General features: G+C 38.8%; 1 protein-coding gene across 1 annotated transcript; it reads left to right on the forward strand.

The window, feature by feature from the left end:
* The first annotated feature begins 77,578 nt into the window (after nt 1-77,578).
* On the forward strand, nt 77,579-594,379 carry GRID1 (glutamate ionotropic receptor delta type subunit 1). The gene is made up of 16 exons (XM_065639013.1): nt 77,579-77,657; nt 79,898-80,053; nt 289,786-290,070; nt 368,853-369,058; nt 472,236-472,289; nt 485,890-486,063; nt 496,529-496,690; nt 498,003-498,122; nt 538,701-538,802; nt 540,266-540,463; nt 542,555-542,879; nt 544,276-544,414; nt 565,391-565,586; nt 574,218-574,384; nt 575,732-575,972; nt 593,951-594,379. The coding sequence occupies exons 1-16, from the start codon at nt 77,579-77,581 to the stop codon at nt 594,377-594,379; spliced, it is 3,033 nt and encodes a 1,010-aa protein (XP_065495085.1).
* Nucleotides 594,380-1,153,433: the final 559,054 nt, after the last annotated feature.

Here is a 1,153,433-nt window from a genome sequence, read left to right on the forward strand (position 1 = left end):
TGTGTTGGGACAACAAAATTCCGTGCCTGGACCTGAGGCTGTGGTGGGTCAAACCAGCTAAGGCTTGAGATCTTCTGGAGATGCTGTACTGCATTTCTTGATGTATTTTGGAGTTTTCCCTACAAGTTGCTATTCAATTGTTCAGCTGAAGGAGCATGGAACAGCTCTGAAGAGCTGTAGTTAGAATAACAAAAATATGCTAAACCATCAGGGAAATGGGGCAGTTGTTGTTATGGTGATACTTTTCACATCGTGGGGGATGTTAATGGCTTCTTTCTTCAGTGAAAAATGAGAAAATTACCATGAGCATGGCTCTGTTTCTCTATTAGTATGAATGATACTTTCATTTCAGAATGGATTTTTTTTCCCATGGATTTTTTTCTTAATTGATACAACTAGATGCAGGTACAATACGCAATAATTCATGAGCAGTAAAGCGAGTTGAATGTGATGTGTCATCTCTGTTGTCACTTTAACAAGCATCAGCATAATGTAACTTTATTTCTGTGCTCTAAAGGGATGTTACTGGGGTTTGAAATATGCAGCAGTATGTTATTAGTATGTGGCACTGTAGGAGGTAAATACAGCTTTATGTAAGCATATGTTTTCCAAAAAAAAAATCCTAACATCAGTAAAAGTATTTCCTCCTGGTAATTTTGTCAGTAAGGTATGTAATGGAAGCATTATGTGTGGATGCTTTGAAATGACATCAGCATTTTCAGATTAACAGTACAATTGTGAAGCTTCTATGGAAGAGTTGGCAGTCACAGCCTTTCACATAGATTATGTCACTTGAGGACTGGTTTGGAATGCAGGATTTGCATGACAACAGTGATGTGGTGTGATGGGTACAGTACTGATTTATCAGAAGCTTAGTGCCAAAGCAGGCAGTAGTGCTGCAGGTGATTGCTCAGACTGCCCTAATAGAGCTGGTTTTGTGCTGTCAGCAAATGCAGTCGCTGAGCAGGAGGCTGGACAGTGACCACAGAGGCGTCAAAGCCTCATCCTTCCCCTGAGCCTGGCGGCTGCGCCACACACACAGCTGGCACGGTGCGGCTCTGCCAGGAAACTCAGTCACCGCTGCACGGCCGCTTCTTCTTTTCATAATGTGGTACTTTCCTTTTTTAAATGGCAAGGAAAACAAAAATATGTAGTTGAGTTCAAAAGATACAGAGGCCTCAAGTAGCTGCCACTCTTCCTGCATGTGAGGCCTTCCTTATAGGATGGCTTGTTAATTGAGTTCTTGAAGATCAGTGAGGTTGGTATTTGCCCTGAATCCTGCCAGCAAAGTATTTTCAAAACCAGGCCAATGTAATTGTTTATGCTGCCGCTTCTCCTCCTCTGTGTAGTGTGTTAATTTGTCTTTGAGTGAAGGACACTACTGGATTATTTTAGGGACTGGAACAGAACCCATACATACATAGTCTTTTTTACCTGTCCTAAAGGTCTCCTACCTAAGGGACTGTAATTTATTAAGACATTTGCAGCATCAGTAGGTGCAGATAGTCTTACTGTAAATAAAAGTGAAACCATTATAAATAATGCAACTGCCTGAAGTACTTATCTGAAGGCAGATTGATTTACTAATGCCACAAGGATTTTTATTCCAACTGTGAAAACTGATCTTAATTTGCAGCTGTAGGTTAAGCCTCAGGTCGCCATGCTGGGTACGGTATGTCTGTGTGGGACACAGGCTCTCCCCAGCCATGCAGAGGGTGTTGTGAGGAGCCCTGGAAAGAGCAGCTCTCGTTGGGAGGAAAGTGAACTATGCTAGAGACCACCTGAAATTGGAAGAAATACATATTCATACCTTCCACCTCCTGTCTGCCAAACTGTATCTCTAAGTCTCCTAACCCCCAATTTTTGCTACTACATGTTGAACGTCCATTTCATCAGTTTAGAGGAATAAAGGCCGAAGACTTTCTTCAGATGTGCAGAAAGCTAGATTACCAAATACCAGAGTTGTTCAGACAGTAGTACCTATTTCCTTTTACACCCACTGCACAGACTCAAAATTCTCATCTGTCTTAAATGATCCGAAGTTCTTTAGAGGAAGGTTAATTGTTGGATAAATATTAGTAGCAGAGTAAACTTTTTTGCAGAGTAAAATTAGGTGATATGGAAAAAGAAGACTCTCTGGAGTAATGAATAACAGGAATTTTATTTAGATTGACTGTTTATTGTGGGAGTTCTTTAAGTTTCTTGTATTACAACAGAAGATTTGTCTCTCTGCATTTAATTTTTTAAATTGGGGAGGAGGAGTGTTAACCTGGAGTGTGGAGTGGATTAAATTATTTTTGTTCCACCTGTAAAGCTGACCCTGTGATTGTGTCCTAGAACAACAGTTCAGTATTGGTCGAGTGAGTAATAATAGTTGTGTGTGTATGTTCCTCTTTTCCCTGAACTTTCTAGCTCTCACTTTACCCTCTTAAGAGGATTAAATGTATTCTCACCACTGAAAATAAGGAATAAGGACACTGAGAAGAGGATATTCTACCAGAAGAAAGACTTGAATCAAAGATGCCCCAAAGAGTTTGTGTTTGTGGAGATGAATATTTACCACCCGGATAAATATTTCTGTTAAAGACCCAAACCAGACTTCTTTGATGGGTTTCTTAACTTGCATTGTTTTCTCCTTCAAATTCACTGATGTTTAATCAATGTACACCAAAGCTAGAGGAAAGTAACAAGGGCTACAATTTGAAGGAAATTTTTTTAAAAAGAGACTAGAAATAATTTTACTTTTTTTTTTTTCCAGCCAGTAACTGACCAAAGAAAACATATTTAACTAGCCTGTTTGATGGGAGAAGGACTTGTGAGGGAGGGAGAAGGCACTGGTGTATGTCCTCGTGACAGCTGCTGCTGTTGGTATCCTACTTGGTGGAAAGCAAACCTTGATGAAAAATATATATCCATGGATCTGTGTGCACACACATATATCTGTATATATAGTTAATTTGTTTCTCTGCTGTTACCAGTACCTAATGCATGAAAATCAAGGTGATGAGTATTTCTGCAGAAGTTTGAATGAGAAAGGAGAGGAGGGAGGTGCTTTTGCACCAAATGAGACCACTTGAGAGCGATGGGCACGCCTTGCTGCCTCTGGGCATGAGCCCAAAGTTGTGATACTTCGGGGTGTTTTTTCATGGATGTGTTGTTGGCCTCTTATCCCAAGCATGTGGCTCTTGAAAGCACTTCTGGGGCAACAAGTTTTAAAATACACAGCCTATGTCGTTTTCTGGACTTCCTTTTAATTTATAGTCTCTGTTTGAATGGAATTTAAGTACAAACCATAAGGAACACTTGCAGTAAGATCACTGTGTCACAGCTTTACTCTGAGGCATGCATTTAGGTTCAAAAGGTTGATATTCAGGTTGCCAAGCCTCAAAAAGTAGTTCAGTAAAGTGTTATATAAACTGCTGTGTAACATCTGGTGTCATTTTGTTGGCTCGTATTTCAAATTTTTGTCTTCATTCAACATGGAATTTTAAAGCAAAACTAGCTTATCCAAATTAAAAATGCCATCGTGTTTGTCTAGGTTAAAGTGCTATAATGAAATTATACTTTAGCAGCAGTAATGGAGCATTGTAAATTAAATAGAAGTGACGCAATTATTGCTTGTACTCTCCTTTGCCCTAACTATTTTTAAAACCTGGCAATAAATTTTTAATAAGAAAAATGTAATCTTCCTAATGGAAAAATCCGATTGCAATTTCTATGCTGACTATATTAGTGCATATCATGCATCCAATTTCAGAATGGAGCTTCCTCTTGCAAAACAGCATTTTTTTATTTGTGATACCTTAGATTACCATGAGGTTCTCAATGAGGATTTTGCAAGAACAAATTTGTAGCTGTTTTGTCTCAGGTAATCATAAAATTTATTTCTTCCTTCCTTATTTGGTGTAGGTTATAATGGTCTTTGAGGATTTCAAATGTGAGACAAAACCAAGTATCATATAGGACTTCAAATGTCATTTATGTATTCCTGTAGAACAGCAATTAAAATTGCTGGGACAAACCAGTACTCCAGAATTATTTGCTAGTCTATTATACATCTAGTCTAAGACTCTAAATAAAAATAATCCTTCTGTAGAGAGAACTACATTAATGTTTATTTTCGTCACAATAAGACAGACAAAGAGTGCACAGACTATGCTAGTGGTGTCATACAGTGTTAAGAGGTTTATACTAAGATGAAATATACTGCTACTGTAATTTTATTTAACACTTGTGATTAGCATTCAGAAGTTTTCAGGAGAACTGGTTAGTGCTGTTTGATTAACATACATAATTGTAGCTTCAGCTTTAAGTCTTATGAAAATCACTAAGAGTGTGCTTTGGTTTTTGAACTTCGCTAGCTGGGACCAGATGAAGTGTCTCTTGAACCACCACTGTCCACACAATCCTACCCTTATCTGACGATTTTTACTGGGCACAGTTTTCAAAATGCTGAATTCACAACCTGACACTGGTAGCATCAGTCTCTCCTGCATTATGCTGATGTTCTTTAAAGCTGAGCTCAGTCTATATACCTTTTTCTGAGAGAAACTCTCAGAAAATGCTCAGTACGTGCCAAGTTCTCAGAAAAAAAAACCCCAAAATCCTCCTAAGTCAATGTGAGCATGAGGTCAGGCCTACAGGAGGTTGGCTTGGGGAGGCCCCCGTGGCCCAGCCTATGCACTTGAAATCCACTGCACAGCAGCACAATGCCAAATGCATCTGAAGAAGCTGGTGTGTCTGTAGGGGTTGTGGTGAGGTTGTGTAAGTGGCTGTCTCAGGTTCTGGCCCAGGAGCTCAAGCTGTTCACAAAGAAGTGTAAGATGAAGTGGGGGAGGGTCCCCGCTCAGGCTGTTTCTGCCCAACCCCAGGTTCTGCTGATACTGGAATCCCACTGTGTGTTTCCTGTGCCAGATCTAAAAAACCCTCATGGTTGCTGAGCTGTTGTTAGTGTCGTTCCAGTGAGAGCAGCACATGGCACCACTGGAATGTACTTTTGCTCCTGGGTCTAGCAGAAAAATCGTTGCACTGAGATGTTGAAAATGACACAAACGAAATACCTGAAGGAGCTCTATGAACCTGGATTTCACTAACTACATATGTGAGATTCTACTTAGACTTGGTGGGTATGTGGCTTGACTTCCCAAACAGGAGATGTGCTCTTAGAGCAGTGGAGATCATCACCCTCTCAAACAGGATTATAGGCATATGTAAGACAAGGATATCCAGAAAAGTAGGATTGTTCTGCATATTGTCTTAATTAATGATGTTTCCTCAACACTAGTAAATGTCAGATTATTTCATGAGCATGTGGAACTGTTGATGTCCTGAAGAATAAATAAGAATTCTAGAGACTCAGACTTGTGAAAGAAAATAATATTTGTTAGTGTGCTAGTGCTGAAATTTGTCATCCCTCTGTGACCAATGATGGGGACAGAGAATACCCTTAGAACTAACAAACTTTCCCTGGAGATTAAATCAGAGACACAGAGGCCCGACAGGGTGAAGACGATCCATCATGTAAGGTAGGACATAACAGAAGCTGGAGCAACATCTGGGCCTGGCATGTGGTTGCACAGCTCTTCCTGTTCTGAAGTGTCAAGTATTTCTTGTAAGAACAAGGTGCCACTGAGGGCTTTGAGGGGCTCCAAATGGGCTGGCAATCAGCCCGTGAGCACCTTTCACTTCCCAAATGAGATTCCAGTAGTGCCACATGCTGTCTAGGATTAGGTTGCTATCTCCCAGCACATTGCAAAACAAATCACCTACAAGCAGGTGCTAGGAAGATTGCATACGCTACTGTGCCACAAGCAACACTGAGAACTTGCCAAGATACAGCTCAGGTCAGTGTTCTGCCCTAATTCTGGTGGTACACACCGTTTTAAATTGGCTGCTGTTTCAGGATGCTGGGGTTTGCTTCCATCAGTCTAAAGCCCAGGCTGCTTCATGGCGCTTGGTTTAGGGCCCAGCTTTCTGGTGCAGTTCCACAGAAATACCAAGCAGACACGAAGTTATCAATCCTGAATTTTCATCTCGCAGTAAGGACGAACACTGACTGGTCTGTAGAGTACCACGCAGTAGTAGTAGAAAATAGGAGGCAGTTTACTCAGAAGTGAATTCACCAGCCATGATGTCCAGTTGTAAGAACAGATATTTACTAGAGTATAACTAGCTGCCTGAGATGCTGTGAAAGGTGTGAAACCCATAATCTCTTGCTGTCAATGTTTCAGAATAACCATCATCATAAGCATCGAACTGAAAAGGAACAAAAGGAAGATTATAGGTCTTCTGCTCTTTTGCTCCCGTAAGGAGAGAACCAGGAGGCCCAGGAACGTTCACAACCCAGCTTTGAATACAGCTTGTCAAAATAAGCTCCTCAAGATCCCAGGCTCAAAACTGACAAGTATTCCTCTATCAGGTTTCATGCTGACTCCTTTATTTCTGTAGAAATGCAGGAACTGTTGGAGGCATGTTGTGACTCTGCCTCCTCTGATCTCCCCTGCAGCTGGCAATAGCCCCAAGGAATTCTCTTGCAGAGTTTCTGTGGCTCTCCAGGGCACTTGAAGCGTTGTCGAAGTATGTCTGAAGGCCTATCTCTGCGATGCTCTGCCCCATGGCAGTGGCAGAGATCCGAGATCTGCCCTGCTATGCATGTTGAGGTAAGCGTGTGCGCATTTGGTTCCAGAATGCCTCATTTCTGCAAGGAGCTCTGTAAAAGCATGTGGAGCCTTACATGGGGGATGCAGCACAGGGAGAGCAGAGGAGGTCACTGCCACCCAGAAGCTGTCATACTGGTTTATGCTGTCCTTGTCACACCGGCTGGGAAACTAGGAACTTCTCATGTTACTGCATGACAAGTACCGCACTGTGGTTAGACTGCAGAAGTGTTCAGAGGAGATCTTCTGAACATGTAGGTTGTTGGTAGTAATTTGGGCATTTGGGATGGATATATGAGATTTTATGAAAGGCAAGTGAAAATAAGGTGTTAACTTGTATCCTGCAGAGGGTTAAATGGATTATGAAACATGAGAAAAGCCACCACAGCTGCTGGAGTTCACATACAACTTTATGAAAGAGATTGTGCATGAATGCAGGATGTCTTTAGTTCGCTCCCTTGCAGCACTTCTTCTTAAATGCAAGACTTACTAAAGAGACACGACTGCCAGTGTTCTGGCAGACACACAACACTCTAGTCTCTTACTGTCTGTCAGTATTTGCAAAGGATTTGAAGACAGAGAGCATATTGATTAAAAATAGACTTCTTGGAAACTTGGTGGAGTAACAAGTGTCAAGGACGTGCCACTCTCAAAGCACAAGCTGTATGGGTATGAAAGGAGCTGATTATCAATGACGGTCAGGCCTAACTCGTGTGTACTAAGAGCCCTAAAGCAACTCAGCAAATGGCTGTGGTTTGTCACATGCCACTTACTTACAGTTGGAAGTAGAGGAAAGACTGTGACCACAAGCTTTCAGAAGAGCTTCAGAAATAGTACCACTAACCACAGGCTAGCAAGTTTAACTTCATTCCAAAAGAAATTGCTAGAAGTTATACACTATAATATAACATAGGGAGATGATGATGTACTTGGCTAAATATTGGGGGGAACCAGCTGCTGTAATATGAAAAGAAATTGTAAGTAAAGATTGCTTTTAAAAAGCTAAAGGATCTTAGAAGTAAACAGACAGGTGTGACTCAGTTAATGTAAAACCATGCAAGTGTTGGTTGGAAGGAATTTAGGAGATCATCTAGCCCAGACTTGTGCTTGAAGTTGTGACTATGCTAGTTCAGGTCAGCCCTGGCTTTGTCTAGCCAAATCTTGAAAAACTCCAAGGATGGAGATTTCACAGCCTAGGTAATCCACACCAGAGCTGTACTACTCTCCTAGTGGAAAAAAATAAGGTGTACTTGTCAAATTTTTTAAAAAAAGTTTTCACTAGAGCCTAAGTTATGCATAGAGAAATCCTCTATTGGATTGATAATCTTGCATCTAAAGGTGTAAAAGAGAAGAGCTGAGCAGAAATAACCATCTCATCCCTGCAGGCAAGAGGATGCTGCTGAGTGCTGCAGTGTTGCACGGGTTCATGCTCCACTTGACAAAGGGTAGGTGGTGGGTGGGAAGGGTGATGGACTGCAGGTGTTTGGCAGCTTGTGGGCATTTGGTTATTCATGATAGTAAAATATAAAGCTGGATGCAAAGAGCTGCAGAGGCTTTAATGAATGATGGTATGATAAAAAGCCCAATGAAACTTGCCACTGATAAATGTGAAGTTATGCACATGAGGAAAAATAACTCTACCCCTGCATCAAGTTAGACTACAAATTAACTGTTGCCACCAGAAAAAAAGAAAAAAAAAAGTGTGACTATTCAATTTCAGCAGAGGGCAGAAAGACAATTGTAATGTTAGGCATTCTTAGGAAACAAAGAGAAAAAGACAGGGACCATCTTCATATCACAGGACGCATCCATGATATTGTCTTGTTTCAAATACGGCAGGGATTTTAGGAGATTGCAAGACAGAGGCAGATACAAAACCCAGCCTCTCTACCTTCCTTTCTTCTGCTTTATACCCTGAGTAACCAGCAATATGGAATAGTGAGAAGAGGTTAAATAGCCCAGAATTCTTCAGCTAGAAGAAAAAATAATGAGATATGTGACCAGGAACAAAACCTCACATATGATGTGGAAAACATAAACAGGAAATTACGCTCCCAGAGCTCTCCTTTGTTCTGATAAGAGGGAGTCCAGTGCAATTACCAGGTAACAATTTAAAATAAGCAAAAAGAAGTACATTTAAACACAGTACAGAATTAAACTGGGAACACTGGGAACTGTTCCCTCTGAATGTTTTGCTACTAAGCACTAACCTTTGCATACCAGGAAGCTAAAATTAATGGCAATGCATGAAGGAGTAGTGGCAGCTCTCTCTGGTATCTACAAGAACTGGTCTCTTCTTTCACATTTTGCATTGGTTCCCCCACTCCTTACTGCACCATTAGTTTGTGGCAGTACTTGTGCTCTCCAGTGCATACAAGCAGCAGGAGCAGCTTTACTTGGAGCCTAATTCCTCAGTTACCCGGCAGTGCCCCAGACACCACTGTGCTGCAGGATTAGCCAGGCTTAAAGACTCGTGTCTCTGGCTGCCAGTCCTGGGGTGACAGGCTGGCCAGACCCCAGCTCTGCTGTGGGGCAGAGAGGGGGTTTCCACCCCCACCACCTAAGCACTCTCCTTCCTATGGAAGGATTTCCTTGCATCTACTTGGATGGTAGCATGTGTCTATTTCCATTTCTTCCATACTACCAACCCCCATATAAATAATTTGTATTCTTTTTAAAAATAGTTTGAGTCCCCTCTGAATAATCTGCTATACTCAGATAGCATTTCCAAAAATACTAAACAAATACCACAGCTAGACAGACACGCTGTGGCAGCAGATCTTGCTCACATTTTGACCCTGGGTAGAGTTCCAGCTTCTGATGCCTGGAGATGGCTTCAGTTCAGTTGTCATATGTACCCCCATGAGCAGTTCAGGTCACATGAAACCAGGCTGGCAAGAAACCTCCTTACCCAGCCTCTGCTGCTCACTGCTTGGCACATCACACATGTCTTTCAGGGGAGCTCAGCTGTTTCTTTAATGCTGTTCTCCCTGCGGCTTCCTCAGAGCGACAGGCAGGGACCTGTGAGATGGATGTACAGCCACAGATACCAGCAAGGGGACAGCTAGTGCTCCCACACCCTACGAGAGGCTGGACTCAGGGCAGTCTGTGTGCTGAGGACAGCAGGTCAGAGCCCCATAAAGTGGCAACACTGAGCTCAGGCCCTGCACGGTCACACCTGCCTTGTTCTGAGTCCATCCAAAGATGCTTGAGGGCTTTAGCACAGTTAGGAAAGCCAGTGTTTAAACAGGACTCCCTAACCTTAATTGCATATGGAAGTGACATAATTTCAGAGAGCAGCTCACAGAAACGTATACTGCTCTGGTGTAAGTCCAGCTCTGTGTTAATTATTAAGGAATGGTAATTTTAGCATTTGCAATGGATTCCACATGACTGAAACCTTGTTCCCACTAAAGTTCATCACAATGTCAAGTATTTAATTAATTTTCATCTTTATTTTAAAGGTGTTACTGCAGTTAGTAGAAATGTTTGTAAAAACCTCTTTGATTCCTTTCTTGCCCTCTCCCTACTGGGAAGGCTGAACAATTGTATGAGGTTTTGCCATGCTTTCTAATATCACAGAGTGCAAAGTTGCCCAAGATATAAATATAAATCCATAGAAGGGGGAAGGCAGGAAGAGTTGGTTTACAAGATTACACAGATTCTTTCAAATAAATGTATAACTGTCATAAGTTAATTTCAACAATTAATCTGCTATTCTTCTAACAAGAAACGTATACTTTTTAAAACAAGTAAATTTTAAAAAAACTTAACACCTGCAATCCTTCCTATAAAAAAAAAAAATCCTTAAACAGTTGGCAGTTCTTAGTATCATTTGCCTAAATTCATAGACTAATTTACATTTAAGAGTACATTACCATGACAACCTTTTAAATCTTGCTAAATTCTCTTCTTACTACTAAAATTGGTTTTGCTGTAGTTTCTTCAAGAAAAGTGATCTGTAGTCTGGAACCTCCTCCACACACAAAGATCTTCATCCTGCATCTCCAGCTCTGAGTGCACTTTGAGTACTACCGTGACAACATAGAGTACACTTAAAGCATGTTACCCTTAACATCTTGTTTATGAAGAAAGACGAAACAGATCATATATAGAAAGCCAATAATTTATTGTTAGTATAACTGAAATCTTAAGTCTAATCTAAGAATCATTATTAGTCCAGATCTAGTTATTACAGAAAAAGAAAAAAACACTTCAATGCAGAAAGAATTGCAGTAATAATAAAAATAATAATAATAGAGTTAAAACTCTTATACTCACACTTCCTAGCTTCTTCTCCCTTTCCTGGTGTTACACTCACCCTCCTACTGCTTCTCAGGTTGGTGGCTCAGCCTGGTAGCAGGGGTGCTAATGCTGCTTACCAGCACATGGGGTCTTTTGCTTGGAGGAATGTGACGTTGATGGCTGCATCTTTCTCACTCCAGGATCCACTTGAGGTCTTTTTTATGGCTGCCAACAGGCTTTCACACCTTGCTGTTTCATCACTGCTCTGCAGCTCCACATGATACCCAAATTTACCATATGTGATATATCTTACATATGCCAGAAACTTGTTCTTTGTTCTGTTCTCCATAAAACAGTCTTTTTGTCCAACTCTAGGTCTGTATTTCTTTTTAATGGAAACCAATTGTTGTTTTGTTTATAGCTGTAGAGTCTCCAGTGGCAAGCCTGTGCCTCATCTTTTGTGCCTGTCCTCCCCACTGCATCCTGTGTCTCCACATCTCAAGGCCGCGGCTATCATCCCTTTCCTGTGGAAGCCTGTAATTCTGCATGCTGCATCATCATGTTGGTTTTAAGTATCTTGTTCTGCGCAGAACAACTACTTGTTACTCCTGTCTGCACACAACTACAGTGATACCATGCAAGGATAAGCTAAACTAAAACCAAATCATCTATAACCATGTGGTCAGAAGAAAAAATGCTAATCCACGTTAAAAGAAAACTTGCAGGTAAGTCAACAAATGTTCAGTTGAGGCAAGTCTGGTATGACTCAGGGCTGAGGCCTTGCAAACTTGGGGCAAAGCACATGGCCTGTTGCTAACAGTGGCAGTATCCGATACAGGGCTACATGTTACACATAGCAAAAGCTGCATCAGCAGAATGCAGTAAGCAATGGAGTGAATAATGCTGCTGCATGACATTCCAGCCAGAGTTATGGCAGTGTCTGGCCCTCCTGACAAAAATAAGGCTGTACAGGTGCAAAGCAGCAACATCTGGGATCTTAATTACTGCTGTACAATAAAACAACCCAGCCTGGCGTTACAGTCTCACTCCAAGTTGGCTGGGCAGAGGCTCGAGTGGAAAAATAGCTCACTGGTGAGATCAGCCTGTTCAATCCAGGGAAGTAAGAAGCGGCTTGTTATTAAAATAGAAGGCAAAATGAGCCAGTTTCTCTGCCTGTCAAATAACTGGTAAATCTTCTCAGAGTCTGTGTTCCACATGCTTCGCTAGATTTGGTTACCTCTGTCCTATGAGAATAAAAAATTCTTGGCAGGGGAAATGCTGTTTTCACAAGCACTGAGTGCCAAGCTGTTAAAAATTAATACTATGTAGAGAGCATCCTTTGTTTTTATTAAAAGGTTGTTGAAACAGCCCAAGTTTCAGACAGACTTTAAGTAATACTTTGCATATTTTCAGGAACAAGGCCTGGTTTTCACTGGAAGTGCAGTGAGGCCCAGTATCTCAGTAGCTACAGGTGAGTGTTTTCTCTGTAGGCGGGAAAGGGAAGCAGCCGTTCCTGGTGTGTCTCCAGCTGGGAGGGTTCAAGGCAGAGCTTGGCACTTGGGCTGTGGTGTTTTGTGCTCCAGAGGCCTCTCAAGTGACTCCGACGAAGTGTCCTTTGAAGTCCCCCACCCTGGGGCACTCTAGAGAATTCCTCCAAGTTAATGAAAGCCAGGCTGCAGCAGCTAAAACCTCATTAAACCTGCAAGATTGGATGCTAAGCCCATACTTGAGTGTAACTCACAAATGGGATTGAGTAAAGCGTTTACCAGCTGTCCCTGACCCAAATCCCCAAAGGCTCACTGTGTACGCTCACAAGTTGTGAGCTCAAATGTCTCTGCAACCCCGCTGCCAGGCCGGGCTGTGCAAAATGAGGACGCGTGTGGCTCCTTTGTCGCAGTGACCGGGCCCACCGGCGAGGCATGCGGACGGCAGCCCGCCTTCCCCCGCGGCCTGCCCGCCTTCCCCCGCGGCCTGCCCGCCTGCGCTGGCCGGGCCCAGGGATAGCGGCCTCTGCGCCTTCCCCGGCGTGGCAAAGCCGGTGGGCGGGCGGCAGCCGCTCCCGTCAGCAGTCAGCACAGCGGCATCTGCCGGGCTCCGCCGCAGGCCGCTTCCCAGTGCCGGCTCCCCCGCCTCTTGGCCGCCTCCGCGGCCCGCGGTGCTGCGCTGGGCGGGGCGGGCGTTCCTGTGGCAGTTGGGGCGCTCAGCGCTGACAGGAATCCCGTCCCTTCCCGCTCGCGCCGTGCCGCAGCCACGAGCAGCTCCTCGGGAAACGTGTCGAACGCATTCGTTCAGTTTAAGTTGGTTTCTCTGTAGCCCGACGTGCCATCTGGGCCCGGGCGGGGGGATCCCTCGCCAGCTGCAGCCAGCGCCCCCCGTCCTGAAACCCGTCCCGGACGGCTCCTCTCAGGGTTCCGCCGGCAGGCCAGGCTGCCGCCCAAGTGCGAAAATCCAGGTGCGCCAAACACCTCGGAGGACCGCGGGGAGCACCAGGTGCCTGCGGGTTTGAGGCTGTGACCTCAGGGATGGAGCCAGGCCACCCGCAGAGCAGCCAGCCCTGCGCCCCGGCAGCACCGTGACAAATCCTGCCAGCAGCCTCAGGGCCGTGCCCGCAGTCCTGCCCTGGCCCCCGGCAGCAGCAGGCAGTAGGAGCTGGAGGCTTCCAGAAGATTCCTCGGGCAGATGAGCGGGCAGAGCCCTCGCTGGCCCTGCGGCCGGCACTGGTGGTTCCAGGTACGGGCTGGTGGTTCCTGTCCCTGGGTTTTTGGGGAGAGGTGACAGCTCCAGGCCAGCCCACAAGGAGAAAGGGACTTTGCACTGTGGGTCAGGCTCACCTTGCCGCCTGGAAGGCCTAAAAAATTCCAGGTGTGTCACTGCTTTGCTTTTAGTAACCACCAGAGGGTGACATGCTGAAATTATAAAATGTAGCTACAGAAGTGAGGTGTTAAATTCTTTAAAGGTCAGAATTCATGCTAAAATTCTGCAGGTGATGATGTTTTCTCCTGTGAGCTATTGATGAGATAGCCACTCCTCTGCTGCTCTCCAGGGCTGTGTTTGAGGTGTACTAGCCACAACTAGTTCTGACTTTCCTGTTGAAGCTGTTTCCCTCATGGAAAAGTAGTGATTTGTAAAGATTAAACTGCAGGAAAATAATTGTGAATTCTGTATTTTCTGATGTGACCAAAAAAAAAATAAGTTTAAATACAGTTAATGTATCCAGTTTCAGTAATATTTACAGGAATTTATTTGTTTAATTTACTTTTCTTCCGTTTAGAAATTTACATTCTCCTTTTTCCCTAGGAGACCAGGCAAAATGTTTCTAAATATTTACATCCACATTCTGTGTGTTGTGTCTCCTCTGCCCCAGAGGAGCTGCCTACCAAGTTATTGTGTCCCCATGGCAGTAGTGTTTGATGCCACGCAATCTTACTTCTCTGTGCCGTGCACTACCCAGCCCTCTCATCCCAGTCACTGTCCCATATGCCAGCTCATGATCTGCTTTCACTCTGTGCCAAGCCTGAGGCTCACGTGCATGCAGGAGTAGCCCATGGAAGGACTAGCATGAGTGTAGAAAAGCTAGATGTGGAAGGTTAAGCGTGAACAGTACTGACGGTTTTCCGTATGGTGCAAATTCCTGCAATTTATAGATGTGTAGATGGTGCTGATGTGAAACAGATCAGATTTTTGGGTGAACAATGTTCAAGACTTGTTACTGTAGAGATTAGAAAAAAACTTGTGTGGTCATTTTGGGCATAATTGGCTACCCGTGGTAGACAGTTATGAAAGCTCCTTGGTGTCATACGTTACTTGGGAGCTTGCCAACAAGTGGATCCATGTTTAATGACATGATCCGTTCAGTTGCAATTACTTCAATATTGAACACTGTTGTTCCTGTAGGTGTGAATTCTGTGTGAAAGGACATAAGCATCAAACTGCAAACTAAACATGAAAGAGACCCTGGGCCCTAGGGATGCACCAAGGCTGAGGAAGGCATGCTCTTTGCCTCAATGAAAATAAAACAATAAAATGAAGATTGAAATGTTACTATTTGGGCCTTTAAAAAAATTCTTCATTGTATGTGTGCAAATGAAATGATGGGGTACTCAAAAAAACCCCCAACAAACGGTTAGTAAGTAGCTTTGACTTAATGGTATGAGCAGAAAATGGCCTATTTTAACACTGTGGGAACTAAGCAGGTGATGGCTGGAGCTTCAGGAATTAGTAATTAAGAAGCAGGAGACAGAAGATACTACCTGAGAAGAAAACATGCTGTGTAATGTGGAAGTGACTGCTGAAGTGCACACACAGTGAAGATGTGACTTGGATACTTTGTTCCTGGGCAGCATTTTGTCAAAATACTGCTGTGTTGCAGATTTAAGACTCCAGTGGAACATAGATTAATAGAAAGGGATTGTTCTTGCAACTATACTCCTTACTCAGTTTTGGAAGCTTAGGAGATTTTTGACTTCTTAAGGAGTTTCACTGCCAAAAGCACTTTCTAATTTCTATGGTTAGACAAGAACTTAGATGGAACACACGCCTTGTTTTGTGGGTTTTTTTTTTTTCCCAATCCTGTCCCTTACGCAAGGAATGAAAAGGGCTGTAAGTGGTTCCTTGCTAAAATCCAGGCATGCAGTTGCTATTTTGAAACTCAAGTGTATGTTTCTATGCTACAATACTGCTGACTTTGCTCTAGCTATACATAGTTCCTTGTCCTCTGTCCAAGCCATTTTTAACTCCAGTGTTCTGTTTTAAAGAAAACTGAATTGGAGAAGAAACACATTTCTAACTCAGTCTTTTTTTTTTTTTTTTTTATTAACCTCGGTGGAGATGAAAATCAAAACTGCTCTTGAGGGAAGAGTAGTAGATGGACCAGAACTACTTAATATCAGAGTCATAATTCACGCTACTGACATCTTATCATGGAAGTACAAATTGTACTGTTCTTGAAATCTCAATGCTTTTTTTTTTCCCATTTAAAACAGGGATTTGATCTCTTAATTTTGGAAAAATAACTTCCGGTTTCACTGACTTCACAGTACAAAAGCTTCAAGCAAATCCTGACTTCTCCAAGGACTCTGAGGTAAATGTTAGCTTGTTAGTAATAATTAAAAGTAGAGGTTTTGTTTCTGCTGAGTCACTCCTTATCCTGAATGTTTCTAGGTGATAAAACAGTTTGTTACTCATTTTTAGTATGTACTTACAGGTATAGGAAAGCTTGTGAGTGGAATGCATTTGAGAAATTCAGTTGCAGCTGAGCCAAATTCCTAATGATTGTGTTTAATTGTTCTGATCATGGGCCCACCTCAGTTGCCGTGAGCTTTAGACAGAGCCTGCCCAGTGGCAGATCCTCAGTAGCCTAGTGAATTCAGTAGGAGTTTCTCTTCAAGAGAAAATCAAGAAGGTAAAAAAGGAGGAGGTCATCCTCTTGTGGATCCATGTGTGCTAGTTATACTGCTTCCGGTTGTTCAGCATTGCTCCCTGGCTGTACTTTCTTGTCTTCACAGCTTGTTATCCACTGACAGCCACCTGAGCAGTCCCTCTACTAGTCTAGTTCTGCTTCAGAAAAAAATGTCAGATTTACTGTGACCTCAACAAGGCCAATAGCTGGTTTCATCAACTCTGCCTGTCATGTCTAAGATGCTGAAGCAGCCCTCTTCTCCTTGTTTCTAACTGACATAAAAATGCTGTCAAAATGTTGTTGTGTAAACCAAGCTGCAGTGCGTTTGCAACATTAGTGCTAACGTGGCTGGTCTAACACTTTCTTCTAATTACAATTTGCATATTGCGGTTCTTTAAACTGAAGAGAATTAGTAGAGTAAGCAGAGTTGCTCCTGACCTTGGAACTAAATGACATAGCTGCTGCTTCTTTCCCCACCCAACTCCAGAGCTGTCTCAGAGGCTTTTTTCATAGTAGAAGAGCATATGAAAGCCTTGTTAGGACAGCGGTTGTCAGCCCGGATGGATGTGTGTGTGGCTAGGAGGAGTGTGGTGGTGGTGGAGACTGTGGTTGGCAGAAGAATTGACACTATGTTGACCCCTGACCCCTGTGACAGAGGCAGTGCAGTTTCTTATCTGCTTTCTTACCCAGCTACAAAGATCCCCCAGAAAACTAGAAAGGCCTCTAGAGCTATATTAATGACTCTGTTCTGAGATGTGTACTTCAGCACTCCCTGAAAGTTTGGTTCAGTACGGTATATGAGGCAAATACTTCATCAGGCTTATAGTAGCCATTAAAGAGGTTCCTTGGGAGTGGTAGGGAAGGGAAGAGGTAAATACTTGCCCAGGCAAGCTTTACAATTTCTTTTGTGACATGTAGTGCACAGCAGAAAGACAAACCAGACATTTTCCTGTGATAACCATGGATTCTGAAATGAGAAACAGCAGGCAGGAAAATTCAGCCAATAAAAGACAGGACTATCTAGTCACTGTAGTGAGCTTTTAAGCCTTTCAGTGCTATGTGTTTTCATAACTGAAGTGTTACCATGCATAGGTGTTGTTTAGGAGGGATATAACTCAAATAATTTTTCACTTTGATGACCTGGACGGATGTTCTGCAACAAAGAATGCTGGAGTAGGGAGCACTGACTTTGATTCCCTTCTGTTTAGCTCAAAAATCTGCAAAAGCTTTACATTTTTAAGTGACTGTCAAAATTGCAAGCATCTATTAATATTACGTTCCATAGCAGACTTGTTTCTCCTTTCCTAAGCCTCTCTGAATTTCCAGTGCATAATTTATAACTCCTTGGTTTAGATCTTTATCAAAACTTAGCTGAGGAACATGGTACAAGACCATAAACTGCACCACTAAATGCAGTTATGCTGTTGAAAATAAATGCCTCAGTCCTTCCACCCCCACCACGCCCCCCAACCCAAAAAGGCAATATCAATTTTTTATGATTAAAATAAATGACAATGTCCTTCTTTGGAGCAAATTCGCAGAGAACTATCTGCAAACACAAATTTCCTTTAGCATAAATACCATGTGGCCTCCAGTTCACCAAGCAGCGGTAGCTGTCTGCGCATGTGTCCTCGAGGGTTGGACAGGTCCTCGCTTGCTCCCTTTGCTTCTCACCTTCCCCCTACAGACCCGCTCCTGGGGAACTCAGGCAGATGTTCCCTAATGAGAGCTATTGGAACAAGAATGTAGGTGGTGCAGATGTATTTTTTGTGTCTCTCCCTCTCCTGCCTTTCACCTCTTGTCTCTGAATTGCCAGCTCTCGATCATAAAAATGAGTTATTGTTTTTACAGGGAAAACACAATACAGAAATGATGCTGAATGAACAAGCTCATTGTTTGTTTGTTTGGAGCAGACATTGCAAGACTAATTGGCAAAGAAGCATGAAGCAGAACTGGCTGGCAGGGGCCCCCCATAATACCCTGCACCATGGCCCTTTCTGCCTTGCTTGGAAGAAAATATGGTAACTCACATCCACAGCCTTGAAATTGATCCTGTTAGACACTTCTGAAAAAAAAAAGCAAACCACAAAAACAAAAAAACAAGAGGCATGCAGCTTTTCACTTTGCTTAATCCAGTGTGAATCTAGTGCAAAGACACCCCCTCCCAATTTGCCTCACATTTGCACATGCTCCTGAATAGAAATGAGCTCAAGACGGTTGTGAGCTTCAACTGTTTCAGAAATCTAGCAAGACAGGAAGAGGCTGTGACAGCTTGGGCTGCTTTGCTTATTCAATTAACAGACCATCCAAGGAATGGAGAGTTACTAGAGATCAAAAAGGAGCTGTCACTGTCCTTGATGTCCCCTGGTGGTTTTCAGAAGAACAAACCATCCACTCCTGGGGTGAGGGAAAAACCCTTTTCCATAACTGGAACACCCCAACTACTGTTTGTCCAGGTCTGTTCTCTTCCTCAGACCCACTCTAAGGCAGACTGATATTCATGGGCATCTCTTCTCAGTACAGATGTTTTACTACCGCCCTTTAGGATTGAAACCACTCTTGCAGTGATTTACCTTTCATCTCTGCATTAAAACAGAAAAGCGAAGGGTACAGTGAAAAACTTTGGTGCTACTGAATGGACTGGGAAGGAGTGGAGCTTTTCTTAGTGGACTTTAAGTGTGGAAATTATGTGTGTGCTATTGCACTGTCTGCCTAACTCTTCCCTAATACCATACGAAACCATTAATTGCATTGAGCTGAATTATCTCAAAAGCAGAGTTTCTGTAAATGCCATAGAAGCTGGTGGCTGGATAAAGGGGGGAAATACCCCAGTGGGTTCTCCCACGGAGACAATACTGACAGATTTCAGGTTGTTTGTGTTCTCTTTGGCATCAGCCAACCCTGCAGGCAGCACAGGCTTAGTCCTGCACTGGCCGTCCCTTCCTGTGGAGTTCGCACACAAAAAAAAAGACGGAGCTGCTGCTAAGAATGAGGATAATGACAGTGGCCCCAAGCCCATAGGAAACATGTTGCTGATTCCACTGTTCTTGTTTCTAAGGGCTCAATAACCTATTTTGAGCTACTTGATTTGAGAACTCAAAGTACCTTTAAATCAGCCATGCTAACAAGTTGTATGTTTTCACTGCCTAACTCTCCAACACTCAGAGCTTTTGGGAATTTTAGGGCTTGGTGATTTTTGTTTGTTTGTTTTTCTCCAATTGATTTTTTTTTGTCTGTTGCACATGGCTGTTATATCAACAAGTCTTTAGTGTTTTGAATTTAAAAAAAAATGAGAATAACACGAGCAGAATAAGCATTTTTGGAAGACACTCCTAAGTTAGAGGAGCCCCTGCAGTGGGAGAAAATACTAAAGAGTAAGAAGGAAAAGAATCAGATTAGGAGAGGAGATATATTTCTTCACTATTACTGCACTGAATATTAGTAGTGAGACTTGCAGAACCTATGTGTCATCGAAAACCAGCATTTCTTTAAGGCAGAATTGTAGCAACCTCATAGATGAACTCCACGTTTGCAACAAAGTGAGAAGAAATTATTTCAGGTTGAGGAAAAAGACCACAGATCCTGCTATATCTGGGAGGTTTTCTGGCAGCAGAAAAATGGAAATTCTTTTACTTTATGTATTCAGCAGAACTGATAAAAAGTGGGTGTATCTCCTGGATTTCAATCCTTCCTTGTTAGCTCTGACCCCATTACAGTCCCAGGAATGTAGAGCTTGGGAGGAGGCACATTTGTGTTTCCTATTGCCCTCTACAGCATCTCAGAAGTAAAAACACCAGCTTAAAAAGTTGGAAATATGTTGCATTAAACATGAAGTAATAGCAATTTGCATACTACAAGGAAGTAAGCTGAAAAGATGATAAATAAGCATTATTTACCTCTGAACATTATACTGCTGTCTTTCTATGGCTAAGCTGGAAAACTGCATATGTAAGTAACTTATTGATTAAACCAGCTTTTAGATAACCACAAAACTCTACAGTGATCCATCATACTTTCCATTGTCACTGGATGTGTTGCAAATGCAGTAGTAGTCTGTATTTTGTGAGGCTTGAACAGGCTCAGATTGCTAACATCACCCTTTCTACCCTTGCCTGAAAACAGTTCTTGTTTTCATAACATTGCCATCTGAATCTACACAATGTTTTGGAAATTAGCATATTCCTATCTGTCAAACACTGCTTTTTAGTGTAAATTTAACTCCACTTTTGAAGAGCCAACAACATCTGAATGCATTCCACTTTCCATTGTAATTCATGCTTAGAAGTTTAGTAAGGCTGGAAATCTGCAGAATAGCTTGGGTTGCATGAAAACAAACATGACAGCCTCAAACAGGAATCTCTTAAAATCAGTGGGAGACCTTTTTTGTTCACTTCTATAGATCTTGTGTCTGACCCTTACTTGCTCTCTCTTTGGACAAAAGGTTTCAGGCAACTACTTGCACATTCACATTTCTGTGATGTTCAGTACAACTCTGCTGGGCAGTTATAAAGATAGGGCTTGACTCAGCTTTGCCTCAGCATTCTTATAGACTGGATCTTTTTCTCCATATACGTAGCCCTGGTGATACTTGGTATTACTTACACCAATTTCTATTACGAGAGTATCTGTTTAGTAGTTTATAGATTAAATAAAATAGTTGTTCTGAAATTTTTCATACTGGTGATTTTTTTTTTCCCTAGAATAAAGACATATATAGATTTCTTTTTTTAACAGACTTATTATACAGTAGGAATGATGCTTCATATCAGGGAAAACTCTTTTACTCTCTATCCAACTTTGAATGAATTTTGAATTATGAAAACACTGGAAATTCTACATGTTTCAGCACAGACTGGCTAGAGCTTAAAGGCTAAAGATCCTACCCACATCAAGACTTAGTTTATAAGGTAGCTAGCGAGCCGTAAATTCACATCTCCCTCATTTTTACTAATGTCCTGTGTAATCAAGCCCTGAATCTAGTGTAAATCATCTTGCTTATGAAAAGAGAGGTCAGAAAATAAAATTAGAAAAACAAACAAATGGGAAGCTTGAAGAAATATAATGAAATGTGATATGTCTGTTTGCACAGAACATTTATTTAGATATCATTATAACATCAGAAGACTGTTGAAAATCAGCACAGAAATCAGATCTCATTCCTACCTGTATGTTCCTTTATGTTTTGGACTTGAATAATATCTGGCTATTTTCAAAATGAAAATTGGTTGCTCGATGGTTTTCTTAAGGCAGAGTTTTCCTCTCTCACATAGACGAGAAATTAAATTTTCATGTGCTTGTTTTTAAATCTCTTTGAGCAACTTCGTGATACTTTGGTGTTTTGACAAAAGCTACTCTTGGCATACTGGCAAAAAGGAGTAGTACTCATCAAAGTAACTGTATCTATCATGTTTCATCATTAAGAGAACAGGCTGGTAAAATGTGTCAGTCTTATACCAGACAGTTATGTAGATAAATTGCTGTTGGCCTTCCATCATTTTCGGTAATCCATCCTCTTTTTAGGAAAATGGGTAGGTGCCATTTTTCTTTCAAGGAAGATTTATTGTCATGTAGATGGGGGCAGGGTAAATGGGAACCAGTTTGTCGCTATTTATTCCTAGGCCAGTTTCAATCCATAGGCTACTCTACATTTGTTTCGTTTTACCTGTTACTGCCAGCTGTTTATCATAGGATTTATTTTTCCATTGCAGTCTTCCTGAAACTGTGATAATGAGTTTATTTTGCTACCTTAATGTCTTCAGAACACACAAGTTTAAAACTTGCAAGTATGTGGTGGTGGTTTCAGAAGAGCAATTAAATTTGCAATTGTATTTTGGAAGACAGGATCATTGTGTATCTTTTTCTTCTATTGTAATAAGTAAACCTGTGACAGAAATCTTCCTTTCTGTGGCATAACTCTATTGAGAGTGACATTGGAGATGCCATTCAAATCAAAGTAGTCTGTAATGCTGAAGTTCAAATCGTACATGTCAGCAGTGATGTCAGGCTCCTAGCATTACTTTGAATATGCTGTGATAAATTAACCTGCAGGTTAAAGTTCTAAATCTACCCCATTTTTTTCCTTCTTTCCGCCCCCCGCCTTCAATGGTACAACTGTCTATAGCTGCTAAACCATTATTTCTATGGAATAAGTGATTCTGCAAGTTCTGTTACATTTTGTTCCTTTTATTGACACACTAGTTACTGAAGCTAGCAAATAGTGAGACCCACACTCAGCTTCTCCCTTTATCTATAATCAGGAAGATAATAAGGTACTTTTAAATGCTTTTCTTTCTTTACCTCTCTTACAAGATGAAAGTGGATTGACGGAAAATTCTATAGCAAGCTGAGCTGGTTTTATAATCATAATGGTTACCAATTGAATCAGGCAAAATTAATTGAATCCCATTGCTTATCTGTTGTGGTTATTTTTAAGAATTCTGCTTCACAAAATGTGTCTTCACATGAACACATTTTAAAGGAAGTATCACAAAGCATTTTGTAGCACAAAATGGTTTTCTTTGGTAAGCGAGTGACAGCTGAATGCGATAATGAAACGTTCAGTAATTGCACACAACTGGGGAAACTCTGGTGGTCCCATCGGGGTCAGTTACCGTGTTTGGGTAATTTGCAGATGAGTGGCTGAGTAAGTAGTTAATCAGGCATGTACACCAGCAATAGGAGACCTCTGTCTCTGATAGGAGCTTGAGGGCATACAGTGGGCCTTGTCCCACTTGAATAGTTCTTCCATTAAATGACTGTATTACCAATTAGACTTCTATAAGCTTGTTTTCTCTTACATCAATATCCATTGTGTTTCCCTCGTCTTTCAATGACCTTACAATTGATCTGTTCTCTCTTTGATCATGGTTAGCTGACCAGGGGCGGGTGGTGTCAGTGTTCCATTGCAGTGACCTACTTGTTGGTTTTACTTGCTGATAATTTCCTTAGATGCATTGTTACTCATTTCCATGGATTTATTTTAAGTTAGGAGATCAGAAACAGAGTTAAATGTTAAAACTTTACCAGTAATTAGGAGGAAGATGGAAAAAAGAAAAATCGAGTTCATTCAAGCTGTAAAAGACAAAATACAAAATGTGGCCCTAAAGTAAGAAGAGATTTTATTTTTAAAAAGCTTACCAACACAAGTTGCCATTTCAGGCTTTGTATTATTTTTGATGCTGCTGGATGAATTTGCTCCCCAGATGACTCAGAGGTGCCAAATTAGTTCTGTTTAGCCTACAAAAAATTTAGACTTCAAGAGAAAGTTATTAATCTGATCATCTAGTTAATCACTCCAAAAGATAGGCAATGATGTAGCTATTCAGTGTATGTTCATGGTGATTCACTTTGTAATTATAGCCTCCTTAGGCTGAGGTACTGGAATACTTTTTTTGCCTGTAACCTTTTGTCATCTTTGCTTCTTTCACCTACTCTGCATACAATTTTAACAGACATAGGGCATAATAAGTCTTCAATACAAAAACTCTTCTGCTTCTCTTGAAAAAACTAACTGACTTTAAGTTTGCATATTGTTCCATTGCCTAAAATATTATGGGAGAGGGTCAATGGGTGGTGTTTGCAATAGCTGAATAGCTTGCCGAGTCATGATTTTTTAGGCTTGAATGCCTGTTGCTTCAGCAGGTATATTTCTGTAACACATTTTTTTAAATTTTAACTCTGTTGAGTTAAAATAATAATTTGGACAGTTGGTTCAATGCTTTTCTAAGAAGTGACTTCCAAACATTCACAAATGTACAGACTGTGCTAGAGGATGTTGCTTCGTTGGATAAAAACACAGTTATGTTTCAAGAGGGGGTAAATGTTAATCCTTATAGACCTAATCATGAGCCTAGATATACCAGTCTGACTGAGTCCAGTGAGTCTGGGCTGAACTCTGTCAATCAATTTAATTTTTAAACATAAGACACAAAGGAATGAAAAGCTTCTTCATGTTCCACACTGGGTACACTGTGTGGATGATCCCACTCAAGATCTTGCAGGTTTTCAACCTCCCACCACACCTGGTCACCATTTAGCCTTATGCACTGATGCCACAGCCTTACTTGGTGAACACTGTAATGTAGGAAAGCTGAAAGGTAAATACAATGACTTTTGCCTTTTCCAATCTTTTATGATTCACCTCACCTGCCTCCTCTGTATTACTATTCTGAAATGCTCAGTCGAGCTGAGGAATTCAGTGTATTCAGTAGGGTAAATTTGATCCGAAATGCTGCCCTGCTGTGTGTCAGGGAATAAATTGAAGGTGGCTAATGCTCTATTCCAAACAGCTCACAGTTTCTTCTGATTTATGAGCAGAGATTTAAAACTAACCAAAGAAACATTTCTCCCACTCAATCTTGGCTTCTGCTGATCCCTCAGAGTTGGTTTCTTGAATTCTAACGTATTTACATGTGAGCTGGGGCAGCATAAGATGCATAAACATTCTGTCATGAATGCTTGTGATTACCTTAAGGAAGACAATGAATTTTGTGCATATTCTCTGGAGTTCGGTAAAATGTGCTGTTCAGTGCATATGCATGCCTGTAAGCCAGTTCAGTAGAGCAATTGTGAAACAAAAGCACAATAGAAGACGAAGCAGATTTATTGTAGGACTGGGGTTTTAGAGTTTTCGAAAGCATCTAGAGAATGTTGGAAAACAACTCCCATTGAGAGTCAAAGGGATTTGTATGCTTAATTCTTCAGCCATTTTGGAAAAACTTCTCCTAAATGAATAAATGTAGGGAAACTGTACAGCAAGTCAGTGTGTTCAATCCCAAATGAAGAAAACAAGTTCAGGAAATATATAGACTTCACATGACAGCAGTAATAGCAACCTGAATAATTACAGAAAATGGAAGAAAAAACCGCACAACTTTCCAAGATGTTTTGTTTGTTTGTTTTAAAATGTATATTTTTTGCTGGGTTTTTGTTGAATACCTATCCGAACCGGTGACTAAAGGCTGGATTGATCCTAAGTGTAACTGCTGTGTCTTCAGATTTGGGGCTGGCTGGAGCATATGAATCTCCGTTATCCTGCAGTGGATGTTGTCTCCTTCACTGGTGTGATTCATTTAAAGACGACATAACACTGTGTTATATCTAATATAACCATATAAATTGCTTTCTTTGGAAGATGATGTTTGCATAGGCTGGTGTTTTCCTGCAGTCTGTTAAGTACAGTCTAACTCAGATAATTTGTAGTCTGATACATATGTACCTTAAATCCAAGTGTATATGATGGAGCCCTAAAACCCAGTGGAAGCCCAGTCAAACGGCAGTTTGAGTTATGCACCAGGTATTTTTCTCAATAGTATTTTCTGCTGAGATTATGTTTCTGTTACTGTGTTCAGTGCTGAAGACATCGTGTGCTCATCAATCTGAATTCAAATGCTGAAGGCAGTGTAGGTATGGACACTCATCCTTTACATTTGTTACCACAGAGCAGGTAATTCTTCCCCATTGTACATGTTCTTGGGTTATTTTCAAAACAAACTAGCCATTTTTATTGTTTGTATTCCAAGACTGGTCTGAAGAAAACCTGAGATTTAAATATGTATCTTAGCTTCTCTTTCCATGCTTTCTGAACCTGTACAATCTGATTGCTTCATGTGTTCAAATTTTGTCTTGAATGCAAGGGCTTTAGTTTATTTTTAAATAAAGGGCAATATTTCTAATGGATAAGGATATAAGAGAAAAAAAAAACCAAAAACCAAAACCAAACCAACACACAAACAAAAAAAACCCCAAGCAGTTAGAAACATGAGAAATGAGGGTGAACCTGTCATTCCCTTTGCATGGACTGGTGAAAGGGAATGTTTGCAATTATTTTTTGCCTTTGCACAAGCATTGCCCCTGTAGCTGTTATGGTAGATAACCAGCTGATGGTTAGTTTTGTTGGAAGCAAGTGCAGTCAAAATTATATTAGGAGTATGTAGATCCCCAAGGTATTATTTTTTGCATGGGCCGTGATGTGACAGCATTGGAAATCAAAAAACTGACTATCATGACAGCTAACTATTAGCAAAGTTTGAGGGATATATTGTGCTCTTCCCTCTTCCTCACTGATGTTTGAATTATTTCTGCCATCTTTTGCTAGCAAGAGGGATTATTTTTTCCTAGTGCTCTGATACAGTAACAATTATTTATATAATTTAATAGAAAAGTAACATTCCAATTACATTAAATTAGCCCCTGTCCCCATCCCTGAATCTGAAATATCTACAGAGCCAGTTGAAGAATAACTGTAAAATAGAAGACAGTTTTTTCCACTTTTTCAGTCAATAAGCTAGTAGAATTTATATCATATGGAACAGACTACTCATTTTAACAACAACAGAAGAATATTTTTTTATAAATTAAAAGTATACTATTCCTTATCTCCAGAATAAATGAAATAAATAGAATTGATTCCAAGATCAGCAAATCTAGCAGTGTACTGAATGGGGAGCTCTGACACTGCACAGCCTTCCCATACTGAAGAATAAAAGATGGTGACAGAGATGGAACCTTGGTACCTTCCCAGGCATTTACTGCTGAGAAAGCTATCCACCTCCTCTTTTGAATTTAAAGACAGGATACCTGGCTGTAAAACATGAAATAAAATACAGCAACTTCTGTCAGAGACCAGTAATAATGGGAAGAAAGGATTTTTTGAGAAAAAAAAAAGGTGCAAGGAAAAAAGACACTTTTTACTCTTGAAATGGGGGAATTGTAACAAGGCAGTGAAGTTCTTTAAGGCAAGCTGTAGTTACATCAGCCTGGAACTGTAATGTTCTGAGGCCTGGATTTTGTAGAAGGTCTGTAGGAATTTCAGGCAACAATAAAAGTGAAGGAAAAAATGTAGAGATGTGAATGCATCACATCACCTGTTTGAGGGAGAAAACTGAGAAAATATTAACATCTTAAGTGAGAGAAACAGACTAGGACTGGGGAAGGAACTTTCAGTCTCTTTAGCTCAAAGGGCTAATTTCATTCTGAGTGAATGAGGGACCAGAGGGAGGGTATAATGTTCGGGTTTGAGAGACAGGTTATGAATTTTTAGAAAGTGAAGAGACAACAGGAAAAGAAATAGTCCATTAAGAAAAGATAGCTTCTGTTTTGAGGTCTATAAGCTTCCTTTGTGACTGGGAGAAACAATAGTTTCCATGCTAACTTAGAAGAGATGGAAATTGTAGTTTGGGAAAAATTAAAACCGGTCACTGATTAAAGCCATAGGACTGAGCCATGTGACTATCACAGAAGTAGCTCTGTATGTGCTCCACAACTTTTATTCTATCTGAATTGCCACTATGCAAGAAACAAGTTTCTTTAGGATCTGCAGAAGTGTGAGTCTTTAAAGTCTCACTTTGCTACACTGAGACACTTATCAAGAGCAATGCTACTATGGGAAATGACTGATTTTGACATTACTAAGGACAGATATGGTTGAGGAGTAAAACTCTGCATATGCATGTGGCTTCCTAACTCAACTGTAGAGCAAATTTAAACCACAGCTTTTCACTGAGGAGATGGACAACTTTGAATTTGTGAGAGGGAGGGGCTTAAAAATGTGCTCTGGACAATTAATTCGGTGGCACTGTGTCTTGAAATGAACTGTTTATCCATGTGTTAGAGACAGCAGAAGTGTTAGCAGTACAAACCACTCTGCCTGCACCTACCAGTGTGCCCTTACGTTGCTGTAGGAAGTGAGGACCTCTCTGGAGCATGAGAGCAGTGAGTCTGCAGTTCACTCTGCCATTGGCAGCTTGTCTGAGGCTGCCAGAAAGATGCTACCTAGTGCCAGCTGTTAGTCCTGGGAGGCTCTTCAGATCAGGCACCCTGCAGCCAACATGAGGGGACTGCTTTATTTTCACAGTATTAGTTCTCGATATGCTTTCATTCATGCAGATGGGATAAAACTCCATTAGTTATGCCAAAAAAAAAAAGGTGCAAGGAATTATTTATGTAAAATTCAAAGGGAAGATTATCTGAATTGCCATCTGATAACGGAGGCACACAGAATTAAAGACAAAGGTACATGCCTGTGTACATCAGAGCTTTGACTTTCTAATCCTGCCCAATTGCTGCAGTCAGGATCATAGAGATTATTTTTGTGAGCTATTGCTCAGTGAAAGCAAAACAGATCAGCTATAGTTTGTGGAATTAGATCAGCCCTGTCCTGAGGCATCAAGCACAAAATACAAAGCTTCTGGCAAAAATAGGGAGAAATATAACCAGCTCGTCCTCCTTAAATCTAAGTGAGGAAAGTGGATCTGGTATAGCCATAAAATACAAAGTGACTTGTTTTAAAAGGAAAAAAAGCATCAATTTGTCATTCTGGAGCTTTGTTTTTTGCAGTGCAGAATTGCTGTAGTGATCATAGGATTCAGGGACTATTTATTAATTGAGTCCATTCCCATGCACTCATGGACATAATCCCCTGATGCAAATACATGGTTTATTAAGGTTGTGGTGTACTTATTATGGGAATCAGACCTCTAATAACATTATCCCTGGAGCTCTGGAGGAATAAAGCTGCTTCTGTTTAGAAGTGTGCTGTGGATGGCTGTCCACCAATGCTATACACCAGTAAGAGGAGTAGACCATGCAGGTGAACATCGAGCAGTGAGAAAGGCCATTTGAAAGAAACCATGAATGTTCAGGTTATCTGCAGGCATTAAAGTGCTTTTCAGATAGGTCAGTATTTGATGAGAAAACTGAGGTATGTTGGGCTTGAGACATGTTTAAATTCTCCCAGCAGATCTTGTATTTCAAATCCCTTCCTAGTACATTTCAGCCTAAAGGGGAAAGCTGTGTTGAATGCCACAGAAGATCTGAAGGACAAGTATGAGAAGATGAAGAATTCTGGTGCTATTGGAACCTCCATCAAATAGCTAAATAAAAGACCAAAAGAGTAGTTCTAGCAGTCCAAACTGAATGTGGAGAAGAGACTTATACAGTTGGGTAGCCTTATCATATGTATTATGGAACATAATTTGGTAAAGATTTTTGCTGAGTCCTCTGTCCTCTCTGTGGGATGCGGCTTTTGGTCTATAGCTTAGCTGCTAACAGAAGAGTTGGAAACACAGCCATGTCATACAGATGTCTGTGGTGGTATCTGCCCCAGAATTTCCTTCCTTCTCTCCCTACTCCAAGCTTTTGCAACTGCTATGGCTGCCTCATCTGTACTAGTAGCCACAATGGCAGGAGCACTAGGATACATAAAGAGATGGGTTAAAGCCACTGTGTCTGTATGTCGCCTTGCACATTGAGGGCCTAAGCTCTGAAATCTGGAGATAGAACAATTGCATAAATATCTAACTTGCACCACAAGAGTGAGCTTGTGAACATGCCTCATTTTTAACTGAACTGCTGTTTTTTATCACAAGAGATTCAGTTCATCACAGTAAAATTAATTCATCCTTCGCTTGCCTGCCAGATTCTCAGGGCTGCTTCACTTTTTTTCTATTGTAGGAAATGCTGTCTTCGTAAAGGCACACCATGAAATGCAGCTGAGAATAGTATTTTTGTTTACCACCTGTTGCTTTAGAAGCTAAATGTTGCATAGGACAGTACAGAAGAGAAGCCCTGAAATCAGGGCTATTGGTTTTCCTAGGATTTTTGTTAAGATTTACAGAAGTTGTAACTCACTCTAGCTTCCAGTTTGAACTGCTACCAGGGTCCATAATCCAGGGAAGAAAGCCTTAACCCTCAGAAGACAGCTCCTCCTGAGGATGCTAAGTTGGTAATTCAAAAATCGAGACACTTAATTGCTAATGAATTTTTAAAGTATCAGCCTTTGGTTTAACACCTGCTGCTAATTGCTCACCTATGTATACACACACAGTGCTAGAAATTTTGGATCTGAAATAGTATAATTTTTAAGCTGTGATGTTAACTCTTTAGAAAGTTAGTTACAGTCCTTTTTCTGCTTCCTAAAATAAACGTGAGAGGAAACATCAAATTAATCATAGATACAAGGGCTGCCTGTAGTGAGGTAGCTCATTACGCTTCCTTTTTCCAAGCTCTGTGTTACTTTCAGAATTTTAGTCTCTGTATTTTTTGTTTTGGTTGAAGGGTGTGTAGTATTCTGCAACAATGAAATTATTTGTTGGGTCGTTTATCATCCTTTGCAATAAGGAAAGTCTATACAATTATCTTTGTGCTTGTGTTACACTCTAAAGTTTTATAATCCAGGTATCTGCAGGCTTCTGGAACTTGTGCAGTGGAAGATGCACATTAGGGAAAACGCATCATTGCTTCTGAAAGCGCATCCTTGGAAGTTACATAGTTACATCCCATTACAGAAAGTAGACTGTTAATTTTCCCATTGCTGTTCTCTGGCTTATAGCACCACCTACAAGTTACTTTCAAATTGCAGATGCAGGCTGATCTTTGCATGTTTGCGTACCCTCTTCCATGATGCAGCTGCAATTGCCCACTCTTACGCAGCCTCATGAGAGCATCAATGGCTTCATCCATAGCCATTTGCTGCTGTTAAGGATACTGTAGCTCAGCGATTTTGTCTGTGTCTCAGAAACCACTGAACTTCATCCAATTCTGAAGGTCAATACAAGTCTCTGCATCCCATTTATTACTCAGCTCTGGATTTTAATTAATGAGGGAGGAGAAAGAGCCATAGAAGGGAGTCTTTGTTGGCACCAAGGATGGTCCACATGCCAAAACTCTGTAAACTAGAGTAAAAGGCAGTAATGGAAGATCAGGTCCAAAGGCAGTCACTATGGGCAATCAAAAGCAACGTTATTGTTCCTTCATCAGGTGGAGCTTCATGCTAAACCACCGGGATTTTTTACTTCCACCTCAATTTAACAAGTTCAATTACTTAGGTTTCGTGAGAGTGAAATTAATCGCAGTCTGACAGAGGGATAACTGAGCTGCATGCCAAAATTTCAGTAAATTTTTTCAATGGCTGTAATGGCTTTGGTGGAGTTTTTTCTTCCCCATCTTTCTCAGAGCACAATATTCCTCAGATACTTTCATGGCACTATGTGCAGTTCAGAAAATGTTTATCTGCAGCTCTGCTGTCAGTTAATCCCTGTCTCCAGTGTAGCTGACAAACTTACTCTGGTGGAAATTGTGATGATACCCTTTATTCTTTCATTTCTGTTAAACAAAAAGGATGTTACTTGTACTTGCAATAATAAAAGGTATTTACTGATATGGATGCACTCTACAGTGATCAGAACAGCTCACATGCTGATATTGCAGCTGCTGTAACAATAGAAAATGAAGCCTGAGTTCATACAGATTGTTCTTGCTGTTAGTAAGCAGAAGAGGGAGATTATTCTGTTCCATTTGAGGAAAATATTGTTTAAATGGAAAAACTTTCAGTATGTCCCTTAGTTAAAGCTATGTTTACTTATTTATCCAATCTGAGCATTAATTATAGCTTGTTTGATGTACATTCATCTAAAACTTCTTCCACAGTGTATGGAATGCAATCCCATTCAAATTCTCTCTGGTTTGATTGGGGTGACAAGGCTGTGAGACAAAGAAAGTACCTGGTGTGAGTATTCCTGGAAAAGCATAAGAAAAAAAAAGTATTCCTAGCAAGAGAGCACATAATCTTCCAATGTAAAAGGAACCACTAATTTCCCAAGTGTGTTACTGTTAGCAGTAGGTAGCTTATCAAAAGGATTTTTGTGTCTGGGAGTATTCTTTCTTCATCACACAGACATGAACTTCGTGACAGTTACTGACTCCTGCTGGTAAACTTTGAAATGCATATTATTGAGCTGCAATTCTGCAGACACTTTTATTTATAATTTTATTTCATAATGTTGTAGAGGTGGTTATGTCATGAAAATGCATTGTGGGTGGGGAGAATAAGCAGTAGGAGCAGAAGAAATGTCAAGTAATCATACAGGTTTCATATTAGCTACTGTAGTAATAAAACAAAAACCCACACCTCCTAGTCTCAGCAAAGAGGCAAAGTAATTTCTAAAATGAGAATAGCTCAAAAGTTTTGCATATCATATCAGGTGTTCTTTTGGATTCCGTTAATTTGACAACCAAATTACTGGTAGACAAAAAAAAAGATTCATTTTAGTAGTGTGTATTTCAGATTTTACTGAACTTTTAATTACATGTTACATGTAAGAGAGGGGTAGATTTTTGCAACATAGTAACAGATGACAACTCTAGTCCAATAATTTTAACAAAATCTGTTACCTGAGAGCAGTGCTTTAGATGTCTGTGGGAAGAGCTGTAATAATTACTCAATTCCTTCTTCTAGCAGGATACCTTGGTGCCATCCACAAAAGAGGGAAGGCCAAATGCGAGCAAAATACCAGATGTGGAATCTTTAATTACAAGGAAATCAGATGAGAGCTTTAATTTTTGTGTTTAAGATGCTGGCAAAACTTTCTGCAGAGCCTTCCTCAGGAGGAAGTCTTGTGTTGTCCTTGCACACCTGACAGTTTTCTTGAACAGAACATATTTTTCTGCCAAGGCACCCTCTTTTCCTCCCTCCTCTCCTTATTCATTTCAAGAGCAATGGAAGTAGTACTCTGAGGCCTCATTTAGCCCAGCACCTTCTCTGTCCAATTAGCAAATACCCTGCATCACTGATTTTAAGGATTAATGTGACCATAGTCTTCTAACTAGTTACAACATATTGACTCTATCTTGAGCAATATTAATTTCCAGTTATCAGGGAACAATACATGGAAATGCTAACAAGAAAGATGTGCTTGCACTCTTCTCCAACTGCTTTTTAAATGAGGACTCAGCATTGCAGGTTTTGTCCCATCCGATTCCATCTTATTGTTGATACTGATCTACTCATACTACTTAAATGAAATTACTGCTTTTGCACCCTGCACAGATGTCGTGTTCCCAGCAGAGTTCTTGAGTTCATTACTTAGCCTGACTTCCTGTACAGAGACCTGATCATAGCAGCTGGGAGCCTTCATTTGCAGGTTAAGGAAGTCCAATTAACCTGGATCCTAACACAGCCACCAAGCACCTCTGTCCCCTTGAGGGATTAATGTACTCTGCTCCATGTCTCAGTTTTTCCTCTGTAAAATTAGAGTAGAATAAATCCACCTGCAAGGTGAGGAATGCAAAGGTAATGAATACTTCAGCAGATAGGAACAGCATCCAGTGAAGTCTCCTCCTTTCCTTTCCTTTGTTCTCTGGGAAGAGATAAGCTTGCAGGGAAGGTGGACTTCTGAATCTTGTCAGTCACTGACCTCATGTCTATGTCACTCCACTATCCCTTATGCTACTTCCTATGAATCTTCTGATAAATCCATCCTTGAAGTGGGCTTTTCATGTACTCTTCTAGAGAAACTATACATACAAACTACAAATGCCTTCTCCTAGTATTTTTTTTTTTTAAGTCCTAACCTAGCGAAGATTTAACTCATTGGGAACTGGGAACTCAGAGTCAGAGAAATATTCAACTTTACTACCTAATACAATGGACAGGATCAGACGATTGCTCCTGATTTCACAGTCCTTCTAAGTAAGTTAAGAAGACACTCAATTTTATGCAGCAGCATATAACTCTAGTGATAGATGTTTCACAAAACGCTATATTCACATGCTATCAACCTAGTGACCCCACCTGCAGTACAAGGTCTTGAGTTCTATTGCTTTTATTCCTACAATTTCTTGTCTTGGGATATCACCATTACATATGGGATGGTCTTTCCTATTTAACTGTAGTAATAGTAAAAAAACGTTAAGGCAAGACTTATTATCTTACTAGAACGGATAAAATGTCCAGGGTATCAAGGGCAATAAAAGTTGTACCATAACTTTATTTTATTCCTTAATAAGTAGGAGGTGAAACAGGATGATCTCAGATATGCTGAGCCCTCTCCAAGCTTATTGGACAACTGCATTTGAAATGGAGAAATTATTTTATTTTTGTTTATTCTTGCTCTCCAATTTAATCCAAGCATCTGGAAAACTAGAGATTTTTTTTTTTTAAACTATTCAGTATCTTCACTTTGGATTTCCGGAAATAGATCCTACTGTGTATTTCTGGTTTATGTCAGTCATCTGTAAGAAGTATGAATAAAATATCCATTTGAGAATCACTGTCCTTTATGTATCTGTGCCTTTTCCTTCCTTGGAATTATGGGCTTTTTCATTTACTTGTGTTACCTTTTTTTCTCTTTACCTGCAGTTGCTATAATTTTTCAACATTGCTTGATAGTCACACCTTTGTCTATCTAAGTGCATTACCCCTCCAATGGTGAGGTCACCCACTAAGCTGACTCCATCCAAAAAAGTAAAATAAAGTACAGACAAAAATTCCTCGTTTCAAATATACTTAAACAAAAAACCCAAACAAACACACCTTTAGAGAGCCTATTGAAAGTGTCAGACTGCTTGCTCTCCTGCAGAGAAGAATGTGGCTTGGAAAATAATATATACTTCACGATTTCTACTCTGCAGACCATGTGTGGGATGCAGGCAAAATCTGAGAATTGCTGAACATATTCATACCTCTCAGTGCACCCAAAATCTGCAATCAAATTGGCTATCAACATGCCATCAGGTTCTCTTCCACGGTCATGGCTGACTCAAATGATAGTAAATGCTGGCTTTGCAGCTGACTTCTCAATCATAAAAATACTGCTGTCCTTGCATCTAACTGTTCTCACATAATGCAGGCTCCCTTCTCCCAGAACTCAATTTCACTGCCACTGAACCAGTGATAAAACCTGAGCACTGACAGCATGAACAATTGGCATTCTTAAAGGTAAACATGAAGCCTTATCACTTGGCTGCTGCTGCAGATTGCGATAGGAAAGTGAGCGCTCAGTAGTGACAATTCAAGATGAGAGATTGCAACAAAGGGGGAAAGAAAAGTCTCTGTACTGATAATGAAACTGTTTAATAATTCTGACTCATTCATAACTTTGAGTAAGTTACCCCCCAACCAAATTGTCACAATTAAATACATTTCCAAACTGTTCAAACAACATAAGAACTGACAATATTGCTCATTTTCACCTTCTATTAGCTTGGATGTTTTTCCCTACTGGGTATAAATACTGTGAATTTGACAAGAACAGGATGGGCAAGAGTTCTAAATGACACTGTATGAAGGGGTTGTGTTGAACTCTTCCAGCTTTTTCCTTTGCTTAGCAGGTCACAGGTGCTAAAACTTGAAGTATTTGAGCATGTTACCTTGCTTTCTAATGAGGCTGGCCTATCCTTTGCTCCTTTATTTTTGTTCATACTTTCTCCAGCCCTAGAGAATATTATTATATTGGTGATCAGATCTGAGGCATACTGGCAGTGCTAGCTATGGTATTTTTACCGATTTACCATGTTTTAGCCTGTGCAGGCACTTGTGTCTGTGCTCTTCATAGAGCTAATTATCTCAAGTGCAAATTCACTCCTGCACCATTCTGTTTCTTGCTTCACATTTAGCCAAAAGGACTCCTCATCTCCCTCCACCACAAAATCTGTGCTCAGCTGCTGCTTAATCCTGCTCCTGTTTATGTTTCAGAGCCATTTGCAGCTATGAGCTATGCCACGTGTAAACTGCTTTAGAATTTGAAACTGAGGATTCTCTTCTCCTCTTGCTTGGGCAGCTGATCTGACAGGTACATCTGAACTCTGTGGGGGCCTTCTGTTCTAGCCAATTCATTTGAGATGTTCGAATCTGTAGTATGAGTGAAAGCAAAGATGAGAGGCAGGGACACTCCCTTATTTCTACAGGTGAGTGGTATTTTAGGCATTCGGGATTGGAATGATAAAGTCGTTCCCACTCTCTGGTCTGCTGAATGTTTGAATACTTTTATTGGGTCGACTAACTTCTATATAAGAAATTGAGAGCACATGCTAGCCCATGGCAAAGTAGAGTTTTAGGATACAGCAGGTCTGCTCTCAACAGAAGCAAAGAAAGCATCTTAATTCAGGTTCTGGTACTGAATGGAGATGAGGCATCTCATTTTTTTTCACTGTTCTCTGGAAGTCGACATCCTAAAACCTCCAAACCCTTTCTTTTGCTACCAACTTCCTGCGCAGTCACTGTAGGGTCACTTGGGAACGTGTGAACTCCAATCAATGAAAGGTTCTCTAAAAGTTAATTTTTGTGTTTTGTTGAATCTCTGCTTAGTCTTTAACTTGTGAGGGAGAAAAAAAACTAGAGAAGGGTAGATGTGAATGCAAACCAACACAAAGAAGTAAGTAACTCCTCCCCAGTACATTGGGAGCTCATAGTCTAATTAGCTGACAATGTGCCCTCAAATTCTTACTGGTATAAGATTAAATACCTGCCCAGTGCCAGAGAAAGGAGAGCACAGCTGTCTTCTGATAGTGCTGCCTCTGCCTATGGGACCTGCAGTGGGTAACTCCATCAAAGAGGGTAACTCAGACTTGCACTGCATCTTCTGGATTTTATATTATGAAGCTTTTTATCATGAAGAACGCTCATTTCCTGGCCAAGCAAGGGTCGGGTAGATAAATGTTTGGACGTATACTGCATATCCAGAGCTTAAAAATATACCTGTGAAATTAGAAAAAGGCAGAGATACTCCTCATGACTGAAGGAATAGAGAATGCTGTTTGCATTTACATTCATCACGTTAGGAGTGTGCGTTGCTGATTAGGTGTTGATAGCTAAAATAACAAGCTGCATCCCCATGTAGCATCCCATTTCTGCTTGTTGCCTTGCTTCCTAAAGAAATTTCATACAGTGCATCCCTGAAGCAGAGTTTCTTTCTTGACCTGCCTTTTGTTTGCATGAAGAAGCTAAGGGCAAGTATAGCATTAAAGCTGTTTCTTCCACTTTAATAGAATATCAAGTTTCTGTCAAGGGCAGTAGCATCATTAGTGCAGGTTGTATGACAGACTTGCTTTGCCATTGCTTGGGATATCTGATGTCAGGATGTGCTCCATGTGGGATCACTTAGAGCAGAGTTGCTGTATTTGAGCTCCTCATGAGATATGCCCAAAGGCTTCAATCTTCCTTTGAAATATCTCAATATCGTCTTTACTGTGACTCCTGCTGCTGTTAATTGATGTGGGTTAAGCCTTATTGTTTTCCAAGTAGAGACAGCAGTGTGAAAAAGCCTTGCTGCAGGAATTTCTAGGTAATGCACTTTTGTTCTATTGCTGCTGTATAAGGGGAAAGGGACTTCTGACTTGTCACCCTAAGAAAATAAATAGTTTACTAAGCTTGAAATTATGGAGGCTCATTTAGTGTTCACTTTTAACCTATGCCAACCTCTGGCACAGAGGGCCTGGTTCTTACTTTGAGGTATATTTTACCTTGGAAAGGAAGTCTGGCATGGACCAAAGCTTCAGGTGAGTTTCAGTTGCAATCTTTTGTTAATCAGGCTCAGTATGGGAGGATGGGACTGTCGGGATTGCTGCCCAGGATTGAAAATCCGAAGGAGAATTTCTTAAGCTGTTCTGGGAAAATCTGTAATGGTTCCTTATCTTGGAATGGGACCCAGTACATGTCAGAACTCTGTGCTGCTTTGGTTAGTTTTTTAAAAGAATTGTTTACATTGATAAAGATATTTTTTAGGTAATAGCTAGACAATTAATATCTGGAATACTGAGGCATCAATTTTCTCTCTTATTCTGTTTTTTATATCTCCTATATTAAAAAAGCACTATGTTATACCAATGTGAAATGAGCTTTTCACTGCATGGATTACAAGGTGCTAAAAGTGAATGCATTGTCTGATTCTGCCCTTTTGAATGTTCTTTATGGTAGTCTTCAGCTTTATAATTATGTCATATTAAATAACTTTGTTTGTTTTGTGCTTTCATATACAGAGCATGGCAGCAGAACCAAGAATGAAAAAGAATAGACTTTTTTTCATGTTCGGCTTTCTCTTTCATGGTGTATTTGTGTGCCTATCTGTACAAGCTTAATAATGCCTTAACCTAGTTTTTTGCATTTACTGTGAAATAAGTTTCATAGAGGCTCATGGTAGCAACCTCTGTTTTGGATCAGAGGGGGAAGGGAAAACACACCTTGAATATACTGCTTTAGACAGTCAGGTGCTAGGTTCTCCGGAGTTACACAGACAAACCCTGTTTAGCTTTTCCCAATGTGCGTGACTATTTCACTAAAAATAAGCATGTAAAATAATCACTGGCTATTTGAGACAACTGACCATATTAAAATAACTTCCAAGTTACACTGTCACATTGTGAGCACAGCTGAAATGTTACCTGAGTGTGGCAGGGAGAAGACACCTGGAATACAAGCTCAATTCAAAATTCTTCGGTGATCTGTATTTCTTTGCCTCAGGAACAAGAGGTCTACTTTTGAACTTCAGACACAGAGTGCATGAGGACCCTGAGGAAGGTAAAAATGCAGCACCTTCATAGCTGGTAGATCTGTTTTTGTGAGAGATGACAAATATAGATGTTTCAGTTCTGCACTGCAGGCAGTAGGAACGAGTGGCTGCTGGAGAGCAAAAAAGATTCTCCTTGGCTCTCTGCAGAATCAAGGGGTCTATTACCAGTGGCCCCATTGCCAAAGGATTGCCTGGGGAATGGTATGTACTGTAATGAACTGCAGGGAGCCACATCTGCAGATAATCAATTATAATGAAAGAGTATGGCTTAATTTTTGAGACCTCAGGTTGAATTTGCATGACCACAACTAAGAAAAAAAGCTTTTCTTCACTTATAAACCAGACAAACCTGGTCAGTAAAACAGTGAGACAGAATAAATGTGTAATCTCACAATGTTTTACTGAGGCACTTTTCAGAACAGAACACCACTTCACATTTACTTTTGACATTTATTTATCTCTGAGGGACCCTACAAAAACTGAGAGAATAAAAACCAACCAACCAAACAAAAGAAGTCTCCCAGAGCTGTCAGATGAGGTAATTTTCCACAAGATTGCAGAAAAAAGAACAGAAATTGACCCCTGGGTGTTCAAAAACAGCAGTTGAAGCTGTTTTATTAAGCAGTGGAGTTTATTAAAGTTAACTGTTGTATGGTTTTGTCACAGATCAGTTTTGTCAGTAGTATTGTGACACTTAGACCATTGAAAAACTGCTGCAAACAGAATGCAGCTCATTCCGAGGCTCATTTTCCTATCACAGGATGGTTGAATCTGTATCCTAGGTGAATAAGAACATACTCAAACCTCTGAAATTAATAAAATAGCTCCTAAGAATATAATTCTTCTCCTTCAGTCTCCATGCAGATTATTGGGACATACTCAGCAACTGCTCTTTATGTGAACAACTGTACCCATATAACTCTTTTTTCCTCTACTCCTGAATGCAGATTATGATGATGAAAATCTCTTCTGAATGGCCCATATGTATGGAAAAAAGTGTTGCTGCGTTAAGGCTTAAAATGAGCCCCAAATATGCCATGAATGTCTGAACCATTCTGTTGATGTCATGTGGGGGGTTTTTTCGGTCAAGGTCTCACTGAAAAGTGTGTATCTGGAATAAGAAATTTGGGACAGATTAGAAAAATATAAATTTGCAATAGCTGGTGGCCACCTTCTTCCTTCCTCCCATGATCAAAAAGAGCTGCCACTTGGAAAAAGTAATTTAATACTCAATATCAATGAACATAAAATAGTGCCTGGCAAATACCTCTCTCAACTTAAAATGTGCAAGAGTCAGCCGAAAGGATACTATGCTGAATGCTGGTACAGACCTATCCTCTCAGGAGGTTAATTTAATAAATGCCTTAAAACTGGTTGGTTTTTTTTTTTGGTAAGGTCGAGATAGTTGCTAATCAAGGTTTAAAATGTTCAATAATGAAAATGTAAGCTAAATTTTCTTCCCCCCTTCTTTTCCTTGTGGGAGAAATCTTCCTTATTTCAGAAGCTGCTGAAAACACCAGTTCAGGATTTGTACCTGCAGACACTGGGAAGTACATGTGAATTGTTAAATTTTCATCCTTTCAAAGGTTGATTGCGAGTAATTTTCTCAGCTCTTGAGCATAGGCTGAAACAGAAAAAGGATCGGGCAGCTCTTATGCAGTACTTTGTGTAGATATTCTTAATTCTGAGACCCAAAGCTCTGATGAAAATGTCTTGAAGGTATGTGCTGTCCCAAAGCAAGTGTTATATGCAGGCCAAATGCCATCCCAATTAGGATGGCTAACTTGGTCACAGAATTATCTGAATTTGAGGTTTTTCTTGAACTGAGTATATGAATCACTCTTGATTATTTGAGTGTTTTTCTGTTTGAATAATGGGGGACTGAGGTATGGGATAGGATCTGAAGAAAGAATAACGGCATTTCTGCATGTAATGTGAAGATTTATTATTTTGCCTCCTGGCTCTGAAAAGGAATCTGATGAAATAACTGGTAGCACCACAAAAGCCTGTTGCTGTTATGAATATTTACATGAGAGGACCCATAGACACCTAGACTGTCATACTTGAAATCCACTGTTATAATTTCCCACCCTCCAGCTACAGCAAACACTTTTTTTTCTTTTTTGATCCCTCTTTTGGCTGAGACCTGAGGGTTTTTTTAAATGAAAGCCAAAAGTTGTATTTGTCATTATGAATTACACTCAGCAGTTGGTTTTTTTTTTTTTTTTAAATCATTGTTTAAATAAAATCCTTCCAAGTTCAGAAGTCTTTGTTCTGAGGTTCTTTTTTTCTCTTTTCTTCTTCCTCCTTCCTGTACAATCTTTCACATTTCCTGCACCTTGTTTCAGTTTACCTTCTTGCCCAGATTATGAGCAACATGGGTTGTGAAACGGACTGGAGAGCACATGAATATGGTGGCTGTGAGGAGGTTTCTTCATCCTTCTCTTGAGGGTAGAGGCTTTTGGGGGTTTGGGATCACAGCATTGCTTCTACAGTACTGCTCTGGTCTTTGGCTCAGGCTGGTGTTCGTCATTCTGTCATCACTTTCTCAGGGAAGTGAGTCCCAGATGACCGAAGCTCTGATTACTGCTAGGGAGTTCTGTCCAATTGAGACTAATTATCCACTGCGCAGATGGGTACCAAATTTCAAAGTCCTATCTTCTAGCACAGTAATTCCTATTTCTTCCTTCACCTAGGATGTCTCTTCTTCTGGGATGTTTCAGTGTAAAAAACAGAAAGGACCTGGCAGAATTGAAGTATTTCTGGGGATCCTAAATGAGATTACTAGAGATTGGCCTGTCACTGTGGGGAATATTCCCACATAATAGACAAGCAATGGTGTCCCAGCATGGAGCAATTCTCCTTCCCCTGGCTACTTCTAGATCATCTTCTTCACCTTCATTCTCTACTTTTGGATTTGCAGAAGGATGAGAGTGAATAGGGTTTTTCTTGTTTTGTTTTCATTGCTTTTTTATTTTTGTTTGTTCGTGGTTTTGTTTGTTTGTTTTTCCTCTCACTGCATTCCTAAACTCCTTCTGCACCTGTACCCTGAATAACAGTGAAAATTAAGTCAAACCAGACATTTCATCTCCTGCTGTTTTGAACAGAAATGTTTGAAAAAATTCCCTGTGCATGCATGGGACTTATATTCCACTTAAATTTCTTTTAGCTCCAAACAAGGATAAAATTCAAGTTTGAAATTAAACCTTTCTGTTTTGCTAGATGGCAATTCAGCTTTTGCACTCACTGTCTGGTTAGTTAAGACCTTAGGAAATTATGCCATTCTCACTAATGGATTGTTTATTTTGAATAATTCTGAAAGGCACTCCAGCATTGTTGGATAGAAATGTTCTGCATAGTGGTACATTTTGTGTAAAATACTTGACATTTAAAAATTTGCTTGGAAAGGTAAATGGATTAAAATGTTAATTTGTTACAATGGGTTTCTGTGATGAAAAATTCAAAAGGTCTCCTGCTCACATTTTCAGGTCAGGAGAGCATTTGACTTTTACAAGTCAAAATAAAAGGGATTTCTACATAATGCATGAATGATGTGTAACTTTAAAGGGAGCTTTCCTGGAGCAAAGTTTCAGTCTGTCCTTGCCTAACTTCTTACTACAGGGGGTAGGAGATAAGGGAGTAGGCACACCGGTGTGCTTGAAGGATTAGTAAAACAGTAGAGAGACTTTCCCAGTAGATCATCAGTTTGGATCCAGCAGAACTCATCACTACTGATGAGTTTGGTGGTCTTTCACTGATTACCAGCCGTCTTTATCAAGAGGGTGATGACACTGCAGTGAACATCGCCCTGACCTTGAGACAGAAGGAAATACTGAAGTCAATTTACAAAACTTATTGGTCTGAAGACCTAGTGAGTTTGTGATATAGTCTGTGGAGGGAAATATCTTTTTGGACCATAGGACTGAAAAGGCTGTTGAATTTCAACAGCTGTGTGATACAGTCCTTGCAATAAACTGAGACTCGGTTTTAGAGTGAGTTAGGCTGGGCCTTTGCCCCCTCTGCTCCTGTTGCATAAAAATAATCTATATGTGGTTCCAGTACCTGGAATTCTCTTCTGCTTTAGGAAAGTGGGTGAAAAATGCATGCTTTTTTGCTTGTTTTGTTTTTAAAACATCGTATCTTTGTAATAGGTGTGACCAAGTAATTAGTTGTGAGTTGTCTGACCTTTGTTTAAATCTAAAATTAGGATCTGGACATGTCTCGAAACCCAAAACAAATAAACAAAGAAAACTTTTAAGAAACCAGGGAACCATGTAAGAAACCATTTGATGGATCTTAAATTTTATTTTTCTGCTTCGACAGCTATTCTGTCAGTGATCATTCCAACTCTGTTTAAAAGAAATTTGGTTCTAAAGAATCATTGTAAGATAGTTTTGTGTTTCCCAGGGACTGGGAATCATGCATGTAATTTTTCAGATTAATGACAAGACTTAGATGGAGTGTGTACTCTTAGAACAAAACTGTCTTGTTAAAAAGTACTGTGTTTAGACAGCTTGCAGCAAAAGGAGATTAGATTGCTGGATTGGCCTTTTATGTGGCTTGATTGATGAGAAAACTATTCTGCAGTGTTCATTGTTTATCAAATGCCATTTGGCCAGTGGCACTAAAACCACCAAATATTTATTGGATGCAAAATCAAGAAATGACATTGCAGAAATGTGTGACTAGTTTCAGTAAAGATTTTTATATACTTTTGTAGGGGCAAAAAGTTAAGATGTGCTGAAACAGTAATGAGAGGCACTGTGCAATGTAACCAGGGAAACATCAGACGCTGCCTCCTTCACAGAAAAGAGGTCCTTGTTCGTGATCCTTTCTTGAATGGCATTGCAAGAAAAACATGCATGTGTTTATAAAAAACCACTGCTTTCTCCAAATGCTTTCTCCCTCTACTCCTTTCAAAAACAAGCAACCCCAGGCCTCGATAGATGTCTTTTATTGTCACTCTTCAGATGTAGCTTCCTCTGTGGTGGGCTATACTTGTGTATTACAATTTATATCCACTGAGCTGCAGCACTTTTATCCACAAGTGGGAATGTGAACTTATCCATAGGATTACCTGGTTTAGGCACCATATATGTTGTTTTGAGTAGGGCGGTGCTGTGGGCTACATTATCAGAAAGAGTGAGAACGTGGAAGGTGGATTATCACATTGTTAACCATTTAGCAAACAAATTAGTTGTCGTATGGTGACAAGTGCATTGTGGACATGTTTGATAAACTATCTTTTCTCCCTGTCTGTAGAGGTGGATTTAGCAAACATTGGCTTTTTAGGATTTGTGTGTGTGTGTGCACTAAGAACGGACTTGGGATCCCATTTCCTCTGTAATTGCACATCAACAGGTATTACCTGTTCATTTGTGGGGAATCCTTTTTTTCTGTTGTTGGTTGGTTGTGGTTGAGTGTTTTGTTGTTATTGGTGGTCTTTTTTTTTTTTTTTTTTTAACATGCTTGTCTAAATATAGTGTTTTTAAAAATGAGTCTCGTATTAGGTGCAGGTTATTGTAAGGTGAAAGGCGTGCTGGCCAAACATCCTCTAGCCAGTCTGCCTGGAAGCAGCTATGATCTGTGAAATGTTATCTTGGTTAGTTTACATCGTTCCCCAGTGAGTCAGTCTGAACTCTGTTCTCTTATTACATTATTATTTTTTGGAAGGTGATTCTCAATACATTTGTATTCATGAGACAATGAACAGTAGGTAATTTAACACCTGCTATCTACAATCTCTGTCAGCAAATGGCCTTCTCCTAGTGGGATTTGTAGTTGCCTCATGTTTCAAAGGCGGAGAATTCAAATCCTGTTTAGTTTGCTGCACTGTGAACAGGGTTACAGTATGTGCCTTATTTCCCACTGTCTTTTAGTCTGGTTTTAGACTAACACTGCTGCTTTTATTCCAAAATGGAGAACAGCTGAAACTCGGAGGGTGTTACCAATTGTCCCATCCCCGTCAAGGTCTTTTTCCTCTCTAATGTAGGAAAAGGTGGGAGTATGGGGAAGAAAACTAAGGAAGAATTAACTCTAGCTCCACCTAATTTACCGTGAATATTTTATAGGCTTATTGTCTTAGTCTCTGCATTTTGTTCTCCTATTGATTTTTGAGGAGGAAGAGTCTGCACAGGTGTGAGGCAAAACTGATATCTAAACCTGTAATCTGGAGAGGTAAGGACCATATACTTGTGTATAGTTCCTGTTGGGAGGTCTGATTTAAGGTCCTTTCAGCTCTGTTACAACTTCCAGTTCTGGTTTAATTCAAAAAGTGTAGAGAAAGTGTAAAATGGGAGGGGAGATGTAAGAGATACTGCTATATCTCTTAGAAGGGAATGCAGTGTTAGCGACTGATTTTTTTCTTTTTAAATTATTTTTTCCCCCTCATACCTAGTCTGTAGAAAGAGAGTGTATGTTACACTCACCCTGCTGCAAAAGCCCTGTGTTTAGCAGATCATTCATATCAGTAGTGGTTGCTTTAATGTTAATCAATAGGAAGACGCTAAACTCTACTACATCGTTTCAAAATGAGAGAACTGCCTTTTGATTAAAAAAGTTATCAGCATTGCCTGATAGATAATAGACAATTATTGCCACCTCACAGCAAAACTCTGCATAGAAATGTTCACTCCAGCTGGTTGAGAGGCCGTTAATCTAGATTAAGTATCCTCTGGTATTTTGTCCCACATGATCAACAACCTATTGTTGATTTCAGTCTCTTGCTTAACGGGCTAAGAGTACTCAATGTTAAGAGGAATTTTATCTCTTCAGAGAAGGGAAAAATGTTTGGGGAGGAGGGGTATTTCTCTTCCCCCCTTCCCCAGGAGGCTGTGGTTATTTACGGTGCTTATCATCTTTTCAAAGATGTGTAGATGGAGTATGTTCCAAAGCAAACCTTCCCTCTTCTGACTGTGCATCCTGCTTCCTTTTTCAATCTGTTGGACAGACAGTCTCTGTGCTCTTTCAGCATTAGAGCAAAAGCAGCCTTTGCTATCTTACCTTAGATTTCCATCCACCTCCCTAACCTGTGACTGGTCTGAACTGAAGAATGGAAAGCCTGTGCTCCTGACTGCATGTCCCAAATTCAACAGGGACACCTTTTAGATGCAAATGGAAGAGAATATGCAAAATAGAGACTTAAAAGGGCTGTACCAGAAACACTTTGGAAAGGCAGAGAAAGATGCTTTTTCATATCAGGCTTTCTGCTTGCAAAGTACCAGAGAGAGTGGGAGTTTGTTGAAGAGCATGCTCAGTATGAAGAGGGCTGCTGGTTGCCTAAGGAGGAGCAGTTGTGGACAGTGTCTGGGTGGAACACTGACTGTCCAGGAGGATTGCTAGTGTTGGAGTGTTTCTCTCAGAAGCTGTAGACTCCCCTTAGAGACTGGGGAGAATAACTGCTTCTTCAGCAGAAAGCCTGTAGTCTCACAAAAGCAGGAGGATGGAGTTACTGAGGTGGTTGGACTGAGCTGTGGAATCAGGTCGTGCATTGTTGGCAGGTCCAGTGGAAAAAGAGTATTTAAAAGACCTTGCAGAGACCTGCCTCTCAGAGGAATCAGCAGCTAGCCCACGAGTACACTAGAAAAGCTCGATTTGGATGTTGGAGTACCCTGTCCATTTTAGCTGTGTTCCTTTGGTAAGGGAGGCTGTATCAGGGACCTAGCGTTACTCCTGTCCAGATGAAGGCTGTCCCACAAACAGACGGGACATTGGTTTGAGGGCATGTCAGTCTGGCACCTCTGCAGTGCACTAAAGCACACCTGCAAAAGGTAAAAACAATCCAACAAGCAAATGTCAAACAAACAGATTCTTGGATGATCTATAGAATAGAGCTTCAGCTCTGCTTTAACTTTGCAGAAGCAAATACGGTTTATGGCTTGTTAAGTAGCAGCTTTCTATTACCATCTGTTGAATCTTGCCATTTCTCTTCCCTCCTGCTCTAGCATCTGCGTGTCTCAGTAGCAGAATCGTTGCTTGGAAACTCAATTGTCTTTTTGCATTTACTGGTAAAAAAGGTGGTCAATTTCAGTAACTTGATTATCACGACTTCTGCATAGACCTAAAACTCCTTAGCAGAGGCAGTTTCTTAAGTGACAGGACAAATGCTGCAGATAGACAGGAAGTGTTTAATGGTGTTTTCAGCAGGGGTGGAGTTGTTCTGATGTGAACGTTTGTTGGTATCACAACTGAGGCATAAAATAAGTCCCATGGAAATGAACTTATTGTATATGTGCCGGTATCAATGTGCCATTTCTACCCCCTTTTAAAAAAAAAAAAAAATTAAATCCTGTGGAGTAGAAACCCACCTGTGAGTATTCAGGTTGCCATCATCCGACTGTGGGTGAACTTGGGTTGGTTTGTTTGTTTTTCTTACATTATTTGTCTGTTAAACTTTGATTCTACAGTGTACCCTGACAATTTGTTTTGTGTCTTCTGAAGAAGTCAAACTTCTAATACGTATCAACTTGTGATAAAGATTCAGTCACAACATGTTTCTCTGGTGTTAGAAGACAACACAACAGTGTATTGAATCTTTTTGTACAGGTAGATTATTCAGAGTTATTATTCAGTATTCTTTCTCTGAAAGAAAAGAGTAAGTGTGTTTTGTGACTCGTATCTAATCTCTTGATTAAAACTGCTCAGGAAACAGACACTCCCTCCTATTCCTTGAGATTTGTATTCCTAAATCGAAAAACTGACGTCAGGAGTCTCACTCTCTGATAGATTCACAAATAGTATGTTTGACGTTGACAACTGCGTTTTACCTCGCACATGTTAATTTAAATAGGTGTGTGCCTTGCTGAGTGTTTGCCTTAAAGGACTCCTATGGCACAAGAAGGATTTTGAGTTGAGGAGAGTTTAGGAAGCAGCCATAACATCAGGAAGCCTGACACGCACCCACCTTTTAAATTTTTGAGTTGATGACACTGACCTTATCTCTTATATATTAGGAGAGCAGGTAGAGAGAAGAGATTCTGAATTGCTTCATAACCTCTTGCTCAAATTAATCTTCTGTCTTCTATTTGAGTCTCTTCTTTCTCCAGGGTCCTTGTTTCTCTATCACCCCATACCCTTCAGCAGATTCTTTGAGGATTGTATTATGGATAGATATTCACAGCTTGGCAAGAAGATTTTTGTGGAGATTTTTGGTTTGACGGAACACGTCTTGAGTTTGGTTTCTATGGGACTATTACTTTTGAGGGTTTGGTCTGAAGAGAAGAAGGAAACAGTGATCATTGCTTTGTTTTCTGGAGTGTTGTTGTGGTGTTTCCCCCCACGCCCCTGTTGCCTGAAGTAACATGAATTTCACAAACCTTTCAGAATCAATACTTAAGCCTCATACTGATGTGCTTTGGAGAACTACAGAGAAGGTAGGTGCATGGAGAACATGGAGTGACTCTGTTCATAGTGCAGTTTGAAAGAAAAATAACAGAGCTGCAGTTGCCATCTGCAGTTATGCTCAGGAATACAACATCTGAAGGTGGCTCTACCAACACAAAAAAAAGCTTAAGAGGGCTTTTTTAAATTGCCATTTGGGTTTAAATATTGGAACCTATATTGTGCAATCTAAAGTCATAGCGAAGAGTTACTCTTCACTCAGTTTCCTGGAGGTATCACAATGTCTGAAAATGAGCTAACTGCCAGAGCAGGCTGTATGAAGTGTTAGATCAATACTTGAAACGGGCACATGTAATGACAGCTTTGAAACAGATGCGCATGTGAACGTGATCGATAATTGCACTGAGATCTTCTTAAGAGAAGCTTGGGGATTCATTTTGTTTAAAATGGAAGGAAAACAATATCTATACAACACTGTGTATTGCATTTCATGGTAAGTGTTACAAATGAAGGCTTCAAAGAGTATTTAAGTGCTTTACGCTATTCATTATCCTTAAGAGTATTAAAAGCAGCATTCTATTAATAGGTTACAGAGCTTGTGGGATGTGCTTTCCTTTGGGATGGACAGGGGTGGTAGCCTTTGTGGTTTGGCTAGTGCTTGGATTCCTCTTTTTACCCCATCTATGGGGGGGATGGGATTTTCATTAGCAGCTATATGTATTTGGACTTCAGAAACACCTATTTAACTTGACATTAACACAGGCATTCATACATTTGTGCTGTGTACTCTTTTAAAGGCTGGGTATGCACTAGCAAGCATCACCACTTCAATATTTCTGCATCACCACATCACGCCTTTTGTAAAGTTTAGTGGCTTTGACTTTATTCTGTGGGCCATATGGGGGCCTGAAAGTATGGGGTGTAATACTGAGGTACTTAATTACTGCTGTTACTCGAGCGCAGTCAGGAGCCTAGGCTGTTTGCACTCCTGAGAAAGTGATTTGGCAGTGAACTGGGACTGAGAAGTGTAAAAGGAGAACAATGTGCTGCTTCAGTACTTTGCCATAAAGGGCTATTCTTGTTTTCTCATAGAATATAGCCCCTGAAAAAATACTTAGAGCTCCCCAGTTAGGAACAGCCCCTAGTTGGGGCTAGGTTATTGTGTTCCATTTGCAGCTTGGAGGTTTTCAGCCAAGAAGGAAGCAATCCTCTTTTTTACTTTTAGGATTTGGGGAATCTGCAGTATGGGAACTTTAGGTTATTATATTTTACTGCTGTCTGGATTTATTTATTGTCAAGTAGGGGATAGGACAACAGTTGTTCTTGAAGAAAGTTCTCACTAGCCTTGCTTCTTAAAGTTGAGCTGCTAGAAGATATTTTGTAAAGGACATGTTCCCAAGCACTTTTCTCTATGGAAACTGTTGTTCTAACTTTCCGCTGATCACGTAGAAATTATTTCTTATGATTTAGTGTTCTGTTTGTTGTCTATAGATCTTTTGATCTTTTAAAAATCACTGAAGTAGAGGGCTGAAAGTTTGCTTTGGCATAACATAGAAATGAAGATGACCTACAGCTTTCTGAAGCAGTTATTGCTGGAGGCATTAATTCAGATGTGGTTTTGACTACACCTGTTGCTTGGATCTACTAATTCAGGTGTGGTTTTAATGACACATGTTGCTTGGATCTGCTTGGCAGTCTGACTTCTTAACGTCTGAGCATGTAGCTATGTTGAAACTGGCCTAAATGAGGTTAACTGGAAAGAAGAGAGCTGCTGTTGGCATGGAAGAGAGGCTGCAGAGAGGTGAGTCAGCAGAGGTTTAAAACAAAACCATGACTTGCTGAGAAATGCAAGCAGCAAACTGTGAAGTACATTAATTAAATGCTAGTAGTGAGCACGTGGGGGAGACTGCATGTAACAAGACAGGGAGTTGTGTAAGGTTTAACAAAAATGTAAACAAAACCTTAGGAAAGAAATCAGTTGCTTTTTTAAGCTTTGTTTCCTTGCCTAGTTGTTATAAAATTTAAGGGGAAAAAAAGGTAAAAAAATAAATCTTTCCCTCTAATCTGGAGGGGTTTTAGGCTCATCTGGAGTTTCCTAAATCTGAAGCAGCCCCAGACTCCCACTGTTGGGATAAGATGGGGAATGACAGCGCCACTGGCCAAGGCAGAAAGGTTGTGCTTGGAAGCCTGCCTGAGGCAGCATAAGCATGAATGTAACTCATTGCTTGTGTCTTTAATGATACAAAATGGGGGTTCTTGCAAATGTGATCTGTGCATATTTCCAGTTGGGGCCAACAGATACCAGACTTGAACTGTTGTGATGTTACAGGTTAACAAAGGCTTTGGATACTGGGTAGGAAGGATTGCATTTTTTTTTTCCTACCATTTTATACTGTTATACAGTTAGATCTTTGACTTTTCGTATGAAGCCTTGAAAGATCCTGTGGCACTTTATATGGGTCTAATATGACTGTTGTGAGGGGGTTGGCATTAGCAAATCAAATCAGAATTGGCTTATTCTGTGATGCACTTTTAAAAATTCTTTTATGAACTTCCTAATAGCAGAGAACAAGCTTGCCTTTTTTTAAAAAAAAAATTTTTTTTTTTCCCCCCTCCTTAATGCTGTTAGTAGATTCTGGGGTAAGAACTCTTATTTTCTATTTTCTGTTTTCTGGGACAGGGTCTGTGGATGCTAGCATGATACAAATATTTTTAAAATGGAACGTAGAGAGGTACATGCTATACTCATAGGATATTTTACTCTTGCTTCTTACTGGCTTTATCTTGACACCTTTTGAAGGTGAAGTTCTCTGCCAGTAAGATTGCTTTAACTTTGAAGGAAATCATGCTGTTTGAGAACTGGCTTAAAGTAGACCTCATCCTACCCAGCGCAAAAATAACAGTATTCTACCCAGAATCAACTGAGTGTAGAAATGAATTGCCCGTATAAAATTCATATGAATGTTTCTTTAGGAAACGCTTTTCTTCACTTTTCAAATAGCAGCAATGAATACATAACAGGGGATCTGCTGGAAGAGGTTCTACATTTTACCTTTCTCTGCCGAAACGTTTCTCCAGTTTGCTAAGATGGTGGAATTCTTTAAGAGCTTTTTCTTTTTTAGTGGTTGTGACATTAACCGCTGAAGATACCAAAGAAGAATTTCCATGATCTGGGATCCAAATGTCACCTTTGTACCACTCCAGTTGTTTGAGATTCTATTTTTAGGGAATAGAAAGAAAATCAGTTTCTTCAGAAAAAGTTTTGTCAAAGTGTCTTAACTGGACAGAGATAAAGGCTTTCTATGCCTTCACCAGCTTCTACGGTAATTTTTTTAGGCACACCAAGACTTGCAATGTTGAACTAAGAAAAGTAGTAATTCCACATAGGCATCTATTTTGTGTTTTCTTCAGTGAAGATGATGATTTGGCTGCTTGTGGTCAGAACTGAAAAAGTGAAGGTGGCCTTTTGTAAGGGAAAAAATTCTTAACCCATAGCTCCAGAAATGGTAGTTCTGTGTAACAGCTACCAAGTATTTATATTCTACAAAGGAACCCCACAGGAAGAAGAACGTCTCAGAACTAATCAGGTAATTCTGTTAACCTGGTGGAAATAGCTTGCTGTTTCTTGGGTGCAGGACATACCTTGGGCTTTTGTCCTATTCCTCAATTTCGTCCTGTAGCTTGGGCTGCTTAAGTCAATTTTCTGTATGTTAGAGGCAAAATCTGTGTATTTTCTTAAGAAAAACAAGGCTTCCTATAAATTCAGTCTAGGAGTAGTGGTGCTCAGAAGCATGACATAAGAAAGCATCTTTCATTAATTTTGATAGAAGTACTAAAAACTACTTCTTCCCAGCATAATCCTGCACCAAGATGATATCTAAACCAGAAAGAGAGTTTAACAAGACAGTATCTCTTTAAAGAATGGGTGCAATTTCTCTGGTAAGATGAGCATTATTAACAGCACCACCTGGTGACTTGTAGCAATATTTCCTCATTAAATTATAACAGATGAACCTGCCTTTTTGGGATAGGTGACATAGCTAATTCTCAGTCATATCAGTTTGTCTGTAGTTTCTTGCTTGTGTATGACTGGTTGTTAATTTCTGTTTATTTGGATAGGTTGATCTTGAATTCTTGCTAGTCTTAGACTTTCCAGAAAGCCACTTGCTACTGTGAGCTTTCACAGCAATTAAAACCAGTTGTTAGCTAAAGACAGTTAACTCAAGGTAATTGCAAAATGTTTGAGGAGAAAGGGATCATATCAGCTTTCACAAGAGGTAGAGATGAATAGTTATCTCTAAAGTAAACTACTATGTGCTAACTGGCAATTTTTTAACTATAGAGGTTAGATTTTGGGTTGAGTACTGTCCTCCTTCCCCCTGCCCCAGAGCTTCTTTTGTGGAAGGTCTCTAGCGTTAGTTTTGATTATAATAACTCGTTCACAGCACAGTGGAAGCTGACTTGCTTAGTGCAAGCTCAGATATTAGATAGCTATCAGATACTGCTTCTAAGATAGATAAGATTCTAATAAAATATTTCAGGCTTATGAAAATAAGAAATAAAATATTTCAGGCAATGTGTCTGTTATTTTTATCACATCCCCATGGAGTCACTTTATGAGCTTTGAGCTAATATCAGCTGCAGATTGAAACTGGAGCGTTAAGAGCAAGTTGAACCTGGCATGGTGGCTGGTTACTTGGAAGATCATTTTACTACAAGGACCCATAATCGCAAAGAAGAAAGTTGAAGTTTCTTGGAAGTATTCTAGTGACAGCAGGGAATGAAGAGTAAGGTTTCTTTTCTGCTTCTCCTGGTATGCTTTTCTTTTGTTGCCCTGAAGAAACATGAAAAGGACATGCGTGACCTGGCTTTGCAGGAATAACCAGGCCCCAGTGAAGTCACATCACTGGTCCCCACAAGGAGGGTCAATGCATGTGTAGAAAAGCCAAGAGAGAAGCAGGTCATCGGCATTCCATTTATTCCTAATGAAGCAAGGGAATCACAAAGCAGCTGCATAAGAACTGCAAAATCTGCAGGTATGTTGCTGCAGCAGTATCCCAAGAGACTAATTGAAAGAGGCAATACTTTGGACTTCAGTGATTTAAAAGGCTGTAGTTCCCTGTAGTTGTTCAGTGGAAGTAGCCATAATATAGGAGATATGAAAACTACAAGAAAACAGTCTTGCAGCCACTTTAAAGATGGTTTCGAGCTCTGATTGAAACAGGGTAATCAGGCTAAACAACCTCTGAGATCTAAGATTTAACGTTTTCTTGAAGCAATTGTATGGTAGCCTGTACTAGAGGATTGATAGCATTTAAGAGAGAAAAGACTTCTGTCCTTCAGAAGATAGGCCTGCTCATGGTTTGTAGGACTGATTTAGTATTACACTGGAAGAACTGAAGTTCAGAGGAGGTCATGCAAATGGCTCTGGCTTTACTTGCGCTTAACTGAGGTATGTTTAGGAAATCAGAGCTAATAATGCAATATACTTGTTGGATGGTGTGGGTATTTTTTAGTGCCTTTTATTTTTTCCCTCACAAACATGGGTATCGGCATAGGATTTTTTTTTTAATTTTATTTTTTTAATCTTCAGAGAAGGAAACACTTGTAGATGGCACTTCAGTTGTTCCTAACTCTAGCAGAGAACGATCATCTTGAATTTCTACTGACAAGTGCATGAAATTGATAATTGTGCATGACTAATTTCACGGTCAGCTTCTTGCTTGATTTCAGTTTCTTCTTGTTCTTGTCCTATTACTGTGGAAAGAACGAAAGTTAGCATCTAAAATAGACCAAAAAAAAGGAAGGAGTGAGAGCAAATATGTTCTCTCTGTGCCCTTAACCCATGGAAGTCCCTCTGGGAGTCCTGTAAATGAAAAATACTAATTGACTATCTAACAGCATCCAAAATTCTGGGGAGAAATACCTTTGGGTGTACTTCTGACTGCTTATGCCTAAATTTCTTTGGACTAACCCCTAAATTTTTTCATACTGCTGATTTATGCTACAATATTCGGTTCTGATTCAGTTTTTAAACTATGTATGTTGGGCTGTGAGGTACAGTGTGAGCTGGTACAGTGCTTGGACAGACATTTAATAAGAAGTGCTCCTTGCTTCCAGTAGAAACAGGAGCAGACATACAAGGCAGTAGTATAGATGAACAGATTTTCTTCAGGGATATCTAGACGTGTGTAGGAATTTACTCCTTTTTGCTTGCTACAAAAAAAGATGCAAATTGCTTTCCCTCCCCCAGACTGCATGCTGGATAATATCCTGAAAACTGAATTTAAATTGAAAATTTGTGGAATCTCTTGCACTTTATTTTGACACAAAGTTGATGGTGCTAGCTAGAAGGAAACTTCTTTCAGAACTTAGCTTGTACGATGAAATTGCCCAGCAGCACTACTATGATTCAATGCACATGGCACTCATGTTGCTGTTCTCTGGTAACCTTCCATCTAGAAACAGCAGGCACTGCTGAAGCACTTCAGTCCTTGGCTTTTCTGCAAGAGAGACAATGACTTTTGCAGACAGGGGATGGCACTGTTGCACTGTAGCTCCTCAGCCTTCTATCCAAAATGTCTCTATAAAAAGGGCTTGGTATTTACCAGGAAGAGAGCAGATGAACCAGACACATTACTGCAAGATTCTCTTGAAATAGTTCTGCACAAAATATTAAATTCGGGTTACAAGGAATTTTATATTTTGATAAAACCCCCAAAAGAATGTGTTAGCATGCATCTGAATTGGATGTTAGCAGTAGACATAGTTTAGGGCACTCTTATTTATTTTAGATTTAAAATAAAACACCTGTGTGAAGCTCTGAGAAATTATTAATATTACAATAAACTCTCAGCACCATGGCAGTAATAATTTCAATAAGAATTAAACCAGCAAGCACTTAAAGAAACTCCTTTCTACCTTTCTTTTATCCTGGAAAATGCAAACTTCGTTTCTCTGAAGGCTTAATATGTTGTTACCTTCTGCAGTTCAGTCAGAAGTTCCCTAGAGCAAGAGGTCAGTTCTGCAGGATGCCTGGTCCACATAGGCAGGCACGTGTGTGGTGGGTGTGGAAGCAGCATTCAGCTTGCTCATTGTCTTGGCTCACCACAGTCATAGGAACATGGGAGATGGATCAAAATCACTTCTTTTGAAGGATGGGCTTTTGCCATGTAAGGCAGTATAGACCTTGATCAGCACCTTCAACTTTAGCTGCTAGTTGTGTGCAGTCAGAGCTGTTAGTTGAGCACTGGTATCAGCATGTGGCAGGGAGGTATCTAACTCTGCTTCTGTCATTCGATGGTTCTCAGATGGAGTCGCATCTGGGACCTACTGTTAACAAACTCAGTCGTGAGGTGATGAAAGTATAGGTAATGATGGGCAAGTCAAAATACAGATGGTAGGAAAAACTGACCAGGCTGTTGCTGACATGTGATGGCTGAAATTATCTCACCCTTTTCTTGGAGGAATCTGGCTATCTTCCACCAGTCCACTGTGACTCCCTTAGGTCTACCTGCATCTCTGTTTCAGCAAGGCACGGACACTAGTCCTGAGCTGAACTGTGCTAGTCGATGAGGCAGAGCTGTAAAGCTGACATAAGTCAGTACATGAAAACCACAGGCATTTGTGTTTCTTGCCTAGGCCCCTTGTCACTGACCAGACACTTCAAACTGGTGGTGTGAAAGTAGTGGGGGGGAAAAACCCATCATGTCCGTGACTATCAGCTGAAACATCTGCAGTGAAAAGAATGAAACCTCTCAAAAGAAAAGTTAAACTGCACCAAAGACTTTATCTCTGTCCTTTAAAAAAAAAAAAATTCCCCTCCCCTGAAAATGCATGACTGAGTCAACCGAAACAATCTGTGTGGTACAACCTCATGTAGCTTTTTTAGGAGGGAGGGAGGGAAAAGACACAGATAAATTTGGTCAGAACATTTCATTTGGCACTGCACTTTAAAAAAAAGAAGTTTCAACATGACATTTTAGTTTCAAAAGCAAACGCAAAATGCTCACTATGCTTAGTTCTGGGACATAACCAATTTTATTCAACTTGAACTCACCTCTCCCCATCCTCATCCTTCCTGCCAGCTGTGGGAAGAACTGAAAGAGTGAGCAGCTTTCCTGGAGCTTAGGCCAGGCCCTATTGCTGCCTGCCAAGGTGTGTAGGTGACTCAACTCTGAGGCCTTCCTACTCTGAGGAAGTCGATTTATTTTCTGGAGGAGCTAGATTAGAGACAACCTATATGCTTCTGTGACAGTATCAAAGGCAGCCAATCAAGCTAATAAGAGCAGCATTATTATAAGGTGTCTGATTCTCACCCATCATTAGAAAGAAATAATTAACTAAGAATTCCTTTGGCTTATTCTGTGTCTATACCTAGATTACAAGGGTCAAGTGCAAGGAAGGCATGTATATGCTAAGAGCCATGCCACTGTCTGCCTTAGAAAACAGGAGATCAAATGCTGGCTAGTTATGATACTCTGGTGATGACTCCTGAAGTATGCTTCTTTCAAAACTATATTCAACCTGTCTTTATGTAGAGCAACAACAAGGACTTGTTCCTGGAACATCCTATTGGAGCCCCAAATGTCTTCAGCAAAGTTCTGCCTACCATTCATGATGCGGAATGTCTGTTTGAAACTAATCTAGGATATGCGGCACTTACGCATTTAGTAGTGCTGCTGAAATTGGGCCGTGAGTCAAAATGTTGATGACCTACCGTACACTGAAATGAAGCTGATGATGCATAAAGTGGTGAAATGTTTATTTCAATACTTAGCTGATGATGCACTATTTATTTTAAGGCAATTGAACTGTATAGTTGTAATAAGGTTTTGAAAGGCAGTTATGAAATGTCCTGATTGTATATCTGCCACAGCTAAAGATGAATCTGAAATCTGCAGATAAATATTGCTGATTTCCAGTTGTTCAATATCTAAACTTGGTTCTGAATTGCTACAGTTTAGACATATATATCATTACATGTATGCATGTATCTAATTACATACAGTATTCTATTATGAAGCATCCTTGTTTGGACTTAAAGATCTAAATTCTTGCAAAGCTCTGTTTGTATCAGAATTTTGGACAAAGACCTCATAAAATCACTATTGGAAGGTTAAGTCTGACTTACTTATTCCTTACAGAGGGAGTATTCACACCAACAGGATTAGATTGTGGATTTATGGATAAGTATTCAGAATTTTCCTTCCCAACATCCTTGTGTTAGTGTTGCCTCATCCATTTAAACTACAGGCCTGAAATCTTAATATTTTTCTTGCTCTGGAGGAAAATTCCTTTAAATTACATAGCACTTCTATGCAGGAAAACAAAATAAAGGACACTTTCTTGGAAGACATCAGGTTTTTAAGCTCTGGGTCTGTGACTGTGAAACCTACCTTTTCATAACTTCTAGGACTCCACAGATCCCTTAGTGCAGAACTGATGTTTCCCTGGGGAATACAAGGCTTCCCTGCTGGGCTTCCCTGGAGAAGTTCATCCTAGCTTTCTGCCTAGGAGGTAGTGCAGCACATGGGGAAAGTCATGCCTTTCTTTAAAGCATGTATTTGCCGCCCAAGTCAGATACCTGAGGATAGCTTTTTAATGATGTTCATTGAATAACAGAGTTTAAACTGTGCTTACTAAAGAAGAAAGTGAAAAATCCACTGGCACTGAGTACATAAGGAGTAGAGCGGATTTTGGATGTGCTTTATGACTAGGAATAGTTATTTGATAATATAACATGCTTAACATACTTTTACTACTAGAAAACAATCTATCAGTTGTCCCCTTTTTTTAATTAGGAATTTTTTTTGCTTTGTCTTCTGAAGTTGGTGGTTTTTGGTTGTGGTTTTTTGGTTTTGGTGTTGTTTGTTTGGGGGTTTTTTTGTTTGCTTTTTTGAGTTTTCGTGTGTGTGTGCACGTGTGCCAGCTGTATAATATGAAATTGGGGAATTAATTTAGAAATTCTTTGTGAACTGTTTCACAGTGGTGTCTAGTGTGGCCAGACACTGGTGGACCATAAGTCTACTTACTGAGTCTAGATCCAAAAGCCATGTAAAAAGGTCAGTCTGTTTTCTAGGGTTTCTGTTTGACCACTGTTATGGAAATTGTGCTTTGTAACCTGTTAAATAATTTGTGTTGGTGCCTAAAGTACCTAAGGGCATAAGATATTTTCCTTGTTAAACGATGTATCATAAATGAGAGGTCTATTTCAAGAAACTGGTCGAGTGATCTTGTTTGCTTCTCCCATTTGGTGATTTGGTATGCCAGCTGTCTGAAGGTATCAACAGAAACAAATGTTGCAACTATGTAACCGTGATTTAAACTTGTGAAAATAAAGTGTGGGTGGCGGCCACACTACTACTGTTTTTCAGGAACACTCTTTTTGTGAAACAGTTACAGCTTGCGAATAAATAAGAGCTTTCTTTAAGCCACTTTACTATGAGCATTCATACTTTAAAAATAAGATGAGTTTTTCACTTCTTAGGATTGGAAGTCGGTGCTTTAATTATCTTTTCATTCACCTTAGAGTGTTTGATCCACAGTTAATATTGCTTACACTAAAAGAAGAGAAGGACTTGACTTGTGTATTAAAGGTCATTGAGTTATAGAGGCCCATAATGAAACTGTCTTTGAGGATGATTAAAGATGCCAAGTAATAGCGGTTGTCAGCACTGCTTGGGCTGCCGGATCCCTGCAGCCTTTCTGTTGAGAGCAACGGATCAAAGGGAAAATTTACAGCAAAGTCACATTTTTCAAGCCGAGAGGTCTAAGCGATGGCAGGTTCCAAAGTGTAACATGCAGGGGCTGAGGGAAAGGGATGTGTGGGAAGGAAGTGTGTTAACCAGATGGCTCCGCTTTACTGTTTTTGGGAGCCCTTGAAGGGGGTGAGGGAGAGATCACGGCAGCAAGTTTCTGCCTGAGCAGCGTTTCAGCCAAAAGGAGCTCTGTGTGTGATCCTCACCTCACTGCTTCAACTCGACAAGGCTCAAGGTATAACCTGTAAATAAACTCCCTTGTACTTTACTTTTCATCTTTTCAGGCACGCTACTGTCGAATTGGACACTCCGTGTGGTGCTAATGGGGAGTCTCTTTCTTTCTGGAAATGTACAAGCCCCTATTTGCCTTTCCATTCAGATCAATCACAAAAACAAATCCAATTTTTATAACTGTTTAATTACAGGGCTCCTGTTCATTAGAAGTTCCAGGCAATGGCAGCCATTCAGTATTTGTCTCATTGATGTCTGCATGCCCCTTGGTGACCTTTAGAGCAATTTAATTAAAATGACCCAAATTACCTCTAGAGACCTGTCTCTCCAGGCTAAGCATAGGTAGTATCGTCCTCTAGGCCTCCATTTAGGGAACTCTGTGTCTTGTTAAAGATAAAGCCTATGTGAATTCTAGCCTACTGCAAAAGCACAAACCAAAATATAGGAATGAAAAAATGTTGCATAACCTGGAACATTGTTCTAACGAACATACCACTAGTTACTACTGAAATACTCTGTGGTAAATGACATAAGAGCGGCCTTTAATCTAACAAACGAGAATAGGGGAGAAAAAGGTATTATTAGCAAGCATAAGCTGAATCAGGACTATATATTCTCCGAAGAAGTGAAAACAGGATCTATTTGTGTTTCCTCTTAAGACAGATTTCAACATGAGGGTACCTTGATTATTTATGTGCTGCATCTAGAAATAACCACAAATCATTTTACTGAGTTTAAACAAACTCTAAGTAGTGGCATTAAAGTAAATTACAAGCAATGTTTTTCAAGTTTTGTTTTAGAGTTATTTTTGCCACCTGAAAGCATTTCAGTTCCTCATCTGAGCTCTTCCTGATATTATTCATTGTTCCTCTGCTCATTACTGTGTCACATTTCATAAACTAAGTGAGGCTGCTGTGATTCCTGCCGACATAGTTTACTGAGTTACCCTGATGTACTGCTAAACTTGTCTGCCACTAGCTTAAGAATCTCTGTGTTTTGTAAGAATTCTTCCCTGTCAGTGGACTGCGCAGACAAAGAGTATTATTTCCTTCATAAATCATCTGCAGGATACAGATAGGTACTTCTCCGTACCCACTCCAAAAGCCACAGGTGATTTGCACTTAGGCTTGGTCTTCTGGCCAAATTCCAGTGTTTCCTGTAAACTCTGTCTCTAAGAGGAAGGAGAACACCAATTTTTTTTCTGGATGCGTCACTGAAAAGATCAATGTTGGAAGTTGTTTGGTGCCCTTTCACAAAATGGCTCTTTTTTGAAATTTTATTTCATTTTGTTCTTGATGGCCTTTCTTGGACAAACTCCAGGCTACAAGCAGCACATGCCATTCTTTGCGTATCAAAAATGAAAATGCAAAATTATTGTCCAAACTTTTCAATTTCCCTCAAATACTTATGTCAACCTGTCTTAACACTGAGACTTAACGCAGCGACCCCACTTTTGGTAGAAATGCAATGATTTCTACCATTTATCTAACCCCCGAGAGGGAAGCAAATCCTGTATTCTGAGATGGAAGGCACTATAATCCTGCTGGTTCAGACATCAAGCTGCTTTGTCGTTGTGCTGCAGAGAAACAGCAAAGATGACAGCTCCTGTCCCAGGCAGCTGGCACTTCCACTTATCTGACAGGCTATGATAGAGGCGCACAATGAAGAACTGTGGCAAGGCAGGGATGGAAGACTGAGGCAACAGCAGAGGCTGCATTTGAGGTGAAAGCAACTGAAAGTGGAAACAGAAATTGTGTGTTGATATCCCTAAGAAACTGCTAAAGTATAACTTGTCCCTGGCAGTGCTCAGCTATTTTCTTCCTGTGTTTGCTTGTCCTATGAGCAGCTTAGCGTTGACAGTTCCTGTTGGAGTCAGTAGTCCCAAATAGACCCTTGGCCAGTGATATAACACCCTCCAACTTTATGCTGATATGAATACACAGTGACCTATTTCAAAAAAATCAAGCATAATTTCATTAATTGTATTAAAACCAGCACTTGATGCTGAAAGGGAAATTAAGCTCTGGATATTCGGCCATTTGGTGAATTATTCAGGTATAGAAGTCAATGACAGTCAAACTATAGTACAGCTGATAGACTCCAATATTAGCCTTCTTTATAGCTGCTTTATGGTTAATATGTAAGAAAAATAAATCTTTCAAGTATGGACAAATTTAAAGCGAATATATCTGATTCTACCTCTCTGTGTTTTAAGAAAGATTTTCTTTTTTGTGCCTGTGTTTTTGTTTTCTTTTCTTAAAGGAAAAGAGTAGTTGCTGTTTTGCCTGTAGTAGTTTTAGCTCTCTGTGAGCTTCTCTCATGATACACCTTCTCTTGTGGAGATCAAAGAATAAAATCACTTCTATCACATTTGTGGATCATTGCAATATATAATTTTGCGTGTGTTATGCTATTTGAATAACTGATCAAAATTGATTATATGAAAGTGTAAATTGCTTTTAAAATAGATTAGAATAAGAAGATGTGAGATACGCTATTTAGGGTATCTATCCACCCTGCTTCTTGATGTTTAATGGCTCAAAATCTCATAACCAAAGGCTTTAGTATTATGTATTGTAGCATTATCAACACTGCTGAACTGCAGCTCCTGAAGTCAGAAATCCTATACATTAAAAAGAAATCACCAGATGGCATTATATAAACCCCATGTTTCATTGTCCTATAAACAGAGATTAACAAATACATAATGAGCACCCAGCAAGAATAATATTCCTTCTCTGTTAACTACTTTATTAATCATAAGCAAGCAACTAATACTTTTTTTTTTTTTTCACCTCTTGCTGGTAATTCTGTTTGTAATAGACATGGTGTTATGATCACAAGGCTGTGCTCATCTGTGAGTTAGCATTTCAAGTCGGACAATGAGAATGTAAGTGGCACCTACTTTTTTTTGTCATCTGCTAATCATATTCCTATAACATCCATATACTGGCATTATGATTATGTTGTAGTTTATAATAAGGATGGATTTCAAACGGTTGGAAATCAGATTTTCTTTTTCTAGAAAGGAGGGTGGTAACTGGCAATTAGGTTTAACACAAATCTTAGTTGAAAGGAGGTGAAAGAAATTGCTTTTAAAATAATAATAATGCCAGGTAGATGGAGATTGCTTATGGATGGTATAACCAGCTGTGCGGGAAAAATGTCAAAAGATGGTTATGGGAGCATTTGGAATGTGGAAAAATCAGTCTAAAAGGGTGTTACATAAAACCTGTAGATTTTATTATGATGTTGCCTTAAGACTATTATCCTGTATCCTGCCATTATGAGATTCTTTCTGTTGTAAAGTTACTCTACCTTCTCTCATATAACTTCCTTAATGTTATTTATTGCCTTTTGTAGAAGAAAAGCAATGTGCTGCTTTTAGTCATGTAAGAAGTAATGAACTAAACCATCTTGTTAAAAGAAAATAGATTAACAAATCAAAAGTAGGCTTTGGAACAAAGAAGGTATGAAAGAGAAAAGAATCCTTATTATTCAGTACCTCTTCTTTCTTTGTGTATTTGAAGTCCTGACAACTTATTTGAGGCCTTGTTATTCCTCCATCCGCGTCAAGTTTTTGGTTTTGCATCAGCAGTTCCTAGTGATTCCTTGGCAAGGTTCATCTTTCCTAAGATAACAGGTCATCTGAGACTTCCTCAGCTCTAGAAGGAAGATGACACCCACCAGCATTTATTTTGGCTTGTGGCATTCTGGGGTTGATTTTTACATGAAGAGAGTGGTACTTATTTTGGAAGTTGTTGTATCTTTATTCCAGAAAATCCTTATTTTTGTAAGGAAAATTGATTGCAAACATACAACAGGAAGATTTTTTTTCTTTTGTGAATTGTTCTGCACTGTTTGTCAGCAGATGATGTAATGAAAGGAATAAAATTGCCTCTTTGTCTTAATGAGGAGTGAGACCAGCAGCCTGATCGTAGTTTCATTAATGGCTATTTGTCTATTAGTCAAAATGCATAAACTATGATTATAGAACTGGGATTTGGACTTGTGGCCATGAATGGCTATTTATGGGTGAAACTTGAGCTTCCACCACAGTTTTTGTGGTGCAGCTGCTCTGCTGCAGTAGGCTGGTCCGGAGAACTGTGTTGGCTTCTCTGGATCCTTCCTTAGAGCCAGAGGTTGTGCTGTGGCTGTGGAGGAGGACAGGACTGCGTTAAACCAACCAGGGTGGTGCTGGGGAGAAAACCAGTCCAAAGCCTGGGCCTAAAGCTGTTCCTAGAATGAGCCCACAGACTCAGTACTTCCGCAGTCAACCGGTTTGATGCCCTTGTCTGTGAGGGTGATCGCTAAATCCTAAACAAGGAATTGATGTTCCTGTTGTCTTTTTAGAGTAATGACAACAGATTCTAGCCTCCTATATCAAACTTACACATCATTATCAAAGTACTAGAGGCAGCCACACTTTTTGCAAGAGTATTTCTGATAAACTTTTCACTGGTGGTAAATGGAGACATGAAAAATTGAGCTACTGCTAAGATGTCAGCCTGGAGAAATTTCATGCATTTCAAGCTGGCCAAGGTTTTCTGGATACTGTGTGAGCTGGAGACCAAGAAATAAGGTGTTAGAAAGGTGAGCTCTTAATTTTTCTCTCTTCTATCTAAAGGGAGACCTATATGTTTTAGTCTTCTACCTAGTTTTTTAAAAACTGGGAAAGGCTTGGGTGATTGCAGTGTATGTGTGTGTTTCAGGTACTTTTCCACCTCTTCTTCAAGAATTTAAAATTTTAATAGCTCAACCTAAAACTAAGTTCCATGACAATGGACATGCAGGTAGAGAAAAGACGCCAAAATTAATAATCCTGCTGAGAGAAGGCGATACTGTAAGTTTATAAAACAGTCTTGTGAAGTTCTGTTGTGTACAGAACTAGGTGTTGTGTTAGTGGGTGTGTGGACAGACCACCTCAAAAAGCTTCCTGAGAGGAAATGTAAACACTTTAGTGAATTATTAGATTTTGAGGACTAAGCAGTAAAGCTGAAAAGCTACTGTTGAAGGTCATCTTTTGGTTACTGTACAAGAAGAATTGACACTGTGCAGTAGTAGATGATAACAATGAAGGATGAGTGGGAAGTGACATGGCTGTGAAGTACAGTAAGCACAGCCTCACTGGTAAAGAACCAGGGGATACCACTCCAGTGTCAGGAAACTTCTCTTGGCTTGAGTTTGAGGTCACACCTGCTGCTCTCCATTTGGCTTTGTTTCTTCACTTGTATTTTATTGTCTCTTGAGATCTGAAACAGTACACTCAGCAATAGCTGGTGCTCCTCACCAGTGTGGTTTATGAACTACATACAAGCAAGTGCTGGCTGGGGCCTCATGTTGAAAAGGAGCTGGATCTTCCTCTAAATCCTTTCTATAAGCATTAAGCCAAAGCAATTCACTCTTTTTCCTGTGGGCTAGAAAGCTTATTCTTCTTGTGAGCTGATTTAGTTATCTGTTGCTGTATTAATTTAGTGATCTGATCCTTTGAACCTATTGATTTAATTGTAACTGTTCACTCAATTTTGTCCATTGTATTATTCCATCTTTAATTAGTTTAGTAAAACTGTATAGTGAATCATCTTAGCACAACTATGGGTTTTTTTTTTCTTATTCAGCCTTGAAATGAAATCCATAAATGCACAGAATGGATTTATTCCACTATGTTGCAACAAGATGAGCTCAAGGTTACAGACACTAACATGAGAAATTCGTTTGCCTCTTGGTTTTGTTTCCTCACCAGCATTCAAGAGTGCCTTTTAGTCTCAGACAGTATCCGGAATCTGTTTCCTCTCTGTAAGCAATATAAAGTTTGATTGTGTGCTAATGGAAAATCGTTTGAGCTGGTGTGTTGCCACCTTCATCAACAGAAGGGTGTTTTCCTCCTGTGCAGAGAAAATCACATGATTCGCTCCTAACTGCAGATAGTGAGAACTTCTGCTCCGGCATTTAGAAGTGTAAATAGAAGAAATAATTCACTGTGTTTTTAAAATGCAGCTTCTCAGGCTGTATTTGCCAAGGCACAATAAAATATGGTGGCAACCACTGGTGGAATTGAACAGACAGGTTATTGCCACTGAAAGTGAGAGAAGTGGTGGATTTGTGCCTGTGTACCTGGTTAGCAGCTGTCACGTAGGAACCACGCACACAGCTGAACCTCAAGGCAGGGAGCGGGGGGCTTGCGCTTTCCATCTCTTTAACGCTGTTGTGAAAATTTCTAGGGTTGTTCTCCATTTAGTGACAGTTGGCCCTGTGATTGACCTACGCAGGCAGGGTATCCACATAATGGAGACTTTTGATCCCGTGTTTTTCACCAGTAACGATCTAGATAAATATAATATTAGTGCCTGACTGGGTGATGATCTGTGACTTAGAAGGACCTGATAGATTTTTATTTCTGCTCATGTAGTTTTGTAGTCAGGCAGTGATGTGGATGGGTGGGCAAAAAGGAATGGAACGATGTCACTGATGGAGGGCTTCAGCTTCCAGGGCCAGAAATGCTGCTGCTGAAAACAATGCTGAGGCCAGATTAAAAAGCAAAGTTACTTATCCCAGATTATTACACAAAATCCATCCATCCATATCCACTTTCACTTTGGACAGAGAAGAGAAAAAAAATCTTTGTTACTAACATATATCAGGCATTGCCAAAAATTTGTTGAACTGGGTGTCTGGGGCATGCTGGGGTGAAAAGAAAAACACTTGTGGGAAAGAATGTCTGTTAAATCAAGTGTTGCACCTAATAATTATATATGCTTGTCAGATTTTAAGAAAACAAAGTTGTGGGGTTTGTTATCTTAAATGGATGAGAGGATATAACTTTGATAAAGTGTACCAGTAGCCTGGATTTGCAGGGATATGTTTTATTAAAATCGTTCCTTACTATAATAGCATTTCTCTTCAATGTGGAATTAGAGGAAGGTAGAAGTTCACTAAAAGGTGTCTGTAATGTATTTATTAGGAGGCTGCTTTTATGTATATAATGCTGTGCTGGTTTTGGATGGGATAGAGTTAAATTTCTTCATAGTAGTTGGTATGGGACTCTGTTTTGGATTTGTGCTGGAAACAGTGCTGATAAGACAGAGATGTTCTAGTTACTGCTGAGCAGCACTTGCACAGAGCCAAGGCCTTTTCTGCTCCTCACAGCCCCCAACAGTGAGTGGGCTGGGGGTGCACAAGGAGCTGGGAGGGGACACAGCCAGAACAGCTGACCCCAACTGACCAAGGGGATATTCCACACCGTATGACATCAGGCTCTGCCATAGAAAGTTGGAGGAAGAAGGGGGAATGTTTAGAGTGATGGTTTTTGTCTTCCCAAATAACTGTTATATGTGCTGGAGATGGCTCCACACCTGTCTGCCCATGGGAGGCGGTGAACGAATCCCTTGTTTTGCTTTGCTTGTGCAGCTGTTGCTTTACCTATTAAACTGTCCTTATCTCAATCCACAAGTTTTCTCACTTTTACCCTTCTGATTCTCTCCCCCACCCCACTAGAGGAAGTGAGCAAGCAGATGGGTGGTGCTCAGTTGCCAGCTGGGGTTAAATCATGACAAATGCAAAGGTGGTTGGTAGCTAGTTTGCAGTAAAAGAAACTTCTGAGCTTTCGAAAGAAATCCAAGTAGGTGGCAAAAGAGCAGCAGGAGAAGATTGAGTGGCTGAAGCAAAAGTGTCCAGCAGCTTTCCACAGCATAATAGTGCTGAGAGCAATTACATTCTTCTGGGTGGAGAAAAGCTCTGAACAACATGGCAGTGAAATGAGGGACCTCTGCAGAAGTGAGAATTTCACTGTAGTGATCCTAGGCCAATCTGATTTTCTTCTCCTATTGTGTGGAAATTTTGGTTTTGCCACATGCTGAGGGGAGGGCAAGTCACTATGTTGTGTGGACTGTTTCTAAATCAGATGCAGAAGGTTATCAGGGTTCAGGAGGACTATGGCACTTGCTGCTCTAAACCCTGTTAATTCAGTTGACATAGGTGAAGTAGGTGAAGCAGCTATGGCTTCTATTAATTTCTTAGGACTTGTTTGCCCTTAATTAAGGGGAAATCCATGAATGCAGGTTGGAAAGAGAGGCTTGGAGTAAACAACAGGGCTTAAGGGTGGCAAATACTGCTCTGTCACCTGTCTCTCCTAAGCGCATTTTACTTGGTAAATTATAGAAACTATGTGGAGTGATTGAATAATTTATGCATCTTCAGTTAGTGTTTCTATTGGATTTCTTTGAACCCTGACTGTAAATCTGCTTCTTGAGAAGGAAACCTGTCTTACTTAATGAGCTTGAGTCAGGTGGTGGAGTCAAAGCTCTCTGAACAAACCACTGGGGAAAGTAAAATGTAATATATCCATAATTATAAGTCCATCAAAACCATAAGTGACTAAAAAAAATTTAGAGGTAATGCTCCAAACAAGGCTCAGAAACCAAATCTTCCTTTATTGTAACACAAGACATAAAGGTCAATGTGTACTTCAGGTTTTTGTATTCCTGGTGTTTCTAAGTCCTGACGGGGAAAAAGGGACTTCATGGTAAGAAGAGTAAAAACTGATTGTCTGGGTCTTTCTCGACAAACCAGGTGGGAAAAAGGGTATTTAGCTACTTAGGTAACAGGTTTTGTGGATCTGCATATAGAGCAGCACAGGTGAAGGCACTGATGCACTCAACAGCCTTCCTGGCAGGAAGAAGCCAGAATAGGAAAAGTATGGTCCTTGTGGTTATTGCAAGAAATCCACTTTGCAAATTGGGATTAAGCTGGCAAAGCAGTAAGAGAACTGGGAGATTTTTACCAACTTGGGAGCCATTGAGGGTATGAGAACAAAAGCACAATCTGCATAGAAATCTTGGAGAGGTATTTAACAGTTATTTTTGGAATAGAGTAAGCAGCACCCCAGGGAAACTGGTCAAGTGATGATATGATGGTGATAAATCTGAAGGACTGCTTAGGAGCATGAAAATTTTGTAATGATTTTAGACCCTTGAGTATGTAATTTAAAATGTAGGTGCAAGGATATGCTTTGGGTTTGAGGTTGATTTTTTTTTTCCCTTCCCCCAACTGTGTATAATTTATTTAATGTAAAGTGCTCTCCCAAGAGTGGTTTGCTTAGTTGCTTGTAGTCTCTTGCATGACTCAGAGCAGTATGTGAAGAATCTGTCTTTGTTTCCAGGGAGCAGAAATCCCTACCTAAGTATGCTCTAAAAGGTCAAATTAAATTTAATAAATTTGTCTTTCAGGAAAACAAGCATCTTTCTTAGCTAGTGTGTGTGTGTGGGGGAACACAACAACACCACCACCACAACAAAAAGGTTTTGCATTTAAAAAAACCCTCTAAAGCATATTATAGTTGTGTGTGAAGTGCTAAAAGCTCGTATTACTGAAACCATACTGGTGTAAATCCTCAATACGTGTTGAACTCAGTAGCTTTACTCATAATTCTATTATATAGTCTCTGAAGAAAGGAGAGCTTCTGGGAAATGCAATTCAAATTTGGTCTTAAAGTACTTATCTAAGGGCTATATCCTGCCAGCATTTTTAAAATAAGAGTTGTAATCAATGCCATTGCTTAAAAATCAATGTTGCCTGGTATAGCCATATGTGATAATACAGCACTGCAGCAAACAAAGCTATTTCAATTGCAGACTTGCATTCAGCAGGATAGTATATAGCTGTAGTATAATATAGTGCTGTATGATGCAGCACAGTTTAGATTGGAAGCATGATAAACTGTATTTAATGATATTATGAAGATACTGGAGAACCTGGGAGCTTTAGGAACTGCTGGTCAGTGAAATTTTGCAAGGATGCTGTGACAGGGACTGTGACTCATGGAGTGCTGGATGTTTAAAGTGGTGCCTGTTTTTTATCCTTCCTGCCCTTTGCATAAACCCTTTACTGCAATATCTCTGAGTTGTCAGAAGACCAGAAAAAATGTTTGCACCTCTTTATATTATTTCTCTCAGAACTTGTGAGTCAAGTGTGTAGAATAGTTTTGAGTTCGTTTGTAATAGGAATCAATAAAAAGAGGTCATTGTTTCCAGTGCTTTCAGGTGGCATGTATCAGGATCTGAAGTGTTTTGGAGCTCTTAACTAGTTTGTATTTTTTCTGTGGCTTAAATATATATACAATGGCAATAACACCCAAACAGTGCTATGTGGAATGCTACACAGCCATGTGGTCCTGGATTGCCTATTTCCACTGGCCGCACTCTAAAGACTACTGCAAATGTATCTATGATATATGCTTATGTTTTCAACTGGGGCTGTGTAAATGGGAATGGATAGATAGGTGATGAAGGGATGAGGCACCACTAAGATGCGGCTTATGTGACTTAAACCATTGGAAAGGTTGTGAATGCCTGGTTGTGTTCATAGGCGGGTATGTTCATGGAAATAGCCACTTCTCAGGGAGCAGCAAAAAATGCCCGCAGAAAATCAGCCTGACATGAACAAACTTCTTGACACAGGGAAACCTCGGTTAGAAAGCCACTACTCCATTCATTGGTACAAACACCCTCTACAGCCTAGAATTAGGAAGCAGTGTGTTTTTCTTTTTCTCCCCCTTTCTCACCAGGCCATATGGAAATATTTCAAGGTGGTGGTTTTCTCCTCTCTTTCTCAAAAGGTGTGTGTATTCTTCCCCTGCTTCTTCCCCAAGACCTAGTCATCAGGACATCCTTTCCTCTGGTGGGAGACCTTGTTCAGGTGCCTACTCTGGCAGAATTGAAGAAGTGACTGGAATGTAACTAAGAGCTTGTAGTTATGGGTGGGCTTGTGTCTAGAACTTCTCTTATCTATCACCTGCTCCCTCCTCTGTCCCCCCACACCACCCCCGCGGTTAAAAAATTGGAAGACAAAAATCGTTAGACAGCTGAAGTCCTGTCACTCAGGCCAGCAATGGATCTTGGATACTGAACATTTTCATCCAGACATGGAATAGACTGGTCCCAAGGACCACACAAAGCATTTTTTGTTTCAAATTATTTTAAATATGAGAAAAAATTTCTAGTCTCTGTATGTTTTGCAAACTTGAAATTGCCTAAAATTACTGTTTGACCAGCCAAAACCAAACTTACCATGTTTCCCCTACACCTCCTACAGAAGTAGGACAGCTGACTGAGTGCAGTAACTGTGGAAAGGAACTTGGTGTTCTTGTTCACCCTTAAACTGAGAACTGAATACAGTGTTCATGCAACAGTCCACTCAATTAGTCAGGAAATGAATCGGTGACTGTGGTGGGAATGGAGCCCAGGAATCATGGTCCCTCTGCTCCACCGGCTGGATTGCACTGCCTTTTAAAAAAAAAAAAAGTCCTCCTTTTTGAATTGGAAATTCAAGAAATACCATGATAATTTACCATACTGGTTGGCTTGTGTGTGGTTTTTTGGTTTGTTTGGTTTTGTTTTTGTGGTTTTGGTTTTTGTTTGGTTGGGTTTTTGTTTGGTTGGTTTTGGTTTTGTGTGTGTGGTCTTTTTGTGTTTGTGTTTTTTTTTTTTTCTTCCTGTAAGAGACAAAAAGACAATAAGCAAAGGCTTTGCTAGAATAAATTTTAAAGTCAGGCATACAATGAGAGTCAGTCTGATGTTTCTGTTATCAGGTCTTCATTTCATCTCTTCCTGGAAACACGAGTATGAATTATGAACTCCATGACTGGCAACCTTTTCCTGAAGAGACCACAGATCCCTGAGAGAATATATTCTCTTCTGCTCCATGTGTGTGACTGCCATTAATGCTAATGGAGTCACTGAAAAGGCAAATATGCCCTTGTTTGTACAAATGGCTGCAAAGCAGATGTTGTAAAAACACACTAGAAAACAAACAAACAAACAAAAACTTCATGACACAGCACTGCAAGTCAAAAGAGAGACCTTACCAGCTGGGAGAAGTGGCCCATTGTGAGACAATCATTTAAAAAAATGCAGTTTAGAATGGACTGTTGAGAAAGATCAGGTTTTCTTAAAGATAAAATTACTTTCCACTTAGAGTACTTTCCATTGTGAGGCTTTTAAAGGACTCTGCACACACAAACTGCATCAGTATTTAGTGATGGTGAAGCACTGAGTTAGTGCAATTGAAAAGGTCCCTATTCTTTGCCTGAGGTGCAGCAAAGGGCAGTGTTCATGTTCCCAGCTTGTAGCAAAATCTTTCTGCTTACATCACTTCTCGGTGGAGTTTGCAGTGAAGTAGGAACAAACACAAGATCTGTTACCATGTCTTGGCTGGAGGGCAAAACTTTTCAAATGTACGTGTTCAGACTTTTCTGGCTAACTGCTTCACCACACAGCAGCTTCTCCTTTAGTAGTTTTGCTACTGTCTAGGTGGGTAAAGTGAGAAGGAGCAAGAACATGACTTTTCCACAGTCTTTAGCCAACTGAAGTGAACTGCAGGATAACTTCTAGTAACTTGCTTTTTCCTCTGGCTGACATACCCCCCCTGCAGTTTCAATCAATTCTAGCAAAGCAAGGACATATTCTTATGGTCAATTGTTGATAAATTTTATAATAGTGGGAGTACTGGGAAATGTATTCACAATGATGTGTCTGTAAGATTCAGGTGTCATTCTTGGCCTATGGTTACCTGAGAAAGTGTGAGATCAGTTGGCATGTATTTATGTGGCTACATGAGTAATGCAATCTGGCAGTGTTCTTGTTTTGGTTTTCCTTTTTGGATTTGCTTGTCTCTTTGGGTTGCTGTGATGGCAGAGGACAGCTGTCCTAGCGATGTCTTGTCATCTGTAATAGGCAGCTCATTGAACAGCTCGTGAGACTGGACAGTCTGTACAATGTGGGTGAATCAATAAGAGGCACGCAAGATGTTTGGGAATAACTTTGTAGCCAGTTGGATGATGGATGCCGTATCCTTTCTAGTCTCTTGTCTGCCTTAACATCTGGGACCAGAAGTTGCCCTGGAGAGGATTTTATTTGTTTGGTGGAGAACTGTGTAAATCCCTCCCCTTTCCCCCCCAGGATAAGTGCTGGTGAAATTAGTTCAGAAATTATCTTGATATGGCTACTATTAAATTAGGAATAATTAACAAACATTTTCACTTGGGGAGCTCGCATCCTTGTGTATCTGTACTGTAATGAAGATGGCAACCATGCCTACTTTTCTCCCATTCCAAGAAAAAAAAAAAAAAATCCCTGCTCAGAAAAACAAGCTTACAGAGGTTAGCCTTTTCCAGTCAGTGTCCACTGGATATAACGACAAAGAGCTTGCTTAGCGGTGAAGGAGAAAGGGTTTTTCCTGTAACTATGAGTTGCACTGGTATCCCAAATGGTAATGACAAAGGATTCTTTGGCCATCTCTGTGTTAGAGCTGTCCATAAAATACTTATTTGTGGTACTAAAATGTTGTGAATAAACATTCTTTTTGAGTTTCTTCTGAATCAAAGTGTTTATTAAATATAACTGCCAAGATAGAGATTAAGTTTACCAACACTTGTAAATTTACCAACACAGCTTGCCTCAGACTACATTAAGAGTGTATTTACGCAACTATGAAAATGTGGGAGGCTGGAAAAACCTATATAGGCCCTTGTCTCTTGTAAAGAAAATGCCTGTTGAAGGAAAATAGAAAGAGAGCACTAGAGAAGTAAATATGAATCTTATCAAAATGCAAAAGATATTGAACTCATGCAATTAAGCAAACATAAGGATGAATTAGATCAAATTTAGGCTGTGTGTACTCTGGTGAATTACATCAGGTAAAAATCTGGAAATAATAGTGTTTGGCTTCTTTATGGCATCTTAAAAGGCATGTCAACCCAAATAAAATGTTGACTGTAGCCAAGTTTTGGATTGTTAGTAGGCACACAACAAATTAATCAAGAATGTCGACTGTCCCACAAAGAACTCTACAATTCAGCAGCCTCTTCTTGCAGAGAGACTCTAGTCCATTTACTCCTGGAAGATTATCATACTATGCTATCAACCATGACAAGAGAAAAGAAAGTTTCAAAAAACTAAAGAAAGCTTCAATAAAACAACCGATATCTCAGGCTGTCACCACAGGAGAATAGCAATCAAATGACTTTTTAAAATGAAGCATCCGTAAAGTAGGTTAGAAATGTATAGCAGGTCTGAGATTTTGTATTACTATTTCCAAAGAGAAGCAGAGCTGTTAAATTTCTTATTTTAAAATGCAAATAAATTTGACTTTTTCATGTGTGTATGTGTTAGCCTTAGGCATCTTGGCTGTTGGGGAAGGAGAGGGAGAATGTTACCATGTTGGGTTTTAGAATATTTTTGGTTATTTTCTGGTTTTGTTTTTTCAACTCCATCGACTGAGCAGCTAACAATTGGAGATAATTTGCTGTGTCTTTATACCTGTATAACTGACACAGAGGAGGAGTTCCATTCACTTTCAGAGGGAATAATAATCCTTGCTACATGTAAGCACATAGACATATATACACACATATTTTAGGGGCTAGCCCTTAGCTAGGTGTGAATGCGTGGGGGCCATTGTGGGTTTGTGCTATTAGGGGGACTAGAGAATCACCACCATCCCGCTCCCCTTCCTAGAAATAAAGATTCTTGAGAAAACTCTAGGGAGTTTCTTCTCTTTGGAGAAGATTATTTCCCCTGTCTAAACTACCCAGACTGTTCAGTCTCTTTTCTCTTCTTCCCCTTCCTAGACAAGAACTGTAATTTCCCTCCAGTGCTTCTCACACTGTTCTAAGCACTTAACATTGTCCCAATTTTTATGAGGAAGCCTCAGCTTAGTTATAGTAAATGGGTGGAAGTTAGGAGAAGACAGAACAAATGCTGAATCTTAAAGCACTCAATTTATTCTGAGCACAGGCTAGGATATGATAAAAGTCTCAGTGTTCTGGTCTTGCAGAGCTCCTGCTTATGAAGACTTTGTAAATGCTCAGTAAACATGGGGTGGCTTTCCAGATCCAGGCATGTCCTGCAGCCCTAGTTCTTCTGGTGATGTCTTTCAAAATGTTTCTAGTTGTTGGCGTGGCAGCACAAGGGGACAAAGCCCTGGGCACAAGGCTCTGAGCATGGCACTGCACAAGACTTTCAGCTCACCTTTCTAGGATATTCTACATTTCTAACTGCAATGTAATTTTTGAAGCCTTACTTAAGTTATTCTCTTGTGATAGCAAAACCCATTTGGCACAGGTTTCATACCACGTTCATTCTGACAACAGAAATAAGCAGAGCAATAGCTCATGATAGGTTAGCTTAAAATCACCACAGTGGTTTGCAAAGGTAATAGAGCTGTTAGGGATGTGCGTAGAATTGCATCTGTTGCTACGGAGCTGAACTTTGAATAGTGACTGCCACTTAAGTTGGTTGTTTACCTTGCACATTTCTAATAAGATGTCATTCTTCCACTGGTACTGTAAATCCAATGGTACCTTATAAAATGATGTGTAATGAGTTGTCCCCTACACAATGATGATGGACGACCACAGCAACTTATAACGTTCTTAATACGCAGATGTTGGCAAATAGATTAGCTTTTTAGTGCCAATGGCTGCATCTAAAGAGTGTACACCCACCACAAAATGTCAGCGCTCTTCCAGTCATGAACAATGAATGGCAGAACAGAAATGAGCTCTCTCATTTATACTGTCCTTAGAAATGCAACATCAATGGCTTTTTTGGAAAGTAGGAAGGAAATAATAGTGGAAGTGCTAAGTGCTATGAAAACCATAATCCAAGCCAAAGTTGAAGTTTGTTTGGTGTGTGTTTTTTGTTTTTTTTTTTTTTTTAAGGAGTGGAGGAGAAGGAGAAAAATAAGATAATGCAGATAATGGGAAAGAAAAGGTAATGGAGCCTGACTTAAATCAAGTTTAAAACCAAACACAATGAAGTTTTGAGGCTGCAACTCTCCATCTTGCAGAGATGCTACTGAAGTTACAGTTCTTCTCTTTGGTGTAGTGGATCCATTTAGATATTGTTGCCCTTTGCTTGTTACAAATCAGATTTTATGACATTTGAGATTTCTTCTAGGCATTTTCCTCATCTGTTGTTGTCCTCTGGCTGTGACAAATAGCCTTCTGCCCTTTTTGGGGCCTATTTCACTTGGTCTATTTTACAGTATTCTGGACTCCTGTCTGTTCCCCTCTCCCCTTGGCTGGAACTGGATCCTTTCCTGCATGCAGAGTGTTTACTCATGGATTTCATAGGAAATTTTGTAACTTGTTCAATTGACTGGATTTGGATTTTTAATATTTTTATATTACTATTTTACTATTATTAAAATAGCAGCCAGAGGCATCCTAGCTGAGGTTAAGACTTCACTGTACCACCTTTAGAGGCAAGCCTGCCTCCAAGTGCCTGGGGTGTGACTGATGAGTGTTTGGGTGCCTGCATAAATTGCGGGGTTAATAGCTGCATATTTCTACAGGTTTCAGGCTAGGATGCCAAAGCACTTTTCAAACACAAATAAATTTAACCTCCGTTCCTCTATGGCAGTCAGAGATTGGTTATGTGGTAACACTTTCCCCCTCTCCTATTCCCACACATGTACTTGTTACTGACATATATATGACTGTGGTCAATATAGGTGCTTAACTTTTTAAAGAGCCTGTGTAAGTCACTAAGTGCATATTGATTTGAAGCAAATGTAAATGAGAATTAATTTTGACTTGCTAACGTAGTCAAATAAGGAACATTTATATTGATCTTTGTCCCAGAAGCCAATTATCTGGATTAAGTGTTTTTATTATGTGAAATACAGTGTATAGTATATATCATTCTGCATTGATCAGTATGAAATTGCATATTTAAGACAGGGACTGTAAGAAAGAGTAGTTAACAATTGATTTATTTTTAAAAAGTGTATCTTGTTTTATTTACCCCTGCTTTTCGCTGTTCAAAAGCTGTTCTTGTAAATACCACTGAATAGGAAGCTGTTGACGCATGTGGATCAACAGGGATTCTTATTCATATCATTTCCATTTCAGCTTCCTTCCCATTCACTCTGCTCCGTCTCGACTGTGTTCCCTCTCTCTTCTGCCTCCCCAGCCATTGTAAAGCTTATCTATATTTGCTACTCCTTAGCATTAGGTGGCTTTTGGTGTACTGTGCTCTGCATGAACATAAACATTTTCCATATTAAGTAAATACATAACACAAATCTCTCACATGAGCAGTGTTAAGTATCTGGAGAATTTACTAGTGCATGTACAGGTGATGGTTATAAAAACTGTGCTGGATTGACATGACTGTGCTGGTGTCACGACTGGGGGAAAGGGACCGTTTGCCCTGCTGTGGGCAGAGCCCTGGAGCCAAGCCTGAGCATCCTTCCCCCGCTGAGGCTCTGGGCTGCCGCGTTCCTCCGGAGCAGGATGCGGCCACAGCGCTCCCTGACTAGACTTAAGCTTGCGAGGCGGCCACCTCCGAGAATCACTCTGCCTCTTGTTACCCGAACGCTGACATTATCTCTATGTATCGCTATAGCAGTTCGTGCCTCGGCTCCACAGCAACTTAATAATCTTGGTAACATCCTGCTCTCAACTCATTTTGTTGGCAGTAGTTTTAATTACGTTTCAGGCTCCTGAATGGATTTGTTTTCTTTGGATCCTTGGCATATTGAGACGCTTGTCACGTTTGGGTTCCTGCAATCACTGATGCGTTTGTTTTAGGGGATGAATTAGTCTTCTGAGCCTGAGCATGTCCAATTTATGAATTAGATTTCAGTGAAAGCTAGAACAAAACAAAACAAGAAGCGGTTCTGCTGTACCACTTTTCTCCCCCTCTCCCCCAGCCCGGGGTAAAAACCTCGCATTTCCATTTCGCTCGTCAAACGCGGATCATGTCCCGGGGCCGAGCGTGTGGGAGGAGGAAGGGGCATTCTCTCCCATCTCGACGTGCCGCCCCCGGTCGCCCAAGTTGGGCGAACGGCAGCGGGCGCAGCCCGGCGCCCCCACTCCCTTACCTCGGGGGCGTCCCGCCGCGCCGCGCTGTGCCGGGCCGCGCCCGGGGGCTGCGGGAGGCCGCGCAATGCAGGGCAGAGGCTGCAGCCCCGCGGAGGAGCCTGAGCCGACCATCGAGGAGCTGCCGAGCCGCCTCCACTCGCCCCCTCCTCTGCTCCCTGCGCTTGGACCGTCGGCCCCCTACCCCTTTCGCCCTCGGAGATATACGTACATTATATATATATAAGAGATATATATAATTCTGGATATGTCTAAATACATTCAATTGCAATTAATTTCCCTGTCCTCGCACAGCCATCCCGCTTCCTCGCGGGGCTGCGAGCTGCCCTGTGCCCGGGCGCCCCGCTGCCCGCTCCCCGCCGCCGAGCCGTGCCCCGGCGGCACCGAGCGCCCAGGCTCCGCAGTCACGTGGCGCGGGGGGCGGGCGGCGGCGGCGGCGGCGGGGGGGCCGCTCCGCAGTTCGCGGTCTGCCGGCGCCCCGGCACACACCGAGCGCTGGAGGCTCCGCCGCGCCGCCTGCCAACCCGGGATCTACCTCCGTGCTTTTTTAGCCCCAGCTTTTTTTTTTTTTTTTTTTTTTCCGCCATCGCACGTTTTCCCCAATCTTGGAAAATTCTTGGAGTGCTGGGGGAATTTGGGATTTTTTTTCTAAGGGGGGGTGTCTGGGTATCCCCCCCCCTCGCGTCCGCTGCCTTGCAACACCTGCCCTTGCGCCTTTTTTTCTTCTCTTCCCCTGTCTGTCTCTCCACCAAACCCGGGCTGATGTGCTGTGCGAGAGGCTGGAAATGGAAGTGTTGATGCTCTGGCTTTTCCCTTGGATATTTCAGTGCGTTTCGGTGCGGGCGGACTCCATCATCCACATTGGTAAGAGATGGAACGGGCGGGTGGAGAGGGACGCGGTAGATAAATAAATCAAGGCAGAGTCTCGTCTAACCGCGGTAGTGTCACAGGCAGCGGTTGAACCCAACTCGGCGGAGAGACAGGAGGAGGGAAGAGAGAAAAGCAGCTGAATATTCCCCCCGAGTGTAAAGTTAGGGGCGAAATGCCGGCTGTGCGCCGGGCCGGGCTGCGGGACCGGGAGCGGGTGCGGGGCGGGAGACCCGCCGGGGCCGCCGCTGCGGTCTCCCATGTGGCTGGGGAGCCTCTGCTCGGACCTGTTTGCGTGGAAAGGCTTTCTCCTCCCGCCCCCTTCCCCGGCGCCCCCGCGCCTCCTCGCCATGGAAAACAAATAACCGCCCCCCACACCCGAGCAGGAGACGGGGATAATCGGAATGTGCTCGTAGGGAAAACTTTCGGGGAGATAATCCTCTGCTTTCCATCCCCTGCTGTAGCAGGTGTCAGCCGAGCCGGAATGGGGGGGAGGGAACTTAGCTGGGAAAGGGTTAGAAAGGCGAGATTTGCAGTGGCTCTCTGTGTGTGTGTGTGTCTGTGCGCACAACTGTTGTGCTTTGAATAAGATCTCATTAAAACCCCTGGGCAGCAAGGAGGCTGGATCAGCAGTGGGAGGAAGAGAGGATGAATAAGAGGCAAAGGAAAGGCTGATGTGAACTTTTACGGCTTCTGGGAGCAAGGCATAGTGATGTCCGTGGGAAGCCTGGCAGGCAAAAGCGAGGCTCTGCAGTCACCTTTTGGCTGGTGTTGAAAGGTATCAGCAGGAAGGAAAATGAGGTTGTTTAGAGGCGGAGAGAGGAGAGAGAATCACTTGTGGAGGATGACAGAGGAGGAGATAGGAGTACGGCCGGGAAATGAAAAGCACTAATTCCCACCAGCCTTTCGGAGAGGATGGGAGATCAAAAAAAGGAGGAGGCCGGGGCGGGAGCGATCCTGGCGACGGGAGGTTCCACGGAAGCGGGAGGAAAGTCCCGTGTCAACCCGGGGCGGAAAAGGGGAGACGGGGACGAGCCCTGTAACAAGTTTCCCGGCAGGGGCGGCAGCCCCGTGCGGCAGAGGCTCCGAGGCCGGCGGAGGCGGCTCCGGTCGGCGTCACTCGCCTCCGGAGCCTGGGGGCGCAGCCAAGGCGAACAGCATTGCGGAGCCATTAAGGAGACGGGTCAACTCTGACCGCAGCGGGGGACTCCGGCCCAGAGGCGATCCCAAGGGCTGGCCAGACGCCGGTGACACCGGGGCCAGCCCCGCGGGGAGGCGGGGAGGCAGTGGGACTGCCTTGGGCAAGTGCCTCGGCCGCAGGGTACGGGGCGGAACAGCCTCCGCACCTCTCCCTCTTGGCCCCTCTTCTTCTGCGGGTAAACGGTGTCACCTCTGCTTCTCCCCGCACGAACTTCAGCCCGAGCGGTGTTTGCTAACTAACTCCTAGCAGAAATAGCGGCCCGGTGGGCGGGAGGGGAGAGCTGTTGAGTGTGTTGAGCTGTGATTTCACACGGGCAGTGCACGGAGGCTCCAGCCGCGGGCACGCACACTGTGAATCAGCAGGACTTTCCCAGGCTGGGGGATAACGGTTTTTTGCTCGTTGTGTTGCCAGCACTGAAGATCTCCTACCGCTGCGCAGAGCAGGGCAGTAGCCTGGTGTGGGCACACACACGCACTCCGTCGAGAGGGGATCTTACGTAACACACATCGCCAGATGTTTTCACGTTAGCTGCATAAACAGGACAGTGAAATTAAAGCTTCCAGGTTACTGGACGCAAATCCTGGCTTCATGTTCTTGTGTGCACATGAGCTTCAATGAAAGTGCTGCCTGAAAGGCAGCAGCAACCCAGGGAACGGCGAAGCAGTGAGCAAAAAGTTGGTCACATTCCCAAGCCGGCTCCCTTTCCCACAGCTGGCAAAGTTGAGTCCCACACCCCGGCGTGGCTCGGGCTCAGGGCTCCTTAAATGCCGGTGGAGCAGAAGTGGAGGGCTGCACTTCCCGGTGCATGGGACAAGGGAGTGCAGCCAGTGGCAGCCTCCCACGTGTGAGTCACAGCCCCATGGGCACCCATGGCCCCATGGGCAGCCGGTGGCCCCGGAGCTGCCCTCGGAGCTGCTCCGCCTGGCACCGTGTGAGCCAGCTTGAGCTCTGCACGGTCCAGGGCGGAGTGGGGGTTCTGGGGCGGCGAGCAGGCAGGCCAAGCCCTCCTCACCCTCTGCCACCTTTCTCCCCGCAGGTGCCATTTTCGAAGGCAATGCTGCCAAGGACGACGAGGTGTTCAAGCAGGCGGTGTCGGATCTGAACCTCAATGACGACATCCTCCAGAGTGAGAAAATCACTTATTCCATCAAGCTCATAGAGGCCAACAACCCCTTCCATGCGGTGCAGGAAGGTGAGCACACCGGGGCGGCACCCACGGCGCGGGCGGGCTGGGCGATGGGACGCGGCTGAGAGCGTCCCAGCCCGGTCCATTGGCGAGGAGGATGTTTCAGCACCGGTGGCAGCCCGGATCTGTCCTGGCGCTCGGCTGGAAACTTTTCTTCGGTCGGGGGTTGGCGCTGTCTCACAAGGAAAGGGGAGGGACGGCGCGGTGCGGTGGCGGCTGCGGCGCCGTGTCCAGCCCTGCCCAGCCGCGCAGGGCAGCCCAGCTAGGGGGGCAGCCGGGAGAGGGGCGACAGGGCAGGGGTGTTTCAAGCCGCTCCTGGATCCGCAAGTGCCCCCTCTGTCCGCCGCTGTGGAGGCAAGGCCAGGCCCTACCGCCGTCCCCGTTCCCCCAGCAGGGCCCACGCGTGGATGCGGCGGGCAGGGCAGCCGAGGGGGTCCCGCCCGGAGGCGGGGGGCGTGCGGCGCCAAGGAGCCGGGCAGGGCGACTCGACGCTTGCCAGAACAGCTGCGGGAGGTGGCGGGGCACAGGCCGGCACCTCTCCCTGCGCATCTGTCCCCGCGCTCCCAAAGAGGAGGCAAAGCTGGGGCGGCCGGCGGCGGCAGCACGGCCCTCCGTGAGAGTGGGGGTCCCTCCGTGAGAGTGGGGGGTCCCTCCGGGTGGCTGGGGTGAGGTAGCCGAGTCACCAGCTGAAAACCTTCCCGGAATTTAGGAGATCTGACAAGTAGCTACCTAGGTAAATCATTTCAGTTAAACGTTTCCCTTTGCAAAAATCTAAATTAATCAACTTGCCTTTACAAATAAGACTTTAAAAAGAAATTATTTGTGATTTAATGAAGCCGAGGTTAATTACGGCCTAGGTTATTTCAGAAGCTGTGTTTTTCAGTAGTAATTATTCTAGAAACAGAGAGCTATTTATGTACTCAGACTAGAATATTTAAAAAAATGATTCATCACCAGCCTTACCCTTAGTTTTACAGAGCACAGAGCAAATCTTTCCCTGTACAAAAATTTGCATTAATCCATATGTATTTATATCTAGGTTGTGTACATGCAAATTATGGCTACAAAACTACACCAAATGCTAATTTTCATGAACTCTGAACAATTTCTTCTACTGTCTTTTTTCTGCAGAATAGGTGCTAGTTAATATCATGCACATTCAGGAGGAACAGCAATATATACCTTTTCAAGGGCCTGATCCCATTAACAACGAGATTCCTCCTGCTGCTCTGAAAGCAAGGCAGTATGAAAAATTTGTGAAAATGGGAAGAAGGAGACTTTAAAACAAAACTCCACCCACATAGCCAGACATCAGAGGAAAATAAAAATCTCTAAATAATGATGCGTTGATTTATTGGCAAAGATTAACTCTGAACAATTGGATCTTCTTACATTTTCAAAAGCTCAGTGTCCTATATTGGAGCTTATTCATATTCATGGAAGTGACAGTAGTTGGCTGGCTGAACAATCGCTTCCACAATGTCTCTTCTCAGAAGTAAAACTTTATGAAACTATTCTGAATGCCCTGGGATCTGAGCTGACAGTCTTGTGGACAGAGTCCCTTTGGTCAATATTGTTGAAAGCAGAAAAGCATGACCAACTGGAGGATTCTTTTTGATCTAGTAGGATTTTTTTTTTGATTGATTTATTTGCTAACCTGAAGATAAGTATTGCCTTTATAAAGACTACTAAGAAAATAAAATTTCTATGTTGAAAATCCATGCTGAAGCTACAGAAAAGACTTTTCTCAGGTTTTAAATCTTTTTAATACAGAATCTTTGTACTACCTGAATATTTGTAGATAAAGATGTTTATTCCTGTCCCTTCCAATATGCTCTTTCAGGGCTCATGTTCTCCATTGCAATTAGAATTGCTCTTTGATGAGCTGATCTTGTGCTGGAGAATTAAGGAAGCAGTTGATGAATGTTCACAATTCCAAAGAGAAATTGTCACTACTTCATTAAGGCATATCACCGCGTCTTCTTTTCGGAGGACTACAAAATGATCCTAGTTGTGAGTAAAACCTTGCCATAGTGGGGGAGCTGAGAGAAGAGTATCAGACTGTTCAATTTCCTGGCTTGCTTTGTTGGTCCAGGTCAGGTCTTTTTTTATTTAAGATTTAATTTCCTACTTCTGAAACTGTTATATGACAGGCTGACAGAATGATCCACGGGATGTGCAACTTGCTGTGCTACTCTTATTGAGTGGTACCTCTCTGCCCAGTGTTACTTGGTGTCATTCCGACCATTCAAAATCTCATTGTATTGCAGTGTATGGATGTACTGCTCATTTTGGTAGAATATTGTGTATAATCGTCAAAATAACCTGGAGCAAATCTGCTGCCCTCACTGCTTGCAGAATCTTGCTGCTGCTACATAAAATGCCCTGACATCCACATTATTCTTCTGCAGTGTCTTTCTAAGCAGCACCATGGAAATCAATGTTGCAAGCATTAGTTTCATAGTGATGGAACTTTTTATAGTAAAAACCAACCTGGAATAAAAATAGACCATAGTGATGCTACTGCCAGAATAGTTCATGCAATCAAACCAACCACAAATATTGTTTTTATTTGAGGTGTCTTTCGTACAGTCCTGTGAGGTGACATTGTAATTTTTTCCTTAAGACCTTTAAAAAGAGTGCTGCAAACAAGGTTCTTCATTTCAATGATAACTGTGCTGGTAAAATTATGGAAAGTCATCCCTCCATGTACCAAGGTCTGTTACACAGTAACAAGACTTTAATTACTAATGGAGAGAGTTTTTTACGTATGTTTGACCTGTCATTTATTGTGCAGTTGGAGAACTTCTGCATGGGTAGGAAGCACAGAAGAGTAGTAACTGTAGGGTTTTCTCAGTAGGAGCAGTGCATTTGCAGAACTAAAGGTGAAACAGAACTTCAGTGGAGTAGTTCTCAATGCTGGAAGGTGCTGAGAAATGTTGTAAGGTTTTGAAAAAAAAGCACAAACCACTTTAGGGACTATGCTTCAGATAGAGAAAGGCACAATTATGATAGCTTCTGGTGGCCGAAATAGGTAATTAAAATTCAGAGATCCTTTTTCTTCAAAGACTTGATGAACACTTGTGTCAATGGTTGTGTCAGGTGCTAGAGAATAGTAATTAACAAAAAGTGTAAATTGCGTTCCATCTTTGTCTTTCGTTTTAACATATGTTGCAGAAACAAGTTCCTGTTGTGCTGATAAGTAAAGAGATTGTTTCGGCCCCATCAAACTCATACGCTGTAACACCGTGTGTGGCAAGTGGGTGACAGCAATTCCAGTGGCAAGCGATGTAACAGTAAAGAATAAACAGGCCCTGGTGTACGCATAACATAGGACTTGGTTGTCTGTTTGTGCTTGCATGCAGTTGTTACATTTTGTAGCATATTGCTTTTATGTACCTGGCGATTACTTGAGGGAAAAAATGTTTTTTCACTGTCATGGGAAAAAATATACACGGGCAATCATTGTTCTTTTCATATGATTTTAAGGAAATGAGCTCAAATCACAAGCACGGTGTTAAATTATATCCTTGCTTCCAGAAGAGCTGTATGCTCAGTTTCTGCTAAGTGATTGAGATGTAAGATAATATTTTGTGTCTGGTGTGTATTTAAGCTAGTACTGAGGTAAACTTTTGTGATTCAAGGATTCAAATAAGATCAAAGGTATAAGAAACACTAAAGTGCTCAGTTCAAATTGGGATTTTGGTGGCATATTTAAACTTAAAAACCAAACAAAACTAACATGTAAGTTTTAAAAATGTTGCTTTTGGAGGGGGAATAGTTGGCCATAGGTCAAAACCAGAGCACAGGAAAGCTAATACTTTAGTACTGCTGTTTGGAGGAGGGATCAAAGGAGATAGTTACTCAGAAACTGTAAACTTTAAAACCCTGTTTCTCAGTGTATGATACTTATACATCTATGGAGCTTTCCTGGAGATGAAACTTGCTGTTGTCTCTGCATAGCAATTTCAATTGAATTGTTTCTAATTTAAGCAGCCTTGTGTGTGTGCTTGTTGATGTTAAAAAGCTGTCAGCTCTGGAAGCCAGTACAAATTTGGAAAATCAGAATGTGATTTGAGAGCAAGAATGGTGTTCCATAAATGGGTTTATCGTCAGTCCCATGCATGCTGCTGTGGTTTCAGGACAGCTCAGAGCTGTTGATTTTTTGAATGTCTGTGTTGATACCATTGAGTGAATCTGATCTCTTATCATAGTTTGCAGGACTGGTAACGACACACACTTGGCATAGTTCTTTAACTATCTTGGCTCAGCACGTGTATTTCAAGTTACTACCACAGTTTCTTTCTAACAGTTTTATTTGTTGAGAAAGCATAAGCTAACGATTGTGTCGATAACTAAGATTAAATACAGACCTGGAGAACGGAACTCAGTGGCTCCATTGCTATTCTTGCATTTATTTACCTGACCAAAATCCCAAGCAGATCTATACTTGTTATATGCGCATTGCCCAGTGGAAGGGAACTGTGGAGGAGCAGAGTAACAGTATGTTTGTGTGTCTGTGTGTGCCTTGGGATTTTTACACATAGGTCTTTTTGCAAACCTGGGACTTCATTTCAAGATAGTGCAAGTGTCCCTGACTAGAAACCCACAGATGGGTCAGAAGTGCATCCTGGTTTTGGCAAAATACAGACTTAATGCTTTTGGTAAAGAACTGTTTTCTGTGTTGGAAGAATTTAAACTCAGGTGGCTATTAAATATAGAAGAGGAAGGACTAACAACAACCATGAGCAGACATCCCTGGGTCATGGTGATAACCCCTCCCTTGCCATTGCATAAGCCCAGATCCAGCACCATATAAGGCTATGGCAGATCAGTTTTTTTGTGTAAATGTGGAATAAGACATTTTGTTGAGCTCTAGTTTCATGTGCCTTAGAACTCAAGGTTGTTGTTTTTAAGAGCTGGGATATTTTAATACCAGAATGGAACAGTACAGAGAAAGGAAAGGGAAGCCTAACAAATGCAAACAAAAAATAAGATGAAAATTCATAAAATATTGTGTATACAGGTTATTAGTTTGTTTAAAAATGAAGCTTTATTGATTTGACTGCATTGGATTGGGGAATTTGGTGTCTAATTAGAAATCACAGGCTGTACCTAGATTTTTAATGTAAAACATAATAGAACATTCTCATCTGCCAGAATTGCAAAGGATTGGTTTATCTCAATAAAGCACCAATTAATTTTTCTTCAGTGGTTTCTCTTGAGCCTCTCATTGTCCTGTAACTACTTCTCTCTGTTCTTCTTCCATGGTTTGCTTGAACACAGATTTCACACTGTTTTTGTCAGGATATGGCATCTTGTTTGGGAAGTTTTTGACAGGTGAACTCGGAGCTCTCCAGAAAGCACATATTGTTACATACTTTTTTTTTTTTCCCCCTCTCTAGTTTTAATCTGAACTTTCAACACTTTTTCAAAACCAGCCAGAAAGAGGGTAGGTAGGGGTTCCCTCCCACAGTCAGAGAGGTCTTGCTGTGCAACTGCATGTTTTTTCTACTAATCTGGTGCAGTTAAAAGCTGTCGCTCAGTGGGGTGAATGTGCTTAACAGTTTTACCTCCTTGTGCCCTCTGAGACCAGACCAAGACTTGTTAAGGACTGCCACAGTGAAGACATCTGTGACACTGTCACCTCATTGTGCTTGTGTTTTTATGCTCCATAGCTGCATGGTTCAGTGTATTATAAGCCACAGTGTTTTGCATAGCTGAAGAAAACAATTTCTTGATCTTTTCCTCTTTCTTTTTTTTTTTTTTTTTTAAATGCTGAAAGGAGAGATCTGCAGATGTCTTCAGTAGGAAGGAAAGGAAATCACCAGCCCATAAAGCAGTCGGTGTGGTGTTGGAGTTGAAGGCAGGTTACAGACTGTGGGCAAACATCCAAACCGACCCTTGTTTTGTTGTTTCATTCCACTTGCGATTTGTTACTTTGTAGCCACAGCTATTTGGTTTCTGGTCACAGTTTAACTGCAGGTGCAAAATGTTTCCTAATTTCAGGAGGAAGTCCCCCTGAAACACATCCCTGCCTTTTTTTTTTTTTTTTTTTTTTTTTTTTTCCCCAGGGTGTGCTTGGGTTAGTTCTATCCTGGCTGTATTCACTCCTTCTGCAGAGTCTCCCCTAATTTCAGGCTGGGGCTGAGCTGCCCCATGTGAGTTGCGGGCAGTGCTGTGTGATGGGGTGCAGCGGGGAGTGAGGAGTCGGGGGAAGAAGGGGCTGCTGCTGTGGGCTCACAGCTTAGCACCCCAGGGTAGAAAAGGTTTATTTGTGGAAACACCAAGAGCATGGATGGGACCTGTTTGGAGCTCAGCTTGGTAGAGGCTGGCTGTGGGGCAGTGGCTGCATAGGAGGTGCCTCAGCTCTGGCTTCTGCAGGATGACAGCAAGTCCCATGTTATTTTCATGCTTTGCAGTGAAAAGGTTTTTATTTTGTCCGAAAGATTTTTTTTTTTTTCTCCTCTGTCTCCATCTGCATAACAGGTTAAGCTCATTTCTTCTCTCTCTTCTAATATGCAGACTTGCTAATACCTTTATTTCCACACTGGGTGTGGGCCACCCATCTGTTTTAAGAGTCTCATACACAAGAGCGGCTGCAGGTTAGGCTACAATTCTTTTTCAGTACCTAATGGTCTTTCCCACTGATCCTGCTGCTGATCCTGCTTATTTATCAAGGAGCTGCAGTTGTGTTTCTTATTCTAGGATTTCATTATAGAAAATATGCTACATCATTAACTAGCATACTAGAAATTATAGAAATTATAGAAATTATCCCAAAAGATCAGAAATAAGCAGTGTTCATAAAAGTATTAGCTAATGTGTTTCAGGGTTAAATATTTCTTTTTGTTTCTCTCTCTTTCTTTTTTTTTCTTGAAGAAAATGATTTTCTGAGTTCTTTGTGCTAGCTTTTCTCAGTCATTACTGTGGAGGAGGATCTGTAAATATGGAATGAGTACCCAAAACCACCTTAGCCTGATCTAGTTAAAATAATGGCTGAAGAAAATTATCTTAAATTGTGAAACCCAATCTGTATATATGCATATACGTGCATGCCCATATATCTCATGCAAATAGTTTAATTGCTAGACTTACTAAAATGTGTCGAGCAGGGAATATGCCTTGAGTCTTTCTGTGTTCAGAATCTTCCAGCTACAGATGATTAGAGGATTGACTATCTAAATATTACCTTTTAAATTGCATCTTCATACTTGCAGAATGAGATGAATTTCATGTTTTGATGTGATTTATCATGTTACGGCTAAGCCATACAGTTAAAGGAGTTAAAACTACACATTCTATGAACAAAGGGGATATAATTATGTTTATTAAAACTCTTCATAGTTTGCCATAGTTATTTACTGGAAGGACAACAAAACAAAACCCAGTTATACAACTACAATAGTGCTTGGCCATAAGATGAAAACCGTGGCTGAAATAGTTACTTGGGATTTAACTTCTTTCTATTTCAGAGGAACTGTAGTCAACTCTTACTCATTTTTTTAGGCAAAGACCGAAATGTTTTTCATACTTTTATTCATAATAAATTCTCTCTGAGGGAAATTCCTGCTGTGTCTTTATTTGTCTCTGTCATCTCATGCTTAGAGATGTTTTTTCAATTTGCCCCTCAGAAAAAAATTACTTAGAATGCATTGTTGGAATCATACTGCTAAGCGAGTCTTATAATTATATATATGTATATATATATTTTTTTTCCTTTTTCTTTTTTCTTTTTTTTTTTTCCTAGCAGATGTCTTTGTTTATCTGGAAGTGCCCTGCTAGAATGGAAATGGCCTACACAGCTATTGCTTTTCTGGCAAGAGATTTTTCTATAATTTACAGATATTTGAGTTGATTATTTTGAAAAATGGCTTAAATGTTCGACTTTGCATGTTGACAGGTTTTTTACGTAATAGAGCTTGTAGTGACTTTTCTTGCATAGAGAAATTCTGTGTGGTTCTTTCCATTTGGAAGCATGTTGAAAGAGGCCACGTTTCAGACCAAGGAATGAAACATATTATGCACAGGGCACATACAAGTTATGCAGGCTACCTTACACAAAAACATGTCAGCTCTGAAGTTAAAATCTAGATACCATCCAGAGAATCCTTTCCATTTCACTCTTCACTGAGGAAACAGGGCAGCTAATGCTGATCCTTAGTGTAGCTCTTTGGTAATTAGGATTCTTGTCCATGAGAAAATTGAAGTGAGGCTGTTAAATAGCATGCAACCTTTGGAGAGCCTCATTTTATATCGTATGTAGACCTGTAATCATTTCAAAGCAGATAATAATGATATGCTAATACACTAAGATTTCTTTCATTTACATAACTTTAAAGCAATAAATATCTGAAATGAGAAGTGCGTTGAAAGAGTTTCTTTTATGTTTTTCCTAGTAGCTTGCATTTAATTATAATTTGGAGACCTGATTGCTGTGCTTGAAACTGAGTTCAGGTTTATGGTTCTGGAGCGTTTTTTACAGCCTGAAAGGTTTGTCTTATCAGAAAGATGCTGTCTATGCTAGACCCGCTTTTGTGAAGGTCTGTTCCTTTGACCCTGTTGTGGCGTCTTGATGCCCATCCATTTTTTCTCTTTTGCATATGGTATGATATTATATTTTCACATACACAGTAAGAATTAGTACTGGAAAGCACTAACAGCCAGTGCTTAAAGGTAAAAAGAACCAAGAGGCATTAATTTCAAGTGGTGTTTGGCTGCATTAAAACACACAGCAGGGTTTCTACTGCTTGACCTTACTGAGAACCATTCCCTTAGCAACCTTTCATAGAGGGAGTAAAAGGACAGTAAGAAAACATTTTTTTTTTCCTATATTCAACAGAATAATATCTAAGCAATGACTTTGTCTCTTAAAAAATACAACAAGCTCAAACCAAAATCTCCCAGTGGGTCCAAGCTCTCATTATGTATCTTGTTTCTCAGTCCAGTCATTTAATCCTTTGCTTTTTAACTTACCTGAGTCTTTGAGATTTTAACTAGTAGCATTGCTGACAGAATACTTTCAATATCCTCAAAATCTCATTTACAATCTAGTTTGTTCTTATTTAGAATGTGAATAAAAGGATTTTCCATATAAGTGAATGTTTGTAAAGTTAATGAGAATTGTCTTTGTCAGGGAATAAATGGCTATTTTATACCATTACTTGATCTTCAGGAAATACCAATTATTTGCTGCTTGGTAATACTTTCAGTGGAGAAACTGTGTGATGATCTAGAGCAGCAATTCCATAGCCCTTTGTTTTCTTAAGCTCTGTGCTCCTGGATAAAGGTAAAACTTGGGGTGGTAGAAGAACAAGTTGGTTTATGGGAGACAGAGCCCCTCAGTGTCTTTTCTGTGTGTTTGCTTGACTTAATTTTAGCTTTATTTAAAAATGCTTTAGAGCTCCAAAGAAAACTCTGGTATAAATTGTGCATTGTCTTGTGTGGAATATTAGCTGCATTTTAATCTAAAGGACTGATATTTTGTCCATTTTCTATCCTACTTGAGGATATTTTTGGAATGAGCACAGTTAGCTGAGAGGCTCAGAGAAAAGGAACTTAGGATGTGATGTCTGCAAAGGTCAAAACACAGAGGGCTAGGATGCTGAAGTACGCAAAGGGAACAAACCGATTACCTGCTTTATTTTTACTGAAATGATATTTTTCTTTTCTTTCAGCTTGCTTTTGTCATGAAGTACTTCAGTTACTGTGGAAGTAACCATGTTTTTCATATAGGTAGGACTTAGTGACCCAAATAGAGAAAAAGCTTGAGCTTCCTCTGGTCTGAGCGAGATGCTTGCACAGTATGGGCCTGGATTTTTAATGAGGCTGAAGAAAGACAGGAGAGCCACAGCATTAGCAAGTAATCAGTCTGCAAGTCATCCTGTGGCAGGCACTTCCCTTCCTGAGAGAGGAAAAGGCATTTTCAAAGTATGCTCACAGGACAAGATGGGGAAAGCAGAAGTTGAGGTTGACTCTGCTTGTAGAAAGTCACTTGTCTGGGTCAGCTTGAAATGAGAATGCCTATATCTAGTTTAAAGTGTTGTATAGTCCGCATCAAAAGTAATTTCACATTTCAGCACTACCTAGCTTTTCCTTTTAAAAAAACCTCAGCAAATTGTAAGGGAGTTGGTGGGCTGTGTGTGGTAACTCTTAGGAAATACTTTGGAGGAAAGTCTTGCAGCAAGGCTTCTAGACCAGCAGTATCCTCAGCCGTGAATGAGCACACCCATTAGATATGTGACGATACTTCGGCAGCCGGTGGGACTTGCTGTGCCCCTGGCTGGATGCTTGCAGGGTCAGCTGCGCAGGCAAGCACAAGTGCAGTTGCCAAGCGTGATTACAGCCAGCCTGCAGTGGTGTCCAGCTGGACTCAGCTTTTCCTCCCTTCTCTGCCCATGGCAGTGGCATTGCTGTGGCAAGATTGGTTCACAAACAGGTTTCTAAAGGCTTCGTACTGTGTCATGTGTTGAGGGCAGTTTACATCTTTGTGACCATGGTGTGTCCTGTTTGCTTTTGTACTGTTGCTTAAAAATAAAACATAATGTCGGCTAAAACTCAGAGTCATCTGGGCAATGCAATGATGAGTGATGCCTGATTCTTTCTGAATTCAATCTGCAATCCTAGTTCTCAAAAGGCATTTTGCTGTCTTTCTTGAGATTTTTCTTGCAGTAACCTAAGATTTATCTCAAGAAGGGCTTCCTTCTGTGTCCATTTGGTTTATTCTTAGTGTCTTACTGCCAAATCGGAGACCATATAGTTGTAGCTGGTATCTTTATGCCTGGGGTCTTCACCGAAATGCTGGTTTCTCAAAGGCATCTAGCTGGTGAGACATATACTTTCCTGTCTGTGGTTGTCCTTGCCAGAACCACCTCCCCGCTTCCAGCCATGCCTCATTTTATATGGATAGCAGATTAATAATTCTACTTCCTAGTGAGATTTGTAAATGTGAACTATTTCTCCAAATTCTGATGTCGTGTTTACCTGTATTCTCTTGTTTTGTAGCATGGTGTTCCCCACATACTTCCCTCTCCCCTGCTACTGCTCAATGCAATAGATTTTATGAACATGCTTTTTGTGATTTGCTGGATTATTCTATTTCCATGGCACTTCAATAATCATGATGACAGCATCTGTTGGCAGCAGTACACAGATGTTTTTCTGAGCATATTCTAAGGTTTGTAAACGGCTACTATATCTACATGAGAAAACAAAGGTTTTTTCTTTTGCATTTACATCAAAAGAAGTGGAACTGCATTATGGATATGAAATGTGTGTCTCTGGGAGACCTACTACCTTTCAGTGACTGTCAGGGGAAACCTTAAAATTTCACACAGGTTCTTCTGTGTTACCTGCTGCAGTGAGCCTGGGGTTCGTAAGTCTCCCATCCTACTTTCATTAATATGACAAGTAATCTTCCTCTCTTTTAAATTTTATTTTACATTTTAATCTTTAAAGCTGTGTATCTCTGACATCATAAGGAGAACACACATGGACAGGAAGCCAGAGGTACTCCTTGAGAGCATTACAGTAGCTCTAAAGAATGGCAAAATATCAAGAATGCAAAAAAGAAATTGCAACAGTGACCGTTTATATTTGATATAGGGCATTCTAGCAACACTGACAATTAAGTGCCTTCAGATTAAAATGGTAATTTGATCAAAAAATACTTCATAAAATGTCCATGAAATAGAAGGCGGATTATGTGTTGTCATAATTTTAATGCCTTTTTGTTTTCTTTCATCAAAGAGACATTGTCCTTTAGGCAGCCCAACATGCAGAAAAGCACCTGATGGGTATGCAAGAAATAAAGTTTGTTGATCAAAGGTGGGAGTTCATGTCCTGCATTCATGGAAGAATGGGCCTCTAAACTGGATTTTGCTAATCTTGCTAACTGTTTTTTTACTGTTGCTGGCCTGTTCAGAGATTATTAGTAAACTGGAGTCTTGTCTCTTGCCTTGAGAAGTTATGAATGGTTGTGTTGAGTGAGTGGAAGTGGCACATCTCCTAAAGGAAGCTGTAAGAGGAAGGCTTGGAGCAGGATGTGTGTGATGTTTTGGCTCAGAAATTTATTTTCTCAGAGAAATAAATGAATAAGCTGTTATGTGGGGTAATTAATAGTGACACAGATTATTTTGATTTTCATGTTTTTAAAAAGAGAAAGTGTGCTTTGAAATGTTGATGTTCTTTTGGGCTTGCAGGGGAGAAAAACTTACAGTCTGTAACTTGTGACAGACATATAATGTGTAAAGTTGTCTTTATATATATATGCGTGTGTGTGTGTATGTGTATATGTTTAAGAAATAGCACTACTAGTCACCCAAGGGTGTAGTTTACCTCCGTACAAAACCTGTGCATGGGATGTAAGTTAACTGTAAAATTTGTACACTGTAAAATGCAGCACATGAGACCAGAGAGGTGCTGTACAAGGCCCTAGAGAAAAACATGTATCATACCTACACATGACACTTTAACTTGGTAAACTCAGTCACAAGATGATTGGGGCAGAAAAAGGCATGAGCCTGCATTGCTCAGTTAAATTCCTGGGACAATTTGTTGAACTAAGTAGGTAAAAGCATTGTTTCTGAGGCTGAAGAAGAAATAGGAGGAATTTCTTTGACTGTAAAACAGCAGAGTGACAGCTGTGGAAAGGCTCTGTTGGCTCCAGTGCCCCTGGGAAGTGCCTTAAGGCAAAATGAAGGCTTGTGTCAATTTGCCATTTAAATCTGTTCCCAGCTACTTTGTTGCTGAGGTGTATTTGACTCAGGAAATGCAAATAAATATATGGATATAGACAGTTTTGTCTTTTAAAAATGTATCTCCATCTCTTCAGGGTTACTTTGAATGTATGATTTGCAAATAGCTTGTCAGATTATTAGATTAACTAGGAAATAGTCATAGGTCCTAGGGCCTTTGGAAAATGCACTTTGAAGCTGAGGATTTTAAGTGAGATCTTCAAGATTTAGCATGTTATTACAATATTAATGGATAGCTTGAGAATTGATAGAAAAACTTATGATACTGTTGATAAAATGCAAACTAGCTGAGGAAGCTGGTCTAAAGCTCAAATAAGCATGCATGAGGCAAAATTAAATCACTTCTGGAAAAAAGGTCTGTTTTTATGTGAACTTTGCAACTCTTTTATTTTTAAAATATTTCTGGCGATGCTATATTGATTTTTTTTTTTTTTTAATACATCAAATTATTTTAGCTCTTGGCCAGAAAGTTTTCTAACAGATATAACAAAATCATTATCTTCATGAAACCATGGAGAGAGGCAAATGTGGGTATACTTTGCTTTTGGTCTCGTAAATCTAAGTTTAAAAATGTCCTTGGAATTTCTTAATGAAAGGTTGTTTAGTATGAAGTGTGTCTGTGTTCTTTCCAAACAATTACCAGTTACCTTTATTTCCAGGGTATCCATATTTTCAAAAAACGGCTCACATGGGAAAAATGTGGCCATCAATGTAATAGAGTGTTCATAGTGCTTTAAAAAAGTGTGCTTGCAATGCATTCATCTGGAATAATATTGAGATTTAAGCTGAAGATGGGAAATATTTGCTGACAAGGCTGGCCTCAAGGCATTCTTTTTCCTTCCTAAATGCTGATAAAATTGCTTGAAATGTTCTAAAGTATATTGAAGGTTGTCTCAAGATGGATATATTGGCTTAAAAAAGAATTATTCCATTCTCCCCATAATTATATTCTCTCTGATGAAATTTCACAAAAAACTTGTTTTATGTCTTTTTCTATAGAAAAATATGAATATAGGAAGCAAACTTTTTGAGAATATTAGTTATCTTGATATAGAGAAAGGTCAATTGATTTTCTGGATGCTGGTCCTGGATTAAGTTTTATATTGTAGAAGTTTGACTCTAACTCTGGTTGCTGGTGAATGAGAATTGCCAGCTGAAGAGAAATGGGGCTCCCAATGCGGTTTCTCACGTGCTTGCTAAGCTCTGCTCTGTATAGCAGAATAAGGAGGACAAAACTTCATATTTGTGATCTCTGTAGGTGTCCTTGACTAGACTGGCCAAAGAAAGTGATGGGATGTTTGGTATATTAGGCATAATCAATATTCACATATTGATTAATTCTGTTATTTCTAAAGTGCATTTGCTTAAACCAGAAATGAGTTAAAGTAGATTTGGACTTGTGGAGGAATTTTTCTCCCCAGTGATAAGTGGGGACCTGATACTTATTTCATTTTTACTCTCTGTGTTTTGTGGTTTGTGATCTATTTCTTAGGAGTGTCTGAACTATTTGACGTGAGACATTTCGTGATATTGTTGGGACTAGTGTGACAGCCTGAATTTCCTCTGCTCTCTTGAGTTGCACTGTGGTTCTGTCATTTGGGCTCTTACTGTAGACTTTGAGATGGTTGTAGGCCAGTTGTTTTCAAGTTTTTTTAAAATCTCTATAGCTCTGGAAGAGTTCCTGAGAGGGGTAATAATTTAAATCTATTGACAACAGATTCTTTCTTTTTCTTTTTTTTTTTTTTTTTTAATTGCCGAGATTGGTCTGTGAACCACAGGTTGAAACCAGCGGTGTAAGAGTTAGGAAATAATTCTTGCTGTTCACAGGACTGATGTATTCTTGACTTCTTGATTGTATTTTCCTCTGGCTACAAAGAATTGGAATCAGTGACCCAGATGATCATTCCAGCTTTGTCCCCATAAGTGGAGCATAAGTATGCTCAGTTATTAACCTTGTACTGTTTAGTTTCCTTAAAATGGTCTGTTAAATCCTTAAGTACTGAAGGTTTGTCTTATCATTAACCAACTACAAAGGCTAGACATATTGACTGATGTTCTTGAACGATATGCCATTATCTAAGTGCTGACAAGCAGGTGAACAACCCCCTTGAATTTGCTAGTCTCAGTTGTTTTCTGCAGGGAAATATGATGTGTGGGAGGAGAACCCTAGGTCTTTGGAGGTATAAGCCTCAGAGATATATAATGAACATGGGAATCTGGGGTGTCTGACAACCATAAGCTCAGATATTGGCCTGTTTGGCAAACATGACTGTGCCACTGTCATAATGCAGACTAGAACTCTTTAATAGCTGTACTTCAATGCTTGTAAACTAGTGAGTGATTATTTCATCTTTTGTTTATACCATTCACCAGAGCAGTCTGGGCTGACAAGTCCTGGAAAATTCTCAAGGGTTTTGCTGCTGTTAATGCAGTGCACTACAATGGTACAACAATGTCACTGAGCACGTCTAATATCATAGTCTCTATTGGCACTAACTCCCTGAATCATAGGAGTTGCATATTCCTACCCCTCTGCCTCATTTGAATTGATTGCAGCAAATTCCTTGGAAGTTCTTCCTTCTATATAATGCATGTGAACTTTTAAAGTTGATTATGTTTCTTGCCATTAATAGCACAAAGTAGACATTTGATAATTTTGTAAAAACTCAGGCCATTTACTTAAAATAAAAAATAGAAAGGATTATTTCTGTGAGGATTTTGAGCAACTTAACTTTTTTCAGAAATATGAATAAAGCTTTCCAAGAAACCACTGTATGCGGTAATATTTCAGTGCTCTAATTTATTAAAGTTATTAAATGCTTCTGTAGCCTTGTTCAATTCACAGAAACTTAGTATGGGGACCACAACCTGCTTTCTTTCTGTTCGGAGAAAACCATATAACCATCAATAATTGTGTGAAATTTTGCCTGGCTTAATCCTCAGATACTGTCGCGGATGAGTGATTTAGGATCCTGCTTGCCACAGAACAATGTTTAGATCACTTAAAGAAAAGTGTGACTTAACAAGAGTTCGATGGCAAAGTTCACTCTGTTACTTACTGTGTGGAGGAAATTGGAGTGAGGGTTGCTTTAGATGACAAGGGGGACAAGAGATGCAAAAGGGTAGAGGGAGGCCCTCCCATTGAGTCACGAGGTTCAGAAAGGACCTCCTTGCTTTCTAAATTCCTTCTCAAGAGAGGAGTCTAGGTGCAACTGGATCCAAACTTAGTCCCATACTTGGTCAACGGTTTATGTTGAAGAGACATAAAAGGTAAGGGAAAACAAGTAAGGGATTATATGTGTTTATGGCCAAAGGAGTATATGTGCACAACTGATTCTTTATATGGCTTGGCTAGGACTTCAAAGTTTCATCACACTGCATCTCAACCTGCTTACCTCCCCTCTAGGAGTCTGATGCCAGTTTGCTCTCAAGTCTGGATCCTGGGTCTCTTGAAGCAAACTCTCAGGCATGGAAGTTCCTAGAAATAAATAATTTAATGGAGTAGTACAGCAGCAGGGTTGGCTTGAGCTGGGTGCCTTCAAAGAGGTGTCAAACTTACTATAGAAATCCCTGCATAATTAGTATAGAAAGTATAGAAAAAAAGTGCAGAAAAAGTATAAAGTATAGAAAGTATAGGAAAAAAAGTACAGAAAAAGTATAGAAAAAAGTATAAAGTATAGAAAACTCAATATAGAAATCCCTGCATAATTATACCCTTACAGACTATTTATCTCTATTACTATTTACTATTACCTGGCTACAACTCAGGCCTTTACCTCCTTTGGAGCCTGTACCAAACTACTGCTGGTTTGGTCAAGGCGGGTCGAGTGTGTCTGTCACAGATGCATACCCGAGGTTCTAGACCACACATAACCCCATGGCAACTCTGATTTTAAATATTACAAATGACAGTTATTTTTTAGAAGAAGGCTGAGAATTTGTGCATAGAAAATCTTTCCAGGCTCATGTGCATTTAGACCTGACCTCTGACCAATACAGTTTAAGTACTGTGAAAATGAACCACATCCAGTCCTAGGATACCTATAGGTACAGGATACAACCTTTTTGCCTGTACCCTGCCGTGTGTAGCAGAGCTGGGCATATACACAAGAATGTGCTTTGGGGTGCATTTCTTTCCAAGTCAGCTTGGCTCTTCAGCCTCTGGGAGTGGGCATCTTATACAACAAAGCAATTAATTTGGTATACTGCTTATGCTTATTGCAGTCACTTGAAATCTTTTGCAGGTATTTCTGAAATATGGTACTCGATCCTTCCACAGGCAGATGCTGCACATGGGAGGAGTGTCTTGCATGTGTGAGCTTAAAGGCAGGATGGCTCAAGGCACTTGCAAAGCCGACAGCTCTGGGACGAGTGACTGCAAGCATGGCATCAGCTTTGGTTCTAGTGATGAATTTGGCTGCTCTGTGAGGCTTGCCAACCATTGCTGCTGCCTTATGAGAAGTGCTGGGCTGTGGGAAAGGCAACTGTTGCTGGGGGGTGAGGAAAGAGCACCCCTTCTCATACTTTCCACTCTCTCTTACCTGACATCAGGAATAATAGGGTCCGCTCACCTGAATCCACCACTGAGACTTCACCTGTGGTTTGTCCCTTCATATTTCTTTCCTATGGCAGAAACATCTTGCAATTGGCCAGAAACAACCTCTTACCCTTGTGGCATCAAAATTCAGTTCTGCCTAAACTGCTGAGAAAATGTGAGCAGTCTCTGCCAAGCAGTTCATATGATACTATGTCTGGTTTGCCTGTGTGGGAACTGAGTCTGTATTTCCAAAGGGTACAGCCAATCGGAAAATAATTGCAAAGGTGGAGCTGCACCATGAACAGAATTGATGGAATGCTGAGTGTTCGCAAAGTTACAGCCCTTTAGCTCATACACAGGTGATCTTCTCACAGGTGATGGCGTGCTCAGCTGGCCAGGGAAAGACAAGCAGGACTGTGTCACTGGGGTAACTGCTTCCAGCTAAGCCGTGAGTTGCAGTGGACTTGACTGGTCTGCAAAGACTTGAAGTGATTCATTTCTGAGGGAAAGAACTGCAGTCTGCTATATGCTGTTCAGTATAGGCACAAGAATAAAGACTGTACTGGAGGAAGTTATTTGTTGAAAATTATTCAGTCGCCTCTAGAAGAAATAGGCAATAAATCTGCTTGACTGTCTTCATTAAACTCAAAAGCATCTGTTGCAGCACTTTTTATGGTAACTCAAGTAGGTATTAAGTCTGACTGTAAAAGTTATAGAAAACACAGCTTTAAAAATTCATTGCCTGTTTTACTAGTGATTAGCAAATAATTCCTAAAAAGAGGCTTTAAAGGGTCTGATCTGTGGAGTTCACAGTTCTCAAAGTCTTGTTTGGGGTTTGAGATTATCTAGCTCTTTCAAAGAGAGTGTGTTTGCAGATTGACAGCGTCAGATATTTTTCTAACAGCTCATAGCTGACTATCACACAGAAGTAAGCAAGAGCTAGCCAAGTATGGACAACGGGAAAATGAAATCAGACAATTCCCTACCAGGGTCTTTCAGACCTCAGTCCCAGCCATGCAAATGGCGCTTGGTATCCCTTCTTAGGAATATCCTGGAACTGTAACAAGAAAAAGTGTCTGCTTCAAAATGCCACACTGCATTTACTATTTACTGGGGCTTCAGCAAGGGAACCTAGAAACACGTATGGCAAGAGATATGGCTGAGCTCTAGCTGCTGTTACTGGCTACTACAAAACATATAGAAGAGTTCTGAGCCCATAATTTTTAATACATAAAAATAGCTACATGTAGCACAGAACATATTCCATAGTGAATTACAGATCCATCATTAGTTTTGAAGCACTTTCAGCAGCAAAATATGAGAAAGGTGCTTTGAAAAGTCATGTAGGCATCTTTCCTCCTTTATCATCCTTCTGAGAAAACGTAAAACAGAAAATGCAAACAGAATTAAACTCCTAAATGTTTTTTAGAAATCTATTCCATGAGATTTGAAACAGCAGTTGGGAAAATCTTTTATTTCATCTCAGTTTTTTTTGAAAGCTGAATGGAATACAGTTTTCCTGTTACAGACTTCTTACTAAAAAAAAATTTCTGTCTCAGAATGTGTAATTTTTGGTGGCAGTAATGTTTTCTGTTACTTCTACCCACTCTCCCAAATAATATCCTGGTGGGAAAGAGGCAGGAGCAGGCGGTGCAGCCGGCGGGGGCTGCCGAGCCTCGCGGCCGGGCAGGCTGCAGGGCTCTCTGCTCTGACTCTGTGCCACAGAAAGTACCTGACAGTGTCCTTGGGACCCTTTTGTCTAATGAGGGAGTAGGACACTTTGGGTTGCTTGCAACTGATCGTCTGGTCTCTTTCTTGAGAATTGCTACTGAATTCTGTGTGTGTGGGCAAACTTTCCTTTTAACTTTGGCAAGGAAGGTACCAACTGAGGCGAGAAGAGTCCTGAAAGATTCAACTCGAACTAATCAATTGGCCTATTTTTCTCCCACTTCCGTGAGATTATTTTTTATATATAGGTGTGTGTGTATATCTAAAATAGCTGCTCACCATTAGGCAAATCATGTACATATTGGGGAATATTTCTTTCTGGGAATCTTTTTTGGTCATTCCCGGCTGTGGTAAGCAATACACAGAGAAGGACATTGTTTTTTTTTATGATAGAATCACTGTTCTTAGTACTAGTTTTATTTTTTACTGCCTCTTATGACATTTGAGCATGTTGTTTTCATGCAATTTTATTTTTTACAGTAAGAGTTTCCTAATAGTCATGTTTTGCGCTAAAACCGCCTTTCTCAGGAATTTCTTAATTAAATCTTTGCAGTTAGGACAGGGTGATTGCAGCCCCTGCAGGGCATTGAACAGGAGATTCTTGACCACCCTCCCCTGCAGGCCCAGCCTCTGCTGGGCTGGTCTCATGCTCCAGGTGACCCAGCTGTCAGCTCCCAAGGCACAAGGTCCCCTGCAGCACTTGCTGACACATCACCTGTGTTTGTGTTTGCACTGGAACTCTTCAATCAGGTACTTAATTGACCATCTCAGTGTCCTTATTTCTCACAGAATATTGAATCCTCCATTTAATATCTCCTTTCATGATGAAGGACTCTACACAACTTTTAATGCTACGTGAATCCCATTAAGAATTGCTGTGATGCCTGACAATATATGTCTTGTAACTTGCTATAAAGACAGTTCCTGTTGATTTGGTGCAACAGAAAGAAGGCATATTTCTACTGAAAATAGTTCTCCTCTTGCCATTTGTTCACCCAAATGCTTCAGAAGTAGCTGTGGTACTTGGGTTTACCTTTGCAGGCCTGAGTTTTTTGATACTGAACATTTCCTCTCCAGAAATGGCTAATTAGTTAGAGGCTCAGAATACAATAAGGTGTCAAAGATGGTAAGAATATCTAGGGACATTGCTGTTTACCTGCACTGTAAGTTTAATTAGGGAACACTTTTTATAGCATGGGACACAGAGAGGCTGTCATTCTTATCTCTAATGGGATGCCTCAGAGATGGAGCTGTTAACTGCTCTAGAGATGGCAGTGTGGATTTCTCTTTGAAATAGTCTTGAGAAGAGATAATGCTGCTTCACCCTGATCCCTGGTGACATGAAGGGCTCACGAGTGTCTGTCTGACTTAGAGCCCCTCAAAGCCTTCTTATCCAGGGGAAATCTTCCCAGGAGTCTCCATAAAGATACTTGAAAAGAACAGGAGATCACTGCTTGCACAGGGCCACAAGATCTCAAAAAGAAAAAGCTTTGCAGAGTAGAGGATTTTTTTCTTTCTTCGTGTACCTGCTAATGACTGAAATTTGTGAAAAAAACCAAATTATATCCTATTACACAGCAAAGGAGGAGGACTTGGCTTAGACAAAGTTTTTAGCTTGATATAAACCTTTTTTGTGTTTTGTATAATACTGTGTCACTGTGAAGGACTCTAAAAGGGCTTTTATCAAGAGGGATTTAGATGAATACTGAAAGGCAAGGTGATACTAGTACTGACTTGTTTCACATGTAGTCTTTGGCATTTTAGTAGTGTCAAAGCTTCTTATAGCCTAGATATTTCAAAAAGGCAGATAGGTACATGTAAATCCATTGATTGTTCAGGATGGTTATAAGTTTCAGGCTTGTGAAGCAAAGTTTAAAAATCTCAGTCTTTATTCGAAGTAGGAAAAAAAGGCCATCACTTTCCAGTAAATCTGTATTTTCTTTAGCAGAAATGTCTTAGCTATTGTAGACCATTTTACTGTCTATCACTGTATAGATACTGATATGGTTGCTCTATAATAATATAATCTTTCTGCTCTACCTACTTGTGAGGAGCATTGTGAGAATTAATTAACAAGTCTTGATAAGAATATTCAGCATGCTCTTCAGTATTTTATTCAGAGATATCTTGCCTTCACTACAAGAACTTGAAGTGCTTTTCTTTTCTACATTTCCATTAGAATAAAAGGTCAGGAAACAGCATTGCAGTGTTTGACCTGAGGGATATGTTTTCAGATAGTGGGGGTGGGATGGCTGGCTGCACCACATCTGTGAGATAGTCTCTGAAATTGCTGTTTTGGGTTTGCACCCAAAGGTTTCTGAGCATAGCTGTCCTTTCCCTACCAGTGTCAGATTTTGAATCTGAAAGAGAAGTAGATAGCATGTCTTGTGAGTGACCAGATTAAATAGAAAACTGCCGAGGTCCTGTCAAAGAGATAAGGAAGAAATCCTTCCCCATGAGGGTGGTGAGGCCCTGGCACAGGCTGCCCAGAGAAGCTGTGGATGCCCCATCCCTGGCAGTGTTCAGGGTCAGGCTGGACGGGGCTGCGAGCAACCTGGTCTGCTGGAAGGTGTCCCTGCCCATGGCAGGAGGGTTTGAACTAGATGGTCTTCAAGGTCACTTCCAACTCAAATCATTCTGTGATTCTATGAAGCTGCAACCACTTGGTTACGTAGGGGTATCTATTTTAAGAATGTTTTCAACTTTGTCTGAGGTTTTGTGCAGAGCAATCAGTAATACTTAATTAGTTGATTAATCACAAAAAAATAGCAGGATTTCAGTGGATATGGATCACTCTTACTTAAAATAACTCTCAGCTTTCCTATTGATTATCCTTGGTCACACCATTTTTTTCCTGGCTTTTCTTCAGTTCCCTGCTTTTAGCTACAATGTTTAGAAGGTCTTTCTTCATTGGAAAACATACTAAGTGCCAGAGGAGGCAGGCTCTTGCATGGAAGGAATGTATATGTTACGGATAAAGATCTGTTATTTTGTAAATCTTGAGAGTGGCGGTATCTTCTCATTTAATGAAAACTCCCTGCCCAAGTCCATCAAGCCTTTCAATTTTTTTCAGTCACCTTTCCCAGTCCTTCCTGTTGTCCCTTTGTTTTACATTTGTCCTCAGAGAGCTATATCAAGGCATGGTTTGGCCCTTGCTATCTGCCTGTAATTTTCTAAAGGAAAATAAACGAAGACTGCACCATTTCTGTTTACCTTTTAGTCTGATCTTCATTTGCTACATATCTTTGATAGCTGCCAGGATGCATTTCTAGCTTCCTTGAAGGTTGAGTTTATCTCCCTTCAGATCTCATTATGTTCTGCAACTTAAATGCCCTAGGAAGCAGATATATGTATTTCTTCATCATGTTACCTTTTTTTTTTTTCTTTACAAGCATAACCTCTTCTATTTTCTCCCCTTTCTGAATGTGTAGATAACAGCAGTTTTCCAGAACACTTGCTTTGAGTTCTGTAGATTACGGCACCACAAACAACTTCTCTTTTTGGATGTACTGATGTCTCTTTGGCTTCTCTTAATCTTGTCATGTCACACTCCTGCATCATGAAGTGCTTTCTTCAGGCTCATCTATTTCCTTTCCTACCACTCTAGACTTTACTAATTTTTTTCTCACCTCTTTGCTTTTCCTTTTCTGCCTTTACTTTTGGACCTCCCTTCTCTTTTATTTCTTCTACCAGTGCAGTCACGGTCACCAAATGTTTGTGATATTGGATGTCTGTTGCCTTAGTATTTGCAGAAACCTTATATGAAAAGAGAAAGGAAGCAAATCAGCACATTGCTTGGAGGTGAGCAGTGCCAAAGTGCAAGGAGTCCTTGTGCCAGAAGAGAATCCATGTGTTCTTCACTCAGGAGAAATCCAAGAACTTCACGGGAGTGGAAACACTCCCCCCACACCTTTCTGTTTTGCCCACATTCCTCTCAGACTGGATGTACATAAATGTGGTTATGCGAGAAGTCAAAACAGGAGCCATTTAAACTGGCTTGGACCATCCAGGTCTCAAAAGCATCACATGTACATCTTTCCTACAGCAGTCATGCTTTCCAATTTTATATGCCATAGAATATATGGAACAGGCTGCCCAGGGAGGTTGTGGAGTCTCTCTCTCTGGAGACATTCAAAACCCGCCTGGACGCCTTCCTGTGTAACCTCATCTGGGTGTTCCTGCTCTGGCAGGGGGATTGGACTAGATGATCTTTCAAGGTCCCCTCCAATCCCTAACATTCTGTGATTCTGTGTGAATGCATATTTTCTCCCTCTGTCTAGGCTGTATTTTGTATTTGCAGTGGAAGAACTGATACATCTCATCTTTTTATTTTTATTTTTTTTTTTCTTCCCCTCTGTGCACCAGCGCAGCTGGAACTCTAAAGGATACACTTCAAACAAGCACTGAATTCTTATATTGTTTGCAGCAACAAACACTACAGTCACAAAAAGACTTCCATTATAGTCTCTAGCTTGGCTCTTGCCTCTCACCAGTGCCATGGATTCCCCTTTCATTTCTACTATTCATCTTTAAACAGCATATGTTATCTGCAGGCACAATAGAGAGATGAGCTCTTCAGAAATGTACGTAATAATAATCCATTCTGCATGCTATTCAGTGTGAGGTGGTGAGTACTTTGGAATCTGTCCTTCTGTAGGAAAACAGTGGCGTTTCAAAAGAACTTTATTTTGGAGAAGTAAGGTAGGGCAGTGCCCTGTTTTCCAAAAGAGTAAGGGAAGTACTTCATTTTAACCTAGCTTTGTGGATTTTATAAGTAAACATGAAATGCTCAGTTATTCTCCCGGAACAAGGTGACTTGAATCTGTTATTTTGAATCAGAAAGAAAGATGAGCATTTGTTTTTGTCTGGGCTCTACAGTGGTGAATATCAAACCAGCACAGTGCTGCAGGTTCAAAATCCGTCAGGCTCAAATTTGCTCACAAACATGGCTCTTGAGCAGGATAGGGAGAAATGGGATTTTGGCCCTCCAAAGACGAGTTCCCCTCTCTTAGCAAGTGTGGAGATTTCACGCACTACAGAAGGTACATTTTGGGCAAAACAATCAGTAAGTGACAGGAGACTTCTGTGTATGTTGGTAGAGAGAGGAGGAAAGCTTTAGTTTCACTTCATGTTCCTTCGATTTGTCTGTGCACATTTTTTAAAGTAGATGGATTTTCTTAAATGGGAGCCCAAAGTAGGCACAAATGCTCTCTGCTTATTTGTGTACTTGCTAGTTGCTTTTTGATGAATTAACAGCAGTCCACTATGAAAACTGGATGTGCACAGTACACCATAGTTCAACTTACCTAACTCAAAGCCTTTGCTTCTTTGTATGTGTGAGATAAATTTGCAGCTTTATGTATTGCAGTGGCTTTGAGAGAGCAAATTTGGGCTCTTTGTTAGTCAAAATGAGTGTTTAAAGTAATTGTGCATCTGCAGACTAATGTTCTCAGTTTGGTCAAGGTGCTGGAGTCAGTGTTTGTCGCCATTAAATGGGAGAGTTGTTTGCAAGGTCTAGAAAAAACAAGTCCAGACCCATGCAGTCATTGCCATGTAGCTGCATTGTGATATGGCAAATGTATACTGTGGTTTCCAGTTTTCTGAACATTTGTGTTGTTTCTGCAGGGAAGGATAATCAAATAGGCATCTCCTTTAACCCATGCCATTCTATTGAGTACCTCCTTTGTGTTTCCATCAGAAGTTCAAGATATGAGACCCAGGGACAATATAGAGTGTCAGCTTCTGTCTTTTGGAAATATGTGCCTGGAATGTCTGTGCATTCACTGGGGTTTTTTTTAGGTTGTACAGAAGTTCAGAAGTGCTGAACTTACCTCTTCAATTTAGTTTTCTTCCATTGCTATAATTAGAAATACAGAAATGCATTAAAATTCAGTGTAATGTCAGAGTACCTGGCTATTGAAAAGCAGCGTGTGCTATTCATGTGAACTTTCAATTAGATCCTGGTAGATTTTTGTGCTTGCCAGAAACCAGAGTTTGGGGGGGTGGGGGGAAGGAGAAAATAGACAAATTTAGCATGAAATGCAAAAAAAAAAATCACAGAAAAAATGGAACTAAAAAGGTATTTCAACATTTCTTGCAGTATCTTCATAAAATATTTTGGATTTTTGCTTTTGGAGATGATATAGTTCAGGGATGAACCCTAACAGTTGTTTAGGTAAAGCCATGGTTGGGAAGTTTCTATACCTTTCACCAACTTTCTTATATCTCCAGACACTACCAACCAATCTTTCTCAATTTTTGGCTCTAAAAATACCATAAATTAAAAGAAAATATTATCGAAAGGATAAAAATGCCCAATATGTCTTTCATTAAACACTAGATCTTTTAATAAAAGAAAAATCTGTTTCAAAGAAGTATTCTTTTTATCCCAGTGTTTTGGTCTTGCAGTGAATTTTTTTTTCTAGCTACAGCTATAATTCTAAAAGCTGTAGCTGGTAAATAATAATGGCTAAATGAAATATCTCAGCATATTTCTGTACATACAGACAGCCTGGCATTCTAATATTCCCTTCAGGGAGGGAATACATTGTGAGAAATCAAGCCTGCAAATTATCTGTAGTAAAAATGCATTATTTCTGGCAAAGCTACAAATGGGGTGCCTGTGTTGATGCATGCCTACAGTGTCATTAACCATGTTCCTTAATAACTATTAATTAATTTCACTGGAGCTCTGCTAGTCCAGATTAATTGCAGTGGGAGGGCCAAGGGGAACTAAAACACTCCTTCAGTTTAGTGCTGCCAAAAGCTGACTGCATTTATTGATAGGAGGCTGCCTTTAGTTGTTCTGTAACTATTTGAGTGATGGTAGTTTCCCTGCATCTTTTAACCTCTCATAACTGAAATAACACCTATTAACAGTATCCAAAATTATGATGGGGAAGAAGAGCACTCTCCTCCTCCTTGGCATGCCAGTATGCGTCTTCCAGGGCTGCACACAGGCAGCGTGCAGGCAGTGTTACGGGATTTTCCTTCATCCAGGTATTTTTTCATCCAGTACCCTTTGTTGTAAACTTTGCAAACAAAATGAGGACAGAAAAGAAATGCAGTATTGGCCAGTGCCCAATGAACACAAACCAGAAACTGCTGCAGGACAAGTCGTAAGAATAATTTCCTTTGCTCTTTGGACAAGTTTATTTTCCTATGAATCATAAGGGAGCTCTCATTATACATCAATCTGCTTTAAGACAACCGTTTTAGTGGAGAATTTAATCTTTATTTTATCAGTTTTACACTTGTGATATTTTTTTTTTTTTGTAGTTGTTCAATAACCATATCACAGGATCATTTCTGTTGACTCAACTCAAAGAAGTACACCAGATGGATTAGCCATAATTATTGGTTATATGCAGCTTTGATTGGGAAATGTCAGTATTTTCTCTGGCTTTATCTATTTCCTGTTATTACCAAGCAGTGTCTCCATACAGGAATTAGCCATATTAAAAGTTACGCTGTATTTTAAAGTTATTGCTGAAGAGCAGTTCTTTTTCTCTCACTTCATAATATTTCATTCTTTTATCCATTTCTACATGGTTGTTTTTGGTATCTTTGATCTCCAAACTTCTTTGACTGTTGTTAAAATTAGTACAGAAGACTTAACCTGTTGTTGTGAAGTTGTTGTCTCTGATATAAATGGTGTGAGTGGCTTCAAGAGGATATCATAGCATCTCAGCAGGAAAAACTTGCACCCTTACTTGTCTACTGTATTTCCCAAATACATTTTTTGATTTTATATCATAGTTGAACTTTGGATAAATTACAGTTTAGGCTCTTTCACTTCCACTCCTTATGAACCTCTCACATCCTTTCTATGAACAAGCATTTCTATGACCATTGGCTCTTCACCAAACACTCCATTGTTGATACACTGATGTGTTTTCAACAGATGTTTATTAGTTATAGCTTATTTTCTTAATTCTAGTTCTGTTTTTCCCTGATACAGTAGCATTAATTTATTAAGAACACATCAGTCATAACTTTTTTTCTTGAGAAAAGCATATTTATTTAATAATTTCTGCAACGTTAAAGTGCTTGTATGCATTTCAATTCTAACTTCCACATCACCGTCGATATATTGAAAATGCATTGTAAATTTTGATAGTTTGTATTGCTTTACAGATGTTTTTTAATTATGTTTTTTAAAATTTTATTTATTAATTTGGAAGCGTAGAGCAGAACTGGTTGACATGATGTCGTGGTTTAACCCAAGCTAGCAATGCAACCGCGATAGCTGCTCACTCACACCTCCCCCAAATAAGGGAGAGAATTGAAAGGGAAGGGAGAAACTTGGATTGAGATAAACACAGTTTAATAAAATAACAAAATACTAATACACTACTAGTTAAAAAAAAATATATATATAAAATAGAAATAGAATACAAAATAAAAGATACTCTGGCCTATCCATGGCCCCATTCCTCGATGCCTCACACCTGTGGGCAAAGCTCAGAATGTCCTTGACTCTCAGACCAGGGCATTAAAAACTTTAACTCTGTCCCGGGGTGTTATCTCCTTGTTCTCAAACTAAGTCCAAATAATGAGTGTGCTAGCTATGAAAAAGAAAGGTTTCTAACTGCATGAAGAAAATTAACTGATTTTCAGTCAAGCCAGCACACATGAGCATCCTGTAATTTATACAGCAATACTAGAACTGAGTTACAAATATAGGTCTAAAACTGCCAGGTACTTTGGTTTAAATGAAGAAAGAAGTTACCATTCAATCTTAAAACTACTGCAGATAAGAAGGAAACATGGTGTTGTTCAGGTCGCTTTCTAATTAGGAAGCAGGTTGGTTGGACTTTTAGCAAATTGCAGGCTTCCAGCTGTAGTAAAGAGCTCTAAAGCTTTTAACCCAGTGATTTCTAATTGAGGTTTTTATACCACTTAAAATCCATATGCTTGAAGAATTTTTGAGCTGTTATTAAGGAGACTAAATACATGAAACTTGGAGAAATCCAGAGGGAATAGGAACTATAGAATTACAAGAGTCTGTTTTTAATGGCATTTGCCGGTTGCCTTTAGAAATTCTTGCTGTTTTCTGTGATGTTTTGTTCTCTGCAGATTTTGTGTATTGACTGATCTTTTCAGAGGCAACCTGCTGGGAAGTGGAAAACGGCCAATTTTTGTAATGTATTGACTGAGATCTTTAGAGGTGATTCAGAGTGGAAGTGGAAGAGGGAAGGGGGATGTGGAGAGTGTTAATAAAATCAATTACACTCATATTCCTTCAGAATATGTTCTCCATATTAAGAATTAAAGGATAGCAGCTGCCTGTGACAGTGATATGTTGCTTCATAAGTTCAATGGGCTTATTTGTTGTGTTTTGGGAACTACTGATAGTTGAAGTAGATGTGAAGCCTTCTATACAAGTAGCTAGAAAATTATCAACTGCGGTCATTATTAGAAAGTTAACTATCTGTCCTTGGCAGTATTTGTAATGTTTCTGTATTTAATTTGAAGGATACTGAACTTGTTTTCTACTGTCTATGTAGGGATAAAAATAAATATAAGATTAGTTATCTCTCCATGTTGTGTTTCTTCTAGTTATATTAAAAACAGTACATCTTTTGTTTTAATGCAAAGCACTGATAGCATCTACTTTTCCTTGTCATGAAACAAGGCAGGTAATACTGCATTCTTATAAATTGGATTTAAAAAATCATTCCTTCAAATGGATTACTTCTGTGAGCAATAGAGCCCTGTTTGTGCTGTAAGATTTAGGCTGCAACCTTCATTTGTATGTGACTTGCTCTTTCTAGACTTTATTTAATGATATACTGATGAAATTTCTGCCCAATATGCAATAGAGCTGGGTGTTGACATTTAGGTATTTTTAATAGTAATTTTGGTCTTGTTCTTTCTCACTCTGAGTTTTTATTTATTTTTTCCCTGACATCTGAAAGAGTGGTATAGTAATTCTTTTTATTTTCAACTATACACGTAGCAAGTGCAAGGTCGGTCCACTCTTGCAGCTGGATTTTGTAAACCAATGAGGAGTGAATGGTCTTCATTGTGATCACACCCTCTCTGCCTGTGTGGATGTGAAGCCAACTTAAAACTGATCTTATTTCTGAATAGCTGTTCTTCGTGATTTAAAAAATCAGACTTGAAAACATTTGTTTGAAGAGGATATAAAACTATCTGTTGAATTCATGTATTCACATTGCCTAATACTTCTGTGAAATATGATAAACCAAAAAGAAAAACTCAGCCCTCAATTTTCCATTATTTACAAGGAAGATCACAGTGTCTTAAAAGCAGATTGTCTCTACATGTGTGATTCAGAACCATTCTACTACACCTTTTAGCTCAGATGGGGTAAGACCCATTTTGTTCTCATTAGATTTATAATCCTAGAATTACTTTCAGCACAGATTACTTAATGGAACAAATTATACCTACATTAGATAACACGCTAGATTTTTATAAAATTGAACATGTGACTATGACCAAACTTTTATACATCATTCAGAGCCTTTTAAATTATCAATTAACTCTTGACTTCAGTAATATAAAATGGATATTAAAATGTAGTTTACTGATTAATCCTTGAGCTTTTCTCTGTTCTTATGCAAGGTTTTTTTAGTAAAGTTGCAGTCCTAATTCTTTGCACAAAAACATTGTACATCTGTTGCTCAGAGTAGGCAGGATATTTAAATTCCAAATAGATGAGTTTCTTCAGCCTTATGGTAGACATTTAAATGTTTTTGGTTGTAAGGTGTGGGTATTATATGGTGTTAATATCTACCATCTTATTTTGTGAGGTACTCATTATGATTTTGCAATTTCTTTAAATATGATAGACAGTTGGAAACTGGGGAGGTGAACCTGATCTCGGATGTGTTATCCAGCTGCATGGATATCTTAGAGGACAGTTTTCTACATGCGGATTTGTGGTTCTCAGTTTGTGTCTGTGCCGTCACGTTTTACTGTTGTAGGTCAGCATTAAAAAGACACAGGGGCAAAGGTGAAAATTCTCTTCCACTGTGGAAATATACTTAAAATCGTTTGGTGGCCTTGTCTGGTTCTATGTCTTACTCTGTGCAACTATTATGAAGGAGATGCATTATAGTATGCCAATGTGGAAGAGACCTAGTTTTTGCTCCAATGGCACACAATGTCTCTAGGATGTCATTTAATCCCAACTGTTCCCAGTCTGTATTTCTGTTGTAGCCATGATTGGTGGAAAAAAGGCTACTTGGCATACAGTGGTCTTACCTGGCAGCAAAAATATATAACCTACTGGAAGAAAAGCTTGCAGGTGTATTGCTGCTAGAAAATGGAATTACTTCATGGCAGAAGAAAATCAGAAATAATGTGTGCCTATTCGGGTTATGCTTCAGTGTGGCACATGAAACTGCGTTACTTTGTCACTTGGAGGACGAGTCTCAGTGAGAGAACAGATGAAATTCAATATGTGCTGGCTTTTAACCAAATTAAAATACGGTAGATAGTTGTGATTTTAACAATTTATTTTACTTAATGTTGGTGGAAAACTTAGTCTTTGTAGTCTCACTATTTCACTGATATATGTTGTGTAGCTGACATTAGCTTTGTCTTGAGGTACACCAATAGTCTATGGAGGTCCTAATGAACATTTAATCTGATCCTCAAAGCCAAGCGTAAGCTAACACTTAAAATTGATGTTGAAGTAATTTTTTTTTCCTGATTGGTTTGATACAGATATTCTTGTTCTTGGAAATGATTTTTAAAAAATCTTATCTAGGATATTACTGAGAGATGCAATATGGATTTGACTATGAGATTCACTAATAACTTGCTATCTACTAGTAGGCTTCATGTTGCTCACGTGTTGTAAGACCACTGAAACAATACTTTTATGTTTGGTGTTGTTTGTATGTGCAAGCCCGAAGGTGTCATTTTGCAAACTATTGCCTCCACACTGGGACCATTTATGCCATGTTCAGACTTTACATGTTCTTGTTGAAGGTAAGTGGTGTTCAAAGAAGGGTTTATTTTTCTCCAAAATTATATGGGTGTAGATTTTTTAAAAATGGGAAATAAAATCCTTGTATCTTTCCTATTTTGCAATCTTTGAGTGAAATATTTGACGCCTTCCTTGAATTATTTGCATTGGTGAAAAGCCTGTGTCACAACTGAAGGATGCAGCCAGAGAAGGAGTGAGAATGAGAGTTGTTGGCATTGTTCTGATCTTTGGGGGTCTGTGGTTTTACTCTTTCTAGGCTTGTCATAGGCCAAACTGTTTTGTCTGGCAGTGTTTAGATATGTCCAAATCACTTTGCAGAATGCAATATATGGAGAATATTTAAGCTTTGTTCATTCATACTGTTCACAGGAGTAAGCCTGCTGGAAGATCTCACATGAATGTAATGCCAGGCTTTATGACTGTAGCTCTACTGTGATTACCTTTATAAAAGCAGAGTTATAGGCCCCTGAGTTCTACTGAATTCCCTTGTTAATAGCCCCCATATAGTACAAAGCCTATTATACCTAAGGGAAAAATAATATAAATGGTATTGTAGTATGCCATTAGCAGGAGGGTGACAGTTTTACTTGCACTATTAGTTTCAGGTTAAAATCCTGGAGAGCAAAATATTTCATATACTCTTGACTATAATTAACCCCTTGTGTCTTTCTCCCATAGTCATGTCATTTAACAAAGCTTCATTTGCAGTGGTTCAGTAACAGAACACGTGCTCCTGCACATGCAAAGGCCACTTCAGTGTTGCCCTTCTGCTAGAAGCTGGGTAACTTGCAAGTTTAATTAGTCACTGAGTTTCTTACTAGTGTTGCAAATTTTACACACTAAGACAGCGGGCAATTCTGCATTCCCAGAGTCTGTTACTACCTTCTGCTTTGAATTCTGGTTCTATGTAGATTCTTATTGCTGGTTGCTTGGTTTGTTCAGTATAGCATGGGCACGTATAGGACTGTAAATGCTGTTTTTCAGGAGAAAGGAGAATGCCGGTAAAGTTGGATGAAATTGAACATTAGTCATGTTGTAGCTGGCATAGAGTTTGTGCGCTGTTTATAGCTTATATCCACAGCACTTCGCTGTAGCATCAAACTGTGTCCTGCAGTTGTCTAATGTTGAAAAGGAGTGTATGCTCCTTCATCCTTCCATGCATCTGAGTGTGTCAACCCTCGACTTGTACTGGTGATGGGCTACAGAAAGGTAACCCTGCACAGATGGTCCTGGCGACATCGGTGCTTAAAAGAGGCACATGGCTGGATGTTTTGCTGAGTTTCCACCAGGCAATTAATTTTGGACAAGGTAAAACAGAGATCCTGGCAGGATTTAACATGTCCCTCACTTGTTACCATTAGCCAGGAGAGTTTGAAATCTGGAGTAGTAACTATTCTTACTGGATTTATAGAAAGGGAGAATAAAGGTTTGTGACTTAACACCTTGCAGCTTAAATTGTTGGAAGTGAAATTGCTTGAATAATCTTAGCTGCAGATCAATTGCTTAGCTCAAATGATGACTACCTGCATGGTGACTGTCAGACTGTTAACCAACGTGTATTGTGTCAGTGCATTGTAAAATATACTAGATACCTTTTAAGTCAAAGTCAGTCAGTGTTAAAGCTAAGATTGTTGGGTTGGAAGAGGGGAACAAAGAAAAATAAGTGAACTGGATAAATGAGAAACAAGTTTTGCTGTTCTTTCCAACTTACTTAATAGAACCATAAACCACACAATCTTATTACCATATGCAGTGTTAAAATACTTCCCTGAGTGCTCTGTTTGCATGTTTTTCTTGCATGTTGTGTACCATCCCATAGATTAGATATGTAAGGAAATTTGTTTTCTTTAAGATTTGCATTTGCTGCAAACTTGTGCACCCATATTTGCTGGATTTGATCTGTAGTAGACATTAATGGAGCAGTAGACTGCAAGAGCAACACAAAAATAACAATAATATTTTGAGAAATTTATTTCTTTATCATTTTCCAATGTTGGAAACTTGCATATAAGTCATGTGCATTTGAACCAAAACCTCAAAATATTAATGCACGGTTGGATTAAAAATACAAGGAAGGGACAGGACATAGTAAGAATAATTCAATTTTTTTCTATTTCAGGTTTCTTTAAAAATTGTTTAAGAAACCGTATCTGCTATGAAAACTAATTGCATCTATTTGTGTTTTTTCCTGTTGATTTTAATATTAGTTTGGAGAGGAGTCGACTTCATTTTGAAATTAAGGAAAATGGCCAAAATAAACAAATATTCATAAATCAGGGGCATCATTAAAGGAAGCTGGTAAAGCATAGCTGTACACTGGAGCAATATTTACTCATCAGCTGTTCAGATTCTCTTGGTCAGCAAAGTCTAGACAAAATCTAAAATTATTTTGCGACTAGTCTGTCTAGACCAAATGAGATACTAACCCTGCCTGCTGCAGCAGCAGCAGAATGATAAATATGCGTGGGATATTCCAGGATTTGTAATCTTTTTTTCAGGCTAAAAGATTAAATCCTGTGTGAGGAATGGTGTGCTTTATTTAAAGAGCAATTACTACAGCCTCTGCCATCTACTTTAGTCAAAAGGAATAATTGATTCCTTTTCTCCTGGTGTGAATCTAGCTATTCAGAATGATATTTTCTGAATTTTAATAATACAAATTCTGAATTGCTTCATTGCTAAACTTAAAAGATGATAACTGCACCTCAGCTGCCTAAAAAAGGTCACAGAGAGCTGGATCACAAATTTCTTTTCATCTCTTTCCCAGTCATTTTACAAAACCATACCCTGCCCAACAGAGTACTAAATAAGCCGGCTGCAGCAGGCATCCTTGCTGCAATGAGAGACGTGACCACATTTCAAAATTCAGGTTTTTGGTCATCTCCACACTGAAGGGTGATTACATCTCATAAACACTATGTACTGATGACTTGTTCAGGCCTTGTATGTGAAAAGTCTAATCTCTTCTTGCATGTGCAGTATTTATCCATGAGAACAGATTTGGCTCTTTGAAAAGAAAAATTACTGATGCTGTATGACCTCTGAACTGGAATGGACATTTAAAAGTGCCTAAAAAAAATCAGGGCAAACCAAACTTATGAAATAGATGTTCTTCTTGTATGCTGTGAATTACTGCATGGTTGATGATGATGTAAGGATTTAGTGATGTGAAATGGGAGTTTCCTGTTTTGCTGGTGATGTGCTCTTGTGCACTGCATAACTGTATTTTCATTACGTTTGTGCTCCTATTTTAAGTAATATGATAGCCACTTTTATCAAGTTCTGTGAAGAAAATTAGGTAAATGCTCTTAGAATGAATTTTAAAGGTAGTATGAAATTAAATTTAGAATTAATATCTTACAAGTTTGTACTGAAAAGGGGTGATGAAAATATAATTCTCTCTCTTTGGGTGGTCCCTTCACAGAGGTGCAGGGGAGTTGGTAACAGAACCAGATTCCTTTTAAGTTCAGATGAACATTTCTGCACAGTTTCAATGCCACAAATACTTTTTTTTTTCTTCTCCAGTATTTAGTACAAAATAATTATGTTTAATCTTTTGTTTGGTTTTAATAAGTGAAGTTATAGTTAATGTATAATTGAATAAACAGACTTTCCCATTTTGTTGCCCCTTTCATTTGTGTACCTTTCTTAGTTGTTCAGCAGACTGTTCTTCTAATATACTCTCTGTATCTTTTTCTACAGAGCAGCAGTTCTTAGTTTTCTTTTTGTAGTTCTACTTCTACTGCTAGCATCACTGTCCATAAAACTTGACTATAAGCCGTTGTAACACCTGCCATGAAACAGAAGAAATCTTTGAAACAGGAAAATCAAATTTGGCTCATAAAGTGCTCATATGAGTCACAAGCCCAACGATGCTTCTGACGCTCCCTGGAGTTCTTGGAGGGAAGTGAGAAATGTTTCTCCCGCTGATGCTTGCTGGCCCCACAGTCTCTGTCTCTCTGCTTCTGTTGCCAGAGTGGGAGGAATATTTCAGGTAGAGCCTTGGCGAACCTACCCTGTGTTAGGAGGTGAGTGTTCCCTTTTGAGTGTGCTCCTCTTTTTTTCTTTCTGTTATTTTCTGACAAGTTATAGGAGATTAATTTACCTTCAGAAAGGTCCACAATGTGTATTGCCACATCAGTAAAAAGCCACAAATTCTACTACATAGTCAAAACTACTGACTTTGGTGAAGTGTGTTGAACAAGTTGAAGAAAACAAACATTTCTTGCAAAGTAAAGGATACATATCAGGTGATTTTCTTCTAAAGTTAGCTGGAAATCCAAAATGCCAGCTTCCGGCCACAGTCTGACACAGCAGCGTAGGAAGGTTTTTAGCTCTGTTCATGTGCAAACTTAGGTGGGAATGGTTTCATTAAGACTATCAAGGATATAATAGAAAAATCTTTCTATTTCTCATAAATCAAAAAGAGTGAAACAGTATTTTGCAAGACAAGATTTACAACAGAATTTACTCAGATGATGAAAGCATGAAACTGAAGGGTTAGTTTGGTCACCATCCAAGAAATACAGTGCACTGGAAGAATCCAAGTGGTGTGGTATGTTCATGAAATACATGGAATGGTTTGTTTACTTCTGGCTAGCAAGTGTGACAGGTGCAGTATGTTCTGATTGCTCAGAATTACAATATTAGAGTTCCTTTTTCTCATTTTATTATTACCAGATGTCAAGCCTCTTAAATGCATTCATGCATCTAGTGATAATAAAACATGAAAATGTCTGTGTTTGTTGTTTTTAACATGTATGTGCATCAGATTGGCTTTGATTGCAGTAAAACTCCAAGACAGCCAGCTACTGTCTGTTCAGTTGTGAATTTGATGTGTTATGCAGTGTAACAGTTCTGGAAATAAGCATTGGATATATGCAAAATATGTTCATTTTTCTGACATGATATTTACTGTGAAAGTTTAAAACACTTCTAGTTTCCCTATTTTTAACTTTTTTTTTGGGGGGGAAGAATCTAAAAATAAATTATTGCAAGGGTTATTTTAGCTTTTACAGATACTGAATCGTTATTAGATGCATTTAAGTGACTGATACAGTTCTAATTTCTTCTAGTAGTTTTTCATCAGCACTGTCCATTTTCTTCTGAACGGAAGGGTATTTGGATTACAGAAGAATTCTCAAACACTTATAAAAAGAGGGAAGGGCTGCCTGTGGCAGTAGTACATGCTGTAATGAAAGCAGACAGTATTTTACTGGTGTCTGATTGTTCAGTTACAATCACAGTTTTCACGTCTGCTGCAGTACAGTGCTAAGTCTTGTAGAAGATATGCATTTAAAGTGTTTTTTTTTGTTAGACTAAATAAACTCCCAGAATCCATAGTCTGTAAACCTGGATTCCATTAAATTAAATGTTCAGTTTATTCAAGACTAACTATTTCTTTATGCTCTGGAGAGTCTGAAAATGAGAAAAAAAACCTGGTAGGATTTCCGATGTTCACTGACACGCGGGTGGAGGGCATCCCTCTGAATGCACTCAAAGTTCTTTGCAACAGCACATTGTTAATGATCAAAACTATGTAAGATTAAGCCTGCAAAAGACTGGCTTTATGTAATAAAAAGGTGTCAAGCAGCTTAGCTGGAGCTAAGAGAATTAAATTCATTAAAGGCAGTGAAACCAGGTCTCCAGTGAGTACAAGAATCCACTGGTTAATAGAGCATGTTAGAAAGTACTGGGGCAGGATCAGCTCAGAATGGTGATGCCAATGGTGATGGTGGTGCTGATAGTGTGCAGGCCCTGGAGCAGCACCCACCACCTGGGGAGCTGGTTCCTGCTTCCTCAGGCACCCAGGGCATCTCCTGGCCACAGAGCCGAGGGGCTGAGCCTCTTGCAACTGCCACTAACCTGTGTGGAAGGAATAGCACAATGGTGGTGACAAGAAATGTGGTGTTAGTCCTGAGTTCATGTTTGCAGTAAGGCCTTTTTCCAAGTGGGAAAATTCCATTGTCTGAATGACAGTTGAAGAATTTTGTCTGTATGGCCTCAGTGAGATACACAGTGCAACTGCTTTGAGTGATCAGCTACTGCTGTCAGCCCAAGGAACCAAGGCTTATGCAAGGTCTTCTATAGCTTTATATTTAATTTATAAAAGGAATAGTTTACTAAAAACAACTTTATTGACTGCTTAGTCTAAGGCTATATGAAGCCTGATAGTCTGTGTGTAATAGGGGAGGTATATGTGACAGTTGAATTATGCAGCTGGAGGTTTTCTGCTGTTTTCCTACACTGCAGTAGAATCTGATTATTAAGCTGATTATGCAAAATGCTGCTACTACTAAGCGGCCCCTTGCAGTGACAATTGTGAAAGAAACACCCCAATTTATGAAGTGAATCATAACCCTTGAAAGGGACATTGAGTAAACTAAGGGAATGGTCTTGTAGGAGGTTCTTGCCTGAAAAAGATCTGTCATAGCCATGAGCCTTGCACCAAGCCTGTCAGCTATATTACGAAAGTCTGTAATTAGAGACAAGAATGTTAATAAAGTTAGAGACAACAAGAGTTATGTAGCTTTTTATTGTCTATGTAGCGAACAGGCTTAGAAGCTTCAGTACCCTCAGAAAGCTTTATGTGCCAAGTAGCTGCTCAATTATAATGATTTTAAGTCAATTAACAAATTAAATGACAATGGAAGTGACAATACATCTGAAAATTCCAGCAGAGATGAGCCACTGAAGGATTTTGTATTTGGCATTTTTCTGTTAGAGTAACTGGCAGGGCGTTTGCTACTTTTACCCAAGGCAGGTGAGAGGGCGAACAAGATTTTTTTTTTGCCCTGGATATTGACTGCTCTGGTTCTTAAAGGGTCTGAGGTTCACATCAGAGCATGCCAGTTCAATTGTTCTGAACAAATATGAATTAAAGACTTATCATTACTGTACATTTATTGTTCTTGTAGCTAGAGTGCAATAGTCTGTCTTACTTTGAGGTTACAACAGTCTCTCTTACTTTTAGATCAGTCAACTGTACAGAATGGTGCTTATTTTAAATTGCTCAAATTCAGGGACTCTTCAGAAATTTGTAGATACTTGCTCTCTAAATATTTCATCATTTCTTATTTTGTACTTACATGTGAAGTAATTTTTAAAGAACCTGATAGTCTCTTTCAAGGTGCAATGAGAAAAATAATAATGAAGAATTACTAGAAGTATTATTTAAATGTAGGTCTGGGAGACAGAAACTCGTGACATTTAATCCCAGTACTAAAACTAATCCTTCTGTGGCATTTACTTCTCCTAAGATTCTCCGAATCTTATTACTAGGAAATTACTTTTATTGCTAACTGTCAGGCACCTCTCTTCAGGCTTTAGCAGTTAATAATCTCCATGCCTCATTGGACCCATTGTACAGATGGGGGTGCTGCTTTTCTGCATTCCACCATGAACACACTGTGATGGTTATGGCTCAGATTCAGGAAAAATCCTAAAGTCTTTGGTCCCTTATGTTTATGACTTGAGCTGTATACATGCACACATTAACCGGATGCACGTTTTGTCCTGCATAAGGATTATTTGGGAGGAGAATGGAGGGAGCTAAATCAAACTTTAATTTTAGTGCCAACCAAATGCTAGTTCTGACATATCCTCACAGTAACCAACAAAGGATTATTTCAGCTTTATTCTTTTAAACTATTTGTGACCAATTGGTTCAAGAGACTGGTTGCCTTTATCAGACTATTCCTTAGGAATGGACTGTTGAGATAAATGCCGTTAATTAAATACAAATCCATTTCTTGATTGTGCAGAAACAGCCTTGCTGCTGGTCCCTCTCCTAATCTTGTTATAACAGTCCCCTGATAGGTCTCATTAGATTGTATTGTTAGCTGATACAGAGTCTATTTTGCAGCAGAACAGACGGAAAAGTTAATCTTAGTCAGTTGTAATATGTCTCAACCACTAAAGGATTTTTTCCTCTTACTTTATTCACTTTTGTTTGCTCTCATCATCTAGTTCCTTTTATTCAGTTGCCCAAAACAATAGATGTGTGAAACCAGTAATTTATTTACTTTGATTAGTTTTATTTAATCTGTCATGGTTTATTTAATTTAATTACTTTTAAATCATTAACTTAAACCGAACAATGTAAGAAGGGAGAGAAAAGCCCTAAGTGCCTTGTACAGTGTGAATGGGAGATGCCATGCGCTAGTTCCTGATTTGCCATAGTAAGGGACCATCTTTGGACACAGAGTTTTAATCAAGGACACCCTCTATTTTTCAGGAGAATTTATGGAAATATTGTCACCTATAATTGCATGTGTGGGATCTTCTCAGTTCCTTTCTCTGTAGCTTTCCCATATAGTCAGCTGCAGAGCTGACTCTCAGTAACTTGAGAGATTCAGAAAACCAAGGCCTCTTGAAAATGACTCTTTGTAAGAATGAACACTTGTATAAAGTAATTTCAGTATTTGGAGTTGTCTGTGATTGTGCTAATGGAGTTCACTGGATGGCCTATGGAAGACGAATTTAAGTAGCACATTTTTTTATGGCAGCATTGTTAATAGGAGACTTATGAATTCCTAACCATCAAGAACTCAAGATTAATTGCTCTGATGCCTATCAAACTCTTTAGACTTGTTCCTGAATTGTCGGTTATATAGCGCCATTCATGTGTGATATTTCTCTAAAGAGGTGCAGCTGGCCACTGAGACTGTAAATTGGCAGATATGAGGTGCAAAATTAGAGAAGTAGTAAAACTGCTGGAAGAGCCATGCTTTTGACTGAGTGCAGTTATCTGGCATTTCTTGGTTCATTTTTCCTTCTGTTTCTCAATACACGATGTGAACTATATTTGCATGGGCAAGATTTTCCTATGTTTTATATAATGATTTAAATATAATTTTTGTGTTTCACGATGATATATACAGCAAGAGGAAAAAAGTGGTTTGTTATCTGTTTTTCAAATAGTTTGTTTCTTTATACTATTTTCTTGAAGAAAACTTGGAGGGAAATTGCATACAGAACATTTCTTAAAGTTAATTTACTAAAAGTGTTTTTTTGGGGGGGTTGGGGGGGATTGGTTATTGATTGTTGAAATCGACGCCTTATTGCAAATGCTCACCTTCACCTTTTGTGAAGTATAGCTGGTGTATGGTCTGCTTACCATCCCACTGGAGACCAATAGTTTGAGTTTTAAATTTGCAATGATCCCATCACCCTTTAGATAATAAGGACCTCGTGTTCTCCTGTTTCTCAAAAAATCAGGGTAGCGAAAGTACCTGCTGCTGCAGAGCTCTTTTCTCTCTGATACTGACTCCCTGCTTTTTCTTCTTCCAGTGTACCTCTTTGTTTTTGAACCTTAACTTGGTTAAAAGTTCTAGGGAGTCAGAGTCTGTGGATTTTCCTCTTCCTTCTCAGAAATCTTTTGATGAAGCAAATGTATCCTAATCTGATGTCAAGCTAAATTAGCTTCTCCACAAAATACAAATACCAATGTGGAATACAGCATCAGGTACATAACCTATCTGTCCTGGCTTCCAAATCTCCATCCTTTTTCAAATGTAATTTTATTTTCCTGTGTTTCATGATCCGTATTATATATGTAACAAATCCACAGCTAGAACTGGCTCTCTGAGGAGGAATATGGGTGGAAAAAGCAATGGCAATGGCACAAGAGTGGCATCATTGCACTTTCATGTTTGTTATTCATTCTTGCTTGGATAGAATTATATTCCATTTGGAGCTGCTCCTCTAAACTTTCTACTACAGCATTTGTAAATACATACGTGATACTGGCTCACTGTTCAAAGAGGGAAGGATGAGAGTATCCTTGGAGAACAGTGTTAGGAGTCTTTGCCAAGTAGCTGTATGTTTTAAGGAGCAAAGGATGATTGCCTGGCAGATGAAAAGTGGGTGGGTTGATTCAAGTGTGAGTGCTGGCATGAAAGAAGAAATAAAACTGAGAATAAGTACAGGAAACAAGTGTGCAGGTAGGAGGGATGAGGGAACCATTTACTGAGTAACCTAATAGCCTTTTCAACTCCACCATAACAGAATCATGATGATGGTGATTTTTACTTAACTGGTCAACAGCCACAAGTTTACTGCCCAAGCCTTTTTAAAATTCACAATGTGTATGGGTTTGATGAAACTCGTGGCATGTTAAAAGCCGTATCTGACTACACCGGAGCAAGTTGTGGTTTTTAGCATGAATTACGATGTATGGTTTAATTTGAATTAAGAGTGTTCATACAAGATGACCAAGTGGTCAACTAGTCTTATTTCTGTTAAACCTGAGTTCAGACCAGGCCTAAATATCAGCTGGCTTCTGGAATATGTGGTTAGATTTTGATCTCCTAACACACTTCTTTTTTCATAAAGCTTTTTCTGGTTGTTTAGGCTTTGTGCATGCGTAAAAGAAATGGTAAATTCTTCCTTGGGGTAAATACATTGGCTCTTTTAACACATCCAGTTTTCAGACACCCAAATTCAGCAATATATTATTCAAAAGAGCACCAGAGGAAATGTGCTTGAACAATAAAGAGAGCTGAGAAAGCTGCTTTTTTTTGGTAGTGTAGTAAGAACAAAAGGCATGACTGAATACTTCTTTTTGTCCTGAAAGATGAAAAGTCTGTGGGTCTTCAAAGACATCAGGATACACTTGAACACCAGCCATTCCAAATTCTGCCTTGCATAACGTGGGTAGTATGTGCTCCTAGTATGAAAATGGTTCCAATTTCTTTGGTGAGCAGAGCCCTGTGGATATTCTGGCTATGAGCATATGACGATTTATTCTATGGGAAATAACAAATGTTCTCCTCAAGCCCATATTGGATTTTTAACATGCATCTGCTACTTTACCAACAGCCTCCCACATGCTGCCACAAAATCATAACTTGCACATTTTGGTCTTGGAAGCAAATGTTTCCTATAGGCCTTGACTTCTACCTAAGAGTCCCCAAGGATGGTTATAAAATGCTTGCATAATTAATTTTTTTATGGGGTACAGCTTTTGTTTATTTAAATGAGACTGAATGTAATAATATCCAGGTGTCTTAAAACCCTACCAATGGTAAGAGTGGAAAATTCACAAGCATTATAGGCTGAGTCTTCCAGAAGAGACTACGGCTTGCAGGAACACAGTGAGCAGCCCCTGCTGCTACTGAAACTACTCGCATGAAGGCTGAGCACCTGCCCACCTGTGGCTCCTGGGAGCTGGAGAGTGTTTGGCATCTCTTGTAGACACGGGCAGGAAAAATCCTTCATCTCACCTTGCAGAAGTTCAGTCATTAAATCAAATGGTACTTTCACAGCTAGCTAAGCCCCCATAAAATGCGAGTGGCTAAGCTTTTAAAAAACAGTTCTTTCAGTTTTTAAGACCTGGAGGTTAGGAAAAGAATAGAGTCATGGGTTTTAGAATTGATAGATACTCTATATTTTAAACAAGAAACACTTGAAAATCTATCCCCACTTTGCTTGCCTAATTAAGTCAGTCCTGAGTTCTGCACCTCACTCTGTCTTTAAAACTGATAATGTCAGCAATGAAAGAAGAGACAAAAACTGTTTATGCTTTCCAGTCATTGCCAGAGAGACATTAAAGAGCAAACCCAAATTTCTTTTGCAAGCTTATGATGGCAGTGGTTAAGTACTAAATGATGCAATGCAGAGCCAGCGCCTTCCAGTGACTTCTGGACCAGCTCCTCATGTCTGAGTCTGACCTAACTCCATCTGAATACAATGGAGTGATTCTAAATATCCTCTAATTTTGTGGGAGTATTTTTATGGTTTACCTCAGCAGTATTATTGCCAGTTACAGGGGGAGTAACTTTAAGCTGTCAGTGTTGATGGTTGGAAGCCAGACAATTACATTGGCTTCTACAGTTATCCAGAACTTAAATAATTATAGCAAAGATTGGAGTCTGGCTGTACAATCCGCAGTGCAGTAAAAGAAGTTAAAGTATAACTGCTAAGGCAGAAACGTGTTGGTTCCTCAGCTATAAGTGATTAATAAGTCCAGGGACTTTTACTGCCTATTAATAAAAATGCTTCATTTTGGAGAAGGATTCATACTCTAAATGCTTTTAGTCTGAGCGCTGATAAGTTGTCTGATCTGATCTGGTCCTATTCTTGCAAACATTTAAAAAAGTAAAATAAAAACATATGATAAATAACAGGAAATTTCAGAGGAGGTTAAGAAGAGATGTTTACATTAGTGATCAGTTTTTTTACTTTGTTTATCAGTTTCTTTTTTTTTTTATTATTACCCCATGCATCTCTTTAAATTTTTTTCTTGTGATTTTTATTTTTTCTTGGTTGTTTTTATGTAAATTTTAATTTATCATGTTGCATTTACATAATGAGCATAATTACGTCTAATTATATGTCATCTCCCCACTGAAACTTGTAATTACAGAATTATGATGTGTAGTGACATCCATGCTAGATTTAATGGGGGAAAAATATAAAAGAAGACCACAGCAAATTCATTTAAAGATAAAATTATATTGAAATAAATAAATAAACCCAAACCCAAATAATTGAATTCAACCAACTGAATCTTTACTATTTGGACGAGTTATTATTTCAATAGTATTCACTCATTTTTTTCTTTGCCTGAGAAAATTTTGTTCAGTTTCTTTTTCAAATAGTATTTTACTTTCTCAGATTCAGAGGCTAAATTTTAGCCAATAATGACCAATAATTACGCAATGTTTGTCTAAGAATTTTGCTTATGATGTGCAATTAGGTTAAACTAGAGAATTTAAAAGCTACAAACTGTGTGAGGAGTACAGAAATAGATACAGCTTAAAGGAGAATATATTTTATACCTTAAAATCTTCTACATTTCAAGGAGAAGTAGGGCTTTAACAGGAGTAAATATTTAATCAACAAACCTAAACTTCTCTTACAAACCAGAAATTACTGCCTTTATTACCCAATTGGAAGAAAGCTGTGATTAAAGGCACAGACAGTAATTTTAGAAGTTGATTTTAGTGTTACAAATGCATCATTAAACTTATAACCGAGAACCCACTAAAAGATTAAAAATTTTCTCATCCTGCTATAGATGGGTAACAGCTACAGACGTAGAGGTGTAGTGGCTGTGGGCCTTGACAGGGATGTTTGAATGGACTTCCTTGTTTGTAGGCACTGTGTGATTTTCATATTGAGAAGGTGAAGGACAGAGCTAAGTGACTCCTGGAGTTACGTTGTGCTGAAGGCTGAATGTGCAGCTGGAAAGAACGTCTCTGAGTGGGTTCACAGACTCTCAGGCATTCCCTGGGGTACTGAAGTACTTGTGTAGCAGCAGAGGCCTTTGGGACGGGCACCAAACAAAACTTTTCACCTCTCTCTCTGTGGAGAATCTAGAACATATGTTGCTTTGGGTGACATTGCAAGACTTCAAATAAACTTAGTAAGGAAACTCTGGAAATTCTGGTTAGCAGTCTATCAAGAAGAAACGGTCAGCCTTTTCCAATTTATCTTGGGCACACTCTGAATACTTAACAAGCGATCCCTTAATTATTCTGGTGCCTCAGATTTATATTGTTCTAATTGATTTATGCTTGAAATGAGTGAGAACATAGAAAATAGAAAATACTCAGAGCGGGCTTTCCTGAGGTCTTGAAAACAAAGGGCAGTAGACAAGAGATGGGAAAATCCTGACTTTTGGCACATCAGGGTGAAAACTCAAAAAGGTTCTAACTGTTCCGTGTTCGTAGCTAATCCTTTCAGAAAGCAGCGACAGTTGCTTGCAGTCTTCTAAAGGAAGCTGATCTGGCCCAATTCCACCTTCTAACAACCCTTCTATTGCCTCCTGAGAGCCTCTTTTGCCTCATTAGTGCAAGGTCAACGTTTGACCTTGCAGTGAGGTATCTTGTGATAGATAATTCTGTTCACAGTGCATTCTTTCTGCAGCACAGACTTGTCAATAGCCTCCTCTCAGAAAAAATGCTTCCTGGGATTCATTTTGCAATTGCCACCCCACTTATAAATGGGCTTTTTCAGGCAGATGATGGCTGAGCTGAATCCCACCACAGTCAAACCACATCACTTGTAGCATGAAAGGGACTTTCCTTGATAGGCTGGATTTCTGGACCTGTTTATTAAAACACAAGAGTTAAATGCGGTACCGCACTTAGCCTCACGATTTCTTTACGCCCTTCCCTTCTTCTCCATTTCAGTCATTCACAGGAGCAGAGTCCTTTACAGAACTGCCAGCAGCACATGTTTTCCAACTGTACAAATGAAATGAAACCACTGAGCATAGCTGAACCAGAGGCATGATTATATGTATTATAAACTACCAAGAATAGGAGGAACATGCAATGAAGGCATCATCAATCACAATGTATGTAGGGGGAAGGAATCTGTCAACTTATTCTATATTAATGTAATGATAAATTGGTACTTACTTACACATGTGTATGTGTAGAGCAGTTTATTCTCAATTTCTTGAGATGGGAGAACAGCTAAATGCCTGTGAAGGCCTCTCAAGCTATTGTTCTGAAGTTAGCAAGTCCTTGGCTCAAAGTAGCTTTCTTGCAAATGAAGTCTGAAAGCTGTTTATGTTTGACTGAAATACCATAATGGAGAACAAATGAATGACACATTTAATTACATCTGCGGAATTAAATAAAACACACTGCTAGAACATATGCGTAAGGGTTGCAGCAGGGAGTTTTATTTTCTGATAAATTAATTGGTTTATTTATTATTCATAAATTAAAATCACACAAAATGGTATTTGGTGTATCGGGGCTCTTTGTCTTTAGCATATTTCATTTTCTCAGAAACAAGATTTGTTGAAAGAGCTTTTGTCTGTTGATATTTTCAGGAGATACTTTCTGAGCAGCCCTTAGATATTTGATAGTGGCTCTTAGTTTTCCACTTCTTAAGTTTATGTTTTTTTTTAAAAAAAGAAAGAAAACTAATATGTTTTAATATAATGTGTGTATATGCTATTTAGCAAAAAGTATTTCATAAAGTGGTGCAAAATATTTATGCTAGAAACATAAAAATCGATCATAGCTTGCTGTAACTGGTATGTGATCTGAGTGGCACACAGGATAGGTAGTGATCTGCCACTGAGTATGTGTGTACAGAGATAAAATGTCTGCCCAAGTTCTCTCAGAAGCAAGGGGGTGAGGGGTAGGACATGACACCCCTTTCTTAGGGGATGTTTGGGGTTTTCTCTTGCTAACTGTTAGTTTCTGTACTCCATGTAGCAATATACTATTTCCCGGAACCAAGTGTCTGTGCTGTTTCATTGCAGATGACTTTTGTTTAGTCATCCAGGTGTTAGGCAACAGTATAAAGCTGCCTTGTTTATATTTAATTATGAGTATGTGGGTATGAGGCTATACTGGGGATATATGTTACTTGAGTTTTGGTGGGCTGTTAATTGAGAAACAGTAAGTCAAACGTGGTGAAGTTCTAGTTAGAAAAGAGCTAAAGGAGATTTGGGAAAAAAAGCAGACAATAAGGCAAACACCCCTGCTTCTGTGAATACGGGGAAAGGAAGAAGAAAAGCTCCTTTGGTAGAAGAGAAAAAAGGATGCGGTTGTACCTGGGTGTGTTCCTTTTGGAAAATGGTTGTATGGAGAGTGTGAGCTGTGACTGAGAGCCACTGAGAAACAAAGCAGACTCAAAAAGAACCCTGAGAGGTGCAGCAGAGTAAAAACCTGAAGGCAATTGTAAAATACTGTGCTGTCATTCTCAGGGAATTGCAGGCTCCCTGAGATGATGCAGCGTGGAACTTCTGCTTCCCTATCACAGGACGAGTGGGAACTCTGGTCTCGGAAAGTCACAAGGAAGGATCAGTGTTGACTGCAGGAATACAAATAATGTTTTCTGTTCTTTTAGTTCCAAAGCTGCAGAACTGAGGAAGGAGAAAGCAGAGGAGGAAAATACCAAAGCTGATCCCTTTCTCCTCTCTTCTTTTATTCCCCTCTCCTCCTGTAATCCACTGTATCTTAGCAGCCAGGCTGCAGGTAAAACAAGCAGAGTGCAGCTCCAGAGGGAAAAGTAAGATATGGCCATTTAAATACCAGGGATATGTTCTGGTTAGTATTCTTAGTTAGGTGGTGGAAACAATATAAGTAGGCATTTGCCATCACTGCCAATGGTTAAATTTATCCATTTTGCCTGTTTTAGGACAACGCATCTCAGCCATAGTCTACAAAAGGAAAAGCAAAGAAACATTTTTGAACCTGTCTTGTCAGTTCCATTATGAACTCCCAAATAATGTTAATAAAGCTTATTCTTTTATACTTCTCATTATTAAAGCTGAATTTGCCATATAATATTTTTTTCATTTATAACAAAACAAGGCTCTTCTGTAAATGCTTAACATGATGTTTTTCTCAGATGGCTACAAAAAATATTTGACATGTCAAGCTCAACATGGTGATGATACTATCTAGGAGAAAATCCGAAGTACAATCAAGTTGATGAGGGAGTTTTCAATATGTTCACTGACTGCTAGGACCCTGACAGATATATTTGCTTTGGCTGATTTTCAGGAATAGTTAATTAATGTCATTAATGCAATTTGATGTTACCAAGGCTGCGTTGAATGAAAACTGATCTGAAATTTGACACGAGTAGAATATAATGAATTAGTTACATAAAGACCACGAACAATAAAAATGGAATGTCCAGTACACAGTTCATGTGGTTGATCAAAAGGCAGTTACAAATTCTATGGGCAGACGAGACTGAAATTGTAAGTTGAAATAGGAGGAATGGACAGAAAATCAGTGAGACCAGATGGAAATTTTTCTCACGTCTCTGTGAATTTACATTACGTATGAAAGCTTTTAGAATAAAATCTTACAATTTCTGCACTACCACAAAAATTGACTATTTATATGTTATGCTTAGAGCAAGAGAATGTTTTCTTCATACCTATCCACCATATGACCACAGTTACCTATCCCATTTTTAACAACAATTTTCTGCAAAAAAAGGTGGCTTGTTCTCTTTGGGTATTTTCTCAGAGAATAATTATTTCTGTGGAAACAAACTAGGGAACATTTTCAATTCTTCAAGTAAATTCACTAAGTACATATGATCAATTTTAAAAGTCAATTTTCTTTCATTCCGGGTTTCTTGTACTCCAGACAATTGTGGGTTTCTTTGTCATGATGGCTCGAGGTGACTTAAGGCTAAGGAATCTTTCAAAATGACAGGGTGCACTTGGTGCTCTGAGGGCATAAAATGGGTTCTGTCTATCAAGGTCTTTAGAGAATTATATGGTGGAAGTTATGTCAAAATTTATCTTGGTCAGAGCTAATATTAAAATCACTGTCAGTTCCCAGGCACCTCTGCTCTATTGGAAAGTGTTGCAATGGGTTTACATAGTCATGTTTAGGGATGTCAACTCTTGATGGATTGTGTGAGTAAACTGAGGAAGAAAAATATTTAATATCTATTGTACCAGACATCCACATTTCAGTGAACTATGAAAAAGTACCTGTGGGTAAAGTGTGTTATGTCTTAAACTGTGGCTAGTCACAGAAATGTATATAAAATATAAATGTTCTTTCTGCACCGTAATACTTGCAGTGGATTTCCCTGGAGGAAAAATTAAATGTATGGTCATGAACCAGAAAATAGTTTTCTTGTTTGATAGATGTATCAAGTTCCATTTGGTAATGAAGACAAGGGTGGATGCGAACAGCAAACTTTCCAGATCCACACATTTCAGCATAAATTTGATATAGCCACAGTTGTCAGAGGAGTCACCTCATGTGCCACCTCATTTAACCTGTGTGGAATGAGGCCTCCTGAATTCAGTTCCAGTACTGACTGGTACACTGACAAGGGCAAGAATCAAAGAAGGTAGGGAAAAACAGGTGCTTGATGGAAGTTTACAAGAGGCAGAACAAGAATCAGAGCTTTGTTTCATTGGTTACAAGAGATCAGTTCAGACTAGAAACTGAAAATATGGAAGCTGCTTCTTAGCTTATTAAGGAGAATGAATGAGTTTCACTTTCCAGTGTGCACTAAAAAGCGGTTTCAACATGAGAATCTCATACACATACTCAAATGCTACTCAGCTCATACATCAATGCGGTTATGGGTTTAATGCCTGGATTTTCATTTCTTTCTTTATGCAATTCTTACTTATGTCAACTGGCTAAATCTGTTACCTGCCAGCAAGGAAGAAACTTATTTATATTATCATATATAATATTTTGTTTTGGAGAGCTCCCTGTTTTTGTACACATTAAAATGAATTAAAGTGATATAGAAATTTGAACCCATATTCACAAAAATTAGATTCTCAACGTCAATTGCCTCCATCAACACTGAAGTAGGTTCAAGTACAGAAGAAACATACTTGCAGCAATACCTGAAGCCCATTTTAGAAAATATATATGATGTAGGATGTTGCATTTGGCATCTATGTTTGATTTCAACATAGGAGATAACTGAAGGCACGTGAATACAGTAAGAACATGTTTTTACTGTGAAAAGGTTTCACTGCACTCACTGCATTTCCTCTGCAATATAGAACTGTTGGTGGCTCCACATGTGGCTTCCTGACATGCTCTTGTTGTGGTCATTTTCATGACCATTCTGTTCCTAGGAAAAGGAAGATAAGTTGTGTATTTCATTAAGAAAATCATATTCAGAGATTTGGCTCTTTCAAAATCTGCACATGGATTAGTTTGCTGATTTGCGGTCTTACTATCTAGTTTTTTAAAAGGGATTTTTTCTGTTTCAGAAAGCAAAATTAGAACTTAAGATGTATGAAATATAAAATAATTTAAAGATACCTATTTGCTTGCAGGGGACACTTTAATATATCTTTTTGTACTCTATTTTTTTAGTTGGCTGTCTCTGAGTTGCTGTTTATATTTTAACACTTCTACTATAAAATGCATCATAATCCAATTTGTATAATGAGTTAATTGCTAGCAATTCTTAGTAAAAAACCCCAAACTATGATGATTACCCTGTAGTAAGAACTCTTCACAAAGAGCAGAATTCCCATTCCGTTTAGCTCCATCATTCACCTTATCTTGGAAAGTGTGGCCCACTCTTCCATAGAAGTCTCCTCTCTTTTTGATGGGAAGGTATGCCAACACGACCTGTGATGAAGAGATAAATGTTCCGGGAGAATATGTGCCTCCAGAAGAAGCTCTGTGGCTTTGCTATTTTAGAAATGTAAGTTCTTAAATATCAAAATGTATATTGGCTTAAATGAGTGTGAAATTGTTCTGGTCTTAGAATGGGTCAGGAAGAAAAACAAATGAGCACAGGAATATATTATCAGTCAACTCAGCAGTCTTAATTGGTAAACAATAGAGCTGTAACTATTTTATTTTGATTATATTCGCTAACAGAGTAATTATCATTTTAATTGATATGTATGAACAGGTGCTTACACTGAAAGCAGTTTCAAACTGGGATGTGTTATGCTTGAAAAGTAGCCTGGGTGATTGTTCTCATTAGCCAAACAGATGGCTGGACGTTTGCTTGCCATTTTATGGAGAGAGAATTATAATCTGACAATATTTTTACATAGTGTGAAGTATTTATAAATCAATAAAAGATGAAATTTATGCTCAGTATTAGTGTAGAGTAAATGCAACTCATGCTGGGAATGGCATCTCCATGATAAATATCAAGCTACTGTTCTAATTAACTCTTTTGGAGGGTTTACTTTCAGGTGCAATGAGGCTGGAGCATTTACATGCTCAGGAGTATGTGGAATCAGACCTTATTTTAAATTATGGATTTTAGTGCCCTTCTCTGGACACCATACATCTACCACTTTCATTCCCACCTAGTGCCTGGGTTTTAAAACCTTAGGGCTTTTTAGGATGACCCTTGCTATGCATCTCTGAATGTTAATTGACCACACTCTAAATGCTGGCTTCTATATTTTAGCCTTGTTGAAAATGAGGTTGCGTGGCTTCCCAAACTTTTAACTTAAATTCGCTTTTAGATGTGAGAATCCTCTTCCATTATCTTCTGTATAGTGTAGGATAGTTCTTTGTAACCTGTGGAATAGTTGTGGTGGATATGTTGTGCTCCGTTGTCTGGATAGTAATGTTTTGATGGTGTTTGCTCCAGTATAATTTGAACTTCCTCTCAATTTGTTATTGTACTTGGCCCTGCAAAAATATCTGATTTTGAATACTTCTGTTTTATGTTTAAACGAGTGTTTGTGTGAGCCTTTTGCTCCAAAAATGGAGAGAGAAGATATATTCTGTACACAACAAGTGAAGGCAGTCACCTCTAATTTTGGAGTGACAAACCAGAAACTTTTGTATTGTCTTTCCATATTCCCACGAGTTACATAGACACTGGGCTAATAAATGTTCTTTGGTGTATACCTTTTCAAGTTTTGGTTCTGGATCCAAAAGTCCTTTTCCAATGAGTCTCCTGACAAGTCTGACTTGCAACCAAAACCAATCAACACCTAGAATAATAAATCCCAGAAATCAGCATCAGAGGCTTCATAACAGAGTTTGCTTTAGAGTTTTTGCTTTTACAGTTACAAGGTATTTTAGGTAGAGCTGGTTTGGTGGTGGGCAAGCACATGTTAAGTCTTTTAGGTATCATCTCCTGCTATGAAATTCTGCACCAGAATGAATCTTCTTTACTTGGCACTGTAATACTTTCCAGAATGATGACTGCAAAATCTGAAAGAGAAACAGATGACCAGCTTGAGGGATCAGCAATAGATCTTCACAAGCTTAAGAGTTCTTGCATTGCTTTAGTATAATGTTCCTGTTAATAAATGTCAAAGAAAAACGAATCACAATACTGTTGCATAAATAGAAAACTTAGAAAAAATAATTCACAAAATATCATAACGTGCTTTTTTTTTTTTTTTTTTTTTAACATTCAAATGCCATAAAAGCTCACATGTTAGATTTCCAATTATGGCTTCAAACCTGGAAATGGATTTGGGGGAAGTAGGAGGGCTTTTGCTGAACACTGGCACTGAAACCAGGCTGTAGCTACCTGTCCTTTCTAGTTCCCCCTTCTTTTCATGCCTTCATGGCCACATGATGAGCCTTTTTATTTTAGACTTTATTTCAGCCTTGGGATCCAGATGACCTTGTAGCCACACAAACAGCCATGCCGGCACAAAGGTTTAGCGTGTCATGGACTAGGCGGAATGTTTGAGGCTGGAGGAAATCAGGACTTCTCTTGGTAAAAGCAATAGCTTTTACTGCCTTAAAATTCTTTTGCCACCTTAAAATGTTTAAACTCCTGCTGTAGCTGGTGCCCTTTGAGCAGCAGGCTGAGTGCTGGCCCAGCTGGGGAGGCCTTCTCTGCAACACACACTACCAGACCTTGTTTTCCTGAATGGGGTAATATCCCAAGCATACAGATTCCAACAATGTTCACAGTTGCACTTGGACAGTCTATATTTTGGCTTGGCTAAGCATTCGAAGTTAAGATGCAGAATCTTTCACTCCAAACAAATTGGAATGCACAGTGGATTTAAAATAAGTTGTCTTCTCCTTGGTCATAAGGGGCCAAGTGACAAGGCATTTCAAGCTAGCCACTGAAGGCATTTTTGGTGCTGAACAGCATTCCTCTTCGTTTGTTAGGGCTACGGGCTTCAGAACAGTAAATGACATCAACAGATTTTCTGATGTTTTAGCCATACTGTTCGGCAATCCAAAGACAAGGCAAAAGACAAAGCTAAAAAAGAGTTGTTTCAGTCAAAATATGATGAACAGCACACTTTTCTGAAACTCAGTTACAAATCATTCTGTCAACAAACTGAAATCACTTGGCTTTCCAAAGAAGGTGGTCACCATGGTAACAAAAAATACCAGATACTTCATTTTCCTCAAACCTTTATTCATGTCATAAACGGAGTGGGAGCCCATCCTTCTTTTACTGAGGGAACAGGAGAAATATTTTCATCGGTGCTTGTTATCTGCTGAAAGATCCTCACCAACTTGCACATTACTGGGAAATGTTTGCCAGAGCAGGTGTTACTGCAGAGCATCTCTATGTGCAGAGAGGCTCAAGTACGAGTTGAGACTCAACTCAGTAAAGCATTGAAATGGTCCGTAACGGCTGATGAATTGCCAGGGGAGGTGAGAGGAGGAGAGAGGGAGAAGGGAATGTTTGGTACTACTTGTATATGAGTGCTGGAAGATAAAAGCAAACTTTCTCCAAAGGTAGTTATCTTTATTTCCCATGGTGAATCTATCATCTTTCAAGGGCCCAGAGCTCATAAACACACACCTGGCTCTTGAGTTGCGATTTGCGTATTGAAGCCTCGTGTTGTGAGGCTGCTGTACTGTAATAGGCAAAGTTGTTTTACTATTATTGTAGATGCAGTCAGTTCTTTCTTAATTTAATTTTATAAGCATCTCCATGTATTTTGTCTGCAGCTCAGGTATATCATCTGGAGCAGTCGTGTTTCTCTTTCTTTTACTTTTATCAGTTCCACCTTGAATAGTAGCTCTTCACTTCAGAGTTAAATTATTCTGGAGAACATAATGAACCAGAATGAGTCAGTTCAAACTGAAAATGTATCTTGAGCAAAGTTCCACATCCAAGACCAGACCTGAGAAAAAACTGTTTGGGCCATGATTTTACTTGAAATACTTCAGTAGAGTCTTTCATTGAAATAGGACACAAGACTGGAGTAAAGATTGATGAAAAAATCAGTTACCTCTTTTTTTCTTCCACTTCTTCCCCATTTTTCTTCTCTGTTACTGCTTTATGGTTGGACTTCTTTTCTCAATGCTGTTTTTCAAAGCTGTTCTCTGCTTGGCCCTAAGCTGGAAACAGTCCCTGATGGAGTTATTTTATCATGTTATATAGATGTATTTTTGGGAACTATTGTAATGACAGAAGACTTTGATTAAGAGAACAAGTTTCTAAAAACATCCAAACAGTTGACCTTCTCTCCGACTTCACCTTTCACTAGCTGCTGCCTTTAAGTCTATTTTTCAGGTTCAGAAACTTGTATAAACAACTATTTTAATTCCCAAATTCAGAGATGGTTTGAGAAGCAGCACTGTTTCAAAGTTAGTTTTGGAAGTTTTTTTTCCCCCTTATATCTATTCTATGTGCAGTATTTTGACTGAAAGCAATAGATTTACTACAAAAATAAGCCTGACCTCCTCTTCTATAATGTAATCTTCATTAAAGATCCTGTGTTTATTTTTCATAGTAGATGTAATGGGATTTTCTTTCTTTCTCCTACTTTTGTTCTTTTTTATGTGATTGTATGATGAAACATTGATCTTGAGGTTTCTTGTTTGCAGTCCTTAATTATAATTTAGACTTTAAATTGAGAGTATGGTATTTCAGGTTAAAAAAGAAGAGTATAGATACATAATCATCTATAAATTGGCTTCTGTTTTAAGAAGAGAAACTAAATGCTAACCAGGAGAAATTTTGATCGATCCAAAGGAAAATGTTGACAGAGTAAACTTGATAACTTAAAAAGGGAGTGCAGATAATTCCATTCCAATTTTCAGCTGAACTACAAAACTCAAACATTCTGAACATATTAAGAGGGAAGATGTCCCAGCTCTTGTCTATCATTCCTCTGCTTTGCTGTTCCTGGTGATAGGTTCCTACTACCACTTCTAATGGAAATGTCGCAAGGTTTAGGAAACTGCTCATTTGAGATGCCACTAAATGCATTTGGGATGCTTTCAGCTATATGACTGATTCCTGTAGTTTGTTCTGCAACAAGTAGACCTGTATGACATAATTAAAAATTATAAACCAGATTCATTCTTTGGCTATATATGTTAGTGAGAATGAGAACAGCTTTCATATCCTCGAGCTTTAAACTTTTCAGAGTGTACTGGAATAATTCCTGCACGTATGTAAGTATCTACATCTAGTGAAGACACTGTTTAGGACTATTCGCTGGATTAATTTCACTTTACTTTCTGTTTCTAAGTAGCATCAATCCAGATATAGCATACTCAAACTGATTCACTATTTGAGTAATCAAGCAAAGTTCCTGATAAATGTTGTTTCCTTTTCATATTCTGAAATTGTGCTGTCATGATTATTTTCGTTTGAATATATGCTTTTGGCTAATGAGATAATATTTCTAGTGGAATTGCCATCTTAATTTATTAAGATTCCAACTATTTGCTTTCTTCCGTATGTCATTCTAGTTAAAAGTAGACTGTATAAAGTCTTTGTGGAAAACATACAGTGAAATTTGAATGTGTTTAAATAATGTGTAGGATGATATTTTTCTCACTCTTTTAGTGCTAGCAGTTGATAGTATTTAATGTATATGACAGTGAGACTGTGATATGTAGTACAGCTACATGCGCACACCACAGAGGAGTGTGGCAGAACTTTAAACTGTCTGGGGTAACTGTTATCAGTATGTCATAGTTCCTCCCCGCCCCCGCCTTTACACGATAAGCTTTTACTCATGCTGGGAAAAGAATAGATCAAATGTCATCTCAGACTATAATATATAACAAATTTTGAACTATGTTATTCCTGGAGGTTGCAGTAAAGAAAATTTCAATACCTGTAAAATGACTGGCCAAGTAGACTGGTTAGGTCCAAGGATGTGAAAGAATGGCATATATGATATCAAACATTTGATTAAAGAGATTTCAGTTAGTTTAAAATACCTTTTTTTTGAGGTGAGGTGGGAGGGGGCGGGGAGGAAATACTTCATGCACGATTATCTGTCTAGGGAAAGTATTTCAGGTTATAAGAATATCACCAGGAAAAATTTGGCTTTTTAAACATTGGTTGATTTAGGCACTGGGCAAGGGTGGTGTGGGATCTTTGCTGACTGTCTAGGGAAATAGCTTTAAAAAAGATCAACGGAAAACATGAGAGAAATACCAGCAACTTGGACAAGTGTAGAAAGATTAAAAGCATGATCCCACAGTGCAAGGAAAAAAGCTTTTCATTTTGGTAATTTACAAAAGGTGATGTGTTTTTTAGTGAACAATTTTATAATGACAAAGAATACAATATTCGTTAGACTGTGAAGTTTAAATAAGGAGGCATTATGGTGGGTAAAACAAATGGCAGATGCTCAGCAAAGTCTTGGAATTCATCAGATTGATTAACTGATGAGTAGTTATTTATTGGTTTATTGTTGATAGGGAGAGTGCGAAAATTGAAATTGTTCAAACAGCCCTCAATCTGATCTAGAAAAATTCAATGCTGATGAAATTCTGTTGGGTGAGAACAGTTAGAGGGACAGAGAAAAAGAGGTTTTAAGAAGACAGACATATAAAAATTTAAGATCTCCTGGGGGGCAGTCTAAGGAAACAGGCGGTAAGGTGACCTGCTTTCAAACAGATAACATTAACAGAATAATTCAAAATTACGTATGTACAGAAGGAGGATAGCAGAGGAAGATTATTACAGATTAACTTGGCTAAATCATAAACTCACCACTGGCTTTATATAGAAAAGAAATTTAGTTAGTTTACTAAGAACAGCTATAAAAGAGTAACACTGATTTATAGAGAGGTACTTAGAAAACTAAGGCTCAGAATTAGATGCATTTAGCAAGAAACATTAAGGATAACAAGAAATACTTCTATAATTTCTTCAGCAGCAAAAGGAAAATCTTTGGTCTTCTTTATCAAGAGAAGGGAGATTTTTCAGGAGATGATGAAATGAAGGCCGGCATTTTTAATGTCTTTTGAAAGAGATCAAATATAAACAAGAGGTTAGCAAAATTAATGCTAACGATAAAAGGAAGAGGTATCTCCCAGCTTGGGAAAGAACTTTGCATTTAGCACTTTGGTAGTTAAAATATTTTCACATCAGCCCAATGTAACTTCAAGATAAGTTTAAAACCTCCTTGAATGAACCTCAGAACCAGCAGTAGCTTTCCTTTGGGAGCTTGTGGAGAGTGGCTAATGGTAAAAGAAGACACAGGTTTGCCCATCTTTAAAAGAGGCCAAGGAGGAGAAGGACAAATGAATTATTAATTTAGGCAGTTTGATTGTTACATACATTTCTGAAACACACAAGCTATTTGTAAACACCTGTGATTAGAGGAGAAGATATGTAGCTGTCAATCAGGTCAAATAAGTCTGATTTTCTTCTATGCTAGGAAGATAAAGTATTGTACGCAGGAGAGGAGGGGATGTTCTCTATCTTGGATTTATTAAAACTTTTGCCACAGCCTTATCTGGCCCATTCACTTGTAAGCTAGAGAAATGGTCTTGATAGAACTCCTAAGGAGTGACTGCAAAGATAAAAAAATTAAAATGAAGAATTAATAAAAAAATACGGTGTGTGCATATTGGCAAATTTGTCATGCATTCAACAGCTGTATTTTTCCTGAAGGAGGAAACCAACACAAACGTATTTGTGTATGCCTCCAATAACATTGTTTGCTATTTCCCTCCCTGCCTTTCATCTTTGATATTGTAGAATTTGAGAAGACCATCCCAAGAGTCATAAGGTTACCTGGTGTCCTGAGCATACTCCTTCTGATTTCAGGTTGCTGGTTAAAGTGTTGGAATTAATAAAAGAGTGGTTTTCCAAACAAAATGTGTGCAAGGCACGTCCAAAACCAGCTATGATACTCTGTGGATATTTGTGAAATGCAAGCTTCGTCAGTAACGTCAAGGTTTACCTTTTGTATCCTAGAATTTTGACTTGTCAATTTTATAGCCACTTGTGCTATAGTTACTTGAAGTTAACTTTTCTACGTTACAGTTATTTTATATATTTATTTCATATTTTAACAGAACTTGAACTTGTTTCTTTTGGAAAAAAATGTGGTTGGATTGGTTACTTGGATAGATCAATGTTTCTCATCCTAATGTTTTTGAACAATATTTATGGTAAAGTTAGTGACAAAAGCCAACTCCACTTCAGAAATTATTCTTTAAAATGAGTTATTCGTGGGTTTTTTTGTGTGTTGTTTTTTTTTGTTTTTTTTTGTTTTTTTTTTTTTTTTTTAATGCAGTTGCATTGTATAAAGATGCCAGTACTAACCCATTATGTGAAATAATGGCAAATGTAATTTGTTAACTTAATCTTGCTAAACTTTAGAAATTTGTAAACTTGATCTTGCTAAACTTTAGAAATAAACAGACTTACTCCAAACCAGAATGAAAAGAAAAAATTGCATTTGCGGAATGAAATAGTACTTCTCTGGTAGAATGCGTTATTCAGTACTGGAGTGTTCCTTAGATATACAGGGTGTTTCAAAAGGATGGAACAAATTTGAAATCTCAACACGAGGTGTTTTGGGTCCGTCTTTTTGAAACACCCTGTATATGTACATATAGCTTTCACCTTTCAATATTTACTTCACTTCTTATGATTTTTTTTGTTCTTGTTTTTGTTGAGATTATTTTATGCTTGGATAACTCTCAATAGCTTAACCTTCCTGTCATGTGTTAAGAGTGAAAAAAATGTGTCTTCAACACTTCACAGGAAGTTTTTTGTGATTAGAAAGGTCCTATATTCTTCCTTGCATTTTACCATCCCTTCCCCTCCTCCATCACTTTGTCAGGAGTCTTGTTAAGCAGCTTGTGCCTGGTTTCTATTCGTGGCTTACTGAAGCAAACCCATAACCTTGTGTTTCTTTCCTCTGTGGTTTCATATCTTAGTGGGAATTATGCACCATTCATTATGGTACTCATCCCTCAAAAAATCTGTAATTCGCCAAGAATCATTGTCTTTTGTATCACTCTGCAGATACACCTCGTCCTTTCTCTTCTGTCAAGATTGTCTTTATCTTTTGATATATTGGTTGAAATAATTGACAGCAACCAAGCAACAAACAAACCTATTTACAAAGAGGTCTCAGAAAGCCGGTTGTTCTGTTTTTGTCACTATGTTTGCTATATAACAGAGACTGGGAAACAGCCTTGAGGAATTTCTTCAGCTCAATAAAGCAGTTAATAATTAGTAACCCATGGGTCTGTAATTTTTTATTTTTTAATACTTTAACATAGACTCCTTAAAATAAAACTTAGTTTTCTTTTAATAGTCAGAAGAAATTACTGATTTGACAGAATCAAAAAGACCACTGATGCTGAACTGAAGGTTGCTGTTTTACTTTAAGAAGTCACCAAGAGTAATGCAGCAAGAAATGGAGGTCCCAAAGTGTGCCTTGCAAAATCTGATGACAAATGAGACCTTGATAGGATGAAATACTTATGACTGATTGATTTATAATGTTTTTGTTTTCTTTCTGATTTCCACCTCCCATGAAAATATAGAGAAATGATCTCGAAGCACTTAAAAACCGCTTTTCTATGAAATGAGTGCAAGGCTATGTTATACCTATGCTTCATATGTGGATGAGAAAGGACACTTGTGAGTATAACAACTGCAATTGATGGCAAATGTTTGCTGATTGATAATATAGGCTAGAGGAGGTGTGACACTCTACATATACTCTACACGCAATGCTGTTGTAAAAAAACCCCTCGAATTTAGCAATGAACTCCATCACATTCTCTCTCAGCCCTAACATCTTAACTTGAGCAGCCTTGGAGATTCAGAGAGAAAAAGCTTGTAAGGGACATAAATATCCTTTTGTCTTTCTGTTTAATTCTATTTCAGTTGCATTATAAACTTTGGTCATAGTCAGACTTGTATTGCATAGAAAATACTAGGTGATGTGAGCATGAATTTTCTCAACAGGATATTTGATCCACGTAGCCTGTACCTCTCCTTTCTTTTCCCTCAGGATTGTCATAATTACTCAGGGAAGGGAGAAGAATTGTTCAAAAAGTTTCTCCTCTGCTCCATTTTCTAAGATCCCATGGCACCTTGTGATGTGGAAGCATCATGTGTTTTTTGTGGCCAAAATGCAGGTGTCTCACCTTTTGAGACCAAAAAGGGAATTTTGTCACAAGGTCGGCAAGTTGGCTGTCACATGTTGAGCACTATGTAAAGACGAATGAGAGGCCCAGGCAATCGTCTATGAATGAGGATATTGTATGGGGAATACATTTCTATATAAAATATGAGTGATTCTAGACTCAATCATCTTTAAACCCAGCTGAGGCTGCCAATGGCTAGTACACCCTCTACAGTCCATCCTCTCGAGCAGGGGTGTCAAACTCATTGTCACTGGGGGCCACATCAGCCTCACGGTTGCCTTCAAAGGGCCGAATGTAATTTTAGGACTATTCATACATCATAAAATTACATTTATACAGTCCTTTATACAGTCATTTTTACATTTATACGGTCGTTTATACAGTTGGTGAAAATGAGTTTGACACTCTTGCTCTAGAAGGTTCTGCCAGCTGGTGCTGCATTTCAGGCCATGCAAGCTCAGATCACAGATCCTTTCTTGGAAAATGAGGAAACAACTGTACAGAATAAAACCTGCTGTCATCTTTATATGTTATTTTTAATGGCCATTTTGCTAAAATTCAGTGATCATAACTAAACTACTGCCAGTTCTATGGTTTGGTGACGTTCATTTAGATGGTTGTGCAGATTATTTTGTTAAACTTTTAAATTAGGATTGCATCCTAATTTTTCCACAGGACCCATACTCACTTCTTTGCACAGCAGGGTACGTGGAAGGTTGATTGACAGCAGCATTTGTACCTAGTTACTTCTACTTTAAGAAACAGAAAAATAAAGTACAAGTATTTTAAACATTACATTAACTGCTAGTCAATGTTAAGTTTTTAATAATGACAATACATGCAGTAGAGTTAAACACCTCTAAATTAAACTGCATATGTGTGCAGAACTAGATATTTAATTTGAATTTAATAGTATAGTACTCACTTGCAAAGTAAATCAGTTAGGAATATGTATCTTAGAGATAAATATTAACCATTGCATGAGAAGTAAATATCTTTCAACTGTTTAATGTGTTGAATATTTATGTATCATTAACATACCATGATAACATACTATTAAATCCTGGAGGGTAACAAATTGAATTAGTTAAGCTGCACTCCCTTTCTTCCCCTTCTTTACTGCAACCCTACACTGTAACTGGTTAGCATTCATTATTTATACAATAAATGTTGCTAGCCTTTTTTCTCATATAGTATCTCTGTGCTGCTTCCCTCCATGTGGCCTTGTTCTTCGCTCCATATGCATGCTTAGGCTGCAAAAAGCGGTTTTGCAAATGCCTGTTAAGTGCTGTGTTCATGTGCAAACTCTTACCTGCTAACTGATTACTAAATATATGCATTGGACATTTGCAGTTTTATATTGGGCTTCCTGGTAAATTAGAGTTCCTGACTTCACAGGTTGGAGTAGCATTACTAATTGTGATAGATCCCCTTAGAGACTGAGTAGTTGAAAGTATAGTAGGGGACAAAAAGGAGAAAGAAAGGTGGAGATTAACCAATAAGGCTGTATTGGTTAGATCAATAGTGTCTCAGAGTCTTTTTTACTCTCCGAGAGGTAAGAGCCTGCTGACAGAAGCTAATTGGCTTTTTCTTTTTTCAGTAAAAGAGAACATCCCTGTCCCTGCTGCCTCAGGAGCTCAGGGGAGGCTGGGAGCCGAAGGTGGCTTTCTCGGCTGGCTCTGTCAGACTGAGGCACAGCTCTGTGAGCGCTGTGACCCTCCTGAAGTGACAGGCAGAGCAGGAGACATGCTGGTTGTGTCTTCTCTGACACCTCCAGGTCAGCATGGGGCCTCTGCGCCGTTGCGCTTCTCCCTTGTGCTTCCCACTCATGCCCTGGAAGTGGCAGTGGCAGATGAACGGGGCACCATTGAGAGCAGCGATGCCAGTCGCAGCGGCCCTGAGGAACAGGCCATATGCTTTCCTGGTGGGCTGCAGTCCTGGTTGCCCGCAGGGTACTGCGTGACTTACGGGGCTGTGGAAGTGGCTGGCTTAGATTGTTCTAATGTACATGAAGATGTAGACCACCAGACAGTGTGCTGAGAGCTGTCCCCTGTGCTGTGTGACCACTTCGCTCTGAAGACAGTGGCTTATTTGTAGTCAGACCTCAGGTTAGAAAAGATGTAATTAGGAGGAGGGGAAGAGAGTGGTGACTGATGGCTGAAGAAATTGCCTACTCCAGATGGCAATCTGGGAGCTGAGCACAAATGTGGAGATGAAGCCTTCAGTTGCAGTAAAACAGGAAACTAGAGAGCGAGGAGGATGGTGGTGAGACCTTCCTCCCAGGCAGAGCGGGAGTTGTGGCCAGGTGTTCCTGGCTGCCCCTGGCTGGTCTCTCACTGTGTCCCAGGGGTGGATACTGAGAAGGGGGCATTGCATATCACCCTACCTGGGATTCTGCTTAGGACCTGTGTTGCAATGTATAATATACCTGGATGTCATGCAGTCTCGTCCCTTCCTCTGTGGCTGCCTTTGAAGAGTTTTGATGATTAGTTTGTTTTTCCTGCCTCCTATTATCCCTGAAACATGAATAGACAATTTTGTTCCTCTAACTACTGTCAGCAGTCGGTGATCTACAATTTTATTTCCTCTCTGCTTTTCATTCTGTCATCATCCAGCTACAAGAAATCTATATCCTTCATCTCTCTTTACATTTTTTTCGTGAAAATAAATAGATCATAGCAGATGTGCAAAATTACATAGTATACATATTTAACTTTTCTGTATTTGAGATGACCAGCCAATAAAATGGGCTAGTTCTACAGTAGTCATACTACAGTTAGAAGTGCGGTTGAGTTCAGAATTACATTTGTAATTTTAGATTATCACGTTCGTCATATCACCAAAGAGTCTACTTATCCGATCTTTTGTTATAGTAACACAAATACTATTTGATGTGTAATGCATTAGTTGTGAAGAGAAGCAAGTTCTTTCTATTCTTCCGTCAAGGCAAGGAATCTTCTGGTCTGCGGTCTTGTCAAATTACCTCAGTTTTCACCAGGTACAGGAACATTTATTTCTCCTACGTTATGTGGCACACAAAAATGGTTATTCTAGGGGGAATAGGAAAATTCTCATAGTTAATACTATAGTGTAAAAGATACAACCAGCATTTAACTTCCCATTGTCCTTTTGGGAGGTGAATTTTTTGTTGTTATTGAGTTAAGGTGGTGTTTCTAACCCATTTAGTCTAATTGAAAAAACGGTGCTATCATACTAACTCTTACTTAAAAATTGACTGAACAAGGCATGACCCTTTAGGGTGAAAGGTAAACTGAGCTATGGCTAAAGGTAAATCAAGTGCCTATTTTTCAGTTTATTTTTATCAATAGCAAAGTTTTTATGTTATTTTAAAACATGTCACTCTGACATGAAAAATAAATTATACAAACAGGCTTTTATTAACTCAGCATAGGGTTGGTCTTGCTCTCATCTCTTTGATTTCTGAAATTGTTGGCCATCAGTTTGTCTTATCCTAGGATGTTTTTCTGATTTACAGGAGTGAATGTTTTTGTTGTCTCTTAGAATCAGAAACTTGTATATACTGGACTGTCACTGCCAACAGAATTAATGTGGTTAAGACATGGAACTTACTTTTCCTTTCTTTGGAGAGAAAGATAGAGCTTCAGCATGTTTTATAGTATATTGCAGGTTTTATAGTAAAACAAAACAGAAGAACCAGAAATGGTGTGTGGCATGATGAATAAAGTTGACTCAAATCTGACTTACCTTCTTGCTGGCATCTTAGGTCATTTGTTTTGGTAGACAGGTGAGAACAACATTTACAGAGGTGGAGGAATGACATCTGTTTTATAGATGCTGGAATAAATATGACAGAGAGGATTAAGACAGTCTTTGCCCAAGGTCATGAAATAATTTAGTCAAACAAGCTGTGAGTAAATATGATATCTACTACTCATGTGGTAAAATGTGACAAACTACTCCCTATTTTTTACATTCATTATTATTAGGCCTTTCTCCTGTCACTTCAAATTCTTTCTCTATCTGTACGCTTTTTTTTCTTTAGGCTGTTTCTCTTATGACAGTTTTATGTCCACTTTATTCCATATACATTTGTTACTCTGGTGTCTGAACATCAAATATACAGATAAATACAGTCGGTCCAGAAAAACACAAAGAGAAAACCAATTCCCATATTTGTGAAATTCTAGGAGTTTAACAAAGTTAATTAAGATTAATTTCAAAAAGAAAAGAAGTTATTAATATCCTTTAAGAAACCAAAAATATACTTTCAAGGATTCTTTGCTGTCCCTTTTAAAAATTTATGTAATAAACTATAAGTAAAAATATTGAAATTAACCTTCCCGTTTATAAATTAGAAATTGCTTCTTCCATAAAACCTTTAGATTTTAACTGCTCAGCAACCTCAGATGAAAAAAATGCTGGAGAATTTGCAGTATGTCATCATTCTCCTTGTCTCTTCCATCAGGCTGTGTTGCCATGCGAATGTATAGCAATAGTGCCAAAGCATGGAAGAAAGACACCTGTCCTTCAGGAGGGCAGAGGCTGCTGAACTCTTGATGTATAGCCAGCAGTAACAGGTTGCTGTACAGTGGGCTGCTGTTACTGCTCTATCGCTGTCCTTTTTTTTCTTTCACTTCCTTGAATAAATTATGATCTTTGACAGCCTGAGAGAAATCAATTTCTCTTGTTTTGTACTCTGTTATAAAGTATTTTGTTGTATCAATTTCTCCTTTGTTATGCTGGCTGCACCCATGTTCCTATTTTTGCTTTGTGACTTGTCTCTACTTGCATGTCGTTATTGGTGACTGGGTATTTTTGGGAAATCTGTTGAAGTCTTTGTATTTGTTGTTGTACTGGGATAGTTTTCTGGGATAAGATCACTGTTTGCTTATGACATAGCATTTTTGCTCATCAGCATCTTCTGACAGCATGGCCATGCAGAGACAGTGTTGACTTTTACACTCTGCAAAGGTTCTATGCTGTTTTATTTTCAAGTTAGATTTGAAATGCAGAAAATTAAGTATTTGTTAATACACTGCCTGATTTGTCTTTGCTTTATGTATTTATTTATACTCTTAAATTCAGAAGTTTGGTAAAAAACTATGATGGAGATGATACTTTTTACACTTTCAGCATTGAGTAGGTTTACTAGGTTGGGTTTTTGTTTGTGGGTTTTGTTTGTTTTGTTTTAACTCGTTCATACTTTCAGAGGCAGAGACTCATAGGAAAGCATGCCAGTTGGGCAGGTGTCTTCACTTTCTGTATGCTTTTCTGTAATTTGTTCTGCAGTACTTAATTCCAAATCAATGTAATGAGGTGCTCCAGAATAGCTGACTGAGACTCTTCCAGGACCAGCACTCAAGGATGAGCTGCAGAGGACACGGTGTCTGTTCCTAAGGAGGTCAGAGTGCTGCTGCCCCACCGAGGAGTGCTCTGCTTACCAGTGCTTTCCTTTGGAGATTTACAAGTTGAAATGAAATTAATAGGAAGGAGTGGATGTTGCTGAAAGGTAGTGATTAGTAGTTAGTCCCTTAAGAAACTGCAACATGACGGCTACATGGGTCTAATTTTCCCCTTTGTGCATACACAGAACTCCCACTTCCATTAATGAGAATTACATGCAAGTGTCAAGGGAAGAACAAACCCTGTCTGTAAACCACTGGAATGAGGCTCCTTATTGCTATGCAGGAGTGAAGAGGCTAAGACTGACTCCCTCTTTTACTGGGGATAGTTTTGCTAAACTAAAAATCACCATTGGCAATTCATAAGTCAATTTTGTAGCAAAATGTTACAAACACCTATACAGGCTTAGGCCTTTCCTTGCCATCAAATTCCTAGCCAAATATAAGGGAACAAACTGTCCCCTGAATCTTGGAAAAAGGAGCGTGCTTTTCTTCCCAAAGCGTTCTCTTCTTTCCAAAGCGTTCTCCCTCCCACCCCTTCAGTCAGGTAGTGCTGGCATGTGGCAGTGATTCCCTTCTGCCTCATCTCGCGTGGGCAGTGAGCTGGGTACCATGTCTGTGCTGAAGTGCCACCACACTCATCAGCTCTGTGGTATCATCATAACAGTTGCGTGACAGGGACTGAACCATATACTTTGTGCTATAAACCTATATAATCAAAGGAGAAGTTGGGAGGTTTGACGCAAACCCAAATATTTTAAGCCTTTTCCAGCAAAATGCATTACATTCTTTATACACCGTAGGGAGAATTCTAGTGATTTTATGGTGACAAAACACCTGTGAGCTTGTAAGTGGAAATGGGAATTCAGCAAGATCAGCAAGGTTATAGTGTTGCTCAAGGTACTGGTTTCTTGTGACACTTAAGTGGCTTCTCGCAGCTCGATGACTACAAAGCAATGAGAGGAGTCTGTGTTTTGTCAGAGGGTGCCTTTCTTTCCTGGCATGTTTTTGAAAGTAGATGGGGGGGGGGAAATGTAAGGGAGGAAAAAGTATTTTGGTTTTAGCATCCTAATGATGTTGATCTCTCAGCCACAGCTCCTGTGGGTAGCAACAGTGTGTGGGAGGTGAGCTTATAGCAACAGAAATCAGCAAAAGTGCCTCTTCACTGCTTTATTGATTAGAAGGAAAGTTCAGTAGTAATGTTGCATTACAGCTGCGTAAGTTACATTCTGGTGTGCTTCTTTTGGTGAAGTCAAGGAACGTATTTATGCTCAGAAGAGTAATTTAATGTTTATGAGAGATGGAGGGGTTGGGTGGCAGCATGCTTTATGGTCTTCTTTTAATCTCTGCAGAGCGTTACTCCTTCCATCGTCCATTAAGTTTCCTTGTAGTTAGAAGCTCCCAAAGATGTACATGTATTTGGAACATCAGAAATCATAGTAGAATCTTCAGTAAATGTGTCTACAACCACTAATTTGAGAAGCTTTTGTACTGAAGCAAGAAAATTTCTTTATTTTATTCAGTTCTGCACTTGAAGTCTTGCTTGACAGTAATTGTCTCCAAAGAGAATAGCCATATTTTTCTATAAAATCCCTGAAGAGCTGAACAACCCCAAGGATAGTGCAGCTCTTGCCCTTTTCTCCGCTGCTTGCCTTTGGCTTAAATTACAGAGATTAGTCCAACACTGTGCTTGAAGTTGTATTTGCAGAGAAAATGGAAGTCCTGTAAACAAAATGACTGTGAAATGCACTCCTTCCTGTTTTCTTTCTCCATACTCTCCTCCCATGTCGAGTAGCCTTAAGCTTTGAGCTGTGGCAGTGGAAAATTGTTGTAAAAGAGACATTCTGCCCCATAATATACTGCCTATCTTTGCAGTTAACACGAAAGCTCTCCATGGCGTGACATGAAAATTTTTATGTTGACAGATTGCTTTTTTAAGAATTGTACATTTATGTAACTTAGAAAATAATGATGTGGGGATGATATTTGCGAAGACTGTGGGGACTGCTACTCTGTAGTTTACTCATGAGGAATGCGTTACTAGAAGCTGGTTTTGGTATAATTGTGCTGTATGGTATCTGCCACAACTGCAGAATCACTAAGTTCTTCCTAAAAATGAGGCATTTAGTTTTCAGTGAACCAATAAATACTCAGACAAATGTAACAAGTTATGTGACTTTGACAAAACATTGGTTGTTAGGTTGTACTTTCAAGCTTGCTCACTCTCGGTCTTAGTCACTAAGCACAGGAGCTTTGCCCAGTGGTGCTGTGCTGGTCCAGTTCTGTTCTGGGATGGGAGACCTTTAGGGACATACCTTTGTGTGGGAGTGGAGTCTAATGATTACGCACCATTACTTGGACTTGTATCATTCCAGTTCTTTAACATCTCTGTGGCAGAGCTCTTTTCTGGGTAGTAAAGAAAATAGATACTACAGCTACTTTATGGTATTAAAAATCTCATAACACAGTGGGAGTGCTGGTGGTTGCCACTTACTTTTAGCACAGTCTCTCCATTTGCAAGGCTATTTCATCATCTTTCAGTGTTTTCATTATAAGGAATGCATGAGAATACAATTATCTGGGCTTCGTTCTAATGATTATGACAGGCATCCTCATTTCCTGTCCTAAAATTGCAGTAATTAAATAACTTATCTACACCTCAGGACTGGCTGAATATCAGAGACTAGTGATGTGATTGCCAGTCTTTACATGTCAGTGATATGCATCCACTGTGTATGCATACAGTGTGATGGTATTTTGAGGTGCTGGTGCCCTTGTATTGTCTACAGTTAAGTATAGATGCTGGCTAATTCTTGTGCTATGGAAAAAAATCTCACATTCAGTTAAGAAAACTGAACTAGTTAAATTCTCTGCTGCTGTAATTTCCCCTTTGGCCTGAGAGACAAGAGTTTCGAAGGTCACAAGTTATTTTGCAACATAGGTTTATATGCAACTGGTGGTATTTCAGTGTCACTTCTTGCTAAAAATCCACAGAGAAAAGAAAATAGAATAAAGTAATTGTTCTGTCAAGGTTAATAATCTTCATTAAAATCTAATCTGTTTAGTGGCTATTTTTCAGTTTTTTAAAAGGCTGTTAGAAATCAGATTATCAATAGTGTGTTATACAAGTCTTTCATTAATGCTGTCTGTTCGTCTTTCATAGAAAACTACATAGCAGTCTGGCTACTTCTCCATCTTTCTACTGACTAGTGCTTTTTTTCAAAGGAAAAGCAAAGGGGTTGCAGAAATTGCAGTCTCACGCATTGCCTGGAAATCACTGGTTTTAGGTAGCTCAGTTACATTTCTTTATTTGGTCTGATTAATATGTGGTTTGATGGTAAGAATTTTGAAATGCTTTGTTGTCCTAATTTTGATTTATTTATTCTGAAAGAAGAAACCATGCAGTCAACCATGAGACAATATAAGATGAAATCTATATTATGTTAATCCCAACCAAACTAATCTTTGGAAGCATTCATCTGATTCATTTTGTCACACTTGACCCTCCTTGATATGGTTGGTACATAGAAGGTCCCAGAGAGAAAATCTTGATAAAGCAATACGAGCAAATGAGTTTGCAGTGTGAAAGGAACAATCAGAATGTCAAATTCTGAACAAATTCCTTTATTTCAAGAATACTGAAGAACGCAGCTCACAGTAGTTGAACAGTCACAGAGTTGTACACAGGAAACAGTCAACACATGGATTGATGAATTAACCTAGTCCTGTTTAGATTTTTTTGGGGGGGTGGGTGTGTGTGTTGTATAGCAAATATTTTGGAAAGGAAAACAGACGCACTTGTTTTCCGTTTCTGTTAGCACCCGAAGGTGTTCAAAGACACAGTTGGTTAGGACTGGCTTGTCAGAATCTGCCCATCCATTTCCTACCACTTTGTGTTTCTGTGTAGTTTTTGTGGGTTACTTTCAAGTTCAAGACACTTTTGTGTTCTCATGGAGCAAAAAATCAATAGAATTAACTTGAACTGAAAAGAACTTGTGACTTTTACTGAGTTTTTCTATGAATATATACATCACTTTCTAGCTTCCTGCCTGGCTGGGGAGATCTGTACAGCAGTGGTTGATGTTTACCTGGTCAGTAGCTGAGACTTGTCATGTTATTCAGGTAATGTTGGCTCACTCTGCCTTTGGAACGATTCATCTTTTCATCTTATGCCTGGGATGAAAGAATAAGCAGTTATGGTAGAGTATAGTAAAATTCTAGTAAAATCATAGGGTTTACTTAAATGAAAGTTTAGCTCACCTAACGTACTTTAACTGCCTAAAGAACTAATAAAAATATTAACATAAAAATAATTACACTTAGATATTTTTGTTGTTGTATAGTTATTGCTATTGAGAGATACTCACCCGTTCTTCAGATATTGTGCTCTCCCTTCTTTCTCACTTCCCTCCTGAAGATAGTGTGCAGTTTCTGCAGCTTCATGTAGGTCACCTGTTGCAATAGAGAGATGAAATGGTTGTTGGAAGTTACAGAAGGATTTAACAACATAGGCATGATGCTCCTGTAAGCTGTATTTGTACTTATGAATTAGCTACCTGGCTATGTTTTTTTTCTAAGCCTCCTGGAAGTACATGGCTTGTCAGGATATCAGGGACTTTAACTTATAATTCCTCATTTAGGTTCACGGATGTTCTGACTCCAGATATTTTTGTTGTCACTATCTCTTTGTAAAAGAAAGAAAACCACATGAAAATACAGGACCTTTCACAGGGACTTTGAGGAGAAATTCCTGGTCCAGTTTATTGCTTCTTCAGTTGAAGATTGTGGTAAAGGTTGAAGAAAGAAGTTTGTTTTGGAGAAAGATAGAAATACCATTAGATAGATGTTTTGTTTGAATGTGAATTCCCTCCTTTAAATTCAAATAAAAATGGGATTTCAGTCTTTAAACCAGGTTTGGATCAGCCAATAACTTTTAACTTGTTATTCTATTTTTAAAATATAGAACTCAGAGAACATGTTTTGGTCAAATAGATGGGCATGCTCTGCAGAGATACACCAACGGAATGACACTGCGAGGCTGTACAAATGCTTGATTAACATTTAGCATCCTTTTTGTTAAGTGGTTTTTTTCAGTAATTGAAGGTTTTATCACCGTGTCTGCAGCTCTCTGTGTTTATTGAACTCTCCTTACATTCCTCCTTATTTCCAAGTCCTCCCTCCCCATTCTTTCCCAGCTCTGGGTTCTTCCCTGACACACTCTCTTCCTTCCTCAATATGCTGCTATTCCCAACACACAGCCATACCCACTGCCACTGGTGTGCAGCTCCCTCTGTCCAGGACAGTGCCGTCTGCTGTGTCGATACAGGGCCATCTGTGTGGTTGCACTCAATAATAATATGGCATCTTCCCTCCAATGATAGTTCCTGCATCTGAAAAATACGATCAGTGAATATTTGACCTTATCTCCTAGTGCAGGAATCACAAGTGTTAAGATGTGTTCACTGGTTATGTGGCCACCTGTGAAAGATCTCTGTTCATTTAGATATAATTAATGTACTTTTGACCTATTAGGGCATCAAGAGCTGCAGAGCTAATTAATTAGGAAATCATTTTTGTATGCATACAGGTGCACTCATTGAAATGTCACTGACCTAATTTAATAACACGCTGTGAGTTTGGACATGCTGCCAATTTGATAGAGTTGTTTGTTTCTTTAATTTGTACTTAGTAAGATTCTTTGCTTTTTTTTGGAATCTCTGAAGAGTTCAGATGATAAATTATTTTCTTCCCCTATGAAAGTGTTTATATTTTTTTTGTGATTAAACATTATAAAATAGTAATAATTGTTTAGAAAAAAAACCACTTTCAGTATTTGGACAAGAAGATGACCAGTGCTTTACAGAGAAAATGTTTACCTTTTAGAATGTCTTAATGAAGCCTTAATAGGTGTTGGTAGGCAAGTTAACATTTCTTGGAAACATCTATATAATTACTCATATTTTTTCCCCTATTTTTGTGGGGGAAGCCATTCATTGTACTGGTTATGAAATAATGTTGCAGTGTGTTGCATACCTAGGCAAGTCACCCACACAACCTGATCTTGAGGCAAAGTGTTCCCTGCCACCCCTTCCTTGTCCCAGCACAGTTCCCCAGGCCAGGCTTAGGCAGAACAATTCCCTGGCAAACTGTAAAATACCGATCCCTGGAAGGAATCCCCTCAGGTGTGCTGCAGGGCCCAAGGACCCAGAGGTTGTGTTTTGTTCCTCTCCTGAAGAAAGCAAGCCTTAATCATTGGAAGGAAAGAGAAATGACTTCTTGTTCTGTGGGCATAAGACTGACATTACAAAATATAAGCCAGTTCTGAGGTAAATTTTAAGACAAAAATACAGTCAGCGTTCTTCATGTATATATATTGTTGATTTATGGATATATTTGGTTGCTTTCTTACACATCAGTTCTGGAGGGTTTAGGGCTTTTAAATTGTTCAGAGGATTAACGCAATGCTCTTAAAGTCTGAACTAAACACAGTTCAGTGAGGACATTCATTTGCACAGAAAGATAAAGTGCTTCTCCTTCCAATCAAATTGCAAATCGTACTGAACTAAATTTCTAGTTGTTTTTCTTAGCAAAGGATTTTATTGCCTATCCTCTTCACAGAGAGCAGAGTCTCTGTTACATCAAGATCTTCACTATCTTAAGTTTCAAAGCTTACACACTGTAAGAAGTATCAGCCAGTATAATGACACCTATTCATATCAGGGAAGAGTCCTTGACATTATCAGGGAAGGAAATCTGGGGTGTGGAGGGAAGAAAATTTCGCTCAAGACCTTTCTCACAGTAACAGAAAACTGAGCTTAAAAAAAAAAAAAATAACAATACCCTACAATAATCAAAGTGCTTTTTCCTCCCATCTTGAAAGGTGTTTAAAGTGCAAATCTGGACGTGTTCAGTTTTGTAGTTCATATACTATCTTTACAATGTCTTCTTGGAATAAAGTTTCTCAGTTTCTTCAGTATCTGCTTGGTAAAACCTATATCTGAAATATTTACTGAAAATAGCTAGGAGTTATTCAACTAAGGCACAAATCTCGTCTCTTGTACAGAGCCTGGGTGTCCCAGAGGTGCTAATGCAACTCCAATGGCCCTGGCAGGAGGTGACTGAAACTGGAGTACTCCTGCCCTGCTCTGGACTGCAAAATGTCATTACAGCTCTTCCCCCAATGTTAATTTAGGAGTCACAGCTTAAATATCTGCAACAGCACCAATGCTCGTCCCTCTAATCATCACGGAAGAGCTACCTAATGAAGTCACAAACCCCAAACGATTCCCAGACAGACAGCTTAGGCCAAATTCCATTGGCATTTTCTACTATCATAGTGCTTGTCAAGCTCAGAACTGCTTTGTTTCTTCCCAATGATCCTTACGCTCTCTTAGCACAACCATTTTTTCAAGATTCTCCTTTCCAATGCTACTCAAGTTGGGAGTCATTTGTTTCCCTGATCGACTGATTGTTCTCTTTTCCCAGGTGTCATTTTTTTGCTCTTATTTTGTGTGTGTCTCTCTCTTTTTTTTTTTAAATAATATTTTCCTACCTATCTCACTTCTATTTATTGCACATTCCCATTTACCAGTGGATGTCCTTAACCTTTTTTTCATCCAGTCTTACGTCAGATGTTAAGTGACAAGATCTAAAACAAGTTCTTTTATTATTCAATGTGCTTTTATCCTTAAAACTGCTTATTTTTTTACATATTTTAAAATATTTTTATTGGTTTTGAACATAAGTAAGAAAACTCCCCTCTCTAAGGAGATATTTATGTAAAAGAGTAACTAAGCTCAGAGTCAATATGTTTCCTGAACAAGGTCCTTTAATAAAACTCAAAACTCTAGGAGAGAATTTATCAAGTTATTGTTGTCAAATTATGCATAGATTTTGCATTCTTTTCATCTTAGCATATATCAGGTATTGCATGATACTGTCTTTATGACCACGTGCTACTGATCAATCTCAGTTTCATCATACTCTCAGCTGAAACTTTTTGTTAATGGTTGTTCTGTTATTTTAACTACAACAATAGAGATTACCTTTATTTCATATTCTGAACATTTACTCAACATTTTTTTTCTGCATTTTCCATTTATAGAATATTTTTTCATTACTCAGAATAATAGCAGGAGTCACAAAGACATGAAATTTCTTTTCTACATTCTGTAAAACCCTAACATGTATGTCCATCCAAATTATAAACACTAGTATTTTCCAATAACTTTTTATTAGCCCTTCATCAATGACTATTTCTAGACTGTTTGTCGTACAGCTAAATTGCCATTTTTGTATCAGGTAATGGAAGGATATGAAATTATATGTGTAGATATTTACTATGAAGTTTCACACAATTTAGGATGATTAAGCTCTGATGAACTTAAGGAATGAAAAATGAACTTGTGGAATATTTGATTAAGTGACTTCATAGCTTGCAATTGCTATAGTTCAATATTCATAGTAAGCGAAAATAGTAACCATGAGACTTTTGCTTTCCCACTTCCTTGCATTTTAGATTTACACATAACGCTGTGTCATCTGTCATCTTTATTTTTCCAATAGTGACTTAGTGTTGTTGAAATAAGCAGGAGTTTCATGTGTGAAAACATGCAGGACCTTAATGGGCCCGCCTGCTCTCTATTCTATTTTTTTTTTAATACAGTTGATTTCCATCTAGTCTTCATGTTGCTGCCAGGGCACAGTGTCCAAAGCCGCCTCCTCTACTTTAGTAGTTTTTTCAGTGTTGCCCAGAAGGCTATGAGGTTGGGCTGTGAATTTTGTAGCGAGTGAGGCATGTTGCTCTTAATGTCAGATGAGGTAACAAAACAGGTTGGTTTGTTTAAGTGCTCCTAATAGAGTTTCTCTTCAAGAGGTTTCCATTTTTCATTGTCCTATATTCTCATAGTAAATAATAAGAATTTCTTAAAGTGCAGTCTGAGCATTAGCATCTGAAAATATAAATGCCATTTGAACATAGAATTGAGCAAAGTGAAATTCAGAATAAAAATAAGAGCATGAGAGTTTTGCATAGTGGAATAAGTGTGCACTGGTGCTAACAGCCTCATTGCTTCATTGTTTTAAAATCGGAGAGGACACAACTGTCAAGTTTTTTACAAGAATTGGCTTAGACTGGCTTTGTAATGCATTGCCCGCTCTGAAACATGCTTTCATTCTGCTGCAAGTTTTAATATGATTTTATATAAAACTAAACTGTTTCCTGTAGTGGTAGTTCTAAAGCAGTGGATTGCCACCTGTTGTATGTTATGAAAGAAAATTTGTTCAGAAGTCAGCTGCATAAATAGCTTTTTAAAGTGACACAATTCGTGATCAAAGTATTGTCTCTAAACATTGTGTTGCAGACTTCAGTATTTGAAAGAAAAAGTCTGTCTCCTAAGAAGCATGCTTTGCTTATGGTCATCTGTAACCAGTTACAGTGGAACGCTATTTTATTCTTTATGCCAGGAATTCAGTATTAGAGGAAAAAAATTGAGGTTTTTTTAAAAATAAGTAAATGTCGAAGTTTACTTTTTATAATGCAACTGTGTGCAAATTCCCCATGGTTCAAATTGGGCCACTTGAGCCATTGGCGATGACAGTTACTGAAAAAGAACATACACTTGGGTTTTTGTGTGTGGTGGTTTTTTTTTTTTTTTTTTTTTTCCCCCCCACTGTTGGGACTATAAATGCTTGTTTTGAGATTTCTGAAGAGCTCCAGGGTTGTGGTTAGATTTCTCCCCTGACGTGCTTCCTGTAACATGCCTTCATAATGATGCATCCCTAAAGGAAAGGTTATGACCTGCTAACCACTGGGTAGTTTGATAACCACTTGCTTTTCTTCAAAAACCCATCAGTGAATTTGTTGCTTAGGTACCAGTGACACTGGCTGGAGTCTGTTGCTGTATGGGCAGATTTTAGATGATACTCTGTGCAAGCTTCCCCTCAAAATTTTGCTCATAGGTCTCACACTTGCCTGCAATGCTGGCAGCTATTCTGCATGAGACCAAGTCTTCAGCAGAAACTACGAATGGTGTCACATCAGGCTGTGGTATTGTGAAATGCTGTCCATTCAGTCATTTCAGAGTGCAGATTTATTCCCCAGGGAATGAAAAGCCCTCAGTATCTCATTGCAGCGAGACTCAATGAGTCCACGTAGTTGTACAGTGAAACTCTACTGGTCTGTTTTAGAAGAGATGTGTGGTTTATTGAAAGTTGACCTCTGGCTAGTCTACCATTCTTTCTTTTGGAGCATTTGAAACAAATTAGAAATAACTTCAAAAGGGTAAATGCTAATTATGAGTCACTTTAATTAAATAGTCTCTGCTGCCAGGAAATTACAAAAGTGTTTTAGTTCTTTGCATGGGCAAGGTGCTTTCATTGTCAGGCATGAGCTTGTGTCCAAGGGCAAGATCTGTGAACATTTATAGAAGGATTTCATAGGCATTTCATGCCTACCACAACTAATTTTAATTATCTTGTTTTAAAAAAGTAGTCTAGTTTGCAATAAATGCCATGCCATGTGTGAATACTAATGTTTTATAATTTAGTTCTTAAAATTTAGTATGGAATACAGATAAGATGCAATAGACTGAGGGCTTGAGAAGCCCAATTCCTGTTCTAAAATAACTTAATCTTCTTTTCTGTTGTCCCTTGTCCCCTTCTTCTGCCTCAAAAAACAAAGAAAAGAAACCATCACCATTATTTGGAAGGGGAGAACTGACTCACCTGCCTTAGGGTGGAAAGAGATTCCTTTCGAAGTCCAGGGGAGATACTGGTCCATGTTGTTATTACCTTTGTGTTGTATTACAAATAATACCAATGTGATATTGCTAAAAACCACGTACCGATGTGCAGATATGCTGTCAACATGCAGCAAACTCTGTAGAGCTGACCAGATTCTCTGGGGTGTTTGCTTTATTGAAGAGGCGTTTCATTATACGGTGCATTTCTATTTTGTTTATTTAAAAGAAATCCTAACCACTAATTATTGCAAGCCATTTAATATATACCATGTGTTTAACACAGGCTGTGCTTCTCGCCTTGCTTTTGTGAGCTCTGTGCTAATGCAATGCTATTTCTGACTCTGGTTGACATGCAGTTCTATAAATGGAGATAATTTGTTTTGCCTATTGAAACACTAAGTTGTCTGAGCTGGGACTGTCTCTTACTATAAACAGTAGTTAAAATTAGGTGACTGTAACCTCAGCTAGTGTTTCTGGATACTGTTGCATACTAATGCATGTAATATACATCAGCTGCCAAAAATGAAGGATTTTCTTTTGCTTTAAGGTCCCTTGCTGTCTAGTTTTCTCTCCTCTGTCTCTGAATGTTCCCAAGCCATTTGTGATTTCACCTCCTTTTTATACATGATTTTGAAAGTTTAGACCTAATACATTCACTAGTAGAAAGCCCAAGGCACTAGTGTTGCATAGGCAATCAAATATTCATGCTCTTTTCAAATATTTATTTGTATAGTGTTAATAAATTAGAAGACAGGAATGTGACCTTTTCCTGCCTGTGAGGGCAGCTATCTGACATGTAGAAATTAATTTAATCCCTGGATTCAGATTGTTTCCTTATTTCTTAAGCTTATTATGCTCAGTTGTTCCTTGTATTTATGTTCCTCTACCAAATAAGATAAATGGGAATTTCGATTTGATTCTCCTAGGAGTTGTGGCTACACACATGAATGTCTTCCTTAGGATACAGTATAACCTTCAGGACCTTAATTTGTTTTCAAATTATTATTTTTTATTTCACCAGGAGCTTCAGTTTAATGGGGCTTTATTGGATATTCTGGAAACTACAGAAATACACAAGCATGGAGCATGTATTTAGTAATCTTTCTAGCCTTTTTCTAAACCTAGTAAGTGTATACTGCCATAAATACTAATTGTTCTAACAATATATTCACTATTCAGATGCCGAATCAAAAAAGCTATATTCATCCAAAAGATTAGAATATTTGGCATTTTGTGAGTTGTTGGGAGGACAACATGAGAGCTGTACAGGGATTAAGTTCTGGTTTATCTTCGTTTTTGAACTCCCTTTCTCTGCAAAACTAAAATAGGGGCATTCTTCCCCTTCCTTATTGATTATGGGGAGAATTTTCTCACACGTCAAGTTTTTGGAGTATGCTCTCAAATTTTGCAGAGATGGTTTGGATGTACCAGCACCCTGGAGTGCCACATGAGATAGGTGGAGACTGGTGAGCAATCTGCCACTCAAAGTTTCAGCGGCATTGCTGTTCTCTTGTAAAAGATTCTGATTCAGGTAAATTAGCTTTTTCTTAGCAAGAAGTTTTGGGTTTGGGTCAGTTCCATCCCCTCATCTCTTTGTTTGCCTGGTTTGTTTTCTGAGCACCAGTGTGTTAGACAAGTGTGTTTTCAAAGCAGCTTTTCACAATTGACTTACGCTTTTGTTTTTCATTTGAATACTTCTTCGTATGGCTGAAACTTCAGGGTTATGTCAAGGCTCATTCCGAAGCGTAGCAGTGTTGGTGAACAAGCCTTGGGGCAACCCTGCCAAATATGATTTGCGTTGCTGCAGTCTCTGCATGTTTACACAGTATTATTGTTTTGACAGTGTCTTAGAGGATATGTTTTTGTTGTAAGGATTATGACCAGGTAGTCCCAATTTACCTTCAGATGGTCACGTGTCTGCCCTCCATATTAACTTTTTATTGACAACAACATTTTCCTGTGTGCCTTCAGCTAAAGGATGAATGTCTGTGTGACAGAAGCGCAGTCTAACTTGTCAAAGGAACTATTTGTAGAGCAATATGTAACTCAGAGTAAGGTCATCAAAGTCCTTTTAAAAATTATTTTCGATAAATTCAGCACTTTAAATCTATCAGATATATCCATCAAATAATTTACTTTTCATTCATGTTGATATTATATTTGTGCTCTTTGAATATAAATAAAAATAGTTGGATATCATTTTTCCAAGCATCCTTGGTAAGGGTTTCAAGTAACTTGATAGGAAAAAATTCTTAGGCATGTGGGATTTTTACTTGTTTGTTTGTGTAATTTTATTTGGTTGGTTGGTTTTGTTTTTTAAAAACAGAATTTTATTGTTTCATAACAATACTATGCCTTTTTTTTTCCTTCCCTCAAGTGTGTCATTGGTATCTTATAAAATGAAGCATTGTATGCACACTAAAAAAATGCAAATTTATGCAATGTCACACTGCTTTAAAAACCAAAACTAACAATAGCTTTTCGTGAGCAGAGAAAATTCCCCACTCCTTCAGGATTGCTCAGGGGTGTTATTTGCCCATCTTCATGGCCAAAAATCAGACTTGTTAGCTGAACGGTGAAATCTTACCAACAAACCCATTTTCTACATGGCAGTGAAGATCTCCTGTCTTAGTGTCAGCTACCAGCAGTTCAGCAGTCTCATGGGCTGTTGCTCTTCATCTGTCCCTGATCCCATTTTGTGAACGCTGTGGTTTTTCTTTTCTTTTGTTTTAAAAAAAGAAAAGATAAATGTTTCCTCTTCAATAAAAGCTGGTTTTTCATGTGATTTGGTGTATGCTTCTGCTCCTGATTGGAACAGGCATCTTCTCTGTGTCTCTGCTGTTGTCCTGGACAAGAAGAGAGCTTTCAGCCCAGCTCTGGTGGTGCTGCTGCTTTTCTGCTCAGTCTCCGCACACCAGGCTCTTCCCTGGAGGCCAACTGACCAGCAGTGAACCTCCAGAGAGAGTCCTGCTTTCAGACAGAGAGAGCCTGCTCTCTGAGCACAGCACTAGATCTGTTGTCATTTTACATACTTTCATACCTAAAGTAGTAGCTGACCTACTTTTTGGCTGTGATTTAAATCTATTCCTTTCCTGAACAACTCTTTTATCAGTAGTTACTATAAGTTCATCTGGCAAATCACTGCAAATATAACCCCAACTCTTTCTTTGGATTACATCTGTGTTGTACTGAATTTGGTAATTTGCAGCTTTATTTTCAGATATTTTTTACTTTCCTTTGTCCTGCAGAAGTGTTGACAGGGAACAAACAAACAAACAAATATCTAAAATTCATAGAATGTATCAGCAAACATTAAAGCTTTTAGAAAGAGTAAGTATAATTTGAGTTAAGTCTTCATGTCTCTAAAATTACATTCTTGTTTTTGACTAGAATACGCTGATTCTAAAATAAGTTTAGAAAAGACGTAACACTCTGTAGGAAAATTCATGTTCCACCTTCAAGATGATTGTCCAGACCTTTATCCCTTTTTCCTCAATGATTTTTTTTGAGAGACAAGCCCACACCTGAACATACTGGGTGTCAGGTGTCAAACCTGGGAAATGGAAGATTTGAATTAAAAGGTGCATCTGATTTGTGTGTGTGTGTCCTGAGAAGAGGAGAATGATGTTGAGCTTCATATGACCCAACAAAGTGCGATAATCCTGACGTTTTTTGGAGAAAAGGCATCTCTGTTTCTAGACATCTGAGAAAACTTAAAACCCCACCAAAATATTTTTCAAGACAAATATATTGGATGAATTCCCTAATTAAATTTCTCTCCCCACCCCCACTTCCCTTGGCCCTGTTATTTAAAAAAAAGATCAAAACTGGGAAATAGCTCTTCCGACCTCCTAAATTTAATGTGTGTCATTCACAGACATGTACATATGTACATATACAAAACTGTGTAGTTTCAGAAAACAAACGAATTCTGGTGAGCAGTTTATAGCCAATAAATTGCAAACGTGTTATTTTTGAATAGGGAAGACTTTGGCATTGTTACATTTGTTACTAAATTTTATGAGCAAGATTTACAAACTTAACGTGGTAGAAATGCTGTTCTGTCATAGAAAGAAAACACAGGCTCTCTTTGTATACTTACTTGATTCAAATACCCAATCTATTTGTGCCTGAGGATCTTATATTTAAAATTGAGTTTTATGCTAAGAAATAAAATTTTGCTATATATTTTAATATACAGTAATGAAAATAATTCAGTATTGTGTCACCACTGAGCAAGTTGCTCTTAGGAATTTCATTGTAATTTAATTTTCCTTAATGATAATCTACCTAAACTACAGTTAGTGATATAGTAGTAGCAGAAGCTTTGCTACACTCAGTCCGTGCTTATTTATTGTTGAAAAACAGATTGTATGATGATGATAATAAGAAAAGAAAGAGACACAATATCGACAAACTAGCCTCGGTTGTGTTTTTACTCTTCAAGAACGGAGAATTAACTCTCCCAGGTTGCTGGAGTGCCTGTGCAGCGCAAGGAGTGCCGTGATTTCTCTCCTGCATGGCTCCTTTGGGCTGAGCACATTCCCACGCCTTCCAATCAGCTGCATTGCAGTGATCTTGTCCAGCACCACAGAACAAACTGCGTGCGAGGCTTAAATGTCACATCCTTGGAGGTGGAAGAGACTACTGAAATGTTGCAAATTGCAGACACAGCCAAGAGACTTTGATTTATAGGCTTGTTGTTCTTTTGGCAGAGAGACATAAAGGCTTCATTTGACTAAGTTCTGTTTCAGATTATGAAAGCTGTGAGGGAGATAGGTGGCTTAAGAGACAAGGCGTTGAAGTTTTTAATCTCCAGGTCTCCGTTTTGGATTCTGCACAAGTCAGAATGACTGTGAAACCTTGCTACAAGATTGTTGTTTGGCCCACAATCCAGTTTCCTGGGTGTTTTTAATCCATGTTACGGGCTTGTCTCTAGTAATTAATATGCAGATTAGCAATTTGAGCAACAACAGAAGCCAGTGTGAGTACAGAATCTACTTTTCTAAACTTAAAGATACCTTTCTAAGTTGACAGCAGTGCAAAATTGTTACTGCAGGAAGCTTGTGCTTATACTGTGTTCTGAGCATAAGATTTTATTATCTAGAGCTGTTAGGCTGGAATTTTCTGTTAGTTTCTTGCGAAAAATAATTAGTAAAGTCTTGACTATGTGAAATTGGATATATTTATGTTAAAGTCTGTTAGTTTCTATTTTCTTCAGTAATTTAAACCCATTTGTCTTGACCCACTACATTTCTCAAAGAGATACAAATCTATATCCTATTTTTCCTCATAGCTGAAGAATATGTGAATTGACTTAGAGCAAAACCTACATTAAAAAACCTTTTCATGGTGAGAATGGGCCAACTCTGAATGCCATGGCTCCCTCTGAAGTGACCATGTTTGGTTTTGTGTGTAGAAAAGATTAAAGGAAAAGATGTTTCAGAGAGTGAGATGCTTTCTTGCTAAAGATGCCCCTTCAGAAGTTTCCGTCATGGTAATGTGAGGTGTGGAGACACAGCAAGTCCAGGCTGTACCAGATGGAACACTCTGCTAATTGGTTAATTCTGCTTTAGTGCCTGGCCACCACTTGGCACCATGGCACAGAGAATTTTACATAGATCCAGCAGGGAAGCTTCTGCTTTTTATTATCCTGAAATAAGGAAATGGTTATGATGAAATGAACCTTTTTAGTTAGATTTTCTCAGATTTTAGCATGTCCTCAGATCCCGCTCTTTAACCTTGTACGTGTGTCACCTTTTTGAAGTTGAAATGAAAACTGGGTCTTTATTTTATTATTTTTTTTTCCCTCAGTAGGCTCTGGTAATCTTAAGATCATGGCTAGTGATTTGGAAAGTGAAAAACTGCATTTCAGTAAATGTGCTAATAATAGATTTTGCTTATGGCCTGTCATAACTACTGACTAATGGGTCTGTGGACAGGATGAGTGCACTCGGTTCTACTAATGTAATAAAGCAAGTACCTTTCTGGATAGTGGGACAAATTTATTCTTGGAATTACTCCATACACTTTAATGCACTTACAGCTGAGCTGAATTTGCCCCAAAGGTCTTATTTGGAGAACAATATTCATCATTTGTTCAGTTATGATCACGAAGTACAAAGGCATCTTTTAATTTTTATTATTGTATTTAAAGACACCGTGAAGTTCACAGTAATATAGGCATTCCAAGCTCTGCAGATCCTACAATGGGAACTAGATAGGGGGAAAGAAGGGATTATCAACCTTCTGCAGATGCAAACCTGCAGCACTATGAAAGAGGGGAGGGTTACTTAACTATTTCTTGCCTTACCTTGGCCATTCCTTCTGAGCTTCAGGAATGTATGTTTTTATTATTTAAAATGAAGACACAGGCTTCCAAAAGGCTTTATTAGGAATGATTTGGGACTGGGAATGAACAATTTTAGAAGAAAAAATTCCTATAAGACTAGCGTACTTCTCAGCTACTCAGTATACTTACGACAGACTTGTACGCCTGTCTGTTATATTATATTTAAATGAATATTGCTAGAAAATAAAAATTGTTAGGGAATTGAAAATGGAAGCGTATAGGAACACAGGCTAGATTAGCTTCGTCCATAATGTACAGCTTGGGATTTGGATTGGATGAATTCTTCTTTGTCAGCGCCATTTGTGACACTGCATTCAAAAATCACAGAATCATAGAATAGTTTGGGTTGGAAGGGTCCTTCAAAGGTCATCTAGTCCAACCCCCCTGCCATGAGCAGGTTACTCAGAGCCATGCTGCTTCTGATGCTGTCCAGGACACAGTTGGCTTTCTGGGCTGTGAGCACACACTGCTTCCTCGTGTCCAGCTTTTCATTCACCAGTACCCCACAATACCATTGTCTTCTGTACTTTAGCAATGACCAAAGAGGTATGGCAGATCTCTCTCTCCCGTGAGATTTGCTATGAGGAGAGCTAAAGGAGGCTTTTAAAAAACCTCAGAGAACCTTTAGCATGCCCAAGTATGTAGTATGTTGGGAATAGTTTTAAAAGGAATAGCATCAAACATCAAATATTTATACTCTATTTGTAGACAAGCATTTCATTTCACATTAGGTGATTTTTTTCTCTCAGGCGTGTCAGTTGCCATACTAGTAGATGATTCCACCTACAGTGTATTTACATTTTCTAAAGGCATTCCCATTCTCGGTTTCTCACAAATATTTTCCTGTTTTGATGGTGGTGGGAGGAAGCAAAGAACCTCTAGTCCTGTGGTGAAGTCAGTTTAAAGATGTAAATAGCAGATTTAAATCAGAAATGAGACACTTAAAGCAACCTTTCAACAAGAATTACTTTCTGCAGGAAGATATATTTGTGCTTGCGTAGGCATGGATATGGACACATTTATACCTCATTTATATTAGAAAGCAAAAAAAAAAAAAAAAAAAAGAGCATACATCAACTATTAAGAGCTGTCTTTGGCTTGTGTGTCCAGAAGTGCTCCATATTGTCCTGTTAGCCTAGCCAAGTGCTAGCTCTGCATATTGTTGCCTGATCACTGGCTGACAGCTTTATTCATTCTCTGGAATTTGGGAATCCCCTTTGGGAATCTCCTTGCCAAAGTGGGCAGTCATGATAATAGCTTTATTGGGACCATAAAGCTCACTGGAAACAGGTCATCAAGTATGTATTAAGATAACATGCCTAAGGCTTTTGCGTAATACAAGCTGGGTTCTAATCAGCTGTCTAGGAAGTATGCAAAGTTCATTTTCCCATCCCAGTCTGCCAATTTACCTGTTTTTCTAGTGGACAGTTGTGCTTATGTTATCTAGAAATATTTTATATTGAATTAGTTTTGTTTTGTCAGGTGGTGAAATAGAAAGGCATCTTGCCTTCTTTCCATGACACTAGCAATTCAAATGAATTTAGAGTAGTCTCTTCAGTCTAGAAAAGAGCGAGCTGTGGCAGCATATGATTGAAGTCTATAAAATCTTGACTGACAAAGAGAGGGATCAACTGCTCACTGTTTTTTCTAATGCAAGCACTAAAGTTCACCAGGTGAAACTAGTAGGTGGCAAGTTTGAAACACATGAAAGAGGTAAAATTTTACATTGATATTGGTAAATCTGGAAAAGTTAATGAAAAAGAGAAATGCACTGAGAATAACTAAATGCATAGAAACTACATCCAGGTCCCTAGTCTGAAAACTGTTGGCTTCCTGAGCTGTGAGTCTTAGTTGAAGTAAGGAAGAAGTTTACCCTGTTCTTATTCTCTCCTGTAGACCCCTGGTCTGGAGAAAATGCAGATAGTTGAGAGAGTAAGGGCATGGGTAGCAGAAAATGTGTCATTTCTACCTGGAAGAATGATCAGCTTGTTCATGGAAAAACTGGTGATGAAAAGAACAGATTTATTGACCATATGATTTAGAAGATATTTATAAACTTTAGCCAGGCAAGATTTTAAAATATTTCTGAGATAATAGTGAAGTCAAAAGAAAAAAAAAATAAAGTCAGTTGTCTGTAACCTGTAATCACCTTTCCTGTTCTGTAGTTCTTGGGCATAGTATGCCTGTGTTTTCATTCATTCCTTTTTCAGGAAAAATGAGATACAAAGCATGCTTTTGCCAATCAGTAATTAAATGCTTTGTTATCTATACCTTCTATATCTGTTTCTTTAGGAAAAAGCAATGGCAAATTGAACTAACTGAAAAATGTTACAAAGCAGATGATGTTCTAAACTGTTTAGATCAAAGTATTGCCAGACTGGAAGAAGATTTTGGTGTAGTGGCATTAGTGAGATGGTGAACATCTGAGTTTTTTGGGAGAGAGCTTTAGAATAGATTTAAGGGTTCGTTATGAATTAGGATGCATATTTGGCTAATCCTTTGGAATTGTAAGCATATATTTCAATAGTTGAGATACATAACAATGCTCAGGAGAAGTGTTATAGAGTAAATAGAGCTGAGATTCCAGTGTAGCACTTGGAAGCCTCTCTGAACGATGTCCTGACAGAGCCTGCCACACCTACAGCTGCTTCTGCTTGTGCTGTTGCCTAATTTACAGAAATGTCTTATCTCATTCGTATACATTTTTTTTTAATTTGTCCTTCTCTTTGTAACTTAAGGAATCTTAAGAGACATCTGGAGGTCTTTTCCGTGCTCGAGAAAGAATGAGAAAGGACTCTGCTGCAAGAAATTAAATTGCTGGTGCAGAAAGTAATGAAACACCACAAGGTGCTGCAGAGAGCCTCAAGAAATGGTATAAAACAAACATGCCCTGAATAGGACCCTGTCAAAGTGCTTGTCTACTGTAAGGCTGTGCAAGAATTCAGATACCAGAGGGAAGAAAGCTTTGAAGAGTAGCTGTTTATCACACATGCTTCTCCTTGCTCCTATTTAGAGATGCTTGCAGCTACTCTCCATTCAAGCCATACAAGATGCATAAAGAGAAGCAGATTGCTTACAGGCTGGTAGCATAACACTTTTTTTAGCACAGAGAACACTGTATCAGTTCCCTTTTAATGCTGTGCATGTCAGTACCTTGCCTAGCTAATATTGCCAACATGTTTTCCCTGGAAAGCTTTAAACAATATGAAAAAACACTTTGGGAAAGCTTGTAAAATTCAGTCAATTTGTCAAAATGTTTTACAGTTTTATCACCTTAGTCAGTAGAGACCGAGTGCTGCATATCAAAAAGAAAAGTAACAAGCTGGAACCATTGCTGCTTTTACATGTTATAGATAGTCTCTGACATGCAAAGACCATGTTACAGGGCTGCCTAGAATTGACTGTGGCAGTAGATTTATCAAATACTACATGGCAGATAGGCCACCTGAAAACAAAGTAAGTATCTGGAGGTGGTTGCTTTTATTTTTCCTTGTTTTTGGTAGAGAAGGTTATTGTTGCTTAGATGAGTCTATCTAACTTCTTTTAAAGGTAAGCAAAACAAGTTAAGTAAAACAAAAACTGTGACAGATTCCTTTAAATGCATGCACAAACAGATAAGGTGAGATGATACAGCACTAAGGAAATTATTTGTGCTAACTCTTAGAAGTAAAATAGATAACACAAAATTTTTGTAAGATTGGTACCTTTCCTTTTAGTGTTAACTGTTTGGCAGACAGGCTCGTGTAGCCAAGAAGGATGTGGAATATGGAATTGCTGATTATAAGGGCTTCTAGGATATTTTTTCAAAGATAGATGTGGTTTGTATGTATTTATATGAAAGTAGCATCACTTTATTAGCCTAACATAAAGCTACAGACATGAAGCAAATGCCATAGTAATTCTCATCTAGAAGAAACAGTATTGAGGGGACAGTGTCTGGGTGTTTTTTTCTTATTCTGAATCCACCTTTTCAAACAGTATTTGGTTTTGTCTGGGTCTCAAGTGGGCTGGCCCTCCTCATACTCCAGAGTCCAATAAGACCCTAGTGGGAAGCGGCTCTTACTGAAAGTCAAGAAGATAAAAGGAAGGGTGTTATATTGTGACTTGATTTAGATGAAACAGCAAGATGAAGCAATGCCCACGGGAAACCCTGAGTGTGTAGCAGAGCAATCCAAAGATAGGCTTCAAAATTCAGTATCTTATTTTTGAAACCATCATACTTCTTATATTTTGTCTTAGCTGTTCAGAAAACACTCCTTTATTTTTTCCCCAATAATACTAATTTTAAAGTAATGCATTGCATCAGATTGTTACAGGGTGTTGTACTAAAATTCTGCTGCTGTTGTGGAGCAGCTAGTCTCCTACAGCTATCTGCCTGTATTCTGACATCCTCTTGCTCTACTTGTACCAGCATTTCCTTCTTTCTTTGCTTGCAAACAGAAAACTGTTCCAAGATATTCTGCAAAGAAGGAATGTCCAGACCTTCCTTGACCTTGACACAGTAACATGTCAATCCTGGTGTTCAGGCAACACTTGGGTTGTGCTTGCTGTGCAGGTGGTATTCCACTTGCTGTTACAGCGCTTGGTCCTCTCCCCTCCCTGTTTTTTAGTGAGAAAGTAACACATCTGTATTTTCACCATTTGCTAATTCTTTGCAGTTTCAGTCAGAAACTGAAATTCTATTTGAAGGCATGAAATTCCTGCATATATGATAAAACAGTGTATACAGGGGTTCGTGGCCACAGAGCAGCCAGTTCCCCAGTCAGCTGCCCTATGGGGCCATGCCATGTAAGCTGTATGAAATATGCTTGTCAATCAGTAACTGATTAACAGATTACTGTTTTTACAAATGACAATACATTTGCTTTTGTTGTTTTTGTTATAGTTTTGTTAATAACCTTAGCTAGAAATCAAAGTGGCATTCACCACAAAACCAAGAAATCCCAAGGGTAGGAAAGGATGAAGCAACTACAAAAATTTAAAATGCATTGCAGGAAGGCGTACTTCACTTCAAATGTTGCTCATACGTTATTTTGAATTGATTGTGTAGCAATTGTCATGGAGAGAAGAAAACAACATGGAGTGATAATAGTTATCAGGGGTTTTTTTTTCTATCTGATTATTGATGGTGTTTAAAAGATAAAAATTAACAGCTCTAAAAAGAAATAATTGATAGGCACTGTCAGTATAATTATATTATTTTTGGAAGCTTGGTGTGGAATAAGTAAGACTTGAAATTAGTCTGGAGTTGGAGATGAATATGTCAATGGGAGGAGAAAAAATAGTAACTGCATGTGATTTGTGAAGTTAAATATTTGTTAGCATTATATTCCACATGCAGAATAAAAATGCAAGGATGCCAAATCTGAACGCTTGCAATATTTCAGCACATTTAATGTATAACGATTACTGCAGTTGTTTAGCATAATGATTAAAATAGTTGCACAAAGTACTTTATTTATAGCAACTGTTGTAATTAGGTGCTTAAACATTTGTTATTTCAGACAGAAATGTCCTGTAGAGCTAATCCATGTGAAATTAATTCTCCAATTAGTGAATTTGTTTATCATGCCTGTTTCTATGAAAAGTTAAAAAAAAAAATTCTTGGCAATTTCTGTTACTATTAATTTTGTTTTTAAGGAAACAGTATAACGTAACTCTCCTTTGTCATATTTAATTCTCTAACTCAGTGATTGTATCCTCAGTGAACAAATATCACAAGTATTTTCCAGTTGTAACTCCCCAAATATTATTACTTAATGTGTGCCACCTGATACAATTGTAGTCATAAAGATGCTTTTTATTCTTGTAGCTTTTCCGCTCTTTCTCCTTCCTCCTAAAAGAAGAAAAACCCAACAAATACCTAGCGTAAAAACCCTGAGTATAAGCTATTCCCCTAAATTAATCAAGTTCGTTCTTTGCAAATTAAATATTATCAAGTCCCTTAGTAAGTTTTGTCTTTCCTTTAGCAGTGTTAAATTAATGTCAATTAGCAAATTAGAGATGATTGTGCGTTGTGCACAAGACACAATATGAAGACTATTCAAATGCAGCAGTTTAGAGGCCAGTAAAGGTGTTCACAGAACATAGAAGCTTTGCCTAAAAATTCTATTTAAGATTGAAGAAAACTCCTTTGCCACCATTTTGAGTATCAAAAATAGGAAATGAATTAAATATTTAGAGAACATAAGATTCTCGCATCCTCTACTGAAGTAGTTTTTAACTCCGTGGAGAGGCTTAAGTTTTTATATGCAAAGGTCCTCTCAGTCTAAATTTCCACCACCGTTCACACACAGGACATTGTCTCAGAGGCTGGGAAACTTGTGGTCAAATGCTAATTCCTCCACTTGGTTTGATCAGACTGCTGAACTTGGGTTTCCTTCTTCCCAAGGGCTGTTACGACAACTGATCCATTGAGTCAAAAGGGATCCCTCCTGGCCTCCTTTGTTTGTTTCCATGGGACCTCGCTGAGGTAGTCTGTAGATTTAGTTTGTACCTGTACTCTCCACAAGCCCCATAGCTTTTGTGATTTGCATTTGTGGATACTCAAGCTCCTCTTGCGCAGACTGAAGAGTCTGGATGCTGATCCCAGGGCTCTGGGTTCCTCTTGGTGAAGGAACAAGTCTGATGCTGATGGCTGTGTCCCTGGGGGGAGATATCTTCATTTGAGCAGGAAGGCTTGGTTCACCCTTGGTACAACAGAACATCTGATTTTAAAACTGTATACTTTGTGTGATGAGTGTCTTGCTGATTTAAATGTAGTTTACTACTTTGTTTGGGTGAGGGTGATTGCCAAGGAAGAACCCCACTATTCCAAGCTTTTCTTTCAAGCTCTGAAACACCTCAAAAGAAATAGAGAAGTTGTGAAACTTAGTGAAGGCAGTACTACCTAAGCTCCCACTTCCACATCATTTTACCAAAAGCGAAGGGATGAAGAATTTGTCACGTGGAGATAAGAAGTAACTGTGATTTTGGGATCTGACCTGTTGGACTGGCTGCTGGGTAAAGTGAGTGAAACACTGGTAGTGTTCTATATTTTAATACATTAGGTTTAGTAGATTGGTAGATTTTTAGTTATAATGATAACAATGCATCTGTGTTCACTATGGCAGTTTGTATGCCTTTATTTAAGGGTGGTAGTGACCCAAGCCAAGTTAGGAAAGTAAATAGTATGCAGATAAGCTTGAGTCTTAAGTGTTTACTACTACAAAAACAAAATATTCATGCCCATTAGCACTCAGGTTACAAAGATCTGTGTTTGACCTGGTGTTTTAACTGTCATATACTGTTAAATACTAATATATGCTTCTGTTTCCAAAGATACTTTATTCCTTTTTAAGTAATTCTTGTTACTCTTATTTTTCTGAAGAAGAGGTGTTTTAGTACAGCAGTTCACAGTTTGCTGGGAAGCAGGGAAACAGAAGCTGTTGAAGTCCTGTATGTCTTATGCTCAAGCAGCTGAAGTGTTTCTGTAGCCTCTTAAAAACATGAGTAAAATAATTGCTTTTGATCAGAAGATACCAACTTGTTGAAATGGTACCATCAGGAGTAGATACCCAGGCCCATAACGGAACTTCTTGATAAGAAGTCCAATTCTGATTTCAGAGAAATGGATAGTCTTCTAGTTGTGTCTTACCGTTGAAGGGACCTACGGCTAGTTTGTTCGCTGTTTTACTGAACATGGGATTTGAAGTCAGGCTATTTCTGGTTGAATATTTAACCATTTGGCATTGAACAGTTACGCAAAGGCTTGGCATCCCTTGGGCAGGGCACCTGTTGGGAGAGGAGACCCTGGTGTTCTAAAATGGTCAGAATAAAGCTAATACGTAGATAGATTTGAATGCTGTGATCACTGGGCCACTAGCTGATCTCTGCATGCCTCTCTCTGTCTTGTAGTTAACGAAGGTTTTCCCCCCCAAAGAACAGAATTTCAAAAGTACCTGGAATATAGGGCATAGGTTTCCTATCTGATCTTCTTAATGTGTGAAAGGCTAAAGGGCTACTGATATTTCTTCTTGACAGTCTCACATCTCTCACATTTGGACCTTTCAATGGCACACCAAAGGCAGTGTTGTGGTAAGGAAAATATGGTAAAGGTTTTTGCCTGGCCTATATGTGCCCATTTTTGTTAAGCTGACAACGTGATAGTCACTTCACAAGAAAATAAAGCCCTTCTTTTTTTTTTAAAATTATATCTTAACAGCCTGTTTTAAAGGCTGTATTTTGGAGAAGGAACACTAGATCCATAATGTAATGTTTTAGTAGGCATTTAAAATGTAAAGTATGAACTCTGTGAAATATTCTTTTAGCTTACAGAACAAATTTTAAAAAAGTAATATTTCAAAAGCATTCCATTTTATTCTCTATGCTTTTCCTGTGAGCTTTCTAATGTTCCTGAATGTTAATCTAGAACATACACTCTGATTTCTAAGAAAATATATTTTATTAAAAATTATTTCACATTTTTAAGAAGTGTCATTTTCTTTCACAGCATGATTGCTTTTGAAACAACACAAGTGTGGTGCCAGGTAACATAACTAATTCAACACAGTCTGATGTGTAATACTTCCCCATATGAATACTTTTAATAAGAAATAAAAATGCAAATGCAGTTTTGGAAGATAATTAACGAGTAAAATAACGTGAAAGGGATGTCATTTAAGTGTTACTCTTTGGAGCAAACAACGGCTGTTCAAGACTTGGTAATGTATATCTCACGTACTTGCAGACTATGCAGTTGGTGCTGTGGATAAAGATAGTGAAGGAATTGATGGCAAACTTAAAAAAAGGAATGATAAACTTCTTTAGTTTGAAGAATAAAATTGGGCACTGTTTGAAGATAGCAAAAAAAAAAAAAAAAAAGTAGTTTTGCTGGAATTTGTTGTTTATGGTTAAGTATCTCCAGTATGCTGAGATTTGTTTGGAATGTCAGGTAAACAGAAAGCCATTTATGCTTTTACCCAGTCCTTGGGATTTGGCAGGTGATTTTGAAAACTATCTTGTAAAAAGTAAAAAAATACGTGAAATCAGAGTTTTATACAGGGGAAAAAGAATCTGGCTGTGGTTGTCTCAAAGACTGTGCCCAGCTAATTAGTATTTAGTAGTTAGTTATTCAGACATATCAAAAATGGTGGGCTCTGGAGCCAACATAGGGCTATGCTGGCTGTGCAAGTTCATCAAGAGACACGTAAACTGGTCAAGAAAAAAATGCAAATATATTTCTGCATTTGTCTTTGTGTGTGCATGTCCCTAAATGTGTGCTGGGAAGCAGGGTCTCTTCTCCCTTTCCCAAGGACTCCTGTCTTGTTTCTGTTTGGCAGTTGGATAGATACAGTCATTTGCAGACAAATTTCTCCTCTGCTGCAGGCCGTAGGTCAGCAAAGCCCAGAGTTCTGCTGAAATTAGTAAGGCTTAGAGATACAACTAAATGAAATGTTCCTCTGGGTGTTTTGCTGACTATGGTGCATTTTAATCCTTTGCATTCTCTGTATGCCACATTCCTGTTTAATGTGCTATGCATCAGGATCTTCTTGTGTTGTTTGTTTCTCTGAGTGTCCCCTGTCCCTGCAATGGTCCTGCTCTGCTGCCCTCACTCTGTTGGCCCACTACATTGGAAAATGTGGCTTCAAATGTGGTGAGGGTCTCATCACAGGTGCCAAAGAAGATCGTTTCACTGTGCAGCTGGCTGAATACCCAAGTGTTTCAGGAAGCCAGGAGTGCATGGCCATGTAATAGCACTTGGCTGGACAGCGACTACATAAATAGTAACATAAAAGAAAGATTCATGGTCTGACCCTCTTATAGGCTGTGTGGTCGTGCATCTCAGCAAGGGTTCTCCTTGCCATCCAGCCCCAGGTGCTTTCCAGCTGAAGAAATCCATATGGTTGCTGTCTGCTCTTTGTTCTGTGAATAAATTAACAATCACAATTACTTATGCACTCATTCTGGAATCTTCAATACATGAACATGCAGAGTGAGATTTTGTGTGTGTGTATGTAGTGAGAAGAAAAATAGCTCTAAAGTGAGAGAGATGTTATTTTGATGAAACATCTGTCTTTCTATATTAGCATTTATACTGAATAGCAAACCTTAGAAAATCGTTTAACTACCTTTAACTCTATATTTTCATAGTTAACAAAGGATGCAACATCTGCTTTTTGCTTTATACCATTCGTCTCTTCTGTATCTTTTGTAGAATTTAAATGCACCTCATTACTGTTCTCAGTTATTTTCTAGAATGTCTTAATTTAATTCTCATCCATTCTCCCCTGTGGCCTCCAAAGAAAAGAAAATAGGTGGGGCAGAAAAATTGGAAAGTAGGAAAATACTCTGTGTCAGCTTTTCTGATTGTGTCAGGTGCACTGAAGAAAAAAAATAATCTACTTCATTATCTCCTTGTTCAAGTGGAATACTAATCAATATCAAGGACTGAAAGAACAGCATTTGACAAGTACAGGATGCTACTGACAGTTCACTTTTTAAAGTGATCACTCTTTTTTAATAGCAACCTGCTGTTAACTATTGTTTTAAGTGATTTTTTTTAAATGGTTATGACTTTAAGAGTGCTATGTTATCACTTATGCCCCTGAAAAGCAGACATCTTGAACTGTCCTTTTACCTCCTTCTACTCCCCCTCAAATTAAAACCAAACCAAACCAAAACCAAAACATGTTAAAATGTCTTTTCAGGATCAGGCAGAGCAAAATTGTCTTTCTCCTGTAACTTGTTCATTTAGAGAATGATCATAAGGAGTTCTCTTATTCTAACAGCCCTCCTTCCTAATGCTTCATTTTCCTTTCTGGACCAAGTTTTTCATATGCTTGTATTCACTAGTACCTGATATGTAGAGAATGCAGTAATATTAAAACAAGTTACATAGGATGGATTAGGTAGCCTCAAATATAAAAGACAGTGCAGATATAATCAGAAGTATTTTCCGGTTAAGATAACATATACCACTTCACTGATTGATATGTTCTGAGCTACATGTGAACTAAAGAACTCTCTTTTGCATTTATCTCTTCTGTTTTCTTCAGCAAGGTTATAAAAGGAGGGGCCTTGGTTGTATTAGGTCATTTAGGCAGGTGACAATTCACCTTCTTAGATATGTTCTAATTGTAAATTTAGTCTCTTCAGTGCACAGGGATGCAGATCTTTGACAACTCACTTTCCCCTTTAAGGCACATTACTGAGGAGCAACATTTTCAAAGAGCTTTGTTCCCAGCATCTGATACTGTGACAAGTGAGGTCAGATAATTAGTATCGAAATACTGCTCTGGGCTTTTTTTTTTTTTCTTTTTTTTTTAAGCACAAGAAAAAAACAAAACAAACAACTGCCTTGTTTATCCAGTACTGGGAAAGAAGACTTGAACCCAATTTTGAAAATTCTGTTCACACTGTTTCTGTAACTATATTCCGTGGGGCAATAGTATGTAATTGAATTTCCTAGGGTAGTATTTTTGTGTGATAGACAGTGACTGTCTCTAAATGGTTTCTGTAAACAGCACACAGAGCAAAAGCCATGCAGCTACAGACACTTAATATTAGAAGTCATCTTGACACTCAGAATTGAAGCAGGTGCCTTTTGCGCAGAGGCTTACACTCCTCCTCTGCTGGCACACCTGTGACAGCCATCAGGAGGTGACTGTGGTGTTCGGTCTTGCTGCTCCTTTATGGATCATCGGTCAGCTGTGGAAGGTCTATGTGCTCCAGGACAACCTTAGAAAGTAAAAAAAAGATTTGAGTGGTGCTCTTGTTGGGTTTGTGTGTCTGTCTGTGCCTGCTTTCCACTTAACACAGTGGGTAGGTAGCTGTTAGTGTCCCAGCCCAGGATGCTCTGTTAGGGACCCTCTGGGGACATGCAGCCTTGACTCGAGAGCCATTGTGCCCTCAGTAGTGCCACAGGGGCCAAGTTGGAGCTGCTGCTTCTCGTTTGTGGATGGGACTTGAGAGCCCCATGTGTCATTAATGAAGGTGCCAGCAGGTTCAGGAAAACATGAAGTAGTGATTTTAGACTTCAGTGTGCCTGCTTACTTTTTTGGAGGGAGGAGGTTAGGATGAAGAGAAGAGATTGAAGCTCTCCTCCTGTTTTATCTGTTCCATTACACTTCATGCTGCTTTTTGTTCTTCATTAAAAAACCCGCAAGTTATTAAAAAGCAGTCGGTGGAGTGTCAGGCTGGTCCATTTACTACATATGTGACTAGAAAGCAGTATAAAATCCATATTACTTTATTACATAATGCCCCTGTTTATGGGCTGAAATTCCATTCTGCCCATTCTTTAAAAATTGTGTAAAATTTGTATCCTCCTGCATTTTGTCTAGTACTAGTTACATCCAGGAAGGAAAAGCTCTTCAGGCCTCTTCCTGAACTCTCGAAGAGCTCTCTTTATAAGATCACTCGGAAAACCCAAACATTTCTTTCTTATGAAATATTTCTCCCTATATCAGCCCTAGAAGAAAAGATGTCTGCCTCTTCCTTCTCAAGGTATATTCTGCCTCAGTAAGAGGTGTTTACTTTCTCTATAATTCCAGCATCACATGGCTTAATCCTTACTAATGACTGCAGCTTGCCTCTGTGCCATGAATCCACCTATGTCTGTAGACTTCAAAAAAACCAAACTGAGAAAAATATTGGAAATCTAGCCAGAAAAACCCTCTTTAACTTCTTTGGCAGAGTGCCTGGAAAGGAAGAGAGAACACAGAATCAAAATAAATTACAGGATTCAGAAGCACATTACATTAGCCCTAAGAAATTGCTTTCTCCTTGTATTAGTGACTAGTGATAATTTGAAACACTTCAGCTACGGTCACTTTGTTATTTTAAAAGAAATGGAAACAGAGATGTTAAGAACAGAAAGACAATGGCTACATTTTAAAGTAGTAACTTAAATCAAAATGTTTTGGTTAAGAGGAGACACCCTAGCAAAGAATTAATTTTAAAGGGAATAAGAGGAATCAGAGAATAATTTAGCCTTGAGGGAAATTCTCAAGGTCCTTTTGTGTATCACCTTCCTCAGAGCAGGGCCAGTGCAGACAAGGTTGCTCAAGACCCTGTCAAGTTAAGTTTTGAGTATTTCCAAGGCTGCAGATTCCACAACCCCTGTGAGTTTTAGAGGATGAGGTGCACATTTCTCAGCACAGATGAGAGAGAGAGGAGTTTTGAATGACAGGTTGCTCACACTCTTTATAGGTGCCTTCCTCACCGGTTTTGACAACAGTGCATTTTGTTGGAGTCTTATCATGTTATTTGTCTTTTCCAAGGTTTAGGAATCCCCCTGAAGACATTATGTAGGTTCGACACAAAGTGAACACTAATAGTCAGTGTATGTGAACTGATTCATTCACACAAATCTGATCAGGTTATTTGGCTGCTCTGCTAATTAACTTTAAAAATAGTTACAGCTAGGTGTTTGAAGCTTGTTAGAACAAGCACACAGAGCTGCTACAGAGCTCTGGATGCAAAGGTCTTTCCACTAGGTTAGACTGCAACTTCACTTTATTTTTTTTGTTTAAAAAGTTGACCATATCTATAAAGTAGGAAAAATAATTCAGAAAGGACAATAAGTACTCTCCATAGCTCAGTGGGAAAAAAAGACTGTATTGACAATAAAAAATCATTTATGGAGTATGCAGCACAAAGGGGCTGTCCTAATTTCCTATAGGTAAAGATAATCCTTTATTTATTGTGCAAATGTACAATCCCAAAGGTAAAGATTTGCTGCAGAAAGTGAAATATTCACCTCAAAGCAATAAATGAAAGGATCATCACTCCTCAAAGTTTTTATGCAACCGTTAATTTTGGATTCATTTATAACTACCAGAATCATCATTCTGTTTGTGCTTTGCTTGTCAGTAAATGCTCAAATGAAGATAATTTCTAAGGATGTCCCATAAAGGCTTTAGAAATGTAATATTAAAGCTTTTATCCCATTGGAACCTGATAAAGACCAAGGGGGATAGATTTGAAAAGGACATTTTCTGGTTCTTTTCTGATGTCCTGAGTATCTGAATTTCATCTATTTATTTGTTTATTGGGTCCTATATGTATTTCAATGGTTGTGACTATCAGAGATGTCTTTCAGGATTCGTTTTCTAAGATCTATCTCTTTGTCTTCCTCGATGGCTTTATTGTAAGGGACAGAAGACGCAGTCTGTTTTCCAGGAGTTTTCTGAATCAGTATCCTGTTGTCTTAGAAGCTGGGGATGAACTGAGTAATCAATGCAGAGACACGATGGAAGAGACAGATGAGTTGAGTGAAGGTTATAATTTTTTTTTTTTTTTTTTTTTTTTTTTGAGCTGAAAGGAATAGTATAGACATGTCTGTTAGTAGGGGAGAGAAATGGATCTCTGAAGAGTAATTCAAAGGAAGTTCTTTGGAAAAGAAAGGTGTCACATTCCCCTATAGTTCATAGGAAGCAAAAAGAACACAACTGGTACTCTGTCACATCAGAGAGGATGAGTAAATGATGAGACCTTACTTCAGGGAGGTCACAGGCTGAGACATCCCTGGTTCTTTATCAAGGATATCACTTTGGTGCAACTATGAATTAGAATTATTGTAGTTATTGTAGGACAGTTGTTCTACCCTATAGATTTTTTTTTTCTGTAATATATGCTTTTTTTTTTTTTTCTTTTTGGGGTTTGTTTTGCATAGAACGTTGCTGGCAATTTCTGCAGCTTGCTAGCCTTTGTAACTAAGAAGTATTAGCGTATGCCAATGTAACTTACGAATAAGTAACCTGAGGGAAGAAAGGATTTGAAGTTTGTTTATATGAAAAATAAATGAGAGATTATTTGCAAAGAGAGATACAACAGAAGTTTAATTGAATATATTTGCATTTAGAATGCAAGGGATTAATAACTGTAAATTTAAGAATTTAATTTGCAGTGGTAAGCTGTATTTCAATGAGAATAATGTGTTGGAGAGATTCCTGGAAAAAGAAAGCCTACAAGCATGTTTTCTAGTATTTCTTTGGACTGACCACAATGCTTCCTGAGTTTTTATGACATTTTATTATAGTTTGCCTCAGAACAAACTTCTGAGGTAGAAAAGTGCTGTCCTTAGCAGAAAAAAGCACTATTCTAATTTTAAAGGTGGGGAACTGAAACACAAGATAGACTGTGGCTTTCCTAAGTGTAGGAAGATGTGTGAAGCAGAGCAGAAAGTGGCAACTCAGTTTTCCATGTCCCAGGCTGGAATGCCAGTTCCCAAATATGTCTGCATTTGAGATTGCGGTGGAATGAGGTTGGTTGGGTTTAAACAAGCTGGCTTAGATGCTGGTAATAATTTCTGTGGCAGAATGAATTTCAGTGCAGTCTAGATTACTTTGCCTCTCATCTCTGCAGGTTATATCCAAGACTGCTGAGCTTCATGAGAATTTGGTTTCATATCGCTAGTCTAGCTAACGTAAAGGCAGTTTTAGGGTCTACCCACTACATTAGAGTATTGTATAAACGTACCCTATTGTATACATGTAGCCCATTCTGTGGAGTGACAAAGCACACTCTGGTAGGTTAAGTCTTCCTAACTTACTGGGTTAAGCCCAGAGACTTGGTATTTCAATAGGATCTCCCAGTTCTGCCACAGATACTTGGATATGTAATGGTGGTCAGGATACTTATTCACTGTGCCCTGTGGTTTTGCTTCTGTAAACTGGAGGCAATGTTTCCTTGCCTCTGGATGGTGCCACAAGAATAAATTCCTGTTTGTTAAATGCCAGGAGCCAGGGGGAAGACAGTCATAAAAATACACATCTAAGTACCTTAGACCATTGAGGCTTTGCAGTTCTGTAACAGCCCAGACTGCTTTATTGCTGTTAAAGAGAGAATGAATATTGTACAATGTCTACATCCTGTCAGTGTCTAGAAATGCAATTTTGTGAGAGAGTAGGAAAGGCTACAGCCTGCTCTGTGCCTGTCACTGGTGCAATTTTGCAGAGAATAATGTCAAATAAATGTATTACTGAGTTTTCTACCTTTCATTAAATCTTCATCGTTATACTTTGTTGCCGGAAATTCTTTATTTCTTCTGTTGCCATAAAAGGAACCACAAAAGTTTTGAGTGAGTATAATGCCCTTGTAGTGTAACCACCTGGATGGTGGTTGCCAGAAGGCTGTGTGCATGCACAGGCTCATACACACACAAATAGACAAATACACAAGTGGCCAAGGACCAGAGTTTTAATCGAGGAATACTCTGCAGCCAGGAGTTAAGGTTATGTGAGATTTAGTGCCTCTCTGACTTGGAATAACTTAAAATGGAAACAATGTTGGAGCCCCCTTCTCCCTGCCTGACCTGGCTAAAGGCTCCAGGAAAGAGAATTTGCAGACCACCTTCTTTTAGAACAGAGTAAACAACCATTTTAAAGGATTAGAGAATAGACAGATTTTCTTCCCCTTAAGCGTTGTTATGGATAATCTTTCTGGAGTCCAAAAACCCTACAGAAGTGATGAAAAAAAATGATCTGTGACTGAATGGCTGAAGTGATTGATGAGAATGTAGGATATTTCATGTTTCTGTCATTTTTTAATCCAGAGCTGGTAGGAGGGTTATGGTCTGAAAATTGCTGAGCAGTCTCTGTAAAATAAAACAGTGCATGGTTTACAAAATCTAAACCATTTGTGAAGAGTTTAGATTGTGTTTTAGAACTACTTAGTAATACAAATATTAATATTTACTGTAACTTCAATGAGTGAGGGGGATTGTTAAGGCCAGACTTTTAGAATTAAGAAACCACTAGTATACCTTATAAAAATATACTTACACAGTTTCAAACAGCAAAGACTTAATAAAATAAAGATGTTGGAGAAGGCCTAAAAATAAGATGGACCTTCTGATGTAGGAGAAAGTATTTTATGAGGAAGTATTTTCTTGCTCTCCCAAGAGACTGAGTGAGATCATTCAGGAAGCTTTTTCATGCTTCATCAACAGATCTGTGACACTGTTTTGTTATCAGCTTTATGTTTTTCTGAGCTCCACTGAGAATGAGAATGTTGCATGTGAAAGCTCATCATCTTTCATTACAATTTTAATGCATTATCCTGCATAAGACATTCTTTAACCTATAATGCAAGATGCAAATTAATCCAATAAACTAGCCCATCACAGAGCACAAAAATAACATATATCTGTCTTATAAACCTAAAGTTTGTGAAGTCTGCCAGCACAGGCACTCAGATCCGAATTTTGCGCTGATAGTTGTAATGAATTTCCAGATATTTGTATAATTAAGCAGAGTCAGCAGTAAAGTTTTGATGACGGTTTGGTTGCTTTATTATTTTTCCTTAATTACTAAGGTCAGAATCAAAACCACTTGTGAGTATATGTCACATGTTTTGCCCTAGAGATAGTCTTCAAAATTGCCCACTGTTTACTTTCTGCATATGTTTCCTTCCTGACGAACAGTACTACGGAGCTATAACTTAGGAGTCTTCCTCAGAGATTCACCCTGTAATGATTTGGGTTTTTCTTTCCCCTTGAATGATATCTAGGAACTTTAAATCTAGACTCTTACAGACTGGTTAAAGTACATTTTGCATTTCTACACCTCTGGCCTTGATGTCAATGTTTGAAAGCAAGAAAAAACTCTATTAGCTTAGTAGATTTATGAATGAAAAATGCCCCAAACCAGATATCTGAACTGGAGTTTAAAGCCTTCTAATTATCTGGGCAAGAGCAGAAATTATGCTTCATGAATCATTCAGAACGAGCATGCTTATAATCTGCTGCTTGATTATACTTTTCAGCTGATATGCTGGAAACACCCTCCTTCCTCAGTTCATTTTGTCGCTGATGAGTTTGTCTGCCAGAACCAGAGCAGAGCTGATCCTTCCTTCCTGGCTCTGAAAGGTTCATCTTTACTGGTTTGATTTGTTAATCATTGCAAATCTGCATTTTTTTAAATGGAAAGGCAACGTGTCATCTTAGATGTTAAAGTGACGCATGAATATATCACTATTGATTTTCAGGGAATAAAACCTTTAATTTAGTCTATTTATATTTATATGAAGTGAATTTGAACTTTTGCTGTACATAATATGGTGGTGGCCTAATTACACAGTTCAATACAATCTAATAATACAGGACAGTAGAAGATTTTTCTTAGTGATTTAGCTGGCAGCAAACACTAATCTTTGTGGTTGTTATCGGAGAGAGACATCTGAATCTATAGCAGTATTTGTCTTTTCCTGGCACTCAATTCCTGCTTTCTGTGTGTGTCAGACTTTTGTTTATCGTTTCCGATTGTTCTGGGCTCCTAACATTCATCTTCATTTATGTGGTTTTTTCCTTCCCCTCTGTGACTCACGGCAATAACTTATTTTCCTCTGAGGTTGGTAAACAACATCCTGATGTGTATTCTGAATCTGATGCAGGACATTTCTGTTAGATCAGAAGCAGTGACTCAGCTTTCGATAGCCAGCAAGTGGCCAGTTGCCGAGTCACTTTGGCAAGTGTCTGTTTTATCGTGAACAGTGATGAATCTGATGGTATTAAAGGAACTCCTGAATAAAAGTGGTCCTCATTTTGAATGCTTTAAAGGCTGATAAAGGCCCAACTGGAGGGAGAAAAAGTATATTTCAAGAGTCACCTTGATCATTTAAAGGAGTACATTTTGTGATATAAAAAAAGCTTGGTTGCTATTCCATTGTGAGAAGATACCTAATAAACCAAATTCATTCTTGTCATAGTTGCTGAACAGGTAGATCAGTAATAAAATTATCTTGCTTTGCTTTATTACCACACTTCATATATTTATATGAAAAGCTGCAGAGAAATTCCTCACTTTTTTTTTTTTTGCATGTGTGCATATTTTCTTGATTTGCAGTACAGAATGCTATTTTAGGCTGCATTAAAACGTCCTTTACTAATAAGCCTGAACTGCTAATTACTACAATAGAATCTCCCCCCATTCCTCCTTCTTTCTTTGTCCAGTCACTAAAAAGTGATGAATCCAAGTCATCAGTCATCACTAACACAAACCTGTTACGGTATCATTTTATATTTCTATTCTGCTGTTTCTGCTGATATGCTTTAAATGAAGGCCTTACTAACAACAGACATTAAAATGAGGGGAACCACAGTGACTTCTGGAGACAGATGGTCCTAATTGATTTCATTTTCCCCTTCACTTGCTTTCTTAAACAGGAAGACAATAATCCCTTCTTATCAGAATGGAATTTTGCTTGTCACTGATATTTAGAGAGGTTAATTTTAAAGCCTTGTATGTTTTAAGATTATAAATAGGATAATGCTGTAAGTGTACAACCTTAATACATGTAGATTGGCAGGACTAATCAGATAAGTAAGAATGTGCTTTTTATGTATTTACAATTTCCACTTGCTTTTCTGCCGTTGTTTTTTTTTTTTTTTTTTTTTTTTTTCCTTTTCTGCAGGTTGCTATGCTATTATTAGCTTAGCCTCATTGAGTTATAGTTAGTCAGATTTTGTGGTAAAGGTAACCTGCTAGGGATGGCAAACAAATTTAAATAGAGGAAGAATGATTTTTTCATTAAAAAACAGGGGTTTTATTAAACAAGGATTGTTTAATACCATTGGATGGTATGCTTGGATTCAGGATACAAGAACTTGTAGAGTCAATGTAACTGAACTAAGCCAAAGTTGTGCTATGATCCAGACTTCTTCCTAATTCTTTTTTTCTTCTTTATTAAATCAAGTAAACATTTCCTAATGTAAAAATGTAAATCTATACTTGGATACATTTCTAAATCTGTGGCTAGATAATTTGGTCTGCTATACCAAGCATTTGGTCTTTCTTCCCTTGTAAATGGGTATTGGAAAAGAAGTGTCATCTAACGTATGTAATGCTGCGTCTGCAGCAAGCAATCTTTACTGACATCTGATCCTCTTGGAAAAGCTTTTTGTCTACAGTGGAGAAGGTCATCCAATCTCATTCGTTAGAGAATGTGTTGAAAAGCACCTTAGGAAAACTTTGCTATATCATGCCTTGTACCTTTTCTGAATTACTGTTAATTCCTGAAAGACTTGCAGAACACTTTGAGTTTTGCCATTCACACTTCTCACATGTTTACTTTTCTGGCTAACTCAGTACCTTCTTTCTTCATTTTCATACCTCTACAATGACACTCCCACTGGACAGAACTGAAAAGAAAAGTGAAAAAAAAAAAAAACCGTGAAAGTGATGAAGCATGTTTGGGTAAGGGTAGCAAGGATCACCTAATAAACTGCAAAATAGCTCCAGAGCAGTGGAAGTGTCAAAAAGCATCTTAGGATGTCCTTTTTTAAAGTACGTATCTGTGGAATCCCAACAACTGAAAGCTATTGTGGAGTACAAGAATTATCCTTTTGCAATTACATACTGTGAGGTAAAAATAGTAGTGACCTGGTGAATTGCAGAAATATCCATCCCTAAATTTAGATTTTCAGAACTACCTGTAGCTTTTCTGGCTACATGTTTTATTTATTCCTTATCTCACAAAAGTGAATTGATATGTAAAATAAAAACAGTACCGCTTGACTGAGAGCTAGTGAATACATCTATTTTGGGGAAGTTAAAAGCAGTGACTGTTTTTGTTTAGAATAGTTAGATGGACAATCTATCATTTACTTACTGGTTTCCTTCCACCTTTCTCTTTCTCTCAAACAGTTGTTTCATTTTGTCTTTCATGTGTTTTACTGGCTGTTACACCTTGTGAATTATCTTCACCAGGAATTGTAATTTATTTTTTCTGTACAGGACCTAGCACAAAGAGGAACCAACCTTGTCAAATCTCTAGTTGCAAGCAATAATATTAATAATTAAAAATGGCACGGGAAAATTAGATTGAGACTGGAGTTTGTATGAAATATAATATTGAATGTAATAAAAGAGGGTCTTTAACATATAAATGGGTTTGAGAAGATACAGTGTAATCAAATTCAACTGCTTTTTTTTAGTACTTTTCATGTCATGTCTCCCAAGGTGCTTTACAGCACAATAATCATGATTAACTCTGGATTTAATCAGTGAACTAGTACAGTAATCCACAAAGTGGGACAATGAGTTAGACGAGCTTGATATTGGTGAGGACCCTAGTGACCACGTTATAATTTGTGCAGAAATGTCAGTGAAACCCATAAAGTCCGGGTGTGTCACAGTACATGGGTAATCAATTCTATATTTCAGAGAAACAGTTGGAACAAAAGTCCACAAGCATTTCTTAGATAACATAATAATCTGGGGACGGGAGGTTTGGGATGTGGGCTTTGTTTTAGGATGATACTGATAAATCGTAAAAGGACTTTATACCACATTTTCTGATGTGCTTCAGTTTTGCTTTCATAAATGTTTGTAAGCGCAAATGTCTCTCAGACGTGAACTCTGTGAATTGCAAGTACTGGTTTCTTGGCAACCACATCAGGACTTTGCTATTTGCAGCCAGAGAGGAGGGTGTATTTTCAGACAGACTGCAAATTTAGAGGATTTGATGGCATTGATGGTAACAGACATTTACGGCTTATGTTTTAATTTTCTTTAATCTTGCATTCTCAGTTCTCAGATTCCTAAATGTAATACACCATCAATGTGGTGAGTACCAAAGTAATCTCAAATTACCTACGTAGTGAAAACCTGGGTAATTTTTCCTGGTTATTGGAAGACAATTTTTAAAATACAAACCTTTCTTTTAAGAATGCTTCATCACCAAATTAATTAAATAAATGAATTTTCTAGTGTGTTTCAGGTGGATAACGATGGGGACTCAATCTCTATGTTACTGAGAGATTATGATGATAGGAACTGAGGAGACAGCATTCCTGTGTACGTGCCTTGGGAGAGGGGCAAGAGGTTGTTCAGGTGTGGAAGAGAAGAGCCTGGAAGGGGTAAAGAATATTTGATTTAGTGCTACGACCCAACAAATTTCAAGTATAGTTTTCCTCTTCTTTCTACCTCCCTCCTTCAACTCACTGCCTCAAATCTGGGGAAAGTATTCCCTGTCTCGGATCTCTTTAAAATACAGAGAAACTGAGGCATGTCAGACAGAGTAGACAACAATCCACCTGTTAGAGTCCAGAGGCCTGATACGCAAGCAGTACAAGTTCAAGTCTTAAATGTATTTTTCTCTGCCATTCAGTATGGTTTACACAAATCAATATTAAGAAATAATAGTATGGATGGAGAATTCCTTGTAAGTCTTTTATTATGGTGAACAATTAGAATTATTTATGTTAAGATTTTGTTGCTTTCTCAGCAAATGAATTCTGTGGTTATGAGAATTGTTTCTGATTTTGTAAGATATTGATTCTAGTGCAGTTCAGGTGAAGAAAAGAGGTCAGTGCAAGGAGAAAAATGAGACGTTTTTATTCTTTTTTTTGTGGATGTTGGCACAGGCTCTAGAATGCATGTTCTAAATGTGTGTTGGATCAGGGTTTTAGACTGTGGACTCTTAAGATTAGAGAGAGTTTTTAAATTATATTATGAGGGATTTATACCCTACTTTGGATAAATGCTGGCTAGTACTAATAAAACAATATAATTGTCATGACTGCATCAAAGTTTATTACAAAGCTTCTCTTTTTGTGGTACTGCAATCTAAATTCCCCAACACATTTAACAGATGTAAATGAATTGACCTTCCCATACCTTCAGAGAAGAGATAATTTTGCTATAGACAAGGAGCTTGCAATAGAAGTCTGTAAAGCAATTACCAGGTATATTGTGGTCACAGCTAGGAACCAGATTTCATTCTTTGTTGCCCTGCCCAGCCTTTCCACACTCTACCCACCTTTGCTCTCTTTTAGCCCTTCCTTTGGAGGTCAGCCCCCTCAAAGTATGTCTGTTATTTTGGTGGCAGTGATTGGTCCTTCTGTCTTTCTCTTTCTATTTAATCTTAATACATTTTTGTCTTCTTTGAGGTGGAGAGAGCAGACGTTATATAACCTTCAAGGGATTTGGTAGGCTTGGCTAGTTCAAAGATGCAGAACGTCTTGAGCCAGGGAACAGGGACTTTACTAATATATCCACACAGGGAAGAAGAAACTAATATCCCCTTCACACCTGGAACTTCTAATGTCTCCCCGGACTATTCATGGATGCAGCCAATGCATCGTGTCTTTCTCAAGCTCACTCTGCATGAAGTCACATCTACCGATGTATTTATTATTTATTAAATGAAATATTTATTATTTTACTTGCTATTATTTTCAGAATCTCTTGACACAATTATTGAATTATGTATGAGTATGGGTATGTTAGTTTGTGCAGAGATGAAGATGGTACAGTATAGATTTCAATTTTTAAAGTTAAGTAAAATCTAGCTATGTAATGAAGAACAACATATCCAGATGAAGTATCTATTATCCTAAAGCAAATGGTGTTACTTTTTACTACTTCACCCTGGAGAAGGGCCCTGTTTTTGAGACAAAATCCAGCATCTCAAATGAATTTTTTATATTTCTTGGATGTAGCAGGATTCATTTTCTCCATCATCTAATGGATTGTGTTTACTGAATCGACAAACCCAAGAAACTGAGCTTGCAGACATGGAGGACAAACAACTGCCTGCGTTTGTTTGGCATCATTGATTTATCAAGACTTTCATCTTGTGCAGATGATTATGAGTTGAATTTCCATCCCTTCATGAAAAGTTCCATTATCTTTTTTAAATATTTAAAAACTAGTATTAAGGAAAAAATGGTGTTTAGGAAAATGGCAGAAATATTTTACATAAAATTCATAGGGATGCTATGGAGTACATGAGCCTTTCTGTTTGTTATTTGGATTCAGTGGAGAGGGAGAAGAGACGTCTTGAAGACAATGGTCTCGATCCTGCTTTTAGCAAGGTCAGTAGCAAAACTTCTGCAGTTCTGCCTCTCAAAGATATGGATACTCAGCTGTTTGAGCTAAAGAAAGACATTTTCTTCCGTTGAGAAGAGATTTTGCAACTGCAGCCGTTCTTTTGGTTGAACTATCTGTCTGTTAGTGAAAAGACTGATGGCTACTGCTACTGTGGGACAAAACCTGCATCTTATCTTCTGACCCTCTGCTTTCTGTACACTGTGGAATATCACAGCTCCCTGGCAGGAAAAGGGACCTTGTTCCATTGAAATCAATTGGGAGAGTTACCACTGACTTCAACAGGAGCAGGGTCAAGCCCAGAGTTACACAATCCTTTTACAGATGCCTTGAATCCATCACTGTTTTGGTTTATGATTTCTGTCAGCGTTACCCATGCCTTGGATCCACAGGGCAGGTGTGGGCTGCAGATGGAGAGCAGGTGGGGTCTGATGAGGAATGAGGGGCAGCAGCTGTGAGGGAGCCTTTGATTGGGAATTGGCAAGAGCTGGGGCAGGGTGGCCTTGCTGGGAGCAGGGAAGGGGCTGTGCTCTGGGGAGGTGGTGTCTGCTGGACCTCAGGTAGGATTTCTACTTTTTAGAAGTTGATGATCTAGCTCACCTATGCAGGTAACAAATAAGACTTATTTGTTTGCTTTTTGGAGTCAGTTTTGCTTATTGTGAGTGTACATTTTTGTATATGTTTGGACACCTGTTTTATATTTGTGAGTTAGGCAAGGCATAAATCCTTTCCAGAACTATCCTAGAGTGAGAAGATTGGTGTGCACTTGGAGGCACAAAAGGTCAAACCTAAACCAGAAAACTTAGGAAAAATATATCTATATTTAAGAATTAGCAACCCCTTTGGGCAGGGAGCTACTGGATTGCTACTTATCTGTTATTTAGGTATGCTGGGAACCTGGGAGTCATGGACAGATAAATGTTTTGTGCCTACAAAAGGCAACTCTATTGTGTGTTCAGTGATTATAAAATTGTAAGATATTTCACTAGATTTGCACATTGGTGGATTTAGTGCAGCTTGGCTTTTGCATTGGCTCTTCATTGTTAGTAAACTAGACTGAGATTAAGATTTTTTGTGTGTTAGGTTGTGGAATTAAAATAGATGGTACAGATTGTGAAGGATGTGTACCAGGAAATTACTTTGGATTTGCTTATCTATTTTTATGTGGGGTGGCAGATATTGCACCCTGTGCTCTATGGATTGATTCTCTCCTGCTTGTTTTATGAAACCCTTTTCACCTGAGAAAAGTGTAAAAGGCAAGCAGCAAAGACATAATGGTGCTATCGATGTAAGAAACGATACAAGTTACAAGATAATATAGTGGTATGCTTGGTTGTCTTTTCATAACAATAACCCCTTTAGAAAACTAGAGGATGTATCTTTAGGCAGGTGATTGGAAAAACTTGACTATGCAATTGCTAAGCTCTAGTACTAAGAAAGTAAGACCAATTTTCCTCAAGCACCAGCTGAATTCTATTGTGGTTTATAATTAGGTACATGTCTTTTGCATTTTAACAGACACTTCATTTTAATTCTTTCTTTCCTAGATGCCTTATTCACGTAAATTACAGGACTTTGAAATGAAACATGATGTACGCTCTGGGGCCTTAATCGTCAACTGTTAGTAAACAGAAGTTTTTTGCATTAACTTACTACAAAGGCTGCTGAGTAACTGTTCTGTGGTGTAGTTTGCTCTTGTTTGGGGGGATTGTTTCGCATTTTGAGAATGCTAATAGCACATTATGAATTACAAGGATTTATTTCAGAGGCTGCAAAAATGGTGAGACATCTATCAGCTGGAAGAGAGCTCAATGTTCTTAAACTACCAGTGTGTAAATGAACTCTTAGATGTATTCTTTGAGCTCTGTGAAGTGCTGCAGTGTGCACGTTTCCAGCTGTGAAGGATTACCGTTGATCCCACTACCTCATCTAGAGAGAGGTTTTTATTTTAACTCACACTTTGAATGACTGATTCATGTCTCAATGGTGTACGCACATAAACGTAATCCATTGATTACTTTATTTCCTACTATTCACAGGCACTGCTTATACATTGCTTTATCAACTATAAACTTTCATCACTGAAAGCTCTTATCTGGAGTGCTGCTAATAATGAGGAAGCTTTTACTGTTGTTAACCGTCTCTGGTGTGGCAGAATGGGTTTGCTTTACTTCTCAAAAATACATCTGGGAGGCAAAAAAGGGGAAATAATTAAATGAAATGGTGATGTCTACAAGCTGCCCTTGGGAACTCCAGCCAAGCCTTCAGCTCCCGATAAACTGAACCTACTCCCGCTTCAGACCCCGAGCAGAAATTGAGGTAGCTTCTCGAGCCTAAAATAAGGAGAAACAAACTCAGTTGAAAACCAGGGGTTCCTTCTTACTGCCTCTAGTAAGAATGTGGAGACTCTGTTTTTATTCAGATGTTGTAAGATATGTTAGAGATTTCTGTTTTGTCTGTTCACTCTTGAATTCTATGACTTGCATCCTCACTTGCCAGATATATGCAAAATTTCAAGGTTAAGCATCAGCTGTCACTGAGGTATATACCACAGTCCAAATAGGGCAGTATATTAACACTGGATTATTGGATATACTCTGGCAAAGAGGATATGGCTACCAGAAGCTGTGTCCTGTCCAGAACTGGAAGCGTGACATGCTTGGTTTGTTATATAAACAAGTATTTTGTTTTTCCTACATGTTACATCAAATAATTTTAAAATTAATTATTTTTAAAATTAAAATTCAAAGTTAAAGAATATTTTTGGGATGTAAATTCATCAGACCTTTTTTTTTGTTACTTAACAAGTCAGTCAAAAGTTGAATTTGGTGATGAGCTGTATTCTGAACTGCCAGATACCTAAAAATATGATTGATTTCAACCATGACTTCTCAAGATTTTCTTGTAGCTGCATTATGCATGAGGGAAAAATAATGAAGCTACCTTTACTGTCTTGAAAAAGGAAAACCAATAGTAAACTTGCTATGTTCCAAAGAATGTAGAAATACATTCTGAAATCTAGAAGTTTTAACTGAAAAAAAAAGTTTGTATATTGAAGCTCTTGCAGATTTTTTCAATATGTATCTATAACAATCTTAGCACATTTAAGTCTCAGTATACTTAGTAATTTTAGTCTCAGTATGCTTACACCTTGCAGCTTGTTTTGGCCTTTTAGCTAAAAAAAACCCCACCAAGTAGTATGTGTGTGGTGTTTTTGTTTGTTTTTTTCCCAGCTTAGTTCGATTAGTGACTTTTCATAAAGAACTTCGAAGCAGAGCCCCACACATGGAAGCTGATGTTTGAGAGGCAAAGACCGATAGCAGTTTACCTCATAAGAAATTGAAGCTCTCGACATCACAGCTTTTTGCAAGTTAATTTTGGAGTAATTTTGTGCTTTAGAAGGTGAGAAATGGATCACGAAGTGAAGAGCCAAGTGTAGCGTGTGAAGGGGCTGTAACAGCAGCCCCTGTGTCTTACCTGCCCTTGAGCCAGCTGGGACTGAGCCTCAACTTTGTACTTCTCAGCACATGTGAGAAGTTTCACATACAAATGAAGATGGAGGTACCATACACATTTTCTTGGGTGACCTTCACAAAAAAATTGAAATCACAACTTGGGCTTTGGTGTGTGATTGTGTATATGTGAGCTTGAATCGCTGGGTTAATTTTGAAACTGGTCCCTGCCCCAGTTACCACCTTTTGATTTGTGTCATGAAACAATTTCCAACTGCACAAACTAGGTCTTTTCAGATGAAATTAAACTGGAAGATGCTCTCCATGAGCACACCTAAAGCTGATAAGGGATAGTTACCCCGCAGCACTGGATCAGTGCTACTCCCAAGTAAAACTCTGTAATCCTATTCTATGAGCACTTGGTCATCAGCGCTGGCTGATTAACTCCTTCTGGTGTGAGGTGGCCTCGCATTGTGTTAAGTTACTTGCTAATACAGAGAAAGCATGGGAGTTTTTTTTTTTTTTGGTGCAGTTGAAAATGAAATAAAGGGTCATTTGGGACTGAAGCCGAGGGATGGAGGTGCGAATTATCTGTTGAGGTGAACCAAAAGCAGCAGAATAGACGTGCTTCTCCTTTGAACAAAACTATTTATACTTGGATTTTTATTATTTTAATGAGGATAAATGAAAATTTCACCTTTCTCACTACTCACAAAGGGCAAATGATGATTATGACCCCACTGCTCCATCAGACAGTAGTCTCTGAAACATGTAGGGTGCTTTCCTGACATACGGAAGAAACATCTTTTAATATCTCCTTTGATCACTTAGATGTCTCTCGTCTCTTTCAGGAGTAGGGTAAATACCAGCTTTTTAAATGATTTTGCTTTCAGTATTTCCCATGGAGGATTTCCACTTTGAATACAGTATGTTTGCCAGACTCAGTGAGGGAGGGTGACTCGAGACCCTGATAACCAGCCCCCTGGTCCCAGTCCTTGCTCCAATCTGTCGGTGCAATATGGGGCAGCTTTAGTAATCTGTGTTGCATGTGTTGCGTTCTTAATAATGAAGATCAATCTGAGTGCCAGTTTCAGGACTGTGTTTATAAGAATATTTAAATAAAATGATAGTTTGAATTCCACAAGATTAAGCAAATGCAGATGGGGGGGAGGTGAGGCCAGGCCAAACTCAGTAATTCAGGTTGTGTGAACGTATCACTTTCATCTTCTCTTCTACTGTTCCAATTTTCCTCTTCATCACGTTTTACAGATTCTTTTTAATCTGTCTCCTGGGTGATATATTTTTTTTTTTGAGAGAGAGCTTGTTGTGCCATTGTGACTGTGTGTAATAGTGTACCATTTCTTCTTTCCTGGCACTATTTATTCACAAAAGATGAACTGTGATTTTTGTAAGTTTTTTCTAGTTTGAGAGCTCATGAAACCTTTTTATTGTTTGACATGCCTGCTGTCATTTTGCTGTGGGGCTGGACTATGCCTTTTGCAATGCCTCAAAGCTATTTTCCCTACGGGAAACAAGAATCCAGCATACTAGAAAAATCATATATGCCCATGCTATCACCATTTTTTTGGTAGGTCTTTCATAAGAGCTTTCACATCTTAAAGTAACATAAAAACTGTGAAGGGACTGCTAGATGAAAATACAGTCAATCAAAATGTAAAACTATGTATGCTCATTAGAAGTTACAATAGTGTATTTTTCATTAATGATGCATTTTTGGATGCAGAACTTTTTTTTTTTTCTCTCATAGGATGTTACCAATTATTGAGAAAGTAATACGTGGAGTAGTGATCCTGAGCAAAGTAATTCAATCTCAATTCCTTTCTTTAAAAAGATGTGTGTGTTGTTGTGGTGTGATGGTTGTGGTGTGTTGTGGGTGTGGTGGGGTATTTTTGTGTGTGTGTGTGGTTTTTTTTTTGTTTTTTGTTTGTGTGTTTTTTTGTTGGTTTTTTTTTTTTCCCCTCTTCTGATTAGCATTTTTTTTCTTGCATAAGATGACTGGGTAACTCAAAGTGTTTTCAGACTTAGGTTTTTTCAGAGGTGAAATAATTCTGAAGAGACAAAAGAGGCAATCGTGTACCTCCTTTTTCCTTTTATATGTGCATATGGTCAGAGATGTATATTTAAACATAAATATATGCACATTTATTTATATAAATGTGAGGTTTAAGGCAGTTTTGATGGGAACTCGTAGAATTCACCACATACTATATGCTTCTGCTTTATAAATACACTATGGTCTATGCTAATAACTAGCTAAGAGAAATCTTTCAAATTATGTTTACCATTTTATCTTCTTTTTGAAAGGAAATTTGTGTTTGCATGTGTATTTTCTCTTCCCTTGTAGTTTCTAGTCTTGTTTAATTCCAGCCGAACTTGGCAGAAGGGAAAAATCAGAGGAGAGGTGACTGGTTTGAGGAGATCCTATTAGCATTTGCTGCTGGGAAGGAGCCCCTGCACCTGGAAGAGCTGCTCCCTTTTCATTATGACAACAGAAATTCTAGATAGGTAGACAGTCTTGTATACCTCTTGGCCATGGAAACCATTGTATTTGCTGAAACCATTCATGCTTTAGATTTCAAAATCAGCTCCTGTCAGGACACAAATCCATGAGAAATTACACTTAACTAGTTCTGCTGTTTAAATAACTACTACTTATACTTTTTTTTTTTCCCCTTTTCCCACCCCTCTCTCCCCATGAAGCCACCATAGAACGGTAGAGGCTTGCACTTGCTTTCAGAAAAAATAAATTTTAGAAAGTGTGCTCTGTTAAAGCAGTAAGTGGACTGCAATGTCTGATTTGTACAGACAGCATATCTTCAGTTTATTAGGCTTTTTGGTTGATCATCTTGCTGTACAATTTCAGAACAATTGGACCACACTACTTGAAGCAATAAAAGCAAATGTGCTAAATGTTGCTCTGCTTCAAAGCTTTTCTAGGATACTTCTAAGTCATGAGTTGTTGATACCAACTTTTTACAGCTATTCTGTATTTGAATGGTGTGACAGTTTGCCATGGAACTAGATGGAGGGAGTAGTAGCCTTGTGTGGTATTTGGTGTTGAATGGCTAAGTTAAACAACAAAACAATTTTGCTCTTTGGAAGGGAGACATAGCTGGGGAAACAGTCTACATTTATAATAAAGATGATTTACTTCTACTTTATAGTGGACTGGGTTGAAGTTTTTAACTTTTTGGAAACCAGTCAAGGAATAAGCATTTCTGTAGTACTAATGTATTATTCAAGCCAGGGAAAGGCTAACCTTCTCATAAAACAGCAGGGGAGATACTGAGCTGCTTATCATTTCATGGAACAATGTATGAGGCAGATTACAAATGTTTCAGAGTGCTGGGGAGTCTTGGATGCTGAGCTGTTTGATAAAGTACTCATGAGTACAACAGAACCTCGAATGTAGAACATCCAGCTGTTATATGCTGTGAACTGGCACGTTCCAAGTACCTGCAAGCTGTATTTAGAGTTAGTGCTTTATGAGCATCTTGGATACAATATTGGAAACCAAGTTGTAATGTTCTGCACATCTCCTGTATTCCTGGGGAGTGAATATTGAGAAATGGATAATTACAGTTTTTTCAACTATGATAGGTCTCTGACAGTAATCGTGGAAAGCAGACAACCAACCGCAAATATTTGCTGTGTAGTCTGGTCTGAAGGAGCAAAGGGCTTTTTTAGGGTACTACCAGAATTATATGTTTATATTTATGTGGTCCCTCAGCAATCACCATGGAAGATCTTGGCTTTGCAAATATTTAAGCACTTAAACTACAGTTCTGAAAATTGTTTATCATGCTTCAGACAGAAGACACTGATATCTGACTGTGTGTGTGTTTACATCACTGTCTTTGGATGAGGTGGTGAATAACCTGTAGCATGTAATTCTCATCTTTCTTCAAGAAATATAAATAATGCAATTTTAATTGGGTCTTTTGGGTAATGAATTTACAGTCTTACGTGCTTAAAACTTATTTCTGTTCTTTAAACTGGATGAGATATGTTTTGGTAGATTGAAGACCTCAAGTACAGTGCCTTCCAGGATAGCCCATGTGCTATTTGTCCAGCCACTGAGCAGGCATTCAAGTCATGACCTTGTGTGAAGTCAACAAGAGCCTCATGTCTCTGAGCTTAATGTTTGTCTAGCTAACTTTTTGAAGCTTTTCTGAGAAAAGGAGCCCCAAGGGGAAGGATGATAGAAGAGGATGGGGAAATGTGCAAATACTACTGGGGTTTGGATCCAAAAATGCAATTCTGAACTTTGGTCCAAACTTGACTTAAGTTAGCTCTATCTTTTTCTCCCTTTTCTTTCTTGATTCTGCTGATCCTGTAAACTGAGGAGCTACATCCCTTTTTTTGAGTCAGAAGCTACAGAGGTTGGCTTGAGGTAGCTTTGCCAGGCTAATGAGTAACCTTGGTTGATGTATGGATTCATGAAACTGAGAGAGAGAAGACTTGTTTGGAAAAAATATCCTTGAATTTCTAAATTGTCACTTATCTGTTCTATATCTGCTCTTTACCACTCAGTTTCCATGTGAGTGGAGAGCAGTGCTTGACTATCTTGCAATATCTGGGCTTTGCTGATTATTCTTTCTAAAGAACTTGTTGCTTACCTGGGTATGCCAGGACCTTTATATGCTTTGTTTTGGTTTTTAACCGTGGCTATTTTACATGTTGTTATTAGAGATTTGACTTCTGTTTTACTTAAAAAAAAAAAAATCAAACCTGGAAATATTTTCCTCAATACCTTGTGCTGTAGTAAGTCACTGCTCTTCTAGTAGTATGTTTGCCTATGTGAAAATTGGTCCAGATTCCTGCTCTTGCAACTGTCAGAAAACTCTATTTGTGTGAATGTTATTTGCCCGTCTTTGGTATATAGAATGCAATTGCATTTACATACGCTGTAGTTTTTTTTCCAAATGCTAAGTCTATTTTATTTTGTTGGGAAAATTTATCCTTTAAAACTACTGTGCTTGATTAGAGATGTATGACATGGCTTAAGCTATTCAATTCAATTTGAAAATATAACTTCTGAGAATTGTCTGCAACTTACTGAAAAGTGGTTCTTAAGTTCTTTGTTTGAAAGATAAATATATAAATATAAGGGTAAGTTACTGTAGCTTTTTTTAGGTAATAATTACAGTAAGTATTTAAAAATAAGATGCTTTTAGTATCTTTACACTTGTTGAGCTGTTTGTTTAACAAGATGGAGATGAAAGCTGTAAAAGACAGAGGTAAACACTACCCTAGTAAAATAAGGTAGCTAGGATTTTAAAACCAATGAAGTTAATAAGATAAAAGCATAATTTTCAACTACAAAGATTTATTCTTCAAGATAAAGTAAGTATCTTAAACTTATCTGGAGACTACATGTTATTAATCATAAAATATTTATTAAAAAATTGTAAAGCCCTCTGAGGAAAACGTATGATTAAGTCAAAGATCCTAATCTATCAGTCTAGCTTAGAGCTGGTTTGATCAAATTTGATTCTCAGTAGAGGTACTTTATTATTAAACTGCATAAAGAATATTTATTTAAAACTGTAGTTCTTAATTGGTATTTGTGCTCCCTCCACCATAAATAATCTTAGCTGCTTAGTTCAAGTATTTTAAACACCAAAGCAAGATGAGAATAAGAGAGAAACTATTCTAAATTTCAGAACAAAGATAGTTCATATTTCTGTGTTTGGGGTTTTATTACTAAGTGTGAATTTTCTTCTGTATGGCAGGAATAGTGTGCAGTACTTCACAGCTTTGAAAAGCTTAAAGCTTTTCTATAATGTTGTGGGATCAACTTTTTTGGTTAAATTTTTAATTCTCCAAAATTCTTTGGTTACAAAGTAAAACCTATTTGTTAAAAAAAAAAGTTTGTTCTAAAGTTGTTTATAATTTGAATTATATCCATAGAATGAATTTTAATGCTCTTGTCATATCATGTAACATAGACTTTACATGGATTCACAGGTATCCAAAGGAATCTTGAATGATTAGGCACTGTGTCACGCCACACTCTAATGTATTCCCTATAAGCAGCCTCCTTTGTAGAACAAAGGAGTTGAAATATTCAACAGGGTTTTTTCTGTTTGTTTGTAATCTGGTCATTTTCTTTTTCTTTTTCCTGCTACCCATAAAGCCTCTCTTCCTTAATAACTGGACTCCAAGGGAGGGGAAAATGAAAACTTATAAATTTTAAAACATCTCATAAAAACGATCTAAACCAGCCTTGCGATCTATAAAAATGTTACAGATTGTAAGTCATGTATCTGGGGACCTTCCAGAGCTGGATGCAAGTGCTGCTGCTTATTGGGCAGTTCCCATTTCTAATTGCGTGGGGTTTTATGATGCTGAATCTGTAACCTGTAAGTGTAGCAAGACTGAATGGCATCTTTTTGGAGTTGAGAACAGTATTTATTTATTTTCAAATCTGGGGCTGGAGCAATAGCCAAGAATTAAACATTGGAATTAAAAAAACCCTGTAAAAATCTCTGAATCCTTTCAGTGACTAGGAGTATGAGACATACTGGTATGAATATTGTCTCCATTGGATAGTGTATGTGCAGAAATCAGTGTTTTAAGCTTCTGTCAATGTTCCTGACACTTGTATTTCAACTCCATCAGATGTAGGATTCTTGCCTTTTGCCTTTCTCTGTTGGTTTAATAGAAACTCCTGCTCTTGCTTGCAACAATAGAATCTGATGTTTTATTTGCAGTTATTGGGTCCACTAGCCCTGTTTCCTTTTAAATAAAAGATGCTACTTGTTAATTTCTAGCTTTATTGGTTTTTATTGCATTAACTTTTGCCTTCTGTAAAAAAGTCTTGATTAATCAATGGGAAAATCATGACCTGCGAAGCACATAAAGATGTAATCTCAAAGTTTTGTCAATAAGCTTTACTCAGTCCTTGGGCAATCACTGCAGGAGAGATGAGGTCACTCGCTCGCTGGAGCCACTCAGTCTTCAGCTTTTTTCTGGAGAGCTGGTTATAAAGGTGGCAGAAATAATGAGTGTGTTTTTCTATGCAGTTGTGCTCAGAGCAGTTAAATGCAGTCACCCACCCCTTCCAGACATGTCAGAGTAGCCTCTAGTGTTCAAAGTTGGTGAGATTCTGTTAACTGTCAGAGCTTGAGATCATTTGGCACCTCACAAGATCAGACATTGGAGAGTAACAACCTTTGTGCAGTGTTGACTTGGACAAAATTCAAACTAGTGACCTATAGCAAAAATAATTCCTTTTTTTTTTGTGGAATTTGTACTGCCAAGGTTCTCTTTAAAGCCTGGAAATCCTGCTGTCACTATTTGTTTTCGCACTGCAGGAACAGCATCGATCTTCCCTTTGTGTGTGTGATGCAGGAAGAGAACAAGGCATGCAAGGTTAGTGGCTGTGCTCTCCAGGACAACACCACTGGCTCTTTTTGGACATTAAATCTTGAGATGACTAGAGATTACGTGCAATTCAAATCAGTCAAGTCTTAGTTTGAAAAAATCTTGTATTTTTCAGAAGCCTGCATCTGTGTAAAATGGTAGGGATTCCTGATTTTAATCAATGGAGATTATAAGTTGATGGAGAAAAATTTTCACTTTGACAGTCTTTTATATGACAAATTGCAAATGATTGTCACTCTGGGGGGTGGTGGGGGAGGATGAGTGGGAGTGAAAGAGGAAGGAGTCTGGATGTATGTGAAATCCTACTGTTCTCACCACTGGGTGCACTTAAAACGTCATTGTTATCTAAGAGAAAAAGGATACTAAAGAAAAAAGGACTCTTCTCTGTTGTGTCCTCTGAAAATACCCATAGGAGGTTCTAGTTCCCTCTCAGCACAATAGGAATAGGGTTTAGGATAATTTAGGCAAGTGAGTTTCAGCTCAGTTGTTAGAAGATTTTCAAGCCTTGCTTGTTAAGGGACTGGAGGGCTACATGGAATTCACAGGTCTCTTCAATTTTCCTTTACAAGAAGGAAACCTTTGTTGTGCTAGAAAGTCCTTGGCCTTAACTCACAACAGCTAATTATCCCAGCCAGTTCTGCTGTCCCACTCCTTTGGCTGAGCATCCAAGGGGTCACTTGTCCAGCTGTGAATGGGCATCCCCAGACCGTGTACTGAAGATGACACTGACCCCAAGTAACTAGCTCAGAAATTCTTTTGCTGTTTAGGTGGATAGACCAACACCACAGAACTGAGTTTGTGCAATGGATTGTACTCTTAGCATGTCACCATGACACAGAGAAGTATTTTGCTTTTCTCTTTTTCTTTTCTTTTTAGTTAGAACAAGAGTTGGCCATATATAAGTACTTTCTATTGAAAGGTGTCTTCTGTTGACATCATGGGAAAACAAAGTGCAAGGGGTAGTAATCTAAAGGACTATACAACAGGATTATATCTTGATACTATGCTCAGAAAAATGCAGAACTTTGGGTGTTTTCCTCCTCCTGCTATGATTTAAACAATAGCAGTCTCACTTAGATTTCATTGCAAGCCTGTGCCTGAATAACGATCTTCATCAGATTTCCACCGAAAACTCCCTTTGGCTTTTGGCGATCTAGTCTATTCCTGCAGTGAATCAGCCAGTTATGACAGATTTAGATTTAACAAATTCAGGGGATTGGTTGGATAAAAAGCCGAGCTTCCCATTTCCAAGCATATTGTTAACTCCTATAGATAGCATTGGTTCAAAAATGGCTATTGCAGCACACTTTTCACTGATATGCACCTGTACCAGTTGCTGAAATGTGACACAAAAGCTCTTCCTGTAATAAAGAACTCAATTTTTTTTTTTTTTATGGATTTTGCCTTTTGGAAATAGACTCTCTATTCTCACATCCATGCTGGTGATGGTTCAGAACACGAATATACTTTGTTTTCATCTCATAGAGAACACTGAAGAATACTGAGCTGATGAAAGTACCAGTACCTGTATCAGTTAGTTTTTCATTGATGTGACAAAGCTGCATGCTCAGTTGCAAGCACGGAGAGACAGGCGAGCCCAAAAGGTTAATTACTTCTCATTTTCTTATCCTTGTGTTTATTTCAAATGCTCGTCTCTTCCAGTGCCTGAAGGTGGCCAATTAATCTTATGTACTTTTGTTTCTACCAAAAGAATGGCTGTGGTGTGTCTCGCTGTTCTTAATAAAGGCATGGAAAGTTCTGTACTGAGGAAGAATACCAAAAAGAACAGAAAACCATTTTGCTTAGAAGCCTTTTTGAGGACATGTTTAAAGCTAAAACTTGTAGTGAACTTCGCATGAAAGTTCTTCCATTAGGAGGATTGTGGGTTATGCCCGGGGAGAACCGTGGTCTCTACCTTTCTTCAAAGTAGAGTTATTTCATTCCCTGCAAATTGTATTCAGAGGCAAGGCTTTCAGATAGAAACCCAACACCAGGGAGCCAAGCCACCTCCCTTAGTACAGTGTCTGTGCTTCCCAGCTTCCGCCTTGCGAAGTGATTTGCATGGCAGTGATTTGTCACTGTGTGCTCTGATTCTTCCCTAGCTCTACAGAACAGGGGATGGGGATCTGCCTGCTATTGCACTATTTATTATCATAGCTCCAGAAAAATAGGATAAATCAATGTTTCTCCTGTGGTGCCTTTAAATCTAAAGCAAGACATAGGGTAGTGGTATGTGCTCTGTGTGTGGTGTTTTGTGGTTTGTTTTTCTTTTATGCTTATTGCCCTTTTTGCATTTTCTGTCATCTCAAAATAGAAAAGCTGTGTGGGTACAAAAGATTGTCTAACAGCAATTTTTTTCTGGCTTCTGCAGGCCCTGTTAGCTATTATTTAATGTCTACTACATCAGAAACAACAACAAAAAAACTTATTAAAACAAGCATAAGGATTTTTTTTCTCTCTTCTTTTTTAAACTCCTTGTCCTCCAAATTGTTTCTACCAATTCCCTGCTGCAGAGTTGTGTTAGAGTTGTTCAGTAATCACTTCTACTGTCTGAAATTTCCTTCTTGGCTGGCAAAGAATCAGTAATATATTGGGAAGTATATGTTTAAAGGATGTTGGCATGAAGTCATCATGCAGAAAGTAGAATCGGAAGTTCAAGAAGTTTAATTAGTATAAATGGTGTCTGGCAGATAAAGGCAAAGTACTTCAGAGATGGACATAAAGACTCCTGCAAAGGGATCTCTCTGTGATCATCATCATAAAATAAAGAGACTTTTAAATATCTTAAGAGTTGTGTGTGGTTTATTTGTTGTTTGTGGTGTTTTGGTTTGCCCCCCCCTTTTTTTTTTTTTTTAAATAGGAAACCTCTTTATTCTTGTTCTTCTATCTTTTCCTTTTCAGTTAAAAAGTATTATTCAGAGACACCGATGATGCCTAATTTAGGACATCTCCATGTCCTAAAGGATGTAAAAGCTGAAAGACATAGCTGCAACAGTACTTGATAGTCCTGTGTAATTTGTGCCAAAGCAAGAGAAGCAATATAATAAAATTCAGCTGCATTGCCTTTAACAGGTAATCTAAGCAATCCTCTCAATGTATCATACAGTTTACCCTAAATTCATTGAAGGGAACTCCTCAACGGGCTGGTTACTCACTAGAAAGCTTTTTTGGTCAACTACTACAAAGAAATTTTGGGAAAAGAGAAGTTTTGTGATGCTCTGAGTGATTCTCGTGAAGCCTCCCTGGACTCATAGACCTATTCCTAAATCTGTAATTGACATTGTGTCATTTACTTTCTTACTGGGAAGGAGTGATTTCGAGTGAGCTAATACTGAATTGCTAACATGCAAGTATCTGGGAAATGTGGCTTACTCTTCTTTTAATCAGATGGAAGGCTATATCTTCAAAATTGAGAAATATACTGTATGACTACTCACTTCACAAGATGAGGATATGCCTTATAGGTTTTTTTCATGATTATCCAGGAGGAAGGATCTGCTTGATAGTGTTGCTGTACTGGGCACAGGTGGTTTTCAGTAGTTTTCAAATAAGTGTGTTTGTAGGTGAGAGTCTCTGGAGTGGTTTTTGTGAAATACATATGGTGGAAAAAGCTGTTTATTTTTAAGCATAATATGACCTGGAAAAAAGTGGAATATTTCCAAATACAATTTTGCTAGGCTTTGCTTCCTGCCTTACTTTTGGAAGCATTTGTTTGTCTCATGCTGTGATGCAGCATATCATGTAACAGGACAGCTGGAAAAGAGGATGTTTCCTCCATTGTTTTCCAATATTTGGTTTGCTATGTATTTCTCTTTTGTTATTGCACTCAGTTTAACCTGTTTAAAAAAATACCAATTATTTGAGTTGGAATATTATGATAATGAGAAGTGGTTGGGGTAGTTTAGCAAGTAGAATACCAGACATGGACTCAGGAGATCTCTTCAGCTTTGTGCCTACTTCTTTCACTCTCCAAGACATGTCCAGTTTGCTTCTCCGTTGCTCAGTTTCTTCCTGTTCAAAGCAGTGTCGTTAATACTGTTTTAAACTGCTTCAAGATCTGTTTGTATAATCTCGTACAATGAGACCTATTTATTTATTCACTTCCCCCCCTCTTAAAGTTGCAGTTTAAAGGCTCTTTCTATTCTTGTTCTATTAAAAAAAGACTGGAATTAGAGCTTTTTTGATTGCTTTCCCTTTCCAGCCAGGTCATTTCCCCGGACCTGAATTTGATCTGTGGCCTGGAAGAAACCTGAATAAGCAATTCTAAGAACTGATGATTTCTCTGCTTATCAAGTTGTGATGAATGTCCTTCCTTACAAGGCTTGAAACCACCTAATTTTTAGAAGAATTCTCCTTGTATAGTTTTATGCTCATTCTCACTCTGCAGTAGAGGTTAAGATTTGAAAAGCAAGACTTCTCACATCCTTTATTCCCGCAGACCTCTGGTTCTCAAAGTATGGAGCTTGTCTTTACTGGACAGGATTTAGACTGGATATAATGAAGCTGATGGTCAATGGTGAAAGATTTCTGTGTAGAATAGCAAAAAGATTGGCATGAGCATTCATATGATATAGAGTATCATCAGCCACACTGGTAAAGGAGATTACTTGCCAAATGAATGACAAATAGGAACTACATCAAATCTTGCAAATGAAGTTTATGAAAAAGAGGAATGATAGTTTATTCAAGTCTCCTAAAGTTGAAAATGTACACGTTTCCATTTTAAGCCTGTTACAATTGTGCATAAATTAGCATGCAGAAGTCAGCACATATTTATTGTATAGCTCTTCAGCTCCAGTACTTTTTAAATTGCTGTTTAACACATTGTAATTATTGTATTCAACTTTAATTAAATGTAAAGTCATGCATATTGGAAACACAATTTACACATTTTTCAGAGTGTAATGATTACAAAGACTTTTTTCCTGGGCATTTTAAATGTTAGTTCTGAAAGTAAAAGAGCTTGTTCTAGTCTAGTTCTCTTGACTCCCTCTGTCTTTCCTACCACACAGTAAGATTTGTAAGTCTGAAAAAGCAAGATTGAATTGTTGAGTTCTGCTACTCTGAAACCCTGCCAGCCTATACTTGGTAATCCCTGAAGAATTAAGAAAAAAGGGGATGGAGTGTGTCACGTTCATGCACATCATCTTAGCGTGTCATTGGGTCACAGGCTTAAGTCAACAATTGCATAACCGTGAAGGCAGAGACAGGCACTGTCTTTAAGGGACTGTGAATCCCACAGGCTGCTCAAGTGTGTGTGTGCGCAGCCCTTGGGACAGGGCTAATCACTGAGAGCTGTGTGTTGAGGGTCTTAAATTGTGGAATCTGTGCACACCAAAGCTACGTTACTTTTTTTTTTTTTTCATTCTACTTTAATTGAATCAGAAGGGTAATCCTTGAATACAGACATTGATGTGAAACTCTTCAGCAGCACTGTATATGTGGAAAAGGTGCTCTGCAGTGAGGAAGCGATGTTGCTCCTGTTGGAGACCCTCTTATTGTGCCTCCTTTACTCCATGAAGTGTGACTCCAGCCCTGTGCACTCTGACCTGCCGTACGCTTCACTTCCCAAGACACAAGCCTGCATCCTCGCCTGGAAAAACACAGCTTGGTACCTGGGTGCTGTTGAAGGAGGGGAAGGAGACTTTGTTCTTGCACATTATGAGGTTTCATGTACCTTCTGGCTATGCTGATGTGCAGACAAGAAGGTGCTCGATGCAACTGTGTAGGCTCTGTGCTCAAAGTGGATCAGCTGCGGCCCTGTAGTGGGGCGGCAGCAGGGCTGGACTGGGAGCTCCAGGGATGCCCCATGAGCCTCAGACTGTCTGTTTTCAGGGTTGACTTTGCTTGTTGTGTTCATTCACAAGCTTTCAGGTGTCTAACTGAATTAGTTAAAATAAACAAAACTGTGGAGACCTCCTGGGAGAAAGGGAAGGGATTCTCATTGCAACTCTGAACTCTAATTATTTGCATCTATGCTACTGTGAACTTCCAGATGGCATGTTGCTCTGTTTTCTTCCAGTGTGATGCACCCTTTGGGGAGTTTTCCTGCAGAAGAATGAAACATATTTGAATCTGCATGCCATCCTAGTAGCCTGTGAATGCCTTGAAAGCAAGACTCCCTTGTCTGGCAAAAAGCGTCTGTGAATTAAGAGCAACTTGGGTTAGGAGTCCACATGCCAAATTAACTTAGTTTCATTCAGCAGCCCCAACAGATTATATTTAGCAGGCAGTCTGTTCCCCATTTGGATGATCTACTGACATCATGTGCTTCTGTCCTCTAAATCATCCAGGGTGAAAGCTGTGATTTTTATCATGCATTGAACACACACGTACATTTACTCCTTCTAAGCTACTAATTCAAGATAGAACTCATCTATTTTAGCTAAACCAATTCCTGACATGCGTGCACACAAGCGTTTGTCGTAAATATTTTCTTTGAAGAGTCCAAGGCATAGAACATACACCAGCATTCATATTTACAAACCTTCAGGCTCTTATTGCAAAATGTTATATATTAAGGAACAAGTCTCCTGCTATTTCAAATATTTTTAATAGTGATTTTCTTGTTTAAGCTTTGTTTCCCCCTATCTTTCTCTTTTCTTTAGTTTCGCTTTCTACAAAATTTCCAGATACTTTTTGTGCTTATTTCCTCATAAAGAGACATAATCTGCTCTGCATGATATCACGACTACTGACGAGGCTGTAGCTAATTGTGATCTTATAAGTAGATTTTTTTTTTTTTTAATGAAAAAGGAGTGACTAGAACATAAATTCTTTAGTAATGAATAGCCTGTTTTAATCTGTCATTAAAAGAAATTGGAGAAGTATGGGCTATAGTGGCAGCTCTTATTTGCAGGCATATCTCCATTGATTGCTTTTTTTTGTTTATGATTTGAAACCGGCAAGCTCTATAACTGTTTTCATTCCAAGAAAAATACATGTACAACATCTGCACTCCATAGGTGAAACTATAGCTGAGGTGGTTCCCCGGCCATAATACACTCCCTTGAACAGAGGCAGTAAGGTTGATGCAGTTGTGCTGTCTCTTTCTCTGATGTGCTTTTCTGTCTGCTTATAGTAGCTGCAGTGATAACTTGATTGAAAATTTGAGAGGATTAATTTATTTTATGTCAACATAGGTTGTAGTTTCCTTTACTGGACTTGGTTCTCTGCTTTAAAAAGGCTCAGAGACCAATACGTTTGTTTCGTAACAATACTTGAGGAAGAGAATTCCCCTTTTTGTGAGAGAGGATTTCCAACCATATAGTGCCTAGGCAATAGAATTACAAAATTGGAATTATTGTCTGACTAGAGAAGGGATAAGTCCAATTTAAAATAGGGGATTTGTGCTTGTCCAGCTGTGCATCTACTTTAGGACTTCCAGTTACTCTGTCCAGTATCAGGCTTCTTAATGATTTGAGAAAGACATTTTCATGGTAGGAATTGCACTCCAACTGTTCTGTTTTTCAGTACATACAAACTGCTTACCATTTATATTTTTAGTTCCACAATAGAGATAATTTCCATTTAAAAGAAACAAACCCCCTGTCACTTTTCAAGGTCAGGTCTTGTCATGAAGGTGAAAAATTCTCTGTTGGTGTGAAGTTATAATACTTTGATGCTGGAATGGAATTGTAAGAATATAAGAATTATTGCTTACAGTCTCAACCCCGTTGATTTTTAACAGACATACAATACCTTCCAAAGTCAGTCCAGCCCTAGTAGTTTAGGACCACCTCTTGGGTGATTTAACTCATTAGAGCAAAACCTAATGCTCATATGTTGTTTGAATTATGTACACTGTAATGTGGGAACTATAGGTGAGAGGTTGAAGTTCAGTTCTGTTTTCACTTGGGCCCAAATAAAAATTCCAGAGAGCTTTCTTCCTCCTTGTGCCAGGAAGGAACCAAAAAAATGTACGGTATGAGCAGCAGGTGAGAATGTAAAACATCCTCATTACTGTTGAGATGGACATAGTCTCCCAGTGGGGATGTATAATAACATTCCTGCATGTAGGATGCAGTAGATACCCAAAGATATGTCTTTTCTGAAAGTGTCTGCTGAGAGATATGCATGGAAGTAGGAAAAAAGACCAAACACCGTTCTGTCTTGTCTTCCTTTGTTTTGTGCAGGAAGGCTGAACAACCCTGCCTTTGGACAAGGGGAAATATTTCCACAGCTCAGCCTCTCAGTTACTGGGTCAACCTGTGAGCCACTGGGGATATGGCTTTATGCATTTATCACACCCATGTTTGTCCTGTGGTTCTGATGTGACTTAGAGAAGGGCTAGCAAAGTCCTTGTAGCCCAGGAAATTGAAACTCTGATGTAGTTCTTGCTTCGTACATAGAAGTAGACTAGAAAGCAAGGGAAAAATATTTTCTCTGTATGCATTTCCTATCTCCTGCTCTTCCCTTGCACCAGTGCCCCCTCTTAAAAAAAAAACAAAAACAAAAAAACCAACCAACCAAAAAAACAGAAGTTGAACTCTGGCCTCATGCCAGTGAGTACTGAATAAAAGGAAAATCCTCAAATGTGTTTGCAAACATATAGATGAAAATTGACTGCTGATTTTTCTCTCTGTATAATTTATTTTGGACCTGTGAGGTCTGATCTGGTTAGGCGACTTAATCTATTTTTACTTTACACATTTTTGTCTGCGGGTTTTATGATCATCTGCTAAACATTAATTTAAATGAAATCTTATCACCAACAATGTAAACTATGTATATTTTTCAAAGCTAGAGTTGAAATGGAGGATGAATGATTAGAAGTAGTATCTGCTAACAAAAAGTTTTCCTTATTAGTTCCTTGTGCATTAAGGTATGGTAAGAGTGCAAGAAGCTGGAAGACCCTCTTGCCCAGCCTCACTTGATCCACAGTAGTAAGACACAGAATTGAGTGGCTCTAGGTATGTCCAGATATTTCTTTCAGTCCTGGCTTCGCACAGGCGCAGTGCTCATCCTTACTGGTAGAACTGGGAGCACTGAAGCTTTTCTCCCTGCTTGTCACTAGTATCTGGTGACTGTGTGTGTTGTTTTTTTTAAACATGTGTAGCTTTCGTGCAAAATTGTGTGCTACTTTGTCGGGGATAAACACTTCTGGTTTTGACATGCTTTGTGGGAATGAGTAAATAGCGCAGTTTTTATTTGATATAGATCATAGAAACCAGACTTGCAATTGTGTTTCCAGACTTCAGAAACAAGCCAGCAAGTCTGCTATGGTGTCTGCATGCTATAGACTTTCTGCTCTGTCTGTGAAGCACCAAGGGCACCTGTGGCATTGCATGCAGAACAAATGTGGTATAGAAAGCACTTTGTAAATGAAATTACATGCCTCTTCTTATTGCTTGTACTGAGGATGAATTTGGGATAGCTAACTAGGAAAGAAAAATTGTTTCTTGTTTGATTTGTGTGCCATCCCAAGCAGGGTCTACATATAAACAAGCATTACTGCATAATTACAAGATAAAATGTGTGAAAACTTAAAAAAATTGCTACTACTTTGATCCAATAAAGAACAGCATAATATATTTTTAAAATAGGCATGTTACTTCTGCTATCATAAAGAACACTTCAATTTATTTATTTATATTTTTTTTTCAATTTTTATGCATAGTCCATGGAAGAAACCAGCCTAAAACCTGCCTGCAGTTATCAATACTGGTCCATTTTATTTTGACTGTGGTGACTAATGCTTTTGCTTACTTGTCTATACAGTGCTTAAGGAAAGGCCACAGTCCTTAATCAAGATTCTAAGTCTTATCTCAATATACATAATTCAGTAATTATTAAAATTATTTCCTTCCTGCCTCATCTACTTGTTATTGTAATTCACACTTAATAATTTGAGAGGTTGAGAGCTGTTGGCAGAAAATCAGTGTTTACATGTGTTAATTTACTGGTTTATTATTGGTGTTCTGTGAATTGCAGTGGTCGGTTCTGCCCCTTCTATCATGGATTTATAATCAAAATAAAAAAGTTATTACCTATTTACAGACACGGACGTTCAAGAAATCAATGAGATGACACAGCATTAAACAGTAATATTGGATACCAACCATCTGACTGGAAAAGCCAACCAGAATTAAAAAGAAGTATTGTGAGAGAGGCTGTTGAAGTAGTAGGGCAAGTCCTTACAAATCAGATTATTTTGTATGAAAAGAGGTAGATTTTTTTAATGCCTCATTTATTGTTTGAACCTCCAGTGTCTGGTTTCATTGGCCATGGAAGAGGGAGAATGCATTGGCTCAAACCTTTTGAACATGATATAATCGCCCGCCCCCCTTTTAATTTCAAAGTGAAGCATCCTTGTGGAGCTTAGTGCAGAGGAGGCTTCTCCTGCTCTTTCCTCTGCTCTAGGAGGCAGGGCACTGCTGGAATAACTGTGTACTGAATGCATGGTCACTTTTTAATTTTTTTTTGTTACTGTTGCTATGCTCAGCTATACCTGCAGCACACAGCAGAATGGAGACTAGTATGAATGCCTTGCCTAGATGAATAGAAAAAAATTGTACTGTGTAAGGGGAAAGAAAAAAAAGCATCGCCTTTCCTACTTTAAACTGCAATCCAACCTTCAGTTTTGACTCGGAAGTAGTTTAGCTCCATCTGGCTATGGAGGTCCTATGAGTCAGTCTCAGTATTGAAACAGGTTGAATCCTTGAATTTGGAGACTGCTGCTTAAAAGTATTTAAAAAGAAAATAAAATACAGTTGCTGCACTGTAGTTGTCATCCTGTGTTGTAATTGGCATGTAGAACCTTTTGAAAATTGCGTATTCCACTCAACATCCATTATTGAGACAATTATTTTGTAGGTTTATTTTAAACCCTGATATGTCAATGGTTACAAATCCTGGGGTCCTGCTTGTGCATCCAGACCTGTAACTCTTCCCGTAGGTGTGTGGCCTTCAAGCAGGCTGCCACTCTGGGATAGAGAAAAGAGTTGTGTTAACCAGGTGATGTGAACAGCTAAGTATTTCAAACTGTTTGGATTTGATTAATTTGAAATTAAAATCCAGACATTGTAAGTGTACACAAGTTCCCCAATTCTTCTGATTGTGAGGTGCAAACAATTTAAAGTTTCCTGTATTTCTTTTTTCTTCTATATTGTGTCTTACTCAAACTATGTAAGCTCAGATTTTCTAACACGTATAGCAGAAATGAGATAATTGAAACCATTTAAAAATACACAGGTTTAATTGGAAATTTTTGCAAAGATAAAAAGGAGACATTTGTAGCTTATCTTAAACTTCTTTTTATTTCCCCACAGTATAAAGCAGTACAGAACGGTATTGCTAATGTGCATATGTGGTCAGGTGTTGCGTTAAAGAATTTGGGGACTTCCACGGTATTAATGGTGGTCTATGGTGTTAGTGGTGGACTCAGTTATAATTTGAGTGGAGAAAATCTGCAAAAAACCCCAATATTTCAAAAACCTGTGGATCCAGGTGAAACCAAGAGAGGTAGGAGTAGAATGGACTGTTATTGTCAGTGCTTTCCAAGTCTTCTCTCTCAAGAAGAGCTGACGAGATTATTGTAGGGTAGAACATGGAAGAGTGTTCACTTAAAAATACTGGAATAGTTTTCCTATGCTTGCTTAAAAAGACCCTTGGGCTTCTGGATTATGCCATTAGGTGCTGGGCTGGCCAAGGGCTGCAAAGGTTTCCTAATTTCCATCTTATATAGCGCTGTTTTCCAAGCAGTAAAGGGAAGAATGCTTATCTCTGTTTTAGGAATCATCACACAGCAAAGGACCTGTTCTGGTGCTTCAGTTTTAAGTGTGAAGGAATATATAAGATAAATGAAAACCACAATTTAAAGTAACGAAAGGAACTATAATTAACACAAGGTGGGGACAGTACAAAATCTGTGGTAAGACGATAGAATGAGTTAAAATAAGAAAAAGAGGCTATGGAACAGTGAGTCATTTTGCTAAGTGTAGCAGTCTGTCCACTTTCCTTAAGGTCATGTCATTTTCAAAGGGGGTGAGGCTGCTGTGTAGAAGGGATCTGCAGGAAGGCAACCTGGGGACAGAGTTGCATGTACCAGACATTTCCTCAAACTGTGAAACCTGTGCATGTGCTTGCATTTGTTTACGATAATGGCAGTTTGAAAATGCTACCTGCCACTGTTAAAATTTCTATTAGCATTTCAGTTGTGTTCTCTGAAGCTAGCTAAAGGTTAGAGAGAAGAAACTAATTTATGTCTCATTAATTAGCAGTACAAGAAACATTTGAGGTCTGAACTTCAGGATTATTTATAAAAGCTGCAAAATTAGTCAGAACTCAGGAGGATATCCTCCCAGGCATAATATTCCCCCAGAACTGCCTTAAAATGTATAACTTAGAGTTAAGTGCTCTGATTATCATGACTTGTTGAGTTGTGTGGCTGTTTCTGGAGGGTGGGTAGGGACGTAGTGATGCTTATACTGTAAAGTTTATTGGTTAAATAGTACAGAGTAAGGCTCTTTTATTTCTGTCCATATTTCCAAAGAGTGCAAAACTGCTTTTTCAGCATCTATATTTTAAAATTAGTCTGTCTTGTTTGTTTGTTTGTTTTTTAAAAAAAGAAAAAAATAAAGGAAAAAAAAAAAGAATAAAAGCAGTTTGGTTGCCATAGAGATCCAGTCCCTTGTGCTCAGCTTGTTCCATACCCCGAGGCGTGTGGAGCTTACAACTGGGCTACTCTTGCAAAGCAACAGGTTTTGGTTCCTTTCCTGCTTGCTGTCCTCAGGATGTAGCAGCAATCCAACTGTTTTGAGGTGGAGCTTTCCTTTCTCCTTTTCCTTGTTCCCCGGTGCTTCTCCATGATGCCCAGGGACTATTGCTTCCCCTGAGAAAACTCCCAGCTCAGGTTAAAGAAATAATGTGAACTGCTACTATGGCAATATGCAAAGACATTAGAATGCACAGAAGAGACTTAGTGTTGAAATGTGAGCGAGTGCAGTAAGGAGGCTTGTTTGGCTCTTAAAAGATACAGAAAGAGGAGAGTGATCATAATACAAACAAAAGTCATGGCATCATCCTGTGTTTTCTCCCTTTGCCATGCTGTTTAGCAACCTGTATCATGTTAGTGCCTTAACTAATGGCAATTTTAAGATCAGCTCTGGGAAATATGTTTGTTTGCCTGAAGAGGACCACGTGCTTCTCTTATTTGGTACAGAGAACAATAATTTGTTGCTTTAGAGCTGTGACTCAGAGAATGTCCTTGGGTGCTTTGTAGGTACGGAATGGGAAGCTGGTTTCCATGAAATCTGTAATTATATGAGTCTAGTCTTTGAATTCTCATGCTCTGGAAGAGTTAATCCCGAACTCTGCAAAGTAAATGCAAAGATCCTTGTGCCTTCTCAGGACTTGGCAGTAAGCTGTTGAGTTGAAGAGTGCATATGCTTTTCTACTGACAATCTTCCATGAGACATTTCATGCGGACTTGTTTCTTGTCTTGATTCCACAATCACTCTGCACTGTTTAGAAAACAAAACAACAAGCACCTCACCAGACAAACCCTAGAGAATGTGTTTTCTGATAATGTCCATTTTTACACCGAGTGACATTTAATAAGGCAAGAAGAATAGAGTTTCATCCAGTTCTAGTGTCGATGATGGGTGCTGAAGAGTACGTAAGAGAGAAACTTAAGCAAAATTGGTTATAGTAAGACAAATACTTCCCTGGAAAGCTTTTAGAATGGTGGGAGATTTACATCATACAGTGTGGCATGTCTTGGACCTCTCTTGAATAGACACTTTACAAGCCCACCAGTGTTCAAAAAAAAATTCACTGAAGTGGTACAAAAAATAATTTATTTACTGATAGTTTGCTTTAATTGTCTTTCTGTAGTTCATTCTAATTTCAAGTTAATTGTATACAGTTTGATGACAATATGCTGTGTCTACCAAATGCAAATTCTCCAAAGTCTTCAAGCAGCATTTCATCTTAATGAAAATGCTATTTGGAAGGGAAAAATGTAGCTTAAAAGCAGAGGTCAATTTTAGTAGCTAATGACTTGGCGTAGATGAACAGAAATGTCTTGCTAGGGGACTTTTTTGCTACAAAACATGTTTTTTCTAAGTCAGGTCTTGCATTGACTTAGGAAGATAAGATCCTATGGCAGTTTCTGAGAAAGCGTACTTTGGCAAGGCTTTGTGATTCTGGTTGATTTCTGTTACAGAGGAGAAGTGCCCCTTTTCTTATAGCCAAGTATCTTGTTGGCCAGAGGTGTGAATACAGGGGGTGGGGACATGAAAACAGCAGAGTAAGCAGAATGTAAGCTTATGTGAGTGTTCTGAATAATCCATGGAGACTGAGTAATTATGTATGACTCTTAATGAGATGTACATGTCATAATAGGATTTTTCTGAAGCAAGAAGAAAACTGATGTTCAGCAGACTGAGAAAATGTAATGTGAAACTATAGTCCAGTGCGAGCTTTGTTAAAAACCTACTACAGTGCTGAGTTAAAAGCATTTAAGACTTATTTACACGTCAAGGAAAAATAGCATTGACGGAAAGGCTGGTGATTTTCAATTTACCCATGGGAAATTACCTTGCTGCATGCTTTCTCCTCTTAAAAAGAGGGGAAAAAAAATCCCTGTTATTCTGTATTGCTCTTCATCTTGTGCTGCTCATTTGACATTGGCCAGGAAGCAGGTGGGATTTGAACACTGACTCAGCCTGGACATAGGGACAACTGGTTTTCGGTTACCCAAATGGAGGGGAAAAGTTTGTATGCCAGTAGCAATCCTCAAAGACTAAAGCACCATAAAGCGTAATCACTTAACAATGTGTGTCTATAGTATTAAGCACATTTGAATGAAAGCAAATGAATGACTTAGAAAATATAACCAATTATGAAAGTCTTGGGGCATATCTGAACAGTGTTTGTTTTCAATTTCAGAAACAAACATCAAATAAAAACCAATGAAAATGGATTTATATGGTTAGTCTTTTCTCCTCTCACATGGAAAGTAATTTCCTCTTATGAAGGAATTTTTTTACCACAAGCAACATATTCAGTGAATGCCAATGATATTTGATTGGTAAACCTGTGCAGAAAGATTTTTTTTTTTGTAGTGAAAAATTATTTTGTATGAACGTTTTGATTAATGCCCTTTTTTCTTTCTAGCTGAAACTGTGAGGTCTGTTAGCAAGAATGCGAACAGAATAGAGATTTTTCTCAAAGAGAACCTTTGGCAAATGATTGAGCTGTGACAGGGAGATTTTTCAAGTGCCAAATGGGAATTAGGTGCTGAGTTCTCACTGACTTTTAGCATCCAATTGCCATTTGTTCTTTTGCTAATCTCTCTTTTTGATCTGAAGTAATTGGCTTCTGCCTATGTATCTTTATCTCCTTCTGTGAGGTATGTGTGAGGAGGAAAGTGTTGTAGGGAGAGTCGAACTGTTCTTTGAAAAGAGCATCCTCTCTGTGCTGGCAGTGAGTTGGATGTGACAGCATGCCGAATGTGGATTCCAGACCTGCAGAGTGGGAGAGGATGAGAGCAGGATTCATCCTCTGGTGACCTTATTATGCCAGCAACTAGAAGGAGTTGCTCAAATATGTAATGACCACGTGGAGGCTGGATTCAATGGATTTGCTGCACGCCGTGTATTGACAGCCAAAGTGTTGCTGCTCTGGCCCATAACCTCAGACACTGTCCCGCTCCTGATATCTGCGAGCTTCTTGACTTGGATCTGAAATAAGAGGTCTCAATTTTGTTGCTCTTTCAAAACTTAAAGTAGCTCTTTGCTGCTTCAGAATGGAGGAATAAAAACCCCAAACCAACAACCCCACCAAAACAACTGAAATACAAAGATCTTTGAAGAGTCTTTGAGTGTGAATGGGGGAATGCTAATGAAGTTACTTGAAGTTAGGCTCTTCTGTATTAAAGTTTCAAAAACATGACAGAAAGATGTGTTTAAAGCCTTTTTAGTGCATTTGTTGCAAAATTCCGGTGTGTAATGCTAGGCAAACTGTCTAAACCAAACTTTCTGTAGGTTCTTAATTCTACTTGGGTTGTCATGATGTCTTAGTTTGACTTGGAAAACTCCTGATCATTAGCAGATGTCAGAAATAGGGCTAGAAGCTGAGCTAGGTGGCTATGCAATAGATTATAATGAGCACCCTTGTCTGGACTGATTTTACTCTTTTTGAACTGAGTAGTCAACATCGTATATATTTGTATGTGCACCATCCTGTGTGTAGAATGGATGCGATGAGTGGAATGTTTTATAGCATTGTGATGCTAAATAAAATTAACACCATAGAAAAAATCCTGGTAGAAAGTGAACATTTGTGTTCAAAGGTAAAACCATGAAAAATAAGAGGGGGGCGTAGACACTATCTTTCTTTGTTTCTCGGTCTGCTTATTAAGTGAGTTTCATTTTTTTCCAGTGCCTTGAGTGGCATGCGGAAGGCTTATGGAGGGAGGTAGGATTGTATAATTAACAATTGTTCGGCAAGGCAAACAAGGCTGAACCAATTCTTGTTGGGCAACCTGTGCTGTGTAACTAACTTTTTATTGTAGGGGTGTTTTGGAGGTGTGGGGATGTTTGTGGAGGTGTGTGCAATTCTATTGCAAAGCAAATAACAGTGGGTAGTTTATAAACATTAATTAAGCCATGTGGTGTTTTTATAAGTGAATATTGTTCAATAGGTAGGAATCAATTACACTTTTTTTTTTTTGAAGGGCATTCAGTGGCACAAGGTAAGTCAGTACACAGAGAAACTCCCTCAGTTCTTGACTCAGTCACAACTGTAAGACAATAGTTCTAAATAGTAACTAAGTAGTCTTCTGCTCTTTTAAGGGAAGAACAATTCATTAGGTTTCCCTGTAGTCTCTAGGTAATGTGTATTATATGGTATTGTATAATTAAATTAAAAATCTATTATAATGTATTTAATTACATACATTAAACTATACAACTACACTATGCATGTAGTGGTTTAGGTCTACACTGGGCTTTTAGAAAGTTGAAAATTTGATGGAGGAGGCTCTCCTTTACAAAATCATATTGATATTCAGAATATATGATTGTTGCACTGTTTATTATTAGCTAACTTTAGCAATTCTGAAAATGAGGGAAGAAATCCCTTTGGATGGGCAGAACATGAAGATATTTCTTTAGTGGTCTGAAACAGCAGAAAAAGCATTTGGAGTTTAAACATTTTGTTTGGCCCAAATAGTAGTTTTGTGGTAGTGATGCATTAAATATATGTCAACAGATGTAAGGCATTGTAAATGGAACTTTTATTGCTTTTAAGTTGGTGAGATATAGGGATAAAATCAATGAAAAAATGAAAATGCTTTGTTAGAAAATATCAACAAAATTTTGCCTGAAAAAATGTTCAGAGAATTTGAATTTATGAAAGAAAATCTGTTAAAATTTCTTTCATCACCATATTGCCAAATCTTGGTGTTACTCTTATATTCTCTTGGTTTTCTGAGTTGAGAGGAAAACTTGGACTGAAAGATTTCACCCAGCCTCAGCTTTGTATCCTGTTGAAGTAAGCAGCCATTGTGAAATAAAATGCTGGTTTGAGTCTTAAAAGGTCCAGAGAATCTACTTTTGCTGTTGTTGAAATAGTCTTGGGGTTGATAGGCCCTTGGCAGCTACATAAGTGCGTAGCTAGTCTTTCCCCTTTAGCTGCTTGTACTTGATTTACTGTTTGGAAATGGAAGTTATTTTCAGATTGTGCCTTACCCTACTTCACTGCTTCATCCCCTGCTCGGCTGCCACAGTGTTAGAGTGGCTGAAGTTGTGATACCAGAGGGATGAGCAGGTTGAGGCCGACCTGTGGCATGGGGAGGGCTCTGGGAATGTGTCTTGGAGCCTGCCCAGGAGCTTGGCGCAAAGCGCCCTCTTACTTGCTCATGTTTTGGAACTGCCCTTGACTCTCTTCTTTAGAAAATCAAAAAACTCCTATAGATACTGATCTCCTAAGATACTGTACAGCCTAAGAATTTATGTACTATGCCAAAAAAATACCTGGCTCGTAAGGTATATCTGTGTATTTGGAGGCACTGAAAAACTGATCGAGGATAAAGTCCAAACTGCCAAAAGGATATCCGTGATTTAGAAAAAAAGGTAAAACATGCACTAGGCCTATAGTACTCAACTCCACTGCACAAAAGAGACTTTCAAGCCTTCAAGTTCCTTGTCTAAGGGCTGTGTTTGGTATCTGATGTGCTGCAATGGCTGAATGTCAACTCCTACAAAAGTGGTATAAATACTGTCAGAATAAGACTTTGCTAAGATCTAGGACAGGAAGCTCCTGCTGTGCAAAAGCCACAATAAGGAAAGTCTGTTGCTAGTGATGAGAAAGCTGAGTAGGAACCCGCTTAACTCAAATGGAGGAATTGCAGCTCTGCTGAACTGGATCCAGGCAGTGTCTGAAAGTTTTTACTTTTCTGAGGAGGGAAAGACTTTTGGTGTGGGCTTGGTATTGGGAATAGGATGTACTTCTCTGGGACTTTTGGACCATTCCTGTAGCATCAATCGAACTCATTGTGGTGATTTTTGTTGTGCTTTAATGCCTTTCGTGCTCCACAATTGTCTGCTGCTCCCTCTAGGGACCCTCACCTCTGAGGCAAACACAACTGCACACATTGACTTGTGAAGGGCTTTAGACATTATGAAAGTTTAGCTAGAAAAAAAAATAAGGACAAATAACTACTTTGAGAGTCTATTCATTGGTAGACGATTTTCAGTTTCAAAATTTTGGTTAATCAGTATTTTGCACAGGAAGGATAAAAAAAAAGGAAGAAAAAATCTTGGCATGGGAAACCATTTAGAATTGGAAGTGAACATCTGTAAAAGCTCAAGAACTATTTGCAGTTCTCTGGACCACTTGTAATTCAGGGCCCTGATCCTAAAACCACTTATGCCAGTGAGTAATATTTACTCTAATTAATTTGGGAAGGGACAGGTGAAGTTTATGCAAGTAAAGGTTTTTCAAGTCTGGATCCATACTGTGGCTTATGCCTGCTCAAAACTCCCCCTTCAACACTACTTCCATGTTTTGCTGGAACAAAAATTGGTAAAGTAGAAATCTGAAGTGGGAATTCAGTCACCAGACTTTGTATTAATTTCTCCTCTGTTACTTCCAAAAATGGCTGGACCATGGGAGGGTGAAATAAAACATCCCTGAGTTTCCAATCATTACGGGATTCTGCTGGCAAGATCAGGACAGTCCCCGGGTGCTCTGAGACCTGCCACAGCTCTGCTCCTGGGCTTCTGATGCCAGCTAAGCCAGCTGTGCATGGCATCGCTGATGGGTTATTGGCTTATGGCTGAGAGTGACTCTGTGGCCAGTATCCCAAGGTCCCTGCCCTAATCTGAGCCTTATAATATCATATTAACAGACAAATGTGACTCCTGACCTATTTATTTTCAGAACGATTTGGGAAGTGCTGTGGGTTGCGTGATGTGCAAATCTAAGGTTTAGAGGATTACTGTAGAACATTAAATTGTTGTGGCTGGATCACATTCAGTCTAAGAATAAAGATTTTTTTTTTTTTTTCTGAAAGTCGATATGTAATGTCATTTTATTCTTAGTCATCACAAGCTTCCTGTTTTTTCTAATATTTGACTTCTTTGCAGAAGCCAATAAGCTACTGACAATTTCTGACAGCTTAAAAATCACAAAGATCTAAGGGTTCATGAAAATCTAATTCCTATTAAAGACAAAGGCTTTTGTTCCCTATCTGATGAGCATTACCAGATCTTGTGTCACTCAGATGATGAGGGACACATGGGAGTATCTGCTTTGTGTGGCACAGCCCCTTCCCCTGTGCACTCACTGGGCCACTGGAGAAGGGAGCCTGTGCCTGTTACAATAAGGCAAGTAGCAGCTGGAGGCCCAGTTATGCTGAGACTTTAACTCTGAGTAACTGCAGAGCTTAGTCACGTTAGCAACGCAAACGTTGCCCCAGCATAGATGGCATCTGTGTCTTTAAAGTGAGTAAGGTTTAATGCATAGTGGATAACAAAGCTATCTAAATAATGCCTCCCTTTCTAGGTCAGTGCTTTCTGTTAAAGTGCACTTCTGTTCTGAAAGGCAATCAGTACAGTCTGGGATCCGTATGATGTTAGCGTCGTGTTTTCACTTATTATATATGTTATAGTGCTATGTATGATATTATATCTGTAAAAGCTGTGCTGCAAAAGTTGTCAGGCTTCAGATAACAAAGTGTGCTCTTCCCTCAGGAGGTATCGCTCTAATTTTAGACATTTGAAGAACAGGATATAACAGAAGCAAAGTTGGGGAGAAAAGGTGAGAACTGGATGCGTTAGATCAGTAAACATTCTGAATTTACTCAGTAAAAGTTGAGTGCATAGAAAAAAAGGTACATAAAAGAAGGAATGACCTTTGTTAGCTCATCTTTACAGTTGTCAGCATAAGAGGGGATCTGGAGGAGATGTGAATTGGGAGAGCGGAGCAGATGGGTGTGTTGAGGGTATGCTGTCACTGAAGAGTAGAACTGGGAACAAGAAGCAGAATTTTAAATGGGAAAAGTGGGTGCCCTGTGGAGTCAGATGTTCCTGAATATTTGATCATGTTTAACTATGGATCTGGATGAAAGCGAGAAAATGTACATAAGTATACAGAGAAGCCAAGAAGGTCAGGGCTAAAACCCAATCTTTCTCTTGTGTGAAGAAAAGATTATTAGTAGAGGGACTTAAATTAGTGAAATAATCAAGTCAAGGAAATGCAACTCTTAGGACCTGTATTTTGTTTGGAGTGTGTCTGTGTGTCTTGGGTGCACAGAATGAGAAGGCTTTGCTGGTCAAATCTGTGTGATAAGGGCCTGGATGAGAGTTTTAAGTGTCAGAGCTGAAAGAAAAGGTCACTTCCTGGACACTGTTGTCTTTGTCCTTCTAGTTTTGCTCTTAGGGAAAGCTCTAAATGAGGTAGTACAGGATGAATATGTGGCCCGTGAAGGGTTTACAGTGGAGAACAAACTGTATTAAATTGAAATATGCATAAAAACTAAATTAGACTAGCTTATAAAGTGAAGTTGAAGCCAATTATGGAAATTAAGCATGATGTAATAGTTAATGAAACCAGTGTAGCAAGCACAGCGAAGCTATGCTGATTGCCAAGAACATCTTGCTTTTACAGTACTTATGTAACCACCAGGAAAGGCCTCAGAGTATTTTTAATAACAATAAGCCTTTTTAATAACATTTCTTTTCACATTTTTTTTTTCTTTTTCCCTATGACATTTTGTGCTGTAGGTTGAATATGGGGAGGGAAGTAAGAAAAGGAAAACGTTGTTTGTAATTTTCCCAAGCAGTATTCCAGGTTATATACCTATTTTTATTGCCATTGTGAGCTAATGTGAATTGCATGCGTGTACTTCATTAACAAGGAAAATTCCGGCTCCTCAGGACCTCTGTTGCCCTTACAAGCTGAATGGAAGATTTGTGTGGTTGTCTGCTTTGATTTTCTTCTGTTTTCAGCAGTCCAAATTTAATTTCATTAGAGGAAAGAAATACCCAGCAAAATGCAAAGCAATGTAATACTGTGTTGATTCTGTGCTAGTAGACGTTTTCCAAACTTTTGTGCTAATAAAAAATGGCATAACATGAATCTGAGCATTAGAGTACTTGATTTGTCACTTCTCAGAATTTCTCAGCCTTATTCCCTCAATAGAAAACTACATTTCACTTCACAAACCCTTCTGACTAAAGTCAGAATAAAATAAGGCTACTAAACAGGAGTCTCCATTTCAAAATAGTTATTCTAGTATAGGCTGATAATAGAAATGTACCTGCTACAGACTGGCTTATCTTCAGTGTCAAGCAGGTTTTAACATTTGTTCTGTGATCTACACGTATATGGTAATAGCAAACTTATGACTTACATGCTAGACTGGAAGCTGAGATCATCTCTTCATGAGCTTTGTACAAGTTCTTGGTTAATTCAGGTCACATGTATACCAGCTTCTTATGTAGAAGGTAAATGTTAAAAACAGGTTAGAAGGTTTAAAAATGTTTTCTGAATTGTCAAAGCTAACTCCTTGTAGAAATACCAACATTCGACCAAATTTTACCTGAGAGGAACAACATTAGATTAGGACACATACTTGGGAATGGGAAACTGAGGTACTGAGCTCTATTCTGACTAAATCTTATTACTGGTATCAGAAGGGGGCTTTACTGTGGCTTTGAAACACAATTAAATGATATAGCATGGTGCTTATTTTTCAAAATACCCAAAGCATTCATGCTTCTTCGTGTTCAGCTTTTTTGTACTTCTAACAAGGATCCTCTGATTGCTTTAGTCAGTATCTGTAGATTGTTATTGTGGTTACCCATTCTGCTTCCCTGACTTGGGAAGGCTAAAGGAGAACATATTCGTTTTCTTGCATCATGTTATCTTCCGGCTTCTCCTTCCACAGCTGATTATTTGGTTCATCCTGTATTTTCCTGAATTAGCCCGATTTTGATGGGTATTACTGGTTGGAAAACAGATCATCAGAACTAAACTACTGGGTGGAGCAAGGCACTTGCTAGATAACAAAGAATATATTTTAATAGTCCATTCAGCCGTAAAGCTTGTTTGTGTTAACAGAGCACCATGTACTCAACAGTACTGTTGGTCCCGTGAGAGAATCTCCATGTTATCGGTGAATTAAAGAAATAGGCTGTTAGACCTAACCCAAGAAGTTTGACTCAAAGCTCATATCTCTGAGTTCTTGGTGAATTTCAAAGAAATGCGAGGTGGATTAAGTGAAAATTCTTTGTGTCTGTGCCACTCTTGTTTATTTGCAAAACATTTCTTGGTTGGAAAGTGACCTGAAATGTTGAAAAAACAGAAAGAAAACACGGTCCTTAGAGCCTGGTCATCCATACATCTGTACTTGCTCCATATCTCTATTATTCCAAGTTGTGGAGGAGAAGGTCTAAAGAGGATTGTCACAGAGTTTTGCATTGTTAAACAGGTCATAATCTAAAAATGTGCTAATATTGTGCAATAAAGAGAAACTGTTACCAAGTACTTAAAAGGTCTCCTTTCTAAGTTATGCACATGGTAGCAAGATACACCAGCTAATTAGTATTTCTATCATACTAAGACAAATATATTGTGATGGAACCAATTACTATTGTTTAACTGAAACAATGTAGGTTACAAAATAATCAGAAGCAGAAAATTGATGGATGAGGCTGTGCTTCAAAGTCCAAGCTTTTAAAAGTGAAGTCATACTCATTTAAATCTTTGCTCTTCCTGGGATTATGTGCTAGGTTTTTGATAATGGTACTACTGTGTTTGGGATCCCAAACAGCTTTAATTAATTTTTAAAAATGAATTAGATAATTTTCTTTTTTCTTCTCCTTCTGCTTAGGGAGTCACCAAAGCAAGTTTGAGTTATTTTGCAAATAATTTCTAAGCTTGAGAGCACTAACTCTGTTAGTCATGAAATATTGGAAACAATGCAACAGCTCATTGCATTGTGCATATATTTTCCCCTTGTCATCTATTCTACCTCATAAATCAAAAAATCCCAAACAAAGGATTAAAAAAAAAGAAAAAGCATAAAAGAAAAGAGGAATAAGACAAGAACAGGAAAAGAAGAAGAAAGCAAATTCATATTTTTCTTTTATTTCAGAAAAATTGATTAAAAATGAGACAAATAGGTTTCTAAAATACTGAATATCACTTTCTTTCCTATATTGACCAAACACAACAGTATTTTGTGTCTGCGTGGAATCCTCACATGCAAAGAATTTGATGTTGCTTGTTTCTATAGCTACAGTAAGTGTAATTACTAAGAGTATCTTTTGCAGATTGCATTGTAACTTCAGGTAACTAATGACTTTTTTTTTTTTTTTTTTTAAAAAAAAAAAACCAACTGTCTGGGCAAAATGCTTAGTTTGAATTTGACACAAGTAATACCATTTTCCATCCTAGTTAAGTACTTTGTTGTAAGACTTATCTCTCCAGAGCCTGGGGTTCTGTCTATAAGCATATTACAAATATTATTGCTACTTATTTTCTGGAAGTAAGATAAAGTACCGTGTGTGTCCAGAGAAGCTTCTCTTCCATTTTTACTGCTTGCTACATACCACTGCAAATTCAGCATGAAATCACTGCAGAGATAATTCATACTGTTCTCCAATATCTTGCATTAAACCAAAGGCACCTCAGAGACCATAACATTATCTCCGGGAATACAAACTATGTAAATATAGACTTGCAATGCAGGATTGTGTTAGACTGTGTAATTTTCTTAATAAAAAAGAAACGAAGTAAAAAATGTTTGTCTTTCTTTTGTCCATGAGAACCAGTTTTTCAGCTGCCTTCAAATTATTCTGTGGGAGAAGGAGACTTTTTAAATTTTGTTTTTTAGAATTAGTTCTTGATGAAAAAATGATAAAGTCAGTGAAGCACAACCTAGGCTGCACAAACTTTTAAATTGTGGAATAAGAGGCACTTAAGGGCTATGCATATGAGGGGAGTTTGTTCTGAACCCATGAAGGACACAGTAGGAGAAAATGGGTATCTGAGTTTGTCTTAGAAATGTGAAAACTATCCTGGAAAATTGTATAACCTCAGTTGTTTGCTCACAAGAGCTGTAATATATTTTGACTACACTAAAATCAAGGCACTAACTTTTCTCATTTGTTGACGACTAGACACAGGCTCAAACCATCATCAGGTCAGAGATTTTCAAGACAATGGGAAAATTAAGGTTTCAGTTTACCAGACTGAAAGAAACACTAGAAGCAAAATGAACCTGCTGAAGGAGATTATTTTTTTTTTTTTAATCTAAACTTTCTGACTTTCTCTCTTACACTGTTGGACTTGAAAATAATAGATACAGAAAACATTAAAAAAGAATCGTTAGTCCATAGAAAGTTTTCTGGGATATGAAAAGCTCTGAGAGTGAAAAGTCTGCACAGGCTGCCGTTTTGTCCTTCCAGAAGAACCAGCTGTGACTTTGTTGTCCTTCTTTCTTGTGTTCATGAAATACATCTCCAAATGTCTGGTTTGTGCGTGTGTATATACATCTAAATATAAAAAAACCCTTTACATGTTGCTATATGTGTATATACATTTGAAGGGGTGTGTGTGTATATATATATATAGGCTGCTCATACATAAAATCAGAATAAGAATTTTTTTATTCTAGTACATATGTATGCTTGTTGACTATTATGAATGGACTTATCTTGATTTTCAGCAAATTGGTTAATGGCGTTTCTCTTAGAAATTAAACTGCTTACAAAGACACATGTTTAGTGGCTTGGCAGTTCAAGTTTTATTTAGCTATTGTCTTTGTCCATGGCAATATTTATAATTACCAGATACTTGCTCTTTTGTTCTGTTTGTCATTTGACAGATTTGGAATTGTTACATGTGAAATTATTATTGAGCCTAACTGGGCCAGTATGGGGCACGGTCTAAGCTATTTAAAATGAGTGGAGTTACAGCAGGAATGAATTGCATGGCCTGACCATGCCTGGCTTTCCTAGCCGTGTGCTAAATTATATTGTGGCCAACAGTCACAAGATGTGGATCAGATACCTGGTAAAGCTGGAAGACAGGAGCGTTCCAGGAGAGTTTCACAGGCAGAACGTGACAGCAGTTCCTCCAGACCTTCAGTGTGCAGTTACTAGTGTATGTGACTTAGCAGTTCCCTGTCAGTTTGCTTTTTTCTGTAGCTGACAGCTGGCTAACACAAAAGCAGCTGTCCCAGAAAAGTCCTGATAGGGATTCTGTGATTTGCCCTAGCATAAATAAGAGCTTGTGCTTGACCATCTCTTAGATTGCATGGTAAGAAAACACAAGGAAATTACAGGGTTGAAACATTCAGTGGGCAGGGGTTGCTTGCCTGCAGTTCTTTGGGCATCAAAAGGCGTGGAACCAAGTTGACAGATTGTTAATTCCTTTTCCTACACATAGCACCAGTTACAAAAATAGAAAAGGAAGGAGGAGGTTTGGGCTTATTCCAGGCAGGATCCCAGTTTCTTCCATTTGGTACATGGGTGGTGTTTCCTCTTCTGGCACTTGGGGATTTGATTGTTTACACAGGTTTGCTTAGCGAGTGCACAATTTAAAAAATGATTTGACAGGAAAACAGACTTGTTTGCATGTCTGCACATGCACATAGAAATTTATAGGCTCTGTATGAATGCATGGCATTGACAAGAAAGAGATGTTCCTTCTGACAGGACAGAGCTGGGTAAGATGGAAGCATTGGGGCATCTTACTCCCTGCTCAGCCTTTCTCCAACAGCCCTTCAGTTCTTGGTGCCCTCTCTGCCAGCTGGTGTTTGCTGGGGTGAGCAGGGAGGTGGAAATGACTGGGGGAGAGGACATGAGAGCCAGAGGAGAAGGATGAAGTTGTTCTTCAGGACTGGCTATTGTTACTTCTTGCTGTAGGTACTTGGTGTTTGGGGTACTGAAAGCCTACTGGGGGTAAATAAAAGGAAGACAAATCCAAGTGGGTAGCAAAGTGTTCAACCATGGCTCACTCAGCTGTGTATATGCATTTATTTTACATGCTAGCAATAGTGATGTGTGCATGCATGGCATCTCTATATCATCTGCACATGACGTGGCAGCTGTGCTAGCTGTCGTTTTATTATTGATTACATTGTAGACAATTTAGAAAAAAACTTAGAAATGCAGAATGATGAGCTAAAAATATTTAGATATTAATTGTATGCCTAGGAGGTTCTTTCATTTAAGTTCATCAGGACATTGAATATTGCCCTTACATGTTGATGAAGACCTGTCTTTTCAGGTTTTATTGAATACTTAAACTGTACTAGAGTCTTTTGTATTGTTTCAATGATGGCATTTTTAAACTGAATAAAGTGTGAAGAGACAGCTGAATTTCTATTATGTTCTATTAATCTTATGGTTGCTTAGCTTGTGTTTACTTCTTTGCAACAACTCCCAACAAAAGCAAACACTCAGTTCAAATTTTCAAGTTCAATATTAAGATGTAATCCAGGAAGAGAAGTGACTACAGTACAAGACTTGAAATTGAGAGAAGTCTTTTTAAAGCCTGGATGAAGTCTAATGTTGTTATCTGTACCACAGTCTTACACAACAGATTGTGGAATCTCTGGGTGTCACCTGTACTGCTGTTTTAAAATTAACCGGTTGTCCTGTGCAGTCATAGTGTTGTGTTATGTGAATTGTAGGCTGAGTGAAAGAAAAGTATTACAATATTTCCTGACAACTCCTGCTGTGATTTCAAATGAATCAGAATAGCACCTTCAGTTGTCTTTTTCTCAATTCATGTTACTCCTTGGCAACAGTAATAAAGAATAATATAAATGGGATCGAAGGATGAAATGACAATTGTACAAAAAATTAAGGCAACTTTTTCTCCCGTCTCAGTCCACTGAGAGCCAACATAGTGTTGATATCATTTTGTGTTGCATGAATGTGGTAATCAGGTTAATTAACAGTAGTGGAGGTCTTTCTGGATCCTCCTATTTCCAGGGGTGAACAGGACACCTTTTGCAACTTGGATTCTGTTTCAACGAAGTCGGACCAGAAACACCTGTTCATTTTTGTACCCGCTGTGCTTTACTTCCCGTTGGAACTCTGCTGCCAGCCAGGCTTCCTGCCTGCTGGGTGCTTTCCATATTTTCCTCTTCTGTCTTCCTGATTTCATTCTATATCTCTGCCTTTCTCTTCCTCACTTACCACCACTAATATTGATAGAGATCCCTAAAACCAATCTGTGTTGATTGTGCAGCCAACAAGCAATGGCAGAGCCAGGGCTGTTACCAAGCTCTGGTGCCAGCATTGCTGGGCAATGTTGTAGCAGCCAAGAACTGGCTGGTTACACTGGAATATTTTTCTCTTCAGTTTTTCAGAACTGAAAAATATTTCTGTGCAACCTGAAGAAGCCTGGCTTTGGTTTTTTTTCTCAGTTTTGTGCTCTTTTATTAAAAAAGTTGAATCAGTAGAACTTTCTTTAATACTGATCAGAGCAATGAAATGTAGTTAGATTGCAATTACAGGATGTGGTTTAACTTCTGGAAAATAACCTTTCAACTGACAAACAGCCTTAGAAATAATGCTGTTTGACTTCATCAAATAAAAGGATAAATCTCGGGCAAACACATCATGGCAAAGTTCTTTCAGATTTCTGAGACAGGCAAAAGACTGTTTTATACTTGGATGGTGTTTTTGTGTTGTAGGAATGACAAATGACAACCAGTGATTAGGAAACACTTTCGTAGAGTTATTAGAGAGGCATTTAATAAGCAAGAAAAGCAGTTTAGAAAATGCCAGTGTACACTGAGGGTATGGTTTTAGAAGGAGCGGCAGCATTTTCTGTGACCAATAACATGTCTAGTATCCAGAAATCATTTGGGATGCAAAGTATAAGCATATCTGGAAAAAATGTATGGCCTATTTCAAAATACAGAATTATAAAAGAAGAATTACATCTTGATACCAAACTAGCTCATGCATTTCTTTGACTGGTATGAGCATTGGGCTGTGTCGTGGCAGCAGTTTGGTCCAGCTGAGTAAAACTGGCTTCCAAATCATAGCTATTTCCTGAGCTGGCTGCTCAATAATGCTTCCACCAAGCTGTGCTCTCTGTTAGTGCTGGCCCTTCTCCTGCGAACTGTGCTTCCTGCACTTCATTAGATGAGAAAAAGGATGAGCTGCCTCTCTGTTTCTCTTCTCAGGCTCATGTCTGGAGGGTCCCAAATCCAGTGCTCAGTAGCACAGCTCACTGACCTGGCTTCTAACCCGAGAGCACGCCTTCAGGGAAGAGGGTCTGCTTTGCCCTCTCAGCTTAGGAGAGTAAATACCTAGTAAAATTGCTCCTGCGTTAATATCAAACGCAGTGTGACTGTGGTTTGGTGTGAAGTGGGGTGTTCCCAATGCCTTCGTCATTTTGGTTATCTTCATAACTTTGATTTCAAATCTTCCTTTCCCGCTTGGAGTTGCCTTAGTACGTGGAAAAAGATATCAGCTTCTCTAATGGTGAAATGAGTCCTGGCAAATACAGTCCTCTGTGTACCAAGCAGCCAGAAATGGTTCAAACGTTCCGATACCGGGCGACATCAAGCTTGTGTGGAAAAGCCAGCTCTAATAGGAGCTAAGCTGGATCAGCTGAGTTCTTGGCTTCTCTAAAATGATGTGCAAAGGGTACTAATTAGTAACATCTCAGCAGGCCTACATTTGAGACTGTTCAGTAAACCGCCAGTGATGACACTCAGTAGTAACATTTGTACCAGTCTTGTCAGTAAGGATTAAGGTTCAGAGACAGAGGTTGTAAGGAGGTGATATTAAATGGGTCAACTGCATTTGGTGTATTCCGCTTCACATAGCTGGGAGATGGGGAGAGAAAAAACAAAACCGTACACTTGCTGTGGCCGCTGTTTTTTTTTCTAATTAAGATAAGGTCTTTGTAGTTTCTGCTGAAAGTGTTCACCTTGCCGTAGAATGAACCTGTTTGGGTTACCAGTATTTAAATGAAGGCAGGCAGTGAAAGGCAAGTTGAGCTAGAAATTCTCTGGTGTGCACCTGGGTGTGCCATTTTCCCTGCTGCTGTGAGTGACCCCACATGCTTCTGGAGCCGTGGGACACCTCCTTCCCACTAATCCACCTTCACTGCTATCTATATGTATTTTTGCCTTTTGCATCATAACAGAATCTCAAATTGAAAGGATATTAACATACACACACGAGTAATTAGTAACAGTAGACAATTACTTATCTTTGTTTAGAAAAAGGCATATGTAAGGACCACTCCCCCTTCTAAGGAGGGTGCAGTGAATAGCTTATTGCAACCAGTGAGAACAGAGTTGTATCTTTTTACACATTGCTTTTGAGTTTAGCAAAATATTGCGGGAGAGTGGGAGGGGATCAACCTCTTTTGCTACAGTATTTGAAACCTTTAACTGTTCCCAGGTGGTTGTAATCAGTCCTCAGAAAAGCTGTTGTTTTGCAGGATTCAGACAAAGTTCTGTCATTCTGGTGTCAGAAAGGTCAGATGCTAGAATTTGGAAAAAATTATTCACCTCAGACACCAAATGCAGATTATCTGAAAATAGCCATATGCCAGTTTGTTAAGGGGTATGTGCACATGCTTGATCTAGTATGTTGGTTTTAATGCCAAATGTCTCTCTCAATGAGATGAGTAGAATTAGAGTGTTGATGCAGCAAGTGTAATCCATTCTAATATTAGAACATGGGGCCGAATCCTGTGAGCTGGCCTACTCTGAACAGCACAGTGGTTGCAACTGCAGCTGAGGGTGCTCAGGACCTCTGCCTCATGCACACAGCATTCACTGATTCTAATTATTTTCTTTATTTTTCGAAGAAATAAGAGTAAAGGGCAAAAAATCACCTCACAAAATACAGTTGCACTAGAAGATATGGTCTAGTAGAAGTGGAAAAGTACTGTGTTGCGTTTTTATCTCAGTTAATGCACTTCTAGCTTGATGGACAACTCTGTCCATAGTCATCCTATCTAGAAACTGATTTTGCAAGTGGCAAAGGTAATACCATAAAAAAGAAACCGAAAACCCTAAACCTCCAGCTCTAACTTATGGCTTTCTCTGGATTTGAAAGCAAAGGTCAAGGACTTCTCATAGTGATATTGTATGCAGAAGTAGCAGCCGCTAAGAGGTGGGGAACAGGTGGGCCGCTGGTGAGAAGTGTTACTTAGAATCATAGAATTGTTTAAGTTGGAAAAGACCTTTAAGATCTCTAAGTCCAACCATTAACCTAACACCGCCAAGGCCACCACTAAACCGTGTCACTAAGCACCACATCTGCACACCTTTCAAATACCTGCAGGGATGGTGACTCAACCACTTTCCTGGGCAGCCTTTTCCAATGCCTGGCAACCCTTTTCGTGAATTTTTTTTTCCTAAAATCAAATCTAAACTTCCCTTGGCACAAGTTGCAGCCATTTCCTATAGTCCTACCACTTGTTACTTGGGAGAGGAGACCAACCCCCTCTATGCTACGACCTCCTTTCAGGTGGTTGGAGACAGCGATAAGGTCTCCCCTCAGCCGCCTCCTCTCCAGGGTAAACAGCCTCAGTTCCCTCACCCACTCCTCATCAGACTTGTGCTCCAGGCCCCTCACCAGCTTCATTGTACTTCTCTGAACTCTCTCCAGCACCTCAATGTCTGTCTTGTAATGAGGGGCCCAAAACTGAACACAATATTCAAGGTGGGGCCTCACCAGTGCCGAGTACAGGGGGATGATCACTTCCCTGCTCCTGCTGGCAATGATATTTCTGATAATTCTCAGGCTCTATCTTGCTTTCTTATTAGGTAGTTTTTCAGAGCATGATGGCAGGTGAGTATCTGAATCCCACCCTACTCCCTTAGGAAAACCGTGCTCCAGAACCCTGTTTTGACTTGGAAATGGCAAAGTGGCTAAGACTGATAGGAAGTGAACTGTTCCGAGCCGATTGCTGCCACGTTTAGGCCAGCTGGAAATCATCTACCCATGGTGTTACCTAAGTCCTCCAAACTACCAGTTGCAAATACAATTCCAAATTCCCCTAACCTCTAGAGGTTTGGAGCATTGATCTAGTCCAAAACTCACCTTCATTGCAGGTCCATGTATTGAACTTCAACTAAGCTTAAAAACCAATATTCTACCTATGTCACAATAAGTATTTGCAATAAAATTTGCAGCATGCAATTGTAAAGAACACGAGTGCTCATTTGTTTTAGTTCAGTTGATATAAATGTCTAATAAATACATCAGTGTTGATGTTTAATGCAGTAGTGTATTTTCTTAATAGTAACATGTTAAAGTGCAAGAAAAATCACAGAGAATTTTTTTCTTTGCAACCCCTTTCTACTTAGCACTTCCCACCTATCAAATCTGTCTATATGAATGCTTTTGGTATTTTGGTCTGCTTGAAAAGCATTAGAGGAGGATAAAGATAGTTCTGTAGTTCATTACAAGAGAACAGTTCTGAACATAATTGAAAAATAAAGATACGTTGCCAAAAATGTGTGTTGCTGTCTCTCTGACTATGGTACTTATAGGAGATGCATCACCATAGTAACTAGTCTCTACTAAATAATTACCAACAGATATTTTTTCCCCTCTAACTTGTATAATATGTCTCACCTTGCCTATAGTTTTGAAGATAAGAATTGAATGTATATACATTTTTGTACACTGCATTTGGAAGGTAAGCTGAAGAATTTGCAATATATGGTCCTAATTCTTGCAGAAGGAACTTCTGGATTCTAGGTGTTCGTGGCTGTTGTTTTCTCACAAATAAAAGAACAGCGCAGAACAGTTTTAATAAAGGTAGTTTTGGTGTTACAGTAAGATGTAGCTATCGTGGAAAGCCAGACATCGGGAAAAGCAAGCGTTTTCCACAAAGCCAAAGCAATTTCTTGGAAAACATTAGACTTGTATTTAGTAAGCAGCTACTTCAAGTAATGGAGCAGGTTTCCCTGCCTTGGCTGTTCCTCCTACTCCATCAGCAGCATTTGGGCAGTGCCTTACTCAGCAGTTTAGTAGTGTTGCATTTCACCTGCCTTTTTTTTTTTTATTCAATGTATTGTGCAAAACAAAAATACGAACTTGGTTTGGAGGATTTACTGTCTTGCATGCTATAATCTGCGTGAACAATGAGCAGAGGAGCCAGCTGCTGAACAGTGTATTTTAGCATCTTCATTTGCTTTTTCAGTTGCTGATGACCGCTTCTCTGAACTCTTCTTCTCATGAAGAGTCACCTCCCTGTTTGCTTCAGGAGCATTCTGGGGAATGCTGGAGTGTTTTACGAAGTCTGTGGCTTCTTATGGGGGAAGTGGTCTGCTTCTCTGTAGTTCCCCAGAAATGCTGTTTTGTGGGCATATTCTGTTTGTAACCTCATTCTTTTGGGAGGAATCTGCTAGCCTTTCATTCTACTCTTAGTATTGAAAGAAACAGCTTAGTAATAGATTCTTAGTTCTTAAAATGTGCTCAACTTGATCAGTCCAAAGGAATCTAATGAAGCAGCTGTACCTCAAACATTGTCTTGCAAAGTGAATCGCATTTGGCTCAAATAATGACATAATGAACCCTTCGTGATTCTGGCTGAGCTCAGTTTCATCAGATGAGTTTCTTTACTTTAGCAGCTGATGCAGCTGGTGATTCAAAGAGCTGGCTACCATATGATCTCTGACTTCTACGGTTTTCTTCGTCAGAGAGTTGTTACTTATATTAAAGAGGCTATGAACCATTTAGGACCAGAGTTTTGAAGCCAGCACATTAATTAATCTGTGTGCCTACGCTCACAATATTTAGTTGAGGTGAGGCACAGATAAACCCAGGTGTGTAGAGCTGATTGTTCACCTTCAGTTATTTGCATGAAAACTCATCTCTATCTCTCTTGGTGAGGAATAGCCTCCAAATAATTGATCAAGGAAAACATTCACTGTAAGTGCGAAGTTCTTAGTGTTTTCTTGTGAAATTCTGGCACAACTCATAACAGGCTGTGGTATTAGAGACTGTTGTTAATAGAGGTGGTTTGGTTGTGGTTTTGTTTGTTTGGCTGGTTTTTGTGTGTGGTTTTTTGTTTGTTTGTTTTTTAAACAGCGCTGTATGAGTTGGAGCTAGTCCATAGCACACTAAATATTCATTTATTTAAGGTACAGGCATGGGTCTCTAAAGACAGTAGCTGCACTATATGGTCTCAAGCAGAATGTGGGTTATCCTAGAAACAATAATAGTAGCAAGACCAGTAGCACAGAGAACCCCACTGTAGTATTTTGAAAATATCACAAGTAACAGCAATAACTTTAGAGCTGTGTTATATGCAATTTTCACTATTATAAAAGCCATTTGTTGCAGTAAAACTTCTGTTTAACCCTGAATTTTTCTAAATATACTCTTAATTATATTTGCGTAGTTGTTCAAACATTATGTATGGAATGGGTTAGGAGATGAAAAAAGACAGCTCAGAGCAGTTTTTCTGTAGCTGTGAATATCACATAAGAGCGACATACAGACACGCAGTTTAAAAATTGAACTGAATCAATGAGGTGGACCTAATTAAACAAACTCGAGTTGTTTTCCAAGGAATCAAACTTGCAATTTTCAGCACTACCACTCCTTTGAAGTCTATAAACTTAAATATGTTCCTGAACTGGATGTGGAACATCTCCGCAAATAAGAAGGTAAATCCACTGAATGCGTTATGAAATTTGTTAAACTTTGGTTCAGCAGAGCATGAAATGTACATACATAGATGTCTTTAGCTCAACCCGTATAACCATGGCTGTGATAAGTACTATCTCAATCAGTTATCTAACAACAATTTTCTAAAAGGCAGTATGTTCGAATTCCAGGTATCTTTATTGGTGCAATAAGCGAAAACAGCTTTTCCACTTCTGCAGATGAATCATTTTGGGAAATGCCCTTGAAAAAAATCTCCTTGTATGCTAGCTAGGGAAATGCATATTAAGTCTCATCTGCAGTTTTAAGTTTTCCTAGAGATGAAGATTTATGATCAAGGTTAGACAAAACTATGGCAATATTGTCTTGGTGAGTATAACAGTGAAGTATCTAAGTGAATTTTAAGCTACAGAAAGTACAATTTCTTGTTCACAGCATCTATCCCATTTAATCTCCATCAGAGAAGTCACGGATATAACATCTCAATCATTATTGTTCTTAACAGACAATTACTCTTCTACTGACTCATGTCCCCTGACATACGGTTTGTTGCTTTTTAAGCCACTTCCAGACTGTTAAATAGCCACATGTCCCATTTGAAGTAAATGTGTGGACTTTCAATTTTACCTTGTATTTATCCATTGGACTTTTTTTGTCAGTGTCTCCCATTGTGTATTTTGGCTTGCATGTCCTAGTTTCTTTCATTTTAATGTCTTTTAGTATCGGTGACTCCCTAAAAATGTGAGTGGATTTAATATTTTTTAACTTATTAGTGATCTGGATTGGTTTGGGGGATATGTTTTTTACAATAAATAATTTGCTATTGCATACTGGAAACACTGAGCCATATTTCAAAGAATCTTACCCAACAGCAGTTCTGCATGTTAGTGGTCACTAAATAGCAGTAAGTAGTTTGTCAAAATTCCAGTTTCATCTTAAATGGTTTGATTTAGTATGTTTGGTTGGTAATTTGATTCTGTGTGATGATAACATTTGGATACTTGGGAACTTGCATAAAATTATCAGATATAATCCTGTCTGACATAACTGAACTGAGAAAGGTTTTAATCTACATATGCTTCACAGCTTCAGATTTCAACACAATCATTTCCATTTATGTTCCCATAAAAGAGAAAATTAGTGCAGAGTCTAGATTTCTTTCAACTTACTCTCTGAGTTCTCTGCAGTGTAAAACATGAGGTACATAGGACTAACCAGGTCTCATTTGTTTTGAAAATGGAAATATGACATGTATGCTAAATGACAGTCTGTGCTGGGGAGCCCCACTGATGAGGAAAACCTAATCTATCTGGATTTTGGCAATACATTTAGTAACAATCTGTGTGAGTGAGCAGCTATCGAGAAATGTGTGTTGTAGTAAAAATATGTAGTGTTTATATTGTATAACATCTAACAAGGGAAGCCTAAGAATTTAGTGGGAATGGAAGTGGTAACATAATACAGAATTTTCTCTGAAGAGTCTATAGAATTAAATCAAGTGATTATTTCTTTTTCATAAATGGAGGCACTTTATCCTGAAGAGTGTTTTTCATGGCAATTGGAGAATTCTGTGGAAAAGTTTTCTACTCTGGTGGTCCTTGGCAACCTGCTGTCACTGACCCTGCTTGAACAGGGCAGGTGGACTTGGTGATCTCACCTTCCAGCTTCAGCCGTTCCGTCACTCTCTGGAATTAGCTGGACTTTGCTCTAAGAGCTAACTCGACAGGATTGGATTTTTCCCATAATCTCTTAGTTTTACAGTTGAAAGAGGTAAACTGAGCTGTGTTCTCTTTAGGGTGGCCATGAAATGTTGTAGAGTCCAATTTGTCCTTTGATTAACAACATGAATTGAATAGAGATGACTGTTGTTTGATCCTGTGCCACATTAGAGAAGTCCTTGCTCCTTGAGAGGAGGCACCAGGGGAATCTGAAATGAATGGGACAACTTCTTTAATGCTGATTTTCATTATGCTTAGAAAATAAAACTGCCCATAAACCCCAAGACTTATGTAGTTGTCAGCTGAATTCAGTAATTTGTCTGCATGACGATGTTTCTAGACAACACTTTCTGTGGTGATTAAATCAGTCTGCACAATGCGAAGATTTTTGTAGATTTTTGAAGAGAAGATTGCAGCCATATAGCTAGAAAAACTTGTAGAAAAACATTTTCCTTAATTATGAGGATCTATAAACCTTAAAAGTTGAAATGGTTTTGCTGTTGAACATTGAATGCCATAAGGGGATGTTTAATTGATTATTTTCGGCCCTTTACTGTAATGGGCTTTGTTATCGTAAGGAATTCATCAACACTTTAAAAAATGGGGCCCTTATTTTTGAGCTTATAGTGAATTTTACAATTTCCCCATGTTCACATTGAAATAATAGGATTAATTACATCTTAAATTCATGGCCTGACTGAAATACAAGTGTCTTTATCAGGGCGATCTATGTGCTTATTCTCTATCATCTATTCAGTGCAAAATCCCTAAAACGTATCGTGGTTTAAATTATGGAAGAGATAAATGTCACGGCAGAACACAGCACACTACATTGGTTGCCAGTTGAAACTGATTCTAAATCCAAGTCCCTGACTTCCTTTATATGCTTACTAAAACCATAAATTTCTGTCATTTATCTGAACGTCTTGTTCTGAGTGTTCAGTTATTCCTTCTTTCCCTTCACCTTGTTTTTTATAAATCCTATGTATACAGCAACAGCTTTCCTGTGTCTGTACTATTGTTATTTTCAAGAGCTACAGAAAAATAATTGTGTTTTCTCTTGTTGAAATAGATAACAAGAAAAAGATTCAGAAACTAGTGTCATGGTTATTTCCAAGGGCATAACAGTGCTAATGTAACAGAGAACAAATAATAAAATCCACCACAGAGGGATTTGAAGTCTATAAAACAAATAACTTGTATGAATATGATAATAGACCAATTGGGTACAGAAGTGATTTGCATTGGTACAGCTACAGGTCTTTTTTGAAAAATGTAGCTGAATATGAATTTTGAGATTTTCACGATCTGAAAACGTCACTGTCAACTTCTTTCTGTTCAAAAATACATTCGCAGGAATTACAAGAAAGCTGAGCTCATACAGATAGGTTAGAAATAAAGGCAGTGTAAGAGAGGCCATATAGCTGCATATAAATATCTGAAAGGTGGAAAGTAAATGACTGTTTTTCTTTTTTAATATTTGAAATTTTTAACAGAAGAGTTCAAGCTTGACATGATATGCCACATGATATGCCTTTTATTAAAGGCTTGTATAAAGCCTTGTATGACTTTTACCTTAATAAAAGGTGGATGGATGTAAAGCATGAACACTTTGAATTATTAGCTTCTGCTGTGCTGTTGTGTGAACCAGATAAATGAGCAGCCTGCAGGGTGCTGGAAGGTCAGACCCTCAGGATGGCTCCACACCTACTGGGATGGAAGATGCTGATGCTTGGCTACTTCCTTGGCCATGCTCTACCTTTCCAGTATATGTGTAGACATCCCACTCTGGTAGAGTGGGATGTCCTTACTGATGCAGCAAGAACTATAGAGTATTGGGACCCTGATCTCCTGCAGGTTGGAAGCCAGAAACGTTATTTGCCCCAGCTGGTGATGAGACATGAGGCCATAAAGCTTTAAAACCACTGTAACAGTATGCGCGCGTATTTGTTATGTTTATGTATTTTAAGACATGAATGTAATTCCTTTTACTACTGTGAGATTGTTACTGATTTATGCTTGTGTAAATGAAAGCAGATTATAGTCTCCTTTCTGCTTATGTGCCAGTGGCTGAGTCAGGTTATGTGCCTACAGTGTTATAAACATAGGGCTGGGCACTTCTGCATGTGCAGTCACTCAGTAAAGGCATGTGATAGGTGTGTATATATTATATTAAATTTATGAAATAGAATTTCAGCCTGATTAAAGCAGGCACAAAATAATTAAACTTGTTTTTCAAAGGTGAATTCAATCCATAATAGAACAAATCAAACAAAAAGAATGGAGAAATATTAATAAGAATAGTCTTCCAAAGGGGAAAAAAACCCCTCACAAACCAAAACAAACAATAAAAGCTTTGAAGTCAGCCTGAATCATGCCTGATATAACACAAATACTTAAAACAAAGAAAATAATTATTCATTTTGCAGCTTGAAAACAAGCCTGTATCTTAAAGATATGGGTTGAAATTTTGGTTGCATTTCTCATTTCTGCAGAGTCTTATGATAGTTACTTAATCTATATTTTACAGCTTTTAATCAGTAAAATACGTTGACAATATGCTTTTTCCTTACTTTGTGTGTCATGTCTAAAACGTATTGTGGTTGTCTAACAGAACTACCATTGGTTTGACCTTGTTTGGTTTTTAGGTCCAGCTACTTTGCAGTCTACTAATTCAAACATATTTCAGGCAAACTGAATTCTTACTTCCCATGAATTAGCCCGTTATGAAACTCAATTACTTCAACAAAAATATATTCTTATAATATGGAACAATTCAGCAATAGAGTTAACACCTCATTCACACCTCAAAGAATTTAAATGCTGACTTAAGGAGCTTAAATGCTGAATTTAAATGCAATCTTCTGGCATCATGTATTTTGAAACTTGTAGATAAAAGAATGGTTTAATAGAATTGTGCCTGCTCTTGTCTCATATCTAACCAAATGTAGATACAGATCATAGTATCTATTCAATGTGCTATAACTGTACAAAATCACAAAGGACAAACACAGCCAGAAAAAACCAACTGTGACTAGATCAGCTGTATAGTACACAATCATGAGTAAAATCAGACGTGAAGGTACCTGAGAACAGGGTCAAGTACTACACCATTTCAGGAATATGATATCAGTGTAAATTAGCTGGAAGGTGTCTTTATTAATGTTGTGTATATGTCTGATTTGACTTGGGGTATTTTCTCTGTGGATTCAGGGAGCTTCTGGCAAGAAAAGGCATAAGAAGAGTCTAAAAACATACTAGCAAGTACTTTATTGACTTTCTATTGTGATGTTTCTTTATTGACACAAGTGTCCTTTTACAATACTTTTGCCTCTGATGTTAAAACTGTATTTGATATCTAAGGTTTTACAGGTCCTCAGGGAAAAAAATAGTACGGTAAATTTAAGTCTCTGAATTTAGATGTCAGTGGTTTACAGAATTGATAGTGGCCCTAACCCCACACTTGAGATTAGTCTGCTTAACCTGAGCTAAGCATGGGAGAAATCTGCTGGGCCTATCATTGTGTTGTTTTCTTTGAATGACTTATTTGATACAGAATCTGCCCGCTGGCCGCAACTGCTGATACAGAGTGGCCTATAAATCTAAAATCTCTTTGCCTTGTTAAGGGTTGTAGCTGGCTACAGAGTAGCGATCAAATTCCTGAGCAGGCGATACAGGTTGCTAGTGAAGAAAGAAGACTTGCACCTGTAGCTGTGCGAGTCTAACCGAGTGGCTAAAGAGAGCTTGGAGATGCAGCTGATGAATATAAAGAAAAAGTAAGCTTGGTTCTCCCAGGACAGTTTTGCAGTGGACTATAGAATAGGAATGATAAGCAGAGAAAGCAGCTCCTCTTTTTAAGAAAACTGATTGAGGAACTGAACCTTTTTAGAGCATCATTGGCAGCTCAGCGACTCAGAGGCCTGAAGGAAATTTGATTTAGCTTCATTAAAAGTTCACGGTGGCAAGGGAAAAGGTTGGAACAGCTTATTTTCCAAGCTATCATACAGAAAATCCCTGAAGATTGCCTTCTTGAATGTAATAATCTGATCAGGCTGGTGCAAACATGGTGAGTGCCATAAATGTACTCCTTTTTTTTGTGAGAATTCTGTGCATTGAGATTCCTTTTCAGTGAATTAGTTATTTAACTCCAGCTCCAGCGTGGTCTGGTAGAGCAAATGAAACAAGATACTGTCTATCACAGATTTATTAGTTGTGCCTTACCAGCAACAGTAGGTAAATTCGGGAATGTTTCCAAAATTTACTCAGAAGGTCTCTGAAAAAATGTCAGGTCCCACATACTGAGTTTGTGTCTAGGAGGCAACAATACAGGTGCTGGGAAGCAGCTTAAAATGAGGTACCCCATGGAAAGCAGCATTAAGGGCAGGGAAGCTATAACGACCGCCAGGAAGCCACAGGTGCCAGCCTGGCTTGTGTGGTTCTCCCTGTCAGGCTCAGCATTTCCCTTTCTAATTTACAGTGGCTAGCCTGCTAAGCACTACCTGGGACAGTGGTGGGGTTGGTTGTATTTGTTTGTTTATTTGTTTTTTTTAGATCCTCAAAGCATCCTAAAACTTCGTCCAAAATGAAAAGCAAAGCAGTAGCAGTGCACTGGTCATAGCAAACCCCAGCTGCTATTAGATGGTTAGCAATAGCTAAAGCTATGTCTAGTGGTATAATTTTATTGGGAGAGAGGCTGTGTTGGTCAGTATGTAACAATTAATTCCCTCTACGCGTTTTGAAAAGAATCCTAAGGTCCTTATTCTCTCTTTAAAAGTCACTAGAGATAAGCAAGGTAGACCTTGTTTTAAGCACTTACCTGAAAGCCAGTACTTCTGTCAGCATGGCAGAAGCTGTGCAACTTCCCCATGCTGTGTAGTGCACCAGCAGGAGTACTTTAAGTGGAGGTTTTTGTGAGGATTTCCACATGCGATTCCCTTCTAGTTCAGCCAGACTGCTGACACCTCTGAGCTGATGTTGTTGATGAAGTGCTTAATACATTCTGTATCTGCACTGCCAGTGCTGCTGGATTCCTAATCTTGAAGAAGTGTGGGTAAAAGGAAACTGGCTTGAAAGATGCTCGTTCTTTGACAAACTTCTTTGTAGTGTACTTACAGTTTTTTGGAATAGCAGTACTTGCGGGCTTCACTAACACACAGTTCATTCTGCCAATTCAGCTCCTGGAGAATGATATTGAAAGGATATTCAGTCTGCATTAGTAACAGCAGAACTGCCAGAATCTTTATATAAGAGATATGACAGTGTAACATGGCATTTTTAATCCTGTTGTTTTTGCACAAAGGTTGAGGCAGAGATGTTACATATGTTCAGAATGAAAAGGGCTGAATACTTGCTGAATGACCAGGTTGTGCTTTTGGAAAACCCTATATCTGATAGAGAGGGGTGGGGATGTGTGTGTGTGGATGTGTTTGTTCAGTATTTGCTTAAGGATTTTAAGAAGGTTTTGGTTTTGGGGAAACTGTTTGAGGCATCTATATTGGGAAAATGGCATTGCTTTGAACAGAGGAACTTTGTTTTATATTAAAGATATTTTGCTTGGACCTTTGCATGGGCCTGATAAGGGCCGGGTTATTTCTGAAAGCAAAGATTGAAAAAAATTGGGCAGAGTGCTTTTGGACGACACGTCGTTAAGAAACTACCATGGTTTGACACTATTATTAATGTCTACTATCTTCTCAGGCCCTTCAAGGTGAAAACAAAAAATCTCGCTATTAACTCTTGCTAACGTGTCATTAAATCTCCTTGAAAATTGGTTAAACAGGCACTATTTGAAGAAAATGGCTTGTAATTCAGTTATAACTGATTACCAATTTTTTAGTGGTTCTCTGTATAAGCATGTTACTCCGAGTAGATAATTTGTAGCTCAAAGAGACCCTGAAGCCTTGGGTCAGTGTTAATATTGAAAATAATTTTTCTTCAGACAGCAGTAGCTGTCAGACTCTGATTTTAGGTGTAGACTCTGATTTTATGTGTAAATACTAGAAGGAAGATGTATCACTGGAAGATGATTTTGTGCTCAAATATGGGAGGCTTATGTTGTGAAAATATGTTTGAAGCTCTGGTCTATTTAGGAACTGTAGTTTTCATGTAGATCAATGTATTTTGAGAAATAGTGCCTAAATGCTTTTTTGTTTTACAAGAAAAAAAATCTTTTAATGAAAATCCTCTTAGTAACAACTATATAGCAAATAACAGCTGTTCACATTTACTGCTAAACTCCTCTCTACAAAAGAGAACTTGCAATCCAGGAGCAGTGACAATAGAGCTCCTTTACTTGAATAAGAAAAAGAAGCTTCCAACCTACTAATGCTCTTTGCCTCACTCAGTGGGTACTTGTTATCTCAGTGGTGACTGAAATTTATGGTAAAGATAGCCTACTTTACTGTGAGCCATACTGTTTGTGAACTCTGTGTGATTTGCTCACTTTCATGTAGCAAAACTCCAAGAAAAAACGGTGCCCCACTAAGGCATGCTTGGCAGCTTGTAGTGGGCTTGAGAGAGTCGCTTAAAATGTGGTCTAAACAGGAGACAGTTGTGTAAAGTGAGTAATCACCGTAATAGTCAAGATGATTTAGGGAACAGTCTTCTTGCTGGTAACTGCCGTCCTATGTGATACATTGCAGAAACCTGCTAACTCAATTTGGAAGAGGAATTAGAAAGCGAATTTGCAGATTTCTATGGCTTTTTTTTTTTTTAAATTAAGCTGCAAACAAATACATTCTGCTTTAGAGAAATGAGATGTGCAGGGGAGTGGATGGGAGTGGTATAGGGTTGAGTCTTACTGCAGAAGCCCGATTATGAGCTCAGTGCAATTGTTACTTGCAGAGAAGAATAATTTCCGCATGTGCAACTGCTTCTTAATGTAATATGAAGAAAATAGTTTCATTTTACTTGTTGATTTAATGTTGTTAGACTTGTTGCTTTGTCATTGCTCATACATTTTTAGCAACCAGAGACTTCAGTTTTTAGCCCAGGTAGAAAGCAAATGGATTTGGGAGAATATGCACCAACATAGTTTGCTCTGGTGACTCTTACGGAAAATTTTATACTCTGCCACCCTTCTGCTTTTGTAAAAGGTAGAGTCCAACTTCTTTCTCCATTTAGCCTTACAGTGTCTTTTCAAAAGAATTACCGAAACAACGAAAAGGTGAGGTTTTGCTATCACTATATTCTAGTCCATGTCAAAGACAGACAAGCCCTTGGTCCTTGATTCTCCACTCTGGATAGTCCCTCGAAAGAAGCAGAGCATAGGAAGAGAGACTGTAAGGAGCTAGGTCTGGATGTGCATGAAAAATAAAGGGATAGCACCTAAAATGAGGAAGGTAGTTTTTACTTTCCAGATGAAGTGATACGAGCTTTCTGGAGCAAGAAGAGCTGTGCTGCAGTGCTCTCAACCCCTTTCTGCAGTTCTGAAAGCATAGCAATGTAACCAGATAATTTTTAAGGCGATTTCAGTTGTGGAAACAAGAAGGAATTAAAACCTATATAAGGCTTCTAGCAGAAGTAGGGAACACGGTAGAGATTAATTTTGGTGACTTTTCCACTGCTGCTCTTTCAGTAGTAATGCTTACTTATGCTCTGCACTGCTTTTTGCTGGGAATGGCAAACAATTGCTTCTGCATCTGGTGTCTCTGACAGATCTGGCCAGCTGGCAGGGAAATACCTCTTCATGGATTGAATGACCCTGTCCCCTTGGAGACTGAATGTGGATGCTGCATCCGCTGACCGAGGGAACAAGGGGCATTCTGTGACTCCTCTCAAGCTTGCATTACTCCTTGCTGGGGCAGCGGGCAGGCTAACCACGCTACTGCATGGCACTGCTTTGCTAAGAGTGGTCTTGTCAAATCCTTTCTTTGAAGCCTAACGAGCTTGAGGTGTTGCAGAATGGGGGAATATAGGTAATAAAATGTCATGTCCCTGGGCCTTGACTGTGCTTATATCAAAGGATACTTTTAATGTTGTGATAATCTGTCAAGCACCATGATGAGATGCAGAGTAAACCAGAATCTCTTTGATTTCTCTACTGGTGAGGTTATCTGTATGCATGCCAGTCTTGTTTTTCTGTTCTTAGCCTTGGGCTTTATATAGCTATTGATTTTTTTGCTGGTTGTTACAACATTAATGCTTATTCAGGTAAAGATATTTGTTATTTTCCCAGCACAGCCTCACAATTCATTAAGAATGTGACGGGTTCCTGTGTGCTAGTAATGACTGCTTAAATTCCAGCAAACAGGATGCCTTACAAACAGCAGGTTAGATATTCACAGCTAGTTCTGTGGTCCATTACAGCAATTCCTTTTCTTCTTTGCTACAGCTAGCATTAGTATTCAAAAGCTGAAAGCACACTGGTGGAAATCTACCTCAATATTTATGGACTATTGCTAGGGTCAGAGTAACAAGGGCAGCAAATCAAATTAAAGATTTACACCATGAAACAAGCAGACTTATCAATCACTCTTAGCCAAGTTGCTTATGCCGTTTAAAGAAGAGATTTTTCTAAGAAGATTTTTTTTTAAAATGAATTTCAGCATGAAATTTAGATCTGTAGTTTCGCTTCAATGTCTGCATTATTTCTTCCAACATGATAAGTGGGTTGAGAAGATGTTGCACAACAGACAAAGCTGGCTGTTGCATAGCTTAATTTTGTAAGAACACTACTCCACATCTTTTATCTGTCTATATCAAAGTCTTTACCAAACTTTAGGGTCATAAATATCCTTGTGTGTGGAAAGTAATGTGAGAGGAGAAACTGAGTTGCAACAACCTCAGAAAATTCACATGACAAGTCAGACTTAAGAACAGACACCAGGAGGTGGGCAGACTTTGCATTTAAATTTTGCAGTCAAACCTTAGGCCGGACAAGAAAGCTAGCTGTGCTGAGCAGTGAGCAAACTGAGATTATTTTACATTTTTCTGGAGGGGTATAAGAACCTGGATAACTTGGCATCTGCATTACATGAGAAATGACACTCTTCTGCTTTGTGGAAGCATGACAGAACATGAATAAGAAATGGAAATTGCATTGCTTATTCAAATGAAAACCTCTGAGAACAGAAGCCCTGCTTTCATTATTTTGATTAGAAGCTAAGTATTTTGCAATAGTTAGCAGGTAGGAAAAAAGCCAAACTGGAAGGGAAGAAAGTATTTTTTTTCCTTCAAAATATGGCACTCTTTTGTTGCTTTGGGACATGTGTGTAAATTCATGAAACCAAAGTAAAACGTGATTTTTTAATTTTTTTTTTTGTTCTGAGGTAAATTTAAGTGATTATCTAGCAAGGCCTCCAGAAGGTGGCAACACAATGTGAATAAATATGTATATCATGTGGAGAAAATGAGCTGATCTCTCGAAGTGGCTTTAATAAGCAGCATGTCAGCTTTTTCTTTTGGATATTATCTAGGGATTTCATAAAACAAAGCCCCAGGAACTGACTTAGCATTGATGAATTTTCTAGCTTTCTCTCAAAGCAATGTTAAGTACTTAAACAGAATTAAGGTGGGGTATTTTATTTCAGTAGAATAATGAAAAATTACATTTGTGCAAAAAGTACATGCACATGTACAAGATATACTTTCATTTGGCTAGGAAAATTCTGAAATAGATCAGAACCTGTAAGAACAAGCATATAATCTTACAGTCAAATGTTGAAATAACAATTATTTGCCCTAAGTAATGCATGTGTGTACCAACATCAGTATAGTTGTGATGTTTGGAACCAGCATTTGCTTTTTGCAAATGAAACTGGTCTCTGATTACCCACTGGAGCAGAATAGTGTTGATAATCACTCAAAAGGGATTTTGGATCCGTTTGGAGAAGATAACATGGTTGCTTCTGCTAGAGAAGTGCCTGAACATTAGCATTTGCAAATTTTTTTTTTTTTCTGGTAATTTGTGGTTCTTTTGCTTTCCAGGGAAATAAGACCTCAATGAATGTGAAAGAAAAAAGAAACCTAATAAAGTTACAAATTTATGTTCATCCTTATTATATAAGCCCAAAGGATTCACAGAGAGGATCTGAAGTTTTTTGTATGTAGATGACATTGCTGCTGTTGTGTGTCCTGTCCCATCATACTCCTGTCCTCTGCTCTGGGGAGCAGAGTATTTGCAGTTTTACTGAAATTCACAACAGCTTTAGCCTCAGCATTACCCAGAATCACAGGAGTGATGAAGGCTCTAATTCAGAAAAGTATCTTTGCATATTTTCCAGTATTGCAGACTGCATGGTGGTTTAAAATGTAATGTTTTGCTTAAAATCACAGCAACTCAGAGCCTGGATATAGCAATCATAGTACATCAACTAACCCACAAAACAAAGAAATTAATATTTTTAGAGATCCAATTCTTGCTGATTCTTAGCCTAAAAAGAATCTTGACCTGAAGAATAGTTCTATTGCCATTAAAGAAAGCTCTGACACGTGGGCGCTCCTGTCTCCTTATTCTGGCTCATTAATATTGGGCTGACGTTATGTATGCTGTATGGCCGGTGTGGAAATTCCAAGAACTTCACCAGCTTCAGAGCATCCCCCCTTATTTAGCATTCATAGACACGTCTGTCTAAACATAGAGTCTTTCTTCTGTATTTTACTTAAACTGTATAATCTTCTCCCGAGTGAGAAGGAAGGCGCACACAGCCACAGATGCCTGTGTGAAATATTCCTGTTGTTGCCCTGTGAAAAAATTTGGAATGTCCCTATCAGTTCAGAATTTGGATTAAGATATTTACCACTAAGGGTCATTAATAATAAATGCTCATTATTTTTTTATTAGAGGTTGAACTTGTTATATGTGATTTCCTCAACTTTTGAACCGTATGAAATATCTAATTGAAAATATTTCTGTTTCTTCCACCCAAGATGAAAGACATTTAGCATTTCACAGCTATTTATTTTGCTTAGAGGAAATAGTTTTTTTTTCCCCTGTGAAACAGATACCTTCCTCCAGAGCTTGTCTGTCCCTCGCTCTCCATTTACCAGCTACAGTACTGTCTCTGTCTTAACCAAGGAGATGCTGACAGCGTCGGTGAAATGTTTCAGAGCAAACAAGAAGTTACGCAGCAGCTTTAACTAGGACTGAAGGATGGCTGCAGGGAGTCATACGCTGAATTAACTTGTGGCACTGACCGCCCTGAGAACTGTGAAGACACATGGTGGAAAGATGACATTTTATGCATTCAGTTACTTCATGCAGTATCCTAAACACAGAATCTTGGTCTAAAAAATAGTTTTGTGAAAAAAAAGTCTTGATGACGACAGCAGAGTTAGGTGTGTTGTAAATCTACAGCATAGAATACTGAGTCTGAGTAGCAGTCTCTCTAGAAAGATGTATGTGGAGTAAACTTTCTTTGCTTCATTTTATAATAGAATAAATGCACACTAGAATACAATGATTCAGATATTTTGAATTGTATTCATACAGTCTGTTTTCCTATCTGTTTTCCATGGTGCAGACTTTAGGATCAGCTGTGCCTTTCACACTTCTGTCGGTCATCTTGGACAAACTCTTCACATGAAAGATGCCTGAGGATTTTTCCTGCTGTTGCACAGAGTTCCTAGGTCTCAGACATCAGTTCTGAAGTCAAAGGGAACTCTTCAACAGTGGATTTCCGATACTGTGCATGTAGCGTGTTTTGTGCTTACACTCTGTTGTTTGAATTAGCTGTTGTCAGAAGAGATACTTTCCCAAGATGTACATAACAAACCTTGCCTATGTGGAAACTGTACCTATGTCTGTCTGTCTATCTATCTATATTTTTAAGAAGCCTTGGAAGAATTTTGGTTAGTTCCACGTACAATAAATTAAATATAATTTGGGTTCCATTCCTGTCATCAGGTTTCATTTGTTGTGAAAACATATCTGACTTCCCTGAGCTGGTAGATTTGAGGAGGAGAGAAAATGAAGACATATTGAGTATCTTGAGATGCTACTTGGAAGTACACAATCTTTCTCTGCCAACATGATTTTGGTTTCCGTATCGTGTCTATATTTTTCTTAGCTTCCCTATAGAGAGGCAGTCAGTCACCAGACAAAATGGATTTACATGGAAGTGCAATTCTTACTTGGTGTTCTCTGCTAAGGGTAGTTTTGAATAGTAGATGAACAAAGTGTTGTTGGCTGTTTGCACTACGTAGGATAGCTCTCATAGTTTCCCAAGGTCGGTGGGGACTTTCCTGTGGGGAACTGCAGTGTGGACAAGGCACCGGAGTACAGATTTTTTTTTTTTTTTTTCCCCCTGGAGTTGGAGGCAATGAAATGTCTGTAAGACTGGCCTAGCTAATCAAGCTGTCTTGTGTTTGCCAGCAAATGCAGCCTACCGATCAGGACGACAACAACAGAGACGGGTGGCTGCTGCTTTGCCAACAGGGAGCCTGACTGTAAGTGATGTCCCCAGTAACTCCTCAGGAGTTGCCCCTTGGAGTGGCGTTTGGGAAGCTCAGCCCCACGAGGTGCACAGTTGCCCTGGTCTCTGTGCTCCATTACTGCTGTGGTTGATTTCCATCCTGGCTTAGTGAAAGAGAAGCAGCTAGAGGCATCATCTCCTGGATATGTGACTTGCATTCTGTATTTAATTAAAGCCTGACAGTTTATGCCAGAGGATGTTAAAATGTGAAATGGAATGCTCTTTGCCAAATATTGGGATTTTATAGAGACTTGGAAACTCATTAGTAGAGAATTTTATTCATAATAAGTATGCAGCCTGTTTTGCAGGGCCCATTGAGTTTGGCCTCATTTTCTTTTGGGTTTCTCCCTCACTGAGTTGTTATTTCAGCCTCACATAATGTTGATGGAAATATCCTGCTCAGTGACAAAACTATTTGAGAAACAGGATGCTAAGCAAAACATTTCTCTGCTAAGGAGCTGCTCCAGGGGACTGTTAATGAGATGGAGAACCTCCTCCACAGTAGGTCATAGGTTTCCATTTGATCACATCGCTCAAATTTTAACCACCTAATAAGCTGTTAGGTGGCCTGTAAGAAATGTGGTAGGTATTCTATACTGCTTGTTCGTGTTTTACAGGACATCTGTAGAAACCTTGCGACCGTGACAATTGGTAGTCTCAGGAGTGAAGTATTAAATGGGAACAATCATGTGGATAACCGTGCATAAATACTTTGTACATTGGGTCAGCAATTCATAACAAGACACAAATATCACCTCACTTTGTGAATTAGATCACAAACTTATCACTTTGAAATCAGCTATTAGTAAATGAATTAACTCAGAGTATCTGAAGAAGTGACATTTTCATGTGCATGAATTGAACCTCTTTAAAAGTAATTTCTTGATATTGTCAGGTAACCTGCACAAAGTCAGGGAAGGCAACGGAATTCACTATTGAGGGTGAGGAAGCTGGCAATGTGGGTAGGAGATTGGGAAACTAATAGTGCAGTTTGTGTGATGGACTTCTCTTGTGATTAGCCACAGACATCCATAACATTACTCGGTTTGCAAAGGCTTGGGGTTTTTTTGCAGATAGCTCTGGGTTGTGTGTGTAATTATGTTAATACTGCTCTCCACTGCCTGCCTAATGATGCCGAAGGGTTTACCTTGGAAGCAGAGAATGGAAACAAGTCCCCACTCTGCAGACTGTTTGGATTAGACTAATTTATGCTAAGGTGCACGCAATCCTAGGCAAGATATGAAACAATGGATGTTAGAGCAGCCTGGATCATATTAAGCCCCTGTTAGGTTTCAGATAATTAACAGTGGATTCCACTGTGAGAGTCTTGAGTTCAACTTGAGTTGTTGAACCAAGGAAGTTCAAGTTAACGTGCTTTGTCTTATGATCTCGCTTTACTTCGCATGTGTTTACAGTTTATAATTTTCAGTCTTTTTCAGTTTAAAGTTAAGTTTTGCCTATTTGATGAAGCTTGTTTTGCTGCAAAAGAAAAAAGGCCTCCTAAAGATGCCCCTCAAGGTGACCTTTTTTTGGAGTGCTGGGAGAAGTTAGATTCAACCTGCTTAAGGAACAAAGGGGAAGGCCATGGAGGGAAAGGCTGCTGATGTTGACTTCTTCTCTTGTACTTTTTGCACAGCTATTAATACAGAAGAATTGTACGATAAATGATGCATTTTGAGTGAATGTGTTCAGTTGTGACTGACACGTCTTCCTGATGTTTTGGAAGAACATCCATTCAGGTGTTGGTTTTGGCTGTGGTATTGATCTTCCGCTGGAATAAGGCAGTCGTTTTGCACTTCATGAGGATTTGTAACTCTGGGCTTTGGTAGCTTTCCCCTATATATGTAGCTTCTATTTGGAGACTGTGATTTCAGAAGGCCTTGGGAAATAATAGCGCAAAGGGCCAGGTTTGTCTTTGTTATCACCCCTTGTAGTGAAGGCTCATTCCTTCCTAATCCTCTTAATTCATAGACGGTCTCCTATGAAGTCTCAGCAGTGGACAGGCAAAATCCTCGCTCTGCTCCCTCTGGCAGTGCTGTTGCATGGCAATTTTCATTGCCAGCCAATGCAACTGTGGGAATTTTCAAAACTGAAGCAGGGACTGCAAAAGCATATAGTAAAAAACTATTTTCTAATGACTTACTTCATCCAAAAGAGCCACCGTAGTGTTTAATAGATGCTTGAACAGAAAGCTGTGATGTCCCATCACAGAGAAGTTGAGTTTATCTTAGATTACTTTTTTTTTTTTTGCCTAAGGCCTGAAATGGGGAGAATTATGGTTTTACCTATCATGAGTAGTAAATATTCATGATTTTAAGTGAATTTCAGATTGTACCATAGTAATTATCTTTATGATTAATAACACCAATATAGTTTATTTCTTATTTCTTTCCTCTCTAGGATTGTCATGCATTAAATCATACACTGGACTGTAATTTCCTGTTGATGCTGAAATATTGCAATGTAATGGTCTACTATGCTCATTCATGAACAACCAGAAATAAATAAATCAAAGGAAACGGTCTGTTTAAAACACAGTTTCAGCATAATTACTAACACTTTCTATGAACTACTCTTTGTGCTATTTCTTGTAATCAAAAGACATGAAAGATTTGGATTTTAATCAGTTTCTGTGGGAGAGGCTTATTAAAAAGGTCTTCAGGGATTAAAGAAGCAGAGCAGAAGAGATTATAGTTGTGTTAGTGAAGCATCTTTAAAAAATTCTTCGCATTTTTATCAAATATATAGTGTAGTCTATGGATGCACGATGACAGAACAAACAGCATTCAGAGATTATCCTTTGCAGTGCTCTATACCTATGATAAGACTTTATTTTTTGTGTTGCATCTGGTTATATTACATATTACTATGTCATATCACAGCCTATTATGTAACCTAAAGCCCCAACAAAGAGAGGGAGTGGGGAACTGAACAGAAACGTCTATAATCTAACAGAAATATGACTGAAAGAATTCAACAGCTCAAATGTTTTTGTGTGTAACTGCAAATGGTTAGAAAACCAGGCGGATTTATCAGCCTTTGCAGCTGCAGTGCTAGAAATTTTTGACGATGGAGCAGAATTGCAAATGAGATATTTAGAAAATTGTTGTATGAGCTTTTTAATAGGCAATACTCATAGCATGTATTCAACCAAATTTGAATATAGAAAATAAAATTAGATTCAGATTGTAGTTAGTATTTTTCTGAAATTACATTTTGAAACCATAGATTCTGTACTACAGTGCTGCTTTTTTTTTTTTCCCAGAATCAGTTGAATTTCTATAACAGAATCAGTTGTTCTAAATTGCCTTTTTAAACTACTGTAGTCTTGTACTTCTGGTTCCTCATTTAAAATCTGGGTGCCGTTTTTATTTATACAGTTAGGTAAGTTTATGTCAAGTGCTTCTCAAAAATAATTCTGCAGTCTGATTCTGTAGATGTGAACCGCTGCATATGTACTCTGTATCTCCATTGAATGAGTGGTACTGCTGTAAGCCAGATGGATGGAATCAGAGCTTTGAGCTGGCAAGGCCAGCTGGCCATCCCAAAATTGGTGTATGTGGTTATAGGATATGTACTTGCTGCTTTATTGTGCCATTTAGGTGACGGTAGTTCAGTATGAATACTGAACAGACAGCACTTTGTATTAATTATCATATTAAAAACCTGTGGTTTTGTGTCTTCTGGGTTGGCCTCTACCAAGATGTGCTTGTTTACATTTCTACTACTTTCACTGACAGAATTTTCATAATCATTGCAAATAACTTACACAGCTTTTTCTTTGGAAGTTTTACTAAATTGTATTCTGGGTAGCAATTCATATCTGCAGAGCTGTTAAATTCTATTGGTAGCACCTAAAAAGGTCAAAGCTGTATACCAGCTTGCTCCAGAAACTTGCCGCGTGACTTGAGGACCAGAGCAATCTAATTAAAATACCTTGAGACAAACAAGCTCTGAAAATCTTTTAGGCTTCTTTCCTTAACTGGAAATACACGTGGCTGTTCTGTTGTTATCAGAGCTTAGAGACTGAGTTTGGTCATTTTCTCCGTGGTCTGTAATGCTTCAGTCTGTGTGAAAAAAGCCAGAAGGCTTCAGTGACTCATGAAGTAACTTATGTTACCTGATAGCATTTTCTGATTCTCTCTCAAGGGTCATTTATTGCCCAAACTGTAGACTGTTCTGTGTAGCGGAGCAAGCACTAGAGTACATGGAATGAGTTACTCCTGGCCTGAGAGTGTCTGGGAAACTGAGAGGAAGCTGTTACCTTTTGGTCATTTGAGGTACGGTACTTAATTCTGATGTATCTCTGACTCAAATAGAGTTGGTAGGGTCATGAGTGAATAAGATCTCTAAAGAGAGCCTTAAATACTATTTTACATTGAGGCTTTTCTCAGAACTGTCCAGTTTGCTATAGCCAGGAAGCAGTATAAGAGTTGAATTCTGCGATGAAGTAATGAAATTATGAGTTAGTTTTCAGATAAAGTAAATGCCCATTGAGAAATATTTTATTTTTATTTCAGTCATGGATAAAGTTGTGCCCACAAACTTCCAGCATGCCTTGTCATTCAAATAAGCAGCTGGGAAATACAGGGTGCAGGTGAGAGGTTGTGGATTAAAACCTGTTGGTATGGAATACTTGTAAATATCCTGCTCAGTACTCAAAATGGGGAGGATTAAGCCATAAGAATCAGAAACAAAAATCAGTGTTTGTATGTGCAGAGCTCTATTATTTTAGATGTTTGTGTGCTTCAGGTAAAGTTTGAATTTGGCCGATGTGAAGGACACTCATCTTAAATGTATAGTGACTGTAATATCATGGGTGAATTAGAGTACCCTGAAATCTGGATAGTACCTTGAAGCTTTTAAAAATGGTACTGTTCCTTTCTGCCTGAAAAACAGTGGTAGAAGATAAATGTAGTTTTGGTAAAAATCTACTGTGGGCATGTTTGTATTTTGATGAAAAAACTGTTTTCGTTTTTGTTCTGATAATAAATAATTCTTTTGATTAATGTTACATAGTTTTGTTTATTTTTGTTACGTGTTTTTTTGAAACTAACTTAGCTAATATTTAATGTTTGAGATTTTTATTTACTATTTTACCCTACCATTGTGTAATGCTATGGAATGCATATGGCTTTACAGCCTTAGAGTTTCTGTCTTTTGTTCCAATTTAGAAAAAATTATCTGAAATATCAGGATTTCCTGTAGAATGAAAAATGTATTTTCAGTCTCATTATTTCCAATTTGCTTGTATCGGCAATACAGGGAAGGATATTTTAAAGTAAGGCGTAAGAGGAATGGAATTCCAGTGGAAGATTATCTGTCTAATTGTTTGAACTGTGTTTCTCTGAGAAAGTGCAAAATTTCAGATTGCTTCATGTAAAGGTGGAATGGATTCACCTTTTTGGGTGGATGAAGAAAGTGAGGATCTAGCCAACTTAAATGAGTTAGGGAGCAAATATTGGAAGGAGAGAACGAGTGAAAAGATGATGACCAATGACCCAGGTTGCAGAGGTGAAGACCCAAGAGGGTGATGGGGAAGAGGAGTGAGGTGGGATGGGAAGATGAATGGGAGATGTTTGGTGGGAAGGGTTGCCCAATGTCCAGTAGAAGGAGATGGTGCTTGGTTTTTTAACTGCCTTACCAGGTACGCTGGTACCAGTTTCCCATGTGTACGCCTGGTCCAGAGCAAGGCTTAGGTGTGGGTAAGTCTCTCCATTAGCTGTACACAGAGCCCTTTGCAAAGGAAATGCCCTCGTACTCCCCCAAGTAGCCGAGCAACATCTTTCCCTGTGCTGATGGGGAGCAGCACTGGTGAGTGTGTCACTCAGAGCAGTTGGGAGGGTGTCAGAGGTGTGAGAGGCTGCCCTGGGTGTGGGAAATGGCCCATGGCATGGAGATGGTGCCATTGGTCTGTGCCTGGGGTGGGGAGGCCCATGGGATGGCAACTGAAGAGTTCTGCTGTGGGAAACTAGGTGTGATACTTCAGATATCTGAACACTGTCTGTAACGTTACAGTCAGTATGAAAGCTAACATTAAGACACAACCGACTGTGTCATTTCTGCTTTTGGAATGGAATACATGCCAGCTTCTTAATTTCTTACTGTTTATTGTCTCGTTAATTTTTGTCTCAAGGCTGTTTAGTATTTTATTACCTGTTTTTGCCAATACTTGTTATGAACACATACTGAAGCTTCGTATTAAATCAGTCTCACTGTTAGCATTCCAGACTAGAGTTATCCATTCAGATTTGCCATAAAATGCAGTTTGTAAGATAATTATATTAGAGAGAACTGCACTCTGCAAAATGCTTTAAAAGCTGGAGTATAATTAATTACAAAGTGACCTCTTAAAGAGAGTAGATTTATTTCTTGAGCAGGAATTAATTTCTTGATAGATATTTTGGAATGCCATCAAACCAGAATTGAATCTGTCAGTGTCTGTGTCACTACTACCACACCTTGCAGTACTTACCAACTTTGATGTGATGGGAACTCTTCTGTGGGAATATGGGCTACTTGGAGGCCAGAGCTTTTCAGCCCGTAACTTCCTTTGCGAATGTAATAGTAGTCTTGATAACTATTGACATGTCTACTATAATATGCTAGAAACTCTAAACAGTTCCTTCACAGAAGTGGCTGCGTGCCAGTGGGGAGGTGTTAGCTGGTTCAGTCCAACTTGTACCAAAATCTGATTAAGACTGAGATGAAAGAGTTTTGTGCTTTGCTGCTGCACTGCTGAGGACCATAGCATTGATCAGCATCCTGTTGTTTTGGTCTTTTTAACTATCTGATTAAGGACAAAAACTGGTCTAAAAATTGGAGTTCTGAGATTCTGTAACAATGCATCCTCAAGAATAAAACAGACTGTAGTTCAAATGTGCAACATTTTACTACTGGGTTTGTGGAAAACTCAGAATTAATGTTTGATAACGTGTCAAAATTTAGCCAACTGGAAAGAGCTGCCCAGTTCAAAATGAAGGATAAGCAGTGTGCCGATCCCAGGGATAGAATAGAAAATTGTGAACACCTAAGAGAACTTGAAGCAGAAAGGCATTTAGAGCTGAAAGTCAGGTCAAGTGTCAGCCTAGCATTTGGAGAGAGAGGAAAAATTGCTGTGTGTAGCATGAATTTACAAGGACCAATAAATATGTCCAAGTGACAAGGTGGTGATCTTAGAAGCACTCCTTTTTGAAGCAAAGGATGAAAGGAATACAATAGAAAAAGAGTGGGGCATTTGTGAAGTAAATGGGACTTCTACTGACTTTAGGGTAAACATATTGGTGCAGTACCAGGAAAAACAGTATTATCTAAAGAAAAAAGCGTGTGGGTGAAAATGAGGCTTAACAGCAGCCATTTAATCCTTCCTGTAGAAGTGAAGACAGTGTCTATGTAAGAAATTAGAATAGTAGTGATTTTGTGTTATGCTAGGGGAGGAATATCCTTTACTGGAAGAGCAAAGAGAATCCACTCATTTGGCCACTCTTATAATTGGCTTGAACTCAATCCCCATTATCTTTAATTTAGCAGGAAGACAGAAAAAAATATAAGAAATAAAAATATTCATGCTAAGATGAGTGCATTTAGAATAGATTATAGAGCTACAGTAATTAAACATCAGTGGTCACCCTCTGCTGATTTGTTCAGTGGGAGAAATGAGAACGAGAACACTTCCCACAAGGTGGAAACTGATGACAGAGATGCTGTGAATGATAGACATGTAAAGAGACAGTCAAGAAAGGCAGCAAAAAAACCACTTCAGTGTTATTTAGGGTCCCAAATGCTCTTACTACTTAGGAAAATGGTTTGCTTTTTCTTCCCAGATTAGAAACAAGGCCTGGAAACTGCCAAATTATCTCAAGGCATAACTGTGTGGTCATGTGTCATTTCAGTGTTGGGCAGCAGTGAGAGGTTACCCCATGTGGAGCATTGCTTAAAACAAAAAAAACCCCAAAACTCCTTAATTGAAACAGTTCCCAAACCTTGCATTTGTCTGGGTCCACCTTATGTGATAGGCTCTTCTCATTTCTTTTGTAATCTGTGGGTGACTATTTCTTGTGATATTTTTGGCTATGCTTTGCAATGATAACTGTGGCATTGCACATCGGGCACATGCTTATGTATTTGTGGGAGAAAATGCACTGAAGGAACACAAATCCGTCCACTGAGCCCTGGCACAGTGATCTCCTCATTTACTTTTTGTTGTTTGGTCAGGACATGCTTCTGCTTTTCACCATCTATCAGCATTGCATGTATTTTTTTTTCATCTTTTTCTTCACGTTCATATCACTACTTCAATTACCATGCACAGAATTAGATGATGTTGCATGGTCTATCTACACTTGGGGAATTTGTTTGCAGTAGCACAGGAAATTTTTAAGTTATTTCTGTGGATAATGGCTTTCTGTTGCCTCCATCACCATGGATGCCATATGCAAAATACGAACATTGCACTATAAAGTGATGTAACAGAGTGGAACAGCAAAGATAATCAGAAGTGTTAAATTCAGAAGTGATACTATTGGTATATGGTGAAATCAGAGCTGAGCTGACAAAGGAAAATATCCAAGTGACAATGTTTGCAACACTGTGAATAGATACAGACTCCAAAGAAAGGTTGAAGAAACAGTGGTGATGACTCGGTAGCTACTGTGCTCTATAAAGCTGGAAAGCTGCTGTCCATCCGAGGGGAGAATTTTCTTGCAGTCATTCTTCCAAGACTTTGGTACCAATGAAACTGTGGGTTGGGATTGTGTGGTTCATTTATTCCCCTTCAGAAGGTCAGTAATTCAAGTGCCATCTATGGCATTTGGAATAGGATTTACTCCCTATGACTTACTCCTTTGAAGTCTGGGTTACTGTGATAAGTAGTAGTGTTTTAATAGTCTATAACACATTGAGTAACTGGCTGTAAGTGAACTCTCATGAGAATTGAAATATCTGGTACTAAAATGGCTTGATGTTATAGCAGTAAGAGCTGGGAAGCAGTTCTGAGTAAGACACTCCCAGGAGCAAGGCCTGAGTAGCTGAGGCCTTTCAGAGACTTTGGTGATATCACAAGAGTATTTGTGGAGCACTGAACAAAATTATACCTGACTTTGCAGCATAGCTATCCTTTAGCTACTGTGTATGCAAAAGAAATGTCTAAACAACGAGTATATCTGTATTTACTGACTAGTCTGAATTTTGGCAGAATGCTTTATTTCTGTGCTGATCTTTTTTGTTACATCTTGTTTGGTTTGTCTGAACAAGAGACAAACTAAAACCTTGACTATTTTCCTGAAGTTGATTTTCTAGTGATTTGAGGATGAAAGGAGGTGTCTCAAGAAAAAAAAAGAGTAAAACAATAGATTATTTTTTTTTTTTTGGCAGTAGAGAGCTAAAATGTTTTAAAATAATAGTTGTTTTGAGTTTATATTTAGTAGGGATTCTCATAACGATTTAAACGGTATTTATTATAAGTTCCTCAACTGTAATATTACTAATCCTGGTGAATATAGCTACTGCATAATTTATATTTTTTTTTCATGCCTGACAGTATGTTTATGAAGATGTTCTGCTCCTAGATTTATCTCTCTCTTCAACCCTGATACCAATGCCAAGTGTACATAATACATTTTCTTGGGTTTTTTTCTTAGTCTTTTGTACTTTGGCAGCTTAAAGGTATTGTCAGTGAGTGTTCTAAAGACAGAAGAAGTGGGATTATATTGTTGAGACAGATTTGAGTGTTTCTGGTTTGAAAAGTGTTTTTGTATCTTTATTTTGGGGTGGTCAATTAAAGCCCCTTTTGAATGCCAGGAATGAGCTACCTGGCACGTGAGCGGCACAGAAGGTAACATGCACTGTGTTGGTGCTGTCAAAGAGAATCGCTAGCAGTGATGTCAAATTTAGCCTATAGCTGTGAGGACTAAGGAAGCCTGACATCATGATTTGGAGCCTGCCACTTGTGCTCAAGCGGAGCAGTATCTGATGGCATGAATGCTTGCACTGGGTGACATGTGCTGACTGGGAAGCCACAATCAGAGCCAGGAAGAGCAGCAGCACTTGCTGCACGAGAGCGTAACTGTGCGAGGCTCTGCCCAGACACACAGCTAAGTGTGCCCCAAGTGTGGCTCACCTCTCTCTGTGTCGCCGTGGTAGTGGCTCCTCAGGGCAAGTGACTCCCACCTCGCAGCATGGCAGGAGAAATTGTCACTGAAGGATTCACAGCAGTAAAAGCAAAAGAAAATGCTACATTTGGTTATTATCTTGGTCTGGTCGTGTTGTGGCTGAGCAAGGCTCACTGACTATGGTTTAGGGGGATTCTATATGAAATTAAAGGCCAACAAGCATGTTAGTGTTGGTTTGGTGTGTTTTAGTTTTGTGTGTGTGTGGTTGGTTTTTTTCTTCCTCTATTCTAATTCTGCTGCAGAATGCAGCTGATGCATCATGACGTACATGAACTTGTGATTCTCACAAGGGAGATGTGTCCCACTGGTGGGTCTGAACTGATTCCCTCACTAAGGACACCTGAATATAGAGGTCACAAGGAAAGCAGCTAGAAGAGAGTGGGACAGAGAAACCAGAGTGCTCTAGAGAAATAGAGGGAACTGTATTCTCATAGATAATTTTGCTTTTTTATTTTTATTAAAAAGCATAGCATGAAGAGCCAGTAATCTGTACCTGTGATCTACCCACCTACCTCACCTGGGAATCAACCTCACACTTACTGGAACTTGAAGCCTAGTTTGGTTTGCTCAGACAGAAAGATGGCTGCTTTCAGGAAGCAATTAGCTTTGGTTTGTATTCTTTATGCAACTACTCTTTATTCTTTTAAAATAAGATGGTCTATACTGGTGTAATTGAGAAGGGGAGTGGTAGGAGATTCATTGATGGAAGTCCTGCATAGCAGCAGCCAGTCTCTGCCTTTGTCCACTGGTTGTAGCCTCTTGCTTTCATAGTGCACCAATACCTGCCAGAAAGTAAATATGTATAACTCTGTATTTAAATCAAACTGGGAGCCTCCAGGTGCAAGCTGAGTGAGGGTGATTCCCCAGCCATCATAACATGCATTTCAGAGCCAAGAATGAAAGAGGCCAGCAGATGAGACCAGCCATCCATAATTTGTCTTGTTTCCACTGTTTTCACAGCTTGACCTCAGAAGCGGCCATGATGTCTGGCTTTGGGAGGACAAAAACGTAGCTGATCTGTGTTTGTTCATTAAAGGGACACATTTGTTGTCTGGAATTAACAGGATGCAGAGCCAAGTGGGTATTGAAGTTGATTGCATACAGCTCTGTGATTTGGATTTTGCAGCTTTATACAATTGTACAAATTGTATCGAAGGCAGCTTAATCACTCTAGATTTATTTGTGTATATGCTGAATCATAATAATAGGTCAGTTATGTGGGAGACGAGACTGAAATGAGTTCAGCCTGTGCTCACACAGTGACGTTTGCTCTACCTCTAGGACCACAAAACTCTTTCTTTTCTGCTTTGAACAGACAGTGGTTCTGCAAGTACAGTGTGGTGAATACGTTTTGGCTAGAAAATGTGAAAGGTAAAAAGTATGGCATGAAAGGCGTATCAAACTTGATTACCTTTCTGATAGAATTACAAATCTGGTGAATGAAGGGAATGCAGCAAATGTAATACATTTGGACTTTAGTAAAGCATTTGATACTCTGTTTCATGAAATCTTACTTGAAAAATTGATCCAAATTGATTGTGATGGAGATGCTGCCATGCGATCTAAAAGCTGGCAGGGCAACTGTGAACAAATAATAGTGCTAAATGGATGAGGTTGGAGTTTTGGGAAAAGCCTAACCAGGGAATAATGCTGTGTGTTCTGATGTTTAATATCTTTGCTAACAGCACAGAAAATGAAGAATATAAACAAAATTCTGTGAAGGTACTGAACTGTGATAGCTCCAGTACAGAAGAAAATAGTTAAATAACACAAAAGAGCAATGAGAGTTAGTAGAAATCTGCATGAAAAATAGGAAGAGAAGGTGGATGTTGAAGAGCATAATCTGAATCATGGCTGAAGGGATAATGCATAACAGATAATTTAGAACAAGCTGATAGTAAAACTTAGAAAATAGATTTTATTTTTCCCTCTTCTAGTTAACTCTAATTAATTGAAAATTGAAAAAGCTTTTCTGTGGGGCTTCTCAGTGTTAGGCACAAAGACAATTCTCTTAAAAAACCCCACTGAAAACCTAAAACTGAACACACGACCCACGCCCCGCCTCAAAACCCCAAATGAAAGACCAAACCAACCTTCTCCTCCTCACCCAACCAGTGCTTGAAATGAAATGTTCTCATTGATCACACTGAATTGCTGCACGCGGAAACTGATGGCTACCTGGAAACTTAAATATATGTTCTCTTTGTGGCTGGTCCTGAAAGTGAGCGTCCTATTTAGGATGTGAATCCTTGCTGAATGTTTGGCTTTTGTTGAATTTATGGCCATTTCATTGCAAGTCACATGCTATTCAGGTAGTTAAATGCTTTAAAAACCTGAAAACAACCCCCAAAACCCTACAAAGCCAAAACCTGCAAAAAAAGCTTTAAAGAAAAAAAGTCATTACCTCCTTCATGCTACTACTGGTGCTGCCTTGTGGTATTACTGATAAAGTATATATGTCTATTCAAATCTATAACAATTTTATTTTCTTGAAGAAATACCAAAAATACCTTGAAACTTCACTCAAGAGGATAGAACACTTTTCAAAACCAGCCTTTTCTATTTTCTTTTCTTTTATTAATGAGCTCAGGAGTTGCTGATACTTCTGTATGAGAAAGGCTGCACTTGCATGTAATGCATTTCAGTACTACAATTGTTGGGAGCACAGGCCTTTTCTAGGAAAATGCTCCCATTCCCATGCACAAGGAACATGGTAGCCAGCACCACCGAAATACTCTGCCTAGGAAAAATGTAGTTATACAATCCAAACAGTTTGCCCGAGAGCTCATACAAGATTTATCACTTAGCAGACTACGGTTTGTAAGAGCCCTATCCATGAAAGTGTGGCTTCAAAGACTAAAATGCTATTTGCAAAACTTTTAAAAAATCCCCTAAAATGGATTGTCACTATGAAGCCTGTCATTGAAAAAAGAAACATGGAAACTGATATTAAAGCCAAATTAAAAAAACACCCACCAATAAAAACAACCGTCAACACATCCAAGGGGAAGGAGCAATAGATTCAGCCTTGTAATCTCATTAATAATATTTGTTTTGATGTTTCCATTTAATAAAGAGAACTTTCCTTTCAATACAAGGACTCTGTGGTGGCCCACCCCTAGATCACTACCTGGCCCTGGCCACTGGGGAAATATCTCCTCTCCAAAAGAGTTTTTGGAAAGCCTGTTTGTTGTCTGAGAGAATTGTATTGTGGAGATGACACGGCCGTGGATGCCACAGGAAGTCCCCAGGGCTCTGCGTTTGGGACCCTGGAGTGCTGCTCCCAAGGGCAAAGCGAGGAGTTTGCCAGCCTGGCCCTGCGGTGCCCAGGAACACAAACTGTGCAGAGGAGTTTCAGCCAGGGCGCACACATAGCTAACTCTACAGCAGCCTGCTACGAGGAATCAAAGTGCAAGGACTACTGTTCACTTGGAGCTTCTTTTAATACCACGGTTGACCAGCACTGATAAATATTCAATCAGTAAGAAACAGAAGTAATAAAATAACAAAACCAACAGGAAAAGAGCCACCTATGCCTTCTTTACCATACAATTATTTTTTAAGTTTTCTGTCTGAATAAATGCATCTTGGGATTAATACTTTTTCTACAAGAGATGTTTGACAAAGTAGATAGAAGTAAAACACAATACTTGAAGTCTTCCTCTGACAGTGTACATGTAATCAAATCAAAGAAAATGACCAGGTCACTGTATTAATTCTCTTTGTATTTTATGAGGTTGACCTTTTCCTGTGTTATGTCCTAATTAGTATATGCAGACCTGCTGAGTTGTGACTATAGATTCTAGGAACATGCAACCTTACCTCTGAGGTTTTGAAGATCTTTGATCATCCTATAGATTAGAATTTCTATTCACGTCTCTTCTGAACTATGGCCGAAGTGAGTTTGGTATTTCTCTCACTTACGTAGTTTCCCTCTGACTGATGGATGCTGGTGTTACTGAAAGATGAAGCTAATTAGTATTTGAAGTCTGGATATGCATAAATCCAGATGTAGAGTGAGAAAATAGTGACTCACGTTTTCAGTAATTCAAACACCTACCTATATTTAACACGCTACTTAGGATTTTTATCTTGGGATAGTACTGACCAACGGCAGCTTCATTAGACCTGGATGATTTTTAATAAATCGGTAAAGAAGAGAAGGAATCATTAAGAAGTAAAATGATAACAGATTGGTTAAAAAGGTGAGAGTTTGCTTAGTCTTATGTTTTCTGTTCAGCTAAATGGAGTGGTATCTTGGATATCAGTGAGTTACTTGTGCGCCTAATGACAACTTCACCATAGCTCAGTATGGATGACGTCAAGAAGATTAAAAGAATAACTAGGATTTGATAAATTTAATAACTTCAAAATTTTCTAAGAGTTAGTTAACTTTTATCTATATATTTCTTACTATTGACTATTATCCTGCATTACACATGAAATGTCAGTATCTTCAGAGAAGTTATTTTCAGGTAAATTACATGGGAAATTTCTACAAATATGCTAACTAAAAATATGGTGCTTGGGCTGATATTTAGCTAGACCTTACTGGTGTCGCAAAGATCATTTCTGTTCTGCGGTCATGTTAAGTGATGTGAGGTCATGTTTCTAGGAATGTAGGATGTGTATCATACATGCATAACATAGGAATGTATTTTTGAGGAGTTGTGATTTAGTAAACGATATGGGTCATTAGCTTCTGTGACCTAAATATAAGCTCTTGAAGATTTGTAGCAGCTATGAGAGCAGAATATTGAGTAAGAGCAGTAGTACCACTGTGTTACTATAAACAGTCTTAAAATACAGCGTGGCTCAGTTGTATGGTCTTTATAAAGGATATGGGCAAGTTCTGTGTTCGGTAAAGAATTACAAAGCTGATTTGACATCTCTTTCTCTTGTTCTAAAAAATTAAAACAAATGTTCACTTAGTTCAGAAAAGTGTGACAATCTTTCTGTAATGACTTTGAGACCATATTTCTGGTAGTAATAAAGAGCTCTATATTCTTGTGGAAAAAGCCTTTACAAAATGGTGAACCTGAAGTTAGGAAAAATTGAGGCTGGAACAAAAGAGACTTCCTGAAATAGTAAGAATGATAAAATGTTGGATCAGTGAAGCTGAGCACGCAGTGAATCCTGGAAGCTCTAGACTTGATGCGAGACTCTTTTGATAACATTTTATAGCAATACGATTGTAGCAGCTCAAACTAGATGGCTGTAATGATATCCTTCTGGCCTTCAAAAATATGAATCTTTTATATTTATTGTAGTCATTTTTAGCTGGTGAAATGAAGATGTCAGGTCTTTAAAGGGGGAAGTATAATCATTATTGTTTTTATATCATTATGTCTATATTAGATTTTACCAAGTGATCAGTGACAGCTGCATATTGAGATGGTGGTAAACTTAATGTAGCTTATTTGAGGATACATAAATATTACTGAGTTCAAGATTCTTATTGTGGAGTATGGAAGAGAATACCACAATCTTCTTATAATATCATCCAAGTCTTGCTAACCAGCTCTTCTGACCACCTGCATATAACAGCCAGAGATTCATGCCCCCCACCCAACTGTAATTTTTGACTGTTATCATGGCTAAATGTCACACCTTTAGTTGGAAAAAGAGATGGGAGGGACATCGAACTGTGGTGTCACTGTGGAGACCACAGGAAGCGAGGACATGATCGTGCCACCTCTGCACTGAAACAGCCCTATCCAGCCCTTGGGTTGCATGTAGTGGTCCAGGGTAACCGCTTCTGCCTGGAGTGTCCCTCTGGGGATGTTTGCAGGCTTCAATGAGCTGGGAATTTCTCCAGAGGCTTGTAGTGCACCTGCCCTCAAGACTCTCATTTCCTGGCTTTATGTGGAAAAATCTCATTTTAAAAATGTGCAGATGACCTTCTGCCTGAATATCAGCTGCTTTTTATGGTGGCTCTAATTGCACTCACAAGTTCCTGAAAGAGGTTGAGTTCTGGAAATGTTGTTCTAAATTTTTATTTGCCCAGGTATGCATTTATGGATTTTGCTGCTTTTGCTTTGATAAATAGACGGCTTCTGCTCTGCTATAGGCAATGGAGTGTTGCAACTGAAATTACTTGGAATCAAGAAGCAGTGATTCCACAAGATTTATTACATCCTGATTATACCTTTTTTTTTGGTTTGTTTAAAATATGCTGGTGTTCCCAGTAGCAGAAGGATAATGACTTGAGGGGAAGGTAAAACAAACAAACCCAAAACCAAACCAGCAATAAACCAAACCAAAACCAAACCACACAAACAAACAAAAAAATCCTCAGGAAACCAAAAAGCCCCCACCCCCAAAAACTTCAAAAGCGGAATTTTAAATATACAATTTGTGTGTTATAAAATATTACTCATGATGCATACTCATTAAAAGCCCATTTAAAAATACATATTTAAAATATTATTCATGAAAGCCTTATTCCAAATACTACCAACTTTTGAGTACTGAAATGAAAGACTTTTCTAATCCAAATTAGTTTAATCTAATTTTCAGAATGTTTCTTTTAATTTCATTCTAATTTATTCTTTTTCTACTCTTGCTCATTGTAGGCTGCTTAGCAGTACATTCACCTTATAATTGTTGCTGTCGCTTCTGTATCATTTTCCTGAACTAGAAAAAATGTCTGCACGACTAATTTTTAGTCATCCACAGGCTCTTGGGGGTCCTGGGTGACTGTGGTGAAATGAGCCAGTGACATTCGTGTCCCTGTTCGTGAAATTTCCAGTGTCCCATCTCTCCACTGGAAAACCTTCTTGCAAAGATGAAAAACCACTGACTAGGATTAACATGATCAAGGCTTAAAAATGAATTATTTTATGAATAGACCTTCTAAATGTAGACATGAGACAGGTTGCTACAAGTGTCCAAAGACATACATGGCAGTTAGTTAAAATGTAACAGTGTCCATTTTATTGAATGGGGCACCATGCAGCTGTGAATGGTGGCGTTTCATTGCACAGCATCTGGAACCTGTGTCAACCCCTGTGCCCTTTGGGCACCTACTCTACCGTCATCATCCCTCCACGGGTAGGAGCCATCATTCAGCCTGTCTTTATCCACCTACCACTCCTCCAGGTAGTGCTTTTTCATACAGTTGCATCTGAAACCCTATAGGCAAGTATCACCTGTGAGTGACAGAGTTATAAAACCTGACTAACTTTTCAGCCTGTTGTTATCTCTGATAAATGAAGCTCCTGAAGGACAAAGGCTGTTTCCTTTCTGCTCGCTGGTCTCTTTCTTTTTGAATTAGCGTTGAAGTTAAGTACAGGGAAATCATCAGTTGTTTGTGATAAGAATCAGGCTGACCCCTGATGGGCAATGCATGAGCTGAACTGAGTGCACTTGAGATGCCATTTCAGTAAGGAAAACCAAACATACATACAGATCACATTGCTCAGAGAGAGAATTTGGCTTTCCTGAATTTAGAATGTAGAGCAATTCAGGCTTCTGAAACAAATTAAGAGGTATTTCAACAAGTAAAGTATATTAAACTCCTCGAAACAAACACAATATATGGTTAAGGTTAAAAGGTTTGCTGGAGATAAGAAATATCTGCCAGGCCTCTAGCTGTGTTTGTTAGAGTATGAGGTTTTGTACTACTTGGAAGGTGCGTAAGATGTATAAAACAGAAGTAGGGAAGTGTAAGAAATTAATGTTATGAAAAAAAAATTGTGTTCTTGAATCTAAAACACTTTTTCCTTTATCTGTTTACAGCACAAGACATGCTTATTCTGATAGTATCCACTTTGAGGATTAAATTAACTTCTTGGCGTTTTTTGAATTAGGGAGTATATAAAGGCCATTTAATAGGAATTCTTCAACTGATCAGCAGAAATTGAAGACAGCAAGATTACATATAGCCTATTATTTAGATCCTACTAGCATTGTGCATCTTTCTGAGGTTAAAAATAGGCTCTGTAGTTGTTTGCTGCTGCAGTATAATTTTTCACTTACTTGAAACATCATGAAGTGTCCCACTATTCTTTTCTCTCCTTTAACTGTGGATAATGGAGGATTTATGCTGCAAGTACAGATTGTAAAATAGGTTAGGGAAATATTTTTGCAAGATGGTTATGACTAAGAGAAGCTTTCTTGGTTTTCTGTGCCTTATAAGATGAGTATTACCTTTGCCAGTGTGTGGTCCTCCTTGAGCATTCGAGTTCATCAGCTCCTGTTTGTGGTTGTGCCATTCCTTTCCACCGTTTGCCCCAGCATTGCTGAGTGTGTTGCTGGAGTGATTCTTAAAGAGTGGAGAGCTAATGTAAAGAGAAATCACTCTTTGTTTGTGCAAATAATTTGCTGTGGCAAGTTTGTAGAATTGAATAAAGTAGCAAAATGGGATGAGAGATGCTAGGAGATAGAATCACCAACTGGAAAACAAAAAAGTTATTGCAGCAGATGAGCAGGTCGGTACAAAGGAACTGGTGATGTAGCAGTGCTCAATTGGGTGCAAATGGAAAAACACCCAGACAATCAGAAAACACTAGCGGGAAACTTGGCAAGGAAATAACTTCTGGTGCCTCATAATATGCTGTTGGATTTCACTGAAAATGGGTGATGTTCACCATGTTTTCTGAAAACTATAAATTTAAATGTAGCACAGAAACAACAACCTTCACCCAGAACTTCTTATAATGCCCTGACAGAGCCTGGAACTCAAAATCTCATGTGCTACGTGGAGTGACTGCCAGTGATCATGGGGTACTCTGGATCAGGCTGTATATCAGCCTTGCAGTCCCTACACCCAGTGGGCTTCATAATAGCTGACAAAGCAACTTATTTATGTCTTTGAGCTGAGATGCTGTTTCTGTTTGGACAGTCTGAGACCAGTAACAGACTCCTGGCTACATGAACTGCCACCTGTAATATATACATTGTGTGGTGGGAAAAAGATTTGATGGTGACCTGCCTATTCGGTGGTGAAGACATAACTGTGGTTGACTACTTTTTGGATGCTGGCCAAACACCAAATGTGCAAACATGTCCTCCTGCCTTTAGGATGTCATATGCAGGAAAGAATTCCCTCTGTGCACTTCTATGAATAATCATTGTTTTTGGAGGAATGGACATAGGGATGGGTAGATGCATATAGTTCAGTTGTTGTTTTGATCTGACAGATTGTTTGTTTGTTTTGGGGGATTTTTTGTGCGTGGTGGTGGTGTTTTGTTTTGGTTTTTTTACTGGACATTTTGTTTTCTTGGCATTGTGGGGCTGTCAAGAAATGCTTCCTGCTGTGATAAGCTTTGCGTGTGTTTCCGCACAGAATATATATGTGTTCGCATACGCCGCGGTAAATTCTAAAACTGTTATTACCACTCAAGAAAGAGATCTTGCGTCTGTTGTAGGTATTTCTCAGAAAACTCTACTTGAATCCTTAGTGTCAGTAAGAAAAGATGAATTTCAGGAATTGTTAGGAAGGGAATGGAGAACAAAACAACCTCATTTTTCAAATGTATTTCTGAATCTCAAATTCTGTGTGCAGATCTGATGATCCTGTCTCTTAAAGGTCACAGTAAAACTGATAAAAGAAGAAGGACAAGAAGAATGGTTAAAGGTGTGGAGCTGCCTGTAAGGGAGGAAAAACACAACGGATTAGGACTACTGCATGAAAATATATGAGAATAGTGTTCTAATGGTATATAAAAAATATGGATGGTACAGAAATGCAAGTAGGGAGTGAGAGTTACTTGCATTTTGTAACATGGGAACCTAAGGGATATCTAAGATAAATAGGAGAAGACTTAAAATGGAAAAAAGGAAGTACTTTCCCATGGAAAGCACAATTAAATTGCAGAGCTGGTTACCACGCAGTATTAAGGAAGACAAATTATAAAGGACTTAAAATTAATTAATTTTTATCAAGAATAGATCTTTTGTAGGCTACTAAAATAGTGGATTTGAAGCCAGACCTAGCTCAGGTTAATTCTGTTAAGCTGCTGGAACTGCTTGGAACCACTCTCAATTAACAGACAGGGGGATCACACAATACACACTCTGTTTTATAGAGCCTTTCTGTGAGTATCAGCTACTGCAGATTGTTTATTTACAAGAAAAAAAAAAAAAGGAGGAAGGTAGCATTGAGCTGGGTGGCTCCTTGTGTCCTGCTGGTACAGTCATTTCAGTGTCCACTGAATGTGGCTCTTCTGTGGTGCACGACTTTTAGTCTTTAGTTATTGTAAGAGCGGGTATCATTTTATTTTCTAATGTAAAAAATAGTGTAAAAGTGGTGCCATTTAGACATCAGTTTCTAAACTACTGTCCAACACATACCATTTTTCTTTTAAATCTTTGCTGTAGAGTTTCAGGCTAGGAGAACAGAAGGTTTCCTATGATGTGTATTGACTTTTTTTTGTACCTCTGCTCAGAAACAGAGTTTTCAGAGCAATGGCAGGATATCTAATGAACAGAAAAACAACTGTCAACACTGCAAAAATATTTACCGGGTAGTCCCAATTTTCTACCTAGTGATACCAACAAAGCAGTGTATATGATGCATATTTACTATGAGTGGCATACTAGGTCTGCTTCCTCATTTCTGCATTATAGCCAGATACTTCAAACATAATATCTAAAATTAGGTATTGTTATGTGTTGTTGCTGTTTCAGAAGAGCATGTCAGGACAGTGCTTTTTCCTGTTTTAACAAAAACTGAATGTAATCAATCAATGGAATTCCAATTTTTGCTTTAGGTTCAAGAAAAATTTTGAAGATTGAATGGGGGATGAATTTTATCATGCAACCAAGTGTTATTCGAAATGTGTTTCTGAATCATTGCATAAATTTTTATAACCTGTATTTTCGTTCAGGTTCTTCTATAATAAGAAAGTACTTCATGGTGAAGTATCTTACATTATCTGAAGTGGTTCAAATTGTTAAGCCCTAAAGAAGTGGGTACATTCATTAGCCCTTTTTTTTTTGTTATTTTGCTGTTCTGTTTAAATCAGGGACTTGTCCATTTTGGTGAAGCCAAGTTTTGAACTGTGACCAAATGTTTCAGTTATGGGAAGCTGAGGGAGACAGGCAGGTAGCACAGGTTGAGGAGGAGGGGTTTTTTGTTTGTTTTCTCTTAAAAAAAAAGAATCAAGCCTTCACTTACCTGTGTACAATGTAAAAAGTAAAAGAAGATCTCAAGTGTGGTGACTCCTTCCTAACTCAAACACCATAAATTTCTCAGTGATTTCAGGAGCGTTTGAATTGCAGATTTACTGTTCTCAAGTTTTGAAGTAGGGGCTTCTACTAACTGCAGGAAGCTGAGGCAGTCAGCAATAGTTATTTAGGCATACTCGTAAGAAGCTAAGTGGTAATCAAAGCTGTAGTTCACTGAAGAATATAATGTCTAATGTATTTCCTAAATTTTTATTAAACCATAAGTCTGTCCTAAGCAAAGACTGCAAAGCTTCTTATTCCCTTGTCTACTTGCTGTGCATGCGTTAAAGGACTACCTGATAGTTATTCGATGTAGCAGTGTTCTTTGGCGTTAGTTTAGTTTCTTTGTCTGTAGTTGTTGCCAGTGCCACTGTTTCTCCTGGATGTTCAGAGCTGGATTGTGGCTCAGTGTACAGCCCACAAATAGCCAGTGAACTACTAACGGTCACAGAAGAGCATCATGCAAGTCACTTGATTTAAATATACACATACACACACACATATATAAACCTATTTTAATATAAAATCCTAGTTTTATTCCAGTCCAATGTCTCTTATTCCAGCTCTGACTAGTAGGTCTGTCTCAACTACTATAGGATAAATTAGGTCTGAATTTCTATTCTGTGTTCTCAGAGGATCTGAAATGGAGAGGGCATTATGACAGTCCAGCAAAGATAAAGCAAACAGAAGAGTGTTTTGTCAGGGGTAAGTGAATACGTTTGTGCAAGATATAATTGGTAGATCAAACAGAACAAAAGCAGCACTGCAAACTGAGCTGCTCCTCTTCAAAGGCAGCAACTCTTGATGCTTTGGCAAGGCTTTATTTCCATTATTTGCATGTTATTTTATATGATGGTGTACGTGAGCACAGTGATTTTAATTGATGGTTATTGAGGCGGTAAAATGGAAACTCTGACTCTTATTCTGTTTTTGGTTTCAGAACAAACAATTTTGATTTTTTGTTTTTAATCTCTAAGTTCATTCTTAAAAGTGTGATTTAAGTAGTTAGTGTTCTTTGGTAATGTCTTGGGGTAAAATACTAAGGCATGTGACATGCATACATCTCTACACGCTTTACCAAACTACAACAAATATTCTGAATAGAAAACTCAGTACAGTCACGATCCAAGTGAAATATAAGATAAAACTTGCTCTAAAACCAGTAGCGGCACTGTAAAAGTTCACAACGCTGTAATAAATCGTTCACCGTGTTTAAAGGGTTATCTGTATGTCCTGAAATTGTTTCAATTGAAAATATCTTATGAGGGTAAATGAAATGAGTAATAAGAATTCTGATGCTGACAATAAGTGGTACATGGTAATTTCTTGCATTTCAGCCATGAGAAAGAACCCTCATTTCCAGTTTTAAGCGGTAAATCCTATACGTGATGTACATAGAGATTTACACTGGGAGGAATAACATTCATTCCGTCTCAGCTGAATAATGGGGTGAAAACCTTGTTGAAAAGTTCTGTACAGAATTTTGTACAGAATTGTGAAATATTTCTAAGGCATTTCTAGCCCATGACTTCAGCCCATAAATTCCAGAGCAACGGTAACAGCAAACTAGATCCAATTCAATACCGAAATTTTTTTTTTTGTATGACTTTCCCAGGAAATTATGTAGGCTTCTAGGGTGGATTCTGTGTCTCTGTTGAATCTTGAATTCCACCATATTTTGCAAGATTTCTTCATGGAGGAAACCAGTGCAGTATGACTACTGCATTGACTCTGCGTCAGAAGCCGTGTGAGACTTAACCAGAACGTCAGACCTCCTGCCCTACTTTGCCTTTGTGAGATATGTGCCACTTAGGAGCTTGCCTGCAATGCTCAGTGCACTGTAGCACAGAAAAACCCAAGTGACTTCAGTTTGACCCATCTCATATACCAGAAGCTGGTGCAGCTGTAAACTGCACAGTGGAGACAAAATGTAAAGTCCTTTTACAGGTTTATATCAGTTTTGTTTTTCATGTCTTTCCAGAGAGAGCAAGATTTGGCACTACTAAATCTTTAAAAAACTACAAGTATCTCTTATAGTCAGCTCACTATTATTTTGATTTTGTTTGTCATCTTTTCAAGGAACCAGAATGAGATGTTTTTCTGCAACACCACAAATGCAATTTCATTAAAATAGGACTGTTGCAGTGCCTTTCGAAACTTAGGAGAGAGCTTGTGGCTCTTGCTGAAGCCACAACACAATTTCCCAAAACAATACCCAGTTAAACACATGGTTAGAAAACAACGTGAACTTCATCAAAGGGAGAAATATTCATTCTACGGTATAGATATTTTTCTCACAATATTCAGAGAATACTATTGTAGTTCAATGGGCTACTGTATGGAAAAAATCATGCTCTGCCAAATGGTCTCAGAAGAAGCCAGCAGTGAATCTAAGTAGTTCTGGAGAAAGGGAGAATGGAGATGAGAAGGGAACTGTCTATGAAAGTATGTGAGACACGAATAATCGGCACAGAAAAAAACTAAGGCTGAGATCTCTACCAGTTCTATGCTATAAATAGTGTTTAATATTCTCACATCTAATCTGGAATTGGGAATACAATTTTGTGGGTGATGTACATCCAGACTAGTCGCTCCTAACAAGAGTAGGTGCACGGTAGCAAAACGGCAGATGAAACTCACTGCTGAGACTTGCGAAGTTGTGCTCATGGAAAAATAATGAATTTCACAGCTGTGCTATTGTTTATGGAAAAAAAGAGCCCAAGTGTCACCAGAGAGAGGTCAGTGTAATCGTGTTAGGAATGCTGTGTTTTTCCTCTGTCCTTTCTGGTGTCTGTGTTTTGTGAAGATTTATGTGACACAGGCTTAAATATTCAGAGGGAATTGAAAGCTGATTAAAGATGTGGAAAAGAGCAGAATCTCAAAGCTGTTACACAAAAAAAGAGGATTCATAACTGAAGGAAGGAAAATGGTGATGGAAAGAGAAAGCAGGGGGGATTTTGTTATTTTAACTCCATAGAAGGCAGAGTCAAGGTTTAAAAACAGCAAGAAATTGCCAAACTCATGAAGTTAACATGTTGAATTCTTAGGATCTTAGTAGGATATTTTTTAAAGGATTAGGCTCTATACAGATAATTAGAAAATGCACAACTATATTTGATACGATTAAGAAATTATAAAGAACATAAATCCTCACGCTTCAAAATGAAAGCTAATGAATATATTAGTATTCTGAAAAATATTCTCTTGTGAGTGTTTGGTTTCATATATATCTGCAAAAGATTTTGCAAGCTTTAGTGAGACTCATGTGGTATTGGTGACAGATATGGAAAAGACACTGGCCTAGACAAAGCTAGCTAGCTAATATGATAAATTTAAAATTGCATTTACCTTCAGTGAAGATGTTGCTTACACAAGGAGTGCAAACTTGAACCCTGGCAGAGGAACAATTAGAGGATAACAATAGTCCACAAAAGGTCCCTGAAAGTTTTGCCTCAAAAGAAACTTCATCCTTAACCTGTCTTTCAGTAGAACTGTGACAGATGACTGCAAAAACTTATTGTATAATATTTTGTAGTAGAAGAGAGCAGATCCCAGACTGTACAAGAAATACATGGACAAGTTATTTACATTAAAAATAGTTTATTACCATTCAGATCTCTGGTCATTCGCTTTTTATAGCATCTGCACGGTTTTGCTTTTATTAGCCAAATTAATATTACATGTGATTATGCTGTGCAGGGTCTGAAATGTCATGACAAGTACGGGTTTCTCGTCATGCTGTATTAAATACTCAAACAGAATGCAGTTGCATGCTTCATGCAAGTACTTCAGGAAAACACAAAGAACTAAAATTAATACACAAATGGAATAAGACATTGCTGTTGTTCATTTTTATGTATAAATTACCTGTGTGATTCCTTTCTACGTGCACGGATCAGAAAAAAGTTTTCTGATTAAATCCAATTGACCCTGTAGGTGACAAAAGTTTAGCTTGTGCTTTTTTGTGTGTAAGTGCCTTAAAGTGCTGTGCTTATCGTGGCACTTACTGCACTCTAAACACACATTGGCATTCTGGGGGAAGTAGAAAGCCTGTCATTTTTGGATGAGGCTTCTGAGCAACGGAGACTGGGGATTGTGTTTGACAGATTCAGTCACCGTTTTAGCTGGAACGTACCCAAGGTGTAGATGGGAGCCAGGCAATGCTTTATGCTTGAGGATTTGTATAACTTGCCCTTGAGATCTCAGACTCTTCATAGCTAAGAACTGAAGCAAGAGCTTGCCAGCTGATGCTCACTCCGAACTGAGTTTATAGAGGCCAATCAGTTGCCAAACTTTTTTAGCTTGCAGACCCTTGAGAAAAGTGACTCCCTTGTGGGCCAAAGTAGCACATGGACTGAATGAAGTGTCAGGAGTGGGGACGAGTTATTTAACTGCAGCTGAGACCCACAGGGTCTCCTGGCTGCTCGGGGGTGACATCGAGTGTGGGTCAGTAACCAGAAGGCTCAACCTGGGTCATGCAGTGGGGAGGCAGGAATGGGAATGCTTGCTGGTGGTAGGAGAGGGACCAGAAGTCTTTTGGCCTGATGAGCTCACCGAGCAACTTGGCAAGGATTGTCAGAGCCTGTGATGGCCCCTGGCTAACACACCGAGAACCCGCACCACTGTCCATGGCACCTCAGAGGGGCAGTCAACCCCAACATCAGCCCACTAGGAATATAAAGTGCTCTGTGGGAAGTGCACCTGTTCTCAGGTTTATGGCAGGGTTTAGTCTACTGTATGGGCATGTTAAAAATTGGCCTGCAAGGAATTTACCTCTTACTGCATCAACAGATACTGTATGCATATGTTAAATAGAAAAAACACTGTATGTGTGCTTGTGAGCTAGTGGTGTCCCAAATACACCTATGAGAAAGCATGTAGGTGAGAGCATGAGAGGTATTCAGCAATACTGATTTGTTCTGGAAAGATGGAAAGCATGTTGTGGATGTATCCATATACAGTCATCACTGCAAATCAACATCATGTTTCCATGAACTCTTCTCCTTGAGGGCTTCAGATAAAACATAAGTCACTGAACCACTGTTAATAATTTTTTGCTTGTGCTGCCCAGTGGTGATCCATGGGAATGGACTGCTGGGATGGACAGGTAACCAAGAGATTTCAGCTGTAGCATAACTCTAATTAGCTGACACTGCAAGTACTAGCTGGTGCAATAAACTTCAGCTGAGTCCTGTTCATTTTCAGTTTCTGCATCAAAACAAAGTTATGAATTTATGCCTTCTTTTTGCAAGTATTTAGGTTGTAAAATAAAAAATAGAGAAAAAAGCTGTTACCTAGATTGAAATTTCAAGGTTAAATTTAAAATAGAAGTGGTTGAAACTCTTTTAACACAAAGATTAGTATGTTCTCCATATGGAACTTCTTGTGGTTGATCTTTCACTTTGTAGAAATTTAGATGACTTCACCAATGGTCAGTGGGCAAGAAACTTTTCACTTCGAAATACCTGTTCTTTTTAGATCATATTTACTTTCAAGTACATTAGCACATTGTGGGGCACAAAGATTTCTAGTGACAACAGGCATCTGTATTGGCTCCTGGGGCTTGGTGCAGTCCAGCTGGCTCGACTCTGAGCAGCTGGTCCCAGATGTTAGAAAGGGTATATTCACAGAACATGAAAAGTTGTCTTCCAGTTAAGGCAAAACAAAGATAGCTGAGAGCATGGATAGAAAATACTGCCTTTTCATTATATGCAGAAATGTCTCTTAAACTGGAACTGGCTTGGAATGGAAGGGAGCAAAAATGTTTTTCCCTGATTGTCCAGGTTCCCTGTTGCGAAGTAGGTTTAAACGTACTTGACAATCACCCTCCTGCAGGCAGGATTCAGTCATGCAGCTGACTTGTAGCATCTTGCTATGCTTTGTTGTAGCCACCAGGCCAAGTAAGAGAAGCAGCAATATGTCCTTACAGTAGATGTTGGCCTTGATCTCCAGAGTGTCCAGGCTGTGTCTGGTATGTGGCAGTCACCCTGCACTAGGAGAGGGCTGTGAGGAAGGAGCATCCTGTATGTGCCTCCATTACACCTAGATGTAATGTGTAAAGCATACAAGGAGATGAATTTCCCCCAGACTTTAGGGTTGCGGCAGAATGAGGCTTCATTAACACCCTCCATTGGTACCGTGGCCAAGGATAATGTATTATGCCTTGGGCTGTACAGCTAACTAACCCTGTTATCAGTGGAAAAAATCAATTTTCTCTTGTAGAACTGAGAAATACTTGTCAGTCTAAATACACACATATATATATATATAACATAAGACTGATCACTATGGAATTTCAGAGAGTAATCAATGTGCAAGGTCATTGTCAGACAGATGGTCTAAAGATGTAGATTTGGACTATATAAAAATATTCTTATCATGTAAATATGAAGAGTCTTTCTGACAAAAAGCTCCCCTGAGAAATCAACTGATATGTCTTATCCAGGAGGTAGTTTCCTGGTTGCACAAAATAGTTTCAGCCTGGTGAGGGAATAAATTCAATTTAATTTCGAGTAAGTTGCTTATTCAGATGAATCAAGTCCAAAATACAAGTGGTTCATAGTACTGTATGTATAATAAATACTGCAGAAAATGCTCAGGTTCTCTATAGATCTCACTTCAGGGGATGTGGGAGGGGTGAGTAAGTATGTGCTTTGTAAAGCATGTTCTAGTACAACTGTGCACTTGCACTGGTGAAGAACCTGTCTGTCTAGCAAGATTTTAGGTACTTTCTAAGTCAAGACATTAGGCTTAGCTAAAAATTCAATTGTCCTGGTCCTAGCTTTAAAATGTAATTTGAGAGAAGATAAGTGAGCTGTGACAAAGGTTGAAAGGGACAACAATAATAGAAGGCATTTAGATAGGCTGTTGATGTTCAAGCCTATCTTGGTGATTGAGATCTGTGATGAGAAGATTCTGAAACTACCATTTCTGGTACGAGAGAAAAAGAAGTTTCTGGCTGCATTGACCAATATAAACCCTTAACGTACCTGATAAGAGAAAAAAGAAAAGGGAAAACCAAAGCGTAGCTTTCTCCTGCAGATGAGGGAGTTCCGTAGTGATGAATGATTTACCTCATGGGGAAAATGCATCTGCTGTGCTATTAAGTTCATATGAAAAATGTTATGTGATGTGTGAATCATTTTATTTTGAAACTTCCTTCAGAACCGGCTTATTTACAATGCATGATTTTTTTTTTTTCACCAAGATCATGAACTCTATACAAAGATATACAGTTGCTGGAAGTCCATTTGTAAAATGGGTATTCTCCCTTCCTTTTGTCTCTTATTTTTGAAAGTTTGTTTTTCATTGTGTGTTTTGTTGGTGTTTTTTTTGTTGTTGGTTGTGGGTTTTTTTGTTGTTGTTGTGGGGTGTTTTTTGGGGTTTTTTTTGGGTTTTTTTGGTGTTGTTTTTTTGTGATAATATATAAGTAGCAATGGAAATCACCTGTGATTGTGAAAGGCCCTTGAAGCAAGGGTTGGTTACTGCTTATGAAAAAATGAGTTTATAAAGACCAAAATCAAATTAAGGCAGGAAGCTAAGTGCTTAGTGGGGACTTCAGTCTGAGTTCTTCACAAAGTTGACTATATTATAAAAGCATAACAAAAGATTATAAAAGCAAGGTCTTTCACCACTTATTTTAAGGATGAAGAGATAAAAGGTTACATGTGGGAAGAGATTCTGCAGTCCAGGCAAGAAACAGAAGGAAAGAAAGGGGAACAGATGAGTGTTCAGTCTGAAGAAAACACATAAATCTGGAAGAGTCATCCAGGTGAGGGTCATATGTTCAGGAGCCTGGAAATGGCGTGTTAGTATTTTTTACACAGTTTCTCGTGTTAGTAACTATGATCTGTATTTTGACTGTTAGAGATCCTTGAATGAAAAATTATAGTCTAGTCTAGCACCCATGAAATTGGTTCTTTGGAAAAGGGTTATTTTAAGTAAATTGGGAAGCTTGGAGAGCTAGTTGTAACCAACGAGTCTGGGGAGCCAGGCTACAATGTTTGAGCTCTCGGGAACTGTACCTTCCTTAGGTGTCTAGAGACCTACCCTCAGAAGGCAATGCCTCACTTCTGGAGAGATTTGGGAAACAGTAAATGCCCACAATGCCAATTGTGTATGTTATTAGAAAACGGACAAGGGAGATTCTAGACAGGAAAGTACCATCAGGCCTGAGTATTGATTTCCCCCCCAGCCCCACACCTTACAGACAAGTTACTTTATGAAAATAGCAATTATGAGAAAAGAAGTTATAAAGAATGTGACAATTCAGCTGGTGTATACGGCGTATGTTTTGGATGGGACAGTGATTTTATAAAGGTGATGTACAATAAAAGAAAAAATCAGAGTGAGTATAACAATCGTACAATGACAACTGAATAAAACCTTAGCCCTGCAGGGAATATAACATTGTTACTGTCAGTATGTCAAACCTCTAAAGCTGACACTGTGCTGTCTGTGGTGCTCTGCTGTACCTTGAATTTTAGTGGTCCTAGAATGTGAGTGCTTCTCTCACAGTAAAATTCCCTGATGCTGGGGACAGCAAGAAGGTTGTAGCTGTTGTGACTTTCTAACATTTGTCTCCTGAATTTTTTTCCTGGCTTATGACTAAACCATGTGACTATAATACGTATTCTCAGAAAATCTCTATGACCCAATAATGAATGCACATTTAAAGATGAAGTAAAAGCCTTTAGTGAGAAATTAGTGACCTATGAACAAACAAATAAAAATCCTCATTGGTAGTGGTACTTCTGATTAGAAATTCAGTTTTCTAATCAGTCATTTATTATTTGGTAACTGGCAAAAAGAGAATTGATATTTTAAAGCAGGATCCCTCTCTGACCTACTCTTTCTGCTTCTGTATTTGAGATGCATCTTCTCCTTTCCTTAAACCAATCTCTCTGTGTGCCCAGGTTGGAATTTTGTGCTAGCTTCTTTCATATGACATCTGTCTTGTCAGTTTAAGCGTTTTTCTTGCATCTCTAACTCTCCACACAGGCAATGGTTACTGGTGTTACAATGTCCTGCAGAAGCAGGTTCAGGAAGATGTGATATTGGAATTCCTTACTGAGCACTACTTGTCCCATCAGACTTAATGTCTTAATAACTGGTTGTTCCTCGGGATCGGTTCCTCTGAACACAGCGCACTAGTAGCTCCCTCGGTCTTCTGTAGGATTCATTCAAATCCTGTGGTAGGAGACAGGGATTTGGTATTTTAATAGCAGATCATTTGTATGTGATTCCTTCTGGATTAGTCAGTTTAGGCTTGCTTCCTGATGTCGGGGGTTTTTTTTGTGCGTGGTGGTTTTTTTTTGTGTATGTGGGTTTTTTTATTTGTTGTGGTTTTTTTTAGATCTCCCTTTCATTGTGGATTCCATAGTCCTTTTTGTAATCTAATTTAATGATTAGTTTCATATGTATGACATGATATCTTATTTGCCTGAAATTATTTAATAAAATGCATAAGCATTGCAATTAATCACATCTTTGAAAATATGATGCTCTAGAGTACTTTAGTAGTAGCATCGATTGTCTTCTTTATAAAGTATTTTAATTGTTAGTACATTATTTTATCCATAGAAACTTGATTAGAAGAAGTACTCTGTAATTGTAATGAGGGCGAAGGAGGAAGACAAATAGAGCAAAGAAAGCTCAAAGTGAAGGTCAGGTAGTCTAATCATGATGGACACCATTTCAGACAGAATAAGAGACTAGCAGAATAAAATGTTAGTACATATTTTTGTTCAATAAAGTACTGTATAAAGCCAGTTATTTTTTCTGTATGGATTTAATACACCTGTTTCTCACTTTTAGGTCACTTTAACAAGTAATTTTAGGGTTTATATAAAAAAAGGTAAAATTTGGCCTGAATAGCTCACTGAAACTTGAATTTCAGTAACAAATCTGTTCACATCTATGATTCAGTTGCTTTAAAAAACGATAACTCTGTCAGTTCCTAGAACCCAGTCACTAGCTGAACAATGGAGAAGTAAACCTATTGTATTAAAAAAAAAAAGTTACCGCAGCACTCCAGTAATGAGAGAAGGTTCAACAGCATCTTTGTGGGGCTGTAGCCATGTGAATGCACCCACCCTTGCTCATTTCTCAACTTAGTATGAGAGGATTTCCTACCACACTCTCCTCGTCATTTCTATATTTGCGTGCGTACCCTTGGTGTGGGTCCCTTCGTTGCTGTTTTCAAGGCCTCCCTTGTGCACGTCAGCCCATGCTCTTGCTCATCAAGCTGGTTCCCCAATTCCTCATTTGATTGTTGGCTGTCATTTCCCTTCCCATTGCTCCTAATTTAAAGCTCTTTTCACCATTTTGGACAACCTGGTGGCAAAGATGCTTTTACACCACTGATTGGGTAGGTTCTGTCTCTTTCCAGAAGTACTTGGTCTTGAAAGAGGGTTCCATGGTTGTAAAAACCCCACTGTTGACACCAGCTGTGCAACCAGGTATTAAAACCACAGGCTGTTTCTGCTCCTCTGCAAGCCATTTCTCTTTACCAGCAAGACTGAGGAGCAAAACACTGGTGTCCTCCTGCTTTTGGCCTTTGCTCTCTGGGACACGTAATTACGCTTGATGTGCTCCAGGTCTCCCTGACACTATCGTGGGTGGCCATGTGGAACAGCAACAACGGGCATACCAGTGTGTGGCCTTTGTGTGCTGGGGAGATGTGTGCAGTAGAAGAGAGGGAGGGAGACCTTCAGAAACTCTGTATTGCTGTTTGATAGGAACATTAAAAGAAAATGGATCCAGCAAAGAGAGGCTTGACCGCCTCTGAATAACTCTTTGTCTTTTGGTGTGACTTTTCTTTGAATTTTCCACCTTCACAGTAGATGTAGCTGAAAAGGTACTTGCCTCTGTCAAACCTGTCTGTCGCTCCAGGTTATCTTGTTAGTTTTCACATTGGTGTCTTCCCTAGAGTGATTTTTACATGCAGGGAAACCCTAGGTGCAAGGGGTAATTAGACCAATTTTTGAACAATTCTGAATGGGATTAAATAAATATTCTACGTCTGTGCTGGTATGAGGCAAGCCTGGTAATGCACAGCATAGTATGTGTTTATCCACAGAGATGGAGGCTGAGATGGTTTAAAAAAAAAAAAATTTAAAAAGTCCAGTCCAAAATGAAAGCAACTTTCGAGAGGTCAGGTCTCATTTGAACATCAAAGGAAGAGGCCTGGTCTTCAAGCAGCCTCTGGGTAAGAGGTTCATAAGCATTGTGACTTCTTGAAAATCTGCCGTGAGGTTCACAGTGGGGAACTATCAGGTGTTAAACAAGTTTGAACAATCGGCTAATTTCATGTATTTAGATGAGAACTCTTGAAAATTTATGGGCTTTGATGTTTTTCCCCGATTTGACTCGTGCAGAGCTAAAGGGGAGATATTCAGAGTAATACTCCAATAATTTAGAGTAGCTTTATTAGGTGTTAAAAATGTTATGTGTGGTATCTGAAGTTACTTTAGGGCAATTCCCAAAAGGAAAACTGGAGAAAGCAGATCTGCAGTATTTTAATGCCACCCATTTTGTAGCACTGGATAGCCATGGGGTTTTGAAATCTGTAAGCAAAGTGGTTTTAATGTAAGGAATACTGGTGCTGAGTGAGGACAGAATATTTTTCTCAGTATTGAGCAAAAATAATTTTGGCATTCATTATGTGTTTCATGGATGAGGAAAGAAGAAAGTGTTCCTTTTAAAGTTGATTTTAGAAAATGAAATAGCAGCTTTAGACAGCTGCTAGGTTTGGGATATTCGTATAATCCTGGGATGCAATTGGAAGTATGTGATACATTGCAGAGATCTTTCAATAGATCAACCCCTAAAACTTGTCAATAAATATATGCCATAAATGCGGACTGAGTCACAGCTAGATTCATAAATGCTAAAAGTCTTTCTGCAGTTGGCATAAATAAATGAATGTTTTTTGGATAAGTTGTCTCCTTCACCATGGGCATGCTTCCCTGGCTACGTAAATTGATTTCTGGTGTCTCATCTGCCTTACATAATATTGCTGTCCACTTGGCTGGTAGAAGTAATAGCCGTTGGAGGGGGAGATCATAGGCAGGATGCTAAGGATAAGTTTTAGGGCTGTGCATTTCTTGAGCTGGTTGTTGGAGTATGGAAGTTGCAGTTCATGCATGAGGCAATGGTAGCTTTTGTGAATTTACCTTGAGTCTCTTAACATTTGGCTTCTCGTAATGCAGCAGCTCTGATAGTATTTTATATATATATATATATACACCAAAGGCTCCCTTTTAAGTCGTCGTCTTAAAATTTAGCTCAGAGGATGTGAAATGCTGCTTTGGAATGAAGTTTGCAATTGTTCGATTTGGTTATTTCCAAGTAGGTGTTTTACTGGGGCACAATGGCAGCTTGGTTATGGAAGAGCGATCATGTGTCAGTGTTTTGGTTTCCTTAACATTTCCAGGTGAGCAAGAAGAGTGTGCGCTGAGTGGCACGTGCCCCGCATGTGCTAGGGAAACAGCAGAATAGAGAAATCTTTTGTAGTTTGTTCAGAAGCCATGTCGTGAGGCTTAGACTGATCTTCATCTCTCCTGCTTTTTGGCATGAGGCATGATACAAAGGAGGACAATTTAAGGGAAGGGAGCCACTCTCCACCCCGCCCCATTTGAAGTTTCTGTTGGCACTTTCTGTGCATAGGTATCATTACTGCCAATTAGACACACCAGCAGGGCTAACGTGTTCCGTATTTGTCAATGCGGCTCAGAATCTGAATGAGTTTCTCGGTACCAAGGAACTGGGAGATTTTATCAGCTTGTCTAGAGCTGCTACGTTTCACTGCTTTTTGTAAATGGCAGGAGAGTGTTTTCCTCTTGTGCGTGACGGAACTGAGCCCGACCCACGCTGACGGTAAAATAATAGCGTGTACATGTAATATAGTCGCAAAGGAGGCAGCAAAGTCAAGCATCCCTGCAGAATGCTAATGAAGGTGTGAAAAAATACTTTCTTATCACTACGATTTGTAATGAAAGGCAGGTGAAAGAAGCAGAGGGGTGAGAAAGTGCAGTTTATTCTGTGCTGAAGGGCAAAAGAAAACATAATTATGGAAGAACTTGCAAAGAATGGAAATCGAATATGCAGCACTCAGAAAAGCAGTTGTTTATGTCTCTTGAATAATTGAGGTGGTTTGCAGTTAATTCTACCTCAGAACTAGTGTTGAAGGGGAGAAAGGGGAAAAAAAAAAGTCAAAGCTGGCTCAGTGCCTTAAAATAGTATTCATGTCATTGTGATTAACACGTAGATCTGTAAAACCATGCTCTGTTCAAAATCACTAGAAATGCTTATTCACATTTTTAAACATGATGCCAAAATATTATTCCAGAAGAAAACCGTTACAAATGGAATCACATTTTGTTGAGAAAACAGAAGTGCAGTTATTCTGGAGAATTTCTGTACTGTCAGGTACTATTTAGCTGCTTTAAGGATTTTTTTAAATTATTAATGAAGGAAAACTAGAAATTGTTGAAATTCTGTGATGTTTCACGTCCTTAACTGCTCACATTGCTAAATTGTTGCCTACAGGGTTTTTTTTTTTTTAATACCTACATTATGCAATTTTTCTTGGTTTAGTCTTTCAAAAGTAGATTATTAGCTATAAAGCTGTTTCTGCTCTGAGACTCTTACCTTCTTTGGAGGAGCTAGAGAGCACTATCAGATCTGCCTTTTGTAAAAACAAGGCCATCTCTTATCTCTCACTAGTGCTCAATTAATGCACTTTTATCAGTGGAATATGCCTTGTACTGATTTCATGGTGGAAGCTTTTCCACAGAAAATGTAGCATGTTCCGTGAAGACTGACTCAAACCCTTACTTGGAAAACAAGTGGTGCGTTTCTTCACCACTTGGTGGCATCACTCAGTTGTATGGAAACTAAACTGCTTGGCGAGTAAAGCAGTTTTACTGGTGTGCTCAGTGGGAGAGGACCTTCATGTTTTATTTTAGACTATTAAAGACTGAAGAGAGCTATTAATACACTCCCATAAATTAAATGCAAGCTGCAACTCTGGTTGTGGTAACTGTTTTCCTTCTCTATGGTATATTACATACCATTTTGAAATAATTTCTTTATCTGCATAAACATGAGCAGAAGGGTGGTCTAGACTGCTCCTCTTCCTGCTCCTGGTTACCTTTTCAGGTATGACAGCTGGTGGTTTATTGGGGCGATACTGACACAAAGAATGTTGTCATGCAGTGTTAATGCCTTTTTGGTTTGATTTGCCAGGGAAATTGCTTTAAACCTCCAATTGCTGCAGTCAATATGCATTCTAGGGAAAGGATTTATGCAATTTTGTGGGCTCACTACAGGTCCTATAAAATAAAAGCATTTTGCAGCCTTCATACCAATACTAGGCGATCTGTCTGTGTGGGCAAGGCAACAACAACAGTTTACTGAATACGCTGAACCAAGGGGATAATGGAGGAAACAAGGCACGGAGACTATTATTTAGAGGTAAAGGGCAGTTCTGGTCATGTCAGGGGAGCTCTGACAGTTTACACATGCTGAGGATTGGCCCACAAGACATCAGGTGGTAAGGCATATATTATAGTTGAAAGCAAGTTGAAAATCTAAATATTGTGTCACCTATGCAGCCAGTGTCAACAAGCAGTAAGGACACGTCCCGTTATTGCTCTGAGCAGTGAAACAAAGGAGATGGAACCAGCTGCTGACCCCAGGAGAGGTAATGTGCAGTTTGAGCAAAGCAGTGCAAGGAAGGTGATAATCACCATGTGCTACTCTGTTCTATGAGTACTGGTTAGCATGATTCTGAAGGAAAAATATATATTAAAAAAATTACTTTTATTTTTTTTTTTTCTTCTCCTCTCCTTCCCCTGTTCCTCTTTCTTGTTCAGCTGAGGCTGCTGCATGCTGGAAAAACAATAAGAAGACAGCCCAAGAATGGGGGTGGGGGGATCTTTAATAACACTTCTGGAAATTTTCTGGTAAACATTTCAAAATCTCATGCTTTCCTTAGATTTTGAGGCGATTTTAGATGCTGCTTTGTCAGGGATATTCTGATACGCTGATTACATGTACACTTAAATGCACAGTAATATATGTATGTACTAGTTTCCTGCAATCTTTTCATTGTAACTGATGGCCTACTGAAATAATCATCATTATCTTAGAAAATGTAGGTGATGATGCATATCTAATTTTTAGATCATGAGACACTTTGAGCTGGCCTGCTGAGAATTTTACCTAAATTGAAGACTGAAATATCCATCTGTAGGACTTTACCCATACAATTTATGATAAGGTTTTCTAAAAGGAAAAAAAAAATGTTTATCAACTGACTTGCCAGTCTTTTTTCAGTTGCTAAGATTCAGTTGCTAAGAAAAAACAGCTATGATTCCCGCATCTTGTGTTTTCTAAGAAAAAAAGAGATAGTGAAGGATGGGGAAAGAATTCAGAAACAGGCTAAATAGTAATTATTCAGTTTAAAAAAAATATAGTATCTAGTGTAATGGTTTTGGTCGGTAGTTATTAAGAGACTAAGTATCAAAAATCCCCATGGAGGGCATCGTCTGTGCGTAGATGCTAACGATCTTGCTACATGTTGGCTTATATATCTTTTAGATTTTATACTGTAAGTCTGTGGTTTTTAGAGACTGTGGCTCCAGGTTTTATTGCTGTTGCAAATAACTTCTTAAGAACCTTACATCATACATATTTACACAAGGGAACATATCAGCATCTTGTCCAGAGATGCTCTGGCAATATGGTGTGTGTGTGAGATTTTGAAGCCCTTCCTGAGCTTGCAAGCTGGCAGGAAATCGGGCACTCGGCTTCTTGGAACTGGGAAGACCCCTGCACTGATTTCCTCTGAATTCTTTCCAATGTGGGTTTCATGGCTTCAGCAAAAGGACACATAAAGGGAGGTTTGTTTGATATGAGTCTCCAGAAAACAGGGATTTTGAGGATGCAAACATTAGAGTTTGTGTTGTCTTTTTGTTGAGTAGGTACATGCTTCCTTTGTTTTAAGTTTATATTGTGTTTCTGTGAAGTCTGGAAAGAATATTATTTAATTGACAAACCCCAGGCATGTTCTGTCCTCTTTGGTTCTCAGGCTGGTTATATATTTATCTATGTTGTAAGAGCGTCTGCAGTATTCATCAGTGGTCACATTTGTATTTTGAATGCTGGGCTAGCCAGAGGTGCTCTCCAAGGCCCTTCTCACAATGTATTATTATACATGGGGAATACTTTTATGATTTGAAATTCTCATCTCTGGTGGAGGACTTGGCATCACATTTGGCTCTGGATGCTTGCAAGTGGGGAGCACAAGTTGTCCTCAGGAGCTATGGTGAGGCTATGTCAGGCTTTCCCATGGCTTCCAAAATAATCACAAAAACCGTGCGATTTAGGAGTGTCTGTATCCTGGTCCCACATGCAGAAGAGCTGCTAAATGAAAGGAAGGAAATATTTATCGTTCTCAAATGTTATATCCAAAAAATGTGCACACCTAAGCTGGGGTAGTTAAGAGTTTTGGTTGGTTTGATTTTTGCATCAAACCATAGAGGACTAATTGTGATTTCGTTCTCTTGTTTTAAGATGCATTTTGTTTTGATTGATGGTCTGTGTAATGGAGTAAGAAATATTCATCTTCACTACACATAAGGTGATACAGCAATAAAAATGCTACATAAAATATTTTTGCTGTTTATGCTTGATATCTTTTCTCTCTATTAAGTTACTCTGTGACAAGTACCTATAGCTTTGTGTAGAGTTTTCATAATAAAAATAATAAATGCTTAGTTATTTGAAGAAACATAGTGTAAATACAGAACATAAAGCTAAGTAGAAATCTGCAGAATTGGAACAAAGAAAAATATATTTATTGCTAAGTATCCAAAGGAAGGACACATGCATTAGGTGCCAATGATGCAAATTCATTATGAATTGCCTTACTCGGTTAATGAAAGAAGCTGAAGAGCAAGCAAATATCATAAAATGTAAAGTAAGAAAAAAATATTCTTCAGGAAGCCCCATTTAGTGAAGCATCATGTTGAGAGAGTGCTTAGGTTACTGATTTTGATGTTGTCCTTAATTCACCAATAGTAGGAGTGAATCTATAGGTCAGTATTTTTCATAGAAGCATTTTCAACAATATTAATACGATTATTCTATAATTTTGTCTGCCTGATGCACTGGTTTTGCACAAAAACATTTAAATTTTAAAGGTCTTCTGAGGCCTAAAGAGAATTAAAATGTAGATAACTAACAGTCTTTTACTGTTTTTCTGTGTGACTAAGTTAGTAGTAGGTTTGTGCCCCTGATTTCATAGGAGCTTCTTGTGCACAACAGCAGAAACATTGTAATTTTGTTTAGATATGTGTGAAAATGCCCACTTCTCTGGTTTATGTTATTTTGGTTTTAGCTGAACGAATTGTATCATCATCCTCTTGAAGTATTCCTTGGTGAACTGCAGTCTTTTTCCTTCTGTCTTCATCCTTTGTCTCATCTCGGTGCTCTCAGCAAACCTCCCAGGATTTCTTTAGATTTAATTTAAGAATATCTCTATGGATGTGTTTCCTGAAGACCTTATATCTTGATCAAAGACACAGCTTATCAGATTTCTGAACTGATATATTTTTATCTCCTAACTCTTTGCTATTCTAGTGTTTGACCCAAAACTTGTTTTTTGTATCTGCTTCTAAGTAAATTAGCTAATAAACCAAATTTCTGCTAAAGTTTTGCACATGTGAACAACACAATAGCTGGTTTATCGTGTGTTTATTTGTGTATAGCACATGATATTCTGCATCTGCTTGCTAAGCCAGTTGGTGGATTTGCTAACTATGCTCTTCCAGCAGAATAAATTACAGGTCTTGACAGTCTCATGGAATATTAGGATTTAGGTTCCTGAAATAGAATTACGTATTTATTTTTCTCCCCAGAATTTATGTTCTCTGGAATTTAATGTTTTAATAAGAAAACTATTTTTTCCTCTACTGGTTTTCAAGATGAACAATGTGAAAAATGAGTTTTCTGCCAGATTGAATGAGACAATAGTACTAAGGCAAGCATGAAGTCACTAACCTCAGGAGGACAGTAGCTTTGAAACCTCATTACAAACACTTTAGTGCCAACTTTATTAATCATTTCATTGCAGAGTACTGCACCAGAAATAGCGGGTACATGCAGTGTGAGTGGATTTCCACTCTCTTGCCAGATCTGAAGTTCCTTTCCTTCACCGGAAAATCTTTCTGAGCAAAAAGACAGCAACCTCTCAGTTTTCAAACAGTGAAATTTTTGAAAATGCAAGTTTTTATGATTATGATGATTCTCCACTTGCAGTGCAGTAAAGAACTCCTAAGGATTAGTTAAATTGAAAAAGAAGAAAAAAATTATAGTAAAAAAAAAAGAAAAACAATTCAGAGAAGATTTATCAAATATAATGAGATGGTGTCCAAAGTGGGTAGGACCAGCTACAGTGGTACACAGAAGTGAGAGACAGAAAGGCATTGAAGTTTGAAGAGGCAGTGTGAGTGCCAGTAGGTGGATATATTGTTAGATCCTAAATTACCATGGCAGCTGGTCTATTGATAACTGTGGAAACAAAGGAACAAGTTTCTACCCTTTTCTGAATAACAGGGAACCACTGAAAGGGAGACTGAAAGATGGTCATATTGTCATGTTGCCAGGAGCAAGACAACAGTTTCTCTTGGAGTATTTTGATTCCCTGCAGTTTAGAGAGAGAGGGATTTAATTATAGAGAGATCTGAACTAAAGCTCTTAATGCAGATATCTCTATGAAGATGGTGCCAAATCAGGACTTTGCCATCTGCACCTGTCTTCAGAAATAGGATGGTAATACATGAGCAATGGTAGAAGAGCAAGACCTTGAATGTGATTGTAGCAAAGCAGAATTCTTGTATTATCTCACATGCCATGAGGAGTCCCACTGATTAAAAAGGTCATATGGATAAGGTATATAATATATATTATTATATTGAAAAATAATAGCTGCTTTTCTAGGCTTAAGTGTGGTCTTAATGGGATATGACTGGAGTTAGAGATGAGCATCACAGAATGAGAGAAAAGTTTAGTATGTATTGGTATGATGTAAGAGTCAAGTTAGACAAATTGAGTCAGAAGATGCTCAAAATATATTAACTTGTGTTATTTCTGTCACCATCATGACAGAAAGAACATGGAGAAGGTAAATGCAAAAAACCTGACAATAGATGGAGAAGAGAGCAGTGTCTCATGAAACTCTGTAATGGAAATAACAGTTCAAGATGTAAAATGTCAAGCAGATGTGGAAATGGGACTTCCTGAAAACAGACTTCAAAAATATAGGTTAGGAGAGAGACTTCACCGAAACAACAAAAAACTGGATTGATCAATAATTTGAGAAACTTCAATGAAATCCAAGTATAAGCTTGAGCGACGGTTTGTTGACGGAGGTGAACATTGATACTAACATTGATGAACGACTACTACGACATAGTTTAGTCTGCTTAAATAGATGAATGCAGATTTATTCTTTAGGTATGGTGATGTTCATGTTTTCATCATGTAAACATGCCCGTTTCTTACTGTATGGTTTGTAGGATGTTGGTGTTCTCTTAAAATGCAGCCTGATGATGATGAAGGCATTCAGCACAGTTAAACTAATAACTATTGCTATTCATATAGCAGTGAAACCTGAAGGCAGGATTGCTGGAACATTGTGTTGTTTTATCTGGGGAACAAATACTTAAAAAAACATTCTCTCTTGAAACTTACTTATGTAAATATATCTACAGGATAAATAAATATGAAAGCATCTTAGTTATAGCAATATGAAATTGTTATAATTACAACTATAGAAACTGAAGATCACTGAAGATGTCTGGTTGTTTTGATTCCCCTTTCCCTTATGTTCGTAGGCTGACATGAACCAAGGCACTTCAAATGTCTTTATTTCAGTTTTAACGAAATCAAGATGAGGCTTATGAAATTGATGTACAAAAATTGCAGGGTCTTTTGCGTGCTTATGATGCAGCAACTGACACACAGAATTAGGGATTTACTCAGATGCAAAGTCAGGGATGCTTGATTGTTGCTTAGAATCCATAGTTAGTACGAAGTAAAACAGAAAATTACACATTTTCTCATGTCACAAGTTTTGTATGCAAGAAAACACAGGCATGTGAGGGCAAATCCTAAAAACAAATGTCACCAGAGTTTTCTTCTGGGATTGTATAATCCTTGAACATTCTCTTGCTAAATAATTTCAAGATTTCTCGAGAGTTAATAAGTTCTTTAATGAATTGGTGTCTGTTATGTAGTTGTTCCAGATTGTGTTACTCTTGTAGAAAGTAATACTTGCCTTCTTTATATGCTAAAACCTTATTCTCACCTTTCAGTGTAATAAGTATGGAGAGGCTGAATTTCTCGGAATCCATTGTATTTTTATATAGCGAAAGTCTTCTATTAGAAATATGACGTTCTGTTTCACATTCTGTAATTTGACTAAAGAAAGCAATTCAGAAAATATGAAACCTGTTTTCCTTAGTCATTCCGGTTTTTTATTGCCTGCTGCACTATCTCAAAACAGAAAGCCAAGAGGAGATAACGCTTACTGTAGCGTATGCTTTCAGGCAGAACATAATCAATTGACAAAATATCAGAATGTAGAAATGTATTGACTAATTCTTCATTTTAACCCATTGGCACAAACTACAAAACATTGGGAAAATGCCTCAACCAAAACATTCTTTGCTGAGATATTTCAGCTGTGTTCTTCAATGGGCTGTGCTGGGAGATAAGGGGTCCCCTTTGCTGTGGCCTGTTTTATCCCGGCCTTTTTACTACTAATAAGTGAGCAGCTTTTGATTAGCGTCAACTACTACATAAAGTTATCTCTTGTTATACAACTGGCGATCAGCTCTATATTCCACAAATAAGTGACTCTCTGAATGCAGCCTGCCATCAGAAAGGGCATTATTTTTTCTCTCCTGTCTGCTTTGCAAGTAAATTGTTCCTTCTACAGACCCGTGTGTCTTGCTTCTCTCTCCCTCGGTGACAGCAAAGCTCGCTGGTTGGTGATCTCTGCAGGGGTTTATAGCTCAGCTCTGCTGTTCTCTCCCTCTGTTCCCACTTCTCTGTTCCCTCCCCTACTGTGACTAAATAAATTACCTGTATGACATGTTCAGTTTTCTCTGGCAAGAAGCCTGGGAAATCAAATCTGTTCCCGAACCTGGGTCTCCCATTTGGCAAATGTAATGCCTCCCTGCTGTTAAATCAGGTCAGCTCTCAGGAAAAACAAAGAACAATTTCATATAGCTATAATCAACACAGAGTAAATTTAGATAATGCAGCTGACATATGTTTATTGTAAAGACCGTCAAGGAAATAATTTTAAAAGCACTTCATCTCTGTCTGTTGCATTAGGATACGTGTTGAATGTTCTACGCGTACAAAAGATCTAACATTTCTTTCTGCTATCTCATATCAAAGTGAAATATATTTTATGTCTGGTCTATGAAGATATTTGGTGGAATGGTTCATTGGTTGCATTAGAAGCAGTTTTATGTATTTAATTACTGTGCCTTTATGTAATTAGTATTAATTAACAATTAACTGTTAATTACTATTAATTATGCATAACCCTTTGACTTTTTGGTCTCTGAAAGTGGATATATACTTTTGTGTTTAAAGGAGGAAAAGTAAATCCTTTTAATACATTATGTTCATTTTTCTACCTTCCAACTCAATCTGTTTCCACGGGAGATCAGAGATGGCGGGTCAGCGCTAGGGTGGCAGCAAGTCTCCCCCGTGTCACCAGACCCGACGCGTGCCCCAGCAGCAGGGCCCCGTGCAGGCAGCCACCTTATGCCAGGGAATACACCATCAGCCTCCCCTCTCCTGCTGGAAGCTGAATTTCCTGCTCAGCTACTCTGCGTGTCCCGGAGGGGCTCTGGATTACACCCCAGAGGCTCTTTTGTTTATCCACTTTTAGCTAACTCATGCAGACTGCAGCTGGACTGTGGAGCATCACTGGCCACTTCCTGTGGGAGGCTTTATGATGCTGGGCCTCTGTCCTGGGGAAGCAGAGCGACTGGTTTCCCTTGGGCAGGCTGTGCTTGTGCAGGTGGTTGCTAGGGGACTGAAACTGCCAGCGACACCCTGAGCTCTCCCTCAGCCCTCTTCAAAGGCCGAGACAATTAGGAGGTGCCACATGCCCCTGGGGGACCCTCAGGGCTGATGCAGCACTTCTGTGCTGAGCTCCCAGGGGCCGACTTTGCTGCCCCTTGTTCAAGAGGGTTGGTAAAAACAGGCATTCATGGCTTGGCTGCTTTACAGGCTTACAGTGTCTTACCACCACCACCGACTGAATAGCTCCTGAGTTATGGCTGGGGGCCTTGGCTGGAAACACTTTCTGACTCCAACTGAGTATCAGGTTGTATTACCTGGAGGAGCCCTGGGAGATCAACCCGTGTGAGGTTAACAGTTGGACTTGATGATCTCAAAGGTATTTTCCAACCAAAACTATTCCTGAGCAGCAGAGCAAGGCTGCACAGGGCTCTGCCCAGGGCTGCCCAACCTGCATGGCCTGTGTTTCAAACTCATCTAACACTTCATTCTCAAAAACGGATAGACTCGAAGGTATATGCAGTCTTTTAAAATGGTACATACTTTTCCAGATCTTTTTAAAGACAGCTACTGTTATTAATAATTGTTTAGTCATTTGTGGGTTGTCTTTGTTCTAACGAGTGTCTTTGTTGTTTCTTCATTGCTCTGAGACATACAGTGAATATTTTTTCATCAATTCAAAAATGCTTCAAAACTCTGTTCTGTAAGACACATCCTTGAAACTGAAATTGCTCTTTATTGTCCAAAGTCTTCATCCAATGTTCACAAAAAAGACTAAGAGGTAAAAGCAGTGAAGTGTCTTTTAAAAGATGGGAGTTAAGCTCCTGCTTCCACCAGGAACGACCTGAAGCAAGGGCCGTAATCTCCATTTGCATCGGTTCCTGTTTGAAGCAATGACAGTAATAATGTTATCTGTCCTCAACTTTGTCTTATCGGTACAGATTGCAGATACTGTCTCCTACTGTAATGCTACGCGACCTATCTCTGAAAAGCTCCAGCTGATACTGTAATTGAATTCATTTCAGCTCTGTGTTAATGGCAAGGGTAAAGCCTGTCTTGTTCCCTTATTAGCATCCAGGTCGATCGAAGGACTTGCTGGGCTTGTTCTAACCCTGCTTTATTTCTTGTCTTCTCCAGCCTGTGACTTGATGACCTTGGGGATCTTGGCCTTAGTGACATCCACTGGCTGTGCCTCGGCCAACGCCCTGCAGTCCCTGACAGATGCCATGCACATCCCGCACCTCTTTGTACAGCGCAACACGGGGGGCTCCCCGCGCACCGCCTGCCACCTGAACCCCAGCCTGGAGGAGGAGGAATACACGCTGGCCGCCCGCCCACCCGTCCGCCTCAACGATGTGATGCTGAAACTGGTCACTGAGCTGCGGTGGCAGAAATTCATAGTGTTTTATGACAGCGATTATGGTAAGTGAGGAATTTCAGGCACTATTAAATTGATTTCTTTTTAACTGGGAAATGGAGAGGAAAATATAAAGGGAGGGGTGGAATATAACTTGCTGGGTTCTTCATTGACGAAGGGGAAAGTGTTTCAAGTGGATGCGGGTCTTTGCTTTGAAGGAAAGGTTGCTGTGAATACTAGTTCTCAGACAAGCAGCAAAATTGCTTAGCAACACCAACCAAGACAGCCGAAGTTTGAATCATCTCACACTTTTTCAGTAAAATATTAATAAAGTGTTGACATTGATTGGCAGAGGTCACATAGCTGTGCAAGCAAGTTCAACATGGCCTCTACCCATTCCCAGAAAACACTTTCTATCAAAGCTGAGTACTGTTCTCTTTAAAAATTAATTTTCACAATAACTATTACCATTTCTTTTTTCACATGCTTCCTCACACTATTCTGCATTTGGACTAAATTTCTCAGTGATATACTTTCTGGCATTAAACCAAATGGTAGAGTTAGCATTTTTACTACATCTGATGCCTCTCCTTCAGCAAAAATCTTTACTTTGAGCTGAAACCTGAGGAAAAGGAGTCTTTGCCCAAGCAAATTTAGTACCTTATGATGGGTGTAAAGAGGCAAGGAAAAAATAAATCTCTCATTGTGCCAAGCTCTCAGAGTGAAAGGGAACTGTGTGCATAACTTTTTTTTTTTTAATATAGTTCCGCGTCTCCTCTGCTCAATTGATAAGAATATTGTTCCATATGTTTAACTCGTGGTATTTTCAGCATTCTCATAATGGGGAAAATAAATTTTCTGTGGTATGCTTTAAAACTCTGAAAACACTTTACATTTAAAATGTGATGCATATACTTCTGGTGTGCTGAGTTACTGTGAAGAGAATACAAAGAAAATAAGGTTAAATTGCAGTGGGAAAAATAATCTTATGTGAATCTGTACATATAGTTTAGATTTTATAACTATACTTTCACAATTGCAAAATAGATCTTTATTTGAATTCTCCCTATATAACGACATATTTTTCAATGGTGAATCAGAGAGAAATAACATCTTTGGCTTTGAAATTGAGCTACTTTTGGTTTAAAAAAACCCAACCAAACAAAGAAACCCCTACCAACCAACCAAACAAAACCCCCAAAACCCCACAACAATTCATAAAGGCTATGCAAAGAGTCCAGAACTTGAATGAGTTCTGAAAGACTTGTTCTCACCTGTTAGAGGTGTCACTTGCTGTTTCTTCAACAGGCAGATTGAAGATAATGAGGGTGATTTTTGGTGGGAAATCAATCAAGGCTCCTAACATCCTATTAATTCTATAGAATTATTTTAATCATGAGGAGACTACCGTGGGACTTGTAGAGTTAATCTGTGGACTCAAAAATCTAGCAACCCAGCAAATAAATGGATATGTAATATATAATTACTGTCCTGGGTAACACCTGATCAGTGAATGTTTTGAAAGCAAAAACCACAATGTACGTGGAAGGTGTTCTTTTGGTGGCCTTCTGGTAGTTATGAAAACGTCACTATATAGCAGAGAATTTGGCTTAAAAAGATAAAATTTTTCTAACAGTTATTTCCAAGAATGGGAAAGAAAAATCTTGAAAGTATGTCTTACAAACACCCTTTTCTAGTTACAGTTGTTTCTCTCCTGCTGATTTGTAGCTTTAACCTTCCAAAACTGCTTGAGTCAGGTATCTTCCAAGGGTGCAGTTCCAACCCCTGGGAATCCTGGCCCTGGTAACACCATAAATGCTCTATGTACAAACTGCTGTCACCCATTTTCTCTGGTAGCAAACCTAGTTACTGAACTCTACTGTCACTTATTTCAGTAGTAGGTCCATGTTTCTTTGCCTCTCTCTGCAAAGGGTTAACATCTCAGTACCAGGTCCTGAAATGCTTAATTCACATACTCTGTAAATTCAGTTACAATCAAATTTATCTTTTCCATTTATCACAGACTGACCTTCAGTCTGTACCAGTAAGATAGGCACTAAAAGGGGATGGAAAATTGCCACAGGCATTCCGTTCCTTCCAGTGGAGAGTGTGCTGCATACTGCAGCTGCCCAAGTGCTGTTGCCTCTCCTCTTCCTCTCAGATATGACAACCATCTTCTTCTAATTCCACTAGAAGCCAACTGAGCCTTGCCAGCTCCAGGCAGGCATCTGTGAATGATAAATAACCTCGTTGCCAGGATGTTCCACGCTGAGCTCCGGAGCAGCAGCCCAGCTCCCCGGGCATGGCCATTGCCCTTCCCAGTTGGCTTCGGCACAGCCCTGCCCACCCATCTCCAGCAACGCCTCCCTGGCCAGTGTGCAGGGCTGACTGCTGGCCACGAGGAAGGAGGTCACTTGAAGAACACATCTTTATGATTACAGAGAGTTTCCAGCACCGCGCTTTTGTGGTTCGCTCTAATAAATGGTTCTTCTCTACCTGCTCTCTGGAAGTTATACTGTTCCCTCGAGTAATGTTTTAATTTGTCCATCTGCTGATTGCTAAAAACCTGCCAATCCCTTGGCATTCTCCTTGTGGAAACTGTCAGGTTTTCTAAAGATGAAATAACACTGCACAACTTAAAGAAGTCCTGTGTTTATAGTAATGCTGTGCTGTACTGGAGCAGAAAATTATTTGCCTCATGAACTACTTGTCCCTTATCAGATGTACATTTTGAATTATAATTTCTGCACTGGCTAAATTAAGGAAAAGTAACAGATTTGGCAATTAGAAATAAAGAGTAGTCACTGAATAGCCTAGGAAGCTTAATATTGTTGTGCTTATGATAAAATATGCCTTGTTTTACACTGAAGCTACAGGGAGAAACCTGTCTGTACAACTTCAGTGAAAGAATATGGTCCTTTCCAGTAAAATGCCTTAAATTCTGTAACAAGAAATGAAGAGATTTCACAGGAAAAATGCAGAAGTTTTAAAGAAAAAGATTGCTAAATGGAAATGGTAGAAGCAGGTTACGAACTGTGGCATTCCACCTAAACTGAAACCAGCTTTTAGATTTTTTTTCACTTGAGGCGAAAAATGGATAATATCAAGAAAGGGGTAATAGCTTCATTCTGGAGAAGTGACTTTTCAAAGACCTCAGACTTCGATAGTTGCAGCATTCAAACTCTTCTCGATACACTGCTCTCCTGAGCAGTACCCATGGGGGAGAGGCCAGTTGATACATATCCATAGAGTTCTCCTATGTTTGAATAAGGAAAGATAAGGGTTTGTATGGATACTACATCTTCATGACTCAGCCCTTGTTTTTCTACTTTTCTCATTAATGGTTTATGCATAATTTCAGAAGATGCAGGGAAATCTACTCCCCACTGATCTCAGTGGGAGCTGTCTGCTGATGAGACTGCTGCCTGATATGAACATGATGGCTAGGCACTATAGCAAGTCAGTCATAGCTAAAACAAGACAAGTTTCCTCTCTTCGTGATGAGCTGTAGAGCTGTTGGAGCTCAAGGCCAGAATGAGACAGTCTGAGCCCTGTCTCTGTCCCTGCTATTCTCTGCCATGTCATCTTGAGAAGGCTTTCTAGCCCTGTATGCTTCCCTTGCCCATCTGTGAAATGGAAAGAAAAACCTTTTCTCCCAGTGTGACTGAACCAGTGTTTGAAATTTCTTTAGAAATTCTTTAGGCAGCAGAATTAAGTGGCACATTCAGGAATAAGGCAATTCCAGTAAGAGCTCAAGGGACTAGGGTCATGTTAAATGCATTATTCTACTTTAAATGTCTTTATGAAAATGCCATGCCAAAGCATGGCACTTGACATTAATTTTCTGGGGGAAAAAAGTGAATTGACCCTAAGTTTGTCAACAACTCTCTGAAGGTGCTCTGTGGAATTAAGTCTACTCACCTGTCAAAGAACTTGCAACAGAAGTCAGATCTGTTGTGTCATTCTAAAAAGCTTCGGCTGTGCTAATGTGTTTTGAATCGCTTTTGCCTCTACAGGAGCATCTTTTGTGCCTCTACATACATTGCATCAGTGTGTAAAGGCCTGCTGGGAAGTTTAATGTTTTATTTTGCTGACCTCCTGGATGCAGAAGCATCAGTAATCAAAATTTCTGACACAAAAATTGGTAGTGAGACAAGTTTTGTAAAGAATCTTACCAAGCTCTAAAATGACTAGAAGTTAAAATCAGTGGGTACTGCCCACAGATAAGGTTGGGTAGTAAACAGTTGAAAGTTTGCTTCTAGGGTGAGCAAATAAATAGCTGTATGGTTAGAGGAAGGATTTGAGAAGGATTTTGGAAACTGGATGTAAAAATGAAAACAATGAGGAATACCAAGTCATATTTCTGAAGAGGAATGTAATAGCTGTGTTTTCACTAGATTATTTTTACTGTTGAAAAATACTTTGTCGCTGTGGTTATATCCAGTCTCTCTGCTTTCCTTCTTATATGTACACATACCCATATTACAAAAGGTAAGACAAACAAGATTTCATTATGATTCTGTTTTGCCAATGAAAATTGTATTAGATCTGTGAAAGTGAGCTGCTATTTTTTTATTCTTAATTTCTGGTGTCAATAATTGTGTGTTATCTGGTTAAAAAAAAAGTTGTACAAAAGCTTTAAGGAATAAACTTCTGAAGAATTTTAGACCTTTCTGATCTATTTATGGAACCTTGCTCTTGCAGGGAAAAAACTCCAAACCTAAACCCTCACTGTATTGAATTATAAGTTGTTTTCAATTTTATTTTAAAAATTATTATTATTAGAGATATAGTTTATTTTGGTTATGATAATTGATACCACATTAATTTTGAATGCTTCCTTATGAATCTTGCTATGTAGAAATAACTTGGTTTTCAATGCAGTGAGTTTCTTGGGAAATTTTGTTCCTTACAGCAATTACATGGTGATTTTTATTTCCAAGTCGTAACTGTCAAGGGCCTCACTTTGGATTGGAAGTAACAGGAATTATGATATCAATAGTTTTACAACTAGCTATTGATCCTGGAATGGTCTCTTCGTTTTAAAGGACCCTTTGTGCAGGCCACTACTCTTGCAATTATTTAATTTACAAAGTAACGAAAATTGAGAAATGCATGGTTTCACTTGATCCATGTGTAACTCTGCAAATCAGTTGTGATATGAAGCATTGGCTGTCACAATGAAAGCAGAGTAGAACATTTGCACATAAAGCACTGTTGTCTTTCCTGCTTTATTTTGTCTTTAAGATTTCTTCTGTTCTTGTCAGTATAACATAAGTTATCTTCTGCTTTCTGAATCATCATTTCAGCTGTCAGACAACCACTTCTGTATCACTAGGGCTGCCATATTTCTTGACAGGCTTTTCCAGTGAACATACCTTGTTTAATGCAAATACAGGGAATCTGGCACTTGAGAAACGTTGAACCAACCGCACATGTGTTGGTATGTGCCTGTTCAGCAAATCTGACACTACCAGAAAGTGTCAGATGACTTCTGCCTGTACTGGTGTGGTTGAGTTTGTTTGTATTATTAAAAATACCTGGGTTTTTCAGTTGGTTGGAGCATCCCTGCTGGAACTCTTGCAGAGAAGCTTGAATTGGGATTGCTGTGTTTGAAGAGTAAAATGCATAGAAATTAAGCAGACAGCCACAGAGAAATGTGACACCTTTATGGTCATCAATCTGCAACAGGAATGGCTTAGGGAGAGAGTCCTTGGACATGTCTATCACTGGTGCTGCTGTATAAGATGATAAAGGGAGAAATAGACTGGGCCTAAGCACCTTTTCATCCAACAAGGAACAGAATCCTCCGAGTGTTTATTCTACACAAATTCTGCACTACCTAGTTATTAATGCATAACCAGGAATACAGGATGTCTGGACTCCAGACAAATGTGAAATCTTCCATTTCTACCTCGAAAAAATGAAGACTTTCCTGTTAAAAGAGTGTGTCTCATAACATAAAGTATAATCAGCATTGCTGCTGCAGAGAATGTCAGGAAATAAAGAATTCAACCAAGTTCTCCAAGTCCTGCAGGGAGTTTTGTGATGCCATGGGGTAGATGAAAAAAAAAGTCGACCTTTTGACTTTTACATTGAATTTGGTCTAGAAGCTGTTGAAGAAACGCCATTGTACGTTCCCATATTTATCCTTGAATCACTTTTCTGACTGTAGCAGCACTTAAAGTAATTGGCCTACTTAAATTAAGCATGGATTTTTGTCATTTTTGATAGTATTTTTTTATTTAGTAATGCACTGCAGTATATAAGGCTAAATGTAATTAAAGAAAGTCAATTTCACTTCAAATTATTACTTATAAATTTATTTTAGTACTTTGATTTTTGAAGTATATGAGTAAGTGTGCTAATAGCAGAAGTAAGACGTCCCTGTTCCTACCCCTCCCCACAGTTTCTATGGGAGCAGCTGACAGAGGTTGTTTCCCATAAAAGCTATTCACTAAATACCTTCAGGACAATGCCTCATATACAAATGATCTTAAAGTTATGGTAAAGCCTTTATTCTGAATGAATGCTATCATAACCTACCTGCAAGTTCAGTGGTAGTAGAAGCCAGTCAGAGACCTTTGGACAAACAGTTTGAGCAGTTTCAAGCAACTTGTCTTGCTCATAGATTCAAGGCAAGTTAAGGAAATAATTTCATCCTTTCAAAATATAAGTTCTTTTGAAAAATTCAAAATGTTGTGGAATGACACTCAAAATGGAAGGCTTGTGCTCTTTATGCAAAATAGTTATTCTTAAAATCAGTTTGTGTTTTAAAAGACTTCAGAAGTATAAATCTGGAGGGATGTTCATGAAAAAAATTAAATGAAAGGCTTTATTAGAAGCAGTTTTCCACCAGTTTTTCAACTCAGTCATCTGGTCAGAAGTTGTTATTAATCTAGTCCTGAAAGCAATCATTGTGCATTCTTTACTGTGTCTTTTTCTGCCTATTGTAACAGTTTAACAAACAGTCTCCAGGCTCAACTTTACAGGAACGGGTGGCTATTGGTGACTCTATTTTTTCCCCTTTATATTCTGAAACAGAGAAATGTTTCATAATACAGCACATACTGTCTAAAGAAAGTGCAAAGTTCAGCAGCCTGGAACCAGAGGGTGCAAATTAATTCATTTTGAACAGAGAGGTCTTTGAAAATTGTAGATGTCATGTGCAGAAGGTCTTAAGTTCTTGGACTTTTTTTGCCTGACTGATGGTTGTTTGAATCTCTTGGCTTTTCAAGCCATGGCATAAAGCTAAACTACTTGTTTGGGCATGTGAAAATGAGAAGGAGAAATATGAAGATGATTTGGTGTGCTTGAGCAAGGAGTCTGAAGAACAAGTTCTAGAAGGGAGTCTCTTTAGTTCACATTTCTTAGAGAGTGAATGTTTATACATCCATTTAGAAATTGTTTGATAAATGCATAAGTGGAAATGGAACAGCAGAAAGTTAGAAGTCTGTCCTGGAGGATATATGTAGGGCTTCAGACAGTAACACCATCATTCTGAGAAAATATGTTCGGATATCTCAATATGCAATGGACTTGGGTGAATAAGTTCCCATTCTCTGTTGTCTTTCATGGAATGGGGTAGGGGAGAGGGAGACAATTAATATACATATACACACACACACATACGTATATATTTATGGAATTCAAGGAAAGCGGTAAAGGAGTGTGTGTATATTCACATATGTGTGTATATGCTTATGTGTAAATGTATAGATAAGTCCATACATGGAATCAAGGAAACATTTATACAGGTCCCTCCTGGTAATCTTTCTGATGCCAACTCTGGGCAGGACAACTTTGTCTTCCCTCTTGGTTGGAAAGGGTTTATTTTTTATTTTACCCAATTAAGGGTTGGTGTGGCTTCCCATCACTGCTGTGTGTCTTCCTTTTTGAGACAGAAATCACATTCCTTTTCCTTCTCACAATACTTGTATTTAGATACTGTGTTTTACTACTTTATTTTTCTTATGGCTAAGTTTTTTATGGGTTTGCTGGCTTTTTTCAGCACCCTTTCCATAGGCTGGGGCTACCACTTTGGCCAAGACTATTCCTTTTCTCTGCTGATTGATGATAAATGGTGAATGAATGTACTCTGAAGGATTCTTTTTGTTTCTCCTCTGCTTGTAAAGCACGCTGACTGAGTACATTAGAGAAGAGATAACATTATTTTTCATTGTCTTCATAGAAGGGATTAATCTTGAGGACCACAATAAATGTAAAACTCCTGAAATCTTTTTAGAGGAAAAGTATAGTAAGGAATGGGATTTTTATAGAGCCCTGGGGGTCAAAATGGTTTTCTACATATTGTGTGGCTATCAACAAATGTATACTATTACTCCTGCACAATATTCATATGCTTGCGATATGTTCATATATCTGTAAAGTGGTAGACTACTGCATTTGTGTATATGTATCACAACAGAGTTATTAGACTGAACCAGCCTTTTGTTCAGTATCTGGGAACTGGAAAGACCTGATGATCTGATCCATGCAATCCAAGATTGCATTCAAATGTAAAGTCCCCCCTTTTTTTTTTTTTTTTTTCTGAAAATACAAGTTAAGACTGTAAATAGTCTGTACTGCAGTTGACCTTTGTGGAATATGAAATAAATATAATTCATACTCTGAATTAAAACAAACACAATGGCCATTCTCCTCGCTGTCATGAAAGTGCAAGATAATATTATCTTTTGTAACAGAAATCAGGACAGAAAGATACTTAGCTGAAAAAAAAGAGACAATGATCAAGAAGTGTAAGCAAAGCTTGATTGATTTTCAGGTGGAGGTGAATGCAAACAAAGATAAGTTATACAGGCTGCCAAGGAGGTTATTTAATCAAGAAATGGTAGAAAATGAAGAAATGTGAATTCATGTCAGTAAAACACTGTTGAGATTTGTACTGTACAAGTTTCCATCTTCATGCTTCCTCTCCTCGGGGCACAGCTGATGTGAAACTGTGGAGACTCTCTCATCAATGTGGATCTCAAAGCACTTGGACTTGTTTGGGCTCAGAGCAGAACCCCAGGTTGTACACTTAGTCAATGCTGGAGTCATCTTTACCTTTATGACTTTACATTATCCATTTAGTGAAGTTCTTTTATCATAGCATTTGATCAATTTACAGTTTAAAGCATCATCCTGCAAGATAAGGTAGCTGTACTTGTTCCATTATATAAAAATTGCACAGACATGGGGAGTGTTGTGCTGCTAAGATATTTCTGTGACTATAAGCTAGGCATCTTGCTTTGATTTCAAAAAGGTTCTGAAACTTGTTTTTAATGTCTAGCCAGCTGTCCACAGCTACTCAAGGTTCCCTTCCCAGCCAGAGCTGTGCAAAGGTGGCAGAGTTTTGCTCTTCCTTGCATTGTGCTGTGCAGGCCTTCTGTGCCTTCTGCAGTTACGTTCTGGTGTATTTAATGTTTAGATTTGCTGCTTTGGGAGTTATTTTGAAAATTATTTCAATCATTTTAGAAGCAAATGCATCATTAGACTGCGAAAAATTAAATAAAAGGTAGGGGGGAAAAGGCTTTGCCATTTGGATTATTCAGAGTCAGAGCCCATTAGGAATGTAATCTGGATGTCTGAGTTCCGTTGGAGAGTGATTTAATATTCATCATATTATTATAGCATTTGTTTAAATGGAAATAATGCATTTTGTTTTGTGTACAAATTGAGTAAATAGGATTAGTCTCATTACTGGGGAACATTGAGTCCTACAGAGATCCTTTTTAATACTGGTTATTTTGTATTTTCATCTCCTGCTTTAGTAATCAAGACCCAAATAGGCTGTTTCTAACAAAAACTTACGGGAGAATTGTGGAGGGCTTCAAGGAAGAGGTGAAAATTGAGTGGGGACATCCCTCACAGTAATTTAATTGATGATTCCTTGTGATGGGAGAGCTCTGAATGGAAACACAGCTACTGTAACACTATTTGGAGGCAGTAGTTCAGTTCATCAATTTGGAAAGCCTTATGGGGTCAGGAACTATTGGCAGTCCCCATTTCCCAGCAGCCCATCTCATCTATCAGTAAGAATTGAATCTTTGGCTGGATAAATCTTCAGCTGTTGTGTAGCAGACATGGAAGGGAACTCAGGGTAGCAATTCAGCTCTGCTATTTATTATGGCTGTCTTCAATTTCATTTCCAATGTGATTGTGATTTCCTCTGGTCTGGCTCTGGCCACCATTTGCTTAGATCATCAGCAAAATTTCTTCCTGGCAAAGCACCCATGCAGAGTGAGGAAAATAGAGAAACTATGCCATGGAAGAGTAGTTGTTATGTATTTACCAAAAGACCAAGAAATATTCCATCTCTGAGATATAAAATGCCTTCCTTGCGTAATGGACGATAACCCAGAGATCTCAATTGTCATAATGCAACTCCTCATTGATTTTGAAAGTGGTTTTGATTTGGCCCACTGATATTAATATTTGACATTGCCATTAACGGGAATTAAGATATGTCTTGTCTTCTAAAAGCCATATTACAACATCAAGGGAACTTTGTTAAGAAAGTAATAATCGATTAGCTAGGACCAACTCTACTCTGTAATCACCTTGATCTTCAAATGACAGTCTTTACAGGAAGGAACTGTCTTCATTTTTGTCAGTAGGAATACAAATCCCCCTTGCTGTGGAAGGATAATTAAAGGTCAAATTTTCTGGCATTGTATGCATAAGTCAGCAGAGCCTGAGCACCAACACCGAACTGGATACCCCACCAGACACTTGTGGTGTAATAGAAATCCTGTTGGCTGAAGGATCAGCTGAGTTTTGAGTGAAGATCTTCCCTATTGCTCAGCATTAAGGCTGCTGTGTTCTGATTACCTTGTGTGGAAGTAAATATGAGCTTATCAAATTTTATTAAAAACAAAAAAATAATCTAGACTGCAGATATTTGATTCCAAATGACAGTTCTGGTTCCCAAAGTGCATTTTCTATTTGACAAGGAACATTTGGTGATATACTCTTTCTCTGTTGTACAAAGTAGTACCTGTGGGAGTCTTTGTGGTGGTTTATATCTTTTATTCTCTCCCATCTTGTGCAACCACTTAAGTCTGGACAAGCTGTAATTAAGTGAAACAATATATTACAGTATTAAAACAGGAATAACAAGAGCAGCCTTGCAGTGGGAAGGGTGGGAGGCATAAAAAGACAGACATGTTACGTGTTGGATTATTGGCCAATTAGTGGGGTTGACTGAGTACTAATGGCAGATGTATTTAAGTTTTATTTCTCTTAGATCTTACTTACACCATTAGAAAATAACAAAATTGCAAATCATGGTAGCAGAAGAGGTTACAACCCCTGAGAGGTGTGAGTTTGACAAGTGCAGCCACAGTCGCAGAAACATGGACTGGCTGTGGAAAGGAGTGACATTGGTGTGATGGCAGTAATGTCACTAGGGGATGGAAGTGGTTTGTGGTGGAATCTTGGACCGTCCTCTTCCTATTTGGATTACTGTAATTTAGCCAGTTTACTTTGGATCTGGTTTAGTAACTTCTGCTGTGGAACAGTGACAGAAAATTAGCTAATTAACAATAATAGAAATCTTGAATGTTTTTTGGTTATGTCAAAGAACAATAAGACATTTTGGTCCTCTTCAGACAATTTAATCAGAAAATGATTTGATGGCTTATAACATGATGTGATTGAAAAAAATTCTTATTAGACTTGTGTGGCAAGAGAGAAAACTGTGAAGTTAACAGTGATGTTTGCTTCCTTTTATGGGCTTAGCTTATGTAGTGAAGGTGATGGAAAGGTTTACTTTCACTAACTCAGCAACTTCATTGCAGTACATTAAAAAAAAATACAGTGTAAAAAATTAACTAAAAGCTTCATTTTTAGGGGGGAGAAGTGGGGGAGGTTTGTTTTGTACTGAGATGTATTTTCTTGTTTAAGTTAAAGAATCTGGATTGAGTTTATTTAAATAATAAAGAATAAACCTGAAAACTTTATTACCTTCTTTTTCTCTAATTATGCAAGAACTGATGAACCTGTGTAACTTTAAATGAGTGAATACTTTCCTTACAATTTGGATATAAATGCGTAATCACAGGTAGAGAATTGGAGAATTAGTAGCCTATCTAAAATACTCAGAATTACTCCTGAGATCAAATCCTACCACAGAAAGGTCTGCCTGATGTGAGGAAACACCTGCATGAGGCACTTATAAGCAATGGCTTGATACCATCCATGCCAGGAGACATCATCTTCTATCCTGCAAAATATGTGCATGTGCCAAGTGCTCTATCTTTAGACTGAATAGGGGGACTGTAAAGGCTAATTATAGCCCCAAATTGAAACACATATAGCTGTTTGCAGAATGGGCTCTCTACATGTATGCAAGGACTGAATTGTTCAGTTTGTGTTGAATTTTGATTCCTGAAAAAATATGGCATCTGCGATTATGTTCTGTAGGTCTGAGATTGTCAGTTTGCTTGTGTTCTGAATAACATTGATCTTGTTGACCAATATCAAATCAGTCTAATGCGACAGAGGCCTCAAGCCTTTTCTATACATTTTGAAAAAAAACCATGGTCGATACCAGAGAGAGCTCCAAATTCCTGCTGTGCAAGAGGTTGCACTCTGAACTCATTTGCAAGCTATTAGACAGCAAAGAATCAACCCAGCAGCCACAGGTGCTCAGTTAGGTTCGACATCAGGGAATCCCAAAAGAAAAGGGTCTTATAGAAGGCTCAAGGATACTGAAAGCTTTAGTCAGACATTGCTAAATGTGAGGTAATCCAAATGTCAGATACAAAGTCACAGGGCTCACAACTGCTGTTGCTCAGGAACGGGTTTGTTTCTAACATTCTGTTGTTTAATCCCTTTTGTGCGTTAATTAACCTCTGTTTTTGTCTTCTTCAGCTGATGTCAGGAAGACGTTATAGTAAAACTTTGTAGTAAAACCAAACAAATTACAGACCTTTCCCAGGTAGAAGGGCTGGCAGTGCCACCTGAGGGAAAGGAAAATCCTTACAAAACTAATAATCATCTGGGGCAGGGGGAGTATTTGAGCAGCTCTGCAGGAGAGCAGTGCATTTTTTTGCAGGTTTTTAATATTAATGTAGGAAGAAAGATTACCCTTGCTATCCAGCAAAACAGTAGCTAATTAGATCTTTGTTTCTTAATAATGATGAAAGCTTAAGTTTTAGACCATCAGGAGAACCATCTGGGGATTCTGAATGATTATTTAGAAAACAAAAAGCCTAGTTGAATTTCCTCTTATTTGTGGTCATTGCTGTTTTTCAAGTATTGATGCAGCACAATCTATAGGGACATTTTTTTTGTCATGGATTTATTAGAAAACTAGGAGGTAAGAATACCTGTGGCTTTTTTGTGTGTGCAAGTGTGAGGGATTTTGGAGATATTTACATCAGTGTGTTCCTGAATGTTCTTATTTACATTACTCACCTAACTGAAAAAAAAAATCCCTTGGTTGAAATGCTGCTATGAGGAATTGATATTGATTTGAGTATTCTCTTTAGCAAAACATGTTAACAAAAATCAGCAGCTAAATGTTTTCTTGCCTTAATAACGATTTAAAGGAGACCTGTGGGGATATATGCAAATAGATTTGTTTTCCCATATGTCTTGGGTGGGAGGATAGCTGCTTTTTATTTAGCCAATTCTTTATGTGCTAAAGAGATGTTTTGTTAGAGGAAAATAGTCTCTTTTTTTTTTTTTTTTTTAAGGAGAAAGGAAAGACTGATAATGATCTGAAAGAAGAATTCAAACGTTTAGTGTTTATTGCTGTTAATTACTGTCGTAATTGTATAGAAATGGCAGTGTGTGATTTTAATTCCTAGTTTATTTATTTGAAACATATAAAAGCATCCACAAACAAGTTTTTAATTAGAAAAATCTCGTGTAGGGTGTAGCCAATTTTTCAGAGACCAGAATCTCCCCACAGTCTGTCGTATAGTGGGGTATCTCTTACAGAACTTGACCTTTTGATATGAAATGTCATACGTTTAAAACAAAATTAAGCCCAAATAGTCCTTAAATTTAAAGACCATAAAGGCTGGCAAGATGCTTTGTCTCTATGCTTTGAACTTTATTTTGTTCCGTAGAAGTTGTTTTTGGAGGTCCAATGCGGGGAGATGACCAAATTTCATTGGCTTTTAATGTCATGTGTTTTGTCCAATGATTATTTTGCCTTTTGAGTATGTTTTTATTAAGACCTTTTCAAAAATGTGGCCGAACTGGAATTTAAAGGGATCTTCCATATAGAATTTTAATGTCTCAGAACACTGCGGGTCATGGAGGAGAATTTCTATATACTCCTACCAGCCATGTTCGCATGTATATGTCCTCATTGTGTTAATCCTGATCCCAGTCGGTCAATCAGACTTTAATGCAGCTTGTTCTTATCCGTCAGAGTAGTTTGTGCTTGGCCTTTGTCAGTCAGGTTTACATGCATGGCCCATAACCTTCCAGTTATCATATGGATTGCAGCAGCCCTAAATCTAATACTAAGACCAAACAGTGTTCACGTCCTCTTGCTGTGACGTTTCCACAGCTTTTCTGTCACTCTCAAATGTTCAGAACATTCAGGTCTCAGGTAGTGTGTGTGTGTAGTTTTAGATTTGTTTGCTTTTTAAAAGTGATAAATATTTATCACAAAGGAAGTTGATGGCTATGGTGAGGATTGAACCGAAATCCAGCATCTGTTTCTTATTAAAAAGGTAGTAACAGAAGCCGGCCTAAAATGTAATTATTCATACATTTCAAACAAACCTCTCGTGAATTCTTACTTTTGGAGAAAAGATGCTGTGGCCCTACTTTGTCATCAGTTTTGAAAAGAAACTCTGATTATTATTTTATAGTAGGGTTGTATTTGTTAGCCCTCCTGTTAGAGGAGTACTTAATAAGGCAAGGGATTATTGAACCAACAGTGTTTTTATTTTTTTTTTTTTCCAAAGTATAAGCTTCAGGAGGGCCCTTGCTGTAGTCACAGTCAGTTTTGTTCTCTTTATTTTAAGGGTGAAGAAGATAGATCAGTATTTATTAAGTCTGAAGTGGCTTCTGTGTTCATTTGTGGTTCGCCTGACAGCCACACACTTTGCAGTTAGTGAGTCTATTTAAGGCACAATCTTTGTCTCTACTGGCTTCACACAGCAATGGGGAAATGGAGCCGCCCCTATTAGAAGTAATTGGTAAGAAGCCATAACTACTGTCACACATTGCAGTGAGGCTTATATCTCACTTTAGCTGCTAAGGCTGCGTGTCAGAGCCTTCAAAATGATCTGCCTTTCTCCCTTTGTGATCTCACATTGCTTCAGAGGCTTCACTGGAATGTAAATTGTGTGGACCTTGTTACGGTTCTGTCCTCCTTCCGCTTGCGAACTCTCCCTCCCAACATGAAAAGCTGAGGAGTCATTTGGGTAACATTAATCAGGAGCTGGTTGTCTTCCTTTCCCTGCAGTCTTCACAATTAGGGACAAGCCTCTTTGATAGCGGCTGCTGGTACTTTGACACAGCAGCTAACAAAGCAGAGGCAGCTTTTTGAGAAAGCGCTGTTTATTTTGCATGCCTGTCCTTGCAGCTAGCCACCTGTTGCTGAGACTAATTGGTAGCCTTAGAGGATCAGTAAGGGATAGGAGAAAAATGGGACAAACCCATATGCACACAACACCCATGAACATGTGCTTAGACTATTTCAAAGGGTGTATTTTTTGTCTTCATGTTCTCATGCTGCATATAAGTGTGTGATGTATATATACATTATTTGTATGCACACTCATATACAGAGCAATATACATATAAATGTGTAAGCATCTGTGTAAACAAAGACCAAAGGCAGTTTGTGCTCATATTGATGAACATTAGTTATCAGGAGTCTGTCAATTAGAAATTCAGCTTTAAATACAGAGGTAGTATAGAAAAAGCCTGTAGGAATAGGAGTTTGGTTTAGTATCATTTAGACATATTAAAAAGGTGAATCTTCCAGGGAAAAAATATGCAAATTTTTTTTTTCTTTTTTTTTAAAATTTTCTTCTTTTTTTTTTTTTTTTAAATAAGCACCTAGCTTTCCAGGTTACCAAATAAGTCAGTATGACAAAGCTAGAGGGTAGCAACTAATGCGTGACATTCAGGCTTTATAGGAACATATCTTCATTGAAACTGTGTGCAATTTCTTGTGCTAGTTCCTTTGTCCACAGGACAAATGTTAGCTATGTACACCACCTTTGCAAGTATACATAGAAAACAAACAAATAACAAACAATCAATCAAAACCAACCAAACACCAACAAAACCAACGAAACAAAACCCAGCAGCAACAAAAGCCACACAACAACATAAACCCCCCTGGAGATGAGTAGTACCTGTTTGTGTTAGAGTTACAAAGCTTTTCAAGTTATAACTTTGTTTCCATGTAGCCCTGGTAGCTTTCTTTACCATTCTGCTTTCTAGATTAAATTTGTTGTGTTTGGTCTGTCCTGGAGAGTGAATTATTTTGGCAAGGTCAGGCTGTGTAGGTAATATGATGCTGATTCACAAACATTAACTGGTAAAGCTAGAGGAGTGAGTGTGTGTTGAAGTACTGTGAGCTGACTACCTCCTAGGATTTTCTTCTATTCTTGATTTTCCCTTCTTTGTCTCTGGTCTGTCATTGGAAAAATCTATGATTTCTATCATACAACAAAGTATATGCCAAACACTTGGTTATCAGTGGCTTCCCTGGGTAAGACGGCCCAAATAATGCTATCTTCACCATACAGTTGGTGTATGAAGCTGCTTCTCCCTGACTTCTAGTTCAGTCAACACTCTGCTCTTAATGCGTGATATAAAGCGGGTAGCACAAGGAAGTCCCTGTTACCTTAGTTAGCATTCATGCTTAGACTTTGCTGAGAGCTTCTGAGAACTTGATCTGATAGATGTCGTGTTTGAAGTTAGCTCCATGCTTGTTATAATTAAAGTCAGACAAGCTGATAAATATTGGAAATGGTTGGCTGTAAATCCTGATGATAGTCAAGGTAAAATAAGTTGTAACCTGCATGATACTGAAGTAAAATTAACTGAAGGACTTGGCTCAAGGTTAAATTCAATTTATTTTCAGAGATTAACGTATGTCCTATGTTAAATTGAAAGATAAAAATTAAATATGATGATAAGATGTTTGAAAGTTTGAGGTAGTAGAATATTTTAGTGTGTATTTAATCACACTTTGAAGGACTTTCACCTGAATGTCCATATGTTAAAAGAATGAGTTGTCGGGAGACTGTGAGGAGACATTGCCTTGCTGTGCTGGTCTTCCCTTTTAAACAGTTTTGTTTACTGCTAAGAAGTTTGAAAAAAATGATAATAAGCCCCTCAATTTTCTTTCTGTAATGTGCAGTGTTTCATATCACTATTAAGGCAGCTGACAAAAAGTATAAAGGCCAGCAGAGACATAATAAGTGTAATACAACAGAATGAAGATGGCTTAGCTAGTTCTCGCTCCCCAAGACATTTTGATAATTAAGAACTTGTTTTTGCTACCCAATGTGCATTAAAAAGGCAATAATTACAGAATCTCAGTTCTATCATGCCATAATAATTTTGAATTCTCACTGTATTGGTCTCTGTTTCATTGCAGTCAGACACTTATATGGCAAACATTATGACTGGAAGGTAATTCTGCTTCAGATAATACTCTTTTTCTCTAATGTCCTTGTATACTGATGATTGAAAGTTTAATACGTTTACACAGAGAGGTTTACTGCATAAAAGTGATTAGGTTTTCTTTTCAGAGTGGGTCTTGTTTAGATAGCAAATGTTTAATTAATCTCCCTATTTTCTTCTCGTGATTGAAGATTATTTTTTTTTTTTTTTAATAGAAGGCACCTATTAGCAAAAAGGAGGAAAGAAGGACAGCAGGAGGGTTTTTTGAGTTTTGTTATTAAGAGTGGATCAGGGTAGAAATTTTGTCATAATGCTCTGAAGGATAATTTGTTTATTAGAATCTTTTGACAAACATTATGCCTGGACAATGGGGGGATGCATCTGTCCCTTGCGAGGACAAGGGCAATGCCAGTGCTGCCAGGGCGCTGCTTTGTGCTGCAATACTGGAGAAAGGGTTTGGCGTCAGGAGGGCTTTGGGTCTGTGAAGCGTCTGAAGGCTCCAGGAGTGTGGGCAAACCTAAAGAGCGGAGAGGCCACCATGGAAATACGACTCTAGATCACGGCAAAGAAGGTATTTTTCTCTCAGCTCTCCTTGTCACAGATCACTATGAATTACATGGATCCACTGCAAACTGACCACACCAAGGGCTATGGTCCAGTTGCAGTTTTCCAGTGGTCGCCGTGGAGGTGGCCTGGGTTGTGATGTCTGCGTGGGACACTTCTCTGCATCTACTAATTTATTTCACGAAACCGAGGTATAGTTTTTGCTAGTAATTCCAGTCCACCAGAAATACAGAGATACCAGGGTCTTCAGACATTAGCAAGGAGCTGAAACTCCAGAAATGCTGGTTTTGCTGCAACAAGGCTGACCTGCTGCTGATAAACATTTGAGTCAGTTGAGCCTGTTCACTCCACGGAAAAAAAAAATTTAATACCTTGATCGTGGGTTCAAAATATAAAACTGTTTTTATTTTACTTTTGGGACATTTTCAATTAGTTTTGTCAGTGTATACAATGAAGTGCTTCAATATATGTTCTATCTTTAATATATGTATTGCATCTTTAAAGGTAAATATTTTTCCTCTTGCATACCTGTCTTTCTAGAAAACACTTAGGAGAGAAGGAACAAATTAATTTAGGATGCAGATGCTTTTTTGGGTGTTGATGTTCCCAGAACAGCAGTAGTGACCAGTGATCTTTTGATGGTAGGGATCTCTCTTTACCTACAATGCTTTTTCCATATTTTCAAATACATTAAATAAATTTAAAAGTAAATAGAAAATGTTTATTTTTATATTTGGAATTATTGTCCCCTAGTTTTCTCTTCATTGACAGGCAGGCAATTTGTATTTCATTACTGCACAGCGTCAGTCAGCACATTGATCTTTATATTAAACAGGCACTTAATGAAAACTTTACAAACCTTTGACATGTTTTTCCTTGCTTGTTTCCTTTTAACCCTTGTATTTATTGAAGAGCCCTTTCAGTACAACAAAGCCTACAAGCTTATTATGTTTTGCAAGTTCTGCAGTACTAATAAAATGGAAATAATCTACAGCCTAAGAAACACAACACTGTTTATAAGCTTTGTAGGGAGCCTAGTTCAGCTATACTACTAGATGAAGAGCTCACTGCTGACTTATTCTTTTTTTTTTTTAATGTGTAAATTGCTCTTCAAATTGTTATACATAAGTATAAAACAAAGTGTTGATGAAAGATGTCATTTAAACCTGAGCACTCTTCTCTTTCTACAGATTTGTCAATGTATTTCCGCCCAGTTTACAATATTTGCTACTTTAAAAAATAAAAAAAAGAAAATGTGTTTTCTTTGCATAACTTCAAGTTTTTGTCTCCAGTTTGGACATCTGTGTTGAAGTTGTCTGAATCATTAATTACTGTTGATTAAAAATTAGCAAAAAGCACTGACTACGGAAGAGTATTTATCTTATCACTTGTGTTCTCCAATTTTTAAAAAGCATTTTAAAATTGATTTTCTTCAAAAATGTTCCCAGTTTTTCCATACCTTTATAGAACCATTTTTCAATTAGTTGTGAATGCTGTTGAAGTTAGGTACCTACACAGACGTCCTTTAAAAGTGTGTTTAAGGGATGCTTGATTATTTATGTCTACATGCATTTGCTTGTGAATGTATTTATAAGTAACATGATTTGACATGTATGTTGAACTCATATTTTTATAAGAAACTGTAGGTCTTTATACAATATTAGAAAAAGCTTGGATGAGACCTGCTATTTCCATAATGGTTACGTTTGTTTGATCAGTGGAAACCAATAATTACAGTGATAATGGCAGCTTCACAAATATTCTGAAGTGTTGGGAGAGATTGATTTACCCATATCTCCAACACAGAATCCAAAGTTCTGGACTGAGTCTTTAGCCCCATGTGCTTATACCTATAATAGATGACAGGCTAGCAGTCATCACCCCATCAGTCTTCATTGTTAACCTGCTGTTAATGAGATCATTCAGCAATGGATTCCTTGACAGTTCTTAAATTATGGTGTAGAGAGACATAATGTATTGCCAGATAGATGATGAAAGATCACCTAATATTTTTCCTCTCTGGAGGGTCACTTCTGGAGGGTCGGTATGTTACTGCATTTGCTTTTGGAGCCTATGTGTGTTTCAGTGTATCATCTGCCACATCATTTCAGATCAGATTTGCAGGGTTGTTTTTCACGATGTCAGGTTCTGTTTCAAGCTGACAGTATTGTAGCATTATGGGACTTAACGTGACCTGACATAACAGAAATTCAAGTTCAGTTAGAGGTAGCCTACTGTAGCCCTCATGGCGCGATTCAACAGGGCAATGAGTTACTGGTTTTGTAGGCTGCTTTGCTCACAAAGTGAGCTCTGTAAATTGGGCTGGAAAATGGATGCTTTTGTTTCTGGTTGCATTCTCTACAATAATCTACCAAGATATGAAACCAGTTCTGTTAGTGTTAGATACATGTAGGATTTGAAAATGTCTCCACCTGCCTCTGCAAAAGTAACCAAGTATAATCAGCAAAGACTCAGTATTAGTGTATAAAACTGCAATAATGCGTAATCCTTTTAATAGGTTCAGCCCAGTATTAAAAACAAAAAAACCCCAAACAATTCTGACAAGATAAACAGAGTAAGTACGGCAGAGTGTTGAAAAGAGTGGGCCAAAGAGAGCTGCCTGTGGATGTTTCCTGCACTATGAGATAGAATTATTACTGCCATATCAATAGGGTTGTGTTCTTTAAACTCTGTAGTTCCTTAAAACTGATTGGAACTGAATTCTGTGCTGCTAGTTAGCAGAGTGAATTATTTGATTAAAAAAAAAAAAGAAAATAGGTAACACTAATGTGAGAACTTAGTCTGTAGAATATAACATCATAAGAATCCACGTAAATGGACTATTTTTTGTCTGTGCCACCTGTTTTGTCGTCTTCTACAACTTACCTATCTTCTCGTGAGCACCAACATTTGCTGTCGAGCTAACCTGCCAGTAGTGTGAAAACTGAATCAAATCAGAGTTGAGAGTTTCAGCAATAATGCAGTACAAATACTCTGTTAATAATTCTGTGGAGCCTCTGTGTGTGTTGTGATTTCTGCACGGGCATAGCGAGGTGCTTTATGAGCCACAGGAAATCCCAATATTTCACTCCCTTTGTATCTCTGTATTCATTTTCAGATCATACTCTGGACCTGATTACTGAAGTGACATGCTGAAGTGATTTGTTTTGGGGTGATATGACACTAATGGCATCCTTTAATTTTCAAGTCTACACATCAGATTTTGAGAGAAGGCATGCGGGAAATCTTATAGTTGTGAAACGAATGGCACTTATTTTTTTCTGAAGAATATTTTGACTGACTTGACTCTACAAAAGTTGTGGTTTCTAACATACAATCTGAGGGGACATGGAATCAGTGAAACAACTTGGTCTTTCAGAGAAGTGTGTGAAATGAGGTGCAGGATGGGGGAAAGCTTCAGTAATTGCTGTCAAGATACAATGAGAGAAAATATAAAAAACAAGCTTGCCCCTCTTGCCCACTCACTTGTTAGGGTACAGGAGAAAATGGAGAAAACCTGGAGTTTTATACAAAGTTAGTTTTTGGACAGCCCATAGTAAAAAAATTGTTTCATTGGAAAATGTGTGTTTTAGCATGATAATTACTAGCTACTTGCTGAGGCTGGTTATACTGTAAAGGAGCAGTCTAAAGACCCAAGGGTAAATATATGAATCAGAAGGAAAAAGTTGTCAGCCGCCCATGCAATCACCAGAAATAGAGAAAATTTTTACACAATAACAGGTATAATTGCGGGGTAAGGAGCCAGAAACCAAGGAACTGTCAGCCTGAAAGGCAAGAGGAAAGCATGTTGTGAAGAGCTGCTCCTGACAAATTGGGGCTCGCTCTATCTTAATAAAGCCATGGGTCAGCTGAAGACTCCCTCAGAAATTACACTGAGTATTACAATTGTTTGAAACTCAGATTACTTCAATTTTAATTGTTTATATTTTTTTGAGAACCACCGGAAGAACTAGTTTGAATTTATTAGTTGTAATATAGTTTTTTGAATGACTGGGGAAAGATCTATGTTTCTAGAAACAAAATTTGGAGTAGGATTTGGTTGTACTGCAGATTTGAAGGCACGTCTAATTTTTTATGTGATTAGTTTGGATACCAAGAACAACAAAAAGCTTTGAGGTCTAAGTGCTCTGTTCCTTAAGAGCAGTTTTCTCATGCTGATCTGTTCTGGGCACAGCATTATCAGTATTTGAGCTTGCCACCTGAATGCTGCTTTTACATGTGTCTATGAAAGCTGCAGCCCCACATTTAACCGCAGTGCAGACAGAGATATAACCACCCGAGATCCAGCTGTTTGTTGTCATTCACTATTGCACAGCATTCCTGTAAGGGGAAAGTAGATTACTGAGTTTATTCTAGCCAGTTTCCAGCTGCCTGAATTGTTTTCTGCCTGTTTAGATCATCTCAGTAGCCTTAATTGTGTGAGGAAGAAACTTCCTAGAGCTGGTTTCACTGACTAATTTTTAGAGTTCCAAACAATGCCCAGCAAATTGTTGAATTTTAAGAGAGAGAAGTCGGTCTTGTGTGAGGATGGAATATTTATTTGTGTATGAAAGGAAGGGTCAAGGCACAAATGTTTCCTTTCTGCTAGAAGGTATTTCCCAGAATGAAACTTTAAATCTCAGAGCTGCAGAGTAGAGGTAAGGTGGCCTCTAATGGAAAAGTTTGGGGTAAGACACTTAAGCAATGCCAGGATCTTCTCCTCAATGAATGAACTTCATCTCTTCATGATTTATAAATTAAAGGATCAAGCCTAAAAGCTGTCGGTGGGAAACATTGTTCCTGAAGTTAATGGGTGGAATGTTTTTCTTAATGCTTGATAGACGAGTTTTGTTCCAGTTGGCATCATTAGTTGAGTAAAATAAGCAATTTATTTCAATCCTCAGAAAACCCAGTTCAGAACTAGAATTTAAATTAGTGTTTCAGTGTGAAACTCTGGAAGTCTTTCCCCTTTATGTGTTTGTGTGGGCTCTAGGGGCAGATATATTCTCCTCCTGGCCTGATCTGTAGATGATGAGAGCCCCTTGTTCCCCTGTTAGGAATTAGTGGGTTTTTAGCCGAAGCTAGATGAGCTTGTTAGTTCTTCAAGCCTTGGGTTTAATCTCACAGTATATGAAGGAAGCAGCTGTTTGCCTAAGTCACTTCAAGAAATGACAGGAAAAAAGAAGACTAAATATATACATGATTGTGTGTATACAATTAAAAAAAAGAAAAGGAAATGGCCTGAGGTTGAGTGTGGTAGTTTTGATTATCCTTCAGCTAAGATGAGTAGCACAACTAATTTAATTCTGCTTTCATAGATGTTAGGTAAAATTAATTCCAAACAGCAGCAGAAGTGCCAGGGCAGAAAGGAACTATCTTCTGGTTTTCAGGCACTAGTTGCTCATTTTTTAAACTTTTCTGGTTGAGGAGAATGGCTTATGTTGCGGGGAGCTTCAGACATTATCCAAACAGTTAGGAACTTACAGATGTTGTGTGACTAGAATCAGTAAGGAAGAAACACCGTCCACTTTCTGTGACTGCGGGGGTTAGTTATGCTCCAATACAGTAAGAGCACAGTCTTGGAACCTATATTCTTGAATGTGTGGAGTGTGTGCATTAATAGTCACTTGAAAATACTTTCAAAGACAAGTGGAGGGAGTCAAAGAATCAAATGTTAGGCCAAAGGGGTTTGCGATTCAAGGATGTACCACCAATGTGGACATTAATGCTCAGGAAAGAAATTTGGCACATTTTTTTTCTTATTGTTTCAAGCTTTTTTTTTTCCCTCTGTTGACCTGGCAGAAGAGAAAGATACTGCCTTTCCTTTTGGTCTCTCTAAGAAATAGTAAGAGTAGAGAAAGACAGCAATATGCCTCACTCGTCAGCCTAAGTTTGAGAGGTCTCTGTGATTTTGTTCTCTTTCAGCTTATGCATCTGTTCGGTCTCCATCCAACATTGTCTGTGTTCTCCTTCATGCTGGGTGAATTGAATGTGCAGAAACTCACACTGGTCTTTTTGAATGCAGAAGAGCACAGGAGCAATTCTTATCAGAAGAAAAAAAAAAAATGATTCTGGACCATTCTTTGTCACACTAGTTAGAAGAATGTAGAAGTTCTGAAATAGCCTGGTTTTTTTTCTTTATACATGGCAAGAATGAGAGTCCATTTTAATATAACAGATGTTTGACTGGTGAAGACTCGCAAGCGTTGAAGTCCTCTAATGTTTTCTGGTTTTACTTTTCAGAAGAACTGTGAATAAAACATGGGTTTTACCCAGCAAATCTGGGTATGCCACAATCGCTATGTACCTTCAAATGTGAAGACCTCAAAGCCTGACTTTCTACATCACCTATGTTCTGTGTTTTCCTTTAAACTGTCACATTAAAAAGATTATTGGCCCCATTTACTGCATACTTCTATCCACAGGGACTCAGATCTGTATTTTCAACTTCAGAGTTTAAGTGCCAGATTTTACAGTTGGGATAACTTGGACAGAATTCTAATCAGCAGCTCTAGAAGCTCAGTGAAGGGCTTGTTATAGTCCACTTGAGGACTTTTCTTTGTGAACAGCTTTTTCATGAAAAGATTAATTACCTGAAAAGCATTTCTACTTTGTAACCATCACCTCCCGCTTCCTAGTGAGACTACAGACAATTTCAAAGTCACTTTCTTTGTAGCACACGTGTCATAGAAATATGGACACTGAATTTGGCTTCCAGGTGAGACATCCACAACCTGGAGTGAATCACACTCTAATATCCATAAAAGTTATTGGAATTTAAAGGAATCTTCCCAGCCAAAGATCTCACAATATGCATGGATTAATATTGCTGACTTTCACTTCTGTACAAAGAGTGAAGCAATAGTGGAACTTGGGACAGCATATTTCTCACTGTGTTCTTTTCTCCTTGCAATTCTTCCTCATCTTTGTTTTCCAAAATCTGTTTAGATGTAACTTGTGCTAACTGCCTGTTTTGGTTCACGCGGCATGTGAAAATATGTGATATATAACTATCGGTCAAAACTGCAATTTTATTTGACCACTCTGTTCATACAATGGAGCATCTTTCTATATTCACCCAGACAGAGTTGCTTCTCAGGTGAATGTGGCAACTTAACTCCTGTGAGGATGGAAACGCCTATTGCTGACCTGTGTTACTTTTTCCTTAAATCATCAGATCAGTTTCCTGAGTTGGTCAGCCATGGTAAACATATTTTCTTTCTGATCTTTCTCTCTGTTCATAAATTATTTCTCTCTCTAGCTACAGAGTATTTTTCTTTGAAAACAAAAACAAACAAAACCTTTAATCCTTTCTGACAATCCCTATCATTTGCTCTAGAGAATACTATAATAGACAGCATGCAAAGTAACTTTCAGTGTGTTGCGTGAAGAAATACTGAAGGATAATTTGAATATGTACATGCCCCAGCCCCCCCTCAGCCCCCTTCTCCCCAGATATTTCATTGCCTTCAGTAAAACTCTTTGGGGCTATTAATCAGTTTAAGAAGAATCTGACAAGACTCTGAGTTTTCTGATTTATTTATGTGTTTAAAAACTGACTGGTGTGTATCACAGATAAACCTTGAAATGTCCTTGAGAAGATTAACTTTCCACTGAATGGATGATTATCTTACCATATCACATCTGAATTCATATCGAGTGGGTGGGCTTTTAGGTGTATGTGACAAAGAGCTAATGTAATAGCTTCAGGCAGAATGCTTTGTAACTGAATGCAAGAGAGTTCAAATGTACTACAGACCACTAATATGCATCTAACTTCTCTGCTACCTCTCCTGGGTAATGAGTTGGAAATTAAGAGAGATCATTCTGAAAAGTCAGTTGCTAAAGATGTTGCTGTTTATTGATTGAAGACTTTGTTTCAAGTTTCAACTGTTGCTCTGTGGTTTTTGCTTGGTGTGCAGTTTGGGTGTGGTGGGCTTTTTTTTTTGGTTATTGAAGCTTGGTTTTGTTTGTATGATGAAGATGTGTAAACTTCTGATAGTGGCTTCTTACTATTTCTTATCTCTTTCCCCGTGTGTTCTTCTTTTCTTTGCTTGTTTACATCATTTAAATGTGTTTTGTTCTTTATTTGTAGAGAGATGCCTTAGATATTAATGGATTCGAGGAGGCATCTCAGAGAGAAAGTGCCCTGAGAGAAAGGGGCAGGGTTGGTGAAATGGGACAGAATGTACAGAACAACCAGCTCAATTCACACCGAAGACAGTGGAGATTTTTTTCAGTGGCTTCCTCCATGTTATCCTGGAAACTGATGGAAAAGTTCACATGCTGTGACTTTCTGAGTAAACCAAGCTCTTACATAATTTTGCTTTTCAGGAGTATCGGGATAGATACTCAGAGCCTTTGCAATATTCTGTTGCTTTTAATTCCAGTTGGGAGTAAGGTGGTGTTGCTGTAACAGGGTTCTGCATCCCTGAGCTTCCACTACAGGGGATACTTTATGGGGGAAGGAGCTGTGCTGTAGTTGTGGGCGAGGAAAACCCTCACTGATTTGGTGTATCAAGAATCCCATACGAAATCTGAGGCGAGATTTTTTTCTGGACAGTCATGACAGCTGCCTGTGCTGTGGTTTGTTTTCTCCCACAAATTATTATTCTTCTCTGCTAAGCACAACTCCAGGAAAGAATCAAGTCTGTTCTACTTTGCCACTGCCAGAAAGCAAAACTCCTACTGGCTTAAAAAACAAAACAAAAAAAAAGAAAAATGAAAGAAAAAGAAGGAAAAACAAGCAAACAAAAAACCAAAACAACCCCAAACCCCCCACCAACCAAAAAAGCCCCACACCCACCAAAAAAACCCAACAAAAGCAACAAAAAGCAAACCAAACATAAAACCACAACAACAGAACAAAAAAATAAACCCAAACAAACAAACCCCTACAAAACCAACCCAAACCCCAGAAAAACAACAATAAAACCCCCTTTTACTGGTATATCATAATGCTCCTTCTTTGTCTCCCAAGGCCCCGTGACACTGTTTCACTGTTTTTCTTCTGAAGAAAGTGACTTCAGCTACTTTTCATTATCACTTTTCTTTAGAAACAAAAGGGAGACAGTAAATAGCCTATTTGCTGATGACAACCCTATCTCACAGTCTACCATAAATGTGCTTAATTGATGCGATATTGATGAATTCATCATCTTGGTCTTTTTACTTTTCAGGAGCTTTTGTCACAAAGGGTTAGATGGGATTTCCCACTATAATAATATCAAGGTACTTAATTTTTTTTTTTTTTTAAATTTTTAACTTTAGCATGGCTAGTTAGCTAGTTTTTAGTCTATATACAAAGACGGTATCTTCCATTGCCCGATAAGGAGATATAGCAAAGGTACATACTTTTAAAGCTTATTACATTAAGAAATCCTTAATCTAGATTTCTAAATTCTTAGTTTAATAACCTCTAGTCTTCAAGTGACAACAGAGCTGCTGTCTCAAAATCCTATAAAACTGTCCAAACAGAAAATCTGCAGCCATGTAAAACTTGGAAAGAGATGAAAAAAAAAAAAGTTTTCCTTTGTTATTGTTTAAATATGAAGACCAAATCGAAGGAGTAATATTGGAAGATAAATTAAGCTGTTGTGTGGTGTTGTGTAAAGGAAGAAAGGTCTTGTCAATAAAGGACTGTGCAGTGAATAAGTCTTTGCTTCCTTTTTGGTGCATAGCTCAGGAAATCCAAAAGGAACATGAGAGAGAAGTTTACAAATATATACTAAGATAAACTCTCATGGGAAGGGGATTAACCTTTAAGAATTCTTTAAATCTAAGTTCTTGAAAAACAAGTTTTTATTTTCATCATAAAATGAAGTAGTAATCCAATCTTACCAGAATATAACCTATTTATTTATTTTTTCATTGTTTGTGGTGTTTAGCTTGGAAATGAACTTTGAATTTAATATGCTGTTTCAGCAGTTGAAGCATTCTATTTACTTTTAGGGACATGCATGGTAAATGTATGTTGTCTCTGAGCTTAAGGTGGTGGAAAAGAGCAAATTTTTTTTTTTTTTTCCCTCTAAATAAGATTTAGTGTACGGAAGTGCTATTATGCGAGGTTGTTCTTTGTGCTTTCTGCAATGGTTTGATTAGCTGTATTTACTTTTTTACAAACTTATGTGATGGGGTTGATGGAGAAGAGAGTTTACCTAACTGCGTATAAGGACAGTTTAAGGAAATTTTTCTTTCCTATGTTTTTTTAAAGCCAAGTGTTAATCTAACTGTTGCCACTAAATGATGGAGTGGTAGAGTGTAAAATTAACAGAAAACACCAAGCCAAGTAAGTAGAGCAGGAAGTAACATCCACAGTTGTCAGTGTCTGGTTTAAAAAATTATTTGACAACCACAGCTTCAGAGCCAAAAGACAATAGTTTGCATTCAGTCTTTTAAGATATATGGCCACAAATGAAGAAGTAGGTTTTTGAGTGTCATTGGCATAACAGTGGAACAATTACAGCGATAAATTACAAACATGTAAAATCACTGAGAAGTACTGAAGAGTTTTAGTTATCTATTCTTTATGCCTGTTTTTTTTTTCTTTAAGCTGCAGTGATTAATAACATTAGATTGCAATATAATATAATTTGGAAGATATTGCAGGTTTGCAAAATGTGTTAACAGTGAATCCAGTGTTTATGGCAGCTAGGAACTAGTGCTTAAACTTGAAGTAATCTTTTTCATGTGTGCTTGCACCAGCCTGTCTCATATTTCAGCCTTAGGATTCTTTGAAAACCAACAAGCAGAGTACTTTTGTTTCATAGAAACACAGGGCAGATGAAACCCACCTTGTTCCTTTCTGCTTCTGATCTAAATTAGAGTTTGCATCAGTTTCTTTGGGGATGACTTACAGTCTTGAGCTACTAAAGCAGCCTCATCTTTCAAGCAGAGACTGGATCAGCCCCTGAGTCACTTGAACTTTGTGTAGCTGCAGGGTTTTTTGATCTATAGATGCCGAGGAAACTGTAAATGGTCTCTTGTAATCCCATGTTTTTGTCATTTGAATATAGGTGGGTAATATCACAGGCCAGGAAACAGCAACACATATAGTGGCAACCCTGCGCGCTCTGTTTGTATTTACCTCCAGGAACCAGCCAGGTTGCTGCTGGCTGCTCATCGATGTCTCTGGGCTTAGCTGTCCTGAGGACTCTACCCCTCACTGTTTTCAACACCTTCCCCCTCCTTCATGACTTCTGCTTAGAAAAGATACTTTAACACAAACCTTGACAGGTGGTATGTACAAGTGGATATAACGTCCTTTCATAGATGGATTTGCAGAACTGGGGCTGAAAATACTTGTTGTGCTTGTTTGCTCTCCTCCACTGTGACTAACCACAATTTAAGAAAAATCTTGTGTGTCACACTTATTTTTCTCTTTGATTAGGAAAGAAACTAGAAAGGATGTTTTGTAAGGCTGTGTTAATAAAAGACATCAGGTTAAAAATATTTGACTGAGAGGGAAGTTAAAGTAATTTAGTAAAGCAATACCTTGGCTTTTAATTTTCGGCTCCTCTGTTGGCCCGTTGCTGACCTTTCTCTGTGTTGTTGTGCTTTAGCTTTTCTGCCTGTAGATTGGGACTTTATTTTTCTGTTAAGTGTTCTGAGGTCTGTTGAGAAAGAGCGAGTGTCAATGCTCGGGAAATGAAAATCTCTTGTAATCAGTTAATCTGCATTTCATGTTTGAGATCTCTGTTGCTTTTGTGTTGTTTATTTAAAAAGAAAATGGATATGCAAGCCAAAAGAAGATAAATACTTCAGTACCTAGGTCCTGTCTTTCTTGACTTCCTTCCTCATCTGAAAGAATTTCAGTTTTTCATTATGAATGTTTTGCTCAAGTGTGGAAATAATAGGTTTTTTGTCTGTCTGAATGCACGCGATTTAGATACCTGGACTTCAGTGACAGTAATAGCTTGAAATCCAAATAATTTGCCAGCTCTGTTGTGACTGATTACAAAAAACGTCTCTTACTCCACCAAGACTGCATTCTTGTCAAGAATACACAGTTCACTTTTGAATATAGAAATCCACAGGAATCATTTATAAAGTAAAAATCCCAAAGGCAAACAAATCAAATCAACTTTCCCCCCAGATTCTCCTCCTCAAATATTACTCTAAAACTAGTATTTTTGTGGCTCTTAGGGAAATGTTGAGTCAACATATTGAGGATTCTTCATGCTAAATGGCCACCATCAGATATATAGATAAAGTAGAAGTTCACTTTCTAAGGTATTGTACTTTCTCAGAGGTTTATAACTTTCTTAGATCAGTTTTTAGAGGTAATATTATCCGTAAGGTAAAAGATGAAACAGTATCAATTTGAACAAATTGGATTGGTGTGATTTTTTTTTACTACATAAACATGAAAATATTCCTGAAGTGCTTCAATAAGCACGCCCTCCACCCCTGCAGTGTTTCAGTTCAAAATAAAAAAACACCCTAGACCAAAAGACATGTTCTTGTAGGTTTCATCTTTTAATAAATTGGAACAACAATATCAAGCATTGGTCAGTTCAGCAGAGAAGCTATGAAACTAGAAATTGGAGATGATGTTCACCATATCAAAATTTCAGTGTCTTCCATTGTACTCTTAAAGATATTGCATGTATTAAGTGTATCGTGTTAGCTCTTAATATTTTCAGGTTGATCTTTCAATTCATAAAGTGCACCCAACAATTTGCTATCTATCCTGTCCTCAATATCTATTATGCATATAGGATGAGCTTTTAAATATAATACTCTTTCTTGGCCAATGAATTGTGTTTTGAAGAACATCTCAGAAAAGCTGTATTCTTTTTTTTTTTTTTTTCCCCTCTCTCCCTTTTTTTTTTTTGTGTGTCTGTGTGTGGAAGCAGCACACTCCCTTTGAGGACTGAAACTAAAATCTTTTGTGAAGATACTGTATTACTAGTAGTACTTGTTGGACCTTTAATCATTTTGTCAGTATTCATTTTTCATGAGTCTGCTTTGCTCTGTTTCCTGCAATTCCTTTGTGTGTGTTTACGTAACAATCTTCTTTCTATGTCTTCAAGTGAACGATTTTCTCTGGCAATATGAGATGAATGATAGGTACTGATAGATTTAAAGGAGTATCTTAGCAATGAAAAGAGGAGCCAAAAGAATAGCGTGTTCATATAGCTGTAACTACAAACACTACAGGGAGTTACTTTGAAGGCAATATATTGGCATTAAATCAGCATCGAATTTGTTTGTAACTTTACTTCGATGATGCAAATCGAATTCACAACTTCCTTCAGCTCAGTCAATGTGGCAAAGAGCAGACCTGCCCCAAATAGAGTGCAAAGTGCATTACGCTTGAATCTTTTGCCTTGAGGCCAAGTGGAGTATTTGTGCTGAAATCTAGCATGGGGATTTTTTGATGTGCTCAAATGCTAGCTGATCTGGTGAGCTTTCCACCAAATACATTTCAACTTCTGGTTTTTAGTCATATTGTGGCTGTTGCAATGATATGACCGTATTCAGAGCACTCACTTGCATAATTAGTCTCTTAAATAGCGATGCATTCATGTGAGGAGGAAAATTACTAGTTTATATGTGGAAATACAAGTTAGAAAAGGCTAAATATTTTTTCGAACATCCCCACTTTCTATTTTAATCTGCTCCCACTAACCCTGATGGCAAAGTCTGGCTTCTGACTTGCCAACCACTAGTTGTTGTTATTTGGAACTGTCTGGACAGTCAGAGGTTTCAGGCAGCTATTGAGACCTGAGTGATAGCCGCAGGCAGCTGGCTACAGCTTTTCTTGAGACAATTGCCCATCTTCTGAGTATTCAGTTCCTAAATTCCTAATCTAGCTGATGATATAGTCTTGGAAAATTCTCTCACCTGCATGATGGGACTGAGCGTAAAGGGCTCTTGTACAGAATGGTGCAGTGAGTACAGGTACAGCTTCTGCCAGGGACTTTGAATTTTCAGATAAGGCAGGCTCCAAACACCTGTTTCTTGTTGCATGACTTTCCAAATACCTTATTTATTAGAGCTAAAATTTTTCTCATATGCTGCTCTCATCATTATGGTGAATTATTTAGGAAATGATTGCATTTCAATTTAGTGCTACTTGCCTCACCATCACTTGTGCTGTACTAGCATAATGTCTTTCAGAAAAAGTGCATTTATATTGCGTTTTTGTTTTATTTGACATACTTCATTAGAGTCCAGTTATTATTTTTCTTGAATTCTTTTGCTATGTCTTTCAACAACTTAAGATATTTTAAAAACTTCTATCACACTGTAGCCATAATATTTAATGAATAAAAGTCCATTTTGTGACTAAGGAGACTCAGGTGTTAAAATATAATTTTGTTGCTTAGTGCCTAATTTTCAAGATGCTGATGTTGATCTGAGGAGATCCATGTGTAATAACAACACCCATGGCTGTCTTGGGAGTTCTCTGTGTTGAAATGAACTCATATGATGTAATTGTGTATTTAAAATGTAAGATTATGATTGTGTAGTAACTATTCTAAGGCTTTGTCCTTTGTCTCATGTGTAACTGGGTGTTGTACATTTAACTAAATGTGCAATTCTTTGAATCTCAGTTGCATAGGCAGTGTTTGTATCAGAGTGCCTACATTCCTGCTGTACTTATTTTTTCTAGTTTTGTTTTTTCCTCCTTTAGTAATGGAAACATCATGCAAGGAATCTCAGTGTCAAAAAGGGAGAAAAGTTAACATTAAGGTTCCTCCAATAGCTTTAATGTAACTTCACAAGAGATATATATTCAGGCATAAATGTAAACTCACAAACTATGAAACTTGAAATGTTCTGGGGCAACTTTCAATGCCAGTAATAACTATTTCTTGCTATTTTGTGTGCTCGAAGTCTCTACCACTGAGTTCCGTCATTGTATCTTGAATATAAATTTTCTGTCATGTGTGCAATGGACTCTCAAGCAAAATAGCTGTATAATTGCAAACTTGGACTGGAAAAATCCACTGTCATAGGAATACCTGCTAATTTTGAGAATTCAAAAGGTCTGCATTTTCTGAGATTTGAGTTATTTGTGTTCTCTACAGTAGAAGGTGTATTTTTGAACTTTAAGAGTGATTAGTTGTAGACAGGAAATACTTGGAAAGTTTATGCCGCACCCTGTGTTTGAAACCTACCAGATAGTATTTAATAAACTATGGAATATTTTATTTCAAGGTGCAGGGTGTTATGGAAAGTTGCACCCTAAATTTTTTAGACTTTTTTTTTTAGTTAAAACAACAAGGATTACTGTATTTATTCTGAGTCTTGTAAAGAAAATAGCATTGAAGAGTACACCTCTATACAAAAATGAGAATTGTGCACTTAAAAATTCCTAGTATGGTTACACATTTGTTTTGATGCTTGAAAACAGTGAGAATTTCTTTGTTACACCTTTTAAGATATGTTACATTATTCTTTAAGTTTTGCCCTTCCTATCCTGTAACCTCTGCTCACTTCCTTATCTGGGCCCTGTACAAATTCACGTATTTTAAGGCCAGAGAGGATTATCTGATCTATCTTGAGTATCACTTATGCAGTGGACTGATTGAGTTAGAGCATTTTGCTTGGAGAGCTGTTCACCTTGAACAAAGGATATCAAATGAAGGAAAATCTGCCATTTGCCTCAAGTAGATGGTTCTCATGGTGCCACTAGTCTGGTTCTCCCTTCTTTTTTCTGTCTTGCCTTCTTAGGCTTTGCACTTGGTCCCCTTTTGAGAAGAATTAAACAAAACAAAACAGACTTCTTTCTCACCCATCCATTTTCTTCTGTCTGTTTTTTTCTGTTAATTCTTATACATATCTTTCATCCCTACTTGGTGATGAATACATCTTTTAGCTTCCTTGTTCTAATGGGGAGGAGGAATTGATAGATAATCTGCTTTCTCGGACCTTTCCAGGAAGGCATTGTTGAAAATGATGTTTTCATGGAATCATTTCTGTGTTTGTCTGTTTTGATCTGAATCTAAGAGCGCCGCAAAGAGAGAAACACGCTACTGTGTGGCAGGAGCTTGTAGGTAAAATGAAATGAGAGTGGCATTGGCAGGAACATTATCGTAAAACCCATCACAATTTGACAGGCTTCAAAAAGTGAGTTTGGAAATGTTCTATGAGAACCACTACTGGTGGTTCTTCCACTGCATGTAAAAGCCAATGAATTATGTAAAGGTCACAAATGAACATTTTTTGGTTCTTAGGCTTATTGCTGACATTATTGCTGAAAATCTAGGGAGCTGTCGTCGTCTTTTTGGAATTTGTGTGCTATTATGAATCATTTTGTTCAGACACTCTTGTGTTATGCACTGTTCCTTTCATGGTGCTTTTACGATGACATAAATTCTTTTATGAAACTAATGAAAAGTCATTTCCTGTGTTGCACAAACCACACGGAGAGATGATCACATGCACAAGGATTTATGAGCAGGGCTTGTAGCTGATGTCATACCTTTATTATAATGATGAAGATTACTTTCTGGAAAAAATAAGAGCAAAAGAAATGTGTCAGGAAAGCATGTTGGATAGATGAATTAATATTTGTAAATGTTTAGTAATCTTCCAAAAAAGGTGCACTAGAAGGGACCCACGTATAAAATGCATAAAATATATGTGTAAATACAAAGCTATTGTAGGACCTAGTGGCCCAAAATTAAGTGACTTATTCTTCATAGGAAAAATCTGGTGAGATATTTCTCCTGTGCTTTCTTGTATCTTCTTTGGCATTTTTATTTTTCCTTCTGTTTGCTCTTTTTCTGTTACTGGTGTGCTAGTGTGGTGTGTGTGGCTTGTGTGTGTAGTGTGTTTTGGTGTTTGTGTTTTGTTTGTTTTTTGTTGTGTTTTGTTTTTTTTTTAACGTCCTGATTTCTTTTTTCTCTTTTCCTGCATCAGGTCAAACATAGCAGCTGCTAAGGAATTGCAGCAGAAGTGACAGTTGTGAACACAAGTGCTGTATTGTATGGATCGTTCCAGCTAGTCAGTAGCTGGCTTCTTATATAAAATGCTTCTTTTTCTCAATATTGCTACTTGCACTGATATTCCCCACTTCTGATCTTCAAAAGCACTACATGTGGAAGTCTGGTCATCAAGAGATCTGGTGGTTGTATGTGTGTGATCTTTTGAGAAAATACTGCAGCTTTGCTGCTCAAGAACAAAACTACCATCCAGGATAGCAGTTTCCAAGTTCAGCAGGGATAATGAAGTTGCTCTGTTCACTAAACATATTTTTTCCAATGTGTCTTGCTCTAGACAGACCTGTAAAATGCACACTGCAATGCCTCAGTTATAGACTCATTCTAGCTGACTGCCATGTCAGATCTGCTCTATTAGAGTTTTCCTGTGAGAGCATTCCACTTTGTAGCAGTAATGCTCCCAGTATTTGGAAAATGGTATTTTATGTCCTGATGCCTCCTTCAAATTATTTAGTTTCAACTTTGAAAGTCTTCCTAGCTTGCTAGGAGGAGTAGTTATAGATAAACAAGACTATTCCAGTCTGCATGCTGGAAAATATGAGCAGAGTGAAAATGCGTGAGCTAAATTTTGAACACTTCTATGAAATATGATTGTCATGTAGACGCCTGATAACTGTCAGCAATGATCTCCCAGGCTGCGGATGTACTGATTTAGCTGAGATCAAGGTAAGTGGTGTACTCATAAGTTATGTTGCTGTGCACTGAACTGCACAGAATGAAGGAACTATGCTTTGGAAGGGATAAATGGCTATTACTTTTTCCTAAATATCTTATCATTTATGTCTGCACAAGGTAAAGTATGAGTCAAGAATAGTTGGGTTGGATATTAAGCATTCTCCTGCCATGTCTATATAGTGCTTTTTAGAAGGTGTTTGTTTGCTTCAAAGAGAGTGAATGGGGACTAGGTTACAGTCTTTCACCAGCAGCTTCCAAATACAATAGAACTACTGAATTTATTTTGAGGAGTAGGAGTTTTTTCTTCCTACTGTTCGAGGATCATCTGATTTGCCAGTTGACGCTTTCAGTGAACACCCTGAAAACCCTCTTTTTGTTAAGAAGGAGAGTCAGAGAAATACTAGTTTTTCTGCTATAAAAGGTTTCTTTAAAATGTAGGTTAATAAATAGCATGAATGGAAAGTGTAGAAATTTTGTTTTGAAAGCATTTTGCTGCAGAGCCAACATAGCAGGAGGTAACTGCCTGAATCTTTCTCAGGAACAAACAGCAAACATGGTGAATGAAATATTTCAGTCTCTTTTAATGTCCAACTGCATATAATCGAAGTATCAAAGGAAGAAATGCAACATTACCTTTGACCATGTTTAGATTCAGCACAAAACTTTTGTTTGAAGTAAGGCTAAAGGCATCACTGCCCAGACTTAAAGATTACTAGGAGGAAATCGAAACCTGAGGTCCCTTGTTAAGGTGCAGAAATTGAGGTGTGTCTTGTGCTGAGCATCACTGCCCAGCTGATTGTGCTAATGGTGTTTTCCCTTGCTGCGATCTGCAAGTGGCCAGAGCCACAGAGAAGCCAGCTGCACCTTCCCTAAAATAGCATCACTATTTCTGGTGTGGCCGGCTGAAGCCCAGGGCACAAATTTAACTGGTGATTGGCCTTGTGCCCAGAGCTTACACAATCTGTTATAATCACCAATCTCCTCCTGAAGTTTTCTGATCTTCACATTTTCTTACTTTGAAGCAAGACAGTCTTGTCCTCCGATCCGTTCATATTTTTCACTTTTTCTTTTCTGGATCAAGATCAAGAGGATAGAGCATTTGGATCGCTCATGTTCATCCAAACTGAGAGAAGACAGTAGTTAAAAACATATGGGACATTTTATCCCGAGAAAGTCAGCATTACTTACAGGTCCACTGGAACAACAAAATATTACTTCAGATTTTTTCTGGTAATACTAGATATATTACAAAGGAATTAGGTAAAGAAAGAAGCCTGGATAGCAAGAGAATAAATTGATTTTAAGCGGAAAGACAAACAGCTCCTTATTTCAAAAGGTGAAATTCTGAGAAAGTAAAGGAGATAACTCTCAAGTGCTGCTGGACTGAACAGCTCAAGAACTTGTATGTGGAGGAAATATGACAGTTCTTTAAAACAACAACACACACCTCCACATTAACCTGGATGAATTATCACCTCAAAGAACATTAGGAACAAGCAATGAAAAAAAAGATGATGGGTGAAGTATGTTACATCTTAGAGACCTAACATTTTAGAGCTAAATGAGAATTGGCAAATTCAAGCTGAGTTAATGCTTGTAAACAAAAGCTTCTTTGACCAAATAAAAAAGATAGCAATGAGAAATGTGAAAAAGAATAAAAAGATGATCTAGCTAGGCTCATGAATCTCAGTAAATATGTTTGTGTTCGGATTTCAGGAAGACTGATGCATATTGACCACTCTGACAAAATGAGAATGGCTAATCAAAGGCAGGTTAAGGCAACGGACAGTCGCTCAAGTAAAGCTGCAATACAGTCTGAAGAGTGTGGTATGGTTGTATGTTAGCCCTCAGCTGGAGTTTGTAAAGAACCGGCTTATGATAAGAAAGAAAGACTTTTCCGATTATTGGATCCACTTAGCAATATTATCAGGTTGTTGGTGAGTAGCAACCATAATAATATATTTAGGAGTTGTACTTTAGAAGTTCATGTGGTGGAAGGGCAGAGGAGAGAGAGAAATAGTAACCCAGAAGAAAACCAACTTTGTAAGTCTACCTTGAATAGAGAGTAAGAATTTAGAGGAGAGGTACAGGGCTTTTTTTTTTCATATTTTTAAAATGGCCTTACACTAAAAAAGAAATGAACAGATGATATTTCTAAAGGCAAAGTATGCTAAACTAATGTGACATCGTTCCTTGATAAGTCCACTAATTGCATAGATACAGTAAATTCAGTTCTTCTTATATGTTTGGGTTTTGACAAAGTTTTCCGTGCATTGCCATGTGGAAAATTGTTGTTTACCATGGAGGCTGATAAAAGAATGCCAGTAATGGCTGAAGAGAAAGGGCTAACTGTTGTGTTGAAAGTGGCATGGATAGGTCAGAGGGATAGTATGAGCTAAGGATTCTGTTTGGAACAAATCTTATTTTCCTTACTGGCTTTGTTCTGAGAGATAGGATAGTGTGCTTTTATAAATGCAGAGTTACATTGGTTAGCTGGTATCTGAAGAGGCCCTAAATGCTCTAGGATGCCTGTTTAACGGGGGCATCTTTACACTCTTTCTGGCGTCTGCATGTTCTGCTGCTGTGACAGTTCACAATGTGGCAAAGTGTCGTGCCAGCTTGTTGTCAGTGAATGAAGTTTCCTGAGCTCACTTTGCAATTCCCACTCCTTCTGCCTTAAAAACCAGGCTGAGACACACCTCCAGCCCCTGTAATGTGCAACTTGCCTCCTTCCAGGGGTTGTTGAACTCCCCCATGCTCCAAGTCATGTGTGATTTTCCACAATTTTTACCGTTGTTCTCTGCAGAAGAGCTGAACGGGGGTCAGGAGGGTGAAGGTAGAACTGGCATTTTGGGTGAAAGTGCATGGGAGGATCCTGATGAACTTTCCTTCGTCACTTGATTTTTGACATGTCTAGAAATAGGCTTTCTGTTGTTTCCTGTGTTGAGATCTACATATTGTAGAGTAAGGAAGTAAGTACTCAAATGTATTTTGAAAACAGGGCTATTAATCTCTAATCTTCCTTAAAGGGATATGTAACAGCTGGTATGCTGATGACAATGGAAAGATAAAAATAAATCGGGCTTCGTTACAAAAAAAAATAATGCTGACTTTCATTCTTTTGAGGGGTTCTAACAAGTAAGTTTTTCTTTTCCACACAGGAGGATTGTTGCAGGTACTGCTTGCACAAAACCTGACAGCTATTATTAGTGTAAAAGAGTGCTTTTATGTGGTAGAGTTCATAAAGAATTGATGACATCTTTCTCTCAGGAAGTTTATAATCAAGTGTAATCCCAACCCACGGGGTTTTTCCTTCTCTATGAGGCTGATAAGCTTCTGTCTTGAAGACGTTATCATGGAAGATTTAGATGACTGCTGTGTGCTTCATAAGTATACGAATGGACAGCAAAGCGTTATTGCAGTAAATTTTAATACATTTTAAAAAGCGGTTATTTTGGATGGAGCGTTGAGAATTCAGTAAAATTCAGGTTGTTATCATCAAAGGGATTGTTTTGGTCTCTTCAAAGTCCCCTGTCTTGTCAGCAGTGTATTGTCGAGTTCTGCGAGTTCATCAAGGGTATTGTGCTATTTGGTTTCTTCTCTTCCCATCCCAGCTCCAGAACTTAAAACAGAATGTGATTATTGTAACTTTTATTTGTTTATTTAATATGAGTGTTTCCTGTGCCTGATTTTAGGGAGGGGAAAAAAATACTGGGAAATTTAACTGTGATATAAGTTAAAGGTAAAAACAAATTTTGCATATCTTTCCTGGCTATCTGCATTTTTAAATAAGCATTACTGGTTTTGGAGTCCTTATATTTGAATGCTTCAGACTAGCAATATTGACTTTACAAAGCCGTAAAGCTTAAGGGGATAATATTGATATCAGGAAACATAGTAAGAAAAACTACCCCAGGGATCTCCTATGCCTGCAAGTAACAGCAGGGTGACGTGACAATGTGGACATTGTGGACGTCTCAGTGCCCTCTGTTCTGTGAGGAGGGAGGAGGTCAACAGGATCTTTGCTGCATCCATGATTAGAAGCTGTAAGGAGGAACATGTCAAAGAACCAGGGAATCTCAACTATGCCATGTTTCTGTAGGTCTCAATCTGAGTATTGACTGCAACATTTCCTCGGGTTCTGCAAAACCCACTGGACAACTCTGCCATCTCTTCCTCTTGACAAGCTCAGAAACACGAGTGGTGCTGCTGGTCACGTCAAAAATGCATTCATAGATGTGTGGGAAAGAGAAGGAGCAGATGGCAGGACTCACACAAGCTTTACTTAGACCACAGTTTGGTCTAGTGCTATTAACTCCTGCTTTCTTGATGGAATATAAAACCCCCAGTGTTCCCTTGGAGTTACTGGTGCTAATTGTTTATTTATAGGTCATGCTAGCTCAGCCCATAGATAGTAACCAGTAGGTTATACTACTGATGCCTCTTGCTGCTAAGTGGGTATTTGCACCTTGGCTGACCAAGTGCACATTACAGTCCAGGCTCCTTTCAAATGTATCATCTCCTTTCAAATGTATCATAATTAATTAGAGCTGAGATGCTGACTGGGGCTGGGGGATAACAAAACCCTGTGATCATTATTTGCCTTCACAAATTTCTCCAAGGAAGTCAGCTGCACTGGAAACTGCACCTTGTTAAAACTGGTAGGCATTTCATTTGTAATACTCAGTGGAAATGCCCATGATTAACCCATCCCTCCCTGCCAAGTTCCTATGGAGAGGTTCAGCAATGATTACTCACCATTACATCAAAGTGATTTTATCAGTTCCATGGTTGCTCAGCTGTTAATGTTAATTCTACAGTTCTGTTCGTAATCTGCACAATTGATGCCATTGATTGGCACTGAAACTGAATCTTCTGAATATGAGATGTGAGCAGATTTAGCAATACCTGAAATTATTCAGGGAGTAGTCAGCTCTGGGGGGTGAATATCAGATGATTGTGTGTAGACAATTTTGAAGTGGTAAACTTGGGATAAATTATTGTCAAAACAATCTGGACTGTGGCTACCTCACTGGTGATCTTTGAAGCACATATCAGAAACTTGACATAAGTGCTGTATCTGTTATATTTGGGATTTTTTTCCTCAGTTTTTTACAGTAGAGAAAGAAATTGTAACAACTGTCTGTCAGCGCATGAAGATTATACAGACAGAGACAATTCAGATGTTAATTTGTGTAGAAAAAAATATTTTAACATGATTTAAGTGGATGAAGCACAAAATTTTTGTGGAAAGCCACAGACGGCCTTTTTTCCCCCCCTCTCTGTAAAGAGCAAAATAGTCTACTCTAAAATGTTCCTTTATGCTGAAGGTATGGAAAGGTCATAGCAAGGATAGTGTGGTGTAGTTTTTAGTATTTTTCTACATCAATTTTCTTACAGCACCACCATTTTAAAAAATTCTCTTCACTTGACTATGACAGTTTTTTGTATACGGGAGACTAATGCTACAGAAATTGCTGCTTTGTTTCTCTTTGTGCAGTAATTGTAATGTGGGTTACAATGTAGCTAGAGTTGATGTTTATCTTCGGGGAATTCAGGTGGTAAAATCTAAGTGGAGCTGAGCATCCCATCAATATAAGCAAGCATGAATGGTTTGTGGGAACGAGCCTGAATCTCCAACTCTGTTTTCAGTCCACATGTCACAGCCCATGCTGATATCCCAAAAAAGCACTTCTAAGCCACCACAATGGAGGAGGAAATGCGTGCCGTGTGTAAGACCAGATTAGGTGGGTTTGCGGTGAAAATCCACTGTTTAACTCCACACTGGTACAATCCCAAGCAGGCATTTCAAGCGATAACAGGCTTGTGAATGCCCAGAGGCAGATGAGAGCCTGCTATACCTACTGCGATCATTTGATTTCTTGGTTGCCTGGGCTCCAAGAGTCTGCAGACATTTCATAAAGTAATAGTAAACCTGCTGAATTAATTAAGAATAAGGAAAAGAGAGTTCTCTTTATGTATCAGTGAAATTAAATTTAGAAAAGAGTGTTTAAAAAGTGATAATAGATTTTAAAAGTCTAATAATCTGGTAGGAGGCACAGAGCATGATACTGTTGCTCAGCAAGACCATTGACATTTTTATTGTATGTTCAGATCATTTCTGTACTTACTGTAATTGGGTTTCCTTCATGCTTCATTTGCTTTAAAGAACTATATATTTTTGGAAGTGAACACTAATTCTTGCCCTGAAATTTCACAGATCAGACATCTCTGGTCATAGTGGACTGTGGACTATATTCCCCAGATGTGTCCTTTCTTATTTCTTGAATGTTGTGCTTCTAACATGCTTCACAGCCCTCATTGGTTTCCTTTAGAAAGCCAGTCTACTACAAAGGAGGTAGGTGCAAGCTCGCCTTTTTTTTTTTTTTTTTCCTATTGCCTGGCTAAAAACCCTAGCTAGCCTGTTTCTGTACATTATGTATTCTTCCTCTCTGCTTAATTAAGTATCTCTTGATTGAAAAAGCAGCTGCTCCAACTGAACACCCTGTACAACCTCTCTGTCTTCTCCAAGAAGGACCGACATCATTCACAAAACTCCAGTTAGGCTTGTAACAGAGCCAATGAAGCAGATAAATAAGGTTCCAGCCTTAACTTCCAGTCGTTTTTGAATATTTTTATACCCTGACTAGAAACCTCTTGAGAGGATGGAGTCAACATGGCATAATAGCTGCTGTATCAGAAATACACAGCTGAAAGCTCCCTATATTTTTGCCAGTTTTCCAGATACGAAATGTTCCCTTCCTGCTCATGTCCAGAAGTGTTTCTGTCTTCACAGAGCTGGGCGTCCTGGGCTCCTGTCAACTTGTGGTCCTTTTGGGATCCCAAACCAAAGCGGGCTTGTGGCTGACATCCTGCCCTGGGAAGGAGGAAAATTAGGGGCATTTGTACGCACAATGACTGGTCCCTTTTCTCAAAATAAAGCTTTTCACTCTAATGGGTTAAAATTACTGTTTGTGCTTTGTCTTTTTAGGTAGTTGTATCTTGCCTACTTTTCACTGCAGTGGAACAGCTTTGGCAGAAGGGACAGATTGACCTAAAGCAATAAGGATGAAGCGTTTCAGAGGTATAAGCAGGCTGAAAAGGCTGCTAGTTGCTTGCCCTCCTGCTGAGATGTGTAGGTGTCTCAGTGACTGTACAATGAACCAGACTAATATATTATTACTGTAAAGCATCGGTCACTGCCCTTTGCAGAAAGCAGAAAGAAAATAGGACTTGTGCTCAAGAATCTAATTACTTAAAGGCCTAATCTGACACCTGTTGAGGGCAATAAGCATTTTCCAGGTAAATAAAATGGATAGTTCTTCACATCCAGCAGCGTACACTGGAGAAGAGAAGGTTCTGGGGAGACCTTTTTGTGGCCTTTCCATACTTGAAAGAGGCCTTTAAGAAAGGTGGGGAGAGACTTCAGCAGGAACTGTTGCAATAGGACAAGGGGTAATGGTTTCAAACTAAAAGAGGGGAGATTCAGGGAGATTCAGACACAAGGAAGAAATTTTTTACATTGAGGGTGGTGAAGCACTGGCCCAGGTTGCCCAGAGGGGTGGCAAATGCCCCATTCCTGGAAACATTCAAGGCCAGGCTGGATGGGGCTCTGAGCAACCCGATCTGGGTGACGATGTCCCTGCTTATTGCAGGGGGGTTGGAATAGATGACCTTGGAAGGGCCCTTCCAACCCAAACTGTTCTATGATTCTGCACTAGGCCTATGCTGCTTGCCAGCTAAGGGAGGAGAGCAAGCATGTGGCTTCATCAGTGATGTATGTGCATTAATGAGGTGGATTATAAGAATGGGATTGGGCAGCTATTAAATTTAGACACATACAAAAAATGACACCACTTTTAGATTGTCTGACTGATGGTAATGTGGACTTCAATTTCTTCTGGAGATTATCTCTGTAAAAACTACATAAATGCATGCAGCCTCTGCCTGAGCACTGCGGAGTGCTGGGAGGCAGCTGGTGTCCGGGCTGAGCCGCTGCTGGGACCCTCCTCTGCAGCCTGGGTGGGAGTGGTGTGCTGCCTGCAGTTACCTCATCACCAAAGAGAGGGCACCGTTCACCAAGTTAATAATTTATTATTTCCATGGCAACTAGCAACCTGTCTCACTTTCGGAATACTTTCCCAGTATTGTATATCACCCGAATCAGACTTAGGGGAAGAAACTTGTCTATCAAAGAAATACAGTTAGATTCTTATTAGACTGTGAGATATCAGGGTGAAACTGGTGAAAGCTTTTCTCCAATCTGTGAATAGATTACTGGGTTCAATTATTTTGTCTAACAGTGACATTTATACTGTAAAAGGCAGCAAAAAAATAAATCAATGTATTTTAAAGGTCAAAAATCACTGGTAAAGAAAACCACCGCTGAATTTAAAATCATATCTTAAGCAGATATTGTTAATAGTGCCTTTGCTGAGAAGTTTCTACCAGTTTTTAAGGGCAGATTTCTTATTGTTAGAAGGGAGTTTCTCTAGTGAAGTGTATGGAGAGAAAAATCCAGTTACACTGACTTTGAAGACAAATGGATTGAACAGGATTGTGAATTTTATACCTCACAAGAAAATGTGCTATCATTATTAATAATGTTTTATTCTGCATGATTTGGTTTGTGATAATCTGTTTATATATATTCAGAATGTATACATTTTGAATTGCAAGTTGGGGAGGATTTTCTAATGATATGGGTTTTCTTTATGTACTCACTTTTTTGTGCTAAAATGCAGTGGTGGTAATTGAACTGTGTTGCTGGGATCTAAGTGCAAAATGGCTACATGGAAAGTTAGTTTTCTGGTGAACAGCTGTCTGTTCAGACATTTTGATGAAAAGTCAGAGTTTGGTCATTTAGGATTTGGAAAATACGAGTTAATGTGAATTACTAGCACACTGCCCTACCTACACTCAAAAGGCCATGTGCCTTCTACAGCCATTAACATGTTAAGTTAAAATCTGCTGGGCTATTTACATAGTGGCTAATACCTTCAAATCCTGGTTTAGAGAAACTAGTATGTGGCATTAGAGGAAACTAATCTTTTGTTCCAGAAATAAGCTTATCTGAAAAACTAAGGCAGTTTTCATGTTGCTTCAGCTGTGATTGCCCTGCCAGTGTCCCTTGCAGGTCTTTTGTAAAACATTGACATCACTGTCAATCAAATATTTTTAATCTATCCCAAATTTGCTTAATATTTGTCACAAATTTGTGTGAAAGTCACTGCAAGAGAACTAGAAGCCTGGGATGGTGGAATTTTTAAGGTCAGAATTAGAGTACATGGCAATATTAGAATCATAGAATTATTTAGGTTGGAGAAGACCTTTAAGATCATCAGTCCAGCCGTGAGGAGGACCTTGTTTCAATATGCGGCCCTTTAGACAGTCTGGCACTTTGTCACAGGACAGCTCTGAGTGTAGCCTGGCAACAGTTCATCCCATATTATCCACAGATTTTCCAAGCTGACATGTCTTGTGGAATGAATATTGGGAATTATGTATTTCTTGTTCTGAAAGCGATTTCAAAAGACAAAGTTCAGCCGATTAGATTAGAAAAATGACCTGGCTGAAAATACTGAAACGTGAATAATGCCAAATTCCTAGTGTATTTGAATAACTCAAAGTATCTGCTCACACTATCAAAAAGCTTGGGAGAGAAGTATTTCTTTTTTCTGTCTGTGATCTCTTTGGTCTCTGACTAGCAGGATTAAACCAACAGGCTCAAGGCTAGGTATAGTTATTATTTTCATATATTTACTGTCCTCATTTTGTGCAGATGTGCAGATGAAGATGTTGCAGTTACCTTTCTGTCAGAAATAAATGCTACAGAGGTACCAGAAGGAAGTAAAAAGAACAACAGTTGTTCTTTTCAAGTCGGAATTGAATCATTAAGAAAGTAGTCATCAAACTGTGCCAATAAGAAATAACTCTGCTGAGAAAAAAGCAAATTAAAAAAAATATAAAAAAACCCCCAAACCCTTAATTTTTGGTTCCAAGAGGCTGTTTTTAATGAAATAAGATTAGCAAAGGACTGTAGCTAGTGATGGTTTAAGTTCTGAATTTTCACATTCTGGGGATTCAGAAGGTGTGCATAACTTCAAGAAAATTTTGCATTTCTCTTTCTGTCTTTTAGTTTGGTCATTGTCCAGCCTAGAATATGGTTTTTTCTTCTCCTTCACTAAGCAAGAACATGTTCTTCCTTTAGGAAGAAATTGACCTTTAGGTCTATGCTATGTAGTGAGAAAATGAAAGAGGTGTCTGTATATGTGGAAACTTCAGGAAATGTGGGTAGTTACCCTACTTGGACTTGTTTTCCAAATTTTTTTTCTTCAACTCTGAGTACTTTTTCTGTTGTTAAAGAGCAGTGAATCTTAGAATGGCAACTTTGCCATACTTCCCTGTGTCATGGGAGAAATATTTTCCGCTTTGGAATCTAATGAAACCCTGAAAGTTTGAACGTCTGAGAAACTTGGTCTTTTCCAGTGAGGAAGTAAATGGGAATGGGCTCTTTGTAACTTACAAATTCTACATACAGTTGGTTCATTTTGAGACAAAAAAAGCCAATTCATATTTTCCCAATAATTTGTTTTCTGAGTATACTTACAAAAATATTCACCATCTTAATTCTGATTTCCATGTACCCTTTAATTTGAGAGTACTTCAAGTGCATGATTAATACCACTGTTTAATCAGACTGTGATGCATAGAGTGGAGTTTTGCCATTTGTGGCTCTGTGAACTGAGGTTCTGTTGAACTCAGAATTCTTAATTTGTTGCGACATTTGACATAAAGAACTGGAGGTATGATCTATAGGTGGCAATTTGGATATGATTTAATTTAAGGTTGTGTTCGTTGTAATTAATTTCTCATTAAGTCACTGAGATTATTTCTGTCTGCCTTTGTGCAAGTGGTTGTAGATCCTAAAGGGTGACTTGAGTGTGACAGCACATTAAAAGTGCTCACAATATGAAGACAAGTTCATAATTGCAAAAACAATTACTGACCTGATTTTTCTTAATTTTTCTTTTTGCCTTTTGTTATGGAAGAAATTTTTGAGGTTTGTTTGGTGTGTTGTGGTTTGGTTTTTTGTTTTTTTTTCCTGTCCCAGAACTAGAATCTAGTATTCTAAATCCAAATAGTGAATAGTTTCAGATCTGCATTGGAAAGTGCTGTCTTCTGTCTATTTCTGAATCTTAGTGAAATACTGTATAAGTTGCTCTTTGCATAGTGATCCCATTGCTACTTGCATCATACCATGACAAATCACAACAATTCCCATGTAGAAAAAAAACCCCAACCAACATTTCTATACTATGTTAGAATAGATATCCATACCTACTGCCCCTCTCTAGAGGGCTCACAGCTAGGGTACTCTTGCAGTGTTTGTGCTTCTACTCACCTTAATCACAAATTTCCTCCTGGTGATTATGAAGCTTATCAGTACTCTGGAATTTCCAATTAAATATCTGAGTATGAATTTCCAAATATATTGAAGATTTACAGTAGCTTTATTTTTTAATTTAAGTCTTCATATGTTTGTACCAAATAAAAATAAAAGATACACTGGTGTGATTGTACCAAAAGCATCTTCCAAGTTTGAATGCGTGTTTGTGGGGAATCACATCATGTCATGTGTCACATATGAAAAGCTTAGCCTCTGAGAAATGAATTAGTTTTTTGGCAATTCTTAGTTACCAAGTTCATGTAATCACATTGGGGTGATATTTCCTGATTTTTAAAAGATTTCAAGGTTATTAGGAGTGACTGGCATTACTATTTCATCACTCTCAGGCTATGGGCAAAGAAAAGAAAAGTAAGCTCTTTGCTCTTGCTGCATGCATATAAATCCATTTAACGTTAGCAAGTAGTGTGTGTACTTTGGCAGAAAGGAATAATATATAATTTTGTATAACCTATGAAAATATGGAGGTAGTGATTCTGTACCTAAAAATAGCCGGTTAGTGCTATTGCATGTGTCTGGGGTATCTACAATAGGCCATCTACATTATCTTCCATTACGCCACTACAGAACAAGCAGGGTCACTTGCAGGCCTTGTGTTGTACCTGAAATGTCATGAGGTGCCTTTTTGCATATATTTGAATTGCTCCTAATGTTTCTGACAACAAAAAGCTTCGGTTAAAGATGGATAACAGATGGGATATTTAATTAGGTTCTATTTTACTTTTTTGTTTTGTGGACATTCATTTTAAAGCTTACAGAAAATACTGAGTGAGATTCACAAGTTAAAAGGTACAAGTAATAACCCTATTTGTTCTTAAATGACATAAAAATGTATTATTTCTTTGTTCTTTGAGGTGCTCTGGATTTTTCCAGAACATTTCAATGAAAGTCTAAGTATCTTCAGAACATGATTTAAATTCTAGATTCTGAGCAAGTCCAGGGGTTTTATTTTTACTCATCATCAAATTGGCAGAAATGCTCCAAAGAAGATAAAAGCCGTGAGTTTTTCTCTGCCTCTTCTGGTGATGGCTGTGCAAGTGGAAGCTAGATATTCTGGGCAGTATTAAAGAAAGAAAATGTGGGGAGAGGGGCCAATCCTAACACTGTGTGCAGTAGGACTTGATTTAATGGGAAAGACTAATGGTCACAGCCATAAGTGAGTTATTTCAGGTGTACAACTACTGTTCTTCTAACTTTGTTTTCACTCTCAGCCATTGTGTGACTGTGTCCTCTGGAAGCTCCAAGTCCTACATCAAAAGCTTTTGTGAAGGATCTTATACTGTAGCAATCAAGTTACCTAGCCTAAAAATAATTGAGAAATTTATCAAAAATAGTAGTTCCATGAAAGTAGATTACATCATACCGGTTTTAAACTGATTTAAATGTCTGGATCATTTTTCCTTATGACAAGACCTTAGTTTTTCTTTGGCACCAAGTTGGATCCCCTGCAAACCAAGTATAAATTATTGCATGATTTGAGAGGAAAGAACACAGATTATATTGTTTTCATCTTGGGCAGCATAATCTGGTACTAACCTCTCTCCATGAACTTTTTATAGGTACTTACACTATACACCTTTGATAGGCAGGGGAGAGGGTGCAGTTTGTGTAGGTCCGGCCACTGCATTGGGGCATGTAGAGCAGTTTGAGGCCATAAGTGAAAGCAAATTATGCCAGTTGTCAAAGTAACTTCTCTTGTGGAAATTTAGTTGCCTCGATCATGAAGAGGAACAGTAGAATATAAGAGGATTCTTTAAAATGACAAGGGACAAACATAAAATATTTCCAGCTACAGAATGTTAGATAACAAGAGGTTTATTATAGCCATTCAAGTTAAAAAATAGCAAAGGTGTTGGACATCCCATTAGTGACTTTTTTCTTTTTTTTTTTTTTCTTTTTTTCAGTCTCGGGGAAACAAGTACAGAGAAAACACCCATCCAAGTCCTACTTGGTCATCACACCAAGAAGGAAAGATGTGTTTGGAGATAGCAGTTCAAACTAGAAAGGAATACAAAATCAGACATTGGATTTTGAAACTTTTCCAATTTCATGATGCTGCTACAAAGTCAGTAATTTTCTAGATCACTAGCACAGAGTAATTAGTTTAATTCAAAATGTTGTCCAGATAATAGAAACAAAATAATTAATCATTAATGGCCATCAACTGTTGTGTATTCACTGGCCTGATTTTGAAGAGGCTGAACAGGTATCTTGTAAAAATCGGCCAAGGAATAAAAGCCAGGCAAAATGCTTAGCCCCAGGCAAGGACATTTTATTGCAAGATTTTTACAATACAGCCCAATAAACTTTTTATTTTTGTTGGGAATTTTTCTTGTAAACAAGATTGTAAGGTATGAAACAAAGAAAGAAGAGATAACACACCCAAGTGCTGCTTTTTAAATAGCCACAAAAGAAGGAAAAAATGTGGTGGTAAAAATATTACACTATTAGAGGCACTTCAAAAACCAAAAAACCCCAAAACAACAAAAAAAACCTGGCCAAAAATACACACAGAAACCCCCAAACAAAACACAAACCTAAGGTTTTTTTTGATCATGTACTACGTAAAACTGAGGGCGAGATGTACTCTATTTTGGTTTTATTTAGAAATGTGACTATAATCAGTGTTGTTTGGTGTATCCTTTCATAGTGAAAGTAGACTGTTAGAGCTTTCTGTTATCATTATTACTCTTGTGGTAATGTCACCTGTGTAAAATGGACATGAGTATAAGTAATTGCACTGAAAAGTGGCATATGCTTGCCTGGATGGCAAAATAGGGCATATTTTCCTCTTTTCAAGATTTACATTCCCTTAAGTGAAGAGACATTAATGTGAAGGCCTTTGGAGCTGTTTCTTCATTGCGTGTGTTAGAGGAAGGCTTTAGTGCTACATTGACTGCGTTAAAGCAAATGGGTGCTCGAATTACATGTACAGTTTTTACAGTGCAACTAAGTCTTCACTTGAAGCTCTTTTCGCTTCGTTTTTTAAGCTTAAGTTTTCCGAGCAGATCATAGGGACTGGTTGACTTGGTGAAGAGCTATAAGCCAAAACCCACCCACTGTTTTCCAGAGCTCTGGAGTGTCTTCAAATGGCTTGGCAGCTTCTAGAGAGAGGGAGAGTAAGGATAACTGGGACCTGTGCCTCTTCGCTGCCTTCGAGGCTGAGTGGATCAGAGAACAAGATGACATAAATTACCCTTGTAGGCCACCTATGGATGCTTCCAAGGTCAGGTATCACATAAAGAAACAGCGTACTGCTTTCTACCATACCCTCTTCACTAGTGAAATACATTTTAAAAAATCTTATTGAATTGTCAAATGTGATATCCAGTTTTGACACCTCTAAAGAATGGAGAAGTGGATACTTGGGTATTTGAGTCTGACCACAATTTGCACAGCTCCATTGCAGTTATATCAATAGGAAAAGCTGGACTTCTGAATTGTAGGATAGGAGCATGGAAAGAGAATAGAGGAAGTCCACAAGCCACTGCCACCTGTTCGCTTTGGAACACAACAGGTATTTGCTTCCATATCTAAACAGGAAAGAAAGAGTGCTGTGGAACAAGGCTAGTTTGTTAAAATTTTGTTTAGCTTTATATGCATGTTTTTGTGATCACTGCAGAGATCTTCACAATGTCAGTCCTGTCACTGTCTCAGTTCTTTCTATTTCCTCAGTGGTGGGAAGTCTGATCCAGTAAACTCTGTAGCTCTGACATCTGTCTTGTTTGCCTTGCAGGCAAACATGCACACCTGGGGTATGATCCGAGTAGTAAATAATGGTAATAACTGTGATTAGAAGCAGTTATAATGAAATCACAAAACCTCTGAATAAAGGACAAGCTTCCATTTAAGTATTTGCATACACACGTAAAGAAATATGCGTGTGCAAATACAGATAATCTAATTGATATATACTTGGTAGGATGTGGAGAGGGACACATTGGTTTGAATAAAGAAAAACAAAATTTATAACCAGCATTGTTGTTTGAAGCTCTCCAAATGACAGTTTTGCAAAATTTGACTTGTATGTTGTTCATACATGTTAAATATTTATATACTGCTTTCCTAAATACTAAAACATGTAATTATAAACAGTTACGTAGAGATCTAATTAGATACGGAATGTCAGCATTATAAAGAAAGATGTTGTTATTTTCTGTGAGATTGTTCCAGACCTAGAAGGTGATTTTATTTGTTTGTTCATCTGTTTGTTTAGCTGTCGGTCCAGGTCTCAGAGCTGGACCAAAATTCTTACCATTGGTTTGACCTCGAAGCAATTAAACTAAACGAAACAGTAACATGTAGAGATCTAGTCCATGATGCGGTGCTGTGCAAGTAATGCGATAAAGTCGTCATATATTTTGCTTGTGTCTAAGAAGTTAAAACCCTTTTCAGTTTGCTTTCAGCACTGTTTGTTTGGTTGTAATATTAAAAATACCTCAGGGTCTGTAAATACATACAGTTGCGTTTTAATTTTTGCTTCTGTTGATTTCTAAGTGGTTCTTTGATTATTTTTTTCCTATTCTCATTTTCATTGGTTTCAGTTGTTTACATTCAACTTATTAATAGATATGACTCTCTTTTACTGTACTATGGAACTATAGGTTAAGTATTTACTCTATCTTGGATTCATACAAGTAGTGTACAAGAGTCTTCTGATAATCAGGCATGTTTAGAACAGCTTATACAATGGTTTATAACAGTTTTTACAACTGAGGTGGATTGCTGACTCTGCCAACTCTGGCTCCTTAAACAACTGGTGTGAATTAGAAAATTCCATAGTCTTAAAATGTCCAAATATCTGGTCTGAGTACTTATCTTATTTTTAGAAATAAGATGCAGAACCTTAGTTGTATGAATGCTTTTTAAATTTTCACTTGCAGCACTAAACATACGATTATGTATTGGCAAGCTTCTTGTCCTTATGTGGCAGTGATTAACACTAATATTTGAAGTACATGACACAGGTTTAATTATATATACATACGAGTTTCTCTTTCAGTAAAAATACTCATACTGGAAATTAACCTGGAACTTAGTGTATGTTTAGCCCTTAACTGAGCTGAATAAATGAACTCTGTACTTACTTACAAAATGACCCTTGTCGGTCAAATCTGAGACAGGAAGAACAGCACAGTACCAGATTATGTTAGAGCTTTTTATGTTATATTTATTCAGGGAGTAAGTGGAAATCTTTAATCTTTTAATGCTGTTGTCTTGGCTTTTCCTAGCTGAGATTTGAGGATCACCGATCGAAGTCATGACTTTTAAAAGTCACTTGAAACTCAGTAGTTGCTTCTGATCTTGGACTGTGGCATAGTACAATGCAACAGCTGCACTTTGACACAGTGGGTTAATGTGAAACTCGGGATCAAGATCAAGACTAAGTGGGTTGAAGCACTAAAATAGGTTGAAATGTGAAAGAAAATTATTTCTTGAACTCTTTTACAAAGTTTTGTGTTGATATAATAAGTGGCTGCTGTTATATCTTCCTCACTTTGTGTCATAGACATCACTTAGTGACATTTTTGGTTAGAGCTAAAATAATGACTCTGTCAAGATACAGGAGTGTAACTAGAAGGGAGGAAATCAGCAGCAGCAGCAGGTTGCAGCTTACCTCTTGAATCAGATAAAGTTGTTGTGCAAATGTCCTTTACAATATTAATAATTTAAGAGCCAAACTCTGGTTGAATGCTTGGGGAATGCTAGAGCCCTTAAATATCATTTTAGGTTAAATTGTTTATTATTTATGTTTCCTTTGAACTGTCATTAGTCTCATATGTACGCTGGGTTGTATCCCAGCCTGCCAAGCAGGAGAGGCGTTTTGATAAACTCCGTGAGGCTTTGGTCCTCTGAACTTAAGGAGAACGCTGTGTAATGGAGTTGATGGGCTTTGTCTTCTGAGGGGAGAGTTTGAGCTGCTCCACACTGCAGCCCTTCAGACCAGACAGTCAAATGCCATTTTCTGTTAAACACCCAGTCAATCACAACCTGCCTGAGAGTTGGAGAGTGGCATCTGGTAATGGAGACTCCAATTTTTCACAGTGCAAAAAAGATTTTTCAATTTTTGATTTAGTCCAAGTGGACGGTGAAAAACTGCTGCATGGTGTGCCTGGGAAAGTGGGTAACTCATGTAACCTTATAGATGAGATACCTTGAATACAGTTGTTTAAGACTCTTAAAGACTTTTTGTACAAGACAACATATATACGCGATCTTGTCGAAACACAGAAGCTTTTCCTCTGCTTGAAGTATATTCTGTAGGGTGCTGCCTTTTAACTTCAAAGGAGAATTGCACACTTGCATAAAAAGAGATCAGGGCAGATCTTACAAAACTATGTATATCATTTTTAGCTGTCAAATGATACGTGCTTGCCTCTTCCTTCTGTTTGAAGTCAGCATCGTCCTTGCATCTTGCACTGTCCAAAATATAAATACTGTCAAACAATTACCGATTTAATCTTACATATATGAATTGAAATACAAATAGGCTATCTACTAAACCTACAAAATTAAAGATGACTAGCACTGTGGAGGGGCTTTTCATATGATCTATCATGCAGATCATGCTAGCACAACCAGTTTCTTTCCTTGAGAAGTCCACCTTACACTGAGATAATAGTGCCTATTTTAGTTCTCTGTTTCAGAATCAGTGTCTTGATGGGCTGTAGGACAGAGGTGGGTTGAGGCGTGAATGAGAGTGGGAATATAAGCTGGAGCAGGACGAGGAGGAAGAATGGGAGCCAGGAAGCCTCAGAGAGGCAGGGGTCAAGGCAAGGACAGGGCTCACTAGAGTGAGTGGAGGCTGTGCTGGCGGGGCTGGAGGTGGCTTCAGAAACTGTAGTCCACAAGGTAAAACGGTGTTTGTCTCCATGGTTCAGTCTTTATCCATAGATTTCTATGCCGGTTCATCACTGATGAAGAATAACATCACCTTTCCTTTTGTAGCACATCCCCCTGCCCCAAGACACAGGCACTTATGAGACAACTGCAAAATTGCAAGTATGTTTTTTGGTGCTCTGATGTATTTGTCCTCTGCTCCCCTCTAAGAGATAATCTTCACGGTTCTCTATCCACATTTCTGTCTGTCTTAGTTTGTTCAGAGGTTGACCCCTAAGCCTCTGACTTAAAGTGCCCCAACCACTTCCCAGACTGGGAAGATCCACCACAAGACGTGTTCCTTCTAGGGTTCAGGGAACTAGAAAATAGGGTTTTTTTCCCCTTTCAAAGCATATTTTGCTCATTTCTTTCTTCTGTTAGATCTCCACCTTAAAAGTCCAATTGTGTGTTATTGAGGATAGTGCTCACCCATAGGCATAATTAGTTTGTATACAATAGACTGGAACAAATCATTGTATTTAAACAAGTTAAGAAAGTGGAAAGATTGTTTTTTATCTGGAGCCAAGGCCCTAAAATCAAGTTTATTTTCAACAGCAAACACTATACAAATACCCTCTATAATTTTTTTGAGATTCGCAGCTCCTCTCTTACCCAAGTAGCGTTCTTAGCTGCAAGGTTGCATTATGGACTTGTGTGTTTGTTCTCTGCTGTTGCATTTGGAAAAGAATGATCTGGAAGCAAGTGTTAGGCAGAGCTTAGAAGTAGAGGTTAAACTGACCTTTCCTTGTGTCTGAGAGCTATCCTTGCTCCAATGTGCTGTTAGAGCATTAATGGAATGGATCTCGCAGTGAATAATAGGAAATGAATCATGCTTGTTTAATTTTTTTTTTTTTAAACTCTCCACTAGCCTAAAAAGAAATTAATCTGGCAGCAGTTGCATGTATTGCATTTTTTCCTTTCTCCTGGGTTTCTGCCTTCCCTGATTACCATGACAGGGCATAAAAATAATAAAGATGAAGGAATACTTCTGAGCTCCCGCTCTGCATGCCATCGTCCCACACAGGGAAGCGGAGTGCATCGAGTCGGGAGCGTGTGTGCGCAGTCGTGCATGTAGACGTGCCGGGACAGGTGACTCCATAACACCGTCTCCCTGTTCTTGAAATGATATTGCCCATTCCAAAGGCACTGCAAAGTGATTTGGTACTGTAGATAGTGTAAAACTGGTGTTTTTCTATTAAGTCTGACCTGATTTTAGAGAGAGAGACAGGGAGAAAGCGAAGATTGATTTAGTCCCTGTGTGTCTGCCATATGCTGAGGGAACATTAGTCTGCTCCTGCAAGTGGCACAGGTTCAAGGATATGGAGCCTGAGCTGATGGGATGATGGGGAGGAAAGGATGAAGGCTACCAAACAATTTGTTTTGGAAGCCCATGCAGCATGTTGCCTGAAGGGTTAATATAATTTTATCTGTGTTACTCTTGTTTGCTGAATCCTGTAGGATGCTCATATTTATCTTTATGACCATGTATTTTAGAGTGGGTGTTTCTAGAATTATTGAGAAGTCATTACATGCTTAAGGGTTGTTTTGCAGCCAGCAGTAAGAGCTGATGTGGTCAGACATGTTGATATTAGCCTTGCCTATGTTTTTAGTGTACAAGTCTCATTAAAATCAATGGAAACTGTAGAGCTGGTTGTTTGCAAGCTAGTATTGAAATCTTCAAGATTAAATGTGTTAGCCAGCAAAAGGAGTTTCCTCCATGAGTACTGGACCAGCGTGCTTGAAATAAGCAAAGCAGAGTCATCAAATAGAGTTTGCACTGGATACCATAGTGACAAGGGTGGCATAAATGCTTCAGTTCAAATCATTAGGTAGTTGCAGAGTTCCTGGACTGTGCCAGGCGTTTACATATTAATAAAACCTTTAAGGAGAAATAGTTGAAAAAACAATTGTTAAGGGACCTTATTAAAAAGTATTTAAGCATTAATTATTGTGTTTGCTCTTGCCCTTAAAGATAGTCACATCAGTGGTGAGGACTGAACATGAACCCATACATTTGTTCGTAAATAATTAAGTGTATAAGTGAAAGATGGAGCCAAGTGTGGCAACAGCAACCTTTCTGAGTAGGATTGCCGATAGATTAATATTTGATTCTGCAAGAAGGGAGTTTGTTACCTGGTGAGGTTGAGGTCATTGTGGACTGTGGATTCCTACAGAGCAACCCGAGAAACAGAGCAGCTCTATGTTAGTGATATCTACACTGATTATGCTGCTGTTAGGGGAAAGATTTCCTTCCAGTAGTTCATTGACATAGGGCCATTTTCATGTATAATCCAATAGAAATTGCACACTGAGCCAAAGTCAGTAAGATAAAAAACAGTCTTTCAAGTGGCCCACTTTACTGTTTATTTTTCTGTTCCATCTAAAATGGGAAAGACAATGAAAGAGTCATGACACCTGGCTGAGGGGAGGTCAAAGGTCTTGAGGTTTTTTCCTTAGCAGAGAGAGATCTTTTTGATACTGCAGAGCATAGGTTTCAAAATGAGGGCTTTATTTTTCAAATTGCTGTCTTATTTGATATGTGTAAGCTTTGAAAAGCTAGGATCTCACAGAATCTCTTCACTTGGTGGTTCTAAGGCAGCTTGGATTATTTAAGTAAGCTCTGTGCCATCTTGACATAAACTTCACTGAGCCTTAGAATCAGATGCACTCGAGTGCATCATTAGGGAGTTCACACCTTGCTGATGGCAGCTCTGAACACCAAGGTGCAAAAGCATTGTGAGCTTTGCACTGCCAAGAATGGCGAAAGCTGAGAGGAGTGCACTGGGCTCTGTCTGGGGTCCAAGACAGTTCAGGGATCTTTCTGTTCAGGGCTACATGTACCCACTGAGAGCAGCTGAAATCTGGCTCCTTGTGCACCAGGTGTGGCTGTAGCTTTCGTTCGTCTAAAATTTCTGCCAAGTTCCTAGATATCTAGTAACTGTTATCGGACTTCCTTTTGAACTTTTTGAAGTAACATAAAAATATGGGGAGAGTGCTTGTGTGTACACAAGATATAAATACAGATATAAATAAATGAAATATATGAGAATTTTCTCGTTTTCTTGTTTCATGTGCATTTGTGTCTGTAATTAGTGTTGGCATTTCTCATACACTTCACAGTGGATGCTGGCTTTTTTGTAAGCAAGGCTCATGTCAGAAAAGTGTGGCCTGAGAAGATAAAATTCTAGCTGAAGCTCCTGAAAGTGTAGCAAACTGTATAGGTGGGTAGATGTTTTTGGTGAAGCATGCCTAGGGTAACTTGTAATCTGTAAAAGCGTAGAGTGGAAAATGGGGAGGGAACAGCGTGATGAAGGACACTACTCGGAGCTTGAACTAATAGGCTATCAGTTGTGCTGCTGAAAGTTTTCTCACAGGGGTGATACACTCTGGGCAATTGAGCAGGAAGATAACCAGCATTTTTTCTGGACTGGAAAAAGTGCGGTGGCTGTTAGGAAAGTTCGAAAGAATACATATTCAATGTCAAAACTGACAGACTATATCACAGTGTTGACAGGACAGAAAGGAAACAGCAAACAGTAAAAACGTTATCAAGAAAGGAGCAAAAACTTTTTGACTGAGCCAGTGTATAGATATTAAGGTATCTGGGAAAGAGGATGGAACTGTGCTTCTGTGGTTCAGCCAGAGAAGAAGGGATGAAAGAAAGACCACGTGGGGAATATACTGCAGGACAGATTAGCATTATGGCAGATCAGAAATGTTAAAGCTTGTCTGTAGCAAAATACCTTATTAGAACATGCCATTTTGCTTAAAGTAATTTAATGAGCATGTATTGCTTTGGATAACAAGTTTTCTTACATTAATATTGCAGTCAAAATGAGAAGCACAGTTTTTCCAGGACAGCCCTCCCCAAGATGATAGGAGGCCCAGGCTCATGTTGTTGTTTTGTTGAATTCCCTGAGCTCGTATTAATATTAATGCTTATTGTGTTCAGTAATTGGAGACAGACTTGAAATGGCATTTAGTCTTCTCATTATATTTAACTGTATATTTTGTCTGTGCTCAAATGTCTCATTTTACATGAGAAAAGGAAGAGGTAAGATGACCTTTATGTAGACAGAGGGTTTGCAATTCCTTCCTACCTTAAAATATAGTAGTGCTCCTCACTGATATTTATACTTTGAATTTGAAGAAAGAAAATAGGATGACTAGGCTGGCACCATAATTATCACTGATCTATAGTTTATGAAGGAAAGCAGCAAAGCTGAAATTGGAATTTTAGAACTCTGTTAAAGACTTTGACACCTTACTCTGCCTAGTGAGCTACTGCCAAATAAATACACAATTGAATCTTTTTTATTCTAGATGACAAGATTTGAAATTAAATAATCGTATTTCACTCCTAACTGAATTTTAGTGCTACTTCAAAAGGGAATGATTAATTTTAAATGCTTTCCTGGATATTCATTTCCTTTAAACTGGAAATTGCTATAATCAAAATGAAAACTCTTGACAGGGAATTTGAATGTTCTTCTGTTTCTCACCATAACTTTGTTTAATAGACATCTACAGTTTACTGGAGAAAAGCCATTCTAATTCCTCACAGGAAATGAAAGCAATATCTGTATTAAAACTTCAGCCTCTATGGTGAATGAAGGCTAGACTACATACTACTTTGCTCTTAAATGATGCTTCATGATTTACTTCTCACAATTTATTGTGTGGAAATATAAGACTTCAGATAGATTACATGAACTATATGAGCAGACAGTGAAGATTTATTCCAATTATACAATTTAGATATGTTTTTTGAAAAATCATCTATCTTGGTAAAATATTTTCATAAGGTATTTGACTAAAGTCTACTCAACTTGTCTTTGGTAGCTATCCAGGAAGAACTATAATAAAAGGTTTTGATTTCTTACAACAATTAAGATTGCCAGAATGCTTTTGGGTAGCAGGGTACATGGTTGTACATATACAAACACTGATAAAAAAAACCCTCTGTCTGAAATAGCTTAGCAAGTTATTTAATGTGATTTTGCACATATATACTTCTGGATTTTTTTTGGTCATCTATAGTGACATTTTCTTCTGGGATAGGCTTCTCTTAGAATAAAACTGTGATGTAGACCTGATGTGGACTGATTTTTAACTGATTTCTTGTTTGTAAGTATGAGTAGCCTGGAGTGGATCTTTCTTGTAAGTTGAAAAATGGGCAAATGTTTTGGTTCCTATGTAAATTCCATACCCACAATCCTCACTTTTTGAGGCTCCTGCAAAGCAGCCCCCAATTATGTTATGGTAATTGGTCATTTTTCTACCTGAATAACACTTCCACAGCTTGAACTTCTTCCAAGGTCATTTACTTTGTCTGCTAGGGTGGCATATAACACCTCTTTTGAGTAAGCTTTTAATTTCTGATGTGTAAATAATCACTATCTCCCATACACCTTAGGCAATGTAGCTTTGCTTCAGCTGAATCTCTGTGGTGGTTGTTGTCTTTTTTGGTTTGTTTGCTTTAATTAGTCATTGTATGAGGTTTTATTAGTCCTGTGCATTCACTTTCAGCTTTTTGTTTGCCATTTACTAACACGCAGTGTCATGTACATTCTGAAATTCAGGTACTGGACATGGCAGTACCATTCCCACCATATGATTGATTGTAACCGTTGAATCACAGCTTTGATTTATTGTAAGTCTGGGCAGTGAATGTGGGTGATGGATCATGATGGTCATGATATTTCAGAAGTAAAGTTCAAATTATATTTTAAAAGAATTTTCCTCTCCTTTGAACCATCACATTTGTAATATTCCCATAGAGTTTATGGCAGCAGATGATTATAGTGATTGATTCTTCCAGAATCCTATTATACTAGCTTTATTTTGCCAATATAGCTTTTTAATTAGTGGGTTTTTTTGAAATTATCAGCAAGAATTGATTTCTAGAAAGAATCACTGTTAATAATTTTAATAAGTCATTCAATATAGATCCTAAATTCCTTTATGCTGGCAGTAAACAATGTAAGGGAATAGATTTTGTCACAGAGTGCAAATGATGTTAATCTATCTAGTCCTTGGATGTTGAAGATTTTTATATTGTTTGATTTTTAACATCATAACTGAAATATGTGTTATCAGACTAGCTAGTATCTGGTTTTAAAGTTGAGCTGATCATGCTATTTTGATTGTCTTTTAGTACTGTGGGGTAGCAAAGCCATCCCTGGGTAAAATTCTGGAGCTGTTCTAACACAGGCCAGGGAGTGAAACAGCAACCAACACTGGCAGAAGGGAAATGCAGCGAGCGACTTGTACTTGTTTCTAATGTGACTCTGAAGAGTCACATTCTAATGTGACTCTTTTTCTTTCCTCACCTGCCCTTTCTGTTTGGGTTTGTAATTCCTCAGAGAAGGAATCCTCTCTCATGAAGTGCTGACAGCACCTGTTTCTGGTTAGATGACATACAAGTTAGGCCTCCATTGACTGTTATCTCACAATGGAGTAAACACAGGATGATTTGATAATGAAAAAAGGTGAAGAGCATGGGCAAGATATTTATTCATATGTGCCTTACATATTAGGAATTTTTTTAGATAAACTAATTATTTAGTTGTTGAAAAGATTCTTTTTTTCTTCCAGTAATAGTTGTGAATTACGTATCTAAAATCATAGTTACACATATGATTACTCTTTACTATTTAGGCATTTTTTAATGTCTAAATGGAGTCTGGATGTCTTCAGTCTTTCTTGCTCGTCCTTCAGGAGCTATGTGGGTTTTTTTAATAATAGTCACATGCCCACTTAAATTGCTAATATGTATATGGAATTTAACTTTCTAATACTACAGCTATCAAAACTGAATAAAATTAATGACTGCCAATGTTATAAATCACATTTTAATTGTTTTTATATTGCTAGGTGTGCTGCTGTGGCTGGTGGCCAAAACATTCAACTCTCTATACCTATATCCTACTGTATATGATGAACAGACCCAGTGTTTTTATAATTTAAATCATGGGTCTATTCATTTGAATAGCCCAATACTTCCGCAGTTTTTACCTAGAATTACTTTATTGCTTTCACCGTAGCCCAGGCACGTGGTAAAGGCTAACATCAGAAGTTGAATATTTATAGGCATGATAACACAGTTCCTTAGATGAGTAATAAAAATGCTTATATTCATCCAGTGTATCAGATTTATTAAGCTTTATCACTATCAAAAGCCGCTAGTACCAAAAGACTCCCCGCCAGTGCTTTCTTAATGTTATTGCCTTTCCAAAATTGTTGGATGGTGTTTGCTGGAATGATCATCTGCAGAGAAGGGCATGTCAGCCTGACGAGCATAGACTGATGAACCCAATTGGATACAGATTATTCAGGATCAAGATGGCAGGAAACCATGGAAAAAAAAAAATCCGCTCCTGTATGGAGAGTTGGAATTTCTTTCTGTAGAAATTAAACAGCCCACCTCTGTCTAAATGGAATGGTTTTGCCCATTTCCTTCTCCATCTGGAAATAGTAGACCACGCTGTCTTTTCTGATCATAGTCTGTGTCAAGCAAATGGAGAAGAAGGGAATATTGTGCTAAGAACTCACACCTGCTGAGCCTTAGAGTCCACGTGAGAGGTAGATGATACCCTCCTTCCAAATGTGATGAGGGAATTTGGAGGTGTGCTAGGGAACATCATAGAATCGTGGAACAGTTTGGGTTGGAAGGGTCCTTCAAAGGTCATCTATTCCAACCCCCCTGCAATCAGCAGGGACATCGTCACCCAGATCGGGTTGCTCAGAGCCCCATCCAGCCTGGCCTTGAATGTTTCCAGGAATGGGGCATTTGCCACCCCTCTGGGCAACCTGGGCCAATGTTTCACCACCCTCAATGTAAAAAATTTCTTTCTTGTGTCTGCCCTGAATCTCTTCTCTCTTAGTTTGAAACCATTACCCCTTGTCCTATTGCAACAGTCCCTGCTAAAAAGTCTGTCCCCATCTTTCTTACAGGCCTCTTTTACATACTAAAAGGCCACAATAAGGTCTCTCCAGAGACTTCTTTTCTTCAGGCTGAACAACCCCAACTCTCTCAGCCTGTCCTTATTATAGCAGAGGTGTTCCATCCCTCTGATCATCTTCGTGGCCCTTCTCTGGACCCCCTCCAACATGTCCATGTCTTTCCTGTACTGAGGGCTCCAGAACTGGACACAGGAGTCCAGGTGAGGTCTCACTGGAGTGGAGGGGGCGGAATCACGTCCCTTGACCTGCTGGCCATGCTCCTTTTGATGCAGCTGAAGATACAATTGGCCTTCTGGGCTGCAAGTGCACATTTTCCTAAATGCAGCAATATATGAAAAGAAAATATACTGTTAAGCTAAAAAACCCACCAGCATCCTCTTTAGAATGAATTCCTTCTTGTAGGGAATAATCCTAACCTGATCACAATGAGTTCTTAAGCCTTTTCACGTGTTTGATCTTGCTGAAGTGGCACAATAGATTTTCAGAAGCTGACTGTTCAGTTTTTGAACTATAGCCAGGTGCTACCCTACAGAGCAGTGGTTCTCCAGTCCTGAGGAGGGCTTTGCAGAACAAAACACCCCAGCCACCCTGGTTCCCATCCTTCCCCTGTCTTGTAGATCTGCCCTCTCCTCCATCCTGCCATCACCTGCTGCAACAGCTCTGGGAGGCATGGGAAAGGTAATGCTCATGTGAAGTTGACGGGGACTGCAGAGAGGCATCTCTGGAGATGGAGGAAAGGATCTTGGCATCACTATTAATGAAATGTATGTTACAGTGTTGCCTGTAGCAAGGGAACTTTTGGGGTAAGCTGGTCTGCCAGACTGAGAACATGTGAATCAGGTGGGGTTTTTGGTACTCTCTGTCCTTCTGCCTGGCCAAGTTCCTTCCAGGCTCTGCCAGCTGTTTTACTGAATCCCGAAGGGAACCACACTCTGTTTTAGTGTCACTTTAAAGCGGGTAGAGTCTTTTAGGGGGAAGGGCGAACTGTCATAGACCATTCGTGACTACAAGATAGGACGAACTTAGAGGTGAGGATGAGGTGAAAGTGAGGATGCTCTGGTGCAGAGGTGAGTAGATGGAGACAGAGCTCAGTTTAGAGAATTGCTCAAAAGAAAGAAGTGACATTAAAGATTTGATAACCACTGCTGTAAAGAATGATAAATTTTTATTTTATTAAGTTGTCATTAGTTATATGCATGTATGGAAAGCACAAGCACAGAGTTATCACTTTCCATGTAGTGTTATCCCTAAAAATTGTATTGGATAAATTTAATGAACCTGCGGGATATGGAAATTTTAATTTTCAGTCTAATGTGAATTTCAGCTGCTGTTAGCACATGCTAAAAGGAATCCGAGCAACTTTAAAGGGGAGCTTGACCATTTTGTTTGTAACAATAATCAGATTACATGAAATTTATTAATTAGAGAACTAATAATAGACATTCAAATATATGTGTATATAGAACTTTGGAAAAAAGAAAGAGGTAGTATCTGTCTAAAGACAGAATGGTGTTCAACCTTGTTTTTTAATTCTTCATAGCATAACTTGTAATTTTAACTCTACAGTCCTATTATCTATGTAGAAAACTGCATGAAATGGCTGCTTATATCTTTAAAGATTATATTTGCAGCTTTTTTTCATCTTTGACCTGACAATGTCATAATAAATTATAAACACAATTCTAAATAGAAAAAAGGGAAAGTTCAAATCCTTGTCTTAGAAGAAGATCTCCAGAATAGGAACTTCAATTTACTGGGTTTTAAATTTTTTTTTTTCCATATATATAATCCTATTCAGTTGGCTGAAAAGAATTGTAAATCAAAGTGATTATTTATTGCAATGGGAATAAGGGATAGGTTGGATACAAAAAAATAAAAAAGAAAGAAAAGAAACTAAGATATGAAACATCAAAGACAGTATCAGATAAATATCTCAAAAAATCATTTGCGGCAGTGAATTATAATACCAGAAACAAGGAAAAGTTTTAGAACAGTTATTCTGTAAACTTCTTTTTGACATAATGTGTGTAAAATGCAAAATTTTATGATTATGTAAATTGGTTTTGGTATGATTTATGTAACTCAATCAATGTGATACAGTTTTTGTGGGATATTGTCCAAATACAATATAGATATTTCTTTTAAATGTTTTTAACCTTGAGCTTTCAGAGTATCTGAGTGTTTCTACTGGTTATTTTTTAAAAAGATATTATTTTATATGTTAGGAAAGGTAGATTTCAGCATGAGGAAGGAATTAAGACAAATATATACAACTTAATTTTCTTTCCTTGGGATAGATCCTTTCTGGAGTCATGGTATTGTCTAGTCATACAGACTGTGATACAGAGGCAACCGATTTGCTTTCTTCTCAGTTTTGGGTTATTCAGCATATATCTCTTCTTTTTTTTAACTTCTGCAGACAAGCTGTATGAAGCCCTCATAGAGATGAGACGGAAATTTCCGTGAAACCTTGTGTGTACTTCCCCATACTTGCACAGTCACCTCCTCACAGTGATGCAGCACTACTGAAGATTTACTTGGTTTTCTGCTCAGTTTATTTTTAGGTTTATATTGCTGCTTTGTTATCTTTACAAATATTTTTTTCAAAGTAACAGAAATGTTCACTGAATTCGTAGAATCAAAGCTTTAAGGCCAGAGTGTTTTGTCTCATTATGTAACACAAGCCATAGAATATAACCCTTTTGTTTTCAAACTAAATTTATGAGTTCTCCCAGCTATTGCATATCTTTTAGAAAAGTCTCATATGAGAACTTGTAAACATTTAATCTGAACCACCACATCCTAAGGGAAATTGTTCTAATCAGTTCTGTTGCTTTCACTAGTTTAAGAAATGTGTTTTATTTGTTTTAGGGTGGTTTTGGTTCAGATTCTGCTAGCAGACCTTCCCCTGCTGTTTTTCTGCTCAGTGAGTTGTCTATCAGTTTTGTCCTCGTTTAAATTTTTATTAGACTTAACCTTCTTTTCTATAGACAAAGGAAATTGAAGCTCTTGAGTCTCTCGCTAAAAAGCACGCTTCCCAGACTCGATAATTTCTGTAGATCTGTCTTGGGTTTTTACCATTACCTTTGAAGTGCGGACACTGGAGCTGCCCAGCCATGTTGCAGTAGTTGCCTTGCTTGTGCTGGCAACTGGAGCGATACTAAATCTCGGAGCCTGCTTGATATTTCCTGCTTACACTTCTGCTGAAGGACCGACCTCCTCAAGAGTGTACGAGTCTCTTTCTCCATCTGAGTTAATATAATGTAGTAAAGACTGGCCAAAAAAGTAAGCACTGAAATCCTTTTCAACTAGAAGTTTTTGAAAAAGATTTAGAAACAATTCTTTAACTTTAATTAATTAATTAATTTAAAATATTTTATTTACTGGAAGCACCCTTGACAGCAACGTCTTTTCTTTTCCTAGCTGTACTTTTGGAAGTCTAGGAAAACAGGCTGTCTGAGCATGAGAAAGCAGTGGCATACACAGAGGAGGAAAGCTGCACTCTGTTTAGTGCCCCCTCTGTGGGAGCAAATATATGATTCACAGATATATTGGGGAGAGGCACAGTGAGAAGGGGACCTCTGGCCTTGTGAGGGACAAGAGAGAGGAGGAGCTGGCATCCATGTGGAAACAGAGGCTCTTTTCGGTGACAACCAACAGTAAGACAAGGGGTAATGGGTTCAAGCTGGAACACAAGAGGTTCCACTTAAATGTGAGAAGAAACTTCTTCTCAGTGAGGGTGACGGAACACTGGAACAGGCTGCCCAGGGGGGTTGTGGATTCTCCTTCTCTGGAGACATTCCAAACCCGCCTGGACGTCTTCCTGTGTAACCTCACCTAGGTGTTCCTGCTCTGGCAGGGGTATTGGACTAGATGATCTTTCCAGGTCCCTTCCAATCCCTAACATTCTGTGATTCTGTGATTCTGTGAGATGGCGGTGCAGAGGGCAGAGTTTTCTGAAAGTGCAACTTAATAGGTTTTATGAATGAGATCATCCACGTTGATGTGTGCTTGTCCCTCATGACTGCACATTATCTGAAACCTTGCACGGCGTGGCTGATGCTTGATTCTGGAGTAAGTGTTCAAAGCAATATGCGTCTTTGCTTCTGAGAGAAGGAATCCAACTGCTTGAATACAGAACAGACGTTATCATGGAAGGGTTACCTCCCTTGTCTTGACTCTTAGTTTTTATTATTATTATATAAACATATCTTTTCACCTGCTAATGGAAAGATTGTTCCAGTTTTCCAGAATCTAAGCTTGAAAGAGATGCTGTGATATTTTGGCTGTTCATTTGGACTACTCTCAATAGCTTTTGGTGTGTGAGGTGTGTGTTGGTGGTGGGTTTTTTTGTTTTTGTTTGTTTTGTTCTTTTTCCTTCAGAACCAGCTCAAAAATGTAAATGAAGTAACAGGCGTGAGGACACGCTTCAGTTTGTGTTTGTTTTTTCCTTTCTGTTCTTTAGTAGTTGCTAAAAGAATTTGCCTCCATATTCCCATGGCTCTCTTCAGTGTCCAGTTCTTTCATTTTTGCAGTCAACCTTGCTATCTCTCTTCACATCTCTTTAGCCCATGGGACCATGCACTTCACTAAATCCACTGCAAATTTCAGTTGATTCATTCTCTTCTCTTCTAAGTAGGTTTTTTACTCACTGTCTCTTCAAATTGTCATCAGTATACTGCAAAGTTCAAGAAGTCTTTTTTCCTCCCCCCTCCCCCAGTATGTTTATCCTCAATTAACTAGTCTATGTTCATTCTAATATTCCTCCTTTGGCTTCTGCATTTAAATTCTACCATGTTTGCTCAAGCGAAATATCTTTATTGCTTGTTATTTATTGCTATTGCAATGGAGTCCTGTAACCTCCTCCCTGCCTCGAATACTACAGAGATTTAAACAGATACTCATGTTTTTGGTAGGACTTTTCCTAGCTGAGGCTGGGAAAGAGTACTTATATCATTCTAGGTAAATCTCTCAATATTGTAGAATCAATAAATCAGTCATTGATGGCTTCAGATGAAAATGAATGACTGTTCTATAAGAAGACAGTAGGGACTTATTCCACTCTTTAAAAGCAAATTAAATTGTATGTTTCATCAGTAAAATATAAACCAGAAAAATTACAGCGATATAAATTCATGTATGTAGATATGATCCCATTGTACTTTTATGAAATAAAAGAGGATGTGGGAGTTAACATATTGGAGGGAAATGTGAATACACAAATCAGAGAGACATGAGCCAGAAAGAACAGGAAAATGTTGTCTGTCTTTAAAAACAAAAACAAACCAACCCCAAACCAAAACAAACACCAAAAACCCCATACAAACAAAACCCAAACCAAAACATCCAACCAACCAAAAAACAAAAACCCCAAACACCCAAACAAAATGACAAAAACAAACAAACATCAAACAACTTGGAAGACTTGGTAACAGGGACTGAAAGAATCAGGATACTGTTATAATTTAAGCAGAAACTGGAGAAAGTGATATTTTTAGTGTTAGACTCTTTCTACATAAAAAGATGAGGGGGGATAGAGGGGGGAGGAAGGAAAGAAGATCCTGTTGTATAAAGAATTTAATCCATGACCTCCTAACTCTCAACAGTCAAACTTCCAGCTCTCTCTTTTTTTCTGGTGTTAAAGCACATTTTGCTGGTCATTCATTCCACCGTTTTGAGCAAAAGAGTTGTGTTCATACAAACACTGAATACTTGTTTCCAGGGGAAAAAAATTATTCTTTTTCATGCAAACAGTAGCTAGTGTAATAGAGCCTCGGAGGTGGCTTGGATGTGAGGTTTCAAATGCTGTCACTAGATACTCACAGCAGTGGTTCTGGGGACACGTCAGAAGAAATGAAGTGTGAAACTGTGTCTGCAACCTCTTGCCAGAAGGTTTTGAAATAAGGGTGTTTCCAGCAGTTTACACGGCTGTCTCATTCTCTGAAGTTTACATCTATTTTGTCTGCGCTGCTGTGGAAGTCATTGTAGCTACATGTCAGGAGATGCATCTAAATAAAAATCAAGGGTGAGAAGGAAGAAGGTGCAGATGAAATCTGTTAATGTATTCAGTGCCCAAGAGCAACCTCATGATAATGAGAAGAATGATTATATGAGTGAATGAAGAGATTTGAAGAAATACCTGACTGGACTGAACCTCATTTTTTTCTAAAATGAGGAGATTGAGACAATAAAATAACAAAGAAGTCTAAGCCGAACAAAATCATTCAGCATCATTTTGCCTTCCAAAGATTTCCAGCTGGCACTCTTAAGTGATCTTTCAGAGAGCTGGGTCACATTCTCCTGACAAGATGTCTCTCATCTGGCCCCCTCCCCAGTGTTATTAATTATATTAATAATATATATTTCAGACACAGAAATGCTTGAAAATATTACATAATATCAAAGCACTTTGATTATCATGATGATTAAACTCAAACCTTATGACAACTAAAAAAGGCACTAGCTATACCTGGAGCATGAATGAGCTAGTAGAATGAGAAATGTTAGTCTTTATCTGGTCATTTTATGATTAATTACAGCATGTGGAAGTTATCTCAAATCTATAAAGAGGCAGAGTTTGATGTGTTGTGTCTCAGGAGTAAAAACCTGGGATTGATTCTACCTGCAGTGAGGAGCAGAATAAAAGATAAAAACTCTGTATGTTAATCTGGAAACCTGCAGCTGGTTCATCTGGAGTTCAAATACTTTCCATTCCTTTATACTAGAATATCACACGGTTAAATTATTCTCATGAACTCAGCAGATCTAGGGTTTTCTCAGGAATTGGAATATGTAAAAGTGATATGAATTTACCAGTTCTATTTTTAATGTTTTATGTTTTCCTTTCACTGCATTGTACTAATGTAGTCTTTTCTTAAGGAGAGGGTTCTGTTTTCCCCTCTCCAGCTATTCCGCAAGAATAGAAAAATAAGAAGTCAGTAAATAGGTTAAAATCTTGTCTTTACCTGATTGATGGATTTTTAGATGCCTGGCAGTTACATATTATCCTATCCTTTCTGGCACGACATCTTGTCCTCTTCCAAGCTATTGTTTTATTTAAAGTAACTGAAATTAGCACAGTGTCTGGGTCTGTGCACTATGTTAAGACGTGCAGATTTGCAAGTACCTGCATAGTGCTGCTCAGCCAGAGAAGTTCTTCACGGCCTTTTCTGAGGATAATTTTTTTCCCAGTGACATTCAGAATGTCTAATTATTTTCCAGTAAATTAGAAGACATTAGCTAAGGAATTAAGTTAATTAGGGGGGCAAAAAAATAGACCTCTTCATTCAAATTCTAACGTTAGGGTAAATGGGACTTCCTAACTGGCCTTCACATAAATGGCTGTAATCAGTGGATAAAAGCTTGTCAGATTTTGGGCGAGTTGCACTGAAGCTTTGAGTCGCACTGTCAAGTTTCAATTTAAATTTGCTGCAGCATATAGCTCTCATTTCATTTACTCATAAATACATGTAAAGGAGATGCTATAGCAACCCCTAGTTTTATAAATGTTACCAAAGTAAACTGAGAACCCTGAATAGTTCTTGCTTTTGAATGTTAAATTTTGTTTCCCTTGTCCAAGCACTTGGATATCTCTGAGTGTAGGTTTCAAAAGAAATTTCCAGTTAGTTGCAACTGGAATTTTTTGGAGATTGCTGCCAAACCATGGGATGGTTTTGACTAATGAACAAAGGACCCTCTTACTGTATTTGAGTGTGTCTAGTTAAATTTGTGTGGGACACCATAATAGAGTCAGAAAAGTCTGCGTAGCATTTTGCTCCCGTTTTCCCATTAACATTTTCTGTAGCTGTGATTTTAATGAAGAAACACTTTTCCTAAGCCTGTAAATATTTCTCTTTGCTGTTGCTCTATAGAAATATATTAAAGAGAAGAAGAAAAGCTATTGTTACAGGTGGTTGTTAGTTTTCAAACGGAGTGCTTCACTGAAACCTGAATAATTGCTCTTGTTCCTGGGCACATGTGAAACGAGTCATGGGCACGTTTGTCGAGGGCAAGTTCACGATGCCTTCCCAAGCAGAGTTGTGGTTTGGAGAGGAGGATTGCGCAGGATGATTTATTTTATTTTATTTTATTTTATTTTATTTTATTTTATTTTAATCGCTGTCTTAAGAAAGAAGGGCTTCACATCCAGGAAGGCCCAAGTGTGTTCTATGCATTTGAAGTGATTTTCTTGATTGTCATCACAGGAATAAATCACAGTGTGTAGTAGCTCTGTGAACACTGAGCATGTGGGAGGAGACTTGGCACTGAGTTTCCTCACACAAAGCTAAATACACACTTGAATGTTTGTAGAACTAAGGCTTAAAACATCTCATTTTTCAGCCTGTTAAAATGTGTTACTTTTGTTTACAAGATGATGAGTGGAGAATCTTTTGGCACTGATCTTGGTACGGTATACCACCACAGTGTTACCAGTTGTCTTTTCAGTAATCATTACTTGTTATTTTCCAAAAGCATGGAGCTAACAGAGGGATGCCTGAAAAGGTTTTAGCTGATGGCAAAGTATAAGCAGATTCATATTTTCCTTTTCTGACATGTTCGTTTTCATTTCGTGGTGTGTCTTTTGTGTGTGGTGTCTTGTTAATTTTTTTTTTCCCTTTCTTCTTCCTCTGGGATCAGAGTTGTATTATTAGAGATTGGAGTATTTGTATTTGCCATCATACTAAAAGTAGCTGTCATAATGCAAATGCATAATTGGCAATTGATTTTTTTCTGTTTGTTTGTTATTGGCATATTCCTACAAGAGGGACTAATTGATGGTCATTATATGTGACATGAACTTAGTTTTTGCTTTCAACTCCCTCCCTCTCCTGCCAAGAGATTTGTTATCTCAGTAGGGATCCTTCTCATCTTGCTTTTAACAGAAAAAACTGCAGAACAGAGGAGTCTATAATTGATTTTTGTATCCTTTTGCATTTTTGTGCAGAGTTTTATAGAGACTGGATTGCAAAAACGGGCTTTAAAAAAAGTGGGAAATTGAAGGAGGATACATGTTTTTTTCTAATTTTCCAAATTCAATGTCTATATGAAAATGCATTTGGTGAGTCAAACAGCTAACCAAGGAAATCAAACTTCCGCTACCACCACCCTCATTATAGCCTGATGGACCTCATTTAAGTAGAATAAAAATTGGCCAGAGGGTTGTTCTTCTTGCGTTCTAAGCTAAAAATGTGCACACCGTTGTTCTTAGCTTGCCAGCAGGTGGCTGAATGTTGGCCAAGTAGTTCAGGATGGGTTTGCCAGGGCAGGTGAGCTCAGTGCCAGGCTCAGGTCCCATGTAAGCTGAAGTCCATACGGTCCATACAGTGGGGTGACGCAGAGCCTTACTGATGACTGCAGCCTGGCGCTGACCAGGTCAGTGAGAGCTGTGCTGATGCTGATAAGGCTCAAGGCAAGGTTTGGATTCTGTGTCCCTGTACCACCTTGTACTGAACACTCTGAAAAGTGAGCAGTGGAGTGAAACTGTGGCATCTGCTGAAGTGACATCTATAGTTCTCAGTGTAGAAGACCTGAGATAGTATGGAATTAGCATCAGTAAGGACTTGATTGTCTAAAATCTGAGACCAGCTGAGAAATAGTAACCTTAAAGAGAATTCCTGTTTCCTGAGTGCAGACTCCGTCCCTAGATGGTGCCAACAACATGAGAGCCAGCAGCTCTGACAGCCTTTCTGCTACTTGTGTGCCCAGGGCACCTGACTTTTACTTGAACCTACAGAAATACTCCAGTGAGAGAAAGTTTCTTCAATAGACAGTTGAATTATAACTTGGTTGACATGTAGTTAAGTAGGTATATCAACAACTAGCTCCTGTAATGTGTATTTATAGTGTATACTTTATTGTACTGTACAGGTGTTTATAAAGTACATTGAGATCCTTAGCTGAAAGGTGTTGTATAAATGCAAGCAATAATTATTGTTACACATGTAAAAGATTAAGGTCTTCCTGCCAGTAGCCTTTCCTCAAGGGGGGATTTAATTTCTTTATCTGCAGTAATTTTATTGTAGTCTCTCTTGAGATCAGAATGTGCAGTATTTAAAGTTGATTTAAACAAGAGGGAGACTCACTCTACAATCCATTAAAACAGGATGTGCTTCTACTTTCTCTTTGCTGGACACTTAACTACACACACATACAGAATGAATCTCTTTCAAATTCTCAGGCAATTTCTGGTTTTCTCTGAATGAGAAAAGATACATTTTGCCTCTCTGTTTAAGACATTTCTGTTGCACATTTGCATTTGCTTACCCCTAGTTTAGGGTCTCACTTATGAAGGACATACTTCATGTGTCAAAAGTACGATAACAAAACTTACAATACAGTAACATCTTAACAGTAACAGCATTGGTGTTAAACCAGACAAGCTTACAGCCCTAACTCCCTAAATGGACATTATTAATTCAGATGTTCATGTAAAATAATATGGCTTCAGGAAGGTGTATCTCAGCCATCCAAAAGAAGAAAGCTGTATTTTCCTCATGCTTAGAATTGTTTGTACCTAGCCGTAGCAAACCTTAAGCTCAGTAATTTAATGCAATAATTAAAATTAATATAGATTTAAAAAAAAATTTGTTTCAATTTAGGATTTATCTCAGCAATAACATAGTTTCTGTCAATACATCTATTTTTGTCTTATGAAGAAGATATAGCAATAATACTGCATAGTGTTTTTGAAGGTATTTTAACATACTTACAGCAGTAGTGGGATGAGAAGATATTACAGCTCCTTTGAGTGGTTTACCATTGGGCAAACAATTGGCCATTTCTGCACTTGGAAGAATTAAATGGATGATTTGAATGGAAATGTTAGTTCTTCAGCATATTCCCTTTTTACATCAATTGTAGCATATGTCCATATTTCTTCTAACACTAATGAATTTCCTGAGGTGTCTTCCCTTGTGCTTTTGAACGCTAAGTGTTAACATACAGCAGGAGAGACCTGTAGTTGAACTTTCATGCTAAATGTGAAAGGGCTGTTGTAACATTTTAAAGGCTTTTGTGCTCCTGGGCCTCCTGGGAAGCTCCAGTTACCTTCAGACCTCTTTCAGGTATGAAGCATCAGTTGTGCACAGTAACTTTTAAATATTTTTAATAATGATGTCTGCCTTCTATGGGAAGTTGAATCTGAAAACATCTGTGTGTGCATGCAACACATCTAGCTTTATGACGTGTTCTGTCCCTTTCCCATCTGTTCAGGAGTGAAAATTACTATGATTTGTCACTATTCAAAGTTCTTTTCGTATTTAAAAGCCTAATAGCAAAATCGATGCAGGCAGTATAGCTGCCTGATAAGAATTTGCTGCAGCCATTACACAGGCTTCAGCCTTTGATATAACAAGGAGTTCTAAATAGACCTTTGCATTTGATTAATCCTGATACTTGTATCAAAACACATGTGGTGAGATTTTCAGTTTCTACAGAGAGATGGTCAAAGGTCAGCCTGTGATCTGTATTTAAATGGCAAAATAATGTTCCCTGTATTTTTCAAAGAGTACATTTCTGATAGCCTGTTTTATTCTTTCCAGAAATCTCTGATTTGTTGCTTTTCTTTCGTCTCTTTGAGAAGAGGCTGTGCAGATTCTAGGTCTGAATGGCATTAGATAGTGCCTGCTTGGTCAGGCAGTGCAGGTGCTGGTACGTTGCTTTGTGTTTGATTAATGTTAGGAGAACTCTCCAGGAGAAAAAGGTGTAAGAAAGGGAAAGGATAGTCCTATGGGATCCTGAAAATTCTGGATTCCACTTAAAATGCTGAAGGTGAACTGATCTGGATGCTCATAGTTTACACAAACTTGAAGGGAAACTGCACTGTTCTGTGGAGGAGAAAGCCATTGAGGGTTACAACATAGAAATACACCCGTGTAGTGCATAGAAATACACAGAAAGCACACCTGCCTGAGGAATCCCCTGCACTGTGAGCCATGAATCATTGGGAGAATGTTAGAGGGAAGTATTGTCCCACAATTGCTCCTATTTTACACTCTGTTTATCAGAGACAGGTTATAGAGCTCAGCAGAGCTTCTTGTCTTGTACAGCTGTTCTAATATAAGCTGAATAATAAAAAAATCCAATTTAATTCATGAATTTATTGTACTTGCTGTTATATGTACTTGCTATAATAACTATTACCTCGTTACTGAAAGGGTATGAAATTATTTCTTGGTGCTTCTTTAGCCTTGCCTTCAGCTCCAGCTTGGTGCTTCAGTTTGCTTCCAGTTTCTTGGCCACGTGCTGCCGCTATTTCTGTCAAGTGGGGTTAGGAACTGGCGTTGGAAAGACAATATATATTCCTCTACACCACCTTGAAATTCCTTTCTACAATGAGCCATCCTTAAAGGCCAGCTGTTCCCAACCACACAGCTGTTTCACACACACACAAAAATAGTTTAAAGCTGCTTGCGTCAAGGCCAAGAGTCAGATCTTGTAAGTTTATGAAAGATGAATGCTATGGTGGACTCTGTGAACTTTTTTTACACAAACAATATTACAGATAATATGAGAAAAATGAATTACTTTCTGGATGACAATAAGCTTTACATATAGGTAGCTAATGCCACATCTAGTTCTATTATATAATGTTTGTGTACCAGTCTATCAGCACAGTGACCAGCCTAACCTGCAGCAGGAAATGATACATTCCATTATTCTTTGTAGTACAATAGAGCCCTTTATTTATGGCAAGCATTAGTTTTGCAATCACAGTGACAGCATTAGTATCTTAGCAGCGTATCAAGGCTTTTCTTACCTCCTTGTAATAGCTATCCCTGAAATTGTCTCGTTCTTCTGTTGTCAGACCTGAACATATGGTAGATCTGTCAGTGTTATGAAGGAGGCTCTCGGCCACAGAGTTTCTCTCTCCAGCCAGATGTAACAGAAGAGGCACAAAGTTCATAAGAAGTTCACTTTTCTTATGAAGCTCTAGTGAGTTATTTCTAATTCCAACCTGCTAATTTCATGTGATTGTAGTTGACACCATAGTATTTTAAACATATCCAATTATTATGTGGTTTTACTGATCACTTTTATGAGAAATGCTCACCTGAGTGCATTTTGTACAGTGTCATTTTCCTTCTGGAGCACAGGTGTTGCGTCATCTTCAGAAAACTGATGTTCTCTAAAGAGAAATTTTCAAATATTATCTCTGAAATTCTGCTTGGTGTATTAAGCATGCACAAATCAGATGGGAAATTAGATAATTTAAATAGTATTATGTGATTTTTATGGCTGAATATAGGCTACACTGAACAAAACTAACTAATTTGAAATCTGAAGGCAGGGATAGTTGCAGGTTACGTAGTTACAGCAAACTGGTCTTTCATTTGTCAGTTGTTCTAGATAGAAGCGTTTGACTGTGATTGAGTTTGGATTGCTGTACTTTTCCTATAAAGTATGAAATAAATGGGCCAAAGGAATTATTTTATGACTAATAATTCAGGATAACACTCATGTTAGAATTTAAGTCTTGAATTAAAAAGTTACTGTCAAGACTACAAGAGACAGAAAGCACATCTATTTTAACAGACAAAAGCATTTATAGAATCCTTTATTTTTATTAAACTGTGTGAATTTTATAAGACTCCTTTTCGTGTTGGAGAAAATGAAGGATTAACTGCCCTAAGTTATGAGAAGCAGGAAGAAATTCATAACTGTTTCTGTGAATATTTCTGTTTGAGCTGCCATGGAACAAAGTTGGGCTTTTCTTTTAGGTTGCATGGATTTGTGATCTACTAAATGGAGTGAAAAAATGAGGGCATCAAACTCACTCTCTTATGTGATATGTCAGATAAAATAAAACTGAGCCTAATTCATTATGAGTTATAAACAGATGCTCCTGCATATGTACATGTGTTTGCGTATTTATATTCTGATATATTTTAAGAAATGATTGCCCTCTTGGTAATGATTGCAAATAATTATTTATGAAAAAAGAGCCCATTATGGAGGCACATAAAATTGTCAGTCACATCTAAAAACACTGCTCTTCAGTTCCCACTTCCACCTCTGAATTCCCAGCAAGCTTTCTCCTCCTCCCTGTCATGTAAGAACAGGCACACCAGCCTTGAGGAAGATACAGTCTTGCAGTTCTTTCTAATTGCCAACGCTGAATAAATTCACATTCACTTATATTTGTGAAAAACTGACAGATTGTCCTTGTACATTTGAACTTGGACAGTCTCTTCCATCTCAAATTTTGCTTTGTTCTCAAGCTGGAAGAAGTCTGAATCCTTTCAGGTTTTCAAACTGCGAAATAGGCTGTTTTCCTTGGGGGTAACGTTTGTAAGGGAATACAAAATGCTCTTCCAAGTCCAAGTAGTCTTACTATGTGCATCATGTATTTTTGCGCTGGTCTACAACAATATTTCTAACCAGTAGTTCAGCAGGTCAGCTGAAAACATAAGGCAAAAAACCTAAAGAAATATCAGCACTGTTAATCTTTTGTAAAGAGTTTTCCTTTGCACAGGCATAACTTAGTGTGCCTGCACGAAAAGACAAGTCATTACTAAACTATAAAAAGGGGAACTTTGTTACTGCTTGTCAAGCACTGCAGTAGTTTTGAAGGACTAAACGTCATTAAAAGAAAAATCCTTGTTTGATGTATCACAGATCCGTAGAGTGAGCATAGGTGTAGTAATGAATGCTAGTTTACTGAATTTAAATTAGCAAAATCCAAACTTAGGTTGACAACTTTAATAGAATACTTAAACCTGTAAGCAATAGCTCTTTGTCACTGTCGTTATTTCAGCACACCTCCAATATTTAGCAGTTATACAAATGTCGACGTCTTCTGGCATTTTCCAGAAATGTCTGCATAACAATAAACTCCTTCCTTTCCTCAGGGATGCAGGATTTTAGACAGTAAGCAGGTCTAGCAGGTGTTTGGCAGCATGATAAAACTGCCATAGATTTGCTTAAGTCACCAGGAAAATGCTCAAAAAGTCTTATTTCCTGATGGTGGGGTTGGCGGGGGTGATGATCATATCAACTAAACCCTAGTTAAAAAGGCAATAAAGAGTCTGCTGTGGTTGGCACATCCCTGGCTTAATTTCTATTTCTTTTTGATGCTTCTCTGTAATTCAGCTGTTTTCTGAAGCTGAATTAATCACCGTAACAAGCATTCTCGTGTTTGGATAGAAGAACAAAGCTACTCGCAGTAACTTTCAGTGCTTTCTTTTGGATTGAATGTTTGCTAGTTAACTTGTTGACTCTAATACATTGCACTTGTACACAACCTGAATTCTTTAACTGGTGTATCCTCACAAAGTGTTACTTGTGTCAGGTTTCGTGCAATGTTTTTTAGGGGGAGAAAAAAGAAGTTTCCATGTATATTCTATGGTCAGGCAACGCCAAGACAGATGGTGGTCTAAGAGCCTGCCCAGACAGGGCAGCAAGGGATGCTCCTGACTTGAGTCAGGCTGGTTTTCAGTCCTCCGACTTAAGCAGTGGCTGTGGTATCGATACTTAAAATTTGATTACAACTTGGTTACTTCCAAGATTTAAAAAAACTCACCAGCTGTTACAATCTACTATATAGAGATTGTTAGAGTACTTATAGTAAAGTTTTCTGAAGAGTGGATTTTATTATTAGAACAATAAATGTACTCTAACTTACAGAATTCATCTTCACCCACAAGCTGAAATTTGGTGATAAAGGCAGGAGAAATGAATGCAAGAAGAGAGTTAAAGACTTTCTTATTCAAGACAAGTTATACATGTTTCAGATAGAATTAAGGGCTCCTAATAACATAGTACAGATGTGATCAGGTCACTGTTAATTTTGAGAGCAATCTGGTTCAACATAAGGTCTGACCTTTTTCTTGTTCTAAATTTCACTACAAAATAAAAACTCAGACATTTATTATAGAAAAATGCTGAGAGTCATGAAGACAGACTACAATTCGAACCAGAAGATTCATCATGAATATAATATAAAATGTGTATTCCTCCATGTTAATGTTCTAAAAAAATATGATTAGAAAAATATATTCAGCCTGAAGTTGAGGGGCAGAGCTCAAAGGAACAGGTTTTGAAGGGGCTTCTTTGCATGATTTCTCCTACTGAAAGCTGCTTTTTTTTTTTTTTTTTTTTTTTTTTTGCACTGTAATATATCCTAATAGTTTGGGGCTTTGCGTACTCTTTCACAGGTTTACAGGTTAATGGCAAACCTCTGGTTAGGGAACTTATTTATAGGATGGGAAGAGAACAGAAGAGGTCAGAAGGAGGGCTGTGGATATTCTGGATATTATAATTTTGTCATGGAAAAAGCAAGTGTGATCTTATGTAAGACAGGTTGAGGTAGAAGGAAATAAGTTTAGGAGTGAGTGATTAATCCCCTTATTTATTTATCCCTGGATTTATGTATTTAAAGTGTGTTACTTTGGGGTGAGACTGTCTTTATGTTTGTGCAGTGTTAAGCCCTGTGGCCTTGAGCCTCTGAGGGGAGGTATCCATAGCCAACCAAATACATCAACTGTCTCTTAAGAGTCATTCAGAGACCTCTGGGGAAAGGTAATTGATGTCTTTACCTGTTGGCATTCACTATGAAAGGGAGCTGTGAAACATGGCTGTGTGGAATACTCTTCTTCTGACAGAACTGCAGGAAAAAGTATTTTTCCATCTAATTAGTGATGCTTGCCTAATCAGTGAAGATTGATGAAATGTTGCATTTTATTTTTTTTCTTTTCTCCTCACCCCCCTATCCCTTCCTGTGTTACAGATATACGTGGACTGCAGGGATTTCTTGATCAGGCTTCAAGACTGGGACTTGATGTATCATTACAAAAAGTGGACAGGAACATCAGCAGAGTCTTTGCCAACCTGTTCACTACGATGAAAACAGAAGAGCTGAACCGCTACCGGGACACCTTGCGAAGGGCTATCTTACTCCTAAGCCCCCGGGGAGCCCAGACTTTTATTAATGAGGTCAGTGCACAGGTTTTTTTTGTCATCAACATTTCAGGAACATATATGATGAATTACGTGATATCTTGCCATGTTTTCTGAAGCGGTAGATTTTGACAATGCTGTTTGGTAAACATCAAATAAGATTGTCAGACTCTAGTGTTGGAGAATTGAAATATCAGTTATGCCATGTAATGCATACTTTGTGGTTAATGCAAATGGAACAGCATGGGCTGGATAGGCACTTTCCATATAATATATACAGCTCTATGGGGCAATTCTTTTTTTTCTGGTTGTCTTCCATACTTTTGACCTGGACTTCAACCACTGTGTACAAGTTACCGGAACACCTACTTATAGTCTGTTAGAAATGAAACATAATGTGCCTGAGAGAGTCATCTTTACTGTGGAATCTTCAATGCATGTTAAAAGGGCATGTTATTGATGTTTGAAAGCTGAATCACAGTGTTTTTATCAACTATGAAGTAGAAATTATGTTTTTCCCTTTTTCTTGATGCTTTCTTGAAATCAATGGGGCTAATTAGGACAGCAAGGTAGCTGTTGGGCAAACTTTGTAATTAATGTTGTGCTATGGGCTAATTTTTGGCATTAGTTCATAGATCCAGCTTTTAAAATATTAAATAATGAGTTATTTTACAGAGCTCTATATGTCAGAGTTGAGAATGAGAGTTGGATCCTCCACATAAGTTCACATGTAGTCATTAGCTAAGAGTTTGGCAATTAAATAGGGTGGGTTTTTTTTTTAACTAACCAGGGATAAGACTGAACCAAGAAAATAAAATGTGGATGAAACCTGATTCCAATTATCAGTTTTGCTGCATCAAAGTCTGTTAAATTAAAAAAAAAAACCAAAAACCAAAAAACCAAACTTAAATTAGCTAATTAAGTTTTTTTTATCATATTGGCATAAGTAAATTCTCCACGTTTATGTTCATTGGTGATTTTTAACAACCTGGTAAATTTTATCATATAGGTATTTTATATATAAATAAATAATATAATATATTATTAGTAATATATTTTATCAAATAGGTAGTTTGGGAAAGACTAAGCACGGGCAAACTCTACTCATGTTTGTGCATACACAGGGATCTTTGGTGGTGGAATGAGGGAGTACATGTTCTCAAAGCATAGAAAGCTATACGCAGCTCAGTCAGTGGTTTTATTTGCTTCATGGTAGGCCTCCAACAAAAATACACTTTGCTTAGTTTTCCATTGAGTCCTAACAAAGTATCCAAACCAGGTATTAAAAAGAAATCAACACGTGTGTTTTATTCAGACCCATGCTGAGGAGAAAGTCCGTCCCTCTTCAGTGCACGAGGCTCCAGAAATGTTTGTAAGAGTTACGTGCATGCGCTGGCAGGACCCTGCAGGTCTCTTGAGTGTAAGGGCTAATGTATTAAACTGTTTTACTACTCACTTCACCTTAAATCAGTGTGTATTATAGGCATTAAGGCTAATGTTCTTGATATATTTCCAGATCCCTGCAGGACTTTAACTGTGGGCAGAAATGAAAAGTAATTTATTTGGCAATCTTCCTATATTGAATCCTGATTGATTCAGAAAAGCTTGATAAAAGAAAATTTAAATCTTAGAAAGGAACTCTCAAAAGGCTTGAGAAGTGAGGTGCATGGTGTAGGGATGAATCCTTTGCTAGTGGAGGCTGGGCTTTCATTTAGTGGAGAGTAATGGTACCTGTGATTCCTCAATATCTCTGTCAATAGGTACAATTTCGGATTGTCTAGAATAACAACTCTCAGCTTAAATAAAACATGTATTCTAACATAATTTGCAGAAATACGTCATTCAAAATATGCAGCAGTAAGTGCCTTCGATGGGTTTGCAGATTTCCATAGTTAGTAAATATTTCATGATATAGGTACTATGTAGCTGTATACTGACTAGTATTGTTACCAATCCAGTATTGCATCTTGGAAGTTGTTTGAGGTTTTGAAACAATTTCTTTTTTCAGTTTTCAGAAAAAAAATTGGGGTCTCTAAAAAAAAATGTAAGTAGTAACTTGAGAAGAAAATTCATAGACTTTATTTTTAAATTTCATTTTTAAATTTCATTTTTTAATTTTAGCTCAAGTTAGAAATAAGAACTTAGGAAAGAAAGAGAAGAAATTGGATTTAAAGGTTTTTTTTCCCATAAATTTCTGGAAATGGAAAATTCCAAGTGAAAAAGAGGTCCCTTATTAAGATTTTCAGTTTTGCCTAGTTGGTATTTTGTAGCAGGGGAAAAATTTCTGAAAAACTTCAACTAGATCTTATTCAAGTCTATTTACTAGTAACGTATCTTCGTAAAATACAGTTGTTGCACACAAACCATCCTGTGGAATTCAGAACTGAAGAGACTTTCTTTGGCAGTGTCTGGATTATGAACCCTGACATGAATGTTTTTAGCACAAGTCAAAGACCTCAGCCAGTGGAAGCCACTACGAAATTTATTGTGCCTGTTTCAGTATTGCAAGCGATACATTTTTCCTGCTAAAAATATGGATCCAGATTTCAGCCTCACCAGCTCTTGGGTGGCCCAGAGAGAGCTCATCTGATTTTTGATGCATAGAGTTAAGGGACTCTGACATCTCATAAATGAAAAACTTTCTAAATCCTAGAACTCGATTTCAGGGTTATTTCTTTAACTTTTGTTTAGACATCATTTTCTCTTTACTGGCTTAGCATCCTTGATGCTTGGTTTTGTCATGTATCAAATTTACTGCAGCAGAAATTACTGACATTTTAATAAGTTTTCAAAATGTATTATTCTGCTATAAAACCATTTTGACTGAAAGAATAGAGAGAGGGAGAGAGGCAAAAAAACCCCTTTTCAGTGGTATAGATGTTAAACATAGAATCAGCCTTTATTCAAAAAACAGAAAGTAAATCCATTTATAAAACGATAGCTACCCTAGATATTGCATTAAAAGGTCACTTGGGGATTAAAGTAAATCTAATCTAAAGAAAGTATGTCCCTCCTTAATCATTTTGAGAAAAATGTTCCCTTCTCCACCTGCAAAAATCCCTGATATACTTGGCCTGATGCCATTGTTCTGTTTATGTGCAAAACTGTAACAGCAAAAATTATATTATATTTTGAGGATTGTGTGATCTCCTTGCAAGACAACACATAGAAGGAAAAGAAGGAAAAACTAGTAATTTAGAAATGGGAAGGAGAATTATTTCTTTCATCTATTCTGTTAGTCTCTTGGGCCCAGCCACAGGATCTGAGTCTCAAAATACTCCCTTGTTGAGGCAGATTTCACCTGTCTCTTCCACTTGCCAATGGATACTTTTTTTTTTGATTGCAGGTAGAGATATATTTGGATGGATTGCTTTTATCATTAAGCTTTCTACACTACATAGTGACATGAATATATGGAAAACAGTTCAAAGAGAGGTGACAAAAATGATAGAAGTATAGGAGAGCATGACCTATGAAGACAGGTCTCAGGAATGTGATATATACAGCCTGCCTAAGGGAACATAACTGACAAATGCTGGAGAAGAAACATGAGAGGAGGAATTATTTAAGGTGATGATGGGTAGTCTAACAGGAAGTAATGACCTGAATCTAAACCAGGAATGCTTTCTAACAGGGAGGTCAATTAGGCAATGTGAATGCTTGGCAAGAGTGATCAGTGAGGCATCACTCTTCAGAGTGTTCAAGAGTTCACTAGGTAAAACACCTGGGCAACTTAGCCCAGCAGTCTTTACAGACTAGTTTGAAGGGTGTTTTGGATGACCCAGGAGTCCTTCTGAAGACATATCAGGAAACATTTGTTGTGTGGGTAAATTCAGACTTTGCACGTTTTGTATACAAGATATTTGAAGAGGAGGAAGAGATTTTGTAGTTTAGTGTTTCTCAAGTTTCCTATGTAGATGTGCAGTTACTGTTAGCTGTGGGGGGGGTTGTTTTCTTTCTTATTCACAGAACACATGCTGTTTGTTTGGGATATGTATTTTAATGAGAATTTTCTTTAAAACTGTAGGTGATATCATTTGCTTTATAGACTTCAGTCATCCTACTTTCCAGTCTTATTACTTTCACTTGTGTAAACTAGCAAAATGGAGGCTGTAACAGAGTTGCATGTGGTTATTGATTTGAAAAGAGAAGGAATTCTTGGCTTTATGAAACCTTTAAGTCAGCATGACTTGCTTTTCGGCAGTTTCGCTGAAGTGCAAAATGTTTCTGTTTAGGTGCATCTTTGAAAATGTTATCATTCCTTCTGAGTCTATCTTGCCTGTAAGCTAGTAAGCTTACTGCAATAAGGTTGCTAGTATATATGCATATCACTGCAGCATGCCGACTGAAAGCAGAACTCTTTGCATGCCGCATGCCTAATAAATTAAACAAGTTAAAAAAAATAATAAAGAGCAGATTAATTGCATTAAAAATTAATGCTAAAGGCCTGTGTCATCGCAGCAGGGTTATCAGAATCACTGCAATTCCAATTTGAGTTGAAGCTATAGAATTCCAGAGTAATGCTAATTTTGTGAAGAAATCATTATTTATGTTTGCCCTGTTTCTGCAGTCACCCCTGTGTCCTCTCTGGAAAGCAGGGACTGCTCTGTTTCTCCTTTACCCTAGTTCATGTCAAATGTTCTGACTGATTGTTTAAAAAAATACGGATATTCTGCTTTGGGTTTAGGCGTTTGGGATCATTTCACACTGATTTGTGGCCTTCCTTCATACCTGGTCATTGAGGATGCTGAGTACCTTACTCCCAGTTGGCACTTGTTTGTGAACAGTGCTCCAGACTTCTCTTTTCCCCTTCTGCAGTTGGTGACTTGCTATTACTTGACTGGAACTGCAGGAATTAATTATGGCATCTTTTGAACAGTCTGCACCCACAAGGAATTGTATGAAATGGTTTTTCATAGGAAGCAAAGACCTTTACTTTTCAGAATTTAACAGGAAAAAATGTTTAATACTAATTTTCTGGCACTTGGCATTTCATATTGGCATACATCTCTTTATGCTGCAAATGTTCAGCATATTAGTCCATATCTCTGTTTTATATCCAGTATATAAACATCTTGAAACATTGGTGAATAATTTTGCGAGAAAAAATGTTATGTCTCTTCTGTTTTTAGAAGGCAATTTCTTTGTTTAAAGAGCTGGTAGTGCTGGTAACAGAACTGTAGAAATAATGCATTCTTCTTTCCATAGTTCAAATTAAATTATACCCACCTTATTTTTTTCTAAATCCTCCTCTGTTTTTCTATTTCTTCCTCCAAGCTAAAATCTTGTCTGCTATTGTTGACATTTACAATACAGTAAGACTCTTTGTGCTTAAAGACAATAATTATAATTAAAACCCAAGCAAACCTCATTAAACTCCTAAAACCGAACTGAAAACAAAGCTTCCTGTGTTGGGATAAATTGGCATAGAAGCAGGTTTCTTTCCATTGGGCTGGAAAAAACCCCATAACACAAACCTTCTCACATTTTGTTTCATTATGATTAATCCAAGGAATGGGAACACTGTGAGAATGTGTTTTGAAGAATCTTTACATATGTTGTTATAGATTTGTAGGCACTATGAAGAGGAAAAAATATCATAATTTGGTGAACAAATGAATTTATTAATTGCTTACATTACTTCATGTAAGTAACATTCCTTTTACTACTGCAGGTATGTTTAGGTGACAATAATTTCAGCAATCTTGTTTGACTCCACTAGTAATATTGCAACAGCTTTGGAACATGAATGTTACAGTCATGAGAAATATGAAGCTTGCATCCAATTTTGTACATCTTTAACAATAACTGATACAAGGTTTGTGAGTCTTTGTGGGCCAACTGAGAAAAAAGTTATGGAAATTGAATACATTGGCAAGAGTTACACACAGTCCTTATGAGTCTAGAAACTGCTTTACTAGCAGTCTTACTAAGTCCCGCAATGTCAGTAATATGTCTGGTCTGGATTTTCAGCTCGTATTTTGAATCTGATGACTGGGCACTTATGCATAAGGGATCATTTATTTTTAAATGTCATTAAATCTGCATGTACAGGAACTGGGCGTTCCTCTTGCTCCAAATGCTTAATCCTCAGTGTACTTTTGGTCGTTGTTTCATTGCAGGTGTTCAGTTGCTAAAACATGACTCAGTTCCTAAAAATGTTGCTGCTGTCTACAAGTAAGGGTGTCAGGTCTGAAGGAAACCATGCCAAATATCTGGCTGACAAAATTGTCACAAATACTTTAAATTAACTTTTAATTGTCTCATGATCTTTATTAATTTTCATTATTCATTATTTTTCATTCATTACTTTTCTTTATTTTGTTCTTCTTATTATTTTTCTCATCTACTATTGACTTGGAAATGCAGAAGTGCTGTATTGGGCCCCGTGCAGTTCACCTTCTTTAGGTACTGCCATTGGGAGTACCCAGTGTTGGCTTTGGTAAGATCTAAGACAGGACAAATATCTAGTGAGCACTAAAAGACCAAGGCTACCAAAAACTAACCCCACCTCCACCTACTCCTTCATGGCTGCTTTTTCCAAATAATTTTACTTCAGATTGTTCATCTGACTCCTGGAATGCTGTGCAGTTTAAAGATAAAGATTATACATATGTCTTTTTAATGTAGTGGAAAGTTAATTTAAATACTCTGACATATCTATGGTCATTGTAATACATGAATATATGCAAAATATTTCTCTAAAATATTGCAAATCTGCAGACAACTTTATCATTCCCAGCAAGGTTAATTTTCTGCAATTTAGGTATAATTTACCAGAAAGCAGAGATTACTAATTAATTATGGATGATTAATTTTAAAATATGCTCCTGTATTTGCATTTCATCGCTATACTGGTGTTTGCCTATTGTAAGACATTAGCAGAAGTAGTACAGGTACTTTGAAAAATGTGTTTGCCTCTTAAAAACCAGAAAAATGTAATGGCCATACAAAAGCTGTTTGCCATCTTCCAGTTTCACTTTTTCATATAAATTCAGTGATTTGTTCAGCTTACTGTGTTAAGGCAGCTTGACTTTGAAGACTATAAAGTACAGACTACAATTATTATCTATTCAGTTTTGAACCTTCAATGCCAGTGTGTAAACACCATGGCTACAGGTTGACTTTTTCCACGGACACACCTGCAAGCATCTTTAAGCACGAGGACTGACTTGGAGTAGGGGGCTCTGCACAGTCAGTCAATCCTCTCTCCCCTGAAATTCACCTCTTGACCTGGTGTTCTGGATTAAGAAAAATCAATGAAGCATTTCATTAGTTGTTTCAGAGGTTATAGAAGGCAGCCATTTATCTTTAAAGGGATGAATAATAATTGCTAATAATAATTTGCACCTGCTTTGCATCTTTTCACAGGAGGATTTTAATCACTTTTAGTAGGTGAAATAGAATCATATTTACCCAAGACTTTTAGTTTCAAACTGATTTGGAAAATTATTTAAGCCTTCATTAATTGCTTGTAGCATACAGTACAGTGCAGTCTGTGTGTGAGATAAAAGCTTGAGCAAGATTTACCCTGGTCTATGATTAATCCCAAGCAAGGTGTCCTAGGACTGATGCTCTGTTTCTCTTAAAGTTATTTCTATGTTGGGAAGGCAACGCAGAGCGTTGGTGCAAGGGTTAGTGTTGTTGTTGATTACAGCACTGCCCAGCATGTAGGAGACAACGCTATATGTTATGCCTATTTCTTCACAGTTCAAAATGTAGAACTTCTAAAGAAATAAAAAAAAATAAGGCTGATGCCACCTATCTGGAAATGCAAGAGAAGAAATATTTGGGAACCTTGTTCATCAAGGGCAAGCAGTTACATCTGATTAATTTAAGCTTATAACTTGAGACAGTCTGGTAACTGCAATAAGGTTGTCTTTTCCTCAGGCAAAGAGTGTTCTGTGTCAAACAAATATAGCAGTATATCATCAACATAAAGCATGATGTGTCAGTTCCTTTCTTTACCTTTGTACCTTAGAGACTGGCGAATACCTTAAAAATTAGCAAGGGTTTAAGAGTTGTTTTGAAAAGAGAGTATAGTCCTATGCTAATCATTATTTTTCTACTGCTACTGTTAGTACTGCTACTGCTATTGTAATCAATATGCTTGCTATGCTGGTGCTTCTTATTAACTGAGATGTTGTTTTATTAGTCGTGTGAATGTGTCCCCAAAGAACTTACAGTGTGCAAGAGGTGACAGAGATATCTGGGGAGTAAAAGAGATTGACGATGAATTTTTGTTCAATGACAGAAATAGCATCTTCATACCAGGATCTTAGAAATCAGCATTTTGGGGGAAAAAAAAAAATTATAAGGGGTTTTAAGGCATTCGTGGAAATTTTTTATAAATCGGGGTAGGTAAAGAACATTGACACCAAGGCCAACATCTTGATGATGAATTAGAGGTAACCTGGATTATTGGAATAAAAAGTATGTGGTGTTGGAAGTGAAGAGACTTAGCATATCTTTGATGTGACAGATAACAAGGAAGCTATTGAAGCAATGTGAAGAGATGGGTGAAATGATGAAAGCAAGGGGTTAGAGATCCTCTTTGCAGGGAAAGTTTCAGTGAGACGTGAGAGGAATTTGCAACTCTTAAGGTCAAAAAGATGAACTTTGTAGTAATCAATATGTAATGTCATCAGAACTTGGAAAGGAATTTTAGCATTACAGATGGGTGAAAAGAACTGTTTATTAGAAAGATTGTCTAACGAATCTGGGATTTGGGGCTTATCCTGGATGAGAGGTTTTGAGAGAAGTAAGAGTCGAAGATGACACTTGGTTTGTAGTCCAAATTGGCAGGTCTGATCTTCTGGCCGTCTATTTTGACTGAGAAAAAGGTTTTCGTTTCCCTGAAGACAGAAGGTTGAGAATTCTCATTATCTACATGAAGATTATGAGGGTACCCAGAAAACAGACTAGCAATTTAGACTGAACAGGATTTGAAAAATGTGTCATGGAGAAGTAGATCAAGACTTGTCAGCATGTGAATGGCAGTGGATTTTTTGCTTATTGGCTTGCTGGATGAAGTTAGTGTAAGGAGAGGAGACTACAGAGTGAAGAATATAAAAACACATCCTCTGGAGAGGCTGTGCTGAAGGAGTGGCCTAGGAGGAAACCCAGGAGAGAAATTCTGGGAAGACAAGATGTATCAAAACCAAACGTGATCAGCTGTATAAGAACATTTGGCAAGTCACAGCTCCTCATAGTTTAGTATCATCAGCAAACTTACTTAATGTACATCCTATTCCTGTGTCTAGATCATTTGTAAAAACATAGAAGAGCCCTGGCCCTAAAATTGAGCCCTGGGCAGTCCCACAGGTGACTGGCCTCCAGCCGAATGTAATCCTGTTTAATATAACTCTTTGAGCCTGACCCATCAGTCCATTGCTCACCCAACATATTATGGACTTGTCTAGCTGTGTGCTGGACATTTTGTCCTGAAGGATACAGTGAGAGACAGTATCAAAAGCTTTGCTAGAATCCAAACCCACCACATCTAATTTTTTCCCTTGGTCAACTAAATGGGTGACCTTGTCATAGAAGAAAATTGTTAGTTGAGCAGAGCTTTCCACTCATGAACCCATGCTGGCTATGACCAGTGACTGCATTATCTTTCAAGTGTTTTTCAATAACTCTGAGAATAACCTTCTCCATAATTTTACCAGTCATTGAAGTGAGGCTGACAGGTCTGTAATTACTAGGGTCTCCCTTCTTACTCTTCTTGAAAACTGGGACAACATCAGCTATTTTAAGGAATATAAGATGATCTTGTAATTCTTATGATGGCAACTGCGTGGAAGATATCTTCAAAGGTACCAGGGACTGGAAAGCATTTCACATGCGGAGTAAAGAGACAGGCTGGCAGTGGCAGCATTTTGCTGTGCACTGGGGCTTACATTGTCTTTTCAGATGGGTAGTGTGCGCTCCAGAGTGACAAATTAGGAGCTGACCCTGCTTGTCTTTGTGATTCTTATCAGATATGCAGTTTGCTTGGTGAGTTGTGCTCCAACAGTTGGAAAGCTATGTATTGGTAGGCAGTAGAGATTTTACTCCCTGCTCCCTGTTGTGGGTGATTCATGGTTGGTGTTTGGTTTTTGTTTGGTTGGTTTTTTAATGAAGCTAAGGGCAATGTGCAGAATCCTTCATTTTAGTCGTACTGAGAAAGGAGACCATTTTCCAGGTTTTTGGATCATTTCCTTTGCAGTATGAGTGCTAAGGGAATAAAAGCAGCTCCGATGGCATCTTCGGTGAGAGCAGGACATAAACTGTCGTAAGGAAAATTTCTGATGGAGTTTTAGTTTTTAGTAACGTCCTTTTACTGGAAAAATCTTCGTGCTGAAATTTTCATAGAAGGAAACATGAAGAGATATCTGTACATGGATTTGTTGGTTTTGTTGTTGTTTTTGCTCACTGCTTGTTAAGGATTTTGTTAAGATTTATTTTCATAACTTGTTTTCAAGGGTCACTTTTCAAGGCTGATCTCTTTCTGTTGAGGCAGGTACCTAATGATTAACCCTATAGCACATAAAACTTGGAGGTAAAGGATTATTTGTCCCCTTTTTTCCCAGCTGGGGCATGCAGGTACAGATAAAATAGGCAATTTACTGAGTTCAATTGGAATGAGGACTGAACTTCTAAATGTCAAACCAAGAACTTGCCCAAAAGGTCATCCTTTCATTTGATACTGCCAGGTATGTCTGTGCCACCATTGACCCCTAGTTGTTTCATTTGACAGAACTGATAGTCCTGTCACTCCAGTGATCTTTTTGTCAGACATGCAGCCTTTAACCCGTACACACTATGTCAAATATTAAAACTCTCTTCAAAGAGTATACGTTAGCTTTAGTTTCAGATAAATAATGCAGCTTGCACATAAAGTCCTACAGAGCATTTAAAGATCTACTCAGGTAACGTTAAAAATTTGTATTTTATTTATTGAGTTGAGCCCTTTCATTGTAATGGAGTTATAGTTTGCTATAGACCATGCTCTGTGAACGAGATCAATTTGTTTGGCACTGACCCATCCATTCAACTTGAAGCAATCAAATTTAAAAGCTTTACACTTTATTAATGTGTCTGCAAATAGCAGTTGGATTCCAAGGACACTCTTTAGGAAAGCACCTTGAGTGTTTGGTCTTGATATATAATTCATATTTTGCTTCCAACTTTCCAAAGGAAAAAATCTCATTAAAATTATTTTTAGATAATGTTGAAAGGGGAAAAAAACCAAGCCTTGAAGTATGGCAATGACTTTGTGTATTTAACGAAAATACCCTGACTTGAAAATATTAAAAGTTCCCCAACATATTTTCCCATAAAATTATTAGAGCATATAGAATATTTTGAGATGTGCATCATCATACAAAACTAAAGCAAAAACCAAAAAAAAAAGGCAAAAAAACTCTAACCAACCAACAACAACAAAAAACCAACACCCCAAAACCATAACACCTTAGTGTTCATTTTCTAAACTGTGTTAGCATTCAAGGTATTTTAACAATCAATGTCAGTTCTGGATGCATCTCGATTTAAAGTCAGAACAATCTAGCAAATAGAACACTTCAGCATGGATGTAGTTACAAATACTTAATAAAAGTACTCCAAGTCAGACTCATCCTTGCTAGTTCACATAACTGAGAGGCACCCTAACACTGCAAATGCCACTGTGGAAGTAAGATGCCAAATAAGCAGTGGTAGTGTCCCATTTGAAAAATGTGTGGCATGCAGAAGCGCTAAAATTTTGCATATGCAGAAATATGCAAGAACAGAGAGTAAATATGTTTGTTCTGTGCAGCTTGAAAAGGAAAATAAAGATACTGGAAGAGAAATGAACCAGAGCGTGCAAATTTGTCTGAGTTGTTCTGTTTCAGCTCATTCAGAACATTTGCTTATCTGATGTGCTCTACTGATACTTGCAAATAGTGTCAACATCTTTCACTGTAAACTAGGTGGAGAGCTGTATCTTTAAAAGACGTTTGGAATCGTTTATTATTTCATGTGGGGGACTTGCAACACTGATCAAATGGAACCAAGACAGTGTAGAAAACCCACCTCACTCAGACTCATTTGTACAGAATTTTCTGTGAATGGTGAAGACACAAAGAGTAAAATGGAAAAATGTCAAAGCCTGAATACAAGAGTGAGCAGGGAAAAGCTGCCCCAGTGCTGGTGTCCTCGCAGAGCACAGAGCCTCTTTGGGAATGTGAGGGGAGCTTCAGTGCAGGAGGTGAAGTCAGCCAGACACTGGATCCAAAACACTCCGTAGTGCAATGGTAACTCATGCAGAAGCTGTTATTTGTGATTTCTAAATGGAATTTGTGGAATGTTGTAACCCCAGTTGAAAAGCCAAATGAAATGGCTGAGTGGAAGAATCAAAGCATCAACAAATTTGTGAATAACCTGAGGCTGAAGAGTCAGTATTGCCTGTTGGAGGCTCGTTCTCTTGACACCTGCAGAAGAAAGGCCCAGTTGGCCACTGATACTTAGTGGTTGATCAGAATATGAAAGGTAGTCACAAGCTCTACAGTATTTGAAGTTGAAAAGCTATGAGCATGTTTATATCAACCTGGCTATACTGGACAGCTTGCACTGCTGTCAGCAGCTGCCTTATATGTCAGGAGTATAACAGTCACATTGATGTTTCCCGCAAGATGGTGTGTGTAATCTTTGTCTCTGTTCTGATTTTTACTACTTTGAAAAATGAAATTCAGCTTTTCTAGCCAGAGAATTTATGTCTTTCTCTTGTTCTCTTTATTTCACTGCTCTTTCAAATGTTTCCCTTTGTGATATATTGAACTCACTACTTGTGATAAATAGATTGAGTTTAACAGATCCTAACAGTAAATAATAATGGTGGTGATGTTAAAATGAGCTACATAGGCACTTAATGATATATGTTTGCACTGTTGCAATTGCTAATCTAAAATTAGAAATAAGAGTACATATAAATCTTAACACGGAGGTAATGACCCAGTTAAACTATTGCCGTATCAAGGTGCTTTGCTTATGTATGAAGCTGAAGTAAATTATTTTCACCTTGACGACAAATTAAAAAAAAAAAAAATCTCCCCAAAATACTGAAGCTTTGATGTTGACTGCTGTAATTAAAAGTGAACACGTAGGTCCCATCTGTTTTACCACATCACTGGAGCTATGAACACTGTCAGTGGCCGTGGGCGAACAGATTAATCAAGAGGCTAGTGGTTTGCTCTAGAACATAATGGCACCCCCCAATTTCCCACTCAGCTCATTGATACTGATTTGCAAATGGATCTGCCTGTTTGTTTATTAGAATCGCATCATTACTTCAGCAAAGTGTTCCAGTCAAGATGCAGCAGCTTTCCAAGGGCTCTGGATTTCATTGTTTATCACTGTCAGTTGTGGAAGGATCAGGAAAATTAGCAATGGGGAATTGTAATTACAAAAATCCCCAACTGACCAAATAAACAACCAAGAAACTATGAGTTAGGCAAGTGCTTTGTTACTGAAATTTTTAAAGCAACTAAATGAAGCTTAAGGAATAAGAATGCAATAATGTTTCAACTGTGTTTTAATAAATATAAAGACAATGTAGTGTGGGAAATCCTCGCCTAGGTGTCACTGCTTTCATTAATGTTCTTTATTTACTTGTTAATATAAGCAGTCCTAATACAGATGCTTATCTTCTAGATCAAGACTAGAGAGATGGAGGGACTATTTGCAGTAGACATAATTATATGGATATTTTAAGGACAAGTCCTTCTGATCACACTAAAACCATAAACATAAAATCCAGTAACACAGACACCAGACAGCAAAGTAATGAGAACAAGACGAACAAGGTGGATGGACAGTTTAGATGACTGGATAAGTCAGATGTTTGTTAGCAGAGAGTCATGTCAATGTGTTGGGTTTGAACTATCCTTATGATGAGTGTTTGTGAATACTTTGAAAACATTTTTGTTCATCAATAAATTCTTAAGTTACCAAGAATGCCAAATTTCCATACAGCATGTTAACATTAGGAAGAGAGCCACTGATTCTGAAGCACTGCCGTTCTCCTGAACTTACCTATTTGTTGTTGTGCACATTTTCCCTCAATCTTGTGCTATTTTTCCTTGGTCCTGCACAAGAACGAAGCAAAGGGAGTAGAGTTTGTCTTTTAAAAAGCTGGGCAAACTAACATCATCTGTATGTGAGACGAGAGAGAGAATGGCATAGTGGAGTGCTGCATTTGTCTTGTCCTCATTCAAGTAGTGACATTTCCGCTCATCAGCTGAATCTCCTATAGAATGTCAAAATGTTATTGAAGAAAACTCCCTCCAGGTCTTTGTTGCTTTTGACAAGAGTACATGAAGTCCTCTTATGTGCAAGAGAACTATATCAAAATGGCTGCTTTTGTGCATTTCCTGCCACTATTTATTGGCAGGATGGCTTCTGGAAATGCTAAAGTAGAGCCTATTCATCCAGAATTCTGGCAGCAAAGGTAGCCAGAGATTTGGTGCCAGTCTCCTCAGTTGAGCTTGACCTTGCTTTCCTCTTGGTGCTCCCTGCATACACTGCCTCTGTAAAACTCCGTTGTTCCAACACTAGATACATTTTTGGTGAGAATCCTGGGTTCAGCCGAGTGTGCATGAGAGCTCAGTGACCCCTGCAATTCTGTGCTTAACCTTTTGAGATTATATATAATGCCAGTGCAGAAATACATTATTTCTTTTCCTCTTTGGTGTAAGGTCCTAGAATGGATGATGTTCCAAGGCATGATTAAGTTTTTATTTTCAAATACATTGAGTTTGTAGGTTATTTAAAGAACAATCTCTTGCACTTTCTTGATAACAAGCAATGGCTAGCTCCTGAGAAAGATTAAATGTTTCTACTTTGTTTTCACTAGTTAGTCTCTCAAACACTATTTATTGTATATTACTGTGAATATCCAATAGAGCAACACAAACTATCACTATTTCACAGTAATTTTCTGTGAAAATCTGGAAAAGCGTCAGTTGTTCTTTCTCTGATTTTTGAGTCATGCTATAATGGCATAAACCCAAATAAATGTATCTGGTGGAATTTAAAAAAATAAATAAGGATCTTTTACACTGTTGATACAATGTAACTTAACCTATTGATTTGAGACAATGAGCAATGTTAGATTCCGCCTCCCCCCCCCATTTTAAGTGTGCAATATACGATGAAATTCTGTCATATATTGTTATAAGGACAATCCTTCTTTTGAAGGTTATTGTTTCGTATTGAATTATCACAGACTTCAGATACATTTTGCCTAGAAAAAGCTTTAAAATGTCCATGTGCATCAGCTGGATTACCACTGAACACAATTTTTCCACTGTGAGCTGTAATATTCTTTGCCTTCATTTAAGAAGCTCTTATAAAAGGTACGAATTCTTGCTTTTACTTGATTGCTTCAAATAGTTTGCTTCCGCAGCTGATCCTTGGGTAGGATGTGCTATTGACTAATCCAAGCACAAGGTTCTGGCACATTGATGCTGGTGGAAACGGCTTTTGGAAAGAAAGATTTGGTAGATAGGTTGGGTGGTGACTTTAGCGGCTCCTCATACGACTTACCCTCCAAACCCTTCACCAACTTCATAGCCCTCTTCTGGACACTCTCCAGTAGCTTTATATCTTTTTCATCCTGTGGTGCCCAGAACTGCACACAGAGCTCCAGGTGAGGCCGCATCAGTGCAGAGCAGAGCGGGACAATCCCCTCCCTTGCCCGGCTGGCAATGCTGTGCTGGATGCACCCAGGACACGCTTGGCCCTCTTGGCTGCCAGGGCACACTGCTGGCTCATGTTCAACTTGCCGTCGACCAGAACCCCCAGATCCCTCTCTGCAGAGCTGCTCTCCAGCATCTCATGCCCCAGTCTGTATGTACAGCCAGGGCTGCCGTGTCCCAGGTGCAAAATCTGACACGTGCCCTTGTTGAACTTCATGTGGTTGGTGGTTGCCCAGTTCTCCGATTTGTCCAGATCTGTCTGCAGGGCCTCTCTGCCCTCGAGATTCTCGACAGCTCCCAATTTTGTGTCATTGTCAAGCTTACTAAGTAATCCCTCAAGTCCTGAGTCTAAGTCATTTATAAAGACACTGAAGTGTACTGGCCCTAAGATGGATCCCTGTGTAACCCTGCTAGTGACTGGTCACCAGCCCAATGTAACTTCATTTACTAGAACCCTTTGAGCTCAGCCCGTCAGCCAATTGCTATTGACTGGGGTCCAGGTGAGGTCTGTCTTAGTCTTTTCCTTCTCAAATTAGAAGAAAGTTTAATGAAAGGGAACTCTTAGACATCAATGTGAAGAGCCTTCTAGTTGTGTATTTATTGCATTTTTCTTCAAAACAAAAGCAGCTGGTTTTGTCATTTATTTATTTATTTATTTATTTCCTGAGAACAAGAAAAGAGCTGTTTTTCCTTTTATTCTCCTGACACATTTCCAAATCATTTGGGAGCAAATATTTGAAAAAATTTGACTGTGCATCAAAGTTAAAATCAGGCCTCATGAGATGGTAGCAAAAGAGGAATTGCAAAGTAAAGATGAGAATTCAGAGTTCACTACTGAGGGTGTTTGGTGGTGCTTGAAGAATAAGTTGAAAGCACACTGAGGAGCATCGAGAAAGGCTGCAGGGTCATAGGATTTTGTTAGCATTAGGGGAAACACCTTCTGGGATCAAGTAATGCTGTCTGCAGATTCATAAAGCTAATATTCATCTTATATCTCATCTCTGTTGAGGAGGCCAGCAGGACTAAATGGGAGGCTAATGGCCTAAACAAGGACAAATTTCACCCTTGAGACCTTAGAGCTCAATAAAGTCCTAAAATGTTGAGACTGAAAATTGAGTGATACCTCTTTTGTGTAGAAGACAGTAATACTAGTACAGATAAAAGAACATGGTAATATGCATTGATGGCTAAGAAAAAGTGTGTCACAGAGGGAGAAAGTTCAACAAATATCTTGAATTTCCCTAGCCTCTGCTCATCTTATGTATTTGAATGTAGCTTGCATTATTGTTCTGTTTTTTTTTTTTTTTTTCTTTTTTTAAACCCAAAACACTGAGAAGACATACTTATGATGAAAACAAAATGCTAAGTTTGGAGAGAGCATACAGGGACTTCTATTTGTTTTTTGGGAGTCTTTGGCTTACTTTGCAAGAATCCTGTTTGTATTTAATTTAAATATTTATGACCAAATAATGAATTTTAAATGGAATTCAGTAAGAAGGGTTTGAGTTAGCTACTAGTTCTGCGAGTAAATAGTAAATTCCCTTTAAGATTACGGAATGAAATATTATATGAGCTATTAAAAATACTACCAATAGAAATCTAGTTCATTAGCTACGTTGCTAGGGCTACAAATGAGCTTCCTTAAATTCATAAGCAAGTCATATGTACATGCCTATACAGAACAAAACATCTATTTTTTCTGTATTAGCTATAACTGTATATAATAAATGTAATGTATATTGACTTCACTATTGTAAAATAAGTATCAGTACAGGTATATAGTATGAATTTATATGCACAGACTATAATTGACTATTATAAATTTTGTATATATAATTACAACTGGACTCATAAATTGGGCGTTACCATGTAACTACCCTCTTCATAACCAAATCCTTTACTGTGCATTTAGGCAGCTTATCAGTGTTGTTAGGAAGTTGTACAAACAGATGTGTATGCAATTTTAATGCCATTTCCAATAAAGCCTCTATGTTGGTGTTTTGGGTAAAATGCCTACTGTCAGCAAATAAGCCAAATTTCCAAACATCTTCAGTGCATGGCATCTCGCATGTCAAACTGAAAAGGCACCTTAATATTTGCCATTACAGTATAGTTTACCTGGGTGTATGTTATTACATATCTAGAGTGGTTGCAGATTTCCTTTGTCTTTGTCTAGGAATCTCATAATTTGTTTTCTTGGTTTGGTTTTCTTTGTGTTATCCAACCTGGAGAATACCCAAGCCCATTTCTCCCTGATTGTGCTTTCTGAGTGTACATCGATTTTTTTCAATGTAACCACATAGTTTTAAGAAAATATTTTACTTTAGAGTTTTGATAGAGAAATCAAAAAATCCAGCCAGAAAAGTGTTTTATCCAATAAAATATGTGAGTTTTAGTATGGCACTATTTTAATTTTTTCTGAAATTTGGATTCTGATCTGCTTTTTTTTTAGTCTACAGTTATACCCTCCCTGAAGTCATCCTGATGTTCATCCTCATTCCCCTGACTCTGCAGTTCTTGATACTTCTTGTTTTGGAAAAGTACATTAACAGAGTATAACAGAGATTGCCAGGTTTCATTTGTCTGATTTGGTTTCAAAATTGGTTGATGAACCTTATTTAGAGGATCAAAAATTATTTTGGCTATGCAAATGCTACATTTGAGATAAGTAGACAATTGAGAAATCCTAGGAGCTCTACTTACTGGCATGCCTGTCTTATAGGAAATTGATGATAAGAATTTAAGTTGATATTAATTTATGATTGACTTAGGTCATACTTAGCGTCAGATCATGCTTTCTGCCACAAGATGTCAAAAAAAAAATCAGAGAGTCAACACAAGGTTGTCAAATCTCTATTGAGTTACTTACAGAATGTGTGCAGAGAGTGCTACATTTGAGAGATTTTTTTTTTCTATTTTAGTGTTTTATCACAGAGTGTTTTTTCTTAATGAGAAAGTTGATAGCTAGATTATACTAAACTAATCTCTGATTTAACCTTATGGCTTGTTATTCCAGCTTCTTACACGACTCATTAGCTGTCCTGCCTGTCCTCAGTGGCTCGGTTAGGTCTCGGGAGAAGCAGATCAATGGAAAATACTTAGTTGTATGATCATTTACAGCTACAGCTGTCTCACATACATACAGTTTTGAACATTAGTGTCTTTCAGGCCTTTCTATTGCTTGCTTTATTTGTAGTAGTGCTATCATTATATTCTTTCAACAATAAAGTGCAATTCAGATGCTTTATCTGTTCATAAGTAAATGTCACAGGCTTTGTACTGTTTTTACTGTTACTTCTGAGAAATCAAGGAGTTGGACTGTTGACTTAAGTCAAAAGAACTGACTGGTTTACAACCAGCATCCCCATTGGAACTATCAACAGGTTTGTTCTGTAGTGCAAAACCATATGGTTATTGTATAAGAGAAATGAGGGAGATGGGGCCCTGTATTAATAAAGCAGAAAACTATAATTCATTTACTTCAGTTTGATTACCTTGTTGTGGTGAATTGCTTTTTAGTGCATTTATTACAAGGCTAGGTCATAGATCAGTTAAAGGATTGTTTAGAGCTGACTCCATGGCACTTAAAATCAACTAGTTTGTCAGTCAGAGATAAATGCCATTGCAATAAAATTCAAGGAGGGGCAACTCAGACACAGGATGACTCTGGGACCCTGTATAACAGAGCAACATCACAAACACCTTCTTTCTGTCATGTGTAGAAAAGAAATAATGGCTATGAGGATGTGTATGGATGGAATCCTAGCACTTATTCTGGAGTGGCATATGTGCTTAAGTAATGCTACTAATTTCTGTGATAAAGTTTTTCCTGTGCTGATACAAATATGTGCAGGACTGTAGGTTCTAAAAATGTATGCCCAGGAAGGGCCCAGGGGAATTTTCAGTGCCATACTACCCTTTCAGGCTGACTGCAGGCTAAGGGAAGCGCTGTATTGTATCTTACCCTTGGGTCACAAATTGAAAGCTTGGATTTTGTCACAACTAGCAAAGCAAAAAATTTCCTTCAATTGTAGCAGACAGTTAGATAGATTCCCTTTGGCCTCCAGACCCTGGACATTTCAAGTCTTTAGAGGTTTCTGCCTCTATCAGACATTGGAAATTCTGCTCCTCCAGTCTCAGGTCTGTATCTTCACATCTGCATCAGCTCGAAACAGAGACAGACTCCACACCTTTTGCTGTGTCAGACTGTATTCATTTCCCAGGGCTAAGTTTTCATTCCTAAAAAAAGAGGTCAAATTAGAGACCATGAAAGTCCTCTTTGTAACTCATTCCTTCTCATCACTGCTCTCAGGCTTCCTTGCTGTCCCTCAGGAAGCAAATTCCCAGCAGTGGTGTGGCAAGGGCAGTGTCCACTCCATAACAACGAGCAAACAAGGGAATTATTTTCTAGCAGCGTGCTGGTTTTAGGCAAACACTTGCCAGACTGCTGCAAATAAGTTGATATTGACCAAAAGTAATTACCTCCTGAGAGATGCTCAGGGTGGCACACTGCTCATACATCTGAAATCACCCTTGCATTCCCTGGAGAGCATAAAACAATTGCAGAGACCCAAGAAATGAATCATTATGATCTCAGTCATCCCTTGCTGATGGCCTCAGATGTCCTGGGGTGGGTGTATTGACACTTGTGGCTCTGAAGTCGTTGCAGTGCAGTAATGACCTGGCCACACCAGATCTTGGAAATGTTTAATATGAAAACAAGCTCTGTGAATGCCCAGCACCAGCTGGGCTGAAGGAAACCATGAGAGCTCTGCAGTACGTAAACCCGTGTGCTGAAGTTGCTGGCATTCTTTGTGAGCTCCTATAACGTAAGATTTGCAATAATTTCCAAAATATTTATCAGCGTTGGTTTTCTTAATTCTACGTACTTTTTGTGTCCATTTTAGTGTCAGTTATTTTTAAACCTTGCTGAATTCTTGATCTCTGACTTCTATAATAAAATTTTAGTTTACTTACTGTCATGTAAGAAAAATGTTCTTTGTTTCATTGTGCTACAAGGCAAACAAACTAGTAGCTCAAAGGCTGCTTTCTCTGGATCATTTGTTGCTCAGTGTATTTTTATTATATCCCTTTTTAATCATCATCTTGCTAAATATAATTTCATCATTTAAATTCTTCTTACTACTAATTTTCCCTGGCTTTGAGAATTCTTATCACTTTGAGCTCTTCAAATTTTGTTACCTGATATAGAAGCGTCATAGCTTTCAGTCTGTGTTGTCCTACAAACTGAAACCATTGGTGAGCTCTAGGAAAGACATTTCTTTTTTAAATATACTAGAGAAATTAAATAAAGGAAGCATAAAGTATGTATGCAGCTTATCTAATCATAAGGTGATGAAGCAAAGTGGGCAGCAGTACAAAAGAATATCACTGGACGGAAATTACCAGATGGAAAGTGACGTAGCACAGAAATGACCTCAGATAAGTTTCTTAAGCTGTCATCTGGTTTGAACTGGGAACAGAATGCATTAACCAACCAAAGACAAATTCAAACTTTTATTAAATATTGTGACTCTGTTTTAAATAACTCTGTAAAGAGCGATGGATTCATTCAGGTGTACTATTTGTCTTTGGGCCTTCTATCAATGAATCAATGTCCTTTATTTGACTGGCTGACACGTATTTAATTTGGTGTAATATATGATACATGGAAAATGCCTTTCAGTTTGAAACATTAATGACTGATAGTTACCATCATTCAAGTTCTGCATGTTACAATTCAGGTTTTTTTCTCTACTCATCAGGTTTACTAATAATGATTAAAGATTTTCTTAGTTACGTTGTCTGACAGCATTGATGATTAAAGACATGGGCAACTTGTAATATGGAACAGTTCACTTCTGTCCATCATTGATCTTCCTTTCTGTATTATCTGCCAGTGAGACCTAGGCAGAATTATAGAAGAGCAAGGTTATTCGGCACATTTGAATGAGTTATTGATGAATAGACATCAGTTAACTTAATAAAATATATATTTTAAAACTGGTAATCAAGGGAATGATATTTCTTGCTTACAAGAAGATTGACGTTACACTGCAAATTAGATACTTGCAATTAAGACAGAATAACGTATTGCATTGTAATAGATAATACAATGGTAGTACACGGGTTTGAAATAATTGAAGCTTACATTTCATTTGCAGTTTAAAACTTTGTTGTGAATTCTCTATTACATGAAAAGTCAGCCTTCTTATATGTTTGGGTTTTTTGGGGCAAGGAGGCTTGGTAAGAAATACTTCTGTTCTTTAAATATAAACTCAAAAATAAAATCAGTACGTAAGGAAAAAAACCCAAAACAACAACAACAAAAACCCCCAAACAAACAAACCAAACCAAACAAAAAAAAAATTAAGATAGTACACATGACTGATCTGGAGTTTTACTTACCGAAGGCACATAGTGCTGAAATATTTCCTGGCTTAGATGATAGGCACATGACTAGGTTGAGCTATCTTGGTTTCGATTCCCAGCTCTGTCGCTTGCTGACCTTGGACCTTGACAAGCCATTACTGTGATGTGTGCCTCAGTTTCCGTGTTGTAAGACTGAGCTTGATGATCCTGACCTACTCTTAAAAACATATTGAACATCAAGCATATTCTTATGAACAAGCATAAGCAACAGTTGGTCTTTTCACCTCTATTTAAAAGGTGACTACATGTATTCATCCTGGCGTGAGAAGAGCTTTCCGTTTGGTCACTGATACAGAAATTGGTGCTTTCTATTCCAGGCTATGACAGAGGGTGTAACTTCAGGAAATCATTTTGTCTTGCTTCTGTATCTTCTATTCACATCTGTCAAATAGGGATCATCACCTTCTTTTTAAAGTATCTTCGAATCTATTAAAAAAAAGCTGTAGAAGAGATACAATTTACTTGTGCTGTGTTTTAAATTTTGTGCCCTAAATGGCGTAAGTCTACCAATATTTGGGGAGGCTTCATTAGGGGTTTCAGTTGTAAAGAAGCAATTTCATACAAATATTAATTTTTAATGTGTAAATGAACTTCTATCATACACCATATTCCCCCTATTTTTTACCACTTCGCGATGATAAGTTACAAAATCCTCCATCAGTTACACTTCTAATCCATCATCAAAACTTCCAGTTCAGTAGTTTCAGACCGAGAAGTGTGGCTTTCCAGTTAGTTATTTCTGTCCAGTTTCTTATTTTTGTAAATATACTTTCTGGAAAAATTGAATAATAACTTGGAATAATTTTATTCTTTCTCTTAAATAAAGCTGTACTTAATGCATTTGGGTATCATCTTTCATATTTTCTTACAGATACTTGAGCACTGTTTTTGCATATGACTCATGATTACTGTATATATGAAAAAATCTGTTTAACGTATTATATTATTAAATGTAGTATTTTCATATTAAATATACATAATGGTCATATTGCACATTCTATAGGATATAATGTATTTAAACAGTATGCATTTGTCCTTATATTTACTTGTTGAATTATAACTAAAACAATGTCCTAAACATGCAAACTTTAGATTATTGTGATTGAAATAGGTAAAGATTAGCAAACATACCTCTGTATTACTACTTTAGGCATACATTTGAGGTAATTATCCTGCAATATTTGTTCCTTCAATTTAGATTGACTGTAACTTATCAGAGTAAGATCTTAAGTCACAGTACAAGGACATGGGTCCATTCTGTGGGTGACTGTATCCGTATCTTCTGGCTGAGCATGTAGAAATATTCTCTTTGCCTTGAGTAATCTTCAAGCCTGAATTCAGAAATTCACTGTGGCCTCTTCCTAGGAATTCACCAGATTTTACCAAATTGTAAATTAGAATATACAACGAGGTCTTCATTTTCTATAATTATTATTATCTGGTTCCTTGATCTTGTGTGTGTCTGGGTCTATCATGTATCCCTGAATACAAATCAGTCTGTTTTCAGAGTATTAATCTCTTGAGTAGCTGAGTGTTAGGCTACTCGTGTTACCTACTGGCTCGCATACTTTGGTTGCAGTTCTGACCCTTACTACCTGATACTTCTTATGATATGTAGATATTTCAGGTCTTTTTTAAACCCATGGAGTTATGCCTGGCTTAAATCTTGCTCCTTGCAATGTGACTGCTGAAATACATTTAAAAATGTGTTAATTCCTGATATTCTAGAACATGCAAATATGTACAAGTAAAATATGAGCTGTGCAACTTATGTGGATCTTTTCTTCGAGATTTTGCCTAGGGAGTAAGAGTAGAAATTAACTGAGGTGCAATGACGTGTTTACTTCATATGCAGTGAAGTGCCCCAATCCTAAATTATTCTTGCTCTAGTTTTCTTTTATCTGCAGTCCTGCACACAGTTTGTCACAGCACTGCAGGCTCAGGTAGAAGAGTGCTGCTTTAGCAGCAAGCGTGACCGCACATGGAAGAGGCAAAATGGCTCATCAAGATAAGATCAGACAGCAAAATGAATCTGAAGTATTTGTAATTAAGAAAGAAGGTCTTTTGTAGACTAGAAAGGAAAGTGTTACTACAACTGAGAAGAAAAGCTGCAGATTGTGATAAAATTGTGGTAAAATAAGTGACCAAGCTCAAGAATGGGTTTTCAGAAAAATAACAGTAATAATAACTTAAATTCCTTGCTGGATCAGACCAACGTTCCCAGCATCCTGCCTCTGATGGTGGCAGCAGATGATGACAGTTAGGGGCAGTAGGCAAGCCTGGCCATCCTCTGCTGCCCATCATCTTCCCAGTATCTACGTCTGTTGGACTAGGAATATTAAAGATAATGAAAAGGGATGAGTCCTCTAGCTGCTTTTTTTTTTTTTTTACCTATTATTGATTAATTTGAACCTGTTGGAAATATTTGCCTCTACAGACTCGTGTAGCAACAAATTCTAGTTCATGACTCAAGATGTAAAGTTCCTATGGGCAAGAAAGGGCATGTTAAAAACATATGGACATATGATCTTAGCTGTCTGATCCTGGTGGTGTAACACCCTGTAGAACCTCAGTCTTTTAGTCGTCTTTTTTTTTGACACAAATCAAATGGAAATATTAAAGGGGAATCATCGTGCAGAAACAAAGTTGTTTAGATTTTGGGAATAAGTGGGTTTGAAAAATGAAAAAAAAAGTCTTTGCACAAGTCAGTGATGCAGAGGTAGAATGGATTTCAGCAAAAGTTTTCTGCCGAATGTCAAGTAAGGATATGTTCAGTAGTGAGTTAGCCGGTATTTAGGAATAAACCTTGCTATGTGTTTTGTGAAGGTCAAGTCACATGCTCCTATTTGTACTCATATACACTTTTAAAAGCAGTAGGTCTTACTCAAGATGACGAAAGATACGGAGACTGATGGGTAAAGGAAGGGTTTGACTTTTGGGATTTTGCTCTCTGTAGGAAGATTTTTGAAATGCAAACTTTTCACCCCCATCTAAGATAATTAACAAAACGCTGATAAAATAGTGCCCCCACTTGATCATTGATTACATGACCAATCTCAAAACAACTATTTTATTGATTTATAGGAAGAAAACAGGTTGCCCAGAATTAGTCTTAGATTTCACTCAACTTTTGTATGTTGTTATAAAAGACAGTTCTTATGAAGGAGAGGTTCACAGCATGCACCTCTTTTGTCGTGTTGCACGAGTAAGTAATCCTTATTGTACAGCTCAGCCTTCTGCTGTGAGTAAAATGTAGGGCATTCCTGCTTTAATCCTTGATTTGTCTTTACTAGCATTTTCATGGTGGTCCTTCTGTGTAGTTTAATTCTTTGTTGTTATTGGGGTTTTTTTTAGTTGTTGACACTTTTGAGGCATTAATTTTTGTAAAATCAGATGACGCATGTCAGCTAATTAGGCTACAAATACCCTCATGAAGAAAAAAGGAGAACAAAGGGAGTGTAGCTGGAGATTCCTTCCATTACTATTAGCAGGCTTTGAGGAAAACAGATGTTCATTTGAAGATTTTAGAACAAAAATACAAATGTTTTGAATTCAGCTTTAAAGTGGGGATAATATTTAGCCAAATTAATATGAAGTGATAAAGAACAAATTAATCTTCTGAAATAGAGGTGAAAATTCCATTATATTCAAGTGCATCTCGCTGCTAGTAAGGCGTTTAGATAATTTGCTCTAATTGCCATTCCTTCTTATATCCAATGCCTAGAATAAAGAAATGTGGATTTTTTTCACATCTGTTTCCTTATAAATTCACACTCTCTCCAGCAAACTTTTGAAATAAGAACGATGAAGCCAGCAGTGGTTGATAACCTTCTCACATTTTGCAGATAAACACATTTCAGGATTGGGACCTTACTGCTCCCAGCTGTGTTTCAGCTATAACTGCTTGTCTGCCAATATTTAACTCATTGGTCTGTAAAGTGCTTTTAGATAACTTAAGGTAGGACTGGCTGTATGGAAAAGAAAAACTTTTATCTTCCTCTATCTGAATAAAGGACAAAATATTTACTCTATTGGGCTATTTTTAAGTGCTGTGCTGTAGTGAAGATGAGCTACGGAGGCAAGATTATATGCTGTAGTAATTAAAAGGAGTTAAGTGCTTTCTTCTGTTCCATTTGTGTTGCATCTGTGTAAAATTCTTCTGAAAAATAAATCAGGTTGATGGGCTTCAGTGCAGAGGCTGTCTGAAGCCCTTCTTCTTTCTAAATGAACAAGCCTATTCATCATTTTAGCTTTTTCTAGAATAAATGCAGTTGTAAAGGGACTGATCATTGACTGAAGTACTGGGATGTATTAGTCTTCTGTAAGGATACAATCATGGTGTTCTCTATCAATAAGGGACATCGTTTGGGAGTTTATCTACAGCAGAAATGAAACAAAAAGGCACATTATTTTTCAGGTCATAAACCTCCTTATTGCTGTTTCTACATTTCAGTGGCAGGCTCTGCACTGAACAGTGTAAACAGGACCACTTGGGCTTTTTTTTGCATGTCTGCTGTCATGAACAATTCTAAACCTCCTTGCTCAGATATAGGAGGGAATGCAATACTCAAAATGCAGTTGTTATGTTGTGTGGTTTTGTCATGGCATTTCAAACCTGGATTTCTAACACTGATGCGATGTGATTTGGATTCAGTTCAGCTAGCTATAAATAGACTGTCTAGGGTGTAGATATTCGCCTAGTTGTGTTAGAACTGGTTTTAGCCTTGGTTTCAGCTGGATCTGCAAAATGCTGTGCCAAGTTTTACATGGGGGTTGCGTGAGTGGGGAAAAAAAAATCACAGAATATCATGTATGTATATAAAAATACATGTATGATGATATGGTGATCAGAGCTTCCTTCTTGGTTAGCTCTTCTTTTGGAGTAACTGTTTGATGTCAGCAGCCTCACAATAACCATGTTCCAGTTTTCTAAACAAAGGTTTTCTCCTTGGTGGTAGGTTTCTGTTCCAGAATGGAAGTTTTACTCTGGAAGGATGTGTGGATAAAGGCTGTTCAAAAGCCACTCATGGGCAGACACAGGCCTGTCTCTCAAACTGCCATTATTAGCTTTTTCTCCACTATTTCAGGAAAATTAGAGGGAAGCGCAGTGACTTGCCCAAAGACATCTGCTTGATCAGTGTCAGAGCCAAAGAATCTACTCTCAGCTGTTTCATCTCAGTCCGATGCAGTAACTGCTAGATTGCCTTGCCTTGTCAGACATACCCTTGCTAATTATATTAGAGGTCTGAGCTTATTTCAGTGATTTGACAACAAGGATTCTTTTGTCTCTTTCCTAGAAGTGATTACCATAGCTTTCGGTGGGTTTGATTCTTTTCCTAACAGGTCGTGAAAACTGCTAGTAAGATACTATTCTGCAGGCACATGCGTGTTAAGTCCTGCTGTTCATGCTGATACCTGAATAATCATCTCTCTGATAAGTATCCTCTGAAAAACTATCCCGCTCCCAGGAGACTCTTGTCAATGGAATTCTATATTTTCCTGCTGGAAGGTAAACGAAACATACAGGCGAGGGTGACAGATATGGAAATCTGGAAAACATTGCATACCTCAGTAATTTCAGATCCTGTAAGACTGAAGTTTATGCACTAGGGAAAGCTCCAGTAGTTAAATACTGGTTTTTACTGCAGACTCCGCAGAGGCATAGGAACTTTTATGGTATTTCCCTGTGGCAGGTCACTGTCTTACTGTGCAATGCATGTGTGGGTGTTTTCATTATGGAAACTAACTCACTTGTTTATGTTAGTTTTTGGCTTTATTGCAAGGCTTAAGGTTTCATGGAGTTTGCTCAAAGACTGAAATGAATAAATGGGGAAAATAGTAAATATAGTTCAGTTTTTGCAATGTAAAATTGCCACAGGGATTCAGCTGAATGCCCTTTACTCCAGTTACAGTTAATGTGTGGGTCCTTGCTTTTAACATCAATTATTTGTCTGATGCACACTGAGCTTTTGAGAGACTGCCTTTGATGTTCGGTGGTAGCTGTGTCTAGTGTGAGCCTTGATGCTTCTTCATGGTTGGAGAAAAAGTCGGTTGTGAAAACATAGACAAAATCCCATTTAAACTCATTATGTTCCTATTGAATTGTGTTGTCCTTCTGCGTGTGGTTATTTGTCTTTTAAGCACAGTAACACAAGAAAGTGGAGCCTATTTGCATTTCTTTCTTCTTTTTGTGAACTCTTGACTCTTTCACTTTGGTTTAGTCTTCTCTTTACACTCAGCTACCCAGCAGCAGCTTTATGAGACTTTATCAATTGGTCTTAATAAACTGCCTTGAAAGGTTTGGTGACATCACAGATTTTAAGAATTGATTTTGTATCATGGAAGTAAATTTGCATGTTGAATTGACCTCAGTAGATGAATATTCCTAGCTGAAGACAGCAATGTTTGGGACATGGCATAAAGATCTACATGAGAAAACAGAAAAAAGTTTCCATCCATCTACCTTGCTATTAGATAATCTTAAAAGAAGCTATAAATTAACCATCAGTATGAAAGTTTTCTGAGTAATAAATCTGTGTTGAAGCATGCTGAACAATGCTGACACTGGTGCCATGTGTTGTACAAACACAGCGTTACAAATAGTTGCAATTTCAGACTTGTAATGAGGTATCCACAGGCAGCAAAAGCTCTACGTTCTCTCTCTTCCAATACCCATTCCATTTCAATATGCCATTGCAATAATTGCTTTCTCATGATAAAGACCAAAATGCAAAATTCCAAAGGTCAGTGTTAGTGGCTATCCTTTTAATTCCAAAGGATACATAGTTTTAGTGGACATACTTGTGATTGCTTCCCATTCTTTCAGATAGTAGTAGGGAAAATAAAATTATCCCCTTAAGTGGCATCCAGAGAAGCTGAATGGAAGAAAAAAATATATATATAAAAGCTGTTTCATGGCATTTAATTTATATCATGGGTTTGTAGCAGAAAAGCAGAAGTCAGCCAGTGGAGAACAGGGTATTAATTCCCTTTTATATTTAAAGGTTGACAGCAGTTTCTTTGACCTGGTTCAGTTGAGTTTGCTGTTATTTGCAAGCTTTTGATGAGTACTTACCACTGCAAAGGTTGGATTACAGGAGAGTTTAGCTAAAGATATTTTTTGATGGCAAATTTATTATCCTCAGTCTTGAAATGATATATTTTTTAAAAATGCACATTCCTTCTTTATAGATTCTTTTCTTTCTCCTAGGTCGAGTTGAGGTTATGGTGGTGTAGTAAAATTGTTTGGATGCCACAGCTGCATCAGTCACAAGTAGTGATATGGAAACTTGGTCCACTGCTCAGGGTGTACTTTAATAAGGAATTAGTCTGCAGTCAGCCCTACAGCCTGCAAATTTTTATATTCATTTAGATGGAACTTCACCAGCAAGAACTCAGGTATTGTAAGGTAGCTGTATTAAACGGATATCAATGGGACTGAAAGGAGACCTGCTGCACTGGTGTGTCTTGTATATTACATGAGATTTTCCATGTGGCATTTCCTACAAATGTTAAGACTTCAGACATAGATAAGTTGGCTAAGTTCCGGCAAGGAACCCTTCTATTCCTTCTAGTGTTTGTTGTTATCAGATTTCTCTCCTCAGCAGTTATTCAGTTGTACAAGGGTCTCCTAGAATACAAAAGCTCTGTAGAATGCTAGTTCCTCTGTCACAGAAATCTTTGTAGCTACTCGTGTCCCAGAGAGGGGGGCTATCACAATGTCCTATGGTGCTGCAGCAGCCAGTAACACCTGGGCAGACCCATGTGCTCACCAGTCAACACCAAAGTAAAGCATAGATCTACTACAGCAAGGGAGGTAGTCTGAATAATGCATGGTACAGCATGGCACAGCTGAGACAAACTTCCAAAAGGGCAACATGGACTAGTTGTCCACATAAGGGGGATTTCTCATACTATGAAAGCTCTCTGCTCCTGTGTCCTCAGCATTTTTACCCTGACTCTTGAAAAACGTCAGCTCAGGAGTCCATGCAGTACCACCAGCAAGCAAGCTCAGGGCATGGGAGTGGATATCCACTGAGGTCTGGGAGGAGGTTGCAGAACCAACAGCATACCCATTAGGGAATAGTTAAGACGTCCAATGAAACACTTTTTGCCTGGATTGTGTGGAATTGTTTTCATCTTGTCTTGTGAGGTACAGAAACGCAGAAGTTTTTGATAGAGTAGCAGATTGCATGTGGTCTTCACAGATAACATTTTTACCTCGGGAAATAGCAGTAGAAAAATGTGACCAGTGTTGATGAAGCAATTTTTGAATAGTGTAAACCATGAACTGAAACAAGCATCCTCCTGCAAAGCAAAAAGCAAATGAAAGAGGGATGCATAATAAAGTCACTAAAAACTCAGAGAAAGATGAGTCCATCAGTAAAATGCCATTCCAAGAGACCAGGAAGAAGAAGGTCTAGTTACTAATAACTAATTACCTCCTTAATCCATCTAGTCTGAGCCCAATGTAGGTCAGAAATGTTAGGTGGATGCGATACAAATTTCAAGAAAGGATTTGAAAATCTGAAGGATTGAAAGACACCCTTGTTACCTTTTCTCTTTTGAGTCAGTCAGTTTAGACATCTTCACTCAAGTGCAGAGAGCATCTGCAGTGAGGATCTGGGTGACTCAGATACCCTCCAGTATACATACGGCTAGTTCTGCAACAGAATTATCTTTACATACAATAAATATCTTCATATACTTTTTAAGGTTTTCCATTCCTCATTTTGTGAACCAGGAGTGGGACAAGAGTTCTAACAGAGGACTGATTCTTCAGTGAGAAGACTACAAAAACGTACATGCATTGGAAAGGCAATTAATACTTTCAGAGCAACACACTGTTATGTAGGTTCAGGATGTCCTCAGGTAGAGGTAAGTACAGAGCTTCGTAACTGTTGGCTTTTACTGAAAGTGGGTCTCTTTGACAAATGTTTTCCTATTGCTCTTTCTGAACAGATCGTACTTTGTTTATTATAATCATAGTTGGGTGAAAAGGTTACATGTATTCTGTTATGCAACTGATTTTGCATACACTGGACTGTATTTGAGTGGGTGAAAAAGCCCATGTGTGTGTTTACATTTATATTTGAAGCTTACCTAGGACATGACCTTTTTGTAAAACAAAACATTCCTAAAATGAAATTTGTTTCTTCATATTAATTGGAAAGAAACTTGTGTATAACATGATGCCAGATGTTCACTACCATCACAAATCACTCGAGAAGAAAAAAAAAATGCAGGCATAATTATCTAAAGAAATAATGAAGCTAGAAAGCTAGAAGTTCGGGGGAGTAATTTGTCAGGTAAATGAATCTCAACATGAACTGTGTGAGCATGGGATGACACCTTATTTATCAGAAAGCTGTTACCTATTGGGGAGGACAACTGCTTCATTGCTCTCTTTCTCTTTGCTTCTCTTCCTGGCTTTCCCTTGAGCTCTTCCCTACCCAAAACACGCATCTTGAAGTAGATGGTAAAACTCTGAGCACCCAAAGTGACAGGTATGAAAAACCGTGGAGCTCAGTGAAATAAATACTGATGAAGGAGGAAAACAAATGAAAGGGGAATTCTTGATCTGGAGCCTGAAACAATCAGATACAGAATCAGTTCAGATCGAACCAAAACTTAAGAAAAAAAAAAAAAAATCTGTCCAAATAAATAATTGTGGTTTTTTTCAAAAAATAAAATGTTTTCATCTGAGGTAATTACACTCTTATACTTAACATCTTAAGCAAAAAGCCCCATGCTTCTAAAATGCTCAACAATCAAAAGGAAGTAGTGACTATGTGATGACAGCGTTTGTGACTTGCCAGAAATTTGAACTTGTTGACCTGTGTTAGCCAGATCTGACATGGAAGCAGAAACCTCAGAGTTGTTACTTTCCAGTTTCTAGGAGGGAGGGCATAACAGTGTTGCTAGACCTGGCCCTTCACTTCCAAAGTTAGAGCCAGCATGAATGTATGATTTGAAAAATATTATTTGCCTTTTAGAATAAAGGAGCAAATCAATCCAATGATAAGGCCATAGAAACATAATGCACTTCCTCTAAATAGAGCACTGAATCAGATTAATCAAAATCTTCATCCTGGATGAATCAAATTATGTTGCCTTAAAAAGGGAAGCTGTTAATTTGTGACAACCTCCTCTTTTCCAGGAATTCAGACTCTAGGAATAACATCAACATGTCAGTTAAGCTACTCAGAATTATTTGAGTTTTAAGTGACTTCCCGTTCTTATTTACCTCTTATGTAAGTTATTAACTAAATCGAAAAGGTTATTTTAATATGCTCCTGAAGTATGGCATTCATGGCCACGCATGCAAGTGCCGCCACATGCAAGTTGTGTTCCTCCATCCTGCGTCCTTGAACACTGGTTTCAGCAAGTGCTGTGCAAGGGTGGTGCTGCTTGTAAGATCTTGCTAGTTTGTTTCACGCTGTTATTCTGTGGCTTCTTAGTGTATAAATTCATGCCGTTGTATCTCAAACAATTTCTTTCAAACAAAGGAAAGATTGCCCATGTTGAGTTCCTAATTGTGGACACTGCTGTTGCTCTGCTTGTAAACAGCAATCATTTTTTCCCCATATTTCCCTAATAACAGAATGAATGTGTATGTATGTACAAGCCTTTGCAAGGAGAAAGTTGGGGATTTGAAATGAGAGGCAAGGATGATTGTTTAGATGTGGGGGTCCAAATATTTTGTGATTAGAAAAAATATATACAGAATTTCTCACTTTCCTCAAACCTCACAAGTCATTGGATCAAATCTTAGGAATGAATGGCAGGTGTGAATGGAGTGGAGGAGATACGGTGTGTGGAGAGAGGAGTACAGCATCGCTCCTTTGGGGATTGCCAAAAATAGAAGATTTTTATGAAACAGAAAGATGTAATCTTAGAAGTAAGAGAATAAAGGTATTTTGTATTATATGATACCCATTAATGTAAACAATGTTTCTAATTTTTCTTTTTAACTTCCGTAAATATATTTGTTAAGATCAAATGGCAAGAGGCAAAACAATCCCTGTTTCAGATCTTTCTTAATTTAGTGTTGTGACAGTGAGATAAAGACTTCAAAAATGGAACAAAGCGATTAATAATAGCATGGTAAAATAATTAAGGCTCATTTGTTCATGTATTCCCACTAGGAGAACATGAAGCTACTGGTCAACAGTGAAATCTAATCATTGCTTTGTTCAAAAATAAAGAAATCTATTATTTTTTTGTCCTCTGCTGCAGCCAGGGTAGTGCAGGAATTGGTGTTTATGGAAGATATCGATTAGATTTTGATTTAGCTTCCTCTTTACTCTTCTGCTGGTTAGTGACGGCAAGAGCAGCTGTCAGTTCAGACTTCCTATCTGATTTTATCATTGGTTTATTGCAAAAGCACCTGACACTTAGCACTGGGTATTTTTTTACAGTTTCTATTGTATTTGAATCATTTCTTGCAGTATACAGGATTAAATGAGACAGAGAACACTTTGAGCCTCAGAGAGGCTTGTGAGTTGGCGTATAAAAGCAACTGGAGTCTCTTCTGTGCTTACCAAGAAGGGTGGGAGGGAAAAATGACCATCCTGAGACTAAAAAGGCATATGAGCACAGAAAATATGAAATGACCAAGTAGTTCTAAATGCATCCAAAGCTGGTTCCTTGTACATATAGACTTTCCTTTGTATTATATTAGCAAGCACTATTTTTATCTGATAAAAATATAATCCGATGGAATAATGTACAAGATGTCATGCAAGGGATATCTGTTGTTGCCTAGTACATGCTAACATCTGTTTATCCCGTATGGAAAGCTTTAGAGTAGTCTGTATGGAAATAATACTGCTAACTGTGAACGTATTTTGTTTCTCCTGACTCATTGTTTATTTTAAGAGCTCCTGTTTGGTAAAGCGGCTCTTTCTCAAGAGGTTCTTCCTTTATTGTAATTAATATTTGCCTATATTTTACTTTCATTTGTGAGTTATTCTTGTTCCTACAAGAGTTTAACTGTGTGCTTGGGGAATGGTGGCAAGCAGTCAATGGAACTCATTGAGCAGCCGATAATACTAATGGCAATGAAGGGCCCAGGGCCTTTCCAGGGGGTATTTTGGAGGCAGATTGTGCAGTGAACACAAGACCTGTTGTGCAAACTGAGATTTGTTTCCTCTTTATCACCTGTCTCAGCACTGTGCTTGGCTATTGTAGCAAATAAGCATGTTACAAAACTTGGCCAGCGCTGCTAAGACCCAGCTTGTGAGAAATTCTCACCCCCTAACAAAGTCTTACATTTAATGCAGTGGAGTGATAGCAGGATAATAGCAGAGAGAGGATTTAATACCAAGCCTGACCATGTTTTGTGTTAGACATTTGTCTATATGAAAAGTAAGCAGACAAAACTTACAAAAGTGCCAGAAAACAGGAGAGAAGTCCCCAGCAGGTCCCTGACCCGCGATGCTCTGTCAGGCACGCAACGCCCCGTTTGTCGTGCCTGGAACCATCTGCTGTGGCACGTGTGGCTGCCGGCTGCCGCCTCAGCCGAGCCCCCGCAGCCGGTGGCAGCAGCTCGCTGTCCTGGAGGAGCAGGGTCATGCGAGGCCAGGGCTCCGCACGGGCTGGGGGCTACAGGTGGCCTGGGGACACGTAGTGCTGCAACCTGTGAGGACCCTGCTCCTGCCGTCAGGGCTCCGCTGCTGAGAAGGGTGGTTCATGTTTGTGGAGAGGTGTTTCCTCCTTCACTCAATCCCTGCACTTTTTTTCTGTATTTCCGCATTGACAGATGCCCATCAACCCTCCTGTGGTAATTTTCCATGCATTCATCTAGCTGACTGCTTATCTTTATAATTTATAGATGCTTTTCAAAGTTGCTTCTCTGTACGTTTTATGCAGCAGCAAACTCTATAACAAGAAATTCTATTACTCCAATGAAGGTCTTATTCTTTTGTTTAAAAAATAATCACAAAAGTATTTTTTCCTTTGGAAAGACATATTTTGTCAGCCATTGCCTCTCATTTATACTATACAACTTCTACTTAGGTATAGATCATCCCCTTGTAATCTGGGTTCATTTTGCATAAATGCTAGCAAATGATGACCTCCAAGTGGTGACTGCTGTATTTATAAGTGCTTTAATAGATTGCTTTAATAGAAGGTTTGAAATTTTTTTTTTTTTTTTGTGGAGAATTAGTCTCAAAAACCTGTATCCCACCTAACCCTCCATAAAAATGCAAATGCTGTTCTTTCAAGCCTTGTTAATGAATAAATTAATTTACATTATTAAAAAGCATATGTGGAACAAGATATATAAAATATAGAACATTGGAAGTGAAATTTAGGTGTTCTATACTGAAGAGCCAATTGAAACTCTTTTACCAGTTTAGTTTGTTGTCTATATTTTAATTAAGTTGCTCCTTCATAGAAGAACCTTTTTGTAAGAATAATTTAAGACTTAAACAATCGTATCTCAAACCTTTAGCTGAGTAATTATGTACATTTTAATTTTAGCTCTGGGGAAATTTTAGGACTGCTCTTTTGCAAATACTCTCTTTGCTAATTGGCTACCTGGAAACATTATTATATATATTATATATTATAAGTATTTTATGAAATATGTTATTATGGAAATATTATTATTATTATTATGTCAACCACAAAACAATAGAAAACAAGAAACGCCAGCCCTTCTGAAAAATCAACTTTTAAATTGAGGTGAACTTACACCAATTCTCTGTGATATAAATGGGATTTACTTTCGTGTGAGTCATAGGTGGGAAGAGAGTGCAAAGAATGAAGAGGAGAGCTGTGGTTTTGTGTGACCTGAGTGGAAGAATGAACTCAAGGAGGACACTTGCAGCAGATTTGCACACTAGAGGGTGCTAGTATTTAGCATCATGACTAATGTTTACTCTTTTACTATTATGAAATAAACAAGGGGCTCTAAGGAGTTTCGTACGCAGTGTGGGACCAAACTTTGAAGTTTCTGCCTGGAGTTTGCTATGTTATTCTCATAGTATGTTTACATTTTGGAGTTCAGTGAAGTTTTTCAAGTAGTGTTTATAAAATATTTGTGGCCTGGTTTGTTCAAGGCCCTTCCTTTTATTGGAGTGATAGACTTCGCATGGATTTCAGTAAAATTTGAATCAGCCTTTAAGAATTTTAGTAGATTACTTGTTTGTTTCTAATATTTTTTCCCCAACTTCTCTGTTAAACTTTGATTTTAGTAAGGTTTGTGCCTTCTAGTTTTTATTGCCCACCCTATGAAAAGCATCATTTAGAAAAGCTGAGAGATAAAATGTGTTTGCCTCAGTGTTGAGTATGGAGGTAACAAAACAGGATTTCCTCTTTGCTCACTGTCCTTCTCTGCATCTGCTCACTCTTTTCTGATTCTTTCCTCTCATAATTTCATCTGTGAGCTTGCTCATCTGTCTGACATCTTATCTCAGGACCTGATTTATCTGTCTTTAACTGTTAGCTTTGAAGCCTGCACTAATCAATTCTATAATATCAGAGGATGTTCTTAGAACCTCTGCCAAGAAGTGTTTTGCTTTGGGGAAATACCAGAACATCAGTGCAGGGAAAACTGGTAACTTACCCTAGAGCAGAGTTTGAATACATCTACATTTGCATGTAGACCAAAGACTTCTTTTGCAGCATCAGGTAATGTCCTTCACTGTAACAACAGATCTACTTTAGTTCAGCCCATAGGTGGAAGGCAGAAGACGTGAAACTAATGAACAAGCGTTCATGTGCAGGACTACCCTTGGGGGATTTGACTGGTTCTGGTTTGGCCTGTGGGATGGAGCCCACCATGGGCAGCACAGTGAAGGGGACAGACCCTGCCCGGTGCATGGGGGTGACTAAAGTGTGGAAGGGGGTGCACAGAGCCCTGGTGGAAGAAGAGATGATTCTCATAGGCAAGCATTGGGACAGAAGGGGTGGTGCAAGGAAGATGGACATATATACACAAACCGCTTACGGGACAGTTAGGCAATGCTAGGTGACGGAGGAGAGAGGACACCAAGCTCACATAGGATCCTATAGAATTGAGAGGAGAACTTCGAGGTCCTGCTGAGGAATGTTTAAAGAAACTTTCTTTTTGAAGGAAGTTTGGCAGACAGCACTGGAAAGTGAAGGGTCAGAGCAGGACCTGCAATTACAGGGAGCAGGGAAGGGAGAAATAGAGATCACACAGTCTGGACAGTCTCTCTATGGCATGTTGGAGGGCACCCATGCCAGAGAAAAGGGGCAGGCAGGTGTCACAGGGGACAGTGGGATGTCACGTGTGATGTGTGACACATCTGGTCTGCGACACAGCGCATGGCCTTATTGTGTTTTCCTTGCCTTTGTCTTGCTTCAAGCCTCCCTCCATGTTTTACAATACTTGCTTGGTGCCACAAGGTTCATCTTGTGCACTTGGCTGCTGGTGGGTTGCTGATGTCTCTTGTCTCCAAAAGAACCCTTGCTCTTGTATCTCTTTGTAAATTGTGGGCACCCGTCGCAGGGCAGCACAGCAGAGACTGGCCTGGAGGCTCAGTGCAAAATGGTCGCTCTGATAAAGCTGCAGGTGGGTAAGGTAGCTGGATTGTTTTTTTCTTTCCATTTGGCTTCAGTCACTTGCTATTTAATTACTGAGCACCTTGTGTAGTAAACCATATAAACGACCTTTTCAGTGATCTTGTAATTCAGTCAATGAATCATACAGACTCTCTTTTTCATCCTTTTCCTGATGTATTTATAAACTTGCTATGCTGTGCCTGAGATAGCAAAAGTTATAAAATAACTTGAACTTCAAAGATGATGAGAAATTTCAATTCTCAGTGATTTTCTCTGCAAAAATAAGGCTCATCCTTAATTCCATTTTCTTCTACTGCATCACAATAGTATTACATAAGAACAGAAAGGAGGACCAAACCTGCGTAATAGCCTCCTGATTTAAGGCAGAGCTGAACTTTAAAATTTGCTATGTATGTGAAGATACAAGAAAATGTATTACACAGGGAAGTGGTGTAGCAGCACCTGTCAGCATTTAGCTTGCAGGTGTATGTGCCAGCTTTCAGTGTCAGGCACCATGCAATGCGAGATCCATAAGCTCAGCAGTGTAGGTGCTAAACCCAGAAGCGCCAGGTGAAATGCTCGGTTTCAGAACAATGCTACTTTTAGTTGGGATGTTGCCTAAATATGTGACGTATCCTCATTGTGGATGCTACATATAAATGCTTTTCTCCTGCATATCAGACCTTGGAATTGTTCATTCATGATTTCCCTCCTTTACCTCTATGCATGTCACTGGTGAACTTCATCGGCTAATGAAAAGCTCTGTGCATTTGAAAGCCTTTTCAGCCAAACTACAAGGGCAAATTATATAGTACTTTAAAATCCTTCTATATTACTCAACCTGGCAGTCAAAAAGTTAGAGCTTGTCTCAATGGAGAACATTCAGAGTGTACTTAAAACTACACTTAAGCTGTTCTCAGATACCTATTGCTAGTGACCTTCAGCTTCTAATGGGAGCAGACTCTTTCAGGGCACTGTCAATTTTTTTCTGCATCAACTTGCTCACCCACAGGACCATTGTAAAATTAGTTCTAATCTGCTTCCTTTGATGTGTTTGCCCTGTTAGAAGATAAAGTGCAATTTTGTGCTGTAGTGACCAGAGGGTTATGCATTATAAAAATACATGGTATTGTCAGTATTTCACTTAAAACAAAGGTATTTAGCTGCACAGAAGAAATGCAAATTAAAATAAAGACATGGGATTTTTCTGGTGAATTGTGGAACATCACATAGATGTGATCATCACATAGATGTCTTTCAGATCACACAGTCCTCATAGGCATCCTTGGAGTGAGGGGGAGAGAGGAGTCCTCTGAAATGAGAAGACTGCTTCAATTAACAGATATTTTTAATGTGCAAAATCGTATCCTTGGAAAAACGTTAACAAATGTGTTCTAAATAACTAGGAGTCTGAAATGTTCCCCTGATTCATTAACTTATGATTATTGTTTTCCTTCTAAAAGTGGTTTTCTCCCATCATTTGCATTTCCTTCTTCAGTCCCATTATTAACTTGTGATTAAATTGATTTTACTCAAGCTCTGACAACAAAAAAAATTGTCTCACAGAAGCATTCAGCAGTGCAAGTTTGGGCTCTTCATTATTTTGTCTCTAGTAGTTGATCAGCAAGTGTTGTTCAGTTGTTGTGGTGGTTTTTCGTTTTGTTTGTTTGTTTGTTTTTGTTTTTTTTTGTTTTGTTTTGTTTTGTTTTTTGTTAGAAAACTGAAGAACTTCAAATATGTTTATGACACCAAGCTGGGAGGAGTGGCTGACACGCCAGAAGGCTGTGCTGCCATCCAGCGAGATCTGGACAGGCTGGAGAGTTGGGTGGGGAAAAATTTAATGAAATATAACAAGGGAAAATGTAGAGTCTTGCATCTGGGCAGGAACAACCCCAGGTTCCAGTACAGGTTGGGGAATGACCTATTAGAGAGCAGTGTAGGGGAAAGGGACCTGGGGGTCCTGGTGGACAGCAGGATGACCATGAGCCAGCGCTGTGCCCTCGTGGCCAAGAAGGCCAATGGCATCCTGGGGTGTATTAGAAGGGGTGTGGTTAGTAGGTCGAGAGAGGTTCTCCTTCCCCTCTACTCTGCCCTGGTGAGACCTCATCTGGAATATTGTGTCCAGTTCTGGGCCCCTCAGTTCAAGAAGGACAGGGAACTGCTGGAGAGAGTCCAGCGCGGGGCCACAAAGATGATGAAGGGAGTGGAGCATCTCCCTTATGAGGAAAGGCTGAGGGAGCTGGGTCTCTTTAGCTTGGAGAAGAGGAGACTGAGGGGTGACCTCATCAATGTTTATAAATATATAAAGGGTGGGTGTCAGGAGGATGGAGCCAGGCTCTTCTCGGTGACAACCAACAGTAAGACAAGGGGTAATGGGTTCAAGCTGGAACACAAGAGGTTCCACTTAAATTTGAGAAGAAACTTCTTCTCAGTGAGGGTGACGGAACACTGGAACAGGCTGCCCAGGGAGGTTGTGGAGTCTTCTTCTCTGGAGACATTCCAAACCCGCCTGGACGCCTTCCTGTGTAACCTCACCTAGGTGTTCCTGCTCTGGCAGGGGGATTGGACTAGATGATCTTTTGAGGTCCCTTCCAATCCCTGACATTCTGTGATTCTGTGATGTTAAAGTGAATGTACTGAAAAATGAAATGCATAACATTATTGTACTAATGGCATCTGCTGTGGGTTGGACTCTTCAGGAGAAAAATGAGAGGAAGTTGCTTACAATTCCATGTCAAAATGATGCTGTCTACCCTTTTGTCACATCATCCATCCTTTCTCCTATAAGCATCTGCTATTCCCACCTTCACAGTGTTTCCCCTTTGGAGGACAGTCACAGATCTGTCCTGGCCTAGAAGATACAGGTCACCGATGTGTTTCTAGTTCAAGTGCCAGGAGCTGCCTGTACTTAGAGCTCCTAAACAGCGCTGTGATCTCCCTTAGCTGCTTTAAGCACCTCTACAAGGCATCTTTCTCTACATAAAGACATCCTCTAAGCAGTAATCCTTTTCCCTTCCTGATTGTAGTGTGGTTTTACCCTTCTCCTGCTGACCACAGAGCTTTCTGTGATACATTTTCAGATTCTTTTGGACTAAATGCACATGCTCAAGTTCACACTGCAAGTGCTGCTGTTACCACAGGCTGGAAGGAATCTGTTATAGGACACAAGGAAAGGGTTCATTGGTGTCAGCTGGAAACTGAGAGGCTTGTAAACGTCTTGTAGCTTACAATAATAATTCAGGATTCAAGACTCCCAGGATATTTAAGGATCTCTCTAGGGCAAGGAGTCAGAATATCTCCCACTGTCATTAAGGCCTAAGAGCACAAATTAATTTGACTTTTTTCACAAGCAGAGAGGGGTAGTAATAGTATCTATTTGCTCTTCTGATTTCTGGACATAAAAGCAGGAACCAACTTGATAGCAACTTTTTCAGTTTGTTTCCAGGCTGCTGGTGACTTCAAAGGGCTGGCATGGCTAGTGGAGGGGAGCTGCAGACCCCACTGGGTATGCAGGTTAGGTCGAGTAGCTGCCAGAAGTTAACAGCTGTAGTAGCTACTACCTGTGCTGGGGTTTGCAGGCTGGTGAAAAGGTGCTTTCAGGGAAGCCGAACTACATCTAGGTGAAGCGATATGGAGGTCCTCATGGCCCCCTTTGGCTTTGAGTTTTTCATGTTCTTCATTCTTGTCTCTCCTTCAACAGTATTTTAGGTCAGAGATGAAGGGATTTCTGTTTCAGTTTCTGCTGTCATCCGGTGGAATTTATTGATTCACATAAAACATCTGGAGGCAGCTGTTTGGCAGGCATATGCTCTCGTAGCAACATCTGAAGAGCACGGAGAAATAGTGAAGCGTGAGTCCTAGTTCACGTGTAAAAAATGTCTGTGCGAGAGCACACCAGAGGCTCACGAGGGTGAGCTGCTCTCCAGTTGCTGGCAGCAAATGGCAAGAATAATCTAATAGCAGGGGAGGTGCTGGTACCTGAACACATAAACACAAGTTTTGGGTTGTATGAAGAGGTTTGCAAGCATGGAGAGATCATAATAATAATACCTGATGGGTTCGTTTTTTCCCTCTCTGGGTTTGATACAGTGTAATAAAAGAAATGAGGTGTTTTAGCATTATGCTTAGAGAAAACGACGAGTGATGCTGGATATGACCTACTGTCCCTTGAGTTACTTTGCTGACAGATATAAGTCAAAAACTTTTTCTTTATAAAGTATTCTGTAAAATATAATGAAAATAAATAGAATGCTTTGAAGGCATAAAATAGATTTTAATTTCTGAGCTTTATACTATGAATCACTCTCTTGATTTATACTCTAATAGTCTGATTTATGCCCATTTATTGTTTACTTTTTTTTATATGTAATCTGATGTCTGATCCTGGTTGTCTTCTTTTAGGGCTAAAAGAGGATAATAAAATTGTGATGCAAACCAACACAGATGCTTTATTCTTCCAAGTCACCATTTTTCATATGTTCCAACGAATATAATAGACAAACCTAATGCAATAGACTATGTGAACCAAAATGATTGTAATTCTTCCTTTTCCATTTAATAATAACAATTGCAATATTCTTAGTATATTTAATATTGTAATTTAAAATGGAGATTTTCCCCATGAAGCCATACTGGCTTCTTCAGAAAGGAACCACTAACAATACTCCTTTAAGTGATCAGTTGATAATGTTCACACTCTAAGTCTTTTAAAATCAGTTATTCCTCACACTGCTTCTGGGATATGTGTGGGTAAATATATTAAGACTATATAATTATTATGAAATGATATTAAGTGGACATGTATAAATGAAAAAAGTTCAATTTTCTTTTTTTTTTTTTTTAATTTGTAAAAGCTGAAATTTAAAAAACATAGGGTGTGTCAGCAAATATATACTCAGCAAAACATTTCCTTCAATTACCACTGTGGTTTTCAAACTGGATTTTTCTTTTTGATTTCATACAATTCTGAAGTCATTACAAATGAGGTAAAATAGGAGATCACCAGTCTGCCAGTTAAGGGACAGTAATGCTGATTCAAGTGGACATGCTGGTAAAGAGGCATATTCTATATAAAGAGCTACCTAAACATCTCAGTATTCATTTGAAAATGTATTCTGTCTTATTTTTATTAATTTGATCTTTTTTTAAATGGTATTCATCTGTATAAATTATACAAAGTTTTTATGTTCTGCCTGAACAAGTAATAGGGGTCTTTCAAAATAATTTTTATCTGCCACCATGTTATAATCTTCATATGAGTAAAACAGCCAAGAAAATGAAAAGAGAGGATCACATCTCAGTTTACAGAAAGATTTCCTGCTGTATTGCATGAAATATTGTGTGCAGTACTTAGGTTTGGTCTAGCTTACACCAAAATGTCAGCACAAAGTGTCTTCATGGATACAGACCTGATACGAGGTGTTGAGGACCATTTGCTTGGCAAATTATAATGTCCCGACTTTGACTTCCAAAAGAAGCATCAGATTAGTATGTAATCATTATAATCCAAGTATACATTTTCTATGTATTTTCACAATTTATTTGGAAATACTTAATCCTAGGAAGTGTATAGCCAGTTGTGCACATACCATATATTTTCTAAGTGCCATCTTTCTACCTTTAGATTTCCTCCTTTTCTTTAAACTGGTCAACCTGATTAACCATATATTTTACAAAAACTTGAAAGAAGATTATAGTTGCCCATATGTAATTCATGGCAAAAAGAATGTCTGACTTCTTGTGCGACATTCCCGTCAGGGTGCTTTTCGTGTGTTTTTGTGTTTTGGGTTTTTTGAAGAGAAACAGTTAAGAAGAAAGGATTGTGGGAGGATGTGGGGAAAGGAGCTAAATTGTGTAAGAAGTAAATGTGGTTAATGAGATCACAGGACATAAGAGGAACCCATGGACCTGTCCAGGTTCTGGCTGGGACTTAGGAGAACCCTTTTTTTTTTTTTTTTTTTTTTTTTAAATATATAGTCACTTTGTCTCCATGCAGCAGAAGGCTCTTTCCTATTCCAAAAAATCACAAGGGAACAAGCCCTTATTTCTTGTCTTCCTTAATTACTGGTTGTAGAAATGCACCTCATTTAAGTAAATTAAAAAAAAATCTTTATGAAGCTGAGAGTTGTAGTTTGTCTTTAAGAGGGGGCAGGCAGCAGGTACAGTTCCTCTCCACAGTGTCAAGATAGCTGTCATTCATTTCAAGCCAAATTGGTTTTTTTTTCCCTTTGCCACTTCTAATGTGTTTATTTGCACATATTGCTGAGCAGGTGACTTCAAGTTGGAAACAAGCTCCTTTTTATCTTTCTGCAGAGGAAGAAAATTTGAGGCTATACAACAAAGTGGTTTTATAGGAGATTTTTGGATAAAGTGTGTAGAGATGGAATGTGCATAGAGATGGCATTGATTTTTAGTAAAATAGAGTGGAGTAGGGCCCTTGGAGTAGGATATTACAGCCTACCTCACCTCTGACTTGAACAGACTTTGAAGAGTCCTTACACAACTGATACCAAATCAGCTGATGCACCTCACTTTGCTCCTTGTGGTTGAGTCCCTTTAGTATGGAGAAGCATCCTTCCTCAATGACAGGTCCAACAGAAAGCCTAAGTGATGAATTGTCAGTCCTACTGAATTATTTTTCCACTCTGAGAAGAGGCTTTGCTTTATTATTGTGGAACAATACTGAGAGGGAAGTAAAAAGGGAAGGAAGGGAGGGAAAGTGAGAGGAGACATTTTGTATTAGTGTTATAAGAGATACTATAAAATTACTGATGGTATCGAGGGTTCTTCTATTCATACTACCATTGCAAACATTAAAGTCACCTTAAGTGGTGTGAGTTTTCCCTCGCTGAGCCTTTATGCATTGAGTTTCTGCCCAAAGCATGTCTTTACGATTGTTTTAAGCCCTTAATAAAAAAGTTTCTGCAAGAGATGCTGTCAGAGATTTAACAAGAACATCATGAATAAAGTTGCAAAGGAAAGTGTATTGAGTAGAAAGTCAATACTATGAAGCTTATGTTGTGTGGAGTAATTCCCCCAATATTCCTACAGTAATAAAACAATTAAAAATCAGTGTGTTATTAAAAAAAAAAAAAGCATGTTGCCTGCTGGACAGATGGAAGACAAAGGTGACTTGGTGCTAACTATATTCCTCTCAGCACCCATAATCCATATTGTTCATAAGCTTTAGCAACAGCCATGTCCTGCTTAGGATTCAGTTCACATTCCTCTGCCACATTCTGCAGCCATTGCATTATCTGCAGAGGCAGGAGCGACAACAAATAGTACCAGAATGGAGCAGCCCAATGACTGACCTGGGAGATGACAGCTGTTTGCTGAAATAATTAAAAGAAAAAAGTGCTCACAGCCCCCCAGACATCTCCCCAACAAATATATATATTTGGCAGGTTTCTGTCCCCTTCCGCATGCAATCATCATTGCAAATCAAGAACAGAGATAAGCGAAGGGAGATGGTCTGTTGCATCATTTGTATTTGTTTTATTGCATTTTTTGGAATGAAGGATAAGTGAATGTGCTCCTTGTGTTCCAAAAGTGTAACAAGTAATGATTTTCCGTATAGTGATGGCATAAAAGGGGTCTTTATCCAGTTTCATTCACATAAAATAATTTGACAATTGCAAACTCCTTTTTATGATTAACACAGGATCACTAGTGTACCAATTATTAATGCTGTGTCTGATTTGCTGAGTTCCACTTCATTGATTTTATTTCGATTGGAGTAAGACTGATTGCCATCTTGGAAAAAAAAGTTGTCCTTGAATGACATTATTTAAGTATTACATTCCCCTAAACATTTATTAAGCCTCGTGCTTTAATTAAACCTAAGTAATACAGATAAGTGTTGGAGCTGCTAGAACTGAAGCAGCAAAAACTGGACATGTCTGAGGGCCTTTTCCCTCTCACTAGAAAATGCCTAAATCACTGTGGAAGAAAGAAGCCAGTGAAGTTTTTGAGTTTTTTTGAGAGACCAGCTACATTAAAATGTGACTTTTCCTGCTATACATTTTTTCTTTATTGTTCATAAAACAATTTTTATGTTTTATGTATGTATATATGTCTGTTGCTTTCGCGTTCTTTTACTGACTCTGTCAGTAAAGCTAACGAGCTTTAGGGCAAGGGAAGAAGCCAGCCTGATAGGCTCCTGGTCTGGATTCATGAGGTCTAGGATCTACTACTTGCTGCATGATATTGGACAAATAATCTTTGTTCTTGTATTTCCTCTCCTGCCCATTTTACTGCCACCTTAGTTTCTTTTTAATAAGAACCTTGCTGAGTTTTGTTAAGTTTATATATCACTGTTTTCTTCCTTGCTGTTGTTGCAGGCCACTGTATTTGTTTCGCATGAGATCTTGTGTTAACTTCTCTAAGGGTTTTGGCATGTTCCACATACCTCTGTTGGTCACCACGTTGTCATTTCTCACTCATCAGTGAAGATCCATTTCTCTTGGCTCTGCCACACTGCTTTCACCCAATATTCAGCTTGTGTGCAGAAAGAGCTAAAAATACCTCCTTTTTACGGTGTAGGACTTTTTACCTGTAGATCTAGAGTTGTTTAACAGTTCACATCTCTGTTTTCCAGTGTCATTACAGAGCTGCGGAGAACACAGACTGAATTCCCAGGGCCACATAGCCAAGTTAAGGGCAGAATATAATGCTAGAAGAGATCATATGGCTTGTCTTCCTTGTGAAAAAAAATCTATGTACAGGCAGGTACCTTGATGTATTACATAGCTCATGTTCCCTAGGATGAAGAAGACTCAGGAGAACTTGTTTACTTCTGTCTTTGCACGTATATCATAATTGAGAAGTATTTTGCTAATGTTTACTGCCTGATACATCTGAGCCTATTCAGGAATTTATCCCTTCTGCAGCAAAATAGCTGATGTTGAGTCAGCAGTTTCCTAGTACAATGTAATAATAATGAATGTAAGAGGTTTTGGCAAAAGAATTTGCTTAGTGTATGCTGTTTTATGATTAGAGATGGCACCTGGGCTTTCAGGTAAAACGCTTGAAGAATTTAGACAATAAAATACCGTGTTTTGTGCACTTTTGCCTTCTAAAAAGTGACATATATGTGTTAGAATAAAGATTTTAAACAACAACACATTTGCTTTGGCCCAGTGAACTCTGGAGAAAATAGGGAGATTCTGTCTGTTGCTCTTTATTACTTATCATTGCTCACTCAGGTGAGCAGACTCAAACATTGCACTTTTGGTGTTTAATTTACCAACATTGCTATCTGTAGAAAACGCAAAAATATACATAATGAGACAGCCATAATTGGAATTTGCTAGGCTTTATTAATGCCTTATCAAGACTTTGCAAGGCTCTGCACATATGTACTCTTCATTTGCATTATCTTCATGAATTTTGAAAATAGCCTAAGCTAAGATGTTCTCCATGGCTCATTAGCTCCTCAGAGCTTTGACAGAGGAACATTGGTCAGATAAATCAGCAACATGTAATGTTAGAAAAATAGGAGATTTAGTTTTTAATTATATGACTGCATTCAGGGATGGATGCAAAAGCAGTGTCGTGACTGCAGAGGCAATCCATGTTTATAGAATTATCCCTGGGTAATGGCAATTACTTTGTGGATGCTAAAGGACTATATTTTTTCCAGTGAAGTCGAGTTATGAAGAAACAAAATGCCATGTATTACTTTGTAGCAATAATTGAAACTGAATGGTATGTTAACCACTGTTTGAAATCTGCTTCTTAAAAGATTACAGTGGATATAGCCTGATGTAACTGAAACCAGTTTTGGTGGTAACAGGTAAAATACCATGTAATTTGTGACAACTTCTATTGGTAGAAGAATTGTGGTACACAAAGAGAAGACCAAATGAGTTAAGGCAACAGGATAGCATAGTTTTACATTACTTTCTTGGGCTATACTAGATGAATGTGTTTCTAACAGAAATACCAACATTCCAGAAAGTGAGTGTGGCCCTTGCATATCACAGGCTGTGAATTTCTATCTACTTATGTTTAGGGTGAGTGGGAAGAGTGGATTAGGGTTTGGATCTCTTGGAACTGAACCATGCTGATGTTTTATTTTCAGATTACATCCCAGCCTAGACTGGGCCTACTCTCTCATGCTGACATACCTACATTTCTGGGAAACTTAATTTCTCTATTATGTTGAAGTAATTTTGGACGTATCATCTAGTCAACCTCTGCACCTTGACCTGACATTAAGCAATCGTATGTGCCTGCTGCAGAGTAGAAGACACTATAGATAGTTCCAGGTGGCTTGTTGGGATAGTTCTGGACTGGAAGCATTGTAATTGCACCCTCCCGCTAGGATTATTCGCATGTTACTGAGCTGGGGTCTCTGGCTGCATTAGCTTGGAGTTCCTTGCTCTGCTGTCCACTGTGCAGCATGGGCTTGCCCGTGATTGCCTTTTTTCAAGGTAGGATTTTCACTCAGTATTGAAACACATCGCAGAAACTTCCCAATGATTTTCACCTATTACAAAAAATCAATTCAGTAAATTTGCCCTAATACAACGATTCCTTATTTTAATTGTTCCTTCTAGTGCCTGCCCTTATCCAGCAGTCACTGGCCAGAGCTGCTGGCAGGTTTAGTACTACAGGGTACCTCTGCTCTCCCCCAGCCACTGCTGTGGCTGCTCTGCAATTAAAGTTCAGCTTTCTTGGGAAAATAGTTCAGTCAATACTGCCCAGAAACCAGGATCAGTCCAATGCTGGCATGCAGGGTTTGTTATTCAGGAAAGTGGGATACCGCTCTGGGTACTATGGCTAGCCGGTGCTCGATGCTGTCCCACCCCATAGCTGCCCAAATCCAAAGAAACCAACCTGAGAATTCTTTAAGTTCTATATTTTTGTACCACGTATCAATGCAAATTGCCTGTTCTTCCGGTGCTTTCAGTTTGAGATACTACTTTTTCCACGTCCTGGGCACACATGGAGGGAACAGCACTGTTTTATTTGTGCTACCATTGGACATCATCTTTAGATATTGCCCCATCTGCACAGGCTCTCTCCACAGGTGGTGTGTTGTTGTGGAGTGAGTTTGTTTGTTTGTTTTGGTTTGGTTTAGGGGTTTTTTGTCTTTTTTTTTCCACATATTTTTTAGTCTTTTATTGATTGCAGGCGGATTGGACTAGATGATCTTTCGAGGTCCCTTCCAATCCCTAACATTCTGTGATTCTGTGATTGCAGAAATCCAACTTCTAATTTTGTCATCTAGCTCTCATCTTTCACACTCCAAAACTACCCTGTAGTTCTGTTACACAGTTACAGTAATTACATTAAATATTTTCTGGCCTGCTTTAAGTCACACTGTGTGGTCTTGGCCCTTCTTCAGGACTTGCAACACCCCTTTTGCCTTCTGTAAAGTTTTCTCCTTTCTTCTATCATTCTCCAGAAGTCAACTTTGTCTTCCTATCAGAGAAAATCTGTGGCTTTGGTTCAAGACATATGGTGTATACTTCACAGGTGAACGCACCTTGTAGTGTGTATTCCCAAGCTACCTTTTTAGTCTTTAGAAAGTGTTTTCCTCTGAAAGTCTGATTTTGATCAGTAGGAGATGTTTGTTTACCCTTTTACTTATTCTGCTCTTACTCTTCACTATGACTGCTATATGTGCTTATACCATGATTTTGCCTCATCACTCCAAGGTGGCTGCTGGGCCTGTGTTCCTTGTGATATCGCAATTTTGCCCTATGACATTACCTAGATCCTTTAAGAACTACTACTGAGATTTTTTGGAGGCTTGACAATAGCTTCAGCTGTGCGTTAAACCTGAAACTAAGAACAGTTATCTACCTGATTTGAATGCAACGCTGACAGCTTAGCATATCTGTGGCCACTCTTGAGAGGGGAATACCAATACAAATGATTTTGTGTTATCAAACCAGTGGGCAGGGATTAAGTCAGTAATACTGAGGTATTGATATAAAAGGCGCTGAGCCGGTAGTTGAATGTAGTGCTGATTTTCACAAATAATGATTGATCCAACCTTCCTTTTTTTTTTTTTTGTAACTGTAAGTGGTGCTATTATATGATCTTGAACATACTACTTATGCAAAAGTATGGTGCCAAAGACTAAGTTAGCATATAACAAGTTGATGGCTAATGGGACTGTCTGCATAGAGTACCAATGGTTATTTAAAAAAGAATAAGTATTTTGTATGTGTATTAATTTTGTGTTACTGTAGAAGATGCCTCTCTTCCTTGCTGCATTGAGTGTTTACATTTGATTTGTAGAATTATTTGTATTCACTTACATATACTGCAGACTGTCAAATTTGAAATGCAGTTTAGAGTCTTTTGCCCTGAGACCTGCCAAAGCATTTGTGTTTGGTAGATAGAAGAAAATGTAATAGGGAAAGCTTTTGAAGAGCGAGAACTAGCAGACTGTAAAATATTAGGCTGAAAAATAAATTATGAAAGTCAGCCCAGCAAGACTGGAAAGAACTGAAGTCACTGGCAAAGGAGAATTAAGAAACCTACACAATCTTTTCTATCTAATTTTCATACTTTTGTTAAGTTTTGAATGTTTGAAGATCAAGAGGGTTGGTTTGAGGTGGTCAAAAAACTTTAAATGAGAACACTTTTTAATTAACGTGGGTAAGTCAATTTATTAATTGTAATTTACTTTGTAACAATAGAGACGTTGGAAAGCTGATGAGACTAAGAATGGTGTTTAGAAATGTAATGAAACTGTTCACTAAGCCTTAATTAACCACCAGTCTTTATGCACTGCCCTTTAGTAGCAGGTCTTTTTGACTTCATTCTTCAAAAGAAGTAATTGTACTGTTTCTCAGGGCTGCTGCAATACTGTAGCAAAGGGCCAAAATCATTAATCATAATAGAGTGTGATTTCAAGCTTGTGTTTTTATGATCTGTGCTCAGCTCACTGAATAAGAACCTTCCACTTCACTTATTCCTGTATATTTGTATATTAATGTACCTGCATGTTGATGTAGATTTGCTAACTTTAATGGACTTAGGTACAGTGATGGCAGTTATCCATTTTCTAGAGCTCTCTACATTTTGATATGTTTATCTGCATCGAGGAAATTCTTTACTTGATAAATCAATTTTACATGTTTCTGCTCCAATAGAAAATGTTCCTGTGTATTTCACAAAGATGGTGTTAAGAATAAATAGCTGCAGTCAATCACTTGTTCTGAAGTTCAAAGATTCGGATTCCAAATCTAAGTTAGTATGTCTGTAGGTTATCTGAAGAGTGGCTGATCATACAGCCAGAGCATTGCTCATAGCTCTAATATTCAGTCTAAATTTAGGAACATTTGTGGCTAATTTGTTTTCAGACAAATATTTGCGTTGTTTTTTCAGAAACAGAAAATGAAGTTCCAAATACTCTGAAAGAAGCTTGTGTAAAGACAGTAGGCTTTTTTTACAATAACTTGTTTATGATTATTTACATCTGAAACTATATAAAAAAAGTTAGTCAAGCAGCCTGTTGGATTTTCCATCTAAGCACATGAACAAATACAATCTGAGTGTTGTACAGATTCCTTCCCTGCAATGTGAATATGAAAGTTGCAGTGTATTTTTGCTGTTATGGCTTTCTCTAATGTCGTCTTTTCTTCATTCACATCTGCTGCTCAACTTTCAATATTGATTGAATGGGAATACTCTCTTTGCTGTAATCAAATTATTCAGTAAGTTCTGCTAAAATGAATAAAAAATAATTAAGATATAGTCTGAAACAATTTTGTTATAAAAATGATTAGATGAACAATCAAATAGATAACGGTGTGGTTTCGTGCAAACACTACTTATTAGAGCATGAGTGTGGAACGGAACTTGCAAAGTTGTGGTCCAGTATTTTGTATGTATTTATAAATAAGTGTGAATAAGAATATTCTATTCATCTCCTCAAATAAATATATATATATATATTTATATATATCTTTGTATAATTTTTATCCTTGTGAATAGCTAGTGAGTCTAAGCAATTAGTAACCTCTGGTTAAGGAAGCATTATCTCTCTTTTAGAAAGGGAACTGAAGGAAAAATTAAATAATTTTCCCAGTGTTTTGTATGGATTCTGTTGTACTGATGGAATTAAGCAAATTTGTTACTGTCTTTAGATGTAAAAAAGGGATTTCACTCTTCAAGGCTTAATACAGAAGCATTTTTCTCTCTTTACATACTTGAACTATTTCTGTGCTGGTGAATTGATCTTTAATAGTGCAATCTTTTGTTTTTCCCCAGCTAGCTTTGTTCCATTACCTCTTTTTTTTTTTTTTTTTTTTTTTGCATGTACAAAGATATTTTGTGCCCGGATCTTAACATAATGTTTAAATGTAAGCATATGCAGAGCTATGTTGAGGTCAGAGAGCTATTCCCATAGGATGAAAACAAGCAAGTGAGAAATTAAACTGTATGGCAGATAAACTTTATGGCAGAGTTATATTAGGCTGTGAAACAGTCATTTTAGGGAAATATTAGAAACCCATTCACTTGAGACTTTTACAACTAGAATTGACAAAACACTAGAAAACAGTCTGTAGAGTGAAAGTTGTGTAGTGCAGAGAAGTTAGATGAAATAGGATAAAGGAGCTCTTCAGTCTTGAAATTCAGTGATTTTGGAACGGTGACAAATCACATCTGCAGTGTGTACTTCAGACTTCCATATGTTATCAACATGTATCTAAAAATGGACCCATTTAGTCACTGAATTTCTAACTTGCTTTTCTTGTCTTCTCTTGATAGCTAGCTTGAAAGAAATAGTTTGAATGATGGTAGTCTACTCCATTTACAGTACATGATGGTGCATTAAAGAAAGATTTGTGAAAAGTAACCTTGAAACAATCTTGATATTGATAGACTTTGGGATTTTACTGTCCTTTTTTTGTTGTTGTTTGTTTGTATTTTTACTTTTTACAGTACTGTTAAACTGGCTGTTGCGGTTCTCTTTCTTGAAATCCGGTTTTATGTCCAAGTATGAAAACCTGTTCATTTTCGATAGCTGGAATTCCTCAGCCTTAATGTCATTGTATTTCCCTTACAAGTTCATGTTACACCATTAGATTGTTGATGTTCTCTAACAATCTTTCGTCAGCAGAATTTCCTATAGTTATTTCATCTGTAGAAAAATGTAAGATCATGGTTATTGATAAAAGAGAAATGCTTACTCATACAGTGACTTTTAAAACTCATTCAGATGGTTTCTGTGGTGTTTGAGGTTGCTTTTTCATTTATTTCTTAAAAAAAGAAGAAATTGGGATTGTTCAGAAACTCAGAGTTTCATCTCTCTTAAGACCTGCGGCTGTAGTGACCAAAAGTCATTGCTATCTATATGAGCTTGATGGTTTTGTTGCTAAATTTACACAGAAGTTTTAGGAAACAGTTCTAGAAGTTGTGAAGTTTCATAAAGCTAAGACTTGAGATACAATTGCTATTAAGGAACTTAATGTGAACTTGACATGCAATGTAAATGCAATTTGTCTTTAAAAGCCTTTAAAATTAGTGTCCTGAAGAAGCTCTGTTTAGTTGTACTTTAGTCTTTAAGGTCACTTTAATGAAAATCTAATTTAGAACATTTGTGTGCTGATGCTATTTTAGTACAAAAGCCATGGAATTTTGCCTTAAGAATTACAAAAAAGGACTCATTTGACTATTTGCTCTACTTATATTTTCTTTTGATCCCTACAGACCTTTCTTGTGCAGAACTTTCATTTGCTGCATTTGGTTTCATCTAGTTGAGATATGGGGTCAGGTTCTGATACTATAAATCCAGAAATAATACTAAAGCATGTGCTAAGGTTATTCTGGTGATACTTGGAAAAATAAATCAGGGATAAAGTCTGGATTTGCATTTCTACCTGGTGACAGTTATCTCCTGCAATGCTGGGAGACTTCTTCTGCTTAATATCATGGAAATTGCATCTCAGTGTGATCTGGGAAACAATACTTTTCTACTGTGCTTGTGCAGGATTGGATCGAATATTAGGGAACACTTTTCAAAACCAAGAGAGATTTTGAAGAAAACTCACTTGGGCATATTAACATGTCTATGTTAAAACTTCTCAAAGAGGATGTAACCAAGGATAAACTGTTAAATCAAGGTAGTTTTCCCTCTCACAGCCAAGCCTTGGAGAATTTTCACTTTTTATTAGCTAATAGAATTTAAATGAGGACTTGAAGTTCACTGTAGAAGATCAGTAATTCACATGAACAAAAATTCCCCAAAAGACCCAACTTCCTATGACAGAGTCCAGTCAAAAGTTTCAAAGAACCTTAGTGCTGACAATTTTCAGCATCGAAAAGAGAAAACAATGTTTTGGTAACTGTTATTTGTGGTTTCCTGACACTATTATATCTGTGCTTCCTATGAGTCAGCATCAGCTGTTGCTACCTCTGTATCAACTTTTGTGTGTTCAGGCCTCTCCTTAATATTCTGCAGTAATTTTCATTTTTTGTCTGCTTCAGAAATTTTGTCTGATGTGATTCTGGAATAAAACAGCAAAGTCCTGAATTGCATTCTACATCCTGTCTGTATTCTTTACTTTAGGAGTGCTTGCCATAGGAAAATATTCTCTCAAAGCAAAATATTGTACATACTATTTCTCAGATGGCACTGCAAAACATTGTGAATTACTTCATCAACTAGTGACTTATTGCAAAGCATAATTTGTTACATGCATTCAGGTAGAAAAGAGTATGTATAAAAATATTCTTTCATTTCCTGAATGCTTTGCTAAACTAATTGTGCCTGGTGTCGTCATGGTTAACGGGAAATGATTTGTAAAAGGACCACACTCCAGTTGCCAGAACAGTAGTTTATGTGTAGGGGGGTGTGTGTGTGTGTACATACAAGTAGTGACAATTTATAATTTCATATCGATCTTTTCACCATCAGAGACTCTAAATCTTACAGTTATAATGCAGAATTGACAGCTTTGAATGTTAGGCTGTCAGATATAAACGTTTCAAATGTTCTGCTTGTTTCAATCACAGCCAGAACATTTTTTGATAAATCATTCTGCTGCAGATTTTGCAGTTGCAAGATTTTCTTCCTGTTAAAATGCTTACACAGTTCCGCTGAAGTTAAGATACTTACCTGGCTCTACCGAATTGGTGAAACAGAAAGTTACCTTTTGGATTCCTAGGCAGCTGATTGTCTTCATTATTTGTCTTAAAGCACATTGACGAGTGATATAGTTGATATTAAAATGGAAGAAGCTGAAAACTTTGAGATTTATTTTATCAGTTATGTAAATCTCTGTCAGATATCAAGTACCTTTTGAGAATGAGCACCCTTTTGATAAAAATTTGAATATTTGTAAATTTGGACAGCCAAATTAACACTGCACTGGCAATGCTTTGCATCTGTTCACAACTTTTGAAAGCAGCAGTTTACGTGTGCCATCTGTAATCACCAGCTGCTTAAAAAGAGGATAACGAACGTTTGCTATTAACAGTTAACATGGATCAAGACATTTAAAAGATCTTGTGTGCCAAACTATGTGACATTTCTTCATCTAATACTCTACTCCTGTTGATTGGGAATACCTTGTAGGTATGAACTGCATCACCAGGATAATAATGTAAAAAATGTGGTCCTTAGCTGAAAGTTTCTCTAGAGGCTTAATTTTCCATCTTCTGCAATCAAGGAAGGTCTCTCGAGTTTTCTGGCAACAAAGGTTTGTTAGCATCAGTATTACTAGAAATCAGACCTCAACAGCTAAAGAAATGTTTAGGTCTCCAAGTCAGCTTCATGATTTTAGCACTAAGTGTTTAATGTTTGCAGAATAAACAAATGTAAAAAAATCAGCAGCTTCCCACTGCAATATGCATTAACTTTCTCCAGTAAGCTCTTTTAATTGCCTGCATTTTAATGAAAGTGCGTTCTGTGAAGGAGATTTTTAAGAATTAACAAACTGTTAAATGATTGGTGCAGTTACAGCAGTGGTGATAAGTTATCATTTTGGCTTAACAGAGGCAGGATACCTTTTAAATTCCACCACCATGTATAAGACTGTATCTTCCAAAATTTCATTTATATGCAAATATTTTGGAATGTAATGCATACATGGCCTGTCTGTGGCAAAATATATGAGTCTTGTGGCCAAAGTGAATATCGTTTTCATAACTTCAATTGCTACAGGTATTCAAAATAGGTTAGGGAAGAAATAAACTTAGGCTGAAGGGAGCATGACAGGCAGGTTAAAATAGAAAGAATTTATTAGAGATGTCTTAAAGGAGATCAGTATTTAGATAGTTTCTATTATAAATATACAAAAACCACATGCAGGAAAATTCTACTTACATGTGAAGATTTATATCACAGAAGTACTAGGGCTTAAAAATAAATGCATAAAACTTGTTTTTGTTAGAAAGTAGTGTTTACAGGTATTTAGCTGATGCATGATTGTATGGTGTAGATATGTGAGGTACCTTTTGCTCTAGATTAAGCTCAATTATATAAAATACATTAATGTATCTAAATGGACTCCCTTGATTGAACTTTAAAGTGCAGCATAGTAATGCCTGCAGCATAGCAGTCAGTAATAGATGAAGTTTATGTAAGTAAGTAAAATTAGATTTATACACCAAGATACAAACAGAGGGGAAAAGTTATGCTCTAAAGAAATCAGGGAAATCTTAAAAGAAATTTTGAAGGAACTCCAGGGTAATGACACGAGGCTTTCAAATGACTAGGAGAAACCTGGAAAAACAGTTTTGAAAGCCAGTAAATTTCCTGGACTTTTCACTGAGAGTCTGAGCAGTTTAATACAGGCCTGTGATTGCCCATCTTTGTAACCTTCTATTGGTTTGGGATATTCTGGGGGGGTTGGGGAATATTAATAACAGAAAAGTCCTGGAGAAAATCAACACCACTGTAAATATCTAGTGGAAGGTGGTTTGCAGTGACTGCTGAGGGAACATACATCAGATGAGAAAGTTTATATTAAAAATCTGGCATGTTCCACCTGGCTATTTTTAACACAGTACAGAAAATGCAACTGCTTCCCCTATCTGCTCACACTTTTCTCTTTGAGCAGTAGCTGTCATATTCCTGTCACATGCACCACATTTTTCAATAATTGTCTCTTTTTCACCCTAGCCTACTCTTATTACTCCATAATGAAGACTATAAATATACAGAATTGATCTCAAAATAGACCTACCGAGTCCTGTTAACATTGCTGACTAAGAATTGCATATAACTAAGATTGGCATATAAAGCTTTTTAGTTTCCTCTTGTAACTGTGAATTCGATCTTATATTTGTATTTAGGTTTTGTGGGGTTTTTTGTTTTGCTTTGGGTTTTGTTTTGGTAGATCCAGGTTTTTTTGTTTGTTTGTGGTTTTTTGTTTTGCTTTTTAATATGAAACTAGTTCCGACTCAACACTTTCTGGTGAAAAAGCACAGAAATAAACTTGTCTTTTAATTATGGAGAAAATATTTCAACTTTCCTAGACTAACTCAAAGACCTAGTCTTTAGCTGAGGGGTGGTGTTTTGGTTTGTTTGTGATGTGTGCGCGGTGTTTGGTGGGGTTTTTTTGTTTGTTTTGTTTTTTTAAATGGACATATTTTGGCAAATCATTTAAAATCATTTATGCAATAGCCTTCTGCACAAATAACAACCTTTGTCATTAATAAAAGTTATGTGGATTCTCTTTATTATTGGTAGCGAAAAATAGAAAATGTTTGCTTATTTTATGAGTAATAACTTCAAATGCCCATTGAATAGCTTCTTGTATTTAGACAAAACCAGCTTTAATAGCTTAGCTCATCATCATACGTGGAATGACAATAATATCTGTGCTTTTTCAATTCCATCTCAATATTTACAAAGCTAGAAGCAGGCTTTTTTCTAGGCTGATTTCTTTAAATAAATGGTAGCAAGAGAAGAAATGTTTCTCCTTAGGTAAACTTGGCTCTTTTCACTATACTAATTAGCTGGTATTGATTAGTACAGCATACTGAAAATATATAATGTGTCAAAATCCAAGCAAGTCTCATTTATCTACACAAACACTGCTATTTCTTTAATTTTTGTCAAGATTCAGATTCACTTGAGAAACATTGTTATCTGGCTTTAGCTATGATGGTCTATATCTGTAAATATTTTTAAAGCATGTGATACACACTCATTAATGTCAATGGAATGGACTTTTCTGTTGGCTTTAACAAGATTTAGTTTAAGTACAGAATATACTGAAAATACTGAAAAAATATCTTACTATACCAAGATACTGAACTAGGTTGTGACCCGATTGTGTTTTGAAAATATAAGAGTGCTGCTCTACCTGGAATGAAGCATCACTGCAGCAGAGATGCTAATTCCTAGTCAATGACCATCTCCTTATCCAAGAACGCGGGGCTGTGGTTTGAGAAGGGGAATGGTTGCACGCCAGCCTGCGTCAGGCAGAGTAGCCCCTTTATAGCTGTTAATATACAGGCCACTCAGAGTAATTCTTAGCATTTTAAAATTAGATTTTATCTTTAAATGACTAAAACCACCATAATAATAATAACAAAATCTCTGCAGTGTTTCATTTGTCCTCCATTGTTTTCCATTATTCACTAGTAAAGAGTTTAAAGCTTTGTTCACTAATAAGAGCACTTGGTATAATAACTTCTTTAGAATGGTTGAATGTTTTACAGTCAAAAAGAATTTATGGTAGCAGTATTCTGACTTGATTATTGACCGTTTCTATTCACCAGGGAAGGCAGGTTCCATAGCGAATAACCTGTATAATGCTTGTGTTTTTATGAAATACTCTTAAAATAAGCATAACCTATAAAAGAATACATAGCATGAGAATTATTCTGTGTGTCAGCAATTCTTAAAAATCATTTGAAGGAAAAATATTATACATCCACCAGCTGAAGTAAGCAAGGAGTCCTATTAGTTTAATGTGTATCAGCAACTCAGAAATGTTTACTCATTTTAGGAAATCTGATTTGAAGCCAATCATATTCTGGTGGGTAATGTTACCTGGATCAGAATAAGGTGTGCTCTACATTGATGAACCTTTGCAAGACAGACACAGCAAGGAAGTGGTGTGGTCTGCAGTGTGGACAGCAGTAGAACTGGGTCATCGAATAAAATTCTGTTATTTAACAGCGCTATACTAGGCAACTTTTTTTAGGGATTATCACGCAAGGTTCAGCTTTTAAGAGAAAGACTGATTTATCCCTTTTATTTTAGAAATCCTATAGTTTGATGGCTATGTTAACTTTATATTGTGCATGTTGTTTGCTGGTACATCTTTATTCTCAGCTCCAGAAGAATGAATGCATAAATAAAATTCCACTGTTCCTCTGCTGCTTTTCTGCCATTTAAATCCCTATTTATCTCACTCTAGGATGCCAGAGAGGAAATTTAGTGTTGAGTATTGGTTCAATAAATGTCAGGGAGGGCAGGCAGTTTACATCCGCTTTTGCAATAAATATTTAGTTCTCCTGACAAAGACAGCATCAGAATATCGGGAAGGAAAAGTTGGTCTAGTGCCCTCTGCTTCTTTCAGCAGCTGAAAATGCAGAGTGGTGATGGTGACCATGCACACAAAGCTGAATCTCCAGAAGTGGTTGATATGCTGTCAGAGATTCAAATGCTTTTCTGATAAAAATAAACATTTCTTGTTTAGGAAGTTGAACTGCATGAGACTTGGTCTTGCAAAATGTCAGAGCAATTTTCCTCTCATCTCTAAGCATTTTGCAGGTTTAAGTTTTCATGAAGGTAGTCTCTTTGCACATATTAATTTTTGTGTGCTTTGCCTTGCAATAAAAGACAATGACATCTCTTACCCACCAGCTTAATGAATGACATGAGACTTATTGAGCTAAACTTGCTTGTATTATAATCCAGAGTGTGTGTTAGTTAGGAAAAGGCAGAAGTATAGATTTAGAATACAACATCATGCAAGGTAGCCAAGCTTTGTTACCGCGTCAGGTCAGTTAAGACAACAGCTTAAAGAAGTTACTATCCAATTTGTCTTATGCATAGTTAATGTACGTCCTGTGCATTTTACAGTGAGGAAATTCAAGCACAAACGCAAATGGAGGAAATTTTTCAAAAATGAGAAGTTTATCAGTCAGAGGTCCTGAAGTTAAACCTCTGGAGTATGAGGTAATTGCCATAGCTATCAAGATGGTCCCTCCCTTCTGCATTCATCGGGAGACTTTGTAGTAACTAGGTTTAATTTCCAAGGAAGCTTCACTAAGGTGATGAAGTGGTGCCATGAACAGACACGAAGACATCTGAACAAAACTATGTTAAGATTTTAAGTTAAGTCTTTATGCCTGTAGATCTTCCTGGGTACACTGGACAGACTTTGGGGAGATGCAGTATCATAGAATTGCTTATTTGATGTAAAATGCATAATGGTTTGTAAAGGCCTACAGCATTAAATACATCACATATTGAAAAATGTACATTCTGTGATAGTTGTAAAAATGTAGAAGTAACAACTTCACGACATTTTTGAGAACCAACTATTATGTCACATACATAAATATAGAATACATAATACATAATAATATAGACATATACATTGTATGTACATAACTTCCTATACATACATATGTATCATAAGTGATACTTTATTTTATGTTTTTTGCCAATACCAGAGATCCTCACCAGTGAACTTTTTAAATACATGTGATTAAAAATTATTCTCGGTCTTCAAAGCTAATATTTCTCATCTTCACATATACTGATGACTGATATATTTAAGTGTCTTTCTATTTTTTTCTGAGCTTTTATTGTGATCTTTCTGCTTTTTCTTTAAGCTTGTATTTAGATACAGGAGAAAAAAACTCAAAATGAAGCCTGCAATTTGAACAAAAAAAAAGAATTAGAAATATGCTTTAGAGACAGTCTTCCATCCCTAAGTGTGGCAAGTCTTCTATGCTAAAGCTCTTCTGTTTTAAGGTGTGTTTCAGCTACCTGTTAATCAAACTAAAACTGACTTAACCAAGTAAGGATTTCCATCCTTTTGTCCTTCATAAAATGCACAAGTGTAAGCAAATGGCTAACATGACTAAAACCATTGACAGAACATAACTTTCAGCCCAGAAGAACGGAAAAGCAGAGAAAATTTTACAAAATGTGTCTCTCAAACTTCTCCCAGACACTTAACTTCAGGCTGGATGAAATCCCTGACCACCAGGTTGGTTTGTTTTGACCTCAGCAAATACCAAATCGCTGAGAGCTGAGGGCTAGGATATGTAGGTACATCTCAACCAGCTTGTACCTGTATTTAAAAAGAGAAAAAAAAATGTTGAGACCAAGTGACTAGGTAGATAACAGGTCAGCACAAAGGGATCTGATACTCATAGTGTGTCATAAGCTGAAAAATGCAGTTGCAAGAGCAGCAGGTGTTAGGCTGGGAATTACGGACAGCAGTATCACTTGAAGACTGGGTGAGCATCTCCTCTGCTGCTCAGGACCGGTGACACCTCAGCTGGAGCACTGTGGTACCGCACTGCCTGGGCATGGCTCCGAGGGCAGCAGCAAGAGGGGGCTCACCCGGAGCAAGCCACCCTTGAAGGAAAGACTGGCTCAGTAGGACTTACCAGCCTTGACACAGGAACTCTCGAGGACCAGGAAGACTGTAGTATAGCATCTAAGCATGTCAATGCCTTCTGCAAAGAAAAGGTGGTAGAGAAAAGGGAGAGGAATAGTGTGACCATGCATTGACACATGCATTGACGCATGGAGGCTACAGAGTGCGGCTACTGAGTGTCCTGGGCTGCCGTATGGTCAGAGTCAGGCAGCAGCAGGACTGTGCCTGCAGACTGCAGTGTCTGACTTCTGCCTCTGCGAAGCTCTGTATTCATCGGGTGTTCTTGGATCCGGCCCCAAGCTTTCAGCCAACAGCAGCCATATCCTAGAAGTAATGATCCTGCTAAACAACTATCATGCGAGCATGTCATTCAGACTGTCAAAAACGCAGAGGCCAAGCATGATCATTTCTTCTCCCCTTCTTCTTTCCCAGTTAAAGAGCTTATTTCATCTTTCTGATAGTTTAATCATTGAAAATTGTGGCCATGAATCTTGATGATATGCAAATCAGGGATGCCATCTGTTGATCAGTGCTGCAAACTCCCCAGGCTCAGCGGTGAGCTGGTGCTAGGTGTGCTCACTTTATTTCCCTTGCACATCTGAGTAGTCACAGAGGGAATCTGATTCAGACACTTGGAATGAGACATCCTCTCTTTACCATCACAAGAAGTTTATTTCAAACAGCAGAAAGAAAGACAAGTTTCCTTACAGACACTCACTTTACCAGTCTGAAGAAAAATACACATGCGAAATTACTGTCCATTCTTCACTCCTGTAAATAATTCAGCTGAAGATGCTCCCTCTCACCCTCCAGACAGGGCCCTGCTGGAGCACACCAGGCTGTTTCCATCTCTCCTGCCCAGCCTAGCACACAGGTATCTTTGCAAAGGAAGGTAGATACCTTAATTAAAAATTTAACATCTGCTACTCTGAGTCAGAGCAGTGGCCCATCTAGGCTTCTGTGTAAAAGCGGACAGTAATAGATGCTTAACAGCAAAGGCAGTGGGCATTGAGGAGGTGTTCAGCACCTGGGGGTTCACAGTTTCAATAGTTCTGGAGGCAGGAGCTGCATGAGAGGTGGAGGTGACTTTTGTGAATGTGTCTTCTCCTTTCTTGAAGGCAGATCTTCTTTTGATTTCTACTCATTCTTCGGAGGTGAGTTACATACTTTGATGTGCTTTCTGTGGAGAAGTGCTTTTTTTAAGCTAAAATCTGATAATATCATTTGTCTCTGTCTAGTTCTTGAATTGTGAATAATCATTTCCTATTCACCTTTTCCAGGCTATTTAAAATTTCAGAGCTGCTGTTCTACATCCCCTCAGTCATATCTTTTTCCAGCTGAAAAGCTGTAGTCTATTTAGTCTCTTCTCATGTGGAGGCGTTGTTTGACTGACATGGCCAACTTGTTTCAACTTTCTTCACTGAAAAGCCATTGTACTGGAACCATTTTAGGTCATTAAGGAACTAAGAAAGAATCATGTTTCATCTGAAATAAAATATTGTACCGTACTACCAGAAACCTTACAAAAATAGTATAAAATCCTGAAATACTGCTTTCTTCCTGCCTTGCCCCCGCAAAAAACCCTCAAACCAGAAGAAAGACCTATGTATAGTAATTCAAATGAAAGTTTTACATATGGTAATTCACTGCAAGGATGTCTGTTCCTTGCAGGACGGATTCATATAACATGTATTGACATTTAGCAGAAGTTGTTGCTACAGATTGAAGCAGAATAGAACAAATAACTCTGTTTCATAATAAATTGTTTATGGCTGAAGCATAGTTAATATCTTCTATAATCTACCAGAATAAGACCACTAAATCATCAATTATCTTAACAACATGTAATAGATAATTGGTGTTTTAGTGATCCTATTCTGGTCCAATCCTAGGCTCAGAGCAGAGTTGACTTTGAAGTCAGCTCTGAGCTTCAAAGCTGGATAAGCTTTCTCATGGCACTGGTATACTGCTACATTGACTGTCTTTTATTTTGGGTTGGATTTTCTATTTTTTTCTGATTTTGATGTTAAAAAAGAGGGGCTTTTTTGTTGCTTGAATAATAACATTTTTACAGTCTATGTTTTCTTTTAAGTTTTCTTTTTTTCTTTGTTTTCTTTTAAGATATACATCAGTGTTCAAAAGGCTACTTTAGAATAAATTCTTAACTTTTTTTTTAACTTTAATATATTGTTTTTATTTTAATACTTAGACTCCTCACCATCATTAGTTCAAATCTTGAGAGCAACAACACAGTCGTCCTATGTCTGAGCTTACTGAGGCCCTTGGAATGTATCGTATGAGTCTTCTCAGCAAAGACCTTTCAGGTGGATTCATTTCTGGTCTGCCTTTACTATCTACACTGGGGAGAATTTTTGTCCGACTTCTAAAAATGAGTAACCCCATTGCTCCTGTTTGCTGCCTTGTCTTCGGGTATTAAAGTGAAGACAAGGAAACCCAGCTGAACTGTTTTTCCTGAGCTAAAGAGCCAAAAGCTTTTACCCTCCCATTTTGTTACAATGGACTCTTATTAGGTCTAGCTCAGGGTCTCTGCCATGCTCTGGTACAGCTAATCATCACTGGAGAAGTTGGTTCCTTGTGTCTACAGTAGGATTTGTTTTGGAGCTTTCAGAGCTACAAAACTGCTGTGCACACTAACATGCATTTTTTATTTGGTGTGTCCTCTTTTGTGACCTTCTTGACAATTTCTTTCTCTTGTGCATGCATGAGACTGGTGAGAGACCATGTCAAAAAGCTTCCTGTCCCAACTGAGAACTGAGCAGAAGGAATTTATAATAGGTTATTAAATAGCACCTTTTGTTTTTTTAGAAGCTGGATTTTCACAGCAACCCACATGGGAAAAGGTCTTTAGACCTACATTTACTACGGTAGACACGGGGTCCAAAGTGCAGTTTCTGCTGATGAAAGATGGGGAATTCATTCTTGGAGGACTGAGTTGTCCTTTGCTACTGTTTTTCAGTTAAAATAAGTGCAGCACTGTTACAGTGTAGAATGTGACCAACTATAATATAATTTAAATTGCTCATTGGAAAAACACTAAATTGAACAGAGTTTCTGATTAATAATTTTTATTATCTGGTCTCACATAAATTCTAAGTATCTTGTAAAATAGGATTTCTGTGCAGAATGGCTGTTATTCATGTTCCTTTGGAAACTGAAATTCTACTGATTTTAAATGCATGTGGTTAATAGTGGCTTATAAAGATGCCAGAACCCTGGCATCAAAAGGACCGGCTGTATTTGAGACGCTTGTACTAAATGCTGCTCATGAGCTTATATAACTTTTTCTTCTATTTTGATAAATTGGCCTCACTGTCAGATTATGTGAAAATTGGAATAAGGGATTTTCTTGAATGCATTAACTTAGATAATAAGTATTTTTTAAAGAATTAAAGTTAGTTTGTGGAACAGAAGTCACACACAAAACAACAGATGCAAATGACAAAGCATCAGAGATTTTAGAAAGATGATTTTTCCCTCAGCTTACAATAAATAAACAGTAAATTCATGAAAGTGGACTTAAGATGATATAAAAGTTAGATTCAATAAGCTTCTTAAAGTTTGTCTGCTTATCTAGATCTCTTTGGCTTGTTTTCCTTGGAGGAATACCAGTATTTTCCTTTGACTAAAAGAGAGCATTACAGTCCATCATTCTGGCATCGTTCCACTTTTAGCCTTCTACCTAAACTTAGCTGTTTACCCCCAAAAGGTATAGTGCTTTTCCAAAGGTAGTTTAATTCTGCATCTTATGGATTGCATCTTATCTTTTATCAGTTGACTTTTTCACTCCGAATTTGTACCATGATTGGTAGGATGCTGGCGTACGTCTGATACTGCAGTGATAGTCTCTTGTTTAGTATTTAAGTCTATATGACACAAAATAGAGAAATTAAGTTTATAGACTCTGATTATGCAACATCTACACAGACTATTCACTAAGCACAATGCCAGGTGCTTGAAGGTATTTCTTTTAATGACATGAAGGTAAGACATGACCTGCTACCATTACAGTGCTAAAGTATAAGTACGCTTCAGTTCGTTCAATGTGACATCATTCCCCAGACAGTTGTGTTTCTGTATATGCTGGATATACTTTATGCTAATAAAACTAAAGACAATCATAATAACTAATAACATGTCAACATATTGCTGATATTGTGTGCTTTGGATAGCTCAGACTTTTTGAAAAAAACAAAGATGAACAGAAATGTTCCGTGCTATTTATGCTTAATTTTAAATTGAAACAGTTTGTTTTAAAACAAATCAATATCCTTAAATTCTTTGCAATCCAGCACAACATTAGAGAAAACCAAACAGAATATAAACATACCTAATGTGATTCATTTTCTTTGTCAGATACAAGAGCAAGATACAAGGTAAACTAGCAGTAGTTCATAGAATGGCATTTATTTCTTCACAGTGTGACTTTTAAATGTCACTATTCTTTGTAATTCAGTTGACATCAAAGAATCAACTTTACTTTTTCATTAGTATTTTTGCATTAGGCTATGAGAATTTGTAGATTGTTTATTCTCTTGGTCCCCTCAGTTCCCCAGGCTCTGAATTACATTAGAACTGTTCAGATTGTAAAACAGTCCAGGCAGACACAGTTGTCTTTATATGCCACATACAATGTATTATCTGTTTTTCTCCTGGAATTACCAGGAAAATTTCCATGAAATGGGATTTTACTTTATGAGAATTTACCCACTTGTGCTACTAAATCCCATTATAGTGAGAGCATAAATGAACATTGTCAAGGGGATAAGTAGCAGGAGGAGATGAAATCTTATGAAAAAGGCATTCCATTTAAAATGAACATAAATATATGTCTGACAGATTAGTAAAATGTCTGCACAGGTGAAATATTGTACCCTTACATCTAAAAAGTTTTCAGTTTCCTTCAGGAATCTTCACAACAAGGAGTTTTTGTTCTTTTTTATTAGCACACTTTATGAGGAAACAAAATGTTCAAAAAATAGTTTATGCAATATTAGAAAGAACACATGAATTATTATACTTATTAGTTTAGTATGTGATTTTAACAGAAAATTATTTTAATGAAATTGTATGAGGTCCAAGAGAGCATATTTCTACCTCGCCTTACTGTTAGGGTTTCAAGTAATCTTTCTGTTGTGACTCTGTAGGATAAAAAAATGAGAAAAATTAAATTCACTGGCTAATTAACAAGAAAATGTGTGAAATTTTATGTCACTTTGTGATCTGCATCTTTGTCCTTTAGCATAGTCCATCTATGGATTTCTAAATTCTGTCCATCACGCTTATTCTTCTCTAGTTGGTTACCACTGTTAGGATATTCTTATGCCAACATAACACTGACAGTTTCTGCTGATTGATAGATATCCTCTTGGTTAATTTGAAACCACATTGCTACATAATGGCTATGAAGTCAGTGGATAAGAGCGGTTTACATACAGTCTCAGAATTCCTTTGCATACTTTTTTAGGAAATTAATTGTTGTCGGGACTTCAGAGAAAAATGACATTTATATAACATTAGCACCCGCTTCATCTTTGGGGATAGTGCAGAGTTTTAAAAGTCACCTAAATAGTGTTAGGGGATGTGTCACTGTTGTTCACTTAAATAAAAACTTGCAGCTTATTAGAAATCAACAATGAGAATATTTTCCTGAGCCAGTGCATTGCTGTGCAGTATTATTTGTATTTATTATATTTAGTATTGTATTCTGGTTTTCCCTTCCTTGTTTTTACCTTCATAAAACTTACTTTTAAGGGTCCAAAAGTGTTCAGAATTTTTTCCAGAAAGCTACAAAGCAGTAGACATAAACGAATGCTGAGGTCAGAGATTTTACTCTTTGATGTGTTGGATATGTTGTAATGAAGGTTGGCTATTACAATTAATTGCAGTGTTCCACGCAAGATCACTTGTTGGTATGGTTATCTCATTGCTCCGATCTGCTGGCATCCATTCACTGCATTCCCTATCGGAGGTTGTCAGCTGCCTTGCTGAGAACTAACTCCACATTGCTCAGAGTGACTGAGAAGTTGTCCTGTGGTGATAATTTGCAAAAGTCACAGTTACTTAAACAGCATGGGAAAAGTATTACTTATACCTTTAAAAGAGGAGATTTTGCACAGTGGAAGAGGCTTAGCAAGAAATAGCCTATAACGTATTACTGCCAAAGAATTTTATATTCTCTGCTTAAAGTATCTATCCATTAAAACAGTTCCGTGCACTCCCTGTTGCCACAGGGTATAAGTTCCTCACAACTTTTTCATGTCCTTAACTTCACTGTCTGACAGATTCCTGGTTCTTCAATGAGGACATAGGAGACAGAGGCAGCAAATTACTCAGGTGAAATGAATCACGTAGAGCACATCTGTAGTTTATGGATTTGGGCTGCCTTTTCAATCCCAGACCAGCATTTCTTCCCAGCACAAGGAGGTTTGTGGTCACTATAAACAGGATTTTCACAGGACTGCCATATGCTGTGGAGTTCTTCTTGCACTGAGGTGCTCAGCATCTTCAGAACTGAATACATTTATAAAATCATTAATACATTCATAGACTCTTATCATACTACTTATGTTCCATCTGAGAAGTGGTAGAGAGAAAAATTGCTATTTCTATTTGAGAGTACTTTCAGCGAGCTTACGCTAAAAAGGTCACCTATTATTCCTGTGGTGCCCTGTGCCGAGGAACAGGGTCTCTAGACTCTACCATGAAAACAAATAGTATTTCCTAATTATAATGGAAGCCAAGTATTGTTGGAGGTGTAGTGTGAGTCATAAGTCTCCAAAGTAAAATAGATGTTATTTAACATTTACTTTGCAAAAGCACTTAGAAACATGTATAAGATTGTGCTCTACACTAGACTAGAGACACTTTGCAGAATTTGAGTGAATGACTGTCCTATTTCACTTTAATAAACTCAATGAAAAAAAAGTCAAAGCAGTCTGTGCCCCCTGCACAATATAGGTCCATTATATTTCCATTTATCAAGGACATATTTGCAGCCTATTTGTAGCTGTTTGCTTTCCTGAATGTGTTTTAACTGTATTAGGATGTTTTCCAGTGGTAGCTGGGATGATGTATGGTATGTGGTACAGCTGACGTGTTCATCCATGTTTCAGATGTTGTGCTAGCAGGGGCATCAGCCAGGCAGATTTTTAATAATCTCTCTTTTCATCTCTAGGTGTAATATTAACAGAAGAGTGATTCCTATTCTAGTATGAACTAGCTGCTTCTTCAATTTACCGTTAAAACTGCTAGATCCCTGCAGTGCCTTTTTGTATTTCTCACTGTGTTTTTTAATTTGCTAGGCTTATGTTTATGCTTGTTGTTTGTGTTTGTTACATGATGGTGTTCAATCTGGACAAATGTCTCACTATGCTGAAATTAATCTGAGGCTTTTAATCATGAAAGAATCTCAAATTAGTATGGGGGGTGAAGTGGGGAAAGAATTAGTTGATGGTAGTGTGTTGATTTTTATTTTCCAGAGATACACTTCACACCAGGTTGTTGCATGATACCGCTCCGACTGTGTGGCTTTCTTAGCATCTCCATTTCAAATGCTGTTCTTTAGAGTCAAGTGTAAAAGTATCATTTTTCTCAGATACATGTTTTTTCTTGCCTAGCTCTCTTTGCAGTCCAGAAAGGTGTGTGTAACTAGAAACATTGCAGACTTCATGCACCCATATAGGTGATGTGCAGACGAAACAATCCACTTTCAAAAAAACCTTTTTTTTTTTTTTTTTTTCTTCTTTTTCTGATCAGAGAAATCAGAATTGCCTTACTGTGAGCTGGATCTGTTGTTAGGGTGAGCTCAGGAGATGATACTTCCTTTCTGTTTGGTGATGTGATGGTTTCTCACAGCAAGAAACCAAACCTCTTCTGACAGGAGAGGAAATGCTTCTTTCTCAGCAGCTGTATCGGTATTGATAATGCAGTCCTGTAATCTTTCCAGACTGAAAAAAAAAATATTCTTTATTTTTGTGATTTCTTCTGTTCTTGTGGGACTCTGTAGTTACCACATTTGTGATCAATGTAAGTCACACCCTCACTGTTTAGTTCAGTTGAGTTACACCCATTTGGATGAGAGAAGCAGCACAATGAAATGACTCTTGCCCTTCTAAGAGTGACTGTGTTTGTTCTTGAAGAGTTATCTAATTTAAGCTGTGACCTGTACAGATATTTGTCTGGAGTTAAAAGTAATCTCCTGGAAAAGTGGTGTGAATCAAATTCTGGTACTTAAGAATATTTCTTACGAAAGGCTGTTGTTCTGTGTCCCCTCATGAGAAATGGCTTCTGGCTACTCAGAACTCACATAAAGTGCTTTTCATAGGGTTTGGAGGAAATTAGACAATTTGAGTGCCTATTTATTCTTATCAAAAATAGGGCCTTACAGGTCTCCATGAATCTCTTGGTACATTTATACATGTGTTTTAGGGGAGAGCGGGGTTCACTGATCTGCATTCATGTGCCTGGATTTGCTCGTGTCTGCTAAGAAAAGTACTTTGTCTCATACTGTGTGCAAAATAATGTACTTGGCATTTACACAGAGGTTTTCAACAAAACATCTCAAAGCTTTGAATCTGAAAGATTTCAGGCATTAAAAAAAAAAGTCAAGAGCAACCTACTGGGAATTAGCAGCACTTTGTTCAATGCTAGAGATGGAGGACAATATTCTGATGGCAACTTTTTCATCAAGCTGTGTCATTAAATGAAAGCTGAAACTCTTCATCAGGGTCTTTTTTTGAAGAATGTCATGCTGGAAAAATAATCAAGTTGTTTTAACATTTGCTAAATAAAGCCTCTTATTTAAATTTAGTTGTTAACTTTTTAGAAAAAAATCATACTTTTACAAAGCTTAAGAAATGGGGGGAAGCTGAAATTAATTTTTTGTGTCATATAGGAAAGTAAGTTAATCAAGGCTCTAGGATATACATGGTATCAATGGAGGTAATTCAGGCGATGAAGGTGTAGGAATGCAGTATAGTCCCAAAAAATCCTGTCTGTAAATTTCTCTGTGTCTTTTTTTCTTTTCTCTTCTTTTCTTTTCTTTTCTTTTTTTTTTTTTTTTTTTAAATCTTCCAGTAGCCCTCTGGTAAAGAAATTATTATTCATTTCTTTGGTTGTACACATTTGGGGAATAGCTAGTTCCTTGTGATTTAAAAGTAGTGCCTGAAACATGTATTTTGTAAACAGATTGAGTATATATAAAATGTATGTAACTACACAATTGTTTTCTAGTTAAAAAACATATTTTGTCATTTTCTGATCTGGTGGTTAAGCAGAATGAAAAGAAAACTACAAATTCAAGTCTGTGCAGTTTGATGCATGTGACGCACAGTAAAATACCTCTCATACCCTCTTAAAAAGTACTCAATGAATAATGCTGAATCCCTTCAATGGTTTTATATTTGCTGCAGTACAGTAGTAAATCATTAAGACATATCATTCGACTATGTGAAGGATAATTTTAGATAAATATAACTTTTTGAACATTTGGTGGAAAATATGGGTGGTAAAATTTTGCTGGCGGTTATGTATCAGTGTGAAGCTTTGCTTGCAAGAATTTGGTACGGATCTTGAAAACCTTCAGCAGTTAAACCAGTGATTTTTGAACTTCTAGCATAGTAAAGCTCAGCTTTGAGTTAAAGAGTGTATGTCCTTTTTCTGCTGGTGCCCTGCATGACCCTATGCTTTTTAAGTATACCTGATGCTTATAAGAGAGCATCCTAAGACCCAAGAGTGGAAAGAATCATTGCCTTGCTCTTTTATCATATCCTTATGCTTTTTCTTCTACTTGTATTCTTTTACTTTTGACAGCTATTGTATTGGCTATCATATCTTTGAGCAAAGAAATTTGAAATACATTCAGAACCTCCTAAATACTACTAGTCAATTTTATGTGATGTGGCTGCTTTTAGTCCACATAGACATGAAATGTAGCTCTGACTGTTCTGAGATAAGTAAAGCCTGGGCAGGAAAGGAAAACTCCCTATGTTGCTAAAGTATTCGAGTTTCCTCTGTTATAGGAATGATGCTAGAAATCCATCACCTGAAGGAAAAAGTTATATCAAAGTAAATTTTTTTTTTAGTATACATTAAAAAGTCATGGCTTCTGCTTTAGCCATTAAGTTTTGTAAGTTTTTTTGAGTCTCATATTTCAGGTGCAATCAAAGTGTTAAATGTTAATTTCAAATTTGTATATGTTAACAGATACCACAAAATCCTTCTTTCTGTCTCTGACAAACAGAGTTTTCTGTTTATTGCTAGACAAAATGTGATATTTTCTCTTTAAAAGGTCTATATGTTTAAAGGTTTGGCTTTATTTCTTACATGCATGAGGCAGAATGTATAGGAAGGAAAATGTTTGACAGCAGTTTAAAGCCACATTTGAGGAAAAAAAATGAAGAGATCTGGTCATTTTTGTAGTGTGGATATTCTTAAAGTCCTCAGGTTATAAACAAGGTGGTATTGGATAGTGAAATTTGATCACTGAAATTTATTAAAGGCTTTGCTGAGTGCTAGTGGAATACACGGCAAAACGCTCAACGAGCAAATATTTACTTGCTATTACTTATTGTCAGTTATTCTAAGGCTCTTAAATGAAACCCAGTGGGTGAGAACATCTTATGTGGAGTTTAAAAACCCTGCATTACATTATACTTTCATTAAGGAGTTGTATACAAGTGAAGATCTATAGCAATAATAAGGAGAAAGTTCTGGTAAGCTTTTCTCCAGAAGAATCATTGACTTTTACTACAGAGTCAGCATAAGTGAAATCTATTCTTTCTTCTCTCCAGGATCATCAATGATATATTATTACAGTTTTCAGTCATAAATATGGGTCAAAAAACTGTTGTGTTTTTTTGGGCTTGCTTGTTTGTTTGTTTATGTTGCATTTTGTTTTTTCTCCTTGAAGTTCTTGCAGCATAATGAGGTATCAGCACTGGAAATTCAAATCTGGCAAGAGATGCTAAATGAACAAACACATAAACAACAAGGAGTAGATAAAAAAGAGCACATTTAAAATAGCTAAATTTTGGCTGAACTTTTTTGAAGTCTTTGGCAAAATCTTTTTCAGAAAGAAAATTAACAGTAATTTGTGCCAAAGTGAGTGATTGGAATACCAGTGCAAAAAGAACAAAGATATGGGGTGAAATCCTGATGCAGTTCAAGTTTTATATGAAGGATTTACTGTCCCTCATTATCCTGTTGTGGCCGGTCCAGGTCTTGACATCTGGTTCTTGTGTCTTCAGTTATCACATTTTTAGTTTTCAGACTCTTGAATGACAGTTGATATGGTTATGAAGTTTAAGTCCAAAAGTTTTGCTGTAGAAGATTTCTATCGATTACCACCCACCCCAAAATTTAAGTGGCTGAATGCTGTATGTGTAATTGAATACAAAGTAATTTTCAAGTGCTGTTCTCACAGTATCTCGTGAAACTGGATATTAAGCCTTGAAATATCCACTCTGCTGTGAGTGTTACTTCTTAGTACAATAGTATTTTGATCAGTGCCCTAAAAAATGACGTTTCTATCAGGGTTCTTGGCTGTGGCTAAAGACAGGTAACTTGTAGTTCTTCCGGGGCTAAAAGGTTGTGCCCAAAATCCCTTCAGTTCTCTGACAGAATTTCAACAAAAACCTCTTAGGAGTTACCGGAAGCTGCTCCAGTGCATTACAATGAAGAAATGTAAAGCACAATTATTATGATGTCTCCCCTCTTGCCTAATGCACTTATTATTCCAATATTATGCTGTGGCTAAGCTCAGCACAAAAAGAAGTGGGAAAGTAATAGAAGGGGATTATCTCACTTTCCAAAGACTCGTCATAAGCCGTTTGGTGGGCCTCGGTAGGGATTTGAATGTATGTGTTAGTTGTAGCTAAGTCAAGGCCAGAACTGTACTGTAGCCCTACCTCTACCCATTTTCCAGTCTACACCTCTGCATATAATGCAAGTGTTATTGGTCATTTCAGAATAAAACACAGTATTTCATAGAAAAGACAATGTTTTGATGTTGTCTAAATGTGCCGTTTTGACTTCTCATTTCAAAAGAACATTTTGTTAAAATAAGAAAAGAGGCTACATTTTGGAACACCAAGTTTTGGTTTGAATGACTTTTGTCTGTTGACCTAAAATCAAATTTCTCATTATTTTTAAAGTTTTTGTCAGAAAAACCTATTCTTAAGGACAGTTTCAATTCAGTTGAAAAAGTATTTTATGCATTTTTTTGACTCATCTGCCAAGCCAAAAATGCTGTTATTAATTGAGCTCTAATCAAAAGTATTTAAATACAGGAAATGATATTAGCATATAATTTGCCTTGCAAGTAGATATGTAAGGCATTTAAGTTTATGTATAAATAACAGATTTTATATCAATCCCAAAAAGTACATTTTTATGAAAGCACAAGGCATTTCAGTGTGATGCATAAGGAAAATATTTTACGTTCCTAATCATATATATCACAACCCCCTTCTGTCTTTCACAGCAAAATCATTTTTGTGTTCTTTAACTTGTATGAAGGAAGAATTCTACTATTAAATTATACTAGGAAGAAATCAGCTAGCTTTTTTCTTTTACATTTATTCTTGAAATAGAAAACAGCTTCAGGAAAAAAAATAAGCAACAAAAAAAACCCCAAACCAAACAAACCAAAACCAAACCAAACCACCAAAAACCAAACCAAACCAAACCCCAAACAACAACAACAAACTACACACAGAAGAAACAAACAAACAAAAACAAACCCTGAAAAACAACTGCGTTTTCATATAAGATATTATCGTGGTTTAACCCCAGCCAGCACCTGAGCACCACCCAGCCACTTGCTCACTCTCCCTGGTGGGATGGAGGAGAGAATCAGAAGAGTAAAAATGAGAAAACTCCTGGGTCGAGATAAAGATAGTTTAATAGTTAAAGCAAAAGCTGCGCACATGAGCAAAGCAAAACAAAGGATTCATTCACCACTTCCCATGGGCAGGCAGGTGTTCAGCCATCTCCAGGAAAGCCGGGCTCCATCACACCTAACGGTTACTTGGGAAGACAAACGCCATCACTTCAAACATCCTCCCCTTCTTTCTTTCCCCCCCCAAAATATATACTGAACATGACATCATATGGTGTGGAATATCCCTTTGGTCAGTTGGGGTCAGCTGTCCCAGCTGTGTCCCCTCCCAGCTTCTTGTGTATCTCCAGCTTTCTTGACTTGGTATAAATATTGTCTGGCAACAACCAAACCATCAGTGTATTGTCAACATTCTACTCATACTAAATCCAGAAGATGGCACTGCATCAGCTAATAGGAGGAAGGTAATGTCTATCCCGGCTGAAACTGGGACAGAGATTTATTACTTGTTAAAATTCCCTATATGACAGTGTCCTGGAGTAGAAGTTTCAGTACATTCAAGTTACGTATTCACCTATATAATTTTTATTTTATTGACATATTATACGAAAAAGAAAAAAGGATGGTATTAAAGGTATGTCACATGTCATGGTTAAAGTTGTTCACTCTCTGAAAGTTGTGGAATATAGGCTATGAAATCCTCATAAAAGAAAAAAAAAAGAGATTCTGTAAACAAACTGCTAATGGTATGAAAGAAAATGCACTGTCATACTGCATCTTTAATCCAGTTTTGCAAGATGATATTTTCCTTTGAGGCTTACATGGGATTTTATTACCAGGTATATTTTAAATGTTAATAACACCATTACATATGTATATGATTCACTTGTATTTGTTATGTAATAGGAAAAAAAACCCCACTCTTATCCAAATAGACCTTTGGAAGCATCTATTTTGAAATCCTTCTGCCTTTGCAGGGATGGTCAAGGAAAGGATGGAAACTGCAAGGAGATTATATTGTGGAAGGGAAGGATGTGTTGAAGGACAAAAAAGAAATAAAGTTTCACAGTTCCCTTCATACTACTTCTTGTGTTGTCCCCTTTAGTGGAATTTTAATGTTGGAGCTCTCTTTTGTAACACTAACATCTTTGCTCTTTGATTAATACACATTTTGCTTTATTTACAACAATATTTATTTCTCTTTCTCTAGACCGTTGCATTTTTTATGGCTGTTTAATTTTATATTCTTAAGTGGATGTGTTTTAAGTCAGCAAGTATAAAGCCCTTGAATTATACAATATGGCACTTTTAAATTCAAGTCAGTACTTAATAAGCAATTTATATTTTAAAATGTTTATAATTCATGTTTTAAAATTATATATATTTTTGCATTTGTGTTTGTGTATTTGTAATCTGCTGTACTAACGCATGAATACATAAAATCAGGAATTTCAATCAAAATATGGATTCTGGTTCAGGAAAGTACCTAAGCACGTATTCAGCAGAAAACAGAGAGACATTTTCAGAAACAAGACTGAGAGATAACTAACTCAGAATTAATTATGATTAATTAAGAGCTTTGCTGGGTCAAGGGCATGGCTAGCAGTTCTGGTGTGGTCCAGGCAGGCAGGGACGCACTTATCCTGTATGCTTTGTAGTGCAGACAATCACGAGAAATGACTTACACCAAGATTTCCATTGTATGACTCATACCGCAGTTGTTTCTTGATAGTGTGATTCACACCCACGAAAACATTGTGTAATGAAAAGCTGTCCACTTTGTGAAATTGCAGAGTGGACAGCTGTTCTTTTCTGTGGGGGGTGTGTGTGATGTGTTTTTTTGTTTTGTTTTTGTTTTAATCTTCACTTGTTGAAGTGAACCAACTCTCAGTATTTGAAGATACTCACAAATTTTTCTACTGTGCGTTACAAAAGTACACAAATATCTGTTCTAAAAAGTCTTCATATTTTGTTATTAATTTTAAAGAGACCATTTGGCCCTTTTATTACAAGTCCCTCTAGAAAGTCCCTGGTGTTTGGCTTCTGCTTCCCTTCTCTTAACACTGCTCCCTTGGTCTTTACTGGGTCTGTAACCAAGGGGCTGGGATGTGGAGCTGTTTCTGAGAGCAGCATATTCCCTCTGAGTTCCTCTGTTGCTCCTCCATGACTACAGTGACCATGAAATGTGGATTTGACATCGGCAAAGCAGCCTTTGGCTTCACTGCCACTTTGCTGCTGCGGGCAATCTGCCACTTTCCTCACCAGTGCTCATGGACGTGGCCAAGGAGCTGAACTCCCTGCTCCACCAGTTCCTATAGTTGTTGGACTGCTCATGGCTTCCTGACTTGCTAGTCTTGGTTGGAGCATCACAGAGCTATAATAAACGAGGACTGGAAAAACAAGGAAACTCTATAGTATTGTGGCCTTCTCTAAGCTTATCATTTAGGTTTCTTCTGTAATCGAAAGATACCTTCAAAGGGTGATTAATTAGACTTGTCTTCAATAGGATAAATTACTCTGGAGCTGTGTATCTATTTCTCTTGACTTGGCTTTCTAGTGAGCTGCTTGGATTAGGCATCTAATTTTACATACCTAAAGTTAACTGAGGTAAGCCTTTTAGAAGTGCACAAGGAGGAAAGACTTCAATGTTTCTAATACTGGAAAAAATTGTTGTTGAAAATAAAATGTTGCTCATAAAGGAACAGTAAAGGAGTTTAGAAGCTTCCGTCCTGTCTCAAAGCCTTCAACGTGTTTTCCAAAATACTCCTTCAACAACAGTAGAGTTTGGTACTCTAGTACAATGATGTTAATGAGGGAGTGCACCCAGCAATGCTATGGCAAATGGAACTAGAAGGTTATTCAGTTTTGAACATTTCCTTTTACTTACTCAGCATTAAGTGGACAGAGTGGAATAACTGGGAAAGATAGTGTTTGAAGTAATTTAAAAGTACCTTGTGCTTTTCGAAATCAATGATCTTAGTCCCAGCTGTATTTCTGAACTGAAATGATCCCAAGTACCAGAGCACAGAGATACGGTGCTGGAGGTGCACAAAAACGCTGTACAAAGATTCTTGTAGAGTGGATTTCATTTTTGTCTGTAAAACAAATAATCCACAGGTCCTATCTAGTCCTGTCAAGAAGCCTTTGTAACCAGACTCTACTTATCTTTTTCTTGCATATGACTTACAAATATGTTAAAATGTAGCCATTTATCCTCAGGAACTGGCTATATAATTTCAGACAGCTAAAATCTGATCGTTCCTAGATGTGCGATAAATGATCAGTTTTGACCCAGACTGGGTTTGATCCAGAGTCAGATGTGAGGAGGTCCATTCCATTATAGGAATTTTATCACGCTATTTTCCTGAGCCTATTTTCACAAGTGAAATGAAGTCAAATTTTGTCAAAGTATTGAAGGCATAAAGCATATTGATTTAATTTATTCCTCCTTTTTTTTTATCCAAAGGAAAATTATATTCTGTGAGACACATGAATTTCCTAGAAGGATTTTCTGCCAAACGTCCTGCCAGAGGATTTATTTGTTAATGATAAATACAATTGGGTTGTAGATTTGGAGAAGAGCAAGAACTCACACTTAGAGGAACATTTGTATATAAAAATATTAATGTTATACTACAGAGAACCACTTTATGCTCTAGTAAAATAATAAATGTTCATATTTTAATTTTTTATGGGAGAATACTGATAACTTTCATTTTATCATGTCAAACTCAAGATATTATTTTCTTCTTCTTTTTTTTTTTTTTTCCCCCCTTCCGATAATGTGAGTGACAGGCTGTTACATCCCTCAGAAGTTAGGACCTTTTTTCTTACCTTTCTCTACAGTCTCTAAATAAGGTAAGAAATGCTGCAGAAACAACTTTCTTGTTTGAGTTTAGGTTTTATTACTTTCCCTACACCCTCTTATAGTAAAAGAAAGTCTTCTCTTGCCACACCAATTAACAGAAAGTAATAGAGCTCTAAAACGTTAAAGAGAGCAGTTTTTATACAACACTACTATACAGAAACTTCAGTGTTGCTTTTCATTCCTGCCACTAATACAGGCTTCCTAATATTACAATGTTTGTTTGTTTAGTTGTAAATTTATTATAATGGTGTAATGGACTAAAAGCCAAAATCGGGAATATTCAGATAACAAAGTGGAACCTGAAGAATCTTTAGAGAATACTGAAAAAAATAATAGAAATCACTTAGTAATACTAGAATGTAATTTGGGACATTTTTTCTCTATTGAAGGCACAATATTCACTGTAAATTTGGTATTGCTCCCCACCAAAGCTTTCAGAGAGTGAGAAACTATGTATGTGTACAAGCACTTTAAAAGATATATATATGTGAAGAGATAATATCTATATTCATTTATACTTCTGAGCAAGCAAGCATCAAGTTTTCCATGGTCTTGCAATTGTAATAATGTATAAATTTCAGAGTAGCAAGCATACAGGTTGTAAACAATAAAATTCTTGTACGGTGTAAAGATTTAATGAGGTGTTCAAATGCTGCTCAGCCGCAGACCCCCATATCTGAGTGCTTACTTGAACAGAGAAGGAGTCATATAATTTTTTGTCCACTTTCAGAAGATGCATCCAAACAGAAAACTTTTACACATCATTAGCACTACTTTTTTTTTTTTTTGAGATATTTTCCAAAATTTAGCTGCTAGTGATCCTAATGAGTTCTGCTATTATACCCTGTATCAAAACTTCTTGCCCATCCTGTCACTTTTAGTTATCTGGCATTACCTTTGTCTACATTCTTAATTGTGGGATACTTGATTTTTCTTTAAAGCACATTGGCAAGTGCTGGATGGAATGTGAGCTTTGGATCAGCTCTGGAGTCAGTCAAGTGTGAATTGGCTATGGATATATGCTGCCAAGTCTGCAGGGGAATACAAAAAAATCTGTTTTCATTTCCTGCCATGAGTAAATTCCCAGGGAATTTATTCATTCCTATGGCAAAAACCAACTTGTTCAGATTGTATTTCAATATTTCTCAGTCACCATCCAGAAGATTTTTCAGATGTTCTTGATTTTTCTAAGACTTTCTTTTTCAGTAATCCTTATGGCCAACCTTTTCACAAGAATAATATTTTAGCACTGGATTGGAGTACATACATTTCGAATGTGCTGGATTTTTGAAAGATACTTTCTTATATACTTATCAATTTCCAACCTTCTGAAAATCTCTTTGCACATATACAGCTTTAAATGAATGTTCTTAAAGGAGCTTCTGTTGGAACATTCAGAGCAGAAAGCACCCAAATCCCGCTGAATGGACAACTGCAAATTCAGTTCTGAACACAAACTTTGTAGCTGAGGAAGCTCAAAAGAATAACTCATTCTGAAAGTCTGCTCATAATTTAGCCTTCTTTCAAAATGAAATATAGCGATTGGGTAAATGCTAAGGAGAATTTTGGAAGGGCGAACAAGAGGGTAAAGAAACAATGCTTCCAATCCTTAAGAGGTTTTTTTTCACCTGTTGTTACTAATTGTTGCAAATGTGATGGGTTGGTTTCTTTTTTAAAAGTGATATTTTTAAATGAAACATACTGAATTTGACCTGGCTATTATAATATTAAGAATGTGCTTTAGGTGCAGGATGGAAGTTCTGATCCAAGAAGGCTAGAGTAACTACCTCTTTCTGGTCAAAGCTGCTGGTTCTCAGGGTGATGGTGAAAAATGGAGTCGTTTTTCTGTTGGTTATTCTGAGGTGCTGGAGATACATACTTCATGAAAATAAGTAAGAAAAAATTCATTTTCTCTAACTGTAAATTGGAGACAAATTCTGACACTTTTTTTGGGGGGGGGGGAGTTGATGTTTTATACCAATTCTACCAGTACTTTGATGTTTTTCATCCTTAACTTGTGTCTAGGTGGTCTTGACTGGTTTAGGCAGCATTACACACACCCTTTGTACATCCAAGACTGTAGACTTCAGAGGCAGAACTTTGCTTGCCACTTACAAGTTTATACCCTGACACTCTTTTTCCTTGTGGAGGATCTGAAGTTAGCATTGGCTTCCCTGTATAATTAAATCATAGTCTCAGAGTTTTACCAAGGTCCAGACTCACTGCTGTTCAGTAAGTGCGTCCTGAATTTTGCATGAAAATTTAAATGATTAATCCCAAAAAATTGTGAATGGATTTCTAAATGCGTTACACTTCACCCATGAGAAATCATATGCAACTGCCTGCAGATGATCTGTGTCCACAAGCAGCTGAGCTTCACGCATTCTTGTGATTCAGGATCTTCAGTCCAGTCTTGCTTTGTGTTGTAGTGAGCATGCTGCTCAGAAAGGATGTTGGTTCTTCTATGGCTTTCCAGTCTTCTGTGTCTCACAACTCTTTTGACTAACCTTCAGATGCTATAAGTGATCAGGTTTTTTTAGTCATGGATGATGCCCACATTATGCTGAGGTAGAATTATATGGAGAATTTATAAGGCAAATCATAACAAGAGATATGTATTTTTAACTTTTATACATACATACATACAGACTGCTTCACTTGCTAAAGTCAAAGATCTTTATTTTAATCATCATTTTGATTTAGGGTTTCTATATCTACATTTATGATGAGAACTTTGTACCCCCAAAAATGCATCTGTATCTTGTGTATTTTTCTGGGTTTTGTCCTGGTAGATTCTGAGCCTTAGAAATATTAATAAATTTTACACACACAACAGCTTTATGGTCTAAGGAAGCATTAATATCCTGTTTTATTCTGGGCAACCAAGTATTTGGTTATTGAATCATCTGCTCAAGGTTAAAAAATGAAACCTGAGAAGGTCAAGGAGTTTAAAAGAGTATGTATCTATCTCAGGGCAGTTGATTATTTTTATAAGGATATATTTTGCTTAAATAGATAAACATTCACAGTAAAAATACTTCAAGTTACCGACTTTATAGTCCTAATTTTTTTTGGTTTGTTTTAATAAGAGAGAGATGAATTCTGACACACTATATGTAGAAGGCAAATCAAAGAGTACTAGTTAGATGATTTTTTTTTTTTTTTCTGTTGACTGCACTGTGCTTTGGAATGGAGCTTCAGTTTGTGATTTGTATTTTTAAACATGTTTTTGAATGTGCAAATTTGCCTTTTCTCAAAAGTGTAACAGTCCAACTGAATTCCCTCCCTGTAAATTGCATACTTCATGTGTCACTCAGGGTTTCAGGGACATGGATTATTTTGGTAAGCAAAACCCTTGTTTTTTCTAAGTACAAATGTCAAGAAGTATTTTAGAAAATGCTGCTTAAATAGTATGCTGCAACTGGTGTGAATCCAATAACACCCTTATGCTGGACAGGCAAATGCTAAGGGTTGTGTAGGTTGAAGTATTTCTACCTACCTCTGAGCTTGCCTCAATGCTTTTATAATTTCACAACATGTGATACTCAAAGGTACCAAAAGCTAATCTGGCCCTTTTGGTTATTGCAGGCTGTCTAACTCATTCCATGCTACTTCTTATCAGGATTGGCATAACAATAGGATAAGGGAAGTTAACCATTCAGTAATTCATCCACTGTTTCTTCTCCTAAATCCATATTAAATCTCTGTTAAAAGTTCAAACATTGTATAGTACTAAGTTGAATTACTTGAAGAGTTTGTATCGGTAATTTCTCTTTCTGGATCTTACCAGTAAGCTTGTTAAAACAAACAAACAAACAAAAAACCAAAAACTAACGAATACCAAATAAACAAATGAACAAAAAACCACCCACAAACCACCCCCACCTCCCACCCCTCAATATAGATATTCTTAAATATCTAATTATTGGTTGACCCGTCATGGATAAATTATATCCTGAGATGAACATCAGGACCCATGGTATATAACTCTCTACATAACCCCTTAATCTTTTTATGGTTTAGACCTAGTAATACTTTGGATTTTCCTGGGCTTTTTGGGATTTGTTAAAAATTAAAATTACTGGTTTGAACTATCCATCAGTTAACTCCTTTAACATTATGTTCTGTCTTTTGGTATTTATTCATAATACTAGAAATATTTTTCGTTGTGTATATTTTCTGAGCTGCTGTCATCTACTAGATGCAGATTCTTCATTTTTAGTCATAATAATTCCTGAAGAAAGATTACTTTGAACACATTGCTAAACCAACGCATCCTATCCAGCTTTAGTGGGGTTATATGTATATACTCTATTTAAGTTACAGAAGATTTAGATGAACAGCTGGAAAAGAAATGAAATAGTATTGAAAACAAGTTTTTGAAAGGATGAATTCGTAATACCAAGTAGACTGAGGAGATTTTCAGTTTATTCGAGCAAGCAAATGAATACAGGGCGGTAGGTGGGGAAGAGAGAATTATATGAATTATCCTTAGATATGAATCATTTGGTATCTTTGCTTAAGGGCCTGAAAAAGGCTCGAGTTCGCATTGTGTTTGCAAAGGGCTATAAGATCGCCTTACTGCCATATCAGTTGTCCTGTGTAATTTGCATATGTATTGAATAGACGTGTTCTGTGACAAAAGGAACAGATTGTTTTATTGATTTAGATGATATATATTCCTTAGCAGAAGTATGCAAGTAAGGAGGAATACAGAAGAAACGGTGTTTAATGCTCAGACCTGTTACATCCGCTAACACAACAATACCTTGGGTAGTAGCCCAGACCTTGCATAAGGATCTCCAAGTCTTGTAAGAAGTAAACCTGGTTTCCATGAGAAAATTCAACGAACTATTAACAATCTCTTAGGAAAAAATATTTTTGCTAAGAATGGAAAACAAATCAGATTCTAGCTTTAGTAACTGTAAAGGCAAGGTTGACCTTAGCTGGAGATAACCTAAAACTCTGGGCAAAACAGGAAAGGCTCTACTTGAAGCAGAAGTGTCGCCACAACCTCTTCTCACCACTGTAGGTTTTTTGAAGGAAAACGATTTATTCTGTTCTCCCAACCACTGTCTGGGAGGAGGGGAAAGCAAAACAGAAAGAGGAGGAGCTATAGTTTGTGACAATGCACCAGAAAACTCAGAATATCTTAATATATCCTTATATATCCTTAATATAAGGATATTCTCAGTTTGTTGCTTGAATATCACCACCATATGGACACAATGAGAGTATGTGAATACATGAATACTTGTGTGGTGACTTTTGTCCTTCTATGGCACCCAGAAATATTGAAGAATGACCGTGTTAACAGCTGCATTGGAAACCATTCTTTTTGTGAGAAATCTAAGAATGCTTGAAAATTAGTGTAAAAACATAGAATGTGTGAGGGAGAATAAAACAAATGTTACAGTTAGTTAGGAAATAATTAGACACGTTTAATTTTTCAAATAAAGGATTTTATTTCAGAAAAAAACCCATCTCAGCTGTTGTGGCTCTTGCACGCCTCTTCTTCTATACTTCCTTTCCCTCTTGTTTTGTTAGGGCAGAGGTGGGGAAGGGATGCTAAAGCAAAATTTAGGAAAGAGATGTTTTTCCTATATGAAAGGAAATAGAAGAACGTGGAGGATTTGCATTACAGTTTCAACTGTTTCTAGAATTTATAGAATTTTGTAGATAAACAATATATTTGGAGAAAAATGTGAATTGTGCTTTGCTACTTAGGATAAAACCATATTTATTTCAATTCTAATGCACACTGATACACACATTTGCAAAGACGAGTAAGCAAAATAAACGTCAGCCTCCCTGTTAACTGTTTTTCTTTGGCAGTTTGTCATGAGTATCATGACAGAAGCTTTGGAAGAGATTTGAAGGATGATGAGGTCTTGGTTTTACCTTTACAAAATATATGTGTGTCATACATTTAAATGCAAATGAGAAAATTCTACTGTGACAAAAGGAGAAAATTGTGTTGGTGATTTCTATTTCGAAGAGGTCTTTGATTTATCATATTTACTGAAGTATATTGTTTCAGCTAATACCATGCCTACTTAAAAAGGTATAAAGTCCTTTCAAATTTCTTTACAATGCTTGTGGTCAGCCTTGCATGAAAAGGCCATTTGTTCTTCCCATATTAAAGCTTGTGCTTTCATGTAGTTCTGAGAATTTCCTATTACTGTAAATTAATTTCACTTCATTAAATGGTTAGGTCACAGGCAAAGGAATAATAGCAGTCAGAGACACAGGAGATTACTAGTTTGAATAACCATAAATTGGCACTCACCCGCTTTTTCTCTAATATTAGGAAGAAGCTTCTGGCTGTCAAAGCCATTTCATTAATCAAAAAAGCCTATGAATGTGAACTTTAAAGTTAGACAAGATAAAATTATTATCTACACGAACAACATTTTAGAGTGTGGAACAATGGATTCTAGTCCCTATGGGAGACAATGACACGATGGTAAAAATGCAGTTTTCTGTGTTACTTTGCTGTTATTTCAGGTCATTTGTGATTATTCAAAGTCATCCACTCAGCAGTGGTACATTACGCATATAGGGCTCAGTTTTGAAGAGGTGACTCCAGAGCATGAACAGTTTGTTATTTAGATATTAATTTGTCCTCTTATGTAAATTATTATTTATTCTGCCAAGATATTCATTAAAGCTGTTGCGCAAGTTTTCTCCCAGAGGAAAAAATGATAAGGTCTAATGAAAATGTTTTAATGAAAACAGATAACTGGTGTTTATTTCACATCCTTTCTTCTAATCCTGGATCGACACTTATTGAAAACAACTGAAGAGAGTCTGACTAATTTCAGTGGCTTTCTGATCAAAGCACTAATCTCTGAAGAAAGCTGAAGGGAGTAATTTATCCAGGATCCACCTCCCTTTATACTGAATAGTAAGAATTGAAATAGCATAAAAGGCCCTGAAAAGCATCCTCAGTGCAGGCGTTTCAGAAAAGGCTGTAAAGCTACCCTTTGAGGAGCAAACTGGAAATGATAATGGTCAGAGAGGCTGCATACACGGTGTTGCGGCTGCAGGGATCTCCGAACAAATTAGCCAGATCCCCGGAGCTGTTTGAGTTGTGGTGGATAGTGCTCCAGCACTTTCTCTGAAACCTCACGCAGGGCATGATGCTGGCATGGAAGGACGTTCCCTCTGCTCTCTCTTAGCCATCCGCACCGTCACCTCTCTGTTTAACAAACAGGGTGAAAATTTCAATTATTGCTCTTTCCACATCAAAGGCAGCTCCTGATATTGAGTCTGTCTCCTCAGCCTGGAGGTGTGTGGGACAGAGAACTCCGGAGTCACAGGCCTGGGCGGGAGAGAGAGAGAGGGAAGGTGTATTTCTGCAGTGGGGAATCTGGGAACACTTTGGTGGTGGCAACATGTTGTCAGCTCTGTCAGAGGGTGCAGGTTGGGGAAAAGCTGACAGGACTTGCTTTGCTCTGAAAATACTGCGTAGCATTAAGCGTGCGCCTTTGATATATCCAGATGGAAGGAGTGGTGGTGCTATGTTCTGACTTTCTACTTGCACTCATGCTTGTCATTAGATTGCTCAATGAAAAAACCTTGTTGTCAAGATTGATCAGTAATTTATCATAGTTTCTTTCTTATCCATACAATACATGATTCTATATGATGTAACTAAGGGTGGCATAATTACTTAGATAAAGAATAACTGTGCAAACATTTACATATGTTAATTCTAAAGAGGGATTTGTATGAGCCAAATTAGTCATACATTTTAAATCTTATTTATTTTAAAAATATGGTACCAGAAATTTACACCCATTTTTGAGTTGCTGTCACTTTACTTAAAAAATCGAAGGAACCTCGATTTTTGCATCAGACAGATGTTTCTAACATCTTTCTTTTCAAGGCTTCTCATTTCTGTGGTGGTAGTTCAGTGATAAAACCAAGATATCTCAGTTTATTTTGGTTATTACCATAATTATTCTTCTGAGACAGGTTTTGAACCTTCCCTGGCAACAGGATGGAATAGTAAAGCTTAGGATTGTATATACTGGTTTCCCAAGCTGCACAGGCATGTAACTGAACTGTAGGGCTTGAGAAGCAATCAATATATTGAGCAATTAATCATAAGTTATTAAATTAATGACAAAGTTCAAATTTTGTAAATTAATTATGCTTGGTAGTCATAGAGAAGGATCCAGGCCATTGTGAAGCCTGGGAAAGCTGCATGATATTCTAGTTGTTTTTAAATTGCATGATAAAACTGTTTAAAATCCATCCTGGGGTTAAGGTTTTTTTTGGTTGCTCTTCATCCAGAATGGGTCGTAGTAATGGAATTTCAAATAAGAACAGTGTAAGAATGGTAGATAGCTGTTTTGGTTGATTTTTTTGTTGTGTTTGGTTGGTTTTGGTTTTAGTTTAGTTGTTTTTTTTTCAAGAAAGTATATTTTTTCTGATGAATTTATGGCACTTGGCTTGTATGACAGAGGGTATTTGGAGGGGTATGTATGCACATATGTGTAGCTTTTACACAGATAAGACTATGAATTTGTAGTTATGCTAAGTGAGAATTGAGAATTGCAATGGCTATAAATTTCTGTTTACTGAAGTCAAGAAAAAAATGTCCTCCCCATTTTACAACTAGAGGGGCAGATGGAGAAAAAATATTTTTTTTTTCTTTTGAAAGCTGGTGAAGACTTGTTTTGTGTGTTTATTTCTCACAGAACAATTTCAGATGCTGCAGGGTCGCATCCCTGAACTGAGAGGGTGAGAGTTGATGAATCCCGTAATTGTCAAGTATAGAGGCAGAGCTCTCTGAGCGAGGAGGTTCAAGTATGAGGAGAAAAAGTATTGGGGTATCCAAAACTGAGTAAAAATAGTTTGGGTCGGAAACTAAAGTCTTTTTGAATATACCTTATTAAGACTAATGTGCCTTATTTAGCCAACACCCAGACAATGAGAGAGGTGTGGCTTAAAACACAGGGATCTGTCTTTCTTTGTAAAAAGAGCAGGAAAATCAATGGTGTAGCATGTTTGCACAGCTTCTGTAGACTCTTCAGTTTGTCCAGGGAGGCAAGAGGAAAGAGGTGGTATAGAGAGAAGAGTTTTATGTTTGTAGAGTTTTATCTACAGATGGGGGCAAATGACTCCATCTGTCTCTGAGTCTGGAGGAACTGTTGTAGCTGGTGAGGGTTTCGGAATAAAGACTGGTTGGGTACTTGTAATTAATTTGGAAATAAATCTTTCTCTGGAATAGGGAACATGGAGTAGCTAAGAGAGAACAAAATAATGGCATAGGAGTGTGCTGCAGTCTTCTCACTTGACTGATGCGTTTTCTGTCTCAGCTGTGCAGCACAGATAGGTGAGTAATGTCTTGTGCTTGTTGAAAGGGGCTGGAAGAAGTCTGCTGACAGAGACAGCCAAGGCACAGCTTTTAGAGACAATTGCTGAATAGACTTAATGAAAAGAAGCAAGGAACAATGGGAGGTTAGAGAGGCGATGTTTGAGCATGGCACATGGGCTGCTGTGAGAGGCAATTTGCACAGTGCTCAGCCATGTGATATTTCGTCTGACACAGCTGCATGAAGTGATGAAATGTGCTCTCAAAGGCAAGGCAAGAGTAAATCTAGCAGGGGAAATGGCTTGTTGTCACTTGCCCCAGAAATTTTGCCCTGGGTGGGCAAGGTGTCTTTCTCCCAGAAGCCAATAAATGACGACAGAAAAATGTACGTGCTCAAACTTTTTCAAAAGGACCGCCCTCCTCTGTTTTCTTATTCCTAAAGCCATAGAAGGGAATGAATATATGACATTTATGCAGAAAGGCAACAAAGTGTGTGGCTTAATGTTTTGTATTGTTTTCCTGGTAGGTGTATAATTTGACCAATAAATCCTACTTAGATATAGCCAAACTTAAAGATCAGAACATACACAAATAATTTTTGTTTATTAGCATAGCTACTAATACAGTCCTGCTCTTCTAGACAATGCAGGTCCCTGGAAAAGTTGCAACAGTGTTTTGCCTACTTGTATCAGTCCCAAATTTACGACATTTTATGCATGTACATATGTGTGTGTATCTATCTGTCTAAACACACACATATGTAGTTAATTATTCTTGTATGTCAAACTTGAGAAAACTTGCTCATTCTTTTCCAGGAAGAATCCTGGAGTTGTTTTTTTCTGAGACCCCATCCAGTGCGATAATAACACAACTCTGTTCGAAATACTCTTTATGCTTGGAGCTGAATATTTTGAATGTTACTGCTGGCCTTTACCTGTGAGATTATAGCCTCCAGTTTCTTTTCTTCCAGTTTCCTTTTCCTGTTTGTTTTATGTGTCTTTCTCCAGACATCGGTGTGCATATTCATATTTGTAGGAGTATATCTACAAACCTATGTGTGCACATACAAGCACACGTGTATATCTACCCAGAAGAGAAGGGCAGGGTGATTCTGGATTGTGGCCAGAAAATTTTGGCTGTGAGCTTCAGATTCACGAAGGAAAAATACTTCTGCTGCCTTCTGGCATTCAATTGAAAACAATCAAGCCACAGGCTTGGTAGTAACTGCAGGCGTGACAGAGTAGAATATAATTTGTAAACGCAAATTTGCAGTGATATTCTCGTCAATTAAAGTTTTGTTTTCAGTTTGAATGCTGTAATGGAGAAATCCATAAAAGGCACAGAATTATGTTTATAGCCAAGAGTACACATCTTTAAAGTGCTCTTCAAGCAGAGAGATCAAATGGGACAATGGTAAGAATGCATTTCGGGTGAGGCCCTCTGGGACTCTGACAGTATCTCCAAGCGTGTCCTGTCTTTTCTCTCTGCGATGAACCATTTTGATGCTACTGAAGTCAAGAAAGGATATAGATTTTTAAAACAAGGATTACTGTTGAAGGCCTCGAACAAGGATGAGTGACTTGAGCTCTTTGTTCTGTCATGTGTTATGTATAATAATTATCATGCACTTGATCTCTCTGCTTTAATTTTCAGCTGCAAAAAGTCTAACACTACATTATTATTAACTGTTTTCTTCTCTGTTCTGTTGAAAACTCTTTATATCATCTTGGGGCTCACCAGTTTGGGACTGGTACCAGCCTGATTTGAACACCATGCATAGTAGAAGTTGTGTGGGCTTTTCCCCTCCCCAGAACTCTGTCATACCTATTTTCGTCACTAAAATAGAGCCAAAGATTTCTTTGCTTATGTTTGATGTGTATTTGTTTGTAAGTATCTGGCAATTGAGTCACTTTACCAAGTCATATGGACTAAGTAGCTAAATCTTTCAGTGTTGGAGGATTTGAAGCACTGTTGGGAGACAGAAGACTTCTAAGGAAGAAACAAATGGAGTTAATATTCATCCCATACTACATTATTAATTCTTGAATCATATGGTTTCCATGAAATACCATCATTTTTCTTCATCCAAGTCCTTCAGAGCTGAAGTAATCAGTGTTCTTTTCTCAGCCCTAAATTTGGAAAACAGCAACTCAGCTACATAAATAGACTTTGAAAAATTAATTCCTTTTCTTTGACAGTCAAGCTTTAATAAATAATAAAGATTATGGTAGACAATCCTTATCACAGTGGTAAAGAATTATTGCTTTTGTACTTGTTGCTTTAAAAAAATTAGAACACCTTGATCTTTTAAAAACAATTTGGGTTTGGAAAAACAAATTGCATTGAAGCTGACAAGATGCTTGCCAAGTTCCAGGAGGTGCAATTTGGAATGTCTGAGATATTAAGCCTTGAATGCCTGAGCTCCTAATAGAAACAAGGACTCAATATTAACTCTTTCAGCTCTGCTCTAGTCTATAATGTATAAAACACATATTTCTGTGTCTTCTCCTAAAACCCAGGAGGCTGCTGCTGGGTTTCCGTACTGTTTCAGGGGTACAAGATGAGAAATTAACTCCTGGCTTACTTGCTCGTGTCACCTGAGAACAGACACCACATAAATATATATATTCCATAATCACTTTCATAAACTGATCATGCACTTTCTTGAAATTGAACTGTGTGTATTTTGGACTGCCACTACTGTTGTGATGTGAATTCAGAGTCTCACCATAATACTTAGAAACCTCTGTATTCTCAGCCAGAATATATCTGCTATCCTGCTTGTATCCATATGTCTTTGTGCTAGCATGGCCATGTGAGTTTAGCAGTTGGGATGCTTCGATTTTATCCTCCTGAGGTACTTAAAATAGGACTTGAAATACAGCAAGCATATTGTCTTATGGCTCTGCTACTAAACTCTGCAAACTTAAGCTACTCTCAACCTGCTAGTGACTACAGGAGTCTCTCTTGTTTGCTCTATTGACAACATTTCAGCTGACACACCTTAGGGTCTAATTGTTCATGGGTGCACAAATGGGTGGATCACAGACAATAAACCTCTAGTAGACCCCTGGAGTTTTTCAAACTGATAGACTCTCAAATAATAGCAATAATTTTGTTGTTATTCTCTGAATGCATTACCTAATTTTTCATAGTAGTGAATTTTGCCATAATTATGTTATCTGGTTTTAGAAGTCATCACCTTTTTAAATGCTCTCTAAATATCTCTGTATTTATCATACATACTAGTTTTCTGTCATAGTTAATTCCTTTAATAGTATTTGTTAGGATCATTACTAATAGTATTAAACAACCATGTAAAGCTCTCAGGTTCCAAAAGAGTACCTGCTGAGAAAATAAGATAACTGAAAAGCTCAAAGCCTAAGGGTGGCAGAGGAAATTTCATTCTCTATTATGAAGCTAGGAACCTTATCTGTACTTAGCTTTGTTTAACTCATGATTGTGGTATTTAACAAGATCAATTTTTTTTTTCCTCTTTGAGATTTTAAAATTTATTAAATGTACACCATGTCTGTATAACTTCTTATAATAGGCAAGTGCTATTTTTCTATATTCAATTTTGACTGTAGGGCCCTTATCCCAGGAAGTCTTTCTTACCTTTACTGTACTTCCCCCACAGTACACAATTTCAGTCTGTTGTACCATGATATCTCTGTTTATTTCTTTGTTGTCTGTTATTTTGCTATAAATATTGTTCAATTTCTGACTATACTGGCATCATATTTATATTATTCTTCTTGCTTTTTTTACATCTTGCACTGCTCTCTCTGTTTGGATGTAGCTGATAGTATATCCTCACTAACATATCTTTATAGTCTCACAAACCAAAAGTAGTTTTAGAGACTGTAAGCCCTGTGTGGTCTTTAATATTTGAACTTCTAGTAGTTTCAGACTTAGCCTCTCAAGGCCAACGCTGAAAGTCTCATCTGAAAGAATCACCTAAGAAAGGTTCATTTTAATTAGAACACTTTTCAGTGGTTACATTTATTGTTTCTTTTTACCACAAGACTTTTTTTCTGTCTATTCATCTTCCTTAGCTGCATCCTACTTTAATTTGCACTGTGCATCTATCTCACCTATGTATAAATATTACTTTATCCAGCAGTAGCCTTACAATGACACCTGACCTAAGAGAAGAAAGATTTTTTTTTTTAATTATTATTCTTCCTTATTTCTTTTCTGCCTCAAGGCTGTATTTCTTGTTCTAGCTTGCTGACCTCTTTCTTCTGTGCTCTCTGATGACAGGCAAGTCAATTTGTCCCTCTTGTAAAGCAACAGGTCCTTGGACTTCGTGAATCTCCAGTCTTAATTTTATTTCCACCATCTGGTTTGTGGTTATTTCCTACTCCTTTTTTTTTTTTTTTTTTAAATCTTCTGTATGTTGTCTTCATCATCCATAGGTCTCAGCCCTACTTCTTCCTCTGTGCTTGTGAGGTCCATCTGTTCTCTTTTTTCTTGTTTGCTCTGTGCAGAATTTCTCTTTCTGTGTGCAGCTATCTTGCCCTGTTACCAGCTCTTTCTCTTGCACTATTTGATCACTCCTCTGTTTTGTCTTTGTGGTCACATGTTCCAACACTGTTCACAGGTATTTACAACTCACATCATGTCAAATTAGTGTTTTCTCTTCTTTCCTGTGTGTTCTCTTCAAAAAAAATTTCTAAATTTCTCCCATGACTCCAGAGGTATCTCTTGTCCTCAGTTCTTCCATGATTTTAACCACTTAAGGATGTGTCTTTGATCAGTTTTTTCAGCTATTAACCATTTGTCATCACATTGTTTCAGCCTCCTATAAAACAGATGTAACCCTCATATAAAACTAGGGTCTATTCTGGCGTCATCTTTCTTTCCTCCTCTCTTTTTCATTACATTTAACTCCCACAAACTTCCCATTTTGATACCTTCTGCTTATTGACTTTCCAAGACACTCTCTTTTAAATATTTTCAGTTTTTGTTTGTTTGTTTGTTTTGGGGTGGTTTTTTTGCGGGGGTTGCAGTTACTCATCAGCCATGGCTAAAGATAACTGCAATATGCTCTCCTGTATGTGACCTTTATCTTACTTAAATATCAGTGTGCCCAGATGGATTCTGCAAACTGGAAACTCTGACCACACTTCAGATTTTATGAACAAAGTTATCATCAAGATTTGGTTCCTGTTTTCATCTGCCATAGATTTTCCCTCAAGGAGGACAAATTTCATGCCACATTTCCTGCTCCTTCTTGTGATGTTTCACAACATGTTACTTTCACTTTATCTTCAGAAAAATAAGTTAACATTTGGTAGATGCTTTCATATGTTAGTCTGAAATCTGAATCCCCTTTCATGGGATATACATTGAAGCAATTTTTGTTTCCTAGTTATAGTTTGTCATGAACACAATTGTTAAATTAACATCTGTGTGCTTATCCTATAAACTATGTGTTCATTACATAACATTCAGGGACTGTTGTGCTTTTTTTTCCCACCTCAGCTGTTCATAAGAGCCTTAAAACATAGACTCATGGTCCTCTATAAAAATAATTCTGCATAAATGATATACCATACAGGGTACTTTATTTTTTTGTCAGGGATGTGTAGGCTACTTTAACTAAATGTAATGGAAGTTTCCCTTGTGAATTTTTTCATACCTGCATGAATAGGATAATGAAAATCAGTGCTAAGGGTAGCATATCACAATAAAACATGCACAGATTTTAAAATTAAAAACCTATTAGTTTCACTTTTTATTTCTTTTGGTTTTGTATGGAAGCTCAGGTACGTGGAAATTCTAACACAAATCTGTGTTTTGTGTAAATTCTACCTTAGAAACAATGGGAAGAAAATTACAGTAGTTAAATTGCTAAAAATGATTCAGTTTCAAGAACAGAATCAGGGTATAATATGTAATGAATGCTGGTTTCCCTAATGTCAGAAGATATGTTGTTTCTCCAGACAACGTAGGAAGGTTTGTTTTGAAAACCCCATTTGTTTGCAACTTTGCAAACACTATGTGAGCTTGTGTATAGTTAGATGAAGTGGAAATTCTTTCAAAGGATGAAATACGTATTTTTAAATTAGTAACTGTTTCATACACTTCTGAATAACTGCATGCAAGCATTTAGGATAAGTCTGTTTTCCAGTCAAATCTGCTCATGTCCCATTACTGTAATATATATTTTAATATCATTCTTGCTGCCAAAGATTTGCCAGCTGATAAAGACCGTCAGTGATGAGATAACCACAGGGGCTCCAGTGCATCTCTGCGAGCTTTGAGAAAGAGTGGGTGCAAAACATGATTGGTTTTGACCCACGTGGTGAATGTTTGAACACCTACTTGGAAGAAAATCCGTGAACAAAAAGTACAGTTATCTTTGCCTGCTTCTCATTGTGGTGGCTTTTTTTTGATGTATTTGTACACTGTGCTAGGTGCTTGTTGCCTCCGCTTAGTTTTGTTTGGCCTGTAAGGGTTTGCATAAAGCCATTTAGGGCTGTGGCCATGCAGAGTTAGCCCTTCCATTACCACCATTACTGCTCTCCAAGGGAGGCTAGAGCAGCCTGAGTTATCTCTTGGCAAGTACACCGAAGCCAGGTAGCCTCGTGCAGTATAAAGAAAAGCAAATACTCTTTCCTCAGGGAGAGTCTTGTGGTTTGAGATGGTTAAGGTGATCTTTAAGGTGTTCTTTAGTGCTCACACAGCCTGGGGCACTGTTTGTGCATGTAAAATACAGCATAAATGACAAGAGGGTCCTCAGACCTGTAGGGATTTTGCTTTATTTATGTATTTATTTTGCAATTTAAAATAAGACTGCTGCAGGTAGAAAAGGACTGGTTTGAAAGTGATTATGTTTGAGGCTGAGGCAAGACTAGTGTCATCTTTCCTTTAAAATCAGACAGGATTTTCAAGGAATTTAAGAGAAGAGATTTCATGTATGTGAATAGATGAAAAGATGGATAACGGACAGGGTAACCTTTGATGCGGATATACCTTTACAAGCTCCTACAGTTTAAAACCCCATAACCTATGTAAAATAACAACCTTGCAGTGTGATTGGCAACTTTGTCCCATAGGCAATGAATCAGTATTAAAACCACAAGTTCATGAAAATGAAAGTGGTCTCTTCACCCTATAGCTGGTTCTTTCAGTTTAGAGTTTGTGATACATGATTCTGGGAGCTTCAGATATCATACTGTCAAGACAAAGCAGATTTCTTTTATAAGAGGAAATTAGGAATATATAAGTTGTTTTCACTATTTGGTGTTGTGTGCATGTTAGAAAGCTAAGAACTTTGCATCTTTCTTTAATGACACACTTACCATACTTACAAAAAGATCAAACTTTAGAAAACTCTGTGCAAACTCTGTAAAGTTGTATTGGACTTCCAGTGCAAGCTGAAGTTGGAGCTTAAGTGATGGTTCCTGAGTAGAACTAAGAAAGCACAGTGCATGAGACTGGTGGTATATACTGAAATGTCTCATACCTTGACCATGGAGTGGCTGCTTGTTATGAGAATAGAGAGCAATCATCCGTGCTGAATATAGGTTTATTTACCCAGAGTCTGTACCTGAAAAGGCATTTGTAACCTTCATAGCTATGTCTAGTCAACCCCATGTAGGCATTCCAAACAAATAGAAAAACTGCTAAATCATTTCAGTGGTGATTTCTTCTCTTAAGGAAGGCGGGAGGAAAACCTAAGCAAACCAACCAAAAAAACCCAAAATTCAAAGGCTGGCCAGTTCTATTGAATTTTAGTTTGTTTTCTGGAGTTTGGCTCTTCCAGGAGTGCAGCTCTTAACAAAGCATTACAAAATTTTCTCTAAAAAGCTGAGACTTTTTTATAGAATAGAGATGTACAGACCTGTTGTCTTCAAAAAGAAATTCAATGTCTAATTGAGCAAAATTTAGTTGTTATTTTCAAATATTTCATTGGGTCTTCAAAGGCAACTCAATGTGTGGCTTTGGTAAAATTTTAAGTACAAGATTTCTGCAAGGTTATGTTCTTTAGTTAACATTAGATTCATGTCTTTACAGAAATGTTACTTTCTGACAGCTGTGCAATTATCCAGTGTCACCACCGTGCCACATAGTTAAATGGTCAACAGTTACCATATTTATAAATAGTATGTGACATTTGAGCTTTGAAAAGTAAATTCTTCCTGAACGCTTTTGGAAGAGTTCCATATACAGTACTTCACTTTTATGCATCATTCTGTGGAATACGCATTAAAACGAATGGCAACAGAGCTTGAATATAATAAGCATTACCTATAAAACAGGAGTAAGATTAAACAGAAATCTCAAGGCATTGCATTGAAATGAGTAAGGCTAAAACAATAGGCAATGTCACATGTATTACAGTAGTTACTCAAGAACATTACAGCTCTGTAGCCAGAAGAAGTTGCAGTATATAGTTCATTTTGTCTCACTCTTCCTTATAAATTTCTTCATCTCCAATGTTTCTCTTGATTAACATTAAACTTTTATCTAGGTTTCCTTCAGTGTAGTTTTTTCTGATCACCTATGACTTAAGTAACAGGCAACTACTGCAGTACAAACTTTAAAATATATTATTACTATATTTCTTTTGGGGTTATTAGCACATCATATTGCACCAAATGTCATGTACACCTTCTGATTAGCACTTGTCAACTGTAGAGGTGTGTGCTAAAAGCTGGTGAAGATTTGGGTCATATTTACTCCTGTTTGCATGATATGGCATCTTACCAAGTGAAAATGGAAATCAGTTGTGGATAGTATTAGAGAATTTGCTCTGGGATGTTTCTTCTTTTTTTTTTTCCCTCTTTTTCTTTTTTCCTTTTTTTTTTTTTTTTTTTTAAATTTTATTTATTTGTTTTGTCTTGATTAGGTTGAGTTATTTAGCTTGTGGAGGAACTGAGACCGAGGTCAAGAAAGGACCATCTTGTATCATTTGGACAGAGACCATAAATATTACAGGGTCTGTTGGGAACAAGAAGACTGGATAGCTATCCCAGACTAATAATCAGACATCTGACTAGGAGAGTATGGAGATCTATAATATATGGCCGATTTGGCCTATGTTTTGTGGGAAATTGAAGCTGAATAAGCCAGGTTTATAGGCTTATACTACTTGAGGCAATCTCATGATAGCCTTTCAATAATTACTCTTCCTTCATCAGTACCAATGAGGGAAGAATAGATTTTCTTAGCAATACAGTTCTGCAGAAGAGTAATGAGGAAATATCAGGCTTTGTGTGAGTGAGGTTTTTTAGTAATATGTTTATGGAGTGTCGACTAAGAACGGAGTAATACACACAGTGAATTATCAAGAAATGTGGATGTTACAGGCATGTTATGCTTGTGGTTCATTAACCACTTATACAAAGCTCATATGTACTGAGATTCAGAATTGACAGCTTCTGTTGTAAGTGTAGGGAAATCATCTGTGTCATTGTCATGAGGCAGTGATCACTGAAAGCCAGGGACTTAGTGACTCTGCTAAGTGTTTTTTAAAAAGTGTATATGTACACATTGCTAGGTAGAAAAAAGGAAGAATATAGAATTTCTGGCAAACCCTTTTTTCTTAAAAGTACAAATTCTTCATCGAGAATGATGTTCAGTAAGAAAGGGTCACGTTCAGTGGATTTTCTGATCTGGAAAAGTATGTCATACAACCTCTTTAAATTCCCATTTTACCATTTAGAGAAAGAATTTCATAGTTCACTTTGAAATGACATTTAGAAATTTCAATTAACCTGTAATAGATGAGAAAGATACACTCACAGTCCTGATTCAGTTTACTGCAACTGCATTTTTTGTCTTCAAGATTCTTAGTCCAAAATGTCTTCGTTTTGTGACTCTTCATGTAGAGTTGGATTGTTGTACTGTGGCCTGGAAAATTTCATTTTAATCCCTGTACTAATGGTGCCATTAGCAATTAAGCTTTAGAAACAATATCAGTTTGGAGTATTCCTTAGTACACTATAAGTATTATAAGAAGTTTTTAAAAAATTATTTTTATATATATTTTATTGTGGCTAGTAATGCTTATTTTCTCTATTTATTTTTAATTTATTAAACATTATAAGATTTATGCTCCTCTGTAGATACTTAGCCAAGAGATATTTATTTAAAATGCAAAATAAAGAAAGGTTATAATGAAATGCAAGACACTCAGTAACTGCTACAGAGGAATTGTTTTTCTGTGAAGTTCTATTACCTATGCAAGCCACTTCTGTACATAAACTGCACTATTTTAATTGAAGAAGTTTCTAAATATAACTTGGGTGTCTAGGGGACATAGACTGAACCCATCTGCTCTACCATAATTGACTTTTTCATATCTCCCGTATTAATTTATTTGTATCTAAGACATACATAAATCTTCTCAGATAAACAGGTGCACTTTGAATCTATCCAATTAACTACTGTCAGATGTACTGCATTGGAAACTTGGTCTGTATCTCCTCGTTGGGATCTAATCTGGTTCCCTCATTCCTAAGATGTCTTTCTGGACACTTAAATCGAGAACAAAGCCACTTTTAAAAACATAAGTTCATCTCCTGCGTTGAAAGTCAGCAGCTGGAGCTAGGTTTCACCCAGGCTTACAAAATTCTATAGAAGGTAGTGACTTTTCTTTTTTCTTTTTTTTTTCCATTGCTATTTTACAATTATAGATTTCAAAATGGTTCTGAAGAATTTTTCTTCTTTTTTATGGTGGGAAGAAAAACACAGTAGTACAATAATTTCTTCAAGGATGTGAAGGGAAATAAAAAAAGCTGCTTTTGGAAGCAGGTCACTGGCTACAACCTTGCTTGGGACAATAAGAGCTGGAAACAGTTTTGTTTTGGAACCTGTCCAGTGGTAAATGTCAAGTGAGCAGGTAATCAAATGTGAGGGCTGAGACTGATCCCTTATGAAAGATTTGCAAAAAGCTGACATTTAGACCTGATTACTTCCCCAACCACTTCTTTACTTATACCTTCCTTATGAATTATAATAGTTAAATAATTATGAAAAAAAGAAAGAGAAAAAAGAGGTTTATCTGTCATTGTCGTGCTGGTTGCTTTAGAAATATGAAGGGAAGGATGACAAATGAACTCAGAAGAACCAGAGATTTTGGATATTTGCCCATGATTAATTTGTATCTATTTTTCTTTCACTCATTTCGTAGTAGTAAAGCTGACCTTGAGTATTTCCTAACCTCATCTGCCATCATCCTGGTCTCTAAAAAGAACTGGGGTGTCCTGCAGGCACCTGCAGTCGCCCACTGGCTAGCTCGCTCTGCGGCTGGTTTTCTGCTGTAAGCATCCGAGGGGCTGGCAGGCTGGCAGGGCTCCGCAGTGGGGCTGCGAGCTGGAAGGCAGCTGTGTAGGAGGAGTTTGTAATGGAGCCTGGTTCCCGGAGCTGTGGATCTATCTGCCGGTGCCTCCACAGAGCCCTCACTGTGTTGCAGGTGTAGCTGTTCTTTCCTTTTTTTTTTTTTTTTTTTTTATATACTATGATGCTCTTTATCCTCACCATTAAGGAAAACGATGTGCAAGTTAATACCCTTTACTACTTTGATATCCATTCTAGCAAAACACTCTGGTGGTTCTTTTATATCGTGGTTTTCAGGGTATCAGCTCTTGTTTCTGAAAATGTAGACACAACAGGACCATCTGTGTTCGCCATCTGCAAGGCATTTCCTTATGGGATCCCAGAGTTGGTTACGGGGCTTCCAGACATTCCTCCTGCCTGTCCCCTTGGGTACACAGTAAGCGTACAACAGGTTTTTAGCTATAATGTAGATGTATGTAAGCCCAAACTCTTCAGCACATCCTGCTGGTGCTGAACCAGAGTCTACCTGTGCCTGTTTGAACATCCACCAGCATCTCCCTAAGTTGCGTGGCCATTCATCCATGCATTCCTTTCTCCACATCCTGCTTTAGACTGTTAATGCCAAGGGACTGACCCTGGCAGCAGTGTTGTGGAAAAGAGTGTTCCCTATTACTATCCATCCATTAAAGATTTGGAAATATTTTTGTTTTCCAGTTTTTTGGGAAGGTCAGGAAAGGATTCTTTCTGCACTCTCTTTTTTTTTTTCTCCTGTTTTTTTTTCTTTCCCTGCAGAATTACTTTATTTCTGAACATAACAGTATTTATTGCTTACATTCCTAACTTCTTTTAATCCTGCAGCTGCCATTAGATAAAATAATGAACCAAGTTACTTATTCATAAAGGCAACCTAAATACTTGTACTTCGCTGTATTCCCATAAAATAATGTTGTCATGCATTATTGGCAGTAAATTATTTTGAGTTATACATTTAAAAGTAAACAAAGCCCTATGCATGAAAATATCTTTGATCATTTTTCATGAAGCATCTTATTCTTTTCTTTTATCATGGTTGGTATGAAGTTTGAAATCTTAATACTCGTATTTTGATTTTCAGTGTCTCCCTATTTCATTTTTATTGATAATGCTTTCTACTGAGAAATTATAAACAGTTTTCTACATTCACTGTTTCTCTTCCCTACTTCCTAGTCTGGCATGATTCTGATAATATCATTTATATGTTGTCATTAGTAGTGGACCACTGAGTGATTTGTAATTCCCTAGTTTGGGTTCTGCATTTTAACATTTGCCTGTTGAAATGTAATGGAGGAGGAAGAAGGACAGTCTCAAAAATCCCTCTTTTGTAGGAGGTATTTTTTAGTCTAAGAGAAAATAAAGGAAAGATGAATGTTCTTCAGTTTCCAGTGCATTGTTGATCTCAAAAGCAGATTTTCGATTTGATAGAAATATTGTGAGGCATTACTTCCAAGTGTCAACTAGACCCTATGTACATATAAAGTATGTAAAGAACTAGGATATTTTGCACCTATATTAATAATTTTTTCACGAAAAAACCCATAACATATTTCAGCACATGAATCCTGCCCCGAAGATGGCAGAGTTTTTCCTCAGCCACAGTGATCACATAAATTCCTAGCCTACTTTCTTTAATATAGGGTGCATTTATGAAATAGGCTGTAATAAATCCTTCAGGATATTTCATAAATGATTTTTTTTCTTTTTGAATGGATGGAGGCACAAGCTTTAACAAATGGCAAGATCTTGAACAGCTTCAATAATTAAAAACTAATTACAATGGGTGACTATAATCTTCCAAGTGCTGATACTTTTTCCTCTTTAAAGAAGAAAAAAATTCATAAGATACAAATACGTAATTTCTTTCTTATTCTGAAAATTCTGAATAAATTTTCTTATGATATCATATCAATGTCACAAGACCTTGTTCTTCACACTGCTTAACTTCCATGAGCCTCCAGTGATACACCTACAATACACCAGTGCTATCAGAAGGTTGAAACCTTTCAGATGTGTCTTTCAATGGTTCATTTTAGGATTCTTTAGGACAGTAAGTCTGTAAATATGGTGCAAAATCTGAAGCTCAAAATGCAAGAAATTTCTGCTGCTTCTCAGCATGTCTGAGTTTAGAATAATGCTTCATGCTGTGTGTTACAGCTCTAAACAGCAGACGTTAATAGATATTTAAGCTTGCCTACTCACAGTTATGTTTCTAAATACATTTCTGGCTCTTAGAGTGCAGAGCCGTTGACTTCTGTAGGAGGTGCTGAATGGTCTAGCACTCTGATGACTAAAGATAAACTCTTAGCAACCTAAATTTAGGCATCTTATTTTAAAAACTTTGGCCCAGATATGTGAACCCACAAGAATGAGTTACAATAATTCATGTCAAATTCTCTGGCTCTTGCAGCTCCCTAGACTTAACATTTATTCATACAAATTGCTCACTGTGGTGGATAAATCACAAAATGTAGCCAATGCAATAACTCTGCACCTGAGCATTATTTAGTTCTGCTTTGCTAATGTTGGCAGCACTTTGCTTTTCCTCTATATGTTACAGCACCTGGCTATTTTGGCTTTGCCTGAATATGTCAGGGGGGTGAATAAGTTGAAAATCTACAAGTTTTTGCCCTCCCTTTCATTACTGCTAGCTTTCCTAATAGCTGCAGTTCCTCAATTAACTGGTCAGTTTAATGTTCCTGCCAGCTTAAAGGAAACGCAAGGAAGACAGTTATCAAGGGAGACAATTTTTCACTGCATGCTTAGGAGAGGATTATCTTGTCAGAAGTGTTGTTTCCAGTGGTTCTCATCTGCTTTGACACCAGGGGCAGTTAATTTCCCATAATGCTGCTGCTGCTGCTGATGAGAAATACTGCACCTTGTCTGTGTTGATTTTTCTCTTTTGACTGCTTTGTGGTTTCTCTTTTGGGATTTTTGTCTCTTTAAAGGAGTATTTCACCTTGTGGACATGAGAAATAGATTGAGGTGTGTGTGGTGCCCACAGTTTTCTTTTAGGTCTGTGGAGGCTGCACAAATGAGTAAAATTTTAAAGCAAATAATTGATACTTTTTTTTTTTTTTTTTTACATTATAAACCAAGAGTCATGTTAAAAATGTTGCTGTTGGCTGCTTAGCCAGTCTTTGATTTGTTTTTTTGGCTAGGATCAGGTAACAGTACTCCCTTTGCCTATATTAAGGATGGATATCTTGTCATTTCACTGCAGCCTTATAAGTCGTGGGCGTTTATTCTAAGCGAGTCATCTATAGTCAGTGTCATGAGAGAAGATGATTCATCCCATCTGACGCTAAATATCTGAGAGGCTTATTATGCAAATGTGTTCCGGAGGGGAAGGTGGTTGATGATGTTCCTGCTCAGCCCAATGCCTCAGTCTACAGAGCCTCTCTGTACAGGTGCAATTGTTTTTGAGGCCAGACACAATGAACAGGGTGCAGAAATTTTCCAGGTTAAAAAGAAGTAACTGGAAGCATTATGTTAATTTGTATTTGTTTTTTTAACCAGGTTCATTTTAGTGATTCATAGGGCCATTTATAACACAGAGATAAGAATATCTGTTCAATGAATGAGGTCATATTGGCACAGAAGTGGCTGAAGGCAGAGACATTGAAAACTTTGTGTAATGAGCTGCTTCCTGAAATACATGTGTGCACTGGGACTGTCCTGTTTTATTAGGTGAGGTGAATCCACAATAGTTGTTTAACCATGTGTTGAGCAAGACATTAGCAATATCATTATCACGGTAGTGTACACCTCTTGATGCTTGATATTGCTTTATTAGACTATAAAGAATCTCGAAGTGAGCTTATCTATGTCAAACAAAGGGGGCAGTTAGAAACCTCTATGTATGTTGCCCAATCCTTCCACTGAAGTCCTCAGTACTAGAAGCGCTGTTTGTGCTAGCAGTCTTCCCTAATTTTAGCATCTTAGTGAACATTGAGGATTATATGTGTACAGGAGCTGTCCAGTGAGATAGGCTGTTTCTTATAATATGTAGTGATTAGCCAAGTCCACACCAGGAAGCCAAAAAAGTGTTCATGCGAATCATAACTTTCTCTTGGGTCTTATATAAATATAAAGGATGACTCATATGAACTTCAGAGTGGTGTTTTTCATTAAATAGGTTAGCTAACACTTAAACTATCAGAGGTGTAATGAGGCAGAGACATTATATTTTGGGAGGCATATTGACAGGAAACCCAGACTACTTGGATGCATTAGATATATCATACAAAATTAAATGCCATGAACGGCATGTTCTGTGTGCAGTTGTTCATCATAGGGTACCTTATCATGTTGATGTACCGTCCTGCACCAATATGCTTTTGTGGTACATCTACAGAAAATCTTCAGGGTACAGGGTACTTTAAATACTGAAGTCAGAAAAAAGTGACTACCACCAATAAGATACCATTCCATGAAGCAGCAGTGAAAGAGATGAAAAGAACTATACTAAAACAATGCCAATAGCAATGAAAGCAATCAAAATGAGCTTTATAGTACCTTTTTATGTAAGTTCTGTCTGGAATATGTTTCACATGTTATATTTATTTTTATTATTGTATTTCTTTTTATTTTTTGTAGGCTGTGGAAACCAACCTTGCATCAAAGGATAGTCACTGGGTCTATGTAAATGAGGTAAGAAAGTCAAAAGAGGCAACAGAGCTTTGTACATTCACTCATCACCACCTTTTTTGTATATGTTTTGACACACCAAACTGAACATACACTTAGCATATTTGTGTTTTGAATGGTACAAGATACAAACTCTGTGGTGTCATTGCTTGCCTGTCTCAGTTGAATTGGCATAGGTTGAATACCAAAGGTCAAAATAAAGCTTCCAGTATACCTTGCAGCAGCTGGGAGACTTTATTTTTACCTTCATGCTGACCCCATTTCATTGGCTATTTAGGAAACGGAGAATATCTCAAAAGAAACCTCAAATATGTGCATCTGTACCTGCCAGAATCTCACCCTTCTCTGCTGTGAAAGCCCACGCTCAGATACTAGGAAAGAAAGGAGTGCTGAGACCAGTTGCAGACTTAGCTTGTGCAAATATGCATTTACATGACATACAGGTTTTCTCTGGTGCAGAATTGTGTTACTGTTTTGGCCAAGTTCCAGAACAGCAGAGATTTAAATGTGATATTTCCTCTCTGCAGGAAATGGTATCCTGTCCTGGTACTATGGTTATTTATTTTACCTTAGTACCATGGTGCCCTGATAGGAATCAGTGGAGACTCATATTTAAAAAGCAATAGAAAGCCTGAAAAATTGTACCACATGTAATAATTTATAAATTACTGATTGTTCAGGATAAATGGCACTATTGAATATATTTCTGGTTTTAATAATGATTCCTTAAAAGATAGTAAAATATCTAAGTTAAAAAGAACCTTGCTTACTGTTTTACTTTTATATTATAAATGTATAGCCTCTAATTTAATAACCAAGTCCTTTGTTAATTTCTCATTTCTTTCATTGCACCTAGCTAATAATTTTGGATAGGCTACTTTTAATAGTAACTATAAATTGTATTGTGTGGCATTAGAAAGGCTCTGTATTTAAATAGGGGTTAGTGAAAGTGTGCGAAATCTCTGCTTATAAAGGCTTTCTAAATTCTTTCTAGTCCTTGTTACATTTAAGTGCCTCCTGATTTGTCAGCTGCAGTAATGGCCCACTACAAAATATCAGCCAGATGCCCAGGGAGTCAGTGTTTATATTCACGTAAAGATAATACAGTGGATATTTCCCTAAGCATTTATAGAGAGGGAGTGTTTGTGAATTTGTTATTGCTGCTGTTACTGTTCAGATGTTAAAACTCTCTTCATGAAGCCTGAATCTGTAACATCACAAATAAACCTTTGGCACTCAAACACATCACACAGGGTGTCAATTCTGCTTTTATTTGCTGAACTTTTATTTTTTCTCTTTTATGGTTAGGTGCTGGGTAGGGAAGCTATGCTACGAAAATGTAAATCTAAAGTATAACTTTTAGTGATAAATAGTAGTGCGCATACTTATAAATATCTCAAAATGCAATTAAATTCAAACAGACAATTACAGAAACTTTTCAAAGTAATGAAATTTTGAAGAACACTTTGCAGGTAAAGAGAGGAGGAAATGTCTTGATTATCCTTTTTTAACAGAAAGGTGTTGGTCTTTGTGTGCTTAAAGGTACTGTGAAAAGAAGATACATTAAGCATGCACATGGATGTATCTGTAGAAAGATGGAGGTTCCTTAGGGCTTGCTTTTCACTTAATAGTGTGTGTACCCCCATGCTAGCAAGAGAACAGACTGATTATGGTTTCCTTGTGCATGTTTCCATTTGGTAACAGTGAGAACTGCATGGGTACTTGATGGAAAATGTTATTCCTTGACTGGATGTTCATTGGTGCTGTGATTTGCAGAATACAATTAATTTTTAATTCCTGACAGTCAAATCAGCTCTTTTTCATGTAGTTCCACATGAGTAGCAAGAGAGATGTAGTCCATTCTGTAAGTGGACCAAATACTTAGCCAGTCCTTTTTTTCTCCCAGGGAGACTGAGTATCCTACACTTTTCTGTTCACCCTGTGGTCTCTGTGATCTAATGGTCCCATTTGCAAGGAAAGAGAGGTACAGCACTAACAGGCCTGAAGGGGCAGTAGTCAGAAAAGAACACAGTGACAATTATTTCCATTGACATTCCTTGAATGAAGAGTGTTGGATTGTAAACAGGCTCTTAAGGTCTTTCTCACTTCAGGGAAACATTTAAGGGCCTGGTACAGGTTAGACTACTGTGGTCCACTGATCTTGAGCACCTTCTCACGATCTGCCCTGTGTCCCACCTCTTGTCAAGCCAATGAGGATCTGAACCTTGGACTTATCTTGCTATAGTAAGAATGACTGTAGAGTACGATATTATTGTCTTACTGGAATTTAACCTACTTTACTCTCTCTGTATTGACATCCAATAAACGTTTGGGTCGTTTTGTTTTATTTTGGTTTTTATTTTCCTTTTGCTTCTGTCCCATACTGCAGGATAGGAGCTAAGTTTTGGAGTTTGAACAGATTTTGTCACTTTAATTTTGTTAGGCAAGCAACACCACCAAGCTTGTGATGAGCTAAGTAAAACTATTTTTGTTAATCCTACTACACAGCAAATGAACAAATGTGGAATATAAGAGTTGATCTTAAAGTACAGAGCTATACTGTCTCTCAAGGTCCTGCATTTGCTTGCTTCCGATAACCCAAGTCTCTGTGCTAAGGTATCTGTTCAGTTTGGATGCTATTGGTAGTGTAAAAGGACTCAGCCATCTTTAGAAAAAGGCTAGTGAATTGGGAGGTGGATTCACTGTATGGGGTCGGAAGGCTGAAACATTACATGGCAAGTCTTTCAGAATAAGAGAATACACAGGGATAGGTCTTTGCAGGCAATCGTGCCCTCGTATGTCCTCTTTGAAGCCAAAGTCATAAAACCTTACTGTTTTAAAAATATACATTTGTAAGTATGTCTACTTTTCTAATTTCAGACATTTTATGTTTCAAACTTGCAGAGCTGTCAAAAATAGTGAAGGTTTGAGGGGAAAAAAAGAAATGTATTTCTAACCACCCTTCCCCTTTTAGATGTATATTTCATCATCTTCACTTTTATTCATCTAGATATACTAAATCTTTCCTTGCATTCATTTAGGTAACTCTTCTATCTGAATTCTGGGTTAAACATGCCAAGTAGATTTTTAAAAGCAAGAACATATGTGATTTCTGTATAAATCCTTGCAACAGCAAACAACTCTTCAAAACGATGACTAGTCCATGCTTAGCTTTGTCTCTGGAATAGTCCAAACCAATTTATTACCATGGACTGTGTTGGGAGTTGCCAACAACCAGCAATTTTGAACTTAAACAAGACCTATTAGAACGTATCTGGTATTTTGCTTGTATCTTTGCTGTTTATGCCTTTAAGTGTTGATGAAATGACCTACCAGCTTTGATAGATGTGTGCTAGTTGTTATGGCATGACTGGCACAGTTGTATATGCTACCCCCACCCCTCACTTTTGGGTGTTTATCTCCTGTCTCTTTTTTCCCTGTTTTTCTTCCTTATTTTTATTTTTGTCTTACATTTCTTTGTCTTTGGTGCCTGACATCAAGCATCTCTGTTGGTTCCTCCTGACATTTTTCATTCTCCCCTTCTCTTTTTCTGCCTGCTCAGAGAAAATGCTGTGCATTGCCCAGGGCAAATGTCTGTGAGAGAGGCACAAGAGCAATACTTGAAACTGAATTTGTATGTAGTTGTACTAGGAGCAATGCTCTAGGAGTCTGTGTCTGCTTTTTTGTTAGCAGCAGCAGTATGTCTGGGAGTATAAACAGCACTAGAAACTATATTTTCCTTTTTGTGGGACACTTCATGGTTTTGAAATTTTCTCCATTTCAATGGGAGAGAAAAGATTTTAAAAAATTCTGTAAAACTGGAATTTGGACAAAAAATATTCAAATTAAACACGGTATTGTTTTTATTCATATCAATGTACTTAATTCTATTTCCAAGTTTCTAAACATTCAATATTTTTACATTTAAATCAGTGAAGTACACAAAGCAGTCAACTACTCTTCATGGAAAGGGAATGGGTACTGAATTTGACTGATAACTCAAAAGAGTTGTTTCACCATTATCACATCTTTCCTTTAATTCATTTTTCCAACAAACTTTCATCACTTTTCAGATGTTTAATTGAAGATTGTAGGACATGGTAAGACAAAGCACAAGATTACTGGTTGAGATAGGAGATAATTTTTTGCGAAGGACAGGTAGGGGTGAAGAGAGGACAATGTAGTGTTGCATGTCCGAATTGTATGTACTTACTCTGAAGCTAAGGAGGGGTGAGGTTCAAACTTGTTGAGTAGTGGCATAGAAGTGCACTGAGGAAGACTTTTTGAAAGTGCATTTTTGACAAAAATACCCCAAAGACAGGAAATTGAAATAATGGATGATTTTAATTTCCCTGGTAGTTGAAAATGTATTGTTGGGACACAGACAAGTCTTCACCATTTCCTGTGATTGACAATGTTATCCCTATGTGTTTAAAAAGTTCAGACAGATGTCAGTTAAGATTTCATTATGGCTAAGCAAGAACGGGCTAAGGAAGTTGGAAGATAATTGGTGTGAAATTAATGGTGAGATGGTGGCATGCACTGTTTGAAGAAGAGGAAGAAGTGAGAAAAGGAGAACTGGGATAACGGACATCAGCAAAAAGAATGTCCAACTTCACAAGTTTAGGGAACTTGTAGTGCTTTTGGAAAGATAATATGATGAGTAAAGAATGGCAAAAGAACTGTGGAGTTCTGTGAAGATGAAAGTGTAATAAGGTATCGTTATGGTTCCAATTGGGTATCTTTGAAGATCTTGAAATCGGACAGGAATTCTAAAGAAAAAGTGGTGAAAAAAGGGCTGAGGAGGAGTGTAAAGGAGTAATGAAGTAAATTATTGTAAAATGAGACTGAGGTGCAAAATGACTCATACCAGGGGTCATAAATAGCAACAATAGAAGTTTAGACATAGCCGAAGATAAAGGAAAGAGTAAGGTGATTACTTAATGGAGAAATAAAATTTTAATGTTTTTACTGACTTCATGCTGGCTTTCTAGAAACTATTAATTTTAACCAGACTGTTAAAAACATTGTGATAGTTCCAGTTTATTTAGATAAATCTGAGGCATTCCACCAAATGAGATTCCATATGGAGAGTATTTTGCGTGTGGCTACAAAATGACACATATCTGGTGATCATCTGCAGCAGCAACTTAGAATCCTTGTGGATAACAAACAGAATATTGAGCAATATTGTTGTGATCTTGCAAAACAAGGAAACCTAGTCCTCAGATATGTTACTGGAACCATTCTTTGTAAGATAAGGGAGGCAATAATTTTGCTCTGCTTGACATCAGTTTGGCCTCGTTGGAACAGTATTGCAAGTTTTGGGCAAGACACTTTAAAACAAAACAAGAAAGTGCAGAACAATTTTGAAAATCCAGAGGACAGCACCTAGTATGCTGAAAGCTCAGTAAAATATGACCCATGAGGAAAGGTGGAAAGAATTAGTTTTATCTCCTACGAAATTCAGCAGACAGAGCAAAGGTATAGCAGAAGAACAGATATAATTAAAAGAAGAATATGATCACATGTTCACTCTAGAAAGATAAAGGAAATGCAATTTAATCTTCTGCAGTAGAAATTACATTGAGTATTGGGAAATAGTTAATGATCTAAATATGATAATAATGAACAGGAACAACTTCCTTGGTTACTTTCTTCCCTCTCGTCATCTCTCTGTCTTCAGACCTGGTTCTGCTATTGTTTTTTTATTCTTCAATTTTCCTACTCACATTATATAAGTCTGCTAAATATTTTCAGATCTCAGTTTGGAAAGACAAACACAGCTGTGTTATGAACACCACTGAGAATTTTCTGGTCTGCACCTTCTGTTCTAGGTCTTTCCACGTATCTTTTTTTACTAGCGGTATGGCAGTGGCAGTTCGTAAAAATAGTCACTGCATGTACTTCTCATTGAATCACTTAATACCTTTGCTGACAAACATGAAATTTCTGGGAACTGTGACTCATATTTGATTTCCAATCAGCATGGAACTCCATCCTTCTCTTTCTACTACTGGGCAAGCTAGAGTGATTGCGTTTGACTAGATGCTGTCAGCCAAATCCACCCTTGGGGTAGCCTCAGTGGTTTGACTTAGCCAAGGATGAACCTAGCATCATATTTCTTGATATCAATCATTTGAAATGGAGAAGTATCTTGGTATTGTATGTAGTTTTGATAGAAACATGCCTAGTAACGAACTGCTGGCAGTCTCAGTGATTTAAAAATAGGTTTAATTACAATGTGTAAAAATTAAGTCTGAACACTAAAGGTTATAGCTTCTACTTGATTACCGTTTTCATCTGTTGCTTTTCCATTGAATTGACTCTCATTGATTCAGATTAACTTGCATCAGATCAGATATAAAGGGATATTTGTTATTAACATAAAATGACTTCTTATTACCCTGAATTTTTAGTCTTAGAAATACCACATGCTTCACCATATGGAATAACGGATGCTGAAATTCAAATAATATTGACTTCTAAATTCTCAAGCTGGAAGCATGGGAATAGTGGGGAGAACTGGTGGAAATTTCATTACATTAGTTCCTTACTGTCTAAATTATCAGGTACTCTGTAGGAAAGGAATGTGCTATGGGGGAGAAAAGTACCAACTCGGGGATATTTGTCATGGCAGGACACTTAAAGAAAGGAGGAGTTCTTTCTAATAAAGCAATACATTATTTTGCAAAATAACAGCGTCATGCATTCTTTCATTGCATTTTTCTGTGAACTACGGTACGGTTTCCAGAATTAAGCTTTGTAAAGTAGGGAAGAATCATATTCTTGAGTGTCCTGGTAGATGTACTAGCAGAGTTTCCAGTGTATGTGTGTGTGTTCACGGGAACTGCGAAGAGTGTGACTGTATTTCTTTATTGCATGATTCAACATATAGTTTAATGCTATGCAGGGTACCTGGGCTCTAAGTTTGAATAGGTGCTCATTTCTTTATCATTAAGAAAAGCTTCTGCTGTTATTAATAGTTATTCCGTTTAAAAACAAACGAAAAAATCAACCATATAATCTTTTCTGCAACATTGCAGGGTGGATAGCAGAAAGGTAACTTGTATTTGTAGTGGCTCTTGCCAAAATCAAAGGTGCTTTTTTATTGATAGAATGTAGTAAGCCAGTTGATCTTCTTGTACGAACCTGAGCTTGATAACCAGAGCTTTTGAAAAATCATCATTAGCTTTATTTTGCTTCTGGTGTACAATGCTAACCATAAATGCATTAAAAAAAAAAATTCAGGGACCAGTTTATTATTGGTGAAAATTGTTTTTCAGTAAGAAATCTGAAATAAATAGGATGAAGCTATACAAATAGAGTATTATACAGATTTCAAATCCATAGGGAGATAAAGTGTGCGGTAGTTAGAAGGCAGCTGATATTCTTGTTAGATTTAATTGAAAAATAAAACTAAACCCCATTTAATATCCAGAAAAGGATGCCTTTGGATATTTTCTCTTTCCAATCCACAGAAAAGATCTTGGTTTGGAAAAGTTGGAGGCAGTAAGCACAGACAAACTGCTAGAGCAATTGCAGATGTGTAAAGTATTTGGTTAAATTCTTCCCAATTATGATACTACTTGTCAGAAGAAACCCTCCACATTGAAGGAGGAGGGAGAAGTGAAGTAGGAAGAAAAGGTCTTGTAATTCCTGCAGAAGTGATAAAAAGATTTGGAAGTGGGCAAATTCCATCAGTGGTGAGAAGCCTTAGAAAGTTAGAGTGCTAAGGGACTTGTAGAGGTCTGAGCCATGTTGAGATATGTTATCCACATCACTTGAATGTTGGTCCAAACTTTTAGACAGCAGTTGACCTTATTCTTCCTTTTTGGACAGGTGACACTTTCAAAATGATACTGGTGGTGCTGTCAGCAGATGAATTCCTAGATCTGTAGCTGATTAATAAAAATTTCCCAAATTCAGCCTGGGTGATCAGTCGGAACTAAATGCAGAAAAATATTATTATGCTTTTTATTTTCCCCTTTCAGAGCATTCACTCAAAACACATTTCTGTTAATAATTTTCTGGACTCTGGCTCAATTCTCTTATTTCTGCTGTTTTCATAAGTCTCTCTTCACCACTGTTTCACTGTCTGTAGGAGGCAGTTTGAGCGACGAGAAATTGTTCCATCATCTCTCTCCTGGTGTGACATATTTCTTACTTTCCATTTCTATCCCACAGCTCCTTTGCTCCTGCCAATAGTTGTTTTCTTTCCTTTTACCATGTCAGACATGCCCAGTATATCCGTAGTTACTCATCCTCTTGATTTGAGAGTCAAACAGCTTCTCAGCTGTCATCTGGGCACTTGTTTCTTACTTTCCTCTATGAAATATTTTTCAAAGGTTGAGAAAAATGAGCAGAAAATAGAATAGTAATTATCAGATAAAGTCTATCTCTGCAAACTACTTTTTCCCCAGGGGTAGCATGTAGGAAGGTGTTAGAAAATACATGACGAACAGTGTTTTCCTAGTGCAGGGCTTGTAGAGTAATCTTGGGGAAATGTATGACTTTGGAAGAAAAATCCCATATGAACACAGTGTTTGTTCTTCACTTTTGTTTGGAAAATATTTTTCTTTTTTTTTAGAAATTTCTATGTTTTATGCATTTTGGATGATCAACAATTAGACCCATGAGCCTGTGTAAATTGTTATGGCTTCATTTTCACTTGGGTAGAACCAGGACTATCTGATAGATTACAATATTGCTCAGTCTTTCTGTACATATGAAAGTGCTAAAAGTTTCTTTGTTTTTAAGCATCAGTCTGTGTAATGATGCTTGTGTTGACTCTGATAACAAGTTAATAAATCTTTTACACTTCCCGTGCCTTATTTTTGCTTGAAAAAAAGCAGACTTCGTAACAATGGTTTAAGAATACAAGCATGGCAAGTATTCTAAGATGTTTTCAAATTATACAAAAATGCACAGACTAAAAGAAGTCAAAAAATTGAATAGAAATACAAGGAACACACTGTGAAAAAAACCTTAAGATCTAGCAAATTACACATTTCAATGCAAAACTTAACAATTTACAATTAAAATTTATTCCAGTTTTACTGGAGGTCCTTTATATTTACTACTTTCCTAAAGAAATCTTGCTTCTCTCCTTTTGTCTGCTGTCTTCGTCACTACATAATTTTTATTTATTTATTTTCCAAAGAGTGTGTACTTTTCTTATATATGTTGGATGTGGGGGGAAGCTTCAGGCAGCTTCTCACCGAAGCCACCCTGCAGTCCCCCGTCCCTAGACCTTGTCATGCAAACCCAGTAGAATTTGCTTGAAGGTATACATATGCAAGAAACGGCACTTCATGTGTACCTGCATCCTGCTTGCAGAAATTCGTAGGGTTCAAAATTGACCTAAATCTAATGCTGTTGAATTACGTAGAAACTGTCTTAGTCAGGTAGGAATAAGATTAAATGAGCTTTGAGTTGTTTTATCAGTGAAATCCACATTAAAATAAAGGGTGATTTGTTTGTTTGTTTGTTTGTTTGTCCAGCTTTTGATAACTGTCATTTTGTGTGATTTTCTTTTTTTCCTTAGAAAATTTCTTTTTACTATGGAATAATATTCTGTTAAATCAGAGGATATTTTACTGTATAGGCACTCGCTCTGATCTGAGAAACATTTTGGGACAACCGGTGCAGAGTCCTTATATCTAGAAATAGACCTAATTCAACTAAATTATGAATACATCCCTGTAGAAATTTTTAGGATCATCAGGTAAAAGGAAGAGAAGTGACAGAGTGTTGGATGTGTTGGAGGACAATGAGGATGGGAGTTGGACAGATGGTCATGCAGACTCATACTAGAATGTTTTCTGTGCAATGAAAAATAGATTGTGCCCTTGCCTGCAAGGATTAACCTATATATATGTATACATATGCATCTGTGTGCCTGCTCATGTGGGATGCAGAGAAGCCAGCATATCGTTGGTTGAATAAATTGATCTACAGGATAAGCTGTCATGAATGTTTTAAAAAAGCAGGTAATTGTAGGATGTTTTCTGGATTTTCAGCAAGTGAACAAGTGTCCATTTATAGATGTACACCGTGCATTAAGGGGAATTATAATAACCCAACAAACGATATTGATCCTAATGCAAAAATTCCACATGAATCTGTTGCTTTTCTCCATGAGTGTCCTTGTCCTCATTGCCATTCAGTTTAATCCTCCAGTTTTCTTAGGGATGCGCTTTCTGGAAATCTCTTTTGGCTCTTTAAATTATTAATGTCATTAAAATTTATAATTTTCTGTCATTACCTCTAGGAAAATAGAGATTGTAATGTGAAACATAATTGTCTCATTTTGCAATTTGTGTTATGATAGTTGAGCACAACTAGAGCTGATTTAAATATTCCCCTGAGCAATACGGCTAGGTAATACAAACTGACTGAAGTTCTCTGTGTGCAGATAAATAAATAGATAAATGAATTCCCCAAATGACCAATATTTCTGTGCAAATAAATAGATAAATGAATGCCACAATTTTTTGAAGAGTAAACTTTGCCATTAATATGACACATGAACAGAAAACACAACGCTTAAAGGACTCCTTCAGTGATGAGCTGGGTGATCCAAGAACAAGATTGTAAATTTGGGATACACTTGTTTGAAAAAACAAACCAAAACACTCTAGGACCAGCCTAAATTATTTGCTTGGTTGTCAGTTTCACAGCGTAAAGAAGATTTTCATATCATGTACAGGAAAGAAAACATGCTACTTTAAAACAAATAACTGGATGAACAGACTTCGATTGCAAGATCAGTGTGAAATGTTTTTTCCACTGTGACTCTAAGGCTTAGAACTATTTTTTTGGATATATGCTGTTATTCTGATGGGTGTAAAAGTAAGAGTCCACATATACTTGTTTTTCCTTTTTTTGGGTTTTGGGTTTTTTTCTCTCCTGTATTTATCACAGTCAGAACACAGGTGATCTTTCTGCATGTGACATTTAAGGTTTCACATGCTGCTAAGCCAGGACCACGAGTTTTCTGGAATGCCTGTGCCAGGCAGGAGGAAGGGGTGCAGTCCCCTGGCCAGGGAAGCTGCAGCCAGGCTGCTCTGGTGGGGGATGCTGGTGACCTGCTCTTTTCTGCAATTCCGGCACCCAGCCACTCTGATCTACCCCTGGACCTGCCTGAGGTGCCCTGTGATGCTGCCTGTGGCCGTACCACCCTGTGAATTGGCATAGAAAAGCCCATAGTTGCCTTTGGCTTTTAGAGCACCAGCTCAAAAATGCAGATGTAGACCTTTTGTTCCCAGCTCTTCCAAGAACAACTTTTTATTCTATGATTTACATTTCTAAAAAGAAATTTTGTTTCTAAAAGGAATGGATCATTTGCTGGTATGAATGTCCATTTAGCTAAAAGAAAAACCAGGAGCTTTGTTCTGCTTGGTGTTATATATTAAACTGAGACACTGAAATATTTTATATACTGTCAGTTTTCCACACAGAAAAAGGTGACACTTTCAGAGTCAGATTTAGTCTAATTTAGGTTCTGAATTTCCCTTCAGAGGCTCCAGTTTTTCTTCTTTGGCTGTGCAGTTATTACGATTTTACGTTCAGGACTCACTTCGTGCCTATAGTTGAGTAGGAAGAACCTGCGTTAATGTGTCTAACACAGTTGATCTCCTCCACTACCTTACCTCTGGAAATCCCATGGGGAAAGCAGTTCTGGTCTGCTATGTATAGGCTTATGTGTCTCAGGTCAAGCATTTTGACACAGGTTATGAGACGCCTTTGAAAAGTTCTGCATCACTCCGGGAGGACACAAAATGTGTGTGGTGAACTGAAAGTCTGGATGATTTGTGATCTTTTTTTTCTGTTTCCAGCCACTTAGTTTGAGTTTTCCTGCAAGGGACACATCCTAGGGTTATGAGTTAAAGGTATCCCATAATATTATTCGGACTGTAGATTATACATGCTGTGGGGCTTTAGCGCCCCTGAGCCCAACAGAAGAGAAATCCAAGGCAGCAGTCCGGAGGGATCTGTAGAGATCGTGGGTCTCTTTCAATGTCTCCCTGCAAGGCAACAGGTGCTGCCAAGCATCTTCTATTAAGCCTTAAAATCTTTGGCTTCTATAAGAATATATTTATTTTCTGATTTTCTATTTTCACGTCACACCAGTTGGTCTGTTGTTAATGCAATGAATTTCACCTTCTGCAAAGTTAAAAATTCATGTTCCTAAAAAATGATGGGAAATTGGCAAAGATGAACTAAATCGAGCCAAAGCTACAGTACTAGTCAACCGTAACAAGTAATTATAATAACCCCATGGTCATTTCAGTCACAGCTTGACAGAAAAAAAGGCAAGAAAACAAAGCATTTTTTTTCTTGAATGTTAAAAAGACGGGGCCGTGTTCACTTCTGCTGATGACACAACACAAGGTGTGGGGCCTGTTGACCGAGTAAGTACAACATGAGTTATTTGCAGTCCCCTACCCTGCAAAGGGCTGAGCAGCCCTGTGCAGGCTGAGCAATGGGTTGGCCCAGCTGTGCAGCTGGTGCAGCCAACCTGTGCTGGAGCTGGACTGATATGGGTTGCAGATGCTGCTGGTGGCAGTGGTGAGGAGCTGGGATGTAAAGCTGCTCCCTGCAGAGGAGGCGCCTGGGGACGAATGCAGCCAGCAGTGCTACCATCTGTCCTTCCCCACCATGAACTCCTGGTGGGAAACAACCACCCCAAGCTGTTCTGCTGTTTTGGTTTCAGGATCACCTAAGCCTGTGATTTTCAAACTATTCCTAGGATTAAAAAAAAAAAAAAAAAAAGTTTTGGTTCTGTGGCTTTTTTAAAAATACAAAATACTTAAAGCATAGAGTTGAGTTGGCTTCAGTTGTGATATAAGGGCAGTAGATGCAGGCCCTGGCCCAGGATGGATTAGGAGGCTGGGACGTGGGGAGGTCTGCAAAGAATCTTTGGACAGTGCAAAGCCTGAAAAGAAGAGCAGCCTGTCCTTGGGGTCTCCTTATATCTTATCCTAAACTATTCTGCGTGCAGAAACTTGCAGTCCTAATTGTGTCAATCCTTTCCATGAAGTTTCTCCTATTTTTTTATTTCCTAATACAGATAGCCTCAAAAGACTGCCTTGAGTCATTATCAAGATTAGTTTTCAGAAATGATCTGCTGTTCTTATGGGAAAAGTACTTCCTTGTAATGTTGTTCTCACTTGTAATGGACATATTTCCTAAAGATAGTTACATTTTTCATTTGTTGTTTTGTTCTGAGGATGTAGTGAGGTTCTATTCTGCCAACCAAAACCCTTTCTATATAAATTTGGTTTCAAGGCTCTTGTTTTTTTACTTGGAAACCTATTGAGACCATGTTGGTGCTTTTCTATGAGGTACTATCTCTGCAGTATGTTAGTATTGCCAAGACAGATGGTCCTGTGTTAAACTGTTTTGTTTCAGATGATGCATAAAAAATACCATTGTTGTTATTAAATACAAAATAAGGACATTTGGCCTAGACTAAGCATGTGTGTCTGTAACTTTTTTCTTCTATTGTCTTTTTAAAAACATTTATCCAATAATGTAAGGAATATATGAAATGTCTGGACAATTATATGCTTTTAAAAGACCGTATCTCCATTCACAGGAAATCACTGATAATGAAATATTAGAGCTGGTACATAGTGCTCTGGGGAGGATGACAGTTATCCGGCAAATTTTCCCTCTCTCAAGGGACAACAATCAGAGGTGCATGAGGAACAACCACCGAATATCATCACTGCTGTGTGATCCACAAGAAGGTTATCTTCAGATGCTGCAGGTCAGTAGCTGTGCCCACTAGAATCTGACATGGAATAGTTTTCTGTGACTGTATTGTCTCAGAAGAAGAATAAAATGAGTACAGATAAATCTGAGCATGTAACCTTTGGTCAACTCTTCCTGATTTTATTATTTATTTTACTTCCTAGAACCGAGGGCTTTAAATTTGATGTTATGTTTATGAAGTACAAGCAAGTTGTTGCACTAAATCAGAGCTGATTTTGCGTAATTAATTCTCTTAACAGAAAAAAGGGGGAAAAAAAGTCCTATTATAGTCTTGTGGTGTTACTGCTTGCTTATTATATTTATGCCCATTAGACATTGTTGTGAAAGAGTTAATCTGTGAAGATGACAGAACTCTGGTAGGTCTTGGGTTGCAGAGCATTTAATATTTAGTTAAATGGACTGAATCCAGCTGATGTGTTCAATCTGTCCCATTTCAATAGTCTCAGAAGTCTCTAGCAGCTGATAATTGTCTGAGCAAGTGAAATATGCACCACTAGTTCAAATTCCAGATTTTGGTAACGGATTTCACTCTGCTGTAAGCAACATCTCAAGATTATCAGATTTTTTTTTTTCTTGCAGTAATTTAAATATGATTTTAGGTGTTATTTCCAAGGATAGCACAATAATTCAGAAACATAGGTCTTGTGCTTTCAATGAGACTCCATGTGTTTCTGGTTTACTTTAGACATGGTTAAGAATCTCATTTGTATCACTGTTGAAGCTGTTGGATAAAACTGAAAACTTTAGTGAGACTGAGAATATAAACTTGATTAGAACCTTTTAATTTCATATTTAGTCTTAAACTGTGATGGACTGAGTGAAGAGAGAGTGGTTGAGCCTGTGGGTTGGCAATCATGGGTACTGTGTGTTGGAGTAAGGCTAGAAAGGGCTTGGTTAGGCTGTGGGGAGTGGGATGTTGGCCATCTGGGCTGCTGCAGCCTCATCAAGAAGGTGGTATGGAGTTGAGGGGTCCTTCCAGAGGGAACTCCTGTGCTGGCTTGGAAGATCTTCTAAAGAGCAAGCTATGAGGCTTATGGGAAACCAGAAGAGGTAGGGCGATTATCCAGAAAAGAAGTGGGAGGTCAGGATTTTCCAAGGAACATGGATGAGGATGTTTGTTTTACTTATTCGTGCCCTGCTAAAAATTGGCAGCTGCAGAGACTGAAGTCCTCTGAGGGAGGGATATGGATGTTTCCTCCTTGAAGAGAACCTTTGCTGACTGAAGGTTCTGTCATAGTGGTGGTAAAGTTTGGGAAATGCCAATCACATGGACTGTAGTTCTAGGCACTGGCCTATTCTTTCTGCACAGGGGAAAGTCTATGTTTATCTCTTGGCTTAGAAAGAAAAGACACTGTTGATTTTTATTAGTAACTCTGAAGTACGATATAATGAGAACAAAGGCCACTCATGTCAGAGAACTGAAGCAATTTCTGGTATGTTGAAAAAGTTATCTATCCTGCACCAACAAATCACTCATTGGTGAAAAATCTTACATTACAGCAGGATTTTGAGTAGTGTTGTCTATGCTGGTTTATGCATAATCTAATTCAGAGGTTCATCTGAAGGGCTCTGGCAGACATCTCTGAGCAAGTTCTTATTTGCTAAAACAGTAACTGGTTTGCTAGCATGAACAACCTTGTGTCCTGTTACTAAATTTCACTGACAAGGATGCTTTAGGAAGGACTCTCTTCCTGCTGATTCCTAAATGTGGATTTTGAGAAGCAAAACATTCTCAGTTTCTGTCTTCCAGAAATATTATACCATCTTAGGAATTGTCTTTAGAAGAATGGAACAGTAATGTTATGATTTGCTCATTAGATCCTTCTCTACAAACATAGAAACCAAAAAGAGATTTAAAGTCGTATAGAGTTACAAAGTTCACCTTTTGGAAGTTGATTCCGTAACTGTCATGTCCAGCCACACTGGAATGAAAAGTGAAGGGCACATTTGAGATCTCTAAAATTAACTGCCCCCAGTATCTCTTATGTTATCCTTAGGTTTCTATAGATTGAATATAGGATGTTTTTAGCACGTGCAGTTACATCTGAAGCGTTCTGTAGCTGCATTTTTTTCATAGGCTTTGACAAAACTTCTTACGAAACACCTTGTGGGCATACAGCTCATATTAATTTCCAAGTATGACTGACATGTTATTAATGGTCCTGCAATTCAGGTACTTCCAATCTTCTATTTCCTTTTTCTTGCTTAAAAAATATCTTTGACCTTTTGCTGTACAGAAGTACATCACGAAATTTCCCCTGTTGCCAGAGGCTGCAGTAGCTCCCAGCTCCGTGTCGGGCTGCGTGAATCCACCAGAGGCGGTGACCGCCTGCCGGCATCAAGTCCTTGTGTTGCTTTGAAGTAGTTTGATTAACACCACAGTTTGGAAATCTCTGGCTCATTCTCCCTTGGGCAATCTCATATTAATAATTCTTTGTTGTCAAGGTAACTTCCCAGCTATTGTTAATTAATTATTTATTTAATGACTTTGAAGAAGAATAAGCTAATCTCTGTCAGCCTCTAGCTGTAAATTGTTTTTATGGGAGAATTTAGTGTTTTTAACAAGCTAGTAAAGAAAGAAACATTTGTGTCATGGATTATTAACTTTCTTCTGGCTAAATTAATAAAAATCTTTTTGGAACTATTTTGTTCTCAGAGTGTTTAGTACCATATCCTGGAAAGTTGTTTTTCAGTGGGTGATCATCCCAGTTTGGCATTCTGACAAGGCTTTTAAAGATCAGGCTGTTCTGCAAGCTCATCAAAAAATTCATCTGTTCTGAATGCTTTGTGGAAATCCAATCTTATTCCATCAAACCACTTGTCAAAATTTTGCTCATGCCCTTATTTCTTGTACATATAAGATACCCAGCTGGGTTTCTGCTTCAACTGGAGAAAACGCTTTAAAAAGTTTCCTGGATTGGTCATTTTATTTGACTTCAGACGACTAGATTTATCTCTTTCTTATTCTTCATATATGATCCTCTGTGTCCATTTCTCTTTTTTATTAGTGGAAGGGACAGATTAGAACTAGCTGTCTTCCACTGGCAATCAGTATCCTGTGGTTTGGGCCATCAGCATTGTCAGTATTGCCGCATGTGGAGAAAGAACACTGAAACATTTCAGGATTTATAGCTAAATCCAGTTAGTACTAGATAGACCTAATGTCTATCCCTGCATGGCATTTGAATGGTGTTTAGTGGGATTACTGCTATTAAACTGTTTAGATTATTTCAGACATATTCTTACAGAGTCAATTTGAAGAAATTTTAATGCATAACCTGCTTTATTCCAAAATCTTCCCATTTAAATATTACTTTTGAAGCCTAAAAACTTGATTTTCGATGAAGATCTTTTTTCTTTCATCGGGTTATTTATGATATGTTCAAAAACTCAAAAAATTTTTTGTGTTTTTTTCTGAAGAAATATTTCTCTTTAGGAATGTATTTCCCATTGCAGTTTGTTTCTTACCATATTTACCATTTCTCTATTAATAAATTCAATCTATGTGAGTTTATAATAAAATATATTACAGGGACACAGTGTATATGAAATCATTTAGCACACTCCAAAATATATAGTAAAATTAAAAAGGCAAAAAGAAAACCCAAGCAAACTGTGTCACAAAATTAGTGAGTCCAGCCTCCTTATTGAAGAATTATTCCAGGCATTGTTTTGATGTATTTGGAGAGAAGACATTAGAAAGTGTGGGAGGGTATCCACCGAAATAGCTACTCTTCTCCCGTGTAAAAATTTTATTCTTTGAAGACTTGACCATCAGATATCTTGTAGGAATCTCTTAGCAGCTGCTCCTACAGGGTTGTGTTTTTATTTATGAACGATCTTCTTTTCAGGAATGACTGCAATTTAACTACTATATGTGGAACTGTATTTTGGAGATGTGTTTGGCTGCTTAAACTTAAGGGCCTGATCCTGCAGTTTTGTCCAATTAAATAGCCTCACTCTCATTTGACCTATTTACGTTGCTGTTATTACACAGCTGGAGGCAGTAAATATTGATTAAGCCCTATTAAACTGTCCACTTCCTACCATGAAGGACTGATGAGCCACATTTTTATTTTCCTTTCATTACAAACCTCTATTTGCATGTCTCTAGTAAAGTTTAATTTGGACTTTTGGCCACATGTTCAGTCACGGTGAAAGTGTTTCTGAGTACCACATGAATTAAAAACATCTTTGAACTGACTTTACTGCCCATTGCATGGCATAATCTCCCCCTTAAGACCAATGGCATGTGTTTTATACAGGGTATGTTAGTAGAATTTGTTAAAAAATAACCCATATAACCACGGGTGTCTTCTGGCCATGTGGGATTTTGTGAGCTCTCTGGAGGCTGAAACCCCAGGTACTTTCTGGAGCGAGATTTTCCTCTCTGCTCAGGCTATCTCTTTTGACTGCTGGAGTTCTCTATTTGCATAATTATTTCACTGAATTTTTGTTCAGTGCTCTATCAGGGAGCAGACAGCAGTGTCTAGAAGACAGGGTCGGTACCTTTATTTTTTTATTGCCTCTGAAACCTAATGTTAATCCATATTTATTTATAAACGAGGTAGGGTAAAATGATAATCTTATACTCTGTTTTGCAATTCCAATATCATCTCTTGTCTTCCTGTCTGACTCTCAGTTATGTTCAGTTTTCTTTATCAAATGTTCCCTGCTAGACTTTCCCTGGACAGTTAGTGTTGGCTGTGCCAAATTCTTGAGACATTTAGTGAGCAAAGCCAATGCCTGCAGCTAACAAGCTTGAGCATTACAGGGTAATCCAGATCTTGTGTTATTGTTAACATGTTGTTATAAAACATACTAGTAAGAAAACACTCATAATTATGATAAATACTCATAATAAATACCTGAAGGACAGTGAGCATTCAGAAAATAGAAGCTGTGGGTAGGGAAAAGTGGTGTGAGATGCATAACTCAAGAAAAAGGGATAAAAATACTCTAAAAAAACTCAAAAAAGCTGCTTATTAATAATAAATATTTTGAGACTGCAGTCTTCCAAAGAAAACTTTGTAAGCCTCATTGTTTGAGATACTTAAAACTAGAATGGGCAAAACACTAAATAATACACCAGTTAAGATTCCTTACTGTCAGAAGGCTTGAATAAATATACAATTGATGTATTTTTTTTGTGATTTTAGGAAATTTTATTCAAGTTTTCATTTGCCTCAGTTGTTAATAAATAGCCCTTCAGAACTTCGAAGCTGACATTTGAGTCTTTAATGAATGCTTGTTTTTTTGACTCTGGTTTTCTCATGAATGCCAGGCTGCTGGCTGTGATTTTGAGCTCCATGAGCAGTGAAGCATGAATTTAAAACATAAGAATTAATGCAAAGTCTCACAACGGGCTCTGCAAACTAACTTAAGAAAATGAAATAGGTCAGATTTTCAGTCTCTCCACTCTAACAATATCCTTGTAAGCACATATTATACCATAAGTAAACCATCCATCTTCACCGCTCCTAGTAAGATGCACCCAATCATTGGAGACACAAGTGCGTAACTATGCTTGGCAGTACTTGAACTTTGGAAGTTGAAATGCAGTTTTAGGGCATGCTGGTGTGTGCGTACGCAAGCACGATGATATCACTCCCCAGGCAGCAAGCATTTCTGCTGCTGGCAGACTGGAGCTCCTCTTCCATCTGCCTCATCCTTGGAGCTGACTGCTGCGGCTGCTCACAGGGTGATCTTGGCAGCAGCAAGGTACAGATGCCCAACTTGGGAATGACTTTTTGAAGCAGTGGCATCTGGGTGTCAGCTTGTCTTCCCAGCTGATCTCTTCAGTAGTCTTGTCTCGCCAGACTTCTGGCTCAAAAGTTGGGGTCAGTCTTTGTGGTTTCCTGGGCTTCCCTATAGAGCACTTACCTATGATTAGAGCCTCTGAAGGAGCTAAAAACTATCTTCATATATAACTTCAAAAGTAAAATCACTCTGATCACTCTGGAATATCTCATGAAATTCACATAAATGACATTTAATAATGTGACAGGTTGACATTTCTGTTCTCATTGAAAATTTCTACTCTGCTCTACTAGTATATGGTGGATTTTTTTCTTCTTTGCAAAATAAAGGTTCCTAATGTCTGGAATAATTTTGAGAAGCTATACCAGAACATGCCTAAAATTACTCATGCACAGAGCAAACTCTTTAATATATTGGTAAAACAGTCACCATTGTTCTTACAGCAGATAGATCAAAAAGCATCTCATTCACAATACCTCCAGCTCTTACAGCTCTCAGCGATGAAGTGAAAGAGGAACTGAAAATTACTGCTGCATCCTCCAAACAGAATAGAAATGAAACACTTTGTTCTGATCTAGGAATTATGTTATATGAGAGGAATCCTTGCAGACAGATAGATGTCCTTCCCTCCTCCATTCCCCCTGTGAATATATAAACAGGGGAAATAAGAAATGCTCCAGAGCTTGGAAAACCTGAAGTAGCCAAGTACGTTGCCTTATTTTTTCTTCTCTCTTGCTTTGCTACCATTTCTGAATGTTGTCTGAAGACTAATCTTTAAATTTAGTATTTTCTCACGCTTCTGAGAGCACTGGTGGAAACAGAGTCTAGCTGATCCCTGGGGTATCTCAGAAACTCCCTTTGAGGGGTTGTGTTTTTATTCAGAGGGAGTTTGCTAGTCAGCTGAGACTTAAAATATGTGTGCAGTTGCAGTAATAAGTGTATACAGGCTTTCCCTTCTGAAGCCTTTTTCTTTCCACAGCATTGCTATTCTGGAGGTTACAGTAAACTCGTGTTGCACATACAATCTAGTACATATAAAGAGATATCGCTGTATTAAAAGGAATATCAGAGAAAATAAAGGAAATCATTATAGCCCTGGATTTACTGTGAGATCAGGCCACAATTTCTGTGTCTTGTTTTAAGTAACATTTTTTCTGCAAGAAAATATGTAGATGGTAATGAATTCAGGTAGAAAGTGAATATGATTTTGAGAAGAGCATATTTGAAGCATTTAAGTATTCTTATTTTTCTACCTCAGAAAGGAATTAGGAAAAAAGAAGAAAAAAGTATCTCTCACAGTAATTTAATAATGTATCTTAGTGTAGGTGTTGAAGGAATCAACTGTTCAGCTACGCTCACAACACTACTGGGGCATCAGACTGAACCTGCTTCCGTAATTCTGTTTTCTAGCATAGAGCTAGTTCCCATTTGGGATTAGGCAAAGACATTCAATCTATACTGCTGTGGATGTTGAGGAACTGGGTTCTCCTCTGCACACTGTGAAGGATCAAATTGACATTATTTTCTAAGTTATCAGGATAATTTTGGTTGTTCTTTATTATTTTTTGCACTTCAAATAAGTGACTCAACCTAGAGGACTGCAAAAACAATACTGTCATGTGAACATTGTGCCTTCTTGGTTTAAACAAACACGCTATTTACAAGCTGAATTTTGATCACTATGCAAAACCAAATTTTTTGAGTTACACTTCATAAGTCATAAAGGGTTCTGCCCTTAATAGGGTGGACTTCTACACTTTGTGTTAATTTATGAATTAACTAGCAAATTGAACAAATATTTTTTTTTAATGTTTCAAAACTAGCCTTCATTGTGAAGGTTTTGTATTGTTTTTCTGGCTTACGTATTTTCTGTTCTGAAAGAGAAATGTTGATGGTGTGAATAAAATTCAATTTACTCTTCCGTAGGATATTCACTCTTCACTGAGTAGGGGGTAAAAAGGGGGTAAAATGTAGTAATGCATCTATGTCATTTTTATGGGAGTAAATACTCAGAATATGATTATATGAAAAAAAAGGAATTTTGCTGATTAGAAAGTACTATATACTCATTTCTTGGGCAAGACTTGCAGTAGAAAAGAACTGGAGTGGCAAAATGCAAGTGGTTAAGTGTGCACAAGATGTGCAGAATAGCCTTTCCATGGCAAAAAATAACTTTTTGTGTTCTCTGCAACATTTTCTTCTGTCTTGGTACAAATCTCCAGATGTATGACAGAAGGGCCTAAGTAGGAAACTGTTTCTTGCTGTCATCCAGTTTATATCATTCTTATAAAAGAAAAAAATGAAAGAATGTTAATACAAAATCTGTTCTAGATCTAACTGAAATATATGGATTTTGGTGGTAAATAAATGGCTACTTTGTTTTGCTGTACACCATGGGGTAATTTGAGTTGGATGCATGGTCATGGAGGCTAAGATCCTCAAAAACAGTTCTCTCAAGCTTTCCATCCATTATCCATGCAGAACTGTGGCTGTTTCTCTAGGATCATAGAAAGTAGCAAGCGAGAAGTAAAGCAGTGTACCCAAATACATCTTACATTTTGCCCCAGGGCTGTCTGCTAGCAAACCAAGAAAACTGGTTTTGGGAATGAGGCTTCAGTTTTCCAGAACTGAAAAAGAGCAGTGCCAAACTGAAAAAATACAAAGTATTTCTGATTTCTGGCTGTTCCAAGGCAACAGACAGTGAGTTGTCAGTTAAAAGTGAGGGTATAAAATCAAATTTAATGGGGAGTGAAAAGGATCATGAGTGCACGTAAGAAGCGACATGTTTCCTTATGCATGTAAAATCTACTTCAAAGCAAATAGTTTTGCAGTGTATGATTTGGGTGGTTTATTTCGTGTGTGTGTGGGTTGTTGTTTTGTTCGTTTGTTTTGTTTTTCTTGTCTTTTTTGTAGAGAGTAGCTTAACACAGAAGAGGAAAAGTATCCCATTGAATAATAAGGATTTGTTTGGTTGCACTATTTGAAAATTGTTTGGAAAATATCTGCAGAGTAGGGAGACAAATGCAACTGAGAAGAAAGACACTTATTTGCTGAGACTCTTATTAAGTCTTCAATTATTTACTTTTCCTAAAAAGAGAGGAAATCTGGAAAGTAGCTGCTTTGGAAACTCGTTTAAAAGGAAATGTATTAACTGGATGAAATAGCAGATACAGGGAATATGGACAGCTTGTTCAGGAAAGCTAGAAAGAAAACAAGGGAAAGAAGATGCCAATGCTAGATGGGAGAAATTGTCGGTCATAGTATCTCATAGGTTTTGCATTGTTTTTTGCATGAAGATACCTTTTTATGTTCAGTCACTTAAATCAGTGGATATACTCAACCGCTTCTTTGTGTTTTTTCTTCCTATTTGACTATTTCAAAGTGAATTTTTGTTTAGATGTATTTTGTTCGGATTTATGTATACTAGAAGATTTTTCAAAGTGCCTAGGTTCTCAGTGTATTACAAACTCCAGATTATGGAAGATTAAATATTTTGTTTCTGAAGATTAGGATTTTAATATAACAGAAATTTACTTGGAGCCACTGATGCAACAATAATATATAGTTAAGCATTCACAGCTGAGTGACATTCTTATAGAAAGTATGCAGCTGCATTAACTTGCATAGGTAGCCCCTTCCTGGTCTCTAGGTACCTTCTTCTATGGTGAATTGAGAAATCCAAATGATAAATAACAAATTCATGGTTCACCATGGGTAAAGCCTTCAGCTAGGAGAATATATTTTTAATAATGATAAAAGCTGTATCTGGCAACTGATGTTAACTGGAGATTTGAATTTAGTAAAGAATAAATCAATACCCCTGAATCTCTGCCTGGATTTGAACAAGAGTGCATGTAAACTCCGGAAACAGGTGGAGAGTATCTTCTTTTTTTTTTTTTTTTTCAATCACTTCTCTCAGCCAACTTTCACTGCTAAAGTTTTACCACTTGCAGTGGATACCACTGCGTGTCGAAGATCTGATCTTGTATTGATGGGCCTGTCTTGGGTTTAAAAAATGAAATACATAGCTGAGCATAACTAGTGCGGTGTTCTTACCAGAGTCTTTGTTAATTATTTGTTCCCTTTATCTTTCACACAAATTGAAGAATAAGGAGGCTAAAATCAATAGCTCCAGAGAAAGCAGAACAGTAACCAGTTTTCTGTATTTTTGTGGAAAGAGATGATAAAACCTATATAATACTGTCATTTATCTTCCCTCTGTTCTAAACAGTTGCATTAGTATCATGTTTTGCTGTGCCAGAAATTACCAAGGAAATCGCTCAATTGAAGGAAAAAAAAAAGAAGTTAATTCCATTCTCTCTTTTTCTTATTGCTGAAAGGACTGAAAAAGTAGCAATCCTGGTCTTTCATTGATAGAAAGCTGCATTCCTTCTATAGCTTGAGTTTGTTTGAACTGCGTTCTCTTACATCTTTACAGCACTGCATTGCAGTGGTGGTTAATGCACAGGCAATGCAAGTGTGTCAGAGTGCCCTGGCCAGAAAGGCCAAGCAGGAAAGGTGGGGGCGAGCACTGGTATTGGTGTGAATTGCCTTGACTGTTGAAGATGTCAAACATACCCAGCTTTTCAGTTTAGTCATGTCGTCTTCTATTTTTTTGTTTGTTTGATTGCTGGCTTTTACAGTTTATTCAAAATTATGCTCGAATAAACCAGGAGGCTCATTCTTATTATTGTTTGCAGGTTTCCAACCTGTACCTGTATGACAGTGTGCTCATGCTGGCCAATGCTTTCCACAGAAAACTGGAGGACAGGAAGTGGCACAGCATGGCAAGTCTGAACTGCATGAGGAAATCCACCAAACCTTGGAATGGAGGACGATCCATGCTAGAGACTATTAAGAAGGTGAGAATAGACAAACCACAATTGTGTGAGCAATTGAAAGAGTTGCTCCATTTCTACTTGAGATTAGCTTTTGAAGAGGTTTTTGACCTCTATTCAACTTTTCTTTGATATATTACAAGCAATTGATTTGCAACTACCAGGAATGATCTGCAGCTATTAAACAAGCAAATGACTTATTACAAATTACACACGCTGCAGTGTTGCTCCAGTGGTGTGTGTCCTACTTCCGTTGTTCTCATAGCTAACTTCTGTAGAGATAGTGTGATTAAGAATAGTCATACAAATTGTTGTGTGCATGCATCATCATCATTTCCCCAAGAGAAGAACTTAAGGAGCTTGAGAGGTCAACCAATGGTAAGGTTTAAGTAAATGTTCCATTTACTGCAGCTCAACTAGCTTCATAAGTTAGCTGAGCATTGGTGAGGATCTATTTGTGTACTGTAGCCCAGAGCCAAGGGATCTGGTTTAGCTAAGTTGTCACGAACAGTGATGCTGTCTTACAGCATGTTGAGTTACTCAGATATGGACAGCACTGTGGCTTTGCAGACGCATGGTAAATTCTTGATGAAATTTATTTGATCACAAATATTACTTGAAAAAATACTCATTTTTTTATTATACTAACTATAGCAATTATTGGAGAAAAACAAAACAAAACTCACAAAACAACCTGTTTTCCCACATATATTGATGAAGTGGTTTTCCTCTAGTAAAATTATGCAATTTGATCAAATGTTATGTTATGCTTAGACCAGTCCTAAGGACAACATCCTTTGTTGCTAAGTTGATTCAAATTTTAGTGTAATTTCAAGTTTCTTTGCTAGAAACCCAAAATCAAACTCCATGATACTTTCAAAGACAGGTTTTAATAATACTTAAAATTTTGTCTTTTCATTCTGCCTCTTTCGGGAGCACAGCAGGCATACTCTTTCTTTTGGACTTAGAGTTCATGCCTTTGTGTTCAACCCTAGAACTGAACCTGCTGCCCTCAGTTACACTGAAAGGGCTCTTGTCTCACGGTCCACCAAGGTCCTTCTCCTTTCCTTTGGAGTTTCTCTGTGAATGATAAGACCTGATGGCTTTTTTCCACAATATACAGTGGATGTGTTAGTGCTAAAGTAATTTTCTCAGTTGAAAAAAGAAAAAGTCTTTTGTCTGATGCTATGTTTGAGCTATTGAAAAACATTGTAATTGCCACATTTAAGTTCACTGTAAACATTTTCAAAGCAGATTCAGCATACCTTTAATAAAAAGGAGTGCTTGTAAAGGCAAATCTGTTCTATTCTAAAATTTCTGAAACTTATTTCCTTAGGGCCATATAACTGGGCTTACTGGTGTTATGGAGTTCAGAGAAGATGGCGCCAACCCCTATGTTCAGTTTGAAATACTGGGCACTAGCTACAGCGAAACATTTGGCAAAGATGTGCGGAGGGTAAAGACATGCTGCTTCTTTCTCTCTTTTGTTTTCTTCTAAATAACATACATTCTACTTCAAAGGAGAAAATATTATTCGTTAAGAATGAGTTAGTGCTACACTGCAGAAGAAATTTACTATAAGAGAAATATTTTGAAATATCTTGCACACTTAAATCTGGAAAACTAGTTTTTTATTGGTAGGCAGGAGTCCTGCAAGTTGTTTCCAAAAGTGCAGTGATGATGCAGTGCCATAACAATACTGTGAACATAACAATGAAGACAGCACAATTCTACTATTGTGTTCTATTGTTAATTAATATCTAATTGATATAACTGGCACTTGTCTTACTAGGGAAACTAACTGAGAATATAAATTACCTAAACACACAGAGATGTTTCAAAGTATAGCAGCTGCAAGAAGTTGAGATAAATAAAAAAACTCGAGAGAAGATAACCTCCAGAATGGATGATGCTATATTGTGTAAAGTAAAAGATGACCTATCAATGGTGGCTGATGGAACAAGTACTGATGGAAATTAGAAGGCAGTCAAAGTGGTTCCATGGAGTTACTAACATGATTTGTTATGGGCTGAGAAGGCTACCTGGAACTTATTCATGCAAATGGGATTGTCTGAAAATACCCGAAACTCTCAATTGAACAGTGAGGTTCTGATTGGAACCCAAGCTACAAAACGTCCCTAAACTAGTCAACAGATTGGTCAATACAGACATTACCGCTGTATGGTCAATGGGTTCTACATTAAGCAGAGCTGAACAAAGAGGATTTCATGAAGAGTTAAAATTTATAACATTTTCTGTTGTCATTTAACCATTGGTTTCTGTGTTTTGTTTTGATTTACCTGGATTACATGAGTCTAAATGAAAACCAAGCAAAGAACTTGTGTTTACATTACCATCTTAAAAAGCTACGTCTGAGATTCTTTGAGTTTAATTTGGTATGGTGATTCTGGACATGGAGCCAAAGGCTTGCAATATTTATTAGAAATTTGACAGGAGGGAGAGAAGTATTTGAAATGCATAAAGCTCCAGGAGATAAAATTAAAAAGACGTATGTTGACAAAAAATGTCTCTGAAGACTTCAGATTGGCTAGGCACACTCCTGTATTGTAATGACCAGAAAGGGCTATTTCTCAGTACACTTTCATCTCTAGAAGATTTCTACTGCAAATGAGGAAGTCTTAACTTCCAAATACTACCTGAACGATGAAAAATTATCTTAATTTTTGAAACAGTGTTGCCTATTTAATAAAAGATAGTTGGCTTAGGAGACCTAGGAAGCAATTCTAGTTCATAAACAGAAGTATGCACCACATTTTACCCAGAAGTATGCAAACCAGAAATATCCAGTGCCATGTGAGATGCTTTGGACTATCCTACTGTGTTTCCAGCTGGCACTAGAGAAAAGCACAAATGTCTTGTCAGTACTGGTTACCCCTAGCAGGTGGATGCCATGGAGCATTTGAGTTTGGTTCCATTTTGTTACAGAATTCCCAAGTGACTTTGAGTAAGTCACATAATAACCTTATGCTTTGATTTACCTTTCTGTAAAATTGGCATGATTACTACTTAGAACAGGTTTGAGTCCTTAAAGGGAAATTATGGTGTGTGAGTATGCATTATTTTTTTTTCTAATGTACATTTCAAATGCAGCAACACATTTACAAAAGCTCTCACTTCAGTATGTGTAGCACACTGACCAAATTGAGATATAATCCAGATGTGTGGACATAGCTAAAATGGCACTCAAAAGGGACCACAAAGCAAAGAAGAAGGCAAAATTACTAAAATAGCTAAACTGATATACTGTTGATCACTTGACTCCTCATGTGCTATTTTGGGATGAAGTGGTTAATACAGGAAGGCTTAACTCTTTGGATGTTAAATGCAAAACATTATACAGTTTCCAAAATGAAAGTGAGTATCATTCTAAATGGGTAAAATGCTACTGGATGTGGAGTACTACTCCGAGCTAAAATAAGGTTCTGAAAATGATCCTTTTAGCTGAATATATATAGACAGTAAAGTCAGCAATATGCTAGAGAAATCTATAGAAAAACTTGTGATATTTCTTACAGCAAGATTACCATAGAACTACTGGTATTCAATTATTTAGACAGCCTGACTTTTTATTATTGCAGCAAAAATATGTTACAGCTCAGAAGTACTTTTAAAAGCTCAGAAAGTCATGCTTGTGTCATTTATATTACTTGAGTGAGAGATAAATTCTGATTTGTTGGCAGTTGTTTCTATATCAGCATTTCTTCGGATTTAGCTATGGAGGAACACATTTTTGGTGAAAAACGGAGTGCTCTTTCTGCATGGTTTTCTTTTCCTCTGTATGTATAGCATCTGTATCTGTTTATCCCTGCCCTGTCCCTACAAAAAACCTTTGCGCTTTGGATCTATGACAGGCCAGAGCAAAATTGTATAACATTGAGTATTGAGCCTTAGAGGGAATCCAGTCAAAAGTTAGTGGACTTTTCATACTTAACATCCCTTAAAAAGTTTCTTGGAGATCATTTCCACCAGAAAGACTCCTAGGAAGATGTCCAAGATAGTAACCCAAAGATGGCAGGAATTTTCAGGGCCTTTCTGTAGAGGTGTCCTGACTCTTCCCAGTTGCCCTGAGAGCTTGTCTTTCTGCAGACAATTGTTCCTTCCACTTACCGTGACTGAGTTATGAGAGCAAGTAAATACATGTATTTGCTTGCTTTAGTATACCTTCTCCTTTATTCCATAAGTCTAACAGCATATTTTTGTGGTAAAGGCTGATAGTGGCTTTTGTGTATTCTGTTTGTTTGTTTTTTTCTTTCTTTGTTTGGGTGCACTTTAGCGAAAAGGAAACTTCAGAAAGTGCTCTAGTTTCTTCAGTTTAAACATGAATGAACAGCGTATGTCCCTTAACTTATACTACCTTGCTTTACAAAAGGCTCAGGTGATTGTGTTCTATCGACTGTGTGCATGTGGAGGCTGAGAAAGCATGGTGTATTCATGCTGAAAAAAGAGATCAGTGTGGTGGCTCATCATTATCAGGGCATTTGAAAGTTGAAGGGCAAGATTGTCAGAGAAACTGAAAAGGCTTAAATGGCTAGTGCTTGACGATTGCCAGTAGGGTTTACGTTCCTAATGTCTGTAAACACCTTGTGAAATAGCAACCTGAGTAGCTGTATATTTGGAAAAAAAAAAAAAAGAAAAAAAAAAGGATATAAAGAGATAAGGGAACTGTAAAACATATAAAAAGGAGCAGAATCAATGAAAAAGAAACTTAAATAGCTGAGGCCACACTAATGTTTTAAACTATATTAAATTTGAGTGAAAGAAAGAATGAATCACAGAGGAAACATAACTTGGAAAAACAACAAAAAGTGGTGTGAAGTGTGCAGATGAAACATATGGGAAGAATGTGACTAATATCCTATTATGTTCAAAACTAAGGATGTAGGCATCAAATTCAGCATCAGTCTTAATTGCTGTAATTGCTGGATTATTTATCATCGAATGTTCTTCCTCCGATTTAGAGTTACCAGCATGCATTTTTTTCCTTTTTTTTTTTTTCCTCTTTTAAGTTCTTATTTATGAGTCCTTTATAAATTTACTTCTTGTTACCTACATGGATGTGTAAAGCCTCTCTTGTATCTTTACATTTTTATGTCTTCTACCTTAAGCTTCCTGAGCCTTTGGTTCATTCCCAGCAGTGATTGGGGGGGATCATTACATCATTTTGTTTCACCAGCTGACTGTTCCCATCTGTTGAGGATACTTGCCTGCTTTGTACAAAGTTTTGAAGTCTGATAGGTTTTTTTGCTAGAGTCCTTTTTTTCCTATCTGTTAACATTAAGAAAATGAATGAATCATAGTATTAAAAACTGTATATTCCTAATTGTATGAGAGAGCATTCCTTCAGAGCTTGTTTGGAATTGTCAATGGAGAACTATGTCCCAATTCCACAGTACAAGGGACACGAAGTAGAAAAGGAGATCAGCACTACACTACCTCCCTCCTTATTGACTATGTTATTTTTTCTTTTTAATGAAAGCCTTGCTGTAACTTTCAGAATATCTGAGCTGGTTCGTATTTCTTATGTTTCTGCACTTGGGTAGTTTCCACATAATATAATAGTTTAGCCATCCAGCTGTGAGAGCAAAATAAGAGAGTCAGGACTCCAGGGTGATATTCCCAGCAACTCACTAACTCACAGTGAGCTCTTGAGTTGTAAACCTATTTGTTCTCGTTTGACCATGGGTGTGGAATATACCATTACAACTAACTGCCCTTCTAGGGATATGATTAGGTGTAGTTACACAAAGTCTGTAAGGAGCTTTATGATTATCTTCATCCTCGCAGGAAGATCTTCTGTAAGCATGAAATATTGTTGTTATTTAGTTTATTTTATGACAGGGATCATATTTTTTATAAAGCAATCTGCAATTCTTTCTCAAGCTGGCTGTAATGAAGGCAGAATTGATGGTTTACACACATGCTGTATTTCATAAGAAACATTCTGTTCAAAATGATAACGTTTACCATTGGCTATTCATTTCTGTCAGTTAGCATGTTTTCATTTTTTTAAGTTAGATTTTCTTGAAATATCATCTGCTTCTTAAACAATCACATTTGTTTCCTCCAGCACTTCTGAGACATATTGCAGAAGTCACTGTAAGTAGTTTTGTGCTATGTTTCACAGTTGTTGAAACTCCATTTTTGAAGTCTGATTCAGTGCTTTAATTGGGATTCTTACTTTTAGAAAGAATCTCATCGTTATCATGATGAGAAATCCTGTACTGCTTATTAATTTAAAAAAAGGAACTGTATTTCGAGGGTTCTGCAGTATTAAGTGGTTTCATTTGCAAGAAAATTGCCAATTCACATCATATGCCGCTAAAAGACAGATATTGAAGAGAATTATCTTAGGTGGTTACTACTGTAATTGAATCAGTTTTATTGCTATGGAAAAATACATAACTAAATTGCCTGAGTTTAGCTGTAAAACAGATGCATGCCTCCTGTTAGAGCACTTCATAAATGTGCACTTGGGTATAGTAATTCAGTTAAATCTGTGTCAGCAAAGTACCTTTCAGCTGAAATGTAAGACTGAAGTCTTGGCTACTTGTGATCACTAAACATCCTGTGTTATCTTGTGAAGGGAAGGGCTAATAGTCCTCCTATTCTAGGTAAAATACAATTTCCAGGTATTTACATTTGGTTTCACTTTCTCTTTCTACTTGGGTTGATCAAGTGTTGCAGTAGAATAATTTTCAAGGAGAGTATTGCAATTAATCCTATAAATACATTGTGTCAAACTGAAGAAAAATCTCAACTATTTTGCTCAAAATAAAAGGCCTCCTTCATTTTTTAGTTGTAATTTTCTGTACAAGATGGAGGTGAGGAGTAAAAACAAATGCATTCCTTGCAAATTCCATAAGTCGAATTATTAATGGTGAAAAATACAGCTGAATATATAGCAAATTGCTATAATCCATTTTTAAACTACAGAGGAATACTACAGAAGAAACATGATGAACCTGTGGAGTTTTTTTCTGAAATGAAGTCCTGTCACTGTTTGCCCAGGTTCTGCAAATTGTTGTTCTGGAGATTTTTGTAGTTGAAATATTTTATGTTCTCTATTATTTATTTTTAAAATTATAGCTGAATTATTACACTCACTAACTGAAAAGTAGGTAAGCAAGCTTAGAAATTAATTTTTTGTTGCAAATATGTGATACGTAGTTCTTGTAAAGTTTGGTTTTTTTAATTTTTATGTTTTTGGAAAACACCGCTAATGGGACCCATGCTTTTGCACAAACTGTTACTTGTATTTGCAAACACAAAATGCTGTATGTATTTGCAAATTATACCAGGGTCAACCCCAAGTAAAAGGGATGTCTTGCAAATTTTGGTTGGAATTCCTCCAAGCATAAGATCATGCTGGTCTTCCCCTTTGGAAGACTGTTCAGCTGTTTATATGACATTTTCACAGCATGAAGCTTGAGGGTAGAATTTTAAAAGGAGCTGTATCTGAGTTACCAGCGGGGCCAGGATACCTACAGCAATTAGGGTGCTGCTGAAGTTTCCACAGCCCACATGCACCACCGCCTGTATGTTTAGAAATTCTGTTTAATTCTTAATTCACATACTATGTCATACTTACTAGATTATAATGAATCCTGGGTATAACATTCTTCTTTTCTAACACGTATGCAATATTGCATAAAATTGGGATGTTAAAAATCAGCCTTCTAAAACCAGTTACGTGTTTAACTATGGACTTTTTGTCAAAGCTCCTATAATTTATTAATAGATCCAAGGAGAGTATTCAGAAGGGGATGAAGAGAAAGGCCCTTTCTGTAGCTCTGCTCATGAAGAATTCTGTGCTCAAGTGTGCACACTATGGAGAAAAATGTATTTCCATAGGGAAACAGGTCAAGATCTTCTGAGCTTAACACCAAAGAAAATAGAAAGTATTTGAATAAAGCTCCACGAATTCTTTTTACCTTTTTGGAAACCCAAAGACAGAGATTATTTGCTATTCTCTTTTGCACAGGATCAATCTTGAACAAAGGCAATAAGCCCACTGCTCCAGAAAAGAGAGACAGTATTTCTCTCTCTCTCTTTAATTTTTTTTTTTAATTTCCTGCCCTAAGAAATATCTTTGAATCATGATTGTTGTTTAAAAATCACACCAAAACCAGAAGAACTTTCTGTTGAATGTCAGACTAACTTTTTTAGCATAATGTCTGTTTAGAAAAATCACTTCGAAAGATATTAATGATAATGCCAAAATACAAGCTCAGTTATTTAAACTAACAAATCAAATAGGTGTCATCTTGGCTTTCATAAGTAAATAAACTAAGGAGTTCTAACATCTCTTTAATTGTAGCATGATTTCAGTGTCGAGGACATTTGCAAGGACTGTATGTTGACAGAGACCATGCAGAGTTTCCTTTCCGTAGTGTTTGGAGTGCATTTATATCTTCTAATCATTGTTGTCTTATATCATTTGGTAAACTGCAAATAGATGTAGGTGCCAAGTGTAGTTTATGAAGTAATTTATTTCAGCAGCAATTTTAAAATCCAGGATAACTATGTTGTCTTCATTCGTATATTGTTCTGTTATATTGTGTCAGAAAATGGATGTTTAAATACAGGTAGTTAAGATATTTGGTTATGTTACATCATAGTTTTGTTAAGAAAAAAAGACTAAATTGTTTGGTTTAGTCCTATTAAAATAGACAACAGAAATAGAAGTTATTTAAAATTGCCCTACTATTTTTGCTTTTATTTTTGCCATTTCTTGCCAGATATTACTGTATACCAGAAAACACTTTCACATGCAGATTTTCAAATACAAGTTTAATGGCAAGATATCTTAGTGGTCAGCCCAAATGTGGGGAATTAGGAACTTCTGTGTCACAGGTGCCACCAGCTATCTGTCTTGCTTTGGCTTGGTTCCTTAATTTCATTATACTTAAAAAAAAAGAATAACCTTAATTTATCAACTTACTCTTTTGGAAAGATACGTGCAAAAGGGCATCAGAGTTCTGATTAAACCTCTTTGACCGTATTGGCTAATTCACTGAAACTGTACTTGGCAGAGATTGCCTGCTGGTGTTCCAGTTTCTGGCAGAACTGCCTTGAAATTGGGGACTTTCTGTTTTCAGACCATGCAGAAAACACTCAGTTTTACCTTAAAATAGCTACAATCTATAATTAATGTGATCCTGTCTCAAAGAAAGAACTCTAAAATATGCCTGGTCCAGTATCACAGTATTTCTTGCTGTAGGAGTTAATGTATTTATATACTTGGGTAAAACGCACGGATGTCACAAAATAAAACTTGCTTTTCATTTTGAGACAACATCCTTTTACTGGAATGGGCGGGGCTAATAACTCTCAAAATGGAATACTCTTTCTGAGTGTGACATTTATGTGATAGGCTAAGAGATTATAGTATGTCTGTATTTTTAATATATTAATGAGTGTGATGTACAAATATATAACAGATCTCCCCCACAATATGATTGCTAACAGGACATAATTTTAAGTTGTATGTTGGCAACAAAATAGATTTCTTTAATCAACATATAGTAATATATACATATATGTTAAGTATTTTCCACCAAAAATGAGGTGCATGTGCAGAGCACAATAATAATTAAAAATATTGACACTGGTTAAAAAGTCAATTGTCAATATGTTGCCATAGGCTGAAACAGCTATTAAATGCAACAACATATTTGAATTCCACTTAGATGTAAGGGGCAAAAACACTTCCAACAACACAAACCCCCTGAATACTGAAACTCACTGGAATGCGCTTTTGATGGAGATTATTTGGAATGGTTTACACAGGTTGAATCTGTCACATGAATCACCCTGTTTGCCCTAGGAAGCCATGCCCTAGCTATTTTAAGTGAAAAATATAATTGCCACTAGACTGAAAGGAAAATGGGATAGAAGTGACTTTTTAGGAGGCTGGATTCCAGGTCATGCAGAGCTTAAAAAAATGTTAATAACTCGAAATTACACCTGGATCTGAAATGATGAGTAGAGTATTACAAAGAAGAGGTGTACTGTGGTGACAGTGACCATGCATGCAGTTTTTACTTCACCAGGACAGGGCAGGATCAGAAAGTCTCCTGTTAGTACAGTGTAAACCAGGCAGAGCGTCACGTAGAAGAGTTGAAGCCGGGTATCTTAAGTGGCTGAATCCTCTTTGCAGTCAAAATTCTCTTACGAACAGTGACATACCTGTGCTGAAATTAAATAGCAAGTTACAGAAACACCTGACTGCATGCCTGAAGCCTATTGGGTTTTTATAAATAGAATTGTACAAAGCATAAAGCATGCAGGATGCCAGTATTCTGCCTATGAATTTAAGGTGCCATGAAAAACTTAGTGATGTAACTCTCTTTCATTATTAACTTTTGTACTGCGCTTTGAGATCATCGGATGAAGGATGCTGTCTATGATCATGTAATGCTTCAAATGCATGAAGCAAATCTCTTTGCAACTGAGTACTTCTTTAATTTAGTAAAACAGCTTCAGCCTGCCAATGCCTACTTCACTCACAACATTTTCTATGAAAAGGTAAGTTACAAAGCCCCGTGGAGTTTATTGATGAGTTCTAAAGAAGTTGCAGATATTGGGCTTTGTTGGAAAGCAGACATAATGAAGAATTAAAAAGAAAAAACCAAACAAACTCTGTTGTAGTGGAGGAGTTAAAAAGAAATGTGCTGCTGCTCATTAGCGACTGAAGCCAGATACAGGAAAAGAAACTTAGGAAACTTTAGGAAAAGAAACAGCATGAAAATAGTTGATCCTGACATCAGTTATTTGCTTTAAATACGCTTGCCAAGGTCAGTTCCCCTGAATATGGCAACTAAGGAGAAGAAAGGCTTGCTTGCTTACAGCAGTAAATTACTCTCAATTATAACACCACCAAAAGGTCCCTTCCTAGTGCTTTACTCAGCACAGTGCTTGCACTTGTTCCCACTGTGTCTGAAGTTTTGTGCCATCTTGCCTGGTCCTGCTGTTTCTCCCACCATCACAAGACTTAGAGAAAACAAGTGGGGAGGCAAATGCTTTCTCCTACAAGTGCTGTATTCTGTGGTCATGTGTCTGTGGCTGTTTTGTGTTGTACAGTTAACTAACAGACTGGTGATTTTTCCAGCCTGTCAACTGAATTGTTGGTTTCAGCAGGTTGACTGCTATATCACCCTGCATTGTTCATCGTAAAGTCTCACATTCTTAAAATTTTATCCACTGGTAAAATTTGGTTGCAACACTATAAGAGAAGTAGATATGTTTTAAAATAGTTGAGATGATACCATCTAGGGATGTATGTGGCTGATGTCAGTTCTTGGACATTTGTTTTTAAGTAAGGGCTGTTACCTAAACATAGACGAGGTTGACAGTGTGCAAATACAGGTATTCTTTTGCAAAGCAGGTTCTAAAGCTTTCCAAATACGGTGCTTGGGCAGATAGGCAACTGAAGGTACCAAAGCTTGTAGTCCCTGAAGCCTTACCAGAAAGTAGTCCTAGACAAATACAAGAACTGGAGAGGAAAAAAAAAAAAGCTAATATCCAGTAACTAGGAGCATGTGTGATATTTAATACTACAAGAACATTTCAGCTTGAGTAGCTCTAGCACCCCATATAATTTTCTTAAAGCTTTATGTGCAATTTATTCAGCCATAAGATTAATAATACAGTAAGTTTTTAGTGGATGCTTTGCAATACTGCTGTCTGAGCTGTATTGAATCTAAACTGAGCTCTCTCTCATTTTCTATACTCTAATTCAAGATCCCATTCAATACCAACCTATAAGGCTACTGTAGCTATTTACATTTCAGTAGTGCCTGGAGACTGTGGTTTTGTTACACCAAGAGCTGCCCAGGTAGTTAACTATATTATGATTGTGTAATGCATAAACTATGTGGATGTGTGTTCAGAAAACCACTATTGTAGTTTTGCCATCCTGACAGAAAAATGCTGTTGAAATCTAAGTTTTGAGAACATTCAGTGTTGGGACTTCTCCAGGGTGTTTGTTAAGATAGGGATAAATAATTTTGTGGACCTGGTGTAAGGTATGTTTTTCAGGTGAGGAATAACAAACACTGCTGCTCACGGTTCAGTCTCGAGGAGGGAGCAGCTCACTTCTGCAGTTGAATCTGAAATTTTTTCTTTTCTACTAAGCTTTACCTTAAATAATTGGGAGTAAAGCATTTATTGATAGGTTTTCTGAACTCGCTCAGTAATACTATAAGGTAATTTTATTAGAAATTTTAAAGAGAAATAAGTGTTTTTACTCCATGTTTTCATTAGGGCAAGGGAGGGCAAAAGAGAGTACAACATATTTACTTTATGAGCATGAGGAAAATGCAGAGCTTTTGCTATTATTTTTTGTTAATTCTGAGTTTTTTTGTTAATTCTGAGCATTCAGAGGAGGACTTTTCCTCGATAGGCTCACTGAAAGGACATTCAGCATCTAGAGCTTTTTTTTTTCATTTGAACAAAAATAAGAACACAGTAATCAGTGAAGTAGAAAACACAGATTTGCTGGCGGAGATGGCTTAAAATGAAAGAGTGAATCTGAATCTAGGGTACAGCCCACAGAGTCTGCTACTCTAGTGTGGCTCTCACTACAGAGCATTTCAGTGGATTTCTTAATTAAAACAAAATGTCCAATCTTCTCTGCATCTCAAGATGAATCTCTTATATCAGGAGCTTGCTCTCTGAGTTTGCTTCTCTTCCTCTCGTGCATCCCCCAGTTTCAGCCTGGCTACATGGTCCTTACTTGTGTATTGTGTCCTGCACCCTGGAAGATTCTCTTTGTCAAGGACAGTCATTTGCCTTCATGGAAGCCACGATCTCCCCTGTTTCTGCAAGCAATTCAGTCTGGCCCTCTGTGCAATCTGGCTCTGAAAGATCGGTACCTTTCTCTGTGCTGCCTAACCACAACATTTAGTAGAACACAACATACAGTGAACTGAGAGATTAAATATGTGCCATTCATTCCACAAATCGATATGATGGAGTGGAATTCAAATCAATATTGGTTTTCTCTCTGTTTCTATATTGAATCCTGATGGAGGGTTTGGGCTGAGACAGATTAATTGTTCCAAGATCTATAACTATGTTATTTTAACTATGGTTTGATTTAATAAACAAGTAAGGAAAAAAATGTAAAAAACCCCTAGTGTTAAATTTTGGAAAAAGAAAGGGAGAAGTTTTCGTATAGGTTTTCATTATTTATCTAGTATATTTCTGTAGATTTTGCCTGTGGGTTGTATTACAAGACTTCTGTGCGTTATCAATTCTACTATGTCAGCCACGACTTACCACCTTCATAACATTTTACTGAAGATGACTCCTGTTGAATCTTTTTAATTATCCGTATACTGTGATCTTTTGCTATTTCTTCCATTCCCAAGATGCAGTGCAAAACATGCATTTATTGCATACAATGAAGAAGAAGAAGAAAAGAAAGTATGGATTGGATCGCCTTTCATTAGTATATTCAGATTTTGGTGAGAGTAAGATTTCATAATGAAAGGAGTTCAGATTAGAGTAGAGAGGTATTTTTCAGAATTAATCAACATTTTAAGGCATTAAGAAGTTTTGGCTTCAGAACAATTACAGCAATTACATTAGTTATTCAGTATGATTTATTATGATTTTTCAGATTCACAAGGGAGAGCTTACCACAGTGCTTGTGCTCTGATTTAACAAGCACGCTGCAGGCAAAACATCTCTGTAGCAACCTCCTTTGTGCTTCAAGGTGGTACATTACTGAACCAGCCACGGGAGCTGGGACACTCAACAAACACCCCAGCAAAGCACACCGTTTCCCTATCGCTGATTTGGTGTGATCATTCAGGTGGATTTGTGGATTATAACATAGTTCAATATTGGACAGTCTGATGAGGGTATGACAGTAATTATTATCTGACAGTGGAGTCATCTGTGAAAAGTCAGAGCCTCCACCATTGAAACCATTGTGTCTGCCACAAAGGGACTCTGCTTTGGAAAATAAATAACCTTCATCTTAGGAATGCTTTCCAGGTGGAAGGGGTGACTATTGGTGGGGAGAATGAGGCTGGGCATTCCTTTGTCTGTCTGTCTCTGACATATGCGAAGCACATTAAATTGAAGTCTGCTGGCACTGCCTAGCATAAAGCAGCAATCTTCAGTTTCTTATTTGCATTAATTGCATGCTTGTGAGGCTGTCTAGTTGCTTTTTGTCTTGCTCAATAAATGACGCATTGCCTGCAAGTTTTGTCTATCCTATATGGTCTTTATAGCACAGGTTGGCTATTAAATGCCATAGGAATTCACATTTATCGGTTGAGCTATAGCTGCCTTTATAATATTTTATCCTAATAAAACCAGGAAACAAATTTCCTTGCTTAAATTACATTGATTTCCCTTATCCTTGCTTAAATTACATTGATGCCCTTACCTATCCTCTGGCTTCATTTGAGAGTTACAGCCTGTTTCTTGACCATTTACAGCATTTCAGAGAGGATCTCTAGCTGTCCACTGCTTCTGCAGCCTGCCAGATAATCTCTCTCTCTTCTCACAGACCTTGAGCAAAATATACTTTTAAGAACCTGAGCTAGTGTTGCTGTACAGGAGGATTTATGGTAGGTATTTTGAGTACTTATCCTGGATTTTGAAAATAAGTTGCCCTGTTTTCTCACCCTTTATGAAGCAAAGAAAAACAGTCAGCGGGATCTCCTGGAAGGACAGGAGGAATTGGAGCAGCAAAGGATCTCTTCAGCTCCCTTCTCTCCTGGGTCTCACAACGCAGCCTGCCCACATTAATAATCCTCATTGCTCCATGGTTGTTTGTCAGGCTGCAGTGAAGATTAAATATCCTTTCCTGTAGCTGAATTAACTTTCTAGATGTAGGTGGTATAAAATGGGTACATTGATGTACCTACTTCCACTCTAGTTTTAATTTTTTCAGAAATCCTCTCTGTTTTGAATTCATAATAACTATTAGTATTTCCAAGAGTTGGAAGTTCAGAATCAGACCAGCAGCCAAGCCTCTGAAGAGGCAGAATTTCTCAGTGAAGCGAGGTGTTATAATTCTGATTTCGAAACACCGCTCTAGGATATGTCGTTTCTCTAGCTCTGGCTTGCTTCAGTAGGTATTGCATGGTCCCATCCAAAAAGACAGTATATGGATTAATGCTGCTCCAGATCAATGAGCAGAGGAAGTGATTGGTTTTTTTCCTCCTTCTCCCTCATTAGATATGAACACACCTTAAACCCAAAGCCATTCCTGTGTTTGTGTACAGCCATGATCCTGTCACTCCTTCAAATCCTGTGGTGTTCCCCATGCTTCTTATCACCAAAAATAAGCATTAGCAATGGATTCCAGGATAGAAATTGGGATGTCTGCTAGTTTTATTGATCTTAGCTCCAGAATTTCTTCAGTAAATGTAAGCATCTCAAAATGCCTAGTGACAAATTAAATGGGGCGTAGTCCCAGGGAGCAGAACAGTGCTCTGTGGGGGAGTGCACCGAGAGCACAGGCACTTCATTCGAGTAATCCAGGAACCTGGAGATGCAATGATTAATGAAGAAGGGACCTCCAGCTGGCCTGTAACCTAAGCAAGCTGTCAAAGTCTGCCAAATTAAATACTGGTTTGATTGACAGCAGCTCTACTGAAATCCGCATCAGGACTAGTTCTATTGCCTTGCTGCTGTATATTTATTCTGAAGTATGCCTGTTCTTAGGTATCTCAGACTTTTTATGCTTCAAATTGCAACTCTAGATGTTCTCCTTTTGTTTGGTGCTGAAAACTATTTACATAAAGATGGTGAGTCTTTAAATTGTGGGAAAGATTATAAAATATGCAAACTCATATACATGCATATATAGATTTCACTGTATCTGAATTTCTTTTGTGGCATATTAAAATCTGCTTTTCTTGTTGGTCACTTAAAAAAACCCCACAAGTAGGCAAAAAGTAATTTTTCTGGGGGCATTCTGAGGGCTTTATATGAACACATTTAAAGATGGTAAAAACATAGCAGTAAGATCCATTATTTTACTTTGGCGTGCTGACTAATGCTGTCAAAAGTACGGGTTTTGAGAAACGAAAGATGCCCAGTGGAAATACAGGGCTGTGAGAAAAACAAAAAGAATTTATGGATTATAATCATCAATAAACCTGACAGACGATAGCAGTACTTCCTTTAGCTGATTACAAGCTAGAAATACAATCATGCTTTCCAGACTTAGATTAATACTGCTGTGAGGAAGAGTCTTTCCTTATTTTATCTACATAATATTTTGAAGAGAGTAATGCAATCTCCCTTCTAGTGCTCGGGGCTGGCCCCAGCTGCCTGTTTGGGGTGCAGGAGGTGCCCAAATCTTGCCCTTCCTCTCAGCAGAGGATCTGATCTCTGGCACCCGCCAAGGTACCACAGCTGGGTGACTCCTGGGCTGGTCACTGCACAGCAGGGGCAGCCTCACATCTGCTCATGGGATGGGCAGACATGCTGGAAAAAAAACTAGGAAGGTGGTGACATCTGGGACGCTTCAGTTTCCCAGTATGGGAAACTGGGAGTTACTGTATCGTTTATCAGCTGATGAGCATTTGGGCGATGCCAAAAAATTGGTAACAGGTTTTTTTGGTAACAGTTCAGAAAGAGAAATAGAGAGGGCAAATTTCAGCATAAAGAAAATACAAGCTAGTTTATTGCCTGAATAAATGTTTCTTATTTAAATCAGATGCATTTTTTTTCAAAATAATAGAAGATTTTCATAGACTGAGATAGCTCGCATTCTAGGTCAACTTTTCTGTCTCTTTTTCAGAAAGTTAATAAATATTTCTGCTATCAGTTTCAACATTGTGTTTTTCTGTTTCATGCGTTAATTCCATGTAGGGATTTTTTTTTTTTTTTTCGGTAGTATATGTGTGTTTGTATATATAAATATATATACACACATTAGCTGCTTTCATATAAAAGGTGAGGAACTCTGGCTTGAAAGCCTAACTAAATGTTACCATGGTTTCACAGATTATAATCAATTACTCCCTCCACTGCAACTGGCAGACAGTAAATGCAAGTACAAGTAGGGGTTCTGTTTGCAACAAGTGACCACTTGTAAGGTAATCTAGCTAAACATCATCTAATATTTTTTTTTCTCTGCCTATTGCCTCGCTTTACAGCCATTCTGAACACCTTTGAGTTGCCTGTGTGTCATTAGCAGGCATATATATGCTTCAGTTGAGAGATTGTTGAAAGCAGGTATTTTCTATTCATGAACGTGTCTCTGATTCTAATTTATAAAGTCTACTTTAATGAATTTACTCTCATCTGGCATTTCTTTTAATTATCTGAAAGAGAATGCACAAATGCTTCTTTTTTAAAATTATTTTTCCTTTGTAAAGACTAAAATATTGATTTATAGCTAGCTGGATTTTGTTGTCTTTCTTGTTACTGCTACTGGTTTCTTTCTATAGAAATATTGTCTCCCTAATGTTACCTTCATATAAAGACCTTTGTACCTCTGCAGATCTTCATTTTTCCGTTAGAGGAAATGAAGCTGTCTTGGAAATAAGTTTTGAGCGGATTTTTAAGTTCTCTAATGGTCAAAGAAAATCAGTTTATTTGCAATGAAAATAAGAATATGTAATGATAAGCATTTTATAGATAGGTTTTTCAAAATTATTGTGTTCTGTTGGTCACAGCACTTGTGACAGGACTCCACAATACCTCTTACAGCCAGTCACTTTTCTGAAAGGATACATGTTGAGGGTGGTTAGCACAGATGTCCTGAACAGCTGGAGAATAGCTTTGCTTGACCAGAAGAGTTATTGCCTATGTGCAGTATTGTGATGCTGCAGAAGCAGCAGCACCAAAGTTACTGAGGTGGGGTGTTCCTCAGAGTTCAAATGCCATTACCCAGGCTGTGACCCAGCTGTGGGCAGCTGTTAGCTATCTTACCTAGTGAGGACACTGCCAGTGAATGACTGACTGATGGCTGCAAAAAGGCAATAAACAGTTATGTCAAATTCATTACTAATACAAAGAGGTTCATTTTCTGAACCAGCCGTTGAAGACAGTGTGAATATGAGTTTCCTTCCTGAAGACTGAGATGGAGAGCAAAGTGCATAGTCACACTGATCTCAGGCGTGCTTCAGGACCCAAACCCTTCCAATTGCTCCAAATGGCAATATGTGTTTGGCATCGCTGTACCAATTTATCACTTCCAAAAAAATAACAATCTCTTACTCGTTTGTAGTAATGTGCTTAAAAAGAAAAAAAATGTTAAGAAAGCTAGTTCTTCGCAATTACAAAAGATGTTTCTACCTCTACTAATATGAGTGTTCGGAGGGTAGTGACTTATATATTTCAACTTATTTAATTAAATTACTAATTAAATATTGGAGACCAGAATACAAGTGCATAGAAACTGCCTTATTTATCAAAATGCTTCTAAGTGGTGTCAGTAGTGCATATTGGTTTTGTATGCCTTTTTCAAGGGATGTGTCTGGAGAATATAGGATGGGGGGAAAGGACATCCAAGAAGAGCAGCTGCCTGGCTGCTTGTGAAAATCAGGTGCCTTTGAGGTGACCAAGGTCAAATGAATGAAGTTGGAATGAATTTGGGTCTGATCACAGCATGATGGACCCTGTGGGTCTGCCTCTTGTGCGCAGCCTGGTGTGCGCCACCACCAGAGGACAATGCCAGGTTGCTGCCTTGTTAAAATATTGGACCTGTCCCAAGGTGAGGGCTGTGCTGTGTGCACATACCCCCGGGCCATACAGCACCATCCTGTCTGCACTGTCCCTTTCCTACCCTGTTTCCTTTACATGTATAATATTAGCCATAATATTTTGCTTAACTTGCTTCTATTACAGTGCAAATTAGCCCATTTGTGCCTAGCTGCTTTCTCCTTGAATTTTCTTTTCAGCTTTGTTGTTTCTCTGTGATTCTTAGCTATGTTAGTTAATGCACGTCATGAATTGACTTCTATTGAGATAAATATAAGCTGCTAGAATCCATCCCCCTGCAAACTCCCTTGACTTTTTACCCTTCTCTGGCTGTTGTGTGCTTGGATATTATCTACCTGGTATGTCTTAAGCTGTTGATGTTGTGAAACAGTTGTTATATTTCACCACAGAAATGACAAAATACATGTGCAAAAAGATTAAGGGCCTTTTAGGATGAAAATCACTATTCCACAATTATTATTCTGGCTGATGAAATTGTAAACTACCATGTGGTTCTTTTTTTCTTCTAAACAAGAAAATATAAAAAAAACCATTAAAACATTCAGGCATGTTCTAAACTTCAGATGTTTTTTTGTTTGTTTGTTTGTTTTTAATAAAATAGCAGACATCTACCTCAATAAGGCTTTAAATAATCTTTCAACTTCAGGACTCTGTTACAGTATGCCCCCAGGAACCTATTCTTGTTATAATTATGATCCAGAGGAAATATTCTTGAACAGTAACAGTTTTCTATGGTAATTGCACAGTAGATTTTATACAGAACTGATGATTGTTTAAAAGCTTTTTGTCAATATGAGGTAGAATGGTCCAACATCTTTGAAACAAGATATTAGCTTCAGATTGAATCAGGAACTATAATAAAGGAGAAATATGTTCTTAGGAAATGCATTGAAAATTAGTAGGTCGAAGATGAAAAGACTGAAATTATTAATTAGAGTTTTTCTGTCGTTGCTCAAGAGTAGCTGCTGTTGTTGCTATTGGAAGTTTTGTGGTTAAAATTAAGATCTGTGTTCTCTCAACACTGTCCTGCCATCACCTGTTACTTTAACGACAGTGAAAGGGTTTCATGGAGTCAATCTCATAACCAGTAAATGCATGGGGATTAGTTAATGTTCAGGGTAGTTTGATGAATATTGTCAACACCACAGCCGTAATAGTTATTCTGTATGCGAGAATTCATATTGCAGCCCAGAACAGTGGCACTTCCAAGTTTGGGAAGATAAGATTGTGTGAGTGATGTGGTCAGTCGCTGCTGTGCATGACCGCTGTGGATTTGAGTATTGTCAGAACATTTGTAGTCTTCTCTCTGATCTAGAAAAGAGTCAAGGCAATGGAAGGTAAGTTCCATGATATCAAACTAATATTGATAGATTATGTTTCTGTCCTTTTATTTTACTGTTTCCATACTTCAAAGTTCCCTTTTGGGCAAGAAATCTGGGTCATAACATACAGAAATCAAGACTTTTGTCATGTTTTTCAGCAAGAATTGAAAAAAACTGGAAAAAACCTCCCATCTTATTTACTCTCTAGATGGATTTTAAAAATGGTTTGCATAATTCTGTTAGTGTTTAATCTGTTTGATATTAGCAGTGTCTCTTTTGGAGTTTTCATGCATTTCTGACTAAAATAAGGAAAACACCACAAACAAAATCTATAAACCTGAAACCTCTTCTGGCTTTTACTTGCTTAGTTTGTGGTTTTGGTTTGTTTGTTTATTTTGTGTGTGTGTGTTTTTCTCTACTTTAAGAGAGGAATAAAATGTATGAGTCTTCTCTTTTTTTTTTTTTTTCAACATGAGAGTAGCTAATAGTTGCATAACTTATTTATAGACATATGGAATATCCATGAATTCACTTTTCAGGCCAAAGTTAGATGTCTAATAGATATGTTAGCATTTTAATAGAGGCTAGAAGCCTGAGTGTTTATCTTCAATCCTTGTATTACAGGAATCCAGAGTGGGGTAGTCATAGAGATCTCTTCTGACCTTAAAATAAAGTCCAATAGCTCCAAAATCTGATAATGGAACCAGCCTTCACAGTTGGGCTCCATCATGGGAAAAAAACCCAATGTTTTGAATTTCAGTTGCACCTGATTTATCTTGCTTGGGATTTTTATTTTTCATCTAGGAGTGAGGTTCAAACCTAGCAGTACAGATAAATATTTATTAATATGCAAATACATGTTTTTATCTGATTTTTTCACCTTACTAAAATAAAGGCTTTGTTTCAAAAGTAGATATTCTTTGTGCTAGTCTGAGACTGGAAACCCACAGTGGATGAATTTCTGAAGAAGAGCACTTGGCTCAAAAATACACTGGAGCTTGGGTTTAATAGAAGAGTTGTTTACATTTTTGGTTTTAATTCAGAATTTTGGAATCATATTCATTTCACTTTTTTTCTTTTTCATTGTGATAGAACAATCTGAAACAAAAGAGTGACAGTGCCTAGTATTTGTACATAAACAGTCAAAAAAACGTGAATTTGGCAAATCTTATTCTCTCTCAGACCTGGTATATGTCTCTCTCTAATTCTGTGTTTTACAATATACATGCAATATTGAAATACAAGAAGTGAAAAGCTGGTGCATGGCTTTGGTGGTGTTTTACATCCTTTTTCAAAATTTGACATTATTTAATGTGTTTTGAGCCACACTCATTTTTCTGTGTGCTATTTCTGCCCTGAATATCTTGTTTTCCAAGAATATATATACAGAGGTCAGGTTGTAATATGCCTGGTGATATGCGATTCATCCATAACTTTCCAAAAAGTGAACTTATTTGACTACAGGAGCACAACAGATGTTGTAGTTAAATATGGAGTAGATAGCCTGGTAAATTAAATTGGAGAATAGTGAGAAAGCAGTGTGGAGGAAGATACAGAAGTGATTGAAAAGGGATTAACAGAGTTGAGAATAATTTAAAGTTAGAAAACAGAGCATAAATGGCAAATGACTGTATTTTCATATCAAAATGTGGCCTTTGTTTGTAACCATTATGGCAGTTAATTGAAGCATTGGATAAAAAAATAATAATTTAAAAAACCCACCAAAACAAACAAAACCAAAAAAAGAACTGGGGAAGAAAAGAAAGAAAAATGTGTCAACCATAGCTGTAATAATTACTGGAATATTGCTTTCATAGGTCTAAAATTTCTGTCATTTATTTAGGTTTTAATAGCATGTTTGTGCCACATCTGTTATAAGAGATTAGGAGACATTATTGACTGTCCTTCCACAAGAAAACTGATAGCAACCGTCACCTGCAAGGGGAAGTTAGAATCCTTTAAACCAGATTATTAACCTTGTCATATTTCTGCTGGTATAGCGGATAAGACTGTCAGATGTTTTCGAAGTCTTTCTGTATTCAACATGTTTTAATTAATTGAGAACAGAAAGGAGATCAGTGTAGAATGGGAGGGAAAGACAACCATTAACTTGTTCTTATTTTCTTGTGAGCTCTACAGTATGTCTTGAACAATATACACGGCTGTGTAAATATTACATTTAAGAACATAATTGCAAAAAAATCTTTTTTGTTTCATTTATAAACCTTTGAAAAACCTCTAGTTGTGTAAAGTTAAACATCGTTTTAGTGCTATAGTTTCAAAGCGTAATTTTGCTATAAATGGAGTGGCATGTTGACCACTTCATTACACTGAAACTATTTAAGGCTTCTAGTGTAGTTTAGGATGTGTAGAGAGACTTGTTTGCCGTTCACTTGTATTAGCGGCAAGTTAAGAATGACCGAAAGAAGCCAATACAGACTTAGCAAAAATACACCTTAAATAAGATAATTAGTCTTTAAGATACCATTTTCACAGAGATTTCCCTGTGACCGTTTGGTATAGTCTATGACATGGATGTCCCACAATATAGTATACAGAGCAGTAATTTAAGAGAAAGTGTACTGGAGTGTATGCTCCTGAAATGTTCCTGTTAACGCAGACAGAAAATCACTAGGAACACTTAGCAAAGATATGATTAGTAAAGAGTCAGCTGGAACCTCTGTTGATGTGTAGTTGGATAGGTCCAGTTAAGTCAAGGGATCTTGATCACACTTTGCCAGGTAAGGATCTTGCTTGGAACATTTTTCCAACCGGATTATAACATTTACTTCTGCAGTCTGTGTAATAACAGTTCACCAAGCCATTTCTATTCTAGCTTTAAATTAGCTAGTTTAGGTATTGCCAGTTTTATTTCCCCAGCACCATGGAATTCATACATAGACTGCAAACCCCATTTATATTTATGCTAAAAACCTTGCAGGTACAGTCATGTGGATGCAGTAAAAGCAATGCAAATTATTGTAAACAGGAATGCTATATTAACTGCTTATAGCAGCCTTCCAGTACCTAAAAGGGGCCTACAAGAAATCTGGAAAGGGACTTCTTACAAGAGCATGTAATAATAGGACAAGGGGTTATGACTTTATACTGGAAGATTTAGATTAGATATAAGGAAGAAATCCTTCCCCATGAAGATGGTGAGGCCCTGGCACAGGCTGCCCAGAGAAGCTGCGGATGTGCTGATCATCCTAACAGTGAAGTTTCCCTGGAATCTCACTGCCGAAAGCTCAGTGGCCAGCACCCTCAGTTGCACAGATGAACTTCGAACACTAAAAAGGACTGAGCTTTGACGGTTCAGAGAACCTAATTAATCATGTAGACTGAATGAAAGCTTTTTAACATAGTATTTAGAAAAATCACACCAATAAAAATCAGCTGTAGTGATAGCTGTTTGTCAGTTTTTCATTGGAATGGTTGTCTGGTAAATAAATTTGCACAGAAAAGAAATTATTTTGGTAAAAAATTATTAAATTGAAATTTGGAACTTTTTAACTGGCCTGGAGGGTTTAATTTTGACAAGATAATAAAAAACCCACAGTATTGAACTGTTTTAATATCTTCTGTCTTATATTGTGGATCAGATTCTCTTATATATTTCCTGTACATGGTGATCCTGAGGGACTGGTCTGCATTATAGGAGTTTATTCAGTGGGATATATAATATGCTTTAGCAACTAGTCCACTGGAATAAATTGAGAACTAGAATTGTAGTGAATAGAAAACTGGGAAATGCGTTTTAGTACGGAATAGATGAGATCTGCAAAGGATTTTTCCAAGGATTTCACTTAGTCAAAACACTTTACTTGAATTGATAATGTCTAAACAAAATGTTTTGACACTGCTTTACTTAGATATCTCTATGTGGAAAAGCTCAGCTGTACATCCCATTTCAGGAGGCTATCAAACTGTCTAGTTTCTTCTATTATAGTAGTTTCAGTTTTTTCTCAAGTCTAATTGTCGACTCCGTCAAATATATACGTAAATTCGTTCACTGTTTCAGATGTGACAAAGTCTTGGGCTGCTTCTGGAAATGTAGGCATTCTCCTAGAGGAAGGATGATACTTAAATAGTGGAATGGGTTCTGAAAGGGTTCTGTAGCATCCATGTTTTGGGAAGAAGGCAGAAGGAGAAGGCATCACAGTGGATCTCATTAAGCATCCCTGCTGGATTTCTTTCCCATTCAAGTGATCCCGTGCAGCATAGGTAAACCATTATGCCATGAGTATTCTAATTCAGGAGCATTTTACTAGTCAACTGCTATAACAAAGGAAGGCTATATTAATCTGTGCATTTGGGATTTTGGTTATTATAAATTACATTCTTTGAAATCTCATTTAGAACCAGGAACTAAAATGATGTTGGAAGGCTCAGAGGATTAATTCTTCCTGAACAATAGACTGTCACTGATCACTCTGTAAAGTAATTATGCCAAATTTAATTATTATACAAGCACATTGTATGACAGTCATAGTGTGCCCGAAAGAGAGTTTGAAAAGGTGCCTCACAAGCATATGGACTAGCTCTGGGAACACAATGGCAAATTACGCATGTTGTAATTGAGTACAACTTAATATCAGGCTTTCTTAATTAAAGATTTGAGGTTGGGTGGGGTGGATTCTGGCTGGCACACTTTGTTTTTCAATATCATCAGCATAATGCAAAAAATGAACTCTTCCCTCCCCATTTTATAGATTCTGCCAAAAGCCCTTATGACTTCTAGTATCATTAATGTATTTAAATCAATTCCAGTGTCACTGTAGTGGTGAAAGCAGGAGTAATCAAATTGTTACAGGGATGGAAAAATAACTGTCCCTCCTTCTGATACTTCAGTTGCAGGAACTGCACTATCATATGTTGATGATCTTTCAGTATAATACAGTCATGCAAACCTAAGGCTCCTATTTTACCTTTTCAGTCTTCTCTCCTCAGTTTTCCATCCATCTTCATGTTGGATTTGGACTAGATATGGAAATACTGTTGACCCTTTAACTATAAAATCAGGCATTGATCCTGTTTACAGCTTCACTTCTGTGGCAGGCTAGAGCCTAAGGCACTCGCTAAACTGAGGCACCCACCAGGATCACAGCCTTAACAGAGCCAGCCCAAATTTAGAATAACATTAAGATGCTTGGCCAGAACCTTTTATTGGGAAAAAAACCAAAAGATATATGAGTCATACATAAACAAATGAAATGACTGCCAGTGCTTGGGGAAGCCATTACAGCTGGAACGACATGGTCAGTAAGCCTGAGCTGAAGCTTCATGCTTTTGTTATGTTGGGGCAATTATCTTGGAAGAAGGTTAATGCGATCTAGAGTATGGGTGTCAGGAGTAATGAGCCAGGAATGGTGGCAGTGAGAGGCAGATGCCTTCGGTTTCTATTGCAACATAAGTGTTTACCATAAAGCGACAAAAAGGGTTAGGACTGCAGGTCAGAACTAGCAAAATGAGTGCAGATCTACTGAGTTTCCTGGGTTTGTGCTCACAGAAGGCTTCAATTTGTCTTTACATCTCAATGGAAAAAGTTAAAAATAGAAAATCTATGAAGAGCAGGAAAGCCAGTGTAATCTAATATGCCCTCTTTTTTTTTCCTTCCTTTACCTTATTTCTTTCATATGCAACCACCTTGTTAGATAATAAATCCGGTCAAAATGTGAGTCTGGTGTTAGTCTTTCTACATCTAGCACAGAGGCTGCTGACACCCTGAATTGCAGTTGCTTCCGTATAGAATAACTCGTAGTTCTCTAGGGGATGGTGCCAGCACATGCTCTGCACTTTGCTTCCCCCTTTTCTCCCCATCCCAAAGTGTCTCCATTGAAAATTTTTGTTTAATAGAAACTATTCAAACAGAAACTCTTTTTATTCAATAGAAACTATTTAAACAAAAAAACAGGGAAAGGTGTTTTCTCTGTTTTTCTCCAGCATAGAACATTTTGTTTTCCAGGTCATCTTTACAGCGGTATCATATTTTCAGGGAAAGTGTAGAAAAAAGATGTTAAAAAAAAATTTTAAAAAATCAAAACCCCTATGCACCTGGGACACGGCAACCCTGGCTGTACATACAGACTGGGGCATGAGATGCTGGAAAGCAGCTCTGCAGAGAGGGATCTGGGGGTTCTGGTCGATGGCAAGTTGAACATGAGCCAGCAGTGTGCCCTGGCAACCAGGAGGGCCAAGCGTGTCCTGGGTGCATCCAGCGCAGCATTGCCAGCCGGGCGAGGGAGGTGATTGTCCCGCTCTGCTCTGCACTGGTGCGGCCTCACCTGGAGCACTGGGTGCAGTTCTGGGCACCACAGTATAAAAAATATATATAAAGCTACTGGAGAGTATCCAGAAGAAGGCTACGAAGTTGGTGAAGGGTTTGGAGGGAAGCCGTATGAGGAGTGGCTGAAGTCACTTGGTTTGTTCAGCCTGGAGAAGAGGAGACTGAGAGGAGACCTTATTGTGGTCTACAGCTTCCTCACTAGGGGAGGAGGAAGGATAGGACCCGAACTCTTCTCTTTGGTGATCAATGCCAGAACCTGAGCAAATGGCAGGAAGATGTGCCAGGGGAGGTTTAGACTAGACATTAGGAGAAGGTTCTTCCCCCAGAGGGTGCTGCAGCACTGGATCAGGCTCCCCAGGGAGGTGTCACAGCCCCAAGCCTGACAGCGTTCAAGAAGAGACTGGACAATGCCCTCAGACACATGGTGTGAACTGTGGAGTTGTCATATGCAGGGACAGGAGTTGGACTTGATGATCCTTGTGGGTCCCTTCAAACTCAGGACATTCTATGATTCTATGTGCGTTTTGGTTGTTTTGTTTAACAATGTGATATAAATATTGGCCTGAAACATGGTAATAGCCAGCATTCTGTAGTAATTTACACCACCATGGAAATGTTTATCAGATCCTAAACCAGATCTGCCACAGACAGGAAGAGTGTCAGTTTGTTTTATTGAAGAATATTGAATGTGAAATCTTGCATGAGCTGTATGTCAGCAGTTTTTGCAACACCCACTAGGTGACATTTAACGTGTCTGTGAAGAAATCGGTGTTGATGTGGTGGGCAGTTATGAGGACAGGAATGATGTGCTGGTGACCGCCATTGTTTGATGTGATTGCTGGTCTCTTAGTCTTGTGAAGTTCTTCAACCGAAAGTTTGTGACATATTCATCTGCAGTCCATTATACAAATAAGCCTTAGTTCTCTTTGAATTTCTATATATACACACAGTCTCCCTAATGTTGCCAATCTATTACAGACTGAAGTCCTGATTAAAGTTATTGACATCAGATTTATTCGTGTTAACAGAAAACATCTGCTTGTTGAGAGGTCCAATATTCTTTGCCCTAGCTGATATAGTACCACCTCAAGACAAGGAGATTGGGTATAAATAGATAGAAGTGTCCCAAAAGAAGAACAAGTAACAAGGTTAAAAAACTATGAAAACTAGTTAAGAATATCGAGGATTTTTTTTTTCATTTCTGTATGTTTATTTAAGTTGTGTCACAGTGACTGCGACATTTAGTACTAAAAAGCAACTTAAGCCACATTCTCACAAGGGATAACTGCACAGGCTTCTGTATGCATACATATATATCTGTCTATATATATCATGTATATCATATATATATACACATATGTAACGCCAACTGTGTGTTCCCTAATAGAAAGATGAAGAAATGCCATTTTTATGATAGCCCTAGGTGAACATAGGGTGAGATACATTTTAAAGGAGAACATTTTAGCTAATTAGATGACTAAGTCTATGTTACTCAGCAGAGTGAAGGCAAAGTCCCTCACTGGAGGAGCTGTCTCTAATCAGGATCTACCTTTTGAAGGACCATGAGAAGAGTTGTATGTTGTGACTCTTGGGGCGAGGGGCCTGTGACCTGGGTACGCAGTCCCTCTGACCAGCCAGGCTTTTTAATATGTTTTGGATGAGAAACAGTGAAATTGTTTTCCCTTCCTGGACTGTGAGTGATGCTTATTCTGGTACCAGACTGGCGGCACTCAGAGTAGCAGCCCTCGTTCTACCTCTGAGCAATGAATAGATGTAGCTTTCACAGTCTGAGCCACCAGTTCTGGAAGGGGCTCAGCTATCAGAATTTTTTCTCCATCCTTGACTGTGTCCATTAGCTATGCCCATCTGAGCACAGGTTGTTGACTAACTGTGACCTTCGGAGTGCTAACTAGTAGCATTTTAGTAGCATCACCTGGGCTGATGGGATGATGGTATTTGTCACCTATTCATTCGTCCCTCTCTGTAGCTGCTACAGTTTGAAATCTGCCATGGAGACAGACATTAATATGTTTAATGCAGATATTTCTAGTTCAGTAATGGGCAAGTTTTCACTCAAGTATCACGAGCTACTAAAAAAACCAAAATCTATGTCGGTTGGAACATTCCTGAAGGCCTGATGTGCCTCGTGCAGGTGGAAAAACAGTCTACAGAAATACTCAAAGTTCAGCAATTGCTGCAAATTCCCCTTAGCTTTATGAAGAGTTGCAGGCAGCCAAATACTAACAAAAAAGTTATTTTACTCTGAGCCTAGTAAGAGGAAAGAAATTATTGTTAGTTCATGGCTTTCTATTTTGTGTACACCACTTTTTGGTTATGCAAGGAAATGGTTTTGTGAAGAGTTCTCAACTAATACAGTGGAGAGCGTTATCATTTTTTATTCTGAGTTGAAGTTTTTTTTTCCAATAAACATTAAATAATTCTACATCTTACTGTGCATACAGTAGGTAAGCATTTATTTTCTATTTTCTAAGTATACCTTATCTAAATATATTCAATTTCTATTAGCAAGCCACATTTGCTTTCCACTTCCCTTGTTCAACTGTCTGCGTTTTAATGCTGAAATGCATTGTTGAAGAAAAAGTAGATTTTGAAGGTAACTCTTCCAAGATAATTTTAAAATAAAGATTTAATACTGTATCAGAAATTTGGCTTTCCAAAGACAGCTTTCCAGTTTTTGACAGGCTGATTTTTGGCCAATCTATTATTTGGATAGGGTTGGGGTTTTGTCTGAGTTTTTATTTTATTTTTTTCCCTCTGAAAAATATATGAAAGAACTAGAAGAGATACAGAGGAGGAAAAAGGGTAATTGGAGATACCAGATTGCTTCTATATGAACTGACTGTAGAGACCATAATTCTTTAGACAAGGAAGCAGACAAAGAGGGGAGTGTGGCTAGGTGTTTATGAAACAGAGATGAAAAGATGAAATGGGAACAATTATTCATTTTTTTTCTCATAGCAGAAACCTAGAGGATACTTAATAAGATGAACAGGTAGCCGGCTTACAACTAATAAAAGACAGTACATTTTCAGAGACCGTATGGTTATATTTTGGAATTCATTGGCACAAAATCTGTAGAAGAGAGAAGTTTAAATGGACTCGGAAGACCTTAGGAAAATGAATGCCTGATGGGTCCACTGAGGAAATAGTCTTTATATTGCATTAAGGAGATTTTTCTCACACTTAGAATTTCATGAGAGGGAATACTGATTTTTTCTTTAAATGTATAAATGGCTGGATAACCATCACCATAGCAACAAAAAGAATATCAGGTTAAAGCAGTAAGGAAGGGATGTAATGAATGTAATGTGTGGGGTTTTTTTTCTCCTTGGATATGTTTGTGGTAATTCTTTGCCATATTTCTGCATCTATATTCCTCTGAGAGCATTGCCCATTTTAGACCCAATGCTGTGTAGAAATACTTTGCTGTTTATTGTAGAAAGACTACAAATGACCAAGAGCCATTTACACTGCAGGAATAAATCTTGCGATGTTTTGAGCTCAGGTGGTCTGCATGTGAGATCTGACCACTTGGCCATTCCCAGAGAGCTGCTGCCTTTCCCCCAGGCTGGCTCAGCCCGTAAGGTCAGGGTTTAGTTGCAGGACAGGGCAGAGCCCAGATGGGTGGTCAAAGCTGGAGTTGTCACCACTTCTCTGTGACTTTGTCTTCTCCCACTGAGAAGTTCGGACCATGCATAAATCATGTCTTGTTTTCTAATTTGATCAGGTTCAACTTGTCAGAAAGCTTTCCTCATCATAAATCAAAGCAGCAGGTGCAATATTAAATGAGCTTTGGAGTAATTACATAAACATACTAAGTTATTGAATCCTTCCAAACATGATGTAGGGCTCTCTTATAAAGTTTCTTGGAGATCACTGTTTATTTTTAAAGCTATAGTAAGGAATCTGAAAGGCAGGTCTTTAAATATTACAGATAGTTCAAGCTCTCTTTCTTAAATCCTGTAATTACTGATCTTTGACTACTTTGCTCAGATTACCACATCCTTTCTAGTGATGGAGTTTTGCTGGCACAGGTTAGTTTGTGGAGCTGAGGAAAAGTATTTATTACTGTAATCTTTCTTATATACCTTATGTGCACTGTCTGTCACTATGTAAAATTTTCAGAAATTCTGTACTTCCAGTATTTTTTTTTTAAAGCTGAGAAGGCTCCCAATGTCTATTTGAAAGGGGGGAAAATAAAGGAGAGCAAAAACTTTAAGCAAAAAATTTGTAAACAGTAAATGGAAAAGTTTGGGTGTTTTTTTGTTTGTTTTTTTTTTTTTTTTCTGAGTTGTTTTCTTTTTTTGTTGAGAAGGAAAAGTCTACAATTTGTTAAGCCATGCTGTGTTGTCACATTCTATGAGGTACGAGGAAAAAGATGAAATCATGTTGTAAAGATCAAAATAAGGGAAAGTTCAGTACAAGTAAGTTCAATAAAAGTGGAACTTCTGAATTTATTACAGGATTTTTCAGGGTTCCATAGATATGATTTTATATTCCAGTGCTGATAACCAGATCTGGTGAAAATACACTTAAACTCCTTGGCAGGACATCTTTGACATTTATCGTTCCTACCTATGTCACCAGAGAATATTAGCTTCTCTTGACAGCAGTTCTGATAAAATATTAATATTTTTAAATGTTCATGTTGAAGTACCAGCATTTAATCTAGGACTTTGACCTCTTTTTGTTAAGTTTTAAATTTATTTTTTAAGTTACCTTTATAAATCCACATCTTTTGAATTAAAATGTGAATAAGATATTTTTCCTCTAGAACACTGCCTTTATTGTTATATCAAGGCTGCCACCAAAATATTATGAGGTAACTAGATTAATAGCAATGGTAGGAAGATGAAATAAAAGAACAAACTTATACCAATCTATTGGAAAATGTAAGAAGACATTGAATATCAAAACTTTGTCGTTGAAAATTTTAGTAAGAATTTTATTTTTAAAAAGATTTTCTAAAAAAAAGGAAGAAAAAAATTATGGAGCTTTTCAAAACTATCTGGAGTTTGAAAGAAGAGCATTTTTTCAGTACAGGATTGCGAGCTAGCTCAGTGGGTGATGCCAAAGACTGGGCTGAAATTTACTTTCTTTCTGAGATGACTCAGTGCCATCAACCAAAATCAGAAAGTGAATTCATGATGGCCAAGCTTCAGAAGGTCTGCAGCTGGTGAAGTCACACCATGGCTCTTTTCCCACATGATCATAGAACGGGCAAGGCTATGAAAAGCTCAGTTGCTAGAACTGCAGATACATACGTGTTTCTTGAATAGGTAGTGAGAAGTCAAAAGCATTCAGCTCAGATTATATCCAAGGAATCCAGTAATGAATTGGGAAAAAAAAGAGCAGATATTTTGACATAGCCAGCCAATTGTAGTGTGCCAGTTAATTGCATAAGTGCAGAGCTCTCATGCAGAATGGTTAGAAAAGATGTGGTTTCCAGCTGCAGAATCCTCTCTTGCTCTTGCTTCCCAGTAAAATTCTCAGAACATCACTGCAGGGAGGTATTTGGTTATTATACTAAAAAGAGCAGGACAAGAACCTATAGAAAATTAACGTGAATTTGTATTTGTTGCTAGATCCAACTTTTCAATGATTTATTTACAAAACAGTATGCTGAGTTCACTATTGCACAGATAACAAGGGTAGTTCTGCTCTCAAAAACTCATAATTTCCCACCAAAAAGCATCTGGAAGCTTTGAAAAGAATCTGTTCTCTGTGCGAAATTGATTTGTTTCCATTTTATCTGCACATAATGAGTAAAGGCGAGGGACTGGTTCGGTTTTGTCCACAAGCGGCTACTCTTGAACTACCTGACTTTCAGTATTTAACAGCAGGGTTTAGGGTATCCTTGGAGTCCAGCACCCACCATCTCCCACTGGGCAGCAATTTTGTTCATTTTTAAAACTACAGAAGAGAGATGAAGGGCTTGTTTGTCTTCTGAATAGGTAACCCAGTGGCAAGGAGCTCATGCTGTAGGGCTTTTCAGCCAGTCATTTGTGATGTCTCTTTTGGACCTTATCTTTGGATTGGTCTAACATTTATGATTACTTATCAGTTTTAATATTATGCTTAGAGACCTGCTTGCTCATATCAACTGGTAATTTATGGTGCCACTGGGAAGTGCCTGATTCAGCAGAATCTTATGTACCCACAATTAGTTTATTCGACCCCTGGAAGAATTGTGATGCTGCACATACGTTTTTTTGCTATAACAGCACTGCCATCTGATTCAACATCAGCACTGCTACTTTACACCATGTTGTTCGTATCTTAAAGCCTTGAAAAGTGCCCAAACTGCAGATAGAGGTGGAGATTACCTGCCTGCTTTACAAGAGAAAAACCCGCGAGATCCTAGAAGAATTTATTTTCAAAATTGTTTTCGCTGCATTTTGATTTTGTGTTAGGGAAATGAAATGCAAAGAATTGCGGACAGATATTTGCCTGCACTTTAGAGAGAGGCCATCAGGGGATAATATTCTTGTTGATATTGTTTTCATCACTCTTATGATTGCTTCATTTAATACTACATGTTTTCCAGTGCCTGTGTTGCTGCAGTGTCCCCCACTAATAACATCAACGTGCTGCAGTCACAGTTTCTTGAAAGACTAGTATTAATTGAAGCAATTTATTCTAACGGAACTGAAGATGGCCTATTTATATTTTTATATAATGAATATTAACAGGTTACATTTATCTTGTCATGTCCTGTCAGCTCCTTTTCCTGCTTTACGCACATCTGCTGCCCTGTGTGCTCTTTGCTCAGGCTTGACACAGAACATAGGTGTTTTCTTAGGTGATATCTAACAGAACAGAAATGCTCACCAGCTATCACAATATGGAAAGAGAAGCAATCTTGAATTGGTATCATTGCTCCTTCATTGACTTGCTGGCAGAATAATGTCTCATTCTGACAATTAATGGAGCAATATCTTATTTCAGCAAAAAAGTAATTTTCATAATTGATGTCCCTCAACATAATATTAAATGAGATGTATATGCAATACTAAATATAAAATATATGGTGCTGATCCACTTACAAGCGGTATGAGAAGTCTTATACTGTGTCAATAAAAGTCGTAGGGTTACAGAAAACTGCAACTTCAATTCTGCATGAAACTCCTCAGTCACAGTACTGAAGAAAGCTGCTGTATACACAAATGCATGTACAAGAATAACTTAGCTTCCTTAATATTAATAGCATAAGGCATAATGTGTCTAATCTTCATTTTTGTTGTAGAGCTCCACTATATGTAAAATAGTTGGCTTTTAATAATACGGGCATTACACTTAATTGAACTGAGCTTTGGCTAATGAAAAACATAAAGGAAACCGCTTCCACTTGCATCAAAATATTTTATATTCTCTGCAGTGAAGAACCATAAAAATAGTGGCACAAGATCCTGCTGAGTTATGCTGGGTAAGGTCAAAATTGTTGATTGCAGTGAGGAGTTGAATTTGTAGAGCAAGAGCTGAATAACTACTTTTTACACAGGCTTCTAGAGACTGAAGAATATTAATACCGAAATACCAAGGCCTCTGCTTGTAGTCCTCTCTCCTCCTAAACTACTCCCACACAGTTCTGGGTTAGGTGTTGTAGTTTTTCCCCTTTAGGTTTTCCCTATCAATTGCGTAGAAATTATTGTAAATGACATGGAAAGAAAGACTCTAATTGCTCTCTGGATTATAGTGGTTTAATACTGTAATCGATCTTACATGGCAAAAACATTATTCTGATACTAATTTGCATTTTTACATGTAATTTTTATTACTTTTCATTGGGCTTAAGCCCTTTGAATTATTTGGAATTTTTCTTCCAATTTGTGTAAATTTTCTGCTAGTTATTATGTACCTTCTTGCTGAAGTACACTTTGTTCGCACAATTGGAGATTTGTGTTTTCTTAAATCTTAAGCAAGAATTTCACGGGACTATCCATGAGACAGTGACTCCATTAACGCTACTCTTCTCTCTTAATTGTGAGCCAGTTCCCTTACATGGTTTGAAGGGCATTATGCTTCTTCAAGGGCAGTCTTGTTGCAGCATCTTCATCCTAGACATTTGCCATTTATCTCGCTGTGTTTCTCAGAAGAGCAGTGGTGTGTATCTGTTTCCTTAGATGTGTCAGTTTGGGTCAATTTCTCTTTCCTACTCAAATCCCTTCATCAGTGTTCTTGTACTTTATTTTCTATTCTAGGTCTGTGCTCAATTAACTTTATGTAAGTGTAACTCTCAGGATTTGATGGTACTACATGCGTTTGCCAAGTTAAAGCACAATTGTAAGTGATTGTGGACCGGGGCCTGAAATTGCTCCTGTGCACTTTCTACATAGTTTCTCCCTGGCTAAGTTCTAGGAATGGCTTCATTTCAGCAGTGGGAATAGATTTTTCTGTCAGAGATTAAAATCTTTGAGGCTTTCAAGTATTCAGGAATTACGCCATTCATCACAAAGACTAAACCAATACTTTTGACCTTTGTGAATGATAACATGGCCCCATACTAGCCTTAAAGATGGTGATTAACCCAGTCACCTGAGATGTGGCAAACTGCTGAGATCACAGGCTAAACCTTGCACTCTGGGACTTGAATGAAGTTGTTCTACATATGAGAAAAATACCTTCATCGTATTTGTCTAGGATCCAACATTATGTGAAACACTGGTTCAGATTTGATATCTGTAACTCTCAGGCAGTTCTTTGTTTTCCTTCATATATGAACTTCCTCATATCCTGGATGTGCCAAACCTTTCCCATGAAAAATTGTTCTGTTTAGAAATACCTAGAAAAGCTCTGCCCTTTTATCTATTTCTCATTTCATATTCTGCATTGAGAATGAATAAGCGTTTCTCAGAAATGGTTTGTATTTCATGCGAAAGGGTCTCTGTAGATTATTACAGCTGGCAGCAATAATTCTGTTACCTTGTATCTAGTTTTATTTCTATTTTATCCATTTCTTAGTCATCATTACCTTCGATATTCACAGTTGCATCTTTTCTTGTACAAACTGACTCCTCCACCTGAGTAGCAGTTGTCCTGTTCTCCCTTGATTATCTTCCAGCACGCCTAAATCTTGTTCAGACAGATGCTAAACACAGTATTAAGACTTTGTATTCTTCTCAGCTATGTTGTGACTGCTCTCTGTGCAGCCTACGCCATCAGACTTGCGAAGTCCAAAATTACACTGGTACATTTGCAGCTGTACTGTACTAAAATCATAGAATCATTTTGGTTGGAAGAGACCCTCAAGATCATTGAGTCCACCACCATTTGCATCACACATTTATGTCACCCATTTACAGTTCACTTTCACCCTATACAATTTTAACATTAATTTCTGCATTTGTTTCTTCATTTGGAACAACTCTGTTTCTCATTTTTGCTTTTCATAAGTGTTTGCTTCTAGTAATGTAGGATGCATATTATTATTTCATGTCTAGGTTCTTATCACTCCCAATTATTTTTCTCGCTGTTCTAGTCTGACATATTTGCAGTGCTTCTCAGTTTCGAGCTATCTTTGCATCTTGGACATTTTAATATTAGTAATTTTCTATTTCCTGTTCCAAGACATTAAAAAAGCTATTAAGTAAATAAGATCTTAATAGTGACTTGCTCTAAGATACCTCAGAACTTCTCTCCTCATCTTGATACATCATTCTTCATTGTTGCTTAGAAGTTAGTCTGTAAATCATGTCATATTCTTATTCAGAAAACGAATTCAAATTGTCCTAGGTGAGGTTACACAAGACCCAGTATGAAACAAAACTGAAATTCAGATACAAGCATCTTGTCATCTTCATTTCAGCTGTGTGTTCTGCAGTACTATTGAAAAAGAAGTCAAGTTTGTGCAGAATGGCTTGTTTGTTATAAGATCTTGTTGCCTAATGCTTCTCTACCTGTAATTCTCTAGAGATGTTTTATCATCATTTGTATAGCACCATAAATCTTCAAAGCCCCACAACTAGAAAAACCAGCATTCTTCTCCCTGAAGATCTCAAGTTCTTAAAGGCCCATTAAAGCAGCAACAGTCACATAAATGTCCTGCACAGAAAACCAGGGTCCTGTTGAGCAACGAACAGTGGCATGGTAACCACAGAGGAGTCAGCCCTTCCCTACTTCTCCATTTTTTCTTACTTTATATTGGCTAGTCATGGCCTCTAAAAAGCTTAATGTCTCAGGAGATGGATGATGCTGTTAGCTCAAATATCAGGAATGGGAAAGAGCAGCTTTCCGTGATTTCTCTGCCTTTCTCTGAACTTTTACCATGCAGATGCAATCCTTGTGTGGCCATGTAGTGAGAAACTGAGTGTTTTGAGCATTGAACGGGATGTGACAAAATTAAAACCCAAAAGACTGAGAGTTTCTCTCCCACTTAAGACTTGCTTCACAAACCTCTACTTCATAGTTTTAATGTGTTTTGGAGTTCTCAGTGGCTCTATAGGTGCATGTGTATTCCAAACTGACTGCAGATGTTCGGAAGCAAGCTACATCTTTAATACAAACAAATGCAGAATATTGGAATAGCACAAACATCTGGACGCAGATGACTTGCAGATATTTCACTGCAAACAAGGTCAGGTTATGCTGAACCACAAAATCTAGCTAAAATCAGTTCAGCTGGTGATTTTGTCCAGTATCTTATCCTTAATAATGACTAGAAGATTATGCTTCAGAGTAGAAATGTTAGAATATTCCTAATAATTATGTAGCTGTTATAGAAATAAATTGTATCAGTGTTTGGATTTACTTGCAAGTATGAGTGTGGATACCTTTCTATCTTTCTAATCCCTTTATATGTAACTATGAATTATACAGATAGTGTCTAAAATGGTTTTTTTAATTTTTTCTTAATTATGCTCCCATATTTCAAATTGAGAGATTTTGGTCTCTCAATACAACTCCAGTCATAAAAAAGGAAATGATATTTCAGGGAATCTGTCAATTCCTTAAGAATGACACATAATCCAAAGTGTGAATCCTACTAATACCTTGCTGTGAATGATATTGAATGACAGCAAATTGCCTAGATTACTGATATACTGCATTAAAAAAAATTAAAAAAAATCCTGGGCTTAAATGTAGATATTTACTTTACAATGGATTTCCTTTTATTCCTTAGACCTGCAACACTGAAGTGTCTAATTTGCTCCGTTTATTTAATACGCCACTGCCTTATTTCATGTTTGTCTCCTATAAACATTCATTTTCTTGTTTAGATTTTGTTTGGGGTTTTTTGATGATCATGTTTGCTTAAAATCTGATTTTATAATGATAAATGTTTCAATAAGGTTTTAGCCATATTGCAAGACTGGCAAAGGCAGTCAGAGGTCCCATCGTACAAAATATGCATACATGGTACAAGGATGTCATATTTGATATACACTATGTTGACTTCAAGTTAAAGAACCAAGTTGTCATCAAAGTAAAATCCATTTCAGTTCAACTTTAATCTAAAAGCATTATCAGATTGTGAGTGTCATAGATTAATTTATCTAACTCCATGCACAGAACAACTCTCATATTCAGAGAAAATGTGGTCTGGATTGATACAGGTGTCCTTCTTTTATAGCATGAGAACTGCCTGCCGCACACCCTCTCTTCCATTTCTTGTCTATTAGAAGTTTTTCAGGATTGAAGGCAGGGGTTCCCAAATTTAATTTGTTTGGATAGTGTAACCTTAGCTCCAAAGGAGTTACCAGATAAAAGTTTCCAGGTTTTGGTAAGAGAGAAGATGCACGCTCTGGACTGATTGTAGCCCTTTCAAACATTACTGTACATCTGCTGAAAATTATCTTGTTTTATTTCTTATGGGAATCCCATTTTCCCTGAAAAGTAGATCATGTTTAGGATGGCATTATACTTAAAATGGTGTTAGACAGCAGTGACATGCGTTATTTGGGCAGAAACTACTGCATCATAAATGTAATAATGTAGATGATCTTATTCACTGTTGTGATATAAATATTAAATGTTCAGTTTTTATGCTAGTGTCAGTTTTGAACTGTATTTATTAGTAGTTTGGGATTATTTTCATCTCCATTTGTTTGTGCCCAAGACAGGCATTTGCTGTGGTCCAGTGGTGTGAGTGTTCACAGCAGAGTTAGGAAAACTAAATTCAAGTTCCTGATTGAAGCAATAAGTAATTGCTGTGTAGTAGAGCAGCATGAACATGCAGACCTTGCTGATGAAGAGATGTATATCAAATAACTGAGATTATCATCAGTTTCATCTCCTAAAGGAAGTGGCACGTAGACTCTCAATCTAATTGATCAAGTTCACAGGAGGTAGTAAACCTTGTAAATCAGTGTTTAACGCATGAGGCCTCCATTTATTTAAACAGAAGGATTGTCTAGCTCGTTGTGCTGATGATGAGGGTCTTCACATTTCTGTGGAGTTGTTTCTGATATTCTCTGGTTTGCGTTTACCATGACATCCCAATATGATTTCCCCTGGGAAACTAATCACTCAAGTAAGTGTTGGGCAGCCAGCAGCTGCATCATTAACAAAGTCATGAAACTCCTTTGTAGAATTTGGCTTCTAATTTATCGATGGGGACTCAGAATCCCCAAAGTTACGTTGATATCAAGTTTTCTTTGGAGATCTTGACAGATGTCAGTACCTTTCAAGACAAAATCCTGAACAGCAGGTTCATGACGCATACTTTGGATAACATCCTTTATCATTTGACGTTCCCAGGTTGTGTGGCCATATAACTGTTTTGCTTGTGTGTTGTGTATGCTTCCTTGGAGCTACACATTGTTTGTGGAGGTTGAAAACAATACTAAAATTGCGACTTTCTCTCTCCAAGCTTTTCCTTGCAGTTCTGGTTGAAAACCTAGTAAACATTGATAAAGTTCAGAAGCATGTCCTGAGTCAGAATATTCCAACAAATTACCTTTTTGTCTGAATTTCAGAATTGTTTCCTCTGGTTTGTCTTTATTGAATGGCTGAGCTTCTGATGTATGGCTAGAGCCATAAGATTCCCAGCAATATGGCTGTTTCAGAAAGAGAAGCTAGGAAGAAGGTTTAAGTTGAAAAGCTTTAATATAGTAGCTGTTTTCAAACCTTGAACTCCCATGAGATAGTAACTTGAGAATCAAAAAAAACGCCTCACCCAGACTGCTATTAAATATATGTTCCAGAGACCATTGATTTTCAAAATAGATCCTACAAGTGCTGATTCTGCAAGCAGTCGTTTGTTAAAACCCGTTATCCCCTATCAGCTGATGGCTGTGCCATAGCATTTGGCTTCAGACTTCTGGTACATATGGTACATAGTTCCACAAAGAATGAAACTCTAATGGCCTTATCAAATAACAGCAGTACTCATTGTGTTTAGCAGTGCTGGAAATTAGTTTCTCGGGCACTGATCTTGACAGGTCAGCTGTCGCAAATTGGTAGACCTATCTGTAAATACATCAGTCGTATAAACAACATTCTGTCTGCAAGAAGTCGAAGTTAAAACTGGCTCACTGCTGAACAAATGAAATGTTCTGTGCACAAGGATGCACAGGAAAAGTCCCTTCTGGAAAAGGTTTTCCTTGTGTTCCATTTATTGACTTTATCTGCACAGTTTGTGCCTTCGTAGAGAACACTATGGAGTTCTGCGCTGAATTAAAATATGCTCCTCCTCCTTGCATCTGCCCCTACTGCATAAAAAAGGAATCTTTGTCTATCTCCTTCTGAATAAAAGGAATAAATTTATGGTTTTGCACTGGCTTGTTTCAAGCTTCTTTTAGGAATTCTTGGTGTTAACAGAGAATGCAAAACATAGGGTATTTGAGAAGCCTAAGGCCTTGATATGAAACCAGATAGAGTTTTTGAAGGGAAAAGGGGTAGGAGAAGGAATTGAAATGTCAGTCCGCTAGTGGTGAAGTAATAAATGAATGTATTACATTTCCCAATTTTTAATAAATATTTAATCATCTTCTGTGCAAGCCACCACATGTACGAATACTGGTGTTTGAAGTCTGTTGAACCATATTGATTTATGTCAGTTGACAAATAGGTCAGTTTTGGCTGTAGCAAAAGCTAAGGAACATCTGGACATATTGCAGAGCAAGGATCTACATTTGAATTTAAAAGATACCATGGCTATAGGTATCTACCTGTATTGCTGCAGACACTTTTACGTGTGGAAGCTCTCCTGTCACTCCAAACTGGCATCACAGAGGGAGAGTTCTCAATCAGAGATATTCAGCTTTCAGGAGTGACATTAGGAAGCTGAATATTATTCAGTCATTCTCCTCCTCCATCTTCCAGGTCAGCTGGATAAAAGGAGATATAGCTTAATCGTCTCCTCTCCTGTGTCTCAACTTTGAAGATTCAGTGACTATAAAATAATTTGCACCAGTTGTGATAGCTGAATATTCACTGAATGTCCTGATCTTTTCTAGTTCCCTGTTTATTAGTTTAGTGCATCAAAACAAAAATAAAACTCTACAGATTTCTCCCACCACATTTTATTTGTTGGTTTGATTTTTGAGGCTTAAGGATAAAGCTGAAGTCATAGAAATAAATCATGTAGGACATCTAGCCATAGGCATTTGGAATGAAATAAGTTCTTTTCAAGAAGGTTTTGACTTGTTACACGAAAATTAGCTTCTGGCAGGAAGAAGCCACATTTCACAGATCTTGGACTATGTTGAATTTCTACAGGGCATGCCTTCAGCTAACAACACTGCTTCCACATATGTAAGCATAGTATTGGTGTAGTAGAGCTGAAACAAGGAAGGAAACAGTTTCTACTTGATACTATTTATGACTCTTCTGAACAAAATAACACTGTGGGTTCTGTTTGAAGACAAAAGTGGTGTCTGACTGCTACTGCTGCTGCTGAAAAGCGTATTTAGCTTGAAAATCCGAAGGTCACTAAAGACTGACTTTCCTATTGAACCTATTTTATTGAATTTTACTGCATTTCTCTTCAGAAGAATGCTGTAAAATTGATTTTAAAAGCCATACATTTAATTGAAAAATAAAATATTTAGATGCGATGTTCCAGGGAGATATCCTGAAAACATGCATCTGGGTACATCTAACAGATGCATGAAGTACTGGTACATAGGAGATATTTGATCATCAGGACCCTGACAACTTGAGAGGCTGTCATTGTTTTACTGATGAGGTAGAAGTAGGACAAGAAGAGAGAAAATAGGACTTCAGATAGGATCTGAAGAAAGTCCAAGAGAGGAGAGGAGGCAGTTTGATGCCATAGAATCTATGTCAAGAATTTATGACGATCAGTGAACAAGAGTGTTATGCAGCAGGAAAAAGGGTCAGTCTTTGATAAGCAGCAGGGAATTATTTGAAAATAGGAGGGGATCTGAGCAGAGAGGGAAATGTGGGATAGTGAGACCACAGATAATCCTGAGGGCTGCCAGGTAATATAAACTTACTGGTGAGAAATGCCATATCAGAGTGAGATAAGTGAAATAATATGGCAAATACTGCTAATAGAGTAGCTGTGTTATGGACATTGATGAAAATGCATTCAGGCAAGGTACTTATTTATGTCCGTTCACCAAATCTCACTAATTCTGATTCTACATTAAAAAAACACACACTTTTTTAATCGTCTCTGTATCAGTTCCATATTTGGTCCAAGTGACTGTTAAATATTTGTGTAAATACTGAAAGATTTCTGCCTAATAGTCCTTCAGTCTCACTGTACTTTCTGTTCTAGTTGGCAACGTGGGACTCTGAGAAAGGACTGAATGGTAGTCTACAAGAACGACGTCTGGGCAATGACTTACAAGGACTGACACTCAAAGTGGTGACTGTCTTGGTATGATCCTGTTTGAGTTCAGGAAGCAAATGCTCAAAATAAAAGGGACTTGACTGAGTATTTTGGGCACTTTCCTCAGTATTTTTTCCTGTCATTTTCAGTTCTGCATTTGTTGCGGATCAATTGTATAAGGCAGGAATATAGATTTTGGCCTTTTATTGTTTTATCTGAAGCTGTGCACTGTCAGAAATACACAGCATTTGTTTGCTTATGCTGGTTTTCTGCAATGCAGTTCTTACTGGGCATGGAACGAGCACAGGGCCTGAGCACACGGGAGCACTTTCCCAATGCCATACTCTAACTTGGATACACATTTTGCAGCATTTCATGGATTTTAAGATCAGATGGGCCAATTACGATAATCTAATCTTGGCTCTTGTACACTGCAGGCTGTAAAATTTAATCAAGTGTTTCCTCCATCAAGCTCATAAATTCTCTTTGTTTGCATTTGGGACTGTTAGTATCCAGAGTGGTAGAAGAGCTCCTGTCAGATAAGTGTTAAATTAGGGGCAAATTAGTTCTTGAATACATTCCTGCCTAAAATATTGTAGTTTGCAGTTTGCAGAAGGTGGTGTCTTTCTGTGATTTTTGTTTCTGTTTTTCTAAATCATGGTACAAATAGGAACTACTGCATAAGATCATTAAGACACTCACCCCAGCCCTCAGTTTTCTTTCCCCTGTCTGGTGACAGGCAAGGTTATGCTGTAGCCTGTGTGGGAGGTAAGCAGATCCCTTCCATGAGAACATCAGTACCAGGCTGCAGAGGTGATGGCTATGCTGCTGGCAGCCCTGGTGTTCCCCCGCAGTGGAGCCCATGCCTGACACAAACATACCGTAAAACATTGCATTTTCTTGTTCTTGAAGCATACTTTAATAGAAAATACTGCAAGAGCCAGTAACCATGACGGTTATTCTTTGAATTTTCAAAAATGTAAATATTCACAAAATGCAGCATTTTTAGCTCTTGTTTCAATATGTGTCCTGGATAAAAGATTAATCGTTGTCTCTAAAAGAGGGCGCTCTAAATCTGATTTGCTCTGAGATAGATGGACAGTAGTAATGTTCCTATCTAGGACTTGCATGCTTAATATCTAAGGTAGGTATCTGTGCCCTCTTTATAGCCAGCGAGAAGAGGCAGGTACTTCAGAGAGCAATTCATCCTGTGGACACTGGCAAACTGCTAGAGGGGATTGAATTGTCCTCTGAAGTCGCTGCGTCTTCTCAGGAACTGTGGGAAAGCCCAAGGCCATGGACAGGACTCAGATGCTGAAGCACTGGTGTCTGGTTGGGATCCCTCATAGTATCCCACCAGGCCTACAGTTTTTGCCTCTGAAAGTTATGCATGTCTCAAAATCTGTGCCAAATTGTTGAGAATTAACTCAGGAAAAAAAATCCTTTTGCCAAGAGAAGCAAATAAAAAAAACTTGTTTCAAGTATCAGTTAAGATATTTTTTTGTTCTCAGGAAGAACCTTTTGTGATGGTGGCAGAGAACATACTTGGGCAACCAAAACGATATAAAGGGTTTTCCATTGATGTCCTTGATGCACTTGCCAAGAATCTGGGCTTCAAGTATGAGATATATCAAGCTCCTGATGGCAAATATGGACAGCAGCTTCAAAACAGCTCCTGGAATGGCATGATTGGAGAACTCATTAACAAGGTACACAGAGAAGAAGCTACATTAAAAAAAAAAAAAAAGTCTTCTTCAGAATAGGGTGTCAAAGCTTTATAAGGAGATTGTTTAAATTCTCACCTTCCTCCATTCCAAATTACAAGGGAATAAGTTAGGATGAAAGCACTAGTGCAGAACACTTCAGAGCTATGGGTGGTTTAAGCGTGGTGTAAACTGTGCATTTTAAGACCATGTACGCAGGATAGGAACTAGAGAGTCTGTTGTGCTATTTACTCCCAGCTGTTGTCAACATAAATTATATCAGTGTAAATCAGTGTGTTTACATAGTTGTAAGAATAAGAAGAGAGGATATGTACGTGTGTGAATGAATGACTATAGAAAATAGATTAAAAGATATATTCTTAAAATATTAATTACTATTTCTTTTTCATTATGTCTTTGCTACTTGTTTGTATGTGTGACTTTATTTGGGTCACTGTGGCAATGTGTTTGACAATCATCAAGCGTTTGACTCCAAAACGGGAAAAATGTCCCCAGTAATATACCATAAAGAAGTATAAAATAATATACCATAAAGGACCAGGTTTTAAACTGAACTCATGGTTATTCGTTCATTAAAAACAGAGAAGACCAAATTTCTTTTCTTAATTACAGTCTTTCAAATCAGGACTAAGTTAATTGAACTCCGTTGAAGTAAATGGAGAAAGTCCATAGCTTAAAATGTCCCAGAGAATGAAATCAGAGTGTATTTTGTTCATGATCTCGCTATCTGACATGGGACAAATGTTAATCAAGAAGGAGAATCAAAGGAATTAATATTCCATGTTGCTGCCCTTTGTTGTAAAGGTTACTCTTCTACAGTGGAGTTATTACTGAAAGTGAAAGTTTTCTCATTATCTAGTAAGTAGGCAGCTCAGTATCTTGTAAGTAGATACTTAGGAAGAAATAGAAGCAATTAAAGTAATAGCAAACGTGTGTATGATAATGGGATATTCTTGGCTGGTGCTAGGAAAAATAAAGAAGTTTTTACTTATTTTGCATTGATGTAAGCTGTTTGAATTTCATTTTTTGAAAATGTGATAAAAAATCATGTTAAATTTCTTTGGAAATTGCTTTCTTTGAAGCAACAAAATACCTATTATGGTATTTTTAATAGTATTTCTGCTACTAGCTTTTCCCCTGACTCCAAAGGATTCCAAAACAGACCTCCCTCACCTAGAATTTAGTTTACTTTCCCAACTAAGTCTGGAGATAGGAAACAAAAAGTACATTCTGTTTTTTGAGGACAACTGCTTTTCTTAAGGTGGAAAAATATTCAAAATCTAATGGCTGCTCTTCAAAAGCTTTGGAAATCTTATTAACTCCTGTTTCATCTTTCACTGTGTTTGCATGCTTAAATGTTGAGGTCAAGGCAGTTTCAGAGGATAAGTTGCCTCTAGTGCATTCTTCCAGCTACTAGTTTTTGCAGTTGCTTTATTCATCTTGAAAAACAAACCAAAAACCAAAACAACAACAACAAAAACCAAAACCAAAACCAAAACAGAAAAAAAAAAAAAAACAGAACAAAAAATAAAAAACACCAAACCCCACCAAAACGACAAACAAAAACAAACAAAAAAACTTCCCCCCCAAGTTGCCATATGAAATCCCTTCATGAATATGGGAAGTTGGCGACTCTGCAGGGAGAACAACAAACATTAGCTCTTTGTAACTCATTATCAAATACACAAGGTAAATAAATGGTGTTTGTTTCTTATTGTTTGCAATGCAACAGTTTAATATGGTTTGGAGTTTTAGGTATCCTTTGGAAAACCAGTGAGGTTAAATAAATTGCACTCATTCCAGAGAGGAGTCAGATTGATGCTTTCTGTTCTAGAGTATTTTGACAGGTAATGTTTCACTATTCTGCTTTAGACCAGTAAAATTAATTAATGTTCATGTGATGAAACTGATTCTGGTTTTATTTTTAGATAATCTATTTTAATTTGTCTAAAGGTGTTAAATGATGGAAAGGAATACATGGAGTCACTTGGTTCTTGAAAAGTTTCTCCTTAAGGCTCACGCTGACAGAGTTCATGGTACAAGGGAGGGATTTGATCTGTTCTGTTTGTCTCACAGAGAGCAGACCTAGCCATCTCAGCCATCACAATAACACCCGAACGAGAGAGTGTTGTAGACTTCAGCAAGCGGTACATGGACTATTCCGTGGGCATCTTAATCAAAAAGCCCGAAGAGAAAATCAACATCTTCTCTCTCTTTGCTCCTTTCGACTTTGCGGTGTGGGCTTGCATCGCTGCAGCCATCCCTATTGTTGGTGTCTTGATATTTGTCTTGAACCGGATCCAGGCCGTCAGGGCACAGAACGCCTCCCAGCCGAGCCCTTCCGCTTCCTCCACCCTCCACAGTGCCATCTGGGTCGTGTACGGTGCCTTTGTTCAGCAAGGTACTTACTCGCTTATAAACACCACTGACCAATGTTCCGAAATGTTCTGCCTTGGGTAAAGTAGGTCAGGAGATGTTAGTCCTGGCCAGGATGGTCTCAAGACAAAACAGAAGGCTGGTACAGGCGGCAATAGGTTTTATTAGCCCAACTGATGAAAAGTTGGAAGAGGTGGGTAAGTTTTGGGGGTTATTATGTTCTGCTTTCCTGTTTCTCAGTAAGCCCGGGAAAAACATTCCATGCTGGCTTTTACATGATGGGGAAAATAAGCTCTGAGCGTGAGAAATAAACTCTAAAGCTGCTTCGTGCAGAAGTACAATACTTCTCCAGCTCTGAAACTAGCAACTTCTTCAATTGTTTAAATCTAATTTTAGAAATTGATGTGTTTTTGAACTAATGTGAGACAGTTTAACTTTTGGTTCTTTGAACTGAACAAGAAAATTATTTATAGTCATGTAAATAACTTTACAGTCAGGAATCTCTAGGTATAGGACCAATCCTATTGAATTCAGTAGGATTGCTATCATAATCAAAGTTATTTTTGTAAATAATTGTTTACAAAATCTGCCCACACAGTTTTTGTCCCAAATCTGTAATGTTAGTACTATTCTTAGAAGGCAGGTTTTCTTGAATACTAACATATTAGTATGTTGTTAACACTTTTCTAAATTTTTTTCATTGTGATTGCGAGCTTTTAAAGCTTCAGATGGAAAATCCTTACTATTGCTATGGAACTTGGTCCTTTATCTCATTAAGGTGGCATCTCTGATGGATTTAAGTACAGTAAGATACAATCAACACAAAATACGCTGAAGTGACTAGCACCAGCTGTATGGTCAGGTTTGGTCTCCAACAATATTTGAGCATAACTGTGCTCAAAGCCTGCTAGAAAGAAATCTTCACATTGTTTGAAATATTGTAAAGAGTAACAAGTAATGACACTAATGCATCAGTGTCTGCAGATTTAAATAGAGCACAGACAGCACACAAAACAGTGGACAGTTTCATGAGTTTTTTCCAAATCTAAAATGGTCATTGAAAACAGAATATTACTATATTCTGAACACTGTAATGATTTAATTCCTGCAGATTAGTTGTGCTTCACCATTAAACTTCCTTTATTTAGAATATTTTTCATGTTCTGTAGATCTGATCCTCAATAATTGCTAAGGGAAATATTTTGAAAGGTGATTTTCTAGAAGGGTATCCAGGGCAAGAGGTTGACTGGAGAAAAAATTTGTAAGTTATCAGTCTTAACTCTCACAGTGAAAGGGCATTCTGGAGGGGAAGCAGAAATGCAGAGGGGTAGCTCCAGCAAAGTTTAACATAACAGAGTGCACAGGAGGTGATTATAAATGGAAGCTGCTGAGAAACCCTCATTTTCTCTATTTATTTGTAGGGGGCGAATCCACTGTCAATTCTGTGGCTATGCGCATTGTAATGGGAAGCTGGTGGCTCTTCACCCTTATCGTATGCTCTTCCTATACAGCAAACTTAGCAGCATTTCTCACAGTATCAAGGATGGATAATCCTATAAGGTAAGAGCCTCTTCTTAACATGAAGCCAGAAACCTGGATTTCACAGAAAGGTATTATCCATTTGAGCACTCATTCTTGCAAGAAAGAGATAACTCTTTAATAAAATACTGTGCTTATTTGCAGTGGTTGCTTTTCTTTTCTCAGCCCCTCTTCTCCTTCTCTCTTATAACTCCCAAGCAGCTTTGACAGGTGCATTGCGGGGACAATGGCACTTTAATTGTGTATCTTTCCAGAAGATATGTTTTTCATGTTTATATGTATTCTGATTAACTCGAGCTCTCACTGCTTCAACTGTCTTTATTTCTTTGTTGAACATCAGAGGAAACTGTCACCTCTAGGGAATTATATAACACTTCACTTCTCACCTTTAATGTGTAATTTTATGTTCTCAATATTTTGATATATACTGTTGTGTTTATACTGTTATTTGCATGTAAGGTAATATAGAGGGTCTTTTAAAATATAAATGGCAAGATTCAGTGGCATTATTTGCAGAAAAAACTTCTTCTCAAGGAGGAATATATAACTGAATCTGACTCCAGGATAATAGATGTAATATAGCAGTTGTTTTATTAAATTTGTATATAATTCTCTACAGTTGTGTTGGCAATATGGTGATGATAAATTACAGCTTCTATAACAAACTCAATTTATCTTGCACCTTTGACTTCTTTCCCCTGCTGTTTGTCTACTTATCTATACCAAATGAGAATATTTCCAATACACCAGCCCTCTGAGCAGCTTCAGAGAGCCTGCTGGTTGTTTGGTGGCAATTTGTGTGTATGTGCATGTGTCATTTGTTTTTCTTCAGAAAATTTAAAGGCTAAAGAATGTTTCCATTTTTTCCTCTCAAAACACGGATACAATTTCCAACTTCACACTCTCATGGAGTACTGGGAGGGTTGTTGATCGTCCGCGGTCAGTGTCGACAGGATTAGAGCTTGGTATCTCATGTTTGGTCCGATGATGATGGAGTGGAGAGGTGGCCAGAGGACAGGCAGTGTGACACAGGCTCTCATCCCAGAGAATGCTGAGCCAAGGATTTTAGGTGCTAGAGCAAGATACAGTTACTCTGTTGGTCTCACTTGGGGCTGCACTGGAAAAACTGGGGCTGTAATCTTTGTGCTCGGCACCTGAAACACAGGCATTGGCAAGTAGGCGAGGCTGGCACTTAAAAAAGCCGCTCTTACCTTTTCTGTGGTATCTGCACAGAAGGATATAGATAATTACATTTCTGATAAACATGAATTTAACAGTATTTCCAGTTTTTAACTTACCGTTATGTACTTGCAGGTAATGTAATGCTTTGTATGGATATAGTATAATAATAATAATAATAATTTTTGTTTTTCAATTAATTTTCTGTTAGTTTGGCCAAAATAAGTGGGTTTAAACAGTAATAAGAACTGCAAGTAATTTCTGGAAATAACATGAGAAACTAAACAGAATAAAGCTACCACAGAGTATCTGTGAGGCCTGGCTGTAATGGGAATCACGTTAAGCTCAATGAAAAAATTGCTCTTGAAACCTAAGACAGAAATAGTTATCCAGAAAGCTTGGATCATGACCTTCTCAAAAAATTCTGAAAGTTCTAGTTACTTCATGGCAGAAGAAGTTGTTTGGTCTACTGAACAACTCCCAAAGCTCAGCAAATTTCAGAGGAGGACAAAAACTGGAGTGGAATGAAGTGAGGAATCTTCAAAAAAGAGACACAGGTTAAGAGCAGAACTATGAATTATTAAAGGAGGCCTTTGAGGCTGAGCTATTGCAATATTTACAAGGGGTTTTGATTCCTCCTCTTAATAAAACGAAAGGATATTACTGAAAATCTTGAGGGAGAGGGAGAAGATTTTTGGGTAAAGGAGCTGCTTGGCGTTCTTTTGGGACTTCAAAGCCCTGACACCCTTCCACTGTTAGAGATGGCAGCTGAAAAATTATAATTACATGCCTTTCTACACCTAATGGTAGCTGCCACTTTCCAAGTTCCCAGTATCATATCCCCTTGTACAGGTCAGGATACAGAAGGAAGCATTGGCATAACTGAGCCAGTCAAGGGACTTGCTTGTCTTGGCTTGCCTATGGCTTCAGTACAAAGTTTGCAGAATTTCCCTAAGATCCTGCTACTCTGAGAGACAGAGAGAGAGATTGAAAACTTAGTGCCTTAGGAGAGAGGGGATGGGATAAAGAAATAGGTTCTCTGGAAACTCTTGAGTCTTCATCCATTTCTAAGCTATGATGAAGAAAGGTATTTTTATGTCTCCTGTCTTTAGGAGAAACATAAAATGTTGTGTCAGATTTAGAACAAATATTTTTCCTCAGAAAGTAAATTACTACCTTACATGAATGCATCGTGGCCTGGTGTCTCAGCTCCCAGTACTACTTAGCTTCAGCGTCTTGTGATGTAGGGTGGCTATTTTTGCCTTTCTAAATTTGCCATTCAGCTTGCCCACATCATATCTTTCATGGATCCAGAAAAGAATACTTACTTGAAATCCATTTTTCTCACCCAAAGAGGCACAATGAATTATAGCTGCACATTTGCTCTCCAGCTGAGAACTACCAAATCCACCTGTGTATACTTCCTTTGTTAAGAAACTAACTCCCCATCCTCTTGGTAAATCTGCACTGTTATCCCTCCCTCATAGGAAAGTCCTCTGATGTTTTGTACTGCTGCTGCTAAATTGCCAGCAGGAGATAAAATCATATAATGGTGCTTCAGTAGCTGCAACATAGTTAAGATTTTCATTACAAGATTGATTTTCTTCCCAAGCCCCCTCCAAAATGCCTAATAAAAGTTGTTTCACCATCAAATTTGGCATAAGTGGTCTATGGCTAGTGGAAGAGGAATATGTTTGATTAAATAAGTAGGTGTCAATCAATCCAGTGATCCTTATATCCACAATTTCACTGCAAAACAAGTGTGTCATAGAAATCATAAATGACATTTAGTAGAAGGGGCTTGGTAAGACATCCACTGAAGCAAAGTTTAACTGTTGGAAGGCAGAAAAAAGCCTGCAGACGAGGGGAAAAAAAAAAAACAACCTGGCATTGGCAAATCTCACAGGGCTTTTCCACCCTGCCATGAGTTTCAGGGACTGTCTGTGACTCACTGAAAGGTGAAAATACCCAGAGTAGAGGGCACAGGAGAAAGCAGCTTTGATATGCTGCCTGTATTCCTGTATTTCCTGACAGAGACTTCTTAAATCCCAAATGGGTTCCCAAGTGCTGTGCTGTCCAGGTGCCCAGATCCCACGTGAGAAATGTGCCCATCTTGGAAAGAACTAAATTCTTCTCCTTGGATTTTCCCAAACCTTCGAGGTCTTCATCAGAAGCACGATAATGGGGAGAGGCACTGGCTTTTTGGACTGGCATGGCTGTAGGTGCTGCCTTGATCCTCACGTGTCCCATATGCTCATCACTCGTTCAGCTGTGACAGGGTGGTGGGGAGGGTCAGAACATGGAGTTTGAGACCCACGTCAAAACCTCTGGCCCTTGGGGAGATCAAGGAGAGCAGAAAATAAAATAAAACTTCCCTAGCTGCCCTCCATTCTCCAGTTGTGAACAGTTGGTACTTCTGCACTCCTTTGCTCTTTTAATATGATTTCTGCAAGCCCTCTGTCCAAATTACCTCTGGTGTTCTTCTTATCTTTTCTCTTCTCCAAACTCACAGCAAGGGAACAAAGGCAATGTAGTGGTTACCTCAGTTTTTCTGCATTTGTTGAGAATCACAGGCAGGGCAGGAAACCACCCAGCAGTTTTCTCTACCGTATGTAGGCAGAGGAGGGAGCAGTTCTGAAAAAGAAGGCGTTTTTTATGAATGTGCTGGTGGCAACCACTTTGGAGCTCAAGCTAGGAGGCCGTGATCCATGTTCGAACTTTGTAAATGAGCAGATCTTGATTTTCATTTTTAAACAGATATCTAAGTAATGTTTAGAGCCTGTGCTAATCCTTGACAAACTTGTTTAAACCCAGATGATTTGCATTTATTATTCTAATATTTGCCTTCTGCACTGCATGCAGCTGAGAAGTCTCCTAATAGGCCAGTCTGCCAAGTAAGGGTTGAATTACTACACGAAAGTTTGTTCTTTCTTTTGTCTTGCTACATCTTCAAACAGCCCTTGGATCTGCTGTCTGACCTTCCGTTTGTAATTATGAGTTTAATTAGCAGTGACTTAACTTCCAGCTTCATTTCTTGTTAACAAGCAGACTACACGCACTTCAGTAGCTGCATGGATTTCTGAAGCTCAGGTTTAGGATAGCTTATCTGACAAAAGGTTAAGAATCACGCAGGAAAAAATAGGACACAAAATGTAGGCTATTTGCAAATTCTAAAGAGTTGAAATTTAATATTTTTTAATCAAATTGATCCTTAACAGTTTCAAACGCTATGGATGTTTTGAATGGCATCTGTATATATGCATTCATGGACTGCATACAAATGTATGTTATATCTGCTTTTAAGTTCACAGCCGTCGTTTCATGATTTGGGATTTTATTTGCATCTTAATCCCCAAATTTCATGTTTTGGTGACAGCTGAAGATTTACTTCAGCTTAGTTGGAATGATAGTCTGGCACTTGGAAGACTTGGGCGTAAACTCTTTTTCTACCGTAAGTTTTGTTTGATCTTGGCAAGCTTAGCCTTCTCTCTGTCTCAGTTCCTTTTCTGTATAACACAGCAACAATATTTTCATATCTTATATGGTGCATTGTCAGTTTAGCTTCTTTAAAGATGATGGCCAGAAATGACTGTATTATAATAGCTCTGCAGGTATCAAAAAAGACAGGTTTTCTGGGTTGCATACAAACCAGAAACAATCTCAAGATATTTTAAAAGAAAATGAGAAAAGTATTTTGAAGATGCCAGCTAGAGGGAAATGAACAAAGGTTTCATCTGCTGTAGTTAAATGGATTTGATAGGGTTGGCAGCGAGAACCTCACAGGAATCCCGCTGTATTTGCAGTGACTTTGCCTTGAAATTCCTTGTGTTTGAAAACAGCCTTTCTGTTGTTAATATCATATGTGGCTTTCTAAATATTTCATTGGAATTTATTTGGTTATGTTTAATTTTGTTCTGTTCAATTTGTACTACGTTTTGCAGTGTCTGTGCAGCACCTCAGGCACCTTGGCAGGAGGCATGTATGAATGAGCATGATAAAAAATAATTATAGTGATTATTATTTAAGGCCTGTGAGCAAAAGCTTCAATCATTAAATAACTAGATTAAGTTCATCCATAAAAACAAGGGCTAAAAAAGAGTGTAAGAAAGTCACAAGGGAATGAGCAGGGACAAAAACTCAAAACTTTTTTTCTTTCCAGAACGTTCTCTGTTTAGGCCTCATGGAAGAAATGTCATGGGAGCGGTTTGTGGAGTGGGGCAGCAGTGCTCCCGGACAGAGCTTGCCAACCTCAGGCACTGCACAGGACACAACACTGTGGTGTTGCCAATGCCAGATCCCACCTCGTCTCTTTTTTCATTTCACTTTTGTTCATGGTGTTGTCTAGTGAGTGCTTCTGGGAAACCGAGGGCTTCACAGAGTGTGGAGCCTTTTAAAAAGCTTTCTGAATGTTGGCATATGCCATTCAACCATGGTTTAAAATGGATCCTAATCACTCCTGTAACTGAGCAAGCAGGCAAGCATAGAAGTGCAAATCTTTCCCAAGGATGTTTTTCTGGGAAAAATGAGAATGCACAGCTGAAAATCAAGCTTGCATTCCATCCCTCCAGTTGCCATTATAAAAATGTGGCCTATATTGGAGACCAATGGCAAACCAATAGATTTGTGATTCCAGACCCTCTTCTACTCTGCTTCTACACCACCCATATTACAGCATCCCTTCATTTGTTCTTGTTGCTGGGAAGTTCTGTGACTTAAGTGGCTTGAAGCATTAACATTCAAATGCATACACAGTTCAGAGAAGAAAATGATTTGGATATGACATTAGTAAAATCTACCATCTGTGCAGGTAATAAAATGATTTTTTATTATTTTTTTATTTTGCTTTGGAAGCGTAAAAATCTAGCAAGAACAGTACTCTCATGACAGCCAATCAAAATGTACAATGATTGGTTCAAATTTAATGATATTTAGTATGCAGTCTCCTCTTCTCAGTTCAGATTGAGTTGCCTTTTAAGTCACATTTTCTCATATTAATATAGGTTATTCACTGAGTGTCCATAGAGTAGAATAGCTGTATGCTTTCTGCATACATTAAATCTCACTGCCCCCTGACCTCAGCCTTCTTTGTTGTAGTTTGTGGTTTCTTTTCGTTACAAGGGCACTACCTATTGCTTATTTTGTTGGATTTTATTTTCTGTTTGACTCCTAAGGGATAAACAATACAAAATGCAGTAATAGAACATTTTTGCCCGGTAGGATATTTATATTTCTATTGTTTTTTTTTCTAAAGAAGCTGATTTAATGTCTTATATGAACTGATAATGAAATCTAACATAACAGATATTAAAAAGGCAAAATAATGACTATTATAATAATTCAAACAAAGATGGCCTTAAAGCTTCAGACATTTCCTAACTGTAAAGACTACCTCAACCCCTCGGTTTTTAAGGACAAAAACAGGAGTTAGAAGAAAAACTTCATTTTTATTTCTGTTTTAGAAATGTATTCTGGGTGAGAAACAACAATTAAAGCAGGCTGGCCAGTGTGCTTGGGTATTTGAGCTTTACTCCTGCAAAAGCATTAATAGTTTTTTCCACTATATGAGGTTGATATTTATTTGACCTACAACGCAAAACGACCTAACTGCTTTTTGCATATTAATATACTGTCCCATGTGTTTGCCTGCTGGTTATGTTTGCCATTCTTTTGGATAGACAGATGTTGTTACATGCACTTTAAGTATATATCTTTTTCAGAAGGGTTTTTAAACAAAGATATCCAAAGTGGGAAGACAGGTAGAACCTCTAAATACATAAATATCTGCATGACACTTGCTGGTGAAACAGCTGCCTGGAAAACAAAACAAACAAACAAAAACCATAAAATTACTTGTATTTTATACCATTGATCTGTGCTGGTCAGAATCGTTAGTGTGACACTGAGCCCTATTATAATAAGCCATGCAGGTCGTTCTACCATGGGGTAATATACTGCATATTTCTGCAGAGGTTTCCAAATCCTCCACAGGCAGAAGGTCTCTCTGAAAGCATCCCTGCAGCCACAACAAAAAAGTGCATTTCCAAAACTACCAATAATTAGTAAGCACTTTTTCACAGACAGTTACTTCCTGTGAAACAATGAGACAAAGTTGTAAGTAGGTGAACCTACTTGCAAGAGGGGAGTGTTGTACCTGTTTTCTCACTTGCTGTCAGCTCAGACAGGACATACATGAGCTTCCCACTCCGCTAATCTCTTGCATGTTTTGGAAAATGCTTCATTTGCTCAGGTAAAAAACCCATCTTCTTATCTGCACTATTCCTCACCAACATCTCCATGTGAGCAGCGGTTCTGTCCTTCTCATACCATGGTTGTTCAACACCAGAATTTCTCACCCACCTGGCAGCAAAAGTGATTTTCCTTGCCTCCGTTTGTTACCTTATATTCAATGTCAGCAGGCTGACTGTGAGTATAGGAAGCATGCACTGAATTGTTTATTTCTTTGGATTATTTTGGATGAAGGGAGGAGAGGGGAAAGAAGGAAAGTTTCCAGCAGGAGCAGAAGGGAATTTTTGCCCAGCCATCCTCCTGGAGTAGTGGTTGATAGGTTAACACTGACCAGTGTCACTGTGCTATGGCCAGTCCTGTGCTCCACTTAGATGATCTGCCTTTCACAACGCAAGGGTTGAATTAATAGCCTGCAATAGAAGTTAACAATGATTGTGCCTCCTATAGCCTAAAAGCTCGGTTCATACAATCAATTCAGAAGACAATCACTTGGAGCAAAGTTAATCAGGCATTCTTTTGGAAACTAAAGTTTGAGCATGTTACTAGGAACCCACTGAGGGCAAGGAAGCCTTTCAGAGAAGCTCCACACTACAGGCAATCCATATAGCACTTTTGTGATCCTGTCTTATCTCTTCTCTTACCTGTACCTAGCTCCAAGTGTCTTTTCTGGCAGCTGCCTTTCTGCACCCGGCATTGAGTGTTGCTGCTCACGCATCGCCCCATCCAGCATCTTGGCTGTCTATGCTGTAGGTTGCATGGTTAATAGTTTTGCTTTTGGTGATCTCAGTGCACTGCCTTCTGTTTCATGTTGTGCTGATTACACCAACAAAAATTAAGAAATCAAACTTTGTATAGGTTGGCTAAGGTACAGGCACGTGCCTTTTTGCCATCTCTGTGATGGACACAAGACCTTCAGTCAAGGGATGATGCAAATAGCATTGTGCAGTAACATTTTAAATCATATAAGCAAGATACATTGGTGTTGTAAGAGGGATTTATTCTTGATTCTCTGGGTTTTTTAAAATCTCATACATTTGTGCAATTCTCATGCATTTGTAGTATGTATTTTTATTTAGTCAAAGGGTTGCGCTATTGCTTCATAAGTTTACTTAGAAAAAATGCTTGGTTGTTCTGGTTTTCTAGGTCCTGACTGAGGTCTTGCTAACAGTGTATCAGCTTCTTCTTGTGGTTCCTCCCGTTAAGATAGTTTGCATCTTGTGTCCTTGATATGGTTTCTTTCAGGAATTGCCAGCTTTTCTTTAGTCCTTTATCCTTTATATCATCTTTAAATCACTCTCTCCCCCAGTTCCTCAAGTCTGGTCTTTTGAAATCCGTTATTTCTATGCTGTTACTCTTGCTTTTATCTTTCCTCAGGACAGGGAGCTCCATCCTCTTGCAAACACTTTTGATCTGGCTATGTTTCTCTTTGACATTTTCATTCAAATCTAAAATAGCCATTCCCATAATAAATGTTTCTATGATAGAAGATCATTCTTTCTCACACTTTAAACTCTTAACACCTTAAATGACGTACGGGATGGTCTTTTTGTCTTCTGAAATAAAAGTTGTTCCAACACATTCAAAAATGTTTATAGACCATCTTGCCATGATGTGGAAAACTCTAAACTTACCATTCAAAGAAAAGGCTTTAAAAATTGAATATACTCATAAGGAGATGTAAAAACTATTCCTGATGATATTAGAAAAAAAAAACAACCAACCAAACAAAAAAAACACCCAAAAAATCCCAAACTAAACAGAAAAACACATTTTCAATAGTTGCAGGTTATGAATGTTTAGGGGGGTAAGGACTGTGGGTTCTCAGTTTCCCTGAAAAATTAAGATGTTACTGTTTATTACCTTGAGTGCTTTCCTATTAGTTCTTAGCTCCTGTTTCACAAAAGGTCTTCTAGAGGGAAAGAAACCTTTTCTGGAAATAATACTCTGTTGCTAAGGGAAGGATTGCATATGTTCTTTCCACTTCCTGGGTTGATCAGCTTTACTGAGCAATACTCTCTTCTGCACGCATGCCCCCATATAATATAATACAGGAGCATTTCCAGACTCATCTGGAGATGAGGGAGAGAATGATGTTTCCTTAGAAAAGCTATTTTGATACAGCTGCCAAAGTTCCATTAGAAGAAATATAATCACTTACACTAAAGTTGTTTGCCTTCTAAATCATTAAAATCAGCCTAGAAGAATAAGCCACTGATTCGATTTAATTGATTTATGAATAGTCATATCTATCTAAAAAAGAATAGAAAACCATCAGTCAGAATGGGGTGGATGTTAACTCCTATATTTCTTTTAAATGGCAGTAATGCAATATCCAAACTCATATTTCAAGGTATGTAATTAGGCTACCCAATAAACTAATTAATCTCAATATAAGGAACAGCTAGTTGTTTTTAATGCAGTGGTGTCAGTGTTTCTAGTACGAGGTTCAGTGTTCAGGTGAGACTCATGTTCAGAGTGAGGACAGAGAGGCAAAAGGGTAAGGTCTCTTTTTCTGTTTATTCTTTGTACATCAGGATGAGGTGGGAAGTACACCATACACCAAGTGCTTGCAATTTGGGTCCTTGGAGAAACAGGCAAGTGGTCTTCAGACTTTAAAATATGCATATGTAAAGCATGCACTTTAGACATCAATAATAAGTGATGATTGCTATATGTGCTTTCAGTATTAATAAAGAGCCCTGTATTTTGATTTCCCAGGAGTGCCAGCACACGTTCTAGCAATCAAGATGCCTCTTCAGAGCCCTTCTGTTTTCTTCTTTTCTTTCTGTCAACATCGATAGCTTCTGCTTTACTCACAGTGGTAAAGGAAGGGTGCAAAGCTATTTTTCAGCATCACTTTGTACCTCTGACAGATCTGAGCCATGTGAATTCATCCAGCCCCTCCGCCCCAGCTACGACACTGCTGGCACTGGTGCAGGCGGCAGCCCAGAGCTTTCTGCAGCGAGATCCTCATTCTCAAAGCAGGTCTCTCCCATAGCATGAGACACCTCCTGATAAATCAAAAATTGATAAAGAGTTGATTGGGACCTTATCCCACACTGGGATGTCATGGACTTTAATGGAACTATTCACAGTATAGTGATATCCTAACAGTCATGGTATAAAGTACCGCTCCCCCTGAGTAAGGATTTCGTAAGCCGGCACCAAGATGCCAAGCTTATCCGTTCCTCACTCTATTTAATTAAAAAGCTACTCTTTGTCATCTGAGTGCAAAACAGAATGGCAATGATATCACTACTTATATCACCAGTTGAGAAGGAAGAAAGCAATTTCTTCCCTCTCGATCTTAATCATTAATCTTCATTAGGATTTTTAGCTTCCGAAAGTGAGTGGTAGAAGACATCAGTGTAGCAAACAATTTAAAGTGCATCTGCATAAATAATAAAGGTAGTTTGTTATTTTCATTGTAAGTAAAAGTGTGTGTCAGTCACCAGATGTGTTTGATTCAGACAATATGATTTTCATGCCAACTTTATGATATGTTTGATTTAGGTGAATTGGCTAAAATGTGCTGTTGGGATTGAATTGCTGTTACATACCAGCTGCAGTTTTAATTTTAATTAATAATCTAAGGAGTAGAATACCTTGTTGTAATTACTATGTTAACCCTTCAAGGTACTCGGAGAAAGGTCACAATGGCAAAGTGGTTTAAAAGTAAAGGAAAAAAAATATTTAAAACTAGTCCAAATGATGTATTTATTTCCCAAAAATAGTCTATAAGTTCTTGGGATGTTTTCATCTTTGTTTGCATTTTAATTTCCTCCTCACTGTTGAATGGAATATGGAGTGCTGGTAAAGGACCTACACTTAGCTAAACTTGTTAGCATGGCTGATTATTCTGGATTTACAGGATGAGAAGCAACTGTTCATACCTTCTCTGAATCCGTTTCCAGGCTTCTAACTGAATCTGTGAATGTCTTGCAGACGTGCTGTTGTGCCAAAACTTTCCTTGATCCATTCTGAAAATCTGCCCAGTCATGTAGTAGTTTATATATGAATCTAAGCATACAAATTAAAGCTTCAGCTTTTGAAAACCTGGGTGTGCATCTTAAAAAAAACCCAACCCTCTAATGTGATTACCCTGAATGTCTCTTTGTCAGTCTACTTCTTTCCATTGCTGAATTGCAGACATGGTGGCCAAAATGGCTAATATCTCAAGGGTATTCATTTGTTAGAAATATGGAAAATTGGGGTGGTGAAGGAGGTCCTGTAAATGCCCTCTGTAAATATCAAGACAGCCCTCTGATTTTACTTCCTCAATTAGACAGTAGATTAACTCATATGCGATCATAAATGCCCAGCCATGAGAGAAACTTTATCTAGAAATCATGAACTATGGAGTGCCAGTGGATTCAGCTTTGAGATGCAAATCTTCAGAAACTACGTTCCATCACTACCACTATTAATGGAGTTACTTGTTATAGTATTGTTTCATTGTTTTTTAAAACATTTTCAAGCAATCGTAACTTCTACTGTAGTGAACATCGTGGTTTCTTTCCCATATGACAAAAATCAAGAAAGTATAGGACATCCAGAAAGAAAAGATATATTACAAATAAGCAGCCAAAACCCCACAAACCTAGTTAATGGAAAAATCAGCAATCTAAGTGACTTTTGCTCTTATTGCCTGGAGGTGTGGAAAAGAGGAGGGTTGGAAGTATAGGTAGAAACATTGGACTGACAACCAGGTGATGTTTAGCTTATTTCTGGCTTTTTAACAGATTTCTTCATGTGCAGTACGGGAGCAGAGACAGTGTCAGTTTTAGGCAAAATGAACTTCTACAACCTAGCGACAAGTCGCACTCCCGCAGATCTCTGCAGATGGCTGGAATTGCCAAGGTAGTCCTGAGGGTTTCATTTAGAAATAGCAATGGATAGGAATAACCAGAGGACTAATTTTGTTTGCGGAATAACCTGTATTACTGATGATGATGAGAATTCAGTTTGATTTTTGGATCTAAAGCTGAGTCTCACAGCTACAAAAAACTATTAAGCTTTTTTTTTTTTTTTTTTTTTTTTAATGGGCATGTTTCCTAAATAAACCACTGGAAGACATTATGAAGCTCTGTGAGTAATGGGACACAGCCTAGCTGTATGGATTTTTGTCCTACATTCCCTACACTTTGACTTCAGCAAAAATGCTTCAGATTGTTCTGAGATCAGTAAAGTAAAAGTGAGATTTCAAGTGATGGTAATAGAGCATATTACTGCTGCATCTCCATCTCTTAGTAAAAGTACACAAAGCCTGCGAATGTCTTGCCAATACAATGTGTGTATCTATTAATTCATTACTATTAAAATCACAAACATGACAATGTATCGTTTATTAATAGGTGGACTGTGTTTGCATTTCAGTGGGTATACATATGGCTTGTTCCCTTCTTTTAGGATTTAATCATGCAGTAGCTCTGGAGGAACAGAATTCCAGTGAAAACAATTTGCAGTGAAAGTGTTGCTGTATTGGGAACTGAGAAGACAGTTTAGGTTTTTTTCTTGTCTTTCCCTTTGCATGTAGGAACTGAGGCTGATGAAAATTGTTTTAAAGGAATAAAATCATTGTAGTGGCTGTACAAGTTCTGTGCTTCTAGTACTTAGTTTACATATTATTTGGATATTTTGTTTTGCCTTTTTCTTACTGTTTATACTTTTTCTCCTACCCTTGAAACCCTTGAGCATGTGCTTTTTTGTGCATTAACAGTTTCACTGATCTCAGCAGCACTGGTCTATCTGTTAGGTATGCTAGGTGCCCTAAAAGAGAAATTTCTTTGGGGCAGAAGGAGAGGGACCTGATCCAGCGCTGAAGGGTTGACAAAATTGTTGCCATCACGCATGGCGAAGGGAGCATGTAGCAAACCCCCTCCTACTTTGGCAGAAATAAAACTGGCTTTAGCTTCCTTCCTCCAGTAAATCTGTAACTGAATGTTATATTTTGCTTTTGGTTGCACCTAATGCAAGGCAGTGAGTCCCAGGCAAGGGCTCACAGATGCCACCACACTGGCAGCAGTGACCATTATCATCACGAAAACAGCTGCAATGATATGCAGCTGCTGCAGTGCCATTACCTGCTAAGGGCTTCAATCACTGTTTGTTTCAACCGTAGTAAAAGTATGTAGTTGACATGGCAACGTGTTCCGTGACACATGCCAATTGATTGGTTTTTCCACTGGAGAAAAGTCTCTGCTGCTTTGAAATCCTGTGCAGCAGCTGTTCCTGCCCCACTGATGCTGACAGGTGCACACGCAGCCATAACTGTCTGCGCTGTTTGTCTGCTTCCGTGATTTGGAAATGTTTAGTCCTGGTGTGAAGGGCTGCAGCTTCATTGATTCAGTGTAGTTTAATCTGTCAGTGCTTATGGCTTCCCTTGGAGAAACTCCCATGAGGCTTTTTCTGCTAAGGCTTTTGTTTAGAGTAAAGTGGATGGTATTTTTCATGGACAGCTGATGAAATGAGGTTTATATGAACTATAGAGTGATATATTTGCTGGTGAAGAACTTGATCCTGCAAAGTGTATACTAAGCATGCAAGTGCTGCTGCTGATTTCTACTGGACTGATTCCATCAGTAAAGCGAAGATTTTGCTTAGTGTATTTGCTGAAGAAACCTGATGCTCTGCACATCGCTGCACTGAGACGGAATTAAGACCATTTAAAGTGACTTGATATGCAGTGAAATGGAACAATGCAGAATTTGATCATGTCACTAAAGAGAAGTTGGCAATTTAATAATTGATTTAAGAGCTCAGCTTGATTATTCATAATTTCAAAGGAAGTCAAAGAGATGCACAAATTAAAACCATGGGCCTGATTCTTCTGAAGTCTAAAGTTATTGGATGTGGAGATGAACTGGCTTTCATTTTAATATTTTCTCTGGCTACTGCCATTCTAACAATAATTTGAACAGTTTCATCGACCTCGCTAAAAATAGCCTTTGAAGTGGCTCATCTTTTAGTTTATGTATGTTACATCCAGTTTAACACATGCTGGTAACAATCCTATGTGGACCTGAGTAAAATCTTGGAAATATATAGACATATGTCACAGTGCTTTTTTTTTTTTTTTTTTAATGAGCATTTACTTTGGAGGCTTGCAAGTGCTAAAGATAGATCAATTCTAATGCTATCTAATTTTTCAGCTAATATATCACTCTTTCCAGTACAGTTACAGACTTATTAAGTATTGGCTGCGCTAATGTTTAGGGGGACTAACTGCCATTCTTTCTTCCATCTTTATGTGGGCTTGTGCTGTTGTAGCTTGGATTCAGTAAGATAGGGGAACTTTTCACATTAGTCTCTGAGTCAATGAAACTATCATCACCTAGTGGCAATTTATATCCATAACAGATGATTTTTTTTCCTAGTGTTCAAACATTAAATCTATTCAGCTTGGGTAGACTAACTCTAGAGAATGTCTTTATGTCAAAGTTTGAACTCATTTGCAGATGTCATATGACTCATAAATCTTACTTCAAATTGGAAATCCAAAGTCCAAAGACTGTTCATCTGTGAATAATGGACTGAGGCTCGAATCCTTTGCCTAGCTGCTTCACAAATGGATATAAAAAATACGCAGGACTCAGGTTCTGAACGGAAGGATCTTCTGCTCATGTAAAAATTATGTGTGCCACCACACTGCCTCCCACAACCCTGATTCAGCTTTGCAGACTGTCCCGTCACTGGAGACATGTACAAGTGAGAAGCTGGTCATGTAAATCTTGCCTGGCTTCCAAGTCCATCTCTCAGCAGGTGGACTGATATGTGGTCACCAGAAATAAACAACATTTTCTCATTTGTTCCCATTGTCTTGCCAAATACATCCATGCAGGCTGTAGCTGTGAGCAATTTTATGCTTCAAAATGTGAATGCCTTTCTGCAGTTCACAGTAGGCAGAATTCTCTTTCAACTCATTGCTTTCCACTAGTGATAACTTTATCCAAAAAATCTCTCTTCACATAGGATTTTTAAGTTCTAGGTTTCAGCTCATAGGTATTTATTTTATATACTGGTGGTGGTATAAGGTTATGAAATCAATTCAGCTGCTTTTATTTTTACTTAGAACTTTAGTGGGATTATTTTTTTCCCAATGTGCAAAGAATGTATTGCCCTCCTGTATCTCCTCTTGAGAAAAGACTTTTAGTTAGGAACTGCACTTGTATTTAGTTCTGCAGATGCCATGAATTCCTTGCTTTTGTTTAAAAGAAAATAAAGTAGCTTCAATATATTAGGACTTGTGCCATATGTTTTATATATGCATTTCTAAGGCTTCATTTAGGCAGAGCAGCTTAAAAAGTCTCATCATCTCCGAGACACTTTATCTTGATGGCAGCCATCAAGACGTAAAACGTTTTGCTGTCTGAAGCAAAATTCTCAGGTTGCTGGCTTTTTTAGGTAAAAGAAGAGCATAGCTTTCACTGCCAAATATGGAAAAAGCAGTAAATGTATGTTACTGTGTGTATATTATTTAGGGCTTAATATTTATTAATAATATTAATTAATTTTAATTGAGAGGAATTATTTATATAGTATTGTTTGACAAAACATGCATAGTGCTGTGAAGAGAGAGGTTACTCTGAAGTGTACTCACAACATGGAAGAACAAAGACATAGAGCTGATCACTACTTCTACGTCTAACCTTGTTATTAATAATGGTATATGTGCAGACAAATGAACAGGAACTAAGCATGAAAAATCTTTCATCATTTTAAAATAATACTGTGAATTCAGAAACTGCTGAAATACTGTTTTCCCGTAAGTAATACCACACTCGAGAAATCCACAGTTTTTCAATGTCAGAACATGGCGCTTGTGAAAGCTAATGAGAAACTACCTCTAAATTGAGGAGCTGTCAGGTTTTTCCTGTTGTGGTTTTTCTAAGGCTGATGTCAAGACAAAATGTTATGGTTATTACCATGATGCAAAAGACCAGTTCTGCATCACACTGCAGTGCCAGCTGATTGGCTCGTTTGCAGTCACAGACTTTACACACAGGAGTCCAGATGCGCAGCTACTACAGACTTTAGAAAAAGTGAATGGATGAGGAAAAGCTCAATGAGTAAGGATTTTTTGTCTTATTTTCATGTTCCTTTGTTCAAAGCTCTTCTTTACCCATCCCGCCCCCCCCCCCCAAAAAAAAAAAGAAAAAGTTGCTATGGAAAGAAAGAAAATACCTTTTTTTTAAATTTTCTCTTTTAATTTAGAAATGACTGAAGCCTGGAGTTTTGGCAGTGTTTTGTTTTGGTTTAATACTTTGTTCACATTTGATGATCTTGATGACTCCAGTTGAGTTAATTGATCAGGAGTTACTTCAAAGCACCCCGTTATAGTAGTGAGAGGTTTAGTCTGTCACTTAGACAAGATTTGTTCACATTATTCATCCAGAAAGTCTAGGGTTTATAGCAGCTCCGGAATAAAATAAACCTATACTGGCAGCACATTTTTAGGCTAGATATCTACAGCTACACAAATCTTTTACAAGTAAGAAAACATCTCCAAAAAGTGTAACTTAATTGGCATTGTTATTCTGGCAATTATTTCCAGAGGTCCAATTATAAGTTCTACTACAGCTATTGCCTGAGTGTTTCTTCTGCAGCATATGGTTTATGTCAATATGTTTGTAAAAAAAATAAAACGAGCAGAAAGTCCAGTTTTCGGTTGACTCTACATGAAGTAATTGCAACTCCTCTGGAAATTATGTATCAATTGTTGCATTTATCTGGCAGACGTAACCACGTGTTAAATATTTTAGCTGGTAATACAGTTTTAAAGGACAGCATTTTTGTTTAGATGGGCCACAGATACATTTACTTAAATAAATTGGTTTACATGTCCTTGCCTATTATAGCAGTCACAAAGTGGATATATTTACCTACAAATTGAAGTTCGGCTTCTATAACTCTAAGTGAGCAACATTGACTTTTTCTGCTTTACTAGCTTTATTTTTAATCACACTTACAGAGAGTCCTTAATGGGTTGTGAGATCCAATAACCGAGGTGGTAAGGTTAATGGGGCAGCTTATTATGCTACACATTTTTGTCGCAAATAATTTTATATATTAAATGCACAAAATCTTTGTCATAGGAAAGGGAACTAAGAATTCGAGTGGCTAAAGAAGATGGATCCAGTTGCTGGCTGGTTGCAAAAAGTCCAAGCACCATGACAGCAGCTGCCTTTAGAGAATGACACAATTGTAAGATAAAACTAGTATCTGAAGTATGGCAGGGAATGACTTTTTCTAGCAATGGCAGATCTGAGGGAGTTAAAATAGCAATGATTAAAACCTGCAGTTGTAATTATCTTAATTTATCTTGTAAAAACCAGGAGATACTAATCTCTATTCAGTGTCTTTTATATATGTGACTGTACCTGCCATATCCAGACCTTTTGATCACCTCTCTGTTCATGGAGATGTTGAGCATCGCCTCCGCTTGCAGTGCGGAAATACCGTATGGAGACATTTTTTATACTGACTAAGAACTGGGGTCTAGACCTGTCAGGATAATTTCTGAGATGCAGTTTTGGCTAAGCGGTCCATTTGGTAAAGGCATAAGGTTGTTTTCTCACTTTAACAGTCACCATCTTTCTGAATTTATGCTATAGGAACCATTCATAAGCTTGGTTACCTACTGTGACCCTGGCTGTGTCCTTTGGCAACCATCTGTCTCTCTCATGAAATATTTCCAATGGTGATGCAGTATGGAGAATTTCCTGTGGCAGTGGCTGTACTTACAATACATTAAAGGGGACACGAAGAGAAAGGCACATAGGACGCGCAATACTCCACATTACCTCTTCTAAGGCAGTTCTGCCAGCTAAAGGGGCAGTAGCTGTTTTACAATACCCAGGCAAAGGCTGTGCTCCCCTCCCTGCCACCAGTACTGATTAGCTGCTTATTGGGCCAGCAAAGGACATGACTTAAACCCCGAATTTGCTCACTGTGCACTGTGATGTTTAGAGAATTGAAGCAACTGTGCTGCTCGAGAAGCAAGCTGTACCGTGGTTTTGTATAGTACTGATTGTCAATAAAATGTAATTTAGCTAAAACTAAAGTACTGATTGCCAATAAAGTACAATTTAGGTGAAACAAAAGGCGTATTTCTGACAAAAAGCTTCCCTAGCAGTAGAAGCAGCTGAAATGATCCAGAAAACACTGACATTATTAAAACTTTAGGTGTTTATTTGTTTGTTTTTAATACACAAACTCTTGTGTTCAAACTTTCAAGCAGAATGGCAGAATGAGCAGTAGGCATCTGTAAAGTTGTTATCAGCTGAAAGCTGTGTCAAAGAACATTAGCTAAACTTGTTTCTGCTATTGTGCTTCTACCAAACATGCACTCCTGCAGACACTGGAATCCATATGCCAAACCTGATGTGAAGAAGGTTGCCACAGAAACCCTCCTATGTATATTGAGTACCTTGCTTAGTCATTTCTACATAGAGTAGATCGAAATGTGTCTTTAAACAGCTACGCCATCCATTTCCAGGATGGAAGTGATTCCATGGGATATGATGAAACTTATTTTAAAAAAGAAAGAAGTAAATGTAGCATGTAATCATTTAGATCAAGACTGGAGGAAAAATGGTCCTGTTCACTGAAATGTACAGGAAACTTTAGGAGACCAGAATATGACTTTCAGGATTGTTAAACAAAGAGGGAAAGAAAATTCGTTCAAATTGTCTCATTTTTTTATTAGAATTTTAATTTCTAGCAACCTCCATGGTGTTCATTTTGTACTTTACCAAAGTGTCATATACAGAGCTAGAGAAATAACAGGAGGTTTGGGATTTGATGTAGCTCCTAGAGTTAGCCCAAATCCACAAGTGTGCACTGTATATAGAGAAAAACTGTTCACACAGTCTTACTTAAAGCTGCTTAACAGCTTAAAATGATAAAAAGTCCTTAACACAATTTAAGAGTTTAAACCACTTAAACTGTTCGAAGCAGCTTGTGAGAGTGAAGAGTTTTGGCGGGGGCGAGAGAGGCACCCCTGCTGAGCTGCAGCCCTGGGGCCGCGGCTCCCACACGGTGTGTCCAGGCAAAGGGGCCCTTTTGGGCCCAAACTTGGAAGGCTTGGACATGACGTGATGGAGAAGATGGAAGCGTTTTCTACGTATTTTTGTATAGTATTGCGTATATGCCTGGATTGTTTTGCTTTAAATAGCGTTGTGGGGAGTCTTATCCAGATGCGAAGTGTAAACAGTGGCATCCCCCAAGTGAAACAGGGAGGAAGGTGGCAGAAAAATACTGTCTATGACAAGTCTTCAGCTGTGGGAAACAGCTTCAGCTCACAGGCCGGAGGAAGGCTCCTCCAGAGCATTGTGAAGAAATCATCTGCAAGAGCCGCAAGGCAAAATGTTTTGCTTTTGTGGCTCCAGGAGTTGGAAACAGGTGGGAGGTGGCATCTGTGGGCCTTTCAGATGTTTTTAGAAGGATTTTTTTTTTCCGAAAGATTGTTTTTTTTCTTTTTTTTTTTCTTTTTTTTTTGGAGGGAGGTAAGGAAGGAATGGGGGAAGGCAGGGCGGGTCGCTTTAGTTTGGTTGATCTCAACCAGCATTAATTGGTTAGTCATATCAGAAACATGTTGTTGTTCTTATGTGACGTCATACATTTATAAAGCATAAAATAAACCATTATTTATGAGATCCAGTTTTGACACCTGTGGTGGTCAGTGGTTGAGTGTGTGTGTGCGCTCGGGTGAAAGAAATGGTGGCACTGCACTGAGCTGATACTTGAGGGCAAATGAAGGGGGCTCAGGAATAGGAATGAAAGTCTGAAGGTGGAAAATAGCTAGGATGCTTCTTTTGATGGCAGTGATGCCACCTGAAATGTTTCGAAACTTGGCCTGGTTTTCATTGATGCAGGCAGTGATTTACACCTTTGTCTGCAGAAAAGGCTGTAAAACACGAGTGAATTACATTCTGTACAATTTGAAAATAAATGGTGCATTCACAGCCACTCACAGTTGAGGCCCATTTACACTTCCAGAGTGGGATGATGAGTGAATGAAAGCTAGGCCTGTGTGTGAATGAAAAATGCCTGTTTTACCAGAGGCTGCAACAAGACAGAGAGAGAGACTTAGGGGAAATTGAAAGCAAGACTTTTATTTGTTTGTTTAAAACAGTCGTATTGATTTGGAGTCAGATGGAGCATCGGTGTAACTGCAAACTAATTCCACTGAATTCTGCAAGGTATTTCTGGTGATACTGATGGGGCTGGAAGTTTGTATTTATAACCTGAGTTTTTCATGTGCTCAAGTAAGTCTTTATTGCACTACATTCTTGTGCAAACTTGGCATTGTAATATTTAGCATGAATATTATCTCTCTAAAAAAAACCTTTACTGGGGTGGAAAAGAGCTCAGATATAGTTAAATTCATATGATCTCAGTACAATTAAATTACTCTTTGGTTTTCTTTTATGATGAGGAAAGAGATATGCAAATATTACTTGGTGAGGGTAAGTGCTTTCTGGCTAATGACAGACATAGAATCTACTTAATGAGTGAAATCTCGGTAATGTACTATATAACACTAACAGCTCAATATCACTTGAATTTCAGAACGTTTCAGGATCTGTCCAAACAAATGGATATATCTTACGGTACCGTCAGGGATTCAGCAGTGTATGAATACTTTAAAGCAAAAGGGACAAATCCTTTGGAGCAGGATAACACATTTGCTGAACTGTGGAGGACTATCAGTAAGAATAATGGGGCAGATAATTGTGTATCAAACCCTTCTGAAGGCATTAGAAAGGTAAGACTGGATCACAGGGGTCTTAATTTAATTTTTGTGCTGTATCAATGTTGTTTGCATGGAGTTAATAATTTAAGTCACAGGAAAGCAATTTACGTAGTCATTTAAACAAAAAAACCCACCCATATCTCAAGTTCCTTTTAGTAACTCAATGGCAGATAAGAATCATTTTCTAGGATTATGGTTTTGAATTAAGGCCTTCTGCCTTCTTTGGATTTAGCCATAAGGTTCCTTCTAAGTTTCTTGGTAACTCTAATAATACCATTTTGAATGTCATGCTTTAAATTATGTAGGTACAGACCCTGTCCTTCGTAATTTGAGTTTTTGTTTGTTTGTTTGTTTTGGGGTTGTGGGGGGCAGGGGAGAGGAGTGGGGGCAGGGGGTGTGTTTGTTTTAGTTTTTTTCTTTTTTTTTTGAGTTGATAGATTGAACTTTCTGGAAACATGAATAAGAATCAAGGAATTCATTGAATGTATGCTCATTTCTCTTAAAACAGAAAATTAATACAAGATTTTCTTTGTATATTCCGAATTTTAAAAATACATGTACTCTCTCACACGTCAGTGTGCTTTCGCCTAACTTTTCTTTCTCTTGGACATCGCTACATATTTTTTTGGTTAAACTGGGCATTGATGTGGGATTCAAGGACTGATACATATTGGCTTGGGATCCTTCATCCTTGTGCCGAGTCCTGCCAAAAACAGCCCTGGTTCACATCACACAAATACAAACGTCCCCATTTTCTCATTCTTAGTCTGCCTCTCTTCTCTGCTTTTCGTCTTGTAGCTCAGCAAAAACAGATAGTAAATAACATCAAGCCACGTGTGTCCAGCAGTACGTTGTCACAGAAGGGATGCAGACATAGTGAAAGCTTAGTGTGCTGCTTCTTTAGTGAAAAGTGTCCCCTTCATTTGTCAGTTGATTTTTATTTTTTTTTTCCACAAAACAAGTTAACAGCTTTTATTAATGTAGTGATTTTTTTGAGCAAAGTTATTCTGTTGTCAACGAAACACTGATTCTGAATAATTACTAGTTCTTTATGCTTTTGTGAGTGGGAAATAATAAAATAGTTGGGACTTGGGTTTCTTTTTTACTTTGAATCTTTGAAACCTTTTGTGAACAATCAGAGGGAAAGCATCCAAAATGTAGTGGTTTTTACAGTGCCATACTGGGTGGAACACAGTAACATAGTACAACCTCTCTCCCAAATCAAAGCTCTTTAACATAAGATTCCCAACTCTTTGTGTGACTTTTGGACAAAATCCTTATGCAAACACTCTTGTGTCTCCCAGCACAGGAGTATTTAGTCAGTAGCTTTGGTTCACTCTGCCTTTTTTCCTGTCTCCCAGCTGAGCTTTCCTATAGCCCTCTGGCCTTGGCTCAAGTAGCCTTTCTTTCTTGGTGCAAGGTAGAGCTCTGTCAATAGCAAAGTCTGCAGTGCGTTGATTTTTCTTTCTTTTTTTTTTTTTTTTTTATCTGCTCAATACTTCACAAAAGTGGGGCCTCTATTTTGAGAGACTTTGTTAGCATTTAAAGGAGGTAGAGCTAGTGACATTAAGTAAGGACTTTTCTATGTAGCCTGGCATTAAAACCAATAATAAAACAGTTCAGCTTAAAAAAATGTACACTATTCTACTTTTTATTTTCTTTTTCACCATTCTTATGTCAGTGGATACTCTTTATGCATGAGATTGTAAATACTCTTATTCTGTAAGCCTACTGCATGCTGCCATTTACAATAGCTAGCTTTGCCTAAGCCAGAAATGTAACTGTAGACTGGCAGGCTGTTCAGAATACCAATTACGTTGTCTGTATGGAGCTGACAGCTCCAGCCTGTCTATGTGATAATAACTTTTCATATTAAGTTTGATTTCAATATTGTAGGGTGATTTTTATGTAACTTCATCAGCTCATTCAATTAACATCAACAATAACCAAATTTACTTCAGTCCCCAAAGCTGACCAAGGCTGTTATTTGATTAGACACCTACAGAAATTGGGCTTAATATTTAATAACATTGCCAACTAAACTGTTACGCTTATAGTTTAAGCATTGCTCTTCCTTGCTCATTGAGCTCTTAGAATAAGCAGATAAGTTCTCCATGTCAAGTATTAGGGCTAGAAATTCTGTTTTTCTAAAGGAGAATTGATGTCAGCAAAGGAAATGGGACTTTCCCTCTGTAAACTTGTACTGATGCATGAAAGAGGTGTAAATGTGCCTTAAAAGTGTATTTTATAGGAAATGGAAAATCTAAATCTCTCTAGCATAAAAAAAATCCCTAATGCATTTTTCTGAATGAGGACTTGCCCTACACAATGCAAAAGAAAAAATCACTGCTGCCCTTCTCCCCTCCTTCCCCTTTCCTTTTTCTTCAGACAGCATCACAGTTCATCTGCAGTTACAAGCAGAGCAATGCTGCTTCAATGCAAAACAGGAGAGTGCTGCTTATTTATGGCACAGGCAGGTATTTCAGGTGTTTGTCTCCATTCCATTTACCTCCCTCCATTTCCCTGAGACTTTCCTACTCCCTTTGACTAGCTAAAAACAAAAGGATAATAGTGGAAAAAAGTCCTAAAAGCTCTTGTGGCGTTTGGTTGCCATGGCAGAGGTCTCTTTTCCAACACAGCACAGTCCCTGTAGCCTCAGTGACCATATCCCATTGTCAAGACACAGCTTTTGCAAGGCTGGTAGAGCCATGGAAAGGCCATTAATGCACTGCAGAGCCATGTGAGCAACGGACGATTCAGAGCCGAGGAGACAAGCTGCTTTTGTTGTACTCCTGACGCAATTGAAAGTGGTCATTGCAGATGGAAAACGTCCTCCTATTCATAAATGTCTCTGCATAGCATAAGAGGAGGCTACCAGACAAATCACCAGTCCATACAAAGTGTTGTTTTGTCGCTTGAGTTTTCTGGTGCTGTAACAAAGGATAGACTAATGCTGTCCTATGGAAAGTCTCTTTCTGGGTTAAGCTAAAGCCAGGATCCCCAAGAAACTTGGCGTGGGCAGCTCCTGCTGTCTTATCCCAGGTGGACATTAGTACTGGAATCACACGTTTCTAAGCCATTTGTAAATCTCAGCAAACTGCTTGCATAATACCTGGTGGCAATCAGTTCTTCAGGGTAATTATTAGTTACCACATGTATGTAATAGCCTGTGGTTTTTTTCATTGTGGGCAGACATTTTTGCTTTGAACAAATGAAGTAATATGGTTCCTCTGTATCCCCATATGTATATCTTTTATATATATACATAGGAGAATTATATTGTTATTGTTGTATTTTTTAAAAGCCTTGCTCTGGTGGAGACTGTTTGTTCCCCTATCCAGTCAATTTGCTGCCAAAATTACCCTGAATCCTTTCTTCCTGTGTATCAATTTTGATGAAGTGATCAAAACCAAGTACAGTACAAAATGTGAATGTATCATTGATTTAGGCAATGGCATAGTAACAGTTTATTCCTTCTCTTTTTTATTCTTTTTTTCCAATCCTTCAGAAAGTTTCTCTCCCTTAAAGAACATTAAACGTTAAATCAGAATGTTTCTTGTGGAACAGTCACGTCTGTTCATTTTTATTTTGAAAGTAAAAGTAATTTAAAAGTTCAATGAATAGGATTTTTTTTAACTATTTTTTCCAATAATTTATTGTCCACAGTGAATTTCATATTGTGAATTGTGGTTGCTCATCCATATGTTTTCATGGGTCCTCATAAATTTCACCATTTATTTTCCCATCAGCCTTTGGAGTGAAAGCAAATGATTCCTTAAAACCTGAATATATTACATCCTTTAGTGGCTCATTAATTATATTCATTTTTAAATCATTTGTACAGGATTAATTGGCATGTTTTCTTTTTTACTAGAACTATATTACTTCTCTTAAAGCACTTTTTTATAAATAATAAATGTTATCCAAGCATGTTTTTGAACGATTCCTCTAATGCCAATGTAAAGGTCACTTTTCGATATTTCTGTGATACCAGTCATATAATGGGATCAGCTACAGTGGCACTCCATTCTTGCAGTAAATTAATGATGAATGTTGCATTATTCTTGAACTTTTGTCTCTAGTGTAGCAGCTTCCTCCTAAGTTTCAGATAAATCACAGACATATAAGTGATTAATCTGAAATTAATCTTTTTTCCAAGCTATTATTATTTCTTACCATGCTTTCTTTGAAAAACTATCATGTTACCATCAGTAAGCCAGGATCCTTTGAACAATATTCTTCCAGCTCCCTCCATGTTGAAGACTGACATTATGAGGTTGCTTTTTGCTTTTCTGAAGTATTACTATTCTCTTTGTGGTCCTTCTTATATCTAGGAGGCAATTTTCCTTAGCTTTTAAATTTTTTATGATTGTGAAGAAGAAATATTTTTAATGTAAGTTTTGCCTAGGGGTTTCTTTTTTTCTTAAATCTGTTTTCTTAAACCTCTTCAACCAAAGATAAACCTGGTGTCTTTGGTGTAAACCACCATAGTATTCCACCCAGGTGGAATGAGTGCTGCTTTGGCTGAATTTCTGTTAAAGAAGTTTTTGAAAGTTTAACCAAGATATTTTTGTTCTATTTTCCAATATGAGTGCATGCCGAGAGTCACGATAAGACCATAGAAAAGGAGCAAAATATGAAAGCAAATTCAAGGTCTAAATTATGAATTTTAGCTTATTTTTCTCTATTTCATTTCAGTCATTCTTTATTCAAGCTATCTTACCTATTCTCAGCTGGTATTTGACACATTCCCTTTTACCATCTCACTCTATATATTACCTTTGGAATGATATCTGATCACTTGAACATTTTAATTCTATTTTGAGTCCTAAAAATGTACAATGCAGGCTTTAGGGGGCTGAGCTGTGAATGCAGCAGCCTGAAGATATGGATCTTTGCTGTATTGTGATCAGGACTTGGTTGCACTTGGGTAGGTGCATCTGTGTCATATGCAACTGGGAGCCTTGATATGTTCCCTGCTCATCCATCCCATGGCTCAGTGCCCGGTGTTTCCTACCTTCAGTGCCCCTCTGGCGTAGAAGCTATGGAGTATGCACATGTGCACGCGTGCATTCTTTTACATGGCAAAAATGAAAAGTTTGAACTACTTTTAAAAAGTTTTAGATTGATTTTTGGTTGAAAATAAGTGTCAATTTGATTTTATTTGGCTTGTACTGCTTGTCTAGTGAAGGTATATAAAAAGTAAACATATCTCAAACATGGATGTATGTGTGTGGTTGTGTGTCTTGTACATAGGAGTTTCAAAGTTTGTCAGTTTTTCTTTAAATTGAACAGATGATACTGCTTAGCTGTCACAACAGCTATTAAAAGGAGTGTGAATTTGGACAGTAACTAAACATTTGGTCATAAGAAAGCTTTCCCTGCGATGAACACACAAATATAACAGCACAAGGTCTCCACTCTTCAGAGTAGAAAATTATACAAGTGGAAGTAGCTTTGGAAGAGACAAATCTTCCCTTAGGAAAAAGGGATCTTTGGAGATTCTGTCATTGCTAGAAAGGGGAAACAGTCTCACATCCAGTATTTCTGGAAGTTGAGAAGTATGTATAAATAACAGCAGCTTTAAACTCAGATTCCTGATTATGCTAAAACTATCAGGCTGTCAGAGAAATAAAGCTCTACAGGTGTGATGGCACTGGATAGAACTATTTATGTCATGAAAATATGAAATTGATATGAAGAAAGCTGTTAGACTCTGTTTATTGACCACTTACAGTTGTAGGACACAACTTAGGATTGTAACATTGCAAGTGCAAGAGAAGTAGACCTTTTCAAATGATCTGCTGTCTAACATCGAAAGCCAGTGTACAAAGCTCTTCTATATAAAATAACACAGAAAACTGAGGCTTGAGAAGTAGAATCAATGATGTGATTTTTCTCTAGACATTGACTTATAATTGAAATCAAATATTTGGGGAAGACCGTGTTCCTCAAGTATTACTAAGAAAAAGATAAGGAATGTATGACATGTCAGTGTTCTTTGCTAAACTGTAAATTTGAAAAGATGATTTACAGAACAGTTCTGAAACAAATAGAAGATGCAGCTCTTTAAAACAGACAAACATACCAAAGAAAAATAAAAAAAACTCAACCAGAAAAATGGAAAAGATGCAAGACACATTTTTAACACGGTGATTTAGGCCAAATCTTTTTGAGGTCTCCTCTTCCTAAACATCCATCAGGCAAGTTTTTATTCTCTAATAACATGGATTTTCAGTGAATTCTCTGTACAGTAACAAGTGCTGTTGTCTTTGGTCCCATGAACACATATTTTTCATGCACTTGAACTTGGATGGTTTTCTATCATAGGTAGCGAAAGCCTGTGTACTATTTGCCATAGAATACAACCTGTCTGAGATGTACAAAAATAGGGCTTTTGATGGTCCTACCCTGCCAGGAACAGCAGTAGCACTGATGCCCGTTGCCTGTCAGAGGCCTGTCAGCACCATCACAGACGTGGAAGCATAAAATGTGAATCGTTAAAGCCCATCACAGAAAGAGCAGAGGGCAAGATCCAGAGATTTGCTGCTAACAACTGAGTTAGTTATGGGTACATGATCACTCAGAAAATACCTTTGAAAAGCACATTTTAGGCTTCCAAGAATGAAGTTCACTGGCTGAATATAGGCTAGATACCTCGACAAGTAACTCCCTTGCCATCCTTAATTTTTTACGCATCCTTATGTTGATAGGTTATGAAGCCATTTCTGGCTGTCACATATAGTAAAGAGTGATTTGTTTGTTCTTTCCTCCATTGCACCACCATTACCAGTTTATGTAGACAGCCAGGGATAGTATTACAATGCAGATGTGGAAGTCTTGCTCTGGTCTGATTTCATACAGGAACATTAAAGTGAGATTTTTTTTTTATGAACATGTTAGTTCCTTAATTTGTCAGCTAAATCAATGTATGATTTTAATGGTAGAGTCTTGTGGCTCCTATTTGAGTAACGCCTGTAAGGCCCATACTGTAGTTTAAATTTTAATTGTGTGTTGTAATAGTATAGCAATAGTTGTCTGAGGCTAAATGCATTAATTACTGTCACTCAGAACTGACCAAGGAGGTGGCAAAGGAGAAAGTGGGGACAAACCCACAATGGTGGCATGCCTTTAACAAAAAAATATTTTCAAGGTGGTCAATACAAGCCCATTTAACTCTTAGCGAAGAGGAAGGATATAAATTTTAACTCAGAAGTGAATGAATTTGGGGATCTTTGACTGCCTCAATACAGATAAAAGGGAAAAGGAAAGAGGTGGATTGTGGCAAGTAGCTTAAAGAAAATCCAGACAACATACTTCTAGTCTTTGTTTCCCTAGATTCTACCCACTAGACAATAAATCACCCGTTTGATTTATTGTCATATTTAAACAACTGTCAGGGACTTCAGAAAACTGTGGTTCATAGCAAAGCATAGTGAAGTAAAATTAGCTTACTTGCTCAACTGAGTAATCCAATATAATAAAATTACTAAGGGAGTCATATAGGCTTACAGGTGAACTCAAAACTGAGCTTACACAAAAATGGAAAATATGTGGAACGATGAGCTAATTCTTTCTCAGAGCTGAAGGCATTTGCTAGAGGAGCTTGGTGATTCAGTTCCCATGAATAAATATACGCAGGACTACAGCTCCCTGCCTTGCTTTGTTCTGACCTAAAGAAAGATCTGAAAGCACCCAAAGTTAAAAAAAAAAAAAAAATCTTGGAAATCCACATTCGTGACTAAGCATTTATTTGCATTAAGTCTTCCAGCCCATCTGTTCCGTTGTGCTCTGGATGTTCACTAGAGACTTAAAAACATACTACTTATATATATTAGGAAACCAATTATTACTTTAACCAAATAAAATGATGACTTATTTCTTTACTGAATCCTTATCCAAAGGTGTTTCTTACATCTTATGTTAAGATGATTTACATTCATTGTAGGCACTGCATGCAGGCTTGGTTTGAATCCCAATTAAGGCTGACTTTTAAGGGCATCTGTGCAGGTGTGCACTAAAATAAAACAATATTTGTCCCAAAACTGAGATAATAGGTGATGCTGGTGACTCTTTTTATCTGTGGAAAACAGAGGAAACTCTTTTAAGCTCAGAGCACACCTTTTTACAGGACTAACATAGCTCTCAGAAAGGGCTTTGTTTATGTACATGTCTATATGAGGAAAGCTGTAGAGTTACCATTTGGGCGACTGCAATGACAAGGAAGCACCACGTAGTACTCATACTGTACCTGTCTAGTTACATGGATGTATGGAACTGGTCCCACTCCTGTTAATCCACATCTCCTACAAAGCATACATCAAATTTCGTCAGCTAAGGCAATAGCTTTCATTCGTAATTAGTTATCTGTTATGTAAACCTTGCCTACACTTACAGTTGGCTATATTATCCTACGTATTCCTATTAAAATTGGAAGATATTTAAGGTTTGAAGTAGATGAGGTACTGCTGGGAGGGAAAAGTGTTAAAAATGTACTAAGATGTTGGAGGTCTGCAGATAAACTGGGATCTGATGAAATACCGCCAGAGATTAATGACAAGCTCAGGGTTGGTTGGTTTGCTTGGGCTTGGTCCTACCTAGAAATATAGTTTAGATTGTGTTGTGTTCATGCTGTATTTACAGGCAAAGAAAGGAAACTATGCTTTCCTGTGGGATGTGACGGTGGTGGAATATGCTGCGCTGACAGATGATGATTGCTCTGTGACAGTCATTGGAAACAGCATCAGCAGCAAAGGATACGGGATAGCACTCCAGCATGGAAGCCCCTACAGAGATCTTTTCTCCCAGAGGTAAACTGAAACAAAGCTCATTTCATAGGGTTCCTCTCTACAACCTGCAAGGCATCCCAGTTGTGGTTCATGTTACTTTGGCAATTACTGAATAAATTACAGTGAATAAGTGACAGCAAAGAGGTTAGGAATTCAGGCCTCAACAAAGCTGCTACTTCTGCTCCCTTTGCGTCTGCTTAGGGAGGAGGGGTCTGGAGAGGGTGTGTGGCCTCACTTGTCCAGGCAGCACTGCCTCTGACAGAAAAGGGAGTGATGTCCTCAGAGATTTGTATGAGCTGGGAGAGAGACTGAAGAGAGATCTTTGATTCATGCTGCATTTTGCAGGCTATGAAGCAATGTTTTGCTCCCTACAGTAAGCAAGTAATAATCCCCTGGTTTATCCTTTAGGGTGGAGAGACGTGTCACAGCCTCACCATGGTACAGGAAAACAAGAACTGCTGAGTATTGCATGGGATTGCCAAGACTATGAGACTATAAGACTTTGCCATTTAGTGGTCTCTGAGCTATCCGCTAGGAATATCTTTTTCATGTGAATGCATACACTGAAATGAAGAGATGCGGTTGTGCAGGCATGTGTGGCCTTAGCAGAAGGTGAGCGGGTGCTCCGCTCCAGGCAAGGAGCTGAAGCAAGATTTCCTCATCTTGCTCTTTCTTTATAAAAAAGGGTAACACTCCAGCTGTAAAACCAGAGACAAAGCTGCCTCAAGAGAAAAGATTGTTAATAAACAGCTAAAACAGTTATCAAACCAAATCCAAAATGAATCATTCATGGAGAGAAAGGACACTTCACAAGAGGCAAAACAATGATTAATTAGCAAATGCTAACATAATAATTCAGGTATGAAGTAACAACATTGAAGTAAAATCCTTTTGAATAAACTGCATTTGCTGAAGTAAATGAGTTGGTCATTGCTGAAACAGATTTGTATTAAGTGGTGCACAAATAGTAGCATGTTTAGTCTCACATGATTTTGAAATTATTGTGGGAGAGCAGTGGAGTGTGTTGATCATTTTGCTAGTGGGATCGGCTGTTGCAGCCGAATGTAGCCAGATCAGCCATGACTAACAAATATAGTGATTCCCCTTGGAAATGCTTCTTGCATTGCAGTGGAATTTTTGACAGTCTCTTCTTTTTCTAAAGTTACCAAGTGGAGCTTTCCTGCTGCTGTGAGTAGAAAGAAATCCTGGTATAACGGCATTTCAGATGAAAAATACTGCATAGTGGTAGTGGGATGGAGTTTTGAATTGTGGGGTGGTAAATCGAAGAGTTATGCAACATACAGAAAAGACCAAAAAACCTGTGAAAAAGTATCCTTTAAAATAATACTTGTCTTTTGAAATTTGCAGGATCTTAGAGTTGCAAGAAAGCGGAGATTTGGATGTTCTTAAACAGAAATGGTGGCCACGGATGGGACGTTGCGACCTGAATAGCCATACAAATGCACAGACAGATGGGAAGGCACTCAAGCTTCACAGTTTTGCAGGCGTTTTCTGCATTTTAGCAATAGGCCTTCTTCTTGCGTGCTTGGTGGCAGCATTGGAGTTGTGGTGGAACAGCAACCGTTGTCATCAAGAAACACCGAAAGAGGTCCATAACTTTTATTCTTATCACAATTAAAAGTAGAAAACACAAAAGAAAGGGAGAGCGAGTGGAAGTTGTGGTATTTTAGGTGCTCTCATACAGTACATTTGATTTATTTTGATTCGCCATACTAAGCTTTGCATATAACTTTTTGGGTGGTTCTTTCTAAACAAATAAAGAAAACAAAACATGTCTTTTGTGCACATGGAAGGTGCCAAACTGACAGCCCTGGAGACTAAAGTCTTCTATTTATTTATAGAGCAGGTACAGCATGGGCAGCAGCAGTGCAAACTTCCCCACATTGTCCCACCAATGTGCCTCAACCCTGACCTGGAGAGACCATCTTTAGGGGTAAGAGAGTAGTTCAGAAACATGCCCTCAGCCTCCCCGCTGTGACTGACAGGGAGGCCAGTCATGGACACACAGTTGTGCCATCTGTGGTAATTTTTTCTCTGATCTGAGACGCCATCCATCAGCTGTGAGAACCATGTCCATCTTGCACAGGCTGTGCAGCTGCCAGTAGCTGGTAGCTGTTTTCCTTTGTGGTTGACATAGGCTGAGTTTGAAGAGGTACATGAGTAATTAAAAATAAACCAGCTAGTTATTAATTGAATAAGCCATTTTGCCATGACACTGTTTAAATGATTCCTTTCTTTTGAATCAGTTTTACTTCTGAAAGTAGGACCCCTGAGTAAACTGACCTCGATATGACATATTTTACCTAGGAAAATATATCTGAGAATTTCTTGGTTTTGAAGTTTTGTGCACAGCAGTGAGTAATAGTTAGCAATGCTATGATAGAATAATATTCAGATCTGTCTTGCATGAAGCCTGTATTTGCTTACCTAGTTTAAATGTTTAACAAACTAACCTCTTGTAATTTTGGAGACACTGAGGCATTTGTGGGTGCTTTCATCTTGGAACAGATGTTTGTTACAAGCAAATAATAGCAGCGAGCTGCACTACAGCTGGAAAATAGTACATAGCCCATCAATTCCAATCTACGTTTCTCAGGTTGCCAGGAGTACTACACTAATTGACATACCTATCACCTGTAAGCAATTCTGGCAAATGGGATCTGAAGATATATGTTGCAGTTTGTAATGTTGTGAAATATTTATCAGTAAGATTCCACTCTTCTGAGCTCCTGCTTCTCCCATTTGAATTCATCCATCAAGCGCTTGGTGATAAACATCTGAACCATGTTTGTGGGACAAAGCTGCAAAGTCACTTGCCTGCGACACTACAACGTACAGTAGCAAAAGGGAAATTTTGCTAAAAGGAAGCACGTCTGCACTTTGCACAATGCCACACTCCAAAAGCAGAAACAGGGAGAGCACGAGTAGGTACTCTTGCTTATAAAGAATCTTTCATACGAACAGAAGTGCATATTTAATTGCTCTTTGCTTAAATACTGTAGTATTTTGCCCTGCTGCCTTTTAGAAGTCACTCCTGCTGTGACGTAACCCCAAAGGCCCCACTCCGTGTTAGCATTGCTAAGGCCTGAACCCTGGCAGCAGACAGGTCACAGCCCGCTGTGACATCCTGGCTGGGAAAGGGGCAGAGACGTTGTCCAAAGCGTTCTCATGCTGCACGTGCACAAGTGTTTTTCTTGCCATACTCTGCAATGCATTCCACTCTTTACGCTCAGGGACTCACCTTTGTGTATCTTTGTAGAGTGAGATGAGAATATGCTCCAAAAGCAGAGTTTCATATAGGTATGGTGAAATCATTTACTTTCTTATTGCAAGGAGTTTTAAATACTCAGATTCCATCTCTGAAAAATTATGTCATCCTGAGTTTAAATGTTTTCTTTTTGCCCATCCCCTTCTTTTCTCTTTTTATATCTGTAAAAAGGATTATTACAGATATCTGCCTGCCCCTACCATATTTTTTCTCCCCCTCTCATCCTCCTCCCCTTTCCCTCCAGTGCATTCTTGGTTATGGTTGCTCTGTACATCATCTTTTGCAGTTTTTGTGACAAACAATAGAATAATTTTAAAGTTCCATTTTTTAAAGTATACTAAAGTTACCTGTATGGTGTAGCCATACTTGGGAAGATCACCTGCGTGTGGAACTGGGTCGGCAGCCAGTCCGGGTTAAGCGAGGCAAATTAAATTTGGGCACAGCACACACAAATGGGCTCAGAAAAGGTCAGTGTTGTGAGTGCTGCTGAGAGAGAGGGACCAGAGACTGTGGGAGCCCTGGCACAAGTAGGTGTTAAGGTTGGAAGAGAAAGTGCTTGTTCCTGAGGAGAGGGCCCAGGGACAAGGGCTCACAGGCTGCACCCACCAGGAAGAAAGCACAGGGAGGGCATGTGGGGCAGGCAGGATGGAACATATTGAGAGGTCCCTGAAAAAGACAGGTGGGTGCATTGACAGGCAGGCAGCTAGAAGCACTGCTGGACCAGGTCAGAGCAGCCGGAGGGAAGGGTGACTGTGCCCAGTGCCAGGGACAGGCAGGGTCTTCAGGGACTCTCTGCTTAACCGTGACATGGCCGCATTGTTGTTATCATCCGAGCTTTATTTCTGGCCAGACCCTCTGCTGAAGGGTCGTGTGATATGTGAACCATCACCTGAGCTCCCAGCGCACACCAGAGCTGGCCCAGCAGCCAAGGGCAGTGTCCCCAGCCGGGAGGCCAGGCCCCATGCTGGCTGCAGCCCCTCTCCCCGGGCAGGGCTCCACGAGGACACGACACATGGTTCTGATGGACCCAGGCAGCTGGAAGTGGGTACGTAGGCAGCTGGAAGTGGGTACGTGACCAGCTGGGCCATGGGTAATGGCTGCCCACCTGCAAGATGGTGGCCTGGGGGCTGTGAGCAGGGAGAACCAGTCACGGTGACCACAACAGCCGCTCAGATAAGTCAGCAAACCACTGTAGCAGATAGTTCTCGGTAGATTAGTGGGGCAGAGATATTTTATTTACCTACTACTAGTGAGAAGGGATGGCAGCGGAATTGCTAATGGCTACTGTAATTAAGATGTGAAACCAAGTTTCAGAAGAGATGGTACAGATTGGTTTAAGATTTTCAATGTATTTAGGAGAACCAGGTTTCAAAACTTTGGAAGGACAGGATCCAGAGATGACGGGAGCATTGAGTCCTGAGGATCCCTCTGCTTGGGTCAGGAACAGTGGCTGGGTATTGCTTAGGGGGCCAAAAGCAAAAAGAGGATTTGATCTGCTGGAGGTATGTATTTGGGATGTCTCATTTCTGTCACTGGGTATTATCCAGCTCTTCTACAGCAATAGCCATAATAATAGAGCTATGGTATGCATAGTATATGCAGAACATTAAAATCTGCCTCTCAGCTGCATCTGAGACTCCAGCCAAGTTGTTAGTTCCGTAACAGCTGCAAACTTCAGTTATGCTACTGATTTTGCTTTTAGGGAAGGCTTTGGCCAAACACAAGTGTTGTGGTGTCACCTAAAAACTGTGGGCACCGGATTGTCTTCCAAGCATTTTCTTCTGTGAAGCGCAGAGCTTGTGGAGGATTACAAAAGGGACTGATTTTCTTGCAGCCTAAGATTAGAATTTGGTGGTCACCTCGTGCAGAAGTCACTTCGTGAGGTGAAGGACAAGGAGGAAGTGTTTGGCTTCAGTGACCCTTATTCTGTTAGGAGCTTTTTAAATCCATTGAAGAAAATTCCAGTGGATTCAAGATTGAATGAGGAGTTGTTATAACTTGCAGAGCCCTCATGTAACATTCTCTCTTTCATGTGACCTGCTCGGTAGTCTGTAGCATGCCAACAACTGCCAGCTCAAAAAACAAAGAGATGTTGAGAAGGTGGATGCGTGACTGCTCAAGCAGATTTATGACAGGGTTGAGTGACCATGCAGCTTGCCGGAGAGAGAGAGGAAGGATTGTTTGAGAGACTTTTCATTTTGTATAGCAAGGGTCTGTGAAGTCTGTGGCTGGAAGAATGTGTACAGCCTTCAGTAGCATTGGAGAAATATTTTCAGCTGACATTAAGGTGTTGGTATTGGCCAGTTTCTTGTGTTTTCCTCTTCCATTTCATATTCTTTTGGCTTTTTTGGAGGTTAGCCTGAGCCAGTACATTGAGGTGTTCAAGGACTTGTGTGTCCGCATTGTATAAATCACAACTCTTAATTACAATGAGTATGAGAGATGTGGTGTTAACTACGTAACTGGGAGGAACAGGAAGCCACTTCTGAAACCTGACAGCATAACTTGGACTTTGATGTTAATCTGATCTACATTTGTAGAGACCTTATAGGAAGAGTTATCAGATGGAGACTACTTCCAATTGGAATATTTTTTACATTGTTCACATATGAAGAAAATCTACCACACACAATTAAAAAAATTGTATTGTTTTGACCCATTAAGTTAGTTCATTAAGATAAATCTCCAGAAAAGATTGGATTAGTTTATTTTTCCAAAAACACAGTTGCCATTGGTTCAGAATTCCATCATGTAAGGAATAGTGAAATTTCTTGCTAGAAGAGTGAAGGCTGGGTTGATTTTCAGCATGTTGATACAAGATGCTTTTATGCTATTTGAACCAGATTTGTAAAAAAATGTTTCTAATGACTTCTGTTGTAAAAATCTTAGTGTTATTCCTTTTAATTCATTTAATCCTTATCAAATCAGATTAACAAAAGAAAGATTAGCTCCAATATCAGGAAAAATGTATAGCTGCAATACTATGCTGTATTCTTCTATTATGGCTCAAGTTTGTAATCTTTTAAAGTTGGAAAGATATCTAGTAATGTCTAAATGCCCTTATTATTTTTGAATTCAGGAAAATTTACATTGGGTCATCTCCTTCAGATCAGATTTTCTAGAATTTATAATCATCCTCTCTTAATTGTCGTTAATACCCAGCCATCCTATACTCACAGTGAAATTTAACTTACATCTTGAATTTACACAGCTGCTACACAGTCTACAATTCTGATATCTAATATTTTGACTTTGATAAGCTTCATAACTTTGGGGAATTGTAAATTTAAAAAAATGAAAATTATTATTTATTCTGGAATCTCTGTTCAGTCACTCTATGTCCCTTTTGAATGACTGAGCAATCAGATGAATGTATTGAAATCTGGTTACCGTAAAAATGTCAGGCTTTCAATAATTACCTCTGGATTTCTATATCTTTTGGTATGAGCCCTATGCATTTATTTCATGATAGCAGTAAGCCATAATATAATTTGGATCATTTAACTGCCAAGTGCTTCACCACTTCATCAGGTTGTTGGTATCTTTTATTCCATTTGACACACTGAAAGACAGTTTTCAGATCTTCATTGTCATTGTGATCAAGTCTAGCCGCTTACTTTAATGGGCTCCCCAGCATCTTCCGTGCTTTATCGGCTATGTCGTACTCTGATGTACTATTCCCCTTGAAGATTATTATTTCTGAGTTCTCTTCAGAACTATTAAGAAAGCACTCCTAGTTCATCCACATAGTAGTCTCCAAAACAATGAAAACTTAGAAGCCAAGATAAAATATCATCTTATTCATGGAAAGGAAGTTGTATTCCCATGTTTTTCACTGTGCACAAGATGTACTCACTAAAAACCAAATTAACAGGCAACCCCACATCAAAGAAGATTAATCACTTTTACAGGAACATTTTTTTTTTGCTGGGAGCTGGTACTTGTTGCATCTCCCAGAAGAGGTGATATTGATTCACTTATTGCTAATATAGCTCTTGAAAGACAATGTCAGAATGATCTCAAGAAGTTTGATTCTTAGCTCAGATAATATATATTATAAATCAGAAATGTATTTTCTCCAAACCAGCTGTGCTACTCCTAGCAATATGAGTGTTTCAGAAACAGTACCCAGTGTGTTTGTAGTGCATGAAGATTTTGGTTTTTTACTGGTTCAGGAATAGCATAATTTTCCACCTCCTGAGTTGCTTACTAGTCATTGCCTTGTAACTTTTGTCAAATTTATAATTCATTAACAACCACAGTCTTCACAGCTTAGTTTGTTATTTTTAACTTTCTAATGCTTCTGCAAAATCATTTTATTCAATAGACTCTTTTCACTTTTCTGTTCTCACTTTTTATTTTTAAATTATCGAAAGTGGGTAGCAATTCAGGTACTGTCCAGAGTGGGAACAAACTTGTGTTCTAGTAACAGCATCTTATCATTCCACTTTCCGGCTACTCCCAGCTTCATAATGTTTTAAATGTTATTAAATCTCAGAAAGTCTAGACTCTGCAATACTTTCTAGCTCTATAGGATAGTGAGAGGCAGCAAAATTACTCTAAAAAATATCACAAATATATCAGTAGTATGCAGGATGAAGGAAATAAAACCTGTATCTCTGGCCAGGGCAGCCTTGTATGATCTGCCTTAAGTTGCCCTGTTTCCATGTTTGAAGATATGCAAATTCCAGCCTACCTCAAAAATCCATTTTTCCAGCTTTAGCAGACATGAAAGTTACCCACTAGGACACTGGAATTAGAAGATTATGAAACCCAGCATACCTTAGGAGTGGAAATATGAGCTAGCAGCTATGAGTCCAATGGGTCAAAATTCATCACTGCTGAGAATTGTGGTTTGCACCGTATTCATCTCACTTCAGTTCTCCAACCAGATATTATCCCATGGCAATTGAGGCTTCCGTAATTTCAGCATGGCGTCTGCAGTGTTATTTTTGATTATTAAAGTCTTATGCTTTCACCATTATTTTCACTTTCCTTGTCTTTTTCTTTGTCACTTCATTTACCTTGTCTCCTTTGTGGTGTTATCTTTTTATCTGACAATTTTATTTCTCCAGGGATGGTTCCTTTTGAGAGTGAAAGGAAACATGAGATCATCAAACTGATATTTTATTTTCTCTTCATTGCATGTGCTCTATATTTTATCTTCTTTTTATTTTAAATTATTTTTTTCTGTATTTTTATGACATGTCTGAAATCTTTGTACATTTTTTGCTCAGTTGCGTATAAATGATTATTTGTTTGTACCACTGTATTGTATTCTACTTTTCTAAGAATAAATAAAGTTTTTTTCGGGAAAATAAATAATGCAAAAACTGGCAAAATAATGCATTTTAATGCCATCTAGAAATCCAGTTTCAAACTAGCTTTGCATGTAATGAGCTGAGAAACTTCATTTAACTAGCATTTTTAAATCAGAAAAGTGGTGTTAGGAATCAGACATCCCAGAATGCAAAATGTAATGTTGTTTGATGAAGAAGTATAAGATGGAAGAATCATTTAAAAGAAAAGGAAAAAGAAAAAAAAAAAAAAGGAAAAGGGAGATATAATATATAAATTGCCTTTTACAGAAACTGATAATAGTTGGAAGGGCATCTTAACTATCTCAGTATTGGCTTCTTACATGTGGGAAGAAACAAGATCTTCTCCTTAGAGGGTCCTTAACAGTGAAGCAGATATTGTCTGATATCTGGTCACAGACAGCGTGTTTATCCAGAGTTCAATGAAATCAGTCAGCTCTTGCTATCGATCACCATAGATTTAGGTCAAGGCTGCAATGCATTTAAAAGTGACACGTCAACCCCGTGATTAATGACACCAGACCCAGGCTTATGCTACCCAAAGCAGTATTGAAGCATTCAAGTTTGGTTCCAGTGTATTTCCCTGTCTGCAAGGAAGGGATTTTTGTGTTTGGTTTAATTTTTCTTTCAGTCATATAAGAAAACCCTGGTAATGGGATTCTTAGGGATATAATCTGGATTTACTCAGCATGAACCTTAGGGGAACGGGAAAATATAGGAATAAGCTTAAAAAATTAATGTTGCTATGCAAGGAAGTAGGAAAGAAACAACCTGTTTAAAGTTCCAGTTTGGTGATGAATTTGAGTACTTGCTTAAATTGCATTACAAGCCCTATCGCAGAGAACTTCTGTGGCTACTCATTTGCTTGGCATGAGCTCATGTATTTTACTGAATTGGAGCCTTAATGTGTTGGATTCTTTTAGATTCTTCACACAATGTTTACGGAGCTAATGTTTGTAAATTTTATCTCAGCCTACAGTGGTATTTTAAAGTTGACTTTTTAAGGGGGTGTTGAATGTTCAGTGATAATGAAATCAGTAGAAGTTAAAATAAAAAACCATAAAATGTGACTGTTTTCTTAATTTTTTTTTACATTTTTGTGGTTTATAAAGTATCTTAGGCCTTAATGAAACTAAGCATTTAAACATGTACTTAAAATTAGATAAAAGTTTGATCCTGATCTCACCTAGATCACTAAAACACTTCACTAATTTTAGTGGTGTAGGATCAAAACTGAGTTGCTTTGAAACCAACAACGTATAAAGCAAAAACTGGAAGTTACATGTTCATTGAAGTGATTTGCTGAAGATTGAGGTTTCCTTACATTAATATTGAAAAGCAATTTATGAATCTATTTATCCATTGAATTTAAATCGCTTTATAATACCCGAAATAACCTGTGCTCAATATTACCAGAATATTAAAGAATCAAAGGTATTAATATTGTGGAAAATACTGCTAAAGAAAACCAAACCAAAACACAAACTTGATGGTTTCGTTATGATTCTCCGCAAGTTCAGAGCCATCTTTTACTCAACATAACAAGTACTATTTCTTCAGAAGTATTCAGTATCCAAGAATTCTCTTTTGGGAAATTGGTGGTCAGATTTTTATTATGCTGAGCTATGTTAATGATTTGGTTGGCCATATCTTCTCTTATATTGAGATAGGAGCTTGGGCAGTTTCCAAATAAAGCCCTGAATGGGGCTGCAGAAACCTTTTCAAAATTCAGTTTTTAATTAAAATATTTGTGACTGATAGTCAAGAGTAAGAGTTTTCAAAAGCTTTCTCATAGCTGCAGTGGAAAGGAGGGGCTTTGCGAGGTGACTGTTGCTGGGCATCAAACAGGTTGTAGAAGTGCCTCCTGTGCCAACTCTTTCTTCTACTCTTGGCATAATAGGAAAAAAAATGGGAACTTTTGAGATTTCGACTTCACTAGTCTGAAATGGTGAAGGATGATGATGATAGAGCGATCTGTTATGTCTGATGCTCCAGTAGAGTAAATCAGACTGTTTGAGGGTAGTGTTGCTTTGCTCTGGGCTCAGCGCAGTGAAAAATTACATCCCTTATGGACTAGACAATAAATTAGGATTTTAAAACTGTGTAACACAATGTAAAGAAACCATTGATTTTTAGTGAGTTTTGAAACAGAACTTTTGCAAATCTAATCCTTACTTCATAAAAGAACAATCTGTCACCTCAGAGTCATTTTAGATGTAGTTGAATTCTAAAATACACCACCCTCTTCAGAGCCATCCTCTTTGTTTGCAGTGGCTAGAATTTGCTATTTCAAACCAGAAGTATAAGAAGTAATGAGTATATGGTTTGCTAAAAAGAATGAAATAATAATTATATTATTAGCCTCACTATCTTGATCCTTTTTTTTTCTTCCCATATCTTCCTTTCCCTTTCTATGTGGAGATGGCCAATGATGTGAGGCTGGGCCTCAGAAGCATGGTGAGAATTTATAATAAACATACAGATAACTGGTTTGTTGTTGAAAATGCCTGCACAGATGAATCCTTGCTAGTTTTCTCCTCATCTTTACCTCTCCGTGGAAGTCCCCTTGAACCTCACCCTTGTGGAAATGCCTGTAAATACAATGTATGCAGTGTATGCACAGTCAAGGTTTCCCCATGTGCGAGTTTTCCTTTCTCCTAAAAGAGTTCCTTTGCAGTGACATTGGCATGCTCATCAACCCGCACTCATTCAGTACTGCATTTTGCTGCTTGTGTTGAAAAATGTTTATTTTTAATTTCATGAAAATTGTGGAACCGTGTAAAATGTGCACTAGTCATTAATTTTCTTTGTAGTTGAGTTACCAGCTTCTAGTGCTTGTGAACCAAGGTTGGTAAGGTTTTTAAAGCTTGAATACCTCAGCATGAGGCTGAGGTTTTCCCCTTTTGTGTTGAGTAACAAATGAGGATGCTATCACAGCCTCTTACCTTGCAGGTTTGAATCTGCTGTTGATTGTGAGGAAGAGCCAGTGTTTCTTTGCGATTGCACTTAGTTAATTGTGGTGAATGTGGGAGCAGATCACTGCAAGAGACTGTGGGGCTACCTGCTGTCACCAAATGTGCAATGCATGTCCCATTGGTACATCATCTGCATATTTATTCACACAGTGCCATGGCGTGCTGATGCAGTTGGAGACAGAAAGTAGAACAAAGACAGAAGTTGAGCTGGTTGAAGTTGGTGTGCATCATCAGCTTCAGCGGCCTGGCGGAGAGCTTATTGTCCGCTGCGTTTCTGGGGAAGGCTCACAGGCACAGGCTGTGAGACAGTCACAGCCACAGAACTAGATCCCTGACTAGATGTGACTTCAGGTTAGATAAAGCCAACTTGAATAAAAGGGAAACATGAGTGTGGGGAGACACAGGCTGTTTCATTAAACCCTTGCTACTTATAGTAATTCTGTAGCAAGTTACTGTAGCAAGACTACATTGGTCTCTGGGTTTTTGGTAATGCTTCATTCCTTTCACCAATTACAGGTGTTTTCTGGCTGTAGGTAGGTGGGAATAAACTTTGGCAATGTATTTGTAAGAATTTTCTATCACAGTAACATTGTCTTTGCAGTGTTCTGTTATTTCTCACTTTTTTTTTTCCAGGTTTACTTAGAAGGAAAAGAATCTTACTGTCTCTTCACAAAAGAATTTCTGCTCTCTGGTGAAGGAGAGCACCTCCTAGTGAATAAGGTGGCCTCTTGTACATATTTTTTATGAAGTTTTGTTTCTTTTAAGATGACTACACATTAATATATTGCAAAACTAATTTCTTTTATCCTTTCAATTGGATAACATTCTACTGGACCCCAACCAATGTCAGTCTCAATGCATTCTTCTAACAGCTTTTTTATAGATGATAGATTAGTTAATTGCTAATTTAAAATACATGGTATAGTTTCCACTTATAACAGCAGAAGCTTGTTTGCAGATTTGAGCCTATTTATAAAAGTAGTTTTTCAAGTAGACTCTTGAGGTACATCTGTACTTATTTCTAATAAGATACTGTTACAGCCACACCGGCATCTAGCAGAGTACACTCAGAAACCACTCAGCAAATTTTATGTAACATTAAGTGCCATTTGACTAGGTCAGTTGCCCGTGTTAAATTAATGACAGCAAACATACATCATTGCTGCATCTGTTTACACGTCTGTCTGCATTTCGCTGCATTGTCGACTGTGGAATCTCAAGAATAATGAGTGTGGCAAACTGAGTCTTATTAAAAACAGGTTATTTGTATTAATATAACACCATACTGTGCTGTCATTGTTTTGCAGCATATCTATTACATACATCACCACTGCTTTTTCTTCTCAAGCAAGCTAATTATGTCTGGTTTTGCCACTCTGTCAGAGCCTCCTGGAATAAATTAAAATTACAGCTTTACATATGCAGGAGCTGCAGCTGAAAGTAATGATAATGACTCTGGGTGAAGACAGAATTTCAAAATAATCTTAAACAAATGTACATATGCAGAGCTGCTGCTTCTTCATTTCTCCTTAACAAGCTAAATGTTTGAATCCATGATGTCTGAAATCCCAGAGACAGGAGCTGGGAGCTGTGGGTGAGCTAAGAAGGGAATAGCCTGTGGGTACCTGAGCATGGAAACCTTGCAGTTTCAGTTTTATTTCTCTGCTGTTTTTCAGTTCTGGAGTATGTCTGTCTGTGCATGGAAGTGCCTCTGACACTTCCTTTCTGCTTAGCTGGTACACGTGTGCCTTCCATTGGTCTATGTCTCATGACAGCTGATACTTGTATTTTTTAACATATATGTGTGGGTTAAGAGGTGTTTTATACGGATGGTAGAGGGACTGGTATGTGACCCGGTCAAGGTCAGAAAAGGAAATTTTCTGAGGCAGCGGCTTGACTCAAATTTTTAACCTTCATCCTAATCACAAAATTGCCTTATTTTTTTAAACAGTTATTTCACAGAATGAAAATGTAGTATAGTTTCATTCTCTCACTGAAAGATAATCCTTCATATTGTCACCCAAGACAGAAACAACAAACAAACAAAACAGAAATCTGCCATGATTGATGATTACATCTATATTACTTTAAAAGATACTCAGGCATTGTTTTCTGCATGTCTTCTGAGGCTTATTAAGAACTACTTTAACAGGCTTTTAACGCTTAGCACTGTTTCAGCATCTGACCAGTAGGTATCGACACATTCACGACAGTCCCTCGAAGTATGTGCCTGTCTGCCCATATGGCCTACATTTCAGAATTTTTAGTGGTTGATATTTAGGGTCAGAACCATCAGTCTCTTTCTTCTCCTCTGGTCTATTGTGGTTTAATTTGCATGTGTGGGATACAGATGCAACTTATCACCATTTTGGCACAGATTAGCACCAAATCTCTGCAGATGATGCCCTTTTGGGGCATTTGTTCTCTCTCTTTGGCCTTACTGAAACTGCTTCATCAGCTTGCAATGGTTTTATTTTGTTGAGTGGCTTCTCTTGAACTTTGTGATAAGATCAAAGAAATCATGAGTAAGAACAAGAGGCCACGTTAGTGTCTTCAGTAAAAATATTTTTCTCAAAAAATCTTCCTTTTGGAAAATCTCAGTTGTTTCATGCCTGGCAGCTAACAGTGTTACCTTTGAATTAATTGTATTTATTGTGATGTAGGCAATATCTTTCCAACACTCAGTGAGATGTTTCTCAAATTTGATAATATTAACTGACTCCAAACCTCCCAAGAAGGCTAATGTTCTTTCAGTCTGGCTGCCCACATGCTTTTATTAGAGCCCACTGTCAAAAGTCATGGAAAATATGCTAGAAAAAAATATTGATTACTCTGTAAATCATCCTATCTGCATTTATATTTTGCCATAATTTGTCTCCACATGATAAGGCCAAACTTGGTTAGTCCTAAAAGGGAATCGTGGTTTCTTGCAGGTGCAACCCTGCAGGGTTATTTGTTCCCAAATAATTCTGGTGAGAATCCTTTGAGTCCATGCCAACGGTTGCCACGGTGTGCTTCTCCTGTCAGTCATAGGCCATTGAGCCTGTCACTCATGATCAAGTGCGTGGGACGTATCAGAAACATGCCCTTCATTCACTCTTCTAGAACTCAAACTCCTTGGGGAAGAATTACATTTAAATTGGTATTTATGAATAAGATAATTTCCTGACCAGCAGCAGTGTTTGGTTAGCTGTTTTCCTTAAGCTTGAGGAGGATAAGCCTGTGTTTATAATTCATTTTTATTACACGTGATATTTTTTCTTCCCTTCACTGATTAACTTCCTCAACTGATGTATTTGGAGTACAACATTAATATTGAAAATAGAATTATGAAGGTAGCAATGGAAAAATACTAGATCTCCTTCTGGCAACATAAGCGTATACATTTATCCAATGTAGCTGTATATGAAAAGTGAAGTTGAATGGGCATGAAGCATCGGAGATATGACATGTTTATAATATTAACTAAGTTTTGCATGTTAAGTAGAAAAAAAGAAAGAGAAAAAACCTTTGCTAATGTGTCTGTCACAAACACTGAAGTATTACGTTTGGAGCTTATTCATTCAGCTCTTGGGGAGGCCTAACTGGAGCTAAGTGGAGCTGAAACAAAAAACCTTTGTGAGGAGAAGCAGTGAGGCTTCCCCTGAGGGGCTCCCCTTTGGTTACCCCCAAGTCTCTGTGCTAGAAATCCAGCAGAGCAAGCTCCACTATGGCTCCTGGTTTTTCCATTCAGCTGCCATCCCTGGGCTCCAAACTTCAATTTCTTAATTTATAATACTTTGTTAATTTTAATTCATTAATTTTCTCATAGATAAATGCAAAAATAGAGAAAAGTTACAGCATCCAAAAGCTTGAAAATCTTTTGCAATGCTACGTTACCATGTCAGAGTTAAGCTGGCAAAGCCTCATGAAATGAAAAAAAACGCAGTCTAAGTGCTTAGAAATTATAACAAATAGCCCATATTTAATGAGAATTCTAGATCTAAAAATAAAGGAGAACAATGAGCTGACAAGGGAGCAAAACATCATAACTTTTAAGATTTGTTTTTCTGACTTTATTACCATTTGACTTTTTTCCGCTTACCTTGCTACTGTTCAGTAGCATATGCTTTGTTACTGAATTTTCCAGGAAAACAATAAAGGAAAAGAAAGATGAGGTTTTCAGTATTTAGAAATTCTAAAGCTTGGCTTGTCAAATAAAGCTGTCCTACCTTCAATTCTAGAAATACTGGGATTCAAGGCAGTCTTCTAGTATGTAACAGCAAACTAATATTTTCAAGGGTTTCTAAATTTTGTCTTAAGGGTTTTTGTTAAGCATTTGGAAAATCATTCATTCAGCATTAAGGTAGTTTCATGAAAAGCTTGACATTTAGTTATTTAGCTGCTCTTCAGGTAATAAGACAGAAAAAGGGAAGAACCTTTAAAAATGTGGTTTTGTTATTCTTCAGAGACAGAGTTGTTTTCCTTAACCTTTACAAACATTTTATTTTAACAACAAAAAGAAGGAATAATGTGAATTTCTGGGCTCTTGGAAGCCTTTAAAAAGTTTTCTCTGATGCTAATAAGGCCAGAAAGTTGCCCTTACTGCTGAAAAAGGTCTTAGAGTTAGGCAAATTAAATCCCCGCCCCTACCCCTTAAAAAAAATCCCGAGCATTTTCTTCTCTACTTATTTCAGAAAGTGTTCTGTTGTAGATAAAATGTGTTGTCTGTGTGTAGGAATTACATTTTTCTTTTTCTTGATAATGAAAACTTTAGCACAGTGAAACATAAGTTTATATTGTGAATCTTAAGCAACTGCAAATTCACCGTTTTCTGAGGAATGCTGTCCCAGGGCTGGACTGTGCACAGTACAAGACGGCAACCCTGTTAGGCCAGCAGAGGGAAACTTTCCAAAACATGTGGTGCTTAATAATCCCTCTGGTCTGGACCAGGAGATTTCTGTTAGGAGCATCCCATCTGTGTCTCTTCATGTTTACATCTTAAAAGATCTGAGATAAATATATAACCAGGATTAATTCATCCTTTGAATTTTATGACCTTTTGTGCACAGATGCTCCAAATAAAGAGCACACTTCACTCACAAATGGTTTTTTCTTCTGCAAATAGTTAATGACTGCATGTTGCAAATATTGAATCTCTACATTCCCCACTGGCTTGGCTAGTTATCCCAGTCACATTATATTTGTTCCTGTAGCAAAGCAAGATGGAATGCACTGAGGATGTGCTTGCAATCAAAAAATACAAATACAAATACAATCTTGATGTCTATTTTCACTTGAAATGATCTGAAGAAGGCATTAGTATCCAGCAAAGGCTCAGAAAAATGCAAATGAGCCATGAACATTTCTCCAAATTCTTATTTAGGGAAAATCTGTTCTACTATTCGCTCAGTTCTAGCCTGAGTTCTCTACTTTTTTGTAGTTTTGTAGTAGGGGCTTACCAAGAATATGGGTCCCAGATAACTAGGATGCCAACCTAGGAGTCTGAATCAAAGCTAGCAGCATTTTTGAGAAAAGAAATAGTACAGGGTACCTGAAGAACCATTATGTAATAGGCTTCTGGGAGTTACCTTCCTTAGACACAGAAATCATCATAGGTGATAGTAGCTGAAGTTTGTGGATAAGCAGAACTTTGCAACAAGATTTCATTGCCCAGAGCTGAGGAAAACACAGCAGCATGCAGCCCGATGGCTGTGCAAAAGGAACCTGCCCATGGAGGTCAAGCCCTTACTCCCAACGGGGAATAGTGTAAGAACAGTTCTCACACTTGCCCCCACTCCACATTTTTAATTCCAGAAATAGAATAAAATTATGAATTGAATCCACGTAGTCGTCTGGCCATTATACTACAAATCCTTTATTTACCTAGCTACAGAGTTTATGAAAGAGCCTTGGTGTTTTTGCCAGCTTGGTGCATTGTTTAACTTGAGCCTGACAGGTCAGGTATGGCTGTTGGCAAGAAGAACTTAACACAGCTGCAAGGCTTATCTGATCAAGTATTGTGTGGTCCCTTTCTGCCACAAAAATTTATTTTTTTATTTGTTGTCCATTGATTTTCTCTAACTCAAAATTATCTGACTAGAGGATTTACCTGAAATAGCAGTATTTAAAATAAAATAGTTTGTTTCTCTGGTAAGGAAGATGATATTCCCAGGATTCTTGGGAGCTTTGTTAGATTTTTGATGTAAATGAAGTAGGAATTCATTTTCTACTGATTAGCAAAGGAGGTGCAATGTGCAGCTCAGACCAGTAATTGTTGAACAATTGTATGCCAGTTGAAAACAATGTGGATTTAGCCTAAGCTAAGAACACAGGTTTGGGTTCATCGTCATGTAACACTAATTCATTTCCAAATCCATGCAGAGATCAGCAAATCCAACAGTTCTTGAGTAATGTAGAAGTGGTGTTAAGTCAGAAGGTTAGAATCAAATCTGTAGTTGACATTGACTGGAATTGAGGGCTTTGGAGTTGACTTGTCAATTTACAGGTGAAAGCAATGTTGTGTAGCAGTGGATACCACTGGAATAATATTGTAATTCTCTGTGCTCCACCTGATCACCAGTGGCAAGAGATCATGAGGAGTGGGTGACAGTAGCACCTTATACTTCTCTGTTCCAAGAGCCTAGTTTTTGGCATGAATCACAGCATCGGTAAGACTGCTGGTGTTGGGTTTAACCAAAATGTTGGTCTGTGGGCTATCAGGAATTACTGGAATATAAAAAGTTTTGGGTGGTCCTGCTTTTTAGGCTGGAATCTTGCTAGCTGCCTAGTGTAATTACAGGTTTCTGTCAGACCAGGGAAGCTCTCCAGGTCTGTGATTGTTGGGCTTTTATAGATGCTTTGCTGTTAGTCTGCTGTATGTTAGACATGCATTAATAACTACAATTGCAGATCGCAGCTATGCTTTATGAAATATAGAGAAATGATATAATACAGTACAATAGCTTTTTGTTGGCAGTACAATGCTAGCTATTAGAATCCAGTCATACAGCATCCCAGGTGGTTGCCTTTGCCCTGCCAGTTTTGTTGCTTTCCAAATTGAGCAGCCTGAGTGCTGCGCTGAGGTGATAAACGGCCTATTGTAGGTCTTGGCTGCTTCAGGTTTTAAAGACGACTTCTTTGGCTGTATTTCCTCCTGGAGGCTAAAACATGTTAAGCAAGTGGTGATGAAAGTCTCTTCAGGAGTCCATTCTGAGACCCTTAGCCAATGCATTGTCAGATGGTGATACATTTTCTAAAGACCAGCGTTACTTTCCCAGGCACTAACCACAGATATTTACCAGATGACAGGTCAAGATGACAGGTTATAGCTGGTCACAAAGCTGTTCAAAACACAAATGAGTGGTCCCCTCCCTGCAGCTCCCAGAGTAGGTCTCTCTCTCAGTTCTGTTCCAGTAGGTCTGTAGTATGTGCTAAATTGGTCACCCAGGGCTTCCTGCTGGGAAGAGAAGACTTCTTCACCACCACAAGACCTGAGCAGTAGATTTTGGCACATGAAGCAACTACCCTGGAGTCAGCTAGACTGTGCAGTGTCTTACTGACATGTTCCTTAGGAAATGCACTGCAGCTGGATGAGACAGTGGTGAGTGGTCTTGTGGTTACAAGATGGCAAGCTGCTCACTGGAATTTGGAGTCACAGCTCGTTTGTTTGCCTGCTTCTTTTTTTTATTCTGGGCTTGTGCAGGGTGAACAAAGGGTCTGTGGAATGTGCTCGTCCTTGGTGCCAGCTCCTGTTAGGTGACCCAGAGCCAACAGTTTACCTCCAAGGAGGATGGTATTGACAACATCGGTGTTATCGCAGGCTGAGATTGAGCTGATGTTTTCTTCAGCATGTGTTTCTCAGCTGGAGATATTGGGCAGACCTTGAGGTTTTGCATAGGTACAGGTGAAATCGAAGCGATGTAATGAATAAACAGCAACTCCTGGCACACAGAAGAAGTGGAAGGGGGCCGGATGGGGTTGGTGATTGTGTTTGGACTGATCGTTCTGGTTTCTTCTTCACTAGGACAAAGAAGTGAACCTGGAACAGGTCCATAGACGCATGAACAGTTTAATCGATGAAGACATAGCCCACAAGCAGATCTCTCCAGCGTCCATTGAAATCTCAGCCTTGGAGATTGGTGGCATGCAGCCAACTCAGACCCTGGAGCCGGTACGCGAATACCAGAACACACAACTTTCTGTCACCACCTTTTTACCAGAACAGACAACTCATGGTGCCAGCAGGACACTCACAGCTGCCTCAGGCAGCAACCTGCCGCTGCCCCTGAGCAGCTCGGCCACCATGCCCTCCATACAGTGTAAACACAGGTCGCCAAATGGAGGACTATTTCGGCAGAGTCCCGTGAAAACCCCGATCCCAATGTCATTTCAGTCTGTGCCGGGGGGAGTCATTCCAGAAGCAATGGAGCCCTCGCATGGAACATCCATATGATGAAAATAAACAGTAAAACAACCAGCAGAGCTTTTTAATACAAAACTTAAAAGAAACAACAAAAAAAATAAAACAAACTCTTACATTTTTCTTGTATATACCTGTAAATAATGAAAGAATGAAGTGGGGTAAAAGTGTATTTTGAATATTCCCAATTTTCAAAGTCAGTAAAAAGCAAAAGAAAAAACAAAACAAAAATGTATGAATGGCTTTGTAAATTTTGTTCTATATGAATAAAAAGGCAAACTACTTGTGATCGTTCTCAAGTGCCAAAGAAGACCAGTTACTGGGACAGAGGGCCGTACTTTTTTTTTCTCTGTGGATTTCAGCACTTATTTCCTTACTGTTCCCATTTTGGTTTAGGTTTTTTGCTTTGTTTTGTTTGGGGGGTTTTTGTTTGTTTTTGTTGTTGTTGTTGTGGTTGGTTGGTTGGGTTTTTTTTGAGAGCAAATAATTATCTGGTTTTGCTAGAAAAGTTCACCATGCTCAAACCTCTCCTTTCCCCAGAACCCTATTTTATAGTCAAGATGGCAATTCACTCAGAGAATGTAACAGCTGGTATTAGCATAACAGTAACAAATGTTTTAAACATGAATTATAACTAAAATCCAACAAAAAATAAACAAAGAGACTTTTTCCTTCTAACAACAATTTAAACTTCTGCACAGTTTCTAAGTTTAAGCACAGGATTATTGAATTGTGTTTTTACATTTCTGCTGTGTGGTTCCTTTTATTTAACTTTCTGTGTTTTGTTATATATAATATATATATATATCATATATATATTATATATGACATATATATGAAATATATATAAATGCTTTGATAAGCAACGGGTTTGAGGTTAAGGGGAAAGCTTTTAAGAAAAACTGATCAGCTCTTTTTTGTGTCTCGTCTACATGACTGAAAATGGGGAGGAACCAATGACTGAAAGGAGTGAGACGAGGAAGAGCTTTAAGGGGCAGGAGATAATGGTGTTGCAGTGACTGTGCCCGCTGGTGCTGTTTCTTTCTTTAAGATTTCAACGAATTTGCTGCATAATGGATGCAAAGCTCTCTGTTAAAGTCATATCCCTGAATGACAAGGCTAAACTCATGACTATAAGCACAGCTCTGCTTTTTTTCATTGATTTTGTAAAGAGAAACATTTTAATTGCCATGTCTATAATCCTGGTAAAAATGGCTGTAAAATGCTTTTTTTTTTTTTTTTGTCTGTGAAACACAGAGGACAAAGAGCAACATATATAGCAAATTTAATGTCTCGTTCTGCAAATATTACCAGTGCAATTACATATGACAAAAAAAAAATCAAAACAAAGCAAAACCACATTGTTTCCTTCCCAAATCATTCAAATGGCCAAGATAACTTATCCCTGCCTGCTGCCTCCCCCACAACATTGCTAATGGACTATTACTTTCTTTCAGAATTGGAATACTTTTGTGTCTTCTCAAATGTATCCCTACAGCTAGGTTGTAACTTCCATTTGTAGCTGGATTTCTTCAGTTTATTAGAACACTGCTTTTTGGAAAAGGTTGTAGATCTTGGTGCAGCAAAACCACTGCCTACGTTAAGGTGAAAAATCATGTTTGAACAGAGGTAAAAATGCATTCACATTCCAAGAGAGTCAGCAGGCAATCTGGGTCAGGTTTTTGGATAAATAAACATGCCATTGACTGCTCCTAATTTGATCTGCGTAATTACAGAACAGGTATATTTATGGGATGATAAATCCCCAGATTTTTACATTTCTAGTTTAAGCAGTAAGGAAGAAAAGTCAAACTGGGATACAAAAGCAGCCTAATGGAAGAACATACTCAGCATACTAGTTTTTAAATGAGGAATATTGATGCTGAGCTCACAGAAGGAGTACTGTTGCAGGGATTAATTTGTCTCTGTTGTCAAGCCAGTTCCTCATGAAGACAACGTGATTTTGCAGCTTGGCACAAATTGCATTATTTGCTTTAAACTAATTAAAAATGAATAATGCTAGTCAGCTGACTAGATTTATCCTGTTTAGAGACTTGGCCCACAGAATCTTGGGATTTATTTTTCTTTCTTCTTTCATCATAATTTTTCTTATCATTATCTTAACAAACCTATGGCCAAAGGAAAAAATAGCCATTTCTTCCCCTGATTTTTGCCTATCTTCCATGAATACAATAACTAGTTACGGCAGAAATGTCTGTGCAAAAAGACTATGCACACCTAGGTGTCTGTAAAGACGCTTAGGAGAATGTGTGCAATTATTTGCGTTGAAAAAAATCTCTCATTCTTATTAGCAGTTTAAGATTTCAGCAGCTGCAGAGGACCATGCTCCAGAAGAGGTTCAAGGAGATCTTTGTGTAGCTACAAGCGTGCAAACCTACAACCTCGGGCTTGGCTGGAGCAGTTGCTCCCTCCCCCACAGCGTGGAGCCATCTGGCCTCATCCTGAGCATCCTCCAGAGCACAGGTGGGTGAGCAGCTCACTGGTCACGTTGGCAGCATGAGGTGGTTGCCCAGCCACGTCCTCTTTTCTGGATGGTGAAGAGCCCTGATGAGCTGCTGGTGCACAGCATCGTAGCCACTGCTGCCAGCTCTGCGCTAATTTTGTAGCAAACAAACCTGTCAAAGGTTGTCTCAGCTGCTCCCTTGCACAAAGCGTGCCATTTATTGGCTGCAGCAAAGCTCAGAGCAGGGGATTGAAACCCTCATTTCCAGAGGCATCATTGCTTTCACAACCATATTAGGTCTGGTTTGTATTACAATCTAAACCACTATACTGAATAATTTAAACTGAACTGCATTTGTGGAATAAATTGTGAATACAGTATACTTTGGGGAATAACTTTAACCTTCTCCATATTCAGTGTTCTTCTCTTGGCTTAGTCTTGCCAAGTGCTTTGAAGTTTGGAAGTGTGGTTTCATTTACAAACAATACTGGATCTCACTGATTCTTACGCATAGAATATGACTTGCCTGTTTGAATGCTCTGCAAGATTACATCTAAAATGAACAGGATCTTGAAGAATCAAATCACACAGTCCTTTTTCAGAAAGGTATTTCGAGCGTGCGTGTAAGCCCTATAGAAAGAATCTGCTTTATGCACAGATTGAAGCGCTTTGCTGATTAATGATAGAGTTAAAACGCACATCTCAAATTAAATATATGGCTCATTTTAAACAGGCGAGTGAGCTCACCAGACTCCCTGAGACTATTCAGTTGCTTGAAGTTAACTGTCTTGAGTGCTTTGCTGCACCAGGGTCTATACTGTAGAAGTAGGAATCCAAAATGTCTAGTAATTATTTGCTTATATAAAAGTTAGCAAGTTATATCCTGAGCCTGTCAACCATGACAGGAAGCTGCTAAATGTTTCATGTGATGGTGGTTTGGTTTTAGATTATTTAAGCAAATCACCAGGTTCTCCTTGAACACAAACAATGTTTCTTTCCCCGTAACTTTCAGTTTTCAAGGTAAATGCAGAACATATGATTTCCATATTCTGTCTCCTGTTTTATATTTATATCTTCATTTTGACAGATCAAAGCATTCACTTTCTATATAATATGTATTCACTGCACACTCGTGCATATATATATACATGTGGAGTTACTCACAGAAGAAGTGAGAAATATAATTTCCATGTGATGTAAATGAGCATAAGCTCAAAGCTCTCACAGAGCTGTGTTTATTTACACCACCTGCAAATTTGACCCTTCACTTTTAATATCTGGCAAGTTGAAGTAGAAAAACTGCAGAGATTCCTGAAAGTTCCGAAGACCAAACTGTGCCCTTGATTTTCAAACAGAACTTCCCCCAAGTGTGCTTCAAAAAGGGAATAATGTATGATCCCAAATATTCTGGCTCCTCCAGGTTGTTTTCATTGTAAAGGTGGTTGTACATGAAATGGAAATAGAGTGCCTATACCTTTTTTTTATTGAGCTCTTTTGCTGATGAACTTTCATGAAAGTGACGTCTGTGGCACAGCACTTGTAGTGCCTCTTGTTCTATCGATCCATTAGTTTAGAAATTATTTTCATACAAAAATGTGACACTGTTTCTTCTATTTGCTTGCAATCCACGGGCAATCTGCTTACAATCTGAAGAATGCATTGTTCTTATTTCTTAGTATGTCGTGTTTTCCTATTGCAAGGGAAAAAAAGAGTAACTGTGCTTTTTAATTTCAGAATTGAAACTTGATAGAACATTTTTATGCTGAGTTACAACAACAAGGGTGCAATATTTGTCTTGCAAAGTGAAATTCTGAATATCTGCCTTGCTTTGATAACCATTGCTGCACTCTAGATGAAGTCTCAGCAAAGCAACTCACTTTCTCTTAGTCTGCTGATAGAATGAAACACTTAAACCTGGGTTCTCACCTGTGTAAATCAGCATCCCTCCAGGGAAAGGATGAACCACACTGAGTTTCTGTAGGTGACGATTTGACTCTTAATATTGGGCTTGAGAGCACAGCTTCCCGTAAACTTGTATTCAACAATAGCTCTGAAAAGGAAAATGTTTTGAAGGTATCAAAAATGAAACGGAAAGAAGAACATTTATTACTCTTTTGAGCATTTGATATGGATTTGAGTTTAACTTATATGCTGAAATTGCTTAGAGAACTTTTTTTTCTTAAAATCTGCTCAAAATTATGTATATTTCTACTCAAAGAAAGGTTTAAAGCTGTTGGCTTGGTGGCAGGTGTAACATTCTTTTCAGAGAAAATTGTGTTACTGGGCAGTACAGTAGCCACAGTGCTCAGAATTTTTATTTTATTCTGCTTTGCTGGCTTGAACTTACGTTGTAAGCAGCTAAAGAATAACATAGATCTAAACACAACACATTTGGGAGGCCCTGTTGGAAATTTCCCAAAGAATCCACATCCTTTGGCAGCCTTGGGAAAGGCAAGGAGAAAGAAGAAAACTCTGAAGAGAAGCAAAATTAAAGGTAAAAATGAACACGTGGTGAAGGGGGAGGGAGAAAATGGTGATTACAACTCATACACAACTCACAGATGCAGCACAGCTCTATGACTTCTATGAGAAACCTAGATTCCATCATAGGAGCAGTCACCTCAGTTAATTGTTATTTAATTTTTAGGAAATAAATAAAACCAGCATTTGTTCTACCAGAGCAGTTGTTCTGTTATTTAAGAGCTGGAAATACTGTTTTGGTGATGCCAGTTTTTTTGGCTTGATTCTCACTCAGCTGGAGAAAATCAGTTTCAATCAGTGATCTTCACCTGAACCAGCTGTGGGCTACTTGCTGGAGGACACTCCCAATGGCTGTTGAGGTCTGGAGCTGGGACAAATCAGCCTCAATCAATTACCCATAAACCTTTACTTCTCTGGTTTTGGGTAGGAGTTAAGGCTTAGCAGTATCAGTTGCAGGTGTCTCTGGATTCATTGGTAAGGCTGCTGCTTTGCTGGTGTTCATATTACACAGAATCACAGAATGTCAGGGATTGGAAGGGACCTCAAAAGGTCATCTAGTCCAATCCCCCTGCCGGAGCAGGAACACCCAGATGAGGCTACACAGGAAGGCGTCCAGGTGAGTTTTGAATGTTTCCAGAGAAGAAGACTCCACAACCCCCCTGGGCAGCCTGTTCCAGTGTTCTGTCACCCTCACTGAGAAGAAGTTTCTTCTCAAATTTAAGTGGAACCTCTTGTGTTCCAGTTTGAACCCATTACCCCTTGTTTTACTGTTGGTTGTCACTGAGAAGAGCCTGGCTCCATCCTCGTGACACCCACCCTTTATATATTTATAAACATTAATGAGGTCACCCCTCAGTCTCCTTTTCTCCAACAACAAAGAAACTTGGCTTCTCCAAGCTTGCACGGTAACTAATAACAACAAGTAATGTGTAAGGCTTTAGTCTCTTACTAAATTTAATTTTCTCCTAAGTCAGAGTTATTAGAAAGATTTTTTAAAATATTTTTAACTGCACAATTACAGGCTTTGACTTAATTTCTTTTTTTTATCTTCCCTGTTTAAATATCAGGTAGCTTGCTTAGAAATCAATTATTGCTGGTAGTAACTTCATGTTATATTGTAATGGAATACCACCATTACAAAATTATTTTGTCTTTCTTTTATTCCTTTTACTGTAAGTCTCGTTGGAAGAAGTTTAATCTCTCAGTAACTGTTCAGTTATTTTTGTTGCAGTTATGAAGACCTGTAGTTTTGAGGGTGCTCAGGTTTCTAATTGTTCTGGTCTTTATATAACATAAGGTGTGGAGGGGAATAGATCCTCGCAGCTGTAGAGAGACACAGATATAGGAAGAAGCAGAGCAGGGAAAAAACTTGAACAAAAAAGAAAAAATGTTTCTGTGTCTTGCTAAAACTTCAACTGCTTGGGTGACTGGCTGGGATCGAAAATGATTTCTGAATAATATGTTATCTGTGACTGACTGTACTGTAGAAATAATGTGAAATGTTTCTAGGTAGAAAACTGCATAACACAGCTCAACAAGCCTCCAGGTTGTTTCAAGATAAAGAATGGGTTTAGTTTGTGGGAGGAGTTTGTTTGCTTTCTTTTTTGTGTGTGTGTGGTTTTTTGTTTCTTTTGTTATAATGTCATAGTTAAAGCTGTATGTGAAGAGATATGAAACCAGAGGTTTTATAACAGCATTAGTTAATTATCAGGCTGCTTTTAGACTCCGATTCTAAAAAGTCACTCGTTCGTTCAAGGGAATGTATTTGAGGCTTTTCTATTTCACTTTTTTTAAATTTATTTCTCTTTTGTAAAGTGCATGTATTTGTTTTCTGATGGAATTATTTCCAAAATGCTTAAGTATAGCACAAAGGAGCCCAGCACTTCAGGTGAGAATTGCAGCTGAAAGAACAAAAGAACATAGAACCATGACTATGAACTGTGAAGAACAGTGATCCCAGATTTATGTATTTTTTTCCATATATCAGCAGAAAAATCTCGAATTCTGTTTAATGTACTCTTTATAGGATTTATATTGGATCAATCCCACCAAATTAACTACTTACCAGAAGTAAAATATTCCAGCCCACCAAAAGTGCTGAAATGCGTATTTGCAAATAAATCTAAGCAGACATTGGAAAAGTTTCCCTGTCTTTTTAGAAAGCATAATTTTAATCTGTTGAAGTGGGTATACTTACTGGTCAAAGACCTGAAGGACATAACTAAAGCATTTGGTAGTTCAGCATTTGCAAGCTTTTGAAAATGGGTAGTTCCTGCATTTCAGCTGCCATTTAAGAGAAGGCCAGGACAATATGTTGTAATATTTTTCTTGATTCTAAAGCTAACTTGAATTATTGTGAGAACGAATTTTTTGGAGAGTGCTTTGGTCATAAAAGCTTTCAGCTTCTAGTGTAGTCACCACTAATGTGGCAATAGATCCCTACAGCTTAGCGTGCGCCCCACGGGGACTCTGGGATGATGGCAAAGCAAGTGTGGGGTGAGGTATCTGGCAGTGTTTGCTGCAAGCATCCCGGAGAGCTTGTGCCTGCTGCTGTGGAGGAGCACAGGAGAGCCCCAGAGCAGTGGTGGGAGGGGGCCCTGCTGGTGAAGGAGGACCTGAGGACACCCTGGAGAACAAGGATACTAGTTGGAGGGATGAAGGTCTCCGCAGAGGAGTGCTGATGGTGTGGGTAAGGTGCTGGTGAGGATTGGAAATAAAATGGGGAGAATACTAGATCAGAGTATAAATACCCACTGGGGTTTGAACCATGGATGTGGACATTGCTACATGCAACTGTCATTATTTGCATGAAGGTTTCCTAAAAGCCACATGATGCTAAATGGGGAAACTTGGATCAGGCTGATTCTGACACACAGAGAGAACAAACAGCGATCGCATCAGGCTGTGCAATAGGGTTGTGAGTTGCTGTTTCAAGTCAGCGTTGTTTGATTTCCCCTCCTGTTCTGTGTCTGTAGATCAGCTCGCTTGTCTCTTCTGGGCTGTGATTAGTTGTACAACATTTACCCAGCTCTTTGACAGGGGGAATGTGCTTTTACAACACAAGAACGGTTTCCTCTTGTGCATTTGCATTCCTGGTTTTGTCTTGTCGTTCATGTCAAAATGTCAAGCAGAGAAACGTATGCTTTCAAGTGGAGTTTTTGCAAACCATTTGGATCAATAAGGCCTGTCTGTCTGCATATTTGTAACATCTGCCATGAAGCAATATGAAGCTCTATCAATTCAGTGGCTTTAGTAAACCATATTTCACTCCAGATTGTAGCTTGTTTACATTCAGTGACAGGAAAAAATGGGTGCTCTGGGCACTGCAGAGGTCTATTGTAAAGCAAGTCCTGCTTTTTGTAAAATAGATGTCTCATTTTTGCATGCGGCAAATACATGCCATCCTGAGAGGCCAGGGAATTAATCCATAGATGTGTCACTCTCAGCTCCTGACAGCTCAGTGCAGTTGCTGATCACCTCTGGTCTGCTCCAAAGGCTGGTGCAGGCAGTAATTTTGATTACTCTGAGACAGCATCTGAAAAACTGCCAGGGTGTCAGGAGGAAAAACAACATGCCTGTGGACAGCAGAGGGGTTTGGTGTGGAGTTGGGGGGTGTCTGGTCACAGTCCATGAGGGCAACAAAGGCAAAGGTTCCCTGTGCTCTGCCTGATTGAATTTGGATGGTGAGGTATAGCTCTAGCGGCTGGAATATCACAGCTAGGAAATGGTGATGGAGCACAGTGATAGGAGAGAGATCTCAAAAATAGGGAGAGATGGTACCAGGGCCCACAGCAGGTTAACAGCTTACATGGCCCCGGAGCAAAGCTCCTGAAGTGCTACAGGTATGTTACTGTAAGAGACTATGAGGTTGCGAAAGAAGCATCCTACAGTGCCAGCTTGGATATTAAACAGTTGTTGGGCAGGTCCCAGGCCTTTAGTTGTAAAGCCTGCTTAGTTCCACAGTATTAAATGCCATGAAAAGTGTATTAAACCTTTTATTAAGAACTCAAACAGCAGACAGTGAAAGCAGGCGAAATGTAAAGTGTTAAATTAGACCGTCAATTTAATTATTCTTTATCACTTAATCCCTTTACCTGTGTGGCTTGTTAAAGGGAAACCCTTCTCTGCTTCAGGGAAGAATTGCAGAAGACAGCACTAGTCCTCTGGGAGGAAGGTGAATCGGGGAAAGCCATCACACCTGAGTGGAGGCAGCTTCTGTTTGCAAGGAGCAGAGTTTGGCTTCAGCAGGGCTAATGCATGAGCAGAGGGTGATGGAGAAGCCAGACTTGGTCAGCAGTGCCCTAGTGCGCAAAATTTAGTGGGAGTGGAGTGAGGCACAAGGTGCGATACCAGTAGCCAGAAGTTCCAGTACTTCTGAACTGAGATCTTGGGGTTTAGTTTTACCTGAGGGTGAGGAATAGAAAGTAATTCTACACCAACACTCGGGCTGTGTTGGCAGCGCTCGTTGGGGTACGCTGGTGCCTGGAGCGGTGATGCTGCAGGTCAGCAGGAGCAGGCTCAGCAGCAGCAGCCACTTCAGGGCCAGCAGCAGGTTTGTGCCAGCGGTTGTGACTCTGTCTTTCTGGCTTGACCTTAAACTGTTACAAACAAGTGTTTGGTTTTTCTTTTTTTTTTTTAATTATATTTCAGTAAAGCCTAAGGGAAAATTCTAGCTTTTCCTTGCCAATAATATGCTTATTTTCTCAAAGACAAAAGCTTTTGTATATGTGGGATTTGATGAGCAAATAAGATAACAATGCATTAAGAAGAAAAAATATTGAAAACAAAGTCATGGTCTGAAGTTTCTGATGCTTCTGGAGTTTATGTTGGAATGTATTGTTCAAAATTCTTCTTGAGTTGAATTTTGATCAAAGTTTACACTGGAACCGAGAGTCATTTGGCAAACTGGATTCTGTGTTTAAATTAGCTGGTCAGTATTACACAAATACCAGCAAAAGCTGAAATAACTACTCAGTAAGCAGCAAACTAAAAGTATTCATAGTTATTAAAGACAGAAAGATTAAAATTTCATTTTGCTTTTTTAAAGTAGTAATTAATTGGAAACAATTAGCATTAAATTACTCACCTGGCTTTCGTTATGACAGGTTTATTAAGTCATTATTAAGAGACTGAAAGGTGGCAGATGTTGATTATGTTTAGATGTCACTTGTCTTTGTTTTTTCAAGCACTAAAAAGAAGCAGCTCAAGTCTTCTGACAGCCAAAAACGCAGGTAAAAATTGATGGTGTGACCGAGTCAAAGACATTTGAAGTCCCCAAACTATTAAATTTCAGTGGGAATTATAAGCTTAACTCCACAGAAACTCTTTGATAGTCCCTGATCAAAGTAGAAGTCAGCTCACCATTACTTTGTGCTTGTCTTGTCAGATGCATGGATTTGGATTTCAAAGCTGTTTCACTATTTTGGATGATTAATTCAAATCCATACCCTAATATTTGTGGAAGTATATTTGGTTTTGTTTAGGGTTTGTTTGTCTGTCTTTGATCAGTTTTGAAACTTTATTTTTAATATGTTTCCATCTTAAGAATTGAAAAACTTCAGACAAAAAGTTTTGCATTCTCCTATCAGGAGAGGAGAATAGAGAAAAGAGGACTTCAAATTGCAGTTATTAAATGAGACACCCAAAGGTCCTGCCGTTTTTTTCTGCCTCTGGGCAGAGCCTCCTACTGTGAGGTCTTCGGTCATCTGCTGGGATCCTCTCTGCTGTGGTCTTACAGATAATACAGAAAAGTAATGTAAAAGTTTTGGTTTCATCAAACATTTGAATTCCTAATGTTTACTGATGCTGGCCTTCTATTAGATGTCCTGCATAACCCACCTTTGTGGGTCATACAGATTTTAAGTCGCATAAAAAAAATCCAACTGTTCAAAACCAAAACCAGTATAAAAGTCTTCCAGCACTGGAAACAGATGTTACTTCACTCCAAATGTTGTATGTATAAAGTAGCTTTGAAGGACTATTAGTACAGAGAACATTAAATAAACTGCAAGTAAATTTTGCTTATATTCTATTAATGTTAATCTCGTTTGTATTTTTCAGTTAGATTCGATTAGTTCAGTAATTCATGCAGTATCTGCTGTCATAGATATATTTTTAAAAAGAAATATTTCATAACATGTAAGCACAAAGGCAACATTACCTCTTGTGATGGGAGTGGGAAGGAATAATCATTTCTGTCTGGTTTTACTGTATTACAGCACTTGTATTCAAAGTGCAATAATTTAAAAGCACAGAGAATTTTCTTGTGTAAATAAATCAATCTGGCTGAAAAACTGAAAGCATTTTTGAGGAACAGGGCACAAAAATAGGGTCCTTCTGCCTGAAAACCTTGAAATGAAAATGTTTTGTTATTCTCTTTAGGTAGATTTTTATTTTGGCTGGAAAGTGTGTTTGAAATGTCTTTTTTTCTTCTTGGAGAGGAAAAGACATAATGTGTAATGTTTCTCTGACTTTCCTTTGCGTGTTTACCTCTAAGGTTACTGTGATGCATGTAGCACATATGGGTTTTCAGGGTGTGTGTTTATATGGGTTGGGGTTTGTTGTTGTTTGTGTGTGGGTTGTGTGGAGGTTTTATTTGTGAGCTGATGAAGAATTACGTCTCAAAGAAAGAGGTCCCAAGGTCTCAGCCTTAACACCAGGGAATTATTTGCTATCTAGCAGAATCTTATATTTCTAGCTGTCATCTTCGTGGCTAACTTATAATCTGTTCTTCTAACTTAAACTTCCCAGAGCACCAAAAATTTTGATCTATTACTGTGGCTGGTGTAAATAAGTATGATTTTCTATGAAGTGTGATCTATCAGATAGGGCCTAACTATGTCACCTCAAGGCTTGACCCATCTTCACTGTGACAGGCACAGTTAAGAATTTTAAGCATCTGGTTATAATTGAAGGAAAAGGAAAGCACTGGGAAAGAGAAGCATTCAACTCCTGCCAATGCAATGATGTGTTATATTCCTACACATCAGGCAGGACTCATTACTGATGTTGCAGGTGGAAAATGACTTTTTTTGTAAGCAAGATTTTTATGGATCTGGAGGTCTGCCTTATTTCCCCAGGAAGATGCCATTTTTTTAACTAGTCTTTTTCTTTTGTCCTTCCCATGTGCTTTAACAGTCCCAACTGCAGATATCCAGGAGAACTTAGCAGTGCTTTCTAATTGACCCTCCTTTTGGGACTCGGCTACGTGAAAACTTGCTTCCTTCCTGAAGGAGTGGTCCACTTTGCATTTGATGTGGCTCATATAAATGATATTTCTTCCACTGGATTTGCCTGTTTTTTTCATGGAATAGCTTGGGAACTTAGATATGCCTAAGTTCCTACTAACTAAGGTTACCTTCTTGCTGGCCCATGTATGCTTGTGCAGCTGACGGAGAAGAAAAAAAAATCAGTAGATGACAAAAAGTAAAATCACTTCTTAAATCTGAATTCCTATATCTGGAGATAATTGTGTTAGTTAGTAAAGATCTGAAATGTTGTCCCTTGAATACTGTATATTAGCAGCTTCATGTCAAAGTAATCATCAGTGTGAGCAAGAAGATTTCTCAGCTTGGCCTATATTTATCCTTGAGTTTGGCTTTATTACCTGCTGTACCAGCTGCATTTCTGTATTTCTGTGGTTCCTCTCCAGCAGCAGAACACAGATTTTCCCCCATGCATCAATGGGGCCAGTGCTGGATGAAGCAGCAAGCTAAATTGTCAGGCTTCAAGATGCAGCAGTTGCTGCTTTGTTTTAATCTTTTTTTTTTTTTATACCCCTCCCTTAGTAAGTTATTTTCTCAGCTATCGCACAGTACCCTTTATTCTGACCATGACTGACAGACTGAGTGCAGGGCTGGAAACTTTGGAAACCTGAGCAGAGGCTTGTACCCTGCTGAAACTGCAGGACAGACGAATGCCTGGGTGCTCACCACCCACTGTGAGGCACTTGCCTCCCCACCCCTGGAAGAGAAGCATTTGTGGTCTGATTTCTGCCAAGCCTCCGTGTTTCACGTTCCTTGCAGCTTCTCTTGTTTAGGCACTATGAACCTCTCTTTGTTCCTGCAGATGCAGAAGAGATGAAAATTGTTTTGGGACATCAAAAATTGATCCCATCTGTGAAAGCTTTAGTATTCACTCTGCTACAGAGGATGGGCAATCTGCTCCTGTCTTGTTTTGAGGAGAGAAGGATTATGTGAATCTTCATCTATAATCCATAACCAAACTCCTCTAATTTTCTTTGGCTTTTTGGATTTTATTGTAGGCAATTATAAGACGTGAATGAAGTCACAGGTCACAGAATCACAGAATGTTAGGGATTGGAAGGGACCTTGAAAGATCATCTAGTCCAATCCCCCTGCCAGGGCAGGAACAAAGGGTTTGGGTAGGGTTGGGTTTGGGTCTCTCTACTAGCAAGTACACATGCAGTGTAACTCAGTCCTGTTTACAGGTCTGGGTTTATTTTATACTGGGTAACTCAATTTGCATGTGTGAAATGCCTAAATCTTAGTTGTGTGAACTTTTTAATTGTTTGGCTTTTACATGTAAATTGGTTCTATGTCAGCCAAATACTGCCTTAATTAGAAAACAAAATATGCATCCTGACAACTAATGTTTCATTTAGCTTGTTTAAGTAGCCTGCGGATTTGGAGTTGAGCCAGATTGCTATTCAGAGTGTATTTTTAATTGGATTATTGGTATGTAATAATTGATATATCACTGATCCATTATTAAAATATAGATGTTTGAAACTGTTCTGACACATCCTACTAGAGTTTAATTGAAATGTTTACTCCTATACAGCAGTATAGGCATTTCTTCTTTCCATGTTAAATAATAAAAACCAAATAATTTGATGTTATATTTTATATATATATCTCCCTTTGTCAAAAATAGATTTATGTTTTGCTTATATTTGAGATGTGTTTTTGAGGGTTTTATGTATAAAGAAAGCTATTTTTTCCTCTCAACCTTGAGAATGGATATCCTCATTTTTGAAGCAGGAAGCTGAAATAAGAACTTTTTTTGGTCAGAAAGATAGGAAATATTTTTTGGTTTTGGAGTGTGCATCCTTTGAAAACTGAGAAAATTGTTTCCACTTTTTTTGGTCTTTTAGTTGGCAGTAAAGTTACTATAAGAGAAATCCATTCTTAATCAGAGAAAAGATCTCTTTCTATCTCTTAACAACCAAGTTGCACTAAGAAGGGCCTTTGAGTAACGGCTTCAAATGATTTTTGAAAACGCACCTTTATTATGTCAACTGTATCCTCCTTTGTGACCCTTTCAAAAGGAGAATAGATTTAAGAAGCTGAGTTTTTCCCTTCCGAAAAGACATAGGGGTTAGTGTGGGGTTTTCTGTCTGCTCCCTGCCTCACACTAGCACCTCTACACGCTTGTTCTTGTGTAGACCCCACTGCATGGGCGTATGTGGTAATTTGGGAGGAGGTGACTAGAAAAAGACCAAGACCTGAGCATTGCCCTGCTCAGTGGTGGTTCCCTGGCAGCTCACAGGGGGGCTGCTGCCCCCCAAGACCCCCTGGTGCGCCGAGAGTGCGAGGGGCTCCGAGCTGCTGCTCTGCCTGCCCCAGCAGAGCCCGCTGCACTGGGAGCTGCACTGGGTCGTGGTCACCTCTCTCGGGATGTTACATGCTCCTGGTTGCTCCTGTCTCTAGTTGGATCGGTAATGTATAACTTGTGGGCCTGAAATCTGTGCAGAAAGCTGCTGGTGAAGGATAAATGAATAACAAATGAAAATGTTGGGTGGCATCCTCCTTACTCCATCTGGACATACACTGCTTTGCTCTCAGCCTTTTTCTGGCTGTAGGCATCTCGCACCCCACAAAGCTTCTGCCTGTGCTCGGTTACCATGCTTTGAACCAGCTGTGTTAGTGGATCTTTTGGAGATTTCTGTTCCAAAGAATTGCCAGCTCAGACCTAAGACGGTCTCTCTGTGAGAAGCGGCTTCTCTCTCAAATCCCTTTTCTCTGTGTTCTTATCTGGAAGGATGTAATCATGCACTGTCACTCAAAGCTGTTCTGTATTTTGGAGGCAGTAATGATATTTCACCACACTTCTTCAGTGACGTGCTGAATTTTTTTTTTTTTAGTAAAGTTCATGATAAAACTAAAACTGCTTTAAGCAGACATTGCTTCCATTGTTACTTGCCTAGCCAGAATCAGATGGATTGGTTTTGGTGTTTTTTTGCAAACAACTGTATAAATATGTCAGCCTACTTAAAGCACCTACAGTAGACTTTGGTTCCTCTTCTCCCAAAGAGATGAGATGAATGTGTGCTAAGGACTGGAGCCCAAGGGAACAGCAGTGTTGTGTGCTCTCCCCAGTGCAGTATTTAAACCCCAAACCAAAGTCTGAAAGTTTTTGGGCTGCTCAACTTTGAGCTGTAAATCAACCAATGTAATTGGAGAGAAAATAGATTTGTTTTGCATTACTTCAGTGACTGTTATGTTGATGTTTATCTGTATGCCTTTAAGAAGAAGAAAAAAAAGGAAAAAAACATGCTGCTTTTACTGCTAGATAGAGGTCCACCTCAGGTGAGTGCCAGAGTAATGATCCTTCTGTATCCCCATGAGTTTCCAGCTGGGATTGAACCTCCCCTCACTTTGCATTGCAGTGTCAAGAGTGGCCAAGGGTACCGAGGCAGGGAAAACAGCATGCAGCCCATCTGTCTCACTGGTCATCTTATGGAAGGAATTTTTGTCAGATACTATTGAAAATTCGAAAAGTTGAGGAAAGTGTTCTTGTTGTTCTTTTAGGCTGCTTAGATTTGAAGCTGCTTCACTTTCCTATCTTGCATATTTTGCAAACATTTTAGCTGTTGGCACCAACTATGTGTCTAGACCCTTTCAACACTTTCATTGCTCATCTGAAATCTTACATGATTTGTGGGTTTAGGGTAAAATCTTTGTTTCCACTTCCTAGACAAAATGTTTTTATTTGTACAAGTATCTGATCACAGAAAAGAAGCCTCTTTAATGACTCTTATTCCTGAAGACTCAATCCCACTGCCTGCAAGGCAATGTTTCTGAGGGAAGGATGACAAAATTTTGTTAGTCAAATATAATGACGGGTTCATTCCAGAATAGGAGAAATTGTACTCTGTAGTATTGCCTCTCTTACTGAAGTGACCAGAGGCTTCTAGTTTGAGGCATACCTAAAACACCCGCCCTGCTGTAAATGCTAGTAATGGAAGAGTTGGAGCTGGGGCCCATCTCCCACTCAGAAAGAAAAAACAAAATGCCACCTACATAGTCAGCTAACTTGCGTAACCTTCCTATCCTGGCCAGGATAAAGACTCATGTCCTATCAGCCACTTGGTTTGACTCAGGTTTCCTTCAGCTACAAACAGTTCATAGCTGTTGTCTCCTCTATCTCAGTGCAGCTCTCTAAAAGCTGAAGCTGTCTGCCTGTACACTGAGCACCCGTGGGTACAAACTACTTGGTTGCGTCTCGAAGCAATAAATCCTTTCCTTGTTTGAGGTGGCAGATCAAGCGCTGTCACTGTCAATGTGGTCCTTGAAATCACAATAATTGTTATGGGTGTCACAATTAGAATATGGCAAAGGTGACTCTCCTGGTCACTATTAAGTCGCCATGAAAGCTGACTGTTAATTGAGAGAGATATCTATTTAATTTTTTTGTTTTGGTTTGGTTTTTGAGTAAGCTTGCTGAGCAGGTTTCCATGTTGACCGTGAAATTTGGGCATTTATAGGATTCAAAGCCACAATCAGGGTACTTCCACACAGTCGGAACTGTAAGAAAATGCAGCCATCCCTAGCGTACAGATAGCCAGTATAGTATTATGAGTTATCATGGTTCTTAAACGTGAAAAATCCAGTTTCTCTGTAGACAGAGCAAAAATGCCCTGGAAGGACAAATAGAGGTTTTGGCTTTTATTTCAGAAGGTTAAAGAATGAAAATGTACCTGAGGCAGCTTTTGTTCACATATGGCATGGATTTGCTTATTCTTTTATCTGTAGTAGTGCTAATGGTCAATTCCAATCTGAGGTAATTTAAGAGTAAGGAAAGCCTTGGCAGCAACATCTCTAATTCAACTTGATATTTCTGGAGGGACCTATTTATTTTTTTGCAAGAAAATTGTTCCCTGGAGAAGGGATCAGTTAATACCTAATACTCTGCTTATATTCCCAGATACTAATATTCTTATTATAACATTGCATGAGTAATTTAGGATTAAAAAAAAAAAAATCACACCAGGATAATGCAGAGGAACAGATACAGTCAGTAGCGAGTGAAGCCACCAGCATGTTTTGGAAATGCAGGATGTTTTTTTTTTTCCTGGAGAAAAATGTATTAACTCTCTGCTTTTATCAATTACATATTTCCTCTGGAAGAAAAAAGGCTCCCAACAGTCTTGCCCCTCTCTCTGGAAGTCCCTGTGCCTGTTCATCAGCCAGGATTTACAGTCCTTGGTAGATTCCCAGCACCAGCGTGCTGTTTCTTAAATGAATCTTAAAGGGCTCATTTCCTTAGTTATATTCCCATTTTATTTAATTACACTTTCTGAAGAGAAGCCATTCTGTTTTATGTTTAACACTACTGTCTGCATGGGAAGTGAGAGGTAGATAGAGCTGGTAAAAGAATCTATTGCAATGAAGCTTTTAGTGACAGTAATGAAGCCATGACATCACCACCATGATATCTGAAAAATAGATTTCTGCAGTACAGTTTTATTTGGTTTTGTTCTTTGAAGATTTCAAACAAAACATTTTATTAAAAAAAATAAAAATAGAAAGTAATGTGGTGGTTGTTTTTTGTTTTGTTTTTTGTTAGGCAAAATTTCTTCTAGGTCTAACTCCTTTGTCTGAAAAGCTTGAAATTACTTCAGTTTAGCCGAAATAAATATTTCTGTGAAACCAAAAGGAAACTTAGTGTTTGCTCCAATAGGGACTATTTTAAACATTTTATTGCCAATATCGCCAATAAGCAGGACAATTAAATGGAAGATAACTGATAACTGATCCTTGAGGTGCATCACCTCCAGGTCCCTTAGATACAGACCTCTCTGAAGGGGGATTCAGAGTGAGGGGAGGGGTGAGGGAAAGCAGAAGTCTTTCTTGCTATTTCTGAAATAACCTGTTAAGACACTTGCAACTGTTCCGTTCTTTCTCTAAGGTGGTAGCTTAGCCCTTAGTCGTATTACTGCATATTATATCTTAAGTGTGTCTCAGCTGAGATACAAAACCAAGCTTAGTGTGATAAACCCGTTATACTTTCATCTCTTTAGCGCGCTCAGAGGATTGCTGTTACATCATCGCTACGTGTTGCTGCTCTTATATGTGGAAGTGGTTGAAAATGAGAGGTAAAAAGACCAAATTAGTTGCATACCTGTAGCAGTTGATATCAAAGAGACACAAGAAATTACAAAACTGTGGTCTTTATCAGTCTAACAGGGTTTTTTTGCAGTTTCCCCAGCAGCACATGCTCTTGCTTAATCTCAGCCCTAACAGATATTGATCAACAAAATTATTTTTCAAGGTCATGGCTCTGGACAGAGTCTTGCACCAGAGATAAGCAGCACCTGCTTCTCAGGCGGAGTGATGTCTAAGATAGCCTGTGAGCACCGCTCCTGTAGCTGCTGTGAGGGCTGTGACCTGCCATGAGAGTGCCAGGGGCTCCTGAGGGGTTTTTAGGTCACACGAACACTTTCAGAGAGCAGTACAATGCCCTCGGCTTTGTTAATTTGAGCTGCATGGAGTAACCCAAGATTTATCTGAATTTAAAAGGGACCATTTTGACTTCTCCCCCCTGCCCCAAGTTACCTTCTTGTCTCTGTTCATTTTAATGTGAAATTCTGAGGGTGTTGTGTGTGGTGTGTTTCTGGTTGTGTTTGTTTGGTTTGGTTTTTTTGTCGCTTTTGTTTTGTTTATTTTCTCCCAGCTATACCTGAACTACTTGATCTTTCATAATCGAAAGATTTTATTTTTAAAGTTTTACAAGTATAGTGAAGAATCTTTAAAATGAATGATGCCTACACTAAGTTTGTCTGGGAACACCCGTGTGGGTCTAATCACCACTGGAAGGCTTCCCCCCCAGTTAAAAGAGGGGGCAAATCTAATTTTCTTAGAATACAGAGTATTGGGAACATTATTACAAAAGATGTTAGTTTGTTCTTGTATTGAGAGTTAACAATGGGATGGGAAGAAAAAAAAAAAAGAAACTTTGAAATATTTATTTTGTCAAGTAACCCTTCAAATGAGAAAAACCCTCTTTATTATGAAGAACAGCTGAAGCACGTGTTAACACATACTGGAGTGATTTATTTATTTATATTTCTTTTTTGGCAACAATAGATTCAAAAGCTGCTTCCTAGTAAATAATGGATATTTGATAATGGTAGCAAAAAACCTCAGAATTTAGTTATTACGGGTTAAGGTTTGGGAGTCACCCAAGCACACTCTTTTCGGATGCTGCAAAATTTGCAGCCTAAACTATTTTGTGTTTTCCTTGGAAAGCCACAGTGATATCACCCACCTTTACACTGAAAATATTTTGAAATGAGTCCAAGCTGCTTAAATTCTCTTCTGTTTGGTGAGTTTGATGCATAATGAAAATCTTGAGTTAATTATTTAGAATGAAATGGACTAGGAAGACACCTGATGGATAGTATATTTAGTAAACTCTGATTGCTTCCTTTTGCAGTGAGGAACCAACTGCCCAATAAATGGCAGGGAGATACTTCAGTGCTACCGTGTTATTTTTGGTGTGAAAGGATGGCAAAAAAATGGAGGTGTACCAAGTTCAGCCTCTTTCAGAAACTGTCCTATTAGATTTTTGGGTTGGATATGGGCTTAATGTGCAAGTAGTGTGTTGAATCTATTGACAGCCCTAACTCTGGACAGTAGACTGTCTTTTGGGGTAAGCTGGTGCACCTCCAGTGATGCTGTAATTTGTGTTCACCTATACTGGATGTTAGTGTTTGCAACAACAAATGGAGTTGTTGGGGCCTTCTCAGAATCAGCTTATTTCCCTTCTGTATGCCTGCCTTCTGAACATCAGAGTTAGAGCTGGCAGGCTTGAGTAGATTTTATGAGCATATCTCCACTTATATGTGGTGGAAAATCAGCTGACATACAATCCATTTATTTCTCTGGTGCAAAGAAATAATAGGTTGCAACTGGTTACCATTTTCTAATGATCTCTGTGCATTGAAAGAGTCATCAGCTTTGTTCCGTGTAATTGCATTCTTTAAATGTGCTATTTGTGGTAGATTATAGCTTGCAACTACAAACGCATTTGTGTAGACAGTAGACGAAGTCCATTGGCCTTACCCAAGTAGCTTTTCTCGTTTTAGTGCACTGACAGCTGGCTTACCTCCATGAGAGGAGGTAAAAGTGATGTCTGAGGTGCACTTCAATTCCACAAAAATTTTCCAGCTGTCTCAGCCTGACTCTTCTGTTTCTTGAGTTATATATTGATATAACTACAGAAACTTCAGTTTCTACTGTTATGAAATACTCCTTAGAAAGCTACAGAATTAGCAAGGAAGTCAATGCAAAATATTCAAGCATCCTTTCATTATATACTGCATATTTTATACAACACTTATAACATGTAAAAAAAGAAGACAGAGCTCCTGTATTAGTCTAGAGAGTTGGGGAAAGCCTGTGCTGTCTTTGCTATAGATTGTATCATTCTAAAGTCAATGCTGATCCTATTTTCAGTGCATCAGGTAGCTTATGAACCCAAAGAACAGAAGGTGCCATTTTTAACCTTTAGTTCTTAGGTGGTAATATAGGCTAGTTAGCTATTTTTTTCCAATTTATTATAGGACTTGAGTGGTAATTCCAGTCTTCATGCTAGCTTAATCTTCAGTTCAGTGACTGTCAATTACTAACAGAAACACACTGATGCTGCTTTAGCAATTATGATCTCAAGGTCAAACAGAAATGAGAAGTGACCGCTCTTGTTTCAAGGTGCTCAGGTCTGAGATGTGCAGGAGTCCTTTCGAACACTGATCTTGCTGCACTGAGAAAGAGCCATACTCTTCAGACTTTCCCAAAATCTTAGTAACCATCCATCTCTTCTGGTCTACCTCTCCAATACTTGCATAGTTGTATTTTCGTTTTGGATTCTTTTAATGCACTAATAACTCTCACCTGTGTCTCAGAAAACATGCTAGGTAGATGCCTCTGGATGGAAAACATGGGACTGTCTCATCCTGAGCAAACAGTGGAACTCCCCAAAAGTACCAGCAGAGTGTTTTTCACCTGTGCATGTGACTGTGTACACACACACAGTATATTTAAAGCATTGTGAACATGGTTATTCTTTATGTAAATGAAATTAGGTTTGTGGTTTTTGGTTTTGTTTTGTTTTTTACTATAAAGTTCCCCTAAAAAAAGAACAAAACAAAACACAACAAAAAAACCAGTCACACAAAAAACCACTAACAAAACCAACCAAACAAAAAAACCTCACACGATATGTATTGCAGGGGGGTGATGCTTTCCATGTGGTGTCATGTTAAATAGCAGTTAACATTTCGTGACCTGGTAATGGTGCTGGATAAATGTGAGCTCCAGAGCACATTCCTACCCGCATTCCTGTGCAGCAAGGGTCAATTGATATACCTCATTTGAAAAATGTATCTTGCATAGAGGAAAGAGGAATTGGGCATCTGTCACATCTCACAGGAAAAAGATCCTGTCTTCTCCTCACTGAAAAGTGGAGATTGTAAATTAAATCCCTATTTATTTATTTTCATGTGCCAAGGGGTGTTGACTCTCTGAAATCGGGCATCTCTCCACACATCCTGTGCCTTGTTCTATGATTAGTGGTGACCTTGGCTCACAGCCAGGAGACTTGTCTACTCAGAAAGGGAGGCTAATTTTCTACCGCTCTAAGGCAGTGCTCCACTGAAAATCATCCCTATTTTTTGTGGAGGAGAACCTGTATCTCTGAAGGGCAAGACACTCGAGAATCCAGAGGAAACTATACTAGTGTCATCAAAAAGGAGAAACTCGAGTAGTGTATCTGAGGAACTGCCAAATATCAGACCCTTAGAGGGACAGGGGAAGAAACCTAAAGAATGTGCTTCTCTGAGGCTGTGCTCAGTAACACAGTGTGCATGCTTCTAGTGTTTGAGAACCATAAATCCTGTCTCTTGAAACCACAAGCCCTGGCTTCATTTTGTACCTTTGCTTTGCTGCCAACATATAGAAACACAGATAGCAAATGCAGTTTGTTTTTTACATGATTGCGCTAATAGGCTGCATGAAGGAAGATACCACTTCTAGCACGTATAGGCAATTTAGGAACTTTTAGAGTGAAATACCATTAGCAGATGGCAGAGGAATATTATGAGTTGCACGAAGTCCAGGTGTGGTAGCTAAGCAACTGCTTCACATGCATCTTGCCCTTTGGAGAGAGGACTAATGCAGGGGGAGAACAACAGCTCCCATTAGTGTTGGAGATAATTGGGCTGACTTCCCTATATAGCTCCTTCCCTTCTTTTACCTAGTTGCAGTTAACTTTGTTTTACCTCTCCCAGATCCTCATGGTTGTTCAGAAGTGCTCACTCCATGCCCAAATGCTGTTGGGGGAAACTCCATGTGATCCCGGCTGGAGATGTGCAGCCCTCTGCCGACATGGGAGGCTGCGGCACTCGGCGCTGGACTCTCTGCCCACCCCTCCCTGTGCAGTGGCCTCTGTGCTTGTGCAAAAGAACTTGTCTTGTTAATTCCTACTGTCTAAAATTTGGTCTTAGTTGAAGTTACAGCAAGGAAAAAGCAAGTGAAATAACTTCTATTTCTGCCTCTTGATTTCCTAACCCCCCAGTGCACTGAAGTGCCTGGATCTATATTTCACATTTGATCAGGGGACATAGGTGCTTTTGAAGAACTTGACTTTAGTCTGTCATTAGCAATTATTCAGTGGGAAGTGACATGGTGGGCTCTATGTCTGGGTCCTGTCCATTTGCCAAGACTGCTGTCACAGGTGCAGCTGTGGTCATTTTTGGGAGGCAAACATTAGCCTGAGGTGAACAAATTAAATTATTGCGGGTCAAACACTGAGGTCTTTGAGAGAAGTTTCAAGGTTGTCCATCTAATGTACTTGAAAGACAGCAGAGGAGCAGAAAATGACACAAGTGTTGTGGGAAACCTTATTTGCAAACTTTCTTGTGTCAATCTGGTGCTGCTCAGCTGTGGCTGCATGCCCCTCTCCTGGCAGTGCTCCTCAAGGGGACTGCACCCATCTGCTCTTCCCACCCCTTTTGTCACTGTGCAGGTGACTGGCTTTCAAGCCAGCAGATGGCTGGGAAAGCTTCTTTTATTTGTGCAGCTTCTGGTGCTTGTGCATGAATTCGCCTCTTCAGGCACAACTGTGGGCATTACTCCTTTTGTTGAAGGTAGGTGTTGGGTCAGGAACAAAGGCCTTAATATCAGGCTTTATGGGACCAGCTGCACAGCTGGTATGCTGGACATCACCTGCTAGAAGGAATATCTACTCCAGAAGCTTCCAAGAACATCATAAATATTGTCATCTACTGGTTTTGAGTGTGGTGCTGTGTCAGGAGCTTCATGTATGATTGCACAGGTATTTCTTGTAGATTGTTATTCAGCAATAGTCTTGCAGTAGTGAAGTATAATAGAGATTTGGCGATTTAGAATAATTTTGAGGCTTGTCATGGTTTTTAAAAACTTTATAGAAAAAAAACCCAACCAACCAAACAACAACCCAACAGAACAACAACAGCAAAACAAGAAAGCCCCCACCATAAACAAAAAAAACCTTATGGTTTCCCTGAGAAAATAAAAAATATAAGGACAACCAGTATCTTGGAAAATCTGCAGCAAACCTCACAGAGGGAATTCATTGAATTATTTTCTCTGAAAATATCCATGATGAATCATGTTATGTGGCTGTCAAATTTGACACCATTCCTTTTTAGTAAGTGGCTAAAGAAATTAACCTAGGTTGTAGAATCTAAAATTATTAGGGGAAAAAATGCCTTCAAAAAAACTACCCCCAAAAGGTATATACAGCAGAGATAAATTTCAAAAATGAACCTATCTGTTTCCATGTAACTTGTTCTGTCATTTTGTAGTACTAAATCCTTGGTGAAAAGCTCATACTCATCCTAAGTACAGGAAAGGAAGCTTGGAAACCTTTCTAGTCAGTGTCAAGCTTTACTGTTTCTTTACATACGTACAGTTAAATGCTGAGCATAAATACTGCATATTGCTTCCAGTTATTATCTCACATTGGCTTCAAAATCAGTGAAACTGTTCTCATATGTACTCAAAGAAGAAAGGCTATAGTGTCCCAGGAAGGTGCATCCCGGTGCCGCTGTCTGCCTTTTCTAGCAAAGCAGAAAGTAGGTAGCAGCCCCTGACAGACAGGCGTGTATCAAGATAAATTACCAAACATTTACCAAACAGATCAAGCAGAACAAGAACTTCGTCTGAGAAATGTTATATTAATGCTTCACTAGACAGACCTCAGTAGTGTAGAATATTAATAAATGATGCATTCTTTGTTAAATAAAGAGTGGATGGGTGTGGATGTGTGTGTCCATATCTATATACTATAGAAGAGCACTTATTTTATATTATTTCATAGAGGATATACCCCTCTAGCTTTCAGAACAGTGTGCTCTTTCTAATTGACTGCAATCACTTGCTACAGAGAGATCCCAAGTCCCCTGAAAAATTATATGAGATGCTTAACTAGGTCGTGTGTTTATGTTGTAATGGATTGGAACAAACCCCATGTTATTCAAGTAAACCAAGGGAATAAAAATAAAACAAAACACAAGACAAAGGTCTTCTTAGTTTGAACCTAACCTCCAGTGCTGCTAGCTGCCCCTGGTGTTGCCTTTTCATCCCAGAGACAGGCGCTCCCATGTTTTGGAGCAGGAAGCAGTCAATTGCCAAGTGGTGACACAGGGCTCTCCAACTCACAGCCCCTTCCAGATAGTACAAACTAGATGCAGAAGACTTCTGCAAATCTTTCCTAGGTGAATAGGCCTCCAGTGTTTTGGAGGGCTAACAGGCATAACTCAAATGAAGCCCTGAACACATTAAAAGGGATTCACGTGCTGAAATCTGTTTGTCAGCTGCAGTGCTGAGCCAGGCCCGGCGGTGTCTGACCTTGCCATGCCATTCACAGTTGCCCGCCGTTTCCAATATTTTCCTTTTGGCAAGGAGGAGGAAGGAGCAGACATCAAAACCTCTTATACATATCTTTGATATTTCACAATGGGCGTATTTCTTCATCAAGTGTATGTGACTTATAGGTACCATGCGTTCATGATATGCTGCTCTTGCTTGTTTGTAACATTGGCAGCAGCAGAGAAGATAGCGGCTAATCCTCGTAATCCTTCTGACTTGTTTATGCTGTACATATTTATCTGTTGTCAATGTGTGTTTGATAGGCCAGGAGTTCAACAAAAGTGAATTTGCGTCTAACCTTGTAATACCATAGCTGCTGTCAAATTAGTTCTTGGGAGCAGAGATCTCTGCAGCCTTAAACTCTGGTGGGAGTGCTGCTTACACAGCCCTGCTAACATTTAAATAAGACTCCCCTGTGCAAACAACTGCTCCTTACTGAGCACAGGGTAGATAATTTGTGGTTATGTGTTAGCAGTAAGGCTTAGGAGATGCTTTGCACCTTGGGACGGTGGCCTGGTGTTACGCACAGCTTCGGCTCAGCCTTTATCCCGGGCTGGCAGCAAACTCTGTATTTATATGCATTGGCTCAGACCACCTTTATAATTATTAGAGAGATTTACAGAAAACTTGTGCTTCACAGAACTGAGCAGGGTTTTATTGAAGACTTTTTGAGTTCCTGTTAGCCGTAATAAGGGTGTTATCGCTGCTAGTCCCATTATTGTCAGACAAATTACTAATGTGTCCTTCCCCACACTACAGCACGTGCCTGCAGCTGCCCGTGGGACAGAGCTGGCTGCAACTGCAGACCTCTGTGGGAAGCAAATAAATGGCAGAAGTTTAGAGCTGAGTTTGGCTTAGAAATTATCTTCCACTGAACCAAATGAAATATATGGACTCTTCAACACTTGTTTGTTTGACTTCACTGGAATAAAAACTGGATATGTGAATGTTCAAAGGCCCGAGAGAGGTCTGCAGAAATAGCACAGTGATTTAAAGCATCCTAGGGATAGGGATGCTGTGGTAATAGCAAGTGCCTTTTTGGCAAACAGGTTGATGTTTTAAGTTGTGTTTCTACTCAGCTGTATGCCTTCATATATTTTTGTGGGGAGTAATCACTGGTCTTCATTTAGAAATGTTGTCCTGAGAAATACTTTGTTCTCCAACTGTTATTTTCTCGTAGGAAACTTCTGCTTCAATAAATCTGCAGTTTGAAAAGGGAAAGAACAGCAACTTTTTTTTTTTTTTATGGAAGCTTTCTGACCTGCTGTATTTCAGAGGATGTGCTAGTATGAAGGCTTGGATATCACAGAAGTAAAGCTCCTGCTATTACTTCTCAATAGAGATACTAAATCCTTTAGCACTTGAGAGCAAATCAAAGCTCAATTCAAGTGACAGTCTGAGGCTTTTGCTACTGTGGGATGTGATGTTTCTGAGGCACCTGGCAGTACATGGGGAAGCCATAGGTAAGCTATGATGGCTGGAATTAAAGGTCTGCTCCAAAGCCTGGTGATTTCAATAGGTCCTCAATTAGCCCTTGTGGTGTACTTTTGTCTTCACAGGGAGTTGGCAAGAGGGTCATAAATAAACCTGGCTCAGCCTCAGGGAGCTGCTTTGGATTTGGTTTGTGCATGAATGAGTGCTTTCACTTTTCCAGCATGATTTCTCTTCTCATAATATACATAGGATGACCAAAATCTGGGTGCCACATTTAGGAAAAGGTGCTGTGGGAAGATATCTTGTGGACAGGTTGGTGAGTCAAGCCCTGTGCCTGATCTGTTTGGTGAGCTGCAGATCCTTTTATTCATTGATTGCAGCCCCATGGGAGAGGAGAGTTTATTTACAGGTTACAATGAAATTAAAGCTGGAGAAATCAACTGGCTAAAAAGACTGCAACAGGGATGGTCATCGGGCTTGGAGGAGCAGGAGGGTTGCACTGTATAGTAGTGTTAGTTGTTAAGGGATTAAGCACATCTTAGTAGGTTAAAGCAGAAAGGTGATGAGCATCTGAAGCCTCCTGTGGGACTGGAGCTGATCAGCACCTCCTGGATTGAGTTGCAGCACGTGCTTAGTTTATCTGCATGATCAGCACCTGACTCTGCTCTTTGCTTAATTACTTGCAAAGTGCAGTAATGCAACATAAGCCTGAAGATTCACTAAATTCCTTGTATTCTCACAGGAAGGTATGGTGAAAGTACAATTTACATGCACATTGAATTGCTATATGGAGAAAAAGCCAAACACAACACCTGCTGAAATAGAAGCACAAGAAAGATATATGGTTATTTAGGCTTTCGATTAACTCTTCTGTAGTGTTCAGTAATAATAAAGAGATGTTACTTTGGGGCTGGGGTTGGAGCAGGGGGTGGGAATCTTCATGCATTGGTAGCTGGTTCAGGTGAGGAAATAGTCAACATTGCACTAATTTGCCACTGGAGCAGAAATGTCAGGAAGGATTGTGAAAATGCACTGATAGTAGCAATTATATTGATAACCTACCATTCCCAGAAGCAGAGAAATCAATCTTGTACTGACAGGACTCTGACAAACTTCTATGAAAATCAGGAAGGAGTCAATATTCATTTTGTGACAGAAATAACTGTGAGGACTTTCTTGTTTTTCCTTTTTTTTTTTTATTCTTCCTCCAAACAGCATGTTTGAAAATGCTGTAAATAAGAGAAATGTGGTAGCATTAGAAACAATGTACCTGTTGTCCTGCCATTAGTTGACTAGATGTGTTCATTGCTCTGTTAAAGGGCCACACTCCAACAACTTCACCTCCCTGGTTGACCCTTCACTCATAGGTGTGTGCCAGTTAATAACTTTATTTAGTAGCGAATTAAAAGTTCCACAAACTTGTCTTACCTCGCCTTCTTTTCAGTGATGTTACAAAAACTTATACCAGCTCACAATCTTCTCACACTCTGGTTTCCAGCCCCTTGGTGTGTCACCAGGCATACACTTTGAACTGCATTTTGTTTTGGTTTTCGCACTGTAATGGATTTTATTTTAGTCCTAACACATATGGAAAGCGAGCATTTGGACCTCAACGAGCTTTTCATTTTGAAATATAAATGAATTTGTGATTGGGAAGCTGAAATAAAAATGAAGTGTTTTGAAATCACTTTTTTTTTCTTCAGATTTTCAGTTTTGAGATGTTTCTTTTTTAGCCCAGTTTTCAGCGCGGAGAACTGTAGAAATGTTCTGACACCCGTGAGCTGAAATGGGTTATGCAAACTTAGTGATGGAAATAAGGGAATAAAGTTGACTAACCCATCTGCATTCTGTTGCTGCCTTGTTCCTTGATATGCTGAGAACAAAGCCCAATGTTTGGGGGAAAAAAAAAAAAGGTAAAGTTAATGTGAAGCCATCTGGATCCTACCAGATTACAAAGGACTGCAAAATGTATAGAGGAAATGGTTAAAAGTCCATGAGCTGAAACCAAATCGCATAGCATTAATTGAGAATCTGACTCTTTCAGCAGTATGTGCAAGAAAACCAGAGGCTTTAGAATATATTAGATTGGGAGCATTAAGTTTAACTAGAAATTAAGTGAAACGTTTAATAAAATCTCAGTAAGAAAAGAAAGATTACCTTACTCCTTAAAGCTATATCACCTAGGAAATGCAAATGAACCCAACAGTCTGGGCAGAGTGGTGATTGCGTATTGCAAATTTGTGTGATGGAGATATACAACGTGAATCTGAACTGCTAGAGAGCCAAACCTGCAAAGGTCCAGAGTGGACCAGTTCTTGCTTTGAATAATAACCATGTCAAAGTCGTGAACTGTGCGAAACACCACATTTCCACAAAGAGAAGCAAGTGCTAGAGGGTGAGAGGGAAGTTTGTTTTTTCATAATGAAGAAATAATGTAAATGTATGTGATCATTAAGTTGTACAGAGGTGTTTGAGTAACACCAAGGGACTGACACTACTTGCTCCCTCTCTCACTGTGCCCTTGAAGAAATTTAAAAGGGCGGTGAAAGGCCTAGTCCAAGCTCTTGTAGGCCCCTCTCAGAGCCTGCAAGCCCAAGGACCAGCCTTGGCCTTGGGCTAGAGCAGGGGGACACTGATAGGAGGAAAGTGCTTTGGCACCCTGGGAGCATCTGTGGCTTAAAAGGTGCCTGTTACAGGTACAGTAGTCTGATATATAGTTGCAAGAACACTTTTTCTAGGAGCAGGGTTGGTTAAGGTAAACCTGATATCCAGTATCTACTGCCCTCTCTAATGTTTGATGCTTTGTGTTTCTAATGGTTAAAATTTTTAAATAATCTCAATATGGAGAAACGATAGGGTACTGCTGTGAATGTAGTGCCAAGAAATGTGGATAGCAAAACGCCCTTTGTTCTACAGTGAATGGATTTAAGGAACATGTACTTGCTGTAATTAGAATATTGCAAGTCTTTGCAAGTCTTAATTAGCAGCACCAGATTAGCAAATCAAAGAAAACTGTAATGCCAGCACCTAACAAGCTTTTTGAGTCAAAGGAAGCTAATCCCAAATTACTTACAAATGACTTGCACACTGTGAACATAGAGCAGGGGAAGCGACTCTGAGGGAGGGATGATTAAAAAATTAAAAAAAAAAAAATGCACACAAAATGCCCCCCAAAACATAAAAACAATTCTTCCATTGCAAATGGAATGAAATGAGTTCAGTTTGCCATGCAGAAGCTTGTGCACCGGAATTGCTCTTTGGGTTCACATGCTGGCCTGGCTCTGAATGGTTTTGAACATTGCCGGTTCCATTGGCAAAATTAATCCCATAAATGCAAAAGGTTTGGCTCTTTTCTTCTCCTGGGTCTTGGATTAGCATGAGCAGCCTGGCTTGAAAGTTTTCAGGACTCTAAAATGCCAAACAGTCATGTAAATCAAGTTCATTTACAGCATTTCATTTCTGGTATCCTTAATTCTAAATTAGCCTATCTTCTGGAAAAAAAAAAAAATCTTCATCAAAAGGGACTGTGTTTAGCAGCATCATAATATCCCACTCTTTCAACTTGGATATTTTTTAAAGAGAGAACTTGCTCTAAATTACTCTCTCTCTAGGAGTAGTGAGGTTTAAAAAAAGTGTCATTTTCTGGTGGAGAAATGTCTCACTGTAAAATTTCCAAGAGTTTTTGCAGTGAATGATGCTCCATAGGAACAAATGCACTGTGGTTTGGCATCTCAGTACATTTTTAATGCTTTCAGCGAAGCAAAATGTGTATTGAACCGGGTAATGCCTGGAATATTCTGTGTCATGTGAATGTTCCTGTTGTGTATAACCGTAGCTCTTGTGTCTTTTCTTGTAGATATTCCAGCATGCTTTGGCATTCTTTCTCGTTGAGTGCATGCAAAAACATAATTCTTTGAAAGTTTAAGTTTACAAGTTGAGGTTTTTCCATCTTTCTTCCAAGGCAGGCCAATGTTGCCATACATAGCAGCAAAGTTTATCTGACAGTGGGTGGGTATAGGACTGGAAGCACAACATCAGCACAGTTCATTTGGTAGAAAAGGCATCACCAGCTGGGCTCTAAACTTAAGGCCTGCTGACTTGCCAGGCAGGTTGCAAACCCTTTTTATAGAAATCTTTGTATTTGGCAGAAAAACGACAAATACATTTTCAGTGTCACCATGAGATGCATGGATTTCAGCACACAGGATACCTTCACACAGTGAAATAGGTCTCTGGATTTCCTTATAGCAGTGGGACTCTTTGCTCTTTCACGCTTTGCTCTTTTGTGCACCTCTTGTCCCGTTTCTGTTTAAGAAAGGGTCATTTACTTTTCTTTCTGAAATGGCTTTCAGAAAAGTCAACCATATGCCTCATAGCTTATAAGACTAATAAATACCTCTGGACTCTGGCAAATCCTTAGCTAAATGACTCCAGGGTCAATTTTCTCTAATAGACTTAGTCACTTGGTGCATGCTAATTTCTGAAAGAAAAAGAACAAAGGTGATGTATATTGAAGAGTGACTTTATAGTGGCTTTCATGAGAGTGAAACATCTCACCACACATCCAGAGAAGGGGCTCTGAGGCCTGTTTGACCTGTCTTTATCTGACCCTTCATAAAAGAGGGTTCTTGGAAGTGTGGCAGATGGTGGTGAATTAAACGCAAATGGACACTAATTGAATTGATCCCTTCTGGTGTGCACAAGTCAAGTGCCCACCATGGATTGTTACCAGTTCTGTCATGTTTTTTGCCTGGGTGTTGAGGCAAATCAGAGCAAGTTCACCACATATGCCTCACCTATACCTGAGAGCAGGGTTTGAGCTTGGTGTCACCTTTCCCTGTCCCTCTCCTGCCTTAGGAGGTCAAAGAGCCTTGCACTTACCCTTTGGCCAAAGTAAAAAAGCATGTGGTTCAGCTCTCTGTGTTTCAGTTATTCCTGCTTTTCTTGACCTGGTTAAGCCCTGAACTTTTACTTGAACTTGCAACTTCTCTTTGAAAGAAAAGAACAAAAGCAAATTGCTTGCTGTTTTGGCTGATCAGCTGATCAGTGACAAATGGCTGCGTTTCCTGAGAAAGCTTTCATATTTTGCATTTGATGGTGCTGTCAGATGTTTTCTCAAGAATGACTTAGAGTTTCAAAGGTGCTTGTGGAACTGATGGTCAGCAATTTTCAAATAAAATGGAAAGTCAGTGAGGGAGGCAGCACTTCAAAGTGGTCTTTCTTGGGCATAGAGAGATGAGACTCCAGCTGAGGTGCTCTAGAGGTCCTTCAGCTCTGACCTCGTAAGATAATTAGCAATAAAGGATTCAGGATTTTTCCTTTGTGTTCAAACTTTTGTTTCTCAGTCTAAAGCAATATTTTTAACGAACAGCAACATAAAACAGGCAGAAGCACTGGGACTTGAAGGAATATTTCTGAATGTCTGTGCAGAGACCAGAAACATTTCCTTAATGTTTTTCTTTTTGAAAAAGCACTCCAGAGGTAACACCTCCTGCAGAGGTCAGTGACAGTGGGTCCGTGCTTTCGATGCCTGAGTGTTGCTAGACCTAGTCCAAAATCCCCTGGTGCAACAGCGGTATGTCAGTGTGTGCAGATTCATTGGGATATAATTGTCCCAGGGAAACTTTTTTGGTTGATGAGAGGCTGAAAAAGTGCTCTCTCACCTCTTGCCAGTTTGCCTTGCTACATACAACCTGAAGATAATGAAGAGAGAACTCCTTGGAGGCACCAGCTCCTGGCTAGCTGTCTGAGTCCTCTCCATTGGTGTGTTGAGGGGGAGGCAAAAACTTAAAAACTCTGAAAAAACACCGTATCTGGGGTCCTGGACTATCTGAGCTTCCCAAGAACATTTTCTTCAGGAGATTTTAGAGCAAAGACATTGATGTGACAGTGTTAGATAGGATAAAAAAATATGGGTGTTTATTTTGTCAGCGTTGAACTGCGGTGCCCTGAATAGTTTGAGTTGCATACATATCTCCGCTGGCTACACAAGCAATTTGGGAACCTAGTTTTGAAACTATGCACAGGATGTTGTTTCCAAGACAGTGAAGAGACCCTGAGGTACATTATATCAGTATTAGTGTGGTATATGATGGACTGACTTTTGGTCACTCACTTTTCTCTTAAGGTACTGCTGTTGTGGATGGGTAGAATGGATTTGTGGTTATTTCCTATTATTAAAGATAGATCATGTGCTACCTTATTTACATCTTGGCTGTCCCTAGTTGTGGATGGGCAGAAGCAAAGAACTGCAGCGTCTGGAAAGGGAGCAGAAGATATTGCTTTGGTGAATCTTCTGCTCAGGTAAACAGGGAGAACTTTTTCCTCTCTTTTTTTAAAAAAAAAAAAAAATCTGATTATTATGCTGCTGTGGAGTCTGTGAGTTTTGACTTGTAAATCTTTCACTAGCCTTACAAATTATGAAGAAGGCTGATGAGATAAGGAAAAGGTTTAAACAGTGCTTTGAACTGTAAGTGAAAGTTACTAGAGCTAATAAAAATGAAGATTAATATTAATGTTTGTGTGCTGGTGGTGCAGGGGTATCAAGGAGGTGAGGTGAGGAAAAGTGAAGAAAAAAAGGATGTGAGCTACTCAATCTGTGTAGAAATATCCCAAATCTAAATAAATTTATAGAAATAGTAATAAGTGTTTTCAACTGTTAAAAAAATGTAGAGAAAATAGGAAAATTCAAGGGTTAGAGTTAGACTGCAAGGATTCCTCAGATAAAAGGCTGAGCTTTGTAAGCCAAGAAAAATACTGTATGCTAAAAATACATATTTATAAAAGGATGCACAGCAAACCTAAGCACACTGTACAAAATAAACAATAAAGCACTATTGACTCTAGTAATAATTGAAGTAGTGTGGTTCAAAGGAAGCAAAAAGCTACGGAAGCCAAAGCTTAATTTGAACTGCTAAAATAAAGGGAAAAAAATCAGTTTATAGGAAAGCACAAGGCAAAATAAGGAAGATCGCATTTGCCAAACTTGACAAAGAATGTGTTAGTAGTTGGCACAGCGTAATGCAGTGCTGTGGCAGAGCTGCTGGTCAGCTCCAGGTGAGCTGGCACCTCAGCACTGAGCAGTGCAGAGACATGAGCTGGGTCCCCAGCACCGACCAGCACAGGGGTGGTAGCTCAGGCCTGGGAAGTGGTGCCAGGGCGAAGCAGAGTCCCTTTGCAAGGGCTGCATCCAGCACAGATGTGGTTTAAGAACTTAAAAAAGCCCTAAAGGATAAACAGGAATATTTCTGTGAGAGTGGGAGCTGGAGAGTTTAATCTTGGGGTAGAGATAATTTTGTTGTGATTCCGAACAACATGAGGAACCCACTAACTGACCTAGGAAACCACTTGTGTTGGGCGTGACCCAGAACTTGCAACATGGACTGAGGTGGGATCAGTCAGAGTTCCCAGTCATTCAGGATCTAGGCACATAACTAGATATTTTTCTTGAGAGCTGAAAAACATGCTCTCCCTTCCTGACTCTGATCCGAAGTTAATAGGAGCAAATGGCTCCAGATGTTGTCTGCACTGGAAGGAGCTTTGATGTTCCTCTATCCGTTTTAGGAATGCCAGGCATCATGTTGGCAAGTAATATCAACACTGAAGCTTCTTAGCCTCTTAGGCTACATCTTGTAAAGGATGATACTCATGTCTGGGCTAATAGATGAGTGTTTCTCAGACATTATAATGCTGGGGCCACCTGCAGCAGAGGCACAAAATTTTTCCTCATTATTGTGTGTATGGCAAGGCACAGACAGTGTGGCCTGTGCAGAGGTGTAAAGGAAGATTTCTTTCTTTCTTCCTTGTTTGAACAGGCTGTTATTTCCTCATTGCCTTTACTTTTCATAACATTTTGAAACTTGTTGTGGGTTGTATTTCCTCCTTGACAAGAAGCCCCAGGCTATGTTATTCCTTGTGATACATACATTGCTCACCAAGACTATGGCAATATGTTTTGATCGCCTGCTTTGCTCACAGTTATGTCGCGCTCCCTTGCAGAAGCGGCAGGGCAGGCCAGGGCATGGGGACTGCTTTTAACTCGGCACCTGGGCACCTCCAGGGCCTGCAAGGATGAATAAAAGGAAAAACCATGGGGATGGGAGGCACACTGCAGAGCTGGGTGTTTAACTTTTACTGCAGATTGTGGCCATGAGGAGGAGAGAGCAGACAGGACACTGGCTTCAGAGTTGATAGCAGGAATTTATTAGGGTTCAAAGTGTTGTGCATAGTGATTCAGAAAGTTATTGAACAAATAAAACCATGTAGTGAATCTGCCTGAAAAGACACAGCAGGTGGGAGGACAGCTGGTCAAGTTTGTCAGTATTTGTTTATTTTTTCCTCTCTTCCATGGTCTACATTACTTTAAGTTGTGTGTATGTCAGAAGTTAATTATTTTAGTTTTTTGCTAAACTCAACAAAAGATGTTTGTATCACAGAATGTTAGGGATTGGAAGGGACCTCAAAAGATCATCTAGTCCAATCCCCCTGCTGGAGCAGGAACACCCAGATGAGGTTACACAGGAAGGCGTCCAGGTGAGTTTTGAGTGTCTCCAGAGGAGGAGACTCCACAACGTCCCTGGGCAGCCTGTTCCAGTGTTCCGTCACTCTGACTGAGAAGAAGTTTCTTCTCAAATTTAAGTGGAACCTCCTGTGTTCCAGCTTGAACCCATTACCCCTTGTCTTACTGTTGGTTGTCACCGAGAAGAGCCTGGCTCCATCCTCGTGACACCCACCCTTTATATATTTATAAACATTGATGAGGTCACCCCTCAGTCTCCTCTTCTCCAAGCTAAAGAGACCCAGCTCCCTCAGCCTTTCCTCACACAGGAGATGCTCCACTCCCTTCATCATCTTTGTTGCCATGCGCTGGGCTCTCTCCAGCAGTTCCCTGTCCTTCTTGAACAGAGAGGCCCAGAACTGGACACAATGTTCCAGATGAGGTCTCACCAGGGCAGAGTAGAGGGGAAGGAGAACATCTCTCGACCTACTAACCACCCCACTTCTAATACACCCCAGGATGCCATTGGCCTTCTTGGCCACAAGGGCACAGCGCTGGCTCATGGTCATCCTGCTGTCCACCAGGACCCCCAGGTCCCTTTCCCCTACACTGCTCTCTAATAGGTCATTCCCCAACCTATACTGGAACCTGGGGTTGTTCCTGCCCAGATGCAAGACTCTACATTTTCCCTTCTTATATTTCATTAAATTTTTCCCCGCCCAACTCTCCAGCCTGTCCAGATCTCGCTGGATGGCAGCACAGCCCTCTGGCGTGTCAGCCACTCCTCCCAGCTTGGTGTCATCAGCAAACTTGCTGATAGTACACTCAATTCCCTCATCCAAGTCGTTGATGAATATATTGATTAATACTGGTCCCAGAACTGACCTTTGAGGCGCTCCACTACATACAGGCCTCCAACCAGACTCCGCCCCATTGACCACGACTCTCTGGCTTCTTTCCTTTAGCCAGTTTGCGGTCCACCTCACGTTGTATCCATTTCACTCTTTGAGCCAACTCAGGGCCATGATAAATACATACATTATTAAAAGCAGTCACTCTTTCCAGATGTCAAAAATTTATTTGGAACTAACTGTATTATTATATATAACTATGACAATGCTCAATAGTGCTTGACTGCTAGTAATGTGGAGTAAGTTGGTAATGAGAAATGAAAGAAGAAACATACCGAACAGTAATACCAAGCAAAACAATACGTGAAGAAATCAATACTTCCCACTTGTGCAGCTCCCACAAAGGGAAGGAGTGAGAGTGGTTTTCTCAATTATTGTAAAGTATTCAAAAGAAGTTATGAAGGAATTTGCAGTGATGGAAAAAAAGCAGGCTTGATGTTGCTCATTTCAGCACCGTAGGTGATCTACAGCTAGAACACATTGGAAAAGAGGTTGCCATGCTACATGTTCGTCTTGCCAGGTCCCTGACTTGGTTCCCCAACTGAGTCCAAGCTCATTTTGTTCTTATGATTACATGATCAAAGCATGAACCATTTTAGAAAGTTTAATGTAGCGATAGGAGAACACTTGCCACAACAGAGATCAGGTACACTGCATTCCCAGTGAATTTCAAGAATGTTAATACCACAGTCTGTACAACAGTTTAAAAAAAAAAAAGGGTCTTTGGTCTTTGCCAAATTATATATATTTCCTCTCTGATTTTGGTCATAAATTAGTAGTATATGGAATTTGTATATTTAAGAACTTCTAAGGAAGCCCTCAGCGCAAAAGTATTCTCTTTAAAAGGAATAACGCAACAGCCTTTTAGAAATCACTGGCAGAGCTTCAGGACAATGGGCGTTCACAGGCATTAGCAGATAAGCTGCAGTCAGAAGATGGCAAATAATTCAGTGATCTTTGCAAGTGAATACATCTTAGAACATGCGTATAAGACAGACAGTAACACACTTTTCCACAATGCCTGGCTTAGATTCTTTACATTATGGAAAGCTGAAAGGAACAGGGGCATTTAGCATTCCAGATCATCTTTGCAAATCTCTGCTTTTGTTAAAATACAGCAGGAGTGTAAGTAATTGGAATAAGTCACCTCGTTCATACCTGTTGATTGCACAGTGAAAATACCTGATGATGGATGTATGAACGTAACCTGGGACAAAGGAAGAATTGCCCAAGAGAAATGTAGCAAGAACAAATATCAAACTTCCACAGCTTGTTCTCTTTTGCATTTCTGCCTGAGACACATGTGAGTTCAGAAAGCTTGAAACTCGTCCAGTCACACTTTTCTTCACTCCAAATCTAGAAATTCTTAAAGATGCTTATTGGGTTATGTAAATTGTCAGGAAAAAAAAATATGCCCAGGTGCAGATTTCTTAAAGTTTGCTCAGAAAATTAAGAAAATGGGGACATGAGTTTTAGAAAGCATTTTGTTCCTGCCATGTTGCTTTTGGATTTACAGATTTCCATGTATATAGGAAACATCTGCAAAGATTGTAATAACTAGTATACCATTTTTGCAATATAAACTCTTTCTTGTAAGATTAGAAATAAGTTATCCAACATCCTGCCTTAGCCATGTTTGCAACAGGAAAGGCATTACTAAAGTGTCTACTTTCTCAGAAGAATTATTTTTTTTCCTCTGCTCCGGTAAGGGCTGTTTGAAAGCAGAGCAATCTTGCACTGACATTCTTGGCTGAGATAGGGGTGACTAAAGAAATCATGTTCTTATGTTCTGAACTATTAGTGAAGTAATACGGATAGTCTGCATGAGTGAATTGTTGTTCTAAGAGTCCTATTAATTAAAAAAAAAAAAAAGGCATTTAACTTTATTTAAATAAGACCTAACCACTTTTATATCAAACAGAAGTGTGGGGAAAGGGATGTTCTGGGGAGAAGAGAAAAGAAAGCCTATTGCACTTAATGGCAGGTCTCTGCCTTCCCTTGCAGGAATCTCTTGTGCTTCCAAAGACCCCGGCTGGCAGCAGAGCTACTGCACACATCACTGTTGGTCTCCTCTTCAAGTAACCACAGGACTGGTGGCAAGGATAAAGGTGCCATTAATTTTCCTTTAAAAAGGGGTATGTCTTTTTGTACCTTTTTCATGGAAGCAAAATATGCAGACTTCTATTGGATTTGTCAAGTACAGAAATGCAACGCTGATCTTGTTTACACACAGTGACAGGCTTCAGTAGTCCCTCTCTTGGGCTAATTTCTGCCAAAATGAAGGCAATCTGATCTGCATGCACACAATGAAGCCAAATTAGGCCCACGCCCACTGTGCTTTTCTGCATCCATTTTGAATGTAACCCACAGTAATAGCTGCTTTTTTTTTTTTTTTGGTCAATAATGTACCAGTATCACATTTCTGGAAAAGAGCTATTAGTATCAAAACAACCACATTCATGTAATTGCCTAAGATGCACAGGTTACCAGTGTATCCCCCAAAGTAATAAATGGAATAATTAAGGAGGTCAGCCACAGGAAGAAGCTGTGGGGAAGACTTGTCTCTGGGCTCTCTGACTTGTCTCCAAGGCTCTCTGCAGGCTTGGAGGGCTTCTTTGGCTGGTTGCCTTTTCCCCTCCTCTGTTGTTTGGTTAAATGCGAACACCACCCAAGAGGATGTTCGGGCTGTTTCCGTAAAGAGTGGGCTCCCGATGCGTGGGAAAGTGGTTGTGCTGAGATCTGACTCCAAGCCGGGGACTGGAAGTGCTGCTGGTGGGAGCTGCTGGCGGATGTCCCTTTGCCTGGGTCTGGCCTTTCTGCTCTCAACACTGCAGTGCTGCAGTTGTGTTGTTGTGACATCATCTAGAGGTTAAAGATGAATTGTAACAAGACTTGCAAAAACACATGGCGAGAAAGAGCCTCCTGAAGAGCTTGATTCTAAATAAGAAAAGCTGATGGAGAGTAAGAAAGGACACGGAGGGAAAAAGTCTTGCAAAAGGTCACACAGCAAGGTCAGTGGCAGACTTGTCAGTTGGAGCTGGTCAGAAAAGTCAATGATTTTCCCAGCAAATGTTCTCCTTGAAGGCAAAAAGTAAAATTACAAGAGCTTTCAAGTAGCTTGCTGGAAGCTAAACAGCATGACTCTTTGCCTCCTCAGCTCTCTGTGGTCTCTCGGCTGTTGGAGAGGTATCTGCACATTGATTGGGAACAGAACATCTCAGTCTGCTTAAATTTGTAGCAAAAAGCATATGGCAGGAACACTCAGAGCATTGCTATTTATCAAGCAGATCTCTTCACAGATGTCAAGAGTACTCACTGAATACTCAATATATTGATTACTGTGTTTAGTAAATCGTATGTTAGCTGGCTAAACGCATATTTTATTATAGACGAGGAAGTATTTTCTTGCTGGGAACTGTCTGGCCGTAAGGCGAGTGTGATTCCATTTCTAGATGTTTCGGTTGAAGATATTCACAACTGGAGTTAGCATCACCCAGAAACATAAGAACTAAACTAACAATATATGGTGACACCAGAGCCAAGGACTTCCTTACCTGACATTCATATATTTACTCGGAAGAGTTAGAGGAACAAAAGCACTCTAGAGTGGTGGGGCAAGGAAATGCACTAAAGTCCAGGAAATGTGCCTCCATATTAGGTAAGCAGGTTTCACCCACCTGTGCTACATTGACCTGGGACTTTTCCCACAGCTGTGCCTGCCTAAGGACCTTGCTAACTATGCTTAACTCCTAGGGCCAGGAGAATCTCACTGCTGTGCAGGCTGCTCTAAGCAATCCACTATTTCCAGGGTTTCTGCCACCTTACCCCAGCTGAAATCGTCTGACCTGCAGGAAGGCTTGTGTGTGAGTTCTCACTGCAGCTCTCCGTTTTTGGCAGCTTCTCTGCAGCCACCCGCCGCTGCTTCCTTACAGCAGACCTTGTCCAACCACCCACCCTCCTGTAGCTCACCCAGGAGCCAGGGCTTTTTGCCAGTGCATAGCTGCCAATTCCTGCCTCGCAGCCCACAGAAGCACCTCTTGCAGCCCTGCCCCCTGCTAAACTTCAGCTGGTTTAGGCAATCAGCTTAAATCCGCACTACAAACATAAGGTGCTCCTGGATAGAGTTTGTGACTTATTCTCGGTTTCCCAAAGCTGCTGCAATAGTTGCATTCCCATCTGCACAGGGACTCTCTCCTTCTGAGTTTTTAAGAGGGTCTGTTCTCTGTTATGTTACCAAAGGCTTTAACTGACTTCCTCAAGTTGTCCTAGGCTGACATCTGCCCATGTTAAACAATGATTTAACTTTATATTTTTCTCATGCATATAGAAACATAACCCTGTAAAAAGTACAGTACTTCTATCAAAGGCATATTTCAGCTTTTTCTGCTCTTCTTTCATCTTTCTTTTTGTCTTCTGAGAAACCACTAAAAATCAATAGCTCTGCTTTAAATTTAAGCTTTTAAAAGCATCTAGTTTTATTGATAACAGTGTTTGATAACAGATATTTCTGCTAAGGAAGTCAGTGAAAATATTCTTCAGGATGATGTTTCAGGCACATCTTTCAAGCATTATGTCACACCTTATGCTGGGCTATAAAGTTACTTTGAATTGAAAGTATATTCTCAGTGGCAAGAAATGTGTTGTGGAGTGTGTGTTTTTGTTGTTGTTGTTTTTCTTTTCTCTTGAGCGCACCTTGCTTCAAAGTCTGTTCACCACTCAGGTAACCTAATAAGACTGTATGACCACTTTTCAAGTAGTTTGTAACGGTTTTTATCGGGGAGCAGAAGAACTTGCCTACTATCTTTGTTACTTTTGGAAGACCAAGCAGTAACTTACCTCTTCACTGAGGAAGAAGTCACTGGGAATTTTTATTTTCCTTCTGGTGCTCATCCTTGCTTCTCAGAGTGTTTCATGGACAGCTGTTCTCAGCCATCTGTTGCACAGTCTGTGGTGCTGCTTGAGCACATATGGATTAAGAGATGGTAGCTGGGATTCAGCGGTTTGAGTGCAAGTCTGGTGCTGAGCTCATGAGAACTGCCTCCAGCTGAGCTGGAAGTCCATGGCTGGGTTCAAAAGATGAATGGATGGATGTAGCTTTGGATGCAGCAGTCCTGTGCCTGGTTTCCACAAGCTTTCAAAGATAATGTGCTTTATCTGGACTAACTCAATGGCCTTTCTAGACTTGAGGCAAACACTTGATTTAACAAAGATTTCTTTCTACTGCATGTGTGTTGTACGTGCTCTGTCACAGAATAACTGACTTGTGGTAGTATGACCAGAGTGTTGCTAAGTTTGGATTTCTAGGCAGAAATTTGCATTTGGTTTGGAGGAATTAACAAATCTCCCCAGACTTAGAGCAGTAGCAAGCAGAGGCTAGTTGTTTGTCTCAAGAAACACATGGCAGGCAGCAGCTCTGCCTGTCCTGTCTAACACAGCTCTTTCTGCCCCAGTGGCTGGAAAAAACTTCCTCTGGTCTAAAACTACTGCCCTAGATAGGGGATGTATCCTGTTTTCAACACTTGCTTCTTTTTCAGTCTCCTGTAAGGACGATTTGCATTTTCCTGAGTTGCTTCTGCTTTGACAAGGGTTGTGGGGACCTCTGAAAGACTATCTTTCCTAAAACACTACTGTTGTTCAGGACTAACCACAGATTATGATCACAAGCTGGGTCAGGTTAATCTGGCTGAGCTCTTCTCAGCATGTTGCCTTAACAGCAAGGAGACAGTTCTACTTTCTCATTAGATCTTTTATTTTTGTTAGTTAAGTTCTGGTACCTCAGTAGCTTGCCCTGAGGAGCAAAGCAGTGGCTGCCACTGCTGACAGGCTTTCTTGGATTTTAGAAAAGTTCACGGAAGTGCTAAAGCTATGAAGAATTATTTTAAAATCAATGAGTCAGGCAGAATAATTGGCATGAACACAGTCAATGTTTACAGATACGTTTATATGCAGAAATTATTTTGGGCCACTGCTGTATAAATGACAATGGAATAACTAAAATGTTAACATTCTTTCGGTGTTCTCCAGCGCATTTTCCATCTTGATGGCTACACTTCAGATCAGGGCAAGTAAAGCCGTAAGGGGAAAACAGACAACAGAGTTCTAAGACTTAGAAATGCAATGGAAATGTCTGGGGTGTGGACTACAATGTAGTTTAGTTTTGAACTTTGAGCCCTGGGTAAATTAGCTGGTGCTAAGCTTCTTGATTCCTGCCTGGTTTGCACCAGATCTGTTAGGTGAGGCTGGGCACTTCTAAACTAAACTGTAGGTAGGATGGCTCACTTTGCTACCCTTCTGCATCTGAATGGGTACACCAGCAGCAGAAGGAAATGGATGTGGCTGCAGTACAAAGCACACAAAAGAGGAAAATTGCATATCCTTTCTGTTTCTTACTTCTGAGCTCCCCTATTTAAATAACGACGATTCAGCCTCGGGAATTCGAATGTGTCGCATGGCCAGGCCAGTTACGGCATCTTTAGACTTCTAGTGGAAAGGCGTGATGTTCAAATCCGTGCTCCAAGAATGCTCGGGGACTTTATTACTCAGCTTACAGTGAGGGGAATCTGGATGAACGGCGCTTTATTGTGACTACTGAAGAGCCTATTAAAACCAGACAGAAAGAAAAAGCCCTGTTCAGCCTGGCTACATTCTCTGGCTCAGGACCCAGAAAGCACCATTCCAAATATCAATAAGGTTTTGGAGATAATATCTAATATTTAAGATGTCTGGATATTTTTAAGCCATATCATCTGCTTTTCCAAGGGTAGTGTGTGGGTATTTTGTTGTTGTTGTGCCTTTTTTTTTTTTTTTTACTTTGGTGGTGTGCACTTAAAAAACCCAAACAAACTAAACACAAACAAAAAAACCCCCACCTCCAACACAAACCAAACCAAAATTTTTTTTTCCCTAGTCTAGTATCAATGTTTTTTTCCCCAATTCCCTACAGTTCTTCCTTTCCAAACAACAATTTTTATATGTCTTGCTTTAACTTCTGTTAAAACCCTGCAACTCAGACATGTTTCGTGTTATTTTCCTTCCCCCTGTTTCCCAAGAAGTTTAGATGCACATATCTAAATCATAGATGATGAGAGGTTGCTGTGGCAGATGTTTGAAGGAACCCTCTTCCCAGATTTGTAGTTCAGCACCATCAGGGCTCTGCTCAGTTCTCTTGTTGTGCAGTTTCCTATTGTTTCACTTTAGCTGGAAATAATAATTAAAAAGTCCTAAAGCAGTCAGCCAGCTTGCATGTAGGGTGGATTGTGGCTGTCTCAACTGACAGGTGATGGAGATCAAGAGGCAGAGAATGAGATAAGAGATGGCAGGCTGGAAGAAAAAGTCCAGGATTAGACATCACATTTTTCAGAAGCATGGGGGGAAATAGTTATAATGAAAATGGAATTCCTCCATGTGCTCATGGCTGGGATGCTGTGTTGCCATGGCATGTTAATCCTGAGTTGCCTCCCATTGTTAACACAAAGGACACACACATTGGATTTAAATGGTCAGCCAGGATTCATCAAGGCGTATGAACGATTGACCAGTAGGGTTCAATCCATGCCAACATGCCACAGATTACAGCCAGATTAGTTCTTCATATCAGACTAGATCCTACTGTGAAACTTCCCATTCTCATGTGTACCTGCTGTCCAGTTCTATGAACTGAACATTTCCTGCTCCCTATTGAGAGATGTTATCAGCTGGCTCTTTAGCCAGCAGCCCAGTTTTTCTAGGGCTTAATTGCCTTGGCTGCCTGGCCAGGCTGTCTCACTGTCAGCCTGGGCAGAGGCAGTGCTCTACCAGGTCTTTTATTTATTTAGCTGTTGGATACATCGTGCTCTTCTTTTATTACCTGTCACATCTTGCACCTTCTTGCTTTATGAGGAGCCTGCTCCCCAGCAGGACCCCAGACTCTCTGGCAGGAAGATGGAGGTTTCACTCCACACAGCAGTCAGGACAACAGTAGGAGCATGGTGCATGTTTGACATTTTTTTCTTTCCCCCCACGGGCTGCATATATTATATCTTGAAAATCACTGGGCAAGGGCACAAGAGCCCAGTTAAGCATCTCAGTGATTTCAGAGGTAGTAAGGCAAAACATGAATACTGACAGCTTAAGCAAATTGCACCTGTAAATTTCTTGAGGAAGTATTCCACTAGGGACACAGGATTAACAATCAGCAAAGAGTGCTGATGCCTAAACCTGCACTCTTTGATTTATGGGTATTTTGACAACAGTGGCAGGTCTCTTCAGTAATCGACATCGACAAGCAAAGGGTATTATTTCAGTATTGCAGCTGACAATTGGAAAAAAAACCCCACAACACGCCACACAACAGGAAATGTCTTTATGTATATGGCAAGTATCACAAAATGCAGTCCAAATTGCAGACCCAGCATCAGCAGAAGCCACATCATTGACTGGAGTGCTACTCTCACTAGAAATAAAATTATGGACAACTTAACTGCTGACATGCATTCTGCAGAGTCACTGACCTAGCGGAGTCTGAATTGAAAATGTTACCAAGGTAAAAAGGTGTTAGATGACTAATTTTACATGTGCCTAAGTGGCTGTATATGGAGCAAACTGGCAGAGAAGTTGGCAGCCAGCATTAGACTCTGTGGGTTGGATTCATCTCTTCCTGCCTGCAAGTGCCTGAAGAAGAGTCGGAAAGCTCTTGAGAGCCTCTGGCCATGGGAAAGAAAACTCTGATGGAGTTCAAATTGTTTACTTCAAATGAGTCTCTTTTGGGTGCTGACTTTGTTTCTTTTTCCTCAGGAAGGAATAAAAGTATGTGGAGAACCCATTCAGGTGGAGAAACCTGTATTTAGACAAAGGAATGGCATCCTGTGTGCCTGCAGCTCCCCTGAAAACAGTGCCAAACATCTGCTCCTGGGGACCTGAGCCTTTGTTCAACATCTCAGTGAGAAAAAGTACCTGTGAGCATTTAACTTTGGATAAATTCACGTATCAAGAAATGTCCTCGCTGTCACAGTTTGGCTAACTGAAAGTTATTTAAAAACAACAACAAAAACCCAAACTGAAACAACAAACAAATAGAAACACACGAAAAACCCCACACATTTTTGTGTACACACTCATCATCTTGGTCTGTCTTCTCCCACTATTGCCCTATAGTTGTGGTGTAAATTAAAATTGAATAGAGATCAATAGCTTCCTCTTTGACACTCTCCTGATTCAGCTTCCTGGGATTTGATTTTTTAAGTATCTTCAGAAAGCTGGTATTTTTCTGATAAACCCAGGTTAACCATAATTTATCCTTTACCTTTTGGAATTTTCCCTCCTTTAGAGAACTGTAGTTATTAATGTTCAGAATAGACTGTGTTTGATCCTGGATTATTGATAAACCTGAGATTTCTAACTGTGTGAACATACAGAATTGTACCTAGAAGATTTTCACCTTTGGGAAAGGAAAAGCTATAATTTTCCAATGGGATAGCACTTTCTTCAAGCTCTGGTGGGTCATGAGTTCTGAGAAAGAAGCAGCTACAGTAGAGATGTTTTAAATTTTCTATACCTCTGTGTACACTACGGTATGGCTTATTTTAATTAGTCTAGTTTGCAGTTGGAAGGATAGAAGAAATGGTCTCTCTAAAATTTTTTAAGACTCTATAAAAAGTGTCTTATATAGTTTTTCCCTTCTTGTAAAATAAGTGACATATGTAGAATATATGGTAATCTCATATAAAAATGTTTTATTAGCACTTGCTGTAATGACTTTCGTAACTTATTCATGAGTTCACTGCTCATGAGTAATTTGGTCATCCAAAATACAGACCCGTAAAACTTTTATTTCTTACCATGCTGTCATGTCTTCTGCACTTTGGGTGGGTAGATAAGCACAGGCATACCAGAAACAAGTTGTAGATTCTTTAAGGGAAGAATTAAAATAAAAGTTCAGCTGTAATGAAAAGGAAAGTGATTAGATGAAGATAACCTGATAAAAACTACCAAGGCCAAAACAAATGTGTTCTGGTTTTGACCTGATAAAATTAATATTTTTTTTTTTTAAAGTGTCTAAGGCTATATGTACTTATGGGATCAGAAGCTGATGCTTTTGATGTTTTTGATGCAGGTGTCCCTTCTTCCTGTCCTTTTTTTTTTAAATTATTTTTTACTTTTTTTAAAGCTGAGTGAGCAGCAGTGGGACAGTAGTTCTTGTATAATTATAGCTGTATTACACTGGATTTTTTATGGTCTCTGACGGTGTTCAGGAAGCAACACTTTCATGCGGTTGGAGAATCTATCAGATATAAATCTAAAATTGGGCTGTCTGCATACAGAGAAAGTGATCTCTTATAAATTTAGTTTGACACGATTCCCTATTTTTAGCTCTGTGGTACAGTATCATATGACTAAGTGCCCCGAGGGTACCTGCTACTCCCACCAAGGAGGAGGGCTCCTACCTCCAGAAGGCAGGCTCATGTTTGTTATACTATTCAAGAAATATAATGAACTCCTGACTAACATGATATTTTATAACCAAGAGAACTTTTAGGTACCTGAGCTTGGAGATAACATACAGTTTACCACTTATTTCTCTGCTACTTTAAATCAGTGGCATGAAATTTACCATGTTGGAGACTGCTTTTCTGTCATACTACTTATGCTATATATGTCCTTTTCTTGCAGTATATGAAGACCTATATTTATAGACTCCTCTCCATTTTTTTTTTTTAAAAAGCATATACAGTGCGTTTTGTCCTACCCAGAGCAGAGTGGGTGTCTCCCCTGTCTGCCAGCCTCTACCTATTTCTTAAGCAGAGGCTGTTCGTTCTGATATGAGGAGCATGACTGTGTGCCTGGTGTGTTTGTAATAATAATATTGACCCTCTAGCACCTGGACAGAGAGCTAGCCCTTTCTCACGAAAATGCAGGATGAGGGAGCATGGTACTTGGTGATTACCATAAGTGAGGCTGCAAAGGGTGTGAAGGGGAAGGGCTTGCTTTGGCAGAGCTGTCATAAAGAGGGCTGGTTATAGGTCCTTTTGCAAGGTGGGAAGACCTTCCCTCCCAGTTAAATGAAGGAAACTTTTCAGTCTGAGTAAAGAGGGTGAGAATTTTTGTTTAACGAGCTGAATGGCACTGCCTCTTTTTTTTACTGTTAAGCAAAACCTGACCTGAAGTTGTTCTCTTGGAGTGACTGGTATATACCATCCTGGGTATGCTGGAAGCGAGGCCAGGCTATAGAGGGAATGATAAGGGGGGATGAGGAGGTGGAAATGTGTAACTGTAAGGATCTAATGCCAGCAGTGAGACTGGTTCACAGATTTTCTGGCAATTATGAGGAGGGTAGCTGTAGGGTCACCTAGCCTGATAAGACTGCTGTTCTCGATTGAAAATAAGTCTTCCACTGAATATGCTCTCATTTAACAAAAATAGTAAGGGTATTGGCCAACTCAAATATTTTAATGCTACTTTAGAAATACCTTTTAGAGAGCTAAAGTAGCATTAAAGTATCTTATATAGAGTTTTTATCTTCCTGTAAAATGAGTCACGTATGTAGAATACACAGCAATCTCATTGATTGATTGAGCCAGGGGGGTCATAGAAGATGCCTGGCTCAATAAAACAGGCACCTAAGCCTTTGTAAGGTTCTCCCAGTCTTCAGAGTGGCAGTTCCAACTCATAATACAGTGTTGTCCGTCAAACCCCAACTGCGCATGTGATAGTTGGGGAGGTTTTTATAATAAGTTAGGTCTGGTTTATGTTTTATTCTAGGTGTTGAAAATGTTGTCTGGTATTTACAATCATGTTAAATTTGGCTCATTTTATTTGAATGATTTTTTTGTTTAGCAAAGGAGACCTTGTCATCTATGGTTCCTTGAACTATTACAAACATCTACTGTTCCTATTATTTTTTTCTATTTTTTTTTTTTTTCCCCACAGATCTATCATTAACCTTTGTTATTTACAGTGGTTCTTGCAGAAACTGTGTACATCTAGTCCCAATTTTACTGCAATCTGAAACATGAGATAAAATTGTATACCGGGCAGTTTCCATATGTATACACACCATCATATCCTGTGAGTTAGAACACAGAGAAACATAGGTATTAATTTTAACTATTCTTTAACATAGTATTTTAAGGGACTGTTTAATTTATTATTTACTTTTGATTCTCTCTGCTAAAGAAATATGTATATCCCTCATGCCTGTGTGTACTTACAGCTAGTGCCACTGCACTTAACAAGGTAGGAGGTCCCATCAATTATATTTTTCAGTGCATCCACATGAATGCCACAGCACTCAGACTTTTACACCCCGCTGCTAGCATGGGAAGTTGATTATCAGTCCTCCAACTGTACGAGTGTCATTTGCAGGTTAAAATGACTATAAATTAATTATGTCTTTCTGGAAGATGGGTGGAGTGGATAAAAATGCTTAGATCACATAACTTTTGACAGCTCTCCGCTGTATGTAAGAAGGGTTATAAATTTTCACCTCCTTGCCTTTCCTCCCTACCTCTTCTCAAGGTCGGCAATGAGGATACTACTTACAACAGAGAAGTGGCTATCCTGTTCGTTTTGTTGATTATGTGGACTTTTTTTCTTTGCTCCTCTGAATATTTTAGATTTTTATAAATGGTGGAGGGAAATATCCTTTGAATGGTTTTGTAATTTGTTGCTCTCTGGGAATGAAGGATAGGGAAGGTAAGTTTCCCTGGAATCTCCCGGGCAGAGATCATACACAGGTTTACTCCAAAGCACTTCATCCTTCATTTCCCACCACTTTGTCCTCCTTACTGGCAACAAAAGACTTATCTAAATAATATAAAAATTAGATCCGCTGGGATACGATGTCTTGTCTAATGGCTTCTCTGCGTGACAAAGCCTATCACATGAATGAATCATAAAATAACACGTTCTTCTGCACCTAGCTCTGGATTACTTGAAATCATGTTGGTGTCCATGGTTCTCTTAGCAAATGTCTCTTGTTATTTCCAATTTTGTTTCAAGGTATGCCTAGGAAAAAACCCTACAGGCTAGGCAGCCTGGAGCCCAAGAACTATAAAGGTCTATAAACCTCACTAATCTAGTTACTTCACCTTCAGATCCTGCTTTGAGAAATCCCAAACCATGTTTACAGGACCAGATCCTGTATGAAATGAAGGACTTGTGTGTGGTGGCTCACACAAGCCATGAGAGACCTCCAAGGAGACCCCTCCTTTGTTAGAGGCAATCTGGACTGTTGCTTCTCCACCTGTATGTGTAAACTCCCCCACCATTCAACTCCATAAAAATCTGCACTGAAGCCTTCCCAAATTTGTATGTTGAAGCTGTTTTATTTTGTGTGATGGTAATGACTATTATGTAGGTTGGACATATAAAATTGTGAACATCACTGCACATACTAGTGCGTTTGTCAGGGCATTCAGTGAATAGTTCATCTGCTGGTGGGATATATAGGGTAGGACATTTCAGCATCCACAAACACTAAATGTTTGGTGAAATTTGGTATTATTAAATTGTTTTTTCTGAAAATATCCCCATTCACTGAGGAATGCCCAGTTCTTTCTAAAAATCAGACCTAGCATCACTACCTAAGACATTGCTGAAAATGAGTGCTTGCTATTTTAAAACACAACTTCATGAAAAAGATGTATTGAGACATATTAAGATACTGGAAAAAATAACTAGAAAACTTACTGACTGACAATATAAATAATTAAGCATACTTCAATGGTGTAAGGAGACTAGTTCTTTCAGTGTCTGATATAAACCATATTTATTTATTACCCATCACATCTGTGAAAAGAACCGTATTCTCCTCTTTTATACACATGGCTATGTTTGGCTGTAGCCTGCACACTATGAATCATAGATGTAGTAGTAATAAAGTTTAGTATCAACAACTCATTATGGAATTGAAGTTTCTCTTTGAGAAATACTGAAAGTTTATGCATATTCTTCAGCTGTTACAAATGCTTCTCATCTGGTGTGTAAATCATTGATAAACGTGATGACTTGAAAATGTGGAACTTTCTGTAAAAACTTTGGCTGAAAATATTTTTTGTTTTCAGCTGCAAATCAAAACCTGACATATTCCAGTTGTAAATGAAAAAAAATTTTAATTCTAAATTACCACTGTGTTTCCTTTGGGGAGATGATTTAGGCATCTTGTGTTTGTCTGTGCCGTTCTCAGGCTCTATCTTCAATGATGCATCATGATTTTTCTCTTGTGATGGGACTTAGTGGAGTGTGGTGCCAGATGTGTGAATGTAATTTAATGGCAGATAAAGAAGAAAAAGGAGAAAATGACACATTCATTTCTTGTGAGGTATTGATTTTATTGTTTTTTTCAGATTGAGACATTTTGCTATTTGTTATTTTGATAAGAAAGTGAACTTCACAAAAGCAAGCAACATCTTATTGTTTTCAAAAAAAAAAAAGGAGTGCTCGGTAAAAATTAATTTAAAAAAAAATTGACCTATTATATTATAGCAAACAAGAACACTGAGCTGTAAAACTACCGTCAGTATGCAGAACACGTATTTTGGTCGTAATACATATGTATGAGAAAATTATACTGTGAGAGGCATATAGTGATCTTGATTGCTTTCTGGTGTTATTTATATATCAGATAGAATTTTAAAATTAGTATACACAGAAAACAAAGAGGATATTTAGGACATACCAAAATGTTATGATAATGCCCTTATTACCAATAATTACTGTGCTGCAAATCTGATGCAACTCAATAAAAGTCACTTAATTTATACCAGTATGAGAAAGATGAGAAAGAAGACTTTTTTTCTTTTTTTAACACTTCTGATGCAATGTAGAGATTGTGTCTTAAATCTAATTGGCTTGGATAAAAATGTTGTTACAGCAGGCTGAAAAAAAGTTCTCTGATCTACTGTCAATCTGTATCGTTGTCTTTGACATGTTGAGTAGAGAGAAGTCATTCAGTGCTGACTATCTTTCCAATTAATGGAAAGAAAACCTGTGAATGCAATGGGTGTTAGAGAGGGATCTAAAATAGGCCCTGTGTCTCCAGGCCAAGAATCCTTCTCTGAAAAGCGAACTGTGCAAAAAATTGAGATAAATGGAGAGAACGTCTGCTTTGCCAGACTCCAAGAGGAAATCCTTTACCGTCCCTATTTATTACAGAATGGTAGCTACAATGTGATCTTATTTTTTTCCCATGTATATTTGATATTGCTACTTAGTCAACTCTTTCTCATGCTACACTTTTTCCTCTCCCGTGAATTTAGTCATTTCAGGAGGGTGGTTTTTTTTGAAATCTTTAATCATGATTAAGTGAATTGATTTATATGTAGCACTTGAGATCATATTCAAGCGGATGCAAAAGGAGCTTAGAAGGGGCTTTCAAAGTGTCAATTAACTGTAGGATATAGACATGGGATGATGACTTATGTATTGTTGAATAAATCGGTCTGCAACTTTATAAAATCAATTTTGCTTCATGTTGTTCATAAAGCAATTAATAGAAACAATCGGACTTCAAAACTATAAAATCAATTTTGGCTCACATTGTTTCATAAAGCAATTAATATGAACAATCTGACTTCAAACATCTACTGTCATATAAACCACTGAATCATTAGCCTTAAAAATGCCAATAAGTCTCTCATGGTTTAAAGTGAATTGCCAGGTGAGGTAGCACAAGAGATGACATTTTAGCTATTGATAGTTTTTATAGGCTAATGAAAGGATGTCGCAAAAATGAGGGTCATGATCAAAGTGAGCTCCATTTCTTCTGTTTCACCTGCCACTGCCAAACTGGGTCTGGTCCCCTTTGGGGAGGGTGATGGCTCTGCTGTGCCACAGGCACCGGCTTGAAGACTGAGTTTTGCCCAAGAGTCTCTGCCTGGGGCTCTGTAGCTTGAAGCTCTCCTTGGAGATTTAGCTTGTCATTTCTTATTTCTGTACAACCTAGACACTGTTCAAATAATTTCTTTAGCCCATGTTAGCAGAGGTAATATTTGAGGAAAGTATCCTTTCTTTAAGAGTTAAACAGACACAAATCAGGAAAAGGAATTCAGAAGAATTTGGGGGTGCAGAATAGAGATGATCACAGAAGGCTAAAATGGTAGTAAACAAAAATAATGAAGTCTTTAGTTTCAGACACATCTAATTTTGTCTTTCTCAGCCATAGTGCTGACCCATTAACAGACACTTTCTCTAGGAGAGGACACTTGTAACAGACACATCTAACAGGCTGTAAAAGGAAAATTCTTGGAAGCAGGGGGCCGAGTGAAACTTTTCAGCAAAGTATGCAAAAGTAACAGCAAAATATTTTGCTAATATGTGTTCATTAAGTTTTTAGGTTTTTTCGTTTGTTTGTCTGTTTTTCAATTTCTGAAGGATTTAAACATCTAGTTTCAGCACTTCATATCAACTTACAGGTTATATAGGATTTTATATTAGAAAATATTTTTAACAATATTTACAAATAAGTGAAGTAAATAACAGAATAGAAAAAACAATATTATATTATTTTTTTGTAACTATATATTTTTTTTTGCTGTGGTCTAGTTTGTGTGACATTTGGTAGGTGAATATAGACTGCCAGATTATATTTGTTACTCTAGGAATCAATATAATAGTATTATATAATCATACAAATAGAAAAATTGTCTCCATGGACAATGCTAGAAAAAGAACAGTACTGTGTCTGATCTTGTGTAGTACATGCTGATACCACATCCTAAAAATCTCATCAAGAATAGAAGTCGTTGGTACGTGGATATATCTCCTAATTGTGGTACTTAAGTGCTGCAGATGTCACTGCTGGTTCTGCTGATCAGCAGAGGAGCAGGGATGACACGGGATGGCAGGAGCATTTAGAAAGTGTTTTGGCTGCTAACTTTGCCTAAAGCAATTACATTAATGTTGGTTTTCTAAGCATTTTGCATCGTGTCAGTAAGTCTGTGCATACTGCCTTGCAGCTGATCAGGGCTACCTGAGAGCCTCTGTCTTTCTAACAGATTAACAATTCTATGTTCTTTTCTTTCCCCTAGAGGGGAATTGAAAAAAAAAAAAAACCGATAAAACAGATCTGCCACGGAAAGCATGGAATGTGCTTCAAAGACTATTTAGGCATTATGACAGATGTGGCCGTGTGTTGTCACAGCCCGTGGAAATTCCTCAGATGCTGCCATGGGCTGAGGCTGCCTTCCCTAGCCCTAGGTGAGGAAATGGGGAGGTCACCAGCTGGAAAGCTGGAGAAAAGAAGATGGGCAAAAAAGCTTCCAAACCAGAGCAGGCTTTCTCAGGTGGGGCTGAAACAATGAGCAGGTCAGTACCACTTTTGTCAAAGGACTGTGCTTTAAAGGGGAATTTTAGTGAAACTTAAGTGCTTAAACAACTTTTAAACCTGTGTCCAAGTGTGGATGCAGGTGGATCAGGTGGGGTGGTTTCAGGTGAATTTTCAGCAGTGAGGAAAGCTGGGAGCATGGCTGCTGGGGCTGGGGGGTTGGTCTGAGCCCCTCGAGAGCTGGGGAGCCCTGTCCTCAAACCCCTTTGCTGCTGCCTTGTAAGAAAGGTCGGCACAGAAAGCTTTATTTTTTGGTGATGAAGGTCAGCAGGTTGGCTGATCATAACCCTAGACAATATAGATTTGCTGCATTCTTATGTTTTGGGAAACACATGTATTTCTATTTACATCAGTCAATCCACATCTGATTTGGAGATGATCTCCCATTGACTGCTGTTCTGGGTATATCTACAATACGAATTTCCCAGTTAAATATAAACTAATTATCATTTATATTACAGTATTATCCTTGGTCCTCCAAGGCTGCTAGTTCTGCACTGATTTACACCGTAAAAAAAATGCTTCATTCCCAAAGAGGTTACTATTATGGGTACAAACTGGAACACAGGAGGTTCCACTTAAATATGAGAAGAAACTTCTTCTCAGTGAGGGTGACAGAACACTGGAACAGGCTGCCCAGGGGGGTTGTGGGGTCTCCTCCTCTGGAGACATTCAAAACCCACCTGGATGCCTTCCTGTGTAACCTCATCTGGGTGTTACTGCTCCGACGGGGGAATTGGAGTAGATGATATTTCGAGGTCCCTTCTAATCCCTAATGTTCTGTGATTCTGTAAAGAGACATTATAATTTCCATTATTTTCTTATCCTTTTTCCAGATAGGAAACCTGAAACAAATTGAAGTATTTTTTTTCAAGGTGTTCAAGAATTTCACACAGAAGACTGGGAATTAAATGTCTCAGATTTCAGACCATGTCCATAAACAATCAATTATACCAACAATCCACAGAGGTATTGATATTGAATGTCTGTAAATATGTATAAATAATAATAAATCAATGCAGTAGCTGGTGCTAAAAAGATTACAGTATTTTAATTTAGAAGTATAGAATCTAAACGTGCATTCTGCCAGTTAATAATCATTGAAGGTCAAGTTATATTTCCAGGGTGGAGATCTGTGTTAATGAATATGTGCTTCCTGAATCTAAAACCTAAGCCTTGCAGAAATAGATTACATTCCTGAATTTAGCAGAGTCTTTCAAACTCTTGATGTATATGGACACAGTATATGGACTTACCTGAAAGGATTTGCAACAATACCAGCTGGTGATGTTAAAAACTTCGTTTGCAGAGGCTGCTGTCATTTGATTATACTAATGATTATCAAATGCATTAGAGATAATTTTTGTTTTGTCCTCGCTCTGGGACAGCCTGCCATCTTGATGAGGGATGGCAGTCCTGCTGCAGGGGAACCGGGGCTCAGTTCAGCAGCTGGGGAGCAGGGAAGTCCCTGTCCCGAGGGTTTCACCCCACGTCAGGGGTGCAAGGGCTCCCGGGCAGGTCTCCAGCAGGATTTGGCTTCTGGGATCCCTGGGGCATGATGGGAGGTATTTCCCTTTTCCAGACTCCATCTACAAGGCTGCACAGGAAGGGGATGGGAAGCTCCAGTTATCTGGGGATCTTCAGTTAAAGAGAAATAATATTTTTCCTAACTACTTACAGGAAAACTTAAAAGCTCTAGGTTTCAGTTTCATCAGAACAGTATCTGTGAAGAAGAGTGGGGACAACCTGTACTATGGAAACCTTGGATCTTGTGTTTTTATACCACAAATCAGCATCTGGTTTATAACTGAGTTGACTAAACTTTACCTATCCATTTTAATAGATCCTCAGCAATAGTTTCACTGAAATAAGCATGAGTAATATATGTCAGGTATGACTCAGGTGGAGATGTGCGTGTTTCTGTGGGAAGAGGCAAGCAAACTTCTGGCTTAAATTTTTTCTTAAAGCAATGTCAAATGTGGACTGTTTATTTTGTTGGGAGGGTAAGACTGAAAAATACCTGCTCCAGGTTTTGGTTAACAAATTCCTCATTGAAGAGAATCTTGGTGTGATGCTAAATGAGAGATGCAGTAAGGCCCTCTGTTGTAGTTTCTGGCATACTGGCAACATTTAATTTCAAATTAGGCAAGCTGTTTCAGTCGGACACAGTAGTTATCTTTTTATTTGGAGTTTTTCCCCTGAGTAACATATGAAGTAAATAATTATTATTATTGAGGTCTCTGTCAATAAAAGAGAAGTTAGGGTTTGCAGGGAAATTAATTATACTAACCAATTGTCACATTTCTGTGGTGTAAGAGAAATCTCTCAAGTCGCTAGATAGAAAATAGTTATATATCGTACAGATCTGCCAAACAGAAACACTTGTTTTGCCTGATTTCCCTGAATAAAGCTTTAACATAATCAGTCTGAGTAGTCAGTTTCTAACTTTGCAACCAGCAGCTACCTTACAAAAGGTCCCTTGTGCTGCTTTCCAGCCCTTTAGAAAGAGCTGCTGTCCTCAGTGTGGAGACTCAGTTTGGGCTAATTTTAGGAGTTTGATGAACCATGGTTTTCTTTTCCTTTGCTCATAGGGGTTCTAAATTGCTAACGATCTGCAGCAGAAATTAATTATTACTAATTATTCCCTTTCAGCCACAGCTCAAATCTTTTAGCACAGTGTGTGGATGTAGGTTAAATGAAGTCCAAATTTCATTTCATTTTCTGTCCTTGAAGCGAACAGCAGATCTTGCTTATTCTTTGCATCCAGATTGGCTTTGTGTAAGAATGCAACGGGGGAATGTTTGTCACGCTTTCAGAGAAGACAGGGAGGATTTCTGTACTTAAAGCCTAAAATGGGATTTAAGGCCTTTCTTTTGTCACAGGTTCACTCTTTGCCCTGGCGCTTTAAGTAGGACAAGGTGAGACTGATATCTCTTCCAAACAAATGTATCAAGGGAGATTCTATTTATGAGGAGAACAGTGCATCTGACTTCATTTAAATGAAGGTCATGATTATACTCCACATATACATCGCAAAATGATGCTGTTTTCTGTGCAGTCTGCATATAAACAGTTATGCTGTTATTGAAAGGTATAACTTGCAAAATTTAAAAGAAATTAGTTATATCAAGTGACTTCAGGCAAACTGTTTTTTAACTAGTAAGGCAAATTAAATGAAATGTCACTCAGTCCATGGTTACTTTGCCTAAAATGGACACGTGGCTTTGATCAACAAGGAGGGTGCACTGAAGCCATTTATTTCCACTGCCTCTCTTTGTTGAGTCTGGAGATGGACAGGGAAATCTGAAAACACTTGCCAACAGACCACAGTATTTTCAGGGCACAAAGAGAAGTCAAAGTATGAGTTTTCCTCCCACCCTGATGCAGTTACTGCCAGTTGGCATTGTAGTGAACTATCTTTAGTGAGGCTAGCATGTGCTTGCTGTCAGGGTGATGCTCTCCCATGTCTAACCTTGGAAACACATCAGGTCTAAAGGCACTTGTGAAAATTTGCTGGCAGAAAAGCACATGCCTCAGTTTCTGTGGTTTGTCACATCTGTAATTGCCTGAATATTGAGCTACACAAGTAATATGCAATGGCAAATCCCTCTTGGCAGGGAATGTGGTGATTTCTGGGGCAGACCACCACAACATGCTTTCTTCATACAAAGCAACCCCGAGCTGCTATCCTTTCACTTCATGATGATTTTAGCTAAAATAAGGAAATGATCTTTGGGATGGGAAGACTTCAGGTGGTTTTCTTAGTCTTTGGAAGAGGCAGTATGCAATCCACTGACTATTTCTGCAAAGGAAAGCTGAGGACACCAAAAGCCCTGTTTTTAGGTGCTGTCATTTTGAGGTAAAGTCTCCCTAGTGAATGTAGCCTCCTGTTAACTTTAAACCATCAAATGCAAAGATGCTTCTGTTTCTTTCACCTGTACTTGGAAAATCCTCACACAACTCATTTGATGTCAGCTGTTTGCTGGTGGGAATTGTGATAATCTTGTCTTCCATTGTATTTGAAGTTGCAGGTTAAAAATCATCTCTCCAGCAAATCTCATCCTTTTGACATAAACTACATAGCTAGAATATTTATTTATTAAAAAGGGACGGTGCTATTGTCTGAATGGTGATAGTGACAGCTGTTAATTCCCACATGCTTCTTAATGACAGAAATCTGCTCTGAAGAGTGGTTTTGCTTCTGCGGAGCCAGGTCTTCTTCACTTCACCATATATCTCTATTATAAATCACAAAGAAAATTGAGAGTGTATTAGTCTTGAGGTTGTGGAAGGTACAAGTACTAATCTTTTCATCAGAGGGCTTTTTGGGAGAGCAGTGGGCTCAGGCTGGTGACAATTAGCTGCATGCTGAGACATCTCCTCTGATCACTCCAGCACCTGCCTCTCCTCCATAGGAACCCCAAATGATGGCCCTGCTACTGAGGTGTGCTAAAGAGAGTAGCTGCATGTAACTGTACCTTGAGAGCTCATCTACAGTCTTTATTACAACAGTTACTAAGAATCATTTGACTGTAAGCGCTGTGTCTCTCTTGCTATGAATCAATCAGTCATTAACCTTAGCAGTATCGACGTGTTCTCACTATGCATTTCAAGCAGATTAATAAACAAGAGAAGAGTTAAGAGCCCATTCTGCATGCCGTGATGTATTCCTGCATTACTGGATCTGGATAAACAAAGTGACACTTCATTGTACTGTGAGAGATTTATGAAGGAACTATGATGTGGGAGAGAAGGGGAAAGAGAGGCTTGTGCTGAGATGTGCTGATAAAGAAGCAAAGCTAGACAGGGAAATGAGAGCAACGTGCATACTTGTGCACGTCTGAAAAGCAGGCATCTGACAATGAGCTGACACATGCTAGGCAGGAATCGCTTTCAATTTCTGCTGTCATGTCACTGTGATACTCAATGACTTTGTATCATTCTGGGAAGAATCATCATGTGCAATGAAGGGAAAGGACGAAAAAAAAGAAGAAAAAAAGAAAAGCACATGCATGAAAGTAACTCTTTTTGATGTGTCTTTTTAGGTGACCATAGTTAAAAGCCTTGTGTCTTGTGAAAGTGTAGTCCTGTGTAATATGAAGTCCTTGACTATTTTAAGACATTCTTTAATAATAATAATAAAACCTCCAGGAAATAGCAAAGTCCATTCAGAAATCCAACTTCTGACAGTGTGTGAAACGACTTGGAGGTCTCTTCTGCCCCCCAAAAAAACCTTGAACATCTTTTTTTTTTTTTCTTCTTTTTTTTAAACTCTTCCTGGCCAGCAGTCTCCAAACAGTGGTACTGGCCCACATGCTGCCCATGAGGCTCTTAGTTATTTGCTGGAACACAATATTCCTGTAAACAGTCCAAGCTGGGGAAATATATTACATGCAGAGCTGTCATAGCCCAAGATTTCTGCTGACAACAAGGAAGAGCTGGGGATCTCTGCCTCAGAGCATAGCAGCCCGGGTGCTGGGTGCGGCAAGGATGGTGTGCAGTCCCTGGGAGCAGGGGCAGAATTGGCAATTGCAGGTCGGTGCCACTCACCAGCTGACTCTCACAACAATGCTGGCACCTCATCAGGCAGCAGAGTCCTGTAACGGCAGCCAGAAATTTGGGAGGACTGAAAGCAGCCTGCTTGTCATTGCCTGATGACTCCTGGGTAAATAAAGAAACAGAAGTGACAAGCACAGCAGACGACACTGGGATTCTTCGCTCTGGGTTCTGCAACTGGCTCTAGATGCAGCAAACCTTTCCAGCTTCAACTGGCAGCGAACAGGCACCAGCTTTGTAGCTAAAACAGGATGTCTGGAAAATAATGTCCTTCTTAGGAAACATGAAGCACTTCACTGAGCCTCCTGCCTGAGCCGGCAAGTCCCCAACCTGCAGCAGCATTTGTGAATGAACTGCCTACACTGAGTAGCCACGGAGAGAGGTGCCCAGAAGGTATCTGGAAAACCTGCCCATTTCAGTGCCCATGGACCAAGCATCCTGAAGCTTGACAAGTCACCAGAGGGTTGAGCAGCTTCATTTTTCATAATTCCTAACATATGTAGAACTTCAGCTATGACACAATTAATTTAAGCCATTAGTGAGAGCTGGATCTGGGCCTTTGCAGAGCCAAATGGCCTATATTTTGTATTTTAAGAATTAAACATATTCTGGTTCCTCTGAACAGGATTTGCAGGGACTAATATACCTTTGGGTGTATTTCTTCAGCCGATTTTAAGCAATCCTGCTGCTGGTTGAGGTACCCCACATCCTCGTGCATGTGGGTCTTGGGGACACTCAGGAGTCAGCGGTTTGCAGGCACAAGCCTTCTGAAAAATTTGAGATGGGGAGTTCTTTTCAAGCAGACTGGTTGAAAGCTCATTGCTTTGTCTCCTTTATCTTTATTCACCTTTTAAAGCATGTTCATTCAGATCCCAGGCAAGACCTTATTAAGGACCTCCTGTTAGCTTCTCTTTCATGAATATGAACATCTTTGAGCAAAGTTTTGCACATTCAGCTCCATAAAAACATGGCCTTTAAAATCAGCAGTTTGGATCTGGAAGCTTTAGACAATCTCCATGTATGCTAAAGAATTTCAGTTCCTTTTGAAGTTCTCAAATAATATTTTATATTCTAAATTAAAATATATACAAATAATTTCTGAAGTATACCCTCCTGAGTTTTACACCTCCTAGTCAGTTTTATTTTACTGTCTCAGACTACATAAATGTGTATATATAGTAGACGTATTTATAGAACAAGTAGCTATTACAGCTGTGTATTTAAGTCAAAATGAATAATTTATATAGATTTTTCTACTTTAAGCTGCATTAGAAAATCATCATTTTCTTTATCAATTCAGTGTCTTGTATTACTTTTATGTTATGGTACAGATTGATTTGGGGAACAAAGGACGGAAAAAAACACCCTATGTGAGTATCTCAATTTTTAATCAATCTATACTGATTAGTTGTGTTTGATCAGATGTGTAATATGACATTGTTCTTCTGCTGTGGCTGGATGAATGCACAGATAATCATGATATGAATCATTACATTTGCAAAGCAAAATCCGTTTTCTACTAATTCACTTCCCAGGAGTATTTTTTATGAAGAAGAATTGCTGAAAGGCAATATTTTTGAATATGTTGGTCATTTTTAAGTGTCTCCTTTGAGCAGCTTTAGAAATTATCTGCACTTGATTTTAAATGGGGGGAAGAAGTCAGGACTCTGACTATGATGCTGCAGGTATTAACTGGGGTTGAAGGTGATTAAGTTGGAGGAGGGGGACAGCCTGGCCAGACCCTTCCCATCCACTCCCTAGCACAGACACTGACCCGCTTGGCCAGGCTCCCTGAAATGCGTGGGGAGACTGGATGTGTTGCTGAGCACGGATCTGACATGCCCCATGGCCGAAGCGGCTGACCCTGCTCATGCCACGGACGTCCAAGGAAGGTCCTACCCCAGGGCTCCCAAGACATGACACCTGATGGGGTCACCCCTCGGGGTAGCACATGGCAATGGGGGAGCTCATGGGTACGTGTCATAAATGCTTGCCCAGTCTGGACTAAAACACTTGTGCTGTGTTTTTGAAACAAAGGTTTATGCTTCTGCAAGTAAAAATGTAGTTTAGTGAGTGACTGCCTACTGACTTGATCATGGAGGGGAATGCTGGGAGTGAACAGAATCATGGAATGTCCTGAGTTAGAAGGGACCCCCAAGGATCATCAAGTCCAACTCCTGTCTGTCCATACGACAACTCTACAGTTTGCACCATGTGTCTGAGGGTGTTGTCCAGCCTCTTCTTGAAAACTGTCAGGCTTGGGGCTGTGACACCTCCCTGGGGAGCCTGTTCCAGTGCCCCACCACCCTCTGGGTAAAGAACCTTTTGCTAATGTCCAACTTAAACCTCCCCTGGCATATCTTTCTGCCATTCCCTTGGGTCCCGTCATTGGCCACTAAAGAGAAGAGTTTGGTGCCTACCCTTCCTCCTCTCTTTGTGACAAAGCTGTAGATTGCAATGAGGTCTCCCTTCAGCCTCCTCTATGCTGAACAAACCAAGTGACTTTAGTCACTCCTCATACGGCTTCCTCTCCAAACTCTTCACCAACTTTGTAGCCCTCTCCAGTAGCTTAAAGTCTTTTTTTATCCTGTGGTGCCCAGAACTGCACACAGTGCTCCAGTATTCCTATTTTGTGTTTTCTGCCTGAATTGTCTTCCATTTAGAGACCTTTTGTCATATGTTTTTGGGGAAGTGTTTTCCCCTGTAAGTTTACCTTGGCAAATAGCCAAGCTCACAGCTTGAGCAAGCTAATCTTGACCAAGTTTACTTATGGATAAGAAAATGCACGAATTGGAGAGATAGATGGTCTCATAGTTACTGCAACTCACAAGGATCAGGCCTATTTCAGATGCTGTCTCTGGTTTCTTTGTTACACTGGGCACATTGAGGATTAGTGCTTTCCTTCTCTCAGCCTGTCTAGTCTGTCTGTCTAGGTTGTCAGATATGCACAGCAATAGGAGCTATTTAAATAGAAAGTCTGGTGTAACTGGGACACAATATCACAAGGCGTCATTGAACACCATAGACATGCACAAAACGGTAAAACCAAAGTGCCAGAGCAGTTTAATGCAGAGAGAAAGAGATAGACATAAAATTATAGTGCTGATAGCCCTGTGCTGATAAAGATGACTATCTCATAGACTTCCTTGAAAGCAGAGAGAAATTCTAGCATCTGTAAATTATTTGGAATAATGATAGCATCTTATTGCTTTCTTTTTTTTAAAAAAAAAAAAAAGGACACAGGAATTTCCCAGATAATGTTGAGGTTTCCTAGTGCCTGAAAGAAAGAGATGAGAAAGTGTTTACCACTGTGTGTACTCATAGCCAAAATCTTCACCTTGTGATACATCCCCAAGAACAGCTTTGGGAAACCAAGCACTTGAAATTAACACTACAGAGGTAGGATAAGAATTTTAAATAGCTCATAGGCAGCTAGATGACTTAATTTCTGTTGTGGTTTAACCTGGCAGGCAGCTAAACACCACACACAGACATTTGCTCACACTGTCCCCCTGCAGTGGGCTGAACATTGTAGTAAGAAATAAAGGGAAAATTATTATAATAATAACAACAATTAGAATAATAATGAAAGAATATATGAAACAAGTGATGCATAAGCAATTCCTCACCATCCAACAATCTATATCCAACCAGTTCCTGAGCAACAGTCCCCTGGATAACTTTTCCCTAATTTATATACTGAACATGACATCATATGGTTATGGAATATCCCTTTGTCTACTTTCGGTCAGCTGTCCTGGATGCGCCCCTTCCCAACTTCTTGTGCATCTCCAGCCTCCTCCATGAAACGTCATTGACTTGGTATAAATATTACTTGGCAACAACCGAAATATCAGTGTATTATCAACATTCTTCTCATACTAAATCCAGAACACAGCACTATACCAACTATTAGGAAGAAAATCAACTCTATCCCAGCCGAAACCAGGACACCTCCTACGGCTTTAAGCCCAAGTGAAGTACTTGCAGGGTTAAAAAAAAATCCTACTCTGATTGGGGAACCAGCAAAAGAGCATGCAGCTCTGCAGAAGACAAATGTTGAACACAGGGGTAGAGTTTCTCTGGGCAGAAAAAGTCCTGGCTGAGGACAGGCTGGCATGAAGGAGTAAAAGGCACTGATTAGAAGGTTCTTATCCTCCCTTTCATGGAGAAAAGCAAAATAAAAAATAATTTAAAAACCTCAAGAACTACAGGAAGCAACTTAAATTACCATACAAAAATAATAATCACTGGACGAAGTGTGGAGTGTAGATCTTATGTATTTTTTGCACATTGTAGAGAACCTTAAAGGCTGTCAGCATTTTAATTAAATATGACAGCTTGACAAAAGGAGCAGCTAGGTGTGAAACGCATATACTGCTGGAGGGAGGTTTTCTGCTCAACAGTGACCTGAAATCGGGAAGTCGCTGACTGTGACCTTCGCTGTGCTTTGCAGAGCAGCCAGAGCTGCAGGCGGAGTTGTCAACTGTGTAGTCTCCAAAACTGACACGCCGCATTCATTACTGCATGAGTCAGGCACAGCGAGAGCACCACCATTGCTACTCATGCTTACCATGCACGAGTAGAGAAAAAGAGCTGACCCTTCCCCTTGACATGGAAGCTTGGTTTCTTGGTGCAGTGGACTTTTCCTGAAAAAAAAATGCTGAGAAACTGCGTTCTTCCAACCTTCTTTCTGTTGTGGCGTCCCCCGGCTCCCAAAAAAAAAAAAAAAAAATCTTAGTTGTGGGATTCTGGCACTTGATCTTATTATCGTAGACTAGCCATGACTGTAGCCTGTAACTAAGTTCTCTCTACCATTACATGGCTTTTCCATTTAATAATCCCTCCAGTGTAACTTTTCCTAGCAGAGTAACACTTTACTGCATTTCAGGCATCTCTATTATTAATTAATTTGCTATTCACTGTAATACACCCTGTCACAATGAATTTATTTAGCACATGTGGATATTTCACGTCTTCTGATTATGCTTCCTTGACTGTTTCAAATGCAAGATTTCCCAGCTGTCAAGACCCAGTACTCTCTGACATCCTGATGCAGCAGATCCTGGGTTGTATTCTATCAACAGCATCTGACTCTAAGAAGACTTGAAACCCACTCCAGAAATGGAACTGAAAATGCTTAAAAAATTTCATTCCTGTTTCAAATTTTGGAGGTCTTAGGTATTTCAGCATTTTCAAGAGGAGGGCCAAGTCTCTGCTTTGAGAGCAACCCTGCAGAGGAAGACATGGGGGTACTGGTGGATGAAAAGCTGGACATCAGCTGGCAATGTGCACTTGCAGCCTAGAAGGCCAATCATATCTTGGGCTGCATCAAAAGGAGCGTGGCCAGCAGGTCGAGGGACGTAATTCTGCCCCTCTACTCCACTCTGGTGAGACCCCCACATGTAGTACTATGTCCAGCTCTGGGGTCCCTCAGCTCAGGAAGGACATGGACCTCTTGGAAGGGATCCAGAGGAAGACACAAAAATGATCAGAGGGATGGAACACCTCTCCTACGAGGAAAGGTTGAGAGAGTTGGGATTGTTCAGCCTAGAGAAGGGTCTGGAAAAACCTTTTTTCACCTTTCAATACTTTAAGGAGGCTTATATGAAAGATGGAGACAGATACTTTAGTACGACCTGTTGCAGTAGGACGAGGGGTAACGGTTTTAAACTAAAAGAAGGGAGATTCAGACTAGATATAAGGTGAGGGTAGAGAAACACTCGAACAGGTTGCCCAGAGAGGTGGTAGATGCCCCATCTCTGGAAACATTCAAGGCCAGGCTGGATGGGGCTCTGAGCAACCTGATCTAGTCGAACATTTCCCTGCCCATTGCAGGGGGGTTGGTCTGGATGACATTTGAAGGTCCCTTCCAACCCAAACTATTCTATGATTTTGTGTGACTCTTGGAAAGCTGCAAAAACCACAGCCAAGCAGACCTTGTCAGAGCTGAGCACACTCTGCCTGGTGAAACCTCCGTGCTATCCTGGGTTCAGGTCCTAATGCTGCAGATGAGTGAATTAGTGTCTTGATGCTACTGATGTAACTTTCGTGAGCAGTACTGTTGACATTAAATCTACTTCCATGATATACTACATTGTAGAAATGTTTTCTTCAGTGTAATTTACACAGACTGGTTTTAGATTCAGAAAAAAAAAATCTGCTTTTCTCAAGATGTACATTGACTTGTGGCTCAGCTGGATTGCTACTGTGAAAACCATTTTAGGTAAGAAGTTATATTCAGAGGGGGTGCATGTTCATTAACATCCTGAAAAGGAATGAGAGGGAAATTCTGTACAGGAAAACTTAGTAGTCCCTCTGCTTAGGTGAATGTGATTGAGCTCTGCTTCCATGGTGCAGAAATAAAATCTCCTGTGCCTTGAAGTAGTTGAAGAGTTCAACTAATTCCTCAGAACCACATAATAATTTATCATTCATTATCCCAGTGGATTTCTAGCGCTCATTCTGCCATAATTTGTACCCCTCATATCCTCAAGCAAAAGCAGTCACTGGTGTACAGACTTGAAACAAACATCCTTTGAAAAGAGCAAATTGAACATTATGTATCAGTAACATGATTCAGTGATACTTGTTACAGAGCAATAAGTACATTGTTTATTCCCCTACATCATCTTATAAACAAGGTGATTAATGATAAAATCAAATATTCCTATTCTGCTCATACACTAATAATCATATGGAGAGCAGCACATGGTTTATTACTAAAACTCAAAAAAACGGTGTGCACCAGAACCAAGTCCAGCTGTGGTGTTGGCGCTGTGATGAGCTGGTTGGGGTTGGGAAATGCAGTGGGAGCTTTGCCACTGGAGTTCAGGTGAACTGTGTCAGATGTGGAGAGCCCTTCACCTCAGAGGGGCTGGACCAGCACCACTGAAAGCAGCAGAAATACTCGTTCAGTGCCTGGTGACTGTTAATATGGCCCACACACCCTCATAGCCATTTCAGAAACTTGTACAGAGAAATGACTAGCAGTGTACAACCCAGCATGAGCAAAATCAAAACAAAATTCGTGTTCAGCAGGATGATCAATAAACCTGTTGCTGTGGGCTTGACAGCTTAGCTGGTCAGTTTCTGCCTTCCTGCTGTTGAGGGAATTTTTTTTAGGGAAAAAACAAAACCAAACAGCAACAACAACAACAAAAATCTAAAACTGCAAGTAGATTCAGCTGTATAGTAAAAAAACTGTGATATTTCAACCATATCAGCTTTCAAACAGTTTCAGGTTGTGAATTTCCCAGGTTCATTTTATCTGTCAGCTTTTTTGTTATTCATTTTTATAGATTTCTTTACAGGATGACAGACTTTTTCATGCTCTCTCCTCCATCCTGGAGAAGACGGCCTCTTACCAAAGTCCATCTCATCTGTCTGCTTGCACATCGGTCCATTTAAAGCAAGGCATCTTTTATAGTATGTAGGTGATTTTGATGTATGCTACGTACTAAAGCATTTGTGTAATGTTGCTGTGGAATTGAACAGCCAATCATTATCTAGTACTGTTAGGGTATGTAATATAAATAGTAATTCTACTTATCTCTTCAGCTGTTACTATGAGCACAGATGTATATTTTTAATTAAAATCATTGTCCTCTTTGGGAAAAGTACCCCAGAAATCACAGGCTGTCATTAGCCTGATGTCAACTCCAAAACTAGGTTTTAGATTGAACCTCCTGCCTTTTTGTTTGTTTGTTTTGTTTTTTGTTTTACTCTTCTGCATGCTCTGTGCATGAAGTTAAACATATTTAGTCATGTTACTTGGGATGATTTTGTGTCAGTGAGGGGGGAGGAAAAATGAGAGAAAGAGTTGAAGTTCACCAGAGCAGCTTTGGATATAACCATATTTGCAGGCTGCCACATTTCAAAAACTGCCATGTGTTTAACTGTGCTGAATAACCCAAGGAAGTTCCTGTTGTAGGCTTATTTCTTCAGAAAGGCTTTCTCTGGATCTGGGAGGGAATGTGGCCATATGCATTAAGCAGAGCATTGGTAATGATCTGCTCTACCTAATCCCACTTTTCTTGTTTAGAGGACAGGGTTGTGCAGTTCTGAATGTCGTACAGATAATTTTTTTCTTAATTGTGTGTGCCTGGCTGGATTGGTCTGGTGTACGAAGGAGGCAACAGCTGTTAACACAGGTACCTGATGGAAATTGCCTTTTGTATATGCAGTAAGAGAGTGGTGAGACTCAAGTGAGAGCTCAGGTACTCGAGTCCTACCGCACCCACTGGCTGCAGAGGAGTCTGCCTGTGAGCCTGCACTTTCTATACGCCTGGTTAGCTGTGTTTTACTGAACTTATAGTCTGATTTAAATCTCTTGAAAGAACTAGGTTAAGCTTTGGATTCCTTAAGCACTGGTCATGTGCTTAGAATGAAACTGGACACATAACTTTCGACATCTAAAAGTAATTTCTGTTCATTCCTGCTATTAAACCATGGTTGAGTCCTTTAGAAAAATGAGAGGTTTTTTAATATTAGAACAATATTATTTGAACAATAATATTTTAAACAAACTCTACCCACTGTATTAGAAATCAAAACAACTTCTAAAAAGCTTAATATGTACCTATAGGCAACAGAAAATATTATGCTTCTGTTTTCTGCTGTTTTCTTAGATAATGCTGAGTGATGCAAAGGAACCCAGTACAACATTTAGGAAAGGAGAGGACCTATTTCTTCTGAAGTATTTAAAAGCTACCATGGTGGCATTTTTTGAGCATAGGTTCTGATCCTAAAGACAAATGAGAGAGCTGCAATGCCTGTCACAGTCTTTACCACAGAAATTTTTACAATAGCTCATCCTTCTCATCTCCAAAATCTCCCTCGCAGAGGTTTTAATTTAACTGGAAAGAGTACAACATCTATTTCTAGATGAACCGCAGCAAGAAAAGTTAGACTGGAAAGAAACCTGATCACCTTTTTCAGCTTAGAAGTGTATTGCAAAGCAATGTCTGAGCCAGAATTTTCATCACTTTTAAACTATTTCATACTACTTGAGATGGTATTTTTTGTCTAACTTAACTGTTTTCTGTCTGTAAAAATATTATTTTTTCTTTTGAGACTCAAAGAGTGACAATGTGTTGAATTCAAGAAAACTTTGATGAGGAAAGCTGTGGTATTTGTTTTTTAATTTCCCATTTCATTTTAGTTAGCCCAAACTGACCTATACCACCTCTTCATTGATCTAATTAATTCTGGGGGTTTTTTTGATAGCTACAGAGTGTTTGCTTCCTTTTCTATGTCTCCCTGAGCCACAATTTACCTTCCCAAACTACCCCATCCTCCATTGCTCTAAAGTTAAATCATTAAATAAAGATCATAAAGAGTAAAAGTAGCTCCCTTGATTCCCTCATTAACAGTGTCCTCTGGCTTCCCCAAATCACTTCCAGTGCATGAAATGAGAGGGACCGAGACAGCACTACAGCTCGCTCATTTCCTAAGCCCTGAGGAAGGTTATGGGGAAGCAAACCCATGTCTTACATCTCCATACAAGCCCTTTTTTGGACCTTTACCTTGTAGCTCTATAGGAAGGGCAGACACTCATGTAAAAAACTGTGGCATGTAGTTAGAAGCAGCCCAAGAGTGATGGTTATTGTCCCCTGCACGGTGCATCCTCCTCAAGCACAGCAGTAACTTCTTACTTGTTGCTGCTGCTCTGGGCCCTGGAAGCCAGCCAGGAAAATATCATCTTGAAGTGGTTTGCAAACCCTGGTAGAGTGCTACTTAGAGAAAAACCGTTGGCTCTAATCCTGATCTTGCATGAAGCCTCTGTGGGTAGGTACGAGCAAGAAATTTTCAGGAGGCTGAGCGGAGTCAGACTAATTTTCAAGGCCAAGGAGGGAAAAATAACAGATCTGTATGCTCTTGATGGGTGAACCCAACCTGTGATTTGAATTTGAGCTCTTTCTTGGCAAGGTCAGAAGTGAAGGTTTTTAAAGTATCGGAGATCATATGGAAACTCAGAGGACAGATGGGTCTCAGAACCCACCTTCATTCTTGGCCCTTGAACTCTAGAAGTGTATCTACGTTGCAGCATACACCCACCTATCTTGATCTCTTGATCTTGCCTGCAAGCCCTGAACACCCTTCTTTAGGGAAATTGCATCTGGGGACAACTTCTGGTTTGTTCCTGGTGAGCTAAACTTTTATGAAAGCTGAATCCACCTTGGGAAACACCAGAGAGGAACTCGGAGGCCTGATTACCCCTCTATTTCCCGTCTTCTCTTCTGATCACTGTAAACTCAGGTTTTTGGGTGGTTCTGCACCTTTACAGTTCTAATCTCAATTTATGCTGTAGCCATGTAATTCACACCAAACTAGAAGAAAATATTTTTCAAAAATATTGAGCTATCTGGGGAGGGGATGATTTTGCTTTTGCTGGCAGAAGCACTTTTTGAAGTTAATGTCCGTTGAATTTTTTCTATTTATTTTTTTTTGTCATAGATAATTAACAGAAGTGTGGCAGTGGACCTGTTTCTACACACTTTTGTCTGAATAGACCCCTCCCAACTCTTCAAGCAAACCTGGACAATTTAACAAAAATTTAAGGGAAAAAAGCCTCATTTGCTGTAGAAAGATTAAGTACTGGCGAATCTGATCCTACCGCTGCTTCAGCGATGTTTCCTCTCCCGGCGCTGTGTGCCAGTGCCTGCTCCATGCACCTTGTGTCCGTCACCCCACCCGGCTGAGCTCCTGCGAGCGCTTTCCCCCAGCAGCCGAGCCTGCTGGTGTCTGCTGCCGAGGGAGTCTTGCTGCAGCATCCTCTCTGTGCACTGAGGTACGTTGCAGGATTTATCTATGTAGTTTCTCTGTGTCCCATTGTTCTTCCTACATACAGCAGAATAATTACATCCTAGTACCAAAAATGAACAGAACCAAAGCTTTTTTCCTTATCTTTTCCTGCCTCCCTGTTTGTTCTCTTCTTATTCAGTTGTGTTTGAAACAGAGTTTTCCCTTAAATATTTCAAAAACCTCCCCATCCCTTCTCATTTTTAATCTTTTTCATTAAACATTATTTTAAAAGACTATTCATAAATTGATTGTTTTTCCCCAGAAAGACCTGAAGATTTGAAAGGCAGGTCCATTTTGAAAAAAGTAAAAAAAAAACCCACAGGTGTTTGAAATTTCTGTTCAGATCTGATTTTGGTGCCTGCAAGTGCTTTCCTAAGAGTCAGGGCAGCATTTACCCCTGAGGTAACAAATTAAAGATGGAATTAAACTTAATCCCAAGGGAAAGTCTGGCTCTCTTCAACTAATTCCATACATTTTTGGACAAGTCATTTTTTAAACCTCATTATTCTGGATTGATTGTTTTTCACATTTCTTGTATGGCTTTTTAAAATTTCTTTTTTCTAAATTCATTACAGTATTGCTCATTCAACATTCATTAAGATTATTTTTTTCTGTCTAAGAAAAATTTCTCTCTCATTGTCAAGCATCTAATCATTTTAGTGAGTGAGTAGGGGAAGTTTTTTACTGTGCAATGCAGTGTGCAAGTCCCTCTCTAAAAAAACCACCTTTCCAGCAGATGATCTGAAAACATTTCTGATATTTCAGTCACTTTATAAACAGGAAAATAAGAGTCAATTATTCACTCAGAATAAAACCTGGGGTTGTCTTGAGGCTCATGGCAGTCTGTGTAAAAAAAATGGCCTTGACAGTTTCTAGAGGAGGTAGCACTAAATGAGGGACAGATTTAAGCTGATAAATTGAGACAAACAAAATAAAGTATAAAGCGTATTCTGTGTGTGTTGTGCTTAGGTCATTTACCTGTCAATGATCCTGTTAGTAAAGTTTTTGTTAGGAAGTACAAGAAAATTTGGTAGATTCTGCTGGGATTAGGCCAGCTGAAGTGATCAAGTGTTGTACATTGCATACTACAGAGTAGAGGCAACTTGTACCACATGTACATTTTATTTATTTCCCAAAGAAACCCAAAGGTATTTGAGATTTTATGTATGCAGGTGTTAGAGGGGGGAAAAAAGCCCCCTTCTATAGATGGTAAAATCTTATCAAGGACTTTGTGTGATAGCAGCAAAGAAGTGCGTGTGCTCATGTATAGTCAAGTGGGGGCTATTTGGAACATAATGCAGATCTCAGTGTCTCGTTTGCTACAGTGCTTTGTGCGTTGATTCAGGCAGCTCCCTTTTCATTTATTTCAGCCACTATCCAGGCAATGGCATAGTTTGTAACACTGATTTTTTTCCCCCAACAGACATCAGAATAATTTTCAAAATCTTTCCATCATTTCTGGTCTATCATTCCTTCTTACCCCCTTAATGTATTCCTTCTTTAAGGTTAGTCTAAAACACTGAAAACATAATTTTATGAAGAACACTGCAGTTCTGAGTTTCATTTCTTTTTCATCACTGCACTTCTTTAAATTGTATATATACTAAATAGAAATATCATCTTCTACTTGGCTCCAAGAAGAGACAAGGCTTTAGTGTAGTACACTTAGGCTTGCTTTGAGTCAGCGTGTTAAATAAAAAGTAATCACCATTTATATCTGAGTACTCCTCCAAAGCAAGCCCTTCAGGGGCTTCAGAGTTGTTTTGGCAAACGCTTCTTGTTCTGTGTTCTCTGGTTCTGGCAACATCTTGATTTTCTGAAATAAGAATATTGAAAGAGCGTGTCTTTCCTTACATGAATTCTAACCTGTCTAAAATCAGCAGCCTGAGATAGAGCTGCTGGACAGCTGGTGATACAGTCTGTATCCGTGCACACAGCCCTCTGCTTCCCAGAGAAAAGGGGCTGGATGAGCTTGAGAACTATACAGAGATGTAGATGTTTATCCAGAAAGAAGCCTTTGAAATTCATCAGCTGCTATTTGGGATATCATAGAGACTCCTGCCCTGTAAAGAATGATGCCACACATTCAGACTTAAAAGCTTTCTTAAAAAATCAAATGCCAAAAACTCAGAAACTCCAGAAGGAGATAAGTAAACATGGGTGGAAGTATCTTCTACATCTTTAATTGCCTCCCCTGCAAGGATCTATTCCTATAATTGAGGGCATATGATAATTAGCATAAAGAAGCAATCTACAAGTGAAAAGTCAATGAAGTTTTCTTAAAGAAGAATATAAGTTTTCTTTTTACTCAGTTGGAAAGTCCTTTTTTGAAGCATTTATTGCCAAGTTGTAAGAAATAATCCATAAAGGAAAGAAATTTTGCCAGGAAAATGATGCCTTAAAAGTTGTTTTCTGCTTTACAGTTCATTGCTTGTCTTTTGTCACGATAAAAATGTTCAGCATGTTTTGAGGTCCATACTCATTTATCCCTTCTTCTACTCAGGAAAAGTCAATAATTCTTGGAATGAGACAGAAATGTCGGCAGTGCCATTCTTAGTAGGGCTTACACATTCCAGTAAGTAATAATTTTTGGTATCTCATCACAGAGACAAGCTGGTATCTGAATCCCTGCAAACAACCTGAGGCAGGTTTTTACAGTCACCAATGCCAAAATTCCACCCCCCAAAAACTTTCTCAGTTTTTGACCACTAATTATAATTAAAGCCAGTCTTTTCCTTTTTTTTCAAACAGATGGGAAAAATCAAAATGTTAAGTAGCTTCATTTTCACCACAGGGCTCTTTCAAAGGCTTTAAACTTCTGGATGGCAGCCAGATTTTCAGTTGGGTTTTTCTCCTTGTGTTTAGTCCCTATAGGTCTAAAGGCACAAAAAAGGCGAGTTACACACAGCTCCCTTTAGCATGCCCTGCTTGCTTTCTCTGCTGCTCAGTTAGCAAACTTTACTCAAAGTAGGTTAATGCTTCTGATGCGCAGCAGGCTCCAAAACCAAAGCTTGATTTTTTTTTTTTTTTTTTTCTTAAAAGCTGTCAGCACTCATCCGTTCAAGGACCTATTCTGTCTCTCTATTTACCTACAACAGGACATTTTGAAACTAAAGTCTCAAAGAACTAGGCACTATTTTTAGAATTCAGAAGAGTTACTTCGAAGATAATCAGCCATCTTGTTTTTTCTGCAGTGACAATTGTGATTTATCTTGCAGCTAAATAAGGTTTTACTTGTGAGAATTTACATGGGGAGTCATCCAAGAAAAACAGGAGGCAGTGGGACTTGTATCAGAAGGCAGGTGTATTTTTGGGTAGTTCTTGTTCAGCATCTCCCCCTCACTATTACACTTGCCTAAACTTTTCAGGCTCTGAAGACTTTGGACCTGGGCTCTGGATGAAGATTATGCCATGACGGGGATTAAGGCAGGCATGAGGCTGTTTGTGGCAAAGACAAAGAGGATGCAGCGTGGAGGAGGCAGTCAGTGTGTGTGTATATACAGCTTTTTCTTCTTTCCTTTGAAGTCAGAGGTATTTAATGTCCTCTTTCTTTTTCCTGTGTAAAAGTGAATCAATGCGGGCAGGTTCCCTGGTGCCAAGGGCTGCATTGTCTGTAAAGTTCCGTATGTTTTGTTGCACATCCTTTCTGTTACTTGCCAAACCCATGTGCGTCATGAGTAAGTGTTTCTGGTGTTTAGGATTCTTTAAGAAGAACGTATGGAAACTACAGCTGGATTGTGGGAGGACCGGACTGTGTCTCAAACTTTTCTTTAAGAGGTGGATTCATTTGTCAAAAAAGTGAGGAAATAAGCAATGCAAAGTGCTCACTGCAGCGTGTCAGGGGCTAAAACTGAAAACTATTATTGCAAGTATGTGGCCTGGAGGAATAAATATATTAGATTATCTCTTAATGGATGAGTTTAACTTTTAACTTTGGGGGGGGGCGGGGGGAAGGAGTTTATATTTCTTACATTGCTCTGAGTTATTTGCCTGACATATATGATAAATTTTTCTATTTCTGGGTCACTGTAGTGAAGAATCATAGGATGTTTCTTCACCTGGGATAGGAAGAGAGTTGATGCTTCACATTTACAATCTCTGCACTTTTAAAATATGTTACAACTTGTGTGTTTCTCCTGAGAAGCCCTAGAAAGCAGCAGAAGTGGTTTCAAAGGCAGGAGGATAGTTAAAAGTTCCAGTGTTAAAAAAGCAACCTATGTAAACTGTTTTACAATTTAAGAGTTTTGCAAAGCTCTATCTTACCTTGGCCTCATGCCCCACATTGCATGTCTGTAAAGCACTGCAACCCTGCCTTGACATATTTTATAGTACACTTCAGCTTTGAGGAAAATAGACTAGTTGTTAAAAGGCTTCTGCAAGTCCCATGGTCCGTCCCATCATCCTGTGGACAAGTGGACCTATGAGACTGTCCTCGGGTATGTAGCACGAGAAGTCTTGGTGGCATATGTGCTTGATGGTGTTTGTACTATGAGTGAGGTACACTTACTGTTCCCAATTATGATGATGTATAGCTGTACATTAACATGTTCCTCACTACCTGTGATGTAGTTATCCAGGTGTTTGCATGTAATTGATGTTAACGCGGTCTTATGAAATTGCTGCACTGTCTGGTGCATAGTTTAATCATAAGTGGCAGTAATTGTATCATAAGAACTGCATCTTCAACTTAGAAGGGGTACTGGCAAAAGATTGTCAGCTTCTACAAGGTAAAAATGTGTTCTAAATCATAATTCATGTGAATAATGATGAAGAACTGATCTTTCACCTGCTGTGCAGTTTGTGGTGTCTTAATTTTGAGTGCCTAAATCAGAATTCCTTCAATGGTTATATACGTTTTTAGGTTTATGCATACAAAAACCTTACAGGAGAATCCTACTGGAGCAGAACCCTGAAGATCTGGTGGGAGACAGGCAACAAACCATGCCGAGTGTGATCGTCTGCGGCCATTCCCGTAAAACACCCTTGAGATACGTTGCCCTTCCTACACTCTTCAGGGGTCTGCAGGCGGGAACCTCCCACAGCGCTTCTGCACTTTTACATCTGATCCCAGATGGATCCCACACTGCACAAGGAGGAGGGAAAATGGAAAGCTAATCAGCAGAGGATCTGAAAAGCAAGCTTTTCATCCATAAAGGGCCTGATCCTCATTACACCGACATGTTTCTTGCAGTATAAAGTAGTGGGAATTAAGCTAATTCAACCACATTTAAAGAAGTTTATGATTCTGTAATTAGATGGGCATCTCTACAGAAAGTATATGTCAACAGCCTAAATAGAAGACATGAGAAAATTGACATATTTTATGTTGCGCTCTCTCTCTTTTAGATCCAGTGCACAGTTCAGCTAAATGTTTCTCTAGAGTTTTTCCCGTAAGAGACTCTTAACTACAACAGCATCCAACTAAGAGGGGCTTTTTATTATTATTTTGAGGGTGTTTATGTGCACTGGGATAATGCCACTCTAGAAATAGAATGCTCTTTGTTTTTAAAATAGTTTTCTGCTTTTAATTAAATAGTTTTTAAATAGTTTCTTGCTTTCAAAAGAGCAGAATACAGCTGCTACTGGCATCTGATTAATGCTTGCTATTTCATTATAACTGTAATTAAATTCGGCTAATTCTGCACTGCAATATTTATGGAAAACAAGGACCAGAAGCTGTAGTTCAATGTTGATGCTGAAGAGCATAAGATCACACAAAATAGCTCTGAAAAGCTGTTGGGCAGAGGCTTGAGATGGTCCACAGGGAGCCCAGAGCTTTCCCTTTGCATTGTACTGGGTGATGTGGAGCCCGTACATGCACACCCTCGCTTGTAACTTCTTCTTGCCTCCAGTTCTTTTCTTCTGCTATGAAAAGCAGTCTTGGGGCTGTCTTACAGAAAGGTTTGCTTCAAACTGTGCCTCAGCCTTCACTGCTGTGGAGATACCCCTCTGACTAGGCAACCATCAGGGGGATTTACAGCCATATTTGCCTTCAGTTTAAGGGAAGAACAAAGAAACATCATTTCCCTGGAGACTCATCTTTGGTGATAGCTTCTGAAATACATGAGCTCTGACAAATGGATGCGGTGGCAGTTCATGGATATGTTAGTGGGTACAGCAGTGCCACTGCTCTCAGCTCATCACACAGACATGGAGCGATGACAAGAATGTGTCCAAAACTGTTTTTTTCCTCTGTGGCTGTGCCAGTCCAAACCGATCATAGGAATTACTGTTGCCGGCTTTCCAATTCATTACCTAACCTCCTCTCCATTTTACTCCTCAGTAGGCAACTGTTCTGTTAAAACAAAGTTTTCACTTTATGTGCCTCCAAATGATGGTGTGGTCTGAACACTGGCAGGCAGGTGTCGTCCACAGCTACCGTGGCCAAACAAATGTAGCCTGGGAGAAGCTGACTGCAGGCAGATGGTGAAAACTGTTTGTACGCCATGATTGACTTGCCCTGGTTTTACTAAGAAGTTTTTTGGAATGAACACCAAGTACATGTAGTAACACCATGTATCTCAAGCACAAAGACACAGAGACTGTTGCTCAGAGAACAAATATCACAATAGACTACTGCACCAGGAGAATGAAGCATTAACCTTGCAAACACCCATGGGGTAAATTTAAACAGTGCCTTCTCCCTGCTATCAGCTACTGTGATTAAAAGCTAATGGTAGATTTCCCAAGCTCAGAGCTCAAGGGTGTGATTTGTGAGCAAGGCTTCGACCTTGTCTCACTCAAAATATAGGTTTTGTCCATTATACAAAAAATGGATGCATGCCTGCGTTTGAAGTGGGAGAGCGCATCACACATTTTGAGGCATATGTCAGAGAGCTGCTGATCCTAATATGTTTTCCAGAGTGTGCCCATAAGTATACAGAGGAACACATCATTCTGGTTACATTCTGGGTGAATATCTCGCCATGCTGCAGGAGAGGTGCCAGAGCATGCAGTGCTTGAATGTTTCCATAAGAGGGGATAGAGGCTGCATGGTCTGAAAAGGCTGCTGCCTGTACGGTTGTTGTCTTCCATCTACCAATTCTTTCCCAGTGTTTCTTTGAAGATGGTTTAGTGATTGAGTCATAACTTCAGCCTTGGGACATCTTGGTTAAATTTCAGGCTTACAGTAGGTGTGTGGGTACCAGTTACCCTGGTGTAAAGTGGGGATTAATGTAAATTTGTTAAAAACCTAGGTTTTTAATGGGCTACTTCTTCCTTCAGAAAAAAAAAAAAAAAAAAAGCCAAAAAAACCCAAACAAAAAACCAAACCCAAACCAACAAAAACACAAAACAAAATAAACAAACCAAAACCAAACCAAACCAAAAAACCACAAAACAACAAAAACTAAAAAACAAATCAATGAAACCCCATCTTTTTTGGTAATAAAAGCCCCACCAAATTTTTTTATAAGCCTGATGGGTTTAGAATTGAACATTTCAATTTTTAGTTTCAGTAATAGATGCTTTTTTTCAGTGCCCTACATTCTTGGGCTTTTTGTAGTGTTATTGTGTGTGACTAAGAGAGAAGAGCTTGCTTGTCTTCCTCAGGTTTATTTAGAGCTTTTCATTGACTAATGCCTTTTGTCACAAGTGACAGTGAAGGACCTGTTTGGTAATAGAGATCAATGGAGATGAAGGTGACATTTCAGAGCAGCGTTTAAAACTAATGTGTAGCTATTTATCTGACCACGGCACCTAGGAACACTGGCTCACAGCCTAAGATCATCACAACCCTGTAACTTCTGTCCCTGCCCTCTTTCTCTTAAAATGCTCATTTCCGTTTTCTGTCACTCTTGTCCAAGCCAGTATTTTTCCTCTTCAAATTTCTTCTTGCCTCCTCTAGAAAGCTCTATGTTACTTCTCACACTATTGGTGGGGTCAGGCGCCTGTTAGTGGGGCTTTATCAGCAACTGATCGATGACTTGCTTCCCCTGGGTAACTGTACCCTTAGATTTTGCAGGGACAGAGCCTTTCATGATAGGGAGGTTCAAGGACATGAAGAGTGTCACCTCCTTTTATTCCATACTGAGAAAAGTGTGGTGTTGGTACTGAGCAAATTAAGAAAGTGTGATTTCATGCTCCATCTCTCTCTACAAGTTTAAATGCACTAAAAATACTTGTGAATAGTGCTAAAGTGATAGACAGTGAAGAACTTAAGGCCCTTTTTCACTTGGAGAAGAGGTACAGCACAAACTAATTGTCATCCTATATTATATACTGGAGCAATCAGCTTTGAGTATACAGTGCAGTTCAATTCCCAAACACATTTAGGTTTTAATCCACATCTTCTTTGCTAAGAAATCCAGGAAGGGTGGTAGCTTTCAACTCTGCGGTGATCTGAGACCACCATATACTCAAGTTTCAAAGCAGCTGCCAAACTAAAGCACTAGCAATGTTGACTGTTTTTGAGTAAATATTTACTGCTTTGCAACCAATTACTCCTCTCTCTACACATAAGCTTTACCATCTGTGTCCAGAACTACTGACTTTCGTGATCTGTTTGCTTGACACCCACCACACTTAATTCTAGAATAAGAAGGTCAATTCATATAATGCGTAATGCAATTACATATAAAGCACGATCTCAGTAACTTCTGTACATAAATGAAATGAAAACATATTAATAATCTACCAGACATTCTGCCTACTTGTCTCACACCATGTCATGGCAATGCATTTAGCACAGACCAAGCAAAACTAAGATGTATTGCTTTCCCAGAATTTGCTCAGTTAATGGAGAAAAATCCGCCCTGATCTAAGCTAGCTCTGACAGTTTCTCAGAAATATGAATGCCTCAAGCTCTCATGCCTTTAATAAAGTAAAATATAATGTATTTCAATAGAAAACAAATTCTCCATTTCTCCTCTTCTGGCATTTGGTGCAGCTGATAGCTACAGTACTGGTTTCAAGCAGAGCATGCTGAGCTAATTATATTTCTTCTAAACACTGTTGATTTCTTGATTGCTAATGTGGTATTTGAGAGCCAGTGATTCTTAAATGTCAGCTTAAGAATCGGTCTTTACCAGTCTGAATCCCCTAAATGCAGATCTTGTTTTACCAATATTCCCAGTAAAGAATTACTCTCTCTACTGCTTGTCTGGCAAGTGAGACAAATAACAATTTCCAAAGGCTGTATTTTTTCTGCACCACATTTAATTGGTGGGAGCATAGAGACACAGAAACATTTTCATTAATGCTTCATTATTAATCAGTGAAAGATGGATGCAGCACTTGAGGGAACCACTGAATGCTGAATTCCCTAAACAATTTACTGTAGCTTCCTTCAAAGAAGCAGCTCTTTGAAAAGATGGACAGCCCTGTTAGTGCAAATGTTGCAACAACACAATGACAATGAGCTCCCCTTTTAATGTGCTCTATATGAAAAGGGAAAAACAAAACAAAACCAAATAACTATATAATTCTAAACTGTTTGGTAAACAAATGCAAATGTTATTTTTTTTCTTAATTTTGCTAGGGTTCTGTGGGCACAGTATTCACACAATTTTTGGATGATGAATCACATAAATGTTACCTTCATATTTTTAGTGAGTTTCTACTTCTTCTTCTTTTGTTAGTTATACTACTTTATCTATTTTTTTTTTTTTACATGTTACAATATTGCAACACAATAGTAATTAAACCTATATAGAGACATCTCTAAACATCCTGCAGTGAGGGTCTACCATCACAAATTCCCCCTTGGAGGAGGAGAGCTTCACTGACTGCTGTTCAGAAAAACAGCAGCTCTTAATCCTGAACTTGCTCTGGGCACACAGCTCAGCAGTGTGCAAGGTCTCTTGAGCAACAACAGCAGGAACTGCGAGATACAGAGCCATATTGATATGGGAAAAGGAGAGGGAGTGAAAATGGGTCCCTAATTGCTGGCATTAAAGCTTTGAAAAGAAGTCTAAATACGGATATTTTTCTCTAGTCCTTGCTATAAATCTGCCTGTTTGGTAGTCTACAAAGATTGGTTGTGGGAACCATGTGCGAATTTGGTTGCTGTTGTAAGCAGAACTCTCGATTTTTAGAAACTTTTGAGAAAATACCGTGGTTACATACAAAAATCTTTTCTCACTGTGAGGGGAGAACCTCTGTGCTACCACCAGTAGTAACTCAGGAACTTGGGTAAAACAGCATCCTTTTTTGCTGTCTTAGTTGCCTTGGCACCTCTAGACTGATGGGATGTGGTGGATGGAGCTGTGATGAAACAGTAAACCCTGCGGGTGTTACTCCTTGTGGTCCCGGTGTATGGCAGATCCCCCTGCTTCACCCCCCCCAGTTAACCAGCAGCGTAGCTCCGCAGTCTGGGATACAGTCATGGTCTGCTGGGGGGCCAGACAGGCTGAGCTCTGCCTTTGTTGCAGGAGGTCATGTCCTGAGCTAGGGTTCTCTTTCATGAGTAAAGGTGATGGCCACAGCAGCTCTTCGGCATCTAGTGCACGTTACTGGATGCTGAAAATAGCCAAATTTATTCTTCAGTCTCAGTCTACCTCCATGCGACTTCCTCAAACCTTTAGCTTGTCTCCTGGTTGAGTCTCTCAAACATTGCTGTCCTCCTCATTTGCTTGATGCTGCATCTTGTGTTTCTCTGGTTGGTGCTATCATCTATCTGATTTGCTTTATTTCTTCTCAAACGATGCTTGTAAACTTCTTGGTTTCCTTGGAAGCATTCATTCATACACTACATGGGGGAAGTATCCCATTATCCTGTTGCTCAGTTCAGGCATGAAATCCCAACATCTGCAGATTGGTAACCATTTTTACCTCTTTAGATGAAAATATTTGGGAGCAGAGAAACTGAGGAATGTATTTAAACTGAAAATATGGCACAGTATATTCTCATTCAACATGGAAGAACATTGACTGACTGAAAAGGAAATAACATCCTTTTGCCTAATTTTCTCTCTCACAATATTTGTTTTCTCAGCAATGTGATTCAAATCAGAACCATCCATGAGACTATTTCCTGCTTTTATCTCAAATTGGAAGGGTAGCAGGTAAGAACTGGTATATTTATTTTCTGTTTACCTCTCAGGAGCAAGTAAAAAACTTGGGACCCATCATGATTGACATAGCAAGTCATTAGACAATTATGTGGAAATCCCTTTTATTGAAACATCTACGTTAAAATGTGCATGCAAAACAGAATTTTAACAGGCTATGAGTCTAACTCCTTAAGCTTTAATTTGGTAGCAGAGAAACTTCAAACCTTTTCAGCATTATTTCAAAAACACTTTAAACAGATCCCATTATAGGGCAAGAGTTTTTGGAGAGAATGATTATTTTGCTTTGGCATCAAAGCAAATGTTTGATCAAATGCTTATTATGACATAAAGCATATGCATAGTTTGAAGCTATAATGTCTGTGAGTTCTCTTCAGTTTCAGTCTTCCCCCTCCACTTCCCTCTTCATTTTTCTGCCAGGTCACCAGCTCTTTCCTTTCACTCTAATTCCTCTACTATATTTTATTCTTTTACACTGACTGAAGAGGGACCAAGTGCATCTGTGTTGTTATTCTGATGCTTCACCAGGCATTACGCTTCCAGGTTTCCTAGTCAGCAAAGTCCAAGACTGCAGACCTTGGGTATTCTCCAAGTTCTGTATCCCAAGAAGTTCTGGTCTCCTGGACTAAGCTGACATTAGCAAAAGAGTACAGCTCAAAGGAGCAGACCTGCAGGCATCAGAGGCTGGTGTGCAGCTGGTGGTTGACATCCACTCCATACATATTTTAGGAGATTTTGCTTTGGGCAAGTTCTAGTCTGGTCCTGTGGTGACCACCTGGAGCATGCCTTCCAGTTTAACTTCATCTAAAAAGAGCCCAGATTGGATCTCCTGAGACCGATTGCTGGAGGAAACAGAAACACAGGAATTTGCAGGGGTAGAAGAGCAGTCTGAACTAAAGAGCAGAGGCTGCCCCCTTGCTCTTTCCTGGCTTTGCATTTTTATCTCTGTCCTTTCCACTATCCCTTCATCTGGTTAAGGGGGGCTTTTCTGTCTTCCAGATCCTGTTTATTTGTGCTTCATGAATGTCACCCTTCCTGACATGAACTTGCCTGGCTTACCCTTCTTTCTCACTGCTGGCTGAGTTACCGCAGGAAGAGGAGGAGATGATCTTCCTGCTTGGCACTTGCCAGGGAAGTCCCATAGAGCAAACCCTGGAGCACACTTAACTCACAACAGAATACATTTAGCTTACAGCAGCACCTGGCACTGCTTGGCATGTGTGAACTCGGCCTTTCTTGTGTGTTAATTTCATGATATATAGATAATCTCTTCCCATGAAGAAATCTAGTCACAGGACTGTATTTCTATTCCTTCTTCAAAATCATGAAGGATATAAAATGTGTTGATAAAGCAGTTATTAAAAAAAAATTAGTTGTGAGAAATAGTCTTTCCTTAAACTTAGCCTGATTTTTTTTTAAATTTAGCCTAAAGAGAGAATATTTTATCTTGAACTCCAGGAGTCTGGCCATAGTATGACCCCTGAATGTATCTACAACCTAGGAATTCTCCACATAGCATAGATCTAGAGGAGTTGATCATATTTTTATTAATGTTTATGCAGCAATATAAATATGTTATTGTGGGGGTTTTTGTATGTGGTGGTGTTTCTTTGTTTGTTTGTTTCCCAAGAAGTCAACACACACAACCTGCTCCCTGTTGTAAATCTGGCAAAAGTCCTCGGGAATCCTAGACTTAAAAGGCTCCAAGTCTAAGGTGCTTATAGTAAAAGCTGCTTCATGAAAATAACTTGAGCGACTAGCTCTACTGATATCGATGGATTTACTTGTACAAAGGTGAATATTAGAATGGGTTTGTACATTAGTAATTGATGTAGATGTCTGTATGAAGTACCATTATCTATTAACTTCCCTTTCTTGTTCTCTTTTTCTCTTTCTTTCTGTTTTTTCCCCCTACAGGAATACATAAAGCTTTCCAAGGCTATAAATCTAGGATTTTTTTCTTCTATCACTTCGAAACAAATGCATGATGAAATATTACCTCTGCTAGTGTTTGCCCACTAGTGTAAACCTTCCCATGAGGGCATGCTTCTAGCCAGGATCCAAATGTATCTTTTACATGTATAAAATCTCAAGGACCTCATAATATCTATTTATTTTTTTCATATTAGATGTAAACAGCAACAGATGGAGAGTGTAATAGCTACATGAAAATAGGGGAAAAGATATGAAATGTTTACACATGGCAAGAAGAGTCAAAGATATTTGGAAATTGTGTCTTGTGTGAAAGTTACAGCACCATCATTCTTTCTGGATGACAGTCATATTCAGTTATTTTGCTTTTCAGAACCACTGTCGAAATCTTTTGATGCATGTGATATAACCATTTCGTTCATATTTCTTTCACTTTATTTTCCTGGCCACGTACCATACATTTGTGAAACAAAGCTCTCAAAGCTTGGAAAGAAATGTCTTCCTTTTCTTTTGATTCTGCTTATAGGAATGGAAGATTTACTGAAGAAACATAGTCTGAAACAGCTGTAAAATAAAATTCATAAAGTGTCATCACTATTTAAAACTTGTAGGTACCATATTTAATGGACTGGCCAATATCCAGAGAAAATGAAGGTACAAATAATAAGCAAACACTATTCAATTGAATCTACTTCTAAATAATACCTTTGACAAGAAGAACTTTCTGAATCATCATGGTCTGTAGAAAGAAAGCGCCAAGTCTGGTTCACTGCTGCTCATGCACTGGCTTGTGGAAATATTTCATTTTACCTTGTCTGGTGATAGGGGCCATACTTGGCATAACCAGGTTCCTCTGAAACCAAAATCTTTCAGTTACCTAATGCCTCAGTACTGTTCCTTTGTTCAAAAAAGCCTTAAAAAACCTCCAAACATTTTTTGCTCTCTTTGCTTATCCATTATAAATGTTGTCTCTTAGTAGCTCTCCAGGACAAAAATCAGTTGTGCCTAGGTAATTTAGTGATGTTCTCATCAAAAACTATCAGGAATATGTGAAAAGAATACGGAAAGATGCAGCGGTCCAAGCTGCTCATTCCCTTGGCATCCCTGTTGGGCCCAGGCTGTCTACCTCTTCGCAGATGTTTTCTGCTGCACGCTCATACAGCAGGACTTGGGTCTAAAGTACCTTTATTAGTGTTAAATTGGATCATTTAAACTGCTAGCCTAACACACTTAATTTGGCATTTGTGTTTTCCTAAGAGCATGGGTTTGGTTTAATTTGTTTCATTTCTTGTACCAGCTGTCTGTAATTTTACTATCAATTTCTATACTTTTATGGTGACTTAGATAAATATTACTAAATTATGGAGATTTTGTAAAAGCCAAACAGGTAATGCCATTAACCTCAGCCAGTCAAAAATCACCCTTTTAATTTCCAGTCAAATTGCCACATGATGAACGTGCAGTCAAACTCACAAAAATAAACCATTTCACTACAGAGCAGTAAATCATGTACTGAATATTTTTCTTCACATATTGCTATAACAACATCACCAGAGAGCTGTCAACAGCCAGTGGATAGCGATACAAGTACATTCCAGTCTGAGGTCCACCTTGAGGACACTGGTGGTTTTTGACTCCAGCAGGTACCTGCATAGATACACAGCCATGTTTGTGCTGTGAAGTAGCCTAGTTCAGCTCTGGCCATAGGAAGGACTTCTCTGAAGACTTCAACGGCCAACGAAATTTGAACTGAATTTTTTTCTGCTGTATTATTTGCCTCAGTGGGCAAATGGTTTTCTATACTTAGCATAATTTCTCTTCTGAAAAATACGAAACTTAGATTGATCAAGCTATACCTGTTCTTTTCAAGGCTGTAGTAAAGCTATGGGATTAGGAAATTGAATCATTACTAAGGATCTCCATATGGAGATTCCTATTAATAGGTTTGCATTTTTATTAGAGGTGGATAACTCTTAAAGCCTCAGAAATATTGATGAGCTGAAGAGCTGAAAGAGAAGTTGGGTGGTTGGCAATTTCTGCTTTGTAGGGGTTTTCTAGGGGTTTGCTTCATTCTCTGGCTGAGATCTGTCTGATCAATCCTCGATCATGGGAGCTGCACTGTACAACAGCTGGATCCAACTGGCACTTGTCAGAGCCTCTGAATGATGCAGTTTCCTACAGATTTTTTGAGTTTTGTTTCTTTAAGGCTCTCTTAGGGCTTAACATGTCAGCATAATTGGGAAGAATCTCAGCTGGTATTCATTAAGAGAGCAACTGTCACTCCAAGTCCCAAGATCCCTGGATGACAGCTAAATGCATCAAGTGACCTTTGTCTCTGGATGAAAAAAGTGAAATAATTAGCCTGGAGAGCGGTATGTCTGAAAAATATTCCAAGTCCTCCAAATTCCCAATGTGCGTAACTGGTATCTCTCTGTATCAGCAGCCCACTCCTGAGTAGTTCGCAATTTATGTATGTGAAAAGCTCTCAGTTCTAGGTCTGGACCTCAGTGTGGGTTTCTCATAGCCCCCCAGCCCAGTGAACTCTCCTCCTCACCCCAGGGCACACTCCCCCAGAAGCAGCTGATATAGAGGGAGTGAGAGGCTGAAATTTCAGGCAGCTGTTCCTACTCTCTTCAGCTTTTTTTTCCCACTCTGTTCCTAGCAATAATCAGTTCAGCCCTGAGTTTTATCAGGGCTGTCTACATCTCCATTGTTTCTGAAGAAACACAGGAGAGGGGAAAACATCTGGCAAAATAAATAAATTGGGGAAGGGAATAAGAGAATTGCTAGCAAGAAAATAAATGTACAAAGGAGTAGATGGAGGAAGAGGAATGAAAGCATGAGAAAGGATGAAAGACATAAACAACAAAGAAAAGAAAAAAGAAGAAGGGGACAAAAACAAGACAAAAGGAGAAATGGAAGCACATGCTGGTGAGGGGTATGAGCCACCCACAATTTTTTTTATTACACTACTATGGCACTTCAGAGGAAAAAATAATATGGGAAATACTGATTCAGGACTCTCTCCTCACCTAAGCTGTTTGCGACAGATTACCAATGCCCAGATTGTTTCTCACAATCTTTTCTAGTAAGAATCTATTTTGCTTTTGTTTGTATTATGCTAATACCTTATCTGATACGTTGTCTAGTATTATTCTTGTGGTAAGTACTGTTAGTTGAAGACACTACAATGTTTTCCTTATGAATGTCTCAGTTTGATTCCTATTAATTATGCCGAAGTGTAATTACTGGTGGATAAATGTGGCATTTGGTTAACTGTTAGCAGTAAAGCGGCAAAATCTGCTTGAGTTGTGCATGCAAAATGAACACACAAGGCCTCTAAAATATCTGTCTAGGATGTGAGTTATAAGGAATAAAGCATAGTTTCAATACATTTAAGTAGACATTTTGATATATTTTAGTAGACAAGGATAGCACAGTACTTTCAAGGTACAATACTATCCATTTAAGGTATACCAACCAGCCTGTTAAATAAATCCTTTCTTTTAGTATACAGAACTAAATGTACAAAACTCTGCAAAAACCTTTCTCTTTTCTCAGCCTATAAATCATGTGCAATATCTCTGCATTATATAGCTTCCATCATGCCCACAATCATGTTATTGGAGCCTAGGCGCAGTGTAATCATTATCCAGCATCCGTCTTATCTTTCACCGTGCTGGAAAAAAACCCCACACACTTAAATTCAGAAATGATTTTATCCGTAGAGAAATGAGTAGCTCCAAGAAATGTCACTGTTCCCAGCCATTCTTCTTGCATTTAACCTACACAGTTCTTCCTTTTCTGGGAGGTATAAAAGACTTGTTTTCCTTACAGCAGATATGAGTCAAAAATAAATCTAAATGTGCATTGTCGGCTCAGCTGGGAAAACCCTGGCACTCAGGGTAGGCTACATGTACTTGCTGAGGTCACCTTTTGCTTCCGTCCTCTGCCAATTTATTTTCAAGACATCATAGGGCAATGGCCAAGCCTAAGCCTTGTGCTGGTGTGCCCATATGCCGTGGCAGAGAGCTCTTCTGGGCTGGCCAGCACAGCAGGACCCGCTGAGAGCATCCCCTCCATGCACCTTCCTAAAGGTTTGTTCTCAGCCTGACTCTGGGCAGCTGGCTGTATGGAATCCACATTCCCATCTGACAAGATGGTCTGATGTTGTCTGTCTTTCACTGAATTTATCTCCCTGTTGTCCCAATTTCCAAACAGCTGCTTTCATTCTCTAATTCTTTGTGGTGACCCTAAACTGAGTTTCCAGTTTTCTTTCCCCTTTTCATCCAGAGGCTGGCCACCTTTTCAAAATTTCTGGTGCTGGATTTTTTTTTTTTTTTTTTTTTTTAGGATATATTTCCACTTGGGTTTACCTATATTTTGTTATTTCTGTTGATATATGTATGACATATGGCAAGTAAAAAGGGGAAGCACATGTTAAATTTGTTATTATCTTACCTGGACTCTAGACATTTATAGTCTGTGGAACTTTTGCCAAAAATTGCAAGGTTGTTGAGGTGTAATCCCAATTGGCAACTAAGCACCACACAGCTGCTCACTCACTCCTCCCTGAGGGGATGGGGGAGAGACTCATTAAGTGTAAAAGTGAGAAAACTCATGGGTTCAGATAAAGATAGCTTTATTATTAGGTAAAGCAAAAGCCGTTCGTGCAAGCGAAACAAAACAAGGGATTCATTCACCACTTCCCATGGGCAGGCAGGTGTTCAGCCATCTCCAGGAAAGCCGGGCTCCGTCACATGTAACAGTTACTTGGGAAGAAAAACAACATCACTTCAAACATCCCCCCTTCCTTCTCCTTCTGCAGCTTTATATACTGAACGTGATGTCAAATGGTATGGGATATCCCCCTGGTCAGTTGGGGTCAGCTGTCCCGGCTGTGTCCCCTCCCAACTCCTTGTGCCCCCCCCTCCCCAGCCCACTCGCAGATGGAGGGGTGTGAGGAGCAGAAAAAGCCTTGACCCTGTGTAAGCATCGCTCAGCAACAACTAAAACAACCCTGTGTTATCAACACTGTTTCCAGCACAAATCCAAAACAGAGCCCCACACTATTAATAGCTACTATGAAGAAAATTAACTCTATCCCAGAAAAAAACAGCACACGGGTATATAAGCATGGTTAAATAACGAACCAATGAAACTCTAAAACTGAGAAATAGATTTGTTCATAACATGCAAAGCTGACAGGGAGGAGACAGGAACAGGTCAGAATCTTACCTTTAAGTTTAATTAAAGAATGGTGTAAGCATTTTGATTTATTTATTTTTCTGCTTCAGTTAATTTAACCTTAATAAGCTTTTTGCCTATTGCAAGTCCCTCGTTTTATCCATAGAATATGTTTACTTTATTCCTCACAGGTTTATGAGTATTTCGAAACTCACATACTTAAACTAGAGGATAAAATCTGTCTGCTACCTGCCTAATGCTGTAGGAACTGTCAGTGGCTTAAATCCTAGGGCTCCTGATACCGCTGTGGAAAAGCGTAAAGGGTCTGACTTCTTATAGGAGCTCAGGAACTGAGAGCTGACTTAAGGGAAGTGCACAGCATCAGAAAGGGAGAGCATTACACGGTCTCTCGCTGGAGCTGGGACTGAGCTCATTTACTGCCTGCTTTATGTGCTGTTGGTTTTGGTTTTGCTATAGCTTTCTGGGTCCCTGTATGACTTCAGGCTTCCCATTGCACCAAGCCCCCAGCGAACCTCCAGGCATATGTGCCTAATCTAAAGAGAAAAGGTTGGGAGGAATTGCTATTGTACTTGAGTTAGAAATACAAGGCAAGAGAAAGTAAATCTGTTGTTTAAGGTATTATGTGGCTCTTAGTTTTACCTGAGGTGATATATGAAGTATAGGGCAGAGGAGAGAGATGAACCTTAACCTTCTATTCAAGTGCATTTAACCATAAAACTGTCATTTGTCATAGCATGCATGATGAATTCACAAATACAACTGCTTTCTGCTTTGCTCCTTGTGGAGGATTTTTACAGTCATGACACTGTACAGGGATCAACTGTCTTGATTTAGTTCCCTACATCTGCTGTACAGCCTCCTCAACACGGTGAGGAACCAGCCCTCAAGGCTGACATGCCTCTTCTGAGACATTGCAAAAATGCACATATTTGTGTTTGGAAAGCTTTGTAGTGGGAGGATGCCTAGGCCAGTGAGATGGATAAAGATTTTTAAACTGCTTTCTAAAAGCTGCTTCTGGGAAGTCTGTCTTTGCAGTATTCAAAAGGTATCCAAAAGTTATATAATCAACACTGTCTGAAATGAAGAAATTAAATTAGAGCAAAATCAAAGCCAAGCCCCTTGCCTAAAGAGGTACTTGTGCCTCTAGGCTTCGTGTGTTTCGGATAGACTGGATCCAGCTCATACCAAATGTCTCAAAATAGTCGAAGCCTCAAGGGATCAGTACACTTAAGTGAGTAACTATGTCATATTATTCCTGTAACCTACTTCCTGCTTGTCTTTATCCCAATACTAGATATGAAATTCTGAGCTTCCTGGGGCAAATTAAAAATTTTCCACTAACTTCAGTGGGCCAATAGCCAAGTTCCTGATGTCTACCCTCACTTGTCTTACATGTCCACTGTGTTGATGGCGGGTGCTCCACAGTGGGCTCCTTCCAGGATCCCGCCTGTCGTGTGCAGTTGTGTCCATGCAGCATCTCTCCTCGCTGCTGATTGCACTTGGGAGCAGCATCACCCACCTTGTGCCAGGGCCAGCTGGCCAAGGGGGCGGGAGTGTGAGGGGGATGGACAGACCCGATGGTTGTGGAGCACTGCCAGAAGAAAGCAGCTGTAGATGAATCAGACTAAGAGTTGGCTGCTCTATAAGGGCTTGCTTCACCCCACAGATATAGACACAGTTACCCCTAAAGCGTCAGCAGTGGTTGCTGTCCTTATGACTGTGAATGATGCTGTGATGCTGTGAATGACGTATGCAATGCTAATAGTTTTGCAGCATTAGAAATGGGGATGGAAATCCACCATTTTTTTTCTTTTTTTTTAAGCTGTAAAACTTTCCAAGAAACTGTAATTAGAGTAACAAACGTCCAGCCTACTGTTCGCTTGAGAGTGGTATCACATCAGCATTTTGGCTTTAAATGTGTTCATCTATTTAGTTCTAGAGACCTGTTTCTTGTTCAATGGTATTTTCTTTCAAATGCTATATTCTAACACCTTACCACTTCACATTATGTGGTATTCAAAGCTTTTTACAGTATCTATTGTAACTTCAAAAAAGGAAAATTATTCAGTCCGTCCAAGGAAATAGCTTCCATCCATTGCAACCTTGGGCTGAAAGCAACGGTTTGTAATCTGTTCTCAGCTTTATTAAAAAACATAGGGCATCAGCCTTTCCGTGGTTCAAATACATTTTCTTACATGGTGACATACCATGTCCGACACTGTAGAATGAACTTGATATGAATTTCTATTCAGTGCACTTGGCATACTGCATATTATTTCATTCTCCAGTGCTGTGTGATTGAACACACTGTTCATGGCAACAGAATAGTTGCTCAGCCTTGTACTGCTTTCCTTTGCCCTCACTTTTTATTTATTTATTTATTTCCACACCCCCCCCTACATCTGAGGATTGGGCACTGTTCTCTCCCTTCCCTTGACCAAGAATAATTGTTGTCAGACCAGGATTGCACAGCCCTGCCTTGGCAGTAGCCCAGCAAATGTCCAGTCCTACACAGCAACCACCCTGCTCTCTCTGTGCTTATATGCTTACGCACATATATATGTATAGGTAGGAAAGTGGAAAAACAGTTTTAACCCACCTGAGATTTTTGGTTTGGGCTGTCCCCAAGGCATTTCTGTGGTGGCAGCATGAGCAGTGTCCTGTCACTGTTCAGTCCAGGGTCTCAGTAGCACCTGCGGCTTGGTGACATCCAAATTTTGTCTATTGGCTCTCTGGAGTATATGACTTGATACTCTTGATATCATTCAGCTTTCAATATGAATTACAGAGGGCTAGAAATTGGGGACACCTGTGCCTAGAGACTTAGATATTCAAGAATCAGGAAAAACAAATTATTTTATTTAATTGGGATAGAAACTAGTATTGAGGTTAACAAGGGAAATTGTCTTCCATCCAAGCACAAAGCTCTTATTTCTCAACTGAATCCAAGCTATCAGCTTTTCTGCAGAAAATGTCCAACTATGTACATCTGTTTCTAAGAAAATATCTGTTTCTGACAGTATTGGTTTTAGCAGTTAGAGCTGGCCTAGAGGAACATGGGAAACGGACAGTTTATGTGGTATCAATGCCCATGTCTCTTTCAGTTGGTGTGATCAGAAAGTTGTTTTATATTACATAGGATAAAATTTCTGCATTCTCTATCATGTCTTCTACAGACTAAAGGAAAGTTAACCTGTCCAATCACCATTAAGTGCTCAAAAGCACTGATGGAAAAATCCGTGCGTATCAGTTCTCTAAGTGTCAAGGAAATTTGCAGGGGAAAAAAATGACCAGAGTGAAAATGGATAATACTTTACAAAATGAGTACCTGGGAGCCATGTGGCTAAACTAGCAGTAAAAATTACCCATCTTTTTCTACATGAAATTATTTTTCTGCTGGAGTATAGAAAAGAGATTTCTAGGCTGTTTTACCACCTGCTCCTCATCCCTGGGATCTGTGTATTCGGTTTTGATTTATGAGGGAAAATGGAGGGAATCAGATACATTTTAAATGGCATATATCAAGATTATACTGGTTTGGTCTTTTCTTCAAGGCTATATATTTTTTTTAATCCTGTTTCTCTATAATAGAAAAATTTCAACTGCTTGCAAAACCAGAGGGATTTTGTTTACTTCTCTACCAATGTTTTATCACTGCTCCTCTGTCAAGCAACTCTTGCTAAAGAGTAAAAGTGAGCTATTAGATATGTGGTGAGGCTCGCCAATAGATAATTTGACCACAGATCAGATCAACTGCTACAACACCCTTTTTCTTATTTATGTTAATAACTTGTATGTATGTGTACGTATGTGCATATAGGCGTATATATTATTCTCAGAAAATGTTAATCTAACTCTCCTGTCATCAGACACACTGTGCAGCAGTGGTATAATTTTGCTATTGCTCTTCGATATGTGAAACAGAGTATGCTGGACACATTATAAGGCCATTCTGAAAATACAAGTAAATATTTTGGCAAGTTACAAAAAGATAAAGTGTCTCACCCTCCTGGAAATCCAGGAACCAAGGCATGTAATTTGCCATCAAAAACTATCAAATGTCTAAATATCTTACGTAATCAGGCTTCTATCAGCCTGAAGACAGAAAATATAATTAAAAAGGAGAAATAACTTGCCTGTTAGTAATATTCACCTGTGTTGCTAGCTCACCTTTAATTTAATCCTAGCAAAACTCTGCTTTTGTTTCACTGTATGGAAAAAAAAAGCCATCTTAGTCCTACAAAAGTTGACTGTGTTGACAATTAATTATACAATTTACTCCACTTTTGTCAATGAACTGCATGCTTCAGTTACTGGGGACCAAAAGGATAAAAATCTATTTGGCAGTGCCTACCAGAGGAAAAGTAGGACCAGTCTGGAGTCAGAGTGTTGCAAGTGGGGCCCAGTCTCTCCATACAGGGAAGAGAACACAGAGTGTGTGTACTCTGAATTTACTTTCCTCTTTATAGCTGAGAAATTGCATGCACAGTTTTTAAAGAGAGTTCTTACACTTTCTGGATCGAAGCATCTACTACTGATGGTTTAGAAGGATAAAAATGGAGGTGAAAAAAAGACATCTATAGAAAACTCTGTTTCTATGCATGTAATTAGTTGACATCAAATTATGCACCTGATTTTTTAGAGAATCTGGGAAATTTGAATACGGTTAATATCAGGAGTCAATCAGCAACAAATACTGCTGATCTTTGGATACAAAATTAAGTGAAGCTTCTCTACAGAAAACTTTGGGAAAAAATTACAGTTAAAAATTTGCTTTTTTTTTTCTTTTATATGACTCTTTCTCTCTGTTTATTACTAAACCTTTCTTGTTCCATGTTCTTAATTAAAACTTTTTTCCGATTTTCAAGTCAAATCGTATGCCAGGCATAAATATCATTCTTTAGGACTTGTGAATATGGATGTCTAATGAATTAGAAGAATAGAGTATTTATATAGCTTTAGTTTAAATGTGGTACCAATGCATGTTTTCCCAAAAACCTCATTTTTCTCACAGTAATGATGTTCTTTCATGTTTTTAATTAAATCATCCTGATGACTAAAGATTATTCTCCCAATCAAGAGGTCAGAAAACCAAGAGAGCATGAATGATGAGCTCCTGCCTTGAAGATACCTCTGTAGGTACTAAAAATGTAGCAGTCTTCCGGGGTATTTTGTGACAAATGTCTGCTTTTGAACCTTCTTATTGAAAGTTCTTCCGTAACTCCAAACCAAATCTTATTTAAAACTCTAAAAATAATTCTGCTTATAAGAGACATTGTTTTGACTTTTGAACTTTCCATACCAAGAGAATGCCAACTGCATGACATAAATGGAAGTCCAGGATGGAGAAATATATAAAATTTATAGAAATGTATTTTCTGGAGAATATTGATTTTTGTATTATTCTTTTTTTTGTTGTTTCTTTGTTTTGTTTTTTTTGGGTTTTTTTTGGGGGGGTGGGCGTTTGTTTGCATTGGTTTTTTTCTGTTTGTTTCGTTTTGTTTTTTGTTTTGTGAGAATTGTGATATAGACAAAATGTTGAAGAGCTGCTCTTTGCTAGTAAGTAATTACATCATGGACGTTTATCTTTAAAAAAGAGAAAAACCTTAAAATAATCCAATACTAAAATTCTGCCTTTGAACAAGTTTCAAATTCTAACTATTGTTGAATCTTTAAACGAATACTGTCAGTCTCCTCTCTCTTTTTAATATGAGACCTAAATATACATGCTATTCTTTTGGTCACTAAAATAAATGTATGATATTTTACCCATGTATCTCACAGCAAAATTATTATGGAGACTGACCTTTGCACTGTTTCTCATATATACCTGAGTCTGAAATTATTGTTATTTAATTGCTGTAGAGAGAGAGACTTTACTTGAGAAATGACTAAATAGCAGAATGTTAAACTATGTTCGATAAGAATAAATTCTATTTAGTCTGTTTGTTTAGACAGTTATGATTCTGGACGGATTCTAGGGTGTCTACCAAGGTGTCAGTTATTGCCCAAGAAGTTGGATTTTGAGCTCATAGTTCTGGATGTGCTCCAAATCTTAATGTGTTTGATCAGAGCAATGAGCTATTACTTCCAGGTGAGAACTAAGTGTAGAGAAGTTTCAAGATTAATGAAATATACTCATCTATTTCACGGGTGTATAATTCCTGACTACCATCTGAGAGAAAAAATTAGTTTATCCAACAAAACAGAGCAGTTTGCATTTTCACAGTTGTAGCAATGGACTCTCTTATAGTCTTTTCACAAGCAGTTTGGTTTAGTCCTGGCACAGCCCTGGTTGTTGGCTTGCTAAGATCTTGTCCTTGTGGACTTCGTATCATGCTTCAACACTTTTTGTGGATGGTCCTGGTCCTGGTCCCGGTCCCACATACTGTGTGTTTCTGCTGGGTTTATGTTTTTCCAGAGGATACAGTGTGTACATTTTCCTGTGTACTGGTATTGGATACAGAAAAAGGGCAACATGAGCAGACTTGGAGCTTCTCCTTCACACAAACAGGCTGTTCCAGCTTACTCAGACTGACACAAGAGTTAGCTAAATAACACCAAAGTCCCATAGATCCCTTTCAGGACCTGAATCAAATCTAATTTAGCCTTTTATTGATCTATATTGGATAGAGTTATCTTTAAAAGTCAGGTCCCTGTTTTGGATATAAAAACCTCATCCTTCATAGCTTTTCCATCTTTGCTTCTGCTTCTTTATCACCATTTATCTTTATTAGTTTCTATGGCTTTATGTCCAGAACAGTGCACAATGAAGGACCCCAGGCAGTCTGTGAAGATTATGCAGGGATGCACAGATATAGGAATTTACAAAATAATTTGTTCACTCTCAATATTTTTTACTTTTAATGTTATATTTTTTGCAGGTATTCTTTTTCTAGCCTTTAGAAACATGATGTTTTCACTTATAAGGTGAATGTGAGGGGTTTTTTTGCATGATACAATGTACAAGATATATACTACATATATACTTGCTAGTGCAGTGCTTGTTCTGGTTTGTTTAGTTTTGGAGTTTTGTTTTGTTTATTTTAATGAAATCTTTATCAGATATTGGAATAGTCACAAGAATGAGAAGAATGACTGTACGCAGAGTGTTTTAAAATTCTAAAAGCAGGACGTTTGCTCGCTCTGCCCTATTACCATTAACATTATGGTGTGCTTTAAGTGTTACTGAAGGAGTGCTGGAATTTCTAATTTTGATAAGACTTTCATAAAACAGTAGTTAAATAGTGAATATTTGAGGAAAAAGAAAAAAAACAAACCTGAGACACAATGTTACATTACACCTGAAGTGTCCTAAGGGGACAGGTTACTATTATTATTGGGCATGTTATTTAGTCTTCATCATCTATCTAGCCACCTGTTTTCTTTTTCTCAGCTGAAGGAAAACCACCTTCAAAATATGAAGACAAGTCTTCTAGGGGACAAGGAATATAAAGACAGAAAAGACTCAACATTTTGCATAGCATGGGTAAGCATTCATAGTTATGTTTTCTTGAATGAAAGAAATACTGTGATAGAATGAACTAATTTGAGGATGGTCTTCACTGATGGCTCTAAGTGTTTTCATTAGGACCTAAATTCAAATTCACACTATGCAAGAAATAAATTATATTCTCTTAAATCTGTATGCAGACTACTTGAGTTAGGTTGCATTGCAGTTAGTGTACTTTAAACATGGGGTAGAGAAAGGGAAGGGAATTTGGAGGAACGCAACGAAGTCATGGTGCTACTTAACTGCTAACTCAGTATGACTGCGAGACTTTAAATTCATTGCTTATAAAACATGTACAAAAACTATAAAGCGACTGTAGGAAATCAGAACCAGGAAGATGAAAACAAGGGATTTGTACACTTTTGCTTTTGTGCATCTCTGTACAACTCCTGTCCTACTGCCATTTATATTATTTAAAAGCAGCTAAATATAACTTCTGTGCTGCCCTGCACTGAAGGCTGGGCCTCAACTGGCTCTGGCTGGCGGTAGGGGTTGAGTAGAGCCCTTAAAAGAGTTGACAAGTTGCGAGGTTAATCTGCAGCTCTGGAATGAAAATTGTGTCTTCTAAGTGTCTGGTACTGGAGTCCTGCAAAACACCTGTTAAGACTTCTTGCTTTTGACTCCACTGTCTTTTTTTCCTCAGGATTTTTTTTTTGGAATGACATCTTCGTCAGTCTTTTGGATCTTGCATTAGTAATGAGGACTGTCTGCAGTAGAACTGGAGGTATGATCACATTCCTCATTTTATCCAGACCATCCATTGAATAAATCTGCACCAGACTCAATAACATCAGGATAAAGAAAAACAGTTTAGCAGAAATGTATGCATGCTAATTTTTGATAGAAATCCAGGATGGTCAAATCAAATTGAAATTGATTTTTAGTGTGTGTAGAAATTAGATGCCCATTTTTTTATTATTGATAGATCTAGCAGACTTTCAAACGTTCAGCTGAAGCATCAGTACTAATTGACAGCTGAGTGCCGAAAGATAAGAATTTATTCCAGCTCCTCAACTACAGATATTAGCAGTCTTTGACAGAAATAAGAAAACATTTATTTTTAAGGGTAAGATTGTGAAGGAAGGTGGTGTACATCTAACCCAGAGGGATCAGGCCTATGTAGGGCTGATGGTAAGCTGAGACAAAGGTTCAGACAAGAAGCTTGGGGACAGATAGGTGTGCATTCTCAGGGAGTAAGAATAAGGCAGAAGTATGACAGGGTTATGGTTTGGACAGAGAATAGCTAAGTTAACTACCAGGGCAAGCAGATAGGCTAGAGGCTTAAGAGGGAGGAGTTATACACAGCACTTGGGCTAAAGCAGCACCACGACTTGACTCCAGTGTGTGGTGCCAGACCTGGAGCTGGCATATGGGAGTGCAACAACAAACCCACCAGCACAGCTGTGCCATTTACAGCTGTGCTCACTCGTTACACTTGGAACTTCTAATCAACCGCTAAAGGTCCCAAAAGACAAATAACATCACTATAATGCACATTAGCCAGCAGATTCCCTGAATAACTTTCTTTGCTATGGCTGAGAGAATAGAAGAATAGATTTCAAGAGCATTTATTGGACATATTCACACTTTCTTCTCCTGGGGTAGTGATATGTTTAGAGAAATTCAACAGTTTATATTTACACACTGAAAGGGCTTTTTGATACAAAGCAGTCGTGGTAGTATGAACTAAGCATTCAATTTTTTTCAGGCACTTTAAGCTGCAAGTCAAATATTTAAGACATAGAATGTTTTGTTTTTAATTGTGCAATCCAATTAGATGTTTCCACTGTCATAATACATGGGCTAACAAAACCTCATATGAAGAAACGTACGGAAGTCAGAATGAATTACCATCTGCATTCACTGAGATGATACCTGACATAAATGCTGCAGTCCTGTAAAGGTATTATTTGTCATTTTGGGGACATTCAGTCTTGAGAGCAGAAGCTCAAAGCTCATTGTGTGTTGGTATCTGCCTGCTGGAGGGTATTAAAAACAAATAAACAAACAACAACAAAAGAAAAACCAACAACAAAACGCAAAAAATCCAAACAAAAAAACCCCACAAACCAAAAAAAGCACCACCAACAACAAAAATAAGTCCTTTTATTCATGAAGAGTCCAAGAAATTAGAAGAGTTAATGGCTAGGTCTGCTGTCCTTGGAGTCACTGGTACATTTTCTGTTGAGCCGAGCGAGCTGGAGGCAGGCCCTGGATGACTTAGTCAAGATACCAAATGGGCCCACTACTGCCCAAAACCAATTCTTGTGCTGCTCCTTTCACTTTGCTGTCAGGATAAAGGGACAGTTCATTTCTAGCCTAATTGCCCTACTTCCCATCTCTGGAAGCCCTGCTTCCCTTGGTTTGCTGCCATGAGCTACAAATCTAATGATTTACAAGATTAAAAAATTACAGCCTCCATGCATCACGTTGCTGATGCCCTTATATTAATTTAATCACTGATTTACATTTTACTGAAAGCTGACCAAAATATCTGGTTATTGAGGTTCCATTTTAGTTTTGGTTACGGAGGATTTAATGTAGAAAGAAATCAGGGTAGGGAAAGCTCTGAATATGTATTTTTTTTTAGGGGGAAACAAAAAAAGTTTTTTCTCGCCTCCTCTCACTGCCTCTCAGTCATCAAGAGAGAAAGAAATGATGAAAATGACACATGAGCTGCTGCAAAGACTAAAAATAAGACAGCTTTTATTTTATATTTGGAAAGGGAGATTAGTTTCTTCTGTGGCTACATTTTTTTTAATTTATTTTGTTTTTAATCTTTAAACAAGGTGGCATTTAAAGAAGGCATTTACCCTGCTGAAAAAAAGCAAATAAATTTATTGCATATTATTGCTGGGGAGTGGATATTAGGAAAATAAGAGAAAAGTGGGGGCAATTATAGCAAATTGCATTTGTGTGGGTTTGGGTTAGCAGTTTGAGACAGGGAAGTATTTAGACAAATTGTTTTGCATTTATACCCAGAAATAAAGAATAGCCTTTCACCTAAAAGAAACTACCTAGGAGCCAACCTTGAAGCTAGTATCAAGTAGGCAGGACTGAGGATGATGCTGCTGGCAGGAGACTAAAGTGTTAATTGCGGTGAGCCTGAAATCTGTAACCTTCCAGTTCAGCAAAATTAAAGGTCCTGAGGTTAAAAAGAGAGGACAAATGAATGCTAAAGGATTTTTTTTTTTCTAAACCATCTCAATGAAATTAGTCCTACTCCTTACAAAGCATTTTGACATCGGTCTCAGACAAACTGCAGAAATAAAAAAATAAAAGCCACCGAGTTCATGCTTTGAAGTTCACGAGGATTAGCCACACAGGAGCAAATTCCAGGAAGAGGAGGTAATCAAAATGCAGGCAAGCAATTAGATCTGCATATTAAGTATGAAAATACACAGTGCCAGGTTGCCTATTAAGCAAGTGCAGTAACTTTGTGTTTCCAGAGCCAGTGAATAGGTTACTGTGCAAAGGAGCTCTGAGGACTCACCTCCCGAGGGGCAAAATGCTTTCCTTTGGCTATAACCATTGATATCCTGCTGTAAATATACTTTGTGCTTGATCATGATTAGCAGGCGGGCTGGGGACAGTGGGTGGCAGCGAGTCCAGGTGTGGTGGGATCAGCAGGGCTGCAGGAGCATCATGAGGTGGGCGGCCACCCTGGGTGTCTGTCAGCTGGCGAGGACAGACACGAGATGCCCCAGAGATGGGCCGAGGGGAAGTTTGCAGGACAGCTGACCACACCGTGTCTGAGTCATGACTCCTGCTCTCAGTCTCTCACTTTCCAAATCATTAAATTCTCTTTGGAAAAAGGAAGAGCAGCAGCCTGAGGAATTTTTTAAATTGTTGATTATTGTAGTGGGATTTTACTGCAGTAGAAGGAGCCTATTCTAAGTTTGGAAACCAATGCTACTGGAACAAAATACCACTTGCTGGCCAAGTAGTTGCTTTCTAAAACCCATTGGTGAGCTTCACGTGGAGGGTATTTATCCTCCTCCCGCCCTCTAGAAAGATCATCGGCTTTTAGTGAGAAATATGACTGCAACACAAGTCTGAGCTCATTTTACAGGTTATGCGATATGGCACATACAAAATAAAATAAATACCATTCTGTCTTCCTGTCCTAGTCTTTCATTTCTCTGTGTACCTCTAATTCTTCAATTTATAAAAGTCTCCCAAAGATGAGAAACTCATTCAAAGCTTTTTTCTTTTTTTGAAGAGCTTGATATTTTGGGAGGGAAAGAAAGTAATAAGAAAAGGGTAGGAAGAATGATCACCTCTAAGGCAAGCAGCTTACTATTTCAGGACGCAGGCAAAATCATTTTGGATGAGCATCAAACATATAACACAGCCAAAATGTTTTCTTTTTATCCTTTTTCCCCTCTAAAATAGCACATTTGACAAAGCTGTCCCTTTAAATCTACTCTGAACTTTCTCACTTCACTAAGTTTGAATTTGCTATATTTCTCGGCCCTGTGTGGTGGTGTGGGTGTCAGAAATATGTAGGTGATGTCATTTTTCTTTCCCTAACCCAGGGTTTAATTGACATGATCATTCTACACCCCTCCTCCCACCTCCCATTTTAAACCTTGTTCTCCCAAGCCTTTTGGGTCAACACACTTCAAAAATGTGTTACCTTCATCATTTAAAGTCTTCTCTAAGAAACGGAAGTTTCATAACTCCTTTTCATTTTTACATCCTGGTTGATATGGAGATGAAAAATATATCCAACATGGTTTTACTTTAGTAACCCTACCCAGTGATAGTCTCTGGCACACAAAATGAAGAGATGACACAGTATTGGTGATGGAGAACAGACTGGCCATCGGTATAATTTGGATTATGAAGATTTGTTGCCTTAGTTTTATTATTTAAATATCTATATATGGACCTTATAAATTCTTTCTTCTGCATAAAATTTGGTATTGGAATATCTATTTTTATATAGTTATATTAAATAAATCATGGCAATAAGCCCTTCGGTAAGGTATTTTGTCATACCTTTAATGCATTCAGCAGAGATTTCAGGGTAAACCTTAAAAGTTTTGCCTTTTTTTCCCCCAGTGGGATGTATCATTACTAGAGAAAACGCAGTTTAGGAAAGAGGTGGCTAGGAGACATATAAAAGAAAAAGTCAAGAACCTACTTGCATTCACAGAGAAAAGGTCTCAGTCGTCTGACTCTGAGTGGGAGAGTATTGAGCAATTCAAAGATGAAAGGCTATATTGAAACACATCTGGTCATAATAAAGATTTACCATACAATTTCATCTGACCAAACATAATTACTTGCAACTAAATGTATCTCAGTGTAACTAACTGACGCATATACTATGTAGCCATCACAAGCACAGGTCAAGTTTTAGGTGACTTGCAGGAAAAAGTAAAGAATATGCTTTCAGGAATGGGGGGGTGAAGAAAAAAAAAAGTGGTGTCCTTTTTTTTTTTAAAAAATTGCTATCAATCAACTTCACATAGAGTTTAACATCAATTTTTTTTTTTGAAGGTGTTTCCCATCTTAGAGCAAGATTTTCTTCTACTTTCTCCTGGACGGCCTCTTCTATCAGGTTAAACGCAAATTTAATACATACTTACAGTGATTATGGTTTTGTCCTTTATTGTCATCAGCTAATGCTGTGAATGGAAAGAGTTACTGAGAAGAGGAAGGAAAATGGTATTTTTAGTGCATGCATGACAGGAATCAGTAGAAGTGACTGATGGTATATGCAGGACTTGGTGATTTGCCAGCGCTAAACCAGTGTTGAAGCTGATTAGTTTTTGCCTAGAACTGGTACCTACATGTCCTGCTGCACAAGACTTCTCCAAATGAAAAAAAAAAACCACAAAACAAACACCTCTTTGGAAAGTGATTTGAATAATGTTTGTAACCACTACTACTTCCATTGTCCTATCTCTCAATTTACTAAACTATTACTCCAGTAAGTGTTGCAGTTGTGCAGCCATTTGTTTGTGGGGGTCAGGCACAAAGAAACTTGAATCTTCACTTCAGAATTCATCAAGAGGTGAGAGAGGAAATTCTGAATTGGAAATCACTTTTCGCTAAATTTTTCCTTGCCAGGCAAGGCTGACTTCCCACAGACACCGTACTTCACCATGGGCTCCGCAAGGATGCCAGTTTTACTGAAAATTCAACCACTTTACCACAATAAAAACCCAGCTGAGTTGCCACCCATAGCAATGCTCCACTAACCCAATGCAAACCCTCTGTGATTCGTTGATTATTGTCTCATACTACAAAAGAGCTTTCGCTTTTAACTTAGAAAAAAATTAGGCAGATGAAACTCACTCTAAGGGCAGCTGAGCAAATCCAATTGTAATGATGAGAAAAAGGAATAATTACAACTCTAAGTTGTACTGAGGAACAGCTGGGCCTATGCTGCTTTCCCCACCCTTAAATATTGTTTGAACTCCTGCAATTTTGTTTACATCACTTCTCAACATAAGGTACCATATGGCAGTAGATGAGCAGGTGCTAATAAGAGCATATATGAGATAACTGTGTTTCTCGCTAGCCCTTTCCCAGTCACCCCAGGAGCACTGCAAGTTGAGGCTTTAGCCTATAGACAACTGAACTTTGCTGTAGTCTTTTCCTGGTATCAGCCTAGGTGTTTAAGCATCCTTAATAACATTGACCCATTTGGAAGCTTTACTGGTTATATTATAGACACACACATGCACACGCATGTGATCTAAAATGGAGATAAATCAACATCCAATGGAATGGTATTGATTCCTTTCCTTACCTTTGGAATAAATACCTTCTCCTCAGTAATCAGCTCTGGAGGGGAAGCCATTGCTCCTCTCAAACAAGGCTCAGTAAATCTTAATCCTGCTAAAAGATAATTCTGAGAGGGGCACAGAGGTATTACAGTCCAGTATCCCTGCAACCAAACACGACAGTGCCCATGTCTTTTGATGTTGAGTCTACTGCTGGGGCTACATTTTCAAAGCAAAATTGTTTAAATATGGGATTAAATTCTATTTTTTATAGCCAAACTGTTATCATACTCTTCCATTTATTTTACTTATCCAGAGGAATTCAAAATTTCTTCCATTGAACATTTGACTTCAACCTGTTGCAGCACGTATGTCAATCTTGTCAAGGCTGACATGGAGTGTAAGAACTTCCAGCAGAATATATACGTGAGGCTGGACCAAAGGCCCACATGGTCTGGTACAGCTGCGTACTGCAAAGTACAGAACAAGTACATGGGTACTCATTCTTAATAGTCTCCCATCCTCTGACTGTTTTCATGTCAGGGGTCTGCCTGAGTCAGTTTGTGCTTGCAGAAACCCTCCAAGAATCTCCCTTGTGTTAGTCCTGTCTCGTCTGACCCCTGCAAACTTCTTGAGATTGTTGAGAGCAGGCGCAAACTGTTTAAGAACATAACTTGGTATTAAATGCAAACCACAGCAAAAAAGCGACAACAATGGAAAGTATCTTTGAAATATTAAGTTAGGTGAATTTCATAAAACTCAGACCAAAGGAAAACAAAACAAAACAGCAGATAAAATGCAGAAGGATTTGTCTCTTTGTGCTTACCTAGCCTCCTGTGGGGTACTCTTCTGTCTTAGCTGGGGTGAGGAGATGACTGTCATCAGCTATAGCTGCACATCCATCACTTCAGTCAGTGACACTCAGCTGGCAGCCCAGGGAGCTTCCACGTTGGCGTGCTGGGAGAGGAAGCAGCAGGGTCTGCGTAGCTGTGGTTGCAACTGCTTTACAGAGCACACTGGGACCGGTATTTCTCCATTGCTGGTGTTGTGCGTCCCTGCAAAGTGGGGTTGACATCATGTTGACAAATAAACTGCACAGACATGGAAATAACAAGCCCACTTCCATGTTCGAGCTCAGCCCTGATGACCCAGGTCCTCAGCCTGAATCACGTTATCTGAGCTGCCGAAGAGCTGGGCCCGTCTCAGGAGTCTGAGGATCTGCAATCTGACTGGAACCAGGTGCTTAAAGCTGGAGAAATATTTCAGTAACTTCCAGACTTGGGCCCCTATTCTAAGCTCATGCTAGAAATATTTCCTATTAATATTTTACAACCCTTTTAAAATGTAGTCATTTTGCACAAATACCTTTTGTATTTGCTTCCCATGAATATTTATGCAACTGGCTTTTGCTGCGCAAAATCTGCATGGACAGGTATTTTATATCACTCTCTGGGCTACTCACACTGGCCCTCCCTTCACACTCTCCCCATCAGTGAGCAGAAATGGCACAAGGTGCCTTTTGGGATCAGCTGCTGCTCACTGTTGAGCTGGGAGCCCCCTCAGGTAGCAGCAATTTCTTTCTTCTCAAATGCACATTATGTCTGCTCTTAATATCTCCACGTCCCCAGGCAGACAGCAGCTGAGCCAACCTTTCTGGCTAGTGCATCAGCTGATACAATGGCATTTAAGAAATGGCATTTAAAACAATTGCAGCTGGACATACTTCGCAGTTGGTTGTGTTAGGAGCTGCCTAAAAAAAGGATCTTATTTGACGCTTCCTTTTGTACCTGTTTTAAAACATTTGCAATGTGACACCATTTAAATTATATATCAGACTGACACAGGGATAAATCTGTGTCCAGTAATCCACAGTAATTTTTCTTCCTGATGCTACTTAGTCTTTGTTATTCTAGCAGTGTGCTTCCTAGTGGCAATGATGGAATGACCTGTGTGTGGAAGAAATTGCATTTTATCCAAGATAATTATCAATCAGTATACCCGTAGAGCACGATGACACCTCTCTTCTGTGTCTATCTTCTTATATTTATGTATATATATATATGATATTTGTACAGCTTAAGAATCATGTGCTCCATTTAATTTAAAATTATATAGAGACTACATAATTATATCTAATATACCTAGGGATATTCTTCTTACCCACCTAAACTTCCTTTCTTTTATTTCCTTGGAAGTCTTTGTTACCTGTGACGCTATGTGGCCAAAAAAAAAAAAAAAATTGTGGTTAACTTATTAAGTCTGTGATTGAAAATATTTTAATTTTTTTATGTATATACACATACATATAACATTACATGTGTATATAAAATATTGTATATATTATACATAATATATACATAATATAATGTATTAGAATGTAATATAGTGTAATGTATGGTATAACAGAATACATTAGAATATAATATGTTATATAACATATAAAATATATAACTTACACCATGTAACTTGTAGAACATATAATGTATACCGTGTGACATGTAACACAACAGGTAATACACAATATGTTATATGTAATATATTGTCGTAGGGAATAGACTGCCTTAATGTGTGATATATAATGTATAGTCAATGTAAGCTTTACAATTGCTGTTGCCTACCATAATTAAATCATGCTTTTTTAAAAAAAACTCATTAAAGAATAACTCTTGAGCACAAGTATGCCATTACTTTGTCTAAGAGGAGCTTGTGCTGTCTGATTTATCTGTGATAAACGGGTACTGTCCTTCCATGCTCTCTCTCTAGAAAAAGCTTTTCTACGACACCAATCATTTCATCTCTATTCTCTGAAGACCTGTTTCTGCCATTCTTATTTTTGAGATGCAGCCAGCAGAACACACTGCTCAAGATGAAGGAGTACTGATTTATAAAATGGCATTCTGCTACTTTTTCTATTAATCCATAATCCTTTTTTAGCTGCGTTAATGTTCTGGTTGCCATCTGACTACTCTTGTACCTTGAGCAAAGTTGTTTATGACAACAGGTCCTCTTCCTCAGCGATCAAAGTTAATTCAGACTCTAAGTGGGAGACAGCTGCTTCAGTGTTTCCCGACTGGTGATGCTTAGTACAAAGCACTGAATATCAGATTGCCCAATACACTGCAGTTGAGTAACAGTAGCTTTAATAAAAGACTCCTCTCTGTGCTAAGGCCTCTGATGCTGGAGGGATGGACCCCACATCTCTCTGGCATTAGGCAGAGTGGTTGTTCTCTGCAGCTCCCAGGCAGGGACCAAGAGACACCATAGCACTTGAATTTCATTTTAATGGCACACAAAAGGTCGAGGAAGCAGTGGCAATAGCTGCAAAGCTGTATTTGCTAACCAGAATGGCAAAATGAAAAAAATACTTCGTGAACTTAATACTGCAATAACTTCGGTAAAGTTAATACTGCAATAACTGTCACATACCATATTGTTTCAAAAAACGGATCTCAAGGTTTCCCCTCCCCGAAACAGGTGTCAGAAGACACCTCTTTGCCTTCAGCAGTGCCAGGGACAGGCTTTTCCTGTCCAATTTCTGCTCATAAACTGATGGACTGACATTGTGTTTTCATAAAGGAAAGCTGTTCATATGGTTAAATTGTCCATTTAGTCTCATGACATCTCACTTCGGCTGTGCAATTTGATTCTGTATTGTGGTATGTACTTCTCTGCAAAGGAGGTGTTATGTATGTTTAAGTCTATAGTCTGCAAGGGGAAAAGTTCAAGTAATGGTTAAAAAAAAAAAAAGGAAAAAAAAATCAAGCAAGTGCCATTATAGACTCATTTACATACCATAGTGATGCATGTCAGGAAAGCTGCATGTGGTTTGAACCTAAAATCCCTTGCAAAAAGTAGCAAACACACTGTAGAGCCTTGATTGTGACACTGCTTTTAGTTTCCATGATTTTTTCACAGAGCAAAAGTTTTCACATTTGGCACTGAACAGAAGCTAAGCTACACTTCCAAGTCAGGGTAAGTCTCCTAAATGACCCACCTTGTCCTTACACAGAGCAACCCTGGATTTAGATCACCTACTAGGAAACACCAGTGAGTAAAATAAACTTGCATTTTCTGCACTTCAGGCTCACAGACTTTCTGTCATTGTTCATTTCTGAGAGGAGTTTTGGTGGGATTTTTTTTTTTTTTTTGCTTTGTTTTTCTTTTTGCAGAGCACACATTACTGCCAGTTGGAATACTAATGGACATCAACATAAACATCATCTCTAGGGCTGTTCAATGAAACTATCTAAGGCTGATTGTCTTGAAATTAACTTGACTCATATCTGAAAATTGCCAGTGATTAGCTGATTATGGTTTGAATTGAACTCAGATTGCTACAAAAAGCTACAAAAAGTCATCCTCAGATATATTCTAGTAAATGATGCCTCAGATACCTCAGTTGCTGCCAGCACTTGCATTAGGGATGAAGGTCTATTACCGCATCACATTGACGGCAGTAATTTTAAAATATACATTCTGCCTGGAGAGAATCTGTCTCCTGGGGACAATTCTGTCTTTTTACTTTTTAACCTACTCACTAGGTGAAAAAAAAAATTGAGACGTCACAAATGGCAGAACAGGCTAAAATATCCTTCTGGTGAGAGAAACTTGTTTGCCTTCTGTAAATACAATTATTATAATTACAGAGTGGTTCAATCCTACTGTCTTAAGAGGAATCATCACTTCTGTACTGATAGTATGTGACATTTAAAATAATTTTTAATAAATCAAAGGCCCGGTACTAACAATGCAAATAGATATCAGGTCTATTTAAAAAATAAAAGTGCAAGCATTTCTTTGGTCATAATTATAAAGTTCTGTGAAAACTTCTGGTTTGATTAAGTCCTGTGGATTTAAGGGCTTTGATACAAATGACAGCAGGCCTCATCAATGTCACTATCCAAAACTGCAAAGACATACATTTGGCACATATCATATACGTGTCTGTATTTCTTAGAGCTGAAATAAATACAGTTCAGCTTCAGGAAAATAAGCGAGTCCCTCATTGTTTCAAACTGGTCGGTTGTGACTATGTCTCTGCATGGTAGACAGCTTGCTCTGCTCTCAAATACCTAATTTTTTTTCACCCCAGAGAAAAATCCCTTACGCTCTTTAAAAGGGAAAATGTGTTTGAGCTCCAGCCTTTCTTGCATTATCAAGCATATTGCACAGGGAGATATTCAAAAGGTATCTTCAAGCCAGAAGTCATATTTTATTCACATAAAAGTGAGCGCTAGAATACTGCCCTGCTATTTCCTACAGGCCTCAATTTAGAACACTTGCAATTTGTAATTTCTTTTTTTTTTTTTTTTTTTTTGCACATATTTGTCTTCCCACAACAAAAATATTGTTACTTGGCATCTCTGATGATGTGAGAAGATGCTAATGAGAGTTCTGCAATGGAACCACTCATTTAGGACATCAGGTGTGGGGTAGGGATTAGGGAAACACCCAAGACCCTCTTGGAAACATCAGTGGTTGAAGCCACTGTGAGACAAACAGATGAACACTAATTGCCAGGACCAGGCAAAAGTCACAGACCCATAGGACACCTCATTTGGAAGGGACTCCAAGAGGACCCCCAGCTGCAGACTCCACTCTGTGCCCAGCAGCAAATGACAGACAAGGTGGTCCAGCGGTTCTCACTCATTGCAGGAACCCGAGGATGGGGTGTCTGCACACCTGACTGCTACATGCAATACACAGCTTAACATGGTCCTGAAAACAGAAACTGGAAAATGGCAGGCTTCATGTCAGTCTGATATTTTACCATTTCCAGGAAAGATCCTGAAGAACAGGGTCCAGTATGACACGTGAGTGTCAGTTTTTACAGTAGAGATGATGGCTACAGGGGAGGCTTCAGGGATCAGCGCAGGCATACACTGTCATAAATGATCTGGAAAAGTGGCTTAATGGGGAGGGGATGACATCTGCTCACGATACTAAATGTGGTTCTTAAGGCAGAGGGACACATGTTCAGGACCACACTAAAAACTGCTGAGACTTAGTGACTCTTAATTGATTAAAAGAAAATTATTTTTTGAAGATTAAAAAATAGCAGAGGAAATTCAGTGGAAAAAAAAATGAACACAGAATATCCTTCCTACCCTTCAGCAGATTTTCATATGAAATGATCATTTCTGTACCATCTCTAACAACCAAGAAATGCCATACCTACAAGCTAGCCGTACGGCACCATCAGCACAGTGCTAACAGTTAAACAACAACAAGAAAGGAAATCTGGTATCAGGAATCTTAGGCCAAGTACAGAGAATAAAGAAAAACCATCATTAGGCATTATATAAATCTCTGTTTTGCCTACAACATGATCACTGCTTGTGGTGCTGTCTGTCTCCCTCTTCTTCATCACATAAAAGGATGTAGTGAATCTAAAGGTGGTACTAAGGATGGTCAGACATCAACCAGCTTCTCCTGGAAGGATTAACTAACTAGACCACTCCAAGGTGCAATGTGGCTAAGTGAGGCTTTGTAGAGGATGACAAAATCTGGGCAACAGGCAAGGGTGTGTGCCAGGAATAGTCATGGTTGTCTCTAATACAATGATTAGGAGCAATCAAAGGAAATAAACAGATGGCTGCTAGTTTCAAAACAAACAAAAGGAAGTATTTCTTCTCTCAGTGTGAATTTATGCTGAGAAAAAACTTTGCTTTAGGTTGTTAAATGGCTGCAGGGAATCAAAAGTTAACAAGGCACAGCCATGGAGGAAAAAAATCCAGTGAAGACAAAGAAATTAAAAGATGACACGTGTGGTTCAGAAATGAGGCACCATATAAATTCTTGATTAGTGGCGGATTAGTCTGAGAACGCCAGTGCACACTTGCCCTGTTCTTGAGCTCATACCCAGGTGTCTACTGGATATATGGTAAGGGACATGTTGAGCTAATGCAGCCTGGCCAGCCTCATGTCCTACTTCAGACCCTCACCGTGACATAACCAGCAAATGAAAGGGCTTAAAAGTATTAAGATTGCTAAAACTATTAACTTCTGCTTGAATGGAATCAGTGCTGATGATATAAGATTTGAGAAAACATATGTGACATCTGTGCTGTTAGAAGCACAAGGTGAACTTCTTAAAAGATACATTTGACAAATGCATTCATGCTATTTAACACATAAAACTGAAATCTGATCTTAGCTATGTAGTATATATTCCTGTCTGTCTGCTTGCAAATTAAATAGAGTGACTAATTATTTAGGCTTCATGAATAATTTAAACTACCATTAGAATCTCTTCTATCACAGTAAGGATAATGGAACTGTCCCCTACTCTTCGTATTTTTTTAAAAAAGTTAAAAATCTTCATACTTTCTCTGCATGCCTTCAATAGTTCAAAGTTTATGCAAAAACAAAAGAAGAAAATATATAGCTGGAATTTAAACATCTACCTTTTAAAAAACCCCAAACATGTCTTGTGCTAATTAACATCTAAACAAATGGCTTGCAACAAAAGATTAATCTGACACTCCCAGGCCCTCCTGTTTGGCACTGTGATGGGAATAAACTGATATTTTATTTTATTACTTTCTCATTTCAAGTTAAAGTTCTTGAAGCAGGGTAGCCTTAGTGTCTTAGGACTTTGAAATGGTCTATACATAGAATCGTACAATTGGATTAACAAATAGATGCACAAAATCTATGTTTAGAACCATAAAAATAAAATAAAACTCACAATACTCTCTTCCCCTAGTGACTTTCTTTCATGATCTTATTAAACAGTAGAAATATGAAAGATATGGCCTGAGAAACCTCAGGTAACCTGGAAAAATTATTAATCTTTCTGGTGACTCAAATAACCTGCTATTTTTCTCCCTGATTGAAGTCTGACTCCCTTTTTCACCAAGAAGGGAGATGGTCCTGTGAGCAGGACTGATGCTTCATCTCAAGGGTCTGGGCAAAGTCTGCAATGGGTACATAAGACCCCCATCTCCTGCACCTGGTGGGTCTATTCCAGCTCTGGGACATTTCTCCATTTGTCCGTGGCAGTAGCAGCTGAGCCACTCATCCTGGCCTCACTCACAAGGTGGGGAGAGCTATGGCCCTTCAAAGAGGGTTAATACCCCATTTTGTGCATGTTTGTGTGTATGAGGTGGTCATATGTGGGTGCAGGAGGACAACCTGGGCTTTCAAAGCCTTTAGCTGTCTCCAGAAACTCAGTTGCCCAGCCACAGCACTACACACAAGTTTCATTGGAAGCACCTCACCCGTGCAGCACCTGGGTGCAGAACTGGCCCTCGCAGTGGTGATGATGGTGCTAAGAAAATAGTGAAGAGCTGAGAACCCCTATACTAACATCTGACTCCAGTTCTGCCAGTACCAATCATGATACGTTAACAACTAAGCCCAGGTGGCAGCCATTTAGCAAGCTTAAATATTTAATTTAGGAACAATAGCAGGTCATTTAAATAATTAAATTCAAAGGAACACTCAGGCGACTCACAACACCATAACGGTTTCATTTTGTTTGACATCAATGTGTACATTAACTACAAAACTTATTCTAAAAGTACGGGAGGTGGGTGAGTGGAAATGTCTGCAGTGCACTGGTGTAATGCCCTGCCGCAGCTGGTCCTAGGCAGAGGTGAAATATGTAGGTGGTCAAGTCATTTCTCCCACACCTATGCACATGCAAATATACCCAGACTAAAGAGCTGAGTAGTGCTGTGTCCTTTGCCTCGGCCGGAGTTCAGGATAAAAAAGGAAAAAACAAAACCAAAACCAAACCCAAACCCAAAACTGAGGCTCTTACTGTTGCTGTGCTGGCTGCTCTTGGACGACCATCCCTTGTCTTGGCCCTGGGATGCCTCAGCTGGCTGGGCAACTGCATGCGAGGCCTCTTGCTATATAAGTCCTCATCAGTTGGTTTGTATGCAAAGGCAAAGGCAGCACCACTGGGTGCACTGCCTGCTGAAGTTGGCAAAACAGCCCTTGACCCTGCTGCCCCAACGGCTCCTCAGGCCACAGTGCCAAAAACAAGAATGGCTGTTCCGCCAATGGCTTCTTGGCAAATGGTATCTAGAAAACATGATGAGGACCTCAAAGGTTGCCAGTTTGTATCAGTGTGCCCACTCTCAAAAAAAGTTTTTTTATTTTTAAAATCCAGAATAAAATAATAAGTAACCAAAATCTTTACTGAGTTTTAGACTCAAATGGATCTGATATGAACACTGTTGATGTCAGTTAAAAAGTATTATATAAACTAATTATATACGTTAACTATTTCAGTGTGGCTAATTACTATGTCTTAAATAACTACTTGGTCATAGGTAAATAATGTTTAGGAACGCGCTCCCTTAGCTATGAAGTAAAACACACACACACCAGACTACTTTGGCTATACAGAATTTTATATTGCTGGCATGAGGCTTGGACATGGAACTGAAATGTTAGCTGCTCACAGGTCAGATGAATATCTTTTGTGCACTCATTTGAAATATTAGCTTTTAGATCAAACAGCAGCATGAAACAGCTGTGGACTGCGAGTCTCCTACCAGCAACTAATGACAAGTTAAGCTAAAAGCTAATGAAACACCGAAGAGGAGCCCTACGATGCCAGTCACGCAGCAGCCTGCTGCACAATGAGATGTCAGTCTGTTCACGCCACCTACAACTGCCAGCCCATTCAGGCGCAAGGACCAGCTCAGCCTCTGCTGTCGTGTCCTGCTGACTTTCCCAGACATCACTGGGAAGAGCCCAGTCTGGGCAACCCCTGGTCTACCGAGTCACTGATCTACTGGGAGCCACCATTGCTACAGGTGGGCAACAACTGGGGATCTCACTCTGTTACAGCTTCATGGCACCTCAGGATGCTGCTGCCTCAGTGGCCACTTTCATCCATCTGCAATGTTTGCCACTCCCTCAATGCATTCTGCAGGGTGGCCCTTTAATTGCTATAAATGAGTGATGAGTCAGTAGGAAATTTCACACTCAGTGGGCAAGGACCAAGCGTGAGATCTGTTTGGTTGTTTGTGTTGCAGAGACAGCAAATTTCAGTAAGGCCAGGAGGCAGATTATGCCTTTGTTAGCTGTCACAATAAAGTCCAACAGTGAGACAAAGCCCTAACCTCCACAGCTAAGTCATCCAGCGTGTAAAAAGAGATACAGTACTTTTAATAAAATCCTAAATTTAACACACTTATATAAACCTAATTCTATATGCTAAATGTATTAATTTTCAATAGTCAAAACACTGTTGCTGACAGTCCCACTCCTGCTTACCTCATTTGCATCTGTTTGATTAGGGAAGCAGACCTCCAGCATCTCTGCTGTTTTGTATATTCCTCATCTTCATATAATGCTGTCTGAATTCACAGGCGACCTCTCTGGGACTCCACGTTCCTCTCAGACGTCTATCAAGGCATGCCAGTTTTAATGCCCAGCGGAGGCTGTCGGGGAAACTTGCCAACTCAGTGCACCTCCTGGCATCGCAACTCCTCGCTCAGTCCTTGTGTTCCTTTTTCCATCCAGTACAATCTGATTTTCTGCTCCTGGACAGACACAAACTGCAAGTCAATGGGGAAGTGAAGGAGACTGCCCGTTCCCTGCTGCTATCGACAGCTCAAACCCCGCACCCCAAGCAGCAGCCCTGTCCCCAGACACTTGGCAAAGCCGCCTTTAGGATTATGGCTGTTCTCTTCCCATCACAAAAACCCTCTATCCTATTGGCCTATTAGCAACTGCATATTTTACTTTATGTTCAATTATGTTCCCAGAGAAAGAACAAGTTATGAAAGTGCCTTTCAGACTAACATCAAATTTATTTCTTGATGAATTGCAACCTGGTAAACTACTTGGAAGCTTTTGAAATATAAAGTCTATTAAGACTTTCAATAAATAATGTTGTAATGTGCTGTACTTTTTTTCCTCCAAGGATGGCAAATATAATAGAACAATACCTGCTGCTGACTGGAGCTTGTAGTTGTCAGTGTGCGTTTGTGTTTTCAGTCCTGTTTTTGTGGGATCTGAAAACCCCAATTAAGTAATGATGGACCATCACTGTGACAATCCTACTTAAGAAGTCCCCATCAGCCACAAGAGCAAGTAGAGTCCACATACCACTGAACGAGCAATCGCTAGACACAGCCTGGTGGCCTTGGTTTTAAACACAGCTCACCAAACTCTGCAGACCACACCTAAAGAAATAATAAAGAGCTGTTGTCTCTTTAAACTAGGCAGAGCAAACGGACCTAATGCCTTGGATCCCTCAGGCAAGGGCACTCATCCTGCAGGACACAGTCCTTAATGTAGGTCAGCTCACATCTTCCAGAAACTGCACATAAACCTGGCTTAAACCCTGATGTGGATCCTGAACTAGAAATACTTGTTAAAGTTAAAATATTATATGCTATCAACCTTACGCATAGATGACTAAATATGTTTAAACTTAATCTAGCTGGAGGATGCGACCTTAGCAAGACTAAATAGCTATCGAAAAATTATGAGCAATTTTTTGCAGTAGATGGAGAACTTAAACTTTGCCATTTTCCGGCTTCTGTTGTGAATACAACCTTAACATTAACCCTGATAGAGAAACCAGGCAAGGGACTATAACCTCAGCTCTAACAATTTCTCCCTAAAGGATAATGGCAAATGCCCTTAACTTTACTCAACAAAGTTTTTGTACATAGTTAGAAGATTTTTTTCCAAAGCACCTTCAATATGAACTACGTCCTAATCTTGGCTTCTCCAGCAAGAAGAAAAAGAATCCCTTGAAACATAATTTCTGAGATTCCCTGCAGAGCCTGCAACTTCCCCAGAGGACGCTGCAACAGCTAGGGAGGGGACCAAAAAAAAAAAAAAAAGAAAAAGATGTGCAACTTGCTGCAATGTATTTCTCAAACTATTTTCCTAGAAGACCTGCTTTTTATAGTGCAAGAACAGAGAAATACATATGAAATCTATTTTCTCATTTACTATGTTCTGAGGTGGGTTGGGAGTGTTTTAAAACTTTTTTTTTTAAGCACATTGAACTAAAACTGTATTAACACAGAGACTGATAAGCTTTTCTTAGCAGGGGCGTTACCCACTGAGTTGTAGAGCTCCCCTGTGTTCTCCATGGACTGTATTAATGAGGTCAGTTCTGCTTTTCAGAGAAGCTCAAATCAAGAGAAGCTTCAGTCATAACCTTTTCTGCCAGACTTGGCTGCTTTCAGTTTTGAGTGCCCAGGGTTAATCTAATATTTTCGGATAACACTCCAACTTTCACAAAATGTATGGCTGGAATAATGAATTTACTGAAAAAAAAAAAATCTGCTGGGTAAGGAACACTTCAAGTGTGTCACTAAAACTGCTGGTTTTTTAATAAGGTGGGGTTTCCAAGTAACATATGTGTGAGGCTCAGAAACCAACAGCAATAACCACCCTTATTCATAGGTAGTTTGTTCATTCATGAGGAGTTTGTTGTTCGTTAAATCAAAGCTTTCTTCTTAACAGGTTAAATCCTTTGAGATTTACATTCGAATCATACCCTCTATCCAGTGGTTAAAAACCGCAGTGGCCATAAGTAAAAAACAAAAAACAATGTAGGCAGGGTTATATGTCACTAAAGAAGTTCCCTCAACATATTATTACACAAAGGAAAAAAAAATCAATTCTATTTCGGTAAACCTCAAACAATAAAAGAGAAAACGTCATAACAAAATCAAACAATTTTGCAAATAATTATGCAACAATAATCCCCGTGAGAACGATGTTGTTGTGGTCAACTTCAATGTCATCTAACAGCATTTCAATTTTTATTCTACTTGCATACTGTAACTGTCAAGTAAGAATGGAAGAAAATAAAAGTGTGTTTAAAGTTGTTGAGGGGTGTATGCATGTGTATAATCATAGATTTTTCTCCTCAAAGAATTGTACTGCATTTATCACGAGCTAGAGAGGATAGATATCTGTCTATAGACCCTAAGTAGAATCAGGAGGTTGAATCACTGAACGACCACTTCTTTGAAGTGGCTGAGTTATGATCCCCTGGAGAGTCCAGATAGATGTTTTTTTGCTCAGAGAAACACAGAATGTCATGATGTCATTTTTGCAACACTTGTTATAAAATGTCCTAGATCAACAAGACAGTTATGGGAGGATTAGGCAAACAGTGAAACAAAACCTCCAAAAATACTACAAGTCATCTGCTAAGCCTGGAGAAACCAATGAAGAGCTTTTGAAAGCAATTTCAGTTTACACCAATAAAACTTAGAGAGTCCACAAAATCAAAGACAGCAAGAGGAGATCACCGTTATAATTTTGATGACCAAGAAGAAAAAAGGGAGAAGAGTATTCTGGCAAGGTGCACTAGGAAACAGATGAAAGTAGAAATATAGACAAAATTTATTTGCATAAACTTTCTACTCATCAGCCTTTCAAAAATGCTTCCAGAGCTGTACAGAAGTTCTTAATCAGTTGTAAAGTAATATCAAACAAAAATGGGGGCAGATCTTGGAAAAGATGCAACCCTAAGGCAGCAGACGCCTTTTCACCCCTTCATCATTTATTTGTTTTCTTCAAAAGAAGATTTTTACAAAGAAGAAACTTGGTGAAATTCAGCTACTTGCTGAAATCTCAAGGCACCAAAGAGCCAGTAGAAATAAACTCTCGAGGTAATTTCCTACTTAACATGTAAGAAGCAGAAATCAATATAGCTGGGTTAGATAGCAGAGCCTCAGAATAAGTCTTTCATTAAGTGGGGAAGAAAAGCCTCTCTGAGTGCGATTCTGTATTTAGACAATCGTATTACTGGATTTTTGGGTCCACTAATAAAAAAACATATATAAACCTACATATGGTGTGGGAGATGGGAAAGAAGGAGGTGGAAGATAAAAGTATCATCTCAGAAGTTCATGTAAGTACACAAAGACCTGGCATTAAAGGTTACATCCTTGTTACAGTACCTTTTGTTATTCATAATTATTTATTTTTTGTTGCCGTATTTATGGATGTTGATGCTCTGCTCTCTCATGCACTAAGTTTTCTCCTGGTTTCACTTGCAATCGAAGAAACACGTCCAGGTAGACACACCCTGATTAGGTTTCGCTAGCATCTAAAGCAGAGCTTCAGCTGAGTTAGATTAAAATCTAAGTTTAAAAAAATATAAAAACTACAACCACACCAGCCAGGGTTTGCTTGGGCTTTCAACTTTTGCCTAAACTCTTGCTCATGAGGTCTGCACTTATGCTCAATCCCAAAATGTAATTTAACTGCTCAGTTAAAATCATACCCAGGAACATAATCATATCTACACCTGTGTATGATGGAAATACTGAAATAGGTATGGCTAAATTCAGCCATTGATACACCACTTGTTTGCAACAGTGCAGATGATACATACTGACTATAATAGGCATAATCTTAAATGCATGATAAGTGTAATGAAATAGTTTGAAAAGTGACTAAAATCTGAATAACAGGAGAAACATCACCCAGAGAGCCCCAGCTTTTTTCCCTAGCAAGAAATCTGGGCCAGAACAAAGATCTAGCACATCCCTTCTATCTCATGTATGGCATCATGGCATACACAGACCTTTTATTGTTAAAAATATTTTCGGCTTAAAACTGTTTTGCAATAAAGTAATATTTTAAAGATACTGATCACATTTATGTAAAATAAATGTAGAATTATGTATTTTGTAACAACGAGTCAGGATATCCCCCAAGTTTCCAAGTTTTGCTGCTATACTTGAAAAACACTCTGGTTTAAATCAAACGCCACATTTTTTTGATACAAACTCACTTTGTCAATGTTGATGCTTAAATCAATATGAGTAATAGAAAGTCATTATTATCATATGCTAAAGGAGTGATGTGTAAGTTTTATGCAAGAATTTTACATCAGCTCTTAATTACCAGTTTTGTCAATATAGACATGAAATTCTCTTACAGTTTGTGTTTTAGAGAAGTGGCATGTTAATTCCTACAAAAAAATATACAAATTATTTGCCACTAGCTAGCTGTGTATTGGAAGAGTACTCTACAGAATACATTTTTAAAGTGATTGTTTAGAAATCTAAAAAAAAAAAAAAAATTATAAAACAAAGTATATTCTCCTTGGTTTATCTGCTGCCTCCAGAGACAACAGTAGTCTCTCCAGAGCTGCAGAACATGCCAGGACTCAGGGAGCCTCCTGCAATGTGGGTCATTCCACCTGCAAAACCCCTCAAAGGAGGAGAGGAACTTACCACCATGGGGTCACGCTGCAGAGACATGGTGGAAACGCAGAAATTTTTCTTAAAGCTTTAAAATTCCCCAAATGTGCCGTAGCTTAAGAAAAGTGGAAGAATAGTTCATCTCAGCCATGAATTCAATTTAGAGAGTGGCATTATTCTAATTTGTTCTATGATCTTACCAAAAACTATAGCTCTGAAGATCAGAAAAGGCTGAGAGAAGGGCCCCTCACAGTCCTAGTCTTTCAACTGACTTTGAATTTTAGTGTGGGCCACTGCCAATTATAAATTATTTTATAGGAACTGATGATTAAAAGAGAATGTTTTAAAAAAAAATATTTTAGAGTTTAAAGTGTGACTGGTTGTTTTAATTTGATTGGTAATCTTCAAAGAGGCAACATTTTAATTTAAGGGTCAACTTCTTCTGAAAGGCTAACCAATCATGTAATCTAGATAAGTCTCAGCCTAAAGAGGATAAAGATGGCCATACATAATGAAAATATTCGAAGGCACCTTTGTCAGTTCACTGCAAGCTTTTGGGTTGCCTTGAACCATACACTAAAGGAACACTCACTGAAGCAAATAGTTTAAGAGATATATCATATTAGTATGGGTAGTGAATCCTACTTTATACTGAGTACTGATTTTAATATAATCGCCCCTATGTGATGAGAATTTGTAAAACAGATTAGCAAAGTCTGATTATCTCTACTTGAGAAAACTTGAAATGTTCCATTTAAATTTGTAAGTTTAACTCTATTAGTTTCTTACAAATCCTCTGCTTTTACTTTTCAGAACTCCTTCTCTACTAATGTTACTTAATAAAGCATAACAGTTCACATAGTTTTTCAATTAACAAAACACCAAAAAATCTAGTATGCTCATGAATAATGTTTTAGAAGTTATTTTTCATCTGCTTTTCATTACAAAGTCTTTTTAGGTACTTTGCCCATAAGTACCCTACTGTAATGCAAATTTCATTTTTTTTTCCCTTGTTATTTCTTACTCAGAAAGCAAGAGTTGTCTCGAAAAAAAAATGAGCTAAGTATGAGTTTTGAAGGTCCAAAAAAAAAAATCAAACTTAATATACCTTTTCACACCTTTAAGCTGTTGCTGGCAACATACCTATCAACTAGTACCTGAGGAACCGCATACTTTGTCTACTCCTCCATCTTTAAGTAATTTTTGAGTTTATTGACCTGTTTCATATGCAATGTGCCTCATTTGCATAGGAAGCACAGTGACCACAGTTTCTTCTTATTTTCAGAAACTAAGTAAGAAACTTCATCCCAGCCACCCGGCTGGAAGTAGAAGAACAACCACATGCAGGGGACACTTGCTGGCTGCACAATTACAGCAATTTGAATCAGAACTTTTTACCAATTAATCTAAGTCTGAAGCCTCAAAAACTAACCCCAAATCTGTCTTTCCCTCCTGACCACAGCAGCCAAGGAGTCTGTCAGTCCTGGAAAAAATGACTGGTGTGATACCCAGAACAAGCCATATCTGAAGCTATGAAAGGAAACTGATGACTTAAGATGGAAAGAACGTTTATCTTCAAGTAGTAAAACACAAGGTAATACCAGAATGAAGTCACAGCTAGCAAGGTGGTAACCTAGAGATTACCTGAAGTCTTCCCTATAATTACCTGTTTTTTCTTTCCAGCCAAAGAAGAGAAGGATAATCTTTATGGGAGACATACGATACATTTGTAATTAGTTCTAGGGAGCTCATTTTGGAGACTTACTAAGGTAAATTAACAATACTTAACCCCTGACCTCCAAGGCTTCCTCCATGAACACAGAAAACGTTCAGCTCTTTCACAAGGCAGTGCAGAAATAATGCAAACTTTCCACAAATCAGAATGATGTCCTATATTTGCACATAATGGTAACAAACAAGCCAGGACCAGATGCACTTAAATGCAAACTGAACACTGACCATCTCACTTCTTTTCTGCCTTCTTTCCGATCGTCTAGTTCTATGGCTTCAGAAGAGTGAGAGGTCACGTTAGACCTGAAAGCTCAGGTAGTGTAGGCAGATTAAACACGGTCCATATGAAGTATTGACCAGAGAGCTGCTCAAACCTAATCTTACGTTTAACTAATGGATTTGACTCAATCTTACATGGAAGCCAGATTCACACAGAGAGGTGGTAGATCTCATTAGGCCAACTCATATCATTTGAAAGCACAAAAAAAGTTACACATGTCCTTCTTCTGGTCTGAAAGCTCTTTTCAAGGTAAATCGAGGCTGAAAGCAGGCTCTGATTCCAGGCCGATTGTGCTTTGTATGGCTCCCTGCCAGTGTTGTGACTTGATGGAGAGCCTAATTACTATAGTTCTGGTCCGCTGTAGCTTTAAGGTACCCAATGTAAATTAAATACTGTAATAATATTGACTCCTTTCCCTAGTGGTCGTTTTGGGGACTTCCATACCGTGGACAGAGCAAAATCTGTTACAGTGAAGGGTTCATATTAATAATTAAGGTCATTGATATAAAAATACCTACAGTTGTATAACCAAGCTTTTTATGTTAGTAAGATTTATAGTGAGAATTATTAATTTTAACAGCTGTTTTATCTAAAGCAATGTCCATGAAATAGGATGACCTTTTGTCTATTACCTGTTGGGTTTACAGCATCTTTGAGTTCCAGATTGATGAGTTTCAGACTCAGGCCAATTTCATTACATGTTCTATTTATACCACACTTTTTATTTTCCTGGATGATTGTTTTCTCTGGAAGGGGTGGCGGGGCAGGGAGGGACACATCACCAAACCCTGACAGGTTTATGGTATGCAAACTCGATCAGCTAACTACAATGGTTATCAAATGCACAGTGACTCTGAACCCTTGGACATGCAGCACTGAACCTAGCAACCCAGCAGGTTAACAGTGGTAAGTATTGCTTTATTTGTCATAACACACTCATTTAACACATGATGAGATGAGGCTCTGGTGATCGAAACTAAAGATGTCACACGGATGCTTGTAGGCTTTCAGAAGATTTAAATTCATAGAACAACTTTAGCTTATTAAGATTACAGGCAGGGAAAATGGGCTAAGCAAGCACCAAAAACTTTGAAAACACCTCCTGGCTTTCAAGGAAATTTCCTCTCTGTGTGGATGTCAATGCCTGGGCTGCCATATGACAGTCCTCACCAAAACAAAGACGATCTCTTATTTTGGACCTTAAAGAAACAGCTGGAGTATCAAAATTCTCAACACCAGGCAGATCCAATTGGTACTACAATTATAGGGCAATCCGGCTGAAGGATGCTGAGCTAGATGAATGGCAAAGAAAGAGAAAGTGTTACTTTAAAATACAAGATGAGGTGGGTGCTGCAGCATAGAGAGAAACTGTAACCACGTTGCCTTGTTCTCCCTTCAGAATATTGCTCAAGTGCTTTCAAACCTGCTCTCACAACACCTTTGAAAGTCCAAATTAATTATATAGTAAATCAGTCATACTGTGGTTGAATGGTTTTAAATAAAAATGACTATTAAAATGATCCAGTCCTTCTATTTCTCCTAGAATATCTTTATTTCCCCTCTGAGATCCACAAATCACACTTCCCCCTGCTTTAATTTCTAGGCTCTCTACTGAAATACAAAACCTTTAATTGGAGTATTATTTGATCCTCTATAGCTCCAAAGCCAACTCTTGCTGACTGGCCTATTAAAATGCTTCAAATGACAGAAACATTGCTAGACATCTCCATGAAATAATTAATAGTGCTGAAATTTGCACCATCATTGTTAAACCTTAGGACTAACAGCCAGCTAAGATAACTGAGGCCTTTTATATTTTTTGTACATTAATGGCGTTACACTTTCTGTGGGAGAAGATGCTTCAACCTGAACCCCTCTGAAGGTGGAGGAGTAACCTCATGGTAAGTACAGGTAGAATTTCTTTGCCTTCTTCATAACACTCTGTTAAACAGTCTAAAAATAAGGAAAAAAACCACCCAACAAAACAAAACCAAAACAAACGCCAAATATTTCTAGAGAATTTGAGCAGAATACATACAGCGACATCCGGTTCCCTACAAATCAGGGTTGAAATGGCAGCTCTGATGGAGGCTCCAGACCAACTTTTGTCAGCAGTGACAAAAAGCAATTCTATTTCATAGCTATATTGTATCTTTGACACAATAAATTAGTAAGCTCATCCTATCTGTATCAAGGAAATGTTCAAGCTACAAATCCATAACAGGAAGGACTGAAGACAAAGCTGAACAGTGAATGAAGCTACCCACGTTAATCACTAACAACTGTGGGAGGAACACGTGCCTATTAAAATCAAACAGGCTTTAAAAAAAAAAAAAAAGAAAAAAGAAAAAAAAAAGAAAAAAGAACCAAACCTTAAAATTGCAGCAATATAAAGCACAGCACGGAAGTTAATCATACATACATGCCTAAGCACACATATCCAATAAATCTTCAGCAGGTGCATAACGACTCCCACACAGAATTTCATACCATGGGAGAGGTTCTGAATTCCCTCTTCATGGCAAACCCCACTGAAGGTCATGGGTGATATCTACAACATTAGGGCCACAGCACACTGCTTTCCCAGGATGAAAGCTTTGAAGACCAGACCATTGATCTGTGTTAGTGGGAGGAACAGCCATTTTTCCTTCGGTACTTTTGATGGCTTAGATCAGGGGTGTCAAACTCATTTTCACCGGGGGCCACATCAGCCTCGCGGTTGCCTTCAAAGGGACGAATGTAATTTTAGGACTGTAGAAATGTAACTACTCCTACATTTCTACAGTTTAGATCAAATACAGTAGTCAAAAAAGAAATTAGTGAATTTTTAGATCATCCCTATTTGGCCACCTGCTCTGAATAAAACACCTTGTTACACAATTTCCTTTTTTATATATATATGTATATGTATATATATATAGTCCTGTCAAAAGTACTGTTTATCATATACTCTACACTAAGAGCATCTGGTAATTCTAACCTGGAAAACTAGCATTAATATTATTATTATTTTCAGATACAACACCCCAGTGTGGATATAGCCTAGTGTTTCACACACACCTGTATTTAATCTGTTGTGACTTTATTTAAGTACTTAAATAAATGGCTTGATATTCAAAAGTTCCGATTACCTAGCAGTAGCTTGTGCTGGCTTTTGACTGACTTTTAACTTTGTGAGGGCCTTCATTTCCACAATATTTCTTTTCTTTCTAAGCAGCAAATACTAGTTTTTACCATCCACACTGGTGGTTATGATTTTATGCACTGATGTTAACCTGTTTTGTTTTAAACCATATCACTATTCTGTTAAGTATAAAACCATTGAGCTTTTTGGATTACTGATTACTTCTCCTAAAGGGCACCACAGCCTCAAAGATTTCTCTCTTCCTAGAAGATGAGTAGAATCTGCATAATTTGTATTTCATGGCAACACGACAGCTCACATTCTGAATTACTAGTGTTATACTCTGATGCATGTCAGCAATGGCAGTGCAGTACTGGCTGGTTATTTAACAAAGCTAAATTAATTTGTAGCTGTCAGTCATGTTTGCCAGATTTGCTTAGATTCTGAAATTTATTGACAAGCTATAATAACTGGCATTTAACTTGTCTGTTCTTGTAGAAGCAAACATGAAGCATGGACCTAAAATATGACATTTAGTTCTAATCTCTGTTGCAAATGAGAAGAGGATATCATTTACTGCTTCTGTAATTCTTCTGTTTAAAAGGGATATTCTCAAATGGTCTAGCATCCTTTTAAAGTCACATTTGAAGATCTTAACTTCACCTCTTCCTGAAATATTTATATCTATTTCTCAAACTCCTTGATTGTGGTTGATTTTATGCCGGCAGACAGTGCAAAAGGGTACATTCATCCCTCTCTGTATCTATCCTACTGGCCCATTCAAATCAAAGTTAGCAGGTAGTTTGGTGGTGAGGGAATTAGAGGGGACCTGAAAGCATCATGTTTGCTGCTGCCGTGTGGGAATGGGACTTTCAGCTTCCTGTGTGCCACCGTCCCTCTCTGCATGGCTGCCCTGCTGCTTGCACTTTCACAGCCATGGGAAGGAAAGGGGCAAAACCTCCAGCTTCAGTTTCCTCCACTCCTCTGGTAAAGTGTTCGAGGGCAGAGAGTACATACTCTGAGACAGCTTTGTGCTACAGTGTAGGGCTGATCATAATGCAGACCTGATGATACATCAAGGGCAATTCTATTATTAAACAGGGACAGTAATGCTATATTACACAGCAAACTTTAACAGAAAAAAAAAATCAACCGAACAAAAAACCCACAAATTTCAAACCTTTTTTTTCCTCTCAATATCAAAGGCTGCCCAATAATTGGAACCGCTTGATCTGGCCACTGTCTTGTGTGCGAACCTCAGCTTCTTGCCTGACTTTAGAAATGTCAAAACCAGAAAGGAACAGTATGTTCCTTTCTGTATATATATATATTTATTTTATAATTTATTAGTTTAAAATAAATGCTTTGCTGCAAAACAGGCCAATAATCCCTATTAGAAATCTGTCCTTCCATACTGACTCTGCTATAAGTAACCACTGAACTTGAACCTATGTAATAGGAGGTATTACTAATCTCAAGACTTTGGCATTGAGATTTTGCTCATACACAGACTAAGCAGCTCATTTGCTCAACTAAACTTGAACACCTGAACAACATAATCTCTCATGCCTGTGAAAATAAATGAAAAAAATCACAGGAATTGAATGTTCTTCCTGGATATTGAACATTTGGCTTTTATCAGAACCTCAAACAGTGCATACGAAACAAAGGAAAAAAGTCAGACTAAATTGTTCACAAAAAAAAATATCTGAAATTAGACCAGGGAGATGGGGTGGAGGCTGATGTCTGACCTGCACAATGCCACCCCTCCACCTGTCTGGGTAGCTTTTCTGATAGCTTGCCTTTTCAATCCCTCTGATTGTAACTGCTAGCATGTAAAATCAGCCCTTTGTGTAGACTGCTTTTAGCTGATTATTGTAAAGAGTCTCCACTTCAAACAAGGGGTTAAATCATCTTTCTGTTATGTGATAATGTTTTTCTTCAAGGGGTTTGATTGGCCTGGTGCTCACACATTCACTTCATGGAAAAAGACAGGGGCAGTGATTGCAAAAATCACACCTAGCACAGCTCCGCTAAATCTACTATTGTGTCAGAACACAAGGAACAAAACTAGCTCCTGGTAGCCTTAAAACCTAGAAGTAATATTTTCTTTCTTTTAACAGTGGACACATTTTAGAAAAGCAACAACATCTGATGCTTTAAGTCCTTCCCTGGTCCCCTAATGATGACCGACTGGAACATTAGAGCATCCTTGGCTTCCCTTCAGGCTTTTTAACTATTCCAGCTGGTCACTAACTGCTCTGTAAAAAGACCTCTGTGTGACACATTTGTACACAATATGGATCCTGCAGGTTCTCTATCCCCACGGCACTAGTTAGGCAAGTGTTCCCTTCATGTATTGGCTATGGCCTGCCTCTCAGACATGTATATATATTTTTTTTTTTTTCCCCTTTTTGCCAGCTTCTCTGACTTCTATTTTTAATATTCAGTTAACTTTGTAGAAAGTAATTATATTCTGCTCATTCTACACCAGCTGGTATTTACTTCATCCTCCATCAGGCATCAACAGAGCATGGGACTGCAAGACAGAAATATTACTCTGGCAAGCATAAATATTTCATTTTTCACACCACAAATGCGTTGATGATTTATTAATTAGCCTAAAGGCCTGCTGCTTCTGCATAGCTGAGAATAGCAAAATAACTCAGCTACAATGACGGAGAAAGTCTATGGCTCACATCCCATTGGAAAGCTTCGACCAGCAGCATGTCTGAAGGCTAAAAAACGTTTCCAATGGGCCAAGACCAAAATTACCAAAATAAATCCAGGACATTACAACCTCTGGACCAGCTTTGTAGAAAAGTCTTGTCGAATTTCAAGCAGCAGCAGCTCAGATGCCAGCCTCATGCTGGTTCTGCAGAGGGAATCTTTCTGGCTGCCGTCAAACACATTCTCAGCAGAACTGATACTCTATAGCAGCCATAACACTCAAGCAAGCCAATAAAAGCACAAAACTGAGCAACAGTGTATTATTATTCCTTGGTTTTCATAATTTCAGATCCAGGCTGGCAACTGTATCTGGCTTCGTGTTTTAACAAAACAAAACAAACAAAAATCCCAACCAATGAAACAAACAAAAAAACCCCCCAAAACTCTCCTTTAAAAATTCGAAAGAATATTCTTATGTTTTAATATTACTTTCAAAACAGGCTGAGATGCTGTCTACTCTTATTTAAAAATACGATGATTCAGAAGTTAATTCTAGCAATCTCTTACTTTTAAATGAATGTCTAACAATCTCCTAATTTTAAATGAAAAGCAGATAAAGGAAAGATGAATATATCAAAATAACTTATACCAGTTTTAAAAAATCATGAAGCACAATTTCAATACTGGAAAACATTCCAGAGTTCCTCTTTTGATTCTGCTTGTCTTGATTTTTAATTATATTAAAATATGAAATATAATGATTATGCTATAATCATTATAATGATTAATCCTCTTTAGACATGGGTAAAAATCTGAACAGGACTGCTGGGTTTGAGTGGGCAGTGTTCAAATCAGCAACCAGTTAGAAGTGGCATTCTTAGGAGTCCATACTGGGGCCGATATGCCTCCATCAAGGTCCCAAGTAACTGGAAAAAAACACACCCTCAGCAGCCTTGCAGCTGACAGCAAATTGTGGAGCTTGGAGGATCTATTGGAGGGCAGGAATGCTGTTCAGGGAATGGGACAGATTGCAAGGATGGACCCAGGGGAGCCTCGAGGAGCCCAGCAAAGGCAAACACAAGCCCTGTACCCTCATCCTGGGTAGCTTTAGCAAGACGGTAGCCAGCAGGTTGGGAATTGATTATTTCCCTTCTCTTGGCACCTGCAAGGCCACATTGCATGTGCAGTGTCCCAAACACTGTCCCTCACCAGAGAGGTAGTGATATCCCATAGAGGAGGCTGGAGCACACACCTTACAGGAGAGGCTGACGGAGCTGGGCTTGCTGAGCCTCGAGATGAGAAGGAAAAAGGGTGACGTGCTGTGGTCTTCAACCACATAGGGGGAGGTCCAGAGAAGACAGAGCCGGGTCCTTCTCAGAGGTGGGCAGCGAAATAATTAATAAATGATCTTAAATCACAGCAAGAGAAATTAGAGCTAGCTATAATGTGAGGGAAAAATAAACCAGAACAAAACACAATGAAAAGGTTCAGCACTGCAATGGTCGTCTGAAGAGACTGTGGAGTCTGTCATTGGAGATGTTCAGTGCTCAGCTGGATGAACCCCTCTGCAAGCTGATCGCCCTTTGAAGCTGGCCCTTCTTCAAGCAGTAGGTTAGACTATTTAACCCTCCCAGTGGTCCCTTCTAACCTAAATTATTCAATGATGATTTCATGATTCAAAGAACTTAGTAGTAACTGCTATTTATATAGCCTACTTAATAATGGATGTTTATAGCAGAAATGTTTTGACCCTATTCCAAAAAGATATCTGTTTTCTTTTCCTGCAAGGAAATATCTTTTACATTCTGGAAAATGATCTGACATGACCAAAATGTCAGCAGTTCCAAATACATTAGGGGAGCATTTTAGTGTAAGCTTCTCAAAACATAGCCTTTTCTCCAATATGGATTGAAAACACATTTTAAAGTATCAGAAGATTCCACAAAGTTAAATTATGCCTGGCATTTGTAGTGTAGTCACAGACATCACCTTAACTCTTAGATAAAATAAAACCTATACTTGGGCCTATCCTTCCGTCTTGCCTCTTGTTGAGAGTTCTTAGCTGGATGTTTTGAAAAATAAATACTGAGATTGGTCTCATTAGAAATTTCCCTTTAGTTTTGTTGTTTACCTTTTGCATGTAACCAGAGACCCCAGTCGAGACTTGGTAGGCAGCGTAAAAGTGTGCAGCAAAACGCAATGGCTGCCCAAGAAAGGTGACACATGACATGCCAGGTACATGGTGGGATGGTTAGAAAGGGATAAGGAGAGGTACCAGAAACGTCAGAGCTGGCAATACAGTCTGTATGTCTGGGGTCTCAGTACATTGCTACCTGCTAGAAAAAAAGCTGGTATGGGGGGAAAAAATGCAAACAAACAAAAACCAAACCAAACAAATAAAAAAACCATGCCACCAAACATTAAAAAGTCTCTAGCTGACAACAGTCCACCTTAGGTTAAAGATAGAATGAAATTAGTGTTAGATTCCTTCTCAAGAGTTATTTTTAATGTTACCCCTGCTCACTAGATAAACATCATGAGCTGACACGAGGGAAAAAGTAAGGGAGACACGAATGCCTGCTTCACCCGTACGCTGGCGGCAGGAGGCAGTTTGCAGCCAGGATGTTGGGAAGAGGCCGGATTTTACCCTCTGGCAGGTGCTGGTGCCCAGCAGCTGCCCGGCTCCCGCCAGGGAGAGCTGCCAGCAGCTGTGGCGCCCATCTGGCAGTGGGGCTGGGAATTGGCTCAGCATGGGCACCAGTCTGGCAGAGAAGGGCTGGGCATTTACACCTCAAAACCAGCAGTGACAGGATTCAGCAAATGTAAACAAAACAGATATGAACCCGTCCTTTTGAAGGATTTCCTAAGTGGGTTATGCCTTACAGAGGACTTAACTGCTGTCAGAAAACTCAAGGTCCACTAAGATTTCCCTGGACGCTCAATATTTTCTCTAAAATGCTCATAACAGACTCGATCAGTTCTGACCATTTTGTTACCAGCGTTCTGTGCATGCTGAAAACAGGGTGGGTGGTTCACTTCACAACATGCCCAGGTGAGCATCATGGACCTGGAGGCCTGCGCTTCAGTTTCGTGCAACACTATCTTTACATTAAGACTGTGCTTATTTTTCACTTTTATACTCCACATTTTGAGGGTATAAAAAGACCAAAAAACCAAAACCACACACACAATGGGTTTTGGTCAACTTAAACCTATTTTGCTTTGGCATGACATTAGCAGTAAGGCTCTTCTAAAAAGACCCCTGACAACTATGTTTTAACGTAGCAAGGAGTTATATCTGGACCCATTTCTCTCAACACTTTCTAGCATCCTCTGTCAAATGCTACTTTATGTATTTATATAATTTCATTTTATTTTTAAATTTTATTACACAATAATGTATGTATTTTTATCAACATTAATATTCAGTGAATAAATGTACTGTTACTAAGTTTAGATGTTAATATACCTGTGATTGCAAATGTTTTTTAGATTGACATTTGTCCATTAGCTTCTTAAACAAGCAGTAGCACCACCTCATTAACTTATGCAGGAAGAAACTGAAGGTTCAGTTCCCAAGACACAAATCTTGATTTTTTTTTTTTTCTTATAATAATCCTGGCAGTTCTATGCACAATAAAGATACAGAATAGAAGTTGTTATTGTAAGGAAAGAAGTAATGCAAATTGTCCCCTTTTTTTTTCCCCTCTCTGAAAAATTCCCGACTTTTCATTTCAAGTTGCTGTACAAAATTGTCTGAGATCTCACACATTTAAGACATCATCAGATTTTCTGCCAATTTTATACCTATGAGTCAGAAGGAAACCATCATAAGACATAGGTTTGTTTATTTTAAACTAAAACCATCAATAAAATATTATAACCTATGTCTGAGAAATCTGTCTCTCTGGTGCACACATTCAATATTTTACTTGCTTCTTCCAGGCAGATTGCTTGTCCCATGACGCATTTTCAAAAGGTAGGTATCATGGGAATTATCTGATGAGAACCTTTGCCATTCCTGTCAGCACTGTAGTTGCTTTATGCCCTCCGAAACTTTGCTTAAGTCAAGAATTTGAAGTTATTAATTATCAGTGTGCCCACTTTTCGGGCTGCCTTGGGCATATGTCACTTATTACAATATATAATGTATTGTAGTTGTGAAATGGAGCACCATAGCAACAAGGGCATGTAGGAGAGGGCTATTAAACCAGAGAGGTAGGTGTGACAGGAGGCCTGGGGTTTGTCAATAATTCATACTTTATTGCAAGAGGAAACTGATAAAAGGCATTTAAAACTAGGTAAAACTATTCTATTTCTGTGGTCATGTAATACATCCTTCATGAAGATGTGAACTAACACCTCTAATAAAAGGTAAAGGACAAAACACTCAGCAGCTGATCACTTCGATCTCCATTTCCTTGCTGTTCCACACAAATTAAAATGAAATGCTGTCCTTGAAGGCAAGACACAATATGTAGCTTCCCAGAAAATGAAGGGACAACAGCCAACATGACAGGGAAAAAAACCATCCAGCACTCTTGGTCTGACCCTGCCTCACTATTACAATATGCCTTCATAATCCATGCACATGCCTGGCCTTGCAGAAGCCAGGCTGAGAAGCCTGCGAGGACAACAGCGACGGAAATCACTGGGAGGAGATAAGGGACTGAACAAAACAGCAGATTTGAATCTGGTTAACTTCTTTATGACATCAGAAATCTTTCCCAAAGATCAAACTGTATAGGGACAAAGTCAAAAATAAACACCAGATATGAGTAGCGTGTATATCAGGGTCTTAAATGTCAAAGCAGCAAAAAGCATTACTTCTCTGCAAAGTATGATTTATAAGGGACATAACTTTGACATGCTTGAGTTTTTATTGCAACAGTTGTCTGTTCATGATATTTCACTAATACACCACCAGAAACAGTGTGAATGAGCTGTTTGTGACTATTCCAACCTGAACTGGAAAACCACCTTTTGAAAATTATGTTTTGGGCTGATTAGTTTCTCTGTTGTTAAACAAAGAGAAGCATATTTGTCACCGAGTGTACACAAGCTAAAGATACACCATTCAAAGAGTATTTAATGGATACACAGTAAAGTGATGATATATGGAAATGTCTCTTTCCCATGTACTGTACCTAGGGATACAATAGCCACAGGGCCAGAAAAAGGGATGGTCCCAGTGTAGCACCTCCAGGGCAGATGAAGGGAGCAGATACTTACAAGGGGAAAGAAACGACAGCTGTGTAGTGCCAGATGCACTCAACAGTGACCAAACACCTTTGTCTCTGATGTGTTATAGCATGACCTCAGCCACACCACTCTGTTGTCAGATGAAGGAAAAAAAATGGTTTTATGGAAGAAGGAAAGGCCTTGATGCACATTCTCTGTGTTACATGTCCTTGTCGAAGTTATAGAAAGTGTAGCTGATACTTTTCTATCAGAGAGAGAACAATTTCCAAGCCCTCCTCTATCTTAAAAGGAGGAAAAACAGTCTTCGGGATACTGATGTCATCAGCATTTTGGACAAACGTGCTGCTCTGGTCACCAGCTTTTGTGGGAGCAAAAGCACCTAACATTTTGCCAACATATAGTACTTGACCTTATTGTGCCTGGCTGAAAGATTTGCTGTCTTACAGAAATTAATTAATCATGAGTAGTGCTGCTGGAAACAATGGAAATATTTAGTGGACAAATACTTTCATGGGAAGAATGTTGTTTAGTTTAATAGTAAGCAATGAAAAATAGTGGAAAAAAAAAGTGAAAATATTGAAAGAAATTGAAAATTCATGGTTAAGTGCCAGGATAATTTTGTAGTCAAAATATAGTGATAAAAGCTCCTCTTACAGACACCAGATTCATAGCTTTTCATTAGAATGTTAAAAAAAAATTGAGGTAAGGAAAAAATTAAAAAAATAAGCAAGGACTGATTCAACTAAGAACTTGGGGGAAAAAATGCCTTGGCTAAAATGCATTTCCATTTTTGTTTAGATCGATGTGGTTATCCAGCAAAATCTGAAAGTTTTTCTGATGTGGTATTGCCAGTTGTAGCTTTTGGAAGATTCTGAAAAATACTTGAAGAAAAACAGGGAAAGGAAAATTCAACCTAAAATTAGACTATTTGCTCAAGTGTATCCAAATGAGATTATGGTGTGAAAACCTGCATATGTTCACCTTTCAATACACCACTAACTAAAACATGCAAGACTTGCAACATAAAACTAAGAAGGTGAACAACTGGTGTAAAACAGAAGAATCTTCCTCAAATGTATCACTCTGTAACTCCATTAGCTGGAAATCCCTTTTGCTTTGGTATTTGTTCTGCTTTAAAATCTTTGGTGCATCCTCTGAATAATTTTACCAGGGGTGAAAACTGAGACTTTTATACAAAACTACTGTTAAAAAAATAAATTATTCTAATCTACTGTTCTAATCTAGAATAAAAGTCTTTAAGATCTTCTTTATAATCTGCCTGGTCAAACATCTCATATCTCTTTTATCTCGGCATCGTCTTCTAGCTGACACTGGAGTAACACAACTATGACCATGTGCTAAGAAAAGGACCAAAACCCACCCAGGAATGCAATGGGATGGGATAAATGCTTCTGTATCTGGATTTTAGGCGAGATATCTGGCAAGAACTTTCACCCTCCAAAATTAATACAGCTACAAAGAAAAACTCGCAATTCAAAATATTTTGTTCCCTTCCAGGGAGGTTAAATATTTCCAAGTGCCATGAAAGCTTCTAGAAAGCAGCTCTTGAATCATTCTATTGTTCAAGCAATATTTCAAAGTTGACAAATAGTCAGTTTAAGGCAAGAGATAAAGCCTTGTGCCTTTCACAAAGTGCTGACCTGGCTGTAGGCCACAGAGGTGGCAGATGGGGGCTCTGCACAGATTCCCTAAGATCACTTCTGAGGCACAGCTCACCTGGGACAAAGGAGACTCAAGGATATACCGCATGGCAAATCCTCACACAACTACTGCAGGAGTAAGAAAAAAGCAAGGAGATTTGACGCCATAGGAACCACACAACAGTGCCACAGCAACACTTTTGTCTTAGACTGACTTTAGTGACTGAACATGCCCGTATTCCCTGGGAGTGTTACAGAAATGGGGGGCTAGAAAAAGGAAGGTGGCAGTTTACAAAGCCCTGATGACATTCGATGCACCTATTTTCTGCAACTGAATGTTGCCAAATATTTGATGTGGGGAACAAGTTTAGATAAAGAAAGCAGAGAAATCTTTTTAGTATACATGGAGCCAGCAAAAAACCTCCATCAATAACTGAGTTTAAAAATGATTGACTCAAGTCACACAAGTCCAGAAAAACGTAGTTTCATTAGTTGTGCCGGTTTGGTAGTTCCCTTTGGGACCAAGAGAGACGTGTTCCTCTGCAATTACATGTGGTCTCAACTAGCGTGAAGGTGAATGGATGGTGCATTAGCCTGAAGCACCATTAAGCCCGTACAAGCACATTGAAGGACACGACTTCAATGTAGAAAGCCCTTGTAGGCTTGCTTTTAAAGTTTTGCATGAAGTTACACTTAGACAAGTGTTCCTTTTGCATTTGCTGAGTTTGAGCAATGAACATCACTCCTCCCTTTATCCCATGCCCTATTCCCCTTTCCAGTAGCTGTAAAGTCTGTCTAGAAGTGCATTCATAAATGATTTCTTCAAAACTGGCATTTTCACAGAAAGGTCCCACGAGCTTTTTGCACAATCCTACCATGTCATCCTTATGCGATCTGAAAGATATGGTAGCAAAATCCCTAAGTGGAAGAGATTGATACTGATAATGCTGAGATTTCTACAAGCAGTGCTGTATTACAAAAGTCAACAAGTTCACAACCACATCTCTGGGAAAGATGGGCAGAAGCCCACCTTACTGGGCTGCATATGAAAGTCATACAGACTTTCAGAAGTAGCATGCTATAACGCTGTATGTTGCTGAAAAGACAACTGTCCTGTCAAGTATCTTATTATTGCCTTGCTTTGTTCTTCTGAAGATCCTCTTAATGACAAATACACTTTTCTTTTTCCAAACACAATGGCCAAGAAGTTCTACTGACAACAATTTTGAAAAAGCGTGAAGTGGCAGACACTCCTTGGAGGAGTAACCCATATTTCATTCTTTGTTTATTGTTTTAAAAGCTGCAGAAAATTATGTTGAAAGACTTTCCTTAAGAATCAAGAGAGCTTGTTATATTATGTTCTGACAGAATGGAAGTCCAAAGAACAATTGTCTCCTCCTTTGCAGTTTTTGTTTCAAAATAAATGTATTTTCTTCCATTTATCTTTCTGTACACATTTATCATATTTTTTTCCACAGTATTTCACATTCAGTGAGACTGCTAAGTTACAGGCTACTCTTTGCAGTCTTTTTGTGTTAATTATTCATGGACAAGTTTAACATTTAGATTATACATTTTTACCTTTATATTAGAACAAATGGCAGTAAAACCATATTTGATATAATGTTTACATCCAAATATAAATAGGCATCAATAACTGGTCATGAATTTCCCAAGCCCTACAACAAGAAAATAAAATGCTGGGTCGTGTCACCTAGCTAGGCATATAATGTGAAGTAAACGGAGTCAGATGCATGCTGGGGTAGTAGACTGAAAAAAACTAGGGTGTTATGAGCTTCGCTTCATCCTGCAGTACTGCTCTGCCTTTGGAGAAGCCAACAATTCCTTAGCAACATTATCACTTCCTACAAAGCCAAACGTCAGCAGTTGTACCATGAACATAACGCTTCCTTGACAGAGACAGTCACAGAGTTCTTGGGAGAGCTAAAATACTCAGTCCATGAAGTAGAGCTGCAAACACATTTGACTCAGACCTTCAGCTACTGAATGACTCTGCAGAAAACAAAATGTCTCTTGTCCAGCAAGCCAAGAGAAATTACTCTGTGCTGGCTAAATAGCCAGCTCTGGAAAATGAGAATTCAAATCTCCTGGTTGTTGCTGATTCTTAGTAACCTTTGATGTCAAACTACTTTTGTGCCATCTACTGAATATCAACAGAGTGCAAAAGCAGCTATAGCAATGAGCCAAATTCTGCCTGATCATCTTTGTGTTATCCACAGAGTTATTCAAAATATTTCTTTGCTAATCATCCAAATGCTGGTGCTGAGGAAGACTGAATTCTCCAAGTTACGTCTTTCACAACAGCAAATACTCATTTTTCCAATAGTTTTTGTATATTTATCTATCTTCTTTTTCCCCAACTGGAAAATTCCACAACAGAGTCTTTAAAAAACCCACAGCTTAAGGTTTTCACTGAATGTAATAATTGGTTTTTTTCTGTATTTTTGAGGGGGTTTTTTTGTTTTGTTTTGGGTTTTGTCTGGGGTTTTTTGTTTGTTTTTTGTTATCTCTGGAAATCTCAGTTTTGAAAAGGACAACTGTAACATGGTAACTTTCCCAAAGCTGAAAAACTTTCTTTGTCTTGAGTTTCATTTGTACTACAGAAACGGAAAAGGGTTAGAAAAGCTGCAGAATAGCAACAGGGGAGGAAAAAGGTTAAGGGGATAAAAATAACCAATGAGGACGAATAGATATTACTTACTGCACACAACGTCAAAACAGAAAGTGTGTTTGTGCCTATCCCTTCCCAGGGTTTGCTGGGAGAAAAACGTTAAATATTGAAGCAGCTGAAGATGATTCCAACTATCACACTGAAAAAGCCATAAAAAAGTGGGAGAAAACACACAAAGAATAAGCACAAGAACTATTTAATTAAAATACCTCAAAATGGTAAAAGCCTCAAGCATCTAAGGGGGAAGCTGAGCAGGGAAAAGAAATGATATTGCTTCTTGAACGAGCTCAGGGTGGGTCTGTTATTTCTAGCTGCCGAGGTGAAGGTGCCCATCTTGTCTTTTCTTCCAAAGGAAGGGCAGGCGATGAGCACAGAATTTACAGACATAAATTCATATACAGCACTGCTGTGCACACTGTTTTGAACGCCACCTTGCAAATAACCAAATATTAGTCCCACAGGCCACTTAGCTTGCAGTCAGGGGCTGCGAAAACACAGGTTTGGCCAACAGGGCTTGGCAGCCCTGAGGCAAGTACAAGGCAAGGAGTTGAGCTGCAGGGCTTTGTCGTGTCCAGCAGCCACAGCTCGTGCAGGGCAGACGCAGCCCACGCTGGCTACGAGCAACGCTAAATATCCCACAGATACCAGTTTAAGAAGCAGTGGAGGAAAAAGAGAATCCCTGGGGATGCCCAGAGGGGAAAAAAAGCACAGAACGAACTACCCATACAGCCAAGGTTATGAAAGCAGCTTTTTTTGAGGTTTAGCTTTTGCTGTTGTGCACAGAACTACCAGCAAAGTGGGTATGAGAGAGCAGATGATGCTGAATTATCTGAGCTCTTGCCTGTGTCACGCATGGGCTCTGAGGGCTCTGCCAACAGCTGACTGGAGACACAGCTCATTGCCATTGAGCCTGCGGCACTGAGAGGTGAGCAAATCCTATTTCTGACACTCTTTGGGATGTCCTATTATTCTCCATTTCCCCAGCCCTCACTGCTCTGGGAGGAATGCTTTAAACACATGAGTTCAAAAGAGAAAAGAACATTTTCGAGCAGCAGAAGGGTGATGAAGCCACCTTTTCACTGTAGTTGATCCTGCACAGGTCTATTAACTTTATTGAAGCGAAGACCCAGCTGTTTAAAATAACAGCACAACAACTTTTCTGTCTGTTCTGCTACAACAGCAGTACAAATCCCTGTCCATAGCTCCCTTTACAAAGCTCTGGTCGTAAGGTGCTTCTAGGGTAATTAGTCATAGCTTGTGAATTTGGAAATACTGTTGTACTCTTTGGAAGGAAAAAAAAAAAAGTGGGATATCATAAGGACAGAGAAAAGTAATGGTAGGTAGACATAAGGGAATAGACCATTTTCACTAAGTTTATCTGCAGCAGATTATAATTTTCACACGTAAAACCCATTCAGTAAGAGAAAAAACCAAATAAAAATACACTAAAGAACATATTTCCTGATCTTTTCTCAAGAGAAGGAAAGTATATTAGAGGCGGTTGAACAATTTGTAATGAATGATGGAGCTGATAAATTCTACCTTTTCTCTGTTTGTGTGTATTGTCAATGAAAACTGGGCTTCTCAACTATTTGTTCGTTATTCAGAAAACATTTGCCAAACAATTCATGTGCATAGTCAGTTGTCAAACACAAAATATGTGCTTGATACGACTACACTCTTTGAATTTAGGAAAAATACTTGGGCAACACAGGTATGTTTCATGGTATATACAAGGTGTCATTCAGTGACTAAGGTGGCTGAGACCTGCCTGCTGAGGAGGGCAGATGAAGAAGGACAGCTCTGAGGGACCCTGACACATGCCAGGCAGGCCCTGAGCTCTCAGGCCCCAAGCCACGGCTCATGAATGCTCATGATTTCTCAGGGCTTTGCAGTTAAGCTAACAGTTTAAAAACAACAACAACAAAAAAACCCAACAAAACAAACCAAAACCGAAAAACTGTCTTGAACTCCACATATCCACAGCTCTGCAGGGCTTTTCTCTAAGAATATAAGATAAAGTGCCTTCTATAGCCACCAGTCTGCTATTTTTCATGCTTTGCTCCCCCTTTCTGACCTTCAGTGAGTAAATTAGAGTTATTTCTCTCCCCACTATTGCATTTCAAGTCCAAGCACGTTACAGAGCTAACACGTTTACAGACACTTCCTGAGCTGGAACCTCTTCGTTCTTATACTGACTCCGAGTAACTTACAGCCCACAACACATCAGCACTCAGACCCTAAAGCACTGACAATCAACCCCTTTCCTACAGCCAAGGAAGAGGGGACACAGGGTTTAGGTGCAAGGGTATCTGTTTTGAGGACACAGGGATGTGGCTGCAGTGTAGTGAGAAGACATCTGGCCCAAGCAGGCTGGATTTCCTACACAAGTAACCCTACTACCTCTTCAAGAAACTCTGATCTGGTCTCTGTTCTGGTTTCAGCTTGTATTGAGTTAATTTTCTTCCTAGTAGCTGGTACAGTGCAGTGTTTTAGATTCAGACTAAAAATAAAGATGATAATACACTGATGTTTTATTTGTTGCTAAGTAGTCAAAGACTTTTCAACCTTTCATGCCACACCAGGTGCACAAGGAGCTGGGAGAGGGCACAGCCAGGACAGCTGACCCAAACTGGCCAAAGGGATGTTCAATACCATGTGATGTCATATGTTGTTCAATACCACGTGATGTCAGAGACAGGCTGAGCATCAACCACTGGGCAGTAGGCAACTGCATTGTGTATCACTTATTTTAGATATTATTTTCTTCTTATTATTCTATTATCATTGTTATTATTGTCATTATTATTATCATTACTTCCCTATCTGTCCTATTAAACTGTCTTCATGTCAACCCACAAGGTTTACCTTTTTCTTTTCAATTCTCTATCCCATTCCACTGGGAGGGAGTAGGGCTGCATGTGGTGTTTAGCTGCCTGCCGTCTTAAAGGACAGTCTCCAACCGCCTAATTTCTACCACTTTGTTCAGTCATTTGGACCAAATCTACAGTTTAGCATTGCTTTATATAACCTCTGACATATGACCTAGGGCTCTATTTGAGCCAGAGTTTAGGAGAAACGAACAAGAATGGAAAGTAAAAAATCGTGGAAATAAACCCCCATTTTAAGATTTTTTTCAGTGTCTGCTGTTAAGTCTGCAGAGAGGACAGACTAAGCCTGTAAGAGCAGCACATCAATTATTTTCTTTTGCTTTTGTTATGGAGAATGGTTAGAGGGAAAACAGACCTGGCATCACCCTCCATCAGCAGATTTAGCACTTGCTGGAATAGATGAGAACACCATAAACTCTGATCCTGTTAGAATGAAAGAATGTTTCTCTGCTTAGAGGAGAAAAGACAAATCTCCCTGGATGTGGCTCTTTTTAAGAGATACCACAGGCTTCAGAGATAAAGCTGCCATGCTGAATAGCAGCATCACGGTGTCAGAGCCTCAGCAGTGGGGAAGGTCAAGAACAGCTAATAAGGGTATAGCGTCGCTCTTTTTTATTAGTAACATTTAGGAACACAAACTCTTGATCCTGTTGCTGAACCTACCGAGAGAGAAGTCAAAAGTAGCACAAGGGTACTACAACAATATGGTAGGTGTTCATCCTGTTTCCAGTACAAGCCTGCACCAAGCTTTGAGGATGTATAATAAACCGCTTTTGTGCTAGACCAACTTGATATGCTAAAGAAAATTCATCAAGTTTGACGACTTAATTCAGTTTTGGAAAAAAAATATATATATTTTGCATTTAGAAGACAAAGCTTTGTTGGAGGAAAGTAGAGGTAGATGCCAGCACTAAACTGTTTTAGTAAAGCTGCTGGGGTACGTGGGAAAATTAGCTCAAATGCGTCTTTCATTCAGTCTTTGATTTACTGCTGTTAGCCTTAATTTCTTCAGCAACTCAAAATACACTTGAGAAGAAATAATGTTTAATAAGAGTTGTTCCATTCTTTACTACAGCAGGCTTCCATGAGACATGGGCATCAACTTAAGTCAATTATTTTTTGCTTCTTTGTCTTTGGCTGTGCTGGCCTTCTCTGCTCAGTCAATGAAAGCTGTTATACAGTTGACAGGAAATTTCCTGGTTGAAAAATATGCTGAGTGCCAACCAAAACTTGCTGAGTGTTATTTCATCAAGCAGCCACTGTGCCTCTTTACAGTGTAAATGATAGACTGAGGCACGAAGCCTCTGAGAGGACCATAGTTGCCTTGGCCTTGAACTTTGTTTGCTCTTAAAGCACCCTGCCCTAAGTACCAACTATAATTCAAAGAGCTTTTTCAAATTAACTCTGCCTTTTCTGGGTTGTGGGAGTGTGCTGCCATTTTTTTGTATGTGGAATGGTAGCATCTTGCGTGTTTAATACAGTAAGAAATCACAAGTTACCATCAGCAATCCAATCTCCTGTTAACTCTAATACTTGAAGCATGTAGCAAACAGTGGTGACCCATTCAAGGTACATATGGAGGAACAGCAAAGTTGGATAGGCAATTGACACAAGTGAGGCTCTCAAAACCCATTCTAGGGAAATAATTCAGAGCTCTTTGCTTTTGAAAATTTTCCTTGGTGATATAACTTGTCAAGCAATTTGCAGAGTAGAACCACCCCTATAGGCCTTCATCATTCAGAAACTACTTAAATTGCAGATATGCAACTTTCCACTGAAGGTTCAAGGGTGGCCAAATGGATCAAAGCTGGATATGAAATAGGATTGTTACCGGTTGCTAGACTCTGCTTTTCTGTCTGTTTGCCCCCGCTACCTCAGTCCTTCACACGTAAGTGCCACCTGTGCCCTGCTGACTGAAATTAATACTTTGTGTCCATAAATTCCTTCCAGCTTTATGACTGACCTGTAAATTTTACTGAACTAAGCCACCTGCACATCTGATGGGTTTTGTCTACTCTCAGAGGAATTGCAGCTACTTTTCCCAGTCTCCATTTATCTGAATTTGGCTCAGACAGAACCCCCTCTCTGTACAAGCTGAAAAAGAAGTGGAGTTCCTATGCCATAAGGTTACAATTTCGGCAAATTTCACGTTCTCGACACACCTTTCTAAGGCTACAAAACATTGAAGAGACTGACAACTCCAGACTACAATTATTTTAGGAGAACAACTCACAGAAAAGTTACAAAGGTTGCTTTTAGGCATCTAGTTTGTATTCTAAACTTGATTTACCCCGAGTGGTCCTTTGTAAGCCATTTATGTTTCTCGTTTAAAATAGAGCAGCTCCAAATTCTTCTGTTATATAAGCAAGTCAGAAATGAAAACTAGATTTTTTTTGTGTGTGTTTACCATAGTAGCTTGACTCGGTGCCACACATGAAAGCTTGGTCTCTGCTTTCTTTTAGCCAGAAGCATTTAATCCTCTTAATGGCTGACTCACTCATCTTACTTAGTCTGGTCAGATAGGAAATCATCTGTGCAGCCAAAGAATTACAAGTATGGAACAACACTGCATGAAATTACCTCAAGGATTTCCATGTGGCTTTTGCTGTCTACAAGGCTATCCTACCTAATAAGTCCAGGGGATTCAGATAATGTATTTACAAACCCTACTTTCATTGATTTTTTTTTTTTTTACTTTTTTTCCTCTCCTTATTAAACAAGACAAATACCCAATTTAAAGTCACTAGTTAACAGCTAAACGCAACTTTTACAGGTTTTGCAGCAAGTAGGAGTGACAAAAACACCTCTTCTATCACTTCCTGTAGGTCAATAAAATATAACATGATGAACCATCTGCTGCTTGTATAATGAGTAAGGGATGAAATAACACATCAGAACTAATCTAGTCTTTTCAGGGTTGTCTTCGTAAGTTTTAAATGTAACCCTCCCACTGGCTACATGGAAGAGCTTCTGACTTAGCTGTGGGATAGCTGAAGGCACTGTGCACTAACAATATTCTCTGCTTCCATTCTCACTACAACCAGCTCTCCAGGCAGTGAAAAAGTAATTTAAATTACCAAAACACCTTTATGTATTTCTTACAAGTTCCCAAAATAGCCTAGTGTTTTAAAAACACAGCCAAATAGGTAAAAACAGTGAAGATACAATATTAAGGATCGAATCTTGCATTCGAGATGGTCGCATCTTGGAAAAAATCTCTGAGAATAACCAGTCAGAGTACTTACATGCTATACTGAGCCAGATGAGAGGTGGATGGCAGGCTGCTGTGAGCAATGAGCAGGGGCTAAAGACCCCTCACGCTGAGCCATAGGAAGCTGCATGGCCTTGGCAGGAGTACATGTGGCAAGGTGCATGTTGTGGAGCAGGTTAAGGAACATCCCAGCCTCCTATCTGGCTCCAGGATCACTAAGAAGCAGTGCAACAGCATCAGTTAGACACAGGAGATAATACAGAGGTTAACATCCCTCCCAGACATGGACTCAACCTAGTAAATCTAGAAACAGCCCAGCACCTTGCTGTGAAAACAACCACCTTTCCAAAACCTGTCCTGGCCAAACTCAGGGAAAACCTCCACCAGCTGTTCATCAGGGTCTGCAAAGAATACGAGGTCTACAGAGAGGATGATGAGATTTTGCATAATGCTTTGTGCCTTTCAGCTAGTGCAAAAGCAGAAACATCTGAGATTAAACTCCTACAGTTTTTGTCTTCTGAAGAATAAGGGAGGGGGTTAAAAAATAAAGATCTGTGATGTAAAAGGATGTATTTACTGTTTTAGCTTACTCAGCAGTTAAAATTACATTTAATTAAGAGAACAATAATGTTCTTGAAATAATATTAACTTTAAACCAGCCAAATCCATGAAATATCTTCAGCTTAATTTCTAAATACTATTAAATAATTACTCTGTTTCTGATAACAATTTAGGCAGAAAATGTAGTCTCGGGGTATGTTGGACAAAGTCTCAAACATTAGCATCAATATCTCCTCATTATTTCCACAATTATCTTTCTTAACACTAATCACTAAATACAGCTTAGATGTGGCACTTTCTCTAAGTCTCAGCTTGCTTTCAGTTTCTTACTTCAACTTAAATTAAAACAAAACAAGGAGCATTATTTCAACAAGACAACCAAAAATAACACAACTAAAAGAAAGGGGAATCCCTGCATATGTAAATGTTGTAAGTCACAGGGGTTTTGTTTTTCTTCTGCTTTTTCTCATCCCATGTACAGTAACAGCACACTTTAGCTGGAGGCAGCCTGATAAATGTTCAGTTAAACTGTGGCTTCCTAAAAGGACAGATACTCAGATTTTTCTTTCAGAGACATTTTTCATGGTAATTCTTTATTTACTTCCTTGTATTACTATATAAACCTAAAGTAAATATATATATATATTCTATGTGTTTGTATTTTTAAATGTAAAACTGAGGGACTACTAAGTTTCGCAGTGTTTCCATTAAAAGTTACTGTCTGAGGTCTTCTAGAGCTGCTTGAAACTGAAGCTGAGGACAATTTTTAGATGTTTCAGAGCTTTACGTACTGTCAAAAATGTTAATGTAGCTTTTTTTAACTCTTTATCTCTCTGATATCAAGTCTCCCAGAAAACAGAGATTCATTTGTGAATTTAAAGACAGGAAGGTTTGTACAATAAATTATGGCCCAGATTGATAAATAGCAAATCACTCCAAACCCATGTGAATGGTTTTCAAAACCGTAACACTAAAACAACACAGCTCAGTTTCTGAATCAAATTTCCCTAAGCTCCGATGGGGTGATCTCATGCTCATGTAAATTAATGGAATTGCGGCAGTGAGATGCTTTTCTAAGGCAGAGTCCTAAAGAAGCTGTGAAATGCTTTACACCTCTAAATGTGAAGTGCCACACACATCTGGCAATAGTCCCATTCCAGGGACCTGGACAATGTAGGAACTAAAGGTGTTTCATTCAAAGCTGCAAGAAAGAGAAGACCATCATCACATACTATTTTTTTTCAAATATTGCTATTAAGTGTAAATTCTTTGTTTTACCAGTTATTTTTTTGCAGAATCCTATTCTGCATTCACCTTTGCCACCAACGCTGTTTTACCCCAGTTGGTTGAAGTATTCCTTTGGTGTATATCCTGCTGCTTCTCTTTTGCCTTTTAGACTAAGATAGCTTTTTTTTCCTCTCACTCAGTTGAAACATTGATCATGTATGTCCATGCCTAAGCCTCAAAATTCAGGATTGATCATTCCACTCTGCTAAACATCACTGACTCCTGCTCATTTCTTCTTCAACATTTTTTCACTTAAGGGCTAAGTAAACGGTGATAGCTAAGGATAGCTTTATCTTATACATAAAGGGCATCTTCATTTTTGAACCCCAAGGACAACCTTATACCAAATTATTACAGCATATTTGAAGAAAAGGTACCAATTAACATATATTTTATTTTTACTCCAATAGTTACTTTCCATCCTCCTTATCTATTTCTTATTTTTACAGCCTTGCAAAGAAAAAGAATGACTTTCTTTTCTAAAAAACCCAAATAATCACAAAACAGTAAGAGACCATCCGAAACTTGCCCTCAGCAAAGTCTGTGCTTTACAGAATTGGCAGGTGCACGCAAGGAATGTGACACAAAGTGCAGTTTGTGTAACGTGCCAGAGACCGAGGCTTGACAGCCAACTGCTGCCTCCGTCACCAGCATCACTGCCTTTTCTCCTCATACTCACAGGCAACTTTGACACTCATCTGCAGTGCCCTGACCTCCTCTGCAGTTTGCATTTTGCACACCTGTGGTGTTTGTGAAGTAAACGCACAGTAACAAGCAGCAGAGGCAAGGTTTCTGATCAGGGTATGCCATCCACTGCTTTAAAATGAGTTGTTTCAGGCTTAATACGGGTCTTAGGCACTTTTCTGAAAAACTTAAGTGACAAAGTAAACCTGACTCTGCTGGCTCTAGGCCTAGTGATGAGCCAGGGCAGGGATTATCAACGGCAGCAATAACCCATGTTGAAGGAGAGGGGCAGAAAGGGGCTGATCTGAAAACATGAAGGCTAAATGATATGTAATGACTGTGCTGGTGCCCAGGCCTGAGAGAAATTCCATGATACTCTTTGTCCTTGTCCAACACCGTCAAAGCAAAACAAATTAAATAGGAGTTTTCTCTTTGTAGCAAGATCTGCAGGGCCACGTCTCAAACGATACACAAATTTTCCCGGGAAGTTCTTGGGTGGGTTCAGTAAGTAGCAACTCTTACAGGCCAGGCTCTGAGGGATGCACCTTCCTAGCCGGCTCCTCTGAGAAGCCATTTTGCGGCCACTGCTCTTCTCTGTCTAGGCTACTGATGTTTGCTGGTTTTTTGTTGTTGTTGTTTGTTTTCCAGAAGAGTACTAAAACTATGCCCTATGAAACTCAGGAGTTTTCTTTTTAGAAATGTCATTTTTGTGGATCTATAGGCAGGATTGCATTTGCCTATATGTAAACTTCTAAATAAGTTTTGTTTAAAAACTCCTGTTTACTTGGAGTCATGACTTCTTCTGTCTCACACTGTCTTAAGGAAACGAAGCTTAAATATTTTGACCATTTTCCTTGACCTTCTCAACCCTAATCCAAACTACAAAAAAGGCACTGCCTACAGATACTGCAGTACACAAGAGTCAATGAGTTTGCTCATATGCGCACGAGCAGACCACCTTGGCACAGGACAGCTGTTTCAGAGCCGCACTGCTGCCCTGGGTGTGGGAACAGGCTAAAATGTTTGCAAGGCTTTTTGCACAAGTTGGTAATCTAACCCTGGGAAAAGCTACACGCTATCATAACGTTACCTCACATCTTCAACGGAAACAGAAAACACTCAAGACCCTGTGAGAGCCACTTATCAAGCAGAAGATCAAATTGAGTATCTTTTATATATGCTTTGAGGAAGAAATGTGAAAATATTTCAGAAGACTAGCTTGTTAGCAGAAAACCCCCCACATATGCATTTGCCTGAATCAATCTGTGAGTCTACAACTGGTCAAGCAAGTTCACCAGATCATTTCAGCAAGAAAACTGAAAAAAAAAAAAAAAATGAAGGCAACAGTCTTTCCTTTTCTCATGTGGAAAATAAGAATTTTGTTTTGAAATTCATGCAGATTTTCTTCTGAACACAATCTTCTACTCCCCACAGAAAATAAACTATTTACTTTGTTATTAAATACATTTGAAAGTTATTATTTGTAGTGGTTTTCTTTTTTCTTTCTCTCCCCACTCCAGAGGAAAAACAAAACAAAACCTAAAACAAACAAACAAAAAAAAAAGGGAAACAAAACACCAAACCAAACAGACAAAATAGTAATTTAATTCCCATTTCACCTAAATTATTTTTCTTGTCTGAGTAACCACCTGTATGAAACAAACTGACAAAACCTGACCACACCACTCTTAAATATTTTTTTACATCCACATATTTCCTAGGTCAGAAGGGAAAATACCTTTTCTGCTTCAGTCTAGGAAAAATAAGCTTCCTTGCATCAGAGTACAAGCCCTAATCCAGCAGACCCGAGAGCCCACCAGCTGAGGTGGTTATATACATCCTGCCCTGCCAGGTGTTTTGCCTTGTTGGAGTTGATTGTGCTTTTGCAGCTGAACCTAATTCAGGGGTGGTACAAACCTGCAACGCACAGGTCTGAGGGCAGTTTCTGTGCTCCCTGTCCCCTGTAGCTGTTGTTATGCTGGTGAATGCTGCAATATGAGATTTTATGTGCTCCCATGTTTGATACCAGGTTATGAACTTTGCTATTTCAAGGCAAGCACTGCTATCCTTTATGCTCCTTTTGAGCCTAACCTACCATCCTTCTCTTACACACAGATATGGAAGGTCTCTTGAAAATGAGACAGCAGCTCATAAAAATAGATCACTTTTAGAGCTGCTTTAGCACTCTTACTGCAATATGAAATTATACTCATGGCTTGGTTTGTCATTTCAAAAGAAATGCAATTACTTTTCCTTGGAAAGTACAAAACCCTGAGACAACCACATCTCTTAAAAAATTCAGGTCTTTCTTGTATACTTATTTTTTTTCTTTTCTCATAATTAGTAATTATTTTAACATGTGGTTCTGTTCAGAGTCTGACGCTCCTGTAAAGTTGATGAGGGTGTTGAAAACACCAAAATAAAAGCAACAAGAAAAAAAAATTAAGACAGATCATATCACTCAACTTCCCCACCTAGAGTGCTGCGTGCCTATGAATCCATTGATATTTTGCTTGTTTCTATTTAATATGCAGCTTCTACATTTTAGACAACACCAAACAAATGGTAAATTATTTTGGTTTGGTTTAATATACGTTTCTGATTTTTTTAAACTGAGGAATGTGACTCACATTTTTGAACATATGAAGACTGGAAAATGCCTCAGCATTAAAAACACAATGGGGACAATTTTAAAGCTGATCATTTCCATAAAACATTTAGATACATTTCAAATCTAAATGAACTGCTGATAAGAGGGCTATTTTTTGTATTGTGTGAAAGCAGAATCCTGAAATCCTTGTTCAACCATAACTCTCACTGAAATTTAGGAAAAGTTTGTCTGAGTCAAGACAGCAGGACTTTGGTCAGACCCAGGGATTTTTCTGCAAGGCCCTAGGGCCAAATTCATACTTGATTTAAATCAGGCCAGCAAGTACTGAAGTCAATAAAATGCTATGATTTATATCAGCTCTTATTTATTGCTATAGCACCCATGCTTACTTCTATGCCCCCATTGTAATCATTCTCCACCATTCATTAGCTGCATATATAAAAGCTGTCAAAAAGCACTAGCTAACTGCCCGCTCTTTGGAAAACTCCAAATGTCAGCCTTCGCTCATTTGCGAAACAAGATCTTTACCTTACTAATGCTGTTAGAAATAAGGATTCCTACAACTCAGCCCCATCCTGCTCCAGTGGGATAAATGAGATAAAAATAAAGACTGGAACACAGAGAAGATTTTGGCTACTGCGAGCATTACTGTTTGCATTGCTTTGAGGTGTGATATGCAGGGTTATCCTTCTCTGGTAACTTCAGTTCTATTTAACAATGTGAAATCTCCGAGTGCCTTTTCTAGGCAAATTCCTTGTGTTTTCCTACTGAGTTGCTTTAACTTTTTTTCCTTTTGTTGTTGTTCCACAGAGATTCTCAAAACTTATCTGCATCGAAATGTCCTGTCTCATTATTTATGCAAAGTGGCAAATCACTACACTGCCCAAGATAGGATAGGGGGATGCCTGGGCTGTGTCCAAATGAATGGTTTACTGGAGACCAATGGGGCAGCTCTGAAGTGAATCCCCTGACTGTCATTTGGTTCAGTTCTCAGAGCAAACTGGTGCCTCCAGAGCAGATTCCTTTTGGAAGAAACCCAAGTGACAGCTCCATGCCACAAGCCATGCAGCCCAAGAGGCCCCGCTGCCTCCCCATGGCTTTCTCAGTACTTGCCTAAAACTTCCTTCCATAAACCTTCAAACTACAAATCCCAAAAGCATTTGTTCCCAAAGACTAGATTATATCTTATTTGTAGTAAATCACCCAAGATATATATATAACATCTTCTGTTATATATAATCTTCATATAACAATTCTGCATTAATTATTTTGGTCAATCCACCCACTCTTCTTATTATGAATTACTGCTAATATAAATGTAACCACTCTCTTGTGAACTTTTAGGTTCCTTCACCAGGATCTCCAGTGAAATTCAGACTTAATTCATAATGGCCCTGGTAAAGTCATAAAACAATAACAAAAAATTACTCTTGATCTACAAACCCAGTGTGGTAATTTCTACCCAACTAGGCTGCTGTCTTATTTCATTATGTTAGCAGTTTGTAACACTACAAAGATGTAATTTTAATACATTGATCATTTCTCTTTTACTCTGTCTTCTGCTAATTTTGAAGCAACAAGACAATGTAAAAGTATACTGTTATGATTCTAGTCTTGCTTCCCTTTTCTGTTTTCCTTAGTTTACTTAAAGAGATGCTACTGAAGCTTCATTCTAAACATGAAGTTCTGGTCTTGTATCCCAATTTCTCTCTACTATGCATCATAGGCTATGCCATTTAATTTCTTAGATGTTTGCCACTTAAAATAAACAGATCACAATCTGAAAAGTAAATCTAGAACACTTTCAACTTGAAAATAGTCTTTCTTACCTGACCAAGTCAGCTTTCATGTGGGTTAAAGCACAAACCCTTTGCTCTAAGTTCATGAAGTACTGATTGTCTTCTGAAAATCATTTTTTGTTCCATGGTAGCCTGCTTCTATATGAGTGGATCACATTGAAAGATGGACAGATTGTCTGTAAATAAACAAGGAAATATGACTGTGAGATGACCATTCGAGTGACTAAGTGCTGTAAATAATGGGAGGACAATGGAAGCTTGAGTTTAGAGAGGTTTTCCCCCATTTTTGTCCAAGTAGTTGTAGTTGAATCAAAACTACAGCCCTCTAGGGGCATTTCAGGGCTTGATGCTCCTGAATTAAGCCAGCATAAGGATGACATAATCCAGTAGTTTGATCAGCAGCAATTGCACACCAGAATTTTGGATCTGATTGAAATTCCATTGAGGTTAACTTGGTTTCATTGATTTTAATGAAATCCCTGAACTCCCTGTCCCAGTGACTTTGTATTTTATGAGACAGCTTCTATTAATGTTTTTCCCAAATAAATGATCTAGATAAAGAAAGTAAGATTCAAATGTGAAAGCTTAAATGAGGTCACTCATCCAGCTCTCTAAATAGGCTTTATCTTTTCATTGATAGTACATCCATATTTACTAATTTGTACACCTATTTTCTAAGACACTTCACATGCATGGTTCTCACTAAAGCCAACAGAACATGTTGTTGCACATTACTTAAGAGACAGCGCCAAATTAATTTCTCTGTACAAGTTCCTATACTAATCTAGTAATCATTCCCCAAGGCTTTCTAACTCTGCTACCATATGGTTATCTGCAGGGGAGAACACTAAAGTTGAATTTGGTAGTCAGTATTTGATTTGTTCACAGGAGAACCATTCACTGAAATAGATAAGCATATCTAGTCAATGGTCATGATGTTACTGTTACATTTCCCTACTGCCTGGAGTTGATATCTTTGCCAAATGACTCACCATGACAGGATTTCCTTCATTGAAAAAGCCAGCTACAGCTCATTTCTTTACCATTTGTGTTGCATTTTTAATCTTCTCAAATGACTTCCATGTCATCACCTCCTCTAATGACCTTACCTCTATTAGATCCCTCTTGAATTTCTTAAAATCCTTCTTCAAATTCATAAAGCAACTCAGTGCCTATGATTGGGAAATGACCTTTCTACTCTTGTCCTTGCAACACATGGCAAAAATTATGTCAGTCATTCTAAACAGCCTGTGTCATCTTGAATGTTTAATGCAGAAAGTCCTGAAAAGGCATGTGGACAATGGCTCGAGCTTAAACAGAGGGAATTAAAAAGAACAATGCTGTTGCAGAAGGGAGTCAGTCCACAGAAGAGGAAACAGGTGTATCAAAGGAAGAGATCGATACATCAATGTATTTATGAGCATTTGTCTGGGATGAGGAATATCAGCTGTGAAAAAAGGGACTGCTCCTGAAAAGCCACAACAGGTGGGCTGCCTTCACAGATCAAATTTGCTGAAAACAGGGGGGGAAAAGTCACTGGATGTCACCACTTCTCTGCTGAAATCCAGCTGAGGGAGTATGGTGCTCCATCTGGCAGAAAACTAGTCAGACCTACAGAGGAGGAATTTTGACTGTGATGACTTGTGAGAGGCCAAGACATACATCTAAATATGAAAAGCCTTTCGTGTGAAAGATGAAATTTAATTTCTTGCTTCTCTTTCCCATTTATTTCCTTCTCTTTCCCATTTATTTTTTTCCATCTTTTCTCATGGGGGTGATGTTCTTTGTCATTACTGGCTAGTCTGAAAGCAGTTAAATATCTAGAGCCTTCAAACTTTATCCCTAAGGGTCATGCCATCTCAAAAGGCATTTTATTATTGTGATATGCAACTTTATTTTTTCATTTGTTTAGCTCTAATTGTGATATGTATGTTATTTTTAAAAAAATTATCTTGTTAAATTTTCTTGCACATTCTTGAGGTGACCTAAATGCATCCCATTTGCCATTTCTTTATTTCTAGTCTGCAGCACAATAAGAACTGGAGAACATCACATCCTCTCTAAGATGTCCTGCTCATATTTTTTCTTTGATGTATTCTGAGTGTGCCCTTTCCCTTGTCATATGTAGTGCTTTCTTGCAGCAACTTTTAACTATTGCGATTGATTTTTTGGCTTTCCTCTTAAACATGGTCTAAAACTTGTTCAGCTTTCCAGCTGCCAGTTTCTGTATCTTGACTTTTTCTCTGGGAATTTGCTAAAAGATTCTCAAGAATCCACATTTCAAAAATTCTTCTCAATATATCTTTATATACTGTGCTTTATCTATATGTAATAATAAAATATTGAGACAGTATACAAAAACCTAATTCAGAGTTCTCCATAAATATTAAATGCATTTAAATACTTCTGGCTTTCATATTGCTAGAGACAAATGCAATTATCATAAGCACAGTAAGCATATGCTTGGCTCACCTGAAATAATTCTGGTATCTCATGTCTTCATTCAGCTTTTTTCCTAAGGAAAACCTAGAAAACATGGAGGCATTGATCACCAAGCTTTGTGGTGTCACTGAGAGCATGTTACAACTGTATAATATCTTCTTGTATTCACAATATTATTATCGGTATGATATTGAGGATTTAAGGCAGTTACCTAGTCTTCCACATTTATAGAATTTTTAAATGCCTTTTGTTATAAGCAGGTAGGACTGGTAGATATGCTGTTCATCTAGAGGGAGACATGAAAAACAGTATTTCAGCAAGGCCCGTTGCCTCTGACTTTATTCAGAAATTAAAATCCTGCAATATTTAACAGCATCCCTTTGCATTACAGTCTTCTGTGTGAGTATGCCAATTTACTGTGGAAGTCCAATATCAGAGGGAAACAGCAATAAAAAGCATTACCCAGGACAGTTATGTGCCCAGTCAGTATTGCATTTCAGCACTCAACACAAAGGAGGAGCATATGTGAATGGTGCCTTCTTCTTCTGTTTCAGGTAGGGCAAAGTATTCGGTGTATCCAGTTTTTCCAGCGTTAAGAATGTTAAACATAGAAATGACTGTGATATCACATGAAAATTAGGAAGCACTTGACAGGCTGGTGGCAAAGGAGAGAATCATAGAATCATTTTGGTTGGAAGAGACTCTCAGGATCATCGAGTCCAACCATAATGTAACCTAATTCTAGGACTAAACCATGTCCCTAAGAACTTTGTCTAAATGCCTTGTAAACCCCTCCAGTGATGGTGACTCCACCACTTCGCTGGGCAGCCTGTTCCAATGCCCGACAACCCTTTCCATGAAGAATTTTTTCCTAATACCCACCTAAACTGGTGCAACTTGAGCAGCTACACTTTTAAATTGAATGCCCATCCTAGATCCAAAATGAAAATAGTAGCTCCATTTTCAATAGAATAAAGCCTTAAACCAGTCCTATGTAAGAGTGCGACGTCAGCTATCATTGCAGACTTGGTCTTCTGCTGGCTTGTGAAAGAAAGGTACCAAGGCCACTGAGCAAGTGCCAAGTTAAGTCATATGGCAACATTTCTTAGAAAGGCCAGTGCTATAAACCTTAGCACTCACAATAGCCACAAAAAGCTCTCTGAAAATGTTATGAATGACTGAATGTTAAAAGTTGGAGACCTCAGGACACTGTCAGTGAGATAGATGTGTAGCCAAAACAAGTACCTTAGAAACAGCAAGAAGCTAGACATGGAAGACTGTGCCTATGAAGACACTGCATCCATATTTCAAGTGTTTTCATAACTGAAGATTAAAGTTCCTTTCCTGGCTCTGAGCAGTATCTGGGTGGGCCCCAGAGTTTGAGTCCATTCCAAAGGCTGGTCATCATCATTATTACAGTTCTTAAGCTCAGCTCCAAAATTGTATGTCATGTCTAGGAACATCCATTTGAAGGCATCTCTATTTGAATAATAATCAAACTCCACAATCGATCCAATCATTTAAGTCAGTTCTCCTCAGGCCTAAACTGCTGAGACTTTGGACAAAACCATGTACGCAAAAACCACCATGTTATACTTGTGCGCATTTTAAAACTAAGAAAAACTGAGTACAGAGAAATTTAATAATTTGCTCGGGAAAACAAAACTAGTCAGCTACTGAGCTATGAAGAAAGCCATTTTGCCTAGTCTCCACAAAACAAGATGTCTGGCTTAGCTTTATTTATATAAACTAACTTAGAACACAGAGATTTGGCCATAACCAGCTTTGTACATACAGGAAAGGCAGTCAGGAAGAATATATCTTACATCAGGAACAGTAGATATAAAAGCTGCCAACAGCTAGCTGTGGTTTACCTTTTTCTCCCTCTGTTGGGAAGAAGGCCAGATCTCTAGAAAAATGAGGCTTTGTGTATCAATATATACAATTTTCTGAAGAGAATATGGAAAGGTAGTATTCATTTCTTATGCCTCTTTGTACATAATGTTTTCCTATGTGGGTACTGTTTCTGTTTATAAAAGGTATGACATCAAATAAGGCAATAAAAAGCAGACTATGTAACAAAGAATCAGTCACCCAAGTGTTGATCTTAAACATAATACAGGTATGAAAACAGTTCTTAATCTAGACAGTTTGCCAACACTTAAATAAACGTGTAGTCACAAAACTGTATTGCTATCTTTTCCTGAATGTTAAAAAAAATAGCCTAAAAATTTGATTAGGTTGTTGATGGTTCATTTATAGAAAAAAGGCAAAGGAAAGAGTTGACAAATTCTTTTTAGACTGCTCTGTTCTTTTTAAAATGCTGTGTCCTTGATATCTACATGGGGCAAACTCACTGAGAGACTAAGAGAAAAGAAAATCTACGAAACGTTCCTCTCTCATAAAAGTTTGAGAAATTAAAACTTAGGTGTCTATTGAAGCCTACAGTTAGGCTTTCTAACTATGCAAAAGTTACTATTCATCAGCTTCTTTTGTGTTATGAAATTAGAAGTTTATTTAAACTGGGGTCTTTTTTAGTATGCTTTGGCTTTGAACACACAATATCTGATGGAAAAAAAAAATCTTAAAAGTTCTTCAGAATCCCTTCCACAATTTCTGTCTATCTTATTTCCAAAAGAAGCAGTTACAGGAGTCCTTCTCTCTCCTTCCTGCCACCCAGCATCTCTGTGAGCAGAGGTAGGAAAGAAGGAAAAGACCACTGCACCTTTCTCCAGCCCTTGCTGCTCCAGTCCTGAGAAGAGGAAGATGCTCTCTGCTGATACAACAGCCTGTTCCTTCCTCAGAGTGGAAAATGATATGAGACCTTTCTGGAGAGGAAAAACAAAGAAACCCAACTAATTCTGCTGGGGGAGAGCTAAAAAATGTAAGGCCTAAAGATGAATTCTTAGAAAAAGGATAGAATCTAAATTTGATTCTTTAATTGTAGGGACTATTGGACAAATCTGGATTTAAAGAAGTCGGGGGAAATGAAGGGGCTCCGGGTGACTCTGCCAACGGAGCTATTAATAAATGATGGGTTTCTCAGATATGGTACACAGAAACAAGAAGCTGCCTGCTGCTCATCTGGGCACTGCTGAGAGAAAAGCATATTTGCACAGACCATTTTTGGCACTTCAGAAAGGAAAAATCTAGGGTTTGCTGAAAAATGAATTGTTTTGTTTCTAGATCAGCTGCTGATAGCACTCTGCTCCTAGTAGGAAGAAAAAAGGTTTTAAATATTGATAATATTTTTAATGTTCTGCATGGGGAGTAAGCAGACACGCTCATTTCTCTCCCTTTATCCTTTCTTACCTTGGCTTTTACTTTTCTTCATGATCTTTCTTTCCATTTAAAAAACTGGGAAAATTAATATTTCCTCAGCTGAAGCAATATATATATCCGATACTTTCCCTGATTTGGTTCACATTTGCAAATTGTTTATTCAGTTTTATCTCCTTGCTTTCGTAATTCTCTGTTTCGTTTAATCTTTAGTACACAGGAGACTGGTAGGATTACAGGAAGAAAATGAGCTGCGTAATGCAATCTGAGGAGGGTGTGGCAAAAGGGGACTTACTGGTAAATTGATCCAAAGAGATTATTTTTAAATCATCTTTTCTAGAACTCTGTTTTAATGGAATTAGGCAGATATCTGATACATATTTGGTTTCTCCAACCTTTTAGAGATCCTTGCTTGCCTACGACATCTCTGTGTTGTAAAGGATACAGCAGTTATGATATTTGTTTTATTTCAGGGTAAATTCCATAGGAAAGTAGGGTATTTTAAAGCTGTGCAAAAGATGTCAAGAAGTCAGAAAATACTGACATTATGGCTTTTTAAATATCTTCTTCCTTTTTTTTTCTTTTTAATTTTTATTCATCATTGCAGCCTACAGTTACAATGTCTAAGGAAGTGCGACACTTTCTCCTGTATAAGAGACTGACATATTTTATGAGGCTTTATGTGTTTCTTTTAAATCTACAGTAATCTCCTTGGCATAAGGGCTCAGTATATTTTAATTGACTTTGATTTATTGGAAGAGATCTTGACTCTAGTTAAGTCAGTGGCAAAACTACAATCTCTCAACTTTGCATCTTTCAAAGTACTGCTTTAATAATCTCATCACTGATCTTACTCATACATTTTCCTCTCCACTTTCCTCATGCTTTTCATACAGCTACAAGACAAAGGTCTCTGTCCCGTGGGCTAATTCTCCCCGAATGCAGTTTACTGAGGTACACAAGACAATGCTTCTGACAATGTGGGTTGGCGAGTCCCCAAAGCTGACATTGCCTTCAATAATTTTGGTGTTTCTTTAGATCAAAACGTTTACTTCTGCGACATGAATATTCTCCTAAAGTTGTGGCCAACTTACATTTAAAAACAAGGAAAACTGTTTAAAGAGGATTTGAAGATAGTTACCTAGTTCCACCACTACTAAGCACAGATAACACATCCATGCCAATCAAACAGAGCTCAGTCCTGGCTGGGCCTGTTTTGCACAGAGGTCCAGTCCAGGTATTTCATAAAGTCTAGACTTGCTGGGCTGGGACTGCCCAACAGAAACACGAAGTGGCTGCCATTGTTTCTGTGTTAAGAGTTAAGTCTTCACTCAAAGTTTTGGTGGATTTGGCCCCAAGGTATACAACCAGGTATGGAACTTGCATCCATTTCATACAAAGAAAATAATCTAGGTAACTCAGAGGAATATTTTTACTTCTCTCTTTTCCTCTTTTCTGAATATATTTTGTACTGTTTGGCTAAACAATATGAGAGTTGGGAGAATAGGAGAAGGAGATATGTTTCACAGAGAATGATAAGGTTGTTATGCAAAAGTAGAGACAAAATAAATCTATTTATTTATTTAAATTTTACAGTGTTCCACTTTTTTACGCCAGACTGAGCTCAAAAGGCTAAACAAGTGGCTCATCCTAGAACAATGGCTTTAATTTACTTCACAAATGAGACACAGGAACCCCAGAGACACAGAGAAAACATGAGATGGGCTGAGGGGAGGTTTCAGTGTAATTAGTTCTGCTCAATATAATTTCAAATTTAGTGTGGGGTTCAGCTCTTCCATTTCACCTTGAAAAGGTTATGGGGCCCTTTTTAAACTGCGAGAAAAGATTTGGCACAGGTACTGAGGGGCTTCCAGTTCAAATTTACTTGTATCATTAGAAAAGCCATTTCCTTTTACACGTGAGCTTAATGAAAGTACACTTAATTTGTAATTTTGTATAATTATAGATCTTGATGAGACAGATGAATGTCAATTCAGTATCAGCTAGTGACTTCATCATTCCTTGTATCATCCATTTCTCAATTATCTCTAATGGCTGTCTTCAAGAGATTTATATCTTGTCATTTTCCTGCTAACTCACATAACATATCCTAGCAGTACTGTACCAGTGGTTTGTCCTAAGGAGACCAATTTCAGTGTCATGCGCCAAGTTTCTGAAGGTTAGGCTTCTACAATACTTCCAGAGTATCCTCAGATATTTCCAATATAGATAACATTTTCTTCCACCTTATAGTATTCCCATTGTTTGCTTTCCACTTCCAGAAGAACAGCCAGGTACTCCAGCACTGGAGTCTTATCTCAAATTTCCATCCCCTTCCTTCCTTTGAAAGTTTGCTCAGGTATATGTTAGACCTTATTCATATAGCCAGTTATTTCTACATACACTTTTTTTTTACACATTACTACAATTTCCTGAATGTCCTATGGGGTTTTCCAGTTCTCTGCTTTCCTCTTTTTTTTTTTTTTTCTTCCCTTTCCTCTCATGACATCAGAGATAGTTCAATGGCAAAGTGACCTCCACCTTGGGCTCTGGGCTGTTTATCACATGGGTCTTCTGAGTCTCTCATTGCTCTTCTAATTCATAGTGATCTTTTAGATCTTTTCCTCACAGTCATATTTTTTTCTTTTTCTTTTTTCTTTTTTCTTTTTTTTTTTTTTAAACTGCTTAACTTACTCCCAGGAGCAATGCTTACAAGAGAACTATAAAGCCTAAAAGTAAAAGAAAATATGAAGTACCACAGGGAGGGCCTGCACCCTTTCCAGAATTTGTTGGTGGTTCTTCAGGAAGCTACGTGTATTTGAAAAAAATGTGTTCTAGACAAAGACCAGTGGTGGTTCTTCCATGAATCTCTTGTTAGGAAAGAGGCCATCTGAATCATTCAACTACCAAACCAAACCAAAAAATCCCATGTTTCTAGTCTCCCTTTTACCCCTTTCATGGTCATCTCCAGATATTCAGGGCAAGGATTAATTTCCAGTTTGAAGTACGGAAAAAGTAAGCTCACATATTATGGTGTTTTTTCTGTGCTCATCCATCTTGCTGACTTTCATATTGAAAGCTTTCAGGATTAACTGAGAACATTTTAAATTTTTTTTCATAGTAAGGTGATGGAGGCATCAGCCTTAGTAGAAACAAATCCTTTTCGATCAGAAGAAGTGTTTATAATGCAGCTCTGTTTATCAACCTACAAAATAAGAAATATTGCAGCTGCTCTGTCTGCCACTTTGAAATATTCAGAACCATTTATGCTTTGTCATTATAACATCTACCATTATTTGCTTGATCAGGAAAGTATTTCAGTGTTTTCATGATAAATATTTTAGTTATGAGTATTGTTAATTTTGCAGTGGGTGACACAATTTAGTTCCCTTACAGATCCATAAATTATCAGGCACTCAATGTACTTATCAGCATCCTACTAATTACAGGAATGCTTGTAGGTAAGGTCTTTTTCCCAAAATTTAATAAACATAGCTTTATAAAATACATGAATAAGCAATGTTTAGATATTTGCAGATTTGAACAGGTTGGAAAGACATGTAAGGCAGATTCCATCTTATAGAGAAGGTACAGGTGACTTTCCATCACCCACCGATCAATCCTTATTGTATTGTAGATGCTGAAGTAATTTTGTTCGGTTTTATGAGCAATACGCTAGTTGCTCTAAACTACAAAAAGCTGAGCAAAGATAAGGATGGTACAGTGACTTTTCCAGAACAGAACTTCTTGATAGGACCGGCCTTTCTTAGAAAAACTATGATTGATGTAATAACAACCCCAGACCAAAAGCCAAAGTATCACTCTACATTTCCAGCAGCTGCTAGGAAATAAGGTTTCCTATTCTACTTAGGAATGGGGCAGAAATGGTAGTTTTCAGGCTCACAGGATGCTAAAATTCCCCAAAGGCTCTCATAACTTAGCTTTATTGCTAAATGTCATTTGTGTTCGGATGATATTTAGAGGAAGCTCTTATGTGAAGAAATTGTGAGCCCTTCAGTGCCCAAGTAACACATACTGACCTATGTGAGATCCTGCCCTTGCCAAGGAATATGAATAGGAATAAAGCCCATCATCATGCTCTCACCTGTCACCACAGCTTGGTTTAGATGATTTATAACTTCAGATGTTGTCATTTTAAAAAGCTTGTAGAACCATAAACACACTAAATTAGGCATAATTTGGAAAGATAGAAGTGGCGAGGGAAAGAGAATTGCTTGAAAAGAAATATATATGGTTTCATAAATGAAGAATTACCAGAAAAAAATAAATTACAGGGAAAGGGTAGGAATTTTGATTAAGTTTTCATTAAAAGGTAGAATATGGATTTCCATGTAGTTGCTGTAAAGATGTATTTACTGCAGTGTTTCTTAGCTTAACAGTAATTCTTGGATATACCTGGTTGACAATTAACCCTGGAAACCATTTTCAAAGAGAAAAACTTGGGGTCGGGTCTTTGGCTACTACAATTCCACAATTCTACTCTGGAAAACTGAGTCCAACCCACTCTCTCTAGCACAGGATCTGCTCCTCTCCTCTGTTACAATCCTGAGTAAATAGAAGTAGAGATGGAAAAAAATTCTCAAATAATTGTGGAAATAGGTGGTATGATTCTTGGGAATTGCTCAGGCAGTAACAGCAGTACACAAAACTAGATTTGGGAGCTGGATAAACATCCAGCTTCTAAGTGATCTTTCACTCATGTGGTAAAAGTGCTACATATTTGAAAAAACACAGAATGAGAAGTGATTTTTCTTAAACTGAGAGAAGTACTACTCAAGGTGTAAGAAGATCAGCAGAACAAATATTCCATGAATCACAATTTCCTCTGTTTTCATCTTTTCCTTTTTCCATTTATAGAATGAAAATATCAAGCATGCAGATAGCTTATCCATGTAATGATTCATTTCGTAGGTTTTTTGAGAGAAGGCAATAGAGGAAAAATATAATAATCACATCTCACCTGTCATATCATAACCATATTGTAAACTGGAAGATTTAGAAAGGGAAGCAAAAAACTAAATTGTTTAGAAGATGGCAATGCATGGATGTGTATATACAAAATAAATCCTTGGCTAAGAAGTGATGTTTCTCACTTTTCTTTGCCAAAACGTGATGTAGACAAGGGGTTTTCTATGTAAAGCAGCAGCAATAATACCTGTCCCTAAAACTGCCTCAAAGTTTTACAGCTTTTTGCATAGTAGGAATTTCTTCTGGATTTGCTGACCTCCCCACAGAGCTCATCATATGCGTTTTGGTAACTTTACGTAGCTTTGTTTTAGACTTATATGCTTTGTTCCTGACAGTATTGGCACACACTAGTGGCTTAAAATATAATAAGGTGTTACTTTTTGCTTGTTTCGATCCCTGCTGCGGTTGTTGATGTGGATAATTACTGTATTCCTTTCTCTCCCCCCACTTTCCTTTCTAAGTCCATTGTTCCAAGTTCTCGCACTGGAGGAAATGCTCAGGATGCCAGCGTTACCTCCGTTTTGCTGTAGCACTGTTCTGACTCTGTTTCCATGAGCTGCTTATTCCATCTCTCTGCTGCCCAGGGAAGATGGTCAGGAGCAGAGTGAGGGATGTGAGAACCACAGAAAATAGCCCTGGAGAGGAGGAACGTTCTTAGCTCCTTTGGGTCCATTTTGTGGACAAGTCCCACTGCTTCCAGCGGCTTCGGCTTCACGCCCTCCTGTAACTTTGTACCTCAAACTTTATGCCTTGCTCACGTAAAGGCTGGGAAAATCATCTGAGCTGCCGTTAACTTCATTTCTTTAGTCAAGGATTTAGGGAACAAGAGAAAACTGCCAACTGTTTTTTGCACCAGCAGCCTCAGTTAATAAATCCCATTGTGACATTATACTCCTCTTTGCCTTGAAACACACTCCTATTCCTTATTCTTTTTCCTTCCTTATTTATTTAGCACTTGAGTTTTTTTCTGGTTTGGTATGTTAACAGAAAGTGGAAAAAAAAAACATTTGAAAACACAGTGTGAAAAAGATCAGATGCAAAAGTCATGTCTGGCATGAGATATGATATCATAACTATCCTAAAGTCAGCTTGAGTCTCTCTTTCTCTTGAAACAGTAGGCTCTGAAGAAAGCCTTCGATCCCCATATTACTTTCAACTTTTTAAACTCTCACTTGCTTTAGCACTGATCTGACAAACTGTTCTGCTAGTGCTGAACTCCCTACTACTGAATGATTGGTTAGCAGACTTCTCCCTCCTGAGATAGTGTGGCTGCTGCTGAGCTCGTGCTCCTTCAACTGAAAAAGGACTGATGAATTTGGAGATGCTTTGCTTTCCAAAGAGCCTCTTTTTATACTCCAGCTCTTCTGACTCTTCAAAAGAGTCAAATTTCCCCTCTGCCTTCTCTGTGTTTGAAATGCTTGGTTTGTAGCATTGTGGCTGCACAAAGAATTGTAGTTCAAAAGTAGTACCAACTCTGTTAAATGAAATATAATGGTTAATCTACATCCTTTGGCACTGGTTTACCAGAGCACAAAAGTTCATCAAGTGGTGAAGACTGGGATGGGAATGAAGCTGAGCTGAAGATAAATTTTTCACACCTCAAATCCTAAATGAAGCCTTGACAGTGGAACAAAAGGAAGGTGAAGAGTTTATCCCAACCTTAAAGCATGGCTTCTTTTACAACAACTGGATCTCGGCTGGTCTTTGTTGTGGGCTTGGGCTAAACCCTTGTCTTGCTTGCATCTCTTTTTTTCCATGTTGTTATTGGCATAAACTGTAATGACCCTGAAGACGTGAGATAGGTAGATCATCTATGGCACTGGGAAGACCTACTTCTTTTCTTCTGGAAAAACTACTGAAAACTGCTTGAGATCACCAAATCCACACGTATTTCCTTCAAGTCCATTTCCATGAAGAGCCCTCATACAAATGACAACTGCTGTGCTTGTGCCAGGATGCTTAATAGATTTAGCAGTGAAGTACATATGAAGAGACAGCACCTGAGCTTTTCTGAATTCAATCTAATGCAGACTGTTCTTTATAAACTAGAATATTTAGCCTCTTTGTACCCCATCCAGAAGAAAAAGATGTTAAAAGAAGTTCTTCAGTGATGAGAATAATGACTTATGACTAGCACCTTTCATTTCAGAAGCTAGCAGGTACTACTTAAAAACACTTCAAATAAGTATATACTTATATGTATTCAAAATTTACTAACACAGAGTTACTGTCACAGTTGTTAGTTCATCAATTATTTACAAAAATAACAATAACAGATATTCTTAAGCTTCAGCATAACCTATATTTAAATATTTTTTAAAAATTGGCAAATATGAACCCTAACACACCTCTGTAAATCTGGAAGGTGTTATCATCCTCCCTGTGAAGAATCTGAATGCCAACTGTATTAAGTAATTTCTTCCACAAAGTTTCTCATTGAGAGATCTGATACTTTCTAGCTTATTGTCCTTTCTCTTAACCGTTGCATTTTATTGATTTTCAAGAAGCACCTAAAAACCGAAGGTAGAAAATTAAAAACAAGACTGTGTCTGGCATAATAAAAGGAAAAGGTAAGCAAGATAGACTACAACCAAACTGGAGCTTGGCAAGTAAAACAGGATTGGTGCTCTTCTGTCCCATGGCAATATTTTTGTTTTCAAATGTCTTTGTCAGGGACAGCACTGAGAAACAACACAGTGTTTGTAGGCAGGCTAATTAGTTTGTCAGCAAGATTAATCATTGCATCAGCATGGTACCCTAGTCTCCTGCTGTTATCTACCCAAGAAAACTGGCTAATTCAGTTAGATGTGGATTTATATATATATATATATATATATTAGGATACAGCTTTTGCCTTTTACCTTATACTTGAGAAGTCGTATTTTAGAGACCATTGGTGAAGAAGGGAAAAGAATATACCATAATGATTTATGTATTTGGCACTGTTAATGGTCTTTTCTGGAATCAGGAAGAGAGAACAGAACTGACAGAATATTTCAAAAAATGGTTTATTCTACCATGGTTTTGATAACTTAAAAAACCCCACCATTTTTCTTTTAATTTTTTCCTTGAAACTATGTGGCTGGATATCTCCTTTTCCACTAACTCCAGCTGCAGTTAATTGTTCTCTGTTCACTTTCTGGTTATATTTTTGACTGCAAGTTGTCAAACTGGGTCATTTCTGCTTCTTCCTTCACATTTAATGGAAATACACAATTCTTTTCTATTTTATTCTCCCCTGGACTTAGCTCTCTGCCATCTTTACACAGGTACTTCACTCCCTGACATGCCAGGCAGACCTATGACAAGCGGAATGAATTGCAGTCTCCTGCAGGGAAGCCTATCAGTGTTATCAGACCCTAAATCTATTTTTTTCTTTCTTTTATTGTTTTGTTTTTAAATATTTTTCAAGAGAATGGCTGGAATCCCACCTAGCCCATTTCGATGTTGAGCTCTGAGGTCCTAGAATGCTTTATAGTCTGCTGAGAAAAAAACATACAAGCCCAAGAAACATGATAAAAACGTTCAACCGCACCAAAGATTTTGATGTAAATATTTGCAAATGACCAGAGCTAGAAGATCAAAAGAGAATAGGATATAACAGAAATGCCATAACTTTGAAACAATTTTTCAATAAAATAAAACTATGGTTGAAATTTGCGTTGGAATACCAAGTTACTGTGATAAACGAAGGACTCAATTCTGTTCCACCTGCAGGAAAGGGAAACATGTTCTTCACAATGCACTTTATTAAAATGCTGATTTTGACTTTTTGTCTAGGACAGGGCAATCTGTAACAGAAAGTAATAAGGCAGTGAAGCTTTGAATTTTAATACCTCTCTTCCTTAACTTCACGATTCTCTCTCTTCCCTTGGATAGCATAGGATTGGATTACTATGGCTCAAACACATACAAAATTAAAAGGCTTTCCCTTGCCTTATTCCATATTTATGCATGTAACTGTATACATAAAAATCTCAATAGTCCCAAGAAGAAGTTATCTGAGAGTACTGATGGTTTGGCTATGTGACTGTTTTCCAGATAATTGACTTAAGTTGATGCTCTTAGATCACTCTATAGGAAACGCAATTTGAACTTGGTTTCAAATGAAACTTGTACTGCTTAGTATAATTTCCTGATGCCTATTTCTTCTTAGTGGCTTAGGCTTTGTGTCACAGGCATAACATCCTGCAGAAGTGTTATCTACTGGATTTATAACAAAATGAATTAAGAAATATCTCCCACATCGTGTATTTACCAAGTTAAACTGAAGGAATTGATTTTTTTTTCCAGTCAAGTATCGTGCTAAAAGCATATCTAGGAAGACAGCTGGTGAAAAGGAACAACCAAATAAAAAAACAACCATGAAGGTGCTGTGCAGAAAAGGCATCGTTGACATTAATAATATTCAGTTTTTCAGATCTCTGTACTGGGATTTCAGTACAGGAATGGAGTCTTGTGGCAGAAGTAAATGAAAGAAAAGCTTGTGAAAGAGAAGCATCCCAGGATCTTTCAGTCTTGGCTTGGCCAATAACTTGTTGTGTGACCTTGGATAAATCACTTGTCTGATTGCATCTCAGGAAATCAGCTGGAAAACAAGCATAAAGGCTGGCCTCTCTGACAAGCTGCTTTGAGCAAACTGAAGTGTGCTCCTGTGACATTCCTTATTGACATGCATTTCTTTAGATAGAGAGTTGCCTACTGGGTACATTGTGGAGGAAGGGGAAGAATAACCAAACATGACAGATGCAAAATCTACCTATATTCATTTACTGCATAAAAGGATAGAGTTCCTACTCATTTAAGGTTAACGGCAGTACACAAGATAAGACAGCCGAAGATTGGTAGTACACTAGATGGTTTTCCAACTTATTTTCTTCAAATCTTAAAAAAAAAAAATCTGATTTGAATGGTTGGCAACAAGTTCAAAATTAATTTGACTTTTATCTCAATGTATTCCTCCATGCCAAATGTTGTAGTCTGTATGTGGATCAAAACATATCTCAGATGAACACAACTACTGAATATGAATGCTCTGGCAAACAAAGCCTTACCCACTGTTTTAAACAGTTCAACACAATCCAAACCTAATGTACACACATCAATGACCTTGCGGCAATTCATCACCCTTATTATGAATGAAACATTAATTTTTGAAAAGAGCTGGGAAGCTGGAAGTAGAGGAACCAACAAAGTTGATGCTATGGCTGACTAGCTGCTAAAAGGTGTTTCAGAAAACTTGAAAGAGAAGATGTACCGTTTATGTAGGTAGGTGTATATATAAGAGTTAAAAAATACACAAGATAAACTATGTTCCTGGCGACTCCTTAAACATCGGTGCTTTACTTTGTTAAGCTCTGCTGCTTGGAGCAAGCGTATGTATGCAACTTGGCAGTTGCTAAGGCAACAATCATTGGGGGAAATAGCAGAGTAAAATAAACTTATAAAACCTACATAAAATTGACATTAAATGTCAATGTCTTTCCTAGGCTTACAATAACTCACTATATGTTCATGGATATACATATCTAACACAAATATTTCTGTTTCTCAAGACTTACCTAATTATGTTTCTGTTTTGAATGTGAATGGCAATGTCACTTGTATCTGTTAAAAAAAAAAAAAAAAAAAAAAAGAAAAAATATGGGTTAATAATGGAAATGTACTTTTGTCTGAACTCATCACCAGTTAGTGCTTAAACATACATAATATTTACACCCAGCCCCTGCCACCATTTCTTCCCTGAAGGGACATTCCCCAGCACAGCTTTAGGGGCTGATGAGGGACCTGTCACCTGCTGTTCCCACCATTGAGCCTGCCTGTGCTCTGGGGCACAGGACACATTAAGAGGCATGACATCGTCTCTTCCTCCCCCAGCTCTTTTCATCATACCCAACATATAACACTGTCATAATCAGCTTGGATTTTCTTATGCTGCCTTCTTTTTGTAATCCCATGAGGTTCCCCAGCAGTGTGAGCCCTAGACAATTTGAGCATAAGTGGAAACTGTCATCTATGATATTTGAGAGAAGGCACATAGATTCATACTGCACTTCACATTCCTTCCAAGCTCTAGTTTTATGAGAAAAATACAGGCTGGTTTAACTGACGAAGGTATGTTAAAGTTGCTTTGAGAATCATAGAATCATGGAATGTCCTGATTTGGAAGGGACCCACAAGGATCATCAAGTCCAACTCCTGTCTCTGTATATGACAACTCCACAGTTCACGCCATGTGTCTGAGGGTGTTGTCCAGTCTCTTCTTGAACGCTGTCAGGCTCGGGGCCGTGACACCTCCCTGGGGAGCCTGTTCCAGTGCCCCACCACCCTCTGGGGGAAGAACCTTTTCCTAATATTTAACCTAAATCTCCTTTGGACCATCTTCCTGCCATTCCCTTGGGTTCTGTTATTGGTCACCAAGAGAAGAGATCAGTGCCTGCCTCACCTCCTCCGCTTGTGAGGAAGATGTAGACCATGATGAGGTCTCCTGTCAGTCTCCTCTTCTCCAGGTTGAACAAACTAAGTGACTTTAGCCACTCCTCATACGGCTTCCTCTCCAAACCCTTCACCAACTTCGTAGCTTCTTCTGGACACTCTCCAGTAGCTTTATATCCTTTTTATACTGTGGTGCCCAGAACTGCACACAGTGCTCCAGGTGAGGCCGCACCACTGTGGGACAATCATCTCTCTCTCCCAGCTGGCAATGTTGTGCTTGATGCACCCAGGACACGGTTTGCCCTCTTGCCTGCCAGGGCACACTGTTCAACTTGTCATTGACCAGAACCCCCAGTTCTTTCTCTGCGGAGCTGCTCTCCAACATCTCGTCCTCCAGACTGTATGTACAGCTGGGGTTTCCATGTCCCAGATGCAAAATCCGGAACTCGCCCTTGTTGAACTTCATGCACTTGGTTTAGTTAGTAATAGACTATATAAGGATGCTCCTTTTATTTTAAGTGAAATTTTAACTATTTAAAAAAAAATGAATTGAAAATTGAAGAAACTCAGGCACGTGTCTTTCTTGTTTAGGGGTTTCTCATTTTTACCCTGGTATTCATCTGACTTTTCCTGTAGGTCTTGTACAAGTCCTACCAGCCTTGGAGGATCCTTCACTGATGTCAGGAAATCCTGCATTCACCTAGGAAATTTTTTCCTTTATATAAGGCATCTACATTGCTTTTTTGGTACATGCAATGAGACATGCAATGTTTTGAGACATGCAATGTTCTTAGAAGATGATGACTGAGAGCTGAACACCTTTATTATATCTATGAGTAAAACAGAAATGTTAAAAAAAAAAAAAGAGAGAGAGGAAAAGGAAGTTTTCTGTAGGCTGCTAACATTTTCTAAGAGGCAACGACTCATCCCAGTCAAAGCATTTGGGGGACTGTTCAGCATTGGCTTCTTAAAAGGCTCATTCATCATTTTCTGATAGGAAAGCAGAAAACAGGGGTGGTAATAGTCACATAACAAATCCAAATCAGATAGAAACACAGATGTTAGCAGTATAAAAAACAAGAAAAAACCAAGCACTCCAAAACTGAGCAAAACTCTCTGTCCACCTTTTAAAAGTAAACATGTACGAAGGTCTAGATTCCTCTAAAGACAGTCATTTAAGCATTCGGTTTTATGTCAATAATCAAGGAAAAGATAGGAATAAAATCCAGAGTAGGTCCTCTAGCAAAGACCCACCACACAACTAAAGAACCCAAGGTGTCCCAAGGCGCTGAGACAACTCAATAGATGCTTCAAGAAAGGCACAATAAATTCAAGTCATGATGCTCACTGAGTGCTCTCAGCAGCCCTCAGACTTTAAGCTGAAACCTGGTCATAATTTTCACGCTGGCGAATGATCATTTGCATTGCTGCAAATGTTTCATTTTTAGCATAAAGAGGAAAAATGCAAGTTTTCAGGCTAAAAACTTCCCAGGTCTCAGATTGTACTCACCCATAATAATAAGGATTACGTTAGTTCAGATTTATCTTGTAAATATCTGTGAATCTGTTTGTCTACCTGCAGGGTAGCAAAAAAAAAAAGGCAAAAAAAAAAAAGCGAGAAAGATAGTCACAGCTAAATAAAGCCTCTCTGAATCCAGTTTGTACCCTGAATATCCCAGGGCAATCAAGTTATGTCTATAGTGTTGTCTATCTTGATTTCCTGCCTGCCTGTGACTCTGAAATAGTCATTTCTAAAACGTTAGCCCCTCTGCAGGCTCTGGCTCCAGCTCCCCAGGAGCTGAGAGAGCAGCTCTGCCATGTTTTCAGCGAAGAGCTGTGCCTCGTGCCGTGTGCCCGGCACATAGGAGGAAACCGTGGTGGGGAGGGAAAAGGGGCACCCACTCTGTTCAAAGAGGGAGACAGCAAAACGCCACGTTCTTTAGTGTTTCCACCCGCTGGCAATCAGAGCAGCAGCGACATGGCTTCTGGAGAGGGAGGCGTTAAGGGTTCCGGTTAGCAGGCACCCAGCAGGCTGCCAGAGGGAAGAGGTAGTTTGGAGACACAGCTGGGAAAGATCCCTTCTGCTCTTTTTGCTTCAAGTCCATGTTTTTTATCCTCACAAATTAGAAAGTTTTGGCTTCTCCTTGTGTTGGCATGAATGTGAAGGAGGCATCTGCCTCATGAAAACAAAAGGATCATTGGCAGAAAAAGGATTTCTTCCTAAATTGGCATTTCCTCTACTGAGAGTGTTTTTTGTCTCTATAGCTAGTGTGCTCAGCGTCCCCAGCAAGGCTTTTCCTATTAAGGAGAGAAAGTCCACAGTACGGCATGAAACACTTGATTTCACACTTCACAGTGGTTCTTTCCCTGGGAATTTACAGCTGCTCCTCATGACGGGCAGGCACAAGGCAAAAAAGTGTCTGTGAGTGTGCTCGTGTACGGGGCAAAATATTCCAGTCTGTGATACGTTGACGAGTTTATAACTGCACAGTAAATCTCAGAGCAGAAAAGAGCTGCCATTCATTACTCCTATTTTGTCTATAATTTTCTTCATTACATTTTAATACCATTCCTATCTACGAAAAGAAAAATTATGGGGACCATTCAAGTACTTTCTTACCATCAGCAGAATGGGAAATCTAGGACACAAGCCAGTGCTCCAGAAAGATTTCACTGTATGAATCAACATGCCTGCAAAAGAAGAAAAAACACCTAGTTAAAAGAAAGTAATATTAAGCATGAGGCAGCTGATATCAAAATCTGCAAGATACGTCTGTGTTACAAGAGAAACTTCATAGCCCAGGAAAACTGAAAGCAGCAGGAAGACGCAGCAAGCGTGGAACACAAAGTTCTCATGGTACTTTCCTGTTTCAGTACGGGATATACCCAGGCAGTTCCTCACCCTCTTAATGATCTCTGAGTCACCATAATAAAATCCAAGTATCTCATTATAACATCACTTGGAGAAAGCCAGTATGTCCAAAACCACCTTTGGATGCTAATTTCTTTAAGGTAAATCAATGTGTTTCACTGAAGCATGTAGTACAAGACTCAGGTAGGTCTTTCAAAACTTGCCTACCTCAGATAATTTTCTCAAACCTAGAGGTGATATTTTTGAATAGTTTGGACATTGCAATAAATAGAAGAAAGAAGATCCTTATGGCATAAGAGTGATTTTCATTGTAATTTAAACACATGCCAACTTTTATTTTTAGGACAAATGAGAGAGTGGAAAGAAGAGTCACACAGTACAACAGTAATTTAGCATAATTTACATAACTAACAAAACTTTTCCTGAGGTTTTACAGTGGTGTCTTACAAGAGACCTCAATTAGCTGTATTCTAATTTACTCAAAATCTCTCTGTTGGCTTAAATGGAATTTTTATTCTGTGATACAAGCAGAAATTGGTGTCCTTCTGAAGGAAAAGATACATTTATCTCTTAGTAAGTAATGTGAATGCTTGCACATCCAGAGTCAGGGGAAGCAAAGGTTTAGCTGTACTGAAGGTCCACAGTGTTGCTGAGGAGGGATCCTTTCAGCAGAACTGGTTTTTACACCAACATTCGGCAGCTCGTCCTCTATTTGATGGTGGAAAAAATGGACCCTTATGGTACCTCTGGTAGGCACATAACGTGTGGAAAGAAAGGGACCCTGTGCTAAATTGGACCTGAACCTCTGGCAAGCAAGTCTGGCCATCATGAAATTATTGAACTCATTAATGGGATCTTTCTCTGTGAGAAAAGAGATAAATATCCAGACCATTTATCACCATCAGATTATTAAACATTTAAAAGTGACATTAAAGGGGATGATACTGAAGACTAATGTGCATAGCAGAACTGGCAGCCCAAAAGCCCATTAGCAGTCCAAATTGCTCAGCCCTGAATCTAGAGGTGATAATCACGGTGTGCTGGGCTGGGTGTCTGCTGAAAATGAACATCATTTGCCTGAGGCCTTGGTGCTGTAGTTTGACTGTTCAACACCACAGTAAAAGCACTCAAACAGAAAAAGCAAACCAATATTCAGGAGAGCTCTGCACAAAAGCTCAGATCCTTGACACAATCACTTTGTTGTGGTATCATCTTTATTTTTAGCATATTTTGATAGAAAAGGCTTTTTGTCTCAGCCTGATGACAGTTAATTAAATAAACATTTCCCTGGATCCCAATGCATATTTTATGTGATGAATTGGTTCAAAGAAAAAACCTGTTTGAACTGCAGTGGGTAGATGGGTGTGGGGGGTGGAAGCCCTTACATAGATAATCACATTTTATGAATCATCGCTTAGTATTTTTCATCACCTCCTCACCTCACTCTGATATCCCTTCTCTAGAAGTCCATTCTGTTTGCATTGTTAAATTGACATACAAACAAATCAATCAGTCTGCTACCGAAGGGGAAAAAAAAATAGAGAGGAGAAATTCCTTCTGGAGTGCATGGAGAATATTTGTTCCTTTTTTCTGGCAATTCAGTTAAACCCTGAAGGGCCATTCATTAGGTTTTGATGTTGGGTTTTGTAACAGAAAGACTACTAATTGGAAGCATCAAATGACATACTATCACTTACGTGCCCTGACCTCAAAGGAAAAATCAAACATATACTTAGAAATAAACACAAGAACACAAATTCTTTGCACCTCCCACCTATTCTTTGAAGCTCTGCTAGGTAATTTAAAGGAGAGCAGAAGGCTGAAGGAGACCTGAACTCTAAAGAAGGGAGTGAATACGACGCTCTGTGTAGAAGGAACAAGCAGGAAGATGTTCTTTCTAATTGTCTTCCCATTTGCTTCTCTTCATGAAAGACCAGAACAGCCCTTGACTAATTGACTACCTCTACCTCAGTGCCTACCTACACAAAAAAAAGCAGGAAAGAAAATGTTATTCCAAGTAATGACACAACTGACATTATGTCATCTTTACACCACATCCCAGAGCAACACCAGCTTCAGCATCTAATGTGGCTGGCCATAGAGAACACAGCAGGGATTGCCTGACTAGGATGGCAGCTAGTAAGCATGGATTCCCCTTTCCCAGACACTAGCGGCTTTCCCCCTGCACAGAAAATATTGATTCCTGTTCTACCGTTACAAATAATTTTTAGTGTATATTAATTAACAATACCACGGGAATTAGCAGAGGAAAATTTGTATGATAAAAATGGCAAAAAAGCAATGGATTTCAATGATGAGGTAAATGATTCTTTCAAAGGCTCAAAGATTTTAAGCATAAGATAAGCCTCAGCCAGTTTGTTCTGTAAAAATTAGGCCACCAAACTTTACACAGTGACTTCTGTAATGAGCCTAATAGTTTAAAGGTAAACTGAAGCATTTATTTTAGAGAAAGTCCAATCTTACAGCTGAGAGAAAATATACTGCATCACTTGGAAAGTTCTGCAGTTACAATTATCCTCATTATGAAAATGTGTTCCTCATTATTTTAGGTGCTGTTGTTGAAAGCTTAATGGTTCACCCTCATTTATATGGGAAAAATAAACAGTTTACTATGAAGTATGGAACTACGGTATAATGTTCTCAAAATTTAGTTCAATTTTAATGAGGCTGCAGAAAAAGTAAGTTATGTGTTCATTTTTGTTCTGACTAGGAGCTGAAATGCAGCTGTAAGGGCTGTTCCAACCCAAGCAGACAGGCATAGCTAAATTCTCACATAAAACCATGCCCTCTCAGGAGATGATGATCAAATTTTTATTAAGACCTTTGAAACTTTCTATTGAAATCCTTAGGCTATAGGCAGATACAAAACAACCTACTTTAAAACCAAGGTATTTAACCTTGGGGGGCTTATTTGATATGAAACACCCCTGCTTTTCATTTTTTTAAGTTGATCAAAAACTTTGCATTTGAAATCCACCTTGGGCTCTCGAGTTCACAAAGAGAAGCACTTGGAAATGCAAGTACAGCTCCATATTCTTTTCCTACAGGATGGTAGTGAGAAAACTTCATAACATTGAGGACAGCCCCTGAATTTTCTCACACTTTCCATCCAGGTTTCAAATGAGCCTTTCTAAACTGCCAGTATTACTTGGAGGAAACAATTTACCACAATGCCAAAAATGAAAATGGAATTGTAACTTATGACTGAAACAAAACAAAATGGTTTTCATGACACTAGATTAAAAAAAAAAAAAGAATAAAGATTGAGGTTAAGCCAACATACTGTATCAGCACTTCACTTCACATAAAAAAATCTGTGCCAGAGGAATAAGATAGCTTAGCATCACTGGAAGCTGAACAGATGCTCATTTCTTTATGATTCTCAGCCCACCTCTGTGGTACCTAGATTCCAAATTGATACTAAAAATTGGTACTGATAGCTCTTCCTTGCCACTTTGAATTACACAATGATGAAATCTGCTTTGACCTTCGTGATCCCCATATGCTACTAGTAAAAATAAACAAACCAAAGCATATCTGGTTTTTTTACACTGAAAGAGAACAAAAGATGAAGCCTCCTTTTCCCTGTATGTATACACACATGCACAGACACATTCATTATGACAGTCCTCATAGATTTTGTGGTATCCTGAGTCTTCACTAAAAGCCACAGCAGCTCAAAGAAGCAGCAAGCATGCTTCCATGGCACATGTGACATGCAGATTTGTTAATCACCTAATCCATCTAAGCAGCAAGAAGGGAAGATGTAACAGGATCTAGCCATACCCATGTTGCTCCCCTATGAAGAATCCTTTTTTCAATTATACTATCTACTTCCCAAGGCTGCTTTATAGTTGGAGTAAAGTTTCTTTGATTAGTATGTGAAAATCTATTCTTCCACTTTTCTTAGATCATTAGTAATTGCTGCTTTGTGGCATATACTTCCAACTGAGATTTTCGCAGGGACAATTAAACTTCAGCATCATAGCCTCTGTTCTAAGTTGCTGAAATAACCATCTATTCCAGATCTGCAGTATAAGGAAAATGTCACAAATACTTTGGAGCTCTCAGCAGAGCAGGGCACTGGCTTATAGATGTATTTCTATGCCTCTAGATTTTTTCAAACAGTCCCTTGTAGTCCTGGGAAGAAAAGTGCAACAGATCTTTAAGACTAGCAGAGAATCTGCAAATCCTACAATTTATGCTTTTAAAACAAGTATGTCATATCTGTAAGATTTATTCTGAATTCTTGCAGCCAACCTTGGGTACCTTTCCTTACAAATCCCCCATAATGTGAGATATTGATGGATGTAAATCAAGAGTCAATATTTATTCAGATTTCAAACCAAAAAGGACAAAGCATCAAGTCATTCTTGAACAGGTAGCAACTTGGAGCACATAGCAGCGCTGTCCTAAGCATCACAATGACTAAAAGCAGAAATGTTTGTATCAAATTTAGCTTCATCACCATTTGTACCAGTATTTTTCCTCATTTTCATTTCCCATATAAAGTACAATCAAACAATGAGCTTGCAATAGACTGGATTAAATAATAAAAAACCATGGATGTTATTTATGGTTTTTCTTCTTTCCCTGTTCCAGAACATGCAGAGATTCCTCTTGTCATTCTCTTTCCTCTGAAAACGCTGAGTCAAGAAATCAAATAATACTCAAGATTAATTTTTCATAGACAGAGATGAAAATGATATGCATCAAATTAAAATCTAGTGCATAATATATCTACCATATAAGATGGACAAACAGGTTCACAGTTTGAAATTTTTCCTGACAGTGGAAAATGAGGTGCTATTTAAAGGTTCTATTTCAGGATTCAAGGGAAAATTCTGTTGTATTTTGAGAAAATTCAAGTTCTGTATGTATTAAATAGCATTCCTAATTTGAAGACAGCAACTCACTTGCAGAACAATCTTTAGGTTCTAAAGATTTCCTTAAAGCATTTGATGTAAGTTATACCTCAGCAAAGGTCAGCTCTCGCTTTAAGACTACTGAGAAGGTTAATTTGACCAGATGAATTCAGACTTCACTCTGAAACTTGGTTGACATTTTTAGATGAAAAGTGAGTGATGGTAGTAAGGGAAAAAAAAAAAAAAAAAAAAATCAGTCTAAGCTGCTTCTGTTCAGTCACCAGGGAAATCAGAAAATTTTCTATTGTACAGAAGAGTCAACATGAAAACCCCTTCTTCTCAATTATTAATTCCCAGAATCACAGAATGCTAGGGATTGGAAGTGACCTCAAAAGATCATCTAGCCCAATCCTGCTGCCAGAGCAGGTGAGGTTACACAGGTTACACAGGAAGGCGTCCAGGCGGGTTTTGAATGTCTCCAGAGAAGACGACTCCACAACCTCCCTGGGCAGCCTGTTCCAGTGTTCCGTCACCCTGACTGAGAAGAAGTTTCTTCTCAAATTTAAGTGGAACCTCTTGTGTTCCAGCTTGAACCCATTACCCCTTGTCTTACTGTTGGTCGTCACCGAGAAGAGCCTGGCTCCATCCTCGTGACTTCCACATGGAAGTTGGATTTTGGAGCTCAACAGCTTCCAGTAAGTTTTTTTCACACTATAGCAATAGTAATTTTTACATTTCTGCCATGCTCATTGTATTAGCACCTCACATAAGTAAATTTTTGATGTTATGTTCCTCATCCTGATGTAGCTTCAGCAGTCAGCCAAGAGCAAGAGGAAAAGATGGAACAGGGTGGGGAGAGTGTGTCCTTCCAGCCTAAGGCAGGAACCTCGCTAATGTGGAATGGAGCTACTGGCCTCTGGTGCAACGGACCGGACTTGAAGTGTGGGTACCAGTCCCTGATCTCTGCACTGACATTTAAAAATGAAGGCCAGAGAAAGAAGGATCTACAATTTTAAGGACTGCAATTTGAGTAGAAAATAAATGTTGAAATAAACTACATCTGAAGGAAACAAGAGGCAGATATATCTGTGTGTACATGAGCATACTTGTACATACATATAACATAAATATATATACACACATCCTCATGCATACATACATGTAAAGGAACTTAACTGAAAATTCCTGAGAAATGCTTGCTTTTTTACAAGACAAATATGAATGTTTAAGTTGCCATTTTCACCTACAGCGCATAATCCACTTCTGTAGCGCTGAGCAGTTTTTCAGCAGGCACGTTGCCACTGGAGCAGATGGGTGAGAGCGCAGCCGTGCCAGCAAACCAGCCCGGCCCTGAAGTCAGAGACTCCCTCACCAGCTCCCCGTCCCAAAATGCTCGAGCAGCATTTGTTGTTTCGCTTCTGTGGCTAGCAGGGATGTGTCACTGCCTGAATTTGGAGCACGGATTAACTTTTAAAAATCCCCAATCAGCAGAACAAGGTATCTATTCTGGGAAGTAAATCCACCAGGGTTTGGATTTTCTGTAAGAATAAACCAAGACAATAAGCTACATGTGGTGTCACATGCTACCCTCGATCTGCTGGGAGGGCTCACACCTCCGTTAGCAGGAATTTTGGGGTTAGGCAGGAGGGCACGGTGTGGGACTGACACAACTGCTGCTTCTGCAGCTGCTCCCAGGGCTCTGCCAAGGTGTCCCAAAGGCTCCGGGGTCTTGCCCAGGACTCAGGAGCAACGGGGTGAGAGCAAGAGTTGCTGTTCCTGCTCTGAGCGGGGCAGGACTCTGCACCACCAGCATGACCTCTGTCCATGTCACTCTGCTCACAGGCATTTATCCACTGGAAGACCCTGAACATTTCCTTGGCCTTTTCTACAGAGCAGCACTATGGCTTTTTGCTATATAAATTTTTCTCAGCACAGTCTTACTGTAAGACAGAGAGAGTTTACATGAAGTTCTACTTCTTGTGAAAGAAAGATACAAATCATGACTTTAAATTCATTGTTACTTAATTCTTCTCAAATAGCCACAAGCAATACTGATAGCTGTGAGTGCAGAGAGATCACTCAAATGCAATAGGGTCTTTTTTGTCTGATAATGCTGTATCAAAACACAATAGTAAATGGATCTGTTAGAAATTACTCCTTGCTCAGAAATTAATTTTGATTTCCCACTGCTTTCACTTCTATTTAGGGCATAATCTTCTGTTGGGTAAATCCTTGCCTGCAAGGGGGTAACAAAGTCACAGGTAAGCTGTTTGAGCTGAAAACTAGTTGTATTTTTTAAATTGCTGATGTATATATAATAGCTTTGGAGGTGTTTACCTTAACAAAAGTGAAAAGAAAATAGTCAGAACAGTGCATCCACTCTACAAATAAATCAATTTAATTAATATTGATTTAACACTGAATGTCCCTTGCAAAATACAGCCTCTTAGCACTTTTTCACTGTCAAAGATGCATATGCCGCAAAATGCTTACATAAATATGTATACGTGCATGCACATTCAAATACGTATTAAAATATATATACATCTATTTGTAGCCATATATTAGTATGCTAATAAATTTAGAAACATTATTTGGATCTCGATATGTCATAATTTACCCATAAGGGGGCTAGCTGGACAAGAGCAGCTAAAAACTTCCCTTCAATCATGGCTGTAATTAAGCAGGAAGAAAACTGAAGTGGTTGAAAGTTCATGTTAGAAGACTGACACGATGTCAGGTTTCATAAGTAATAAGATGTGGAAAATGTCAAATTATTGCTGAGGGAGAAAATGTCAAGGATGCACTTAAAATTAGACTTCTCATGTAAGAGTCCCAGTGAACAAGAGGATGCAGCAGAAAGATTATGAGCAATGTCCAGATGCTGGCCTTCAGGACAGAAGGATGCCTCAGACTCAAGCACAGAGGTCTGTTTCACTTCTTCATTGACAGCTGGCAAATATTTCGGTTCTGTGTCTTTTCCTAGCTATTTCCACAAAGAAGTCAGTTTTTTTACCAGGGTTAAACCTGGGTGGGATATACCTTCCTCAAAATACTTACTTTCAGCTTGTCAGCTGTTTTGTTTGGCCTGAATTGGCAGAGTTCTAATGGAGTCAGTGGACCTACACAACCTTTTACTCCAGCTGAGGATTTGTCCCTTTCTTTTTTTTAAATTAAATTAAAAAAAAAAAATCAGAAGAAATTCTGAATATGAAAGTGCACAGTTTACTAAACTAACACATTCTGAGATTACATGTCATGCCAAAACACACTTAATGGCTCACAGAACTGGCATGTCCCAGTTTAGGGAAGTATTCACTAAAGTGGGGACTACTGAAGTCCACCCCTCAATCCTCTGTGATCAAAGTAGACAGCATTTATCAGTAAATGCTCCGTTTTAAACTATAACAGCTATTCAGGTTTCCTGGTCCTTGTTTGTAAACTGCATACTCTTTTCCCAGATATTCCACACATCTACCAAGGGAAAAACTCTCAAACTTTATGGTGCATCTAAGTAGATGATTAATCAATCTTCAAACTTTTAACTTGAGAGCTGCAGAGCCACAGAAGCTAGTTGTTAGGAAGCATTACAAGTATGCAGCTATCCACCATTCAGTACACATTTCTGCTTTCTCCGCTCTGCCCCTAGTCCCTGTTAGAACTTCTCTTGCCATATTGTTAGTAAATACTTTACATAAATTTTTTAATGTAAAATTCTTTTACATAAATATTTTTATGTTTTAGGGCTATATCATTTATTGAACAGTTTTTAAATACCACCATGGACACTTGTTTTCAAAACCAGGACTTTTCACATTTTTTTACAATACTGCATTTAGCTGCGGAAGTCACAGTTTTCTGACAAAAGGCTAATATCAGTAAAGAGAGAACCAGGATTTCCCTGAGCTGCAGAGGGACAGTCACTACATATTTTATTCTGTCTTGTCAAGTACATACTATATGTGTGTAACCGTTACTGCATGCTTTTTCTGTGGGGTAAAAGGGGAGGAAGGACCTCAGCGAGTTCCCAATAATCCCACAACAGGTGAGATTCAGGTGTTTTATAATACATCTGGACAGCTCTGCACGTCCTGTTTGTACCTTGAATTTCGAGAATTACAATCCATCTGTTTTAACATTACATTCAACATTTTATGTCATGATGTTTATTCCTCTTAAGACTAGATACATTAGCGCTGTATCTGAACATAACTTGCAACATTAGTGATATATAACACTAACTCCTCTCTGAATGTGGTTTGAGTAATTTGGAGTGATATTTTGGGAGGCTTTATAACAGGAAGAATGACTGGTTTAGAGAAAAGGCTATATAAAGAAGGGGAAGGCACTCAAGTATTTTGTTGCAAGTCAGATGAGCGTTACAGTCAAATCTTCAATGTCCTTATAGAGAGAAAAAAGCGCAGAATGCCTGTGTAATCTGAGAATATCCCATTTTAGACAAGATTAACATAAATTGGGCATTAAATATGAATATATCTGCATTGAAATTACTGGTATTTGCACTTAAAATCCATGTTTTATTATGGTTTCAATGTTCTGCAATAGTTTTCTTAATGCAGATTTTAGTATTTCAAACTTCAGTGCAGCCTCATCTATTTTTCATTTGGGATAAAACAGTTTATAACTACATTGCCTTCTTCCCTAGCAAATATAATTTGAAGAAGATATTTATCAGTAGTTAAAAATATTATTTCATTTTTTATATCAACTCAAGATTGAATTATCTATATTAATGAAAATGTTCCAGCTGAAAGCAAGGTGTATTGGTGCGATACTCAGCAGGAGATAATTTGGTTTTTATTAGAAAACCGCCTGGCTAACAGAGGGTCACTTTTACTTTTGAATGTTTTTTATTATTTAATTGACTTTCTGAATACACAACAAAGTAAAACAACCCACCTGGTAACATGGTAAGAATATATGTACTACGCAATTAATTTCATCCCTAGCATAAAAATAGGAAATTGGAAACAAGAATCCACGAAGAAAGTTAACTTTATGCCAGATCCCTGAGTGCAGCCTCTTTTTCAGAAAAGTAATTCAGCCATTGCTTAACTTTAGCACGGTACAATTTCACCGCATTTAGCATTAAATACCTCTTTGTTAGACTCTGTTTTGTATTAAAATGGGTTTAATGCGCTGCTGAACTGGTCCTTAAAGCTCTGACCAACCAGGAGGAGCTACTTGGAAGCCTCCAGAGAAGGAAGTTGTGTGCTGCTACATCAAACTGCCAACAAGCCTTTGTGTGGGGCTGCTGCAGGGCAGGAAGTATGAAGGTGGGCAGCAGGGAGCCGGGGTACCATGGCTCCATCAGACGGATGTGAAATATTCATCCTGTAAACCTGCAGGTTTGAAAGGGAGCGATTTCACCAAGAGAGGTGAGAGGACAGAGTCACCCCACATCTGCAGGCCCTTTGTGTCTGAGGTAACTAACAGGAGCAGGAAAAGCCGTCCTGTGGCTGTTACCTGGGAAATACACCTTCTCTACGTGTAGCTGAATTGCCCCTGGCCTTTTTTTACGCCTTTAGGTTACAAGTTGATTTTGCAGACTATGCTTTGATCTTCCAGTCGGATGATTTTGGTTAGATCAGACTAAGAAAGCCAACTCACTGCAGTCTTCAACTTACATCATGTAAAAAAGACATCATTATCTGAAATACACATTACATACATACAAAAACTGAAGGAAATTCAGGTTCATCACAAGTAGTAAAGATATGAGTGATGCTTAACTGAACATCTATGTGTCGCTGGTTAAACAGCACATCACATGCTAAAGGCTTACCTTGTCTTGCTTTAACATTAGTGCTTGTAAGTCTATGAACCAGATGTTTTGAGAAAATCAGTCTAATAAGTTTGCTAAGACAAAGTAGGAAGGCTATTTATATTTTTTAGAATTCTGAATTATATTTCTTCTGGTTTGGACCAAAAAGCCTTAAAGTGTATACACTCCCACCAATATACGTAATTTGACTCCAGATCCTTGTATCTTTATTTAAATTGGGTGTTTGCATCCTATTTATAACTTTTGAGTTATTAATCTATTGTCTATCTTACCGTAGTCAGTTACTTGCTTCTTTCGAACGTGACTGATCTGTGTGAGGTTTTTTCCTTTCCCTAGAATTATTGGCTTCATTTATCCCTATCATGTCCACTTCCTCTCCTGTTACGAGGTCTGACACTAAGAGATCATGATAACTGAAAAATATAGCAAGAAAGCAAAACGAAGAAAGAAAAAAATCTGCTTTCACTGTAGTTTCACTTACAGTATTCACTGTAAGGTAAAAACCAGATATTTCTAAGTATAACTGGTAACCCTTCTTGTGCTTTGAGTGTTATATTTTGTTGCTTATGTTTGGATTATGAGGAACTGCTGCTGTCTTCCCCTTAGGTTTCTGTGGCTTTAATGGAGCTAATCTACATTAAGATGATGAGACACTAAGCCAAGGAGATACAACAAAAGCCAATGAGTATCTCTGACTATTTGACCTTCTTACAGTCTTTCAGACCACTGAGTACTTTTTCCCTGTCTGATAACAGATTCATTCTTACTAACAGTCTCCTTAACTCTCCATGCTTCATAGACTGGTAGTGCTATGGATTTTAAAGAAAGTACAAGATCCCATAATTTACTGATGCAATTATTTACACGTCAAGGATGCCAGCCAAACTGCTGGAGAGGGCACCACTCAACATCTGCTCAAACCCGTTGAGAGGATGCAAGAAAAATACAGGTTGTGAATAGAGCTTTACTGGAGTGCCTTGTAGGATTAATTTCACTACAAAAAGATTACAGCAGCTGTTAGCATTGCTTTCCAACAACAATCCTTTTTGCTGTAAGGTTTGAAGATGATGTTTTTCCCTTTGCTCTTCACTTGAATGACAATACTCAGGAATTGTTTTCTTGGGCTGTGCCAGCCCTTGCATGCCTAAAACCAGGATAATCTCACCTATCAATAAGTTAAGCATCTAGTCTAAGGTAAACATGTGCTGTAACAGTGCCTGAGAGCAGGCCACTCACTTTTCTTAGGCACTAAGATGTCACTGTAGCCACCTCCCTTGTGCCACTGACCATGTGAATAGCTGTGGCAAATGGTGACACACTTGTTTTGGGCAAGGACACTTGTGTGCTGGACTTTCATACAGCTAAAGGTGGACATGCATTTCCCCACTGCCAATCACTGGTACATGTATAACCTGGCAATGGCACCCAGCACTGATACTCTTGATGCTTATCTGCAATATAAATAACTAATATTTGAAATTAGCAAATACGGTGAATCATGGCAGTGGTAGTGATCCTGCTTGAAGCAGAGGTGGCCAGTGTACAGAAAACAGAACATAAACCTTCAAAAACTCCTTGGAAAATTTCAATCCCTCTCCCTCAACCAGAGACTGGGATTACACTCTGATCCTTCTACTGTCCTTTCACTGGACTTACAAATATCTTTTGGGCTATCTTTGGAAATTTAACATCAAATATTTTTTCCTTTTTTATCTTTCCTAAACATTCCAGTCATCAAGAGCACAGTACAGAGCATGAACTGATGCATTGCTGCTCAAAGCAAGCCAAAATACCTTAGATCAGAATTTGATCCATAGGCGTAGGTAGGTAAAATATGGATCAGTGTCAGCATCTTAAAAGGAATGATAATTAAAGAGTATTTGAACCTCCAGGTGGCAATGATATGTGTTTACTTATTTATTTTCAGCATGGCTCTTTTGTCTAACAAGAAGAGAGATTTACAAGTCCTGATTTCTGGAGAAAGAAGTAGGGTTGTTAAGGTTTAAAAAAAGAAAAAAGAGAGAGAGAGAGAAGCAGGTAACTTTTGATAATAGTATATCTAAAGGAATCATTTTAATTTCAGCTTTTCACTGTATTTTATCAATATTACAGAAATAGCACTCATGGAGGTATAAAGCCCTAAAAGTATAAAACCATCTTTATGGCATGATGTTGTCTAGGATTCATTCAGGCTTTTCCCAAGACATTGTACTTATCTCCAGTGTTCTCCGATTGACGTGCATCTTTGAAGACCGTATCTTCTCAAACAGCTTCCCAGTAATTGTATCCTTCTGATTCGCTACAGATTCTTCCATGCCAGCTGCTCCTGCTCAAACCCATCATGGATCTGTTACAGGGAGATGGAATTGTTGTGAGTGCTAATTTTGCATTATTGTCAACAACAAATCCATCATACACTGAGCTGGTAGAATGTTATTCAGAAAACATGTTCCTTGATTAATTTCTCTATTTTGTATTTCACTAAAGCAAATTGTCTTCTGTTGTGCTTAAACAAAGCACAACAAAACCAAATCTTAGCATGTTCATCTCATTCCAATTTCAATGCAGTTAAATTGTTTTGAACTCGGAATATAGTTCATGTTCAGTAAATATTTATTAAATAGACTATTTGGATGCAGCAGTGAAAGTCAGCAAGTAATAACATATTTGTTAAAACTTTTTGCTGCTAACCAATTAGCTCATGTATCACAAACGTCTCATGCAGAAAAAGAACCATGCGAGAGGCTCCAGAGATTTCTTCTGTTCTCTGTGAGCCATAAACGTTCTTCAACATCCTAGAAGATGGAAAGAACATGAATGCGACTCTGCACATGGATGTTTATGGAAATGAACTCTCTGCTAGGAGTGTAACATAAATAGACCCAACTCAAAATTTTCTAAAATTTTCTTCCACTATGTGAAATCTACTTCCTACTGTGATATTTTATTTTAATACGGGCAAAATCTCATGCAGACAGAACTGTTTATGTTATGTATACTGGTCCAGCGCTTCTTAACCTTCTACTATCTTAAACTACACCTAAACCCCAATTTACAGCAAGATCTTAACCCAAATAAGCAGGATTTCCAGAGAGAGAGTGTTAAAAGGAATATTTTTCATTTGTTCACAGAAAACTAGTTTTAATCCAGAAATAATTTAGTTTGACTTGCCACCTTTTTGCTCAGCTTTCCTTCCTGCATGCCACAGATCCGGTCATATGAAAAAATAGATTCAGATATATTGATTTTCCTTCTGATGGCTGTCTCTCATCAGACAGGTGCAGGAATCTCCTATAGAGGTAAATGATTGAGTTTGCTGACAACTTCATGCTACAGTTTTATCTTCTGCTTTTATTTTTATTTTATTTTCTTACAAGCCATACCAGCTTAACCTGAAGGTGAGTACAAAAGCTGGTTAAATGTAAAATATTATGCTAATTAATTTGGCCTCTGACCAGGCACATAACCTTTGCTGTCTCTGTGCTAGTTTGTGTTACACGACCTACTTGTGCCTTCCAAACACAGAAATCCTCTTGAAATGGAAAGGACCACTAGAGCTGCTCTCCAACATGAGGAAGAAGATAACAGCCTGTCCTTACAGGAGGAAACACCTATTAACAACCTTGGGTTGTTATTCTATCAGCATCATTTTGAAACAGGTAGAAAGAAAATTACACATTCAACGTGCATCTAACCCAGGGACATACTGCCAGTAGCTTTTCCGAAAAGTGTTACTGCTCAAATAAAGCTGATCTATGAGCCTCCCAGCTCAGAGAGTTTTACCCTGCAGTCAGCATTTTCTCCTTTGTTTCCTTGATTGAGCAGTCATAGATTTAAAACTAGGAGATTTAACAAGACAGCATAAGAAGGAACACAAAACTAATGATTTAGATATCCAGAGCAGAGCTATACTTCCCGTTGCAAACCATGGAAGTCAAAAGGCAAAGATTTTCAGGGTCACATCCTATGTAAGCTGTAGGAGTATGGGAGAAGGCAGTGATGATTGGCAATGAATGCTCTCTTGCAAAAGGTCTGGGTACCAAAATAAAACCCTACCCTGGCTGGCTGTGCTGCTTCCCTTGCTGTGGTTAGTACACAATACTGCTGGTGAAACATTGATGTGAATTAACCACAGCACCAAACGGATCAATTTATTCCTGTTGTTATTCAGATGTGGCTTGAGGTGGGGCAAATTTGTGGCACCGATGCTAAGGTTTGGCTCAGAAGGTTTAAAGTGATAATTCCACATCCCAGTGGTGCTCAGAAAGCCAAGTGCTAAAATAGATGCTAACAATAAAAGAGCAATTTCTTTTTGCCTTAGCAGAAATTATTCTAATTTCAAGTGCCTACAGTCATAGTCTCTGCTGAAGACTGACAGATTAGAATGGGTTGGAACCAGCCTGGAAAGTTTTTTGCAATTCATAAAAGGGTAGACATAGTGATCTGGATTCAAAAATAAAAATCAATCTGAACCTTTGCTTGGAAATGAAAGAGAAACCATTCTGAGTACTGAATCAATTAGACTGGCAGCTTTTAACTGTCAGTTTTTGAGATTTAAATTGAATTTTCCAACTCAAATCACAAGCGAAAATGAGTACAGAGGCTTTAATCACTAAGTGTTTTCCCAACTAGAAGTGTGATCCATGGAAGCGATACCCAGGACTGCAGCCTTTTCAGTGCTTCACATCAGCGTTGAAGTGTCCTGGTGGACACCTGGGGAGCCAGGAATGAGAAGTTCAAGCCAGGGTGATCAAACATGGACGGTATATCTCAAAGGCACAGCTAAAGTACTGTCTCCATTACTAGGCTGACATGAATTATTCCTCTTCTCTTTTCTCTCTCTTCTTTTTTTTTTTTAATCTATGTCTAGTTCTGTGTTTGTTTTGCATGGTCTTTTTGGGTTGGTTTGTTTGTTTTTCTTTTTAACTGTCTTTCATTTTGAAGAGCACTCAATTCCTCGACCTAGGAGAAAAAAAAGTGCCCTATAAAGATATTGAAGACTCTCCTTCTCCAACTCAGATCAGTAGAGAAAGCTAACTTGCTTTTTTATCAGTCTCTATCTACATGAAAGCTGTCATATGTTACAGTCTCTCTGTGTGACTTACTGTGCATGCCCTTTCCCTGACACATCGCTCATCAACCCATCCCTGCCCCTTTCTGCTCCAGGAAGTCATTAGATGCCAAACACGTGAAGTGCAGATCACTGGCAGTTTCCTAGAGAAACATGAATCAGAGAGAAACCGTGTGCTTTAACAGCTGAATGCCTTTCGGTGTCCAGCATTTGGAAATATGTGACAGCTGGGTACAAACTCCTGCCCACTGGAGCAATGTTGCTGAGGGGATGCCCAGCCTGGAAGATCCATACAGAAGATTGTTCTGCATCTTCATGTAGAGACATGGCTTTGGTGTCATGTTTACTTCACCACAGTCCCTTCCTGAAGTGGAATTTGAATGAGAATTTATAGCAGTTTTGTTGTATAGTGGCTGGTCCAGAAAGTAGATGCAACGTTCTTTCTCCTAGTAGATGGATTCTCACATAGGCCTGTGAGTTTGGGTTCAAAAGCTGCAAATATTTTCCATGTTTATGGTGAGGAATGCTGTCACATGTTAGTATCACACCCTCCTTTGGACGGAGTAAAAACAACTCTGAAAAAGGAAAGCTTGCATTTTATAAGGTATGCCAGGATCTCATTTAAAGATGCTGTGGATTAAAATGAAACAGATTAATTTCTGAAGACCTATACAGAGGAACTTGATCTGGTAAAGAGAACATCAAGCACAGACAAAGGGAGAGTGGTGGGAAGGATGGGTCCTTGCTGGCCAGATGTGAAAGCTGTGAGATGGGAGCCAGACGCTGACAAGCTGGTATGGTGAACAGCAAGGGCTACAGGTTGACTACAAATGCCAGAATCAGATTTTGCTGCTTATAAGGCAGTTCCCTCAACTGTCATGAAGAAACAGTGGCTTTAATAGTGAATATATTCATGATCTTGGCATTGAGCTAATTAGCCACTAGCCTTCTTCCACGTCCTCCATTTTCCATGGAAGTCTCCTGCCTGAGGACTGTGATATTTGACGAGCTCTATGGATTAACAACAGGCACTAAGCTGTGCCTTCTATCAATTCAGAATCCTGGGGCTGAAAAATATTTATGCAATGGTTGGAAACTGAGAGCACTGTGGAGAAAATTTAAGAGACATCGACAACTAAAAAAAGTGTTTGAAGACAAATATTTACCATAAAGCTCTTAGGTCTTTTCTAACATCACTGGCAGCATAAAAAAAAATGCCAATGGTTTAGACATACTGCAACCTCTATTTACATAGCTAGCTAAGATAGTAATCTTAGCAGGGTAAGGAACAGTTCTCCTATATCAGGAAGGGCTAAGTAGATTAAAACTTTTCAATTTGGAGTAGAGATAAGTGAGGAAGACATGATATGGGTCTATAAAAATCAATGCAGTAATGGAAAAGGGCACAGAGGACACATTCATTTTTCTTCAAAAGCAAAGATTAAGGGGAATTAAATGAAGTGAACAGATGACAGATTTTAGAAAGTATAAGGAAAAAAACCACACAAAATGCAATTAAAACTGTGGAGCTCATTACCACAGGATGCTGGAGATGTTAAATTTTGTGTGAGTTCAAAAAGTAACTGCAAAACATTCTGGAGAAAAATCCTCTGAGATTTCTCTCTATTCAGGCACTATACATGTCTCATGATTTAAGCTGCAATTCACAGGAGGTTTGGAGAACATACCTTGGAAATATCACTCTGTCTTACATGTCTACTGCTTTCTACTGTAGAAGGTAGGATGTCTTGCCTTGATATACTTTCAGGCTGGCCTGGTGCAATGATCTTATGTCATTATTAATAGATTTGCAGCCACAAAGCTACAAAGCTGAGACAAGGCCATGGATACTCAGCTGTACCTGAAGCCACTGCGACTCTTGTTGCCTGTGGCATTAAAGCTTGCACAGGAACACCAATCTCTACTAAATACATGTGTCTAGCGAAGAGCCACAGCAACGTTCTGCTTAGCAACTTGGACATCTCCCATTTTTCCATCTGTAAAGAACTAAAAGAGCCATTCATTTTTGCTTTTATAATTTTCCAATGAGGCAATCTGAAGATGGAAAATGAACTTCAGTGACTTGAATAGTAGAAAAGGAGGTAGAAAGCGACACATGACTTTGACTTGAGTAAGACAGAGAGAGTGCTAGAAAACTAAAAAACTTACTAAAGAATTGACCCTACCAATGTTAAAGCTGTTCCATATCTCAGTGCAAGTCCACAGGAGAGTCTGCTGGTGCTGGGCAACAGGAAAGCTCATACAGATGCCATGCAGAGACCCAATGGATAGTTACACTATAATGCAATCAACTTGAGCAGATCCAGTATTTAGAAAGGCAAATACAGGCTTAATGTGATTTGATTGTTCAACAAATTACACTGGGATGGAAAAGGTTATGCCCTTTTCAGCCTGTTTTACCTCAGGTTCCAACATTCTCAGGTTTTCTCACTTTGATATACATTTCAACAAAGAACTTTGAAAATTAGAACCAGTATCGGTTTAAATCTAATACAACAGAAATTCTCACTTTCCAGTAATACTTTCCTTGCAGAAAAGGTGGAGATAACTCAGAAATATGATAGTTATGGTATATTAAAACTGAGGCTTTCTCCCTTCTACTTATCTTTCTCTTGATCTATTTTTACTCCTCATTTACACCAGTAGACATGAAAACATATGTAGCATGAGTTTTTAAGGACTGATAGTTTACAAGGCAGGAAGAGTGTTTATACATGTGTTTGATATGATTGCCAGAGTGGCTGCAGCAGCACATGCAATAGCACAGTAATCTTTCTGCTGCCTCTGTTATACAGAAACCTGTTGCTATATGTAACTGGATGTGCTCAGTGTCTTTTAAAAGGAAGAAAAAGACATTTAGGTGTTTGTTCGGTAGTTTGTTTTTTGTTGTTTGGGTTTTTTTGTTTGTTTGTTCTTGTTGTTGTTGCTGTTTAATTAACAAAATTGCCAGGAAGTTCATGTCAAAATATCGACAGCAGCAATTTTAACCAGTCTGGTCTCCAAGTAAACAACCAGTAATCAATTTAAAAATAAACAAAAATTGGAATGGATCAGGACCTGGGTTATTAATGAGTAATTAAGCAAAGATTAAAGATGTATTAACCCGGATTCCAGTTAGGGAAATTCAGCTGTCAGATGACGTGGGGGCTGGCTGTTTTGAGGGAATCTGATAAATGCAGGCTCATGGGAAGCTGTCACAATGATGAAACAAGCCCAGCTTGGGCTAATAGATTTATCTATTTCTACCTGGCAGGTTATAAAAGGATCTGGAGCCACCCTGCTGATCAGTAGGTATCTGTAGAAAGCTCACCATACAAAGTGTGTCATTAGGATCGAAGGGGAATATTTTTTGGAGCTAGATACCCGGAGATATCATCACTTCAAGAAAAGCAGAGAAAGAAGACTGCATGTTGGGGTATAACTTGTAACAGATTGTCAAACCATCTGCAAAGAAGTAGCTAAAATAACTGATGTGCTGCTGTTGCCTGTTCATGACGGATTCCCACAGGAGATTCCTTCCCTTCCCATTTCCCTGGAGAGCCAACAGTGCTGTAGATCTAGTGCTGCATATTTTTGCCTGAATGTATAGACATTTTGAGAAAGGAGAGGCTGAAATAATCAGTACTTCCAAAACCTCCAGTTGAAATGCTGGAGGAGTCAGTCAACTTTTCCAATTTGCTAAAGATAGGTGCTAATAGAACTTCACTTGGGAAGCTGGAGACAGTATCATTAAGAAGTTGACTGTGATAAAAGACAAGACAACAGCACATGCGAGATCTCTGTTATACCTGTGTGAAACTAAGCCCTCTTCTGGCAACTGCACTGGAACTCAGGGTCATTCCTGAATGCAAACACAAAACAGCGTCGGTTTTATTGCTTGAGAGCAGAGTGGTCAGCACTGAAGAAAGGTGCTGAAGGCACATCCATGCCATCTATATGTTATGTCTCCCACATTCACAGAGTGAAAGAAAATAATCCATAAATGTGCATGAACAGTGGAGAAAATGTCAGTCAGTGAGCAGGTTATTCCTGTGCCACATCCACACCCGGTCCTCATGGTGAGGCTTATCAGTAACGTCTTGACAACGACTTGGCTTGAGCCAGTCTCAAACATCTAATTTTACACACGCCAGGGGACCACATTTATCTGAGATGTCTATTAGAGTCACACTGTTCAAATCCTAACAGAAGTTGCCAAAGCCATTCAGTTTTGCTTTCTTTTATTTCTCATCACTCTATAAAATTCCGGAGAAAGAAAAGAACTTCCAGTTTTGAATTGCTCCTTGCATGAGAGTAGCAGTCATCAGCATCAAAATAATGGCCAATATGGCTCGAATACAGTCAGTAGCTTTTTTAATTAAAACAAAACAAAATGAAAAACCCAAAACGAAACAAACAAAAAACCAAAACAAACAAAAACCAACAAGCCAAAAACCCCAACAACACGGAAACTGCTTTAAAATAAATACAAAACCTAAGCCTACTAAAAGTCAATGTTTTCAAACACAGATTTTGCATGTATGAAATGGAAAAGCCTGACAAAAAGACCAGTTTTGATAAAAAAAGAAAAATATTTTTAAATCAATAGTTTACTGTAGAAAATGAATGGCCATGATACTATTAGGAAAAAAGCACCAGAAAAAGCAACACACCTTTCCAAGATATTTCAACATAAATAAGCCCAATATATAGTGTACAATGAAATAATGTTCTCTGTTTTTTCAAAATAGAAAGTTTAAACTGAAGTGCAGCTAAAGGGAAATTGTTAAGTACACGTGATGTCAAAGAAGTCTACAACAAAGTAAATTTTATGCAAAACCCCTAAATATAACTCACTTCTGTAGTATAATTATGGCCATGCTGCCCAGTCAAGAAATAAAACCTACAAACAATAAGTGGAAGGGATTTGATTCCCATCCCAACAGCAACAGAGGTCAAGGGCAGGATTTTCAGAAGCTGCTATGTAAATAAAACTGGTCTTTTTAGTAGCAAAAAGAATGTACAAGCAATTTGGAAATTCCAATTTATCTGCAGTGGCCACTGGATTTATATTAATATTAGAATAAAGTGTTGTGACCCATGCGTCTTTCACTCACTGACAAAAGATAAGAGATTCTTCAAAGTTGGACCCCTGGGATTGTATATACCAATGGCACCTGACATACAGGCAGGCAGCTGCTGTCCTCAGTGGGAAAAAATTGTTAGAAAACAGAGACAAAAAAAAATTTGGTGTCAAGGAACAACTCCTCATTCAACTCTTGGTTTCTGTCAGCAAGGGTCTGCAAAGACAGTGAGACTACAGATGCTACCGCAAGTACTTCGGACAAGTACATGAAGACCAACTTCTTGTCCTCAAATTTGCTTCTTACTTTAGAGTACAAAATGCCAGTGATTTAATAAGTGGGGAAAATATAAACAGTTTTAGAAATAAAATATTTTATTTCTATCTTTCTCCTCTGAGCACATATATGTTCTTTCGCATGTTGTTCTGTATCTGCAATACACCTTCACTTATAAAAGTCTCTTGTAGTGGATGGGACGTTTAATGAAATTTCATTTGTCCCCTTGCTAGTGTCCTTCAGAGCAAAAATTTAGGATCTTATTGCTCACATGGGATCTGAGCCAAAACTTATTAAATTCTGTGGATGTTGCATCAAGCAGGCTCTAAAAAGTAAAAAGAATAAATGGGATTTCCTGGCTAACCTTTCATTTTTCTTTTTAAATAATATTTCATATGCCTTGCCATTTTGCATACACACCTCTGGCTTTGGACCAAACCCTAGCTGATGTAAATCAGCCTCACGTCACCCAGTACATGCAGTGGAGCTACACAGGCAAACAGCAAGCCTGGAACTGGGCCACTGCAAATGAGTTACAGATTTACCTGTCTGTGTATCACAAAACTAGTTCCTGTTATTGCCTTGTAAAGTGCTTGGGGAAATTAAGGGAGCACTAGAAGCTACATTAAATTAGATTCCAGTCTAATACAATCTGACCTGTATATCACAGTAAAAGGACTTCTACTTTTGAAATGCTGAACAATAACTTTGAATATAGTATTCAAAGTAAGGTACTTCAGACGGCTCTATGCTACTCTGTTCATAATCATATGGGAAAATCTATTGCTGGCATATTGTTTTTCTCTCCTAATTATCATTAATGCTAATTAATAAGTGTATGTTAGTTCAATCTCATTGTTACTCCATTATGTGTAGTTAAAAATTATGAAAATGAATTCCAACATCTCCAGCCAAATGTAATAAAATGGTGATTAGTATTCCCCAGGGTTAGGATGGAATATGATTCAGGGTAATCTAAAATAGTTGTAAGCGAAAAGTTTGATATCCATCAGGCACTGAAGCTGACACAGTAAATGTAAGGTGTGATTAGCAATATGGTGAAGCAAGTAGGTCACTGACATCTGCTCAAATCACAAGCACTGTGGCCACTGCGACTTGGTCAAAATTGCTTGGCTGAGCATGTACTGGTTGTGTCCTCATTTTCCCCCTGTTTAATTATTGTGTCTCTATTCCTCTTAAAATCTGCCCATGTATAATGCATACTTCTGTACGGAACGAAAAAAGCAGACCTCCCACTCTGTTAAATAAAGATTATTTTTCCACAGGCCTAGGTAGGCTGTGCACAGTTATCAAAATAGAATAGAAAATTAGCATAGTTCAGAGACATCCAACATCATGTCAATGCACTTACATTAAAAATTTCAGGCCCTGTCCCAGATGCAAGCGCCTGTCATAGATGTCACCCACCCTCTCGTGACAGTATCCCAGAAAAGGTTCATATGCAATGACATACGGGTTGGCGTATGAAATGACCATGGCGAGGAAGCAGGGGGCACGTGTCCATGTGAGGCTACAACAGCTGCTGGTTCTGAGGAACTGTGAAAGATGGGCCAAAACCACATTGCCGAGCCCTCCTCTACTGTCAGATTTTCCAGAACAAAACTGAAGCTTGTTTGCTAGAGGACATGCAACAAGCCGAACATGGAAGAATATACAATGCTTTTATAAAAATGCATATTTTCTGTTATCTTAGATTTCCAGTACTGCCAAAATGATATTTGCAGTAGGAGCAGAAGGAGGTACAAAAGTGGGAGCTCTTGATCTCACTCTGAAAAGAATCCATACAAATTTATGCCCCAAATTGTTACTTTACATAATACAATTTATATAGACACGTTACTTTTGCCAAATCCTGCTGTGACTGCTGCAATCAAAGGAGTTATATGGATGGAGAACAGGTATAAACCCAGGATGAATCCCACCCTGACTAGCTACCCTCTCACACTGCATTGTACAACTCCATCTCCCTTCAGGTTTCATAAACCAAGAAATTGTAGGTAAGAGTAACAGAAGAGAGGCACAGAAACCCAACCTCTATTGCAAAATTAATTTTATATCTGCAGATAGATCTTTAAAGTGAAAACATACACAGAGTTTAATCTCTCAATTTTAAACACTGAAACCCAAACACTTCTGGATCATGTAAACTTCACCCTCTCATCTCCCTCCAAAAGTCCAAACCCTCCCAAACCAAGAAACGCCTGTTAAAATCGAAATACCTGAAGACAGAGTAACTGGACTGCTTTAATACTATAGGAGGGGATCTGATTTTCATCTCTTGTTTTCCAGAGTATAAAATGAGCAAACCTCTTTAACACCAACTTTACTGTAGCACAAAATATTTTATAGGTCCTCAGGTGACACGGGGTTGTGTCATGAAGAAGTGCAGGATATGAAGTATCTACAGTGTCTGTATATGTTTGTGGATATATGTGAAAATATCACAAAGCTGTTTATCACCACCTCATGCTTTTTTGTTTCTTTGAAAAGAAAAATTTCCTTCCTACTCTCACTCCCCATACCTATACACATAAAATGAAAATGTTATAGCTGTCTTGCATTCCCCAACAGTGCTGCACATCCAGATAATAAAGAAGTGAATTTAGTGAAGGGGTAAGTATTCCTATCACCCGACAGCTCCTATAACCGCACTTCTCTTTATTTTGCAGCACTCCCAGGGCCAGCTAAAGAAAGGCAGTGCAGATTTCATCCACCTTGTCCCATCGCAATCTGGAAGGGAAGGTGAGTAAACAAATAGAAAGCTCCATTTGAAGATGGCATTCCATCTATGTGTCTTTTCTTTTAACCCTAAACACTGAATATTGATAAAACTGCTTTGCTTACAAGTTGCTCAGAGGAAATGTGCAAAAAGTGCTTGTGTGCTACAGCACAGAAACATTGAACTTGCTGAGAGAATTACCTTGCTCCATAACCAGTGAAGAACCTGAGGCCTGTTTACTTATGCATTTAACTCCTGTGTCACCATACTCTTACTTGCATCACCTCTGAGACTTCATGCACGAAGGAACAAGTGACATGGACCCACACACATGCAAACTTGCTGCCCAAAGTTCACACTCTCTCACATCGATCAACAAGTAGCAAACAGCATGTGTTATCTGGCTTGTGTCTATTTTGCCTCTGATGAGACATGGAAAGGTGTCTCCCTTCTTACGTGGGGAAGAAGGCTGCTATTTTAGCATTATCTGCTTTTTAGAACGAGAAAACAAATGACAATTGAAAAATGGGTTATTGGTTTTTCCAACTGGTAGAATATATCCATAGAGCACTTTGCTTTATTTAAAAGCAAACATAGCAATCCCCCTCTGCTCTCATTTTGCAGTGTGGGTATTTGCAGTGAAATGGAAAGCTGCTGGAGCAGGAGAGGTGTTCCTTACTTGAATTCTAGAGCACTGTATTTGCTAATCAAGTAAAAATAGAAGTTTTGCATGTTATCTCAGAACACGTGAAAGTAAATCAATGCAAACGGGAAAAGAGGACTATCACATTGTGCAATCATAATGCAAACAGTGACAACTGAAGGGACAAGTTTATGAAAAAATCATAGTTTTCTAACACATGATTCATGATTTATTTATACTGAAAAACTGCAAAGCATAGAGGTTTGGGGTGTTTTTTCTTTTTCCTAAAGAAAAAAGTAGAAAAAATGTTCAATTGTTTTGGCATAAATTGCCTTCTGTGGGTTTTAAAAATTAAAAAGCATGTATTTTTTCCCACCACTCACAAAAAGAATCCTTTCTTATCCATTGACATATGAGACACAAAAGAACTGAAGCTTTACAAGGGTAGGAAGTGTTTACCCAAAGTACTTGTTTAAAAAGCAAACCAGTGGGCCTCTCAATGGTGTTAACACCACACCTATAATGCTCTATGGAAAAGCACAATCACACAGAACAAGTTGCTTTCCTGCCTTAGGTCTGTGCAGGCTTCCAGAAACCCAAAAAGTCTCCTATGTGAGCAGCCTCCCCGCTACCTGCGCACGCCCCACCACACCACAGCCAGAAGGGAGAGGAAACCACACAGGCACGATGCAGTGCCAGAGGTGACATTAAAAGGGTCCTTGGGATCATGCAACAGGCACGGGGAGAGAAGAGCAGCTTGTTTGGTACACCCTCAAAACAGACACACAGCTGGTCCCTGAGCACCAGGAAGGTGTAAAAACTTTTCCAAAAGTCTCTTCCACTGAAATCTTTTCTCGAGAGAGAATAGGCAGAGACTGAAGTAATTCAAGGCAATGGATTTTCAAGTGTTTAAGCTTTTATTATCTAAACCTGAAGAAACTACAAGGGAAAGCAGGAAATTGGTGTCAGACAGAATTCCTATTAGGATGTCAAAGGAAAACAATTTTGTTGTTGTTGGCATTGTACAATTATCAATGCTCCAAGGAGAGCATGGGTAAACAATGAGTTTAAAGATATTTAGGAATATTATATCAGGACTCTTACAGGAACCAAAGAGAAGAAACTTCATTGACAGAGGAGAAATTGAAGATTGACATACTTTAAGTAAAGGAACATCAAAGGTCACTATATTTGACCATCACTTTATGCATCTACCTATCACAGCATACTTTCCCCATCAAACACAGGTACAGACAAAAAGCACGTTCTGTCATAGTTCCCCTGGGTAAGGTCAGCCAGTGACCCCCCAATGATTTGCCACAGACAATATTAAGGAATTTGCAACAGAGGGATATTTTTCCTCACATTTGAATATATATATATAAACAAAAACAAAACCACCACCACCAAGACACAAACCACCGCTCCCTGCCCCAAGGCAGAAGACTTTTGTTCATTTGTTTTTACTGAATCATGTCCCAGTTAAGTTTAACACACTGCAAGGCAATACCCAGTGCTAAAGAAAAACTGAAACCTGATTAGAAAAAAAATCCAGAAGTAATACCTGCAGTATACCCTCCAGCCAAGGGAAGTCTGTTTCATCATTCAGGTGGCACATGTAAAATACAGATTTGATCTATGTAAGAATGACTGTAAAGACTACTAAACAGAAGATCAGAAGAAATTTCAACAATAAATATTTGCAATCACTCACTATATCTTTCTGAGATGCCCCGTAACAAAGTCTGTACAAGATTATCTGGTATCTTGCTTGAGTTTGATTTCTTAAGCATAAGAATACCTGGAAGATGCAGTCCAGGAGCACTTCTGAGTGCCCTCTACCCTCAGTCCACAAGATCAGACTAGACCTAATCTGAACTGCAGCTCCCTGAGATGCTCATCATGTGGACATCAGGTCTCCAGCACCAATTGATTTATGTTATTAATCCACTCGTATTGTTCCACACTACTTGCCAATGTAGACATACCTGGAGAGACACAAACCCGTCCATGTATGTCTGACCCCCAAAGATCACTGCATTTGAGGAAACATTATTCCCGGTTAGAGACAAGTTAAAAGTTGCTCTTGACATAGTAACCGAGAAGAGATTTTGCAAGAGAAAGCTCCAACCCCTCTGCTCCAATTTTGCTAATGCTGGATGCTCTGGCACAAAAAATTTAATTTGACCATATAAGTTCACTATTATGCAGTAATTATATTTAGGAGTCAATGATTCACTAACCTATTCAAGTAGATTTACCTCCTGCCTGCAAGGCTCAATTCTTAATAACAAACAGAAAAAAATCTGAGCTGTACTTCACTTGAATATTTTGACTTGCACTTTGGTGTGCGGGGAGATTTTAACCAAGCAGCTGTTAATATAGTAAATAATAAAAACAAAAGTGAAATGTTAATTATGGCTTGGCAATCAAATAAATACATTATAAAAAAAAGAGAAGTAGAGAAACACTGTAAAGAGGAAAGAGTTATCTTAAAAACAGATACTAGAAACTAAAAGTCTATATCAGGATACAGGTCCAAATTTCTAAAGACTCTGGTCTGAAAGGAAGGACAGTTTATGTGGGAATTCAGCACTGCTCAATGGAACATGCCCTGTAGAACACAATGTTTGTTTATTAGTTTTATACTAGATTAATTTCTATGGTTTTTATAAGATTTATTTAATTAGTACATGTTACTGGTTACAAATGAGAAATTAATGTACTATAAAATACAATAAAATAGAATAACTAGTTTAACACTTAAAAAACTATAGAATTTGGGATGTTGATGACAAAAAGGAAACCCCTAGGAAGTGGAATGATGTAATATAATAAAGATACTCTTTCGTTAACCTTGTAAATCACTTCGCATCTTGTGGCAACTATAGGAATAATTTTTTTTTTTTTTTTTTTTTTTCCAAAAAAAGGTTTTCAGCAATGTGTCAGTTCAACATGTGATAGAAAACTTAGGAGAAAAAATAGAGGAGAGGAGAGAAGAGAATGCAGAACTTCAATAGAATATGAGTTAAAATGGATTTCACTCTTCACATCCTCAGCAGAAGATAATAAAGGAATGGACCAGCTTCAGTAGAACCTCCTGCTATTATTTCAAATAACTTTTCCCTATTTGCATATCGTTGAACGTTGCTTGTAGTATAAGAAAAAGAGCAAGTCGCTTAAACAAAAGTCTTGTGATGGGAAAAGGAAGTGAGTTGGTTGCACTGCTATCTACACATTTAATGTACAGCGAAGCTGAGAGCACATGAGGTTAAGGCTGTCGAGGGAGAACTCATTCTGACTTACTGATGTGCCCTGAGTTACAGCCAACGATTTTTATCTGATTTTCCAACAGAAAATGAGCAGACAGGCAGCATTCACATGGGTATACATCTTTCTTCAAAGGCTTTGTCTACATAGGAATGGAAGCACTGCTTGCTGCTCAGGTACCCAAGCCACATTGCAATATTAACCTCCTACTCCTCAACAGCATTGTGAGAAGATTGACAGCTGATCATCAGCTTTGCTCCTGCTACGAATATGACTGACAAACATGGAAAAAAAGGAACGTATACACCGGTATTTCAAAGGTCTACCTTCTCGGAGCAGAGAGCACACACTGGCAAGCAACCACTGAGTGTTGTTACCTTTCAGGAGATACAGGGAAAAGTGAATGGTGCACCTAAGCTACGGTGCTCTTAGAATAACTTTGTAAAATAGCAATAAGACAGCATTTCTGGTTTGTGTTTGTAAAGACCGTAGCCCAGAGTTACTACTTCATGGCCCCCTGGAATTGATGAAAAACAGAGGTACTTCCTCTTTGCAGCTCAGAAGCACCACTGAACACTTCGGCAAAATTATAACACCTTTCTTGGGGTTTTTAATCTATTTTTTCTTTTAATATAGAAAATTCTTTTACTATTGTCTGCATTTCATTTAGCCTTGGTTTTAGATAATAATGAAAAGGGTGCTTAAGGCTGTAAATCCATTACTTCAGAGTAAGACTAAGACAGTAAACCAGCACAAATAGAAGCCACATAAAGAAGTGAAACACATCAGGATACATAGACAGTCTCTTTTTAAACCCTTAAATCTTGTCATTTTCTGAAAGGTGAAAACAAACAAGCATGTGCACATTTCTTCTGTTTTAAAAGCGTTCATGTGTTTCTTTGTGAAGGTGAGCCTCAGAGTCCAAATCACTTCTTACAGGGATACCTTCTCTAAATTGCTTTCCCCTCTCAAAAACATAACATTGTGTTATTTCAGCTACAGAGTTAACAAGGTATAGATTTTATGGGGAGAGAAAGTAAAGCTTATGATTGTTGTGCATGTATTTCTTAAAACTGAATAATAATTAGAATAATTATTTGAACATGTGATCAAGCTGCAGTTCCAAGAGAGCTGATGGTAGATGGTGATAGGTTTGGTATTGTCCCAATGGAGCTGCTGGGAGGGCTCTGGGGGCTGCATGGTGTCCCGCATTGCCACGTAGTCCCTGGCAGCACAAGAAGCCTCTCTCTGATTCTGCAAACGTGCAAAATACAGTCATGATTTCCAGCAATAGGGAAATTGTAAAACCTCTCATTTAGAAAAAGAGAAACACCGAAGTCATGAAGGACAACATGGTTATTTGCTACATAGCAAGTTTGGATTAATCCAAAACACTTCAGACCCTGGTTTAATGCTTTGAGTGAAGAAACTAAACAGCATTTTCAGTATTGCTAAAGAGCATAGCATAAACTGAGAAAAAGGAATTTAACATTCAGCTGTGAATAATGCCCTTCTTTTTCAAGCCACACGTGTAAAAGAAAAGATTTCCATGAGTCCTTGTAGCACAGGAAGCATCTTTGGCGGGATATTTCACACACTTGCTGTTCTTTGTTTGCTGCGCCCTCCTGGGATTGTACACAAGCAAAACATTTTGAGGCTGCTAATCTTTGCTCTAATCTCCATCTGTTCCTAAATCTTTGATATTTAGTTTTGTCTTTCAATGTAGATGAACTTCAGGAAACAAGGACAACAGCCAATAAGCAGCTACAGGCACAGGCCATGGGTGAATATTATATTGAAGGAAATAGGTTCAAGAGAACTATGGAGGTCCTAAGAGAGAAACTGGTATGGTGTTTGGGGCAGCAAACCAAAAGTTTCTGTGTCTTGCTTCAGCATGTGTTTTTGTGACTGTTTCACATCACGAGGTATGTACGCCGAGAAGAGGATGTACAACAGTGTGTCAGACAAACGAGTGAAGCTGAAACAAAAAACATCCCTTATATCATGGGTTAGGAGAAAGACAAGATGCATAAAAGTACATCAGCCATGGTTCCAAGAAAGAGGAGATGCTTTTTTATGGTCATTATGAAATTGTGAAGAACTGAGGACTGCAGATCTTTCTGCTGATTGCTGTTTTTTCAGATGTACAGGCAGCTCTGAGAAATGCAGGACAGATAAAAGCGGAAGAATTTCTTTTGCTATATTTGAATGGCTTTTGTTCAAAAATATAAATCTCTGAGGAAAGTCAGATGCAGTTCTTGTGCGGCTGCCTGAAGGAAGGTGGTGAAGAGTTTGTTGCAACTCCAACCAGGAAGCAGGTGGGATGTAAGGCAGCCCCACTGGGTACGCAGCGGTAGGAAGCCATACTCTGTGCCAGACCAACAGACCTTTGAATGAGGGTTTTGCCTGTGTCACAAGCCTGATGCAGCAGTTTGATGGTTCAAGTTGCAGCAAGGGAATCATGGGAAGGTGCTTTGACAAGCAAGTATCTTTAATTAATCTGGTTAGCAGAGAAATATCGACACTAAATATCTCCATCTTGTTGGCCAGACTCCTAACACACCACAGCAGAGGCAAGATGGCAAAAGCACTTCACACAGCTCCTGGGGAAACATGTTACAGTATTTGGATCTGCATTTTCAAGCACTGCCAGTGAAATTTCTAGGAGCATTTGAGTTCCAGTCAGCCAGTGACAACTCATGGCCTTTTCTCCTTACTGGCAGGATCCTTCCCTGGCTTAAGCACTTGTTGGGCAAAACTTTGTGCAATCCTGTCTTCCCTTTCCAGTGAAGCTTCAGCAGCAAGTGTCCTTTTACAGATAAAGGTGTTACGGATTTGAGGCTATGCTGGATCACAGTGTCCTTGAAACTAACCATCAGTCTAAGGGGTGGCAGAATTTGCTCCACTGTGAGCTGAGTGGTTTCTGACCAGCTAAAGCATATTGTCTTGTCTTCTCTGGAAACTTCTATGTGAGAGGCATGCTACCTCCTCCTTTCTGTGTTTACTCCCAAGGCAAATCCCCCTTCACTCGAAATTACTTCTGACTTGACTTTTGTTTCAGCTTACAGTCCCTGAAGTCTGAAATACTGGTTTTACCACCTAATGTGCATTAGTCAGTTTGAAATGCAATTATTGTTCTTGGTCATATAGGCAGACCCCTATTGAGGGTTCAAAATGTCAATAAAGAATGCTGATTGTACTGATTTGTCATTGATCTTCTGGGATTTCTATTGTTGCAAACACTAAGTCCTGAAGAACTTTCTACAATATGTATAAATGAGCCTCTAAGCCACCTTCTTTATTTCTCACTCTACTGTGTTGGCAGAGTGCTTAATGCCCTATGGGAAATGCAAGGAAACAAATATCTAACTCTCCTTATAAGAACTTGTAATCAGAGAGAAAATGTAGCTCAGATGCAAAACATATTGATCTAGACAAACTCTTCGAAAAGGATCTGCCATCTGCAATTTCTACCTTTCAGTTCTTTCTGCAGGATTGTTTCTCTTGCGATGGTGCTTCTTTTAATGAAACCACCTAGCCTCTCTCCTCTTTGACATACTCCACTTAAGACTGCTTTTTTGTGCTGACAGTTTTTTGTGATTTTCTCTGCAGAGATCACTATCTAAAAATGAAGCTCTCTAAAATGTCTGTCACAAGAAAATCCTCAAAAACCCAAGTAACTGCATAGTACCTGAGACTCTCTATGGCAGATTTTCCTATGGCATTCCTCCTTCCAAATGCCACAGTCAAATTGAAGCTCTCATATCCCTTTCCATACTGAAAGGTAGCATCTGCTTCAAGGCTGAATGCAACACACCTTCTTGTTGCGCTTTCCTAAAGTCTATTAAATAGCAATATATTTTTACTGTCACTAGCCCAATGTCCTGTCTTGCAAAAGGCACTAAAAGATTGGGAACAAGGAGGAGGGCTTAGGTCAACAGCATCCAGGAGGAAAAGTTACTCTCAGTGAATAGCAATGTGTTTGTCTCCAGATCTCTGGCAACAGATGAACATCAGACTGTAAAATAAGACCTGAAGACTGCCTTAAAGGCAGCATCTCAAACTGTCCAGTGCTGCGGGGACTTGGCAAGCCTTTCAGGGAACCTGATTATCTCCAGGCAACTGCCTGAGGAAACTTGTCCACCGTAGCATTTCTGTGGAACTTATGTGAAGCTGCAATTTTCCTGGCTTAGCCTGATGCTTGGACAGGCACGTTACCTCTGACTTGTTCATATCTGACTTACTTTATTGCACAGATGCAAAATTCAGGTGGCGAACCATGCAAAAATCAACACTTTTCTTCCTAAAACCAATGTTCAAAGCTGATTTCCATATAGGCTGAGTTGTCCTCTTTCTGAAAAGGGCACCAAGTAGAAGTATAACACAGAAGCCACAGGAGGCATAATTATTGCTGTCTCCTCTTCTTGTTGGTTTAGGTTTAATGGGATCACGGTGAGCAAACATTGCACGTTGGCAAGTGGAATGACCACAGGCCTGAAGTGCAATCGCACCCACTAATTCCCAGGGAAGGCAAATGATTCATTTGTAACTAGTCATTCTTTTCAATTAGAGGGTACTTTTCCCAGGAAGTTGTTTTCTCACTGATCTTTCGGCTGCAACGTGCCCTCCATTGCCCTGAGACATTCAGATACTCTAATAAGCTGAACTTTGTGAAAATAGCAATTACTGTAGGTTGGGGCTGAAGAAAGACTCAGACGTAAGAAGAGATGCAGGCCCTCAGGCCAGTAAACATTTACTTAATATACTGTGTCATTTTCTATCAGCCTCTGTCATGTGACCCTTAAAGTTCATAATTGATTTACAGTAATGTACTATAAAAGATAACTTCTAATTTGTGTTATCATTATACTGTTACTGAGTTACTGCTTTCTGTTGCATATGTTGTTGCTTGTGCCAGCTTGTTAGATAAGATCTTTTTTAGAGTTTGCTGAAACTCAAGAAAATAAAATAAAAAAGGTATTCTGCTTCTGAAAAGAGTTTTGAGATGACTGTAACTGCATACATACACTTGTTCCTTGAATGATTCATGTGTCTTCCCAGTACTAATATCGGAAAGGGAAATTTTGTAATAAAGAGAGCAGGATTTGGGCAAATTCTGAAGTCAATTGACAACAAAGGGAAAAGGGTCCTGGGATAAAAGTATTGCCATTTTGTGACATGTCTGAGGTAGACCCAGGCTAGAGAGGTAACCAGAGACAGGCCAGGGCTCAAATGAAGCTGCACAGCACATCAGGTCAGGATTTCTTATGGATGTATTTTAGTCCATGGTCCTAATCAAAATAACCATGTCGTAACTATGTCCCGAGGGGAAGCAGATACTGCAGTCTGACCTGTGTTACTTTAAAACCATCAGGCTCTATTCTCTGCATGACTCATTGTAAGAAAGACAGGCTTGAATATCAGGGTGAATTTTGAAGTTCTATCCATTTTCCAAAGCCCTGTAGGTCCTAAAACATAACTGTGTAATAGGGGATAAGAAGCAGAGTGGGAAGCTCTAAGTAACCGTGGTCTGAACCACTTGTGCAAATTGGAGGCAAAGGACCACGAATTTTGAGATGAACACCATAACCTTGTCAGCAAGTGCAACTGAGAAAGTATAAAGGGAAATGTGCAAAACAGATTACTCTTCTTTAAAGTTACAAGGAATGGAGATCTAGGTAACATCCTAAACCACATCTTTGATGCCAGCACATTGAACTGGATTATAAAATTACCATTTAACTCCCAGAGATTTGATAAATCTAACAGTATCACTCTACATTGACTGATGAGCAGCTCATTCAATTTTCTGAACTTGGACTGTGTTCACAAATATCAGAGGCAAAAAGTTTCCACAGCACTTGCATAAATGATGACTGACTCATCACTTTGTTATTACTCACTCTATTGTGTGGTAAATTCATTCTTTTTCTCTGCTCTCCCACGAAAGAGTGCATAGATAGCAACATCTACTACAGTAGCTTTACAGAAAACTGAAAACCTTTCCTAGTAGTCTTATTGTTTGGGTTTGTTTGGTTTTTTGTTTTGTTTTGTTTTTTGCCAAGCACCTAATCCTATAAACAAACAAAAAAACCCCACCCCACAGTATTTGTTACAGCTGTGAGCTTGTTTTCAGAGTGCTAGGGTATTTCAGGCAACTTCAGGTTTTAAGAGTTACCCAAGACAATATTTGTCACATTATCAGTAAATGAATGCTAAATCCTCTTAAACTGTTGAGAAGATAGCGACTTCTTTTAAAGCATACCTTCCTCCATCCTCTCACTCTTATCTTTCTAAATACCACAAACTGACTCTCATCAGGGCTGGAATATATTGATGTACAGAAGGAATTAATGTTTCTGGATTTCTCTCGTGCATCACAGATGCTGTCTTCAGCATGGAGATCCCTTTCATAATGGCTAGAAAACAAGTTTTCATTATGCTTTTCTTCTCAGATTTCTTTGCCAGATTTTACCACTGTTTCAGATCTGTTCATTTTTGGATTGAGAACAGGTTTCTTCCCAAGTGTTATTTAATCCTCAAAACTGTAGATCATTTTTATGAGGGTCAATTAGAAATCCCATAGGTTTTGAAACCTGTTAAAGATAGTCATAGAAGACTGGGTTGGAATGTGAACTTCAAGAAGTTATCTATTTTATTGCTTCCAAGGGCCTTGTCAGCTTCCTACTGAAACACAGTTCAGTAATTGCATAGTGAATATAAATGAGAAGGTAGCTTTTCATTAGCACTAAATGACGAGGTTGATTGACATTAGGGATCCTCTTTATATAATTTCATTGACAAAAGCATATGCTGGAAGGCGTCTCTATTTTCCAATAACATATTTCTATGCATAATAAAGCCACTCACTACACAGTATTATGTTATCATGTTACTGATCACTTGGAATATGCCTCTATTCTAACTCTTCCTACCAGCCACATCAAAAATGTGTTAACGCTTTTTAAAAAATTTTACTTAAAAGGTACTTGAATTTCCTAATACCAAAAATTACATATACTTATTTTGTCTGTGGTTCTTAGGTTCTCTGAATTAAACATTCCACAGTAGGGCACACTCCTAAGAGGAGCTTTCATGGTCCTATAGGCCAACGTTGTTCATTAGTTCCCATTACATCTCTTTGCATCTCTTAGAGTCCACAATAATCCCTCTCCGTTTCACAAAGAGGTTTCACATTTACATCATACTTCTGAAAACCAAGCACAGCTCAGCCTGAGGTGTGCAGCATCTCACACATTCACAAGAGGCTGCTATCGTGAAATAAAGAGGTCCACAACTGAATTTAAGGTATACAATTTCACAACCTTGTTAGATGTTGATCTAAACCTCCCTAAGTGAGCTTTCCATGAAAAAAATTCTAGTATTTCCTCCAGACATTCAATTCCCAAATATAACTCTTCTCTCCATACATTTTTCCCTATATATGGAAGACTTTTACAAATTATATCTCCCCTCCTTCATCCCTTCAGTTGTCTTTATAATCTTCTCTTACCTTTCGCTACTTTATTTTCACTCTTTTCAGTTTTTCTTGTGTCTCATGTTTTCTAAATCTGGATCTTTTCCACTGTTGTCCCTGAATTCTCCGCATTGTTTATTTTCTCTAAATCAAACATCATATCAGTCACGTATGACTGAAAGGACTGGCTGACTTGAAAGACAATAGATGTTTTGCAAAGTATTTCTTTGTAAGTTTTCCCAAAGATTGGACCTCTAGAAATATAGGTCTTATGCTCGTTGGGACAATATTTGAAAAGGAAAGCCAGAAGCCATCTGATCTCTCATCGAGAACTAAATTAAGGAAAACATGCCTCCAAAGCTTGGTCTGAACTTTCAAAATCTTAACTATTCTTTGATGTGTCAAATTTCAGACGCCCGTGTCAGTCATACTGACAGGTGGTCAGCAGAACTGAAAACCTGCAGTTCCCAAGATCAAAATGAAACCAGAGGATAAAGAAGCCGCCCCTAACAGAAACTTCACAGGTGAGTACTGAATCCTTCAGTAAAGCCTCATTTACAGAAGACTACAGGAACTCAGTGTGTAACTACTTGCTTCATTTGTTGCCTGTGGCCAGAGATTAACAAGATAAGCTAACACCAGATACCCGTTGCAAAAGAAAAATAATGTCCTACTTTGCATAGAAGTACATTATATCATGGGAACTACCAGAGCAGTAATAAGAGTTAAAGGTAAAAGATTTAAGCAAAAAAAGATGAAACCTGAAGTACTCCAGACATCATAGAACTCCTGTGTTCCCTGACAAGTTAAATGTTTAGATTCAAAAAAAACCCAACAGTATTGATGGCCTGAAATATAGACCATTTGCAAATTCATTTCCAAGATGTGTCTTTTTAATTTAGTAAATTTAGTTTCTAGGATAAAACTAGAACTTTGAGAAATAGTTTTTCTTCCCATGACTTTATTTTTTAAAGCGATGCTTAAGAATGCATAAAAAAAGAGTTCTGGGTTTTTTAAATCTTTGAAAATGGAGAAAGTCATGTGAAGTGCAATTGTGATGCATCTAATTGGATTTTATGAAGGTAACAGTTTCATGAAAATTATTCTAAAAACTATCATATTTCATTTTTTTAATAAAATGGGTAGGAGTTGAACATGAACATTGCTATTGCATTGAAAGCTCTCTTTGGGATTTCTTCGACTGCATTGCTTTTGAACACAACATAGTGACATAGCTCAGGTAGTAAAAAGATACGAGTAACTAACTAGTTGTTGGAATATTAGCCCTCATGGCAGGCAACCTTCCCAAAGTTGAATTTAGACTAAAGTTTTGACTGAAAAGAAAAACAGTCAACCCTCTTGCTCGCCTCCTGTTTAAATGCAACACTATTTAGGAGGGGAATACATTAACATCTAGGGCTTTTTGCTGATTTGTATTATATAAAATGATGTAAGGCCTAGACCAAAGTACTATATTACATCGCAGAGCCTTTTGAACCCACCACAGGGTAGCTTGTCCACAAGTCCTTCCCCTTTCTTTGCCACTGAACCCCTCAAACATCCCAAGCCAAACAGGTAACCTCAGAGCACCTTCAGCTGATTTCCCTGGCAAAGCCGGGAGTGAAGAGCAAAATCACAGAATGTTAGGTATTGGAAGGGACCTCAAAAGATCATCTAGTCCATTCCCCCTGCTGGAGCAGGAACACCTAGATGAGGCTACACTCCATCCTACTGCTCCTGGCTGTGCTATTTATCTGCACTGTGCTGATGGCAATCCTTCATGGAGTTGCCAGGTTAAAAAAAAAAATCTGAACAGGAGACTTATTCTTTTCTGTACAGAGTTATCTGGCTGAATTGTTATTTCCAGGAGGAAACAACAGACTCGGTTTAGTTGAATGATGCCTTTTTTGGTGTTAATTGATTATATCAGATAAGGTGCTTTTTTACATCATGGCTATATTTTTTCTTTTCTCCAAAACCTGAGTTGTAGTTGCATGTTCTTCAGAATGACAGAGCTGGTGCTCTGACATGTTTATGTGAGAAGTCTAAACCTCAGAGAAATTGTTGACATTCATCATGAAAAATCTCACAAATAGATGTCCAGTAGCTCAAAAAAAATAGCAGAATTAGAGGAATTGATGTGAAATCGGGAGAGTGAGATGGAACTGGTAGAAAAGTCATAACAGTTGCTTATAACGGTGGGATGATTGCTTCCTTGTTTGACTTGTAAAAAAATCAAGAGAAAAAAGGAGAGGTGAAAATAAGAAAAGTAAGAAAAGAAGGGTAAGAGAGTAGGAAGCTAGCATTGATAATCAAGGAGGAATAAAAATGATACCAAAGATTATTAGTTAATATTCTTCTGGGGAAAAAAATTGACATGGATTTATGTAAACTTTATGGAAGCTTTACTCTCTGCTGTTTAATCCCTGGCATAGTAGAACAATTGTAGCCGTAAGAGCAATAGTTAGAGATACAAGACAGATTTATTTGAAGTCCCTCTAATTTCTATCCACTTTCTTTCATCTCCAGGTAAATCACGAGTCATTAATGGAAATGTTTCTGGAAAAAGATAAATTTTTGCCCTTTTTCCTAATGATCACTGTAAGAATTACCACACATTTACACAAAAGAAGCCTCAATCCACAATTACTCACAGAAATAAAACCTATCTGAATAAAAATACCAGAAAGGACAAGTAATCAATGGCTGGACTCAAAACAGAAATCTGAGTTTTCTAACATATTGGCAAATCACTTCTTTCTGTTGCTCCTCCTGTCCTAGTAAAGCCCAAGCTGATCCGCTATTTCTATCCCTTACAAAGCAAATGCATCATTCTCACTCATGCGCTTATGAATATGTTATAAGTTGTGACTAAATGTAATTATGTAAATGACAGTCATTTGTTTGCTATACAGATTAATGTTCTGCTTCATTGGGGTCCCAATATGGAGCAGCAGAAGTTAGAGCTTCGCAGCTGTGCCTCTGTGTGGTGCTGCCTCTCATCTAAAAATTAAAATGAAGATAAAATTTGTCTTTTACTTAGTGTGAACAAAACAAACCCTCCCTGTGTTACTTAGTACATTATCTATTACTTTCTACAGGTAGCAGAATCAATCACCTTTCCCAGTGGTGGTAAGCTCCTGGGGAATAATTTCATACACCTCCAGCTCTGTAACACAACGTCAAAGTGTTAATTAGAATCCAAATAATGATTTTGCTTTTTGTAGTGATGCTTTTTAAAACTAAGCTTCCTTTGTTAAACTGGCAACTGTCAAGAGGCATGAAAAGTAAAGTTCTGCTACACTGAGAAGATTTGGCTAATAAAGATTTATGGAAAGTGGATTTCTCATCTGGTGAATTTTTTTTGCAATTAACAGGTTTTCCCATTTTGCCTCAGGATGAATCTAAGAACTGTTGAATGTTGCAGGAGTGTCTAACAAAGGAAATCTCTGTGTTCCATAAACTCGCATGCACACATTTCCTTCTAAGACAAGTCACACTAGAAATTTTGCGTATTGCTGGCTCTATAAATGCCCTCTCTATAAAGTTACCTGGAAAGGTTCTTCAGAACCGAGCTACAATCCTGCTGTCAGGTTGACCGGTTCCAGGGGAAGTCCCAGATCTGACTGGTTCTCAAAGTTAGGTAGCCTGTTTCTCTCGTATAAACCAGTAACATTATATGCAGACTAGACACAGCTGCTTGTTGTTGCAACAGTTCCAATGCCCATAATACAGTTATCCCAAAGTGTTTATATTGAATTTTCTAATGATGTCTTCTGAATTATGCATGTGTCTACCCAATATAGAAAATACAATGTAAGTAGCTCTAGGGAAAAAGGGTAAAAAAATCTGCCAGACTTAGAAAAACTTCTAAAGGTAGTAGCTACTTCATTAAAAGTAAGCCCCAAAGATATGCAATTCTCTTGCCAAAGTTCTTTTTAGTGATAATATCAATACTTAAACTTGCTGCATAATCAGGAGGCAGGAATAGAATGCCTACACACTCTGATACTTTATTAGTAAAAATCCAATATGCAGAATAAGGAAAACTATCTCTCAGGACTCTTGCATCCAGTAACAATGTAAAAACCTCTGCTGTTCAGGTTCATGGTGTCACCCAAACCCCTTTCCACAGAACATTAGCCCTCTGTTACTTAATCAGATTTGTATTAATTACACATGTAAGAAAACGACTAACATGTTCCTATTACTTTTTAAGCTACATTTCATGGTTCTTCAACCATGGTTACAGGACTAGTAGAAGTTTGGTATCTCAGATCTCTGGTGGTGCCTGGGAAGCACTTGGTGGTGTAGAACTGAGCATGAGTTTGGACCCCTTCTTGAATTCTCTTGGGACATGAATCTGTGTTTCCAGCTACTCAAGAGTAACTTTGGAGACACCCTCACTGTCTTGGTGTTGTTAAGCAATCATGTAGGAGCTCCAAGACAGCAACCCATGTGTATCTCTGAGAACTGGACTCTGACTTCCTATACTGGCTTTTTGAGGTCGTTTCCCATTCTCATACCAGAGATTTCTGTCTACACAATAGAAAACAGAAAAATGGCTTTGTAGATGGTGACCAATGTGCCTTGGTGGATCCTCATTTTGCTCTAGGTGATGTAGTAATACTTTCAGATCTTAGAAATAGTCCTGCTTGTAAACTACTCAGAGCTTGTTAGGTGAAAGACGGATATGAACCCGTAAAGCAGTATTTTTGATAGTATGCTGAGTTCACAGCTATTATCCCTTCAAGCCTTACCTCTTACAAGGAATATGTCAAGGGTATTTGGAACTTTTTAAAATGCCGTCCACAGCAGGAAGAAATGAGTTAAACATTTTTAACATATCCCTTATTGATTCATGAAGATTAACATGCATTATTTCATTATATACATACACAGTGAAAATTACAAGGGGGCAATTCATACAGCATGCTTCTCTTTTATAATTTAACAGAAAACATTCTTTATCCCCATTTTAATCTTCCCGTAGTTCTATGCGTAGAATAATAATCAGTGTATGGAAATTCTGCCTCCAGTCAACCCAGATGCATTTCTCACAGTACTGGCACGTCACGGAGAAGCATAATTGTATAGTCAGGGTGCCAGTGACAGCAGACCTGACCTACTAGGATGCTCCATGAGTGCAACCAACTCAAATATTCATAAAGCTGCTAATTTATGGCAAGTACTTGTCTCCCATCAGGGTTTTCCCTTTGACTGCATGCAGATTCCAAGCTTAATATGTCTTCTTGCAATGCAGAACTGTAAGAAACTTGTATTTCAGGAAGCAGAAATAGGAAGAGGGAACAATGCCGTGGCTTTCCATACTTTTTCTAAAACAAATATTTTTCTAAGTAATTATTAATCATATGTTTAACTAATTATGGTTGAACAGATAATTTGTTAAACAGTAATATTAGTGTTTATTGCTTTTTCATCAAATTTCAGTTTTGTGGAATTAATTGTGGTATTCAAAAATATTTAGTTGTTAATATTATTCTTTGTAAACACTGTTAGATGTCAAAGAATTTTAAGCTGTTATACAGTAATGCAACTGAATCATTTTTAATGTTTGTCGCTTCTCATTTTGTTACAAAGAAAACATGCATTTCCTTTTTTCCACCAGAGTGAAATGAGACAGTGACAAGTGACAGAATAAAAACTGCAGCACTAATTAAAGAGCTCTTGTGGCAATAAAAGCCTTTTTTGTTAGAAGATTCCAGTTAAAACTATTTCAAAACTGTTGTTTTCTAAGGCTTGGCCTGAAGTCACTGGTTCCAATCCTTTCTAGGTTATGAATTAAGGAAGATGCAAGAAGTAATCTGTAGCACGATCAACTAATGTTTAGACTACAAATTCAAATATACAAATTAATACCATCTTTAAAAAAAAAAAAAAAGAAAATAAGAAAATGAAAGAAAAAATGTAACCAGCAGCATTTGGCAGCATGAGTGCTAAATATAAAGTGGTCATGCACTACAAGCATTGCACAAGCCAAGCTACAAGACTGCAAGCCAGGTCTCTGCACATTTTCTTGCCAATATGTCTCAGCCCTTCTCTGGAAGGCAAATCATGTTGATGTTAATTCAGTCCTTGGCTGTTCAGCTAAAACGATGGAGTTTTTTATTCCTTTCCTCCCCAACACCCATCAGAAAGCAAATTCTTGTCAGTACTTTGGATCTACAAGGTCTAGGACGTATTCTCAAGATCAAAAGGTAGGCTGACTTTAAGCTGCGAATATGAAGATACTTGTGACAATGACATCAGCTCCTTTTAGTTACTGAGGTAAATCAATGCCAGCATGAAGAGGCTGCAAAGGAATGCTAAGCTGATAAATTACTTCAGTCACCAATAACATGACAAGTTTGAATGGTGACTCACTGCTGGGGGACCCACAAGGTTCCCATGGAGTCTGTTAGCTCTCAGTTGTCCAAACGAAACCACTGCTTCCCTCTGTAGAAGCTCCCAGTCCCCATAATTCCCTTCAGGCTGGTCTTTGTCTCTTTACCAAAGCCACCATGCAGAGATCTGGGCTTTAAATGACTCTGGCAAGAGACAGCTGGAAAGCAATGTTTTTCTGCAGAGAGGTTCATGTTGTGCATTGCTGATCAGACACCGAATGAGGTAGAGCTCTGTCAGGCACCTTGACTGTATCATTGGGAATGCAACAGAGGAAAGGACTCCAAATGGAAACAAACAAACCAACCTCAGAACAATTCACAGCTCTGCCAGGGCAAAAAGGACAAACCTTTCAACAATGAGAATAGTGACTAGAGAAGGTTAAAGACAGTTAACAGGGTCTGAAGAGCAGACTTCAGAGCAGTGAAAAGGAACATGTACTTCAAAGGACTTGACTTCTTATAGTGTTTGGGAGCCTAACGTAACATTGTACTGGCATACTTGGAAGACTACTGACTCTGTGAAGATAAAGAGGAAAAGGGTTTTTGTTGGTTGTGGTTTTTTTTTTTCTTCTTTTTTTCTAAACATATAGTTGATTTAGTAAAGATTAAAAAAATCAGAAAGATTTTCAGAATTCAGAAACCCGCCTTATGAATTTGAAAGACTACATAATTCCTTAATAAGAAACTTGTTTGCACTTTTGGACTGAGACAGAACATTATTTTCAGCCATGAGCACAGAACTCAGAAATAAGTCTTTACGAAGAGATTGCAGTGTCCCGAGAAGTAATCTGCAAAGCTCAAAGTCGGGATCTGCAGAAATGGGAATAGACTTTGTTGTGAAAACCATCACTAGCTAATGAAAACAATGCCATGGGGGATGCTAAGGAGAAACAACACTTGGAAGTGCTTGTGACATCTCATGAGAGAGTTCTGCCATTGCTACCTCACACAACACCTATCAAAAGACATCTCAAAAGGGAGGCATATGCAGATGAGGAGCTGAAAGTCAGAGAAAATCCTGGCTAATGGAAAAAACAACAAAACAAAAAATAAACAAACAAAAAGTCCAAACAAACTAAACAAACCCCACAAAAGTAAGACAGCTGAGCCCCCAGAAATGACAGAAATGAAGCCAGCAGAATCACCTTTTCGTGAAAACATTATTGCCTAAAGGCTCACCTGTCCTGGGTCTCAGAACACATGTACCTGGACACAAATAACTGTCCTTAACAGGGCATTTATTGATATTTGAACCTACAGCTATTATCTTCTGGTTGGTTGACACTAATACTATGCTTAGCTTCGAGAGAAAATGTTAGAGCTTAAAAAAAAGCCCATAACACGAAGCCGTTAACTCAGTTGCTGTGTCATACAGTAGCTCTGATACACAACATGGACTGGTTAGAAGCAGATGCAGAAGGAAGCAAGCTTCTGTGACTCAGAGCTACAACTGAGGCAACAAATTATTTTCTAGTAGGAGAACTGAGAAGTTGAAATAAATATGTGTATGGAATGTTAGGTACAGGGAAAAGACAAAATCAACCTGTAACACTCTCACTCGAATTTGGAACTGCACTCCGCTCCTGTGCACGCCACAGATTCCTTCATTTCCAGGTCCAAACCACCCAGCTGTTTACAGAGCACACAGTCTGGACAATTTTGTAAGCACCAGCTTGAAAATTAGGACTTCTCTGTTCAGAGGTGTTTCAGTAGGTGATGATCCCTGTCTTCAAAGGCCAGACAAGGAAAAACACAGAGGCTGACATGGCACAGCAGGTTAGCTCATTATGAACAAAAATGGAAGCAACTGATCACAACGTAGAGAGATTTTTAAGTCTGCAGGCTCAACATGCTTCAACAGCTGGGGTCTTCTCTCTTTCCACTGGTTCTAGCTGCCACCTCTCAGTCCCTCATCTTACTTGACTATGGCACTGGCAGCACAGCCAGCCACCATTAGCTGCTTCCCCACTAAACTTCTCAACAGTTCCCTTCTACTTTAAACCTTTTTGAACCTCTCAGCGTGAGCTGGCCAAGCACAAGGGAAGAAACACTCAGGACTCCTTCTCTCCCTGCAGCCAGTTAGAGGACTCTTGTCTCTAAAGGCTGCCTCTGTTCACCTTTACACACAGCTACTTCTGCCAACACCTCCCCATTGTAGTGCTTACGTGGAAACCCCTTTTATTTACTTGTTTATTTATGGGGTGGGAGAGTTGATTTCAGTATGTGTAAATTAAAGCCAGCAGGAGAGAAGGAGGTGGATCTTTCAAATTAAATTTGCCTATGGTTCAGCTACTACATTTTCATTTTATCACTCAGACTATCAATATTCATAAAACTATTAACTGAAGCCCTAAGATCTTAGAAATATCTAAATTCTTATAATGCAAAATTCTTACCTACTCTTCACCCCTACCTCTTAAAACTATCCCTAATTACAGTACTTGCTTTCCTAAGTATCACTACTTAAAAACTATATTACATGCTCCTAAAATATCAGACAAACATTGATATATGCAATCACCTTTTGGACAGATTTTTTTCTCATTAAAAAAAAAAAAAAATCTTACTCTTTCCAGGAGTAGCATCTTCACTATTCTGATCGCTATGTTATCTTCCTTACTATGTTATCTTCCTTACTATTATTTTCATTTACTTCCCATTTTACTAATTTTTCGCTGCAAACTTATACTGACTTGAAATCATTGCAGAAGTAATTTCCAGGAGTTTACAAGTGACTGGGAAGGACACTCAATGCACAAAGCCTGCTAACAATGAAATGTAGAAATTTTAGTCATTCCCTGGTCTCTCCCATTGAAGCCACTGTGGGTGGCCATCTCTGTAGGTAAGGACTAGCTTTTCAAAAATTAGCTGGGTGGGAACTCACAGGATTCTTAAGCATACTTAGTGAGCTGATACAGAGTACTGAACTTAAAAAGGCTGATCTAAATCTGAGACAGAAAAACAAGGACCTAATTACATTAATTTGAAGTTATCACAGTGGGCATAAGTACAGTATATCCACTCTTGGCACACAGGCAGGGAGGAGATGTCATTAATAATGAAGCTGCATATTAATCTCACATAGAAATATCACAAGGCTTTCAGTCTTTGGGCAAGGCTGTGCAGGAACATTGCTGCTTGTGCCCAGGCACATGGCCATTAGTGGCACCTGAGGATCATGCAGTGGCAGTTGTAATTGTGTAGTGTCTCCTCTCTGCACAGTGGGTGGTTATTAATGGCTTCTTGGGATCACAGCAAGCGCTTTCTTCACTAGCTGTTTCAGCACCTCGGGCCAGTATTTTCATCATCAGGTGTGGTTGCACTAATAGGAGCAATCCTCAGGTGTCTGACATGTCACTTAGATGCTATTCCCTAACTTCACATGCACTCAACTGCTTGGTTACCAAACTCCAGCTGCATCATCTTCCCAACCCTGTTATGAAGTCGTTTTCCAAAGATTTCAGAGTTATGACAGTTTATTATAACCGAATCTTAACTGCCTTCTTCTGTCCAACCAGCTTTTATTTTGCCATGATTTATAATGCTGGGAATCAGAAGAAAAGCTTGCAGATGTTATTGATTTCAGCATCATACTCAAGATATCAAGATTCTGTCTGCACAGGTGAGGTTTGAATGCTCTGCAAAACCAAAGGAAGGTTTCGAACATCTCCTCTAGCCTTGCTCAGGACCTGCTTTACTGGGCCATGGGATTACTTTTCTGCTAGTCCACAGGAGGATGAAATCAAAACCACTGAATTTTTTCAAAGGCACATGCAGATTCACTAGCGATAATGAAAATGGTATTGCATCTGGTGAACATGACCTTGGCCTGAACTCATTACAGGAAGTCTTGCCTGCATTGAATTTCATTATTTCTGATAACATCTTTATACAGAAAAGTTATTGTATCTCATTCACTTGTTCCTTTGAGTCTCCCATGTTTTATCTTTTGCTCTTGTTTATTTTATTTCAATTTCTGAAACAGTGCAGGAGCTGTTTTGCTACTGGAAATTCTTTTCAGGACAACATTATACTTGAGGCTTCACCATTGGGGCATCAAGATCAAACCGAAATCTCAGTAATGTAAAAACTGGCATTATGCTGTGAACATTTTTGTGAGTTTTGTGACATATTTTAACTACGCAGCCACACAATACATACTGTCCCTGCAACACCCTGGCATGTTTCTGACATCCAGTGATGAGAGCTAAGGACAGCAGAGCTGACATCTGCACTCTTGAGCTAAGTGCCACCAGAGAGCTTTCTTACAAAAACACTTCTCCAGATACTGCTTCTGAAACATTGGTTTTTAGCATTTTGTTTTCCATCCCTAGTTCTCGTCTGTCTCCTCTATCTATGTCCCAGTTATTCCTTAACAATACCCCCACCCACCTCCTTCTCCCCAATGTATTATAGAAAGGCTATGATTTCTACTCAACTAGAGTAATATCAATGGTGTCTAATCATTCCTAACCTGATTTCCAAGGGTCAGAAAGAACAGTTGCTTCAAATTGCTTTATTCTCAGTTTGTTCTGATCCAGTCAAGCTATTCCTCTTTCCAGGATGTGACACAATTCATTTTCTCAGTACCAATTTCCTTTTTCTGCAGTTCATTTTAACTTTCAACTTCCCTCATTTGCAGCCATGTAATTAGTTCTCTTGTGCTTCTTCCATGCAAAAGTGACATAGTATGACTCTAGAATACCTCTTCTGCTGAAGAGACAGCCGAAGATGTTCTCTGGAAATGTCACCTTCCAAATGGAGTTTTGAAACCAATAAATTGTTTTCCCTTTTTGTCCAGTTGAACCAAATGAGATAGACTCCCAGTTATCTAACCCAGCCTGCAATAAATATACATATGTTTATACCTTTCTAAAGACCTTCAATTACTTTGGATTAATTCCGTCATTTCCATATTTTCACTTTTGAATATTTTCACAGGTCTGGGTCACATCTGTCTTTTATTTCTTAAAATAGCCACACGTGACCTCACAAAAATTCCTTCATTATCCTCCTTCACTTTGGCTCTTACTCTTAAGAAGAGTCAGTTTTGTGTTTGGAGCTTTTGCCATGGCCAAGTAGACTATTCTGAACATTCACATCTAGAAAAATCATACTTCCTTTTCCTCTACGCCCCCTGCCTCCACCTTTCTTGTGGTGCCTATGCCACACAGTACCTACTTGGCAACGTTTTCTCTTGTGCTTGTTAGTGCAGTTCCCTGCTATGGTGAGGAAATAGCTTCTCTATCACATCTCTGAAACAGATATTTGTGCTACAATCTGAACTTTCTGTATCTTTCATCTCTGGGATGCGGTTTACTTTTGTCTTTGCATCAGCTAAGAACTTTGTAGATCAGTTTGAAAAACATCATTCCTTTTTTGTCTCAATTTGTTTTGTAGTCAAAACCCACTCTTCTTCCATAGATTCTTGAGCTTGCCTGAACAATACATCCAGCTTCTCCTGCTGCCCTGTATGCAGTGGTTTGCATGGAATGTTCAGATTGGATATTAGGAAAAATTTCTTCACAAAAAGGGTTGTGAAGTATCGGAACAGGCTGCCCAGGGAAGTGGTTGAGTCATCACCCCTGGAGGTGTTTAAAAGACATATAGATGAGGCTGAGGCTCTTAGTGACATCATTTAGTGCTAGAGTTAGGTTATGTTTGGACTCTGATCTTGAAGGTCTCTTCCAACCGAAATGATTCTACAATTCTATGAAGTTTGACTTGTTTCCCATTTGCAGGTCACTCCTCCTTGCTGCCTGTGCCACAGGTCCTGCTTGGGTGGGCAGGGTGATGGTTAGGCCTTCCTGGGAGCTTCGTGCAGGTCCTGGTCAGCTGCTAATGCATATATGTTATTCTTGGTTGTACTTCAAGTTTCAGATATGTCCAAACTGGTTCTAATGAGAACTTACTTATATCTATGCTGTTTTCCACCCACACACTCTTCAACTATTCTGATGACTTTTTCCTCATCTTAAATTGCCAATTAACATTCTGTCCTTCAGTGCAACAATTCTACCTGCAGAAGACTTTTTTTCACAGCTATACACTTAGTGATTGTCTCAGATGTTCCCTAAATGCTTCCTCAGGTAAGATTATTTTCTACAAAGTTGTTATTCTTCAGAAAAAATAAGCTCAAGTAATCAACGGCTTATCCGGATTTCTCCTGTCTGTTCACATGAGACTTCTATGAAACACATTCTGTACCTACCCTTTTCCGCCCTTCCAATGAGTTTCAGAAACTAAGCAGATTTCTTTGAGAACCTACCCACTTGCCTCAGGATGGGGCCAGTTAGTGCCCTTCTGCCTGGGTCTGTTCACTGCAGTGCTTTTGGTTAAAAATCCAGAGGCTACACTTCTTTGCCTTATTTACATGAATGCCACAGTCTATTTTTCCTTTTCATACCACTCTATTTTGATTTACATACCTGCCAGCAATAGAGATCAACAAAAAATAGGACGATCTACGCTGGCATTCATTACAGTCTTCCTAAACATTTCTGCCTCTGTGCTCTCACTGCATATCTATAGAGTGACCAAGTTGTTAAACCTTTATATCTCTTAAAGAAGCAATATACCTGCACAGGGACTAACACACACCTGAGTGATGTGCAATTGACTTTATGTCATTGTGATGGTTTATTAGATCATCCACAGTCACTACCCTTGGGCATCTTCTAATGTGAGCTTCCAAAGAGAAACTAGCTTGGGAATGCAGAGAGATTATTTTAGTGTTTCACAGACGGATTTTGCTAAATTGCAGGTGAAGCACTTATGCTGTATTAAAAAAAAAATAGAAAGTGTGCTTACACATGTAAATGAAATAGAGACGAGTAATTATTCTCTTCTTGGTACAGAATGACTGTTCTACACTTCTGCAGGTATCACAGTAGGTGAATATTCCCATATATACTCATATTTCTTAGAGTTTAGTGGATACACCTGATCAAAGAACACAATGCCTTGATAAAGTATTAAAAAAAATGTTGAGTCTTTGAATTTATGGGAAACAACCATGCAAAATATTAATAAAGTGAGAAATATCTCTTGAAATTGGTTATTACCTTCTGGGATGTTGCTATGACATAATAAATCACTTTCTCTAAAATATATCCCACATAAAATCAGCCAAACACTTTATTGCTGAAAATATCAAGGAACATTTCCTGAGCTGTTGCTGTTTGACTTAGATACATAAACTACCGATCTAGACTCCTTGTGTGATCAGGGATGTTTGTCAAGTGGTGACTTAGAATACTTCAGATAAAAGGCAAGTCTTTTTTCACTGGCTAACCAGAAAGTATTTGAGTTATACTCTGCAAATATCCATCTTTAACCATCTTCTTGATTATTGATACTATTAAACTACCAGTGGATTCATTACTGACATATCTAACAAACTTATCACCCTTTCTCCCCCAAAAAAGAGCACATCTGCCTATAAAAGCCCAGTTACAGCTAATCACATGAAAAATATTTTGGTTTTAATCTCTTCATCATAGAAGTTCCAAGGCACAAATAAGGCAAGGTCAATCAGTTGATTTGAGAAAGCTTCACTTTTCAAAAGCAGTGATTTTGGTTACATTTGAACTGGTATGGCTTGTGTGTGCAGGAAGCGGGAAGCTAGCTGAACCACAATCTTCCATCATGTCAGGTAACGTTTTTCCATCTTTTCAGCATTTTTTAGGCTTTCACTGTAAATGTGAGGGACTAGTAGCTAACAGAGAGGAAAACTGCAACACAGAAGGATGCAAAAAGCATCAAAGCTTCTTCTGACTGAAGGCAGCTGAGAGGAATATCTGCCTTGGCCTTCAGAGTGGCTAACACAGCCCTCAACCTGATAGTCAAGTGTACAGAAAGTGTTCTACAGTAAAACTTCGGAGAAAAAGATGACAGAAGGAGCAGCAATGTGTGCTTGCCAAAAACCACTTCTGAAGGGACAATTGAAATGTAGCATACTTTATAAGCCATGATTCATAGAGTCACAATTAGGACTCTAAACATTCATACTCATTATCCAGACACACTACAAAGACTTCAAAACTGAGGAAAGTGAAAAGAGAAAAATGCTTTGATATTTTTGACAATGGGAAGAGTGACAAATACCTATGTGACAAAAATACATATGTAAATTCTTGAAAGAGCAGTGAAAGAAAGTTCATGGAGATAATATGTCTGAGAAACAGAAACATCAGTGGAAGCTGGCATATTCAAAAACCAAAATATTGGATTACATGCACAGAAGATATTTAGGAAAAAAACCCACGTACCACACGAAGCACATGACAAGTAACTAAGTTACAAAAAAATGCATGAAACAAAGAATAGAAAAAAATCTTACCATCTTCAAACAAAAGTTTTAACTAGGATAAATTATCACTGGTACTGTCAGTGATGTTTCCTAGACAGCTGACTCACTTCTGGACAACATGCCTCTGTCATGCTGTTGCTGGAACTCCCTACTTGCCACTTGGCTAAAACCATGATTTTTCCAGATTTAACTGTATCTTTACAAGAAGAGTTTCAAATCTACTTGTTTCTCCTTCTTCCTGCTTTATAGAGGTTTTGTTTGGTTGATTGTTTTGTTTTTAGCACTTCCACCTGAAAATTTTCCCTCATGAATGATATAGCACAAACAAGCTTTCAAAAGGAAGAGAAAGGAGATGGCTTGTTGTTTGCTACCAAAAAAAGTTGTGTTCACAAGTAGGTAGTTCGGTTTTTAAAGCAACTGAAAGATCCAACATAATCCAAAACCTTCCATATCTACAGGTCTGACTAGAGAAACACATTACAACTACCTGAAGAAGTGTCTTTGTCTTGCATCATCCAAATCTACTCCAGATTATTCATCTATTCTCATAAAGCAAAGTCGTCTTAGTGCTGCTAAATCAGGCAGAACATAGAAGTTGTTATAGCTACTATACTGTACTTGAAGGACAGTTTAAGCAACATACTGGCCATAATGCCACAGTCCAAGCTTTCTCTGGCCATCTCATTTTGTAGGATAAGAAAAAACTAAAATAGCAGAAATCTACCCTGGTATCACCATTAAGATCTTTTCTCCCAAGACAGCTTTCTTTGCCTCATGGATCAGCCCATCACCAGGAGTGCTGGTAGGTGACTGATACAGATGTCCCTGGGAGCCATTTCAGAGAAACAACAGGGGATGCTGGCCACTACTCCTTAGATGAGAGGCGGGGCGGGCAGGAAAAAAAGAGATCCAATGTTTATATTTCCAGATCTGAACAGCTATCTAGTAGTTTTTTAAGATCTGGCAATATCAACTTCATAGCAACACAAAGACAGCTGACAAGCAAAATTCCTCATTTCAGTTGACTTCAAAGCTTTTTCAGTAAAACTACAGTTTTTTGTGAAGCGTCAGTTAGCATGACATGCTAAATTAAGACACTTATTTATAATGCACCAGTATTGCTGACTGCGCCCTGGACCTGCTTGTTTGCAGAAACAAAGGAGCCTGGTTGCATTGCGCCTTGGGGGCCCCTGGTGTGCAATTGTCTTTTTTCCAGTGTCATCCTGCACTACTGAAGCATATACTTCTACAGCCCTCTTTGCAGGTGATGTGAAAGCATTTTGTGCTGTACAAGTGTTTTACATCAAGCTACTCTCCGGGTTGGCTGGATTTCCATTAGCCCCATCCTCCTGAGAGTGCAGTGTGGCCTCTCAGTCACATTACAGCCGAGTCTGCCACAAAAGCCTTCCACCCAGCCAAAGGGAGCCAGAAAAACCTGATACAGCTCTTCGAATACTGAAGAGATGTTGCCTAACTAGGAACATGGAAAGGGGATCTGAGCTGCTAAATCTATCCCCCTGCCCACATCTCAGGCAGCAGATGTATATGAAACCATCCTGTTTGTGCTATTCTAGGCACAAAAAAAAAAAAAAGAGTCTGGGAGGAAAAAAGAGCAGGCGTAAATGATTTTACATGAAAATATGGCTCATAATCAGCATCCTTAAAAAGCTGATTGTTTGAAAAAAAACGATATTGCTACAAAATTTTACTCTGACATCAGTGGGTATTCACGTGCTTACATAGATACACCTGTACACTGATGCTTCCCAGTCCCATTACGGAACACAATTCTTCTCTCACAGCTTTTTCATTAAGACAGTATTTTAGCAACCAACTCTTACACAAAAACGCACAAATCAAATCATGCTTATTCCTATTTTCATACAAACCCTCCTTCTTTTAAAATTAAAATATTGAACAACAGTGTTTAGTCTTTATACAAGGGATCATACTGGACAAAAGAATTAGCAGCAGTGTAGACTAAGCAGTTAACCAACGGGGTATTTCTTGGATTGTGCTTAAGAAAGGTCAAGTGCCAGAACAGGAGAACAATATAATTGAAAATTTCAAAGAACTGACTTGTAGACTGTTATTTCAGTATTTCATAACTGATAACATGCAGCATGTAATTACCATCATATGTAAAATGCTGTATTAAACATTTATTTGTCTTTGTAGACCATGCAAAGAACCATTCTTCAAGCCTTGAAAGAGTACACAAGAGAAATAGAGCTAATTATCTCATTTTTCAGAAATGAGTAAAAATTGGGAAGATGTAGTCCATATGAATTAGTATATCACTATAAGCCAGAAAAGCCAGGGGCAAAAAATAGATTGAATTGGCTTAATTAGGTTTGGATCCAGTGACATATATACATCTCTCTAAACCCCTGAGAGGGCATGTGGACAACAAGCAGCATGAAAGAACTATGTTGAAAAAGAACACAAAGCTATATATGGCATGGGTTTCAGCTTTCACATGTAATTTCTCATGTGCTCAGGGTTATCTGCACAATCAAGCATTTTGCACAATCATTGCTTTGTCTTGATAGAGAATTGCCTAGTAGGAATTTCTAGAAACTGTCTTGAAGCTGATTAACACCCCATTTCAGTCCTCATTTCTCAGTGAGCATTTTAGAAACAAGTTTCCCTGTCAAGGATGAAAACAGCTATCAGGACTTCAGACTGCTGGAAACAACACTGTATAAAATTATGCACTTAGGAACTTTTAAATTCTGACAAACATATGATTCAAAGTGTCCACATTACAGTTCAAAAACACTGAGCAAGGAAAAAACTGCTGGCTGCTGGGCAAAGCAGGAAGAGCCTATTTTATCAACTTGTGGATGACACATGGGTTTTAGAGATATTTCCTATCTGCACAACAAGACATTCCTTTTTTGGTATTTTCTTGAGATAAGACACCCAACTGTCAGATCATTACAGGAACAACAGAGAAAATATTTGCCAGTACCTATTATTTGACATACTATGGACTTAAACCAATTCTTGACCAGAAGGAATTCCCCAAATGTAATACAACAGGATACAGCTCAGATAAGGGGCAAAGCCCATAACAAGGGTTGTGCTAAGCTGGAAAGAAACTCTCTCAAGACAGCCCAAATCATGCAGAGGAACAAAACCACAAGAGGAAAATGACAGAGAAGAGACCACATCGGCCAGAGACCCATATTGATTTAGATAGATGTGACAGAGATCATTTATGCTTGACCTGCAACAAAATACTAATTAACTTCCAACTTCCAGTCTAACCGAAAAAACATATTTTTACTGAAGTAAAATGTTTCCTCTAAATTGACTTCCCAAGAAATCCCAATAATTTGATACAAGAATGAATTCTAGAGATACTTCAGAGTCAAACAATGAGATTATAGGATATGCAGTACAAATAAATAGCGAAGTAACCAATATTTGTCAAAACTGTAAGCCAAATTTAAAAGTTTAATGCTGATGTCTAAACTTTGAGTCGCTCCCGAATCCAGAAATAGAAATGTTTTGTTGTTCCTGGAAGACAAAAGTTTGAGGCCATCTTGTGTCTAGATACCTCATGTTAACAACCAAGACTGAGGGGAAATAGCAATGTTGAATTTTGACCCGTTTGAAGTTTGCAACTGTTTTGCACTATGATGTACTTTAATATGCTTTTAATTATTTTCTGGTTCTCTGGCCTTGAGGAATAAATAGATTCAAGCTGAAAAAGGTTGACTATCCCTCATCCAAATAATAGCTTGTAATAAAATTATGGATGCACAAAGGACAAATTTGTTTGTTGTTTTTGTCCCCAGATATTTGCTCAGTTACTTCAACTGTCTTAAAAAGGTGAATGTGTCTTTAAAGAGAAAGTGAAGAAACTGAGCTAGCTTATGCTGCCGTAGCTATGACAACAGACTTTGAAACAGATGTGGAAAAAGCTAGACCTGAATTTTAATTTCATTTAATTATTTTTTTCAGTCTACTTTTCACATTGACTACTTTACATTTTACTCTGAAATTCTACAGAAATTGTGATTTCTTTTTAACACCAGAGGCATAGTATATCATGTAGCAGACTCTATAGACGTTATTTAAGTTAGAAAACAAAATACTTAAAGAATTAGTGGACATCTCCTAATATCTTCAGATCAATGCCAGGCTGCCTTCTGAGGAATAAGCTTCACCCAAAGACTCTGGGCTCACTGCAGATGGGCATGTGTGAGATATCTGATTTCATGAAGGAATGATCTCATTGGATCAACTAGTAGCAAACTATAACCTATTGGTCTATTAGAGGTGAATTTTTTCAAAAAATCAAAAGACAAGACAGGAGGTAGAGTTGAAAGTCAGATTTTTCAGTTGATTCAGAACTGGTCTAGACTGAAAAATAAGAGACTTCAGTTCTAGCATCTCTTCCTTTTTTCTTCTAGTCACAGGATGTTAGGGATTGGAAGGGACCTCGAAAGATCATCTAGTCCAATCCCCCTGCCAGAGCAGGAACACCCAGATGAGGTTACACAGGAAGGCGTCCAGGCGGGTTTGAATGTCTGCAGAGAAGGAGACTCCACAACCTCCCTGGGCAGCCTGTTCCAGTGTCTGTCACCCTCACTGAGAAGAAGTTTCTTCTCAAATTTAAGTGGAACCTCTTGTGTTCCAGCTTGAACCCATTACCCCTTGTCTTACTGTTGGTTGTCACCGAGAAGAGCCTGGCTCCATCCTCGTGACACTCACCCTTTACATATTTATAAACATTAATGAGGTCACCCCTCAGTCTCCTCCCATCCTCCCATCTCCCTTGGATCAATCTTTTACAGATGATATCCACAATTATGGAGATATCAGCTTCATTAGTCAGAAAACCTGGCTCTCTGTTCGTGGCTCCTTTGCTATTCTTCTATATTCTTTCTTCAGAAGGAGCAGAGAGGCATTTTTTTCCTCCCTCCATCAAGCACAGCAGTTTAGAGATCAAGAACACTTTCTTTAAAAAAAAAAAAAAAAAAAAAGAAACTCAGACCATGACTACTAACGTCTCTTCTTTCTCCTTTAATGTTCCATCTGCCTTCTCTATTTTCTTTGAACAGGTCCAAGGCTTCACAGGAAAATCAAACCACTTTACAGCCATGACTATACAGAAGAGGAGTCATTTTAACCTCGTTGGAAGTGACCCACATCACCTGTACTTCCAAAGCAACTTATTGAACTACAGCCACCCATGAGCTCCAGGTCAGAGACATTATGCAGCACCTTCCCCCACCGGCCCAGCTCAGCTTCCCTGGGGCCAGGGTCCCCTGAGCTCAGGGTGGTGAATTGTAGGGCACCGCGCTCTGCGTTGCAGAGGTTGGCACTATGAGGCATGCAGGCATAAAACACAGAAACAGATGATCATCATGCTAATTGCTTATTAATTCCCTTAAGAACTGATTTTTTGAGTAATCAATCCTCATAGTTCGCCCAGAAAGCCAAAAATGCATAAGGAGTGCATAAAACATAAGTCATTCTTTCTCTTAAAGTCTAATAACTTTTTTTTTTTTTTTTTTTTTACTTGGCTCCCTCTGGTTTCTCAATAAGGTGCCTCCTGCTGCAATGAATAAAGAAAGACTGGTTGAACGAGGACTGTAAGGAAGCAGCCTTAATCTGCATTATCTTTTTAAATAGTGCATTGCTTTTTAGACTTAGCTGCCTGCTATGAATTTGTACTGGGACCACCTCATGGGTAAGTAAGCAAATACAGATATATTCACAAAAGGAGGCTGAGGCCTTGCTCATCAGGCATCTCCACCCATTGCAGAATATGTGCTGCTCCATATCCAAATATATTACTCTCATTTCCTTGTATGTTCTCTTTTCAAACTGTAGCCCTCTCCCACACTCTTGTAGATTCTCCCTGCATTTCTAATACCTTCAGTCTAACTGAACAGTTTCAGTGTCACATCCACTATCTACAAGGCTTTGAAAAGTTTTGAAGTACTTACAGATTTCATCCATGTCTTACAAACAGCTGAAGACAACCATCACAAATCCTCAGCCAGAAGAGGAGATTCAGGTTTTACTGACTGCAGCAAATGAAATAGGTATTTGTTTAACCACTAAGAAAGAAGAGATATGGAAGACTGCAAGAAGCAAAGCCTGAAACAAAGCACAGCCCAGGTTTGCAGCTTACCCGTGTGCCATTTCATACAGGAGCACTCTGCCTGGAGAAGATTCTAGCTACAGAGAGCCCCTGCCCTGGCACAGCTGCCACCTTTTATCCTAATTTGCCCCTTGGGAGTGGAGAAGCTGCATTAACTCTTCAGTGACTGGTTCAGGACAGGGAGCTCAGAGTCCTCCTTGTTTCTGAGAACTTCCTGCTATTTCATTTGGAAATGCTTCCCACACATTATTCAATCTCCTCTCTTCAAGCAAAAAAGCTCTTTCTCTTCCATCCCCACCAGAATCAGGATGAAAGAGTCTCACCATACATTTTTTTCTTTCTATATGTATTCCAAAGTACTATTTTTTTTCTGATGATGTCTTGTGAAGTGCATGCACAGCTAATTTCAAATTACCCCTCTTTAAAGCATATATGGTTTTTAAAGATGTTTTTGCATGGACTTCAGTGGGCACTGAATGCTAAGGAAGTAAAAGAGAGCCACACTTTCTACTAGAGTTGGTGTAGCCTTTCCATTCTTCCTCTCTCCTGCCATGAAGCAGCATTGAAAAAAAACCTGTTTCAGTCTCTCACGTGGCAAATTTGAAAGTATTCTTTTTTTTGTAATCATGGAACGAGTCATGGGCACTTGAAATTCAATAAATCCCCAGAGGCAGCCAGCTTAAGTTTGTTTTCAGCTCTGATGACCCACAGAGGGAAGGAAAAAAAAGAAGACATGGAAAAGGGATTTTTTTCCTTATCATATATAAACAATACCCCTAACATAGGTGATGGGAAAAGTTCATATTAAAGGTGAACGCTTACTAAACTATCAGCTTCTTCCTGCTGCTGGAGGATTATTAGCATCACTGAATTCCTTCTCTGTTCAAACAATTTATTGCCAAATTTCTCAGAGCAGCACTTTTGTGGTTGCTGCTCCTTGACAGCAAGTGTCTGGGCAGTTTATCCTTTCTGTGAGGACAGTGTTGTAAAGAGGAAAAACCAAGATGCTGAGTTTCCTGGTGAGGGGGTGACAGAAGAACCTCTTTCCACATAGGGACATTGAGATGTTCAGCAGAAGCATGAGATGAATTTCCTCTTTTCTAGGAATCAGTCTGACATAACCTGAAGAAATATCTTAGAAAAAGAGCCATTTTTACATTTACTGGTGCATTTCATACATTGCTGTACTACATAGAAACAGAAATGCAGTGGCCTGGCAGTGTTGAAGGAGGAAAGTGAGGATGATGTGCTGGTCATGTAGTGACATCTAGCAACGAGGAGACCCAGAAATGACACACTCAAATGGTGCAGAATGAATACAAATTGGTTCATATTATGTCTTAAGTATTGCAGAAGGCTCCATATAATATATCACTGAGAAAAATATTTAGTTCATTTAAGTCTCACTGCACTACATTTTTTTTTCTACTTATTTCTTGAATTCATAAAGCCCCAAACAAATTCTGATTTTCAGTATAGAAATTAAGCATTCAGGCTGCAGAAGCAAATTTAGCATTCAAGATGCAAAAATAGTGCTGTCTTAAAAAGAGATATGGATTTTTTATTTATTCTTCAAGAGAAACTGAAAAAGAATACCTAATTAAAGTGCTCTTAAAAGAAAGAGAAAAATGTGTGAGAGACAACATGTATTTAAATATTTAAAAATGTAATCTATTCCATGGGTTCTGTTTTCTTTCCTTACTATGAAAACATATCCTTCTCTTGTTTCTCCTGGTTTTTTCTAGGGCAGACGCTTAAGTAGAAATACTTTTTTTAAAGCTGTCTGTATATTTGTTCAACCTTTTTTTCAGTCCATGTTTCGTTACAATATTTGATGAAAAATTACTGACCATGTTGCTGAGAGAACATTTTTCAGTTGAAGTTCCACATTTAATTGCTGCATATTAGAAACACTTCCGTGCACTCTAGCCGTAAAGAAGGTTTCCTTATTTTCAGCTCCTCTTCTGTTTCTACCCATTGCCATACTGGTTGCCATCCAAGTGTGACAAAAAGAAGTAAAAGAAAAAGTCTCAAGACTTTCTAAGAGTCTTTTCTTTAAGGGATATGCAGTTACTTAGGAAAACCCCAGACTTCCTTTCTAGGAACATCTGCCGTCTTTGGATACTCCCTTGCATGACCATTTGGTGATAATACTGAAGATCCCACACACGGATCCATATTCACTATTCCACCACTCATAAGATGACTACCATTTTCTGGGGTTTTTTTTTTTGTTTGGTTGGTTGGTTTTGTTTTGTTGTTTTTTGGTTGGTTGGTTTTTTCTGTTTTGATACTTTAGACTGTAGTAGTAAGTTGTGACTTGTGAAATAATTATGAAGTTATGATTTATACTACTGCAGTTCAGTCTTCAGACCCACCTGTGCGCAACTGTAAAAAGTCGGAAAAGACTTAACGTGGGGTAGTCAAAGTTTTCTAATCTCAGAACTGATTTATTTTCTGAAAACCAACATACTAACTGTCCAAAGTGGCTGTAGAGAGCACCGTCAGCTTTGTCTTGCACTTTTCAGAGTGCTGTAGACACAAGCTTCAGGTAATTTATAGTGAATGAAGAGGCTACATACACAAAGGGAGGGAAAGAAAGATGCCTTTGAGAACACCCAGAGGCTTTGTGCTGGCTCCACACTGCATTGTACACCCGATGAGTACTAAACATAACAGAAACATTTTAAGTCTTGGCAGAAAAACATGCTACATCTTCCTAAGAGCAGTTGAGTCATTAGTGGTCATTCAGTCAGACAGAGCGAGGCTGTCTCAGAGCTATTAGGTAGATAGTGAGAGGTTGGTTGTGAGAAAACCTTGTACTCAGAATCACGCTGAGCAATCACTTGGCTCAGCTGTGTGCAGAAAGAGCCCTGGCTGCAGGGCTGGCAGACTGGTGGAAGCCAAAAGGGAAATCAGCACTTCATAAAAGTTAATGACCGAGGATATACTTCTTGTGAGTCCTGACAGAAGCAGGATTCAAATGCAAAGTGCAATACGATTTCCTTTTCCATTGCTCCCTCTGTTTTGGACCAGTCTCCCTCTCCAATTGTTGTTATTGTTGAGTTTTTATTTATGCATTTGTGAGAAAGCCCTGAATAAGACGGCCTCCACCATTTTCTTCCACTTTACTCTCAGACCTGACTCAGCTAGGCCATCCTTCTTCTTTTCTACTTTCCATGGGTAATATCTCAAGCGAGATTAAACATCCTCTTCCAGATGGCTCCTTTTTGGTAAGAAGGCTCACACACAAAGCCAAGTATTGGCAAATCTTAAATCAGCATCCCGCACAGAGGGGAGCACTTGCATTCTGAGTAATAGGCATTTTGACTACTACTATCATATTGTCTGTACTGACATTTATTCTAAACAAAGGTAGTTCTCATGAATGCCAAACACTGTGTGATTGCCCATCTCCCAAAGGTTAGTGTTATGTTTCATAATTTTATGAGTATTTTATTACTATTATTTTAGTCCAAAATTGTTAGTGAATACCAATATTTAAGAATAATCATTAAATGAATAATAGAAAAGAGATTGTTATCTTTTTCTGCTGGCTAGGAACACAAGAATTCGGTAATATCCAATGCAGCTTTCGGCCCTGCAGTACTTAAGTATATATCTACATTACAGACTGAAGACCAATAGCAACACACTAAATAATAGATTAAAAATAACAAATGCAACCAAAACAAACAAAACAAAACATAACAAAAAACCCCACAACTTTCTCATAGTCACTATTTATTTTCATTACTTTTCATCTGCATATACCTTTCTATTCTACCTGACATATATTAATTCTTTTCTATTCTGTAACCAGCTCTACAAATAATACCCATAGTTGAGCATTTTCTTTAATTCATACGAGTGGGCAAGGCATATGAGATAAGTTACAGTGCTTGTTATCAAATACAGGGTTGGAAGCACAGATTGTACATTAGGGAGGAGGGCTTAACACTGACAACGGTGCACTCTGTAAGAAGTGTCCACACCAGCTTCACAAGTAGAAGCACAATGGTTGTGCCTGCACAGCACAGCCCTGAACTCATTAAGTCTTCTTGCTGGTTTAAAAAATTAAGGTTGTGTTTCAAACTCTGTGTGATTCATTCTGTGACCACAGATAAAACATTTCCTCTCTGTTTTCCATTTTCCCACTTGTTAAGCACGGATAAAGAAGTTTCTCATTTTTGAGGCATTTTGAGCCTTAGGGGGGAAAAAGAACAGGGAAACATTAATACTCAATTTTGATGATTAGGATGAGTGGCATAGGGCAGGAAGAAACCCAAGGAAAAATTCACTTGTAAATATGGTGCCAGAAAGCAATTTCTGAGATACATAAGCAAGACAAAAATCTAAAAATGGAGTCATTCCAAAAGAGCTTGCAACATACAGAATAAATATTAATATACCTTAAGTATTCTGTCTTATCAGCATTTATACTAGAATAAAAAATTATTATATTGCTAAGGGAGCAGTCATAATTTTGAAGAAAAAATATTGAATTATTATGGCAGACCATACAGCAACAGGGCATTTATGGCTCCACTCAGGGCACAGTGCTCAATCGGGATTTTTCTCACAGGTACTGTCATATAAACCTCTGGTGCCATATGTGGTTTTGCAGAATTCAGGTGGTGAAAGAGCAAGAGGGGGATGATTTACTTTTTGCTGTGGAAACCTATTTGTCATCCACATCTAGAATTACTGCCTTTTTACTTGAGTAAGAAAAGTTTTCACTAAATCCCCAACATCTTCCCTTCACCCCAACATTCCTTTCTTCACACATGCATGCATACCACTTTCATTGGAAGATGTGCTTTTATGACTTGTACTACCAAGGCTTTTACTACCTATTTGCCATCATCATATAGCACTAGATTATCAGGTCAAAATAGGTGATAATAACACAGCACTGACCCAAAAGTAAAACACGTGAATAGTAATCCTTTTGCCTGACTGTTTCTGAGGTAATGCATAAGCTCAGTGGATTGAAAATTAAATATTTCATGACAGTTATATGATTAACTCATGAGATTTTTGAGGTTTTATGGGCAATATGATCAGGTCTATCTTTGTTCTTGTAAAAATAGGTGTATCCTTTCAGTCTCCATCTAAAGTTCCTTTGCCACAGGCTCTGCAGTAGGAGAACAAATCCCAGCCTTAACCAGGAAAGAGAAAAAAGACAAAGGGAAATGAAGATCTAAAGCCTGCTGAGATCCTGAGCTGTTATTCTGCCTCAAAACTTATACTTTTCCATTGTAATACCAAGGGAAAGTACAGCATCACTGCTGCAAACCTAGCTTGGAGACAGCTTTAGAAATATCAGATTTTTTTTTGCAGGTGCAGATGATATTGAACATATGGTGTTTGAAATAGTGGCCAACTTTGCAAAAGCCTTTGGAATCATCTGATGTTTTATTTTGTGTTTCCCCACCCTTAGTTTTTAAGTCTGTCATATTTTCCTGGTAGCAATATAGTGACCCACTTATGGCAACAACTGCACATTCAACTTGTTATTACTGATGTTATTTATCATAGTGAAAAAGAAATATTTGAGAATGCAAAGATAAGCCTCAATGTGAGAAAAAAGCAGTGTTTATACTTCATTGCATGGCTTGGATTATCTTTCCGCAACATGAAAACATTACTTGGTAGGCACAAGCTGACTGTACATGTTCATTGTACATACGCAGCTTAAGCAAAAGTCCTGTCTTGTCTACGAGTACAGTGTTCTAGATATTTCAGGCAGAGAGCACAACATCTTCTATCTTTGGTGTGAAATGTCAGTCTAAACTAGAAAATGCCATGGAGCATGTAGTGATGAATTACTATCATTTTTTGCCAGGTATAATAATGCACAGTGGCTTGACATTCCACTATTTTAACTCATGCCTGTATTATTAATTTGGTTAGGAAATGTTTTAAAAGTAAAGCATTAAAAAGTAGTGTTGGCCAGTTTCCTTCTCTTAAATTTTGTGCAGGTTTTCTCAACCTTACATTTAAGTGAAAACTACTCTTTCTTATCTCATGCATTATGCAGTTCCTAACTCCATGAATCATCTGCCTCACACTGAGGAACTGTAGTTGAAACAATTGCATCATACCACAAATTTGATTTTGTGCTATTTATTCTGTGAAAAAAATACTCTGAAATAGTTTAATTCCCTGGTATTATCTGGGTATCTCACCATTCATGAATACAGGCTTCCAAAACCTGCCCATATGAAACGAACATCTTGATCCCAAGGTGCCAAAATTCAGGTTTAAAAAGTCTATAAACTTTTGCTTTGGGCCGTACTGAAAACTTGAAACTTTAGGGCATCAGACTCTCAATGTTGACCTTACATGTCATGAGACACTAATCCAAAGCTGCATTAACCAATCACTCAGATAAGTAACTAACATTTTTTTTCAGAAGGTGGCAAAGAGATATCCTTCAAATTTCATGTGTCTGTCCATGTGCAAAGCTGAATGAGAACTGAAGCAGGATGCTGAGCCTATGTATCTTTTTCTAATTGCTTGCATCTGTATTTCAGCCAGACCAGTTCAGAGTAAGTGTGGGAGCCAATGGGACACTCATGTTCTTCTCACATATCTGCAGTTTTAAGTTACTCAAATCAGTTTACAGTTGAGATTGTCTATAATAGCTGGCAGGAGAGTGAAAAACCTCAGTATTATTACCGACTTCTACAGGATGTAGACACATTGTATCAGACAGAATTAAAGCAAAGCTCAGGAACAGATTAAAAGAGGAGCATTCAGGCTCCCATCTCTGGAAAAGGATGTAAAAGCAAGTGAAGAGTGATGACGTAATTCATCGAAAGCTCTCTTGCAGTCAGTTCATGGGAAGTCTATACATTGCTGAGGGCAGTTTGTAGTCAGTTATGACCTTCAAGTACTTTTTGGTTATACAGTGCTTCGGAAGTATTTCAGGAAAAAAAAAAAAAGCTAAACAAATATATGGAAGTGGAGTCATTCAAAAAAATCAAAACCAAAAACCTTTCAAACACTTATGAAGTGAATGTACCTTCATAGCTAGAAGAAATGGAGATGGAACTCATCCCCATGGCAAGGGTCTTCAAAATCTTCTATAAGTAAGAAACTCCTCTTTTCTACTGTCCAGCTCACTAAAATCTGAAGGACAGTTTCTACACTTCATACAATTTGGCAGATAAGTGGAGATACTCCGGGACACAGGACCTTTTAATATTTGGTCAAGCTTTATAACCTAATTAGCCATGGGTTTAATTGATTTGTAAGTGATATTTCAAGATGTTTCATGTTGCTCGATTGAAAACATTATGAACCTAAGTCCTGAACATGAGCTACACAGGGTATGGAGGTGAATGGTACCTAACCACAACTGAAGAAACTTGATGCAGAGCCAGGCTACGTTGAAAATTTAGTTCAGAAATAGTAGAAGAACTAGTGAGTGTCACAGTTCTATTCATATGCATCGAGCTTCTGTATTCATTCCTTGGATGTTGGACTGAGATTTCCAAAAAGGTGCCAAATGCGAAAATGTTCTCTTCTGTATCATGAACATCTGCTTATTAGGAACCAGTCCGATGCCATGAAATCCTCTTTAACAAGCCAAAAATAACTATTTTTTTATGACACATCTCTGCTTGGTAATATGATAATATCCATTTCATAATTTGTAACCAGTTGCTCAAAGGGTGTTTTAATTCTTTGTTTTTGTAACAAAGGAATCCACCAGTAACAAGATTTAGATACATAATTTCATGAGATTTCAGGACTGAACATTCAAGATGCCACTTTAAGCTTGAAAAAGGTTTCCACAGACAAGGCCACTGGAGATGGGTGGAGGTGATGGCCTTTTGATTTGTGTTACAATTCTGATCATGGAGATGGCCTTGTTTTTAACTTAAGGGTCAGCTAACTGAAAGCCTGTCAGCGATCTGCTCATTCAGTTGTTCTACTCAGGTTGCCACCACTAGCTGCTACAGCATCAGCAATGAGAAAGTGAAGGGCCAGCCTCTGCTTCCAGCAGACGATGCATGAGTGAGTCAAAGAGACATGCTGAAGTGTGCCAGCTCAGCTGCCGGGGGGACGTCACCCTGAGCCTACACCAGGGCCTCACCATCACCCTGGAGATGACTGTCCAAACCAATCAGGTTGGAAAAATTTGGACAAAATCAGTGTGGGCTACCATCTGTACTTATGACACATGGGACAGAGAAAGGTGACCTGTGGTCCTTCTACATGCAGACAAGCCTGTTACCTTCAACTTGCTGTTCTCTTAAAACTCTGCAGCTACTTGCAGCATAGCTACAAATGACCTATGGGCAGCACGTGAGAGAGCTCCAGAGACTTGCCGAGATCTTGGCAATGCATAAATACACTCGTATTTTCATGGACATGCACAAAATATTTGAATATGATTATATAAAGGTATCAACACACTGATGTATCAGCATATATGTCAATGCATATGCTTGCAGAAAGGGCTGTACTGAGTGTGTCTCTGTGGAACAGAACAGTTAGATACAGGCAATGAACTTTACAGCAGTTTACGTTATTGCTTTTTAATGGGGTTTTTTGCTTGTTTGGGTTTTTTTTGCTTTTTTGGTTTTGTTTCAGTTTTGGTTTTGTTTTTTGTTTTTTGGGTTTTTTTTTTACATTTCAAAGTCAAGTCAAAAAATGCAGCTCCTGAAAAGCACTTCCCCTTGCAACCCTTTTGCAGCCAAAATGATAGTAAAGGGATTAAAGTAACCTTAGCATTGCTCCATAGCAACACCAACCTTCCCTTTTCCTTTCTTCCAGCAGGCAGTGAGATTGTCTTGGGTATTGTCTCACCTGTTCAATAACACAGCCAGGGGATGAAGAGGGTGAGAAAAACCGTCAGAATGCAGAGTAGGAAAGATGAAAATTTTACCAATGGAAACAGAAGCAATACAGGGGGCGTGAGCAAACAGGGAGACTGACATTATAGCCTGCACACCTTTACTCATAGGACTCTCATGAGGGTGAGCAATGCTGCCCTTTTCTTTCTCTGTTAGCCAGCTGGGGAAATTTACATCCTTTAAATATACTGTGAGCTTTTCTCCAACTCATTCCATTTCTGATGTGATTTTATTCAAGTTATAGTTTAATATTGTGGTTAGTTGTGGTGTAATGGCTTTTGAGCTGAGAAAATAGATGTGTAAAAGACGACACAAAGCATGTCAAATCGAACGGAGGGGATACAGCTGTAAACAAAGGGGGATCATCAAATCCTCCCTGAGCTCCCACAAAACCAAAGGCAGCTAGAAGAAGGAACCAATCTTCAATGCTACAACATGGAGGCAGTTGTTTGTTGTGTCGCCGTGAAGCAACAGCAAAAGAAAATAAAAGAACATTTCATCTATTCATGTTAAGCATCTAAATCTATGTCTTTGTGAAGACTGCAGCTTGGTTTCATTGTGCTACTGAAATGAACCCAAGATCTTGTGTGACACTTCAAATAACAAGAACAATATATTTCTCCATTACGTTACTTACATTAAGCACATGTGATTTGTAGTTAATGCAGTTCCTGGTGTTATGAGAGAGCAATGAAAACAAAATCCATGCTTAATGCACTGAACTTTGACAACAGCAGCTGCGACTCAAAATTAAAATCCACTTCTTTGCTTTGCTCTAAGGGTCTGAACCAGCTTTGGGAAAGTGCTGCAACGCACTCTGAATGGTGATATCTGAAATGAAAAACGCCTGCACGACTGCCCAAAGGACAGATCAAATGACCGAAAGCAAACAGTGATGTGCAGGGCTGTTTGCTGAATACTCAGGTGAAATGAAACAAAGCCCGTAAGCCTTGGAAATTTCAAGACAAAAGAGAGACACTGAATTTTTATCATCTGCTGCAAGGCACTAATCATGGAGATAAAAGACTCATCTATATTGGATGACTTGACCCAAAAGCCAGAGGAGGCAATGAAGGCAATGAGGCTTCTGCCATTGGTCTCAGAACACTTTAGATCTGGCCAGAAGACATATCCACTGCAATTTCAGACTAAGTTGTTTGCGGCAGGGGGCAGGGGGGGTGATGTCGTTGGTCTTTTCATGAGGTTTTTTGTGGTTTTTGTTTGCTTGTTTCTTTTTCAGACAGCAGCAGTGAACTCAGCACTAGTCATTTTTTTCTGCGATCTTGTGATGTCCTTTAGATGCTTAACTGCATTTTATAATGACTCAATATGTTCAGGTTTTATTTATTTGTTTTTCCTTTATATCATCAAGGATCTGCTTTGGATTTCTGACTGAAGTAGGAGTTATGCAAAATCCAGTCTGCCTCTGAAGGAGGGTTCATGAGAATAGCCTCTGCAAGTGCCTGGCAGCTGCCGCTCTGGCTGAGCAAGGTGAAATTCTCTCCAGGGATTATCTTCAAGTATCTAATATAGGGACAGTGGGAGAAAAATCCAAGCGAGGAAGGCTGTGCAAACACCACGATCTCTAAAAGATTATGAATGAGGACTGGCAGAGGGAAAGAGTTGCTGGTGCTGTACTTGCCAGCTCCCGTGGTACCTGTGCAAGCCAGGACTCACAACCTGGATGTGGAGTCTTCCCACTGCCTGTCCGCCACAGAAGAGGCAGATTTTTATTATGCAGGGGCCCATTCATGGTACAAAATTCCTCCTGTAGGGATAAGTGGCAGCTAGGGAAATAATATGGCTCCACTGAGTCTGTAAATTGACATGTAAAGTTAGTCACTTAAAATGAAAGTGCCAAGTTTTCAGGCCAATTATGTTCCTGTGATGTAAAAGATTATCGATTCAGTTAAATAATAAAGTCACATTACTGAATGTGCTTCTTATTATATGTTAATCACAGCAATGTAAATATCTTGCAGATCTTTGTGTGCCACCCACCATTCATTTTCAATGAGGAACAGAAATAGCAGGAGTCAATAGGTCTGACTCTGAAAGCTTTCTTTCTTTTTGCATTTAACTTTCCATGTATTGAAATGCTCTGAATACAGATTGAGTTACTTTGTTCGATATTTATTATTGTTCCACCTGTGTTGAAATGGGAACAGCAATGGCTTTGATAAATAGATTCAAAGGCAGTCCAAATTCATTGTGCCTCTTCTAAATGCTTTTGTGTCCTTTGCTGGAGTTCTTTCTGATAACCTCTTCCAGCAAGACAAGTCTTGAAATCAAAATAGATATATTTCTTGCTTCCGTAGAACATCAGTGTAAAACCTTTCATTGATCCAGATTTTCCTACGTCACATATATATCCAATACTTTTTTTTTTCCAAGAGCCAAAGTCTGTTGCTCTTTCTCATGTTCAGAGATAGAGTACTCCTTAAGTCAGTGGGGCCAAGTACATGATAACTGATAGATAATTAAAACTAAAGGTGTCAGAATCCGGCAGTAGAACTTCATTAGCCTTCCAAAGCGTACTGAAGAATATTCATTATCACAGTGTGAAGTATCATAAATAATTAGCACTGAACCCAGACATGCCAAGTGAATGATCAGTATGACTTCATATTGTGATCATCTTGCCTGTTTATTTTATTACTGTGCTCATTTACATGCTCAATATTTTGCCAAATTCTGCTATTCACACTGGTTCTCCCAGTGTTTGTGTGAAGAAAGAGAATGCCACCAAGATTGTCTTGCTCTTTTCCTAAATCAGGGCACCAACAAACTGTAAAAATTTCACTGTACAATAACAGCATAATCTTGCTTTTACTTGTCATCAAACCACAGCACTATCTCCCTCCTTTTTTTTAAACTTTGTTAATGAAGGTAGAATGATATTACAAATTACAATTGTAAAATAAAACTATATTAACCATAATGTTGATACAAACCTTCCTCAAATGAAAGAAGCAGAGTTTAAAGATGTGTATTGTGTGTATAAAACACTTCTTTGAGAATTCATGTTCGTTCCTGCTCCCTCTTCTTTTTGTTCATGTACTGAGTGAGGACTCTTCTCTCCCAAGAGGAGAATAGCGTGCACAGAAAAAGAGCACCTAAATGAATAACTCACACACACACACAGAGTTTTTACATAAATACACCTTTAAATTTCGTTCCAAAATCATCTTAGTCAGCAGCCCATGATGTAACTCAGTGAATAATGAAAGAAGGGCACCATTAGTTTAAAGTGATTGTTGTGTTTGTTTCATTATTAAGTTTTGATGCGTGGTACTACAGGGTAACGCAACATGACACGGCTAAGCGGTGAAATGAGTACTATGAAAATTTAAACTGAGGCACACACCAAGAAGCTGGAAGCAGCAGAACACGAAGAGTCTAATGGATTTGAAAAGCAAACAAGTGAACAAAATAATGACCTCATCCTATTATCCCTACTTTCCTTTCTTCCTCTGCAAATCTCAAACACCTGTGCCTGAAATACATCTCCTGCTTTCACCTTCACTTTAGATTTAATCCAGACATCTCTCTTGGAGTATCCTATTTATTAAAAGCTTGTTGGTGAATTTACCATTACTGACAGTTCAGCTAATGGGAGTGCCTTGGTGTACCTACAGGACAGGAGACCAGAGCCACAGCCCAGGTGAGGTGAGACAGGTGCTCAGGTTACCAACACGGGTTGCTAACCTAGCGCAGCACAGCGCTCTGCAGCACAGTGTAAAGGGCTCCTCTGCACCCTCCACGTGCTGCCCAGCTATCCGAACGGTAGCTAAGAGCAGTCCATCTTGCTGTGCTATTTCCCAAATATTCCACAAGCTTAAGAGTAAGAGGTTCACCTCAGTCATGATAATCAGCAAGCTAGGCAGAAATTTTTCAATTTCTTTTTTTTTTTTTTTTTTTGGTAAATTAACCCAAGAGAAATGGGAAATATCAATTACAATAAAGTTCCTGATACAGGAGAGAGAAAAGCGTAAAAGCATTTAAAAAATGTTGAAAGATTCCAATTCATTTTCAATTACAGAATTGCTCATTGTTTTGAAATTGTACAGAATGAGAATAGAAGGTTACAAAATTATCACAGCAGAAGCATAATTCAATTTACAAAAACTTTTTTTTTTTTTAACCTTCCTAACATTTGGGGATGCATACAGTCTAAAATATTTTCATGGACTCCATTTGGCTCCATAGTTGAGCAGCTAGCTAGAGGCTGCCTGGTTTATATTTCCTGTGAAAAGACTAATGTGGCAACTCCCATGGCAGACCCCAACTGATCCCAAGTTTTCACTAGATTGAGCAAAACACAAGGCTGCTAACTGCATGTCCTGAGTTGAAGGCAGGTGGGACACAGCCATGCTTCTGCCACTGGGCAGCATCACCCAGCTGAGGGAAAGCCAGGGCTGCCCCTCATGGAACAAAGTCCTGCTGGAGCTTGGCACAGTTGCATATGAAACATTGCTTCATCTTGGTGGTGCAGGTTCCTCCAGAAGAAGCAGGTAGATGTTGACAATAGAAATCCGGGGAAGGAGCTAGCTATCACATTGCACCCAAGCTTCCCTTGAGTCCTGCTGCTCGGGTTTGGACCACCCAGTCCTAGTCTGCCTGAGAATCATGAGCCTTGCAACTGACTTGGGACCGCAGCACATCATGCTTAGAGTGGGAAATGATGGCTACACCCCTGAAAGCCAGGTGCTTTGGAGCAGACAGAAGTAGTCCTTGTGGAGTTTCTGAGTCAGCTAATATAATTCACCGGATTCCACAGAAAACTAAATAACCGTTTTGTGTGTCGGAGAGAGACTACAGGGAACTTGGCTGTTGTCTACAGAAATTCATGGGAGAGATTGTGTTCCTGTTCAGTAGTTCATTTTCAGAAAGTGATTTAGCTACTTGGTTTACTCAATTTAAAACTGTCAGCTTGTTTTTCATAAGAGAAAATAGATTAGATGGCCAGAGAATCTGTCTTTTTTTTTCCTCACAATGGTCTCAAGCAGACCCCCCCAATACTTCAACTGGCCTGGGCAGCTTCCCTCAGCTCCCTGTCTACCGTCTCCTTGGGGAGGTTTATCACAGAGAGAAATCAAACCAAAACTTACTGCAAGATTAAAAGCACTGGAGATCAGAGCAAGTTGCAAGGAACCACTGTGCATTAGATTAATGCTCAGACCAATGCTGCTTTGAATTCCACTCCAGCTTTGCAGATTATCAGGGAACAATAGTCAAGTTGAAACAAAGCCCTTGCCTCTTAAAAGCAATCACGCTTGGCTGGAACTTGCTCCGTCACTGTCTGCACTAATCAGTCACTTCACAGTTTGCCTGGCACCCTCTTGGGCTGGCCCCCACATAGCCTCTCCTTCCTCCCTCATTTCAACTTCTTCCCAACTTCTTAGGCTGGTAGGAGAGGGTTTAGAGGGACATCTCACTAGATGCAGAGCAGAAACTTAGGAAATATAAGTGTAAAGCCAAGCACAATGCGAGATTTATTTTGTGAACTTGGTAGCTTGCCAATCTACTTAATTTCTCAAGGTGGATTTCTCTCTGCCTTTGCATCAATAGTAACCTCCAGCTCTGCTCCCTTCCTTTTTCACCTCCTCTTGTACAATGAAGAAAACCTAACTCAAGGCTAGTGGTAACAGAGAGCATAGTCTTTAACTATTGCGCTTCTCTTACAGCATTTTGCTAACTCCTTTGCTAATAGAGCTGGTAGAGAGAAGAATGAGAGATGGGATGCCATTCTTGCTCCTTTTCTTTTTCACTACTTTGAAAGATTTGAATTTTTTCACATAATTACAGAGCTAACAAAAATGAGAAGAAAATTCTCTTTTGAAATGTGAAAATTCAATATTAGAAATGTGGTGACAAGACACAAATGCAGCTGTTTGAAAATGTTTCTTGAACAGGAAAAATAGGGCTGTTGTACAGTTCCTGCACAGGAAGAATGAGGAAGGCACAAGGAACAGGCTGTGGAGAGAGAGGGCAGCAGATAGTCTGAGATTCTTTTAATTGAAAATTGAATCCAGTTTCATTCATTATATATTTTTTCCTGAAACTGTGGAATGAAAAACAAAAGGTTTCAATGAAACATGGGGCTTCCAGCTTGCTCAACAATATCACAAAAGCCCTTATTCAATTTCCCTTGAAGCCAAGAGAAACATGTCTTTACTCATGCAATTTTCAGCTCCTTGAAGCAGAAACTCACTCTTTTATACGTCCCTGCAGTGCCCAGTGCAATAGGTCCCCTGTCTCGGCAGGGGTTTCTAAGCACTACTGTAATAAAATTAATTAATCATAATTTTTAATGAACTCCTTAATACTCTTACTATCATCCTTGGCAAAAAATGTACGCAGAGTGAAAAGGCATGAAAGTTTAATTTAGAATACAGGAAAGAGAATTTTTTCCCATAGCAAAATCTAATTCGAAAGCCGGTAAGAATGCTGTTCACACTGAACAGATACAGAAAGAGTATTAACAGTGTAACAAAACAGTAACCTGGACTTTACATCTATTCGTAGCATAAAAATTAAGTGCAAGATCAGTGAGATATGCACTAGCATGTCGGGATGCTATTTATTACTTTAAGAAGACAGAGAAGTACTATTATCTAGATCCATCTTCATGGAAATGAAGGACTGCTCAGAGACAGATGTGTAAATCTTCCTGATGTGATTCCTCCCCACTCTTTTGCAAAGTAGCACTTAATATTGACTTCTGCACTACTATCATGTAAACTCTGAGTTAGCTATTGAAATGAAAGAGCCAGTTCACATCTCTCGGTGGCATGTGTTTGGGATGCAAATGTGGGCAGACACTGCTGGATCGGTCTGCACTTCAATAAATGTTTTTAAGGCTTATTTTTCGCAGCAGGAGCAGAAATGAAAAACGAGATTCAATTGCACATGTTGGCAGCCTGGGAGAAGTGCCAGTATGTCATAACCCCATGTACCAGCCCAGCCCCTTTACTTTGTAAAGCACAATTATTGTAAATTGGTTCAGAGCCTGGCAAACATATCAGAGGCATACATATGCCTCTCTGTAAATATGCATATACAGTATGCATGAATGATCCCGGTTTTCTTATTCTTTCTGGTAAACAGAAGGTAAGAGACTTAATCTGAACTATCCTTTTCCCCCAGCTAGTGCAGATTTCTGTTTCAAGCAGTTTCTCTAGGTAATCCTTGAAGCCAGGGAAGAAAAACACAAGTACCACAGAAGGGGCTCACCTCCCCCTGTGGGAGACGCGTGAGGCTTGGACACTTCCCATCTCTCTCCATTAGCTACAATCCATCCTAGACTGTTAACTGAGACTTCAATATCTCTTACTTGGTTATATTAAATGCTTGGTATTTGGATGTCTAACATCATTGAGTTGAATCTTTCTATAACTCCATACCAAAGAGACACAAATCTATCCAAAATATATTGGTTTTATGTAGAGAGAACTGTCAATTGTACGGTCTATTATCTGTAGTAATTTGCAACCAGAGGAAAGTATTAGGTCCATTGAACAATACAAATATTTATCTTTTGTAATTTACAGTTATAAACACAATAAAAGTTACAGGATAGAAATAGATAAGCTTTTACCCCAGAACTTAATCTTCTGTGTCTGTGACAGTAAGAAAAACATCACAGAACCTCATAATACCACGTTGGAAGGGGCCTCAAGGATCATCTGGTCCAACATTTCTTGGCAAAAGCATGGTCTAGACAAGATGGCCCAGCCTTTCTTAAGGCTGAACAAGCCCAGTTCCCTCAGCCTTTCCTCATATGTCAGGCTTCCTAGTCCTTTGATCATCTTTGTGGCCCTTCTCCATGACTTCTCGGAGATTATGGAGAGCAGCCTCACAATGATGTCAGCCAGCTTTCTTAACACCCTTGGGTGGACTTTGCCAGGACCCACCAATTTGTAGGGGTCAAGTTCCTTTAACAGTTCCCTTACCAACTCTTCCTTCACCGACGGTGGGTCTGTGTTTGGATCAACCTGAGTTTTTGTTCCCAAGGCCTGGGGCCCAACAGTGTTGGTAAAGACAGAGGTGAAGAAAGTGTTGAGAACCTCTGCCTTTTCAGAGTTATTGCTGACTAGTTCACCTCTCCTGCTTGTTGTTTACATACCCGAGGAACCCTTTCTTGTAGTTTTTGACATCTTGGGCCAATTTTAATTTCAGCTGAGCTTTTGTTTTTCTAACTGAATCTCTGCACACCCTGGTAATGAACTTGTAGTTCTCAACAGTTATTCATCCAATTTTCCATCTGTAGTACACTTCTCTTTTGGTTTTGGGCAGACTCAGAACCCTTCGGTTCAGCCATATCACTGAACAGAAAATCCCATATATAGATGAGTAAAAGGAAACTTTGTTCCTGCAAATTCTTTCTCTAAAACATCGGTTGTGTGATAAAGCTGTGGGATTAATTAATTTAGCATGCATCTATATTTGCCTTATCTCAATCCCTCTCTCCCAGGACAAATGCTAATGCTCAAAACCTACAGGCATCTTCACGTGGCAGTTTTTTTACTAATCATAGCATGCCACAAATTCATTTTCTCAGCTTCGACAGATATGGAATTTTTGTACCTGCTACATACAGGTACTGTATTTATAGACAGACTGCAAGACTGCATAGTTATTGCCACTACCTTACACTAGAAACCACTTCAAAATTAGTTGCCCTTTTCCCGTTAATGCTAAGTACCTTTGGGAAGTTAAGTGCAAGACATAACTCAGATATCTAAGTGTATACTTTTCCTATACTGCAGCTAAATCAAAAAATTTTAAACAAGGAGACATCATTGGATCAGCTGCTCTGACCTCACTTAATCAAGTTATTCTTTTAGAAAGCCCAGTACCTCATATTTAGCTCGGTAGTATCTCCTCAAAACCATCCAGTTCTTGATTTGACAATTTTAACAGGAATTTACATTCTCATAGTTGCCTATGCCATGCACATTTTTTGTAAACACAAAACACAAGATGCAAAAAAGAATAGGTGTTGGGGTTTTTAACCATTATTATTAATTTGCGTGAACATATCAGTTTACCTCTACTGTGTGCACGTTTCACGTGTACCTTTTCTAAGTGGGTGAATAAATTGTGTCATGAAAGTATTAGGGACCACTCAGACAGATTTTTGAACTTTTACCTGGCAGAAATACCACTCTGAATAGTTTAGCTGGACAGAAAACGGACAGTTACCTGGCTTGTTTGAATTTCACAAACGAAACAGACCCTAAGCCAAGAATAATTCATGGAAATTACTCAGCCAATAGCTAGAATAACTATATTACCCAATGAATTATAAACCAGATTTCAAAAAATTATTCCTGACAAGAATATTCTTTTCCTTCAAGATAAAATGTGCACCAGGATTTTATTTAAAATCCAAGTCTTGAGTAATGTCTGATCCCATGCATAGCAGGTGATCAGCAAGCTCTCATTGAAACTGAACCGATCAGCCTGCTCAAAACCATCACTCAGACGAAAGCCCAGCAGTCCTAGCCATGTAGGCCAGAAACCAACAGTAATTACATTTATTATTTAAAGAAAGGAACAGCAAAGTGATGAGTGTGTCTTGCAGCAGGTACCTGCAGTCTTATGGGAGGAAGCAACGTGTCCTACAGCCCTCTGGCACTGAGTCTTTTTACTCCAGCAAATGCGCCACTTTGTTTCACCAACATATGTGAGCAGTCTGGAAAAAGTCTGCTGGGGAAATAGGCACTGCAAGTCATCTTGTTTTTCTGGTATCTTAAATATTTTATTTTAATCCCTAACTAAAATATATACGTGATGAGCAAGATAAAGCAAACTCTTTAACAACCTGTCTCTTCTTTTCAGACAAGCAAGGCCTGACTTGCAACGCATGGGAGAAGATAATCAGCGTTTCCCAAGATGGCCCTTCTTTAAAACGACATCTTGTTAACATTACTTTTGTTCTGATTTCCAGCAAAATCAACACCTGTAGTGTTTATCTACCTTCATGCGTCTATTCCATTCCACTCACTAATAATTTTTGGCACTATTTGGGCAATTTCAAATTCAAATTCGACAGGAATGTTTCAAATATATCAATTTCCTAAACACATTAGTTAGCATCTGCATCAAATAGAGATAATTACTTACTTTCTGGAGGACAGTCAGTTACAACTCAGTGTAGATTTATCCTCCAAAAGTCAGGAACCAATCAGGAAGTCTCTCAGAATTTATCCAGCAGCCGATGGGCACGTTGGCTACAAGAAGCAAGGGGAGAAGACAAACAAGAATCAGAAAAGCATCAGGTATGAGCTCATAGGAAATCATATTCCACTAAATTAGAGAATATCTTCTTTTCAAGGACCAATTTTTTAAGTTTTTAGGACAAATCTTCCTATCAATTCTTTTAGATCCATTTTAAGTGTCATACCAACATTATATTTTTTTCCTGCTTCTAGACCCTTGTTTGCAAAAGTGCCCACTAAACAAACAGCTGCAGCACTGTAAACACATTTTCTTATGCTTTGTTCCAGTCACATAGCAGCCTTCAGTTGTCAGTAACGAAAATGTGGAAACTTCACCAGCTGAAGTTTGGTGGAAGGAGGGAGAAAGCGAAGCACTTGCAGAAAAAAGTGGGTCAGAAGCTGGCACTGACTGCATCTTTGGGAGCAGTAAAGAGCAGGAGGAACTCTCCTGGGTTTCAGCTCCTAGGGCAGTCTGCTAGCCTCATCACCCATTGTTCAGGCTTGCTACAATTATGAGGTGGTCTTCAACCCTTTTTTATAATATCCTGGTTAGTTTTCCTGTTATTCTTTCAATCACTAACAGATCTTACATCCAAAGAGGGACACATTTCATGAGAAGATGAAACAAAAAGACTGAATTTCCCCTTCTTGGTTTAACTTTATCAAGACCTTGACTTCTCTGGAGATCTTCCCCAGTCTGAGTGAGAGAAAAGTAAGGGCCCATGATCTGAATGAAAGCTTGTCTTATTTCTTCTTTTTCTAATCTAATTTTTATTTTTGTAATTCTCACTTTTCCTCTGGTTATTTAAGATGACAGCAACCTCTTTCCTCATGTGCTGCAGAACTAAGACTATTTTCAGCAGCAGTACACTCAAGGAATGAGAAATAACATCTATAAAACTTGTCCAGTTGGTTTACTTGATCTATGTAATACTTCAAGACACCTATTATTACAGACTTACTGGACTTCCTCAGTCCCCTTGAACATTGCACACTCGTTATCTAAGAAAACCAACAGTATAACCCTAGCAGTATTTTTCTTTCCCTTTCTCCCTTGAGATGTGTATCCTTACAGGTTTCACTCTGTGATCCCCTTGATTCAAAAGTGTTCCCTGAGCAAATTCTATTGGATCTTGCAGCTTCAATGCTACTTTCCCACCATATGCATTTTCTATACAGATCATGGCCCTTTTCTCACTTCTTGCACAAAAGCTTGCTCAGAATGAATGTGCGGAAGGGCCGTGACATCTCCCTTAGTGCATATTGTGTTCTCTTTCCTTTAGCCCACGGAGGCTGCAAAAACCACAACTGATAAAGGACAGAGAGAAAATGTGTTACAGAATAAAGTGACAATGCAACGAGTATAACTTAAGTGAGAGAAAGAATGTGTTATTGCAGGAAGGCAATAGCTTTACGAGATGCCTGAGGTCAGCCTGTAGAGTCATAAAGGCAATTCCTGGGTTTCTGACCCACCTACCAGAGACTCTGCCGAGGAAAAGAAGGAGCAGAGAATCCTCATTGTGTCTGGTCTCAGTGCATCAGCCCATTGGTGTGGAGAAGCTGAGATAGAGGGCTACAGGGCGCTGTCCAGTCTAAATACACTCTTCTGTGAGTCCCATCAGAAGAAAGAACACTCAGAGCCAGAAGACATATATCACTTGAATTACTGAACAAAAAGTAATTCAGAAACCCAAATGGTTTTGTCTTGATTCAGCATGCCCAAACTCATTTGCTTGTATTATCCCATAAATGAACCTTCCCTCAAAAAAATAAACCACAGTGCTAGGAAAAATCCTTGGTCCTGGAACTGTGATCAGGAAATGAATGAGACATGCCAGTGCTCTTGTAGAAGTTCAGACAGGCTGAGCTTGCCTCAGTCATCTTTTCCTGTGGTGATAACATCCTGTAGGATGTAGTTTTGTGTCATTTCTGACACTGTCACTTCAGATGCTGTAAAATCCTGGAAGCAGGGACCAGGGAAAGGGGGGTTGAAATAGAAAATTACATCTGACAACAAATATTCAGTCTCTTGTGTCATCACAAGATTTGCATGGCTTGTCGGGATAGCCACCAATCTGATCGAATGTGCCTGCAGCTGGGATGGCAAAAGTGCCAAGCCTTGGAATCCACCTCTTGGCTTGTTATTATAACCTAAATAGCAGAGGAGGGCTGCAGCATTTGGTCAGTCGATTTGGGTTTTCTTTTCACATAGCAGCCTTTTTTCTTTCTAAGCAAAACTTAGAAGTTTGAGATTAATGCATTTCTGCTAATCAATAGTAAACTGGGCAAGAAAAAGGCAGTTACATAGGCTCCTTTTCCCCAGGTTTCTCAAGAGCTGGTTCTCTTGAATCTCCCAGTAGAGTTGAGCTGGCATCTCAGCCTTCCCTCTAAGTGAGCGTGAATTTACCTGAGTGCATATTTTTGTGTACATTGACAGCAGCAGAGTTGTCTGAGGTCTGTCCTGCTTTCAGGCTAATCAGGTTCAAAGAAAAGTTGACAGACAGGTGAATGGGCCTCTAGCATAACTAGAGATGGCAGGTTTCTTTAGCAAATCATCATAAAACTAGTTAATATAAGATATAAGAATATTTCTCTCTAAATTATATCTGTCACTTTAATACTTTGAGCTAACCTGTTAAATTGTCATGAGTTTCTATACTGTTATCTCTGCCACTATGAGACTGATGAGCCTTTTTTACAAATTCTTCTCATTATTGCATTGATTCTTCAACACCTGATGGTCTTCTTTCTGACTAATTAGATAGTCAAAAAATACTCTGATTAATCTGTGTTTAATCAACCATAAGCATTTCGTTAGAAAGCCCTACTCTTCCAAGAAGTTTCAATAAACCTTTTTTTTTTTTTTAATGGGAATTTGTCTGATTATTAACAAAATTCCATCTCTTCTCCTACCGTCTCTCCCCCATCTGAGTACTCTGAGTGATTCAGGTCCTGGATCCCAGTCTAATGTAGAGTTATGGGGAACAGTGTTTCTGAGCCACAAATTCAGGGCGATACTGCAGGATCAAGAAAGATGTTCTAGACAGTCCCTGGTGGTCAAACTGATCATAGGAAGCCAATCTGGGGCCTCTTGTAGCTAATAAGTGAAACCATAATTTTCAGTTATAGTGATCCTGCAAGAAACTCTCATATATGCACTGCATATCTTTCAGATGTGATAAATTTGGGGACGAACTGAAGATGGACTTACCAGGGCAAAATGTTTAAGTGACTCCTGATTTAGGTGGCCTTCAGTTTTTAGTTCCCATTTCTCAGAAGGTTCTTTTTTTTTCAGGTATCAGGCTTTCAGATTTTTTTTTAGATAATTTCACGTCCTCGAACTATTGAGCAGCTGCTTTGTGAAAGTCAAAACCCTCAGGAGTCTCTAGTGCCAGAAGATGAGGTAACCAGAAATCTTCTGCCACTCTGCAGTGACAGTTTATTCTGCTTCTTGGTTCTAGCAGTTAGAGAATTGGAAGTGACTCAGTATTTCCTGAGTGATTAAGAAGAATGAGTATAAAGTCTCATCACACTCAGATTAAATGATTAGGTCATTAATTTCTACTTGTGTTTGTTTTGGTTTTGTTGTTGTTTTGAGGTTTTCGTTTGTTTTGTTGGTCTGTTTTGTGGGGTTTTTTTGTGTGGGGGGTTTGTTTGTTTGTTTTTGGTTTTGTGATGCTCTCCTAGGAGAGGGGAGACTTTAGCTTACAGGGGAAAATTGGAACAATGTTAGTTACAAGATATTCTGGTATTTGATGTATTAATTAAGAGATAACAGTGGTTACTAAAACAGGTGCACTATAGAAATAAGAAATGACATACTTTACACATCACAGACAGAACGAAAACATGGGACCACATTATGCTCCCATTACAGTTAATATGATTTTTATTCTCTCGCTTTCAGACTGATTGTTCCCGATTTACTCTAGTACAAGACCATATGGCCCATATTTTGAGGCACTTCCTATTTCTTTCCAAGATGTTTTTGGGTGTAAAACTGAACAAGAATTCCAGGAAGAAGAGTCTTCTGTCATTTACCAAAGAAAAAATTATTCCAGTCTTGCACTAAATGTGTTACACTGGTAAATGTAAACAATGAAAATTCATAAACAAGATTATTTCCAAAGCATGAGACCACAAAAGTAAAAATTAATTGCATTCTGAGTTCTTTTGATTGTTTAAAGTATTAGCTGTTGAGAAGTTATAGTTGGTTTTCAAGCTGTTTTTCCCTGCAGCAAGCCAAAGTCTTGCTTGAAAAGAAAACAAAAGAAAGCTAAACTGAGATTCTGGGTGAATTCTGGACTTACAGAGAAATATCAGGCATGGAAAACTCACAAGAAAATTACAGGACATGCCAACATTATACTTTCACACTGTCTGCTGATATAAAGAAAACTGGAATTAAGCTTTGAGTTTTATTTCGATAGAATAAAAATAATAATTAACTATTATTTATTAAAGATTTATGTCAGTTCTTCGTCCACAATTACTTCACTTAAAAAAATATTTTTATGTCATTACAGTTATTGTTTACAGCAATAACTATAGTACAGTTATCGCTACAGTACTGTGGAAGGAAGAAAGGGAAAAATTCATTGATCTAGTTTACATCAGTCATTGAACACCACCGAATTGTCTGTATTCCTCTACAAAGCTAGAAGAAATATAAATAAAGTATAGTGTAGTGGTGCTCAGGGTGTCCAGGTGATCATCAGAGATCTTGTAGAGATTGACAACGTCAATACCTTTTCTTTAAAACAGAAACTTTGACTTTAAAATATTCTATACATCACTAAAGTTTGCATATGGCAAAGCAGAAGTAATTTTAAAAAGGTTTCAGCTGTTCAATAGTTCTGTTAGTATTCAGCTGCTACACAATGGAAAATAATGCAATATGGTTTAATTAGCACCGTCAAAAAAAGTACTGAAATTAATGTGGCAGGAGGGATAAATTTAACAAATCTTAGCCTTTTGTCTCTCCATATGATCGACACTCATATACCAAAGTTACCTGACCTGTTAAGAGATGCATAAAACTACACCACCAGGCCTCCCTTATTGTAGCTTATTGTCTTAGACACTGCAGGAAGACAGAATAGCAGCAGCAACATGGTTTAATTAGGCCAGAACTTGATTAACTTTGCACGTGGGGTCTCTCTTCCAGAATTCACTAATCTAGTGCAGAGACTGCCCATTTGTACCATCTGGCAGGAGGCTGGCACTGCCCCACCGGCCTCCCAGCACCTACCCTGGCCTGGCCTCACCATGGGAGGCTGCCAGCCTGCAAACCACACGGGAGCTCAAGGGATGGAGGGGGGACTTTGCACCTGTGCTCTAGCAACCAGAGAAACCCTGACATCCTTTCACCTGCTGAATCACAAGATAACCCTCTGATATTGTCCTAAAGTCCTGCTTGTCGGGAAATCTAGCTCTTGATTGACAGCTGCCTTGAATGGATTAATATTCAGCTCCAGCAACACAAATATGACCCGATATAGATTACTTACCATCACCCTGGGAAAATGAGATTGGAAGGAGACACAACGCCATTTAAGACCACTCTAAACTATCTTCATAGATTAGATTAGTGACATCACTTCCAAAACCGTGGAAATAAATATCAGCTTCTTGTTAATTAAAAATACACAGGTTTTTTTCTACTAGAAGACGTAACACCTCTTTCTTTTGTAAAATCAGGGCAGATACGAGGGTGTTTCCCAAAGAAGGGAGCAGGGTTTGTGTCTCATCCAAACATTCCATTTTAATTTTCCTTCTGATGTTGCCTCTCCCTTTTCCTGTTATAAATATTTTATTTATATCCCATTTAAAATGATACTTCAAGTGTTGTGTTTTGCAGTGCTAAACTGTAATGTTTGATCTCGCAGGAACACTGCCTTTTTCCTCAATGAAATTCTGAGGAAGTCAACCTGCAACCAGGAAATATTTCATCTAATTGGAAAGACATTTTCCATCGAAATACCTGAGAACAGTAACGCTCAGTATGTTCAAATCATCCTTTCATTTAACTGTTCCAATACGACTATAAAAGACTTTCGGCACTTCCATCTCATATAGTATCATATTGGCATGGTAACAACTGTAAACATAGCAATGATCGTCCTCCTGCGATCGCAGTGCACCGCCAAAGCTATGGTTTTGAAATGACCATATGCATTCCAAATCAGCAGGTTTTCAAAAGACATAATAGCAACCTGTATGGGAATTCAAAACGTCCTTAGCTGCCACAAAAAGAACATAAGCACTGCAAAATAAATTCCTACTAACGTGCTCTGACATGCTTCATTCAGAAAGTTTCACTTCACTCTTCACCCTCCTCCCATTCACACACATTCATCTCAGACATTGCTCACCCTCCTCCCTTCACAACATTTGCTCTCTCTCTCCCCTGTGAAGACATCTATACACACTTTATGGTGTTTACTAAATTAGAAGCGTCCCATGCATTTACTACTAGATTGAATCTCTTTGCAGGCAACATCAACCCACGACTCACGTACAATGCAGCAAGTATGACAGTGTCCTGATGTTCCTAACACAGAAAGATTATATTTTGTGTACTGAGCATTGAGCGCCATCTGAACACATCCACACCCGTATTCAACCACGAGCACTGAGGAGTTAGTTTTTGTGTTAGAAGACCCCTTCACTCTTTCATGCTCCCTTTCATGCTATTTGTAGAGTTTCCTTTACAGTAACTTCTGCAAAATTTTAGAAGAATTTGCAGGATCTTCTACAGAATATGGCAACTACCAAACCCAAAAAATATTGTCTTTTCCATTTATTTTTCTTCAAGCACGAAAAATGTATTTAGACAATTACATATAATATAGCCTGAGCGAAATATAACACATACTACGATGTGAGCATTGATTTGTTTTTCTTTGCCCGTCTATTACGTCAATCAGCATATCTGGAGAAGGGACAAGAGTAAATCAAGTTGTGGAAATCATCCTTGAATTATGTTGAGAGAGAACTCGCAGCATAGTCATCTGGGCAAATATCAGAAACTGAGTTATTATGCTAGCCTTCTCCATTAAACCAGTGTATTAGAAAGATCTGATTTCTTATAAGTCATTTCATAAATACACTATTATCTATCAACAGGCAAAAAATCCACCATGACTATATGATCTACACTTCAGCTGGATTCTAGAGGGCAATGTGAATGGAAAATGGATAAGCTGACAGACATAATCCATCAAAGGAATTAAAAACAGCACCTGGTAATGAATGTGTATTTTACAGGTACTTTCTGATCTGCTCCAGACAGTGCTACTGTTTGAATTCACAGTGTAAGGAAAAATCCAGATTTTGCAACCTGCCTACCTTGCGATGTGAATATAATTGCTTTTATAATCCATATCCGTCTGCCTATTACCTGTCGGCTACATCATTGCTTAGTTTTGTGCACTCCCTTGGGTCACACCTACCAAAACACAAATAATTTCATTTCTTTTTTTAAGAGGAATGAAAAAGTTTCCATTTAGCTGCAGTTTGGCTTGTCACTGAAACCATAGAGATGATGATTTTTTACATTGTATCTCTGTTAGATACAATTTGAAACACCGAGTTTTCCAGCTCTGTACCTTATTTAATATATATGTATTCAGGGACACACAACTAAACCCAGGCTTAGTGTAATTTGACTAGAAACATCCATTTAAATTGTTCACAGAATAAAATATTCTTTTGGAACAAGGTGTCTAGACAGCATTTCTGTTTAACTTCTGGTGAAATAATTTTAAGTTTACTTCCAGCGTTTGTCCAGGCTATTTTTACCACAAGCTTTTCCTGCATTAAAGGCTGTGTCTACGTTGGGGTTTTATTCTGATTCTTGATGACAGAAACCAGTGTTGCTTAACTAATCTGAGCCCTGCCATGTACTGCTGTTCACACTGCTGGAGACTGCTCCAGTGTGTCTGTGCAGTGCAATCACTGCAACCCCACTGCCAGCTGGTGTCAGGGTGAATGGCAAAAAGGGAAAATATGCATTGGGAGCATTTCTTAATGTTGATGGCAAACACCACAACAATTTCTAAGGTGTGAAGAGGCCTCACATGTGTACGTCTTCAAAGGAAATGATTTGGAATAAAGCAGCTCAACGTTGGTACTGTGCATTGGTCACTGCCACAGATGCAGTAAATGCCCACAGGCTGTAAAGTCACTAGAAAGCTGTGAGGCTCTTTGTAGTCCTAATCAGTGAGAAAACTGATAAACAGAGGACTATACTACCCCATCTCACTCTCTCAAGATCTCCACTACCCCAAGCACAATGTACTTGTCTCCTTGGAAACCGGCGCACTGTGCCATGTGCATAGAAATCCTACCCACGCTACGTTTGCAGAACCAGGTCCCAGGTGCCGGCTGAGAGGAAAAATATGAGGTTTTACTCTCACAGGGCGCTTCCAGTAACTGGATTCAAGCAGGAAAAGTCATTAATGTATACGCACAAGTGCGTTTTCCAAACAAAACATAAGAATACAGCAGCAGTAAGGGACCCAAGAAAGGTTTCTTTCCTCCAATTTATGAATCTGTCAAGACAGGTCACAGAGGAATAGTGAGTATTGTTTTAGTGATCATTTGGGGACACTATAATTACAATACAAAACCATCTGCTTCTTGGGGAGTGCCTAATTACTGTGTGTCAAAATCAGATTAAACTTCAACTTGCTGCCATCTCATTCTAACCTTATTATGAATTGATATCTGAAATACAGATCATTAAAGAGAAGCAGAATACATTCTTAGAAGAAATAAGTTCCTTCATTTGTACTAGACTCTACCATAATCCTGTTTTGAAAGTGTTGCTATTTCCCAGAAATTATCGTGGAGTGATATCTACTAAACCATAGTGTGTTTCTCTGGGTTTAGGACAGAGTTTCTCACCAAACCATCTCCCGCTGGGAGTGAGACCTGCACTAGACCAGTCCCCAGGCGCTCACGGCAATGCTGGCATTTCTCTGACAGGGTGGAAAAGCTTCATTTCGCTGCTGGGGTGGCAGGGGATGCTTGGGTGGTATTTTTAATGAAAAATTTTATGGAAAGGTAGATTTTTAAAAGCAAACCTCTTCATTAAGTCTAAAGTTGCCTAAATTATTCATGGTTAGGCCTCAGGTAAACTCTGCCTTTTGACACACTTCCCTGACAACCTTCCTGCAGATTCAGAAATTTCTTCTTTTGTCAGTGAGAAATCAAATTTAGTGCATCTTCCTACACCCATAGCTGATCACTTTCAATGTAATGCAACGTTTTATACTGAAATGGACTACTACAACACACAAATTGCTGTGAGAGGAAAATAAATATTTAAGTTCCTTTCCATTCCTCTTGCCTTCTCACTTTCCCTTTTATCTCCACTACCTCCTTTTCTTTAGCTGCTTCGTGTTTAATTTCTTCTTCCACTAGTACAAATAACATAATTACTTGGCTATTTCTTTGCTAGTTGTATGCATAGCTAGTTGGTTTCATCAAGAGAACACCAAATGGTTAAGAAAGGTTTGCTTACTTTTAAATAGCATCTGATGGATAAAAGTTCTGTTTGCATTAATGGGGGTGGGGATCTGAGTACCATACAAGCCATCATTTCTTGTCTCTCAGGCAAATTGCAATCATGACCTGACAAACCCCTCATGCTGCTTTCAGTGCTCAGGGTGGCAAATTCAGCATAGCTCAACCTTCAGCAGTCTTATTCTTTAAAGAAAGTGACAGGTACACATTTTAAATATGCAGTTTGACCTTGCATAAGAACAAAGGTTAGAGAGGTAAAATGTAATAATTTAAGAGATTTTTCTTCTCAAGGACAATATGCTCTCACATAAATCTCTATGTACTAGTAAGACTAATACATCACTCCTGGTGCAATGTACAGGACAGAATTAACTCTAATTCTTGCTTTTTCTTTTTAAAAGAGAACCATGCTTTCCAAAGATGCCAGATTCACAGCAGTAGCAAGTGATAACCTCTGTTTATCCAGATCTAAGAATTCACGTAGCTAGTTATATGTTTTTTATGATAATATTTCATTAAAATTCTTTAGCTTTGACCTGTAAGAAATGGCTCTGAAGGTGAAAGATTAGTTTCATCTCCACATCTGTTCTTTGTAAAAGTGACTTAAGAAGAAGGCGCAACAAGGATGCCAACTGTGGGAGGAAGACAACTCCAAGGAAAGAGATTGTTTATGAGATGCAACAAGTAGTTAACCCATGGGTTGGATAAGGCTATCACTGCATTTCAAATGGTTTAAAAAAGCGCTTGCCCTCAAAATTACCTTGAAATGTCATGGCCTTCACTACATGCACATAAGGAGCTTAAAATTTCCTTATTCCTAACTAATTGCTCTAGCAGCTATAAATACATATTTTTTCTCTGTTGTTTGCTTTAGCTGCTGCTGAGATGAATTCACAGGCACAGCAAAATAAGAAAATATCTTTGCAATGTAAAACTGTCATATATTTTTATTTTATTTTACCAACATTACTTTTTTCTAAAGTAAAACTTTCTAACTAAAAATATATTAATACATAAAATTCAAATTGTGGAATAAAATGTATTTTGCTTTTACAATGACAAGAAAAATGTATTTGAAACAAGCACAAAGATTTTTCACAGATTATTCCATGGATTATCCTGTAGGTATTAAATCTGTAATATGCTGCTCCCCAGACACTTAGGAAAATATATCTTATTTTTGTTACTTTCCTTACACACAGAATTCTGTATAAATGAGTACTTTCACACAACTATACTTCCATCCTAAAGAAAACATCAAAATCATTGTATTTTTTTCTACTACTATAGCATTTCGACTGCAGATCCCACTGTTAAAAGGAAGACAGGGTTATGACTTCCTACAAGAAATGAGATGAGCTATTAGCCACTTCAGACAGTGGTAGGACCTGACTTTGCATTGACTAAAGAGAGGATGCACATGCACCGAAAACTCACATTCATGGCTGCATTCCACAACAACCACAAGGAGCCACCTGTTTGACCCAGTTACTCTGTTTTATTTGGCATTGTGCTGATTGTATGTACGTAGCCTGCGTACTTCCAGAGCATTAACCATGATAATGGCATTCACCCCCAAAAAAGAGATGGGCTTGTATAATGTAAGCAGAGGCAACTAGCAGTACAGGGTGTCAGAAACACAACACATGAATATACCCAAGGGCAGCCATATGGTTTTTAACGTGAGGGGTTCTGCTTTGCACGGCCGTGCTGCATCCACCATATGGTGGATGCAAATGTCAACAGGAGCCACTGCACACGCCAGGAAAGGAGCCATGGGCTGCAGCCACCCCTCTCTGTTCACATTTACACAGGGGTGACACTGCTGTCCTCAATGAGCTCCTGCTTCTGCTCCCCAGGATCTCTGTGTCTGAGCTGTCACACAGTAACCACAGAGCTCTGTATTGCGGTGACCACATGGGCTTAAAAAGAAGGTGGCAATATTTACGCATTCACATCTCTGTTGTCATAAATGCAGGGGTTTTTTTAAATACTATTTTTAGATGAAGTTTGGTTATTCACTGTGTTGAATTATTTTGTCATTTTATAATATATCTATATTATGCATACAGGCTGTACATGAAGTAAGCCAGAAACATACACTAGCCTGTAGACTTTTTACAATCAAAGTGACTTCTGACACCCTGGTGCTAATAAATTAAAATTGTGTGGGTGTACTAAACTTTCGAACAACAACAATATCTATTTTCCCTTCTCTTCTCTTCATATTAAGGCTCTGAGCTGATGTCATGGAATCACCGTGGAGTCCTGGGAGTAATGATGCATGAAGTAGAGAAACCACTGCCCGTGCTGAGGGCAAGCAAGAGGACACAGACAGAGCTGGGCTGCAATATAAAAAGAACTCTACCAGCCTGTTTGCTGTGTGAGACAGTCACGGATGCACACAAAATTTGTCTCAGAGGACTAGAAAGCCTAAGGGGAGGGAGAAAAATAAATGCCAGTTAATGTAGATTAAGTACTGGGCTTATGATTTTAATTGTGAGTGACTATTACTAAGACTGATATGCAGGTGATCATCAGAATAAATTGGTAAGGTTTTTTACTTCAGTAGATGACAACAGCATAGTTGTATTTATTCAATCAATTGGTCACATTTGATTGGTTTAACTACTTTAAATCTGAAATAAGAATTCAAAACAACCATTTATAAAACCATGAGCTAAAAGTAGAAATTTGTTCAGGATTACCTCCTCTCCTGCCCCAGCATATCCCCATTTCATCCCCGCTGGGGATACCATCTCTCTTTTTCTCTCGTTCTTTTTATGCTGGGGATGTTCTCTGCTTCTCAAGTTTTGCTTCTTTCACCTCTGCAGGTGCTTAGTGACAATTTCAGTCCCCTGAATATCTCCCTAGACCTTCACAGTACAAATCTTTTGCTTTTGTCTAGATGAAGCCCCTGGAGCTTTCCTCAGAGGCAAGGAGAAGCTGTACCATAAAGCAGTTCTACTGTTAAACACAATTCAGAAAACATACAAGGGAATAAGAAGACAAGAACATGAGAGGAACAACAGTGTATTTCTGCTGCTTGCTTTGCAACCTCATCAAAGTAGATCCTGAATGCTGGTCAGAGCTTTTTGCACAGAAATGTATTTTTAATTGGGCATAGTGAGCTAAATTCTGTGCATTTATGAATGCACACAGTTATTGCGGTTGGCTTGAGCAGCACAGAGTGGGTGGGAAGGTTTGCTGGGGAGACATCCACCACAGAGTTGGTGACCCAAGCAGTTCAGAAAAACACTGCTGATGACTGTGCTGTGTTGTGAACAGTCATCTCCTTTTCAATGAATTCATTGTGAGCATCAGACTCTCAGCCCTAAGGGTATTTTTACCTGGAACCCACAATAGAGTCAGACTCCTGTTTGAAAACAGACGTTTTGAAACATCAGAGTTATGAGTATATTCTCAAGGCTGCAAACTGAGGCAGCGCTAATGTCAAGTGATAATTTTAAATGGACAAAAGGTTCCTGAGAGTGATGTTGGCTTTTGTTTAGTTCTGAGAACCTTTCACTCCCCCTGAAAGAAATGTGAATCACAAATATTCAAACCAGACAGGGACCTGACCTTTTCTCACACAAAAGTGTCTCCATACATATCTCAAACCAGGGCTGGCTGTAGGACTTCTTTAAGAAGTTTTTTTTTTTCAAGTGACTTAGAGATCCAGGTGAACACCAAACATTTAAAGTTATTATAATTACATAATAGTCTGGATAGAAACCAGGACAAATGAAAGGTATATCTTTGGAAGAAAGTCTCAAAAAGTTTTGAAAGATAAATTTTTCTCATAGTTTTTTCAAGACTCATTTTCCCTGAAAAAATCATTCTCATTTAGTCTTGCTTCTATTAATAAATTGAAATTATCAGAAAGTCATCCTACATTATTTTCAGTGGTTCATCATCTCTCTCCCAACAATACAGTGAAGCCATTTTAAAAAATGAGGAAAAAAGCCAGAATTTTGCAGTGGGAATACGAGGGGACTTGACTAGATGGACCTTTATTTCTTTTCCTATTCACATGTTTTTCTGGCTAAACACGAAGAATACTTCTCTTTCTTTTTGACAGAAGGAAATGTTTAGAAAGACAGAGAAGCCAGGACCTCTTGTTACAAAATGCATGAACTTTTAGAATAAAACACAGTAGAGACCTCAGGCTACTCTTTTCTTCTGGCTGCTGCACAGACACCTTACAGCTCCCACACCCTCTCAGGAAAGCCCACTATCACAAACATTAGACAGATGGTAATAACTCTTTTTCCAGATGACCCCTTTTCTCAAATTCTAGTGTCTGACATGCCCTCTTAGGGTGCTTTCCAGATCTCTAGCCTTTTTTAGGCTGATGAAGACAGTAAGAATCTGGGCTTAGCTAATGAGCTTTGGAAAAGGTTCATAGGTCATCAGAGAGAAAGATAAATGAGAGAGGGGGGTTTTTTAGCTCTTCTGCTCCATGTTACCAAGTTATCTTGTCACAGCTTTTTGACCTAAGAAGGAACCTCTGCTATCTTCTTTTATTTTTCTCCAGTCACTGTATCAATCATGTCTTGGAATATCAAAATTTCATAAAGACCTGTGTCTAAAAAAGAAAAGCCTGAATAATAGAGCAAATAGAGCAAAAGACTGATCTGCCTTTATCCAGGTATATGATAGAGGTTATCAACCACAAGGAACACAGAATAAGCAGAACCCAGCGATCAGGTGTGCTACCCAGCTGGGGTGGTAAACAGGCACAGGGACAGCAGAGGAAGACATTAGAGCTCAGCTCTGCTGCCCACTTCTGAGAATTCAAACAGGGACACTCTGTTTTTTTCATATGGTCATGCATATCTGTGACCTGCGTATGTCTTTGGGCAAGCTGGACGGTTTCTACAAAGGTGAAACTACTTCCTTCAGTCCCAGCAGGCCAGAAGTTCTCGGGCATGTGAGCTTTAAGCTGTGCATCCAGATGCTAATGACAGCGCTCTCCTGCAAGTTAAGTCTCGACACATAGAAGCTGGAAGGTGTCACCTGATATCTGGAGAGTAAAAAAAAATTCATGCCATGGAAGTCAGTGAAAGATTTCCATCGGAACAGCAAAAATGTGATAAAGTCTATTTCTGTTAATAGACATATACTTGCTCTTTCCCGCATTTTTTTTCCTTTTGTTATATCTCTCTCTGCTTCGAAGGCCACTACTATGTTCTTTCTGACAGATGATCAGTTAAATCGATGCCTTTTCAATAGTCTGTTGGGAATTCCCAAAGCAAAGGAAATTTTGCTGTGGATCTTTTGGACATAAACCCCATTAATCTTCTCCCTTGTCTTCAGGAGCACCTGGCTCTTGACAGTTCAACAAAATCCTAAATCCATGTGACTCCCACAACCCGTTGCATGCTGTCTACTGGGTGGGTTGGGAAGAGGAGGGAAGTCATTTCCGTGTGGACTCTGCAGGCATCAGGCTGCATGCTGAAGTGTGGGATTTGATTGCCCTCATTATGGCGGTTGGTGTAGCTGACTGATTATCGCCTTAACATCACAAAGGACTTTGTAAAACCCAGAGTTTGTTCCTATGATCTCCTGTGGAGGTAAATTATAGCATGAATACACAATGTGGCAGAAAGTAATAATCTTGAGTAATGTAGCTGATTTTATTGCTCTTTAATTTCATTAAGTGTATTCTTGTCAGCCAAGGACAGGATTTCGGTTCCTAGGAGCAGATGCTCACATCCTAAAGCTAGACCTGAAATACTCCTAATGAAGAGAGAGGCCATTTGCACAGTCTGGACTCAAACAAGGAGTGATGTTGGCATTTTTGATTCAGAATAATTTCTGTGATATTCCAGAATAGATGTACAAAAGAAGACAAATACTGCTTTATAGCCTGTGCATTTCCTTTCTTTACAGACTGACATCTCCTCCCTCTCTGCTCGCACAGGTCCATGGTGAGTGGTACCCAGCAGGGCTCACCTGGCAGAGGTGAGCAGGCGCTCTGGAGGGGAGCGGTTTGGCAGTCAGCTGCCCACAGAGAGGGCGCCTGGGGACAAGCCTTTCTGTGTGCATCAGTAATTCAGCTCCTGTCAACAGCAGGCTGATCCCACAGCATCATGGAAGAGGGAAGTTAAGCCACTGCAGAGAAATGTGAGTTTACACTAGCATGACAGACATGACACTGAAGAGTCTGAGGCAGAAGTATATGCTCTCTTCTGCTGACTCTGCTGTAAAACATCTGGGAAAATGATGAAATGGGAAGTATTATTTCTCAAAATAATGAACTATGGTTTTTCAGAGGTCATATAACTCCATCATATTAGAGATAAGCACGTAGATTCTCTCACACACAGAGAAAGTCTGTAAGAATTTATAAGAAAAAAAAAATATATTGGAATGAAGAGGATTGCCTTTTCATACAGAGGAGTAAAGAATTTTGCTCTCAAAGGTCCCCCTGTTGGTGTTGGATATTAGTATTAGGAATGCATTTTTTGTTCCCAGGGCATGTAGAAAAGGTTATTGCATGATATCTAGAGAAGTGTATCCCAATGTTAAATAGACTTACTTCACTTCTCATGTGACTTCCTCTCTAATTCATGTACTAAGGAGACTGGTAAACTCTGTAAGTCCTTCCCCCCACAACCCTCTCCTTAATTCTGTCTCCCAAATTTACTAAAAACCTTTAAAAGCCTTTGGGAAATTGAATTAAATCTTCATGATGAAATGATGGAGAAGAGAAGCAACTTTACTGCTTATTTTTAAAGATGCGTTTTCTCTCTTGCACGGCAAAGTTTACATTGCACCGTGAGGCACAAAGGTGATGTGTTACCTCAGGAAGAGACTGCAGCTCCACCCTGCCTGAAGGCACATTTCACATTTCTGACCTCGCCAGATGGGACTCTCAGACCCTGGCAGAGTTAGAGGTTCATTATCTTTTAACTGCTGATCCTGTACAGGGTACACAGAGGGACTCCATGTCCAGGACTCAGTGCAGGACTGAGGTTTTATTTACTCTTCCAATGGAATACAAGGGTCTCCTCTGTGCTTGGAGTACCTTTCCTTGTTGCTTTGCCCTGTCCTGAAGGACAAATACAGGACTTTCCTCTACCTTGGTGAGTCTGAAATTTGGTAGAGATTGATGCAAGCTGCTGTGTGGGATAAGACAGGGCAACAGTCACTGAGGGTCACTCAGAGGGTTTATTGACTATCACCATGTTCAGACACCTCTGGACGTATTGGATAAATTATTAAAGTTTGATCATCCATTCTTTACTTGGAAGACTCTAGATTGCAAACTGTGGTTATGGACAGGTATTAAGGTAATAAGCTATTTTACTTCAGAAATGGAGTCATCTTATACATTTTTATATAACATATAAATATTATATCAAGAAAAATTGAGACTAAATTTGAAGAAGGAGATGGTAAAAAAAACCCCAGCTAATTGAAGATTTTGAAGTGCTAATACATGTATGTGCACACATTTCAATTTTGTGACCCCAGTGTGGTAATCTAGCCCAAATTGAATTCTGAAAATAACATTAGTTTATACAAAATAGGGAGACTATATAAATTCACCACAGAAGCAGAAAGCTTCATTCAACTAGCTGATTAAAAGATTTTTTTCTACAGCTCTTTAATCTAATTTTTATGATTTACATCCTATTAGTGGGTTCTTAGAGAACAAAACATTTTAAATATATAATACCAAATAAATTAGCTTCAGATTTGACAAGCCATTGACTACACACAAGATAAAAAGTAAGTATTGAGAAGAATGAAAACATCAGCAAAGCCTAAACTCCTTTATGTATAGCTTAGTTATTACAGCAGGACTGGAGAAGCAAAGCAATAATTAGAGTGGCTAATTCCCTTTAGAATAATACGGTGTATTGAACTAATTTCTCATGCATGTGCAATATTGCTCTCTACTGGCTGCTGACTGAAGGAAGAGGCAAATTTTAACCAAAGAAGCTTTCATGTGGTCTATCAAATCCTGAATCTATCTGTAAGTTGACAAACTAATTCCTAAGAGGACTGATCCCCCAGCAGCATCCAGCTGACTTTCAAGAGAGTTGCTGGGTATCCAGCTCCTTTATTACAAAGACTAAATAGAGAACAGGAGTGAAAAAATTAGGTGATGCACTCTTTGAAAATCTTTCCAGTGCCTAGCAATCTAACAGGAGACTTTGACATTACAATAATAAGAGTAATATTCACTACAAAATAGAAATGCACTGTATTATTGATATTAGTGAAAGGAAACCTCTTTTCACCCACATGGAAAAGGTTTGCAATTCTGTAATAAATACAGCACAGTTCTAATCTCTGCTCCCCAGGTACAAATGTATAATTTATCTGAGAACTATGTCTGCCACCTAAAGCCTTTGGCATCATTATTTTAACATTCAAAAAATTATTACTGAGTGGAAAAACTTGGGAAGGAAACAGAACGGGTGTTGTAGATCCAATTTCTGTTAAATATTGCTGTCTGTAAGTTTGTTCCCTGCAGTCCCTACAGAGTTTCCTAGTGATTTCTTAACCTCAGAGTTACCTAAATATTATGCTGCTAGAAATCAATGAAGGACTTGCCCCCTTGCTGTGTGTATGTGGCTTTCACACTAACTTGATACACATGTGCAAGTGATGAAAGGTGCAAGGTGTAAAAAATGAGTACCTTCCCTGCTTTTCTTGCACAACCCCAGCCACATTCTGACCTCTGAGCCAAAATGCTAAATGAATAGCAACGTGCACTCTCAAAAATCAGACAAAGTCTGATAGTGCCTGCCCTCAGAGAGGCCTGGAAGCTTACAAACCTGTTCCTAACTATAAAAGGGGGGGCGGGGGGAAAGTCATATTCTGGGGCATGGATAATAGTTAAAGATGGTTCTCAGTTTGAACACTTGTTAACTAACCTGAATAACTTTCCACAGTGTCTGATAGACGTAAGAAAATTATATAGAGAAAATCCATATCTTTTACACTTTCACTCTATTGTTTTTGAAACAGACACCAGAACTACATACATGCAGGCAGTATTCAAGATACAAGCTTATCTGAGTTGTATTCAGGACCATAATGATGTTCACTACTTTGCTTCCTAATTAAATCCTTGTAATTCCCAACATCTGTTGTGGTTGTTGTTGTTTTTTCTGCTATGGAGCATTGAACTGACTTTTTCATAGAACTACCATTACTCCAAGGTCCTGTTCCCAAGCAATAGTGGTCAGCTCAGACCTTATTTTATATGCAAAGGCTTTTTTTTCCCCCCAGATGCATCACTTCACAATTATTTAAACTGTATTTTACTTGCTAATTTAATAACCACTCCTGTAAGGGCCTCATGCAGTTCTTCACAGCCACGACTCATCTTTTCACCCTATGCAACTTACCAGCATCAGCACATTTTACCATTTTACAAGTCATTCCTTTTATAAATCATTCATAAGTGTGTTGAGCAGTAGAGATCCCAGCACACATCTCCGAGACTCCTCTCGTGACGATGAGACTTCCCTCACCAACCATTTACTCGTACACTTTTTTCCCCAAATTTTAGACATTTTTTTAATCCATAAAGTACCCTCCCTTTTATTCTACGGCATCTTTGTTTCCATAAGAGCTTTTCAGAGCTCTTGCTGATAAACCTAGTTGAAAGCCTTTTAGAATATGGTCTACATCAGTTGGGCTTTGCAGTACCTCAGGATTCAATGGAAATAGGACAAAATCAAGCATGGTAGGGTAACAACATATAACCAGGCAGTTACTCTCCACCATGGCGACCTCCTTTATGCAGCCAACCTCCCATGGGGAGGACAATGAAGACCATCAATCGCAGTATTTCCTACTGGTAAGAAACAGTTCAATGACCAGTAAAAATCTGACCCTTAAAGTTTACCTAACCTGCCCCAGAAGATTGCCAGAGCTCATCCATTCACACAACATCAGATTTTTGCTGAGATGTGAGGGAATGGAGTAAAAGGAGCTGGCAATGTCACAGAAATTTTCAGAACATTTGCTTGGTGTCTACCAGAATGTTTTCTTGAGCATTTAGAGTATGTTAATGTCAAAACCGAAATGAACCTTGATAGCAGTGAAGTGCAGCCAAACTCCAAACTTCTTTTTCATTATTATTTCCATCAGCCAAAAAAATCAGTTGATAACAGCCACTCATTTCCTATGGACTGCATGCTTCAGCAGCCTACATCATTCTTTTATGAGCTGAACTTGGTACAAAATTAGACTTCCCCAACTTACAATAGTCCTAAAGCAGAAATTAAGTTTTTTAAAGGTAGTATGAAAAAAAAGAGTCTCACTGAACATCTCAAAGGGTCTTGGTCTTGGCTGAGGTGGTGACTGAAGCAACTATTTTTGATGTTTGATTTATTGTTGTGTAACTCTAAAGCTAAGTCAAGAAGTAGCCAAGTAGCCTCGTCCAAATGACAGATGACTGAGATGGCCCTTCTGAAAATCAAAAGTTGTGTGAGAAGAAAGAAGACAGGGACAAGATCAAAAGCGAATGTCTTGTCTCAGGAGACAGTAAAAAATATGGGTCTGGAAATGGTGGAACCAGTTCAAGAGGGGACACAGCATATCAGACATGCACATACTCTTGGCTAAGGAGCTTGCACCTTACTGTCTCGAAATGCTGGACTGCTTTGAAGTATGACGTGTCTATGACTTATGAGAACTGAGGAAAAAAGTTAGAACTTCAGGTCTGAAAGTCTACAAGCTGTCCCGGAAGAACACAAACTTTGTCCACCTCTATTAAGTAGGTCAGGGGAATGCCAAGTGAAACTTGGAAAGAGAAAAAAGTGATACATTTTAAAGTTTTTTTAAATAATTTCATTTTATTCACCTTGTAGAAAGCCAGTTCACTTATCTAAATGTTCATGATGTTCTGATTGGAAAAGTCAGGTTAGAAACCCCTATTTAAAACTATTTACCTCTTTCAGATTTCTTCAAATGAATCTAAAGAAACTCAGAAAATTCTAAGCTTTCTTAAAACACATTTTATTTCTGGAGAATATTACAGTATATGCTGCATTCAGCTTGAAATTGGTACAATTCCATTGGGGTATCTTTGAGCATACTTGAGATTAATCATAAAAAGCATACAAGATGGACAGCACTGACAGCCAGCAATCCTGGCATGGCCCCCTCCTTTTTCCTTCCTATCTCGGAACAACATTCTCCCAATGCACTTGTCTAAGGAATCCGAGGCTTTGGTATCCTTAAAGATGATGAAATTATTAAAGTTTTGTTCCTTAAAGCTTTGTTCATTAAAAATTCAGTTGAACAGGTAGGTGTTTCATTACTGCCAAATAGAAAATGGAGGATGACATTTTTATTACCTTTTTCTCATGTTTGAATTTTGACCATCCCTAAAAGCTGGATGAACAAAAAAGGTCAGATTCCATTTCCACGCCCTTCAAAGCACTCGAACCTGCCAGCACACCCCAGCCTGGTGCCATACCCATGTGTATGTCCCTTAGCTGTGCAAGCAGAAGCGAGCATCACTGCTCCAAGGAGAGAAGGTTGGATGGAGGCCAAGCATCCTTCCTTGAGGAAAGCAAAGCAAACCAAGCCAGGGAGATGAAGGAGAAGCAACAGGGTGTCTCAAGAGTCAGATTTGACCCTCCACAGTGGCAGAGTTATCCCCTCCTCCTGCCTCATCCTCCAGGCAGCCAAGGCTGTCGCCAGCACTGCTTCCCCAGCAGCTGAGCCCGGCGGCACCACTTCACCCCACGCCCACGGCAGCCCGTGGCTCAGCATCCCCGGCTGGAGCATTGCCGTGCCAGGACTCCCACGACTAGACACAGGGGAAGCAATTCAGGTCAGTATGACAGCATTTGCCTCTGCACTACTAGTCTCTGGTGAGCATAAGCTAAGACTTTTAACATCAAGTTTTTCCACACAGGTTTTGCATTTAATTATAGAGTAAGGGCACTGTGTGTTCCAAGAGCAATCATCTTACTGACATGTTATTCTGAAGCCAGCCTTCATTCAGTGTGACACGTGCTGGTTATGCACTACCAAATAGAGCTATAATGAAGTGAGGCTGGGGAAAAATACATCGGAATTTGAAGTAATGCCAGCTAAGCAAGCTTATATCTACTTTAATATTATTATTATATTTAATAAACAATCTTTCGTGCCTACAGAAGAAAGAAACAGAGGAGAGCTTTCTGGGGCAGATATAAAAGCCTCACATGAAAAGTATGTTTACTGAGTTACAACTACTGAACTTCCATTTTGCTCTACAGAAAAAAAAAATGCAGGCTGAAACAAACAGAAAAGTTTACAACCATTATGTGAAAGGGAACAAAACCCTCTTAAGGTAGAAGACAAGAATGTATGCCAGGTCATGGCTTATAAGCATTTTTGGTCAGGATCCAGCATTTTGTATAAAGTGCACCATGAGCTTTCTTGTTTAATTGCAGGTCCAATTTAAAGATCCATTGAAGGACCTGGGAGAACTTTCTGAAATATCTAAATATTGCTGCTGAGCACTTTTTGGGGTGGATTTTTTTTTTTTTTTGACATTCTCATCTAATCGGCCGTCTTAAAAAGATTTCTCTGCCACCACCCGTGCACCCGAGGCTGCAAGGTAGTCAGGATCCTGGTTCTTTGCTGGGTGAGTCCATGAGTTGCAACAATGTGGCTGGTATTTGTTATGCAAGTTGTGAGCGGTGACTCTGTGTTTTTCACTGAACTCTCTTCATTTCACTTCTGCTGTTTCCCCCTGATCCCTAACAATTGCATCCTGACTTGACGCGAGGCTTCATTGCACAGTACAAGGTGCACAGCACCATAAGTTTCTGAACTGCGATTGAGGCTCAAGTCCTGTTAGAGTACAGGGCTTTTAAAAATTCTCCTAAAGTACAGTAATTCCTGCAAAAAAGAGATTTAATTTTTCAGATGTTGCAATAGGAAGTCTGAAGGTTTCAAAGTTGATTACTATTCTGCGTATTCTTTCAGGGTCCTTGCTTCTCTCTATTTCAAGACAAAATCTGTCACTGAAGAATGTAGCGCTCTACAACTCTAAACAAATAAATATTTTCATTTTTCAGTTTCCAAATAATATAAAATTGATCTTGAAATAGAGAAGATCTCATTCATATTTCCTGTTTTCACACTTCGCTGTCTCACTATGGGCAAATACCAACTCACTGATATATTAAGAGCTCTTGAGTGTAAAAGTCTCTCTTTTCTCAGTTCTCCTTGTGCCCACTTAGTATGATGGCATGCATGCTATAGGTGAATCCATCCCTGAATAATTTACATTGTTGTACAGGGAATTTATTACTGGAACAGTATCATGAAACATCCTTGTTCAAAATTATAGTAGGGTCAAAGCTTTGTGAGAGCTCCATGATGTACACTTTTAATCACAATTATTATTTCTATTTTATAGTTCTTATTATAAAAAGACACTACATAGATTATTTTATATGTTCTACCTACGCTCATAGAGTTACATTCTTTATTAATTTCTGTAATATACTTCACATCTGGAGGATATTATTTGCATAACAAGTTTCTGCCAAGACCAGTGTCTTAAACTAAATTCCAAGAATACTAACTCACGGCAGAATTTTATAGCAACCTCAATGTGACTATTACTAAATAATAAAATAATATCCTAAGCAAATATGCAAATTTCTATGCTGTACTGAGCAATACAGCTTCTGGGGGCAGAAAAAATCTGTTTGGAAGCTGATTGTGTTCCTGTGAGGACACATAATTCAGTGCCAAACTGGCTATAACCTTACTTAATTAATTTGCAATCTGTATAGGCCAGACCAAAGAAACAGCAGCATAATGTAGTAAACTCCCTTTTCCTTCACCCGAGAGGCATCAGCTCTCTACGTTCCAGTAACAGACCCATAGACAGATCTGGGAAATACATAAGAGCCTTACAGACTGTGAACTTGGACTGAGAGATGAGAAGTGATTCAGATGCTATTTCATCCTTTTACTAACCTTGTTTCTGACCGCCCCTCAAATTGTTAAGAGTCGTTACAGACCTACTTCAGCAAATTAATGGTACAAAGCTAATATTCTTCCATTATTAAAATAAAAAAAGTTTTCCTTCATGTTTTTGACATAAGTTCTTCTTTACTTTTAGCATGACCTGGCACAGGAAGAAAGCCTTCCAACAAAAACATTGCCCTGAGGAAAGCTTTAAAATTGCATATCTTTATATCTTCTTTTTTATATCTTCCATTTTGTATGACTATTTCTGTTCTCAAGCACTTGCAAACTTGTATGTGATTCACATACTAGGGTTTCCAATTCTGGCAACACACATCATCTCCTTATATCAATATCAGCATTTATTACTACTGTAAAGTTGTTCCTGCAAGTTAATCTCACATTTCATTACAAACCTCCAAAAAATTAAAAACAACAACAAAACCAAATACAAAAACCCAACAACAACAACCAAACCTCACGGTAACAATCTGAACAACTCAAAAAAATAATAATTTGGTTTCATTTCTAAAGTAACAGAATAATTATAATTTTTTGAGTTATATAGAGTAGCTTCACTATATTAATATATAATCTTTTATAAAACAACTTCCTATGCCTAAGTCTTCCTTACTTGCATTTCTACAAGAAATTTTCTTGAAGGTATCAAAGCCCTCAAGAAAGTTGATACCGCAGTGTTTTCTAGGGAATGTAATAGTAAGAAGAAAGATGTATAAAATATTGTTGCTAAAATTACAGAGATTATTCTCATTTTATTTAAGTTTTCACACTAAAACAAATCCAATATTCTATGGCAGTGTTTTTCTCTTAGCTATGTTGTCAAAAAAATCCTTTCAGACAAGACCAGTATTTTAGTAAGACATTGTATCTGTGGAAAATAAGCAGAAAAAATCTCACTTTCATGAGGAGATATTTCCTTAACTAACCATTTCAGAGCTCTAGAGAAATCCTGGAAAACGCTTGCTGATATTCTGTTGCTAGAAAGTTGCCATGGTAGTGGGTTTTACTACTGGCTTTCTTTTCTTGCTTGAAAGTGCAGCATATTAGATTCTCCATATGTGCTACGTTCATTAAACCAGCCAAAGATGTCAATAGTCTTCCAAAAAATTGTTGTAGAATTTTTAAAGAATAAGAAGCAACATTAAGAAACATCTTAAAACCACCAACCTGAATAATTAAACCTGATTAGTAACAGTATCATACATGCATATGCATACTATATTTACGTGTATATGCATTCTGAAAAGTGTTCAGTATTGTTCTGTAAAAAGTAAAATGATTATTACTTACCAGCAGCCCCATTTCCATGTTCATAATGATTGCAGACTTGAACAGCATAAAGTTTTGGCATTTTTATTATATAATAGACTTGAATAAAGGCAGGGAGGTAAGAAGAGATTAAAGTTCAATGCCATGCAAGCAGTGGTATGACTTCAGACATCTGCTACCCTACTCCAAATCATACTTGCCTTTCCTGTCCTAGCTTCCCCTCCATAAAAAGTGTCTTTACCCTCATCAGTCTAACTCAGCTCACCAGTCAAATATTTTTTAAGAGTTGATTTTATGCTACCTGCAAGCAGTATTTTTGGATTCATTAGTAATATCCTCTGGCAATCCCATTATGTTGTTTTATCATGCTAATCAGAGTTTTAATCTTCCCAGGCACAGACTCCAGGGGCTATTGGCTCACAGTGCACCCCTGAATCTAGCTCCATTTAGCCATATGGCCTGTCCAAGAGCCCTTAAATCTCAGTGATCAGCCCTTAAATTTCAGTGATCGGATGCTTTTCCTAGGACTACCTGAGTACAGAGTATCCAATCTAGTCTAACTCATGGATATCATTACTGAAAGTCCTAGTAAGAGAGGATGTGGTAAACTTGGCCATACAGCATGCAGTTGTTACGTGCTTATTGTTGTAATAAAAGATAATGTGAGCTCAAATTTTTCCTAATTTTCATCCAGGGCCTCTGAGCTGTTTGAGGCACTCTCCACAGCTCCTGCTGTGGAGCACTGTGAAATACATCCTGCTACTATTAATACTTGCAATCTAATTAAGCTTTTTCTTTTGATGGAAAAAACATCTAGATATCAGAATGTCAATACCTAATTAATTCTTATAATAGTGGTAAGATTAGCAATTGCAACAAGAATAAAAACAGGTCACGTAGCAAGGTCCGGCAAAGCAAGTTTCTTTTCTGATCATGAACTATTTCTTCTATCTGTATATTTTAACCAGTCAGCAAGTGCAACCACAATCTTGTTTTCTTGGCTCGTTTGCTCACTTCCTTGGTTAAACATGACTGACAGTTGCCAATGGAGTTGTTTTGCTAAGTGGTACATCTGAAGAAATTAACTTAAGCATTCTTAACTAATTTCAATAACTTAAATGCTTCTACATGAGAGAAAAGAAATTTAAGGAAAGAAAATTCTTCTCTCAGCAGCCAAATTGCATAACCTTGATTGTTTCCAGACTAGAGATAGCTTCCTGACACCATGAACAAAACAAACAAAACAGAAGTCTTTGTTGGAAATGGCATGTTCATGCGGTTTGAATTCATTAAGTTCTCCATAGTAAATTGAGATAATTTTCAATTTTTTTGTGGCAGATATAGAAACGACAGAACCCCTTCCCAGACAAAACAATATACATCAACCCCCCTCTGCTACCTTACAATAAAGGAAATCATAATCAAGCATCGCAAAAGAAACATGTTTTTCTTTCCTTTTTTTTTTTTTGAGTTAAAAGCTTCAGCTCTGAGATTCATGTTCTGTTCTTTTTTTCTTCCATTAAATGTCAGTCACTTCAGATATTCTCAATTCCTGCACAGAAGAGATGCCTCAGACTTTCACATTATACTGAGATGATTTGCTTCTATGAGAATAAACAAGAAAATGCAACTGTTCGAAATAACAGTTGCAATAGCCACCTATATTTCTTCCCACGTACATAAAACTTCAGTCCCTGGTATACGCAAAGATTCCTAATGGGATATTTCTCTGTGTGAAGCAGAAATGGATAATGCAGAATTAGTTGTGGAAGTTTGTGTGTGTGAGTGAAGAGAGAAGGAGGCTTTTCTTGAAGATTTCTTGCATTTCTAGGAGGGCAAGAATTTTAAATTATTTTTTTAATTAATCTTCAGGCATATCTATATTTCCATTTTTCTCCTCACCCCTCTTGAGAACTTCCCCAGATTAGACCAAAACACTTTCCAGAAAAACTCAGCCAGAAATCCCTTCATTATCAACTGCTGGTGGAAAATAATGGTTACATCTAAAATACAGCCTATGATGTGGCAAAGCTTTGATTAACCACAAAGCATAGAAAAGTAGGGCTGCAACATCCTTCATAAGTTACTTAGTTTAGCCTCCCTTTTTCCAAAGGTGGATCCACTATTCCATTCCTAACAGATTTCTTTCTAACCTGTTCCAAAAGATCTACAGTGATGGAACTCCACCTCCTCAACATCCTTTTACAAGCCAAGGTTTAGAAGCCTGCTCACCATATGTATGTGTTTACTTTCCTCCATTATTTGTAAGCTCAAGGTTGAAACCTCAGCAAATAAGAGAAATTTCCTGTAGGAGACAGGAGGTCTGGTAATGAGTAAGCTGAAAGCAGGGGTCTGCACAGCCTTCTGGACCTGACCCTTTTCATAATTCAACTTGGATTATGGACTTTGCAATTACTATTTTTCTTGAGATTTTTTTTACATGAGGAGAGGTAATATTTTGTACCTTCCTCCTGCAGGAATCTTTAATGCTCACCCCTACCTGTGACCAGCTGGCCATCTTTTGATTTAGCTCCTAGGGACTGCCTTTGAGGAAAAGCAGCATCTGCAGATGGAATTTTACAAATAATGATAGGAGTAAGTAGTAACTCAATTCTTACATCTTTCTTCCACGCCACAGGAAAATCTGCCCTTCTAACATTTCTAGCTCAGTTGGAAGCAAGAAAAATTAGAGCTCTCATAAGAGAAGTTGAGATCAAGATCTTCAAATGGTTGGATATTTTAAATAAGCATCTTATCTGTTGAGCCAGTCCAACAGCAGACATTTTTCAGATTTTCCCATTCATAAGTTCAGATTACTTTCTTCAGCAGCAAAAATCCACCACCATGCATGCTGTCAACACAACGATCCAAATAAGGTGAAGAGATTCAAACTACCATTTCTTGACATGTAAAGCCCACTATCTAGGGAACCACAGCAACTTCCTTGCTTTCTCCCTCGGTTAATCTGAGTTTATGCGAACCGAAGTTTCCTTTACATGGAGTTTGTAACATTTTAGAGAAGAAAATCCCTGCACCTATCCCACTCATCTTCTTAGCAATTTTGGTGACCATATCCAGATTCCCCACATGTCCCAGAACATGGACTGAATCTAGCTGGTATGTCTTGTGCCTTCTGATAAATCTAGTGCTGCTCCAGCATCAGCTCTGCCTGCTTATTAGCAAATGCCCTAACTTGCCTGGTCTCCAGACTATCAGATTTGACACAGAGGTGCCTCCCCTAGGTAAATTATGATAAATGGCATCACACACACATGACCCACTTATGATAAGTATGTTTCAGGACCAATTATTTCTCTCCCCTTAACTTTTACAGCTAGATTTAGCTGAAGAACAAAACGCTGTAGGGGCTGAACAGTCTTGAAAGTCTCACAATATAAATTGCCGTGTTATAATTACAGAGCAATTAAAATTCAGTGTTGCTCTCTTCATTAATTATCATCTCTAGCCTTACAAATAAGTTGGGAGAGACTGCTGTTCTGTAGATCATGTAGCTATCCTCCCCCTGCTTTGACTTTGAGAAAACCATGTCTAAGTTCTGTGCTCTAATAACAAAGACCGCAGAAGGCAAAACCCCTGGTTTACGCTCAGCATCATAATAACCCCATTCTGTGACTCACAAATGCTCAAAGCTCTCCACTTAATTCAAGCAGAGAACTTGCTTCAGAAGGTATGAAGAACTCAAAGACCTGTGAACGGCAATATAAATGGAGGCCGTGGTATGAAGATTCACAAAAGCTGTTGATGGGACATCTAAGCCTACAGTAAATGCCTCAGTGCTGCACGGTCACATTCTGATACTGCATGAACTCATTCTGGTGCTTCTAAAACAATAAAAGATTTTGCTGGGCTTACTGTATACCAGTAGGCTTTACATCGTCTCTGGTACCATACATCTCACAACTTTAACTTTAATCTGGGAAGAGGTTTTCCTGTCCTTGTGGGACCCATGTAAAAGCACAATAAACTTTGCAGGAGGCTTGACCTGGATCATGTCTGTACTGGTAGGTGATGAGCAGTTCACAAGTCCAGTCTGAAGGGTCAAGAAATCATGACTTCAGGCTGTGTTTACAAACATGGCAACACAGGAACATATTGCATTTTAATAACTTAGAAACTGCTGAATTCCCAAGGGAGACAATACAATAATTTACCTTGTATTTCACAGAGAATGCATTACCTCAATATCTTTAGTGTTAGTTCTTGCTTAGACTGTTAATGCCAGGGTCTACTTGAGTGTCATGCACTAAATTAGTGGGAATCAGACCAACATAAGTACATTACTCAACTATGGCCACTGTAATGTTTCACAGTACAAAGCAAGTGCTTCCATAGACTGATGCTCAATGCCACACATATATTTTTGGCCTGACCAAAGCTTAATCACCATGCCTTGCACCAAACAAATATGGTCACAAACTGGACATAAATACCATGTCCTTTATATCCTCCTCATTCCACAACTAACTCATATGTCTTTTTTGTTTGTCAGACTCATCATTCAGATTGATCACCTGCTATGTTACACGGGTGCTTGGACCATCTGAAGTAGCTGATTTACCAATTCAGTGTTAACTCATTTTAGTGGGTCCAATGCATTATTCCATCTCTAATTAGCTGAGTAAAATCATAGTACTTCAGCTCTCTAATATCTTTCTTTCTCTGTCTCTTTTTTTTTTAAATAAAAAATTCAAAAGGCCTTTCTTTTCTGTAAAAGCACAACATGGATCTGACCTCAAGTGAGATGTTTTCCAGCAGCTTGACTCTTATTCCAAATTAGTAACCACATGCCTCGCATAGGTGTTTAAAATGCAATTATAATTAGAAGATATGTATGAGCCATAGTAAGAGAACAATATGTTACAAAAGGGACTATAGTAAAAGAATGAACAAACAGACATGTAACTGAAGAGGTGTTTCTGCCTTGATATCATCTGTCAATTCTTCTGTTGTATTTAGAAACTAAAAATCAAAGTCTCTCTCGCTTGGACAGGCTGGTAATGGGGATGATCACGACAATGAGCAAGGAATGAGCTGCTTCAGACATGGGCTTACAGGGATGTGTGAGAGGAGCACAGTACCTACTTCCACACCACAGACTGAATGAAGGATGGCTGTGAGGATGGTTTTGGACAAGATCTTATGATTTCTCACATTTCCCTGAGGAATTCCTATGAGCTTCCTCTTTTCCTTCATACTGGTCAATATCCCAATGCAACATCTTCTCTCAAACTGTTGCTGAACATGAGGATTTGTATCTGATATGCTGAGCACATTAATTGTATTCCTTTTATTTTTTTGCCTCCTGATTTTATTTGCTGCTCTGTATCTATGTTTTAAATATGCCTTCTATTCATCAAAGTGCTCAGAGTTATTCTGAATTAAACATGATTCTCAGGGACTGGCTGAGATTTCTTCTCCAATATGTATATACAAAACAAAAGCTCAAAAGAAACGTCAGGGCTAATTAGACAAAACAATGTCATATGCACTGACAAAAAGAGACCCATCGGGTAGCATATGTAAAGTGAGATTTCCCAGTCATCAAAGTGCTCGTTTCTAGTCAAACACTGATTTTCATTTCTTATTCTCTAGCACTGAAGCAGTAGGCTGTGGAATCTTGCTGCTTGTTCTTTTAACTTCACATTGGTTGTATATTTGGGCAACATAAGGGTTGATTTTACATTTCTTTCAGCATACAGCCAATCAACAAAATCAGCATGTCTTCCAAAACCAGAGTTGGCTTTCCTCAGAGGGGCTCTAAAGTGTAATTAATGTTTGCAAAGCCCTAGAATATTCTTGCATAGAAAGTGCTAACTTACTGCCAAGTAAAATATTTAATACAGGCAGTGCTGGTCCTGTCAAAGTTCCGAAATGTGACTCAGTGGCAGATTCAAAAAGGAATATTGACACACAAATACAAAACAGCTGTGAACTTTCCATACACAACCTAAGAGCTCCCAAAAATATCTACTCAAATCCATAGGTACAAAACTCACCAAGCACTTTCTTTCTGCTCTGACCTCAGAGCTCTCCAGGCAGTAGGAGTTGTCTTTCTGAGCTTCTTCAGAGCTGCTTAACCCTGGCTTGAACAGCTACACATCCAGCTCCCAGACACCCACCTGAAGAAATACAGTTTCCACTTACTATGTGGATAAACATACTTTGACCAAACACAGTTGTAAAAAGCAGCATCTCAGAGAGAAGACGATGGCGGTTTGAACGGCTAGGGGGTTTGTCCTCTGCTTCTATTTATTTTCCAGCAATTATTTCACATAAACCAAAGAAATGGTCTATCTGCAGAGATTTGGCTCCTTTTAAAATATCATTCCCAGCTCAGAGGGTTATGACTAGCACTACCTTCCATTTGCAGACTTGCTTGTACATTAGGTCAGAAAGAGGGTCCCCACCCTATTTTGCCTGTTCCAGTAGATCACAAACTCTGCAGGTCAAGACAAGACTTGAGAGAAAAGCATCATACCTCGTGGTGAATGCTCCAAGTGATAAATAAGACTACTTCTTATACCCTGAAACCGCAAGATTTTAAATGTCATTCTGTACATCACAGCAATTGTATTTCCAGTCCCAGTTTGAATTAAAGACCATATATGACAGGAAAATTGTTACCTGTTTTCAAAAAATAGCATACCCTTTACCCAAACACACTCTCAGACTCTAGACAAACTAAGTTTCATTTGAGATCTGTAGCACAAATAGTTTCACAGCGAAGTCTCAGGACTATCACGAGTCACAGGTTAATGGGTGATATGTCTGGGGAAGATGACCTTTTCTTTACGTGCAGTACGTGATCCTTGTAGTAACTGAGTGTAGTGGAGGAAAAAAGAACACAGGCTATTTACTAGAGGTCACATCTTTAATCACAAGATGTTGGAGATATCTGCCCTAAAGCTATTAATCCTTTCAACCAAACCAAAATACAACAAAGCAAAAGTAAAAAGAAGCACTCCCACTAAAAATCTGAGCTCTTTGAATGTCTTAAAAACAACAGCAGAGAATAATGACAATGCAGAGAACTGAATTTGTTGGCAGGCTGTCAGCATTTCTATCAGCCTGGGGGCAGAAAGTTTGTTGGAAAGATGGAGGCCTATGTAAGCCCTTCGTTATTAGTGGGCTTTAGAAGTATGGGATTACAACAATTGTGTACTGACCTAAGAGGTCATGTAGTTAAACGGTTGCCATCAGCTGTGTCAGAAGAAACCCAGCAGCATATTCTATGCTCATCAAATTACTGTATTTGACCTGGGCCAAAAGGAAAGTGGAGAAGCAAATCGTAGGCAAGAGAGGTCTGTTTTGTTTACAGAGTGAGGTACTCCACGGGTCAGCAGTGGTGCCGGGAAGCTAATTGCTGCAGACTTTGGCTGCTGCCGCTGGAGAGACAGAGCTGCTTGGAAACATGCCCCGGAGGAGCCTAAGTTCAGAGCACAGGCTGTGAAGTGCTCTTTGGAGGGGCTGTCTCTTTCCTCTGGTTTCATCACCAGGATCTTGGAGTGGTTGGTGCCCAAGCCATGGGTTGGGGTGCTCTCTGGTTGCTCTGCTGGATCCCTTCAGTCAGGCAGAGCCTCTCACCACAGACAGCAACAGCACCCTCCATGGGCACAGCCACTGGTGCCGAAGCTGTGTAACACGACTTCACTGTGTCAACTAATACCTGGTGGGGCAGGTCTCTGATTCCTGGCAGCTAAGCCATGGAAACTGTTTATTTCCACCCAGGATTTGCAATGAGATGTGAATAGAGATGTTGCCATTGTTCTCAAGATTTGACAAAATTAATTGACATACACTACAGAGTGTAATCATACCCCAGAGACTGAGAAATCCTTCCTGAAAAAAGATCAAGGACAATGTTTATACACACTTATGTTTGAAGTATAGATGTTTAAAAGTTACATCATTACATTGTTACATTTGAATTTAAATTAGATAAAAAGCAAGACAGAGTGAGGGAGCAGAATTACGAGGGGCATCAACAGTTTTATTGTGTCATAGATACAAACTAATATATTAATATTTTAATTGTCCTTTAGAATTTCATAAAATTATTCAAATTTTTTTTCTCTGTTCAACTAATACTTGATTCTCTAAGAATTCATGTCAAATATTCCATAAAGCATGAGTGAAGACTATCAAGATTATTTATTAGGTTGTATATGCAGTAGCTTAGCAGTTTGCCTGTGTAGTGCTTTCAGATATTTCCTGAGAAGACAGGTTGACGACTTGCATGTGAGGAAATGTACAGGAGAAAAGTGGATTTTTTTTTTTCTTTAATGCAATATTGCCTCAGTTTCTTGTTGTGTCATTAAATATGCACTTTCGTCCCCTTGGAAAAGTTTTAACAAAGGTTATGTAAACTGTATTTCTCGGAAGTGGATAATTTCTGTGATACTTGAGCATCTTTTAAAAATTGATTATGTCTATATATTTTTTGTATATTTGCCTATATATCATTAAGTGTAAGGCACATCACTGTGAAGGAAATGATAATCTGACAAATTTTAGCATTTAAAGAAAGTCTGGTTTTCACCATCAGACTGCTCTCATTTGCCTTGTATGAGATTCCCAAGTCAAGCTGAAACCATTAAAAACAATGACCCATCAAGGAAACCAATTGCATTTTATCCTAAGTCATTTTTGCCCCCAACTTAGCACAGATGGAGAACTTTAATGATGTGGGCTCTCTTATAGGAACAAGTCTACATTCTTCACTAATATAAACCAGAAACAAAATAGTATTTTGAGATTTGGAAGCTGAAAACAGACTGTTGTTCTAATTCAGTGCATTGAAATATCTGTAATAAATGGAATATCTGAGCAGTGGAGAGATCATCCTAATGAGGGATCTGTTTGTCTCTGCCTAGTAAACATATGCTTGGGGCAGATGCACTATGTTTGCTGGCACACAGGTCGGGGAATTCTGAAAAGGTCATTCGAGCCGGTAGATAGAAAAGATTGACAAATATTTCAACACTTCAGAATTGTTCATTAAATCCAGTCATCATTATCTGGTCATGTTTAAACCCAGTGATTCAAGATTTGCTATATTGTACAAAAGGCAGTATATGTTTTGGAAACAGCAATGTGACCAGCTAAGCCAGTTGTTTTTAAGAAGCAGGCAAAAAAAAACAAATTAAAAAGATGGTGTTCATTATGGAAAACCTTGGATCCCTTCAGCATTGTATTCATGTACTTTTTGATTATGTACATTCAAAGACAAGCTGTATAGGGTTTGTGTCTTTCTTGGCAGAAAACAAAATTAATCTGAGGAGGTTAGTATTTTTATGTAATACAAAATCCTGGTGAAGTGAAGAGGCAGCAGAAGAAGCATCTCACAGGTCTGTAAAGAGTATATTAATGTTCTGATAAACCCTAGGGAAGAAATGACTTGTCACATAGTTAACCAAAAATGAAAAAATCCAGGTCACAACAAACACTGTCGATCTGTGTGCTTTGCTGTTTTATTGGCTTATTTAGAATTTGGCTTCTTGATCGTGTCAGAAATCTGTTCCATCCACTGCCAGATTTCCAGTCACTTCTGCTCATGAATTGAAGTGGGAAACCGAGGAGGGACAAGACAGGACTGATACATTACCAGCTAGAACAGAATCATTGAAGAAAAACAGTGCATCGTAGCTATATTACTTGCCAAGGAAGAATCTAGAAGCTCTGAACTGGAGGAGAAATAGTACCTAGCTTTACAATTACCACAAACTACACTGCAAGTAGTATCTGAAGTCTGTGTATGGTTCTGGCACAGGGAATGGAAGACCTTCTAATATGGTAAAGATGGGAAAAGGTTTAAGTGACGTTACCAAGTATTGCTTGTAAATGCTTTGCCAAAGCCATTTTGCCCAAGTGCATGTTCAACTGAGAAAGCCAACTGAAGATGAGATTTGTGCTTTCCAAAACATATAAACTATCAAAGCTAAAGAAGGAAAATGCAATGTTTTAAAATGTATTTTGATTTGTCATAGCAGCAAAACACTATTGCACCTTAGTCTCTTTCTTTCTAAGAGTCCTGTATTACCTTGCTGGATGTAGTTACAGATGACACAAGTATTCTTGAATGACAAGTGCTGACCCATAACACAGTCCAAGAAGTACTAACTAGTGTTACCTTCTAGATTAAAGGAAGAGCAAATAAATAGCACCCTTCACCATTGATTAATGTGAAATCTTACAGAATTTGTTCATCTGCCTCATACAACAGTTAGTGAAATCACACCTCTCGGTGCTTAAAAGAGAGAAATGACTTATGTAGGGTCATAAGCAGGAGATGGTGCCTCAGAAAAAACATTACGAATTGAAAAGAACCTATAAAGATGCAGAAGCTTATAACGCATTCACCAACCCACAACAAATGAAGGCTTGTCCTAGTGGATACAACTGAACAGGCACTGCCAGGCTCACTGTGCTGGGTAACGGGTTGTTGGGGAATACTTCTTCACGTCTAGGCATCATTTTACTTCTGCTAAGTTGCATTCCATCTGCACTGGCTTTGCAGGAAGCATGGAAGAAAATTAATGCTACCTACACGATTATTAGTAGAGAGCAAATTCTAAAATTGTTGATGGAAGTTTTTTCAGAAAGTTAGTTGTAAAGGAAATATCAAGCATGACAAAAAAAGACAGAGCTCTGCTTTTGAGAGCAGGATGTGTGGGTGGGCAGTTATGCAACACCTAATAGCACCATTTTGGTTATTTCTTTATTCTTTTCTAAATATCCATCAGATTGGATAGCATCACTCTGATGAAGATGTATTGGAGCACTGGTAGACTTATGATATTCTTAGAGCGATTAATGATTACAGCTACTTCAGAGCAGTGAAAGAAACGGTATATTTGACACTATTTGATACTGGTTTAATCTAAAAAGGATACTTTTACTGAACTTCATTCTAAATTCTTGGCCAGAAGATTATTAAAGGAATCAAAATCTAATGAATCAAGGACAACTGGATGCATATATAAAATACCTAACATATAGCTGCAATATTGCTAGAGGTCAGTGTTTTGGAAGACCCATGTGGAGAGGATTAAAAAGAAAACATGAGATTCTATTATTTTGTTTATCAATTTTCACTGAAAAAGCTTCGCTAGCTTCTAATAGACATCCTGGTTGTATAAACTCTGTGTAGTCCATCACTTCTTTATATTGAGGCTAAAGGAAATGAAAAAATACATTAACAAAAATTGTCAAGTACATTTTAATAAGAAGAAAATTATGTGCATGTATGCTGTATGTTAGGCACTAATGTAAGATCCTAACTCAATCAGACAGTGATTTGCAGATGGACACTATATTCAATCCAAAGATGAAGAGGCTACACTAATCACATCCATTATCTATTGAAAAAATGTACTCGGTTCAAATAATTCTTACATCTTGACACTGGTCATGCAGCTGCTGCCTCAGTAAAAATAGAGCAGAGTATGCTAAGGTGAACAAAATGGCTGATTTCAGGGAAAATCTTTAAGACAGCAGGGTCATACACAAGAAATCAGCCTGAATATACCCTAAGTGCTCTCTACTCCCAGACAACCCGTCTGAGGCATGGGACAGGGTGGGATCTTCTCAGTACCTTTGTACTGCCATTCAACATAGTTTTTCAAGCTCAGTTTTCTCAATCTCAATCAGTTTTCTCAATCTCAATCAGTTTTCTCAAGAGTACCAGAAATCTCAACTGGAGGAAGGACAAATTCCTTCACTAGCACTGCAAGTCCATCTGTTTGCATTAATAGACAGATTTAGCCTATTTACCTTTGAAAGAGGTATGTTTATGTAACTTCTACCCTTCTAAGATGAACAGCACAATTTGCAACTCCAGCAAAGTTGACCTGAGTTACCTCCAACACCAAGGGAGAGAGACCCTGACAATCCAGCGGGCTAAAGCACAACTCGGATCAGTTGCCAACCCCAAACGGTCTTCTGGTCCTGCCCTTTCTGTTGCAAGGGTTGGTAATAACCCATCTATAAGCAGAGCGTAAAATGCCAGGCTCTCAGCTCCAAATGAGAGTCTCAGGTCTTCATTATCAAGTTTCTTTTCCACTTTCAGGGAATTGCTGACCTGTTTCATTCTTTCTACTTGTTTCTTTATCTTACAATTTTATGTCACAGGTGGTCTGACTCTTTTTAAGTCGCGTGAACAACAGAACATCGGAAAAACCTACTGTATTAGTTGTCTCGCCTGGGAAACCTGCTGCACATCTCAAAGCTGTATTTCGGCTGTCTCCAGGCTCAGGTAGCTGGCTTTCATCATGCCTGGTTTACATTTTCAAGCCTTGCCTTACAGTTGCAAAAGCTAAAATAATATATAAGGGGAGATTTTTACATAAAAACAAACAGACCCAAGGTGTTCCTGATAGTTACCTCATTTCAAAAGCTTAAGTTGTAAGCAAGGAAAACTGTACTAGCTGGGATATATTCTGTCTATAGACTGAAGGGGTAGATTCATTCATTCCTAACTTCCTGGTGTGACTCTCTGTAAAAATCTAAAAAGAGACTCTGGGGTTATTATAACATGTTTGAGAGACAACTATATTTTCTATGACATCAGATTTGTTTCAAGATTATTCTCTGGCTAGAAAGAAAGAAACTGTTTTACATTTTTGTTCCCCTTACCTAAATGAGGAAAAATGCCTATGATCTTTCCATATAAAAGTATATTGGCTTAGACAGAAGATGAATTCATAATGCAAAATACACTGTAGCATTTATTCCAATGGTATTTCAGCTTCTTCAAAGTTTATTTTTGCCAAAAACTAACTGAAATGAACAATATACCCAATGCTACAATTCCTTTACTGCATGAACTAAGTAGTTCTTCACAAAGCCCCTGATGTGCTTTGACATGCATGAAGCTCAATATGACATCATGTTAACACTCATCATGCGACTCAAGAAGTGAAACAGAAACAAGGTTTTTAAAACAACTCATAGCCTGCTTTTTCTTGCCTTAAGGCTGAATTAAATCAACAGCCCTAAGTTGCATAGGATAGGATTCAAAGTGGATACATGTCTGTAAAGGTGAATGTGTGCTTCTGAGATGCCTACTCCTGAGCAAAGGCTGTCCCATGGGAGCAGATGTTAAAGGTGTCTGTTTAGGATGGGTTACATTATACCTTGAAAATGTTTATTTTCAATAACTATAAATAAAAGCCTAGTAGAGTAGCTGAGATGCACAGTAGGTGTCTTAGTTACGGCAATAAATAACAACATAGTGGCCCTAGCTTCCTGCAGACAGTACCCCTGGGAGCTACTGAATATTCCAAGGAGGAAAACAAATACAAACAAAAACACAAGCAAAAATTCATGTTCAGGCAGGGGAACTGAGAATAGTTTTCCTGCAAGCTGATCATTTCTAAGCAGAGGCTTATTCTGCTGGCCTTGCAAATTCATGAACACTACATTTCCCTATTCTGCAAGTTTTCTGAGATCCATTCACACCACTAAAGCACACTCTTTCTTCTGCTCTCTCTTACTGAGACAGTTGAGGGTATTGTCCAAACTGTTTTCTTGATGTTCTAGGAGGAGAGGAACATTGCTGTTGAGCATAGCTCAGGATGAATGCGAATTTCTTCAACAGACTCCCTCAGTTCATTGGTGGGAGAATATAAGAACTTATTTCTGTTCAGATAAGGGCCAGGCAGGAGAAATAATCTCAGAGAAGAATTAAAAATCTTTAATAGTAAAAATGAGTCATAGAATAATGACTATGATTGGGGAAGTGCACAGCCTTCTTGCCTTAAATAAGATTTCTTATTGTAATTCTTTATTAGACAACATGAATTGCCCTCAGCAAACCAAATTTTTATGGATGGTTGCCACAGGGAAATGTCTAGGAGAATTAAACAGTTCACTGTACTATGGTAGCCTCAGATCAGGTACTGCTAGTGGCTGCAACACTGTACACCTTTAGGGACAAACAGGGGGAAGAGGACAAGAAGAGAAGTGAAACAAGAGAAATGGTGCAGAAAACCATACAACCACCAAATAGAGAGCAGCTGGAAACACAGGAGGACGTCTTAAAGCATGATAGTGGAAACATATTCAAGTGTAGGATATTGGTTCAGAGACTCCAGGCAAGCAACAAATTCACTGGATTCTGCAAGTCTGTCTGGTTTTTACAAATTCTGATACAAATTCCGCTACATGGAAACTTGAACTCTGTTTTATATATTCTTCTTATGGGATCAGGGACAGTCCTTGTCGTGTTTAATTGGGATCAAAATTCTCCCATCTCAGAAAAAAAGACAAGCTTGAACACAAGGGATGCTGAAGTAGCTTCTTATCTACTAACAGCACTGGTTTAGGAAAGGATGCACTTTGAGCAGAAGATGAAGGTGAGCGCAAACAGTTTTCAGAAATGCTTTATCTTTCTATTTAAAGTCAAGCAATTAAGAGTTTAGAAGGAAGTTTTTATAAAGATCAGATTTCTCAGTTTGTTTTAGAAAGACCTGTTGCTCAGCTGTTTACAAAGGCACTTGTACTCAACAGTCTGGAGACTTACAAATACTTAAGCATTTGGAAACAAGCTGGGATGGTCTGAACTTAGTGTTGACCCTGGCTGGAGCAAGAGATTGGACAAGAGAACCTGCTGAAACCCTTTTCAATCTGAATTATCCTATGATTCTGCAATCCACCGAATTTTTCCATTTGTTGATACTTGACATTCATCCTCTTTAACCTGGGAATTTAAACCTTCACAGTAGAGGAGAACTGTGCCTGTTTACAGAGAGGGCAATATCACCCTTGAGCTGGTTAGCAGGATGATTAGACTCCAAGCAGGTCTTCTCAGAGTCCTTGTTTTAGTGGTAGTTCCTGGAGTAGTAAGTCTCAGCTACCAAGACTTTGATGGTTTAGGAGAAAATTAGCTTACTTGGCAAATTTCTGGAGTCAAGCACAGTTGGTTGTGAACTTGGGCAGAGACATCTTAGCTACCATACTCCTTCATGACATAACACACTCAGAACACGTTTGAAAAACAAAGCTTCACTGCAGCATATTGCTTTTCCAGGCAAAGGCAAACAGAGGATCTGGACATCAATCCTTACCTCCTCTTTGCCTACATTTCTGGTAACTTGTCCAACTCTCTATTTTTTTACATTAAAGGTTTTTGCAACCTTTAAATGTGCTGTAGGCAGTGGGGGACCACTGACGTTGTACTTTCAGAAGATCTTGCCTGATGTTCAGTTTGACTAGCCAATTTATTCTACTCATTTTTCCTACATATCCATATACCTACCTCTTTAGTGTGTTTACATCTTTCTAACACAAATTTAGGTTTTCATCCCTTAGCCTATTTCTTTTCCTGTGTAATTCTACTACAAATACATGGACTTCTGTTACCCTTTAACTGGCAGACTGTCTTAGCCATATGCATCTTCTTATCTGATCTCTTTAGGGTAGTTGTTTTTCTCCCTTTGGGGGTGTATGTATATTCCATTGTCAGAACACAGTGAATTATTCTAACTACTGTCACCCCTACAGGTAAAGAAAGATGAATAAGTATGTCACAGTGGTGTGTTGAGAAGCCCACGTTTCAAGGATAAAATCCTACTGGGCTTTTTTTCCCCAAACATATCATCCTACAAAATCAGATCTAATTTACTGCTGGCTATTTCTAGCTCTTCTTTTCAGTATTACTGAATTCCAAGCTCCTCCTTCCCATTGGCTATGAATGCTTCAAATTATATCCCTTCAAGCTAGCAGTGTCTCCTGGGGGAACAACAGTTGCTGGTTCCCAGTTGTTGGCCAGCCGGGAACCTATCACTGAACACTGCTTGCTGCCTGTTGTGCAGATCTCTGTGAGCACAAGAGTCTGAAATATCTTAATTTAACAGGTATATCCAGACCTTCTGACAAGTTCTAGAGATGAAAACCAAAAATTGATACAATCAAGTTCTCAGATGTAGATAAAACAAAATTTTAAGGATGCTCAGACAGCTGCTTTGTGAACTTCATCAGATACCATGGCACATAGCACAGTAAGGTCTACACAGAGGAAAATAAAACCTCTAAATATCTGGAAAACTGCTGTTCCTCACATATCTGGAGAAGTTCTAATGTGAAATCAGACTCATGAGAGGCTGGAAACACCTCTACATGTGTAGGAATAACGCATGCCTTTCTTGGTTACATGGAGAAAATGCCGTGTTAAAGGGTTATATCTTTCCTTGTGAAGGAACTAGATTTGTTTTGGAGACAAAGTTCCACCCACCATACAGATCGAAATTGCTGCCCAGTACAAAAGGAAAGATGGACAGAGAGGATGAGAGCAAAGGTTATTGCAGAGGAATGACTGAGAAAGAGATGCTAACAGAAGCAGCTAAAAATTGAGATGCAGTCCCTGCAAACACTAGAAGCATCATCTGAGAGAAAAAAAAAAGACAAAAACCAAAAACAAAACAAAAAAAACCACCCACAAGATGGGACATTCAATGCTAAGTACTGAAAAGGCATGAAGATCTAAGAAGATCTAAGGAAAGGTATCTGTCATTCAAAGACTATGTGCTGTTCCATGCTGAACAGCTCTGTGCAGAAACCATTCCCTACTTACAATTTATCTGGCCTTCATGGTATGACCAAGATGGCCATAGATGTCCTATGTTGTGGTTTCTGTTGTGATTTTCTGATTTTCATGCCTGACATCCATGCACAAACTGAGAAATGTCCAGTATCTAGTATTCAACAACATTATTTTATTGCCTGCACTAAAACAAATAATACTAGAGCCAGCTGACCTGGAGACAGTGCTGCTGAATTGCCAGGAGGATGTTACATCTATTTCTATGTAATCTCTTTCAAGGTCTTTAGCAAAAAACCCCACCAAAACAACAACAACAAAAAACCTGCATTTTTATTGACTTTTTTTCACCTCTGCCTACTGGGATAACATCTAATTTTCACATTATTTAAAGTGGTGTTATTGACATAAACCAAACTGTATTCCTAGTGACTGATCTATACACCAGCAGTGGTATGAACTTTGCTGCTCTTTCATTCCTCAAGGTTCTAATCTACGACTCATGAACGACTTCACTGAGGTGCAGAATAACCTCCAGGGAAGAATATTTTTTCAACCAATAGTATATTAGTAGAGAAGCGGTACATGCATGAATAAACTAATTGAAGGATGAGTTTCCTCTGTCTCAGCTCTGTCATTGTATTCTAATTTCCCCCAGTTCTTGAAGTTTAATATTTCTGGCTGATAAAAAGTTCATCATGATACAGAGGATTTATTTAACATGTATGAGAATTAACTACTAATTTTGGAGGGAATTGAAACTGTGTGAGATTAAATTGGGTATATTAATATGTTTGCAATTGCTCAGACTGAGTGGAAACCCTGAGACCCACAAATCAGTTGCCATGGAAAGCCTTGATGTCTTTGTCCTGATCACATTTCCTCTACTTGCCGCAGAAGCAGCTGCCTGGCATTCTGGTACAAGTTACAAGATCTTCTGGTGGTCTTTCAGAGGTGCCTCCACCCATATTTGGCTGTCAAAATCCCAGTCTTAACCTTTAGTGTCATTGCTGAATTAGGTCCATTTCATACAGAAATGGCACACACATTCTGGAAGCACAGAACAAGTTATGCAAGTAACAGTAAAAACAGCGCATTATCCAAAAGCAGTAAGATGACATAGATCTAAAGCGACCGCGATATAAAACTCTTTCAAAGAGAAGCATCTGAGCTTGTGGTCTATTTAAGACTGCAATCTTAATCAAGCAGTCAAGAAGTACTGAACCAGTAGTAGAAGGTCTGGAGAAGATTCTGGTGGAACCACAACAATCCATGAGCAAAAATCCTCTGTAATTCAAAGTAATATAGAAAGGCAGCAATATATCCTGGTTCCTATGCCAGCAGTGCAGGCCGTATGAGGCAGGGTCTCAGTTACAGTGAAGCCTCTGACATGTACAGCAGGCTGGCATGAGAGACTACAAATGTGCTGAGAGATCCTTTTCAATGTTAAAAATGAAGAATTTTACTGAAATCTGCATGTACACGAACAGTGCAGCCAGGGCAGGAACTCCTCAGCATATAAAGGAGTTGTTCAGATATTCTGTTCAATTTATTTTCTCCTCTCCTTTTACTGTATTCTTGTACTTGTAAATCAAATTTGCACTGCAGTTGGCAAGGAAAGCTAGAGATTTGAACAGTTTGGGTATAGATGAACATTTGATAACCAGAGTTCAGCTCAGCTTTTACTGTTTTCAATGGAAAAAAGCATTTTCATATGTGCTAGTGTCTGAGCACATCACAGTGTAGATAATGAAACTTAGCATTCTTGGGATAAACCTATTAATCAAAGATTTCATTCTAAGTACTCCTACGTCAATGGAATGACACTGAAGTTCTCAACTCTGCTTCATGCATAAGACCACATCAAGGTTTTCATGTGTCCATGCTTTGTTCACAGCTATAGACACAAATCCACATAAAAGCACTTGCATGTTAGAGTTTCAAATGTCACTGTCATGCTTTACAGTGAAGCCACTGGAAATCCTCTTGGCTCCACCTAAGTGTATTGGGAGTCCTGTACACAAAAGTTTTTCCATGACGTTTTGTCATCTTATCCCCTTAAGTTTGGGTAAAAACTCCACCTGTCAGAACAGGAAGATACCTTTGCTGTATCTCTATATTTCCAGAACAATAAAAGACACTTTAAAATCCTTGTCAAAGTGGCCTGAAATTTTTTGTAATCTAGCGAAAAGTTTCTGTTTGAGGGAAGTTTTAAGAAGGTCCCAACTGTATTTAAGCTTCTTTTATTTATTCTGTTTTCTAGCCTACGTGTCTACTTCTCTTCCTATACGTCCCTTTTCCAGGTCTTCTTCTGGGAGTACGTGAGCTTTCTACAAAAGCATTCTAAAATTATGACTTTATTCAAGTTTTCTGAGTTGCAGAAGAAATAAAAATCCAGGATGAGGACATAGAAGAAAAAAAAGAAAATAACACCCTTCAGATTTTTTCCCAGAAATTGTGTATAATAATATTGCATAGGAAGAGAATCAATGAGTATGTAAGTATGTCAGATTTGTGTTATTCTTTGGGGAAAAACACTGTGTGACAGGGAAGAGGAGACTTAATGAAGGGGGAAAAATAGTGAAGACTGAATACCATGTATCAAGGGAATTCTCCTTTTGTTTTCTCTCTCTTGCCAATACAACTTAGGAAGATCACTTCTCATCAAGACATCCCTCCTTCTGGTTGTTCTTTATATACCCTTCTAGCACAACAAGACGCCAATCCCGACAGGTTCCTTCAAAAATGCCTATAATAAACTTAAAAAGAAATCTTATCCTATATTTCCTCACATGGATACCAACTTTTTTTCCCCTTAGTGCTCATATAGGCTACAGTCCTGCTTATCCCAGTATATTAAAATATAGGAGCTCTGAGAACTGTCAAAACCAATTCCTGTTTCCTTGCACTGGAGAGGTTCAGCATGTATTATGGCTTTATGGTTACCTTTCATTAAACCTTAAAAAAATGATACATATGGTTCTAGTGGGAGATAATGAACTAAATGTTATCATAACTTTATAGACTTAGAAAATGAGATGTCAAGTGTGGGGAAGTAGACCTGTAATTGCCTTTAGTGAGAGAGACAGCTGGAGCTGATCACTGCTGTTTCTCCACAAACAGCCTGAATGAAAAGATATCTCTCTGGCTCCCCTGAACTCTCCCAAAGGGTCAAATTTCACTTTGGCTGGTGTAAAAATCTCCCACTGATTTACTCTACTTATTAATTTCTTTGCAGTTCAACCTTTCTTAACCACTTTGCAGCTAAAATAAAAACCACAAGCACCCTCAGCATGCCAATCTTTGGAAAATTAATTCCAACAGATAACCCAGGTTTCTGGGCTGGCTAAATGCGTGCATATATATATATACACACACACTATATGCAAATCAAATCAATCTAAGGTTACATTAATAAGAAAGTTCTAAAAGCAGTGCGAAGGAAAGGAATCAGGCTACTCAAGTCCTATCGATAAATGCATACACAAATCTCCAATCTTTTGTCATCACACACCCTTCCTGTTAAAATAATTTTACTGCAATAATTACATGTTTATTTTCTCTTCTTCAGAGGACTAGTTTTTCTATTTCTAAAAGAAAAAAATGCACACTGCCAAAGTCACTCAGGAGGAAAAATTAAAATAAATAGCTAAAGTTAACAGCAACACTGACCTTCCACAGAAATATTTTAAAGAAATAATATTAGATTGCAGACAAAAAGTGGCAAGTGTCAGTAAGTGTCAGTTTTCATTATAATCTTTAAGTATGTTGATCTAATTGACAACCTGTACGAGATATTGAGAAGTTCTGCTGGTTTTCTACTTTGTGAGTTTTTGGGTTTTTTTTTTCTGTCTGTGTGATTACCATGGTAAATGGACCCCTTTGCCTGAGCAATAGGTTCCTCACCTCAGCAATGGAGCAGCTCAGCCTCGACCCACCACCTCATATCCCACCAGGATTACAAACATTTTATGGATTAACAAAAGCTATTTCATTTAGACCCATCAACATTGGGAATCTCCCTTGTTTTGTAGCTTGTCTGAAGTTTGGACCTATATATTTTCAGTGTTTTATTTTGCCTAAATACAATCTTAGGCTTATCCTAGATTTGTCATGATTATTTTTCTTTCTCCTATCTGAAGAGAAAAATTTCCAACTCCAAAATATAGTAGAGTATGGCAACAGCCTAGGTACTCCACATCATGTAGAAAGAAAGAAAGTGTATTTCAAGCCCCATGTTGGTGAGCTCCATCAGTTAATTGTCCCTGTAAGGTTTAGGTTTTACATACAAAAAATTCTTCAAAGGAAGCTATGCAGACTAGAGATTACCTTAAGTTTTTTGATGCAGGCTGAGAAATTGTGCAGAAATCACACTTTTGGCTTCTGAAATTTTGGCGCTTCAGGTGTTTAAGAGGAATAAATTAGCTTCCCCCTTCATGTTGCCACCCCTTAGTACTGCCTTACATCAACCCCAGAAAAAACCCTGGGGCACCTGTCAAAGGCAGAAACGACAGCTATCCATCTACCTCTTTCTCAGTCTGCTGTTTACCTCGAGTAGATTTTTTGGCATGGTGGTAATAGATTTTTATCATTTAATTGAATCAGTCACTGTCTATTTCTGTTTGCACTGCCAGTAGGATCAGCAAGCATTTCCCAAAACCCAGGAACCTTCTGGAGACTAAATGAAGCACAGAAGCGCAGTATTCCCTCTCTTATGGTGCACGAGTGACTGCAAAGCAGGGCTACTCACATGCATTCTGCTCATTTTCCATACTGAATGGTAATCTCCAAATGCCTAACATGTTTGGAAAAGTTTTATTTCCTTGAGTCACTGTTGTTCAGGCAGGTACTTTTTGGATCATTCTCCACAGCTTAATATATGGCTAAAAACTAAACTCAAGGCTCTGGAATTAAAACTATATGATGTTAATTTTGATAACAACTAGTTGGGTCCCCAGTTCTGGCACCCACTGTAGCACAAGTACTTGGTGATAACTAGTAAATCATCAAGTATCTTTTGTTCTTTTAAACCAGAGTGCCAAGTTTTTGCAAGTGCAGAATCGAGCGGGCTAGTGAAGCCAGTGAGACAGCTACCCTTACTGTCCCATCCGACAGTAATCCCAGGGCAGCTGTGTTAAAGCTACTTTAGAAGGACTAAGCGCTTTTTTGTTTCAGAATGCGTATGCATTCATAGTTTACACTCTGCCACCAAAAAGATCAACTTCCACACCTGAGGTTAGTGTTTTTTCCACCAGGGACTGCTTTTAAGGACAAATACTTCATTGAAAAGGAGGATGGGGCAGAAAGGAGGAAAAAAAATAGTAGAAGCAAAGAACCAAAAAGTCACCGTCTTCCACATTCCTGAGTCAGAAACACAGCTCCTGGAAAGGGCTGGTACTTCCTCTGCCCTTCTGATACTACAGATCCAACCTAGGCTTTCTCAGAAAGATTTAGTACCTGATCATGGGTTATGCTACAGTGGACAAACATGACCTGCTTATTCCACAAATTGCTGATAAATGACATTCCTGCTTCTTTCACCTCTGTATAAACAACGTTTTCTCCAAATACTGTACTGAAGTGGCTTCAGTCTATCACATCTAGGGTTTCAGTTGTCACCCTTCCCTTTTACTGAGAATAAGTGATTTCTTTATTGGTAGGTGGATATATTACCTACATAGTTGTCTGGTCTTTTTTATTTTCTTCTCTCATCCTCTCTTCTTAAGTCTTTCCTTACAGCCCTGACAAAGATTAGAAACACTACAACCTTTCCCTTACTTTAACAGAGAACATTAAGTAACCTTATTAAATCACATTTTCCTCTGCGGTATCAGAGGTTTCTATCTACCTTTCAGAAAGCAAGAAAAGGAAATTTGGTTTGCAATTCAAAAAAATAGCCTCAAGAAGAAAGCTCTGAATCTGTTCCCCATTTTGCTAGCAGCCACAAAACTACCCCATTAAAATCAGCTTCCAGGAAACTGATGTTTTCTTAACATATGTTCCTCAAAGCTGTGCCAGCTGTAGTGCTTTCTACAGCCAATCACTGTGTTAATTGATGTAAGCAATGAAAACATAAACACCTAAGTTACAGCAGCTTCTAAGATATTTGAAACTGACTTGGATCAACTGTGTCTCCTGTCCCTTCATATTTAAAGTAATGGAAGTGTCACTGGTGGGTTTATTTGCTTGCCACAGCTTGTGGCTCATGGGAATAACAGAGACACCAAATGTAGCTTTGGTTTCTGTTCTAAGCTCAGCTCAGAATGGCCTCAAGCAACTTGATATATTAAGTATTCGAATGTTTATCAGCACCTACTTTGGTCCAAACTAGTTTTACCATCAGTCATTTTAAGTTAAATAGACATTAATAAACATACTGCAGTCTTATCCAGCATTAAGAAACTCAGCAGGCTAAGAACCACTTTCCAGCATTTAAACTTGTTTATGGGACTTAACATGCTGTTGAAAGATATTCCAGATTTGCCTTATAATTTCACCTAGGGGATCAGGTACTGACCAGTTTTCAGCCATTTGGGCCCGAGTGTGGAAATAATACAATTTTTTTAAAAAAGATCTCTAGATTCCTGTGTCCTGTATCTCAGAAAAGCTCCAAAAACCTGGAAGGTAGCTACCTAATTCTGCTGAGAGTAACAAAATGAAAAGAATCCTCTCCTAGGCTACTTTGAAATGCATAAAAACTAAGCAGCACATCTCCACCCAGTGAGCACATTTCGACCAGTGTGGTGGTTGAAAAATGCCACGTCCATAGTGTTGAGGAGCTGTCTGTACAGAAAGCCCAAGAACAGATGCAGAGGAAGGGCGCAGTGACAGACTGGCCTCCCCTGGAGAGCCCTGTGCTGCTATTTGAGCTTGTAGGGAGATGCTGATCTCATAGGCGACAGCATCAAGGAAGCTGGAAGAAAATGGAACTGCTCAGTGCTGTCATGATATACACGCAACTGGGGTTTTAGGCAGTCTTAAAGTAAAAGCTTCAATTCTGCTTAAACTCTTATCTTTTTTCTGGTGAAGAACTGACCCTCAGGTGTATTAGCAGTACGGAAATTTATATAAACTTGAGGTTTTGCCCTCCTGACTCTTTTTGTGCCAGCATTTCACTACAACACCAATTTCTAGATGACTAACCCAAAGACAGGCTGTGTTTTTACATAAAGTGTAAATTGATTAAAAGAACGAGATCGCTTTGTGATCATTTTGTACATGCAAAATACTTTTCTCCTAAAAGCTCAAATTCCCCTTTTTTCACATTAGTTTTAAATAGAGGCATTACCGATGCCTTTCCAAAAATGCAGGAAATCCCTACAAATCCAGACAGCTTTTCTTCTATGTGAAGAATGGTGAATGATCACATTACCAGGTGTAACCCTAATGCCTCATACCTAGTCATTCAAATCCTCCTTTGCTATGATCTCTGACATGCTGTGTCATTTTGAACTATAAGAATGAATTATTAACTTGATGAGAGAAGCAAATAGATACAAACTACTTTCTCCTGGTCTGTGTGTTTTTTGGTGGTTGTTTTTCGTTTTTGTTTTTGTTGCCGTTGTTTTTTTGTTTTCTTTTGTTTTTTTGTTTGTTTGTTTTCAGCCTCTACAGTTCCTAAAGAATATGATTTTAAATTAGGGACTTTGACAGCAAAAGCAGAGCACATTTTATAACTCCCAGAGCTACAAGAAACAGCTGTATATAAACATAAACCCAGACAGTTTCTCTCCTAAAGTGCTCCAGGACACTGTTGGCCCAGTTCTCAGTTGTATTACAGCCCCTGTTTTGCCATTTCTCTTGTGCAAAGAGGCTATAAAGCATCTTCTGCAGAAATCCCTTTAGCAACGGGTCAAACGCTGAGCAGCGCAAAGCCAGCGCAGCTGTTCATCGCCCGTCTTCAGTGGTCCAGGGCCGCAGGAGATGCGCGGCTCCGCTGCAGCGTCACCATTCTGACTGTCCCTGTGCCAGAAACTCTCCTTGCAAAAAATCCCAGCACGGTGGTTTTTTTCCCCTAGGCCGCTGTAGCAATTTGTTGCTAATTATAAGGTAAAGGTGTTTTTTTTTTTTCCCTTTCCCATAAAGAATTACATATTCCATCGTCATACGTTGAACCTAGATTAAAAAATAATTAGAAATATAACCTTCCAGGCACATTATTTCTCCTAGACGGCACAAAAGTAACTTCGCAAATATTCATTGTCATTTCGTAGGTTACACAGGGTAGGAGGTGAGTTTGAGCCGTTCTTGCTTTTGGGTAGATGCTGTTGTTGAAGCAATTGTGGCAACTTTTCAGGGAGCATACAGTGGGCTGGTGATTGCTGAAATGGTATGGCCTCAACATCAGAGCTAGCTGAAGAATGGGAAATTTTAGGAAAGAATGTCAACAGCATAATATAAGCTTTTATAATTTTTTCCATAAATTTTCTGAGAAGGGTGTCTGAAAACTGCAATATTTTATCTGTAAAATTAATTCTATGAATTATGTCCACTTTTTCCATTTTTAATTCATAGAAAAAATGTTGAAAGGGGATCCTTATTTTGAGGAAAAAAATACCTACATCGAAATCCCAATTTTCTAGCACAAGGCAGTTCCTGTAGAAAATTTCCGAGAAGACTTCTTCAGCTCAGTTGTAAGTTCTTCCTCAGGTTTTTTTCATGTCTCTAGTTAAGTCACTTCATTTCTCTGTCTCAGCAGCATGTTTGAAAGGGGATAAGATAATGCTTTTTCATTCATTTTTTTAATTGAGTCTTAGCTGTGCAGACAACCAGCTGTTTTGGATGGACATTCTCGTTATTTTCTGTAGCACACTGCATTGCACAATGAGTTATCACCTATCATTCAGACTTTCTAGGGACTGACCTAATACCAATGATAAATTAGAGTACTTCACATTAACTAAACATTCTTCCTCATGTTTACTTGTGATTCTCCAAAACTATAAGCACATAATTATAGAAGCACAGCTCTATGACTATTAGTTGCTTGCTCTTTAAATTGAATCACTCTGTTTCTGTAGTATCCTTGAACAGGTTCCAATACTTGTATTTGAAAATTTACAAAGTGAATAAATTGTATCGCAAAGTGTATAAAACTCAATAACTTGACATTTTAATCAACAATGAAACTTCAGGGATAAGAGTAACAATCCAGTTTTTTAGTCACATCACAGTTTTTGTGCCTTATGTAAAAACACATTTGTTCAGCTTGCTTACTGCCAGATGAACTCCAAGATTATAGTTTATCATGGTTGACTGAACATAGCAGACCTGTGCATATGCTTAAAAGGTAACCCTTCTGATGGCCTGTTCTTATGAAGGCTAATCATATTTAAATGGAACATTATGAAACAGGACATGTAATTTGTTCTATCTGTGTGAAATCAGCACGGTTACCAATGTAGCCCATGAAATAAGTTTCTCCGGTGAGTGTCAGATCTCTGGCAAAGATACTGTGCTTTGGATCACAATGCAGCCCTGTCTAAACCGTGTTTTTGCTTCTCTGGCTGAAAAGGAAAGGATCACGACGCAAAAGGCACAGCAGCAGCAGCGCGCTCTGCATACTTTGTACATGCCCTAAAGCAATCTAGGATTGGTTAAAGGGACTTTGAGTACCAGACTGGACTGAAAGCAAAACCAATGCAAACTATAATGCAAACCAAAATATTTCCTCTTTAAGTATCATATCAACGGAGTTATTAAAAATCCTTCCTTTCTCACTAGCACATTCTAGAAGAGCCACAGTAAAATAAGGTTTGCCACAGGGAGCTCCCTGTTAGTGCGGTGGGTGACACTTGGAGTTGAAGCTCTTCACTGTCATCCAGAGCAGACATATGCCTGAACAGAGAGCTGCAACGGTCATTTGGTAAGGGACCATATTTTACTCTGATGAGCACTAAAGGGGCTGCAGGAGGTACATCTGTCATATTACATATCCATAGAACACAGGACAAGAAATATCTCACTCAGGCATTATCAATTCTCACTGAAGGAGGGGCTGCAAGGCCTCTCACTCTTTCATCTCAGCTGCAATATCCAGAGTGTGAAAAATAAAGTAGGTGTCTTTGAATCCTGCATACCTGGAGCTGCACAGCAACTATTCGTGCAGGAAATCGGGACACAATGTAATGGATACTTGGTTCAGATGAAAAGCTGAAAAGTGATTCTTAAGCATAAAAGAAAGAGTAGGCTTCGATTCTCTGAGAGCTGGGCATCGCAGAGGAAAACAAAGAAATCTGGGTCTGGGAGACTTCAGTGGACAGATAACACAATGCATACATTGCTCAACTGCACACATGCAGAATCAGCTGCAGAGCTCCTTCCCTTGTGCTCCACAAACACAGACAGTCAATAAAGCAGTGACACCAGCTCATCTGGCAGAGGAAATCAGCACAAGCAAGTGGCTTTGTGCACTTTTCCCTCTGGAGGACAACATATCAGGAGTCAATATATGTGAGAGACTCATCTCCCAGATTTCTTGTCTTCACTTCTGGAGGTTACTCACAGTTCAGGGCAGCAGTGGGACAGGAACACTATATGGAATGCCTAGAAACCTCAGAACAAGGTCAGACCCAGAGATGTGTCTGTGTCTGGCTTTTAAAAGGCCATTAGTCTAACTAAACCTCCTGGTTTAGACTGCAGCAGCACAAGCAGCTGTTGTCACAAAGCACTGCAAACACAAATGATATAGTAGGGATAATGTTGCTGTATTCGTGATAGTCTAAGAACATTAGCGATGGATGGTTTATAAGTAGAGGCAACATCTAGCATTATAGAGATTTATAGGTGTCTATAGTGTCAGCAAACTGCAGTAAGAAGCAATGAGATGGGTCTGCAGAGCATCCAGAAAGCTTTTCCTGAGCCAGAACTTCTCCGGGGCTGTGAGTCCATGACGTGCTGCAGTGGGGAAGCAGCGGACACTGCACAGGGTGGTCACTAACGTGAGTGGAGCAAGCTGGCCAGGTGATGCTCTGCTCCTCTCTCTCCTCCTGTCTCAGTAGCTGCAGCCACGGTCCTTACACCCCTCTATTTTCCCTGCATGCAACACAAGCAGGTTTCTCAAATGACAGCTTCTCTGTGTCGTCCTTGTGATTTCTTTCAGTGTGGTTTTAAAAATAGTTTCTGAGCAATTATGTGTCACATAAGAATAAACCTGCATGCTACTGCATCTTTCCTGTCACCACAAAATAACAGCACCACAGTTTCTACACTTTAGTCTTTTTTTATTTATTTATTTTCTGCAAAGATCAACAACTTCTGTAGCCAAAAGACACAGTATAATCAGGAGATCAGCAGCCTGAAATAAGTATAAAACTTGTAAAAAATATGCACTCCATGGAGAAATCTGATGCATTTTTTAGCATCCAAGAACAGATACTGCAAGGCCTAATCCATCTATAAAAAAGTCAACACAAACCTCTTCATACCACTGAGGCTGCACTTACTAATGAGGAATATATATATATATGTATAGACATTATTTTCCCTTGAAACCAGATGTTTTGCATATTTCTGATGTTCTGACATAGCTGGAGCTTCTTTTGTAGCCACTGTGTTTCACAGTGCTCAAAGAAGCTTTGCCAAGCCTGGTTCCAGACATTTACACCAGTAAACGGAGTCCCTGAGATGTTCTGTCTTTCCTGCATTTGGCCAGCTACTTAATACTTCAAAGCTGAGGAATTACCATTAGAACCGAACAGCTCATGTACACTGCTGGTCACACCCCCTAAGGACAGAGAAAAGCTCACCCACATTCTTCTCCATCCATTGAAATGCTAAGAAAAAAACTGTTGGTTTTCCTGTTGATGTCTTGAGATAATTGTTTTTCAAATCAGAAGCAAAGCTGTTCCTCATGTCTTAAAATAATATTGTGCTTTTCCTCTCACAGAAAAGTAATTTGCTATTGTCGACAGCTGCCTTGGACTGTTCCAGAGCTGGCTTAAAACATTTTTTTCTTTTGAAACTGTAAGGCCTCCATTTGCAATTAGGTTTAATAACCCAGCTTCGTGGTTCAAAAATATTCGAGCTGTCTGCTGATGGAAGTTCATGGTAACCCAAGGAAATATATCATCATTATCTCCCTGAGGGGACCAATTGATTTGTTCCAATAGAGGAAAACTTTGGTAAAGAAAGCTGTCAAGGGACTCCAACCCTAGACTTCAACAACTTTTCTGTGGCAGCAAGTAGTTTCCCAGAGTATTTCAAAGTATCCCACCAAGCCATGATTTCAGTTGATGAGATTTCTGTGTGATACTGATGCTTCTACTTTCATGGGCAGTGACTGTGAACATAAACCATTGTCTGGTCTGCCCAGGTGGCTACAGATGTATCTGAGAAGAAAGTTGACTGAACTTCTGGCAGATACTTTTCTACAGGTGACCACACATGGTGAAAACTTCAGCTCAGCTCTGGGTGAAGAATTCAAAAGGGCAGGACTTGAAATGACAAGAGAAATGGCACAAACAGGGGCAGCAGAACAGAACTTCAGTGGCAGTGGAACAGGTATTATTAATACGAAGGGTATTCGACAAGAGTTATGGCGTACTGATTCAACATTAGCAGGATTTTTTCCTGGCTTCCTTTAGAGTGATATCTCCAATAACCTGCAGGATGAGCAGTGATAATAAAGAAAAACAACACCAAGGAAAAACCCCTCTGGGGTTCAAGCTCATCAGCTTCTTTTTTGTAACTCAATTATTATATGTCTAGTTTTTCAAAGCCTTAGAACACTAAAAATAGTAAAATTTCTATCATTTCTAAATTAAATAGACAAAGCTACTGCAGCCTGTGTGATCCCAGTCTGTGAGCTTCCCATTGCTGAGTGTCTGTTGCTTGAACAGAGTGGGTGGTGGTGTTTTTAAAGGCAACAAGACCAATAATGTGTGCAGAGTGGTTGAAGACAACACTCAACTATAAAAATTTCCCGCTGAGCACATTAGGTCTGCAGGTTCAGAAGTGCCTTTTAGATTCCATATTTTATTCACTGGTCTTGAAACAGCCTTTAAAAAACCCCCCACATGTCCAAGGTCAAGAGTAGGATGTTGTTGTTGGGGTTTTTTTTTTCTTGAAAAGGAGGGATCATTTTGTGACCTTGCCCTTGTCAAAGACAAAATTATTGTCTGTACTTGTGCACTGATGTTGTTCATAGGCCTGACACCAGAAGACAGATCCCAGGTAGAAAGATGCATCAGTAGATTTATAAGACCAGATACTCGGCTGGTGCAGATCAGTGACCTTACACTGACTTCACCTGTCACCATCTGGCATAAGAAGAGCTGCTGTCACCAGTTGGCTGCCCTCAAGCTACTATTGTGTAAACTTAAGCTGCTACCAAGGAATCATTTACAGAACAACAGGGGCTTGCTCACTGATTTCTCGAACACTGATGAAACAAAAGAAAAATGGAAGAAAACAAAATTCTAACTGTCTTGAGCAATCAGAATGGAAACAACTCTCCCCATCACTGCAACACCTGGAAGAGCTGATTATAACTGTAGATCCCAATTACAGTGACAATAACAGAAGAGCATAGATAGCTCTTTAAAAATAAATGGAGATGAAGTAGTGTTATTGATCACTATTATTAGCATAGTGGGTCAGCATAATTTAAACCTTTCCATTAAGGCACAAAGACGGGTTTTCGAGATAGGGCATCCATGGAATTATTAAGCTGAGTAGGAGGTAGAAATGTAATTATGTAAACTAACTTAATTCAGAGGATTGCACAGTTCATTAGAGACCATTTTTTTGGTGAGGATTTTGGATCACCAGCTGCTATAGAATTTCGTTTCCATTAAAAAGCATTAATTGCATCTCTTCTGTGAAAGCAGAGCTGTTGTGCTAGTGTGAGCAGCTCCATCCTTGCTGTTCTAAAACAGGTGTGGAAACAGCCTTCTGCTCTCTACCAGTGCACCCAGGACAGCCGACCCCTGTTCCCTCACCGAGCCTTCCAGGGGACAAGATACTCCTGCCACTATGCCTACAATCACACTGGTTGGTAAAAACTTGTATAGCTGATCTCGTTAAGGATTTAAGGCAATTTATTCAGGAAATATGGCTGAAGAGAGCATCCCACTTTGCTAAGTGATTTCTAAACACAGAGCTGGGCTCATCCCAAAGGAGTATCTTTGTGGCCAGAAAGAAGAGAGAGGGAAGGCTTAGTCACCATATGTTACAGATACTGAGCTGAGACAGCTCATTTCAGGCTGAGACATTCAAATGAGTCTGAGGGAGCCGGGCATGTTATTCCAAGTTAATTGCGGTCAGACATCAGCTACCTGCTTTCCAGAGATGGAAAAATCCAGCCAAAACTGCTTCCCCTGGAGAAGAGAAATGTGATCTCTATCACATACCTATGCCATTGCCACTCTCTCTCGGTCCTCTTTCTCTTGCACCCCACAGAAGGAATAAACAAACCCCTGCTGCCAAATAAAGGCTCCAGGAGGGACTTAGAAATCTATGAGCCAGTCTAAGTACAGCCAGAGACTTCGCACATTTCTTGTGTCTGGCTTCATCATCTTTCATGTTGCTGTGGGGTAGCACTAAGGTAAATATTACTCCGTGTCCTGTCATATAAATATGAACCACACCTTTGGTCCTCAGCATCAAAAAAATTCCCACCTGCCAATCTGAGGAGAAAATAATCTTTATTCGAAACCGGAAACACTTTACTTGTTTGTTATAGGTGACTTTCTCTTCCTTGCACAGAGATCTCTTCATCATCAGCTATTTTTCTACAGACACTGCTGGTTGACTGGACCCTACGTCAATCAGTCACCAACTGCTCTTCTGCCTCCAGACAGGGTGTTCAGTCTACATCAGGCAAATCCCATCCTGCTCCATCCCTGCCAGACTGTTTCTTGGGGTTTTGTTGAGTTCAGGGGTTTTTTTTTTATTGTTTGGAGGTTTTCCCTAAAGACAGGGAATGCTTTTATTGCAATGCTTTAATATGTTTTGCCTCACAGACAGGTCACTTGAGCTGTTTACATATGAGGATTAATGCTAAAGAACTTCATAAATGCAAATTTATTTTAAGTGTAAAGAGTGCAAATGGATATAGAACAGTCGAGAGTGTGATCACACTGGATTTATCTGCTGAACAGTATGTAAAAACCCCCTAGTTCTCCCCTACCTCCAAGGAAACAACTACATACAGACACAGGTGTTTGCAGGGAGAGAAATGGTTCCTCACTCAGGAGCTTGTTTGTGTAATATTTTTCTATATGCATGTAAAAAAATAGGATTTTAATATCCATGTAAAAAGGCGGATGCTTGTGCCATGTGAGGCTGCTATGGAAGCACATTTGATTTTTGTAGCTTATAGCTTCTGAACAAGCTTTACCTGCAGTAAGCATAAGACTCTGTATTTGTTCTTCATAAATGAGCAGCCGGTGAGTGACTAAGCAAAAGGAACCTATGGAAATCTCCTCTTACAGCACGTAACTCATTGCTGCAACATTTGCTTTTCCCCTGCTGACTGTATCAATGCACTGTTTGCACAGATAAATTAGGGACGCGAGAGCAACACATTCGGCAGCCCTGGGTGCCCCCACCTACACATGCCCTGCTTTGGCACAGGGATGACTGCTTTGCTCACAGTGGAGTTTACTCTGATGACTCATTGGTAATATATGGATGTGATCATACAGATATCATCATGGTGCAGCCTACAGCACCAGGACCAACAGCATACCTATGGGGCTGCACTTTGGTATGCCAGGGAAATTCGTAAGACCCCAGTAGACATGGCACTGCTGTCCCAGGCTCAGGTGGGTAGCACAGGTCTGCCACTCTTAACTCATACCAAATACCTCAGCTCTGTAAACCTACCCATTTATTTTCACAGGATTTCTTAAGCTTTCACAGGAATTGAGCTGGACTGCATTTTTCTTTTCCGAACTAGAAGCTAAGTATGGCTAGAGAATGGCAGCAGGAGGGGTGAGTTGCTGTCTCTCAAAAAGAGAAAAACCTGCCAGTCACTCTTGTCTTTGTGCCGGGCAAAGGCTTGTGGGCCCCAGGCCCAGAGCAGCAAAGGAGAAGCACACATGAAGTTGCTGCTCAAAGATCCCCAGCTCCACAGAGCAGCAAAGCCAGGTTTAGGAGCCAAGAGCCACGTGCCATCTTCTGCACGTGAAGCATAAGGTACCTCACCCTGGAGAAGCAGCAAAGTGACAGAATCTGGCTATAAGTGCAACAAATTCTGCTACACAGAAAGGACTACATTAAGAGAGGTATTGTGAAAAAACAGACTTAATGAGCTGTTTTAAAAAGTTTAATGTAGATCTGCCTCTAGGTGAAAACTGTCTACTAATTACCAGGTTGGCTTATTCACCATAATCTAAGTTGATATCAAGATGCATCAATAGAGGCTCACTATGAGATTCCTAGATTTAGTAAAATAAAAAAAAAAAAAAAAAGTAAAAATATATGTGGAAAACAGACACAGAAAAATAAAACCCATAAAATAACACAGGAAAACTAAAGAAAAAAATACATTTTCTATACAAAGCAGATAATGGAAATAAATGCTACCATCCCATATTTTCCAGATCTGAAATTATAAATAAAATGGCATGGAATAGGGTCAAGCCTTTTTTGGCATTCCTTCAGACAGGCCTCTGACTACATGTGTAATATCTAGTTCCACTTACATCTCGCATGTCCAGCTCTAACAGGAAAGCCAAGCAGAGTAACACATGGGGTTCTGATGTCAATGTCATATCTTGTGTAGAGTGACACAGCATTTTGGCACATTCTCTAGGACCATGCTCAAGGAAGTACAATAATTATATTTTCACACTGAGTTTCACAATAACTGCCAGGCCACCTTTAACAAAATTTAAATCTGGCCTCTCATAGTTATTATTGACGTCTATAATATGATGCTTGTAATAAACTATTTATTATCACCTTTCTGACTCTTTTAAGACAAAAAAACACGTTATCATGTCTCCTAATTTTGTCCTCAGAATAGCCATAAGAGTCCCTTGCATATAAAGAGCAAATTTATTTCTGACATAGGAAGCGTACAACCTCTCTTCTTGTTTTTCTGGCCCCATGACAAAAATTCCCTGGGAAAATGTACATCACTCAGTTTTAGAGGATGTTTTTTCAAAATAGTTCTGTAGTTACTTATCTCTTTATTACTAATTAAATCCTTCAAAAAAGTATTCAGTCCTTGTGGTTTCTCTGTACGAGTAATTATTGCTCCAGTTTGTTTGCCTAGAATATATTATTTTTCAGTGGTACTGTTCCCTTTCATTTAGCTCTTAACATAAAGCTTCCCAAATGACTGATGTTAATGCAGTTGTCAAAAGGTTTGAAAATATTTGACTTTCCTTTTCACTAGCTAAAATCCATAGTTTTACACATCCTGGATCTATATCTTCATCTCAAATGGTAGAATGATTAATACTTTAGCAGGTTAATCAATATATGCCTCACCTGTAGCAGTAGAAATCTACAATACAGATAATTAATCCATTTCTAGGACTAGAATGAAACTGTTTATGCAGGTTGTGGCCATTTCTTGACATCTTTCCCTGCTTCAGAATCAAGAAGAGAAACCAGGTCCACCGAGCAGTAGCGTTATTGATATTTTACTGTAACCTTGATGTTGCAAATATGTTTAGTATAGATAATTTTAATAAAGGGGTGCTTCCAGAATTTTAAGTTCACAAAAAGATCAGTCTTGACTACTCCCATACATGAACAGACTTGAAATACATAAATGTTTCTTTCTTTCACCCCCAAAATCATAGCTAGATTCTCAGACACAGCTAACCACGCTTCATTGTTCTTACTTGCGTTCTGACTTCGACTCTTACAAATTTTATGGCACACTTTTGACTTAGTTCCCCACATTGATTGATTTATCCAACTTCACAACATTTTCTTCGTAACCTGAAGCTGTTGAAAACAACCAGATCAGAAGCAAATTCCAACATAGTGATCTTGATTGTACAAGCATTACACTGTTTCCATCTTTATTCTGGTTTAGAAATAAAGAAAATGAATGCGAAGGTAAGAAAGAAGAAAACATATGTTCTCCTTGTTTGAAACAAATCCAAATTATTTTGTTAGTTCAAGGCACAAATACATATAACTTTCGCATTGGATTAATAAGAAGTCTTTCAAGGCCTTTTGCTCCTATGCTTACACAAGTTGGAAATAGAACCAAAGGCCTTTGTGCTGACTGTCCTTTCTTGTTTTGATAGAAACTTTAAATTTCCTGAGCATCCTGGTGCTTTGATAACACCTCTTCATCTCATGTCAAGAACACAGACTTCTGCAAATCTGGCTATAAAAATAAGTGAAAAAAAAGTCATAAAGTCCAACTTCATATTAGCGGGTGTTTATTTTTCAGTGCCATGTAGTTTCTCTGTAGGTAATTCAAATATATATTTATTTTATTTTTTATAGAAGTTATTCTTTTATTAGCCATTAAAAATATTAATTAAAAAAAATCACCATCCAGATCAGCAGAAGAATGTCTATGAGATAAAAACAGTCGAGCTCTGGGAAATATGTTTTTGTTATTTCCTTCATAAACTTTACCACTTTTCAGATATTCTGTCTAAAAAAGAAACAATCTGTATCTGCTGTTCCTTCAACAGTGTAAAGCACAGACTGGCCACAAAACCTGCTGCCTGCCACAGGCTGATGTAAAACTCTCCCAGCGTTCTTCACATAGTTTCTGTTCTAAATCTCTGACAGCATCAACAAGCTGCAATTCCTCTTAGCTCCCCACTGTATACATACTAAAATAAAACGTGTGATTTGCTTCCAGATAAATGCACCTTTTTGATCATTATATAAAAAGGTCATGTTGAAAGGCAAGTTGCAGACTCACATAGCCAAGGCTGGTGCACTCAAAAAAAAAAATCAGGATAAGCCACAGTCTTTGTCTGCTTGACTGACAGATGCTCTCAGCACTCAAAACTGCTGCTGAAAAGAAGCCTTCAAAACTGCTGTTGAAAGTCAAGGTCATAGCAGGCATAGATCATAAACAGACAAGTGTTAGACCTTGCATTAGTTTAAATTCCCAGGGAAAACCGAACAACAAAATGTATTGTACGCTGGTATTTTTTCTTGGTTGTACTATGTTCTACTTACGAAAAACATTTTAATATCTTTCAAGTGTTTTAAAAGGTAAAATGCCATGATGCATGTGAGAATGAGACAAAATATCAACTCCAATAATGCAAAATATTGCCAAAGCCTTCACCTGGAATCCTGAACTAAATTAAACTGAGATTGAGGTTCAAAATTCAGCTACTGATATTTTTCTACTTTCCTTCTTTCTCCAGCTTTTGCTATATGTATTTTGAATGTGCTATCTACCACAAAATGTGCAGTAGAATGACTTCCTTATTGTCCTGTTAGTGAAACTGTTTTGGAGGAAGAAGAAACAATCATACAACATAAAAACACATGGCTGCACAGGGCAGAGAAAAGATCCCTCAAGGCTGTTGTCCTGTCTTCAGTACTGGGTTATGAGGTACTGAGGGAAGAATATAAGAAACTAAGAATCACAATGAGTTATACACATCCAAAGGAAAAACAACCAAACTGTAGAATCATTTGGCTAAAAGTTTCTGTTATATTTCAGAATTGATCATATGTACATCAGGGAAAAGCCCCCAATAACTGTTTATCTCACACCAGTGGGATGTGGTGTCCACCCGCACCAGGGACTCTGCAAAAGCCTGTTGCTAATTTTGTGGGAATTCACCTGTTGCACATGCACAGTGTCAAGTTCTCAAACACTAGCTTTGCAACATCTGAGAGAATTTTTTTTTCGAGTGAGTCAAAGCCACTTTTCCTCTAGTGAGGAGCAAGCTCGTGGCAAGAGAGATGTTCTAAGAGAATCTATTTCTGAGTTATCTGAGTACGCACCTAACCCCTGAAGATTTTTGAAAAGAATGGAAAAAACTTCTTAAAAGAAATAAAAAGAGGAATTTTATGCTTTGGATCAATGAAAACTGGACAAACAGAATTTCACAAAATGTAGCAGAAAGGAAAAACTAAGACAAGGCCTTTCGTTTGAAGAAAAAGTAGTAGAATTCAGATAAAGTACTTCAGAAACGGTTAGTGGGCTACTAAACTAATACATTTAAAAGGAAAGTTCTTACTCAAACTCCAGTAGCAGAAATTATGGTAGGATTTGAACTTTTTAGTAAAAAGGCTGGATTTTGGCATAAGAAGCTTAGCCTGTACTTTCATTTAACTTATCAGCAATGAAAATCCTCCATTGATCAAGGCTCTGGACTTGCTTAGGGTGTAAAGGAGCTCAGATCCAAGGGCCACCTTTATATCACAACACTTTCTGCATGTTTTTTCTCAACCTGGTATCTGAAGCTGCACCATATAATAACAATAAGTATCCAGTCACTTGCTACCTATGCTTAGACACAGCATATTTTTAGTGATAAAGATAGCTGAAACAGCAGTACGCTGATTAAGAAAACAATATTTAGTTGCAGTGTATCACTGAAAGCCTTTGTGTTCATTTGGTGGGTTTTTTTGTGTTTTGTTTGTTTTGTTTTCATGTAATACTCAGAGTACTTTGAAAATAAAATGAAATTAGAGAAAGAAATCCTTGTTCCAGATACACAATAAAACTCTCAACCAGAATCCCTCTAACTCCCTCTTTGGTGCTTGTTTTCCCTGATCGCTTTTGTCAAGACACATCCTCAAGTGTTATTTGGAATTATTTTGAAGAGGCATAACAGCAGCAAGTCTGTCATAACCTATGCTTCCCTGGCTATCTGGCATCCCAAATCCAGTGTATATCTTTTTGTGGTTTAGGATTGAGGACCATGGATTTCATTTGTGACCTGACTGAAACATGACAGAATATGATTATCTGAATATTGAATCAGATTTCTGGGGAAGCTGCCTGTCTGAATTCATTGCATTTTTATTAAATTTGACACTACATGTAGAGATAAAAATAGTCAGTGACTACATTCTTTATTACGGTAAAAAAAGGACTGCTTTAATATGGAGCTTCCAGACTGTCTAAAGGTCCAGATTGTGTTACAAAACATACGATCTATACTGCTTTGCCCTTTGGATAAGCTTGCTGGAATGAATGCCTGTGCGCAAAGAGATACCACTCAGCAGAGGCTATAGTAGCACAGTCTGTCAAAGAACTATTCAGTAAACTAAGGTATTATTTGGAGTTGAATAGAAGCTGTGTACACATACGCAGGCACATCGCAAGAAGAGCCAGAGGCCACGAATGCGTTGCAAAGAGCAAGTTTTATTTTAGTTACCTCTCTACTGGGGGATCTCCGAAGTCGCACCGAGCTCCCAGGCAGAGGTGACACAAGTGGGGACTCAGGCACTGGTAAGTTCAGCCCTGCTGGAAGATCGCTGGGCCTGCTGAGTTCGCCTGGATTTCAAGGCTTCAGGCAGGCGCAGCCTCCCGCTCTTGCTCACAACAAAGCAGGAATCTCAGACATAGTGATAAGGTGCCTAGAGTTTCTCACAGGCCTATGTTATCTAGCACAGAGGTTCTACTCATCAAGCACACAAGGTCAGTAAAACAATTAGTGTGATGTATGTGCTTTTTCTACAGACAGGTGCAAGTCACTTGAGCGTATTTATATTTAACTAACCTCCTCGCCAAATCTTCCACTACATTCCCATACAGAAGCAGCATAGTTTAGGCTTAGGATAGAAAGAGTACAGTAACCTGGTCCACAAGCCAGGCTATGGATGAATCATGTTGATGATGGTTTGTCTCCCATATTCTACAGTATTTATTCACGAGGGCAGATAGTCGCACACCAATTCTCAGTATTACATTCATTGAAGGAATTAAAGTCCACTGTCCCTACCAGATATGAGACACACGGACAGCTAATAGATATCATATAAATATGTATATATCATAAAATGCAAGATACTTCAACTTCTATAGCCTCAAAACCAAAGTTCTGGTAATCCATGCCAGACAGATCTCAGCTGGAGAGGCAGTTCAGGTGGTTGTTTATTTCCAGCATTATTACCAGCAGATAGTTTCCAGGCATTATTGAATTCCTACTCCCTAACAAACAATTCCCTATTATTAACATGCATTGACAGCCCACTCACTACTTGTAAATGTGCAATGTATTTGGCACCAATCAAGCTTCATTTGCTGCCTGAGAGCATAGATTTAGTTTGATGGACACTATCAAAAACAAACCACAGAAGTGCTTGGGGCCAGATAGAACAGATAAGCCAGTGCAAACTGAAATTTCATCTAACAGCTGGAGAAGTCAACTGGACTTCATCATACCGTGCTGCGCAGTATAAAAGGATAGAAGCAATTGACTGCATTTCTAGCAAATTACAGTGTATTTTTCAGGCTCACAAAGATTTTTCCATTCTATTGTCAAACAAACAAAAAAATATGATTGTGAAAATTGAGGAACAGATCTGTATTATTTATATGAATATTATAAATACATCTGTTAAGTTGGTTATTAATGCATCAATAGTTAATGTAATTGAGCATCAAACCAAGAGGTCTTTCCAGGTACCCAGGAATACATATGTCAGTTTGCTTAACTAACCACCAGATCTCAAAGTAGACTCCCTTGACGGTCCCTCTCACGCCCCAATGGGACCATTCTGCTCCAGTTCAGGGCTGGGAGGAGCTGTCCTGATTTGCGATGCAGCAGACCGTCATGTGCCACTCTGGGAACTGGGGTTTTGAACACTTAAAAGGTGCAGCTGTGAAAACCAGAGCTGCAGAAATAATGTTTGCAAAGAAGTTTATCACAAGGTAGTCATCAAGGAGCTAGGCCTAATTCAGAGATGATCTGAGCCTACCTAAATCCTGAGCAAAACACAAAACTTATAAACTCTGTGTTGTATTAACCTTTTTCCCTCTTCTTGCTGGAATCTATATAATACCCCATTTCAGGCAATGAGCCCTCTCTTATTCAGTTCCCATATTATCTGCCATCCATGAAGAGAGTCTGTATCAAGGAGCAAAACTGGCTAGCGATGGTGAGGTAGCAAAACTGTTTAATAGGAGACAGTCTGATCAGGAAGCATGATCTAAAAACTCGGGGAACTGTCAAGTTCCTCGGCCAAGAGAAGTCCAGGTAATAAACCTCGCACTTAAAAAAGTTGGGCTTCTAGGGGCTTTTTTTGAAAGGAGGTACTGAGAGGGAAAAGTTAATGTTGGTATTGGGTTTACTATGATAATAATAAAGGTAGTGACTGCAAATGGAGTTTTTAAAGCATCTTGAGAAAAATCCGTTATTCTTTATTTTTAATTTTGTTTGTATAACACAGAAAAAAAGTGTCCTAACTTTTCAGCCATGGAAAAATCCCCTGACGTTTCGCTCAAATTTCCAGTAATGTGAACAATCAGTAAGTGACCGATTTTAATGAGACCTCCAAGAGTCATTAGAAAGCTAATGGTTTCTCTGATTATATCACTTTGTTGATTACCTTGCTTCATGTTGGGAGTGCATATGATTACTGCCTTGCAGGGACCAGCAGCAGCACCTCTCATACCAAAACCAATGGCAAGTAGTGCAAAGTCTGGCTTACCCTGGGCTTGGCCCCCAGCTCCTTCCCAGGCAGCCAGCAGAGCCGCTGCTCCCCTTAGCTCTGCAGCCTCCCTCTCAGGGCCAGCAGCGGCCAGCAAGCTGCCCCATGCTTGTGCCCACTTACTGCTTCACCGAAGCAGTGAGTGCCTTGGGTGGCTGCTGCGGCTGGCACAGACCTCATTTCACAGAGCACTTGAGAATTTCAGAGAGCACTTGAAGACAATAAACACACTAGTAAAGTTGAATTTATTTCCAGTAATATATTTCCATGTACCGATCACCATCTCCTGCGGTGTTCGACCCCTACAACACAGCACTGGTATGTAGCCAGTATGAGAATTACTTATTCAGAGTATGTACAACCATTTTTTTCTCACTACAATTTCATCCTTCATAAAAAAAAAAAGAGAGAAAATGTTGGAAGTCACACTGACATCATTTCCAAAGGAGGATCCCTGGATGTGTACAGTCCTTAAGCAACACCATTTGCTGGTCAAAAGGTGAAGATGGACTTTTGCCAGAACAAGATTGTTTTGAATGTGATTATAGTCATTACTGTTAAGCCCTCTGGAAATAACTGCATTGTCTTGAAGACTTTCCAGGTTAAAAGTTTTCCCAGTTATCACGGCAAATGTGGAGTACCATCAAGATATCTGTTTACAGATCTTGGCTAATAGCAAAAAACTGAATCAGCTCTATTACTGCTTTTATTGCTGACATCTGTTTCTCCCTAAAGTTGTGTAAATAACTGTGGCCAACACAGCTGACAGAGAAGGGAGAGATACAAACGAAAAATGAAAAGTGCCTCTGGGATATTTTCAGGCCCATTGATAATAAATTTCAAAGACTCCTGCTTTCTTATGACATGTACTTAGATCTCAGGCTAAGAATAAGAATACAGTACTGTAGTATAGCTGCGTCCTTTTCTAAGATAGAGCCTTTGTATTTATAACACAATGGGGTTGTATTGCTAGTGTTTCCTGTACTAAGGAAGTAAAAGAATACGTGTTTATCCATAAAAGCCATAATGATGTCATGTTAAGGGCAAGAATTCGAACAAATTTTAAAACAGAAGACCTGGTGAACAGAATTACCCTTTCAATCACTTGTGCTGGGAAGGTAAGGAGAGTTAATTTGCATGAATCCCAGTGAAGACTCCTCTGAACATCATTTATTGTGTATGTTTGGAATAGCCTGTCTACCTTCCTTTTTTTTTTTTCCCCAAGAAGAATTTAAATGTCGTAAAGAACATGTTCTTCACTTAGATCTATCTTCACACATTATGAATGAAGAAGTGATAGTAAAACGGAAAGCTCAGTCAAGTGGAAGAAAGTGGATAACTTATTTTGGTTATTATATTCATTACAGTCATGCTCAGGGACACACGAGTCTAGGGCCCTGTTATGCAAAAATCCCTGTGAAACACAGGGTAAGGGCTTGCAGGCAAATAGAGAAGACAAAAGCCGCTCCAGAAAGCAAGCACGCGGGTAAACCTCTTCCCAATGTCATAGGAATAGTTTTCTTGTTTTCTTAATTTCATGTTTGATTTGGGGCAGGGGAAGGCATGAACTTCTGGTGGGAAAGGACTAGCAAAGTCCAAAGGGACAAGACAATGAGGAGAATAAGTAGAATGGTAGCAGGAACAGAGGGAGCAGCAGAAAAGACGAGACAGAGCTACACAGGATCCTGCAAGGCAGCCCTTGACTTATGGACTGAAGATAGAAACAGGCATTAAGACACTTGCCAAAATATTTACAAAATTGTAGAAGAACAAATGTCATATTCAGGATATTGCTGTTTATATTGCTGTTTGTAGCAATATCATTCGCTGATTAAAATGACCAACACCATTCTACACCAAAACTAGATACTAATAAATTGCATGGCTGAATTGCCCTCTCTTTTGCCATGTGTTTCATTTCCCTGTTCACTAATACACCCCAAAGGTGTTGGGGAGGAGAAGGTAGCTCTAGTTGAGCAATTTCATTCCCAAAGCTGAGCAGTGTGGAGTTTTCCTGCAGTTTCATCCCATGCTGTAGTAGAGAGCACAGACAGGTACTTCTGAAAGGAAACCATCGGGGCTTACAGGTGAGCTACAAAATCACCCTTGCCAACAAAATGCTTTCTAAGAGTCTACTGTTATCATTGACATAGACACTTTGGAGAAAATATTACTGAAAAGCCATTAGACAACATTGAATATCTTAATTAAACACTGTCAAGCTGACATCATTCAGTTATGAAGACTGATCAAGTATGTTTGACAGAACTGCAGGAGCAGCACAAGGCCTCCCAGTCACTATGTGCTAAAGGCAGAGCTGCTATAGCTCTGTGATTTTCTCAGGCTCCAAACTGTAGTGGGAATATTATATCTTATTATGACTGTTTAAATGGTTTCAGAGCTGTCTTTGAACTGTGCACAGGGATAATTCCGGGACAATTGACAATAAAACGGTGAGCCTATAATTGCTTAGGTCTTAGGGGGAACAAGAATCAGTTTTACGCACAAATTTCTGGCAAAATACCAATTGGTAGAGACAAATTACAATACCTCAGCAGCAAACTAACAAGTACTGTTTGCTTGTTTATGCCAAAAAGAAAAAAGAGTAGAAAGACATACATACAGAAAAAAAAAAAATCTTCACTTCTATCCCCAAAACCAAACCATAATCAGTTTCTGTTGAAGATACAGCCCTGCAGTTCTAACAAGGAGTAAGAACATTTAAATACTTTCTTCCCTGGCTCACACTAGGCTGATGCCAAGGCCTGTTACCTCTGGTTACTCACATCTACTCTGGGTGAGCAGAACAGCTGCCCACACTCTCAGAAGCACCACCAGGACCTGTGGTACCATCACCCTCATCTTAATGCAGCACTACACCCTGAGAGATAACAGAGAGCTGCAGTCTGTTTTCCAAAAATGTCTTCGTGAACATGAAGTTGCATTCATTTTTGTGCTTAGCTTTTTTACATACTTTCAGTTTTTCAAGTTTGAAGATTTGCTTATTCATTCTCTCTCATTTACATGTATTTGACCTTGATTAAAACCAAAACTTCTGAGGGAGTGGCTAGAAGCTGAAAACGAGACAGATTGTGTTTTCAAGTTTGAGAATTTCCTAATAAACCATCTTTTGACAAAACGTAGAAATTGATCATATTGCTAAATGTATTTTTTTGTCTTCCCCAAAAGACTTCCTAGTTGTGGAAAAAGAAAATAAGTGAGAGAAGAGAAATTTTGGTTACTTCCACTCCCCTCAGCACAGCAATGAAGGCAATCAAAGTAAAAGTCAGTGCCCTGCATCACCTAGTACAAGACAGTTTCTTTTTTTTTTTTTCAGCCATTAACCTTAGTGACAGTGTCCCTGCAGCTTTCATCATTCTTTATCCAGAAATATTTCCCTTAGCTTTAAAAGTGTTTGAATTTAGAAAGAAAAGAGCTCATCGTTTTGTGTGTAATTTCAGGTGAAAATAATTCCAAAAAGCTTTGGTGATACATGCTTAAAATTCAACTTGTACAGTGCAATGAATCCTCTTAAATTGCTGCTCAAGGGACTGACAGAAATTGTTTGCTCAGTGGAGACGGTCTGTCTGTAGGAGTGAAGCAGACCTATACTCAGGGAGACACTTTGGGGAATACCAAGAGGGGAGCTTGGTAGTGTGGAGCAGTTTGTTATGGTTCTCTCATACAACTTTCAGTATTTGTACGATAAAAAAAAAAACCCTTTATCCCTAAGTAGGCAGCAAGAATGAATTAGTTTTGCTAGATGTTACCAGGTAAGACTTCAGGGTATTAATTATACTGTTATTTCCAAATGACATGGAAATTCTGGATAAGAATATCTTTTAGGTGAAGATAACTAACCAAAATGGTCACCACGTTCCCCACCAGGCCAAAATATGGTTATCGTATCCCCAAATCGATAGAAGATGGGCAATCCTGACCAAGTTTAAATTTTGCTTACAATTTTTTTTTTCCTCTCAAACATGCAGTTCAAAATAAAAAGAAATTCAGCTCAACCATGTTTACTTTCTCTTGCCTACCCTGCAGCGGGCCCTGCTCAGATGTGTCTCTAGCTGGTTACAAGACTGGTAAAACAGTAGTGACAGAGTAAGAGGAGTGGAAGTTAAAGGATTTTTCCCCCCAAAATAACCAAAGATAACCATGTTTGATCAAATGTCATGAGCGAAGAGAAAGAGCTGCAGATATACTTCAGCTTGGGCACTAACGTCAGAAAGGACACTTGTCCAAAGGTCTATTGAAAGACCCTGAATATGAAGTGGTGTGCCTGGACAAGGCCCAGGTGACCATCGAGCAACTGCACAGAGGCAAAGCCATGCATTCCCCTGGTGACACAGCTGGCTGCTGAGGGGTGGCAGTGCCCTCTGACCAGCAGAACAAGGCCGGCAATGATTAGCCCTGCAGGCAATGGCTAGGATTTAGACCAGAAAGCACAGAGAAGCAAGGAGGGATTATTAAAGAAGCAGGTAGTGGAAAGGGACTTGCTGACAACTTGAATGGCTTGCACAAGAAAGCTCTGTGCTTGTTTGCTGTGTGAGACTGGACATCAGCTTTGCTGAGAGCACACACCTCCCAAAGAAAAGGGGAAGGCACCGCGAGAAGAAAAGCCTGAATGTCAGAGGTTGCAAGTAGTTTGATTTTTGCCAAGAGAGTCAGCAGCACCCACATCGGCACAGAGACCAGATGATGATCTGCATTTGACAGCACCTCTGGATAGCCCACAGCACCACATTCCTGTCATCCCAGTCTGCACCCGCTGTTCTGCCTGTCCCTGTTCTGTCTTCCTCTGGCATGAACCCATTCCCTGAATTAGTGCACGGGTTAATCTGGATGAGAAAATGTTCATTTAAGGTGGGCTAATTAAGTGAGTTGCACACCACACATCATCCCTGCACTGTGCGGGGATGTGCTTAGGAATCTGACTCCGCATTGAGCTCATCCTGTTCCAGCCAACATGCACATTCACTTCTGCCTTTTGTTACTTGCCATGAATGTTAATCACTAATGCCCAGTTTTCAAGTAATGGTCTACCGCATGAATCACCCAGAAGATGGCTGTAATGCAAAACGCATCACTGAAAACCAGCACAACATGGCCTCAATTGTTTCCCTTTAATATATTTCTTTCAGGTTATAATATATCTAATTTCACTTCCCCAAAGTTGCAGAGAAAAGAGCAGCATCCTCCCCGCAACAGGTAGCTATGGTGACCAACACCAGCGCGATGAACACATTTTCTGTTCCTACTGGAGCCCAGAAGCAATGGAGTTAAGAAACAGTGTAAATAAAAATATGGTTGAAAAAAAAACAACCAAAAGCATTGACAAAACTTTGTCTGGGTTTTAAATACACTATGGGATACATTACTCATTAATGCCTGTATACATGTATCTCTCACAGTCTTGCTACCTTCACCATTTAAAATGCCAGATAAAACCAGTAAAATATATTTCTTTGAATTTAGATGGAAAGAACAGATTTATTGCTGCCCCTTCCACACATACACGCATATGCAGACACACGTGAACACGCTTTGGCATAGCTAGTGGCTGATTCCTCTCTTACAGAGTATTATTGTAAGAAGTTCTAGATCCAGTCATGTCTGGTACATGGTACAAGTGAGATAATAAGCAGGTGCTGGCCTGGAGGACTTAATAAATCTGCTCCAAAATCACGCACACAGTGTCCTGATCTGCAGTAGGCATGTTCTGCTGGGGAAGGAAATGTAAGATTGATATAATGAAAACAATGCCACCCAGCCTTGTCCCAGAGCATGTTTTCAACTGCCTCTGCCTGCTAAGTACTTGAAAACTTCCCTTCCAAATGGAAGCAATGACTTAGAGAAGCAGCACGATGGTTCAGGACTCAGCATCTTACTGAGATTGCTTTCTATCGCACAGGAGAAGTGTTGCCCAAGCACATTCACATCCACGCTGTGCGTCTGTGCACAGAATGCAGAGACCTGCACTTTTTCTTAACTTGGTTTTAGTAAACCAAGTGTGACTTGGAAGTGACTTTTCTATCTGGGAGAGAGATGTGTTGGGATGCTGTCTCAATCTGAATTCTGTCATGGGTGCTCCCCATTGACACTAAAGGGTAAACTGAAAGGGAGTGTTTTACCAAAAGCCTGCATAGTAAAGGACTTTGCCAGAATTAGAAGCCAAGTTTTTTTGTCTCCAGTTAAACAATGAGTTATCATACACAATTCAAAAGCTTTTTCAGAATATTTCACACTTTAATTAGTAGTAGTACTATGAATATTCTTCCCATTGTTTCAATGATAGGTTTTGCTGCTTCGTAACTGTACAAGAACTTTTTTAATCTCTGGAATTCACACAATACATTACATTGTGTCTGCCTTTTCCTTCTTCTCCTTTATGTAAAAATGTGTTTCTGTGTATCCTAAGTATGTCTGAAAGAAATGTACAGCTGGTTTGCCATACCATGGTGTTTCACTGGTTGTATTCTAGTCAGAAAGAGGGGCAGGGGACAGAGGGGGAAATAATTGGGCTGAAAAGAACGATGTTTAAAAGAACAATGTGCTGGTTTATTCCCAATGAAAGGGTGGAAAGTAAGAGTTATGGTTTTGAAGAATTAAATGGACAAGCGAAGAGTTAAACAGACAAGACATCATCATTTAATTTATAACATCTCTGCTCAGAGTCAGCAGGTTTCGGGGTAGTTGGTATCGAAACTAATCAAACACTAGTCTCTTTGTAACTGTCTCTCCTCCCCACTCAACGCCCCTCAAGGCCGCTTTCAGGTTGCTGAAAGTATTCGGATGCAAAGTCTGGAGAACCTGAGCAAGGCATGTATTTTTGCTGATGAGGAGGTAGAACAAACCCCAGAGCACATTTCGTGGTTGTTTTCATGTAGTATCTCAAAGCCTCCTCTCTCCCTCAGCCCCTGCAATGCAGGCCCTTCCGAGTAAACACACAAACTAAACAAAAGGCCCTCCTGTCCTCTTTGAAAAAAGGAAAACCACAGCAACTATGTCTGAGCAGCTCCAGTACTTCTGAATACTCAACTAAGCCAACAACTGTGTCTCCTGTCTGTAGTTATAACACAAATCCCGTCTTTTTTTCTCTCCCTTCTCCTTTTTGCCTAGGCTTCTGTGAGACCTGCTACCTGTTTTTAGGCAAAGTAAATCAGCTTTTCTTTGTTGGCTCTCTTCAAAAACCACAGGGAATAAAGAAAGCACTTAGTATTGGGTCCCACACTTCCACTCCTGCTTGACTCAGTGTGAAAGACTCTTTCCTGGAAAAATGAGGATTCTGCTATGTAGATTGGAAAATATTGTACTGCCAGTTTAACCACTTATTTTCAGGTTGCTTCATTCAAAACCTGCTAATGGAAGTAACCAAAAACTATTAGAAATTTCTTTTTATCCAAGCACCCAAAGCTGAAACATATATCCAAGACTTCTCTGTCTACAGCATCAAACTCCTCTTTTCTTATTCTTGTAAACCTGTTATTTCCAGCCTGACAGTTTTCCTCCTCTGTACCCTGGAGCCTTCTCCTGTCCCCCAAGCCACACTACTTAACTTCCTTCAGGTTGAAATCTTTTTTCCTCACTGCCATCTCTAAAGGATCCTGCTTCAAGACTAAGCATCTCTCTGTTGCTCCCCCGTATACTCTGGGAGGGTATTTTCCACATCCATGTCACCATGTAATATATATCATATCTAATGTCCCTTCTTAGTGGAGGTGAGTTGTAGGAAGCAATCCAGCAACAAATGAAAGGTTAACTTTAACAACATGAGGCCCCTGGCAAACTAAACTTCTTAAAAGAGGGCTGAGGAGCACAGAAAATAAGTGAAGATGCAGACTGAAAGCCCAGAGGGTGGAAAGGTATGGCAGACTTTAACATCTCTGAGGAGACTGAGAAACACTTCGGTGGTCCTAACTGTATGCCACCGTGGATTTGAGCATTACAGATTTCTTAGGATGGCTTAGGGGAAAGTGATGGTCACACGACCACACAACCTGCAGTCTGTATTCCTTTAGCCCTGCCAAGATCTTGGAAAGTAAGAGAGACATATCAAAGATAAAATAAAAAAACAACCAAAACTACTTTTAGGAATTTACTAATTCAGGACTGGATTGAAGAGAGATCCAAATTAGCAGTTGCTGGAAAATATTTTTGGAATAGGCCCTAAACAAGAAAACAGAGAAGTATTTGATATGCATTATGCTTGTGACTAGGGGTTCTGAGGTCACAGGGATCACTTGTGGGCTGGAAGGTATGAGTACATACAGTTGTGCTGCCGGATGAGAACCATCATCTCTGCAATGTGGTGCCTCTTCTAAAAGAGCAGCGAGCACATTAAATCATGTCTGGATATTCTATAGTTGGAACTGTATATAGTACATATGGGGTTATAGATGTTACATGAGTTTTTTCAAGGAGTTTGCAATTCAGATCACAAACACATAAAAATATATTATTCGATTCAAGTAATTAAGATCTATATTTTCACAAATCTTCTAGTTTTCCAGATATGGCGTAATATGCTTACATAAGCCTCCATCCCAGAAAGTGTTGTATTTTTAAAAAAGAATTTGACTTCTTTATAGCCCAGTATTTCTAATCATTATTACATGTAACTATTAGCTCTGAAGCTATCTATAAACTTCAGAAAATGATACATCAAAGACCAAATAGGTATTTTTCTGTACTACTTCACAGCCTTAAGTGCAGAAATCATCACTAGTAGTAAGTTGATTATTTAAATAAGAAACTCCTAGCATCCTCCCACAGTAGCTAAAAAAACACTCAGTGATCTCTGGTTAATACATGGTTATTTTAACAAGCTACTTAATTTTGCAGGTGGATCCTTTATTACCTATCTTCTGTTGGACTAGGAGTACAATGAAATTACTCTTCTGTGGTATATTTCAGCAGTAGCATTTTCAATGGCCAAAAAAAAAATGGAGACATATAAAAAAGGAACTTTTTTTTAATTACTCTCTTAGGCATCAAAACTTGTTAGTTTGAGTTGTGAGCATTTGCTAGAGGCAAAATATGGCTTATTCAGAATGGTTTCCATGTTCCAGAAGTAATAAGCCTTATTTGTTTGATACTAACACAGATGTAAGAAGTAACCACATCAAAGTAATGAAGTTACACTAGTACAGTATGAGAGTAGAACCTAGCTAAATTTTCAGAGAGGTTTCCTCTGCAGTCGTAATTTGATGGAGAAATAGAGAAAAAACAACAGCAGCAAAAAATATTAGTAACCTCAATTCCTGCATGACATTCCTGTCACATTTGAAACTCAGATTGATTTGACCAAGAAGTGAACACCAGCATTTGGGGATGCTACATAGCAGCTATGTCATGTTGGCTAAGGAAGAGGCTTGGAACATCCTCACTTGACTCGATATGTTGTCACAGCAATTTGAAATGGTGGCAGTTTTGAAATATAAACAAAAGTTTGTACCTTGACACTACCTGGAAAGTCAAGATGCAGTCAGAACAGTTTCATCCAACCCTCACAACTGCTCAGATTAAATTAGTTCCCATCCATTACCTTCTATCCTCTAGGTCTAACATTATGTTCAAAAAATAAGGTCAGCGGTGAGGTGGTGCATTTGTTAAAGAAAGCTGATGTCCTGGAACAATTCTTGAATTGCACCATTGAGATAGTGTTAGTGATCTAGTACAGATATGGAGAATGCTGGTGCATCTTTAACCTTGTGGCCTGCACACTGTAGAGCTGAAGATCTTCCTCATCCATTTCCTTTCTTTACCCACTTCTCTTTTTGTTTCTGTGTGTCTCCAGTTACTGTTAATAAACATATGCTCAGGGAAAAAAAAAAAAAAAGAAAATTTAAAAAAAAAAAAAAAGAAAAAAAAAAGAAAAGAAAAGAAAAGAAAAGGACAAAAGACCCCAACCTGAAGTCTTTGCCTTTGAGAAAGGAGTGAAAAATCTATTTAAGGATCACTATTTCCTAAAGATTCAATTCTGTGCCTAAATTTTGAATAGCAAAGAGGCTATGGAGAAAAAATTAACCCAAACAATAAGGTAACCTGACAGAGTTGACGAGTTGACAATACATTCTCCATGACAGGCCTGAGAAACTCCTCTTCTTTTTAAGGGGCAGATGGAGGAGCAGAGAAGGAAGCAGTGCTGTAGTTAAATACACCAGGCTAGCCACCCTATCTAGCAGAACATATGTTATGATTAAATTCGTTTCATGAATCCCCATTGCACAAGGCAGACTACACAGGAAAAGAAAAAAATGCTATTTCCTAAGAGCTGAAAGAGCCATTAGAATTAAAAACTCCTCTGAATGTAGGCAACTACATCAACCCATAATGACAGGGTAATTTCTAATAGTAGAGGGAGGAGCCAGGCATGGATCTCTTGCTATGGCATGTAGCCATTCTCAGAGAAGTGCAGACACACAACTGCACAGGCTGACAGACCAGCATGACTCTTTTTTTTCCTCTATTAATTTCAATTGTTCTGGTTCTGTTCTGTCCCACAGCCTGTTCACTGAATCCCTTGGAGTTTTTTCCTCTGTGGCACCAATTAACTGACTTGTATCTCCTACCTGCTGGGATATAATGAGAGTCATCTAGTTCTCCAGAGTACACACCTGAATGATGTGACACACGCACAGTTACATGTTGTGTACAAAGCTACATGTTGTGACACCTGTGCTGTTTGCAGCCATGGCTTCCCATCACAGATGTGCACAACTTCATTTTCATGAAGTAGCTGTAGCTTCTAGGACCTTAAATCATACTTTGTCTTATCTGTTGCTCTTTATGTCTACAAGTACCTACTGAGTCTGACATCTGCTTCTAGTAGCCCAGGCAACCCTGTTTTCAGCTTTCTGTTGAACAAGATGTCAGGAGATGACAACCCATACTCTACCAATGTCATTCTGTAATTTAACATTGTTAAATATGGGCCTGAGTCTGACCCCCATCACCTTGTTAGTAGACACTTTATTATTTTGTTTTCCATCAGCCAGTTAGACTGGGGACAATGGGAATATGTTGTGCCATAATTCATTACAACAGCTCAAGCATACGCTCATGAAATGGCAGCTTATTGTCAGACATAATTTTGTCAGGTCTATCACAGCTAGCAAAAGCAGATTTAGTACAAACAATCAGCTACAGTCTTCTAATACCACCATTCTAGGAGACATAGCCAAATACTAGTTGATGATAAACACGTTGCTGGGGTTTACTGCCCCCTAGTCTGTATGAATAAACCTGTATTATTTTGTCCAGTAGACCACGTGTTTTCTCCTGTAAAAGTAGCAATAGTAGGTCTCTCACTTGGCAATTTCGTCTTTTTACTGAGATACATGATAAACCTTAATCTCTTCGTGAAGGTCACTCTTCAGGGGAGGCCAGCACAACATTTACACGGTCCCTCTGAGAATTCCCAAACATTTACTGACCTTCTTGCCCACTTTATAGAGACATTTGTAAAACCTTCAGAACAGCTACTCTTGTGCCAGCATAGAGGTTCTTCTGGAACAGGTAAAAGGGGCTATAAATGCTTCTTCTAAGGCCCAGCTTCCCACAGCTACTATAGATTTAATCTGCCAATTGACCCTTGCTACTGAAAAACAGGGTCGCTTTCCTCTTCTTTTATGGATGAACCTTTATGCTAACTCAATAATGCAGCAACAAAAATGGTCGAAAGAGTGCAGCTGTGGTGCCTAGCTATTTGGAGCACTCATGGCAAAAAATAGATCTCGCTATTCTCACCTCAACCTGAGGTTTTGATTTACTGTAATGACAAAAAGCATCTACTACATCCCCAGTATCCTTCCTCTGGCTTTTGATGGATGATTCTGATCAAGGGAAAAAAAATATTCAGGTGACCCTGTAAAAATCTTTGAAGTGTACTGGAAGCCACTTCATCTTACAGACTGAAGCTGGGAAGCCCCAATACCTGCCTCTTACTGAATTCAAAAGGAAAAGCAAGAACTGGCTGGTATGAATTCTTAGCTGGGACACTGACAAGGCACAGTCTCAGGCTCTACACTCCAGCAATTGAAGTAATCAAAGACTGCTCTCCCTGAAAGACAGGAGCTCAGGACTAGTGAGGGAGGTCACACTATGTCTATGCAGTATTTCGTTCCCACCTGGCTTCAGAAGACAACTGTGGAGGACTTGAGGGGGGTGGGAATGCCAGACAGGAGGAAGAGCCACAAAAGAAGAACTTCAGAACACTCCATGTAGACTGCAGATGATTTTCACTTGATGGTAAATAAACATGTATCATGTGCTCTAGGCCATTTGGGCGACATATGATGACGCACTCATGTCTGCTCAGTATCAGTTCATCATGAACTATAGCTTCCCTTCAGTCCATAGTTCTTGTACGTACTTCCTCTGCTTTTGCTCTGATCTCTTCTTTTGTAGTGTGTCTCCTAGTAAGGTAGCTTATTTCTACTACCCCCTCACCTCCATAATGTGGAAATAAACTGACATTTGCTGTCGCCAGTTTTCTCCCTCACTTTGTCAACCCTATGATTTACAGTTTCCTCTGATGTAGCTGTTTTTTCCCTTCCAGCTGTGAACTGCTCTGTGGAGCAGCCCTCTGACCAAGTTGTGTTCAGATGGCAGCACTGCACCAATAGGAGCAATTAACTGTCTATTTTGGCTGGTCCTTATGCACAACCATACCAATATTAATAATTATTTACCCATTATAAAAAATAATTAAAATGCCCATCTTAGATTATCCATATTGCATTTTGTAGCTAGATATACCTACGCTTGCAAAAGGCTGTGAAAAAATTTTAATCTTAAAACATGAAGAGCAGTGAAATATGACAATTTGGGCTGCTCTCAGCAGCAAGCGGGAACTGGTGCATTCACCCACTGTGCCAGAGCTGCTCGAATGTGCTGGGTCCCACGTGCCAATGACAGAAGCAGATACCATTGCAGAAGCTGCCACGCTGATGTTGTACCTGTAATCTGCTCTCATTTCATGTCTTATTTCCCTTGAATTAAAAGTTGAGTGGTGTGTGAGGCACCATCCTTCAGGAGTCTTTCTGCCATCTCCAAGGACTCTTTCTTAGCCAAGTACTTCAGAGGCTGTAAATACAGCCGTTAATTTCTCTGATAAACAAAATAAAGACACAGGAAGAGCGAAGGAATTGGCACCACTGTGTCAGTTCCATTACTTAGGAAAATTATCCTTTTACTCTTCAGAGCACAGAGCAGAGATTTGCATCCTAAGCCCTGCAGGTTTAATTTGTAGCCTCCCTTCCTGCACTGCGACTCAGAGCTGGAATTACCAAACCACTAACACACAACAAATTGGAAATAGCAGTGCTTTCTTTATTTCTCTCTTTCTGACTCCTACTTTGAAGGTGAAGTAAGTTTTGAATTTCCCTTTTATTATCACTGATCTTGTTTAAGATTCTATATTAAATGGTTCACACACAAAAGAGCTGTAGACACAACTTTGGCCTTGCCTGAGCCCTGTTTATTTGTATGACAAAAGAAATTATACTGGCAGTAGGGCTGCAGGATTTTCTTTTACTGTAGCAGTTGCAGGGTTCTTCAAGACAACTGTTCTAGGGTCTTTAAAAATAGTGTTTTAAGTCTGTCTGTATGTTTATTATTCCACTCTGACAAAATCAGTGAGAAATGGTTTCCCCTTCCCAACAAGCCTTGAAGGAGAAAGGGGAAATAAATATCTTCTTTAACAATATTTTTTAAATCCTTGTTTTGCTGTTTCGGTAGTTATAAAATTTTACCCTGATGAGCATAACATGACCTAGTAGACATCATAAACGCAGAGCACCAAATTAAAACCTACCAGGGGTTTCTTTAATATACTACCACACAAATCAAGTAACTGGCAGCACAATCATTTTCCTACCATCCTTGGAGGGGCTCTGTAGAACAGAATATATTTAAGTTTTAGTTCTTAAACATAATTTGCACTAATGACTGGATCACCCAGTGTGAATTACTGAATGCTGCAAATTAACAAAGAAGGAAAGGTACTGAATTATTTTTAAAGGGCTAATGGATTGTAAAATATACTGTTTATGTACTTTAAAGATGATGTGTTGTTTTAATTATTCATAATCACAATGTAATAGCAAAGTATAGCTGGAAAGATCTGTACAGATAATGAGGCTAAAATCATCCCCTTATAACCATGCATGTGCTGGTGATCTTGGCATAGTGAAGTATAGGGCAGGGATGGTCATCTGGAGTGTCATCAGACATAGCAGCAAGTGAGCAAAAGTCAGAAAAAGAAGGTTTCCATTTCATGACAAGGGCAGTGAAAAGGAACTTGAAGCTGCTCCCTAGGAAGTGCCTGAGTGGGAGACAAAGAAATTGCAGCAGTTTCCAGAGCTGTCATTCAAGTTCTTTTTCCTGTTGCTAAGACTGGTTTAGGACAAGACAATCTCCACGTAGTAAAAGCATGTTAATACTCTACAATGCACTCCCAAAAGAGTCAGCAATACCTCCAGGATGTCAGCTAACCCTCTCAGTTCCTAGAGCTACTGGAAGGATTTCATCAGAGGGAGCCAGTGTCCTCTTCAGTAGGAGTAACTCCTGCTGTTAAGTATGCTGCACCTTCAGGTAGCCATGGGGAGAAGTAACACACACCCTTTTCCTCCCAGCACATCATACCTAAGAGATAATGACTCTGTGCCCTTGATAAAGAAGGGAACAACTCTGCAACCACTAAAGTGTGATTTTCTGCCAGATATTACTCCAATACTTCACAGAATAACATCCACCTTCTCTCAGCACTTCGCTGCCATTGTGCTCCAGAGCTGACACAAGAGCATCACTACAATCACTATTTACTTAAACATGGAGTGGCAGAGCTGGATGGAAATGGTAAAGATACACATATGAGTTGACATGAATGAAGTCATATTTATTAAAAATTAACATTTAGGGAAGACAAATGCAATCCTACCCTGAAGTCTCCTTACTCAAATTGCACACCCTACTGCTGAGCTTTCCACCTCTTTAGCAACTGTTCAGATCCATTTGAAAGCTTGCAGGTGCTGGTGTGCTTGAGTTCCTTTAATGCAACATTAGCTTTTCACTTGGCTATTGTTAGGTCTCCTGATTTTCACTAAGTCAAACACCAACACCTTTAATGTATTTCCAGCTGTGCTGGAGTGCGTTCCTAAAATGACTCCAGTTTCCCAAATTACTCCTGTTAAGGTAAAAATTGTCATTTTTTCCTCCTTTGGTAATAACTGCAACTTATTGTGGAAATGACTGTTTTTACTAGCAAGGAAAAAAGCCTGACATTATTGGGCGCAGTCGTCATTAACAACTCTGGGTCTGTTACAGCTCAGACTTGGATATCAGGAGCAGCTGGGAAGCAGCTCTTGTCTTCTTATAGAATGAGCCCGAAGCTGAAACCTCTCCATGAAGACATATGCTGGCTTCACATCCTCAGCCATGCAGGATAATATTGTTTAATGTTTCCCAACAACTTATCTAACACTGTATAAACACTCTGTCTTTGGTACAAATGAGGAATTGCAGTTTGCCTTCATGTTTTAGAAATCATCTTGATCTGACTGGGAACGTTGCAACCTATTCAGTCTAAGAGTTGGTTTGCATATTTGCATTTTTCCTTAACCCATTTTTTCCTGGGCAAGTCTCTTGGCTGTCAGTTTAAATCACAAATAGAAGCTATTGAAGATTTTCCCACAGTTCAGCTGAGGATTTCAGGAAAATGGATCCTAGCTGACCTAGATATTGTTTTGATGAAAAAAAAACCCTGATGCAGGCTTCTCAACATGTTATTCCTCTGCTGTGCAGACGTTTACTAAATTATTTGTTCTTGTATTTTTTTTTCAACTAAGATCTATAATTTCCTCAATTCTTTTTTTATCCTGGCTTCCTAAAGAGACAATGCTTGTGCAAATCATCTGGCAGACACCCAGCCTCCAAGCCTGGAAAACAATTTAAATCATGTTTGAAAGAAAACCGAAACTCTCATACATGCCACTGGTTTTGTGAAAAATGGTGTTTGGCTGGAGGAGAAAGACCAAGGCAGGGAGAACTCGGCTGCTACACACGTCCTACTTGGTAGTAAGCGGTCAGCCAAACTAAATCTCCAGGCTAGCCAGAGCACATGCTTGCTCCCTTTTCCATGGGGATGTTTGAGTACATAAAGGGGCAAGAAGGAGGCAGATGTACCATGGTAAGTGAAAGGAGTCTAACAGAAGACACACATTCTCTACAAATTTCCATAGAGATCTCCCAATTATTCCACCCAGACTTCCTTTGACAAGGTCTTTCCTCACAGTCTGATGAAAATCCTCATGACCTGGCACATCAAACCTACAATTCTCCACCTCGGTCCTTCCCTGCTCTGGACTGGCTGCTTCTTCTGCACCGAAGTCTGCTCCATGAGGATGCCAGCCCTCTTCTAGGCTTTTATGATAAAGTAACTAATTTTGGACCTCGGCTTTTCCAATTTAATTTCTGCATGTCCAGGTCAGTCATCCTTTACCCTCTGTTTTACTTACACCTGATTCATTTTTATCTTGTTTATGCTGTTGCTTGGATGTTCCAGTCCTTTCAAAACTCCTGCTGGAGCCATACTATAATACCTCCTATTACTATTCTGTTTCTTCTCCCCTTGCATCAGAGTAATTACTGTTTTTCTTCCAATCTAGTCTGTCACAGTAACTGCTGGGATTTGTTGGTGTGGTTGGGCTTTTTGTACACTTCAATCCCAAAAACCACCACAGAAAACCCAACTTACTAACTGTTTGGGGTTGGTTTGTTGCTGTTGGTTTTGTTTGTTTCGGTGGGGTTTTTTAATTTTGTTTGTGAGGACCTTTGTATTTATTCTGTCATTCTCATGCCTTCCTTTCTCACTAAGTCATTTTGTAATTACTGTCACCAAATGTTTTCTCACCATTGAAACTGATCAGGCAGTTACTTAGTACTGATGAGAGTGAAGCCTGAATGAGTTACTGGTCTGGAATCCCTTCTCCTGACATAGAGAGTTCTCTCTGACACAACACAAGAACGTGTTAAGCCATCAGTTTCTTGTCATATTCTATTTCTAACAGCTACTCAGTTAATTAACCTCATTACCTGGGATTAATTAACCCCAGAATCCCATCAGCATCATATTCTGCCTCTGGGAGGTTTCTATCAGCTGTTCAGAAATGCCCAGCCTCATCCACTCCAAGGCAGTGTCGCCTCAGAAGCATCAGTCAGCGAAAGTGTTGGGTTAAACTCTAGCATATGATTCTGGCACATGTCACAAGCTTTGCATCAGAGACAATTCTACAAGTTTGTTGTGACCCTACTTGAGAAGGCCATATGAGAAATGCAAAAGCTCTTATTTAGGAATAGGATGTAACTGCCTGGCAAGTGGGGGGTTGGGGAATGGGAGGGTGATAGAGGAAAAAAAATAAGGGTGATGAAGCTAATAACAGACAGCAAATTAACTTACTCTTTTCAATGATCTACTTATGATGAGGGGTGTTAGAATGTATCTCTTCTTTATATCCACTTGTTTCCCACTCCTCCACATTTTAGTTTCAGTGATCATAACTCCTACATTTCTGAAGACAAGGCCGGCCTGAAGAATTTCAAAGCTGAGCAAGTATGTAAAGCAGTGATAACCAAAATGTGCAGTAGATTTTTTTTCTTTGTCGAAAATAAAATAGTGATATGTCACATCAAGATCCCAATTGTAACAATCCTATTCTTCAATGAGTACAAAATTGCGGGGTTTTTTGGCACAACATCAATTTTGTTCTCTTCCGTTCTAAGATATGGGCAACAATTTAATAACCTAATTGTATATGACAAATACTTCTTGAAAATAATCATAGGCAGCCTAAAATTTCATTGAAAATGCTATTTTAAATTGAGGTCAGTAGTGTTTTTAGAAAGTCCTGTAGAGAATGTCAAGTGGAATTTATATGTGCAACTTGTTTGAAGAATCTCATCCAGAAAGGCAAATGATATTAAAACACTGCAATGCTGATACTTAAGACTGAGCGGAAGCTCAGGGGGATTTAGAACAAAGTGGACTTGAAATATTTCCACAAACCATATCCCCAGGCCTCCCAATTTACAATACTGAGATTATTTTATTATTTGTTTAAACCTGAAATGGTAAGAAATCAAATATTTCCATATTTCTTAATAATTTTAGTAGTTTCTTTCAAGAAAAGCATAATCCTTTTTTCAAACCTTGGAAAACAGCCTGAAATACTGGCATTTTTTGCAGGAAATCTAATTGCCCTTACAACACATCCTCCACACCTGTTTCTACCTATTTTCTCTTGCTCTTTACGCTGTATAATCTTTGGGGCAGGGACCTGACTAATCATTGTTCCCTTTGTGTGTAAGGCAGTACACAGACCTTCCAAACCTTCTAAAGCCCCCATGTTAACAGCATCTTTTTGGCACGGATTTTGTGCAGTGACATAAATGGGAACTTTGAGTTGACTTCATGTGACACTGGGGCAGCTTCTACACAATGCCATATCTCAGTAACTGTAGTTTAATGCTAGACGTATGTCCTGATTTCAGTTGGGATTGAGTTAATTTTCTTCCTAGTAACTGATATAGTGCTGTGTTTCTGACTTAGTATGAGAATAAAGTTGATGACACACTGATGTTTTAGTTGTTGCTAAGTAGCGCTTATACTAAGTCAAGGAGATTTCAGCTTCCCATGCCCTGCCAGCAAGGAGATGCACAAGAAGTTGGGCACAGCCAGGACAGCTGGCCCAAGCTGGCCAAAGAGATATCCTATACCATATGACATGACGCTCAGTATATAAACTGGGGAGAGTTGGCCAGGAGGCTGCAATCGCTGCTTGGGGACAAGAATACATGTGTATATCTCTCCAAGACAGACAGAAGAATTTTCACATGCAGACAGATTTTCACACACAGAGACCATAGAGGATAAATTAGCATATTTCCCTAATCTTATGGGTAGATTAAGTTTAATGTTATGATTTTATCCCAGTGTTATGGACCATTCCATTGCATTTTGTGGAGCTACCAGAGTACGAAATTATATGTGATATCAATGAATTACCCTTACATATTTATTAAAGGGCTGTTTTCACTGATAATTCAACACCAGCATCTGCACACAGACACAAAGGCTTGATCTCAAATACTTATCAGTTGTTTCTTATCAATAAGGTGAGAATAAATAACATTTTCAACACTCAATCCATACAGTATTATTCACTGAGAAAACGCTGTATGTATTTAAGTATAACTACATCTAAATACACACTATATGACCACAAGGATGACCCTCCCACATAACATCTCCAGATTGTGCACTTAACCTTGAAATGACAACAATTTCTGGATCAATGAGCTCAGCATCTGATAACAGGTTAGATCTGGGCTGCTGCAATGCCCTTCCCAGCTGCTGCTGAGCGGCTCCTTCCACTTATGCCAACTGCTGGTGTCAGTGCCACATAAACCTGTTTCAAATGTGGCAGGACAAAGCAGATCCTACAGGTAGTTAAGATGGGACTAAATAGTACTTGTAGCTGCAGTGAAGACTTCTAAGGGCTGATTTGCTAAGTCCTTCAAAGAGAATTTTTCTGTCATGGAGAAAATATTTCTAATAACAAGTACAGTCTCTGCCTCATTGTTAGCCAATCACCAGCCAATAGTAACTAGCATTTTAAAGCCTTGCATTCAGGTGACTTTCTGTAGCTCTTCCTGTGCTAGATACAAAGACCACTGAAGTCAAAGGCAGTTGCCTCTGTACCTCACATCAGACCCATAGTTACAGGAGCAACTACAAGGAGGTTATCAGTTTTAGTCCAAGTGGAACAGTTTCATATCAGAGATCCACAGGAGGTGATCACAAAAATCACAAAACCATTATTTGATTCAGTGAAATATTCTTGCCTGAAAAAATAAATCAATAAATGGTAAGGTAAGCTTACTTTCGGCTACATGCCAAACCTAAGTTTAACCATTAATTCCTCAGTGCAATATCTCACATTATACAATTACTGCCCAGGCTTTTGTAGTCTGGGTGATATCTCATTCGATCCTTGCCCTAACTTATTCTTCTCCAATAGATATCTAGGGACTGAAACTCATGGTTCAAAGGGCAGGTCCTTGTAATTTTCCAGCAGGCTGCAGGTAACAAACACTATTCTTGAGTAACTGTTCTTCAAGAACACACAGACCATTCCCTTTAGCATATTTCAAAAAAAGAAAGAAGTATGGTATGCTGATTTTTTCTTTGCAATTTCAATAGATTGAGGGAATCTATTTATTTTTGTACCACATGCCTTGCAGTAGAAGGACATGGCTTCATAATACCACGAAAAAACTAAGGAGGACACAGAAACTACTCTCAAGTAGTTTCTCAAGAAATCTCTCAAGTTCTGAACCATCTCTCAAATAAGCCACATGTTGTGAGATGAAAGAGGGTAGATTTAGATTAGATGTAAGGAAGAAGTTCCTCCCCATGAGGGTGGTGAGGCCGTGGCACAGGCTGCCCAAAGAAGCTGTGGATGCCCCAGCCCTGGGAGTGTTCAAGGCCAGGCTGGACAGGGCTTTGAGAAACCTGGTCTGGTGGAAGGTGTCCCTGCCCATGGCAGTGGAGTTGGAACTAGATGACATTTCAGGACCCCTCCAACTCAAACCATTCTGTTATTCTATGATTCTATTATATACAACCAACAGCCTAGAAACTCCTTGGCTCATTGTTCTTTCACCCATGCTGCTCACAAAGCCACACTGATATGTACTGTAAAAAAATGGCCCAGAATGATTTACATGACTTTGAGGCATGGCAGGCAATACTAGAATGGCAAATTTTCCTGCTCACTACTACAGCCAAGAGACTCAAACCCTGAACTGTTCACAACTTCTAAGGGATCTAGCAAATTTTTCATCACTGCAGCTTGGAGCAGACTAGATTTTAATAAAGGAAGAAACACTTTAAAGTTTATTCTCTGTGGCGTAGTCAATCACAAGAAAACTGATCAGACCTCAAAGGTCTGGGTTCATGTTCATTCATTAAGTGTAAATATCAAACCAGAAATCTAAGCAGGAATATGCAGATACTAGCAAAGACAAGGTATACCATATTCTTTGAAAGGTCGAAGACCTTACAGATTAATTAGACAACTATGAAAAACAGTAAAACTTTGTTTGCTCTAACTAAAGAATAGCTTCTTAAATGATAGTAATAATAAAATGTAGGCAGAAGTGGTCAAAGATTATTTTCTGTACCCCAAAAGCTTTAGTAATAAAGGAATTTAAAATCATTTGTTGTGCTTCTATGGAGAGCTTCCTGGTTCTCTGTGAAATTAGGAAATTCAAAGAATGGGGAAACCTAAACCCTGATCTGAACCCAGATCAGTGAAATTTTCCTTCTCTCAACATCTGTGAAAGTTGGGTTAGTATTAGGCAAACACAGAAATCCATGTGGTTTCATTAATAGATCATGCACCATTACAGGGATTCCTTCAGGTTTTTTATTTTTGTTTTCTTGCTTTGTTTGGAGACCTGTTTGCATATTTGTTTACTTGATGATAAAGGGAAAGTCATTTTCATTCATTGCTAGGGTAGGCCTTAGTAAATGAGAGTACCCGGACCAATATTAGATGGCTCTTGTTCACACGACAAGAGTAAACATCTGTCCTCCATTGAGCTACACCAGCCCTCGTGCTTCCTAGACCAAGGTTGGTTCATCCTGACATTCTGACACTTGTTCACAAGGCTTATTCTGGTTTATATTCGACATAAGTACTATCTTTAACACAGAGATTATCTCTTCTTATACACAGCTAATTCTTGCTTCAAGAAAGTAAGAGCTACAATTTCAGGAACAGGGATTAACTCAGGCTGATCTCATCTCTCCTTGCAGTCAACCTGCTTTTGGCACAAATTCCGATGTGCAACTGCTGACGGTTTACAATGTCACACAGCTCCAGGATGTGGAGTGTGGAATATTTCACATTCCAACACAGAATACACCCAGAGAGTGTTTTACTTGGGACCTCAATCAGATCTCACTTTCAGAAGCTCTGTATTCATCGCTTTCTATTTGGATTAGTACAAAGGAACACAATACATATGCCCAGATCACAAAGCATGGTACTTTTGCATCCCAGGCTGTTAGACCAGTTTCTACCTGCTGACTCAAGGGAAGTTAGCATTTGATAGCTAGATTTTTAGATTAGTATGAGGTTGGCACAATGGACAAAAAGCTTTGAACTATAGGTCAATAATAGAAATATGATCAAAGATGCTGAATCTGAGGGCCTTAGAGGGGAAAGTCACAGCAGACCATTCTGGTCCAAGGGAAAATTCCAAGCTCAGGAGAAGGCCTTGGAATCAGGTGAGAGAGACGGATGAGTAACGTGGAAATGTTGGAGGGAAAACTCCATTGCTAGGAAAGCAAAAATGAATGGCAAGAGACAAATGGGAGCGATACTGTGTGTGAACTTTGAGGAGAGCATATATGCCTACATGTATTGTTGAAGCGTCAGTTATACAGGTGTCTCACTTCCAGAAGAAGTATGCAAAGAGTAAAATGTTGAAATACAAAGCACACTGAAAACCAGTGCAAGTATTTAAGGATGCAGGGTTATATCACTGAGGCAGCTAGTATGGTGGAAGATTTCAGCTCTGTCATGGATTTCAGTGGATTCTGATAAGCATTGAACAAGTCAGAAAGAGAGAAGATTCTAGTTTTCCAGACACTGAAAGCACACACTTTTGGTTGAAAAGGAAAGGGAAAAATTCTGCCTTCTATCACACTGATTTATAGCTGGAGCAACTCAGCTGAAGTCAGTTGTGTCAATGAAAATTAAACTAGGGATATGAGACCAAAATTTAGCTCAAAAACTGTGCAAGTAACATTTAATGGACAGTTGACTTTCTGGAAATTGTATCTCCAGCAATCAAAATACCTAAGGGCAAGTACTTAATGAGAATCTGTTACAGAGAACAGTAGCTCCGTGAAGATGATAGATCCCAAAACATACTCAAAACCTGTCTGAAACCTAATAGTCCTAACAGCTCAGTGTCTCTGGGAAGTGTGCTCTATGCAACAGTGAATGAGGCTGCAATTACACACAGATCTGTAAGCACAATAATTCATTTTCAGAGAAAAGAAAAAAAAAGTATTATGCAAGCCAGCATCATGTCAGAAAGAACAGCACTGAATACTCAGCAATGGAGTTGGAGGTAACCAATGTATTCAAAACTTTACTGGTTTTCTTTGTACTCTTGCAGTTACTTACATGTCAGGAGTTTCTGAAAAGTCAACATTTCAGCACTCTGATTCAGGCAGAAGCAGGAGCTCCAGCAGACAGACATGAAGCAATGGCAGTGATCCAGGAACCAGGACATTTCTCACATGCAGACCTCACAGGCAATGTTACAAAGAACTGTAACAGATGCAGGATGTGCCACCACACAGCATCTAAAATGACCTCAGGAATGGTTCATAGTGGTTTCCATTTGCACCCAGGGCCTTTATGGTAGTAATCACAACAGTCACTATTGCCCTGCTAACAAGAGCTCTCGCCTCATCCTGCATCAGCAAAGGCCACTGCTAAAGCCTGATCCAAGATACAACTAGTCTGCAGCGAAACACCATCTTGTGTCTTGTCATCTGGATTCCTAAAATACCCTGGGGACTGCCATTAGAAAGTTTCAGCCAGGACTGACTACTACTGTCCCAGCTGTAAATGCAGCTGACCAGCACGGCAGACCTGGAGCTCTGCACTGCTTGTCTGTGCATCCTGAGGCAAGTGACACCTGTTGCCTCTGTCCCACAGCAACCCTCAGATGCTCAATGATCTCCATACAGCGGCTTCAGCTTCTCCAGAAAACTCAAACGTTTATGGCGATGAGAAATCTGGACTTTTGAAAACAAAAAGTAAATGAACAAAACAAAACAAAAAAACCAACAAAAGAAACCCAAACGCAAACACACAAAAACCAAACACCAACACACCCTAAGACTTAATTAACAGAGCACAAACTTATCTCATGGTTAATCAAAGCCAGCCGTTCAAACACAGAATTGCACAGTGGATGATACTTTTTCTTCCAGCAGAATTTGAATATTTCAGTAAAAGGAAAACATATTTGACATAGCAATGATACATGAACACAAATGCAAATTTTATGTGTATTTGTCCTGTGTGACCATCCAGTATCTTAACCATGTACCAGTTCAAAAGCCTGAGGCATCCAAATGCTCCCTGTGGTGAAAAACACCATGCATGTATATACAATGAGAAAAGATTGTGCCACTACATAGTTGAAGATTGTGGCTTCAATATTCAGGCATTTATACCGTAAATCATAACTCTCTGATATGTCCCAGTTCCAATTGATTCACTGAAAATTTCCTCGTCTTTTTTTTTTTCCCCTCTCTTAATAATATTTTGGAGATGCTTAGCACCCAGCGAGTCAACACTGAAATGGCATAATTTAGTTAAGTTATTCCTTCCACATCAACTGCGGAAAGAAAGGTGCATGCAATAAAGTTAGATCCTAGCCATGCCCACACTCATAGTAAAAAGCCCTCCTTTGTTCACAGATGACGACCTGTCAGTTGTGTGTGTAGGGGGCGGGGTGGGAAAAGAGGTTGTAAATACCACCTCTCTGGAGCATTGTCCTGATACCAGCACAGCCGCATGGAGAATTTCCACAGTACCCTGGGTGCAGTGGAGCAGTTCTGCGCGCTCCCTGCCCGGCTCCTCTGCCTGCTGCGAGGGGCTACACCAGATGTTCTCTGTGCTTTCTGGTCTGACAATTTGTCCATTCCGTGAACACACAACAGCATACCAGAAAAGTATCTCTCATGTTCATGTAGCTACACAAATCTACAAAAGATTCCCATCAAGTCTGGACCGGTTTCTAACATGTTAATTATACCTCTTACACTAAAACACATCATTACATTACTAGGCCAACGTCACTGCTTTCAATAAGGTTTTCCCAGTTGTCTTAACTTTGCCCTCATACATAGCTGTTATTTAAATATTACACCTGGCAGGACAATAATCCACAGGTTTTGACAGTAATGACAAAGAACATCACTGGGAAAGATTAATTTTACCAGCTCCTTATCTTCCAGTTTGAGGATTTGATATTTGGAAAAAAATAATAATTAAAAAAGTCTCTAATTCTGTTGTACATTCTGAACATATCATATTCTGTGGTACCTTTGCAATGAATTTACTGCCAAATGCAAAGAAAGGGCTCCCCAAAGACCACCAGGTGTATGGAACATACCTACTTCGGTATTTGGTATCTCATCACCTATGCTGAATGAATTACACACACAAAACCAGCAGAGAGATTGTCTTATTTCATGCTCCACACTTAACAACTCTTCTAGCAGCCGTATTTTTTGAAATCTAACCAAAACGTTGAGCTCTTCTGAACATCTGAGTGTGTATGTGCTATATATGGCAGCCCTGGTGTTATGCAAATGTAGCTCTACATGTAATTAATGCATATTGTGATAAAGCTGCCAGTTATTAATGGAGTTCTAAATTGAATTAGAAATCCATTTTATTAGTGTACTGTAATCTTCTATATACTATCAGAGATTGCATGTATATTCTTAGCTGAAACAATAAATGGTACGGGAAGTTTTCCCTTAGTATACATACTTTTCCTTGGCTGTTATATCATTTCTTTTAATCTGTTTCCCAAACTTTGTTTCTTTCTCATTAATTCTAGAATAATCAGCTTTGGCACAGTGAAAACATTATCTCCTTCCAAAACTGTTTCTTACTTAGAAAACAAATGAAGGTTGTATTTCCTGCAGGACTGAACCTCGGTGACGCTTTTTATCACTTGTATTGCACATTTTCCATTACAAGTGCTTCCTGTTTTCCTGAAGAATATTAGAGCCACAGAGGAATTTCCCCTGCTTGTGTTGCTTTCAATGCATCCAGATTAATATTGAAGGGTAACGTTTCTCCTGCTGCACTGAAGGGGCAGACTGAGTCAGGCACAGGATGCCTCTGCTGCTTGTCGTACCACATACAAACCCAGTCTCCTCCTGAAAATGGCAGAGTGGATGGAAGTCTTCAAACCTGCCCACTCCGCTTCTGAGGATTTTCCTCTTCCTTTTTTTTTTTCCGTCTGGTTTTCCTGTTTTACCTTTCCTTTCCTTCACTTTATATTCTCCCTCTATTTTTCACCCTAGAACAACCTGCCTTTCCTCCCACGACATCCTTCTATTAACTACCTGTCATATAAACCCTTAGTTGCCCCTGGTACTGCAAAAAGGACCACCTCTTCTCTCTAAAGTCCAGAGAAATGCATTCATGTAGCCTAGCACAAAATGTCACCCTTCTCTGTATTTGTTTTCCATCAAAAAAAGTCCTTGCTATAAGAAAACTCAGATTCCAAACCAACCATCCACCATTACTCTACCAAGTTTGTTTAAATGCCACTTGTAAACACCACTGATTCATCAATAATAGCCATCCTTGCCTTGTTCTGGTTTCAGGCAGAAATACGGTAAACTTTATGCTGAGTGAAAGAGAGAAGAGCTGAGAAAACCTGAGAGAATAGCGAAAATAATATAAACAGACAACGTTTCCTTTTGGTATCGGAATGTGTGTACTTGTTGTGACATACTGCAGAGATCATATTACAATTAGAAATTTCCATTTAAATCAAGAAGCATTTGTTAAATGAAAAGGTAGACCTACAGACAACTAAATGAACTCCCACATACATTGAGCTCTACCACTGCATCTCATCTTAATCCTGGTGAAATGTATAAGCTCGCTTAATTAGCATACCTAGCTTGAAATAACTTTTATTTCACACTGACTTTCTTTGAGCCGTATTTATTCTTTTGTTCCTTTTGCCAAAGCTATGCAGCATACTGGCAGTCAAGTCTGTTGCAGAGAGAACATAACAACTTGATTACTCTTTTACGAGCTTATTCCAATGAAGAACATTCTAATGGATGAAATCTAAATGTGTCAGAACCGTTAACACCTAGGTTCATCAGTTTGGCTCTATGGACAGCTGCAGACTTCATTTGTCCAGGGCTAAACAGCACACCTAAGCATTGCCAGACCATTTGCTTCTCCAGCTGTTCAGTGCACCCATGCTTACCAAACTCAGTCCTGAAAAACCAGTGCTATTGCTAGTGGTTACTGTACCAATGCAGACCTGAAATCCCAAGATCCTTCTTAAAGGCCATCATACACACAATGTACCTTTCCAGCCTTTATCACAGCTCCCAGAGCAGAAAATCACAGAAAACTGAAAGAATACTTACTGAAAACCAAACCAGAACACAGCTAAAGCTTCAGCATACTGTCCACCTTTCCATACAAACTCTTGCTTTAAGTAAAATGTACTTAAGGCAGCAGGTCTCAGCTTCATGTAGCATATCCCAGATTGCATCTCCCTATCCCTAAATCACCCGTAGCCTCCAGACAGACACAAATTCCTACAGACTGGGTGAAGACAACATAGTTTTGCCACTCTAGTGGAATGAGAAAGCTATTTTCCAGAGACAACAGAATGGAAACATCTGGAGGTCAGGCTGTTCCCAACTCACAAAGCTGCCTGAGGAATAGGGAGGCAATTAGAAGACAGGAGGACACTGAGCCTGACAGCCACTGTCTGTGTGGTTGCTCCCCAAAGCCTTGCCTATTTTTTCCACAGGGTGACATTCTTGGAAGGCAGAACATTTGCTACGGAAATGTTTGAGTCCCAGAGAGAAGGGTTTCCAATGAATCACAGAGAATATAGCTTAGACGTGTCACAGTGATGTGCTTATTGCTTTCTCATTGAAAATGTACGTGTCATACTATCTTTGGATCAAGATAAACACACCAGTGTTTAAATTTGTTGTTTAGTACATTATAGTCACTGTATTATGGCATCATACAGTGCATATTTAAGTTCGTAGCAGGGTTCCTCTGAATAAATAGGAACATTTACTAAAGAAAACTATGATGCATCTTTTAGATTGGAGAGTCATGAATTTGCTTATTATTAATATCACCTCACTTACTGGATTCTCAACATGCTTGGCCTCTGTGGTTGTGTTAAGCTCTGTTTATTCGCCTTGAGGTTTCCTGATTTGGCTTGGGAACTACAAAGCTCCCCTGGAAAGTTATAAAGTGAGAGCATTCAGACAAATGCCAACAAGTCCTTGCACACTTTTTAGATTTGAGAGACTGGCTGTTGCAGGAATTCGTTATCATTCAGTACTTTAACCTGCCGTCCCTTTGTACTGCCTGACATGTACAGTCATCTCCACATTATTTGGTGTGCCCTTGCACCCAATAAGTCTTCAAAATGATTCGGATTTAGTCTCTCTCTACCCCTTTCTCAGTTCCATTTCTTGAGGAGGGGACAGGACCTGACAGCCCTGTGGCTTTCCACCTTTTTAACTGCACAAATTTATATATTACATCATATCATGCGACCAAAAAAAAAAAAAAATAAAAGAAAGAAAAAAGAGAGGACTGTAGTCAGGACCATTAATGTTTCATGAAACCTCTCACATCCTCCCTACAACTGACAGGATAAAAAAGATACAGTCCTTAAAATTCAGATAACAGGATACTGCCTTGGTGTTCTCTATATTAAAATTCCGAGCCAAACTATTGCTTTGCAAAAATTTGTGTCTCTCCGTATTCTGTTACATCAGTGTCTCAGGAAAGACCTAATACTCCAGTTACACCAGGATCAGTAACAACTGCCTATATTGCTCACCTAGTGCAGTTTGTCACCTTGTGGGGAAAGGTTTTGTTACATTACAGTGCCACAAGCCCACGTCACTTACATTTACTGTAGAATAAGGTATACAATAAAGTATACATGTAAATTTCAAAGTAATTTTTTCCCTTTTGTTAACGATAAACATAGTAAACACTGAAGTTGGAGAAGACGGCTGTGCTCATAGGTAAAGCTTTCCTCTACCCTTGCAAGTTCTAGGACCTGTTTTGCAAAAAGAAGTTTAAGAACTGGAATCAGGATCCACTTTTCTACTGTGTTATTTTACTTTATTAGAGTAGTGTTACCAAGGCGATAAAGAAGCAATGTAAATAAAAATCAGAACTTCTGAGCAGAATGTGAAACTTTTGACACTTTAATTCAATCTAGCTTTTATGAAATGTTAAAGGTTTGGTTTGGGTTTGTTTTTACACTATTCCCTTAGGAAGCCTAGGAGAATAAGTAAATGCTTTTTCGTCGTTTTAAGAAAGCTTTACATAATGTTCATATTTAGAAGTGGGGAGAAAAAAAAATGAACCAAGAAAGGGTTTTACAAAACTATATCTGGTGGAAATATTTTTCAGATTTTGTAGAAAAATATTCCTATTCCCATTCCCACTTTTTGGAGATTTTACATTTGTAACCTTTTCCTGCCTTAAACATAGGGTTTTGGTAGAATATTAGAAAATAGAAGAATGACACACTATTTACTGGAGCCCATCATTTATCCCACAGACATATAGGCCAGGCTGATTCATTACCATCACACAAGTCATCACACAGCCCAGGCTCAGCACACCTGGCAGACGTGGATTTTCTAGCCAAGCACAAGCACTGATGAAGAAAGGAAAATTTGTTCCATGAAGAACCAAGTGCATTTTACAAAGAGATAAAGAAGGAAATAAAAGAGGAAAAAAAGTAGATTTTTCAGAAGGTTGTCTTCCTTTATAAAAAGTATGATTATTTCTTAGACCTTGCAGTCTGCTTTCTTTTAGATATGGGATAGCTATGTTCTTTCTTGGCAACAGTGGAAATCATGAACAGATACAAAAAGGAAAAGATCTTAAGTTAGGTTCCTTGTGCAACTCTTTTACTGTATTTTGTCAAAACTGGACAAAGGTATTTGCAAACTTTTATGGTCACAGGCTCTAAGCAAAATCATTGGGAACTAAATGTACACCTACAAGTTTTCTACATTTCTTAGCATATTACCTCCTGATATAGTAGCAGCTCAAACAATATAGCATGTTTGTATAACAGGCAACAAATCATCTAAATAATGTCTAAAGTACCAACAAAAACAAACAAACCAACCATTTGTGTGACTTATGGTTGTTTTCTGACGATGAACATGGCACATGTCACTGGTTCACAAAGCTTATGAAAATAAATGACAACCCCCTGCTGCACTAAGTTCAAGAGTGATTAAAAAGATCTCTCTGTTTGCCACTGTCAGAAAATGCTACATAGTCCTTCCTTGCAGCCCCAGGCTGGGACCCAGACCTCACTGAAGTGACTAGGAGACTGTTCTGCTCTTCCTGTCTGTCCAGAGGCTGCCTCTTAGAAATTTACTTCCTTCTCTTAATTATGGTGCAATCCAGCATTAGGACCACCCAAAAAAGTTGGAATTATAAGTAGGGCATCAGGTTCATGAAAACCAGTATACTATTGTGCAAACACTTTGTGTCTGATTTAAGGTTCAGTGCAAACTGCAGCATTTTCTATATACAACTTTCCTTCCCTTTAAGCTTTTGGCCGAATTCTAAGTAGCAATCAAGGAAATTTATATTCTGTGAAATTCATTTTTCCCTGAAAAGTGTACTAGAAAACCTTTTCAAGTGTGTCTCTGAATATATGAGAGTCATTCCTCATAGGAAAAAAAAAAAGCTTTCCCCTTGTACTATGCATATTATGTAGTTTATGCTATTAAAAAGAGAGCTGTAGTTGAAGTTTGATAGGACATCATATGTTTGAATCATCATGAAAAGTCTATTATTATTAAAAGACAAAGATACTGATTTTTTAAGAAGTGTGACATAAATACACATCAAAAATAAACTTCTTTTTTTTTCCTACAGTAAGCTGACCTTTCTAGATAACTGTCCTTGCTTTATAGACAGGCTGGTACACCAATGTGACCTTATGGGAGGTCGGCATCAGCTTTAAAAAAAACACCTTGTGAAGTTACCAGAGTTTTCCCCTGTCTTTGGAAGACACCTGTGTTAAGTGGGTGACGATGATAGTACCTATTTATCAGTTTCTGTAAATATGTGAATAGACACACACACTCTTCCACATTTTCTTTCTCTGTCTCTAAAGATTGCACTGATCTTCTAGATTTTTCTTCAAATCTCCACTCACTTTCTATTTCTGCCAATGCAGTTTTCCAAGAATAAATAACAGAGCTTACTGCTGTGAACCTAGAAAGAGCTGAAACTAAAAAATGTTAGATTTGAAGAATCCAGCAACCTGAAAACTGACCCATATTAAAATGACAAATTTAAGTCCACATGTAGGGAGCAAAGAGAGTTTGAATCATCATTATTTCCCTGGAAGTTCTATAAAAATAAAACAAACAAAAAACCTCAAACAAACAAAAATAACCACAAAAATCCCACCAACAACCAACAACAAAACCACCACTCACCAGCTTTGTTCCTTTTTCCCATTAAAAATGGAGTTTTTGAGAAAAACATATCCTTCTATTGCTCTTCCAATTTCTTTTCTTTTTGGTCGTCCTCCAGAACCATGATAGAGGAGACCTGAGCCACGAAGGAAATGCTTGGTCCGACAGTGAAAGTGTCACAAGGACAACACTGGTATTTTTGGTAGGACTCACAAGAACTCACAACATACTAACAACCAACAAGAGGCTGAGAGAACTGTTATTCACAAAAGCAGGGTTCTTTCAGTGAACAGACTTCAATAAATCAACGGTTGCTATTGTCTCTTTTGTGTTTGGCAGACGTGAGCCTTTGCTAACATGTATCCTGAAAAAATGCAACAACTTCTAGGACATCAAAAATTTTGAACTATCTGTACTCATCCAGCTGGTAGTGAAGCAATGTTTGACTAATAATAGTAATAAAGACATTTCTTCCCAGTTGTATGCTACAGATCCCTGGCAGGTCTTGTTACGCTCTCTGTTTTAGAAACAACCCGTGCAGCTTAGTAAATACGTTATTTGGATCTCAGCCTGCCCAGCAGACCCATCCACCAAGAGACAAGAGGAAGATGACCGCATGTTCTCCATCCCAGGTGTCTCTGTTTTACAGTCATCTTCCCATGTCCAAGCTCCCCGGGCAGGGCTGCTGCTCAGGCCAAGGTCTGAGACAAGTTCTGACCAAGCTCAAAGGCAGCAACAAAATGAAGAATATGTTTTAACCTTATATATCTCGCTTTTGTTCCATTTGAGGGTTTCGCTATGTAGGAGGGGAAAATCTCTCAAAAAAGCCCCAACACTCCTGCCTCTTATTGTGGAACACAAACAAAGCAATGATACCTGCTGTCCAGACTCAGAAATAGGACTGGCCACTTTCCTGAGTTATACTTTTCTCTTTGTTTTTCTACAACCTTCTTAGTGCCTCAGGTTTTGACATTCCTTAGGAAATCCAAAGTGCCATCTGCCTGTCAGCACTGATGCAGGCAGGAAAAAAAATGAAAAGTCCAGTCCTTGCAACTGGTCATGGGAAGCAGAAAGCATTAAGGAATGGCAATTGAAAAGGAAACACAGAGCTGCCCAGTTCAGTCTGTGAAATAAGTTCCCAGTGGAAGGCTTGAAACTATGCGAATTATACTTAAAAAGGTTAGAAAAATTCTTCCTGGTTCACATTTTTTTCAAACCAAAATGTGACAAGAGACCATCATGGATGTCTTATGGAAAACAGGCTAGGATTAGAACAACAATGCATATACTAAATAGGTATTTTCTGACTTCATTCCATAAGAATGCTGAAGGAAAGACACTGCTCTGCTGAAAGCATTCCCACCACATCCACCTGTATTGCCATGACTTATTCACGGCAAAGAAAAAACAATATAAATATCTGTACAAATGATTCACACTTTTCCATCTGTCTAAAAGAAGGTTACAAAACTGCCTGAGTACAACAGGTACCAAGGAACAAACACAATTCTCCTGAAAGTGGTCACTTGTAAGAGATATATAAACCACTATTACAGAACAGACACATCCACATATGCTCTGAAAATATGATGTTTTGCATGTAATTTCACTTCTGCAAAGCTTGGTGGTTAAGTTCTTAAATAAATATTTTTTTTTCTTATGTCAACTCTTGCCTGTTCAGCAAGAAGTACAAAATCCTCGGCTTTTGTAAAATAACATTTTCTGAGCCCTGCCACTGGGCTTCGGTGGGAAGCAAAATTAAAACCACCAGACTCCGAAAATTTCTTCACTCCTTGCTGGACTGCTCTGCTCAACAGAAGCAGTCCTTGGAGCTATCTCGACTTGCATTGTAACTGAGTAAATTGGTCTCCTTCCTATCTGCATGCTTTCCTGGGAGGTTAGTTCCACCAACAGCCACGTCTACAGGTGTGTCAGTGTATTTGTGGAACAGACACACCTCGCCCCGAGCCTCAGTTCTCACTGGGCTGCAACGGTTGACACTGGGGAATAAAGGAAAGGCAAAGGACTCCCTCCTCTAGCACTGGAATAACTAATTCTTATTCTCATATTCCTTTGAAGTCAAAAGGACAGCAAGTGGTAACACTGAAATGCCATTCTGTCTTTTATAGCAACTTTTCCTTCCAAACAAGATGGAAGAAAACATAACTGTGGATAGGCAGGAGTCGACAGAGTGTGTTTGAAAACACGATGCCTAAGTCTCCCTAAGCCCTCAGCTCTCTTCCCTGTTGCTTTCAGATACTATGACTTGCTTTTCCAGCAATGTGACCTTAGCAGCTTTGCTCCCTTAGGTCAATCTACACGCTGTGCCGTCGCACACAGCCCACTGGGCCACAGGAGAGAGTCAGGCAGCGAGTACAACCCCGAATTCAGCTAAAAGTATCATTAGATCTCTTAGTACCTCAGATATGTAGCAGTGTGTGTTTACTTTAGAGACCCCCTAATCTACTCTCCTCAGTTACCCAGCAGGCTGAATGAGATTTATCTTCCTGTCTCAGGTCCCTGTCTGCCAAGCCTAAAGTGCAACCTGTCCATCTGTGACTTGATATTAGCTCATTCAGACAGCCACTTGTTTGGCAAAATACATCAAGACACTAGACAGGGAAAAAAAAATGTATCTTAAAACAAAGAAAATAACCAACCAATGCATAAATATGACTGAGGTCAACAGCAGAGTAAGTGAAAATGCAAGCCTCAGGTGCCTTTCTCCAAATAAAACCAGAAGAATACAAACAAACAAAAGTGCGATCTTTTACAGCAAATTAAGAGAGGCCATTTTTCATCTGCATGTGTCTAATAGCCTCACCTGCTTGAGTGGGAGGGAAATTGCAGCACTGTGTTTCACAAGGGGAAAAAAAAAAATAAATAAGGACCAACTATTTATTCTTTCTGCAGAGTTTGAAATATCACCACTCTTTCAACAGCTAAACTTCCATCACAACTGGTTTTGTACCAGTGAAGCTGCACTTCAAATGAAGCATTAAGAGTAACACAGTCACCAAAAACAATTACAAAATATTCAGCTGTGCTATCTTTCTGCCTAGAAAGCTATCAGAAACTTTGATCAAAAGTGTGTTGCACCAAGTCTGTTTGGGGTATGGCCAAACTCCTTCAATCCGGTTTGACTAACCCCTAATTAACAGTCCTTTTATAGTTGTAGTTATTAGCACTGAGTGGATCAGTGAGATGATGGTGTATTGTCATGGAACACAACTGTTAGTCTCTGGGCTACATGGCAAAATTTAATCACCCAGTCCCAGTGCACTTCTTCTCCATTATTTCAATTCTGGAGTTATCCATCTACGATTGTTTTTCCTGAGAATTTTACAGCTGCCTAATTGACTTTCTGTTCCTTCTCTTGCACTGTGCATGAATAATCTACCTTCAGAGTTCTGCTAGCAGCAATTTTTTTCAATAAAAATTGTATTGTATTGTATTCACAAACCACTTGGATGGAAGGAAGGTTTTCAAAAAACACAATAGTTTTTAGAAGAGGCATAATCATTGAAGAGATATAGAACATTATATAATCTTTACTAGACCTTTCAATATTTGATTAATTTTAATACCTGATTCCATAAAAACATCAACTGTTTTTCCTCAATTTATTTTTCACACAAAGTCCCATTTTCCAAATGTTATGGAAGTTTGCATTGATTATTAGAAGGATTTTTATCACAGGTGGATTTGGTATTTTATGATGGTTGGTAAAGAGGTAGAGTGAGTGTCCAGGATTCCAGAAAGCATGCTGAGACCTTCCCACTGTGGGTAACAGTCTTGTTATCAAGTGGAATTTTGAGGAAAGGAAGGGATCAAACAGTAAAAGCAACCCACATTGTACACCACCTTGTATTTGCGGACGAATCCACCAATGGAAAAATATAAAAACGCAAATTATTCACTGACGATTACAGAGTCATGTTTCAGAGCCAGAACTGAAGTGAGGCCATTCTTTCTGCCTTTCCAAAATTCATTTCATTGAATATTCAGTTTGCATTTTGGAAACCATCTCTGGATCCATAAAAGCTGGGCACCCAGTGCCATACTCAGCATCATACACAATCTGTGTGTGTGTATATCTATACATATATTTACATCACAGAAACATCTTTCTATATGAAGGTTATTAATGAACTGCCAGCTTCTGGAATATTGTTCTAGATCAGTGCTTGAGTTCTATAACTAAAAATGCACTTTCCTCATGGATTTCCCTGAGCATTTTTTTCCTTCCACCGATCTGAGAATTACATAAAACCAGCACTTTGTGTGGCATTTGGGCCTCCATTCAAAACAAGAAATTTAAACTGCATGTGATGAAGGGTGAACAACTGAGGAAATTCTCTGTTCTTCCCCAGAGAGGCTTGTTCCTACTGTCCAGCTCAGACTGCCTTTTGACTCTAACGGAAGGGACAGGCTAGATCTTACTGACCTCTGCTTCTAATATGGACATTCAAGATGGGCTATAATACTGATTTTGATTTGGGAAAAATTGTACCATTGGCACCAAGTCCTTGGGTCAGAACATCTGTGCAAAGGCTTATGAGCTCTGCAGGGGGGGTGTGAGTTATTTCTAATGACCATTTAAGTGTCTAACAGTTTTCTCTTAACAGCTGTTCTCTCTAAACGCCCAACCTGACCATAAGGTTTCCAGGGAACTAGATGCCGACAGATTACTTTTTTCCACGAATTTCTTTAAAAAGCAGCATATTAAACAATGAATAATAGTTTACAAAGTCTCTGGAGTCAGGTAACTTGTCTGCTTATACAGACAGGTGGTATATTTCTTTTCCAAAGAAAAGAACCATGAGGTTCAAAAGTATTCTTAAAACTCTCTTCAACATCCAGATGCAGCAGAGGTCAGTGACAGAGAGCAGCCCCCCTTGCTCTCAAATGTGAGAACGGGTACTTTCCTGGAAACATAATGTTGTGCTCATTGCTGTATGTGAGACACTCTAGTGACCAGGAAGTGGGTAAACAAAGGGAACAGACTGGTTGGGGTATGGGCATATATGCAGATGTTGTCCCTGCTTTCCTGTTTACTACTCCCTGTTACATCAGAAAAGATGAAGAGGAGGGAGCTGCAAACAACCCAGAGAATCTGGAAATGCATTTGCACCAGCAAAAAGCACTCAAGTAAATATTTCCTTTAAAAAGAGAGATCCCTCACTGCCCCATCACTTCCCCCCACAAAATCAGAAACATTTTTAAGCCTTTTTCTCACTCATATGCTGCTCTTTTAGTAATTGACGTATCTGCCATAGCAACACATTTCAAGCTTGAATACATATAGTACATTTATTGTTCTTAGAAACGCTCTCAAATAGACAGTACAACTACTTATCTTTCCTATATCATATGCACAACAGATGTTTTTCTCCTTGTACAATAATTACTTGTACTGTATTCACATTAGGTATGCACTTAGAGAAAGATGATAAGATTACTGTTTAGCTGCTTTTAGCATGAATAGCCTGGAGGATTGTATTTTATGATACATTTCTAATCACTGTGTCATGGTAAAATGATATGGAACCAGTCCAGAATTGGGGCTAACCATCTACCTGTGGACAGGGTTTGACAGGGATGCTCCTGATGCTGAATCACTGTTCTGGAAGTCAGCATTAATTTCCTGATCCCTTGTTTGTTTCAGGGATCAGTAAAACTAGCACTGAACTATTTTAGGACAGTAAAAGAGCGTGAGGCTCAGGAGGAGGAAAGAAGCCAAAATGGTTTGTCAAAAATGAATGTGCTACTTGTCGAATTTGCATTAGTCACCTTTTTTGAGCTCTGGTGGTTCCCTTTTGTCAGCAGTCTGAAATGGTTGTGCAGAGTCACCTAGTTACTGCTGTGCTCCCCAGCCTTGAACCTCTCGCTTTCCAGCCCCATTTATGTCAGGTCTTTGCTACCACTCTCGCTGTGAGACCCTGTGTGCCAGATGAAGCTGTTTAGGGTGGGATCTTCTATCATATGTATGCGGTATGGATCCCGGAGTGACACTCTACCACAGTTAGTGCCAGAGTTTCACTAGAGGAAATCATCCTTGGCTAAAGGACCTGACCCACTCATGCCTTGGCACACCAACCAGTGTGTCTCTCATGACTCCACAAACTTCCCTTGTCTTCACACAGCCCTTGCAGGGGCAAACCTTCGCCCTTACCCTTTGACTGCAGAAGTGGTCCCCATCATGTGAGGACAATAAAGATTGGGAACCACTGGCTTCAGTTATTCCTTTAACATGGCACAGAGGAGAATAACCACTGTGTTTTAGTGCTCAGCACAGAGCACCAGTGAAAAGCACAACCATGCTGCTAACACTGCGAGCAAGCAGAAGTTATATTTTAGATCTCCATGGTGGACCCAGCCTTTGCTATTCAGAAAAAAGCCAGAGAGTCTGACCAAGGGCTGCCGCATTCACTGTCAGAATTAACACAGCAGCATGGAGCAACCAGAGCTTCTGCCTGATGCTGTAACAATTGGCTCCAGCTGACTCTCCCTGTGGAAGACAAGCCTTTCCCCAGTCTTTGTCCTCCTGATACATCATCGCCACTGTCATCATCTGCTACTAAGTCGAATATTCTGGCTGTGCCATATTCTGACACTGAGCCACCATAATCCCCCACTGTGCAGGGAAGGCCTCAAATTGAGTCATCAAATATTAAGTCTGGGCCTCTCAGTGCCATCTGAGAGGACTGTTTTACTCCAGGCCTCAGTTCTGATCCAGTCAATTACCAGGGTCTCAGGCTAGCCTCATAAAATTGCTTTTCAGCCTAGATTTTCTCTTTACTCTTAACAAGTGACTAGTGCTCCTATTCTTTTTTGTTCTTTTTATAAACCTTATTGTAAAGCCCTATTACATCAATATTTCATTTTTACATAATTAGCAATGCTTCACACATTACTGTAACACCACTTCCTCCAGCTGGAAACAGAAAACCTGCTTTAGCTGTTCTGTCAGAAAGAAGTTTATCTCCTGGTTGCTGCTCTCCTTCCTAGCTCCTGTGGTATGCAGATACACTGCAGCTTAAAGCCTTCTGCAGTAAATCTGCATGAACAATAAAACAGAATCACAGAATGTTAGGGATTGGAAGGGACCTCAAAAGGTCATCTAGTCCAATCCCCCTGCCAGAGCAGAAACACCCAGATGAGGTTACACAGGAAGGCATCCAGGGGGGTTTGAATGTCTCCAGAGAAGAAGACTCCACAACCTCCCTGGGCAACCTGTTCCAGTGTTCCATCACCCTCACTGAGAAGAAGTTTCTTCTCAAATTTAAGTGGAACTTCTTGTGTTCCAGCTTGAATCCATTACCTCTTGTCTTACTGTTGGTCGTCACCGAGAAGAGCCTGGCTCCATCCTCGTGACACTCACCCTTTATATATTTATAAACATTAATGAGGTCACCCCTCTGTCTCCTCTTCTCCAAGCTAAAGAGACCCAGCTCCCTCAGCCTTTCCTCATATGGGAAATGCTCCACTCCATCATCTTCGTTGCCCTGTGCTGGACTCTCTCCAGCAGTTCCCTGTCCTTGAACGGAGGGGCCCAGAACTGGACACAATGTTCCAGATGAGGTCTCACCAGGGCAGAGTAGAGGGGAAGGAGAACCTCTCTCGACCTACTAACCACCCCCCTTCTAATACACCCCAGGATGCCATTGGCCTTCTTGGCCACAAGGGCACAGTGCTGGCTCATGGTCATCCTGCTGTCCACCAGGACCCCCAGGTCCCTTTCCCCTACACTGCTCTCTAATAGGTCATTCCCCAACCTATACTGGAACCTGGGGTTGTTCCTGCCCAGATGCAAGACACTACATTTTCCCTTGTTATATTTCATTAAATTTTTCCCCGCCCAACTCTCTAGCCTGTCCAGGTCTCGCTGGATGGCAGCACAGCCTTCTGACGTGTCAGCCACTCCTCCCAGCTTGGTGTCATCAGCAAACTTGCTGATAGTACACTCAATTCCCTCATCCAAGTCGCTGATGAATATATTGATTAATACTGGTCCCGGAACTGACCCTTGAGGCACTCCACTAGATACAGGCCTCCAACCAGACTCCGCCCCATTGACCACGACTCTCTGGCTTCTCTCCTTCAGCCAGTTTGCAGTCCACCTCACTACCCGATTGTCCAGTCCACACTTCCTCAGTTTAGCCGTGAGGATGCTGTTGGAGAATGTGTCAAATGCTTTACTGAAGTCAAGATAGACCACATCTACCGCTCTACCATCATCAATCCACCTTGTTATGTCTTCATAAAAGGCTATGAGGTTGGTCAAGCATGACTTCCCCTTGGTGAAGCCATGTTGACTGCCCCTGATGACCCTCTTATCCTTGATATGTCTTAAGATGGCACCAAGGATAAGGTGTTCCATCACTTTCCCAGGGATGGAGGTGAGGCTGACTGGTCTATAGTTGCCCAGGTCCTCCTCCTTGCCCTAAACCAGCCTGTCTCTGAGGACAGCTAGCTCTGCTACCTTTTACGCTGTGCCGCATCACATATGTAGATTCACTTCACTGACTATTAAAAGATGTCTTCCACATTCCTGGAAGCTTTTGGCCTTGGTAGGACAACTCCACACTTTTCTTTAGGGCTGCTTCTTCATTTGTGTTATTCCTGCCACTACACTTCACTGTAAAAACACTCAAACCCAAAAATTCTGTGTAAACTGACTCACGGGCACTGGAACTTGATTGTCCTCACTGTCAAAGCATTGCGCTGATTTCTGATCAGGGCCAAATTGTGGCAATCTCCCAAAACAATTCCCAGGCACAGTTTGTGAAGTAATATGAGCTGGAAACCATTCCCGGTGGCAGTATGCATGCACCCGCCACGGTTTGGAGGCTGAGTTTAATAGGGAGGACTGGTCATTCTGTGCAGCTGGGCTCAGAGCCAGAGGGTGCTTCTGTGCACGTATAATTTACTAATACAGATGTGGCCAAGGACCCTGACAAAAGAGTATTTCATTCAGTTCCTTCATCCCACCTGTTTATCTCGGTGCAACACTTCTGTCATACACAACAGCCTGTTGACATTCTTCTACACACAGAGCCAGCATAAATCTGTCCACATGAAAATTACACTAAATTTCTATCAATTTCAATGACTGCGAGACTACGTATACACAGTGTCTCTGTTGACCCTACTATCTGGCACCCAGCAAGACAATCAATCAGCACTACGGGTTTCAGTGCAGTTATCTGTGTGTGATACTGAGTTGTGACTTGCACCGGCATTAAGAACTGTAGGCAAAAATTGTTCACTGGCTTATTTTGCTCTACCTTCATACTGGGTAAACACAATCAGGATGTGAAAGGGAAGTGAGTAGCATTTCCCTTTGCACCTCATTTCGGCGTAGGTGCCACCCAGCCATCAGGACAGGCTTGAATACCTCATCTCAGAGCCTTTAGCATCCTGCTTGCTTAGCTTGGTGCTGATGGCACTCATGGTGCACAGCTGTAACAAAAGGAAGATAACTAAGCTCCATTAATCAAATCCAGCCCTATACTCCACATGTTTTTATTCAGATGTTACTTCCCAGAGGAAGTCTGAGTCTCTTTTGTAATGCCCTTTCATCCGTATATGCTTAAGAAATAATGACAGTTCATCCATCTAGTCCTACGCCATTATTTTTATATATGATACAGCAACAGCTCTAAGAAACTGCTCTAGTAAGAGATATAAAGTAGAAATATTCTTGTTAGTCTCTTAACATTTACATTTAGAAGGCAACTTTAGCTTTGTTCAAATATGTCTGCTAAAATGTCTGATGAACACTATAGAGAGAAGTCTGTCAAAAATAATATATCTGCCTCCTTCTCCTTCCCTGGCCAGTTTTTCAGTCAGGCTACACACTGGATCATACAAATATATAATGTTATTATAATAATATATATAATAATTATATAATAATCATATAATAATCATATATATGCTGGTATTTCTATGACAGAAAAGGAGGAAAGCTAAAAAGCTTCTTTCCTTAAAAAAAAAGATTAAAAAAAAAATAAACACTCGCCCAAGCCATTGCACACTTTTGACATATGTCACAAAAAGAGCAAATAAAATGAAAACATGTTCTTTTTCCCTAGGATGTCTTTAAGAGAAGAGTGATTAACGTGTTAGAACTCACACCACAGAGGAAAGAGTTTGAAGGCAATTCAGAGTCCCAGAATACATGGAAGAAAAGTGGCAGTGACATGTCATTCAAATGTGTTACAAGTTCTTCAGGCAAGTTATCTTAGCCTTTTGCCTATAGATGAAGAACTACAACTGAAACCTGACTACATACTGAGTAGGGCATACATCCTGAGCATATGTGCAGTCCCAGGTGCCCTATCCTCATTGCAGAGGCAGAGACATAAAATGAATGAGAAAGATGTTCCAGGCTCATGAAATATTGCAGACTCCAAAGGAATACCTGTGGATGTCAGAAAGTTCCAAGAAAGGAGACAAACCTGAACTCTGAAGTGGAGACAAACCTGAACTCTTTGTCTCTGAAGGAGACAAACCTGAACTCTGAAGCAGTGGATGTGGTCTACCTTGACTTCAGCAAAGCATTTGACACCGTCTCCCACAGCATCCTCACGGCAAAACTGAGGAAGTGTGGACTGGATGATCGGGTAGTGAGGTGGACTGCAAACTGGCTGAAGGAGAGAAGCCAGAGAGTTGTGATCAATGGGGCGGAGTCTGGTTGGAGGCCTGTATCTAGTGGAGTGCCTCAAGGGTCAGTTCTGGGACCAATACTGTTCAATATATTCATCAATGACTTGGATGAGGGAATTGAGTGTACCATCAGCAAGTTTGCTGATGACACCAAGCTGGGAGGAGTGGCTGACACGCCAGAAGGCTGTGCTGCCATCCAGCGAGATCTGGACAGGCTAGAGAGTTGGGCGGGGAAAAATTTAATGAAATATAACAAGGGGAAATGTAGAGTCTTGCATCTGGGCAGGAACAACCCCAGGTTCCAGTACAGGTTGGGGAATGACCTATTAGAGAGCAGTGTAGGGGAAAGAGACCTGGGGGTCCTGGTGGACAGCAGGATGACCATGAGCCAGCACTGTGCCCTTGTGGCCAAGAAGGCCAATGGCATCCTGGGGTGTATTAGAAGGGGGGTGGTTAGTAGGTCCAGAGAGGTTCTCCTTCCCCTCTACTCTGCCCTGGTGAGACCTCATCTGGAATATTGTGTCCAGTTCTGGGCCCCTCAGTTCAAGAAGGACAGGGAACTGCTGGAGAGAGTCCAGCGCAGGGCCACAAAGATGATTAAGGGAGTGGAGCATCTCCCTTATGAGGAAAGGCTGAGGGAGCTGGGTCTCTTTAGCTTGGAGAAGAGGAGACTGAGGGGTGACCTCATTAATGTTTATAAATATATAAAGGGTGGGTGTCACGAGGATGGAGCTAGGCTCTTCTCGGTGACAACCAACAGTAAGACAAGGGGTAATGGGTTCAAGCTGGAACACAAGAGGTTCCACTTAAATGTGAGAAGAAACTTCTTCTCAGTGAGGGTGACAGAACACTGGAACAGGCTGCCCAGGGGGGTTGTGGATTCTCCTTCTCTGGAGACATTCAAAACCCGCCTGGACGCCTTCCTGTGTAACCTCACCTAAGTTTTCCTGCTCTGGCAGGGGGATTGGACTAGATGATCTTTTGAGGTCCCTTCCAATCCCTAACATTCTGTGATTCTGTGTGATTCTGAAATCTGAAATGAATTTCTGCAGTTTGAGACCTCTTAGCTCCTATGAACTGTTACTCAATGCCTGTTGTCCTGATGCAAAATAAGGTAGGTCATATAATGAAAATCGCTTGATACTTTTCCAAGCACTTTGGAAATGAGCATAGAAATATCTTTGGATACCACTCAAATGGATCATAAAGTATTTAGCAATTACTTGAATATCAGAGAACTGAGTTATTAAAAAGTATGGCCAAAGGAACAGAAAATATCTTGAAAAGTAAGTGTTGGCTCAGAAAATGCAGACTGATAACACAAATAACAACAATGGAAAAAATCCATATACCTGCATGTCTTACTCTCTGGAAGTAGAAACGAGACTCCATAGATTCTCTGCTGAATAAGTATCTATTCTAGGGATACTGTCAATGGCTACATTACAAAAGGTCACCACTAATTCCCAGCAATATTATATGCCTGGGTCCTGCGACTTGATGCCCTGCGTGGTATAAATGGTGATGTTTGTGCCCTGAAGCTAAGAACCACACTGATAAAGGATGTTGTATGGCCACCATACTAGATACATTGGGTTCAGTGTGCAAATCTGACAGTTTCCAGGCCAGCAAGGCAAAATTCAGAGCCCTCCTCTCTCCTCTTTCCTTATCTGTTGAGAGAGAGCAGAAGGTGACAAAGGAGACAGGGAAAGAGCTACTTGCATCTCTATATGGAGAAACAAGTGCATGTAGCCATTTTGTGCTGTCTTCCACAGCTCAGCTGCATTGTATTTTGTATAAAGACTACAGGTGGTTGTTCCCAAAGCCACTGTCAGAGAGCCCCACCATCAAGTGACAGACCGATCTCTGTGCTGCCACTCGTAGAAGAGCTCACACTGCGGTCCTGGTGTCAGCTTCTGTAGTTGTAAGAGAAATATATTCCTTGATTTTAATAGGTCACTTAGTCTGAATGCTTTTAGTGATAATTCCAAAAAGGAAATGTGCTAATGGACATCAAAAACATTGTCAAACCCTTTAAGTATATATACTTGGAATATTGACCAAGAGAGGTGGAAGATTCTACTTTTCACTAATGTCAGACACACGGTTCTTCATTTTGAGCTTCCAGTTTTGTATGTCTTACCCTCTCTGACCTCTATTTTCTCCAAAACTTCAAAATCAGAGATTCAAGCAAATCCAGCTCTAAAAAGCCGAGGGTTGTTTATTCAAGGGCTTCCCAGATGAAACTGCTGTTACCTCTACAAAGCACAGAAGATGCAGACGGGCATTCACTGGGAGAGACTGGGCTCCCAGTCTTCCCCATCACCTCACATCTTAAAAAGCTATCTCAATGTGACATAGAGAGCTTAAAATGGCAACCAATTCCACTTAGAAATAATTCTATTGTTTATCAAACATTTTCTGTGGGTTTGTTCTTTTGTTTTTAATACTAAGGATAGTTGCATAAATATTGGGATATTTGTTTCTTCATTATTTTTTAATTGACAGTTTACCCCTAATCTATTACTGTAACTGAAGTCGTCAATTAACTTATCAGATTAATTTAGCCTTTTTCTTGAAAAAATGCATTTTAGGGAACATGCTTGTTATTCGGGAGGATTTGCTAATATTTTCTTTTTACAGTTTTCTGCACACAGCTTATTATAAGCTTTTAGGTTTCAAATGGTAATGATACGAATGTATTTCATCTCAAAGTATAGAGTCACCAGATACTTTTTTCTTCCTATCCAATGGGATGGAAGCAATTAAGTTCTCAAACTGCTGACTTTTAAGAGGAGAACTGAGGAATAAGAGCAAAAGAATATCAAAAAAACAAAGTCCTATCACTAAAAGAACAAAGGAGGAAGAAAAAATAAAGGAATAGCATAATGTGCAAGAGAATCTCTTTAGAAATAAGCTTGTCTTTCAGATTTCTTTTATGTCCCAGTCTTGGTTCCCACTGATTTTAGTCAGCAGGCTTCGGGTCACTCTAAAAGATTCTGAAATAGCTGTACCTGTCATCCTTCCTATTTACCCTGTAAAGTTTACTTTGACCTTTATATTATACATCATCTCAGTGTTGGTTTAGCACATTCAATACCCTTGTCACAAGTCTGCTGCCAGGTCTGTTGCAGGGGAGTTAGCTTTCTCAGAGTTGAAGAGATGACATTTTCAGCCAAACAAACTAAAAGGTAAATAGAAATATCCTCTCCAAGTTTTGATCTATCATGTTTAGTTTAGTTCCATTTCCAAAAAAAGAGACAAAGTCACCACGCTCAGGCTGCAAGGAGGAAGAATCAGAGTACCAAGGAAAACATCTTGTTACAGCATTGTCACAACAGCTCTTTGTCACCAAAATCTCCCCCAGTCTTCTTTACCTTTCATTGAGTGTTACTTCTGCTAAAACTGATTTACTGGGAAAACAAAACAAACCCAAACCAAACAAACAAAAACCAAAACCAACAACCAACCAAACAAAAACCCAGCAACTTTATCATCAAGCCATATTAACTAAAATAATAAAAATTCTATTGCAGGTAGATTTATGTTTTGCTTTTCTAGCTTCAAATGTTTTTCATTTTCTATTTAATTTGTATTAAGGACAGAAAACCTATTTTTCTTACAGTCCCAGTTACAAGTGTCAAATAATCTTTTATGTACACTTACACAAACATTTTATTATTATGAGCATTCTTCCATTTATTAAGAACACTTTATCAGTAATTCTTTTTCGTGATCTGTATGATCTCTCAAACATAATACTTTCACATCAGGAACTCCATTAGTCATAGAAAAGTTGATATGTTTTTTACAGTGCCATAATAGCAGATTTTTACTCTAAACTTGTCATCTAGACAGTGGGATTTTACTTCACTGCAAAGACAATAATTTTTTATAGAGTTAATGCTTGTGAAGAATTCCACATTATTCTCAAAGAATACCTCTATAAAGTAGGAATGGATCCTTTTGTTTTTGGTGTTAGCAACGAAGCATAAAATATGATTGTGAAATAGCAAGAGTTCTTTATTTCTATGTCAATCATTTTAACTGAAAAAAACACCAAACAGGAGGGGGACTGTCATAGATAGCACTTAGAAAACTCATCTCTAAAGAAGTCAATGAAAACATCTGTGTTGGCTTCAATAAGCTCAAGATCCTACTTTAAGCACCCACCACTTCCCATGCTTAGCTATGGCACTTAATACATCTGCCTGCCACTGTTCCCTGTTGTCTATACAAAAGCTGCAACATTCTGTTTTTTAAAAAGCATACACAATATAAAATAAATATGATCTGATTTACTGCTGTAAAGACCATCCATTTATACAGAGAGTTCATTTTTTTTTAATTAATTCATGTGGTGACTTAAAAGAGTAAGAATTAGAGATTATATCCAGTTCGCAGAAGAGTAACCAGTGATTTTCCCTTAAAAACCAAAGCTCCTCCCACCCTCCCTCTACTGAATCCATGGTGTTAAACAAATGCCACCTCATGGGCATGAAAAAGCATAGATGTGCATATGTATGAAATTTCCACCGATGCAAATGAAAATTCAGACATCTGAGGGCAGGATTTAGCCCAGAGTACTCAGTGTGTGACAGCTCACTTATTCTCATAACAATGAACTGATGTAGGAGAAGGGCTCTTAATGTGACACAGAGAGCTTTAAAAGCAGAGATGGGCATTCAGGATGTTGCTCACAATGTCAACTGTTTTTTTAAAGATGTTCCTGCATTTCATGTTTATGCTCAGCATGGTGGTCCCTGCACTCCCCAGTCTCCAGTAAGAGCTATACTAATCTCTCCTTCAGCTACAATTGCAGATGTTGGAGGACCTGTTCTTAGATTGTTAAACAGCTCAATTCACACACAGTCTACACAGACCAGTTCAAAAAGAAGAAATATCATCCAGAAGAGAACTAGAGAAGCTGCAGATAGAAGAAAAGTTAAGAGACCAGGAAAGCCTCAACTGCCCAGACTCATATCAAATGAAAATTGGAAAATAAGTACCTTCACTACTACTTTCTATATTTCTTTAAAACTGTATATTAAATTAATTAGTTCAGTTAATATATTGCCCATTCTGAATTATAAATCATGGAGTCTTTCTTCTTTAAAAAAAATTATAGTGCTTGTGCAAAGTGCCAGGCAACCTCGATTTTGGAGATGGAAGCTTTCTGTTCTTCCAAAAATATTAAGAGGAAGCTTCCAACCATAAATCCTAACAGAAGAGACACACAAAAATCCCTTGCATCTTATGTCATTTCTTCACTTTCCTTGTCCACACATGTACAAGGCTACAAGGTCAGTTACTCAGAGTGAGCATGAGATACCCGACTGGAGCAGAACGTCTCAGCAGAATTTAATAGACTGCCCTTAAGGACCAGCCCAGATGGCAAAAGACTGCAAATTGTTTTCACCGTGCTGGGTTTTTGGTAGCCTATTAAAAAAGACTGAGCAGTTGCTGTCCACTTCCTAGAAGGGCTACTGCTTAGATTTTCTGCTCCTGTGTAATGGAGCAACACTGAGATACACTCAAATTTTCTCCTGGCATTTGAGATTGATATTTATGGTGAGGAAAAAATCCCTCGATATCTAGGACCAAAAAACATGGATAATAGTTCAATCTTTTGGATAGAATCCTTTAAATGCGAGTTTGAATCATGAGTAAGATACAGCCCACGCTTCCCAGTTGGGCAGAATACCAGCATCACTTCCCAAGTGGTGCTGTGTTAAATAATATCATTTCTTCAAACCAGTGCCCTAATAATAGCACTGTCTGTACAGACAGGATCTTCTCAGGCATGTCTGCACAGTGCAGAATAGGTATGACAACCTCACTTAGGCAAGTCAAATGAAATAGCAGATAACACATACATATTTACTTGATTTAACAAGTTGAATTCAACAATGGCTAAATTCTTACACCACTACTCCAAGTTGCAAGCTATGCTGTCTTTTCCTGTGATTTTAAAAACACTTATCTACTACAAAGTAGTTAACATGACCAAAGAATAAAATCCTCAGTGTTACTATAGCACAGATGTCTCTTCAAAATATTCGTCATAGACTGAGCTTTACCCTGTTTTTCTGGGGCTCATTGGCAAAATTAAGCCCTGGAATAAAATGAAGATAAAAAACAAAATTCAAAACAAATGCAGTAGAAAATAAAAAGAAAGGAGAGGAAGAGGAGAAGAAGAAAGAGAGCCTAGAAATTTTTCTGGTGTGTTTTTTTTTTCCCTTGTTAGCGACAAGCACTCACAATAGTCTGGAGGAGTATCATACACTTTGACAGTAAATTGACAGGAGATACTGAAGGGGATGGGGGAGAGTTGTATTAAAACAAACCAAAAAAAAAACCAAACCAAACAAACAAAAAAAATCCCAACGCAGTCCAGTTTTGATACCACAAAAAAATGAACAATTTTGCATGACTAAACCACAGATACCTTTGTCTTACTTTCTCTGGTGACAGTTCAGATTTTTAGCAGGATAGTTCAGAGAGCTAATAACTACCTTTGATGATTTTTTCGCTTTCTGAAGATCCTCCTATTACTGCAAAGCCTCATTTTTTGTCAGTAAAAAAACTTTAACTAAACAGAATGTACCATTAATTAGTTTTCACACAAGCCAGTAAGATGGAGTGGAGAAAGAGAGCTACTACTAAAAGAAAGCTGTAGAGAAATCATGGAATTTCCTACAGAAGGAGTATCTGTATTTTCCAAAACACAATCACAGTTGACAGAAATTCTCACTTCTATTTACAGTCTAACCAGGGACTAAAGACTGAGAAAGCACAGGAAATGGTTTAATGTCGTCTCTTTCAAAGTGGTCTCTTCAGATTTAAGATGAGCAGAAATGCTGAACCGACACGAAGACACTTTCACCATCACTATTCAATGTTTTCTGTGGTGTTCTGAGGGGAGCTAGAAGATTGTGGTCTCTTTTGCTCCCCGCCTGGTATTTTTCACCATAGGAGGAAAAAAAAAGAAAAGGAGGAGAAGAAAAAAAGGCATCGATAATAAAATCAGTCCACTCTGAAAAGATAACTAAAGCGTTTCATAACAATGCTCAAATCCCTGCATCAGCTCAGTGTGTTCACCTCAAAGAAATGCATAGTAAAGACAGAATTTTTATGTGATAGCTGACCAGCAGGGAAGAGCCAAATGACCATATTAATGATAAATATAACTCAAGAGCACAGTTGTTGGGCCATGCACGCAGAGGTATCATTAAGATTACAATATGCAGCCTTAAATTTTGAAAGCTTCCAGAAAAAGGGAAGTGGCAAGGTTTATCAGGAAGAGAAGAAAAGAACATCAAGAATGTGCCTAAGCTTTGAGTGAAGGCAACGAGCTAGAGAACATCAGAAATGTGGCACAAACAAGAGCTGACAGGATGATACTGGGAGCCAAAGAGACAGCGTCACTCTCTAAGGAACCCAGATATTTTTAATGTAATACTACAGAAACAAATTATATCTCCTTCAGCACTGTAAAGGTATTTCCTGTTAACCATAGGTCTAGCAGTAGTATTGAAAATAGCTTAATCTGGAGGAGTTTTAGCCTAATAGTCAAGAATGGACAGAAGCCAAACAACACAAAGGCACAAACAAGGAAGCAAAAAGTTTTCTGCTTTCCTTTAGTTTCTGTAATGACTTAAGAATCCTAGTAATACTGTCAGTTATACCTATAAAATTACTGAAAGGACTGCACAAAACCTGGCACCCTTGTCTTTCTCTCTCCCTCCCATTCTAAATATTAGATTTTTTTTTTTTTTTAATTTTTAATTGAAAGCTGTTATGGACTTGACACCAAATGTTTCATGCATCAGGAAAACACAGGTTAGGGACCTGGAGTTCTGCCCGGTATGAATAATGCAGTAGAATACTATGGTAGCATGAACTGTCAGAGGAATCACAGCTGCTGGTATTCACTGTTTGTCTAGACAAAAATTAGGTCTTAGGATGTTCTTGGTGCCAACTAGAGGTTTCAGGACAGCTACTGAAATATGGATTTCATATACCATATTAGTTCTGTGAGCATATGTTAAATAAACCTGTGCCCCCATTCCTGTCTCCCCCAATCTGTTCATCTATCCTATTGAAACTTTTACTATCTTGGCATTTTCTTCCTAGAACTGCTCCAGAAAACTGAAACTTCAATGTGGAACAGCACTAAGTATTGTAGATATCGAGTTATTTTGACACCCCCCCACCAAAACCAACAACAAAATACACCCAGAATCCTCTTTATCAGAAATACATGTCCATGAGCATCCATTGCATTTTTCGCTTGCTTAACCTTCCAATATGGTTGTCTGGGAAAAGGGCCTCTAGAGTTGAGTCAGCTTTTATGATTCTCTAACAAATCTTAAAGCCTAAATGTGTTAAAGACTTATTTTTACTTTTCCCTCTCCCTCACTGTTTGTCTTTGCCTCTTGAAGCAATTCCAGTAAAAGCATCCTCCAGCTCTCCACCTCCAAAAGCCTGGTACCACATGAAGCTCATCAGCATTGGCGCTCCTGAGGCCACAGGCCACTCTTGCATCTTAATTTCTGCTATCTAAAACAGTCAAGTCCATTAGCCTGCTAAATAACAGAAATTAAAGAATATGGGACCACTGTCTCACAAAGATCCTACAACTAGGGTTGAAGTGTTAAGTGCCAGCTGAATTCCCATACTGCAGTTTTCCTCCAGCACTCAAGACTACTTCAGTGGTTCACTTCTCATCCTAACAGAGAAGGAATTCATCCTGCAGCTCTTAACTACACTCAAATCTGAACTTTGGGATAGGGGGAAAAAAATTCTGAAGAAAAGCGGCTGAAATTCAGAGAGAAGCAAGGAGGGTAAGAAGATGTTCTCATTACTATGCTAACACTTCTGTATCAATTACAGAAGGAACATCCCAAATAAAATCAAGTACAGTCAGCAAAGCCTTCATTTAGGGAATAAGTGTCAGCTATGCGTCATCACCTGATGAGACTGGCAATTCTTGGTTGACTCAACCCTGAGTCATTTTCCATTGTGTTTCAACCAACCTTGACTTTATATCATATTCATCTGAATGAGGAGCCTCTGCCCTTTCAACTAATCCTCAGTTAGAGAAGGAAAATCACAGGAAGAAAGAGGGAGATGAAAATACTATCGCTAAAATCTGTCTTCTAATAGAATAACATTAACCTTCTGATAGGGTACATAGGCCATTTCCTTACTTTATGAAGGAGTTAAATTATGTCTTTTAAAAGCAATAAATAAATGGCCTGCTTGAAAGCATTCTCAAGTTAGTATTGCTTTTCTCCTGCTAGGTCTGCTAATTATGGCATTTTTCCATTAATTAAAAACTTAAAGTACTTCAAACTAGCTTTGAATCAGTTCTCTGAACTGCAGTAGTTTCTCAGAATTGCATCACTATCAAACTAGTCTCACTTTGCAGTGAATACATTCACAAAAGGCAGGAATTCTGACTGTAAATTCCATCCCTGGAAATATGCTTTCAGGAGTGACCAAGCCCCTGTCTCCAATTTTCTGTTAAAAAAGATTGACCCGGACATTTTAATTTCCAGAAGGAGCATTGCTTATAGCACATAAAAATACAAGAATGTATCAGTAGTTCAGTTTCCAACTACCACACAGTACAGCTTATTTCTAGGTTTCATTTTATGAGCATCTGAAGCAATAAAATTCAGAAGTAACTTATCAAAAGCAGCAAAGTAAGTTAGTTTATCTGTGTTAATCCCAGATGAGAAAAACTGCCCCATAATATCACAAATGTTTAAAACCACCTCCCCACAATAAATTTGCATCGGGCCCAATGTATTACACATCATTACTGAGAGTTTGTCAACCAAATCCAACAAACTAGTTTGCACTTTCTCATCTATTCTTAACCTTCTTGTTTATTTATTCTTACACTTACAAAGGTATCTACAAATCTGAGCTCGCTCTGTCAGGCAGGCTTCTATCTACAGGATACATGCAAAGCTAACTTCCGAATGAATTTTTAAACATATCTTTTTAAGGCTGAGAACAGAATGGATCAAACATTGCATATGTTGTAGTTTACCAAGTTCTTCTTGTAGGTTTTTTGATTCCAAAGAAATAGGATATTTATCAGTCCTTAGTTTTTCATCTTCAGAAACATGAAATTTTCCTTGAGACAAGAGTTGTTTTGCTACTGGATATCAAGAAAAAAAAATAACAACAACGCAGAAGAAGTTATTTTCTCTTTTCGCAAATGCACAATAACCATTATTTTTAACTGTCTTTTAAAACAGCATATGGGCTTCCATTTTCATCTCAGAAATGGGGTAAAGAGATAGCCAAATTTCTTCTGATTTAGTGGATATACTTCCTTTAGAACATATGGAGATCACCAGAAAACAAATTCTAGGCTCCTGATGACTTCTTGAAACTTTTAAATTCCATGTATGAGAAAATGGTCACCCTACCTTTCATTTGGTTATGGACAATAATGTAGAACAAGTAAATAACTCTTGGCAGGTCTTCTCTTCCTGCCAGCCTGGACCATATCGTAATGTGCAAGCAAGACTGCATGAGCAACATAGAATCGTTTCGGTTGGAAGAGACCCTCAGGATCATCGAGTCCAACCATAATGTAACCTAACTCTAGCATTTAACCATGTCCCTAAGAACCTCGTCTAAACGTCTTTTAAACACCTTCAGGGATAGTGACTCTACCACTTGCTTGGGCAGCCTGTTCCAATGCCTGACAACTCTTTCCGTGATGAATTTTTTCCTAATATCCAATCTAAACCTTCCTTGGTGCAACTTGAGGCCACTTCCTCTTGTCCTATCACTTGCTACTTGGGAGAAGAGACCAACAACCTCCACGCTACAACCTCCTTTCAGGTAGTTGTAGACAGCGATAAGGTCTCCCCTCAACCTCCTTTTCTCCAGGCTAAGCAGCCCCAGTTCCCTCAAGCGCTCCTCGTAAGACTTGTGCTCCAGGCCCCTCACCAGCTCCGTCGCCCTCTTCTGCACTCTCTCTAGTATTTCAATGCCCTTCTTATGATGAGGGGCCCAAAACTGAACACAGGATTCAAGGTGCAGCCTCACTAGTGCCAAGTACAGTGGCACAATCATTTCCCTGGTCCTGCTGGCTACACTATTCCTGATACACGCCAGGATGCTGTTGCCTTTTTGGCCACCTGGGCACACTGCTGACTCATGTTCAGCTGGCTGTCAATCAACATCCCCAGATCCCTCTCTGCCAGGCAGATTTCCAGCCACTCTTCCCCAAGCCTGTAGCGCTGCCTGGGGTTGTTGTGACCCAAGTCACAGGACCTGGCACTTGGCCTTGTTAAACCTCATACAACTGGCCTCAGCCCAACGATCCAGCTGGTCCAGATCCCTCTGTATGGCCATCCTACCCTCCAGCAGACCAACGCTCCCACCCAATTTGGTGTCATCTGCAAACCTACTAAGGGTGCACTCAATCCCCTCATCCAGATCATTGATAAAGAGATTAAACAGAACTGGCCCCAATACTGAGCCCTGGGGAAAACCAGTCATGACCAGCCACCAACTGCATTTGGCTCCATTCACCACAACTTGTTGGGCCCAGCCCTCCAGCCAGTTCTTTATCCATCGCAGAGCACACCCATCCAGGCCATGAGCTGACAGCTTCTCCAAGAGAATGCTGTGGGATACGGTGTCAAAGGCCTTACTGAAGTCTAAGCACACAACATCCACAGCCTTTCCCTTATCTACTAGTTGGGTCACCTTGTCACAGAAGGAGATCAGGTTGGTCAAACAGGAGCTGCCTTTCATAAACCCATGTTGACGGTGCCTCATCATATGGTTCTCTTCTAAGTGCGGTGTGATGTTACTCAAGATCATCTGGTTCCATAACCTTGCCCAGCACTGAGGTTAGATCTGCAGAATAACAGAATACTGCCGACTTATCAAGGCTGATCAGAAATGTTACCTGGAAGGTGTAAAAAGTAACAGTCCCCTCCAAGCTATTTTGAAGGTGTAAGAAAGACGTAAATAATGTAACTACAGGATCAGAAGCAGACTTCATTATTCATAGCTTGTTGAATAAACTAGGTAGGAAAAAAGTCCAGGTGGTCCTGTTGGCTACAGTGCTTTTCGGAGCTACCATAAAACTTATTTCTGTATTCACTTCCACTCTTGTTTTTCCCTGACTGGACCTCTAAGAAATTCTGTGTCACTGGGGAAAATCAGATCTGCCCAGGCTTCAATCAGGAACCCCGCTGGCTGGACTGACATAAAGAATTAGATGCTAAGAACCCACACAGAGCCAACCGAGGCCAAGCAGGAGTTCAAGACCACATTGATCTAGCACGTATCTCTTTCAGGTTCCACAATGAAGGCTTTACCTTCACTCTGCCTTTGGCTGAAGTAGAACCACACCTGAAGTTACATGCTTCAAACAGCAAAATCATTTATAAAAGACCACATCTAAGTTTTTTAATGAAATGTTTCTCTCCAAAAGACACTACTCAACTTTCATAAAGTTGAAATGATGGGGATAAATATGCTTCCTTCTACCTGATCACAAAAAAACTCTAAATGGGTTACTGGCCCAAAGAGCTCTTATCATGTTTCAGGAAGAACACTGAGGCTAACAACTGGCATAGGGGAAGGAATGCATCCTGGTGTGGGGGACCTCTCAAGAATCCAGAGATCAGACTGAATGGTTTCTTATGTGGATTTCTGGTGATCACCTGAAAAAAACAGATCCCACCCTTCTCAAAGGTCTCACTGAGGTCAGAAAGTAAAAGGGTAATTCTCTAAGCTACTAGGTGCTGGCATTACCCTCTGCTTTAGTCCTCAAGATGCTGCATTCACCAAGTATGTTATTCAGAAACTCTAGAACAAAGAACTCAACTAACTTCAAGAAGTCTCTGAAAACCATACATGAAGTGTTCTTGGGTGTCCAAGAGAGAGAGAAGGGACACAGAAGACAGTGAGACAAGCAAACAAGAAAAGCCCTGCCAGAGTCGAGCAATTACAAAATTCCAATGGGAGGGGAAGGGGGAAACACACACAAGAACACTTCAATAATACAAATAATAATAATATCTGTGTTTTTACTTAAGAAATAACTACTGGAAGTGAAGCAAACTTTTCTGGTACACCTTCATCAACTGTGGATTATTCATAAGGTCAACCATTTGCAAAGGAGGTTATTTTGAAACATCGGATTACTCCAGAAATTTGCCTTATCTAAATTAGTTCTGCCCACACTCTCAGCCAATAAATTTCTCCACCTGTTTGCATATTGATTTTTTCCGATCTTTTATTTAATTCAGCCTCCTCAGGGGTGAAAAGAAAAAGTCCATTAAGCAGCTAACAGGAAGTATGAGTTCTGAAAGGCTTTTTTTTTCTGTCAAATGTCTCTCTGGCTGGATCACCTTACAAATGTAAATTAAATGGCTTAAAATGTAGTGACTCAGTACAGAATTCTAATTTGACTTAGATAATACAATTTTTCTCATTCAAAACACAACATACTGTTTTCCTGTTATAATACCCTGCTGATCTGAATCAGGATCCATTACCTCTCAGCTCTCTTCTGGTATGCAGAAAAAGGATTACCTGAAGGATCTTTATTCTATTTTTCTACTCCATCTTCCCCCTTCCGAAATAAATTAAGCAATGCAACAAACTTATCAGCCCCAAGGACCTCAGCAAGTAAGGGTGAGACAATTTAAGCAATAATGGACAGCAGTAGCTTGTGAGATTTTACAGATGGATAATTAAACAGTCTGTGAATACTTCATTTCTTTACACTTGTGTCTCCAGTTTTAAATTTCCTTTGGATAGATTTACATTCCCGTGGTGCTCAATGGCCAGGACACTTCACCTTTAACACCGCTATAAAATAGCTCCACTTCTTGATGCTTCTGAGATGTTAACAAATTATCTCTACTGATTTAACCTTGAGCATTTGATCTCGTGCAAAGGTGTGACTCTTCTGAGAGATCAACAGCATTATATAATCAAATGAATACCTAGCTAATACTCAGTTGGTCATTTATTGGCCAATTTACAACACACTGTGATTGAGTTTAATTAGTTTGGTGGTTTGTTGTTTTGTTGGTTTTTTTTTTAATCTGATGAAGCTGTTGACTTACAAAAGATTTCAGTACAAAAGAAGATTATGGTATTTACTGCTCCTTGGAGACCCAACTCTCCGGAACCAGCTTCGGAGAGAGGTTGGCAGACCTGAATCCACCTTGAAATGGGATGAGAGAACTGTTAAGAGAGCTATGCATTAACAGGACTGTAGCTAATCCCTCTGGTTCCTAAGTAAAAGCAAAACCTCTTAGTACAGCTATCTACACTGTCCTACTGTGGTCCTACTTCTGAGTACAAGAATTTACACAGAAGTTTCCAATGCTAGTATGATGTGGTCCATAGCTGAGACACGAGTAATTTCAGCAGATAAGTATATAAAAATCATCAGTTCCTAAAATACAAGACAAATAAATAAAGACATGGCAAAGCTTATCTGGGGATAGACACCTATCTGAGATAATAGAACATGCCGGATATACTCTTCAAAAAGAAACATTCCACTCCAAATCTCACATATTGGCTGGCCCACAGTACAAGCATCATTTCTGCCTGACATGTCCAACACCTGTGGTTTGTCCAAAATAAGAAAATTACTCTATCTTTGAGAATTTCCTCCTACCTTACGTGGAAGATGAGGTGGGACATACTCAAAGAAATAGGTTAGTAGAATAGAACAGAATAGAATATTTCAGTTGGAAGGGGCCTACAATGATCATTCTGTCCAACTACTGAACACTTCAGGGCTGACCAAAGGTCAAAGCATGTTATTAAGGGCATTGTCCAAATGCCTTTTCAGCACTGACAGGCTTGGGGCATCACCCACCTCTCTAGGAAGCCTGTTCCAGTGCCTGACCAACCTCTTGGTAAAGAAACGCTTCCTCATGTCCAATGTAAACCTTCCCTGGTGCAGCTTTGAAGCATTCCCACACGTCCTATCACTGGATCCCAGGGAGAAGAGCCCAGCACCTCCCTTTCCACATCCCCTCCTCAGGAAGCTGCAGATAGCAATGTGTTTGCCCCTCCAAACCAGACAAGCCCAAAGTTCTCAGCCGTGCCTCACAGGACATGCCTTCCTGCCCTGCCACCAGCTTTGTTGCCCTCCTCTGGACACATTCAAGCACCTTCAACATCATTCCTAAATTGTGAGGCCCAGAACTGCACACAGGACTTGAGGTGAGGTCACATCAATGTTACATCCAGCAGGACAATACCCTCTTTTAGCCAGCTAGCTATATGGAAAGCATAGAGACCTGTATTCAGTGTAATCCGTTACTAACCTCCTCAGCTTCTAAGACAAATCATATGGTTTTGGTTTCTTATATTCAACAAACATTTTCAACAAGTGTAGTTTTATGATTTTGCAAATGGCTGCTACTGCATTAACCATACATATTTGAAGAGATACATATGGAAAAATCTTGCAGTTCCCTTCTACTACCCTGTGTAGAGAACTGGAAAAACTTCATAGCCTGCAGGTGTCTTGTGGAAACACAGAAAGTTTCCTGAAAGTGACTTTACATTGTATCACAAATTGCCAGGCTACAGCTAACAAGTTCAGCTACAGCTTTAATTCATTGACCTGGTAAGGCTCATTGGTTGTCACAGAGCTTTGAAGGGCTGCTTCAAGGTGTTCGCTGGGTAGAGATTTCATTTTAGACAGGGCAGGGCCAAGGATCAAGAAACTTCGGTCAAAGCATTTAAAACACTGAATAATAAAGTCAGAGCAATAATATTTTATGCTTGCACTGAATATCATTAACAGCTACAATAGCAAAAAAGTCCTGCAAATATCTTGCTGAGCTGGGTTCCCTGTTGTATTAGGCAATTGTATCATACATGCCTTTTAGGCTGACTGAACTCTCTAGCAGCAATCTTATTGGTTTTGGTTTTGTTCCCACTGCTCCAGCAGAAAACAGCATCCTTCTGCTCTGAGGGTTGAGATTTCACTGTGCTTTGAGACAATAGCTTTTACTTCAAACTGGGGCAGGCTACAGACACACACCCTGCCCCCTGAGATACCCCAGCTGACATCCTGCAGCTCACTTGCACATCTGAGCTCAATGCTCTCCTCCTTCAGAGCTTGTTCGAACACAGGACCAAGTTATTGCAGTAATTCCCTGCCTTCTGTCTTGTAAATTGTTCCAGGTTTGCTTCTACCCTGAACATGTCTCCACCTCATCAGCTGTCCCATTTTGCTCTCAGATTCAATAGCCTCTCTCTTGCTGAAAACAGGCATTTTAATTTGGGTCCATGAGTAACACCTACAGCCCTGCCTTGTTTTCCAGGTAGATCACTGACAAGCTTTTTGCTGTTCTTTAGCCACGTTGGTGCCCAAGTTCAATATGATGAAGTAATTACCACCTTATCCTGACTTTCTGTGATACAGCTATTTTCCTGGTCTGGTTCTTCTGCGTTACTTGAAGACACAACTCCTGATTTCTATTTCAGTGATTTCAAATCCCTTTTGAACACACAGCCCTTTGCCTTGAAGGCTTTTTATGTTGTTCCTAAAATAAACTCCAGATGGCTTTTCTACCTGTAACTTGAGGACACTGCTAGTATTTAAACGCTTTAGAGTAGCTGACATTTTTTCAAAGCCTTTTTGAACTGAAGAGCCTTAATACAAGGCTCTTCCCTAGGTCTTTTAATCATTCCTCTGTTCCCCAACAGTGATGCCCCACAGCCCCAACTACTTAGCCCTATAACAACAGAGAAATCCCAAAGATTCCTCAAACATCCTTCTTAATCCTCTTAACTTGTTGTTCTTTATCCATGACTAGGGGAGGCATTTGGTTGTGTCCAGGTACACCCACCACCACACAGACCATGATGTTTCAGATGCATGCAATTCTCCGCTCAGCTTCTGGAAGGTTTCTCTGCGATTTCCACTCTGCCTTTCCAGCTCGTCTCCCCTTCTTGCTAACCTGTTTTCTCCTCAGTTCTTCCTCTTCTCACCCAGCTCTTGCAACGGCCTCTAAAATGTTTTCTTCTTGTCCTAAAATATATTTCACCTGCCTCTGAGATGCCAACTCACTGCTTGAACAAATACCGCTAAGGAAACTACCTGTGATTTTTCAAGCTTTTGGTGAGTTTTCTGTGCTCACATGAAACTTAAAAGAAAAGCTGGAATAGTAAATATTTTTTTCTCAAAATTCTGCACAGACTACAACCGAAAAGGTTTGTCTGTGTCTATTACTACTCTATTTAGAGATGAACAGTGGATACATTAGAACAACAACAACAAAAAATTACAAACTTTACCTTTCGCTGACTTTGAGATTTCTGGATACATATGTTGTGCAGACAGTTCCTTCCTTTGAGGGTCACAGACAGAACTAACAAAAGAAAAATAGAGAAGAAGTCAGCTTTCCCAAATCAGTGTTTCATCATAAATTCTCCCACTTTTTCAAGCCTGTTTCCCTTTAGGTGATGCAGGTGACTTGCTGACACTCCCCTTCCTTCCTGTGCCTGGAAATCGCTAGTTGATACAATCCCAAAAGAAAGAAGATGGAGTAAGAATCCCTTTTGCATGAGTGCAGAGTGTTTTACCCACCAAAACAAGCTGAGCCATTATGTTTTCACAATTCCAGATTTTGTTGCTAGTCATGTTATTTACAGAAATGTACAGATTAGTGGAAAAGCAACGACAGCCTTTCGGAATAAAGGTTTCAAAGAAATATTTCAAATGTGACAGATGTGTTAATTTGACAGTTCCTAGGCCAGATTAGAAATTTTTCATCTAGATTATTTTCAGAGACAAACTCAATTTTGACTAACTTGATGGGCAGAAATGTTTGCTATCAGTTCAAAATTAGCGTTTCTATCAGTTCAATGAGTGTTTTAATTATTTGGTAAAAATGTGGGAGGACTTCCTGGTTTATTCAAGAAAATAATAGTGCCTACAGGGATTAAAAAAAAAAAGCCTTTTTCCAATCTAACAACTGGAAAATCTCGTGAAAGGTTAGAGATATTTCATCTTCATATTGTATATATCTGCGTAATCTGACCAAAACTTATTTACATGGTAGACAATCTGTTTTGGTCCTAGGATGGTATCCCAAAAGTTGTTTAAATACAAAAAAGGAATAAATTTGGTGTATCAACTGATTTTTTTTTTTAAAAAAAAGATGATGCAATTATTACCAAGAGTCTATACCCTATTTAAAAAAAAAAAAAAGCGGCAAAGTGTTGGTGTTTATTAGTATATAACAACATTTTACCATATCAGCACTTTCCAGAGTTTCAAGCAAGTGTACATGTAATTGCCTTTTTACTCGTGTGTCAGAAGTAGCCAAGACTTCCCTCAGCCTTTCCCAGCTCTTATTTTAATGCATTTTGCAGCTTCTCAACCAACAGAAACACAGTTCAGCTCTGACAGTAAGTACAAGTCCACTCTGCAGGAAGGATTCTGTGCCAGAGCTGCTTCAGCCACCATGCAAGACTTTCTTCCCTGAAGACCTCACATCTGAGAGTGCAAATTGGGTAGATAAACTCCTTACCATGGCCCTGGCAAAACTTAGAAATGCCTGATGAGGACGGATTCTCTACTGCAACACAAATTAATTCCAGACAGTCATAGCTGGTTTGTTACTTGTCAAATATTGATATAGTAAACTCTTTTCATCTAACACTTCCCCAGGAAAGACAGACCTGTTTAAATTCCCTCCAAGTTTTACATATGAAGCAGGGATGTTTGATTTATACCACAAAATGTCCTGCAAGTGACAAGAAAAAAGGGCGAAGCAGCTTTTTGGCATAGTGTTACAACAGTGTGAAAGCCAGCCACAGCCTGCTTTCTACCATCAAGAGAAAGAAACACAAGTGAATTCATATTCTTTGGTGATGAAGGCAATTCCATTTGGGATCTATGGACTACCTACTTACAGGAGAGTGTTTATTTCATAAACCAGCTTGTTGCTTTGTGGCCAATTACCTGGGGTTTAGGTTAGTGATGTTTTATAAGTACTGCAGAAGGAAAATATTTTAGAATTGAACTTTACATATCTCCTTGAGGAAACACTTTTATTTAGAAAGATATCTTAGCCTTTTCTACAGGGATTAATTATAAAAGCAAAATATTTTATGTAGCTACTTAGGTTGGGATCAATAAAACTTATTTTTGTAGCCATTGTGTCCATGCAGTAGTGATTGCTGAATTTGCCTCTCCCAAAAATTTAATTCAGAAACCCCCAGCTTGCTGTAAACTGTAATGCTACAAGATAGGGATTCAAGTGAACATAATCTAGTGAACATAACCCAACATACGGAAAACTATACTCTGAATACTGGATTTGTTTGATTTAAAATCAAATTATCAACTAAAAAACCACGAACATAATAATACAATACCTTATTTCTTTTAAATGCTCTGTTTAGGTACGGACCATTTCTCAAACTGCTTTGCAGCATATTGGCCTCATCATTAGAACTATTCAAAAAAAACCCAAAACCAAAACCAAACCAGGAAAGAAATTAATAATACAAATAAAATAAACTGTGAGAAAATTAAAAAACAAAACAAAAAATGCGCCCCAGTGGAACTATTTGCTTAACACCACGCAGAAGTATATGTCCCTTCATTTCTGCTCCTTCCTTCTCAAATAGCTACACCTGTTCCCTTTCCAAAGGGAAAAACAGCAATTAGAAGCCAGCACCCCACTGTAACCAAAGAAAATTATTTTTAAAAAATCACCTTTGTAATGGAAACTCTTAGGTTATCTTACTTATAGGTCTCACCACATACATCAATATAGCTTTGCTTAAAGAGAAGTGAACGCTTGGAAAAATTAATATTTTGCACCAGTGATGAAGCAGATGTCACAGCCACAGCATCAGCAAAACCAACTGAAAAGCTCCCACAGCATCACAACTTTCCTGTAAATGAGTGTGCTAATAAAGGATGCAGAGAGAAAAAAAACGAGAGGAAATAGAATACTCAAGGCAGAAACATTTGTAAATATTCACTAATATGTTTGAAAAGTTTCCAGAAGCTGGGAAAGTAAGCTGGGCAAATCTATTTGCGTGTTTCCAATGGAGAGACAGTCATGTCCATGGCAGATGTCTGTCAGTCACACCCTTACATGCCCCAAAACAGACACGTTGCCCAATTAAACAAAAATGAGCTCAGGACATCTCTTGGATCACATTTGGCTAAATCACAGCAGCTGTGTTGGAACAAAGGTAGGCAAGTTCCCTTGTTATGTAAACAGCACCAATCTCCCCAGAAATATTAGGATGGAAAATTTATTAAATTAATTGTGGTTTGGTTTCCTCTCTTTTCTCCTGGAAAAGATATTAATTCATTTATCAAGCAAGAATTGCTTGCAGGTTGGGTTGGGGGTTTTTCCCCTTCTTGATTTAGCCTAATGCAAAATGTAAGAGATTGGATTTTTAAAGTAAAATGTCTGCTTCAGTTGCCTACAAAGGTGACAAAGGAAAGAAAAAAAGCAACAAAGCTATGAAGTTAAAACTGGGACAGAGAGGGCAGCCAGCTTAAAAATGAGCTTATTACATTTCCTAAAAAGTACAGAAAAGAAATACTTAGCTGTTACTATTAAAAATTAAAAATGAAAAGCAAGTAGTAGACTTGCAAGTCATACTCCAATATTTACAAGCAGGACCTTTCGAGTATCACACACACCAAATCTCAACTTCTGCAGCATGGGGTACAAGGGATCTGCAGCAGGGAATGCCAGTGCAAGCAAGGGACGCTCCATGTGCCATGCGTTTCTATTTACTGAAGAATTCATTACAGATCGGCTACAACAGTCACAAGTTTTATCACAAAATATGAAGTCATAGCAGTGCTGGCTGCCTAGACTAAAAAACATCTTAACCTTTGACAGCTTAAAGACAAGAAATAATTCAGAGCATCTGTTCCTCCTCTCTTGGGCTTGTATATAAAAAATCTAGGACTGGAGAAGGGACAGGGGCTTATATTTTTTCCATATCCCAACTATCTATTAGAACTTATTTAACTCGCTATTCTTTCTATCCCATTTAGGAGAGGAATGGGAGAGCTGTCTTCCTGTAATTTGTCTAATTTTTGATGGTCCCCCTCTTCAGTATAAAGTGGCTGTAAGATGGGTAATACCTTCAGATATTTTGAAGATTTAGTTTGGAGAAAAGTGCAAAAATTCAATTTCTCAAACTAGAAGTCTGATAGCACAGGAGGGGGTCAGAAGACTGATCAGGGAGAGTTCAAGGAGCGACTCAAGGCTTGCTTTAATTGACAGATGTATTCAGTTACAAAAATGTGCAGTTAGCTTTTACCAAAACAGAGTTGTCTTTTTTTTTCCTGTAAACAGCTGCTTAAATAGAAGCAGAAGACATCAGATGAACTTGTCAGTATTTCTTAGTTAAATGTTTGCAGTTGATTTGCTGTGTTTAAAAGTTTAGGAATTCAAAGGTGAAACATAAAACTAATGGACAAGGTTAGGTCAGAGAATTGAAATCATGAAGTACAACTGAAACCAAACTTACAGCCTTTACTGCCTAAGAGCTGCTTCAGGCTGTGGCCAGAAACAAGAAACTAGAGTGTCCTCTAACAGAAGGATGTGAGTCAGGACTTTCAAAAAGACTCCAGAAAATGCCTGCTTCACTCTTCAAGCTTGCCGTCAGCTGCTTCCTTCTTCCCACACTCATCCACAAATCTTAGTACAAAGAAGAGAGCAGAAATTTGAGGTTGTAATTTGCCTTTAGCTGGAATGAGAAAAACACTTTATAGCAAAAACCTCTTAATTCTTAATCATTATAATTTGTAATTAGTATGGCCACATACTAATGTATCCCTAAATATCCAAATGAAAGAGGAATGATCTAAAAAGACTGCAAGGCAGATGCCACCAGCCTGGCAGGTCAATGAAATCAGCTGGTAATTAAAGTTTCCTAAAGAATTCATTCATTCTCACTTCTTTTCAGTAACTTGAAAAGAAAACACAGAGGGGGTCCTTCCTTTAAATGCACTGATATTCGTCAAATCCATTTGTAAATATTAATTCAGTGAAAACAACACATAAGATATAAAATGTAATTAAGTTCTGTATAGATTTCACTTTCACGGGAGACTAAGAACAGCAAGGCAGAAATGATGTTATTCTGTTTCTAGAGCTCATTGGAACCGCTAACGATTTCAGAAGTCCATGACTCATCAGCTGCAATTATAACAATAGCAATGGCATTGACCCCCACAGGAAAAAAAGGAAAAAAACAAAAACAAAAACAAAACCCGCCAAAAACAAACAAACAAAAAACAACAAAACAAACAAAAAACCAAACCAAACCAAAAAAAACAACATTCTATAGGCAGCAAGTAAAACAGAGATGAAGTTGGAATATATAGATATTACTGATTTGGCATGCCAAAGACAGTAATTCTTCTGCTACTGTATTTCTGTGTACCTCCTAAGAGGCAACCCACCCTGGCTGGCCAGAAAACAGCAAATCCATTTCACTGCACATCTTTGACTTTGAGGATTTCACTTTCCCTTTGGAAAAAGACATCTCTGCAGACTGTGACTGAGGCAAAGTAAACCTGGCCCAGAAGCACGGACCCTGGCCAGCTGATAAACCGTGAGCTGCACACAGCCAGCCTTTGGCTACTGCACATCTCAGGTAATTTATTGCATTTATTTACTTAACATTTTTAGTAACAAGGGGCAAGGACATCCCAGCTTCAACATAACAACTTCCACAGGAAAAAAACGGTTTCATGCAATTGTCTTTACTCCACCCCTGATGTGCTGCTACTTTGATTAGGTCAAGAGATGAGCAAAATTTTCAATATTAAAGGAACAAGCACTAGCCTCTGAATTAAAATTTTAAAAAACCCCAACAAACAAAACACACACACAAAGAGAAAAGCATACGCATACAAAAAAAGAAATCAAACAAAAAACCCCACACACCAAAAAACCAAACACTTGTATTTCAGCATCTGGCTACTTGTCTCAACAAAACCTTTTTTCTATTTTCTCCCTCAAAATCTTTGCTTTGAACATCATCATATTGTGTGGCTTCGTGTTTCTCTCTTCACCTCCTGGCTAATCACAGCACAGGTTTTGGTACCACTAAGCACTATCTTTTTCATAGGTTGGACAGGTTATCTGCACTTGCATCATTCTCCATTCCTTCTCCAGTCTCATATTTGTAGCTTCTTTTCTGAGACCTGATAGCATCATTGCTGTCCTCCCCAATGGGATTCTTGGGCTTTTTTTCTTTCCAGCTGGGCCTCCAATTAGAGCAATTGCTCTTTTTAACACACCAGTCACAGAAACAGCCAGAGGAGCCATACCAAATGGCTACATCCAATTTAAGGTAATACTTATTAAAAAATAAACAAACAAACAAAAACCACAAAAGATCTTGGAAAAATGCCTTCTAAAAGTCACTGCCCCCTTGTATCTGGCTGCTGAGCTGATCATCTAATCATCATCTCAGTAATTTCAATGAAAATGAGCCACATTCACAAAACCCTGTTGTTTTGGCAAATTTGACTTACCCGATCAATGTAAGTGAGCTGGCAGAACTTGTCCTTCTTTGGGATGCAACATTGGGCAGCCCATAGCCTAAAGAGGACCTGTGAAACAAAAATCATGCTCTCTGATCCCTTCCTTAGACCTTCAGCAGTCTGAGTCGAGCCCAGCTGAGCCTACTGCCATGCAATGGCTTGCAGGTAAACCTGACTTGATTAAAACATTCTCTTCATCCCATGTCTCTCCTCCTATTTTTTTATTTTTTGGCATGTTTTTGGAAGTCCCAGAGTGCACTGACTTCTGCTGGAAATTAAGCTAATAGGCACATTTAAAGAAAAAATATGAAAGAATTTCTGAAGTTTAATTATTTAGTTGTTTTTCTTTTATGTTGAGTTTGATACTTGTATTTATAGTTTGACCTGCGTAATCTTTATTGCTAGTGCTAACCAACGAAAGAAGAGAGCCTAAGCTTGTTTTGAGGATTCCAGGCTGGAAATTATGAAAACAAATAAAATCCAATAGTCATACAGTATGGACATCTGATATGAAAAATCATGAGAGATTAATCATTTTCTGAGCACAAAACTAGACAATAAATCATGAATAACACCAAGACTTCACAAAAATAAATTCTGGGAAAGAAACAATGTGTTTCTCCCTGTTGTTGTTTCTTATGGTTTGAACCATTGTCTGAATGTTGATCTCAAAACATCTCAGACACTGTTAACACTGCAGTGAAAGCTGCTGAGGAAAAAAACCTGACTGCTAAATCATGAAGGGTTTCTTCCCTAACACCATTTTAAATAAACTAATAGCTGGATGTCTAAACATTTACTTAAAAAAAGATGCTTCTTAATTGCCTTATTCTCCAGTAGTTTTAAAATCTCAAACTAGACTAGCAGGTTTGAAAGCTTTTCCTTAGAGACAATATTTTTCATTTGGGTCAAACTTTCTGTAAACAGAAAAAAAAAAAAAAGCGAATGAGTCAAACATTCACAAGGTCTGCTATGGTCTTCTGCTCTGTTTTTTATGGCACACATGCAGATACTGTAGTGATGGGTGGCAAAACAAAACCCTAAAATAGATAGTCCCAGAGTTCCTCCATACCTCAAGGCAGTTATGAAAAGCAGCAACTGACACCCACCTCCATAAATTATTTTTTTGTTTCCAGATGAGTCTATCAGCAGGAAGACAATCCCATGGAGCAAAGGAAAAGAGAAAAATCTTAGAGTTAATTTTTTTCTTTATAAACCCAGATCTCCATTTGGGAGACACATTCCAGTTCCCAACCAGATGGCTGATGCTCTGGTGATGGCTAAGAGGGTAACAGAGGGAAGGAAAAAGGGGGTTAAACAAGAAGCATCTATCTCATGCCAGGTGCTATGCCAAGTCATATAAATTAAGCCAGAATTTGTCATTCTGCTATTCAAGCTTAAAACTCTCTCTGTTTGGTGCTTAATGACACATCCTGGATATTGAGCATATAAAAGCATGGAAAAAATTCCATTAGATTATAACGGTTACAAGGGGGAAGCAAGAAATCTTGTGGCACACACATGGAGCAGGAAGATACTGATACTTTACTGGGTTTTGACCAAGAAAAAAAAGAAAAAAAAAAAAAGAAAAAACAAAGCAGAAAACCAGAGCTTATTTGAAGCTGACCATTTTGTTAGCTTTTGACCTCAGTGTAGCTGTATTTCCTAACCAGGAATTGAACCAGAATTTTTAGATAATATTTACGCACTTACAAAAAACTATGCAGTCTTTCTCTGCATGTATAATGAAAAAGAGATTGTTTTTAGATCAAATTAGATAAAATTATCCTATGAATGAATGGACATTCCAAATACACAATAAAACCAAAAGATTTCTAACTAGAAATAAATTACATGCTTCTTGACTTTGGATTAGAAAACCCCCCCTTTTTTTTTTTTTTTGCTTTGAGCTTTTAACAAGAAGTCAGACTCCAGTTTTAAGAATTTTTTACAAGGGAGTTTTGGAGCAACTTGAGAAGCAAATGTAGTCAAGACTTCATTCAAATTATACTATCTAAAATGTTCCTATTTATCTGAGTTGGCTTCAGATTAGAGTCTTATATTGGAAAATACAGTGCTACACACTGTGAAAAAGAAAAGAGCTGTGCTCAGGTATGTAAGGACGTGCAGGACGGGTGAAATTCCCTGGCTTCTCCCTCTTCAGCAAGGTGTGGGCTGTGGAGCTCCCTCCAGCAGCAGGACAGGGGGGGTTCTGGGCAGCCCCTTCCCATCCGACAGCCAGCGTGCACACCAGTGTCTGACCCTCGCCCAGAGGGAGCAGGTTTACTGCACAAATGCATTGCAACTCTTTTCAGCTGCTGCTGTACAAGGCATGACTCATATACTCCTCACGTGGCTGTTACTCTCCTGACCCGGGAGTTTCTGAGGAAGTTCGCGTCCCTTGGCCGAGGACTATCACTCCCTACGATAGTTTATACATTTCTAAAATGGCATGAAAATCCTCTGCTTTGGTGTGACCCCAGGGCAGGATCCAGATGGAATTCACCTGACATGTCCAGGGCATGACCAAGCTCTCCTTAGTCAGGTCCTGTCTGTCTGTATTGACCAAAGACTCTTCCTAGGTCCTAATTTGCCTCATTTCATGACTAATACTGAAGCAGGTCAAATGAGTTGTCTCTGAAGGGAAATTTAGGCTACCTGCACAGAAGCAAATGTCCAGTTCTCTAACACTAGGTAGGGTGATTCCCAGCCCAGTCCCTAGCTTAACATCAGGTCCCTCATTCTGGTTATGGCAATTATGCTGTACAACACAAGCACTGGCATATATATTTTTGCTGCAGATGCCTCCTTCTTCCCTCCTCCCCCTCTTTTTGATAGAAGCTGCAGTGGTCTCTGAGCATTTAAATGACCTGCAGTTCATTGGACGCATCTTTACAAAAACAGCATTTAAAATTCATCACAGTTTGCCCTGCCCTAGCAGCACTTCCAATTCAAACCAAAGCTGCTGTGTTAAAATTATATATCAGCTCAGCACTGTATTAAAGAGAGGGAAAAAAAAATCCTCTTCATACACCAGGTAGAAAGCAGGTAAAGAAAAACAACAGTAGCGGCAAGCACAGCACCAGCGTATTAAAACTCACAGGAAGGAGCAGAGCCAGATGCTCTTGCTGTTAAGGAACTGTTGGTACAGGATCCTTTTGGTTTTCCCAAGGAAGACACATTAAAACTGATAAGGAATATTGGATTTTCTATTTGACTGCAAACCAGACAGAAATATATCCTGAATACAAGCCAGCTACCCGGCATGACAGGACAGCCGGGTAAATTCTTTCGGTCTACATAGCTTTTACTTTAAACATTATATTTAAATTGAGGAAAATTTCATATCAGTAAAGGAAAGTTTGTATACCACTGACGTTTTCAGGGCTCATTTCACTTTTGTGCTCTGGTTAATGTTACTGTGACATTGGTATTAGCCAGAAAGGAAATACATGAGGCAGAGCTGGGGCCCTGCTGATGCTCCTCCATGCATTTTGGCAGAGAAAGGATGCTGCCAGCCAAGCTCCAGCATCACTGGCTGTGGATCAGCAGTGAGGCATAGCATTGAACAGGCTTATTCTGAAAGCTCAGAGCCAGCAAAATAATTAAACGTAGCTCTTGTTTAAAGCATGGGAGTAACTTTGCAGAGCTGCATCCTCTCAGCTGCCCTGAGCAGAGCTCTGCACCACAGGGGCAGCCTGCCCAGGCCAGGTAACCGCAGGGTGCACATCTAATTCCCATCAACGCCCAGGGGAGGGTGTGTCTGCAGAGATGCCATCCCCGGTTTAGAAGATATAAGACCCAATATAAAATTAATGATGATGTGAGACTTTGGCTAACGATCACACCTTTTCCTCTACAGTGCTGACAGATCGTCACGCAGTGTTGTAAAGGCTAGGCATCATGTACTTTGTGTCACGAGCTTGGCACCTCAAATCCACTTTTCAATGAATATACTGAGTCTTATAGCATTTTCTGTAGTTGAAAACCTCACAAACACTGCCTCATTAAAGTGCACAGCTCCTATTTCAGGTAAATAATGATTATTATTCTCATTTTAGAGCCCAAGAACATCAGATCCAAAGAGGTTAATTAGACAGAGCACATAGAAAGTCAGTGCCAAAGGCAAGACCCCAACAGAGGTGTTTCTCACTCAATCCCCATGCTCACGCTGACAGGTAACAATATAGGAGAGCCTGAGCACACGTGCTGCTCTGCACAGCGCCTCTGGTTTCAACTCACAACAGCCCCATGTGGAATGTACATTTATATATGTTAGTTCTCCCATTGAACTCAGCAGTGTTTCAAGTTCGGGCATAAAAGCACCCTTTGAGACATAAGTACATGTGGCATTTTCACTGACTTGGAGCGCCAAAATTACCCAGTCAATTCATTTCCTACTTGGAAAATGAGGTAAAGTTCTATATTTCCCTCAAGCCCCCCCCCAACACCACCACCCCCTCCAATCTCTCTGTAGTTAATTCATCCTAAGAGCTTGGTTAGTATCAGAGCTAAAAGATTTCCTTTGCAAACCTACAACATACTCAGAATGGTTTAAATTCTACCCACTCAGCTATAGTCTTGGTGGTGCACATAACCCTACGTTCATTTTATACACACACTTATTCCCACTGTCAGCAATTCTGACCAGTGCAAAAAAAGACCCACAATGCAACAAGCAGTAAAAATGCTTACTGAATACTTTTTAAATTTACAATTTGTTTATAGAATCAACAATATTTCAGTAGCTTTTGTCCAAAATGGTTTCATGCCATTTAAAATAATTATGAGAATTTTATTATTTTGTTATTATGAGTTCATAAAGTTGTGACTACCTGCAAGTTTTTAACAAAATAGTTGCCTGACCAAAAACATCTATTTGTTACAAGTACAACATTTTAAAATGTCGGCTTTTGTTTTAAAAGCCAAATAAAGTAATTTAATATTTTTTTAATGAAACATTTCCTCCAGAGTGTTTTTTTTTCAATAGAAATATATCTATTATACCAAGAAAATTTGAAAACATTTCAATTTAACAAAAAATAAATGTTTCAGATGATGCAAGACATTTTCCTTCCATTGTTTCACATTTGGACATTTCAAGAGAACAGCTAAAGAAGACGTACCCACAGAACTCAGCATATGAAGTTTAAATGAAAAACAGGCTTGAGAATAAGTGGGCAGGCTATATGAGTGGGAAATATTCCTCAGGGTCGATAAAATGACTTAATGAAAGCCAGAAAAAGGCCAAGGCTGAATTAGAAGTTAAGTTCCTAGTCCTTCCCATCACATCTTTTTAGTTTTGAGAAAATATGCATAACTTCCCTGATGGGTAGTAAAACCTTTCCAGGATCTTTATTGCTCTGGCTGATGACTGGTGAAATCTGGCCGAAATTCCTTGCTCAGTTTATCCTCTGCTTTTTTTTTCCCCCCCATTCTGAGACAACTATCTTCTCATGCTCCATATATCAAATGAAGATACCTTGCACAGGCTTGAGGTTGTTAAGTCAGATGCCTAATTACTATGTGCCACAATAAATAACTGAGTGGATCTCGCCTCAAGGCACCAGTTCTGCCATTAGTATGAAGCCAAGGGATAAGAAAGGCAAAACAAAATATAAGCGGAGCTCACGTTCAATTCCCAGGCTGAAATTTGATGGAATACAATGTTTACTCAAGCAGCTGGAACAGCAAACACATGCATAAAAGGTGGTATTGCCGTTTATCATAGCTATCATTTCACACTAGCACAGTCTCAAACATGGACTAATATACAAGCCTTTCAAATCCCAGGTTTCATATATGACATAAGAGGTGTGCGCTGCCTTGAACACCTGACACATTTGCTTAAAAGGATTAACCGAGAAATATATTCAGTGGAAACTGTGTTTTCTCTTGTCCTGGACTCAATCCCTCACCTGTTTGTCTGCTAAACTCATCTTCGTTTTAAATGAGCTTATTTTTTCATGCTTTTGAGCAAAAACATAGCGAGAAAAGTTTTTCCTTTCTGCAAAGGCTTTAAGAGAATCTGCTATGCAAGCATTAACCACTGCCTTTGGTGCATTTATAGTAACAGGTCTGACTTCTGAAACGAACATTAAGCAAGAGCTGCAGTGTTACACTCATTATCCATTCATGAGTTCAGATAACTGATTGAATAATACTAGTTTCCCTTTCTATAAGGTAGATCAAAGCCACAAGAGCCGTTGCTACAGACGTGGTCTCAGACACTCTTTCCACTCAGGCTGTTGCCTTGCACAGCAGCCAGCGGAGCATCCCCTGGGCAGCCAGCTGAGCTGGGGGGAAAGGAGGGAGGAGTGCAGGGGAGTTGGAAGCAAAGAAGGGAAACAGAAAGGGAAGAGGCTCCCCCTCACCGCCGTGCTGCCTGGCAGAGCTGCCTCCCCAGGTGAAGCAGAGCCGGGCTCCTCCTCTGCCCGCGGGTGCTCTGCCCCTGCTCCCGGCAAAAGGCTGCAGGGAGGTCCCGGTGTGGAGCCCGGCTCGGAAATGTGCTTTACCTTATCAGCTCTCAACAGCCACCTCCTTCAGGAAAACTAGGGGTGTCTCTAACATCTACAAGTGAACCGTTTTAATTTACTTTCCACATGATCACACACACTTTCGACTACAAACACAAATTAAATTACAAATAAATAAATAAATACCGACCCAGAGTTGACAAACTCCTTTGTTTCTCCTACTTGACTGTTTATTTTTCTCTGGCATTTTGCTCTGCTGCCTTTAAGCGGTTTGTCCATGGCGGTTTTAAATGTTACAAGTGAAAACAGGTTTGAAAAACAAGAGAGCTATACAGTTGTAAAGCTGAAGCAAAATTGGCATACCAATAAATGCCTTGATAGCAACTTCAATACAACTGTACTGATGTGGCTTGTTTTCAGTGTTTCTCTCTCTCCTAATCCCACTTTTTGAAAAGCCTTGGGCCTGACAGAGAGAATGAATGCGGATTGGCCTCCAGTGTCACAAAAGAGATAGTTAAAAGCGCAGACTATGCAAGAAGGCAACAACCGCTCATGATGGAGACACCCAGCCAGGTACTTTGGACTCTGACTTCGTCTAATCCTCTTAAAACAGTGTAAATATCACCCGTCAAATGAGTGCTAAACACTGTGCTCCCGAGGGATTATCCCCACTGACTCCTTTCCTTTTTTTGTCGGATCAGAGAAACGGCATCAGAAAGGAAAAAGCAAAGCTGTCTCATCGCTCCATGATGAACGTAGAAGGGAAGGGTTATGTCCACAGTTCCAAAAGCTGTAGTTTTGTTACACCAGCAGATAAATCTCTGGAAATATCTTAATTGCACAGACATTTGAACCTGCAACTTCGCCAGCTAATTTTGCTGCTCTCGGTCGAGACAGAAGAGGAGTTATTCTTCCAATCTGCAGTTCATCCCGAGGCTGAGAGTTTCACCACCACTTCGCTTTGTGCAGCCACCGGCGGTAGAGAAAGTTGCAGCCATTTTTCTGTAAATCTTCTGAATGTTAAAAGCTGTTCCTACAGCCCATAACAAGATTTCCACACCATCCTAGCAGCTTGTCACTGTCACACTTAGCCCAGTCTCTCAAAAAAATAACATTTGCTCCAGTACAAGCAATACTGAGGTTATCGGGGTGCTCTAACAGGATGTTCCCTCTCCACAGCCAGGTAACTCCTGAAAAAGAAGAAAACACCTCTTCTCCCCCCACCTCCCCTGCATAATTCTGTCTGGCATGATGCATCTTTGAAACATGGTGGCAATGACAAATAGATGAACTCTACCCAAACATTCTTAAGGACAAAAAACTAGAGGGAAAGTGATACTCTCCTTTTTCTGGTTAATTTTCCCCTCTGAAGGAGAGAATCAAGTTTAAAAGGTTGGATTTAGATGCCCATCCTTAGGTGGAATCCAAACAATAAATCCCTGGTCACAAATTCCTGTTGTCCTAACATTATCAGATCAGCCAACCAAGCAGACACAAGGAGAAGAGATATTCCCTGAGATGATGTTATGTGTAAAGAAGTGTTGCACAGAGCTGAAAATTTTGCGCTGGTGATTCTAATTTTGCGCTGGTGATTCTAATTTTGCACTGGTGGTTTTGACTAAAGGTCTTTTTTAAACAAAGCAAAATGAGTGAAGACCTATTCTGCTAAAGGAAGAAAATAAGAAACAAACGAAAAATCAGTGAAAAGTATTGTTTTCTAAAACAAAACAAAAAAAGGACATTTTTTGCTGACTGCATTTGTTATCTGCTTTATGCAAGGTTTGGAAGATAATGGTTTAAAGTGACCCGCAAATTTCCTGTGGTGTGACTGTATTTCTTAATTCTAATTTTTAATGTTCCTACTTTTCTTTAAAAAGTAGCACTTCAGGAAAAAATATCTTCAAGAAAGACCTTGAAACCATAGGGTATTTGATCAAGCCTACAAGGATAAAGCCTAGGGCTTGACTCTTGAGCTCTGGTAAAGCTAGCTGAAGTATTTAAAGACATTCCCGTACCCTGCTGACCTCCCTGCTCCTTTGCTGACCTCCTGCATGCCTGAAGAAAAGCAGCAGCAGCAAATATGTGCAAACATCTCAGTCATTCCCACTCACAGGCTCTTTTGCCAGTGTGGTCTCACCTCTCTGGCCTAATTAGCCTGAACAGTCAATGACAACATGCCTGCAATTAGACAGGAGCTGCTATAGTCATAGTTGAGATGTTGCGTATGCTTCTCTCTACTAATCCAGCTACAAACGTGGCAACTTCTTGCCGAAGGGCAGGGAGAACACAGGGGTTGGTAGTGTATTGAGCTGCTTCAGCCTGATTTAGCAGAGCACTCGAGTCCCTGGTCCTCTTAGCCACATGTGTATCAGATTATAACAACATGAGAAAGAGGAAGGACAGGGTTTTCATTTGGGGAAAAGGGGGAAATTTTGCAGAACACATTTGCCTTTTGCCTTTTCACAGATTTGCTGAGCTTGGCAATCATTTACCTTTCTGAAGCGCATCGATCTCTAATTGTTATATGCAGTGAACACCTAGAATACTAGCATATGACTGGAGTCTCTAGGCACTTTCACGCTAAATACTACTCTTAACAGTGGTGTATCATCACCGATACGAGGAAATGAATGCATGTGGATGCAGAGTAGCTCCCTGTAGTATAAGCGCCACTACATAAAGGCAACTTTTGCATGTAGACAAATCCTCATTCTGTGCTAAGAACAGCAAATTACATCCTGACCCGGTACACAGTTCCTGCTCTCCCTGCTGGAGCTGTTCTGCTTATGCATTCACTGAGGCAGAAAGCGAATGTGTCTCCACAGCCATAGTTAGGGCTCAGCTGGGAGACCGCAGCTGAAGAGAAAAACGGGATGTTCTGTAGAGCAGAAAGCCGGTCTCACTCTATGGCATCGGGCAGGGAAAACTCTTAGGTACTGCTCTGGGTAGTTTTAGTCTTCTAGAGGAAAATTTATATAACCTGTACAGCTGACAGTCTCAAGCGTCAGAGATGTTGCTTTAATGACATACTGATTGCTTGGCTAAGGTCTAAAGCTCCAAGCTTTTCCCGGTAGCACTGACACCTGCTTGGATGCAGCACTGAAGTGTATGCCTTGATGTTTGTTAGACTGCTGGCCAGATGCAGTAAATAGAACTCTTCTTTTTACAGTTTATTGCACAGAAAATGTTTATTTTATATCAATGGGTGTCTTTTGTTTCCTTGAGGTTTCATACCTCTGCTGGTATTAGATCAATTGTTTTCCTTACAAGAGACTTTTCAACAGTAACAATATCTTCCTTAATCTAAGGCTAAGAAAATTTGATGGATCAAGAAATACAGTGTGGGTGAAATCAAAATGGAGAAGAGCAGAAAATCTCTACCTGTATCCAGAATTAGTTAGATCTGGGGGAATAATGGATTTTTTTTTTTTTTTTTTTACCTTAGTGGATGAACATGAAGAAGAAAAAGGTTAGATCAAATCCAAACTATTATTTATTTCAGTTTGTTGGGAATTTTTAAATTAAAAGACAGAAACCTCTTACTATACTATGATTTTGGTGCTATTCAATTTTCTGGAGTTTTTTTTTCTTTTAAGCAAAATTAAAATGTCTTATTGTAGTATTTAATATTTTGTTGTAAAAATTGTAAAAATAAGGATTTCCAGTATTTCTGGAATACAAAATTATGCTTTGAAAATAGCAAACCAAATTTTAAAGATACTTTTGCTTTTCCCTGCTCAATTTGGCCTAAATTCCTGATAAGATGTCACAGAACGGTTTTTCTTGGGTAAGCTGTAGCAGTAAGTTTCTCACACTTTGCAGAGCTCTGAGCATGCCTTAAAGCAGCTCAGGGCCCATATTCTAACCCTGTCACAACCTTGACAAATCCTACTCTGTCCAAAATACGTGGCTTTGATCCACTTCAAAATGAACTGCTCGTTCCATGCTTTTTCTGCCCCATTTACCCATAATCCCCATCCTGTGGAGGAGAGACCATGAAAACCTAACCTCTTTTCCAAGCTTTTTGTTTTCTTGCTGCTTTCTCATTTTTTATGTTCCTTTTGCTTCTGACAGACCATTTCCAAGGGTTTTCTGGGTCCCTGCTGATGACCAGGATTTGTACATCTCCCAGTTTCTGGCCACTTCTTGCTCTGCTCTAGTGTAACTCATGTTTCCATCATTTGATTCAAGCTACAGCCTCATTCCCTCTCTCATCTCACATTTTCAGTCTCAATGCTATTTCATGCAGGTTCTCATTGTCTCAAATTAAAAACAATGCTTAAAAACTTATGGAGGGAAAAATAGCATGTAGTATCCTGTAGACAAACAAGGTAGTGGCTCAATGTGGCATAAATCAAGGTGCAGGATGTGTAAAACCTCTTCCCAGATTCTCATCAATCAGTTTTTTTGGATAGGCAGTGTTATCCAAATGTAAGTTGAGAAGGAGCCGACAAAAAATTTCACCCAGAATTAAAATCCCCAAGGAAGCTTCATTGCTTCAGTGGGATTCTTGTCTCTTTACAGGCTGGTAAAAGGGTTTCCCTAAGTAGTCCCACACCATTGGGTTCGTGTGGAAGGGATTCATCTCAGTAAATCTTTCTCATAGGCTGCTGCTGGTTAGTTTTTTTCTTCACAGAGGAATATTCCCGTTTTTCATCACATGAACTATCTATCATATTAATCAAGTCCCAGGTATGTTAAAGCCTGAAGTCAGCCTAACAATGTGATTTCACTAAAACAAGTGTACATCATCATCCTTATAAGACCAGACCTCCATGCCTTGTCTTGCCATTTCAGAATTTTAGCAACACACATTTATCACATAAGTATTCTGTGCACCCTGCTCTGCTTCATTCAGGGCTCAAGGGAGCAGCAGTTTGTTCCCCAAAAAGGGAAAAGAGGAGGAAAAAATGACTTATTTTTTTCTTCAAAGCATTTAACAATCGCAAAACTGTCTGGTTTTATCAAAACTAACATGGACTGAGAATGCTGGGTTAGGGCCCAGAAGTCCCTTTGGAGGTCTGCATATCAAAAGGTACAAATATTAGCCTGACACCAAAAGACAAGAGAGAAAAGGGAAAGAAGGTCAGGACTTCAGAAAGTCAAATTGTGACCCTTTGTCAAGAGACCGTAGGTTTTCAAACTTCTTCCTCCAGGCTGCTATTAAAAAAAAAGCCCCAAATGCAAAAAGCTAGCTCCTAATTCAGAGACCTAATTCACTTTAAACAAGAAGACAAAGTAAAAGAGCGGCGAACAGATTTTTTGGTACTGTTGCAAAGGAAGTGAATCTCTAAAAAAAAAAAAGGAGGGGCCAGAAAAACAGAGAACTCTCCATAGTAAAAGTGCAGTCTGAAGTTAATCAGCTTATTTCTGTTCATATTTGGGGCGAGTTCATTGAAAGGAATTGCTAGGGCTGTTGGTCCTGAACATGCATCTGGTTACAGTTCATGAGTGCCTACATGCACATCACAGCATCATTTTGCTTTCCACACAGCCTGCTGGGGTAACTAACAAGGCAGACAGTGTGACTTCTGGTTCCTGACAAAGGTGCGGAGTGAGGAAGCAACGTATCCAGCCAAGTTACTTCTGATAAAACAAAACATAAATGATCTCTAGGGAGTTTCTCAACAAAAAGATGGTATACTAGAGATGTTGCTGGAATATTTTTTGTTGTAGATATCGGGATTTTTTATGCTTATAGGAAAAACTCAGATGGAATAAATTTTAACTATATCTTGCACGAATCACCCAGGCATGCTGAGGTGGCCTTTCATGCTGTGCTATTTTTCAGGATGATTTTACTCACTTCATAGCATTTAGTGTGAAACTTCATGCTACAGAGAATTTTTCTAAACAATGTTGTTGTCATTTTAGGTCTGACAACTTTGAAGTTTTCCTTTAAAAAGAGGAGCAGGAAAGCATTTCACATAATGCTAAAGCAAATATAGTACTTCCATTTGAAGCTAAGTGCAAATCAGTGACTATGTGGGTTTTTAATAAACGTACTGTTGGTTTCCTGCAAACTTCTAGGTGGAAAAAGCCTCATATAATCTTACTTTAAGTTTACTTCTAGCCTTTCTCTCTTTAATAATTATACTACAGATATACTCCAACACACCTCTGTTCAGAACACCAGTAGTAGATTGGGCTACAGATGTCCATACAGGCCATACCAATTCTGCCCGAGAATTTATAGTTCTTTCTCCCAGTATCAATAAGTTTCAGATCCCAACAAGCTGGAACCCCCACTGAAATTCAGCTCAGCCACTGTACTCACTTCTCCATGCTGTTTGGAATCTGCCACAGAACCTGAAAAATGTGTGTGCTTTGGCCTAGCCTTTGTAGAATAAGAAATAAAAATTACAAATGCATGGTCATCAGCAACTTACATAGCAGAAATATTTTATTAATCCAATTTTACTTATAAACTCTACCTGAAGTCAGGTTTATAATGACTGTATTTAGAAAAATCTCCTACAGGTATTACTGGTAAGGTGACTGAGATTAACAGAGCTTTAATGACATTTAAGAGTTTCTTAAGATCGTATAGGGAGGCAATTCTGACAGCCTTTGGCTGACCAATCCCAGCAATACTGTTGGTTTCAGTGGGACTATGGAATGATGTAGGTGTTCGCCGCCATAAGCAGTGTTGATATTGTTGATATCTGGGCCTAGGTTATACGGGCAATTGCAGCGGAGAGCTCTTGAATATAGTACTATCATTTTTTCATAATCTCTCTTTGGGCATTATTAACCTCTATATTTTAACAGGAATTAATTTTTAGTGTCCCATTTTAAACAACATATTTATAAGTACATTAATATTGCAAAGTTCTGTTGCCAAAAAAAGACAAGTGGCCATTCTCTTTGGCTGCATGGCATTACACCTGCGTTATTCATTGTGTTAGAATACTGCAAGTCTAACATATATCTTTACTGGAAACAAACATATGCATGCATGTAAATCAGCGAGGATACACCACGTGAATGACACACAGAAAGCGCAACCTGCTGATAGCATCACATGGCTGTGGTCCTGCTCCCACACTCATTAATCCGGATCTCAGAACTAATGTATCACCTGACTGGACAAACCTGCTGTCAATCAGGTAGAAGCCCGTAGCTACATTTCTTTAGTACCAGTCTTAGATATGGAATGAGAAGCAGTTGCTGACATCATACATAGCCCTGAAAGGAACATGTGAGTATTTTTATGACCAAGTTCCACTGAGCAAAAGGAGATTGCTTCCATTGAGGACTGAGACATCTTTTTAGAGCATTAAGCTCCATTACCCCAGGAGTCGCAGCTTGGGGTTTGGAAGGATGGGGTGGAAAAATGTATTTGATCCAAGCAGATTCCCCCTCCCCCGTTTCTCGAGTGTCTGGGAAAACAGGCGTGAAGAGGAACAGGAAACAGAAGGGATAATAAAGCAACGATGCAAGCCTACCCGACAAAGATTTATTCTGAAGTCCAGCCTTCCTGCAAACTTTACCTTCCCAAAAGCACAAAGATGACAGCAGATTTTGTGCCCCTCTTGCTAGGTATGATGTATATGAGATCAACATGAAGCAGAAGGGGTTTTTTTAAGTTTTTTGTCTGTCGTCAAATATACAGTCTCTTGTGATCATCTGCCCTTGAACAACAATACAATCTGATGGTAATTAGAACATCGATGAAGTAATTACATCCATTCACACCGAGAGGTGGCTGCTTAGCGTAGTGAACCAAGGTACATTAATACAGAAGGAAGACGAAACAGGGATCCATTCATCTCTCTGTCAGATAAATGCATTGCATAAAGCTATCTTTATATAATTTGGATGTGTTCTTCTGGCTGCATTAGTTTTTCATGCTTGGATTTATAGATAGATACTAATGACTAAGCACAGGACACATACTTCAGTTTAGCATTCTCAAAGGAGGCCTTCTAAGGTGATCAATTTTTTAATATCTTCCACATCATTAGAAGTTACCTTGCAGTATGTAATTACTGTATTTAAGTGAAGTCAAAGAGCAGCTTTTAAACAGAGTGTAGCTTACATGTCTGACAAGACTGAAAGGAACAACATTACCTCTAGTCAAGCTGATTCTTTTTTTCCTTTCTCCTAGATCACAGTACCATATGATACTTCTCCAACACTAGGTTGCCCTTAACCAGCACGTAATAGAAACAGCCTTAAAATATCGTCAAGAATATCTGCCAGCTCAGGTGCAAAATCTATTCATCCATCTCCACTATCACAGTGAAGATAATGAAGCAAACTAATGATACTTAATTCCTCTACCTAAAGGATTAGACTTTGGCTAAGCATGCTAGTAATATTTTACCAAGCTGTAATAAAAATCACAGTATATACCCATATGCCTTTTTTCATAAAATGAGAGAAAGATTAGGAGAAACAATGAGTGCCCTAGGTCATTGGATGTATTACCTTTGTTAGGTTTCACATATTGATTTTGGCGGAAATAGGATCAAATGTTGCTGTCATTTGCAAGGGTAAGAAAGTGTTTAGTTAATGCCTGGTTAAGTTTTAGCATTCAAAACAAAATTGCTCGGTTATGCTGATAGCTGATATCATAGCACAGATCTAATAGAAGAATGAGTAATATAGCAATAAAACAAGTTTTATCATGCCATCGGTTTGTCTCTGAACCAGTGTTTTTTACAAAAATATCAAAGCAGAGAGCAAAGCACTTTTTCTGCAACTTTAAGTAACTGCTGTCTTGCATAGTCCCATAGATTAAAAGCACTTGAACAAGTCTTGTCTTATGCCAATAAATGTGTCACTATTATCTATTTTGATCTTTTTTCCAATTTTTGTCAACGAAATGAAACTCAACTTATGTGAGATACCACCAAAATAAAATTTTAGTGATCATCAGAAATCATTTGTCCTTTTAGTTTCTTAGGTTTACTTTACAGTCTGAAGTACTGCTTCAAACTTTTTTAAGGGCACAGAGACACAGTGGCTTCTGTTAGCCTCAGTTCACATTTTCCAGACAGTTTCAAAAACTACACCTCTGAGAGACTTGTTTAAACGGAATTCATATTTGGACAGAAAATACGGATTAAGGAAATGCATGTCATTATATCCAGTCATTACAGATGGGCTCTCTCTCCATCTTGGCACTATGGGCCAGCACTTCCCACTAGGATCTTCATTTCCCAACCACGGCTCCCATCTCCCAGTTCCCAGTGATATGACATATTCATGGATGACAGCCTGGAAAGTGGTAATTCAAAAAACCCCTGATTTAAAGAGGCTCAAACTGAAAATGGTGGCCAAGCTCTGGATTTTAAGCACTCCTCAGTTCTTTAAAACTGTGCCACTGGATTTAGCTTCAGTCCATAAGAGACACGGGGAGCACTTTGGAAGCACGGATGCCAAGTAGATCCCAAACACAGATGTCTGAGTCTCAGAGTGGCACTCAGTCCAGGCTTTAGCTCCAGGCCTCAACTGTGGTAACAGCTTTATATTAATGGAGACTTTCCCAAGGAGATTAGCATCACACTTCATCTTCCCTAATAAAATATGTTCTAAAATTATTAATCCGACAGACAATAAAGTATCTGGTTTATTCTATTTTTAAAAATCTGATACCCGACAAGGAGTTTATGAATTTCAGTTTCTCTCTCTTTTCTGTAATCATCTGAACTGCGTCTGAATAAATCTGAACTGGAAGGGGAAAGTGTGGATTGACACTTCACTATGTAGCTGCCAAAGTTACTGACTTACACCCAGTCCATAAGGAAAAATGGGTCAAATCCGAAAGAGATCGTCACGTTTCACACAAGTGCAAACAGAAAAGGATAAATACATGAGCGAGCTAGTGAACTAATTTGTTCAGCTGGTTTAATTTTTAGAATCAGACCCAGACACCTCTGGACTATTCCACTGCCATTTTTTCTGGGTTCCCTTGTTATCACACTTGGGGGTATAGATACACACAGGCAAACAGCATTTCCTTTGCATGCAGAAGCTGTTACTCCTGGAAAAGCACAGTTCCAGTGTGCTAAGAAACATTTTCCAAATACAGTTTGGTTGTTCAGTATCAGGCTTTTCATACTATAGTTTCTCAAAGAGATAGGAAACTGAAAAAAAAAAAAAATCAACAACAAATCCAAACTCTTAGAGGTATCTCTTTAGCTGTTATCAGCCTCAGAACTCATTCATCAGATTTTCTTTAGCAGTCATCTAGAAGACAATGCAAGGAATTCTATTTCTATCACTTGCTTTTTCTCAACGCTATTCAACAATTTCCCCCCCCAGTATCAAAAATTATTGCTTTTTAGTGTTAGGATACATGATAATAGAGTAGGATCTGCAACTCTTTTTAACTGCCAGTCAGACACAATCAACAGGCTGAGTGGGAACTACTGGGGCTGGGCAAGCCCAGATGCATGTGTTTTACTGGAAATGGGAGCCAAACTGCCCATTTCTCTGCAGGCACACTGTCTTTTACCTCCGTACCTAGTCCATAGCAAGTGCAGGCTCCTGCCTGCCTTCCGCTGCTGCTTCCCCACACTTCAGATGCAGAAGTGACTCCACATCTCACGGACCATTCCATGACCACTGTGCTTTGCTTTGTGGTTGGAGTCAACAGGTTTTTACCAGAGTGACAATTAAAGTGGTTGCAGAAAAATCTGCTTGCCATTTCCTCATGTTTGGTGCTACACTGACATCTTGTGGCCTTTAACCTTGATGAGACAGTAAACAAGGCCAACATGTTTCCAAATGTTTAAGCAAGAATGCAGTAAAATTAAGTTTGGGAAAGCAGTGCTAATTTTCCTCTCACTTTCTACCTGTTTGAATTCATGTTCCAATGCTTCATGTACCCCATTTTGGTAACAAACTTCCATCTTAAGTATCTATGAGTATACAGTAATCAAGTCAAAATTAATGATCAGATTGCAAAGATTAACCAGAATTGCAGAAGGTAAACTCCTTGTGCAGATATAAGATACTGTCCCAGTCTGAGGAGAAAGCAGAGACTGCAGACATCCACTGCTTTCATATTTCATTAGGAGGCTCCAAACTTGGTTATATAAAGGTGAAGTTTTAAATTGTTGTAACAGTATCTACACATTACTTCAGACTGTTAGCCAAGAATCTTCCCAAGAAGAGCAAAAACATATGGATGACATGGTACTATTTAACCACCATAAATAATGATTGCTAATAAGAACAGAGGCAAGAAAACCTATTTGGAGACAATGCTCGTAGTGGTATCCATATGTTAAAGCTATATGAGATGAAATCACATGCCCATGAAGAGACAGGTCTGTCACACTGGTATAATATACGGAAATTAAAGAGTGTTTCACAGAATCACAGAATGTTAGGGATTGGAAGGGACCTCGAAAGATCATCTAGTCCAATCCCCCTGCCGGAGCAGGAACACCTAGGTGAGGTTACACAGGAAGGCGTCCAGGGGGGTTTGAATGTCTCCAGAGAAGGAGACTCCACAACCTCCCTGGGCAGCCTGTTCCAGTGTTCCGTCACCCTCACTGAGAAGAAGTTTCTTCTCAAATTTAAGTGGAACCTCTTGTGTTCCAGCTTGAACCCATTACCCCTTGTCCTATCATTGGTTGTCACTGAGAAGAGCCTGGCTCCATCCTCATGACACTCACCCTTTACATATTTATAAACATTAATGAGGTCACCCCTCCGTCTCCTCTTCTCCAAGCTAAAGAGACCCAGCTCCCTCAGCCTTTCCTCATAAGGGAGATGCTCCACTCCCTTCATCATCTTTCTTGCCCTGCGCTGGACTCTCTCCAGCAGTTCCCTGTCCTTCTTGAACTGAAGGGCCCAGAACTGTACACAATATTCCAGATGAGGTCTCACCAGGGCAGAGTAGAGGGGAAGGAGAACCTCTCTCGACCTGCTAACCACCCCCCTTCTAATCCACCCCAGGATGCCATTGGCCTTCTTGGCCACAAGGGCACAGTGCTGGCTCATGGTCATCCTGCTGTCCACCAGGACCCCCAGGTCCCTTTCTCCTACACTGCTCTCTAATAGGTCATTCCCCAACCTATACTGGAACCTGGGGTTGTTCCTACCCAGATGCAAGACTCTGCACTTTCTCTTGTTATATTTCATTAAATTTTTCCCCGCCCAACTCTCCAGACTGTCCCTGGTGCTTTCAGCCTTATGAAGAACAGAGAAGAACAGAGAAGAAAAAACAGATACCATAGTGATGGGCATAACTCCTTAATCGTCAATAAGTTTTAATATAGCCACAAACAAAATATGAAAAGGTCTGGAGATGAAAAGCAGCATGGATGCTGTAGGAAATGAATTTTAGCATTCGAAAACATGAGATCCCACACTTCAATCCAAATTCACCCCTCGAAGCACTTAGCCACCTCAGCTAAAATAGGCTCTCTGAAGCTTGCTGTATAGGTCAGTGCAGAGATAAATTCCTCTGAAGGATGACTCAATTTTTAACTGGGATCCACTGAACTCTGAAGGCATGGATCTCTTCAGTGATTGCTGTGTTGTCTAACTAGTTAGATTAAAAGCTACAAGATAAAAGGTTTCAGAGAAGCATCTAGAATTAAGGCCTCATGCCTTAATTATAAGCAAAGTATCACAGCAAAAATAAATGGGATACTTAAAGGAAAGTAGATTTACGTGCACAGTCAAATAGCTAAATCAAATCAGATCAATTTAGTTTCATACGTCTGTTACTATGCCAGTTAAAGTTCCTTTTCTTATCTAATAAATTATAAGTGTATACCACTATACACAGATTGTCACAGAAGAAAAGTGGGGAACACACTAAGAATCATAGGTGCTAAAAGGGCTTCTCTATATGGAGAGTAAAGGAAGATCTAAGGGATCCAACTTACTTTCTTAGAAAAATACTGAAATAAACGAAAATACTTTGAACATTCAGCATTGGGTCTGATGCTACCACTGGCAAAGGAGACATTGCAAGGGGACATCTTCGCCTCCCACCGATGTCACTGGCTGTATAAGGGTATGCATCCCTGCACAGGTATGGCAGAGACCCCTGTGAGTGGGAAAGTAGCAGGAGAAGCTACAGAGAGGTCCAGCTTGACTGGTGAGCTCAAATTCAGAGCAAGTCCAGCATACCAACAGAAGATTAGACTGTCTAGCCTGGTCCCCTTGCTATTGTAGACAACCTATCAGATAAACTTTCCCATAAACCTGTCTTGTTCCTCCTTAAAAGTTGTCTATGTTGTCTCTACCATGTCAGACTTCCATCCTCTAAGGATCAGAACCTGCTTCTCTGTTACAGCCTACATTTGTTCCCAGCCACAATACCTGCTCTTGGCTTTTGTTCCAGCACACTCCTTTCACCCACACAGCTCTCGTCTTTCCTGATGTATTTATAGACAGTTTCCATATTGTCTTACCCCTCATTAAGTTCAAGTGAACAGACCAAGCCCTTCAATCTCATCTCATCAGGGCTGTCAATGCAGTGGCAGTGACTGCGCCTGTGGTAGTTCAAACTCCTCTTTTTTACACATGGGCGATCAGAGTTGCAGACAGGATCCCAGATGAGCTCTTGTGGCTGCTTTATACAGTGACGGGAACACCTTGTCACTAGCTCCACTGGTAACACTTGTCCCAACACAGGCTAAGGCATCACTCATCCTTTTTAAGGGCTGGGCTGTACAGGCAGCCCCAAGGGCCTCCTTTTCCTTAAACTGACTGTTGCTCATTTTTATTCTGTTTCATCCTGATCCTATTATTCCAGACCTCAAGATAACTCAGCATGTAGAGTTGCTTTCTAAATCAGTTTTTTCACTATGTTCTCTAGCTGTTCTAACCAGACCTCATTTTCTTACAGGTACATCACAGCAGACCCCTGATTTGTCACAGTAAGTGATATGAACATCTCTCACTGCAGCAGCCAGGAAAGACGTTGCACACACTAGGGAATGACTTCTTCCTTCCTCACCAGCAAAAGCAACTTAGGCAAAGAGAGCAGGTTGTCCCATGTGATTGGGATATTGCAATGACAAAATGGGTGATAACATGCTGGGTGAAAGTGTTTGGGTTTGAATCAAATGTCCCAGAAAGTATAAAACAGAAAAAGATGATGAACTAATATACCTGCTGGATTGCAAACTGGTTAAGATATCAGAAATATAGGTAGTGATAAATTGTCACGCACCATTTTAGAAGGAGCGTCAAGGACTTCCCACACAAAGTTATCTATAGTTGCATATTAGTTTTATATCAAAAGTGGCAAAAGTTTCATTTGATTTATTTTAAAAACAAGTCAGTTAAAGATTAATTATAATTAAAAGGTGACTTGAGGGAGAAGTCTTTGATTGGCAGGCATATGAAGTCAGCGTTTGATCCAGCATAGCTTTTCTTCCTCTGATGTCTATGATAAGCAACCAGAAATAAGAGAAAAAAAATAAACCAGTAGATTAGAGCATTTTCACATGTGGAATTGGAACCACTTCCACACTAGAAATACTGGGAAGATGACTTTGTCTTGCTGCTTGTCCTTCACTTGTTCTATGAGGTCAGCAGTCTTTTGAGGAACTAAAATACAAATGGATTTGATCAGCAATTCAGCATGTGATGAAGTTGGCAACCAGGATAAGACTTCAGATTGTTAGAGATGTTCATCTATGCTCCAACAAGATACACGAACAAATTTGTTGCCATGCTCTGTTCCTTTTATACCACTCACAGAATCACAGAATGTTAGGGATTGGAAGGGACCTCAAAAGGTCATCTAGTCCAATCCCCCTGCCGGAACAAGAACACCCAGATGAGGTTACACAGGAAGGCGTCCAGGCGGGTTTGAATGTCTCCAGAGAAGGAGACTCCACAACCTCGCTGGGCAGCCTGTTCCAGTGTTCCGTCACCCTCACTGAGAAGAAGTTTCTTCTCAAATTTAAGTGGAACCTCTTGTGTTCCAGCTTGAACCCATTACCCCTTGTCCTATCATTGGTTGTCACCGACAAGAGCCTGGCTCCATCCTCGTGACACTCACCCTTTATATATTTATAAACATTGATGAAGTCACCCCTCAGTCTCCTCTTCTCCAAGCTAAAGAGCCCCAGCTCCCTCAGCCTTTCCTCATAAGGGAGATGCTCCACTCCCTTCATCATCTTTCTTGCCCTGCGCTGGACTCTCTCCAGCAGTTCCCTGTCCTTCTTGAACTGAGGGGCCCAGAACTGGACACAATATTCCAGATGAGGTCTCACCAGGGCAGAGTAGAGGGGAAGGAGAACCTCTCTCGACCTACTAACCACCCCCTTCTAATCCACCCCAGGATGCCATTGGCCTTCTTGGCCACAAGGGCACAGTGCTGGCTCATGGTCATCCTGCTGTCCACCAGGACCCCCAGGTCCCTTTCCCCTACACTGCTCTCTAATAGGTCATTCCCCAACCTATACTGGAACCTGGGGTTGTCCCTGCCCAGATGTAAGACTCTACACTTTCTCTTGTTATATTTCATTAAATTTTTCCCTGCCCAACTCTCCAGCCTGTCCAGATCTCGCTGGATGGCAGCACAGCCTTCTGACGTGTCAGCCACTCCTCCCAGCTTGGTGTCATCAGCAAACTTGCTGATAGTACAATCAATTGCCTCATCCAAGTCGCTGATGAATATATTGAATAATACTGGCCCCAGAACTGACCCCTGAGGCGCTCCACTAGATACTCAGTAAACTCTGGCAAACTGTACCGATACATATAACCTTAAACACAGAGAGAAGTTTCAAGCAGATTCACAGCCATCTTAAGCTGCCCTCTCCGATGACACTCAATCATAGGGAATGCACTGGGAGGGTATAAGCTGACTGCTTATCTCATGCTGGAAACCCTCGAAAAGCAGCAATAAGCAGATACAATTTAGAACAAGCCCCTTTCTTGTTAGATGGGAGCAATATGAAAACAGAGAATCTGAGAAGCAGATCTCATGTTGTCAGGGCTGTCCACTTCTCTTTTGTGTTCCAGAAAAAAAAAGCGGACTGGCAAATCTGGCAAAGAGTGCATGAAAACGTCCCCAGAACTAGACTAATTAAAGAGGTTTTAACAGGTGACAAAAGGATTGGTGGCATGTGTTACAGAAAGAAAATAATTGGGCTTGATCTTCAAATCTTATGTTACCTGTATAGGGATTTAACAGTAATTCTGTTCTTTAAAAAGCTGCTAGACTGACATATTTAGAGAAGCTGCTATCTGACGCCGAGCCAGCAGAGCATAATCAGAGGCAAAGCCTGCTGCCCTGGTGGAGGTGGGTGATGCAAGAAGCAGAGTTTTGCTTCCTGCTCAGCCAGCCCTCAGCCTCCTCCCGAGATGCCCCCAGTGGCAACAGGAATCCTTCTGAAAATGTGACTACTTGTCCCTGAGCCCAGACGCCAGCAGAAAGAAAACACCATCCCACCTGTCCTCATTGTGTGAAAGGAAGATGTAGAAAGAGAGACCGCCAAAAAAGGCCAGATAGCAAATCCCAGGCTCCCAAGGGAAAACACAGTGGAGCTGCAGCCATTAGAATTGCACAGGTGAAGACAAGCACTTCATTAGCAGGGACTAACTCCCAGCACAGGCCACAGTCAGAAAGAGATGAGGTGAGATCAGATTCTGGGTCTTGGATGTTTTGCAGCTTTGGCATTGTCAAAAAAACTCACACTAGAAGATGCACAGCATGTGAACATTTCAAGTCACAGGGATGATAGTGCTATCAGAGGTGTGAACCTGCCCCCAGTGGCCTGCTATGAGTAATGAACAAAACCATCATGGAATGATCTCATTTGTTATATATGTTTAAACGTATCTGTCTGTTTTTTAGAGGGGAAGAAAAATATTTTGGTGAGCTATGTGCTTGTTCAGAATGAATCCAACACAGGGAGAAACAAGTTATTTCAAATTGCTCTTGTGATTGCAGTAGGATGCTTCAGAGAAGCCATTTGCACAGCTTCTCAACTCTCCACACCAGAAAAAAATGCCAACACGTTACCATTTCCTAGGAAAAAAAAATACATAGCAGTGAATTCTTTTATGCTGCTCAGCATGATATTCTGTAGTACAGTCCCTGGAAGAGTCCATATGAACTGTTAGGTTATGTCTTAACAAAGCAACTGGAGCCTAAAATATAATCTCTTTAGTGGTCTATTTTTAAAACCTTCTCTTTTCAAATTTCCTCTATACACTTTTATCTTACAGAGGTTTGTGGGGGTTTTTTTGTATTTGTGTTGCTTTTTTAATTTAACAGGTACAAACTTCCATGGAAATTTTTGGTAACACATCTGTATCATTCCTGCAGCATACCGTTTTGCAATGTGTAACTATATCAATGCAGGAAGTGAAAAATCTTCTAGCCTAATCTTATTTACACCATTATAGCTTTAGAGCAACATAATAATTTTAAATACCAGAAATCTAAACTCTGAGATAAAATGGAGGTTCAGACTGAAAGGGAATATCAGACTTCTCTTTCTACTTTAAAGTATCAGGATACTGGAAAGATGATTCTATAGACCTATAACCAGCAGCATTTCCAAATTTCACAAATTTTAAGTGATATTTGGGTTGATACAGTCACCTCCCAACAGCAGCACCAGCAGCCACAAGTTATTATTTATAAGATGGCATAACTAAGATAAGTGCTGTCTGCCAGCACTGTATCCTGGGCAACTCCTAGCCGGTGCTACAGCGTGCACCACGCTCTGGGAAATACGCTGTAAAGCAGCAGGCGGAATGGCATTCAAGACACCACAGGTATAATTCCTTCAGAGAAAAACTTGTATGTATTTTATTTCACATGGAGAAAGCCCTGGGAGGTTTCTTCTGAAATGCCCTGCTCCAGCCACAGACAGCTGTGTGGAACAGCCCTCTCCACTCGTGCTGGGCAGGCACCACTGCACACCAGTGTGCTCCCCTTCCCTACACAGCAGCACAAAGAAACCTTTCAATACACCTGGTCAAGATGATTGTGCCATTTCTTTTTCTTCCATTTACTTCTACCACATGCTGGAACAACACTAACTCCATGCCTTTAGGCTGCTGCTCTTTTATTTTCTTGAATTCAAAAATCACATGTTGGGTGTACCCAGACAAGCCACTATTCTTTACTGTCACAAAGCTAGGAAATGTCTAAAAATCTCATTTATCTTCCTTTAATACAGATTATTATTTTTCCTATTCAATTCCTACCATTTTCCCCACTCGTTCTAATTTCTTCCCAGCTCCCATCAGGATCTAAAGATTGGCTGAGGGAGAGAAAATATCCCTCCCTTCATTGCTGCAGCTGGATCCCTCTCCGGGCAGGGTGGCAGGAAGGAGACAGGCGCTGCCGCTCTGGCGCTGGCTCTGCCCTGTGCGTTCAACTACCACCCCTGTAGTTGGCAGCCAAGCAGCTTCTGGCAAACCTGAATAACCTGGGACCGGCTAAAGACTGTACAACTTTTTCTCAGTCCATCATTCATCCGATTCCACTTTTTGCAATGTGTTTAATTCTCACGTTTGCAATCTACCTTCAGTGTATTGAGAATACCGCATTGATTTTTCTTCCTTTATTTCTTTTTTAACCTCACTGTGGTAACTCTCTTACTGAAAACGATGACTTCAGCCATTCTGCCTGATACTAAGTAAAGAGAGGGCCCTGGACTGGCCCGTACTGATTTAATTTTTAATCTTCATTCTAGAAGTTTAACCAGAAGGAGAAAACTGTGTAGAGTATATATGTTGTCACAGAGGTAGTGAAGGATTTATTAGATCAAGCAATACTGATTCCTGCTACAGTCATTTTTTAATTAGCAAATAAGCTAGGAGATATTCTGAGCACCCTGCATGATTCTTTACCATTATCTAGAGGATATTTCTTGATCTATAGTAAGGGCAGTTAATTTTTAAATTTTTTTTTAAACGGTGACTACTGCCCCGATCCACTGACTTTTATATTTCAAAGTCCAGATTTAACATCAATATCCTCAGCTTGTTTATGGAAGAAATTCAAATAAAACCAGAAAACTACCATTTTATTCACTAAAATACAAATATTTCCATTTTATTCTCTAAATGTTTTCCACATATTTCTTTTTCATACAGTCAGACTCCCTCCAGCCTCAGAAACCTCCTAATGATCTTGCTAGCTTTTATCTCAGACATGTTGGCTCAGGAGGTTCAGACAGCTGTTGTACAGATACCTTAATCCGTGCTAATGACCAGAAACTCCCTGGGTTTTAGTGGAGGGAGAGAGATGTTTTAGAACAGAATTCATCTGACTTTTGTACAAATACTTTAAGGAGAGCGAACTCATGCCCTGAAAGTACTTATTTCTTTCTGGTGACTTTTAAGTCAGACACTGATGTCTGTGTTGGTCACCTAAATCCTGTCTCTACGGCACTAATCAAAAGTCTGGACTGAAGTGGAGCAGGAGGACTCGGGCGATGCCAGAGGGGATCTTAAGTCTAAAAGACAACTCCCAGTTTCAAAATGACTGTAATGGATGAGAAGATAATATTCTGGATAATAATCCAGAGTAAGTATGGTGTTTCTAAGCTAAAATTAATTTTGCTGACACAAACTATGCAGTAACTTACCCTAGAGTATTTTAGGATTAATCACCACCATTTTCACATGTCAATATTCTGCAATGGGATATGCATGAAGTGGGCAACTTGCTTCTTCTAAAAGTGGTGGGGGTTTTTTTGGTTTTTGTTTGGTTGGGTTTTGTTGTTTTGTTTTGTTTTGTCTCAAAGTCTTACTCAGAGAACTAAATTGTTTGCAAGAAGAGGGGGTAGGAAAAACCTTATTTTAAAAGTTGCATAAGGTCATTCAAGGACTTTATAGATTTTAACAGATCTATTCCTAGAATATCTGTTTAAAAAAAATCAACCTATAAGAATCCATTTAATTTTTTTTTTTTTAAATCTCATTAATCACAATTATGACACAAAACCAAATGGTTCAGGTAAGAATTGCACCTCACCTGACTATATCACTACCATTTAAAAGTTCAAAAGTCTCTTGATATCTGTCTCTTCTGCAACTTTGAGTCAATTAACTGATGCACAGCAAATTTAGGGCTGTGGCTTTTCAGCCCTAAGTATGTGACCTGTGTTTTATTTTCTAGAATCTACATATTCTGTAGCACATTACCTTATGCTGCTTTAGAAAAAACAAAAAACAACCAAAAAAAATGAAAAAAACAACTTTGAGTGACCAGCTTGAGAGACAGAGAAAAATTTAAGTATATGCATTTTTTGAATTAATCAATGCACTTATGTCTGTTTTTCTCAGAGCTGGAGTGCAGCCATCGCCTTCCAAAGCTAAAAATAGTATCTGTAGGCAGCTCAGGTAGATGCAAACTACCTTCTTCATCTTTATTTAATATCTCCTAAGTGAGGAACAATTCATTCTTCTGTGATGTTATAGAAAATTAGTGGAATTATACCAGTAGTGATTTGTTAAGAACACAAGAAAATTGCAATGGATTAAGCATTGTTAGTTTGGGGGGGGGAAAAAAAAAAAACAACAACAACAACAAAAAATAAAAAGAAACCACAATACAAACCACATCAAACACTCGACTGACTTTATCTCCAGTGTTCCTTATTCCTACAATTTTGAAGGCATGAAAAAAAATTCTCCTGGTCACTGACCGCAGAACCCTTAGTGCCATATATCAGGATAACTTCTGTTTGCCCCTTTAAAAGAGTGTTTTCTGCAAAAATTCTGTGTGTTTGATTACACCCAAGGTCAGAAGCAAAGTCTAAAATCTGTCAACATAATAATAAAACTCCCTTAACTTTGCTTCTCCTTTGAGATCACCAAGGGCTTATCTCCACATCCAGTCATGAAGATAATTGAATATCATGGGTGACAGAACACAGCCCTGCCAAGGTCTTGGGCTGACCTTGAACTCTTTGGTCAGTCCACCATGTACAAACCCTCTTTGTATAAGTCTCTAAAGAAAAACTCAGAGTGAGCAGATCATCTTTCTCAGGTATTATACACAAAGGTTCAACAATCTGAGTTAAATATTGCAGTAAAAATTGGCCCAAAACAATCAGAGACAAAGTCAATATTGCTGTCAAGCTTGTAGAATCTAAAGTACATCAACACCTGATGCCTAGACCCATGTTGTACTAAGTATATATGAACTATTTTAATATGCTACAATAGATGCACACCTCCAGCAATATATTTTCCTGTGACCCAGTTCTCAGATGTGCTTTATATTGCTTTAACAGTGTTATGGGTCTACAGAGTAAACATCATTATATTTTCATCCACTTCATTCTGCCAAAATGGTGACTAATATGTATATATCTATTATATGCTCATTTATTAAGCAAGATTACATGCAAGGTAGTTCATCATCCAGAAAGAAATTAGTAGCCAGTTGCTTTCCCATTACTGTGCATAGTGATGAGTCTTTAGCCATGGGCCAAAGTTTAAAACTACAGCAGGCTGAGGCACTTTACAATGCCTGCTTTGCAACAGGAGCAGGAGTGTTCCTGAGACATCCTCTGTAACGGTTGACTTCAGGAATCAAAGAGTCAATTTCCTTTGGAGCAAAGAAAGCAAGCGCCATATTCCCAGCATTTTTTTGTCTATTTTTTCATGGGAAATTGCATTATTTTCTACTGCCAGCCAGCTCAAGGCACGGAAGATTGTCTGTTGTCATTTGTTTCTGTTTGGGTTCCTCCTAGGACAGGGTGAAAGCAAGGACTGGTAACCATGAAAGCAGAAGTCTTATTCATTTTTTGAAGCAAAATAGTCAGAGTTCAAAAGGCAAGAGGCATTTTTAAGATATCCAGGCATAATCTGTGTACTCTTCTTGGAAGCAAAATTTGTAATTAAAGTTGGCATTTCTGAGCAGCCTGTTAGTGCTGGCCATCTTCATAACACAGAAAGAGTACATGCTTTGTGACACTGACACACAATCCACGGGGAAGAGCCGGTGCCTCTCTTGTAGGAAGCTGGCAGAATAGACGCGTGTATCTAAGATGGCCTAGGGGGAACACAGCTGAAAGATGTTTGGAAAAAAAAATGGTCATGTAGCCAGAGCAAAAAGAAATATGAGATGAAGCAAGGGGTGTAAGATCACTGCTTTGTTTTCCCACAAGCTTTTCCCATCACTTTGCTCTCCTTGCATTTCATTCTGCATAATGCAGAGGAGCATTTTTTTTTTTTTTAATATTTTGAAACTGTGAACTTGAAAAGCAAATTAACAAAAGGGTGACAGACTGATATCCAGAGCAAACCTCTGTGTGGGAAATAGGAAACAATTTGGCTCTCTAAAACTATGTAATAAAGAATTAACAAGTAAAATGCATCTGATTTTTATGCAGGTCATTTTCTCAGAAGGATGGAGCAAAATCAGATCTCTTTTTAAAAATTTAATTAAGTTTTAAGTAGCATGGATATTACCATTTTAGAGATCACTTAAACATATTTCAGGTCTCACGTATCTTCATTACTCACACTGAGCTATGTGAAAAAGGATCTTGGGTAGTCTGGTCATATAAATAGTTTCATGTTTTATGAAGCAGCTCGGGATCACCAGGAAAAGATCTTAAAATAGTTAAAAGGTACATACCACACAGAATCAAATCTATATATAGTTAATTCCTTTCAAAGACGAAGAACAAGTTGAACCCATTGAGATTCAAAACTGTGTTACCAGGATGTGCGTTAACCTATTCTGCTTGGCTTCTCAACATGTGAAGGAAAATCAGCATCCACAATTCCAGCCCTCTCAGAGAGGTTTTTTTTAGAACAGATGGTAGCACTTCACCTTGTTCCAAGCATTCTTCTGCAATAAAGCAAGAGGAGGGTAACTCTGCAGTTAACAGGGTCAGAAGGTTCAAACACAGCTAGGCTGAAAAGTGGGAATACCCCTACTATCTTAAATGATTGCTAGAGTATTCTGATGGAGGATCGTAACATGCTGTGACAGACTCACATCCATCATCAGTTTTCATCTTCAAAAGGGAATAAAGGCAGGGTAGGATGATGAGAAAGTCCTTCTGTATTTGAAAAGAGAGAAAATTCTGGTCGGCATTTCTTACCAAGGCCACATAACTAATTTGTGTTAAAGTATGGACAGCAGGGTAAGAGAGAAGACACTTTATAGTATGACAGGGATTCTGGTCTAAACCCAATTCTGCTGAGGACAATCTCCCACAGGTCCACCGAGATAAGGAGGGGTAGTAAAGACAGCTAAAGTTGTAGTATAGTATAGTGTAGTACAGTATGGTATAAATTGTTAGAAGCTTTAATAAATAACAAAATCAGGAGGTACAAATAAATGTAGCAAAGGCAGGTCAACACAGCTTTTTTAAAGACAAGTGTTGTCACATGGATGTGTCACAGTTTGGTTTTGGAGAGTCGGTGTGAATTAAGAAATTCTGGTGATTTGATACGACTACAGTTTCTAAAGTCTTCAATAGAGTTGCTCAGCAAAGACTTTCAAAGAAAATAAGGTGCCACAAAGAAAAGTGTGTGGCTTGGGAGCAGCCTGATATGGGCAGGAGTGTCCATTCAAGCCCAAAGACAAATCTGAACTCCTGGATCACAGGGACACCCTGGCTGAAACCCACCTTGGAGAGGGCTGAGCCTCAGGCACACAGTATCCCACCTCTCCTGTCCCCACACCTCCGATTCGCTGGGAAGAAAAGCATGATGGACCAAGTGAAGGGAACCACAGCACCCTCCAGCCAAGCTCCCAGGGAGGTCCCAGTGAGCCCAGTACCACGGGGTAAAGCTCAGCATGAGACACAGTGCTCTGCTGGCTGCGAACAAGAGGCAAAGCCCCTACAGAGACAACAGCAAGTTGTTACTCTGGGCTTCTGAGCAAGGCTGAGTGTGATTATACACTCAATTCTCATGCTGTCAAAATGCTGCTGCTTTATGTCCAGCTTGCATTTCATATTTATTTTCATTTCCCTAGAACACCATATCCCTAAGGTACAAACCCACACACGAAGGAATGGTGTATAGGAGAGTCAAAACCCAGAAGATGCCTACAGTACTATGTCACACATTCATTCTTTCACCCAAAGTAGGACTGCTCTCTGTTGCTGATTTCCAATTTCATTTTAAAAATACTCAATGTTACATCTCCTCTTGCTACTGGAAGACTCATTTCACTGTCCGTTATGTCTTTCAAAAAGTTTTTCTGGCAGATCATCTTCCTGCTCTTTATGATAAATCTTGTTGTACTAATTTATCTTCCCCAGCGCTGTTTATTCCCTCAAATATTTGCAGAACATTGTCGAGTCACCTTGCATTCACTGCTTGGAGCATTCCTGTCTCATTTGCAGCCTTCCCACACACACCGAGTCAGTTCTTCCAGCCCCCTTTGTCATTTGCCTTGTTCATCTTGTCAATTAGTTTCTTTGAGCTCTCCTTTCACTTTGTTTTATTAATTTTCCAACACGCTCCTGTGAGGTAAGTACAGATTAGCAGCCTCCCTCCCTCCATATTGTGCCATCAACATGGGACCAGTGAGGAGTTGATTCACTTGGTCACACACAAACTGCTGGAATGTGACCTGTGAAATGCAGCTGCTTCAAAAAGAATCTGCACAGTGTGTTATGGCATTCAGCAGCCCTTCACACAGGACACCCGTGGACACATTCAGGTCACTCTTTGTGTTACTTCAGGGCCTAAATGACTATCACAAGCATGGAGGGTTAGATTTCCTCCCAAAACACTGCTCTTCAACATGGGTTTAGGGCAAGCATGCTCCCAGCTGCTCCCCTGGCACGTGGACATTGGCCCAGGACAGGACACTAAATTAATTCTCTTCATTGCTTTACTTTCTTATGTTTCTTTTGCTAGCCTGGGAGAGGGTATTGCACTTTCCCCCCCCACTTTATCTGAACCAAGGCATTATTTTTTGTTGAGTGGAAGGTAATGGACTTTTCTGCCTGTGTGGCACTGCTGCAGTGATTTTCCATTTCATTCATATGCTTTGTGGGTTCCCTCCCAGTCAGGCAAGAAAATAAAACACACCTGTATCGATAGAAACAGATACATCAAGATTTTTGAAAGACTTGGATGTCACTGGCATATATAAGATTGCATTCATCCTAATTTATCAGAGTAGTAGTTACACACACGTGCAGTAAGGAACTCTATTATCCTGTCTTTAATTCACTCTCAATCCATATCAGAGCCCCCTTTCTCATTTATTTTAGCAAGAGAGGGGAGAGGTCTCTGATCTGATCTGATAATGGAACTATTTGGCTCAGCCCAGCCATTAATCTATCTGACAGCTTTCCTATGAAAAGGCAGAATTTCCATCCTCCACTCCAGTTTATTTCATCATCTGCACTTTCCTTCTTCCATCCCTGGTCAGTGGTAATAATGAGAACTGTCTAGAAAAACATATAAATATGGCACATGTGTATAAATACAGGTAAAACAGGTGGCACGGGTGTAACAAGAAGGGAATTCTATCTTACAATAATTTTTACTGCATTTACTTGCCTTATAAAAACTTAAATCATTCACCATCCTTTTGAAAATATCCCAACACAAAATTCCATTTTTCTCAATAAACAAGCCCTTTGTTTTGTTATGTGGGGGTTTTGTTTGCCTGGTTTTTTGTTTGCTTTGGTTTTATATATCAGTTCCTATCACAGCAGTTCTCTGATCTTAATGAAAAATGCTGTATCGCCATTCTGAAGTGAGATTTACTCATTGTGCTGATACTCCAGGTATCATAGAGCAGATCCAGAAAAGAGACAAGTATGCAATGTGGATGCTGATCTCTGTCTGACCTGCTGCTCTGCAATTATCCTTAGCTGACAGCATTTGACAAGGCTTAGGGTCAGACAAGCAGAAATCTCTGTGGAGAAGGGATTTTCTTGTTTCTTCTTTTTTAGTAAGAAAACGTGATATGTAACATAGCTGACAAAATAATTTATATTCTACCCAATAATGATAATTTTAATAAAGTATTTTTATTTTAAAATATCAAACTTGTTAAACTTTTAGCCAAAATGCATTTCTAAATAGAAACAATGTTTTTAAAATAATTACAAATTCTGTTTGTTTTCAAACCTTTTGCAGTGGAAGACAAAGTATTGCAGGTTCAAAATGTGACTCATTTCCAAAGCTAGTATAATCTACTAATAAAAATGTCTCCATTTAAAAATATATATTAACATATTAATGACATTTAGTGGGCATTACTATGGATCAGCTACAAGATATCCCAAGCCAAGTGCAGGTTATAATCAGTTAAATGCTCAGGCACTCTCCTCGACTCTATAACCTGGTTCCTCATTTGCTATCTAGTGATTTTTACAGAAATATTTCAAAGGAGATCAGGAGAGAAGAGAAAAAAAGTATTTTTTTCATAATGACATGCTGAGCAAAAGACAGAGTTTGTACTTTTCCTACTTATCTAGATGTTATCTCCAAAACCACTTAAAAATAATTTCCATGTATGCAATCAAACACTTGCATTTTCATCAAGCTACTTCAGTTTCTTAATTGAAAATGGAAATGTGAAAATGAGAAATGTGTCAGCCATGCTGGGCATCTCCTCGAGGTTTTTGGAAATCCTCTATTTTCTTGCTAGTTTTTTCACCCCCTGTAGCTCCAGATTCTAAGACCACACAGTGTAGCAGACGGGTAAATGACATTGCTCAGAGGAAATTCTACCGTTCCTATGCTCACTGCAACCATGTGAATATCTTCCTGCATCACTGTGAGTCACAATAGCAGGAGAGGCTGTGAAACTAATCTAATATCTGGAGACTGCACAAAATGATACAAAGATATTGGACCAATTTCTCTCTTCAGAAAGGCACAGCAGTTCCAGCTGCACCAGAACAAGGTCTGTCACTGTGCCTGGGGCAGAATCCTGCTGTGTTATGCGCGCCGTGTCAACAAATGTTCCTAACTGCTATTGAAATTTTTTGTCTCGGGAAGAGGTGATTTAATATGTCCAGGTTTAAACCTCTGCTTTAAACCCTAGCTAAAAAGTTTAAAACAGTCATTTGGGTTATAGGATTCATAGAAATTGGGATAGTTGAAGGGGAAAGTGTCGGAAACTCCTTGCACTCCCCCAGGGACCTGCTAAAAGGATCCTGGCTTCCTCATTAGTAAGTCCCATTTTTGGCTTCACTGAGAAAACATTCAAAGCAGAATCGCTTTAAAGAAGGGCATAAACCATGGATACTTTGAGAGACTTCAGCGGCCATGTCTGAATGTTAAATCAAACCACTTTCTGTCTACCTCTTGTCAAAGCATAATTGCAACCACTGGTTTGTTCCCATCTCTTCTGTCAATGCAGTTCCTTAGAGAAGAAGGGTGCTCCTGGTATAAGCTAATAAATAGGAATGCAATGTAAACTACAAAGATTCCCAAACAGCCTGAATATTCTGTCACTGCTGACTTTGGTTTACTCATTTTACATTTTCCAAGCCTTTTTCTGGGCTAAGATGTGAGGCATCCTTTTCTGCTCCATGCCAGTTCTGTAACAAAAAAACCCTACCATGGTTTGTTTTCCTTTTTTTTTTTTTTTTTAAATGATTCTCAACAACAAAGTCTGTCTGCTCACCAGCACTCTCTGAGCTGTTTGAACTGACAGTCTCTTCAGTCCTGCTGTGACAGAGCTGCCCTGAAAGTCTAACACAATTTAGTCTGCTTCCTAAGCTGAACTTGACATCTTTGCAGATCTTGAAATGAGAATGGACTTGCCTTTACAAGAGAGGTTGTATACCAATTTATCAGCAATTTCAGAAAGGATAACATTTAAGAAGAGATAAAAAATAAATGTAGATTTTCAATGATGTCTCTTAAGTTCAGAAAACAGAACATTTGTTTATTTCTACAAACATACATCTTAAGTGCATTCCAGCTGAAGGCACCTCACAGAAATCTTTGGTGGTATAAAAATGGAACTAAAAGAATTTCCATGCCTTGGATAAATTTTAAACTACTTTAAACATCTCCCTGAAGTGAATTATCTTCCTTCCATAGCGCAGTATTTAAAGAGGGAGGTAAGAAAAAACAATTGAATTAAGTGTTCCAAGGAGTTTTCAGGATGAATTCTTAACTAGCTCTGAGATTTCCTACTCATAACCCAATCCTCTGACTGATTAAGCTTCTTTGGGTAAACATGGTTACTTTCATGTAAAATCTGTTTAAATCAAATGATGAAAATTTGCTTTAACAATTGTTTTGCAGCATGAAATGCTTCTTGCAGTACCTGAATGTTTTCCCTCAGCTTTGGCAGCATATGCTCGGTAAGACCTGAGCCTTGCATACCCTGCTCAGCAAAATGGGTACCTACAAGCAATGAAATGGAGATTTCTGAAAAAGCTACTATGTGGCAATGCCTGATACGGTCAGAAAGGTGCTCATTGTGTTCTTTATTTTGATATGAAGCTTAAATTATTGATCACTGCTCCTGTATTGAAATCTGAAATCAAATACAGTATCTGACTGACCACTTAAATCTTCCACTCAACCTGCCATCTCCAAATAATTGTATTTTTTAATCTTTTTAGAGCTTTGGTTTATGAAAATTCATAGTAACACTTTGATTTGAGGAGGGAAAAAAGTCAATGCTTCTCAATGTTCAAACTATTTCCTGGTCAAGTCTGTTACATCACGCTAATCCTTAATACACAGACAGAGACCCCTACTTTTGAAAACGCAGAATTCCTCAAAGTTCTTGGCATAATAATGCCAAGTGGTTTGTATTGCCTGTGATTATTTGCATTCTGCTTTCCTAGGCACTCCATTAAAATCGCTTTCTTCCCAACCTTCTAAAAGCTAAATGAGCAAAAGAAATCGTGGTAAATGTGACCTGTGGCATAAACGATTTTGTAAAATATGCTGCATGCTGTGAAAACTTTATCCCATTTTTGGTTTTAGGACTCAGAAACATGCAGCCACCCTGATCACTCTGAAGTCGCAAGACACTGCGTCATAAGACACTGCGTCATAACATTAAGACAGAAACTGAAATCTTTAAGTTTTAAAATGACAACTTTCTGATTGCATGGTTGACAGAGCAGCTCATTGTTGTTTCCTTATGTTTAGAGCAGCTGTTCTGGTAGCAGTGTCATCCACTGGGTTCCCCTGCTCAGCCTGCCCGCTCCAACACCAAAACCCAGCACTCCTTGAGGGAGGCAGAACCCATAATCAAATCTGAATATCCTCAAACATGTTACTCAGAATTAAACCAATCAAAATTACAAGCTTTTCCCAGCAAGAGATTCAAACTGGTTCTGGAAGTACACGGTGCAATAATGCCAAAAGTGAACAGCTAGATAAATAGCAAACGATTCCCCCCTTGCCTGTGACCAAAACCAGATCCTGAATTAACAGTGTTTGGTGGTCTCACCAGGCCTCACAGCCTTCCAGATATTTGTGATTGATCTGGTTCAAATAATCAGAAAGAACAGATGGTAGCCATTTCTTCCAAGTCTCATACGAAGGACATTAGCAGGGCAGCACAGGATTTGCTTTTTCAACCATTAATCATGCACGAGTCCAAGTTCTGCAATTTACAAACAGGACAGCCCAGACCTGTGCCGTCCTTTGGAATCCGAATTGCACGAACTAATGAATTCCTGTTCAGAGAGCAAAACAAACAAGAAAATTGAAAACAAAGCAAGAAGGAAGGCTTAAATGAGGTATCCACTGGGTAGAATGAGATATGCAAACAGGAAGCGTAATAGTCAGGCAGCCACGAAACTGAGAGAGATAACCGCTCTGCTTGTGTCAATCTAAGAAACTACTTTTGCAGGTTTGAAGTGAAAGCCATCATCTATCCGTAGTAGGCATTTTACCTACCAGCAGCATTAACTGTTCTTTTCTTATTCCCCTCATTTGTCCACAGTCTTGAGGGAATAAAACCAAACAAAACTCTAACTACCTAAATCCCAAAGTCTTGGGAAGGCAAATATTTTAAAAGTGTATCAGGTCTTCAGAAACAGAAGTCCATATGTAAATGGAAGAGTTACACATTTAAAGTCCATTAATGTTTATTAGTTACTTATAAAATTCTTCTGCCAAAACACTTCCCCCAATTGACAGTTACTGCTTTCTTTCAGGATTTTTCTTTCAGGATTTTGATATCTCACAACAAATATGCTTGTTTACTCCTATACACTTTGCTCGAACTAAAGACAGTGCTACCTTCTATATAAATAAGTTGTATGACAAACAGCTATGATACCTTACAGTCTATAACAGGTTTTATCTTTAATCACTGAGGTATAGCCCTAGTTTACAGAACAGAACTAACAACGTGGGTTGGTTAAGCGATTCAGTAAAGGTTGCATACAAGTTTGTGCTGGCACAAAAACTGGGCTGTCGTGCTGTGATACACACCCTGTGTTGCATCTCCACTAAGGCTAAAGGAACCGTGATCTTTCGAAGCATGTGGCACCCTCAGTTTTCCTTCAACTCAGTCATCTGAACAGAATTGAACATATATCCAACATAAATGCTGCAGCAACTAATAATAAAAATGCCTGTAAGTGCTGTAAAATATATAACCTAAAAGCTTATAAACAATTTCCTTCAAAAATCACAACCATCTCAAGGGGACTTTCTAGAAGTTACCACATTTTTGAGATGCTGTATTACTCATCCTTCCTTTTTGCCTCCCTCCTCATGCTGTCTCCCCCACTTCCGTATCACACATCATCAAATTTACAGAATGGAAACAACTTAAGGCATCAAAATTATTGCTGAAGGTGAACTGGATATATAAGTCAAGTACCATGCTCTGCCTGACTTTTGGGATTCCTCACATACCGTGTTCTCTATTTCGCTCATCAACATGTCATACTTAAGAAGTTACACAGCCTGAAGAACAGAGGAAACAACAAAAAGGAGAAGAAAAGAAAAGGCTGGACCCGTCTTGCTATTGCTCATGTTTGCCTATAAAAAAATTGTAAAAAGGTTCCCGAGTCTGACAGCAATCTCAGCCATCTAGACAGTATCTAACTCATGAATAATACGTTGCCGTCAGCTCAAAAAAGACCAAACTTGCTGGCCTCCAAACGCCATTTTACAGCTCGTGTATATATCTGATATTAGGGAAAGAGAGATTGCATCATCTCAGATATGTGACACTCTCTGTGTTATGCATCTGCTTTTTGGATTGACTTCCATGATAAACATGTCACTTCTGGAGAAAATTGATAGAAGCCAGAATTGTCACTTGTCTGATTCATTCTCCCCAATCACTTCATCCTTCTAGTTCCAACCTGCTTTGTAGATTGAGATTCAACACATCTTTTGATTTCCTTAATGCATAAATATAAAAATATTTTTAAAGTGCTTGACTGAAATGGGTCCATGGTACCTTAGTATTTTTTATTTTTCCATTTCAATAAAATGAATTAAAGTTGAGGAAAGACTGAGACATGTAAACTCTAGAAACAAAAGCCTGCTTTCCAAATGTCTGAATTAATCAAATAAAGCATTTTTGAGAAAAGTCCTCCTGTTAATGTGCAGTTTGATGTTATTTGGTTTGCCTTTACATGTAAACATAATCCAGTCTGTACACACAGATTTGCTTTCGGACAGTTGGGAGTAGCTAAAAATGTTTCTAGCAACAGTGCCTCAGTATAACCCTCAAGCTCATAATCATACTTAGATGTTTACAGAACAAAGGCATATTTTTACAGGGTTACAGATAATTCAGGTAAGTATAGCCTGTTCTGGGCTATGAACATGTCAGAATATTTCCTTCATTGCTTTCATACTGAGACCACACGCCTACCAGGGAAATGCATCTGCTCACTTATTCCCATCATTTCCCTGTCCACTGCTGGTAATTACCCAATATAACTGATGAATTGATTCGGGGTTGTTACTAAAGAAAAAAAAATTAATATCTTGCTCTTTTATGCACTTCTCTTGTGTGCTAGTTCAGTGGAGCTTTGCTGCTCTGTTTACAACATTACTGTCACCCCGCAGCAGAAAAAGAGATTCTGCAAAATCCCTCTTTTCTGTTCGTGGCTTCCCCATAAAAGGAGGCAGAGACACAGGTGGGCTGAGGAGAGCTGAGCCCTCCTGCCCTCCTCCCAAACACAGACCTGTCTTTGTGGCACCGCATACTAGCTGCAGCAGGACAGTGGGGAGGGAGCAGGGACAGACTGCATAGCTGCCGTGTATTTTTCTCCACAGCTCTGCACAGGCTGAGAAGTGCAGAGTAGCACCTGTGCCCATTGGGGTGCCTTGACAAGTGAAATCAGTTCAGGGTTCCGGGCAGTACCTCCACCGGTTATGTGAAACCCTGGCCACAAGACCAGCAACCTCCTGACCAATGCTAGAGAACGAGTATGGGGAAGAGGTGTAGTGCCTCCTTCTAACCTCTCCCTAGCTTTGCCCAGCTCATTGCCCGAACAAAACTCTCTTCTTTGCCATATGCTAAAGAATAGGAACAACAGAAAGCACTGGATGTAAATTGCCAGGGTGATACAAACCATGTCCCTTTCTCTCCCTCTTTCCTTTCCTTTCTTCCTCCCTGTGCTTGCCCCAGAGTGCAAGTCCTGCTTTCAATCCAAGACAGTTACATCTGTCAAACTTATCACATTTTGCATCCATTCATGCCAGGTGAAAAAGCTAAAGCAGGTGCTACAGCTGCTCATTTGATTAGTGCAATCTGTTGATATTGTTTCTTGATATTTCACAAAAGGAGGAGTAAGAGACAATGAAAAAGTAAAAGAAAAAGGGGGAAACAGTGGCAGCATTCAGTGAGATAAATGGGTTGAAAGTGTCTTGCTCTGCTGTGATGGCTTTCATCAGACATGCCCAGCAAGGTAAAACAGGTACTTTTCGAACAGATGGTCTCAAAGTCTTTACAGCATTATGGCTCAGAGTAACAGCATACCTCACTGCCACATGCTGGGGAGGTAACTGTGCTGTGAAGGAGACGCACTCAATTTACCTGCCTGCCTTAATAGCATCTGAACGTCTGGACTGTCAAGGTGTTAAGGTACATCTATGTAAAAGGCAGCTGCTAAAGGGAGGTAGCTGAGATTATGGACATAAAATAAAAGCCTTTTGTTAAAGCAATGAAATCACATTCTGAGGACAGAGGATCTTAAATCCATTTTGAGCAAACTACATAGTCTCTGTGACAAGCTTTGTGCCACAGACAGCACAGCCTGGGGAGAGTGCACACCAGATTCAGCCATCTTCTCTTCCTGAAGACACTATGGAGGCAGCCAGCACATTGTAGCAGCTCTTTCATGCAGGCTGCAGAAATCTAGTTACATCCAAAGTTCTGCAAATAGCATATTAGCTTTGTGCTGCTGGCATGCAGAGCCAGGCTGCCAGGCACTTTGGGGTATGTATATCGCATTCACTGGAGAGAAACCTTTAGTCAGCATAGGAGACTCATTTCCAGTTGTCTAGACAGAGAGTAAATCTGGATTTGCAGGTTGCAGTAGGTCTGCCTCTCAAAAGATGGACTAAAAACAGCCTATCTTTCTGTTTCCTATCTGTAGAATGAGGATAATAAATTATAGCTCTATTTTTGCCTTTCTCTTTTCTGCTAAAATTTTAAGTGCTTTAGGAAGAAAAAGAACTGTCTCATCAAAACGGTTTGTTGTGAACAGCCAGCTGGACTCCAGGCCCTTCAGATTCCTTCATCTAGGAGCACAAATCAGTGTGTCAGTTGGATGTGGCTTGGGTTGGCACAGAGCATCTTGAGACATCAGAGCAGGCAGGAGAGACTGTGTACCTTCTATCAAATTAAAATTTGATGTGTTTTATAAAGGCTACAGAGAGCCTTTAGAAATGCAATTTCTCATTCAAAATATTTCAGCCTTTCCCTAAAGACACCAGTATCTATAACCAGGTAACTATGGAAAGTTTTCTGTCAGCACAAGGATCACTCTCTGGGTTGGAGTTTGCTGGAGCCCTTTCCCAAGTATGTTATAAAATCATTATCAGAACTTACGCTTTTCCTTCTCTTCCTGCAGGCTGGAAAGGTGAGGACAAGGTTTCCACCATGGTGTAACAAGCAGAAAAGTTCAGGTTGACAAATGCAATATCTGCCAAGCCAGGTATGCCCTTCCAGCCTCCACTGTGCAGGTGAAGGGAAGCAGAACAGGCCAGGAGCCATGACAGCGGTCTTGGAGCAGGTGGCCAGCTGGCCAGGACGGTGCTAGCCTGAAGGGTTTACAAGTCACACAGGGCAGAAGAAAGCCCAAATCTGCACATAGCCTAAGCAGTTTCCAGAAAGGGTGTCACCTGACAGGTCTTGAGCCTGCTTACCAAGGACAGCAGGTTTTATACAGTACCAATATTCCTTCAGACAGCAGGTTTTGTACAATACTGATATTCCTTCCAGCAGAACTGGAGTCTGCAGGACAACCCCACTCAGCACATTACCCTTGAGTCCAGGCAGCAGCAGACTCCCAGCAAGGAACTCTCAGGGTGATTCAGCTTTAAAATGTAGATAAACCTTGAGAACAAGTATATACGCAATCTGAACTGCTGGGTGAAGGCTTATCCCTTGGGTGGTGGGGCTTGCTGCCATGTACTGCACAGGTCACGAACATGATCTGACAGCAGAACCAAGGAGACTGTGGTTCCAACAAAAGTCTTGTTAGGAACTTGAGCACAGCACCCCTCCTCTCTCCAGGTGTCTGACACTGTGATGTCCCACAGTCCTGATTTTCAGCATCTTGACTCTTCTAGTTTTGAAGCCTGAGGCCTTGTAGGCTAGAACACTAATTAAACTGTCTGTTGCTCTAAACCAGACAAGTACCTTCTTGCCACAGGAGAGATTCATCACAAGGTGCTAGAAACCCACAGCATCCTTTGACTTCAGGTGAACGGAGAGTGCTGAGCACATCCGAAAATGAGGTGGCTAACTCATTTCCCGCTGTTACCTCGGAGCAAATGGCTGGACTGCAACTCAGGGCTCCACAGGTAGTACATTAACTCTCCTGCACCACTGACTGATACCCTCAGCAGGCTTTGACATCCAAAGGTTTATTTTGTTTAAAGAAGCAGCTCTGCCACTGTACCACTGCATCAGAAATGAGCCTTCAAATCATGCTCACCCTGGGCCATGAGGATAGAAAAAACATTTTCTCTGAAATTTGCCTAAATTGGCATGCTATTTTCCAACTGTTGTCCCCTAGTTGAGTGGAGTTGGCAGATTTATGCATTCAATATGTATTCACTTAAACTACTTCTACCTAATGACAAAGGAAAATGTTAATTCATAAATAACCTTGGGCTATGGCAGGCCTGAAATGTATACATTACTTATCTCTGCGTTCAGCAAGCTGAAAAATGACAGAGTGCCCCAGCAGTGCAACCAGGCAAAGCATAAACCATCCAGGTGAGCAAGATGGAGAGTCCACGCTGCACTTCCCCTACATGCGAAGCTGGCAGGTCCTAGTTACACTCCTGGTGCAGATGAAGCTGGCTGCAGGAGCTGCCAGCACCTGAGTCAGCACACCAGAAGGTGAAACAGAGCCTTCAACCACACCTGTGTGCATGGGGGTGCCACAGGGAACCTGGCTGGTTGTGCCCCCCCTGGCGCTGAGCCACTGGTGGCTGTTGCTTCTCACCTGCTGCCTCAGATAGGTCAGATGTTTCCTTTGGTCTTCCACTGCAGGAGACAGAGAATCTCCTTTTGCATGGAGGTCAAGGGATCCAGACACTTTAATAGCTTAATTTTCACCAGGCTTACCCTCCCTTGCAAAGGTAAATCCCAGAGCTGCCCTGCTGGGTTGCCTCCAAGTTTTGCAGTCAGGGATTTTCATGAAAAGAGCTGACAATGCGAATGGCTCCAGCAAAGGTTTTTTCATGACCTTAGCGATCTTTTTATTTTGAGCAGATAGCAGCTTTTATCTCTTTGCACCATTTGGTTATCACATTTCTGTATCGCTGAGTGAACCTCTAGTGGTGCCACTACCAGGGGAGAACAGGCGTAAGAAATTCTCTTGTATGGATCTGCTAAGCACAGCTCCCAGCTGTCCTGGGCTCGGGCATTCACATTAAACACTCTCACACTGCAGTTTCTCCTTTTAGTCCATTACCAAACAATTAGAGCACCTCTCCCACTAAAAAATGTTACACTTCAGTTATGCTTCAATCAACACAGATTGATACATTTGCTAACCAAAACACAGTCATGCTGTTCAGTTTTCTTCTTTGTTGATCCATCCCTGTTTCAATCCCAGCCTGGTATAACTGACAATCTGAGAGAGAAAAGTTAGCAAGAACCCTTTCTCTTACCTCACTCCAATTCACACTAACTCCTTAAAAGACACCAGCCTGTCAATTATTAGAGTTCATAAACTCTTTCTTAATTACCTACATATAAACAAAGCTCTGCAAAATATACGAAGACTAAGAATAAACTAACTCATGTTCTCCAGCAACGTTTGTCTAATTATTATTTTTAAATGTGAATACCCTTTTTATCTCCTCAATATGGTACACGTTCAAACCTCCACTAATCCCTTCAGCAACAATGCAACCCATTAATTCTGAACTTTTGGAATTTTCATCCCGTAAACTCTGGAGCAGTGTGACCAAGGAGACAATCAGCTTAAAGGCATTTAGATGCTAATTAACCACAGATGTGATGTTCAATAGGCTGAGAATGACAGCGTATTTAACTCTATATTCACTTGCTCTGTGGGGAATACCAGAGCTGGGAAACCACAGGGATGAAAATAGGAACAGAGGACACAGTGTACACTAATCTCTGGCATCAATGCTTTGCATCTCTCTCAGAAAAAAAGAAAAAAAAAAAAAAAGAATGTCTACATCCAGAGTTTGCATCCTGAATGAAAGATTAATGGTCTTGCTTTGGCGTTTCTCTGAGGTAACAGCATCCCATCAGTACATCCAGTTTCTATACAGTAGCAGTAAACACATGTTCTCATGTACCCTAATCTCAAGATTACCCTGGTAGAGATATGAATAAAAAAATCGAAGTGAATAGCATGCCCACTGAGTGTGTGGTGGCCAGAAGAAACCTGCTCAGACTGACACAATTGCTGAAAACGACCATGCAACTAGTGAAACGCAAGCTGTTTGTGCAAGGGCAACCAGCAGTTCTGCAGGCTCCTATATCGGCATTGCTACCCCAGCAGCTACACAATGAGCCTATGGAAAGGTATACAGTGAAGTAAACAGGCAAAGCAAGACACGTGTACGAAACAACTGAGTAATGAATAGTTCTTTATATCACACTTACTGTACAAGTCAGACTCTCCAGCTGCAGGAACAACATTCAGCTGTGAAAATTTTGCTGGTCACAGAAGGGCAGTGGGTGGGTACCTCAAATTCAAGTGGAAGGAAAATATTTAACAAAATAATGGCAAGGTCCTACTCATTATTTCAGCTTAGATTTGGGGCCATGCTGCCTTTTGCCAGTATTCATATATATTTTCTGACAGACCTGTCAGCACTGAAATGATTTGTCCTGGTGTCAGCATTCAGTTTCTGGAATATCCCAACACCCTAAGAAGATTGAGAGTTACAAGTACAATGTGTGGAAAGCTGTTATATTTTCTGACTGACACTTCACAAAACAAGAAAAAGGACAAAAGGCAGAGCCACATAACTTGACCAAGCTGTAAGCTTTGCAAATTCATCTTCTCATTCACCTTGCCTGTCTGAACACGCTGACTTGAAGCTGCTGTAAGCAACACAGTAAGCAAGCAAAATGTTGTTTGCAATTCATCTCTGACAAACACAAACATTTTATTATATCAGTGGAATCAAAAGTTAATTTCACATTCAAATACCTCTTAAACCAACCACCTTGTAATGTGCTTTGATGAGTTATTAACCCTTTTGAGAAGACCAATCTTCTTTCAACAGCATCGATTTAACAGTAATGGCTTTTTAAAATATTACCTCTTGCCAAGCTAACATGCAGTGGATTTGTTTAAGTTGCAGAAAGCCAGCCAGGCAATGTGAACTGCACTGCTGCTGGTACAGGATTCCTATTGTTTGGCGTGTCTCTGACGTCTGCATTTACTAATTGATACAGACTTGAGATCACACCAAAATACGTGTCTCTCTTCAGTTCACCTACTAGCTAATAAATGTTTCCAGGATTCCATCCTTTCATTACTGAGTCAATTGAGGGGAAAATAGGTTTGGTCCTTGGGTCAAAATATCCCCAGAGAATTTGAGGTGCTATTTGAATCTCCTTAAAGATTGCATCCTTGCTGAATTTTTGAAACAGAACTGTAAGTGCCTCTTAGAAATTTCCCAAGCTCTTTGTTTGCCTAAAGATAACAATACGAGCTATGCAAAATAATTCTGATAGAAAACAGGCAGAAACCAGAGCTGGTGAATCGTGATCTTCCAAGACAGTTGCAATTCAGGGCCTTTCTCAGAGCAAAACATAGTTTAAGAGTTTTCGCCCTTCCCTAAGCAGCCCCAGACACTACCATAATCTTCCTCCACCTCTACAGATCTGTCAGGGGTTTACATGGCCACAGTTCAACCCCTGATATCTCTGGGGGAAGCAAAAAGCCTGCATCAGTTCACTGACCTGGCTTACAGCATGGTCCTACCAACCATGTTATCTGCTCTGGGGAACGAGCCGTGGACTGAATGAGGTCTTCTCGCCAAAGGGGCTGGAGCCTTTTATGCTGCCCTCGCAGCTGAGAAATATTATGTGCAACAGTACAGTGAAACAGGCGATGAAGGGAGGGAAATACGTCTTGGGAGCAATTCAAGAGTTCTCCAAGAGGCTAAAATCTCCACGGAATTAAATATTCAGAAAGTACCTTGAATAAAGTAATGTATGATACAACAGCCGGATATATCTACAAGTGTAACAGAGTAACTGAGAGAAACTTGGGAGTCAAGTGCATTTGTTGTCCTCACTAACAAGTGCTGCAGAACAGATTTGTTTTCAGCTAGTTTTATGGGGGGGGAATGCCCTTCAATGCAGAATCATCACTTTTATGTAAGCCTGTATTTCTTGTCAAGAATTCTAGGAAATGGTTTAAAAGCAAATAGAAAGGATTATCATTCTCTATGACTAATGTTGTTTGCTGCTTTTTCTTCTAGAATCGCCCACTATTTTTTATTTACTTGTTTCTCTTTAAACAAGTAGGCTTCTCTATAACCATACAGATAGATCAACATTTCAAGGTAATTTTGCAGCTGTTGCAGATACCCCATTATAGTAACCTTAATGATTCGTGTTTTAGCCCTTTTGTCTTTGTTTACACTCTTACATATTATTGACCTGGAGACAGTCTGGTGCCTTCCATTTAGTGATCACAGGACATTTCTTACCTGATGAAGTCGTTAAAAAATTAGCAGCTCTTTGCTCTGAACAGTAAAAAAGACCCAGAATTTGGAGTTTCAGGTCCAGAGACTGCAAAGTTGTTGCTTTTCAGAAATGAGACTGAATGCTGTGTTATATCACTTGTCTTGATTAACTTTCCTTCTCAGACTTACTGAGCAATTGTCATAGTGGGACATATATCCATAAAGAAAGCTGGCAAAAAACCCTCAAAACACCAGAGGCTATTAAGGAAACTGTAAAGCATTGGCTGGTTGCTTTCATTCTGCTTTTTCCTAGTTTTCAGAAGATCAAGTTTTAGAATTGCTGCTTTCTTTGTGGGTATTTTAACTTCTCAACGAAAGAAGTCACATGGATTTTAGGAAAACATAAATCAGCAGGAGAAAGTATGCACATTGCCGAACAGAACTTATGTCCCTCAGGACTTCTGAGGGAAGGAAAAACACAGGAGACAGGGATACTAATGTCTGAAACGGGGAAACCAGAGGAAAAATAGATTAATTTTGGTTTCACTGATCAGAACATGTACACAACTTTGAAAAGGAACTAAAAAAAAGACTCAAGGGAAATACCAAGAGCCCAGGGAAGTGGAAAAATAGAGCATGTAACTAGGATTATGTAATTCGTGACAGGCACCAGGAAGTAAATCAATGGGAAATTGCAAAAATGAGAGTGCTGCTGTTGAATAAGATTTTTGGGGATTGACTGAGAAAAGATTTCCTTTTGTAGAGAGCAAGGGAATTACTAGGATGTTAATAAACCATTTTGGATATAGAGAGAACAAATTTTCCCTATTAAAATAATCCCCTTGGGGCCTTTTAAAACTTCTGCTTTGAGAACTATTAAAGTTCGAGAATTCTGATCCTTTTTTAAAGTCCTCCTCCCTGCTTCTCCTATCTGTAGGGAGAAAGGGAAAAGGTCCCTTAAAAAAGAGCAGGCAGGGAGAAACAAAGATAGGTTTTCCCATGGGATGTCATTCATGCATTCCCATGAATAACTTTCTTGATTGTTTCTCCTCCTAAAGGTAGCGGTAGAAAAAGATTTCACTAGAAATTATATATTAAACTCAGTGTAGAGTTTGAGAAAGCCTTTAATGTTCATGCAAGCTGGGATTTCTAACAATGATCTCAGTCAAGAGTAGCACGGGCAAGAGCTGGACTGTTTTCCTCCAGCTCTCTGAATCTCTCTTTTCTGATCATTCTGCCTCAGGCTGCTTTTCTTGGGTCAGATCCAAAGTCTGATCCAAACGGAAAGGTCCTGTAAACTTAATTAGGCTTTGGATGAAAGTCTAGGCACTTCAGGCTTGCTTTCTGACACCACTCTCTCCTCTCTTCACTGCAGTCAGAGATGCTTTTCTGCAACAACGATTGCTGTGCAATTAATGCTAGACTAGTTTTGTGATATACACTGATGGAAAATAAAATGAAGTACTCAGCTCCTTTTCACTGGGGAATTCAGCCAGGGCAAGTTGCTTTCTCATGGATCTGTGCCAATGTCTGAGGAAAGCTGTGGATCAGAGTCAAGCATAAATTATTTCCATTGTTTGTTTTGCTACCTCAGAGGAATGAGAAATCTCCAAGTCATAGCACTCTATCAAGAAGCCTATCTGCAAAAGCCAGGACTGCACTTTAACAAACCCTGCTCCCAAGAGCTCTCACTCTGAACAATGGCTGGCACAAAAATATTGACACCAGCTCACAAAAAGGTCCCTAAAACTTCTGCAAGAGAGATGAAATGCCAACTGAGCATGCAGAGAGAATTAGTCTTTCATTTTCAGCACACAGTGAGCAGAAAGAAGCACATTAGCAAGCCAGTTTGAGGAGGATCATGTGTCCTTTGTCCCTGGAAATAAAGAGCCCTTTTTATAGGTAAGTGCCAACCAGTAGCCACCTGGCCCATTCTCCTGTACAACTGGGGAGCTAGCAGCATCCACAGAATTTAATTCACCACCTCCTAAAAAGTCCTAAATACACCAACTAGCCTGTTACATGCTTGTCCAGGCAGGCAGAGGTAGCCCAGCTGCAACAGATATCAACTTATTTTGTCACTCTTGTGCTGATGCTTTGCAAAGCTTCCATAGATGGAAGGCAGTTGTGTGTTCCCAGCTAGGTTTTCCAAGTCTTCCACCAAACTTTCTGTCCCATACATTGTAATTCTGTTAACTGTTGGTTTCCAAGGTCCTATACTAGATCAGTCTCTTTTTCCCAGCCTTTTCATTTAAGGCTTACAACAGAGTAAAGAATTACAAGAGAGGCAGAAAAATGTCTTATATTTAAATTGAAATAGAACAGGTGAATAGCCCACACCTATGTTACTTTCCTACATGGAAATGACTCTAAAGCTATCTAAGTCCCAAATTCTAGAAGAGAAAGAGAATTACCTCTGTTTTCCACAAAGCTGTTCAACTGAACTATCAGCCCTGCAGCCTTCAGAGACTGAGGAGCCAGAAGACACAGCCGCAATATTTTAGTCTGGAAAGCTTATTGGTGATGAAGAGGTTTTACCTAGTTAATCTTCACAGAGAGAGTCAAACTACCAAAAAAAGTCCCACCAACCCAACACCAAACTCCAGGCCTGAGGCCTCCTGTTATTTGTCATATTCATCTCAAGCTGTTTTTCTATTCCCTTTCTCCAATAAAGCAGTACACTGCCTTCTGGCTTGCCAGAGACCTCATGACTTTAGGGAAATCTGTATTCTTCCTTCTTCCTGACAGAAAACACCTTTGTCCCAAGTAAAGATCCTCTCTCAAGTAGCAAGGCTAAAAAACCCTGCTTTTCCCAGCCACCCTGACTGCTGCCCAGCTACCATGGAGCTGTAATTAGCACCTAGCTGCACATGGCAGAAGTAATCACAGCCTCAGGCAAGAAGGGCAAAGGCGCTTGACAGTGACCGCAGACATGTCATTTGCTGTAGTCCATGTCACGCATAAAATATCTTTTTGCGTGTATATGGTTTTGTTCCAGTTTTTGCACCACTCAACACTGCATCTGGCAAATGGAAGTCTTGTTTGCACAAGCAACTAATTAGCAGAGGCTGGGTCATTAGGTAAGTATTCTTGGTGGGTTGTTTTTGACTGAGTGTATGTTCCAGTCCCAAGTTAACTAGGCATCCGGCAGCAATTAGGCCAAAAGCCAGGCAACCCATCTAGTGTATACAGGCTAATGAAAAAAAGAAACTAAAATGCTTTCAAGAGTGTATAAGAGGCAAATCTCCATGAGGAGAAAAAATTGAACTGACAGCATGAAAAGTGTTAATTGCGGGAACAACCACAACAGGTGTTTGATAACCGCCATAGTAACTTATTTTTATATACATTCTCTCTAGTTTTACTTTTTTGTTGTTTTTAATCCAAGTCCTGCATCCTCATTTGTCCTTCCCATCCAGCAGTTGCACTTTCCATCTGCAGGCATCCCTCTGCCCTGCGTTTATAGACAAGCGAGCCCCAGTGCACATTGGCAAGGGGAGCAGCCCCCATGCAGATGGGTGCATTGGTAGAGCTCCTGTCATTCCCCTCTGGAGGTTTTGGGTTGGGTCACAAGCAAGAGGCAGAGCTGTTACTCTGAGCTAAGGTGTGTGCTCCTTGGTGCCATGGGCAGCAAGGTAACTGGAGTAGCAATGATAGTTGCAAGCCCATGAAATAAGGTTGTCTAGACAGTTGTAAAGGGAGGCAGGACCAGCTCTGCTAATGCAATGCTTCACCTTACAAAAGGCTCTCAGCTGCTTTTTCTAAGTGATACCATTTCCCTTTCCCCCTTTTCTCTCAATAGGAGGGGAGAGGATTTGAAAACCGTGGAGATGGGGCTTTCCCTGCATTTCCAAGTAGTATAAAACAGAATTTTACAGTACAATGAGGGACTCCTCAAAACGAGAGAAGCCAAAAGCTTCCACTGAAGTCAAAGAGCAAGATAAGGCTGGGAATTTCCAGGGCCAAATATAGGGGCAGATACTGATACCTGTAATCTATGTGTGTGCCTTCACTGGCAGCAAAGTTTTCCCAAATACAAGGGCTTGTTGATATCTCTAGACTATACACTAAGCTCACACTTGACTCCACACTTCCTGTTTCATATAGGACAAGAATATTTAAAAGTATCAAGGTGCCACTGACTTAATAGCCTTGATGTTGTATCTAGGGACTTCCCAAACCCATCTAGATGTCTGTTCCTGGTGGGTGAAGGAGTTGGCATCAGATGAGGTGCTGATGTCAAGAACAGAGTGATGTCTCCAATAATTCAGAAGTGTTTTCTGCCAACCAAAACAACTGCTAATTTTGTCCAACAGAGAAATATAAAAATGAAGCGATGGTCAATGTGCACAAAGGTCTCTTATTCAACAAGGTAGTTTGAGTCCTTCTGTTCTCTGTGCTGACTTCAATGATGTAGTTATTAATAACTAAAGCAAACCTTATGTGATGCTGTGTACTTGGAGAATATTTTCACACACACAACGAAACCTAGCCATATATGTATGTGTTTGAGCACACAAGAATACATTTTAAATATGAAACAAGTTTTGAAAAAATATCAGGATCCTATTGTGCAGGAAATGAAAACCTCGGTCATTGCTGAGGTTCCATCACCTGTGTATCTGTGCATTATATCCTACCTAGTCCTACAACATCCATTCTCACTTGAGTGATGGCTACTAAAATGAGGAAAGAAACAAAAGTATCAGGTAGAGCCATGCGAGCAGCTTTTGTACAGCTCCAGTTACCAGGGAGATGCTGTACACCTTGTGTCCAAATCAGAACAGCTGTCTCATTTGGAACTTGACCTGCAGGCAACAATGTGCATGCTGTGGTCATTGGTGAAAAAACGAGCAAAAAGAGGAAAAAATAATTATAGACACCAATAAAAATGCAAAAATAACTCAACCCCCCACCTTGTTGCTGAAATAAAATATTAGAGCTAGCAAGATACTTCTAATATAAGCTAATGAAAGACATGGTTCCTTTTCACAGGTGTTGAAAAAAGGACAGTTACCATTATTCTCGTTTCTATTTACGCATAAAAAATACCTATCCAAAGACTGCTACAGCCAGTAGGAGATTTCATATTCAGTGGGCTTCGGAGGAGAGGCTTACTAAAATTAAGGCAGTGTTTGAGAGTGATGTTGTGCAACAAGCTGCTGAGAGCTGAGCAGATGACAAGAGTGAGTTCCTGCTGCAGTTGCCCTTTGACAAAATCAGGCAAGCCAGAGCTCCCATCACCCCTGCACTGTGCATGCAGGAGATGGTTCTTGCGGGCTCTGTTCTCTTCAGATCAAAACCGTCATGTCTAACACAAACCAGTGCTGACTGGTTTTGCTGATGTTTAGGCTAAATATTGATGCCCACTGGAAGAGTCCACCACATCTTATTTGTATTCAATATTTTAAATAATGAAGTAATAAAATGCTTTGAGAAACCAAATAAATCACTGTATCTGTAAAAGGCAGTTGCTGTCACTTATGTATTAAAGTTCAGTTGTCCCTATTCATTTCAGGAATCACTGTAAAATGGAAATACTACCTTGGAATGCTTACAAACCTTCCTAAACAAATGATTTAAAAGAGAATACTTTTGTTTTCTATCTTTCAGTCAAATAAGTCAATACAATTATGCTCCTGAATCCTTTGTCTGACAGACATGTAAGATTGCCATGACGGAGCTGGAACTCCCTTTCTTCTTTGCTAGCAACCGAATTTAAAGCTTTTACACTGTTTCAGCTATCAATATCCATATGCACTGGGCAAGATTCAAATTAATATATTTGTTTCTGAAATTATGATAACTAAGCATGCACAATAACACAGACCAAAAGTTATTCTGAAAATAATATCACATTCTTCTAAACGATGTTGGTGATGTCCAGGTTAAATAAGCTTTTTTATATAGCATCCTAGAGACTACATTCAAAATTAGCCAGCTTTAATTTTTTTTTTTTTCTCCCAACAGGTAATGTGGTCTGACTGCAGTGAAGGAGTTTGGGAGGGAGCCTGCCAATTTCAGTGAAGCTAACAGAGAATTTTCAAAGACTGAAGCGGACATTTTGTTCCAGCTTTCTCAGGTTCTATTATTTAGACTACTTTATGTGAGCACAAGCACACAAATTGTACAGGCACACACACAACGCATACTGTCAGTATATGCGTGATTAATTTCAGCATTACCAGAAATAAATATTTTTATGAATTCACTCGTTTGCATACTCAAATCAGAATTTATATTATGTATAAAATGACATTTTTCCTATTTTCCAGCAAATATTCTTGAACAGGATTTCAGATTCTTTATTTCTCCAGTTTCTCCTTTCAGACATATTCTTCAGATTTCCCTCACCATACCTCACACTGAAACAAGAGTGATGCTTTCTGTGCTAACCTACAATAAATAAATTGTCTGCATTTAACAGAGACAAGTAATAATAACTAAAAAAAAAAAGACAAGCAAGGCCAAAATAGATTTTAATTTCAAGTTCCTTAGGGTCTTGTTATATAAAGAACAGCCTGAGGGAAGATATCTTACAGATGATTAGGAAAGTATCTTGACAGGTTCATTTAAACTGAGATTCTGTTTTAAATCTCTCTCTATCCTTATTTAACAATCTGAATTTTAAGGGTCAAAAACCAGGCAATTTACTAGCAAGTGCAAGACCTCGCTATGCTAGTTTGCACTCCTGAACTGTATTCTTAATGGATTTAAATGCTAAAAAATATCACAAATATACTAAAGAGGGTAACGTGTTTGGGGCTCATTTGTTTGTTTTTCAGTGGAAACATTTCTTTCCTTCACAAGGTCACTGCTCCACTGGACTGAAACAACAAAGTGGATTATTAATGCTATGTAATCCCAAAGAGGCTAAGGATCTCTTGACCCATGAAATTCACTGGTTTGTGGATCTGCAATTAGGATGCAACTGATGAGAGCAGAAATAGAAGTGTAGGAGAGAGGAAAGGAGGCTGTCAAAATTATGAAACAAAGTATGCCTTTTCTGAGCACTACAGATGCCATTCTTATTAGTAGGACAATACAAGTTTCAACAACTTCTACTAAAAGAGATCAGTCTTGCTTCCTTTGTGGTGACATATTCCTCACTATTTAGAAACACAGAAAAGATCTTTTCCTTTTGCATCCCTGCCCTCTTAGGCAAGAATCTCAGGTAATCAATCCCGCTCCAGGTGCAGGAACAAATTCTCACCTAGCAGTACCTGCTCTTGCAGGCCACAGTCTCTTGGAAGAGATCCAGGCATAGTATTATTGCTATGACAATACTGGTCCTCTGATGACCAGTTAGGATTGTATTGCCAATTTGTAAAATTACCTGATGTTTTCCAGTACCAGAGCCCCTTTTTCATTCTCTGCATTTGGACTTAGCTAGAAATTTACTATCTGCAATAATATTTTCTATGCCTAGTATCTGCCTTTGCCTGATTTGATGTTTTAGTTTGTTATTGTTGTTGCTTTTAATATTAGCCACTAAGTGCTTCAGTTATTTCTGAAAAGAAGGAGAAGCTTTATCTATGAGGATATATTTTTCTTTCAAAAGCACCTTCTGTCTCTTGAAGAGAATTTTTTTCTCCCACCAAGCAGGAAAAACATTGGTGATCTCCACAAATCTTTGTTATTTTTATTATTAATCAAGCAAAATGTTGTTTATTACAGCATAAGCCACTAGTAGTATCATAGAACGGTTTGGGTTGGATCATCTGCTTCCAACCCTCCTGTCATGGGCAGGAACACCTTCCACTAGACCGGGTTTGCCCCTCTAACCTGGCCTTCAACACTTCCATAACTTCTCTGGGCAATGCGTTCCAGTGTCTCGCCACCCTCATGGTGAAGAATCTCTTCCTCATATCAAACCTAAATCTATTAATAGTAATATTTTGAATATTTTTGGTGTACGCTCCAGTCTTCTGCTTCACTTTTTTTCTGGTCTAAGTATCTCTTTATTTAAAAGCAAAGATCAGAATGGCTCAGCTACTTTCCTTTCTTATTAACCTCTCTCTCCAACTAGCTGTGTTTAAAGGTATTTGCACATTTTCAGAGACTTGGCTGATACCTGTTCTCCAGCTGATGATATCTAGGAGTAAAAACCCTGAGCATGACCATTCCTCTGCTGTTTGATGAGAGACTCTACAGTCCGCTGAAGCCTTTTCACCCGTGCATTACTCTCCTAACCCAACCAAACATACCATCTATTAGCAGAGGTTTTATCAGCAATATTTTAACTTAGTCATGAATTTGGGCTCAAGTCTGTAGAATAATTGGGTTCTGTGACTTCAGAGCAAATCCCCTGTGTATACAAAGGAACATAACTTGAATTTATCAGACCTAAACCTTGTTTTCAGGATATTTCTGTTCTGTTCCTTGACATTTTGAAAACAGTAGCCATTTCTTTGCACAAAAAAGAAATATTATTTACAATCAGTTGCTGTAAGCTAGCTGCTGACTTCCAGGACAAACTTCAACCTAAATGCTATGGTCCCCAGCACCAAGGGGATACGACTACAGGTCATCAAGATAAGAAATTAAGTACTTCTACATCTGGCATAACCTGAGACATGTGGGTGCTTCCCCTTTGGTCACAGGTCTATACTGGTGAGAACATTGCCAGGAAACTAGATAATATTGCACATGAGACAGGCTAGTACAATTTAAATTCAACTGTCTACAGTGCCTTCCAACATCCCAATGCTACAAATAATGCTAAAGCCTGCAGTTTGCCAGCTTCGTCTCCCAGCTTAAGTACAGCATAGATTATGTCTAGAATATCTGTTAATGGTAAGCAGGAGCCAGAGGTCAAACTGACTAGGTAACAGCCCAGCACCAGGCATGGCTTGTGGCATGTCATTGGGAGATGAACATGAAACCTCACATTTACACTTCAGTATACACGTGCCTGCAGTGTTGATGGGCAATATCTAGAAAACTAGTTTTGTAAGGCTGCCTAGGAAATCAGTGGAGAGAAACAGGTCCAACAGAGGATCCATTTAAAAGCAAGCAGCTGATCAACTTCTTGAAAAGCCTTTTCTTTTTTTTTTTTTTAATTGACTAAGAAGCATACCAAGGACAGATTCACAATTCCAGTTGCAAAATTAGGTGCTGGAAGTGACTAGGGAAAAAAACATGCATTTGCTCCCATGGCCCAATGTATGGGAATGTAGCGGAAGATTTGGCGAGGTTAGTTAAATGTAAATACGCTCAAGTGACTTGCACCTGTCTGTAGAAAAAGCACATACATCACACTAATTGTTTTACTGACCTTGTGTGCTGGATGAGTAGAACCTCTGTGTTAGATAACATAGGCCTGTGAGAAACTCTAGGCACCTTATCACTATGTCTGAGATTCCTGCTTTGTTGTGAGCAAGAGCGGGAGGCTGCGCCTGCCTGAAGCCTTGAAATACAGGCGAGCTCAGCAGGCCCAGCGATCTTCCAGCAGGGCTGAACGTACCGGCACCTGCGTCCCCGCTTGTGTCACCGCTGCCTGGGAGCTCGGGTGTGACTTCAGAGATCCCCCAGTAGAGAGGTAACTAAAATAAAACTTGCTCTTTGCAACGCATTCGTGGCCTCTGGCTCTTCTTGCGACGTGCCTGCATATGTGTACACACCCAAACTATGTAAATCCCAAATTCTTAAGCATGTCACTAAGGCTTCTTTTATCTTGTTATTCATTATTTAAATATTTGCATTCTAAGAAATGCAAACTTTTTTCAGCCTTTGTCAGTAGAACCCGGTTCAGTCTTTACCAGTGGTGAGGGACTTATTTCAGAGTGAATAACTTTGCCCCTCAGACTCACAAATAAAAACCAAGCTTGCTATCATACCACATATAATGTATCTGTTTGCATTGCCGTCTTTAGACTGTGTTGCTTTCTGGCCTAATACAATATTATAAATGCATATGCATATCTGAAAAGCTTATGCTTTTAATTTATATTTACCCTGGAGAGCCAAGTATGTAAGTCATTATCACTCTGAAAAAACTATTGCCAAACAAAATACAGGAAAAAAAGATCTAGAAAGGTAGTAGTACAAGATGATAGCATGTCTACATCCATCTCTGAAAGTCTCCTCAAAAATCAGGTTCAGATTATTTCTTACATGTTCTGCACCTCTGCGAACAAGACGAACGAAGAGTAAAAACCTGGTGACCTGGATGAGTGGGAATCAACTATGTTTTAATTTTGAATTATGGCTGGATTTCACAAAATGTAAGGCGCCTGTGTCTCTTGTCTCCTTAAAACTTGCTTGCAGTGTCTAGCACAAAGCAACCTGACTACAAGCTGCAGATTCAAATAATAGATAACGTTCATTGCATACTGATCACTACACTACAAGATGTGGCACCATTAGAAGATTTGTAGCATATTTGATTGTCTACTAGCTAGACAACGGAGACTTGAGCTGCTGGGCAAGAAGGAAGCCTTGTTTAATGCCTGCCAGCACATTTGACTTAGTGCCAGCAGCGGTTGTTCTCTTTGCAGTTGTTCCTCTCTGCTGAATAGACCAGGAGCCGCTGCACATAAGATCCTGGTGTATTAACAAAACCTCAAATGTGCAGCCATTTGTGTTCATGTGCTGGACCATAACCTGTGGTGTGTCCAGAACAGATAGATGTCCCACTCAGCTGTGCTTCAGGGTAGAAACTGTTCCAGTTGCCTTACAGTCATATAAATGTTGGCATCTGTAGTCTTCAGGAAAGAAATGTCTTTCTATTCAGCTGAGCTTAGAAGAGAATCCAGAAAAGCCTGGGTAGCAGAAGGTTTCTTTGCAAAGAAGATTTAAAATAAACTAATGCTGTATATTCAGAAACTTCTGTGAAGCAAATTCTCATTAAACAGAAATAATGCTTTTTCTTAAGTTTATGAGTTTTGTAACCGCAGGTGAAAGACACAGTAATTGTGTAAGTTACACCAACTAATGACAACTGAAGGCAAACTAAGAGATTCCCAGCCTCATCTGAGCCACTTTAAAGCTATTTCACACTCACAAGTCTTTTGACCACCATTTGATAGTCAGTTGTTTCTAGCATGTCACGCCTCTCTAGATAAAGTCAACAACAAAGCAGAGAGAGTGCTTTTAAGACACTGAATTACAGACATTGGAAATTTCCCATTTACAACTGGCAAGATGTCATTACGTAGAAAGCAAGTAAAGCATTTTCTTTGCCAATGTAGAGGTGGCAGAGGACAACATCTCCTCTAGTGATATTTCAAATTGCTATTTGACGAAGTTGTCAGATTGCACCAAGTAACCATTCTCTGCAAAGGCATGTTCTGGGGATTTCATCTCCTGCCTGTCACTCAGCAGGACAGCACTTTCCCATGTGTTTAGGCTTCTGTACAAATCACTGGCTTATCTCAAAATGAACGCTCAGCTTGGTAGATTTAGGAGACAGAAAGCAAGAGTGTATCACCCATGGTATTCCATCCATCTCTACCACATATGATGGGGAATGTGCTGAGTTTTTTATTTGCCATGGATCAGCACTATTTCTTGCTAAACCAATTGCATTCTTATAGCAGGTGCTGTACTTCAGAAAGTAAGATGGAGGGGTGTAGTAGCATGAGGGGGAGCAATTTCCCTCTCATTTACTGCCAAATGCACACAGCACATGCTTTTGGTGGATGAACTGTTCCTCACTGAACTGCTCTCCTACTATGCTTAACAGTCTATAGGTTTTTGAGTGTTTTTATTTTTTTCTTTTTTTTTTTAGACCTTGATTTGAGGAACTCTTCTTACATATGTACATATCTAGGCTCTTTGCCTTATCAAGCTCTTTGCTACTCCAACACTCCTACTGTCTGCTTAGGCAGTGAAAAATAGATGAACACCAGCAGCAGCCTTAGGCCTGTCCCAGCAATAACCTATGTTATGAAAAGGTTATCTGTCTTTCCAGGAGATTCATACCTGCATGTGACCGACATACTGACCACTGTTCCTGTGACTTTGTTGTGTTATGAGTGATTCATTTCAGGCAGCAGTCCAAGTGAGTCTACATCTTTAGGACAGTCAGATACAGTGAGACATGAGATGAAAATGTACTTACAGATTCCTGCTTACAAGGATAAACCCTCCTGTTTAAAGAAGTGAGGGAGAGGTATAAGTAAGAAAAAATAGGCACAACTTCATTGAAAATCTCTTCTTCTGGAAACACCATTTTTTCAGATCCTTTGCTACTTTTCCCTGGCCTTTGACCTTGTGACCAGAACTAGTCAAATTGCCTGTTTCGATGAGGTAGTGTGTAGCTGCTGGCACAGTGAGTTCAGTTAACAAAAGCTATGAAATCTAAATATGTTTTTTTGCCTTCGAGGACATTTCACACCTCTGTCACAACCTTACTCCCATCTAAATCTCCTTGCAGCTTTCATCACCCTGTCTAATTTTTTTTGTCAGACATCAAGAAGGGTCATTTACAGTAGCCTGCAGACATATTTGGTGTTTCTGTAGAGTCTAACTAGAATAAACTTTGCTCATACCATCACAGTGAAGACCTCAACATCCTTCCAACAACAGCTTCTACGGATACACCTTCATCTCCAGGAGGAAGGCAAGGTGACATTCTGGCTCTCCTGCTACATGCCTAAATAACTTCTTTAAGCCTGCAAAGCCACTTATTATATTTAATACACTGAATAATAGCACTTGCCCTTCACAAGCAATGAAGCATGCCCACAGTCATAGAGTGAATCGACACCAGCAATGGATTCAGCACTCAGAAGTTCTGCCCTCCACCTCTGCTCTCTTCGCATCCCATCTGTCTTCGTGAGTATTCCCAGTATTGCTTGCAAAGGACACTTTCTCATCAAGATAAAGCAAAATGATGCTGTCACAGTAGCTGCGACAGCACTCTAAGCTCTGCTGGCTGGAAACACACAAAGCAGTGTTTATTAAATAGAAAAAAAGGACACAATTTTAAGGAGAGAAATGCTGTCTGTAAGCATCTCAAGACTCACAGTAGAGCACTAATAAAAGCACTGTAAATATGACTTGATTGCACTTTCTGAATAGCTCATTATGGTGCCTTAGTTGTGACAAATTTTATATGAATGTGATTTTAAGTATTACAATCTATTTAGCATCTGAAGAACCCTTCCTGTAAACTATCTTTTAGGAAAGGGCACATAGTGTAGAAAAAAATATTTGGAGATGGGAGTTACTTGTGATGAAGCTTTCACCTCAGTGATGCTATGTCTAGCCTTACCCTCACTGTAACTAAAATATCCTTCCTCTCTTAAATAAATTCGAGTTTTTGCATAGACCATGCAAAAAGCAACCACCCTATGTGTGGAGGACAAGTACCGCACCTACATTTAATGCTATTACAATTCCTGCATAGTGGACTATAAATTAGTGGGTTAGGAGACTGAACTGCCATTTCCACCCTATCACATACTCAGTTGGCTGTTACTTTTAGGATAAGAAATTATTAATAGAATGGCTTGATCTGGCTTTCTTTACCTGTATTGTGTAGCAATGGGATTTAACTCAGACTGACACTAACAGTTTGGAGTCATTCCCACGTATAAAACACAACAAAACTGACTATGTTGGAACTGAGTGGAAAAGGATCTATTTGTATACCATTAATGTTTTTTTATCTATAGGATTTTCTTCCTTGTCCCTTCAGAATCAATGATGGTGATCATTGTTCAAAATCTCCATAAATCCCACTAACAATACAACATATAACAGTCATTTTAAAAGAAATTGTGAAGTACAGATAAATACTTTTGCACTTGTTTCATTTATCCCATATCAGTTCAGCCTGAATCTCTCTTCCAGAAACAAATCTTAGTGTCTTCTGCATTACTGACAAAGAGTGGTACAAATTCTCCTCATTTATTTCATACTGATTAGTATCTGCCTGAAACGCTTCTTCTTGAGCTTACCTTATCAGTACCAGTTTCTTTCTGTATATCTGGAACACCCCTGCTGTGCAGGGTGTGCCAGCTACAGATATGAACAATTCATAGTTAAAACAATCCCTGTTAAGAAACTCTAAATGTCTGCATTCTTGAAGTCACGTCATCTTAAGACTGGCTATAATGAGAATAGGCTCTGAAGTGATGTGCAAGTTTGAGAAAGGGAACTAATATGTGAAATTTTGTCATTTTCCCCCACCATGAGGAACTGCTTTTAAGGGGATTTTGAAGCTTTGAATAATTGGAAAAAATTGCAAGTAAATTATTTTTGTAGCACTGTACCAGAGGGTGTGTGCCAAGAAAAATGGCTTTTAGTCTTACCACCTCCTCCTCATTCCCCATTTTAATTACTATAGTTTGGCACCTGATCCTGCAGAGAACCATACAAAAGCCACACAGGACAGCTCTTTCCAGATGGAGATAAAAGAGGAGGAGGGAGGAATTAATTAAATCCATTTAAAGTCTTTTCAGCGAGTTTTCTTCTAAAGTCACTGTTCTGGTTTCCACATAGCTTATACAATGGCATATGGTCACAAATAACAAACAGCTCCCTGCCTCCTCCTGTTGTCTCTCCTTTTCCACCCTCTGCAGAATCAAACAAAATAGGGTTATGATTCTGGTATTATAAGCAAGCAGTCAGGATCCAGAGAGAACAGGCAGCTGAGCATGTTTTTAATTCATAACCTAGCACAGAGCTTTTTAATGTGCTGGTTTATTCAGTCTTGTGGGTCATTGCTACCAGGATCTGCTTACTGCTTAAGTTTTAGGCACAGAATGGTAACACATTGTTATTTTCTCCATATATATTTGTTTGTTTGGGGGTTGAGGGGTTTTTTTGTGTGTTTTTGTTAGTTTGTTTTGTTGTTGTTTGGTTGGGTTGTTTCATTTTTTACTTGTTGTAATACTCTGGACAATTAATTTATGTTCCTGCCTTTTTGTGGTCAAACCGTAGGAAAAAGTGTGGCGCATTTCCTACCACCCATTTTCTCCACTTCGGAGGGCAGAAGAGAGGCAAACTTGGCTCTCTACGCTATCAGAAAGCAAGGGTCAGAAAGAACATTTGAAGCCACTCATGCCTGGCCAACTGGGCTCCCTTTGGAGTCAAGCAAAGCCTCCTCAAGGAAGCCAGGTCTGGCATTGTTTGAGGGTTTACACACTGTCCCGAAGAGGGCCTAAGTTTGCCAGAGGACTGGTGTCTTCAGAAAACCCAAAGCAAGTTCAGATTGAACCACCTTGCTGCTTGCCCAAGAAAACAGCTGTGATTTCTGCACAAAGGCCAGCTTTTTACTCAGCATAATAGATTTATTCCTCATTTTGGTCTGGGTGCATTGCAGATAAGTATTTAAAAGTTCATAAAATTATTAAGAAAACTTAGTTTTTATATACAGGGAATAAGACAGCATGAGTTTGAGAACCTAGCTATTTTTCAAAACCTCCAGGAACAGGGTCAGGCTGATGTAAAGATGGAAACTGTTTTCCTTATGAACTGTAACATCTGACAATGGTTATACCTCCCCTCATTTTCTTAAACTCATCGAGTTCTTTGTAGTCTCTGTTTGATTAACCCATTTATACAAGAATTAAGTTTCTATAGAATGTCACTTCTTATTATGTCTTCAGCCTGGATTTTTGATAGTAGTTTTCTGCTGCCCGTTTTCAACCCTTCAGTACACCACATCAAAACGCTGGGCAAAACACTAGAAATAACCCGTCATTGCAGAGAACACTTGCAGACACGTGGGCTCCAGACACAACCACCTTACTCTTGCAGTTACAAGTCCAGCAGAAGGTTTCCCGTCCTGCTCATAACCCTTCCACCAGAGGCCTTTTTGCTGTGCATTGAACAGGTCTGACTCAGCTGATCTTCCCCTCTCCCATTACAAAGAAACAAATAGGAAGGTAAATGCTTGATGTCTTTGGTTCTGTTGACATTTAGCAGTGTAAACACAAGTAGGCCCCAAGAGAGGCCATGGTAGGGAAGCCTACCTTTTGTACTAAATGTTTAATTCTTTAACTAATATCTTTTAACATAACAAAGAAAAAAGGTGCAATTGTAGCAGGCCAGTACCCTCCATGGTGACAAGTAACAAAGTTTTCCAGCCTAAGCAAAAGCAATTCTGAGAAAAACAACAGATTACATGAACAATTCAACACTGGACCATATGTGAGAAATGCTACGGTATGCAATCTGCTGTGCCAGGACAGCAAGAAATGACACGTCAACTTCCAAGATGTTTGCTTTCCATTTGGACAGGTCACTTCCACCCCTCTCCTCCTCCATGTCTCACACCCCCTGTGTCAGTGAGCGCTTCACATCGCACCGGCTGCTCACCCCAGCACACGAAAGGCACACTGCAGCATGACGGCCAAGATCAGATAGATCTTACTGCATTTTTTGATTGCTTATTGCCAGTTTGCTGATTTTTCACACATAGACTAGAGTGCAGAGAACAGAATATGACAAGAAGATTTTTCTCTGGAAATAATAAAGAAGAAGAATTAATTATTTAAGTTCCTTAGAGTATTTCTTTTTGTGGGTTTAACTCCAGGTGCTCGGGATAAGCGGTAATCCCATCAAAAATAAATAAAGTCTTTTTCTGTCTCTCTCCTTTGCTAATGATACTGGGAAGCTTCCTCAGAGAAACTGTAAATTAATAATTTTTTAGCTTGTCAAACTTCCATTTCCTTTATTAAAAATGATGATGAACTGCTGTACATGATTACTTCAGCTGAAAACAGACTGGTTGTATTTGCATGGGAACCCAAGACAGGAATTTCCTGAGCACTGACCAGAGCTATAAATGTTACAACTCTTGTAGAGAGTTGTCTCTATGAATAATCATGCAGCACCCACAGAATATACTGAGCCACAGATGCTCTCTGTCTCTGCATTAGAGCTCATCAAAATTCAGACCTTCGGTTCCCCAGCAAAATCTAACATTTCAAAATAGAATGAAAATACACAAACTGTTATATACAACTTCTAAATTATTTTGTTTGTATCTGTTAAACTGTCCAGCTTCAACAACATGAAAACAGTGTGCCAGAAATTCAGCTTTTATATTTTATTATAATGTAAGAGAAAAATCTCATTTTTCAATTAGGATCGTGGAAATGTTTTCCTTCAAACAGTTACTTCTGAAGGGCCAGAAGTGAGGAGCAGGACAGGGGGAAGCCTTAGTCCTGGGTCAGTACAAAGCTCTCAGCATCTGCCTCAGGCACCTGAGCTAGAAGGCTGCCCTTAGCATGGTGCTGCAGCCTCATTCCTCCAGGAGCAACACAGAACACTTAGCAAGACTCCTGCTGTGAATCATGGTATTGATGCATTGGAAAACCTATAACATCTGACTAATCACTTCTTAAAGAGCCTTTCAATAATTTATTAATCCTTCATAAAAAATGTGCTGATGAAACCTTCAATGTAAACAAGGGTTTCATAAGAATTAATCAGGTTTTGGCTATCAATCACTGAATATAAGTAGTACTGAGAAAATATTAAAGGCTAGCAGGGCTTAAAGAGAGACAGAGCTAAGTCTTAGGTCCATCATTAATAACAAGACAATGTTTTACTTCCCAAATAAAAGCAGCGTAAAGGACTACATGCCTTTCTCCAGGGTACAGGGTTCTCACCCAGTGTGAAGGAACTCCAAGCAAGTGCTTTAAAATTACTTAGAAAGCACCAGGAATTTCCTGGGAAGTATTAGGGTGGGAGGTCTACCGTACAACCACACTGGAGATGCTTGCAAGAGAAGATGACTTGTCCCTCCTGCCATTTTATGTAGCTACACAACTTTTTGATAGTTGGAGTTCTCCAAGAGAAAATAATCCCAAAGGAACAAAACACATGTTAAGCCCCACCTTGTATTTTGCCAAGTCAGTCCAGATCAACAAAAGAGAGTTGATGTGTCCCAAGACACTGAAGTAACCATTTGCATTCCACAGAAATAACCCACAGTGCTTATTAAGATGACAATAAAAATTGTCTAAACATTTTGGATAAAGAAATAAGGGTTTCTTTAAGCCCTTAAAACTTTCAGTTGTGTTCGCATTTCACCCTGCTCCAGGCTTTCCGGGTTATCTAACACAGCCAAGCTAAGGAAAGAAGCTCTTCAGTTTGTCAGAGATCTCAACTGGTCAAATATCCCCAACAAAACTAGAAACATGGCTGATACATAAATCCTGATTGTGCTGGAGAGAGCTTTCTCTTTTTATTTTGTTTGTGTGTGATAACAGGCACCTCTGGGTTGCTAGAAAGTATCTTTACAAATTGAACTGTACTATTCAAGTTAATGATATTATGTGGAAGAAGATTGTATGTGTGGCACAAGGAGGATGGTAGCGAGAAATAAATGCAAAAGTAGAATTTGGTTCATCTTTTGATTAGAAGAATTTCAAAGTGGAAAAAAAAAAAAGAAAAAAATCAATACACACAGCAACCCTGGATCCTGGGAGAACATGTTTTATTACTGACAAAATTGTGTTTACATGAAGACCCTCAGCAGCATTTGAAAGAGTACATTAACTCTGTGCCAGTCTGGCTAGAGCACAGAGCCAAATTTGAAGCTGTGACACAGAATAAACAGGCTCTAATAAGACAATACTGCTGTTCAGGCTCCCTGCACATGGTTGAAAAACTTCATTCTTACTGCTGTGCTTGGCAGAAACAACTTCTAAAGAAGGAAAATGGAAGAGAAAGAACCTGAAGAGTAATACGAAAGAACTACTTTGAAATAACTACATCTAGCTATGTTTTTCCAGAACATGTGATTTGTTCACAGCACAAACACCAGAAACATGCATGGATGTTATCACTTGCAAATATGCAGCAGGGCAAAGTTCCTGGGCTCTACTGTGATGGGGACATGTGAAATCAAGTGCTTAAAGTTCACTGAACGTGGGGAATTAGAGCAAAAGGGAAAGAGAAAGCTCCAGATAGCCACAGCTTCCTCAGATGAATGACAGGTGGACAGTAGGCTGAATCAGTTTTACACCTTGTCCCTAACACTCCCAACCAGTTAAACTAACTAGAAGCAGCAGAAAGACACCATCAAAGCAGAATGTCACCTGGAACCCAAATAATCCTTTTAAAATTATTCCTACAAGACTCAGTTAAATATTGCTCCAAAAACTACCAGGTGAATGGACAGGGTCTATTAGTCACTAGACTTTGCAGCATTGGCACCATCAGAGCTGCACCACCACACAAATACACCAGGATTTTCTAAGCAGCTTAAGAGAGACAGGAAACCAAAGACAGTTTGGAATCCACCTTGCTTTATGGACCAGAGCAAGTATTTCTCGTTAAGAAATCACCCCTCATTCTCTGTCGCATTAAATCAAATCTGTTGCCCATCCTCCTCAGGGGTTTTTGAACATTCTGACTATACATATATAGAGAGGAGAAATTTCCTTTTGTGACACTAAGAAAATGAAAAAGTCTTGCAAGTGGGCACACTTCTACTGACTTCAATGAAGCTTCACCAGCTTTTATCATCAAAACATTTGGTCTTCTCTTTTGACTATCATTATGGAGAACATATATTGAGCACACAACCAACATAAGAGAATAAACTAATAAGATTTAAATTAGCAGTAACATTAACTTCCTCTTTTAATTAACAGGTTTTAATTACATTCACAGTTCTAGGAAAGCTGCAGATTTCAGGCTGTAATTATTCTGTCTAGTAAAATGTTGATGTCTGCAATATAGTAAAGTGCCTTCTGGATTCATCACTGATCTGTAGCCAGGGAAATGCTGTCTCTTTTGAAGTTAAAATCATGATTCACATGTGAAAGATTTATTATTGGAATGCACAGGATAAAAGTCAGAAACAACATAAATCTGTTGGGGAGGTTGTGATGGTTTTCCTCTAGTTAGGTGCCCCTCTGTGTTAGGAACTTCCTGGAGTCGGTTGTTGTATTAGTTGCATTTGGTAGTGTGCCCGCTTAAAATTCCTGCTAAGCTTAGATTGGAGTTCTCTAACAGGTATTGCTGAGGAAAATTATGTGTATCTTATCCAGAATGTGTTCCCACTAATAGCATGATATTTGATCTTGGTCAGCACCAATGAGAAATAGAAAAATTTGATCTGATGTACAAAAGTTGTGGTTTACTTCATGCTGGTTCCTATGATTGGAATAACAAAAGCCACTTTATTACCTCAGGAAGAAACATCACATTGCTCAAGCCTTACTTCAGCATAAACATCAGTCTACGTAAAGCACCGAAATTATTTCCAAGCATCAGTCCAAGTTTTCATGCTTCTGCGATAGCTTGGACAAATTCACAGGTTTAGTGATAACCTAGAAAACAACTGGCTAATGCATACAGCTAAATGGAGATGCAACCTGCAGCTAAAATAATTTTGTCTCTCTATTTGAATACTGACAGGATGGAAAAGCACTAAAGAACTGAGTAAGCTGTTAAATATCACACTTGTTAATTCATTTGGACAAACTTCCATTTATTCCAGATGAAAGATTCGATCCCATGTCCTTGAGCTATCTTTAACATAGAAGAGTTGTAAGCCTAAAGCTTTATGACGACAAAGACCTAACCTAAGACCTAGATTGGCCCATTATTACCAGTTGGTTGCCATTAGCATCTGACTTTTGTGTGGGACAGTAGTTAGGTTACCACAGCTAAGCACAAGCACAAAATCGTTCTGAAGTTGCCCTTTGGCACCAACATTTCAGAGTTGGTTTAGATCCAATTAGAATTTTCTTGTGGTTCAAACCAACTGATGACTGTTTTAGAGACCCTTCAGTGCCTGTACCACAGAGTACAGCCGACATTTCTTTAGCTCATTTGCTTTTTTTCCATCAGTTTAACATCAACATTTAGTTCACTAGTGAAAGTGACATTGATTTGAAAGTAAAATGAAAAGGAAGTTAAATAAAAAGATGTGATGGAAGAGTAAGAGGACAGCAAATTTCTTCAGTGGTAAGTCAGGTATCAGAATGGTGAATCAAACCCTAAACTCCAGATCCTCAACCATTTACCAACTTCTATTTGGCTGTTTGGAGATATTATCATTCTAAAAAACAAGAAGACTACTGTGATCCTGAATTTTTATGCAAAAGAGGGAGTGGGAAAGAAGGAACGGGAAAGAGATAATGACTTGAAACCTGAAGAGTACAATGACTCCCACAGCTCAGTTGCTCTCTTAAAGCAAGAAAAGAAGCATGTTCAAAACTAGGTGCCTAATATGAGGCATCTGTTCCTAATCTGAATGTTTTGCTTTACACTAAAATTAGGTTGGTGAATGCCTGGTTTGAGATTTAGGTACAGATTGAATATGGAAATGTATTTGGAAATGTAAGCAATTATTAAATATTAAAAGTAAAACAGATGTCTGGTCAGTCCTTTTCTTCATTTGCATTGCAAAATCCTACAAATACAGGCCTTGCAGATTAAGAATTTAAAAGGTGCATAGGGGACAGCTGTGTTCTAAGACGACAGTACAAAAAAACATGTTCTGGGTATAAAAGCATGTCCCACCACTTCTGGCTTTGGGATCCCTATAAACCAGCCACAGGAGTAAATCAGGAAGAACTGAGAGGTCCTGCGTGTTGTCCAGAGAACTCACGCTAGGGTTCTTCACCGATCCACAGTCTTTAGGGAGAGTTACATGACAAAAGTTTTGGAAGTCGAGCCTAAAGGAGGAGGCGTTTTCTTTGCTAAACCTCCCAGAACACCACCAGCATAACTGAAGATGGCTGACTTCTGTCATTTGGGACCAGGTGAGCATTTGATCTTGAATTTAAATACCACCAGTATTTTAGGACAGCCTAAGCACTAAACTATTATTATCCCAGAATCACAGCAACATTTCAGTGTAATACTTCTCTGCAATGATTATAACTAGATTTCATACAAAACATCTACAATATTTTTTTTAAAAAAAAGGTCTTTATGACTGGTTTCATCCTATCACAGCAAACATCTGAATTTCTCTTCTATTTTCTTTTAATGTATTATAGATTATGGGGTCCTTTATTGAAAATGCTGAAAAGAATAACGGTTGCATGTAAATTATGGCAATTTCCATGTTTTCCATATTTATACTTCTTAGATTTCCTAAGAAACGTAGGTCTAGTGCCATTTTCTTTTGACAGTAGAAATCATCATATTTGGAAGATATAAGCATACATTCCGTGAGGCAGATGCATAACGGCTCAGCTTAGCCTCACGGATTGACAGATTCCTCTGAGTGATGAGGGTATGAAGCGCCAATTTATAATATGCATTAGTTCTCTCATTGCATCTGTTTATTCTCTGTGTCACTTTCCATTTATGAAATTGCTGCAAGGATATTTCTGCTCTTAAAAAATCATTACTAGCGCCCACAGCCTTGTGGGAGACCCTACTATATATAGCAACAACATAAACCTTGGTGCATACAGAATGGAAGACAATATATAAGAAAACAGATATGTGCTGTCAGCTGCCAAATAGTTATTAAAAACAAGCATAGGGATAACATCACTTTAAAAATCATGCTGCAAGAGAAATCCCTGGCAGTATATTTTAACATAAGGGAAAGTCTGAAATAACACAAAAATAATCCAGAGAGTGAAAATCATCTGATGTTACCTGGGCATTGACAACTGTAACCTGACTTCAGACAGTATTTTAAAACAAATCCACTTTCAGGTGTGAGAATATGAACTGCAAGCAAGAGGGATGTGGGTTGTTTTTTCCCCTTTTGAGGATTCATTAATGTTTACACAGTATTCCATGCAGCACACATATGTTTGTGCACCTGGTGTGACAAAGACGGGTTTACCGAGGGCTGCCACACTAGTTATTTCTTAGATAAGTACCAGTTCCATGCATTTAAAGGAATCCCACTGCCTAATGTTGCTGTCAAAAAATCCTGCCCTATGAAAACACTTCGCATGCCAGGTGTGCTAAACGGAGTGGTTTTCGTCAAGCACTTTCCATGGGTTTACCGTTTATAGCCAGATCATGGAGACTATCAAAGAAATCACCTTTCAACTGACAAGCCCAACTTAGACCTGTTTTGAAGGGCCTGCCCTTAGCCAAGATGACCATTTCAATGAGCTGTGTTTTGAAGAACTGGCCCAGTCTTTCAGCATTAATATGGGAAAAAAATAAAATTTTTTTAAAAAAATGCCTACCTACATTTGAGAGAAGCCACGAAGCAGATGAGGTACCACACAGCACAAAGTATGAATGGATACAACAAAAGCGTAAACAAACTGTAGGGAAACCAAAAGTATTTGACTAGCGGCAAATAACAGCAGATATATTTTGCCCTGTGGCTCCTGCCTCTGGCTTCCCACAGCCACAACCACTATTCAACTCTTCAAACTCTTTATAAGCATGCAGTAGAAAAATCAGACTAGCTGGGCCCCGTGGGTGTTTACAACAGCTGTAAATTCCCTTTCAAACAAACATAACTTTGATGGCTTGTACGTTTCTTCCCTAAAAAATGAAGGAAATTGTCTACTGCTGAGAAGATGCTCAGGTTGTTCTTTCTCTTCTCCAGTTGCTTCCAGTCCTCACTGTTCCTGCTGTAGCAATTTGACTATTCAGACAGTTCAGTTTCAAGGACAGAACCCTTGGTAACTGTGAAATTATAACAAACTTTCAGAGCTCTAGATAAATTTCTGTTCACACTTTTCAACCCATTCTATGCTTTGTCCAGTTCCCTTAGAAAATTCCACTAGATTTCTAGACCTGATCTTCCTTTTAATAGGTTTTAATCCAGTGCATTTTCTACTATTATTTAAATCTGTTTCTCAGTCACTTGCAAACCTTTTTTTCAATCAGTATTTACTCTGTTCTTAAACCTTGCTTTTGGATTTTCAGTTTATAAAATCCAAGTTTGTGTTCATGTCTCATTAGTCTTCTGTCCTTATAGCTTATAACAGTAAATTAGCAGACCTGAAATTACAAAAGAAGAAACTATAGCTTACACTTTCTTAGGCAGACATCTACTTTTTTTGGGGTTTGGACCTTTTTTTTCCTGGACTGGAGTTGTTTGCTCCTGAAACATCTTCAAAAATTTCTTTATTCCCCCCTCACCAATAAGAAGGAATCTGCATTACTTCCAGGTACACTCCCCTCTTGAGAAAAGACTTATTTTGTCCCCCCATAGTGCTTCATTCTCTGTCACGGAGAAAACAAGAAAGGACATTACTGACATGTGGCAGTGTCTTGCTAATTTTGACTGGGTCTAATCTTCTACTAGGACTAGAAGCTACTGCACTCAGTGAGGTTTGCCCATGGTCTCCCGGGTCCATAGACTTTATTATGATCTACCTTATACCAAGTAAAGTGGCAGAAGCTGAAGTGGTCACAGTGCAGTCCTGTTCTTACAGTAAAAGGCTAAGTTGCATGTTCTGTCAATCAGGACGTCAACATCCTACTCTAAAAGCAAGTGTGATCCAGCACATTGCTTTGCTCTGGATTTTGAGACTGAAAACACCTTTCACAGTTATGTCATTTTTAAAATAGAAAGCTAAACACACAAACAAGCTCCTTGAATTTGTTCATGAGAATTCAAGACTAACTTTCTGTGACAGTTCCTCTTATAGTAGGCTTCTTGTGCGAATACTTTATCATCTACCACGTGTGGCTGATGGGTACAATTTATTGGCCAAAATGTTGGGCCTGAAAATCACAGCATCACAGGTGAATGCTCCTTGAAGAACAGCAAAGGACTTTCAGGACATCTGGAACTATACACTGTCCAAGAGAGCCAACCCTACGGTTCCAAGACAATTACAAACTAAAACACAATCGTCTCAGCCCTGCTCACCAATTTACTTTCTTCCTTTTGGGGAAGGAGGTCATAGGCTCTAAAGGGGATCACTATATGTTTTTATAACCAGCTGCTGATACTGTAGCACGTAATGCTTAGGGAAGTCCAGCTGCTGTTCTCTGTTAATGGCGATCATAAGGGACCCTTTGCCAGCCTTTAAGTTGAAGTTTAAACGTCCCACAAGACTTCTTCTAAAAGAGGAATGAATGACTCTGATGTCTAGACTAATATTAGATTCTTCTATAAAATTCAGGTTGTAACGTACAGAGCTGTGTGTGAACTATTGCTGAGCATATAATGACCGACTTAATTGCCTAAATAATCATTCCACCATCGAAGTACCCTGAGATAGTCTGAATGGGAAAAGTACTATTAAAAAAAACCAAACACCTTAGGGTAGACTAAACTTTAGTTGCATGACACCTGCAAATGATACCCTGAGAAATAGCTCAGTAACACACACACAAAATGTTTAAAAAAAAAAAAGTGCTCTGCCTGTGCCATTAGCAGATAAAACATCAATTCCTAAAACCAGTTCATCATGAAAGCTGCAAATAGCTGGAACTTGTCACATTACACATGGAAAAATCCTTGGGACATTGACCTGTACTCCAAAGCCCCATGCCAATATTCTTCTTCCCCTAATGCCAGTGATAATTTAGTACAAATCCAACTCACAGAACTGCTCCACTAGTGATGATGGACTGGGGCAGGGTCTGGATGTGCTGATTGCTACAACAGCCTGGAGAAGGGCTGGATGGCAAAATAATTTTGTTTTTATTAAAGAAGAAATATCAAACTCAAGCGTGTTGTGATAAGACACCAAAAGATTTGCAAAAACCATATGAACATGCACTTCAGTTTTATTCATGCTTTTACATCAGATATAGCAGACTGATATAGGAGACAGTCGAGAAAGATGTGACACCTTTTTTTCCTTTTATAGCAGTTACAATGGGGCTAAAACTAGTAGCTGCAGCACTAATTGATTCAGCCAATACATTTGCTATTAAACCTTAAACATTAAGAATGCATAGGCAGAACCAGAAATAAACTGTGTGTGGGTGTGAAGGTACCTGTAATGGTAAAAAGCTAAGCCTGCATGGAATTATATTAACTTCAACTGACTGGAAAGATCCATTGTTTAGAAAACGGGGTTTTTTTTAATTTGTTGGCTTACAAGGAAGCTATCGTTAGCCTGTTTGGCTCTGTCATTGCTGTTCTAGCTTTTAATCCAACATGGTTTTATCACACGCAACATTATGCCATTTTACATCATGTACCTAATAGATAATGTCAGACAGGGTAACACCACACCATTTGAAAGACATCAGAATCTCACTCTGTCATACTGGCAGACTGTAGAATTCTGCCATGATTTAATTCCAAAGGGTCTCCCTTTGAGTTGACATGCTTTTTTGAACAGTTAGTAGATCAACCACCAGCTTACAAAACAAAGCTAGGTCATCACTTCAAAATCCTGTCCTCATACTTATTTGCTGGAAAACAACTAGGAAAACTGGCAAGTATAGAGGCAATTGCCATAAGTTATACTAGTATACTGTGAAGGGAGTATATATGCACATAAAATAGTCCTTGAAGGAAAGTCTTCTTGCATATAACTAGCCCAAATACATCAAGATGATCTGAGGGATGTGCCATACAAAATACACACCTGTGGGCTGACCATATGTTCCAAACCTGCCAATAGATACCAATCTACAAACTGAGCCTTTTCCCTAGGATGTAGACAGCAGCAGGAACATTAAACCTACTTTTCTAGTGAGGAAAAATTAAAACCAAATTAAGACACTTGCCAAGTTGCCTGTCATACCACAGAAGCAAAATCAAGTTAAATCTCAGGATTCCCTGGACAACATCTGATCTATTCAATCACAGTGTGCATTGGACAGAAGACTTACAACTTCATTCTCCTTTGCATTGGATTGATCTGCACTGGAAGAGACACTTTATAGATAATAAGGTTTTAGGAATGTCTCCATCAGCAGGTAAATGACGTGACTTTCTCTTGTGGGAGACTAAAGATCCAGATCACCTATAAACATAGACATAAAATGTTTTAAGTGCATCTAAAAAAAAAAAAAAAATTTAAAGCATAACCTCTGCCCAGAGCATGTGATGGAAGATTCTGCTACTGAATTTTTCATACACTAACCCCAATCAGGCATTTATAGTTTTACTCCACTGAAGTTTCTCCAAATGTTTATCCTTGGCCTTAAAAATCTCAGTCTTGTCTTTCTGAATGATTATTAAGAAATGAAATAGCTTGCAGATATTTTCTCTTTGCCTTATGGCAAATAGGCTGTGCCTTTGATGGAAATTGTTCTCCTCTTATCTTCCAGGGGAGGGAAAAAAAAAAAAAAAAAAAAAAAAAAAAAAAAAAAAAATCAGCCTTCACATTGATGATTTACCAAAAAAAAAAAAAGCTTTACTGTTTGTAAACTGCAACAATTAAAAATGTCAAAATATTTTAAAGAGCTTAAAAAAGTTTTTATTCATAGAATTTTAATAGACTAAATAGAAAAAAAAAATTGAAAAAGTTAAGAGAAAAAAAACATTCTTTCATAATTGATTCTCCTCATTTTCTACTCATAACCTCTCCATATAAATTTAGAACTTTATTTCCATTTACTTTTCTAGAGGGAAAGAACAGAGAGGGATTTTTCATTCTTGACTGTTTTATCTGTCATTAAATAACACAGTAAGCATGGTAAATTTCCAAGCATATTTCCCTTTGACTCTAGTTTAACCTTAACAGTGATAAGGAAGTATTCCTCAAGTATCCTTACAATACGTCTTTCTACTCTGAATATACACTGTATATTTCCCTTACAGTTTGTAGCCAATAAAAAATGGTCCTTTAATAGCCACAAAAGAGAACTAAATCAAGACAATCACATTCATTTCTATTTACTGCCAAACAGACCTGAATTTGGACTTGGAAACAACTGTTTAATTCTCTTGACTTAATGAGATCTCAGTCTCAATTGTGCAAAGTAATTAAAGGAATACTTTTAATGTAATTAAAACATTTTACTGGCATTATTTGAATACAAAATGATGCCCCTGACTATTTTATGGTATAAGGGATGTAAAAACAGCCCAAAATGATAAATATTAATAGTTTATAACATCAGAAGCACAGACATTACCTCACTAGTTTTCAGCGTTCCAGTTAAAAATATTTTTACAGCAGCTGAAAAATTTGACAGTGACATGAAGCCAACGAACTAGAACAACAAAAATAGTCACTAAGTATCCACACTCACTGTGTCTCCTCTCTAACATGCAGGGAAAGCCGTTTACCCTTCTAGCAGCACATTGCAAAGTTCACAGACCTTGACCGTCTCTGTGAACTTCTCATCTGCTAAAGCGTACAATTCACCCTGTCTCTCATGGATTGCATCAAGGAAGACATAGGGTCTCTCCCACATCTGTTGCTTCTGCTGTACTTAAGGACAGAAGTGTTTTTATTGTATCATAAACCACTGTCTGAATCTAATGATCTAATCTTACACTTCATACAGTTTTCTTTCAGATTTGGCAACCCAGTGAGGAGTGTTGAGCTCCTGTGGATTTCTCTTACTTCAGCTGAGTGGAGTCCCACATTTCTTCAGGAGTGCTTGACTTGTTTTGATTGCAATTCCCTTTTAATGAGTAACATGTAACAAATCCTACGAATCTCAGCACCTGCTGGTTCAGAGTCATGTCAACATTACTATGAAAACCTCCCAGCATCATCTTGTAAAATGGTTCTCCGTCACACTCAGCAGCTGTTGGCAGGGGGCCAACTGTAACCTTAATTCCTCAGTTTCTACTCAAAATGAATTATTATCATTCTGTTTCCCTCCAGTACTCAGGACAGATGCCACTGGATGGAGGTTCACAACTAGTTCTCACTTACCCTACACTACCCCAGTGCTTACAAAAAGGTGCAAATTGGCACAGCCTGCTGCCTTGCAGTCTCTTCACCAGCTACAGTGCTTTCTTGCTACAAGGAAGCTTTGGTGTGACTAAATGAGCAGGCACAACTGGACTCTGAACATGCTTTTGTCTTTAATTTTTCATTGCTGTTCTGAAGCATAATTTTTATTACAAAGGGAGCAAACCAGAAGTCATATTCTGTATCTGTATAATAAAAACATTCAGATACAAGTAGTCCTTTGTTACAAGCAGGCAATTAATAATAATAACGCGTAGAAAGTGTAGGTATACAACCCTCGCTTTCTCAGGGAGTTTAATGACTCCCAACCTTCAGTCACACACATGACATCAAGACTCAGATATTACAATATGTGCTATCACTGACATGCTATTGCTATTAAGAGACTTAAATGCCATTTCTTACTTCAGTAGCAAAACTCAGCAGAAAATATGTGATCTATCAATATTATTAATGAAAATCTTAATGCATACATACATGTACTTACAGCAGCTTTCTGTTCCAAACTTCGAAGCTGGCCTGGTTAAAATTTACTCAGTGTGCTTTCCTCCTCCCTTCCCACCCATCTTGTGTCTAATCCCATTCTGTCAGTACAGCAGAGAGATGGGGCTTGAATCATTAAAGAAATCTCAGTGGAAAGGGCAATTGCAAAGCTGCATTGTCTCCATTCCTTCCTTTCCTGCTTTCTCCTTCAACAAACCAGACAAGTATCCCCTTATTACTAGATTTCCTTGGAGTCTTCTCCTGGCTAAAATCTGCCTCCTCTGAAAAGTTCTCAGGGCATCACTGCAGCCCTACATCCTTCGCTTTTCTGGAGGCCCTCTCTCCTGTGTTTCCAGAGCCAGGCTTAGAATTCTCTGTGTAACCTCACTGGCCAGGCTCTCCAGGTGGCAAGTAGGAAAGTCCTATGGCTCAAAGAAAAAGCAGAGTTGAAAAATATCACATGAACAGTGACAAAGGTCAACATACAGGATTCTTGACGCTCTATCATCTCTGCACAGGTTTTTTTTTACTTCAGTGCAAAGGAGTATAACACATCATGAGATCTAAATGTATCTGCTACCTTACATCACTTGTGGTAAATATAAATCTCACTCAAAGGTGCAAAACAATAGTAGCCAGTCCATATTTCCCTTCACCTCATCCGTTGAGTTTTTTTGTTTGCTTTTATTTCTCATAACTAGAGCTTGAAGAGAATCTTGAGAGACTTAGCTCTAAGGGAAGTTGTCTTGAATACTCCAACTTTTCGCACAAGCTGAAGTGCTGCCCTTTAGATATTTACATAAAATTCAGATGCTGGTAAATTCCAGTGATCAACAGCAGATGAAGATTTCTTCTATTTATTGGTATGATCATAGAAAACAGGTGGCCGGAACTGGTTACTAGTTCACTGCTTAAAGATTCCCTAATGAAATGAAACCGAAGTTTTGTGGCTTTTTGCATTCAAGACTACTATTCATTGGTGATGATACTGTCCGTAATATCACTACAAACCTTCTTTGGAATTACAGTTGATGGAGTTCTACACTCTCACAATGTGACTTCTAGGCATAAGTTAAGGCGTGACTGCTGTGCCGTAAACTAGTTTGTATTTCACCGTGCAGCCACAGATCCATCCGCAAGGCAAAGCTGGAAACCAGTTGCAATACAGGCATATTAAGAAAGGCCCATAATCACAGATTGAATAGAAACAGTTGGATTCATTAAGTCTTGATACCAACATAGGGATTCCTTTACCCGCCTGCATGGTTAACCTGCTCTGAAGCACACACAAGAATGGGTAAATTATCTTTTCCAATGCTTCTGGGTTTCAAATTACAAGCTGGTGTTGCTACCAACTCTTCTGACAGCATCGCCTTGCTGAGACAGCCAGCACAGTACTCACACTGCCTAATAGGTTTCATCTTGAGAACAGCAACTGTAACAGCACTTTGTCTTTCATCTTCGCTCAGTGACACTTCCATAAATCTATTTATATTCTGTTCTCTCCTAGTCTGACTTTCAAATGCATTTTCCTCTACCTACTTCACAAGGTCAAAGCAAAGACTCTTAACATGTATTGCTGATATCTACCTCAGTTTACTCCAAACAACACCAGTAGAAGACCTTTACTTGCCCATTTCTATACTAGGCCTCTTTCTTTTAATGTCCACAGAACAAATAACAGATGGACCAATTCTAAGAGCAGCGTATGTACTGAACTGAACACTGGGGGAAGCAGAAACAGCTCTGTATGTAGTAGGATGACAAGAATTCATCACAACAAACAGCCATTTCAAAACTGAAGTCAGCACTAGAAATAACTGTTATAGCAAGAAACAACCACACTGTGATTCAAAGCCTTCCCATACACTGTCTTATCTATGTCATGCCCAAACCCCACATGGGTGGAGGTCAGAGCAAGGTTTAGGAACTCTCCATGAACTGCAGCACTTCCTTTCATGAGCTGAGCCCCTGAACTCATCTTGCTGCACTTGCTCTAGAGGGACAGGACACCCACTGACTGAACCAGACAAAAGACAGCATTCAAAGGATGGAAAGCACAGGTCAGAGGGCTGCAAATGGCAGATAAGTTAGAAGGGGATTAGCTAACTGAAAAGTGATGGGTAGAGGGAACACTCAAGGGAAAGTAGTTGGGAGGCAAGCTGACAGAAGAGATCAAAGGCAGCCACATTTGGAGTCAAGGTGAGATAAATAAGGGGCAGGGGAAGACTTGGAGCAGACAGCACACCAGCACTGGGGAGGAACAGTACTGAGGAAATGTTACCACCTCTGCAAGATCCTGACTGTGACTTCACCTGCAGTGTCTCCCAGTGGCTGCAGAGAGGGGACAATGGTGTCCTGCTGCTGTGTGTCCAGTGCTTGCTTTTGGGGAAGAAGCAGTAGGGGAAGGAGAGGAAAATGTATAAAAAATACGCAGCAACAGGCAATGTGGCAATTGCTTTAACCAAAGGCAACAGAAAATGTAACACTATTTATTCTTTAAAATAAGTAATAAGGAACATAATTGCAAAAGAAGCATAAACTTCCCATTTATTATACTTGGCTATTATTTTTTGCACACGTGTACTTTTTAATGTAACTTCAGCTGCAAAAAGTCATAAGCCATTATTAATTTAGATAAACTAAGCAGAGGCTCTGTAACAGAGGTTAATTTGGGTTTAAAACAAATTAAGTGCAACATAATCACATACCACTAATTAAGCTGATTAAAAGCTGTGTCTGGGACAAAGCCAAATTTTTTCTGACTTTTTTTTTTATGACTAGAGACAGCCTTTTGTGAACTGGGATTATGCCTGTTTTAAGATCTGTCATCCAGGTCTCCAGTGTCAGTAGGCTCCTGTGACAACAATTCCAACAACTCTATGTTGCAGCTGCCTGTTTCAGAGATGGCTCAGTCCCAAGGATCTCACTGCCCAACTTTGCCATTGGAGGCTGTAAACTCAAATTACATTGAAATCCATGGGATTTTTTTTTTTTTTTGGTGAGAAGCCTATTTCCTTTTCTCTTTCACTTGACTTTGCATGGGACATTGCTTGTTGCTCCGCTAAATGGAAAAATGTGTGGATCAAAGCATTTTGCACACATACTGGCTGAATAAGAGTAATTAACCTAAATGTCATCGAAACAAAACAGGAAAAAATAAAGATATATGATCACGGTTTATACATCCATTGTTGTAAAAGGTGAAAGGCAATGAATCAGCTGACAGAGAGGTTTGTTGTACTCATCTCACCTGTTTCTTGTCATTTAATGTTAATTAGTATTATACTAAAATTAAACAAGTTAAGCCTAATCAAATCCTCTGAAGTAGTAAGGTACAGCTGAGTTCTCTAAGTAGAAAGTTTCACTTTCCCCTCATGTTCACCATTTCAGCCCAAATTGAAACTTTAATCATACAGTCAAATCTGTGTTGTGCTTTTTTTTTTTCTTCTGAGATCTCTCATTCCTCTTCAGAGCACTAAATGGGCAATTATTCAGCTTCCAGTGTGTGCATGCAGACCTTACTGTTGAAAAGGTATGCCTCCAATACAACGATTCTGCCAAACCTCCATTCCAAGCACCAAAATGCAAAGACTACTGCCATATTTTGCTTTCTAACCCGAGAAAAACCACACGATTTCCCATCCTTATTCAATGAATGGAACACAGAACTGTTCTGTCCAAAATTAAGTCACAGAAATTTAACACAAACTTTATTTCAGGGAAAAAGAGGCCAAATTGTGAAGCAGAGAAGTCTGAAGTATTCAGTGCCTATTATGCACTAATGGTGGAAGTCAACATCTTTCCAGTGTGGTGTAATAAACACTGAAACAGGCTTGTGCACAGATCTGTGCAATCTGCAGTTCTCAGATGGCCACTATACCCAGTGAGCAAAGTTGGGGAATCAGTGGGGAAGGTAGAAGGTTTTGCAAGGCAGGGCTGTACCACTCATATCATGAGTAAAAATGTTTTATTAACAGCATCATTATAGCTAACTAAGCTATAAACCACAGAACTGCAGTCAGTCACTATTACCCCAGGAGATGAAGCAAAAACAATTATCCTTATCCCTTGTAAAATGTATTTAGGTTATTAAATAACCCGCGCTAATGCAGCTAATTATTTAACCCGTAAGAAACATTTTCTTCTATTCCTGTAGGACATCAGTCTTTCCTGTTCTAATCACTATGGTCTCTGACACCAAAAATAATACTTTTTCAGTTTTCTTCCAGAAAAAAATAAATATCTCACATTAGAAAAAAAAAATAAAACAGATCTTACTAGTAAAGATAGAGAGATATTTGACAGAGTAGAACTCTTTAGAGTTAGAACTACTCAGAGTAGCTAATGTCTCTTCTTGGACTCAGTCCTCTTTCAAGGCACAATGTGGTCATACTGCAAAACCACATTGACCACAACATTGAGATTCACATAAAGATTTGCGAGTCATGGGTGAGAAGCAGTAAGAGTACTATTAAAATATCTAACTTCACATAGTTCAGAGTTCACTTTTAATAAAGACATCTAGTAAGTACCATAACAGATATTTCTTTAAAATTATAAACCTACCCAAATATGTTGATGCTTAGATGTGTGGACCAAGGCATACACATTTATAGAGATCATGTCCATACTCAATCTCAACTAAAGAAAAGAGAAAGTTATAACTGAGTACAGCAGTGCTCAGCACCACTGGCCACCATGAGAATCAGTGGAGAGATATTACCTATGTGCCTTTTATGTTCTGTATATCCCAGAGTAATTAGATCTATACACAGAAGTCATTCCCTACCTCTCATCATCTTTGTTGCCCTTCTCCATTTTTGCTTTCCCTGTCCTTTTTCAAGGAGTGACCAGAACTACACATTGTATTCAATGTGCAAGCAAAGCCTGGATTTATAGATGGCATAAAGATATTTTCTATTTTGTTCTCCTTTTTTTCCCTTAATAGTTTTTATGATCTGTTTGCCTTTTCAGTGTGGCTGAGCTCACAGATGATATTTGCAGTGAACTACTCTCAGTGACCTTAAAGATCTCCCTTCTGAATGGGAATAGCTAATGTAAAACTTTCCATGGTATATGCACTAGAAGATATTTTCCCGGGGATCATTATTTTGCATTTATCATACTGGATTTCATCTGCCATTTTATCATGTAGTCATTCAGTACTGAAAAACAGTTCTGCAGTTCTTCCTAAGCAGCTTTACATTGGACTATCCTGACCTTATTTTTCAATTGTAAATATTTTTACTTTACTCCTCAATCTCATTTTTAGCTCAGTTATAAATGCATTGAACAACACAATTCCTAGAACATATTTTCATGGGACTCTTCTAGTAACTTTACCCCATGCTAAAATTTGCTAAAATGACTATTTATCACCATCTTTTTTCCCTATCTTTTAATTATTATATATATATATATATATGTATATATGTATACATCTTTTTCCAGAGACAAGACTAAAAGAACCAAAGGGGAAAAAAAAAGGGGAGCTGGGGAGGAATAAATTAATGTGATCTGCTGTTCCCACATTTACCTTGCCTGGATTTACTTTAACTTTACCGTGTTACTATCCTGAAGCTATGTAACAACTGACTGGATAATAAGTTGGTACAGAACATTCCTGGGAATCAGTTAAGGTGACCAGCTGCAAATTTACCCAACTCCCTTTAAATAATAGGATACCATGTTTCCTTTGGGAGTTTGGTAGAGATTGGCCCATTCTCAAGTGCCTCAGGGTGAGTTTCTTGGTCCTGTCTCTGCTGACTTAAACTTTACCATTCTTTAATATTTCACATATTGACCTGCACTTCTATCTCCTCATTAACTCCATTTTCATTAAATATATAACCAATATATGTTGTGATGACTTGCATTAAAATAGTATAGACTCTCTCAGTTTTCTTGTCACTCATTCCTCTTATAGTGCTTACCTGGACTTGTATTTGCCTCTGTTTTCCTTCTTACTTTAAGTATGTTGATAGAATCTCTTTAGGGATGTTTTTGGTTGGTTGGGGTTTTTTAGGAATTTTCTTTAGTCCTGCCTTTCTGACCTTCTCCCCATCAGCTTTTATGACTCCCAAGCACTCTTAGTTATGCATTCTTGTTTTCACTGTCGCATGACTCCAATTCAGCTTTCACGTTTAGGACTCATCTCCACAGCCACACACATGCGCTGGCTGCTGGGTCTAGTTCTGCCCCCTGCACCTCTGGCAAACTGAACGCAAACCAGCATTAGTGTTAATCTGACACACACATCTCACACCAGATAGCAGAATAGCTTGGTTTCCTGGTGGGAGCTGACTTACTCTTAGTTCAGAGCACAAGCGGAAAACTGACATACCAAGAGCATCTGACTACATGAACATTTTCTCTGAAAAGCATCTGGTGCAGTCACATTGGTCTCTTATAGTACCCTCCTCTTTGCACTGGGATAATGTTTCACTTTTTTTTTTTTTAAATGAACACTCATAATCCTTATTCCTGTTTTTCCTATTTTTTTTTCCCAGTAAACAGTGTACTTTAAACAACAGGAAAAATATCAGCATGAAAGATGGAAAAGATATCGCTTTGGGTTTAAAATAGAAGTGTGGAGATATGACTGGGACAGAAAGAAGCTGGAGAGCCTCTTCTGCACCATTTCTCTGACATTTTGTTACTTTTTCGCTTTATATCACGCTCATCCTTACAAAGTGTTGACTGCAAATCTTATTGTGAGGAGTTGAGAACTTTCATTTTAAATAAGGTGGTAAATCTGCTTTTGAAATTTCATGGAGACACTAAGAAAGCATCTCTTCAGTTGTTATGAGGCCGATAGGAAATGTGTGACCTGCTTTGGTATTAATAATGAGCTCTGCAGTGGAAAAGTTTTACAGGGATATTATATGCGAGTTCATTAGTTACGTATTTTTTTTAAAAATCATACTTGACTATTAATATTTGCAGTGGTAAAAACTCTTTTTTCCAAGGAAAACAGATTGCAAAGTCAGTCTCAATTAATTCCTTTCTGTCAGACATTTGCCCATTTTTGGTATTTCATTCCAGGTCATGCTGATGCAAAATTCAGACATGCCAACTGTCCTGCACGAGGGCTGTCAGACAGATTAGTGCTCCTGCACTGACAGAGCTACTACTTTGTCAGGACAAAGGATGAGTGTGTTGAAGATGAAGCCTCAGCTGATGTCCCTATGGGAGGAAAGCAACTGGCAGTATATGGGGTTTGATCCTATTGAGTCTTGGTGTCTAAGACTGTGCTGACCAGGTTACATTGCCACTCTTCTTTAAAACAAGAAGCACCCAAGTCTGATAGCAGTACTCCTGAATGCTGTTCTGAGACCATAATTTATCCCCCTCCTCCATTAAATAACAGACCTACAAAATCCCTTCTTTTTCTTCTTTTTTTGATAATTATGAAGTCTCTCTTTTGCTTGTTGAAACTGATTTTGATCCTGTCTTTTTCTAAATTATCTCCTCTGAATTTAGACTATTTATTATAGAAGCCTTAGTTACACATTCTTGTTTCACCTACTGTTTTTGAAATGTCTCTGTGCTCATTTGCTGACACACTGTCAATGCTTTCTATTATCTGAGCAGACATTGTACCGCCTTTTATATATGTTACAGGATGCTCTCCAACATTTCCTGTATTGTATCCTGTTGAATCCAGAGCAATTCATATTTTACAGCTCTACCATAAAGGGTAAGAACTTATTAAAACACTTTAAATCTTTCTTGACAATAGTATTTTTTTCATGACTGTTATTCAATAAGCAAGTTGAGGAAGAAGTCACAGTTCAGTGGGACACACTTTTTAGCTCTCGGAGTTTCTTTCCTCATGCTGAATTACATTTCAATGGACTCATAAATTCAGACAGCTGAGGAAGTGCAACCTTGTTTATTCCACTTTGAATCTGATTTTTAAAAAAAAAGAAAACTCAGAGGATGCACTTACAATACGCCAGTTATTTTTGACTGTATATCAGAGTGTGCAGATAGTATCACACAACACACAAATCAAGGCCCATTGTTTTGAGAGATTCACTATCTGTACAGCTCATCACAGCACACCACTGATCTCTCCTATAGAATTCAGAAAGGAAAATAAACCTTTTTTCCTAATAGCACTTTTATTCCAGTCCAAAATCTATTTTTAAACCATTAGCATGAGTGTTTTGGAGCACAGAAGCAGAAGATTTAAGCAGAAATGGCAACCATAATTAATAAACAACTAAATTATGCTACCAACTGGATCTGTTTGCAATTGTTACTTGCCTTAAACATTGCTTTGAGAAAACATTCTGCAGAATATGTCAATAATGTCGTTTTTGCCACAGGAGGTATGCAACATTCCTGGATTAATAACGCTTTATAGCACAGCCACTTCAATATAGTGGTTTTTTTCTGTTCAGACCACCGTCTCCATTTTGCTTAATGTAGATATGCTGTTACTAAAAGTTGCAAATAGCCTTTTAAGATGCTAGTACTGTTGCTGTTACGAAGCCTAAAGGGTTCCAGCATCAGATGAAATTTCCCAGGATAATCGTCTAGGCTATGTGAATTGCTTTACATGGATTGCATTTTAAATCTCATTTGATAGTGAATGTTTTAGAGAGAAAGAGAGAGTGCTTTCTGGCTTAATCACAAACCACAACAAGTTAAGCGTGCATAATAAGATTTGTCCTCTTATCCAATGTGAATAGCTGAAAAGTGTTCAGTTGTGTGCTGGCAGCTTTAGAAGTGGTAGAGAAATGGAAAGGAAGAAGTTACAGAAAATTTTGCACACACTTAGTGCTCACCAGTTACTGTGCAAACAACATCTGCGTTTTTGCCCAGCACCAGGGCATTTTGGTAGACTACTGCTATTTTGTTTGAGGAGTCCTAATTTTCACTTGTGCAAAGGTGTTACTAGTGCTCTGGTTAAAGAGTTTCTTGCTTTGAAGACAAGAAAAACACACCACTAAGAGTTCAGCAGGTACAGACTGAAATTTTAAAAAATTCTGTTCTATTTTCCCTGGAGATTTGTATCTGGCAGTCTGTGAATCAGGTTCAAGAAGGTATTATGCTACAAGCTTGATCAGTCACGTCACTCTCCCCACTAGGATCTCCAGTCTGCTCTTACTAGTCACACGTGAGGGTAGGAAGCAACAAAAGTATGATAGAGTTTGTGTGGCAAATAAGAACCACATATTCCACAGTGTTAACCACAGCAGCAGCAATGGTAATGCAGAGCACATAAATGAAGGTAGAGCACACACAAGCAAAAGAGGACGGCTCCTTGGAGTTTCTGGTAGGGTGATGTTTTTAGGCACCATACTACCCTGGCGTTACCAGGCCACATTTGAATAAACAAGACAGACAACTGTTCTGGTTTTAGCAATTAAGGGTGCTCTCTCTTCCTGCAGTAGGTGTGCTGTGGCTTCTTGTAGTAGTTCTAGTATGACTGATAAGAGACAAATTTAGTACAGATGTTAAGTACTAACCAACCCCTCTTTAACCTCAATCTAAAACAGATATTATTTCAAAATAAAACTGAACATAATCTTGGATGATCATGATAAATTTTAGCAAGGCAACCATGAAAATGTTAGATGTGACTGAGGATGCTGAATCCTTAAATGGACTTAGGCATCTTTTCATCCAGCCTACAGAATAAGAAGGCATCAATTCTCTTACCGCCATAAGGAGCTGCACAGATACTCTGATCAGATACCACTTTGACTAATACCTGACAAATGGTAAGGCAGTTTGACAAAATGTCTCTGCCAGAAGTATTCACCATTTACATAACTAATTAGCTCATTTTTCTGCTCACAAATTAATGATGTGCAAACCACGTTATTAACAAATTTGATACCCAGAGTTATTCCACCGATGCTCAATGCAGACATAAAAATTTGCAGAAGCAATCCACTGCAACTAATACGCCAAACGACTGCTACTCATGCTATTTGTAACCCATTTTTCAGACTGATCACCTGAGCTGCGTTATTGCTTCTGCTTCTTAACTGGCTAGCTGTAGGTTCTCTAAAGAAAAAGCACCAATGACACACTGCAGCCATTTCATTCCTTCCCCAGACACTCTCACAAGCACCTATTCTCACAGTTTTTGAAGACTTTCAGTTACTGTGAACATTCTCCCACACTTGGAAGTTATGTATTTCTGTTCCTGGATAATGAGTGGAGAGAAAAAACATACAAAAAAACCCCAAACAAACAAACAAAAAACAAAAATGAGAAAACGCACACACAAAAAACAAAAAACCACACCACACACACAACAAAAAGACCCCACAACAACAAAACAACCACACCATGAACAAAGCTGAATTGAATTTGCTGGTATTATGCCAATGAAAGCCTGAAAATATTTGATTGAAGAAGTCACCCAGTTCTATATGTTGTGTAGATTGCCTTGTCCTAGCTCATTCTTGAAACAAAAAAAATTAAAGAAAAGCCTCAATTCTACCTCAGATTAAACTATGAGGAGTCTTGAAGGAAAACAGACAGACATCTTGGCCAAACTCATATTGAGCAGAGAGTGCACCACATGGAAGACTTAAAATAGCTCTGAAATTGCGTGAAAACCCATAGATACTGATATAACAAGGACCTGCATCACTCCAAAGCCCTGAACACAGGAAAACAATGCTCCCCGCCCTCCCATCGCCTTTTTGGTTCCATCAACTAACCCACACAGGTACCCAACAGTGCAGCATCAGGTGCTCTCCTGCACATCTCCTGCCCAGACAGGTCCTTGTCCACCATAACAGCCTCAGTAATAAGTGCTGGCTTTCCCACGTGTTTATTTGTGACAAATACCATTAGCTAATCTCATTCTTCTCTTCACTCCAGTATTAAGAGTCAAAACCAACGCAAATGTAAGGCACCACAGTTTGTTGAGCAGTCCTGAGAGGCCATCTCACTGGATAAACTGAACAGCATATTCTGGAGAGACAAATTCAACAACAGGTTTTAGTTCAGTGTAGCACAGGACTAGATGACAATTTCCAAATGTATTCACATTTTTCTACCCTGTTTTTCATAAGCAGAGTCCAGCATGATCACATATCCCTTCTCTCAGACTAGAACTATTTCCCATTAAGACAGCTGTTCCATGTAGAACCATCTTTATGGGCAAGCTATCCCAAAAAAACCCTGACTAAATAAAGCACTATTGCTGGCACTTTTGGTACGAATGTCAACAGAAAAAGGAAGAAGCGAACACATATGAGGAGGAAGGAACACGTTCCTGATGTAATAATTTTAGTTCCCCCAAGTCAGGAATGAAAGAGAACACAGACGCTCTATTCACAGGGTTAACCTAAAGTTAAGACAATGGACTTTACTCCTTTTAAATTAATAAGGGTACTGGAGAATTACATTTCCTAATGTGGACAAATATAGCTGTTTAATTTGAATAATTCAGACTCACATCAACATTTAGAGCCACCAGAGCTCTATTAGCTTATACCAACCAAAATCTATTCTGAATTTATGGATCAAGGGTGTTTGAGCATAGCTGGTATCACCAGATGGTATTAGTGAATTCTGGAAGAGCACTCAAGTGCAGTACAGTTATTTCCATTCAAAAGAAATCATGGAATTGTGAACAATGTTACTCATGTAACAATTTTGGCACCTTTACACTGAAGAACAACTGAAACCAGAAACAAAACACCTGGTGAGAACCAGAAACATGTACATATTTGGGGGGGAAACAAACAAACAAGTCTGCCTTTCTATATAGTTTAACTATACACAGTCTGAATTCTTTGCAATATAGTTCTAACACTGGGCAGTCAGTATGAAATTATGTTACCAAAATGAATCAGAAGTGAACACCTGTGCTTTACCCCTTATCTCAATTCTTACTCTGACATAGTACTTGTGACCTTCCCATTACGTTGTGCTTGTGCATATCTAGATGTGACAAAGGAAATATATCACTCAGTGGGGTGAAATTAGTGTCCACTTACACCAGGTAAGGGACAAGATAATGGCAGTTATAATTGATTCCCTGTTTAGGAAATGCAGTGGTGCATGTAATGTACCACTAGCAGATTACAGTAAAATATCTCATTTTGTATGAAGATAAAGGTGATGTACTAACGACTATGACTAAATCTTGACAGCCAAATGATCTCCTCTTCTTATAACAGTTTGTGGTATAACGAGTAATCAGAACAGCAGAGCAGTAATTATGTACATTCACTTACACTAAAAGCATTACTGATGGACTGAAGTGTACTGAAGTAGAAACAAATATGTAATATAACTATTTTCCTTACATTTACGTTGGACATGCAATTCCCATGTTTCCTTTCTGTTTTTTAAAATTAAACCAGGAAACAGAAATCTTAAAAGCTTATATTTTCCATTAATGTAAGGTGTTCTTTCCTGCTTTTAATTAACATTTACTTTGCTTGAAAGAAGACAAGCATTACATAATATGTATCTTCTGTGTATTTTTAGGGCAAGCCATAGAAGTGTGGAGAATGATGCAGGCTTTCATATGATCAAGATCTGATGTGAAGGAGCAACTAAGTGCCAGAACCTGACTCCTACTTCGCAGTGGCCAAAGGCTTTTGCTTAAGTTAAACAAGACAAAGTGTGAGAAACCTTCATTGTCATTTTACCATCTTCTCTCAAAATTTGTGGGATGAGGGAAATAAAAAAAATTCAAAGGTAGAACAGGAATTTGGACATTTCTTCATGCTGATAATGTTCTAAAGCTCCAATGAATGAAGTAACAGGCAGAAAAAGGATTCTTGAAGCATAAAGAAATGTTCAGCCTCTAGACTGATTGATCTTTCCAGATCAACAAGTACTTCTAATGTTATTGATGTGCTGGTCTATTTATGTTCACAAATCCAGTTTTAGAGTCTGTTAAATTAATGCAAAAAGATACTGCTTCAGTGTGAATTAAAATGATCGTTTACATACATAGATAAATCTAAACCATAGATAAATCTAAACCATGCTGAAAAATAACACAAGATAAAGTGGTTTATAAGTTCTTTGCAACCCCTACCTGAATATTGTTTTTTATATATATATTTATATTTAACCAACATGACAAATTTTAAAAGCCCACCTCCAACCTACATTTGCCATCAGCAACCTATTGATCTTGATTAAAAAAAAATCTATACCATATTCATATAGAAAACTTACTAAGATACAGTAGTCCTGAGCACTACAGCTTCTAAATTCCAAGCCTCAAATGCCACAGCAGAATTCAAACCATAGCGTAAGGTGATCAGAGGCATAACGTCCTCTATGGTCTTAACTTCCTCTGGTTTCCCATATCTGCAGCATGCTTCTGTGTCACATGGTTAATAGAAGTAAGTTCTGTAACAGTTTGGGAAGACCTGGTATCATTCCAAAACTCAATCTGTTCTGCACAGTAGTGTCCAATATGACTTTACATCTCTTGTTTCTCTATTTCCATGTAGCACTTTCCTTCAAGGATATTCCTTGTCCTTTCTAATTATTTAACTGCCTTAGTACTTACCTGACATTTCACCTCACAGAAGCTGCTGCCTCCCTGAGCATTACAAGATTTGGGAAGGTATGGCTTTCCACTTAGAATAAAGAGGATAATTTTTTGTATTTCGGCATGTACTTTTCTCCACATAATTTCTGGTCCTCTGCTTATTGAGGGAATTGTTCATAAAAATCAAATCCTAGTCTGCTAATTTTCATTATGAGTGCATAGACTGTGCACAGAAACAGACAAAAGTTATTAGTGGTGTAGATTTCAGTGTCTGTAATATCTTAATATAATGAAACCTTGCATGTCTGTTTACATATATAAGTATCCTGTAAGTGCACATGTTGTTCTGTTTATCATCTTCTCATCTGTCCTCCAGAATTACATGTATATATTTGTTTTACAAAAATGATAAAAACATTTTGCAACAAGTAACAGCTGCATGTCTACCAACTCTGATAATTTGACTGTTTCATTTTATATGGTTCCAAATATTTCTGTTAAGTCTTGAAAATCTCATGTCTGTTATAGAGGGTAAAAATGCTAGTGGAATGGGTAAAGATGAAAGCTTGATCTCTAGCTTTCCATGGAAGAGCAGCTGTAAGAGAATTATCTGTCAAACAGTAAAATACAAAGGATGCTGTCAAGTTCCAATCCAACAGAAAACTCATACTGGTGAGTAAAGGATGCCTCTTTCTGTGCATAGTCTTCAAAATCAAAGTTTTAGCAATTTGATCAAAATTTGCTCCTTGAATCTATAAAAGAAGAAGTTTTGTTTGGGGTTTTCTGATTTTGTTTTTAAACAGATAGAATCTATTTATACATAAATATTTCTAGCATTTAGTTCAATTGCTACCACACTGTACAATTAAACAGTTGTACAGATTGAAAAACAGGAACACAGATGAATTAAGCAAGTTTTTCCAAAGCCAAAACACAAGATTTATTGTTTTAACAAACTCAGATTGCTTTACTCTGAACTCCTCCACTACACTTCTGTATTTTTTGTGGGAGATTGTTTAAAAAAAAATGATGTATTCAAGCACACTTCTGCATGTTTCTGTAGAACATAAAATGCTAATTAAAATACAACTAAAGCACTACTTTGCTGATCTGATTAAATGAAACATCCGTAGAATTCATTAGGACCACTTTACTGATCTTTCCTCCATCAGATAAAGATTATTTGACCGAAAAAAATGTTTACTTGCCAATTAAAGCAATTTCCTATATTTAGATTTTACTGCTATTAAAGTGAAGCGGATTCATACTATTTTCCTTCAATATGATTAAGCCATTTTTAATCTTTTCAGAGGAGCACTATCATTTGTAAACATTAGAAAGGGAAAGGAAGATTGAGAGATAACAATTAGAAGAGGCAAAGGGAAAAGTACCATGACCTGTATGGCACAAAGAGCTAAAGCCAATTTGATACTAATAATGCTATATCTATAATCTATTTAACTTCCTATCCCAGAAAGATGCCTGACTAATTTGTTTTGATCTCTATTTCCATATTTAACAAGTTGTTTACTATTTCTTCTGTGGTCCAACCTGTGCCAACAATTCAGTTCACTGTACTGCCACTATTTCTCCTCTCTTTCGACATTTTCATCCACTCTCAGCTGAAAAAGATACCTGGATAAGGAACTGCAGATTCCAGAGGAGCCTCTTAGACCTGCCACCTGAGTTCAGACTTCCCCCAGATCAACAGTGACAGGAAAAGCCCTTCCATTTAAGGAGCTTCTGTGACACAGGAAGAGATCCCATTACAAATGCCAAATCCAGCTGTCCAAGTGACAGTCCCACCAGAGATGGTCAGGACTAAATTAATTGCCCTTTCACCACAGACAAGTGTAGAAGTCTATTAAGCAAGCTTGTCTTACTGCTACCAGACTCAGACCTATTCTAAAAATAAAAGAGAAAAGCAGTCATTTTCACTTTGCGAGTTCTCTCAGCAGTACTAGGACTCGTTGTCATTCAGTAGTTTGTTCTGCATACACACACAGAGGAAATTAGACTGCCTCTCCAGACTCCCTGAGTCCTGCTCAGCTGTCTGGGTAGTACATAAGGGTTGAAAAAAGCTTTCAGCACTGGACTCAAACTGGCACGTCCCCTGAACACTTTGAAACCCATGAGCTCAACGTTGTTTTGCAGACAAGGATGTTGTCCTGGCTCTGTGCAGGTGTCTGCGTACTGAACAGTAACATTGGTTTCCTGCAATGGCTGCTGTGGAGGATGAGTGTTCTGGAGCTCATGTCATCTTTTACTAACCATGTAACCACTGCTGGTAGCTAGGCCAGTTAGAGAAGGATGTGGTCCTTCAGGTCTTTCTTGGAGTCCTCTATCACTATTTCATCCGTATCTCTTTTTTTATTTTTTTTCAGATGGAGAGGGAATAGGGAAAGAAAGAGGTGTGGACTTCTCCAAACACATGTGGTGCATTTCTGCATAGCACCAAAAGATGACAGACAACTAAGGCACTGTTCTGGCATTGGAACAGCAGGCAAAGAAACCCACAACTCTAAATAGCACATACCTGAGGATTTAAAGGACAATTGGAGCGTGATGGTATTTCTGCAGGGAGATAAAGACACAGGCTCCTGTAGGGCTCCATCAATCTGCACTTCCGATAGGAAGTATGAATTAGAGGACACAAATCACATTTCTACTCACACATGCCCAATGAGCAATCAAAACATTTAATAGCAAATGTGAGAGCCTGATAGTCTAAAGATCTTCTTGTGTGCATGCCATGAGTAACAGTCTATAGGCTTAGTAGACACATACTTCCTACTCCCACATACTTCACACAACCCTCATGGCTATTGCAGTCTTTAAATACGTCTCCTACACTAAATAACCACAATTATTTTCCCTCAGAGACAACAGGAAGCTCAGAGGCACCAAAGCTTTTGTTGCTGGAATTTTGCCACTGGTGCTGTTTAAGAACTGCACAACACATTAGTTGTGAATGCCAACATTTCTTTATCTGGTTATGTGTAGTAATTTTTGTACTTAGTGCAATAGCTCCAAGGAACAGATGATTAATTCTAGGTTATAGGGAAGGCATGTTTACAAAATAAAAGCCAACTTTGCAGCAGTAAAACTAGCCCCAAAAGGTAAGTGTTTATTGAAAATGGTATTTAATAATGCATTTTCCTACCTGTTATCTCATCAGTTCCAGATTGTAATAAATATCTCTTTCTCCCTCTGACCAATGCTGCACCTTTACTAACATTGTCACTGTCCTCATCAGTGCTTTCAGTGAAGCAGGAGCAAATACCTCTCCTCCTGTTGTTTTTGCTTTCTGTAATGCTCACATACCATTCACAGTTAACCGACTCATTACTGCAAACTTTTGTGGACAATTAGAATACAGCAAGGTTTGCACCAGTGTTTGGTGTTACTTACCTGAATCACAGGACTCTGAGGAACATTTTCTCTTGGGCTTGATTCTTTCATCATTGCCTAGTGCATCCTTCTCGGAGGTACCTTGTACCAGATGCTCTCTTGCTTGCTAAGTCACCAGACTACACACTCAATATGTCATCCAAAATAACCGTTTCCATACCGTTCACCCTTTAGTTTTAAAAGGCACGCAAAAAAAGATAAGAATTTATCATCAAAACCATGATGTTTCTCTTAGATTGTCCCATCATTATTACAATTTGGCAGTTCTGGGAATAATTTGACAGAAAACAGAGATTCACCAAGGAATCCGTGTGCTATGGCAGCTTATGTATGACCATGGTAATGGGAGTACACCAGTTCTCAAGCCAGCAGAGAGATTGTTGTGGATCTGTTCACCACTGACCTGGAGGGCAGGTGAAAAAAAGTAGAGAGCAGTGTTCTATTGTCACATAACCTGGCTCTGAGTCATCCATAGTCACACCTTATTCTGAGCCTTAATTTACCAGAAACAAGAAGTATGAAAGAAGCGTAATTCAGAGGTTCTCATTTCTCTGTGGACTGTACTAATAGAGTAGATTTCAGAAGCAGGTTAAATTAGAAGAGTAAAATCAATTTAGGAGAAGCTGTAAACTCTTTAAACACTGCAGTAAATTAAACAATATTCTACATATTCTTTGAAAACAATGGAAGGGGTTTAAAAAAAATTGGAGAAAAACAACCTTAAGGCCTAAAATTTGGTAGTGACTAGTTAAAACTTATTAGATGGATGGCACCTATCTTTAAGATATGATATATCCAGAGATGGAGATGGTCAATGCCTTTTGAGAAAAAACAAAGTATACCACAGGATTAAAACCAAATATCTCAAACTTTCCTTTCCCATGCTTTTTCTTCCAGCAACCAATAAATACTGTTCATTTTATTTACTACTGCACACAGGGGACCAGTTCTGTATGTGATTATCCTACTTGGTGTAAGGATAATAGATTTATATTTCATTATATCTAGGCTATCTAGCTCTACAGAGGATAATTTTGCTAAATGCTGTTGTATCTATAGTTTAATGACTTTTTAAAAAAATAGGCAAGCTGAGCAGATAGTCTATACATTTTTCAAGAAAAAAAAGCAAGAACTAGAACCAAACCTCTTCTGGCACCAACTTAACACAACTAATCCAACCCCTTTCTGGTATTTCAGCCTGCTAGAGATCAGCACCAATTCCAGTCTCTTGCCTTCTCAAAACTAGTAGCACAGTGAAAAGAATACTGACATATAGTTGAATAAAGAAATGTAATTTTTGTTTCAGAACAGCTGAAATTGAATTGCTTACTGTTCTGTTCAGCAACCGGACAGGAGTATTTAGCCTCTTTCTGCTACATCAGTGCTCTTTACACCCTATGGCAAAAGGACTCTCTGCACATGTTTCCACAGGGCAGTGGTGACCCTGACATGGCAAAGGTGCCCAGCTGTGCCCATGGGACCCAATCCTTGCCCTTCAGTGAGCTGTATCACAGTGTGTCCGTCAGCCCCTCTGCCACATGCCCAGAGTACGACTGCTCAGTCACCTCCTGCTGCCATCGCCGTGCACGCAGCCTGCAGCTACCAGCTTTGATCCAGCTACTGCACACACCAGCTGGAGAGCAGAATATTTCCTCTTTTCCCCCCACAGGCTAATTCACCAGAGACACAGACCAATACAAAGACTATTTTAAATTAACAGAAAGGGTGCTTATTCTGAAGATATTTATGCAACAGGCTTAGCTAATATCCATCCTTTTCAGTAAAAGAGAATGTTAATAATAAAACTGACTTGCAAAACCAGTTAGGGTGAGGTTACATTTTAAACATCACAACCTTGGATCTGTTTCCATTTTGTATGATTTGATAAAATTTATTGCTGTCACTGGAAGATTGATTTTTTTTTTTTTTTGCATAATACTGCTAAATCAATAGAGGCCATTCGGCTGTGTACTGCACACACAAGATCAGATGTATGTCATCAGTCCTGTTCTAAAAACTGTGTCTAGCAACTACTAAGTAAATCAGGCCTTCGTCACTGTACCCAAATTTCATGGCAAATTTGGGTCATTCTTCCTTTTCACGGGAAGAAACTGAAGCTTTAAGAACAGAATGGTGACTCTACAGCCAACTAGAATACTGTCCATCCACAGAACACTGATTCAATTTGAGGTCATACGAACGTGTTAAAAAAGTTTTCAAATGTCCACAATACTTGCATCTGTTTCAAGTTCATTCCTAGAAATCATAGTTAGTCATGGCCTGCACCGTGAGCTGGAATTCACCCTGCAGCAGTCACTCTTGGTGTAAGTACACATATCTCTGCTCATACGAATTTCTTTAGTGCACAACTCAGAGTTGACGCTGTTTGGCTGCAAATGAACACGAAAAGCATTTGCCTCCATTTGAGCACAGTAAAAATTACCAAGCTTCCAGTTAGCTAATGCACTAACATGCCATGAAGGTGATGTAGATCATAAAAGAGAAACTCTATTGCTGAGCCAGATACAATGACTATGGGTCTACAAGTTCTAAGAAACACAAAACCCCAGAAAATCACACTGATAAAATAAAAAGACTTTTTATACAAGCTCTTTTTTAGCAAAACCATGAAAGATACTAAGAAATTGTACCAATTTCATCTCTAAAATTTAAGTTTTATTAAGAGGGTCATGTAGATAGCATTAATGTTTTTATTTTTACAATAGAAAGCACACCATTTAAATGATATTTCCCATTTTATACAATGCCCCATAACAGTGCCCTTATTCAATTAATAAGAAAATACAAAGGGGGAAACAACTGGTACCTTCACTCCACTATTGTCTACATATTTAAATCTATGTAATGTCAGACACTTCCTACTGTATCCATTGAGCACCAGATATACACACACAAAAATCAGATTCTAAGTTGAGTATAACTCTACAAATATGACTTGGGCTTTTTTTCACAGTATTCCAACCATGAAGCATAATCATGCTCCATTTCTTTTCTTTTAAATGATTTATACAACACACTTTTTTTTTTTTAAGAAATAATAACAAAAAAATAATGCATTTATGACCTAACAGTCTAATGCTCCTTAGCAGCAAGCTATCCAGCTCAATGTCTTCCTGTCGTTAAGATCCAGGTGCCTCTGAACCTTACAGTAAGAAGAAAATAATTCTCCCATGTTTTCTTAATAGATGTCAGTGCTCAAGCAATTGCATATGTATCATTTAGACCCATTGCCATTGCATAACTAGAAGACAACTAGTCAATTAACCTTTCCGCATAGACCTGGATATTACCTTTGAAACAATAAGCAATTACATGAAACATTCCACACTTGGCTTTCAAAAGAATCTAAAAATCTGTGACAAAAGTTTTGAAGCTGCAACATTTAAAAATGCATAAAAAAATGAAAAAAAAAATATATCCCTATCAGTACAAAGTTCACAAATGTTTCTCACTATGCCCAGATTTCAGAGGGAGAAGTTGGTTTTCACAAGCAAGTCCCTGAATGCCTGGCACAGGCTTTCAGATGGCTTCTGTGCCCTTACCTAGACCAAAAAGCTGCCTCTATTAGTCACTTGGGGCTTCACTGCTTACAGTAGCAAGACCACTACTTCAGCAAGATATCCAAATATTCTATGGAAGTGAAATGTTTCATCACGAAACTTTTTCTGGACATAAGATTCCAGAAAAGAGCTTGGTCACTAATTTGAGTTAAGACACAGCAGTCTGAAGCATTCTTGTGACAGTTGAGCTGCATTGCGTTGTAGGAGTGTTGCACTGCCTGATGCCACTTAGCCAAAGGGCTCGCTTAGGAAAATATTTGCAATAACTTTTTGAAATGCCAAACTTGAGGTGACCGTTACAATGTGTACATATAGCCTCACACTCATCTTATTTGAAGCCTTGTCGCAGCAACTGCTATTGATGTTCTGCCATATTCATAGCATGGCCATAACATTATCTGCAGCAACTTAGAATTTTTTCTAAGCAGTTATACCATTAACTGTCATGGTTACCTCAGCTGATGTAGGTTACGCTGCACAATTCAGTGACCACATATACTCATATCATCCTCCACCTATTGCTTGTGCTTTAATGGCAAAGACAGTTATTCAGTTCCACCACCTGTCATAACTGTGTGCCACTTTCCAGAACAGTCCTCTGAAAAAAAACTTGTGGCTTTAAGAACAAGAAAGTGGATTATCTCCATCCTGAAGAAGTAGACATAAGGATATGCTTCTGCTTTTTTTTCAGGCAGCTGGAAATACTGGAGTAATACTCCGCCTGCAAACAGAACTGAATAACATCCCAGCTAGCCTCTGTATTTAACGTGTTGTTTGCAACTTGTTGAATAAAATGGCAGGATGACACCTAACAGTGTTTAGTGCTTTCATCAGAATCTTCAGGTTTCCTTCCCTCTTTTCAAAAGCATGAAAACTGAACGGTTTTGAAGAACACCTTCTGTTTCGCTGAGAGAAGGAATACCTTAACTCATTCGTGTCTCCACTTACGGATTGTAAAAGCTTTTACATTTAGTCAGAAATCTACTAAAAAGATTACAATATACACTGTCAACACCAAAAGAATAATAAAGAGGCAAAAACATAAAATGTAAACCAAATTAAAAAACCTGTCCTTTATTTTTTATTGCAGGCAATAGCAGAGACAGCTCAAGCCTACAATCATGCTTTTTTCCTAAGCACAGCTATTAGTTGCACTCTCAGCAAATTTCAGCATACCTTTCTGTGCTTCCCTCTGTCTCTCAGTAAGAATGATGTGAACTTGCAGAATTAAACTTACAGTTTAGCAAACCTAAACAACTACCTGTCCCATATTTTACACCATATTCTTCTTTGCAGGGGGGGAAAACAGTAGATTGAAAGAAAAGACCAGTTCCTATTCAGTCTGATGGTTTTACAGGAGTACAGTTATAACTGGATGTTTTACAAAACAACTGAAAGGTCCTTTTCTCACAGCCTGGAGAGATGAAACAATTACATAAGTAAATATATAACGGCTAACGACCCATAGACCACATAGCTGAACAAACTGAGTTCAACGAACCTGCCTCCTCATTATTTTTTTTTCCAAAACAAAAATACAATAGAAAGAAAACATTTATCCTCATAACTTTGGAGAATATCACCCTTTCTTGCAGAAACTAAAACCAACAAGGATTTATTTTTAGTCAAGAGGTCTGCTCTTGCAGCTAGCCAAGATGTCTGTAGAAACATTAGATGAATAAATCATTAACCAATAGAAAACCTTCTTATGGAAATTAGAAAAATTTATAGGAATTTTTAATGAAAACAGATTTGCTCTTCAACAGAAGCATCCTGACTATAATTTATTTGGGTAATCTCTATTTATTACAGTTTCTTGTGTTCGCCAATCAAATGAAACAACAGTTCTAGCCACTTAATCTTTCTTTATGATGGAGGGTTTTCAGAAGCCCTTGTCATAAGCCTGCTTTCCTTCTGCTATATCCAATATAAGCTTTTCTCTATCCTGAAAGAGTAGCTGAATATAGCCAGAATCCAGGACTTTAAGTCTAAAAGTAACTTTTTAACTGTTGAATTACAATTGTCAAGAGACTGAGCTTCAAGTGCAGATGCCAAAGACACTGCTTTACAAACACCTGTTATTTAAAAATTTTGTCAATAGCTTAAGAAAATGCCACCCATAAACTTGTTACCATGAAGACTATAGATGACAAAAACATGGAGGGGTAAATGATAAAACATCACAGAGAGAGGAATCAGAGCAGGACAATACAGACTTCAGACAATGGTGAAACATAGTTAACAAACAAAACACTATGGGACAAACTGAGTAGTAAACTGCCTGTGAAAGGGCAGCTTTTGGGCTCAAGATGAGAGTCAGATGAGAGCAACCACACAGGCCTGCCAATGTAGAGCCTTGTTCCACATGACACAACATGCTAAAAGACCACTGTTGTCTGTTATTCAGCGCGTTTTTTAAAGCCAGCAAGCCCTAAGACAGAGTTCGAGTTAGCCTTGTCCCTTAACAGCTGATGTCAGTCAAGGACTCCAGCCTATCAGACTCTGAACAGCGTATGACAGAGGAGAGGGCTACAAGTCAATACAGAAACAGTAGTCAGGCACACATGAAGCTTAACATGTGAAGAAAATATGGAGAAAGTGGACTTTTTCTTCTCTTATCCTTGCTTTGCGATTCTTAATCTGACACTAAAGATGAGAAGGATAAGACTGAAAGGAGCAAAATTTACCATCAAAGCCAGTAATTTACCATCTAGTGCTGTCTCAGTCTACCAGAATATCAAGCTTTCACTAATCCTCAGAGGATGTAAACAAATGGAGACAAAGAGAAAAGATAGTATGATCTCCATCATGTTTTGCCAAACTTCAATGACTGTATGAAACTCACATCCCTGCTATCTATCTTTTTTCACCTCTCCTTCCCTTTAGTTCCCTTTTTACCTTCTTTCAAAAGAGTCTGACAAGGTTGTATCTTTCATAATACTGTTGTAGACCTGAGACCAAAAACATAGATACAGCAAATCTTTAAACACTTCAGATGTTGGTACAGGTATCCAATGTCTTGAAGTTTGATAAAGGCAATGAATTGTGCCTTTCTTTAGGAGGGAAGCTGCAGCCAAGAGAGGAATTTTCATACTCATTTACATGTATCAGACAGAAAACAGAAGATTGAGTGCAGACTCTCTGTGACAGCACGAAAGAGCTACCCACAGCAGAGAAATATTAAGACGTAAAGAGGTATTTCACTTTTGTACTTGTCTACAAGAAAGACTTTCTGGAATGCCACATACAAATTTGATGCCCAGTTTTTAATAAGAATGTGGAAAAAATGAAAACATTTAGAGGGGAATTAAAATAATTACTTAGGATTTTGAATCAAGAATTTTTAAAAGTTGTTTAGCCTAGAGATGTATCTAAGGCACAATTTCATCAGGGTGTATAGGGACCTGCAGGAAGAGCAGAATTTGATGGCAGAGAAAGCTGTTCAATGTGGTAAAGACACAACAAGGCTGAAATAACTGAACCTGAAGTGAGGCATATTCAGATAAGAGATACTTTTGTTATAGTAAGAAGTGTTAATAAGATTACCTGGGATTCTCCACTACTGCACACTTTAAAATCGTGATTGGAAAGTTTTAAACACAATGTCTAGTCTAATTCAAGCAAAGGTGTTAGATTTAAAGCCAGTACACAGGGGAATTCAATAGCTCACAGTAACACAAAACGTCAGACTAGATAATCATAGTAGTCATTTGTGGCCTTAGTATATACAAATCTATGACCTATTTCTCACATTAATTACAAGACAAGGTCAGAAAAGTTACAGACTAAATTAGCTCTTTTACATTCAGTCACATGGCCATATGTTCCTATGCTTCCATGCCAAAAAATGTAGTCATTTGCCTAAAAATCTGCTTTCAAACTGTACATACAAGCTAAATTAACCTTCTTGCTGTATGTGTTCCTTTCAATTAACACCACAGAACACGGTCCACACACACACAAAAAAAAAATCTATGCATGACCATCATGATCTGAAAATAGGTGTAAGATATGAAGAAAACAACAAGTCTAGGAAAACTAGAACATAATTCTGACCTGGAGAAAGAGATAATTTCATGCATCATCACCTGCCCATTGGCCATTCCTAAAGTATAAACGCAAGGATTAACTATTTATAAAAAGAAGTTTGGAAAAAACATGGTAAATACGTATACACTGCAGTGAATTACTCCTTTCACTTTCAAGTGTGCATATACTCTAACACAAATCTCACATGCTTTTCTTAATTTTAAATTGCATATTTTAGACAGCCAGGTAGAAATTCATGGAAGAAAAATCCACTGAGAAATTGGAATCCCAAATCACTATTTGCAAGTTGTTGGAGTTTGAGTGACCATCCTTGGAAACCACTATTATGGATTTGCTTTGTTCTTGCATCCATTTGATATTGGTGATACTGGTTCCTCTTTGAGAAAAAGGGTTATTAAGCTAGCTGGATCTCTGGTTTTATTCTATACATTCTTATGCTCAAATATCTTGATGAGATTATCTCTATGGCCACAGATATATTTTGCAGTGTTATTGCTCTATCCTTCCTTTGCAAACATTTTCTGCAGCTATTTACGTAGACTTTTTTTTCTCGTTTCCTATGAGCTACTTTTCCATTTACTTGGGTAATTATCATAGGGACCACATCAAGACCTGCTAAAATATATACACGTATTATACCTATAAGAAGCATATATCAAGACAAAGTAAATAAGGCTAAAATTTAAAAAAAAAAAGGTGCATAGCAATGTTTTTAAAGGCTATTTTTCATTTACCTGTTAAAAAAGGCCAAAATAACCAAGACACACAGCTCATCTTAACATACTATTTTGTAGTGAAGACTTAGGGGGCTTTAGCTTTGAAAAAAAAATTCTTCTGAAGCAAATGAATAATGGAATAAAGGAATATATCCACTGATTTCTTCTCTAGACTGTGTCTACAGATTTGCATCACAACTTTGGAAAATTCGGTAAAGGGAATATCAACCATGATTTTTCTATTTTCTTTTTCAACTAAGTGCTGGCACTGTACTTATTCTGAACACAACAGAGAGAAAGAAATTAAGCCTGGCTCAATATCCACTCATATTGAATTGCAGGTTTTCCCATGTCTTCATACAGATCCATAACCTCTAGGTGTACAGAGACTAACATCCACTCCAAGTCAGTACTGTCTAAAAACAGGTTAAAAAAAAAAAAAAACCACACACACCAAAACAAAACAACACCCCCCCACACACACAAAACAAACCTGACAAAAGGTGCAGACCTATTTAATCAATCATTTTAGGGCTTGGAAGTATTGAGGAGTAAGTTAATTTTAAAGATTGGGAAGGCTGAATTAAGACAGTAGGAATATTCGGAATGCAAAACCTAAAGGAGTATTCCCATGCTTAAAATCTACAGAGCTAGCTCAAGCTCTGAGGATGAATACAGACCAAGCCAGGAAGAGGGAATCTGTGAACACAGCATATTTCAAACACTATCTTTTGTTTTTACCAAGCCCTCAGCATCATGTTTTATGGCACCACCTCTGTGGTGCTCTTTCTCCTATTGGTACCCTTCAATTTAACAAGATAAAGTTGCATTCAAAAAACACACAGTATAACAAGTTATCCTGGTCATATTAGCACTTACAGGAAAAGCTTCAAAGTACAAAGTCAAATTAACTAAATGTAACATTGATGCAACACTGTCTGAGAAAGACGCTGTGACTCAAATTCCTTTGGATTATGGCGATTCTGAGGCCTTTTGATGTGACTATAGGAAAATGACGAAATTATATTTTATCTGTTATCCTACGCATGGCAGAATGCTGATGTCTGTAGGAAGATTTTGAATCCTGTGCATTGCAGAAATATTTGCAATCTGCAGTTTTGTTTTCTTTAGTAGAATGCTTACCTTTAAGTCAGACATCCTTGTAATACAAATATTTAAAAATAAACAGAATTCTCATTGAATTTCACTTGGAACAGCGAAAGAAAAACATAAAAAATATAAACTGTTTTCAAACACACGAAATTCACTAGCATATCTGAAACTGTAACAAAGTGTTTTCTCTTCAAAAATTGACTTATCCTAAGGTTTTAACTCATGTAAGTCACAAAGTAGTACCTTGTTTGAGCTGAAGTCAGTCAGTCTTTGGTTGACTCTTCCATACACTGTTTTCCTCCCACAGAACCTAACAAAAAAAAAAAAATTTTTTTTTTTTTTCCATTGTCGAGAACACCAATATCTATACTTCAAAAGCTGCAAATAAGCATAAAATAAACCTGGAAAAAGCTGGTGAGTAATTTCACGAAAGGGAAAGTTTTGAAAACCTTGCACAGTGCTTCTACAGGAACGCAGGCATACATTGTCATTCACCTTCCTGTCCAGAAGAATTTAAGAATAGGAATATGCTACAATAGCAGCTAGAGAAAGATAATTTCTTATTTGAGTATCGCATTTTAATTGTGTTAACAAAAGCAGGAAAAAATCCAGGCAGATGCAGAGCCTGAAACAAAATTGTGTACAGTAGGGTATGAGAAACTCTTTAAAAATTAATCTATTATCTTCTGAAATCACTGCTATCCCAAAAGGTCAATAACTAGCTGCATATTATCATCACTAGTTTAATGAAACCAGATTTTTCTTTCTCTTCAATTAGTACTAATAAGCTCTAGTTAAACCAGTCTACAAAGATACAAACAAACAGCATCTCTATCATTTTAATTTTACAGTAAGGTAACACACTGACTATTCAAAATGCTCACCTCTTCTCCAAATTTACAAATGAAAATAACAGAAACTAGAGTTTCTATACATGACGAAATGTCTAAACAAAGAGCCAGTGAAAAGCAAATGAGGTAAAAAAATGTTTAAGATGAATTGCAACTCTGATGATATTTTATTATGGTGGTTGTTTGCAAAGAAAAGCAGTGTGTTATGTCAGTGTTTTCCTTCCTTTCTGTACTTTTTCTCTAGCCTGTCTTAACCACCAGTCAAAAAGCTCTGGAGGACTTCTTCCACCTCTGTTTTGGTCAAATCCTACGGAAGGTTACATGTGTTATGTGTTCTGATCAGTCTTGTGAACCAGTTACCATTGTCTTACCACTTCCCTGGCTGTTCAGTGTGAAAGATGTGCATGCTGCTACAAAATATCCAGATCCCCCTCCAGTTTAGCAGTGGATGCCTGTGACTCTGAGAAGGGGAATGAGCCTCAGAAGTACCTAAGTGGAATTGAATAACCCTAACAGAAAAAACAATTTTGTCTTGTCCTGACTGGCTGCTTCTAGGTCTCTGAGTCATTCAACACAAGACTCTAGACTTGGAAAAGGAGACAAAAATCCCCACTAACTCAGTGCAACATTTCTTCCTGCCTTATGATGGATACTGCTGATGAAATCTTTGTCCTGATAAATGTGGTCTTATAGCAACGCAAATGCTTTTCAGTGGAAAATAAAGCCAGTCAGAATTGAGCTGCTTTTTAATATTTGATCAAGAATTCAAAAATCTGCTCACTGCAGTGGAAAAAAAAATAATAAAAAAAATCACGCTTCTTCGTGGCATTTTTCTCAGAAACAGGCAACACTGTCATAGCTACATCTTAAGCAAGCAGGCAGGAAAAACTGAATTCCCAATCAGTATATTCACATACCCCAGCAGTTCTGAAATTCTTCCTATTGAAGGAATCAAAGTACACAAGCCATCCACTGCATGAACAGAGAATAACCCCTCTGACCATCAGCAAGAGGCCTCAAAAATAAAGACCAGCCTTCTGTAAGTCAGATCACAAACCTGTAACAGCCAGTGGCACAGGATAGTTCTGGCAAACACAGCTGGAAGCTGAGGGTGTCACTCCCCATGAGTAGGAATACAATTTTCCCTATGACCTTCTCATAATTGTTTCTGAGCATTTCACATTGTCCTTGACAACTCACAACTGCTGCTGGAATTAACCTACTGCTTTGGAAAGAACACTTTCAAGAGACCAGGATTCTCTTGTTTCACTAGAAGGGAAGACAGTCACATGTTCCTTGCAGAGGCCTCTATCCTCTCCATGTAGCTCTCCTGACAAGTCCAGAGACCTGCCAACATGCCATTTGATGTGCTGGCACAGCTAATAATTGTAGTTTAGCTTTAGAACATATTAATACATTTTTCTGAGAACAGAATTCCGTTAGTAGAGAATTGATGCATAGCTTTGCTTTTTCAATTTGAGCAGTCTGCCACAAACATACAAATGTCTATGAACCAGCAGAATCTATAACACTCAAATTCTAGAAGAGAATGAGCTTGTAACAGGCAGATTCTTTGAGACAGAGTTGATTGCATTACTATTTTTATTGTCAAGACAACAAAATTAGTAGATGGCCCTTAACAGATTTAAAATGTGGCTTTTAGAGATTTTAAACTATGTTGCATAAATTAACTCTCAATTAATTCTTCTCAGGCTGGAGATAAGGTCTACCCTGCAGAGTAAAAGATGGCTTAAGAAGTGCAAACAAAAGATAATATTAAAAGACAAATGTATGAGGTTTGGAGGCATAGTTGTTAGTCCCATTTAATACTTCTAATAATGATCAGGAAGACAGTAAACAGCATGGTAATGAAATCTCCAGTTTAGAAGGATTAAAAACATGAACAGATATTACCAGCAAAATGCAATTTGGAAAGTCACAGGCTAAGACATCTGGAACAAAATAATCCAAATATCTGACCTACACATTTTCAGTACTAGGGATAAATGAAACTTGGTAATAAAGCAGTATATGTGTGTATATATATATGTATGTATTCCTATATAGAGAGACACATGTGCATGCTATATACACGTATGTGTATATATAGACATATAGGAACCAGATACAGGCAGGAATTCTCAACTGACTACAGCTGACAGGAAAAGATGGACATTTTCAAGTAAGCCTTTGGAAATTTCTCAAAACCTATTTTGTTCTTTAAAGCGTTAGATAAAATCTAGTTCACCTTTGTTGAAGAAAAGTTATGTAGTACAATCAGCTTGATAATAAAGACTGAACTTCACCCATGAGTTTATGTCAAGGTCCCAGTTTGTGTCTCAATTCAGTTACATTTCCAGGCTCCAGCAGTGAAGCTACATGCTTATTAGTGAATTAATTATTAGAAGTCTAACTAGAAAGATAGCTATGAACCAGAAGGAGTGCAGAGGAAAACACTGAAAAAAATAAAAAAAACCAGGAAGAGTAGTTTGCAGAAAAGGCTTAGAAGGAGCTGGACACATCTATGATGGCTACAAGATAACTCAAAGAAAAAGGGTGGACTAGCCTGGCTGTACAAAGGGACTCTCAATACCAGGCATTCATAAAACAACTATTTCCCAGACTAATTAAGTTGGGGGACTTTTTTTTTTTCCTTAAAAAAGTCTATTTCACCATAAGATATTCTTGACTACAAAGTACTATCCCAAGCGAAGCTGTAACATTTTCAAACATGAGTGAATGAACCCAGAGTGAATGCATAAGACATCTGTCACTATCACTTAGACTGATCAATTTCATAGCTGTCCTTTAATAAATTAATTCTTTCAAAGACATTCAATTACTTATTTACTAGTCTTTCTTTAATAAAATGAGTAATATTTGTTTGCCTAGTGAAATGTCTTGGCTCTTTAGTCCTTTAAAATACACATTAGTTGTGCTAACTCTCTGAAATAAAGCACAATAATACCTAAAATTTAGTCCTAAATATAAAGACAGAAATAGAGATATACAAGAGTTTTACTTGTGTTATAAGAAGAACCCAAGATAAACACAGAGCAGTATTTCAAATATTGCATGTATGCAGATATATCAACATAAAACTTGCACTGCCTCAGGCATCTGAATACAAGAAGCTTTTTCATTCCCTTCCCTGTACTTCTTGAAGAAGCTCGATTTTAACTATTTCACACTTCCTGGGTTTTTATTCACCTATTATAAACATGACAGCTGAAAATGTGAATGGAGAGGGCTTGTTAAGTATCAGAAACAGCAATCCCACAAGGTGATGTAGACTCCAAATCAGTGGCACACTGGCATAGAGATAAATACAGAAGTAATTTAACTCCATAGCCTAAGCCACAGCATAGTAAAAATCCACCCAAAAAAATTAGTTAAGTAGTAAAGCAAATTTGAAACTAGAACAGCTGCATAAGTCTGTTAGGTTCTGCAGTTAAAACAACATAGATTTCACCTGGTTTTTCAGAGAAGAGTCCATCAAAAAAAAAAAAAAAAGCACTAAATCACTTCAACTCATCCTTACCTGTTGAAACAAAGAACTATTTATAGCCAGTTAATTGGCATAAATGCCACTCCTGAAAACCTCCCATCATCACCCAATTTGCTTACATCCAGCAGACCCTTTGAGCAGCCTGCTCTGCCCTTTAGGATCAGCAAAGCTAAACCACACACTGCTCCGCTTTGCAAACTATGTCCCAATGTTGTAACAATGCAACCACAGGAAATAGCTGTTATTTTACTACTTTGACTTCTAAAATCTTCTGATTTGTAAAAACAGCACAAGTAACATTATTAGAAGAGCACTTAAAGTTTAATAATTTTCCCGTAAAAAAAAAAAAAACCTAATTACAGTACATTCTCAGCAAGCTGTAATTATTCTTTCCTCTTCTGACCAATATTGAAAAGCAAGTAAAAGAAAAAGACCAAAGGTCAGTTAAAGAAAAATGTACATGTTGGAATGAGTAGGTACAAAACCAGATTTTTGCAGGATCACAGGAGTTAAATTCACATGAATATTCATGACCAGTTCCAAACATGATGTTTGAAACTGCATCCCAAACTGGCGTGACTGCCATACTAGTGAGCCCCACCACTCAAGTAGACTTTAAACAAAATTTTGCCAATAAAACATGATAAGTTTTGGGGCCCAAGTTGATTCCTGCTCCATCAAGAGCAAGGGCAAAACTTATCCTCAGTCTGAAACACGACTTGGCACCTGGACATGGACATGCTCCGGTTTGCCTCCAGGGAACTTGCATACCAGTATCTAGATTGTTGGTTTAGCTAAGGAATCAAGTTGCTCAGCGTTAGACACTGTAGTACTGAGCATCTTTAATTCTCACCCTTAAATCTTCTTCACTGTTTTAGTTAGTTATGTTGGTTCATGATTAATCCAGGCACACTAATCAGAAATTTCATAGAAACCTCCAGCTGCTCTAAAGGCACTCAAGGCAGACTCTTCATGTGCTGAAAGGTACACGTGGAAGGGAAAAAAAATAATAATTTTAAGAGGTAAAAAACAGATTTAACAGGTTACAGCATTTTAAGCTAAAAAAGTGATTTCTGTAGTAGTAAATGACTATTTTAACTGACAAAAGAAAAAAATATCAGGAAGAACCTACACTAACTTGAAAAACAAAACCAGCTATAAGCAGCATTCAGGTAGTGAGAAACCTGTTCAGGTGGGGATCACTTGAGTTACTGTAGAATAAGAACAATCCCTGTATGAGTTTGTAGAAAAGAATATAAAAGCAAAATCAAAAAATGAATCCTAGAATTCTGGTGTTTCTAGTGAATTACAGAACATTTGAGTACAGTGTTTAATTTGAAAAGGAAACACAACTCTGAGTTGCATATACTAGAAACACATGGCAAATCTGGAGCAGTAGTGAAAGGCTGGCCAACAGAGGCTAGTCAGACTCAGATAATTTGGAACAAATGTATCCCTTTACCATGTTGTGAAAGTGCTTTCAATGGAGGAAAAAAAAACCTGCTGAGACTACAGAGGTTACATTTCAGATTATAAAGAAACCCTTTATTTACCAGGAACCTAGGTAACACCCATGATAATAATTTTTTTTTTTTTTTTAATGTACATTCTCTTATTGGTGACTACAGCACCAGAGTGTTTTAGATGCTTTGGCTTTTGTCATCTATTGCGCACCAGCTATTCAACCTGAGGTTACCAGGTGGTCTCAGCCCAAGTCCTTGGAGAGGTCCAGGCCAGAAACTGAGGAAATCACAGTGAGAGAGAAACTTCTAGAACTTCAAGGGTTACACTCACACAAAAATTTCCAAAGCAACCCAAATGAAGTTCCATTTGCTGTGACTTCTTGGTTTTTGTCTTCTGGGCAAATAGTCTTAGGTAAAAATGTGCATGTTTCATGCATGTAAGTGAATCGTAGAGGGACCCAAGTCAAGGGCTTACAATCACAGAGTAACACATGTAGAGCAAGTTGCACTTCAGCACATGTTCTGGTTTTAAAACACGTTAGCTTAAGCATTGTAGCTTCACAATGCATATATTATCCTACTTAAAATCACTTCCATATTCAATAACAAATCAAGGGCATGGCATTGTCCCATTCCTTTATAAGCACAGTCCTTTTCCCCTTAAGAAGACACGAGAAGTGAGTATGTGTCAAAGCCACATGGCCCCTCACCTACAACCAAGTGATTTATTTCCTCAAGAAAAACAGAGCAGATAAGAAAGGATGATCTATTGCAATATGCTCCAGCAAGCTGCTACAGCAGTGACCCAAGTGGCACTGCCCTGTACTGGGTCACACCAGGTTTGCTATCGCTGCCCTCAGAGATAAGCTACATCTCCGCAAAGAGTGTGCCTTGGATGCAGAAGGCACTCCGACACGGAGCACGGGAGGCTCACCTGCTATTCCTACCAATCTGCCATGCAGAGAACAGGACCAACCAAGACCTCCTGCTGAAATACACCTGGCATTACAACCCAATGTGAAAAGCTTTTGATCAGAGATAGAACAAGCATGGGAGGAACATTGTCTGCTTCCTTTCCAGGAGTTGAGAATAATTTGGGGAACACTCAGAGTAAATTATTTGAAAGTAGTCTCTGAATTAAATGGAAATACGTCTACAAGAAGAGTTGAGAGAATCAGAAAAGATGTGAAGAGGCACCTAACATTTGAACACAAAATATTTGCTTACTTCTAAGAGCGAAACTAATCCACGTGTGTGTTGTCAGTGTAAATCTGTTCACTCTACCATAAAAGATGAGGTTCCGGGCGGGCGGGGGGGCGGGAAAAAGGCATTCATATATTAGGTCTTTATCCATTGAGGAGAGATATGCATTGCTATCTGAATTCTTCAAGGAGATCATGCAAAATAAACTATTCTCATTTTTCTCAGAAATTCCCTCCACTGTGATGACAGGTGGGGGTTTTCCCTGCTTTTCTTTTACTGTGTGAGAACTAATATAAAGACTAAATTGTAAGAAGCTGGTGGGAGGAGAAGTTGTGGCAATGTGATGGGCAGGTGCACATGCCTGATCTCCAGAAAGCTCAGCACAAACATCTTGATAAAGGCTGCTCACCACAGCATTGATATTCTGTCAAATAAATAATATCTCTACCACAATAAGTCATCAAAATCTTTTATGAATGACCTGTCTATGAGACCCTGCACAGAGGCCCCTATGTAGTTCTTCTCCACAGAGATTTATGAGCTCAGGTTTGTGACTATTGATTTACTGTAGCTTTTTGATCCCAGGCTCTGATCCCGTTAGCTCTCACAAAGGAAAGACAGTGAGGCCCCATCGCTGTCTGTGTGTGGGGCTTCTAAGAAATCTCTCTCCACTGCAGGCAAGTGTATTGGGATGACACAATACATGGGTGTGTCTTGGGGTCTACGCTGAATAAATAAGTGGAAAATGTTGCCATGGAGTAGATGCCATATTTGCAAAGAGATATGGGAATCATTAATACCCACAATCTCTAAGCATGAGTGGGAAAGAACTATCCGTCCTACTCAAATTTTAGAATAGAAGTTCTGCCTCCAAAACATCCCTTTCAATACAATAAAAGTTTCTTGTTTATTCCTTTATCATGATGTGTTGCAGGATAAAGCTGACCAGCTATTATGAATCATGTTCATAAATCTCAGGCCATATTTGGACAGAATTACTAGGCAGGGACATACAGCAAGCTGGGGAAGGGAAAGGAAAGGGGGAAAGTCTAGCAAACTACAAATGCTTATTTTGTGCCACTGCATTTAGTTACTTTAAAAGTAGAGATCGAGCTGTGCTGAGAACTGGTGCATGGTTCAGTGGAACAGCATTGCAACCCTTCCCACACAATCAAAGTAAGTGTGGTATCATGGGGTGACTACAAGTTATTGAGAGACATCTTGCCTGAATCAATCAGCAGATGACAAATTCTAACCAGAATCTCCCTGAAGTTCCCTCATTGTTCCTTCAAAAAGTTTAGACTTCTGTCTGCAGAGTGACCTCACATTTTTTTCAGAATGAAAGTGATTGTCGAAATTATTTGAAATCAATTCTAAAATTGCATCCACTTACAAGACACTTAGTAGCTTTCTGTGACAATAATGACTTGACCTTGAACAGCTCATGTTTTATTTGTGACGTTAGAACTACAGAAGTCTTTCTGTTTCACCACAGGAAGGAAGCAGGTCTGATAGACATTCATCTTCATATGCTTCAGGGTTCGAGCCACCCGACAAAACAGCCAAAAGCTGACCAAGTTCAGCTCATTGAACTTCACCTATAACATTACAGACATCCAGGTAATACTGGCTATCACAGTTTATTCCACTTTCATTCTTCCATCTGTTGTGTATTAGCCACAAATCAGTTGTAAGACAATAAACAGCTGGTATTTCATATACAGGAACACATTCTCACCAAGTGTAAATAGCTACAGTGCTCTCATTTGAGAGACTTACATGAACTCACACAAGCTGGGAATCTGGCCTATAGACTCCAAAGCAATTGAAATACATGAGGATGCTTTGAGATGAAAGGTGGTTTCTGAAGAAAATAGAGCATTTTCTTACATACTAGAGCAGAGCAAGCTCTAAACTAATGATGTGCATTACTTCCTGGAATTTAACAGCTCCTTAACTCAGCTTCTTTTTAACGTTTATAGGTATCTCCTTGGCCAGACTAGGCACTTCTGAGCATAAGAAATGAAGTAGTGGTAATGAACTACAGAGCAGCAAAAAGTCAGTGAGTTTATGTTTGAATCTCTTGCAGTTCCATCTACTACAACACTAAATCAAAAGAAATGGATTCTCTCTCTGTTCAGTGTGATTTGCCCCTCATTTATCCTTTGCCTAAGCCATTAGTAAAATACCAATTAACCCATATTAATTTTTCTCTTTTTAGTCTTTTTTTTTTTTTAGAAAATTTTCCGTGTTTCTTCTCTCTCTCTCCACATCCCAGAGCCTTCCATGAATAGGAGTGTCTATCCACAAGAAAAATAAAAGAGAAGGGGAAAAAACAGATTATATTAGACTGATTAGGCCAATGAGTTCCAGAGACTTCTTACTGTCCGGACAGAGCAAGATAGTAGAATTTCAGGGTCTCAATAACTTTGGGTTGCCAAGGTGGGTAGAGAGGCATGGGCTAGCTAAAGGTAAAAACAAAACAAAGCAAAACCCCACCACCCACCCACAACACATAAGTAAAAAACATGAGAGATGTATATTGGAGAGAAAACTGCATGGTGACCTATGGATTTCTCCAAGTATCACTGTCAGAAAAACAGGTCACAGTAATCAGCTGCAGATCTCCAGTCCAAGATTGGAGAATCAGACATTCAAACATTACCAGAAATAAGTTTCCTGCTGAGCTAAGAGGGTACACACCCTCCTGTGCAAGTTGCTCCATGCATCTTTCTGTGAACCCTGTTAATTACCAGGTGTGAGCAGAGGTGAGAACTCCAGCGTTATTAGAGGCTGGGCTCCTCTGAGTTTCCTATTACCAAAAACCCTGCCTTTCTTGCTTTATTTCTTCCTATCTAACCACCCTGTTCTAATTTATAGCTTTGCAGTAGCATCACTGTAGTTAAAACCAAAATGGCACTTCCACTCTAAACCTCTATTTTATTCCTTTCATTTGAGTCATTACTTCAGTTACCATAAAACCCTGCTTTCTGGCAATCCCTGTCCTCCTCTTCTCTTTCCACCTCAGCAAAATATGTTTGTCATTCCCCAAGGACACCGGCTGGCTGATCCTGTGCTCTCTCTTTCATGGCCTGTAGATTTGTCTTCAATGACAGCTTCTGGAAGGAAAGAGCCTGCAAGGATACTGCTGTAACATTTGCCTAGCAGAGAATTTGAGTTTTCAGAGAATGTAAAGGAACATATATTTGCCCTATACACATGGTAGAAGGAAAAAGGCGAGGCTCTGACCTCTGCCCTGACAGTACTTTACTTCTCTGCTTCTATTTTGAGGTTTCTTAGATCCCCAAAGGACCTGTCTGTACTTTTTACAAGAGATATGCATCAAAAGTCAGCATGTATGACAGTTACATTAGAAGTCATGCAGCCAGTCTTGGGCTGTACTTGCTGTGCAGACTCCTCGGAGAGCAACAGGGTCACTTTAGTCACAGCACTATTACCCTAAAGAGAAAGAAAACAAGTCCGCAAGTCTAAGACCTCCAAGTTCCTCAAGTCCCTTCATTTGATTAAAAATTATTGAAGGAGACAGGTAGAGCAAGTTTTGTTTCTATAAAACCACATGATCCCTCAAGAGACTTGTGAGAGCAATGAGCAAGGGCTATTGGAACTTCACAAAGGATCATTGCCTCACCCAAACTTGTGGTGATGGGAATTTGTCAACAGGTTCTATTTTGCATAAGCATTCAATTCTATTCCATAGTTTCCCAATATCATTTTAGATACCAAATCCACATTTTCTTATTAACCTAAGATTTCCAAAAGTGAACCAATGCTTGCTTTGGTTGAACAGTCCATAAAATTCTTCTGTACATTTGTGTGCATACATATGTGAAATACTACAAAATCTCCTGCCCAATAGAGAAAAATGATTGCACTAACACCCCTGAATAAAGAAAAACACACCACCACACACAACACATATCTTCAAAATTGCCTTATTTTCTCATTATTTATTTTTAAAAGTGCCAGCCCTTCAAATATCTCTCCAAGGTTTTTTTGTTTGTTTTGATGGCATGATGGGTGTCATGGCAGAAATGAGAGAAGCAAGAATCTGTGAAAATCCTGGGGTCAAACTCAAATGGTGCATAAGCACTACTCAGCTAGTGGTAACATATGTACCCCACAGACCATTAAGTATTAATATATCAGCTCTTCTCCCTTTTCCAGGCTGTACTGCACATTCAGCCTTTGGGACTAAAAAAAATTACTGCTCCTCAGTGCTAGCTGCCTTTGAACAAGAAGAAAAGCTGCTACGAACTGGTTATCTCCATTACACAGATTTTGAATTGTCCTCTGATGAGTTAGTGTCATGGTCATTCTGTACAACAGGATAACACATTAGATGGGCTACTGGGAAACTGGAGTGATTGTAAAGAAAAAGAAATATTATGGAGGACTCTTGATAGAGTTTGGCTCACATATGCTCTTTTAGAGTGCAGGGGAAAGATAACAACACACTACCAATAATTTCTACCCACTCTTCCTCTTTTTGATTTTCATTTATAGCAATTTAGAAACTCATTGCTATTATACAACTGGCTTCTGCTGATGAAAATAGGTCAGATAAGGGGATTTTAAAATTTGCTGAGTACATCAGTTCGATGAGCGTTGTGCGTAATGGTCATACTATTAATATAGAAAAATCATTAAATAATTACAGCATAATGGAGATGCCTGTTAGCAACTTAAATTACACATGATATTTTGTGACTCAACTGGCATCTTCAATGCACTTTTTGTTATTCTTGGGATTTTTAAGGGTAAAAGCAAACATGAATGCAATGACGCAAATTTCAAATTTTGCAATCAGAGCTTCTGAGACTATCCTTTGTCCATCACAGATGATGTAGCCTCTGGCATCTCCAAATTAAAAGGAGATACTGTTTCTCTTCAGCTTTAGTGGTGTACACAAGGAAACTTTAATCGACTCAATATCTTTTGGCTGTAAGAGTAGAAACAGCACTCTGATCTTTCCATCTTCTTCAGCAGAGGAAATATTCTTTCCACTGGGACTTGGTTAAAACACATTTGCATCACAGAAAGTTCCATGAAGTAGAAGAAATACATTTCAGAGCATATTTTAGGGTGTTTGGTAAAAATAACCTCCTCCTTCAAATAAATTGAATGAAAATAATTTCTTTCCACTACACTCCAGGGAAAGTTTGAGATGTCTGGCTTGGGTAACACACAAGAGAGGCAACATCTAGTCTCACTGCTGCCTGGCTTGATGTTGTTAACCATGACATCGAAGTGATAGGAACCTTTCTGCAGCCCAGGATCTTCTGCACTTCAAAGGCGCCTGTTTTTTATTACAAAACAGGTTGTAACAACTGAAAGCAAAAGGCAGTCTCAGAAACGCTTAAAAATCTGCAGACAAACATCCTTCAAAGAAAAAGTTTACATCCCTTAGTGAAACTTCCATGAAATGTCCCTAATTCTAGTGAGAATCTATTACTTCTGCTGCATGGATGGCTCAGCCACAGATCTTGTTTATTCCTGGTAAAAGTAGAACACAACATGAAAGCAAAAGCAGAATAGAGAAGGCAAAACACCTCTGATCGGATTCTCTGCTAGTGGTATATTTGTCAGGTAAGAATCACTGCAAAACAGTCTAATTTACTGAATACAATTGACCTGCAATTTTCTGAGCCATGAGCAATTTTTCCATGGAAGACTTCTGTTCCAGGAGAATCTCCAGTCTCTCACTCCCTTAAATGTCTGAACTAACTAGATCTTCACTAGAGAGCAAAATACTAATTTACCTGTACTGCAAGATAGTGAGGAGGGACAAGAATTAAAGAAATAACGTGGAAAAATTAAGAAAAAAAAAATCTGTCTGTATTCTATAATGCAAAAGACCTAATAAATATCTATGAAAGGAAACCAAGAGCAAACTTGACACCTGTGATACCTGGAGAATTACAGGTCCTCATCCTCAGTTTGACATGAAAGAGGAACCCACTATGGGCAGACTTTAGGAATCACATACCCACCCAGCAGCACCAGGCACTACACATGTTTAACAAGTTCTTCTGCAGCAGAGATGGCATTGTAGGTACAGGAGGGAAACTTCTAATGTATCATGTCAGTCCTTGAGTTGTGCTGCCTAGGATTTTTATTAACCATTTTCTTAAGGGAGATTGTAAGGCTCCCCTGAGGTAGGGCAAATTTATGGACAGGTTTCCCTTGCTTCAGATTTGACTTGATCTATTCATATTTACAAGCTGCTTTTACTCTCCTCTCCCCACTGCAGTTCACTGTTGCTAAATTACCAAGGTAACAGGATTCTTTAATATTCACAATTTGTTTCCACCACAGTCTGTTTTTCATTCCTACTGTCAGTCTCTTGGCCTTCTCACTAACACTCCTATTTCCATCTTCTCTCCTGTACCAATTTTTTTTTTTATAGATATCAAACAGGAAAATATTGAGAAAAATTGCATCATCCACCTAGCAGAAGTCTCCAATGTTTTATAGTGTTAATGAAAGAACCCCAGAGTGTTTTTTCCAGCTCCAAAAGCACAGGTAGCAATGTCCATGTTGCTCGATCACTGAAGTAACCAGACTCCAGTAAACATATTGCAATAATACATTGTTGTACTCCAGTCTTGTAAAGAACAAGTCTTATAGGTGACTGCAACCAAAAAAAAATATCCCTCCCTTCCCCAAGGAAAACAAAAATCTGCTGGAACAGCACCAGGCAAGAAGTACTAGCTTAAGACCAAGTTGTCACCAAAACCTCCATGCAATGTCTGTGTCAGCTGGCTCACAGCTTTGGGGATTTGCTGACTGGGACTCCTGCCATTGTGTTGAATTTCACAGAAGTTTGCAAGGATCTTTCCAGCTAAGAACAAAGACAGAAAACACACACAAACCCTCTAGACCCTAGGGGAAATTTATGCTTTGACTTTAGCAAACAACCACTTTTACAATGCTTGGTTCTCTGTCAGGTATGCAAGACACAAGGGCTTTGCCTGCCACCCTCTGGCTCCGGGTATCTCTGCCTTGCTTTTGAGTCAGAGCAAGGAAGGGAGGTTTTGTTCAGAGAAGTAACCTCAGTCACTCGTAAGGCAACAATCCTGCAGGTTTGGAGGAAACTCTCAGCTTAGTACTAGTTTTGTTAATGTAATTGCAACAAAGTCTAGGTGATCCCCTGACAAGCCCTGCTATCAGAGAGCACAAAGGAGTTTTCCATGGAAGGGAAGAAAAAAACAAAACCAAACCAAAAAAAACCACAAAAAAACCCCAAAAAAACCCCAAAAAACCAACCAAACAAAAAAAACCAAAACACCACACAACTATATTATTACATCAACAGCTTTTCATTAACTAAAAAGTTTAAAATAAATCATTCTGGCCCTGTTCCTTCCTTGCCAATAGCATTTCTAATGCTAATGTGTTCCCGTTTCCTGACTGACTACTTTAAGGGGAAAAAAAAAAACAAGGAATGTACACATTCAAGTAGTAGGATGTCTTTGTCAGTTCATTCAAAATGTGCATTTCTATTAAACAGCCAGGCCTTTTCCTTCACACCACTGGAATGCCTGATTTTACTCAAACTGCTACTGTCTATACACACACAGAGGCAAACAAGTGATAACTCTCCTTCCTTTTAAGAACTGTGCCTATCCACTTGTACACAATGGACTTGGTTCCACAGCAAAAGCAAAAGTGCAAAAATATTATAAAGTATGCCAGGTCATTATTCAAAATGTTGCAGATAATTTCCCCATCATTTCCATGTTCCTATGGCAGCATGCTACAATCTTTCTCCTCCTACATAAGGCTGTAAAACAAGAAAAGATTACTGTAATCCTTTTCTTCCCGTGTCACACAAACACTGTAATCTCCTTGCTATGCCAGAAACAAATTTCTAGCTGTAAATGTCAAGACTAACTCAAGAATAAGTTGCAGCAGCCTTTATTGTATTAGTAAATAGTTATGTAAGCTACTTATACGTGTTTAAGCACAAGCACACTGATGGAAGATTGAAGTTCTAGGTTGTAATTCAATCTTTGACTTCTTGCATTTATAAACCACTCAGAAGCACACTCCCCTTTTATGAGATTTAGGAATTTATTGTAGTCTGATATACCACTGCCTGATGTGCTTAAGTGTCTACATGCGTATCTTGACTTCAGCGGCATCTGAGGACTTAAATGCTTTCAGAGCCCCTCGTGAAGATATTTAAATGACCTGAACATATAAAAGCCAACAGCTAAGCAAGTAAATGAAGGAACAGGAGGCTGCTCAGCACCCCAGCGACACCACAGATGCTAACTGGGAAGAAAACATTTTGGTTGGAATCAGAGACAAGACATGGGCCTGGGGCAGAGCTCAGGTCAGCAGACAGCACCAGCCCTCAGCTGAATCACAGCCTTGACTGTGCCCTTGGAGAATCTGAAACCTTTGGATTTTTTTTTTTTTAAAAAAAAAAAAGAGACAGTACAACTCAGAAGCTTTTTTATGAACTAAATTCAAGCCTGCAGGGCTGGCTCAAATGTCAGGCTGCAACAAGCGGAGGTGATTACATGACACAGTGAGCAACAAGCCCCTCTCTTATGATCTCAGAACTGAAAGTAAATAGGCAGTTGGCCTCCAGGCCTTTCTGCTTTTTTGGTCTTTATTCTCTCTCCCTGGGATAGTTTGTTCAGGACCTGGGTGCTCTCTTCCTAGAACTGGCTGCTTGGCACAGACAAAGTTCCTGAGGAATTGCATTGAGCATCATTTATTTTTATATTTTATTTTCATTTTATATTATTAGTAGCAGCATATTATTTTTTTAAAAAAACTGTTTTTATCTCAGTCCACGAGTTTTTTCTTCCTTTTCAATTCTTTTTGCTACTTGGGGAGGCGGAGTGGTTGGGCAGAGAGGGGAACTGAGCAATTTGCTGTCATGGTTTTGATTGCTAGCTGGGGTTAAACTGCCCAACAGAAACATTGGGTTTTCTTCCCAGGTACCTTCGACCTGCACAGTGCAGGGAAATATTAACCTCATTGAACAAAAGCACTAACAGGAGACTAGAAAAACAAAATTTTCTCCTGCTCTCTAGCTTGACACTGTTCTATTATTTGACTTGTATTATTAAAAATGTCTGCTTGTACAAATAGCTATCACAGTCATGGGGAAGCTAGTAATTTGGACAGGGAGGCTGTCAGAACACAAGCTTAGCAGTTGTGTTGGGCTTGAGGAGATACCTGTAACTTGAATCAGAAACATTTGTGTGGGAGAACTGTATTTGCAAACTACTCATGTTGTACTGAGGATTATTAGAAGACATAAATCTGCAGAGCGCCTTCATCTTTTGCCAGACTTCAACTTCATCATGACTAATCTTGAAGGAATATTAATAATACATGCCTTAGGACTTTTTCTAGCAAAAAAAGAAGATCAAGTTTCCAGAGAAGTTTTGCAGCTCAGGTGCATTTTTCACATCAGACTGAGATGAAGGCAGACAGTCAAGGAAAGAGGCAAGCACTACATTGGACTCAAGAAGAAAAAAACCCAGTTGTTATCCCTTGTTACAGTTACAAGTGTTTTGTAAGAACTGCTGAAAGAACACAGGACTGTCTGTACACAGCAAAGGACATAGCAGGTTAAATACTTTCATAATATATAGGATGACAAAGAAGAATGAAGCGGAGAAAACCTCTGGATTCCCGGAAGTAGTGCTAAATCCAGTGAATAACCATGTAGCATTTATAATCTCAACTATTAGCAAAAAAGGCACTGAAAAGCAGACAACACTGTCCCTGAAATGGGGCCACTATTGAGAAGAATTGACAGACATTGGACACATTTCCAGCTAGTATAGTATAAAAGTCTTAAATGCCATCTAGTGACAGTAAAATACAGAATAAGCTGGTGATGGATCATGTCTGAATAAAATTAGTAGGTGCTTTGCTACTAGTTTCAATAAAGTCAACATTTTATCCATGGAATAATGTCCGATAGGACTACACTGAAAGAAGTACATATTTTCATAACAGAACATGTTAATATGCAGACAACTAAGTACACCCAGACACTGTACATTCAAGTTCAGATTCAAGGCTTAAGGCAGCTTTACCACAAGGGTTATAATTAAACTTTTTCATACAACTTCTTCCTTAGGTATGGTCATATTCCACCATAAAGACAAAACACCCGAATGTGCACCAGCTTTCTCCATCCTCTAATTCCCAAAGAAAGATCGAGCAGCCTGGCCAGATGGAAGTCACGAGGTATTTCAACTGGGTCCCCATGCTGCAACATGCACTGTCAAATCAATTAAATGCCACAAAATTAGATGACTCCTTGTTCACCAGAAAGAGTAAGACTTCATAAATCTAGTCCAGTGGTTCTATTCAGAGAAGAAAGGTACTGGGGATTCCATTTTTGTGGATGCTTCTGGAGAACAATTTCTGCGGGTGTTTTTTATAAGCCGAGGTTTTAGTTTCATTAAGAAATCCTTGCTTACATTTATAGAAAAGCTGCAGTTCATTTCTTCTTCACTTCCCAGGGAAAAGGTGAGGGAGTGTGAACAGTAGATCGGGGTGCTTCTGGTTCGGAGTCTCTCAGATGACACATACAATAAACAAATCTATTAGCAGTGAACTAAAACAGAGTTTGGAGAAGAACAGCAAAAAAACAAACTTCTGTCCTAGACCTTGTTTGTTCTTATTGAAGATTGTCTATTTTTTCCTGGTTCGTTTTCAGGGATTTAGTCTTTATTAATTTTTTTCAAAAGTTTATCTTTGAATACTTAAAACTGAAAAGATATCATTTATGTAATTCATCATTCTTACTCTCAGCTCAAGGGCAAACTTATTTAGACAGACTGTTGCAGACTAGGTTTGAGACAACTGACAAAAAAAATCATTCATTATTCAAATACACTTTTCAGATGGAAAGCCTTTCGATCCTTTCCTCTGGTTTTATACAGCTGTTCATACCTTTGCTGGAATCTAGAGGATGAAGAACAAGGAAATATTAGACCTGGGCTATTTTGCTCTTGGAAAAGAAAACAAAATTAGATTGTGTTGAAGAAGGGGTGCTTCTTACATGCTTATCAGAATGTAATTCTGTGTTTAACAGATCTTAACTAGCTAATTCCACCCAATTTCAGCAAAATTAAGGCATCAAGAAGTGTGGCAATTTTGGATGTGCAGGGTTTTTTTCTCTGTTATAAAATTAAACAGAGCTGTCACAATCTCCTGAGTAATTGCTCTGAACTTTGCTTGTGGGGCAGCAGGTTTCAAAAAAGAAAAACACCACAAAAAAAAAAAACCACACCACACACAAAAAACAAAACACCAAAAAAAACAGAAACAAAAGAATCCTGTTGTCAAGTAAAAGAATGCTGTCCAGCTTTTACCAAAGTGGTTTGTTTTCTAGCAGATCTGCCTAATGTGTTTCATAGTGTTACTTCACATCATACAAAAATCCCAGGGAAGTAAATGGTAATTTCATCTTTATTTTTATCACCTAAAGGAGGTTAATGGACCTAGCTGACTTCTTTTTCCCCAACTCTCTGCCCTTGTCTCAGTTTAAGAAGCTTGCATAAAAGGAAAGATTCTTCCTGGTGGGTAGATTTCAGCACCTCAACATACTACTGTTAACTTGAATTTTATAACAAGCATTCTTTGTTGCAACAGATCATTAACATACACAATCTACCCTGACACAGCATCACCACATCTTTTATTACTTACTTCTCCCCTCTGTTATTGTTAAGATATTGCTGCTGCTACTGAACTAAAAGAACATAAATACAGAGCTGCACCTTTGATCTAAGAGCCACCGAAGTTAGTAACAGAGCCTATAATCCAACACACATTTTGGAAGCTACAGCTTTGCTTTTCTTACTGTTCTCAGCTCTTTGTTTACCCCTTGCAGTGCACCAGCAGCCTCCTTCCTGTGAACTGGTCAGGGCAAAGGGTATGGTCAAAACCTCTGCCAGGAAGAAAGGGCATTTGGGTTGTGGATAAGTGATCTGTAGTAGGAAGAGGGTCAAGGTCCATCCTACTGAGAGCAGGAACACAAGCTTAACATGTTCCTCAAAGTATGAACTGAGAAATTAGGGTCTCTTAATGCCACCACATCATCCCCACTCCATGTTTTGTATTAGTAAGTGGGACAACGGAGTGCTTTTAAAGCGGTATGTTGTATGCAGCCTATTTACAGCTGAGATAGAGAAGAACATTTACATCCAGAAAGACTTCTGGCAAGATACAATCTCAAAAAGTGACTTCTGGTAAAACAAAATGATCAGCAGCTGAACTACTTGAGAAAAGACATATTGTTCTTTCCGCACCCCAAAAGAGCTCAGTTTTATTTATTTTGAGAACCACATTGCTATTTCATTGACGTATATCATGTAATATAATGAAAAGAATGAAAATAAAAATAAACTCACTGGCAAATTGCATTTCTGTATGAGTTTCCATGGAATGAGAGTGCTGCAGAAAACAAATGGAAACAACAGATAAGCCAAGATCCTAACAGCATCCAGCTCCATTCATCTCTGTTAACATAATGGAAAAACAGTTTCCTTCCTCAGATGGATCAGGATGCGACAGGTTAGGAAGAATGACAAAGTAGAAAGCTCTTAAAATCCCTCTGTTTGTTCTCATCTTCATCCAAATCAGAAAGGAAAAGCATGTTAACAAAGTGCCACACTGTATGGCTGTGTCATCTTGCAGGCAGCAGGGCTATTTGAAGTAGCACTTGCTTCTGTCTCCTCACCTTCACTTTCCATAAGGCTACAGTTGTGGCGGTTATAGACTTGCACCCAGAGTGATTTGAATGGGTGCAGATTTCCACCCATTCACACCATCTCTACTCTCCAGTTGAAGAATTATTACCCTTACCAACCTTTTTATTACCTCCAGCAGCTCACAATGGGACCTCCCTCCTCCCCAACAATTCCTGCCGAGCCACAAGAAGAACCTAGGATTCTCAGATGGACACAGAAGTTACTCCAACAATGTAAACATGGGATTGATTGCTCAAAGCTACAGTATATCCAGGAATATAAGCTAATTAACTGAAGTGATATGTTTGCTGGAAGAAGTGCTTCTCTGAACTTTTCCAAGGGGATTATTTTTCTCTAGGATAGTGAAGATTCAGCGAGAGGCTCTGACATCTTTACTCCATTTTGGATGATTCCTTCCTCAAAAGGACTCACAGTAACATCTTTCAAGTACTCAGGAAATTCACCATTGGAGACAGTGGCGTGAAAATCTGGTCTGCAAGAGGTCTGTGGGTAGACATGAGGGACTACACAACAATCCACTGTAATGCAGTAAACTGACAGAAGCAACACACTTTTGCGAGTCTTTTACACTTACATGCTCTATTTATGTTTATACACTGTATTTAGTTGTAAGATTAACAGCAATTATGTATTTATTTAAAATATGTTTGTGTAACAATGTACTTAATGCAAAAAGGCAAACATCAGAAAAGCACAGCTGAAGCAATGCAGAAAGCAGCAGTTAGGTAACAGAAGTTGTCTATCTCAAATCTCTTGCTTCACGTCATATAGGAAAAAACCAAACATTTTGAAGACGAATTGCAGGTGGGAAGACAAGAAGGGATTATTTTTACTCATTTTTGACTAATCAAAACATTTTTGCAGGAGAAATGGAAAACCTTATTTTGATTTTTACTTCGCCACTCTGTATCAATATATCTAAAGGCAAAACATTCGAATCACAGCCAAAAGAAAATAAAACACAATTTGGGAAACATTGAAATAGAACATTGCAACGTCAGATTGTTTTTATTTCTTCTCTTCTAAAGTGACATACCAGTGAATCAACAGTATTTCACAGAGCATTCCACTGTAGACAAAGCTACACAGGCTGAGCCCAGACTCCATGTGAGCTTCTCTGATGAAAAACCAAGTCAAAGGATTCCTGCCTGACTAGACTTTTTTTTTTTTAATTAAAAAGAAAATAAAAAGAAAAACACACCAACCAAACAACAACTTTTTGATGTTCCATCTGGTAAATTTATCTCACCAGGAAGGAACATTCTGCAAGGAAGTGCTGGAAGATGACATATTTAACATCTGAAACACATGAAAAGAACAACCTTTCTGTTCAATATTCTAACTAAGAGCAAGAATGCTTTTGACTTCAGTAGAGCTTGGAATAGTTTATACAAAGCGATCAGTGACAACTTTTTAAAAAAACCTCTAAACTTATTCAAAGCTACAGTTCTAAGCATCTTCTAAGCCACAGGACTACTCCTCTAGCAAGATTGTTTTAAACAAATGGAAATAACGCAGCTATGCAAACAATAGCTGAGATCTCCCTGCTACCTTGTACATGTTGCAGCACATAATCATCTATCATCCCTTTGCTGAAAACACAATGATTATATAGCACTCATTTAAGATATTTGAATTACAGAGAGACATTACACAAAGTAATCAAAAGCAGTTTAGGTGATGAAGTTGACACAGTATGGAACATTTTCCAAAGAAACCTTTCATTTGCGTGTAATAGAGCTATTTTAAGTCACTTTTCACATTACATCATGATAACAACACTTGTTGACATTTACAGCATTTCAGTGACAAGCCTTCTTGCATTGTGATGAATTCAATTCTATAAGCAATAAGTATAATTTCAGTTCATAAAGGAAAAAGCCCCAAATGCTAAACACACAGCTATTCTCACGGCTATATGCAAGATGAATTGACTGAGCAAATATGCCATAGGACACAACCTTCAGGAGCTTGAGAAGTTAATAAGACAAGGCATTTGAAAGACAGCTATGCATAGCTGCACATACAGGGAACCTGTGAATTCAGACAAATACCACCATCGTCTGTCACTCGAGAGAAATGCTTCCTTTGTTACTTATGAGCTATCTCAGAAATATTATTATAAGCCATGTTTATTCTTTGCTGCAGATGCAAAAACGCTAGAGCCATTGCAGGCTAGCAAACATGAAGGGGGAAAGGCACCCCAAATCAGCAATCAGCTGTTTTAAGACACCCAAGGCAGTAAGAAAGGGCTCTGGACAGACAGAAGGAAAGGGGAAACCAGTCCCTGTGGATCACTGGCACTTACTCTTCTTGTCTCCTGGCTCAACACAGAGGAAAGGCTGCCAAATATCAGTCACAGGACTGAGAGCTTCTTTCTTTGTATTCAGGGAACATAATGGTATAGGGGATCCAGGAGAATTCTGGAACTTGGGCTGAATAGGAGTATTCCCTTCAGAGTTTCATTCAAAATAGGAAGAGTCTAATGTGTGCGTATGTAAACATAACTGCAGAAAGATACAGAGATAGCAAGACATTAAGTCTTCTGTTAAGCTTTCCAGGAACACCCATTCCTTAGCTTTCTGGGCTACAGTCTGAAAGAGCAACTGATCCAGTTAAGCCTTGGTCTTAGTTAACAACAACTCCTAAAACTTTTTCAGTTATACTAGCTGATGAGAAGCCTTACCAAGGTACACACACAGGTGTCTCTCTCCTTCCCTCAGAAGTTCCCTTTCCTAATGCCCATAAATTTAATTTTTGTATTAAACTCTCTCACAGTAACAACATCCTCTGAGTAGTTTTTAGGTTGAAACAGAATACCTTGTTCTACAGGTCATGTGGGAAAACAACATACTGCCTGCACTGCAAAAGAACATCACATTTTTGCTCTCATCCAAGATTTTCAGTTGTACTCTGTCTTAAGACACTAGTCAATTTAACAAACGTAGAAATCTTCATTTACATGGAGAAATGTAAGTCAGTGTGTTGACAGATATGCATACGGATGGAGATAAATTAAATCCTGACCAGGCACAGCTCTCAGATAGGATGCCTGCTGGTAAAATTGGGTAAGATCTTGTGAATTGTCTGGCTTTACTGTGTTTAACCCAAACCAGTAAGTATTTATACCTCCAGTTCAACAAATTAATTTGCTAATAAGGAAAGGCATAACTCTCATGAAATTGAGCATTTGGTTATCCAAAGTTTCTATGCTGAAGACAGACTTCATTTGCGAGAAAATGCCCAAGTTCCCCAAAGACAGCCAGAAGCCCCCAAGTTTACAGATCACTTGACCAGCTGCCAAACAAGTTTGTGATTATTTAATGATTTGTAATTCTTTCCAGGAGATATTTAGCCATTTAATTTGCATAACAAAAGCAAGCTAACAGTTTCATGCTTATTCAAATATCGGTTCATACTTTGTTGTAATTGATATCTAATCAACATGCAATCACGTTTGACACCAATTAAATGTCTAAACAGTTCTTTCAACTTCATTGCCCTAATAATATCGTAATTGTGTGCTCAACAATTCAGTAATATTCGAAATAATACCCCACAGACCATATCTAGCTCCTTTTTACTTGCAGAAGCTGAGTATGCTGTTAGACTTCAATGCTTTATTACTAATAACTGCCTTAATACATCTAAGAAAACCACTCATTATATGATTGTTCTAAATAACAAACAAGATGAGTTTGTTTTAAAAGCTTGTAATTTACACTTAAGAAAAGGACACTTGTATGAAATATACACAATGATTGACTTTGACTGACAGTTTCCTTCCCAACTAAGAGAAGGGTCAGTAGCTCATATGCCTAGAAGTACTTGCCAAAACATGGTTGCATATAAAAAAAAAAAGACAAAAGTTGTGCAAGTCTACAGCACCTGTTTTCAATGTAAAACATGAATAAAGGGAAGAAATTGTCATAAAGGGAGGAAAAAAAGTAAGATACAGAGAGGAAAAAAGGAAAAGGTATCTTGCAAGTCCCAGCAGCTCTGTTTCCCAACAATATCGTTGTAACAAGGAGCAATCTGCACAAGCACTGCAAGGGAGCACTGTCTCTCCCCTACCCTGAACAAAATGTCTTACCTGTGGAGCTATTTACTTTTCTTTCAAAATATCTCCCTCCTCCTCCCTTATTTTTCACAGTGTACCATTTTGCATCTGCCTCAAAATGAAAATCAAGCTACTGAACTTTTTTTTTTAAACAGACCCTAATAATTCCTTCCTCGCCACACAGTTCTACAATCTTCAATATGAGATGAAGTCATAATAACTTGGAACAAACCCTTCAGGCCCAGATTGCTCCAACTCAGACTACCCAAGTCCCTGCTTTTTCTGTTACCTGGCTGATATTCAGCAGTGATTAGTATTGGAATAGCAATAATGCTAATTATGGATCACAGAAAAGATCTTCTCAGCAGGGTACGATAGTACCTTGGGAAAGAATCCAAGTATTGATCTGATCTAATAGCAAGTCCAATCACACAGTGTAAGAACAGGTCTGTGAATATCTGCATTGAAAACTCCTTAGGTGAAATTGTTGATCCTTGCCCTACATTTAAGTCTTAAATGCAGCATTTCTGTAAGCCACTCTCCTCCAGACAGGAAAACCTGCTTTTTAGTGCATGCTGCATCTTTTGAAGTGGCTTTTTCAGATGAACAGACATTTTCTAGGAGGGGAAAGGTTTAGTAATTCTCAGCTTTAAAGGAGGCTTCCTACAGCTTCAAGACATACTGTCCAATAGCAACCGAGAGTAACATCTCCTGCTTTGGAACTGAAATGGTTTAAAGAATACACAATCAAAAAAGCCCCTAGACTGAAAGGGAAAAGGGAACAAAATTGTAACAGCTTTGGATTAAAAACAAACTCACCATTTTGCCTAGGAAAAAAAGTGGAATAGATGCATGTTTACAGAATGCATTTTTACACCTTCTTGCAGGCCTAAGTAATCCTGTATCAGAGGTTTGCTATGGAGAAGAAAACTTACCAAGACAAAATGGCTTTCTAGAGAGTGCATTCCCTCTCCACTTTGTAAAAAACAAACAAAAACACAACATTAAAAAAAAAAAAAACACCACACCACCAAAAAAATCAAACCAAACAACCACCTGTTTGTTCATATCCCTTCCCATTTTGGTCATTATTAGCACCTGAGTAGCTGCAGGATGAATTGCCATTTTCATAGAGTGCTACAGCTCAAACCCTTGACTTAGTCCAACAAGATTATTAGTAGGAGATCAATAGACCCTTTACTTGAAAGACAGGAAGACAAATGATTGATTTATCCTCTCCCCAGCTGGCCAACAATTTCCTCAAGCAATCATGAAATTACTATAGCCATCAAGTCAGTAGCCACTATTTCTTCTTCAGGCTGGAGTTTCTAATTGAGAAGGGAACTTTCAGGGTCTTTGAGACTTGGGAGGAAAGCAGTGAGCAACACAGGCCCTGGCCAGCTTGATAAATGACTCCATGAGTGACCTGAAACTCTTAAGCACTGAGCAGTTCCCTCACCAATCACAACTGACCTGAAGCCATTTAAAGCCCTATGTGGTGCTTTCAGGAATGACAAAGAAAAGAATATCCAGAAAAAACACAGATGGACAAAGTGCAACTGTCTTTTTTGTTTTCCAGCCATAACAAAACCCAATGTCATCCCCTAAAAGGGGATGAAACATCTCTCAGAGTTGAAGAGTTTTTGCCTGGAAAGTCATGCAGAAACATTTTTTGACTGAATGTATTTTGGCACATGGTTGCTACAAATGTGATTAGTGAACATGTGCTCACTTGCAACAAATGTGCATGCTGAAGTTTATTTAGCACAAAATCTGGTGGAAAGCAAGTCCTAATCTAAGATTGCAGGAGCATTCCCATTTCAAAGCTGCTTTCCAGAAGAAGTTGGAAATTCAAGCCATAATGCTGTGATTGCCCCTAAATGGTTTAACATTGCTATAGAAATTCTTGACTAATTCTAAAAATCTATATGCAGCATTAACACTTTATTATAACAGCACAGGCAGAGGGCAAGATGGCAAGCATGAACTATTATCCCCTATATCTATAATCTACTCTTCATAGATGCTAGAGCACTCCATTTGGAAAACGAAGACCTTGGTACAGCTCTCTACCCTCACTGAAAGACTGTAAACCCACATCTTGCAGCAGGCTTGTGTTAATCCCAAGATACGTGTCAGGCAGGCAGAAGAGGGAAGACGGAGGGATAGGGCAGATTCACATGCTGTTGAATCCATTTCAGGAAAGAATTTGGTAATCTACATGGCAGAAGACTCAGGACATGCAAAAAAAAAAAAAAAAAAAAAACACAAACACAAACTAGTTGGAGTGCTCATCTAGGAAAGGAGGCAAGCCGTTTTCATTATTACCAGCAAACAGTTAAGCTGGCACTGCAGCCAAGCACCAGACCCCTGGAATGGGACAACATTTCAGTAACACTCTCCCTGACAATACATCCTACTTGTTACTGGTAGGTTTTTATTTCTCAGCAGGTTTGTTCATGCTCATCTCTCTGTACATTGGCCCACAGAACCATGTGTTGAGGCACCCAGTCCTCCCTGTGCCCTGTTCCAGGAGCCACAGATAGCACAGCAACTGACCTTTGAAGGCCAAGTGCTTGAAGTCTAGACCTACAAGTCCCTAGTTTCTAGACACCTCAGTCATTTGCTGGCTCTGACCCTGAGAATCATATTTCAAATCACTGAGCATACGTTACAAATTATGACTTTCAGTTACTACTGACCTGAAACATATTTGAACTAGTGACTTAAGGTGAAAGGTTCATGCATTTTACTGTCAGTCTGAGTCATCCAGACCCTAAGGCAGAACACTTCTAAAATCAAAAGACTGAAGATTTTGCTGGAGGCCAAAACCTAAGTACTTCAAAAATGTCTGTGCATATTTCCCTATTAATCAAGTTAATTAATTTCTTACTCTCCTACTTAAACCTGCTGTGTGATTTGTCTGAAACAATAAAAGTGATTCTAAATTAACTTTTCATATGCTAGGTTGAAATAAAAGATAAGCATTTTATAACAAGTGGGTTTTGTTTCAGCAAGCTTTGCATGGTTAATAGGAAATGTCTAGGTTATGAAAACATGGCTTTGTTTTTAAAAGCAAGTAGTCATCACAGATTCAAGTCTCACCATCTACTGCATCTATAATCAGGATAACTGAGCTCTTGTTGTTCCTTTTGTTTACTAAATGCACAAATGAACTATTTCTTATGACCCTGGATGTGACTTAAACCTGGTTCTGAAATGCATTAGATCCTTAGCGTATCATTGAAAATATATAGGGCTCGTTTCCTTTCCACCCCCCCCCCCCCCCAAGATGTACTGACAACTCTTGAGCCCCATCAGACAGCAGGAAGAACCTCAACACCAAGCTAGATATTGAGTAAATTACTTTTTACCCAGTTCCCTGGTCCATCAAAACACTTCAGCATATCTTTAATCAGCAAAAATATCCCAAGAGGGAATTAACATAAAGCAAAGATTTGTTTACCAAATCAGGACCTAGGTCTCAAGTTGTACTGCTGTCTCAATTTTCCTCTGGCTTTGTAAAGGTTTTACCTTTCAATCCCTCACCCTTTATTGGCACATACATGTTTTACATTTAGATAGTTATTAAGACACTTGTGTAGAATTAAATTTTCCCCTCATCACACTCACAACAAAGTCACAATCTGGTGGCATAAAACAGACAATCCCATGAGGTACATCAGAGATAAATGGCAGGAGTCTCCGCAGTTCTCTGCGCTCTTCAGACTCAGGACTGGACAAATTGCTGTTGCTCAATACAACAGTCCTCTGCAGTGCAAAGTTAGGTTTGTGTCCACATTCAGCTGAGCAGCTTGCATGGATTTTCTCCAGCTCATTAATTTTACCCAACATGTCTACTCAACTTCTCGCAACACTATGTGTTGTGTGGAACTATCAGAACAAAATGGCCCTGGAAACAGCTGAGGGTTATGGGTTGTTGGGGTTTTTTTGCAGGGTTTGGTGTTGAATTTTTTACTTAAAAAACCAAAAACGAACAAAAACAAACAAAACCAAAAAAACCCACCAACCCACACCACAAAACAAACCACACCAAAACATCTCCAACCTTTTTCTTTCTCCTCCACCCCTCATGACATGTCAGCAGCCATCTTCGTAACACAGAGTACGTGCACCCCACCACAGGAGAGCCAGATTGCACTTTGAAAGAATTTGGCTGCTTTTACAATAGTAGTTTCCACTTTTACAGAAGGAGAAGCAGGTCACAGACTGGAATGGCCTTTCCAGAAAGGAACAGCCAATGCAGTTGGCTGCTCTATCCTTGTTACTGCAGCACTCCAGCCAACATTTCATTATGCTTAAGTATGACAAGTGATATTGTACACCTGCCATTCCCTGGGATCTTCACAAACCCCAAAAGTATCTCAACAAGCTCTTCCAACATTCAAAATTAGAAACTGCCAAATTACAGCAAAATGAAACAGCTCGTAGGGATTGTGTTGGGAACAATAACTTGCATCCTATTATGCTTGTCCCTCCATATGTGGAGTATGGTAGAGATCATGGGTAGTGATAATTGTGGTTACAATGGAGCCTGTTATTTTTGGCACCTTAAGTTACCTGCTGCAGAATATTGCTACAAATACTACAGCTATTTGTGCAGTCATTTAAAAAAAAAAAAAAAAAAAGAGAGATAAATCAAGTGCTTTCAGCACCTCCAGAGCAAGACCAAGGGCAGGATGCTGCACCCTGCTTGTGCTGGGGTGCAGTGCACAGGGGGAGTCTTGTCCCTGGGCAGCCTCTCCCCACAGCAGCAGTGATGCCGTGCAGTTTGGGAATGATTTGGAGACTAGTTTCCTATGGGAACAATGCGAATCAACTCACATCGTGCGTGAGAGCACATCTGTCAGTCAGTGCTTTTTAGTAATTTTGAATCCAATGGCCAATTTCAGTTAAATCTGAAGACATGGGAGAAGTCACGAAGGTTAAGTACTTATACATTCAATGGAACTACAGCCAGCAAAGGAGGTAATTCCTACCAATTACCCCCTCAAAGTCTGTAATGTGGGCCCCATTCATTACAGGCAGAATCTGGAGGCCATGCAAAGTAAAGACATTGCTGATAATCCAAATGACAAAAACTTACATTGTTACTAGAAAATTCAAACCACAATGCATACTCCATACGAAAATCTGACTTAACTAGTCCTGCTGATTGTAAATCTGCTTTATCAACAGTGCCTGCAGCATGCTGATTAACCCTTTTGTATTTATCTCCTATATTTCATGTATCATTCCAGACAAAAACACGTCTTTGAAATTCAATCTTTTCTGGATTTTTTTTTTCCTGCTCCCTGCTTCAAAAAAAGGGCCATGTTGGTGAGGTGAGATTTCCAATTTTAACAGGGTTTGGTGGGTAGTCAATCTTTATGTTTGTGTGGTCATTAACAGCTGGGGGATCAAACAGAATAGAAGACTCTAACCCCATTTCACAACACTTCTGTTCATGTTTGGTGGAACAGACAAGCTTATAGCTGCACAACTTATAACATGCTGCTGGGTGAAAAACTTCTGCTTTTTATCTAGTCTTGAGGGAGTCCAGCTGTAGCTGATTCAACTCTTTCTGGGGTTGACTAGAAAGTTTGCTGAATGGTGGTATGTATAGTTCACAGTCCCTGTCAGCTATGAGAATAAGCAGGTAAATCCAACTGGGCTTAGTTTTGCTTCTTCGGCTTTTTTTTTTTTTTTTTAAGCAGCATAACAGAAGCTGTGTCCAAACCATCGGTCATCTGCATTATTGTATTTTGCTTGTAAACATGTGATTTACAGCAAGGAAAATAGTTTCCTTTATTGCTACCTACATGAACAATATAACAGTCATAAAGTGAGTTGACATACTATGTCAGCATACTGGCATAAAATGGCACTTCCAGGTTTCCAACAGAAACCATTATTAGTTATTACTTCCTTCTCAGAAATGCCTCATGATACACTGACTCTCCTTTCTATTATTAAATCTATTTTTAAAAATATTACAGTGGTCACAAAAGATTAAAGACCAAAGTGAATTCCACAGTTACCTGACAATGGCCTTGGAGTCTTTGGACTAGTGCTACTTCAAAAGGAAGACTTTCACATAAAAAGAAACAAAAAATAAAAGGAGTAACAAGAAGGAAGGAGACACATCTACAAGTCTGAGAAGCCTATCAAAACTAAATCAGAAAGCCTCAATTATACTCGTTGTTCAAAACCTGGTGTTCCAATTGCAATGCATCCTCCTTTTCCTTCTCAATGAGTTCCCCCAGCAGGCTGCCACCACTGGTTTTTTCATGTTTTTGATCTTTTACTTTCAGCTGAATAAGCCAGTTGGCTCCCTGTCTCAACACTCGCCCAAGAAGTCATCCTCATAGTTAAATTCTTTTAGCACCCAGTTCTTTATTCTTTCATCTCTACACAGTATTAAACCTAAGAGAACAAAAAGATCTAGATCAACACTTTTAATTCCAGCTTGTTCACAAATAAATGAAGTTTACCAAACTTGCACTGTAAATGATCCACCACACCACAGTTTGAAAACACAACATTGCAAATGAAATATCTTGTTGTGTTTGTAGAATTGTTAAGGATTAGTGGTTTCTCCAAATATCTGGTAATTGCACTTCTGAATTCTCATTGTTAGTGTCTTGGCCTTTTTTTCATAGAACATTGCTTCTTACGTATGAAATATTTCTCATCATAAATGTATTTCTTTCTACATTGATCTACATGATCTGTTTTTCCACCTTGCATATTAATCAGACTTAAATACTCATTCTGTAAGTGTACAGGACTACTTTTACGAAGCTGTTCTGTTGTCTCTGAAGGGACTCTTGTGCACAAAAATAAGGAGCTGAAAACATTTGCAAGGCGGTGGCCTTATTTTACATACTGACGAAACATCGTCTCAGAGAATAAACCACAGCATCAGTAAAAGCAACACCACTATATCCCTGATGATCTTAACATTAAGATGTAGGACTTTCTTTTGAGAGGAGTGGAGAAGAGAGGCAGGGGAAAATCCACAAAGGATTACTGTAGACTTTTGTATGATTTTCAACACATCCAGGTCCTCAAAAGTGTCGTGCCCCTTTGAAACAACTGTGTCTTGATAACTATCCAGAAAACAGACTTATCACTGTCCTTGCCTCTTCTGACCCCATGAATTTTAAAACATTAGACTGGGTACAACATGGTGCACCTGTTGCACACACACTCTCACTGTTCACGCTGAGAAATGAAGATGCAAGAGCAGTTTTACTCCTACCTTATATCAGCACATGTAGGTTAGCTCGTATGGAAGAAGTTTTAACACTGTAGAACCATTTTCCTTTGAGCCACAAAACAAAATTGCTGTGGTAAAGAAGCATCTCTTGAAATAGTCTGCATTACTGGGACAAAATCCAGACCAGCGTGTTTTGATGAATGGTGACAGAGGAACACAGCCTAGACAGCATAAGGCTCATTTAAAAACAAACAAAACAACAACAAAAAACCCCACACTTTTTCCGAAATGAAATTTTACCTTTTCACCTTAGATTCCCAGAACCCACAGTACTACTGATCATCTTCCCACAGTTTGTCAAGAGGTCACCAACTGTGTAATTTGTTAGAGATGCAAGTTGAAGTGTGTGTCCTGTTTCTCCAACAATCACCTCTTAAGTGAAGAGGTTCTAGTTAAGGATTAAACTTAATGTAAAACTCTACAGCCATGAGGGAAAAGAGGAAGATCAGAAGCATCCTGTGACTCAACTTGATTTCTTAACCAGCTCTGAGGTATTCTTGTTATGCATGTAATTGTGTTTGCTTTCTGATGCATGACAGACATCAAATATCAAAATTGTGATATGAGTGTGACACTGGTCTCCGCAGTACTGGGAATAACGGTTCATGACCCTTGAATTACAGAAGAGGAGTTTCTCAGGCTGCAAAGCTCAAAGGACTATTAATGCTGATACTTGATACCATTTTAAGAACTCAAATGCCTTCTTTCCACCAGAACCGAAGACACCCTTCCCTTTTAAATTTTCAGTGCTTTATGTCCCCCTTCTGTCACAGAAATCATTTCTATGTCTTGTAGCAGTTAATCATGACTAACTTCCTCAGTAGTGTCTGAGGAGCCTGTAAGTAAATGTTAACTGAGGTAAATAATAAAAGGAACTGCTTGAATCAGTTCAGGCTCAAAAGCTGCCGCACTCAGCGGCTGGGCCCCAGCCCACCTCCCCAGAGCCTCGCTCTGCCAGCAGCACCCACCACCTCAGCTACTCCCGTAGACTGTTGTGATTTGAGCCAGCAGGCAGCTCAACACCACACAGCCATTCGCTGTGGAAAAAAAGTAAAACTTGTGGGTGAAGTTAAAGACGGTTTAACATAACAGCAAAAGAAGATAAAATAATAATGATAAAAGAATATACAAAACAAGTGGTGTACAATGCAATTGCTCAACACTCACTGACCAATTCCCCATCCATCCCCAAACAGCAATCATGCCTTCCCAGCCAACTCCCCGAGATTATACACTGAGCATGACACCACATGGTGTGGAACAGCTCTGTGGCCAGTCTGAGTCAGCTGTCCTGGCTGTGATCCTCCAAGCTGCCTCTGCACTGCCAGCCTCCTTGCTGAAAAGTCCTTGACTTAGTATAAACATTGCTTAGTAACAGCTAAAATATTGGTGCATTATCAATGTTATTCTCATACTAAATCCAAACCACAGCTCCATACCAGCTGCTTGGAAGGAAATTAACTCTATTGCAGCTGAGACCAGGACAGGGAGCAATGCTCCCGCCAGCCCCAGGCATCACAGCTGCCACCAGCACTCCTGGACCCTGCTAGAGGGGACAGCCCTAGGTCTGTGCCCTTGACCCCAACCTGCTCCCTTCTTTCCACACTGCTCAAAGTGCCCCTGCAGAGCCACCACAGCACTTTTTCCATCACCACAACCCACAGAGCCCCACAGTGACAGCAGCTCCCCCTGCCACAGCCCTGCCATTCCCCATGTCCTCCACCCTTCGCTGCCACAGGCACAACAATCTCTACCAGGAGAACAGTTATTTCATCTGATTTATTGCCAGCTACCTCACACCTCTGATTGCGATGTCAGCTGCTGAGACAAAAGAAAACACACACTCACTGAAGTCCATACCTCTCCTCCATCTTGCCCAGGCTCTGCTCGCTTCAATTGCCTGCAGGTTTCCCCCCATCCCTCACAGTCCCCCAAGCGAGGCACCCAGCTGGCACTGGCCAGAACCAGCAGCAGCAGCTGCTGCCCGCCCCACAGAAGTCCCACCCAGCCCCATCCACACCTGTTGAAGTCCAAGATGGCAGCACCTTCGCCCAGCACCTTCATTGCCAGGAGCCTGTCACCGCAGGGGGACAGACACAGGTTAAGGAGATGCAGCCATTATAACTTAAAAGAATGAATCCTGTTGGGAATTGCTAACCTAAAGATACATAAATCTGTTCAGTTTTAGGTCAGTCTGCTCATCTAACAAAGAGTGACCTGCAAAACACCTACAGAGACTGCTGACCTTGTAGCTTTGGGCATTTTGAAGCCTGCGCAATTAGTTGAGCCTTGCTTTAACATTTATCTCGAGAACATAGGATAAAGTGGCCTTTAGCTGAATGTTGCTCATTATACACTAAAATGATTATGCTAGCAATACGCAAATGTGTTACCAATTGGCTCTTTAGGACTGCCCTGAGTAGTGGTAAGTTTTTCTATGTAATGGCTGTTACTTTTCTTGCTGGCATGCTGCTTTTATTCCAGCATGTGCAGGCTTGTGCAACTCTGTAATAAACAACATCTCATCTCTGTGTGCTACAATTTGGCTTGTCCCTGGTTTTGGGACAATAGAGGTGTCCATAATGGCAGATTCAGCTCACCTTACCCAAGAAGATGCAGCACAAAATGTTTTTCTCTTAGTTGTTTCTAGGCCTACAGGGTGCTGACCTTCCCAGTGATATCATAGTCCATTTTTACCAGGGTCACAAAAGAGTAATGTTTGGAGAGTCTCCTGTCAGAAAGCATGCCCACTTGAACCCTAACTACACAAATTAAATATACACAGGCAGTGATTTAAAAAAAAAAATCTCCAAATGACACATAGTTCAGCTATCTATATCTACGTGGTCTGATTCCAAGAACCTTCAATCCCCTTTGCTTAGGATCTTCTTGACTAAAAGAGGACTAGAGCACTATATTTGATTTAATTTTAGGGCTTTAGCACAGTCCAGCTTCCTTGGTCCTCTCACTCTCCCTCAGCAATGTAAATAGGCTGTACATAACCAAGTAAATAACACAAATCAACATTCCTGCAGGTATTCATTAATACTCCATCACAAAACTGCATGATTTAAGCTATGATAAACCCAAACTAACATCAAATATTTCACAGAGGAACATGGATATAAGCTGTCATGCATCACGAGTCTATTTAAATGCAGATTTCAAGTATCTGCTATTCTTAAGTATCCGTATACTTTTAAAGTGGACTCCCTGGGAAGCAAGGTCTTTGTCTTAGCTGCCTTCAATCTCATTTTTCATTCTTATTAAGGAGAATCACGCTGCAAGCACGAGCCTAAATCATAAGTTTCGGGGTTTTTTTTATTTTTTGAGAATAGCACTGGTAAAAGGTAAAATAAGTGCCTACTGTCTAAATTACACAGAAAATAGTGTATAGAAAGCACTTGAGAAAAGGAAGCGCAGAGAACAGGCAATAAATGCTATGTATTTCCAAGAAAAAGGAGCACTTGACTTACAATTAGATCTTCATGAAAACCACATCCTGAGTACTACAATTAGGCTTCAACATCTTGGGCTTTTACCTAGAAATATTGTAGCATAAATGCTTAAGTTTGACAGAGCACATTTCCCCTTACACACACATGGAAGTCCGAGGTCACTGAAATTAGAAGTGTTCTCAGTTATGTGAGAATCTGTCAAGATAGTAACAGAGATCCTGACAGTATGATGACCCAGAAGGCATCATAAGCCACTAGGAATCACTTAAGCTCAAATATCCTAGCACCAAAGAACAGAAAACAGTCCTAAGACATTTACATGATTTCCAGAGCTCTTTCTCTATACAAGAATTTCACCCTTCATTGCACTTCACTCCATTTTTCTTCTAAATATTTCCTAACATTATTACTAACAAGGCCACTTTAATGATGGCCACAAAGCACTGGCTGCTGGGATGTACTAAATCTCATCATTGTTCTTATTAGGGAATTTATTATCAGTGAAATATTATCAATGAGACATAAGAGTTGAATGCTGACAAAATTAGCTTTTACTGCTAACATTCATCTCTGTTACTTCAACCACATCTTCCAGTATTAAGGCCACGTCCACTTATAGAAATATATGGGAACACAGTAACACTTAAGCTCTGAACAAGCCATCTTGAGCCCTTACAGTTGCTTTAAAAGCTCTGAATGGGCCAGATTAACCTATAATACAAAGAGTCACCTGACTTCCAGTTCTCTCCATTTTTATTTCAGGACCTGACATAAAATTATCCTGGAAACTCTACTTTCCTGACTTTTGTCAAAGGGATGCTTAACATCATCTCTGCAGTAACATAGAATTTGATGGGAAAGACAGGCCTGATCAACAAAGCATCTGCATAGTTTTTTTGGAGTTGCTTTACAACAAAGAAGAAGAGTACATGCTAAGACCAAAGCCATGTCTCATTTTGCCAAGCATCTCACCATCACCTGCCCCCTCTGCAGCACAGATTCTAGATGAAGTTCTTAAAGCCTCTTATTGTTTGATTAATAGCCAGCTGCAAATAAATCACCCCTAAACAAAAAGCCCAGAGTACAGTTTTTACTACTAAAATATTTAATATTGTAAGGTAACAGTTCCCATTTGAACCATAAACTAAAAATCATTGCTTTGTTTTATCATTTTACAAACAATTATATATATTTTCCTGTTCCTGGACAGATAGATTCAAGGTCCTTGAAAAATTAGAGCAAAATCTTCTTCTAGCAAGGTCTTATTTGACTAACAGTACCCAACACATTTCATTCACCACCAGAGTGAACAACTACAAAAATCAGTAACTAAGAAGTCATATTTAACCTTTGAAATAAGACCATTCTAGCTATGTCATTCTATTTCAAACATCAGAAACAAGGTAACAAGTGAACTTTCAAATACAAATTAAATACCTCAGAATTGCTTTAATATCCTCTATGGTAAGAGAAATGTCTCAAAGAAAGGAAAAGTTCTTCCTTAGGTTTTTGTGAAGCATCAGCATCCTCCCCTAATTAGAGAGGGATAAAAAGGTGTCACAGCTTTAACAGCACAAGACACTTCTCAAAAAACAAACAAAACCACAAAAAACCCAACACAAACAAGAAAACTACCACAAACAAACAAACCCAACACCCAAAACTTTATCACTTTACACCATGCTGAAGATTAAATCCTTTCCTGAAATACCCATTAAAGAAGCCTTCTGAACATCCTTAAAAAATGTCATTGGATCACACAGCAAAAGGATGTGCAAGTCGCATTTTTACACTTCCGAATTCTTTCCTTGCAGGCTGGTAACACCTCATCTTTGTCTTGAGAGATGCAACTTCCCAGCACATGCTTTCAGTTAACTTAAGTCTGTGAGAAATTTAAAATCACAGGGCCTTGCTCACCTACATCACCTGTTGAGCTAATTAAAGGCCTTCATTGAGAGCAGCAGCAAACCCCTTCACTTTTGATTTGAACCAGATACAGGAGGACAAAGGCCTTGTAGTTTATGATGTAGTTACATTTCTGAAGTCTTTCACACACATGGCACACATTAGGAGCTGACACCAGAAAATGCAAGAAGCTGCTAAAATTTAACATTGGTAGTAATATTTGGTTTTACAGGCATTCAAGAACTGACAATATGTAGCCAATTAGAGATAGAAGCATTAATTTAGGTAGCTGCAGAAACTAGTATGTAGACAAAATAAGTGACAAGCCTGTGGTCTAATCTCTGCCCAAGGCCACCTTTAGTATATCTCTGGTACTGCTTAGTGCTGCTGTTTGCACATAACAGAGTAACCAGCAAGAGTATTTTCACTTTTCATTCCCCAACATCTTTGCAGAAGCAAAACAAAAAGAAATTTCCCTGTGTATTGGTAGTTCTGTGCAGAAAGTCCCCTTCACTGTCTATGAGAGAAGAGACATTGACTTCAGAGCATCGTGAATCCTCTAATGTATATGTTATCAGGTTTTTTTAGTAATTCCTTCCATTCATTTTAGCTGCATAGAAGATGTCTGTGTATTTCTAGCAAAAAAAATAAGGAAATGCCTCTTGACTGTCACGGAATCATGACTAATATTGTAACATTACCACTACTCGCACAGAAGCCATTCACTTCATCATTACCTAACCTTAAAGTGATACCTTTTTGTGACAGTAATAATTTTTATTTCTTTTAAACTTTGTAGCAATTTGTGCCATTACTTAACTACCTTCATTTAAAAACGTTTCCTTTTATTGCTTTAACTGCATGCCCTAGCCTCATTCCAGAAAGGCGGAGCTGATTTCAACTTCTATTGAGTGGGTAGCAGTCTTAAAACGTGTATTGGAAGGTCATGGGAACAGAGATGAGCTGTTTTTTAATGAGGAGAAAAACAGCAGGTAGAAAGGGTATTCTCACTGTCAAGAACACACATCGTGGAGTCCCACGCTCTTTTTCAGAATGTTTTCACCTTCCCAAATGTTTGTCCCCTAAGCATCTGTCCATAGGCTTTTGAAAGCTTAACTTAGTAGAGATAACACACATAGTAACACAGATAATGTCCTTCCCTGAGACTCTGCTGTGGGACAAAAGGTAACAGATTGCACCTGTTCTTTCAGTGACCCTTTCCTGCCCTCTTGCCTTCCTCAATTCACATCAGCATCATGAAAACAGGACTAGTACAGTGCATCAAGCTGATAATTCATCATTCCTTTTCTCTCAACAAACTCACAATCACCATTGATCTGGCAGTGATTCCCCACAGTGTTCAAGGAGCAGGAAAGCAGCTGTGCCTCCCCCCATCCCTCTGTTCTTGCTGGCCCCACAATTGCCCACACAGCTCTGGGAGCCCTCAGGCTGCTGACACAGGCTCTCAGGCCTTCAGACATGGTCAGACTGACTGGTTCACAGGGCTCTGGCCCCAAACACACTGCAGTCTCTTCTTTCAAACGAGGCACTCCTCCAGATTCCCTCAGCTGCTCAGTTCTCATGATGAGAAAATGACTATGCAAGGACCCTACCTTCTGCATCAGGGACCAAGCACCTTCCCAGGGCTGAGCCAGAAACTTGCAGTGATTTTCCCACCTCTACCTTCAGGCTCCAAATTTCCTAATCTAACACCGTTAGATTCAGCTATTACCTGCCTGGCCTAAGACTATTTCACACAGTAGCTGCTGAAAGGCTGTTAGGCACTACACCGATATAAATATCACCATTCTGACAGTCAAGGAAAGGGTTCACATCCACAACTCCACCTCCAATTATCAGGTTCTTGTTTCTTCCTCACCCACCACTAAAAATCCCCACTTCTGTTACATTTTTATACACTCGCATACAAAAAGCCCCACATTTCTGAAGTTACTAATTGTGTTTTCTCCACCTAGCCCCAGTACAAGGCAACTGCTTGACTACCAGGAGAGCAACTGAAAAAAAAAAAGAAAAAATCAAACCTCATGACACGAAAATAGTCCTACAAGTAGTGAGATGATACAGTGACTTCAGAGACCTGATATTTCTTTCAATTTTTGCTACACTGTCTGCTCAAATGCTGCTATTGTGATGTGTACCAAGGGAACTTTTAATAGACCTGTGCCTGGACAGACATAAGTTTTCATTTACCTTCAAGGTTATTTTCACAAAACCATTACATTTTCCCCTCTTATGACAAAGCTGCCAGAGTACTTCAAGTACTTCATCTGCAAATTATGAGTTACAATTTGATTGCCAATGCGGGAAATGACAGACCATCTTTAGTTAGGAACATCATTCCTCCCCCCACACACACACTTTTTACACTGGGAGAATATTACAAATGTGTCATTACAGAAAATGCTTAGCAAGCCAAGTACTCCACTATACACAATTTGGGAATTTGATTTCATCTCTGAGGATAATAAATTAGTGACAATGTGTAGTTCTGTAGTTTAATCTGAAGAATCGTACTTCTATTAAAGAAAACACCGTTTTGCTTGTATCTTGCTTCCTATTTTGTCATGTCCCGCAATATACCTCCCAAATCTCCACACAGAAAAGCTACTCTCATATGATATAACCAGTTAGCGTATAAGCATCTAGATCTATAGCTGTCCTTGTCTACATCTGCTGCAGTTAGGGGAGTCACTTGAGGAATGCGAGCCTCATTCTGCACTGGGAGGCTGTGATGCAGAGCTTGAAACTGGCTGTATTTCCCACCTACCGAAGCAGCCCCTGCCCAAATATGTTTTCCAACATAAGCAAAAGTTCTAAGAAATGAAACAAAAGGTGGCTCACAGGATCAAAGCTACTGCTATACCTATTTTCCCTCATGCCACTAGCCCTGGAAAAAGCAGTAGTTTGTGGCTGAGAGGCCTGGCACAGTCTGTGCTGCAGCTGCACAGCTCTTAGGGAACAACTCCAGCAAGGAAAGAACAGCTACCATGTAAGAAGAAAGAAGGACCACAACTTCTTAGCATAGAGAAAAAGCCACAGACAGAAAACTAATCTGCATCTTCACAGTAAAAAAAAAAAAAAAAAAAAAAAGCAAAGCAAAGGCTCGCAGACCTGCTTAAAAACATGCAGGCTCCCTTCTTGCAGACTCCAGCAAGCCAATCCAGCAACACTAAGCATTAGCATTTAACCCTCTTACTGCTTAAGCAGACTGCTCTCTTCACAGGAAAGAAAGGCAGGCTCTAGACACTCAGCCCACTCCTAATGATGCTTGACACTTCGTAAATATCTCTGATCTTTTGCTTATACGTTTTTCAAACAAACCAACCACCACACACAAAAACAAAGGGGGGCCCGAAAGCAAGCTCCAAAACAATACTCACCCCATCACAGCCACCTCCCAGCAGCAGTTTTCAGAAAGGTGCTCTACTGACCTTTATCTCCTCCCCTAATCACCACCTAATAATTACTTCACCTGAATAGCAGTTGTTTCCCCTCCCGCCCGCCCCCATTTCACCTGAAAGAGCCAGCCCAAATTGTATCAGCAGGTTCACAAAGACCTTAAATAAAACGGAAGATTGATTGCACCTGTTACATTGTTACACTCTCCTCATTGTTACTTTAATATTTTTGCTTGTAGCCAGTCATGTAGTGTGCCAGAAGACATCTTTCTTAAAAATACACTAATAAACCAAATACATTGCCCTGGTTGCAGATCTCCTCAGGAACAAAGTAAGAAAACCACTTGTGTAAACTCAGTCTTGTTTAAAGCCACCTCTAATGGATCTCCATTGATTAGGAAGAATCCTGAAATGTAGCAAGTTTTTTCTCCTCTCCATCTTCCGTTTTACAGACAACTTCATCTTTTTACTCAGTCAGTCTGGAAAATAATGCATTTATTGCTACTCTTTATCCTGTATTCCAATTAATTTTTTAAAGCATTGTTAATTCAAGTTTGTTCCTTTAACTATATCTACTTTGTGAGCTGTTAAAGGACTTAAGCATGTTGCTCCAAATTTTTTTTCCCCCATATTTGACAGGTTCTGACTTCTAGGCCTCTTAAGAAATGGTTGGGGGGGGCACTTCTTTAGGCAATGCTTTGCTGGACATGCTTGGTAGAACACAAAGCTCTTCTCAGAGCTCAGCAGTGAGTTAGTTACTATAATTTCAGGGACCCACAGCACTCAGATGCAACCTGTTCTCAGTCCCACACATGAGCAGCTCCATCTAAGGACTTTTTCAGTGGATCTGGCTTTTAAGGGCAATGATCATTTTATTCTGTTCAGCACTTGGCTTGATCCAGGAGCCTCTGGTTTGTTTCATTCTTGTTCTAAGCAATCCTTCTGTTAAACAGAAGGTGAGCTCAGAAAGCCCATTTTCTCTTCAGCATTTCATTCAGCATTTTGCTGGCCCGCGTACCCACTGAAGTAAATAATAATTATGCTGTATTGTTTGAATGGAACTTCACCAATGCAACAACATCCCAAATGATGATCATGATACAGCTCTTCTGGCAACTGGTAGCTCAGCTAAAAGTTACTGCTGTCACTCATGATAATTATCCATAAGAACTTCAAAAGGGAACAATTATTGCTGCATCAAACTACTAACTGGCTCCCAGATTTTAAATTCCACTACAGTTACATTATTTTGACATATGCCAAATGACACATCAGAACAAAAAAATCACATTTACAGCTGAAAAGTACCTTTTTGTTCTTCTTACCTGATTTATGTATCTCTGAAGAAAATTAAAGCTTTACCTTTGATCTCCAGCTGTATATTTTAGCAGTCACATTAAAACAACCAGTGGAATCTAGTTTCCTTTTCACTTTCTCAACTGTAGCTACCCATAGCCTTGAGTCAGAAGATAAATTAGGTCAAAAGGACAAAACTATTCATTATAAGATATTATGAGATATCCTGCCACTAATCAGCATCTATAATAATGTGATGCTTATTCTTGCAAAGATTTTTGCAAAGAAATTAGCAGACAGATAACTTTAAATTAATATATGGGTGTATGATAAAGTGTCCAATCAGAAATTGGGAAGAAGGAATGGTAAATCAATGAATAATAACTAATATCTGCTTATTATAAGGCTTGGTTGGTTGTTGGCTTATTTTTATTGAATTGCCTTCTGGAATAGGATAGCATTATTATCACTGATTTTGTCTGCATAAACTGGGTCCTAGAGTCCTGTGACTTATCTCTGCTCATTCTTCAGGCAGAGCTGAAAATATATAGAAGTCTGCTTCTAGAGAAAAAACTCTTTATCATCATGTGCAGTACTGGAACAACTGCTTTCGTTTACACCCAGCTAAACCTCAGGCACAATTGAATGGGCACATGTAATCCTGAATTTACTATGGTGTGTCTGCTTCCTTCCATTGATGCATCCTTAATGTACCCATCTAGCTGGGATAAATCATAACCGAGGTCTTGACCAAGACTGAGAATAACTGTGCTGGCAAGTCCCCAGATCAACTTCCAGAAGGACACCAGCATATCTGACTCAGAGCACTTTTTAGCATTTTTTGCAGTCTTTCACAAATCAAAATGTGTGAAGCAGATTTCAATATACCATATGTTTAGGCTCTCTGTAAAGGTGATATTTACCATCTACATTTTTTAGCAAAAAAGTACCTAAAGAAAGGAAGTACCTAAGAAAAGGAATGTGTCTCAACAATAGTGAAAGGTAAACAACTGGAAAACTGCTCTGACATTCAAAATCATCTTGTTGGGAGCAAGGTACCAAAGCTGACAAAAGTTTTCCTTACACCAATGAAAATCAGTAAGTAGGTAAACAACCTGTTTAAATCAAGCACATGCCCAAATGACTCCAAATAAATAAAAAGAACATTTACTGATTTCTATGCAAACAAATTCCTTTAGTGGTACATTAACCAATCTGAATCCTAGAAATTATTTAAAATAAAAAGATACAAGTAGGCAGTTTTCAAGGAAAAGTCACTTAAATAGCAGCAAACATTACAGCTTCACTCCAGTACATACAGAAATTATTCTAACAGCATTTCTGTATAATTTTTCAAGCTCTTCCAAAATAGACTTATTCATATTTAGGTTTTGATTTGCTTAAAATTAAAAACAACTATTTCTTTTTAAGAAGCTTGTCCCTGTTCTGCCTGGGGTAAAACACAAAGAAAAGGAAGGATAATCTTTTCAGACTGAGATTGTTAATGAACTTGGGTCCCTGTAGCCAACCAAAATTCAATATGAGCTAGATGCATAATTCTCCTTGCAAAAATCTCAGCCTGGTTTTCGAGGCTTTGTAGTACCACCTAATCCCAGGGCTGACTTCACACAGTTAAGAAAAATGCACAGAACTTGACTGACAGCATTATCTGTATATTAACATACAGCAGCTCAGTGCAGTCTGTTAAAGCTAAATGTGCCACAGACAATGCTCATGTTCTGCTCTATTAGCTTGCTTGACAGGTTATAAATGGTTCTTTTACTTGCATCAAGACAGTCATTTGAAGGAGAATGCACCAGAGGAAACTATGAGTGTGTGTAGGGGATTCAGACAGGGAAGCCAAATCCAGAATGAACTTGGACACAGCGTGCAGATCTGAATGATTTCTTTAAGGACCTCTGGAGTTTCTCTGCTTTCCCTTGCTCATCAGGGATCTCTCTGGTGCCTGATGAAACTTTGTAAGTAACAACATCAATGAGATGAAGAGAGAAGCCACCACAATTGTTCTGTTGGACTCCAGAATCCCACTGCATGCTACGGGTACCTGAGGAACAGGAGTGTGGAATCAGCTGGGAACTGGTTATAAGCTGTTCATCACAGCCCCGTGACTATCTCCTTAGCAGAATAAAACTGTTGTGTGTATTCACCAACTTGCATACCTATACACTCCCTTCACACTGCTCATGCAGCAGATTTTTGTAGATCACTAATAGCCAAAAAAACAGCATCACATTCAGATGCAGACAACAAAAAAGATCATAAGAACACCAAATCCACTGATCTTAGCTGACTCTGGTGAAAGGTGTTTGCTGAGCAATCTCTTGATTTTCATCTCAGCATTTTCAGTTGTGGAAAGTCAGCCTGAAAGGTATGTTTTAATACCTTTTTTTTTTTCTCTTTATCTTCAAAGGCCTTTCTGGATCTGTACATAATCAACGAATTCTTGGCTCTCTTGAGATATTTGCTACTCACTCAACCAACAAACATGCATCTGGAGCTTCATTTTAAAATTCATAAATTTTCCTTGTGCTGAGATCCTGCGTGGTTTTCCTCTCATTTCTCTTTTGTATCAGTCTTTCTATTTACTTTTTCTACTACCTACAGAAACCAAAGGTCTTGATTTTCACTTGGAAGAAGGTGAGCTATTAAAGCCTCTGGCACTCCGAAGGAGAGTATTTACATGAAAACTTTGTCCCCAGAACATTGCCTCTTGCAAGACATACTTCCCTAACAGCAATGTAACCCTGTGGACATGAGATCCAGATAAACAGTATGTCAGCACAGAGTAAACTTGAGTCACACAGGAAAGAAGTATTGCCTGAATAAAGAGATTGAAGGGAGGGAATTTTCCTTGTTCTGGATAAAAAAATTATTGGATAATTTTTCACCTATCTCGTAAGCTCCACACTTTGAGGGTGATCGATGTAATTGACCCATCTCTACTGTTGCTTAAAATGGAGATAGAAACTGAATTATAAATATTATGTCTTTTAAGATTCTCTTCAAATTAAACAAAAAAACCAAACAAGAACACTTTCAAAGCCTGGAGCAGTAGGACCTGCCCAACTCTTTTGGAGGATGATCACTGATCTCTGAGTGCAGCAGAAAGGACTGCACTCTTAGATGTCTTTTTTTGCCTTGTACACTATTAAGGTCCCAGTCCTTCACTTGAGACCTTGCTTTCCCTGCCTGGCAAGGCTGCTAAAAACAGAGTAACACATAGCAATGTTTGCTGAGTTCTGTCAGTCCCCAGTGTTGTGTTGCTAAAGGTCTCTCAGCCCCAACCGAGATGTTGAACAATTCTATCAGTTTGTCAAAGCTCCTATCTGCCTTCAGGCTGTATTTTAGCAATTCATGTCCCTTGCCCTGTGTTTTGGTAGTCCAGGGGTAACACCAGCTCTCTGCCAGACATGGATTCTAATGGGTATTTTTCATGCAAGGGAGGGGAAGAGAGAGAAAAAGAGAGAAACAGTGGAGCCCTGCCAGTTGCATGCCCAAAGGGCTCTGCGAGATCTGGGACATGACCTCTCTGTTGTGCATTTGCTGCTAGGCTCTGCTCTGTGGCACAGTAATGGGAACCCATGCAGAAGAGAATGCACAGAACTACAAGACTGCAGAAAGTGAAAAGGCTTAAGTCCTTCATCTCTTTGGTCTGATTCTCAGAGCGGTAAACCTAATTAAGCCTCCCATTTCATGGCATGAATAACAACTGACAAAACATCTCCAGTATGGAGTAGATTCTCCCTGTAAGATGTGTTGGTAATCATGCTAAGAAGGCGCCAAATCACAGGGAGTCCTCCAAGAAGGCCTAAACTCCTTAGTAGGAGGTATGTTGAGATGTGAGGAAAGGAATTTACTAGGAAAACATAAGATTCAAAAGGTTGATTTTTATAGGATACGTTTACTGTACATATTAAAGGCAATCCATCAAGCTCCTCGTATGATGCAAAAGGCAAGCAGCAGAGGTACTAGATTTATTGGTTGTGGGTAATCCTGCAATCTGAAGCATGCTCATTGCTGTGAAGAGGGATGCTGAGACACTGAAAATCTGTCAGCCAAACTGAAATATGTATACACAGACTTGGGGACTTCGCTAGTAATAGGTTCAGGGGATTTGACACTACTTATTTTTTCTCCTTGGGAACATGCAGCCTCTGAGATAAGATAAGCAAAACTAACCTATGTGTCCTTCAGTCTCTTGGATGACAACATAGTCGTGACCCTTCTCTATGCCAATTTGTGGATTTATGTGTCTGAACTCATCTACTAAAAGGTTACTAAAGCACATGAAGCATTCATTACATAAGGCAGTCTTGATACTCCCAAGATCTAAAAGACTGGATGAAAGGATGATGAAGATAAAATTTCCAAGTGCAAAAACTTACTGTGGAAGCCATTGATCTTTTTAAGAAATGACAAACAAACAAACAAACAAACAAACGCTTCCAGAAACTGCATTGAGATTCCCATTATTAATTGCTGTCAATATTTGCATTATTTCTGTAACTGCGTCTCCTGGTCATAGACAAGGACCTCTTGTGCTAACTACTAATATATTAATTCTGAGGCATATCTGTGCAGTGTTTGACAGCCATTGTCATTAAAACAGAAGGCACTTTGTAGCCTTGCCAACAGACCAAGCTTCTCCTTGTTAACCATAATTGGCATTTGGTTGATAACTCTTTGCTCTCCGGGAAGTCAGAGGAAGCTCTGTATGTCTCATTACTAAACCAAGTACTGCAGTGTGGCATTTAAAAGGTAATGAGTATGAGTTGATGTAAGAAATCCCTGTGATATTTCTAACAGAAAAAACATTACTAGTTCCTGAGGAGAAGCCCATCTCATACTTTTTTGGCTTTTCCTGGTATCACTGAAATGACCTTGTTGTCTCTCACACTTGCTGTAAATAAGAAAGAATTCCCCTGAAGTCAGTGGAATTACATAGCTATAAAACCTGAAAAAAAAGAGACTGGATAGCATATATCAAGAAGGAAGACAGTGCCTTGCACTTTCAACTAAATCTAAGATTAAATCTGTTTTCAGACTCTGTCAAAAGCAAAGTAGAGGAAAGTTTGTTTTCTCTTGCTACTGAATGACAACATATTTCTCATGTTTGCAGTCAGACATGCCTGGTAACTGGCTAATACGATGTCTGTATGTGTCCTGTGTATATGAACAGCATATTTATACAAATAAGCAAAACTTCACCTCTGTGCGTCTGTACAGAGGAGCTTTGCTGAGAAAAATACTTAGGAGCTGACACCAGAGATCAAGGTGCTGTACTGGGTTAGGGGACTGAGATCCCTCCTGAGTCTGTATATTTGCATTCATCTTTCACTGCTCTTATGCATGTTTGCATGTGAATGTGTGTGAGGAGGGGGGTGACAGAAAAGTTACAATATTCTACAACACACTCATACAGTCTGTTCCCTTAACTCTGGAGAGAGGCAGTGATTCAGATATATCAATCTTGTGTGCTGTTGTTTAGAAATGCAAGGAATAATCTAGAGAGATATTTAGTTCCATCTGCTCTTCTTTGTGCATGTGCTGATTTCTACCCTGCAATACAACATTCTGGCAATTAAAAACATTATGGAGATATCTTAAAAAATTGTTCAGTGGGAGAACAAAGTAAGATGTAAGTGGCTATTAAAAACCTGGGACCTAAATATCCCCATAACGGCACCAAATGACACCAGAAACGAGGTAACAAAAATGACATACAAATGAAAGCTCTGTGCTGGTTTACAGCATCATCCAAAGATCACAAAGTCTCTAATTCAAAACATGGCCCAGGCTGTGCCCTCTCTGAGACGCTGTCATCAGAAAGAATGAAAAAACAGCACGTATTTCTTGAGTGGAAACTCTTTCAACATATTCCATGAAGCATCAGCAGTAATGGAAAAAGTTCTAGAAAGATTTCCTCTTATCATCCTTAATCTTTCCTGATGACTTATAACATCCCATCAATGTCTGAATAAGAGAGCAGCTCAGTCACATATCATCTGCTCATTATGCTGTGTGTATAATTTTAGATGCAGGTAAAGAGCAGAGACTACTTGGATCTTCAAATCAACAGTACCACGAGATTCTGCAAAACCCCCACATTTTTAGGAGAGTTCTCTAATAAGAAAACAACCCTAGTTCGTTTCCACTAGAGCATTTTTCTATTTTCCTGAATATGGACCATGTTAGACACGGTAGTGCTGCCAAGACTCTGGAAAGTAACAGTAGCTGGGTTTGACTTACTGTAAGGCATTTACACCCACCACTGAGACAGCAGCATTGCAGACTTCAAAAAACACAGCAGACCTGCACAGCGGTATTAAACTAATTATCAAGACCCTTGTTGACTTTCTCTTCCCATACAATTTGTCTTTCTAATTACAACTACAAATATACGACCTGGCTGACCTGCTTCCCATGTCTGTTCACCAAATACTGAAAGATGCCCCATGCAATTCCAGATGCAATCAGCTGGTGGTTAACACAAGTCCTCTTTGGAGAATTGCCATTGACTCTAAACACATAGTCATTAAATCCAAAGGTACTTCTGGGAGGCATTTCATTTTCCTGAGCCAACACAACCTCATCTAATGTCTGGGAGCATTACTCCTCCCACTGTGACTTGCTGTGCTTAACACAACCCTGGGCAGCTATTTAAGGGCAGAGGACATAGCTCTCGGGTGCTCTGCATGTTGCATTTCCATTTGCACTCACCAAAAATGTGCTGCTCTTACTTACTTTTGCAACATATTGCACCTGCCAGGACCTGTCCAAAGCTTGGGACAAAGGGGATTTTGGCATCTACTTTGGATTTTGTACCCTTTCAAACCAAAGGGACGAGGCCATGTTCACTGACCTCTAGCTCCCTTCTGCCACTTCCACAACAGTGGGTGACATTTTCTAGACAACAACTGACACCCTCTGGTAAAAATGTGCTTATTTAAAACAGTCTGCTCTGCCGGAATAGTGATTTGGGAGGAGGAAGGGTGTTTGCTACTACATTTTGCTTGTTTGTTTGTTTGCCATTCTTAACTGCACATATTTGCATAAAAGAAGGAATGTTGTATCATCTTCTCCCAGAGCTTATTCCCCATTTGAGTCCTGTTGATGACAGCTTAATCATTTCCACAGCAACCAAGATCATGACATCAAATAGGGTATAAGCAGCAGGAACAGATGATCTCTCTGGAAACAGAGGTTCTCTTCCATGTGCATAAATACTCTGAAAAACAAGAGAGAAACAGAAATGCAGAAAATATTTGCCACAAATATGTGATTGTTCTAGCAGGGAATGGCAGCCTTTTTTTTTTCTTTCGTTGTCAGCCTGCTGCTTCTTAACAGCACAACATTATATTGTGCTATATGGTTTAAAACAGCATTAGATGACAGACCTAGCATGAGGGACAGACAGCATCTTTGGTCAGAGCTGGTGAGGCAGATTAACATGCAGTTCCTCTGCCAGGCATAGCCTGTGTTTTAGGTGGTTGCAGAGGAACTGTTCTTGGTCTGTTTGGCTTTAGCACCTTTGCTGAGTTTGGTCTAAATCAGGAAAATAGCCAGAATCATGACCCTAAGCTCTTACTTTCATTAATTTCTGGTGCTTTTACTTTGACAGCACTCCTTTTTGTGATAAAATTAAGACCAAACCTGTGTTCTTACTAGAGAGACACTTTTTATGTAACCTTTCTGAATAAAACCTCAAAATCTGACCTTGCAGTTCATCCAGCAAGTGAGTAATGTGCCACAATGCAGCATGTAGCAAGCAGACCTGAGCTTCTTGTCTCCAGAGCACAGATCGACAATCTAAGCATCAGTGCTTAGTTCCCATGTTAAGTACAGATTACTCAGTGACTGGGTTTTAGGAAAAGCAGATCCTTCTCCTGCAAGTCTTTGCCTGTGGTGCAGTGCCAGACAATATGTAGGCTGCTTGCCTGCTGCTTTTTTATAATACATTCTGCAGCTCCTTAATATCATTGCAGCTGTACAGGTAGATGGGAATAGCTGTATTTTTTGAGCCCTTTGGGATGGATCACAGATGATTACTTAGTTGAGGGATGGCTAATCACATGCAACTCAGAATTATTATATCTTATGTCCCGTGGCAAGCTACGCTGTGTCTGCATGGAGACTCTGGTGTGTCACACTAGGGTCAGGGACATGTGTGTGGTCATGCCAGACCGAATAGATAACATCAAACTTGCAGGTGATAAAATTGCTGAGGAAACTAATACCTGAAACAGGTATAAAACTAACTGAAACTAACAGCAGAATAGATTATTGATCACTCTGCCTTGTGTTTGAAAATTAATGTTACAGAGAGTCAGTGATCAATCCCGCTCCTTCTCAAAGTAAATAAATCTGATCAAGGCAGGAGCTGCTAAACTGAAGATATTCGGCCTTCAAGTGTGTGCTGGCGGTAATGCGGGTCGGGACAGCGGTGAGGAGGGATGCTGGGGGAAATACTGGGGGGGAATACTAGGGGGGATGCTGGCGCAGAGAGCAGCGGAGAGTGCTGGGACCTGCCACGCAAGGACTGGCGTGGACTGGGGAATGGGACACCAAACCAGCTTTGAAACGTGCAGGCTCCTGGAACAGCCCCAAAGCGGCATCACACCAGTTAAAGAAAAGCCTCTCGCTAACCTGCCACCAAAGGCAGGGTGACAGCCCATAAGATTTCCAGCATGGATTTTGCTTTTGGTCCAGTCTCCTTTCTTATTGAATAAGGTCAGCTCATGTAGTGCAAACCAGGGTTCAACTGAAATCCATCTCTTTTTTTTTTTTCAGTCAGGATGGTTATGGACTTAGATCTTCTGGGAAATTTCAGCTGAAAACCCAGTGATAAGATTAGTACAGAAAGAGTTGAACCTGTCTAGGTCAAATGCTACAGTGGCTGGTGGTCAGAAGGGAGCTGGAGATTACACAGCAAGCTTTAGGGAAAGGTGAAAAGCATGAATGTCTCGCTGACTAGTATAAACCACACTGCTAAAAATGGGAGTTGACTCTAGAGTTTCTGTCTTCAAAACAACAGATAATCTCTTTTCCAAATCTTTGGAGAGGACCAAATAGTGATACTTTTTTATGAGATTCACCATGAGCACTCATGTTTTTAAATTCTCTGCTGCTGGAAGTGGGTGTTAATGCAAGAGACATGAGCCTCATGGCAATCTGCAGGTGGTCAGCTCCTTTGGAAAAAAAAACAACAAAAAAAGAAAATATGGCTATATACAGTTTAAGGTACCAGAAAGCAAAGGATCACAACTTTTTTTCTAATCATTACTTTACACAACCTCCACAATTATTTTGGATCTGGTTCATGAATTTTCAAATGTCTGAAGCTGGACATATTCCCTGGTGTCTTCTTGAATGCTCAAAGGAATGTAAATGTGCCAGGTTTTATTGCTGGATACCCACAAATTCAGGTCATTTATCAAAGAGTGTTATACATACTCACCCAGAAGTCTGCCCTATAATCTTTCTCACAGGATGTACTAAGGCAATCACATATAACTCTATACTCATATATTAATAGTTATTCTGTTGCAAGTAGCTAAACCTCCATTGTATCCATAGATCCATATTTTTAAAAAAAGAAAATTCAAGATACCTGAAACCTGAACAGAAATATACACAAAGCCAGGTACAAATCTTTGATTTGAATGGACGAACCAAAACTTTCTGTGACACTCTTTCTACAATTCAAACTTTATCATGTTTTTCACTGATTTTTTCCCTTGTGCTCCAAGTGGCAAATGTCTCTTCTGGCAGAAGATATTTTTCTGGATGCCTGTTACAGACTAGCGTAAACTCAGTCAGGAGTGTTTCAGCAACAACAAAATATCCAAATCACCCTTCCAGTGAACCTCCAAAGGACTGGGCTTTTGTACACACACTTCAGGCAAACACTGTGAAGGTTTTATGCAAAACCTATTACTTGGTAACCAAAAGAAAGGTGTTATGTGCACCATAATTTCCTAATTTTTGTTACTCTTGTCATCACATTTCCTCCTAGCATACTTCTTATGTTGCCTCTAAATTTCTAAGAATTGAATTAACCAGCTGTATTGAGCAAAGACCCTCTGACCCGTGAAAACAGACATGGTTATAAAGCATCTTCGTTTCTTAATCGTGTTACTTCTGTGCCACGCAAAAGATTTAGCTTACTAAGATAAGCTCCTCTGCTGAGAAACACATTATCTAGGTTTCAGTGGTGGATTAAGTGTTTTCCTGTAGCTCTTTGCTAAATAGCATGGCGTTCCTTTAGCTGAAAATAGTGGATTGCCGAGAGGTCTTTGTTCTGTATATCCACATATTAAACAGAATAAAAATGTGTTATTCTGCACTGATTTATTGGAAGAAACGTAATACAGTAAGTCTTGGGTGCAACAAAGCATGTGGTCACTGTATCAAATGTATCTTGTTATAACAGTAAAATGCCCTATGTTTAGACATTTAAGATATCCTTTTTACCACCTTCTCAGTCACACAAGACTCTTCCTGAAAGAATCAACATTATATCTATACCTGTGGGCAAAAGCTTATGTGCTAAATGCACAACCTGCAAATCCTATGGCCTCTACACATACACTGTGTCAAATGCAGAAGGCACCCCTTGCACACTGACTGGCAGTTTCAGTAGAAGCAACCTATCTTCATACTGCCATGTGGTATCTTGGAGGCAGAGCAGGAGGGACATCTACACAGCTGTGGTCCGTGCCAACAGACATGTCCTGCTCCCAGTGGCACAACTTCCCACAGCTCTGTCAATCAGGAAGAACTGACCTCTGTGAAAGGAGCAAAGAGAGTCGAATATGCCTCATTTCAAGAACAGGAGGGATCCAGATTTTTAATGAGCACATTTGAGCAGCTAAATCAGATGGACACTGTCTAGTGATCAAACTAAAGCACTGAAAGTAGGAAGGAGGGCTTACTTTCATCCCTGCCAGTGATGGAGGGGAAAAAAGTGGGGGAAATCAGTGAAATTTCTTATTGCTTCTGTTTCCAAAATGTACCATAGAAATGTTTATTGACTTCGGGGAAGGCTGTGAGGTGTTCTTAACTAGAGCGTGCCAGCAGTTTAATATCTTCATGTGGAAACAGGTAGACCCAAAGAGGATCTGTCAATGTTATTGAAGACAAGAGCACTCCAAAGAATATTTCTTCACCCTTAGTTTATCAGAGAGTCACTTCCCATTTAGTGCTAATATGAGAGTCAAGGACACCCCCCTCCTTCCCATTTCCTTTGCTCTGGAGAAATAATTCAGGTGTTGAAGCATTGCTTGGATGAACTATTAGAGAAAAGGAAAAAAAGAGCCGCACTTCCCAAAGGAACAAGGTACTTACATAAGGTAGCTAAATTCATGTAATAAATCTACTTTATCAGCTTTTATTGAGAGTCCTGGTCTGGAACTAGAGATCTGTAAATAGCTATATAGGGCTGTCAGTCTGTAACAGCTGAGGTGGCAAAACTCTTACTTTGAAAACCAAGTTAATTCTCCCTCTCTGGAAGACATTTTTTTCAAGTGAAAAAGGCAGGCCATCCATGTGGCTGCAAACGAGGAGCTGAAATGTGTTTTCATTATTAAATGGCATCAGCTGAAAGATTTTCTGCCTTTTACTCTCTTCAGAGTCTCCCTGAGGTCACCCATCTCACAGAGCGCCTGCACAGAAAGACAGTCTCAAAAGATATTTCACGTCTGCCGAGCCTGCTGTCTGCTCAGCAGAGGAGGATGTACTGAGGCACTTGTGCACTGACTCTTGGCTCTGCCGGGGTGAGGGTTGAGAGAGGCCATGCAGGTTTGTGCACAAAGAAAAGAACATGAATGGGATAACCACTGACTGGGATGCTCTCTCAGAGCCCTTTGGCTATACAGCTCCTGAAAATGAGCCAGGGCATGGTAGCTGCAAAAGGAAGCTGTTTGTCATGTGAACCAAAATGCCCTCTGTATTATGCAAACTCTATGATGACTCAGAAGGTATGTTACAGACAGACCTATTTCCAAATGAAGCTATTTCTCAAAGGCTCTCAAATGGAGAGCTGTTGCTCTCAAAATCCTTGTACCATAATCCTTGTACCCTCATCATAAGAAGGACATTGAAATACTAGAGAGAGTGCAGAGGAGGGCAATGAAGTTGGTGAGGGGCCTGGAGCACAAGTATTATGAGGAGCAGTTGAAGGAACTAGGGCTGTTTAGCCTGGAGAAAAGGAGGATGAGGGGAGACCTTATCGCCCTCTACAACTACCTGAAAGGAGGTTGTAGCATGGAGGGTGTTGGTCTCTTCTCCCAAGTGGCAAGTGATAGGACAAGAGGAAATGGCCTCAAGTTATGCCGGGGGAGGTTTAGATTGGATATTAGGAAAAAATTCATCATGGAAAAGGTTGTCAGGCATTGGAACAGGCTGCCCAGGGAGGTGGTGGAGTTACCATCCCTGGAGGTGTTTAAAAGGCATATAGACAAGGTTCTTAGGGACATGGTTTAATGTTAGAGTTAGGTTAGGTTAGGTTATGGTTTGACTTGATGATCTTGAGATCAGTCGCTTTTTATGGCGATTCTCTGGGCAGGACGGTGGCTCCAGGATCTCCCCCTCACCTCCCCAGTCTGTGCCCAGCCTCGACCTCAGCCCTTCCTGTAGATGCTGCTGTGTACGTGGGTTTGCCGTGTTTAAATCTCCTGTGGTTTCTCTGCAGCTGCTGCTGTGCTGGTCACTCACCGCTCACTCAAACGATTCTACAATGCCAGGATTTTACTAGCAAAGCATAAGAAGTGGCAAATGACTAAGACGTGTTAATTTCCATGCCTATGTAATTGCCAAGTGCTTAGAAGCTCTGAGTGCAGAAGGCAGCAGGGAAGGGGCCAGGGCAAGTGAGCAATGGCATGCAAAATAAAAGCTATCTTGATCCAGAAGATGAGAGTCTAATTGAAAGCAGCTGCGCTTTTAAATGAAATGCCCATTCTAGATCCCAAATGCAAATAGTAGGTCCATTCACACTAGAATAAAGCCTTAAAGCGGTCTTATGTAAGAGTGTGATGTCAGCTCTGATGACAGACGTGGTGTTCTGCTGTCCTGTGAAGAAAGGTAACAGGGCCAGTGAGCAAGTACCAAGCTAAGTCACATCCCAACATTTCCAAGCAAGTCCATTACTCCAAAGCTTAACAGTAACAATAGCCACAAAAATCTGTGTGCAAATGTGATGAATGAGTGAATGTGAAAAGTTGGAGACCTCAGGTCAGTGTCAGTGAGAGAGATGTGTAGCCGAAACAAGTACCTTAAAAGATGAAGTGAAATGAAATCAAATTGAAAATCAAAGAAGAGATTGCAGTAAAACACACACTCCCCTCCACTGTTGCAGCCGGGTCTGCTGCCAAAAATGTCAGAAAAATGTCATTCACTGAAAAACCCCCCTCTGTCCTCTAGAGCAAGGCAAGAAACCAGCCATGGAAGAGTGTGCCAATGAAGACACTGCATCCATATTTCAGGTGTTTTCATGACTGAAGATGAAAGGTCCTTTCCTGGCTCTGAGCAGTATGTGGGTGGGCCCCAGAGTCTGAGTCCATTCCAGAGGCTGGTTTGGGGGTTGGTTGTTTGTAGAGCTCGAGTGGTGTTGGTGCAGTCATTTGTAGAGCAGGTCTGAATTCTGGAGCTGTTTGGTTTGGTGGGAGTGGACGTGTGTCTAGATAAGGTTCTAGCTAATTTGGAGGTTCTAAACTGTGTTCTAGATTGGGTTCTGGGTCGAGTGGAAGGTCTAGCACAGGTGCCACTGTACCGGCTCACCTATTCCTTCAGTCTTCAAAAGCAAAATTTTCTATTATTTCCAATGAAAAAACTCTGTAATGAAGGATTTTTGCAGGCTGTGTTCTAGGTCACTTGAAAGTTCTGAATCGCATTCTAGAGCATGTTCTAGGTCACTCTGAAGGTTCTAGCTCACTTCAGTGTTCTAGATTGGTTCTTGGTTCTAAGACTGGGTTCCAGAGCTGACATATGGTTCTGGAGAGGGATTGTGTTCTGAGAGAGAGTGGTCCTAAAATCTAGTCATGGGCAAAATTCGAGCTCCATTGATATCGATTGAGAAACTTCTACTGCCTATTTAGTGGGGTTGATAAAAATCTTTCAAAATATTAAATGAATCAACCCCTTTTTCTGTAACGTACTGCCAACAGAATGGAACTAACACTCAGTTGTATGAAGTGACAGGTCTATGGCAGGTGGAAATTTCTTTTTTTTTCTTCTTGTTTTTCTGATGGATCAAGGACGTTTTGAACTTTGTTTCCCTGGAAATTATATGAAACAAATACATTGGCTAGATAACCGAGGGGTTTCTTTTACCTCCTAGACACTTCTCTCACTTCCCATTGTCTTTCTTTTAAAGGAGACATTCCAGAAAAAGAATTCACCTCTGTCTTTTTGGGTTTTTCTGTTGGTCTTTCTAGCTCTCCTCCTTTCCAAGCAAAATCAACATTGAAAACTGCTGTTAGACTCCACTCGTTGCTTAGTCCTGATGTAGTTATAATGATGAGGAAAGCAAAATATATTTCCTGGCCTGCTAAAAATTAGTTTTTCCCTAAACTCGTCCCACATTCACCACATAGGTACGGTTCAGTACTAGGTCTTTTTTGAGCTCAGATTCATGTGAACACAAGAGTCACTTTCTAGACGTGCCTCCATAGCTTCTAAGCTTGCTCCTGGAAAGGCAGTTTTGGACACAGCCCATATGGGGTTTTTTCCTGCAGAACGCAGAAGCGCTTTTTAGACACTCTCCAGAATCTGAGCACAAGTTGCCTGATAGATGCCTCTCCCAAAATGTGACCCTATGCATTTCATATCATTACGTGCTGCCAAGGGGCTTAGACAGAGGCTGCACTAGTTAGTGGGGATCTACCAGCCTTTGCAGGCTTGCGGTACGCTTCATGCAGGCTTGCTACTTAACAAGCTGCAAATGAGGTATAGCACAACTGCATTTGGGCAAGAGCGGGGAAAACAGACAGTGATTGTTGGAAATAAGGGGTTTGCATTATGAATCCACAAGCAGCTGTTTGATAGCTGGTTCCTAAAGAACCAGGGAGGTCAAAGTGGTTCCTTAAGGGAAGCCTCTCCCTTTTAATGCTGATCATATGGATATTTAGTAAGGGGGTTGCAAAAGTCCTTCATTACAGAGTTTTTTCATTGGAAATAATAGGAGCCTTTCCTTTTGAAGACTGAAGGAATAGTTGAGCCAGTACAGTGGCACCCTTTGACAGTTTATCTTGAGAGCACCCTTCTTATCCTCATCTTAGAGGTCAGTGAGACCCCAGGCCAGGAGGCAGATCTGGCCACAAGCCCAATACCTCTCCAACTGCCTTCAGCATGTTAAACATCTACCCAACAGAAGCAGTCCTGTAGCAGACACTGGTCTTAGGGTGATGAATTTTACAACCAAATTCTGTTCTCTTACTATCATCCATAGTTGCTGGACTTTGCACGTGAGGCAGATAAGTGTTCACACACTTTGTTCTGAAGCTGAAGCAGTCCCCCAGAACATGCAGGAAAGAATGAAACATGACTGAACTCTTTTCCCTACATTTCTCTTTCACATTCTCAGTCATATACACCGACTGAATACCTAGAGCCATCTGCTCTCCTTTTCAACTTTTGATCCATTTTCCTTCCCATTTTGTCTAACTACTTCTCAAAAACCAAACTGAGCCCTAGGCCATGGATCTCACCTGAGGTTTGCTCGCACTGACCTGTGCGATGCTTGCTGCTCAGGTGTCTCCCTTCTCTATATTGTTAGCTATTTATTTTGCAAGTGAGAGCTGGGTCTGTCTGCTCCTCTCTACGCAGTGTCCACCACCACCAGCTCCCACTCTGTATCAGCAACTGTGAAAATCTTCTAATGAATCTGTAGCTCCAGCACCGTTTTTGGAAGGTCTATTAAGAGAAGAAATACAGCAAAATGCTACCACTTTGGCATTCACTTTTTTTCTGTTCTTCAGCTAGCTTACTGTGCACTGAGACTATGGGTCTACTTCTCAGTTGTGTTAATAATGCTTTGGCAGCATTAATATTCTTACAGTAGATTTAAACCATTCACTGAAAATGCAGCTTCTATGGTTAGTGCTTATCCTAGAGACCCTGCAGAGCATCAAAAAGGCAAAGGGGTTTTACAGAAGCACTTCTTCCAGAGCCCAAATACAGGCAAAACTATGGACTGAACTTTATTTCAGGGAATCTGCTAAAGGTATGTAAAGAAAATACACATTTTGCCAAGCTTCAATCCTCAGCACACAGGTCATACCTCCATTGGGAAACCCCTGCAAACTGGAAGTTATCAAAAAGCTTTGCAATATTAGTCTTTGCTTCCATATTTGGCCAGGGACGACAGAAAGTAAATTCATTTACAGAAAGCACAAGACTCCATCCATGCCAGGTTATAGGTGTTTTAAAGTCCTGTCTATTCTCCTCCCACTTTGTTAGCTATATTAATTGAGATTCAGGTGCCAGAGTCTGCAAAAAAAATCTGGATTGTGCTAATGTGTTCTATTGAATATAAAAAAGCCATCTGCAAAATCAGGTGATTAAAAATATCTGCCTAGAAATATCCATTTGAAAGGTGATTATAGATTTGTATTTTTTCTTTGATAGTCAAATGTGGCAGTTTATGGTATATATATGCTTTTCCTCTTCCAAATTCCTGACAGTAAGTAGAGGAGATCATCTGCCTTTATTGCTAGCATTTGATCTACAGCAATTCACTGTCCTTTAGCAGCATGAAAAGCCTCTAATCAACTGGTAGTGGGGACCCCAGCTGGAAAACGCTCTATACAGTAGTGAAGACGGTACCTGTTCAGAATGAAAATGTACTGCTGTACTTGCTTAAAGCCACAGGTAGCAAATCAGCACTCCTTGCAGGTTAGTCAGTTTGGATTTGATCTTTAGAAAACAGGAGTTCTGAGAATTTGCAGCTCTTGGAAAGTGTCAATGTTTGCAAAAAGTTGACTAAAATGACCGAAGATTTGCACACAACGGTCCTTTTTTCCCCTCTCTATTCTTTTGAATAATTCATGAAAAGAAAAAATACATATTTCTGAATGGCACCATATTTAGCCAACAAAGAAATGAGCAGAAGATGTAAAGCATGCAAACTTTGTATGTGTGTGTGTGTGTAATTTTGGCACAACAGTTGCTGGCAGTCTCTCACAAATATTTCTTCTCAGCCAGAAATTAGTCACGAGGAAATACACAAAAACGCTTGTTTACCAGTAAGGACAGGACCCAAGATGTACCCTCTATAACTGTAGTGTATGACAATAGCGTTGCCTGAAGATGTCTTCATAAATGCACTTAGCAGATCTATCAGATAAGATACTTCACACACTAATTCCTCAAGGCATTTTGCAGAAGAGTTAATCAACAGAAAGATGCAGACAGCAAGTATAAAAAGAAGGCACAGACATGCAGTTCTTACGTTTTTATGGCTTTTAGCAGCTGCAATGAATGCTGCCAGATAACAGAGGTTGCCTCAATACATGCACCTAGGAAACCAGTGAGGTGAAACTGTCATAAAACACTACAGCAGCAAGCAGGGAACAGCCCTGCAGTCAGAAGATGAGGTTTTGCACTAATATAGTTGATAAATTTAGAAAAAACTAAACACCAAACCCAGCCTCATCATCTGTGATTAGACCACAGCACCACAACCATGCTGGTAAAAAAGCAAAGGAGAAAGGGGACAAAGACCCAATCGGTGACTTTCGTTCAGACATGAGGTAGTGTTTTGGGGAATAGCGGGGCAGGCTCCAACCTTCTGGCCCCTCTTGTGCAAGTTGGTGAGGAATTGATGAGACAGAAAGGAGAAAGCTAGCTGTCCACACCATACACTAGGCCTGCTCCGCATAAATACTGAAATCTGATTATTCTTGCCTGGAAAAGTAGAGCATAAATTGTCTTGGCCAAGAAGAAAACAAAGTAATTTTACATATTGAAACCAAATACTTGTACATCATGCTTTCTTTCTGCAAAGAAGGAGAAGAAGAAACAGATGCGACAGTGCAACCTGTGCTTTCAACACTCTCCATATCCATGTTAGCTGTACCCTGACCCTTCTCCTGGGTGGTCCTGCTGCCTTGACCAGTCACTCTGGGAACAGATCTTTGTGCTGCAGCTCTGGCCCATAAGCTCATCTGTATTACTACCTGTAAAGCTTTTTTCCTCTGGAAGATTGTTAATACTTTATTAAAATAATTAAAAAAAGCTACCTTATAAACAAAGCATTATTTATTCATTCAGCCAAAGCACTTAGAGCAAAAGGATAAAATGACACAGAGGGCTATAAATATTTTTTTCCTTTACCAAGCACTTGGTCTTTCAAGCTTTATTACCCTCTTTTCATTATGGTTACTCCCATCTTTGGTTAGAAGAAACGTATGGTATATCGTGTGAAACCACGAAGCCTGATCTGCATTCACAGACATTTCAGGGCAGTACTGGAAAACTACTCAGCCTCCCTTTCTCCCTTTTCATCACGAGGGCAGGGCTGGGAACTTTAAAATATTTCTAGAAAATTGGAACCAGGATATCGGTACTCCACCCCATTAATAGCTTTCCCACTGTTTCCCTCAGGACATCAAGTATTTTCTAAATTATCTTTGCTCTTACTGTATGGGGAAGGGGTAGTAGGGAGGGAGGTTTTCCCAATAGTCTTCATTGCTTTTAACTCTTTACAGAATGGAAAATGTTGGAAAGGTAAACTGAGGTATACATGAGACAGATATAATATTTCCACACTTGCCATGACTTCCGTGAATTAGTCAGAGGAATCCTGTCATGCAGTGTACAAGTAGGGATATTAATGAAAATTTGTTTGATTTAAAAGCAATATAGACAAAGACCTAGTAGGGAAATTATTGTTGTTTTTTTTTTTTTTTAAATAATGTTCCATAAATTCTTGTATTTACAATACAGTTAAACCCTAAGAAAGAATGACATACCACATATTTTAAATAACTACTATAATAATCAATTTCATGGGTTCTCCAAGGTTGAGAGCATGTTAACCAATCAACCTCCACTTAAATCAACTCTTAGGTGATTAGGGAAAGTGATTTGCAAGGCAGCATGAACAACACATAGGAGCTTGCTGAGATTCTGCTGACTCAAGAAGCCTTCTGTGTTTGCATAATAGATCTAATAAGATTGAGAACTGCAGCTGTGGAAGGCTGCCTGATATGAAATATTCTGTGAAGGATGTTATGATGATAATCTTTCTACTGCTGTCATACAAATAACTCAAGCTGGATATATTGGTTTTTTGCACACATGCCCAATTACTGGCTAGTACCTCCCAGAGTGCAGCTTTTCAAAACAATAATAAAAACCATAGGCTGCCTCTATTTAATGTTAAATACCTATTATGACTAATCAAGCAGTTCTGCTAAATGCCATTGTGTTTCTTCCTGAGATAAAGCTCCTCTGGCTGTCTTAAATGTCCTCCAGAAGAACAAAATAAATACACAAACATTAATTGTCACACCAGCCTGGACTTCCTGTTCTAAACACTCCTTAGAGACATATTAGATGAGGAGCAGGACTATGTGTCTTTCACCCAAATGAAGACTGTGACAGGTTCATTGCTGCTGCCAGAAGTATGGCTAAAATGGAAAATGTTGGACTTTTCCATTGCTGTATGTTTTCCTTGGACTCAAACATCTCTTGTAACTTCATTCACTTAAGAAAATAACTGCTTCAAACAAAACGTCCTTCAGTTTTTGAAATGAACTTCACACTAGACTGACAGACCAGCAGACTGACTGCTTTTCAGTATTTTCAGAAAATAGGTAGAAATGGCAGTAGCATCTCATCACCTACTGCCATTCAGCCCTTGCTGGCCAAGACCACATTCGTTACACTTCCAAGACCACTACCCCTACATTTCCAGGCTTATCACTTCAGTTATTTGCTTTGTTGATGAGACTAGGACTAATTCTTTAGACCTATTCTTTAGACACTTATCTGCTAGGACCATGAAGAGAATTCGCTTCCCCAGAATTACACAAGACAATAATCACTGTTTGAAGCAAATTTAGGAGGGAAAGATGTTATGGACCATTGGCAGTCTCCTGAGCCATCCCTGCAAAGATTTCTTTGTAGACAGAACAAGGGATGAAACACAGAAACAGCCAAGGACTGTAGCTGCCAGATTAAGAGGATGCAGATAAGAATCAGGGCTTTCTCCTTTTACAGGGTGAGAGCATGAAGACCAGCGGAGTTTTGAATATATCTGTTAGAAAGGACAGAACTATTGATCGGTATTGAATGGGAGGGGAATGCTGGTGGGAAAGGGTGGCTAAAAATAAAACAGTAATTCTGCTTTTTCAGTCAGGAAGAAAAAAGAGAAAATGCCTGTTCCTATTGTAGTCAGCAAATCAAAGACTTAGTGATTTGTAATCAGAATAATACACCTAGCTTCTAATTTGCCCAATTCCTCTCTTGCTCTAAGTCTACACCTGATCTGTCAGCAGCAGAGATGAAAATGATTGATCTGTGACTTCATTGGTGTAATATATGCCTGTGTATACAGATGAGGATTTCTCTTATCATCGACTACCTCAAACCATACCAGCTACCATTGACTATAAACACAGACATTTTAGTTATTCTCTGTTCCCTGCTTGGAATACATGGATACGTGCAAGCGATTACCAGGAAAATGAGAAGGACTGTGTGTCTTGGCGAGAGGCGGGGAGTTAGACCAGCACAGACACAACTTTACCATTTGATATTGCTGGTGCTGTTCATTCCCTCTTTGTAATGGCTTTCAAGAGCTAAGCATTTCCCTTCTGTGCCTCTGCCACAAGCTGGTACATGACTAGCCTTAAAAAGAGGAGGAATTTGATTTTCTTTACAAACAGAACATTTTCAATCAAGAAGAACATTTCATATTCTTCTCTGAATGTTCAACATCCTATCTGCCTTTTCAGTCCTCTCTTCCACTCCCTTTCAGGCCTTTTCCTTTCCTGACCCTCCATCTGTTCTGTCTTGGTCTGGAGCCTTTGAGAAAACAGAATCAGACTGGAATCCCTTTACTCCCTTCAGCAGGACATGTTCTCAGTCAGAAGAGCTTGCAATTCATCAATATTTACTGCAGTTCTATTTCCACAAAAACCTCCATATAAGTAGGACATAAACCGCAAAAAAAATCAAAAGTCACATATTTCCTGTTGCCATTTAAAAGATGAAAGCAGAAAACAGCACAAAATTACTCCCCCCATTCTCCTCTGAGTGTTTTTAAAAAATCCCAAAGTATAAGAGCAATAACAGGAGAGCGACACCATTGTTTCAAACCTTTTATTTTCCTCATTCCTTTTTTTACTCTTTTCCTTTGTGTTTTGGCTGCTGAGAATAATTCTGTGCACTGGAATTGTTCTGCAGGCTATTAATGTCTGTGACCTTTTGCATCAACAACAGCTCTACTTTCCAGTCATTTCTTGAAGTGCTACCTAATATGAATTTAACACGACTGAGGCAGCCTCCTACACACACACTCTCGCCCCTTTCTGAGATGTACAGAAGCAAGCTTCATCCCATCCATACACACACACACACAAATGACTTCATCAGAGAGGTATATGCCTTGTAAATAACTTTTACGGTAATGGGGAACAACCAACTATTTACAACTTTCCCAAGTTCTCTTGGGGAAATAAAAGGACTGATATTACAGTGGGATGATTTCATTATATAAGAAAATAAGATCTCATTAATTCTGAGCCATTATGGGGTTCTCCTTTGAGCTAGCTGCTGCTGCTTTTAATTTTAAGAGTGTGTAAAGAACCCATATGTGATCAAACAGATATCAAGAGTATTCTCCAAATCTATGATCAAATGCATACATATATCAAGAGTGTCTCTAGTTCCTTTTAGATTCATTTAATCAAAGAGGTTAATAGACTGGAGTCTAGTTACCAGCAGCACAGTGCTGCTGCTGCAGTCTCTCATGATGGAAAAAAATGGCAGGTATCACGTTGCAAAACAGAGGGATGAAGTGAGCAGCAGATATGCAGGATGAAAGGTCTTGAAAAATAAATGTTCTTAAGAGACCTTGAAGCCCATGCATAATTTCAAAGTGTACCTCTCTTCACTTAAGAGCCAAAGACTGGTCAAAAGACTTTGCAAAAGGTTTTTGTTTGTTTGTTTGTTTGAAAACAGGTTAAATGAATTGCTTCAGCAGGTGAAGAATTACCCTGCTTAACTCCTGACTATGATTTATGCTTTTTAGAAGTCTAAGTTAAGTTCTTAACTGTTGCTACTCCAGTTAAACTTAGAAGTGAGGTGTTAAAACAAGCTGTAGAGACATACTGGACTCCAGCAGTGCCTAAAACCAGACACAAATATTGTAGAGCAGTAAGTGCCTGTGTAAGCTTCCTTTGGGGAAAAACAAAACTACTGCCTCCCCCGCCCCCCAAACATAGATTTAGGGACTCCAAAGTATTCTCCTTGTATCTGACTTAACTGTGTCCCTTGCAAGCTTCCATCAGATAAAACTTATGTGACAAAAATTTTGTGTGTCTGTTTCTCTTGGCTCAGGCTTTTCACTTTTTTCAAGTCACACAGACCAATGAGCAGGGCTTTCTAGACAGTTTCCTCTGAAATCCTTTTGTCAGGAAACAATGAGTTTCTGACAAAACAAAACATTTCAAGAAAATTCTTTTTCTTATGGTGTATATAGAATGTTCACAAAAATCTGTTCAATTAAATTCTCTTTAGATGAATCTTTTCAAATTCTCTGATGAGAAGCTGACAATTTGTAAGGAAAATGAAGACAAAAAATGTTCTGGCCTGGTTCATGTTTGCATTTTCATTGGAAAAATCCTACATCACAGACACTTGTAACAAATCGGCTGTCTGATCAGGGACCCACAGAAATAGGGAAAGCAGACCTCATGTCCTTCTGGGAAAAAAAAAAAAAGTAATTGCTTCTTCCTATAATAAAGTCTTTATAAGCTGGGAATAAGGGAGGGAACACTGTGAATGCAGGGGAAAAGGTTAGGGTTCCTTAGAACTCCTGAGTCCCTGGGAATAAGTGATCCACTCAGAAACCCAACTTCCAAAGTGGAAAATGACTGTGATTTCTCATAGCGTATATGGTACCTTGCAAAATGATGATCCTTCACCTGGAAATTATTATAATACAAATTGTGAATAACATAACCCAGGACTTTTGTTTTTGAATAACTCAGCTCCCTCCAGTCAACTACAGCAGAGTACATTTCACTTTGAAGTTAGTGATTTGGAACTAGCTCAGTTAAGGAGCTACTGCTAACTAATAGCTGCTTGGCAGCCACATTTCATCTTTTGGGGAACACATACTGGAATTATCCAAATCACTGCTGTAAACAGTCGCTCCTCTGTCATAATACACCTAAAAGGAACAGGTCTGAATGCCTCTGAAAGCTGGTACCTCAGAAATACCAATTCATCCATACAGCTTGGTGTGCATGTGTTTGGCAGAGCAATGTGGGGATATTAACACATTTGCTGGCTGTCTCACTCTTGTTTTAGAGAGAGAAGCACAACTCTCTGTTGATATATTCATGAGAAATAACACACAAAAAAAAAAACCCACCACAACCTTAAAAAGGTAGATTTTTTTTTTTTTTTCCTGTATCCAATATGCTATTGTCTCTTGTCTAAAAAGCCCATCTGGTCTAAAAATACACACCACCTGTGTAAATTTTTATGTATTGAAGCTTGAAATGTTAAATATTCCTTGTTGTAAAAATAAGTAATGGATATTAAGCTGTTGGGTTTTAAGTTGTTGGGTTTAGGGGATTTTATTGGGGGGGGTTTTTTTTAATGTTTGCAAATTAATGTACCTCTGACTTTACTGAACACACATTTTCTGCATTCTTCACACAAAGTTGGGCATGCTGGACAGAGGAGAGAATGAAAAGGATCAAAAAATGGACAAGGATTTACCTGCGCAGTTTGCCTATCTCAATGACAGCTTTCTTTAAAACTAAGCTGAGCTCCTCCAGCTCTTTTCTGATGGAGGAAAATATTACTCTCCATCTTTCCAAAAGATAGCTGAGTCACAGAACAAAGAAACAAATGAGATACTGCAGAAGCAACCCACATCTCAGATACACACCAAGTCCCAGTTAGCAATGATGCTAAATATGCATTTTTTCCTATCCCAGCCAAGTGCTGTGTCTCTTGCTCTTTTCACCGCTGCACTTCCAAATGCCAGAGAACTGCAGCAGAACGTTGGTATCCAAGATCTTACTTCTAATCTTCAGTATAAAAGAATGAGAGAGAACAAACGATGCTCTTGAGTCACTGGCATAACATGCTGGGCTGTAGAAACAAATCAATCCACACCCATTTACTACCCTGAAGTACACTATTACAGCAGGACACTAGTGAAAACGTGCCATTTGCTAGCTCGCTAAGATGCAGATTATGATTAAATTATCGGTTTTCAAAACAGAGCATGAAATGCTACTGTGATGTATATGATTTGTGTTTTAATGTCTCAAAGCAAACAATAAAATCCACTTTGAGATTATTATGCAACCGTAATGATTGCATTAAAAAAGAGGCATGGAGACTGTGAAGTCTGAAGTCTGCCAGGGTACATGAAGATACTGCCCACGGTTTGGCACCAGCTCATGCTCCCGATTTAAACTCTGGCCATGGAGACTCTGGGATTCTCTACAGAACTTTGCCACATGTTGAAATGATCAGGCAGATTTCTACAGTCAGAAATTACACCTGAGTGCTCCACAAAGGAATGAGAAGACTCTTCTCACACAGACTCTACAGGCCTTCTACTGTTGTTCAGAAGAATTAACTAGTTACTGTTCTGCTCTATTTCTAGCAGAAAGAGTTTTCAATTAACTCACCAGGTAATCCTGTGCAAGGTCAAGTAAGCCAAGAGTAGATGAAAGACCTAGATAAAGGGTGGAAGAGAAAGGATGAAAGTTGTCCTTAGTATCCTGCCCAACTGAGCTATTCCAATGCTGCAGCAGAATTTAAAAAAATCAACTTAATCACTCTGCTTATCATCATTGCAATTAATCACTGGATTTCTAAGGCAACATCACTTTGTTACTCAGTATTTTCGTGACTCTTCACCATCCCCATTTGCTGATCTGTTATAAATTAAACACAGCTTGGGGGGCTGCCTGTTCCTAAAGGCTCTTTGTTATGCAATTCCTCATAATTTCAAGTTTTGAAACACAAAGTACATGTTAAAATCCAATTAGAATGACAAACGAATCATGAGAAAATCTAATGGCATAAAACAAATTTGAAAGCTTAAACAATTTCCAATTTACAGTTTTATCGTGTAATCTAATGCAGCTCACCTTGCCAAATGGCACCATTAGCGTTTAAACTTCAGAAGAACACCATATGCAGTGAAAGAATATTGATTGCTACCCACTACTTGAAGAAAAATTAAAGCTAAGAAAGGCGTGACAGTTCTGGACCAGGTGTGCTGGCAATCACCTTGACCCAGACTCAGGGACTAAGAAGGTCATCTCTGGATGGTTGGAGCCATTCCCTCCCCAGTAATACATTGCTCTTCACACATCTCTGAATAGACTTTCCAGACTCGTCACGACAAGCTAGGGAAGTCTTTTTGGGTGCAGGTCTCAGATCAGAAAAGGGAGATGTGTTTATTTGCTATGCCAAGAAGTCAAGAGATTTTTCACTTCAAGAGATATTTGAGAAGAGGAACTAAGGAAGCTGGTATAGAAGATAGTTTAAGTGGAAAGATAAGAACAAAGGAACTAGGAAAAATTGTTATGATTGCATGAAAAAAGAGCCATAAACCTGCAAAGTGATTGTTGAACATGAGTTTAGTGCATTAAAATTTAGTATTAAACCATCCGGGCAAAAGCGGGAAAGAGGGAGGAGAAGCAAAGGACTGAATAAACCACCGAGAGGAGAACTGAAACATAAATGGGACAGGGATTGGGAGGGAACAAATGCTAAAAATTAGTCCAAGAGAAGCAGCCAAGGACTCTCCTACAGAGGTCAGACTGGCAAAAATATGGATTTAGCATAGTCTGAGGTTTTATCCTGCTGCTGTGCTGCTGTAATTAGAATCAGCTCTTTTTAACAATTACACTACTATAGTTATGGCTAAACATAATTCTCTACAATTTAATCAGGTGCAACATGACATGTGCCTGAAGTGAAGGACAGTTATGGGAGATTTTTAAACTTTCAGGACACCTGTCAAAGCAACTTTGCTCAGGGGTAGTACCAGTGATCGATAAACCTGACCAAGTCTAGATACAAGTTCTTAACTTTGATGGAGAGCAGAAAAATAAGTCTATATATTTTAATGATGTAAATCCTCTGAATGTTCTTACAGCTCCTGTTCACCCACTTTCAAAAGCGTGTCTTGCTGGCAGAAACTTGTAAACATGCACAGATCAGGTTCAGAATTTATTTCTAATCTTTAACTCATATTTGAGCATAAGTTCAGAAGTGCAAGAAAGACCCTTTATTTTTTGCTTTGAAAATGTTACATTTCAGATTCGGAGCTGAGGCAGATTCCATGGTGCTGCCCTTCCAAATGAGAAAGTATAGAAAGGTATTAAGAAATTCAACAGGAAGAAATGATCTTTAAAAAAAGAAAAGGCAAAAGAGACAAAAGTACTTATTTACTTGTTTGCTTTGCATAGCAATGTTGCACAAACGTTCTACAAGACAGCGTTCAACCTTCCGGGAACACACTAAACTTTGATTCTCCAAACTTCTCAACCAATTGCTTAAGCGCAGTGCCCCTAGCAGCCAATGGAGACTGAACATCTAGAAGGTGAATACTTGTTTCCCAGGTGGATCCTGAAGCCATGGCTGTAGGATGCTGTAGAAATGGCAGATGACGTTTTCATGCTCTGCTTCTGTAAACACTCATTCCTGCCCTTTGAAGGACTGCATGGTTAGCAGACCATAAAGGTCGTGCCTGAATGCATTTGATTTGTAAACAAGGACTTCTAGATCAATACTGGACCATTAGAAGAGATTGCAGAATTTGTCCTGTGCATTTTCTAGAGTAAGCCAGAGGCAATAGAAATCACATGGACACTTTTTACACAGAATTTAAATCTAACCTGGCATTTAGGAAACACACAATAAAATTGCACAATGCTTTCCCTTTCTGGGACTCTCATTCAAACTGTAAACTAATTTTTATAAAGATCTCATGGTCTCATGGCCACAATGCAATCTGACATGATTTATAATGTTTGACCTCCATTGTGCAACCGAGCTGTCTTTGAAGAGTTGCGTGCAGGCTCAGAATTTAAACAGCTAGAGGTGTCAAGAAATCTGATTCATCGGCCAAGTGTGTATATGTGAGTGCTTGTGCTCACACGAGGGTGTGTGAATCACTAGAAAAGCTGAGGACGTTGCACACTGGGATTATCGTGCTTTAGAAAAAGGAAAGCTGTGCAAGGGAAGCTCCTGCCCAAACCATGGTTGCTACAAGAACAATTAAACCCAACTGCTATTCAGTTCCTAAGAGTAACCACAAGAAAAACTGTGAAATAACTGAAAAATTTTTCCAGCTTTCGCTACTACGCTCACGTCTATACTATGACCTTCTAAGTTTAAGACAACCTTCTTGCCATAACAACAATGCAAAATACCCGACTCATCCCTCAAATACAATGTGCATTTGAGTCCATATCCCACCTGTCCTGGTCACTCTGCTCCATTTCTTCCTTGACAAATGAGGAAGCTGAAACATATGATGAAAAATATGTAACAGAAAACAAACACGATTTTAGAGATGTGTTATTTTTGTGTTTCTCCTGTGCTTGCTTTTTTTTTTTTTCAGAAATTATGCATAAGCAGTGTGGAAATGAGTGTGAAGATTCTTATATTGTTTTGTTCTGGTTTTTTTAATCTCTGCTTCCAATATCAGTTTCTACTACCTTACTTATTTATTTATTTTTACCTCCTCTCATATATTTTGGCTCTGTCACAAAACCCTTGCAGAGAACTGAGTGCAACTACAACAAGCCAGTCAGTAAAATGGTGGTTGCCATACCCTGGAGACCCTGAAGCCTTGCCTGACAATTTTATGAACGATTCAAAGATTCTTGAAGCCACATCAAAAACAGTGTATGTCCCTGATATGGCTTGCCTGTTCACATATTAAAAGCATTTCTACATGTTTGCATCACTGAAGTCTGTCATGCATACAACAAACACAAGTCAAAAAATCATAAATGTCACCTGCCAGGTTCCATATCCAAGAATGCAGAGTCTTGGAAACAGAATCTGAGATGTTCAAAAGGGTTTTGCAATTAGCCTTTATAAAATACAAGTTTGGAACAACTAATTTATTCAAAGCAGGCAGCATTATGTCATTTTTGTATTTTGCTGTATGTAAATTACTGGAAACATGAATCTACATATGCCTGCGTGCAAGAGAATTTTTGTGTAAATGTGCATGTTTAGGACTGTAATGATTATTTGCACATCTCTTTGTAGATAATGTCTGAAAATGGATGAACTTGAGAATAGCTAAATGACATCCAGTAAATACAGAGTCACAACTATGTGCAAATATCTAACAGAAATATACAGATATGGGTGCTTATAAGGATAATTCTTTACACACCTTCATCACCAGAGGTCAATATGGCTTGTTTTGCAGCCAGTTATTTAACAGTGCTTCCAGCACCTGAGAACTCTTGTACAGCTCTGATCCTCTGATGCAGCTTTTCTCACAAGTCACACATTCTGCAGCTACAAGCTATCCAAACAGATGTTCTTCACATTTACTAGGTTTTCTGTTCTGCCCCCTGTAGCCTTCGAAATTATGCCCTTAAGGTTCTAGTTGCAGAAATCAGGGGATTTATGAGAAGTCATTTTTGTCCTGGCTGTTTGTATCCCTCATAGTATGTAACAGTGAAGGCACTTGATGGCCTGCTAGGAGGCTGGCATAACAAGGGAAGAGAAGGGAGGGCTGCCAGTCATTTGATCTCAAACAAGCACTTGAATTCCTTCACTGCACAAGGAAAAAAATAGAATTTTGTACAAAAGGTCTCAAAAAAGTGACCTGGAGCTTCAACAGCATAGTTCTCTTACATTCCTTAAAAAAAACACAGGTTCTGCTTTTACTTGCTAGGGTTTGTGTTTCTGACAGGAATAGATAAATGTATTGTATATATTTGGGAGCTTTCAATCTGTGCTTGTTTTGTAGTAAACATCTGATTATACTGGGAAAGCCAGGCTGAACTGGTTAACAAAGCCACTTAGTACTGCTAGCTTTCATATTAAGGTAAAGGGAATTCCAACGAAGAATGGAGTAAATGAAATGGAAGAACGATAACATACAAATGGCAAAAAATAGCTGACAGTACATATTCACTCAAGTATTCAAGGTATTTTAGAGGTGAATTTTGCACTGCTGACTGGCAAAGTTAAATGTTTGATTGACTGACTGATATTTGCTCGAATCTTTCGACAGCTGAAAAGTCCCAGGGCATTTGTTTAAATTTCTAGGAAGGTAAAACCTTTACCAGTACAAATCACAACTACTTCACAATCTCATTCTACAGAGGAGCCCATTAAAGAGCACAGAGCATATCAACATTCCACTGTCTTTAATTCAAAGTTTCTAATCATCAGGTCTGTTATAAAGGCCAAGTCTCAGCACAAGGCAACAGCTCTAAATAATCTTCTCATGTGTGATCATTCTGACAATGCAATAGTGTCTTTCAAACAGAAGTGGCACACTGTTGTCTCCTAGAACATCTCTCCTTGTAATGCATTGCACTGTTTTGAATGTTGTAAGTCATTATCCAAAAGAATGTTATACATGCTGAGTGGGTTTTAGATACCTTCAACAACAGTGTTCATATTTTGAGTTCTGCCCTCTGTCCCCCGTATGTAAAACTAAATGAATTTACATCTTTCAAATGAGTCTGCTGGACTTAATATTGCAGTTTAAATCTAATTTTCCCAACAGAAAATTTGGCCTTTAATTTTCAGTGTTGAATTACTCCAGATTCAATCCAAATATAAACTCCTGTCTGCTGCTTTGAGTTTACCTTTGTTTTGGAGACTTCTTTCTACATTATCTTTCTGGGAGTCATTATTAGATTAGTGGCATTTTCTGGGTTTTAGAAGAAAATCCCTAAAAAGCTTAACTGACCTTGTAATTTCTGAAAGAGGTAAAGAACAGCCTGCCTATTATCTTCATGTCATCTATTCTCTGGCATGACATTATCTCATGCTGCTACAAGAAAACAGGTATTTGCATTATTTCTGAGTCTACTCCTTTCTCAGACCCAAACAGAAGATTTAAACGTGTCAAGCATCCAGTAAGGGTGTGTAGATAATAAGAAGTACTCTATATTGTGAGATAAGCTGCTTAGGGAAACCTTTCAATAAACCAAGATTACACATGTAGGTTTTTCATGAGACAGAAGATTTTTGGCTTTTTGATCTGTTCAGTTGGTATCTCAGAGTATGGGTGAATGTGCTCTTCTGAGTGTTTCTGAAGATGTACAGAGCTACTCAGCTTGCTGCCGCCTCACAACTGGCGATACAACCACACATCAGCTTTTTCCCTAACTCAGTGTCAGTCAGTATAGTCCTGGCCAAATATCAAATCTACCTGCCTATCTATTTATTTACCTACTGTTAGATGTTTTTTTTATCCTAAATCTCTTAACAGCATCAGTTTGGGCAGCAACAACAGGCTGGTAGCTCCAAGGAAGAGGTACCCATTGCCACCTCAGGGTGGGGAGATGTAGCAACACATCTCACTGCATCCCAATTTACCCTTCTTCCCTTTCTGATAGACAGGATTTCACTACTCAGAGCAGACAAAATGATGCTTCTTTCACAGGAACAGGTCCTATTATATATACCAGTCAGAAGCCTTTGCAATCAGTCTGATCAGTAATTTGGGGCTGATATAGACAGGATGACTCTCTAATGCAGTCTGCTTGACATTTCTGAATTTCCTTAAAGAAAACAGACAATATCTGGACACAATACACATGACCCATAATGTAATGGGAATTTGGCATCCCTCAGGAATAAAATCAAAGAAAGATATAGCTGGATTTCTATTTTCTTTTTCTATTCTTCATTTTGTGGCACAAATTGTGCACGTTCTACACCCAAAGCACCACAAGTCTTTTACTGGGCTTGCATGCAGCAACACTGGGCCTCAACAGCCTCAGAAATCTGCTCGAGGATTACCAAGTGTGCCAAGATCAGTGGGGTGATGTGCTATTTAATTTCCTGGGTGTAGATAACAGGCCTCCCTGGAGTTCCCCTCCTGCACAGCGTGCTGCTGAACGCTGCCCCAGCGCAGTGTGCAAATTGCAGGTTTCAGCAGGGGGCAAGTGGCAAGAAGGGAGCACAGTTTGGCAGAATGCTGACCCAGCCATGTAGGACATCTTCTGATAAGGTATCTAAATCACAGCAATTTGTGAGACCAGCAGAGCCCAGATGAATGGCAGGTGTGAGATTTAGAGAAACTACTTGTAATCCGACAGCAACAAGCCCTTCAGAGAACACAGCTGTGAAAATGGAAAAGAGGAGAGCAATGAGGGAAAGAATAAAAGCTGTACAAAGAGTAGTTGTGTCCCTCATCATAGGAGCAGTAGGAAAGTGGAGAAAAGAGAGGAGAGGATTCTTTCTTTCACATGGGTTTTTCTTCATTTAAATTTGGTTATATTCCTCTGCAGAAGCCTTTCTCCCCACTTACTTTAAACTTCAGCTAAGGAAGTGGTCATTCCACTGGCAGATTTTCAGGCAATCAAGTCAAGCTGCAGCCTAGATCAGCCCCTGACTACATCTCTAGCACTAATATTCTACTGTCAAAATAACCAAACATTTCTGTATTGCAATTATTGCAGCAAGCTTCTTCCTTCACCTCCTCTAAAGAATTGCCAAAGAGAGAAGAGAGAACATCTTTTCGCTGCTTCACATAACTCCCTACATAAAGGAAAAAAAAGGCACAGGAACAGTGAATTTCATTTGTGCCGGATTGGTAGCCTCAACAAGGCTGGAAATCCCTGGTTGTAGCAGTACTAGTTTAGAGTTTTCAAGGTAGAATAGCCTAATTTACTCAACTCCTTGTTATGAATTTTGTTTGGATACATTCCCAAAAGAATCCAGGCAATACAACACTAAATGGGCCATGCTCACAAGTTCACTGTTTATCCTATGGCAGCCTGACATGTGAGAAAGAACCCCAATACCACTACAGAGGGCCCCTGAAATAGAAAGGATCCTCACACAGACAGAAATGTCACACACGTATTTCTGATTTCAGAGCTGGGGCCATACTTTATGTAAAATTTTTCCAAACATGTTGCAAGACAACTGGCAACTGCAAGTAAAGAAATGTGAAAAAGGAAGAGAAATTACTTACAGTGAAGAACGCATCCCTTTGTGTCTTGATACTCTTCCCATGGATCCATTACCTGGTGCTCAGGACTATTCTGTCTTAATCACTTGCAGAATAATCTCAGTAAGATCGCAGAGAAACAGGGTACCTGGTAAAACATCATCCATCAGCCCTAAGTTAAAGAAGAAGGAAAAATTACAGTTGGAGTTTATAGCTCAAATATAATAACAGTTAAAACAGCAAATAGCTGACTAAAGAACTTGTAAAAGAAAGAGAGGAAACTGTGTAGGTGTTTGTGGCCATCAGCCAGATTACCTTTCCGCATTCACCCAGGATATCCAGTGCAGTGGACTACATTTCATTTTACGCTGCAGAGACGATTCATTACTCCTGAAAGAGAATAGACAAAGTTTTGTTGCCTCTCTGGTAAGACAGTTTTAATCACATAAGTAAGGTTGATATAGAACTCTCCTAGAGAGCAGTGAGACTCCCCACTGCTGGATCAGGCTGTTGCTTCTTGCTGAAAAGCCAGACAATGAGTTGATTTGGATTATGAACTTGTTTTTTGCTCTTACTTTCCAGGGCCCCTATTTATAGAGGAAATCTGGACTCTCTTCTATGTAACCTAAAAAGTTTCCAGTGCTTCAATGTTACAGTTCAGAGTATGTGTAAGAAAAGGGATTGGAGATGGAAGAATGAAATAGCCTTTCCCTTCAATATCTTTCAAGTTTATTCAAATAAGATCACAGGAACAGCAAGAAACATCTTGAAAATATGTATGCCATTAAAAGAACCCCCAGGATTCATTATGCAGTCTACATCTCAGTCAGCACCATTTCCTTTTGATAACTCCCCTGATATATGAAAAAAACACCCAAACCCGAACAACTATATTATCCTACAAAAAAAGAGTATGAAATATAATACATTTTGTCCAGCGCACATGCAAAACAAAAGGCTCTTTGCAACACGACCACAGTTTTCCAAGCCTGAAACACAGCTGAAAGATCTTTACAATTCTATCTTGCAGTGTTTGCAGCTGTGAGAAGCATAACCTAGATAATAAGGGTGTGATAATGTTACAGAAACCTGCTGATAGAAGGGCATCTCCTCTGACAGCTAATTTATTCCATGTGGCTCAATCATTATTCCTTGTTTCTCTGTTGCAAGATTTATTAGCCATTGTATCAGAGTTTGCCAATTAAAATAAACTGATTAATAAAATTCGAACATTTCTCTTGGCACAACAGAAAAAATCCACACAGATTCTGGGATGCTGTTTATTTCAACGCTTAGTTCCCGATTTCACTTTTATTGTCTGAAATTCAGCTCTCATAAACAGTATTTCTATATTTCCTGCTGTATCATATTTTCCTCCATCCATGCACAGATGAGCAACCATACCTGTTGTTTATACAATTCTCTGAGTAACTTTTCTCTATAAGGGAATGCTTAGATTTTGTTAGTGCCCCTGAACAGTATAAGGAAAAGTTCTCTCCTCTCCAGGTACTAGTTAAAATGGCACATTAAAAAGCTAAGAGACATACTTTCACCAGCAAGAAACACATCTCTGCTACTAGCTAGGCTTTCTCCTTGTCAAAATACAGCAAATCAATTTGTGGACTCTTTAAAAATAGTAGGGCAATTAAATATGGGTGGAAAATACCTCTTTTCCATCTTGCACAACGGTTAAAGATTTGAAAAGTTGTCCAATCCTGTAACATGCTGAAACATGAGTATCTCAAAAATGGTTTGAACTCAATATACAAAGATAAGAAAATATGGGTTTGGGTCAAATTATTTTGGAGTCCTTATGTTTGTGTGTTTCTTTCCTACTTTTGTCAAGCTTTGTCTTTGCTTTTTGACTAAAATTGGCTGTAATCTCAAAATGAAGGGAAGCTGCAGATCTGAAACCCAGAAATGTTTGATTAAAAAAAAAAATACAAACTATTATTTCTATAAATTTTTAACATAGATTTAAGTAGAAACAAACCCAAGCCAGCCAAAATAAAAGGTCTCTTCAAAAAGTACAAGTTTAAAAAATCGACCCCAAATCCTCCTGTTTCCCAGTTGATGGAAAAAAGTTGCCTAAAAGCTCCATGCCAATACTACACCTAAGAAAACCTTTAGTTCTTTCATCAGTTCCTCAGTGATAAAGGCTGTCACATCGTTACTGACCCATCTTAGAAATACAACATGAGCTAACCCAGGCTGTGGGATGTATTACACTCAGACCTCATCTCGAGTGTATTTCCTCACAAAGAAGCAATCCAGAAGACAGACACCTCCCTGGGATCCTTCCTCAGGCAAGAGTGTGTTCCTCCGCAGGTGGAGGGGAGAAATCGTGTGTGTGGATCTCAAACCCTCGTTCACCCACCAGAGACATAACACCCCCTGACTTAGTGGAGAGAGTGACACATGTGCCTGGGCTCCCCTTCCATGACCAGGACAAAACTAAGCCTGGATCAATGAGGAACAATTTATGTCTCTCTGTTTATGGACAGGAAGCTCTGAGACTATTTCTTTCTACTTCTTTTGAATTAATAAAAGCACTGATATAATTGTCCTTGGGAGGGAGGTAAATGTCAGGGGATAACAGATGTAAAGAATCATATTAGCACTGCAAAGTAGTATGTATACAGGGATCTAGGCTGTTGGTTTGCCTTTATAGCATCCTTATATTTGTGCTTCATGATATTTTGGTGCACTCCTTTTTCATTATGACAGTGCATGCCAGCTGATGATTGATTTGGTGCTGAAAGCTACTTACACAAGAAATACTCTTCCCTGTGAAGAAGCCATTACAGCACATTTACTAAATAAAACCTGGGGAGAAACTCTTTCCACATGCAGAATGCAGTTCCTGTAGGGGTTAAAAATACTCAGTAAGTTGCTATTTCTCTTTCTCAATATATTCTACCCAGAACTAGTACTATGAAGATGATTCATCATCACTTTAGTAGTAATCAGAGAGAAAATGAATGGTGCCATGTAATGAGTAACGTTACAGCTTCTTGCAGCTCCAGATTACTTCTTGGAGGCATCTCAAGGAGATCAAAACCAAGACTGATCTTTCAATTGAAGGAACTTGGCTAATCAAAGTGAAAGTGGACATAGCTGCAAGCAAGACAGGAGTGTTAAAGTATTTGTAACCTGCTGGAGAAAGTCTGTGGAATGGGTATACACAATTGACTGCTCAAAGCAGAAATATGTACATGTGACAGACCTTCAGATAAGTAGGTCACAGCAGCCCAGACTGAAGTTCACAAGTCTTTCTTCCCTATGGCCTAAATTGGTTTCTTGCCAAGAGATCTGCAAGTTACTGATGGTTTTATGTGAGCTTCAGAAGAACCAAAGATCTGACAGGTTTGGACATCAAACATTGAACTGATCAGACTGTCCTCCGCACAAGTCAACAGAGCTCTGCTAAACGGTCGGTCCAAGGTTACGCCAAAAGCTTTCCCACCTTCTGAAAACATCTCAGCTCACCAGCAGGAAGATTAATCTTGTTGACAGGCAAAGGCTCAGACTGGAAAATGACTGGCAGTTTAACTTCCCAGGTTCTGATGCTTCTAAGGACTACAAAACCCAGGAGAAAATAGTCTTTAGAAATTTGTTCAATAGTGGCCTGAGTCAGAAATACTTCTGCAAATCAAGAGCTGATGGCCCCAAACCCTGAAGAAGTCTTAAAGGTGAGTTCCTAGTCATACTGCCACTTGCTGTCATTGATGCTACAGAAAATTATGTATGTAAATTGCATATGAGATTAATATATTCAAGTGCCTTTGTTGCATCTATGGAAATCCTGATGTCATTGGAAGACCTGGAAAGTTCAAAGGCATATTTTCTGGGATTTGGCAGGCAGCAGGTGTTTTTCTAACCCCTGACAGCATTTACAACAGGCCTCGTGACTCACCTTGTGGCTAATTTCCTAAGGTGATGTCTTGACACTACAGTTCATTGAATGTCTGTTCTAAAATAGGGTTCCACTGCAGGTCATAAGAAGCAATACAGCCTGGGTCACAGGATCTTGGTGGGGTCCTGCAAGAGGTATAAGAGCATCTGCTCTTTTAATCAGTGCCAAAGTCAGTAGCAACTAAACAAGCAAAAGAAGAAAATAAAAGAAAAACAAAAAAGAAAAAAAAAAGAAAAAGAAAACAAAATTAAAGCTAGAGGGCAAGCTACAAAAATCAAACTGAAGCTTCAAAGACACAGTCAGGAAAAAGAAGGAATAAATATATTTTATGAACCTATTCTGATATCATGCTGTACAAAGCACCATAAGTTTCTTCTTTTGGTGGAGGACTTTGGTACTTTTAATTTTAACTTAGTGATATTAGTAGGTCCTGAGAATATATATTTCACTGATTTCTCTGGCACAGTCTCAGGGGAAAAGACCCTGCCACTCTTTCATTGAAATTCATTATATGCACCTCTCTCCATGGTAGTTCACTTTCACAGAAGGGGAATTGTAGAACTACTCTGACTTACTCCCAGGGACATACAAAAAAATAACACCCAGGCTTCATAAAAGTTCTTAGTATGATTACTTTTTGCTTGAAATAATGCAAGAATCAATAAAACATAGGGATCTGGTGTGAAAACCTCTAATTTGTTGGCCTGTGTCAGTCCTTTTGGATTTTCGGTTCACTATGAAGGTACAAATAATTGAGGGAAACCATGTGAAGCCTACAAAGGAGAAAAAGAAAAACAAACAAAACTAGCAAAACCCAACCAAACAAAAATAACACAAAAAAAATCAACCAAGCAAACAAACAAAAAAGAACAAACAAAACAAACAAAAACCCACAAACCAATAAACAAAAAAACACAAAACAATCCACCACCAAACCAATTTGGCACAGAAGTACCAGGCCTCCGACAGAAACAAATTTCTAAACTGGACTAGTTGGAAGATGCATATTCCAAACAAGTAATACCAAATACAGGGGTCTAACCATTTGTAATTTACTTCCAACATTAACCAAACATTTTAAGACTTGCTTTGTACTTTCTCAAAGACTAGTTTTGCTATGAAAATGACAAAGATTACAATAGTTTACAAAGATTACAATATTCAGTTTTGGAAAAAAGAAATCTGACCAGCACAAAGTTTTCCTATGCATCAACTCCACAAAGCTTTTCAGTTTTGCAGATTTAGGAGTTGCAAAGAGGAAATGGGTCCAGTGCTGAATAAGTACTGCTTTAGAAAATTCCCGCTTTTGGATTTTCTGCTGCTACAGGGACTCAAACAAACCTGTAACAAAGCTGTTTGGCCTTAAGGTTTAAAAACAGGAAGAACTTTAAGCACAAGTTCTTGACCTTTTCCTTGCAAGAACCATGACAAAAGTGCAAAGCTCCCCTTTTGCACCAGAACGGTAGAAGACGAATAATTTATACGCTTTGTAAAGTTAGTGTACATTTGATGCCATGTTCCATCAATAAAGTCAGACAATGGTTTAAACACAAACTTTTGTTTAAGGGGAAGTTCTGCCCCATCTCTCAGATCCTGGTGCTTGCAGCAGTTGCCACATGCTAGTTGGAAAGCAATCTTACAACATGACAACAAAATATTAATATTCAGGTGGATTATCTCCCTGTGGACCTTCCACAGCAGGGCCCAGCTAGAATCACTTTCTCAGAGGGGGCAAAGGTGAGTGAGATAGACAAAGTCCTCCAGACCCAAGGAAAGCCCTTCCTCATCCCCAAAGTGTGCTATGTATGGTGTCAGGAGATGAATGTGAACATTATGAGTATTAAATATATTAACCAACTTAAATCCCTTTAATTCTGCTTACCAATGCAAGCTGGGTCCTCCCTTCCCAGACATACAGCATCTCCCACGTTTAACCCGGGAAGCATTCGCGCTGTCATGGCAATCCCTTCCACATCTCTGCATAGGGAAAAATTGAGCCACGGTCTTCAGTGGTTCTCACCCTCAACTTCTTCTTTGCTGCAACTCTGAGGAAAGAAAACCTTAAATAATTGTTTATTCTTGGTGCTGCTAGATGGTTTTGTTCTATGTTCTCTCACAAGGGTGAATAACACAAACTGTGAACTTGGAAAGCAAGCAGGGGAGGTGGTTTCTCAACTGAGAGTCTCCTCTGGTTCCTGAAGGAAGCAGGTGTATATTTTTCCAGGTGTGGCTGAGGTGCTATGGCAGCTGCCACTCTCTCTTTGTTGGCCCAGCACCTCGATCAGTTATTTTGCTAGCAGTATCAGCTCCTGAGGAAAAGATTTACTATTACATATACTGAAGGGTTGTAATTTCCCCTGAACTTGATGATTACAGGGCATCAGAGTTTCTGAAAATATACATATTGGGTCAAATCTTGCCTAACAAAATTTTTTTGAATGTTAACCCAGATTTCATATCAAAGCAAACTGTCCTACTTTGTTTATTATTTTTGTAAGACAGTTTTGGGTTGGGTCTTTGACATTCAACCAAAATGACTCTTTAAATTATAGCCCTATATTAGTAGTATTCTTATAACAGATAATTTGCAAAATGTTATATAAAAAATCAGCATGGTGTGTTTACAGTTATTGTTGAAAACTTGGAATAAAATAGAAATATTCTGAACTGGGAAAACAAAATCAGAATTCTAAGGTGCATCTTGGTATCTCCATAACCGTGTTTGTCGGTGATAATAAAGGCTGATACATTCTTTGATACTTGATGCTTCTCCCCAATGATATAAAGCAGAAAATTCATGGCATTTTGCTAATTAACATAAACACTTCATTTAATAATATGAGTAACGAAAACATAAGCGCGTTGTTAATATTTTCTAAGCATTCCATATATGAAAATGACTGAAAGTGTTTCTGAGCGTAATTTAAAGGCAAAGGCTAGTTTGTTATACTAAGTTTGTGATACTAAGCCTGTGTTACACAACTGTACTGGTGTATTTTGTATTAATACTCAGGTCCAGAACCTCCCAATCAAGGCAGGAGGCTGAGTGTTGCAACCAGCAGCACCGTTGTGACCCCGTTCAAGAAACGACACCATATTTGGACAAATTGTAAGGGACTATATGACTGGAAGAACAGTTTTTTATCAATAGATATGGTTTCCTATAAACTTTAATTTGCCTGTTGTCAATTACCTTGTTTATTTTACCATGCGTACTAATTTTAAATTGTGGTTTAGACACACTTAAATAGCATTTGCTAATTAGTAAATTAGAACCTGGCAAATCACATGCAAATCACTGGTTTATATACACAATGTGAACACTTGGCTCCATTTTTCCAGCAGCATTATTTAACTCAGGAGATCTGAGTTAAAAAACACAGGATATAAACCTCCCTTCACGGCATAGTTGGGGTAGGGAGTTGCTTGCTTGGTTGGTTGACTCAACAATTAAACAAGGTACTTTTTGCATAAGTCGAACTGACTATGCGTTAGGAGAAAGTTATTTTCCTATCACAACAATCCAGTAAAAAATTATGACAGATAACGTGATAAATCCATCAACCTTCAGGCTTCTATAGAGAAAGACAGAGAGGCAGAATGATCAGCCTTGGCCTAGCTGGCCCTGCCTCAGCTGTAAGTCACTGTATCTCACTGAAATACAGTGATGAATCTAGGCCAGGAGATTCCAGCAGTTGCTTTGTCCTTAAATATGAATACTACTTGTCCTTACAAATATGTTCGGTATGTTTCCATCTTCAAAATGCATCGTGTTTAATAAATGCTAGGCACAAACAGGAACTAAATTCAGAATTGTCTTTTCACCTTGTTATGAGATACATATCTGAAAAATGTAAGTAGTGTAGGAAGAATGTCCTTTTTATCTTTTTACTTACGCCCATGGGAAGTGGGAATAAAGTACAATGAAATCACATTTATCCCTTATGTATTACAGACCTATCCATAAAGAACAAAAAGTTTCCTAAGTTTACTTTAGACTTCTAAGGTTAACACAAGTAGGATTTGAACTTGTGTTTGCAGGAGGAATGTGTTATACGTCTTGCATGTGTTAGACAGACAATCTCTATTCTAATGTTTCAGCACGTGTTACAACCTGCGTGTTGCACCTGATCATAGCGCAGGGGTTACCGGTGAGAAACATCTCTGACCTCCTATGGGTACTTTTGCTGAGTGTTGTTCAGGGCAGCAAGAGCCCTGGCACTTCCCACAGGAAGGATGGGTCCCAGCAACAGGCCAGCTTCGGCCAACCTGACACTGACCCAGGTCTGGGGAACAGCCCACCTTATATTGCAGATACCAAGATGAATCTTTGTCTAGATTCCATCAGTTAAGACGAATGGATCCCCAGTGACCATAACGGTCTCTTTGGCTTCTAACCCAGATGTGGACTTCTACACTGCAAACATCATAAGTCAGAGGTGATGAACCCCACCACGTGTGCGTGTCATCTCCAGCCAGAGTACCCCTCACTGCCCGTGTGTACACATGCCAGCTCCCCTCAGTGCTCACTGGGGACTTCCCCTGGGAAGTGAACTCACCTCACCCAGCTCCTGCCCCTGGGCAACAGCTGGACACAGCTCCAGAAGAGCCCTGAGGACCCCACGATTATGAGCGTGGCCATGGCAAGGTACCTGGCTTTGAGGGCTCGGTGTGCAGTCAGGCACCGCTGCTACTAGTGTTGGCATACGTTATGAGGCTTGAGCCCATCTCTTCATCCCTAAAGACACATCTTCAGCTACTGACCAGAAAAAAACACTGAGAATGGGAACAGTGATTTCATGGAAGACCACCCCTGTGCCTTATTCTGGAATTAAAAAAAAAAAAAAAAGTGTCAAATATCTCTGCAGTTTGGAAATGCAGTATTTATTTCCATCAACAAATCAAAGTCTTAGTTCCAGTTATATCTGTATTGAAGACTGGGAAAAGGAGTGTTTCAAAGTGCAGTAGTATTTATTTCTTTACTTTTTCCAATGACTTCTGCAACAGCCATCCTGTACCTTTTTTAAGGATAGGGAACCATTGGCAAATATAGGGAAATATTATATTTCTAAGAGCTGTGTGGCAGTTTAAGACGTCAGTTTTGCCTGCAAGAAGGCTACTCCCTTTTTACAGTCTCAGGCAAACCAAATGTAAGCCAATCATTTCATTTTTTAAATTGTTCACGTTACTCACATATGGATAAGTTCCCTCAAGAGAATCCACTGAGTTTTTAGTTCTAAAATACTCAAGATACAGTACTCAGATTTAGCCTCAAGCCCTTTCCCTCAATGGTTGTCAAAATAAAGTATAAAGGAATTCCTCCTGAAATTGACTGTGTTTCAGAGAAAGTTAAGACATTTCACACTACAGATTGAAGCTAACCTTGGAAAATTCTTGTGTTTCAGTATAATTAGGCCAGTTTCACTTCCTTTTAGAAACTTTGTCTAAAAGGAGACTAGGTCATGTTCAATTGTGCATATTATTTTAACAGATTGTCTTCACAGCAGGAGGGATCTTCTTGTTTTTATAATAAATTCTTAACAGCTTCAGTTGTGGCCACCTACAGACCAGATTTCATGCAAAATCAAGAGTCCCTATTTGTAAGTGGAATAAAGGGAGTTGTGAAGAGAAATATCTAAGACAGTACCTGACTGTAAGATGTAGGGATCAAAACATGCTATAACTTTACAAGGCAAACAAAACAACAACAAAAAAAGAGCTGATAAAAGGAAAGTGAATTATTTGTATGCTCCTTTCAAATATACAGAAAATATGTTTTCTAAAAGGCCTGCCTGCTGCTGGGATTCCGTGCAGTACAGAGAGTCTTCCTGCAATTCGAAAGAATTGGGCATGTTCCCACATACAAGGAGGGGGTATAGATTTTTTTTCTCTTACCAAAAGAGAAAGAAACACTGATATTTTTGAAAATTTGTGGAATATGAGTCAGCTGAACTAACATTCTGACAAACCATGAGGAAAATTTTAACCACTGATTCTACACATTATGCACTTCTGCCTAAATCTTGTGAGTCCTACCAAATTCAGGGGTAGTTATACACATACCTCCTCTTTTTGAGGACTGAGGCTTTACTGAAACACAAGTCTGCCTCTGCTGTACATGTCTCTTCAGCATTTTAGCTCAGCCCTTAAAAGGGAACATCCAAATCAACATGAAAATTTAGGTCAGATAATGTAATCTAAAACCTGGATTAAACTACTTCAAAGAAACAGATTATCTTTTGGCCAGATGTGTGAGGGTAGGCACTAACAGCTGGGAGAATTTGAAATATGGGCTAGAAGCCAACAGAAAAAGGTGAGACGTCTCCTTTTGATAGTTGTGTGGATTTAAATTGGGCACAAACCCCGTCACCCTCACATATGCTGTCCACTGTTGCCTTCTAGCTCCAGGAATGCACACAATGCAAGCTCTGGCAGTTTATAGGAAAATGTGGTGCAGGATGCAACCCAAAACTCTTCTGCTTACCAGCTCCTTAAATGAGGTGAGCCTCAAAGAAAGCACACAAGGGTATGACAAGAGTAGTCTGCACAGGAGCTGCCACTGGCATCCAGTTTGAACGTGGTGATCAAGGACCTTCAAACAAGTGAGGATGTCTTTTGGTGAAAGGAATAAAGAGATTAAAGATATTTTGATAAACAGAAAAAACAAAGCTACCACAGACAAAGTTACTTCAGTGTAGAAGATGAGCTTGGGGATTTTTTCCTACTTTGATCTGGTTTTCTTCTAAACAAGCTAATGGCACTACCTGTATCTGTATATTGATTGGAAAAAACCCTCTTTAAAGTCTTCTATGGCACGTCAACTTAAGAAGCGCAGAGTTACATGAAAGGACCTGCAAGCAATTTTGCATTTTAGGTGACCAGCTGAATCCACACTCTTTGAATTAATAAGCAGGAAAAAGCTAGCACTGACTTTACTGTCTTGTTTATTTACAACAGCAGGAGTTGAAAGGCACAAAGAAACAGCCCCCATGAAACACATGAACAGTGTAATGACAAATCAACATAGGAGCCAGCAGAGTACTGAATGGC

Source organism: Caloenas nicobarica, chromosome 7, assembly GCF_036013445.1.
Source record: "Caloenas nicobarica isolate bCalNic1 chromosome 7, bCalNic1.hap1, whole genome shotgun sequence".
NCBI classification, from domain to species: Eukaryota; Metazoa; Chordata; class Aves; order Columbiformes; family Columbidae; genus Caloenas; species Caloenas nicobarica.

Excerpts from the sequence above, each read along its gene's own strand:
- GRID1 (XM_065639013.1), top strand. The coding sequence starts at position 77,579 with ATGGAAGTGTTGATGCTCTGGCTTTTCCCTTGGATATTTCAGTGCGTT. Across the intron at positions 369,059-472,235 it reads CCCAGACTTTTATTAATGAG|GCTGTGGAAACCAACCTTGC; the intron begins GTCAGTGCACAG and ends TATTTTTTGTAG. Across the intron at positions 544,415-565,390 it reads AGGATGGATAATCCTATAAG|AACGTTTCAGGATCTGTCCA; the intron begins GTAAGAGCCTCT and ends CTTGAATTTCAG.